This window comes from Agelaius phoeniceus, chromosome Z (assembly GCF_051311805.1).
Source record: "Agelaius phoeniceus isolate bAgePho1 chromosome Z, bAgePho1.hap1, whole genome shotgun sequence".
Taxonomy (NCBI): Eukaryota; Metazoa; Chordata; class Aves; order Passeriformes; family Icteridae; genus Agelaius; species Agelaius phoeniceus.
In genome coordinates, this window is record NC_135303.1 from 44,642,587 (window position 1) to 45,796,019 (window position 1,153,433).

Consider the following 1,153,433-nt stretch of genomic DNA (forward strand, 5'->3'; position numbering starts at 1 on the left):
AATTCTTTAGCCTGGAGAAAAGGAGACCCATGGAAGCAACCTCATTGCCCCACACCCACCTGAAAGGAGGTTGTAGTGAGGTGGAAGCTGGGATCTTCTGCCACTTCTCAAGCAGAAGAATGCGAGAAAATGGCAGAAAGTTGCACCAGGGAAGGTTCAGATTAGATATTTGAAATTATTCTTTTTCACAAAAAGAGTAGTTAGATATTGGAATCAGTTGCCCTGTGAGGAGGTGGAATCACCATCTCTGGAGGTGTCTGAATGTGGCACATGATTTAGGTGATATTTTGGTGGTTCTAGGTTGATGGTCGACTAGATAATCTTGAAGGTTTCTTCTGACCTTGATGATTCTGTGGCTCTGTGATTTATTCTTCCGTAGTGTCTACTACAAATTTATTCTGAAGGAGAGGCTGTTAAAAGCAAAATGCTCTTAAACCCTTCTGCCATTAAAACAACCTCCAGAAAGGTTCTCCAGACAGACTTCTGCCAAAATCAGTGATACCAGGAAGTGTTTAGAAGGGTGCTGTGCATTACAGACTCACAGGAGCAGAGCCTGGGGGGCTGGCGAGTGGTGCAGATGTGCAGATTGATGAAGACCTGCTGTAGTTGTGGCCTGCAGCCTTGCTTCATAGAACAAGGATTCTAAAAGTCCCCTGCAAGAGGCTGGACTCATTGGACAACCAAACAGACATACCAACCTGCCTGCAGCATTGTTTTTAGGGGAAATTATCAATCGGCAGTAGATATTTCAGTAGCTGAAGCTGTGAAAATACTGTTTGTTTAAAAGTATCCAAATTTAAAAACATGCTTAATAGTACATATACAACCAGGCAGTGCTGTTTTTATGCATGAAATGCAGGTAACTGCCTGATGAGGAAAGCTGAGAAAGTGGTGTGCTTTCAGCCAGAAAAATGTGACTATTGAACCTTAAGGTATGTGTATTCACAACATTAAAACCAAGGAATTATTTTAAATCAATGGAGAAGTAAAATGCCACTTGTGGCTACAGTTCTGTGTAAGGAAGTAGGGGAGTGCTGAGCAATGAGAAGAGAAACCAGTAATGAGTGAATCTCCTAAGGGTTGTTCAGGTAAACAAAAATGATCCTGTACTGATTTCCATCGTAATACATTATAAGATAATTTGATGGATTTTCTCTGCTGAGCTTTGAACTTGGCTGGATGCCAAGTGACCACCAAAGGTGTTCTTACCACTCACCTCCTCTTCTGAACAGGGAAAGAAAATATAATGAAAGGCTTGTGTGTTGAGAAACGAACAGAGAGATCACTCACCAATTACCATCATGGGCAAAACAGACTCAGCTTGGGGAAATAAATTGAATTTACTAACAATCAAACAGAGTGGGATAACGAGAAGTAAACCTAGTAAAAACGTCATCCCCCCCATCCCTCCCTTGTTTCCAGGCTTAATTTTACTCCCAATTTTCTCTATCTGCTCCCTTCCAGCACTGAAGTAGGGAAGAGGGACTGTGGTCAGTTCACCTTGTATCTCTGATGGTCCCTCGTCCTCACTGAGAGGAATCCTCACAGCCATCCCCTCTGCCAGCATGGGGTCCCTTCTCACAGGACACAGTCCTGTTAGTTTTTCTGTGTGAGTCATTTCCACAGTCCTTCATGAACTTCTGTAACAGTCCATTGTGGGGTCTTTTGTGAAGTCACAAATCCCGCCTGCAAACGTGCTTCAGTGTGGGGTCATCTTTCCACAAGGCCACAGATTCTGACAGAAGCCTGTGCCAATGAGTGGTCACAGCTTCCTTCAGGCATCCACCTGCTCCACTGTGAGGTTCTCCATTGGCTGCAGGTGGATCTCTGCATCCCTGTGGATCTCCATGGGCTTCAGGGGCACAGCTGTCTCAATGTGGCATTCAGCATGGGCTGCAGGGGAATCTTAATGCTGGCACCAGGACACTTCCTCTCTCCTCTGCGGTGACCTTGGTGTCTGAAAGACTATTTCTGTCAGATATTCTCTCTCCATTTCTGGCTGAAGTTGATGGGGTTTTTTTTACCCCTCTAGTTTATTTGACATTCATTCAATTTAATTTCTTGCTGACTGGAGATAAGTGAGCTTTTTCTTATAGTCAAAGGTGTCATAAAGTCCCAAAGAAAGGCTTGTGGAATTCTGGTTTGTGCCCTCTGTGCTAGTTATGCATTCATGGCACAACATGTACAGGCTTCAAAGGCATATGTGGTGAATATGTAATAAAAATTTTATTTAATTTACTAATGTTTGCCACAACCACCTCTAACTAATGCAAGAGAGAAAGTGGGAGTTCTGCATGCTATGTGCTCATTACTTAATAAGCACATTGTACAGTGCACAAACTCTGAATATTAATGAATTTCTAAACAAAAGAATCACATTCTTTCAGAGTACAACATACAGACAACATAAAAGGCAAGGAGAAAAATGCAAAACAAAATTGTGGAGAGGAATCAGGATGATGGGAAATGAGGCTGCTATCAGCAAAAGATCATTTTCACTCAGTGATGGGAGTGCACCAGAAGGCAACAGAAAGTTATTGGCTTGGACCAATGAGTGTTATAGAAATGGGTATTTGGGATTGAGGAAGGATAGTGGTGGGAGACTTGGCTGTGAAACAAGCAAACAAGTGGTGTGTATTGCTTCTCTCAGAATTCATATTGAGAAGTTGACTGGGGTACAAGCATGGTTAATTGCCTTGCTGCGTGTTAGAGCATTCTGAGAAGGGCTGAAATTTCTTCTCTATATGCATTTGCTAAGATGGTGCATCCAGAGTGCAATGTGATGGTCTTCTCATCAAAACTGACTACTTTCTTGTTAAAAACCAAACCAAACAAAACAAAACCAAACAAACAATCAAATAAAAAAACCCCAAAACACCCATATTGATCTTTCAAAAGGGAGGCTGATTTCCTGATTCTGGCTGCTGAAAGCCAAAGAAATGTAAAAATTAAATTAAGGCATGTTATTCCTGCATAAAAGCAAGGACTTCCTTGCGTGGTATTAGATCCTTTCTAGAATAGGGGTTCTATGTGACCTGTCATGAGGAAGCCAGCCATATATCTATAGAAGACAAATCTGTAAAGAGCTACTGCTAAAGACTGTGACTGCCTGTATTTAATCTAGAGTATGCTTTTATCTAAAAATGTACAAACAAAATTAATATTTCCTCACAATTTTCCTGTAAAGTTCATTCAAAGGGAGGAAACAGCAACAATGAAGCCTATCAAACACAGGAAGATGTATGAATTACAAGACAGAACATTAACAAAAAAAACCCTCTTCCACCATTGTGTTTCAGTCCTGGATAGGAAAGACCTGGCTGATTTCTGAGATGTCCCCACAAGAATGCAAGCTGTAACTAAAAAGGTAATTAAGAAATCCAATATACTGCCTTCTTAGCCCAGATTTAAGCTGTAACAGAAAACTGTTGCAGTATTGCAATAGCACTCATTACCATTCCTGATATTAAAAATATATCTATAAAATCTTGATCTTCTAAAGAACAATCTTTTCTGGAAGAAAATTGTGCATAACCTCAAGCAGAGGTGCAGGGTGAATATTTGTGGGTGATAAGGGCTTTAACTGTATTAGTTGTGTGCTGGATGCAAGGGCTGTGTTGTCACTCTTGTTTGTGTGAAATCCAATAATTCTGTTTATCTAACTGGCATAAAATCCCACCAGCTTCAAAAATATTGTGATACACATAGACCAAAGAAATATGCAGTTACTTGACAACCTCCAGCATGCTCATAACAGCAAGAGGATATATCTTTTACAACCCCTTGTTCTGGGGCACAGAACACTTGGCTTTGATTGTTCTCACTCTAGTTGACCTTTGTGTTCCAACTTGCTCTGGGCCTCTGTGCTGTAAAATTATTTCTTTCACAGGTCTGTTTGAGTTCATCTTTGTCATTTACCTTTATAGTACTCCAAAGCCACAATTTCTTTTCTTGGTGGAAAGGTATCACTTCTTAGCAGTGAATATCTATGGGGATTATTGAGATAGTACTTTTATCTCTGCAATGGAGGCAGAAATTTTACAAGAGGTTTTTAAAGAGCACCAGCGTTAACTGGCTGGAAGATCTGAGATACAAACAGTGAATTGTTATTTGGCTTCACAGAACTCTTCGAGCTCCAGCTGAAACATCAGACTGAAAATATCAGGATGGCTGTGGAAAAGGACTGCCCAGCCATCATGCTGGAGGTCACCCACTGCAGCTCTGGGTCAGCAGTCCCAGCAGTCCCCTGCCCTCTGGGAATGGTGTATGATGTGGAGAGGATGCCAGGGAGGCCATGGGGTGATGACATCTGTGGGCTTTTGGGTGCCTGGGAGCTCTTGCCAGCTGGCTCTGCGGCAGGCATGGTGCTGTGCTCTGAAGTCAGCTGCAGTTTGCACTGAGAACCTGATGGGTTAGGCAGGTGCTCACAGGGAGCAGTCTGGCTTCCTATTGGCCACCATATCACCCTGCAATGCCTGCTGCCTGTGCCAGGAAGGGCCAGGCAAACTCAGGGAGCATCTCTGGGGGTGGGCACAAAGAGCTGCCATCCACAGCCCCTGAAGCAGGAATCAGCACCAACCAAAGGCACACTCGACTGTCCAGATGTTATACACACAATTAGCAGATTTCAGGCTGAACCAGGCTGGACACACTCTGCCAGTGCCTGCGGGTGAGTGCCAAGTGTGGTTCAGTTCATCATTTTGGTCTGTTGCAATGGGCCATGGCAGAAGTGCTCACTCTGCTGGGGCTTCCTGAAGGGCACTTCTCCTCTAATTTTTTAGTCTTCTTCTCAGAATTAATGTTTTGTGCTTGTCACCAAGGACTTGGCTGGGTTGTCCCAGAGCCCTGTTACACGCCTCTGGCATTTACTTCCTCTTGTTGCTGTTAGATACCACTTGGTAGCTCACAAATACACGTCCCAAGGCTTGTCTATGTCTCAGATGATCCTGTCTGCTATTCATGCCACTCTATAGTCCTCCACATAGGCTGGTTGCCATTGGAACTGTTCCAGCTGTTGTCTGGAAGCCAAACATCAGCACAAAACCAGAGCCCATAGCTATAAGCACCTTAACAGAACACATGCTGAGGGCATGTTCATCTCCACAGCAAAGAAAAATTGTTTCCACGTGTGGAGGCAGATGTGTCTCTTCTTTGGCAATGATGAGCATAAAAGTAGAAGTGGACAGCAGAAAAAGGGCTTGAAGTGTGGAAGAGACCATTTAAAATTTATGGATCAGCAGCTCCTCAGCACCCAGACCCATCTGCCCACACTTGCCTGGGAAGAAGGCACTGTTAAATTCATACATATAAGGCACCATTAAATTCATACATTTAATGGTCCTGAGACTCAATGAGAACATCACATGTGGAACTTACCAATCACACCCTGCTTGGAAAGTGTGTGACAGGACAGTCTGAGAGATGATACTTCATGGCACATACTATACTAGTTGGGGGAAACTAGATTGTATATGCAGAAAAGCAACTTTATTAGACTATTTAAGAAAAACCTTTTCTCTTTACAAGCAATATACTCACTAAAAATTGTATGCATATTTCCAAAAGTGTAGAAGAGGACTGGAATGACAACCTTAAACTTTTGTCTTAAAAACCACAAGTGAACCAGTAGTGGATTTCTATATTTATTTTTTATCTTTTTTCTTTCATTTTTCAAGGAAAGTATTCTTTGTGCCTCAATAGATGAAATTCATAACTTTGTTTTGTGATTAGATAATTTAAACATAGAAATTAATTACAACAATGCGCTTTCAAGCCTTTATTTCTTCATTTAGGTAATTGACAATTCAGAAGGACACAGACAATAGGCTTGTAGCAGAACAGTGTTACAATTAAAATCGATTTCTATGAAAAACAATTACAACAGCTGTTGAAAATCCAGGAAGGGTTGATATTTTGAACATAACAGAATGCATTTTAAGAAAGTATTTGTACTGAAATGAGGTGATTTGTAGATCTCCTCTTTGAACGAGGAGAGAGGAGAATCCTTGTGTTTAAATACTGGAGGAAATGTATTTTATGATCCTCCTCTCTGAAGGGAGCATTTTATTACATTGAAAAAATAATTTTCTCATCAACGAGTTCACTTTTTACTCATGTTTCTGACTTTCATTCTTACAGTGTAAAACCTACCAGAGGTATTTTTTTAATACATACCTCCTTTTATTTGCAGCATTTTAGATTTCTGCTTCAGTAATTTAACCCTTAAAGGACAAATTGATTTCTCACATGCCTTGTTTATGCAGTTCTCTAAGATGACAAGAACATTCAGCAAATATTTCCTTCAGTTCTAAATGACTTGGACACACACCTTCCATTGTCCTGAAAGCTGATGGAGGTCTTGAAAAATAAAATGGAGGTACGGGTTAATCTTCTTCCCAGGGAGTAGTTGCTACTTTTAATCATGCCAGAGAGGCCCATACCTCAGAAATAGTTCCCAATGACTGCTGGATGCAAGGCTGTAACCATTAACTATCAAACGTACTTCACTGGCATTCACAGCAAAATCTTCTGGCTTCAGTTCTAAAGCAGAAGCTGGGAATGGGGAAGTTCCAAATGTTTGGCTCATGTATAAGCAAAACAATCTTGATTAAAAGATGAAGATGAGGTTGGCCACAACTCAATGTTGTGGCAAATTGAGTTGTGTCAGGACAAATTCCCTGCGATAAACACTGGCAGCAGTAATTTGAAAAGTGTATCCTTGTTACTTTATCTATTAAAGACCTGGGAAACATGTGGAAATACTAGTTTTCTTTCAAGAAACTTGGATTAGAGAGTGGAGAAATTGTGGGACTTAGTTTTGTTAGTCTTGTATAAGGATGAAACAGAAATATTTTTGTAGTAGTCTGAGTGCTTGGTGTGACACTTGACAATCGGTGTGTGTTTTGCATTCATTTCAGCATTTCTCATCTATAATCAAAGGCAAAGACACAAATTTTGTAGATGCTTTAGGAGATAAAAATGTTTTTCAAGCATTGCAAACCCACTAATTAAGTGAGGCATTAAGAGGTCCTTTCATCCAATATACCACTGAACTGCATAAAAGTCAGCATCTAGTTGGTGTGCATCTCTCATGACAATTTTCTTTCATACACTGCCACTGCTCTGCAAGATCCTTTAATTTAGAACTGTTGGAAAGGCTGACCACAGGGCAAACCACTGCTGTCACCACCTTGCCAAGAGGAGCACTCCTCTGGAGCACTTTGAGCAGCAGGGCTTGCATTTCTTAAAAAAGATTTTCTTTGTTTGGTACCAACCTCCATCAAAATTTTCATTCCTCACACAGGTATGGGTGAACTATAACTGCTTGGCTTTAAAACCCTTAGGAAAATGCTAGAATCATCCTTTTGAAAGGTAACTATTATTGTATTCTCCGAAGAGTTAGAGGCCCACAGTTTTGATTACAGCTAAGAAATCCTGAGTTGCAGCCTTCTGTTTGTGTTATAAACTGAATGCTATGCCTTCTCCAAGCCAGGAAAGGATGATCTGATATCCTTTAACAAAATGTGACAGTCTGCCAAACCTGTAAAAGCCAACAAAAATTCAATAAGGCCCATTAAAATGCAAATGTTTCTGCAACTCAGAAGGCTGCATTGCCTCTAACCCCTTTTCATGGCATGCCTGTTCAATGTGAAAGCACAATGTTTTTTGCAGTGCATTAGTACTGGTGCACTGCACAGATGCAAAAAAGTCAATAGATTCTTAAGGTGAGATGTTTGGCTTTAATGATAACAATAATTTTGATAAGGATGTAAACTATTAATCTTTGTAAAAACAGCAAAGAGGTCTCTTAGCAAAAGTAATAGATTAAATTTGTTATCATTGTCTTCCGATAATAAAATAAGTGTGCTCTCCATCACTTGTGCTTTTGAGTAATATAAATAGGAAAGTTATTGGAAAATAGCTCAGAAAAATATAACTTCCACTTAGGGACTGATGAGGTAAATAAGATATTCCAGCTGGTGATTACAGCATTAACTATCTGAATGAATCTCCTAGCTATTAATTAATAAACCAGATCCTGCAAACCAAAATAATTCCAGAATTATTAGACAATGTGCTAAGTACCTATGTAACATAGTTTTTAGGTACGTTTTAATTTCTATTCATGTTTACTATCCTGTCCTGCGTTTTACTAACTTCTTACTGTGTTTCATTTCCCATTGATTACTAAGGTTGAAATTTAACTTTCCAAGAAGAGAGGGAAAATGAGGAATTTCCTGTATTTATGAAAGAAGGAATTTAGACTAAATTTCCCAGACTGCTACTGAGCCTGAGTAGGCAGAAAGGCCAGTTCCTTTGCAATAACTCTGTGTTTCTTAATCCAGCACTTTCACACTTTATTTGTGCTTTCCCAGCATGAATTACCATCCTCTCCTCCAGCTTCATATAGTACCAGAGATGAACAAAGCCCTTTTTTTTGTTTTTTAATAGCACGTCATCTACAGCTGTAGGTGGGAAAGTTTTATGATGCAGAAAATTCACTGTGAGCATTCCCTTATATGAGAATAACTCAGTCTCTGTGAATTGAGTTTACTTGGTAGGTAGTGGGATTTTCAATTTCCCATCAGCTTTTAAAAATACTAAAATATTAAACCCAGGCATTTCTTAAAATAAACTTTGGATGTCAAGATTTGTATATTTAAAGATGTCTACATTATCCAATATAGGGCTAATAACTCTGTGGCAAATCCTGTATAGTAGATGTGCAATCATATAAATATTCTTAAAAATTTTTGAAAGTGACTGCTTTAGAAAATTTTGTATGCTTTTAAAAATCTAAAGTGTGTTTGTCTATTAGGAGTTATTAATAAATTTTAATTTTTTTTTCTTAATTTTAATGAATGCGTCAGTGATTGCCTGATGTGATGGTGTTTTTCTCTACCTGGTTATCATGGAGAAAACTAGTAGCTGCTTCTACTGTAAGAGCTGGAAATTGCTCAATAGATCTTGTGATATAGGAATAGGTTCTACCTCTTGATATAGAGTAATCTTAGGATGGAGGAACCTTTGGAGATAAACTGCTGTTCTCTGTGCAGTGGTAGGGAAAATGGCTCTTTTTTCATGTCATACTGAAGGCAGTACTGCAGTACATTTGACTGCCAATCAGATTAAAAATATTATAAATAAAGTAGATTACTGTAATAAAATGAATAGTAAAGTTTCTCTGACAATTTTCATTTGCGTTTGACATTCTGCTCCAGAAGAGGGTACAGTGGTGTAAATCAGTCAAAATCTTTTGGAGGTGTCAAATGCAAATGCAGGAGGATAAGACATATTTCAGGGGGCATAGGAGAGCTCAGATTCAGCCCCTGTCTGTCTCTGCTCCTAGCAATCTATCAGGATTTCAAGCTGCTTCTTCTTTTCTTGAGGTAGTAACTGTTTTCCATTCTAGAGAACAGGACCCTAGATTAGAGTATAATGGGTATTCGGGTGATAAATCTTAATTCAGATTATCCCAGAAACCATAAAAAAAATTGCTGTTGGTAAAAGTATCTAACTGTGGAAAAATAGGAGTAGCAATAGTTTAGATTACAGCCTGCATCCTTCTTCAAAGCTGATCTCTGATAAAGGATTGGTAGATTGTGGCAAGTCTCAGGGGGTTGAAATAGGTTTCAACCTCAGCAGAATCTACTTTCCACCACTTAATTTTTTTGTAATTACAGAGGCGTTTGAATACTGGTGATTTCCCCAGTAACCATGTTTCAAATGCAGATTTTCAGTATTTGCTGCCTCCCAAGTGACACAGCTGGTGGAATCTATCTTTCTGCTGTTCTCTCTGTGGTGCTGTTAAGTGCCATGCTTTTCTTCCTCCAGCATCCGCTTGATTGGTATGCCCATCAGTTACCTGAACACACTGCATGAGTAAAAGTGAGGACACAGCCTGACTGATAGTTTGTACGGATAATAAATCCCAATACGCATCTGAATGAGACCTAGGTATTTTCTCTGTGTTTGAGGGCTTCATACAATGAAGGAGGAGAGTGAGTAGCTGAAAAATACCTGCCAGAGTCTTCTCTTTCTCACTGTGTTCATTCAGATTCTCAGTTCAAGAGGGGTAGGCCTGAAAAGTTAGCCTGTTGTGAAGACCTGGCACTAAGGACCTCTGTAAGGAAAGTGTATTTTTCTGGTGTTAGTTTTCTACACTACACCTTGGGGAAAAAAGTGATCAGCCACAATAGGGAAAACAATGTAAATTTTCTTCACTTTTGCAAGTAAATTTTGCCACTCCATGGAATTATTTATTTGGGTTTCATTGTGGATAAGTATGACACACATCATGACATAAGCCCTAAAGTAACTTTTAAAATGACATTCAGGACAACTGTCTTGACAACAAAGCGCTTTTTTTTTTGTTTTTTTGTTTTTTTTTTCCATTATATTTGCATATTTTGCTCAAACATGAAGCAAACTTATGGACAAACCTGAATTGTCACGTGCTTCATGGATCATGACAGCAAGGCTGTTTCATTTCCAATCCATACTCATGATCATATATCAAAATAAATTACAGCACAATTTTTCATGTTAAACTTGTCACTTTTTAAAAACAATATACATTTAATACTTGAAATAAGAAAGGAACAAAACAAATATAACTATTTTTTTCCACACACAAACATGTACATATGAACTACATGTGCTTGCAAACAGATTTCAGTGTGATGATATTTTAATATATCTGCACTATGGCATTCCCTCAACAAACAGTGAGAGACTTGTTATCATGTGTACTTGCTCAAAAGCCAACTTCCTACTATATGGCTGTAAGCTCAACAGATCAGTGTTATAATTTACTTCCTACTTATACAGTGCCCAGTGTAATGAAGCCAAAGTGTTTACTTTTAGTATCAAAATGACATAAATGAATTCTTTAAGAAGCAATAATATTTTGTTTTCTGAAAGACCAAAACTACTAAAATGTGTACTAAAAGTTGACCATCACCTTCATAGATGCCTGTGCAGCTGCCTATGCACAATGCTTTAAAGCCATTGTTCTTGGCCTTAAGTGTGAGGAGGTGATGTTTCTGACTTGCAAATGCCATGAGTAGAAATAGGCAGACTTCTTCAAGGTCAGAGATTTCCATTTTCCTTTTATCCTTCTCTTCCCAGAATGTATATTTTCATGTTCTGCTGCTGTGCTAGCAGTGTAAATATTAACGCAATCCAGAATAAAAGGCACAAGATGCCACAAGATGAGAAATAATTAATACATAAGTTCTGCTTATTGTCCACTGCAGCCTGCTTAGTAGAAATCAAAAAACATAGATTGATTTGTCAAGTTTTGAGTGTAACCAGGACCAACAGAATGGTGTCAAGAAGATTTCTCCTGATTTATATTGCCTGACTAGAGTAGAAAATCTGTTTTCAGTCTCTTACTGCCACAGTTCTGCTTCATGACAATTTTGGTACAGTTAAATAAATACAGAAAATCAAATTATGAGGCAAAAGTCTGTCCTTTTGTATGTATCTATAACCTATTTTAATATGAAAACATCTTTCAATTTAAGCTGAAATAACATAGAGCATTTTATTGACTATGCCATCTTTTTCCTCATTCTGCTATGCTATAAATACAGATTTTTATTTCCAGCTGGCTTTATACCCAACCACCTGCTTCTAGTGAAAAAGATAAAACAAAACAGAGCAAAACAAAACAAAAACACCCCAAACCCCAAAAAATTCCTGCAGATGGCTTTTCACATGTAGCTATCTTAGTAGCAGGATTCTCACAAAATTTGATTTATTTAATTTACAAGAGGAGGTTTACTCAAACTTCTTTCTTTTTTACTTTTATTTTTGGCTTGAAGAAGGTTTAGGATCCTGCTTTAAGATTTAGATTTCAAAAGCCATGTAAATATTCAATGAAATTTAACCTAATCCAGAGATCTTCCTTTGGCATCACAGTCATCGGAAATCGAGAAGGGAATTGAGCAGAGCAAGGAGACAGACAAAAGGAGCATGTGTCTCTGAAATAACTGTGATTCTTCTAAGCTGCCAAGGAAAATTGAGATTTTAATTCTTATTACAGATAATAAGAACAGGGCATCCAAATTGCTTGGCTAACTTGAAAAATCTCATTCATTTCTTGAAACATTCTCCAGCAATCAGGCCCTTTGACTTTTCTAAAGATGCTCCTTTAACTCCTTCATACACAATTGAGTTTTAAATTACTGGATGAGAGCTTTTAGTTCTTCTTTCCTGGTTCTTTTTAGCGCAAAGAGCAGTCAATCACACAGGATACCGAAAGAAGATCAGAAAGCATGTATCCATTTTTTTCCCACATGTGGTTTTATGGCAAAACCATGGATCATCTGCAGCAGGCTGAGATTTATAAGACACTACTGCTGTGCTGCTCATCAGAATTACAGTTCAGTGAGGAGGACTTGACTGTATATTATTTTCCCTACTACTCCACGCCAAGCCACTTGGTGAGCAGAGGATGGGAATGGACAAACAGCCATCGTGATAGCCCCAGGTAGACTAGGACCATTCAATAGTAAAACTTATTAGCAAACTGGTCAGAAGGGGCTTCCTCTTCCTCACTTCTTGCTGAATGTTTCACTGCTCTAAGTGGAGGTGGAACAGACTGTAGCCTATTATGCAAATGTTGCCTCCTGTGAAGAAAAATGAGTAAGGACTCTGCATTTTATTGGTGGCTAATGGACTGTATTGTCACAGGATGCAGTAGTGAATAAAGAAAAATAACTGCATGATTATAGTTTCTTGTCAATCCTTGCTGGAAGCTGCTGTTGTCCTTGGGCAGCCAGAAGTTGCTTGCTCACTTGGATTTCCAGCCAATGCTTTGTCTTTTCATGGGTTAAATGCAGATATCTGACATTCACACATCCTGAGAGTCTTTCTGGGAAAGTCTAATGTCAAAACCAGATATCCAGGTATGGTGTATAAAAGTCTGTTTCACATCTTAGATGTGATTCAGTTGCAACATGGCCTACATACCTCAGTAATCTCCTTGCCAGTTTTTTCTTCTATTACAAAGTTTATATATGACTTTCTATTAAATATTAATGCTGACTTCTTATGTTATTTCATCTACCTAAATTATAATTTGCTGTGCTGAGGATGTAATGTATAATATTTCTTAATTTTCTTCATGGTGTTATAATTGTTGCTGTCAAAGGTGATGCAAAATCAAAATTAAGCAAATAAGGAAAAAAAGATAGCTACCATTTAAGTAAATAAAGGAAACCTTGAGTGGCAGTATGATAATGAAGCCAGCTGAAATGAAGTTTAGTTAAAAAATGTCCAGTGAGATCAGCAGTTCTCTAGGGGCCTTGTTGTCTCCTGTTCAGTTGTATCAGGAGCTGTTGCCTGTGCTGGCACTTAGAAGCAGGTGTGAATATATAATAAGGTGGCTACAAAGGGTAAAAGCAGCTTCCCAGTCTGAATCTAACATTATGTTTTAATGGACAAAGCCTTTCTGCAAAGAAAGTTGCAAAGTTAAGAAGAAAGAAGAAGGGACAAAAAACAGAGAACCAACTCAAAACTTAAAAATAAGGCTGAGGTGGGGTGCTGCTTGCAAATGATTTTTTTTGCAAATCATAGCAAAAAAACCCTTTTCTGTGTACATTGCTTCAATGTTCTCTTTAACTCAAGGAAAGTTTAACTGGCTTGGAAAAGGGCTAGATTAAAAACTGTTTGAAGTTTTTAAGGCCCAAAGAAAGGCGAATGCTGCCACAAGCAGTTGGTTTCTGGTCACTGGTTGTATTCCCAGGGCTCAGGATTGGGCCCAATCTGGTTTAATATCTTTATCAATGATCTGGAGTGTTCCCTCAGTAAGCTTTCAGGTGACAACAAGTTGGATGTGAGTGTTGGTCTGCTGGAGGGCAGAACAGCTCTGCAGAGGCATCTGGAGAGGCTGGATTAATAGCTCAAGGCCAATGGAATGAGGTTCAAAATGGCCAAGCACTGGATCCTGTCCTTGGGTCACAACAACCTCATGCAGAGCTACAGGCTGGGGATGGAGTGTCTGGAAAGTGGCCCAGCAGAGTGCTGGCTGACAGCAGCTGACCATGAGCCAGTGTGTGCCCAGATGGCCAAGAAGGCCAATGGTGTCCTAGCCTGTATCAGTGACAGTGTGGCCAGCAGGACAGTGATTGTCCTCCTGTACTTGTCACTGGTGAAGTCACACCTCAAGTCCTGTGTCCAGTCCTTTTCCACTCACTACAAGAAGGACATTCAGGTGCTGGAATGTGTCCAGAGAAGGGCAACAGAGCTAGGGAGGAGCCAGAGCTAGGAGAGACTTACAGTGTAAGTCCTACGAGGAGTAGCTGAGGTAACTGAAGGTGTTCAGTCTGGAGAAAAGGACGCTCAGGGGAAACTTATCACTCCCTACATCTCCCTTGGAGGAGGTTGTAGCCAGGTGAGGGTCGGCCTCTTCTCCCAGGCAACCAGTGACAGGAGGAGGAGACATAGCCCCAAGCTGCACCAGAAGAGATTCAAGTTGGACATCAGGAAGAGTTTCTTCACTGAAAGGGTGTTTAAGCTTCGAAATAGACTGCCCAGGGAGGTGGTGGAGACACTATCCGTGGGGCTGTTCATTAAATGACTGGGCATGACACATAGTGTTATGGTCTAGTTGTCAGGGTGGTGATCAGTCAAAGGTCGTAATTGATGATCTTGAAGGTCTTTTCCAACCTAAATGATTCTGTGATTCACCGTTATTCTTGTACGTGTAAACACTTGTACATTCATCTGTTCTTATCTTCATACTGATCTGTGTAAGTGGACTTCAAAACATATTTGTGAGAGGCCCAGGCATTGCTCTTATAGGAGTTATTGACAAGGATATTTTAGTACCTGTTTTCTCAAGTTCCTATGCTTGTTCGGATATTTTCAGTTTTCTCCTTTTTTGCAGAACTATTGCTGCTCCTCAGAGTTTTGTTGCACTGGCTGCCAGGTAAATTCAGGCTGTTGTCAGCATGGAGACCAGCCAGTATACAAGTCAGAGGTAGGTTAAAACCTTTGATTTCTCTTTTAGTGCCAGGTATGCACTACCAACCTGTTTCTGAATATATGATAGGGGAGCCATGTGGGTCAGATGCCTTCTCACAGCCCAGTCCTTTTTCTCCCCTGCAGTAAAATAAACTGTGGTGCATCTCCATGATCTGTAGCAGAGAATTGACTCCTTCTAGAGGCAGGGTAAGCATTCAGCCATTGTTCTTAAAAGAATTGCCAAAAAGGTGCTTGTCTGGGTCTGACTTTGACACTGTATTCCTTATTCACCCAAAAGAGCCATAGTTAGTATGTGTCCCACAAATAAATAAGAAGGAGACTATGTGGAGCAAGACAAAAGTGTCTCTCGGTCTTGCTGTCCTCACTTCTGTTAAGAGGTGCCATATGCCTTGTTAAGTCCATGCTGAAATAAGTAGGCTGCAAAAAGTAGAACATTGCTAGAGGCAGGGAACGAACACTGATTCTGAAAAACTGAATACTGACTGAACTCAAGGCAATACACAGAACGCTGACAGCTCTGCAAGGCGGTGCTCAGCAACAGCAAGGGGTGATTTCCATCACCAGCACACATTCACATAGATAACTAAGCACATTTCTGCTCACAAATCCTTGCAGTGCACTAACTGCAATCACTTCTTAGAGTCATTCCAAAGGAATAGGGGAATACAGCAACTCATAATTAATCCTAAAAGTACATGTTTTCTAGGGTGGTGCTTTTTGAGATTATTTTTTTTATTGTGTAATTTAATATGAAGAAATCAGCTGAAAATGTCTAGAAGTTAGGTGAATTTTTGCTTCTAACACTGATTTTAACATTTAACATGAAATGACTGCAGGGGCAATAGATAACTAGTTGGAAAAAATTACAATTACAAGGGAAAGGCACATGCAAATGTCTTCAAGGGACAGTTCAGAAACATTTTGTTTTATCCCCATTTGTTTCTTTAACTGCCCGCATTAAGGTACAGTAGAGTTTTGGACTTCAGTGCAGTGGTTACTGTGTCAACAAAAATAATTTCCCTGTTGTTAGAATTTAGTCAGGGGTTGTTCCATTTTATTAATGTTCTACAAATGTCATAGAACAAAGAGTATTGTTATCAAGCATGTCCATAAATCTTCAACTATCTAGCTCAGAGCATAAAACAAAAGGAAGCAAGAAAACCCAACTCTGAACTTAAAGCCAAGTTAAATGAAAAAAATTCTATGAACCCTTGCAAACTCCTCAGTTTGACAATATAAAATGAAGCAACGAGGCAACCAATGATCAACCACTAAAAAAAGAGATTCTCAAAACTGCCTAGCCTTGGGTCCTGCAGTTAAGTTATGGGTACCTCTGGGGAGCACAGCTGGATTTTACAACTTTTGGCACATTTCCCTTGATAGAAGTGGGAGGCTTTTTATCCTGCTTATAAAATCTCTGCAAAGAGTGTGAATACTAATATTAGAAGCACTTGCATCCTATCATGTCAGCCTGACTTTGGTTTCAAAATGCCGAAATCTAAGATTGAACACAGGCTCTTCAATCACATTAAACTGAAGGTTCTGTCTTATAATATTTCATATTCATCTTGGTTAAACATAGATATACTAATTGTCATCCTTTCTCCAGATTATGCCAATCATTTTAAAATGGTATTTGCTATCAACCATGTATGACAAACCTATGGCTTGTAACTGGTGGAAAACTTGAGAGGTGGCTGAACAACTTTGCTTCTTGCAATTGCTGAGGATTTAAAAATAAAATCATGGTACTTATGATAAAGAATAAAATTTCACTTCTCAGTCTTTTGAAGATTTCTTTGGAAACATAAAACAAACAAAGGGTTACTTGTACTGAACTAATGTTCCACTTCTGTCTTCTTTCCACTTAAAAAGATTCCTAAAATCTGGAAAAACTTGCCCCTCTTGCTCTAAGATACTGCCCCTGAAAGAAACATAACCACATTGTTATTAAAATGGCATCAAGAATAGCTAAGGAATCTGTTCTTGGAAATTAGCTTTGTGTTATCTACAAATATACAAGATGAGAATGACAGTGGCTAGAGGTTCATTATATCTGGCAGTATGTCAGCCTTTTTGAGGCTATCATGTTTTAAACATTATTTTAGTATTATAAATCCCCATATTATGCATGAACAACTGTAGTTTACTTGGCATTGGAGAAGAGTTCATTCCTAGTAACAGTGTTTGTATGTTTTAATTCACTTGTATAAAGAGTAAGATGACCATATTTCCCAAGGAGTCTGCAGAATGTATTATATTCTTTATTTGGCCCAGTACACATTAACATTTTAACATTATGTTTGAAATTAATATCAGGGCTAACAAAACTGATTCTCTCTCTTCAAGGTAGAACTCAACTCCTCCATGCCAGCATTGACTAGTGGGTTGCCTTCCCTGTGTGAGAGCCAGGGCTGTATTACAGTAAACTGGTCCAGTGTGATATCACAGATATAAAAAATATTCCATTCTGTATCAAAACTAGGCACATGCCTTATATTTATATGAAGAGTAGATCGACAGAGTTGAGTGGTTTTGCTCTCAGCTATTCAGCTCTGGCCTTCTACATGAGGAGAAAAATATCCTATATTATTTCTAATTAGTAACTACAAGGATCTAATTTGGGTTTTTATGGTAGTTAAAAGATGGGTGACATCACACTTGGGTCAGTATTGGTGGATATCTAAAAGTACAACCTCTCATTTGTATTGCTTCAAAATGTACACAGTATAGATGTAGATTAAAAAAAAAAAAAAAAGCTACCAATTTTTTTTTGTGTTGAACCAACTAGAAGGGAGGATGCAAAGTTTTACCAAATGAGATATATGGATATAAATTTCATTGTCGAGTGTGGTTTAGACAAATGTGTCTTTTTCTTTAAGTATGTAAATCCTACACTGTAGGTTTTTTTCTTTTCCTTTTGTAGCAGTAGAAAATGTTGAACAATTGTCCATGAGCATGAGCCAGTGGTTCATTGCTGATATCCCCAGAATGCCAATATTTGCAATGCAAACAGTTAGTACAATTTCCCAGTTCTATGAAAGGCCCTGACACATCTGCCTCAAGGTCTGGAGGCTCTGTTGTATAACCACAAATAGTCTTTCCATTTTCATATAACCTTTTGATACACTGACAGCTGCATTAAGCTGCTTCTGCCTAGCAATTCCACACGCCAGGCTGTTTTAATTGGTTTTAATGCCACAGAAAAAGCACTGCTAGCAGAATACCATCAAATCATTTTCATATTGAACCTTCGTGGTCCAGAAACCTCCCCTTCAACCACAGCACCATTGTTTTTGCGAGGGACATATTCAAGGTCAATGCTGGTTTTGTGTTTGCCTTTCCCTCGGCTCCACACAAAAAGAAGAAGGAAACAAAATAAAACCACTCCAAGGAATGTGAAACAGCCCATAGCTGTGGACACCAATATTGTCTTAAGGTCCAGAGAGTAGCTGTTTGCATTAGTTCCGTTAGAACTTGTGTCGTTGGAGTCTGTCATATACATAGGGGTCCTGTTGGCATAAAGGAAACGGTCTGAAGTAAACCCCTTTACTGTCAGGGAGGCCGAGTAGGTGTCATTCCCAGCTGCGTTACTTGCAATACAGACATAGACCCCAGTGTCCTGGTCTTGGGCAAATCGGATCTCCAGGGTGCCATCTCCCAGCACAGTGGCTCTACCATTTGATTTAGTTGTGATCAGCCTCCGGCGTGGGGTAACCCAGGAGATGGTAGGCTGTGGGTCCCCATCAGCATTGCACATCAGCTGCACGGTCTGTCCTTCCTCCACTACCAGGTACTGCAACTTCTTGTCTTGTATCTTGGGCTTCTTACAGGTGAAATAAAAGGAGAGAGCTGTGCTGTGAAAGTCTCTGAATGACCTCTCTCTGACACTGTCTGGGCCAGCACACATTGGTGGCTCGCCACCAAACTGCAAGGTGGGCTGCCGCTGCAAAATCCAAAGAAGACGACAGTCACAGGCCAGAGGGTTGTTGTTAATGCAGAGGACCTCAAGGCTTTTGGAGGAATGGAATACATTCTCTTCTAGGGTTTCTAACAGGTTTTGGGACACATTAAGCACGCGTAAGAATCGGAGCCCTTGGAAAGCATGTGGTTCAATGGTGCGCAGCTGTGCCCCCACCATGTGGAGCTCCTGCAGGCGCACCAAATCCGACAGCATGCCTGCCTCAATGGTGCTGATGGGGTTGTAGGAGAGGTTGAGATGTGTCAGGTAAACCAGATGTTTAAAAGCAGAGTAAGGTACTGCAGAAAGGTTGGTGTTTGTGATGGATAGAGAAGTCAGGTTGAGACCGTACAGACTGTTGGCAGGCAGCATGTCCAGGAGGGGCCAGGCCTCTATCTGCAGGTCCTTCAGGCGAAACAGTCTTTTAAAGGCGTACGCCGGCAAAGCATTAATGTTGAGCTGTTTCAAATGCAGGCTGATGAGGTTGTGGAGGTGAGAAAGAGCTTCTGTTGGTACAGCTGTGAGGTTGCATCTCTCCAGGGTGAGCTGCTCCAGGCTAAGCAGCCCACTGAAGGCCCTGTGTGATATGTACACCAAATCATTGTCCCCAACCTCCAGGGATTTTAGGTTATGCAGATCTTGAAACATGTAGTCCAGCAAAATGACAATCTTGTTTTCACTTATATCAAGCTTTGTTAAGTTTGACAACCCAGTGAACACCCCAAGGGGAACCAGCTTCAGACGGTTTCCTTTCAGCCTCAAGGAGCGCAAGTTGAAGAGATTGTTAAAAGCTCCAGGCTCAACGTTGGAGACAATATTGTCGCTGAGGTCAATCTCCTCCAGCAACGGGTATGATGTGAATTCCTCAGGGTTAACGCTTTTCAGTCGGTTCTTGCTGAGGTCCAAGATTTTGGTCTCAATGGGAATGCCTTCTGGGATGGACATCAGACGTCTTCGGTGACAGCTGACAGACTTGTTTTGTGCTGAGCATTCACAGCGGGCTGGGCAGCCCGCAGTGGGGCTTGTGAAGACAAGCAGCACAGCCAGACCCAGGAACAGCTGCCAGCATGATAGAGCTCTGTGACGCATGACTCCACTGATCTGGGCTAACCCTCCGTCACGGGCCTGTGGGGTGAGGATGGGAAAGGGGAGAAGTTAAGTCTGCAGAAAAATAACAGTACCATTGCAAAGCAAATGCATGTGTTTTCATATTGAGCAAATCAATAAAACCTATTGTGAATGTCATGACCTACATAAAGCAGATTTTACTTCAGTATCATGGGGTTAGTCAAAGGATTTGTGTATCCAGCATTTACCTCCAGATGTTGATGAAGACAAAACAGCTTTTCCTACTGCAAACAGTAGAAGACTTTTCAGTCTTTTCTCAATCTCAGTAAGTTTCCTCAAGACAGTTCTATAATTAACCCAGAGATAAATACCATTCAGTATGCAAAAAGGGCTTATAGCATTTGCGATAAATTTACAGCATTGGATTTCTGTGAGGTGATATGAAACCAAGCTTTTGCCTCCCATTAGTGTTTTAAGGCAAATGTTAATGATGTATTATAATCAAGAAAAGGAGGTCTTTGACAATGAAAAGATTCCTCTTATCATTTTTTGCATATATTACAGTTATAAAGAGATGAAGCTTGTTCATGCATACACATATGCAATGGCTCAGATGAAGAAGGAAGAACTGGTGCATCTCTGATTAGAATTTATAATAGGTCAAATTGATTCTTTGCTTTTTACTGCACAGAGATATTTTTTGTGACTGTTTAGAACCCAAGATCCAAGAAGGGTTTGTAGAATACATCTTTGTGCTTCCAAGACATATAAACTAGTTTCAGGAAGACAAAAACAAGGTAAGATGAGCTGTCTGTATTTAAGCAGCACAGTGTCCAAAGAAGCACCACAGATTTAATGAAAATCACAGTTTGTAAAGGATTTATTCATTCCTACCTTCAGGTTAAAAATGAGGATAGAAGAAGGCAAGATACCTTCTACTAGAGTAGCTACCCTTGTCCAAGCAATGCACTTTTCTGGTTTAGTCACCAAAGGCAAAAGACTTTTTTTAAGTCTACTTAGAAGCTACTAAATGAAGACAAACAATTTCAAACCCATTTCAAAAGAAGAAGAAGAAAAGGATATAGGTGTTCATCAAAGGAAGGTGTGTTTGAGATGTTCAGAGTAAAGCAAACTGCAAGCAAGGACCATGGAAGTGCCTTAACTCCTATGGTACAGCCAACTTGATGAGGCTAAGGTATAGTGCTGGGATACAGGCTTCAAAATATTAATAAGCCTTATAATGGGCCTCAGGCTTGTGATGACTTTTCTGTATTGTTTAATTTGGGCTTCATTTTAATTGTACTTGTAAAAATACTTAAATAACTCCCACCAGCAACTACCTCTTGGACCTGCACAGATGATTAGGCCCATCTGCTCCAAGGTACAATGACAAAATTACCCAATAGCTAAGAATCCACCAACTTATCTGCCTCTTTGGGCTTTGAGGATCATCTGGATACTGTGTAAGAAATTTGTAAATTGCATTTGAATCAAATTTTTTTTGTCTATGTGTTGTCACATGGATTGTAACATAAAAGAAATCCTCCCATACATAGAGGATAAATGCATTTAAACAAATATGGTATAGCTAAATTGATGAGGCAATCAGACAGCTATTTGAGCAAATAAGCTCTTTGAAGCACATCAAAATAGTCCTGTGTAAATCACAGACTGATGAAAAAGAAAGTCCCACCAGTAACTCTGCTACAGCAACATTGCACTCCGATGGTACACAACTTGGAATGTGATAACTCGCCCAATAATCCTTCCTGATGGAGAAGAGTTGCACTCAGACTGTGGAAGATCAGAACAGTGGAGATTCAAGATACAAGAAAAAGAGCAGATATTTGGATCTATTGATCTTATTGTATCTAAAAAATTTCTAAACAGGAACTCTGAGGTTTGGATTGTACGCACTTGGACTGTTGTAACTGGACTGAGAAATAAACAGCTGTTGTGCTGTGACTGTTACAAACTAAACTGAGTGAAAAGCATCTATCTTGGAACTTCATATAAATTTTGCTCTTTGTCTGACCAGACATGAATGATGTGCATATTACTCCTCCCACAACAACTCTGTGGAAGAATTTCACTCTTGACTGATGTGGCTTTGTATTTCCATTTTTACACTTCTATGCAGAGACTATTAATGTGAGGCACACTGCATGCTGGTTTTGATGTATAGACTGGAGACTGGATGAAAATTACTCTGTATTATATTACTTATAAAAGCACATTTCCACTTTGTTCTAGAAGGACAACCTACTGAGATTCAGTTTCCCCCTTAAATTGTAGTCTTGCAAGTAACTATTGCTAGTTATCTCCAGCTGTGACAAAGGTTTTCAGAGATAAACTTGACTTCATTAGGCACTAGCTTAAAACTGGAAACCAACAGGAATTCTGAGTTAGGTGTTTTCAATGAATTTAGATCAGAGAGGCTTCTGGGTGCTCCGATCATTACTTTCAGAGCTCAGTCTGTGAAGTTAGTGCTTTCATAGTGATACTTCTACCACACAGGGATTTCATTTCCTACTGTGTCCATCTAATAATGTATGAAGCACAAAGTAAACAGGTTCAGTGGAAGATGAGCATCCTGGAGTGTTTGGTTTAGATAGTGAAAATATGAAACACTTTTTGCAGCTATCCAATCCACCTGGTAACTAAAACTTCTGAGGAGTACTAAGTAGAAGGTAGACAGTATAAAAGATGATAAAAGGCTTTTTTGACTATGGCTGGAATATAGAAAAAGCAATTCAAAAATTAACAGTAGTCTTCTGCAAAGGTATGTGGAAAGATAATGAGATAGATATATATTTATCTGTAAGGGTGGATACATGTGTGTGTATGCACTTGAAGGGAAGCAAGATTCAGGACTGAGATATAAACTGGAGTGGATACATTTCAATAAGGACAAATAATAAATTATTTGACTTGATATTTGTATTAAATATCAAGTCAGAAAAAAAAAGATTAGGTGGATCAATAAGTACAGGTTAGAAGAAAGTATAGATTAAATTTATTATTATTACAATTTACATTGAGCCAGATGATACTATCATTCTTTCTGCTAACCAAATCTGTGACTATATCCTTCACTTTGAACTGCTTTATGGAAAAATGACTTCATCTTCATTATGCAAAAAATGTAACCTTATCTCCAGCTAGGGTTAAAAGGTCTAGCAAGTAAAACACGTGGGACAAGGTAAATTCTGGGAGAAGCCTAGAGTGAATTTGATGATCTATTGCACATGGCCCCATTTGAATTAAGTGAATATAAAGTTGTATTTTCAGGACATGTCCAATAACATCACTAGCTAGGCCTACCTTGTGCCTCCAGTCTATGTACATTTTGAAAGGATATACAGTTTCATCTGTAAAGTACCTTCCATATCAGTGTGATCACAATTATTTATTGTTTATACATCCATTAATAAAAATTCTACTTTAAAAAGAAAGAAATTATGCCATTAAAAGATATTTTTCACTTCAAGATGATTTCTTGAAACGAAAAATTATTTTCTGCATTTCTTTAGACTTGTGGGATGTTAATTAATTGGTGACTTCACTGGCACAGGGTTGAATTGTTAGTGTCAGTGTTGAACATGATGACTTTCTTTCCTGCTTAAACAACCAGCACTACATACTTTATCTTTGCCAGTGTAGGTATTCCCTCTAAACATCTGTGGCATTGTCATTTTTTGCTTCCCTCTCTTCATTGTGGTACATACAGGGCAGTAAGGTGTATGAATGCAAGTATGTACACACACACACACACAGGTAAAGGCAAGCTAGAAGTATAGTCTTACTGATCTCTGATTGTACCATGCCTTTCACTACACAATAATCCTCTAAAATTATAGCTTGTTAGATGAAAATTCAAAAAACATAAATTATTATGAACTAAGAGTTTTTCTTTGTTTGAATGTGGATGACAACATATAAAATTTTTTTCCTGTCCTTTCTGGGGTATTTGTCATGCTTTGATAGACTCTGGGAAATGAATTATATGAAGGAGTTTTTATTAAAAAAATAAAAATAAACTAATTACCTTCTTTTTGTCTTTGGCTCTGTTCTTTAAGTCCAAAGTCAAGAGTCAAGTTACTGTTGGCTGATACTCTTTTTTAAAAGAGGACCCTATTCAAGGTTCAGCTATGCAATTATGAAAGCTTATTAAAGTTATTAGTTAATACTTCTGTGTGATCTCACCCAAAACAGCCACTACTACTTTGAAATGCAAATCAGTTTTTAAAAAGTTCTGAAGCTTTGAATCTTCCCAAAAGTGCTTTACAAGAATGTACAGTGCCCTGTAGCTTTTAAATTGAAAAACTATAATTAAAAAAAAAACAAAAAAAAATCCAATGATGTCCTAGAATGCAGTGCAATTCTAAATATATATAGGAATGTGCCAAATCATGCATGTATTACATATTTTTTCACTTCTCCCTCAGACTAATTGTGAAGCCTTTAGAACTGAAAGCGAGACTGCACTTGACCATGGTCCTTTCCATGTCCTATCTGATGCTGTGTCTCGTCTGCATTTTATGGGACATAGCTTTAGCCACAAAAGGTGAGAGTCACAAGATCTGCTTCTGTCATTAGCTGCATTATCATCACTTGATGCTCTGACTTGGTAGTTTTGATCTCACCTTTCCCACCCCTTTTCTCAGCCTTTCAGACAAAATCCACCCCAGTGGATCATATCAGAGATGACAATTTTGCCTGATGGTCACTTAGTAATTTACATTCTAAAAGCCCTTTTACAAAAACATACTGTATTCAATAAATGTTCTAGGATTAAATGTTGCATGACAAAACAGACTTGTACTTATTATTCACTTAAATGCTACCAGGCAATCCTGAGAACACAGTGAACTCCCTGTTTGAAAAGTGTTTGCTGGGTTGACCCTGACTGGACACTGGGTGCCCACTGAATCTGTTCTACCACCGTCCTCCTAAACAGGACAGAACAGAAAAAAGTATAAAAAAGGGTTCACACATTGAAATAAAGCAGGGGGAGAACACTCATCAGTTACCATTGCAAGCATAACAGACTTAGCCAAAGGAAATTTGTTTCATTTATTGCCAATTAAATCAGAGTAAGATAGTGAGAAAAAACCTCAAATTTTAAAACACTTGCCCCAGCCTTTTCCTTTTTCCTGGGCTCAACTTCACTTCATCTTTTCTCCCTTTCCTGTATGGCAGTGCAGGGTTTTGGGAAATGGGAGCTGTGGTCAGTTCATCACATTTCCTCTGTCACTCCTTATACTCTTCCCCTGCTCCAGCATGGGGTCATTTCCACCGGAGATAGTCTCTGATGAATTTCTCCAGCGTGGGTCCCACTCTTGCACAGTCCTTCGAGATGGATACTTTTTGAGACTGTGTTTAGGGATAGTAAATTGTTCTGCCTATATAAGATTGTTTCTCCTATGAATGTCGAATTTTAGCATTGCTGTATTTTAAAGCAGGGAGCAGATACTGAGGAGTATAAATGTTCTGTCTTTGCATGGCTGTCATCATCTTTCACACTTCAGCAAGAAGTCAGCCAAAGCCATTGTTCAAAACTTTGCCACAAAACACCTTTGCTCATGTGCTGAGCAGACAGATACTGAATATATGCAGCTAAAACTACTGAACTTCTGTGGTGGAAAATTTTGCCCAGCTCAGTGTGGTTTGGGAAATTTTCTATTCACAGCTTTATCTCTCAAGTACCTGTTAAATTTATGTTGGAAGAGCAGCTGGCCTGGCTTTCTTGAACTCTCCTTTGCTGCTGCACCAGACCAGGTAAGGACAGGAAGGGTAAGTAACCTTTCTTGGTGGACTGTACCCAAGGTGCCAGTGGTGGGAAGTGTTGCCCAGGAGTTGAAGGGAAGATGAAAAACAAACTGAGATGGTTTTAGGGACAGCCAAAATACACATGAAAATATGGGACATTTAGAAATGTTCTTACTGTGGGACACAATGCCACTAGAATGAATGAAATCCTGCTTGTGTAATTTTCTGACCTGACTGTGTAATTTAGACATTGCCATCATATGTTCTTTCAATGTAAGACCTAGTTTGTAAAAGCAAAGGCTTTGCCTCATTGTGTCTCATGCCTGAAATTTGTCTAAGCTTAGTGTATTGTTCCCGATTTCAATCATAGTCTAAGTCAAGACTGCCTAGATACTCTAAAAAGGATGTTTTTTCTTTAAAGTAGAGCATCTCACAAATGGTTTGAAGGAATATAGGTTTCTACTTTCCCTGTGTCTTTGATCAAGCCTTTGTTCTTATGCAGAGATTTGGTTCACCCTTCCTTTATTGATCTCTTAAACATTTCAGCATTTAAATAAACTAAAACATTAAGTAGCTATCTGGATTCCAATAATAAATAGATTTAAGAATCCTTGAATAACAGCAGCAGTTACAACAACCACTAGTCTCACAATTCATTGAATTGGAAGCAAAGATTTGATTCAATTATACTGCAGTACTAGGATTGCTCTCATCTACTAAGTCATCAGCAAAAACTTCATGGACTACCATCAACTCAGAAATTACACTCAAGTAGCATTTGTTTTCAGAAGAAAATATTGAGATTCAGGTCATTGAAAAAGTCATAATACAGAACTAGGAAACAAAAGCAAAAAAGGCAACTACAGCAACATTCTTCATAAGCTTACCCACTAGAATTATATTAAGATTGCTTAAAATATTGTATCAGATGTTTTAAAACTAAACAAGTGGGTATAGTTTTCACCCCAAATACTTATATTTTTGTCTGAATCAAAGTGAAAGAAGCATCCAAAACTCAGAAGGTAAGAAAATCACGGTGACAAATTGATGTAATTATACAAATTTTCTGTACAAGTCTTTGAAGTCCACATTCTCCAAATTAAGCAAAGAAATGAAGCCATCACTACACCGTCTGTATTTAAACCAATGTTTTTAAGATTAATTTAAAAATTTATTTCAATTTTCACAGAGAAAGTGAACCTCAGGAAGAAATCTGAAGGAAAAATAATAATAAATCTTAAGGATTGTCTCACAGGAGACAATGCAGACAATTTCATGCATAAGTAACAGGAAAAGAAAGTGGAAATGTTTGCAAGAGTTATAAACACTTCCACTGACATTTCAACTGACCTTGTTGCTGAGTTGGAGGGGAAGAGATTTATGAAAAGCTGATAGGAATAATTATGCAAAGGGATATAAGATGCTTGGATGTAAAATAAAATTCAGACTTTTTTGGTGCAAGTTAATGATATAAATCAATCATTCAGGGAGGATAGCATTACTTTCATACCCACACAATTACCTACCTTATAAAAATTGAAAATATTGCATAGAAACACATTCTGACAAAGAATTCTTAGTTGAATAAATTAAAGAATTAACATCTGTGAATAACAGATCTCTTCTACTATCTATTCCTTCTGAATGCAGAAGCAGATTTTTGAAAGGTAGAGTTAAACAAAATTTCTTTTGCAAAGTTCACTTAGTTCTATTAAATTGTATTCCTATTTCAGTAGTAAAAGGTGATGTCACTAAGAGATAATTGTTCAGTGGCAAAGACCAGAACAACATAATCACCATGACAATAAATGTGTTGATATGATAATGCAATAATAGAGAAAGGGAACTTGTACCTCTGAAAACAGTACAGCTCCTAAGTAATTTCTACTGTGTTTTGTTAGGGGTCCTTAGTGTTGAAAGACCACCCTCTTGTTGCAGCTATACTCCATCCCTAGACCTGGTGTTTAGTATCTATGCATGGTAGCCCCCCTGAGTTATATGTGACTTCAAAAACAGTGCATGAGCCCACATTTTTATGAAGTTGATTTGTCTTAAGTGTTGCAAAGCAAAATTCCATTGCACTGTCTGATGATTCTTGCAAGATTTTAGTGTTCCAAATACTGAGAACAACTTATCACAGGGTGATAGTATTTGGAAGGTGTGGTTGAAACATGAAGTTATTGTAGTACAGGAGGATAAATCATATGACAGCAAAGAGCTAAAGTTGTAACTCTTGGAGAATGCAGCAGACCAAATATGTAAAGATTTGGGAAAAGATTAAAAATCTCTTGCAAGTTAGGATTCATTACTTCAAAGTAGATCATATGTTTCTAGTGTGTCTAGGCAGGTGAATCTTAAAATTCTTTGCTACCTCAAACAGGACACAGGTGGGATAATGTGAAAGAGTTAAATACTATGCTCACTTTCCATATCTGTTGTAGCTAATGAAGTCTGAATAAATTAATTGAAAACTAAAACAGTAGGAAGGCTAACTGCATTGATTAAAGTTTAGGAAGTTTTTTCAACAACTGTGCATTAAAAGTTTATCTTCCTCATGAAAAAGACAGTCTTTCTTCTAAAAGTGTCTGAGCATAACAGAACAGATGACACCACTGCAGCCTGCACAATATCTCATATGTAGAAAAACAGGGATAGAATTTCCTCTGAAGTTTTAATTCTAACATCCAGCTACTTCTCATCTTTAATGAGTGAAGATGTCAGTAACGGAAAGCTACTGAAAAGAAAGAAAGCTGCTTTTTAAATCTGGATTGGTAGAAGAATTTTGAGGGGTAGTACATTCAAACATATTTGAATTTCACTTCAGTAGTCCAATTAGGAAGATACAATCTGCACTATATCTAGGTCATAATAAGAAACATTCTTGATATAACCTGTTATAGATGGATGTTTCCTTCAAATCCGTGAACATTTAAGTCCAGAGAGTTCTGCTATCCCAGTAATGTGCTGACTTCCACCTTTTGTAAACAGAGGCTCTCATTCGTAACTTTAACAATATGTTTTGCAAGCTTCTACCTGTTGGCATGATTTCATTTTTGTTAGCTTTAAGGGCAAATATTCTTATTTGCTATCTTGCCCACACATGAACACTAGGTGACAATGACCTTATTTCCTATTAAGAGAGGCAAACAGATTAATGTGCCATTAGCAGCTGAGAACTTTTTCCCTAGCAGCTCTATGTTTGCGCAGGACAAAAGTGAAACCAAAAGTACTTCAGAGAGTATAGGCCTGGTAGAGTTAATTCTAGTGTTTGCCACAGTCCTGTGATTACTGTCATCAGAAAGGGTTTCAAACTATTTAATCCACTGACATGGGTCCCTGCAGGGTATTTTTTCAAATTTTTTTTAAATTTTATTTTTATTTTTATTTTTATTTTTATTTTTATTTTTATTTTTATTTTTATTTTTATTTTTATTTTTTATGGCAGCAACACAGGGCCTGGTGACAAATCATGGTATGCAGAGGCTAAATTGTACAGAGAATGTGCCCGGGAAAGATAAGAGAAGATTTAATTAGCACTACAAGGGCTGTTTCTTCATAACACATTTCAAAGGATCTTTAGCCGAAAGGGTCTGAATACTTACACCTGTATTTTTAAGAAACATTTTTTGTTAAATACTTCTGAAAAAAGCAAATGCATTTTAAAGGGTAACATTCATCTGTCTTACCTAGAAGTGGATAGAGTATAAGTTGTTTGAAAATGGCTTAAAATTGAATTAAATGGGAAAGCTGAAAAAATTGAAACCAATATATTTTCTTTTGTACTAAGATAAGAATCTCAAAAGTATAGCAAAGCTGCAACAAATTATTTCAGTACAACTTATCTGGCTAACACAAGAAAAAAATGAAACCCATCCTGTGTTATTTTCTCACACCTTGATAAGCCTGTTAGCCGCAGTTATATTTGTATCTTTCACTGAAACCCTATCAGACAAAGCAAGGTGTATTTTCTCTGGGGACTATCTTCATTCTATCACGCACAAGGCCTTCACAGCACAACCTTGCAGCAAGCTGCTGACCTATCTGCTGCTGCTCTTTTTGACTGTGGGAGTAGGGAAAGTCTGGAAGGACAGTACAAGTGCTGCAGCATTTTATTTGGAACATTATAAATAAGCAAAAGGAAATGAGTACAATTCTTAGTCCTTGCCAGAAGGCCCTCAGTTCATATTATGGCTTTGGATTCAGAGTGGCTATCTTAGCAGAAAATTGTGGTCAGCATTTGAGGTGGCACAAAGGAAAGAAGAGATATATGTCAACACATTGGTCAACAGTAACTGGGCATGTGTGAAGAAATTTCATGATAGACCTAACTGAAATCACTTAATAGCTCAGATAAGGAAGATACCTTTGGGACAGCTGCACAAAACTACTGCACTTTGAATTAAAATAAAGTTGATTATAATTTATACAATTGAGAGAAGAAGAGAATAGCAAACTGCCTTGGAGATTCCCTGTTTGCTAAAGGCATTCTTAAAATATACTTAGACTCAATATCAGCCTGCAGATGGATTAAGGTAGGACATTTGGAAATGAGACCTGACATGTTTGCAGGTGGACAAGATGCAACCATTATTCTCTGCTTTATTCATACCCATACTCCATGAATGTTACTCCAGATATTTACTGGTGTCAGCTGACCTAAGAACTAAGCCTCTATGTTCAGCAAAAAAGGAACAGAAAGAGATACATTGAGGAAGACACCAAGCAGATGAAATTTGGTAGTCAGATTTTTTTTCAGCTGGATCAGTAATAATTCAGCCCTTGATTTGAGCCTGGCCCATTGCAGAGCTCTTAGTGTCACAGCAGTGCTGTAGGTAGCTTCCAAGCAATGCAGACAGAAATTTGCTAACTTTTCTATGCTTCACAGACAAATTACTCAACACAAATGAAACCTATTCTTCTGAGAATTTACAGTTGCTCATTTGCTTGAAATGTGTGCCCATATTTGTTTGCTATGGTGTCAGAAACAACTTTCCAAATCTTGGTAATGGAGACCTGTTACCTCGGTATTTTTTTTTTTGGTATTCATAAATTTATTCAGAAAAAAGTCACTTCCCAAGAAACTGCACCTCATTCAGTTAGTATGAAATCTAATGAAAACAATTTTTGTACAAGACAGAGCCTCTGCTACTAGTATGTATTTGGTTAACATTTTCTTTAATTACTAGCAGAAGACGACTAATATTTCAATATAGCAAATAAAACAATATAGCAAATACATTTCTTTTCCTGGTTTATCAAGATAAAGGGATTAGAAAGCACAGCTTTCCAAATTGAATTCACTGAGCTGCCCTAATGTACTAACACTAGTTACAAAGGTAATTGTGTATAGTTTTTAAGCTAGTAAACATTTTTTTTCTTTCTTACTTTTTCATAAGAACACAGTCTATGTCTATGTAACCTTTCTGCTTCCTCAAGAAACTGACATACTGCAGGAATAGTGGATGGTACTGTGTCCTACAGTTGTCCTGATCTATGTGTGATGTCCAGAGGCTGATGCCAGTCAGAAGACCCTTGCCTTGCAAAGAGTTGGTGCAAAGCTGCAAGCACTGTGGCTGCTGCATTGTCCAGTACCTAGGACAAGCTCATCTGCAGACTTACAGTCTCTTGGAAGATCTGTAACAGCTCTTTATAGTACTGCTGTACTTCTCTCATCAAGGTGAGGAGTAAACCTCAATGCATAACATATTTGCAGAACTTTTTTCTTGGTTTAGATCTACAGACTTCAGCTCAAAGATGGTGATCTAGGTTATATTTTCTGCCTGACTCTATAGATGTACAGTGCAAATCTACAAAAAAACAAAAGCCTTTTTCTCTTGAAATTATTTTATCATTTGTTGAAAACTTTTTTCCCAGAGAATTTTTTTCAAGTGATTTTTTTCCTCAAAACATTTTCTAAACTGTTATAGTTCATTAAAACAATAATATTCTAATATTCTATCTAGAAACAGTTTAAATTAATAATTTTCAACCATTTCATGCATATTAGGACTCACAAAAATGCATATATACTTAGATGTCCTTAAAGGAGAGCACTCTTCATACCATCTGTATTAATACTCTACAATACTAATGTACTTGTCCTTGTCCTAAATAAAATTAATGCTAGAATAGTTTTCTACTGCCAGAGCACTTTCAGATGGCCTTAATTAAAAAAAACTTGAGCCTGCATGAATATCCATAATGATGTCTCCATTTTATTCCTAATTAAAAGCTCATTAATATCAAAGACAATTGTAGGAAACCCAGATGAGACCATATCATTTGGGATTTTAAAATTGAAGGCATTCACCCTGTCAACTCAAAATCACTTATTCAAAAACTACTGTAGGTGGTGTGTGAAATAATTATACTACAGAAAGCATTGATGCACCTCTTTATGTAGGCTGTATGTGATTTTTCATCCTTTCTGTTAGTTTCTAGCTCTGAAAAGTAACTTAAGCTACAGAGTAACCAGAAACATCAAAGAAGAGAGGAACTTGAAGAGATCTGAATTAATTCATTCTCAAAAGCACTGCACATTTTCAGCATTACTAGTGCATGGGTGTAGGAAGGGGTTTGCAAAAGGAGGGTACATGAGCAGAAAGGATAGTATTGAAGCTGTGAGATCTTCCAGCATCTCCTCCAGAAGAGATCTTGCACATCTGTGTAATTTTTGAGCAGACACTATATAAACGCAAAATCTCTACAGTGGCTAAGAAAAAACAAGAGAGACATTTATTTACCTTGAATGCTGAGGTATGAATAATATGAATATTATGCATTTGAATCTGGACGTGAAAGGATATCCACAAAGGAATGGATGCTAATGATGTCCCTTTGTTCTGAAATATATATGACTTTCTCTAAGCTCCTTGCCAGTTAGTTATAATTCACTTAATTTAAAAAATTCACAGCAGTTTTAAGCTTTATTACTTATCACAATTACAAATATTCCTAAAATTATTTAGAATTCAAGAATAATCATAAAATCAGTGTTTATTTGAATGTATGGGTACAACGGTGATATCAATTAAATGGAAAATGAGATTTTCTTTTCAGGCTGCTCCTGAACAAGGGCTATGGTCAGCACTATGATCATTTTTTCAGTCATGGAGTCATAAAATCTGTCAAGTTGAATGAAACCCATAAGGATCATTGAGTTCAACTCCCCATTTCTCACAGAACAACCTAAAAGTAAATCACAAGAGTAAGAGCATCATACTTCATAATTCTTGAGCTCTGATAGGCCTGGTGCCATGTGCACTTCCCTGGGGAGCCTGTTCCAGTGATCAGCCACCTTCTCAGTGAAGAATTTTTTCCTAATCTCCAATCTGAACTTTCCCTAACGGAGCTTCATTCCATTTTCTTGTGTCCTATCACTGATCACCAAAGGGAAGAGACAAGCACCTTCCCCTCTGCTGCCTCCCATGAGGAAGGTTTGCACTACGATGGGGTCATTCAGTATTCTGTTCCCCAGGCTGAACAAGGCAGGTGACCTCAGTCATTCCTCCAAAATTTTAACCCTCAAGACCTTTCACCATCTTGAACACCCTCCTCTGGACACACTCTAATGATTTGCTGTCCTCCTTACGCTGCAGCACCCAGAACAGCCCCCAGCACTCGAGGTGAGGCTGCCCCAGAGCAGAGCAGAGCAGGACAATCCCCTCCCTTGCCTGGCTGTGATGCTGTGCCTGATGCACCCCAGGACGAAGGTGGCCCTTCTGGCTGCCAGGGCACTGCTGACTCATGTCCAACTTGTAATCAACCCAGACACACAGATCTCTTTCTGCAGAGCTGAAATCTCTTCTCCTCCAATTTAAATGTATAATCAGGATTACTCTGTCCCAGGTGGAGATTCTGGCACTTGCTCTTAAATTTCACATGGTTGGTGATGGGCCAGATCTCTAGTCTATCCAGATTTCTCTGTAATGCCTCTCTACCCTTGAGGGAGTCTTAGCTTTGTACCATTGGCAAACTCATTTAAGATACACTTGGTTCCTGCATCCAGAGACTTTATGAAAACATTAAAGAGCACTGGCCCTAAAGTTGAGCACAGGGAAATCCCACGTGTATAGCCACTATAACTGGTTAAACCAAACCCATCACCCAGTTTCTTATCCAAAATATTATGGACTTGTCTAACATTGTGATGGACATTTTGTCCACAATGACACTGTGTGACATGGTGTAAAATTTTGCTAAAATTCAAAAATCCTGTATAAACTACTACTTTGTCCAAGACCACTAAGACGCAGCTCTGTAAATCTAGCAAGGAGATTAAAAATGAAAACCTTCTTTTTCCTATGGGATATTAACTTAAATTACTTTGTCTTCAGAAATAATTAACTTGAAAATCAGCTACAGGCCAAAGTCACACATGTAGTATCCAATGATCGTTTTCAACTGGGAGGTCTAGATAGCAAAAATACATTTAGTTATCTAAAAGTGTCTTTGAGTAGCTTTAGATACTTTGTGAGCTCCAACTTAATGGATCAAAATTGAACTCCACACAATTGCAAAAGAAGATTTTATCCTTGAAATGACACACTGAGATGGAGATTTCTACTGCTCAACAGACTGAAATCCATTGATCAGTAGTGTAGAAAAATTTTGTTTCGTGCTGCCATAAATCTCACTGGAATTAACAACAGCTAACTTTCCATATGGTATGAAATTGCCAGATGTGCAACTATTCTAGGTTCAGGAACTGGTAAGTGGGATGAATAACACAGAAAGACAATAAAACCTGCAACACCAACAGTCTTCACTCCTGTAAGTCTATCAGAAATGGTTATCTGTCCTAGCATTTTTTTGAATACACCACACTATTATTCATGATCTATAACTGTACGAATGTTTTAAGGAGAAGCCATAAGCCTCAATGGAATGTTTTTACTGGCCAAACTGAGCGCTCAAAAAACTCTTAAGATCCATGAATTTTGATTCATGTGCAGAGCCTCACATAAAGTCATTTAAGATATACTCAGGTTACTTCTCAGTCTTGCATCTCAGCCCAATTTGGCTTTTGTGTTTCAGAATACAGAAGAATGATACTCGAAAAGGAACAACTGGTCTGCACTGATCTTGTTTTTTTGGGCACCATATTTTAATTCAACATCTTTTATATAATTCAAAGCTTAGAAAATCCTCTGTAAAGCAACAATCTTTATTCTTGTGCATGACAGAAATGCAAAACCAGCTCCCTCTCTTCCCCAAGCTAATTTTTTCCCAAAGCTTTCTATGCTTTTCCATTTGATTTCCTGGTTCCACATCCAACTGGTTCAAAAACATTGCAATAATATGGCTCAGAAATTCCACTAGTTTTTTAAATGAAACCAGGAGAAGAAAAGAATGCAGCAATGACCAGTTCTCTGTCTTTTACTGAAGCAGCTGCTGTTGGGTATAAGATTCACAGAGGTAAAAATGAATATCTTTTTAGGGGTGTCTTTTGGAAAGGGAAAAGAGCAATGACTATAGGTTTCCTTACTCCATATAATTATAAATACACAGAACTGAGTCATAAATTTAAAGGAAATAAATATCTCACCCTAGCAGATGATTCAAAGATGTGAAAAGTGTTCAGTGTTTCCAAAATATTGTCTTTTCTGTCTAAGCAAAAATAAAAATTATTTGCTGTTTTTTCTTTCCTGAGGTTATCATAACTTCATGATTATAAGTAGTTATATACCATAATTGAATGAGAGAATAGACTAGAATAAAACAACAGTCACCCAAAATTCCATTTTCAGCCTCCTTCAAAACACAAACTGTGGCTTCAGTTATTAAAGGAGAACTTCATTAGTGAATATTAAAAGAATGTTAAAATAATGTTTTAATATTCTTTTAATATTCATCAGTGAATATTAAAAGAATATTAAAATAATTCAGAAGCATCATCATAAATTCTAGGTATCTTCTTCCCCACATAAAACTGTCTGAGCTTAGCTCAACAGCTTTATACCCTTCTTTTCTGTTACTTTATGCCTTCATGCCATGACAGAAGGACTGAATACTTCAGCTTAAGACTGAGGACAGAGCCAATTTGCTGAGAGGACATCCCCCGCATCTTATTTGCACCTGTGATCAGGTTTGTTATTTCATGCACCTCTTTTATTTTTTTTATCTGACCTAACATTGATCATATCATCATGATTTTACTTTGGTTGCTGTCATTGCTGCACCCATGCTTGTCAAATCAAACTTTCACAGATTATATAAGTAAATGTCTATTTTACCTTAGGGTGTAAGGATGTATCTCTAGTATCTTGTTTTATTTGAATAAGAGCCTGGCCAAAGAGCTAGTAAAAGTCTGATATACCAAAAGACGTTTCAACAGAACAGAGAGAATCATCCTTGTCTCCGGTGCAAATGTGCATTCATGTCTCTCCTGTCTCAGAGAGAGCTAAGAGTGAGCAAGTTTGTGTTGAAACGCATGAAGGTATGTATGACTTCAGCACTGCAAAATGTGAACCTCTGCCTCGTACTCACAACCCTTGAGACTCCTGTGCCTCTTGCAAGTGGACAGCTAAAACCTGGACTAATCGTGGATATGGGAACCACATCTGTTGTGCTCAATTTTGAATGGGCATGCTGTCAGATGTCACTACCACTGCTAAGAGAGGCACATTTTCCTAAAATAACATTGTGGTTTTTGAAGACAGTTGAGGTCTTGCAGACTAGTTTCACTTCCAACTAAATCTTCTGCTAGGTGAGAAGATGAAAAGGAGCTTGTTCCACTGAAGTCAAAGCAGCTTGCTAGCGATATTGCTGGAAGCTGCAATACTGTGAATCAAACTTCAATTAATTTCCTCAATCAAGGAATTTTGCCAATGTCAGTGTACTTGAGAACAAAATGAATTATCAGATTCATACTAAATAGTAACAATTCTTTACTCACTGTCAGGATTTCCCTAGGCTTATGAGTTTTCCATCAGCTTTGATGCATCTGGTATAGTCTCTTGCACCCAGACAGGACTTCCTCAGGTAGTTTTAGATACAAAAGCATTTTTTTTAGATTATCAACACTGGCTATCTCAGATTGGAACCCCGGATTTTCCTTCCTTCTTTACTATATAAACAGAGTTCAAGTCAAAAGCCCTTTTCACTTGCACTCAGGTTCCTGTACTCTCAAAGGCAGCAATATCATAGAGTACACATAAGGCACATGAAGCATTTATTGTGACAGGATGACTCATATACATGAAGTCAGTCAGGTAAAGGATAATTGTTTGCTCAATAGATTGTGTTACTTTTTCCATTTCTGTCACTCTAGCATTCCTAGAAGGGCATGGGGTTTTTATATTTTGCTCTATCATAGAAAATCTTTATTTTTAATAGGGTCATTTAAGCATAATCCTTTGTGCTAGAAGAAAAAAATAAATTAGAAAATGACATCCCATCTTCAATCAGTCAGTATCATACAAAGCATACACTTCGGAGGTAGAAACAGAAAAATATGGAGCACTTTTTAAAGTGCACAGATGCACTATAGTGCAATGATAATGTCAATTCTGATAAATTTTGAACCTCCAGGTTTTTGCCTAGGCTTCTGGAATCTAGTCATAGAAACCAAGCCCTCCTTTATAGACATAAGTTCAAAATGTCATGTTTAGGAACTGTGAGCTCTAAAATACAGAAACAAAGACAAACCAAAAAAGCATAAATGATAAAAGGAAAAAAAAATTATTTTTATAGAATTTTGAGACTAAATCATGTCAAATTTGTGATTTACACTCTGATTACTGAGGTCTGAATATCTGCCGTTGCTTATCCAGTGGCAGTTTGGGACATGTTGGTAACTGGTAATAGGATGTGGTGGAGAATAAATAGCAGAGAATTGTTGTGCTGTCTGTACATGTATAAAATAAAAGCTTTTTCTGCAGAAAACTGATAGATGAGAATGACACAGGTTAAGTCTCAGTGCTGTCATACAGAACTTTTCTGCCCAAATTCCATTTTCAGTGTCTGGGGCCTCTGACAATCACCTGGGAAAGGAAAGCTGCATATTTTAATTTTCGTCCAATACCTGACAGAGAAGAACACAGAGTTAATAACAGGCATTTCTAACTGTTTTTTTTGAGTCAATGATTCAGAGTGCCTCATTCTGCATTCTGCTTGAAGGTCTTCATGAACTGAGTGTTACCAAAAAGACTTAAGAAAAATATTGCATAAAAGAAAGAATTGGTAGGCAGTTAGCTACTCTGTGGGGATCTTTAATTAAATAAAATGAAATAAAAATAAATACAATACTCTTACGGAGAGATGATCAATTAACTCCAGGCTACACAGAATAGATAGCAAATAATTTGCTATTAATATACAATATTATATATATACATATATATATATATATACATGTATATATATATTATATATATACAATATATAATATTACAAATAATACTAAAAGAATCTATATGAGCTATGAAGCCTTTGACCAGTGTAGCTGAGCAAGTATCTTCCTATTGTACTCCAGACATGCTTGGTGCTGGATAGCTAGGCAATTCCTGTGTGAATTTGGACATATTTTGTAATAACTTCCGTATAAAATAATGAACTGGGATTTTGAGCAATGATGCAGAACAATGATGCGGAATCTTTTGCCAGTTGGTGTTGTTTGAATTTTCGGAACTAAAGTTCCATGTTTATTTCATTTACAAACAAATTTAAGCCATATATTTAATCAAATAGTGTTCTTGCCTGCTACTGTGAGAACAGATTTTTGCAGAATCACAGAGTCATTTGGAAGGAAGCTGACCCATTTTCATATGGATTATTTTAGTGCATATATATTTATAACTTTTGAGTAAGTCACTGATAATTTGGAAATTAAAATGACTAATTTGTTAAACATTATTTCAATTCATGTTTAAGGAAAGGCAGATTACGTATGTACAATTAGAGATTATCATGCTTAAGTGACTTTAAAGTCCAGTCTTCCACTCAAATGCAACAAAGGCTTTGAAGAGTCTACAGATGAAGGTTAATTATCAATCAAAGTTCAGTTTTGTGTCTGAAAAGGTAACAAGCTGAGATTTTACAACAGACTATTTGTCGATTCTCACTATTCACTACCTCTGAAATGCAGAATAAAAACCATGAAACCCACAAAATTCTGGGACTCCTTCTATTTCAAAGATGGCCTGTCCAAAATCAGCCAGAGTGAGAAGGTCACTTTTATCCTTAATGAAATTAAAATTTTAGATAACTACTATGACATCTGAGACAGAACCATGAGAACATCATATAAAAAATGAGTACTGGCAACAGATGTTTCTTCTGTGAAGCTTTGACTCAAATTCTTTTATTAAAACTTATCATTAATAGAAAAAATGCATTATATCTATCTAGAGAGCAGTGAACATAGTAGGTTCTTCCCTACCAGCATCTGTATTTTCTTTTCAATATGTATGCATTTTATATATGCATCACTTGGCTGCCAGTTTTGTTCACAATCAGGAAACTTAATGCCTGACCCAGTTAAGATAGTTGATCAATATTTGCTTTGCTATTTTTGTGAAAAGGAATTATGCTGGTAAATTTTCATTATTGCCGTTGATTGGTATATATTTACTGTCAGCAAAAGTGGGTGGTTCTTTCTTTAACAATGTGGTATCTAACTTTGCCTGAACTGACTGACACATGGATAAGTTTTCCTTTAAGAAATATTCATTCTAGCTAATTTAGCTTATTTTCTGCATGGTCACAACATCCAAATACTGATACTGAGTCTGGAAAAATCTCACAAACAAACATATATGAGATGAAGTTAACATCAGGCAGATGTTTAGAGAGTGGAACTTGGAGTTTGATAAACACTTTACTGATTTCTGAACTATCAGCTGCCCAGAATAGGATTTTAGTAGTTGCAGAGTGTTCCTATCTGCTTAGCACATAAATAAGCATACTGTCAGGACTCAGTGACCAGAAATTCTCACTGTAAGGGAAAAGAAACAGTCCAAGCCTTCCAACTTATTCACAAATATGAAGAGAAGAAAATAAGGAGTAAACACTGCTTGTTTCCTTCTGCCTCTCCTGGGACTGAAAGGGTAAGTTCTGTTTAAACATTTATCCTTCTTTTCTAATACATACTGCCATATGGACGAGACTAAAGGGAATGAATCACTGACTTCACATGGGGTAGGATGAAGAAAAAAAGGCACAGAGGAGAGGGGAATCGTTTTCTGAATTCAGGCCAGAAATCCTTCTGATCAGTTCCAAACATCAGTTTGGTTAATGGCTTGGAATGGCAGCGCATCCTTAAAAAAGCACGGGTGAGGTGGATGCAAAGCAGATTAGGCGTATCAGTCTCTAATCCACTTCCCAATGCCTGGCTAGCAAGCGTGTCCTCTGCATCTCTTCACACAATCTGGTGGGGCTGGTGGGAGGACCTTCTGGTTGAGAATTTCTGCTGTATGAAGCAGCTTTCCCAAATCTGTCTTCTTAACTGAGTCATCATTTTGAGCAAGAGTTCTTCCTTCCTTTTAATGACTCTCTTGTTTAATGACTCTCTGTATTATTAACTTTTTTAGCAGTGCAAAACTCTTTTTTTAGTTATGGAAATAAATCACAATACCACCGGACAACGAAACCTAGTTGTTGTATGCGACATTTCAGGCATGCTCAAACTCTATCTGACTGAGTGGCTTTTAGCACCTACAAGACTGTAAAAGGACCTGATGATGTAAGGACCAAGTCCAGCTTGACACATCTGTTGTATGTACACAGCAGCATCTGACTTGTAAAACCCAAACTCTATCATATCTCAAAAGGATGACTCAACAGGAGCCATGAAATTTTTGCAAGATCTTGGGAAAGAAAAGTTTGCTTTTAATCTTCCTTTTCATTCCTTGAAGAGCCCTCCACGTGTGAAAAATATTATAACTAATATAAACAGCAAAAGTTCTCTTTCTGAATAAATAACAAGTCTTTATAACAAAACCCGTAACACAAATAACTGGAGCTTATATAATTGTTCCAGAAACCCTCAACCTATTTTGAAATATACATTTCAAATTCACAGAGTCTCAAAACTGGGTAAGTGGGTTAACACTGAGGTTGCTATTTCAATAATACACAAACCTAAGAGGAAATGGGAAAAAATGAGCAAGACAGTTCAAACAAACTTCTATTTCTAAGAAGTATCTTATATTTAGGTATTTATAGGAATTTTCTTGGGGAGTTTTACGTATGACCTTCTTTGCAGAAAAGCAAATCTTTGACACTTTAGTTCACAAAATTTTTAGACAGTATCCTGCCATGCCATCTGGTGCTAGCTGGCTGTTCCGTCAGAGCATTTGCCGTGCATTCAGAAACTGTTTTTAGATGGATGTAAGCATGTGCATTTGCTAGTTTGAGGTACAATGAATGAAGCATACTAGTCATCAGTAACAGAGACCCAAAAATCCAATTTACCACCTTGATTTGACTTTGTTCTTATGTCTGATTCATAGCTTTTCCAGCTAGGAAGTGACAACTTTGCTCCTTTGTCTCAAATTTTAAATTACATTTGCACAATGTTAAGTATGAAATCACTTCATCACACAGTATGAAGCGTGGTAGTCAGTTCTTGGTAGTACGAGTACTTTAACAGAGACAATTTTAATTAAGATAGCATTGGAGGTCAGCCCTTCACATTTCCATTCCATTCCATCACTCCATTCCTCTGTAGGGTAATATTGGCACATAGTCTATAAACTTTTCCTTCTATCACACTCTACTTGAATCATACAGTAAACATAGCAAGAGGAATATCTGTTCCCTACCATAAATTCCAGAAGAAATGCAAAAAAAAATCTCATACACATTTCAGTAACTTTTATATGAAAAAATTATCTGGAAATATACACCTTTATTGCATGAAATTATATGTGCCATTTAAGAAAATGCTGAATACATCATTCTCATCTCTGATTCAGAGCCTATTTCTCTAAACACATGCTATAGTACTTGAAATATGTTAATCATTAAGTTTGCAAGACACTGATGAAGAAATATTTTCGTACCTATATTCAGCCTGGTTGTCATGAGACTCCAAAATCTCTTTAGACCACAGGTGAAACTGGAATGTTTTAAGGCAAATGGAAAAAAAGAGTGTGAAGAAAGCAAGTACATGACCCCTTCAAACTATGAAGAATAAAGAAGTCTCAAAACAACCATGCTATTAGGGTTTGTTTTCTCTAGTTGAAGTCTAGGAAATTAAATTTCTAATGCAAACAAGCCATTCATTATTTGGTAATGATGGCTAGAGCAGCTTTTGATTCTCATACAGTGAGGTAAAACCAGAATCAAGTCACATTAAGAATGACAGCTTCAGCAAAAGGTAGGTATTGCTGGTGTACAAACTGCCAAGACCTCAATACATTTCCTTTTCTAAAACCTTATATTATCTTAATAAATATAAAAATCCCTTAAGTAATATTCAAAAGTATTCACATTTTTGATGAACTATGTATTAGTGTATAGTAGTGGTGCAGTAGCACATGGAAGCTTTTACATATTTAAAATAAAAAAGTAACATAGAAGCAAAGTGAAATTAACAGAATATGTAATGAAGAAGTGTATTCACTGCAATTTGAAAAAAATGCAAAGTTTTACAACGGTTCTGTATGTAGGCAAATGAGAGAGAGGCAAAAGACATGAGAAGAGAGAATTTCAAAAATTTCTTTCGCAAGTATTTACTCACAGGCCTCCTCTCAGAGCACCTTGTGGGAAAGACAAGGGACAAAGAGCCATCATTCAGGAGACAGGGTAGTGTCTTACACTACCCTGTACAATATTTAAATAGTAGCACTTTGAAGAAGTGCTTCCTAAATTTTAATCATTGGTTGACTGATGATATTTGGAGCTGTTCATCAGCCTAATACACAGTAAAACAGTTTTGGGACTATAACTACCAAAGGACCTCAAGACTGAGGTTTAAAAGTGCAAAGCTCAGTGACACTAAGTTGTATGGGAGTGCTGATCTGCTGGAAGGCAGGAAGGCTCTGCAGAAAGATCTGGACAGTCTGAATCAAAGGGCTCAGGCCAGCCACATGAGGTTCAACAAAGCCCAGTGGCAGATCCTGCCCTTGGGTCACAAAAACACCATGCAGAGCTACAGCTGGGACAAAGTGTCTGGAAAGCTGCTCAGCAGTAAAGAAAAGGTCCTGGGTGTGCTGGTCAATACCCAGCTGACCAAGAGCCAACATGCATCCAGGTAGTCAAGAAAGCCAGTGGAATCCTGGCCTGTAACAGCATTAGTGAGTCCAGCAGGTGCAGGGCAGAGATTGTCCCTCTGTGCTTGTCACTGGTGAGGCCATACCTTGAGTGCTGGTTTAGGTTCTGGGCTCCTCACTACAGGAAGGACATTGAGGGGCTGGAATGAGTCCAGAGAAGGGTGAAGGAGCTGATTAAGGGCCCAGAGGTAATTCCTAGGAGGAGCAGCTCAGGGGTGACCTCATTGCTCTCTACAACTGCCTGAAAAGAGATTGTAGGAGGTAGGGTTGGCCTCTTCTTCCGGGCAACTACTAGCAAAACAAGAGGAAATGGCCTCAAGCTGGGCGAGGGGCAGTTCATGTTAGACATCAAGAAGAATTTCTTCACTGAAAGAGTGATTAGGCATTGGAATAGTCTGCCCAGAAAAGTAGTGGTGATACCATCTCTGGGAGTGTTCAAGAATTGATTGGGGGTCACACTTGGTGTCATGGTTTAGCAGGCATGGTGATGTTTGACCAAAGATTGGACACAATGACTTTGTAGGTCTTTTCCAACCTTAATGATTCTATGATCATTAATATCAATCACAAATATTCAAGGAGCATATGGAAATTTTAGATCAAAGCTGGGAGAAAAGCCCATCTCCCTTGCATGGAACAGGCAGGTGTCTTCAAAGATGTATAACCAGATGCCATTATACTGAAAGACTATAAAAGGATATCATGGGCTTATGAGGACTAGCAAAATCCAATGATCTTGAAACCTATCAAAGCCACTTCTGCTCAGTGTCATCTGTTTGAAAGCAGAGGATGATTATAATTTATTCAGTCTATCATTAATAGACATATGCTAAAGAATAGAACCAGAGGGTGTGTTTTATGCCATCTGATGAGGTCAGAGAAGAAAAATCCCAGCTAATGACTTAATTTTCATCAACAAGGCTTGTTACCAGCCATGAATGATGCCATATCTAGTTTTTACAAGCAATGAAATTATGGGAAGATAATTTATGTAGCTTATCTCTGTTTCGATAAAAGTACTTTGTCTGGGAAAGGGATGGCCTCAAACTTCTCTAGCAACTTGTTAATGGCTGTGTATCATTACTGAATGTTACCTTAGAGCAAATCCTTAAAACATTGGTTTTCCGTACCTGCTGAGAAAGATTGCTTGAAATTCATCTGCATAGGATTTCAATGGGCCATAATTAAGTTCTGCTCCAGCTGTATGGGGTCAGATCTTTTCTGATTTAAATTTAAATTATTTAAGAGCTCTAAAGAGAATGGCTTTACATAGAAGAGAAAAACACAGTTGTGTTTTTCTCTACTATGTAAAGCCATTCTCTTTGGAGCTCTTGACTGAAGGGACCAAGTTCCCTGCAACTGGATCCTAAGCTTTTCACCCGCTGGGCTACCTATTCTTTTGTCACTTTACAATCTTGATGCTCTCTTGGCAATGCTTGAGGAGTCTTTCCCAAACTGGCCATGAAATGCTGCTCCTTGATGGCAGCTGCAATGGCAGGATGTAGCTCCAATGCAGAGCAGCATATCAGCACAGAGAACCATGTTTTGTTCTTGGTGAACTCATCTAACCTTCAGATGCTTTTAGATTTTTCCTGGTTTCTTCAGGAGGTGTCCAAGACCCTGGCAAACTACAGCTCACTCACATTAATCACAGGTACACTTGTGATGTTGCTGCCAGCAGCAAATGAGACACAATATGGGGCTAGATAGATCCTGCCTAACCTGATGTGGCAGCAGTGTATTTGCTGCACTACAAGGTGACCTTGTACACTCAGTGTCTACTGGTTTAAATTTCACTGAGAGGTTGACCTGTGGCTTTCTAAGAAAAGCATTTTACTTGCACAGATTCCTCAAGTGTCGTTTAAGTGCCTCACTTTCATAAGAATTATTGATTTAGTGGGAATTACTTAGTCCCAGAAGAAATAAAAATGAGGTAATGCATAATACCTATATGACAAAGAAAACCTCTATATGCATTACATTAAGAATGGTTAGCTTTAAAAAACCCACGATCATGAAAAGCACTTCCTTGCCTTAATGGCAAAAAAATAATAAAGTTGATATGTGGAATTTGTGATTTTAAGTGACCTCCTGCTTTGTTCTGAAACCCCTGACTACACCAGTCATGCAATAAGCACCAACCCTCTTTCTTCTGGAAGTCTGTCACAGCATTTAAAACACACACAGGGTTTTTTCCCTGCTTCGTTGAATGCAGAAAAAAGTACAGAGAAGAACTGTGGTGCAAAATGCTTTGAGACAACACAGAAGCAGGGAGGCACTGAGAGCCTGTTCTGAAAAACCTTGGCAGCGTATCGGTAAGGGGGAGAAGTAATTCCAGCTGCATTTACCGGAGCCACTAGGTGTCCCTGCTAACCTGCAGCAGCAGTGTGCGTTCAAGTCCTGCTGGAAGATACAAACACACTTCATAAACCTGTCCAAAAAAAATACCGCACTACCAAATCAGGCAGCCTCATCTGCCCAGCTGTGCATCACTTCATCGTATTGTCCATTACTTTTACCTTGCAGGATATCAGGGATGCAATACTTGATGGCAAGGTCAGTCAGTACTAGTCGACTGCACTGTTTCCTGTTCATTAAATAAACCAGGTATGTCCTTGGCAAATGTGTTTTGAGACTGGAAACTTTCTGAGACCACACAGTTCTCAATCAAAAGCCAGGAAGTTTTCAGTGGTGTCTGTTGCATTCGGTGCATTAAAATGAATTATGCAGCATTATTGAAAAGGAAACAGATGCTGTTCTTTTAGTACCGACTGAAACAAATATATTAAGGGGCCATTTTTTTAATGCTCCATTTTTTCTGTTTGGTTATATGAAAACACGTGATTTGATTTAAAATCTCATTTCTGGGAAGGGATAGTTTTTGCAGTAAATCATATGCAGATTTAGGGGCTCTTCAAGCAAGTGTATTGCAGCATGTTATTTATATGTATGTATATTGCAGCATGTTATTTTAAAAAAGCTTATATCACATGCAAAAAAATAAGATGCTTATTATTAACATTACTGGGAACAGTGCTCACCCAGTGTTGCACTTCCAACATTAATTATTCCATGATTCTACGCTTCTTCTAATACTGAAACAAAAAGGATACTTTTTGAATATAGTCTCATTTCATGCAGTAGCTGTTAACTCCCTCTAACTTGCTTTCTACAAATTAGAGCTTCTCAAACCCAAATATTTTATTCACAGGTTGCTTTGTCTTTTTTACCATAAGAAAGGACTGCTTTCTTCTCTAGGAAAGAAGGAAAAAACCCACCAAAAGCCTATCCTTCCTCTTGTCCCCTTCAAACAGAAAAAGAACCCCAGACACTCTCTTTAAAATCTTCTCTATTTTTCTGATGCCCAAAATGCCTGGGCATGACAGTATCTCACTGAAATTACAGTCTGACTATATCCTACTTATATGAGCTGGGATTTCTACAAGCTGCAGTGCTTCCCTCTGGGATGCATTGCTATTTTTTCCTTAAAAGACACAGTTTATTTTACAAGAATAAAACAATTATGTTACACTTTTATAGGAATAATTCTGCCAGAAAGATAAAGCTGAAAAAAAAAAAAAAAAAGAAAAGAAAAGAAAAGAAAACAAACCCCAAAAGACCAAAAAAAGGCTAATATTTAGTAGTTTGCTGAAAATATTATTACAGAACATTTGAAAATATACATATGCTATTTACAGTGCAAATTATGTTGAGATTTCTTTTTTTACTGAAAATACTTCAATGGTAGATTTTTTGGGTTTTTTTTTGATCCCACTTTTATATGGTCATTTGGTTTTAAAGTTTCAGGTGTTTGACACCAGGCTTCAGAAGATAATCTGCTCATTTTTCCTCACTGGTGATGATTCTTACTTTTACACTGCAATTCATTACTAGAAAAACCTTCCCATTTTCACTAGCAATTTTTTTTTTCTCAGTCAGTTTATGTGGAAATTCTGAAGAAATTCAGTGTGACTTTTACAAGATTCAATAACTGACTTTTTTTAAAACATGAGAGCTCTTTAAATCTCCGAGGTACTACAGCTTGATTCTGTGGCTATAAAAGCAAAAAAACACATTAGATTTTTACTCACTACTGTTGGTTGCCCCTCTTGGCCCTCTCTAATGTATGTACAAGAGCTAAAAGCAATGGAGATAAGTGCTTAATCAATGCTATCAAGTTTTCAATATTGACTTTAAGTAACAGATGGTTCTTAGGCAAAATAGGAGTAATGAAATATTTAAGAAATCACTATTATTTATGAAAAATTTCAACCATTACCTACTTAGGTTGATGGTGATTAATTTAGAGCTGAGGCCAGTTGTATTGTTCTGCTCCTGATGTATATTTATAACACTCTAAGACACTGCACACAATATATTTATGTTAGAAGGAAACACCCTTGCGCAGCTGCCCTACCATTGGCCAGGGCTGTCCTTTCAGTTCATTGCTGACAGTCATACACTGTCATAAATCCTTTAAAATGAATATTTTAACTGCAAGCAGAGTTGAGGTCAGAATGCTTAGTAAGAATAATATAAACCAATAAAGAATAGGATGAAATCGCAGCACATGGGTGAGCACAAGAGCTAACAAGGCCTCACATGTCATCAGTGTAACGTGTCTACAAAATAAAAAAGAGTCCTTCTGGGAATCAACTTTTACATTGCAAAGAAAACTCTTAGCCTTGACAAAAAGGAATTGTTTTGCAAACATCAGGCTCAGAACCCTTTTTTTTTTTTTTTTTTTACTTTTCCCTTTCCTTCCTTTTGTTTTGCTGCTCCAGTCAACCACAGTAAGACATGATTGACAACTCCTCAGTGATGCTGTGTTTCAAAGATCACTCAGATTTCTAGGGTCTTCACTGGACCAGCTCTGTGGGAAGAGACCAAGATATAGGGAAGGGCAGGCCAGTTTCTGCAGGAGGCAATCCTTCTACAAGAATAAAGCTGCATAATATGAAGCAACAGGATGCAACAGGAGAATAAAATAACAAAGAGTAGAGATGAAGGAGGAAATAGAATAGAAGCAAAAACAGTAACACAGGACAGGTTATGACCCAATAATAGAGGAACTGGGGAAAAAGACAGCTAGTGAAAAGGATGCATGTTCTCCTAAAATGCAAAAAGAGAAGGAAAGATATAAAAGACGAAAGAGACTGTACTTTTCCAGGTTCAAGACTTTATTTATTACCCTGTTAGACAAGCCACTGCTGTTCTATATAACTTGATAATAACCCCTGAATAAAGTAGGGCTTATCACCTTAGCTAAATCAAACAAAAAAAGGAAAAAAAAAAACCCTTTTAAAAGCAGATTGTTTGTGATTGAGATAAAAAGATAGAGTCCCATAGCAAGGCCACTGGGATGTGCAGAAAAGTTTTAAGGCTCAGACTGGGATTCGGGAAGTTCAGGCATATACCTGGCCTCTGCCACTGATGCTCAGCTCAGGTAAGAGTCATTCTCAGGTTCTGGTCTTGCATTATTCTCAGTTCTTCAACACAGCCTTCCTCTCACCACTTTCCTTGTTTGTGTAATTGATCTGTAAGCCATTTGGGAACTGACAGCCTCTTGCCATAGGAGCGTGAACTGCTGACAGCCTTTTAGCTCTCAGTCAAGTGTTAACTGCTGCCTCTTCACAAACCCGTAACTCACATAAAAATCGCTTTTGATATTCTCTCTGCTCAGCAGGTTGCACCCTGCCCCTGACAATGGCTGTAGACTGGCGCCATGGTCGCTTGTGTTTGTGTGCATGTGTGCGCATGTGCAATACCATCTGCGCTGCTGTCTCCAAATCCCTGTGTGCAAATGGCATCATGTTGCCCTGTGTGCAGATGACTACTTCCAGCATCTCCTCCCTGATTGGTTCTGAGGGCCCTGGATCTCCCCTCTTTCATGTGGTATGGGCAGAACAGACCAGGTGCAGCCAGCTGAGAGTAAGGGAAGAAATGCCTGACTGCATTGGAGTGTGGCACAAGGAGGAGACATGGTTCTCCCTTGTGGAGCAAGTTTCCCCATGGCTGAACTCCTGTGTGAGGGGTCATGGCCACTGGCTAAGAAGTGTGAAAGAAAGATCCCTTTCTTATCCCTAGATACTTTACCTTTCAAGAAACATTCCACTTCCTTTACTTACACAACAACTTCTTTGGTATTAGTACCGTGAAAAGCAAAGGGTGTTGGCATTTGCAAAATGCAACCTAAATCATAGAATCATAAAACATCCTGAGCTGGAAGGGACCCATCAGGATTATTGAGTCCAACTCCTGGCCTTGCACAAGACACCCCAAAGAGTCACCCCACGTGCCTGAGAGCGTTGTCCAAATGCTTTTTGAGCCCTGTCAGGCTTGGTGCTGTGACCACTTCCTTAGGAAGCCTTTTCCGGTGCCCAAACATCCACTGGGTGAAAAATCTTTTTCTAATGTCCAACCTAAACCTCCTCAGGCCATTCCCTCACATTTTGTCACCATTTGCCACAGGGAAGAGATCAGTATCTGCCCCTCCTCTTCCCCTCCCTAGGAAGTTGTAACTGCAGTGAGGTCTCCCCTTAGTTTTGTCTTCTCCAGACTGAACCTTATCCACTTCTCCAGGCTGAATCCCGTCCACAAGAGACTTTATCCACTCCTCATACAGCTTTCCTTCAAGGCTCTTCACCATCCTCACAGCTTTCCTTTGGATGCACTCTAAGAACTCAATGTTTTATATGTGGTACCCAAGAGTGCCCCCAGCACTAGAGGTGAGGTTGCACCAGTGCAGAGCAGAAAGGGACAATCAGATTTTTTCCGAAGTTTTTCTGAGTTTGTTGCTTAGTTCCATCAAAGCTAGTGCTGCTCCTGCTTTTTCAGCATCCAATTCTATGAGACGATTTTTATTAACATGAACCACATGTACTCTGATGTTTCTTATCTTTGTATCTTTGGACTTGTGAGGGGATGAAAGCTGTGGTGCACTTAGAAGCATTCTTAATGGGAAAACGAGGAATGCAGCAAATATTTTTTGTTTAGATTAAAAATATTTTGCATTGTTTCTACCCATGTTGGCTTCAGCATAACAGAAATTAGCCCATGGAAGAGGCTTGTCAGCCTCAGGGACCATACTCAGCCATGCACAGTGTGTCACCATCATTCACTTTCTATTAAAACCACTACAACTTGTACACTGGATTCAGCTCCTATTATGTCTTTGCTGCACATCATGAACTCAGTGGCCTCAGAGTCACACCAAGAAACCTGCTTCTGTTGATAAGCAAGTATCACTGACATGAAAGGAGACAAGGTAAAGCATTGGTCTATCAGACAGAAGAACAGTGCCATTCACCTCAAGTGTTATCAATTATGTAAGGGTAGTTACTTCTGAGGACAAACGTGTAGGAAGTTCAATTGCTTGAACATATTTATCTGACATAATAAGATAAATTAAATTAAATACAAATTTAAATGCAATTAAATACATAAACAAAGAAATTAAGTCATTAGCACATTTTCATGAGCTTTAATAATAAATTTCTTCTGGATTTCTGAAAACAGTGTCAAGTGATAGATTTTAAAATGGGGCTGAAATAGCAGCAGTCTGACCACATGGAACAGAAGGCTAATAAAAGGGAAGGATAGGGAAAAAAGGATGTGAAAAGAAATCCATGTGCCTGAGGGAAAGAATGCACACAAAATTAAAAGTCTTATGCACCTAATAAGAGAAGAGAACAGAGAAGCTAGAAAGTTTATACTATCGTACTTAGAGATTTGGATTTTATCAAAGCTATATCAAAGTTCAGTGCAGGAAGATATTTAAGATTAAATTAAAATGTATAGTTAATGTAGGAGAAGCTGTTGCACAGGTAGTGGTCTATGTACACTTTCTTCCTGTTTAAAATATTTTACTTTCCTGTGTTCATCTTAGTGAGACCTGCAATGAGAAGTCACAGTATTTCTAGATATGATAACTGAGCACATTCTATCTCGAACCTCTGGTCCCTTCAGAATGAAAACACCTATGCTGAATTATAAACACCAGCCTCTGACAGCAAATAAATGAGGCAAAAAGAAAACAAACAAAAAAGCCTCACAAACAGTTCTCTAGTAGTTAACTTCAAAGCTAAGGAAGTCCTAGAAAACTGTTCTGCTACAATATCATACTGATGATGAGTGAAAACACTAAATATCATCAAAGTAGAGGCATCAATAATTACTTCTAGCTATCTGGCCTGACAGGGCAATCCAATCTCTTGGTAGTAAGAGTGGTCAAGATATGAAAAATTCATGTCTGCCTATTTCCATTTACAGGACTGGTGCAGACATGCAGAACTTCTCTCCAGCCACCTAATTCCTTGAGAGAGCCCTTTCAGTAAGAATATTATGAGTAGTTCAGAAAACTGATTATACCTTTGATTGCAGGTAATGATTAGCTAAATGCTTCTTCTCAAAATGAACTGCCAGAAAATCTCCATCCCAGGCAGCAATTTCTCATAAGCAAGGTCAGCAGAACTGAACAACCACAGGCATGTGTGAGGGCATGTGAGCAAGGTGAGCTATCATCCCAGTATCATATATGGCTGTCACATATGCTGGTCTTAGCTTTAGTAGCATGCCTTTTGTTTCAAACCTGTTTCTCTGACACTTTCATTACTTTAATTTATTTAGTTTCATAAGCAAGAATAGTAGAAATGAGTTCAGAAAGAGCATTATAGCTATATATATATAGATATAGATACAGGCTTATCTGTAGTGATATAGGCTTATCACTGCCTAGGTGATATAGGTATAGATTTAGATACAAGTAAGGTATATATGTAAAGCAACATCTAGTTTATTAGCCTGAGGGTATCCTCCATTCAATAATTCTCCAAAATGTCTGTCTTGATATTTTCAAAATTCACCATTTTCAAATTGGTTAAGCGTTTTTAGTCTAATTTTATGAGACCTCAAGACTAACCTCTTGTGATAGCACATTTTTCCCATGCCATCTTCAGATTAGAGAAGATCATAGAGCTGTAATTATCTAGAAAAGAACTGAGATCGTATGAGAACGAATCTCTGCAATGAACTTCACCCCCAAAACGAAAAATGAGGAAAGTGCTTTCCTGGAATCTTTGAACTCCCAGGTGTAGAGACCAGTCAATCTGGAAGCCGAGGTACTGTACTAGACCTGATAGCATCAACATACAGAGTTAAGACAAGAGTGCCAAAATGAAACAGAACATCTTCCCAGAAGATGGGATAAGGAGGGATCAGTCATAGTTCCTACTGTACAGATGTTTCTTAGAAGATCAAATGCACAGTGCTGCTTACTCAGACTCTCTGTTATTATCTCACTGACCTTCTCCCAATTTTAGCTAAGTCTGACAAAAGCTTACTGTGTTAATACTTCAGTGCTTTCTTCCCATTACTTCTTTCAAACTCTACATGGTCTTTGTGCTATTCCAAAAATAAGAGATGCTGCTGGTGTTGTGCTCAGAGCTCAGACTGCAGATACCAGACTGCAAAAATCTGCATACACTGATTGTGGATACAAAGGAACATATCCCCAGGTCATGGAGAAAGAAGGAAACCTACTGCATCCTATAGATATCTTTGCTGTGCTTCCTAGCTAGGAAGTCTGCTTTTCTATCACTTACATCCACAACAAAACACATTAAATCGACATGCTCTTTTTTACAAAGGAAATTATTTTACCTTGCAGGGATTCAAAAGTCTAAAGAAAATACCCTTCTATTATCATGCTTTAACTTCACAAAATAAAGTCTCATGCAATTTACAGCCAGTACCTTAGTGCCTTTGTAACCAGTATATTCATGTCAGCAATCAGATCTATGAATATTTTTTTGTTTAATAGGTATAATTTCCATGAATCACTAATGGAATCAGTAGGAGGATATAATACGCATGCAAAAAAATGAGGTGGTGCCCTTCAGAATCCTGGAGGGATTTCATCAGCACAAACCGGTCTGCTTCTTTACTTTACAAAGCCAGGGTTTTTCTCTCAAGTAGGAATTTCACAGCAATCTGTAATGCAGCTCTGGGAGGACACACTGTCATTTTATTCATATTTTGTGAACAATATTTAATTTTAAAAAATAATCAACTGTTTTACCTTTTTAAAAGCTTAGATATATGGAAACAAAGCTGTTTCTTAGCCTGGAAAAACATTAAGCATTTTGGCTAATACAGCCATTTTTTCCTCCAGATTTAATGCAAAACAATTGGGCGTAAATGTTCAGGTGGTATGTTGGCTCTAGAGGACTGAATAATTGGAAAGAGAATTAGTTCATTAATGCTCTAAGAACTTACCAGTTCTTCATCACAAAGAGAAAGGAGTAGGAATAATTCAGCCACAGTAGAGCTTTATTTCAGTCATAAACTGTAAGCAAGATTCAGCACTTTGATTTTCCTAGAGCTCCACATTGACTTTAATTGGCTTTGGATCAAGGACTACACTAAGCCTCTTCATGTTTGGTGTTTATAGACCGCATTCTGTCTGTGAGGCATAATCATATACATTTAAAAGAGCTTATCACTGCCTAGCGATAACTGCAGGTTATTACCTTTTCTCTTCCCCTAATGCAAGGCAAGAATCAGCAGTAGACTCTCACTATTAATTATCCATGTCTTTCTGTCCTGTTTCCTGCCACCCATAAAAACTTCTCCCTGATTACTGATACTGCCAAAGGACTGCTGTGTATGTTAGTTACAAATCTTCAACATTCCATTTAAGGAAGAAGAGTCTCTACAGATACTTATTTTCCCAGCTGGCAGCACCTCCATTATGGGAGGGACGTTTATCAGTCCATAAGAATTATCTGCAAGATTGGCACACACAGAAAAAGACAAATTTTGCTCCCTTTTGAGTGCACAATGGCTTAGCAGTTACTCCTTTTCAGTTAGGGAGGTGGGTATGCTGAGGACAGCTTCTGGGGCTCAGAGTACTTTTAATATGAATATTCCAAGAGCCAGTGAAACATGGGCATTTCCATCTTAATGCAGCAGACCAGGAAAGTGTGAAGAGTCTTTTGGTCCAACAGAAAAGGAAAAACAGATCCTGTGTGAAACTTAACATTGTATAAACTGGTGAGCATGCAGTGATTACTTATCACATGCAGTGACTACACATCACACACAGATATGAATCATTTGGAGGAGGGGGCAAACTGAAAAGTGGAATTAACTAAGGGAATTGAGTTAGTAAAAAAACTTGAGTATTTAGTCCTGGTAAAATAAACACACAGAATCCCCCTAAGGTTCTTGGCAAACAAAGAACTCCTCACACTCTTCCCCCCCCACCCCAGCATAGCATCCCTCTCACAGGACAGAGCTCTCCACAAACTTCTTCAAAGTGAATCCTTCTGTGGGCTGTGGTTCTTTATGAACTGGTTGAACATGTGTCTGCCCTGTGGTACAGTCTGTCATGAGCAGACTCTTCTCTGAAGGATCCCAAATCCTCCCAGAAAACTGGCTCCAGTGTGGACTCCTCTCTCCACAGGGTCAATGGTCCTGCCAGAATCCTGCTTCCCATAGGGTCACAGTCTATTTTGGGCATCCACCTGGTCCAGCCTAGGAGTCCTCCATGGGCTGCATGTGGATGTCTGCTCCTCCTGGGGTTTGCATGGGTTGCAGGGGGACAGCCTGACTCACCATGGGGCTGGCAGGTACCTGCTACCTGACAGGCACCAGGGGCTGCAGAGGAATCTCAGCTTTGGGAATCTTCACCTTCTCCCCCTCGTGCTTCACTGCCCTTAGCGTCTGCAGAGCTTTTCCTCTCACATGTTCTCACTCTTCTTCTGGATGAAGTTGTTGGGTATTTTTCCCCCCTCTTCTATAATAGATTACCCCAGAGGTGATATCATCATCACTGATGGGCTCACTTACAGTCAACAGCAGGTCGGTCTTGGAGCCATCTAGCAATGGCTTCATTAGACACGAAAGAAACTTGTAGCAGCTTCTCAAAGAAGTTGTCATCCCACTCCTATAGTCCACCCCACCACCCAAACCTTGTCATGCAAACCCAGTAAAGCAGTGTCAGCAGAAAGCTGGCAAATGCAGTAATTGTTTTTTTCCAAGGCAGAAGACCTGATGAATGAGCAGGTGGAATTCCACAGCAGGCTCAGCTCAGTAGCTATTTAAAGGCATGCCTGCATCACAACAAAGGAACAGCAATTAGAGACCTTTTCTACTGATACCCATTACTCTTACACAGTTGTCCTTTTTATGATAGCAGCATAGAAGAAAAGATGTCTGAAGTAATTGCAATTATATTATCATGTTTAAGCTTATTTTACCACAGCTTTCTGAACATCATCTTCCATTTTACTAAGAAAGTAAAGCTGAATAGGATTATTACAAGCTCTCTATGCCAATCCATCACTGATACCTGTGGAGTTATGCCAAAAATTAATATTGTGCATGAAATTAGTCATAAATGAAAGATTTATTCAAGTAATTAAATGGTGAGTTGTAAACACACTACTTTAAAAAGCAAATCACTTACAAGAAATCTGCTACTAAGATATTCAGATTGCAAAGTTACCCGACAACTTTGTACAAATATGTGTTCCTGATGTGCAGGTATTTTAAAGGAGACTCATTAAATTAGGAATTCAGTTCAAGCACACATATTGCACTACATTTAATGAATGAGGTGGGAATAAAAGGGGAGAAATTGGGGCACCTGTAAGACAATTATTCTGCACAAGCAGAATTTTAAAACCTGACAGGTGAGTAGAAGAGAAGAGATGACACACCATAAAATTCACATTAGAGGGCTTGTTTGTGCTTGTTATAAAGACAATAAAATACACATAGCATGAATGCAAATTATTACTTTATGAACATGAAAGAGAAGCACATGCATGAGTTTCTGTTAGCTACTGTACATAGTTAAAAAGCTTATGAGTGTCTGACCCCAGTGTGTTAAGGCTGGTGTGGTGGGTTGATCCTAGCTGCACACCAGTCCCCAGCAAAGCTGCTCTATCACTGTAGTCCTCAGCTGAACAGGGGAGAGAAAACAAACCAAGGGCTCATGGGTTGGGATAAGGACAGGCAGAGGTTACTCACCAGTTGCAGTCCTGGGCACAACAGACATGACTCGAGGAAATTAGTATAATTTATTCCCAATGAAGTCAGAGTGGGACAATGAGAAATAAAACCAAATCTTAAAAACACCATAATCCTACACCCCGCATCCCCCCTCCCCTGCCACTTTTCCTCCTTCCCTTTCTTCCTGGGCTCAACTTCACTTTTGGTTGTCTCTACATGTTCCCCAACAGTAGCACAGGATGACAAGGACTGGGGTCTGTGGTCATTTCATCAGATGTTGTCTCTGATGCTCCTATCTCCTCCGTGGAAGGACTCATCACACTCCTTCCCTGTTCCAACATAGAGTCCTTCCCACAGTAGTCCTTTCTAAAGTGCTCCAGTGCTGGACCTTTCCATGGGCTGAAGTTCTCCATTAAGTACTCCAGCATGGGTCCCTGCCATGGTACAGTCACTCAGGAACAGACTGCACAAGTTCCTGTGGGGTCACAAGTCCAGAGAGCAAACCTGCTCCAGCACAGGCTCTTCTCTCCATGGGGACACAGGCCCTGCCAGAGGCCTGCTCCAGTGTTGGCTTCCCATGCGGTCTCAGTCTCCTTCAGACATCCGCCTGCTCCAGCATAGGAGTTCTCCAGTGGACCTCCATGGGCTGCAGGGGCCCTCACCATGGTCTGCACAGGGGCTGCAGGGGAATCCATGCTCCAGTGGCTGGAGCACCTCCTGCCACTCCTTCCTCACTGGCCTCGGTGTCTGCAGGGTTGTTCTTCTCTCTTATTCTCACTCTTTCTTCCCTGACAGCAATTGTTGCACAGTAACTTTTCCCCCCTTCTTCAATATATTTATCTTATTTAGTGACAGGGACTTGGCCTTGACTACTAACAGTCCTGTCCTGGGGCTTCCCACAGTTTCTCACACAAGGCACCTCTTTAACCCTCCTGCTACCTTTCCATGCTTACCCACTACGGACAGCTCTCTAAGAAGAGCTGAGATGTGGTAATAAATTAGATGAAACTAAAGAAGTGGTGGGAAATTCCTAGATTTTTGTATAAATTTTAGCTTGCAGACCTTGGAAAAAAAAAACATTGCTGATTTCTAACAGGTTGTTTTTTTAATATAACCTATTTTCCAGTCATGGGAAAAACTGGAAGAGCACACTGGACACAGACAGAATTGGATACAACAGGTAAGAAAAAGAAGGAGTGGCAAAGTGAAAAGTACTAGATTGGTTAGTGTTAATTTGGTAAAAATTGGAATAATCTACAATTTTTCTTAAAAGACATGAAGAACTGAACCTCCCAAAGGGTAAGAATCCTAGCATTAAAGTAAATTTACTTGTTTTTTTAAATTGTGAGTGTTTACAAAATATCTTGAAACTCATTTGGCAGATTTCTCTGCAGGAACATGTCTCCTGTGAAATGCATGGCTAAGGTAACTGATTCTCAGAAAACTGACCCAACAGGCAGGGATTCTGAGCTAGGTCACAGAAAGAAAACCTCTTTTTTCTGAGTGGAAATAAATATCTTGTGAAGCCTTACTGGGCCTGCCTGGGACAGATCCTTAAACACTATACATCTCGTGCAGTAGGAGTGAGGAGTAAGGCTAAAAGAGCTTTGTTTTTCCCATCTAACAAACAGAACTAGAGATGAGTTAGGAAATCTTACAAATGTTTACAGATGGAAGCAGAAAACACTAGCAGAGAAAACTGAAACTGACCTCATGAAGGCCTTGTAATATTTTTTCCTATTTTCTATCCTTAGTCCTTGGATACATGCTTTAGTAAGTGAAGTGCTCATGGTTGCATATGTTGCATATGCAAGTAAAAAAATTCACTTCCTCCTCCCCCTTCCCCCTAGAATGTATCTAACAAATGTAGCTTTTCTGGAGAGGATTTATAACTAGAGGGGTATCTAGGTGATCATCCTGAATCAAATTATTTAATCTTTCATTTTTCTTTCTGCTATTGTGACCTTTTGTGGTACTTAGGAGGAGGCGGAAAGTAATAAAAATCAAGTAAGAAGGTGATTTTTGAATCCTCCACGCTCCTTTTATGGTACTGTTCCATCAAGACTTATTGTCCCAGCTGTAGTTAAAATAATTACAGAGCAATTACAGTCTAATGAGGAAGAATGGTGCAATCTACTCAAAATGAGTAAGAGAGAGAAAGTAGTATTCCTTGGGACTGATAAAGCCACCTTACATGCATGTTACCAACCTGGAAAAACAACAAGAAATCTAATGCATTTGGCAGCTAAAAGTATCAGACAGTGCTAAACATTTTCCATACACAGGGAGACAGATAGTTCCTATTTCAAAGAGCTGTCCTTAAAAACTAAAACACTGGTGCAGAGAACCTATGATATGTCTAAAAAAAGTAATTTACTTTTACATTTTCCCTTTTTATATTTAAATCCACAGAGTAGTCAAAGTAATAGGATTTTCAAAGATTTTAAAAACCTTGTGATTTCATTACTTATATTTGCAAGGATGGACTCCAAAATTAGAAGGTGATCTCATATTGACCAGATTGACCAGAAGGGCAAAAATGAATCAAGGAGGGTTGTCTGACTTCCATGAAGTCTTCAGTTCATAAGTGCTGAACATCCTGTTGGTGACAGGATTATTGTTTGTAAGCCATTTGGTGTGTGTGCACCCTGCCAGCTACAATACAGTATTGAGATACTTGATCTGGCTCCCATCTGGTTGAAGCGCAGGTAAAACTAAGGACGAAATTGCAACTCCTAACAAATTTGCTTTAGTCAGAGAATGATTTTTGCTCAATTTCAGGACTCATTATTCAATGCTGACAGCTGACAATCTGTATCACTGTAGATACAAACTTGCTATTCAGCTTGAAAATCGTGCTTGCCCACCTGCATTGCGTAAAGGAGGATTCTCATGGAATACAGGAGAAACCTCTTTTCTGCATGGACTCATCAATTTACAGCAGTTTTACTCTCCAATCAGCATTTAGTTCAAATTCTAAATATAGTAATAACATAGTTAGATTGATGAGTTTCTGGATGAAGCCCAGGTTTCCAGGAATGGTAAAGCAATAAACCTTCTGAAGTTATAGTGATGCTACTGTTGTGAACTGTAGGTATAAATCTCCCAGCCTTCCCTCCTACCTCTTCCCTTCTGCTCTCCTGAAGTTTTTTTTATTCTGCTCATTATTTCTTATCTCCTGAATATAAATTGGCTTTGCATTCCTTTGTGGTTGCATTTTAACACATGTCCTGGACATCCAGCAGAGCAGAAGCAAAGCCCAACAATGAGAAACCTTTAGAGCTTTGGACGTTTAAGTCACTTGTAGTCAAAAGTGACTGTGGTGCATTCTCACCGTTATCATTTGTTCCTTTTAGAAACAGATCATGCAGGCACCCCAATAATTAAATCATTTACTTACTGGGAGTTACAGCAATTGGTAATGATCAAGGCATTGCACAATCAGCAGGCTGTACTCATTTGTTCTGCTGCTTAACATCACCACTGTGAGAACAACAGTGTTTATTATGGCTCACAGGCAGTAATCATTTTTATGTAACATGAGGATTTTTTTCAGTCAATTGCTTTCATGCTTTAGGCTGATGAAAATAATCATCGTGAAACAATTACTTGCACCTCTACAGAAGATGCTCAAGAGTTCAGGTCACTGAATATGAAGTATATACATTTTTATTGGGGTACACATTGTCTTTTGCACCTTTGAAGAGAAAAGAATACAAATCTGGATCACTGCTTTCTTCCGTGTGTTGAGAACCCTTATTAAATTCAAAAGGCTAACAGTGTCCAATAGCAAGACATCTTCAGTTCTATGAAAGAATTCAGAAGCTAAAGATGAGGTGAAGGATTAGCTATGCAACTTTGAATTACCAACATATTCAGAAGTGAAATGTCTAAATCCACTAGGCACTGACTTGGTTTGAGGATTTATGTATGAATAATTCAAGATCTACTCATTTTAATTACAGGCAGCTGAAAATACTCCAGCAATCTTGTCAGGAAATAGGTATGTTAAACACTATATTATTCCATGTGCTCACCTTTTGGTCTGCTAGTAGCTGACCATAAATACACACTGCATCTCAAAAGGTTTGCACCTCATGTCCAATTCAACATTAAAAATAATGCTGTATGAGCTTGTAATTGACACTGTAAGCAATTTTTTGCTCTAACAATGGAGGCAAAACAAGCATGAGGTTGAGAAGTACTTAACTGAAATGATGAATTGAGAATAAGGGTGTCAAATTTATCAGAATTTAACTTCATATGGAGGCAACTTTATACAGAAACATTTTCATCCTGAAGAAGAGAATTACAGGCTAGGCTCTCTGCACAAATCCATTGATCCAATTCATTCTAAGAATTCAAAGTTATAAGATAGTTGAGATCTGTAAAGGCAGACACCTTCAATAAGGCAGCAAAGGATTTCACAGGGTACTCAAAATACTTCATAGTTTAAGTACATTTTGTTTACTCCTTTTCATAATTTCTCTCACATGGGTGCAAAGAAAGAAGAGATCTTTCTATCTCTAGATGTTAATACAAAGCAGATATGATTTCATGACAAAGAAATTCAGTAATTAATATTTCTAGGTGATGGGTCATCATGGCAAGAGATACAGAAAAACCAGAACATTTAAGGCATAATTTACTTTGTTACAAAGGAGTAGCATATGAAAGAAAATGAAACTGGAAGCACAGCTACAAAGTAGACAATTTATGTCTGGAAGTCTGATGAAGAGCCTTGCGAAATGAAAAAAACTAGAAGAGTGTCATGGAGGAATCTTTCTACAGTGGCAATATTTTGAACACATGGGAGAACCACCTCTGAGAAGCTCAGGAGAGGACTGGTGTGCAGGCCATTTGGTGGTGATAGAAAAGCCACTTAGTGGAGAAAGATAAGAAAATTATGCTATTTAAGGGTAAAAGAAGGAAAAAATGGCTCAGGCTGCCTTGACTGTATGGGAACAGCTGAGGACCTAAATGACTGATATCAAATCAGGTCTTTTCTCTAGTGATAGCATTAAAACATCCATAACCAAGATAATTTGCTTATCACAAGGTGATACATAGCTACCAGAAACTATAACAAAGTCACAATAGTGCAATATAAATTACTTTCTTTAACTGTGGCATGTGGAAGACTTGTTTTTATTAGGCTGCATATTTGAGCCATCTCTTTGTGCTACTGTGAAAAAAATGGGGATTTTGTATATAAAACCTTTTGCATACAAAAGGTTGTAACTATTGCTACCTATTGCTACCCAAACTGATCTTTGTTTCTGATACTTCTTAACCTTATGCTGGTTACAGCTATCATGGTTAGGGCCTGTGTGAGTTCCTGTTCCAGTTAATTATAAATGAAAGATATTACAAAATATTAATAGCCTAATGCTTTTTTTTTTAAACCACTCCTTCATGTCTGGGTCCACTTTTTCTAAACTCTCAAAGATTAATAAGTCTAGTTTTAGTATATGTTTTCTAGTTTTAATACCTGTTCAGAGAAAGAAATGCTCTGCTGTTCAGAGGACAACATTTTGAACTTCAAGTACTGTGCTGAGTAGGCAATATTTATTAGGGGCAAAGTGAGATCAAGAGAAAAATAGAGAAATCTGTAATCACAGGAAGGGTACAAAGTGACAATCTAGCAACCCTATTCAGACTAAAGAGCAGTGTACTTATTATCTCTACAAGCGCGAAATTATACATCTCCCAGTGAGTCTGACCCTAACATTGACTGCATTCATGATACCTGTTTGATGACATCATATTTTTTCAGATTTCAGGTAGCTTATTTATTCTGTAGAGAGAGTCAGGTTTTTTTATACCCTTTTCTGCCACACCTGATTAGTCCTATTGAATGAGAGAAATAAATCCAGTCCTCTGCAATACTAGGCTATTACAATTGCATAGGAACAATAATCATCCATCACAGAAAATCCATATAAAGTTAATATTAGATGTTCTGAAACAATTTGGCAATAAGATTGGACAAGGCCATATCTTATTGTAATCCACTTGCTCCCAGCAGTCTCCTGTTCCTACAAAGACAGTGAATCAAGAGAAGGTACTAAAGCTCTGTTGGGCCAGAGAACAGCAGAATACTGCTGCTGAGCAGACTAAAGGTGCAAAACAACAGTAACCTTAGAAAGAAGAAAGAATGGAGATGCTACAAAGGTAGAAGAACATTTAAACTGTTATTTTACTAAACCATGCAAGTAGCATAATTATCCAATTGACATCCTAGGTATGGAAAAAAAACTAACACAAACCTAAAGCAAGCCCTTCTGAAAACACGGCACTTTAAGGTGAGTGTGGCTGAAGGTTTCTTTGACAGGACAGTGAATACAGCCTATGCAACACTAAATGAGGCACCGGTTTCTCCCTATTTTCTACAGTTTCTCAGATGAAAATAGGTGAAAACTCAAGTGCTAACACTGGATAAGTGCTGTGAAGCAATGAAATATTTTAGCAATACTGTCATATTAAGTCTTTAATTAATGAAATAATTGTGTTGTCATGATTTAACAAAGGGAAATGAAGGGGAGTATAAGAAGGCAATCACAGAAATGAAAGTGGAGGTTTCTTTAATAAACTAATGGCATGTACTCATATATCAGTGTTCACCGTTTTAATTGAAAACAAAACAAAACAAACACTGCAGCAAAAGTGTTGAGCATGAAACCTTCCATTAAAGTTCTTGTTGTTCCATTGGTATTCATGTTTTATACTCCTTAGGCTACATTCTTTTTTTTCACAAAACTAAAACAAATGGTGTGTGAAACACATTTCTCTTATCTTCACTTTACAGGGGTTAGAACGGAGACCAAGGTAAAACAAATGGTTCTTTCAAGGTCCTGAAGGAAACCTGCCTTTGAGCCAAGAAATCTATATTTTTGAAATTTGAGTACAGTGTGATAATAACCAAGAATTCATTTTTATCATTATCTAAGTAGTGTTCTGCTCTTATTTCTTTGATTTTCTATAGAAAAGATATGTTAAACAGCCTTAGTGTTTTAAAAGTGACATCTGTAAACTGAGAACTCATCTTTTGCTTTGCTGTGTTTGGGAAAAAAAACAACAAAAGCAAGAGTTTAGTGAACTGTGGAGAGATTAATGTAACTGGACTGAAAGAACTTTGTGTGATCTGGCAGGACTTCTTCATAACATGGGCTTTGAACTTGTGAATTTTACTGCAAAAATCTAGGAGACCAAATTTGATCCAATAAATATTCTAAATGGACGTAAACTCAATTAGTTGTAAGGTTTCTAAGCTCCTAGATGAACCAGCTGGGAAAACACAAAGTGCTTTCCAGTTTATTATTTACTTATTTGTTTATTTACTTATTAGTTGGGATGATCATTGAAAAGCTTTTAAACCACCCTAAACTCAGTCTTGAAACTTGTAATCTTCATTCATGGCAAGTCTGCTGTGCAAATGGGAGTGGGACTTCTGAGGGCTCTCTGATAGAGAGACCTCTCCATTTTTCACTGATTACAGAGTATTTCCATTTCCTATTGGCCAATCCTGACAACAGAAATGTCTTATAGTCTGTTCAGAGCATACACAACAAGGTGCTTAAACATTACAATTGCATACAGCTAAAAAGATTTTAATACTTCATTTACTGTTACGTTTATTCACAAGTATTTCTAATAATTACAGAGTGCTATTCACACTATTTCCCAGTTTGGTGAAAATATATTCATATTTTTATGTTAACACATCTTTGTGTGTTCTCTACTTTAAAACTAGCACTTTTTTTTCCAAATACTTTAGAATTACATGTCTTTGGGCTACAGTTGCAAAATACATGGTTATTTAAAGTGTATCATAACATATGCTGCTGGTGAATTCTCCTTAGTTCCTCAACGGATGAGCAAGCAGCGCAGGATATGTATCTTGGGCAAAGCAAAGGAGTCTATACTAAGTTTCCATCCAACAATGCAGCAGGACTGTGGCTAGAGAGGATTCAGATTTGATCAGATTTTGACCTTCATTCTGTTGGAACTCTTACTTCCCTGATGGTTCATAATACTACTTCCCCAATAATGTTGTGGTTTTCTTATTGACAAAGCCAACTGATTCTTTAAAAGTTATATAGATTTCTGCAAATCTTTAATTGGATAGTTTATACCTCCAAGGATGATATTTAATTATTTTGTATAGAAAATGGGAGGCAGCGCTCTGTAGTTGTAGGCCAGAAATAGTAGAGATAGAAGATATTTCCTAGGGGAAAAAAATAGGATTTTTTGCAGAATCACAGAATAGGTAAGATGGAAGGGTTGACTGTAGCTCACCTATTCCAACCTTCATGCTCAAGTAGGATCCTCTAGAGCATAGTACTTGGGGGTCTATCTAGACACTTTCTGAATATCTCCAAAGGAGGAGGCTCCACAAGCTCTCAAGGCAACCTGACCAACCAACCTGTGCATGGTCACATGCACAGTAAAGAGGGTCCTTCTCATATTTGGATAGGACTTCCTGTGCATCAGTTTCTGCTTGGTGCCTCTTGTCCTGTTGCCTGGCACCAGCAAGAAGAGCCTGGATCCATCGTCTTGACACCCTCCCTTCAGACACTTGTATACCTGGATAACATCTCCTCTCAGCCTTCTCTTCTCTGGGCAGAACAGGTCCAGATCCCTCAGCCTTTCCTCAAGAGATAGATGCTCCAGTCCCCTTATCACCTTTGTTGCCCTCTGCTGGATGCACACCAGGATCTCCTGGTCCCTCTTGTATTGAGGAGCCCAGAATTAGACACAGTGTTCCCTTCCATTTGTTGCTTCAAGCATTTTTACTAATTCAGTTGTCTGACAAGACTTATTAATGCAGTCATTAATAGTAAGGATTTCTCTTTTTCTTTCAGGCAGTACGTGATACATTAAGTAAAAATGTCTTATGAGTCTTCCTTAAAAGCAAACAAGCAAACAAACAAACAAACAAATGAGAAAAGGACCCCAAAAATACACCAAACCATCACATTACTACAGTTTCATAGCAAGATTTCAGGCAGTTGTTCCAGTAAGATCCATATCCAACTCAGAACAAAATTATTTGAGAAAAGTAAGGTTCTTACAATGCTCTGGAAATATGCTTCCTTATGTTTTATTTTGCCATCAGTTCCTGAGGAAAAATAAAGCCCTGCAGTATTTTGTAACCAAATAAATATCAACCTACATATCCATATTATGCTTATTGGCAGAGAATAGTGCTTTATTAAGTAGAATAGCTTTATTAAGTAGTATAGCTTCATTTTAACAAGGGGACAATACTAAATAAAACTCTAATCCACTACTAAATAGTGGTTACTTAGCCCACTTAGTGGTTATTTCTGCGCTTGAAAAAATTACTTCTTTTTTGAGCTAGCCTGAAACATTTAGAAAATTTTTAAGCTAACTCTGACATATGTCCTACATTACATATTTGGAAAAAACACTTCCATTTTTAAATTTGAAAGTAAGGATATATGCAGCGATATATATTCAGATCTGCGTACATATGTATACTATCTGCAGAGTTGAACAACTGCAACTGGTCTATAGCAACCTAAGCATTGCTTAGCCATTCCATACATCCCTTCACTAAAAACTAGGTGCTTCCAAATTTTGATTTATAGATGGAGGTCCCACAAGCAAACTGTTAAAGTGCTCAGAAAGGCAGAAGATAGGAAAAAAAAACTAGTAGATAACAGCAGCTAATTTAAAAAAAATATATTCTCAAGAAATTTCTTAAATTATTTCTTAAGTAATTGTCCCATTTTGGCTTTTTGATACTATCTGAAAAATGGTAGCATTTATCTGGAAATTGCCTAGCAGCTACAAAAGGCAAAGGACACGTCCAAGGAAGATATGTGTGCGCTTTTATAAAAGGGCAAGGGTAAGATTTCATGATGTCATACAAAACAGGAAGAACTATTTGTATCTTTTAAACCATATAAATGGATTTTTAAAGTATCTTCCATATTGCAAAAGGCACTTATTTTCTTTTCTATTATGATGTGCTCCAACTAATCTCGTTTAAAAACCACTACTTTTCTAGGGTTTGTATACATGTTGAACTTGATGTGTATTTGTTGCTTATTATTCACTCTTCCTCTAAAAGAAAAGCATGGTGTATCTGATAGATTAGTATGAGATGAAAGATTAAAATTTCCTTAAAATATGCAAATATTGTACTTGAGGTATTAAAAATTTCACCTCCATGTTATTTTTTGCAGTTATGTGTCTTAAAATTCCACCTTGAATTTCATAATAATGAAAATATTTCTACCAGATACCTGCAGAACCAAGAAGACAAATGTTATTCAGAGTGTGTGAGGATATATTTTGCAATAAAGATGAATGGGAAATGGCTAAGATATACGATGACAAATAAGATGTGGAAAAAACATAGGTTTTACTATACTATGAATCATAGATTATTGATAATTTTCTTTTTTTTCCCCCCTTATTTCTTAATGTCTCAATTTCACTGGCCATTTTTCAGCACTTCATTGAAGTGCATGATAAGAGGTATTAGTTAAAAATAATTGTGGAAATTCAGAGGCCTAAGTACATATATCTACTGCAACCAAGCAAAGTTATGACACCTTACTCCTGTAAAAAACATCAAATTTGGACAATGTCAGAAATGATTGTTTGACATTGCTGTAATGTTGGTTTGCATCATTACTCAGAAGGTACCAGACTGAACAAACCATCAGCATTTACTTGCAGATAGTGAATTAAGATGTCCCTAAAATGTATAATTTCTATTCTTTACCTCCTTCTCTGATACAATATGCATATACCTGTATTTTCACCTCTAGGAAAAATAATCTCCCATAGTGCTTGGTCACCTGAACAGAGCACCTAGTCAGACAGAGGGAACAATCTGAGATGTACACAAGTACCTTTGCTAGGGAATTAATGGATGGATGGCTCTCTCCACTGACCTCCATCTCTGCTAAACAAAGCAAACACAAAAGCTGAGGCCTGGAAACAGAACACATATATTGCAGACTTCTACCATTTTTAGGATGCAGGTATTCCTCAAGTCCTCAAAAACTGTTTTTATATTTTGCAGCACTTCTCCTTCTGTGACCCGCTTGCAACTCCTCTCACAGTCAGTGCTGCCGCAGTGCTGGTGTCTTGTAACACCACAACATACTCTGCATTCACCACAACTGCAGGGAAGAGCATCTCCCATCCTATCCCTCTCTTCCTCTCCTAAGATGTATCAGTAAGTAGGTGATAATTAGTACTTTGAATGGAGTTGTGAAAATCGTTTGAATTAAAGTAATATCTTTGTTCTTCATCCTAATACGTACAGTTTAACTAATTACATGGCTTGGTAGCACAGTTAAAAAGTAAGAAAACAAGGGAAAAACAAGGATGTGCGTCTGTTTGTGTCTTTGGGGCAAGTGTGTTTTTGACCAGAAAAATGTTACAAAAATGTGATTTTTATCTTCTTCTAATAAGATTTCAGAGCTTACCTGGGCAACTCTGAGACTACCATATGCAAACCTTTTCTTCACTGTCTCCCACGACATTTGTAGAGTGAGCAGGTTGTCATGCACGGCTCTATCTTCTCCACTGAACAAATATTTGCTGTGTAGCACAGGTACAAGGTATGTAAAACTTTTGTGATTTTAGTTTTGTCCCATGGGAGTATCAATGGCTGGCTTCCAGCCACACCTAATAATCACCATGAATAAAATCAGGTACCAATTGGCAAAATTATTTAGTGCAGTGGTACATGCACACACATAATCCTTGTGTGTTTAATGGAAATATTCACTGAACTTGTCAGAATAACATAATAAGAAAAGTCGTGGTTTCCCATCTGGTAAGAAAATTAGCATTAAATGTATAATCTAAGGTGAGGCTGTGAAACACACCAGAGAATATAAGAGGAAGGAGATTTAGCTTAACTTTATATTCAATAGCGTCAGACAGAGAAAATAATTTAAAAAGTGCCTAAATGATATAATAGAAAAAGTGCACTGGGAAACCAGTGCTGGTTATTCTTTTATTTTCTTTTGAAGTTGTCTTAGCTTCAAAGACCTTGGTGACCACTAAAATTTAATTTTTAAAAATCTAATTTTTAAATAAGAAAATAGACAAGCTGTAATTTCTAATGACATACAACTTTAGGGTTGCAGATAAAGAGCTCATTGTCTGTGGGTCTGTCAACTCAGAAACAGGGAGGATACACAATTTTTTTCTTTGCTTTTATGTTTTTCCACCTTCTGATTATTTTAATTTAGCTATGAAATGTGCGGAAAAGCCCCAAAAAACCCCCCAAAACCACCAACAACTCAAAGAGATAAACCTAGTTGAAATGATGACCGAGAAGTCCAGGAGCAATTCACTGCTCATTAGGAAAGATCTTAAAGATCAAATAATACTGGAAATCCAAAGAGCACCATGATGTATCAGCGTTAAACTTTGAGCTAAAGAGTTGATTTTACTGTGCTAATAAATCTCCACCACATGACATGGAGTCTCATCAAAAACAATCCACCCTCTCACTTTGTTCCCCAAAATCCCTTTGAGGAGCTATATGCTGCTGCTGCTGCTGCTGCTGCTATTCCAGCAGGTTTCTACCAGTGTGTGAAAGCAGCTCTGGGTCAGAGGCTTAGCCCTTATGTACCAGCCTCCACTTCCATAGCTGCTCCTGCTGCAGAATGGAGCTCATAACCTGGCCTCTCTTCATTACTAGGCAACTATCATTCAACCTTCTCCCAAAGGCAAAACTGTATGCCTATTGGGATTATTATTGTTATTTTATTATATTTATGGATCCTATTAGTCCACTTCCTTTGTTATTTGCTATCCATGTTCTCTTTTTCTGTGAATGGATGCTGAGACAAGATTGCTGGTACAACTAAGTCAAAATTCAGTATATATCAACGAGAATGGATAGCTGTTAGGTCAGTTAGGTTTGTGGTGACTACAAGCAGGATTCACTTATGACTAATGCAACTCTAGAATGGAGCAATGTGTGAAGATGTATCCCCATTAATTAAACAGGTGTGGTGCTAACAGATACTCCTGGTTATGTAGCATCCTGAGGACAATTCAGATGATATCCACCTCTTCTCAGCCATGCTCTGCAGCTATTCACAAAACATTGTCATATACATAAAAACCAGTGACCAAAAAAAAAAGTTGATTTTAAGTGGTTGAGCTCAATATGGTTGAAAGGAGCAGAGGCCACTGAAAGTTACACTTGAAGAAGAGCCCTGCAACTATATTGCAACTGCAGATCTACTGACTAGATGCAGACACCTAGCAGATAGGAAAAAGTTCTTTCCTATTTATGCCTGTATTTGTCTCTCCCCTTCACCGTTTTCCTTTTTTTTCAGTCCTTATATAAGTGTTCTGCAAGGTTCTCCAGGGGAGACTATTACAGCAGCTGTGGAAGTCTGTCTTCCCACAGGCCTCTCCTGAGTCACAGGATCTGGTGGACATAGCAAATTTTTAAGTCTTTGGAAAATGGGCAGAACCTCATAAACCTTGACTTTTCGCCTCTCTCCCTCCTGAGCTGAGATGGTGAATGCACACTTAATGCTGAAAGCACACCTTCTGAATAACAGAAGAATCAAACTGCCTCCAGAAGCCAATGTTGCTGTGCAAACGCAGGCATTTAGACTCACTGCTGCTCTTTAATTCTTCTTGAAAAAAACAGCCAGGTTCTTAAGCTGCAGTTCCTCATTTAATCCTTCTCTCCAAGGCATTGTGGCTTACATACTAGAAATAATGAAATACATTCTGCCCATTTTAAAATTTCAAGGATATGGTCTCTAAAATCAAACATCTCCAAGCACTAATGTTTTGGTTAATTGAACCTCTCTGACATGTAGTCCCTTAAGTCTCATGTGCTAAAAGTTCAGAAAAATTCACCAGGCTGTGAATGCATTATTCCTTAAAAACACTAGGACAAAAACAAAGATACTCTTGTTCTGAACTTGCTGTCATGTTTCATCTAATAATACTTTTCCCATTCACACTTTTGTGATGCCAGGCTGCTTCTGAATTAATTTGTTTCAAACTCCAAGGTGCCATTACTATATGCAAGAGATATTTCTTGGTAGGGAAAATGACTTGCTTTATAAATCCTTAAAGGCAATTTGATTCCTAATCTAATATATTATATTTATATACATATGCCCAACATACCTACAGACACATACTTGTACAAATCTACTTCACATTCAACCAAATCCAGTCTGGAACATTATGAAGGAGAAATATACACATATTTAACACCCAAACCCTCATTCAATTAAAGAAGAAATCAAGATTGCAAAGAAAAACAGTGAAAAGCTGGGAAAAAAAAAGATTCAAGTTTTTTTCAACCAGTTTGCCAGACTACCTCCTGCATTTTAGATGCATGTGTTATGAAAGCCTTTAAATACACGATATTTTTTACCACAAAGGATGTTGATCACTCAGTAAATAAGAAGAAAATTCTTCCTTTAACATCATATATTCTACATTTTGCTTTGATTTTAACTTTTAACTGCATCATATTCTTGGCTCTGCCTATAACCAAATATTGCTTCCATTGTAATCCCTGCAAATGTTAGAACTGACTTCTGATATGGATTTTGCTTTGCATTTTTCCCGCAGTTCTCTCTATTTAAAACAGGAAGACATTTTTATTTTGTGTTTAGCACACCCTTGAGTGTTTCTTTATGCTACAGAAGGGCTATGAAAAGACGTAGCACAAATAATTAGACGTCTCTTGCCCTGGTCTGGTGATGTGAATTAATTCAAATTTTGTGTCTGGAAACTGTAACAGTTGTTACAAATTACTATTTCTAATAGACCTGGGAGGGGTTGGGAGAGGGGTGGAGGAGGATGGTAGTGAAGATGTGAAAGAATTCAGGGGCTTAAGCTCAGAGTAAATGAAAAGTATTTGTTATATAAACATAGAATTTGAAGCAGATCTGTTTCCCAGTTCTGTGGCAGGTGTGGGACTAGTCTGGGAGCAGATGCCAAATCAGGGCTCAAGCATTCTTATAAAACCTATCCAAGGGGCTTAATGTATCTCAAGGTTAATTACTATTATCAAATCCCGCCAGTTTATATGATTCATTTATAATTTCCAATAACTTTAAGATGTCAGAACTTTTCATCACAGTATTTTTTTTTTAAAACCAGCAAACATCTTCTAGGAAGTTCATCCTCTACATCTTCTCACATAAGCCTCTACCATTTATTTTTCTCTCCCTTTCTGTGACTAATTTGAACTGATCTAGTGTTATCTGTTCTCTGAGATAATTCCGAAAAAAAGAGCAAATCTCTGCTTCCTTTTCTCAGGTGCTTTGGATTGTAATGGTGCTCGGCTACTGTGGATTGTAATCTTTCTACAACACTTTGTTCTCTTGAGTGGTAATAATTGATTCTGAAGAGACTAGAGAGTAATTCATGTTGGGTTGTTGTTTATGTTTTTTTAACCTCCAAAATAGTATTTAGCTATGAGGCTTTAGTAGTCTTACAGTCCTTCCTGATTTAAACTAAAATCAGAGGATGAGATCAAAAGTCACACATAGCCATGAAAAAGGAATTTTTTTGTATTTAAGATTTGTTCTCCATCTGCCTGGCAGGTGGATGAGGAGCACAGTGACACCATGGGCAAAATGGGATCTCACCAAGGCTGCTTCTTCAGTTTTCTATGGCACAGAGAATATATTTCTTAAACCACAACAAAATCACACTAAATGGAGAGACCCTATGACACGCTCTGATTTTTACAGTCCATGCACATTTCCACTGTGTCTGTGGACATCTTAATTGAAGAAACGAAACAAACTTAAAAAGGGTTTTTGTTGGGTTTTTTGTGTTTTTTTTTTCTTTTTTTAATTTGGCAGAAAGAGAAAAAAATAAATCATTAATTTTTAAATTCTGTAAAAGAACAGTACACTTTGAATAATAACAAGTGCACTTTGCAAGTGCAGGGAAGAATTACATGAGCAGTACTTTGCCTGTTGAGACTATGAACAGGGCTAATAAAGAGCAAACTCATTTGTCAGGAAACAGCAGCAAATCAATTGTATGAGATCACTCAAACAGCTGCTCCCTTGCTAAGTGTAGGACCAGGCAGCTGGTAGTTCAGTAGCTAGGCCCTGCCTGCTGGCAAGGTTTGTAAGGCTCATTTCAGCAAGCCTGGGAACGGCTTCCCCAAACACACGCCCACGATGCTGTTTCTGCTTTCCTCCTCATCCTGAGAGTCCTGTCACAAAACAGCTCCAATTTGACAATTTGACTCTTGCTGTGGGAGAGGGCACAGCTCTCACATCTTGGTTTAAATAAAAAGGTTACCTTGTCTGTCATTCCTCACATTCCCTCTCTCTAAGGATGCAAACTATCACAACAATGCACATCAAACTCTTGCAAGAAGGAAATCAGTACAACCTGACTATGAAATGGAGGAGCTCCACAAAATGACTGCAAACAGGGGTAGCTGAACACTCAGATGAATCTGCATTATTGAGATAACAAAATGGGGCATTGCTGACAATGAGAAACTGCAGCAGTCTAACCCTGAGATAAGTGCACTGACCAGCAGGTCCAAGCCTGTCCTGCTGAGCCTGACAATACTGCCTACACAATAATGCCATATTTGACTCACAGATGGAAGTAGCATCCATTCACAACTTTGAAAAACAAAAGCCCAAACCACACCATTATCCTGCAACACCCAAGCAAGTAATGAAGGAGGACAGTTACAAGCAAATCACTGCTTGGTCTTGACTGCCTCTACTTCCCACTCACTCCCTTTGGTACAGGTGACCAGCTTCGTGGTGAGCAAGAGAGCAAGGCAGAAACTGCTAGATCACTCGTAAAGAAATGGTATAAATGGAAAAGTCTTCTATGGTACTATAAATATTCAGGTGAGATAGACTTGTGGTTCAAAATACAGACATTATAGTAAGGACACACGTTTTCATTCAGCACTTTCTACTAGACTTCGAAGGAATTCACTGTCCTTTCTTTTTCAGCACTTCAGCAGTTTATACCCATAACCCTCAATGTATATACTGTACATTTGGAGTGCAAGTTGTCTGGAGGAGTTGCCTCTTACATCCATTGTGCAGTACTGGAGACAAGTAATTTGGATCGGGAACTATACCTCGTGATGGATTACAAATAATAATATTTTAATGAATAAATTGTTTTCAATAACTGAAAGATTAATGCTATATCCCATGTGGAAAAATGTGTTGTGGAATATACAGCTTGTCTGATTAGTTTATTATTATATTATAGAGGGGAAAGCTTTCATGGTTTTCAAGGTTTCAGAAATATTAGTGGTTTGAAAGTGCATGTTTTTTTTCCTGCAATTCACCTTTGGGGTACTCTTAAAGAATTATGGTCTTGTTTGAATATATTTTTTTTTTCCCTAAGTAACAGAGAGCAACCTACCATACAAAACATCAATGCCTAAAAATGTCAGCCTGACACAAGTTGATTATTTTACTTATAAAATGCTTAATACTTGTTATCTTAAATAATTTCTCATATCATATTCTTTATCATATTCTTCTTTTTACTGCATTAAAAATTTCTAAAATGACCAAGCTTTTATAGAAATTTTATATTCCTCTAAGGGCAGAAAGAATATATCTACTGGTTTTCAATTCAGAGGCTGAAAAGCCTGAATTAACCAAATCAAAGTGCAGATTCTGAATTTAGATTGAATTTCTTTTCTTATTTCTTGTTCTAACTTTTTGCAGAGCATTCAATCTTTATTAGGTAAAGAGTGTAGCTGAAATTGCAAAGTCCTTGCACTTCCTAAGGAATTTTAGGTTGTCAGAGAGGATTAATTCTCCATAAGTTTCACATTGCAAAGGAGACCTCATTAGTGGGTATTATTCATAAGCATTCTTTCCCAAATAAATAGTTATTTTAATGAATGCTATAATTAAACACTGATCAAAACCAGTATTTTCAAAGAATAAAATAGAATTGTAAAATCTGGTTTATTTTTTATTTTGTGTAAGGGTTGACCTTATCTGGATGCCAGGTGCCCATCAAGCCTCTCTATCACTGCTTCTTCTCAGCTGCACAAGGGAGAGAGAATAAGAAAGAAAACAATTTCTAGGTGGATATAAGGCAGTTTACTAAAGCAAAAGTGAAAGCTTACATATGCGCAAGCAAAGAGGAGAAGAAAAGATTTTATTCTCTATTTCCCATTGGCAAGCACATGGTGCTCTTGCTCAGGAAAGCAAACCTTGTATACAATGAATGTCCTCCCTTACTCCTCCTATTCTTAGCTTTTACATCTGGGCTGACATGGAACATCCTTCCAGTCAGTTTGGGTCAGCTGGCCCAGCTGTGTCCTCTCCCAGGAAACACTGCTGCATTATCAGCACCTTTGTAGCCACCAAGGCACAACACAGCAATGCTGTGGGGGCTGCTGGAGGGAAATGAACTCCAGCTCAGCCAGACTCAATGCAGTTTGCCATCATTTGCAGCTTTCTCTTTTTTAAATTTTCTCAATGGACTGCTTTTCTTTTAGATGAAATTAACAACTCAGAGTATCTTCAGGCTGGATCTTCAAATAAACCGCTGATATTCCTAACAAATTATATCTCTGGTATCAGAGTTCTGTGTAAAATGCAGCCACTTCTCTTTAAAAAAATGACCTCTGTCAAAATTTTCAAAACAATTTAAAATATTTTTACCATCTTTTGGATGATAGCAAGAGCCCTAACGATTCATGGAACTTTTTTCTCACCTATAGTTTCTATGGCTCCGTTGGGTGATGCAAACAAGACAGAAGACATTTCCCAGATGGGAGAGATGCCTTCTAAACACATAAATAGATGAATACCATATTGGTGTTCCATATCCTATATGGAAGTTGGAAGATAATGAGTCTGTGTATAGTTTCAATCCTGCATGTAGTGCAGGCACATGAGCACAGAGCTTTTGGTATGAACTTAACAACCTTGGGGTTACCTGTAATGACCATAATGCACTGCAGGATGCACTGTGTGTGTAATTTTGGACTCTGCCTGGTGTTTTGGGGCTTAGTGCGAAAATTGCAAAAAAAGATAAAGGTAGTGGTGACAAGAACACCCATTACACAAGAACTTAATAACACAAGTTGTAACACCACCGTCCTTGACTCAGCAAATGTGAGATGCAATTGGCATTGATCAATTTCTGAAACAGAATTTTTGTCTTCATGAACTTCTCAGTGGGTAAAGGCTTCATTTAATGCTTGACTTGTTAGAGGTGTCCGTGTTTACAAACAACAATGTGCCTAAGCACATCACACCTCACACAAACTTCTTAAGGGATCTACAGTAAAAATAGCTCCAACACCCCTCAGAATTAAATACATTTGTAACTCAAGCTACTTCAAGAATGGAAAGAGGTCTCTTAGAAAGACGGTTCAATACACATTAAATATGTAAATGCATGAATTCAGTTCAAATATTGAAACAATTTTAGTTAAAGACTACAGGTTTATTAACATCTCAGTCAGAACCCACATAGTCCAAATATTCACCCTTTTGTCTCAGAAATGTATTAAAACTCACAGATTAGCCTTTCAATCATTACTTTTCTCTGTTTTTCTTGGACTATAATTGAGCCTCCATGCAACATTTTAGAAGCTCTCTTTCTTCATCCCTCTCTTTCCCCCACATTTTCTGCACTTACACAAGGCAAATTTTCTGTCAAAAACTTTCTCAGAAAAACACTCAGCATTGAAAGAAAGAAAGAAAAGATCAAATAACAAACGTCAGATCACTGAGAGGGCAGTAGCAGTATCAGCAATGAAAAGAAGTTGTAAAAGATGCAATCATCTTACCATTCTTTTCACTTCCTGCTGCCCTCTGTGGTTTCTGAAGTGGACAGCATTTAAGTGACAGCTTTTCTGTCTTCTAAGTGCCTTTGGCTACAGTCACAGGCATTTTCACAACTGCTGCACATTTAACCTTATTCAGAGAACTACCTTTGTAGGAAATAAGCCTAAGTGAAAAGCAGTTGAGATTTCCTGGGACTTATGAGATTCCCTATGGGCATCTGCAAGGCAGAGCCATGATGGGGAACAAAGACACACACCAACCTGGGTTATTCTCAAAGCTAGGGAATGAGGGGTTGAAGACCCCACTGGCTTTAAAAAATATACTTAAATAAACACTGGCAGAGATTGTGAAAAAATTAAGTCGTCTTGCTTTCTGTGAAGATTTGGGCACTATCTCTAGTTTAATTAATCACAGGCAAATTCTACAACACTGCTCAAATTACAAAGTTATGGGTCTATCAGGCATAATTAGACCTCAGCTGAACACTGTAGTTTGCTCAAAAACTATTCAAGTAAACAGTTGTGGGTGCTGGATGGGACTCCTTTCCTAATTAATCCACAGAGAATTGAAGTATTAGCTTTTCGTCAACAATGCATTTCCTAATGCGTGTGAGTGTTTTGCTTCAAGGCTTGATGCTAATTCAAAGCAGGTTTTCATATAGGTATTCATTCCATTACCACAGCACTCTTAGAAATGCTGCTCCCTGTGGCATGCCAAACTGCTGTGTCATTACATCACTCCCAGAGGTACCTAACGTGACATGATGTAATAGCATCAGGGAGAAAGAAGTGCTCACAGTGACATAATGCTCCATAAAGCATGTCTTTGGTGACAAGAGAATTTACAGGAAAGATTGCCCAGCTACTCCACTGGGGAGGGCTGGTGACAGCAAATTACATTCAAATTCTGTGATTTGCAGGTAATTGCAGGTACCTAAAAAGAGAAGAATGTCTATTTGTTCAGAAATTCAGATTTTCTAAATGATTAATAACTCTAATCTGATATAAATATTAAGGTGTCTGACCTTAACTTTTGAAAAGAAAAAAGAGCTAACTAGTTCTGTTAAAGGCATTTAGCACAGTGGTGGGATGGAAAACACACTTGAATACAGAATACGTATTGGAACAATCATACACAACATACAATCAGATCTACCTCACTGGAAGGGAAAAGTTTTGGTGCTTCTACAAGAGTATAAAAATCAGAAAAATAGAATTGTTAAGGTTGAAAAAGACCTCTAAGACCAACACATCTAATAACTGGTAGTTAGAGCCTTCTGTTCCTATTTTCATTCCTTCTCTTCAGTTTTCACTGAACATTTCAGTCATGTTAATCTGAACATTAAATCAAAAATGAGCAGTTTTTCGCATGTGCAAGTGAATGCAGTAGAGATACATCTGTAAAACATCCAGAGCAGGTCAGTTCCAGAAAAATGGAAAAGAAAATCATGACTCCTTTCAGCAAGAACTAGATATAAATGGTGCTTCTTTCCTAATTTACAAAGTGACAAAGTCTATGTTTCTCTAATTTCTTATTCTCATACTGAAGTTAAATTTCTGGTGGGGTGTTGGTGTGTATGTGCAGAAGAGCTTGAGACCCATGACCAGCTGGTGAGAAGTTCATCACCTTATTAACTGCTTCTTGTTCAATGTCAAATGTGCCTGCATTTGTGCTGCCTTCTAAATGGATATTATGCATCCAAGTAGACTGAGTATACATCTGAGTTACTGAGTGTTACAAGGCATTTTTATGGATAGGTTGACACTGAGGGAAAAGAAAGGGAAGGTTTTATCTAGGTCATGGTCCATTTAAGTTACACTCTTGACATGAAGAGCCACTTAGCTGTCATAGCTAAAAGAACACCTCAAAACCAAAAAACACTCAAAACCTCAATCATTCCACACTGAAAATTAATGACTCTACTGCAAAGAAAGTGCTGCATATAGGAAGCATCTCATCTGAGATCCAAACCATAGCTGAAGTAGCTGTGTGATTTGTCCTTGTTGTTAGCCTGACTTTGTAGTTTGATAGGTGAATGTGACAAGGGAATATGTTGCACATTCAAGGCATAGTGCTTGTTAGAAAGGAAAAAAGTACCCTACACCAATACATTAAAATCTTGACTTGCAATAATGACCACATACAAAAGTAATGTACTGAGCAAAATCTTTTCTGTTTCATTTTCATGCTTCCAAACATTGTGACTAGGGTTAAATATGGGTTTTTGGTTTTGTTTTGACTTGATATTTTATGCACTCTGCTAAAACTTTCCCAGTTTTGTGATCTGAAGTCATCTAAGGGTATCCTGAAAAATAGAGATGGTCTCATTTGCCAAAGAATAAAAACTTTCAGATCACCCTTCTTTCAAGGTCATAATTCTGGAGTGGTAAAGAGGAAAATACTAAGACAAGGCTCTCTTTATTTTGGTCAGCACAGTCTGGGCTGTGAAACCTAGGTGATACTTAATGACTGTTACTTCAGTGGTAAAACCAGTAGAACTTACACTTCTGGCTTCTCAGGGCTGGATCCTATTCACAGGATGCTGCAATATCTCACATACCCCCTCCTTCTCACAGAATCATAAAATTGTAGGGTATCCTGATTTGGAAGGGGCCCACAAGTTCGACTCCTGATCCTTCGCAGGACATCCCAGGAGTTACACCATGTACCTGAGGGCATTTTACAAATACTCCTCGAACTCTGTCAGTCTGGTGCTGTGACAAATTTCCAGGGGAGCTTTTTGCAGTGCTCAACCACCCTCTGGAGGGAGAAGTTTCTGAGTTAGGAAATTTATGAATCTTCAGAAGAAGATTCTGAAGCTATATATACTTTTACAGCTTTCTTTTGCCTCAGAAAGAGTAATTTAGGGCTTAGAAGGTATTATTTTCTATCTAAACAATAGAATTATATAATCAAAAAAAGGCCTGGATTGTAAAGGACTTTAAAGATCATCTATTTCCAATCCCTCTGCCATAGACAGGAATGCCACCCACTAGATCAAGTTGCTTAGGGCTGCATCCAACCTGGCCTTAACACTGAAAAGGCTGAGATACCCACTGCTTCTCTGGTCAAGCTATGCCACTGCCTCACTATCCTCTGGGTAAAGAATTTCTTCCTGAAATCTAGTATAAATCTCTCCTCTTTTAGGAGGGGACTACCCTTTGTCCCATCTCTACAAGCCTTTGTAAAAAGCACTCTGTCTATTTTTTTATAAGCTCAAAGTACCGAAAGGACGCAATGAAGTCTCCTTGACATCTCTTCTCCAGACTGAACAATTCCAGCCCTCTTAGGCTGTCTTCACAGAAGAGACATTCCAGTACTCTGATCATCTTTATGGCTCTCCCCTGAACCAGCTCCAAAAGGTCCACACCCTTGTGCTGCAAATCCCAGACACGGATGCAATGTGGGGCCAGGTGGGGTCTCACAAGGGCAGAGTTGAGGGGAGAAGCTGAAAATTATCAAAGCACTTTTAAATCTATGATGATCCACTAACATTCAGTTTGGTAGGCTTTTTATAATCCCAGAAATTCTTAGACTGCATTCAGGCTAATTATATCAGAGTTATGAATTTATTGCCTTCTACTGAATTCCTTAAATCAATTGGCTGTGCTAGTGAAGTACAGTATAATTTCCTGCTGCTCTCCTTCAGTAGTACCTTAGATTGCCCTGTATAGCTCAGCTTTCAAAAGTGATCAAGATTAAAACTGAATTTTCTCTGATTGATTAAAGTCAATAGCAAATTACAGCATAGAGAATCTTAAATTCTCATTGACATAAATATTCAGTTCTTTAATTTTGCAAATTCCTCCTTAATCAGAGCAAGCTACAGATGTTGGGATGAAAGTGACAAAGCTATCATTACTGTAGCAATTTTGTAAGGTATATGATTTAAACTGGTGTGCTCAGTCCAGCTGAATCCTGCTGGGCAATTTCAGAAGAAAGGACTGAAACTTGACAGATAGAGCTAAGCCCTAAAAGCTTAAGGGCCTATCATTCAAGAAAAGGAGCATGCTGTTTGTTCTCTGGGAAGAGGACTTTTGGTGTAAGTGTTGCTAATCCAGCAGACTGCACCAAATGCAGACAAAAAGAATCTTTTGAAAGAAAAAAAAATCCTCTTTGTGCACTCTCAACACTTCTCAATAAAGACTGTATTTTTTTTGTGTGTGTGTCTGGAACCCTTTGCAACAGCATTTACTATGTTGTGCTGTGATATAACAAGGCCAGCTAGGGAACACTTCTTGGTAGTATTTCACCCTCCCTCCGTGAAGTTATCTCATGCATTGAACTCTCCTGAGCTTTAAGCAAGAAATAGGGTTGGGAGAGCAGTAAGCTTGAGATATAACCATCTAAGTATCATAAATATCCCCATATCACATTCTTTGTCTGTGAAAATAGAAATCACTCCTTCTACTTAGCCTTCCCCCCATTTTTACATGGAGAATGGCAATATCTGAGAGACAAAATCCCTCAGATTTTTATTGACAAGATTTCTTACCCCCTGCAGATGCATCTGACTTCCCTAGAGAAGTGGTCTTGAAAATCTCCCATCTTCAGGCCTGCTTTTGACAATCCGTTTTTGCAATTTCTTGTATGTATCCTCAGAATGTTTGTCCCCAGTGTCAGACATCATGCCATTGATACTTCCTGAGTGCTACTGTGTTATTCATATTTCTCTGAGTTCATCAGTGTCTCAACTTGTTATTCTTGCAGTTCCCCAGAATAATAGAGTTTAGTGAGGCAATTTGTGCTCAGCTTCTGCAGCATGTGCAAGTAAAATATTCTATTCAAATTGATAATAGAAAAAATAGCAGCTGCATCTAATCACCTTTCCTCCAGAGATTTAAAGTACAATAACATTCTGTCTAACTGTACTCACTTAATGGTTTTTTAAGTAATACATTTTAATGTAGAATTGCTTATATGCTCCCTTCAAAGGAGCACATTTCCCTCCACAATTTGGCTTTAACTCCTGATGGACACTCACTTGTGATCATGTCTCACTAGTGTAAATATGGAATAATGCCTCAAATGTCAAGAGAGTCACAATGGAATAAGAAAGAAGATAGACTAACTCCTTTTGTGTGATATAAAAAGCTGTTTTTATCTACACCTTGATGTTATCATAGGGATGCCGGCTTGTATAATGGTACAGTTCTACACAGGACTGATTTTTCACAGACAATCAAGATAGTTGATTTAAAGTATTAAAGAATTATAATGAAGTATTTTCTAGGTCAGGGTGCCTCAGCAAAACCAAACCAAATGCTCCAGTTGTGCCTGATTTCAATGCACAGAATTTCCTCCTGCTCTATTGTCTGCTCAGCTCAGTGTCCAGATCTGCATTCGTCCTCATGCATATTTGAGATCAAGTATTGCAAGGCATGAACAGAATACCAAAGTGTATTTTGCAAGTTCTTCAGCCTTCCCTTTCAGCATCTCAAGTACCAAAAATATGTATCAAAATACATTATTTAGATATGTTTTCATTTTTACAGTTCATGTGGCAGGAAACAAACCAATATTTAAAACAACAGGATTAACAGATTTATGTCTGAATTATCTGTAATACCTAAATGTTCCATGTTCTTTAACCATGCCCTGTGAATATATAAAATAAATTATTCTTATTTTAATTTGAGAACTTAGAGATTCAGGGGAAAAAATATGTGTTTAACTTAACATTTCTATTCAAAGATTTGAAGAACACAAGTGCCTAGCAAAATTATGAAAACCACGCTATGCTTACTTTATTTCATAGTAAATGCAATATTTTCTCTGTTTAAATTGATTTGATGTAAGGAGTGCACTGGATTTATGTGTTAATTTTGTCAGTTTTTCATATGTTACACACAGGATAGTAGCAGAGAGGAACTGCTTATTGTACACAGGTCCATTAGGACTTAAAGGAGTGCAGTTGCCTGTCTCAAAAGACTGTCAAGGCCACAGAACTTGGCATAAGACAAGCCACCACAGTGGGAATTTGAGGTAAGCACAGAAGGGAGAAATCTGTGACAGGAAGGTGTTAGTTCCAGGCCTGGTGAGGTGAAATCTGGTTACCACACCTTAGTTAATGCATTACAATGCATATTATAATACAGTAATGTGACAGACTGTGGGAGGGAAGCAACTGCTCAAGCATATGATACTCCAAGTTACACTCCAACATCAGTGATCACCTCATGGATGCAGAGCTTGGACTGTACAAAGGTGATGCCCCAGAAGAACAACTCTGGGACCCCCACAACCCAGAACCCCAGGGTGAAGAAGGATCAATGGGATGATGCTGGATCTACTTGTCTCTTCCTCCCCTCACTGCCTCCTCCTCCTCCTTTTTCTCTCCTTCCCTCCTCTTTCACTCTCTTCCCCCTCTCCCTCTCTCCCCATCCCCTTTTTTGTTTCTTCCTCTCTACTTCACACTGACTATTTAATAAGGTCCATATTATTGACTTCAGCATATGGTGTTGTTTGCACCTTAATTTGGGCAGAAGCCTCTCTCACTAGTTGGATTATAACAAGATTCCATATTGACTTCTCAGCTACTCTTCCTTGACACAATTCAGACTCCAAAGAAGCATTAGAGTTTGGAGTCTCTATGCCATCCTTCAAATGATTAAACTGATGAACACAGGCAGATATGATTTTTTGTGTTCTTGGGAAACAACTACCTAGGTTTGCCATGCTTCAATTCCATTGTTTATGTTGTCTAATGGGAAGTATGTTTATTGCAAAATCAGGTGGCTGATATTTTCCTTGCTTTTACATATCTCTTGTTCTTAAAAGTTGTGGTTCTGCTGACATCAGCTTCATGCAGGAGCCATCTAGGATACTCCAGATGTGGAGCTATCACTGAAGAATCATCTTCTTTATATCAATAGTCTTTTTTTGTAGTTTAAACATATTTTCAGAGCAAATAAACCAAGTTTTCTGTAGATGACACTTCATCAAAATTTTAATAAAATGAGCCCAAATTTAATGTTACACTCAGAGTTTCACATGATGTTGCTGTGCTTCATGAGGCCAGAGAAGCTTTCAGAGGTTTATATTTTTAAGCCAGCTGCACTATGTCAAAAACATTAGCCCAAGTGCTAACCTTAACTAGCATTTAAAATATGTTCAGAAAAAGGAGCTATAACACTGCAGATGTGAAGGGTTAATGTTTGAAAATAAACCAGAGTAGTAAAATCAGGTTTCAGTTATTCCAGTCTAGCCATCAGAAATGGTTATCTTGGGATATTTGAGGATGTGATAATCCCTGTCTTGCAGGCTGATTTCATAAGGGTGTGGCAGAAAGGGTATGTCTAATATGAAAACTGCACAAGTTCTTTCTGAAATTGTATTTGAGGCCAAAATCCCACAGAAAACATAAACAGACATAAACAGACAGGTTCTTTTATCTCTGTTCCTACCATTTTCTCTTGTTTTCAAGATCTGACAGTTTAGCTCCTTGTATTATATTATGAATCTTTGTACACAGGATGTTTACATCACAAACATCAGCAAATTTCTGAAGGATGTTCTCTAGGTCCACCCAAGCTCAGGAAAATTTTTATTCTGAAACCTTTGCCTAGGAAGATATCTGTAAATCTTCAAATGCTGTAGAAATGATAATATATAAATAACATGGTGCTGCAGTTGTTCTGATGGCCCTATGGACAATACTACCACCTTAAAAAATTATTTTGAGAAAGAAAATCAATATTTCAATACGAAGCAAAAAAAGAGAAAGCAAACACGTAAGATTAATAAATAGGCAGAGATGTAAATGCTGATTTTCATGAAAAACATGGACTGTGAGTGTAAAAAATAATCTACATATGAAATTCAGATGTTTGGATCCAGATGATTTTATCATTTACTCCATACCTTGAAGAATTTGCCTCAATACCTTCCACTGTATTTTTTGTATGTCATTGTATTATTCTCTAAACATGCTATGCTATATTTCATAGCAATGGAAAAAATTGGAACTGTGGACTAAGTAAAATCATGCAGAAATGCTCCTTGCAGAGACATATCTCTGGACTTTGATAAGTCATTTAAAAAAGGAAAGTCAAATCTGCTCTTGAATTGATTTTTACATTTCTTTGATGCAGACAGGATCACGTGATGAGCAAAGGGTTTCAACAAAATAACATGTTTGTCATGCCAGGAGGAAGGTAACAAAGCTGGAAGTAACAAAGATGACAGGGCTGGAAGTTATGTCCTGTGAGTTTGTCTAGTTTAGAGAAAAGAAGGCTCCCTACAGCTTCCTGAGGAGGGGGAATTGTGGGGGAGGTGATGAGCTCCTTGTTCTTGGATCCAGTAATAACAGGCTGCGAATGGCTCCGAGTTGTGTCAGGGCAGGTTTGAAGGTTTGGACTTGACATCAGGAAGCACTTCTTCACTGAGAGCATGGTCAGATGCTGCAAAGGGCTTCCTCAATAAGTAGACAATGCCCCAAGGCTCTCAGTGTTTAAGAGGTACTTGAGCAATATCTTAAAAGCATATTTTAACTTGTGGTCAGCCATGAAGTGGTCAGGCAGTTGGACTGAATTACCATTGTCAGTTCTGCCAACCAAACTTGTCTATTCTAGTGTAAATTAGTCTAGTATAGTCAAGTCATCTCTATTTTGTATTTTGTATTTTGATTGTTAATTACATTTTTTTTTCATTTCACATATTTTTACTTCAGATAATTGCCATTATCACTTTGATTCCTCACAAAGATTATGGGAAGCATAGTTACCCAGAACTAGATCATAGTGGCTTTTTTTTTTTAAATCTGGAAAGGGACCCCATTAACTAATATATTATATATATATATATAATATATATATAAATAATATAATAATATCTATAATGTATATTATAGATATTATATATATATAATATATATTATATATAGTATAATATAATAATAATATAGTATAGTATATAAGAATACATATTGTACTGCAAACCATGAAACATAAATTATAAGACCTTTGACTTTGGCTTGGCAGAGCGGGGAAATAAACCAAGCCAAGATACAGGGACATTTCCGTTATGAAATCCACTTTCCCAAATTGGCTTGTTTTCAAACCACAATGCAAGATTTCAAGACAATGTATTATGCTTTGCTGTTTTCTGATTAACAAATATGTTTTCCCTTCAAAGAGAGAGAGTAAAAAAAAACACCACAATTTTCTTTGGTTATGGTTTTGTGTTTTTTTGGGGTTTTTTTGGTGCCAGCCGTTCTATATGTCATTATGGAATCTATGGTTTAAAAGAAAATAAAAGCTGCATTACTATAATCATAGATGCCAGAAAAATTCAATCAGAATATAATTACAATAATAAAAGCTCTTTCAGATTCAATGAGATACAACTGGTAGGGTAATGATTGCTTCTTGAAAAACAAGAGTGCTTTCTCCATTTCACATGAGTAACATGGTTTGGTACTAGCTATCTTTATTGAAGTCACAGGATAAAAATGAATTCAGTTTAACATAATTGACAGACATACTAAGAAAAGGAAGAAGAGCAGTGAAGTTTGGTTTTGGTCAAACTGAATTACTTATGGATTTTAAACACACTTGAACTATCCTCCCTTTTTATGTTGTAACTCAGGTAGGCTTTCCCTAACAGCATTTTCCTCCTGAGTTAAATAACAGAATTTTATTTTGACTGAAGTGTGATGAAAATATGAATTTTCATTTTGGCAAAATATGAGTGAAAAAAGGTTACTTTGAAATTTTAACAGTACCCAGAACTGGTCTTAGTTCTACTGCACAAGACCTTTCAAAGGAGATTAAATGATGTGCATAAGGGATTCTGTGAATGTGAAGATATTAGGTACAGAAACTTATAGGATGAGGCCATGAACAGTAGGACACTACCTATATATTAGAGAGATGAACCAGGATCTTATGGTGTTGTGATACACTGAAATATAGAGCAAGAATTCCTCGACCTTCCGAGTTAACGAAGACTTGTAATTTAAAGAACAGTGTATTCTTTCAATATTTTAGTTCCCATGTGTTCTCACTGTGTATTATCTGAAGACTGTTTTACTGAAGGCTTGAATTAGGATCTTTCTCTTCTTGTAGGCTTCTCAAAAAACTAATTGGAAATTTCTAGTTTTTGAGACACAGCCCTCTGCCAAACTTGATTTGAAGCTGAAGAGTTCAAACGTTTTGTCTGGACATCAATCCAAAACCAGAGAGCATAGCTGCTACAGCCTCCTTCATTTTATATACATTCTCACAAGGAGTGTACTAGAAAAAGTGACAGAAAACAATAAAGTCTTTGGCAAGTGAGGGTGCTCAAAAAGACAGCTCTAAAGAACTCATCAGAGAATTAGAAGGTTGTTACAAGTATTGTGAGTATTGCTTTTGCACTTGAAGGAAGATATGAGGTTCACAGATGTTTGTAGGATGATTCTAGTTTTAATACAGGGACAAATAAAATGCAAAAGATAATGGTCGTGACACAAAATGACATCATCAAATATAAGAGAAAGTTGTATATCTCCAGGTAGACTTTAAAGTCAGGCTATTTTGAGTATTTTTAAATTCACAATGAATGTAATATGGGAAACAAGTACTGCTGTTAAAATTTATTTAATTCTGTCTTTAAATTAATAATGGCTATTGTTCTCAGATGGGTCAGTTATTATTCTAAAAAGATTAATTTAAAAAGGACTAGTTCAGATGATTCCAGTATGAAATATAAAAACACAGGCTTTTCTGAACAAGTACTTTGCTTTCAGCCATTGCATACCTGCAGCAGATGCTCAAAACTGCTTTTAGCTTTTGCATTACAAAGTACTTCAAAACAAGAACAGGTAACTTAAATCATGGACAGTACTTCCTACATCGTTCGGCACCTAACCTTAAAATACAAGATGCCTTGATGACATGATTCTGAAAAAAACTTCAGCACTTATGTCTCCTAAAAATCTCCAAGTACTTCATTGAGTGATGACAGCCTTGGACACAGGGAGAAACAGTTCAATAGGACCAAGAACAAAACACAATAACGTGCATAAGAAAAAAAAAATTAAGAATAAGAATAAGCACAAGAAAAAGAAAGAAGGTAGTATTTTTTTTTCCACAATTTTTCACCTTTAATTCTCACCTGAAGCTGAGAATTAATCAGAAGCCAGTATTTCTGTTTAGAGTTCTGAAAAGTCTTTGATCAATCAAATGAAATTAAGGGACAGAAGAACTGCTAATAAATAATAAACATTATTTTATCTAGCTACTATGTAAGTAGACTATTTCCAGGGAAAAGCTTAGCTGAGTTCTTCCCTGCGAGGGGCGTCTAAACTGTTTTCTCTGTAGGGAAGGCATATGGCAGTAGATGATTTTGTTCTAATCACAATACTTTCTCTTCATTTCCACTTTCAATTTTTCCTGGATGGGTTAATGTTTTCACATCTTTCATTTCCCAGTAGTAGAATGGATGGATTCCAGACGTGTTACACAGCTGAAGATAGAGACAACTATGCTGCCTTTTCGTAGTCCACAGTAGTTTTATAATTCACTGCACTAGGAAAATAATCACTCCCTCTATATGAGAAGCACTTTATTTTAAAGTAGAGCTTTAAAAAATAAATTTAAAAAGCCCTTCACACCTTAAAACATATGAATTGCTTACCCCTAGCTGAGAGGAGGAGGGAAAACTCATTTCAGAAGTTGTTCGCTAAGACGTGTGAACTCAGAAACAGTCAGCTGTGGTAACTCAGGTGTGTTTTTCACAGTGAAATATTTTGACATTTTTGGCTTAAATGAGAGCTTCTGAGAGGTGTTCACATGAAATTGAAACTCTAGTGAACAAGTCACTGTAGGTGGCATGAATTCATACCAACATCTTCCCCTCAATTACCCTGCCAGGCCATATTCCTATCCACTCTGTGGGTGTGAAGACATAGAGAACAGCACAGACAGAGTTTTTTCACCCTGAGGGGCTTTCCAGAATGTCCTGATCCTGGCAAACAGCGGATGGAGTCAATCATGGCCCATCTTCCTTCCCTCCTACTCCTTGCAGACAAAGAGCAATGCTTGAGTACTGGGACACAGGCATGCCTTCAACTAGCTTTCCAGTGCTGAACTGGTGTTATTTGGCCAACTGAAAATAACATACATAGAGGGTTACACACAAAACTGCAAGGGAAAATTGCAATTTGAATAGATACAGATGCCTGAAATCCATATGCCATCCTCTACCGAGGTTTGACATGATGCCCAAACTTCCCCTCTTGTTTTGAGAATCCCAGCATCAGCCCTTTCCACTGCTCCCACAATTATGTAATGCAGGAAAAGTAGAGGTGGGAAAAAGAGGTGACACAAAGAGATAATGTGTAAATAAGCATGATCTAGATTGGTTTGGAAAAAAAAAAAAACAAACACCAAAAAAAACAACAAAAAAGCAGAAGAATAATCAATGAACAAACAAAAAACACCTCCAAACTGAAACAAAACAGATGGAAAGAGAAACGGAATAACTTGCAGGAAAGAGGAAATAAAGGCAAAATATGTAGAAGGAAGACTGCATTCAGAAAACAAGAGAAAAACAGGAAATACTATAGTTTTTAAATTGGGTGGCATTGAAGAAAGGGAGGGAAAAAATGAAGGGAAATGACAGAGAAAAGGAGAAAAGGACTAGAACAAGGCACAGTGGAGCAAAAATATCAGGATGCAGAGAATGAAATGGAAGATAAGAAAACATTGAAAGCATATGGCGCAGCAAAAGTAAATAACTTTGCAGTGGACTAAATTTAATTTTATCTTCTTGTTTTATCTCCAGGCTTAAGCTATTTTTTGGTACTGTTTATAAATATTTATGGGGTAAAAGGATCCTTACAGGCTACATCTGCCTTGTCAGAAAAAGAACAAAGCAGATGATGCAAACAAAAACAATTTTGAGAGGACAGAAGTTTTTCCAAGATGCTATACTATTATTATTATTATTATTATTATTATTATTATTATTATTACTAATGATAATAATAATAATTAGTGAGAACTAGATTAAAGGACTGTGGCATTAATTAACAGCCATGATAGATTGTTGTTGATAAAAATGGGGTTTGCTAGAAAGATTTTGAAGAGTACATGATTTTTTGACAAAATGGCTAACTAGATGAAGAAAAGTAGCAGGATAAAAGTGTCATGTGAAGAGGGATAAGCACTGTGCTTCAGAGTTTTGTGTGAAAAGAAAAAAAACAAATGAAGGGGTGGAAGGAGTAATATGCTGACTGAACAAGAATCAAGAAAGCAGGATAGGTAATGCCCAGTCCTTCTGTACATAAGATAAACTGGGAGGGGAGTGGCTGGACATGAGCTGTGCAGAGCAGGATCTGGGGTTGCTGGTTTGCAGCAGGCTCACTGTGAGCCACTGTGTGCCCAGGCAGCCAAGAGGACAAGCAGCATCCTGGGGACATCAAACACTGCACAGCCAGTCAGTCAGAGAGGAGATTATCTTGCTGTATCCAGCATTGGTGTGACCTGAGCTGTGCTGGGCCACTCCACTTGAGAAGGAAGTTCTGGTCCCTATTGTGTCCAGAGGAGGCCAGCACAGCTGATGAAAGGGCTGGCTAGCCTGTCTTGTAAGGAGTGGCTGAGCACTCAGGACTGACCTCATTTGCAGAAAAGGAGGCTGAGGCTCAGCTCATTGCTCTCTACAGATTCCTGAGGAAGGGGAGTGGAGAGGGTATAGATGATATTTTTGCCCCCAACCATGGGAAGAGAATGATGCATCTGACTCCATCTTATCAGAAGGCTAATTAATGACTTTATTATGCTATACTATATTACATTTATTATATTTATATTTATTTATATTCTATATTATATTTATTATTCTATACTATATTACATTATATTACATTACATCTAAACTGAATCTGCCAAGCACTCAACTCTGCACACAACTGCACAGAATCTTGTGACTGTCAGCCCACAGTCCCAACACACACACACACACACACACACACACACACACACTTGGGATAGGCCAAGGAAACAAAACACCATCACTTTGGGTAAACAATCTCCATATTGCATTCTACTTTGGCACAAACACAGGCACAGCAAATAAGATAAGAATTGTGTTTTCTTTTCTCTGATGTTCAGAGAATGTGAAACCCAGAAATATTCCTGGGAAGACTTGTGCCTTACTTTTCTCTGAGAAGAGAAATGTAGTGACAGAGAGGGAGGTGCTGAACTGTTCTCTCTAGGACTCAGTGTTAGCAGACATGTGGAAATGGTTCAAAGCTGCATCAGGACAGGTTCAGACTTGAAATAGGAAACAATTTTTTGCCGAGGGTGATCAAATCCTGGAACAGGCTTACTAGAGAGGTGTTTTGTGCTCTATTGTTCTTGCTTTGGCTGGGATAGTGTTAATTTTCTCCATAGGAGGCATTATGGGGCTGTGTTTTGGATTCATGCTGAAAATAGTTTTGATAACACAGGGATGTTTTAGTTCCTGCTGAGCAGGGCTTACCCAGAGCCAAGGCCTTTGCAGCTCCTCACCCACCCCTCCAGCGAGGAGGCTGAGGGTGTGCAGGGAGCTGGGAGGGGACACAGCTGGGACAGCTGACCTCAACTGACCCAAGGGTTATCCTACTTCATATGATGCCTTGCTCAGCATGTAGGCAGGGAGGAGGATGGGGGAGACATAGAGAGTGCTCCATGCTCCTGGAGATGGCTGAACATCTGCCTGCCCATGGGACGTGGGGCATGAATTCCTTGTTTTGCTTTGTTTGCAAATGTGGGTTTTGCTTTACCTATTTAGCCTTTTCTATCTCAACCCATGAGTTTCCTCATTTTTACTCTTCTGATTCTCTCCCCTATCCCATGGCAGGAGAGTGAGTGGGTGTGTTTGGGGTGCTTATTTGCTGGATGGGGTTAAACTACAACAGACAAGCCTGTCAGTTTTGATATTTTCTCATCCCACAATTGTCCAGGCATTTGGGCTAGAGGATCACTGTAGATTCCATCCAACTAAAATGATTCTCTTTTATTCTATTGCACATGAGATGGCATTTGACACCTCCTCTTTCCTCCCACAGATTTATCTCATTTGTTAACAAGTATCTTGTCCTTAAAATGAATTCAAGCTCCTTTATTCCCATTTATACTATTTAGGATTAATTTGATTATGAAAATAACATTTTTATTCAGTCCAGGAAAAATAAGTCCGTAGCAGGACTCTGAATTAAATGGTATTCAAAAAATAGCAAAAAATGATTTAGGTTCCTAACTCTTGTTGCCATTATTTCTGGAAATTATTGACTAGGATTCTATAGCCAGGAGGAAGAAAAAAATTAGAGCATAGAAGAATTTTGTCATTATATTAGGATTAGAGATAATGCAATTAAAAAAAATAGGCTACTTTAAGAAAATAGCATTTTCTTGTATTAAAACAGAATAAAACAGGTAAGACAATAGAAAAATCCCCATTACTTTAATTAACAAAAATGTACACATTTGAGTGCAAGTAAAAAAAAAATTAATCCTGTAGCTCAAGAGTCAAATGTATAAGAGAATTCCTTTACATTGTGCTTTTCCCCAAAAAAACTGTCTTCAATGCAGCATGAGAGTAGAAATTTCTCAAAAGAACATCAAAACAGACACAAGTATTTTTTAAAGTAACAAGACATTTCAGCCTGAAAAGGCTGGCAAGGTCTAACATACCAAAAGTTAGCACAAAACTGTCTTTCTAATAACTATGGTATGCTTAAGAGACAAAAAGAAGCCTTTTTAGCCTTCTTATCATTCCTCAGGACATAGCTGAGTAAGGATATTACAGACATAAAAGAACAAAGTAAAGAAACCTCCATTTTGCTCACTAACTTTGTGCAGTTTAAAAACTTGAGCGACAAAAAAGTTTCAAGGGAGGTACATAAACCTTCTTAAATGTTCACAGGTGTTCAAAAAGTGAACATAAGTGTCCTTGAGGCTAATCTGGTTTACAAACCAAAGTCCTAATGTCAGCATGAAAATTACATGGACTGATAGATTTTTAACTTAAATTCTTAGAGGCCTGCTTGAAAGTCTTCACTGCAGACTGCAATGTAATTATATGTAATTCTTAAAATAGTTTAATGCAAAAATGCAATTCTTAAATTAGCCCTGTTTAAGAAGCAGAGAAAATTTTTAAGGGTTGCAAGATTCTTTCATTTTGCAATCATCCTTTCTGTAGCCATGTTAGCCTTCTGTGTAGAAAAGTGAATTTGAAAAAGGTAATTTCAGTGCTTTGAAAAAAGTTGTTTTCTAATGCCATTATGTACATTTAAAAGAGAAAAGAAGAATAAAAGTGTAGAACTGAATTTGAAACTCTCTTCAGCATGTTTCAACACGGCATCGTGTTGAAACATGCTGAAAATGGATCGGTCATGATTAAAGGTGAAGCAGTTTTTATCCCTACCAATTAGTCATGTATGTAATATAAATTAATCCTTATTTAATAATGTCTGTGTCATTAGAATCAAGTTTGCATAGATACAGATAGATAGATATATATAATTAGTGCTTCAAAACCCCAACTTTTATGTGTGAAATGAAGATCAGAACTGGAGACATACACTTTTGTTATTAAAAAAGATGCCAAACTCTTTATTGATATACCGCCTGGGATATTGTTGTGATAGTTTCAGATTTAAGGCTCTTGGAGAGGTTGATAAAATGTAAACTATTGCTTTTCTTGTTTCAGGAGAATGACATACGCTATGAACTGAAAAGACAAACTTTTGGTGGAACAGAAAGTACTGCCTGCTGAGTCACTCAGTACTCTGCGTCTTGGAGTCAATAACTCCTCATTGGGACAGGCACAGCAGTCTGTCCCATGGTCAATCACAGTCAGGAGGAAAAATTAAGTAAATAGGAAGCTAGCAGGGAAGCAACCTCTTCCTTTGAGTGCTTAGAATAACTTCTCTACAAAACATATTTTGCCTACAGCAAGAGAGGAAGACATGCCCCAGATTCAGAAAACTACCCACGCTGTTGTGTAATTCTCTGTACACAGCCCTCAATGAACTTAGGCAAACCTATATTTGTTTTCAGATACTGCCAAGAGCAGGAGTTTTAGAACTTCCATGAGACACAGACAGTTAGTCATACATTTCTCTGGCTAATATGCTGAGTTTGATCATGAAGATGTTTTGTCTGTGTTCATCCAGGGGTATTTTCAAGTGCTCAATATCTCTGCTGATGTGCTGGAGAGAAGCCTATCTATGTTTCCTCCTCATGTTTCTCCTAAAGGAAATGACTAGGCTCATTGTTTTTTACCACTAGTTGTATTTTAAGAAGATCAAGGATTTTGGTGTTGTGTGTCATGATTTGGCTGATCTTTAAATGTCAAAGGAAAAAGGAGAAAGAAATAGGGAGGACTAATTCCTACCTTTAGAAACTACTGTGTAGATGAGATTCCCTGTCTCTTCCAGGTGGGTCATAGGAAGAAGCTAGGAAAAAACATTCGTTTTAAGACCTGAACAGAAATAAGACTGAGATTAGTGGTTCAAGTTATTTTTATTTTCCCCAGTGACATTACAAATCCCTCAAGACTTACAGACACCAGTTAGAAAAAGTTCCAGAACTGTGTTTTAGACTTGAACTGCTCAAGGATCTTGAAAACAGATGATGTGGTTTCAATTCATGTAAAGAATCTGCTTATGATAACCAGAAATAAAGCTCAAAAGTAGAAGCTTGAGTCCACTTGAGTCACAGGTGGAAACCTGAACCAGTGGAAATGCTGATGGATGCATTTCTTTTGTTGCTTTCATGGATGGGGAAAAAGGCCATTCTCCTATTATTCTTACACTTCCAAAAGCCATAATGAAAAAGAAACAAGTTGGCTTTAATTCAGCTCCCCAGAAGAATACATTTCCTTTAGCTCTTGACACAGATATAATTCTGATAATAACTCTGGAAAAATCAGAACACTAGATATACATGTGATTAACCTATTCATGGCTAGCTAACTGAGCAATTAACTAAATGCCATGCAAAAAGAAAAGGTATGAGGAATATGAAAGTGATGGTTTCATGATAGTTTTTTTCACATAATTGCTCTTTTTTCTGTACCTGAACCTCCAAGCACACAACTTAAACCTTCTTTCTAAAGCACACAACTTAAACTTACTTTCTAAAAGAAAGAAATAGGAATATACAATTTCACCATGAAATGGAAGTGACTTGTACAGCACTTCAATTGCTGACACCAAGAAAATGCATGAACTACCAAGAAATAACCCACCAGTTAATTTCCTTCACTCCTACTGCAGAAGCTTTAGTATTATAAAATATTAGCAGTTTAAAAGCAGAAGTTTTGGTATTTTATTTTTAAAAATTTGTTTCTACCTCCCACTATGGTGAAGTGATAAGGCAAACAAGGGTGTGTATATAACTGTGTACATATTCCCTATCACAATTAAATTTAACTGTCAAAATATCAAAAGGATTTTGAAGAGAAGATTTGCATCCCACAATCAAACATCTTTCTATTGCCACCTTTAAATGGTGCCATTATTCTAAATGAAGCTTATAGACCCAAACAATTTTTATGCAGCTCTTTCACTTATTGTCATTGTTAAGGAAAGTGGAAACCATCTTGGCTAAAGGAAACCAAATATTAAAAATATCAAAAAACCAGTATGCTGTGAATAATGAAAAAAATTGATGAGAGAATGGCATTCACATAATTCACCTTCTAGTAAAATTGGCCAAAAAATAAACTTTTAAATAAAAAAAAGTATTTTATTTTGAAATACAGACTTAAAAGAAGCCTAGCATAACCATGTAAAACATCTACAAATCAACATTAGATGTTAAGAATATATTTATCTAGCTAAAGCCCAATATTTTTACTTTTTTTTCCTCAAAAAATATAATTCCCTAAACAATCTATGCCTTTTCTTTCTTCTGTCTGAAAGATCATCACAAGTTGATAAAACTTGACATCATGATGAACCTTACAAATGTCTGGCCTAAACAGACACTTCTGTACCTGTAAATATGGTGGTGCACCATTTCTCAAAGAATGGGTGAGAGTTTGTCTATACTGCCTACTCTGACACAGCAGCAAAACCAGAAAAAAAGTAGCAAAATCCTTCCAGAACAAAGGAGCACAACATGATTGTTTATATCAGAAAAAATCAAGGCACCCCTCATCTATCCTGTTAAGTTTTTTACCTCATGTCCAAGTTTCAATTTCCTTATACAACATTTTAGCTTTCTGTTTTAAGGCCTTCCCTTTTGTTTGTGTGCTTCAATTTGAGACAGAGGGTCTTCAAATGACTCAATTACAGAATCTAAGCCAAAGGTACTTCAGACAATACACTTCAGGAGAAGAGTGCCAGAATTAAAATTTATTCATCACCAACACTGAGGGTGATTTGTACATCCAGCTGAGAAACTCGGAGGAATGATGCAATTCTGGAACAGCATCAATCAGTTTTCATAAAAATTGCTTTTCAATAATGATAATAATGAAAGATCAAAGAAATCTGAACATATATTTTTATGGTAAGATTATATGGGATACATATATTTGTATATACATATACAGTATAAAATCCTCTCATGTCTTCAGGTATAACTTTCTTATAGGAACAATTACTTTTTCCCAGTTCAAAGTCATTACATGCTTTCTCAAGAAGCTATATTTGGGTTGCATTCTTCTTATATAACAGGAAACAAACAATTATGGATACCCAATAACTATTTCAGGCACTGAAATCTTAACTAGGAATCTGGATCTGTTGGACTCTCCCTTAATTGCCACTGCAGGGATTGTTGCTATGAGATTAATGCAGGCAAGACTTCACTGTCACTGGTAACAGAGAGACAACTGAAGAGCCAGGGGCACATTCAGAATCTATTTGAGGTGGACCTAGACAATTCAGATCTGAGTCACATTGTTATTTGCTCTCTATGCTCTGAATCATAAGAATGATGTGTGTACTTACAAAGAAACTTAAAGCTATCTGAGAGGGCAAAACCAAATTCAGCAGTGTTGCAAAAATGGGATTAAGGTGATATTCTGAGACATTTTGAGGTAGAAAATGTGAGGTGGTCAAAATGACTCTCAGGTTAGTTGAAAACATCTCATAAATTGAAGTAAGCTTAGAAATCATTCAATATACAATTGCTGTAGCAGTGTGTCATTCACACAAAAGCTAATCTTCTGGTATACTATCTCTTCCAGAAAACATAGGAGGAAAAAAAAATGGTTTGCAAAGTGGCAGCTGATTTGGCAGATTTGGTTCCAATGTTACCCTGTCTTCAGATGAAATTAGTGGGGTTGGGAGTCTGTGACAGAACCTCTCTATCCCTTCTGTCATGCAGCCTTGTTCAAAGTCATTGTTTGCGCTGCCTTTTGATAACCTGCACTTCTCCATGCTGTGAAAAATTTAAAGAATATTCTGCACTTCCAATTCATTCTTCTCAATGCTTTACTTTAATGAGTGCAGAAGCAGAATGATCCTCATTGTGCTAGGGGCTCTATCCCCCATCCTTGGGGTAATGAGATATAGTACAATTTCTCAGATGCAGATTGCTTGCAAACTGCCCCATGAAGCCTCTGAATGTCTGATTATGAGGGGAGTACTCTCCTCCCTACCATTTATTTTTGGTATTATAGACACTGTCCAACTGCACAAGATAAACTCCTATAATACCGTATAGAGGAAAATATTGTCTTTCTTTTATTTGATTTCTGAGATGCATGAAGACAAGTTAGGAATAAACAAGCATTCTAAAAAGGACTAAACTGAAGTTTCTGTTCTACCAGGATGTCAGAACAAATATTTTTATTGTCTATTAAAAAAATAATCAGAAAACACAACAAAAAGGAGGATATTCTTTGAATCCCACATTTCTCTTTAACGAGAAGGGATGTGGATGTTTTTGCTCTGTTAGCTGAAACCAAAGCACAGCCAGGGTGATGAAGGGCTTGGGAGTCCAGCTATCTGAAGTGGTTCATATGACCAAGTCACAGTGTTTGTCATATCAATCTGTGTTCCTCGAATTGTACTGGTATCTACCATGGTAACTCCATCCCCAGCTTCCATTTAGAAGTCTAGAAAGGATTGAAGCCACCTCTTCTACAGCCCCCACCTTCTGAAGTTATATAATATCTAATACTTATTGTTTCCAGGGAAGCTGATACTCAATTTCTACACCATGACCCAGTACTATAGAAAACTGGGAGCAGAGAAACAAAAAGAAACTCATAAATATCAGACCCAGACTGCTGTGAGAAAAACCCACAACAAATTCACTTGCAACGGGGTTTTTCACACAGAAGCAGTTTGCAGCGTAGAAAATGCAGAAGTCAGCAGAGCATTGTTTCATCACAGGGATGAAGAAACTGATTCTGAATTGTACTGAACATACATAAATCCCATCAATATCAGTGTAAATAAAATGTCAGAAAGCAACTAAGATTTGATGCTAGTTCAGCTATTCTCAGCATCACGCAGGTATAATGAGAAAGCTAATTCTTGTACAGAAATTCAAGAAAAAATTCTTAAAGAATAAGGAATAGACATCCTTCCTAAGATGTCAAGAGAAACCCTAATGATTGCAATTCCTCCCTGGTTTTGTGTTTCCATTTTTAGCTGGGTTTAGAGTAGCTTTTGTCAGAGAGAAGACTATTTTAAATCAGCACTGGAGGCAACACAATGTGCTGAAAACATAATTGAAGGAAAGGGATAACTAGTTTTCATATATACTGATTTTCATCTGCACTCTATAAGACATGACAAAAAATTAATGATCAATAACCACTTAATTTATCACTAGCTAAGCAACAGCCCTGTTAGGCCCTTCAGTGAATGAAATCCTGTCAATCAGAAAGGCTCTTATCTGATAAAATTGAAAAGCAAGCACAAAATCATCTGTGTTGGTCTGAGGGAGTTGAAATTCTACTCATAAAAGCAGTATTTGGCTTCATCATGTTTTTTCTTGGTGCCAAGAGAGCCTTCAAATTTCAGACTGCTGAGACTGATGACTTCTTGCCCGAGCTTGCTAGTTTTGCTTGACTATTTTGTCCTCTCCGCACTAAGCATAAGAGTGTGAAAAATTCTGAGTTGTTGTTTTTACACAAATAACACTGCATGGCAACTGTTTAAATAACTGTTTATGGCAGACAACTCCACCTATTTGGGTTTTTTAAAATCATTATAAATTTGAAAGCAGAACATCTTTCTTAGGACTTAGGACATTTACAGAGAATCAAGCAAAGCAGTATGCAGTTTCTCATAGTCTCTTGGAACATGGATATTGCACACTTTAATCTCAGTTTAAACCTGTTGAATCAGTTTAAAATTATTTATGTTAGGAAACTTACATGCCACCATGTCTTTCCTGGAACTTTCCTAAATTTGAAAAGTCTACAAAAGTTCTTGGACTTCTCACTCTGAGAAATGTATGGTAGCTGCTGTGCCATTGGTATTAGGAGGGAATAACAGTGGGAGATAAAGTCATAGCTGTCAGGAGGCCTTCAAATCTACAGATACTTTGTTCCCTCAGAACAGTTCCACAGAAGCTAGGAGGGGTGAAACGTTTGGTCCTTGAGAAGTGACTCTCAAATGCAAAATCAAAAATTTGATTGCCTTCAAAATATATTAAAATGATATTGAGTACACAACAATGATTAAATGGCTGAATAATAAACTAGAGTAGTAAAGTACATAGACTGAGGGGGAACTATTACCAGATTGATTATAATTAAATATAATTATAATTGTATAATATAAATTATATATTGTAGATAGCTACAATACAGAGTTGTATTATGTATTATACAGTACACACTCAATTATGCATCACATAATTCATTATAGCTATAAATATTTATTACTTATTATTTAATTATTTTAACCACATCCATTCTCTTTGACTAGCAGAACTAATTTTTGCTCCATAAGAAATTGAAGAAGTAGGCGGTTTCCACCCAAAAGAGTAAACAACGGCCTTGTCCCGCATGGCCTAGATCCTCCAATGCACAGGTAGAAGGAAGGATGACCAAATGGGAAACAATGTACACTTAGGATGCTAAACATTTTTTAGAGAGGTTTAATAAATATGCTGAAAGGTGGTGTGGCCAAGTTCAAGTCTGCAGACCATGCACTCTGCCTTGCACTATCACCTCTGCTGATTAATTACACCCAAGTGTTTTTTACTTCTCTGGGCCTCTGTTTCCAATCTGGATGATAGTGGAGCCCTGGAAAATGTTAAAGATAGACTCTGAAAATGTTAGGCTTTGTGTTTTGCCAGATCATTGCACCTGCGTAAGCAGTATGATAAATGATATAATTGTTAGATGTGATGATTGTTTAGTAATTAAATATAATTGTATAATCATAAGAAGAATAATGAGAAACTATGTTAGAAATTTAAGGAGGAGCCACGAGAAGCCATGCTTGACTGAAATCTATGTATACAATAGAACAATATAAGTTTAATAATTAACATGAAAGTTATATAACGATAGAGTATAAAACATGTTCATCTCGAATGTATGGTCGGAGTCAGATTTGGGTTGAATACCCCTGACACCCAGAGCTCTTAATAAAAGCACCGACATATAATCGCTCTTGTGATTATGTATTTCTGAACACTAACATGGATGACAAGAATAATGATACTGATCCCTCTTACAAGAAAATTTTAGGTGTGTGATAAAAGAAATCCAAGGTGACACTAGTAATGTTGTTTTCCTTTTGAAGAGGTTTTAAAGGAAGAGCCCCACACAAATCAAATGAGTCTGTCCATTGAGGCAAGGGTGTCTTAGGTAAAGCAGAAACTACATGAATGTTTCTGGAATTTTCCCTTGTTCTATATTCCAGATGGTAAGTATTAATGGTTCCCAGATTTCACTGGTTAACCAAAATAGTTCAGCACAATTTGAAGAAATCAAGAAATCATACCTCCATTTTAAAACTCTATGGTATATTTTTAAATGCAGAAAGTGTTTATTATTGCTGACATAATTATAAACACTTAAGAGACATGTAATTGGTCTGTTCTGAAGAAAAATAAATTGCTTTAGATGAATTTGGCCCACACTCTATTTTTCAAAACACCACATGTGACCAGTTCTCAAAGTTTGTGCTAAAAGAATAGAGATGTGTCTCTAATATGACAAATTCCAGTGTCATATTATTCCAGTTTGTACAGCTGTTGATATTGTGGTGATGCCAGGTATCTGCTAAAGCCACTCTATCATTCCCTTCCACAACTGGATAAGAGACAGAAAATATAGCAAAATGGCTGTGGTTTGAGATAAGGACCAGGAGAGATCACTTACTGATTACCATCACTGGCAACACAGGCTCAGCTTGGAAATATTAACCAAACTTATTACCAACAAAATCAGGGCAGGACAATGAGAAGTAAAATGAATCTTAAAACCACTTTTCCCCTAACCCTCCATCCCTCACAGTCTTGCCCCAGCAGTGCAGGGAGACAGATAGTGGGGGTTATGGTCAGTTCATTGCACAAAAGTTTCTGCTGCTGCTCACAGAGAGCAGCACTTCCCCTGTTCCAGTGTGCCGTTTCTCCCACAGGAGACAGTTCTCCATGAACTGCTCCAACATGTGTCACTCCTCCATGAAGTGCAGTCCTTCAAGGACAGGCTGCTTCAGGGAGGGTCCCATGAGAAGTCACAAGTCTAGCAGGAAACCTGCTGCAGTTGGGCCTCTCTCTCTATGGGGCCACAGATCCCTACCAGGACCCTGCTCCAGCACAGGCCTCTCATGGGTTCACAGCCTCCCCTAAGGCATCCACCTGCTCCAGCATGGGTCTCCTTCTTGGGCTGCGGGTGGATATCTGCTCCGCCATGAACCTCCATGGGCTGCAGGGGCACGTCCTGCCTCATCATAGTCTGGAACATGGACTGCAGGAGAATCTCTGCTCTGGCGCCTGGAGCATCTGCTCCTGACCTTGGTGTCTGCAGAGCTCTTCCTTTCACATGTTTCCACCCTGCTCTTCTCTGACCCCAATTACATCAGCACATTTTTTTCTTTTACCCCTTCTTAGTATGTTATCACAGAGGTGTTATTGACATCTTGATTGGCAAGGTCTTGGCCTTGGATCCCACACAGACTGGGTCTGCTGCACATGGACACAGTTTCCAGCAGCTTCTCACAGTAGGGTAGTCCCTTTGTTACCAACACCTGGGCCTGCTACCCAAATGTAATGCTCTGAATCTCTTGACAAATGATTTCATGCACGCTTAAGTAGCTCTTCCTTTAGATTTATTACTCAAGTGGAGCATTCTGCAATGCTTTGGCTATGAATTAAATTTGGTAGAATGGCATTTGAAATTAATGTGTAGTCAGCAACCCAAGGCAGAAGTAAAACCAAAAAAAACAATCTCCTTTACCTTCCAGATAACTCAAGGCAGGGTTCTTATACAAAGCCTAGGAAAAAGGCAGTAACAGAATGGTTGCAGCTAACATGATATTTACAGCCATGCATGTAAGTACTTATACTATAAAGATATTTTTATATATTGAGTGTGTATATATATGTATACATATGAATGTGCACACACACATTTCTGACCAATAGTTGAATTTGATCTTAGAAGTCTTTTACAACCTTATTGATTCTATACTAATAAATATTTTTTAAATGGAAGAAAGTGACACAAGCAGAATAGTCATTCATCAGTGTCAGTCCTAACTATGGCTTTTCATTCATAGATGTTTCCACCGTGCATTCCATGGAATCATAAAAAGTAGAATATCCTGAGTTGGAAGGGACCCATCAGGATCATCAGAGTCCAATTCCTGTTTCTGAAGAGGACAGCCTGAAGAGTCACACCATGTGTCTGAGAATGTTGCCCAAAAATTTATTGAATCAGGCTTGGTGCTGTGACCACTTCCCTGGGGAGACTCTTCCAGTGCCCAACCACCCTCTAGGGGAAGTCTCTTTTGCTGATATCCAACCTAAACCTCCCCTGACACAACTTCAGACCATTCCCTCAGGTTCTGTGACTGTCACCACTAGGAAGAGATCAGTGCCTGCCCCTCCTTGTCCCCTCATGAGGAATTTGTAACTGCAGTGAGGTCTCCCCTCAGTCTCCTCGAGGCTGAACAGACAAAGTGACCTCAGCTGCTCCTCATATGACTTGCTCTCAGGGATCTTCATCATCTTCATTGCTCTTCTTTGAATGCTCTTAAACAGCTTAATATCCTTATATTGTAGAGCCAAAAACTGCTCACAGATCTCAAGGTGAGGCTGCCCCAGTGCAGAGCAGAGTGAGACAATCCCTTCCCTTGCCCAGTTTTGATGCACCCCAGGACACAGACAGCATTCTTGTCTGGGCAGGGCACACTGCTGACTAAGTGTGTGAGTTCCTGTGAACTGGGAAAGGCCAAAGAAATTCTGATTTTGAGAAATCCAGCAGAGATCTGAAGTACTACCTTTCCTGGGTTGTACAGAGCTATCTTACATAACAAAAATACCTTTAGTACAGAAAGTGATGTTGCATTTCAGAGTACAGTTGTATGCTGAAAATGCAACTAGATGTGAATGAATGAATCTGTGTAGAGCATCATTCCTGTACTGCTAGACTGCATCTAGCATCTGATCAACATAGCTTCTAGCTGGCTCAGTAGTCCGGCATTCTTTGGGGTATTTATAATAATACTGCCCTGACTGGCAACAATTACACATCCCCACATGTGTATTTCTCTTTTGTTTCACACAAAATGACCTAAACCCCCCCCCCCAAAGAAAAGAAAAAACCCTCACAAACAAACAAACAAACAAACAAAAGGCCCCTAACCCCCCCAAACAAACAAACACCAAAACCACAAAAAAAAAGAAAAAAAAAAGTAAAAAAATTTGAAACAGCCACAGTGAAACTAATGCCATTAATGATAAAGATACTGTCTGTTGTCTGGGAAATCCAATTTCCAATTTATTTTTTTCTGAGATAAATTTCATATGACTAAATAAATAATGCAAGTCTTGACTGGAGAGCAATATAAAAGTTCCACTCTGCAAAATATATTCTTGCTGCAAAATATATTCTCTCTCTGAATATTCCATTTTTGGTCATAACCTTTTCTTGATTCATGCTTACAGGAAAAATAAACTACTTTATTCCTGCATTTTTCCAAACAAATTAATGAAGACATTGCTTTGTTTCAATATTTTTGCTTTCACACTCTCTAGAGAGATGGGAAATTATGCCATATTCAAACTGAGACATTAAGTAATTTTCAATATCAGAAAAAGGAGACAAGCCCTGCAGTCCAGAAGAAAGTAAAAATAAAAACAGCATAAACAACTGCAGCAGTAGGGTATATGAGATTTTTTACTAATCAGCAAAAGGAGTGAACAGAAAACATTTCTTTGGGATTTAAAACACTGCAACAAACTGTGTTAGTGGTATGAACATAGGCTAATCATATTTCCTTTTTTTGCATTTTTTTGTATGTAATATGCACTAAAGAAAAGAAACTAAGGAACCCTTTTTTGCCTTATTGCTGCAAAAACAGTTAATTTCTGTTTAGGTACAGTAACATCCATGGTTTAATTGACAGCACTGGCATATGTCTGCACATTGTGCGTCCATAATGACCCAAGCAGTGCTTTTGCCTGCACTACTCCACCTCTGCCAGCTGCCTGATGGGCCCCTGCTGGCAGGAGTCCCTTTCCAGCTGCTTGGCACTGACCCTCATGGTTCAGTGGAAATCAAGCCTGGGATGGTATATCCCTTAAATTCAAACTGGCTGGTAGATACCTTCAGGGAGAGCACTCAGCTTTCAAAGGCTATTTCTGCCTTTGGTCCTTGAAGGTGAATCATCCAAGCTACTGTCCTTTAGTGCTGAACTCGGAACAGCCAATTTATTCTCCATTTCTCATCCTCTGTCATTTTTAATTTATCAGTTAGATAGCAGATATTGTGAGTGCTCAAGTGAAAGTTTGGGAGTTAAGCCTGAGGATTTCCAAGGCCACGAGAAAACATAATGCTGTTCTGTTAAATCACCCAGGGAAGCCAACTGAAACTACAGAACTCATTACCTGACCTAACTTAAATTTTTGTGTTGCTTCCTTGAGCTAATTAACTGTCTTTAGAGATCGTCTGAATAAAACATCAACCACAGCAGTGAGAGAAAAAAGAAACAACTCCATGCACACACAGTTTGCCAGGGTTCTCTCTTTTAATACATGTTTAGCCCAACCTTCTACTAATTACAGCTTTTATACAAGTGCATACTAAACCATCTACTTACATTTTGCTAAGTAAAAATAAAAATTAGAAAAAAAGTCTGTCAAGCTTGTGTGCCTGTGTGTATATGTATATAAATAAACTAAAACATTCGGCTGATAATTGGTGTTGGGGATTATTTTTTAAAGATTGTTGGGCAGAACCCAAACACACCATGAAGGTGAAAATGTATGCCTCTGTGTTAATAGCTGCTGGTTTCATCAACACTCTCTAACTGGGTAACCAAAGACTCAGGTAGCTAGCAGGACAGCTGCCAGCTTTCATTAGTAGCTTGAAGAATAACATAGAACAAGAAGCAGTTGCTGAAGAGAGCTGGTCTAGAAAAAAACATGAGAAAGGTTAAGTGGATGTATCACTTCTTATGTTCTCTTTGTGTTGCTCATAATATGTCATTTCCCTTTGTTCAGTTTCACTCAACCACATATCATGTGGTGCCTAAAAAAGTTGTTCTTTTCTTAACAGTGACATTGTAGGACAAATTTCCTTAGAAGGTGATTCCATGTTGTGTCAGAAAAAGTCACAGAATCATAGAATGGTTTAGGTTGCACATGAACTTAAAGATAGTCATATATTATTTGCATTTCAAGTACCTTAGATAAAAAAAAATTGACTTCCATAAACTTCAACAAGGATATTTCGTCACTTATCAATCAAGTTCTACTTTTCCTTGTTATTTTTGTTACAGCTTTTTAATTTTGCTTGGTTGGTTTTTTTTGTTTGTTTTTGTTTTTGTTGATTTTTTGCTCGTTTTGTTTTTAAGTTACTGTCATGATTAAAGCTTGCATAAAACCCAAGATAAGTTCTAGCTGTACATTCTGAGAGGCCTTCAATGGTCCAGTAAGCATGATAATCATTTTGCTTATGGGGAAACAAATGACTCACAGTCTATTCCATAAATGAAGATCACCCTTGAACTAAGCTAGCTCTTTCAGTCTCTCTAAAGAGTATATGTGTTAGAATGATACATTCTCAATGGAAATCATAACTTGTTATAGGATAAACACAAAATACAAATACTTGTCTGCCCGGATATAAGGAATAATTTCATACAGGATTCCAGGACTAATGCAGGTGATGTTTTTTCTTCTATTTGTAAGATAAATAGCAATGGCAAGTAGCAATAGACATGATCCATACAAACAGGTCTTTTTCAGAGTCTGTTCAGTGAGGCAGGAAAAGTTTCAGTTTTGGCTGGTTGATGTGTACTTTGATTGCTGACCCTTGAACCCCAGGGAAATAAGAAAAGGAGAATGAAAGCAGAATTCAAGTGGCCTTCCCTCTGCTGAAGTGGCAGAGCACATGAGTCTAGCCATTGACATTAATGAAAAGCTGAGGCATTGCACAAGCCTGATCAATCACAGAAAATAGAACAGTCACATCTAAATTCAATTTCAGAGGCTGATCTTTTATATTCCCCCAAAGTCTCTAATTGCCAACACACTTATTCCTACATTTGCAGCAAATGTTCTCTTGTGAAAATCCTTGTACTCATCAACTAGCTCCTAGGTGTGATTTCAGTCTAGCAAAATAGTGCTGAATTGAGATTTTCATAAATCTTAGCTATCCACGCTAATATCACAGCTCTTGTTTAATTAAACAGCTCTTATTTAATAATGTTTGCCCATCCCAGTTACAAATGTTTTTTAACTTTGTTTACAAATGCTACTTAATTTTTGGACATGACAGTAGAGTTGGAATGCCTGCCTAATGTCCTGTGACAGATGGAGGTGGCTGGAGACAGCCTAAACTCAGAAGTGGGTAAAGGTGGACCCTTGTTTCTTAAGAGTAGCTGCCCTTGAGCACAAGAAGGAAATAAGCTATGCCATGGTAAGTTAAAGGAGGACAAGGGAGATAACCTACCCCATTCCCTTGCATACCAGACTGAACTGGAGGTTAGGGGAAGGAAAGAACTGGTTGTTACCAGTTCATACGATGCCTTTATCTATCCTGGGCCAGAGCAACTCTCTGCTCTTGAAGAAGTTACCGTATTTCTATCACTACAAAGATAACTCTTTAGACACCTTGATGTTAGCAGAACTTTAGGTGCGAGATATAAGGCTGGCAGAAGAGAGACAAGCTTAGAGTGGGATGATCATCAGGAAATCTGGTTTGGCTCTACTGGAACACTAAGTCCATATTTACCATTGTAGAGGCAAAGTGGGAAAACTGCCACAGACTGCAAGGCAATTTTCCAATAATGTCTATTCAATTGCAAAATTAATTTTCATTTTGCCATGTTTGTAGTGTCTTTTCATTGTTTTCAGCTGTGTTCTGAGCTGTCAAACATTTTAGCATGAAAAAACATAAGTGAACTGTAATCTTAATCTTAATTCCTCATATATTGAAATACCTATTTGATTTTAAGAGTTATTGCCCATTCCCTGTTGGATATTGCCAAATTAACCTAATCATTGTGAGAGGAATGGGGGTGGGAGGAATCAGTGGCTTGTAACTTTGATAGCTAAAAATGAAAAAAACCCCTGATATTGATATACAAGGACTAAAACTGTTCCAAAATGACATTAAAGCTCTCTGAACATCAAGAACATGCATAAGAAAAATATGGATTTGAAGCGTAGAAATGAGAATACTCTCACTGATTAGTGAGCAATTAATACACTAATTGAAAAACAAAACTGTTAAATAAAGAATTAATTTAAATTCTTTCAAATTATTACACAAGAAAATAAGTGTAATTTCAATTTACTAAAGGAGAAAAGAGAAAATATATTAGTAAGATCTGTTTTCTGACACAACACTTTCTGTCCTCTTTTCTGGCTTTTGGCTAGCAGTGAATGTTAAAAATATACATAATAAATGTTAAAAATATACATGCCCAAAATTTCAAATAATGGCATCTCAGCTGTCTTTGCATTTTTTTTTCCTTATTTACTTGATGTATCTGTCCTCAAAGATACCATTCTCTGTGAGTAAAATGGCCAATCCCAAAACACTGGAATTGGTAATAATAATAATCTACTTGTAATTCTTGTAAATCACTACAAATCCTGAACCCCACTTGACAAACTTGTTTATTCACTCAAATTCAGAAGGGCGCACAATGCTGCTTTGGAGCTTGTACACACTGTAACAAATCAGGATGCAAATAACAGCTTGCAGTAAAGCAGTTCATTGTCAAAGTTTAGAAGCATGAGAAAAATAAGAAATAAGGAATTTATATAAGTAGTGTGATCTGACTATTATTTTGCCATTCTGAATTATGCATTATGAATGCATCTGCAGTTTCACAAAGCTCAACTGTTAGCTCAGCCCAACCCTTTAGATAAATGCTAGTGGAACAGTATAAACCAGATGAACTTTATTATCAGAAGTATAAAGGACTCAAGATTAGCTGCTACTGCTGCTCTTAAGTACAAAAAACCCCAGCAGCTCCATCCCTTTTGCAAACCCCAAAACTACACACACACACACACAAACATGTGCACACATACACAAACACACATACACAGATGCATCAATCTGAGAGAAGAATATATTCTGAGGAGAATGAGGATATATTACCTGAAAGCTGAAAGAACCATTAAAAACATATTCCTGGAATCATAAGGCACTACCAGGGGAAACATTAGAAAGAAATGACTTGAGAAAGGATAATTTAAGCTCAAGGCCAACCAGTCCTAGGGTTCTATATCATCTTATTGTTACTGTGTAAAATATACTGTGCTGTATTTGATCTTTATTATAATCATAAAGAATTTGTTCTTATTTTTTATCTCAGGCATGCCTTATCATCATGAACGTGTAACAGGAAAATGTTGTGTAAGAATACCCAATCCTGAAGACCTATTTTACACTGCCAAAGGAAAGATGGAAGGCAAAAAGAAGCCTGCACCTCTGCTTTTCTGTGGCTTTGAAGAAAACCAGAAACAGATGTCTTTCCTGCCCTTCCTAGTCTTTGTCAAAGAGTCAAACCAAGGGACAACTCCAGAAAGTCAACCTAATTCAGAAAGGCTAGACTCTGACAGTCATGATTAACAAAGCACCCATTTGGCAGAGACTTGACAGTTAGATGAGTGGAGTGATCCTTTCAGAGAAACAAACAGTTCATTTACAAATTACACTTCATTAGTTTGGAGACGATTAATCTAATTGCAGATGGAAAATTGCAACTAAAGCTGCGTAATTTTAGTGGAAGCACCAGTTAAACTTAATCTTCACTAAAACTACAAGTCCAGAGGTGAATGGCTACCTCCACACCTCAAACTGAAAGAAGGTATAAAATTCTTACAGCCTAGAGTCTTAAAGCAAGTTTAATGGGACTGGGAGGTAGAACAAAGATATTTCAGGAACACATGTACTTAGCTGTATTGTTTACACTTTTAAAGATACCCATCATGTTTCCAGGCCTATTAGGAATACAGAGGAATACAGAGATGCTTTTGCATAGGGGTGGTAAGGGATTTTCTTTAATCCAAAACTTTATAGTCAAAACCAAATGCACTCCTCAGCTTGGAAGATATTGAAGGGAACATGGAACTCCAAATAAAAATTTTAAGAAATTATTTTTCAAGAACAGAACTAATTTAGCAGGCAAGAAGTCCAAAAGATATTGAGAAAGCTATTAATATGGTTCAAGAGTCTTCCCTCCCCTCATGAATTTCCTTCTAGCAGTTACTTAATCATTAATACAGAGGTTGTCAACTTCAATAAGGGACAAAAGGCATTCTTACAAAACAATGATACTTAGCTGGTTTGTGAAAGTATCATAAGAAGGGATTTGAAATGGGGCATTTTTGTCAATGAATAAATGGAAACATAAAGATGGGCTATCCTGGATTGATGCCTTTACATTTTTTTAATAAGCTTGGAAGACTGCTTTCACCCCAATCTCAAGAAAGAAATTCCTCTTGCATCTTGCTGCAATATTCTTCTAAACCGATATACTAGTCAAAAACTTTTTACTATATCTATGTAACTGTCTTTTAGCTCTCTTACAGATTTCCATAGCTAATAATCCTTTCCATATTTCCTGCACAAGACTAGTGACATCTAAGTCATTGACTTTGCTGCATCAACTAAGACATTGACCTTGCTGCATCAATTCACTTTGGCAAAAGCAAAAGCATACAGAAACTGGAGTCTGAGAATTCTGATGACAGATGACACCCTAACAACTGATGATATGACAAATTATTAATAGTCCATCTGCATCTTTGAAGATATAAGATTGTAAAACAGCAATTATATATAAACAACATAAGAATTATTTTCTTTTCTTTTTCTATTTTCTTCAGGTATTTTGTCAATTTTTGGATATATTTTTAAAATCAATTTATTTGAATCTTCTCTTCTTATGAGATAAAAAGACTTTCATGTCAAGCAGGAAAAACCAAAGGAATAGGCAAAGCAAAGTAAGTGCAGAGAGATTACAGTAACTGTAATCACTGTGTGACATAATGTTCATTCGTGCTGACATTTCTGTTGGTCAAGTGGCAACTTTGCAGTTCCAGTAGTGAACTAGCAGTGCTGTGCATGCTTTATGCACACATCCCATTTTTTTTTAACAACATTGCCACTAAAAAAGCAGAAAGCGAAAAACAGACATATTCTTAACATTTAGACAAAACCAAATAAAACCCAAAAATAAACACAAAATCTCCCCAACAAACCAATCAACCAAACAAAAAAAACCAAACCAACCCAAAAGAAACCAAAAACCCAAACCACTAAAAGACGAACCAAAATCCAAAAACCTAAAAAAACCCTGCAGCAAGCCTCACCAGGGAGAACTGATTAATGATGTCAGCTCCTCAGGGGTTTCTAAAATAGATTTGGCAGGGCAGTGACTTTCTGACATGACTCAGGTTGTTGAGCCAGTGATCAAGTGATTTGTGTTGTGACAGTTCTCTACAGGTCAGTTCTAGGAAATGAGATTATTTCTGTTCAGGAGGAAATAATGAGACAATAGCAGGGTCAGAGAATGGAGGGAAGACTGCATAAGGGAAACTAGTCATCAAGAGATGGCTTTTGTAGCCATGTTTCCAACCAAAGAGTTCTAATTTATGGTCCAGATACACATCTCTTACACAGGATCCACAATGCCTTTTCAAGCATTAAATTATAAAATGAAAGCAAAGATTCTATATTTTAAGGACATAAATTTTAACAACATTCTTATATATCTTTAGTGTATGCTAATGAGATTACAGAGATAGTAAACATATGAATCCAAACTAAATTTTAAAAAGAGAAAAGGATATGAAATTATGACAACTGGTGAGGAAGACATCGGTGCAGATACATCACAATCTACAATAATGGTACACACAAGTCTTGTTTGGAGACCCAACTATGAGCTTTGAATACTGGTCAGCCTAAATGCACAACATATAAAAACTGTGCAACTTTATCCATTCCAGGTCAATTAGAAGAGTGTAGGTAACTGGCTTGTCTAAAACTTTACCACGTAGCTGGAGAAGAACCTCTCTTTGAAACTGTAAATACATTGAAAGAAAACAACTTCAAAGACAGCTGAATGCTATCCATCTATTAAGTCATGCCAGGATCTTAAATACATCTATGGTCCTATTCAGTGGTTTGAAAGGCTGTTGATCATTACAGATAATATATTGAGGTCCATATTTCTTATTTGCTCACACACACTCTTTGCCTTGTATAATTGTGTGTTGAGCATGTGGGCTTGGCTGAGAATGGCCATATATGCAGTGCAGCATAATTCTGCCCTGTAGATTTCATCATATTTGATTTAAATTATTTAAGCAATATTTCTAATATTTTCAAATACCCATAAATTGATGGTGCAAATCTTAAAACTAGAGTAATTTCTATGATTACTACACTTGGACTTTTCTATTTAACCATGGACAATTATATCCATGTATAACCCTTGAAAGTGGTAAAATTTCAAAGGTAAAAGTGAGGATGTATTTACTCTGGTGCACTCACTTCATACACTATTGCAAAAGATTATCTGTCAGTGGCTGATGTGGATACTTGCCCTTCAGTAAGAAATGTTTCTCTACTTTACATGGGAGGGAATGTTCATTTCTTAATAGCAGGAAGCGATCACAGTCATGTTATTACTCCTAGAACTATTGCCATGCCCGAGGTGATATATCATTCAGTTTTTATATTACGCTATATTCAAGGATTGCATTTGTTTGCAAGTGTCATATTTCATAGCTGAAATATAGTAGAATTGATGTTTTCTCTGCAGAATAGTTCTTAATACTTTGACTTTCAGAGGATTTGTGGATGTTATTGAAAATATTGTGATGACAGAGGTATCCCTTGATACTGGAAGAATCATTCACAAGAGGCAAAAATTGAATCTAAATGGAGGGTAAAGAATTTAAAGCACAAAGCTTGCAACCTCTACACTTACTAAGGCTTTTCTATACTACAATAAAAATAAAAGTTCTTTTGCATTTGGGTAGGACTTCTCTGTCTAAGGCATTTAGATATTAACTAAAATAAAAGTCTATGAAAAGCAGGGGAAATCCACTGCTTGGACTAACACCTTAGTTAGCAGAATTTCTATTGCTTCATTTTGTTGAAGGCAGGTCTTCAAAATGTATGTGATTTACAGTGGCTGATCTTTGGGTAAAAATGAATAAGCCAGGTGAACCTAGTGGTGAAATACCATGGAGGTGATCAAAGCAGTTATATAAAACATCAAGCCAGCAGAGACCTCAGAAGGTTCTAGTCCTAACCCCTGCAAAGAACAGGCTCAGACATGGGGTCTGACTGGGTTTCTTAGGAATTTATTACAAGGAGTTTGGAAATATTCCAAGGAGAAAGGCACCATCACCTCCCTGTGCCCTGCACTGATGCCTGGTTGTCCTTGTGGGGAAAAAACTAGTCTTAAACCTTAAAACTTCTGTTTTGGCAATGTCTTTCATTCTCCCATCAGAAATCACTGTGAAGAAAACATCCCCATCCCCATCCCTGTGATGCCCTGCGATCACTCTCTACTGGAGTGCAGTCAGATGCTGTGAAGCCAAATCTGCTCCCACTGAACCAGTCCCACAATATCCTTTGCTGAGTGAGTGTTCCAGCCCCTGCTGTCTCTGTGAGAACCTCCAAGGTGTTAGTATTTCTCCTGCTCTCTGGCCCAAGCTGGAAAACATTTTACCCTTAGCCAAGCCACATTTAAAGCTCCCCATTAGACCCTTCTCTCTCACGTGCCCACAAATGTGCACCAAGAGGCCGTGGTCTATGAATATTCTTGCAGCTGTACTGAGGCTGTGTTGTGCACTTAGTCTTGGTCCCCCTGCCATCTCTCAGAGGGCTAATATGTTTAAATGACAGAACTAATATCTTTGGAAAAAACAGGTTTCTTCATTAAAACTGACAAGAGCAGCGGCTAGTTTCAAGTTAAGAACAGGTGAAAAGCAATAACCATAAGTTGAACCTAATTAAGTTCATTAGTTGAACAAATAGAGGAAAAGAAGGTAGTTAGCACTACTCTACTAGCAATGTACTTGACACTAGATAATTAGCCTTTTGGAAAATCACCACAGAGCACCACAGTGCCACAGCTATGCAGGTTTTCAGACTAACTTAGAAAGATCAGCATAATGGAGTCATCAGTGTAATAATTTCCCTGAGAACATGAGAGGAATGTTGTAAGTAACTTTTTTGGAAGTGGAAAGATGTGTTTGTTTTTAAAAGATGCTTTTAACACTTACACTGTACAAAAGTTACAAAATGCCAAAGTGCTGCTTAGATATGCATTTGTAATCTAGCTGTATAATTTGCCTTATAACAGTGGTATGAAAAACTTTCTCATTTTGAGAGGAAGGTGGAACATGACTGTGCTTCAGCCACATTTTTAGTATTTATGTGACTTTCATAATATCAGTATTAGCAGTATTGTCAAATTCTTCTCAGGCCAAATTTCAATTAAAAAAGACCCTTAAATAAAATTTGAAGACAGGCAAAGCAACAAATGGGAGAAATGCCAATCAGTAAATAATGTGTTTCTATTTCTCAGTTATTTGGAGCGTTGTCTGGAACTAGGGCCTCTTTATTGGGGTAAGGCTTGAAGCAGAATATATATTACTTTACTGTTATAAAGGCATGCTGAATTGCTCACAGTTTATTTTGCCCTTGAGTGCCATAATGACTTTTTACCTGTATTAAATCCTTGTGTTTTTCTATTGAAATGCATGCTCTTGTGCCTTAATGAGCCCTCAAATGTAATTTATAATCAAACATTATGACTCTGTGATTGCTACATTCCCTGTACACACATACCAGTTTCCAACACACAACACAACTTTATTTCTGGTGAATCTGTCACTCCAGCCTACTGGTGATTTCCTAGATTTGAAGTACTTTTTGTTGTCAGTCTCATCTTCCTTAGAACCTGATGGAAGTGTGCGTGTTTGTTTCTAAAATTCCTTATATTAAAACAAAAGAACCAAAACATCTAGCTAGGTAAGGTTGAATGTTGCCTAGTAGATAAAGGAGAAAAGGAAAGAAATAGTGATTGCATGATTATTCCAAATGTCCTCTGCAATACTTGCTAGCACTACTATGTTTTGGTTTAATCCATGTAGGTTTCCACTGCTTTGCATTCACACCAAGGGAGAGCTTCTCCTGATTTTGACAGTACCACAGCTACTATCAGCTCTGAGTGAGAAGTTTGTCACTACAGTTTCCTTGTTTTTACACTACAAAAAACAGCAAAAAAATTGGAACTTAAAGTGGCACATCTGATTAATTAGATAGACACTGTCATGAAGTTTGAGCAGCTATGAATAACCTAGTATCTCTTTACTGTGTCTTGTCATCCAATCTCATACTACATAGTTTGCCTATTTCAACGAATCTTGGTGTAAGATCATCACCTAATAAAAATGCTTCAACTCTTTTAAAGTTTTTCTGAAGTTGATGGATCTCCTTATAGGTTTTCTCTATAGCAGACATTCCATTGAACTTGCTTTATCTCAAGTTATGTTAACATATACCATATTTTAGAAATATTTCATTTACCTACACTGACAGAAATCAAAATCTTCCATTACCTATGATGGTTGTATTCATGACAGTGAATTACTGGTGCTAGTAATATTTTCTGTCACTTCATTATGAATAGGAAAAATCCAGTTAGCTAAGCTATATCACTGTGAATAAATTAGGAGTAGTAGAGATGATTGATCAGAGTCTCAACTTGTATGTGTGTAAAAAGGATATATGATTGTGCAATAAGTCAACTTATTTTACACCTTAGTGAATAACTATCTTCTTGTCCCTTTTTCTTTCTGTGTACATAACAATATATAGCTAATATATTTCAAATTACTATTTTCAAATAGAATCTGTGAATCTAAATGCTTCAAACAGCCACAGGGGTATATTTATTCCAAAGAGTGAATCTGAAATGACACAGCTAATTAGTATGTCCTTGAAGGACTTAGGCTGCATTTATGCATATGTAATTTGGTTATGATGGATTCACTAAGGAAAGGCAGAGATGTCCATATTACCTGAAGCCTATTTGAATTGAACATCTGTTTTGCTAAATGAAGAGCATTTTTGAAATGAGAATGAGCAAGAAACCTCATCTTTGCACATGGAAATAAAAGAAGAAAGGTCTTAAGATGGAGCAGTTAAGTACCAATATCTGCCAACATGATCTAGTGCAGGAAAATAACCATATAGAAAGCTGCATGTTTTCTGGGCTGCCTGGACCAACCCATATATTTATAAATATGAATATTCACCATGCTGTTATAATCTATAGAAATAAAAACAAAGAGATTTTTCCCTATGCTGTGTTTATTGCTACTACTTTCTGATATTTCTCAGGTAATCCATACCTGCTCATTTGTTCAATTGTATAATGATTTCAATTATTAATAATAATTATTAATAAATAATTATTGTATAATTATTTCAATTGTATAAGCATTCTGAGAGAGACATTCAGAGAGAGGTGACGACAAAACTTTCAGGCACATGTTCTGCATATGTATATAGTGTGGCTGCAATGGACCCCAAAAGGATTTCACTGGCACTTAGTTTGGAATGAGAATTGGCATGTAATCCAGTTATGCCCGACTTCATCTCTACTTAGCTTCCCTCCAAAGTCAGAAAAGCCACACAGTTGCTTACACCCTGTGCAAGTCAAGTATATTCTATGTAAGTAATGGCTGGATACACAACAATATATTTTGTGAAGTCACATTCTGCAGAATGAAACATTAACAAGGTATACCATAACAAGGTATACCTATAAAGGAATATAAACAAATAACCATATGTATTAATAAAGGATGAATGACCAAAACATTGCGTCTGGATCGACACAAAGCTGCACTTACTGGTGGTTTTTAAAGATTATGCAGGGATTCTGCTTTACAGATACCAGAGTGTTGGTACAGTGAGTTCTGATCATCAGAAAAGTCCAAATTACGGAGACCTTGATTCTTCATATAAACTTCAATACTCTTGCAATATAAGCTTGGCTTTCCTATATTAATCTCTCTAACAATAGGAATTAGAAAGAACTTCTTACTCACTCTCCACCACTGAAACAAAAGGTTCCAGTATGATGCAGAGCACAGGTAATGAGGAATTTAGTTATACTCTTCTATGGCATTTTGTATCATTTTACCCTCTTTTACCACATTTCAAAAAGTAAAAATTCTGTATTTTTTAGTTCTTAACTGCTCTTAATGAAGCGCTGTATCAGATTTACATTACCATTGTAAAATATTAATGTTTTCCTGCTGAATAGTAAGAAAGAGTTAAAGTTTCCCAGTTCTGCCTTACAGCATCCTTCATCTTCAGAGAGCAAATCCCTCAGGGAGGGCTAATCTTGTGAAAACCTCATGTTATACTGTGTCTATTACAATTCATTTTGTGAAGCTAAGAAAGGTGTAAGATATCTCACTGCTTTCCTTCTCTGTTGCTTTATCAAGACAGTGGGTGAGTCTTTCATGTTTTCATGGTGATTACTGTTAACATAGTGATATTTGCATGTATACCAGAGCTCAGATTTTTAATTAAAAATAGGTCCTGAGTAGCAGGACAAGCACTCTATGAATGTGAAAAATTATTTCTTGATTATAAGGTTTTAATCATGTGTCTACCTGAAGCATGACAGGAAATGCATAAGTATTTTTATGCATCTATCTCTTCCTCATAAAATTAAAATCACTACACAAATTAAGCATGAGTCATATGTACAAGAGTGGAAAGAATGAAAATTTCAGAGGTACTGCATTTTGGTCATGAGCAGCTGAGTACCTGCTGCTTATAGTCTCAAGCTTTCCCACAATAGCATCTGTCATCCATTAGGTACTTAGACTAAAAGGTAAAAGTAGAATGTAGACAGGGACCAAAGGCAATGATGTTTGTTTTACAGGCTCAATAAAATAAATCAATGAACTGTTTGATCAATAAACTAGAAATAAGATAAAAACCTCCAAACTTCCAAATTGAGGAACTTTAATTTAGTTTAGGAGTTTGGCAGAAAATGAAGACAAGTCGATACACAGCTTTTCCTGTTCTACTTCATGATTCATCACTCCCTTAATATAAATATACTGTCCTAAGAATACATTATATATAAGTAAGATGAAGTGGAAAGTGGAATTTTTATTTAATAGCTACAGACCATAGTAGTGTTTCTGGCTAATAAAAGAACCCAAGTAAATATGCACTTATTAGATTAACTTTTCATCCCTTTCCAAAAACATGAACGTATATCATAAACATGCAGCTATATTTTGATGATGACAAGTGTTACTCACTGCAAAATACAATTAGAGAATAGAAACTGAAACAAATCTGAACATTACCTAGCTGAATTTTAAATAAAAAAGACCTTACATACAGAAATAGGGTGGTGGTGAATGGAGATAGAATGTAGCTGTGATTTATCCCAACTTCTTAGTAGTTTGCTTCCCATTTTGTTCCAATCCCCTGATCTTTATTTTTTTAAGTTCAGATGTAGAAAGCAATAAAGTAAAATTTTTCATCCTCTTAACTTCAAGTCAGGAAGAAAATTGACTTAATTTCAACTTTGAGCCATCATGCTGTTTTTCTCTTTTCTAGATCATGTCCTCCTACTTGAAAATATTTAATTCCTTTTCTTTCCCTTGGAAGAACTAAGAGACAACCTCCCTATTTTGCTAAGGTAGAGGAAAAGTCCCCTTCAACTAGCTGAGTGGACTGAACTGATTGAAATTGGATTCCTCTTCTGACTTGTTACTTTTTTAACTGTGCATCTTCCTTTTATGTGATGAGAATATCGATCGGTCAATTGATCAATTATTGACTAAATAGTGAATTTCAAACCTACAGGACTTTTATTTCTTTCATCTTACAGTCAAGACATATACTTCCTCCTGTTAGATGCACTACTGCAAGGACAGAAAGCCTAGGAAAATCATCAATAAGTGAAAAACTTTTGTTTCATGGATTGAAAGGCTCAGCAGACTTCTGTTAAAAACACTGTGAAAGGCATAACTCTACATAGAAAAAATGTTTCCATTAAGCACCTGGGGCTGACTGCCTCAGGCCTTTACTAAGCAGTCAAATATCATCCCTCATTTGGGAAACTCTCCCTGTATTCTCAGCTGTGATTCTGATCACTGTGCAGTCACTCTCTTAAAGGCTGTTTTTGCCTGTTATTTGTTCCATATTTTTCTGAAGTTCACTCACTTTGTGATTGGCATCTCACGCCTCTAACACCATTTCTACATCAATAAGCTCTTAGCACTAGACTAGCCAATGCCATGGTCTCACCCTTCTGCAAAAGAGAAGCGTTCCACACCACCCCCTTTTTACATTCCTGTTCTCTCTCCAGACTGCGCCAAAAGGAGTGATTCTCAAAGGAGTCTTAAATCCAATGACTTCAAAATGTTAAGAGATGAGAAAGGAAGGGCTCCATAAAGCAAAGTTCTTCTGAAGTACTGGTGGATAAAGCACTTGATCTTTGTTTCAAACCTGGCATACATAATCATACAGAAGTTGTTTTACTAGGAGTGGAATAGAAAAATAAAAAAAAGAAAAGAAAAGAAAAGAAAAAAAGGAAAAAGAAAACAGAACCACAGAACTGGTTAATATTATGTTAACAGCATTACTGAAAATGAGGGAACCCACAGGAAGCCTAAAAAAATAAGTAAAATTGCAAAAAACAAGCAAGCAGAGCTCTGCTTAGAATTACAGGAAAATGATAAAAGCCTTTTAGAATCACTTTAATATAGCATACATTAAATCCAGGATCAGATTTTTACCATTTGAATTCTAAATAATACATGAGTCATTGGTTTACCAAATTTTTTTCAGCGAATTCAGCTTTCAAAATGAACAATGGCAGATTAAGACCCAAGGTTAGAAAAGAATTGTACATACTCAGCTGCACATGTATTTCAAGGAAGCCAACTGAAAGTACAGGATTGATGGAAAAAAGTGCAAGTTTCTTACCAGCCAGCAAACAATTTTGTTTAGAAATGGTGATTTGAGAAAAAATGTTTGTTAAATGGATTCAGTTCTTATTGTCAGGTGTGGCAATGTTTTCACCTCAATCCCTTTCACATGCAGACGATGACACAGGCTATACAGTCGGTACGACCAGGGCTTAGGGCTGCAATACTTCTCACGCTGCTGTGATGTTCCTCAGCCATCAGAGACAGCCATGTAGGTGACAGACCATGCATCACAGCTGTGCCCTTCAGCTCTGGAGTATTCAGCCTTACTGAGCCCAGATTTTTATTGTGATTTGACCATGGCTTTTTTGGTTTGGGTTGGAGTTTTTGTGGGTTTTGTTTTTCCTAATAGTAAATGTAAGCAAGATGCAAATGAATCAAAAACTCCTTGCACTTACATACCTGATGAGACAGAAAAAATTTCAAATCCTTCTATTCAGTGAATATTAGGGCAAATATTACAGTATTACTTCTTCAATGTCTGAAGTGCTTTTCATTTTCAGAAACAAGAAAGTAAGCGAAGTAAGCTCCAATTACATGGGATAGATTTCTTTCTTCAGAGGTTTTACAACTAAGACCAGTAGAAAGCAAATGTGAAAGCAAAGAGTCATTCTTCTGTTTTAAAAAAAATTCTGTAAAAAAATTAATTTGTAAGAAAATTCAGTCAGAATCTGCAAAAAGAAACAGATAAAATGAAGATTTGTCCCCCATTCAAAAAACAGGCAGAATATAATTTTTCATTAAACCTTATTTAGAGATCAAGAAATCTGTAAGAAAAATGTCTTTGCAAAATTTTATACAGTATTTTAAAAATAGCAGTAAGTCTTCAAAAAGTCTTCAAGATGTGGACCACATCTCCATATATTGAGCCTGTGAACTAAAATTTGCCTGCTCTGGATGTCAAGAAGGAATTTTAGATATGTGTGCAATGTATTTTACCCCATCTTTTTTTTGCAGCTGAACTATTTTTAGCACCATTTCTATTACATACGCTTCTCACAAACACTGTTAGCACTGGTTAAGTTTTCATTGTAGACAAAGCTCAGCAGTGCTAACTAAACTAAGACTTTTCTTCTCTGATAAATGAGCTGCTGGCTACCCTATATATATATATATCACATTATTCTCTGCTAGGAAGCAATGGATCAGCAGAAGTAGTTATTTTCTAGATGAGTTCTTAGAGTGGTGAAAAAGAAATCTTCAGTATATTTTTTATTTTATATACTGATAAGAAAAATTAATTCTGACATTTGGAGAACTTCACAGGAAGTTATAGCCATCATTAAAAACACTAACCTGAATAGTCCTTAGCAGAAAATGATACAGATTTCTTAGACTGGAATTTTGACAAACAAGCAAAACCAGTTCACTGACAAATGGTTTTAGACAGTAAATTTAATGAGTCTTCAATTAAGCAGACTCTAAGGTTTATAGAACAAGGATGATACTGCTGAGGTTCACTTCTTATTCAGTGGGAACTCAAACTAAGCAATATTAATGCTATATATATTTTCAAAGGAAGTTTATCATGACATTTCATAAAAGCATGACTTCAACATAGATTTCATCTCCTTTTATTTTTTCTCTTTCAGTGATTTTTCAAAGACTAGACAAAACCATGCAGCCCCTGGAATGAACTGTGTGGGGCTCTTTCTATGACAGACTGTCTGACTGGACTTTTACTATTGCTTAAAAATATGAACAACACTTAAGCTTTGACTTTATCATATAACTCTGGGTTATGTTCCAATAGATTCAAAGTATTTTCTTATTTTATAATGCCCTTGTGCTAGTACTTGTAATTTCCTTTATTATTTATTACTGAATTTTATTAAAATACTAAATATGTAAGTGAATAGTTTGATGATATGCTATTATTTCATATAAATTTGACACAGTGTGGTGGGAAACACAAAAAAGCTCTGTAGTCTTAAGTGTACTTCTTTTTTCCCACTATCTGAATATCAGTGCTGTGAAAACTAAAACCTAAGCAGTGAAGAGCTGGGTAGTTAATCTCAAAGATAGGAGAAGCACCAAAGTGAGGTTTGGAAGTTTACTTGTTAGTTATTGAGTTAGTAAAGCAATGTGTTTTATGTGACCATTGGGAGGTCATCCATCTTGTGACTTACTCAGCTTGGAAAATGTTTCTAATCTTTCTGAATGATCAGTGAAGAAATACCTTGGTCATGCCACTTTTACAGTCAGTGATCAACCACTGATGCAGGATTAAGAGAAAACTGAGGCAAGCCAATGAAAATGATAAATCAACAAGAATCATCAAGAAGCCTGGAAACCAGGATTTATCAAGAATGACTGAAAGAGCAACAAAAAACAAGATGTTGCTTCATACCCAAAGCTTGTCTTTTCATGTACTTCATCTCTCTACATCTACCCTATATGTCTCTACAGGAAGATACCAAATTTGTCTCATTTAGGGATATATATTCTGAAGCAATGTCTTAGCATTTGAAGTATTTTATTTAATCTGCAGCAGTTAGCAAATAAAATAATAAAATTTAAGTTATTTAGTACCAAAGAAAACTGGTGATTATGTAGCTGGTTTGGGTTTGAATTATTGTGGATCAGGTGGATTTTCAACTTGCCTTTGTAGTTTTTATAAGTATTCTGTAAAGAAAAAAATAATTATGTCTCTTACAAGTACTGAATAATGATTTTGTCTAGAGAAGCATGCTGCAAACAAACAATTTTGCTTCAAGTCTTTCGTTAGACTTCTCAAAGAAACAAAGTCTGCAAAATATGGGACAGAGGAAATTTGGAAGATAGTGTTGATATTGGCAAAGATTTCCACCTCACTCACACATGATTTTTGATGTCGGAATTATTTTAAAACATAACAAAAGATAATAATTAATGTGGTTTATTTTATGAAATCTCTGTATACTCATCTAGTCAAAATTCTGGTGTAACTTCATGAAGCATAACTAGGAGCTAACATACACAATTTGTACTCAACAAGTACAAAGCAAATAAAGGAACTGATTATTTCCAGAATATGAGAACAACTTAAGCGATGAAAGCCTTCTCACTATGACTGATCATAGGTTTACCCTGCTCTAAGCAAGACTCAAAATAGTTATTGAAAAGAAATCCACTATGGGTTGCTAAAAAATAAGGAATATCATAGTCTTCCTAAAGCAGCTTCTTAGAGGCTGGGCAAATATATCAGGAAAACATTGTATATAGTTGTTTAGAATCTATATTCTTCTTGAAAAATTATTTTGACTTATCACTAGGAATGGAATGCTGGGACAGGGGGGTCTTCAATTTGACTTTGTAGATCTGTTCTTATAGTTTCACATTTGCTTCATTTTTCTGGCCTTTTCTGCATTGAAATTCCATTCTTCCTTTATCAGTTTCCTCACAGGATTAACCTGGTGATCAGGTCGTATGCCACTGCTGTTGTCCTTTATTTGGTATGAAAACTACAGGGTGCATAAAAGTTTGTTTGTATGATGTGGAGACATTACCTGCTCTGGGTGATGTGTTGTGTGGTGCAATCTGACTCCTACTCTGTCACATGGAAGTCATCTCTTTGTTGCCATGAAGTTGACAAGGTAATCATACCTTGTCACTGGAATGCAACAATAATTGCTATTACAACCCATGTGCTTGACTAGCATTTCAAGGCTCAGCTCAAGAAATTATTTTTTCTTGCATATTATATAAATGTATTGCCATGCTGTTTTATTTCTTGAGATGGTGTACATAATTCACTGTATTATGTACAGTGAATCTCGGCTCCATCGAACAGGTCATTACAAATCCTTAGAAAAGTTTGAAATAATCCATTCAACCTGCACATGCAGGCCTACATGCAGAATTCTCAAAAAATTTGCAATTCTTTCTGCCCGTCCAAATATCTACACATATAGCTGTCTGTGTGTTTTGATTTATGCTTCAAATCTTTTCTATTGAATGATGGCTAATACTAGCTTTGCCTCATCCTGCATCAAGCAGTAAGCATGCGACAGAAAATTATATGAAATTTCCTTTCCTTTCCTTTATATTACTATTAAAGATATTCTCCCACATGAGAAAGGAGTTTCCACTTGCTCCTTCAACACCACTTCCACAAAACACAGACACAGATGCTTGTAAAAGATTGCATTCATACATCATAGCTGCATTTTCAAGTTTTAGATTTTTTTTCATCTCTCTCGGCTAAAGAGTTTGATTCTAAATTATGGGTCAAATCAATGATTTTGTTCTCATGTTTTGTTTTGGTTCTCCTATGAATGTAATAAAAATTAAAAAATGAAACTGATCTTGAATTGATGGGGAAGTTGCCAAGCATGTAAGCTATTCATAAGAAACATAATATAAAATAACTGCCCCTTTCAAATTTTCAAACAGTGAAACTCTACATTAATAAATAAAAGAAATAAATGCTTGAAGAGCAGCTACTCAGAAAGGATTTTTAACAACCTATGGATATGTCTATAATTCTCAACTGCTGTTAGAATAAATTTTCTCTTGGAAAAGGATATATTTAAAGAAAATAGTTGTTTTTCAGGATTTTTTTTATGCAATAGGCATCAAATGAAAAGAAAGTGAAGGCAGATTTTGAAGACTGATGAACTTGATAGGAGTCCAAAAATTATTTCAATATCTATGTGGCAAAAGTTATTGTAGGTTCCATTAAAACAAATCACTGTCTAATATTCTATTCCTGGCATGTAAATCATTTGACTACCATCCAAAAAAGAACAGCATTACTCTGCATTGACCTGATTTATTATACAATGGAAAGAAGAACACAATTTCTCCATCTCTAAAAGTATTTTTCACATGGAATGCTTCATACCTGAATTTATTTCAATAGATAATTAGGATATGTTGAGCTTATATAGTTTTGAATTTCCACATATCTTCTTTGTATGGAGCATTAAACCTTCTCAGAAAGAGGCAACTTTGGTTTGATGTGTTAATTATGCAAATGAGACACAGCTGTGAATAACAGACCTGAAAGTGGACAGGTGATCAGTAAAATTATTTTGTCATGTGCTTAAGAATGTGGCTTAGGAGCAGTCAGTAAAACCTGTTGCCTATGCTGGATTCACCATGATGGCATGCTGATGTTCTCAGGGGCTGGAAAGGTGTCCAGGCAGTCTAGGAGGTTTGTTTTACATCACAGGGAACCAAATGTTAAGAGTTATCTTTCAGAGAAGACTTTGCTCACTGGTGTATAGAGCCACCTTGTACCTGTCAATTTATGTGGCAAGAGGCACAAATCCTCCTCTCATTAGCCTACTTAAAACATTGAGTAATCAATTACTATAGAAATATTGAAATAATTAAAGTTCCTGTCTAAGACAATGTCAGGTGCACATTTCTGTACAACACACAAGTTGGCTGCATGGTTTGAGGAGCTTGTGTCCCACAAGCTAGGATATGTAATTTCTGGATGTAAATCAAGCCCAGATGATGAACAACTTCAGAAGAACATGTAAATCTATCTTGTACTTCTGAGAAGGTACAAAGGCACAAGATAAAATGTCTATGTGAAATAAAAATATCTACATGAAAAAATGCTACTCTTTTCCATCCAGTGTGCTCTCTGTAGGTCCAGAGATAAGTCAGAACCTAGTGGGTTATTCCCATGAGGTAATTCATAAAATAGGGAGCGCTAGCTTGTCATTACTGAGGTCTTAGAAAGGAAACGAAATGGTTTTCCCTTCCCATAAGAGCCTGCCTTTTCCCCATGCCACCAGCAATATACTCAGTGTGATGCCATGTCAATCCCAGAAGTGAATTATCTATTTTCTTCAATATATCTGCTAACTAGTTTCAGGTTTTTATAGTTTTAGCTAGTTCTCACAAGACAGACTTCAAGTGAAGATTTAGGGATTAAAAAAATATCAAAAAGCATTTTCTCTGCTTTGAGGGCTGGATGGGAAGAGAAATAAAAGGAAACCTGAATGCATATGCATTAAAATAGACCATTATAAAAGCAGCTAAAGCAATTGTTCTGTCTTCTGTGCAAATAATTGTTCTAAATAATTTGCTAAAACTTCAGAGTTGTAAATTTTTATTTTTATCCCTTTCACACTCTTGAAAATATAAAGTATAAAATAAAAGAGAAATTCAATGAACAGAGAGAAAACACAGTGAAAGCTCTTTATCCAGATTGCCATTTAATGCCTTCCTCACTTCTCTTATTGTAGAAAATTAATCTTTCATTTAAAACCTGTTGCCACTGCAGCCATTCCAATACTTGCGCTCTTTTCTCTCTCCTTTCCATGTGTCCCATATTTCCTCCCACAGGCCTGAAGATTACAAGTCGTGTATCTTACCCTACCTGAACAGGTGTTGTGCCCAGGTGTCCACAAGGCTCAGACATCAGCCTTTGCCTCCATGGAAAACTGATCTAGGACTCCTCCCTCTACTCACCATTGACTTCAACAAAATCTGCAGAAATTCCAATCTTTGAGGCATCTACTCTGTTGTATTTGATCCAAACTTGCCAGCTCCAGGTTCCTGGAGGAATGAGAATGAGAAAAAGCAGCCAATTCTGTAGGATTCTTTCCTTAGGCACACACAATACAAGGGAGAGTGATGACAGCACGTACAACACTGGGTCAAAAAGCAGCATTTCATGAAATATCTAAATGTGTTTAGGCACTTCTTAAATGCCTATTAATGGAAAATACAGAGACAGAGCAATGTACAGACTGAATAAGCTGAACAATTTCCCCCAAAATTACCTACTAAATGAGATTCTATGACATTTTTGTGACAAACTCTAAATCATTATATAGAAAAAGCAGAGCAGAATTCTGTTGCATTCCTCTAGTGCTGGCCACCAGAACCACCTCACACTTCCCCTCTTGATGGGGGCCACTAAGAATCTATTAAAATCTGACTATTGATTTACTCAGATGGAATGAGATTTTTATACATATGTTGTGATCTGAGGTTAAGTGTAAGCACAGGAAGGTCCTAAAACATATTCTTAAGATATATTTAATGCTGATGGACCATCTATTTGGCAAGAACTGCTCCATAATGGGAATAGATTGGTCTATTCCAGTAAAACATGATTTCTCCTCTCTCTTTTCAGCATAAAAAAAGATTAATTATTACAATATTTATCCTATTTCTTCAAAATTAAGCATCAGCATGTGCTGACATGCTTAGTTATTGATGCCACATTCTACAAAATACTGCTGTTGTGGGGTTACAGACTTTAGAGCTTTTGAAAATAGATGAGTAAATTTTCATTTTCACCTTGTAAGGTCAGTATGATATTGTAATTAAAAACTTCTGAAGACCTCAGAATAGAATGAAGAGTTTCAACAGTGCAAGGAGGAAAACGACAATCTTCCAAGAGCAGCTAAGCAAGCTTCATTTGACTTCAAGAGGATGTTTTAATGAAGAGCAATAAACAACATTTCTTCCCAAATTTAGTTTGAAATTATATGAGACTGTCACAGAAAATTTCATCCCAACTGAATAAAATTCAAACCCCAGCCCAGTGCTCTCAGACGGCTCTATAGAGGTAACTGCATCATAGAAAGGCAACTGAAGGTAAGATTTTTTAAAGCATCTTGTTGTCATGCTGACAATATCAGCAGGTTTTCATGCTTGACCTCGCCCCAATCTAATCATACTCTGACAATCTGCTACATAATACTCTTGTGGCAACCTCTGCATCTTCCTCATTGTTTAAATGCCCTGTAGAGTGGATTTCTCCAAGGAAAGTACAACGTGGGGAAGAGAGGGGAGAAAATAATTTGCTGCCTATACATACTGTTCTAGCTGTAATTAGTAAGATGTGAGAATGTTCCGCTTCATATCCACAAGAGATGTTTTCACTATGAAATGAAATTGAATCAATAAACCATAACAGTTAAACAATTTCCAGGAAATAAACAGACATGTTAATAATATATCTAAGCATATTTTGGACTTCCTGATTTCTTAATATACCTAAAGGTACTACTAAAGAGAATGGGTTCTTCAGTTGAGGGCTGAAATACTTTACAAGGAGATAAATCTTATTCCTAGTTTTTCCAAGTTTAATTTTGAAGGAATCATTTTTACTTCTGTCTTCCAAAGTTTAAACTTAGAACTCATTAAATGAAAATTTTTCTCAAATTATGTAGCAGAAGTTCCTCCACAAGATTTCATATGATTCTTGGCATTGCTTACAGCATCTCAGACTTTCGAGAGCAATGTGACTTCTTTTCAACTTTGTTTAAAATACAGGTTTAATTGTCCACTTTGAAATAAGAGATGCACCAAGATTACAGAGTGTTCTATTTCTGTGGCCTCCGTTATGTTTCTTTGGGAAGAGTAATCCAAATCAGATCTTTGTAAGGAGGGAAGATTTCCTGAAACTTTGATGGAATGGGATTGAAACTTCAGAGAGTGCAAAAAGAATTCCAGCTGGGAAAATACATCTTATTCAAAGACAGAAAAACTAAACTAAGGGATAAAAACATAAGCCTCCAACAGATTGAAATAATTGTTTCTAGAGACAAACTGCATTACAATTTGGATAGTCACATGTTAACAAAAAACAAGGATCCGCCTTGGCAAATACATAGCAAGTAGGGGAACAGTTAACATATATATATATATATATGTATTGCATAAACTTATTCTGTTCAAACCAGTACATTTAAGCATTCTTTGTCAAAAACTACCTAATAGTTTTTGCTGACAAAATAGTTACCCTGCTGACATAGTAAGGAAACAGGTTTTTCTTTAATTTAAAAGCCCATCCTTCCTTAGAGTGTTTGGCACCCGGAAGTCTCAGCAGTTCTTTCCCAAGTTCTATACAACTTGCATTGTCCAACACAATATTTTTCCTTTTTATAATTTTTCTGAGGAAATTAATTTCCAACACAAAATATGTAAAATTTTGGTTAGAAGAAACTATAACCAAACCTGGCCACCCTCAAACTCCTTTTTAAGCTAATGGTCTCTTCTGTGAGTGGAAAAATATAGGGGGGGGCATAAAGAGAAGCATATGTAATGCTTATTACACTAGAAAAATTGAATTTATTTAAATCCTGAAAAGATTTGCATAACATTGGTCTACTTTGTACTTCAGATTTGAGTTTTTATTAATATGTCATCTTCCCTCATGTTTCTGTGGTTCCTTATAACTGGCTTCAAATAAGTGAAAACATCCTTTCTTTTTCTACCACCTGCCTCCTGACCCATAGGTAAGAATATTTAAATTGGTGAGTTGTTCTTGCACAGTTATAAGACATTTCCTCACAATATCTGATCTATGAACAGAACAAGAAAATGAGAATGTGACTATCTTAGACTCCAAGGATTAAACCTTTGAATTGTGAGAAAGTTTGTCTTCTCTCTTGTCTAGACTGGGCTATTGCATACTATTTATGAGAGAGAAAGAATACAAAAAATCCATAGCCCAGCAATAAGGATCATATGAAAATTGCAACTTACTTTCCAGTCTTCCTACAACTCTGAATTACCAAAAGATCTTGTAATGTTTTAAAAAGAAAAGGTATTATATTTCTCTTAGGGGCCTGTCTTCCCTTATTTTTAAAGATTATCCCTTCCCTAGTCCCTAACAAACTAGCTCCTTCATGATTTATAGATATTCAGCATATACATTCTATATATAATAAGAAAATTTATATTTGCTTAGTTTGCTGATGAAACTCTTCCTTTTCTTCACCCTTAGAAGAAGAGGAATAAATATCATCTTACTGTCTTTAATAGACTGTCAGAAATTGGAATTGAAACAAATGGGCTCTCCAGGACTCCAAAATGCTGAGCCAGGAGTTCTGACTGCTGGAATAGCAGTGGGAGACTATCAGTATCTTCTGCAGAAGAGCTGAAATTCTCTTTTATTCCTTTTAATGGAAATACATTAGAAATATGTTTTATCTTTTAATCTCTAGAAAACATGGGATTAACTCTTTTCTCTCCCTCAGTGCACATCCTTGGGAAAGCCTTCTGTTGACTTTCTCAAAGTGTGGAGTAAAACGTCCAATGAAAACCAAACAAAATGTTGTAGAAAAAGATTAAGTACCCAAAAAATGCACTATCTCAGTTTACTTATTGATTAGAATAATGTAGTTATATTTCTATTGCCTTTGTTTTTAAGTTGAACTTTATTATTGACAGATAACTTTGATTTAATCCCCCCCCCCCCCATAATTTTCCTATGCTAAAAAAACATCTGCAGTCCTCACTTTTGTATGAAGCAAAATTAATACATTGTCTCTGTAAATCTAAACTGGGTATCTATGGTCTCTATTTCTGGTGTGACTTACTTTTCTGTTTTTCCCATATGTTTGAAATGCAAGTGCACCTCTGATCTCTCATGTTACAGTGTTAAACTGTCACTAAAAATCACATTTTCCATTGATAAAATTGGTGGAGACCAGTAATCAAGCCCCTGACATTACTTTCAGGTACCAAATTGAGTTTGTCTGCACAGCAACTAAAAAGCTTTTGGGTTTGGATGTGCAATGAGCAGATTCACTATAGAAATCACTGAAGGAGAATAAATCTGAAATACCATCATTTTTTTTACCATAATAATTTCTTAAGGACAGATTATTCTTAAGTTTTAAAATGAAAATCCAATTTGAATCCTAGGTGGGAGCTGTGCAGAAGGAAAAGTGCAAAGCAGATGTACCAACATTTTTCTGCAGGAGATAAAGTGCAGAACTGACGCACAGATTCCTTGTATATGCTTAGGTCACTAAGAAAAGAGAAGTGAATAGGAGAAGTAAAGAAAAGCTGATGGACTGTGACATTTCTTCTGTTTATGTGTCTACTTCACTTGACAGTTATTAAAGTTGTTCTCATGTTTCAGGGAGCCTTTTCCAATTGCCTGTACATGTAAAAGCTTTCAAGAGAAATACAATGTATCACTTCAAGAGTTCCACAGTTTAAAGTTTTTCCTATTTAGACCTCTACTTTATACAGATTTGCCAGGCAGAGGGAGAGCACAACGATTGACTTGTTCTGACACTTTCTATTGCAGCATCTCTCCTGAATTTTTCTTATGCCCCAGATGCTGCATCTTTACATAATGACAGTGAAAAACAAGCACAACATGGCTTTCACATTTCAAACTACGTGACGTACTTCATTTCCCTTTGAAAGCACGTGCCTCATTTGACAACATTTATTTTTGTCAATGCAAAGACAAAGATGCTTGTTCAAAGGCAGTTGGTAGATGACACAGAAATAAAGGATGATGGCTGAGCTAAATGAGAAAATTACAGATATAATTTTGAAAAATATGGAAACCCAACACATACAATGCAGATGACACTTCAGGAAATTGCTTCATATTGAACAAAATTTATTCAAGAAAGATGCCTACCAACCCATCCTTTCACAAGGGTATAGGTGTTAACGTTTGGCTTCAAGTGAAAGTTATATCATTTAGATGCCATAATGTACTTTTTGTAAAAGGGAGAAAATACAGCTGATGCTTCTCCTGGGCTGGATTAGTCCCAAAGTCTTTAAAGACTTAATAAATGCAGCTGCAGTCACCATAATTCTGAATTGCATAGGCTTAGCCTAAAAGCTAAAGAGTTTGTGACTGCCTGTGCTTCCTACTAGTCTGGAAAATGAATGTTACAGACTCTACACATATATATTTTTTCCTACCAAATAAAAAACCCAATCCAGTGTGACTTTAGTAACAAGAACAGTAAATAGAAATCAAATGCCCTGAAAACCCAAATCCTCTACCATCTCTCTTTTCTAGCAGAAGTGACTGCTCCACTAAGGCTACCATATTGAGCTCATCTATTTTGAAACAGGCCTGTTAGAGAGTCAAGAATCAAATAAGTGTCTGGGCTGCAAAGTGTTAAAATCTGCTGCCTGGGCCTCATTCCTGTGAGCAAAATCAAGAGTTCCTATGGGTCTGTTAATTTGTTGGCACCTTTAGTAAGCTTTCTGCGTAGAGAACCGAATGTGGAAATGTACTCTGAAATCCATATCGACAAATCTGTTAATTAAATGTCAATCATAAGACCTGTTCAGCTAGACTCTACTTCCAAGACTATCAATGTTTCTAGTGTTGAGAGCTGAAATAAAAGCACATCAAGGAACAATAAAACCCACACAATATCACTATCCTTACATTTTCCGTACAGAATCTAATTTACATAAGGAATTTAACTTTCCATTTTCCAGCAACTGAAACCAGTGTGAGATTTTCCTGAACATGCCTGAGGAAGAAGAATGACACTATTCTTGGTGAACTCATTAATCTTTCTCTCTATCAGTATTTAGTCATGGCAGCAAAAAGTCAAAAATTCTGTGTATAAGATATAGGGTTTTATATGAATCAAGGAGCTGATGTTCAGGAATGGGTAACTGAAAAAATAAGGGCATTAAGTGACAGATGTGCCTTGCTTGAATAGGCATAGAAAAGATTCCTATCACAGTGTATTTTAAAGGTTATCAAGATCTGTGGGACAACAAAACTTTAATGTAATGCTTTTAAATGCATTTGTGCTGCTAAGGAGATGTGATTGGGAAATATGTCAGAACAACCACTTACTCTAGGATGTCACCCTGGGAGACAATTTGAGGTCATGGAAGAAAGGAAAAAAGATGAAATCTAAATTAAGTTTTCAATTTATGGAATTGGAGTTCATGTAAGAAAATTAGCATAACTAAATTTAGCAGTAAAGAGAAAAAATCAAAATCAGTACTTGTAAATAAAAGCAAACTATACAAGTTTATCTCACATAGCAGTGTGAGTTCATACAGTGTTCTGAAAATAGTCTTGCAACTTTACATACCATTTTCATGTATGACCTTGTTCTTTATCAAATTTCTACTTTGATTTCAAACACTGTACTTACAGTACAGTGTTTGAAATCAAAGTAATACAGAGTAGTATTAATAAAAAGGGAAAATATAGCTAGAGAGGCGAGAACAAATACAGACAAGGTATGTTGTAGTCAAGGATTAAAATCTAGCTATAAAACAAAAGCAATAGAAAAATTTGAAATAACATGTCAAGCATACTTCACAGCAAATTACAAGATTTCATTATAACTATTGCTACAATCCATTGGAGTACAACATACAACAGTAGCATGAGATATTCAGGAAATCCAGTTACTTAAAGGAAAGTATCCTTGAATCAAAACAATTAAAGTGAAAGAGTGAAAAAAAAGTCTTAAGTTGTGAATGGGTCTCAACTGTTATGTCCCATTTGCTTCCAGGAAGATATAACAAACGTAACTGTCATATCGCGTTAGAATTTTGGTTTGTTTCACAGGTACTGCATTTGAAAATTATGCTTAAAAACTTGAAATCCTATACAGCTCTACAGTGTTGACCCAAAAGGAGCTCAATCAAAAATAGAGTCAGACACATATACACCAACACTTCTGCAAATTTAGCTAAAGAGAAAAAAAATCTGGGTTTTATATTGTGATCGTCACCATGAGCTTTATACCTGACAGCGGGTACATAGAAGTTCAGTTTCTGCTTGAAAAGTAGGCATAGATTTTGTCTTGATTCACTTCCCCTACAGAAAGGACAGCTGAATCACTTTTTAAATGACTAAAACTTCCACACACCTTTCAAATTTCCACTGTTATAGTTCACTTTTCAAGACTTTCACCCAAATACTGCAAATTTCTGCAAAACCACCTAATTATCCAAAATAGTTTTGGGAGAACATAATTCTTTCTCTTGCAGAAAATAGGAGCAATATTATTCCATAACCTGTATCTTACTGAATAATCTGTATCTTACTGCAGAGTTTTGTAACCAGAAAATAGGAAAATTCAATCATATAAAGTTATTACACAGTAATAACTGTGATGACAATTACATAGAAATACAGTGAGTATGGAGTGAGTATGTGTATATGTTTTTCACCTTTGCTATGTAATCAGGATTTACAAGAACATTGAAAAATCTAGGAACCCTTAAATATGTCTAACATGAACTACACTTGGAAAAACTCCAAGATCCCATTCAGAATGTTCATGTGCATCTGAGAGAACTTCATTCATATTACACCAATAAAAAAATACACCTGAATAACAATTGTTATCTTGATGGATGATCTATGGATAAAGGTAAAGAACACTGAATATTAGTGGGAAAACTAATTAATTATGCTAATGGTTGGAACCTCCCCAAGATTTTGTAAGTCAGTAACAAATGGGTTTCCCTTCTGCCACAAATGTTACTTTATTTCATTAAAGGGAAAATTCTATTTGGTTTATTTCATTAAAGGGAAAATGTTTTAATTTTCTGGGGTTGGTCTGGCTGTTTGCTCTTCAGAAATCCTTGTAATGCCTGAGTGCAAGAAAAAGGCAAAAATTACTGCAATAAAAAAGTTTCTGGCTCCCTCTCAGTATATCATCCAGCACTTACTGCCATAAGAAATCCTGTACGTACTACAGCAAATGGTTCAGAAGGCATCATGCATAGCAGAATGTACAGGTTGAACACAAGGATGTCAACATCATTTCAGAATGATTTATTACCTCCTTAGTAGTTAAAATAAAAATCTATAGTTTTTTTTTTTCTGACAGTTTATTAATTGCATATTTAATTCATAGGCTATGTTTATGAACAGCCTTTGATTCTAAATCCTACAATATATTTTTATAGCTTTAACTCAAGGTTTTTAAAAAGTGATTAAGGAGGTTAGAAATAAAGTCTTATTCTTCAATTTAGGTGAGTTTATACTTGAAAGGGAAAAACCCACACAATACCTTGCTAAGTAACTTAGCCTAGATGCCTATAATTTACTGGTTCACACAAGACTATCCCAGGATTAAGTAATTTTTTTTTCCATCTTATTTTCTCCCCTCCTCATCCTACTGAGGAGGAGACTGATGGAATATCTTAGTGGGCACCTTTATCCAGACACAGCATAGCTTATATTCCCTTCTCTATGTATCTGCTTGGTAACATTCACTGTCTAAGCTCATACAGCTCAACTCTTAGAATGGACAAAAAAAAGGGGTAACCAGCAAAACAAACTGGCCACTGGAGAGCCTGGAAGTCACGTGTTCAATGATAGAGTACACTTTTACCTAGGTTGGAAGATACCTTTAAGGTCACCCAATACATCCATCCACCCAGCACTGCCACTGTAACCCCTAAACCACATCACTAATGCCTGATCCAGATGCCTCAAGCATCTTCAGGGATAGGGAGTCCACCACTTCCCAGGGAAATCTATTCCAATTGCTTGATCACCTTGACAGGTGATCATAATATACAAATTGTATATTGGTCTAATATATAAATTGCATATGAGAAAAAATTCTTTTCGAATATACAATTTGAATCTCCTCTGTTATGGCCAATGGCTTATAGCCATTTCCTCTTGTCCCGGCCCTGCACGCACAGCAGAAAAGAATGAACCCCTTACTACACCCTTCTTTCAGGAGCTGTGGAGGGTGATTGTGTAACCCCTGAGCCCCCTCTTCTGGAAATTAAACAACCCCAGCTCCCACAGCCATTTCTCATAAGATACATTTTCTAGGACTTTCATGAGCCTTGTTGCCTTTCACTGCTGTATTGGATTTGTATGGCCTGGTTTTGGTGGGGGTGGGGGGGTGAGGGGGCATAGAGGAGGTTTCTGTGAGAAGCTGCTGGAAGCTTCCACCATGTCTAGCAGAGACAATCCCTGATGGCCCTGAAGATGAACATGCTGCTGGCCAAGGCTGGGCCAATTAAAGATGATGGTAACACCTCTGTGAAAACATATTTAAGAAGAAATCAAAGGTTGTGGGCAGTTTTAATTTGGATAAAAGAAGAGCAGAGTGAGAACATGTGAGAGGAATGACTATATTGACACCAAGATCAGTGGAGAAGGATGGGTATAGGTGCTCCAGACACTGAAGCCGAGATTCCCCTGCAGCCTGTGGTGCAGACCATATTTTGCCCCTGCAGCCCATGGAGGTCCATGGGATAGCAGAGATCCACCTGGATCTCTAGAGATCCACCTAGAGATCCAGTTATCCATGCTGGAGCAGAAGGATAACTGGAGTAGGCTGTGATCCTTTGGGAGACCCATGGAGAGAGGGGCCCTGCCCGCAGGCTGCAGCAGCCTGTCCTTGATGGACTGCACCCCATGGAAGAATGGCCCACACTGCAGCAGTTTGAGGGGGATTGGTGCCCAAGGGAGGGAGTCACGTGCAGCAGGTCACAGGGAGCTGTTGTTAAGGAGATGGAACTGCATCAGAGAAATTCATGGAGAGCTGTCTCTCATGGGAGAGACCCCAGGGTGCAGCAGGAAAATGACTCCTCTCCCTGAGCAGTGGGAGCAGCCCCAGGTGGTGAACTGACCATAACCCCCATTCCCCATCTCCTTGCACCACCAGGGTAAGAGGTAGAGCTGGAAGGCGGGATAGGCAGGGTGGGTTTTTCAGAGCTCGTTTTATTCTCATTATCCTGCTCTTTATTAATTTTATTAATAAAAAATTCACTCCATATCTCTAAGTTGAGCCTGTTTTACCCATGATAGTATCTGATCTCTTTCCGGGTCCTTAATTTCAACCCAGGAACCCTTTGTTAAATTTTCACTCCTCTGTCCAGCTGCAGAAGGGGGTGAGTGAGCAGCTTTGGTGAGTATCTGGCATCTGGCCAGGGCCAACCCATGAGAACTTGACATGCTTCAGCACCTCAGTGTCCTCTTTGAAGTGAAACCAAGTTTTCTAAATAGAAAATAAATAAATTTTCTAATGCAGAAAAATAGAAGTTGGAATAGACTGCTATTCACTTAGAACTTGCTACTAGAGAGATCCCTATCACTCTGAAATGAGTGCAAACACAGACTGAACCTATACACTTTAATGAATGTAGTCAAATAAATTGAAATAAGTGGTGAATGATGTGAATTAAATCTAAATAAAACTCAGGAATTCAACTCAAATATGTCTTTTCTCCAGTTGTACAGAAAATTTTTCAAAATTTTAGTTAAGAATTGTATGTGAAATTTGTTGAAAGCACTTTCAAAATCTCTAGTTAGATTAGAAATTATCTACAGGTTATATAAAACATAATATTTGCATAGATTCAAAACTCATCATGTAAATTGTTCCTATAACTGGGGAAATTAATTTTAAATTATAAATGCAATCCTAAGCAAATCAAACATGAGCAGTTATTAATTTTAAAACCCTAAATATTCAGCTCCTATCAACTGTTATCTTATTGGAAAATAATTTATTAAGCCTTTTAAGAAATTCTTTTTAGCATTTATTCCTGGTTTTTAAAATACCCTGATTTACAAGTAGAAACTCTCAATTTTTTGTTCCCATTTTTCAAATTACCTATTGCAGTCAAAATCCTTTTACTTTTTCTCTTCCTTTCAGAGTTCATAGCTCACGAATAAATGATGGTTCAGTCACCCTGGAGACTAAATGCTGCTAATCCCTTTTTCTTATGAGTGATAAGTGAGGGAAGGTTCAATATGTCTCAACTTTGATTAGAATTTAAAAGAATTCTTATTTTGATGGAGACTGTCACAAGGTCTCTGATCCTCTGATGAGTCTTGAGTTGTGTCAAGTAAGGTAGATCAAGTGATTATAAAACGAGATCAGTAGAAGAGTTTTAGAAATCAATGTGCTTTTGGGGAAGGCACTAGGTTGAGGGGAGACCAAAAGGCAAAGGTCTGTGGACTCTCAACTATTCTGTTCATTATCTGGGTAAAGCAGGAGAGAAAAGTGGCTATTGCACACCCTCTTAAGTATTCGAAGACGACCTGAAAAAGTCAAGACTTCATTCCTAGTCAAGCTGATGACCTGCAGGACTTCCCACTCTGTAAAATCTAGACCTGCTGAATGACTTCATTTAGGAGCACAAAGGCATTCATAGATTGCAATCTCGATATGCATTGCTCACCACAGATACAAACTCATCCTTCCACTTCCTATATCTGTTATCCAATAAAGCTGGGTCGTGTTGCAGGGATACTTCTCCAGCCCCATGGTGAAGAAATGCTTTCACCAGCTTTGCACATATCCTGTGCTTGATATGACAAGGCCATCTTATGCCCTGCAAAGATCCTGTCTCAATTTTAAATTGCTCTCCCAGTTTCTACACTTTGTATGACAAGTTCAGCTTTCTATAAACATTTTCCTATCACAAAAGCTCAGTTCAGACAGTAGCCCAGCTCTCTGCCTCATGACCACAGCAGCTGGCTATAAAAGCCTCCCACCTCTGTGCATGAAGCAACCAGGCTCAGTCTGACACAGTGATAAGGTGCTATCTTCTCAAAAGTCTTGGTCAGCCTTTTCTGAGGACATTTAAAACATCACCTCAGTGTGCTCTGAGCAGACATCTCTCAGGACTATCTACCCCTTGGACTCTTATCTATGAAGCCAGACCAGTTCTCTGTGTCTCCTAGCTCTGTCACTATCTTCTAGATTTGCCAGCTGAGATGCCTAGTTGATGCCAATCCAATGCTCATTGTTAATCAGTACACTTCCTGAGACTTGTTCTTTCCTTATGGGACAAGGAGATTTCTCAGAGTATTGCACGCTGTCTGGCCCTGCCTCCCCAAGTATGAGTAAACAAATTGCCAGAATTTGTTTTTGAGCCAAGTCACTGGCTATCATTAGGTTTAAAGACTAAATTAATACTTGGATAGAAAACTGAGCAAATGCAGAAGGGAATGAGGAACAGTCCAGCAAAAACCTGCAGGCATCTCTTGGAATTCTGAATTCCCAGCCTTTTTTAATAATTTCAGCCCAATATTTTTAGTAGAGGTATTATGTCTGGAAAAAATACCTTGCTTCTGAACCTAGACACAGTTCTACTAGTACAATATACATGCAGGACAGAATTAAGCTTCAGGGAGAAATTTGCAAAATCAATTCTTCTTTCAATGCTAGTTAAATTGAGAGGATTGATTTCAGATATAAGTCTTGGTAGGAATTCATTTGCTTATTTTTCCTTCTCAAAGAGTGTTATATATGGCTACCTAATTTCAGTCACAGTTGTGAATTATAGCATGGAGACGCAAAAGCATAGTTGTTATCCAGCACACAAAATCAAGCTAATTTGAGGAGATATCCTTCAGCAGGAAGGTTAGATTCTGCAGCAACTGTCCAATTTCAGTCTGTCTCAAATGCAAGTGCAGAACTCTTAGAAATGCTTTCCCATCACTTTTACTTACTGAAGTCATCTGAAATTTTTTTATCTCAAATTTACAGGAGTTATTTACTTTCCATTATGAAGTGTCCTGTGTATATATATACTCTTATTTAGAAATAGTTTCTAAAAACTATTTCAAAATCCTAGAAAGGATTTTGCATTTCAGTTTCAATTATTATTTACATTCATTACAGTAGTAGTAAAAAAACTACTATTTACTCTCAAAAAAAAAATTTGTCCTATTTGATAAATGGGCAGGCTAAGACATAACAGCTCCAGGTATCTTGTTTTTCCTGATAAAGCACATACACTGGGTGATCAAATAAAAAGGTTTTTTTTTTTTAATTTTAAACAAAAATCAGAGGAGATCATGACACCTTAATTAACATTCTGGATTTGTCTTCTGTCTATTTTTTTCAGCCTCCTATGAATTCAGTGAGTATAATAGCCGTTCTCAATCCTCTAGGTGTATTGTGAAAGTGTTGCAAAAGTGAAGCATCCACACATAGATGTCATTTCGATACCATAATATGCTCTTGCCTTGATTTTTCCATATCACCACAAAGACACTTTTATTTCAGGCCATATAGAACATGAGAAATAAAGTCAAAAAAGAAAACTAAGAGGCATTAAAAGATCATAATTCCCAATCTTAAGACATTCCTCTGGTCATGAAAAAAGCAGACATCCTGTAAGAAAGGAACAGTCATATCTAGATATAATAAGAACAAAAAAGTTTTTATAAGCAGCTGCTGGATAAATATATGTGAAACACATTGAGATCAGCTATTCTGCTATCTGAAAAGTCATACAACAAAAAAAGGAGAAAAAGTTGGTGAAAATTTAAACACTTGAAGCCTTTAATACTCTGAGACTAAATCTGTGAAGTTAGCCTTAACGATTTTTATTGCACATCAGCTGAATGTGGTGCATCAGAAGCCCAGAGGTTCAGTGAAACAGATATAAATAAGCTTAGAGGCTATTTAAATAACTTTTTTTCATCTTTCTTATTTCAGTTGTCTGACAGAGCAGTAAATTACATTGAACTCTTTTCAAGCATGTGGCATTCAACACTTCACTGAGCTTTACAGAAGCTATTTCTTTAATTCCTTTAGAGCACCATTCATGACTTATGTGTTGTTGAATAAAAAACACTCCATGGGGTCAAAAAAAAGTCTACATTATTTCACCCTGTATAGATGTGATTCTGCATGAGAGTAGAAATGCTCAGTGAACATCCCACAGCAAAATGATGGCTCATTTTGAAAATTCAGTTGCCTAATGGAATAACTTCTGAAAATAGGGAAGATGGTAAAAGAAAGATTTATTTTTCACTTCCCAGTGATACATGTATAAGGAATCTCAAATTACCCATGTAGCTGCACTTGTCTAGCTTATAAGAAAGAATTGACTGCTTGTGACTACCTTACAGAAAACATTATACAGTCTAATTATCTTTTGGAAGATTGAGAATTTTGTCTACATCTATATAAAGCTGCATGTAGACTCATACATATATGCATACATGACAATATGCATAGCGTTTGGTAGCTTTTTTTTGACTAAAAACTAAAAAGTTTTTAGTCCCTTTGAATCGTGATTGTGTATACTGAGACATTTATAATGCTTCTCCTCTACTATAGTCAGATTTAATCTAGACCTCTGCATCTCAATCTTTTCTCAGAAGACAACTTTTCAATATGAGCAGAGAGACCCACACACCTCCTTTTCCTCAAGCTCTTTACTGGATGTAAAACTATAGAGAATTGCCATCAAATTGGGCAAATGAGCATCTTTCTATTCTACTGGCGTTATAAAGATCGAAAGAGATCAGGTTAAGCAGGCTACAGTCATTCATGCAAAGTAATAAAATTACTGTGTTGCAGGAATGTACAAACAACCTTTTGTAACAGCTTTAGTATGAGGGATGCCACGTTTTGGAGTCCAGAAAGTTCAATGGGCTTTTAATTATGTCCTGTGAGAAGAAATTCTTTTACTAATCACTATTATGTCTCTTCTCCCTTGACTTTCCCTAAACAATTTCTCTCTTGTTGTAAGATGCTGCAGCATGCAGCTTACAAACAAAAAAGTAAAAATGTAACACAGTGGAAAAGAAACAATACTTGTTTTGAAGTCTGACCTTTTGAATTCTCAAAGTTACCTCTTCACAATAGTTATATTGAGGTGTGCTTACAATATTATATCCAATTATACATCATTATGTAACCTAGCAAAAAGCACAATAGTCTAACAGCAATACCTAAGCAAGAAATTATTACTGTTCATTATTTTAAACACAATAAATTCCAGTAAAGAAGAGATAGTTCAGAAAAGGTCATATAGCCTTTCGTAATGCAGAGGTCACTGCTTGTGCTCAGGCAATACAGTGACTCACAGCCATGCTGGCTGAAGTGAGTCCAAAGACACAAGGACTAAACAGAACAGCTTGCCCAGCCATGCCTAAGGATAAGTTAGGTAGGAGGTGTTAGCAAAAATTATTGTTAACAGCAAGTGGCCACAGCCAGTTTGACTTCATTGTCACAGCCAGTTTGATTTTGAGGGGAAAGTGCAGCTTGTGAAACTAAATTTTCTTCTATGACAAGGTAGCCCAGCTAGACAAGAGAAGCCAGTTGACATAAACCTTTCAGATTGCAGTTAAGGTCCTGATGCCATCTCTTACAGTAGCCTTCTGGAAAAATTAGAGTGCTGCACAATCACAATGTTTAACAAAGACAATTGATGGATACTGCATCTGTGTCAGGCAACCACTGTTGTGCATTCAAACAGTGGAACAAGACTGGAGAGCAGCTCTGTAGAAAGGGGCCTGAAGTTTCCGGCCAATGGGAAGCTGAACATGAGCCAGCAGTACCCTGGCTGCCAGAAGGGCCTCCCGTGTCCTGGGGGGCATCAGGCAGAGCATCACAGCCAGGCAAGGGAGGAGATTGTCCTGCTCTGCTCTGCTCTGGGGCAGCCCCACCTCGAGTGCTGGGGGCAGTTCTGGGTGCCACAATGTAAGAAAGACATTGAGCTGTTAGAGAGTGTCCAGAGGGGGGCAACAAAGACAGTGAAGGGCCTTGAGGGGAAGAGTGAGGAGTATGAAGAGTGGCTGAGGTCATTTGGTCTATTCAGCCTGGAGAAGAGGAGGCTTGACTTCATCATGGTCTTCAACATCCTCCCAAGAGGAAATGGTGGGGCAGGTTTTATTCTCTGTGGTGACCAGTGCCAGAACACATGGGAATGGTCTGAAGCTGTGCTGGGAAGTTTAGGCTGGATACTAGAAAAAGGTTCTTCACCCAGAGGGTGGTCAGGCACTGGAAGAGGATCCCCAGGGAAGTGGTCATAGCACAAGTGAAAAGAGTTCAAGAAGCATTTGGACAATGCTCTCACAAAGTGTGGCAGAGTGTGACTCTTGTAGTTGTTCTATGCAGGGCTATGAGTTGGACTTGATTATCCCTGTGGGTCTTGTCCAACTCAGGATATTTTATGCTTCTATGATTTTACATTTCTATGATGATCAGATGGACACAATCATCAATTTCAAATTCTTCTGTGTTAAATGGATGCTCCCATGAAAACTCAGGGATCAAAATACTTTGATGACTGTGGGTGGCAATGTATGGTCCTGCCATCTCCTTCCAGACATGATACTTCCATCTCCTACTATGGTCAATTTCCAGTAGTTGATGGTCCTGCTCTAGGGATTTCCAAACCAATGGCTGTTGGAATCTCTTTTTATTCCCAGAAGAAAAAGCCTCCCACTACTCCTCCCCACCCCCCACACCCCTCCCCCCCTGCCCCACCCCTTCCCTCCTCCACCCAGTAAGGCCAGGACTAACAGCAGCCCTTTAGTCTTTGCTGATGCTACTCCAAATGGGCCCAGAACTCTTTTTGTTAACACAGGTAGGTCTTAAAACCTTCCACAAGACTCAGTGTAAGTGAGTGTATGTATGAAGTGTATGTAAGAAGTGTAAGTATGGGATCTGCACACCACAACAGAGAGAAGCAGAGGAAAAGAAGAGAGAAAGGAAAGCAAGCAGGTTGAAACCAAACACCAGGGTTCTGCTTGTCATTATACTTAAGGAAAGGCTCAATCCTTCTCATTTCACTTGTATGAGAAAGTGAAATGGTCTCTCACACATACGCTCTTTCACACTTCTGTTTTCCTAACGCTGTCAGAGACATCTATCTTTAGTCATCCTTCTTTGAATTGCTTAAGTTTAAATTTGATAATTTTTCAGATTTGGGATTGAGGGGTGTGTGACTTTGTCACTTAATTCTTGGTTAATACAGCCTCATTTGATGAAAAAAAGGAGTTGCTGGATTCACAAGTGACAAAGATATGGTTCTTCATATATAATAAAAATCTTGTTTTACGAAAAACTGGCTTTAAGCAACCCCATAAGAAATTATTTATGCTTGTATACTCATGTTCCTGTGTTTTATTTTCTGTCAAATTAGACTCTGCATTTCTGAATATTATAATGCCTGTGTGTGACTCACTGTGATCTTGGACTTTAGCCTATGTGCTTGCTGCTTTAAATTCCAGAGATCAGTACCTAGATGCCCCGTGTATTGGCACCTTCTGATCTAATTTTCCCAAACTGGTTTCAGTTTTCTGAGTGTACAGGTGGCTTTTAGTCATAGGCAAAAGTCCTATATACAACCCTTTGCATCCCACAGATAGACAACAACATTACAGAACCCAGTAAGACTGGATATAAAATGAGATGCCATGCCTAGCCCTCCTATTTTAGATCATTTGAAACTTAATGGACCAGTTTATCTTGAGGTACTGCATCATTACACTGTATCAGTGATAATATTATAGGACTATCAAAAGATGAATTAAACTACACTGTAAGTGGCAACATAGAGTTTCGTTTCCTTCTAGTGGATGTGTAACCACTATTGTTTGGACAGGCTTTGAAACATTATCAGAGAGCAGGAAGAAAAGTTTTTAGGATTAGAGCAGAAAGGGGATGGAACTGTCAGAGAACTACTAAAACATGATATATTTGGAGGCTTTCTTGCATGATATGCTTCAGTTCAGAATTTTACAGCAGCATTCTCTATAGCATTTTATGGTTTTGGCATAAATATAGTATTTGGGTTCCTGATAATGTTGACAATATTTCTCTTTAAACATGCATCTTCAATAGAAGCTATTATAATTTTGTTTTGCAGAAGAGAAGCATACTACATGCTTCAGGTAAGAAGTCTGCACTATTTGAATACCAGAACTTCTTACACAATCACTGCGAAGACATTTCCTATTCAAATAGATGTTAGGAATTTTTTTAAATTGCTGACATGTCATGATATCTTTTACGTCATATAATCCATTTCTAGTCTATCTATATATTTTGATAAGATTAACCTAAGTGTTTCAACTCATATAAAAGAATTTACCCTGCAAGAATTTTAGTTTGTAATTCTAGTTCATATTTAATGCTTTTTGGTTTTGGTTTTTTTTTTTTTTTTTAGTCCTGAATCTCAAAAAATACATGTAGAAAATTAAATGTTTTTGGGATCTGGTAGTGTTTATGTACCTTGTGTAATTTTTTCTTCCACACTTTATAACAGCAAACAGAAAACTTCCACATTTTAAAACAGAAGCAGAGAGGCTGATCTACTAATTTTTGCGGCTTTTTTTTTGTTTTGTCCTGTTTTTGTTTTATTTTGTGTCTTTTTTTTTCTTTTTTGGCATGTTGCTGTAATAATAAGTACAAACAAAATATGAGTTCCAATATTGGAAATAGTGTACTCTCATTTTCATGGCTTTTAAGGTGAATGCATTTTGTGATATTTTCTTCTTCAGATGCACTGATGCAAATGAAAGAAAGATAATCTATTGATGAGGTTAATAAGAAAGTAAATTTTGTAAAAACTGTGAGTTACATGGTTGTAGGTTGAGAGGAACAGGAAAATGTGGAAAAAACGTCATAAAGTTATGACAGAGTATTTCTGGTTATTAACATCTATTTATCTCTTTGAAAATGCAACTAGAAAAAATTATATTAACTTATAATTGCCTTGTAATGACTCTTACTTCTCTGATCTCATTGTGGGAAATCATCTGCTATACTGGCACAGAAAAGTCACGGCATTTTAAAAGCAATCACCACATGGCTATAATGTAGATGCAAGATTGAAGGTCCATGTTGCATCTCAAATATTCATTGAATCAAGCATGTCAATCAATTGATGAATTTTTAATTAATGTAAATTTTTTATGCAAAACCAACATTGGACACATTTATCCAAGGTTTATTTTTGTTTTATTTTTTTTTCCTTTTAGCATAGTGCTAATTCAAAGATGAAGTCTAGAGAACAACCTGTGTTTTTCCTTTGTATAATAAGTTCATTTCTTCAGGCCTCAGCTTTCCATGTCTACCCATCAAAATATATTTGTTCAATCAATCTACTCAGGGATAAAAAACAGTAGAAAAATCATAGACATTTCATACAGACTCACTTTTTATATAGTTTGTTTTTGGATCTTTTTTGTCCAGATAATATGCAAAAGTTTTATTTAAAAGTTATCAGAAAAGACTGAAACCAAACCAGTTTAATTTGGTTAAAATAATTTCTCACGTATTACAGTGAAAAATCACAGCTCAGTGAAACCTGAAAAACAGCTGTGGCAGTAAGAGAACAAGTATTTTTACTCTAAGAGGGAGGCAATGTCCCTACTGAATGTAATTGTCATATAATACATCTTGGAAAGCGATCACTCCAAAGCAGATGAAAAGCTTTTAGTCTGGAGGAAGGAGACAGGCAGCTTTCACCAGAGAATAAATTGGGAAAATTAACTTTTCAGGAAGAGAAACAACAACCCACTTGGGTAGAAGATAAGACCTACAAAATAAATTAATGCATTTATAAATAAAAAAAATAAAGCAATTATTGGAAGCAGCTGAGGTGAATCAGACCATGGCTGTTTTCAGAAATTCTTCTTGAGATCAGCATGACTTATTACTTCTCGCTCTTCTTTGAGGCGAACCACACAAAAATGCTCAGACAGCATCAGAAGGAATTCAGTGTGGGCTATGCCATCTCTGAACAGAGCTATGATCCCTGCTTGGGGTCCCATGCACATGAAGAATTGTTTTCTACCTCGGTGTGCAGGGATTTAACAGAGTAAGCTCTTCATAAGGAATAAAGAAAAATATGCTTTTTAAATTTTAGTGCTACCTTCAATACTCTTCAAACACAACTCAAACTAAATAAATGAATAAATAAATAAATAAATAAAGTCAGTAATTTTATATAGAGTGCATTATTCGAAAGTGACTTTAACAAATAACACTTCACATTTAATATGAATAGGCTAATTCAAGGACTTCATGATTCTGCTGAGTTCTGCAGACTATTTGAAACAATGCTTTCGTGACAATTAAATTTGTCTAATTCAGCTGCACAGGTATTGATTATTTTTACTTTTTCTCTTCACGAAGGGATATCTTTTTCCTAAGGGAAAAAACAAAAGGCTTTGGCTTACCCTGAGCAGGTCAAACACTTGCATGTTACTCTTCCAGGGTGCAAAATTTTCAGGAAAAATAAGGACAGTTTTCTCTCTGTCCTATAAGAGCATACAGGATATTAGTGTACTATTTAATAAAAACTGATGGGTCTATTAGAAAATCAGAGGGCTTAAAAAACTCATTGGGGAAAGTTGTACAAGACAGGAGATAATTTTTAGAGAAAATCATATACTCTCCTTAGAAGACATTACTCATTTTGCTGTGATGTCTTAGATGAATATAATGTAGTCCTGTATTACCTTTTTTTTTTAATTAAAAATCCATTCCTTTGCCATGGCTAGCATTACTATAGGCAATCTTTTTAGTTTTTCTTAAGCTTACTTGTTCTTTAGCTGTTGCTCCTCAGAGGCTCAGCAAAATTCCCTAGTATCACACACACACACAGGATGAGAAAATAATTTCTTGGTTTTTTCCTCTTCCAGTGCTCAGTGATACAGGACAGCTATTGTGCAAATTAAGTGTAGGAAAATTTGGACTCTTTAATATTTTTATTTTTCTTTACTACTTGCTCTATTTTAATGTGATGATATGTATGAATGAATATGCAAAAACACTTTCTTTTATCATAGATATCTTTGAGAGAAATTCTGCCAAAGGACTACAATATTTTAATAAGATTAGCTATAATGATAATAATAAAAAAGAAATAAAATTTTGGAATATAAAAAATACAACTATTCTAAAATTGCAAACATGCTCCACAATTTTATGGTCTTTTCTTTTCTTAGGCTTTAGACTGCTATTTTACTGTTTTTCTAGAAGAAAAAGTGCTAAAAATATTTGTAATAGATTTAAAAAAAAAAATCTATGTGGACATGTCATTTAGACAGACTCAGTACTACCTGAAGCTGTGACATGACTATTAATATTTCTTTATGATATGCATAGTTCCATAAAAATGTATAGATCTACCTCAAAGCAAGGTGATGAACAATAGAACCTGTCCTAATCTTATGTCTGATTTAGATTTTTGAATTGTGTCAGTTTTTGTTTTTGTTTTTCTTTTCTAAATGTGGAATGTGTCAAATTTGTGTTGGAAAGCTGAAGTTCTTTCTCTCTGTCAAATACAATCCCACATATCCTTTAAGTTGACATAATTTCTCCTTTTCATCCAAATGCAATCTAGAATATACAAATATTATCAAGCAGTCTGCTGGTGTCTACTTTTATTTTCAAAAACTAGTTTGATTGGCAAATGATGTAGTTCTTCAAAAATATTTTTCTATGAAGTTTTTATAGTTTTTTTTACATCACCTTAAAATTGAATCTGTTTTTATTAGCTTAAGACAATATTGAAATAATTTTCAACTATCAATGGAAGACTCAAATGTATTAATATTATCAAGGTAATGACGTCAATACTTGATATTAGTTATGACAACACACATAACAGGTATAGAGAATTTGGAATATGGAAGAAATAACTGAAATAGTTTTTAGAGAATAATTTTTTTTGGTGAGAAATTATTTGCAAAATTCTGTATTTTTAAAGTAGGAAGTGTTTCACAAACCAAAAAAATCCTAAACAGGTCATATAGTAACTAGTTCAGTAGACTGCATAGATTATTTGCTCACTTACAGCATACCAAAAAGCTTTCTACTAATTCCCATATTAGACTCATTGTTTGTTTCAAGTACAGCTGATTTTTTTATATAAACATAGACTTCCAACCCAAAATTTCACTAAACCAGGACTGTATCATTCCTTATTAAGCAATTATGTTGTCACTGATATTAATTATTATTAACTATCACTACAGTTAAAAGTGGTTTCTATTCTAAATGTGCTTGATGCTGTTTTTTACTTTTTTTGTCTATTAAGAGTTAACTATTATAAATTATTTTACTATTCATGTAGGCATATGTAATTTTATTTCTAATATTACATCTGGAAGAAAAAAAAAGTAAGCTATTAATTATGTCATGTAGGCTTTTTCTGAATCTTTTTCATTGATTTTTGCAACTTTTTTGAACTATGAATGTCAGTAATAACCTCATGTGAATAATATTCATAGACAATAATGCTTTCTGCTTGTACTTCATGGTTTTTAGATTATACATTTGACTTATCTGTGTCACACTTTAATTTCAGCAATATTATCACTTTGATTATCATACAATTCTGTTAGGAAGATTACCACTATTACTGCTTTTCAGGTGAAAATCCAGGCCCAGTTTTCATCATCTTTATACACATTGGGATGTGTGCATCCTAGCAAAAATCAAAGTAAAATCTCACTAATCAGATCTGACAGTTGTGCTTTTCTGGGAAAACCAGTGACACGATTCCTCAGTGAAGCCAGTGGCAAAATTACAGTGGAATTCAGTGAAGCAAGGATTCCTTATTCCCTTCTAAACAGCACCTGGGAGCACACTGAGGAAATATACAACAAGGAATTAACTACTCACACAATCATCAATGAGTGTCTTTTATTTTCAAAGGCTTGGAATTGAACGATTAACTTTAGTCTCTTCTTAGGAATCTAGCTTAGTTAAGAGAGTTGCTAGTGACGTTGAAATACATTTGAAATCCAATTTTTTTTTAGTTTCCATCAAAGTCTTAGTTTAGAGAAACAGTTACTCGGTTGTTTTTGTTCAGTGTGTTCTTCATTTCAATTAAGAATTAGTAGTTCAGTGCATATTAAAAAAAAAAAATTACAGTACAATATAATATCCCAAATGTTCCCCAAAAAGGTCAGAATGAATATGATAGCTTATACTAATTTACTGTATTTTACATGGATCTATCCCTGTCATATCATGATAATAAGCATTATAACAGGATAGAGAAAATAATATACTAAGATAGCAGACTTTTTAAAAATTAGTTTTCTATGATTATGCTACATAGAATCTTACAAAGTGGTTGTAAGGACTACCAGCATAACTCCAGCATAACACTGAAATACTGCTTTTGTAGGCCAAAATTTTCAAAACCATTAAACATAACATCAAGCATATCCCAATGAGAACAGTAACAGTCATCCCAAATAGTACCTTTCAAAGCACAGTTCCTCATAAAGAAACAAAAATGCTAGAGGCAGATCAATTTACAGCACCATGACAAAACGGATGCTTCCCTGGAATTATGTGCTATTAGAAAGGTCAGCTTTACAAGTATAGAGATGTGCTACCAATTTATTTTCATGCATCCTTAATAGGTTCTATTTTGTCTCTCATCTGATGCTAAGGAAAGGTATTGATCCCCAAAAGGCATTCTAGTTGTTTACTCATACCAGAGAAGCAATTTGAAACAACTTATCTAGCTTATCAGATATAAAAGAGCTACATAAAGTCGAGGGACACTGGAGGTAGGAATGGTTATATAAAGCACCATTACTTCCGAAGTATGTCTGCCCTGGTTGCTGCCCACTGACACCAGTAATGAATGAAGGCAGCTACCAACTTCTCCTGTGATTCTCCCAGTGCAAAGTCAATTCTCTGACTCTCTTCAACAGCGAACATCAAAAGGTTGTTAGTTTTTCAAGTTACTCATATTTATTGATCTTCTGTCTAAAAAGGAGCAACAGATAAAACATTGCTAGCCTGTAGATGAATTGCTTATGCTTTTCTGGGGAGTGAATGTTTTTTAAATAAGCACTGCTCCCAACAAGAATGCATTACACAGGGTTTAATTTAAAAGCTTCAAGAAATGTACACTGTTCTCATGTACTGCTTCACAGACACATCTGTCTCCAATCATTTCTGTTACAACAGTATGTCATAAGTCATTCTCCTCAGTCGTTGCTATGTGCTCAAATGTTGTGTAGAAGCAAGAAAAAACTTGTTGTCCTGTGGTTTAAGACAACCAACAAAGTGGTTAATGCAAGAGAAATACAATTACTGCACAGCAGACAAGCTGTTGGCCTGAATTGAAATTCCTCAGAGCATCGCCTAAATAGAATATCTAATCAGAAAGTGAGAGTAAAATCACTCTTTGTCCACCTAACAGATGATTACAGCAGGAATGGTCACTTGCAGTCCTATCACTTTGATTTGTGTGTTGGGTTTGCATGACAAGGTTTCAGTCACAGAAAAGCTACAAAGGAAAGGGCAGCAGTGACAACATGAGATGAACTGATCCACTAGTGCTGCTGTGGGGGGAGGAGGGAGAGAATTCAAGACAGAAGTTGTGACAAGAAAAGGGAAGAGTATGGAAAAGGGGTTTTTAGATTTGGGCTTATTTCTTATTATACGACTTTGATTTGATTAACACTAATTAAACTAACTTCAAGTCAACTCTTTTTTGTTCATGACAGTAACAGGTGAATGGTCTCTCTCTTCCCTATTTCAGCTCATGAGATATTTGTTATAATTTCTCTTCATTGTCCAGCTGAGAAGGGCACTGATAGAGGGGTTTTGTTAACCATCTGGCATCATGTCAGGGTCAACCCATCACTGTCTGTTAAACTCCCATTTTTTGAGTAATACAATCCCATTTCCTGAAATGCTTTTGAAATTACATCTGCAGTCAGTCACCTCTGTGGTTTCGCAAATTCTACTCTGTTTTTTGGACAGTTTTTCAAAGAAGCTGAAATTAAAGCACTTTTTTTTGGTTCTACTGTGTGTTAACTTAACATCAGCTCCTCCAAATGGTGCTTGGAGGAGTAACTATACAGAGCAACTTCCTTGCCTGATCTAGCAGGATACTGATGAATTAATAAGGAGTTCTATAACATCAAGATAGTGGTGAAATGTGGATGAAGTGAGGCTCAGTATTTTTCTAATTAAAAAGATTATGGGTGGAAGAACAAATGAATGTTGGATTATGCCTATTTATAGTCAAACAGACAATTTTAATAAGATGTCCTTTAAGAAGCAATACACCAGCTTTTATTCTGATATGCCCAAATACTGGACAAAAGCAGTACATCTGAGTGCAGCATCAAGCCATGTGCAGCTGACTCCTGAAAATGAACAGAGGAAACAGGGCACCCAGGAGCTTTGTGAGGCCTGCAAAACGTGCGTCAATTGGATTTGGATAGGAGCCTACCATTTTTATGTAGTTTTGGCAAGAATTTTAGTTCTGTGTGCTCATACTAGCTCAGATAGGAGCTACCCAACTGCCTGTGCACTGATCATAAGCTCAATGTACAAAAATTAATTAAGACTGCCATGAGTGGTGATGAAGTACAAAGCTTTGTATTATATGTATCTGACATGAAGAAAGTTTGTCTTTACACTGACAAAATTCCTCCATGAATGACATTGAGGTGGAAGGAGAAGACAAATGTCCACCTGCTGCTTTGGATTCAGTCATGAGAAACACTTTGTCTCCTAGAAGTGATAGCTAAGACCACATCTCAGATGTGTTAAATAAATAAAATAAAGACTGCTTCACAATTGTGATACATTGAAACAGAAAACTCTTCAGTTGCAACTGCAGGAAGATACCAACACTAAAAAAAAGCACAAACAACTTTATTGTTGTTATTATTATTTTAACACCATTACTTCTCTATAAAAGGCAGGCCTCCTTGTCAACAACTCCTTAAAAATCAAAAATGTTTGTAGGGAGTCTGACAATTTTCTCTTTATGCAAATAGTTTTCTCAGAAAAATAATTTTGACATACATATTCACATGCATGGATGGGGAGCTATTTGTTAAAGAACTAATATTTCACTTAACTATAGCTAAAATGCAGGCAATAAAATTTAGTTCTCAAACTTACTGGTATATGAATGAAAACAAAGAAAGCAATGGAGGATTAAAAGTCAAAGAAATCAAAATAATTTTTTTTCTTCAACCAAGATAATTCTTAACTCTTTCTCTGTACAGCTTGAAATTTATTTACAGATTCCATGAAGTTCTTGGGAGTCATATTAACACATGACCAGATCCAAAGGCTAGTGACAAAAACCTTTTCAAAGACATGGTCGAAGAGTAAATTTAAACATTTGGAAATTTCTATTACTTTAATATCAAGACTGAAAACTGTGTCTCTGTTTTAGCTACAGTGTTCCAGAATAAGCAAGAAAATGATGAGTCTAAATGTAAAAGGATCCTGATGGAGACTATAAAAAAGAGAGACCAGCAATCTGATCTGTGAAGGAAATAAATAAAATCCTGATTTTTAAAATATCAGGTTTCCTCTTGTGTTTAAACATAAAACAATCAAAATGAAGTGAGGCTGTGGCAGAGAAAAGATTAGTGAAATAAATTGAAAAATCAGAAGCCACACTCCAAGCAGCTTGGAAAACTTGTTCTTCTCAAACTCTAAAAAGGAAAAAATTTCATTTTGCTCCCTTTCCAAAATTATCACTCCAGATTGGTTTCTGTTCAACATGAGGCTGTAAGTGATCAAAAAAAAAAAAACCAAAACAAAACAAAACAAAAAAAAAAAAAAAAAAAAACCAAGGACATAACCATCACACTGATTTTCAGGTAGGGCAAAAGAAGGATTTGGAGAACTACAGACCAGTAATTCAAACTTATCTCAATTTCTGAGAAGGGGATGAAGTGCATCCCCCTATGGACTCATGTAGCTAGAAATAAACAAGATGACTGGGAGAATGGATTTATCAAGGCTAAGTTGTGCCTCACTGACCTGGGTACCATTTGCAGGGAGGTACTGGTACAGAAACGGATGTTTTGGGTGAGAGGATGCCACTGGGTACTGTATATTCTGACCCCAGCAAAATTACATACCAAGCAAATCAGGAGAATGCCATTGGTGGCTGGTTTCTTTTTTATTCATATCAAGTGAAATAGTTGTACTAATCATGTGAACCATTGCTTTGGACTGACACAGCTCTCAGCCCCTGTTTGCTTGCCCTGTGCCCTGGCCATGGTGAGGACTCTCTGCTGTATTCAGTCCAGAGTGCTGGAATCTGACTTGCACATCTAGCCCAAATCTGGGCAGCACTTGGTGCCGCCGGCCCCCACTCCCCTCTGACCCATTCCCTGGTGCTCCTGTGATGCCTGGGTACACTGCTGACTCCTGGCAACTCACTGCCTCCTAGGGCCCTTTCTGCAGAGCTCTTCATAGCTGGTTGTCACCTCTGAGGCCAGACTGTCCATGGCCTTTGGGGAACCCCACAGGATTCCCATGACGTTATTTTTCCATATCCTTCTCAACTAGAGCCCTGCCCTCCTGATCACTAACTGCTTCTCCCAGGCTGCTGTCATCCACAAACAATCTAGGAGTGCTTTCCCAACATCTAGGCTCTAATAAAGGCAGTAAACTCGATGGATAAAACATCAATTCAGCCACCAGACAACACTAATTAATGCCTGCCAGCTGAAATTTTCACTACCAGTCAAAACCATTTGAGCCTGTGCATCTAGGCACCATGTCATTCAGCTGTCTGAACTGGATCTCACTAATTCACTGATAAGGAAACTCTGGGATGCTGTGACAAAACCTGTGCTAAAGTACATCCAGACCCTTCCCAGGAACTAAGGAGGAGGCTGACCTGCCTGTATGTCATGGATTTTCCTTATTACTTTTTTTGAGGATGATGTGATGTTTGGCTTTTTTCAAGCATCAGAAACAAAGCTGCAATCTTTGAAGGCGGCAGATGTAAGCACTGCAAATACACCAGACAGCTGCAATTGTTGAGTTCTGTCTGTCCCATGGACTGGGAAGCTCAGAGCCTTGAGTGTCTTAAGGGCACTTAAATCTTAAAATCTTAAGATTTTACTAGCATAAACTGAGACAAAAATGTACCTCCACCATCCCCAGGTCTTTGGTCGCTTCCCTTGTAGTAACAGGCACACATTTTCATTACCTTTCCTGTTACCAAGAAGCCTGCCTCCACCTACAGTCTTTTATGTGTCTGAGGTCAGAGTCTCCGTGTTCATTCACACTAGCTTTTTCAGATACACTTTCTTGACTTTTCACATAGTGAAATGAACTATTCTTGTGCTCTGATGGAGCTATCCTTCCATCTAGTCTCTCCAGGACCAAGCAGGTCCTTGAAGAAACCATGAGCCTAAATTTGAACATGTCCGTAGCAACAGAATCAGGAACAAAACATTAATTTGACTAAAGCTGTTTACTCCGAAGTATTAACTATCATCGCTCACACTTTTTTCATCTAGTTTACTTGGCAATCCAGCATGGCAAAATATAATAGATGAACTCTTTCCAGCCTCAGCATCTTATATGGTGCTTATATGACCCTGATACTTTTCAGTATTTTGACTTTAGACCATTGTATCAGCTCTGGCATTTAGTGCAAGCAGATGAGTTCATCATTCATCCCATCCCCATTCCAGACTTCAGAATCAACAAAAGTGACTGTCAGCTTTAGGAGATCTACTTCCCATGGTATAAGGTTTTAGCTCAAGACACAAAAGCAGGTTAGGTTTCCCTCTCAGATCTCCTGTTGTAACCACAGGGGTAGAGTCCCAATATTTCTGTTGCTTTCTGCACTGTGCTATCGATTTTCCTGGAATAAATCTACATTAAGGAAACATAAATGCTACCTGTAAATGGATATTGCAAGTGTTGTTATTAATATACAGTTGCCTACCAAGGTCAGGTGATATAATACATGACTATGTATTTCTGAGCCTTATTGGGACAATATTACAAGATTATTTAGGTGCTTAAAATTTTATTTCTTTTAGCAGCATTCAAGCCATTTCAAGGATGTTTGAAAATGCAAGTCTCAAGCACGCACAGGAGCAACTGTCTCCTGTAACTCAGGTATGTAAAAAAAGGTTATATGTATTCCATTATAATGATTTTAAGCCCATATGAGTCAGTCACAAAGAATTTAGGAATTGGTGGGTAAGAACTCTCCTAATATGCCTGCAATCATATTGTATGCTCTTCTTTAGTCTATGAGCAAAGAAATAAGTCTGTTTCCAGAATAATTCTCCAAGACTTCAGAAATTATTAAACAGGTGTCTTTAAAAGAAAAAAATTGCTAATTTATACTTGACAAGATTGATACTAAAGGAAAACTACCAGTACATCTTGGCTCTTCTGTCCTGCTTATATTTTTTTTAGTATTCTCCACCTTCTCTGCATGTGAATTTTGCTGCAGAAGTGACACAAGCCAGAGAAGAAAGTGAAGCTGAAATAAACTAGCAATCTTATTTATTTATTTCTAACATTTTTTTTCTTTAATCAATCATGTCAGAAACCAAAAAGCATCACTAAACTGATGGACCATAAGTGACTTCCTGGATTGAAGCAGGTTGATTGAATAATCAAATTCTAAGGCATAATGGAAATAATAAACCTTATTCAGCCTAACCTTTCAAAAATGATAAAAAAAATACCACAACCTACTTAGACTTTTTATTGGATACTTTTTTATATCAAATGTCTAATGAGATGGCAAGCATGTATGAGTAATCACTATTACTTACTGTTCTTATTATAGCAAAAATGAGCTACAATTCTTTCAGTTGGAAATAAAAATTCTTCTGATGGCTAGAATACAAAATAGATCTTCCCAATTATGTTGGAGTGAATGTGAAAGCAAACCTTTACTTGAAAGCTTTCAGGTACATAAAATGGCAAAAATAGCATGGGGTATAAAAATTCTACAATTTTTATAAGGTTAGTTGATTAGTACACTTATCATGTACCATCCAATTAAAAGGCTAGTTGGTTAGCGGTCCTGCCCCACTGGGAGAATTCCAGAGGTTTCCTTTGCCCCATTTTTTTTATATCTGATTCAGATTCTGGTTGGAAAACAGAACATCCTTGTAGCTGTTTCTCTTCTTGGCATAAGACTAAATAATATTTAGGAATGTATTAAGAAGGTTAACTTATTGTTCCTAAATGCTGGGAAGAAAGATAGGAAAAGTACTAGAATCGGCAGCCATGCTTGAGCAATCTACAAAGCATTCAATATGTGAAAATTTTAAAAACTATAAATCTTAGGCATCACTTCCCTGATCAGTAACATTAAATTGACTCTTAATTCAAAGAAAGTAGCACATTTAAATTGAACTTTATATAGGAAGAATAACTATCTGTCTTTAATAAAATTAATGGTTTCCCTTCTCTTGTCTATATACCACTTCTAATTTTTAAAAGTCTTTAATGGGTTTAGTAGAAAAATTTTTGCCTTAGCACATGCCACAAAATACCCACCACTCTTGGAAGTATAGCTGAATTATTTTCAGGCACCAACTGGAAAATGGTTTTCAGGTTTTAAATGATAAGAGCTGTACTTCTAGCAACTCCAATATTTAGTGTTGGAGGGCAGAAGTCTCAATACACTTTTAAACAATTTTCAAGGTGAAAAAGTAGCACTGATGTTGAATGCGCTAAATCTTAGTGTGGAGTAAAAATTAGCGGACAAAATTTGAATTTTGACATTAGGTGAAAAATGTATCCTGTTTTATTGAGCTTCATGCCTTTCAATTTCTACTTCAGATGCCATAGAATGAAGCCTGTATTTATCCTGTAGGTTGCATACAGAGGGCCCAATAAATCTGTGGTGACTTTTTTTCTGGTCTAAGAATCAAAGCTTTCCAAAGTCTGTCACTGAGATACAGCTATAAGCCAGATAAGTATTAAGAAAATAAAATTGCCATGGAAATTTTCCATAAAATTGTAGTATGTAGTATTTTGCTTAACAAAAAATGATATAACCTTGTGGACTTTCAATATTTAAAGGATGTTTATATCAAATATAGAGAAAGACAAGACAACTGGCGCAGGTTTTAAATTGAAAGAAGGAAGGTTGAGGTGGGATATAAGGAAGACAGTTATGAGGGGGATGAGACTGGAACAGGTTGCTTAATGAACCTGTGGGCCTGCAGACTTCTTTCTGCTGTATTTTGCTGTACTTTATATAAATATTTAACATCTTTTCTAAAATCAAGTACTGTCACTAAAACTGTTCTTCTGAAACTAGGGATTTGTCCCTTGGAACCATATTTCTCCCATTTCATTGTTAAACATAACAAAGTTGACTCACAGGCATAGAAATTCAGGGAAATTCTAGAAGAAAGAGCATAATGTCATCCTATCTTCAGGCAGTATATGCAGCAGAGCCTTTCAGGTAATCTGCAGCTGACGGGGCTTTCCACAAAAAGAGACAGTTGAAATGAACCTGAAATAAACTTTGATGCTCCATAAAAACACGGAAAACTCAAAAAACTATTTATGTCAAGGCCCTCTAGAGTTAAGTGGTAGATGGAGAATATTTCATTTCAGATTACCTGGTGTGTTGCCCCAATATTACCAACATTTTTTCAAACACAACATAATTGTCATCTCCCTGTTTACAGATTTGACACAATATAATGCATGTGCATCTTTTTCTATGCTTTCTTTCATAGCTTTAGAACTTCCTATAAGTTCTCTCAGAGTCTCCTTAAAACTATTGTGGTGCTGTCTGCATAAAAAACTGCAACAATTAGGTACTGCCCATCATATTGATCAGTATTGCCTTAATCTTGTACTCCCCTGGTGTGTTTGTTTCTAGCTGCTGCCTCACCTTAAATATACAAACACCCTGGGAAAGAGAGTTCTTATTATTTCATACACTACCTAGGAAAAGTGAGCCCTGGACCATGGCCAGGGGCTGATGACAGTGCAAATACCAGTATATTACAGGAAAAAAAGCATGACAGCATATCACAAAGCAAAACATTTCTGAAGCAGGTAATTATCTGGGTCATATTTTTAAAGCCCATAAAATGATTAGACTGTGATTCTTTCAGATCATACAAGTAGTACGTCTTCTCCCCAAGATAACATTTTTTTGTTAGAATTATTATCACCTAATAGTTACTACTGAATATTCACATCTGCAGAGAATTAGTTTTCCCAAACCCAGCTACTCTGTAATTCCAATTACAGTGGAAGAATAAAACTGTCTGACAGTAGAAATAACTATAGAAGAATTTGCTGCTTCGATTCCTCCAAGACAGATGCAGTTTGGGACCATCTCACCCCCTGGAAAGTCTCCTAAAACATTGTTTAGGCAACCATGGTGACCATGACAAACTGGTAGAAAAAGCAGTCATTCCCAGAAATCGCATCCCTGTGTCATGTCATTGATACTGTGAGATGGGTCAGCTTATGTCATGTGTCATTATGATAAGTGGTACCAAGAAGAGAAACATGGGACTACATATCACCAAATATATAGCTTATTATATAGTTTAGTATTATATTAATTATATAGTTTATTACTATTCATTACTATATATATAATATATTATATATGTATTATATATATAATTTATTTATACACCCATGAAGGAACACTGGAGATTGTGTGTGGAGATGCACATCATCTTTGCTATTTGGAAATATTTTTTAGCTAGGAGATGAAACCTAATTATAGCCTCCAAAAAAGGTTTAGCTTTAGGAGTAAAAGAGATTTTAGGAAGAAAAGTTTGGAGGATGATAGAGGCTACATGATGCTCAGAAAAAGTTAGTTTAATTATCCTAGGATTATGGACAGCATGAGGCACTATTTGGAACATTGAGAGCATGATCCAAAGTGTTGTCCACCTGGACTTTATCACTAACTTCAATAAAGTAATATGACTGATCATAGTATAGCATATAATCAACAAAGAAAAAATTTACAAACTATTTGACCGTATTTGTGAAAATGAATGATTCAAAAAATTCAAAAATTTCAAAAATGTATTTATTTTCATATGAAGGAAATTTAACAGGAAAGCACAAAAAAATGAGCAAGACTATGCTACTGAAGAAATTATGAAAACTCTGGAGTATATGGGAAGGGCTGAACAAAAGGCAGGGACATTGTGGCAAGGTGCCACTGTTTCAGTCAGCACTGTTTCTGAGACTGGCAGGGGGCAGCAAAAGGGGAGTCAGAATGAAAATTTAGGAATTACAAGGTAGTAATATATTAGGGAATTGCTATCAGCACTCCTTCTTTTTGAATGCTTGTTGCTCTTTAATAAGTAGTAAAATAATCTTAAGTTGGCTGCCTTCCTTTTAATATGATGCATAGATATGGATACTCAGTTCCTATAACTCATTAAAAAATGTCTTCTAGGAATATTTTTTCAGGGGATGTGCAGTCTGTGGAGATTAACGTTCATCTCACTAGAGAGTCTTGTTAGTGAAGTATGAAAATAAATCATATTTCTGCAGCACAATGAGGGATGTGAGCTACGCCACAGAACACCTTTTTCAAACCATTTTTCCACACGATCTTTATTCTCACTGACTTACCAGCCCCACAAAAGCTTACACAATGAATATAAATCATACCCATGAGGAACTGCTCTCTTTCCTAAAGGCTGAGAGCAGACACACACATGTTGTTTTACTCTTCAAACAATGTGATGAATATTTTATGAGGTATGAAGCTCAGTCACTTCCACGAAAGAGACACCAAAGGAAGGCTGAGTCTCTGCCCTCCCATTTCCTCTTCTCTGGTTCCAAATTAACTTTCACACACATGAGAAATAGAACAGACTGTGGTCATACATACCCCCAGGAAATCTGTGACTTGTGTGGCAACAACTTGTACTGTGTCTCTTACATTTGTCTATGCTACTTAAAAGAGAAAAGGTTTTCAGCAGCAAATTCATGTGCATCTAATCTGTTTTTTCCTCAGGGAGGCCAAAGGAGGTGGGGGTTAACATTGTCCCAGAGCAGAGAGGATTAATGCCAACAGACTGAGAACTTGGCAGCAGATCACCGCTGACAAAGCTCATGAGATAACACAACAGATTGGAACAATTACCTGCTTGAAGTTCCTTGAAGTATTTTTTTTTTTCCAAGCCTAGTTTTGACTCACAGGAAACTATTGAAGTTCATAAAACATAGATACTTCAAACTTGATTCTTCACTACTAAGCAGCTCATGCATGATTTATGTCTGTATATAGCAGATGTAAGAGAACAAGACTGAACTGATTGCATTTCATACCTGCTTTTATCTGGGTATAAATGACTGCATAAATAGCAAAATGTGAAGCATCAGGCCCATTTTCTTAAATGAGTAGAAGAATCTTTTTATGAAGCTCAGTCCATGCTCTCAGAGGGGAAGTCTAATCACCACTGTGCTGAGAGAAGATCCTTTTTTTCCATTGATCATTGGTAGAATTTTTGTGTTTGTAGAAGGTAAAATAAAGTCAAGGGAAACAACAAATATGTTTCCTTTCAGCTCTGACAAGGAAATTGATGACCCTCCTAGTGTAAAATATTGTTCCTTGTTCAGTCACATTTTTTTTTTCCCCATGTACTGTTTTGCTACAGAACTTAACCAAATGAATGCTAAAGCCATGGAAAAAGACTTTCAACTTTGGAGTAACAGCTTTTACCTGTATGGGTGAAAATGAGGGATGTTTATGATAGTTTACAGGCTCAAAGTCTTACATACTTGCAGTTCCAGAGGATCTTTACTAAATAAATGATGCAACAGTCGCAGCAAAAAAAGAGATAGGGTGAAAAAGAGATGGGATGGAAAGTTTAAGTGAGCAAACTTCAGCCAACATTACATAGCACACTGCCATTTTTACTTTGACCACTGTCAATACTTCACACACATTCATTGAAATCCAGGTGACATAATGAAGATTGTCCCCTTAGATGTCTTCACCACTCCTTCTCATCTTTCCCATTTTAAGATTATTAATTAAGATCCGCTTTAGTGGATCCTTAATCTAAACCAGAAATGTTTTCTGAGCCAGAGTTCAGTTCCATTCCAGAAGTTTATTCTTAAAAGTACTGCTCAAGTTGGAAGTAAGAACTTTCAAAAGATAAGGCTTGAGGGAGTAAAATGAGCATTTCTTTTTTTCCATCTGTGGTAGCACTGGGCGACTATATCAGAGACTTCTGAACATCTTGCTGATGAAATCAATAGGAATCCTTTTTACTCTCTTAAAAATGACTGAAAAGCTGAATTCCCACTCTTTCCTTTTCTCATTCTCTAGCCACTCATAATACAATGACACTTAAAGCTGTCTATACTTTTTTAAAGTTTTGATTCAAGAAAAGTCATCCAACCTTCAATTGCCATACATCTGACAGAGAAAAAGTAGAGAGGAAGCACAAGGGATATAAAGACTAGACTAAGAAACACTAAAATGCACTTTAATCTGATTTCTGACTCCTCAACCAAAAACCAGAAATCTTTCAGCATTTCACAAGGTTAAGGAGAAATTAGTTAGCGTTACTATTTATCCATCAAAAATTATTAAGAATTTATTTGGTATAATACAGTAAATATTTTCAAAATAAATATATAATTTAGTAATCCAATTATATGTGCTTCTAGTATTCTGAATGCTGGACTGTGACACATCTGCTTTGCTGCAAAACTTCAGTTACCATGGGCAGAGCTATTAGACATGAAACTAATGTCTACTTATATTCTGAAAAGGTGTAAGGTTTGTTTCTTGTTTTCTTCTTATCCTTTTTATTTTTTACAGCAGTAATTCATGTTTAAAAGCAAAAAAATTCTGAAATTCTAGACAATACATAAGAGAAATAGATGTCATCCCTGTGGACTGGAGAAATGACAAAGTAATAAAGAGTAATAGAAGGTTTTTATCTAATAAAATACACTAAAATAAATCAAGCAAATATTTAATTTAATTTTAGAAATTAATGCTGCAAATCTTTCAAAAGATTCTTCTACCTATACTCTGAAAGTATCCTATTAGGTCCTGACAGTAGTACATCCAGGTCCACTGTTGCCCCTCTGGAACTGACTGTAGGAAGAAATAGCAAGTAAAGGATATTGTATGCATCTGTGCTCTCCTAGAAAAATTTAGCATGGATTAGTACCTTCTTTCTGACTTCCAGCTGTTTAAACATTTTCTGAGTGCAATGTAGCTTAAAACTTTCAAATAATATTTCAGCAATTTTTAACATTGCAAGACAGAGACTTTTATTTAAAACTGTTTTCTGGGGGAGGAGCATGTGTTTTCTTCTTAATTTTATTTTGTAATATCTTACTATCATCTGTTTAGTGGATTATGTAATACAGAAAAAGGTAGAGGAAGAACATATCCCTGATATTTAAGTATATGATTATTTAACAAAGCAGAGAAGATTATTACAATATTCTGGGGTATTTTTCAAGCTATTCTACTCTTACTTTTATTAATCAAAAGGGAGAAAAAATATTGACCTAAAAATGATAGGCTGGAAAATATCTATATCTATATCTATATCTATATCATCTATATCTATATTGATATCTATATCTATATCTATATCCATATCTATATCTATATCTATCTATATATCTATCTATATCTATCTATATCTATATCTATATATATCTATATCTATCTATCTATATCTAGATACACACACACACACATATGAAATTGTCTTCTAAGGGCTTATTAAAAACATGAAGTAAAATAAACTAGGTTTATATTTGATATTAGGAGGAAGTCCTACACTGTGGGGGTGATGAGGCATGGAGCAGGTTGCCCAGAGAAGTTGTGTATGCCTCATCCCTGGAAGTGTTCAAGAGGCCAGGCTGGATGGAGCTATGAGCAACCTGGTCTAGTGGAAGGTGTCCCTGACCATAGCAGTTGGAATCATACAATTTTTAAGGTCCCTTCCAACTGAAACCATCCTACAGTTCTATGGTTACATTGGATTTTTTTTTTCCCCCATTACACAAAAGAGGAAAAAAGGATATCTACTACTGCCAAAATAATTTGAAGTTCAAATCCATCCGATTTTACTTCCACAGAAATGTTTCTTCTCAACCTATTCAATTTTCTGGGATCTGTTTTTGCAATAAAATACTAGTAAATACCCCCAGAGATACCAACATTTCTGTTTTTAAAACTAGTTACGTGTAGTTTAGGAAATCTCAATAGCTGTATCATATAAATGCAATAAAGGAACTGTAAAGAAGAAGACAATATCATGAGCCATCTTCAAGACTGTCTCTGAGAGTGAAATGTTCTATGGGTCTTTCAAACAGCTTTCTAAGTAAAATGGAAAACTAAATGCAAAGACAACCATTCATTAAAAATTTCACTGTGAGGAAAAAAAAATAACAAAAACCACCCAAATAAAACTAATGGCCTGAACCTCAGAACCTCACTCCCAAAAGAGTAAATGCTTTCAAATGCAATATCAAGCCAATATCAAGTTACTATCAACCTATTATCAAGTTAATGGAAAGAGATCTGCTAATGCTGTCTAGCTTCTGAAATACCAGTCCCCAGAACGGCAACAAAAACGCCTGCAGTTACTTGTTGAAATGTTTTTGTAAATACTGACTCCCTCTTTGGGTGAGATTCAGATGGTTTAAAGCCACTGTGGCTCTTTGGGCCACAGAACAAAAAACAACTGTGCACAGAGGCAGGTGGCATCTGGGCTGGCTAAGTCCAATCCGCTAAATCCAATCACCACCAACCACTTCTCTGTCCTGGTACCAACAGCTGCTGTGAGCACATGAGGAAGTGTAAGCAAACCAAAAACCCTTTCAGAAATGAGAATTCAAAGGCATAGATGGCTTTATTGTCAGGTAATGATATCGGGAGCTTTTAACCTCCAGATAATGGCATGAAATTGCCTGAGGTCAGCAATGACTGAAAATTGTGACAATTAGATGGCTTCTTTGTGGCCTATAGGAAATGAATTGGTGGCCTCATTCCAGTTCTCTATCATAAAACAATTTCAGTTAATGCTGATTGACATCTTTGATTGCATCCATGGCTCAGAGGCCAAGACTGAATGAGCCTTGAAAATAAACTGCCCTTCAACCCAGAAAAGTCAATCCTCTGAGCCAGAGGTGAGGCACAACTAGACTGAGAAAAAATGTACCTCTTTTTCCTCACTCTACTGACAGAAACTTTGTCTCTCCTACTAACTCTTAGTGCCCTCTGCTTATGATGGGACAGAAAATGCAAGTGCTTAGGGAGGGTTTAGGAAGAGTTATTACATATAACTCTTTATGGATTTCACTCAAATAGGCAAGACTTCAGGTGGTGTGGTGCTGTGGTGCCAAGTGCTGTGTGGGTGGTCTGTTCAACAGTCCACTCTCCAAATTGCTTGCCATCAAAACAAATGGGACACATGTGGGAGCCAAGAAGCACCATTACCAGAGCTTGACAGACAGTGCATGAGGCTCCCAGAGACAAGTAACAAATCTAAGATCAAACACTTAATGTGTGGCAGAAAAATGAGCCCAAGCAGAGAATTGGGTCTTGGCCATAAAAGTGAGTTAAAGGCAAATAGTTCTGGGTCACACAGACACTTTATACCTTTTACTTATGGCATCACAGAAGGGGAACTGTGCGTGAGTGTCCATGTGTTTAATGCCAGTCTAGCATTACTCATGTGCAATAGAAATAAGGAAGAGTTTTAGACTACATTTAGATGTAAGAATAAAACCCAATTTCCTGCCCAATGCTTAAAGCATTTGTGACTATCTAGATCCTATCCCAGACCAACTAGATCAGAAGGTTTTACTTGAGGAGCCGTTCTTAAATCTTATTAAAGATTTCATGTGCTGGGAGACATCTCAAAACTCCTGTTCCCAACTGTTTATTTCACAGCATAAAGGTCAGTTTGCACTGGCTATGTAAAATATTAATTGTAGTAAACTCACACATTGATTAGCATTTGAAAATGTCATGCTAATAAAAATATAAATGAAAAAGAAAAAAGAGAAACTAGAAGTTAGAGAATTCCTATACAACACACAGTTAAAATGCTTTTCTTCTGAAGTAATGGGGATTAACAAAGAGCACAGTAGATGTCTGTAGAAGTGTATGACTCTATTTAGCTTTCCTTGGCTGGACAGGGTTCAGCCTCCTCACCTTCTTCTGTCCTCAGTTATAGAGCATGGGCTATGTCTGCTTGCCTTAGACACCCTTAGACACTGCAGTACAGTTTCATTTCTGAGAAAATCTATGCAGCAGCAAAAATTCACAACAGTGCTTTTCCAGTGGAATGAAGCATTTCAAGCATAACTCTTGAAACGACCTGAGGCAAACACAGGAAGATCAAAGAAACCTAAAGGAAATTATGCTAATGCTCAGATGAAGCATAATAAGCAACCTCTAACTACAACTTATATAATCCATCTGCCTTTCCTCTAAAGACAACAAATGTCTTTCACTGGTTTTACATTTTGAGAGGTTAAAACCAAAGTATTTTTTTATCAGTTGTCCCATTGTACAAATGAAAACACCTATAGAATCACAAAATCACTTAGATTCACAGACTAGTTTCTTTTGGAAAGAACCCTAAAGGTCACACAATTTCAACTACTCTACCATGGGCAGGAATCCAACCCCCTAGATCATATTGCTCAGGGCACCATCCTAATAGGTTTTGAGCACTTCCAGGGGTGGGGCATCTCCATCTTCTCTGAGCAACCTGTTCCAGTGCCTCAACACCCTCATAGAACTCAGCCTGTCTTTGCAGGAGAGGTGCTCCAACACTTTGGTCATCTTTGTGGCCCTCTTCTGGGACAATTCTAACTTGTCCATGTCCTTCCTATGCTGAGACATCAGAGCTGGATGCAGGGCTCCAGAGGGGCAGAATCTCCTCCCTCCCCTGCTGGCCATGTTGCTTTGGCTACAGCCCAGGACACGTTTGGCTCTCTGGGCTGAGAGTGCACATGGCAGGGTCATGTCCAGCTTTTTATTTATCAGAACTCCCTAATTGTCCTCCACAGGGCTGGTCTCAATAAGTTCATCTCCCAGTGTGTGTCTGTGCTTGGGATTGCCCCAACCCAACACCTTGGGCCAACACATTTCTTTAACTTCATGAGGTTCTTGTGGACTCACTTCTTGAGCTTGTCCAGGCTGCCCTGGGTGGTTTCTCTTCTTTCTCTTGTGCCCACTGCACCACTAAGCTTCATGTCCTCTGCAAACTTGCTGAGGATGCACTCAATACCACTGTCCATGTCACTGATGACAATACTGAAGAGCACTGGTCCCAGGACAGAGCCCTGAGGGACAGCATTTGTCACTAGCCTCCACCTGGACACAGAGCCAAAACTCCCTGTCTGAGTCCATCCATCTAGAGAATACTGCACCATTCAAATGCATACCTCCCCAGTTTGGAGATGAAGGCCATGTCAAAGGCCTTACAGAAATCTAGATTACATTTTAGGGTTTAGATTGAAAAAGTTCTTTAAGATTGAGTTCAGCTGTTTACCCAGCACTGCCAAGTCTATGATCAAATCATGTCTCTAAATAACACATCTATATGACTTCTAGATACTTCCTGGTATGGTGACAACCATTTCCCTGGACAACCTGTTCCAATGTTTGACAACCTTTTTGGAGAAGATTTTTTTTTTTGTAAATATCCAATCTAAACTTTGCCTGGCACAATTTGAAGCTCATTCTTATAGTCCAATCAATTGTTACTAGGGAGAAGAGACTGACACTGAACTGTTCACAAATAATTCTTTTTTTGAATAAGTTATGAGCTGGAACTGTTTCTTCCTGCACTACATTCACATAACTATAGACAATGTGCTTAGTTCAGCTTAAGATATGACCACTTCTCAGCTGAGATGTAAAAATGTGTCATGTGAATATTCTTAACTTATTTCAGTTGGAAAGTATATCGATCACCTTAAATTGCTTTCATATTTTACATAATTCTGATCAAAGTAAAGGTACTACTACTTAACTAAATGCAAAATGAATGGAGAGGGCCCTAGATATCAGGCTAACAGAATGATATATGATCTACTTTTTAGCATGGTTAAGATGTAAAAATTAAAACTTTCCTATCCCTTTCTTATGATGGTTGTGTTGTCACGTGCTGTAATATTTTAACAGAGGACCAAGATGCCACAATTTATGTGCTAAATGGATGAGTCCTGAATAGTTGGAATTATTTTTCACTGATAATAATAAAAAGAGAGAAACAGCAAATCCTGTTGGTTATTGCACAAATCCAAATGGATTAACAGCATGAGTATATAATATGAACAAAAAAACCCAGAGAGCAAAAACATAAGTTTCTGTTTTAAAGTGTCATTCTAATAAAATCTAAGACAAAAATGTCAAGACTTAGTAATCATGATATCTGAGAATCTCATTAAATGATGGTATAGAAGCAGGAAACATATCAGGCTTGACACAAAAAAATATACTACTTACAGGTAGTAAAGCACATATATCAATATGCAAAAAAATGTTGTTACAGACTTAATAAAAAACATCCAATCATCAAAAAAAACCTGCATGAATTCAGATTTGAGCACAGGGTGGGCCTAATTTTTTTTTACATTTATAACTAAGGAATGCTGGCTTCATGGTTTCTCTTTTCTCTCAGTGGATATTTCTACAATGTATTTTCATTTAAGGAGTTAACAACTTCAGTAACCTGTATTACTAAGATACCTGAAAGCTACTAAATGTATTATCCACAACTTCAAAAAGTGGAATTGTGCATAAAATTATACAAATGGTATAATTTTGGTGCGATATGTTTCTGTGAGGTACTGAAACATTAGTGGTTAATGACTAAAAAAAACTGTCAATGTAAAAATGCAATGGTTACTTTGCTGAGGTCAGGTTTGCACCCCCTGTCCCGAAAAGAAGGGGAGGAGGAGAGCATGGTGGTGAAAGCTCTGATCCACATCAGACAGAGCAAAGGAACACCCACCCCTGGATGACACAAGCTGGGTTTTGATCCAGATGAGGGAGAAGGCAAATAAGAAGCAGTCCCTGCTGAGGCACCACAGTGCTTTTGATCACGCCAATGTCCTCCCTTACACAACTGGCTCAGGTGTAAAGCTCCCCAGGGAGGTACTGGGATATTCTAATCTGCTGCAAGAAGACTACTAACAAGAACTTGAGTTACCTCTGCCTTGAGGGGCAGATCTTATCAGTTTCAGAAATGGAATTTCTTATTCTCCAGTGTCCTTTACAAAGTAAAAAATTGTCACCAGTGCTGTTTTCCTCTTTCTTCCTAAAGCTTTAAATATTCAAGGACAATTATGGTCTGTGTTACATCAGTAAAATTTTCATTCCATATAAGTGGCAATGTTTTGATGGTTGTGGAGCTGCAGTGGTAGCCTCTGTGAATAGAAACCAAGGCTGCCAGGACAGAACAATGTCTGTTCCAGTATACTGCAGAGCAACCTGGTCCTTGCTAAGCCCATTGGCCATGGTAATGGTAGTGCCTCTGTGATAACAGTTCTAAGAAAAAGAAATCCTGCAGACAAATTGTAAAAAAGAGGAGTGAGAAAATGTGAAAGAGCCCCGCAGGCTGCAAGGTCAGTGAATGACGGGGAGGAGGAGATGCTCCAGGTGCCAGAGAAGAAATTCCTGGCAGCCCCTGGAAAAGACCATGGTGATGCAAGTTGTATCCCTGCAGACCATGGAGGTCCATAATGGAGTACATATCTACATCCAGCCCATAAGGGGATGCCATTCCATAGCAAGGGTGTGCCTGAGGAAGGCTGTGTAGAAAATTCATGCTGGACCACATTCCTGGCAGGAGCTGTAGCCTGTGGAGAAGAGTCCATACAGAAGCAGGGCTTCTGGCAGAGGTTGTGGCTGGTGGGGGATCCTTTCTGGACCAATCAATTTTTGAAAGATTCTTCTCTGTGGGAAGAATTCACACTTGAGCAGTTCTGAAAGAACGGTATTCTGTGATGTGGATATCCCATACTGAAGCACAAGAAAAATGCAAAGGAGTGACAGTGATAAAGTGTTATGGCTTAATCTCCATTCCCCATCTGGCTGCGCCACTCAGAGAGGAGGTATAAGGATTGGCAATGGAGGAAAAAAGCTGATCCTGGGGAAAAGCGGGGGAGGCAGAGAGAATGGAGAGAGAGGTGTAGGTTTGTCTAGTTTTGTCTTTGATCTTCACTATTCTACTCCATTTTAAATTCCCCATATATATAGTCAATCAAGTTGAATTTGTTTTGCCCATGATTGTAACTGGTAGGTGAACTCCTTGTGTTTGAAAAAACCTATGAATTTTTATATTTTTTTTGCTGCTCTGTCCTCTTGAAGAAAGGGAGTCAGGAACTGCTTGGGTGGACATCAGTCATCCAGACCAGATCAACCCACAGAATGCTGTAGATTAATTTGGAAGAAACTTCCACCTTAGGAGAAACTGCAGAATTGCTTCTCCCCATTATATGAGGCAGCAGTGGAACTAACAGAATCAGAGAGCAGAATATATTCCCAAACACAAAGAGAAATACAACATGTCCACCTCCTTGCTAGAGGAAAAACTACCAGAGGAAAGTAAGAGGAACACTAATGTTCTAATTTGACAGAATTTGTTACAATGAATCATAACTTTGCCTTTCAACTGCAAACACAATTATTACTGTGATAGTTGCAGCACAGAAAAGGTGATAGAGGAAATCCAAAATTCATGTCATCGCTTAATGAAATCTATCTTCTGTAAATATATACACATATGTATAGTCTGTAGGCAGAATTTCTGACATTACCACACATTCCTTTGAATGTGATTTTGTCCATACAGGAATAATGTATAAAGATGTCTCTAAAAATATATGAAATATGCACATATACCATTTTACCACTTGCATATACCATTTGCACATTTAGTTTCACTTATGCTTTAAGCTAGATCTACAGCAATAGAAGAGTATATTATTCTCAAAAATACTTTTTTGATCTTAAACATACCTCATTACAGAGAGGAAGCTCTGTATTAGGACTAAATATTTGTTTGTGATGAATGGCTATTTGATATGATGCCTAGAATAATTTTATTGTAGTCTGTGCCTAATAAGCACTCACAATTTAGTTGCAGCAACCCATGAAGTAAAGTAATTGTCAAAGATACCAACAGTGTCAGATCCAACTCTCAAGTTTTTGGAAATATCACTTGAATATTACTCAAATGTCTCAAACATAAATTGTTGGAAAAAAAGTGTTGTTCAATGTTCCTCATACATAATATCTTATGCAATAATGTCTTAAAATATCTTACAGCCATGATCTTAACTTTCACCATTAAGAGGGATGTTTAATAATCTTAATAACATATGTATTTTACCTGAATTAATAGATTTCAAAAAAAAAAATTGCATTGCAATATTAAGAATGGAGATTTTTATTTTTATTTTTTATTTCTATGGTTTCAGCTTTTTTTCCAGGAAGCTATTTTCACTCACAGAAATTTGGAACACTGAATCTGCTATGAAACATGTGAAATTTCAGTTGTCAAGTTACAGAGATTGCAAAGGACATTTTAAAGGTGATTTTATTGTATGACCATATGCTAGAAGATTTCCATTCTTCCTCCTGACTTTTTGTAGGAAGAAAGAATGGGGTATTATTCAACTGACTTGGACAGCTCATCTCAAGCTTCTAAAATGTATCATTTCCAATGTTCATTTAGAGAGTTCTTAAAATGCTTACTGTTTATTTGACAGAGCATGAGACTTACATCCAGTTTAGGAGCTTTATATCTCAATATACAATGGCTGCTGAGTGTGCTTGCTTTGACAATCTGTATTGAACCGTCCCCAACTATAATAGCATCATCAAGCTGCATCACACTGAGGCAGCCATTTGTTCATTCCCATCTCATCACAGAATGATGGTCTTGTGGTCTCAGATGTGTGCAAATACCTGTTTTATTCACAGTGCCACAAAAGATCAGCCAATAAGAATAGAAAAGCAAACGCTCATAAAACTTGAACTATGAAATAATGGAATTGTAAAGAAAGAAATTCAAAGTGCCATTTGAATTTGATGAAATCCTCAGACAACCAAACTACAACCTGAACCAATGTAATGTAGAGAAATGTCTGTGAAAAATAATAGAACATTTTAAATGTGCCTATGGTGGAATGGAAATCTAACCCAACAGGACACTCTGAGAAAAAGAAAGAATAAGAGACCTTTATATCAGTTTTTATGTAACCACACTTTGCATAGCAAAGGGTTGGGAACTAGAAGGAATGGCTCAAATAACTTGACATTTCCTTTGATACAGTGGTCCATCTTTTTTTTTCTTATTTTTTTCTCTTTTTTCCAATTTATCTATTTCTGTGAAGTGATGAACATCCAAAGGGGTGGTATTTAAAAATACTTGAAAAATGTTATATTCAGGGTCTTGATTGCTAACCTGATCTAGATTGGATGTGTTCTGCTTTTCAGCTGCACCTTGTGGCAGGGAAGACTTTATTGAAGAAGTCACAGTGCTATGTGGTTTTAACTTCTCTTGTCAGCGCCAGCATAATTGTGTTGACACACTCAAGATGTCCCTAAGCCTTTTTCCACACTTCTCTTTGCCTCATCTTTTTGTAAGGTCCTCTGTAATGAAACAATTTTTTGTAACTTTCCCTAGGAGCTAATTTTTTTTTTATTAGGGAGCATGGTGGTGTTTGGTACATTCGATTTCCTCTGTTGGCCTGCTGAAATTGCTAGACAATTGAAACTTATTGATTGATGGGGTGATAAAATGATAAATAGAAGGATAAAACCTCCAAGATAGGAGCTAAGTTAGAGAAATAAAATTCAGAAGTGACTTTGTTTTTAATTGCAACATAAATTTGAGAAAAAGGGTTATGAGATTTCATTTCTACAAATGCTTATGGGGGTGAGTTTGAAGAGGCAAAATGAGCCCTTCTGGGCTTATATGGCCCATTGTGTAAAGTTGTATTTAAGTAATTAAGGGCAGTAAAGGCTCAGTGGGGAGGACCAACTAGAGTGCAAAGCAGGGAAATGGACAGTTCCAATGTGCACCACTGACAATACAATTTGCTTACATCATAAACTATCAGATGTGGAAAAATCTGTTAAAAGACTGAAATGGGATAGAAGAGTAAAAAAGAAAAAAAAAAAAAGAAGAGGAAGAAATCATCCTTGGTTTTCCAGTGAGACAGTGTACCAATAAAAGGATCAGTATACTGTCAGTCACATTCCCACAGTGTTTACACAGGAAAAGGAAGACTTTCTCAGAGGTCTACTGACTAGATTTTCCCCGATTTAACTATGCAAATAGATTTTATCTATAATAATTTTAAAAATTATTATGATTGTAATAAAATTAATAACCTGACCTCAAATGGAAAGGGAAAAATATTTATAGAAACTTGTCTTCTTTCAGGAAGTGTTTATCATTATAGCTTCAAAATCCAAAAATGTGACTAACAATAAAAAGACAATTAAAATTAAAAATACAAAGGGTTAAAGGTTTAATTTTTTTTGCTTTCTGGTTTTTAAAGGACACAATCTTTTAAGGACCATTTTCTGCCTCTAAAAATCACAGAATACCTTATATAGAAATGAACACTATATTTTCAAGTATTTACATGGCTTAGGAGCCTTTTATTCCAAGAAGACAATAGCCTCTAAATTAAATTCAAGAAATCACAAGTAACTAAAGAGAATTATTAAGAAAACACAATTTCAAAAGAAAATTAAAAAAAAATGGATGAAGAAAAATCAAAAAGAAAGAAAGTTGTAGTATCAGTTCCAAGTCTGTCAAGCTCAGAATACCCTCCATAAATCACTGGAGCAGTCGAAAACTTGATCAGCTCATCCCTGAACTCCCAGATATCCTCACTTCCTACTTCATTTTGTGAGTAGACTACTGTAAACAGCCCTAGATTAACTTGGAGCTATCAGTCTATTGCACATGGTATTATTATTAGTCACTCAAAGCCTCCAGATATAAAACATACAATTGCCCCCAGGTCTTTTCTGAAAGTACAGTTCAGTTAGCTAGTTTACATAGCATATTCAGCTTTTGTTGCGAATGGCAAATGTAAAGCTTTCCTGATATGAACTCACCAAATTTTGGGACACTTTCATTTTTGTTAATACTCATGGAAATATCCTGAGTTTGCCATGTGTATTTATATAATATTTAAATTTCTGTTGTGCAGAAACTTTAAAAGATAAATATTATTTGTTGAAAACAGAATAAGATGTGGAAAGGCATGAACTTGGGGGGGATCATTTTATAACCATGTCATAAGAGGCTAAAACCAGCATTGAAATATCCTGACAGACTTCTCATACATTAGCAATATTGCCATTAAATCAAAGTAGAAACCAAACCAAATCAAAACAGAAAACAAGTTTTCTCGGCAAAAAGTCCCACTAAAAGTAAACCTGTAAAAAATAGTGCCTTAATTTTACTGTTTGAAGAATTGCTTTAAGCTTCCATGTACTGAAAAGAGTCTCTTACAAAAATATTTGAGTTTTTCATTAGGTGACCAAGGTTACCATTGCTCTCCCTCCAGTCCATAAAAGAGCACTGGGCCTTGATAGGATATCAATTGCCCTGTGCCATAGTGCTACCATGCAAAATTTGAGGGGAAAATAGGAAGATCTTGATTTGGCAGTTAATTTTCCCACTGCTTCTTGGAGGTTTTTTTCTAAGTTCATTGGCTAGTAAAGCAATTTAAGACTTATGAGAAAGGATTTCTCCCACCAGTTGCTTGTAAAGCTCCTAATTTTTGGCCCATTTTTTCAGCCAGAAGTGTATCATAGAAAGCTGGAAACAGTTTATCCTTTGATGTAAATGGTGAAAAGTTTGAACCGTTATTGTGACAACAAACGTAATAACAGTTTAAGTGTACTTAGTTTTTACAGTGCAGATCACATAAGACTACTACAAATGAGGGACAGCACAGAGAAAAAGTAATATTTTCTGAAAGGCAAAATAAGAATTGCATGTGGGATTAGCTTCTTGTGTTCCACATACTACACAGTTTGAAAGCCTTGACCTCTATCACTGTTGACTTCTATTTAATAGCTAACTTTTAAATTAAATGTTACAATTTCTTTTAAAAATGGATAAAAAATTGAGTCTTAAGGAGATAAATATTAGTGAGGCATAAACAATCCTGATGCAACAGGATCCTGAATAACAATCCTGATCCAACTTCCCATTCATATCACCAGAATAAAGCTACCATGAGAAATACAGACACATGAGAAGAGCATTTTAAAAAGGCTGTAGGTTTCTATAGGAAAATAAAATGAAACTAGAAACACATATATACATATATAATACTATATATATTGTTATTTTAAACACTTTTCTTCTCACTATATATCAGCATGAAAATTCCCCAATTATGATGGGGATGATGAGTTGCAACATTGTGTTTCTGAAGTTGGTAGTCATATTTCAGTCACTTGCCAACTTTTTTCCCTTTTATTTTTAAATTTTTTTATAAAATCATTTTTTAAATGTTAAAAACTGCAGTCTGTTAAAAATCTATTAGTTAAATTACTAGTTTTTATGTCAGAGAATAGTTCAGTTGCAGGATTAAGTGGTTGATATGTATTTTTCTTGACAGTTACAAAAATAATTCTGTTGCAAATACTTTTTTCTGAAAACAGGCAGAATACAATGGTAGTGCAGCTGTGAAATAGATACAGATATAGCTGACCTGCATCTGTCTGAGTGTACTCCAAACCTAGAAGTCTGGAGAAATGGATGTGAAGACAGTTTTCTGTACTTCTCTATGGGCTGTCTTTTACTCATGGGGTCATGTCTGGAGGTTGTACAGTCCAGATCACAAAGTACAGTGTCACCTGAACACTGCTCTAATGTTTCCTGAGCCAAACTGTGTATTTGTATGGTACAACTCACATTGGCGTAAGCCTAGAATTTGTTCAGCAGTATCTACTGCTGCCCTAGACATACTTCAGGACAGTTTTGACTAGATCTGGTAAATAATATATCAATTCTTTATTCTTTACCAAGGAGAAAATCACCCATAAGCTGGAAGCATCTTAGTTTAACACATTGTCTTGATTCTTAGATTTAGTTTGTACCAGAGTGCCATGATCCTGAATAGTTTTCAAGATTTTTACTTGAAAAGATAAAAGCTACAGCAACATACAGAAAAAAAAGATACAAAACTGTTCTTGATCTTCCCCCTGCCTTGTGAAACATCCATCAAAATCAGATAAGACAGACTGACTTTTGGTAATGTTTTAGTGCGTCCTTACCACATTGCCTTATCTTAAGTCAATTGGTTTCTGCAGGTTATTCTAAGAAATGAGATGGGTTGTTTAAACAGGAGTCTTAGAGATGAAAGACATTTCTCAGTATCTAATAATAATAAATAATAATAAACCAAATATTATGGTAAAATAAACAGAAAATCAGCCCTAAAATTCATACATCTAACAATGTTTTAATAAAATAACATACATAGATGACACTAAACTCTGTTAACTGAATTATTTACATTTTTTTTATTGCTCTCATAGTGGTTATATGCTATTGGGTGTAGAAATTCTTCTTGCTATCACAATGTAAGGAAATAACTCTGTCTCCTTTTGTCAAAAATTTTTTTCTCTAAAGAAAACAGTTTACTGTACAAAATAAAGAGCTGCTCAGAATAAAAAGTATGAAAGTCACTTGCAATTGTGATTGTGAAATAGATTTTTTTTGCACAGAGGGAGCACTGAGATAGAACTTGCAATTGAAAAAACCTGAAAACTGACAATAAAAAAACCCAAAACCTATTTCAATAGACTTACCTGTTTAATTCTCTTAAAAGTTCAACACTTCTTCTTCACCCCACAAATCTTTAAGCCACTGGGTGAAGTCAAAATACAGCACTTGATCATAATAATCCCAGCCTCTCATGGACAACAGCATCTCTCATGGCACCACACTCATAATGCTTGAAAACACCTGGAAAATGCAGATATTCTTACATTTTTATAGAAATATACTCAACCATGTCTTAATATAAGGAAATACAAGCACTTTATCAATGACTACATTATAAAGGAGTATAAAACCATCAATATCACTTGGTGAACAAGATGGGGACTGAGAAGTGCGTGTTCCAGAAAACATATTTTAGCTGAGTATATGCAATTCTGTTGCACTTATTGATCCATTAAAACTCTCAGGAATTAGAAATCATATTTATCTTTTTTTTAAAAATCGCAGATTTTCAGACATAGACTTGTAAGTCCTTTCTCATTTGAATTTCAAAATTAGTATCTTCTTCTGAACAAAACAGAATCTTATTTGAGAAAGGTCATGGAAATATTTCAGTACAATTGTAGTTAGTTGTTCCATGAGAGCTTTGCTGAGTACCATTTTGTTGAGTATCTTTAATGGAAAATTGTACCATCCAAATGGATGATGCAATGCAAACCGATAGCAATAGTAGGCTCTTCTCTTTACTAAGCAAAACAAGTAATCAGGTGGTATATTGAAAGATGGTTGCAACATTAATCTAGATCTCTGCTTCTGTATAGTTGCAGTATTTCTTGAAAAAATTTGCTACCATTTAGAAGTACCTGCCAGTAATTCACAGAATCACAGACTCACTTCTGCTCAAGGAACTAATGAGGAATGTCCCTGGAAAAGTGCTTTTCAAGTCACTGGAGTCAGTCAATACTGACACCTTTTGAGCACCACCTCCAAAGGGCACAGTAGCAGGCAATTCCAAAGTGTCAGAAGTCAAGCAAGCAGGACAAAAGGCCAGCCTGCCTGTCAGGGATCTTCTTTTGAAGATAAGGCAAAAAAGGAAGGTGTAAGTGGGAGCAACGTCAGGTAGTGTGGGAGGAATACAGAAATGCTGCTTACCACTTTAGGGAAAAAATTCATTCAAAAATAGTTCATAGAGCTGGTTGATTTCTTTGCAAAGCCTCTCTTGATGATTTTTTGAATGGTCTTGGGAATCTGGAGAGGTCCCAGCTGACAAGAAGCTGAGGAACGTTGTTCTAATCTTTAAAAAGGGCCAGAAGAATGAGACTGGAAAATACAGGCTTGTCAATCTCACTTCACTCCCTGGTAAGGTTATAGAGAAGACTATTCTGGGGGATACTGAAAAACTAAATGGAACCTGAATGACAGCACAGTCACCAGCATGGCTTCTTGAGGGGAAAGTCCTGCTTGTCAAAACTTTCTTCTTTTTATGACAAGGTAACCCACCTAGCTGATCAAGGGAAGCTAGTTTTGTAATCATTTTGCATTTCAGTAAAGCTTTTGATACTGTGTCTCACAGAAACCTTCTGGACAAAATAGCCAGCACACAGCTGGATAAACACATCATGAGGTAGGTGAGCAATCACAAGTCTGTGTGTCTTGCTTACAGGTCAGGCACAAAGGATCACAGTGAATGGGGTGACATCAGACTGAGGAACTGTCATTGGCTGCCTTCCACAGGGCTCCATCCTCAGTCCTGTGCTCTTCAACATCTTCATTAGTTATGTGGACACAGGACTAGAAGGGATTCTAAGTAAGTTTGCAGTTGATACAAAATTGGGAGAGACTGATGACTCTCCTTAAGTCAGGGAGACCCTGCAGAGAGACTTGGACAAATAAGACTGCCGGGCAATCATCCCAAATATGAAGTTCAACAAGGGCAAGTGCCAGATTCTGATGGCACTGGGCAATCATGGGTTTATGTACACACTAGGGAATGAGATACTGGAAAGCAGTGCCATGGCAAGGGACCTGGGAGTCCTGGTCGGTGGCAAGTTGAACATGTGTCAGCAGTGCCCCAGCAGCCAGGAGGGTCACTTGTGTCCTGGGGACATCAGAAACAGCATCATCAGTGGGGCTCTGCTCTGCACTGGGGCGGCGTCACCTCGAGTGCTGGGGGCACCTTTGGGTGCCACAGTGTAAGAAAGATGTAAAGCCATTACAGAGTGTCCAAAGGAGGTCAAAAAAGATGGTGAAGGGCCTTGAGGTGAAGACATATGAGGAGTGTCTCAAGTCACTTGGCCTGTTCAGCCTGGAGGAGACTGAGGAGAGAGCTCATTGCAATTACAACTTTCTCATGAGGGGAAGAGGAGCAGCAGACACTGATCTCTTCTCTGTGGTGAGCAGTGACAGGACACAAGAGAATGTCCTGAAGTTGTGTCAGGAGAGGTTCAGGTTGGCTATCAGGAAGACGTTTTCACTCAGAGGGTATTTGGGCACTGGAGCAGGGACCTCAGAGAAGTTGATCAGACAGAGTTCGAAAGCTTTTGGACAATTCTTTCAGGAACAAGATGTGACTCTTGTGTATGCCCTATGCAGGGCCAGGAGTTGGACTTTGACAATCCTCATGGGTCCCTTCCACCTTGGCATATTCTGTTATTTTTGGATTTATGTTGGAAGAGACCTCTAAGATCATAGAGTCCAACCTGTGATTGATCTAGACCGTACAACCAAGTGCCATGTCCAGTCATTTCTAGAATACCTGCAGGAATGGTGTCTCCACCACCACCTCAGGTAGTCAGTTCAAATGCTTACCAACCCCTTCCATGATATCAAACCCCAACCTTACCAGAAGCTATTCAAGGCTACATTCTCTTGTTTTGTCACTGGTTTTCTGGGATAAGAAACCTGTCACTGGTTTTCTAGCCAAGCCCTATCTTTCCCCTATCTCCTTTCATATACTTGTAGAGAATTATAAGGTCTCTCCTGAGCTTTCATTTCTCCAGGGTAAACAACCCCTACTCCCTCAGACACTTCTCATATGACTTAGAAATCAAGTGGACTTTCTGCTACATTCTAGCTGGTTTTTTTTCAGAGTTTAAACTACAGTGCACCTACCTCTTTCACTAAAAAGATGAATAATTTAGATAAGTTTACTTAAAAAAGCTGTTTTACCATCTGTTCTCTGTCACTGAAATGTTTGGACCAATGAACAGATATCATGGTAAATACCAAATGGCCCTCGGATAAGGTAAGTTCATCCAGGTGATACACTGATCTATGCTTTCCTTAAGAGCCCCAAATTGTTATTTCAGTCCTTGTTGAAATTTAAAGAGCACTGCTCCTAAACATCTCAAAAGTTCTGTACGTTCCCCTTCCACAAGTGTTGCATATGGCTTTTAATAGAGAGAAGGAAAACACGTGTACAGAGGTGTTAGTTCCATGCATATGTACGTATGATAAAAAGAAAATATTCTATCTGCATTGAGAAACATCTGAAAGAAAATTACAGTAAAATTAGTTTTGCAAATATTTCAAAAGTTAAAAAATAATATGGCTTCTAAACAAATTAAAGCCTTCAGCCTACATTTAACCTGCAGCAACTGAAGTAAAATGAATGAATCAAAGGAGAAACTGTTGTTCAGCCTTCATCAGGCTTTGCCCAGTTTGGAAGTGAGAGTTCAATGCATCTGAAGCATGATGCATTTCCATGAAAAACAAAGTTCCAAGCCTAAAAAATTTATCATCCATGACTTCAAATGGAAGAGCAACCATATCCATTGTTTTAGGATCGTACTGGACTAAATGACCAGAAATTACAGTATTATTTTCATCATACACTAGGCGAGATGAATGCAGGAAAAGATAAAGATTAGTGGAACATACTTTAAAAATCAACTGAATATGTTGCATTGAGGTGCTAATGGGTTTTTTTTTATCTAATCCAGTGCATATAGATCAGTCACTGATTGATGCCTGGGTCTCCATTATCAAACACAGAACAGAATTTTACTGAAATTGAGGAATGAACGCACTAATATTCACACTATCATAATAAATCTACTGTGGAACTCAAAATACATGGGAAAGGGTTCTTTATCTTTGCTTGTAATTTCCATCATAACACCTCCTGTAGAGCAGCAAGAAATTTTTCTCCAAAAGCATAATATCACAGACACCTAAAGGAGTATAAAAAAAAAGTAAAGATTTTATGACCATCTTCCAGAAATGCACAGGAAAATTTTATTAAATTGTTGTCATAAAATCTTCAGAATATGTTGGACTGTGTATGTTCAAAGTTAAATACTCCAAATATTTTTTAAAACTCTGTGATATTTCTGCATCTTACAGGAAAGAAATTAACTAAGATTTCAGATTTGGATACATCCAAACTATATGATCAACTTTGATCTTTAATGTAAGTGACAAAGGCAGAAGGTAATATGAGGGATAAAGTTTCTCCAGAAACTAGAATTTGATAATAACATACACAGGGGACATTCTTGAGTCAGAAAAAGAGAAACTGGGCTGAAATGGTCAAAATGAGAACTGATGCCTGATCTTAACCATTTACTTCTCTAAAGTGATAGCATGGAAAATAACAAATTTTCAGTTCCCTTGAAATTGCAAGATAAAGCTTAAAACTAACAGTCAATTAGATAAAAGAATGTGAAAGTAGACACACAGGATGGTAAATGTAGCTGGAATCAGTGGATAAACACACAATGAGGAACCTATGTGATTTTTGTGGCGAACTTCTGTAACAAAAAAAGAACAGTGCATGCCCTAAGAATAGTGTAAGGCAGGGCCACTTACAGTTTTGGGGGCTGTCAGTGAGTACAACCACCAGAAACTCCTTTACATGACCCTCTAAGACCACAAAAGGAATTCCAGTAAAAGGGATGAGGTATATAAGTTAGTGCTAGGAAAAGTTATATTTATCTATTAGCTAGGAAGTATGTTGCAATGAGTAGAGGAAAATCTTCCAAATGTGTCCAACGTTGTAATAAAGAACACCTGCTTTCTAATACCTCAAATTGTGTTAGAAAGTTTATTCTCCAGCCAATTTTGGAGTCAAAAGAAAACTGCTTAAAATTAGAACAATCTAGAGCAGAAAAAGTAGATAGGAATGGTGTTTGACCCCATGAGGGTAGGTATTTGTCTCTAAATACCAATAGATGGAGCAGCAGGCAAAATTTCCACTAGTGTGCTAACCCAAACCCACACACCTGTGCTAACAAATGGGGATCACCTGTTAGTTCAGGACACCACAAAGAGAGATTCCTTCTTCAGAAAGGCCCAAAGCCATCCTTCACTGGATTGGAGGGTGAAACGAGGGAAGAGAAAGACAAAGAATATGGACTGTTTGCAAGACAAGCATTGGCTGAGAGGTATGAAAAGATTTCAAGGATAAAACTCAAATATGTGGCCACAGGTAACTTTGCAAGATCTCCTATAAATAATTAAGCTCTGAAGACAGAGCATTAAAAAAAAAAAGTGAAGGAAAAGGTATGTTTGATCCCCTGCTTTGCTCGTTTTGGCTGGGATGGGATTAGTTTTCTCCCTATTAATTACTATGGGGTTCTGCTTGCATTTGTTCTGGAAACCGTACTGATAACAAAGGCATATTTTTGCTACTGCTGAGCAGTGCTATGACAGACACAAGGTCTTTGTTTCTCCTCACCTATGCCACCAGTGAGGAGGTTGAGGGCTGCACAAAAAGTTGGGAGGTGACACAGCTGAGACAGCTGACCCCAAATGACCCAAGGGATATCCCATACCACATGGCATCAGGCTCAGCATATAAAGTTGGAGGGAAAAGGGGAAAGGGAGGGGAGATTTGGAGAAATGGCATTTGTCTGCCCAATTCTAGATTAGGCATAGTGGAGCCCTGCTGTCCTGAAGATGGCTGAACAGCTGCCTGTGGATGGGAAGTAGTGAATGATTACCTTGTTTTCCTTTGCTTTACCTATTGAACTGTCATTATCTTAATCCACAAAAGTTCTCTCACTTTTACCCTTCAGGAGGGAGTGAAGGAGTGGCTATATAAGGAGGGGCTTAGTTGCCAGCCAGGGTTAAACTGACACCTGATAAATTATGTTTCATAGGTCAGATCCACCATAAAAATCAACAAAGCAAGAAGATACCAACATAAATAAATTAGGAGCTGAGGTCTGTAGAGAAATCCGAGGAAGAAATATTGAGCAATAAAGAGAAACAATGTCATGAGAATTTAGGAGGATTTATATGAATTAATTAAGAATCAACACAAAGTGGGGAAGCAGGGAAACAAAAGAGCAAACTGCCTGTGATTTCCCTGGTGTGTATAGTGTCTGATATTTCCAGAAAAAACAACTCACCTAGCACAGGACTCAAATTTTGTGTTCGTATCCCAGATGCAAGGTTATACCTTGACTACTCAATGAGTTTTAATTTTTCAGAAAAGGAAAGGCTGAACAATGATAACATGCACTGCTTGCCAGCAATTTTTGAATCAGAATCTATGGCAGAGCTTTAGATCAGGAGAGCTCATAAATGGAATTTAGATCACTATGAACAGCAAAAGCAAAAAAAAAATATTTAGGAATTAGATTTCTTGTCATCTTCTGAAGAGTTCTTTCAGCAGACCCACTTGTGTTTACTGTCACTTTTTTCCTTACTTTTTAGGGGAAAAGATGATGGACTTTCAAGGAACACATCTGCGAGGCTCAGGGGTGTTCAACCACCACATACAGAAGTTAAGAAGAGTTTGCCTTCAGTAATTTGAAGATGATACAAACCAGGAAGGAGTGGTTGATATATCAGATGGATCTACTGCTTGTTAGAGAGCATTAACAGGCTGGAGTAATGCATGAACAGGAGCTTCACGCAGTTCAGTAAATGAACATGCAAACCCCTACGTCTGGGGAGGAAGGACACTTCCAGCATCAGTTCATGGTGGGTGGTGACTGGTTGGAAACCAGATCTGCAGAGAAGAATCTGGAGCTCCTGGGAGACAAGCTGACCATGCTGCAGCATGTTACCTTTGCAGCAAAGAGGGTCTGCATTAGCAGAAGTGTTGCTTGCAGATCGAGGCATCTGGTCCTTCCCCTCTGCTTTACACCTGGTGAGACAGTCTGAGGGGACTGTGCACAGCTCTGCCCTCTACGAAACAAATGACATGAACACACCAGAGCAACTTCAGCACAGGGCCACAGAGATAGTGGACCAAAGCTTGTCTTATGTGAGTAGTGGCTGACAGTGACTGGGACTCTCCAGCATGGAGAAAAAGGACTTGGGGGAATCTTATCAATGTGCACAAATGTATATCTGGAGCGACTGAAGAAGATGAAGTTAAACTCTGCACTAATGCCAAGTGGCGAGACAAGAGAAAACCGCAAACTGAAATAAATGAGGTTCTGTCTAAACATTAAGGAAAGAATTTCTGCTGTGATGCTGTTTGAACACGAGAGTAGGTTCCCCAGGAGACTGTGAGGTTGTCATCCTTGGAGAGACTCAAAATCTGACTGTACATTATCCTATCTACTCTAGATGACTCTGCTTTGAGCAGAGGCTCTGAACTAGGCTATCTCCAGAGATGCTTAGCACCCTCATCCATTCTGTGATTCCATGAAGTCTTGTAAAATGGTTGAAAGAATGAAAAAAATCATCACAACTTCTGTTTACTTCACAGTACTTTGAGATGCATCAGTGTAAACTCTGTTATAATAACATATTCTTTTACAACAGCAAAAAAAGAGAAGGTTAGTTTTGTCTTTACTCTGTTAAGACAGTGGGTTTCATGCAAGAATATTAGCTGTGACTTTTGAAGTCATGGATATTCAAAAATCTGGAATTTAAATAAAGAATCTGCACAAGAAGCACAATGCCACTATATCTAACCCCCAAGAACCCCATTTAAATAGACAGGTTTAATATTTAACATCAATTTCATCCTCTACTTGTTCATTTTTACCATAACTGCATTCCAATTTTTGAAAGTGAACTGAGGTAATACTGGAGAGACAGTAAGGGTAACGTCTGGAGAATACTTTTAAAAGCATCTTCCCACAGAACAAAAACCTAATAGTGTTCTACTTAGTTGGGGCTAGTAAATTCAAACAAGCAAGGCATGCAAAATAAGCCTACACATTCTGTTGCATTTCCACCATCATGGAAACAAAATAAATGGCTATGTTTTGCATTTCCTTTGTTTAGGGATGTTTTATTGAAGCAGAATCCAATTTCTGCATATGAAAAACTTCATGATATTACTGGTGACAGCACTCTGCTATTTCTTTACACCTTGGGAGCTTAGATTCTGTGATGGCCTGAAATTCCACTCAGGTTTGAGAATTGTACTGCTAATTGCACTATTAGCATTTTGCTGGTCTTGCTTAGCAAGTTCATGACTGTGCCTAGGTCTCAAAGAAGAAAGAAATGGGAAATGTGGATAACTGCTCTTTGGCTTGTTCTTTATAAACTCCAGGGAGATATTAATCTCTCACTCTATTTTTTTATCATAATTTTTTAATAGTGCTAATGGAAAAAGAGGGCACCATAGTAGGAGTTTCATTCTGCATCTGACAGTATAAATGTTATGGACCATTAATTGACCCAAGGGTTTAACACTTAAATTAAGAGTGCAGACAAAGGGTGGAGAAAAAGAGCTGGCTGAGAGAAAAGAACATGGATGCAATATAATATCAGTTCTGACGACTTGCTTTAAATGCTCGTTCTGAATTTTGAGACCTTTCAGTGGGTTTGTGACAGAGTGATTTCAGAGGTAGCACAGCAACAAAACAAAGAAGAAAGGTGAAAGGTGCTTGGAACAAAGAATGGGAACTTTCAGAATAGAAAGTATTGTGAAGGTGCTATCAGAATCTCTTAAAGATTTGGAGGTCGTTTTGGAGCTATACTGTACAGTGAAACAAAAGCCAATGTAAAAAATACCTCAACCATAATTCAGCAACATCCTGGATCCCAGAAAAAGGACCAGTTTGTTTTCAAGGGCATTCAAAGGATATTAAAAATTTTCACTGTTCTATAACACAAGTGTAATCAGCCTGGAGCAGAAAAAAAAGTGGAGAGAAGGAGGGAGGAAGAAAGGATGTGGCAGAAGGGAGTGGTGGAAGGAAGTCAAGGAAGGAAGGAAGGGCACTAAATCACTGCTGCATTTAAACTCCAGTTGGCAACTAAATACTCCCTTCCCTTCCCTTCCCTTCCCTTCCCTTCCCTTCCCTTCCCTTCCCTTCCCTTCCCTTCCCTTCCCTTCCCTTCCCTTCCCTTCCCTTCCCTTCCCTTCCCTTCCCTTCCCTTCCCTTCCCTTCCCTTCCCTTCCCTTCCCTTCCCTTCCCTTCCCTTCCCTTCCCTTCCCTTCCCTTCCCTTCCCTTCCCTTCCCTTCCCTGAACTTCCCTTCCCTGAACTTCCCTTCCCTGAACTTCCCTTCCCTGAACTTCCCTTCCCTTCCCTGAACTTCCCTTCCCTGAACTTCCCTTCCCTGAACTTCCCTTCCCTTCCCTGAACTTCCCTTCCCTTCCCTGAACTTCCCTTCCCTGAACTTCCCTTCCCTTCCCTGAACTTCCCTTCCCTGAACTTCCCTTCCCTGAACTTCCCTTCCCTGAACTTCCCTTCCCTGAACTTCCCTTCCCTTCCCTGAACTTCCCTTCCCTGAACGTCCCTTCCCTTCCCTGAACGTCCCTTCCCTGAACTTCCCTGAACTTCCCTTCCCTGAACTTCCCTTCCCTTCCCTGAACTTCCCTTCCCTGAACTTCCCTGAACTTCCCTTCCCTTCCCTGAATTTCCCTGAACTTCCCTTCCCTGAACTTCCCTTCCCTTCCCTTCCCTGAACTTCCCTTCCCTTCCCTGAACTTCTCTTCCCTTCCCTGAACTTCCCTGCACTTCCCTGAACTTCCCAGAACTTCCCTTCCTTGAACTCTTTTCCTTTTCCCCCTCTATTCCTATCCACAGTGCTTCACCAAGCACCTTATTTTATAAAAAAATGGAAAGATGATGTTCTCAAATAATGAGTTACACGAACAGGACTTTTGATACACAGTCAATCAAAATGAAGGCTCAGTAAAGAAAAGTTCAATATAATCATGCAGAGATTGTATTTTTCTTTCTTTTTCAGACTTCATGATTTACAAATGTAAACCACAACACAATAAAACTTATCAAAACTTTTTAAAGCTATTTCATCCATTTAAGAATGATGACATATATGACCTGCGACCCACTTGCCAGGCAAAAGAAGAAAAAATACATACATCCCACCTTTTCCATACAGAGAAAAAAATTCATAGCATTTGCAAATGTAAGACTAAACGAATTTAATTTTTAACTGTCTTGAACATATACACAAACAGCAATAGAAGGCATACGCATATTGAGTTGTTTTACTATGGAAATCATAAACAACATACCTTAAGACTTAGAGGGTCCAAGTCCTGGAGACAATCACAGCACCTTTGAAAAGAAAATTCCTTTGTTAAAACTATTGAAACTAATTTAGTTTAGGATAAAAGTCATTGTCCTCTGAAAGCTTTTGTTTATCACGGTTTTCAAACTCCTTTATTACCTAGCAGCCTGCTCCTGTCTGATTTCCAGCTACCTTCAAGAGATGAGTGCAATTTGTTCAGTCCCTCAGTTCCTCTTTTGAGTTTCCCAAGAAGTTTCACTGTACTATCCAGTCTTCCTCAGTCCAGCCTCCCTTCCTAGATTTACATTCATTCTGTATTATGAAGCCTAGCAAGAAACCTTTCTAAAGCAACTATTTTATGAAGTAGGTATCAACTATATTTTGTAGTCCCTCTGCAGCACCGTTTACTGCAGCAGCAGTTAACCAACAAACTGTTCAAGAATAAATACTAATCTCTCAGGTGACAGAAAGAAAATACCTAGCACCAAATTCTTACTCAGCTTTTCTGTAATGAAGGAGAATGTAATGACTGGACCTTTGGTTTACCAGTGTCAGCACATTGGACAAAGCGTTATAGGCACAGCACTGGGAACAGTTTATTTTGCCAAGGAACAACTTGATAAGCCTTTTCTCATCCTAACTTTTGTTTTGCACATGTTAGGTGCACGCACTCACACACGCTCATACTCTGTTGTATAATTGGAACATATCCTTTGCTCCTCTATCTGTGCAGTGATTTCAGAAAAATAATAAAAATTATTTTATATAAGTATCTTACCCCTTGAGTTCAAGATATCAAAGCCCCATTGACTAACAGACGATGCCAGCATATTTTTTTATGAGAGAAGATACTTCTGTGGCAGTGTGTCCTTGCCATCCCTTGTTCTACCCTAGATATATATTTATAAATATATACTTATACTACTGCAGATCTATACAGACTTGCATATGTATGTATATAGCATTGGCACATATTTTTTTAAATATTGCCTGAAAATATTTGTTTATCCCTCATCCCTTTGAAAATGTCTTCATAAAATATCAAACTTGCCATATCCAATTTTCTGTAAGTGTGAATTTACCTTCCCCCCTTGAAATATGATAAAGCTATAGTCCAAGTACTCTACTGTTACTGTATTACAAAGCTTGCCTTATTATGATATAGATAGTAGAAACATCCTATTCACCCAAATTTCACAGCTTGATATGTTTTATAGCAAAATATACAGTTGTATGGGGATGATCCAAGACATTTCCATTATGTTCATATCACTAAATGGTCTCCATAAAAGCAATCCCAATGGTGTAAGACTCAGAGTAACCTTGCCTCTAAAGCAGTTGTTTTATTGGCTAGCATAAGTAGCTCACCTTTAACAACATGTTCTGTGTCTTATTAGAGATAAGTTCTGATATTTTGGTGTACCAAAATGATAGTTTTCTCATTAATTATATATTTGTGTGTACAGATAAACACGCCAGCAATTTACTTAACTTTAAAGACACTGAAACTCCTGACAAATATTTTCAATTGCATTAACCTGCGTATAAAAAAAGTAAATTTACTTTTTTTACTCTAAAAGTAAATACTTATCTTTAGATAAGTATTGTTGCAGAAAAATAAAATTAAAAAAATACAAAATGAAACAGCAACCACCCAAAGTTAAAATTTACTTATTTGAATCAATTGTCTCAAAAATGAACCTCAAAGAAATGCATTAAATTCAAGGAAACAGATCTTCCTTCTAACTGGAATGATTCAGATAAACACACTGATGTTTGAAACAGTATGAAAAAATTCCCTCCAGCTATGAAAAAAAGCACTTGAAGAATATAAGTTTTTAGCTGTAAATTTGAACTTAATAGAATACATTAATTTATCACATTGTAAGCATAAGGATTATCAAGTTTATTCTATCAAAGCTTTCTTTCTGCTGTACATATGACAGGATTCTGACTTTAAGTGAGTATTCCCAAACAGCTCCTTTGCTAATGTTCTTTTCAAAAATCCCACAACTCTTATTTCATGATACTATCTACAAAATGCTTTTCAATCATTCAGTTTGAAATGGTGGTTCAGACTTCAGCTGATGTAACAGCTAATGTTAAAAATTATTGTCAGCTTGGTTTGTACTTTGCCAAATTCAATACAGAAAAAGATTACCAATGACCTCACAGGTCCTGATCCTCCAATTACTGTATTTTTGACAATGATATATTTCTTGGATTGTTGACAAAACAACATTGAAGCCAAGACTATCAGCTCCATTAATCACTGATGAGAAAGTACCTTACATTCTTCAGTGATGACTACCCTACATTTCACTAAGGAACAGTACTCGTTGAAATGTACATATATTCTGAAACATTTATTTGATTAAAAAAAAACCCACAATTTTCATATGCTTAGAACAATCTCACAAGAGACCAACATACTTCATGTACCTAGTCAATTTATTTCATCTCAAGAACTAATTAATTCACTCTCTGGCACAGTTTGTTCAAATGCAAAAATAGAAATCCTGATTTGTAAAACAAAAAGATACATATATCAACACATCAGGTGGTGGGATTAGTTTACTCCAAGGAGCAATGAGCTATGGACTGGATTTTCTTTTGTCTGCTAGTTATGATTGAATAGCTCTTAGAAACAAAATTATGCCAGTGATGGAATTGAGACATTGAGCTTTGCATCAATGACAGAACAAGATGGACTGTGATGAATCATAAAGTATCAAAAGTATGATGGTTCAGTTGGTGAAGGATTTACAGCCTATGGTGTTAGGTTATGGTTAGAAATTTCTCTCAAGGGTTGTCATGTTATAGTTCTAGTGCTCCCAGATTTCAAAGAAGCCCTCATTCTCTGCTGAAAGAGCAGCTTTTGCCACAGTTGCCATTTTGCTGATCCTCTGAAAATCTGGAAAGAGTGATCAAGTTAAGGGGCTTGTGTGCATACACAGTAGAGTGAAGGGGAAAATCAAACTGTAGCTGCTAAAACTTGGTAATTTGTGACCAAAAGATGATGTGGCATGGAGGACAAGAAGGTCCAACTGCAGAAGAGGTTGAACGGTTTGGACAGAATAGGAGTGACAGGACAGAAGGACTCTCTATAAGGGAGTGAGGTTTCCCTTGGGAAGGAGGTACATTGCAGAGTTGTCTTGCAACAATCCATCACTCATGGACATAAGTGCTCAAAGGCCGAAAGCCACCATCAGGCAGCAGAACTGTGATGGAGAATGGATCCAATATTGAGTTAATGTTCATGGGATTGGTACCACTGAATGTGTACATAAGGAATCAACTCCTGATGCACCTCTGCATACACCAGGAAGAACAGCTTATGGTGATAAGACTGCCCAGTGCACTGTACATTAAATCTTCTGTATTAAAGCACAAGCCAGTGTTTAATTCAGCTCAAGGCATACAGTAAAATTTTCCCAACTGGAGACTTGTGAATTAGTGGTTGAAAATATACAGATTATTCCTGCACAATTGACTGGACCATAAACATGGTATTTCCACACAAAGGATGGGTTTATCTCACTCGCAGTTATAATATAAAACTATTTTTAATGTGATGATTAAGCTCTTGGAAGTTTCAGGTACACTACAGATCTCTACTGGGTTACTCTGTGAATATTTATTAAACATGTTTATTTTGGATTAAATTTTCTCATATAAAATCAAAATATATTGTGTACTCAGGTAAGTACTTTTAATGCATCCTATTGTATGAACCAGAAGGACAATATTAATTTCTCTTAATATAATCTATAGACCTTGCTATCTACACTGAAAATAAGGGAGAATCACCCAGTCATTAGTCAGCTGAGTGAGCTGCAATAGTCAGCTGAGTGAGCTATAAAAATAAATTTCCTTATCTAAAAACAATTAGGAATGTAATATTGAAAGCACAGTTCTCACAATAACTGAGGTAATTATTAAACTTGTTCTGTATCTGATAGACAAAGACTTTGAAAGGAAATTAAATCACTGATTTCTTGTCCTAGAGTTAGATGCCAAATGAGATAATATAATTACAGATGAATGAATTTTTATCCTAATTTTATAACTAAAATAATATCTAGCACACACATTGCAAAAGCAAGGAAAATCAGAAAATTTAGCATTTATTTCAAGGAATAACAGTGGATATTCACTTTGAGCATACAAAGACTGGTGCAGTCTTGCAGCTACAGGGCAATGAAAATTATTCAGCCCCACAGGAAAATTTCTCACGAAGTTAAGCATGCATCACCAGGACTCTCTAACAGGAATTAACATCACAACCACAGAAGGAATGCACTGATGGCAGAATGTGCTTAGGAAGGCACATAATCAGCAGATTTCCATGCTGGTCACATCACATCCCTTTTTATTCTGTCCTGCCTTAAATAGCATTGGCTTCTTTACCCATAGAAAAGCCTCCATCATTTCTTCATTCTTAGTGGCATAGTCACATGCTTCACTGACAGCTGCTTCTTGTATTTTAAAAGACCTTTCAAGTGACAATCTGATTGTCATAGGAACACGTACATTTCCTGACATGAGGATGAGAACAATGTAACTAACCTGTTGCTACTAAATGGAATAAAAAATTGCTATGTTCTTCCACCTCCTCTACCACTAAAAAATTCCATCTTTCACTAAGAAAATTGAGTCTGCATAGTCTTTGATATGCTATAGATTGATTTCTGCTGAGTTAATCATAGCATTAATACTTAAAAGCCAAAACTTACCTTAGTGCTGGCAACTTTGTATTTAAATCAAGGTTATGGAAAATAAGAGTAATGAACCTCATAGAACTGAAAAAGCATCCAAAATAGTAGCAGAATGAAGCAAAGTCAAGTCCGTCAAAACAACAGTAGAACTTTTGAAATTCATGACTTTATCAGAACATGATATGCCACTGTGAACAATTTCAGTTCTATGGAAATTTTTTGAGAGGACAGTGATGGAAATTTTGGCTTAATGGCTTAATTTCTACTAAAATTTGTTTGGGTCATAGCCACAAAACAATACCTGAGGACCAAAGGAGGAGCAGAACCAATTTCTCTTGTGCTGTCTACATTGTGCTTTGGGTTATCACGACTTTAATAAAATGCCACTGCAGGCATAGCAGTGCATTTCAGCCACTAGACAGCAATACATTCAGGAAGGATAAAGGCCTTTTGTGCACGCAGGTGTCCCTTACAGGCAATAAGCTTTAGCTCTTCATGGAAAGACACAGGATTGTGCAGCAAAGTGTGAGAGGTAAGGTCTGTGCTTGTGTGAAGGAGCTGCACTAGGTAGAAGATGCTCACAGTGCCACAGCCAAGATCACATTGCTACAGTCAGGTTTGCACAATGCTCTCTAGTGGAAACTGTTTTCTTACAGCATCTGTTCTTTTCTTATATTTTATCTTTTAAATAAAGTAAAATCCAAACCAATTTATTAAAGCTTTTCTTCATGCAATATTGTAGACAACACAAGGCCATAATAAACGTCATCCACTATAAAGCTTTTTCATAACACTTTTCAGCTAACCTATTTTTGAGAATATTTTTACCGGAATAATTTAACTGTAATTGAAAACATGTCATTGAACCAGGAATTTGGAGGAGGGCAACAAATAAACTTCCATAAGCTGTAGTATCCTGCACATCCTAAAATGGAACAAGTAAAGACCAGAAACTAGAAAATAAGTGTGCCAAAAATGCAGTTAAGAAAAAGGCTTTTTGAAGTGGTAAGTTGCTAAAATTCCCTACTGAACTTCAATTTACACATTCTGCTAACACGTCATACTAGGCCAGTTTAAACTATTCAAAAGGAATCCACTGTACCTTTCTTGCCTCCTTTAACATCATCCCAGAATTCAAGTAGTCTATTTGTATGGGCTGGCTGCTGTGATGGGAGGTAAAATCTGCTATTTATGTTGCAAACTAAAAGAGTGCCATAGCCATAGTAATACTCTCAAATGGAAATATTCCTGTTACTTACATATTTACATAATTTAAGAGATCAGTAAATCTTTGAAGAGCAGCTGTTTCTAGGATATCTTGTGATTCTGACTCTACAAGTGCTGTCAGAAATACATCCTGCTCAGTTGAACCAGAGCTTGATGCGCACCAACACATACTTTGAGATTGTAAGAACTACCAAAATTTAGAACCACTAAATGCTTTGTTGTCAGTATGAATCTTCTCACACTATGTTAAAAACCATAAGTAAATTGATGGATTAAGGTGCACCTGGCTTGAGAGTAAAGCAGGTTAAAGACAATGCCCTCCAGCAGCTGGATATGAGAACAGTTTCAGCAGTGTGTATCAGCGGGGCTAATATTTCAATTGTTCCTCCCCAAGTCCATATATAGCAACTATACTAACAATAATTCTGCCACTCACAGGTTTTCTGGTAACTCTAGTGTCTAAAGACAGTTTAGAAAGAGCTAAAAGAGCTATGCTTCAAATTCTTTTCACAGCAAAGATTTCAAGTACTGGTTAAAAAGATTTTCAACATCCTATCTGTATGTTCCTTTAGACTGGTTCAATCAGATATTATTAGGAATGCCATTAGGGATTAATGAACAGGGAATAATGATGACATTCAACAGTAGTTTCTGAGGTTCCAAAGTTTCTAATTTAGAAAAAAACCCTAAAGCTGTATAAATGTTCCTTCTCTTTCAACACAGACCTCAAAGCTGAGGTCTGTATTAAGTGCAAGCTGAAATTTTGCTTAGTTGTAACTGCTTGTATGTGTCAATCAACAGACTGGCTGGCCAACAGCCTTGATATAACTAGTTTAAAGCAGTCTGACTATAAATAGTTTTGCTGACTCAGATCAGTCTCTCCACCTCTTATCTCTCCAAATCAACATAAGAAGAATATGAATATGGGTTACTCACACCTCAGCAATTTTAATTCTGTTCCTTTTTGGACTAACTCAGTACAGTTGGATTCAACCAAATATAGCTGCTGAAAGAACATGAATAACAGTCCTAATAGCATTTTGCTTCAGAAGATATAAATAAGAATACCTCTGCTGCAGGCAGTTTAGATTAGCTGAAAATGCAGCCAATGTGGACTATCCTAGAATGCAGAAGAGTGCAGAAGAAAAATAAAAAATATATTTCCTGTCCTGACATATTTTCAATTTTATACACAATTATAAATGCATACCTATTTCCTTTTTTAAAAACATTTCAAATATATCAGGTGGGAAGGGACCCACAAGGATTAAGTCCAGCTCTTGGTCCTGCACATGACACCCCCAGGAATCATGCCGTGTGCTTGAGAGCATCATCCAAACACTTCTTGAGCTCTGATATGCTTGGTGTAATGACCACTTCCCTGGGGAGCTGTTCCAGTGCCCAACCACACTCTGGGTGAAGAACCTCTTCCTGATATCCAAACTAAACCTCCCTCAACACAACTTCAGGCCATTCCCATTGGTCCTGTCACTGGTCACCACTGAGAGAGATCAGCGCCTGGCCCTCCTCTTCCCCTCACAAGTAAGTTGTAACTGCAGTGAGGTCTGCCCTCAAGTCTCCTCCAGGCTGAACAGACCAAGTGACCTCAGCCACCCCTCAAGGCCCTTCTTCACTGCCCTTCTTTGGACACTCTCTACTGGCTTTATATCATTTTTGTATTTCAGGGACCAAAGCTGCACACAATGTTCAAAAAACATTTGAATTTTTTTTCCTGGGAGGAGAGAGACAACATGAAATTATGATGGTAGGAAAGGCTGCAGCAGGCAAACTGAGCTAAAATCAGGCACCAAATTAAGTAGTTTATTTTTACTTACTGTCCTTATTTCATGCCTATTGTTACAGTATCCTTTCAGGAAACAAGCTATTTTATACTCAAGGTGTTTTATTGAGCACAGAATGAAGAACAGAGAATTGCTACATTTTAATCTTAGCTCTGTTTCTTCTCACATAGTTTGGACTAAAACATTTTTTTTTCCCCCTCCATCATCATACTAACAACAGAGGTTGCCTTACCAAGCCCTGAGAGCCCTGTCCATGATAGAGCATTAGTTGCTAGTGCCCATGGGAAGAAATAATCCCACTGAATCCCCAGATGTTCTCTTGAGTGTGATTTGGGGCAGGGGAATTTAAAAATGAATGAAATAGGCAGAGAAGATGTCATTGTAAATAGACATTGTCCATTTATAAAAAGGGCCAGGTCATTGTCCATTTATAAAAAGGGCCCTAACTGATTGATTTTTAGGACAGATTCTCCTAAGATGTAGCCATGCCATTAATTTGAGTCTGGAGCAATTTTAATCTAGATATGTGTACTCTCAATACCCAACTCCAAATGAAGTAAAATATGTGCATATTTCAAAATGAGAATTATAATGCTTCAAATTCATATGATGTTATCCAAAAGTGCTCTTTGAAATCAATATGACAATTTTGAATAGTAATCTGTCCCTATTTTCAGGCTACCTGACTGTACTTAACAACCCCTGTATTACTAGAAAGAGATCCTACAACAAAAAAAAAAAAACAAAAAACCAAAAAAAACCCCATTTCTATAAAAAAACCCAAACCCACCTTACACCTATAACATATTGACAATATGCTTCACTAATCAAGCTGAAGTTGTCTGGCTTCTGACAGCATGGAGCTTGAGAAGAATGACAGTTTAAAATAACCAGGTCAACTTAAAGACACAGACTATTATGTTAAAACTTGCCCACACAGATAAACACTGACTTTATAAGATTTGAAAATATTAGCTGAACATGTGAAAACACTCAATCCTCCTGAATGGACTTTTTTTGGACTTGGAATATTAACTGCTTTTTATAAAAAATGAATTCTCAACAAATCAACACAAGGGTGAGATTGACAGCAGTTGGCATCAAAACTACAGCTACAGCTGGAAGCAGTCCAGCAAAGTATCTTTCCCTGGAATGAAGAGAGCAAATAATGGACAAAAACTCAAAAACATGAAGAAGGGAGACAAGCAAAAATGGTGAATAAAATAAAATCAGTCTTAAAAGTGAAACAATCCCCATATTGTAAACAACCCAAGATTTCAATTTTAAACAAATAAGCTTTCAGAGAAGACTGGGGATAGTAATGTGCTAAAGGAAATTGTTAATAAGTGATAAAGTACTGGAATTATCTGTTCAGGGAGGTGGTAGAGTCACCTGGATGTATTTAAAGGGAGATTGGATGTGACTGTCAGTGCCATGGTTTAGATGAGGTGTTAGGGGATGTGTTGGACTCTGTGATCTTGAAGGTCTCTTCCAAACTAGTGATTCTGTGATTCTGTAATCAAAGTTCATTACTACCTGCACCTGAAGAGCCATTGTAAATAACTTCAAAGCATTCACAAAAGGAATTGAAAAAGACCATATTGGTGAATGAGAATTTCTATTATTAACTGGCCTTATTAGAAAACAATAATAATTCATTTAACTAGAAACAATATTTGAAAACAATAATAATTCATTTAAAGACAGCTTCCTAATTAAAATTGGTGAAGATTATGATTGATCATTGTTGATTGATCATTGATTGATCATTATTATTGATCATTGTCTTCCTTGGAATGCTCATTTCCCTTTTTAAGAGTGACGTTCCTGTATAAATATTTATTTAGAAAGCAACCGAATGTAGGGGGATTTCCAGGGAAGGTATATATGTTTTCCTGGAGACAAAGATCAGAAGTATACAAGTGCAATTAAGTTCATTACCTTCATAGAGGAAGATATATATATACATATATATATATATATATATATATATATATACCTATATACATATATATACATATATATATATATGTATATATATATGTATATATGTATGTATGCACAGATTCTCCCACCATACTACATTCTTCCATCTTGCATGTGGTAACCCTCCAACTATAACGCCAAAGAAAAGTTACTAACTCTGTACTTATGCCTCATATCCAAGAACACAAGGCTGTTCCAATACAGCTAGTGCACAAGGCTGCGTAAGAAGAATAACCCTGAGCAGGACAGTCTCGCTGTGAGGAGCATGCACCCCACCATGGGCCATTCCAGCAAAGGGTGCAGAGGAGGGACCCTGCTCCCAGGTGATGCATGGGTCAGTGGGCTGCAGGGGAGCACAGGTGCAGGTGGGGCTGCAGTGCCTGCTGTGCAGCAGAGGATGGAGGATTGAGTGTGTGCATGGCCCCAGCTGCCAAGGAGGAGGTTTGCAATGCTCAGAACCTGTAAGGCAAGGTGCTGTGTGTGCAGCTATGGGGCTGTGCAACTGCGGTGTCTTCCATGTGAGTGTGTGTGTGAATGGCAATTGTATTTCTTAGATTTACCACAGAAGGCTGCCTGAAAATTTGCAGGTGTTTACTAAGCTTTTAAGTGTTTAGTATTGTGGGTTATTGTGGGTTTTTGTTGATATTGATACCAAATATATAATTCACTGACTTCAATTTATTTCTGTGCTTTTAACACAAACAATTTTGATACTGATTTAAACCACTTCAGCAGAACAATTTTTTTCTATATTGTGCTATTATGTCTTTCTTTTATTAGAATGAGTTAACTTGAAACAAAAAGCTCACACTATGAATATACACCCTGTCTTAACAGCACCTTCAATACAACAAGTGAAAATATAATTTGCTCCCCAACCAGACTACTATGTGATTTCAGAGACAGATACCTTGTCCTTTGGAAACTAAGTGTAATGGTAATGTTTCACGTTTGAAGATCAAGTATATATTCCATCAGTGACTGAATGGTGTGCAGCTGTTACACTGATAAAAGCCATTAAAAGAATAATACAGCTAAATAAACTTTTTGTCATTCTATTTAGATCCTGTGTACATTTATAGGTGTGTATATACATACTCACTAAAATTTGACATTCTCATAAAAATACCTAAAACGAAGGAAGCCTGGAGATGAATAATTAAAATTACTAATAGAAAATTAATTTCTTTAATGTCTTCAAATAAAATATTCCATGTAGTTACAGATAGAGTTTTGTTTCTTTTGTATTGTCATTTTTAATGGTATATGGCATACATTTAAAACCAAACTTGCAATTCAGCTTATCAAGAAAAAAAACCAACTTAGAGTTGTTTTATACTGTGTTTACTATTCTTTTTAGTGGATTACTACTGGCTACCATTTGCCTGTGATATTACTAATTAGTGAGAAGCACTGAAGTTGAAATGAGGAATCACTACATTCTGATAACCAAGACTAACAACAGGAAGTGCAAATAAAATTATTTGGGAGCCCTATCTATAAGAAAAGACCTTAACAAGAAGGTGGCATCAGCAAAGGTGGATGCAACCCAGTTACAAGCCAGTCTTTTAAAGGAAGCAGGAAGAGGGTTTATATCATACACACAGCAGAATACAGTTCTCTGGAAAACTGATGAAGGCAAACTTCATTTAAGTGGAAAATAGAAAAGTAGAAGATATGTTAGAGAATAATACTAAGTACAGTAATGCTTTAGAAATAATAGAGATGAATGCAAGAAAAAAATAGAATTGCACAATATGTCAATTCCCATTCCTCAAATGTTACAAAAGAAGTTGACATTGTTTAATAGAGCAAATGAACTATGCTTTGAGGTTTTTAGATGTTTTTAAATACAAAAATCCTTTGGTTTACATTGGCTATAAATCTCACACTTTTTTAGCCAAACATCTGCTCTTATTGAAAACTGAACTTGTTTCTTAAAACCAAAAGAAAGCTTACAGAATGCTCTTAGATTAAAGGGCAAATGACATTGAATTTTTAACTTTTTAACTAATGTTGTTAGATTTTATGCTAAATGAAAATATATGCTGTATCTGAAGCTTACAAACATAGAGTCTACCTCCTTTGTTAGATATCTTGAAATGCCACTTATACTTTGTAATGTGATTACATAGGATTTCTCAACACAGATATATTATATTAAAAATCAAAGAACACTTAAATCAGTGCCATCTGTGGTACAGAAGGCTAATCTGATTAAGAATTAGTTTATTTTACTATAATTAGCTCATATAAACTATAGCAGCATAAGAACTAGTGTAGACTAATAAATAAGTCCACACTAGACTAGTAAATAGTCTACACTAGGTGGTTCAGAGCTTAACTTGGCTGATGAACACTCCAAGAGCTCTGAAAGCACTTTTTATTATACAGGGAGCAAATGGAGTGATCATATTCCAAATGATATTTGGTTTATTTGCCATCATGCATCATGCTGAAGAAAATGAAATTAAGGTTGTGGAATTCAATTCCTATTTAAGGAAAAAAAATCATAATAAAGGGATGCTATTTATTATATATTTGCTTCAAATGTTCAACACAAATGCTGTAGTAAGATGACCTTACAGATCATTACTATTTATTTTAGTAATAATCTACAAAGCACATAAAAACAATCCAAGGTGATCACGTATCCCAAAATGATTTTTTTACACTGGAATATCTCAAGGACAATAATTCTGCTGAATTAAGAAGGATACTGACAACTCCTCTTCTAAATGTCAGCTCTTACATCTGGATACTTGAATATCTCTATGGAAATCAAGATAAAATGTATAAATATTTATTAAAGAAAATAGAGTAGGCAGGAAACAGAACTTGTTTTTTTCCTATTTACCCTACTTAAACTAATTCCCCTGGTAATCACTGCTGGTTTTTCACTCCTGGAGTCCTCAACTTTTTCCTTCAAATCCTGCAATTTTTCACCCTTATATCTCTTTCTTAGATCACCATGCTTTTTTTTAGAATTCTTACAACACTGGCTTCTGTCTAACTCATGGAAGACTTACATATACCACAAGGTGAAATAAAACAGAAGTAAAGAAAAGTTCCTGCTAATAAGGCTCTTAAGACACTAGACAAGAATAGAATTATTTAAATGAAATGTAATGGTTCAAAGAAAACATTTTCTTTCTTTTTTAATTTTCTATTTTAATTCTGTTCTTAAATTTGCAACCAAATTCTGTCTTTGAAATACCTTGGCTGAAACTTCTAAAAGCTGACGGTACTTAACTGGATCTGTAAACACCAATAGTTATAGAGGCTGAAATTGAGGCAATGTAATCCTTTTCTTCAACTCAAAGGGAAGAGTACAATTGTAAGGTTAATTAAAGTCTTATTTTTGAGTAAGCAGTTAAGTACTGCTTTAGTTCCAATTGACTTTAGTTGCTATAATGTACATTCATAAATGTCCTTAAGCAGGAGTGACTCACTGAACTGAAGCACAGAAGAAGCACAGTGTTGACACTACTAAAGAGTACAAAAGCAAAAACCTTGTTGTTAGATAATTTATTACAAACTATTTATAGATCATTAAAGATGGCAAAGAAAGCCAAACTTACTTGAATCTCCAGTTCCCATTTGATATGTAATTATTTTCATTCTCCAAAATAACTGGGGAGAATTTTTATGCTACTGAAAAACTGATATGAACATTTTATTTACATTGTTTTTCTTTTGCAGGAAGCATGTTATGAAATATCACCATATTCAGCTCCTCAAGGAGAGTGCAGGGGTGAAGAAAAAACATCTCTTATTCTGACTGAATTGTTAGCAGAAGGGGGTATACCCCCTGAATTAACAGGCCAGTGACTTCCTCTGAGACCCCCAAAATGTGATAGATAAGCGGTGGTCACCTACCTGTATATAAGATATGAAGTTAATAATCCACAATGAAGAATGTGTGAGCATAAGCTTCAGTTCCCTCTTGAACATTAACTCTATATGGAACCTTACAGAGGTAAGTTAGTGTCTTCCATCAGTTAGTACAGGTAACGGCATGACATGACTGCTATGAGGGAAAACTCAACAAAGATAGGGGAAAACTCAGATAAAATGGTAGCAAATGTCTGACAGCTATCTAAGATGAGAATACAATACAGAAATACTGAATGGAAGAACTAAAATCAGCAATAAGTGTGAAAAAAAATCCAAGATGGTCTAGTATCAAATACAATTCAAGGCACTACCTAGGTAATTACCTCAGTATCGCCCTTTTCTACATGTATTTCAAAAACTCACTTTTGCCTACCACTCTCACGCAACTGTTCTCACTCATTATTTGTTCCAGAGGGACACAAAACCCAAGACAATATTGTTTCAAAGCATAAAATTTGGACTAGACACAGCAGATGACTGTGAAGGAACCAAGGAGAAGGAGGTGAAGGGCCTTCAGCCTGCCGTTGGCAGCACAGTTGAGGACCAGGTGTCAGGTCTGTGGTTCCACCATTAGGAACACTACAGTTACATTTCACTGTTTTGTTTTGATGTTCTCAGGGTTTGAGAACATCAAAGCACCTATTTCACCTGTTTAATTTGCTCGTGCAAGAATTAAAAGCTGTAAGGAAGAAATTCTTTCAAGCAGATTTGCTATCAAATCTGGTACCAGTGGTGGCCTGACAGTAAGCACCCACAAAAGCCACTCACTCACTGTCCCCTGCTACAGCTGGGGAAGGACAGAAAATAAAGGGTTCAGGAGTTGAGATCAGGCCTGGGAGAAAACACTCCAAGGGCAAAACACGCTCAATTTAGAGATACAAAGTCAGTTTATCACTAACAAAATCAGGGGAGAATAATGAGAACCAAAATTAAGCCCTTAAAACCACCTTTTTTTCCCCAGCCCCTCCCTCCTTCCCACCAGCAGCACAGGGGGTGGGGGGCTCGTCAGTTATCACACAAGGTTTTCTTCTGCTTGGCTCAGGGAGAGGAGTCCTTCCCTTGCTGCACCATGGGCTCCCTTCCCACAGGGGACAATTCTCCATGAACCTCTCCAGCATAGCTCCAATCTCACAAGCAGCAGTCCTCCCATGCTGTGGCATGGGTCATTTGTCCATGCGGTGCAATCCTCCAAGGACAGGATGGGAGCAAGGAGCCCCCTCTCCACAGGTCTCCCACTGGATCACAGCCTCCTCCAGGCATCCACCTGCTCCAGCATGGGCACCTCCATGGGGTGCAGGTGGATCTCTGCATTCCCTGTGAATCCCCATGGGCTGCAGGGGCACAGCTGCTTCACCATGGGCTGCACCACGGCCTGCAGGAGAATCTCAGCTCCAGTGCCTGGAACAGCTCCTGCTCCTCCTTCTCCACTGACCCTGGTGTCTCCATGTTATTTCCCTCACATGTTCTCATCTACTCCTCTTCTCTGGCCAGAATTAAAATGGTTTCACACTTTTGTTTTGATTTTCTCCTTAAATCTATTATCACAGAGGCGTTACCAACCTCTCTAATTGGGCCAGCAGCACACCCATCTTCAGAGCCATTAGGGATTGGCTCTGCTGGGTTTGGTGGAAGCTTCCAGCAGCTTCTCACAGAAGCCAACCTCCGTGCCTTCCCCCTGCTACCAAAAACCAGGCCATGCAAACTCAACACAATATGTTCCTCTTATTCTAGTAGCACCACACTTGTGTTTCTTAAAAAGATCCCCTCTCTAGGTAGGGGAGTGGTATTCAGTACTATTCAATGTTTATCCCACTCATTTTTCCAGTGTGCTTCCATTCAAAATATAATAACTCTTGCTCTAGAAACAAAATCTCCATGGCCTGACAATATTACAGAAGGCCCACAGAAATTATGTAGATCAGCACAGAAAAAGAAACTGGTTGAGAATTAGCATGCCACACACATGGTAATGTAATAGTATTTGACTTTAAAAACTCTCTTATATAATTTTTTAACAAAGAAAAGAAAAAGAAGGATCCGATAAATTCCTCGATTCTGAATCCCTTCTTGGACTATGTTGCTCATATTTGCTTTTGAAATCCTGTTAAACTGCAAAGTGATATTTATAGCTAAATGGAGGGTTTGAGAACATCAAAACACCTCAGGTAAGTGCTTTCTGTTGGATTAAATTGCCAGGAGGATTCAGTTCTGCATATTTTCTCATTTGTTTTAAATCCTCTAATATTACGGGAAAGTTGTCGACTAGCCTCATTCTACAGATGAGAAGTTTTATGAACTTTGATTAAAGTTATGATATCTGTACATGGCGAATGGAGTGGTGATTGCAATAATAATTCTCACTTGGATAGAAGCAGTGGATTGTGGTTATAAATCTTGGCTTTGACTATATCTGCATAATAAAGTGCAAGGGAGCCTACAGTCTTCTGAACATTTGAAATGGGGATACTTTCATGAGGAAAGAAAAAGTAATAAAAAAGTCCAAGCTCATAAACTAGTGGCATTTTCAAGCTAATGACATTTACATGCCTGTGTGGCACTTATAATGCAGGTATACTAGATAATTTTGAAGGTCCATTCCAACCTAAGCCATTTGGTGATTCAGTGATACTATGATATTAAAGTTTTTAGAAACCCAGAGATTCAGAAAAATATTTTATACATAGATTTAAAAAAATCAAACCAAATCAAAACAACAAACCCTTAAGTACCACCCTTCACTTTCTTCCAAAAGATGCAAATAATTGATTTATGAAATATTATATATATTGATATATTTATGAATAATTGTATTCATGAAAATAAATACCTTCTCTCTTCACCCTCTGTTTTGAGGCTTTCCCATCTCTCTGGCACAAAGACTGCCTTTAGGAATATGGTCCACAGAGCTTCCATTACCACAGGAGGAAGAGGCTGAAAAACTTGGCTTACAGAACTGTGTTTTGCCTTGTGATTAGTGCAGTAAACAGAATAAATTAGTGAATTTCAGATACCTCCCGTCCCTCACAGCAGAGGATTTAACTTGCTATGTTTGCTGAAAGGGAATGTAGGACATCATTATGTCTGCCTGATGAGGAAGAAGGATCTTTGCATTTTGACCTAACTGTGTGTCGAAAAAAGAAGGTAAGAACTAAGACTATTTTTAGTCGGGGGTTCTAATTCTTCTTGCCAAGCTGTAAAGTACAAGATTATTTTCCAGACTACTTTCATAGAATGTAGAAGCAGTCCCTGGAGAACTGAATTATGATTCTGCTGCAATTATGGTTGATATGCCTGTCTTCACACTATGCACATCTGTGTTAATTGCCATCAGATCCAAAGCTGGAGGGACAATCTAGAGTTACCTTCCCAGTATTGCACACAAGGATTATGGAATGACAAATATTTTAAGTTATTTTTCTTCAGTGATATAAAAGCATCATAACCCTGCATTTCAGGGAAAGCCAGCTCTATCTCCATGAACACTAGCATGGTTGAGAGATGTTCACTGGAAGAGAAGAGGAATTGACGATTATTCACAAGAAGCAACTATAAAAAAGTGATGCAACAAACTGTAAATTAGCCAAAGTCCCCCTCCATTTCAGGGATTTTCAGTTCAAGAGTAAAGGAGGTATTTCCTAGGTCAATAACGGCCTTAATGAAGGGCTTTTCTAGAATTTTTTGTTTTGTTTTGTTTTGTTTTGAAGATAATATTTTTTTATAAAATATAGCAAACAGATAAACATTTTGGTCACTTTGAACATGCTAGGCGAGGTGGCTACAAACAGATATTTCAGTCTACAATACAAAAGAAAAAGACTTCTTGGGAAGCATTCTTCTTAAAGAATCATAAAATGGTTTGAGTTAGAGGAGTCACTTGGTGATCATCTAGCCAAACACTCTCACTGTGGGAGGAGTGTTTCACTAGATCACATTGCTCAATGTTCCATCTAACCTGATCTTGCTACTTGCAATGATGTGGCACTCACAATGCCTCTGATTTTTTTTTTATGTCCAAACTAAATTTGCCCTCTTTCAGTTTAAAACTGTTGCTCTTTGCCCTGTCACTAGAGGCCTTGGTAAAAAGTTGGTTTTTTTTTTGGTTGTTTGATTGGTTGGGGTTTTGTTGTTGGGGGTCTTTTGTTTGGTTTAGTTATGTTTCTCCTGTGTCTCCTTTATATATTGAAAAACTGTGATAACGTCTCCCTGCAGCCTTCTCTTCTCCAGTCTGAATAAACTCAATCCTGTCCAATTTTCTTCATAGGAGAGATGTTCCAGAACTCTGACCATTGTTGCACCCCTCTTCTGGACCCAGTCTAACACATTTGTGTTCTTCTTTCACTGGGGCCCCAGAATGAATTCAGGTAGGATCTCTCCAAAGCAGGGTATAGAGGGACAGTCAACTCCCTTACTGGCTGGCCACACTTCTTTTTGTGCAGCCCAGGATACTGTTGGCTTTCTGTGCTCTAAGCACATATTGCTGGCTCTGTTGTAGGTTCAGGGGGGCCAACTATTTTCATTATGCCTATAACACATTTAGAATACTGGATTTTGCCATTTATTTCACTGGCACTCTTTAGCAGTAATTCATGTCAACAGTAATTGCTGTATGCCAGCTTCAGTTAGACATATGATCTGAAGCTTGCCTAGGGATATAGGAAAGATTTCTTCATATTTATTTTCAGCAAAATAATGAAGAACAGAGTAATAGAACGTTAATCAGAATCATGGAAAATGTTACCCTTAAGAATAGGGTGATATCACTTCATAAGGTTATAACTCTTTGTAGATTATTACAGAGTTATAGAATGGTTTGGGTTGGAAGGAACCTTGAAGATCATCAATTCCAAACTCCTACCATGGGCCACTAGGCCAAGATGCTCAGAGCCCTTAACCCCCTCTATCATCTAAAGATGTGAGGGAGATCAGCAAAACTGGAGAAAGCTGCATGATTTATTAGTTTGCTCCAAAGAAGGAAACTAATCATAATAGAAGCACTTCTCCTTCAACACATCAAATATTTTCTTATTAATAATTTGGATTAATAGCCATCTATGAATCAATATTTTGTTATCAAAGTAATAGTCAGCAATCTCCTTGTATCAGAGGTAACTTTAGTAAGATACACAAAAATAGAGTGCTGCCAGTGGTAGATAAATTTTCTTCCCATTAGTTACATTTTCAAAACTAAGTAGGGAATGTTTGAAACTCTTGATGAAAGAAAGACAATACTGAAATCATCAGTAGGCAAACGATTAAAGGATTAAATACTTAATTTGAACCAGTATCAAAGATCTGGATGCTTATGTTTAGTTTCTTTATCTTCATCTACATTTTCTGCATCTGTAAATTTCCTGAAGCTTCAAGGGTTAAATTATCATAAGGCACTTTACAAGGAAGATGCATCAAGAAGTGCCTGAATGTGTCTTCACAACAAAGAGTGAACTGCAGAAAAATGTCACCTCTATTAAAAAAAAACCCAAAAACCAGCAAAATACATGTGATGTTATCTATACCATAAGGCTGCAAGTTCAATCAATTCCACTGGATTCAAAGGAATGAAAAGATACTACTTATTCACACCAACACTTCTTTGTTTAAAATATATTTTCCTTATTTGCATTAAGTTTTCAATGTTTTACTTCCTGAACCCATTTAGGTTCTGTATAGATGCTTAATTCCAAATTCAGGTATAAATTTTGGTATTTCAGGTATAAAGTCCTATCTGACAGGAATTTAAATAGAATAAAGTTAAGGACTTGCAAGCCTGAGCTGATTACCCACACATAAAAAAACCAAAACCAAACAAACAAACCTGAACCAAAAAGACCCCTTAAAATAGCAATCCTTTCATTTGAAGCAAATTTAAAATGCTATATGAAGTCTTTTACTCTATGCTACAGAATATGGAAGAAAATAAAAATTCTTTGTTCAAGTAGCTGGCAAAGGTGTTTCCTAGGACAGGAAATTCAAAGGACTCCCTATAAAGAATCAAAAAAGAATTAGCAGGTAACAGTGTATATGTTACAAGAATGAACCTAAACCAGGAAATGTAAATGAAAACAAACTTAACAAAAATGGAATCTTTGGAATAATGGAATAATGTTTTCTCCAGCAGAAGACAGTTCCAATTGACATTATACTGCTTCGACTATACTGACTTCCTTGAAAAGTTCATTTTGAGCATAAATCTCATTCCAACATTTTGAACCACTGTATAGTAATACATATGTTCCTATTTAGCAAGGCTGAGAAGAGTATGCAGCACTTCTGCACACAAAATAATGAAGGTTTTCAATTTTTTCAATTGAAAAAAGAAGGAAGAAAGTGAGGAAGTAGAAATCAAGTATGAAGATTTCTAGGATGGCCTGGGAGGATGCCAATGCTTTCAATGACTTTTCTTTATCTAGTTCATCTGTCCTGTCCATCACTCTGACAAACACTAATTGCAGGTGCACACTGATTTCCAGCTGGGAACTTCCACAATGTACTTCTTGATGATCTAAGAAAGGCCTTTGCAGCAGACCAGCTTTTGAAAGAAGCTGCTTTATCATGGATTCCATGATTTGCTCCAAGTCCTATAGCAGCAAAGTCTGAAAGAAGACTATTGCAAAGTTACAATTTAGACAGGAGAAACACAAGAGGGGATGTGCTCCCTCTTTCATTCCGTGTGGGTACAGACTGAAGAACGGCAGAAACATTGGCTTTGGAAAGATGAAGATGGTGCTATACAAAGCATATGCACCCATGGGGATCTCATTCCCATTAACTGAGTATGTCATTGAGTGAGAAAATCCATTATCCACTTTTGCATTAAGGAGCATATGAGGTCTTGCAAGTTGTACATAATGAAAAAAATCTATGGACCCTTGGAAATTAGGGTTTGCAGAAAGTGATAAAAAGTGAACAGATTATAACCATGTGAATAGTGATCAAAGTCCAAAGAAATTACAACGCCATTTATAATCTTTAGTTAGGCACTTGGTCAGGTTCAGAACTTCAGAAAATATACTGGCTTTGCAAGAGACTAGGGAACTACTGATAACATTAGCAGGATCTACAAGAACGCTAACGGTCCAACCATTCTAAAATTCTTATTAGCACAAGTCCTTTTCTCTAAATCCACTAAGACCATGTGATCTACTAGAAAATTTTACTCGTGGTGGGATGTTTTACACTCAGAATCAGAACAGATGGTGAGATTTGAGAAATAATCTCAGCAAAAGGACACTGCTACAGGTACAGATTTCTAAGCCTGCTTTATTTAAAGTCATCTTCTGGGGCCAGAGTCCTGTCTGGTGTAGATCATCATTAATCCATTAATTTTTAGTTATTTAATCTTATCATGTACTGGAATTAGAATTATTTACAGTTAAAGCTGTGGATCTTTTGCTGTCTTTCATTTAAAACAGAAATTAAATCTCCAGACATTTGTAATGAAATGTTGCAGGAACTTGCAATCAATTTTATGAAATGCACACAGAAAGATGGTGACTTTCTAGAAAAAAGGCTTTTTAGAGGCCTAGAAAAAGTTGAGCACATAAAAAAAATTCAGTGAAGGAAGCCATCTGAGCCATCTTCTCCAGTACAATGAATTAGTAATGAATGAAACAGGGAGCCAGGAACAAGTGATTGCAGAAAGCAAAGCATAGTCCCAGCTGTCAGTCAATCAAATGAGGCATGAGCTAGAATTGTCCTTTATTGCAAAAAGGACAAATAGGAATATATATTAGGAAGAGGGATACACAAGTGAAAGAGAAACACAGATGAATCTGAAGAAATCAGGGAGAGATGATGGATAAGCAATGTTTTTGGAGGAAAGGGCATCAAGCAAGGTTGAGGTGTGTGCACGATACAAGCATCGGGGCATTGGTGATGTCTTAGAATAGAAGGGAGGCTAACAACGGACAAACATAACAAGTAGCAGAAAAAAAAAAAGAAAAAAATCCTGAGTATTATTTCCTTCCCTAGAGAGTGAAAACAAATTGCAGAAGCTAACCGAAAATTTATAACCTGCTAATATCTAATGTAATACCTTTTTCATGTACAACTACAATTATGTCAAGCAAAAGATGAAGAGTCATAATAAGGGTGCTTGGATTATGGGTAATCTGTCTTAAAGAGCACCCTGCAGAGTGAGACAAGTATATTTAGAGATGAATTTAAATCTACACAATGACTGGAGATAATTGTCCAGCTAGCAGCACAGACCATACATGACCAGAAAAACAGGTAGTAAATAGCAGTCTATTAACCTTTTTCAAAACATGACAACAGGACAAATATTTGCCCATAGAGATTCACCTCTATGGGCAACATTCTCTGCTAAAATAGACTAGGGTTATCACCAGGCTACTATTGTTATAAAAACTGGGGGGAAAAAATAAAGCTAATGTATATCACCTTTGTGGGCCTTTCAACTTCTGGAGAAAATTTATAGTGCATTACTTTCTCAAACGATATTAAAATAAGTACAAATGAGCTACAAGGACTCAAGTCTCAAAAATTAATAATGCCCCCTACCTGCTTCAAACACTTGAAAAAGATTAAATAAAATAGAGCACTGTATCCGTATATATCAGTATTTGAGAGTGTGAGTAGATAATCTATTACCAAGCAAAATTTTCATATAACTGCCTTGAGGCTGCTGTCCCTGTCACTACCTTCACATCCTATAATACCATAGGTGTGCAAAAATAAATATTGACATTGCCCATACCATTTCTGTTCTGTTTTTATGACCTTCTGTATCAAGACTGAATAATTAGATAATGCTTTCTACTTGTGCTAAAACTTTCTTCTGTAAATTTCTTTTCATTGTACCTGAGCTGCAATTTGATTACAGCAAATGAAGTGCCTTCCCCACCCAAATGACCACATCTCTTTTTTTTTGTGATACACCACTCACCCCTCATTTCTAATCTGAGTAACTTCCAAGCCATATATCCATGAGAAACAGAAGTGCAACGCACATAGTACTCCTATGATGTAAATATACATATAAGAAAATGCACACACACAAATAACATGTATATAGAATAGACTTAAGATACAAACATATCTATGTCTATGCCATCTATATCTATCTATATCTATATCTATCTCTATCTATATATCTGTATCTATTTCAGTCCAGTTTAAAATAGCATAAAATAGCTCCACCATATGTCCCAGGAGAGATCTGAAGTATGAATGATTTGAGACAACCATGCATCTTTTGCACCTTTTTAAAAAATTTCATAAATTCCATGTAAGTTATTACACCCTCCTTCACTGGAAAAATCTTTCTCACAGTGATGCAATTTTTAGCACTGGAATCTGGAAATTTTTTTTCAGTTCTGCCACTGCCACTCACACCTGACCTTTGGTACATTATGTCACAATTTTTTTTGTGGTTCAGTTTGCTGATCTGTAAAATGATATGACTATATCTCTGTTGCAGCAAATGGATACTCTTGCATAATGATATGGCCATAGATGAAAAGCAATATCTAGGAATATCCTGGGTAGCTAGTTGCAAGAGCAAGTGCAATGAAAGGATTAAGGCTGGCTAATCACATAAGTATTAACTCCGTTAAAGCCAAAAAGCAATAAAATTATATAATAATAGATTATGGAAATGCACTTTTGATAGGACATGAATCACATACCATGTATTTAATTTCTCCTAAAAGTGGAACAGGAGACAAAGCAGATTTTACAGCAACTTTGTTATGGCTAGTGAAGATATGGAAAATAACACCAGGACAGAAGATTTTTTAATTAATATAATACAGTCTATACATTGAAAGGCACATTTTGCCAATGCAATTAGCAGATACTTTCACTCATAAATACCCACATAAAAATGCACATTTCTAAAAGGAAAATAATTTTAGAATTGGAATCTTGTTTTGGCATTTCAATATTTCTGGTCTTTTTGCTCTATTTTTTTTTTTTTTTTGACAGATTTTATGATGCTTTTATCTCAAGATTACCCCTTGGAAGCTAAAAAAAAAATCCACTGAAAGACTTTATTGAGAAGCTTGTAAGCGCTAAAAGTTAGTTTTTAATTTTTAGACATCTATTTGAAATAAATATTTAATATATATAAAATCTGTACATAGTAATAATACTTAATTTAGGAAATTTTTCTACTACACCCAAAATTAAAAGTTCAAAAAGTTAGTATAATGTGCTAATTGATACTCTGTTGCTGGACAGAATACAGCATATAATTACAGATGTAATTCTGTATAAACAGATGTTCCTAAATCATAAAAAGATCGTTTAATAACTCTGGAATTTTATTATTTTCACTTTCTTGTCTCTTTAAGTAAATGGTAAATTTTGGAGTTATTAAAAGTATTTATAAAAATTTAACTCCATAGCAAACACCACAGGAAGACATTGTTTCAATGCCTTGAAATAATCAGATTTATAATTAATTATTATTTTGTGCTGGACTTTCCAATTAATTATTTTTTCTTTACTATTTCCATGATCTGATATCTATTCTCTGAACTAATTATTCTTTTCACTAGATTTTTTACTTTTAAAACTAGTCCCAAGACTAGTTTAATTGTTCAAGAAATTAAAACTGTCAGGTGACCTTTATTTTTACAACTGATATGATATTTAAATTAAATAATTTGCACTTGGTTTCTTGGACTCTTATTGACCACTTGAGTTTTCACTACAGAGGAAAACTTCTTTTATCTGGTCTGTCATTGCAAATAGATTTTTATTCAGAAAGATTGGTATTAGAGAATAGGAGTTGAATGTCCATAGCATATTGCCTCCAACAGCTTTCTTTGAATTACTAATCTCAGACATCAGCTCTCTCCAGTGTACTTTGAAATGAGCTTGAACATAACACAGCAGAACATCCCTAGCTGTGCTCCCTTGCTGTGTTCTGGTTCTCCCATCCACAGTTTCTTCAGACTTTGTAGTTTTGGATTTGACTGACTACTGTGTCATTCTCAAGTCATATTCACTCCTGACTCACTTTACATCTTTACCTGGATACAATGCTCCATCTGTAGATTTGTTAGAAGCCAAATTTTCTACTTGTATTCTTCTACAGTGATATCACTTTCCAAAAGATGTATACTAAAGGCACATGAAATATCACCTTTACACAACCTGGTGGGTTCAATATTCTGGTCTATCCACAGAAACACTTCTAGTTCCCAGAAAAAAACGTGTTTGCTCAAATGAATATTTCCAATTTATTTCAGAAGACAGTATAGATTGAAAGCAAACTTCATTAGAAGATAAATAAAAATGCTATTGGAAAATCATATTTATTTCAGGACTTTTATGGGAAAATCAACTTTACTTTGTCACATGTATGCCTAAGTTAAACAAGTATATGACATAATCCTTCAATATCCAGGAAAGAAAAATACTTGCACTAACCAAGGGACCTGGACTACCATATTTTTTGCTCAGGTCAACTTAAGTGCAAGGTTTTGTGATTAGCAGACTATAATGTCAGACTATACTAGACTTTCCTTCAAGTTACATTTTTCTTTGACATTGCTTATATCTTTAGCCTTCCTTCCTTCATAAGAAAATATTTTAATATTTTCTTACTCTATTAAAAAAAGTAAAATTCTATGTCATAAAATCTTTTACAAAAAATACAGACGTCTGCAAGCTGAAGTGTGTTAAAGCCACAAAAAAGTAATCTTACTAGCTTTTGAAATTATTATTCAGGAAAATTAACAAAATCAGTTCATGTCCCAGGCAAATCCCAGTAATTCTCACAGGAATTAACACAATCAGAAAATTTTAAACAAGTGATAGGTTTTTTTTTTACTGACTAGTAGTTCATGTAGATTCTGAGCAGTTTCTCACCTCAATGGCTACAGCTGGTATTATCTTGTACAAATCCAAAATGTCATGCTACATAAGCCATTAGTACTGAAAGCACTAAGATTTAAATTCAGGGTTTCCCAAATATCTTTGACAAAAGGAAGCACAATGAATTTGTGATTAAAGAATGAAATATTGAAAATAAAATAAAATAAAATAAAATAAAATAAAATAAAATAAAATAAAATAAAATAAAATAAAAATTTTCTTCAGTTTCAAATCCTGGGGATTTTCGTCTTTTATAATAACAAGGGAATTACAATGTGTGGCACCTAGATATCAATAATAAACTGCAGATATATCTGGGTCCTCAAAGGTATGCTATTCAACTGACCATAAAATCAACACTGTGTTACCAAGTTTGTAACCGTGATGATCAATAATGTAATATAAACTCATTTATCTAACAGAAAGCCTCATTTCAAAGTGTTTACCTTGAGAGTCCTAAGTAGATTGTGTCACAAAATTATGGAGCCATGCTTAAGCCAAAATCATCTCAGGAATAATTCAACATGACAAGCTATATATTACAACTGACAAAGATAAATTTATCACATAATGTTCTACATATAATATTATTGAAATATGATGGCATCCTGTCTTTTCCAGTCTTCAAAGAAACAAGAAGAGGTTTGAAAAAATTGATACAATTACAATGGTTGATAGAAAAGTAGTAGTTACCCAATAGTGCAGGGGATAGAGTCCTGTATTATATGGTAAGTCATTCTGATCTTCACAGTTATTGGTTTCTATGACTCTACTTGTAAATCTCTCATATTAGAAGAAAGAAAAAGAAATATTTTAATATGTGAAAAGAGAGGAAAAAGAGAGAAAGAGAGAAGGGAAGGAAGGAAGGAAGGAAGGAAGGAAGGAAGGAAGGAAGGAAGGAAGGAAGGAAGGAAGGAAGGAAGGAAGGAAGGAAGGAAGGAAGGAAGGAAGGAAGGAAGGAAGGAAGGAAGGAAGGAAGGAAGGAAGGAAGGAAGGAAGGAAGGAAGGAAGGAAGGAAGGAAGGAAGGAAGGAAGGAAGGAAGGAAGGAAGGAAGGAAGGAAGGAAGGAAGGAAGGAAGGAAGGAAGGAAGGAAGGAAGGAAGGAAGGAAGGAAGGAAGGAAGGAAGAAAGAAAGAAAGAAAGAAAGAAAGAAAGAAAGAAAGAAAGAAAGAAAGAAAGAAAGAAAGAAAGAAAGAAAGAAAGAAGGAGAACCCTCCCAACAAAAACTAGCAAGCATTCGACCTGGAATTCACATATGACCTAAGCAGATTCAAGGGAGCTTTCTGTCTCTAATTTTACTGCTGATGTAATGTCCCTACTGTAAAGAGAACTTGCTGAGCATACAGTTACCACTGCAAACATGTTCGATTTGAAAATTAGACCTCTCCCAGATGTGCTGCATCCTCAATACAATTCTTATATTGCTTTATATTGCTCTTGTGTTTTCTTTCTGGAGACTTTAATAAAGTGCATTCCACTACCCCTCTGCACTAAGGTTCCTTTTAAACTATACTGTAACATCTATTGTTTATAAGACATTCAGAAGATTGTTGATTGTAAAACACAGATGGATATTTAGCCTTTAGTCACATGTAATAATAATAAAAAAAAAACCACCAGGGTTTTAAAAATGACGAAGAAACTTCAGCAAAGTTTATAATTTACACTAGTTCCACTACATACACAGGAAGATATTTGAAATGGTTCCAATAGAAAACACTGGTGAAAGGAGTATTACAAAGCTAGAGTTGCAGTCTACACTTTATGATACATAACCACTCCAATTTGGCAATGACATATTGACTGAAATTATCTATAAATATTTGGCCATTTGTTACACAGTTTGGAAATGTCATCTAGGTAACACCACTGAAGTTTACATGGTAAGGTGTTCATTTTCACTGACTGTGGATTGCACCCAGTATTTGCTGCAAAACTCTTTACAGTTTATGCTTGGAAGCCAAGCATCAAAAATGACAGACTTGATTCTACAGTGCTAAAAATGTCTCATTCTGATACAACATATTTGGTGAGAAAAAAAGAGCCACATTCATAAACTCAATGGGACTACTGAATTTCTTTCTTGAAAGAAAAAACAATTAAGATTGAAAAAAAAATCTTCCACTATTTTTGCCAAAAATATTAAAAGCCACTTAAATTATAGGTATATAGTTATCATCTGGAGACTTTTTCAATACAAAAGAATGTGTGGAGATCTCTCCAGTTTTCAAGGGAAAATCATTAGGAGCCTTAACTATTCAGACAGGAGGAAAACCAACAAATTGATGACAAAAAAACTCTTTTATATTGCTAAATCAGAATTTATACACTATAAGGTCATGGTTACTATGAGTGTAATTTTTAGAATAGTGTTTGAAATGGACTTCATCATAAGTCACCTATTGAGTTTTAGGTATGGATGAAGAAATGGTGAATCTGAGGTTGTCTGCACCTGCCTGTGTTGATGCTCTCATACATTTCTCAAATGCCTGACTTACTACTGCACCTCTTACCTCCAATCCACATAATCAGCACCTGGAGCCATGTCACAGAATCTTAAAGACAAAGACTGGATTCAGGGACTTTAAAAGATTATATGGTCCAGTCCTTATGGGAAAGGCAGCCTGGGTGAGATTGTCTAGCAACCTTTCAATTTGCATCTTGAACAAGTCCAGTGCAACTAAGCAGATTGGTACATTCAAAGATTTAGGCCTCACTGTTTACCTAAATTGTGTCTTCTCTAGTTCAGAACAGTGGGGCTTCAACAGTGTCACAGCACATGGACTCAGCAGCACAAGAATTTTGTTCAGTGACTAGATTGTCTAAAGGTTTCTGATGCAGAAATTCTTTATGTTCTTGTCACAACCAAGGTATAGATATAATGCCCACTGTTTGCCCCAAAACTAGAGGGTGATTCCTTGATGTGCATATATAAATATGGTGAATTTAACTGAATCATAAGAAATATCAATTGGGTACTGAAACAGAAAATAGCAACTTGGTGGTTAGCTGTAACCTTCAGATTTCTCAGTGGAGTAGGAATCATTCCTTCTTCTTCATTTTATGTTTTCTACTGGATTGAAGTAATGGAGAGAAGTAAAACCTACCACTTGTTTCTAGAAAAAAAAGAGGCCTGATATGGTCAGATTTGGTGAAGTAAGGAGGAAGAGGTTCAGGAAACTGAATTCCCTTTGGTAGAGAAATATTAAGAAACTGAAAAAAGGACCAAGTTGATATAAAAAACACACTACTCATACATTTATGCAAAGTTCAGTGCCAGAGACCTCCTGATTATGCTATACATAAGATGACGAAATTTTTTATTAATCCGAGATCTATAAGCAATTTTAAAAAGCAAAATTTACATTAAAAAAAAATAAATATTCACATCACTTAAAAAGAGACATTTAGTGAAGTAGCTACCCTCAGTATAAGCTTACTAGAGAAATATGCACCCTTAGCAACCAAAAGGATTTTCTGTGTAATGAAACAGCACAATTCATTACACATTTTACTGCAGAGTATCATTAATAAAATACCACTGCATCAGCCCTTCTGGGAACTCAAATCTGACAGCAGTAGTTAATTGCCTTCAGGAGGAATGCAAGTAGCTTAGAGAGGCTGTAGAATCTTCCTACAAACACATTGGTTTGCAGCAGAGTAGGGACAGAACGAAACACAGGCATTGTTTCCCTATTTTTCACAGACCACCTTGCCAATTACTCTTCACCAAAGGTATTATCACACATTTCTTATCCTTCCATTGTGTATATATTTATGACAGAAACCTAATTCAGAGGTAATCATGACAACCAATACTTACCATGCTGAACCTCAGTACATTATAATCAAATATGCATATGGACAGTGAAGGATAAAATCCTCATAATCAAATCCAAAGTGAGGGGAAACTTAATGCTCTTTTAATTGATAAACAAAGTAATAAAAAAGAAAGATGTACTTTAACAGACAGTGCAATACACAAAAAAAAAAAAATCAACACATTTTTTACATCACATATAACCCATCTACAGAACAGAAAGAAACCCCCCCCATTTAAGGTGACTTACAACAGATTTCTAAAACCAGCACAAGCATGAGACAGTTAATAGGCTTTGGGAGAAATCAGATGAGATGTATCAGAGTCAACTGACCAAATAGCACCTTATGGGCCATATGAACTTTTCTAATGCAGACTCATTTCCAAAAACTGTAGAGAGCAGAATCTGTTCCAGTTTAACATTCAGTAATTAACTTTCAAAGTACTGTCTGTACCTAAGGAAAGTACTGTGGTTTATAATCCTTCACTTACAAAAAACAAAACATGAAAGAAGTGTCCCATTTAAGTACAAAATGGTCCTGAAAAAAATTCTTGCTCTGACTGCTTCTATGTGCTACTGTCTAAGAAATAGGTAGTTACCTCTTCACCAAGAGTAACCTGGAGTTGCTTTGCTCTCACATGGTGCTATCAGACCACTGTGGCTTCCAGACTTATTCTGGAAGCTGCAGTGGCCTGGTGCTGATGAAAATCTACCAAGGTTCTGCGATAGGTGACTTGACAGAGTGTTTGGGGAACAGAAGTGGATGTTGCACACTAACTTTAGCACGCCCTTGACATGATCACATGAAGACTCCTTGTAGCCAAGGGAATGTCTAGGCTAAGAATGAGCAAGAAACAGTGAGAAGAAAATGCTCTGGAAAAAGACACTTAAAGTGTGGGAATCAGTGTTACAATGCTCAAATAGTAGATAGTTAAGAGTGACATTGCTCAGAGACTGATACTGAGTCCAAACCATCTTAGTGCGTTCATTGCCTGTTGGATGGACATCAAGGCAATGTCAACAGTGATGGGGGGGGGGCAGAATATTGAGAGGAGTACATTGTGCTGGAGAGTAGAACTGTTATTTAGAGGAATTCAATCAGGCGGAAGAAATGAGCTGCAGTTGGGCATAAGTAAGGGATTTAGTAAGTAGTAGTAGTAGTGATGAACTACTTATGGAGTTCCACATAGTTGTGGAAAGTATACTCACCCCTGCAGCAGGACAGGTTAGGGCTCACTGAGCAGAAACAGCTCTGCAGAAAAGACACTGAGAGGCAGCAAGTTCCTAGGAATTAGCAATCTCTTCCCAGGAAGAAGTGCACCTGGGCAGCAAAGCATGCCCTGAGTCTTGGGATTCACTTGCACAGGCACAGCAGCAGGGTCAGGCACAGATGCTGCTCTAGTGTTCAGCACCAGTGAGATCATCCGAACAGTGCAGGCTCCTGGGATTTGGCACGGGATACTGACATACAGGAGTGATTTCAGTGGAGTTCACCATGATGGCCAAGGCTACAGCATGTGGATGAGAAATATGGGTTTCTTCAACCTTAGTGAAGTGAGATTCTTTCATTGCTGAGGAATGAGGAAGAATAAAGAAGGTAAAGCCAGAACAAGCACAGCTTGGAACATGGGAAATTCAAGTTCAATATAAAGAAAATTTATTTGATGTTTATAAGGGTTGTCAAACAGTGGAACAGTACATTTGTGGAGGCTATGGCATCCCTTTCCTTGGAGATGCTCAAACCTAAAAGAAGATCTAAGCAACACAGTCAAACCAATACAGATGTAATATTCTTGCAATCCTACTCACCATTCAGTTTTGTGATGTCCTCTAGTATATTTAACAACTGTTGTAGTTGCCCTTTGCATGATTCATGCCAGTAAGTATGTTTGTGGTCCTTGCCAGTGTATTATGGCTTTAAACTCTCATGATTTAGGAGGTAGGACAGACATGAAAAAATATGTTGAAAATTATCAGTTGTCTACTTTTTTTTTATTTGATACGTCAATTGCAATTAAAAAACCCACTTTTTAAAAATTCTAGCTCCTAAGTTACTTTTCTGAAACAAAAAGTGACTTGGATATTACATGCTTGTATACTATGCATAGTACACAATTTACTTTATAAAACCTATTCTGTAGAATCACTGTGTTCTATTGACTGTCTTCTCAAAGGAAAAAAACAAAACAAAACAAAACTTAAAGACAAGAGGCTGTTACAAGGTCCTTGCAAAGATGAGTTTGACATATGACTATTTCAGTGGTAAATACACTAGTTTCTACTTCAGCGGGTGTAATTGGAAGACGTCATTACCAGATGTCCTTCACCAATGCACTTGCTGTGACAGAGAAAAGAACTCCAGGTATAAATAAAACCGAAGCAATTTTATTTAGGAACATAAATATGTCTGAACACACTGGACCACCATGTTATCCTAAATTGTAGCCATCCTGTTATCTTAGGTTTGCAGTTACAAACACCTCTAGTTATATCATCAGCCTTTAGTATCAGTACAAAGTGGGTTTGGGAAGTGGGCAAGGTCACAAATTGACTAAAGTCTGCATTTAGATATGTGCTCTGGCTGGAAATCCATTTAAATCCCATAGCAGTGCAGTTGGGTAAGACAGTAAATGGGGTTGGTAGCAAGGATACTCTTGGTATCAGTAGCAACTATTTTCAATGCTAGACCTTTGTTGTCTCAATTGAATAAAATAATATAGCTTAAATAGAGATAGAAGGTCAATATGGCTGATATAGTTTGAAATGCTAACCCTGTAGCAATATATTTGTGACACACAGGATTCATACATGTTTTTAATAAAACACATTAACTAGTGAAACCACTGTGCTTCCAAAGACACCAATTAAATAGAAGTGTAGATGGACATTTAGTGTACATGAACATTCTAGACATTTATCTGCTGCATGCTAGTAATGACCACAGAACCAGCACTTGCTTTCTGTTTGCCATTACAGCGTCAAAACTCCAATATTTACCATACTCAAACACCCTTTTTACCATACTCAAACACCAAATTCCTACTTCCTGGGAGATACCCAGAACCAGTACATTCTGCCATTCTTTTTTATCATGGTTGACAACATTTAGACTAAAGGTAGCCTAACTGAACCTGGACTAAACACATGTGAAAGTGGTTATACTTACCAGGCATGGCCTCTCATTTGATTTGAGAGCATATGGTTTCAACTGTGTATATTGTTTTTGAGGTTGTACTACTTCTGTACAGTTGAGACTTTACAATGGAATTGGTTGGAGGGAGCTCCTGCATCCACAGCATTTATGATAGAGTTAAGAAACAGTGGTTCTAAAATTTATTCCTGGGGAACCCCATTGGTGGCTGACCACCAGCCTGATGTAGCTCAGGGTAAGATTCCTTACCCCTTGGAGCCTGACCCACCAGCCAAATGCTGACCCAATGTAGCATGGATTTGTCTAGTTGAGTGACGGACATTTTGTCCAGAGGGACACTGTGCAAAAGAGGGTCAAAATCTTTGCTAAGGTCAAAAAACACCTCATCTACTGGCTTCCCTTGGTCAACTAGATGGGTGACCTTGTCATAAAAACAAATTATGTCTAGCAGGATATTCCAATTGTGAGCCTTACTGGCTATGACTGGATATTCCTATTTATTTATTCCGTAGAAGATTTCTCAAGTCAGACACAAAGAGTAACAAAACCCACCACCATTTCAACACTTGCTGGTGGATATTTTACCTCTCTTATGCTGAAAATGTTCTAGCATTCTTTGTTATAGAGGCTGTATTATATGAGACAATGAGTTAAATAACAAATATTTTCAAAAAAACCCAAAAAGACTGTGGACTGAATCCTAGCTAAACTAGATATGTTTTTGCTTTCTTTTCTTGTGACCAGATGTGGAAACAAACCTTTCCTTGCTGTTTTAAAGTAAATAATAAATAGTAAATTCCACTGAATTCTGAAACCTACTGAAAAAAAAGTCACTTAAGATTTCTGCTAATAATTTTTTTTACGAGAGGAACCATATTTGCAGTAATATTTCAATCTATTACAGATCACAAGTGTACTAAGTATGTGATTTATGCAAATCAGTGAAAAAAGTGAGTCCAAAATAAATACACTGTGATTAACACATTTTATGCATAATTTTCTATGTGGAACTAAAGCAAGCACAACTTCTAGACTCTTAGGGGTAATGAATGCTGGAAAAAGTGACCTGAAATGGTAGACTTCAGAAGGCTTCTTGCTTGCCTGAAATCAGCTCCCTTTTTTATTGTGCGTTATTATTACGTCTCACTCTAGCCAGGATTACAAATTAGGGTTGTTTCAAGCATATTATAAAAAGAACAGATAACAGTGGAAGGAGGGACAAGTCACGGAGGGACATACCTAAGCACAAGAAAAGATCCATGGAAAAGAAAATGGAGGAGCAAAAATCAGAGTATGGGCCATATATTAAACAGTGTTACTGAGAAGATGAATAAGAACATAAACATTTCACAGATTTTGCATCAATCTTTCTGATACAAAGATGCTGAAATATGGAAAGCTGATCCTTAATTGGCAAAATATACTTGAAAAATTAGAAACTTTAGACCACCTCGTTTAGATATCCTTAATTCAGGAGATTTTTGCAATGCTTTTTTTGTGCTTTTGGTAGGGTTTTTGTTATATTGGGTTTTTAAATTCTTCTTGCTATTATCTCTCCTTCTATATCCTACTTAGAAGTGTAATTCAGCTTCTTCTGTGGATAAAATGAGAGACAAAAATTGTGGGAAAGTAGTCTGAGTCCAGTCTGTACTTCAAATATGGTCTGCAGGATTCAAAGGATTCAAGTGATTAGTGTTGACGGAAACTGGAGATAACTTATATGCAAAATAATGAAGGTTATTTCAATTCTTTAAAACAATATATATGCATTTTCAGTACTAGCACAGAAGCTATCTACCTTCCAAGTTAGTTTACCAGTTTCAGGTTTCTTAAGTCTGTTTCAGAGCACGCTAAAGGGAGGCTATGAAAAAGGAGATTTACATCTCCTTGATTTACATCTCCTTGAGATGAGTGCATCTGCTCACAGAACCTACATATGTAGAGGCTGCATTTGAAGTATGTATCATGACTCTTATTTTGGTAAAGATGATAGAAACAAAATATGGTATTTGATATATTATCATGACTCATTCTTTTCCCTGTCTTTCTTTGAAATTCTAAAATATTTAATAATACTCTCATTTTAATAAATCACTTTTTGTATTGTAATTTTCAACAGGCTATCAAATTCAGTGTACAGAAAGGAGGAAAGTGTGTCATAGCTACAAATTTATGAAATATTTTAGAAATGTATCTACTTTCAAATATACCTTTCCAGGCAATATCTGGGGGGCAACAAGAATGCACTGAAATAATAGCTACTACTAATTGCAAAGTTTCAGACATAAATAATGTCTATTGGTCTCTGATGCATAAAAGTGCTCATATTTGTTTAAATGTAAACCTGCAATCAAGCCTGCAGATGTTAATGGGAACATTTGCATGCAAAAAGCTAATCTGCTGCTAAATTAGCTACTTGAGTCAGCATTTAGTGCTGAAATTCCACTAGGATTCACAGCCTGAAAAAAATTTAGGCTTATTTTATATATTCAGGATAACTAATAGTATGTGTTTTTCATGCAATTCTCTCAGAAAGTGATCAGAAATACTCCTGGATCAAATATCTACTGGTAGATAATGTAAGTGATGCTTAAAGAAACACCAGCATTCAAGGTGACTGAAATATGTCAACACAGCTGCTGTGTGGAAAAACATCTGTTTTCTGAGCATCAAGTATCTTGGGATGATCTGCCTGCCCCACACCTGCCAGAAAACCTGCATAATGTATCATAATCCAGCTTCAGAACTATCTCTGGAAGGATTACAGGAATTCCATTTGACAGTGATAACACCACACTTAAGATTTGTTTTCCTTTGTCGTCTGGACAAAGGTCATGACAAAAGGTCTTTGTTCATGACAAGTAGTCACCTTTAAGGTTAAAAGCACCAAACCAGCTTGCACTGGCTGCTGTGTGCTTTCTTCATGGAATCAGGCTTCTTTTCAGGCCTCAACCTGCTTGAATGGTAAAGACATCAAGACAGAATATTGGAGCAGAAGATTCCCTGAATCCATGTATTCTTCCAACTTATGTGCAGGTAACAATAGAAGAGTGAATATTTAAGTAGTCAGATAATTGAATTTAAGGAGGAAATTAGGAAAAAGTAAAGGGATTCTGCACATAAAATTTTAAATTTAAATATAATCAGGGTTATGCCATGTGATGCCCTGGTTTCCAGGTATTTCATGCCAGGGAGTTTGCCAGGTTTCCGCTGCTGTTCCACCATTGCTTTATAACATAACTAGGGGAAAGAAAACCAGCATCTCTACAACTTTCCAGCTTGTGTCCCTCCACAGACAGCAGGAAATTCTGAGTGATACTGACTACTGTTACGACAGTAACAGTTATGGGTGGGGTACCAAACATCCTACCTGACATTCATTTACTCCCCTCAGAGAAAATTTATGAACTCCTCATTTGGATTACTGAATTTTCTATGTCTCATTTACTATTAGCTATAAGTCATCTGGATATACTTTTACTGGCATTCATTGCATTGTCAATCAAATTGTAGATTCACAGAATTGTAAATGTTGGAAGAGATCTTTAAGGTCACCCAGTCCAACCATCCACCGGGCACTGCCAGTGTGGCCCCCAAACCACTCAACCACATCACCCAGAGCAAGATCCAGGCCCCTCCAACACCTCCAGGGATGGTGACTCTACTACCTCCCTAGGCAACCTACTTCAGTGCCTGACCTCCCTGATGGTGAAAAATCTTTTTTTTTTTTTAATATAGAAAATGAATATCCTCTGTAAATCTACATTACAAATCCAAAGAAAGCATAGTTCTCTTTCTACCATTCAAAGAAAGCTAAAATTAGTAGCATTAATTTTAAAGATGTTCTAAAATTCAAAAAATGTACCATTTTTATTGGAAATAAAAATGCTCTTTTTCTCTTGTCCCACTAGTAATGAAAATTTTACAGGAGGTAAGATTTACTATTCCTTAATGTAAAGACACATATTATATTAGGACTCTTTTTGTCTGTTGCACATGCTCAATATTTTTTAATAAAAAATCACTTTTGATTCTGATGAATTAAAAAGAGTTAGAGATGCATGTGTATTTCACAGTGGTTTAGAAAGAAACCATTTTCATAAATGTAAGCATTGATTTAATGCTGATAATGACACTGAGTGAAATATAAACACAGAAATAGTAAATATTTTTACGGCAGAACTACATCATCCTATCTTTGGCTAAATCTGATCATTCATGCAGTTGCCTAGAATTTTTTAGAAGTTTGAATGACTTACCAAGAAACCTTTCTGCCAAGGTTCTGCCTTAATATATAAATGTACTATAATGTTACAAATCAATTTTTGTTAACAAAAAAATGTGTTTTATTAAAGTGAAGATTTTCCAATACTTCAAAAACATGTCTAAACCTACCTGTCCTCAGAATAGTGTATTACATGGATGCAATCCTTCTTCAATATTACACTGAACATGAGGGCACTTAAGCATGAGAAACCCTATTTATAAGTATGACTTTTGTTATGGGTGATGGTTTCATGGCTTCATTAATAACCAAATAAACATTTTTTTTTTTTTAATTTAACAGACTTCTGATCCTACAAAGCTTTCTAGTAGTGTCTAAAGCTCTTCAGGGATATCTCAGCCTGTTGCATATTGAAAATTACAGACCAAGTAAAATTAATTATAAAAGCATGAATAATGAATTAATGACCAAAATATGCAGAGGAAATCTGAAGGATATGGACAAGGATTATGGTTAAAATTCTGGTCTCACATGAGTTACTGACAGTTTAGGCTTTGGCTTCCACTGAGGCTCCCCACGGTCATGGTCACAGCACCAAGCCTGACAGAGCTCAAGAAGTGCTTGGACGAGGCTCACGGGCACATGGTGTGACTCCTGGGACTGTCCTGTGCATGGCCAAGAGTTGGACTCTGATGGAGTATATGGGTCTCTCCCAACTCAGGATAGTCCATAATTCTATGCTTTCTGGTTGATGCTTAAATCAAACTACTCATTGCAAGATTTGGGAAGAAAGACTACCCTGAAAGTTAGGAGGAATAGTCTTTGTTACAAAATGACATCCCTTTCATTTTTATTTCAGCTAAAGTTTTGAAGTATGCTAGAATATGCTAGTATCTTCCGATGTCAGAACTCCTTCTACCTTTTATTTTTTTTTCCCTTTGTAATTTTTTCATGCCACTTTTGGAAATTTCTAAGTTAATTGTAAATTTTTCTTCCTTCAGTTCATATTCAGAATTGCATAGCTTTCTTCAATCTAACTGATAAAATCATCTTTCCTTTCCAAGGAGTACTTCCACAAATTGTTCTGAGACTCTGAAATTAGTCTTGCCTATACTAAAACCTGTAAGGCAGCAAGTGCTTTGAAAAGAAGCAAAACAAAAGAAACGTCAAATACTAAAATCCAGTTTTTTGTCCTTTAGACAGACTCTTCAAGATCATATCATATCACATTGTTCACTGTTCCTATTTTTTCACAGTGTTAAATATCACAGGATATAAAGTGGAAAAGAAAACAAAAGAAATAAAAACAAAAGTCAAGTTTTCAGTTATGTTCCATATGCTTCAAGAAGAATCCTTCTACCTACCAAGTTGATTACTAGTTCAAAGAAAGTTTTAAAAATCTGCACTAATTGTTCAAATTTCCATGTTACTATTTTCCACGTTACTAATTGTTCAAATTTCCACGTTACTAAATTCAAAGCTTCAAATTAGTAGCATATTAAAAAATCGACAGATAAATCTAGATTAACTCAATTAACTCCAATTTATCTAATATAACATAATTTTTTTCTAAAATTTTCTGGTATTTCCTTTATTCCTTTTTGACAGTACAGTAGTCTGTTATATCATCATTTAAACTGAGTGAGGTCAAGTCTTAGCTATCTTTCTACTGCTTTTCTGTTTTTTTACATTTTACTTTGGTTTGGTTTTGCAGCAAAAAATGAAGTTATATTGATAGTGAAAGAAATAATGCATATGTGTGCAGGAAAACAGGATTCTACCATTGAATCTAAATTTTTGTCTCTTTGTAATTTTTATCTATCTGCAATGCTTGAAAGCTGTTATTGCTCAATACCTGCGATTAACTGGATTACTGATAGTTGAAGTGCCATGGAATATAGGTAATTAACACTACATATGCATATATATATATATATATATATATATATATATATATATATACATATGAATAGGGATTATATATGTGTGTATATATATACACATATATAGCATTTATATTACATTTATATTAAATATATATCTTCAGATCTAAATACTGATATATTATATTATATTATATTATATTATATTATATTATATTATATTATATTATATTATTACCTGCTATGACATGACAAGAAATTATAATATTATATACCTCGGACAGGCAATTAGTCAAGGTCACAACAGAAATATGAAAGAATATTTCTTCATTGTAAATAAATGATGAAAACTTTATTACATGAACTTTTTCTCAAGATATATATCTTCTTTCAAACCTTGGAAGTCTAATGTTCATGTGCTCTTTTTCTCTTTTCCCACCTGTCAAAGAAACCCAAACCAACTACCCAACCAAAAAAACAACCCAACCCCCAAAAAACAAACATACAAACCCAAAAAAAACCCACCTTGAAGTTTTAGTTAGGTAGCTGATATTTTTCACAGACATAAAATATCACACTGACCTGTTACAACCCAGACTTTCCATAAACTGGCATAGATAATTTGAAAATATGTGCCGGTGTTGACAGACAGCACTTTTCAACATCTCCTTAATGCAACAATTCCAAAGTCATGAACAAAACTGCATGATTTTATCCAACTGTTCTTTTTTTTTTTTTTAATCATTCCATGATTCAGGGAAAAAAAATAGCAGAATTGTCAAACATATCACAGGCAATTTTTCAGATGTGTTTTTGATACAGTGGGAGAGCTCTGAAGTGCAGGAGAACCAGAAGAATACATTCAAAACTGAGCAAAACCCGACAGAATTGCCAAATAACCAGTGTGAAATTCACAGACTTAAGAGATAAAAAAAAAAAAAAACAAGAAAACTTGCGCTATAATTTCCTTCTGCAAAAATGCCTTAAAATTCTTTCAACTTTTTAGCATAGGTTTTACTCATTTTGGTAAGATCCTGATAGAGTTTTTTCTAAAATTCTGGCCTGCTTTGAAGGACCACAAATTCTCTGATTACAGTAATCTCTAAAAATCCACTGATATTATAGTATTTGAAAGAAGAGCTAAAGATTAATACCAATGTTAATAAAACAAAACAAAGCAAAATAAAATAAAATAAAATAAATAAAATAAAATAAAAGTTTCACATAGAAAAATGTAGAATCATAGTATCATTTAGTTTGGAAAGTCCTCCAAGATTATCAAGTCCACCCATTAAGTTACTTTTGCTAGGTCCACCACTAATCTATCTCTCGAAGTGCCAGATGTATGAGTGTTTTACATAAGTCCAGGAATGGTGACTCAGCCACTTCCTGTGTCACTGCTTGGCATCTTCCAGTGCTTGGCAACTTTTGGTGAGAAAATATTTCCTTATCCAATCTAATCCTCCCCTGCTGCAACTTGAAACTATTGCCTCTTATCCTACCTCTTGTTACGTGGGAGAAGAGACTGACCTCCACCTGGCTATATCCTCCTTTTAGGGAATTCTAGGGGGTGACAAGGTGTACCCTGAGCCTCCTCTTCCTCAGGCTAAACAACCCTGTATCCCTCAGCTAATCCTCATAGGCTTTGTGCTCAGTGAGTGTCCAGTGTTCTGGAATTCAATAAACCTTGACAAAAAACACTTTTATCATTAGTTTTTACTCAATTTAAATTAATTTAAACAAGTTGGAACAGTATAACTAATTTTTGTTTCAATCTTATTTTATTTAGGTCTTAGGTCATTTAGGAATAATCATCAAAATTAAGACCTCATGCAGGCATGAGTGCTGTGAATGCTTTGGTTAATCCTAACAAAAAACCTTTACTACAGCAGCATATTGAAAAAAAGCTAATTGAAACAACTATGTCATGCTTGCTACACATATAATGTCACAAAAGCAAAGCTACCTATTAAGAAATGTAAGAAAAAACCCAAGAAGTTCCATTGGGCTGAAGTGCAAAGTAAGTTATGTTCAAAAGTTAAACCTAGCCTCCATGAAGGAATGGAATAAATAGTGGAATAAATAGTGGTTAGAGGGAGTCTTCCTATCTTTCTAGTTTCAATGTCAAGACACAGAATAAGGAGTCCTTCCTTAAATATTTATATGTTGAATTGGATCTATTTGACAGTCATAGCCTTTCATATCACCTGCTTACATGAAATGCTTTTATAAATATATATATATGTATGTTTATAAAACATGCATCTCAAGTGTTGGATTATTTATAGAGTTCTGCCTCAAAATTTAAATTATAAACTAAAGATACGAAGAGACAACAAGGAGAAAATAAATGTGCATGCATGTTTGAATTTCATGAGGTGTCTGTTACCATGTCTGCATTTATCTCCTTGAAGCAATGTTAATATAATGTATTTAAACAGCACATGGCAGTGAAGAACAGTGTTAAATGCTTCTAAAAATGTATGTTGCTAGGTGTCACAGTGTTTCATTTTTCATATGAAAACATACATATAATCAATATACTAACTGAATCCTCACGTGTTTCACAATTGGAGTTCAGAGAGAAGTTCACATGAAAGGAAAATGCCTGAACTAAGAAGACTTCCAGTTAAAGATGCCCTTTATAAAAGGACATTGCAGTCATGGCCCATTGTCATTCAAGGGCTACACTGAGGTAGTGTGATGCCTGCCCTCCACCTGTCCCTCTCTGTGTTTCATATAGAAGAAAAATAAGTGGATTGTCTCACTAGGTAGCTTTAATGGGTCCATCGTCTAAATTATCAGCAAACAAATTTAGTGCTATCATTTTCTCATCAAGAAGATAACAAAAGTGAGGCCAATTATTTTATTTTACCTGATTTACTGTGGCCTAGTTGGGACCTTATTCTCTGTGTCTTGTTGAAGTGATGCCCTATTTTTTTACTGTATTTTTTACTTATTGATAGGTGAGGTTTCCCAATTGGTTTCTTCTGTAAGTCTGATGAAACACAGACTTTTGAACTCATTGGTTAAAAAGAAATCTGCCTTCATCTTCATGCTTTATCTAGACTCCGACAAACCAGCGGCCAGATTGGACATATTTATCATTTTTCTGTCATCTAATGAACTAACCCTCCCTTTGGTCTTTGGATTGCTTACAGGGCTGAGCACTGAACTTGGCTGACTACCCTTTCTTGTATTAACAAGGTCTGTGGCTGCCTGAAGCATCAATGACCATGAAAGAAGTTATAATTTTTCAGACTGACTGATATTAATTAGAAAGCAGTAAGAAGGGAAGACAGGCTAAAAAGATGTAATAGAAGTACAGTCACAACAGAGACAGACAAATGACATGGTCATTACATAAAAATATATTTTTGCACTGTCCTTTTGTTACTATTTCCACACTGATACTTGTCTTGGTTGGTGTTTGCTCATTGTCTTAATTCTTTGCCAGTCTTACCATGTCATCCAAATCCAGCCATCTTCAGGCAGAAAAGCACTGATCTCTTCAATTTTTTTCCCCTCAAATTTAATTAGAATTATTTTTTGTTCTTTACTTAATTTACAAGCATCTTTTTCTCTCAGGGTCTCATTTCTTTGTTCTCTATGTTATTTGAAATTTAATCTCAGACAGGTAACATTATATAAATTCAATTGAATTAAATTAAACTTTTGCTCGATGGTTTGTAGGACCATTCATCCATCTCCAACAATAATTAAATGGAACCATTTGCAAAAAATTTATGCATGAAATAGAAAAGCTGAAATGAAAAGCAATACACCAGTATAAATAATCTACTTAATATATTTGCTCATAAACCACAACCATATCCAATATAAATGTAGGACGGCAGCAAGCCCAAACCTTGACAAAACCAACTTCTATAAAGCCATGTTCTTCTTCATGCAGTGAGTAAGGTTACCTGGCACTGACATAGAATAATGGTGTAAACTGAAAGTCTTTGTTGATGTATCTTTGGAATTAAAAACTAAGGTGTTTGAACTATTCCTCCAAGAAGAAAAGCTGACTAGATCTGCAAAATACTGAACTTACAGTTTTCAGAAGTACTTGAATTCTTTCTGTCCATAAAACTATACTGATCATGTATAATCTCTAGGCCCTAGACTGAAGAAATCAAGAACAAAGCTCATCAAGTGTAAAGGCACTAGGCACTCAGCATGCAAACCCCAAGAGAAAAATAATGGGTTTTTTTTCAGGCTTTTACAGAGCAGAAGGGCAGAAAGTATCTGAAAATATAATATTTCAGAAATTCTTTTAACTGTTAGAATCTGATGATGGCTTGATTTTCATGTGATTTATTTATATTTGTCTATAAATCCAAAATAATTATACTTCATTAGAAATCTTTTTTTGTGGCTCACCAAGCATGCTGCTGTAGCTGAAATAGCTGAACAGTTCTATATATTAACTGTAAATGTCATTTTTATGAACCAACACAGGAACAGGACAATGCTCAGAATAAAGCTTGCTTCAAAATATTGAATACCATATCAGCTTGGAAAAATGAAGAAATCACAGATGTGTTGCTTTGTAGTTATTATTAGAAAAAACTCATCTTAAATTTATGAGATACCCACGAAAGATTTTTTTATGAATCATAAGTGAAAATTTTATTCATATTTAAGAAAATCCAACAAAAAATAAAAGAAGGAAAAAAAGAAGCAAAAAATTATTCTCAGGATTTTGTGGTAATTTTGTTTTTCTGGCAATTTTTTCTTCAGTAAGAAAGAACATTATTAGTGTAGTATTTTAAATAGCAGTCAAAATTATGGTGTTCTCTTTTGTTAAGAAAACGGAGAATTTCAGCACTATATATGTTTTAATGAAATCTTTGAAAATCAATACACATAATAAAATAGTAATAAGTTGCCTATGTGAACATCTATATGAAATTCATATAGATGTTCACTGACAAAATGACACCTCAGAGTATTCATATCTGGAGACAAATACAGGGAGTTCTTCAAAATACTAAGATTCAGACATATAGATGATCTATCTGACTTCAGTGATCATTTGGGCAAATGGATTTTAATGTCTCAGGATAAGGGTACTTGATATCTATCAGAATTTACTGATAAAATACCAAATAAATAATGCCCTTGAACTTTTGCTGAGGAAGAACAAGTAAAAGTCTGACTTTCATAGGAGCTGATCATAACCCAAACAAGGTAATTCTCATGGATTTTTTTCCCCCTTTTCCCCTTTGGATACTTTTGACACTTCCAAGGTGGGTGGAAAAAATCACAATGGGGCAAACTAGCAGGGTACTATAAACAGAGCTGTCTGAAAGAAGAGCTGTGCAGCAGAATGGGACCAGACTGTGCGGGGGTGTCCTGCAATCCACCTTAGCTCTGCGGTGTACCCAGCTAAACACGTCTAATTCAAGCTTGGAAGAAAAGAAAGGGAGGGGAGACTTTAAAAACCAACTTCAACAGCTTTTCAATTAAAAAAAAGCCTTAAAATTAAATAACAGAATTAAAAACCAGATTCTTCTCAAAATAAAGCCTGTTCACCCATATTCTCAATGCTGACGCTGACTAAACAGTGAAGAACCACATTAAAGCATTTTGTCTGGTGAAAAATGCATAGTCCCTGAATAGTCTCTTAAAACGAAGAGAAAAATATATTTACAAATAATTAAAATTTATATATTATATATTATATATTAGTATTATATATTTATTATATATTATATATTATATATTATATATTATATATTATTACTAATATATATATTATATATTATTTATATTATAAATTTATTATAGGCAATCCTAATGACTATGTTAATTTTTTTATTTTTTAAAAAATATGACAAAGAAACAAAGGTAAGTGAAAAATATTTATTCTTTGAAAAATTGAGTATTCTTCAAGGCATTCCATACTTTTCATATGTCCTAATTCCACCTTAATTCCAGGCTTTTCTCTTGTGTTTAGAAAAGGGAACTTGTAAATTTAGAAACATATGTATTGCATCTAATGCTGTCATTGCTCAAGAGTGGCACCTCTAAACTATTCCACCTCAAGATAACTATGCTTGATTTCATGATTGCTCAAATCCATGCACAGTAAATGAACAAACATATGCTACTGGAGTTATAGATTTAGAAGTTCTGAAGAAGAGTTTAAGCCCTTTCAGAACTTGACCCTGCCCTTATTTTCACTACATTTACAGTTACATGTATCATAGACATAAAATAGAAAAAATCTTTTATAAGATGCATTTCAAGAATAATATTTGCAGTTTAAATGCCGCTGCCTAGCTGTCTCCAGCAATTACTGAAGTGGCACTGCAGTCTTTTATTATAAAGGAATGCAGCAGATACAGCCTTGATAACACAGGAGGATTCACCCAGAACAAACTATCCACAGAGGAGAAGAGAAAGTGTAAATGAGAAGAGATCTTAAGGCCCTGAGGTTTATTATTAACATTAGTAGCAGCAAAGGAAAGTCAGGGTTTTAGACAAGATTTTTTAACTTAGAGATCTAATTTTAGATGTTGGGATTCTCATGAGTGGCCCTGTTTGAAAAGTTAATTGCTATCCTCCATAACATCTGAAAAATAAGCTGTTGAGAATGCCAAAGGAGACCTAGACCTGTAATTAATAACAAATGCCATTCTCTGTAGTGTCTCACTTCAAATCTTACATGGCAATGACAAAATATTTCTACATTTTATTGTGATTCTGTGAAAAAATTCTTTGAAGCACACTAAGAATGTGAAATTTGCACTTAAAAGGCAGTAAAGAGCTTTGTCAAAATATTCTTCCTGCTTTGCAATAAATTTCCACAAACGTGGCAGACACTCTGCCTGGACTTCACAATTGGTTTTGTGTAAGCTGGGATGTTAAAGGCCATAATACTTCCTGAACTTTCAGAAGAAGATATAGTCTTGAGAGTTTATAGATATTTCCTGCATAAAAATAAAAACAAGGACATCTAACTTCTGCCTTCTAATGTAAGATGATGTTATAAATAATGCTAATCAGAAAATGACCCCTGAAATGCCTTTGTGGTTAAAAGGAATACTTTAAAATATTTTTGTCAAAATATTCCATTTTTCTTTCGCGGGAAAGAAGAAAAAAGCTGTCGTATCCTCTACCTGACTTAATTTTTCCTGTGTCAGATTGCCTTCTGCCAATCTCTAATAATTTTATTCAGTTCTAGAATACTGACTAAGACAAACATCATGATGGTTCATCCTAGATGCATAACAGAGCCTCTATACTTCCTGAAGGAATAACAGAAGCAGAAAGTTTCCAAATAAATGTTTCTTAAAGTTTCGTAGTTCCAAAAAATTGGTGGTTTGAGGGTTTTTTGTTGTTTGATTATTGTTAACTTTTTTTTCATTTTTTTCTCTTGTGTTCTGATTAACAATAAGACAATTTACCTCTTCTACAGCTTATACCAAAAACCATCTTGATCATGGATAGCCCAATATTTGCAGAATAATAAAACAAAATTTATGTCCCTTAAATGTGCCATTATGGAAATTTGCACAATTTCATTGCTTGAGTATGTAAATGGAGCAACAATCTGTGGAGCTCTTACACTCCACAATAAACAATATGACTTCAATTTAAGGAAGGGGCATGCTGAGGTGTATGACAATTGAGATAAGTATTTGCCAAACTCAAATGTCCTCCTAAACAAACTAAACAATCAAACCCACTCATTTCCTTGTTAAGCCTTTTAAATATAGCAAGCTGTATTTTCTTGAGAAATTCGTGGAAGTTAAACAAAAATACAGAGGGATTAGTATCCTGCCAGGCTTATGAAATCAAACACCTTGCCCTTTAACATCTAGAATTTCAATTAACACACCATTCATAAAATGGTAGCACATATAAAATTTCCTTAAATCTGAAACCAAAAAAGGCTTTGTCAAAAGACTCACTGACTTATTTCTTATTTCCAAATTTTCTTCTTTCTAGAAGACTGAGTATTACAGAAGGTTTTCACTACTTACATATCACTCAGTCCAAGTGTTAATCACTATTAGTATTTTAACTCAGTCACAGTCTAGGGTTCAGGGGAACCACAGTCCAGGGGAATTAAAATTCAACACACAAGCACAAAATAGAACACAGAAAATATTAATGTTCAGATAACATAGAGCTTCTTCAAATTTCAACATTGAATGAGCATAACAGCAGTGCAATAAGAAGAAAAAAACCACCCCAAAACACTAAACTAGTTAAGCTACTGACTTTTTGCAGTTAAATGTTGGTGCTTTAGCCTGCCAACATCCAGAGAAGGATTTAATTTTTGATTCTGTAGCAAAATTTAATATGCGAAACTCCTTCCAAGTTTTACAGTCATATAAATACATAATTTTTAACAGAAATAAAACACATTCAGTAGAGTATAGAGATAAGATACAATGCTACACTTATATCTGCTCAGAACTTGAGAATATGTTGATCAAAATTTTAGACCCAACCATATTGCCTTACTGGCAGTACATTGGAGGTGGCAATGCAAACCCTCATAAAAAGCAAGACATAAAATCTTCAAAAAGTCTTGCTAGTATGTAATTCAAAGGAGGAAAAAGAAAGCTGAAAGGAACAACCCTCCCTGGGACTGCTATTTTTTTTTTTCTATTCTTTTTCTCTACAGTGACTTAATGAATTCTAATGAAATTACGTGCTGGTGAAAAAGTCTTGAAGGATTTCACCCATTTACTTCAGATACAATTCTAACTTTGGATTTGAAATTCATAGTAATGCATAATGAGAAGAACCCCCCCTTGTTTTGTTTGATATTTTTCTCACAATCAACTGGGAGAGAGGAAATGGACTCTGATCAGCTTCCTAAAGGCACATCACCACCCCAGAGAGCAGCTGGTCCTTTACAAAAGCAAAAATGCATGCATCCATGAATGTAGGTATGCTTACATATCCTTTAGACATCTGCAGTTTCATGAGAATTGATGTATTATTTTCAATGAATATTCTGATTTTATTAATTTTATTTGCTTCCTCTCCTTTTTCTAGAAAAGTTTACTGCTGGAAAATTCTTCTGTATCTTGGTAGGCTATAGATAAATTTTTAATTTGACAACAGCTGCATAATCTTAAAAGGATGAATTTACATATTGAAACAAACTAGAAGAAATAGAAGGAATATATTCAGTGGCTTTCACATCCCTGAAAATGGCTGTTGTACATCTTACTATCCATATTTATTGCCTCTTGTGACACATTAGCCATAATTATTACACATTACCAGCCTATTCCTGTATTAATCAAATTTATTCTTTTACTTTAGGTGAGGACGATTTGTAATTTTGATTATGATGTGCTCCATTAGAAAGGAAAGAGCTTCTAGTAAGAGAGTGCACTAGATTTATTTAAAATTAAAATGAATATAAAAATGCAAGTTGGAGTGTTCTGGGATGTCCCTTAAGCATGAAAAGAAACAGCAAGAATAATGCTCAATTTTGTCAATATACATTGACAGAGGTAGAGAGAGAAGATTAGGGGATGAGAAAAAGTGAAATGAGGAAAAAAGAAGAACTAACAATCTGAAACCTTAATACAGTTAGTTGAAAACATTTAAAAATGGCACAGAAATGGGACACCTCTCCTATGAATAAAGGCTGAGAGAGTTGAAGTTGTTTAGCCAGTAGAAGACTCCCGGCTAACATTTAGGCACTGGCCTTTCAGAACTTAAAGGGGGCTTGTAAGAAAAATGGGACAAACCTTTTAGCACGACCTCTTGTGACAGGATAAAGGATAATGGTTCTAAATGAATTGTTGAATGATTCTCTAAGAGACTTCAGGTGGTGAAATTTACTGGAAACAGTCCTTACATGTACCTGCATCTTCTAAGACAGCCCTTGTAGAGGACAGAGCTTATTTAAAGATGGAGTGTCCAGTGATTTAAGTCCTTTGCCCTAACAGGTGAGGGGGTACCTGAGTGTGTATTCCCTTTTCCTTCATGCGGGATTGTCTTGGGCACAGAGATAAATGGGCTCCTCACCTTCATAAGTTCTCTCCCCTCACTGTTCTCTCTTGTTTCCATTTAGGCAGTAGCTCTCTAATTCAATGGCTTTCATGCTGGCTATTCCATATGTCTTGCCAATGTCTCTTTTTTTTTTTCCTCAACCCTTGCAGTAAAATGGCATGGAGCCAATTCAGTAAAAGAACAAAGCACTATGGACTTTTTTTAGAAAAGTGGGCAAAGGCCAGGAGAAATATATTTGTGCTACTAAAAGCATTTCCAGAGATGTTAGAACATTTTTTTCTGTTATACATCATAATAGAAAAAAAAATTCTTGCTACTTCTTACAGCTCATAAAACAAACAAAAAAAAAAGAATCTCACAGAAGTTCCTCATTAAGCCAATACTGGATTTAACATTTGAGACAGCTTCATCCAAGCCACCTGTCTGCTCTGTCCTGCTGCATGCATTGCTATTTTTTTCCATTTTCTTCTTTTATTACATTTAGATTGGGCAAAACACATCTTATCCAATTTTTCATGCAATATTATGGGAAGACATTGGTTTGTAAAGTAACTTTGGCCATTAATCGTGTCATAAAGATTGTAATATATTAATTTTCTCTCTACTAATATATTATAAGGTGAGAAGTGCTTTATGGCCCTTCCACAAAGAATAAATCAGTTCTAGCTCAAAGTCATAAAGTAGCAAATTGAAAAGTTACTTTAATTAAAATGTTTTAACATATAGGACTACCGAATAACCTTAACTTACTGATAAATTAAGCACATTAAATTATGAAGTGAAAACCCACTCTTGTCACCAACTGCCTTCAATATCACCATCTTGCCATCTCGAGAGCAAATTTATGCATCAGTGCTGAAAAATAAAACCTTTTCTGACAGTTAAAATTTAAAAAAAACAACATTGTGTGTAAGTTTGGTACTATAGCTTCATTTTCCTTTTTACCCCTTCTACATTTTATTTTATTTTGCTGTAGGAATGGTTGCTAAAGGTGTAAATTCTGATTAATAACATAACACAACTAAGCATTTTTTTTGATGGTTAAGCATTTCTCAACTGTCTAGGTAAGGTTCAACAAAGCAAATTTCAAAAAGTATATTTAAATATTACAAAGAGGATCATATTTAGCAGTTTTGTGCAGTGTCCTTCGATTTCTTCTAGATAGAGAGAAGTTTATTGTGAAAATTGTTGTAGCATATATTCATGAACTGATCAGCTTACTCTTCCAGAAGAACATAAAATAGTCCTTAAACTCAGTTCATTGACCATGTGAGTCAAATATTTGAGTTCTCAAATATAAAAATGCTTTTCGATATTAAGGTCTCTCAAGACTTTTTTCTGACAAATGATTTCTTCTAATATGAGTGAGGCATGTTCCACAATTAAATAAAATCTATATGGGCTGGCATTCTCTTAAATTTTTATTTACTATTAGTATTTGAAAGTTAATAAAGTGTAAAGAAATTATGGATGAGTGTTTTTAGTACTAATAATTGCAAAGTAAAAATTAAACAATAATAAGCCAGAACTCACAGAAGAACTACATTTATGCTCGTGTAAATCCAAACATAAGATTGTGGAACCTAACTCACTGCTGCATAGGTCAGGGGATGCTTTCTTTACCAGCATTGGATAGTTAGCTTTCAAAGTGGATCTGACACCATTCCATTCCTATTATAAAGCATACTTTTTAACAGAAGTATCAGAAAAGAGCAAAAAGATTATGCAATTTTGCATCATAGAATGTTTTCTGCTTTTTTAAAAAGTAAAGAGCATAGTTAAAGATGGTATACTCTGTTCCCTTAATGAGACTTTTTTTTCTGTTTTCATCACAGGTAAATGCTCATCAAAAATTAATAAAAGGGTTATAAATTCTACTTCAAACCAGCTGAGGACTGGATGTCCTTCAGGAACACAGTGAAACATATGTATAATCTAATGTTTAAAACCAACCCTGCAAAATACATAGAAATTCTTAAAAGCAAAAAAACAGTTTCCTCAAATCTGACTTGTTTTCACAGAGCTTCAATTAGGCTGTTATTAGGAGAAAGAGTTCAACAAGAAGGGTTTAGAAAATTTACTAACCTCTTAGGCGTACAAAATGAATGGTAAAATTGTATAAGAACAATGCATGAACAAGCTAAGGGAGGTTTAGCAAGCAAATATGATCCCTGTATTTCTAAACTGTTAATACTTGACATTACCTCCTTCACTGTTCCATGGTCTGATGAAAGTCCAGCAGAACCAGCAAAAAAAATCACAAAATCTTCCTCCAGATTATTTATTCTCCAAATTACAGAATATTCTGAGTTGGAAGGGACCCAGAAGGATCATCAAGTCCAACTCAAAAAAGGGGCATCTCCTGAATGAAGAGGTTAAGTAACTTGGGTTATACTTACTAATTGCATGATATCCCAAAACTAAAGAAAATATTATGAAGGGAAGAAAATCATACATTTCTTATGACATCAGGGAAAGGACTGATGATATTCCTTGTTTTGGAAACTTACAGCTTCATTATAAATTGGACAGTGGTCATAGTTCTGGGTGTATTTTAAAGAAAGGGGAATGGAAAATGTTGTTAAGTAAGCAGAATTTTTCATTTATTTGCTTCTAAAATGTTCCAATTTATGATGTTTGTGATAAGACATAATGCACAGAAAAATGTAAGTGACCTGGAAGACATAACCACATACTGAAAATACACCACACACTGTTTAACTTCAGATTTTCTCTCTCCCATTCTCACTACCTTTGTAATATTTTATCAGGCTAGCCTTCATTCTCTTTCCAGCTGTATTGTTTTACTTTTGCTACAACTCCTGTCCTACTTTCTGAGCTGATCTCTCCCTGTCATTTATGACCCTTCCACCCCTCCACATCTACTCTTTGCAAAGCGTGTAAAAAACAGATTTTCATACCTCTATTAAATTAGCAGATCAAAGAGCAACCTTTCCACAATGATTTCATAACACTTTCACTGTCACAGATGTCTCCTAGACAGGAAGAGCAAGCCAATATGAACAAAAAACCCCCTGAAATAATAAAGAAGAAATAGGGGATTCCTTTTCTCTATTCTTAATACATCTGAAAATGCAAGAAAAGCCCTAGAAAATTTCATTAAAACAAGAGAACAGGGAATTGCTAGCCCAGAGTGGCTTAGTTTATTTGATTAAATTGAATCTGATAACATATACTAACTGAGAAACTGGACATGCCCAGAAGTATCTTCTACAATTTATATGAAGAAACATAACAACCTAAGAGAAGCATCTTGTGGCTTCTGTATTGAAATAACACAGTGACATGAGCATGGCATGCACCTTTATTCCAGAGCTTGATCAAACACTCAGTTTACCAATACAGGAATAGAATAAGATCTTGAATATGAACATAGGTGTGGGATTCTAAACCTGTGAAACTGATTTTGAAGAAATATAGGATGCAGACATGATAGCTCTTGAAACATTTACTCCAGGCATATTTATACTCTGTCTCAGTGATGGCAGGGTACAATTCTGTATTACTCAGAAGAACCACTGTAACATTTGGTTCTGGGAAAACTCTCTACACTAAACGGAATCTTTTCCAAGCTGGAACAATACAAGGGAGCCAAGACATAAATAACACATTGTCTCAGGGCAGCACTTTGGTTCTTTCCCTGTATAAAAGCTATTTATGAAACTGTTCCCATACCTGTGGAAAGACTTCACTACTACTATCTTCCCAGACTAAGAGTGTGGAAATTTAACAGACAAGGTTTCATCTTGATGATACTGCTTGCTACAGTAACATCATGTAACTTTTTATATATATCAAAGACCATAATTATATTAAAATGAAATATTCTAATTTTCTAATTTTCTAATATTATAATTCTAATATTATAATACTATAATTCTAATATTCTAATTTCTCTTAAAAGTGTTTAATATTGCATTATCTTTGAAATATTGCTCACAAAACTGATAGTAATTATGCTTAAAAACACATAGACACCAAAAAAAGTTAAGGACTATAAATCATTGTTAAAGCTCCAAATGAATTCCGTATTAAATGAAGATATTTTAGAAATGCCAAAGAAGATCAAGGTAGGGAAAATGTTAACAGTTATCAATATAGGCTGTCACTCACTGGAAAGAGTAACAGGAATTAGATGGCATTTTGAAGTAGTTAAAAATAAAGTCTTAAATAGTCAACAGTAGTACTTTTAACCTGTTCCATGAATTATGGCAATGCTGCTTTTAAGATTAGTGCTTTTTCAGTAATCACTTTTGGGGTGTGGGATACTTTTTCAGTCAAATTACTCTGTTTTCCTTAAACAGTATTTGTCCAAATTTATCTCTGATGCAATTCCTTTGACTTCTAGCAAACTATACCTTGACCATTGCTCCTATGACACTAAGACAGCACTCTACTCTTCTGCACTTAAAAAATGAAGAAATTACATTCATAAAGCCTTTCTTGGTTTTCTTTAGGTAAAACAACATACAAGTACATCTGTACACTAAAATAACCATAATAGTAACATTTAAAGTTACATGTCCGTTACTATAAGCTGCTTTTGGAAAAGATGACAGCAAGAAGTAAACCAAAACAAAGAGGGAATCTCAGAAGTCTGCAGTTGAGTTTTTACCTCAACCTCAGATTTCCCAAAGGAAGGTGAATTACCAGATTTTCAAATTTCTATATACAAAATTTGGTTAGAGTTTCCAGTAGTTTACCAATTTCTCCTATTTTAAAAGCAACGGTATGCAAAACCTTTGTACCTAAGAGCATGAGATCTTCTCAAAGCTGAGCTACTTTTCCTCACAGTTTAAGTCACTTGGCAATTTCTTTAAGCAGAACATACTGACATTTCATGCCAGTTTCATTTATATTTCATAACTAATTCCATGAGGTGGTTAGTGAATTTAAGAAAAAATGCTGATAAGACTTTCCTACTCCTTCCTGGGAATAACTTTAACCATAGAATCAGAAATCTATAAATCTACAGAATGATTTTGAAAGGAAGCACACTTTGGAGTCATCTAGTCCCACTCACGTCTTAAAACAGGACTATGTAAATCAAAATGCTGAGGATCATGCCCAATTTATTCTTCAAGGACAGATATCTCATAATTGCTCTAGGAAATTTTCTTCAGTATCTAATCCCCCTCGTGGAGAAAAAACCAGCCAAGTAGCAACTAACAAACAAGCCAACCAACTAACCAACTAACATAAAATCTTCTTATACCTAATGGGAATCAAAGCAAGCTACAATTTTGAAAATAATTCTCAAAGGTGCATGCATCCCTGACATACTTAAAGTGGGGCTTGCTGGTAGGTTTACACAAAATTATGTGTTCTGCATAATGGATTTACAAGCTTTTCCACAAAGACATCCTATAGATGTATTTTCACTTTCTGGATGGCAAGAATTTTCAAGGAGGACTGAACAGCTGCCAATTTAAACACATTAAAACACATTTTAAACACATTGGAGAAACAATGCATTTTTGTGCTACCTGAAACATAAGTGAGAGGTGGTGATGTTAAAGCATGAAAGTCCCAAGTGTCCTGGGGCAAATTTAACCTCTGGAAAGCACTCCTGTTTGTCAATACCTTCTCATATCATGTGCAGGATGTCAGGAGGGGGCTGGGTCCGTTTCCAGTTTGGCCAGAGTGTGCAGGTTTTGCAGTCAGGTGGCGCTGGGCTCCACGTTGTGAGCAATGGCTGTGAATGATTTTCCTGTCTTGTACACTCTGTTATCGGTATTAGCAGTGTTATTTTGCTCTTCTTATTTCATTACTGTTTCTAGTTAATTGTTCTTATCTCAATACAGGATCTTTACATTTTAGTGCCACCCCTTCTCCTCTCCATCCTGCCATAGCCAGGAGGGAAGGAGTGAGCAAGCAGGGTGTGATCTTGGGTGTTTTAGTGGGAAAATTAAAATTGGAAACACCACTCCTAAACCAGGACAGAGGGGTTTCTTGCTTTGTCATTATTATGTATTATGCTGTAAAAGTTAGTCCAGAGGTAAACTACTACTGATTAATTGTCAGTACTGGTAATAAAACAGAGAAATCATTGTATTTCCTTTAAACAAAGGATATCGATCATCAGAGATAGATGGATAGATAGAGAGATAGATAGATAGATAGATACATATACACATAAACATATATACAAACATAAATTACTGCACTTACACATATATATGAAATTAAATATCATAAAAGACCAGTCTTGACAGAAGGCTGCAACTCCTTATCAGGTATTTTTTTGATGATAAATTTAATGCATTTATAAATCTGTTTTTATACTATGTTAGACACATGATACCACAGTTTTTCAGTATTTTCAAATTATAAACTTGAGTTTATTATTCTTTTAAGTGCTGTAATTATTTCTGAATTTCTAAAACTGTCTTTCCATTTCCCAGCACTTCACAGCACACCATTAGCCAAAGGCTGTGTGTGTTTGTAAAGGAAACAGAAGGGTTTATTCCAGTCACTTGACTGGGGAGTTAGACACTATTATCCCTAAACATTTAAAATTACTTGTCCTCCCAAAAGAGATAGCACTACTTTAATTGCACTTTCTTCAGGGAAGAAAAAAAATCCAAAGAAAGATTTTTTATAAAAGGAAAACTCACCTGAAGCAAATATTTGTATGATTAAGGCTGGAATAAATACCTGCTTTAAAATTACAATTTGAAAGCCTAGAAGAGTTGTGGAGTTTTGCCCTTTTTTGTTTTATTTTAATTAGTTGTCTTGTTTTTTAGCCGGAGCAGAGTTAATTTTTTCAGTAGCCATGAGGGAGCAGAGCCTGGGGATGTGTGGGCATGACTAGGTTATTATTCTAAACCACCTAAGGTCATGCTTAGTGGCAAGAGTAAGGGGTTCTTGCCTCTGAGAAGAAAGTGGGCATAGCCTGTGGTCAGCAAAAAAAGCATGGAAGCACAGAGGGTCTGTCTGCAATTGTTTCTTGTTGTCCCAGGCTTTTGAGCATTTTTCCATGTAAAACACCCTCTTTTGCACACCTTTGGTTTTTCACATTTTTGTAATTGCTGTCCATTTTTCTTATCTCATTGCTGTTTCCAGTACATTGCTTTTATCTCAACACATAATCTTTGCCTTTTGTCTCCCATAGGAATGATAGGTTGAGGAGTGACTGGTGATTTGGAGTGCTATTCCTAAACCATGACATTAATAAAATAAATAAACCAGAAAAATAAGATTTTACACACAGATCCTTCATTTCATAGTTTTTCTCAAATTGCAAAATATAGACCTGACAAGGCTGGGAAAAATATAGGAGCATTGTATACACACTTAATGGATAAAAAAATAATTTTATGTGCTAACTACTCTGCCTGGAACTGAAACTACTTGGATCCATGACAAAATTGCATGTCAAAGAGCTAATAACGTGCTGAGCACTTTTTTTTTTTAAACATAAATCAAAATTTAAGACATTAAGACAGAAATATTACATCAAGAATAAAACCAACAGTAACTGTGATCTTGCTACAAACATAAATGAGAACATCAGTGGGAAAACCATCATCAATACAACAATAACAAAAAGATAAACTTACCAGGTTGACACTGCTCATTTTTCACAATTGTGGTGAAAGTCTGCCACTACTTCCCTCCTTCAGACTATCTTAATATCAACCTGATAAGAATATAAATAACAAAAAACTCAACTCCCAACAAATAAAATGCATAAAATAAAATAATATTTTAGACAAAATAACTTGAGTTAGTGAAATCCTTGACTAGATCAGTGAGATGGATGATCTTTTTCCTTTCACTGTTTTTATATTTCAAGTGGGAGTACCTAGCACATCTTTGACATTAAACACTCATAAAAAAGAAAAACACATCTGTGAAAACTGTTAAAGTTGCATATGAAGTTGTAGTCATACATGGCAGGAGATAAAACTTGTTGCACATTGAAATCTAGGACTAGAAGTAGTCTTTTATGTCTCATTTTTTTCAAAGTGTACTTAATGCTATTGCAGGTTTATATTACTTAAGGAAGAGCTTACAAAGCACTAAAACACAGTCATTGATTAAAAAAAAAATCATAGCTTTAAAGGAAAACATCACTGGGGAGCTGAAATCTACAGTGTGGTGGCTCTTCAATTAAAATCCTCCTTCTGGTTATATAACAGTTGTAGTATCATTCTTAAAAGTGATAGTCCAGATTTTTTTTTTTTTGTTCATGAAATCAAATAGTCTTCCATATTTCTACCTGGCACAGGGTTTGACTTGAAAATATTGACTTATTTTTAAGAAATTTTTTTTTAATTAAGGTGGCGTTTTGAATTCAGGACTTTAAACAACTTCTACCATTTTGGTTTTGAGAAGCACTTGGCAGTACAAGATATCACCAAAAACTAGTACCAAACTGACAAGTCATTTAAGAAGATCTCAGTTGATATGTTGTTATTTTTTTCCTGAAATAATCACCCATTGGTTTATCATACTGACTAGACAGGGTTAGATTAGTTAGGCTTATTTTAATTTTGAGGTGCCAGAGAAGTCAGAGAGGAAGGCTTCTTTGCTTAGCAAATGTCTTCTTGCTTAATCTAATTTTTCTCCAGGTGCACTTTTAGGTATGCTCTTCTAAATCACAGCTTTGTAGAAAAAAGAGAGAGCCTTGACTTAGCTATCACAATTATGCTTCCAAAGCTTATTTCTATAACTAACACAAAATCTATCTCTCCACTTTCTGTTGTTAAGATCTCAGTCACAATAGCTCTTTGTATTAGAGTAGTCTCTGCTTCTTAAATTCCATTGCCTTGCAGCTTTTACAGCCACAATATTGTGATTCATGTTGAGAACTGGACCTAACTTACCAGGCTTTTTGAATTTTTCTATGAAGAAACACAAAGCCACAGACCAATTGTCTGGAAAGGACCTCTGGAAGTCTCCTGATCAATATCCCAATTCATATACTGGATCAGGACTGAATTCAGAACAAAGAGTCGTAAACATAAGTATTGAAAAGTACCTTTTCATGACACATTTAATCTTAAAAGTTAATAAAGAGCTATAATTTTAGCAATTCTATGTCATTTTTACAAATTTATAATATAGTTGGTTTTGATTACTATTTTAAAATTAATTGTTTTATATAATTTTCTTTTACCTTATTGCTATCCCTAATTTGAGTACATTACATGTTCTATCTATCCATCCATTTTTAGATATTCCTGCTTCCATATCTGGATCAATGAATGCATTAAAATTTGCCCCATTTATGTGACAGAAAAGCTTTTCCTTCAAACTACTTTTAAAGCTAGCAAAAATAGTTACTTCATCCTCTGTATAATGAACGATATGTTTTCTAAGAGTAGATACTTTTTAATAATCTACTTAGATGGTATGAAGGTTACCAGAATGATTTTTGTGTTGTTTCATGACTTGGAGAATGTTTTTTTACTGTTATAAACGAGGAACACTAGAAAATTTCTTCACTGTTCAATGAACTACTTTACTTTCAGAATGCACTGTTTAAATAATTTTCCTTCTAAAGTAATATGAGGAATTATGTTGTGTCGGATGCACTGCTAAGTGGTACTCTAATATTGACCTGTGTTATACACAGGTATAATACAGGTCAATCTTAGGAATTGAGGAAGGCTCTAAGAATACTCAGCTGACTTGTGAGGGATTTTGTAGAATTCTTGACAACAAAAACTAAGCAGCATAAGTCAAATTCATCTGTTAATGAAGACGAAGAGGCAGTCAAGGTAACCCCAAGAGGCAAACATAGAATAGAAATAAGCACAATCTCTTTAAGAATTTAGATTAAGGCAGGCAAGACCTTTGATATTTCTTCTTAAAATATTTATGCCATTCAAAAGATTCAACTACTGAACTTCTGGATTATGCATAAAGGGTGACATGATAAAAAATTTAAACTCAATATGCTGAACATAAATGTCTGCTTAGAATCCTGTACCTGTTCATACTGAAAAGTCAAGGCCAAGAATTTAAGCTTAGTTCTTGTTTCATTCTACACTTTTTTGTCATTATGGTAAGATCAATCATGAATTATTGTCTCACTGGGAAAAGAAGAGAAACAGAGAAAACTGAGATGCTGAGTTATAGTTCTTTTCTGGAGATAATGTAGTCATTGCTTCAGGAGAAGTTATTTTCTTGTGTTACCTGACTTTGGGCCAGTATCTGAGCAAAACTAGCCATTCACAAACTACAAAATAGTTAGAAAAATTAAAATCTACTCTGGAAGCATGGCTATCAGAAGAATACAAAAGAAATTGTAGTTCAATTTTTACAACCTTTATGTAATGCATTCAGTGTGTGCTTGGCACTAAAAAGAAAGCAGAAACTGCCTCTGCCCTTCTCTGACACACCCATCCTGAAGAGTCCTAGCATTTCCATAAAGGCATTTTCTTACTTCAAGCACATGCCTTATTCCTTCCTCTAAATTTTTTATTAATGAAATTGAAATGTACAGTGAAACCACATGACCGAGACAGTAAAATTATAGGAGAAACAATGGAAAAAAATTAAAAGAAAAGCAGAAACACTAACTGCCAATGTTCACAGCAATCATGTGAGAGTCCTCTGCTTTGAGTAAAGCCTAATTTCCTTTCAGAGAACCATGTTTCTCCAAATATATTTTACTTGACAATTATAACCCTATTTCACATATCTAACACAGTTTCATAGACTCATAGAACAATTTGGTTTGGAAGGGATATTTAAAGGTCCTCTACTCCAAATTGCCAACTGGCATTTTCTCAAATTTTGTTTCTTCTAATAAAGTGCTTCAGCAAAAATACCTCTCACAAATTTTTCATTATAATCACCTATACAAAGATAGAATTGATCTAGCATAATACTTTCCTAATGGACTAACCAGAAGGAATTTCTTCCAGTCCTCACATTAGGGCAAAAATGTTAATGTTACATGATCTACATAAATATTAATGTCTTGAGACTAACAGAACTAATGGAAAGACTGTGGTAGATCCATGTTTTTATCATATTAGATATCAAATTTTTGGTTTGCATCTGTCTGTGGGCAATGACTACTCATTTGTTTTTGGATAAACTTACTACACGACTTGCAAATAGAACAAATAGAAAGAGAGCCAAAAATTTTCCTAATACTTGACTGGAATTTACCACACTGAAAGAAGAGCTACTCCATGGTCAAAAAGTAATAAAAGAAAAAAAAAAACTCTCTCTCTCTCTCTCTCTTTCTTTCTCACTCTCTCTCTTTCTCTCTCTCTTTTTGGAAAATAAAAAAGGAAAACAGCAAGAGATATCCTCAATAGCAAATCATGTTCAGATTTTCCACAAAAATGTAAGGATTTGACTGTTTAAATAATAAAACTGCTTATGAATGATGGCCAAACACAGACATCTTATTATTTTGACTATGCTTATGACTTTTAGAGGTTTATTAAACATACAGGTGACATTCAGCTCTGATCTTTAAGCTGCCAGTACTAGAATCCAAGAGCATTTACAAAAAGGTTGCTCATTTTATACAAGAATCCTCACTTTCCCTTAGCAGTATTGGAAACAGACTGCTGCTGAGCTTAACATCTGGTCTGAGTAAATAAAGAAATTCTCAGGGTGAAGAAATCACATTTTGCTAAGTTGTTTAAGTGTCTTCCCAGCTGAGAAATCAGAAATATCTTTCCCATAGAGCAATGTGAAAAATGACGGAGGACATGATAAACATTTGAATTAGGAGACATTATTTGAATTTTTGAGGGCTTTTTTTTTTGTGCTGTGATTTTTTTTACCTATCACAGCTAGGAATATTGAGGGGCTGTTATGTTACTTACTAAACAGGACCTATTAATTTCAAAAGGACTATTTATACAAAAACATACTTTCTCAGTGTAATCAAAGAATGTTAAGTGTTGTTTTTAATTGTGTGCCCCAAAGAAAATGAAATGGCACCTGGAGAAACAGCAGCTTTCACCAGGAAACCTAGTATTAACCTATTAACCTTTTAACAGAACAGCAGCTATCTACAGTCTGACATCCCCAGCTTTATGAACAGATGAACATAAATTTTGCAATTGATTTCTCAAATGGCTGCATTAAATAGGATGCTCTTCTGCCTAACTGAAAATATCCCCCTCATTACATTAAAATTGAATGGCACACTTTCTAGAAGGATGGTGTGCACATATATACATTTCAGCTGCAAGGCATCTGAGAGATCTTCTCTCTACCCAAAACTGATACCACAACTTAATTTAAAACTTGAACAAGATGCAATGAAAGCCTAAGAGCAGTGGGCTTGAAAACTAAATATTTTATGAAATTGATCACAGGTAGGAACCCACTATTTTTTTAAACAAAAAATCAGATGACTTGCATGGTTTGTTTGAGCACAAGTGAAGGATGCAACGTATTGTTAGGAAACAGTGAAAACAAGATTTCCTATAAGCAGTATATTAGTTTTTTAATCATTGCCAGCAAAACGTTTTTCAATTCAAAAATACAGTGACTCCCTAACTGCGATTTCTTATTCTAAAAAGTCAGTTGGTGTTCCACATGACCATAATCTTGTTAGGAACAAAAAAGTTTTAGGAAATTTGTCTATGGAATTAAGGCACGAGTTATTTGGATTCCTATTTCTGGACAGTAGAAAACAGGAACAGCAAAGTAACTCTGAAAAAAATAGACCATTTCTTGATAGTATTTGAAAGGGACTACTGCTAGTGGATCTCTAAACAGTAGATACACTTAATAAAAATATTTTACTTTGGATTGTTTTGCATTGAAACCTTTATTACTCTAAGAGATTATATTCTTACATCATAAGGATGGTGTATGTATTGGCAAGTCAATCACTTTATCCATTGATAAAGTGCTTTTTTGAGTAATACAAGCATTTTGGAAACAGCTTTTTGGTGAAATTAAGTGAGTTTCAATATAAATAAAGAAATTAGGAATGTGCAAAAATTCAGGGAGTATTCAGCAAGGTATTGCTGTGGCAGGTGCAAATACAGGCAGATACAGCATGAATCAGTGCAATGGAATTATTGTTTTAAGTAAAAGATCTAAGAAAGGTTGTTTTATTTTGGAGCTTACTCTAAAATAGAGTGGTATAATCCTCAACAATTAAATTTTTTGGCTTTTGACACTGAGATGGAGAGACTGTAGGAAAAAAAATTACATCAAGCATTATTCTAAGTAATGCCAAAACTATAAGTAACCATGTTAAATCTGTCTTTTGTAGTTCAGTATTAGATGAAAAAATGTATGTTTATTTTAATTGTGTTCTATCTTTGTATAATTTCACAAAATGCTAAATTAGGTTCTATCCCGAGGTCTCTTAAAATTTCAGACCCTCTTCTTCCTACTAATAATTATTTCCCAGCTACACTCCTCATTTACTAAAGTGAATTATTTTTATTCCAAGAGATATACATTTTACTTAGAAATATACTAAAGAAAATGCAAATGCTGTAAAATTCTCTGACACGGTGAAGTGTGGGGTGCTCACTGGAGGCAGTCGTGAATAGTGACTGCTCTGTCCCTCAGGAAATGGTAGATGGGAGAGGCTCAGAGATTTCTACTCATTCACAGCTCATGCTGCCAAATAGTTCACTGCACAAAATACGCTTCCCTCACATTTACAGCTTGCATTTTTCATGTTTGCTTCTCTGATATTTCCCACAATGACAACTCTGAACGATACCAGAGCATTTCTGAAAGAGCCTTTCCTCAGGGATTTCTTAGACTTCAACCCGTTTAAGCTGTGCCACAATGATTTTCAGAGGCAGACTTCTTAGTTTACATTAGTTCCTGCAGTCAAGCTAGTGGTTAGTACCTACATTTCACAGAGAAAATACAGTAAGTCACATTAAGCTAGAAGAGCTAATGTTATTTCAGACAAAGATTTCTAATTATTTTAATTATGATAATACCATATACTATAGCATTGGGAATTCTACATTGAGAATACTAGAGAACACTATACTGAGAAAACTACCTTGATCTGTTATCAGCTACTTTGGTAACTAAAAATTGTCTTTCACACACAGATTATTTCAGCCTCCTCTACTAGTACTCTGAAGGGTGCTCAATCTACCTCAATGTTGAATCATACCTTGTATTTATCAGTTCCTTTCTTGATGCTTATTGCAGCAAGATGACCCCCAGCTGGGGAATAATGTCCATGATTTCAGAAGGCTGATCAATTGCTTTATTAAGCTATACTATTTTATACTGCATACTACACTAATACTATGTTGTATGCTGTATACTAAACTAAGGAAAACCCTTGACCCCTTACAAACAGTCACAACACAGCTTTGACTTAATGGGTCAATCAATCCAAACAACCATCACCAGAGTCCAATTAACAAATCAATTTTGGTAAACAATCTCCCTAACACATTCCACATGTGCCAAACGACAGATACAGCAAGTAGAGATGAGAACTGTTTTCTTTCTCTGAGCTTTCTCACTGCCTTCCCAAAGAGAAATCCTGGTAGGGTTGTGCCTGCTGCTCTCTTTGAAGAGAACTGTGGCCACCGATACTAACACTTTGTACTTTCCTATCATGTTAGTCAAGTTCAAAATCTAACCTTCATCGGCTTGGAGTGCTTAGGATTTTATGTTTCCTTAACTTTCTGAATCTCCTTCATCTTCTTAACATGCCTTAAAGATTTTGTCTTTAAGACTCTATCTATGATAGTAGCTGAACATAATGTTTTTTCTTATTTGCACCCATCCTTTCCACCCCAATCTTCTTTTCAATTCTTTGACTAATGTTGTCTTTCTCTGATCAACTCAAAAATAGTGTACTGGAAGGAAAAGCAGAATTTTGACCTGGAATTAAATATGAAAGTACTTATGCTGCAAAAATTTCCTGCTGGCGAATTATTGTTAGGGAAGGCAAAATTTGGAAAATTTTGGCTACCCACTATCAAAACATAGATGTATAACTGGTTAATAGAAAGCTATCTTAATAATTTTTGAGGTTAATATTACCTATTAATCTCCTCAATTTGAATGCAAGTGTTAAAATGGAGAATTTCACCACCAAATACACAACAGTATTTGAACTCCCCCAATCAAATTTCATTCTTCTGTAAATTTGAACCCCTTGTGTCATTGTGGGGTGCATTGTGCTAATTTCTAGTTTATTGGCAATTTACTGTTGGAACATCACCATGGTAATCCAATAATCAATAAAACTTGCTGCCAATTCCTTGAATAAAGGAAGCAACTTATGGGAGCTTCCAGGTTCATCTTGGCTAGTGCTTCTGAGCAACTCAACCTCCATGACTTGGGAGCACCCAGCCGTCAGCCCTAAACAGAGTTGCATCACTCTGTGACACTGCATGCACAGTTATGTGAGGATATAGATTTTGCATACATAGTGGTAGTGTGGAGTAATATGTAGAATAAACCATTAGTGCTACAGTACACTGCCAGTGTGTGGATTTATGAATGACTTGATTTGAAATTTAACTAATCAGATTGAAAAGTATAGATTCATGATATCACAGAATGGTTAGGGTTGGAAGGGACCTAAAGACCATCTAGTTCCAATCCCACTGGCATGGGTGGGGATACGTTCCACTAGACCAGGAAACTCAATGCCCCTTCTAGGGACTGGGCATCCCTAACTTCTCTGGCCAACCAGCTCCTGTGTCTCACGAATCTCACAGGGAGGAATTTCATCCCAAGTAGCAACTGACTGACATACAGTATAGCTGATATTTTGTCAGTATCAGACACTTCCATAAAAGGAGTCTTGTGTACAGATATACATAGATAACCCGTGCACACAAATACACTATCAGTTGCAACACAGACCCTGTCCAGCATCAATTTTCAGACATATTATGTGGGGAAGTACAATATGCATGGTCTAGGAGATCCTGTCATTCTCACCATCGCATAGAGAGTAAAACTTTGATTATTACATAAAAGCCTGTTCCCAGGATGCATGTGTAAGCATACAGGTTTTTGTTTCTTTTATTCCATATCTAGATATTTTTTCCAAAGCAGAAAGACAGTTGGACTCATTGTTCTTACCTTTTAGGGTGTTGTGAATTAGGGTGTGTTCTTACCCTTTTAGGGTCTGTGTTTCCAAAATATATATTATTTATTTTTAAATTATTCATCTTAAAAAACCCCAAAAAACCTTCAGTAATTTCAACACAGTTTGAAACATACTTATCACTAGAATTTTTAAAGGTAATATAATGATAGTAACAAAAAAATTATATATTTGATATATTTCATACCAAAGGTGAAATTTTTGTCCAGGCAGCTTAACCAGTAGCTTAGCGATTACTCTTTTTTCTGTTTCATAGAGGCCCTTGTTTTCAATGTTTCAATACTCTTACTAGTAAATATCAAAATACCATTTTGCAGCTCTAGTTGTAAACTTTATTTCACTGTAATACAGGTCTTGCTTCAACTTGTTATGCATTACATACTCATTCAGTTAAGCTATATTTTTAGTGTGTGTCTTTCTTATATTTTATAAGTTTTCATTTTTAGTTCAGTTCCATTTTGTTCTTTATATGCCTAAATTTCTTTAATAAAAAGAGACACAATATTTATACATATTAAATGTTACTACATTTATAAAATACTATAAATATAATTGGTTCTATGTAGTTATTAATATTTATATTTGAAATATTTTCTAAATATTTTTAGACATTGCTGATATTAATTAAGAAATGTTAAATTCCCAAGACAATTTACACAATTATGGAAGAATCCAGGAGAGAACCAACAATCATGAAAGAGCTAGAAATGATAACTTAGAGATAAGGGGTATGATAAATAAATCATACCCCTTATCTCTAAGTTATAATAAATATAAAAATAAATAAGTTTGTTCAACACAAGAGAAGACTGAGGTTGTACATCACTTGACATGAAGAGGCTAATGATTAATTGTTTTCAGGTTCCACTGCAAGTTGCACAGCAAATGTTGATTCAACTTCAGAAAACAAAGCCTTTGGGCAGTTAAATAATGTAGAAGACTTCTGTCTTGCATAAATCTGTTAACCAGGAAATGAATCTGTCAGGAATGACCTGGCTATAATGAAGTCCACCTCAAGATCTTGCTCACCTGCATCTGCTCATTGCATGTTCCTTAGAAACAAAAATCTACCTGAGAAATTAAATATTGTTTCAATAACATCAGGATCTGTGAGATTAAATTAAAGTTTAATATTATATGATATCTGAGCATGCATAAAGCTTGCTTTCTACAGACACAGAGCTTTGAACTTTTGCTGTGGCAATAAAAACTTTGAATTTATTCTCAAAAAATGTAGCTATGATGCATGTGTACCTATTAGGTATCTGGAAAAAATTCAACAATGAGCTTGCAAGTAAAACACACAATTATTGGAAAGTAAATCTGGCAAAAAAAATCTGTATGTTGACCTCACATTTTTCAAACTTAAAAAATAACAAAAACCAATTTACAACAATATCTTTTGTGTATAATTGAATTAGCAACTCATTCTGTTTTGTTTTTTTTTTTTTTTTCTTTATAACCTTAAAGGCACTTGAGACTTCCTCTGTCCAGGACCTGCATAATTAACCCACTTGAATTTCTGAGACCCTGATTCGTGCTCTGACTTCAACAACATAAATCCTCATGCTCAAAAACTCGGTCTATCTGAGTTAAATCACATTGCTCCAGGTAAGGCTGAGAAATACCAAAGATTTACTCATCATCCTCTCAGGAAGGTACACCTACAGGGATGTTAAAATGCCCCGAGAAGTAAGTGCCAGAAAATCCCACAGCTCAAGTTCTGAAGTCAATCTTTACTGGGCTGCCTAGAAATTCTCCTTTGTAAATAAACAGTGCAGAGTTTGGGTTTTTTAACTTACATAGGAGACCTACTGATATATTACTTCTGCTCTGAAGGGAGGGGAAAAAAAGTAAACAGAGGAAAATGATTTCATTTATAAATTCAAATGCCTCTCATTTTTCTTTTTTTGGATCAGTTTATAGGATTTTCAGCTAGATGAAGGTTGCTCCAAAATCTTCAGTCCTTCTGATTACATTCTGAAAAGTCTTGTGATAACCTAAAGGTGACCAGCAACACATTTTAGAATCCAGCACTGCCGGGCATTTCAGATAAGTGCTTAAAGTATTAAAAAAAAACTACAGAACCTTCAGCAAGAGTTTAATCTGTAGACTACTTCAAAGTAGTCCACAAAGATTAATTCTGTCACCTCCTGCAGTTAGAATATTACCGGATGGAGGTTTTCACCAAATATTTCAGTACATGCACATAACTGCTAACCAGCCTAAACTCATTTTCAGTTGGTTTTTTTTGCATTATTTTTTTTTCTTGCCACAAAACTGATGCCACAAAATCAATTTTCATTCACCAGAATGCTCGAATTTCAACAAAGAAGCACAAAGATCTAGTTTCATCAGTGTGAAAGAAACACTGTAATTTGCAGTCCAAAAATCTGTGTACTGAAACTGTAGGAACTTTTACAAGGGGAAAAATATATGGGAATGCCATGATTCTAAATTATTGATAGGTAGTCCTATCAGCATTACAATCTGAAATCCAGAGGTATCTGCTTTTTTGAAATAATGATTCTACTTTTGTTTTTAAAGAGATCAAAATATAATTCAAAAGTAAAAATTAATTAAAAAAGTAATTCCCACACTACAAAATTTTATTATTCTATACAATACAGCACATCAATAAAAAACACCAGTAAAAAGCCTTTAATGCATAACAATAGCGTTTTATTATCTTAGAAATGTACTTTCAAGACTGCAAAATGTTATATTTTAAGTGAAGCTCCTCATTAGAAAGTATGAGGCATGAAAGATAAGGCATGAAAAGAAGATAAAAAAACCCTTCTTAATAGCCCCTGTGCAGATAACATAGGGCAAAGACAATCAATACTCATGCTTCATTTATTTTATGGTTTTGAACATTTAAAGACAAAATGTTAGCATTTTCTGTCCTGTTGGGCTTCACAGACTTGCAGCAGTAATGATAAAACAGCAGTAATGCCAAAAAAAGATTTGCATATTTGCATTGTGATTTATACGAATATCTATTCCAGTAGCAGGTGGCTATTATTCCCCAGTATGAAAGGTAACACCTACTCCATTAGTCTGGATTCACTAAAAAAACACATTGTCCTACTACTTGGGGTAGTCATCAAAATGACACAAACAAATCCAAAGTATCATAAACACAGTATAAAAGCAAATAAAATATATGCCAATAATATAAACATCACATTAAATATCTTCATAAATAAGACTAACCTTTACAATCTGCGCCTCTACTCCTGACTGAAAAATGAGAATACATAAAACATATATATTTTCAATGCCTTTTTCATGGTATTTGAACAATTTTTTTCTGAACATGTTTAAATATAATTTTGTGTGACAGTTGTACTACCATACTTCAAAGCCTTACAACCTCAGCCAGATGTAGTTCTTAGAAACAAATATGCTTTGTTAGAAACAAAACAAGGAGAGCCAATTTGTGAAAAAAAATTTTGGAAAAAGTTGTGCTGGATGTTCTTTTAAAAACTGAGTGAAGCAATTTTATCATATTTAAAATATACAGCATGGTTAAGATAGAAGCTGGTTAGTCCTCTATGAAACAGTTTTTGCTAATAATAATAGCCTAAATGAAACATTAAGATTTTTCTAGTATTCAAGAGAAGTAAGAAACATCTTGTACTTCCACAAACTTCTACCTGCAGTTTTCCTGTATATTTAACAGTCTGGGAGACTGGAAATAAGACATATCCTATAAGCCTCTACATTAATTTTTTTTTAACTGACTGGCTTCACTCCTTCAACCTGCTTGTCAGTGCCCCTATTTTTATCACTCCCCAAAGAAAACAGTTGCTGCATATACACACTCCTACAGATAAGATTTGACCTTTTGTTTACAACAGATTTCACTAATGTTTAAAAGTCAGACCACACTATTAATCTATTTGCTAACCTTTATAATACTATATATAAGTGATTTTTTTAAGCTTCTGAAGGAAATTAGAATCCAATATAATTAAAATTAAACTCTGTTTAACTTGTGCTTGATCTTTTATGAGCACAGATAAATCAACAAAGATGAGTTGCAACTTCACAGCAAGGCAAATTATGCACACAGAATCGAGAGTTTGTACCAAGTACAGCTCTGACAGAAGTGGCTGAGAGGCTGTAATGGATAAACACCTCCAAGCACGTGTACATGGCAACACTGACCACCACAACAAGTGCATGCAGTTCTAGGACTGGTAATATTCTGCCGAGCAGATTTTATAGCTGAAGTTATTGTCATCTATCTCCCAGAGCAGAAATGCAAATCTTGAAGAAAATAAATTCCTTTCTACAACTACTCTCTACACAAAGAGGATGCATTAACATCTGGAATTCTTCCTGATTTATTGGGCTCTTCCTCTTTGGCACACTAGGCACAGAAACCTCAAGTGCTTTTTCAATATGCTCTCAGTGACTCCAGTCACACCAAAAGATGGTGGTAATGAATGATTAGGATAAGTCATTGGTGGAGCCATTGCCACAAATATTTTAATTTAAACTTAAGTGGCAAAGAAATAACACTTCAGTGCTAATCTAATAAAAAAGCTTTGTAATTACAATAAATGGAAATATTTTTATCTTTATATGAGGCCACCAATCGAATGCCTCATAATATTTGACATTAACAGGGTGCTATGCCTCACAGATTTACAAAGCAGCGTTATTTCCTAAATACCGTATCTTAGAATTGCAGTTTTTTCTACAACAACACAGAATTTAAGCTTATATCTCTCTCGAGATTTCTTGACTGTCAGGGCCTCAACACAGAGAAATAGATATTGTAAAATGTATTTTTCTGTGTCATATAAATTACCGGAGAATTTGTATGCTTAAGTTGAAAGAAAGCACTTATGCCAAGATATAGAGTACCGGCTGGAACAAGATTTGGGCCTCACATCCAATGACTACTGTAATCTAAAGCTGAAATGAAAGGATGGTATCTTAAAAACTACCAGATGCACAAATTATCTGATACATTTTCCATTTAAAATCTGCTAGAGATACACAAAATCCACTTCCTTCCCAATCTTTTACATATTGTTGATTGTACATTCCTAAATTATGTATTTGAAAGAAATGCCATGGGCAACAATATCCTTCCTAGGACAGGACATGACTGTTATAAAAAGAGAGAAAAGAGTGAGAAAGGATCTATCAGCAGTACCTGATACCTGCATGATCGTGCTGCAACCAAAGGATGTAATTAATTTCCCTAGCAATCCCTTTTGTAATGCCAGATAATATTTAGTAGTGTAACCACTCTGAAGAATACCATGGAATGAAAGAAGCATAAACAAAACTATAAAAACAAAATTGTCATAAACTTTAAATTTAATATGTTTTTAAGTGTGAACAAAGAATTTACAGCTACCACGCTGCAGTGGTTTTTAAGGATGGTATTCCTCAAATTAGTGTTCCTCATAAACAAGACATCTCTGGTTCATTCTGCCTCCCCATATCCCCTTCCTCAGAAGGGGAGGAGAATTGGAGACATGAAAGGTAAGGATCAAGGATTGAGATAAGAACAATTTACTGAAAACAGCAATGAGGTAAGAAATGGACAGTACCAATACTGATATTAATGTTGTGTGCAGGAAAGATGATCAATTCACCTGCAAATGCCCACCCCACGAAAACTGATGTTACCCTGGCTGGAAAGGACCCCTTTGTGCCCACCCACCCCTGTGTAGGTGTGAGGTGGTACAGGACAACCTCCAGGTCTGAGTTACGCCCCTCCTGGCTGCGGCAAAAAATTACTGTCCTGGCCAGAACCAGGACAAATACTAAACTGCTTTATTCATAAAACTTTTATTACTCAAGGGAAATATTTGGGAAGAAAAAGAGAACCTTGAAAGTAAGGTAGAAATTTAAATAAAATATTCAGTTTCAATTATTCAGATAATCCTTTTTTTATTAATTCTCACTAATTAAGAGTTCCACAAAATGAAAGAGGAGGGTTTTGCGGGTTTTGACCTTGATGAGGTGAGGAGGGGAGGTAAAAGATGCAGGAGAAAAAGCTATCAGGAAATATTTAAAAATACTTAAATAATACTGATGATCAGAATAAAAAAGTTTTGGTTATTTTTGCATGTCTAACAATTGTACCAACAAATTCTGTCTTATGATTTTTAATTAAATAATGCTTCCTAGGCTTGTTGATGTTTCAAATATAGCAAGTTTGAAAGAAACTGCAAAGTTATAATGTTAAGATCTACATGGCATTTGGCTTCCTGTGTACAGCTCTGAGGTATTCACTAGGATCCAATCCGTCTTTTTGTAATATCTTTGCACAAAGTGGTGAAACAGGATCTCTAATGTTATCCAAACATTTCACTCTATCCATTATACAGATAGCTCTGTCCCTCAGACTGGCCTGTGAGTATTGAATATGCACAAATCCCAGAACAGACTGGGCAACCTGGGGAATGAGATGCTGGAAAGCAGTGCCATGGAAAGGGAATCCTGGTCAGTGGCAAGTTGAACATGAGCCTGCAGTGCCCTGGCAGTCAGGAGTGTCACCCGTGTCCTGGGGGGCATCAGGCACAGCATCACAGCCAGGCAAGGGAGGGATTGTCCTGCTCTGCTCTGCTCTGGGGCAGCCTCACCTCGAGTGCTGGAGCCACAATGTAAGAGAGACATTGAGCTCTTAGAGAGTACCCAAAGAAGGGCCATGAAGGTGGTGAAGGGCCTTGAGGTGAAGCTGATGAGGAGTGGCTGAGGTCACTAGGTCTGTTCAGCCTAGAGAAGGGACTGAGGGGAGACCTTATTGCCTTTACAACTTCCTTGTGAGGGCAGAGGAAGGTCAGACATTGACCTCTTCACTCTACTGACCAGTGAGAGGACTCAAAGGAATGGCCTTAAGACAAGCTGGGGATGTTTAGGTTAGATATCACGAAAAGGTTCTTCCCCCAGAGGGTGGTTGGGCACTGGAACAGGCTCCCCAGGAAAGTGGTCACTGCATCAAGCCTGGTAGAGCTGAAGGGGTGTTTGGACAATGCTTTCAGGCACATGGTGTGACTCTTGGGGATGTGCTGTGCAGGGCCAGGAGCTGGACTCAATGGTTCTACTGGGTCCCTTGCAACTTAGCATATCCTGTTATTTGATTCTTAATAAATGCCTTGGCGAACAAAAATGGAAGGAATTTTTTTACCAATTGTCAGTAAAATGTCTTGTGTTCCTTTTTCAATTATTTTTTAAATTTTCAAGTCTTAGGTTTTCATTTTGATTAATATATAAAGGTATAATTTCAGCCTGAAGTATGGGCATAGTGGAATGACAAAATAATTGTTTCTCTGGCCATCACATGAAATCCTAAAATACCTTTTTGTAATTACTTCTATCTACTGGCGATCATTTTCAAGAGCTGAAAATAGAGATAATACTGTGTTATGAATGTAGGCATAAAAATATTTAATAACTAGTAAATAGCTGTGACATGTGCTTTAATAGGTTATTTTTACATTTTTTCATCGAGGTCAGCAGAGAAGATAAGATAGAGACCATATCTATGTGGTTTTCAAGGCTTGTCAGAGTATGTCCTTAAGTATGTTAATTACTGCTATTAATTTCTGCTATTATACTCATATAAAAGAGAAAGAACAAGAACAAAATTCAAAATATACTTGTCCTTGGATCAGAATTCTGGTGTTGCACAGTGTGGTTTTACCAAGAGGGCTGACAGGGTCAGACATGAAATATTGTCATTCCTTTATGGAATGATCAACAGTTTCTGCAACCCCATTAACACAGCATAACTCTTAGCCATAAGCCATTATCTCTGGTGGAAACAATGCCTTGAGGTAAAATTAGTCATCAAATTTACTACAAAAGAAATTATGGAAGGGCATGTGGTCTCACTGTACATCTTAGTTATTTTAACTATTATTTAAACTCTTTCTCTCTAATCACATTTTATAGTCTTTCAAAACACATGCTTTACAGAGCCTGAAATTTGATGGAATCCATGGGATTTAATGAACAGCACAAATAAATAGCAAATAGAAAAATAAGGTGAGAATTTTAAAGTTTTCATTATTAATTTAACTCTCTTCATAAAGAAAAGAATAAGAGTTTTTGCATTGATTTAATGGTAATCGAAGAAAACAACATTTCTTTGAGTTTTGGGGGGATTTTTTGTCTTCTTTTTCAAAATAAACCTACTCTAGATGTCAATACAGATAAAAGAACTTTGATTAAAACAAAAAAGTTGGTCCACGTAGTGAAAGACTTATTCCTGGTGGAAATCACCACTACTTTATTTCAAGTGGATTGATTCACCAAGATCTATGTATTGCTTGACCTTCAAATTAAAAACTGAGGAACAGTACCCCCACCTATACAAAACATTACCAAGGACATATTTTTTTTCATAAACGATATTAAGACTGTTCTTTGTGTGGACAGGTTAACTAAAAGAAGTACTGCAATCCTCTTCCTAAAGAAATTACTCACTGAAATCCTTAGCAATCACTACAACCAAGAACATAACAATAACACCATTAAAAAAATTTGAAAAAAAATGTGGTAGTAACCACACAGAAGTTGAACTTTTGCAAGTATTCTCATACTTAGCACTAGCTTCACGGTTGACATCTTTCAAAAAGGACCAAACACCAACAGTCTTCAGTTTTTTCTACTACCTTTGATCATACAGTTTACAAAATTCAACTTATAAGGCCTAAGAATCAGCAAGAAATAAATGAGTTATTTTCATTTTTTGCTGACCCAGATTGTGGTACTGCTGAATTTGTGACTAAGATTTCTCAAACCACATACTACAATGTTCTGACTTAGTGATACCTCTTTAGCATACGTTTTCTTTTTCTAAACTTTTTTTGAGGTCTGTCCCTCTCTTCCTCTTTCAGACTCCCCTTGTTCTTTCTCAGGCGATATCTTATATATGTTGGCATTGTTGCAGTCCCCCAGGAAACAGAAATTCAAGTTTCAAGCTGTGTTCCTCATCTGTTCAGCTGAGAATTGAGAATCTTTTTCCTATCAAGGAGTGCCCTACTCACTGAACTACTGACTACCATTATTAAAAGCAATTTCTGCATCCTCTTGTTTAGCAAGATAGAGGTGTCTCTGTGGTCAAAGCAGATGATGGTAATACAATGCTGTCAGCACAGCTACTGGAATTCCAGCACATCACATCATTGAACTACTTGGGATCATACTGGTAACTCACAAACCAGTGGACGTTTGTCCACCCAGCTGAATCTGCCATCAGGTATTTAGCTTGGAGTGTCTGATTGTCATATACATTGTAGAAAAACATCCTTCATCTGCCCACGCTTAAATGCACTGTCTATATACATTCTCTCACCATGTTCTTGGGTTTTATCAACTCTGCTACTGAGAAATTATTCAGCTATATTAGCTCTTTGAAGAAAAGAGGAGCTTGCTCCCTTTGTCTGTCTTAACCGACTTACTGCCTTGCATGAGACTGCACACTGCCATTTCAATTCAGCAATTAGCATTTCCTTATAATACCATGGAGTACCATACTATAGCAAAGAAAATGTTAAATTAAGTAGTATTTTATTATCTGTTTTTAAGTGCTTCTGTCAAAAATTGTAAATTCTCAAGCAGTACAATGTATAGATTATTGAAATTAAAAAAAAAAAAGACAATATCACTTTAATTCTTTGATTTCTGCACTAGATTTCTTTACAAGATAGCATTTAAGGAAACAGCTAAAATAAATAGGTGCTAGTGTAAAAACATCCTCCTTGCCCTCTTCTGCTCCACAACTACCACAAAAGTTTCAATATGATTAGAATAGTTCAATGTTCCTTTATGCTAAACTGACTATCTGTAATCTAATATTATAATATAAAATATATATATAAAAATAAATGAAAATCTTTATGTACTCCTCAATTTTAAACAAAAATATCAATCAAAATTTCAGTAAATAACGAGTAAAACTAAAGGGAGGAGTCTAAACAGTTCATCGATATTTCCTGATTATGAATTGAAACAATACCGGCTTCAAATGTCTAAGCATGTTTGTTACTTTTGGTTGTTACTTGAACCTTTTAGTCTAAGACTAGAAAGAACATTGAAGAACACCGTGTCTTTGATGCACTATATGTCATCTAAAAATATGCATGTCTTCTGAAACACATCCAGAGAATTGGCTGTGTCACCAGAGAATTTCTGCAGTGATTCTGAAGGGTGAGACATAAGTTGTCAACTTATTATTAACAGCTTGAAAAAAGAGATGCATATAAGAGACCAGCATCATCCTAAATATTCGTAAAGAAATTAAGAAGGACAGATGCTTCAACTTTTTGAGTGTAATTCTGTAGTACTTAAGAAAACTGCAAAAAATACATTCAAATACATTAACATTCAAGCACAAATAAATTTGATTAAAAGTAGCATCCATTTTTCAAAACAACAAAGTTGTTTGCTCCAAAAACTAGTGGAAGGTGGTGTCACAATTTGTTGAGGAACTTATTAAAATAGGTTTTGAATAAAGAGGGAGATGGAACCAGAAAACAAAAACAAAACCAAAACCAAAACAAACAAACAAAAAACCCAACCAAACAAAAAAACCCAAAAAACAAAAAAAAACAAACAAAAAAAACCCAAAAAACCCTTATTTAGTAACAGAGGGAATTTTGGGAGGTGCTTTGTTGGTTTTTCCCCCACCAGTAATTTAACAAAGGCTGAGATACTTGGCAGCATATTTATTTTACATTCACCTTGTTGAAGCTGTGCATCCTGAATGGATGAAAAAAATATATTAAAGTGAGATAAAATGAATTGCACCAAAATGGTGGAAAAATACAGAAATTGTTTCATTTAAGTAGCACAATTAATAATGAAATTTTGCATATTTTTCCTTAATTTGCATTTTTAAAATATTTTCCTAAATCCTCTTTTCCTTTAAAATTAGAATCTAAGCTGTAGATTTAATGTAGATTTAAACATCTATATGGCTTAAAATATAAAGCTTCTATTTAAGCACAAGAGTCAGGGTATCTAATAGAATCTATAAATAGGTTTCAGAGGTTTGCATTTAATTTTAAGGAAATGAAAGCCTTTAATTATGCATAATAAGTTCTCTCATTGTTGGAAAGAAAATTATATATGGAAACTGATAAAATAAAGCTATCAAATAGAAAATATTGCTTTAAAGACAGTGACACACAATTCTCTTTAAATAAATTGTATATACATAGTTTCTGGAAATATTTACTTCACCTAGAATCTAAAACACAGTTCATCAAATGTTGGGATAGCTTTTTCGCTATCCAGACACTAGTAAGTAAATATAAAGTTGCTGAGAGCTACCCACTTTAGACTGTTTAGGGAAAGGTGGCAGTCTTTTATTCCTCTAACATTCCCTTTTTTATTTTCTTCTGATGGACAAAAATACTCAGAGAAAACAAGGATAATTAGTTGGAGTTTTCAACTAGGAAATATTACTTTAAATGGACGCACTACATCAGCAACAGAGTTAGGAATATGACCTTGGAACTTCAAGTCTGGATTTAGTTTACTACAGCTACAGCTTACAAAATGCCATTACTGTGTATACTGCCATATGTTGTCTAATATCTTAGCATATAGAATTAGGTTGCTTCATGACTTTCTGAATATTTCCCCTAGAAGCAATTTCTTCCTAAGCATACAAAATACAGATACTGTGACTTAGCATGCACTAGGAGGTCTCTGTAGGAAATGTGAATTCGGAAAGAATTACATAGGCTTACTGTTCAGCACCAAATTGATTTTAAAATTGCTAGATGACAACCTACAGCATAAAGCTCTGCACAATTTGGAATCTCTGTTTTTATCCGGACTATTATCTTTAAGAGTTTAGAGGATATTGAGATTTGAAGTTGGTCATTTCAAAGAAGTGCACATAATGTTCAGCTGTTATGCTTGTCAATTTCAAATCCACTTCCAGCTGAGGTCTAGAACACAGATTCAGGTTCATTTAAACATAAAATTTGATGTTTTCCATCTGACATCTTCAGCCACTGAGCACTTGTGCTTTGTGTTTTATGTAGCTGAAAGTACAAAAATAAACAAACCTAAAGAAAATTACTTAGCAAAGAAACATCTTCGCTTCCAAAGAGATTCTGCTTGTTTGTCCTTGTGCTGTAAATAAACTTCAGGTTGTTGAAGTTGTGAGATTGCTTTTGGTAAATACCAAGGTTTGATCATAGATAACAAAAAGTGTAGACCCATTGTTCTTTCATTACATTAGTCTGAGGATCGGATTTGCAATATTCATTCATAACAAGAATGGAGATAACAATCTAATGCCTTCCTGCCAATGGATATGAGAATGGCTGAACCAGATCAGAGCAAAAACTCATCTGACCGGGGACAAAGACAGGTGCCTAGGGAAGAGTATAAGCATGATGCAAACATATTTTTGTGATAATAGTAAACTTATGTTCTAGCCAAATTTCTACTAATGCACTGTTCATAGACATCCTAAGTAAAGGTATGTAAAACCTCTCTTGAGGTTTTACAGTCTTGTATGGATTTTTCTTTTAAGTGCCTCCTGACTACATGTAGGTCCAGTAGTTTTTTTATCCTACAGAAACATATGCATACCTAAAATACAAGTTTTGTGAAAGGGACATGCTCTTTCACTGCTTCTGAAGTGACTTTTGGAAATATTTTTTAAAAACAGCTATATTGTGGTATTAGTTTGTTATAATAAACATGATTATTCTTCTGCCTGGAAAACCTGATTTTATGCCAACATGTTCAAAATGTAATACCAAAGACACTCCTTCATTAATTATTTATATAAATCTCCCAGGGATATCTAAAGCTCCAAAACTATATTTTTTCAGACATTACCAATTGACTACTGTCTTCATTCTTAGGATGAAGAGATTTAGCCCAATGTTTTCAAAATATTTTGCAGCAATTTTGATGAAATTTTAGAAAACTATTGCTAACTTATTACAGTTAAAGTATTATTACTAATTAAATTTATTTGACTTTACGCAAGGGTACTGACAGGAACGATATTGAAGATTGAAGATACTGAAAGATATTGAAGATACTGAAGATTTTTCCAGTACAGTATATTATTATATCAAAACTCAATGTCTGCAGCCCATGCCACAATAAATTTGCAGCATATAACAGATTTTGCTAAATTTGTAGGTAATAGGTACATAATTTCTGTGCACTTAACTTCATATTTTCACAATTTACATAAATGTGTATTTAGAGAGATTGTTAGAAACATATTTAAAATTATCCCAACAAACAGGGATTTTTATACTAAAAAATCTTTAATGCATATTTTTGTCCATCTGAAATTTTAGTAAAAGCTAGGTTTTCATAAATAGTAAAAGGTCAGTAAAAATGGAAGTTCTAGGGTTGATATAACTATACATATGACTATATTTTTTAGCTGCAGACTTTTCACCTGACACTGTTGAAGTAATCCTGAAAATAACATATTGTTTTAGCTATACATTGTCAATAAATGTAAAAGAATACAGTACCAGTACACCTTGCATGCTTTCCAAAAAACAGCAGTTATACAAAATTACTCTCAAAGCACTGTAATTTAAATAAAAACAAAACACTGTTTAACGCAAAAGGAAAATGGTAGTTTTCAATGACCAGAGGTAGTAAAAACAAACTCAATAAATCAAACAAAAATCCCCCCCACATTTGATAGTTTAAAATCAAGGTTTCAACATTAGAGGTAATATGGCCAGCTTATGAAATGATTGACAGAAATTATATTAACATAAAAAAGTCTTGCTCTGACTGTATTTGGAAAGTTACAAAAAATTTGTGGTCACTTCAAACTGTGTCAGAAAGGTATATTCCACTTATATGAAAGAATATCAGAGATAGCTTGGGACTTGGAATAATCTTTTTCTGAGGAACTCCTTTCTTTGGGGAAGAAGCAAAGGAATTTTAAAGAGGCATAATGAAAAAATAAGAGTGGTTCAAAATCACAGTAGGTACAGAACAACTGTTATATTACCATCCTTTGGAATTTCCAAAATTACTGAAGAAAAAGCATTAGTGATCTGGCCTGACTTTGAAGTTAGCCCTGGTTTCAGAAAAAGATTGGACTACGTGTCTGCAGCAAAAAAAAGCTTTCTCTAAATGCTATATATATCAGTGCAGTGCTTGGCAAGGTGATCAGAAGAATATAAGAAAAACTTATTTGCAGATGATACTGTAATGTAGTTTGTGAGGAAGAAAGCTGATCTCCCTACTGACCCAAAGGAGAGAGTGTTAACCAGCATTTAAAGTCATAATGTTGCCTCATTTAACATCTGGGAAATACTCAGAGGCCACTCCCTGTCTGAACTAAGGTAGGTCAACTAAACAAGCATATTTGACTAGCTTCTTTAGTTCTCAACTCACTAGTGATTGTTTGTACCCCTACGCCTTGTATTCTTGCATTTGTATGCTATGTAAATGAAACTACCAGGTGCTCCTTCTCTTTCTAGTTCTTCCTTCCCCAGAGTCATAATATAGGTCTTTTACCCTACTCTGAAAAACAAAATTGAACAGTCACAATCACAGCCTTTATTTCTGTGCTGGTTCACTTGATTCCAAACAGGAGGAACCTTGTCACACCATGTCACTTCTACAGGAAACACCACCAGCCTTCCTTCCTTCCTTCCTTCCTTCCTTCCTTCCTTCCTTCCTTCCTTCCTTCCTTCCTTCCTTCCTTCCTTCCTTCCTTCCTTCCTTCCTTCCTTCCTTCCTTCCTTCCTTCCTTCCTTCCTTCCTTCCTTCCTTCCTTCCTTCCTTCCTCCCTTCCTCCCTTCCTTCCTTCCTCCCTTCCTCCCTTCCTCCCTCCCTCCCTCCCTCAGTAAAATGAGGAGCAGTACAAGTGTGAGTTGTCATATCACACATGATCTCACTATACATCATGCTACCATATCAATGCAAGGACCAATAAAGAACATAATCATCATATTGAAACCAAAGCACAGCACTATTTGAGCAACTAGGAGAAAATTGACTATGCACCAGCCAAGAAGAGGGAACCCCCATACAACATTTTCACAAAGTTCCTACTGTGATTAACCCTGGACCTAGTCTAATTTTTATAAAGCAATGGTGGCTCCAGCCCCTGACTCTGCTGATCCTGTAAAATCCCCATGGGATTATCTAGAAGCTATTTCTCAGTGCTGTCCTACATTTGAGACTACTCAGTCCAAGAGCATTAAAACACAGCCTTAGACTACAAAGCTGAGAGATATTAAATCAAGAATTTCTCATTACTTATGTTCATGTTCATTTTTCTAGTGGTTTCTGGGTTTTTTTTACATTTGTCTGGAGGATTTTACCCTTCCCAAACTGTTAGCTTTTCACACATACACAAATCTAACCTGTCTGCAAGCAAAGTTTGTCCAGAGTCCAGCAAGTTTATGAATCTATTTCTGAGGGGAAAAATGTATTTGCTGGAAGGCTCAATTATGTAAATCACTTTTTTTTTAAGGCAGGTCATTGTGGACAGCTAGGTGAGGCAGGCTGATTTGAAATGTGGTTGTAATGTACACCAGCATGTTTTGCAGGGAGAAAGGCCTGGTTTGGATTCTCTGAGCTGGTTGATGCTCCTTGACAGGAAACTCCTCTGAATCTCTGGATTAATGAGACAGAACTCAGCAGTATTTCAGGAGATTAGGACACAAAAATTAAACTTCTGGAACTTTCAGGTTGGAACACTTGTGGGAAAGAAACAATGTCATAAAATGGCCTTGTAGATTGCACCAGCCTCCTTCTGCATCATAGCCTCAAGGCAAGTGTCTGCCTAGAGCAAATTTTCAGAGCTCAATAAAGAATCCTTGAAAACTAGTGTTTTTAATGTGAGTGCTAGCACAGCTCAGGCCATGAGATAGCTTAGTACTGGAGAAACGCAGAAGACTCTAAAGAGGAAAAATCTGATAAAAAATACATGCTAGAGCTCAAAAGAAAATGAAGATTTAGAGCAATGTAATTTTACAGAATTGCTGACACTTCTTTTTCATTTCCCTTCTTTCAACATTTTTAATTCCCAAAAAAACCATATCATGGTACTACTGTAATGAGCTTGAGGAACACAACTAAGAGGTAAAATTAGATTTAATGAAACCTCCTCATCCCAGATTCCTGCTTTTGATAGCATCAGACCTACATGCAGAACATCTATCTCAATGTGGGAGAAAGAAAAGAAAAACAAAAAATTGGGGTCCTGTTGCTGAACAATGGGAGCAAAGTTCCAAGTGACAAGCTAAAGAACAAAGCTGTTAAGCAATGAAAGAAACAACCACAGGCATGCAAAAAGTAGAAAATTGATGATCTAAGTCCTGGAAGTGGTGGGAACTGAAAAAATTATATCCTTTTTATCAAGGATGTTGCATGATAAACCAACTGCAACTCCGGTTTTGACCAGTTCAGCAGTGAGAATTTGCTCAAACAATGACTGTTACTCACTATACAGTAAAAGTACACCCCAGCTCAGATGGCCCCTGCCCACAAGAGACCACTACATACAAAGCTTGTGTTATTACCTCTTGGGACACATTCACATTTAAAGGTGGAAAGGATCAGCCAATAAAAAACTTAGCCAAGTAATGACTTAAGTGAGGCTTGCTAGTAGCCTGAGATCATAAACACATCTCCTTCTGTGTCCGTGTATTTTCCACCCAGCTTCCCACTTGGGCAGAAGGAGTAAATAAGTATCTCAGCTCTGTGTGCAGATAGGCTTCTTGCACAGTGGGTGAACAAATGCCATTTTGAAATGAAAGCCTTCAAAGGCTGACAAGCCAGTAGAAGGCAAAGCCATGACTCAGTGGTCTGAAATTTGACTTTTCAAATCATGTGGTCCCCTAAAACTCTCCTCCTCCTTTGTTTCAGTGTTTTGTTCTTTGTTTTGTTTTGGTTTTGTTTTCTTTCTATTTTTTTTTTCTGTTTTTAGAAGGTGTTAAATATGTTCATATTCACATTTTATAAAATAGATACATTTTGATTTCTTCTGTGGATACTGCACTTCCTGCTTAATAACAGTAAGAGTGTTACCGTGACATGCCTCTGTTTTCACTTCAGGATTTTTTCTCCTCCCTAAGGGTTACAATCATTCTCTGCTCTTGTTATGGATCTTCTTTCTCTGAATTATCAATCTTCAGTGAAGTGCCTCAATAACTGACCTTATTTTCAGGTGCTCTGGCAGCTCCCTTTAAAGTAAATGGAAGTTGCCAGAGGCTCAGCATTTCAGAATCAGGGCACTTAAATTTGTTGCCTATCTCTGGATTTAAAAACCTGGCTAGAGATTCACTTTTCTTTTTTAACTTTGCTCTGTAATCCAACATCAAGGGAAAAGTGATGAAAGCTTACTTAACTACAAGAAAGAAGGGATCCAGCTTTTCTGTCTGTTGGAGTTCATTATTAAAGAGACAGTGTGCATTAAAATAACACCTTTTAATTCAGGTATTTTTTCCTAATATGTTACAGATATGAATAAAAATTAAGCTTATGCACCTCAGAAAAGGTTTTTTTCTTCTTCTTCAGCTTGTTAAGTAAGTTTATGTTTGTGACAAGACTGTTTGTAAATATGACATTTGCTCAGACTTGATCAGGTTTACCTGAAATATTTCTAATGGGACACATCTTTTGGTTTGAACCAGCCTGCCAATCCTGTCAGATCTTAAGTGGGTACTGAACTGCTTTCTTAATAGGCTAAAATCAAAAGAGAACACCATACCTACAGTGGTAATACTGTATCTTGTTCCAGACTACTTATATTAATGAAGCAAGAGATATGTACTTGCTTTAAAGCAGCTAATACTGCTCGAAAACAAATGATGAATTACTCTCTGTACACACAGATTACTGTGATGACATTAATGTTTTCTTAAAGCTATTATTCTTCCATATTTTGTACCTTTTTTTTGTTTTGCTGCTGACTTGTTTGTGACAGCTTTTTAGCTTTGATCCACAGCAAAATACTGCACTTGGACCTGAATAAAAGTATACACACTTTTTTGGGCCAGAGTTTTGGGAAAATGAATCAGTTACTACTGGTGTTTTCCTCTTTGAAAGGAGACATATATGTAGTACTAAAGATGCCAAAAATTTTTATTTCTTCATGAGGATATTTCTTGTAATGTTTTACATTGCATTACAAATGAGGTAATTTGCATTTCCTCCATTAAAGAAAAATATGTATGCAGTATGAGCTGATGAAGAAGCTACCAAATATGCAAATCTTCATAGCAGAAGAAAACATGATGGGCTTTCTTTATCGGAAATTTTATACAGTGATGAATAGTAAATAACCAGGCAAATAGGAAGTAAAACACTGCACAACTAATTTTAAAGTTATCAGGACTTGAATGATGTGTGAAAAAAATAAGTGAGACTGAAAAGAAAAGAGAAAAAAAAGAAATGTCATGAAAAGGTATTATCTACATCTTCAGCATCTCTGGAGTACTTCGATGAAAGTGCAAATATCTTATGTATTTCTGATGGTGGTTAACAATTGTGTAAGACTTACAAACTGTGAGTACCTCAAACATTTCCCTTTTGTCATGGGAAATTCTTGCCTGTAGAACTTCTGCTAAATGTAAGTGCCTCATAAGCAGGGCATTAAAAGGACCACTGCCTCCCAATTAACACTCTCTCTCCCCTCTACCAATCACTTTTTTTTTATTCAAAGATTATTTTATACACATCATTTTGAGAATGGACTCCCGTAAATCTGCAGAACTAACAACATAAATCCCAATCATTCAATGACATAAATCATGCTGAAGTGAGCCATGTCACTAAAATGTTTTAATACTGCCCTTTAAAGAATTTTTTTACTCTTGTTATTAATTCCTCAGTATTACATCACTAAAGCATTTAACTTATTTCTGAATCATTTAGACTCAAAACTTTCTAATGAAAGTTTTGATTTTGAAATAGAACTTTATCAGAAAGGAAGAAAATCTTAAAAAAGAAAAAAAACTCCCAAGTATAAAATAACAAAATTACATAAGAGATAGAGAAAAGCTAAGTGGCTCAAATAACACCCCTTAACAAATAAAAACATGTGTTTATGTGAGAACAAGGCAAGCCAGGTTTCTTTCCTTTCAAGGCTATATATATATATATATATATATATATATATATATATATATATATATTTAGGTATCTATATGCAGGTGTGTCTCCCATTGTAAACAATTGAGATATGTCAAAACAGAAAGCAGAGCTTAGAAATTGAATTGTTAACTGACCTTTCTCTTTTCACAGAATCAGTGAATGGTTGAGGTTGGAAGCGTACTCTGTAAAAAAACCTGTCCAAGTCTTCTGCTCAAACAAGGCTCCCCAGAGGCAGTTCCAGTACTATATCTGAATGGCCTTTGAAACCTTCAAGGATGGATCCCAGCACCTCCCCGGCAATCTGCTCTATCACCCTCACACACACCCAGACCTACTTTATGTCTACAGGAAACTTCCTGTGTTTCACTTTTTGTCCTTTGACTCTTATTCTGTCACTAGGCGCTACTGAAAGCAACCTGACTCAATGATCTAAATTTTATACATTGGTAAAACCTTCCTTAGCCTGCTCTTCCTCAGGCTAAACACTCACAGCTCACTCAGATTTATCTCTTATGAGAAATGCTCCAGTCCCTTGATCATCTTTGTAGCCCTCTGCTGTACTTTATGTGTCTGTTTGTCCCTTGTACTGAGGAGTTCTGAACTGGACACAGTACTCTGGCAGTGACCTCACCCAGGGCTGAGGAGAGGGGCAGGATCACCTTCCTTGGACTGGCTGGCAGCACTCCTCCTAATGCAGCCCAGGATACCACTGGCCTTTTTTGCCACATGGGCTCATGTTCAACTTGATATCCACCAGGATGTTTTGGCCCTTTTCCACAGAGCTGCTTTCCATCTGGGTGGCCCCCAGCATACACTGGTGCTTGAGGTGTTCCTCCCCACATGCAGGATGTTGCACCTACCCTGGCTGAACCTCATGATGTTCCTACCAGACTGTTTCTCCAGCTTGCTGAAGTCCAACTGGACGGCAGCATGATTCTCTGATATATCAGCTACTTCACCCCTTTTTGTGTCATCAGGAAAGTTGTTGAGGATATGATCTGGCCCATTGTCCAGTTCATTAATGAAGATGTTAAACAGGATTAGACCCAGTACTGACCACTGGAGTACACCACCAATAACTGGGCACTAATTACATTTTGTGTAGCTGATCATCATCATCTGAGCCTGGTAATTCAGACAGTATTCAGTCTGATAATTCATCCTACACATTGACATCTTCTCTCTGAGGATCTTATGGAAGCTTCATCAAAGGACTGACTGACGTCCAAGTAGACAGTAACCTCTTGTCCACCACACTGCTCTTGACACAGCAGTCATTTCATTGTAGAAGCTTAACAAATTGGTTAGGCACACCACAAGATGGTCAAGTATGACAGAGTAACAAAACATTTTCTCTAGACATCACTAACAGTGTTACCTAGAACTCACTGAAAGAATAAGTATTTGGTTCATTTGTAGAACTACATACAGATCCTTAGCATGCAGGCAGCTTAGGCTTGCCTTTGGTTGTGTGGAAAGGAGATCCTGCTTTGCCAGACCTTCTTCCCATTTGTAGAGATATTAAACTCAGGCCTATCCTTCCCACTGACTTCCCTATCTCAAAACTTTAAGGTGCTTTTTTGTTGCAAAGCTGAATTCTGAAGAGTTGGGGAAGGAAGCAGTTAGGATGGGGTGGCCTGGCTGTCTTATCCTTAGCTCTGGGTTCATGGTGCAGCCAATGTAAAGGCAGCAAAAGCATGGGGACTTTTCTATTTCCTAATTACAAACCGTGCTGCAATTCCTCTCCAACCACTTCATGATGGAGGATAGATACTTCAGCTTTTTCTAGTCTGAGTAATGGTATAATTATTTTCTTTCTTTCACCTGAAAACTGGAAAGTCAAAGAGAAGCATCCTGTGAAGTGAATTCAGCTCATGGGCTGTCGACCACCACACAGTATGCATAAAGGTAGCCTGACTTCACAAAAATTAGAATTTTACTGCATGTATCAATGTAAACCACTTTTCACTACAATTGGTTCTCCATTGTCACATTCTAGAAGAAATCAGATACTGCTACTTAAAAGTAAACACAAGTGGTGAATTACATCTATTCTATTTATATCCATTTGCACTGTAATATAAGTTCAGGAACATCTACTTAAAAATTGCAACAAAAAATATCATAAATTGCAATGCCAAACTTAGATCTATCTTTTGTACTCTGAAATCTGGATAAAGTGATTTACCAGAATGGAAAGATATATAAAAATATGTTAGAGATCGGCATGAATTTTGGTGTATACTATCATCCTGGCTGCATAGAAACAGTGACAGCAGAGACTGGGTAGCTTGGGATTAGAAATTCTGTGCAAAGTAGAAGGACAATTAATTCACCTTGAAAATATTACTGAGCTACTTGGCTACTGAGAAAGATGTAATACAGAATTGTGCCAGCCTCAGAATTTAAATTAATATCCAATCTAACTCAGGAATTAGTTATCTCATATCCATGAAGTTTTACCTTTTTTCCTTCACTATGTAAATACAGCAACTAAAGATATAGAATTAGAAATATTCATTATCTTTTAGTTTGCCAACCAATTTATTACAGTTTGCAAGCAGATTAGTGAAACATCAATTAATGTGTTAATTAGTCAAATTTCTTTCTTCATAGAATCTATGAAGTTTGATGAAGTGAAAGAGAGCTTAAAGATCATATATTCCTGCTAGACGATTTGCCATGTATAGGGACACTTTCCACTAGACCAGGTTGCTTGAAGCTTCATCCAACCTGGCTTGAAAATTTCCAGGGATGAGGCATCATTTGAAACACAAAACAGGGACAGTAACTGAAGATAAAAGGGCTTGACTTTTACTACAAAAATCTACAGAAGATTTCACAATTTCCTTCTAAAACAATTTTCAAAGAAATAATACTGTTTCTAAAACTCGTGGTGATCCTTCCAGTAGAGGTGCTATCTTAACCATTCTGTCTTGCAGCTGAGCTATCATTATTCATTGCACACATTTATTTCCTGATCTTCTTTTTTCACAACACAGTCCTATATCTCAGTAGTTTTTCTGTGAACATAAGCACATTTTGATAACTAAAAAAAAAATCATCCTAAGATTCTGAATTTGAAACATACTGCTGACATGTAGCAATCTATTTTCTATTCATCTTTCTCTGTGAAAATCCAGTTGGTTTCACTAGGAATTGTAGCTGACAGATTTATAAAATTATCAGAATGCTGACCTCTCTTTTATTTGCATAAAAATATAATATCATAGAGATACACATTCTTGATAAAAGAATTAAGACAGCTGAAGATCTTCCCATTTCCGTTTTCAGAGACTGACTAATTTAAGCTAAACATCATTTGAAATGGCAGCACAGGGAGTCCATATGCTTGCAGTTAAGGTGTTAGTTTTACAGACTTAGAAAGAATGGAGTCTGCCTAACCATAAGTCTTGAGGGAGTTTCAAAGCTTCCATTTCAGTTGGACAATTTATTCAATCTCTTTTCTAGTCATCTATGCCACTGTATTTCAATGTCAAAATCTCTTGAAACTTTAGATTAAAAACCTCAAAAACAAAACCCCTAAGATTCATATTAAGTAAATATCTTTTCAGAAAAAAATCCTATTAAAATGTTTTCAGTGGACATGAGTAGGTCTTGGTGAAGCTATCGGCTATGTCTTAATTTAAATGCTTTTCTTCCCTTATCCTGTGTTGTGCTGACCTAATTTTTCATGGAAGAAAAAGACAAAACACAAAATCAATTAGATGATAACTCTTTGATGTCTCTTCCCAATGGAGAAGGAAAACCTCTCAGGCAAATATTTTAGGAATATTTTAGGAATAGTCATGATCTAATGCCAGGGGAAATCATCCACTATAAAAATACACCGAAGGGGGAAAGTTTTGCAAAATAAAAAGAATCAGAAAAAAATTACAGAAGTTGAATCAAAATAACATGAAAATTATTACAGAAGTTGAAATCTCAGTAGTATCTGTGAAGAAATTATCTAGCAAAATTTGTAGTAGATCATTTCAGTTTTGTTATTTGACTGTATTCTGGGTGACTGGATTCTATCCCTGTCTTCTCTACTTATGGCAGTAGTTCCTATGGCTATTTAGCAGCAAAAGAAGTGCATTAAATCCAACTAATATAAATTTCATACTATATGTATCTGCTAAATCACAGTTCAGTTTTCACTGCCAGTCTTGGATATATAACCACATATCCTGCACAATAAACAAACATTTTCTTTGAGGAAAAAAAAAATGCTTGCCATAGCAGTTATCTATTTAATAGCTTTTCCATAGGGGTTCTACCAAAGAAAAGAAAGAAAGAAAAAAAACCAACAAAACAAAACCACAGCAAAGACAACAACAACAAAACAAAAACACTTATCTGTTTAATCTAGTGGGATCAACACCTTTTTTATTCCCTTTCTCCTGAAAAGAATGTCCTAATGATAAAACACACAATGAGAATTAGAGAATCAAAACCTTGGGTAACTGGTGCTCTTAAATTACCTTTGGTGGTCAGTTGACCTAAAAATATTACAAAGTGTATCTCTGGCAGAAGGAAAATAATAATTAAAAAAAACCCACCAAAACTTAGCATGACAGTATTCAGATCTGAGCTTTATCTATACAGGATGGACCCATCGTAAAGTCCATTCTTGCCCTCTGCATTGTTCTGTGTGTTACACTGACCAAGCATCAAAGCAACAGTATGGACAGCCTTAAAATAAAGGCAGCAGCTTAAATTAAAACAGATTTTCTGACTTGCAGAAAGGCATACATGATTTTTCTACAAAAAATATATCTTCATCTTCTATAGAACAGTCAGCTGATGGACTCAGGAATGCTTGAAAATAAGAGTTATCATTTGCATATAACCAAGTCCAGCATTGGGAAACTTTCACTACAAGCAACCAGATGGAGTCGCCTCCAGAATTACACCATTTGTTAGCTAAACTGTGGTGATTGTGACTCATACTAAAAAAACAATTCTATAATATTCTATATATTGCTTCAATTTGGTTAGTTTGACATTAGATTAAGCTCTAGTTTAGCTTAGACTTTAATTACTGGCACAAGGGGATCTTCAAAAATTGTTTTCAGCCTGATTGTGTTGCTGTTTTATTCACATGTCAACAGCATCTGCTAAGCATGTACTGTAAATTTCTAGTTCAACTTGAAGCTCTAAAACTAGTCAAAGTTCTAGAAAGCGAATGTAAGCAGGTGTTAAAACAGTGAATTTGACTAGACTGATCAGCTGAATATACCTTGGAGCTACTTCTGGTCCAGATCCACCCTGTTAGTATTACTACTATCAGGTAGAGTGGCCATGAATTGATCTATTTTGTGGAGATCCTTCACCCTCCCTCCTCTGGAGTCCACACATCCTCAAAAGAGTGACTTTCATAGCTTAGAAACACAGTATACCATGAAAAAAACAACTGATAACAGCAGTAAAACTTACTTTCATATTTGTTTTCGAAACTTGTCTGAGACTACAGAGATTTTGAGTTATGTAAGACATGGATAAATTTAGCTTAACATCTAAGAAAGCACTTTAAAACTCTAATTTTTGAATGCAATTCTTTCATTTCATTTGGCTTAGAAAATTAAAAAGCTCAGACTGTTTTACTGAGCCAAAAGTGTTGTGCACACTTTTATCTCATCACATTTTAAACAGTTTTCTAATGTCAGGGTTAGTAGGAAGAGCCTACCTTTATATAATGCAAAGATAGTCTTTTCAAACAATTGATGATCTCAGTTAAACATTGCTATTTCCTTCAGCAGGCTGCACCTAGTGACATCTGCTTCTGTGGTTGCATACTGAGAAAAGCAAAAAAGAAAAGATTCAGCCTTGAAGAAGCCCTTATAATCAGACACTTGAGTAGCAAAGTGCCACACCTGTGTGCTGCACTGTGTGTGGCGAGGCAAAATCATCAAAAAGTCTGTGCAAAATTCCTCCTATATCTGAAAGGCATCTGGCTATAATTTTCCTCATGGCTCCCAAGGACAGCATATTTCTGGTCTCTTTTCTACCCCCTAAAAACTTGAAAAATCCATCCATAAGACCTTTTGGTGCTTAATGGTTAAATATTTGGCTTGAAATCATTTAACATAACAGTTTTAATCAGTTTATCTTTTATCTAGCTGCATCTTGAGTAAAACGACAGATCTAAGAAAAACAACCTACAAAGAATAAGAAATATTCTACAGCAAAATTGGCCTCTGACAGATATTACATATGAAAGGTAATGAAATGGTTGCTCCTGGGGCACTCCAGGCTACTGAGAGATAGCTAGGGAATTCAGTCCAAACAAAAATATACCAACAGAGATATCACAATTAGCTTAATTTATGTTCTTAACAAAGATTGAAACTTCTTTTAAATTATGTTACAACGATATTTTATTTTCCAGAATGTGAGATTATCCAAAGCTTCTCAGGAAAGCACTATCTTATTTCGAACTTTTGTCTGGTGGCACTTATGAAAATAGAAATTAGGTTTATGGTGAGTTGTGAATTAGTAATTTAAATTACCGTGTTCAATTAAAATGGAAACATTAATGCAGGAGGTGCTTGCCACACCTCCATCCTTTCAACATGTTTAGTTGCTCAAAAACAATATTACAGTATTCAAAGGCAAAGTTACATGAAAAACATTATATTAAAAGCTAATTCACTACTAATTAAATATTACACAGCACTTTTATATCCAGATTTATCAGAAGGGTGTTTTATTTCTATCTTAGTCTGGAAGCAGCTTGGGGAAGGGATCACAATCTGAGAGGCAGAGTTCATGCTATATATCTGTCTCAAGCTGCAACATCTCAAACAAACTCAAAATTTCTCCTCCTTCCTACTGTCTCTTCTTCTCAGGCTCAGTGAACCTGGAGGGTTCAAAGCACTGTCACTGATCTTCTCTACTTCTTTGTACCTGAGAGAAATCAAGGCTGACCAATGATTCACATTCACCTGCAATCCATGCTTAGTGTTAATCCCCATTTTCCTCATATTGCAAAGTTATAAGGACCAGGAATTTTAATGGGATTCACTTTAGGAAAAATAGTTCTTAATCATATTTAGAAAGGAAAATATGTCTTTGGCAACTTCATGATAGGAAAAAATAATCCCCTTTTGAGGAGATTACAAAAACAGGTTCTGAAATAAAATTTCTTTAAAGTCTGCAGTCGGGCTCTATCAAGAGAAGGAATCTTTCCTCGAGGCATTAAGAAAGCTATTTTGCTAAATTTGTATCCCACTCATTTACATGTAGACATAAAAAGAAACAAATACTACTTTTTGTTGCATCAGTTTCACCTATTATTCTGTTTCAAGTTGTTGTAGTTATTTCTATTTCTTCCTGACCAAAGTGACGATGGCTGTGTAAATGCTACAGGCTGATCATGTTTCCTGGAGCTGCTCATGTTTCCTGAAGCTGTGGCACTGGACTCCCACTTGATGAGCTGCCCTGGGCATGATCCTGCCCCTACCCACAGTCAGAAATTCTGTCCAGTCTTGCCTGCCCCTATTCCTGGGAATGTTGGCATAGGGCTGCTAGTCTTGTCTCTAGCAGCACCCAGCATTCTGCAACACCCAGGCAGTTATTTTGGAAAAATCTCACTTGGAAGAGTGCATTGAGGCTGTGTAAACTGGCAATCATCCTGAAACCACATTAACAGTCAAGCAGGATGGTGCCCCTGAAAGAGGGTTTTATAGAGGAGGAATGGCATTTGTTTCCAAGCCACCTTATTAACTGCGGTCACCCAACTGAGCTGAGGTAGGGGAGGCCATTCAAGCTGGTCCCATGGAAAAGACTCTGGCCAGCTGACTGGCCACGTGGAGATCCCCAAGCAGCAGAAACAGGAATTACACATGGGCTCCCATAGCCACCTGTCCTCAGTCCTGAGGGTGGCCCTCAGAGTGCCAGGATCTCCCCAAAGAACACATGTAGCTCAGAGGCTGAACCTGAAGGTCTGCTCTCTTCTTGCATAGGACCAACTCCAGATCCATCTGTCCTGGGTGTGGGGCAGATTCAGGCAGCTCTAGAGCCACCACTGGCCAGAGCTGAGCCTGGCAGCCATGCTGGTGGTACCTCTGGAAAAATATACTTAAGACTGAAAACACCCCACAGGCAGAGGAGGAGGAAGCAAAAGTGAGAGAAACAGCAGTGAAAGCAGTGGGGTCAGGAAGGAAGGAGGGAAGGAGGTTGCTCCAGGCACTGGAGCAGGCATTCCCCATGGAGAGCCTGCAGAAGAGGTTTTTGCTCCTGAAATCCTGCATCTTGTGGGAAAGAGACCTACTGGAGCAGGGTAAAGAATGAGGAAGAAGAGTAAAGGCAAACCATTTTGGGGACTGACTACAAGCACACGGTCATCAGCTCTGGAAGAAAGAAAGGAAAGCTGAAAATGAAAATTAGCAGAGAAAAAAAGGTGGAGGAAGATGAGTGAGGGAGCAGCTGGTTGGAAATTTGGCGATAGCTACAAACAGCCACAACAGGGAAAAAGTTTCTGCTCTGATAGTATTAGGTTTGGGAGAAGATAAGGGAGATATAGCATGTACACTGCATTAATGTGTGTTATTCTACTGTGAAATATTTGGATATACCATTACCTGAAGACATTTGAGGTTAAATAAATACACAATGAAATCAGAGGGTTTTTTTACTTTATTTAGTAAGAAAAAATGTCCTTTATTTTGAGCTTATTAGTTTCTTCTCTCTCCCTCCCTCTATGAAACTAAGTTAGACATCTTATCAACTCCTCCCAAACTTTATTACATTAACCAGATTTTTGTGGCTGTGATAAGCTTATGCAATTCTTGGAGGCTCTACTAAGCCATTTCAGTTTTTAAACTGAAAACCTATAATGGATTTTCCTTTCCACAAAGTAACTCATAAATGTAAAGGCTGGAGATTTCCATTAGTGATTGTGACACTTCTAACCTTAAACTGTGGTTTAGAAGATATAAAGTACTGACTGCAAGGTGTTCCTGAGAAGAGAATAATTAATTTCATCATTTCAGTGGCTGGACAACAGGTAGAAATTAACACTGCTATGGTTTGTTTGCATGAAGAGCTTAAAATGGAAACACAGAAACACCAGTATTTCAAAGATTCCAAAATTTGTTAAAAGACTAAAGCAACTAAAATTTGAGAAAAAAAAATCCAAACTCAAAGCCAAAACTAACCATCCCAGACCAAAATCCCCAATAAGTTTTATAAAGGAATTAGAAGAAACATTTTCATACAGAAGATGTTTATAAAACACCCTTTTCAAAAAATGGCTATTGAGACAGATAAAAGTGTTTCCTATAGTGGTAATAATCCCTAGTTTAATTGCAGGTTATTTGTAAAGTGATGATAAACTAGTTTCAAGTTCTATTGCTGTGCTTGAATGATAAACCATCCCAATGTAAGGAGAGCTGAAGAGGATGGGTATACACATGCATGTTCTGAAACTTGTGTAGAATGTCAAGCTACTTAGAGAAAGAAGATGAGATTTTTCCCAAAGTCCAGGGTTGTACCTTCCTACCATGGCTGTGTTTTATGTTTTTCTGAAAATCCTAAATACTGCACAAAAACCTGTGAAAAATGCTTGCTTGTGTTCTTCACCTTCCCAATTAATGAGCTAGAGGTATGGGAAATAAACTTTGAAGGCATATTTGTTCCTTTTTCCTTTTGCAACTGTTCACATCAGAGTGCAAATCAATTTTCTCTAAAAGTCCCAGTAGGTTCCCAATGACTGCAGCTACTGTCCCATCAAAGATCAAGGATCAACTATCTGGTTAACATTGCCCTTTGATAATTCTGGTACAAAACATATATTTATACAAAACTGTCTGACCAGAGTTCCTTTTTGAAGAATGAATGAGGAAAGGGTTTCTCTGGAGAGAACAGAGTTTACAGCCACAGAGCATCATCAGATGCTTCCATCTCCTTCTTCAGTGTGAAATCTTTTAAGTTAATTTTTTAATGGAAAATATTTGGATCATTCAGTTTGTCCAGTAAAGTATCTGTAATACAAAACTCTAGTCCATACTTGCTCCATGAGGTCTCTCTGATGAACATGTAATAGAGTTTGCATGTGGTAAGAAAAAGCCATTTGGAGCTCCTCACTCTGTGCTCCTCATCCACCCCAGGATGGCAGACAGACTGCAATTTTATTCAACAGCTGCAGTTCTACCTATGAAATGAGTAAGAGGCATAAAAGGGCAATTGAAGGCTCCTTGAAGCATGCAGAAATTCTGCATGCCTGCTGCAAAACTAACTAGCAGCAGACTGTTGTCCTCTGGTGATTGTAATTGGGTCCCTCCATCCTTGTCAAAGCTCCGAGCAAAAATTGCTGAAAATAAGCTCTTCTTAGGGGGTAAATTGTTGCTAACACAGGAAGGTGTAATTTCCACCTTTCTGCAACATCTTTATTGACTTTCCTTTTTCCCTTTACTCAGATGGATTAACATTATACAGTCTTGAATGTATCTTTAAAAAAACCCACAAAGACTCAGCAGGCTGCCAGAATTATTTGAAACTGCAATTTATGTTCATAGCACAATGATATGTGAAAAGTGTTTGTGTGTGTTTTTCATAAAGTTCCTTTCAGTTAATTAGTTAAATGTATGGTAAAGAAAACTCTGAGATATTCTTGAGTCCATTTGTGCATCAGTCAACAGCAGTCTTTTCTTAAAAAACACAACCCTAAAATTAGTAATGGTCTCACACCTCATCTGAGTAAGACATTAGTCTGACATAATCTGACTACAGGTTCTGAATATTGGAGTTAGGAATGGTATAAGACCTATTAATAAAGGTTATTTATTTAAACTTCAGGTAGGCTTAGCCATTTCGAAAAGTTTTTTCTTAGCTATTTTAATCTTTCAAGGTTTTTAATGACAGTAATTTGCATTTGTATCATAACTCCCCTACAATAAGTATGAAAACCACTTTAAAAATTGGTTTACAAACTTAAGAAAACAATTCTCCAGACATCACTCTGCAAAGCTCAATAGATTTTTAAAGGTTTGTCATACTTAGGTCAGCCACACCAGAAGATAGGATTAGACCCAAGGATACATGCCCCATATTAGAAGCATCTTTGACTTAAGGACTGTATAGTTGCTGTCACTTACACACCCATACAGAGCTCAAGAATCCTTTGGACAGTGCTCTCAGGCACATGGTGTGACTGTTGGGGATTGTCCTGTGTAGGAACAGGAGTTGGACTGTATAGGTTCATCAGGTCTCAAAGGAACAATTTCATCTATTATCAGATTTTTCTACAAACTACTCAATTTTATTTAACAAAATTTTCATTTAGTTAAAAAAAAATCAGAAGAAAAAGATAGTGCTATGAAAGACAATATGTGGTGATTGCAGGGAAGAAGTGCTTCAGCTTTTTTCACCATAATCAACCAGACTATTCACTGGTTTATATTAAAACAGCAAAGTAAAATATATTTCTTTTCCATTTGAAAATAATGTTAATAAGAAAATAATTCAGAAGCTATGATATTGTCTAAAATACTAAGGGACCCTTACTCTAGTTAAGACGTCAGACATCAGGAAACGTGATTAAGCAGGATTTTAATAATATTGCAAAGAAACACAATAAGATAACAAATAATTATTTTCCGGTATCAGAAATGTGCATTTCAGCTTATATTACCCATAGAAAGAGGAAACTAATAAAAAAGGATTAATTTAAAATAATATGCAGTTATCACAATTTTACATTAAATAATTCTTCATGCTGTCCTGTCTTTAGACCTTTGTAGAAATATTGCCCTTCAAATTTTAGAATAAAATGTTGCTGATTAATTTATTCTGTTGTTTCCTTAATGTTCAAAGAGATGTATTTGACAATGTTTTAATTGGAAAGATTTTTAACTTTTATGTTATGCTGGGATCATAATTAAAGCTGTTTATATCGCTATAATTGCATGTATGAAACATTTATATGTTCTTTAGGAAATAATTGCTTATAGCTATCATGAATTAGAAATTACATCCCATGCATCTTTAGATGTAAACACACTCAAGCAGACTTTACTGTTAATATAAGCATTGCTGAATATCAGGTATTTGGTTTTAACAAATATTTTGCTGCAATATCCCTAGGTCTAGCTGAGACAGTTGTGTGAGAAGGAATCAGATACTTGGCTATCAGTGAGCTTTGCAGCTTCAGCTGTCCAGTTCAGAGAAGCACCAAAATATCTGAAAATGTTTCTGTGATTCTAGGAATCTGACTGGTGTTTGATATCTAATTCTTCTTACTGTACTGAAGTGGTTAACAGAGATAGCATGAAGGAGAAATACTACAAGAAAATACTCCTATTTCAGAAAGAAGTTTCTCTCTGTAGGGCATACTTCACACACACACACACACACACACTTTTATGGATTTTATGGATATTCACACATGCACATGTATAATCCTTTATAGAACTGTAGGTAGGCCAGGTTTTCAAGACATTACTGGACATCCTGTCATCACCCCACAGAGCAAGATATAGAGCTCCTGAGACTCGGCCAAGCAGAAACACTAAGCAGTTCCTGGCAGGCACTGCCCAGTGTAACCTATGACACCTGCTCCAAATTTCCAAACTAACTTAGTTTACCTGAGTTAACAGAGCTCCATATTTGCTCTATGCCATAAATGCACCCAATAATTAAATTAGCATAGAAATCTTACCTTTCCATTTAAATACAGATAAGTCTACTTCCTCAGTATTCTAAGACCTTTCAAGCACTTCCTAATTTTATATTGAATTTTTGCTCTCTTTCTCCTTTCTGCATGGATAATATCCCCAAAAATTATCCTAGGCGATTAGTCATAAGGTGTGCAACTGCATAAAGAAGAACAATAGCTTTGTTTTTCTTAAGAAAGGTGCAACAATAAAAAGCTTGTTGGAAAAGTCAATATTTTACTTCTGAATGTGTCCTACTTATCTTATTCCTCTGCTACGAAAACTTAAGGTGTCAATTATCATTCAAGATGTCTGCTTCTAAAACGAAATCCTTGCCCAATAGCTTTAAAAGATACTGTCATCAAATTTCTCTGCAGTCACTATGGGTTTAAACATTCTCAAAATAACACTTTGGTGAAACATTCAAAGGGATTTTCCTCTAAAAAGTGTTGCTAAAAAGACAACACTGTAGGAGTCCAGATTCAGCAATTAAAGGGAGCGCAGCTGATTTGCACTGTGTTTTGGTGATGCTTTTCTGTTTGTATTATAAAGAAAGCATTCATTTTTTCAGAGTTTTTGGAAATGTAACACTTTTTTTTAATAAATATTCATTCTGTATGTTTCTGTCACTTTTGACAAAATTATTTCCTTGTGGCTCTGCCTCTTAAGAAAACCTAGCAGAAAGTTATTGTGAGAGAACATCTTACGTAGAAGTTACAGGGATGAAAATTTCTTGTTAATGAAGAGAAACAAGCTAACCAGTCTCTATGTCCTCTCCTTTTTCATGCAATTTTGGGTATTTCAAACAAATTCCAACAAATTTGTTTGCAAGACCTTTCTTGCTGATGTTGCAACAGCTATCTAGCCACAGAGAGAAACAAAACTTTCCCAAACATCATTCTAGCAAAGGCTGTTAGACGATCAGAGAAAAAAATGAGAAACAATCCTTATCTTAACTTGCTGCACCTGGTATTGTGAACATGTGGAATGTGTTATGTACCAAAGGGTGGTTTCTTAATTAGCCAATAGTGATGGTGTTTTGACTGGAGGAGCAATTAGATCCACCTGTACCTGAACTAGGGTATAAAAGTATGGGTAAATGTAAATGGATGGAGTTCATGTAACTTAGGCCTGGTTCTGGCTCATTGTGCTAATGCACTGAAGCATAGTTGACCATACAGGCCCAAGAAACAGCAATTAAGATAGAAGTCATCCAGAGCAAGGATCAGATAAAAGATAGTAGACATAACCAGAGAGTTACTTAGCTCTCACTAATATAATAGTGAAGATAAACAGCACAAAATGAGAAAATAGGGAAAATAACTTTTTTATAGTTACTAGGTATAGAGGATAGCCAGGGCCAGGGAATATCTCTTTAAGAGGTAATCTCTTTTCAGGCAGGGATTCTTCCAGGTCTATCAGAAAAACAGATATTTTCCTTTTTCTACTCTTTATTATTGCACAAATGTTTCTTCTATTCAGACTGTAATTTCTAGAACAGCCACTTAAAAATATATGTTCTGGTTTTCTTCCTTTGTTTTCTGTTCTTCTCTTCAATTGATGGATCAAAAATGAGAATTTTAATTTCTTAGTACTATTTTTTTTAATTTTACATTGTGTTATCTATTTATTTCAAAAAAATAACTTCTGAAAACATTTCATATTCTGCTTATAAAAATAAATGGGCAGATAACATGACTACTTGCAGAGCTCTAACATAAATAAAGAAAATGGTCAGTTTTCTTTTAAAGCAAGCTTCTTGTATTTCACTGTATTATCCCACCTCTCCACCTTTCTTATTCAAATTGCATTTATTACAGACAAGCATTATTAGCAATGAGGCTCTAATGAGCCATTATTATATAAATATGTAAACTGAAAAATGTCCAGGACATTTGATTAATGTCTTTAACAGTTGTAATCATTCTTACATTTGAAAAATCTAGCTACCTGTTTTATATATGTTTCAATTATACTATTTTCTGTAATTAAGTTAACTACTATTCAGCCGCCTAAATCCTGTAGTTGCTTCCTATTCCTTCTGCTTCAAGAATACCTGGAGGTTACCTTGCAGTAAGCACAACATACATAGTTGTGCTTACATATAAATCAAAATTGACTACAATTGACTACAAAAATTCTGTGGTATTCAGTGGTCATTTACAAGTAATGTGTAGGGGTTTTTTGCATTGATTTCTCCTCTTTACACTCACAACACGTTTTTATGTTCAGTTATTTCACTTTAATACTGCCATTATCAAGTCTGTCATTCCCAAGACTCTTCTTATTATGGATAGTATTTTCCTTTCCTTACATAAAATTGTTGAAAAGATGTGATGACCAGTATCTTATGAACTAGCAATAAATGTGAAAACTGTAAGTGGAATAAAGCACTGGTGTTTAGAATTACAAAGTATGCAAGTGTACTTTAAAGCCTTCACCTATTTCTCTCTGCTGCCACAATAAATTTATCCAAATATTTTTCTGGTCTTCTATGATGATGTCAAAAGCTTTAGAGCTGAAGGGGAAACAAAAGTTGTTAAACTAAAGGCAACCATCATGAGATGAGCTTCCAACAGGTAGCACCAGTCTTAGCAAGAGGCAAGAAAGATTCTCCTTCAAGTGCTCTCATTCTTGAAAACTGATGTCCCACTGAAACTGCCAGACCAAGTAGGTCATTGCTTTCTCAGTAAGGCCTCAAGTCAGCCCAGTCTTAAAAGGATAAGTAGCTACTGTCTTTTCCTAGAAATTACAGCAGCAGAGGAAAATTTAGAAGGTTATTCAGAAGCATTTTTTGAGGCAGAGAGGATTGAGAGGCCTGTAGAGTAGACAGGGCACAAAAGGCAGCCACACAGAGTCACTGGGCTACTAATTAACTGTGAATTGTATGAGAAATTACCCTTTACAGAGAGCTGCCACTGCCCCTTCCCTGGAAACTGTGGCTCATCTTTTTAAATGGCATGTCTAATTGAAACTCATCCGAAGGAACAGCAAAGGAAGCAGATTATGATCTTTCTCCTAAACTCAGATTTTTGAGGGCTCTTCCTTGTTTCCCTAACAGTAAGAGTCACTTAGATCTGTGACACAGAATTTTGTAACATACTTGGTGGGATCAGGAAAAAAGCATTTTTAGTGCATCTACAGATTCATCCTAAACCATTAATTTAACCTGGCCACATGCCATAGAAAAAACTTGGCAACCATGACAGTAGATAACTTGATAATCGTTATAATTTATTTCAATCTACTGTGTGGATACCCTTCTATAAAATAACTTAATGTGAAAACTGAACTTTGATTTGCTGACAGCAAATGTAAAACAAGTTATCTTAGGTCACGAAGGGCATCTTGTGGTGTCATAGAAGTGATCACCATAAGAAAGTCAGCAACAACCCTATTACCATACCAATATCTGAGATGCCAATTTTCCCTCCATGTTTCAAACAAGAATAAACATGGTGATCATGCAGGTCAAAACAAACAAAAAAAAACCTCAAAACAACCTGATGTTTTATGCAAATGAAAAAATCTTGTCTGCATATTTAATTCGAGTGCAGTGCCTTGCTTAAAGAAATGTGGGTTTGCCAGAGCTCAGGGTTGGCGGTACTCAGTCTGGGAAACAACATGGGATCAGCACATTTGGCACATTTTCTCGGTGCCATGCCACCACTTGGCATTTGTGGCCCCTGAACAAAGGGTGTTGATTGAGATGCTCATTTCTGGTGTTTGCTGCTGCTTGCATACAGTAATGCAGCAGTTTCATGACAGTTGCACAGGAATGATCTGGCTGGAATATTTGTCTCCAGCAAGGCAGCCTATTTCTCTCTGCTGTCATCTCATACACAGAATTAAGGGGACTACGAGTGGAAAAGAGGCAGTATGGAATCTCTGCTTTTGAATGTTTATTTATGTTTTTCAAAAGGGGTATTGCTCTAATGTTGCCCAAACATTACTCTAAAACTCCCTCTCAATCATTACAAAGATACTCTTTTCCTAGGAAACCTGTGGTTACACCTCCACAGCCTGTAACTTACCACTTTGTATCTTATGCTTGGAAGTTTTCTCATGGAAAAATGAAATGGTCTGCTGGTCCACCAGAAAGCCTCGATAGCTGTGAGGGCTGTCCACTCTAGTTCCTGTGTGCTCAGTCCCAGTGCTCTCATTAGGGATTCAAATCACAACCATAGGTTATGTCTGGCTGTTCCTGGCAAGATGACAAGAGCATGAACCTGAGAGAGCCAACTCCTTTCCTCTTCACTGGGTTTGCCCAGGCCAGCACTGGGTTAAGGAGTGGAGAACCTTCATTATACCAAGGCGCCAGGATGCTGCCATCTATATTACATATTAACACAACTTTGATATTTCCTATTAGGCATTTACTCGCCAATGCCTCTCCCAAACAGTACTTTGTAGACAATGCAAAAAATAATGTACATCCTCTAAAGACTGCCTTGCACAATGTATATACACAGTCCTTCTTTGGCTATGAAAACTTTGCTTTTTCACACTTGTGAGAGGGGATACTTAGTGCTGGACAGATAACATTAAGTTATTACAGCATCTAGGTTTTAGGTTGGCTATGTTATCATTAAAAAGGGGTCTGTGAGTGGGAACATGGACACATATGACATAGTGAAAGATGTAATTTGTGCAAGAAACATTTGCAGTACTGTAGCAGAGACCAGGGTACTGCTGCAATTGCACTCCATACTTTAGAAATGTAATGAAGAACATAACACAATCTGGAGCTCCTATGAACAGCACTGCTCCTATTTAATCCAAAACAGCATGCAGAACATCTCTTTCCCCTCTCCCTGGAGGTAGTTTATACAAAAGATTTTGTGAAAGTATGTCTGTACATAATTTTTCAGGTGTAATGCTTCAGTTCTTTAAAACACTGGATTGTGTTTTCCTACAGTAAGATGGCTGCAGTGTTGTCAGCTCGCACTGCTTACAGGTTAGTGTATTTTAAAAGTCTCAACTGGGGAATTTTGTCTTGCTTGAGAATTTTAAGGTCTCTATAAAAAGAAACTGAGATTTTTATTCATATAGCAGCACAGTATCCATGTATGTATGTGACCCTAATGCAGCCTAACTACACCAGTAAATAAGATTGATAAAATTTTATCTACTAGAAGGTATCACAGGTTTTGAATGTTCCGCTTTGAACAGCCTGATAGCCATCCTTGTTTACCCAATCAGTCCAAGTTTTGCAGCTCTTAAATGTAATAGGTAGAACAGACATACACTTTTGTACAACCTCCTCATAAGAAAAAAGCTACAAATGTTATGGTGATACCTTTTAAAGCTGAATTATTTCAATGCTTAACAAGTAACACACAGAAAAAAAACCTCAGAGGTACTACCAAACACAAAATAAGCATGAATGAATGAATTAATTATTTAAGGAATGAGCACAGCTTTCTGCAGCCCTTGTATAATTTCTTCTATTTGTGAAAACTCATGTGGATTTAATAGCTGAACTTGTTAAACCAGATTATATTATGTTCAGCATGTAGCTAAAGATTATTGTGTAAAAAAATTAGTGATTTATGTTTGACTCAACTATCAAATGTGTATCAATGACTGCTCTTCAGCTGTGAAAATTGCCTCACTTTCATCAAAAACTGCAAAATGACTAACATTAAGACTAAAAAAGATGCCACCATGTTTAGGTTTCTCTTAGAGGAATGAAAACAGGAACTACTACTACTAATACTACTACTATTATTATTATTATTATTATTATTATTATTATTATTATTATTAATAATAATAATAATAATAATAATAATAATAATAATAATAGTTATTATTTATTTTAAATAGCTGGTATATTTCTATATGTGAATGCATTTCCTAACTTCATATGAACTCCGTTATAGGAAATGCCTTGTTTAAGCAGGTTATATCTTCATCTCTTGGGTATATGGGTTTGCATGCCCCAAGGACCTGCCTGACCATAATCCAGCTGCTTCTCAGATTCCCTCAAGACATCCATGAGGCTTACAGGCATAAGCACAGGTTCAGCCTCAAGTCTTTTTGACAGAGGTCAAGACATTACAGTACCTGAGGCATAACTGTGGCCACAAGGCAGCTTTCAGAAGAAAAAATCCCCTGACCTGTTCTCCCAGCAAAAAGAAACAAGGAGGTCAATTTTTCTATCAGCAGAATGCTCAACCTAGAAAATTTTGGTGAAAGGACTCTTTTATTGTGACTATCAGTGTCATTAAACATGCAGAGGGCAAGGTTATCACTCCAGTACACATCAGTTGTACTACAATGAAGACAGTCAGCTCTATACTACTTGCAGTTTTCAGAGAATGGCATCTTTAATTTTGTTTTTAGTAATTAATCCTTTCTTTTTTTCATGTTCTGTCCAACTGCACTAACCCACAGCACAGGGAGAATTTCATTCTCCCACTATTTTTCAACCCCACAGAACAATACAAATCTTGCTTAACTTCAACCTAACTTAAAGTTGTATGAATTGATGTACCACATTATCTTTCATGAGGAAATGCATATTAGAAAATTGCATGATGCATTTTGGCTCCAGCCAGTATATTTTAAATACGCTTTGCTGGAAGGAAGCCAAGGAAGGAGAATGTATAAACTGACAGTTTGTGATGATGGTGCTATTTCATTGAAAGATATTTTTTGGTAATTACATAATACCTGAAATGCTCCTGCTTGCCAAAAGAAGTGATAGCTGCAGACAACACTGACTGCAAACAGTCATCCTTCTCCTTTCACTGTTATGTAACTATTAACAGAGACATAAAAGTAAAACACAAGACCATGTCATTAAATGTGTGTTTGCCCATTTTTTCTTAAAGTTGATATTCTCTGTTAGGTCCCAGTTGAATCCTTAATTTCAACCACATGACTTCTGTTAGACAAAAATTTTCTTTAAAAAAAATCACTCCATTGACAAGAAGAGAATACTAAGTGATAAGTAGTAGAGATCATCAATGCTGGTGTAGTGATATTCCTGTTAGTACCACAGGTATCCCACAATGCTAAAAGGTAAAGTTAGCATCAAATATATTAGTTATGAGTGGAAATAAGAAAAAAGAGAAAAGCCTAGAGTTTTGTTGTAACCTTTAGTAACAGCTAATAAATGCCTAAAATAGGTTTAAATTTCACTCAACTGGTAAATTTTTAAGTCCTGTAAGCTCAAAGACATGAGTGCATTTTGAATACTAAGAAACAATGCTATGCATTAATCACAGCCCCTCTTTTTTGCTCGCTTTCCCTTTTCCATGTATTAATATCTGTAGGACTGCCCCTAAAAGGATCCAAAGACATCACAATCTCTGAGATGCAAAACAGAGTCTGACCCTTATTTTGGGACCCCCTCCAAGCACAGCTTGGAGCTTCATGAAGTTTAATATATCCACAGTCAGGCAAAAGGTTATACATATGATGTACAAAAAACTGAGGTGTTTCAAATAACAATTTCTTACCCTTAGGGTTATTTCATTTCACCAAAAGAAGAGATTAAATGAGCAAATGGACACTAAGATCAAATTACCCTTATCATGATGAACTCTCAAAACATGAATTATCTACATTGGCACCATTTCACTGACCATGATCCTTTATTTCAGATTATTGCTGTACTGTCTGGAAAATTATGATCAAACTTGCCTTGAAGTGCAAGTTCAAAGAACCAAGCAGAATCTTCTGTTTGGACTATTAATATACAGGACAATATCTCACAATCATGCTTGAGGAATTAAATTTACTCTGTTTTTAAAATGATAACTAGTTTCTATAGTCATAAAAATTTATCATTTTGTCTAAATTGTTAGTAAATAAGAAACTTATCAGAATTTACAAATATGTTATCCTCCTTTAAGTACCAAAATCAAACACATTTTTGTTGCCTGGCAGAGGAAACAGGACCAAAACTTGATATTATTCCTCTCAATGGCAAGAATCCCACCAATATAGTCTGCTAGGAAGGCGGACTGAGCCTTAAGAACAATTGCCAGCACTATCCCAATAATTACACTGTCATTTAGTCTGGCTAGGAAGATGGAGGCCTTAATTTGAAAATGCCCATATTTCTCCAAACCTTTGTTATGCAGTCAGCTTTACGTTGGGTCACAGAAGACAGTCTCTTAGGTTATGATACTAAGAGAAATACTCTTCACCAGTTTGTGTAAAATGGTGCAAAAAGGCAGCTAATAATATGAAGTTTCTTTAAGAGAATTAAAAAACAAAATTCAAACATTTAATTATTTTAATCATACATAAAACATATTGTACTTTAGTTTTTACCTGAAGACACAGAAACAGAGAATTTGCTGTGGAAAGCACCCACAAAGATCATAGAATCCAGCTCCTGGCCCTGCACAGCACATCCCTGGAGTCACATCATATGTTTGAGGGCATTGTCCAAGCACTTTTTGAACTCTGTCAGGCTGAGCTCAAGCCCTGTCACTGCTCACCACAGAGAAGAGATCAGTGCCTGCCCTTCCTTTTCTCTCACAAGGAAGTTGTAACTGTGATGAAGTCTCCCCTCAGTCTCCTCCAGGCTGAACAGACCAAGTCACCTCAGCTGCTCCTGATCTGGCTTCACCTCAAGGCCCTTCACCATCTTCCTTGCCCCCCTCTGAGTGCTTTCTAACAGATTAATGTTTTGGTTTGGTTTTTTTTTTTTCTATTGTAGCACACAAAACTGCCCCCAGTACTCGAGGTGAGGCTGCCCCAGAGCAGAGCAGAGCAGGACAATCTCCTCCCTTGCCTGGCTGTGATGCTGTGCCTGATGCACCCCAGGACACGGGTGACACTCCAGACTGCCAGGGCACTGCAGGCTCATGTTCAGCTTGGATCTCCAGGTTCCTTTCCATGGCACTGCTTTCCAGCATCCCATTCCCTACTCTGTTGGTACATTCATGATTACCCCATTCCAGATGCAGAATCCAGCATTTTCCCTTTGTTGAACTTCATATGGTTGATGATTGCCCAGCTCTCTAATTCATCAAAGTCTCTCTGCAGAGCCTCCCTTCATTCAAAGGGCTTGGAAACTCCTCCTAGTGTAGTGTTTTTAGCAAATTTGCTTATTATCCCTTCAAGTCCTGCATCCAAGTAATTTATGAATGTTTTGAAGAGTACAGGGCCAAGGATTACAGAACCCACTAGTGACAGGTCTCAAACCTGTTGTCAGCCATTAACTGTAACCCTTTACGCCTGTGTTTTCAGCCATGTCACCATGCATTTGTCCAGCTATTGGCTGGACATTTTGCCCAGAAGGGTCCTGGGAGAAACAGTATCAAAAGCTTTGCAGAAATCCAAAAACATTACACAACAAGTGTGAACAAGAACTTGAGATTTGAAACAATCAGCAAGAGTCCTTTTGTATGAAAGATGGTTGTGTACCTACATGGACAGCTTGAAAGCTCATTCTTTTTCAAAATATTAAAAAATGTGTTGATAGGTCATCACTTTTGCTTAACTTCCCTCTGCTTTTCTTGTTTCATTGGGATTTCTGTATGAAGCCAATCAAATTTCAAAAGAGCGAGTCAGATGTACATAGAAAAATGAAACAGAAAAGAGATTACACTTTTTTTCTGGGGCTAGCAGAATCATAACTATGTTTTTTACAACAGGAATGCTGGACCCAGATTCTAATTAAATTTCTAGTCTGTGCAAGACAACAAGCTAATAGCTACACAGATGTCCCAATCATTCTTAAGGACATTATTATTCATATTAAAAATTGCTTGATCTCATTTTATCTTTTTTCCCTTTTCACACTGTTTTGTTCTAGTGACACAAAAAAAAGATGGGATAAGAGGGTTCATGGTCTTACTTCCTTTTTTTTTTGAGATTTGAATTATATAGCAGCTGTTCTGACATGTATTGGTTGCTTAGAACATTTAGGACTATAATCTGGTCTCACCTTTGTGACCTGCCTCCCATCTCCAGAAAATATTTAAAACAGGATTGTAAAAATTGCAAAGAACTGGGAAATATCATCTTTCATGTTATTTGGAACTTTCATGCAAGGCAATCCAAATATAATTTTCTGTATTTTGAGAATCACACCATAAAGGATGCTCTCACCCCTAGGGAAGACCATCCTTTACCGTATGATTCTAAAAATAGAGAAAAGGGGGAAGAAAACCCCCTAGGGAAGAAAAGCCATTTCTTTCTAACAGAGAAGCTTCACTGAAAGTCTTAGAGGGTGATAACTGGGTGTTCTGGTGTCTTTAATTTACACAAAACTTAGATGGAAGCACCAGAGAGAGACACACAAGTTACGACTCTCATGGTAACATCAATTTTTATACCTGAAGAACTACCAACACTATAAAGAATCAATACACTTCAGGAATAAGCCTCAAAACCCAAGATAACCTTAATAGTTATCTTATGGGAGCTGGTATATTCCCTGAAGAAATTTGGTGTATCTTTCCAGACAGATATTAATACTCTTTCATACATCATCCACTTTCCTTGACACTTTATTTGCCATCTCTGTGATATTTATAAAAGTTTAAAGCTAATAGCACAACAAATACAGCTAATGGTAGTGCAGATGCATGTAAATCTTGGGAAGAATAAATTATAGAGTGTCACACTAAACTGAAATTAATGGAACTGAAGCTGAGTGCCTGAGAGTAAATAGGTTTAGTTGTATTAGAAGACTATCCTCTCAAAAATTGAAGCAAATAACTCTCTTGCTGAAGGCTAATTGCTTCTCTGGCATCGTACTATACCATGTTTGTATAAACATAAAAAAATCATCTAAAAATCAGTGGGTGACCTAATACTGGGCTGGATACAGGAGAGCTGGTAGAGACCTGAAGAAAGGTAAATGACTTACCTTTCAGGAGTGCAGAAAGGATTAAGGCTTTTATCTATATATGGGATGCTAAGAAAAGATCTGCTTAATCCTATATGTCCTCAGGGACACACAAATTATCTCTTTTCCCATCCTTCCCTTTAATTCAACCACGTTCTATTTTGTCTGTTATTTGAGTTTAAACTCTCCTCTGAAAGGGAGTAGCTAGACCTGTTAGCTTAGCCTGTTTCTTACCAAGCAAACCTTGCTTTTTTGTTTCACTGGAGCTGAAGGTCAGTGTACTGCTGTTACAATCCTCATCCTCTGTCAAGGAGGCAGCATGATACTCATTCCAAAGTGAATCAGCTTTGAGAAGAGGTGATTTTAGTCAGTGCCCAAATACAAGTGAGAGAATCACAGAATGGAATCACAGTGTTGGAAGGGACTTTAAAGGCTGCCCAGTCCAAGCCCTCATCATGGGCAGGCACAGCTCCAACTAGATTGGGTTGCTAAGAGCAATCTGGACTCTGCTGTCAAGATGAAGTAGAATGGGTGGCTACAAACACCTCTTTTTTGTATTAGCAGCTTTGTCCTTACCTGGATGGGTCTTAGTATGGAATAAGGAAATAATTTCAAATAAACTGACATTCAGACAACAACAGCTTCCTTATTGAATGAGACTGTCAAAGAGACTGATAGAGTAAAAAGTCTGGGTATTATCTTTGCAGTTATCCTGAAATTCCCAAAAAAGTGTAAAATTCACCTTTTCTTGTTCATTCGTGTTTGAAAAATGTCATTGTGCTTATGAGACCAGTGTTAAACACAGAGTATCAATGAGTAGAAGAAAAATAAAATAAAACAAAACAGCAAACCCATTAACCTGAAGAAATATTACTCTGACCCATGGTCTGAACTTATCCGGTAGGAAAACAGAAAGTTTTCCTCTAGCATGAAGACCTCACCCAGCATCTTGAATCTTTGAAAAACAATAAGGAAAGCAAATATATTAAAAAACTCTCCACATTTGTCCAGCAAAGCTGCATGAAACGGTCAGACTCCAGCTGTCCTCTAGATCCACATTTCTCTTCTGTATTAATTTTTTTTAGTTCCATCCTCACCGCAGCTGCAGACCCTATTGCTAGGACATTTATAAGCTGCTGACTTCCTAAACTTTAAACATAAAAGATGAATGCAAAATATAAGGGGTGCCTCAATGCCTTGTCAGCTTTCCCAAGCTCATCCATATCCATCACAATAGTGTGTGCAGAAAACTTTCCTAACACCATGGTAAAATACAGGAAATAACCCACATCTGTTTACAGATGTGAGAGCAGGTGATAATAAATATCCTCCATAATAACTACCTTCAGATAATTTATTCATCTTATAGCTCTGTTACATCTTTCTGTCATCCATACAGGCTTAAAATGCATGAGTGAAGAAAATACAGTAATTTGAATGTCAATCTATGTAGCAAGCTTACTTTTAAAACTTTTTCTCTATAGATAACTTCTGCAGAAGTATATTTCACATTTTCATCATAAAAGGATTATAAGTAGAAGAATTGCTATTTAGAGTTGGAATGACAAAAGCACTGCTAAGAAAACATCTCCCCCCTAATTTCTGACTTTTCTCATCAATTTTTACTCTTTCACATATTTTAATCTTTGTATATATTAACCATATTCCACACAATATTTGTCCTGTTTTCACCCACATCTCAGTCATTTCCTCAGAAAATGTTATTCCTCTTATCTGCTGCAGCATCTCCTGACACTTTGTAAACAGCAGTACCTTACCATTTAAATCTTTAAAGTAGCCTGTCTGTAGATGGCAAGGGAGTCTATCTGTCAGGAGGAAAAGCTGAGACCTTTCTTGTGAGATTCTGTTCTGCCTGAGCAGTTCTGCTGGTTACCCTTAAAGGAACATAATCCATCCCTGGTGCTCTCCTTAGTAGTTGTCTGTCTTTTGTGCCTGCACAAAATTTATCCCTCATTTGTTTTTCCAGATCCTGCTTAGTGATATTCTATGCAACAATTACTATTGGCATAGAAGCACTAATAACCCCTGCAGAGAAGACAGAAAAATATCATTGCCACAAGTGGGCTTGTAATTTCCAATGAAAAACTCAAAGCTGGTTGAAAAAGAGCTAACCCGGTGGATCCATTGGAATTCAGTGAAAATACTCTCTCTTCATTTTGTACAATTTGTTCCTCAGTTTTTATACTAACAGAAGGACTAACTGGAATGTTTGGAAATTTTCAGTTCTACTCAAATAATTTTTTGCATATTTCTCAAGGATTTTGTTTGTCCTTATTTCTGACCATTATATTTGGAAGTGCTGTAACTCTGAGGAGAACAGAAAGTCAGTTCCTCAACTAATATAATGAATGCATAATTTGGATTTCCACTCATTTTTGGCAAAAGAGAGGAAAGATCTATAATTGGTAGCTGTGACAAAGGTTGCTATATGCAATGCAGTTCTCTTGATAGTCTGACAGCTTTTTAAAAGAACAACAAAAATCTCCTCTTTATGTCTCCAAAAAATCACACTAACCACCACTTATGAAATAGACTAGAAAATTGATTTATTTTTTAAAATTATCTGTCATAAAGGAACAGAACTCCTTTTACTGCATGGCCATCAAAAAGGAAATCAAAAAGCAGCAACTTCAGATGGGTTTGCTTGAATAATGGATTCCCAAATATATTTCAAACTAGTAAAAATCAAATAAACAAACATACAGATTATAATTTGAATAAATGCTATGCTGGCTGACTTTTTGGGATGAAAAATGAAAAATAGAAAAAATAATTTCAGGACTAGCAAATATTCTGGCCCTAGAAACTCATTTTGCCTCTCCACAGAGTTACCTAGTTTTATCATTATGCTTTCATTTTCAAATGAAAGAAAATTTATTATGAAATAAAAAATAAGAAAGTTTTGATTTGCTGAATTTTCTCTGCCTTATCTGGGGAAAAGCCATGTGGCAATTTTCAGACAGAGTTAATGAAAGATGTTAATTTCAAAGGATTTTATTTTGATCTAGAAGCAATCAATAGGATAGGCTCTGTGCAAATCATAGTAACAAGAAACCAAACACCGTATTAAAACCTTATTAAAAATTCCAGGGACCAAGTACCTAAATTGTCTATATTAAAATAGTTGCATAACTTCACATTCCCCTTCTGATTTGACTTCTATAACTCTTTTAATAACAAGATTAAATATTCAACCCTCCTAATAACCTAAACAGGACTGGGCCAGGTTTTAGCTTAGTTAAAAAGATAATATAAAAATGAATAAAACCTGCCTACAATTATGTTGGTTAAATTGAAGAAGGGGCAACCATTTAAAATCTCTCCATGTAGAAAAATAAGGCTTCTAACAAATCAAATTATTTCTTGAGTTTCATTTTTTTTCAAGTGCTCTCAATGGCAAAATTTCAACAGGTTTAAATGGGAGCAGGATTTGACTCTTGCAGATGGAACATTGTGTGTCTCAAACTTTGTCTTTTTAGTTCACCTTTCAATGCATGTTCAGTGATAACAGTTAACTCCACTAGTCATTTCTTATTTTACTAAGCCCATGCTGATTTCTGAAAGAGAAGAGATTAGGAAATTAAAATCTTCCCTACTGACATGACCAATAATGCCTAGTTGGGAAGGACTGAAATGAACTGTGGAATTTAATAAAAACATGAAGTTACACGGTATTATCAAGAAAAAAATATGCTATGTTTGACTATACTGTAGCAACTAAGGCTGAAATATTCTTCAGTGAAGTAACAGAGGCTAGCAGAGGCTGATATAAAGAGATTTAAAAGAGCAAATTCAGTAAAATCCATTAAAACCCTCACAAAATTGATAAAAAACTGCAAAGAATGTTTCTAGGATAATGGTGACCTTTAACTTCACTGCTTTCAAGAAATATCCTTATCTTATTAGTGACTTTCCTGGTGTAAAGCAAGATTTTCTGTGGGAAAATTTGACATATACAGAGCATAATAACTTTTACCCAGGCAAATATGCTATGTTCAAAAGGAGAAATTAGGAATTTTTGCACAGTTAAGAAACTGCTGGACATGTATGAAGACTGAGCTGATTGCTCTCAGTGTTTTATTCTTCCTAGGCTAGAATTACTCTGGAAGCAGTTTCTCAGTTCTCTATCAAGTCATCACAGACACACACATGCATACAACATCTGGTATTTAATTTTTCATTCATGCTTATCCAATAAGTAATATAAATAGAGTCCCATTAAATTAGAAATAGTCTTATTCATTCTCATTTATTCTTCCTAAACATCCTGTTCTGGTAGAACAGCATAATATCTTTGTAATCTAAATAACAATCCATCCTTTCAGGAAAATGAACTAACACTCTCTTAGAATTTATATATCTGGCCATTACCTACCTTCACCTTTACTTTGCCTTTCTCTGAATTTTCAACACTACTATTTCAAATAGTGCTTAAACTTACATGAGATTTTTTACAGTGGTGTGGAGACCCACGGTGTTTATTATTGTACCCAGTTCAGAAAGATGCTGACTTAGATTGGTTCTGAAAAGTTTATCATTTTGTTGTTTCCTTAAATGGAAATCTATCCCTAAGTAATTAAAAAGTTATTAGGATTCTAGGAATAATAAAAATTTAGTGCATTGGGAAATCCATGTGTTTACTTGTTAGCAGTGAAAAGAAAAAATGAAATTGTTTTAAAAATTCAAACAGTTTGATTTCCAGTAAGTGCAATAAAGAAATCTTTATATCTGACTTTGTTCCCATTTTTCATCTGTTAAAACTCTGAAGTTTTAATCTAACAATGTAGTTAAATGAATAGTTTACAAATAAAGGTTGGTTTTTTTGTTTTCAAAAAGTTTTGTAAGTTTTATATTTTATTGCTATTGTTTGCATTTGAACACGTAAGGACTGTCTTTTTATTTCTTTGTTTCTATTTTCTTCTTTATAGCTTAGGTATGATTAAATAAAGCACAAAAACTTATGAATATACTGTTCTTACAGTGTCATTGTGTTATTCTTTCTAGGTCTTTATCAAAACAGTCAGAACTACACTAAAATCAACTGCACTCTGTTTCTTATTATCTGTGTTTTGAAGCATACAATAGGTGCCAGTAATTTTCGGTCCATTCCTAATACACATTTAGATATAGAATAAAATTTTATTATAAATAATTTTTCTATATAGTCAATAAAAACTACTGAGGATGTGCATGTCTGCGTCTTTATACAAAGGTCTGATAAACTCAGAGAAGATATTTTCAGTATTTCTAAAGTTTGCAAAAAATGCCAGTAAGACTAATTCATTCCATAAAGTAACACAGAACACTCATATATCCATGTTGTTGTTCCTGAAAGCCCTTTGTTTAAAATGTTGCAAGCTGATCTAGAAACTACAGTTTTAAAACATTGTCTACTCACAGCATGACATCTCCAAGTTGCCTTTCAATAGAAGAGTTCCAGTGTAGTGGTGAATATCAGCTCACTCTCCAGAGCACAGTTTTCCAGCTGAATTTCATTATGTGTGAATTCTTCTGTTATCAAATTGCCTAAATGCTCCTGCAAGGTGAAGCACTGGGAAATTCTCTGGCCACAGTGGTTCAACTTGTCCCTCCTTTCTCACAGAACAACTTTCAGAGAATAGTTATAGATTTTTCACTTCTAGGGAGTTCCACATGTTCATGAACTTTCAGAATATTTCTGTGTAGTTGCCTTTCTTTCTGAAAAGACACGTTTTGGAACCATGAAAAAAAGGCAGAATCTACTTTTTCTAATTCTTGTGCTTAAGCACCTTCACAAAGCTTTAGGTAAGAGGAGTACAACCTGAGAGAGCATTCCTATTTCCAGCAGGGTCTACAGAAATAATATCAGAAAAAATGTCTTTCTACCAAACTCAAAAAAGAAGGCGAACTGTCTACAGTAATCATACTAGCCATCTCAAGATATTTCTGTAAGTACACAGTTTGCTACTTTGCTATGTAGTCTTCCAGGGGATATGGCAGAGTCCTTGTAAAGGCAGCAAAGCAGCTGCCACAACTGTCTCTGGAGACTGGTAACCACATTTTCAGGCTGTTAACACAAAGAGACACTGTGTGACTGTTCTGTGCCCTACACCAAGAGTTGCAGGGCCATGATTTTCATTTCTCAGTCTTGCATGCACCCAGGTGCCTGAACTGCTCTACAGATGAAGTACAACAGTAAGACTCTTGCCTTCTTCTCCCCAATTGCCCAGGGAGGTGGTAGAGTCACTGTCCCTGGACACGTTTAAAAAAAAAGACTGGATGTGGTGTCACTCATTGCCATGGTTTAGTTGATGAGGAGGTCTTAGGTCATAGGTTGGACTTGGTGATCCGAAAGGTCTTTTCCAACCTAGTTCATTCTGCAATTGTGTGATTCTGTCAACCTTTTCCACTCTTGCCTCCAGCTCCTCCTGACAGCATCTCCTCTGCTCATTGCCAGCTAGTAATTCTTTGCAAAGCTGCACTTTGTGCTCCCTGACAGGGGCAGTGGAGATCAGTTGCTTCCAGGAAACAGTTTACTCATCCTGTGAAGGAAACTGTTTACTCTTCCTGTGGACATATGACCAGAGTCAATGCAAAGTGGCTTCTTTGTTGTACAGCAAAATGATGTTGAAACAATGCTGAATACACAGCACATTGTTAATTAAGATTACCTTCAGTTGCCTTGTGCCTGTGATGATTCGGAACAAATTTTTTCCCATATCCTTTTATGTATAAGATCAGTTATTTATAAAAATGATTAGCTATGAGAAGTAGTCCCTGGAAAGTCCCAGGCACACAATGGAAAGAAATGTACTTGTAGGTTCTTTCAACACAAGTTCTGTATTTCTTAAAGCCTCGAACCATTTGCTGGGACTTGTTTAGTTTTCATATTACTCTATTCACCTTGTGGTTAAAGCTAGAGAATATTTTCTACTGATAAAATTTGGGTGATATAATATTGTCAATAATGTATTTCGTTATGATGATTTACTGAAAAGTAAAATAACTTAAAATTTTCAATAGAGATGAAAAGCAGCTCTAGGGAATATTTCAAAAAACTACTTCCTGTACCTGATATTGTAGGTTGAAATCCAGATATGGATACAGTGTAATTCTTTTAAGAGCATAGACACACATGATTGGAATTACCAGTTTATTACATGGCCTCAATTACATGGTTGACAATTACTTTGTTTTGCATACCAAACACAAATGAATGCAGAGCTCTTTGTCTAGGTGCGATGTTGTGATCTACTGAGAGAAGCTGTTTACTACATTTTATGGTTTGAATAACTGGCTGCTGGATGCCATCTTCAAATTTCTGACAGACTGATGAATGTTTTATTTATGCTTTTCGTATTGCTATTCCAGTCTTTCTTTTGAAATTTATTTTCACACTCAGGAACATAACTGCTATTGTCTTTTTGCTATAGTTTGTAAGTTCTGGTCATCCTCCAATAGGTGTTCTTTAAAAATTTACCTGTATTTATGTAACTGTGATTGCTAAGAAATTTGAATTTATTTTAAGTTCTGTTCTTTGCAGTGTCATATTTTCTATGCTGCTTAGTTTTCCTCCAGCTCTTATAAGAAGGATCAACAGATGATAAAGGTTCTCAGAGTGGCTAAAACTGGCTGACTACACCACCATATGTTCACTTTTGTAACTTTGTTTTGATGTTCTTAATCCAGATGGTGGTAGAATGAATTCTATGTTTTAGTACATTTTAGATTTTTTTGCCACATCCTTATATGTTTTTCAGATGGCAGCCAAACCAATTTCTTGTCACGGATTCAAAGCTTTTTATCCTCTTTTGCACTGGGTTGCTACATTGCTTTGCTAATCTTAATTTTGTTATTTCTTTATTTTAGTATCATTTTATCTCTTTAGGTACACAAGACAGAACCTAAATTTTATGGTCTATTCTGTTATCTAACATACTGTCAGAGCATTAGAACTACTGAAATGGTTTCTGACATATATGATACTCCCTCTATCTGCATTGCCTTTATCTATCATCTCAGTATTTTTTGGATTATGTACAGTCTCTTGTCAAAGTCTATCTTGTGTGTTTGGAAGGGAGTGGCACTTCTGCAGTGAGCCAGAATGTGATCTTGGTCACTATATTGCGACTTTTCTGGTGATCTGAGCCATAAGACCTCATTTTCACCTGACAGCTCTGAAGGGTGAATAACAGGCATTTTGGTCAGCTGGATGCTTTCATCAATGGCTTTCTCATGGTGCTTTCTGAAAGTCATGATCAAACCTACCTGGTGTGATGATTTTATTCCAAAGAGCAAAGAATATTCCTTTTAAGTATATTCACACACTCTTACTGAGTCTTTAGTGGACCTTTTATCAAATGGAGCAGATTGCCACTTTTCTATCACTATAGCTCCCTGGATAAATCAAGTAGTACATTCTCAATTGTTAGTAATAGGTAGCAACTTCTTTTGCAGGTGCTATTCAGCAGCTTTGAATCAATGCAAAGCCTTAGAAAGAATAGCTAGTTCCCAAGAATGTGATTTCATAAAAAAGGTTTAAGTTGAAGCACTTTCTTCATCCTCTGAAATGAAACAAAGCTATTAGGATTTTCATTCATGAGAAAAATAAGGTAAAATGCTAGCTTCAGAGTAACCAACATGACCAAGATTAGGATACTAGTCTGATACTAATATGTTAGAGCAACCACATTATAGACATAGTTTTTCAATTTTTCCTGTTAGTGTTCTTCCCTTTTATGAATGTAATTAAATACCCACTTCACCAGGAATGTGTTCATTTTAAAACAAAATAATTTGAAGACTAAATAGTGTGGAATCTGGAGAATCAAATTCCAATACACTCTTAGAGATCAGTCTATTGCCTGAAGATTATATTTTCTCTTTCATTTTTGTTTTATCTCCTAATAAAGCATATAATAATTTAATGGAAATATTTCCATGAAAAAAGGTGTGACTACTGTATGATTCCTTTTCTGCCATTGCTTACTCACCAAATACACACCATAGTGATAAGTGAAAATACTGAGGTTTCTTCTCATTTCTGTGAGTAGTTTTCTTTCATAACAGCAGCAGGACTGAACTGAATCCATTTTGGCAGACACACATGCTATATTTTGCATTTTGCTTAGGATTTGCAGGTGTTATTTATGTGCCCACTTCACTAAAATGTCTCCTTATGTTGCTGATAAAGGTCCGTAGCAACTATTTTTTCACTTAATGATTATTTTCTCACTCTCCTCACATAGTACTGAGTGGTTTCAAAAGAGCCTATTGTCTTGCAATGCTACATGCACCTGTATTTCAGGTCCCATAAAGTCTAACTAATATCACCTTTTTGGGGTCAAGGTTTTTTTTCCCTGAACAGACCTTGACATAAGAAGCACAAAGTTAGATTGCGCCAGCGCATTTCTGCACCTTTGTACTGCATTACAGAGGCATACCTGATCCCGCTGTGATTCAACTGTTGTTGATTTAGCAACAGAGTGGAAAATTTTGCTGCTGTCTTTGTGTGTTATGTGCACAATGAGAGTCTTAAAATCTGTTAAAGCCATGCTCCAAGAAACCTTCTTTGAATTGCAAGGCTTTAGTCTTCAGTCACCTTCACATTACTGCACTACTTAGGAGAGCCCACTACCTCAGAATACAAAATCTGTATGCACCTTAGCTTCCTCTATTGTTGACAAGCTTGTTATTGCCTTTGTGCTCTACATGTTCTCTGAATAATTTGAATGGTGGAAACCATTCATTTTTAATTAATCTTTCTCCAACTCCCCTCCCATGTTTCTTGATGTGGTGATTCTATAACTGTGTCCTGAACTGCAAAGGTGAACACTATTTTGTTTCCTGTCTAGGATGAATAACATTGTTCTCTTAGAGGCATTTCTCCAGGGGTGGGCTGGTTTTCTCATCTATGTTTCCAGCAATCTTGAGTTGTGTATGCCAGAACCATATAATAAATACCTGTATCAATTGTGCATTGACAGAGATGGATCTTGAGCTAGGAGGAAGTGTATTCTAACCCATTACAACCAGTTTCATATTCTTAAGCAGCCCTGCAGAAGGTGACCTGAGATTCCTGGTCAGTGGCAAGCTGAACCTGAGTCAGCAGTGCCCTGGCAGCCAGAAGGGCCACCTGTGTCCTGGCACAGCATCACAGCCAGGCAAGGGAGGAGATTGTCCTGCTCTGCTCTGCTCTGGGGCAGCCTCACCTTGAGTGCTGGGGCAGTTTTGGGTGACACAGAATAAGAAAGAAGTTAAACTATGACGAGAGCATTCAGAGGAGGGCAATGAAAATGCTAAAGGCCCTTGAATCCGCATGAGGAGTGGCAGAGGTCACTTGGTCTGCTCAGCCTGGAGAAGAGGAGACTGAGGGGAGAACTCACTGCAATTGCAACTTCCTCATGAAGGGCAGAAGAAGGGTGGGTACTGATCTTTTCTCTCTGCTGATCAATGATAGGACTTGAAGAAATGGCCTAAAATTGAGTCAGGGAAGGTTTAGGTTAGATATCAGGGAAAGGCTCTTCATCCAGAAGGTGGCTGGGCACTGGAAAAGGCTCCCCAGGGAAATGGCCACTGCACCAAGCCTGGCAGGGCTCAAGAAGCCTTTGGACAACACTCTCAGGCATATGCTATGATTCTTGGGGATGTGCTGTGCAGGGCTAGGAGTCATACTTCATGATCCTAATGGTTCTCTGCCAACTCATATTCTGTGTTTTTATGATAAAATGCCTTTGTCATCAAATCATAATTTTCTTTTTCTTTGTAAAACTGGCATTATCTATTAAAAATTCCCGAAAAGCGGCTATCATTGAATAAAACCCAGGATAAGTAGAAGGGTGCAAATGGAAACATTATGTTACCAAAAAAAAGGCATGGGGTAGTAACCTCAGTTGTAGCAATTTTTTCACCTATTATGGGAATAGAATTGGTGCTGTTTCACCCTGAGCACTGAGTGCAGTTCTGGTCCCCACAATTTTATAAGACCATGGGGGCACTGAAATGCATCTTGGGGAAGTCAACAAGGCTGGAGAAAGACCTGAATGGTATCTCCAATGAGGAGCAGCTGAGGGATGACTTCATTCCTCTTCTGTACTGTGAGGGAGGTGAGGCACTGGCACAGGTAGCCCAGAGAAGTGTGGATGCCCCATCCCCAGCAGTGTTCAAGACTAGGCTGAATGAGGCTTTGAGCAATCTGGTCAAGTGGAAGGTGTCCCTTCACAGGACAGGGGAGTTGGAACTGGATGGTCTTTAAAATCCCTTCCAATATATACCTTTCTGATTCTATGATGCAATCACTCTCTTTCACAAAAAATAAGAAATCCCAATCTTTGCAGAAGAGAAGTAATGAAAAAGTAGTCCAAGGTAGCTGTGGGGTTTTTTACAGATTCTTACCCATTTCACTTCACTCCTCCGTGTCTGAGACAGCAGAGCTGATGAGCCTGTCTGTGGTCTCAGAGAACAGAATTTCATGGCTTCTCTCAGCAAGTGCAGAAGAATTAAATAGTTCTTGATTTTTCTGAACATCTCTTTTGAGGATATGATACTTATGAGTTCTTAAGATTGGCAGAGTAATTTCCATTTTTCAGCTCTGGAGTAAGAATTTTCTGAATGACTTGATAGAAAGGTATAGGAAAGTAAATGAAGCTATTACCAATGAGATGGAAAAGGTAAGATGCCTTACTACTTGCTATTAGTAAAGCATAATCAAAGCCAATAATTTGAAGGATCCAAAACTGCCAGGCTTAGTTTCAACATCATCTTGAGTGTCACATAACAGCACCTTCCTTTGAATACTTTATGCCATTTTTACACATTTTATAGCAGAACAATCCAATATATCAATTATCATCTGACTTGTACAGGTTGTGCACTCAGATACAGTGTGTTCTTCCCTGCCAGGTAAACAGAGATTTTGTGATGATAAAGTTTATTTCATGGGCTGGATGCTAGCAAGAATTGTTGACTCTAGGACTTTTCATCTAAAAGGACAAATCTCTACTGGCACATTTAAATCCACATGCCACAGTGTTTATCATCTGTCCTGTTACTCAGCCACATTCCTAGAGGCACAAGAAGAGATGGGAAAGATAATGCTTTGGTTTCCATTCACACTAAGTTAATTATGAAGGTAAGAATCAGAAAACAGACAATGTGCAGCTCCTTCAGTTATCAGAAAGATGTGTTGGGAAATAAAATGCAGCAACAGTGAGATATTTTTCATTCTATTTTTCCTTCTCTGAAAAATAGAGATAATAGTGGTTTTGGTAAGCAGTATGTATCATGTTTGTTATGTTATTAATTAGGGACAGACTTGGGTTCCTGGAGTCAGCCTTCAATGCAAGGATATGAGTGTCATACTGCTAGAGCTTCATACTAGTGGCAAAGTGATGCATTTCCTGTTGAGCTGCTCTTTCCAATCTTCCTCCTGATTCAGTTTCCTGTGATACTATTCTACAAGTAGAGTCACAGAGAGGACTGCTCTGAGAGGCAGCTCTGAGGGTTTCTGGACCAGCCACATGCACTGAGGAAGTCAGATTGGGTATTTTATCATGTTTTCTATGATAAAATGTTCTTCCATGGCATTTCCATGAGAACAGGGAACCATGATTCACACAAATCCCCTGGGGTTCATTCTTTCTGCATTTTCCCAGAGGCGGTGCTGTGCTACAACACAGGTGAGCACTTCTAGCCCAGGGTGCTGGGAAAAACTGAGCCAGGGTGACAGACTACTGTTCCTAGGAGATTGGAGGCTAGATGGTATTTCACAACTTGAGGCAAGTTGTACAGAAAGGAAAGAAGTCAGTGACTGATACCCAAAATATGACCAAAAAAAACCCACAAAAAACTCACAAACAACAAACCAAAACAACAGACCAAACCAACCAAGCAAACAAAACAAAAACAAAACAAACAAACACATGAAAAATATATCTGTCTTTCTATCTACATGCAGCTTTAATCGATCTTTTTCTGAGAAGTCCACTTCATGTATGTTTTCCACATCTCCTGTGTTGACCAACCTATGAAGCAGGACATCTGACTTTGTATGTAAACGTGAAACAACTAGTCATGCCCAGATTTAACTTTACTGGTAAATTTCAGTTTTTCCCAAAGCTACATATGATGCTTTATGCTATCACTGATACCAAGAATCCAGCAAGCAGATATTCCCAGTCATGCTCTCAGTGTGAATTGAGATGAAACACCTTGGGAATTTCCTGTAAAGTAAAACTCACAAATACATGTGTTGTCCTCTAGGCTAGTGTAAGTTTCTACAGGAAGGGTAAAGCCCTGAGATCATGAAGTGTTTTTTTTTTCTTTTTATTTTCAATGGTGTCCTATTTTTTTGGTATTATTTACAATAAATTAAAATATTAAAAATTGTGTGGACAAAATATTTCATTAAGTTTTTTCTCATGTTAAATAATTTATGCAATGTCTATTTTTAGTATACCTTTTAATTACAGCAATTTTCCATCAGTAGCTAACTAAACTTGTTAGACAAACAAGGATAAGCACACCAGATGCTTGTTTTGTGAATCAACTGTATACTCAGTTTTGAGACAGAAGATAAATTGATGCTACTTTTGTTTATCTTTTTTTTTCTTTGCCTTTCAGATATATTTCAGGTCTATATTTATGTCTGCTTCATTTACAAGAGATCTCTAGAAGTAATAATGCGCTGTTTCTCTGCATGATATGGTGACAACCTAAGAGCTAAACAAAGAAAACTTGTCACCTAAAGAATACGAGGCTTTTTAACAAAATTGCTGAAAAAATTTCATGATATCTGCCTCTTCCTTTTAAAGTTTCAAACCAAAGGCAAGTCAGCCATGAAAAGATTAATGGCTGCATAGATGTAACTGCTTGTGTTCTGGTGGTGTTGAGTAGCTGTCAAGAGGGAGTGGCTAACAGTGAACAGCAGTTGTTCAAATATTAAGAACAAGATAGCAGTTTTAATACACTGGCTACAGTACTTTAAAGAACTAGGGATATATGTGTCAGGATGGTGGAAAAAATATTTTCCTTTTGTTCAGCATCAGCATTGATAACTCTCCTGGCAATTCTCAGTAGTGTATAAACAGCGCTATGCCCTTCTTTGCCCAAGTTCACTGATCTTCAACTTGACTGAGTCAACCTGGAGCTGACCCTTAGCCAAACCTGAAGAAATTCATACAGACCCTGATGGCCAAAGATCAAAGTGATGAACAAACAGAGCTTTTTCTGGTTTCACGTAAATCCAAAACTCACAATGATGAAATTTACATGAAATTGAATAGACCAAATATTTTAATTAACCCCTTTGGGAACTTCAGGAAAACTTCATAGAGCATTGCAAGTAAAGACACAGAATATAAATAAGGTACCATGAATATAATAAGCTACCATGCTCAGGAAAAAATGTGAATTTCTCATTCCTATCAAGGATATTCAGTCAGATAGATCGTTCAAGCCTATTTATACTGTGCAAGAAAACCTGCATGTATCTGCATATACAAACCTGACTTTAACAGTGGTATTTACAGATCCCTCAAGTAACCTTTTACCATCCAAGTGATATGATTGAGCTCAGCATGGCATCTGTGTGTAGTACAATTTGATGAATAAAGCCAACTAACATTTATGAAATCATCTATTAACTGCAACTATATTTATTTAAAACTCTCAAATGAGACTTCTGCCATTTTATGGGTATCATCAAGGACTGTCTGCATAATCAAAAAGCACAGAAAAGGGATAATCATTTGTGACCAGTAGATTAGGTGTTCCCTATATCTTCCATGTTGAGGTAAAAAAAGAATACAAAATTTTCATAGGACACTTTGTATCCTGGTATAGAGAACATGCAATACAGAGGTTTTGAAGGGTCCACATAGTTATTTACTTATTTTCACTGGGTGAGACAGTGATGGTAGATGGTGCTCCATTTAGGTCTGGGAAGAAGTAGTGGGAGCTCATTAAGTAGCCTACTCAATGGAGAAGCACGCTGCTGCTTTTCAAAATGCCTGAATAATGTCCATTCACAGGTTCCCAAAGAACAGAGAATTAATGGGGAGGAATGGCACAGCGAAGACATCCATGCACTCCTAGATTTCAAGTTGATGGTCATTTAGGTACAACTTTTCCCACTGTCACAAAAGTGAATTAGCTATTTACTAAAATATTTTGATTCCCACCTTGTCCTTTTTGTTTTTAACCTAGGGTGCTACCAAGTGAAACAAAATACTTGGAATTTTGGTCTTTAATAGTCTTCCCTCTGTCCTGCTGTCCAAAACACACAAATTTTAGAAAGCATATTTTTAATGCCACTGCATATTCTTGCGTCTTCTCACTGCAATTCCCAAAGGAATAGGTTTCCAGCCATTTCATTTGTACCTCTTGTCTTTCTGGGACTTTTGAATTGTTCTCTTGAGATCTATATTAAGAAGGAAAACAAAATGTTTTCACACTGCATTTGAAACAATGCAACTCAGAAAATCACTGAAAATAAGTTACAATAAAATATGAGTGCATTCTTTCTCTAAGGATCTGCTCAGGAGAAAGAAGGAAGGAAGAAAGGGGGAAAAAGCCCCAGGTGGTGATTTAGCTTCACTATAAATATATAGGCTGGGTTGTAAAAATCCTTAGGACTTTGTGAAGGGAAGTATGCTGCAACTTTAACCTGACTCCATACCTGGAATAAGTTTTTGTCTATTTGTAAATTTAAAATATGAAGTGGTTTCTCTGACTTTGCTTTGCATACTTCTTATTAAAAGATGTATTTTGCATCTTAACAGCCAAAAAATAGAGAAAAAAAAAAGATGCACTTCTAGCCATGAAAAATTAAAATATTTGATGAGTAGAAAATGAACACCTAAGAGAATTTGTGAGGTAAAAATGAGCAATTTCTCCATATTTTTGGTTCATGTTTTATTAAAATAGGAGAACCATAAGTGCAATAGGTTACAGAGGGTTAGTTTGGATAATCTCTGCTGCATGCTTGTTCTATGTCACAAACAGCAGAAGTGAGGTGATGGGGTGTTACTACAGCGTAAACACAGCACAATGACATCTGTCAGCCCACGCACATAAAAGAGAGTGCCATGTCACCAAAACCTACTATACTTTATTTATACATGCAATTTTTAATACAGCTAGGCTTTTACAAGCTATTGTTTTTCTTCATGTCTACTAAGGAGTCAAATTTTCCAACTCACAACTTGATAATATTTACATATTTCAAGTAAATTTTTTAGGAAATCTTTTATCTAAAGCTCTCTAATGAATCTCAGACTCAGCCTGCCCAACAGGCCTGAAGGATCAGCCATTCCTAGCTTTTTGTATTTTATGAAGGATCACCAATTTCCAGAATATTTGTGTCCTACTAGTAATGGCACTGCCCCATTAATACTTGCCTCCTGTGTGAAAATAGTAATCCAAAAACTGCATATTATGATGTTTAGGGAAGAAAGCCTCTTATGTTTTTCTAGTTACAATATTGCTGAGGCCTAACTTGTTATACAGAAAGGATGGAAATCGGTCTCAACACGCCTGGGAAAAGTCAAAGGAATTTGCCTTTGGACTAGTGGTATGGGTAAAAGTTTAAGAAAGTTTAACCTAATCCTAGATGCTAATTTTAGGAACTTTAGTGCTAAGTTCAGACACTGATATTCAGAGACACATGTTTTTCAGTGTGTAAAGACTCATTGCTATTCATAGTGAATACCTTGATATTAATATTGCCTTCAAAGGAAAGAGGAGATGGATTTCAAACAAAACTTTTACATTAGTTTACTTTAAAATACTCTGTGGAAAGATCACTCGCTGATTTAAATTGAATGTCCAAAAAAAGTAGGAGCAATACTAAAGAAAAGCTTGAATTATGTATGAAAGAAAATAGACAAAAGAATGGAAGACTACAATAATAGAAACTAAAATTCAGTGAGAAAAGGAAAATTTAAGTTTTAGAGATTGATGCGATCCAAATCAGTGGAAATATGAACACACTTTTCATCTAGTCCAACATCTGTTTGAGAGAGAGACAACAAAACACTGGATACCTGTATAACAGTAAAGAAAAAGATGTAATTAAACTGTGTGAAACAAACCCATCAGAATCTGACTACTGGAATATTTATAGAAAGGATGAATAGCATATGAAAACTATAATGGTATTAGATGCCTGTTCTATCTTTGTAGAGCTAATCCTGTAATGAAAATTATGTTCAATATATTTAGTAACAGGTGTTTACATATAATTTTTTTAATAATTACATTGTTTTAATTTAAGTGTCCATAGGTTTATTTACAATTCTAGAGATAAAAGAGGTACAATACTAGAGGTAAAGTTTTATCTAAATGGAAATGAAGATTTTTTTTTTCTTCTGCCTGAGTCAGGCCAACTACGTGCTAGCCTTAAAACCTGCAAAACAAAATAAAATATAATCCCCACCTCTCCCAGTTCACTATTGCTTTCCTCCAAGCATTGCTAAAACATTTCATTTGGGAGTTAGTTTGAGAAACCATGTGAGCTTCCTACCAAACAAGAAATTTAAGTCCATTGAATTTGGTAAAAGCTACCATGCAAAATTTTGGCTTTGCTCAGCAGTGCACCTAACTTTCTTCCTTTTTCATTTGTTTTGAATTAATGAATTAACCCAGGCTATACCATGTGAAAAACAACAAAAAATAGAACAAGACAATTCCTTTGATAAGATCTTAACCATGCTCAATTAAAAACATACAAAAACAAGAAATAACAGCACAGTGGATTTGGACTTGAGTTAACAATTATGTTATATAGAATGTTTAAAGTGTACTAGCTGAGAACCACTTATACTTTTTGACATAAACCTTGAATATAACCCAGTCTGTCAGTTAATCCATGCAATCTTTTTTCTTTTAATCTGAGCTGACTTCTCCCACTACATAACTTCCACATCTGAGTTTATCTCACCAAAAGGAAAAAAAGCAAGGTTTTAAGGAAGCAACAGCAAAATTACCTTTTGTTCTCAGATGATGAATAACTGGTATCAGGATGCTAATTCTATTAGATTGTGTTCAATTATTTTATATTAGCTTAGTATCTCATTCTACTCCACTCTATAGAGCAAAAACCTGTTAGTGTCAAGAGATTATTTTCTTTAAATGTAACAAGACTAGGGAGTTATTTGGTTCATATTTAATGACAGCAGAAAACACAATTATATAGGAGATATTAAACAAAAACTTACACCTTCTGCAAGTCTAACAGCCTAACAACCATTATTGTTTTTTGTTGTGTTTAGTATTTTATGCATTTTTCCTAACAGTAAATTCAGTAATATGCAGTAGTTAGAGTGATGAGTCTGTTTTAATGAAGGAACCTCCCGTTCCATTCTGAACAATTAGAGTAAATTAGTGCATTCCATTTATGTCTCTATCATAACATTTCATGATCAGACTGTGAGATAGGGAGGAGCTGTTTGCTGTAGAGCATGGAAACAGAATGGAAAACGGAAAACAAATAAATGAAGCAAGTCAATGTTACTTCCATCCTGTTTCGGTTGGTATAGAATTAATTTTCCTGCACAGCAGGTACAGTGCTGTGTTTTTCATTTTGGATGACAATAATGTTGATAACACATGGCTGGTTCAGTCGCTGAGCAGTGCTTAAAATAAGTCAAGGACTTTTCAGCTTCTTATGCTGCCCTGCTGGAAATGGGTTTGGTGGTGCCCAGGAAGGTGGGAGAGAGCACACCAGGGCAGCCGACTCCAACTGGCCATGTGGCATCATGCTCAGCACATAAACTACAGGGAAAGCTGGCTATGGGCTGCTGCTCGGGGAGTGGCTGGAAATCTGCTGGTTGGTGGTGAGCAGTTTTTTTTTCACTGGCATCCCTTGTTTTTCTAGGGCTATATTTTTCTCTTTTTTTGTTACTTTCCCTTTCATTACATTTTTGATTCTTATTTTTGTCACTATTATTTCATTTATTAATTTGTTTTATTTTCAATCCAGGAGTTTTCTCACTTTTACCCTTTCAATTGGGGAGACCCCCATCTGACTGGAGGGAAGTGACAAATTTGCTCTGAGTTACTTAATTGCTGTCTGGAGTGAAATTATGACACGCATTTCAAAGTTTCTTCTGAATGTCTGTTGCAACTGAAAATCTGCTTATTTTGTTTATTTTTATGATCCTTTAGGAAAGTGACATGAATCCGAATTTCTTATTATACATACAGAAGTGCTGTACATCATAAAAATGGAAAGAAACTATACCAAATATTTGAAAACTTTTTACATTAAAAATGTCATTTTTTCAGCAAAGAGTTTCTTCAATTTCACCTCAATATGTTTTGGGGACATGTTTTTTGATAAAACAAATTTAAAAAAACCAAACCAAAACAAACAAAACCCCAACCAACCAACAAAAAAACCCCAAAAATAAAACCAACTTGTTTTTCAAAGTAGCTTGTTCTGGCATGAAACAGTCTTAAGAAATGTTCTAACCAGAATTAAAATGGGACATCAATACATTTTGTTGTTTTGTACTGCATTGCTTTTTACTTGGAAGTGCAAGGTCTGAGTTGTTCTTTGTGGTTTGTATCAATGATAGTCTTTATCTGCTATTTTTCACCTATGAAATTTCTCACATTTTTTTATTTAAGCTCAGTAGAGCATCAAGTGGATTGATGACCCCAGCTCACATTGTCAACAAGTTTAGTTGAAAGCATTACACAGCCTTCCAAAATTTAACCAGCTAAGTACTCTTTCTCAGGCTGTATTTAAAGAGTGTGTTTTATTCACATCATTGCTACTAATAATGGATTATCTTATTCATACATCTGCTTCCCCTTAGGAGGCTATAGAGAGATAGGAAAATTGACTTTGTTTAATATGAGCATTTATATTCAGTGTGCAAAATCCTATTAAAGTAATATATACAGCAGGAATGCTAACAAAAGAAGAGCCAGAGAACCAATTTTACATCATTTATATCTAAATATCAATGAGTTTTACTGCCTTGTGGCAAGCTAATAGTTAATTAAATAAAAATATTCCATAAAATGTTCTTTAGGCTGAAGTGTATAATTGATTCTATTCTTCCTGTCTTAACCTCAAGAGACTTACTTACAAATAAGAATTAAAGTCTTTGAACTTGTTCTAGGTGAATTTTATGTTTCTGAATTTTTTAATAGTTTTTATGCTGCTTTTCCAAAAAAAAGAAGTGTCCACTAGCAGCTGTTAACAACAATGATCACTGTGTGGATCATTTGTGTTCAGTTATCACATACATAATTTGCCAACAATTGTTGATAATTGTTAACAGTAAGATTCATGTAGGGGAGAATTAAAAGAAAGAAAACCCCACCAAACTAAAAGATTTGAGTTGATAATTGGTTTTTGCATTTATGAACTTTTTATTAAGAAAGGCTTGTGTGTTTTATATGATTTAAGTCTAATACAGTGTCACTAATCTGTACAAACAAAGCCAACAAGACGTTGCATAAATAAATGCTTTTACGAGAAAATACCCATTCATTGAAAATTCAGGTAGTATCTGTTTTCTCAAATGTCTTGTCTTGTTCAGGAGGAGAGTGCTGAATACTGTAATTATTTTTAAAATTTTATTGATATTTTTAAAAAGATAATTGACCTGAATTAATTCACAATTGCTTCTATTAGAATAAAAATGTCTCATAAAACATTAGTATGACCTCTGTTCAAAAATGGACATAAAACTAATTTGTCCTTTTTTCCTTCTTAAAGGTATTATTCATCCAGACTTCATTTGAAAGAAATTATGAAAGAGAATACAGAGGATCAAAAAGAATATATCCTGACTCACATCTCCCGCAATTTACATTAAGAGCAGCACAGAGTGTAGAGGTAGAATGAAATTTTTTCTAGAAATTTGCTCTTAATAAACAGAAGCAAAAAACCAGCAATGCTTGTAATGCAGAAATGTTTCCACCATCATTAACAATTCTAGCTGTATACAAAAGCAGATGTGTCTTCCTATAATTAGAAGTCTTGCACCAGCTCATTAATAAAGCAGTAAATTGTAGCCCTAAAATCACTGTGTTTGCAAGATGATAAGAGTAGCTACCAACAATTACTATTCTTTCCGTACAGGAATACATTTTCCAAGGAAATACTCACTGACCTAAAACAAGCATTGTGGTATGTGACACTGGCAACTTAGGTCAGCTGTGTCTGTGCATGAGAAGACACATTACACTACGCACTCTTCAATGGAGCTAATGGCTGCAGTGTTTTCCTCTGTAGAACTTAAGAACTTGACAAGAAAAACAAGACCAATGGAGCAGCTTCACAGGAAAGAACACTATCAACTGGATATTGCCTTAAATCATTGGTAACTTGTATGTTAAGCAGCTGTTACTGTGTGTGTAATAGGAGTTTGCGGGATACGTATTTGTAACTGCAATATTCTTGTCAGAAAATTCTGGCCTCTGCCAAGGATTTTCCTTAATTTTTTTCATATTCAGTTTCACAAAATAATGGAAAACAAGCTACTAGCTTAGACCTAAGGAATTTCATAATTATTTAAGACAAGCTATATAATTTTCTATTTCCTTATTATGCAAATCACATGTAAATTTCTGAATAAATAATGGAGAAAAAAAAGCTCTCTCATAAAAGAAGTAAACCTAAAATAAATTCTGACATAATAATAAGTAATTAATAAGAGGATAAAAAGAAGAATCCTAAGAATCACTGACCAGTCAGCCTCATCTCTGTTCCTTATAAGGTGCAGTTTCTCCTGGAAGAAACTCTGATCTCTGTATGTTGAAGCGTATGGGACACTGGGAAGTGACACAACCAGTGTGACTTCACAGACCAAATCATGCCTTACTAATTCATACAGTGGCTTTCTGTGATGGAATGACTGAACGGTGGACAAGGAAACAACTACAGTTGTCATTTACCTATGAGGCCTTTGGTACATTCCTGCCACTAAATGGGACAGGTATGGGATGGGTGAATGGATGGACGGACAGATGGACGGACAGGTGGATGGATAGATGGATGGATGGGTGTTTAATTGGGTGAGGAATTGCCTGGACGGCAATACCCAAAAAGTTTTATAGTCATTGTCTCAATGTCCAGGTGGAAACCAGTGATGAGTGATGTCCCTCAAGGGTCTATACTGGCAACTATGCCATAAACATCTTCCTTGATGACATAGTGGGATTGAGTACACTCTCAGGAAGTTTGCAGACTACAGAAACTGGATTCGATGGAGCAAAGGGATGCTATTTGGAGGGACCCTGACAGATCTGACAGGGGAAATCTCTTGAAGTTCAACAAGGGCAAGTGCAAAGTCCTGCACCTAGGTCAGGGTAACCAACAGTATCAGTATGGGCTGGGGGATGAAGGGACTGGCAGCAGCCATGCCAAGAATGATTTGGGAGTGGTGATCGATGAAAACGTGGACGTGACCCAGCACTCCCAGCCCAGAGAGCCAAATGTGTCCTGGGATGGATGCATCCAAAGCAGCGTGGGCAGCAGGGGAAGGAGGGGATTCTGCCCCTCTGCTCTGCTCTGCTGAGAGCCCACCTGGAACCCTGCATCCAGCTCTGGGGTCCCAGCAGAGCAGGTCCAGAAGAGGACCACTTAATGATGCTCCATAATCCATGAATGAACAGAGGGCTGAAACATCTTCCTTATGAAGGAAGATTGAGAAGATGGAATTTTTTTGGCCTAGAGAAGAGACCATTCCTGAAGACCTCATTGCAGACTAAAAGGGAGTCTGTATGAAAGACAGAGTCATTTTTTTTAAGATCCTTAGGGACAGGAAAAAAGGCAAGAGTTTTAAATTGAAATATATTTGAGGGTATTTGAGTAGATTTAGTATAAGGAAGATATTTTTTACATGAGAGGTAAACATTGGCACAGGTTGTCCAGAGAAGTTGTGGAACTGTTCAAACTCAGGCTGGATGAGAATTTGATCTAGTGAAGGATATGGATCATGCAGATAAATTGGACTATATGATCTTGGAAATTGGTTACTTACACAAAATAATCTTTGGTTCAGCTTTCTGTTCAGAAGGCCTATACCTCCTTAAACTATATAAACAGAGAGCTGGATTAGAGGTTGTTAATACTTTTTTCAGCATTCCAATGTGTAATCCCAGAAAACTTGTTTCTTTTAATCTCATTAAAATAAATTTAAAATTTAAAATCCTTTCTGTCTTAACCATTATGGTCTAGTAAATTTCTTATTATTAGAGAGGAAAAAGAAAAAAAATCCTGAATGTGAAAGCCCATTCTACCAATTTCTTACTAACACCCAGATCTATTTCATGGCCCAATATCACTGAATACTGATAATCACATTACAAACCTGAATATACAGGTAAAGCCAGATCCCTAAAGTTTTCAGACTGAAATTGTATCTGAAAGGTAAGTCTCTTTGCCCTAAGCTACACTTCACTTATTAGCAAGACAGTCTAAAATGATGCCTTGCAAAGTGACAGGAAATGGCTGAAATCTTCATTCCTCTGATCCCCTTAGGGAAACAGCCACCTTGGCTGCCATACAGAGTTACTGAAATTGCACAGCAGTGCTGCAAAGAAATCACTTGTGCTTGCATGCACAGACCTGAGATCCTCAGGCCAAAATATCCTTCTACACCTCTGCCCTGGCTCTCACAAGGTGCTCCTGCTTGTTGAGCTGCTCAGTTTTTGAACAGAGCTACTGTGCGCCCTATAAAGCTGGTGAAACAGCTAAATATTTCAGTATTGCCAACCCACTTATTCAGATCTCCCTGCCTGAGAGATTGTACCCTGGTTGTAGAAGCAAAGATCCTGCTCCATTTTGCTTTCCTGTTTGGTTCCTCAATCTAGATACAAATTATACTTAATAAATTCCAGGAATAACCAGTTTCAGAGATTTTCCCTTCTGTGAAAATATTCCCTTTTCTGTGAAAATATTCCCTTTGGAATTCCCATATTTCTTCCAGGACATTTCTTTGTTTGTCCTTATTTTTCTGAGAGGGAGTGCTTATTTATTCCTATTGTCATTGTCTTTAGAAATCAAAATCTCCCACATTCCTGCAAATGTCTTTTTGTCAAGTGAAAGAGATGCAGTCTTCATATGGAAGCCCGGTATATCTGATCAATTTATAGCAACTGCTTCCTTTTTAAGATTAGTAGCCAGAATTTAATATATACCTAATTTTTGGAGCATTATAGTTATTATATTTTCCTACTATTTTTAAACACATATTAATAACAATAAACACCTGAGAAAGGGAACATAATAATTCTCCCTTTGAAAGGCTCCTATAGGAGATAACACATGTTTTTATCCAGTCTAACTAATACATGTTAATTATTTGAAAAAACCAAACATACAAACAAACAAACAGGAGAAAGCTCACTTCATCTGGCTATCATAAAAGTTTGCTCACACAAAGGGACAGTAATTGGGAACTTTTGCCTTACTTCTAATAAAAAATTTCAGTGATACAGATGTATTATGAGCTCAGTTTTGGTTTCACCAAATGGTGCCATCAGATACAAATTAAATAATGTCAAAGAAGTTGTAATATGTGTCCTCTTTTCAACTATAAATGCTGTTTTCTATGTTTACAGGCTTCAGCAGTTTTATTTTTAGAACTAAATATGCTCAAAACAAAGCATTTTTCTAGAAATTAATTTTTTAAGCTATGATTTATTTTGTTTGGCTTAAACTTGTTGAACAATTCTTTCTGTCTTTCTTTCTGAAACCTTTAAAAACTTTCATTTGGAGACTTTTAGTGCTTACTTTTATTTTTGTGCTGCCATAAAAGGAATTAATGTGACACCTCCAGGATGGTTTTATGGTGGGACATAAAATAAAACCAAAATCACATAATTAATTCAGCTAACACTATTCACAAAATAATCAATTCCTATTGTAAAAAAAGAAAATTTCTCCAAAATTGGTGCTTCAAAGTTCTTCACAAATCTCTGCCTTTACGTATGCTCTGTCCATTCACACAACACTTAAGACAATAAGCAAAAAAACTCCAAAACAAACCAAAAACCAATGTTTAAGGTCTATCTACATAATTGGTCCTGTCTGCAGGTTTTATTACACTTTCCAGACATAAAAAAGGACATCCTACAATCTATAGTGGTAACATAATTTAAACTACAGATTTGGCAATTGTGTTACAGTATTCCTAAATATTTAAACAAAACAATGCTTTAATGAAGGTTGAAGGGTTGAAGACCAAAGAATAAACACCTTCTATTAGTACCTGGGAGAAGAAGGGAAGCAAAATCACTGCAAAGAGAAGTTAGTCCTTTGTACCACTTACAGAACTGTGCAGAACTCTATTATGGAGTTCAGCAGAGGTTCCCTAGTTGACAGAAATGTCAGTGATATGTAACTAAAGACTTACCTCAAAATACTTTCAGATTCTCTTGAATTTTTGAAAGATCTCTTTTGAATGCTTTTGTTTACTGTTTATTTTTTACTGTAATATGTGTCCTCTTTTCAACTATAAATGCTGTTTTCTATGTTTACATGCCATAAATAAATAAATACATGCCATAAGAGTCTATTGTAGTAAATATTCTTTAAAATGTATTTGTCAGGGACAGAAGAATAGCTGGAAAATATACAAGAAAGGGGTGAGTTTTCTTCCCCCTCTGGATGGTAATTTCAAAACATACTAAGTTCTTTATTACTTTTCATATTTGCAGCAATTATAATTCATGCGAGACTAAAAGGACTAAAACTCTGTAGGACTCCATATCCTCAGTGGTGTTTCCCATCACCAAGTAGGACACAGTTAGAAGACTCATAAAAACACTACTCTTGTCTAGTCCTCTGTGTCCTTTAAAGGATACAAAAAGGTAAAGCTTTTACTTCTCAGAGTCTTGATTTCAACCAAAAATAAATTAATGAGAAGCAATAACGTAATCAGACACATTTTACCAAACTACCCAAGTAATTTTGTGTTGTCTTTTTTTTTTTTAACTTTTTTTTGTGTGCACTTGAGATCTGAGAACCATCTCACAAGAAAGGATAAATTATTCAAAAATATTAAATATATTCAAGTACAATGTGTTTACTTTGAAAGACCTCAGTAAGAGTGTCCTTAAAGGCAAAATTATCTAAGTACTTTCCAACATGTATTAATTCAAAATTCATTCCTCTGCTAAATACTTATTTCAGAAATCACAAATTTTTCCTTCTCATAGCTTTTGTTCTTATTGAATATGCTGAATGTACCACAATGTTAATTTGAGAGTGGAGATAAAAATCCCAGCATTTTAACTGGAATATATCATTAGAAGATTATGTAAGATAAGTATGATACTTTAATTGAAGGAGAACACCAGGCATTGTAGTAAAGAGAGAACTTATACTAATGGCAGCCTAACTATTTATATAAATTTTCCTCTGAAGTGTTTAGCTTTTTCCTTTATGCAGCAGCCTCCAGATAAATACAGCATTTTGGAAACAAAACCGTCATCTGGTTTAAAGGGAAAAATTATTCCTCTGATCAGTGAAATGGCACTTATGATTTTCCTTTTCAGTCTTTAGGCAAGACTCACACCTGTCTCTATGAGCAGTTGTTTTTTGGAACTGGTTCTCCCATTTGGCTGTCACTTGTTTGCTTACAGTTACAAACCCAACCTTCCATGCTAATCTCCAAAGTGACTTGGGCAGGAGCACAAGTGCAAGGCAATGCAATCCCTCCAGTCAGACCCCAAAGGGGCAGGCCCAGCCCCATGGCAGAGTCCTTCAGAGGACTTCAACTTTATTCACAGCTGCTTTGAAATTAAGCTGATACACTCATTGCTGAAGACAGAAAAAAACCCCAATGCCTCAGAGCTTGAGGTATCCAATGCTGGTCTCAGCCACTCTCAAAGCAATCTTGGTTATGTTCAAGGGTTCACATAATCCTGGAGTGACAGCATTGAAATTCTTGTTATTTATGTAACTGAAGGGAAAGAAATGAGAGACGGAATGTGACAGCCTTCACAGCATTTCACTGACAGACAGACTACTATCTGAAACTGTCTGTGCACTGAGGGAGAAATGAACTTAAGGCAAAAACTGGAATTCAAACAGCAGGGGAACAGCCCAGAACCTGGTCAGTTCATAAAGGAAGTAAAAAACCTTTTCTGACTACCAGAACCTGTGTTTTATTTAAGTGAACTAGAATCTCCAATCCACTGCCATAGTAAATCTTCTACCCTTCAATTACTATTTTACTTAAAGTGAGTGAGCTGGCTTTTTAGTGACCCAGAAAATGTGTCTTTCTCCACAGGATGCAGTTCTGCTAACCATTATCTATCTACCTGCTGCAATGTACAAAATATACATTTTGCTAACAACAGCAGCAGCAACTATTTTTTTTTTCTGCACATTGCATATCATCTTTGTAAAATGAATTCCTATAAACATGCTTAATAGAGCTGAGGAGCCCTATAAGATGGTTAAATGAAGCTAGAATATTATCACACCACATAATTTACACCTTAAAAAGTGTAAGCTCTTCACACCCAAAGTATGGAGTAGCCTTCACAGCTCTACAGTTTAAATAATGTGAAGGAATTTTGCATGGTTAGAATCAGAGTCTTAATGCTAGTGGATCAGGTGCATTAGTCAGAATGGTGTCCACACCAAGTTATTTTTTTCCTCTGAGAAATTTACTTTTCTCTTCGGGTTCATCAACCTGCCATCTTTGGCAATTTTGCCAAAATTGACTTTCACTAGAACCCCACTGGGCATTTCTTTTATACTATAACTTAATTCCAAATTTCCTCTCTATCTTGTCTTCTGTCCATTGTACCCATTAAAAAATTCGGATCACTTTCACCTTCACTGACATAATTTTAGAATGCTATGCAGCTTTTTCAGCCTGTGCACACAGATGTGTTGAAAGTATTTTTTTCCCCAGAGTTGTCCAAGCATAAAAAATATGACCTCACTATCTTCTGAGGCTTTAATTAATTATTTGTGTTTTTTATTTCCCGCTCTGCATCATGTTATTGCGTTGCACAAATGCATGATTTTTCACAAGGCCACATAGTAATAGGACAAGAGGTAATGTCATATTGTCATTAACCTGAAAGAAGGAAGGTTTAGATTTGATCTTAGGAAGAAATCCTTCACTGTGAGGTTAGTAAAAGACTGGAAAATGTTGCTCAAAATTATGAATGCCTCATGCCTGGAATGGTTCAAAGTCAGGTTGGATGGGGTTTTGAGCAACCTGATCTAGTAAGAGGCATCCCTGCTCATGGGACTGTAACTAGAGGGTCTTTAAAGTCTTTTCCAACCAAAATTATTCAATTCTGATTCAATGCTGGTTCTCTGATTATAGTGTATTTTATGGGTCCAATTGATACTTCAAATTGATACTACAGATTCCTTGAATTTTTTTGATTAAAGTTATAAATGCTACAGTTCAGTTTTTATCAAGAGCAGCCCTGCCTCACGAAGGTCAACTGCCCAATTATGAAGAGCTACTTTCCTTTAAAGGATGGTTCATGAAAAAGTGGGAAAGTGGGACACTGTAAATAGCATAAAGTAGCTAGACAGATAAATCTGAATGTGATCAATTGTGATATTTTGAGATGCAATAAGGAAACTCCATCACAAAAAAATAAATCCTTCCTAAAAAAAAGAGTGGTTTTCAAACTAAAGGGGGCAAAGGAAGCAAAAGAAAAATCAGGCAGTGCATAAGATAAGCACAGCTTTAGAAGTGCTGACCGTACTAGTAACTGCAGTGGATCAATATGTCATTACTACTAGGAAGTCTGGTTGTGACAGAATTGAGTCATCTGACTCATCTTAAATTATGATTCTGAAAGAAAACATTACATTCAAATGCCATAATTAATAAAAACATAGAACCAAAGATTTGAAAGCATGCTGTAAGCGGTTAGGAGACACATAAGCTTAAGATGTTTGCATAGTTTTAGCATTTGTGTCCTTAATTTCCTTCAGGAAATTTTAGGTTTACTAGGTTTTTTTGCATGAAAATAAATAGGTTTGGTGCATTTAGTTTAAGTTTGATTTTGGTTTTGGTAGGCTTTTATTTGTTTTTGGGGGTTGCTTGTTTGTGTTTTTTGTGGTTTTTTTTGTTTGTTTCGGTTGGGTTTTTTTACTTTTTAGAAAATTTAGGTAGCTATTAGCTTTCTATGGGTACTGTAAATACTGATTTTTTAAAGTAGGGACAATATTGCTGTGACTTCTTTTTCTTTGTTCTTCATAACATTTGTTAAATTATTACTGATTTCATAGCACAGTGTAGACGATCCTAATATTTAGTGACTGAAATTAATAGATATATTTTTGGTTCCTGGATACCAAGTGAAGGATATTACTGCATGAAACAAGCTTCTCCTGAATTTTGAGATCTGATATTTTTTTTTTAGGTAGAGCAAAATTTAAGTCATAGTATATGGATATATAGTAACAAAAAAATCATAAACACCTTCACTCTGAAAATGTTCAAATGAATAAATGTGGCAACTTCTATAAAGCCTTTCATCAAAAATATTTCAAAATATTTCTTCCATGAACTTCAATATAGAATCAGCATAATTTCCAAAACATAACTTCTTGTAAATTAATGTAACTTCAGAGATGACACGACTTAGATTAGTTTAGGATATGACCTTTAATTTTCATGACAAATTTGACTTTAATGAAAATGGGAAATTTTTGTATATGCATGAATACTGCAGAAATAGCCTGCTTAGTCCCATAATGATGAGTCTTTGATTCTGAAAGGCATCACTGTTGTAATCACAGAATCATAAGAGAATCACAGAAAGACTTAACTTGGAAGGGTCCTTAAAGGTCGTCCCATTCCAAAATCCCAGTGTTCAAAGGAAAACTAAAATAACACAGTTCTTGTTTAGTCCTCTTTCTCTATCCACCCCATCTTCCAAGTGCACCTTTATGTCCAACAGAGGCACTGATCTTCTAGGCTAACATGACATTAAGAGATTGAAATGGTGACTGCTTTCTGCTTAATGTAAATGACATTTTTAGAGTGAATACATTTAAATAAATGGTATGATAGCTCTCCTTTCATTGGAATCTTTAAATTTAATCTGTTCTGATTTTGTGCCATTGCTTCTAAATTATTTTTTCCCATTAGAGCTCAAAATTTTGTAGAAAAATGATTACACACAGGTTTCATTTAAACTCAAATTTACAGAAGCAGAAACAGCTTTATGTGTGAAAAAAAAAAGAATTTTGCACCGATTTCTTCTGCATACTTACTAGACTGAGTTCAAATAATGGCTTTCAAGTGGTGTCAGCATGCTTCAGAGACAAAACAGGAACTCTACCTAAATAAACTAACAAATACAAGAGTAGTTCTTGACAAAATCTTGATGACCCTCTCTGAAATTTGAAGATACTTTTTTTCTTAGCCTTCTATTTAAATATAAAGAAAGGTAGATGCTCCTTTGCCTCCAAATTTTCATTAAAATGCTTATATTTTACTGAGATTTTTTTTTTTATTATTCCAGATTCCCTCCTCATCCTTCATGCTTTTAAGCACAAGAATATGATGATGTTAGAATTTTCTGTTCTAATATTTACAGGGACAACGCTTCCAAAGGACTTTTGCAGAAATTACCATTTTCTACATTTTGAATACCCTTAACTCCTTTTCCATGGTCCAGAGAGGCCAAGAACTGTCCTTTTTCGCCTCTCTCCTTAAGTGCTTTCTCAAGACATGTCGCATTACATTACTTGGGAGTTCTACTGACCTATGGCCGTTCTCATTCTCACACCTGGGTCACCTTTTCTTCCTTGCACACTAAAGGGGTTTTTGCTAGATTTGAGGCAAGGCTTGCCCAGGGAGCTGGCAAAGCTCCTCACTGTCCCTTACTTGATTGTAGCTTTTCAGCATCCTGAGCTCTTGGATTTTCAGGCCTGAGGTCTCATGTTATTAAACATTCCCTGTCAGAAAGTCCACTGTATGTGACTAAAATGAGGCAGAAGGCTGTGGTCTTCATGATTAGACTTAAAGGTATAGTGCATCTGATTTTGTAGTCCAAAGATGATTTAATTCATAGTGATGTAGTAAACAAGGATGAAGTAAAGCTCTGACACTTCTAATTCAATACTGAGACTTAATGTTGATGCCAAAATCTTCTATACAATCCCTAGTGGTACTGAAAATATTTTACCAGAAACCACAGCTACATTAAAAATAGAGATAATATTAAAGAATGCAAAGTGTCAAACTGTGGTCAACTATATAGTTATTAAAAATCTGTATATCAGTGGGCTGTTACATAGCTGATTTTTTTATCACAGAACAATATAGTGGCCTAGGTTAAATGGGACTTTTAAGATTATCAAGGTTATGGTTTGGTTTGGCTTGGCTTTTGCCAGTCAGGAACTAAAGACCACTTTGAGCATGCAAATTCTTTTTCCAAAGTCAGAATAAACCAACTGACTTGGTTCAGTTTTGGAGAGTTGCATATATTATCTTGCTGAATTCTCCTTCTACCTTTTCCTTTAACTCTGGTGTAACCCTTGTATTGACAGAAATAGTGTACAAAGTTATTGCTTTTTTTCCTGCTCATATACCTTCTGATTAATGAAATACAACACAGTATTTTTCTGTGCTGAGCTCTCATTTCAAAATTCCATACCAAAGATTGGGCTGCAATGATAAAAATGCAAACCACAATGATTTAAGGATGCACAGTAGGATTGTGAGTGAGGCATGAAGGAAAGTCAGAGAGGACTGAATTAACTGTTTCAACCAAGATACACAATCTAAAATGATATTTCTCTCTTAAGACAGAAAATGGAAGCATATTGACATTTTACTAAGAGTTGGCAACAGATCTTCTAGCATTTCTTAAGATGTCTTTATGTTCTGCCAAACATAGGAAGTGTCTTCAGAGTAGTTGAATAACAAAGCTTTCCTACATTTCCAGGCCTAAAGAAAACATCTTTTTTTTTGTGGATTGTAACTTTACTTTTTCCAGCAGATTCTCTAAGATTCTTTTTCATCCCTGCTTGACTTTTCTAAACCAAAGAATACTGGGGTTAAGTTTCTATTTCCTAACCAGCAATTTTAGTACCCTGCAAATGTAGACATCACTTAATGTTTGAAGACACCAGGGAAGAAACTGGAACATTGTCACTGGATAAACCACATCTCTCCAAAGAAAGGCCTTGTTTACTGTATTTAAACAGTTTTAAACATCTGTTGATTATATTGGAATGTGGACACCTAAAGCCCATAGTCTAAAGCATATTTCTGACTTTCATCTGGAAAATCAAGACTGAGTAAACTTAAGGACTCCAAATAAATCCAAACACTTATTTAAAGTTCAAGAGTAACTTGGACTACAACTCCCTGTACAACTCAAAGTATGCAGATGACTGCATACATAATAGCACAAGATTACATCCAAAGAAAACTGAAATGGATTGTTTTAATTTATTCTAACAGTTTCAAGAATCAGCAGGTCTTGCATCTGCAGTGTTAAGATGTCTCTAAGTGACTTTTTGGGTGTGCATTTTGAATTTAGAAGAAGCCTGAATTTCATGAAGGAAATGGTCAGAATTTAGTGAATATCAGACCCCTTCTGGCTGTAAATCTGGCTGTAAATCTGATTGTCTGAAGTCACCTACTACTTTTGAAGGTACTAGATTGAATTGTTAGAGATTATTTGAGCAAGTGGATTAAAATAAGTGTTTTAAACCTGAGGGGATTTACTCTCTTTTATTCACACAACAGCACATATGCATTTCTAGTAATTTCAGCACAGCTATTCCAAGTTTTCTTTACAGCTGAAGAATATCAACTTTTGGTCTCAAAAGCAAAGCATTATGATAGCCTTTGCTTCTTTTCAGGCACGCAGTTCTTGTAACACTGAGAACTATGAGAAACCTTAACTAATTTTATTACCCAATCCCTGGATAAGTACTTTTAATAACCTAGATTTGTAGGTTAAAGAGCAGGAAAAAAATTACAATCATCCAGAACCTTTTGTGTTCTGCTCTAGGAGTGTTCTAGAGCCACAAATTTTCCTCAATATATAGACACTAATCCACCAAAATTAGAGCATTTACTCAAGAAATGTAGAAATTTAGAGTATTAGAAATATGAGTCAATATAGAAGATTTTTGACCTGATAGTAAATTATTTTTATAAAGTACTGCACTGATACAAAATTTAGCTACATCTGCTAATACTAAAATTATCTGTTGCACTGGTAGGCTGAAATTGAGGGTTGGAAGGAAAAATCAGTTCTTACAGCAGTGTTGGCCTAGGGAAGGAAACTAAGTTAATCTGCCTGCAAAATCACACTTTCAACAGCCATAGTTACATAACACCACCTCTCATCTAGTTTTATTTGAAACACCCTGGGCACAAAAATTTATAATATTTGCACACACAAAAAATTTCAGTTTATCAAATTGTTCTCTTTTCTCTTTTGAAAAGAAATACATATGCATGTATGAAATAACTTTCCCCCCACCCCTTTCTTTTGTTCTGAAATGGTAAGTCATTAAACCTATTGGTATATAATGCTTTACAGCAGCACTTAGTAAAATCTAGATCAGTAAAGACAGAAACATTCTTGAGATGCCTAAAACCTACTCAGGGAGGTTTCTAACATCAAATGGAAAGTATAGAGAAAACTTTCACAGCCTCATTTTATGGAAATTCACAGATGTTATGCACTGTGCATCCCAAATTCACCACAAGAATGTTAGGAAAACAAGTTGAATAGGCAGTAATGAATCTTTTCAGAGGGATGAAAACAAAAGGCAGAATGAAAGACAATTTACTTCCAATAGTTCCTCAAACCTTTTTAAAAATAGAATTTCAAATTACAACTCTGAACCTACCCTTTTGTTTGATTAAAAACATCTCATTACCCCATACAAGCTCATCATCATAAAGATATATTAGTCTATTCTTACTGACAGTGACTTATTGCTAACTCGAAATTGAATATTGGTGTTTTGCTATAGAAATGCCATTACCAAAAATTGCACATAAGTCATTAGAATCAATGGCACCTTCAGATTTAATTACACATACAGTCAAAGGAAGACCAGTAAGTCAGAAGTGGTTATTATGCATAAAAAGTCATAATACTAGTTTGGAAAAAAAAAGCTCTTTGCCAAATAGGTTTTAAAACATTATATTATTTTTTGTGATTTCTATCTTACAAAAGCTAAAAAATTATCATATGTAATGCAGAAGAACATCTTAAGCCTGCTGCTATGTCACCTACAGATGCTTTGGAAATTCTACTCATGGTTTTCACTTTCAGTTCTTTTGCTGTAATTCATCCAAATATGTCCCAATTCTGCAAGTGCTTAAGTACATTCTTAAATTTCCATTAAACACAATGAAACATAATCATGGAAATTGAGATTAAACCCATGTAAAATTATAGCTTTAGCCGTCAGACTTCTGACTGCTAGTGTTTTTCCCTCTTCTGCTGGCTTTGCAAACTCAAGATAGAAGAAACCTATGTACGACATGACATCTGGGGAATTGCACCAGAACCACTTTGAAATGCACTCACTCTTTTTTTTTTTTTTTTTTTTTTTTTTTTCACAAATCTGATTGTAAAATGCCTAACTATCTGCATGGAAAATTGTTGTGTCTAGGCTCTTCTTAAAATCTGGACATTTTCTGCCATTTCTAGTATTTAAAAGAGACTGGCCAGACACTTTTTTTTTTTTTTAATGTCTTCCATCCTCAAACAAGCCATGAAAGCAATGAAAGAAATGCTACTACTTTTCTTTTATAATCACCACCCACCATCTCAGAGGAAGTTTAACTCAAGCAAAGGCTAAGTCACTTTTCTTTCCTCTCCCTTCTTAGGAAATTCAATATATTAAAATGCCCAGCCTTTGGGATCAGCTTGTTACCCAAATGCTGAAGAGAAGAATATTCACTCCCTTATTCCAGGTGCTGGGAAAGCTGCTGATTTTGTTTTTCAAAATGCCCAATTTTCCACCTTGAACATACAAGTGCTCCTAGTGGCACTTCTGTCAAAAGGGGCAGTTCTTTTCCCCAGCACAAATTTGGAGTGGCTGTTGCATAGCTTGCTGTTGAGGACCCCTATAAGAGGACATATTTTGAAAACTTTGTTTCACCATGTCTAAAATAGCAAAAATGGCCATTTCAATGGCAAAAAGACTAGAGAAGAAAGTTCTTTCCTAATGACAATTAAGACAACTTCAAAGATAAAATTCAGGGCTGGGGCAAGAAAAGTGTCAAAGTAAACAGTAACAAAACCTGAGGGAGGTATTCAGGTTAATATTTTCTTGGTAACATATTTTTTCTGGTAGAAACAGCGGCCTTCCACAGTACTTAATTACAATAAAATCATGATAACAGAATAAGCCAGCTTCTCTGAGGTATTCTGACCTCTAGAAAACTAGATTTTCCAAATATAGAATATAATTACCTTTCAGATATCATTATTAAAGGCTATGTTTAAGAGCAGGAATAAGAATCTCTTACTTTAAAAACTATATAGCAATGAAAATTGCAAACATAGGCCAGGGGTCTCAAGAATTACCTTCAGTCTTCCTTCTAATAAAGTCATGAATAAACACAACATTCCCAATAAACACAGAATACAGAAAATACATATTGACATAATGAATGCATTCACATTAATCTCGTTTTTTTTTTTTTACTCAGATTGATGGAAATGTAATAGAAATAACCCAGAAATTCAAAAATTACTTAGATCTTGCCATACTTTTCCTTTCTTCCTGAGAGTGAGGTTTATTTGTTAATAAATCCAAAGGAACTAATTGCATTTATTTAAAGTTGCAAGAGTATTCTAGTAGAATTCACTCTAAAAGTGTAAATTAAATACTAAGCAAGGGTATTTTCTTTAAAACCTAGAGGTATTATAAGATCATTTAGACATTTAAAATTTTAATAGCATACAATTACAGTCAATTAGAATGGAACGTTTACCTTGAAAACCAGGTTCCATAGATAAAAGCAGGAAAGACAAAAGAGTTTTCTGCCAAGTTTTCCAGCTCCACGGCTCACTTACTAGGTAAAAAAGAAAAAAGAAAAGAAAATTTATTTAGTCATCAGTTGTACAGAGATTTTTGAAATGGTGATACTCTCAAAGAAAATGCCTTGAGACATTTTCAAATTATATTTAACTCCTGTCCAAAAAGGAATAGAAAAAATTTTCAGAGCCATAAATGTGTCTGCTAAGGTAAATAGGGTTAGAGGCAATTGAAACTTCCTAATAACACCAAAAAATGGAGTGCATTCATTGGCACTCAAGGGGAGCAGGCTACTGTGCTGCCTAGGGTAGGATAGAGAGACATTTACTGGAGGATCTGAAGGTGAAACTAACAAAGCATTAAACCCAAATAGAGACAAAGGGAAAAAAATCACTTCAACAGTAGGATTAACTGTTTTTCTCTGCTCGTGATAGAACTTGGCACCTCCACAGATTTCTCCATCCATGTCTTCAATTCTACAGTAAGAAAGGAGGGTTTTAGAATGTCTTGCCACATTGAATTAAAATCTGAACTTTCCATTTATTTTAACAGACAAAGAAACAGCTGTCTTACACAGTGAAGGTTGAGGAGTTAAGAAAACTTCTTAATCACATATGCGTCAGGACCAGAACATCCTTGAAAGAACCACAGATTGATAAGACAGAACTATAATGATACGAAAGACTAACAAAGAATGCACTATTTCAAAATTAATGTGAAAAATGCCATAAACTCTTTTGATCAACATGCCTCACACAAGTTTTCAAAAAAACCCAACCAAAATAACAAAATTATTTCTCTTCTTCCATATACAAATTACTTCTCCAAGACCTTTCCCAATACCTGAAAAAGGTTACCCTGCATGTCTACATAAAACATATTGAGATCTATTTGAGATTATTCTGTAAACTGAAAAACATCATATAAAAAAGAAATAAGAATATTATTTAAAATTATTTATATTCTTAGGATATAATACAAATATACAGCAGTTACAGAAAAGGTTAGATATCACAAGTAAAGGCAGACTTCATGATGAAATATGTTTTATCTAACTCTCATTCAAATAGCTTGTTATGTGGTATATGAATATATGAGCTAATTCAATGATTTTATATTATAGTTTGTGGTTCATAATGGGCAAGGTAAGTGGACTAATAGCTGAACTGCAGAGAACATCTGTAACATAAGTAATTTATGCAATTTTCAGAAGCAGTCCTTAAAGACAGCAATGAACTGTCAGCACTCCAGGGTCTGGTATTGTCTCCACTAAACACAAATATTTCCCTAGAGAAGAAGCTGGGTTGCATATTCACCAAAGCTGTAGTTTTGGCATGATATTTGCATCAATTCTCTAATACTTCTGTAGGACACAACAGAAAATTTATTTACACTCATAGCAATATTTTTTCCAGGTTTTCTCTTCCTAGAGAATTGTAACTATTTATTGATTTTGCATTTTTTTCTCTTTGAATTCTTTTCAGATATGACACACAATGTAATGGAATTGGAAGAAGAAGAAAAGAAAAACCCAAAAAATTAAATCATAATTAAAAAAACTCACAAAAAAAAAAAACCAACAAAAATAAGAAAAGCGCAAAAACTCCACAAATAAGCCAATTCACCATGACTCTATTTTTTTTTTTCATTTTTTTTTATGCTGATGCCAAAGGGAAATATTTTAAGTATTATAGTTGTTTCCTTTCACCTTTGGTTGGACACACAACAAACCTGAAACAAGGGTGAGCATGAGATTCTGGAGGCTGAGAGAATTAAACTCTGAACCCTGCATTATATTCTAACAAACCTTCAAAGGATATTTAGATATCAGATCCAAACAGGAAGAAACAAATGCTCAGGAAGTTCCAACTGAGTATGAGGAAGAACTTATTTCCTTTGTGTGCGATTGACCACTGGAACAGATCGTCCAGAGAGGATGTGGAGTCTCTCTCACTGGAAATATTCAAAAACTGGCTAGATGAAATCCTGTGCCATGTGCTTTTGGATGACCCTGTTGAACAGGAACGTTGGACCAGATGACCTGCTGGACCAGATGGCCCTTCCACCTTGAACCATTCCAGATTCTGTGATTTCTCTCCTCACTAAAATGTAGCAGCAAAATAGAGTATCAACATCAAAAACTTCTCCATTAGAGAAAGTCAAGGGTCAAACTGCTGATAACCCAAATGTTGATAACATCTCCATCTCATTACTTCATTATTTCTAAGCGTAAAACCCAAGTGGTAGGAGAGGACTAGAGGGTTGTTGTTATTAAGACCCTAGTGAGAATTCAACAAGGTCAATACAAGAGGCTATCAGAGAAGATAAATTTTTCTGCAGCAAGACACCGCTTCTTCAGAGATAAGTGATTGCCTAAGAGGTGAGACAAAAAGGAGCTAATCAGTTTTCCCAGCCACAGGATAACACTAATATCTCACCTTAAAACAAGCTGCCCCTGGCCCCAAGCTGCTCTTTAGGTTGTACAGAGCTGATGCTGGTGAAACACACAAGCTTACTAAACAGCTGTGGAAATGGAAGAGGATAGTCAGTGCCAGTGCGTGTACACATGGGGGAAAAAGGGCAATCACATTGGAAAAAAAGTATTGTGTGCCCTTCGGATATAAGATCTGGGAGCTCGAGAGAGCTGCTTCATGAGGGCATCAGCTTAGTTGTCAAGAAAAATCTTAAAGGTAAGTATTATTGTGAATGGAAGAGATAAAAAATAGAAAATACTGATAGACAAATAAGGAGGGGCTACTGCAATTTTCTACAAAATCTTTAGTGGTACTAAAAAGCCAGATGGTGTTTTGTAATAAAAATAAAAATCCAAAATAAAGTAAAATATGAATTTCATTCATAGACTGTACATGGAAAATGCAGAATGTTTTGCCCCAAATACTGATTATCCTAGTTTTTTGAAGGAAAAATTATCTGCAAGAGTTCCCCTCTGGTAACTCTGGAATATTTTACCTAACTTTGTCTATTGCAACAACACGTGTGCAGCCTTAATTAAGATGTTGTTTTACGGAAGAGAAAAACTGTCACTAAAATCACAGCTGAAAATTTAACAATATCAAAATCTGCAGTTATCAAAACTAGAAGTCACGAAACCATGTTACACAGAGACAGCCTGGAAATATTAAAGACTTCATTGGATTTTTTGAGCCACATGCCAAACACGTGAAATATACTAAGACAGTCTTGTTCTAAGATCAGACAATAAACATGAGCAACAGGAAAATAAGTCATGTGATCTACATTGACCTACATTGAAAAAATTTAATGTCACAGAGCTAAATGTTGAAACGCAACCAAAAAATGACTGCTTAAACTGCAGCAAAATACATCATATTTACAGAAAGATGATCTATACCAGAAGAAAAAAGATCCTCCAGAGCTGTATCTTGAAAATATAATGAACTAATTTTATATATAAATGAAAGCATGAAAAAAAAATCTTTATACAATAGAATTTTGTAAGGGTACTGGCCATATTTTTCTTTGGATTAAATCACAGTTCAGGATTTTTTAATAGAAAGAGCTGTTAGCCAACATACACGAACGAGAGAAATAGCTTGTTTTTTAATCTGTCGTATTTCAAAATATTACCTTATAAAGTATCTTTCCTTTCAAGCCCTAATGATTGGAAGATTAAAAAAAAATTCACATAAGCTTAAGGTAAGAATAGATTTTTGTTGGGTTTTTTTTTTTTTTCTTTCTTTCCTTTTTTTGGGTTTTTGGCTTGGTTTGGTTTGGAGTTTGTTTTTTGGTTTTTTTTAATTCAATGCATGTTTTAGATTTCTTACAGTACATACATATTAAGCTTAGAGACAGTTTTCTTCAAACCTAAATAACTAGCTAATAAAAAAAGTAAACCATGTGGCACAAAGATATCACACTTTCTCTGAAATCAAAATCTCCAAGACTTGGTATTGAAGAAGTTAATTAAAAATATCTGCTGCACACCAAGATCTTCAGACAAGACCATCAAGAATCAGCACTAGGTATAGGTAGCAAAACTCTTCAGAACATTGCTGCTTTCAGTACAGTTAGTAAGTTGTGCCAGACCACTGTAACCCACAGGCTCCCGTATATTCTCCTGTCTCCATTCCATGCTCCCCAGCTACAAGGAGTTCCAGAGAGACACAAAGGAGGGCAGACATTACACTGACATATCCACAGCTTCCTATTTGGAGTTAAGGGGCATACTATCCTCTCTGGATATGTAGATGAACTTCAGCATCCTAAACAAGAAAATATTGGTAATAACAAAATCAGATCTTAAAGCTGACACAACTGGAAGTATTGAGTTTAAATTGCAGAAAAAATAGATCAAATTTCAATGGAAAAATCCTAAGGATGCTTTAAGCACTGAAATAAAGTGTCTTTGGGAGCTGTGGACCCTCCAATATTTCCATCATTGTGAAATATTGGTAAATATCTATCTGAAATCACACATACACAGCCAGAAGGCATGACTGGGGAAGGGCAGTGGATAATAGGCTCTTAAGAACCCATCCAACTCATCTTCAATGATATTTTCAATAGTTTCTAATATTTAAATAATACAAACTGGATATACTTTTTGGTTCATATTTAATCATCTCACCTAAAATATACATCCTTCATCACTTTATTTGAAGAATCAGAAGTGATTCAAAAGTGAACAAAGGCAATATTTTTGGCTTCAAAATCAAGATAAAACTGAAAAAAGTCAAATATTTTCCTTTTTAAATATCCTCAAGATTCATATAATCATAAATTACTACAGTTCCTATTCTAATGATTATGCATGAGATTTTTGAAAAGTAATCAATTTTAGATTTTTGAAGCTAAATTATTATCTCATTTCCTTTCCACAAAGCCCATATAAATTTATTGATGTTTTTATTCAAAATATGGATGGATTTTGCAATAAAATAATTAACTTCTGTTATTCGCTTCATTTTTCATCATCCTATAACATTCAGTTACAATGAATGCTTACTAAGTCTAATATTTAATTACTATTACAGACAAAAGTTGATAATTTTCCAATGAAAGTCACAATGTTTGGTCATTATTAAAATGTTGCAAACAAAATTCAAACTTATCAAGAAAGGAAAAAACCTTCACTACAGGATAAACTTCACAGCATCAACTGAAAAAATCATAATCATTTGACTCTCTCCTTTCAGTGCTTGTTCTCTTTCCCATCAAGAGCATTCCTCTATAAATACAATAAAAGTGTTAGTTTGATTCCTCTCCCTACCTCTAGAGATTTCCTCAGATTTACAGCCACCTGTCAAAATCAACTTAACATGTATCTTGAAAACCAGAAGGCAGTTTTGTTAATGTCTCATCAATATATATGTACCATCTTTAGGTTTTTATTTTTATCTGTGCTATTCCAAACATTAAGGTAACTGATATGGATATATGCCTCCTACTCAAATCTCTCTCCAACCCATCCCACTTCCTCGCATAGTGGATGAAACAGTGCTTGGTGTGTTACTCATTGACAAAATTACAGCTATTAAGAATTCCCTAAGGACAGAGAGATATTCTACATATTTCTTGCAATGAAATATCATCATCAGCTCCCTTCCAATAACCTGTAACATCACCACTTGTCAGATACGTTCTCTTACAGTTTTGAATACCTCATGATGGACCATTGTTCTGTAAACCACTCCTATAATTTTGTTTCATTTTGGAGACATTTAGGAGTAACTAGTTAAAATAGTGGGAATTATTATATCAGTCTCTTAGGAGAAATCATCTCTTTTTACCATGGATAGTGGGAAGACACAGAGTCTTATATGAACCAAAGATTTGATAAAACTACATTACATAACAGCTTAAAACTGGCAGAGTCAAAGACAAAGTTTAAACATGTCACATTGAACAGGACAAAGACAACATGAATAACTAAAAGGCTCAGTATAGACACCAACAATTGTCATTTTTAACTGTAGGTTTCAGTCATGCAGAGTTTCACAGACTGTTTTATTTTGTTGCATGATAGCTAGTTCAAAGAAATTGCTCTTTGGTAGAAAAAAAAAGTTTATGAAATTATTTTGTATATACTAAACTGTTGCACAGCCTGTTTTATATTTTTTCCTTTCTAGTCCAGCAAATATGATTTGTCACAAGATAAAATTAGGTAGTAAGCCCTTCATTCAAGAGTGTTTCCCTTTTCAACCACAGAGTTGTTGAGATAGGAAGACAGGAGAAATTAAAAGAATAGATATTAGAAAAACTTTAATTTGTATGAGAATAAGTCCAACAGCACTCTTGTATTTTCTATGTGACTATAATCTATGTTTATCATGTACCTCCTACCCCTCTATCTTTCCCACCTCTATTATTTACAAAAGAAACATTGCTTCCCATTACATAGGGCTTAATTCTTGCAGAATAGTGAGTATTTAGGGGTTTTTTCCATTAAAAACCAAGGACAATTTACGACAAGAACTTTGGGAGAAGTTCATTAAGAGAAAGAAAAAAAGTTTAATTTCAATGCCACTTAAAGTACACAGTTACAATAACCAACATGAGACAACAAATCCTGGAGTTAAGGCGCTGCTTGCTGGCTTTGGTGGGTAAGCATCTTTTATCTTTTGTTTGTTACTCAAAGTTGCCCTGCATCATTTCCACAGCTGAGAAAGATAAGAAATATGCTATTTGCTTTACCCATGGATACACAGAGCAATTTCAGTGCCAGTGACATGGCTTCACTAAGAGCTGCTAAAATATATGGGGATTACCAAAGGGCAAGAACCAATGAAGGAATTGCCTTGCTTACAGCTTCTCTGCCTTACTCTGAAACAAAATCAAATTGCCTCTGAGATTGCCTTTCTCTTCCACACCCAGATTTATTTTATTCAGTCATATACAGAAACAAGTGCCTGAATTAAAAATGTTACATCTATAAATCTTCAGCAGGCATACGTAAGAGTTACTATGTTTTACAGCTGTAATCTACCTGTGATGTAATTGATACCTTTCTGCAATATAAAAGAGAATACGGAACTGTCACAATAACTAAATCAACTTTATATGAATGTTCTTACACTAAGCCAAGGGTTGTTTGACCTTGCACTTGTAGCTTGATGGGTGATTCAAGAGCAGACCTGGCTTATTTCAGAGAACTGTGTTTATAAAATATATGACATTCATCTTCAGATTGGGGAGCTGAGCTCCTGCACTTAAGGTTTGCAGTAGTTTTAGCAGAATTGTAATCTGGAAAAGGGTAGCAACACTTTTATGATTTCCTTACCCTTTGGCAAAACTATTTTCAGGGTAAGAGCTCTAGCAATAAATATTTTGTAATATAGTAAGAACTTGGTGAAAGTATTGAAGCAAATCAAAACACTCTAAACTCCAGATGCTTCATTTCATGAGTTCACCCCAAAGCAAGCAGATTACCATCTGGGCATATAAAAGAGAAAAATAAAATATACACTTAAAGCGGCCTGTGTTTGAGAGTACAGTGTGTGTAGCGTGATCTAACATACTATGAATTAGAAATGTGTTTCACCTAAATGGTATTTGAGACACTACTGAAATGCTGAGCTGATATTTCAGATAAAGTGCAATAAGATTTAATTTAGCAGATAATTACTCCAATAAAATAAAATAAGTTTAAAAAGAACCAACACCATTGATAACAACTGGACTGGTAATTTATTTTTCCTGATAATTTCAAATATACAGAAAACATATTGAGATTACTTAAAGCATATTATTTCAAAGAAAGGACTGTAACTGCCCAAGGAAATTGAACTAATTTCCCCAAGTGGCTTTCACAAGCATTCTTCTTATCCTCATACAGGTTTAAAGCTCACAGAATAAATACTTATTCTGTGAGAATAAAATCAGGGAGATAAAAATAATAATAAAAGGGAGATCATAAAATCTTCCCTCATGATTTCTACATATATGCACATCACACTTCTTGACAAACTAAAGGATTTTCATAAGGTTTATATTATGTATTATGAAATTTTCTATACAATAAAGAGCATGTAGAAAAATTTCTACTTTTATTTTTTTTTCTACAGAAAGATATTTTATAGCAGCCAATAATCTGAAATGTGGGTAATAATGTAAACTGAAGCCTTATTTTTGTACCATGGACATGCTTATTTTCTGCAAAACAGGGCAAAGTCAGAAGCAAATATTGTCTGAGTGAACTCTGTTTGGGAAACAAGATAGATACTTTTATTCCTGTACTAAAAACTCCCAGCAGTCAGTTTGGATACAGATACTCTCCACTGTCTTGCCAGAAAAAGAATCCACTGGAATCCTGACAAAGGGATGGAAAGGCTTCAGGAGGAGAAACTTAATATGTTTACTGATTTTTTACTGCAGATATACTGACTTTGAGCTAATTTCTCTAGAATCTCTACCACTTACTTGTGTTACAGGTGTAATATTAGATGTATTTTCCATTTTGGAAATGTGGAGATCTTAATCACATCAGATGTCCGTGTTTACAAGAGTTTATATAGTTCCTGCAAATTTCCTGGTGTTTACGGTGTGAACATCTCCTGCAGAACACTGACACTGGTCCAGAGCAATTTTGGCCCTCTCTGCAGTGCCTACTGTGACTTCCTTTTGTTTATCTCCATTACTTTAGTATAAACCAGCATGAACATGGACCCAATTCTGCTGGACTCAGCCACTAAAATGAAATTCTGGAGTTTCTATTCCATATTAATCTAAGACCCACCCCCCCAATACTGTTTCTGAATACTTACAGAATTTCTATTAGGAATTATCAACTTGAGAACATTCTTGCCCTTCTTTTCAAGTTCTCAGTAATTATAGTCTTTGTTATAATTGCTCAAAGTTTCTCTGAACTTACAAATGAAATAGATTTAGAACAGGTCTGGAAAAGACCATAAGGTTTCAAGCCTAGTGGAACTAGGATCAGTACACCAAATCCACAACTAACTGCCCTGACCTTGTGATGACATTGCCTGGTATAGAGAAAAGTTTACATGTCACAGACCTTGTGATACAGCAGAAATATCCACTATAAATTTTGAACAGATGATTACAGTATGAAGTTTAAGTAGCTGCAACTCCTTACAGCTAAAATATCTCTTTCCAAACTTAGGGGAGACAATAAAAATGCTGAGGATGAGCATGACCTGTTGAAAAACAATAGTAAGCAGTAATATACTTCTCCAAATTTGTCAGGACTTAAGTGGAAATGAAGGTAGCTTACAGTAGAACAGAAAAATTTCTTTTTAAACCACAGATGGCCTCTCTAAATAAATACATAAATAAAGAAATACAGTACCAAAAAAGTCTATTAGGAAATTTGATGACTCCTTTTTGAAGAGCAACATGGAACTTTTACCAAAAAACCCCTATTTTTACTTTTAGGTCATCAATATCAGCTTCCAGTGCTAAATTAATATTAAATCCTTTTTCTTTAAAACTGTACTATGCTCTTATTGCTATATTGATCTTGTTTCCCTTCCATTTCAGAGGCACAACACTTGGCTGTCCTCATTTAGGTACTAATTGCTATTTACCTCCTACAATGAAATATATTTATCTAAAGGCAAGTGTAATCCAAAGAGTAATCTGTTCACTTCTGGAATGCTATCAGATCAGACTGGATTTGCATCTCTTATGAGCCATTATCCCCATGCAGTGAAATAAAAATTAACCTCTAGGTAAGTCAAAGGAAAAGTTAATTTTAACTCAGTGAATTAAAGCCTTTTGATTCCAATTAAAATGAATAAATATTCAATTTAAATTTTACCACGGAAAGCTCAGAATAATAAGGAATTGACATATTTTAATTTTTTCAAGAAAGGATTATTCTGATTTGACAAAAATTACTCCCTACCTAAAAATTCTCAACCGTGTAATTTGAGAAACTATTATCTTCACAACAGAAATGTACACTTTACATTACATAACCTCAAGGCCTGGAATTTTAAAGGAATATTTTAGCTGTTGTTATATTTATTAGAAAAATATGTGAAAATCACTACTAAAATTTTCAAATTAAAAAAAAAATCAAAAAAGTAAGTTTAATAAAATAAAGAACTATTCCTCCTTAAGTGATATGATTTGTACATTAATTTTTTTTTTCCGCCATTTGCTAAACTTTCTCCAAATCATCTGAATATGTTCTTCCATTTACATGGATCTTTAGTACATTTTTTAGTTTCTGGAATTAAGTCAGCAGCCTAAAATAAGAGTTTCCAACACTGGGTACAGAATAAGGCATCTTAATAAAAAATATAGTAGATGATATCCCCAGTTAATGTTGTCTTTTAACTTAGCCATTTGATTTCCCTATAAAAGTAGAGGGACCAGGTTATCTTTAAGAACATTCCTGCCTCAGAAAAATAACAACTGGAAGCAGCAATGGGTTTATAAACCAGCTTTTCCTTTTAAGAGCATCTGGATATTGTGGGTGTCTAAGTACTGGCTGAGAAGGAGAGAAAGAAACATAGTATAAGGAAGAGTTTCATGGCTGCAGTCAGGACACAGATAGTTAGTGATTTCCTTAAAAAATATTAAGCTTATTGGTTTAATTGTTGTAACAAGACATGTAGTTGTATCCCCAGAAGAGATAACCTATGACAGCTATTTCAAGAAATTTTGCAAAGCTGCTTTCTGCACCCTTCGTTTGAGAGTCAATAGGGTTTTTGGATACTTGGAACATTTGGGGAATAGGCTACTACTCTCTACATCTTTCATATCTGACTACTTAAGGACAACATTAAGTGTCCATGATCAACTTGAATCACAACAAAAATTTTAAGTGAAGAATTGTTAAATGGAATTCCTTAATGCAAATGTGTTAGGAGGCTTAGTACTTCTCTATAAGACCATTACTTTTGTTTGCTTAGTCTTCTATAAAAAAATGAGTTCAAAGGATTTTTAATAGCACATTTATGTTTTTGAGACTGAAAACCAGTAAATAACTAATTTATTAAGAATTATTTACTAATATTAATTACGCACAAGTTTCTTGTCAGGTGTGGAGTGAAAATGAAGGATGGTACATCTATGTGCTGTATATGCTGTAGTCTTTATACCTGAACAGTGTCAAACCCAGAAAGCATATAACCATCACAGAGAAGAAGCTAAGCCATCTGCTCAGCATTTCCATAAGTAAAAATAACTGGTTTTATGCTGCTGCTGTATTTTCTATCACTATGTCAGAAAAGCTAATAATACTTCCAGTATGTTTCAGACATCTGTGTTTAAAACAAAATAATAATTAATTTTACAAAATAACATTGTGGATTATTTTCCTGTGATTAATAAACACAGCTACATCAACATGTAATGATTTATGCAAAACACGGACATCCTTTTTTTGTTATATTCTTTTACTTGTTAGCAAGGCTAAAAATTCTGATTGACTTTGCCACATTTTATAGAAGGATCAGAAATGAACTGAAACTCCGGTTTAGATTGACAATAGACAGTCAGGACTATCTTTCTCTCCTAATGAAACCTAACAAACAGTGCTGTTGCTGATTCATACAAACCATGATAAGAAGTAGAACATTAAGGTAAGAAATTACTAACTTTTCAGAGTTAAATTTTTCAGAGTCACAATGTAACTCGACACTTCAGCAGCTTATTAACAGTTTATTAATGACTAAGAAATTTAGGCACAGAAAACTGCAACCCCATTTTCGAGCATATTCATTCAATATAAAAAATGTTTAAAGTACGATAGAAAATAATCTCAATGAATTTTGCCAAACCTTAATTATAGAGTCCCATTATTTTCCATAATCAATTTACAGTTGAATAGTGTCTCTAAGAGGACGTGCAAATCAGAACTATGATGCTGTGCAGAATTCCAATCATGCTTGAAAGCCCCCGATATGCCAAAATAAAGAAATCTTTCTGAAAACATTTTAATGAGTAGCAAAAAAAAAAAGTTTTTAAAACTTCAAATTCTGTGTGCTTGCAAAAGGACTCAGACACTCAATTTCTTTCTACAGTTTTAAGAATAATCTTCTTTGGCTTCATAATAAGCAACAGAATACTGTCTGAGATCATTCTCTACAAAACATGTAGGTCTATATAAAACAATTGCTATGTACTTAGGACATTTTGTATCAGAACTGTGGTATCCATTGCAGGGAAAAGATAAATATATTCAAAAGATGCCCAGGTTGACTTATAAAGAAGCTTTTTGTTGTTAAAAAAATACATGAAATCTGTAAGATATTCCTTTCTGTATAAAGAACATTGAGAGTGCTGATGGAATTTTTATTCATGGTTCCTTTCCAAGAGAGTACGCACACCATAATACTCATCTTCTCTCCCTTGCCTCCAGTTTCCTTCCCAGTTTTTTACATCTGCCATTAAGGAGGGAGGACACAAACAAGTAGAGTTACTCTGTTAACATTGTACAGAACAAAGAAAGAAAAATTAAGGCAGTCCTGATGCATGTCTCCTTCTTGATATTCATTATTCCTATAAATCCCCTTTAAGTACTGAAAGGCTGCAATTATGTTTTCCTGGAGCCTCCTCTGCTCCATGGTCAATCATCCAACTTTTTCACACTGTTCTCATAGAAGGATTGCTTCAGCCCTCTGATCATTACTTCCATGGCCCTACACTGGACCTGCTCTAACAGGTCCATGTCCTCCCTGTGCTGGGGCCCCAGAGCTGGATGCAGGGTTCCAGGTGGGCTCTCAGCAGAGCAGAGCAGAGGGGCAGAATCCCCTCCCTCCCCTGCTGCCCACGCTGCTTTGGATGCAGCCCAGGACATGTTTGGCTTTCTGGGATTGGAGTACTAATAGCTGGGTCATGTCCAGCCTCTCACCCACCAGCACTCCCAAGTTGTTCTCGGCAGTGCCACTCCCAGTCCCTTCATCTCCCAGCCCATACTGATACCCTCACCCAGGTGCAGGACTTTGCACTTGCCCTTTTTGAACTTCAAGAGAATTTCACAGGCCCCCTCAGACCTGTATGGGCTCTCTGGATGGCAACCCTTCCGTCCAGTGTGTTGATCATGCCTCACATCTTGGTGCCCTCTGCAAACATTTGGGGGGAACATTCAAACCCACTATGTCCTTGAAGAAGATGTTGATGGTATAAGTCCTTCTGTAGACCCTATGACAATATGCTCTTGCAGAAGAAAAAACTTGGCTAACTCATCTAACATGGTAATGACAACTACTAGTAGTCATAGCAAAAGTTATTTCTACTATTATTCAGTTGTGGTTGTTTTGTTTTTTTTAAATCAAGTCCCATTGTTTTCATTCTATCTGTAATCACTTTCTGCAGATATCTGCTGGGTCACAGGAACGATTGTCAAAAGAAATGGCTGCTCTTTTCAGCAAATACAGCAGAAGGGAAGTTCTCAATTCATAATTCACCCAGGGAGCATGATTCAAGGAGCTGCTCTATGCATTCAACCAAGTAACAGAAATATATCCTAACTCCTGTGGAGCCATAAAATTGTGTTTGAGTACAGGACACCTGGAGGAATACTTATAACAGAGAGTGTGGGAGCAATTTATTGCCAGAAATAAGCTACTCCATTCATGAAAAAAATGATGACAAACAGCACACTATTAGAACTGGAAATAATTCTAGGTATTTTTCGTCTGTTAACAAATTATTTACGTTTTTTATATATATATATATATATATATATATATATATATATATTTCAGACATCTTCATTTCATCAGTCTTCTAACAGTGAATCTTTATCCTCCTCTTATGAGCAGGAAGACATTCTCTGATTTCATATTATGGCTATTAAATTTTCAGGGTAAAAATGGCTTTTCAACAGGTCTTGTTTGTAACTGTGAGTATGTGCTTGAGTTATGTGAAAGTTTCTGCAAGTCAGTAAGACAGTGTGAAGACTGAGCTCAAACACACAAACTCACAAAAGCACGTTCTTTGCCAATATCAGTTTGTGTTATTATTTTAGCTGGAAGTTGATTCCAGCATTATGAGTATAATCTTCACTGTCAGGGATCTAATTCTAAGAGATCTTCCTGACTTAGCTGAAGCCATTGCAACTAAAATTTAAAATGGTAGCTGGAAATCTGTCCTTCTCTTCCTTTACTGCAACTGTAATGGTCAAAGTGGGATTAAAAAAAAATGGGATTGCCTTTAAAACAACTCAAATTTTCACTATAAGCACTTGTTAATGCCAAAACCCACCAAAGTTACACAGGTTATAATACAGTCATTTTAACATGCTAGTAAGAATGGCTACCTAACTGAAGTCTGAAATGTTCAAGATGTTCTGAAATTGCTAACCTAAAACAAAAGCATGCAGACCCTGATAATTTTGTAGGGACAGTTAGGTGACTAGAATGATTTCTACTTTGAGTAGTCTTTGAGTAAGGCAGGACATTTAGCTAAAAAGTTGTCTGACATACCAAGGTATTGAAAAATTTTAATCATAATACTTGGCACTGAATTTCTGTAAATGTAGTTGCAAAATTAAAATTTTTGTCCCTAGCTTGACTGTATATTGAGGATTAACTCATTACGCCTGTTCATGAGATTTTCTGTGTATGAAAGGGAGCACTGTGCATGAATATATATGGAAAAAATGAGAATATCATGGCAATGATCATAATTTAAACTACAAAACCTTTAAAATTATTCATATAAGCTTAAATTTATACATATCAATTCCTAATAAGAGCTTACACATATAAATATTCTATTCTATGAGGAAAAAAGTAAAGAAATAAAAGCATTAAACTATGAAAACAAACTCTCAGACAGATTACAAATACAAACACCTACAGAATGTATTAGAAATTCAAACAGCAATGATAGGTTAAGAGTTTCAAGATTATAATCAGAAAAATATGACAAAATCAGATTGTTTTCAGGAAATGATTGTCATGCTTTATCAGCTATAAACAACAAGTCACAGTCGTTCTTCCTCTATTTAATGTACATCTGCTCTAAAATCTAAATAATGCTGCTGCACACAGAGTGGCATCATGACTTCAAAAGCCATAGGTAAGACTTAAGGTGGGGAACAATATCTCCTGGTAGGAGGGAAGTAACAATACAAAACCCATATCTCTCTTTGGTATTAACAATGTGGAAAGTATGATTTCTGAGGAAAGATTAAATCACACTGAGAAGTCTTTTAAACAGAAGTAATGGAGGAGGGAGATGACAACCCAGAGACTAGTAAAGAAATGATGATTAGAATCAAAAGAAAAGGGTGCTTGGAAATGGGAGCAAAATAGACCACAGGGCCAGTTTCAGGATGTCAGGCTCCCACACCAGGGTAGACACACAACTGCACATGGATGGAAAAAAAACCACATTGACTGGGATACAGAGGGAAAAGTCACATGACTGAAATAGGCAGTGGATGAGGAAAAACTTACAGTAAAGGAAGATGGGGAAGAGAACGAGATGAAGAGGCTCTCATTGTGACAGCACCAACACATAGGACTCTCATACAGGGGCAGATGAGCTTGGCTTAAAACAGGAATAATTTTTGTCTGGTTATTCATTAATGAGGGTTTTCTCTTTACTTAAGGATAGGATTCGAGAGCAAGAATAATGACCAGAGGAGGATGAGCCCACAATTACTGTAAGCTCTAAATAAATTCTCAGGTTTCACTCAGCTGTGCTAAGGAAGCTGGCTGATGTTCTTGCAAGGCCATTCATCAAGAAAAGTCTTGGAGATTTCTGGGAGTCTTGGGAGATCTCTGTCTATAGGGAGAAAGTAAACTACAAACTTTACTTTGATCCCTGGTAGAGTCAAGGAGTTGGTCCTTCAGAAGGACGTTCTGGAATACGAAAGAGAAAAAGGTGATGGGGAATTGTTGTGGTGTTTTGACCAAAAGTTATTAGTGTGCAAACTAGCTGGATACCTTCTGTTATGAAATGACTGAATTTGCAGACATGGAGATGGCAGGAGCTATCATTTAGGTTGACTCCAGCAAGGCTTCCAACACCTTCCCACAACGTCCCTGTAGCCAAGCTGGATATGGGGTGTGTGCCCCATCAGTGGGGTAAATATGGATTGAGTGGTTGTGCCCAGATGGGATGGCCACTGGGTCATACTTTCCTTGATTGGTGTCCTGTGTGATCCCACAGGGGTCATCCTGGGGTTGGTTCTGTGTTACATCTCCATCAGTGACCTGGAAAGGTGACCAAGTGCATCCTGTCAGGTTTGCAGGGGGCAACAAACTGTGGCAGGAGGCAGGCCCATATTGCAGGAGAACAGGCCTTCTGTACAGGTGGAGAGATGAAGAGGCCAGTGGGACCTTCAGGTGACCACAGCAGATACAAAGGGCAGCCCTGCCCTAGGCGGGGATAGCATTTCCAGCTGCCACAGAATAAAACCCTGAGCAATTTTCCCAGATCCACAGCTGAGTTTGCTAAGGACAGAGTGCTGGAGTAGAATCATCTTGAAGTCTCCATCATCCTGAATTGTCCTGCAATGCTACAATCCATAAAGTATCCATTCCTCAGCAGATTAGTAACTTTTTGGCAGAAACAACAGGGTGGCATTGTTTGGGGTTTTCTTGGCAGAAATTGAATTCCAGGCAAAGCCCCAAAGTCTTGCAGCACAGTATGCACCTGACTCAAAGTGAAAACAATGTGTTTAGTACTACAGAAATAAAACTGCAAAAGTATTGGGAGTCCCAAAAAAATAAGTTAATGTACTGACACGTGGGGAACTGTTCTTGGGTGCTGATGCCTAAACTGCAAAGCTCAGAGTGTTCTGCCTTGAGACTCCAGACCATAGCTGTGTACTCTTCTAGCTACTGGCTACCAAATCCAATAGTTACCACAATGCTAAGGATGGTCCGCTCACTCCAGTGAAAATGCAATCAGAAAAACAAAGAGAAAGAATGCTAGGTGGACATGACTATTCTACTATCAAGCTCTGCCCCACAGATTGTCCAGGTCCTCCTAGGAGAGGTAAACGTGGCTGTTGTTCAAAATTCACCAGTTGAGTTAAGAAAGAGATGAAATTTATTCAGATTCAAAGTGCAGTACAATTCTGTGTCTCATAATTAACCATTTCAAACCTTCTAATAGTCTAACTGAAATCAGAAGACATTTCTAATGTCTTCTAGGAAGAAGATCTGAAGGAAAAGAGCCGTAATTAAAGAAAAAACTGTATTCACAAAGTTAATAGGCAGCATCCACACACTTTTTACAACATCATGATGACATTTTCACCAAAAAAAAAATCCTGCACATTGTTTATCTCACTTATTATTCCCTTTTTTTTTTGGTTTAAACTTTCATGTTTTATAGTAAGCCAACTCACAGTTAATTTATTGTCCACAAAAACACTGTCTATTTCATTTCTAGACCATTAAATTTTAGACATACAGATGACTTTGGAAACGACACAAAACAATGACCCAATCTTTGAAGTGCAGCAAGCTTGCTAAATATTTGCTAGATATAAACACATCCTTGTACCTACAAGTGAGTGAAAAGCCTGTGTTTTATGGGACCACAGGAAGAATTTTACAGAAGACCAGTCTGAGATCCTGCTTCTTTAAGAAATGACTTGTGGGAAAAGAAGATGAGAAGATGATCGTGAACTTGCATGAGCCTGCCAATTAAGGCATCAGTAAACTGAGGCATGGTGATAACTAGAGGAAGGCAACTCGTAATTCTGTGTCATAGAAGTATAAGGAATGAGTACACAAGGAAAAGAAGGACATATCTCTTATATACAGTAGCAAAAAACAGCTAGACCAAAGAAAGTTAAAGGGTATATCTGAAGAAAGATTGCAATGGCAACATAAGAATACTGAGCACTTGAAGGTCTTTAAGGAAAAATATTATATACAGGATCAGAGGAAGCCCATTACAAAGAATGGGCTAAACTGGAACACCCTAAACTGGAACCCAAATTCAAATACAAACCTCAAGGATAACCTTTCATAAATATTTTCACTCTGGTTTAAGGGTGATAGTCAGTTACAACCAGAAGCCAGGCATTTTGTTTTTCCAGCATTCTCTAATTAAATGCTAATAAATTTCTTCTTATCCCAACTGTCTCTACTGCATTGACATGTCCAGAATGCAATGAACAAGACTTATAGATTCTTTTATGTGTTATGGAAATGCATGAGCTTATTGAGTGACTAAGCTTCTGTAAACAAATGTGTTGAACATGCTTAACTAGGTACTAAAAAGCAGTAAAGCAGCTTTGCCACTTGTTTGTCCACAAAGTAATAACTTTCCACTGTTTTCCGAAGACCTCTACACAAGTTAATTTTGATTTGGGCTGACAGAAAGGCAAAAGATTGAAGTTTGAAATATGCCTCACAGGATATCTAAACAGAGATGAAAGAGTGATAGAAATGCAGCCAATTTTCATACTTACAGTGGTTCAATCAGTGTAGGGTCAGGCAAACCCCAGCTGCTCAAACACAAATTACTGCTACTTTAAGAAAAGTAAAAACATTTTTAAAATAAATGTGTATGATTGCCTAACACTCCTGACACTTCCTGGTTTTGCAGTTGTATTTACAATAGCAAACAAATAAAAAAATCTAATGGCTCCCCTACTCTCAAGAAAAAAACCACTAAAGTAGTAAGAAAAAGAATATCATCTCATATAAACTGAATCAAAAATTTAATTCTATTCTTGGCCCAGTATCTGATTCCATACATAAAAAAAAACTTCAAACATGTCTCTTTTTGGCTTCCATTCTAAGCTTCTAAAATGAGGTACTAATGCTATATTTTTCAAAATTGTAGAGACATGAATACTGATCAATATATGCAAATTACATGAAATCCCAAACAAGGCCAAGAAACAGGTCAAATTGAATCTAATTCTTGATGATACTCAGGTTACACTCTCTTTTTTCACAGTAGGAGGGTAATGGATATAAGGTGAATGTTCTGTTTTTAAAAAAAATTAGTAGCTGTTACTGCATTTTGTCCTTTATTCACAACAGACCCAAATAAAGATGAAAGTTCCAAATCAAAATGGTTATGGGGTCAAGGATAACCTGATTTTAGAGTATAAATTTAGAGAACAGACACACAGACGTTCACAAAAAGAAAGATTCTGCGGATTCATTTTTTACTTTTAGTAACATGTAGCACAATTCAGCTCTTTTACGTAGCCATGGTGCATAAATTTCTGTATTTCCTTTTTGACATCCCTCATCTGCAAGCCTGTTGCATATAATGAGCTCTCATCAGTACTTCTGGAGCTTTTAGGATTTCTATGCTAAAACAAGTGACCTATAATATGGCACCAGTGTCAAAGAAGATTCATGAATATGTACAGATATAACTAACGCCTAAGTAATCCATTAATTCATCCACAACAACTATTGTACTGATAGAGTACATGGAGGGTCCAGGTTCCAAGTCCAGAAAAGTCTGCTAATGATCAAAAATAATGTGACCTTTAAAAAGGTCACATTTGTCTCTTTGTTTATAAAAAAGGGTTAACTTTGGACAAGAACAATAACTTGAAGAACAGAAGTGCAGACCTCATAAAAAATAAAGATAAATAATTATATTTATAATTATCATTACATGAGCACATTTGTGCATTAGTGGCCAAAAGAAAATATAGGTGCCATGATATCACTGCACTCTTACTATTCGCAATTGCTATTATAGTTTATCTTAGCTATATGTAAACCTTTATAAAGCTGTGTAAACTGCTTTATAAATCAGTGTTTGTGTTTACACTGCTTTATAAAGCTGTGTAAACACAAGAACATTAATACATACATGACAAACATTTATGCAGTATTTTTGCATATATACATATATGTATATATATATATATATACACACATATCTATATATACACACACACATATATATATATATATATATATATACACATACTTACATGAATACTTATATGGCAATACACAGATGTGATCCAATAAAGAGATCTTTGTAGACATGCATTTCCTAGATGTGAAAAATCAGATTAAAATTTTTTACCAGGAGAGAATTTTGCTGACTGGAAAAGGCTGATCCAGTTAGAACAGCTGGGATAGTGCTACTCCTGGGGCTAAGGGAACTTTGAAAGATTTTGTGTGTTTGTATCACAGGAAAATAAATTATTTTTTATAGCAACTGATAGTTTTGCACAAGGTATTTCATTGAAAAGAGAAAACTTGATATTTAAAGAATTGCTTAACCTAAAAACTGTAAGTCCATTAAAGGGCCAGATGCCACTTGATGATGGATTCATGGCTGAGGAAGGTGTTAAATCCAGGTGAAAACATTACACCTCTGAAGTGCCAATCTGTTCTTATGAGATTCTCACTGCATATAATCCAGAAAACTCAGTCATATGGACTACTATGACCATCTCAATAATTTTTTTGTATTCTAATCCAATTCTTACCTATCAGGAGGTAGGTAGATACACCAAGACATTCCTATCACATACCCAAGAACTGCTGACTGAGGTGGGATAAGTTTACTGGGAGGACTATCAGCCACCTAGCACTTGTCACAGCGCACTAGGCAGCACTAAAGCAGTTCAGCAGGAGCTGCAAAATTATAAATGAAACCTCACTGTAAGAGCTCTGTTTCCCAGTGCTCTTGATATTTCAGAGTTACATTTGAGATTAACTGGAAACTTAAAAAACACCCCAACATATAATTTGTGACAAGAAGAAAGGAAGACACAGGATATTCATTATTTCCACCTCATGGACATAAAGACTAAAATATGTGAACTTTGGAAAACTTGTAAGGGTAAATTAATTTCTTTGAAACAACAGCAGGTTTGTCTGTCTGCACTGGACATGATGACAATGATTTTTTTTTTTTTTGACATAAAGCCTGTACTTACATTACAATAGGGTATATAATACACGATAGAAGTAAGAACCTTTCATTCATTCTGGAAACTGTGTCCAAAAATGCTCTCTGATGTTTTTGTGGTTTTGTGTTACGGGAAACAGAGACTAATAATATTCTCCAGGCCTCCACACCATTCAGATTTACAGGACACCTACATCATATCCCATTGACTTACCCTTATTCAGGTTAATGAATAACTGTCTCTTCACACAAAAGATGTTCCACATTTTTGGCCTTCTCTGTACTCTTTTTAATGTCTTTTATGGTGCATTTCTTGAAAAGAACAGCACAGGAGATACTTAGTACTCAAAAAGTGAATTTATATTGTTGATCTCTTCCCCAGAAGAAATTGATTCCTCAGTGTCAGTGTTTCTGGCATGCTACAGACAACTCTGTTAACTATGATCATAAGGAAGCAACTGAAACCACAGGGTAACCAGGGTTCTAGAGAGCACACTGTGATTTTTGGTGTAAGGACATTCACAAAAATGCAGACAAGCCTGAATCAGTTTATGTTCAACCAGTTAAACCTTGGTTATTGGTAAAAGATAAGATCCAGCTGGACTTAGTTGTTCCAGTTCATGCAAACCATATAGAATTCAGACTGGCCAGCAGATTAACTCCATGCAATTGCATCATTCCTAAGGGCTATTTGTGAGGTACAGAGACATTCCCAGATATAGTGACATTATTCTGCGTTGTTTTCACCACAAGATCTCAAAATTTGTGAGGCTTGGGAACAAGTAAATAGATGATGAATCCTAGAGAAGATGACTTCCATTATTCTCAATTCTTTCTTAATTTCAAATTGCCCAAATGGCTGAGCTGTCACTGGAAATAGTTCAGCTAATCTGTCCGGAAAGACAAGCCTCTGATTCAGTGACAATCTCCAATGTCTGTCATCTTGTCACTGAACAGAGTAGATACTATCCCCTATTAATGCCAGGAGTTCACTTTCACAGAGAAAATTTTTGTAAGTAAATTGAATGCCAAGGAAATTGCTAATGACAGAAAACCAACCAAAATTCAGTGAGTCTGGTTTCTGTTATCTCCAGATTCTCTCTTCTTCCACTTAAAATATGCAGAAAACACTCCTACTTTGTTTCATCAAAGCATTAGAAAGCTTACCTTTATATTTATGTGGTATTTTTTTGGCTGAAAAATATTGCAGCTGTATATGGCTCTGAAGCCACCAGGAAACCTGAAAGCCCAATTCTTTTTTCTTCTCATGCAGGTCTAATAAAATCAGAGAAATCACCAGAATGCCAGGTAGAAAGGCAGATCTTACTGATCAGTGTCTCAGTCTGGATTGGTATACATTGCACACAAAGGACAACTACTAAGAAATTCAATCTGCATGGAATTTTAGAAAATGAAGACAACAAAGAGTTCTACTGAAACCTCTCAGCATGTATAAATACTATCTTAACATCTTTGCTGCACAAAATACTCTCTAGTTCATTGCACAAAATAAGACTAGTTAAATAATTTAAGGGATTGTCTTGTCTCTTGATAGTATTGTTACTATTGTTTCAAAGAATGACTATTTTGTATTTTTTTCTATTATTCCTTTAATCCTCATGTTTACAAGTCTTGACAATAGTACTAAATGGACTTTCTAAAGCAAATGCTTTATTTGCATTTCATTAATTTCAAACAAGAGAAAAAACTGAGACAATTCAAGTTTCATTGACTAGTTTTGAAAGGTTTCTCCATTTATACTCTACTGGTTATAACTATATACACATAAGCAGAATCACAATTTTAGTACATAAAAATGTAAAGATTATTACTGCAATTCTCTACTGCAATTTAAGAGATAAGTATGTCATAATAAATTCTCCAACTAAACTACTTTGTTACATTTCCTGGGTTATTCCAGTATTTCTCCAGTTGAGAATATCCTCCTGAAAGGGAGAATATTTTTTTTTTTCATTTGGTATGACTCAGAGAAAAGTACAATCCAAAGAGACCTCAGAGTCATCAATCACATTCCCTTAACCCAAATTAGCTGTACTCACGCCTTACTTGACTGACTAAGCTACTTCACCCAGATCATCTGTTGAACAAGTTCCTTATATGTACAGTTACACTTTATTTTTTAATATATTATAAAAATCACATTGTAGTTTGATTTCATTCTGCTTTTTCTGACTGACTATGGGAATGAGGTGTACTTTAGTGCAAAAGGCTTTCTTGTTCCCAAAGACAGCTATACAGATGTGCTATAGAGAGAGTACATATTATGACTTACATGAACAAATCCTACTTTTGTTCTATTTTAACGTTAAAAAAAAAACCCAAAAAAACAAAAAAAACCCATCACCTTCTAAAGCTAAAGAAAGCTTTAGCTTTATAAAGCTAAAGTTTGGACTACTGTATCTCTGCAATGAAGCACAGAGCCCAGGTTCTTCTTCTTAAAGAGTTATTCTGCAAGAATAATACCCATCAAAAGTAGAAAGTGAAACTTCCCATGTATCAAAAGCTTGATACAGATGAGTGAGATGGACATCTATCTTTAGCAACAAATTCTGCCAATTCTTGATAGCCTCAATGAGCTTCCTTGAGAGAATCAGTAATGTGGATTCCTGTTTGGTGTCTTTCCTCTTATCATTCATTCCTAAGGCATAAGCTAGAGACAAGTATCTTGTTGAGCTTTTGAGGCATGAGAAAACCAATATTTCTTCCTTATTTTGTCTTCAAATGTAGCTGCCAAATTAGAATTTTTTATGCTCATCAAGACTAAATTATTTGCATCCCTCTATACCTTTTTTTGACATCTCTGGTTTATGATCAATGATAGCATGTAAGAAAGGCAGAACTTCCCTTCCAGTATTATATTTCAATACATTAAACCTGACCAGCTTCAAAAAAATTTCTAGTAGCATGTCCAAACAGAGGTCTTCTCATCACTTGGCTGCTAATCCTTGGCTAGTCCAAAACATTAAAGAGTATTGAATTTGAAATAAGCAATCTTTCCTTTCTCAATAGAATAAGCTTATCATTGTCCTACAGCTGCAGAGGATATTTTTGTTACTTTTTTAGACATTCATTTCCTTTTACTGTATGTGATATACTGTTTTGATTGCAGAATCTTGTCATGTGGCTGGATGTATTAGCCTGTGCCAAATGCTAAAACTTTATCAGTGGCTGGGCTAAGAAATTCTGAAGGGGTACCACAGTAACATACTGAGCAGACAACCACCTTTTGCTGTCTATCCCATAAAACTATGCTTACTGAAACAAAAGGGTAACTTTACTAACCCACCACAGTATTTCATTTAGAGGATTGAGATCTTTAATTCTCTTTGTTTGACTCCTAACTTGGGATATAACCCCATTTTGTCCAACACTTTTAGCTATATAACCCATTCCCTGGAATGAAATGCAGCAAATGTCAAAAGCTTCTAGTTGTGTGGCCTGGAATTTTAAAAAAATAGAATATGGCTATTAACCACAAACTTTCTATAATCAAAGCTCCCCTTATTTTTTTCTCACATCGTCCACGAACAAAAAGTCTATCTAAGAATAATATGCTAAACAAAACAACCAACTAATAAAACTGTAAAGAGATGTTACTACTGGTTACTGCCCAAAGCCATTGAAAGCATGTGGTTCTGTGCACACCTGCAGCAAAAAGAACAAGCTAGTTGATTGCCTAAACACAGAAATTAAATATACAGGACAGAACAGATAATGATGCTTCCTGATACGTTTCCCTCTCTCAAAAAAAAAAAGATGTCGTAAATGACAAGGATTCTGAACAAAGAAATTGTATTTTATGCCAGGCACAAAGAACATATATTGGCAAAAAGGTGAAGAAGGGTTGACTTATTTTAATCAAAAATATGTTTTAAGTGACCTGGGAAAAGCATAAGGAGACATATTATTCTTCATATAACAGGAATAAAACAATCAAGTAATGATGAAACATAAAACTCTTTCATCCAGCTATGCTGCACAACTTCAAATAAATGTACTTAGACCTCCAGAGTTTTAAAAATATATATATATGCAATTAAAAGTGACAAAGGAAAATGGGTAGACCTCAATTCCCCTTTCTAATGGGAATTATTATTAATAATGGACTTTGTCAAATTGCTGTACCTCTTTTAATGAGTCACTTCATGTTTCTTCAGTTTGTTTCATGTACTTTTTTTAAAACTAAAATCTCAGATGCAAATGTCCCTACATAAAATTGAGAACTAGGTCTGTTTATGTGAAAAACCTCATTGTGTGTAGATTAAAAAAAAAAAAAAAAGCAATATATCTATGGAAGTAATTTTTTAAATTTGAATTTATCCATCTAGTGACATCTATGCATCTGTCAAGTTAATTGAAAAAGCCTAAATCGAGTTTTCCTCTCTTAAAAAATTTTTGCATTCAACTATGTGTCCAATCGGTGTTAATGATGGCCACACGGTTGATCACAAAATTATGCAAAAATATAATGAAAGTCAATAAATCAAGTGGAATCAGGGGAATATTTGGAAGGGCAAACCTAGCATCTCCAGCAAATACAAACTGCTAAAATTTAAAAAATGCAGCTCATGCCTTATTGAGCCATGACAGCAAACATTTATCAAACAAAGGAGAAGAATAACCCTAGAGTAGAGAGAAGCAGTTCCTGCTTCTTAAATTCTGTGTGAACAGTCCGGCAAGTCTATCTGAATTAACTAAAAATTTGGACTTAGCAGAGGGCGGGACTACTGAAGGGAAAATACAGGCTAAAATTAGGATTCCAAATTCACTGAAACACAGATGACTTTAAAATGCCTGGACAAATATCATATATACATTCTGCTAGTAAATCTTCCTGCAAGATTTCAAAATTTCAAACCAAGCTAGGTCAGTCCAGATCTGGCTTAATACTGTTCCTTCAGTACCTTTACAAAAAAAAAAAAAAAGTATTTCTGAATATGTTCTGAGGACAGGAGAATACATTCTTGACCATCTTCTCAGGTAAAATAACACATCATTTGGAAAGATAAGCCCTACCATTACTGTACTTATTCTTGAATATGCTACTACCTGTCTAGCTTAGGCTGTAACAAAGTTAGCTACTATCACAAGAAAATATTTGCTACAAAGGGGTATTACAGATTCAGTAAAGCTGCTGCAGTGTGTTCATAACTAGATTTACAGATGTTATTATGGATAAACAATTGCCTTTAACGTGGGATGAAAATTACCCCAAATGGCAATTAAAAGGAAGCAGACCTTGGCTGCAGAATACAATTAATCATTGTGGTATACATATTACAGAGCTGTTATTTCAGTTGTTGCTCTAATTTTATTACACTGCATTCCTACAGATACCATGTGCAATACTGACCATAACAAAAACAGAAGAAACATTCTGCCTGAACATGGGAGATTATATGAAATATAAAAATATTTCCGATGTTAATGAGGAAATAGAATGCAAATATTGTTGGCATTTTGCTTGCTTTGCACCCTTTAGCCATAAAACAGTTAACTGGCAAACAATGACATCACCAGATTATGTAATAATCAGGTAAAACAATGAATATTTACTGTAAGATGGAGCACAAGAATATAATTTAGAGCTAAGTGTACTGAAATTTTATTGTTTTGGTTTGCTGGGTTTTTCGTTGTTTTTTGTTTGCTTGTTTGGTTTTGGGTTTGTTTATTTGTATTTAGATTTTTTTTTGTCTAATTTGGGTGCTGTTAGAAAAGTTTTGTCTAATTTGGATGCTGTTAGAAAAGTTAAAATAGGAAGCCAAGAAGAGTGCAATGCTTCCTTTGACTCCATTCTTTCAAACACCAGGTATATTACCCTACAAATGTCATGGCACTAATTTGTGCCACTTCTTCATTGCCCTTGTTAAACAGAGCAAAAAGAAATCAAGTAAGAATTATCCAGTTGTACAGGACTGAAGCAAAGCTCTTTCCTTACTAGAAAAATACCTCTATTACGGTTACCCAAAAAAACCCTACAAAAACCAACCAGATACTGCTTTTTGGTGCAGTACATCTGATGCACATCTATGCAACTGGACGCTTTTGCCTGAAGGGACTACATCTCACCTCCCACCTTGGAACAACCTCTTGTCTGTTGTTCTAGCAAGTTTCCATAGATACATGTATTTTTAAAATACAGAAACACAGATCATAAAGTTCTTACAGTTTCATTTATCTACATAGTAAACCTCAGTGGGGACTTTGCTGACTATCACAGTAATAGTGACTACAGACCAAAAAAATGATGTGCAAATTGAGAATGCTTTCCAATGTGTAAGAATTAAACATTTAAACTTGATAATACATAATCTATAGTACTCTTGTGTTTGGATGTTGCTATTCTGCCAAACTTCCAGTAGTGTAAAATAAATATTAAAAATTCACACTGAGAGACAGGAATAAAGTTCATTTGCAGCAAATTTTATTGTCTTGTTGTGTACAGACTGCCTAACTACCAATCCATGATCAGCTTCTTTGTCTTATGAATACACATGATACAGCATGATGAAAGTGAAATAAATGCAGGAGGCTAAGAAGCACCTTTCCTTCTGTTAGTGTTGACCAAACACTAACACAATAATCACCCTAATAATTGTCCTAAATGAACATATAGCTGTAAGTTAGCAAAGAAGTTAGCAAAGAGTTTATGTAAAGGCCATGAAATCACAAATTGCCTTTAATTGCTTGTCTTGCATTTGGGAAAACTATAACAGAAATTTATGCATTTCAGTCCTTCCTGCCTGAGCTGGGACTGAACTTTCTTATCCTAAGCAGGGTGAGAGATGGGGATGAGATAGCCACTATGAGGTTAAATAAAATCAGTATAAAGAGGTTCTCTGTCAGACTTTTGTTACTGCAGCAAAGTCAGTAACCTTTCTGTTTATGTCAGGTCTCATATGAGCCAAAAAGAAAGGGAAAGGAGATGGAAGGAGAAGATAGGGCAGGATTTATGTAACTGATGTACCAATGCACAATGCATTTTTAAAGCTGAATCCTGCTGTTTCCAACGTGACATCATTCCATCTGGAAGCATCAATTAAAAAAGAGAAAACATTTCATCTTCTTGTTTATAGTTTAACAATTGATATCTATTCTAATTGATATCTATTCTAGCTGTATAGACAATCTCTGCATCCTTTAATGAAATCCATTGCTTCCTAAAATCAAAACAAAAGCCATCCTGTTATTATTAAAACTACCTTTTTATATTATCTATCTATAAAAATTGTCTGTCTATAAAAATTCCCATAAATTTTGTCAAACTATCACTAAAAATACAATTCTCAAAGCAGAACCAGCTTACTGGAAATGAACAACACTGAAAATTTGTTGTTAATCTTTGATTTTCTTTACAGCAATCTAGCAGTATGACAGATTTTTTAATATGATGATTCATTGTCACATTAAAGTATACTCAGTGCTTTCCATGGGACATATTTGAGGCAAATGGCAAAAGTCCATGAAAGAGCAGACAAGAGGAAGCCTGCAGAAAAAAAAGTGAAAAGACAATAAAAAATTCCCCTGGGACTTCAAATCTGATAAGAATTTGGGAACTGATTAGAAGAAGAAAGACAGCTGACAGTGCTCTGTGGCATTTCTTTCAAGGACAAGAATATCAGCTCTGTCAGCTGCAAAATGGGCAGCTCAGCTTCATCTCTGAGCCTGTGTGTCAGGGTGTGAATAAGGGGTGACATTTCTACCTGTTTCCATGTTCTTCCCTCATCTCTTTTCTTTTTCACTTATATACACTTACTACTGTGTTCTTTATAGGTGGTCTGAGATTGGAGAAGCAGTGACATGTACCAACTCATCCACCCTGTCTGATCACTGCAAAAAATTGTCACATTGTGTGTGATCCAGCACAACCCTATGGCAACAACTGGGCTGGAACAAATCCTAAATCAATGTCTACATCTTGGGAGGCAAAATTGATTCTTCTACCTAGAAAAATTGAAAAGAAAAGCTACCCAGCTTCATATACATGTAACCCTACATTGAGAGGAGATTTCCACTAGCAACAGCTACTTTCATGTACAAAATCCTTTTTTAAAAATTTTTATTATGCCTTTTGCTGTCTTTTTTTACATTGCCCCTACATATATTATTAAGAGAATGCTGATGAATACTTTTTAGTTGATGCCATACCAATTTCCTTTTGCAATATGTGAATTGCACTACTAAATGAATACTGTCAATATACAAGCAATTCTTACATCAGTGGTCGGAGGTACAAGGTCATGCAGTATGTATGTAATGTATAAGGTCATGTAGTCATGTAGTAAATACTAGAGAAATAATAAAAAAACCCTAATTGCCTTATAATTTTGTCCTAATAATTCATGTACTTGGTTGTTCCTAATAATTATCACCTCTGTCTCTTACTGTGCCATTCCACAATCACACAGACAATGAAAGACAAAAGTTGTTATTTCACTTTTAAAATCTTCAACATCAAAACTCGAAATATGAGTAACAGAATGTTACCAGGTTACAATGTCCTTTCTCTGAAAGTTGATAGTGAGGAAAGATACTATGATTTTCTTTGGTCTGATGCTTGTATTCATACATTATTTAAGCGGCTGGCAGAAAAGGGCAACTTCTTTACAGTCCAGTCACAAATCTAAAATTAGCTATTTACATTTAGTATACTGCTGCTAGACAAAAGGAGTATTGAAGTCTCCAAAATGTGTGGTGTTAATTTATACCAATCTGGTATGAGTAAAAAGGCCTTAATCAGCAGCTCTGTGATGCTCAGTACTCATTTAGTCAGCACTTGATCTGATATCCAGGTTTGCAGCAAGTATCTCAGGACTCATTAAAAGCAGCAGGTAGATTTGAATATTCTCTCTCCACATAACTAACAACATGTCAGTCTTGGCAGCTAAAGGCAGGGTTGTTTGTGTATTTTAGATATTTAAATTTCTTCTCATTCCTTCTCAGCATACAGTATTATAAAACATTCAGGTCTTAGGTAGCTCCAAACTTGCAGTTTCCTTTCCAAATGAAAAATTAACCTCTAGCAGGTTATGGTAAATATCATGTTCAATTTCCATATGGACAAGCCAGGTAGCAGAACAATTAGCACACAGGTTTTGGGAACCCTGCTGCTTTTTAGCTGTTGCCTGGATGTAATGTTTCTCTCCTTCTGTCCCTTCTGTACACTGTTTCCTCTTCCTTCTTCATCTTTGTCCCTCTTTCTCCATCTCTTATTCATCCATGCACACACAGAATCAACTGCTATTTATACAGCCAGAAAAATCTTTGCATAACAGCACTGAATAATAGGAGAAACATGTCAAAGCAAAAAGTCCTTGCCCTGAAATCTGATGATATTGTATCACACTATAGTATAGACTCATGGCAAGGAAGTACTGAACAGCAAGTGGTCCTTGCAGCCAAAATTGATTTATATTGAGAATAAAGCTATCCCATGAAAATACTAATAATCAATTATACACAGCAAAATAAGTAGACATCTTTGTCATAATATGTTAAAAGTTAGAAAAAAATCTGTCATTCTTCTATGTATATCTTCTATGTTATCACCTTATACTGATTCTTTTTCATTTTGTTATTCTAACAGATGATCTACCTGGCTTAATGATTAAATTTATGCTGCTGTTTCCACGGTACATTGCCACCAGTTCTGCTCTAGATATCAGCCAAAAGAGATAGTAGAAACATTGTATGTAATTTACTGGACAGAAAGAAAAGCAGAAGAAAACCATGCAAGTGAAATTTTCCTGCTACAGGTACCTTGGTTTAATTGTTCACTGACTCTCACAGGTACTTCCTAGACCCATGTCATGCCACACGGATCAGCTCTGGCACTTCCCCCACTTTCAGGTAAGTCAAATGGACTCACAAACATCAAATAAAACAATTTTCTTTCTTGTCAGGTTAACATCCTGACAGTTTAGCAAGATGAATCAGTACACTGAGTAGTCAAAAAAGCACTGAAATCACTGCATGGGAAAAAACCAGCAAGGAGCTTGGTGTCAGAAAGTAGCTGGTAGAGTACATGAAAGAGAAGGGGGAAGCCTTTGACAGTTATGATTTGTTAGATCATATCTGCCATCTTGTGAAGCCTTACCACTAATTAGGACAAGAAAAATTGCATGAAATAGAGAGGCATATACTTTCATTTTTCCAGAGGTCACCTTACAATTTCAGGTTATGTGTCAACCTCACTGAGAAAAGATTACAATCCTGGAAGATGAATGCGTCCAACTGTATTTAGCTCTTCAAAGAGAATTAAAAGTTATTTCTAGATGTAAAAGCAAAAGGTATTCCCAAGTTAATGTGACAATAAAATCTGACACATTTAAATAGAAAAACACAAACAGAAATCATGGTTTGAAAAAATGTTACCCGTCCTCTTTTTCGTTTTTTTTTTCCCTGCCTGCCTTGCTCCCAGGTTCATCTGCATACTGCTGCCTGTTTGACTGCAGTGATGGAAATGCTGTGGGTAGGAGGACAGGAAACTATCTCTCCTACAGATCTCAGTTCTGAGCAGTGCCAGCAAATGAAGATACTGAGAAAATCCTGCTCCAAAAGAAAGTCGAACAGTTTCTTCAACTGCTTCTTTGTGGGGTTGGTGAAACAAAAGCTTTTTTTTTTCTTTTCTTTCTATTTCCTCTATGTCTGCAGTGGTGATACAACTGCTTTTTTTTAATTATGAGCAGTCCCAACATACATGAATGTAAATACCAAGGTAGTCTAAACTTTTGACACATTTTAAGGCCAGATAAACCTTAGCCAGCAAAATATTAAGCAGAACAGCACAGATGATGAAACCACAAAACCATGTTCATACTTTATTTGGAAAATTCAATATGCTATTCCTGAGAAGATGTGTATGTAGAAAGACGTTTTATGTAGAAATTCCTGAAACTTCATAATCCAAGTTTTCTAATAAGAATAATTTTAATAGCTATTGTCATTTTATAGAACCAGTGAATATTCTGAGTTGCAAGGGACCTACAAGGTTTATTGATTTCCTGTCCTTGCACAGGATGTCCTCAAGAGCCACACCATGTGGACAAGAGTATTGTTCAAACCTTCTTGCATTCTATCAGAATGGTGGTTCTGTGGCCACTTCCCTGGGGAGCCTGTTCCATTGCCCAGACACACTCTGGGAGAAAAAAAGAGAAAGGACCATTATCTGCCCCTTTATTTCTCCTAATGAGGTATAGACTGCAGTGAAGTCCCCCCGCAGTCTCCTCTTCTCCAGGTTGAACAGACCAAGTAACTTCAGCTGCTCCTCATACAGCTTCTCCTCAAGGACCTTCACTGCCTTTTTTTGTCCTCCTTTGGTCTTTCAAATAACTCTACAGCTTTCTTATTTTGTAGTGGCCAAAACTGTACGCAATATTCAAGGTGAGACCACCAATATTCAAGGTTGGTCTCACCAATATTCAAGGTGAGACCAACCTTATGCAGAGCAGAGCAGGACAATCACTTTCTCTGACTGGTCTCCTTCCCCTATCTGTATATTCATCTAGGGTTTCCCCATCCCCCTGCACAATCTGGCACTTTCCCTGGTTATATTTATACAGATTTTACAATTTCTACCTGTTTTCGAGGTCTGAAAAAACCTTCAATAGGTGTAAAGGAACACCTATTATTATTATTTTGGAGACAAACATGGACAAAATTTCTGATCTAAAATCAATCTGAATTCTGGGAACTCACAGGTTGTACTGCATAGTAGCAAAACTTGATGCCCTTGCTTAGTGGCAGCTTCCTTCATTCATTTTTTTCTGTCACTTTATTATTATGCTCTTTTTCAAAATTCTCTGCAGCTAGTAGGAAGCCAAGAGAGATGTTTATAGCATTCAGAAACAGCTCTCTGATACAGATCACCTTTTTGCATTTGCTTGTGGACAGGCTTAATTTTCATGAACAGTTTAATGAGAAGGTTTCAGAAGGATCAGTGTGTCATTGCCAGCCAAAATGAGGAACTTTCTTTGACTTTTTCACTTTGGAGTACTTTTTTCAGAGAAAGTTGATACTTCTCACCATAACAGAACTAAATGAACCTGCTCTATTTTTACATGGTGAGGGGTGGCAGCTAGGAAGATAAAAGAAACATTTTACTGGGTTAGCGTTTAAAATTCACTTGCTATGCTATCGGTTGAACGTTAAGAGTTGACATCAGGAATAGAATGGGTGGGAAAGGATATTAGCTCCCCCCACTCTCAGTCCTCCTTCCCCCATTGTAGTAGCCTGGAAATCAGCTAGATCCAGAAAGGGATTGTTAGAAACAATAGTTCTCATCAGCAGCTAGCTTGGGTGAGGCCTCCACTGACATAATGCTGGAGTCAGTCTTGAGCCTGGCAACTGAATAGTATGTTTCAACCATTTTGTTCCTAACTATAGCTGCTAGAGACTTTCTTCTCAGAGAAAGTTGAAAAGAAATTTAATTTCATAGAGCTTCTGAAAAGTTACTTCTTTCTCTTGTAGGCATTTTTTTCACAAGGCCTTAAATGTTTGTATTCTGCCCTTTTTAGTATGTATGACTGGGTGTAGTGCACAGTAGATAAGTTTCTGGGTCTGTGAGTAACGCTTGCCATAGGTAGGAACACTTGGGCTATATGGTACCTGAAACAAGAATGTATCTGGTGGGTGTAGTGGTCGAATACCATCTGTTTAGGAGATAATGTTTGGGTTTTTGATGGAGAGGCATAGTGTATGATGGATTATCCTACATTCATGGACTGTCTGATGGGGCAGAGAGTGTGATGCATTACTATACATACCTTTCCATTTGCTTTCTTATTAGTGGCAGATAACTAAAAAATTACCTACCCCTTTATATTCTTTGTAACATTTACCAATGGTGACTCAAATTCATGACCTTCTTCCTATATATTCGACATGCTGTGGCACCTTTTGTTCTTCAAATCCCTTATATTTTGGACTTTCCACCACTTTCACTTCCCACCACTCCTTTTCATGCCATGGTGCTTTAATTTGTCCCCAAAACGCAGTGCTGTAACAGATATTTGTACAGCTAACCTACCTCATTAACCCTCTGGTTCATCTCCAAGATTCAACATCCTTCTGAAAGAATCACATGAGCCATTTCTCCTTATTGTCACTACACAGTACTACAGAGTTTCTAGAGGCCATCATGATCTCCTGATTTTCTTGAGAATTTGTAAGTGTGTTCCTTAGGCAGAAAATTAGGAAGGACTAATTTGGACTGGTTGAGTATGCAATTGTTTAATGGACTACTAACTAAGAAGCACATTTTAAAATATTTGTGGCAATTCCTGACATTTGCCTGAACTGGAACTGCTCATCTACAAGATCTGAATGCAGATCTATGACTGCAGTCATGCATCGTCTTCAAGGTGCAAAGCAAATTGGTACAGTCCATTTTCTAGCATGTGACACAGTTAAATAATAAATTCCATTTTAAGACTGATTTATTTGAATGTGCTATATTTGGTATATTTTTAATCTTGAGCTGAGACAGCGATTGCTTCTCAGTATAAGATTATTTTAAAAATCTAATAATTACTTACCTTTTGCAAAATAATTTTATTCTCTTTGTATACCAAAATTCTCCTAGAATTTTACTAGTTCTTTTCTTTTCTAAATATACTCAGAGTAAGACAGTTTCTGGGTTTTTTTTTTGTAAAGTGCAGCTTTCTATCTTTATACAACATATTAGAGATGAATTAATTTAAAAATCCCTGGCTAATTAACAAGACACACAATGCTTCTAACCCTTTAAATACACAATAATTTGGTTTAATTTGCAGTAATTGTATTATCAGTGTTTTTCCCCAATGGTAGGTACTACAAAGAATGAGTTAATCACATTTCTAACCAATCATCATATTTCTTTATTCCATTTAATTGATTGCTGCTTTCTAGATTCAGTAACACAGTCTATTTAGGCTATCTACTGTCCACATCCTTGTACCTCATGCAATAGTTTTAAATAAATTATGCCCAATTCACAAATCCACTGTGCTGTAAACAAAACAATTAACATTTATTATTTCTTAATGTAGTATGGCCTGTTAGTCAGCCCTAAGACCATGGAAAAAAGACAGAGCTAATATATGTGTCTAACAGAACAGTTTCCTCCCACCTCTCATGCCCCTGCTCAGTATTTTGGTTCATATTTAGTAAAGCACATGATTCATTTAAAGCCTATGAGTTGTTTGAATTTAAATCACATGCCTAAAAATATTGAGCATTTGCTCATGAGTCCTATGAATACAGAATCCGGGACTTGCATGGAAGAAAGTTAACTTTTTCTGTAAAACAACTCAGAAAACAAATAAAAAATCCCCACAACCCTAATACTAATTAAACAGTCCAAGTGTAAGAAAAGTATCTAGGCAATTTGAAATCATGGATGAAAACAGATTATGATGGAGATTTGACAACAGCTTAATGATGGAGTAAACTTGTTGTCATCCATTTTTCAGTCATTTCAAATGAATATGCTCTGGGACTGGATTTAGCACATCCATTTGCCAAGAATATCCAAGTCACAAGAGCATTCATCAAAATGAATGGGAAGCTGGAATGAACAGTATTTGCTCACTGTTCCTCCAAAGCCAAAGGTATCCTCAGAACACTGACTCCCTCTGCCTATCACAACTAGTTGTCTATGCCCTGAATTTAGTACTATGTTAACTATGAAGTGCTCATCCTCTCAAATGTGAACAAATATTTATTTTCAAATCACTAACTGAAAGAAAAGCTCTAGCTAGATAAATGAAGAGAATTTTATTGAACAGAGAATGGCCATTTCATGGCTCCTCCCAATACCTCTCAGAGTCAATGAAATTTCTATGAACACCTCTGAAAATGATAACACTGAGACCTGTGTGAATATTTTTTCCTTAGAGAAAATATATGTATGTTTATTTTGCTGCTTTGGAATTTTTTGGTTTTCTCAGATTTGTAAAGCTATTAACCATTCACAGTTTTCATTAATTCATTATACATTTAGGCACCATTCTCCAATAATTCATATTTTGATGTATTTAGGCAGAATAAGGAAATCACAAATTATCAAACACAACATAATTAGGTAACAGAGTACACAGGCAATTAAAAATCCAAATAACCTCAGTAGAGCAATTCTGAAATACTTTAATCTGGATTTATGAAAATATTTTTCCTTTAAAATTAGTCTCCATTAATTCAAAATGGCTTAGAGTTAGTCGCTCCTCTAAAAAAAGTTTTAAAAGCAACATCCCTAACACTTACCACAAAGATCAAAGGTAAAGTGCTGTCCAAAGTTTAAAGATCACTCTTATTCTTTTATTATGAAGTCAATAGAAAATAACAGTGATTCATTCTCAATATAATGACTTCTACCAATTTGAGGAGCAGGACCATTAGTAGCTGACCCATGGCTAAGAAAAGCTGTCCATAAAAGCAGGCACAGACAGCAGTTTGAGAACCCATATAAGATAAAACAGCATCAAGGGTAGCTACAGAGAATGCTGAGCCTAGGTACAAAAGCAATGGCAGACCTAGTGCTGCACTTTGGTACTTGTTGCTCCTCTTGATGTCACCTGCAGTACTAAAATTGGAGCTTAATTTGGCAAATTGGGGTTTAGTTGGGAAATACAGGGGTCTAGGTGTAACTGAAATGACTTAAAGTTTCTTTCAGAGAAGAGAAAGGTTTTCTGTACTTTAAGCTGACTACTTCTCATTAGTCAGAAGTGAAAATAATTGAATTGCTCTGCTAATGTACATAACTAATTAAATTAGTTACTTAAATACTAAAATAAATGAATATGCTAAAAGCAAACCATGCTTTTTATTTGAGTCTATAATTTACAGTAACACTTCAAAAAATTACCTTCAAGATAAAATAAAACCATTCTTTTTCTTTCTGTTGATAATAATTGAGCAGATCTACTATGCATCTACATAGAAAGTCTGACTTAATACATGAATGAAAAGTATTTGTAATTAACCTGAAATACTGGTTTATTGTAGTAGCTGAAGAAAACTTTAAAGTAAGCTGGAATCACATTAGTGCAGTACCTTATTACCATTACCTAATTTAGCATTCAGTAATTTTATATTTGCTTAAAAGAAAATAAGGAATTTTATTCAAATTATGAACAAACTGCATGGCTCTCTAGTAAATGTACATTAAATATACATTAAAATCAGCAACAGTTTTAATGAATACCTTAGACATCTAAAAGTCTTTGTCAACTTACTTTCTAAATGATTTGCCGATTTTTTTTTTGTAAGTCAAAATTTGTGACCCTATTTGATAAAGATTCCTTGATATAAATCAGGCAAAAAATGCAAATTTAAATAGCAAAATATGTAAAACTTTGATGCAGTGTAAACTAGACTTTCAACCAGATTTTAAATATAATAAGATGATTAGTCTGTGGGGTAAAAACCCTAACAAACTGTCCAAAACAAAACAAAATATATTTGTGGGCACCATGACAAATCTCACATATTCAAAAATTCTGCAGTGGAATTGTATTAATTTTTATGAACTCCTAAAATTAAGACATATTAATTATATTATTTAAAAAGAATAAGTAAAGATATGCAATTATAACATGCAAAGTTATTACCTTGAGGTCTGTAACACGACTACCTCTTGCCATCCGGAAATTTGGATTATTGAAGTTATCAACAAGAATCATGTACTTCTCTCTTACTCCCCAGAAGATCTGAATAGCCATAAGCTATGTTTCTGCACTGCTTTAATTATGATCACTGCTTGAAATACATCTAACTCTTAATGCTTCTTTTTTGGCTATTTTTTTTCATCTTCTGTGGTGTCATACTACTACTGTCATCAAATAATTAAATGAATAAAATGATTGTATGTTTTCATCCAACATACCTTACCTTGTACTTTTTAATATTCCATTGGCTAAATTTTCAAGATGTATTTTTTTTTTCAGCTATTACTATTCCATAATGGAATCTTTGCTTTTGCCTTCAAATCTAAATGATCTCTCTTATATTACCATATTACCACAGCCAAAGTAATCAGCTACATCATCTAATTTTCCAGCAGAAAATCTCCCCTTGCAGTCAAACACACTTGGAAACTACTGATGATCAAGTGTTTAACAAGATTTCACAGGTATCTCATTAGGAGAAGAAAATCCAGTGTGTCAACTAACTTGCGCTACTAATGAAGCTACATTTGTACAGTCTACACTTTTTTTTTTAAGCTTAATGATATTTCAAGAGATCTCTGTGATTCAAGATACACACAAAATTAAAAAAATATATTTCATGATCATGATTAGTCATTGTTACTGATGACTTTTCAACTCTAAAATCACAAGCCCAAAAATATTAGTCTCAAGAAGAAGTTACCATTTATTGGAGGTCCTCCAGGTTTACTTAGGATGGAATGCACACATGATAGAGGGCTCTGATATTTTCAGAATGTTAGAAAATTAGCATAATTGACAAGAATCCCCAGTTAGAAGTACAGTTAATGAAGTAATTCCCCTCTTGGTTTGTCCCTTATTGAAACCTCCTCCTTGCTTCTAGTCCCACAATTTTTATGTCTAAATCCATGGGAAAGTGACATGGTCTTGGTTTACGGAAGAAGCAAGATTAGAATTGGATTCCAGGAATGTGTTTGAATAACAAAGTACTGAAGCTAGGTAAGAAACTATATAAATATAAAATAATAGACAGCAGAGCTATGAATATATGAAAAATATATAAAAAAACAAAAATCTTTTGGCATGACTACCACCAGTAGTGAAATGACTCAACTATTTCTCTCAGGGTAGTAATTTCCTTTTAATAACCATTAATTACTAAATAATTATTTTAATTTCACCATGATTCTTGGGATAATCTCACCATCATTACTGGTAATTACAAACCTTAACATTATTTGGCAGTAGAGTTGGGATTATATTGCCCTTTACACTAATCTTTTCTATTCTGGAAAACAAATACATCTTCTCCAAAAGTAATTGGTTCACAGTATTTCTACCCTTAGTCTTAAAATGTATAACAGCCATTTGCCAGACTTCTATGCTGGACATTTATTTTATTATTTTCAAATAAGAAAATTAAGGTGATTTAGTACCTAGATTTATATCAAGTATCAAGTGAATATGAAACTGGAGACAATAAACCTTGTATACAATCACATGCTAAAAAAAAAAAAAAGCTGTTTTTCTGCACCTCTGTCTCTTGCAAGTCATTGAAAATAAATAATTTGTTCAACACACAGAATTTATAGAGCACACTTTGGGTATCTTTCTCCTTAGCCATTGTTTGTGAAAGCTAGACTCTAAGTTCAGATGTTAAATTTACGTACAGAATAATCATGCTGAAAAACAATTAATTTGACAGAAAAATTATGAACTATACTATTAAAAGTTCAGACAAGCCTAATGCACTGAGTTAAGCTTTGTCATCTCCATTTTTTAAGGTAACAATTTAACAGAATATTTTGGCATTTGGAAATGGGAGGATAATGAAGGGAAGGAAGATTTAAGTCCTTAATTACCTCTTTGAATGAGCATACCATGAACTTCAATAGCCTTCACCTTCCCTGGGGTTAAAAGAGGTTTATTGTAAGCAATACTTCTATATTACATTCAGTCATATGGCTTCAGAAATTAGTTATGATATGAACTGTCTTCATGTGTAGTAGTCAAGCATTTCCCCCTACTTTATACAGTGGCACCTCTGCAAGAAAAAAAAAATAATTACAGCCAATAGTAATTAAGGGTGAATAATTAAAAGTGGTGTCAGAGAGTGAAAGGAAGATGATGCCATTTTCTAGTTAAATGGAGCATTTAAAGACTCACTATCCTATTCTTTGAGCTTAATTAAAATATTAAAATTGGTTGTGAAGCTAATATATTCAAGTTGTGAAAAATTATTAAGAATTAGTAGCTTTCATGAATAAACATATTCTGATTTCTTCACTTACAGAAAATAACAAATTTGTAATCGGGACAAAAGAAGTAAAATTTAGAGTTTATTGCAAATTTCAGCATTGTCATGTCTTAATTGTGCTCAGAATTTATTTGTAGTAGAAAACAAAATTGAAAATTACAGGAAAAAACCTACATCTCTTATGTAGGGGATTATCAATAGTAATAATGTGGATAACAAGTGCACCACCTGCTAGACCAGTATTTTATTCTGCAAATCCCTCTGTTTTGAAGCTGTATTTTACTTGAACTCAACCCAGCACTGTATGTATCTGTAACAACATGCTGATTTGTCAGTAATACCATTGTAGTCTCAGAAGCTCTGTTCTCTAAAACACGCTATTTTGCTAGTTAAGTATAGCTTTGAATCCTATCTCTATGATACTTATAAGAGGGACATCCAAAAAGGTGTCTTCCAGAGGCAGATAAGTTTTGATGCATTTGAATAATTTAATGCAGAGGGAACCATTGTGAATATTCATTTTAGAAAAATAGATAAATATTCCATCCAGACTAGAATGTGTTATGAAGTCATAAGACCATAGCCTCCAAAAAACACAGAGTCTAAAAGAGCCTTTTGTCTTTCAATGCACTATTTCAGAACTACAGATCAAATGAAAACATCTGATTAAATAATATTTAAAAAGAAATTCTGATTAAAAATATTTGAATGAGTGTTGACACACATTTCTATATTAATTTCCTAGTTGATATCTGACAGATACTGTTTTCATTAAGTAATGTAATGTAATGTGTCAAAATATTGATGATTCTACTCCAATATTAATTAAGCATTTTGAACGTCTCTTTGGATATGAACATTTCAGTGGAATTTTTGACAACTGCCATATATTCCATACCAAATGCTTATTCACAGACCTTGAAAAATCTTGCAAACACAATACCACTTTATTTTAGAAGAAAAAGGGGTTCATCTGCAGAAAAAAAAGGGTTCATGAGTTGTCTTTACATGTCTGTAACCTGATGTGCTCGTTCTGCACCTGGGAAGTAGGTGTCTGGAAAAAAATGCAGAGACATTTTTTGTTATGATTTGCACTGAAATCCAGTTCATTGCTGTAGCTGCTCAGGGTCTGAATGAGTGAACTCTTCACTGGGTTAAAAAATGGCTCATTGGCCCAGGCTAGAGAGTGGTGGTGTTTTCCAAATCCAGTTGGAAAACAGTCAAAAATGCTGGTCTCCAGGGCTCAGTACTGGGGCCAGTTCTGTTTAATATCTTTACCAAAGACCTGGATGAGTGTACCCTCACTTGAGATCATGTTGTATGGGAGCACTGATCTATTTGAGAGTTCAAAGTATGCCATTTTTGGGAAGACATTACTTCTCCATTTAGGGAGAATTTTGCGGCTAAACCAATATCTAAATTCTGGTTTCCTTTGCTTTACTGATTTTATGCCACTGACAATGTTTTAGATCACATTCTTTAGATTTAATTTCATAATTTTAAATTAGAGTTTGAGATTGATAGGTCAGTTTAAATATGATGGTGGAATATTAACACTGACAACTAAAGAATTGATGATTGGTTACTGTATAATACAGCTCAGCAGTACAACAAGCACTTCCACCTAAGTCAATGTCTACATGACCAGTATTCATATAAAAATTTTGTCTCCCTAAATGCTACAATTTCCTGTTCAGACACATCCACTTGGATGAATATAAACTAAAGGTTATTTCTACAGCATTTGTCATGAGATAAGTCTTTCATTTTGCAAACTAGCAAGAGCATAGAAGTAAACTATGCTGTCCAAAGCTCAGAAGTCTTTTTAAAATGAAAGTTTTAAAATTCATGGACACATAAATGGTATCTGAGGAAGTTTTAGGAATCATAAAAAAAGAGAATTATCTTCTATCAACCATATACTGAAATTCAGTGTAACTTGTTCACCTGGCCAATAGATTTATTTTCTGCAGAAGGCAAAAGTATGGATCATCTTCTTCCTCCTCTTCTTTTCAGATTAATAAATAAGGGTGATGTTAATATCAGTGCATTATAGGCCTTCTGCACTTAGGAAATGGTACCATGGAGCATTTTGTATGTAAAAATTCGACATTATTTTCAAAAAGATATACTTAAATGTCAGACCCTTACTAAAAATCACAGTGGTTTTGAATGTATTTTTTTGAATTCTAAGTTTTTCTAGGGCATGTGACTTTAAAGAAAGGACTGAATGTTGTATTTTCTTTCCATGGCTCCCCACAGTAGTGTTTTATGAAAGAGCTTGCTAAAATAACTTATTGAGTCATAGACCTGGTTACTGGGTCTTTTAGCCCAGAGTAAGTCAAACCTGAGCAACATCTTTGTAGTCTAGAGGATTTTTGATTAATAATGAAAGCAAAATGCAGGATTAATGCAATACAACTTGAAAATGTGTAAAAATACCAAAACTGAATGTCACCATGAGATCTATCTGTATAAAAGTGTCTTGAAGATATTAAACAGTCCAGATGCCTTTATAAACCACAGCCAGCACATGCAATGATGTGTTCTCTACTGGTTGAGCAATGTAGTCACGATTCTAAAATCTTAATCGCTTTTCAAGTCCTACAAAATGTCCCAAACTTTAATTTTACTTGTATTTTTATTCTAGCACAATTGTCTATGGTAGTTCATAAAACATAAATTGTCTTGCATGTGATTTAAGAAAAACTAATACAACCATGACACGCACAATCTCTGCTCCAAGAGAGAAAAAATCATTTAGGTTACCCCAAATTACTCCTAATACTTTACTAAGGAAAAAAAATTAAAAAGCACCAACCAATGTATTTTATAAGGAATTAACTTTATGGCAAACATTTGCCCCCCTGTTTAAAGTTTCTGAACAGTCAGCCAAATTCTGAGCACTTAGGATCTAGGAATAAATTTTAGGAATTATCTATCACAGGTTGTCCTCAGCATCTAGACATAGTTCTTATGTCTGTAGCATTTCCAAGAAATCTCTCTGTACTTACAGTCACATCCAAGGGTTCAGTTACGAAAAATTTAAAATATGTTAAGCAAACTGCAAATTTTAGATGAGATTACTAAAGCAGCATATATAGAGAGAAGAACCTCAATACACAATGTTTTTCATTTCTGAACACCAGCTCTTTTTAAAACTAATCCTCAAATGTTTCATATGCTACATAAATCATATAATATGCCACAATACTCTTTGTTGTAATTTATGGCTAAGTCTACTCTTCACATTCCCCAACTTATGTATGTGGAATCATGCTAACTTTCACCATAACTGATTGCCAGAGCCTTAGATTTTCATCGCTGTGGAACAGGGGTCTAGAAAGAGTCAGCCAACATTCCTAAAATGAGATAATGCCTTTCGCATTGATCATAAAAAATGGTTATTGGTGGAATATAAAGATACATTCAAACTTTATAGTGAATACTTTGAAAAACAACCCCCAAAACTGTTTACATTTGTATGTTAAAGTGGGCCTGCTTTTAATCCATTGAAGGCAGGTTGTGACTTCTTTGAAAGGCTATAAGTCATGCTTGGTGCTTTCTCTATAGTTCTCTATCTTCCTCTTGGGCTTTATTCCGAGGTCTCCTCCAAGGGGTCTTTAGTTGCAAATCAGGTCTGCTAGCAGTCTTAGAAATACATGAAAATGCCAATTAAACCACTGAACTTCATGGAGTGAATACTCCCAGTATTTTTGTGATCACAGATTTCATACCTTCGGCCATCTGAGATTCTAAGTAAATGGAATGATCTGGCACACTAATGCAATTTGGAAAGCAGAGACATAGCTGATGAAGTATTTATATTTTTAATTTCTATCCTTAGAGCAGAATCAGTTTGGCTATGGAATGACAGAACAGAAGATTAAGAGATTATACAGATTCTTCATGGCTTCACATTATGGTCTTTTCTAAGCCTACATTAGCACTGGCAGACATTTCTATAACCACAGAGCACTTGAGAAGGTAATGAAGACAATATGCTTTATGATTAATTCTCAGTATTGCTGATCCTGCTAGAAACACAAATGTGATTAATAGTTACATCTTTGAAACTTCCACTCAATTATAGACAGATAGCCTTTTAGATATAGGACTGGACACCAGGAAAAAAAAAAAACAAAACAGGAACTATTGGCCCTGTGGTCCTGGCACAAAGCTGTGCTGAGCCAAACTCAGTTATAGGAAAAGTCATAAATATTTATAGTGGAATATACAGGAAAAAGGGATGCAATAAACACCATTGCTGTTTTCTGTTTCAGATTCATATTTCTATTCCTGTCACCCTAATTTCACAGTGATTTTCTGACACAACTCCTATCTTTGCTAGTAGGCAGTTTTCTTCAAAGAATATTGACTGGCAGTAGCTAAACAATTTCAATCATGATCAAAAGAAGATATTTTGAAATAATAATGAACATCATCATAACCACTCCCATTAGCTCTTTCTTTTTCTGTTTTTCCTTCCTTTATGAATAAAAATAACTAAAATCTAGTAGTGTGAATAAAAAGAAAAAAAAATAAAAGGTAATGCACTGCATTCTATAAGAACATCAAATTCAGTCATTAACTCATCACTGCTCAAGTCCACCAATAAGCTATATCCCCAAATGACATATCTAACAGGGATAGTGACTCAACCCTAGGCAGCCTGTTCCAGTGCTTGACAACACTTTTCTTTGAAGATATTTTTTCTAATATCCCATATAAACCTCCCCTGGAGCAGCTAAAGCCATTTCTTTTCAGCCTGTCACTAGTTACCCAGAAGACACTGACATCCACCTCACTGCAACCTTCTTTCAGGTAGTTGTAGAGAGGAATAAGGTCTTCCCTGAGCCTCCTTTTCACCAGCCTAAACACTCCCAGCTCCCTCAACCACTCTTCAGAAGACTTGAACTTCTAGACCTTTCTACAACTTTATCGCCTTTCTCTGGATATGACACAGCACTTTAATGTTTTTATTTTAGGGACAGATTCAAAACTGAACACAGGGTTCCGGATGAGGCCTCACCAGTGGCAAGCACAGGGAGATGACCACATGCTGGCCACACTAATGCTCACATTAGTGTGAGATTTGTTTGCAGGAAAGTTTATTTATTTTAAAGAACAGGCTAAACTAGTGGAAATATGGTTGGACTTCTGGACTTGAGAAAATGGCAGTGGTTTATGTTTACCAGAAAGCAAGGTAAATGGGAATCCAGAGACGTCCTAGCTGATCAGAATTCGGCAAATATTATCCAGATTTTCAAAAATGGAAAGAAGGAGGACAGAAACAAGGAGGCCTGTCAGTGTCACATGTCACATGATGAGTGATCACCTGGCCCTGTACTCTTCGAGATCTTCATAAATTATTTGGACAAAGGACTGAAAGGGATACTAAGTAAATTTACAGGTGATTCAAAATTGGGAGATGTTCCTGATTCTCTCCAAGGCAGGCCCTGTAGAGAGACCTGAACAAATTAGAGGGCTAGGCAATCACCAACCACATGAAGTCCAACAAGTGCAAGTGGGATGAGGTAACCCTGGATGTACAAACAGATTGAGGAATGAGAGGCTGGAAACCAGCTATGCAGGAAGGGACCTGGGTTGATTACAAGTTGAACATGAACCAGCAGTGCCCTGGCAGCCAGAAGGGTCACCCATGTCCTGGGGTGCATCAGGCACAGCATCACAACCAGGCAAGGGAGGGGATTGTCCTGCTCTGCTCCGCTCTGGGGTGGCCTCACCTCAAACAAGTCCTGTGTGTAGCTCTGGGTGCCACAGTATAAGATAGATATGAAATTATTCTAGGAAGTCCAAAGGAGTACAACAAAGATGGTAAAGGACCTTGAGAAGAAACCTTGTGAGGAATGGCTGAGACCACGGTCTGTTCAGCTTGGAGAAGAGAAGAATGAGGGGAGATCTTGTTGCAGTCTACAACCTTCCTGTGAGGGAAGAGGAGGGGCAGGAACTGACCTCTGTGGTGACAGAGACAAAACCCAGGGAGATGGCCTGAAGTTGTGTCATGAGAGGTTTAGGCTGGATATCAGGAGAAGGTTCTTCACCCAGAGTGTGACTGGGCACTGGAACTGGCTCCCCAGGGAGCCTGGTCACAGCACCAAGTCTGACAGAGCTCATGAATCATTTGGACAAAGCAAGCTCTCAAGCACATGGTGTGCCTTGTAGCACATTATGCACATCTTGGGGATGGTGTCATTAAGGAACAGGAGCTGGACTCAATAATCCTTGTGAGACCCTTCCAACCCAGGGTGTTTTGTGATTCTGTGATTCTGTGAAACATTTTTGCCTGTGTTTTAGATACAATGCAAAACACGCCTAGATGAAAAAAGTCTGATCCTGCCTCTTAGGCTCTTTTCAGGCAAATAAAATCTGATTTGTATATTAGAAGTCTGGTTCTTTATGGACAAGAAAAGTAACAAGACCAAGCTATCTAGGGATTCTGACCATCATCCTGATGTGTACATTTTCTTGACACTTGAAGTGAAATAAGAAAATTCATTATATGTAGGAGCTAAGAGGATACTGTGGCATCAATGAAAAACAAGGAAGTTCCTGGCTGCCCTAATGAATACTCTTATTTAAAGCAAATTTCATATCACTGAAATTATACTCAGATTTTTTTTGTGTACAGTACTTTTCTGGAAGTTTTTTGTGAAAATCCCAATGGCATTGTTTCAACAATGGTCTTTCCCCTGCAATTGTTTTAACACAGATAAATAAAGTCTCAATTTATTCATGGGCCTGGATGAGTCAAGTTTCCTTTTCACAATGAGGACTCAGAATAATTCCTTAGCTAAAGGATTGTCCTTTTTTCTATACCATCATTGCTGCCAAGAGTCCTATCAGATCTGTTGATTTGAGAAATTGAAAAAGGAGTGTATCAGAATGCAAACACAAGTGAAAAATAGTATCTACTGCTTCTCAGATTCATGGCTGATGTATTAGGTGTTTGAATTGAACAACCCAGAAAAATGCATGTTTTAAAAATCAAAATGAAGCATATTTAGTATGGTTTCATATTTTTGAGTGCTTGCATTTGCAGATTACATCTCGCTTTCTGTAACCAAGTAAATTAACCAGAACAATACAGCTGAACTACTGTGAAAGAAAAAAGTTTAATCACCTTGACACAGTCTAACAATCACTATGACAATTACGTGAAAGAGTCAGCTGAATGTTCAGCAAAATGCTGTTAATACTAGGTCTAAGATGCATAGCAAATAAGGGTTTCTGCCCTTAAGAATGTATTAAGAATGTAAACCTAGTCAGTCAGTTAATTATTAATATGTAGAAGATTCCATAACTTATCCTACATTTCAGATAATGACAAACTTCTTTCAGTGAGCAGTCTACCTTACCAGTACAGGTACTGCAGGTGTTTCAAATAGCTGGCTGATTGCCTACTGAACAGTCCATTTGAACAACTGCAGATGACATGAAGAAAACAGAAAATTACAAGCCTCATAGAAGAAAAAAAAATGCAAGCAGCTTCCTACCCTAGCTAAAATAATGTAGAATACACTTTAAATCCAATTGTAACATAAAATAAATCTTTATAATATGAAATTTAGGGGGAAAAAAAAAGCCTTACAGAAATTCTTGAGACTGCCTGATCATTTCCCAGTGCTGCGAAGCCAACACATAGGAATGTTGTGGAATCTGAAGTGATTGAACATGATTATTTAGCTCCGATTAGTTCGCAACTCTGAACAGTATACTGACGTAACTATCTGAATAGATGCTTTCTGCAAAATAATGTTATTGTTCAGTATATTCAGATAGTTTCTTTAAAAAGCATGTAAACTGAAATATTCCATATATTGTATGGATGCAGCATCCCAGCATTTCCTGGAGACCTTAATCTTTGTTCTCTCATATTCTAACTACAAAATTATATACAAAAAAGAAAACAAAACAATCCTTTTCTCTGCTTAACTCTTACCACTATCTAATAGTTGTACCACATATTTTCCTTGTACTACATATTTTCCTTGAACTTCTTCCCTTTATTAGCTTGAAATACTGAATTTCAATTCCTTGTCATAACCTATAGAGCCAATGTGTTTTTCACTTACAGTCTTTCAAACAAGCAGGTATTCAAGACAGAGCTTCTCTGTGTTGTAAAGTACTTTTCCCTCTAAGGAACTCCTAATGCAGCTCTCTTGACCCAAATTCAGATTTCTAGAGTTTCATACAAATGAATTTTCTATCTGATAGACAAAGATAGAAATATTACTTGCAATTAAAAGCAGCAGTGACCATTAAGGTATCACAGTTAACATGAAGATATCAGAGGGAGAAAACAAGTTTGGTTTCTGACAAAGAGTATAACCATGTAAACCTTTTTTTCATGGAAACTAACATTTAAAAAAAAAGCAACCTTTGTAATTTCATCAAATATAATATAATGGAATATAATATAATATAATATAATATAATATAATATAATATAATATAATATAATATAATATAATAATACAATGCCTTCCTGAAACATAGACATTATAATTAAGAATATCCATGAAACATGGGAAGGTGTTTAGAAATTGCCAAGTAAAATGGTGCATTTCATAATCACATAATATTCAGTGAAGCAAGACTACACTATATCTTACTATAATACTAGCATAGAGAAGAACCTTAATTTTAAAGAGAAGAACTGAGCAAGCCATTTCAGAAGAAAATAAACAAGATAGGAACTAGAAAAAAAGGGATAAATGTCTCAGAACATTGTGGAATCTAGAAATTTTAAATTGAAAGCTCATATAACCTGATTTTACTTAAATACAAAAGATCTGAGAGAAACTGCAGTCTCAAATGTCCCTAGAATATGAATTGCCAGAACCTTCATTCCCATAATTGTCAGAACCTATGAATTGTCAGAACCTATACATTCCCATTTTCTTACACTCTTCCTTACCTGAATATTTATGGGGAAAGTCCAGGAACCTGAGACAGGACAAGCTGCTTAATTGATCTCCATGATGGATTCTGAAGTGTGTCAGTGCTATGTTATGTGGCTGATATTTTAGAGGGAAGAGTTGTAAATCCAGAGGGCCCTTGATAGGGTTGACAGGCAGGTCTGCACAACCTCAGGAAGTTCAGCAAGTCCAAGTGTCAGGTCCTGCACAGGCATGAGGACACTGTCTGGATCAGGAGTGGATTGAGATTAGCCCTGAGGAGGAGAACTTAAAGGTGCTGGTGCATGAAAAACTGAATGTGACCCTGTAAAGTGTGCCCACAGGTCAGAATGCCAAACATGTCTTGGGCTGCACCCAAAGCATCCAATTGTGGGCTGCAGGCGAGGGAGGGGATCCTTCCCCGCTGCAATGCATTCAGCTCTAGAGTCACCGGGAGGATTTGGATTTTTTTAACTGAGTCCAGAGGAAAGGACAAAGATGATCAGATGTATGAAACACCACTCCTGCTAAGACAGGCTGAGAAAGCTGGGTTAAGATCTGCACATAAACAGTTCCCTTGATTTTAAAGGAAACATTTCTAGGTGCAGTGCTAATTATCAACATACAAGAACTTCATGTAGTATAGTTTTTAGGCACTCACAAACTGGCTGCAAGGACTGCTGTTACCATAAATTTTTTCTTCCAGTAGATGTTTTGCAAAAAATCCAATGAAACAAGTCTGGTACTCAGCATTTCCTGATTTTGAAGACTATGATGATGTGTTTTCAGAGGGCCTTTTTTTTCAGTAGCAGATCCAAAGCAGACTGAAAAGTCAGGCATAATTTCCAGTTGATTTTCATAGACTGAACTGAAGAAAATAATCGAAATACTAGATAAATATTTTTGGTCTTTTTTATGGTCTTTGAAAAATCTTTATAAGTGACTGTAGCAATGCTCAGTTCCTAGAAACATGAAAGTACATCTGGGCATTTAAGACTGCAAATCTAAAATTCCAGAAATGCAGTACAGGAAATCTAAATTCTTAATCTACTCTTACCGGACAGCAAATTTTTACTTTTTTAAAGTTACAATTACTTTTTAATAACAAAATGAGTCACCATCTGACCATAAGTTTATATAGTATGTCTTTGATTGAGCAGTCATTACATTCTCATGATGTAGACTAATGACAAGTCCAATCTGGACTTATATTGGTGCCTAAAAAGTATATAAACTACTTCAATTTTAAATACCTGAATAAATATTATTAAACCAAAGCATCAAAAAATACAGGTCATGGTATTTGTAAAGGAATATGCTAGACTGATATGCCTGAAGCTCCATGGAGTTAATTTCTTCTCAGATCTCAGCTGAGGTCTGTCAACTTCTCTGAACATTCAACAGAACTCAAAAGTAAAAAGGCATCTGCAGTCTTCAGAAAATCCTCAGACCTAAATCCCTTAGAGATTTTCTGGTTTCTGAACTGCGTGCACAGAATAACTTTTGAGATTTAACCTTGGCACTACTGAAATAAAGGTTGGAATTTCAAATTACTCTAGCTGTTATAGTAGGATTGAACTCTTAAGTTTTATATCTCTTAAGTTTTATATATTATTATTCACTGTGATAAAACAAATTAATTTTTCATCTATTTATAGGTTTTTAAAATATATCATTTATTGTAAAGATTTCCTGAGACCTAATACTTAAAGAAACAAAAGATGTATTTAAATACTGCTTATATTTCCCAATTTTTCAGTAGGAAAAAAATTAGTCTAGGAAATCAGAGGCATAATTTTATTAAGCCATGATGTATCCCCCTAAAAACTGTTAAAAATGCTATTTATTTATTAATATTTGAAGAGACCAGCAAAACTTATATTAAGGTGTATTATGAAGCAACTAGAAATTGCTGTGAAAGCTTAGGTACTTATTTTACCAAGTTAATTCCAGGCAACCTATATTTAATATGAAGCACATTTGTACAAAACTGTCATAAAAGGTATAAATGGGAATAAATCTATTTATGCAGTCATAAATAGATTGAATGAATGAATTTCTTTTCATTTTTCATCAACGAAATCATTCATTCATCAATGAATTTCTTTTCATTTTTCTTATAAAAGCAAATATGAAAATGTAGCCTGATACATGAATAGTAATTTGTTTTCTTACACAAATGTTACAGAAATTTCTATGAGAATACCTGTAATTTTTCAAACCTGTTTGAAAGTAAATCTAGTTTTTGAAGTCACTACTACAGAAGAGCAGAAAGTGAGTAGGAAACAGGATCCATTGCAGTTAGACGTTAACACCATACAAAGAAGATTCCCATTCTAGGGGGTGTACTGCCTAAACTGAAAAATTAGTTTAGATTTTGCAAAGAAAAAAATTAACCAGAAGGAAATGAAACAACTTTTCCAGGACCATATGTTGATATGTACATAGAACCATGATCTAAAGGTCCATCATAGTTCACAAATCTACTGTTAATTCCTGTACTGCTCTCTATCCTTCTAATTAAAGACATCAGCTTGCTTATGCTTGAAGCTGTATTTTAAAAGCAACATGTCACAGCCTTCCAGTGATTCAGATAAAGACATTCTGCTTTTCATCTGACGATGTCTAATTCTTGGTGACACTTGTCACAGGGCTGAAGATTGTTCAAGTTTTATTTCAGAGAGAATATAGGCAGAACTGATACAAATAAAGGGCCTTATTCACCCTTTATTTTATAGTTAGTGTTTTCTTATCTGAAAGTTGCAGAGCTTAATCTTTCACCCCATCTTAAAATTGAACCTTTCATGTATTTGACACAAGGAAAGAGGAGAAGGCAGATACCTGCACTAAGAAAAATCAGAAAAGTATGAGATTAATTTTAGAGTTTAAGCCACAATATTTTAAATTTGAAACCATGAACAATCTGTCCCCGGAAGAAAGTATTTGTAACTCTCACTGATGCCTGAAGAATTTGTAGATCTCTCTGTTCTACAGCCTTAGCTTGATTTTTAAATCAGCTTGTCATAACCAAAGCTAGCTACTGCTGTTCCTTGGTTCATAGATAGGAGACCCAGAGTACTAACAGAAATTTTTGAATTTCTGTTATTTTTACCTCCATTTATCTCCAGTTTAATTTTAGCTCCATTATTTTTCGTCTCAGAAGTGAAAGAGCATGGAAGAAGAGAGCAGGTTAACAATGGTTGTGTGAGCTCTTCTGAGACCTCTTAGTGGCACTAAATTACACAGGGAAGACCACAGACCACCAAGAACACCAGGAGTTAAGGTATTGTAGCCTTACAAAATCTAGGTCATCATTGTCTATCAAAATCTAGATTATTGCCTTTTCTAGTAGCAAGACAGATTCTGAAGCAATTCTTACAGGACACGACTTTGGCAGATTTCTGTAGTCAGTGTTTGACTAGAGCTGGACAAGATCATCACTGTAGGTCCCTTCCAGATGAATTATTCTGCTCTATCCTATCCTATCCTATCCTTATAAATCAAAATAGTAATCTTCAAGATTATTTCCTAAAGGATAGATTATTTTTTCTTATTATTGTGAATTAGTTGAAGAGAGACATTATGGCACTTCTCAAATCAATTTATTAGTATGGTTTCCCAGGGCTGAGATAAAAAAATTTGACTATGACTTTTCCTATAAGATTGTTGACTGTTCTATTTAAGTAGCAGAGGTTTAGATAGCTTAGAAGATATTCTACTTTTTCCAGGTACAAGCAACTAGTACTGTTAAAATATATTTAAGGTTACTTTTAAAGTAGATCTAACTAGAGATTACAACATGATTTCAAAATATTTGGGATTAAAATAAAATTCTATTTTGAAATAAAATTGAGGACCTATTAGGGAGGCACGAATGAGTAATTTGTACTTTGATACCCGTAGCAGGTTGACCACTGGCCAAACGCCAGCGCACTCACGAAAACCATTTACTACATTGATCTGGAGTAGGGCCTATATCAGAACCCTACTAGATGATTTATCACAGGAAAATTGTGTATTTCTACATTGGTTCTGAAATATCAAGTAGTAAAAAAATAAAAATAAAAATCTGACTGTTTAGCCACAAACTGTATTCAAAAGAAAAACTTCCACTTAAAAATTTGAAAGAAAGCTTTTTTCTTTTGTCCAGAGAATGTTCCAAAGAAAGGTTGGAAACATTTCCATTAGTTCAGTATAAGAAAGAAAATACAAATAAAGCTTGCCTAATCTAATAGCATTACACAAAGTATAAAAGCATAAATGGCAGATACATGTTTTAATATTTTCATGAATACAGTCATGATACCTCCCTTAAGCAGTATTAGCCATGTCATTATGGATTCTTAAATTAAAATGTGCTTACCTTACCGTGTATTTTCTACAAATGTTTCCTATATATATTACAAATTTGGAGAATATTCTTTATGCTATGTTCAGAAATACATTATTTTTGTTGCTGTTATTTTGTTTAATTCTTCTTCTTGAAATGTGATTCAGTACAGAGGATCATCATGTTAGGAATTGTTGATACTGGTGAAGACTAAACACAAACATCACCAATTACTTAATCATCAGTGTTTTGAATCTCTGGTTTTCTATTACAGTGACTGTCTCTTAATTTATTTAAATCACTGACATGATTTCTACTGTAGAGAAAATGGAGAACGTGAAATTCTAGTTCATCTAAATCACTGTAAAGCTAGAACACATTGTAACATGATCTCAAATATCTTCATATAAGTGACACAAATGCTTACTGAAGTGATTGCCATTTTCTTGCATGAGAGAAAATATAAAAAGCATTATAACAAATTTTCAACACTTTATGCAAATATGAACACCAATACAGAAGCAATTATAAGGTAGAATAAATTGAAGAGATGAATTCTACTTTTGATAATTCAGTATTTCTGATAAACTGAGTGCTACTGATGTGACAGGAATAGTAATTTTCCATACTTGAAAGCCAGTGTCCTGAGAAAACCTTGGTGTGATCAACAAGGGAAAATCTTCATACTCAATTTCTTGTAGTTACCATAGGAGAATAAATTAAAACCAGCTTTGTTGGGGGAGGGCAGAAGGTTCCCCAGCTATTTAGAAAACATGCAATTACATTAATTCTGAAAAAAACCCCACACTGTATCGCAGGTTTTTACAAGATATAGAAGAGAAAAAAAGATGTTTCTTAAACTCTAACAATCCATCATTTCTCCTGTCTGTGGGCTGCAAATTCATTATTCTTTTTTTACTAATTTTATTACACCAAATTACCTTATCTAAGGCAATGTAGATGCAACAGAAATAGAAAATCCAAAAAATACTATCTATCTTCTCCTTTTTCTGTACACTCATCATGCCATCACCTTTCTGCAAAATGCTTACAAGATACAAAAAGTTAGGGTGCGACCCTGGAGGAGCATTTATCATTGTACAAAGGGATAAAGAACCATACTTTTGGAAAATGAGCTTAAAACTCCCCTCTGGAAGACAAACAACTGATTATGGCAATTTCACGATACAAGAGAAAAGTAAAAACATAAAGAAATCAAGATGAAATCTCCAGGCTTCCTGTAAATTTACTAGACCTCAGAAGGATGGTGCAGCTGAAATACTGAAGGTAGTTTTGGAAGCTTCAGGAAGATGAGGGGAAAAAATTTTAAACACTCTGTGCTCTGAGTAACTCAGAAACCTGTTTTATTTCAGCTGTGGATCATCTCACACCAAAAACCAAATCTAATGTCAGTGTTTAGTTAAGAATTTCACACCCAATCTTTCCAAGTAGCACAATTCAAAACTACTGCATCTATCTCATATCACAATATTTTGTGTTAAGAAAATAATCCTCACAATCTACAACAACATTGCCTAAAATATACATTTAATTATTAATCAAGGTTTTCCCTCATCACAGCCAGATTGGTCTTGTTAGTGAGCTTGCATTCTTTGATATTTGGCCCAGAAGGAATTCAAAGTTGAAAAACATAACAGTTAAGAGAAATGGGGATTGCTGCTCTCATTCCGTAGCTACTATAAAAAGCTGTACCATCTTCTCAGAGGACAAGATGAAAATGGAGTGTATATAAAAAAAAATTAAAAATTTATCATATAGCTGTCAATATAAGCCAGATATGGAATTTATTGGCTGTGTAAAGACAAGAACTTGACCTTGCTGGAAAAAGATTGACTTACTTATGAGTATTACTGTTGTAATATTATGGAAAAACTAGATTTTCATAATTCAGATATCCTTTTCGCCTCTCAAGTTCAGCTTAACACATTGTTAACAGGCACTTCCTTGTAAGACAGAGTAACTTCTTGTGCGGCGCAGCGATTCCACTCTTGCTGAATGTTAAGCATGTGATATCCCTGGTCTGCATTTTCAATGAGAGCAAATGGAGTGCATAAACCCAGACATTACTGCAGCTCTTGATAAGAAGACTGCCAACCTAAGAGCAGCAATCAACATCTTGCCCTTTACTATCTTTTCTGTAAAGGTTACTAACATCTCTTGGGACTTGTTTCAACGCGAGTGAACTGTTCAACATTTTCTGCAAGCTTGGTCATTTCTCTTCCAGTTACTTCATCATTTGAAGCAATGACAAGAGCAAGAGACACAGCAAAAATGGTTAATAGGCTGTAATTTAACTCATGTCAATTAAAGAGCTAGTCTGACCAAGAAAATTATACAGAGAGCATATATGAGACATGAATTTGTCTCATTAGTAAACCAGATGTATTAGGAGGGTTTTAAATGCAGTAATTTTCAAAGTATCTCTGTCTAGCAATGGAAGTACATGGTTTTTCCATAGTGAATCCACATGGTCATTGATAAAGGCTAAAAAACCATTAGGAATTTTTTTTCTTGTTTGCAGTCACATTAATTAAAAAAAAAAAGTTTGGACCTCTGTACAGGGGGTGCAAGAAAATACAGGTATTTCTCATGAATTTTGAGAATAAGTATACATTCCACTGACATTTCTGGTGCACAATTTTTCTGTTAAATTCTTATAATTTATGCGATAAAAATGGTGTTAATGACACAAAATATAAAACACAGCTTCTCAAGCAGATATTTAAATAAGAAACTGTTTACCTTCAGGTTTAATATCTGTTCTACTTTCCCAATCTTTATAAGAGTCAGAGATCCAAATTATGGTAAAAATTTTGCCCGCATACCAACAGTTCTGTTTATGATAGACAAATAGGACTGAATTCAACTATCTGTCTTGTCATGCTGCCTATGAATAAAACATTATAAAAACCCCTTATTCCTCTCCCTTTTCCTCTTCCAACTATAATTCAAATTTTCATTGAAACTTATGTTGTTTCTCTTATTACTTTTGATTATAAATAATTTATCCAAATAATTTTCTCTCCAGATATAGTATATTATATTATTTTTTTCAAAATAGCAAAAGATATTTTTAAGTTAATATCACCATTTTTCTGTTTCATCCATATATTTGTAAATAATGCTAGTCACTCCATTTGGTGTCTGAATGCAAGTCACCAGTGAAAAAGCATTATTTCAGAGAACTTACATAAAACCAGATGAAGGCATATTCCTAATATTAAAATACAAATATAAAGGATTGGAAAGTTTATATACTTTGACAGAGGCTATGGAGAAATAGATCCAATAAATCTTGGCACATTCTGTAACTACAAGACAATCCTATCAGCTTTCCTTACTAAGCACAAAATAGGAAATAAAAAGAAGCACCCTAATGTTGTCCAAATCCAAAAACTATTGTGTGGCATTAAATGCTCCTGAGTTTACCTATTACAGTCTCCAGTAACTCCCAGAAGCTAAGCTTTCAAGCGAGAGATCTCCAAAAACGAGATTTTTTCAAAAAGTACATTCAGTTCAGTATGAAAATCTATAAATATCTAAGGAAGCTCTTTTCTTCTAACATATAGGGCTAAAATTCTATCTTTCTGAGATCTACTGCCAATTACAAGGCTTTAATCAGTAAATTGAAGGGAACAGCTACAGAACTAAATAATGCAGAAATAGTACAACAAATTATATTCTCACATTTTGATTTTTGAATAGTTTCTACTGGGGATTTTACTACTGTGTCCATCACTATATGGACTGCCAGCATACAGTTTCTTTATACGGAATCTGAGGAGCACAATTACTTAGTAGAGAATGGATATGATGCAGAACACAGTGTAACACCAATGGCCAAGGGGTATTCTATTTTCCTGACTATTTTCTGTTTCAGCACCATTGGTCAAGATGAAAGAAAAATGTCCTCCTTGCATTAGTGTAAAAAAAAAAAAAGGCAACAAAATAATTATTCATTGCAAAAGCTGAAACAAAAGCTGAATATTTCCTTCAAAAACATTCAAAAACAGACATTGGCCCAAATATAATTTTCCCAGTCCAAGGCACTTCTGGTCAACACAAATGCTGTTGTGTTTGCCAGGAAGAGGAGGAAGAAGAGTATTACATCGAAGTGTATGCACACCCTTCTCTAGTGACAACAGTGTACAACAAGGTTTCATTCATTATCTCTTTGTTACCACTTCAAATAATAGAATAATTATGCTTACATCTGAAGAACTTACATCTGAAGAAGGAATATTTTTGTCAAGGCAAAAATCTGCCATGAATAACACAGCTGTGTTTTGTTTAGGCTAAAAGAAAGAAGTTCTTCTATGGAGAAATACTACCTATAACCCCCAGTCATTATTGTTCATTGCCTTTGAATCTTCTCCAACTGAACTATTCTGTTTGTAATGCAGCACTATGACTTCCCTCACTTCCACTTTACTACATTTGAAATGAAAAATTAATCTCTTTATGTATTTTTAACATCTTAACTTAAGAAAACAGTGATAAATTAAATGTATTCCACTCTATTTTTACTGGAAGTCAGGTTTAATGCCACTAGCACTCTCACTCAGGATGTTTTTGTACATTTTAAATAATTTGGTCATGTCCATGGTCACTTATCCAGTCCACCAAGTTTGTGTTGAAACTCAGCAAAATGTTTTAAAATCATTTACTGGAGTCATATAGTATTTTTGTAAATAACATTGTGGGCTACTCCCATTTGACTGTTGTTTTCATTTATGTAGGTGTGCTTGTACTGAGGTGCTACAAATACTTTTGAATTGTACAGATAATGAAAAAATCTAAATGTGTGCACTCAGAACCAGTAAAAAATCACAGTAGTCATTAAGCATAATTCTTTACAGAAGGATATACACAGTTTTCAGCTACATACAAATAGCAGTTAACTCCCCCACTGACAGCATGTTGGATTCTGCCTATAGATGACTATTTCACTATCTGCTTCTTACTCAAACCAAGGATTGCAATGCTTGGGTTCTCTGTTGACTGAAGATGTCAGTAAGAAGAAACTCCAGTAGAGACCTGTTGTACAAGAGGTGCTTTCTGGGGAGCTTTAAAACACTCCTTTCACAGATGCTTCATTCAGTTGGCAGGTCATAGTCCTGTAATCTGGCTAATTGAGAAGGCTGGAACTCCTCTAGGGTTAAATGACCAAAGTGTCACTGCTGCAACAATTTACGCTTATGGGAAAGAAAATTCTTTCTCCTCAGTGTAAGATATAAAAGGATATATATACCTGACACTTGGACTTTTGTCAGGGACTTTTGACTGAAATCAGAAATCCTCCCAAGAGCTGCTGGAACAATTTGATTTTTTTTTTCCCTTAGGTTAAGGAAGCTTTTATTCTAAAGAGATGTGGAAATACTACAGGAATATCTACAGGATATGTAGCTAAACCAGAGAGTATACCTTGTACAATAGACTAGATATGTTTCTGTAAAGCGTAAAAAGGTCCCCAGACAGGCTGTGAAAGGTTCTGTGAAAATTCCTAATACCCTGTACTACAAATAGCTACAGATATTCTGTTCACTAAACAGCAACCTCTGTCACACAAAACGATTGTGTGCTGAGCATGTGCTCTCATCTTGCTTACCTAGCTTTAGCCAGGTATTATAATTTTATAATATTTTTTTTCCTGTAATCTAAAATCCTTTCTATTCCAGAAATATTTGGGTGGGAATTAAACAAATTTTAGTGCAGACATTATTAAAAAGTCTTCTATGGTATGGTAAAAGGTTTCCTTTTTCTAGCATGTTTTTATTTTTTATAAGATGAATGTGCTCAATATAGTAAGCTCTTTAGAGATTTTATTGTACTTGCTCTAGCTGCTGCATCATATTGCTTTTATAGACCAGTAAAAAATGTTGATACAGAGTCTCTGCAAAGACTTCAGAATAACCTCAAAAAATATATGTTCTTTAAAACATATAAAACAGAAATATTTCAGTTTCTGTGGAAAAGATGTGGAAAACCCAATTATTTCTCTCTGAAAGAAATAAATTTTCCTACATATTTATTGCTGATTTTCTTTTCCTGGATTTGGATGGACTGCATCCCAAGTATTTGCATAAAACAAAGGTTCCCAATGAGGTCTTAAGCCTCCTTGTGACACAGCAATTCAGTACAGCCACTAAATCTGTGCACAAACTACAGGCAAATATCAGCTTCAATTATCATATTACATTCATTTTCCAAAAGACCAGCAATAGCTGTACCCTGAGATAAAAATGACACTGTCAATTACATGCAACATCTATTCAGAAAATGATGTGGTGTTTCCTTATGATAACTGCTTTCTAAGTAACTGTGATAAGACACCCATATCACAGCATCACATAAAAGACAGGAGTTTTGTTTCAAAGAATACATGTAATTTTCATTGCTTATTTTGAATGATTAGTTAATTTTTTTTATTATTATTTTATCTAAATTTTTATTGCTGCATATTAACCAAAAAGAGCAGACAGATTTGAACAGTGCCTTGAATGATCTCTGGTTTTGCCTTTTTCTAGTTCTTGAATAAACTTCAGATGTATGCTTGCTTTCAAAATGAAATTAAATGAAGTTCCTAAATGAACTTCTGTCCATAAAAGCAGGCTTGCCTTTTCACATTCTCTTGATTTTACCATTGCTTTTACCATTGATTTTACCATTACCATTACCATGATTTGATTAGAAGAAACTTGGTGGAATTCTTCATATAATAGAGAAAAATTGCCCTATGACTGCTGAAGCCAATCTGAAACAAGTGATGGTTGCTTAAGTAGTGTTAAAAAAGAAATAGGTTGGATAGGGAAGAAAATAAATTAGTACTTTGATGGGGCTTTTTTCACTGAGACTAAACCTCCTAAAACAAACACACAAACAACAAGTGACACTAGAAAGTTAAACACACTTAAACACCAGCAATAGGAGAGACAAATTTCTTTTATAGCAAGAGTTAGGAAATAAGGTGAGAATGTGTTAATAAAGTATCAATTCCCAGTCATATGGAGCCATCCAGAAAGAACAGAAAACAGTAACGAATTATGTTTGTCTTGAAATAATTAATATACCACTAAAATTTACAATGAACTCTGAAAATTCTCACAAAACTAAGAAAATTATTTGTAGACTGGTTCTCTTTTTCTCGGGGATATATCAAAGATACTAAATTTAGTATTTCAAATACAACTTAATGAGAGGAAGTTAATATATGCACCATATGATGTAAGAAATACAACGTATATTCAAATACAAAAGGTTACTACAGAACAGTTCTTTGTAAGATTTTCAGACCTCCAGAATTCAGCAACTAAATAGTACCAGTATCCTTCAGCTCCAACTGGCCAGCCAGATCTGCCCAGGCTCCTGGACAAGCTTCAAGAGATGCAGCTTCAGGTACCATTGAGAAAAAGTATTTTTGGGAGCTTTCCACCCCAGTTTTCTGTTAGCATCTCCTTACTTTCACACACTAAGAGGATGTGACAACCTCAACTTTCAAGGTGAATATTTTTAGAATAGTAACCATCTAGAGATCAGCATGACTCAGCTTTCCTCATTTGAAAATTTGGTTAATTTAGTCACTTGAGATCCTCTCATCTTCAGTAAAATTCTGTGTCTGAATTACTCTTTGGAGAGGATGATTCAGTTACTTCAGTAACAATCAGGACTGCAGAACATCTCCATACATTTTAGATATAGGCAAAACTCTAGCTTGCATTCTGGAATACGACTTTCGGCATAAAACTCTCATGTGTGTGAGTTATCAATGCTGATTTGTTTTAAGTCTTAATAGTTTTTTGCCATCTTAATGCTCTGCAGTCAGCAGACTGATTCTATCTTTCAGCTACCATGAAACTTTACCAAGTGTCACTAGGATCTACCCAAAAACCTTATGCAAAATATAAAATGAAATTGCCATCAGTTTACAAAACTGCACAGCACTGTTGACAAACCACTACCAGCAAACTGCGCCTGCTTTCTGGCAGCAATAATAAATTCAAGCACCCTGCTGCTTGCAGAGCTTTATCTGAATACAAAATGTCAGTGCAGGCTGATCTGTTCAGGACTATGACAAGTACCCAGATAGCTTTGCAATTAATATTATTAAGCACTTTCTGCCAGGAATGCCCTTGAAACTATGAAATGCCCCCTGCTGTATCTGGGAAAGAGAAAACCACTGAGAGACAACGAAGAGTTCATTTGATAACCAGAGTTGTCTTAAAATGTTAAACTGTGAAGAAACAAAATCCTTTTGAAGGTAATTGAGCTAGTCATTAGCAGTACTTTAACCAGAGCCATTTTAGAGAATTGTGACAGGTGTAGGAAAAAGCAAATAGCCTTGATATGTTTCTAATTCTTCCAAGCCTGCGGGATTAGGGGCTGCATTTCCATTAGGAATTTAATTCTTATCAGAATGTTGTTATCAAAAGTTTGGTACTGCTCTTGAACTTGTGAATAGAGAAGCTACATTTTTATATCTTTTGATCTAAGATAGATCTAAATCCATCTGAAAGAGGACACCCACCCTGTCACCTAACTCAACTGTGTTCTTATTTCTAGCAATGCTGTGAAAAAGCACTCCATGACTAAGCACTCCATTTGATGTAAAGCACTGGAGACTCTCTCAAGTGTACTGCTAATGTCAAATCTTTACATAATGTTTCAGTTCAAAGTAAAACAAACCAAAACAAAAAGCAATCAAACAAAAATATCCCAACCCACAAAAATGCCACAAATTGCATTATGTTTCTGCTAGACCATCCAATCATATTCAGGGCCTGTCCTTAAAAATTCTTAGTTTTTTGTTGAAGAATAAGCTAAAAGTTAAGTCTAGTCTCCTGTATTAAATTAATTGAAACAAAACAAATACATCTAATTTTCTGAAAATTACATAAAACCTCAGCTTTTATGAATATTCACTATTTCTTACCAATGTTAAAATTACTGAGAACAGAGGTAAAACCAGATGGTTCTGTATGAAAACAGTAATTATTGCATCTGAACAATGGTTCATATCCTCACTCTGAGAATAGCCAATAACAGCTGCTTTAATGAAAAGTACAATAAACTCAACAGTAGGCTGTTACTGCTTTTCTTGAATTGAAAACATCACAGAGCCAAGTAATTATTTTCTTCATCAGCAAATTCTCTGTAATAAACACATTCCCAAACTATAATAACTATTTTAAATGGCTGTGCATTTGAGCAAGAAAAAGTAATTATTCTTCAATAATATTTCACACTAGGTTTAGAATACTCCAGTCATTATTAAGTCACAGAAAAAATGCACATGAACAAACAAGGCATAATGCCCATATTTTCCACAGGATGCCACAGATTTCTTGGTTATTCAGTTTTTGGGAAATTATTTCTTTACAAGCCTTTAAAATATTTGGTGGCCACAAATGAAAGATTAGAAAGGCCACATTTTCTCTATTAACTTTGAGCTAAAATTCACATCTCCACCATTTAAAATTAAACATATTGATTTAAGCTTCTAAATCAGCAGCATGATCTTCCAAGATGCTGAGCTAGGCAACCCATCAATTACAGATAGAAGATTGTATCAATTATTTCTGTAATTGAGGCTTTAAAAACATTCCCCAAAACATACAGACAAAGAAACCCATCATCCTCTCTAACAAAAAAGCAGAACCCTTCTTTGTGTCTATGCAGTGCGACCTGCATATGGTCCAGCTTCAGATGATCCATCACTAGCTTTCTCCAGCTATTTTTACATTGTTACTTTATGGTTTGATGTTGGTATTTCTACAGCATCAATGTTTTTCACTAAAAGACACACAACAAGAGGTTTGCAACCCACCTGCTGAGACTATTTGCTCTGTCTGTGTGGGTATGCACATGCATGTGTGCATGGCTTGATGCTTAAAGGCCGTTCAGAACCTAATCTGTGCAGGAGCTTAGCTTGCTCATCCTCAAATATTCAGCAGCCATACAATGTCCACAAAAAACCTATTCAACACCACAGAGCCCCCAGTCTGTAGCACCATAAGCTCTGTAACTGCTTTCTCTGCAATAAGTGAGTTAAGTTTTAACCAAGTTTTAACCAAAGCCAAGTTTTAACCAAAGTTTTAACTAAAATCAGTTTTAACCAAAATATTAATCATATGGGGAAAACAATAACTTAGCTGATATTTTAGCCTAGCTACATTTAAACATTTTGTTAAAGGAAAAAGAACAAGTTATACATACGTCACACATACATGTCTCTGGATATACACAAATATTTATGCTATTAAACCTTAGTAGGCAATGCAGTAACAAATTCTTCCTGCCTGCCCCCAGAGCAGAGGGACTTCTTATTTGGGCATTGAAGGCAAGTATTCTGAATACAGTAGAAGGTGCTGTATCCAACTGTTGCACAGCACAGGAAAACATCTCTCTAATTTAATTTTGCCATTTTCTTTTCTAAATGATACAAGATAGTCACTATTTGAAGAGGTATGAATGCAAACTATATCCCAAGAGTGAAAAGATGCCTACGAAATTCCTATATGCTGCCCTGCAATGCCACCCTATTAGAAAGAAACATGATTTCTCAGAATTTCTATGAACAGTCTTAGCTTTTTCTAGAGCTGCAGAGTTTCACTACAAAAACTGTTTGAAGATCAAGCTTTGAATTCAACTACTGCTTGACTAAACCAACCTTGTACAAGAGTAATGTTGCACATAAATAAATGCAAATAATTTTATGTATTTGACTGACACCATTGTTCTAGAGATTCAGGAAAATTTTCTTAGCCTTACCATAATGCAAAGTGAATTCTTCCCTTCAAGTAGAGGTGCACATAAAATTCTATCAACAAAATCATGTCCAGAAAGTTTCCATGTTTTTTTCTTTGAGAACTGAAGCTAGGTGCTAGCTCTCTAATTTCTTACACGTCGATGTCACCTGTTATCTCCCTGTCTCTCTACCACAACAGGGGTACGCATGGATTGATAGTTCCAGATGATTCACTAGCCTTTACAATTCTGAATGTATTAGCTTTGGCAGATAGATATTTGATGCATAATTCAGTATAGAGTGTATAAAATATTAGGCATGACTACTCAGTTGAAGTTGCATAAATATTTCCAGTGAAATATTTCTCTATCAGCCACTTATAACTTGCACTTCACAGGCTGTCACACAGACTCTTGGCCTAGGTCTCACATTGACAATTGAAGCAAAATGAATTTGGTCATTTTGCGTACAAAGGCGTACACACACGCAGGCTCCCCCCGTCTCTGCACATTTTTATGAGAATTGTCACTGCACAGAGCTTCCTCCCTCATAGGGATTTCCCTACTCTTTTAGAGATACAAATAATAGCACACAACATTCAGTATACTAGAAAAAGCAGGGCCTGAGGAAGGATTACAAGTTTACTGAGGGGAGCATCCCCAATGTGGTTGTGTAAAAACCATCGTGTAACCTGTGCCACTCCCTAGGCAGCATCTCACACACAGGCCATAATCTAACTACAATTCTGCTGTTGAGGTTGCATCTTTGATAGAGAGTTTGTTGGTCTGGACATGAATTAGTGTAATTTTGAATGGTAGCAGACATATTAAGGAATTAGATCTCACGAGAACACAAATTTTTTCCAAAGTTATTGCTTTCCTATTATTTTAAAGTTTGTGTTACTGAATACTTTAAGGAATTCTCTTCATTATTAAGAAAAACCTTGACATTTGTGTGCTCAAGCACACAAGAAGATCTCTTATAAATCAGTGATAGCAAGATTAAATAATTAATTGTTTTTTAACTCTTATTAATGTAAACATAGTAGGTTTCTCCACTGCAATGCATGCTAATGGATTGGTTCTGTTTAATAACTTTATCAATAAATTGTATGAGGGGATTGAGTGCAGGCTCAGTCAGTTTGCTGATGATACCAAGGTGGGCAGGAATGTAGACTGCTTGATGGTTCAAAGGTTATACAGGATGGTAAAAGTGAACTGCTCTGTAAATAACCAGTAATTCACAGATGTATCTTTGTAGAAATCCAAGTTATATAAATTAATTTTTAAAGACTCTCCCCACACATTGAAGAAGATTGTTTTTATATATTTTTACAGATAGTATAAATGTCTTTATTCCACTTCAAAGATCACAATTGCTTGTCTTATTTTCAGTTTTCAGTTGTCCTTTTTCTTCTCCCTTCTATCTTGTTCTTGTATTTAAGGGTTTGCTTCATAGAACTCAACATATTTTCTAAATTTAAAACATTCTTTATTCTTATCTTTATTTTACATAATAAATACATACACAATAGTTGCCTCTGCTCTAAGCTCTGGTTAAATACTGCAGCAGAGAAAGCTTTATTTTTTTTCTTTTTTGACTGATGTTACAGTTTCCCATCAAATTTAGCTTTAGGAACATATAAAACTTGCAATATGCAATTATGTAATCAATCAATTACCTAAAACAATCCTAATGAACTGAATTCTAGCATGGGTCGACAGTTCCTCATTCTGTTTTGAAGCATGAATGCACACTCATACAAAGCTAATGCCTGCTCCCCATTTCTTCCCTGTGGCCAGTGCCATTCTACTCTGACAAGTGATTTTGCCCTTTACTGGGACTCGATAACATAAAAAGTGACTTATACAAACCCATGTCCTTGAAAAGATGCCAGGAGTCTGACAGGAGGTGTTTTTTTGTTTTAGTAACTTGGTTAGGGAAGCTGAATAAAAATGCTTTTCTCAGTGGAAGAAGGCTGTTCTGCTACTTTCTAGAGGAAAAAAAACTATGTTTTATGCTAGGTGTTCTTTATTTAGCTAATTTTAGTTAACATTTTGAAACAGTTTAAAATCTCTTTAAGGGTCAAAATTGAACCTAAATATTTTGGTTGAGGTTTTCAACTCCTGTTTTTATCCTGAATATCAAGTTTTAAAGAACTCACCCTATGCTTTTTGGGTTTTTTTTGGTATTTCAGCAATTCAGAGTATGTTTAAAGTTCGGAGAAGCCATAACAGTTTTTGGTACCCTGATGGTATAAGTTAAGACATATTTTGCAAAAGTCTGGCTCACTAGATATGACACACAAGAAAAACTATTTTCTCTTGATAGCATATGTGCTTCCTACTGATCTCATTACTATCCTTGCTCTATTTAATGTGGTAATATAATTCTTGCACCAAGAAAAATTTTCTCCCCCTTACAGAATCTGACATTTTTCTTTCATACTGTACACTATATAATGAAAAAAATGATAGAAAGGTACAAAACTTTGTTAAATAGTCCCTTCTAGCTAAGTGGTACCAGTTTATTTAGGGGGAAAACCATAGAAAACATCACCAAAACTGGATCATTCCCAGGGATCCAAGATGGACCTTGCTGATACTGCCTGTACATGCTGTTGTTCCACTGGCTGTGTTTACAGAGGGCTGACGTTCTCCACAGCCAGTTACCTGTGCTTTACTCTGCCTTCTCAGTCTCTTTGGAGATGGAAGATGTCACTAGTGCAAAGGCTGAGCAGTGCTCACTGCACACTTTGCTGGCCACCCGCTCATTCTAATAGCTATCATCCACCAAGGCAGCAAGAAGTCCAACATGGAGATGTTCTAAAGCAGGATGACTGATGACAGCAATTTCAGTACCAGCCAAGAACAGGCATTTTGCTTTTAGCGGTCCTCACAAGGAAAGCAAAGTACTCATTTGAAATTTTCATCTATGCTTGTTCTCTTTTTTTCCTCCAAAAATATAACAATTACTGAAAAATTATTCAGAGAAACCTCACATTCTGGTTCCTAAAGAGTTCACTGGTTTGAGTCTAGCATGACAAGGGATTGACACCTCTACGGCAGGGCAATGCATAATAACCATCACTGTCTCTAATAACTACTAATTATATGCAGTCATTTTCAGACTTCCAACAAAACATATGCTGATGAATACAGCAGGATTTTACTCCTCCTCAACTTGCCAGTAATAAATGCATTGCCTGAATTAATCATGTTCTTGTTAGGCAACGAAAAAAATCAGTGGCTGTCAGTGAGCAAAAGCCCCTGGTGCGCCAGAAACCATGCCACCTGGGCATGCTGAAGCACCCAGAGCTTTCTTTAGCATCTAGTGTGTGAGATACAACATAGAAGCCTGCCTGGCAATTTTCATGTTTCGAGTCAATGTCTGATCCAACAAAGTGTTTTTGGGACTCCTGGGCTGGGCTGTGCTAGAAGCAGAGGGCATAAAGTGCTATGAAGATAACAGAAGAACAACACATTCTCTGGGTTTTCTGCACTGTAAGAAACGCCTAACTGGGCACACTGGGTCTGCATGTCATGCACCAGCCACATTGAAAGCCAAGATGAATGTCAATAGTTCTGTCCCATTTCCATTGTGACAAGAAGTCAATAGTTGTCCATGGTGGTTTTGCCTGGGATAGAGTTAATTTTCTTCATTCTAGTATGCAATTCTATTGTGTTGAATCTGTGCTGGAAACAGGTTTGATTATACAGGGCTGTTTTTGTTATTGCTGAGCAGGGTTTACACAGAGCCAAGGCCTTTGCTGCTCTTCACCCATCTCACCAATGAGGAGGTTGGGGGTGTGCAAGGACCTGGGAGGGGACACAGCCAGGACAACTGATCCAGCTGACCCAAGGGACATCCCACAACATATGGTGTTATACTCCACATATAAAGCTGGGAGAAAGAAGGAGTGGACGTTCAAAGTAATGATGTTTGTCTTCCCAAGTAACAGTTGTGCATGGGGGAGTCTTGCTTTCCTGGAAAGTCCAGGCACCTAAACACCCACCTGTAGATGAGAACTGGCAAATTAATTCCTTCTTCTGGTCTGTGCAGCTTTTGCTTTATCTGTTAAGCTGCCTTTATCTCAACCTATGTGTTTTCTCACTTTTACTATTCTGAATTACCCAACAGATTAGTTTAAGTGAGTGGCTGTGGGGTGCTTATCTACTGGCTAGGGTTAAATATGGCTCATCTATATGTAAATGGTAAGTGTCTAGATAAAAAAGTTGGTAAAAATAATATGGCATAACCACAGCATAGCATGTAGCATAACACAACATTGTATGGTAAGTTGACCTCACCTGAATGAGAGGTGTCTCCCAAGCCCCTCTATCACTCCTCCTGAGTTGGACAGGGAATAGAAAATTAGATGGAAAACAACTTGTTTTCAGCTAAGTTGAAATGAGACAGTTTACTAAAGCAAAAGCTGTAAGTTGTGCCTGCACAAATAAAAAAAATATTTTGTTCTATACTTCCCATCAGGAAGAAACCTCTGGCCACTTCCCAGGCAGTAGGGCTTCAACCACATAGTGGTTTTGCCTTACTCTGGAAGGCAAAATACTATAAATAATAAATGCCTCCCTTTCTCCTCCTTTTCTTAGTTTCTGTGTCTGAGCTGATGTCATATGGTATGGAACATGCCCTTAGTCAAATGTGGTCAGCTGACCTGGTTTTGTCACCTCCCATGATCTTGCCTGCTCCTGGCCTGCTGATGTGATGCAGGATGATAGAAACTCTGCTGCAGTGCTGACACTGCACCAGAATTACCCAAAATATTGGTGTGTTATCAACGTCTTTCCAGCTACCAATGTAGAGCACAGCACTGCCCTGGTATGCGCTGCTGCTATGGGGGATTAAACTGCATCTCAGCCAGGCCGAATATACATTGCCACTTATATACTCCCATTTTTGACTCTCCTTGTAGACTAGAACTACCACAGAATCATAAAATTGGTTTGGAAGGGATCCTGAAAGCCTGTGCAGCTCCAATTCCTCTTGCCATGGCCAGGGACAACTTTCATTAGACAAACTTGCTTAGAATCCCAGCCAGTCTGGCCTTGAATACTCTCAGGGAAGAGGCATCCACAACTTTTCTGGTCAAGCTGTTCTAGTGCCTCACTGCCATCACACTGAGGAATTTCTTCCTAATATCTAATCTAAACCTGCCCTCTTTCAGTTTGAATCTGTTCCCCCTTGTGCCATCACTACATGCCACTGTAAAAAGGTGCTTTTCATCTTTCTTGGTGGCTGCCTTCAAATACTGAAGGTCAAAATTAGGTAAATTGGAAGCCTTGTCTTCTCCAGGCTGAACAATCCCAGTTGTCTTAGTCTTTCCTCATAGAAGAAGAGCTCTATCCCTTTAATTATCTTGGTGGCCTCCTCTGGATTTGCTCTAACCAGTCCATGTCCTCCCTGTGCTGAGGACTGAGGACCCCAGAGCTGGATGCAGGGTTCCAGGTGGGCTCTCACCAGAGCAGAGCAGAGGGGCAGAATCCCCTCCCTCCCCTGCTGCCCACGTTGCTTTGGATGCAGCCCAGGACACTTTTGAATTTCTGGGCTGGGAGTGCTCATGGCTGGGTCATGTCCAGCCTCTTGTCAGCCAGCACTGCACCAAGGCTGCTCTTGATCTGCTCATCTCCCAGCCTGTGCTGATACCAGGGATTGTCCCATCACAGGTACAACACCTTGAATCTGGCCTTGTGAACCAGATTCAAGGTGTTGTACCTGTTGAACCTTGTGAACCTACCTCCTTAATGAAGGTATTAAATAACACTGGTTGCAACACAGACCACTGAGGGTCACCACTTGTCACTGATGCCCATCAGGACTGTTGGCCAATACCCTGTGGATGTGACCATCCAGTCACTTTCTTATCCATCTAACAGTCCAGATAAGTGAAATCTGTATACCTTCCCGCGTCCACTGATGTAGTCACTACAACACAGAAAGTCACTAGTGTTCCTGTCTGACATTAGGCTGGTCAGGCAGGACTTGTCCTTGGTCCCAAATCACCTCCCTGTCCTCCATGTGCCTTAGCACAGCTTCCAGCAGGATCTGTTCTATGATCTTCCCAGGCACAGAGGTGACACTCACAGGTCAGCTATTCCCGGAATTAACTTTTCTACCCTTTGTAAAGATAGGTACAATGTTATTCCTGTTCCAGTCACCTGGGATTTTACTTTTCAAACATCATGGAGAGTGCTTTGGCAGCAACACCTGCCAGTTCCCTCAGGACTCTGGGATTCATCTCATTGGGTCCCCTGGAGTAATTAATGTACATTCAGTTTCCTCAGGTCATGAACCTCATATTTCCATACAGTGGGAAGGACTTTGCTTCCCTCCCCTATCCTGCTATCCATCCACTCAAGGGATGTGGGAATTGAGGCTGCCACTGAAGACAGAGGCTTAAAAGTTATTAAGTGCCTCAGCGTTCTCATTTGTTGTGACCAGTTTGCTAACACTGGATGCCACAAGACAGAACAAAGCATAAAGCCAAAATGTATTTTTTCTGTTATCTCTTAAGAAAATTCTCAGAATAGTATGTGCAAAATGTTTTTCAAGACAGGAGACCTTTAAAATATTTCTATCTACAAATGCTGTTTGAACATATAGTTTTATCAAACATGCTATAATGTAATCCATATTAAAATACTGATGCTAAGAATGTCTCATGTCGGCTTCCATAATTTCATTTTCTATTCCCCTAATTACCTGGTAATGTAATTAGAGGTAAGGTACCATGACATTAATTGAAAAGAAATCAAATTATGTTTAACATTTATTTATTATAATAACAATATACTTCACTTTCCAAAGAATCCAAAGTGATTGTTGGCAAGGCTGGAAATAGTTTATAACCTCAATCCAGTAAAGTATGTGAAGCTTGAAATCAAATGTCAAAGCTGAATTTTGCTCCACAATATGCATCTCCAAATGATAATTTCTCAAAGGGATTATTAATGTTTAATAATGTCTAGAAATACTGCTTCCCAATTTACTCTTTAATATGCAAACTAACTTATCATCCTGCTGATATTTCCTAAGAAAATACACAGAATATTTCTGGCAAGACTTCAGAATGGTAACACTCAGCTAGGAAACTATAACTGCTCAATGCACATATAAAACCCAGCAGTTCTGCTTTTGCATTCCTGCAAAATTATTAAGTTTTACTGCTATTTAAATAAGATGGAACCCCCATAATTAAGAATTTAAGGAGTTGAAGTATATGCTCCATGAGGTTTATGCTGTTCATCTACAATTTTTGGAAGTCATCTTGGAAACCCAACCTTCTAAAAATACTGTTGACTGCTGTGATGAAAATCAATTTCAATTTTCTTGTACTATTATAGGGATTAATCCTTGTATCAGGTTGTGACAGAAAAAAACAGAGAGGGCACGAGGAAAACTGATCTTTTTAAACAAAAACAGGGGAGGCCATGATAATCTGCTTTCAAGAAAAGAAAGTGACTTTTTAAAAAGCTTGTTTTGGGAAATAATAATGAAGAATAGTATCTGCAATATTTATTTTAAACTCTCATTTTAAACTTTCATTTTAAACTGTTTTGGAGCAGTCAACTGCCTCGCTATTCTTCCCCTAGATATTTTTGTCTCTTCCTTTTTTTACTCTGTTAACAAATTATGTTTGGAAATAAAGAGGAGGAGGACAAGACCATCTGAGATTTTTAGGAACAAAAGCTCTAAAAGATGATATAACAGTGGAATAAGGATGTTATCTTCCATCATTAAGCTATATTGTTGTGGTTAGACAGCTGAAAAATGCTAAGCATCATGTTTCCTTTTTTTTCCTTTGGTGGCATCTGGAATGACAGCAGGTAACAGAGGAAAGTCCAACACATGGATTTTGAGTCTCCTTCTGGAAGCATATGAGGCTCAGAGAACATGGGTCTGTAGCATATGAAAGACAGCATGAGTTTCTGTGCAGTTTAGTCTCAATATGCAATACCAAATTCCCACAAAAGTAGGCCAAAGATAAAGTCCTTGTGTGTCAGCCTATTCTGAACCATTCCAGAAAGCAAAGCAGCCCAAAAGAAGTTCAGGGAAGACTCTGAAGTTCTTCTAAGTCACAGTAGCAGCTGTGATCTGGTCTGCAATTTTTAACATCCTTTTCTATATCCAAATCCACTTTCTTCATAAGGACTTACAGAAAAATGTTTGTAAAGATGATCTGTGCTGATTTTTCAGAAAGTACTAGAATCATTCATTCCCTAGATACACTGAAGATGCCAGAATGTTATTCAGACTATTAAGCCAGTAACTCTTTTTCCAAATATGCTATATTTCCTGATATTCCCATCCTTGGGAAACTACTTATTTCTTTCCTTCATCATTCTCCTTCATCAAAGGGGAACTTGGGTGCATCTTGGGATGCAGTTATGCAATATGGTGTAACTGCCATTGTCTAAAAATGGCCTGTGGGAACAGAGCTGCCAAATGCATGGCTCCACAGAGATGTATGACAATTGGAAAGATGCCACATACAAATCTCAAAAACACTCACTGCTCTTCTAAAACGATGTGCTTATAAACCCTTTATAGAAAACCATCAGGGTTCTGATGATGATTTAGACTGTTGTCCAAGTTAAAAAAAAAAAGTCAATGCAATCTGTTCAGAAAACAATAGCATCCCAAATGAAGCCCTGTGTTCTTGCCTCACTCACTCACAAGAAAATGTTTTTACCTGGTAACAAACAGGAAGATTTAAACCTTCAGGGATATTAAAATATTTTTCTGAACAGCTGAGCTGCAGAGATGATCTCAGGACACAGCTGCTAGTCCTGACATAGTAACTGCATTGCAGCTTTGGCTTACCTCAAAAGCATCTCCCACTGAGATAAATGATGCTAACTGATGCCAACAATACCACAGAGTATTGCCAACCACAACTAAAACCCACAGTCCAAAGACAGTATGTGTCACACACTGACAGTCACTCGTTACTTTCTGTAACAACTTTCCCCACTTCCATCCTGTTTACCTTTAATGCTTTGCCCTCTTCACTGCAGATAATATAGCTGTGCTACAAGGAATTTACATTATCACTTTCCCTTAGAATGCCAACATGTAATCTGGCAACATAAAAATGCTTGTGTAAAAGAACACATGTCCTTCCACTTTCTGTTCTCCATTTCTAGGGAGTCAGCTATAAAGAAATGGCAGAATTGCAACTAGACCATTGCACCAGAGAGTTAGAAATGTGAGAATGAACCTTCTCAAGTGGAAGTTAATTTTTTTCCAGAAACACTGAATTCAGGATAGTTGACTTTTTGCAGATTCTTACTAAATTTTAAGAAAAAATAATTAGCTTCACTTGACATTTTGTGCTCGGTTTTTGTGCTAGCATTAAGTATAGCACATCTCTTGTACTTCAACCGCAGCCCAAGGTAGGCATTTCAGGCTTCTGCAGACTAAATGTATTTAAAATCTCAGGCAGGAGCCTTATGAACATAAAAAGGGCTACATGCGAAATAACATATAATTACTATGATCTTATGGTCAGTGTAAGCATGAAAGGGATCATTCATTAATGCTCCAATAAATCTGAGCTGAGTGCTGTGCTCATCAGCTGGCTACTGATTACACCTAATTAGACAATCCACTAAACTGCAATGTCACTGATGAATGAGCACATTGAGAAACAGAATTTTAGCTTCTGAGATACCGTTTGCCACTGCGTGCCTACACCTTTGTTCCAGTTTCTATCCGAAATAATTGCCTGTGATATGGCACCTAAACTAAACATTTTCTTTTCTGGAGCCTGAGGCTTCATTAAATTATTTTGCCAGACAACAAAGCTTCTGTAAACTATGAAGTATGTAAGATGGCAGGTATGTGAAGTGCACACTTTTCATTGAGTAAGCTATTTTCCCTCACATTAAGTAACAAGACCCACCTTCAGTTTTCTTCTTCAGATTTGGTAAAATATATGGTACAAGACAACAAGAAAATACTCCTCCTTTTGAAGAGCTGTTCAACAGCATATCCATTGAGAAAAAAAATACTTCAGAATCACATTCTATTCTACTGCCCAACAGTGAAGGCATCTTTTCCTCCTTTGCGGGCGGTAAGAATAATTTAATTCTTGCCTCCCATAAGTAAAAAATTCAATTATCTGCTAGAAGTCATAATGGGGAGAAATTATACCATTCTACAGCATGTGCCTGAATCAAGTTTAGAGCTCCACAAATGGATCTGGTAATAACGTACCACATGGCAAGAAATGGAAGATAAACTCCAAGACAAAACCTTCATGGGCCATAGCAGTAACTATCGAGAGAAAGCATTCTGGAAATAAGATTTTGAGATGGGAGAAAGCAGCCAAGTAGTTGCAGATGTCCTGCAAACTACCTGCAAAGTGGTTACTTAATAAGACAGCAGAACTTTCCGGTGATGGGATAGGGTAAAATCTGCATTTGAGGTCAGGAGCATAGAGAAATTGCAAGAAGCTTGAACAAAATTTCTACTAGAGACAATGACTGGAGAAAGAGGCAGCATCTACCTACAAGAAATGCAGAAGAACTAGTACAGACCAGATAAAATGTTGGGAAAAGCCATGGAATTAAAGATCTAGGAGGAGTAAAGACAAGCCTTAGGGACAGAGCAGGTAACATGGCTGAAACAGAAAGACCATGAAGGCGTTATGCTTGCTATGAAGGTAAGAACTGTTGACACATCATTCTGACTTGGAAGTCACTCAGTTCTCATTTCTTGTGTGAGACACAGCATTGCAAATGTATGTGGCTGAGACAGCTTGGTTAAAATAGCTCTGAGAAATACTAGGCAGCAGTTGCTGGCCTAAATTTCTAGAAGAGACAGGACAATAGAAGAGAGAGCATGAATGAAGAATACCTGCCTGGCAACAATGTCCCTCTTGAAGGCTACTCAAAAAGAAGCAAGCACAACACTAAAACAGGTGAGAGAGGTAAACATGGAAATGAAGGCAAGCATCAATAACCATGTGAAGTATTAATGACCAAATTGGACAAAAGAAAGAAAGGAAGCACCAGAAATGTTGGGATTGGTATGTCACAGGCATGACTTGTAAGAAAACAGAAAAAAAAGTTAAGATGGTGAGAAACAAAACAAGTCAAGGTAGAACACAAACAAAAAGGATTAACTTCGGAGTGCATATAAAAAAAGTGAAAGTGGGACTTCCCTAAATTATGTAAGCCAGCAAAGCAGTCTGCTGTTTTTTTCTGAGGTTTGCCATGAAGAAGACAGTTTTCAGTACTGTACAACGTACAAAAAAGCAAACAGAAAATGAACAATGGTGGAGAAGTCAACAGAGAAATCTGCTGTCCAGTCTATTTGCAGACAATCGAACAACTTGAGTGGCTGTAAATCATTACAGTGTCATTAACGTTTATGGGAGTTCCCCTTTGTGTCATTTACTGAACAGAACAGGGACTAATTGGGAATGCAGTCACAGAAAGCTAGGAGGAGGGCATCCTAAAAGATAATTTTTTACAAATAACTGAGAAAATCTAGAGAAAGGTTGGAAAATGCAGGAAACCACTCCCCATAAAAAAATATTGGAAGACTGAAAGTGATACACCAGCTCTAAATTTAGTTGGATAGAATTTCATTAATCACCATCAGCTCCCAGAATTGAGCTTTGAAGGTCCTTTTAACTCAATATATTTATTCTATGATTATACAGTCAGAACCCTATGCAGACTTACTTAAGTAAATGTTGCATGGAAAGTACTGTGAGTGTTACTTATACTCTGTCTCCAATAAGATGACTTTCTTGACCATGAAATTTTCTCAGGTAATTCAGTTCTTTCACTTTAAAGCTATACATTACTGAAGCCCTGGTGACTGAGAACAGGCACACCAACCTGGTAACAAAAACATTCACCAAATTTACAAAAGAGATAAATAGCTCGAGAGCTGAGAAGGAGAAATATATCAAGAGCCAAGTGAAAGAATGTCAATCAAACACCCACCTGCTTGAAAACTTATTGTGACATGGTTTGCTGAAACTGGGCCTAGTTTTTCACTGTATAATATATAAAGAGATGTTCACTGTATAATATATATAGAGATGAAAAAATATCGTAACTTTAATTAAAGTTTTGGACAGATAAACTATAAATATCTCAAAAGAAATTATTGTCAGGAAGCTTTCTGGTATCATATAATTCTCACTGAAATCATGGCATAATTACTTATTAACTCTGAAAAAAATCCATTACTTTCTTTAGGCTAAGGAGATAGATTGACAATTCTAATTGAACAAAGAAGTCTAGGGCTTTGATATGCAGCTCAGAAAACCATGGAGATGGCTTGAATCATATGATGAGAGACGGATTTTGGGAGTAGCAACTTGGAAGACATGCTGATGCTTTTTGTCTTTAAAATTAAATAATACCAGTGCAAACATTGCAATGCAAAAAATCAAAGCATATGAACAAAAATATTGCAGTAGATTTATACAGAAGATTGTTTGTTTTAATTGCAAGATTAAATACTTGTAGAAAAGAAAGTCAAATGGAACATTCTTATTTTAACACAGAGGAAAGGATTTTAATTTTTTAATTAATATTAAAAAACATTTGTTCAAAAATTATATGACAAAGTGTTCCCTTTGAAATTTCACACAGCTTCCTAAATACCCTTCCTACAACCATAAAATATTTTTGTTTGAGGTTACAAAAGAGTAATTGCCTATATGCTAAGTATTTCTTAAATGAAGAGAACTAATATGCCATAAAATGATTTCAATGAGAATTTCTGCTTCCCTGCTGAGTCTATTTCAAATGTAGCAACTTTATTTCCACTTTTCCATAATGTGTTTCTATGCAACCTAAGTAAATAAACATGCTGATAGTTAACAAGTCAATTTTATGCAATTTACTGCAAATTATAGCACTCTTTTGTTGAACTTTTTGTATGCAAAAGCAAAAAAAAAAAAAAGGCCCAAAATATGCACACTTTTTCCTTTTTTTTCCCATTTTTACAATATCTCATTCTTACTGGAACTCAGTGTCTTGTTATAAGAAACATACTGCACTTAAAAAAAGAACAAAGAACAACGGAATGATGCCAGCAATTTCCTTATAACATATAGTGTGGAAAAAATTTTTCATCGCTAACTAACAATAAACCAATAATGTAGATACTAGGTTATAGAAATGAAAAATAATGCCAAGTAAATGCTCACTGTGATTCCTGGCACAACTGCTTATTACAGAGGTGATTGTAAGGTACTTCCATTATAATTTCATTTTTTTCTTTACTCAGATAACTTCCCAGGAGGAACTATTCTACTTGCTGTTGAACGCATTTTTTTCAGCCTTTCTTTAGAAAAAAATGTATAAAATTGTTCCTATAAATAAGTGTATTCTTAGCATTAAACATGTTTCAATAAATCCAAATTATCACCAAATGTCAATGGGTGATTCCACAAGACAAAAAACTACATTTACCCCTCTTTGCTCATGATTACATCTGAAGCCAGAGGGCTGTGCTGTTCAGTTAAGGAAGATTCTGACACCCTTCCGAACTCATTGAAACACCATGCAACCCCTGATCCCACTGGGATTTTGAGCATGGTGTTGTTAAATGACTTTTGTACCCCTCACTATATAAGGAATGATTTCTACATCAACAATTTTCCTGGTGAAACCAAAGGCACCAAGGCTTTGAGTCCCTTGCCAAACTTGGTTTGGCTTTCAGCCAGCCTTAATGTACAGATCAGAACCTGCTGCTCTTTATCATCTCCCTTCTACCAGATCTTCACACAAACCTTGACAATCACTCCAAAGTTTGTTTCAAATCAAAGAAAAAGCCTAAAGTTGTGTTTTTATTGGTAAATATTCTAATGGGTTAATGGTGGAAATTTCTGGAATTTTCCTATGCCAAAGGAAATACCTGAATACCAAAGCCACCATACTACTTCAAAAGTTTTATCTGTGAAAACATTGCAAAAAGTTACATTTTTAAAAAGTAAAATGTGTAATTCTCTTACAATATATTTGCCTAAGCTTCTCAGTAATTTTCCATGCGGCACGACTGAGAAAACAGAGCACATAGAATAGAAAATGCATGGGTTTGCCAAGAATTGAAGTTTTTACTAAAAAATAATTTAAAAAAAAGAAAAGCAATTGAATTATAAAGAAACATTCTGAGAAAAAACATTGATTGCTGCCATCCACCAAAAAGGAGAATATAATCCAACTCAAGAGTTAAACTCTACTTTAACATGCAGCAGGAGCAAGATTTTCAAAAGCTGACCTGGGCTATGAAGAACAGGTACTTCCTCTACCTTCCCAGCTCAGTGGGAGCTGGATATCAGAAATATCCAGTCTGGCTGCAAATAAACCTTGCCTCTGTTGGAGGTAGGATTGGGATCCCATCTCCTACTGAGGGAAGATCCAGAACCCCCTGTAAACTAGACACAACATAAGACTTGTGATTTTGGGCTCAAGAGCTACCAGTTTTTGACCAGCAAAACTTGTCACTAAGCCAGTTGTCAAGATTTGTCAAACATCAGTTCCTGATCAAACCTCTTCAGTTTGGAAAGCTTACAGGAATGGTGGAGGATGGACAACACAGGATGGACTTTTCAGGGAGAGGCTGGAGTGTGTTTTATACAAAAGGGTCTCACAGTCTCTGCCTGCAATGACCCACAAATCCGATTCGATTCTTATTCACATCCAGGAATGAGGGAACCAGGAGACTGAGTATTTCAACCCTGGGCTTTTCCAGTTATGTTGACATTGCCATAATGAATGAACTTGCATGGCAAAGGAGAACCACATACCTTTCCCATCAGTAAATGAGAAGAGAATTGTCCAATGAAGCCATAAATTACTAGAAATTTAAATAATTAAATGCTGAAATGTTATTGTATAATTTAAATGAAGGCAAAATAAAAAGTTATGCCATGATAAAATTGATGTGTATCTTAAAATTTCAAAATAAGAGAAGAATGAAATAGTACAGTTCTAGTTCATCACGTACCTTAGCCAAAAAAACCCAATTTTGTGAATGTATATATGTAAATAAAATTAGCCATTTCAAAAAATTCAGCAGAGAGTCTGTAGCTGAACATATTACCTATTAAAAATTTAGACTAGATAAGAAAAAAAGGCATTACTACATTCCCCTATGAAATGAACTTGCAACCTGATGGCCATAAGGGAGACAAGTTTGTTAATTGCCAAATACGAGTTAATTTGTGGGTGAAAATCCTCATTTTGAAATATTGTGGGTAAAAATCCTCATTCTGAAATATTGTCTAATCTGTCATACGATTGCTTCATGAGCAATTGTATGACAGATCAGACAATATTTTTGTGGATGGTATATAAAGAGACATTATATTCTAACCCAAAACATCTGCTAATTACTCAGGCTATCAATATAGATAGTTTCTCTCTAGCAAAATTCTATTTAGTGCTTTTTGTAATAAAAGGACTTGGGAATGAGGAAAACTCACAAACACAACTCTTGAACATAGAAGAGTCTGGTCCAAACTAACACAGAGCCAGACTTTTAGTATAGATTATCTGAAAAAAATTTGTCTCTAATTTGTAGTGACCTGTAGTACCACAGGTTTTCCCATTACAGTAACAGATCTTTGGTAAGCAACAGTCATCATGGTTTTTTTACATCACATGTAAAAAATGTAAAATATCAATGGTAAATACCACTGACTAAGATGAAACAGCAAGGAATCAATTTTTGTTTCATTTCTGTAAAGAGTAAAATAATTAATAAATGAAAAATGTTAAGAGTAAGTAGGCTACCCAAAACCTTTTCAGTGTACTTGAAAATAAAAGTGCTTGACTTCTTTTTGGTTTGATAACCCCTACTTTCTTGCATAAATATCTTACATGATATACTTCTTAAGACATAACTGGGCATTTCTCCCAAGACTTTCTATTTCTCATATTTCTTTAACTTTTTTTTTCTTTTTTTTCCTTTGAAAATCAGCCCTACCTGAACAGACTTAGAAAAATCATGGTCTAATTGTGTAAATCAGACTTTTAATGCCATTGGAAACTGATAGGGATTTCTGAAGGACTCACTACAGGTACACTATTCTTTGTCTTGGTTATAACCAACTATCTCTACAGCTAGTTAGATGATGGTTAGTTCTTAAGTTAGAAAGCAGAGTTGCAGAGCTATCTTCTGTATACTAGAAACAGAACCGTAAAAGATGTCACCAGCAGAAAACAACTCCCTATGTTTGCTCATATTTTGCAAAATTATGTGTCTTCATGCAGAGAAGGCACAGTCTTTTGTTCAAAAATTCTAATAATGAGATGAAAAAGACGAAGACTTTGAATCTCTTCATATTTTCTAAATGTCTAAAAGGACAAAACCCCACATATTTTACATGTTTCCATGGAAGACTTCTATGTATGTATCCCTTCTTGCATAAAGTGCAGTTTTAAAGTGTTTAAAATTCATTTGCATTTGGGAGTCACAGTATTACAAAAAAAGGTAGGACAATCTATTACTATGTTTAGATGCAAATATCCTTCTACCTGTAAAATTACAAAATATCCTCCTACCTGTATTTTCATGGACCTTCATTGCCACCTTCCTTGCTCTTGTGTGCGTGAACAGGAAGCAGATATCCTAGTTCAGTAGCCTCATGGGAGTCCATTTCTGCTCTCTGCCTCTTAGCAGGAGAATCGGTGTAATTTCCTGCTGAAACTATTTCATTCTCCAAGAAAAGGAAACTGAATGCACTGCATTCAGTCCAAGGAAACAAAACCAGACTATCCAAAACTGGTAATGAAGAAAGAAGGATGACTTCCCATTTGTGCTCCAACAATTGTGTGAGTCCTCTCTGTAATATATACAGTAATCTTCAGGGCTGTGACAATTTTTGGACATTTCTGGAATAGTTTTTTAGCCTCTCATTTTTGCACCCAGAAAGAAGGACAGCTGAAGAACCAGACTAGGAAACAGAAACATGGAGAACCAGAATAGATATACTAGTGCATATTCTAGTTCTGAGTAACAGAAAATTATGTGGATGGCTTTAGTTGCATTGACCTCAGAACACTGGTATGTGTTGCTTTATGTTTTTTATAGACTCCAGGGTGAAATCAGAACCTGAAGCACCTGTGGACACCCACAAAATCTGAGGCCATAAGGAAACTTCACCCTGAGAAACGGAGGTGACCACAAAGCTAAGACATACCCATGATTAGGTGTCCATTGGACATGAGATTTGGGGATTACAGTTTGAGACTGAGGTAACTGAAATGCACCTAGGTTTTCCCTTTACACATTAGACTCAAGAAAAATGTTTTGGCTTTTAAGAAAATATCACTGTGAAAGAGACAGTGAAGAGATTGCAAAGCCAAAGCTAATACTTCCTTCATCCTTGTTATATCACCAAAACCCCCAGTTTTTCCTCTTTTTTGTTTTCTTCTAAAATAATAAAATAGCATAGGTATTATCCTTTGGAGCACATTAATTCTCCTGTGAGATTTTGCTCTGCAGAAAGCATACTTTAGAATGTATAGACAAAGAACTATGAACTGTATTCAAGACCATTACTCTCTACTTAATTACTTTTTTCCTCTGGCATTTCAGAAACTCCATAAACCTAAGGGCAAAAAAAAAGTTTCATTAGAAATGTTATAAAAAGTTAAATTGCACAGACAAAAGCATATTAATGAAAGTCCTTTACAACCAGTAAAGTTCAGCTAAGGCAATCCCACTAGCAAAGTCTGCTCAAAAAGTACCATGTACCAACTACAACTGCAGCAAAAAAGGCAGGTCAATTCCATCTTCCCTTTATATTAGGAAGCTGGACTCTATGGGATCTTCTGACCCAGTGTCTATCCTTTGCTGAGGCACACTTACCTCTAATATACCTCTTTTCATGAGGATCAAGTTTCTCCTTAAAGGTAGTCAGGATTTTTTGTCTGCATTATCCAAATGGAAGGTCTATTAGAGTCATGGGGACAGTGCTGCCAAGTCCAGTTGCCACATGCAACATGCCAGAGTCATGAAACTCAAAGCTGAAGACTCTGAAGTCCCTGTGAATATCTTTCATGGAGATCAGAACAAATGTGTTACCTTGTGCTGGTCCTGGAATTCAAGGGGGCATTTCTATTGCTGCTGCTTACCTGATATATTTGTACTTAACCCTGCCACATGGCTGCCTCTGTTTGTCCCCTCTTCACATGTTTGCTGTACAGTCTTTTGCCATCTGTTAACATCTCAGTAAGCCTGAAGCAGTTTGAGTCAACCAAGAGACAGAAAAATAAGAAATCAAGCACCAATCACTAACTTTTTCCTATGCTGTGCTTGAAAAGCCATCAAAAGTTGTGTGATACTGCATATTCAATTTTGAAGCCTTGTGCACTACCACTGTCACATCCTCTGCTTAATAGAAAGGCTACTTGACAAAGCTTTTCCTATTTCAAAAGAAAAAATCAAAAGCTAAACTAATTCTGGATAGGTAAAAGTAGATTTAGTCACAGAAACTGGTAAAAGTATTCAGTGGGGAAAATTTCAAAGGATAGACTGGGAGGAGATACAGAGCTGGAAAATACCACAAGTAATTGCAAATCCCACTATGTGAAATTTCTATGGGATAAACTGCAAAATAGAATCAAGGACAGCAACTCAGCTAACTAAAAGAAACTTAGGGTAAAAGTGTAACAATTTTGAAAAAAGAGAAGATTGGATTTAAATCCTGCTTAATCTACAGTGCCTTGAGATCTTGCCTCTAAGAGAAGTAATTAACACATGACTGTGGTCTTGATGTAAGTTCTACAACTTGCATCAGCTTGTACTGCCCTTTTCATGATAGAAAGGTTTCATGTTTCTAGGAGACTTATTATACCTGAAAAGTTACAAGATATGCTCCTTGTGGCTTTCTTTGTTCGAAAGATGCTCATACGTGTCCCAATCCTATGATGAGACCACTACAAAAACAAGCATCTAATAATTCCTTATTAGATGAATGTGAAGCAGTATGTCATGAGATGAGAAACAGGACTTACATTGTATCAGAAACTCTTTGAGATGAAGAAAAGTACTAAACTTTTAGAGAACTCAAATCACAAAATCATAGCAATTAAAAGAGACCCAGGAATCAATGGCATGGAAGACATAAACTTCAATGCAAATGCTAGGTATTTTACACATTGTCCAGATTTTGATTTACTTTCTACTTCCCTATTTCAATCTATTCCTTTGTCTCCTCCCACAAAATCCCTACTGACTGAAAATAACATCTGAAATTGCTGATTATCCCAGATACTTCTTAATTCAGACATAAGGAAAAGTTTCTTGTTTCCTAATCTTCATCACACTGCTGAAAGCATTACTGTGCTGTTTCTTATGCAGTCATTTCTATGTATTTTTTAATCTAAAATGAATATGGAACATTATTTATGCAAAGACTTAGCATGATTGGTTAAAATGGAAAATAAATGAGAAGCAATCAAACAAGCAAACAATCAAAGCTTGTCTTTTTCTTCCTTTCCTCCTGCTGCTGCTACTTACACAGTATCTTAAGCTCCTAAAAATTAAAAACCATGGTTCAGTTACCTTCCCCCCTGCTAATCATTTATAAGTAGAGTTTCTTTGCTTCCTAGTTACTAAGTTTGATAAAACGATGCAGAATACTTTTTAAATTTATTTCTGTATAATGGCTCTTCAATTACCCTTTTTGGTTTCTTTGTGAGAAGAATGAGTCTGGGGAGGTCCTCGATCTCTGGAAGCTAGCCAAAGTAATTTCAATTTACATGAAGAGCAAGAAGGAAGATCTAGGAAACTACAGACCTGTGCGTCTAACCTCAGCACCTGGAAAAATAATGGAGAAGATGATATTGAATCCTGTTGAAAGGCATCTAAATGACAATGCAATCATCAGGCATAGTCAAAATGGGTCCACACAGGGAAAAAGTTTAATTAATTAATATTCTTCTACATACCTGCCTCCTGGATGAAGGCAAGGTGGTGGATGTAGTAAGGGTGGATTTTATTAAGGCTTTTGACACTGTCCCCTATATCATCTTTCTGGACAAGTTATCCAGCTGTTGCACGAGCAGGTTCAGGATGCTGGGTAAAGAACTGGCTGAAGGGCAGGCCCAAAGGGTTGTTGTGAAAGGGGCTCTTGACTGACCACCAGTGATGTTCCTCAGAGCTCAGTTCTAGGGCAAGCTCTGTTCAAGATTTTTAGGCAATGATCAAGATTCAGGAGTTGAATGCCCCATTAGCAATTATGCTGATAATAGCAATCTGGAATGTGATTTTTGCCCCTTGAGGGGAAAAAAGGCCTTGCAGAGTGATTTAGATAGACTGAGCACTGGGCAATCATCAGTGGCATGAAATTTAACACTGGATTCTGCACCTATGATGATGTAACTCTGGTGATGAATATGAACCAGGAGAAGAGTGGTTGGAGATCTGTCCTTCAGTGGGGATCTGGGAGTGCTGATTGGCAGCAGGCTAACTGTGAGCCACTAGTGTGCCAGGGCAGCCAAGAGAGCAAACTGCATCCTGGGCAAACTCAGCACAGCCAGATGGTCAAGAAAGGTGATGATTCTGCTGTATTCTGCACTGGTGTGGTCTGAATCCTGTGTGCAGTGCTGGCCTGCACAGTCTATAAGAAGATGTGAAGGTTCTCAAATGTGTCCAAAGAAGGACAACAAAACTGCTGCTTCTATGAGGAGTGGCTGAGGACTTTAGGTTTGTCTAGTTTGGAGAAAAGGAGGCTGAGGGATCACCTCATTTCTCTCTACAGCTTTGGGAAGAGAAGTGGAGAGGGAGGTGTTGACCTCTTTTCCCTGGGATCCTGTGACAGGAGATATAGAAATGGCTCAATGCTGCATCGGGGAGGTTCAGACTTGACATTAGGAGATATTTCTTTGTAGAGAGCCTGTTCAAACACTGGAACAGACTTCCTATGTGCTCAACAAACCACGTCTCTCAGCGTTTAAGAGGCGTTTAGACAATGACCTTATTATAAGGCTTTCCTGTTTGCTCAGCCTTGAAGAGTTCAGGCAGTTGGATGGGATGATCATTGCAGGTCCCTTCACATCAAACTATTCTTCCTTTCTTTCCCTTTCCCATTAAAAGGCTATGACTAATCATGGTTCAGATACTAGGATCAAGGAAAAATATCAAATCTCTCTATAAATCACAATTGGGAACAACAAACTGTGAAAAGGGGATTAAGAAATTGACAGAATTTCTTTGTTATTTTAAACAATTTTGAACAATAATAACCAATGTTTAGAACTAAGTAGCAGGTCTACTGCCTTGAAGACATTTACCACAGCATAGGCCCCAAAACAAAGCTGCTGCTGCCAACCTTTCAAATACCAGATGGTTAGAAAAGGTCCTTCTTTCATGCCTGAGACCCTCTTCACCACTCTGCACCTCTAAGGGAATAGAACACCATTATGATAAAATATCTTTTATATGTATTGATGCAAAAAACTCATCTTTAACCAGAATGCTGACTTAAGAAGAACAGGCAGCTTAAGTCTGGATTGTATAATGGAAATGAGAACCTACTCATATCATTCTACTTTCCTATGAGCTCAACAGCAGGACTCTCTCTTTTTTTTTTAACTTGTTTCAAATGCATACCAAATCCAGCAATCATGTCTCTTTCCAGCCATTCACCTTCTTCCCACACACAAGCTATACCATCTAACATGCCCCCATTTTTTCTAAAACCTAAATTTGGTTTAGGTTTTAGATCAACAGCAGTTTTTGGTTTTAGATCAACAGCAGTTCTTGGCAAAACGGATTAAAAAAGATGTACACCACACCTGCCTGGGAAGAGCAAAATTACTTGTCTACAAAAGTTTAATGTAAAACTGTCATCCAGCACAAAACAGACACGTTTGCAGTAATGCTCTGACTATAATGCAAAAATGTAGCCAAGAAGTGCTGGAAAGAAGAAAACATCCTGCTAATGGCTTGCCTTGAGATGCAGTAATGTCTGAGAGAAAGAGGTGGTTGCAGAAAGTTTAATCCAGAGCTACACTATAATAAACATTAATAGCAGCAATAATCAGGGTGATTGACTATCAGATTGAAGGGGAAAAAGTTATTTCTAGCCACCCTTGTCTTTCTCAGTGACAAGAGCCCAACAGAAAATTCAGGATTAGTGATGTACATTAATTCTCTCTCTACATTATCCTAAAAAAAAAAAACCCTTTTTATTAAGCACTGCATCACTATTTCTTTGCTTTGCAATAAATATATGGACTACTAAATTCAAGCAGAATATTTCATAAAATATGACCTTTGTGTTTGCTAAGCAATAATCAGTTATATTAGTGAATTGTGTCTAAATGCATTCCCATTAAATTTTACTGTGTACGCATCAGGCAGTTACTAATGAACTGAAATTACAATTTTAATCTGAACAACAATAATTTAATCTAAAGAAGTCTCTGTGTGATCTACCTTTATTACAGAACTAACTGACTATGGCTCTGATAATTAAAAATGTTACATGAGTTAGTACAAGCATGTCTATCAAAACACAGTTCAGGAAAATACACAAAAAAGATTTTAAAAGTCCTTCCACTCTTTGTCCTTTCTATTTTGCTTTAAAAGTCTGGTTAGAAGGTATTGCTTCACATATGATATGTACCAATTGATGCAAATAACAAATTCAATAAAACATTTTTTAAAATCATTTTCTCATTTACATATTCCAAAATTATTATAGAAAATACTTGGGAGATAATTGTCCCATAACACTGCTAAATTCCTAGTTCCTCAGTGCAGAGAAACACCTTCTGAAATGCTGATAGCTATCAGCTGATCATTGCAGAGAAAGATGACCTTACAGCTTTAATTTACTTGGGACCTTGTCATTTAACAGATGAGGATGAAGAGCTTCAGGTTGTGGTGCACTTGTCTTCAAGTGACACATACACATGCCATTCAAGCAGAGTTTTTTGGGAATATGATGGTTATATGGAAAGGGCATTCGCATGTGTCTGTCTTAAGAATAGAAAAATCTGGGCTTGGACCACCAAAATGTCTTCATAGTAAGGGAAGTCTTATTGATGACACAGATTATTCAGATAGAATGTTAGAAAATATCTTCAGAGCTTGGCATAAGTAAGCAACACATTTTTATTTTCTCTTGGTGCAATGTTTAATTGATTCTAAATTTGAAAATAATATTTATGTGATGCTGTGAAACAACATAATTATCACAAAACCATATTTATTGTACAATATTTTTACCTTATCTATTGTTTTGTCCTGAAAAAACATTAGTAAAGGGGTAAAAAGAGGAAAAATATCCCAGAACTATCAGAAAAAAAAGCATTTTCCAATGAGCAAGGAATGATACCACATATGTAAAGAGACACACATTTCACAGGTAATTTTTATGAGCTGATGCAGTAGAAGAAAGCACTGACATGAGAAAATAATGTTTTAGTGCTATTTTAAGTTCACAAACCCATCATAGTTTTAGCATGAAAGAATTTTTGAACTCTGTGTTAGTGAGAGTAAAATAGCATCCACACAGAATTGCAAAGAAAGAAGGAGTATGCTTACATTTCTAGATTCAAAGGCATCACAGTGTCTTCTGACCATTACTTAAGCTTGTAAATACTCTGTTAAATACTGATAAAATAATTATCAACTTTTAATTTTTTACTGCTTTGGAGAGATTAATCTATATTGCAGGATTTTTAACAAGTATTTGACACAGTACATAATTACTGCATATTTGTTTTAAATTCCATCAGATAACTTAATATGTCAATGACACTTTCAGAATAAAGACAAAAGAAAATATTCCAGATCCAGTACACTACAACACAAGACTATGAAAAAAAGTTATATTAACTACTTAAGAGATCAAAAATTCAGGAGGAGATGTGGATTTCTGATTATAATAATAGGATGAGACAAAATTCAATTTGAATCCACTGTTCTCTTTTAAACCCCTCTTACAACATTATGCAATGCATTAATGTATTTTATATGATGGCCTCTTTCTTTCCTTTAAGGTTCCTAGACTTTTCTTTGCTAGAAAAACTGACAATGGAGAAAAATTACTTGACTGTGCGACTTCCATATGGCAGAAATTGAAATTTAAAAAAAGTATTCTCAGCTTGCAGATATACATATGTGCTAAATGGTAGCATCCAATATCTTGTAGAAGAGGTTGGCATGGGAACCACCTGCTCATCCAAATCATATAATATTTTCCATAAGAAACTTTCAGGCTTGCCTCTTAACCCTGACTGATTATCATAGCCTTTAAACCTCTTGAACCTAGTACACTGAAACAGATGCAGTTATATGGAGTACTTCATAAAGTTCTGAAATCATAAGTTTACTAAGCTAATGCAGCTAGTTTGAACTTAAAATATGACAAATAAGGTTTTAGGAAGAAGTACCAGCTTGACAGGGGATTGAATCACCTCATTCTTTCAAAGAAACAAACTAAAAACAAACACACTTTTGGAAGTGGTTATCCATGAAAGTGGTGGAATCACCGTTCCTGAAAGTGTTCAAAAAATGTGTAGATGTGGTGCTTAGGGACACAGTTTAGTGGTGGACATGGGAGGTTTAGGTTAATAGTTGGACACACTGATCCTGGATGTCTTTCCCAACCTTCGATTGGGAGGATTTGGTTCTGTGATTCTCCCCCAAACAGAACAGATGGGATAATAGCTCTCAGCAATGAATACATTTTAGAGGGAAACTGTAGGTTTTGCTCATTTCTATTGTTAGTCTAAAAAACTTGCTGATTGATTCATACTATCCTACTGATAGACACTCTTGGAGCTGGGCAGAGAAGTACCTAAGGAAGTTCAACAAAGGCAAAGGCAGGATCCTTCACCTGGGGTGGAATAACCCCATGCATGAGTAGAAGCTGGGGGCTGACCTGCTGGGAAGCAGCTCTCTGTGGAGAAGCAGCCTGGGGGTGCTAGTGGGCATCAGGCTGTCCATGAGCCACTGTGTTCTAGGGACCAAAGAGGCCACTGGTATCCAGTGGGGTATCAGAAAAAGCACTGCCAGTAGGTTGCAGGAGGTATCTGCTCAACCCTAGTGAGGCTGCACCTGGATTGCTGTGTACAGTTCTGGGCTCTACAGTTCAGGAAAGATAAAAAGCTACTGGAAAGGGGTACTACAAAGATGATGTGAGGACCAAAACATCTCTCTTAGGAGGAAAGTCTGGGAAACTGGGCTTGTTTAGCCTGGAGAAGAGATGTCTCAGAGGAAATCTTACCAAAGTCAAGAAATGTCTTAAGGGTGGGTGTCAAGAGGATGGTGCCAAACTATTTTCAGATCCCCAGTGTGATGCCCAACGATGTATAAGGGACAATAGGCACACACTGAAACACAGGAAGTTCTATCTAAATATGAGGAAAAACTTCTTTGAAGGTAACAGAGCACTGGAAACAGGGTGCATAGAGAGGAATCTTCTCCTCTGGGTATGTTCAAAACCTGCTGGGATACAATCCTGTGGAACCTGCTATAGCTAAACCTGCTATGTTAGGAGGGTTGGGCTATGCTCAACTACAGAAGAGCAGTACAGAACATACAACTCAGCCACTCTGTGTTACTTTTGCTGCATTAACATCACCAAAACTGCAACTATGCAACTTGATTTTCAACAGATATTGATCTACAGATAATACAAATGTGGTCAGAGTGGATATCTTCCTCCGGAGTGGAGCAGAGCAGCTGGGGGCTCCTGTCTTTTGTGAGTGTGTCCAGTAGACATATTTTGTATAGAAATCTAAGAAATTTCAAAATAGAAATTTCCTGATTACTCAATGAATGTAACTTTATAAGTCACTGAATGTTATATTTCCATAGTTCTGTAGCTACAACACACAAATTCTGATGTCACCTCCTTATATCATACATAGTAATAAGAGAAATTCAAAGCTTCATTGAATCTGCAAAATATTAGTATCTGCACTGTATTCAAAACTACATCTATACTGTCAGTTATAAAAATAACTTTAATTCTTTTCCTGCTAATAAAGCAGAAAAAAGACAGTTTTCCTCAGGCTCAAGAGGGTGATGTAGAATCAACAGATAAATGATGTTTGCCTATTAAATTGTAGAAATATTTTATAGAAATTTGGAAACATTACATGATATGCAGGGTGATAAAGGAGCATTTAGAAACTGTTTCAGTCAATTCACTGTTTCCAGGACAAACTAGTGTTCTGTTTGAGTGAATTTTCTGATGGGACGGAACAGCATTGCTGCTTTGTTTTACATCTCAATAGAGCCTAGACTAAGGCTAGGACCCCTTGTCTGTCACCATGGCAAAACTGCATATGAAATAGGGAGTTCAGTTATGTCTATTTCTTCGCTTTCACTTTCAAATCTTAGAAGCAAATTCAAAACTTTTACCACATGGTTGCACAATTAAAAATTAAATGCACATATAATAATTCTACAAAGTAAGGAAGTATATGCATATGTGTCTCCAACAACACTAAAGAAAAGCAACAGAGCTTAGGACAGTTTCAATAGAATTGCTTTGGGTCAGCCCTCCAAAAGGTTTTTTTTCTCATGAAAATTTATGCATATAGACCCCATATATGGAATATATATATGTATGTACATGTGTAGGTCTCTAGGAGGAAAAACATTCATATAGATATATAGAAATGTATTTATTCTTAACAAACACTATAGTCAAAGATTTTACCTGAGTGCTAATAATATATTGGGATTTTATTTCCAACTATTTATATTGGATAAACCTGCTTCCATATTTGTTTTGTAACTCATGTTCTTTTCCAGCAATAAAGCCTTGAGTTCCCCAGGACACTTCTTGAAGAACAAGTTGTTGTTGAATAGTTTTTTTTCATCATGGAGCCGTACTGACTACACCGAACTGAGGATGTAACTCACTGTATTAAATCTTACTATAGACATCAGTGGAGCTGGGTTGGCATGCTTCTGTTTCTATATCCCTGGATACCTAACTGAAATAAAGATGTCTCATGAAATGAAACTCCTGACACTTTCTGAAATCTAAGGAGAATCTGCCTGGAAAATATTGAAAAAATGAGTACTTTTTTAGTACAACAAAGAGTGATTGCTACATTTTCAATCACAAACATTTACATTAAATTACCCCTTGTGGAACTATTCCTATCAGTCAAAGTTATTTACACATATTACCAAAGTAATGAACTTTGTATGAATATATTAAACCATTGCATTAATCAGTACAACCACATTAACCAGCATTAAATTGTTCAAAGCAATTTAAAAACTCCAGGCATAATTGAAAGAATGCCACACCATCTGTCATTGCTGTAATTCTCACAGTTAAATACTCTTAGGTTCTACAAATTTTGGACACATTTTGATGACTCAAGGATTCTATCTTTATTGAAAAGGCAAAGCAACAAACTGCTTTTTACACCATTAACATATTTTACTGTCGTTGAGATCTTATAGCAAGTCACATTTCTTTTCAATTCTTGGTTCCAATAAACTTTAGGAACTTTTTAAGAGTCTTTAGTAAATAATTGGCTTTGAGCCCTGCTCGTTAAGCAAGACAGCTTACAAGTCTTTCCCTTACACATCACAGTGTCAAATACCACAGGACAAATAAAACCTGCTCAAATGGACTTAACATTAATATGTTTTGAGAGTATTTTATTGCTTATTTTTTATTTTTCTCAGCAGAGCTCTGTGGTTCACACCTTGAAAAACATTGGATGTAGTGATACTCAGGTGGACATGGCTCTGGCTTTATGACCAGCATGAGTAGCAGGTCTCTGTGCTACAACATGCAGATGCAAAGCCTGGCACAATTTAGCTATGTGAATTGTCACATTAAAAAGAAAACAAACTACCCCCCCCCCCCACAAAAACAAAAAAAGTCCAATATGTAGTATTAAAGCATCATCTGCCATCCACACCAACCAACAAAAAAATGTGCTTGCATCTGCTGGAAGATCCTCTTAACACACCTTATTTTGACTGCAAAAATTCAACCCTAGCAATAGTGCAAATGATGTCCTCCTACACAGTTTATCAGACAACAAGAATATTCCACTAACACTGCTGCCCCAGGTACTATAACTCAGTCTTCCCATTTGTTCATTCTGCCCTCTCTGGTTTTTTTTTTTTTTGCTATGAGGTATTTTTTTGGGGGTATTTTTTTTGTGCATGCATCAATAATTTCAATCCCAAGAACAGGTTTGCAGGTTTGGGCTCTTTTGTTTGTATTTGGGTTCTGCTTGTAGCCTGTGGGCATCTACCCTGTCTTTGGAAGGAACAAGTACAAATGTGTAAGTTTCAGAAAGCTGGTGCAGTCATCCACCAGCATTTTCCACAAGGAAATAATTTGAAGTAAAGAGCAGCATATGAAAGACAAAGCAACTTGCAGGTTTCCTGTCCAGCACAACTACAGGATTGTGCCATAAAGCAAACTGAATTTAAAAGGAGATCAAAAAGTTAAATTAGAGATTAAAAACTGCTACATGTTTTTGCTCTACTCCATGTTACATGAAAGAATAAGCACCAAGCAATAATGAAACTGAAATAATGAAATATGAAGCGAGGAACACAAAATTCATATCAAACCCACTGTGTCCAGGCTTCATTTCATGACCACAATAAAATCAGCCACAGCAATAGCTTCTGTAACAGTTTTTCAGTGTTAAAACATGAGAACACCTAAATAACTTCCTTCATTATATACGAAACACCTCTTTCCCTTCTCTCTCCAACACATCCAAACAATTAAAACAGATTTTACATCAGCAGTAAGGTATAACTACAATTTTAATTACAAAAACAACTAAAAAAAAAAAAAGTCACAAGTAGTGGACTGATTTAAGGTTTCTTTCATATTGCTTTTCAGCAAGTAGAAGTTTTACTGATGAACAGGCAGTAGAGTGTATAATTATGCTGAGAATGTTATTCTGTGTAATGGATGAGCTTCTTGTTAGAGACACTGCATTAAGGAACTCAGTGTGTCTGACAAGGATTAGATTACAGAGTCTACAGGTCTAAAGAGATAAACATACACAGTGAGTCAGAATGAATTTTAAATTCCAACATTTTACCCAGATGTTGACCAGTCCCTGAAAATAAATTTATAAATATATTTATTTCAGGTCCTCATCTTGCTTTGAAGTTGTAGCAGCAGCCAGATTTTTGACTTTCAGGGCACTGGTAATCTTAGCCTTACCCTAAGGAGCCTTACCCTAAGGAGGATGGCAAGGGGCTGGAGCATAACATATGTTGCAGAAGCAGGAAACAAATCATTTTAATTTCTTTTTTTAGTATTATCATATTATTGGGCTGTCATCTTCCTTTAAAGTGTCATTTTCCACCAGAGATTCACAGCCACAATAATGTCCTAATTATGCCTGAGTTGAAATCTCCTCCTTCAATTTCATTAGTATCCATCCACTAGTTCTTACAGTTGTTTTACTGGGCTCCGGTAGGAGGGACAAAGGCTATCTATCTAAATTCATGTGACCATATGGCAACAACACAGCAGAGACCTATGTGGTACCCTACCATATAAGACTACACCATTGGCAGCCACAATTTAACTTTATCGTGTATAAAAACAATGGTGGAGGGAATTGATTACTTGGAATGATGACATAGTCTATAGTGCCTGACTTTTAATGACTTGAAAACATTAATTTCCATGATTTCTATGATCAGTCAGAATTACTTGATGCAGCTCAGTTTTAAATATAAGATATCCAGTACTTTAGTGATTACGACCGTTAAAAATGTTTTCTTAAAAAGCAAACTGAGGACAAAGCAAAAAGGAAAGTTGAGGAAAATCATTATCTTATCACAGAATCCCACGCCCCCAATAACTGATTAAATACTACTATACAACAGAAACGATATATCTATCTCCTCAACAGAGACAAGAATGGCAATGACTGCTGGTTTACAGTGGAAGCATGATACAGGGACTAAATGTGCATTGATGGAACTCACAACAAATTAAAGAGAATATCTCATAACTATCAAGTTTTTTAGACCCTCTTGAGTGACAATGTTATGACTCATCTGTATTTCATTCATTTTTTTTCACTAAAAAATGAGTGACTGGGACTGAGAATTAAATACTAAAACTTCATGGCTATAGGAAAAATAAAATCAAATCAAGCCTCAGAAAAGGAGGCTTTAGGGGTTTAAATGTGGTAATTACACAGGTCTGCATCATAGTTGATGTACTGTAGTTTCAGAGATCAAAGGAAAAAAGCAAAATGGAACAACTTCACTATGGCTCCAGGCCCTTAGTGCTGCTAAGTGATAGGGTGATGGGCAATGGCAGAATGTGATGCTCAGGAAGTTCCACCTGAACATGAGGAAGAACTTTACTGTGTGAGTGGCACTGGAGATATTCAAGAACTATCTGGATACAGCCCTGAGCAATGAAAAAGTTTTTTTCTTTTTAGCAGAAAATGTTTACCTAAGAACTCCGGGCTTATGACATACAAATAATTTATTTGCACTAGTGCAAAACAATGCATTAGCCCTGACAATGACAATAGAACAGCTGTAAGTACCTGGTAATGTCAGGATATGTTCCAGTATGTTCAGTTACCAGATACTAAGTAGACATGAGGATTACACCACAGAAAGATTGAGGCAATTGCTCATGATTATATGAAGTTATTATATAAAATATATTGTAATTGTCCAGAAAACTGAAATTGAAATGGCTAGGATAAAGTGACTTAATTAAATACTGGAAATACTTTGGAATGTATGATATTATTGGCCTGTTCAAAGCTACAGATGGGAGGAAGTTTATTTGGTCCTTTGCTCTTCTTGTGTATATACAATGCATTTCTCAAGAAAATGCATTCCTGTGCTCCCAAACAGTGATCAATTCACCACATATGATAACCTAATGTTGTCTCTCCTCTTTTAATCCTCTGTTCGACAAAGAGCTTTGAAACTCTGACAATTTTCAGAAACAAGCAAAACAAAACAAAATTACTACAACTGCTAGAGTGACTAAATTGCTCAAAGGCTTCAGAATGTTATACCAATACAGTTTTATAGTCCCATCACACTTCAGAGGGCTTAGGTAATTGTGTAAAAACTAGCATCTAGAGACCTCTCCAACTTTGCATTTTGGGTTTTTCTCAAAAGTCACTCATTGTGGGTGAAAAAATAGAGATAACTCTAAAAGACTGTAGGTGAAATAAGCCAGAAAATGAAGTTATTTTAAACCTGAGGATTAGTAGTGTCATCAGCTAAAGGACAATGTGCTGCAAACTAGTGTAACAGTTTAAAGAGCAGCTACTGTGTAATCACTTGTGTAAACATTGCACTCCTAAGAAACTGTGCATCAAATTCCAAAGTAAACCAAACAAACAAACCAAGAGTCCCAAACAAACAAAAACCTCAAAACCAAGCCAAAAATCACTGCAAACCCTAGAAGAATCATTCTTCCCGAGAAGAATGGTGTGAGAAGCTTGTCATATTTGGATCACATGTATTCCCAGTGCTTCTTTCGGGTTCCAGTGGACAGTGGAGACCCTGTCTTCCAACCCACTCTCACTGACAATTTAACATAAAAATTTGTGAATTTTTATGTGAGTGAACTTTGATAAAGCATACATAAAGTTTGCTGTGATATTTTGCAATGACAGCAATTGACTATTATGGTTTGGAAAATAACTTATCTATTTCCAGAAAATAAATCATACTGAAAGGTTGTTTTCCTGAATTTTTAGAGAAATGTTATAATCCTTTACAAACTATTATGCAATTTTTCCTAAAGAAACAATGTGGGTACAGAAAATGTCAGAATCTCTACATGAATTTCTACATGAATTTCTACAGAATGCTACAAGTCAATACAAGATTCAAAAAATCATAAACAAAGAAAGGGTAAATAATGAGAGTGGATAACAGAGAGGGAGGAAATCAGTTACAGAATGGATGACACTGATAGCTTTATAAAAGACACAGTTATTCCTTTACACTTTTATGAAGTGTAAAGTGCTCAGAAAATTTCCATTCAAGATCCAAAAAGGTAGACCTGAGTCTTCAACTAATTTCACAAAGATTAGTCAGAATTCCAGTTCATTTGACTTAAGAAGCTTATACAGCCCTTAGTGCTGCTGCTGGAGTATCCCTGTTTTTTTCACCAGAACTTGTCTGGTCTGTTTAACACAAATTTCTGAAGCTTGTTTAATCCAAGCCCCAGCTCTCAACCAAGGATAAAACAGTGATCTCTCTGAAAAGAACATTAGTGTGCAAGCTTCAGAACCAGCTGTCCACTGAGAAAACTGAGGAAGAAGTGCTCTGAAGATAAAAAGAGCTAAATAACACAACAGCTCATGCTAGGTGTGATTGCAGCAATCTGGTGGCAATTTGTTGCTGTATAATGAATGCCCAGAATATACTGCAGGCAATGAATCAGACACTGAATTTATCAGTTGTCATTCTAGAAAACTAAATTTAAAAATCATTTTTTAATTTCAAAAATCGTAAAAGAAGCATTAAGAAATTACATTCATAAGTCTATAATTTTCTCTTGAAATAATTGGATCTGTTGATTATCCAAAGTTTTAAAACTTGTTTTGCTTTTCCACATAAAACCCACAAAATTTACAAAAAAGTAGTGCTGTCAATTTACATCATTTTACTTATAAGCCAAGCACCGAAATGCCATACTTTTGAAAAGCATTTTAACACAGTGGGGGTCCATAGAGATCCATACCTTCTCCCAAAAAATGTAGCTCAGCAGGTCTTTGGTTGATTTCTCTTTAAATTTTGAACTAGCATTTGCATATTTTGATTCTCCTGATGGCAGAAATTGTCTTAGTATGCCAACAAGCATTTATTTGTGACAAGAAAGTAATGAAAAAACCTTCAAAAATTAGGAAAAAAAATATCCACGGCCCACTTCATTAGTCTCTGGTGCCTTGAAATTGTGCTCAATAAAGTACTTCCAATACCATAAGACTATCAATACCATTCTCAAAAGGTTATTTATTTTTTCTTTGTAACTGTAACAATCTGTTTTAATGCACTGACAAGAGGTTTCTCTCATGAAAACTCCTATTTTTCTCTTGATTATTACTTTAATTATTCAAGGAAACACTAAAAATCTTTCAAACTGGGCTTGAGATAATATGCAAAAAGAGATCTCTCCAAAGCAATCATAGATCTGACTTATCTTTCAAATCAGTGGCATTAATTCCCTGATTGTGGAACTCACAGCAATGCGACTTACAGTAAACACTATGTATTCTCATGGCATCAAAACATGCAAAAAACCCCATGTAACTAGAGAAGAATGACATCTGGTCTCTGTCGCTGCTAAGGCACAAAAGTAGCAACATTATTTTGACAGGATTAATTTTGTTATTTTAGCACACTGAAGACCAGAATTTAGCCCAATATGTCAGGGATGAACACTTGTCATTAAATCATTCTCCATGAATGTACTGCTATTCGCTTTAATTTGTCCCTCAAAATATGAAATCTATTTGGCAAGGTTAAACACCTCACCCATAAACATAGCCCTGAGTGTAAGGCAAGGCAGATTCCTCAGACAGTGTCAAATGCAGCATTCACTGTGCCTCTTTCAAAGGAATCCATTTAAATATACACTAAATTCAGTTATGACCTTTATAACCTTGCAGCATTAAACCCAGCTCAATTTCCTTTTTAAAAACCAAACAGTCAATTTTCAGTTACTATTTAACATATCAGTTACCCATCTGCAAAGCAAGACTTAGCGAATTAATAAGCCTGTAGTAAACTAAGAGCATGTAGTGTCAAAAGTACAAAAAAAAAAAAAAACAACCAATACCTAATGCTTCTAAATTATTTACAGAATGGAAATATGCAGTATAAATCTGATTAACATTTTGAGGACAAATAAAAGATAAAACACAATTGAGAAATGGTCCATGAAGTTTAATCTGCAAAATAAAGTTGTTACTTGAAACACATTTAGATGACTGGTAAGACTTGGATACTTTGAATACTGCTTGTATCTTTAAAAGTGATCTGAAATACTGCAGGTTTGACATTTCGAAACAAACTAACTCTGTACAATTTGAATTTGACTGGCCTTGTTCTCAGGCCAATTAATCTCATTGACAAATTCAGGCACATAAAATAAAATCACGGAATCACAGATTATCTTAATGGGAAGGAACCCATCAGGATCATCAAGCCCAGCTCTTAGCCCTGCCAAGGATGTCCCCAACAACCACAATGTGTGCCTGAGACTTTTGTCCAAACACTTGAACTCTGACAAGCTTGCTGCTGTGACAATTTTCCAGGGGATCCTGTTCCAGTTCCCAACCACCCTGAAGAACTGAAGAACCTTCTCCTTATATTCAACCTAAACCTCCTCTGACACAACTCCAGGCCATTCCCTTGGCTCCTGTCACTGTCACCACAAAGAAGAGATCAGTGCCTGCCCTCCTCTTCTCTCATGAGGAAGTTGTAACTGCAGTGAGTTTTCCTCTCAGTCTCCCCCAGGCTGAACAGACCAAGTGACCTCAGCCACTCCTCACATGGCTTCCCCTCAAGGCCCTTCTCTCTTATTTTCTTTCCCCAGTCCTTTGGCGATGAGAATTTATGTAACACATGCCTCAGGTACACGGACAAAATTCCAGTTTTCCTTACAATGGATCATTGTCCAGTGTTTCTGAATAAATGTACACATCTGTATATTTCAAGCACACTATACATTTATTTTTATTGAACTACATTTCTTGCTGAACTTTATGCAAGCTATTTTCTCACTAATTCTCAAATTTCCTGAGTAGCATCTTGTCTGGTAGGCTAATACTCTTAGTGGCCCTCCTCTGAACTCACACCAACAGGTCCATATCCTTCTTGTGCTCTCTCCTCAGAGTGGGGAGAGCTGAAGGGCAGAATCCCCTCCATGACCCTGCTGGCCATGTTGCTTTGGATGTAGCCCAGGATACACAGTGGCAGGGACTTTCCTACCCCTGCCCTCATTTCCCTCTCCATCAACCTGAGGCATGTAGAAAGACAGGTTGCCATTGAAGATTGAGGCAAAATATTTGTGTTTAGTTTTTTCTCAAATACTAAAGCTGACACTGGACTATTCTATTTTTTCATGGTTAAGTCTGGGTCCTAGGATAGATGACTATGAACAGACATGAGTTCTGTTGCTGATATCAGATAAGAACATGAGGTATTTGTCAGGTACTGAAAAACACTTTTCTGTTCCTTATGACAACATATCTGTAAGGAATAATATTACTTTTTTCAGATATGACATGCTCAAGAAGTTTATGGCAAAATATAAATGGTCACTAGAGGAAAGCAGAAATCAGCAACATGATGAGGGAATTTTAATTAGCCACAAAATTCAGCTTAAGAGGGTCCTCCAAATGGATAAAATCGGATTAGAGGGATGAAGCATCTCTCCTATGAGGAAAAGCTAAGAGAATTGGTATTATTCAGCCTGGAAAACAAAAGGCCTTTTTTTAGGGTGACCTAATTGCAGCCTTCTAGCACCTGAAGGGACTCTACTAGAGAGGAGAAGGACCTTTTACATGCTCTTGTAAAAGAGCCCGAAGATGCCCCAATCCTGTGAGTGTCCCAGGCCAGGCTGCATGGAGCCTGAACAACCTGCTCTAGTGAAGGACTTCCCTCTATATGGCTGGGAGATTGGAATGAGATGGTCTTTAAGGGCCCTTCCGACCATGTCCATTCTATGATTCTGCGATTAACATGCCAACTATTATACAATTAGTACTTCTAATTGTCAAGACCGGTTATACTGTCAAAAAATAACAAAAATTTAATTTTGTTCTGAAATTAAAATAAAACAAAATCTTTTCCTGTTGTTAATGCCTTCTGACTCCTGGTCTGTAGACAAGTATGCAACCATATTAGATTTGTCAGCAAATGTTAAAGGTAGTATGACAGAACTGATCTGCATTACATGATTTAGAGTGATTCTGAAAAGGAACTTTTCAAGACAAGGGAAAGAATATTTTTTCAATATTCCTGCTAGAATACTGCTCCTGCTGTACCTTATATTTATTCTAAAGACCTACTTTTACTACTCACAGGAATGACAAAATATCACCTGAAACCAAAAATTACCAGAACTAAATTTTATTTTCTGCATTATCAGCAACAGCTAGCTGGGTCTTGTTAACACATAATTTATTGTATTAAGTTTTGCATTACTTTAGGGATTTTGCTGGCTTTGACTTAAGCTGTATTTGTGCAAATTTTTTATTCTAACACTTTGTTTCTAGTAACTGAAAAAAGAATTATCACAAAGGTGTATTTGTAAATTCTGTGAAATTCTCCTACAGTGAGAGGCAGAGATATTTCACAGGATGTGTGGGAAACTACAAGGTGACGGAAATGAAAAACTTTTTGTGAAGATTTATTTATAGCCAAATTGCCTTTTAAATGAGAAAAGTACAAAAGTATAATACTTGCAAGCTCACATAAAAATCAATTGTTTCTTGACAAGAATGTATGGTAATGACAGCTCATTTTATTACTAGAAATCTGTAACGGAGCAGGTGTATATGGTATTACAAGATAAATGGAAAGCTGGCAGCTGCTTTGAGCAACCTTATTAGCTAATACATTAATATATTCAATTATTATTTTTATAAAGGCCTTGAAAAAAAACCCAAACAAATCAAACAAATCCAAAACTCTACCAAAACCCTAACCCACCAAAAAATCAAAATCAATCAAAAAAAACCCCAAAAGACACAAAAAACCCCAAACTAATCAACCAACTAAGCAAAACAGATCAAACTGTTAATCTATTTTATTTGTTACATATCAGGACATTACTTCTTCCTTCACTCTGAATAAAAGAACATTTTACTTCAAAAACATTCCAAGAAATTATTAGCAAATGTGGACTAATAGCTCTAGATTCCACCCATGGCCATGTATCAATTAAGTTCCAGGTTCACTGACACTATCTGGTAATTTTCTGTTTCTTTGATTTTGCTTGTTCTGTAGAAATTTTCTTAACTATACTCGAAGCCTCTCTGCCCCATTACTGTGACGATGCCATGCTGCTAGCAGCATCTGACATCCTTTTCTACTATAGGGGAAATGAAATAAATTGCATTGAGGAGCTCATATTCTTCCTCTGTGCTTGCAATGCTGTTCTTGGAATGCTCTCCTAGCATTACACTAGGAAATGCAGTTTGGCAGACTTCCTTTCTGCTGCAAGGGAGCCAAAACCAACGGGATGCAAGGATGCAAAGATGGCTAGGAACAGGGTGACTATATGCCAGCCTTGCAGGCAGCTTTATAGTGAGTGTATTGGGCAGCAGTGCAGTCAGACCAGTAGAAGCAATAGAGGTGTGCCAGAAAGCCAGATGAGAATCCAGATGTCACTGCTGGGAAAAAAATCCGAAAAAAGGACAACAAAACACCACCACCAAAATATTTTCCACATTTCTGAGCTTTCTCTCTGTATGACAGAGTTGCCAATTTATCACTTTAACTCCTTTGAAATGTCAGATCATTCATAACAGATTGATAAAGCTTAGTTCTCTGATAAATATTAATAAAACATGGCAGAGGACTGCAAGTCAAACTGAAAAAAAGAGATTACATTGATCTACATTATGTAAATCAGATTTTTCTGATTCTCTGTCTGAATACATTAGGATCAGACTACAATGTTTGTAAAGTATAAACACCTTTTCATTTATAGCAATTTTTAAAAATCAGTGCTTTGATGACATTATTTCTCAAACAATATCTAAAATGGGGTTTTTTGGTTTTACTCTACATATGGCAAACACGATAGGTTTGATACAACATTCTTCGAAATCTCACTGACTTCCCAAACATTCTAATTATGTCTGAAAATGTACATTTCAAAACACCTTTATATTTGTAATTACTGAGCATTTAGAAATAAATGCTCACCTTAAATTTTCAATAGTAGTTTTGCAGTGCCAAAAAGCCTTCAAAGATATGAACTGTCTAAATTAACACTTGTCAGAAATATTTTACTTTTTCCACACCAAAACTAGCACTCTCTTTCAACATGGCACCTGCCTTTGATAACTTAACTAAAATAAAGTTTTAAAAAATAAAATAAATATTTTAAAAATAAAAGTTTTATTTGTTCTAAATCCACTTCAAATATCAACAAAATCTGTTGAAGACTGCCGTTTTTATGCCATATTAGCATACCTTCTCTTGAGGTAGTGATACTTGGATAACTATTGCAATAAATACATTTTCTCCCTAATACCTTTCTATTATTCCATGCATATTTTCAAATAAGATTCTATACACGCTGTCAAAAGGCTCAATTAATTTCTGCCCTCACTTCAATACATTAATGCAACCTTCTCCTTATAAGTTTTCTTCCTCAGTGTCAAATTGAGATAGTGATGTAAGCTTAGAACTAAAAAAACCATAAAATATGTGCATGTTACATGCATACACATATCTGGATTTTTGCAAGGATTCTTTCATTTAAGGTAAAAAGGTAGTTTTTATCAAAGATGATGGTAATCCAGTTTGAACCATTAATATAATTACAACAAAGCCCCTTCTAGTTTAGAACTGCGCAGTACCAAAAGTATCAGAGATATTCAGGATTTCCAATGAAAATTTGGTAGCAAAGTCATATTTTTCAAGCAAGTAAATATACTTACTAGAAATTTTACATCTGCTTCTAGTAACCTCTGCACTGGGATTGAGCTCTGTTGACATGATTGGAGGGTAAAGGATTTGCAGCTGATCTAAAATAAGTCCTTAGGTAATGATCCATGTCTGGTCTGATCCAGGTGGGTCAGCCTGCAGTCTCATGTACAACTACTGTAAGGTCAGTTAATTTCCTTAGAAGACCAGGAGTTCATACCTACAGATTAAGATCTAAAATTCTGTGGTGATTAAAAATGCACTATTTTCATAACAGCAAATAAAATACATCTTTAGCACAGCTATTTACAACTAGTACAGATGTCAAAAGCTACAGATAAGGGATACACCACAGAAGCATTACCAAAAACTAATCATATTAATAAACGTTTATGCATAGTATATTCACCAATAATTCTTCTACTAATAAGCACATATTTTCTGAAAAAAATCCCTTAACCTCATAGTAAATATTTTTGGTTTGTTTTCTTTAAGAGTAAATTTTCTCGTTTCTAATTGAATTAATAGATGTAAACTAATTATCTTAACAGTATGTCATGATGGCCTTTCTTGGTAATTTGCGCCCACATCACAAATTTTTTATAATTTTTCCTTTTTCTTAATGGATTGTTTTTCACTTTGAAAAGTGAAAAACATATTCATTTATGTGTTATGTTAGGTTCATTTTGGTGTGTTCATTTTGAAGTCAAACACTATACTGACCTGTTTCCTCTGAAAAATTATTTCCTGTTTCTTGAAAAAAGGAGAAAAAAAAATGTCTAACTCTAATGATACCTTTAAATGCACTTGCATTTAAATTGTCTCAATTAAGCTTCAAAATTTGCACCTGCAAAGCTAAGTGGATTGAGGAACAAAGGGTTTCCCAGTTCAATTATTACAAGATTAGGTGGAGACATCACCTGCATGCTGATAAGTTTACAGCAATAAAACACTTGAACTTTAGAAAAAAATTAATGGAAAGCTGAAAATACCACAAGGTGCTTTTACATAGGAGTCCTGTCTTTTGCTCATACTGGTGCATTTGTCTTATGGTCATGCAATTAAATTTCATATCAAACATGGAGTTTCTAACTACTGCTATGAAATAAATTAGTTTTCTCTCTCACTTTATCTTATCATTTGGATTCTAGATGGTTTTGCTGTGTAGGATTCTGGAGGATTTGAGATTTCTTCCAGAAGATTCTACCTGCATTTTGATGGCTTCAGCTTCCAACAGCATCTGGTTTTTGTGGTTTTTTATTGTTTTTTTTTTCCCACCACAAAGTCTATGCCATTCCTCCTGCTTGAAATCAGAGGAAGAAATAAATATGGGGGAAAGTTTATTAGTTTTACTACCTTCCAAATTATGCATCCCCTCTATTCATCATGACAGTTTTAAAAGTTCACTAGGGTGCGCACCATATTTTTCTTTATATTCCTCATTTATTCTCTGAAAAGACCGTAAGGGCAGAAAAGTTTCAAATATATTTAAGTCAAGCCTGTACTACAGAACCACACTACATAGAGTGCACTTAACATATATGAACCATTCAAGTACAGACACATGTAAAGGTAGAGAGAAAACAAAAAAGTATGTCTTGTATATGCCAAATGTGAATGATTCTCAAGATGCATTTACTCAAAATCTTGTATTGCTTACAGAACACATTATATAAGTACTTTAAAGATTAACAGTTCCTAGTGGGATTTCATTTTGGATTTTAAAATTAATTTCTTTAGTCATGAGTTTTCTGTGGATTAATTAGTGCTGATTACAGATCAATAGAAAACTGTTTTCCTAGTTAACTGTATCAAAAAATATTTTCATAAACAAAAAGACAAAGGAACACAAGGGATCTCTGTTGCAAAAAACTTTTACACATACACCCTATGAAAGACAAATACCCGTTAAATTATTTTTTCTAATTACAAAGTTATCTGAAGTGAAAACAGAATGTTAAAATATTTATGGTATCAGTACAAAAGGCTAGAGTTTTTCCATACTGTCCACAATATGTTTTAAGCACAGAAATAATCTGGGTTGTTTTGTCCGTTTAATCTCTAGAATGGGGAGACTGGGGATTTTATCTCTAAAGCAGCATTCACTGAATTCTGGTCCACAGGAAACAGGCATAATAAAATGCCCAAATTATTTGCTGTGAGAAAGATAGAAAACTCACTGAAACAAAACATATATTTCCATGCATGTAGGAAGCAAATTAATGGAAAAATTCTAAAATCATAAAGGATCATGCTAAATTAATTGTATTCTGCTTTGTTAGTCACACAAAACAAAACTATGCAAGGAAGGCCATGGGTCTGATTTTCATTTGCCTTCAATTTATTTGGTTAAAGACATTTATAAGAAGTCTTGAATCTAAGGGTGAACTTTTGTATAAACACAGAGGGCCTGATTTTCACAAAGCTTTCCTTACATCGAATAAGGAATTTTCCTAAATGAACATAGCTGCTCATGCAGCTCTACAAGCAAACAGACCTGTTACAAACACACTGAACTGTAATAATAAATCTCAGTTAGGCCAGATCAACCTTTCCCATAGGTTTTTACATTTACTCATTTCATTCACTACTGAATATTCTTAGATGAACAGAAACAAGCTGCTGTAACAGACATGTTGACAGCCACTCAACAAAAATCATCTATTTGTAATTGTAAAAACAAAAGTTGATGATGACACTAATTAGCAATTAACATTAGACATTTAAGTGACTAAGAAAGTGAAATACTAATGCATAATGTTCTTGATGGTGTGCCTGACAATACATACATCACATTTAACAGATGGAAAAAAAAGTAGAAATATTATCTTTCAGGAAAACTATTATTTTTTCACAATCTATCAACACAAGGATTTCTTAGGAACAAACCAAGATAGAAGCATGGATTTCATTCAACAGCAACATGCAAGGATATCCTGCATTCAAGTGTCACAATGTTTTGAAGGCTTCCTAAAAGTGTATCACACTTGCAATTCAAGCTTAACTGGGTACAATTCATAATGACACTCTGTCAGTCATTTCCACAAGATTCAGTTGATGCCACCTATGCACTCGGAATTCTTATGATAAATACCAAAATAATAAATTTTAAAATTTCATTCTTTCTCTCAAATTTTAATGTTAATGGAAAGGGATTTCAGTCCAAAGTCAAGAATTTCCTATAAACACCCCTGGAATTTACAGGACAGGGAAACAAACTTCCTCACTATAATTAAATACTAAATAAATGTAATATTGAAAATACATAAGATTGAATGACTGTCTCAGGAAAAAATATAGTAGATCAAACCCCTTAACATGAGTAGCCATTTTTTACAATGTTACTTTTCCCCTTTTTTTCTTCATTCTTTAAAACATATTCTTATATTTTTGGAGTCACAGGATTTTACAATTAAAAAATTATATCATATCCTCAAATTTGAAAAACAGCCTAAATCTTCAAATTAATTATAATTTCCTTTGTCTATTCATTAAGTAAAGGAAATTAAAACCGAGAGAACATAAGGGAAACACAACAAATACCTAAATAAAATCTACAAGCCTTAAATTTTTATCAGATTAATATGATAATTATTTATTATTAGTATTCTAATAATTAGTATACTCCTGATTTATTTATGAAAACTTTTACATTCAATAAAATTTTAAAATACCCTAAACGTATAATCAGATTAGACCCTAAGTACTGACTCAGGATTCAAAGGTTTCTAAAGAGGTAGAGGTATCTAGTGTAAATAAAAGACCTGGCAGCATTTGACACTTGTATTATCAAAATATAGGCTGACAAGTGACAAGATGAATTTTCAGTGACAGTAAGCCCTTGAAAGATAATGTTACACAACAGTGAAAATAACAAAGTCTAAACTAAGTACAATCCACAATGCAAAAGGCCAGCTTTAGTATTCAAAAAGAAGACATTCATAATAAAATAAGTGGAGGAAGAAAGCAACTTAGATATCTGAAGCAGGAGAGTAACTCACCCTAATGCACTACACTGTTGCCTTCACTTGTATAATTTTCTAATAATATGATCACGTATGTGTTATATATCTCTTGGACTTTAATCATATAGGATAATGTAATAAACTCATTTTCGCATTTCCTCATCCTTAACATCTGAATTTGATGTTCTGTCAGTAGGCCACTTAAAAAAAAATTTTAACATAACTTAAGAGTAGGTGGCAAAGAAAACTTTATGAAGAAATTACAATTGCTACATTGCTCTATAGCATTGAAGTGCAATTTTATTTATTCTGAGTACTTCTGTATCCTTTTATAAATAACGAAAAAAGAAGAAAAAAAAGTGCACCATAATAGACTGTTAAAAGATATGATAAATAATATAACTGAAGATAAAGATACTACACAAATTAATTAGCAAAAACTCTGAGAAAACTCCAGCCTTCTAGTATGTGTCTTCCTGAAAATATAATCATAAGGATTGGCTCTTTGGAGTAGAAGAATGAGAATATGCTTCACTGCGCAGCAAAGTTTTAAACTAGAATTTATGTGCTCTTCTTAGTTTATTTCATAAATAAAATCCAACCAGAGAAAGGGAAAAAAATATATATATCTGCCACTGTTGATGGCCAGGACTGTGTTGGAGAACATTTAAGTGTTTTTTGGTCAGAAATTTCACTGTATTTCAATTCTGCATTGAAGATGTTGTCGTGTCTTTATTCTAACTAAAAATAGGTCTTATAACATCATAGAAACAATCAGTACCCTCTAAAATATTAAAAAAAAAAGTGGTCCATTTATATGAACAACAAAATTCTATTAAGCTTTTCCTTTTCAGTGGGCAAGAGAAAGCAAATGTACCTTTCAGCCTTAACAGAAACCACATCAACTACCACCAATTCTTATCCACTTCACTAAAAATGCATTTTTGAAAGAGTAGCAGGTGTACAGAACAACCCATAATCAGTCTACAGAGTCCTTATTTTGGTCAGAACTGAAAATGAATAGGAGTATGATTCATCATTCAATAAATAGGAGAACCCACCTGTGTCTGACTCAAAACCCAGTAATCTGCGCATGTCTCAGCAGACTCAATGGGTTTGGCTACACTTAACATGTTCATAATGCTCAAATGGACCATACAGAGATATTTTGGCATTCATACTGAAAACAAGACAAAGAAATTCTCTGAATTTCCTCATATTCATAAATATATAGTTCAGTTTTCCTAGTCCTTTACCGAGGTTGATTCAAATTATCCTAGGATTCAATGTTTTCAACCCCATGCATCACTGGAGGAAGAGTGGCTAGAAAGTAGAACTGCAGAAAAGGACCACAGAGTGCTGGTTGACATACAGCTAAACACAAGGCAGTGTGTGCCCAGGTGGCCAAGGAAGCCAACGGCATCCTGGCCTGTGTCAGCAATAGAGTGACCAGCAGAACGAGGACAGGGATTGTCTCCCTGTGTTCAGCACTGGTGAGACAGAACCTCAAGTTCTGTGTCCAGTTCAGGTCTCCTCAATTCAAGAAGGACATTGAGGTGCTGGAGCAAGTCGAGAGAAAGGCAATGGACACGGTGAAAAGTCCAAAGAATAAGTGATATGAGGAACAACTAAGGGAACTGGCATTCTTTGGCCTGGCAAAAAAGGAGACTCAGTGGCCTTTACTGCTCTCTGCAACCATCTCAGAGGAGATTGTAGCCAGGTGGGCTGGCCTCTGCTCCCAGGAAACCAGTGACAGGACAAGAGGAAACATCCTCAAACTTCACCAGGGGTGCTTCAGGCTGGACATCAGGAAGGATTTCTTCACTGAAGGGATGGTAAAGCACTGGAACAGGATGCCCAGGAAAGTGGCGGAGTCTATCCTGAAACACTATCCCTGAAAGTATTCAAGAAATGATTGGATGTGGTACTTAGTGATATGGTTAAATTGATAGCGTGGTTGGATTTGATGATCTTGGAGGTATTTTCTGGTCTAATCTAATCTAATATAATATAATTTAATCTTATCTCATTTTATCTCAACATTTCATTATTCTGTTCTATTATTCTGTCTCAAAAAAATACTGTTCAAATCTTCACAAGAAACCTTTTAGCTAAAACCATCTATTCCCATATCTGCTTCCAAAACCCATATTGAATGATCAAGTTTTATCTTCCTAAAAAGGCAGCTCTATTTTATTTTTTGTAAGAGCTGAATTGCATACAAGTCCCTGACCTAATATTATGCTAATTTTCTTGGCAGTGGAATGTAGTTCTTCACGCTCAAAAGTGTATAGAAAAACACCAGAATCTGGATGTTCACATTAGCAATAACCTTCTTTCACCTTTTTCAGTATCTTTCTGGAGTTAATATCACCAGATGCAACTACACAAAACAGCTGTCTGTCAGCTGCTGCTTCTAGTCATGCCCTGGCCCTCAAGGCTCCAATAATAAAAGACTTAGGCAGAATCGACCTAGGCAGTCTGAAAACATTCACTTGGTTAATTTCATAGCAGTCTCATTTTAAGAGCATTTTGGGGGTGGGAGAAGTGAATGGAATTGTGAAGAAATGATAAATATAACTATTCCTGAAAGCAAGTTTGGCAAGTATTCAACACCTTACACACTCAGGACCACTAGTTAGCACCATTTCCTAGAATGAACCAGCGATTCTGTAGTCTGCTGCTGTTGCTGCAAATTCATAGCATCATCATGTGGATGGGAAGACTATTCCAATGCTACCCCAGTAAAAAAAAAAAACAAATATACAAATATTTTAAAAGAAATGGAGAAAAATATAGCAAAAAACACACTGACAGCCATATGTAAGCATAAAAGTCTATATTTTAAGGTTTAAAGCGACAATTCTACAGAAAAAAAAGGAATCAATTGTACAGAGATTATTATCAGAATTTTTATTTGCCTTTATGCTTCATAAAAATAAACAAAATCCAGCAAAGAAATAATTTTGACATCATCAACACTGAAGAACTGAACAAATATTACCATTTTATTTTCTTAGTCTCCAACAACCAAGAAAACATTAGTCAAAATTAATATGTATGTCAAAATAGGTTATTAAAAAAAAGAAAAGAAAAAATGCTAAGCAAGAAAGAACTTCAAACCAAACCAAAACCAACCAAAACCAACAAACAAAAACCAAAAAACTCTCCAAAAGTGACCTAAAACCAAACAAACCCACAGAAGATCCTTAAATATTAAGCAACAAATTAATATTTCAGGACAAGTTTTGGCTCTACTATTGCTTTCCAGAAAGATGTCTTCTTTCTATATATGCTGTAAGAGATCACCTAGCTTTTCATCTCCAAGTATGAAGGTTTTCTGTTGCAAGATCACAGAAGAATAAAATTCTGTTCATCTCTGTGAAATACTGTTAAAAATTAATTTTATATATAACCTATATTGCAAAACGTAAATTTATTCTAATAAATAAAATGCATCATAAAAATTGTGGAAGGGGCTAACAGCAGGCCTGTTACCTAAAGGAGCGAGAAGAAGCTGAGAAGTAAGAAGAAGCTGATAAGGAGCTCTCTCCAAGGCTGTAACCAAGGAGACCGAGAGAAGAAAGATAAAAGAACTTTGCAGCGAGACGAAGCATTTTTAGAAAGTTAGTTAAGTCACTATAACTTCTTGCCAATAGTATTATGTTGATTTATTGTAGCCAATAGTAAAGATAGAAGAAGCATAAACAATTAGAAAGTGTATAAAATTCAGCCATGTTCAATAATAAAGTGTTGCCAACTGAGACTGCTTGTAGTCTCTGCTTTATGTCATGACGGCCTCGACAGCAACATTAAATCATTACATATTTGAATTATAGAGGTAGAATGATGAAAGAAAATTATATTTATTCTGTAGAGAGAAATAGCCAAAATCAGATCTGGAGTGTAGACTTCCATAGTCCATGGTCAAAATTGGATTTTCAGCCAAGAAACCTCTGTTAGTCATATCCAGCCAGTATACTGAGGACATTAGGAAAGGATCAAAGTACTTTTGGAAATATTCAAGACTTGTTTTCTACAAAAAAGGGAGAATTTTCCACATGCACTTCTTAAACCTAAATGCTGATTACATTACTTGATTGGTGTACGGAAATGTAATGACTGTAGTTTTTTTCACTTGTCTTATAGAACAATTTAAATTGCAAAACAGAATAAAGAGACATTTTAACACACTGCTTATGGTATTCATTTTCAGTACTTTCACATTTCGAAAAGCAAAGCAGTCTTGAACAAAGCAGATTTATTCATCAAAGGTGATCTCTTAAAAAGAAAGGCTTTCATTTTGGGAATAGTACATGGATAAAATTTTCTTATTTCCAGTAATTATAATCGCTCTTAAACTGCTAAGTTCTGTGTCTAGTTGAATTGCAACAGACCAATATGAAAAGCTCACCTTGAACACCTCTATTATACCAAAATTTAATGGAATGTAAAAATGTTTTAACCTTCTTTGAACTATATGTCAAAGTCAATTTGACTCAGCTCAGGGAATGAAATGAACCTTGATATTTTAAAGAGATCTAGAGAAGCCCTTCTCAGTGTCAAAACATAACCCTTATTGTACCTTGCCTTTTTATAGGTGTTTCTTTCCAATGATGTTTTTATAAAGAAATTATTTCTTTGTATACGGCTATCTTTAATTTCTAATTCTAGTTGGTTTAATATTACTAATTTTTGCTATTATAAATTTTCCATCATATCCAGTCTTCCAAATACAAACTTTTTATGGCATAACTCAGATGTGGTTCAAGTATGAGCAATTTTGTCAAGTCCTAATAGTAGTGTTATCCCAAACATAACTGTATATCTTGGTGAAACCAAGATATAAATGAAGAAATTTTGGAGTGCAATTAAAACACCCACAGTCAATCAGTTGCAGAAAGTCCAGGTGCAGGTCATTCTTTACTGCTGACTTCTAGGAGTGTATGTTGAGGCCAACACCATTCAACATTTTCATTAATGGCCTGGATGATGGGCAAATTGCACTCTCAGCATATCTGCTGAGAAATAGAAAACAGGCAGGAGTGATTGATAAGTCAAATCACCACAGGTCACCACACTTCAGGTGAGATTCAGTGGGAAAGTGATGGGTTATGAAATTAAGAGTGGGAAGTTCAAAGACCTCTGCCTGGGAAAGAATGACACCAAGAAATAGTTGATGTAGCTGTCTGGAAAGCTGGTCTACCAAGAAGGATCTGAGGGCCCTGCTGGACCATAAGTAGAGCATTAACCAGCAGTGTGCATTCAGACAGTCTCCTGTGCTCCATTAGAAGTGATGTCAGCAGGTCTAAGGATGTGATCCTTCCCCTCTAACCAGCCCTGGTGAGGTACTCCTGGGGTGTTGGGTCCAGGACTCTTATCTTCAGGAGACATATGGACATTCTGAAATGAGTGTAGTGTAGAGACACAAAGACAATAAAGACCAAGGAGGAGAAACTAAGAGAACTGGGACTGCTCGTACTGGAGAACTTTCAGACAGCAATCTCAGCTGCATGGAAAAATACTTAATGGGAAGGAATCAAGAAGACAGAGCTAAGATCTCCAGACAGCTAGCAAATTCAGTGACAGAACAGAAGGCAACAGAAACAGACTGAAATGAAGAAATTCAATACAAATAAAATACTTCTCTAGTATGAGACTGACTCAACACTGAACAGGTTGCTTAGAGTCTGTAGTCTCCCCACCCTAGGAGGCAGTCAATATTGACCTGGACAGAGCCTGGACAACTTGCTCTAGTTTAGCATGCTCTGATCCAGGAACTTGGAACAGCTGACTTGCATGGGAGTCTCTAACATTAAAATTTTATATATATATATCACCCTTTCTGTGATTCCATAATACCACTATGAAAGCATTAACAAAGACTATGTATTCAGCACTAACATATTACAGAGGGTAATGACACACAATCAGATGTACAAATGCAAATGTACAGTTTCTGTCTTAAACCAAGCAGGTGTCTAAACATCATTTCTATCATCAAAACCACTCTATCCTCTCTTTGAAATGTACTGTGAACTCTGAGAGTTTCATGTAAAACATTCAGGTCTCAGAAAGCATTCAAGACATTTGTAGAATTAGTTCATTAGTTGCTACATATGTCAAGATATGCCAAGGATGTAGTGAACACCAGATGTGCACTGGAACATAGCCTCTTTCATGTCTATAAAAGGGAGACCATAAAAGTAAACAGCAGTCATTGACCTGCTGAATAATAGGAGACTGTATTAAAGAAGTTGCTACCTTTGTTTAAACCTCATAATTTGGATACAGTACACCTGCATAAAGATGTCAAAATTGTAGATGTTTGTTCTGTTACTAACCTCATGCTGCTTCCCAAGAAGAGGGAACTGTAGAGACAGAAAAACTATTGCTTTTTTCTTTAACAGATAGGCATCTTATACCATGAAAATTTATTCACTGCAGACAGAGTAGGCTAGCATTATTATAATGTAATTTACAAAAAATATTTCCCCTTATCTCCATTAAACATGTGTCCTGGGTAATAAATCTATAAAATGTAAAGAAAACAGTGCCAAAATAGCAGTAAAGAAATTCTTTTGTAGAAACTGTCCAAAGAAGAATAAACATGGTCTTCTTCTCATATCTTCATGCAATAAATATTTCTGAATTTTTATTTTAGCTAGTATGTTTAATCATATTAAAATACTCAAAATTATATTAAATATTCAAAATTACAAAATAATTTGAGAAATAGAAACTAAATGCCATAAAAAAAAGAGAAGTTCTCCAATAAACAGTTCCTCTTGTGCATAGCTAGAAATAAAGAGCCAGTTTAAGTTGCTCAGAACTCTGAATTGCAATACCAATAAAAAATTATTGAGAATTGATATTTGGAATTGAGAATTGAATATTTATTAAGAAAATTATTATACAGCTATTAATATCTAAATTATACCAGCAAAGTAATCTTAGTACTGCAAAATTATTATCAAGATATCATCAGAGTTTAGTGCACAAGAAATGATTAGTCCTTCCCTTTCTTATGCCTCTGCTTTCAATTCTGTGCAGTATTTATGAGGGTCTTTTTACAGCTGTGAGTGTCAATAAGGTGTGCTGCAAAATGATTTTATTTCTGTGCTTCTCTTCCAGAAGTGGATCACTTGAAAAAAAGAGAAGCTGACTCCTAAGTTCAGACTTCAGAGTATGCTTTACTAACATAGAGCCTGGGAACTGAAGTAATCAATAGTCATGTTAGGAAGGAAAAAAAAGCGGAACTACTTCATATGTCTTAAATTTCCCTTTCATTCACAAATATATCTGGAGAAACATATGTATGTGAGGGCTAATATGACTATCCCAATCATATCCTATATATTATCACATTTTTTCTTTCATCTTTATTTTGCACTCCGCCCTGTGCAGTTTTGTCTAATAAAGACAGGGCTCTAATGTGCTGTTGTGCCATACACAAAACACATTGTGTCCTTCACTACTAAGAACAAATTATTCATTAGGCAGAAAGCCACCCTTGATTTTTTACAGTCAATGGATTCTCTTTACATAATCACTCAGTTATTCACTGAATGATAGGAGGTGTTCAATTCACACTAGCAAATCCTAACACCAGAAAAAAACTAAGATTTTTCTGGACTATATTCAGGATGCACCTATGAAAAGACATGACATAAAATCAAATTGGTAGTGCTGCACATGTCTTCAAATATATTCACTGTGATTTGCACCTGAAAATTTATAATTTCTCTCTAATAGAAAACAATTATGCTCTTTTGCTGTATGATTTGCCATGTCAGCTTGGGCAGAAAAGGGTGATGCAGCACTAGTGTTCTGCCTGCTTCTGATTGCCCTGTTCTGTGCACACAAATATTCAGCTCCTAGAAAGCAGCACCTAATGCTCTTTTCACACCTCTGAGACAACCTTTTAAACAAATACTTCCACAGTTTCCTTTAGTTAGAGGTTTAGTTGAGCAACACCTTAACCAGAATTTTTAACTTGGGAATTAATTGCTTGAAATCACTGTATACTTTTTTTCTTTCTTTCTTAATTGCTATACTGAATTAGAAAATGCAGTACATACATATTTTAATCATACAACTATAAAAAAAACCTGAACAAAACCAAGATAAGCACAAGCTCTATTTGCTTTGCCATGGAAAGGAAAGGAAGTGTTGACACAACCAGTATAATTGGAAGACAGATACACCACATTCACTGTTTCACAGTACAGTAATTCAGGTATTTCGTTCTCCCTACTCTCCCGCGTACACTGCCTTTTGTTGCTGTTATAATTTGCAAGTAACTCATGAATATAATATAACCACAGAAGCTCAGAATGTACCACAGCAAGATACCTCACCTTTACTTCAAGGCAAAATCAGCTATTTACGCAATTCAGAATCCATCACAAGATATTTGTTCAGTCTGTCTTTCCAAACTGCAAAGATGGACCAACCACAACCTCTGTAAGCAATATTCAGTCAGCCTTAGCAAATGAATGTATTTTCTAACATGTAGCTTACAGCAGGAGCTAAGGAAAGCACTCCAATTCAAATGGACACTACAGATTAAAGATCACATTTTCTCTTGAATAAAGTTGTGGTAATCACATATTTTCTGAACAGAGAGAGACATAGCTCTCTTAAAATTTTCTTAAGAAGCTGTGAGAAGCTGTGAGAAAGCTCAGAGAATCTCTCAATCTCTGCACCTAGCTGACAATCTCTGTTTTTCAAAGACATTTACAAGAGGGAGTTGTCCCTTCTTGACCAATAAGTGAGTGAAGATTCCTAAAAACCAACCAAGTCTTAAATCCACCATTGTTTCTATAAGAACTGTAGATTTCTAATAATAAAGTACTTTTTTCATACCTTCTGACGATGGAGTCTCTGTATCACCTTTGTCTGTCCCTGATACCCCTTCAGTGATATAAAGTGATAAAGAAGTTAACATAAAGTCTCTTTCTTTATGAATGTTATACAATTCAATTTCTTTGATTATTTCAGTCAGCAGTGTATATATCCTAGAACTGACTCTCTGCAATTTATTGATGTGCAGAACCTCACTCATTAAAGGAAATGAATACATGAACAATATGCAGGGAAGCATCTAATGGTATTTTTAAACTTTAATTTTCACCTTTTCCTTTAGTGTTTGGTTACTATATTCCTAATGTTTGAACTCCCAGTTTCCAGACGACTGTTTTCATTCCAAGTTGACTTTTAAAATGTATATGATGGTTTTGATTGTCATTTTGGGTGGTCTTTGAGGATTTTAGCAGTAAATGAAAAGTTAATATTGCCACCATAAGCAAAAAATTAATCAGACCTTTTCAGGCATCTCCAGTTACTAAAGGAGATGTCACTCATGTGACATTACTACTTATGTGGCATTCTATCTGCACTATTATCAAAATTCAGCTTAAATGTCTGAAGGCAATTCTATGATTCTAAAATGAAAACATATGTCTTAACAAAGCCTGCACAGTGTTTCTCTCTGAAAAGCCTGGCCATTAGCGGCTATTGGAGATAGTGTTGATGTCAAATTCAAAATCAAATTGACTCTTATATTCTCAGCAGTACTTGAAAGGTGACATTTCCTCAGCAAAATCAAGAGCAAACAATGAGAAAATAAAAAAAAAAAATAAATAAAAAGTAACTAGGTCAAGGATATTTTGACAGATAGCATCCTGTTTAAACTAAACTTATGTTCATTCCAAGTGATGATTAAAACAACTTTTGCATGTCCTAGAGGAATTTTGGTAACATAATGTCAGTAATATTTGCCAAAGATCAATTGGTTCATCTCCCAGATTAATGCAATTTATCTGCTTTTTGTAAAGGAGGGGAAAAAGAAAGAAAAAGAAGTATAGGGAAAGTAGATTAATAATTAAATTTCACTATCTTTTCTATCTGTTTCTTTTAAAGTAATTTTTCTCAACTGCGCACATGTCAGGGCTAAGTAAAAGTTTCCAGAGTTGCATATACATCACTACTTTAACTTGAAGAAAGACTATGTATTTTATACAAGCATAAAGTTAAATTTGATCACAATTCAACATGTTCCTTGAAACAAAGAAGCAGGAATGTTCAGGGGTCTCAAAACAGTGACCTGAAGATCGCTGAATTTCTACAAAAAAATTAGGGAGCTGAGAAATCAGAGAAGATGTTGAATTTATCAACCACAGTAGAAGACAAGAAGGTTATTTACTCTAAAGAGTTTTAGAAAATACTTTTTACCTTTTCACTGTTACAACCTCATTTAATTCCATAGTGTCACTCTGGATGTAAAAGCATCAGCTCAAGTACAGAATTCAACCACAAAACTTTTCTCAGCAAATGAAAGTGAATTTATCACATCTGAGAATGCACCTCCACATTTTAAGCTCCACATTTAGTCATTCATTTTCTTCAACAGAAAGTAATTCCCTCTCTTTTTTTTATTTGAGCAGTAAAAAAATAACAAAGGAATAATAAAAGCAAAATGTTTTGAAACGTTTCATTCACCATCTGGATTGGCAAAAGAAATATCAATTAACTTCCATTTCTCCAGTTATTAAAGACTTAGGATTTATTAAAATGTATTGGGTTTCAGTGCCCAAATATCACTTATATCTTTAATAGCTTACAGAAGTGCTCTGTTTCCCCTTTTTTGTGTGGTCCCTCTAACCATGGTCCTTCCTCCTCTGTGTCTCTAGATTACCAGAGTGGAAATTGCCTGCAGCCCATATGAGAGCTTGGTGAATAACATGGTGGAGGAGGGAGGTGACTGTTTCCTGAAGGACAAAAGTCCATGGGAGGAACCCCACACTGGAGCAGGGCAATAGGGTGAGAAGGAGGGAGCAGCAAGGAAGATCTGTTACATACTGACCACAGCACTGATTACCTATCCCCCTCTGCTGCTCAGGATGTTGCTGGGGAGCAGGCAGATGATTTGGAAATGAGGGAGTAAAGGGGATTGTGGGTAAAAGGAGTAGAGAAGTGGGAGGAGGTGGGTTTTAAATTTTGTCTTTGCTTCTCAATATCAAAATATATTTTAACTGGCAATAAATTACATTTATTTTCCCTAAGCTGAGTCTGCTTTGTCCATGACAGTAATAATTTAGGGATCTTCCTGTCCTTATTTCAACCTACAAGGTTTTTAATTTTCTCACCTTGCCTCAGGTGGCTGAGGTTCTAGTGGCCAGCCTATGTCAGGCCACCACACCATTGCACATAGTTACCCATCCAGATAAATTTAACACTGCCATTGCATGATTTTCAATTGAGTACTGAAGAAGCCAGCCAGTTGTACATGACATATTTACCATGAGAGCTAAACAACTTTCCCTTTTAAGGACCAGAATTGTAATTACAAATTTTGCAGAAGTGAGCATCATAAAATTTTCAGTACTAAAACTTCACTGGGTGAAGCCACCATACTTTCACCTGCCACTGTTTTTATTACCTAAATAAAGAATTCATGAAATGGCAGTATCATCAAGGAAAAAATATAGTTATCTTTTGAAGGTTCTGACCAAAAATTGTATTTTGAGTCCATCCATATGCAGAAAGACAACAGCTATATTTCAAGTAGTAGTGTGTTGTGTACATGCAGACTCTCATACATTTCTCAGGCAGAACTGAGAAAAAGATAGGAGCTCAGGATTAACATGTTTTGGAGACACTGCTCTAAAAACCACTACAAAATTCTCTTGACTTTATGTGTATGCTTCCTCCCTTATGCATGGCAATTCCCACCACTGTTTTGTTTCTGCAGTCATCCCGTGCCCACCAGTATCTGAAGCAAAATCAACCATGTTATGTCAAAGCCACACAAGCAATGTATTGCAGGGGAAGTAAGAAAGAGAAATAAAGAGAGCAGGCGCATACATTCTGGAATACATTCCAAATTGCAACTATAAATGTAAAGACTTCCTGACTGCAATTCAGTTTCAAAGAGACAAAAATTGAAATATATTATTTATTTAGTAGCCCATATATGTGTGTTTTCATAACACTACCAAAAGCAGAAAAAAAAATTAAACAATTATACTTCAATTTCATGTATACAGGCTGTTGAAGAACATCAGAAAAGGTTTTGCTTACATAAAAAAAGAAGTAATTTTATAGTGTTTCTGAATTATCTCTTTTTGAAGTTCTAATATTGATTGATATTTAATCAGATTTTTAATTAGTCAGAGGAATGAAACAATAAGTGACATTCACATGTTGCTAAATCCTTCTCCATCTTGGGCTTGCCAGATAGTGGCTTCAGTATGCCAAAGTATCTTATGAGACCTTTTATTCTTTAAGCTGTATTCTTTGGTATAATCAAGTAACAGATCTCAGCATGAGTCCCAAATATTATAATGCACAGACCCTAAAAGTTTTGTGTAATCCTTTGTTTGAAACATTCAAATTTCAAAACATACACTTTACTCCCTGATAGCTATATAAATATTGTCATTATAAATATTATTCTAATTTATGATGAAATAATTTTTTTTCATCATTATAATGTATCTGTGTTCCTAGTTTATGTGTGTATATAATTCAGACAGAAATTAATGCTGAATTTTACTTTAAAAAGTTACTTCCTAGAATCTGATAATAGCAGAAAAACTCTATTAAATTACAACTTTATATTCTAGTTATTGGTTGGATTCCCAAAGCAAAGAAAGGACTTGTGATCCTTTGTCCAGAGTAGGTGGAAGGTACATATTAGCTGCAGGATAACATTTTAGCTCGGTCATAGTAAAGAACTGAAAAATTCTGAGACAGTTTTTTCTACATTATATTCAACCGAATATCACATCTTTTTAAATAATAAGCTATGCCAGGTTAGGCTCAACTGTGCATGTGCACATGATTTATCTTATACACATACCATATAAGTTTTCTCTTGTACCTTGGGATCTTGTTAGTAAATCTCACAGATATCATGTTTCCCATTTAGAAATGAGATTCAGCAATCACTGGCTTACTGACATGGCAGCATGTAAATCAGACTAGCAAAATACATATTAGGATTTCACAACTTTCTTCTTATTCAAATATTTCATCATCTGTCAAAACATAAATAAGAGACCTCAGAGGAGGTGCTTCCTTCGCTACTATAGTCTAAAATATTTTACAGAGATTCAAAATCTCTTATGCATTTGAGAGATATATCTTATTTTATAAATATATACATTCCAGATATATAATTTATTTCCTTTCAGGAATGATAAGGAAATTAGTGTAAGGACTTTGAGATTATGACTCGCTATCAGGATTTGGCTACTTGTCGCCATCCATGAGAAAACACCCACTGCCCAGGACTGGAGCTGCCTGGCCACTGCCCTGCTCCCTGGTGAGGTGGTTGGATAGTCCTGGCTAACTGGTCCTTCCTTGTTACTGTCATGGGGAGAAGATCTTTAAAGCGTAAGTATGGTATATGTGGCCTTAGCATGCACTATCAACAAAATCAAGTTGAGTCAGCTGACTCTGATCAAAATGACAATTTTAGGTGTTGTAGTGCAGTCATCAGAAATTAATTCTGTGCATTATTCAGATGCAGAGGAAAGAGTCTTTGACAGGAAAGAGGGCAGTCTTCTCCTAAGAGGGAAGTACAACTCAAGATAAGCTGCAGCTTCCAAAAATGTCCAATCAGGAAGGAAGCCCAATTCCCTCACGCATTAAATGGTGGTTCCAAACACAAAGGAGGATTCCAGGGCTCCCTGTCTCCAGGATAATGCTCACCTCCTTAAAATACTCCTTTAAACTGTAGAAAAGGTACAGAGGTTGGAAAGACTAGCATTTTAACAAACAATGAACAGTGGTCATCTAATGTTGAATCTCTCAGCAACACTACCCCTCTTTTTTTTTTCTTTAATCTGAGAATCAGTAGTTTGTTATATACATAATGTTACTGTGCAGTATATTGATTAATAAGGAAAATGATAAACCATTGTAAATAGAAATTCAAGTCCTGTAGATAACATTCCTCTTACTCAATACAATGAAGAGGTGATGTTTTGAAATGAGTTCATTAGACTTAATACATCACAAGTTTAAATGACTGTTTACAAAGCCCAGGACAGACAATATTTCAACACTGACATCCATGATGTACAACACAGCTACATAAATTTTAGGGGTTTTGCACTCATAATGGCACTGATTGTAATTCTAGGGATATATTCCCTAAGTTACTACTGTAAGTTACCATTGTAACATTGTACTTTACTGCAGAAGGTGTCTAACACCTACACACATTTTACCATTTCCTAGGTAACAGTAAGAGCAATATAAACCCTGCGTAAAATGTGGCCTGTACAGTACAAAACTAACCATAAAGTTTGATGAACTAGATTTTTTTTTTCAAATGTCCATCAATAACTTTCAAATTTACAGATTATCAGGACTGAAGTAATTTCACAAAGTAAAATGTGCATGGAGGAGTGTAGCATGTACATGCAGGACTATACTCTCTTTAAACAACAACAAAAAAGCCTTATTACCAGCCCTAAAACCATCATGTGCTGTTTTACCTACAGAACAGGTAACGTACTCTACGTATCTGTTTCATTTAGATTTTAGTGTGACTATAAAAACAAAATATGAGACTGGTCTTATGACACTGCAACAAGCATGCTAAGCATTTGCCTTAAGTAATAACAGAGAAACAAACAACAGGTATACTTGCTAAAACAGGTACCTTTCTAATTACTTCCTGTCCTTTACATCCTGGTAATATTCTGCTTTACCACTTTACATAAGAACCCAGGGCAAAAAATTTTCAAAGCTAACTTGCCAGAATGCAGCCCATCTTGACTGCAGAAAGTGCAGGGTCAATCTTTGTCTAATTCACTGCCCTCACTCATCTCAATCTCATACTCAAAGGTAAGGCTTTCAGGGCAGCTACCCTGTAAATTGCTGAGGTGTGTCACACAACTACATCCACAATGTGGTTGTGATGTAGAAGGACAGTTGTACACATGGCTGGAAAAGGAATAAACAAGTGAACAGAACAGCACAGGAAATGAGACTTGATCACATAAAGGGAATTTTACACTTCCAAGAAAGTGCAGTAATACTTATTATGGGGAATGGCCAGACTGTCTTCAAGATCAGAAAGGTAAATTTGCTTCAGAGAAAATGATTCTATCCAGAACATCCAGAGGTCTCAAAGGAGGACTGGAAATAAAAGCTAAAAATGGTCCACTGAGAATGGATAATGTCTGACACTCTGGAGCATGCAAGTGCAGAAAGGCTCCCAAACAGCAACAACAGCACATCAGCTGAACAGGCAGAAGAGATTTTTTTCCAGCTCAAACTCAATCTTTACACTTAACTATTCCCATGAAAGCTGTACTAATTGAAGTCCACAGGGGATGTACACTGTGACCTCTGATGCTTTTAAGAGACAACATTATGACTATGAAACACCAACATAGTTTTACAGCTTTGACTTACAATTTATTTTACCTTTCTAGCAGTATATTTTGGTGTACCTCTAATACACAGAATGAAACTTTTTTCTTATTGAATATGAACATTTCTAAGTCCTTTTAAATGAATTTAAATTATTTCTGCCTGCTTTCTATGTTCCTTAGAAAAACTGGGGCTGTTAGCATCAGACAGGAAGCTAAACTCTTCAGGTGTTCTTTTATATTATCTTAGATCTTGGGGTGCAGTTTCAATTTTGAATAAAAGTTATTCAAGGATATTGCAAATTTTCCTTTCTGTGTCATCAATTTCAAAAGATTAATAAAAAAAAATCTCCAATCCTTCTTAATAGAAAAAAAGAGCTGAATTAATCTAATCCATACAGCACTTCTACATTAGAAGAAGATAAAGGATAGTGTAGATAGAGGCTATCAAAAATAATTTTAGATGTGAAGATATCCAGTCATAAAAAAAAAGTATTCTAAAGTAGTCCTTTAGCTTTTTAGTAGAAACATTGCCTTCCTTTTTTTTTTTTTGATAATAACAAATATATTATTTGTTTTTAGCTAAGTCTAGTATTTAAACTGGCAACAGGTAGCACTTAGAGTTTAACTATAAATATATAATATGATGGAGAGTCATTCAAGATGTTTTAAAAAAAAGTAGATGTAATTCACAAGAAAAGCTTGTTTTGACAAACCACATCTGCATAGTAAAACACATATATTGCGTATAATATTTTTCTGATGGCCAGGTAGATTGCAACAGTTACATTCCATTTACAGATATACTTTTTTAAATGTTTTGAGCATTGATTGATAAGGCTTCAACAACTGAAGTGAATCTACAAGCTATTTAAAAATAAAGTACTCTTCAAATGAAAAAAAGAGATCCCTAGTACAACTACATGATATAGAAAGGCTCTAGGTAATTATTTTCTTTATTCTAGTAGAGCAAGAGAGAAAGAGGCAGCAACATAAGAGGCAGCAATTCATACTACGTAGCACAGAGGAAGAAAAAACAATAGAAACAAAAATATAGGATAAACTAAATAATAATCCATGAGGTAATATAAAGTAAGCCTCTGTGATTAAAGCAATATTACCATGAAAGCAATAACACAAGGTTGAACTATAAATTTAGATATGAAAGTGGATGGGAAGGAATCAATATTACCTATCAGAGCTGACAATGAAAAGGGGTCTAAAGATATCTTTAAAGATTTTGAAAAACATACATTTTTTTCTTATCATCTGGATACAGGATTCTGTATGAAAAAGATTAACAGTTACAACTGACAATTGCAATGAAAAACAATGTCAGCCAAGATAACTTCAGCTTTGGGTCCTGTCAGATTACCTTTTCCCACAAATATATGTCAAAAAAGAGTTTTAGCCAAGGATTTGAAAGAATTTGAGTGTATTCCAACAAGTGTTTCCGAAAAAAATGTACCATGACAAAATGTGTATGGCATTTGTCTCAACAGAGAATAGGCAGACATGGAACATGGCAGCAGTGTAAATCTTCTTGCACATCTGAAACTTCTTTTGAAAGTTTCTTACAAGTTGTGTGAATTAAATGCCCAAAGGAAGGTATGATTACAGTAACTAAAATTGGCTTTTGCTCTAGTAATTTTTCTATCTCAGTATTTAGATGACAAATTACCACTACCACTCATATAAAAGCACCAATACTTCATCTAAATATATGCATACCTTAAAAGTCACACAGCTGTGGACTAGCTGCCATTGTTCTGCATATATAGCGCTACCCTGATCTTAATAAGACTACAAACCTCCTATTAAAATTGTGAAGTCCTCTACCTTACTCTAGGCTTTCATCTTTATTTCAAGGGCTTTGAACCCCATGATAACCTTGAAAAACAATCTGAATTCCAGGCAGTCTACTTTCTTTGTCTTGAGATGCAACAGCCTTTTCTTACTGATGAAGCTTCCTTTTAAAAAAGCTGTAACATATAATTTTGCCTCTGAAAAAAAAAAAAAATTGGAGGAAATAATTAGGAAAATAAAGTCATCTGGAACTCTGCAAGTTTATGCTTTGCTCATTTAAAGATCTGTTTTCTCTTCAGGAAAATGTTCGAATTTTACTCCACAATTGAAGAAAACCTAATTACCTCTCCATCCACAAAGCAGATACTCCACCATCTGCAAGGCTCCATTATGAAGTGCTACTTCCTTTTTTTTTTATGAACTTTTTTACCATTCTGTGTGGGACTTGCAAAACCATCTCAGTCATGCAACCAAATGCACTTAACACTTCCAATGGGAATACAGTATATAAAAAACTTTAGCATAAATATAACATTGGTGAAAAAGAAGATTTTTAACATTACAAAAAGATGAAGAAAGGGAAAAAAAAACCTCTGTGAAAGGATCCTGGGAGAACAGGTTCTAAGATTACAGAAAACATGTTTCTAAGGATGATCTTATTAGAAAAAAAATTATTAGACTGGGAAAAACCTTGCAAGGAGGTGCGTCTCTTTCTCCTCCCTATATAAGAGAGATCAGTTATGCTCAGACCCAGTGCCAAGAATACTATGACCTACCCTGGCAAACTATTACAGTTTTTCCTTAAATCTCTGTTCATTAATGTGTATCTCCTCAAACTAGCACATCACACCCTGAAACCTTTATGTATGTTGAGGGAAGAAAGACTACCTATATAACTAGTGGGTTATTTTTCTACTTGTTGTTCAGAATTTTTCTAATTTTGTTCAAGTTTATGATCCACTATCGCCCTTTTCTAAAGAATTGGCCATTACTTGTATTTGTATAGTTGGCTTTTCTTGACTAAGTGTAGTACACCACAGTCATCCCTGTCAAAGTTCTCCTTTTCCAGCAATTTCTCGAAAATAGGTGGAAATCTAGTCCCAGCACACATGCAGAATTTACCATCTTCTTGTCATCTACAGATTCAGAAAGCACTAATTTCAGACTGTGAAAGTGTTAAAAAATCATACTTGAGAAAGGCTGTGATACTGTTGCTTTAAATTTAAATGGGAATAGCTATTTACATTTAACATACAGTAGCATCAAGGTCATTCCTATATCTAGGTCAAAGACCCAAATTGTCATGTTGATCCTTTGATGATTTTTCAAAGACTTCCCATGTGCAGTATTATCTACAGAAAAAAAAATTCCTCTTGCTTTTTCTATTAAATTATTGAGTTCCTCCTTTTCCACCGTATATCATTCCTTCACTGCTGAGCTGGGCAAACCTAGTAAAAATGCAATACTAAATCCAGTGCAAGTTGTATGCTACTTGGTGGAAGAAATGAAAGGACATACTTGGTACAGAGAAGAGGACCAACAAAGTCCAGAGAATAAAGTAAAATAATTTTAAGGAAAAAGCAAGTGAAAGAAAAAAATATATATTTCACTCTTGCCTTATAGGAATGAAAACTAGCCAGATAAAATCTAAAACACTTGAAATACCAAAAACCTCTTTTTTCCTTTTTTCTTTTTTTTTTTTTTCCCTAATTGAATCCTGGGGGCAGGAATCCATAGAAAGAGAAAATGCAACATTAATCAGTTGTGCTTCTTGCTCCTGCTTCAAAAATCAATTGCATTTTCACAAACAAAACTGTGAGAAATTTTAAATATCTCTTCTCTGATGACCAGGCTGTATTATGTACAATACTGTTTAAGAGCTCATACATTCCTCAAAATTATGACACAAGTTTCAGTTTACCTGAGTTCATATCCAGGATAATTTTACTTATTGTGGTATTCAGTTTCTATTACATCTTTGAAATAAGCATAGTTTGAGGAAAAAAGATTCTCATCTTTTCTACTAGTTAATACTGCAGGAAACTGGACAAAGAAAATACATCAGCAGTGAAATTAATGATGTAAGACCAACTGCACTAAAATTTTAGTCTCTACAGTTATTTGTATTATTCTTAAAACACAAGGAAATAACTCATAATTCTTTTGTAAAATTACAAACCCTCCTTAGGTTAAGTCCCAGATCTGGAAAAAAATTCTTGGTTACAATCTTCAATTTTATTCTGTCTTTTTCATTCTACTCAGAGGCTTAAATTATGCAGACATCCAAAGAGACATTTCTTTATATCCTTATGGAGAGCCTCACTTATGTGAATTTCCTTCCAATCCAAGAAAAAAGATCTATAAGTACTCAAAGGGAAGGCAATACCAGCATTTCACTTTAGCTCAGAAAATTTCTCAAAAATATTTCACTTTGAGCTCAGAAATATTTCTTTTCACTAGTTTCCTTAAATGGTGCTTTTAAAAATCACAAACTGTGTGAAGAAAGAAAAATTAAGACTAAATAGTCCACTAAAATTAACACAGAAACAGAATTTTAAAGATTCTTGCAAAGCATAATACATATTTTCAAATCGACATTTTCATATCTTGTATCTCTACAAATGTGACAACCTTCATGAGTTGCCTGTGAATGTCAATACTGTGAATATCAGTAAAAAACAGGAGATCCCCAAAGAAAACATATAAAAAGTACATTGATACATATAATATTGATAGCAGTATTTATTCATAAAAGCAATGTTTAAAGACCATTTAAAACTTTTTTTTTTCCTCTGGACACAATGGGGTTTTGATGTTTTCTGTGATGGAGATGATTGCTACTACCAGAAGCCATTATATAATCTTATTGGATTTCATACCTCTTTTTAATGTATTGTTGGTATTTTCAATAGCATAGTCTCATGGTATCCCCTCCCATTTCAACAGAGAATTTTAGTAGAAAATTACAAGATAAGTTTTCTTGAACTCTCAGTGTTCAGTGGAGATGACAAATCAGTACATATTAACCTTGGCATCTACTTGGTATTGCAAAGAAGAATGAAACTATGATGTTCTTTTCTCAAAATTTGGATCAATATTTCAAATATTATACCTTCAGGGGAAAAAGGAAGAAATATCATGAAAGGCTCAAAAGTCTGCAAGATTTCATTAATAGCTTAGATATACTGCAATGCCATCAATGTTTCAAAACTGTATTTTCAGACACACAAAAATTCTTGATCTTCCTTCTACTTCTTTACACAGGACAAGATACAAAGCAAATAAAAATCAAACATTATTTAAAAAATTTTCCTTCAGCATTCCGTGGCATACAGTGTAATTGTCCAAAATTTAAAGGTAGAATGAAAAAAGTATTTGGAAGCAGTTCAGCAGAAATCTAAAGTAAAATGAAAGATTTTTAGTTTTACGTTTGGAGTCATAAGAAATCTTAAGCTTTTAAAAAATTTCTCTTTACTTTTAGTAAGATGCATCAGAGGTCAGGAATACTAAAAGCTACTATTAAAAACATCACAAGCTATGTTGCAAAATGAAGTAATTGAATCTCATTCACTGTAAAATGAAACTGATAAGGAAAGTCAAGTTATGTTTCAAAAAAGACTAGAACTTCTGTATGTGCATTATAGGAAAGATAACTTATGCTTGAAGGCACTTTTTTAGGGAGGTTTATTTTTCTTTTTTGCCTGTTCCTTTCTTTTGGTTTGGGTTTTTTGTTTGTTTGTTGGCTTTTCTTGGTTAATTTGTTTTGTTTTGTGGTTTAGTTTGTTGGGTTTTGGGTTTGGGTTTTTTGGGGATTTTTGTTTGTTTTGGGTTTTTTGATTCTGTTTGTTTTTTTTTTTTTCCTGAAAAATTAGGTATTAATAAGGTCTGTAACTCTGGCTTGAAGCTCCAAACTGCAGCTGAAACATCAATGTATGGGGTAAGTATATCACACCCCTTACTATGGTTCCAGCACTCAAAAAGAAAACTTCCCACCCTCAAAAAAAAACAAGGAAAAAAAAAAACCCAAACAAACCCCAAACAAACAAACAACAACAAAAAACCTTAACCAACCAAACAAAAAGGTTTAAGAAAAAAATCAACAGAACAGCTTTCTTGAGCTAGAAAACAGAACCATGATAGTGCATCCTGGATATTATTTCTGAATTACATTCTAAGATGGGGTTTTGGAACTAGATGAGCCCTAAGATCCCTTCCAACCCAAACCATCGTGTGATTCAATTTCTACTATTCCCATTAATATAGCTGAAGTATCACTATTTCCATGCAAATTCATTGGGGAATAAAAAGTTCAAAATTATAAGGAACAATTCAAATTTAATCTTGTGTCTCACAGCTTTCATATTGTACAGTTTATTCATCCTATGATTTTCTGGATTACTTTCTAAATAAGGTAACTTTTCTATGACTGGTCTAGTTTTATTGTTATTAGATTTATTAATTAAACCAGATTATATTCCTAGAACAATCCAAAAGTAGTAATGAACTAATATCTTAATCATTTACGTAATACAGTAATACAAAATTTTAAAAAAAACCAAACAAAAACCAAAAAACAACAAACCTACCATCTACTGTTGGTAAAATGTACCTTAATCTTTTATTAATAGATGATACTGTTAGAACACAGACTGGACAGAAATTGTTAGCTTATAAAGAATTTTTTTTTTATCTATTCAGATTCCATTTTGACACTAAACCACTACAGTTCCTGTGTAGTTCCTCAGGACATCAGTGGAGGTGTAATGAAAATCCAAGACTACTACTGCAATCTTCTTCAAGCAATTTATACCATTCTTCCAGTAACATTTTTAAATTTAACCCAGATATTTCTCCATGAAAGATTTTAATCAGGAAACACTGAACCTGGTGCTGATTTAGAACACGTTTTCAGTCCTACTTGCCCTTTCCCATCCAGTCTCTCCATACCTGTTCACTAAATTATGCATTTAGATTTAATTTGTGCCTCTTCAATTCCATCAATTCTCAGAGCCAATTAGAAGGTGGAAATAAATAAAGAAAATAGATAATATCAGAAATTCCATGCAAATATCTGTGAGGAAGCACATGAATGTGGGGGAAAACTCATGCTGTTCAGAACATATCCAAAGAAAGAAGGCATACTTTTCTGCAGAGTCAGATTTCTACCATGAAGATCATTTGCAGCAAATGGTGAGAAAATAAGAGATTCAGAAGGAAATAAAACTATATATATATATATATATATAATGTTCATCATTTCAGTTGTGCTTTCATATAATTTCTAAGTAGAAAACCTGAGGGTCAAGCTGCTGTAACACATGGCAGTTAATCATTCTAAGAAGTTCTTACATATAATTTTACCTTCAAACTTTTCAAACATTATCCATCCCTCAGTTTTGTATTCCTACTGTTTCATATCTATTTAGTGACCTGCTAGAAAACTGGAAGGTCAATCTGACCACTTTTTGTCCTTGGTAGATATGCTTATTTCAACTCTTATCTAAATTTGCCTCAGAAGTGTTACAAAAGAAACAAAGCCATATGACAGCTTCACAATTTTACACCATAAATTATTTTAATACATTCTTTTAGGATGTTGTTTGTTTTCTAAGTTGACATCTTTTTGGCAGTTGTTTTCTTAATGGGATTCTGTAAACAAAAAGGATATAGATGAGTCTTGCAGTTTTGTAGAAACATGCTTTGCGACTAAAATAAAATACTGACCAAAGTGAGAAAGGATAAAAGAAAGGATAAATGATAACATAAAAAGGATAATCCAATGGAAATTAATGATGCTAGGTTTGACTGGAATCATAATTCTTCATTTTCATGGAAAGATAATGCAAGAAAAAAGAAACAGGGAAAATGTTTTCCCTTCTTTATTGCTTTATTCACATAGTTTTTACACTAGTATAAGAAATAATTAAAACCTAATTGTTTCATAAAATGCCTAAATCTCAAAAGGCCCAGTTTCTCGACACTGCAACAATTTCTTCATATGGCTGAACTTATACCACTTGAGAAGGAATCACTGATTGTTTGCACTGCCATCTCAAGGAAGTAAAATAGAATAAGTAACTTTTTAGTTGCTTATTTCAGTTACTGTCTTACCAAATACATATTCAGTGCCTAATTAAGAGCATAGTAAATGGGCAGTGAGGCACAAATATAATCTTAAGTGCTAATTTATCTGGCACTTATTTCAATGCTTCTTTTAAAAATCTTGATTGAATGTCATGGTTTAGAAACCACATATTTAAATGAAGTTTCACCAGTTTAATATCTCTGTAAATTAATTTTGTAAACACGCAATATAATGACATATTATGTCATGAACCTATCTTGAAATATAGCTCCACAATGCTAGACTTCACCATGACAGGTTAATTATCAAAACATTCTAAGAGATTAAGAATTAGCCAGTTGTCCTTGGTGGATTGGCAAGATAAAATAAGTTTTATATACATCAGAATTCACTAATTAAAAAGCAGTGTTTCAGTTTCATTTTAATGAGGGACAACAGGCATTCCATTTTCTTTTTACATGTCCTCCATTTCATATAACTGTCAGTCCTAAAGAAATTTAGGCAAACAGGAGATAAAGCAAATGGCTTTAATTTAAGCTTGCATCTTTCTCCGCTTGAAGCAAGAGGTAAAAAGTAGCTTGAACACCGAACTTATTCTTGATGATAATTAAGTATGGATATTTTTCTATACTCATTTGTTTCTTGGCCAAGTAGTATATTTACAGCAAATTGACAACTAATTAGGAACCATCCTAATTTTTGTGTTGTTGGCAACTCACCAATAATATTTTTTAAAAGAGAAAATACTAAAGTTGCTGTATTATAAGAGTGTATAAATTAAATATATTTTTTACTAGAACTAATAGCTGTTTTACCAGAACTAATTTCTATTACACCTGTCACAAGCTATTTATCTAAGGCCCTGGGGTAAGTATGAATACTCAAAATAATTTCAGACATCCTTTATTTTACTTGCATGATAAGCCAAGTCAGTTTATCCACATGAAAAGGATTTAAAAGATATGATTTGTATCATTGGTCAATCATACAGAAGAATCCCTGGAAAGGTTTATTAAATTTATGGGCTTTTAAAATTAAATTTGCAGATTTTGATATGTCCTTTATAATGAACACAGTATATAATTCACTTTCACAGGCTTATTATTGTCCATGACTACTTTTCATCTAAAAGAGTGCTGAATCATGTAGTCTTTAACAGTTGTTTTATATATTTATGAGGTTCTGTGTAGGATGAGCTTTGCTGTTCATAGATGAATCATGACTTTCAGCTGAAGGTGGGCAGAGCCCATCTGTCTAACTGAGAGAAAGAAGCCTCGATGAGAGGAAGTATTATTTCAGCAACATACCTTTCTTGTTTCTTTAAGACACTTTTAACCCTTATCTATTAGGCACTAAGTCTATTTGCCACAGCAGAGCAAAGGAGATTACAAGAAAAGTAATTCTGTTGTATTTCCAGTCTTAAAACAATGTTTGGCATCTGTGCTACCAAATTCAACATGCTATAATTTAAAAAAAGAGGAAAAAGTCAAACAAACAAACCAAAGCCAAAAAACAACTAAACATGATTTTCAAAGAGTTTAAAAAAAGTAAATTTGCAGGTAATCTTGAAAATTTATTACTTGAGGACAAATTAGACAATTCTTTGAAGACAGAAGAATTGAATTGTAACACAACAGTTACACTTCGAATATTTAAGCAAAACACAATGCTACTTGATAAGTTTGTCTTGATAAGTTTAGAACCAATGGCAGGGACATTAATAAGTTTTCTGTGACTTGAACACACTGCCTGTTCTACTTTAACAAGTAGTTCAATGAATGTGTATGGCAAAATAATCCACATGTCCTGTATTTCAGGAAACTATACTTCAGCCTTGGTCTTACCTGGCCCAAGAATCTGACTGTACAGAAGTCTTAAACAGGTCATCCATCTCCTGAGAATGCTGTGCACAGCTAACAGTGAAGCAAAGAATGACAATTGGAAACAACCATGAGGTTTGTTTCAAAAAAAAATCACACTTCAAATCCAAACAACTGGATCAAGGCAGGAACACCCCATGGTGGCAGAAGGCTAAGTAGTGACTAAACTAAGTAGTGATCCTAGTCCAAAGAAAAATTCTGATATAAAGAAATTTAAAGTATTCCAAGGTCAAATACTATGCAATAATCATAGAATGGTTTCTCTTGGAAGGGACCTTACAGACTATCTAGTTCCGATCTCCCCACCATGGACAGGAACACGAAGACGCTCTGTCATAGAAACTAGTATCTAGCATTTATATGAGTTTATGAGCTGTCACATGGTTTTCAGAACACTGGCAGTAAATACATCACTGAAAAATACAGTTTTTTTGCTCTTGAAAACAAGCTATTATGTAGACCAAATTTATCCAGAGCTTATGAAATACTGAGGCATGATATAACTACCTATTACAGCTTCTCACAAATGGGGAGTTAATTTAAAAACTACTCCTCAAGAAGAGGAAAAAGCTGCTAAAACCCTGGTATTGCTTCTGTGCAGCATCTGCATCAGTTAGAGAGCTCCATTTGCTCAGAATCAGTGGCAGGTAAAAATACAATTCATGAAATTTGGACTCTGTTGTAGTTATTTTTGAATGACTTGTAGAAGAAACATTATTCGGTGTTTTAAGAAAAGGTAGGCACTGTGTTTCCGTATAAACTACAAACAGGCAATGTGTGTTTATATGCCTTCTGTCACACAGTATATAGGCAGAATGTATTAGTTTCCCATAAAAGCTTTTGTGTCATAGTATAAATGACACAGTAACAGTACCATTTAGAACAGACACATTGACATCCTAGATTTTTACTAGACTACTTGAGTAAGAAATCTATAATAAATATTTAGAAAATTATTACTCTGTGTTGGGGCTAGAAGCAATTAATTATCAACAGCTCTATTTAAATTTTACTTAATTTTATTTGTCTATTTGTATTTTCTAAAAAACCCGTATTTTTTTACAATGATGGGAATGTAGAATAGCGAAAAGATATTAATCTTGATGGTAAGTCTTCATTGTGTAAGAACTCATATGGACCTGATAGCAAAACCAGAGCATTCCAACTTTAAAGTTAATTTTGATGAAGTATATACATGTGTGCTTGAGCAGTACCTGACATTTTTTTTTCTCAATCTTGAATAGAAAGCAGATAGATAATAGAAAGACAGAGGATACTAAAATATTTTAAGGCATTTGCATTATCTTAACTTTAACTTCATAAAAATTGCTATATTTATCTGTAATTTTAATCTAATGGAAGCAAAGAAAATCACAGAAACTGGAAATAACCAAATACAACAAAATGTTATACAAAAGCAAACTAAGTACTGTATCATCAAGGTTAAATGAGAAATCTACCTTAATGATGAAAGGAAAATAAGTGTAATAATATACTTGCTCTCCACACCCAAGTAATTGCAATTAGGAACAAGAAATTATTATTAACACTAAAAACTGGCAGATAAAGACCTTGAATAAGGCTAAAAGTATATTAAAACCACATCTAATTTTCTGCATTTCAAGGTTTCATATAAAATCTCTGTATCAGTCTACCTTACATGTCAAGGAACAAAATTTTTACCTTGCACATCCAATGCAGTAAAGTGACTATTTCTTCATTGCAGGAAATTGAAGAAAATGGATAAAGTATCATGGCAAGACTGCCAGAGACCATATATTTTATTTAGTTCTGATTGAACTCTAATTTCATACTCAGCTCAAAGTACAATGATGCTGACTAATGAGCTGTAACACAGCAGGTGAATGCATAAATTGAAATAGTTGTAAGTTGGTTTTAAGTCAAAACTACCAAAATAATCTTTTAATGCCTACTGATGCTTGTATCATTCCAAGATAACATATTTCCCTAGAATGGAGTTAAAAGATAGATCAGAAAAAATCATACAAGTTCTTCTGACAGATCACTGCCAGTCATTAAAACATACTCCTTTCGTTGTTTAAGTATGCCCCTCTTATGACACACTGGACAGGTATTTAATTACCTGAATTTCGTTTAGACTAATACAATTACACTAAAACTTAATGTTTTGTTACAGAAATCTTTCAGCAGAATGTCACTCCAATAACAGAGTGAAAAGTTAGCACTTTTATGTGCAGTGTCTAAAATTATCAGTGAGAATACATGTAAAAGAAATGCTCAGCAGGGTTTGGCACTGTTTCCATATTACTCCTTAAAGTTGCTATTGCATGCAAATTGTCCTTAAAACATTTTAAAATACTATTTATAGAGAGATCCACATTAGAACAGTCAAGAAACATACTATTTCTTCTGCGGAAAAGAAAAATGCTAAAGAAAAATTATAATGGTGTGCAGAATGGTATCCATGTTTACCAAGTCTCAAATCAATAATATTCTAGCTTGTTGCTTATGATTTTTTCCAAAATAGTAAAATTTCACAAACAGGAAGCAAACAAACAAAACAAAATAAAATAACCAACCAAGCAAATAAAAAATACAAGGACTAACTATGAGTTGGCCCTACTTACTTAATTCCACTGGTTTATTTCGGTAAAATTCATCTTATGAAAAGGAAAATAGGCACCTCTTGCCAGTTCCACATGTAAAGACTGTATTATGAGGAGAATCCTCATAATAATGCAAATCAGACTATAATTTCTGCACCAAAGTGTCATATTCTAGAGCAAGGCTAAACCACATGACATGACCAGCATACCCAGATGTTCTCTGCCTTTTTTCACCATTCACATTTTAATGACTCAGAACGTAAATATACAATTATTGTTAGTTTAGCTTTTAAATGAGCTTTTTGAGTGGGTAACCTACCTACTGACTTCTCCTAAATTTTTGTGTAACATTGAAAAGTGGAAGTTAGAATATGTATGCTAAGATAAAATTTTTCTTATAATAAAAACAATTAAAACTATTATAATACATCTAAACAAAAACTATGCAGGTTTATAGACTGTGGGCTATTGTGCCGCATCACAAATTCCAGTGATGGGGGTCACAATCTGCAGTTCCCAAGTCATCCCTTTTGGACCTACTAATTTGTTTCCAAAGAGCTTACAAATTAGGCAGTAAATATTCTGGATTTTTCTCCCTGTTTTGTGTACGGAATGGGAAAAGCAGAATTCACTACATCACATACATTTTTTTAAATTGATGCATTCATTGCAGAGAAGGTTTATCCTTGTACAAAAATACCCACACACAAAATTTTGAAATATGTTTCAATGCAGCTTTTGCTGGCTGAACAATATACTACGTTGTATTAAGAATTTTTTAAATTATTCTGAGAGTATTAAATGTTTTAATTTTGCTGTCATCACTGCCTGTGTACATATTCTGAATGCATAAATTTCTATCTAAAAGTACATTCCAGCTTTTGATTTTGTATTTTGTATTCACTTATACCAAATATGTAGAGTCAGATTCTGACTACACCTATGTACATTTTATGTGAGAGCATTTCAGCACAGCAGGAACAGAAATTAATTTAGAAAAGTACTGCAGTTTTAGATGTATATATTCCCCAATGGTGTTCATCTTTTTAAAAGGTAAAAAAAAGCAATTTCTATAGTGTGTGCAGTGTTTTATGTTGATTGAACATCATAAACTAAATTTTCAAATAAAATTTCTCTTCTGTTTTGGAAGTTAAAAATAGCTTAAAAGTTTTCAGTGTAGTAGGACTACACATAATAATGCTCATAGAATCAGCCTGAACAGAAATCATGGTCTTCATGGTTTCCAGTTATGCTTCATATTTTAGCAGTGTTATTGCCCAGTTGCTTAGTGTTCACACTCAAAGTTGGAAGTCACTGTGTTAAACACAAGTCATATATTACACCCTAAACCTATAGGTTTCTAAAACATTTTTAACAAAATCCAGTTTTAAAAACAATTCAGCACTGAAAAAAGGTTTTAATGAATTAGCTTGAATTCTAGATATATAGCAAATTCCTATCTAATTCTTGGTATTAGAGGCATAGTAGTAGAATAAATTTAAATAGTAGAACCTAATCAATTTAGATTAGGTTAAAAATTATAATTGAATTTTAATGGAGAACTGATAGAGACTTCCATCATACCTGGAGAAATTGAGGCAAAATCTGGAGATTAGAGGTGGGGATGGGTTTGGTCTGGGGGACAGAAGCAGCTGAGATTGCTGGTTTTTCTCAAAAAAAAAAAAAAAAAAAAAAAAAAAAAAGACAGTGGAAATCACTTTATGACAATGAATACGAGAGAGAAGCAAAACTCAGCATCACATTCATTGATATATTGATTAGAAAGTGCCTCCATAAACATATAATGAAGATGTACCAACTGTACAAGTAGAACATTTATTTTGCTTGCCTTCTCTCTCTCTCTATTTTTCTTTTTCCTTTTTCCTTTCCTTTCCTTTCCTTTCCTTTCCTTTCCTTTCCTTTCCTTTCCTTTCCTTTCCTTTCCTTTCCTTTTTCCTTTTTCCTTTCCTTTTTCCTTTCCTTTCCTTTCCTTTCCTTTCCTTTCCTTTCCTTTCCTTTCCTTTCCTTTCCTTTCCTTTCCTTTCCTTTCCTTTCCTTTCCTTTCCTTTCCTTTCCTTTTTCCTTTTTCCTTTTTCCTTTCCTTTTTCCTTTCCCCTTTCCTTTCCTTTCCTTTCCTTTCCTTTCCTTTCCTTTCCTTTCCTTTCCTTTCCTTTCCTTTCCTTTCCTTTCCTTTCCTTTCCTTTCCTTTCCTTTCCTTTCCTTTCCTTTCCTTTCCTTTCCTTTCCTTTCCTTTCCTTTCCTTTCCTTTCCTTTCCCGGAACCTTCCCAGAACCTTCGCGGGATCTTACCTTCCCAGAACCTTCCTGGAACCTTCCCTTAACTTCCCTGTACTTCCCTTCCCTGAACTTCCCTTCCCTGAACTTCCTTGAACTTCCCTGAACTTTCCTGAAATTCCCTTCCCTGAACTTCCCTGAACTTCCCTTTCCTTTCTCTTTATTTTTGAAAGCCTTGCCCAAAGAACTTCCTTTACCATAGAAATTATCTGATGATGCTGAGAAACACCAATTAATTTGACAAGGTCTCGAGTCTAAACATAAATTCTGATCAGGAAATAATTTTATAAAATTCAACTGCAGAGATTAATTAATACTGCCAAGAAGAGAGAAAACAGCTGTAATTTATAATATGAAATGGAACATGCCTATACTATTTTTTAAGAGATGGGATATGCCATTTGGTATATCCAGTGAAACAAAAAACATTATCTGCAATGTCTCTGAAATGAGAGCCACACCATCATAAATTCAAAGAGTCATCAGTGACTTCTCATAGAAGAAAAAGTTTTTGCTAAACAGCATTTCCTTATTAAACACATTAGCTGTCCAAACTTTCTTGTACTGCTAACAAAATGAAGGTTCAATTAATTTTTTTGGCTGAACGGGACCCAAAGAAAGGTCCTGAAATCTTTTGTGTATCTGGGCACTACTCTTGGAAATTAAGATCTCCAGCAGATAATATAATAGAACCATAATAATTTTTTTCTGTATTTGCTATTCCCCTATTTTTTACTAAACACCTGTGTTTAATGCAAGCCTTTTGCTAAAGTGAGTCCATAACTGGTTTCATATCCTGTCAGGTTAGCATACAAAGAAAATTTCAGAATATTTTGCATTGAATTATGATGGTCCTTTAATTAGAAACAGGAGTTTTTAACTCCTGTTTCTAACTAAAAAAAAAAAGGGGAAAAAAGAATGGTAAGAATAATGGAACATAACTGAAACACCACTATTTGATGCAAACTACTGACTTCCATTTATGCTGAAATGATTTGTAAGCTATTTAGTTCTGCTTCCCTCAAGTAAATCATCCATTATAATATGTAGATTTAACTCTGTCTCCTCAAATATCTGAGGTTATCTGATATGGAAACCACAGGTTATCTGTGATGATGTGCCAATAAATGGGCCTTAAAATTGCACTTTGAGGCATAATTTAATTTTTAATTATTGCTTTTTGACCTTTTGTCTTTCTTGCAGAGCTACCTAATACATATGCTTGAACATATCAATCATCAATAGTAATAGCACTTAGAGTAGAGAAAACACTGAAATTAAGAGAACTGCTGGACTGAGTACTTCCTTAAAGACTTGCATATAGCTCACCAGCAGTCTACTCATTAGTGGGCAGTCATGGAACAGGACAACATTAAGCCCATTGCCAAAGGGATGACTTCTCTGCTGTGCAGTGCAGCAGCTTGAAGACTACACCAGGTATCATTTTATTCACACTAATAAAACTTGACAAATGAATTCTCAAGTATTCAGTTGGTAGCATCACTTTCAGGGAAGCAAGATGCTTGATGTTTCAATCAGAAAAGACAGTGAACTAATACCCCTGAGCTCTGCCAAGCAACAGTACAAATATAGGGACAATGACTGCTGAAACTTCTGCTCTTTTTTAGCTGTGCCATTTTCTACCTCCTTCATTTCTTCCTGTGCCTTGAAGAATATGGCACAGAGAAACAGAAAGACAATGAAGGAAACAGTAGCAGCAGGAAATACAATACAAAATGTTGTCACTGGTAATTCATCTGATAATGTACAAGAAAGTGATTTAGGAAAAAAGTAACTGTAAAATAACAGGAAAACACTGAACCGTTTTCACGTGATTATCTAAAATACTGTGTCACTAGAATCCAGAATAATTTTTCTCCCTCATAGGTCACTTTTTTGCACAGATATTTAGGATAAAGTAGAGACTGAAGGAATGGAGAAGAGAATCGATACTGCATGTTATTACTTGTACAAAAATTGAGTATGGTCAGTAAAACATTTGATTAGAATATGTAGAAACTATTCTAAGAGTTTAATATGCTTAAGCATTGTAAAGCTTCAGCCTAGAGCATAAAAGTTTTCTATTACCTAGTATCTGTTTGAGTGATATGAAAAGATAATCCAAAATCAACAAGTTTCAATTTTTGGTCTATAGAACTTTGGACACAGCTCTTCCCTTCTGTGTTCATCTTCCTTTTGACCTTTTTCTGGCCAGGTCAAAGACCTTCAACTTCTGCACTAAATTTTCTGAGATAGTGATATGCCATTTTTCTGTTAAGAGCTCTAACAACATTAACACACAGGATTATTCAAACATCTTGGAAGAAAAAGTCCCCCACAGTTCCTCTTTCACTAAACTTCCTGTAATTTTTAAAACTGCTGTAGAAATGGAGTCTGTGCCTACAAGCTGGCTACATATAGATAGCTTTTTTTGCATGATCCAGAAAATTCTTACATATGTCCATTGGTTCTTTAAGATCAGATACAAGATGTTTAAAATCTAGTTGCTAATCATGATGGAAGGTCTCTTTTTGTTTTTTTAAGTAGTAAAAATTTTCCAATGCTTGAAATACATAGCATAGAAACAAATTTTAGGAATTAGCATATTATTTTGTCTGTTTAGTTGCAGGATCTTATGGATCTTGTGAAATAAAACCTTTGCACCAAATGATTAATTTTGTTCATGTGATTTACTCTTTTTCTTTGAGGGTGGAGCAGATAGTTAACAGCTTATTCACCTCATTTATTTTTTCAATGCTCTTGTGTTCTTTGTAATGATTCAGCTACAGTTCTCAAGTGGGTGAGCTCAGTGAGCCAGAGGCAATGTTGACCAAGCAATACAGAAGCCAACTAATCAGTTTGTAGATAATAGCTAAAATTCAGAAACATCTGCATCCTAAAACCCAAAGGAAAAATCTCCCTGAAAGAGAAAAAACTATAGGCTTAAGAAATAAAAGGAGAAATTTAAACAGAGAATAATCAGTTATCCTTTGTCAGGTGTAGGTGTACTGGTTTTACCTGCAATAGAGTTAGTTTTCTCCAAAGCAGCTGACAGGGTGCCATGTCTTGGATTTGTGACAAAAACAATGTTGGTAGCACACCCATGTTGCTGCTAGTGCTGAAAAATATATCATATCTGCACAATATCAAAGCCATTTCTGTTTCTCACACTGTCCCAAAAGCAAGTAGGGCTGGGGATGCAAAGCACAAACTGGAAGGAGACACACCTGACCTCAACTGACCCCCACGGTATCTCTTACCACACAGCATCATGCTCAATAAAAGATAGGAAGAAGGAGGAAGAAGGAACATTTGGACTTCTAGGAATTTTTCTTCACAAGTAAACACTACACAAGGTGGAGCCAAGATTTCCCACAGAAGGCTGAACACCTGCCTGTTCATGGAAGCAGTGAATGAATTCTTTGTTTTACTTTGCTTGTGGGTATGGCTTTGCTTTACCTAGTAGCTGACCTGATCTTAAAATACAAATTATTCTATTTTTCCCCTCCTGATTCACTCCCCCATCTACTAGGGGGAAGTGAGTGAGCAGCTGTGTGAGCCTTAGGTGCTACCTGGAGTTAAACCACAATGATATGAAAGAAGTTCCTTTTAACAGATCAAATTACATAAATTCTTGATAAAAAGGTGTAACAAGAAACAACTTATCATAACTGAATCAGAGAGCATGCCTTTTATATTCAACAGAAATGGGGCTTTGTTATCTAATATGTGATTACTACAGACCAGACAGGATAATGGTTCTCCTAGTGACCAAATGAAAAGGAACTTACATTAAAAAAACATAATGCAGGTAAGAAGTAATACTGATGGAACACAACTTTATAGAAAATTGAGTGATATTACTGACAGAGAAGACACAAGATCAACCTACTCTACTTTGTAGTCTATGACTGCTAGAGAACACTGTGAGCATGGTAGAGAAACTGAAAAACTGATGCATATGGGGGACTGAGCCAGCAGATTTCAAGCAGCTAGCATGCTTTTATAAGGAAACCTTGGAATGAACACAGGCCAAGCAGTGAATTAGACAGGCACAGGCATATAACTCGAGTTATTCTATGGTAGACCCAACCATCAAGAGCATATACAGTAAAGGAATTATAACAAGGACAAAATTATGGATGCACCAATCTTTGAAAAATAAATCCTCCTGGATCATAGACTTATGGAGGGATGTCAGTTTGGACTGGCTGTATATGGACATGGCTAGGAACCCATATTCAGAACCTAAGCAAATGCTATCTAAGTAGATTTTTAAATGAGGAAATGAATAAATGGTTGTGTACAAAACAAAGACATTAAATTTTTTTATTACATCAATTGCTTAAGAATGGGCAAAGTAGCAGACCTCTGCATGAAGGCACTGTGATTCAGAATTAGCAAAGGAGCTAAAGGTGCATAACATAATTCATTAATTGTAGCTAGAACTGGATGGGAGTATTTGTGGAACTGTATCCACTAAATAAATAGCCATAAGCCACGATTTCACTTCAAACAATGAATATGTAACATTTCAATGACACATGAAACCATGACGATGAAGTAGGAACAAAAGACAACACAAAATATTTCAGATCAAAATGTCACTTTCCTTATACTCTTCATAGAAATAGTAGAGTCAAGTAGAGAAGCAAGTTCTTCAGTATATTTCTGAAAAGTCTCTGCCTGGAAATGAGTGAAAATTTTGACAGCAAGTAAGGACAAGACAGGAAGTGATGGTCTACTATGAGAGTACTGATTTTATACTAATGCCAGGAAAAAGAAGGATGACCAACTTCCCAATTTTGTGTTCCTGTTACCTCTAAGGCAACTACTTCTAAGTGAAAATATTGAGCATTTTATTTCCCTGCCAAAAAAAAAGGAATGCTGTACAAATGAAAACTACTACAAAGTAGCCCCTAAAAACCCCCTAAATTGCCAATTTAAAGATTCCACTAAAACTACTGCTAATAGCACTACAATAATGAAGAGAGAATTACCACATATTGAGCAGAAATTGGAGCTACATAGTGCACACACATTCAAAAGTGAATCTCATCTATAATTTAAGGCAATAATGAAATAGTAGAGTAACTAACACAAAACTTGCTTCAATGTCTTTATATTTATCCCTCTAAATGAAATTTTTGATCAAACTTTTTTAAGAAATTAATGCAGAACAAAAAGGAGGAAAAAATGCCTTCAGATCTTGTATCTTAATTTGCCCTGCTTTTTCACCCCCTAGGTTTAATTGCTGTGAGTTATACCCATATTTCTTGTCATATATGTGCCTAATACATACAATTCTTGGCTTTCTGAACTCATTGTAGGACCTATTATTATAGCTAAAATAACATACTCCACTCAAGAATAGTAGCATGTTCAGAGGTGTGAATTTAATTCAATAGAAAAATGAATGCTCATTTTAAAATGTCCTTTATCTGCTCTATAGGTTATGTGTTTTCTCCATATCCTAAGCCGTGTTTGTCTGCAGAAACCTCAAGAATAGTAATTTATCTTCTGATGAAGAGGATCTACAGAAAATGTTTCAAATTAGTTATTTTATTTTCTCTCAATCAAAGGAACACCATGTTACAGCAATCTAAAATTTTTCAACAAAAGAATGAATATCAGCATTCTTTAAGGAACAGCATATACACAAAGATAATGCTTGACAAAAAACAAAATACAAGAGCAAAAAAGAACCCCAGAAAACCAAAGTCAACTAAAACAAATACTATTTAAAGTGCTCACAAAGCAGATTTCCAGACTGGTATCATTACCATTAAAAATTTCTATGTATAGCAAAACCTCCCAGTGCAAAATACTGTACAAAAACACTGAGCCTTTAGATTAACTGATCACTGAAGTCTCATTTATGCAGTGGGCAACGTACAGATGTACATGACAGTAGATTTTTGTCGCATGTTGAATCTCAGGGAATCTCTTTTCCCTCATTTACTATTAGATCATTTTTTCACTATTCCACCTCTCTGCCACACCCCCCCCCCCCCCATCTATTGTATCGCTCTTCTTTTCAAATGCTTTGGACATTTTTACATACACCTGATATAAAATATGACAAATTTGAAGCAAAAAATCAACCAAACTAGAATAAAAATACTTAGCTACAACTATATTCCATCACATATATTCTATTACAAGATACATTTGTTAGAATCCAGTTTTCAGTTGGGAGATTCACTTTGGAGATAAAAAGAAAATATGTTCTGACAATGTCAAAATTATTCTGCTTTCAGATTACGTCTCCTTTCAAAATCTGTTTATATTAATATATATTTAAATGACACATGAAAACATGAAGATGAAGTAGGAACAAAAGACAACACAAAAATATCTCAGATCAACTGTTATTGATTCATTTTTAGTTGTCCCCTGGAAAATAACAAGTTGAGAAAAAATGGATTTATCTGGAAGAGAACCAATTCTCTAATTTTAAAATCATAAAATAGAAATATAGTCTTAGAGTATTACTGTATGGTACAAATGAATGCAAAAGCAGAGAGTGGGCATTATGTCTCCTAGAGCACACTCTCTCACTCAATAAAAAAAAAACAAACATGTCTAGCAAGAAGCAGTAGCAGATCTTATTTTCCAAATGTCTATGCAAACTAGGATTAACAACTTTGAGTTTGTTTTGATGTCCTCTTCTTAAGGAATGAAGTCAAAAAACATTATTACTTAAGACTAGAAGTCTTAAAAACAAACCCCAGTGTCTTCCTCTCCCACTGCATGCACATTACTGCAAATCATATTTCAGAATCTGGTCTTCAGCTTCGTATTCCCAACAGGGATTACAAAACAACCTAAGTGACTTAAATTGCAAAAATTAATGACTGCCTATTTTCCATTATGAAACAACAAAGATGTATCAGCTTATTTCAGAAGCCAACACAGTGTATCTCCTCTATCTATTATTGTTATGTATTCCTTACTCTGTGTATATGGACATAACAAACATTGGGAAAAATGGCAATTAATTTATTTTAACTCTCAAGTCAGTTGCACACATCTGTCTTTTAAAAGTTACAATTTTTTTCTAATCACTTTATTTTCTAAGTCAGGTTCCCTATGCTTTTTGGTTTTGGGTTTTTTTAAACAGGTTTTCTAGAGAAAACATTATGTTATGTTCCTTCATCATGGATTTGGGGTTTCCACTCAAATAATGCAGCTGAAATTCTCAGAAGAAATTAAAACTGAAACACTAACACTTACATGCATAATAATATGCAAAGGAAATTTAATTTCAGAATTAAGATCCAAGCTTCAACTCCTTTCAGAGACAAAAGATCACCTAATACCTGTGAAACAGCATGCTGTTCTTGGAAGTGGTATATCTAAATGGCAGCTAGTTACAAGTATAAGTACAGTTCATTTGCCTTCAAGAATCTGAGATTGTCTCCTCTCTCAGCAGATAACCTAAACTCACAATTAACTCTGTCAATATCTCCACCTTGCACATAGTGAAATAATCGCACCATTCTCATTTGCTTCCCCTGTAAAAAAGCTGGAGGGCATAGTTTGATAATGATAAGTTCATCTTTAATTGTGCAAATAAATCTTAGTGAAATGTTGGCAAGATCTAGTTGTCTGATTTGCCACAAATCTAAGCAAAATCTACAGTCAGATCTTTCATCCTCTTGTCTCCAAAAGCTTTTCCTTCCCCCCCCCAGCATATCTTTGCCACATTTTAATCTTTGACATTTTACACTACATATATTAGGTTTTCCAAGGCTGACTGCTCCACCAGAGATGATGAAAAGAATTTAAAAAACCTAAAATATAATTGATAATCTAGATTCAGAAATTTTCACTTGCAGCTATTGAAGTTCTAAGTGGTGACAAATATTTACAACATTTCAGAGCTACTGAACTTTTGGTGATTTGGTTTTAATGAGTTTTTGTGTAGTTTTTTTTCATATCTACTAGATCCATTCAAGATTTGCTCTCCGTACTGGGTGATTCAGCACAGGAATACTTTCAATGTCACTTATTTGAATTTTAGGAAAAAGTAACAGAAAATAGAAAAAAAAAAAACAAAAAACCAACCACCAAACAAAACAACCAACCAACCAACCAAAAAAAAAAAAAAAAACAAACTACAAAACAAACAACAAAGATTTATGAAGAAAAAGCATATAGCTCTAGACACACAGAACACCATTAGCAAATATCAGTTCTGAATGTTAAGTTGTTGCCCACTGCTTTCATGGTTCCCAGATCATCTGTCCCAGTTTGGTTGAAGTCAACCCACCTCTGTAATGCGACACGAATGATACAGTATATCATTTGCACATACAACAGTGCACACACAGCCTCATGATCAACAAGACCAAACACTTGGCCTACTTGCAAACAAAATCAATTTAAACAAAAACCTCTTTTTCATTCAGATCAATCCAGCTTGGGTTGATTGCAAAAGTATGCCCTGAGGACTATTTACCGGAGAAGTGAATTAGAATATTTACTTTACACTGGGTCAATTCACTCAAGGTGAATGTGATCTGAGTGCATTTATCTGTTACTTTTAAACCTTCTCTTCTAATTTCTTGTGCTTTGAAAAAACCAAACTATTCAGTTGCTGGAAGTAGCATGGTAGCTTTAAGGAAATGGATGTGTATTACAAAACACTGTATATTTGACAGCTACATTAAGTCTTTGAGATGTGGTATTGGTACTAAATCTCTGAGGAAAATCTTTTTACAAGATGGGATGTGTAAAAATCATAGTTTCCTTTCTGGTCTCTGGAATAAGGAATCTTGTTTCTCCCACTACACAATACACAAATGAAGGAACAAGGACAGGAAGGTATGTACCATATGGAGTGACAGGTGAGATATTTCAGGAACCAAAGTCAAACAAAGAAGAGCACTTTAAAAATTTCAACTTCAAAGAAGGAAAATATTTTCAGTCCTTTGGTCAATATAAGAATAATTACTGGTCAAATATCTCTCTTGGAGGAAATGGCCTCAAGATGCCTCAGATAAGGCTTATATGCAATATTTAGAAAAATTTCTTCACTGAAAGCGAAGAAATTTTTGTAGACCAGGCTGCTCATGGAAGTGGTTGAGTCACCATCCCTGGAGGTATTTAAAAGCAGTGTAGATGTGACACTTAAGAGACATGGTTTAGTTATGGACTTGCCAGTGCTAATGATGAGGAAGGAGTCGATGATCTTAAGGGGTTTTTACCCCTATAAAATATTCTACTTCCCTTCTACAGCGACAAGTTGAGGTAACATGCTGTTCATATTTTAAACCTCCAACTCTGAAAAGTCCTGTTATCCATCTCTGATATGACAATGGTATAATTTAATTTCTTCTTAGGATAGTTCATGGAAGTCTTCAAGATCTAAACACCTATAAATCAGGTATTTATCTGCCTTCTATACAACTCACACTCATGATTCGTGGCTTAGAAACCTCAGGACTCAAATACTGACTGTCTTTGTGACTGCTTCTTAACCTATCTATGTAAAAGCAGCTGGAAACAAGCTGAAACTGATTATATATAGATTATAGATTATAACAGATTATGTATAAAGAGGAGCAAAGAAGGTAACTGTGAAAGAAAGACTGCTGGAAATAAGCTTTCCAACAAGAATACTGTCCAGGCTATACCATATGAAAGAAACCCACAGTAATTTACCTTCAAACATTTGTCATTCTGATACAAACCTGTTGGATCTGTCATGCAGAGTAAGAACTTAAGAACAAAATGATCTACATACAAGTGTCACTGTTAATCTTTGATTATCAACTTGAAGAGCCTGATTTGTCAGAATACGTCCAGGTTTACTGGCCTGGACATATTTACTTTTCATAAATTTGACTGCCTCCATTATTGATTTCAACTGCACTTATCTGACAGCCACACCTCTTCCTCAGTCCCCATAATCTAAGATAACACTATTACTCAGCATTCCTTAAGATATTTGAGCATCACAGCATCACAGAGATGCTACTTAATGGCAAGGAGGAGATAAAGACTTATCCCTTCACCTGAATGTTATGTTGAAACTGCCTTTTGTATTTTAGATCCTTTGATTTTCAAGAGAAAGTACTGATCAATTCTGGAACAGCCTTGAATGACTTTTGTGACTAACCCTAACCACTGATGACTTCCATTTGTAAAAATCTTTGAGCAAATTTCTATTTGTTTCCTGATGACCTTATTAAAATCTAGTTTAAATGAAACAAATTTAATTTCAAAGTCTCTTTTTGAAAACAAAACACAGTGGTTTTTTTGAATAGTGTTCAAGCAAAATGCTGAGGCTGTTTGGATACAAATTCAAAACCATCAGCTGAACTCAACACAATCTGTATTTGGGGAAAAAACTTATTTTTTCCAAGAAATTTTATTCAAATAGAAGATAAAAGGCAGTGGCACATAATGTGTCGAGGAAATATATTTATACATGATTCTTACATACAGCAAATGAACATTGATCAAATGATCATGATATTGTAAAAGTTTTTCTCTTTTAAGCCAATTTTTTTTTTTTACCCCTCCTACAAATCACATCATCATCACTTATGGCAAAGTTCTAGACAAAGATAAATAATTTCCTACCAGGAATGTGTAGGTTCCAGCCCTACACCTTTTTTTTGTTTGTTTGTTTTAACCTGAAACACATTTTGCTCCCTTGGGCAGAAGTAACAGTGACTCAGTGACTTCACCAGATGGTATGTTTCCTACTGAATTGAAAACTGCACTGAAGAAAGAGTATAATCTTACTGGCATGACAGTTTTCAAACCAGTCCCTCTTGCAGGGATCAAGAGAAAGGAAAGACTTATCTTTGAAAATCAGCTTTTTGTGGTAACAAAACTTAAAGAACCTCCTGCTCAGTAACTCTATAGAAAAATAAAAATATTAATTAGTTCAAACAGCATATTGGTAAAAAATGCTGTGAAAAAAGAGGCTGAGCAGATATACTTTCATTATGTTTACTAGTAATAAGAACCCATTTTTAAATTTTATTTGTATTAGCCTTACTTCTAGTATGAATACCTACATTCCTCCTGAAAAAGAATAGCACTGTTACATGAAAACTTGCCCCAGAAAAGTTTGTAATAATTACATAATTTGGGTAACATCCAGACAAAAAGGAGTATAACAAAGCAAAAAAGACTGAGGCTTAAATTGAAGCGAAAGACAAAATCAAAAGATCATCACTGACCTAAAGTTCAGAAAAGAGCTAAAAAGCTTGTGTAATGCCTTTTTTTAATGGTTGAACATTTTCTTCAAATGCTTCATGGCTTTTCCAGTAACAATATGAACAAGCTCTCTCATGTTGAATCAAAACAAGAATGCTATTAAAAAATTGAGTAAATCTTGAACTGGTTTACAAGACTGTTTTAATACAATAGTTTGTACCACTTGAATGGCTGTGAAAGTCCAACTGAATTACAGTGGCATAATAAAACAGCCTGTTTAACTGTAGTAAAATAAGAACATAGCAGTATTACTTATAAAGTGCTTTTTAAAACTTTTTGAGCAGAGGGTAGGGGTGGTGAGGCGACAGGAGGAGAGAGAAGGATGGGAAGAGAGGAGAGGAAAGGAAAATTAATCCAACCACCACTTGGAAAGCTCAGTACTGCTTAACTTCTATTTACATATTTATCTACCAATCTAAAATACTGGTCTGTCTCCTTCACAGGACTTCCTTCAGCAATCATGAGGCAATAGATATCTTTTTGGTAGGAGTGATTTGTGAAATTCTTATTATTGTGCAAAACTATTTTTCAGTCCAATATATCATTGTAATGCTAATTGTTAAAAGGCAAATAACTAAAAGATACCCATTGTTATAGCTATTGTTCAATAAAAGTTTTTATTTCCATGTATGGAATATCCATTTTTCTTTCTTAATGACAGAAGTTACAAAGAACTTGTTATGACAGCAGTAAAAGATTCTTCATGTTCCTAAAATAAAAATCAATTTTTTCCATGAAATGTTAAATTTCTTAACAAAAATAAGAGAATGTTCTCTATGAATATGTATACATGTGCTTGTTAAAACCTCTAAACTTCTGTTGTACCATATTCAAGTAATGCTTAAAGAAGTGACAGATAATTAATGTATAATTATGATAATGGTGTCTTACTTTAATCTAAAGGAGAAAGAAAATACCACCCTACTTAGTGGCCTCTGTACTTGTTTCTTTGTAATACAACCTGAAAGTGTTATGTTTACATACCCACTATTCCACAGCTGTTTTACACATATTAATTCAAAGACCCACATACAGATAACCAGGTGGAGTCTGGCTGCTCCCTTGGAAGAATATCCTTTTCCTAAAATAGCTATGGAAAGAAGTCTTTGGTCAGATTTTTATCTGGTTTCTTTGAAACCAGCATGTTGGGTCATGGGAAAGAGCTGTACTGTTACCTCTTACTGTTTAAAAAATACTCTGACAAAGGAACAAAAGCTAGGCATGCACTCTGTAGTGTATGCCTTTTCATAAATGGGTACAGAAAATACTCCTCCTCTCAAATTTACTGTTAGCTGATTCTACTGATTTTACTGTCAAAGATCCAGATTGACAAACTATCTGTACAGATAAGTTCACTAAATATTGCTATGACAAAAAAGCCACCATGTTGTACAACACAAAACCAATATGTTTATTAAGTAAAATTTAGACTACGTGTTTGAGGACAATTCAGTTAAGCCCCTAAGACTTATACAAAACACAACTTCATTAGATGGATCAACTCATGTGATATTGTAAGCAAAAATTAATAACGTTTGAAATTCTAGGTTATTGTGCAATGTACTAAGTACAACCTACTGAAAAGCTTGTCAGATATCTCTAAAACTTCCTCAAGTGCTCTTGTAGTGCACAAAGCTATTTACCACTTCATACAGTTCACCATTAGAAGCATTTATATTTAGCATTTATAACAAATCTTCAGTGTTTTCTACAGCTCCTTAATATGTTACATTCTATAAAGCAGTAACTGTCCATGATAACTTAAACGATTTGATAAGTGCATTTGTTAGGTTATCTAGCTGTATTTTCTGTACATAAAAAACTGCAAATATTTTTAGATTGACTGCAGGCATGAGATGCAGTGTAGCAGAATGCCCAGCCTCAGTAAGGGTTAGAGGCAAAGCAGTTCATGCTTTACCCTATTTTACAAAAATTATCCTTGGTGGACAGAGGAAGGAGAGTTGCACTGGCTTTTGGCATTGAAGAACGCTGAGACCAGAGTGACTCTTCAATCTCAAAGCCAAATTTTCTGAAGATGGGAAGAACAATGTCTTTCTTGAAGGAAACTGGCACCAGTCAATGGCACAATTTTGGTAAGAGAGCAAACAAGTGATAGCAGTAATGACTTACATAAAGCTTCTGAGCTAACACAGCTGGCCTGGAAGTATGACTGATAGTCAACCACTTTATACTGGACAAGCCACATCCCACTTTTTAATCGAAGGGTCTGCTAATATACATCCTCTTTTTGGAGTGTGTGTGGAGGTTTCTTCCTTGAGTTAGGACACACCTGAAGGTGTGTGAACAGGACACACCTAAAGGCTGAGTGAAAAAGATTTCCCCATAGTCATTGATATGGGTGAATAATATCAATCTGTACTTAATTATTTTGCTAGTTTTTATAGAATTGCTTCAATATAGTTTCAAAAATATTTCACTATAATAGTTATAACTAACTATATTCTGTAGTTAAAACTTCTGAATTCTTTTAGCCTAATCATTAACATGATCATAGTCTATTTAAATAAATTTTTTATTTTATCCTTATAAATACATCTGAGTTGCCATCCTTAATCATACAAAGGACAAAGTCATATAAAGGGTCAATTGCACCTATAGAATCCTTTAGACTTAAACCATTGACCAAGTCTTACTTGGCTCCAGATGCACTTAGATGTCTCTCTGACAAGGTGTTAAGAAAGGAAAGTGATCCTTTCTGAACCTCAGGATTAAATGGCAGGGTCTCTGTGACAAATCTTTTTTGATGCTCCGTTTCTGCTCACAACACTTGTAAAGAAGGTGCTTTTTAAATGCAGTCTCTACACCCTCACAAATAAAATAGCCCCAAATTATTGTCTCATAATTTCATACAAAGTAGTAGCTTCATAACTGTCATGGTTTGACGCTGGCACAATGCCAGTGCCCCCATGAAAATACACCCTCCCTGGTGTCTGCTGTGAGATGTGACCAGGAATAAGCAAAGCAGGCACCCACTTAGAAATAAAGAAAAGAAAACTTTATTAATTAAACTACAACCATATGTGAAAAGAAACACACAGGAAAAATGAAAACCTTCCAAAAACATTTCCTCCTCCCCCCCACCACATTTCCAGTACATCCATCCCTCGGATCACCAGCTCTCGGTCCATCACCACCCTTCAGATAATCAATTCTCAGTTCATCAAGAGGGGAGGAGTCCTTCTTGTGCTGTAGGCTTTCCCTGGAAATGCAGTTGAAACCTCGTGTGTTTCCATGTCACTCATGGCACCACCCGGAGATCATTTGCCATCGTGACATCTTCCTTCCATGCCCAGTGCTCTCACCACTGCACATGGACCAGATCTGCTTCTAGGGTTTTTCCTTTTAAGGGTGCTTTGTCCAGTTCCAAAAAGAGCACAGTCTCTCACTTTTGGGACACCTGTGCCCCCCAAATTTCACCCCCTGGGGCCGAGGGGTACCAACACTGAACCCTCTTGGCTCTGAGCCATTGCCTCCCCCATGGTTCTATCCATGGCTATACAAGATAAATCCAGCCAAGGCCACTCCATCATCTCCTGCCACCTGAGATTCTTCTCCACTCTTCTGACATCTTTCACTTGCACGAACTTTCAACACACTTGCTCATTTCTTCCTCCATTTCATCTATATCTCTCTTCTCATTCAGATCCAGGAGGATCAGTATTTGTAAGGTTCCCATTATTCAAAAAAAGGGTTAAAATCTCAGGCTCTGCCCCATGGCTCCCTTGCCAGGTGCCTTCTCGCTGCCGCACCCCCACCCCTTCTCGCTGGCTGTGCTATCAAATTTCAAGGTGGCACATGGCTGGCTCTCTCTCTCTCTCCGAGGGGGGCTCCACCCGATGCCTCCTGGTGCTCTTCCACCCTTCCATCCTTGGGGCCAGGCCTACCTCACCCGGCTGCATGGCCTTCCCTCCCCCGCCAGAAACCAAGAGAGCTTCCCCCTGGCTGTTCTCTGCTTTTAACCCCCGTGTTCTCAAAGGCGTATCCATACCCTCAGTGGCCACACCAGGTGCCAATATTCAAATATGAACACCCATTGGCTTGACCACAGCATCCCTGAAAACTTACTTCCTCTCAAACCACGACAATAACTGTGCATATGTTCAGAAGTGAAGTAGACCCTTTTTCTTTTTCAGTTTTAAATCCTAATAGCTGCTATAAAACAAAGTAGCCAATTTTCAGTAACTTTGAAATAAAAATGAAGAAATATCTGAAGCTTCCACAGTCTTCCAAGACACAGTAGATAAACCACTATTGAATAATCTCAAAGGATATCTCCTGGATTACTACTTCCTCAAAGAACAACCAAGAGGTCATTTCCCAAGGGGAAAAAAAAAAGTTTTCTATGCTTTTATAGTGGAGGGTCTTTTCCCCCAACTTTTACTAAAATAGGATCCTTATCATTAAGTTTTCTACAAGGAAACAAAGGCAAAAATGCAGCTACCTCATTCTCCTGCCAGAGTATAAAATGTGTGACTGTTTTTTTATAGCTTTAACTGAAAGCAAGGCAGTGAGGGGAGTAGGGGAAGAAGATTTTAGTTTAACTCAAGTCATATAAGACAGAACAGCCTTAGGCACAGCAATACTATCCTGGGTTACTAAAATCATTTTCCTAGCTATATAAGAAAGTGACTAATTTTAAGACATTTCTGTTGTTACAGTGCAGTCTATATGATTTTTCTTCTATAATTCAGTCGTACTTCATCCAGTCTCTTTTAAGATATTCACCAATTATATACATCTTAAGATAAATCACTATCTCTTAAGATATATCACCAATTCAGTGAACTGTACTCTGAAATTAATACAGAATGAAGTTCAGATTCCAAGCACTGGTGAAAAGTACTGATAAACAGGACTGCTTACTCAGGTCCTGGTGAAGAGATGGTTTCCCCACTGCAACACTGCCAAAGTCCACAAATGTCATTCTTTAAAATGATAGAGCAAATTTGGAAATCAGACACAAGCATATTGTTACAGAAACCTACAGGTGATAAAAGCCAGTAAGTACTCTTGTACTGATATGCCTATATAAAACATTTGGTTTCAGCATGGAGATATCAACAACAGTCTCATCATCTAGGGCAATTAATTCTTCAGCCTAGATTCTTCCAATTCAAAGGTAGCACCACTACTGCCTCTTCCTGCATTCTACTTTTCTCAAAAAATACTAACTAAAATCATATGTAAACTGACACCCTCTTGAGCAGAGTATTACCATGCACACACCAAACTCAAGCCCCCAGAATCTTCACATCAGAAATGATGGATTATAAAATAAACCAAATTTTATTGATTTTTTGGAAATCCTTAGTGAAATTCCAGAATTATTAATTTATAACTTCTGCAAAATTTATTCTCATCTAGCTCTCTCTAAGGCAAATGACCATCACCAAAGCCAAAAGTGTAGATTATTTAAAATTATTTAAAATTTCATGAGAGTAACCAGATTAAGTAAATGCAAAATGAAATTTATATCTTCATTTTTGGAAGTAATTTAAGAAAAATAATTTAATTTCATTTTTGTTATTTAAAAAAGCCAATTTTTGAAAAGCAATTAATGTAAGAACTTCAACATTTTCTGTCAAAGTATCTATAGTTTTGTCTTTGAAAAATATTTTCTGAAAGTTTCAACCTAATTACTGTTTTCTTTTTGTGAATGCATTTTTGAAAGGATAGCCACTACATAGAAAGCACATAAAATTTCCAAGCTGAAAATAGCCATTCATTTAAAGCCTCATAGTCATTATGTCACACAGTATGAACACATGGGAGGGCAAATTTAATCTTCATCAAAAGCTAGACTAGTAAATCCTGTCTCTGGAAATAAACTCCAAAATCACTTGCACAGGTCCAACTACCATCCTAATTCCAAAAGATAGAATTCTTTGCAAATGCCAAACTCAAAAATTAGTGTCTGAACCTTCAATCATTCAAAATTTATACAACAGAGAATGCTTACTGGCTGTCATTAGTGACAGTATTGGCACCTACTCCTGAAAGAATCCCAAAGTGAGCTTGATATTAAGAGAATCTCAGTCACTTTCTGGTTAAAAAATGCCTTGCAGTTCTTCCAGCCAGAACTGAAAATACTCCTGAGACAGCTTTACTGGAGATCAAAAGAAGTTCCATTTATATGCAGCCATTAGACACATGTACTCTTTTATACTGTTCTTCAAATAATTAAGGAACCACACAGATGTGGAGCCACAGTGTGCCAGAGTGCCCTAATAAAAAAACTAACAAAATACAGGAGTAAAATAGACAAATGCCTAAGGACTTTTAAGACACTCCCCTCTGCAGCAGTCATACAAAACTTGTTACCACTTCATATGTAACTTCATTAACAGTCAGTGATGTTACCCTAAACTTTGAAAAGACGCTACACAAAAACAACAGCTCCTGCTTCTTTTTCTTGACACAGTTTTGCTGCTAATGTCTGCGAGACCCTTTAATTTTGTAGTTTCTGTCTAGTAACAGTGTTTTTTGCAGTGATGATGTCCTAAGTACATTTTTGACCTGTGAGTAGAGCAGTCTATTCACAGAAGTGTGTTGAATCAATAGCATCAGCCATACACTGTGCTAACACTCCAGTGACAGAAGGGATTATGTTGTCTTCTACCTTTTGCAGTTCCTTATGCAGTTGGCTAAAGATTGCATTGACAACTGAGCAATTGAAGCTTAGAAAAGCTAGAATTGCCAGCTAGCAAGTTCAGGATTACACAATCACCTTCCTGCCAAGAAGTAAAAGATACACTTAACATGCTGATTTACAACTGGCGAAGATATCAACAAACAGAGAAATTGAAGAGCATTCTCCTTGGGGATTTTTTTGTGATATTTTCTATTTTTACTAGTTCTGGAACAGAGATTAGCAAACATTATGTTTCTTCTCATGTCAAACACTTAGCTGAAACATCATGTTCAAGGATTTAACCTTCCTCAAAAATATATTTATTCAATTTTTTTACAATTTGCCACAAATCTCAGATAAATAATACCACTAAATCAGTAACAATTTATTGTGCCATAGACCAGAGAAGAAAATTATTATTTTAAGAAAAGGAAAATGTAACATCTTAAAAAGACCATAGAGCAGTGCCATCTAGTGATTGACACTACAAATAAAAAATGTTTGCATTAATATGTGATGCAGAGTGAGTATTCTTGGTTCTTTACTCAGGCAAAACATTTTTGAAACAAGCTGCAGGGGTAATAACAAGTTATATCAGAGGTCATGCACTTACCACTTCAAGAGAGCTCAGCATTTGCATTTCAAAGCAAAAATGCTACTGGTAGCAGATTCAAAGGAAGAAACTACCATCACCCCTCACAATGCAGTGTTAGAAAAGGAGTTAATATTGCCAGTGCTCTACAAATAGCACAGAATAAGTATTAGTGAGCAGTAGCTCTGTTGTTCCCTTTGAAGGATGTACTGGTAATTATTAACTGGAATTAAATTGTAGGAGAAAGAGAGAACTACATAGTTCATACACAGGTTTAAATTATTTTCCTGACAGCAGCAGAAAAGGGTCCTATTGTACTCTAACTGAACCCTGTCCATAAATATTCTTAAATATTGGATTTCTTGTATAAAAATGTAAGAATCCAAGCATGGGAGATACTGAAAAAAAGCAGAAATACTGATTTTTTTTCTTACAGTTTGTGGAATATTTCATTATTACCAGCTGTTCTTAAAAAAAAAAATAGCATGCTTCCTCACAGGGTATCTACTAGCTACAAGTAACTGAAATATTATTTTGGAATTCAGATTTCAAATTTCCATCAAAATGTATACTAAACTACATACTAAACTTTTAAATGGGCATAAGTTTGTATTATGAGAGTAGCAGGTCATTTCTGCATGTGTGTACATAGACTGGTACAGCAGAAGTTTCAAAAGAACCTGAAGTTATGCTGCTTACTGTAAATTCAGTAAGTTTTTCTAGTGTAAATCCTTCTGGTTAGTTTAAAATGCAATTGATTGAATTTAGATCAACAGAAAGGACCACATTACTATGTATATATTACAAGATTACTTTCTGCAGTTTTCTGTTTGCTTCATAAATGCTGAACAAACAGTAAATTATAAAGTTTTGTTAGCTGAATAGCCTATATGAAACATAAGGTACTGGTAACTTGTCATAGCCCCAAAGCCATTACCTAATTTCCAAAGTTATTCCCAATTTCAAATCAGAAATATGATCATATTGCTTTCAAATAAAATATTACAGCAGAACATGTTCTATTTTGACAGCTGCTGAAGAAAGCATATCTGTTATATAGCCCAAACTGACTTTGCATGTCTGACACCACATTTGAAGAAGTTTCAGGAACTTCTAGCTATGTCGGCTTTCAGTATCTCATTGCTCTCCTTTTTTACTTCTGTGCTGATCTAAGGAGATGTCCAGAGTGAAAGTACTTGAAGACAGCAATAATGATATCTCTTTCAATCAAAAGTAGAGAGTTTAAAAATTGCACCAGTTATCTGTATGTCCTCTTCTCTACATCCTTGAACAGTGCTTTTTTCATGTGTCCAGAAAGCATATAAAATATTACTAGTACCAACAAAAGCACCATATGGATGTAATTAAAACAGAAATTTAGGCTCTCAATACATTACAGACACTCATTTAGTATCCTTCAATTTATCAATAATACTGTGCTAGTATGTGAATAAAATAAAACTTGATTACATAGTGACCTTGATTACATATTTAAGTGTGAATTCCAGCACCCATGGATGTAACATACATTCCTCATACTGAACATCTACAATGATGAAGATTGATTCTTCTATATGAAGCATTTCCTTACTTCCAGTAAAACTCCATTTTCTAGCTAAACAACTGTCTCTAAACTGCAGACCAAGCAATAGCTTCATTGCTTTATAAAAGGCAACGGTGAAAAAAAGCCATTATCTTTAGATGCACCAAATATTCAGTACTGTTACCCTAACTGAATGAGCAGTGAACTGTTTGAACCTCCTAGCTGTTAAATATAACCATAATCTCTTCTCTGCAACTCTCACCTGATGTATATTCAAATAAAGAGAAAACACAAAAAAAACCACTTATAAAAAGATTTTAAGTGAAATCAAGCAATATTAAGCAGAAGTAAAAACGCAGATTTGGTTGTTGTACAATCTAATATCAAGACGGTGTATTGCTATAACACACCACATGATTGTACCAAGGTGTTGATGTAAGTATTTGAAGGCTACTGTCTACCCACACTGCAAAGTGAACAGTTTTTAAGCAAGGCTATGAAGAGTAGCATGTACTGGTCAAACAGCCATGTAAATCAGGTTGGTTAGTGGTGCAGTAACCAATGGTGCAACAATTAAATTGACGATTCATACTCTCTGGTACCCCTCCTTCTGAGCAATGTAAATAGCTTCAGCCAACAGCTAAAGCCCCACAGGAAAAGATAAAATTGCCAAAGCCAGGGAAGCAATTGAGCAACATGGCCTAATGCAAAAGATTTTTTTATGATATTCAGAGCACTCTTATTATTTTTTTTTTACTCATGCTTTGTTCTTCTAGTGCTGTTTAAAAAAATTTGCCTGGCTATAATACCTCTATGGTTTTAGGAAAAAAAATCCTGAAATTCTTACTTCAATACTGTTTGGTTAATGGACTATTAATTTTTAAATAGATAGTAATTCAAATTTCTTTACCCATCACATGATTTTCTGTTTGTCTAATGGGGAAAAAAAAATCATAGAAACTAGAATATTTATTATTATATAACTTTATCATACCTCTACTTTTTCCATTTCAAAGCTTTAGCATGTTAATCTTTAAGTACATGAAGGGTTTTAATTTTTTATACATCACAGTGATTTTTTTTCTTTTTTTACCTTTGGCTGTTTTCAAAACTGCAAAAACTGTTCACAAAGGAAAAGTACAAAATAATTACTGAATAAATCTAAGGAAGATTTTTGTAGGGTTCTTAATATTTTTTTTTCATGTATAAGACTTTTTAACTTGTCTTTCCCCCATAACTGTTTAACAGGAGTAATTTGATGACTTATTTTGCAGTCCCCAGTGCATAACACTGCCCACTACTTAATTACTTCTATGCCAGAGTAGAAATTATATCTGTTTCTTACAAGAACTAGTTTTTTCAAAGCCCCAAATGACTCCTGTTCTGAAAACTTTATCCCTAAAAGAATACGAAAGACTTAATGGCTCAACACAACTTCCATTTTCAGAATACGGTCTGTGAAAAACAGAGAAATATTGGTTGCAAAGAATAAAAAAACTAAATTATTTACAATCTCTTTCTTTTATTAAGAGCACCCATGCAACTTTGTTCCTTTAATCAAGCTTTTTAAAACAGTATATGAACATTTTGAAGAAATGTTATCAGCAAGAAAAGTGTTTTATAATAAGAATGTAACTGTACATTCACTTTAAGCCATGCTGGCAGTGAGAATGAAGCTGGACAAGACTGTTATTACAGCACATTTGTATATTTGTCTCCTTAAAGTGGGCAGCAATCATATCTTCCTGATATGTTCATCTAGATGTTTTGAGATGTTGACTTCATTTATTTTTCTGAATTACTTCCTTGGGGTTCGACTACTATTTATTAATTCCTGACCTAATTTTTCTTCCTAATAAGTGGCTATCCTCCAGATCAGACATAGCATTTAAAAATAAATTATAGATTCAGAAGTCACTCAGGTGCTCAGCTATGCATTTTCTTTAGAAATCTAGGAAGCAAGCTATTGCAAGCTTATTATTTACTGCAGTTTAATTTCTACAATTGTTCCACTGCCTTTTACCTTGATACATCTTTACACTACCTTTGCAATAACTCTAACATAATTACTTCCTCTTCATTGTCTAGGGAGACAACAGAAACAAGAATTTCTTGGGGTTTAAGCTTATGTGAATCTACTTATCTACTTTATAACCTATTCTAGCAAACTGAATCCATTCCCAATTGGAATGAATTCTTGTTTGCACTAGAGTCTGTTTATGTTGTGAGCACAAAGGAATTTTATCTCAAATTTAACTGGTCCTCTTACTTTTTGAAGGCTTTCACTACAATAAATTAATATATTCTGTTTTCACATGTTGCCTATAGCCCAAAGTGCTTCTTTTTCATTGCAATGTGCGCCAGTTTACACTGGGAATGGAACAGTGAAAAGCTGGCATGAGACAGCTATTTTCTCAATAGATTTGGTTACTCCCACTCTGTAGTTCAAAAAAGAAACAAAACAAAAGAAAAAAAAATCAAGAGTACTATAAAGCCTATAAAGCCATTGGCCAATGTAGAATTCTGCATATTCTTCCAGACTACCTCCTCATGTACTGCCACAAACACAACCCATTTCCATAATGGTTCTTCCTGACGTACATTATTGACATTACATTTTTCCTGGCTTTCAAATCAAAAATCTATTCCTGATACTAATGCTCAAAGTAATACTTTCTATTTAATAGAAAGGTAAGTCTCCTCTTTTCTTCTTTATTATTGTTCTGGTTTTCATAGTTACATACAGCACTGGAGGCATTCAGAGGAATATCTAAAGCAAGTCTTGTACTCACATGGGGCCATTGAAGATGAGTGGCTTTCTGAATCTCAACACTTTCTAACACCCATGAAAGGAATAGCAACACAGTCTCTTCTTTCAGGACAATTACTGCTATGCCTGGAAAATTGAATCACAGGGTTTAAGCATAAGTGTAGTTGGTTAGTTCTGAGAGCAGCTAGGCAAATTGATGCTGAGAGGCCACGGGCTTGTCTGGCTCTCTCTTTCCCAGTCACACTCCACTGTTCCAGCTTCAGTCTTTCCTAGTCCTTTCCACTTCAGAAACATGAGATTTTGTCACAAACAGTCACAAACTCTATCTCCTCTTTACTATGGCTGACAGGTGTTATCTATCCCAACTAAGGGTCTGCAGAGTTGTAAAATCTCACAATCTTGAAATCTGTCCCTCCTTTTTATTCTCCAGGGCCTAAAGGGAAGCATAATTTCTTCTTCCCAAGAAGTTTGTTTCTGTTTTTTTGTCTCTTTGAGGTTATCTCAGTCTCTATAAACATGATAAAACACATTTGAGTCTTTGTATGTGTCCTCCCCACACACATTACCTGCCTGCAGAACTCATGCATTCCAGATGTGGTGGAGTTTCGATGATTTCAACTGACTTTGGTACATGCTGGTCTGCAAAAGGTGTATGGGACAATATCATTGCTGAGGCTCATGTGTGCTGTGAATGGGAATCTATTTGATGACTTGTCACAGAGGAACACAAATCTTTCTTCGTTAAAGGAAACAGAATCCTGAAGATGCCAAAGTGAGCTTTTCCTCAAGAAATTCTCTCATGAAACTCTTCACAACCAGCATCTACTACTATTTCATAAATACTTCACCAAAACACAAGTTGAAATGCATTTTATGAATTGCAGCAATTGAGAAATAAATACCATTTGAAGAAAACTTTGTGTTTTCTCAGAAACAAGATAAAGTGAAGGAAATAATAGGATGAAAGTTCTTCAGGTTGGAAAGTGAACAGGAGATGACAATCTAAGTAGCTGTCGTGTTCTAAGACCAGCCTATTTGGTTTCTCTAGTGATGTGATGTGATATATTAAACTCAGTTACAGAAAAAACACCAGACTCCAGTGAAATTCCACTCTTCCCTTAGAGATGGAGATCTGCATTTGTACAGCTCAAAGATGGTCTTTGGTCTGCCTCAGTAAATGCCACCCCATGGCTCTTATAAATATTCAACACTGAAGACAGGTCGGCTTAAAGGGAGCTGAGGGACAGGGAGAGGTGAGGGGTATGGAGTGCTATAAAATTCCTATAAATTTAACTAGTGACCACTGGTTGCTCCTAGGCATTAAACATGCATATCAGAACAAAAGCAGTTTTCTAAATTATAACTTCTAATATCAAAAAAGTAAGAGTTAATTTTTCTTACCTATAGTTTTACAGGACATATTTGGAGTTTTCTACCATTGAAAAGAATCTGTGTCCACCTGAAGAATAATGGCTTTAAGAAGCCATGCAAATTTTATTTTAAAAAAAAGTAGAAATAAAGCATGTTTATTCAAAATTATAAAATATTAATCATAGTACTGTTGTATAAATACTAGCTAAGCAAAAAGAAATAGGACTTTAGAATAATTATTTTTCCTTAATCTGACCAAAGGACAGGCATTTTGCAGTTAATCAAACAAAGCCCACAATAAAGAAATATTTTTATAGAAACAAATATTTCTGCTGAAAATAATTCTGTTTACTCCATTGAAATACATTTTAGTTTTATTTCCAATGATGACAAAAGTCGACAAATACTCCATTCCTTTTTCTTTCATTGCAACTTTAGTTTTGAGATTGACAGCTAATAAATTATGTCACTTTATTTGCCCAACTAAAACCCAATTTTCTCAGTTTTCTTTGTTTTTAGGAAATTTAATAGATGAAATAGACCATCAGATGAAAATCAAGATATCCATTCCCTTCAGAAACATTTATTTTTCTGAATTTTTTTTAAGAATCACCTACTTTGACTATGCCATTTAAAATACACCAACTCTGGTAGAATTTTGGCATTTCTTTACAATGCTTGCATACTATGAAGGGAATGAGAAAACTGTTAGCAGAAGTGCAAATCAATAGTAAGAAGCAGTTTAAAATATTTCCACTTTCCATAAAATATTAATTGCAATGCACCCTTATTTCTATTTGCATGTAATTAGGAATAGTTCTGAAAGATGGGTTAAATGGTCGACTAATTCCACCATGCAGAAGAGGTGTTCACTAAATATCCACACTGACCTAACAGGACTTTTACAATAATAGTCAATCTGAAAACATTAACAGTATATCAATATAGAACAAGACTTGCCTACAGTCTGCTGATACAAATATCTACTTCCAGTTTCAAAAGCAATAAGAGATTAGGCTGTAATCAAATAGCAGCTCTGATCAGTATGTTTATAAATAATCTTGTGAACTACTGCTTCATAGAATAGTTCCTGATAGAAAAAAAAAATCACAAGATTTGCATTTTATCAACAGAAAATGGGCCACCAAAATGTCATTATACAATACAGATGACAGTTTATCTTCCTTCCTCCACAGATTTTCATCATTAAGAAATTAAATTGTCCCCCAGGAATTAAAAGGTTTATAATATGGGAAGCAGCTCAAATATGAATTCTACTCAGCATATCTCATGGGAATAATATTGATATCTCATCACAGAAAACATTGATTGGTATATTACATATCTTGAAGACCAGTGTCTATAAATTTCAAATATTTCAATCCCATTCTTTACAGAGTCATCTCATCTATTTTAATGTTTTTCTAAGTAACAGAAAGGCCACACTCTCCAAAAAAGAAGAAAAGTCTTGATTTTATGCTTTCAAATTAGGTGAAAAAATGAGTATCTGGCTAAAACCACATGAGATTAAAACATTTTGGAAAATCAACAGTTAAACTAGTCACTGTACTAATTAGAAATAAGCAACAATTTATAAAGATTCATAATTAGACACACCTTAGCCAAATCAGCCTTATGCAGAGGCATGTCAATCAGTGACTACTTAGAAATAGAATTTTCTTAAATTTCCTTAATAGCTGTACAAAAAAATGAAGAGAAAGCACAGAGAATTAGAATGCACTCCGCATAATGTATCATAGTACTAGTAGCCAAATAAGCTCCTTTGCAATAGGACCAATATACATACCTAGTATCATATAAATTTACTGAAACTGATCCACTTATCCTTCCATTTGTCCATCATCTGGATTTTTAATTACCAGCAATAGCTATAAAGAAATCCACCTTCTCACAAAGGACAAGCCAATAAACCAACAGACAGAGCCTTTAGAACTCCTTAATCTTTTTGCCTGCACTTTATTCACTAGGGTTCAGACAGTCAAAAGGTATACAAACAAAAAACCAAAACCTCTAAAAACAAGCAACAGTCATATCAGCATGACTTAGAAAAATCACCACAGGAGTCCTCCTAGAATCCTTATCGATACCCTCCCTCTCCAATAACCACACCCACCCTGTGTTTATGTTATTTGAATGGCTTTAATACAAGATATGAAAAAGGCACTAACATACACTTACATTGTTAAACTCGGCACACGGCCACTGATATTCCAATCTTCAGACCTCCTTAACTGTCTGTGGTGGAGAAAAATGATAGGGCTTCAGAACTACAAAGGGCAAGTTACTTTGGTCTTTTTTCTTAACTACAGGATACCCAAATCCTGGTATTAGTTCACAGTAGCGTGCCAACAGAGTATTAATCACAGTAGTTGAGGACAGCTCCTTAAACTAACGAGCTTCTCTAATACTTTGTATTTTTTCATCTCTTGCTGCAACTACGCAGGGTAACATTTCCTCCTAGAGCCCTTTCACAGAATGTCTGGATTCTAGAACAGTAACAAAAGATCTGATACCTGTTACCAAACCACGCTGTTTCTATGTAGCTGATCACACCTTGTGTTGTTCAATCTATGTAGGTGTTATTCCTACTCTCTGAAGAGGGAATTCAGAGCAGTAAAAGCAGTTTTCAGGGATATTCTGTTTACTTAAAATGAATAGTATCACTGTTCTGATTCACATATATTAGCTACTGTCAAAAACACTACTTTTCAAGAAAAATAAGGATGTGGCACAGTAGCTGAGGTGTCAATCATTTTAAGTGCTGATCTGAAGAAAAAATCCCAAATCCCATTTTGACTGGGATATTTACATGTATATATATATATAGTAGGAGTAGGAAAATATTGACATTAGTGCACTCTTCTGTGTGGCATATTATATAGTAAGGTAGACCACATAGCAGCTCCAACTCTACAATGAAACACTTCCTGGAAAGGGTGTAGCCTCTAATGGAACTACTGGTGCCTTGATTGCATACAGAAGGAACAGAGACCATCTCTTTTAATTTTAGGTTTTTCACTGGAAGGTAGAAGCTCAGGAAAGCATATCCTTTTATTCTACCTCCTAACGCCTCTTTTTTTTTTTTTTTTCTGCCATGTGGAGGCAGCTGTTGTAGTTCTGAATGGTAAATTAAATGCTAGATCATTATTTATACGGCATATACATTGGTTTGAGGTAAAATCTTACACATTACATTGTAGATCTGTTGATTCCAGATGTGTCACTAAAAAAAGTAGGGTAAGGCTTCAGAATTATTGTGTTCATGGTTTTACAGGTTATGGCTTACCTCCATGAACACTATGCAAACTAATTTTCACTTCCATTCCCCTAGAGCTGTAGTTTTGACTGAAATAAAGACTGCATGGCTCATTTTCATGACAAAAGCACAGAAAAGCTGTGTGCTTCTTTCTGCCCCCATCACCACCACCCAGCACTTGGCAAGCAATGCAAGTTCAGATCTGATTTATTTTTTAAGTGTTCTGTGCTTAGACGTTTTCTTTTTTATGTGAGAGGTTGTTTGTTTTTTTTTTTTAATGAGAAAATCTTTTGAAATAACAGTATTTTGAGACAGCAGCATGTAGTAAAAACACACTGCAGTTCTTTGCTTGGCAAGGAAAGCTAGATGGGAAAATGCTTAAGAACATTCAAAGCACTGCTGTTTACTCCAGCAACTATAGAACAGGACTTGCAAAACCTTATATTTTAGACTCAAGAGACTGGACAATGATGAATCAGTGGATGGTTTTCTTGCCGTTATTTTTCTTCCAGGTATGTTCAGAAGCACCTGCATGTACTTCGAGCTGCTCCCTAAAAGGGGGGGCTATTCTGGATTTGCTGTGCAGAAGGTAAAACAGTGCCTTCACCGTGCAGCAGCACCATCACCCCCCTAGACCCACTTTACTGATGCACTACTCCAGCGAGCACATCCACCACAGCAGCGGACACAGGTGTGGAAGCATCTCTTCGCTGGTGACAAAGGACTATTGTGTATTTGTAACGTCTCTCGGAGCCCCCGGAGAACTCCTGCTCCCATCGCACGGTTCCCCGCCCGGCGGAGAAAGCTCTTCCCCAGGGAAGGTGTGATGCTGGGCATGGCGTCCCGCCCCCCCAACCCGCCACTGGGGCAGCCCGACACCCTCCTTCACCACGGCGGGCAGCGCCGTCCGCCGCTCGTCCAAGAGCCCTCGGGGGGCCGGGGACGAGGCCGGCCGGGGCGGGCGGCGGTGGAGAGCTCTGCTGCACCGCGTCCCGCCGACTCTCGCCGTCCGCAGCCCCCGCATCGGGAGGCGCAGACCCCCACGACGCGGGGATCCTCTTCGCTTCCAGAGGCCCCCCCGCGAAACTTATTCTGCCCTCACAGGCGGACTCCCCGCGGCCGCCACCCCCGACGGCACCGGGAGTGTTCCCGTCGCTTACCTGGCGGCTGCCGGGGCGCTCCCTCACGGCGAGCGGCAGTGGGGCGCGCCGCAGCCGAGGCTGCCTCTGCCGCCACCTTCACAGCCCCCTCCCGAGGTGAGCGATGCGCGGGGCGGCGGCGGGGAGCGGACGGGGAGCCGTGGCATTTAACCGGGGCGCCTCTCCTCCCTGGCGGGCTGGGCGGACGATCACCGCCCTCCTCTCCACGGGCAGGCTGAGGCGCAGGACGAAGCCCAGTCCATTCCCGGAGACCCAGACGCAGCGCGCTGCCCGAGCCGCCGGCGGCTCCACTCCTCTCCTGTCCTCTCCGCCCGCTTGGCAATCGCCGCTGCGACTTCCCTGCAGCGGGGGACGAGAGACGCAGCAGCCGCAGCAGGGCAATGGGGAAGAGGGCTGGGCTGGCCACCTGCCCCTCGGCGGGGCCAGGCGCCAGGGGGACAGCAGCGGGGCGCAGTGGCGAACGGGCGAGGCACCGGCGGCAGAGCGGGGAGGTAGCGCCAGCTCGAGGTGAGGGCGGGCGGGCGGTGGGGAGGGGAGGCGGGGGCGCGTCTCTGTCAGAGGCGGAGCGGCTCCTTCCGCGCGGCGGCTCACACGCCGGCGAGTCCCGCCGAAGCAGCGGCGGCACCTCGGGGAGGCAGAGCGGTTCGCGGAGTGGCGAGCGAGCGAGCGAGCCACCCCTATCCCGGTGACTGCTGAGCCGCGGAGAGGCACCTCCGGCCGCGGGCAGGCGGCCGCCGGCCTTTATTAACCCTCCCCGCCGTGAGGAGGGAGCGCGTGCGGCGCCCCCACAGCCCCGCAAGAAGCGGTGCCCCCGCCTCCCCGACGCGGGCGGCGGCGCGGTTGATTCCCCCCTCTTCCACCCTTGCTCCCTCCCCGCCGTGTTCCGGGAAGAGCAGGGCGGCTCCGCGGCATGCAGGTCGGGGCAACCCCGGCTCCGCGGCATGCAGGTCGGGGCAACCCTGGCTCCGCGGGGTGCCGCGGTTCGGCGATGTGCCTCCCCCGGGAGCGGGAGGGGGGGGGGGGGCGCGGAGGAGGGGAGACCCGCGCGCCTGGGCGGCCATTTCAAGGGCGGCGCGGTGAGGGGGCGCGGGTTTGTGGCCGGCGGGACCCGGCGGCTCGCACTGGGACCGTCCCGATGCACGCCCGACGGCGCCGCTCGGGGCCGCTCCGGGCACGCTTCAGAAGAGGCGGTGGGAGGCAGGAGGGCACTGTGCGACAGGGCGAGGGGACGCCGGCGCCTCAGAGAGGCCCCGCGGGCGAGGGCTGCCTGGGGTCTGGCGGCGGGCACGGGCTCGACAGGACGGGGGTGCAGCTGCGGAGCGATGATCGTCGCCGTCGGCCTTGTGTTCTGCAGGCGGCCGCGTCCGAGGCTTCCCCGGGACCGGTACTGCGGAGAGGACGCTGGCCGCGGCGGTGGTGTGAGGGCGTCTCCAACCTCCTCGTCGCTTGCTTGGCTTGCGTTTGCTGATGGAAGAGCTGTTGCTGGCCCCGTTCCTCCCTGCACTTGCGGAGTTAGTGCTGCGTGGGGTTTGGAGCTCCGTAGCTCACTCTGCGTTCTTTGTACTCTTTGAAATAGTCGGATTTAACACATTTTTTAATGGCGGACACGGAGTGTCAGGTTTACATTGAGCAATTCAGGAGCAGCAATGAGCAGCAATACGAGGTCCCTAACATTTTCTAAGGTGATCTGATGGGGTTTTGGTTTTGTTTTTGTTTTGTTTTTTGGGTTTTTTTTTTTTTTTTTACTGGCAGCAAGTCCTATCCCTATCATATCCGTGTCTGTAGAAAGCTTCTGGAAGCTGCAATCGTCAGAAACCTGCATATTCTAAAACGGATGAAAAATTGATGTAGTTGAGGAGTTTTACTTACTGGTAGGAGCAGTGACATGAAAGTTTCAAAGAATCAAATAGTAACTGAGTTGTAAAATATTTTGCATTCTCCCTTCACTTTCATAAGTGTATGAGTGTGTGTACATACACAGTTTGCACAGATTTTTGCTAACATAAGAGGGTGGGAGGTAAATGTAAACATACATAACCCATATGGTGGAAGACTTAGAATAAAGGAAACTTACACAAGTGAAATATAGCATTTATTCTTTTACCACCAATGTCCAAGGTTAAGTGTTTGGGTTTTTTGTTTGGTTTTTTTTTTCAAGCAGTATCCCCAAGCAGAAGCCCTGCTAGCTAGCCATACTTCACAGATAAGAAAATTGTTGTCTTTACAGCAGAAGCTTTTCCATTTAGCTTCTTTAGTCAGCTTTAGGGTTAATTTCTTACCAAGTCTTTAGGGTTAAAATCTTACCAAGACTTTCTGTTTCATCTTGGCTCCTTCTGTGTCATAAGCCACCCAAATAGGGAGATGAACCAAAGGACAGCTAGTTACCTTTAACCATTGATAAATATAAAGAACAATATCTTGATGTTGGTCCAACATCTGATCATGCTATAATACATGTAATGCACTCATCAGGAAAATGCAGCACTGTTAATCCAGAATCATGCTAAACATCCACACAGGAGAACTTTGGTTTATACTATATTACAGGGAGAAACAATAAGAAGGAATGATCCATAATGAAATGATTGAGAGTTACTGCAAAGATGGGAGAACACAGTAAAATGGTACCTGGTTTTATTTTTCATAAAATAAACAGCCTGTTATCTAGATTCAAAAGCAATTAACTCACTGACTTCTTTGAATTAACCCATTTTTATAAAGCACTGACTACATATTGCAATGTTCCTTGAATTGGTCTCAAATTGAGTACCCAAATACTTTAATTAATATTGAGTCCCAGCTGTTGCACAGTAGTTGCAAAACATTTCTATGATTTCTGTGGAGTTAGTAGCAGTAGCTAGCAACTCCAGTTAGTGATGGTAGCACAATTATTTCTGAGGAAATTGCACTGATACCCCATAGAAATTTTATATTGCATATAGATGTTTATAAAATTTGCCAGTCCAGTGTAATTTTTCTGGAGGTATATAAATAGCAAGATAAAGTAGTTCATCTACTGTAAGAGTATTGTCAACAATAAATTAGTCTCTTCTGAATACTGCTGCCTTTAGGGCATTACTCTAAGTGGAAGACAAAGCAGGATAGCTGTACATAAAGACTGAATTACAACAAAACAAAAATAGGAACAGGAAAATGCTCAGGTTATCTGGGGCCCTTGGAGTTGTTCTTGAAGAAAGGAGATGCTACAGGTGAGATTTGGAAAAAATTGAAGACTGAAACTTAAGCAGAAGGGATCACCAAAGGGAACTTCAATAAACAATGGAGCATTAGAAAGCTTTAACAGCACTCCTGTGTCTCTTCAGTCAAATCTCTGTTGTGATGACCGGTTCAAAGTATTGTGCATATTTTGTGAATCACAAAATGTACTTTTGCAGTAAGATGCCCAACCTTAATGCAGCTTGAGAAGCCTACCATTTCACTAGTAGGTATTTGGCTTTCAAAAGAGATAAAACAACACTGCAGAACAAGAAATCAAATGTTTCCGTACTGCTGGCCATTCAGTCAGGGCTCCATATAAAAATCGAAGCTGATGAGACTTGTTTTTTCCTCTCAGGAGGTATGTGCATAACGCAATCTAAAAGCATTTTCAAAAGTACCCATTAGTTCTTAATTGAAAAGGGACTTTGAAAGGGTGTTGTACTTCTATTTTGCCATAAGGCCTGAAAAAGGAAGGAAAAAGAAGATCACAACCATACTTACTTTGTCATTACCTCTGAAAAAGTAGTTCTTATAGAAACAAGAATGATTATGCATTTACCTTCAACTGTATTGTAAGTAAAGACTGTGCCTCTTTAAATGAAATTAAAAAATCTTTGAATCACTGAAAATTTAACATAAAATATTAAATGTATCAAAGTGTTTCAACTATTTTTAGTTGTCCTGTAAAGATTTCCTTCAGTAACTGTACTGGCCCTCAGAGGTTTCTGTAGCAGGAATTCAAACAGCGCTCTTCCTATTGGATTTGGTATCTACAATAAGTTTCTTTCAGATTTTTAGCAATGCTTACCCGTATGAATCTCTGAAGAACTGGGCTCGCAATGGTGTTCTCATGGTGGTTTTGGGTTTTGTCCCAGTATTTAGCATATTATATGGCATCTAGATAGGATGAAATCATAGGTTAAATCATCGTTTGGACCTTATCATTATAGGTATGTCTATCTACAAGGAGAAAAAAATACATTAAAAAAATTAAAAATAAGAAAAAATTATTTAGCATCTACATATGCATATCAATATATGGCTAAAAGTTTTCAAAAAGTGCTTTCAATGATAAATTAACTCAAAACTTCAAATTTTAAGTATTTTCAAAATATGCATATTTTAAAAATGCTGCTCACATACGAAGTTACAATTTCTTGTGAAAAAATATATTTTGAAAAATTCATATTTTTTTGTAATATAAAGTTATTCCTAACCATGAAAGAGATATCAAAAAATAAACTGCTAGTCAAAGGTTTTTGGGGTTTTTTTTCCCATTGCCTACCTCTTACACTGCCACTAGTTTAGTTCAAGATCTAATACCTTCTTAGTTCATATGCTTTTACATCTCCTCCATTTGACTGTTTGAGAAGCAGTTTGAGTGGAATTAACAAATGTTCTGCTGAATGAAATATAGTCAGTGGATTATAAGGAGAACCTGCTTTGTTCCTTTAAAGCCAGTACTTGCACTGTCTCTGCATGTAGGGTGAAAGCTGGAAATGGTGGCTAAACCTCCAGAATTGAGTGATGAGCACCACGTGTTGTGTAGATCTTTTAACTGTGGACAGGGTGTGCTGTCTAGCAGGTGGTGGTGGTGGGGCTGTTGCCATCTGCACCAAAGGTGACATTCTTAGTTTGCTGAATGAGAAAAGAACCTGTGCTGGAAGGACAACTGCTGCATGAACAGGGCCCACATTTTTGCGCCAAAATAGATGCAATTTAGAATTTAGTGGCATGAGATATGCTATGGGAGAATCATCACGACCACATATCTCTGAGCTCAAATCGTAATATTTACCAAAATAGTACTATTCTGCAACTCGGCATAGCTTTTGTGCATGCTGCAGTAGCTCCTCAGTGGGAATCCCGGAGTTCTTCCTAGCCATACAAGTTTTCACTGCAGTACACTACCCTCTTGCCCCAAGCACCACTCACTGGGGAAGGAGGTTTCATAAAATATGTGTCTATATATCATTACTTAAATAAGTTCAGACCCAATAAATAATCTGTTCTGCTTTTTTCATCACAGAGGTGAATATTTCAATATCTTTTACTTCTAATCACATATAAAGTGTCTCCATTATGTTAAAAAGTATTCAGCAGATAGAAATCATGTCTTTACAAACTACAGATCAGAAATTTAATTCTTAGAGGTCATCAAATAATTCTGGATAAGAAACAATCCCTCTTAAATACCAGTAGAAAGATAGCAGCATAACTCCAATGCACAATTACTGCTCATTTGGCTCTCAAAAGATGGAAGATTTGTAGTTTTTCCCTCTCTTAAAAGTTGGAAAGGCCAGAATTAGATGCATCTCTGACTGAGCAGGAATGATACATTCTCTTTTGTGCTTAATTACCCACCTTTCCTTTCTTTGTTCAGAAGGAGGGCTGTAGTAAACATAAACTCTCACAAAAGTAAAGATATTATGCATTCCCATTCACCTGCTTTAGATTATAGAAGGTGGACATAGAGGGGCATTATGTACTTCCATTTTATTTGAGGATTGCATGAATGTTGGAGGTAGAAAGACTTTGAGAAAAGCACTGAACATTCCTAAATCATAGGAAATCTACCTTAAAGAAAACTAGCTTATCATTTTCTTAATTTGTTTTTTTGGATCTTATTCACTGTTACTTTGCTCCAATTTCTATAAGTATGATGTCAATAGCATTAAGAGGATGTAATTTACCAGTGTAAAATAGGAGTATCTCACAGGTGAAGCCAACCTGAATTTTCAAAATTAACATTTTCTCTCAGCAATTTCTCTTAGCTACAGAACATTTTTACTCTTCTAAAGAACAGGATGTAGCTATTGTTGCTGTTCAAAGCTGCTCTAAATCATAAAATGTTATTTAGGACTAATTTCTAGTACTTGTCATACATGTATAACAGGAAGGGCAATAGTTTTGTTGACAGATAAGGAAAAAGAAAATTAACATTGTCATTTCTTGAAGAAAGGGCAATTTAAGTGGTCAGCCTAAAGCTGATTGTATATATTATTACTTCCAGCATTTATTTGAAACCTTATGATAACTTTTTTAAAAGTATTGACATAGTTGTCAGTTATCCTATCAATGCTTTTAATTAAAATACTTGTATACAATTTGAACATGAGGTACATGCAAGAAAACATGTTTGAACAAAAGCTAATAGGACATGCCCTGTACCTGCATGAAAGTCCAAAGTACAATGGTAGTTGATAGATAACTGGGTCTGTTTGTAGTATTGTAGAAACAAGGGCTCGTGGCAAGAATTTATAGTTGCTGTAATGAATAAACAACATTTATTTTCAGTGTGCTGTGATTTAAGCCAAGCCAGCAACTAAGTACCACATAGCCACTTATTCACTACCCTAGAGTCAGCCTGGGGAGAGAATTTTTAGAGTAGAATTGAGAAAAATTGTGGGTTAAGACAAGGACTGTTTGATAGGTAAAGCAAAAGCCATGCACACAAGCAAGGCAAAACAAGGCATTCATTCACTGCTTCCCATCGTTAGGTAGTATTCACCCACCTCCAGGAAAGCCAAACTCCATCACATGTACTGCTGACTTGGGCAGACAAATATCTTCACTATGAATGTCCACCACTCCCTCCTTCTTCCCCCTTCTTCATATGCTGAACCTGATGCCATATGATACCACTTGGGTCAGCTGTCCCAGTTGTGTCCCCTCCCAGCTCCCTGAACACCCTCAGCCTTCTTGATGATGGGATGGGTGAGGAGCTGCAAAGGCCTTGGCACTGCATAGGCCCTGCTCAGCAATAACAAAAACTCCCTGTTTTATCAACACTGTTCACAAATAAAACAAATATAAACATAATCTCATACCAGCTACTGTAAAAAAATTACCTCTATCCCAGCCAAACCATCACATAGTTATACCTGAAATAATTTACATTTAACTAAGCAGCCATTTTTTGGCAGTGTTCACTGAATAGTATTAAAGATATTAATTTTAACAAAATTGTCATGCATTCAAAACAGTTTCTCTAACACAGAGCCATTTTTGCCATCATCAAGATTCTTCACACGGAGATAGAAATATTCCAAAACCATCCGTGCATTACATAATAATCCCATGCTAGCAACTGCAAGACTTCAGTCACTTGGTAAACAAAAGCACAATCTGGTTTCAGTCCTCCACACATTTTGGATGGGTACGAACAATAGCATCACTTTTTCCAAGCAGCAGGACTCTTGTTCTAATGTATTAAATAGTCCTGGGGGTTGTTCTGTGTATTAGATGGCAAATTAATGTCCTGTCCACACTCCTGCTATCAAAATCTCACTGTCTCCAAGCAAGGCTGGCCGCCAAACTCTGGTGTGGTCCCAGAAATCATCTAGGATGTTGTTGGTTGAGCCAGGCTATTTTTCAGTCTCTTCTCCCTGGAGGTTAAGCTCACCAAGTTCCAGTGCCTGTATCCTTACACTGCTTATTTTAGTACTTCATATGCAGCTTCTGTTTACCTTACAAGTTGAATGGTTTAAATTCCTAAAACTTTTGGTTAAATTTGTTCTGTGACTCTGTCACTTGACTGTGGTACCAGATGGTGATAAAGAAAAAATAGACTTTGTTGCAGTTCCATAATCGAAAGCCAGATGGTGATACTAAGGCTGATAGAGGGAAAACAATAATACATCATTGCCCTACTCTGCCTCATATTTCCAGCTATTGCTATTTAACAGAAAATGCATCTGTTCAGACATTACTCATATTTTGTCAGGCATTTTTGGAACAAAAATTTCTGAAACTGCTACAGGTGCAAACACTAGCAAACCTTATATTTCCAAAGTATATTACAATAATAATTAAGGTGCAATTTTAAATCCAGTTTTAGTCAGAAGATGCAAATATCTGACTCTCTTCAACTAAAACCAACTTAGTATTTTACATGGGGAGACAAATCTTCATTACCTGAATAAAATGGATTTAATCTGAGATAACTAGTCACCTAGAAAAAAAATGCTCTTTTGCTTTTTACGTAATGAAAACTGAAATTTTATCTCTAAATAACTATATACAGGTTGATATATGTTGATATGTGAATGATAATTATTTGCTAAATAATTTTGAGAGTAATTTTAGAACATGTTGTGCATAGCTGCCAGGTTCAACTGAAATTGTTTTGACAATTTTTGTAAGAAACTCTCCTATTAAAATTTATTCAAGTTCTTTTACTGATTTGGTTCCTTTTGTACAAGGAGGTTTTCACTAGTCATCCGGGATTGCCTCACCAAAGTAATACAACAACTGTAGATGTTAAACAAAAGTTGAAATTGGCAGGCAGACAGTGAGACAAAAGAAACAAAAATAGAAAAAAATGTTGCTTATTATTTAAAATTATGTTATTTTCCGTAAATAAAATTGCAACTCAAGGACATGTAGATAGTTAATTAACTTTTTTTTTTAAATGATCAGCATTATTCTTATTCACAGAAAGGGTATCAAAATTTATTTATCTACAAATCTAGCTATTAAAAAATGTTACTGATGCACTAAAAACAGCACCCTGTGATTTTAATTTTAATTTTATTTTGTACCATTAAAAGAACAAAAGGAAGCACTGGTGTCTGACTTGTTGCAATCCTGTGCATTGGATGTAGGACTTAGGATGAAATTCACCCTCACTGAGGTGAGTAGAACCTTTTGGGCAAGAACTAGCTGCTGGATTTCATTGTTTCTGTGTCACAGGGGGGCTGTGATAGCTAATGTTTTAAGTGAAGACACAAAGAAAATTGTTACTTCAAGAGCTCCTCTCCTTCAGTTATTTGAGTAACCTTAACTCCAACTGCTGAAGTCATTTGATGTGCTCAGTGTGCCAAGAATTTAGAACAAAAAATGATAACATTCCAAAAATTAACTGCTTGATGAGGATAGGAATATTTTTGCTGTGCATCCACTTTCAATTGAAATAAAGTTTGTACAATATTCAATTATTCAAATATTTGGATTCATGGTCAAAATTTGAAAGAGAAAGTTGTGTAATTCATGAATAAGGTGAGTAGATCTGCCTTTAGCAAAAGAAGGGTGTCTGGCTCAAAATTTAGGGATGTATCAAAGCATCTTTGACTTTGGGCACACAGGTTGCTATCTGCACTATCTCTGCTATTGGCAGAGCTGAAGAAAAGTCACACAAAGAGACCAAGACTGGATTCAGTGGAAGGGTATAGTGTTCCTCTAAAAGCCTTTCCCAAGCAGAAGTCTTCTGATTCAATTGGGAGTTGCAGAAAAGAGGGACATCTGATCTGTGTGAATTCCCATTCACTCCATCTAGCTTACCTACAAGTAACTTTTAAAGAGAATTGGCCAGGCTCGGAACTTGAGGTTGCATAAACTGTCGGGCAATCTGCACATACAAAGACTGATCTTCATCAGCTACATATTGTGGTGTCTTCCAGATGTGGCTTATCTAGTTGAAATACACAGGTAGGGGCAAGTCCATGAAGTTGTGCTCAAATATCTATTTCTTCCCCATAAAAGTTTGAGTAAGGCAAAACCTGTTGTTTTTATTTTTCTTTGTCTTTTTTTGGGTTTGTTGTGGTTTGGGGGTTTTTTTGGTTGGTTTTGGTTATTTGTTTTTGTTTTCTGTTGGGTTTTTGTTGTTTGTTTGTTTGATTGGTTGGATGGTTTTTTGTCTGAAAGGCTTAATACAAGGTAGATTATATTGTCCCTGAAACTCCTTAAAGACTGTGGAGAATAAATATTCCTTATTTTGAGTTTTGCTGCCTGGAAGGAGCTAGAACAGTCGTAATACATTTAGCAGTACTTACTGTTGAAATCCCACCCCTAAGTACTGGTTTTGTCTTCCACAGAATTTCTTATAGGTAAGAGCTCTGTCCATTTTGACTCTGTATCAGAGAAGCTACTTACGAAAATGTTAAGATGAACTATATTTCCTCTACTGAACTGGCCTTTTTTATCTCTATACCCACGCAGATGCACAAAGAACTTGAAAGAACACTTTAAATGGCCATATTTTAATGGCATATAAAGGGTGTGGTGAGACACATCTGTTTTTCCTGGTCCAATCAGCAGCTTGGCCCAAGATGTGTTCACAGTAGACACACACATAGAGAGCACATGTATAGAACACAGACACATATATACACATATACACATATACACATATACACATTTTACATACATACATACATACATACATACATACATACATATATACATATATACATATATACATATATACATATATACATAGCACAGATGACAAGACAGACAGTCCTTTCTGAACATGTGAATCTTGCCTTCCAGAACAGCAAAGGTCCCATCACTAGGGATAGTTTCTGGCTCCTCAGTTGATTTAAAGGGTGATTGGATACAAGTAAGCAACCAGTTCAAGCAACAGTTGATAGGGCAGGGTGACCTTTTCTGTTGCCTGAATTGGATGCAGTATTCTGAATAACTAGGAGCAATACACTGCAGAGGATACAAATGATCTTTAAGAGACCAAGAGCTGTTTGGCCTTCACACAGAGACTTGGTAAATACCTGTCATTCCTCAGAAACTTCATGAAGAGAAAAGAGAAAAGCAGATAGCATTTGCTCATATGAAGACTTCCATCACTCTAAGCATAACTAAGAAATCCTTTAAAAAAACACAAAGCAATACATGAAATAAAACTGTGCAAAGAGAAATTTTCTATCTTGAATCTCTGACCTAAGTCAAACACTTCTTTATGCTGATTACAACGTATATTTCAGGTACAGCAGGTCAATGTCAAGTACAAAACCACATCTCTTTCATATTCAAGGACAACCCTTTAGTCATGGAAAGCTTTGTCTTTAAAAATCTTCAGAACACAGTCTCTATAAATACAGCATATATGTATGTGGATTTAAAGGACTTTACATTTTAAGCAGTGCAGCTTTGTTATTCTACTTTGCTCTCCAGAGGATGCCCTATGAATTTCTCATCCACAGAAAGAGAAATCCTGTGATGTATCCTAGAAAGTATTATGAGTTTATCTTACATGCAAATAAATTTTTTAAAATCATGCCTAAAATCGTGCATTAAAAAATAAGAGTTCATATGCTGGTCTTCTCAACAGCTATGAATTTATGACTGTGTAGCAAGAATAAGAACAACAACAATCTCTGATTGAAAGTCAAGTTGCTTGGTTGTGTGTATCAAATGGCAGTCTACACAGGAAGTTGAAGCTGGCAAAATAAACCTTAGAAATCTACATCTTCCTTATAGCACTTGGATAATCTTGATAGTTAAAGGGAGAGGCTGGATTCTGGTGCCACTACACATAATAAGAAAAATACATTGATAACTGTGATTACAAAAGAAAAAAAAATAAGGTGGACGAAGAATATTTTATTTGTACTTGTGACTATTAGATTATTGTGTGTGAATCAGACCAGATCACTATCTAATGCGTTAGTTGGTAGAGGTTTACTCTGTTTTCAGTGACTTTTAAAATGTAATTTTAGTGGCAATTCTAACTCAAGAATATATGTCCTCTAAGTGCACTCTGTAGCATTTCCCTCCCACACCATATGTGAGCTACATTTTTATAATGAGAACAAAGAGGAAAATAATGGATCTTTGCTACTGTTTAGTGAATGGAAATTTTTAGAGTTGCTGGATAGTACTGCATTAGTGGTGGGAAATCAGGTTTTCCCACAGGGGCTGAAATATTCTGACTGACAACTTTGGCTTAAGGATTCACTCAGGAAGGAAGCATGCTGCATGTTAGAAGACAATCCCAGTTATTACTGTGCCACAGATGCTTATCTGGATGTATGTAATTCCCATTGGGCTGTATGAGTGTTTCACAAATACTGGAATAGATTTAGCCTCCTTCTCTCTCTTACTAAAAATAGAAAAGTTAGGAGAAAGGAAAGCAGCAGAACTACAACCTTTACCTATCCTTAACTATCCAAAGCTTAACTGTCAGTTAACAGGGAAGATTAATGAGACTGTGAGAGTGAAAATTGTCTTCCTTTCCTTCTAAATAAATGAAGTTTTCTTACTTAAAGAAAACGGAGCCCAAAAAGTAAAATAATACAGAATTGAAGTCTCACAATTTTTCTTCACACAATGCCTGTAAGACACAAGTAAAACAGTGTCATATTTCCTGTCAAAAACTTGAATTTGTTAAACTGGAATTGGTTTCAATTATGACATAACTCTTTGGGAACTGAAGACAAATAAATTGATAGTTTACATCTTTCCTTCAGATCCTTACACAGCCATTAAAAAAAAATTATTCTTACAAAACTTGTATCGTTATAAGAGACTTACTGGAGTCTTAAGATTCATAGTCTTCAGGCTAAATGTTCATTAAACTTTTTTCAGGAGATTTTCCTGAGGAAAATGGTAAAATCTGGCATTTATAAAATAGGGATTGATTTTAGGTTTCAAACAGAGAATTTTCTATCATCCTACAGACACAGAAATAATGGGAATTCAATTTAGTTGAGGTCAGAGCAGGAGCAGTTTATTACTATAGCTATTGTAGAGTTGCAGGTGTATATACCTCTGGGATGTACAGTCTGTTCTTCACCATACCCTGTCAGATAAGCAGGACTATAGTACATTGCAATAAAAATAAGTGATGTGTGGGTTAGTTCTGGAGACTCCAGGCATTCAAATAAAGAAGAGGCAGTAGGAAGTAGCCCCTAGGCAGTAGCATGGTTTTACAAATAATTCATTGCTTTGTTAATTAATTTGTGCTGACTCAGTTAGGTCAAGCTGATTTATATTTCCTAACTAGTGGAGTCTGCAAAGGATTCAAAGCCACTGTAAAGTTCAAACTAAATTTGAGAGTTAATATTTCTGTTCTTGAAGGCTGACTTTCACAAAATTTTTTTGTGAAGATTCATTCTGTTGTGGTGCTGCACAGAAGAAGGTCCCTGAGACTATTTACACGTGAAAGATTTTTCAGCTCTGGTGAGGAAAAAAACATTGAGGTTCCTACTTAAACTGGTACAAACAGTATGCTTTTCATGAATTCAAGACACATGTGAAATTATTTTTCCTTGACATCTCTCTAGTAATGTTAAGCACTTGGAAAGAGCTAGTAATGTGTTAAAAAAGAACCAGATGATTAATCCTATGGAAAATGGGTGCAGGCATAGGATAAGCCTAGGGCACAGTCACCTGCCAACCCACAAATACCATGTAATTTGGCAAAAGGGGCTGTAAGAATAGAAGCCATTTTGTCAATTCCTTGCTTGAGTCACAGATCCTAAATGAGAGAAGGACTGAAAAAATATTGTGTAAGTCCAACTCTCAGCATAAACAATCTCAACACCCAAGACTTTATCCTTCATATAATACAAAAATGTTGAAATACACACTTTACTTTTATGGTGAATAGATCATGTGTCAAATAGATTGAGGGACATTTCAGGAAGATACATAAATAATCTTTAATTTTTTTCAATCAAAGGAACCATAAAAAGTCCCAGCTAGTTTTGCTGAGCTGGTTAGGCATAGAACAAATTAATATTCAGTAAATATGCAAACTTCTTTTGTTCATGAAAGATTCCTTCCACACAGCAGATTCTGACACAGGTCATCAGCCACTCTCCCAGTCTGTTCCTCAAAATGCTATTTTAATGGTCGGCTTTTCTCTCCCACTTAAATAGCTTTTAGCCAGCCATTATGACTTAAACAGCAACTGAGTCATGAAAAACAAAGTAACTGTAGTGTGAAGGTTAGATCAAATGACAAACCATTGGCATCTCACTGCTAAATTTCTTCTTTTATCACAAACTGCTGTTTTCTTGTTACTGAATTTTTCACATATTATTTTTAATGTAAAAGGAGGCTACTCATGTAGAAATGGTGGTATGCAGTCTTTTCAGCAGTCTTGGAATCAATGCGTACCATGACCATGGAAAATATCCCAAAAACTATCATTTATGCATTTGATGTAAGTTTATTGGATATGTTTGGGGAAAATAAAATCTTTCTCTCTCTCTCTCTCTCTCTCTCTCTGTGTCTCTTTTTTTTTTTAATGATTTCTTGAAAGATTAAGACTCTCTGAGGAAAGAAGAGAAGTGAATGCGTGTTTTCACAGGCAAGATACTTGATAATCTTTGTGAACAGGAAAATGTCCCTTTTCCATTACTCCTCCATATCTACACTCCACATGTAAGTTTAAAATTCTTAAAACAGGAATCCGAGGGTCTTATTTTGTTTGCTTGATTCTTTTCAATATTCTAACTATTTAGTAAAAATTGCTTGGATTGATTAATGTTTTATAGTCTCAATATCTCACTTGTTAGCTAATGAACAAGTCTCAATATCTCACAAGTTAGCTTATTAACAAGCTTATGAACAAGATTGGAGGAGAAAAAAGCCAGCATGGGAGGTTAGTTCTGTCCAGTCTCTCATTCCCAGTCATGGCAGCATTCAAATCAACTGTTTCTAACTTAGAATTTACTGAGAGCACTCTCAGCTCAGAAAGACTGACTAGATTTAAAAAAGTTCAACTTAGTCAGTTAGGAATCCAGCATTATGAAAATAGTTAAGCAGCTTGGCAGCTTTTCGGTCTGTATGACTATCAGTTTATAGTCCCAAAAAACAGGACAGAGTTGAGGTAATTTAATCTCTTGTCAGGAATCTGGATGAGAGAAAAGTAATAGTGATAATCACAAGTGAATTCAGTTGGAAGTACATAGGAACACAAAAGTTTCTGTGTACTCTTCTTGCAGCAGCTGTAGTGTATCCCTCAGTGGAAAGTGTCCCTATAATCAGTGCCTTTCAGAAATGCCCTTCTTTCAGTCCCCTCAGAAATAAAAAAGGGGATTGCACATACAAAAAGATAATAGACACAACAGGTACAATTTTGTTTGTTGGTGTTTAAGAGGGAAATACCTGCCTTTTAAGAGCTGGAGCTCATTTAAGGTGCCATAAGAAGCCAGCTGGTCCATATACACACTTTGCCCATGAAATCTAGTATGCCTGACAGAGTATAAATTAGACATCAAGGTCACAGGCTACAGCACCTGTTTAAGCTGACAAATTTCTGTCTTTAGAGTGCAGTAGTGTTGCTGCCAACAGTAGTCTGTATTTCAGTTGGCGGTTTTCCACACAGACAGAATGATGTGCTTGTGCTGCAACTGACTTATAAACACATCATGTTAGCAGAGTAATTATAGACTAACACAAGCAACACAGTTTGCAAAACAATTTTTATACTTCTCAGTGCTAGAAGGTTTCATGTTATTCCAAAAAGTAATTCCAAGTTTAACATATCTGTTAATACATTCTGGTTTGCATTTTTGAAACAGAAATTTTAGAGAGAAAAGCATAAGGTTCATTCATCATGGAAGGATGATACAAAACTCTTACTGACTGTATCTGCAGGGGTGAATTACTTGCTAAAACCACATAAGAGAATACTGTGAGCAAATATCATACCTGTAAGACTCAGAGTTTCATTACATATGGACTGAAAAACTAGTATTTAAATAAAAAATATGAGCCACAAAGCATTCAGGACTGGATTCCTTATATAGAACTGAAAGATTTCTAGGTAAACTGTCTTTATAAAACTGTGAAAACTCACTTTCAAAGAACAAAAAATAAAACATAAATCCAACAGTGTAGCATGCAGAATCTTGAGATTGAAAATCTGAAACACAATATGATCTCTACTCAGATAACTTGTTCAGATTGTGATCAACAATTAGTATCTGGAGGTGAATGAGCTCCTCCCCCCATTACTGTAATGATCACACCCCACACTCAAACAAACTCCATCTGGCCAAATATATCCAAACTACTTACTGTATCTACATGGACAATCTGTTTCATTTTGGACATCATATTTAATAAGGCTTATTTAGAATAGACTTGGCTTAAAATCCTCAAATGTCTTGTGTAAATACCACTTGTGGAATATCACAGTAGTGTAAAGTTAACAGATGGAGAGTGTCAAATAATGTAACATCTTAGTTAATATTTTTCTCAGGACTTCATTTTTTTTTCCAGGAATACAGTTTGGGCACATGCCTGTTTAAAAGGCTAATAATCCAAAGTATCTTTCTCTAGTTATCTATCATATAATGTTTTTTACAAGAGTCTCATGAGTCTGCAAATGATGCCATAATACAACTGAATGCATGAAAAGTCCTCAGTACAATATTTGTACCTTTTCTTCTGGATATACACTGCAAGATTTCTAACAGAAAATACTGTAGAACTTGTACACAGTAGTTCTGATTTATTGCAATTTAGGGAAGTTTAATACATACCTAAAGTAACTGGAAGCACTTGCAATGGTGACTGAAGATTCTTTGTGTGGAAACAGTTATCCCTACCACTGCAGGCATGAGTGTAGCTTTTCTCAATTTCCTTGCACCTTCTGCCTTGTTCTCTCTCTTATTGGTCACAGATAATGCTTTTTCTCAGGACAATGAACAGGATTATTTGGCCCTTTTTCTTGGGCTGTCACTTAGCATGACTTACATCCTCAGCTTTCTGGAGGCTCAATTTATTTGCCTTTCTGGAATATGACAACAGAATTAACTCTGGTGGTCACTGGAGAGTGCTGACAAAATCAAACTGGTTCAAGTGGTGAGCCCTGGCTCCAGGTCTGTGTTTCTGTTGGTACTGGAGCCCATCTTCCTTTCAAAGAATCCTAGTCTCTTTTCTTTCTCATTGTCCATGTTTTCAACAGTTTGTGAGACCTCATAGCTTCAGGAGGTGACACCACTGCAAGAAATTTTCATCCACATGATCATCTTCTGACCACCAACTCCACAGGTCCCATCTCTGCTCTTGTGCTGGTGGGACATTCCTCTGTTTCTCCTCCTTTGGGTCAACATTAGGTTGCAAGTCCTATTCACTCAACAGTAAGGTTCCTTTTATGCCACATGTCAAGAAAATGCCTAAATTTCAGGAATCAGTACAGTTTGAAAGCTAGTGTTGCCATCCCTGGGAAGACTAACAAACTCATGGATTTTTGTGTGCCCTTCTTGTATCAGGACCCACTAAAAAAAACATTTTTGATTCATGGTTTGAAGTAGGAAGAAAGTAAGGGTGAACAGTAATCTCATTTCTTTGCACTATGGGTGAGGCCCAAGCCCCAGCTGACTTCCAAAGAAACAGATGGTATTTTTTAATTTGTAGCATGTAAGGATGTCTCTTATTAAGAAATTCGGCAACTTACAGAAATTCTCATAGCCTAACATAAAACTGTATTCAAGTAGAAAGTACAACCTTCCAGGCTGATATTAATAGCAGAGTGCGTGATAGATTGCCTCAAAATAATACATTGGAAAATATGCCACAAAACATTTAATAGGCATACCAATCTTTTGTGTAACACTTCATATACTTACTTTGAACTTAAACCTCATTTTTCTTTGAGTTAAATTTGGCTTATATATTGGGTTTTTTTCTTTAATAGTTAAAATGTCTTTCCTCTTTAAATATTTATGTCTATACATATAGCATACAAATAAAAGCTTTGAGTATTTAAATATGTAGCACAAATGTTGAATGTGCTAAATGTATAAATGTATAAATCTCATGTTTCCCTCTTGATGCAACTACACCAGTGGAACAAAGCTGATTTGTAAAGCTGATTTACATTAAATTAAATAATATAAATTTCAATGTTCAGTTTCAAATGTAAAAATCTTAAGGCTATTGTTTCCAAGCTCTTCAAACATCCATTGAACTTGCATTAGCTTTATATTGGCTTTAATTAAAATTCAAACAGGTGGATCTAGATATGGGGATGTGGTTAACTCCAAATGTCTTTTCTCAGTAATGGACAAGCTAATGATAGGGTCACCTTTACAAACAAGTAACACTCAGAACTGTTCCATGTCAGTCCTTCAAGCAATGGCTCAGATATCTAGACATAATCTAACACTCAAACCATTGCAGTAAAATATGGGGTCACCTTCTGCCTGTTCATCAGCTATGCCACCAGTTTTCCATCATGCAATGCAAAATTCCCCAGACTCCCATGAAGCAGCCTTTGGTACTGATTTCTGTTTTTTCAGGGCAGGCTCCTTTTCTTTATATATATGTAGTACATTGTTTCCTCTGTATTTTTTTTTTTGTTTTAATAACCATGGTGCTAGATATGAATGAAAGAATGCCAAGTACTGTATGCTCTTGAAATTATGAAATTTTCAGTATTAAAGTGTTTTTCTATCTGCAAGACACAGAATCAGAAATAAATATGTGCTGGTAATGCAATTGTATAGTCCCTGAAAACATTGTTGGAAAGTTGTCCTCAAAATGGTTCTGTCATGGTGTTTTTGCATGCATTAACTGTGTAACCAGTTGCTCAGATCTTATCTTTGTTGGTGAACATCTCATGTTCAGAAGATGAATCAGTGTAGCGTGTATGGGTATCAGCATCTTTCAAACACAATGAGTACTGCAAATCACTTAAAGCCAGTAATATAATTTTTTTATCTTTACTCTGTAATGGGAGGAAAAAAGTTACTGTTGTAGGCTGTGACAATAAATACTCCTTTCCTCATATGTGCTCTCCCTTGAGCCAAGTGGCAATATGCCAAATTAACTCCTCCAAAGGAAACTAGAAAGGTTCTGCAAGTGTCTCAAAATCCTGTTGGCCCTAACTCACGGTAAAGTCCTGTGCACTGCTTTCACACATAGTGTTTAAGAAAGTCAATTGACTCTTGGCATTTCAGATCTTGTATAGGATTACCCATGGCCTGACTTATGGAGATGCTGAGCATTCACAATATGAGGATGTTAAGAAAAGGAAAAAAAAAAGATTCAGGAAAAAAAATCTTTAAAAACAGGCTTTTGGTATCTGTGGATCCTTTAGATAGAATTTGAAGCACCAAAGTTCTGTAACCACATTTGAAAGGTCTTGTGTGTGAGATGATAACAAGAGCTTTGTCTCTTACACCAGCAAGGGAAACAGGCAAAAAGCAAGAAACACACCCAAACAATCTGGAGCATTCTCATTCTATATAAGCATGTTTATCAAAATCACTCTTCTGTCTTACTGTTTAAATGGATTCCTGATGAATGTATGTGCATTCTGCCAGCTTACCTGGCAAAGCTGACTTTGAGGAAAAGGACACAATCATCTTCAAAGTAAATTAATCTCTGCCTCTGCAAGATTGGTGTGTCCATGTATTTCTGCTGTACAGGCTCTTGGGCAGAGGAAGGAGTAAACTCAAGGATGAATCATTTTGGTGAAGTGAAGCAGAACAAAACCTGGAGTAGTTTCTGCAAATTTGCTCATTTCTGTAGCATCTCTACTTGGTTTGGTAAAAACCTTTGTTCTTCTTAATGTCTGCTATGTAGCCAAGCTTGACTGTATACTCTGTCTCTCATGACTTTTTTTCTGCTTGTAGCTGTATGAAAAATTAAAGAACTTATTCATCTGTGTACATCCTACCAACTATTTTCACATGGCTAGTCCAGTTAATTGATCCAGCAAGAGTGCACTGTCATGCCTGAAGCAGTCCAGGCTTTAACAGATGCCTTGAACCTCAGCTTCTCCTCTGTTGGCCTTGGAATATTTGTGTGTTTGTCATAGGAAATATTATGAGGTTTTTTTCCCCCTGAGAACTAATACAAAAAAATGCTTGGAAACATTTAGCTTTCTGGAATTTGAAGAGCTCCCAGATCTCTGGGAGCACATATCAGAAGAAAAAAAAAAGTGTAAGAACAATTCTGTAAATGCTCTCTGTAGGTATTATTATTATTATTTGTGGTTTTTTTGTTTTTTTTTTTTTCTTCTGAGCTGAGAAAACTCAGGTTATTCCCCCAGAGTAAGAACTGCTGAAAAGCTCAGCAGCCACAGTGGCAGTCAGGCTTCCAAAACAGTTCACTTCTCCTTTTAGACATCAAAATAATGACACCCTCATTCATAAAATTATACAGCATGCTGTAATGAAGATATTTTGAAAATGAAGCTCTATGTGTTTTATCTATATGACAAATTGAAGTTGAATTTTTTGTTGTTGTTTTTAAAAGGAAAGACAGAATAAGTAAAATTAAATAAACACCTGAAAAAAAACCAAAAACCTCTTCAGTCTCTGAAAAAACAGGTCTTCAGTAGTAACCATGGGCTTTTCTAATAGTAGAGCATGAGAAAATTCTCATTTCTAGGTTATTCTAGTTTCCTACAAATTCAAGTGCATCTTTCATCTTAAATCATTTCCATGTCGTATCCATTATTAGTGCTTGCTTCTGTGGTCTGCTGAATTCACCCTTTGGAGATGGGTCATTCTCAGAAATGTCAGAAAAGCTAAACAAAATGTAGACAACTGAACCCAGAGTTTGAGGCAAATATTTTTCCAGATAAAAATAGCTGTTGTATCCTTCAATAAAGACAGAAGAGGAAAAATGTACTATCACAGCTAGCCATAATTTTTTTTTAATCCTATACTGTTAGTTTTCCAAGAGAGTGGCAATAGCTAAACACTAGATACGCAACTCTGCCTAAATACATAAGCTGTTCTATTCCTAGGCCACAACAGCCCTGGCACATCTTCACTTTTGTTAGTGGAAACTGGATAATATTGTTTTACAATCACTGCATCACAGGAAATTCTAAAGCTAGAGCTTCAAATTCAGGAATGAAGCTTTATATACCGAGGTATTAGTAATTTTATCAGAACCATATATCCTTGCCCAATATTCTCAAGACTTCAGTGATCTGCCAGATTACTGGCCACCTAAATTGTGGATCCAGGCACTTTAAATTCCTCTGCCCTCTTTTATCATAACACCACTTCTCAACATCTGGCTGTAAATGTGTAGTCTGCTCTTAGCTTGGTGAAAGATTTTCTTTTGATAATAGTGTCATGTAATAGCTACAAAACCTAAATCCACCCCTCTAAATCCTGGCCCAATCCATCTGAACAGAAATTCAGCTGTGGAGTTTGTGTGTCTGGCTGTGTAATTAACAAAAACAAAAGCAAAACCAAAAAAACCCTGAAATTGTGTATATTCCTAGTTTTCCCCTCACTTGTGAGAGTGCATCTCTCAGCTATTGCACCATCAACCTGACAAGAAGAAGGAACATGGCAAAATATTGCTATTGTTAGCTTAACCCAAATTTTTCCTTTGAGCAGAAACAGCACCATTACCTAATTGCCAGCATGGTTCCATTATTTCAGGGGTATCAAAAGAAGGTTATCTTCTCAGAGTCCTGTGAGTGCTCACAAGCCTTAGTGAATCTCACTAGCTTCCCATGGAACCTGCCACAAACCTCGGCCCAGCAGCCCCATTCTACACCCTCAGAACTGCATGTTGGGGAGGACACAAGTGTCACTGGGATTGCTATAAGCTTCCATGCCTGAGGAAGCACAGCTCCTACTGCTTCTGGACCATACCAAGTTCATGCCATTTGAGTTTTTTTCTTCAGAATTAACATGGAATTTCACTCACTTTTTTGTTTAGAAGAAATGTGAAATTATTACCTAGAAACTGAGTAAAATAGTATCAAGGTATCTTAATGGAGCATCAAAATGTCAAGTTATCAGGTAATAATTAGATGCACCCATTTTGGAACTTCTGAGCAAGTTGTGTGTGTATATATAAGCCCTCACCTGGACACACGTAGGATTGCTTTTGCATGTAAATGGAGGTAACAGGCCATTATATTCTGGAGAATGACTGTAAACTCTTGTTATATGGAAAAGCAGAGAAGTAAAGCAGTGTAAATTTCCTTTCTTCTCTTATTCAGAGAATTGTTAGTGTTAAACATTGAATTTTGCTGGATTTTACAAAGAAAGGGGAAGATAATTTAAAAAATCCTCCAAGAATGCCTTTAAGATTAAGAACACAACTTTCTACTGAAGAGTATCACTGCAGTTGTTCCAGAGCCAACTATAGTACATTAATTTATAATACCAGGTTATTCATGATACTTTGCAAACAAATGAAAATGCAGACATTCCACTTATATGAGGCTCTTGCTGTATTGCTCCTTACAGACATACATTCACATTCAACAGAGCCACAGAGAACATGTTTGAACAAGAGGTCAGACAAATTTATGGAAAGGTATGAAAATTTTGTTATTACTCATGCAGTGCCACATGCATTCTCAAAGTCTTTCTATCAGTGAAGAATAAATTATGAAAATAGAAAACAATGTCCTTTGGCTCAAAGACTTTCCTGCTTCAAAGTGCTAGAGTATGACACACTGGATATGCAGCTGATGCAGATTTGGGAGGTTTTTGGTGAATAGGTAAAAAAATACTACAAAAAAAAATAATGTTCAAATTATCTAAAACATAGAGATGAACTCATGTTTCCTGTAGTGAATTTTCCAGAGCATACTGAAGTTTTTAAAGTCTGAAGGCCATTTCTGACACAGCCCTTGCAGAGACAGCAGATGTGTCTACTTGGTGAAATGGAAAATATTTATTCACAATCCTTCCCCTATTCCCTTAGCCTACCCTTGCAGATTTATTCTTTCAGATTGATTTGAAATGGCCCACTTTCCTAAGTGGGAGTAACCATTGTCCAGTCATTACTGGTAATCAGGAATGTTTTTTCATGCTTTTCAAAAGCCTGTCTGTCTTCTCCCAGGGTTTCTCAGACTTTGTTTAAAAAAAAAGCTCTTTTCATCGCTGGATCCAGCTCTGTGGGCCACAAATTACTCTGCTTGGTAGACTCATGGCAAAGAACACACTCTAGCCAGAGGGTGTGCTTGACCTCCTCCTCCTCCAAGAGTTTAACCCAAATAAATAACCTGGTAGGTCAAGCATTCATTGTCTGGTTGATACAAATATATGCCCAGGAAATCTCCTTTCCCTACTTTCCTGGTAATTGTTACTATGTTGTGAGGTCAAATTCTGATACTTCTGTGTCAGAATCAGAGTAAAGGCAAGGGGAGCTGAATAAGGAAAAGATAATACTGATTTGGGTAGGGGTTGTTTTAGTCTTATCCCAGTTCAAGGTCTAATAACATTAAACTTTGTGTTTTTTTCATAATGAGAGTATTTATTTACTCCATGCCTGTTCATTTTTTATTTTGGTGAATGATATGGCAAGACAAGTCATACTCTGGTCCATAACTGATCCAGAAACTGAAAGAAGTTGTAATCGGAAAGAAAACTCTGTAACTTCAAAGTTATAGAACTTACAACTTGATCTTGAAATAAGATTTCACATGTGAACAGCCCAAAAGAACTTAAAGAACTTTATCTTAAAAAATTATAAATCAAGTATATCCCTTTATGATCATTCAGTGTACAAAATAGTTAAAACCTTTTGTTTTGCAAAATATGACAAAAATTCTTCAAATCAGTTGCATGCTATCCCACAAAGCTGGACTTGAAGTTTCTGAGAAAGATAGGTTATCTTATTTGAAACATCTGAAGTTCTAGACAAAAGTTAAACCTTTTTTTTCTTAAGTTAGGAAGACTAAATGTCTCATCTGTGGGACAGTCATTGAATGCCTGAAACCTTAGTGTGTTTCAATGAGATCTTTGGTGTGCAAATGGCATAATCCTTCAAAAATGCAATGTCCATCATATTTTTTTCATATAGACTATTGATCTCAATATGATTTACAAGCATCTTTTCTCTTTTTTTTCTCATCTATACATTTGCCAATATATATTCCCCTGAAGAGAGATTATTCCTGCATCAATAACTCCTACAAGCAACAACAAAACACCAAGACTCACAATATTGGAGTTTTCGGGCAACATCATTCACATGAGTGATAACTAGGATCAACTAATTCCAGCTTGTCATTATATCTTACTAATAGAAGTAAAGGGATAATAATTAGCATCTAAAATCAAGACTCTTGTTAGCATTTTTTAGACTTTTGTGTTCTTATCAAAAGAATATCAAAAGCAATACCTGAATTGCTGGAAAAAATTCAGTGTTGTTTATTTTCTTACAAGAGTGTCAAGCGGAAAATGTGAGTAGTAGAATATTTCCTCCCAGTTTTGTTGCTCAAGATTCAAATTCTAAAAGAATGTGAGAACATAAGTAGGAAAGAGTGATAGACATTATTTAAAAGCTGGAACCAAAAGCTAAAAACTAGGGAAAAAATATTGATATTGTCTTACACATTATTAAACACAATGTTTTATCTAATGCTGTAAGTTAGGCAGAAGTTAAGGACCCTACGTCCCTCTTTCTAGGTTTGAGTGTGAGCTTCTCTCTCTTAGCAGGCTTTAGGCTTGTAATATATTTTTTTTTAACTTTTAGAGTGAAAGGTATGAGGTCGCAGCAAGACATATGATATCATAGGCTCTGAGAACTAAAAAAAACAGTGTCTGATGCACTTTTTGCTAACTTTCCATGTCTTTCTCTGTTTTCTTAACTAGAATTTTCTGACAAGTTGAGGGGAACACATAATTCCTTCAAGTAAGGATGTTTTAGAAATCACTATTATCTAGTATTTTCTATCAGACAAAGATGTTAGTTCTTATTTGGTGCTATTTGTGTGACTTCCTTCAACATTACTTGAATGATGCTTAATTTCCTGTAGTAGCAGATTTGCAAAATGCAAGGAAGAACCACATATGTAATGGAACTAGTCAGTTCCAACGTTGGAAGAAGTTCCTGGACAAGTAGTATGATGATATTTTACTTGCCACTGTCTGTAGCAATGAGCTACATGCAAATACTTCAGAGATTTGCAGGCAGGCACATGTTAGGAGACATTAGGTGATCAACATTGCCTTCTGTTCACTGACAAACAGGTTATTGCGTAAGAGCTCTTGAAAAAGGTGGCACTAGGGAGTCTCTGGTAGAAAAATACGTTTTATCTATGTCTACTGAATTTAATATCAAAATCAGGGTGACAGCTCCTTGTAGCAAGACTGCATTTTCTAAAGAACTTGAAAACAAAAAAAGGCTACAGTTAAATTTCTTTACATCACTTCAACACTGTCAGGCCAAATGAAAAGCTAATGGAAAAAAAATGTGGTCTTTCCCAGTATTTCCTTACAACAATTTAGAGATTCTTTTCTGTGGCAGACTCAAAAAATGTCTGTTCTTTGTTACGCACCTCATGTGAGGTTCAGGGCAAGCTTGTAATGAACCAATAAATATCTGTGGCAGAGAATAATACATACCATAGGTCTCACAACAAGGACACCCATGTTAGCACAGCAGAGTTAGAGCAATCACCTTTTTAACAGAGTTGATTAACTTGCAGAGAATACTACCACAGGGCTGCTCCATGTTCTTGGTCCACATAGAAGCACTTAGAGCATCTTTGCAAAACAGCATACACAGACTTTAATCTTTTTAGAGATGACTGAAACAGGAGTCAAGACAAAAGTGAAAAAAATGGGATAATTTTAACAAACATTAGCATTTAGAAAGACAAGAAAGCAAGAATATAAACCATATAGGACCCTAGCTTCAGCAGCCACTGAGTAGCAGCTGTCTCCTAAATGATGTTACTTGCCAGTGAGATTGATGATACATGAATTTTCAGTGTTTTACATTGAGCTCCACAAGCTTGTTCTTGTTGTGCCCCCAACTCCAGGTTCATATTGCACCATGCTTTCTTCTTAGACACATTCTCCCTGCAAATTAAAGTTTTTCAAGTGCTTTACTGTGATGCAAGGCTGTGGTAAATTCAGAGTACAAACTATCACACACTGACTTCTACAAGCTGACAAGCCCTGAGATTTCTGGAAAAATAATTGATTATCACACCAGGTATTTTGAAACTGCTTTAAGTAGGGTTTTAAAGCTTAAAACCAAATTAAAAAATGATACTTGGTAGATAAGAAAGCATAGGTTTAATTTTAACTTTTCTGAGATATGGAAACAATTTGAAGTATTTTAGATTTTAACATTAATATTTTGCCTGTAATTTTCAGAGGTTGCAAGGCCTCAATATATAAAAGAATATTGCTGTCTTGGTCATCCATTTAACCACTGCAGAAAAAATTTACTTGAGTGGCACCGGGTTTTTTCCTGCCATTAAGCTCAGTAACTTTTGTGTACACCCTGTCTTTTTGCACTGAAGATCTGTATACCAGGACTTGTACTAATCTCTCTCAATAAGCACAAATAGTACAATAATATGGAACAAGGTCATTCTGCTTGCTGTAGGTCTTTTGTTAGGATACGTGGGTTTAAAAACCCATTTAAAACCCATCCACTGGCATAGTGGATGGCCAGTGCCTGGAAGAGTAACTTGGGAACATGTCAAGTGCTGTACTCCCATACTGCACCAGGCACTTCTGCTGTGCTGAGCGGTTGAGAGAACATTAGGTTTGTTTTTTCCTAGCTGCATCTAGATTAATAAATAGTAAGTATTAGTTCAGGACATCATCTGTTCTTCAAATATGCCTACAGGAAATTCTGTAAACAGTAGAGCTGACCAGATTTGCATTGACAAATGCATCCATCAGATGCTTGTGGACTTCTCCGTACACGGAGGTACACTGACAGTCATACCAGAGCCTTTTGCTATGCAACAGCAGTTTGGCTGTATCCTTGCATATTTCTTAAATACTGGATGAAACATCATTTTTTGGCATTTTCATTATAGCAGAAAGACATAAGAAAGGAAAATAAAGGGACAAGACAATCTGCTCTCTGGCCACAAGGAATTTTAATATTGTAGAAACTACTTTTTCATTGACATTCAGAGAAAACAGACAGGTTAGGACATGTGTGTAGAGGCAGACACTGAGTTCTTGAGAAAGTGCTTCACTTACATTACTGCAGTGTTATTATTTAGAGATTTAAAATTAATGTAATTTTTTTTATTAATGTGGAACTTGCAAAGATCGTGTAAATGTAAAATCAAGCTAAGTTCACAGAGCAATTTTTTCAAGTAATTTCAAACTTTTAAGATCTGGGTACTGTAAGATGTTATGTTTTCTTTAGAAGGATGCAGCACTTCTAGGAGGTGGTAATATCTGGATCTTTTCCTCTGGAAAAAAAACCATTTTCTCAAAGTTCCAACTTTGAAATCTTTTTTATTAACTTTCATTATTTTGTAATTAAGGGATACCTTTACCAAGAGAAAATCCATAATAAAAAATTGCAATATTTAAACTCCTTTTCCCCTCAAATATTATTTTTTTGTTAAGTTTACAAAAGGACATGCATATACACTGATGCTGCCTTTGAATGTCACTAGCTATAATTTCAACAATTTTCTTTGCTTTTTCCATGTTTTATAAGAAAAAAATCTGCTTGAGTTTTTTCTGCTGTAACTGAAATGATTCAGCTCAGTCAAGGGATAACTAAGCAATTTAAATAGCTGTGCACTCATTATTATGCATACTTTTCTTTACCGAGGTGCTGTTGTGTTCCTGCTCATTTGCCAGGAGACCAGTAATTTATTACCATGAGTTTAAATTACCATACTATCTTACTGCTCACATTCACTGCAAAACAATTGGGCAGCAGCAGGCTTTTAACACATGTATTCATAGCATGAATAGGAGCTGGGCACTGGGTATGTGGATGAGCACTTGCCCAAGAAGTTGTCAAATCTTAGGTCTTCTGACAACCTCAAAGGATCTCAGCTGAATACAGAATTACTTTAGAAAGATGAGAACAAGGAAATTCTGTTAAGTAAAATGTATGGTAAACACCACTGAAATCATAATCAAGGCAGCAAGTAATCCTACTTGGCAAGTTAGCCTCTAACAGATTTTGAAAGAAATTTGCATTCTTTATGCCTGACAGGCAGACTGAGTAAACTAATATCAGACTGCAATGGATGAAAGAAGACTGCATAAGATTAGAGGGAATGGTTATGGGGTCAAATAAATCCTGCATCTGAAAAAGTTTTGAATAAAACGGACAGTATTTGTGATGTCACTTACTTGTCTTACTTGTCAAGCCACCAAACCAAAACACCAAAATCCATATTATGAAAGGTTTCTTTTGAGAAACGTTGGAGAACTTAATAACTAGCATCACTGACTCAGTACTGAAAAGTCATTTGTTGCAGCAAAAGCGTAGAAATAACTGAAATGCTTTTTTTACTTCAATTTTGTGAGTTAGAGAAGAGATCCATAGGAGATCCTCTAGAACAATGATTTTTATATTGGCTCTAAGAGCTCTAGCACTGTGCAGCTTATTTCTTACTACAGCATAGTATAGGAAAAAACTTTGTACATTTTGCAGTTTTACTTTACCATTTTTTTCAGTGAGGCACCAGGTTAATACAATGTATTAAAAAAAAAGCTGTATTATTAAAAAAGTAACTGTAAGAGAAAGGGTAAGTCAAAGTAGATTTTGAGGACAGAAAGAACAGTTACTTGTGTTTTAAATAATTTAAACATTTTTATAAACTTCTTAGGTGGCTTTTCCTTGTATGAGAAAACGTAAAACCTGAGAAATAAGAGTTAATAATAATGAAAGAAATAGAAACATATTGAGCTTTATGTCAGAACTGTGGTATAGAGAAGCATATCATAAAGAAACCATCTATGGAAGGGACAGATCTCAAGTGGGCTGACGTTTTGCATGAGACCTTCATTTTGAGTCTGTTACATGCAACATTACACACAGGAGGATCTAAATGGCTAAGAAGTAAGGCAGTACAGCAGTACTTTGCATTTAGTCATGCTTATTTCCCTGACACAAGCAAATTCAAACTATTTCTGTGCAAGATTTTAAGAGCAGAGGCTTGGGAGACATATTGGACTCCATTGTGGATACACATCAACAATTATGTTACCTTAGTAACAGCCACAAAAATCCATTCTGTGAATGGTGATTTTTGAACTAGAATTAATTGTCCTGACTTTGCAATGTTGGTAGCTAAAGAAATAATAATTTTAGTGCTACTCTGAAAATTTTCTGTGCCTGTCACTTATATTTCAAAGCACACTAGAAGTGAGACAGCATGTCATTGTATCGTAAATTGTATTTTAGAGGCTGCATTTCAACAGCTTGAGAAGATCACTTACCAATCCATTGAAAAAACACAAATACAAAAATAAGCCATCTGAAATGTATAAATCACAGAGTTTCAGTGTTTTTTTGGGATTCTATATTATTGTTTCAGTATGTGAACACTGGCATTTTTATTCTTTTACAGTTTTGAGGTCTAGTGTGAGTCTAAGGACAATGAGGAAAAGGCTGAGTTATGCCTCCATCCCCATCTACAAATCTGACCACTACAGAATTGAAAAGCAGCATTCATTCTTGCCAGTGGAAGTTTCATAAGAAATCTTCATATACATATAGAGAGGAGGCTGTCTAGCTGGATCAGGCTGGATTTAATTTCAGCTACAATATGAATGCTATAAATTACAGAATGGAGTTTTTAATGGAATCAGGAATTCTTGGACCATTTTGCATTCAGCTTACTATAAGTAGCCAAAGGTGCAGGGGGCATTTCCTGACCCCCTGCAGAACTCTAAGATTTTAACTCTCTGCAGATTTTATTCAGTTTTCATTTCATTAAAGGGTACATTTACAGGTATTCTAGCTAAATGACCCACATAATTAATTCAGTGTAGCTTCCCTCTGAAGAGAGAGAGAATAAATTTATACATGGATACTGTGATATCACGTAAATAATCATGATAGTTAAGGCAACACATGAAGTGTAGATTATTTCTTTTTAAATGTTTTCTCCAGCCTTCTGCATCATGCACTAAATTTACCTGTTCATAATTTCCATCTGTGCTTTGCCTATACAAACAAACCTCTGAATTAGAACACACAGAACAATGTATCATAAGTTATGTGCAATAGTTCCGTGTTTAGGAGACCACTTGTCTCTGGGCTGCATTCTAGAGCACTGGGTTTCAATGTTGCTACATAAATTTATTCAAATTCAGGCTTGGGAACCCTAAAACTTCTCATTTTCCTTGAGTGCTCGATTTGTACATTCTGCAGACAAATAGTCACAAATTGATCACCAGATTGAGTTTTTACAAGACATAAGTAACCAAACAAAACCAGACAGACCTCTTTAAGTCAATGCAAGAAGATTTTTTAAATGTAAATAGCATATAAGCATGTGCACAAGGCCACAGTCTTGACTTCAGTAACGTTTGAGTCCATGGACTACATTTTAGCAATTGTTACCCAAGATTCCTTGCCTTCTTCCTTACCTAGAGAAATAGAAGACCAAATTGTTATAAAGTAGTCTTAATTTGGAAGCATCTATAGATACAGACATATCAACATTCTGTAAATGCTGAGGTTTTACTGCCAGGTATAGGATGAGAGGTGGCCCAGCTGAATAACCCTGTGGTAGAAATTAAATCAGACTGAATATTTCATAAAAGTCTCAGGAGACTAGGCATTTGGCACTAGTCTCAGTCATTTTGGCACTTTCACATGCTTATATCTCACTAAAAATGCCTTAAAGAATTTGATCACCATAAAAGTTTTCAACTTCACAAAAATAATAGACTTAACCGAAGCAAGGATAGCAAGTCTACATAAAATTACAGAAAAGTACTAGGGAAAGAAATATAGTTGTCATTAACTCCACAACTCTGATAACATCCATGTCATGATAATCCATCGTTCTTGATTCAGTATGCATTCCCTTTAATGCATAAAGACACAGTAGTCTTGTTTTTTTGAACCACAGCTTTGAAAAACTAATTTTTCTGTGTAAGGATGCCAAAATCCCCCTTTTTCCTGGGGTAATTTTTGTCATTTCAAGTTTCTGCCAAGAACAGATATTAATTCTTGCTTCTGTCTCTTTACAAGATTTCATAATACATTCTGTGTTCTTAACTGAGGTTCATTTCAAGATTTCTGTTTTAATGCTTCAATACTCCTTTAAATATAAAGCATGCATTAAGAAGTACAACATCTCTGGAAGCTGGTTACTGAATTAGGCTTTTAAATGCAGTAAACAACACTTTTGCCTAGTCATTAATGATTGATTAATTAATGAATAATGATTAAGTGTAATCCATGAGATTCTCTAGAGAAAAAAATAACCTCTAATGGAAAAATATTTGTCACTTTCTATGATCACATGATATCAAATATACTTTTTAATGATTAAAGCATTTTCCTCTCTCCTTCACTTTAAAGCATGGAGGAGACTCATGACTCTCAAGGCTATGACAAATAGACTTGGATCTTGCAGTAGTTTTTTTTTTGTTGAAGCCTGCAGATTCAGTTGTCTGTTCATATGAAAATTCCCATAATGTAGTGTTATTAGCTACAGCTTTTTTGTAAGAAGGGGCAGACTGATATTTTATAGAGAAAGCTTTGAAAAAAACTGTACCACACAATATACACTGCTCCAAATTAATTAGATTATCATATTTCATCAGCAATATCCCTAGAGAAGCAGGCATATAAAAGTGCTATCTTTCTTTTGCAGCTGAGAAAGTGAAGATGCTAATTTCTTATTTTCTCCACAAGCTGCAAATTATGGAAGTCCACATATCAGAGTCCCTGGGCTAATTGTACTTTTGATCCATCCAGATTGCCAGAGGCTGTATTTCGACATCAATACCAGTTAGATTGTGTGGCCTCACTGCACTACTTCTCTTTCAGGAGCAATCACTGCGATAGAAAAATGCAAAAATTCTCTTAAAGCACTACACAATTTAACTAGAATGAAAGAATCACAGAGAGAAGAGGTATCCAAAGGAAAAAGAAATAGGCTATGTAAATATATAAGCTCATTGAAAATGTGATCTTTTTCTATATGACAACTCCAATAGACAAAGCTTTCCTTTCTTTGCTTACATCATCCTAAAACAGTTGGTCATTTTGCTTTTCCATTCAAATTTTCCTTCAACTCAAACACTCAGTAAATGATAACTAAATTTACACATGATCTTGTCAGCTTCATTGCACTGCTATTCTATGATAATGCGTGGCAGCCACACAACTGTTAACAGGAACACACATTTAAGGTTTGGGTTTTCCAGTTTTGTTGATGAGGGATGAGAATCTCTTCATTTTATGAATTGCACTGTCTCTGTTTGAGCTAGTAATACAGCTAAGACATGTTTTATTTAGAACATATGTTCTCATTAGATGTTTCTCCTTTAGGTTTTCAGTAGTACTCTAGATTTCAGTTAGAATTTAAACCTTTAGTAAATACAATACACAAATACACATATGCTTTCTGTGTAATTTCATGACATATGAGGAAGAAATAAAGCTTAAAGGAGCAAAATTTACTTATAAAAATATTAAAAAGCAAATAGACAGGACCTACTTATCAGATACGGGGGAATCTAAATCTAAGGGTAGATTAGCAAATAAGCAATTTTATATAAAGTAGTTAGTTAAAAAAATATTGACATTGAGTAAGTGATTATCATATAAGACTTTAATAAAAACTTCTTTATGCAAAGTGTGATTAAATTAGAACTTGCAAAGATATGGACCTTTTAGAGTTTTCTCAAGGCAAAAGCTCTAAACAGAACAACACTGCACACATGGTACTGTGATCATCACCAGTATTTTGTAGCTACAGCAAGATTTTTAGCAGATGCTTTCCAGTCTCCAGTTACTGTTGAAGACCACAGTAACTGATAAATTTGTATGCCACATAGTGATGCAGAAGGTACCATCCTGGTTGAACTGCTCAGAGAATATGACTCGATATGAGATTAGGTCAGCAGAATTAGTTGTGCCCTGTTACTTCTGCAGAGATTCACTCTAATTACTAGAATCAGTAGAGATTTGTCACTGATTACCAGGTGAATGAAACATAATGACCCAACACCTACACTTGCTGGTATAATACTGGGGTCTTAAAAGTCAATTTTCATGGTTGTCAGTTCTGTAGCAAATATTTTATGGAAAATATTTTCAGTTTGTATAAGAGTAGCAAAGGAAGACATCTCTAAGCATTACTGTAATTCAAATATAATTGCTTATCAATGGTATTGCATCTGAGGCAACTCTTTAAGAGGTGAAACACCTGTCATGATATCAGTGTACACAGAGAGACTTGAAAAGTGGTGTATTTTAAATGGTGATTTAGAACACTAAAACCTCGCTTAAATGGTGATTGAAACATTTTTAGGATATTTTTTCAAGAGAATATTTTTAGCTTTTACATTACTCAAACTGAACATAGATATGTGTATTTCTATTTTGTAGCTTTTCATCTTGCAGTTTCAAGTGAAGTGCTGTACACCCATATATGGATTAACATAGCAGTGTTAAACAGTTCTAGTTTCATTCTTCCATTTTAGGTTCATGATAACTACTCAGGCTCAAGGCTTGTTATTATAAAATGCATATATATCAGAAATTTAAACCTATATATGTACTTTTGAATTCTGGAAAACTATTTTCTGCAGAATGAAGAGCAAAAGCTTTGATTTAAGATTATGTAACTCTGCTTCAATCCCTGTTTCAGCAAATGGCTTCCTTACATGAGGATCAAATATGTACCAGCTACATTCAGAAAGGAATGATGTGTAAACTTGAATATATAATCACAAATGTTTACCTGGTTTATTGTAAAAACTTCTTACTTGAAATATTTGAATTATATTGTGATTTTTTTCTTCTGCAAATTTATTAAATATTTCTTCAAAACTTCAGTGAGACACTCTTTTGACTCTGTTGAAAACCTTAAGAGTTCTATTCCTCTTTATCATTGTTATTACTATGCATCAAAAAAGTTATTCTATAGATAAAAATTTTTTTTCTGTAGATCATAGTCATGAAACTTGTACAAGGTAAGAGAAAACCCTTGGCAGAAGTATTTCTTCAGCTCTTTCCTCTAGAATAGGTTGTATTAAAACATGAGAGAAATGCACATAATATAAGCAATGAAGAAGGAAGTATAAAGAAATGAAGTAAGAGTGACAGACAGAACTATGGATTTGTACCCATTTCTGCCTTTAGGGATGATCCTTCTCAGGACAGCTGACAAAACAATTTCTTTACCTGTGATGGTTTTACTAAAGTTTTATGGACTTCTGAAGGTCATAGTTTGGTCTCTTTAGGACCCTGGCTAACAGAGTTCTCTGGCAGTCTGTCCTGAAGAGCCCAGAAAGGCTGGGCTGGGCTTCCTTAAAGAAGGAGTCTTTATAAGCACAGGAGCAGGCTGTCCCCATGTGTTGAAAGATGAGCTGGTGAGGAAGAAGATTAGCCTGGCTGACCAGAGAATTTTGGCAGGAATGCAGAGACAAAAAGAGGTTTTATGACCTTCAGAAGAAGGGGCAGACAACCCAGGAGAACCACAATGATGTGAAGTTATTCACAGAGAAAATTAGAAGGGCTAAAGCCCAACTAGAACTCAATCTGACTACAGTCATAGAAGAAAATAAGAAATGTTTATAGAAATATATTAAGAACAAAAGGAGAGTTAGGAGAATCTCCTTCCAGTATTGGGTGCAGAGGAAAACATAGTGACAAAGATAAGAGATACTTAAGGCCTTCTTTGCTTCAGTCTTTAATAGTAAGACCTGTTGTTCTGGGGCCACCCAATCCCCTGAGCTGGAAGACAGAGACTTCTGGAGCAGAATGAGGGTCCCATGCTTTGTCTGACAGCTAGAAAATATTCTGAAGGGACAGACAAAGAAGGAGAAGTGCAGGAGCTGCCATTTGTGTCAAAAATGGGGCTGATTGCACAGGACTGTCTTCAAAGAGCAGCAATGCACAGGTTGAGAACTGATGGGTGAAAATTAGAGACCAGGAAAACAAGGTTGACTTTTGGGTAGGTGCTCAGTAAAGGCCCCCTGCTCAAGATGAGGAGACTGATGAGAAGGTATTTATAGGCTGCAGATAGCATCATGGTCATGGGCTCTGATCCTGATAGGGGTCTTCAGCCACCAAGACATCTGCTAGAAAAATGCAACAAATAACATCAAGCCGTCCAAGAAAGTAGAGTGCATTAAGGAAAACTTCCTAGTGATTGAAAATCCAAGCAGAGGAGAGGCACAGCTGAACCTATTATTCAGTAGAAAAGCTGTTGTGGAAGAAAACAAAGAAAACACAAAACAAAGTGGAAAGCACTGGAGACAGGGAATATGCATCCTGGAGAGGTGATAGGAATGTGGCCTGATAGCACAAGGTGGGGATCAGAAAATTAAAGGCACAGATGGAACTGAACTTACCTACAAATGTAAAATATAATAAGATTTTTTTCAGGCACACAGACTGACAGAAGAGGGTGGAGGAAAGTGTACCACCTGCCTTGAGCAGTGAAATGGGGGACTCAGTTACAACAGACATGGAGAAGGGTGAGGTATTCAAAATTTTTTTTGCCTCAGTCTTCATTAGCAAGAAATTTAGCCACACAACCCAATTCACAAAATCCAAAGGAAGAGACAGCTGTAAGATCAAGCTCAAACCATCTTGGGAACATCAATATACTTAAATCTGTGGGACCTGATGAGATGCATCTGAGAGTTCTGAGGGTACTGGTGGAAGAAGTTGTTAAGCCCTTATCCATAATACCAGTGTGGCATTCTGGTGAACTTTCTAGTGATTGAAAAACATATACTCCATTTCTAAAAAGAGGAAAAGGAAAATTTCAGGAACTACAGGCCAGTGAATATCAAATCTGTGTCTGGCAAGATCATGGGGCAGAATCTTTCTGGTAACTATGCCAAGGCACATGGAAAACAGAAAGTTGATTGGTGATGGTCAATGTGGCTTCACCAAAGACAAATCATGCCTCACAAATTGAATGTCATTCAGGGATGTATTACAGCATTTGTGGAAAACGAAAGTGTGACTGATGTCATCTGACTATACTTGTTCAATGTGTTTGATACTGTCCCACACAATGTTCTTGCCTCTAAAATGAAGAGGAATTGATTTGATGGAAGAATGACTTTGTTGAAAACGAATGAGCTGGATGATTTCATTTACAGAGTGTGCATGCAGCACATACAGGTCAGTGATATCAGGTCCAGTCAGAAGAGGTTTAGGAAAGGCATGGTACAGCTTGACCAACCTAATCTCCTTCCACAGCAACGTCACCTGTTTATTGGATGAGGGAGAAGCTGTGTGGATGTTATTTACCTGGACTTTAGTAAAGACTTTGACGCTATTTCCTTTTGCATTTTACCAGAGAATTAGCCTAATACCTAATCAGACTCAAAACTTTAGTACTCTTGGTACTACACAAACCATAGAAAAACCTAACAGGAGTGCCTGTCATTGTTGAGCTGGCCAATTTCATCATATCCACTAGCAAATGAAAGTAGAACAGTTGTGGTGACAGGATGAAACTTGAATTATTCATAGAAACCCAACCCAAAAAAGCTATTCAATACTTAAGCGAAAGTATCCTCTATTTATTTAAGAGGACAGAAAATTCTTTAATGTTTAAAGCACATCTTTTCTGAAATTATTTTCTTGTCAGAAGAAGAAGAAGAAGAAGAAGAAGAAGAAGAAGAAGAAGAAAAAAAAGAAGAAGAAGATCTGCAGCCATTTTTGCTGGTTAAACACTTGCACCCTTAAAAGTAAATTAAAAAAATAACCTTGTTGGCAGTAAAACTTCTAAATATTGTGCAGGAAAGTTCATTGATAAATCATGAGGTTTTTTAGGCATTGAAAAGGACATAATACAAAAAATCATTTCCTGCATAGGTAAACTTCCATTTAGTTATTTTAAATATAAAATACAGCAAAACTATTACTTGCAAAAGATTCCTTCTGAGCAGTGCAAAATGACAATCTGCAATGATTAATAAGTTTGTTCCCTTTTGTTTTCTGGCAGATGTCCAATTATTTGCTTTACAGTTATACAAAGATAATATTACATATTGCTTTTATTCAGAGACAAACTAAAAATGAAGTTCTTTTTACATTTTCCTATTTTCATGCATCAAAATATAAGTTTCAAAGTAACTCAAACTGCATTATTCAATCCAAGCAGCAATCTAAAGAGTTCAACATTGAATATTTGACTCTCTCCTACCATATTTTTAAAATTCTTAAGAAAAAAAAATCCTCAAACAGAGCACAATGGCAGTAGCTTCAAGTAATTAATGCAAATTTCAAACAATAGTTGTGTAATCAAATACTTCATTGAACTTGTACAATTCGTAAATTTATGCTTTTCTAGTACTTATACACTCAAGTGGTTGTCTGCACTTTTCTAGATTTTTCCTGCATGTTCCATGCCACCATTGGCACATTCTTGTGTAATAGAAAGAGAAATAATAGCCAGGTGGGCCAAAACTAAGGTACTGGTTGTTCAGAAAGCAAGAAAGATCAAGAGAAACATCTCCAGCAGACATCACTTAATTTCCCATAGCAATTGCATTTGGTCATTAACAACCTATCTCACATAGAAGAAAACACATTTCTACAACGATCTGACATTTCAACCTCCAAAGCAAAACTTTGTTATTTGATTGAGAGAAAGTAGTTGATTGTGAGAGATAGGCTGTGAAAGCTTGCACAAGAAGACATCTGTTGACCTTCCCTTCAGTTTTAGAAATTCTTTTTTTTTTCAATCATTCCTACAAATGAGCAGCAGGTGATTTCTTCTGTATGAGAGTATGCAGCCACTCTCATACAGAAAGGCATCAGTGACACCCTCAGCTCCCTCCAGATTGTCAGGGCTGGGCCAGGAGGTTGTGGACCCAGGACAGACAACACCCTCAGTAGAAGGAAACATCTTTTGCAGCAGAACCACTCCATGAAGAGCCAATAGCAAGAGAACTACCTATCCAAGTGTTTTGATCTTCATGGGCAACAGTAACAAAGTCACACAGAGAGTAAACTAGGGCCCAAGTATCTTCCCTTTTCTAATTTCTCCTTGGTTCACCTTTGCAAATTATTCTTACAAGCTTAGTCTATAAACACATTGGAAATTGAGATGTCTTCCTGAACAGATCCCCTGCCTCAAGACACAGTTCTTGAACAGAAAATGCAAAAGCCAAACTAAACAACAAGGTAAAATATAGGCAACACAACACTCATACCAGTAAAAAAGCAATTAAATAGATGAATAATGTAAGGGTCATCTTCATCCATGGGGCAAAGCTTGACCTATGTCTTTTGCTGATTTTATTTCCAGCAACCAGACAAGTCACCTTTACCCAGACAATGCTGAGTCCCTATAACAAGGCATTGGTTGAAAAAGCCTTTAAGGACTGCGTATGATAACACATCACTGTGCATTGCAGACTATGCAATTCACTAAAATGAAAACTGTTCCTTCTGTTTGACTTTTCTCCCTTCTATATGCACCTATTTATCTGCACATTCTGGCTGTAGGTTCTGTTGCTCATTGGGAAAAACAGTGACTGAACAGGTGACAGGCTGCTGGATGCAGAAAAGCAAAGTATGCACCATCAGATGCCACCTGCAAGATAAGGGTGAAGATTAATCACTTTTTTGTATGACATAAAACATCCAGGCACCCTGAAGCATGTCAGCCAGGCACCTATATCATCAGCTTACAGGTTTATTTCTAGTTGTCAGTAGGAATAGCAGTGTAGAAGGATGAACGAGTTGGTAGGATGTGGTAGGTGAGAAAACCATGAAAGAGATGCACATCCAAGCTCAAAGTTAAATGGATATGAGACAGTATCAGACTCAATTATTAATTATTATGCATAATCAATCTCTTTAGAAGATGCCTTTGTAGGCCTAGAGGCCACACTTGGAAATGGGCATTGTGCAGCATCAGTAGTTCAGTTAACTCACCAGCCCCTCAGGTCTGGGAAGGGTGCTTAGGATAAAGAGTATAAGGCAGAAGTGTTACTCACAGGTGGCTGTAGGTGACAGCAGCTGTGTGTTGGAAAAGTCCCATGGACCCATGTGGGGAGCCCAGGACTACTCATGCCCAGGTATTAGAAGGTCCTGAATACCAACTGATGTTATCTCCCCATTCCCCAGCCTCGTGCTGAGAGTTTCACAGTGTCTCTAGGAGTAAAGGCAGCACAGGTGGTCATGAAACCATGCTTCATAACTACTTCACAACATGAGAATCAACTCACAAACACCAGTGAAAATGAGCTGCACAGAACCAAAGCATTTCTTAGCTCTGTAATACAAAGAAACTTAGGAAGGAGAGAGAGAGAGAAGTAGGGCATGCTTTCACACTGCTACTTTACTCAAACTACCACATTCACCAGACTCATCCAGATACTTTGGAATCTGCTGTAGACGTCAGCCATCACTACTTTGTTTCACAAGATTAGAGCCAAGCAGTTCTACAGGGACTCAAGGTATAACTAAACACACAGCTGACAACCTGAAAGCTGTCCAGGAAAGCAGAATGTAAATGCAATTCCAGACTATGCAAGCAAGCAGTCCCAAGAGAATTTTACAGATATCCAGTCCTTTCTACTCAAAGATAGTAAAAGCCTCTTATAGGACTAGAACCAAAATATATCTCTGGCTGCCCTCCTATCAGGCAACTGTTGAAATAAAAACAGTATGTTTAACAGTGAGAAGAAAACAGCTTGTTGCTAGAAGTGGAAAACCAAAATACTGCTTTCATCAATATGTCAAATATAGTAAAAATCTGTTGGAAGGTGGTATAAAATAGTAAAAAAACCCACACCACCAAATCATAGGCATTTTCCCTAAGTACGGCTATATTTTGTGGCTTTGAAATGATATTGTATAGAAAACACAGATATACTGAGATGATATGTCTTTTTGTGAACTTCTAGTTGCTGAAAAGGTTGAAACTTAGTGAAGGAAAAAGGGAGAAGAAAGTTTAAGACAATTGCATTAGATTACCATGAAGAACTTGTTTTTTTAGTATTATTCATAAATTTTTCTGGTATATTTGCTTTCTGGCTATCAGAGGAAGCTCAGGATGTGCAATTTGGAGTATTCAGCAGTCTTTCTTATGCTGGTGAAATCAGCATAAAATCCTGAAACCATGTATTGTGTTTAAAGTTATACACTTTATGCATTTATTAAGTTTTCCCATACCCTCCTCTCCCCTGGAATTTACCTCATTTGTTAATAACATCTGGATTCTGCTACTGATCCCAGCAACAATGAGCATCAACAGAATTACTCAGGTAAAACCCTACATGGTGAGAGGTGTAGCAGGTTCAGGCAATAGGTATGTTATTACCTGTAAAACAAAGACCAGCAGTTCTGAAACAATGGGAAATGGACATCGATACTTGTAGGGACACATCTCTTCTATCATTCGGTTCCTGGGACACATTGGTTTTGTTGCAAAATATTCCAATAAAAACTAGTTTGTTTTACAAGTGCTTCTCTGCAACTCAGGAAAATGCAGAATCAACATAAGCAGACTTCCAAAGCCTGCATGTCAAGTCTGTACATGGCCTAAAATCTCACAAAAATCACCTGTTTTATTTATTAAAATGATTCCTTAACTTTGATGTTTAATGATAGTTATTTTTTTATATTTATGTTAATTTTTCAAACCTCTCTCTGCCCCACACAATATCAATCTAATCAGTTTCTGCTTAAAATAGCAGCCAGCTCTGTAAGTCACATGGAAATAAAATTTGCCCCTTCATGTACTATCCCCACTCTCCTAACTTTGGGAAACCATTATACATTTTGAAAAGCAAAATCTAGAGTAATTTCAAATGAGAAAAACATGAAGATAATTTTATACTAATTTGATACTGATTTCCCCTTAAACCGCATCATATCAAATTCATGCATTTTTCCACTGTGATTTCTGGTGACATATAGAATCACAGAGTCATAGAATGGTTTGGATTGGAAGGTATCTTAAAGATCATCTAGTTCCAAGTCCCCTGCCATGATCAGGGACTCCTTCCACTACAGCAGGTTTCTCAGAGCCTCATTCAGCCTGTCTGCACACAGTCCCAGGGATGGGGCAGCCACAACTTCTCTTCTGGCCAATGTGTTCTAGGGCCTCTTCACTCTCGCAAAAAAAAATTTTTCATAGTATCTAATCTAAACCTGCTGTCTTTCAGTTTGGAGCAATTTCCCCTTGTTCTGTCATTACTTGCTCTTGTAAGTAGTCTCCCTTCACTTTTTTTGCAGGCTCTCTTCAGGTACTGGAAGGGTCCAGTAAGGTCACCCCAAAGCCTTCTTTTATCCAGTGGACAGTCCCAATTCTCTCAGCTTTTCCTCACAGAGAGGTGCTCCATCCCTCTAAAGAAACATGTGGTCTTAAAATTGCAGTCTTGGCTACAGAGGTAAAATGCAGTCCATGGAATATTCTGCAGAGGCTTTAATTTCTTTTGTTTTCAATAACAAGTGTCTATCCCTTCTCTTGAAGCATCCATTATGTAAGAGGTTTTACTCATTTTATGTTCTTCAGGACAGAGGCTCCAGTAGTAGAAATTAAAAATTTGCCCTTTTTTTTTTTTTCTTTTTTTTCCTATTAATTTTTCCACCTTTTTTAATTTGATATTTGGGAGCCTGGAAATGCTAAGTGGAGCTACAGACTCAACTAGATTTAATCCTGATTAATAGTGATGTAAAAGTAGAATTAGACTACATGTTAATGACCATATCAAATCTAAATCAATTAGTAGTATTTATCTTGTGGAAAGTGTTAAATGCCAATGCAACAATACTTATCAGCCTTTCAGTTTCTTTTATGAATTGTCATATCATATATTATACTGTTTTTAATTTTCTGCCCCAAGCAGTTTTCCTTGTAAGCCTGTTAATAGATAATTCATCTCCTTGTAGCTCGGTTGCCCCTCCAACAAACCCAGTTTAGCCTCAATTTGTCAGTGAAACTCTGTCTAAAGCAGTTTATATCTGGTACTGTCCTCAAGATTCAAGGCTCATTGTATTTATTCCATGCAATGCTAAGATACATAATTCTGTGCTCAAGTGGGCAGACAATCAACTCTGATGATGAAAACTTTTTTCATACTAGGCTTCATAGAGGTTGTTAAAAAAACATTTGTGTATAGGGCCCTTCCTGGTGAGGAGGCCCTTTCTTCAATACTTGAGGGCAACTTAATATAGAGGATACAAGCTTCATCCATTTTAGGATTTGATCCTCTTTGAACATAAAAAGAAGATATGTTTTAGATTCTTCTTTTATTAGACTGACTTTTACATTGCTGATGGCCAAAATGCTAGTACAGATACCTTCATTTCTGAAGAACATGACTTCTTTTTAGAGATCACCTAAATTGTACTTTAGGTTGTTTTAATAATGAGCACAATACAGTACAGCCACATATACAGCTTGATTGATTCTACTAATTCTGGCATTTGATTGGAAAGTAGAAAACCTTTTGTTTTGTTTTGTTTTGTTTTGTTTTGTTTTTATTATTTTCAAGGTTTTACAAAGGAGGGAGGAGATTCCTCACTGAGATACATACAAAAAGTATAAATTTCTTAGTTTAAGTTCCACTCAAACTTTCACACAGGAAAAAAATCTGCAAATATTTTATTAAAAGAGCCAAAGTTATAGCATTGCATTAGAACTTTTAATTACCATATTTTACAGGAAGAAAGTCCGACACTTACTAAAAGAACTACTAGTTACAATAGGATCAGTAACATAAATGTCCAAATTTCAAGGGACTCAATTCATTATCCAAAAATTAAGCAAAGAAAGTTTGGAGTACTTTTTCACAGTTAAAACAATAGCAGTACATCTTTTTTTATAGTTTTGACTGACAGCTTTAAGGGAAACACATTATTTTACACATTTCAACATTAACTTCTAACAATATTACAGTGTTATGATGTGTAGACCATTACATTTTAATTAGGTGTTAAAATTGCAGCTAGGTCTTATTTTATTATGTGGCCATGCCTTACCTGCTTGGCCTTCTTCTTGGATAAATAAAGTAAAGAGGTCTCATCAATGTACTTTTAAAAGTACAAGCTTTTACTTTTCTTGAACACTTGACCTGAAAGCTCATTCTTTCATACTTCTGTACCATCAACATTCAGATTTATGAATTTTAAGCATGATGCAGGCCTAAGTCATCAGAACAACCACTAAAATTTTCAGAACTAGAATAATTCTGATAAGTAAATACTCTTATAATTAAAGGAAGCATTTAAATTGGCATACTGATAAGATTGGTAACACAAACTTGACAACTGGCCTTACAATCTAAGCTGCTGAGTTATACTTGAATTTCCCATTTGTTGATTTCAGTAGAACAAAGTAATTTGGCTGAAAATTAGTACACATATGCATTTGAATCAAACCATATTCAGCTCTTCCTCTTAAATACAATAATTTGAATTTTCACACTTTTTTAGCTCAAAATTCTGCACTTCTTATCTTTCCTATTAACTGTGCAGGAAAACATTACTGTCAGAGAAAGGCATTGTTAGAGGTTAGGTGGAGCTTGCTGTGTGAAAGAGTAATTATTGCTAAAGCTCATAACTTGAAAAGTTACAAACCAGCAGGACAAAGAGCATCACAGAGGTGCCAAGAAGTACATGATACCTTGTCCCAGTAATAGTGCAGAGGTCAATTGATGGTGTTGCCGGTGTCCTAGACTTGCTGAGCCTTGCTTCAGGGATAGAGGCAAACTTTGGGCTATCAGCTTGTCTGGTGTCATTCATGACTGCATGAACGGTAAGGCTCTGGGAAGTGCTGTCAGGTGGCATCTGAAAGATGGGATTTGGCACAGAAATCACACAGTTAATTATAGGCAAGATGATTTCACACATGGCTGGTAGATTCCTCATGGAAATCCCTCCCTGGCTTTGTGGAAACAGAGCAGCTGTGCTGGGGGGACATCTAAGCACTGTTTATCATGTGAATGATGTTTTGGGGTTCTAAAGTCTTGCTTCCGCCACCAGATTGGCCCCAAATGGGAAGAGAATCTCCACATGGAGTAGTCCTGGGTAGTGCAAAAAAACCTGACTGTACTCAAGTTCAATATAGTCAACTGATGGTGCAAATTTGTTTGTACCAAAATGAAATACAGGCCTCTTGAAACATTTATAGAGAGGCATGCAATGCATGGTGAGTGATTTCATAGCTGGAGCCATTCTCTCTCCTCCTGGCATGCTGCAGTTTCAACACACAGGTGTGTGAAATGGATGTACTGGCATCTCTGTCACAGACCACCAGGTCTTATGGTCTGCCAATGGCCTATTATTTTCCCTGGCTTTCTGAGCCGGCTCACATAGCAGAGTTGTATGCAAATTGTTGCAGATTCCTGCTTGGACTGCCATAGTTAGTAATTTCTGAATGTGGCATTGTAAAGGTAAAGGTAAAAAAATTACCTCAATTTTTTTCTGGAATACTCACAAAATACAGATCTTGGGTTCCAGCTCTCTGAATGAGACTAGTAGGTTCACAATTTTATGAGACAGTTCACCTTCAAATTTAATAGTCTTAAATTGATAGAAAAATGCTCCAAACTAAAAAACCTACAAAACCAAAGAAAATATTTATCTTACATATTTAGGAGATAATCTGCCCAAAACATATCTCTGATTTACCTAAACAAAGCTGAAGTACTGTACTGCTCATACAAACTCAACAACATTAAAAACTGTAATAAAACAAGCTGTTCTTAAAATGATTCTTCATGTTACCTGATAATTTCATAAAACATGGTGCTGCTAGCACTTCATAGCTCAATCAGTCTGAAAGCATACATATTGCCAAACTTTTTTACAATGGAAAAAGCACCCTGGGATATCCCCAACAGTATACATAACTAAACAAGTGTTATAAATGATCAATTGAAAGCCAAATTATAAAAAATGTGAAAAGATTTATTTATGTTTTTGCGTGAGCAAAATAAAGTCCTCAAAACCACCACAGCCAAAGAGACAGCGTCGAGCCTGGGATCGGCACTGGGTGAACCTGGATCCGACCTCTATCACATCAAATCAACCCCCCCTTGTTCACGCAAGCTGCTTCCAGCAACGAGGTTTTATTCAGTTTATTGTGCCCGAGGCGAAGGAGTCCCAGTTTCTTTTGTAACTCTTCACATTCATAGTTGGTTATTTCATTGTGCAGAGCTGGACAAAGGCCGTCTCCTGGTTGATAGCCAGCATTGATCGAATCCCGGGAAGTCGAGTATTCACATGTATCTTTCTGGTGACTTTGGCTATCTTGATTGATATTATCTGCAGGATGATGATCGCTCTTAGGCGGTTTCTGATGACTTAGGATACCAGTGATCATCGCACTGGGTGTGTCTATTCTTAGGCTAAAGTGCTGATCATTACCTGGCTGCCTTCAGGAATTTTGGAGTTTGAATAGACATCCATCCCTCAGGCTGCTTGTGGTCAGAGATTCGTTTGGATTTCACAATCTTTATAAAATACATTATTTGTTAGCATGAATTATTTCTAACATATATCACACAAGTAAGGCAAAAGCAATCCTGTTTTGTTACTTGAAATGCAGAATCATCTGGCTTGATTTTATGTTTATTAGAAAGACCATGTATGTTACTTTTCACAGGTTTTTGTGTGGAGTTTTTAGTTTTGCTATACCATGCATCTGGATGACACAAGAAAGCTTCTGCTGTTTTAAAGAGTTTTAACTTCAGATGCTTTATTTATATACATACTTCGGATAATTTATATATATGCATAGACAACTTTTTTATTTTCACTCATGAAGATAAAAAATCTTGTTCTCTAAACAAATGCCAAAGGACCACACACTGACAATGGGTCTGAGGAGCTGCTGCACTACATCTTGTTGGAAATGTTCTTTTTTATTCAGCCTGGACTGTAGTTATTTCACTTTCAAATATATTCCAGCCAATAAGTTCACACCTAGTAATTTTCTGTTATAAATGATCAAATCGGTAGCCAAATTTATAAAAAAATTAAAGAATTATTAGATCGTTAACAAAAAATATAATTTTGAAAGACCACCACAGCCTCGGGCAGCATCGAACCTGGGTTTCGGTGCTGGGTGAACCAGGATCCGACTGACAAAGTGACAGCGTTTCCCCAGTGGTTCACACTGAGTGCTTCAAGCAGCTAGCTTATATACAGTTTATTCTGCCTGAGGCAAGGGTCCCTGAACATTTCTTTGTCTCTTCATATGTAGAACCAGATCTATACATGTGCAGACACAGACAAAGGTAGGTTCAAGGGTCCAGACAAAATGTCTGAGCATCTAGGCAAAGTCTGTATTCACATGTAGCAGGGTGACGCCAGTTCCTGAGCACGGCAGATGTAATCATTCCAGGTGCAGGTCTTGTGAGTAGCTGATTCCATTAATCATGGTCCAGGAGGGTTTAGATGCTATTTCCCAGCTGCAGATGCCAGGGAAATCATCGATGATGGCCCGGGACTGTCCCATTCATACGGTAACAGATCTGATATTATCTTAGCGCTGTCCGGGAACTAGTTGAATAAAAATAGGACTCTGCTCCCAGCCAGAGTGGTCAAAGACATAACCTTGGACTTTTACAATATTTTATACATATATAGCATGAATTGTCTCTACCATATACTACATTTTCTAAGTAGACTTGACTTTGAAATGTGCAGATTTTTAATCAGTTGGAAGCTGTAACAATCTACATAAATTTCATCAGCTTCATACCACAGTCACTGAGTCAGTTAGCAATATTTATTATGTTTTCTACTTGCATTGCTTCAAGTTCATATTTTAAAATTTGATGCAAATACTTACAATATTAGACTTATGCCCTAGTACTTTTATAAGTCACAGAGATCTTTAGTTTTGAGATTTTTATCTTTTTTCTCTTGCAACGTTCAAATGATCAGGCCTCTGCCGTCACCCATGGCTCATTCCACAAGGATACACAAAAAGCACCAGAATAATTTTCAAATGGTTTCAGCTTAATTTAACTTAATTATTTTAAGCAATGCAAAATGCTCTTTTCTGAGTTATATTTTCTGTAGAAACTTAAACTTTAGAAAAATTAGAAATGGAGGACTGAGATACCTTGTCATTTTACTGACTGACAGGTTCGGACCACATTTTTGTCAGCAGTTATTTGAAAGCCTAATTCTGCTTTTGCATTTGGTTTCATCCACAATTATAAGACAGTCTTTCTACATGGAGACCCTCCAGAAAAGAGTGAAGTTAATGCTTTATTTCACCAGAGGTTAATCCCACTGCAAGACATTTATTGAATCCCTGTATAGATGCTTTAATTTAGAAGTCACATGGCTTCAGTGCAGTAGAACTGAATGAAATCTCTTAGGGAATAGGCTAGTGATGGTTGCTTTCCTTCTGAATAAGGGAATTCACATGAAGCCTTAACAGGCTGTAATTTTCCCTTATTTTTTCACCCCTCTGGCTAATTTGTACTACTTCCCCAAAGTAATCATCAATATATTACAAATTATACTTCAGTACCAACATTTTTAATCTGGCAAGTGATAGCTTTTCATTTGGAGCACACATGCTAATAGGAAGTACCTATGTATAAGAAATAATACACAATCCTGCAAAAGAAATAATTGCACATATGTAATGAAAGTGGAATATTAATTTCCTCATAAGTACCATGGAGTTTGAACTATCTGGTGGCTTGTAATAATCCCTGAAAATTATAGATAAGCAGGGTGGGAAATAATCACCACTTGTTTCTTGTAATAATTTTAAGCAATAGCTTCCCTCTGTATCTGGCAAGCAGTTAAAATTGTGTACAAGACCATTCTGAATGACTGAAAAACAATATAACACAGCAAGGGAATAGAATATTGCAGAAGATGATCCCCATCACCACTACCACCTTCTGTTCTCACAAGACAAATTCTGGGAACTTTGTTCTTAGTAAATCCCAAGAGAACATCTGCATTTTTCCAAGGAAGATAGACTTGCAGAATGTGTCCTGTTTCTAAGCATTAGGAGTTAGTTTTAGCAGCTAAGCAAGGGTCTGAAAAAATTTACTCCATGTTTTGTCCTTTACATCCTGCTGGATGCAGGATGTAAAGGGCAAAAGAAGCAGCCCTGCCTAGTCAGTGCAAGCGGATGAATATGAGGTCCCATGTCCCCTGCATAGATCAGGTTGTCTCATGTCAGGCACTCGGTTAAAACCAGACCAGCTAGAAGTACAAGAACAATCCCTAAGGCCTTGTTTATAGCCTTTGTGTTTATTCATCTGAAACACGGCATCTGTAGGATACAGAAACGCTCCTAACACCTCTGGAGGAGATTTCAGCTTTTGCATTTCAGGCATTATTCTTTTTTATTTTACTGTTAGGCTGTTCTGAATTCTATATATTCACTCTCTAAACCTTAAAAGCATGCCAGACCATGCATGGGCAATTTACCTTGTATGATCTGTCACAAGGGACTAATCTCAGCAAATGCCTCTCCCCTTCCTTCAGATTTGTGTGAACCAGCAGCTGGAAGTATCACACCAGAAACTCTTGAGTCATCTACTGATCCTGAGCTCAGTCCCATCTGGTGCTCCAGAGGCAAAGCAGGTGTGCTGCTGCTTAAAGATCTCCACGAAAACCATACATCACTTCACAGAGAATGTATTATCATTACAGGGAATACTTTCCTTGTATATTTGGAGAGAAAGGTAATTGCTGTGCAAAGTCCACATATGTTTTAAGGCTCATTGACCAAATTATCATTTCCTATTTCCTATTTCCCATCTTCAGGCAGAGAAAAGTGAGAATCTTGTAACCTGACACAACAATATGTGAATCTATTTACTTGCAGGCTCCAGAGTTCTGTGAGCTACTAACATAAAAGTCACTAGGAAACAGTTAACACAGATAAGTTGTTTTTCTTTATTACAGAGGAGTGTAGATGTTAGTATCTCCTGCTAACAGACATGAACTTCTAGCTAATAGTTTCTTTGACAAAATCACACAGTCTTAAATTAATTAAATAAATAAATAAGTGAACAAACATGAAAACAATAGGCAGAAGAGGACATCATTATTAAGTGTAATTATTTGTGGCTTTGAATATTCTACTTATGGGAGTGAAACTCAAGGGGATTAAGAAAGAGCCATAATAGGAAAGACAAACTAGAACAATATAAATTCCCTTAAGGAAATTCATGCCATTAAAATAATAATAAAAAAGTAGAAATACTTGAAATGTTGTGAATGTCTACAGGTAAATGTAGACCAGTATCCAATTGTTCTAAGCAGCATACAGACATGCGGCAAATGTCAGCCTTTAAACTAAAGAATTTGAAATAAGAATGGTATAGGTGGGAAGCTACAAAACATCTTTTTCCCTTGGGCCTACAGAAATCCTTGGTGTATTCAGATTGCTATGGGTTCTCTGGCAGAGGAGCTAAAACAAGGGCTAAAACAAGATTCTCAATCCTCTATTGCTTTGGCTGGAAGAGATTTCACACCTGTTGCACTTCTGGCATTTTTCATGAAAATTCTTGAATTTCTCAGTCACTGCTTTTAAGGACTCTTCTTAACTCAGATATTTATTTTGTTCATTCACCAACAAAAGAATGCATAAGGTGTCAGTGAAGTGGAATATCAATAATAACATGAAAAAGGACCTCTGAACGTCCTTGGGACAGAAATGCACACACACTGACATGAAATCAGATGTTACACTAAAGGTATGAGGACTTAGTGAAACATTTCAACATGACTGCCTTTCATTCTACTCATTGAATTCCCACCTACTGCCATCATCACTGGTCTAAAGCTCTGTGTAAAATCCAGCATTTTAGCAACAAACACCAATTGACTGTCACAGAAAAGCCAGAGTGAAATGTCTGCATTTTCCAAACAAGCCTTCTCAGAAGAGTCTTAATCGTCAAGATACCCTGCTTATTTATTAAAGGCCACAAAGAGAAGACAGCTCAAGAGCACTGTAATCTACACACACTGCAGTTAACCAGAGCTATGATGTCTCCAGAGTTGGAAGGCTGCTCCTCTTTTCAGGTCATTGCAGTACAGGGTGTCAGCCCTACCTGACAGCCTAGCTATACCTTGACAAATAGGTCACTCTCCATCAGGAAAGGTTAGGGCAGGCATTTTTTCTCTCCCAATGAGGATTTTCTCTTGCGCTATGACAGAGACTGAAGGGTCTCACTTGTAAACAAGGACCAATCTGGGATTAGAGACAATTGTGAGATTCTGACGTTAGTACCAGAAGAGATTGTAATGGCTTTCCTCAACAAAACAGAATTGATATTAACAGCTGGAGGCAGCAGCAAAGAGGGAATATCAAGAGGAGTGCATGAAATTTTCCATGAAGGGATGATTACCCTTAAGATCACGTATGACTAGACAGCTCTGGTGATCTGATTTCAAGATCAGAGAAACAAGAAAGAAAAATGCTCTGGAAATCTAGAACTATTAGACAAAATGGTGATTCAGAGATTTCCCTTTTCAATTTCCTCTCCACAAGAAATTTAGGAATGCTGAAAATAAAAAAAAGGTGCCTAGGAAAAAGGCACTTTTCTCACCCTTCCCATGTACACTTGCAGAGTGAGGGAGAAGCAACATTTTAGTTGATCTAACCTTTAATTACACATGATAACTTCCTGAAAGCTCATCTTTAGTATTGATTCTTGTTGTGGGTAATTTCATTGTATCTAAAATCTCCAATGTTAACTACTAAAGTGAAACCAGGGATGGTGCTATGATCTAGACATTTTCAGAATATTTCAACAGCAAGCAGACTTAAAAGAAGTGAGTAGAAAAACAATCAGATTAGAAACAGTAGAGTGACACAAGAACAATTTATTGTGGAAAAAGAAGACTGGCACAAGTTTTTTTCTGAGCTTCTTAGATTGCGCTGTTTGTTTGGGTTTTTTCCTTTATTTCGTTTTTTCATTCTCATTCCAGTTTAATATTTGTTAAGCTCAGTTTGCTTCTGGTTCACTTAGTTTTGACATATGACTAAACAAAATTGCCAAGGGCACATAGATGATGGATGACACAATGATGGCAGACTTATTTTCATTCAAATTCTAAATTCTTCTAAATAGGACATTTTTCTTTCTACGTTCAATATATTATTGCATGTATGAAAGTGGAGAAGTTCACCTGATCTCATTGTGAGGGAAGAAAAAGGAAGAGAAAGCTGGACTGCAATTTTCCAGCAATATAAACTTTATTTAGATTCTTCACTTCTAGGAGTTCTCATCCCTTACAAAAGTACAAAGAGATATGAGTAAGTGCTTTTTGCCTTCTGATGCATTGCATGGCAATCTTAATGAGCTTCTTTCTCTGTCCTGTTCAGGAAGCAAAGAAAACCACAGCAGAAGTACCACAGTCTTGAAATTGCTGTTACAGTGGTGAGCAGAGTGCTGGAAGTAAATGGCAGCAGGAGAGCAGACTAAGCAGCTCAGCAGGGCCAGCATTTTTAGTGAACACAGAGGAAAGGCTGAAGAAACAGGAGCCTGTTAGTCGTACCACATGGCTGCTAAAGGAACTTTGGTGGTTCCTTTGTGTGTGTGTATGCTACTTTTACCTTTGGGCAGTGGCACAGCTGCTCCAAAAGGAAAAGAAGGAAATTCTTGCCAAACACACCAGAGGTAATTAATTAGGCCAATGGCATCTTTTCCTTCCTGTCAGACCTCCCCTTACCAGGTCATGGAGACTATACAGTTTTAATTTTTGCTTGTTTTTTTTTTAAGGCAGGCTTCTCCTGCCTTATAGCTAGTAACAATAGAGACAATAATTTTGGAGGTTAAATGCACATCTACTCTCCCCCCAACACATCCAGAGACTTTAAAAAAGGGATAACTTGCTGCAAATTTCTTGCCAATGAAAATGTGAAGGGCAAATTTCAGATTTTTGTGGTGATCCACAACACTTAGGATTGTGATATTAGAACTCTGCACAAACTTTTTTTCTTAAAGAAAGCTTGATAAAACGAAATATGTTCACTGTAACACATAATTTTCACTCCAGTATTTAAGACAAATTTTTGAAATTCCAAAGAATTCTCTGAAGTGAAATAAATGTGAGACATGATTCTTTTGTCACTCCTGAAAAAAGGACAAAAATCATGGTACCTGTAGACTTTGAAGCACTTGTAGGAGATTTTAAATCCTGATAATCTATTGCCTGACCTACAGTTAAACATAACTTCGAAAAGCACACTAACCTAATTAGACCACACACTAGACTACACTAATTAGACCTGTAAGTCTTGAAGTCATAAGAAATGACAACAAAACCTGTTCAAAAACCTTTTGAAGTTCTCTTAAATCAATTAAATGGACCTCAAAGATCCTACAGACTTGTCACACTTCTGAAAATACTGCTTTATTGTCCTATCTTCACACTTTTTCTTTTATACCTTCCTTCCCAGGAAAGCTTACTCCCCAGACCTCTACCGCTATTTCTTTTCTTCTTTTCTTACTCACACTGTGACCTTCTTTTTCTCCCTCAACCTTCATGCTACCATCAGTGTAAACCAGGCTGATAATCAGTATTGGTTTGGGCCTATCACCATACCCCATCGATAAATTTGGCATAAATTGTCAATTATTGGCAAAATTATAAGCAAAAATTTGGCAGTGTTACTAATTTTTTATAGAAGTTCAGAGAAGATATTGTTTACATTAAACTTGGACTTCAACTCCTTAGTTTTTTGTTAAGCTTAGCTTGGAGAGATGTTAAGGAAAGGCAAAATAGTCAATTTGTACTTTACATCAATCTTCAGGAACAGGTGATTTTTTTAAAATTGCTTTTGTTGTAGGAGAATTAGAAAAACTTGCTTTCATTAGAAATTTCTAGAGTGATGTAATCTGCCCTATTTTTTAACATATAATTATTAATATTTGGCAAAGATGTAAATGACCACTTAGAAATTGATGCATCTATAGGGAAAAATTAACTTGGTGTGCATCCAAAATTAACTTGGTGTGCATCTTTAATATTTTGAGAAAATAAGGCCCTGATCAGAAGTAGGCACGAAGTTGAAGAAATAAATTGCAGGAATGTTTTATCTTTTCCTACTTAATCACACAGAGCACTTCAGACTTTTACCCTTCAAGGAAACTCTGCAAAATACCCACTTCTGATAATTTCATTTTAGTTTGGAGGTATTTTCCCATGAGTTTTTTGTTGTTTGTTTGTTTGCTTGTGTTCCTCAGATTACATACAAAATTAGGTAACAGAAAAGGATTTAAATGGTACTAGTGAGATTCAGACCTCCAAATTAAAAAAAAAAACAAGCAAAAAAACCAGCTCAAGTTTTATAATCATCCTAATTTCTCTGTTTCCCTCATAATTGATAAATCAGACAGTAGGATAATGCTGCAATTTCCAGACACATGCAGCTGAAAAATTTAATTGCTGAGTGGGAATAAGAAATTGTTTCAAGTGAGGCTGACACTTCTAGAGTGTCTTTTCATTCAGTCCTCGTCGCTTCACAGCAACGGTTTTATTCTTCCAGGCTTTAAACTGAAAAACCGCAGCCTTTGGGGAAATCTTTCATACATTGTTTCTAAAACACCCCAAGCAATCGGTTCCTGTAGTGCTGCATAGTGCTGTCTCAAGTAACCCCTTGTAGATATTTCAGGATAAGAGAAGACTAAAAGGCAGAGATGGAAGGTAGGCAGGTAAACTAGTCTAATCTCAGTAGATCAATTCTAAGTGAGGCTAAATTTAAAATATGCAATGCAGCATAGAGTTAAATATATAGAAACTAGCTCAGAAGGCGTGCTAAACACCATAAAGACACTAGTTCGTAACTACAGTTAAAATTTTTTACTGTGCACTATAAACGTGCATTGAATTTCATAGAAGAAATATTGATCTTGAGAACATTTTCTTGCATAACCTTGACAACATGACTTCTTGCAGATTTCTCTAGGAAGTATTCACTTTTTTAATGTAGCTCTTCATGGAAGAGCTTTCCATGTGTCCGGCTTTCCTAGACTAGATCTTTCTTTTTCTAGTCTCTTAAGGCCATTTCTTTCCTGAGCAGAAATGAAAGGTATCCTTCAAAGATGAGTTTTACTTTAGCCCTGTATGTGTTTGACCATTTAATAAGCTGTGTCTGATATATGGCAAAGGCCAAGCTATGAATTGATTTTTGTGCATTCTATGCAGACACATTATGACCACAAAGGATGGTTCTCAAAACAAAAACTGGGCCATGATGACTTACTGTCATAATCTGCAGTCAAAACTGTTATTTGTTAATTATTATTTAGCATAAGTAGATGGGGGTACAGTTTTCATAGTTTAAAATACATATTTGCTGTCTTGTCTCAGTCAATTTTATTGCTCAATAATAACCTGAACAACCTAATCTAGTTGTACTTTGAGCTGAGGATTGAACTTTGAACTCCAGAAATCCCTACCAATGTACACTATTCTATTTTATGGTGTGCTGATTATATATCAATAAATCAGCCAACACTAACCCACAATGTCATGTTCTGTTATACTATTTTTTCACTAACAGTGACCTGCTTTCTCCCTCTTTACCCTAAAAAATTATTTAATCAGAAAATTAGAGTCTGTCTTTGATAAAACCTCTTGCTTGAATAAAGGTCAGCACAGAAATTTCAGATCAAGGTACTCAGGGTACCAGGGTGCATCCCTTCCTGGAAATACTTAAGCAGTCTACTATCCCTCTTGGCAACCTCCTTCAAACTTCATTATATTTAAATTGAATTTTTCCATATGTCCATTTGGGTCTTCCCCATTTTTATTTATCTCTTCTGTCTCTCTTCTTGCCTGCAGGCACCTCTGTGAAGGTTTCAGCCCCTTGATCCCTTCCCCAGAGGCACTGGATTACTGTCAGGTGCTCTGAAGATGTCTCTGCTCCAAGTCCTGGCCCCATAGCATCTCCTCATAGGGTGAGTGCTCCAGTCCCATTGTCCAGTGACCATCCCTGAGCTCCTATAAATTGCAAGCATCATTGACGTGCTGGGATACTGTAAACTGAATTTGCTAACTGTGTAGGGACTAAAAATCCTGAGCAAAGGGGTATAATAATTTCCTGAGTGTGTTGTTCATACAGCCCAAGAAAAACATAGTCTTAGTTGTCATCCAGAAACACTGCTGGCTGATATTTTGTTACTGCAGAGTTGTAGAGCTGCTTCCTGGCTGATGAGCCCCATGTCTGTATCATACCAGGAGTCATGATTATTCCATCTTAAGTGCAGGATTTTGCATCTGTCCTTAGTGAATTTGATGGACTTCCTTTTGGTCTGTTCATTTTTTTCTGTCAGATTCCTCTGAATGACCATCTTTCCTTCTAGTGTGTGTTAAGTGGTGCTCCTGGGTTGAAGTTATAAATTAACTTGGTGAGAGTATACTCTTTCAGCCTATTCAGCCCTTTCAGTGTTTTAAACAGCATATACTTCAGGACAAACCCTCGAGGAACATCACCTGCAACTACCCCCTACACGAAACACGAACCAGTAACTACTACAATGATCCAGCTAATTTCATCTCTTCTTTTTGTCCACACACCTACAACATGACATCCCAAGCTAATAGAGACAGATTATATCTACCTGTTTCATTCCCAAATTCTGCCATTTTATCACAAGGTCATTCATGGCACACCCTCAGCAGCCCACACTGACTTTCTCATCAAATTCTGGTTATTAATGTGCTCAGAAATGTGGTCCAAGAGGACCTGCTCCATTTTGTGTCCATGTGAAGCTGACTAGTCTGCACTTACCAGCATGATCCTTTTGGACTTTTTTGAATACTGGTGTGACATTTCCCTTTCTGCAGTTGTTGCAGATTGCCTAGAATCTCCATGATCTTTCAAAGATAACCCAGTGCAGCCTCTCAAAGACACTCTCTGTGCACCCTTAGACATAGCCCATCAGTTCCCATGAAAGATTATGGGTTGAGTTTCTTCAAGTGACTCATAAGCAGGATCTTGTTCATTATTGATTGTTATTTTTGAAACTTTTCTTTAGAAAAAAGGCTTGGGAGACCTTTCTGGTGAAAGGAAAATGGGAAAAGAGCTCTGTTCTGTCAGAGGGCAAGATGACATAAAATACCAAAGTGTCAATATGTAAGTAGTAAATAAGACAGCAACCAACATTGATCTTTAAAGCATTAAGGAACAGAAGCTAATGTATCTTTGTGAGACATGATTCTCTTATTGGTCATATAAGCTTGCAATAATGTGTGAAATTTCTGCATGGGGAAAAGGCCCACTATTTTATCACCAGTAATGAAAGCATCACTTTAGGGATCCTGTGGGTATTTGAAGCCTAGATGTTCCTCAGTGCAGTAATAGAAGAATGTTGGTTATTATATCCAATTTGCAAATTCATTTCAAAGTAATTTCACCTTGAATTCATAATTAAGGTCTATTTTATGAATCCGGACAACAAAAGGAAAATGACTTTTCAGACTAGTTTGGAAATTGAAGGCCTCCTTAAAAAATAAGGGAATAAATGAAACCATATTGGATCACCGCAGGAGCCACAAAATCCCACTTCTGTCAGCAGCAGCCTCAGAAAATAAATCATTCACATACAGGAAACACCCTTTGTGAAAGAAGGGAGATAATCGTGGGGGGGTTTTATGTTTTACAATGTTGGACCACATATCAGAGAGGCTAAGAACTTTTGAGATTAAAAAAGAAATCATATTGTTCTGTCATAATGATTAGCAATGCTTATGAAAATCCGCACAGAGACCAGGGAAAGTGATGACATTAGCATAGGCATCTATCAAGTATATTAGGCTTAGATCTTTAAAGCAGCTTAAAGGACTTGGATATCACTACTCAGTAGCATATAGGTCTAACAATTAGGATTGAGCAAATCTATGGGGAAAAGAGCTGCTTAAACAGCTTCTAAGATTTTAAAAACATAGAAACAGAATACATGGTTTAATTCTGAAAACACCAAAATAGGACCAACTTTTCTCTTGTTAATAATCTCATTAACTCAATGGGACTGCTGACATGAATATAATTACCTCATACATAAATAGGCATTTTCAGGTTTGCATGTACCGATACCTCTCAGCACAAAAAAAAAATTTAAAAAATAGAGCTTTAATAATGAAATCTCATTACTTCCAAGTGTCTCTTTACAAATATTTGACAATAAGCTTAATGGCAGAACAAATATGGTATCAACAGAATATTGCTTAGCTGTGTTTAGGAAATGGTAAAGTACACACATTATAAATTGAGAAAAAAAATGAAGCATTTATTTTAAGCTATGAGTCTAGCACTTCAGTTATGCAAGTGCACTTTACACTTGGGATGCAATTCAATTTGATGAAAGATCCTTTAAAATAAAAAGGTCCTCTGAATAAGAATTCTCAGTGGGAATTAATGATCTAGCAAGAATTTCATTTTGGAGTCTTCCAAACATAAACAAATAAAAAAAGCTTTAAAGCTCTTTCTTTCAAAGAAATATTATCTGAACACTCCAACAGTTAAGAATTTTTGGTCATCTAAGAAAGCAAAATTTCTCCAGGTAAAATGACAAAACAGATTATCTAAATTCAGGCAGTAAAAAGACATTTTACATAATCCAAAGATGAGAAAAAAATTATCTTGTCAGAAATCCTGCTATAGCTGACTCTAAGCAGTCAAAAAGCAAGATGATTCCATTTAAAATTGTGTTTTGTTGCAATTTATATTACAATTTAATCACTGGAGTTTTTAAACTGCATATGTTTCTACCTACTTATCTACAGGATTTAAGGATTTAATCTACATACCGAGGGCACAGAGCTTGAACTCTGTGAGCAACATATTTACATTTTAGAAAGTATTTAAAATCACAAACCTGTGGAGTGACAGAACATGATGCCTTGTGGATGAGTGATTATGGTTCTGTGAATCATTTTTTTATGAAGGACCAAAGAAAATGACTGTATACTAAAATCCTGGTGATCATTGTGTACTTTTATTCCATAAATTATATACCCCAACCTGGGGCGACTTCCAGCAATAATCATAAAAATTACTTCCCTCTCTGTGTTTGTCCAACATGCTTGCAAAATTGGGCAAAAATTCACTGCATGACTACCTGTGCTTTTCATAGAGATAAAAATAAAACTTCAAATATATGTGTTTGAATTTCATTCATACAATCATTGTACCTGTTATCTCCTCTGTCATTTGCATATTAACAACCACTTGAGTGAGAGGACAAACTCATTTTCACCACCAAACCAACTGTTTTGTTGTATATATACAAAATAGTACATGAAAGAAAGTGAAAACCGTGAAGTAATAAAAATAATTTGATTAAAAGACTGGAAAACATACTTATGAAACACATAATTTCCCAGACATTCATTGCCTTTTCTTGGAAATAAAGTTTTGGGGGGTTTTCTTTAGGTATTGACACTTATAACAAATGTTCAGCCAGTGGCCAGACGCTGAATCTGAAATGTCTGCTAATTGATAACAAGGAGGCAAGATACCCATAGATTGCATAGTTTTTACATCTTTGTCTTTTCTATCACCACCCTCATTGTACTTCATATATGATAATTTCTTAATAGAAGCAACCGTGGAGGAAGCTTTTTCACTGATGGTTCAACAGATTTTAGTGGGGAGTACCAGAACCCAAGATATGTTTCCATGTTATTTTGGTGGCATTATTTAAAAAAGCTCCAAGGACATTTGCAGCAGAAATTATACTCACATCAAAGAATTGAAACTATGAATGTAACTGATGCCTACAGGGATATAAATAGGTTTGAAGTATGAAGCACTTTTCAGGATTGAATGGATGCTCAGCACCACAGTATGACAAATGTGTATAAAAATCATGTCACTAAAGATGGAAGAATCACTATTAACCATACTAGTTTTGCTGAACATGGAAAAACAGAGAACCCCTTCTCTTTTCTGCTAAATACGACTATTCTCTTTCATGTCTTTTCTACATGGAGGTTTGAAATCAAATGCAACAGTGAAGCAGACAGGACCCATCTTCTTTTCGGTGTTTCCTGCTTTGCTTTAAAGTGAGTCTCAATGAAGATCTTTGTTCATTTGGATGATGCTCTTGGGCACATGGTGATGTCCTGTGCAGGGACAGGATTTGAATTTCTGTGACCCTTGTAGGTCTCTTCAACCTGAGGATACTCGAAGATTCTATGATCCTTTGTCACCTTCAGCAATAATGACTGCTAATTTTCCTCTTTAACTAGTGTTGAGGTAGAAAATATGTATTACCTGGAGCAATTACATTTGCATAAGTATAGGATATCTCACTAGTTGCCAATAATATTCTTCAGTTTATCTCTAACAGGCTTCTCAGTAATTCATCAGTTTGCCTGGAAACAAGTGCAATCCCACCAAGAAGTCATGAAAAAAAATATTAACAAAATCACAAAAGCAGTGAAGACATAATTGTTATTCACCAAATTCCACAAAGTTAGAATGATGTAGCACTTACTGAAATATGGAATTGTATTAAAGAGAAAATAATTGGTTTGTTTTTACAGTGAATAACGAACTTGAAAATTTTTGGACTGGACTCTATGAAGGGAGAAAACCTAATGTCAAAAAGTTGGGAAAAGATTAGACAAATTGTTAGGATTGAAATGCAAATACCAAAAGGAATAGACAACATATCTCTAATAACTTTTACCCAAAATTATAAAAGATAGGGTCTAATATAGCATATGGAGGATTGAAGATCAATTTGAAGAATCAATCATATGTTTTACTATGCAAAGAAGATGAGAAGATGCAGTCATGTAAGTTGTATAAATGAGGTACTTGAAGCTTAAGTTTTGGTTCACTTAAAAATTTTTATCCTAAAATATGACATTCACACTCAGGAAATTTTATTTATATTTGATTAATTAATGTTACTTTTCTTTTTATTTAAAATGTCATCCCAGGTCTTTGACACAAAGGCCAAAAATATAGGTTGTTAGTGAGCTACCATCTTAAAGGGTTTTTATAATAAATGAGAATGGTCATGTCTTGTGTCATCTTTTCATCTACAATCAAAATACTTTTCATTATTATGTGATGTTTTGTTTATTAGCCTGCTTTCATATTGACAAGGTTTTCTGGTTTTTTCTATGTCACTCTAGTGTTGGGATTAAATCTCTGAAGAGCAGGAATAAATGGAAAATGTATGAATGAATACTCCATTAAAAAATTACATGTGTTCCAATTTATTTAGCTGGCCAATGAGAAATAAACTTAATGGTAAGATGGAATATTTTTGGAAACCATCCCAGTAATTATCAATTACTTAAAGACAAACAAGAGTCAAAAGTTCTTTGCCAATTGCCTTCCCCTTTATAAAAATACATGTGTTTACTCAAATGTGAAAGAGAAAAATCTGTATTTTTCAGTGAAAGGGTTAATAATTCAACCTTGTATATATATTTAGCATTCTCTCTCAATTATTTTCATTCAAATTACATCTCACTTTACAAAAATATACAAAGAAATTATCAATCAAATGAAAACATCCTCTCTGTTATGAGCCTTGTACTCATTTGTATACTTCTATCCATTGCTGAAGAGATCTTCATTCATACATCAAGAAATAATTAGATCTTGCAAAAAAAAATTTAATCAAATTAAGTAGCAAAAAGCTAGCAATATATAATCTATAGAGAATGGTTTCTTCTCCTTGGTCACAAGCCAGGTAATTTTGATTAGAATAATCCACACCATGGTCAGAAGCATGTATACATGCTATAAACTGCACTGTTGTGTATGATATTCCATGATTCTGAAGTGCCATATTTGCTCACTTTTTTGAGCGTTTGTCTACAATCAATCACTAAGCTAACAATGTCTATCAAAGGCCTTGAAAGTGGCTATAGACTACTGGTAATGGTAATGGTAGCAGGTCCTTTGTATGAGTTCTCCCCTCCAATGCACACCCTCTGTCCTTTGAGTTCCACTGATGGGCAATGTGATTTGTCCTAAGATAAGAACACAAGGTGGGAATTGCAGGAAGAGCTGTCTGAATGCTCTCATACCACAGATGTGTGAGCTGTGATTATTGGGATTGACTTTGTTACATTGGCCTGCAAAAGGATATGCTTTTACTTCCAGAGACTGGGCAAACAGAACAAAATATAAGCAGCTTCTAGATGGAAGCCTAGCTAAGATCTGGTCACATAGGGAGACAAAATCCTACAGTAGCTCCATAGGTCCTTTGTTGCTTTATATTGTGCATTCTGCAAGGGTGAAGATTGTAAACCAGTACATATCTAGCAGAACATATCTAATATCATTGCCCTTTAGAACTGCTTGCATTATATATGCATTGGCAAATAAATCTAATTGTAATGGAAGACCACTTATCTTTGGACAAGTCCCACCTGGCATTCTTAGGATAAATTATATTGCCCATCAGAGAAAATTGCAAGGGAGGGTATGTGTATGTGGCTGAAGACCAAACTATTTTCATTGCTGTGACAAGCTGGAAGGGAAAAGGCATGGGAGGCCCTCTGGCATCCACTGAGACATTAATTGCCAAGAACTGTAAAGCAAGTGAGCCAAAATAGGTGCTTCTGAGTCACTAGGACCTTGAAAGCTACCTTTGGTACTATGATTGCTTCTTATGCCACAATTTGTGGTGTAAGAAACAGACCTAAACATACAGCATGAGATTAATTTTCCCTCAGAAAGCCATTTGAAGACGTAAAAAAAATTGTTTTGTTAGCAGTTAAATTTCTGCCACAAACTATTTCTACTCTGTCCTATCTTACCCTAGAAATGGAAGTATTTAAATGTTAAGTAAATGGTAGGCAAATAAATTTTCAAAAATAAGGTCTATCAAATATTTTTGAAAATAAATAAGGTTTATGTTTTGAAGTTCACATTTGTTGTTAAACCAAGAATCATCTGGAAAAAATCTCCTTGAGCTGCTAAAGAGCACTAGAAAGTTTGAAAACACTCATTTGCTAAAATTAAACATAACATTTTCAGACCAGATTTACCAACAGAGTGTAACAAAATTTCAAAACCAACATTATTCATAGATGAGTCTTTCTTGGTAGCTCATCTTTTCTAGTCTTCTAATTATATCTTGTAATTTGCTTGATTGTCCAAGCTATTTATTTAAATATTAGGTCTGTGCCTGGTTGTAATATTTTTTGTGTTTTGTCTCCTGGTGCTTACCGCTTATGCTTTTTGTTTTGTGCCTTGATCTAATATAACCAACCTAAAGTTGTACTATAAAATATAGCTAATATTTTTGCATTTTTTCTAATGAAATGAGAACAAATTTTCCATATTTCCAACTTAGGTAAACATCAGAAGTAATAATATGAAACTCATGCTTGAAACTTTAACTTTGAAACTGTTACTTGAAATCTAGTTTTCCTTCAGCACTCTATTTTCTAATCACTAGACCTGTTAATGAAGTGGTAAAGACTATTCGAGGGATGGAAGGAATTGATATGGCAGTAATGTTTATAACTTCTGTCCTTCTGCTACAGTGTTCTGAGAAAAATCCACTTATTCAGTTCTTGAAATATCCTACTAGGCAATTTCAAATTTATCAGCACTGCATGTATTAACAATTCATTGTATAATCTTTTACTTTTGGCCTCACAACACCTGATTGCTGTTTATTTCACAAACCAAAACTGTTTAATTTCTAAAGTCCTAAAGCAACTTTATCTGGAGGTAGGACTTAATGATTAAAAATAAAATCAGCAAGAGGACAATATCATCTTCTCAACATATCCCAGAATGATACAGTAAAAACTCCTGACAGATTAGAAAAAAAAATTATATAGAATTTCAAAGAAGATGAGCTTAAAAATTACCAATATTATGTTGACTAAAACAATTTGAGAATGAGTACATAGTAAAAAAAAAAGTGAAAACAACTAAAAACATCCATTCATCTACAGAAAATGGAGGGAATGAGGTGCTACTGCTGCCCATGGACATCATTGGGAGTGCAGACACAGTAATTTTATGTGTGTTTTATGTATAAAATGTATTAGTTTCAATAGTCAATAAATGCCCTGTTCGGAATAGCAGATACAGCATTACAGATACACATAGCAGCTTCTTAAAAAAGCATGCTTTGTGATTCATTTCCATGAGAGTGTAAAAACTGATTGCTATTGTCAGATATTAAGAGCTGAATAAATGAATTTTTCTACTGATCTAGAAAGCTCTTTGTTTCCTACTATATGCTGTTTCTCCAAATAATCCAGTGAAATAACACTTAATTGTAAAATGTAATGAAACTCCAGCAAGTATAGTAGCCAATAAAAAGAAAAGCTTTCCTTCTGCAGGCATATGGAATCCTAAGAGAAAGATTTGTTTACATTTAGTATTCATTTAAAATAAAATACAAGTATCTCTTTAAATGTTTTCACAAAACAACTGTTATTGTGACATAAACACTCCCCCTCCCCCACCAACCAGCCAATCAAAAACCAAAACCAAAACTCCAGACATGGTGGAAATAAAATAGTGCTTTAACTGGCAGAACTTCAAGATTCATATGTGTTTAGTTCAACAAGGATGAACGAGGTGCACAGGCATGGGTGATTATTTAAACAGAAATCTGGCTAATATTAGGTATGATTTTAGATGATAAGTGGACACACTATACAATACATTATTGGTATTTTGCCATTTTCAGTGTGCTATAAGTATGGGCTGTTGACAACAGGAGGTTATAAAAACTACACTCCCGTATATAGGGATTCAAAAATACATTCCAAATCTGAGGGCTGCACTGCACCAACTAAATCCAAAACAAAGAAGTGTAGTAAAGCTTGTGTGTTCTTTTACGCAGCCTGGTTTTAGTAGTGGACAGCAGCGAGGGGCACTAGTTTCTGTGAGAAGCTGCTGGAAGCTTCCACCATGTCCAGCAGAGCCAGTCCCTGATGGCTCTGAAGATGGACGTGCTGCTGGACAAGAATGAGCCAGCTAGAGAGGTTGTTAATGCCTCTGTGATAACAGATTTAAGAAGAAAATCAAGAACACAAAGTGGGGCACACACGGATATTTTTTCCATTTGGAGAAGACAAAGAGATGAGAACATGTGAGGGAAGCGACATGGAGACACCAGGGTCAGTGAAGGAGAGGCAGGATGTTCTCCTGGCACCGAGATTCCCCTGCAGGCCGTGGTGCAGCCCATGGTGAAGCAGCTGTGCCCCTGCAGCCCATGGGGATTCACAGGGAATGCAGAGATCCACCTGCACCCCATGGAGGTGCCCATGCTAGAGCAGGTGGATGCCTGGGGGAGGCTGTGATCCAGTGGGAGACCTGTGGAGAGAGGGGCCCTGGCCCCAGGGTGGAGCAGCCTGTCCTTGATGGACTGCACCCTGTGGAAGAGTGACCAACATTGCAGTAGTTTTGGGAGGACTGCTGCTTGTGAGATTGGAGCCATGCTGGAGAAGTTCACAGAAAACTTCTTCCTGTGGGAAAGACCCCATGGTGTAGCAATGAAAGGACTCCTTTCCCTGAGCAGTGGAAGACCTCAAGCAGCAAACTGACCAAAGCTCCATGCCCTGTCTCCCTGCGCCGTTCAGGGGAAGGAGGGAGGGGTTGGGGGAAGAAAAGTTGTTTTTGAGGGCTTATTTTACTTCTCATTATCCTCCTCTGATTTTTTTTTTTTTTTTTAGTAATAAACTCATTTTGTACCTCTAAGAGAGCCTGTTTTTCCCTTGGAGTGTTTTCTCCCAGTCCTTATCACAACTCATGAAGCTTTCATTTAAAGTTTTTCTCTCCTCTGCCCAATTGTGGCAGGAGAGGGTGAGTAAGTGATTTCCATGGCTGCCTGGTGTTGGTTCAGTGTCAAGCCATGACAGCTTGTAAAACAGTAAGAGTGAAAAAGTGAGGCAAATGTATTTCATCTTCCAAAATTTGAGATTTTAAATATCTTTTTGGAATCTGTTATGCTTCTGTTTTTTCTTCCCTGTCTATAACTGAATGAAACATTTCAGGAGACTGTCATTTTGGATACTCGAGTCATACTGCTTCCAGACCGCTGGAGCCTATTACAAACAACTCATCATATTACGTGTTTTCTGAAGAAAAGCTTTGTCGATATATATTTCCTATGCACAAAACCTTTCTATCTCCACAAAATGAGCAGTACAAAAAGCAGGCTTTTATGACCATCTTGAGTGGGGAAAAAAAATTTACTAGAAATATTACAAGAAGAACAGCAGTGGAACAGAGAGAAGTGTTTTCTCCAAAGCTACAGTTGAACAGCTTAGCAAAATCAGTCTTCTAAGTTTTCTCAGAGGCAAATGATCTGAGCTGCATTCATGGGAATCTTTCAGATTATTTTTGTCACTGAGAACATTCCTTGTTTTAGAGTTTGGATCAATCAAATTACTTTGGAAGTGTGGACCTGCATTTCATCATAATTCAAAGGAACCCAGCTGTTGTCCTGAATAGGGGCCTGTTACCTGGTGCAGTAGCACCTCACATGCCCAGGTGAGATATTTCTGTGTTTTATCCTAGAATGCACAAAGGAGGGAGCTGGGTGGTAGCACACAAAAGCCTGACTCCCTGATCATCTAAACTTTACACTGTTTATACATTTTAACAAACAAAGGCATCAGTATTTATTGGTCACAGTTTCCACAACTTTTTCATCAGTTAGTACTCAACCCCCTATTTGCTCCTTATATCTCTCACTTCTCATGTTAATTAGTCCTCTGGCATAGTTCTTCCCTTCATCTGACTCTGGGGTCTGTCTGGAGTGGGTAGTCACTGAAATGGTGGTCATGATCTCCCACTGCTGGAATTACCTCTGCCCCAATTACTGCTCAATCTCGACTTCACTCCAGGTGGCTCTCATCCGGACAGCCCATTCATCTTAAGACGTCTTCTCTTGTCCTTGAAAAAAAATATGAGCCAAGAATACAACATTCACACTGCAATTGCTTAATTATAAACCTAGTAAACCCAACCTAACTGTCCAGCTACAGCTCCTGATTAACAATGATAAAAAAAAACAAACCTAAGTTTGACTCAATTCTTGAGGGGTAAATATCTTGAGGAGATCAATTCCACTGTGGCAGAAATTCTTGTAAATATTTAAGGTCTTAAAAAGACATAAAAGTATATTTCCTCCCAAGAAAGACCATCCACAACATGAGAGAATAGTGCAAGCTTCTGCTTGCATTAAGATGCATCTCTTATCAAAACTGCTTCCACATTGGCATTTAAATTTTCCCTCTTGTAAGATAGTGAAACAACATTTGTGCAACATTTGTTTTATCATGGCACAACTCCACTATCTGCTGAATTGTTGTTACTGATTTTAAATTAAAGAATAGAAGATTGATTTAATTTTTCATAGTGAAAAGTTGTCTGTTTATCTGCAGGTATATTTTCTTTTAGATGATGGAAGAATGTTTCCTAATAAAAAAAAGTAAGGAAAAAACATGAATATCAAATGAAGTTAGGAATATATTAATATATGTTTTCATGATAAAGCTGTTATGGTTGCATATTGATTCCAGAAAAAACTAATTTTTAAGCTTCTACATAATATTTCATTTCTACTTGTCATACACAAATATTTTCTAGATACAGAATTAAAAAATATTATTAATATTGATGCTATATAAACTTCTCAGCACCTTTCTTGATTATTTCTACTTGCACATTTCTCCTCTGTGTTTGATGCAATACAGGTGGTACTGTAGCTTACTCACATACTTCTATGTATGCACATGCATATAGTCAAATTAATGAAAAAACTGTCTTCTGTAGCAGGAATATTCTAATTACATCTGTCACAGTTTGAAAATAATCACAACACTACTCAATAAACAAGGTAGTTTAAACCCCATTCAGAAATCCCTGTCCTATTATGTTGATGTAACAACTACTGTTTCAGCTGCAGAAAAGTCTGACCCTTTTCTCCTTTTTCTCTGCTCAGAAAATAAATTCAAGATGTGTTAGTCTTATCTTGTTAAGAAAAGTAGGTCAATGATGAAATTTTTAATAATTTTCAGCATCACTCACATAATTTGTGGTGTACAAAGTACATTTGGTTTTATCAGTAAAAGAAGTTGATATAGTTTGAATATGGAGAGAAACTAATAGTGATGTAAATCAATATAACCTGGTATAAACCAAATACATAAGTTTTCCCCAAAGGAAGATTTAACCTGAAGAGTCAATCTGTTCCTCATAGAAGTGTCATTGTTTCTTTTCTGACCACAGCAACCATGTCATTCTGACCTTTAAACAATTCTGAATGCTATGGAGACTACCCTTTATAGAAGTAAACAGCTCATGGAAATATTCCATTTTATATGTCTGACAGATGGCCTGACTTTATAAGTGGAAAAGAAAAAAATCCCCCAAAACTATGAGTTTGATTTTTACCTTCATTTGGTTGTGAATACAGACTATAGGATAATATTTTGGAGTGTTTTTTCTGTCTGTTTAAAAGCAAATGATGTGCTGCCTTCTTTTTTGTTGTTGTTCTATTTCTAGAGTCCCATACTGTTGCTATCAGATTTCTAAAGTCCGTACCTCCTCAGCACATTCTTATGGCTGCAGATCTTCACAGCACAAACTCCTCCTTCTACATGTTGTTCTCTCTCAGTTCAGGGCTCCTCTAAGGCTCTCCCTGACTGGCTAACCCACCCCTTTTTAGTTTAGTTATCTTCATTGGTCACAGCTGCAGCTCAATTAAGGACATCGCAGATGCAGCCCATCAAGGACAACTGAGACACCCCCCCCATCCCGGAGCAAAGTCTATATACAGATATTCAAGTACAATACATGCATTTTCCTATAACTCAAAAACCACCTCTACTATACTTTTTACCTTTAAAAACAGACTCTAAAAAGAAAAACCATATTACTTTTAACTGAGTAATGCTAGAACAGTACTTCTTTTTCAAAAATATTTGAAAAACCATGGTTTAAAATCTGTGATACTAATATGGGTTGTCTTCCTTTTTTTTAATCAGCAGTGTTTTGATGAAAAACTAGGGATTTTAAAAAATAATGTACTGTATTGTATGAGTGTTTCCTAGTATACCATTGAATAACTGGTAATCCCCAGAAATCCATGCATTTTGCTTCAAAACAGGGCTGCACTTGTCCAAAAATTTGCTCATTTTTGGCTGTCTCTGGAACTACATATTTTAATTGAGCAAATATTCTTTGCTACACTGAGAGGGAAGAAAGCCTTGTGCTCTGGTGAACAGAATTTGGAGACAGGTCCTGGTAAGGATAGGGCCTCAGAAAAATGAACCAGTCATCTCGGCAGTGTGAATGCAAATAACGAATTTTGGTATTTTCTCTTAGTGAAGGGATTGATCTTTGTCTAACTAATAACTGAATAAATATGGGCATTCAAGAGACTCCTGGACTTGCTGTAAGGAATGCAAAGCCTTTGTCACTTTTCCATCTCCTGCCATATCTGTAATACCATGTAGAGATATCCATTTCCATGAGATACTTTATTAAGCCAGATATCCAAATCTAAACACAGATTTTTCTTTCTGGCTCTCCATCTGTTATATCTATTATTCTTGCAAAACTGATGGTAATCTTCAGTACCAGGAGATGCACAAGGCTACCTCCATTTAAGATATAAATCCACTAAACCCTCTCTTTTCTGTCTGTATCCTGTTGTACCCATTGAGAAAATAGTGTCTTCGCCTCAAGAAAAAGCAAAAGGAAAACTTTCACCTGATCACTTACATTACCTAACTGCAGTGAAACAAAAAGCTTTTAAGAAAAAGTCTCTAAAATTGAACTGGGAATTCCTTGTCTTCCAGAGATGAAAAAGCTTTTTAGTAACTTGAAGAAGCAAATGTAATTCGCTTACCTTTCATAGATTAGGGAAGCAAGGTTTTATTTACATAATACTTTGTTTCCACTTGTCATACACAAAAATCAGGACTATATTCCTTTCTTTTTTTCAGTAGTATTCAATGTTTTAAGTCTTTGTTGCCTTACATGATCATTTACAGCAGAGCAAAGTGAGTTCTGCTGCTCCAATTTGCTATTTTCTATTCCAAGTCCTCTCTTCAAGAGCAAATTACCTATGAATATGAAACCATAGAAAAAGCACTAGATTGCCACTTTGGAAAAAATGTAATACATAGAGTGAGGTAGAGAAGATTATCTGCAGTCTTTAAGGCCCACTTTCAGCTTACGCCTTTAAGGTTCTCTTGTAAGTGTGTGAGAGGTACTTCAATTTTAGAACTAGTAAGGGACATTGAATTTTTTTACCAGAACATACAGAGCCAACAATCTAGTCTAATCTAAAACTGAAAAATTATTTTTTCTACAAGTACTTCAACAGGCTTTGGCTGCAACACTCTTACAGTTTCTGTATACCACCTATTAATCTTTGTCTATTTCAAAAATAGCTAGCAGCTACTCCAACATTTTGCTTCCTCTTTGCCATTATTTTACAGGATTAAAATTTCAAAAGTTCTGCTAAATCTCAGGCTAAAATTTTCCTGTGTTGTTGTCACATGACAACAACACTTACAGTTAAACACCATTTTAGACCTATACAGAGAACATGTTTGCCTATACATCTAAGATGTCGTTAGAAGTTCCTAATCACTGCAAAATCTTTACTTGGAAGATAAGGCCTGGTGCTGTAAACTGTGTAATCCTTACACTTGAAAGTTTTGTCCATATCCCTGCTAATTACAGAGGGGTACTACATGGTTAATGCCTATCTTATGTCTCAATTACTATCTTATGTGTAGTCTTCTTCTGCCTTCCCAGTCTCGTGTCTCATGCAATGAAAAAGATGCACATATTGGTTTCCTCTGAGAACAGCTAGAAAAATATTCTGAAGAGTAATGAAGATAATATGCTACAGCAGATCCTACCAACAATTTCCAAGCCAAAGAAAACTGGCAGATGTAAAGAAGGAATATCAGAAAGGTATGCTGACATAATTGTTTTGGTAACTGTTAGAGAAAGACACACTAACAGAGGAGTGATGTGTTAATGTGATACAGTTAAAAATGTGTCACTTTTTATTAACAGTGACATGTCCTTGTAGAATTAATTATATATATTATTATATGCTGAGAGAACCGGGATGGGCATTCATAGAATCAAAGGATAAGAGAATGGTTGAGGATGGAAGGAACTGCTGGAGGCCATCTGGTCCAGTGTCCCTGCTCAAGCAGGGCCACCCAGAGCCATATTCAGACAGCTTTTGCGTATCTCCAGGGATGGAGACTCCATAGCCTCTGTGACAAAACTGTGCCAGTACTTAGTCACACTTACAGTATGAATTTCTGCTTCATATTCTTAAGTAACATCCTGTGTTTCAGGAGCATTATGCCTCTTCTTGTGTTTGATCACAGCAAAAGTTAAGGAATTTTATAAAGTAAACCTTCAGATATAGAATTATCCTCGTTTATACCCTTGCTACCTTTTAATTTCTATCACGTATAGAATGAATATAGGTAAAGTGTGCTGCGTGGAAAAAAGGTGCAGATGAAACACTTTCTCTTTTGTGATAAGTTCACTTTCATTTTTGGATTATTTGGGTTTGATATGTAGCAATTTCATCAATGCAAGTTTCATATTAGATAAGAACATAGAAGAAACAAAAAAAATTAAAATGGGCCTAGAACATTCTATCAGTGATATTAAGTAGTGATCCACTTGGGGGAGATGATGAGTTGCTCATATGACAGTGGTGCATAATACTGTATAAGTGCTAATTAAGAGAAAGCAATTTGCTTGTAGCATGGGTTGCAAAAGAAAATATCTTCCAAATCCATATTTCTGTGACCTTTCTGTGGTGCAACTGCATGAGCTTATACTACAAATAGAAATTAAGAAATTACAATCCTTGGGATTTTTTTTTTTTAATCCATTTGGCATACAAAGAGGGAAAAGCTCAGCACATAAAAAATTTTTTGACTGTATAGTACCACTGGTATTTGCCATGAGACAAGTACTTAAGTGGCTGTCCACCTACAGCTTCTAGCGCAGTAAAATTCCCAGTGGTCAGATGCCCAATACATGGCATTTTTTGTCCACTTCAGTGGTAATGTGACAGTGTATTGCAAGTAATGCTTCAACTTTCATAGTTGTACCAGTAAAAACCTTATTTCAGTAGAAATACTAATCTGAAAATGCTTAACCAACAATATATCTGGAATTTTAATTTTTCTGTTGTCAGAATGACAGATGTCAAGACACAGTCTCTAGAAGTCCACGTTTTTCAAATCTCTAGAAAATTGTTATTATGACAGTGATGAACCAGACTTTCACTTCAGTCTGAACATTATGAGTGGCTTTGAAGGCACTAAGGAAACAGTGGTGCTTTAGAATCAGATATTTGAAACTACCCTCAAATCATATGAGACAATTTATTTGTGTGCCTCTGCAAGAAATGCCATTAGAGACACATGGAAAAATGCTAAGGCACCTTGAATCAGGAAGACAGAGCCCTGAGTTTCAGATTCAAGCTGCACCATATATTGTTTTAACCTTATGCAAGAAACCACTCCTGTAATTTAAATTGACATCAAAACAACTGAGTCCAGCATTTCAAATTTACATCCAAATATTATAAATAAGTTACAGTACAGGGGTGTGTCACTGATATTAGATTCAGGCTTACTCTCTTGAGAAGGCTAAAATTTTAAAACTGCTATGGTGAGATTTGCTTTCCCTGATTTACACTAGCAATATACTTGCCATAAATGTTTACTCGTTTAAAGAAAGTGTAAATGGTAGACAGGCATGTTTGTCATCAAACAATCTGAGAAAATTGTTACTAACTGAGTTGAAGTAATGTACTTCCTGGTAGCATAATGGTTAAAGATATTAAGTCCACAATCAAGAACAGAAAAGAAAAACATTCCAGCCTCTGCTCATACACTGTTCCAATAAGACCATATAATAACCAGACAAGTATAAAAATGTACATGCATCAAATCACAAAAATGTGATCTAAATTCCAGCACTATTTGTGGTCTTTACAACGCTGGTACACTCATCTTTCCTCCATGCTTTGTTACAAATTCTGCTGCACTATTCTTTACTCTTCTTTTCCTCTGTTCAATAGTAAAGCCTAAGATATATATTTCATAAGTAAAACCTGAAAGTTATCCTTCTTAACTTAAGATGTTAACAGACCATGGATCAACAGCTTTTGCTTCAAATTTTACTGCATTTCAAATGTATTTGTATCTACATTGATATAAAAAATACCCCCCACCATGTACTCTATCTTTGTACTATACTATACAAATACATACTCAATATGTAAGTGCAGTTAGTTGAAATTAAAACAGAGATTGTTAAAATTTTGACTTTTAAGAATATACTGTGATGACCTGACTGAAGGTATTCTCTCAAATCAATATTTACCTCAATTCTGTGAGCTTAAAGCAATATTTCCCTGAAATGTCATTTTTCAGTGTTAAGTAATTAGATTGCTGAGTGCTTTCCTGGTACAGAGCAGTCCACAAAACTAAGAAAATGATGAAAGAAAGGTAGTTTTTGGTTTTTTTTCCTTAGGCTGTATGAGAAGAAAACTAGAAATATTTAATGGACTGAATAAAGCATCCCATTAACTAATATGAAATAGTTAATTCCTCCCTCTTGTTAACAACATTCTTGTTGTGACACTGCTGGAGAACTAGAGATGTTCATTTTCTGATCTTGAATGCTTGGACCAATTTAACTTGTTCTTCAAAACAACATAACATGGGGGTGAAATTGTAAAGAGAATACGTCTGCCACACAGAAACTGGTGATGTACCTCTTGGTCTGCAGGTCTACTGATACATGGAGACCTGACGTAAGGTTGGCTCATCATAAGGACATGGAAGCGGTGCAGGAAAATCTGCTTGCAGTGTGACAGCATCTTGGAAAAGGGGAAGCACTCTGCAGTGATTCCTTCTATTTGTTCTCTTTTTTCTTTCTGGCAGAGTGGATCTTCTGTTCATAGAGTCATGACAAGAGTTAAATCAGTCTATAAATTGCATGCTTCTTGTGGGCCTAATGAGCAATTTCTAGTTCCTCTGATTAAAAAGCCAAATTAATCTTTGAAAAACAATGGGACACAGAGAAAATATTTGTTCTCTGTAAGAAACACTATGTACACAAATAACATTTGCACTAATATTTACTACCTTATCATTATATATTATATTCCTAAATATGTAGTTATATAGTAATATCATAATAGAACTATCTATGCAACATTAAATGAACTAAATCAAATACATCAAACTCCACTTAGACACATAAATGCAAACACTTACGTATACTGATTTGAAAATGCAGGGCTTAAGGGAGCCAATAATATTTTTTACTAAATATTTTCACTGTAGTTTATATATACAGAAATATGAAGTCAAATCATGAAGTTTATATATATACAGAAATGTGAAGTCGAATTGCCCACATACCTTGTACCTTAGTCACTATGTATAGATTAAGTCATTTGATCATTCTGGTCTATATTCTTTTTTTTTCCCTAACGCAAAGAAATATACTTTATGTTATCATAGTTGATGATAAAGGATAGAAAGCTTGCGAAGTTTCCATCAAAACCAGAGAAACAAGTCATGAAAAGCTTTTCAGAGGTGAATTGATATTCCTGATGAGTTTGTGTAAGCATGCTGTCATTCATTCCTAACCAGAATCTTCATATCTTCATAATAAGCATGAGAAGCAGGTTATACAGACACATCCTGTGAAAGGTTTCTGTTGGAAACCCCTATATGCTTTCTTTTTAATCCCCTCTCCCCTGTTCCAGGGAATTATGACTGGCAGACCAATTTTTCTGATTTCTTCTTATACCTCAGAGGAGGGAATGATAGAAATTCTGGGTGATCTCCAGAGCTGTGTATTTGTACACTCTTGGCTTTCAGTGTCACGGGGTGATGACTCAAGGTACAAAGTGATGGAGAATCAAGATCAAGTGTCTAGAAGATGTGTAGATGATGGTGCAATCAGCCCACATTTGTGAGATCACACAATTTCTTTTCAAGTGGATATTTGACAAGCTATGGAATTCATAACAATCTGACTAGCAAACTTCAGAGTGAAATTTCTTGTCTTTCCTAAACAATATGACTTAACACTCTTGGATAAAAAAATGAAAAAGAATATGCAGAAAATTAGTACTATTGTTCACATTTGATTAAACATAAAGCATGAGCAGAGAAGTGAAAAGGAAATTATTCGAATGTTTTTAATCTGACAGTGTCTGATTAAGTGATCAAATGATAGAATTTAAAATTAAAGCAACATGAGTTTTATAAGAAACACTTAATCTATATCACAAGTTCTCATATTGTTCTTATGAGAAGACAGCTTTACTTCATGAAAAGAAAATCTCTTCAGGGTATCACTTAATTACAAGGCATGTGAAAGAATAATAAATGAATAGAGATGGACAAGAGCAAGAATGTGTTTCTCAAAGGTGGTTTAAGAGCTTGTTTTTTCTGCAACAGGATGTAAAGTCAAGTTATTGTTCCAGAAATATCCTCTGAAGAATGTCTTGAGAGAAAATATGTTCTGAATTTTTCAGTATAATGTCAGGGAAGTACTGGAGCCATGAGTCTTTATGTTGAGGCTGCTGGAGCAAATACAGTCCATATAAACACTTACAGTCAAGACTGATAATATTTGTCCTGTAACTTTTTGTAGTTGTCACAATAGCCATGAGAAATTACTGGGTCCTCTACCTTTAGTAGTTTATGGCAAGCTGGTTCTCTCTGGGGTTAGTCTTTTAAATGATTACTCTGTATAGAATAGAAATGCTGTAAACACCTAAAGTAGTTGTGTCTTACAGAAGAGCTATAATTACCAGAATTGGATTTTTTCAACTATCGCTAGTACCTGCCATGCCTCCCTTCTCAGCTGGCACTGAGCAAGATATAGAGCTGCGTTAGACTGCTGGTAGATTTCATGGTCAAGGAGGACACAGGTGGAAATGTACATTCCCATCACACTGCCAGTCCTCCTCCTCAGCTTTATGATATATTGGCAAAAAGTCATCTTTAAGGGGATTCTATTGAGTCTGGTAGGAGTATCCAGTACTATAGCAGTTAAAAAAATCCTACCTCCAGCTGAAGCAGGTCTGCATCAGTTAATATTGCAAGGTTTGCTATGTGCTTTGAGACAAGGTAGGGAAGAATGAAGCTTTGCTTGTCTTCTGTATATTACCTCTGCCTTTATGTAGTTGTATTAAAAGTGTGCACATATATGAGCAAAGATTAATACAGGTTGCAGTAGTTAATTTTTATGGCTAATAACTTTATTCTGACATTTCTGAATAGAATATTGTAAGGCTTCTCTTTTAGCCTGAAGGAGGTAACGATGTTGTATGAGTGACATCCTGACTACTCTCTTAATTACAAAGAAAATGGAGTTGTAATACTATACTGTTTCACCGGGAAAGCTGAATGGGTGCCAGTGTGGGATGACAGTACAGAAGAATACATTATCAGTGATCATAGCACTGCCTATCCTTTTCAAGGAATTTACCAGGAAAGGGTGGTTTAACACAAGTTATTCTTCTATTTAACCGCATTTAACTGAAAAACAGCACTTTTAACTGCTTTAAGCAAAAAGCAGCACTTTTCCCATATAGGTACTTTCCTGTGTATTTCAGTGCTTGCTACATATTCCAAAAGACTCAAGTGTTCCTAGAGTTTTGGTTCATAACATTTGGTTTGGTTTTGTAACATAAGCTGTAGCTCAGCCTTATTAGCAAAGAAGAAAAGATCAGTGATTATTCATTCAGAAACACATTGCATTTCAGCTTTCACATTGCTTAAAATCCTGAATATATTTTAATTCCTGTGGGACAGAAATTCGTTCTAACTTGCAGGACACATCCATCAGTGGAATATAAGTAATTAGGCTTTGTGTGTCTCAGTGTCCATTGCAGCAGTTAGGATTTTTTTGTTGCATTTTCAGAATAAATAAGTCTATCTTGCCACAAGTATCAGAATAAAAGTAATTGAAACAAGGAGGTTGTGAACAGTTTAATATTAAACTTTGTGGTACATTAGTGCATGGATTTGCCTTTGGGGTGTCAAGTATGGCAGTCACTTGGGACAGGAGAGTTGAAGTGTTGTGTGGCACCAGCTCCGGTTAGTTCACTGTTGCACGGCTTAGTGTACGTCTCCCCCTCCCTCAGATTAGATGGTTCCCGTTAAAGACATTGCTCTAACTTGTCGCTCAAGCCATGGGTTACAACAATTTAGAATCACAGAATCGCAGAATGATGAGGTGTTGGAAGGGACTTCAAAGATCATCTAGTCCCAATCCTCTTTGCCATGTGCAGGGACACCTCCCACTAGACCAGACTGGTCAAGGTTTTATCCAACCAGGCCTTAAACACTGACTTAAAGACATATTTACTATAATCTGAACTTCTGGTCCCTTTGGGACAGGGCATCATGTTCAATATTGTAGTTCAATATTGTAGAACTCTTCCCCTTGCCCCTAGATTTTTTACCAGCAAGGGGGTCTTGCTACAGTCCATCACAAACTTCCATGGTCTTCAGGGGGACAGCCTGCCTCACCATGGTATTTATCATGGGCTGTAGGAGAATCTGCTCTTTCCCTGCTCCACTGTGGGGCTCTCCCCACAGAAGACAGCCCTTGAACTTTTTCATAGTCTGCAGTTATTCAGGAACTGCTCTGGTGTTAACTACCCCTTCCTTGGAGTAAAGTCCCTCAGGAACAGACTGCTCCAGCATTTCACAAGTCCTGCCAGGAAACCTGTTCCAGCAGGGCTTCTTTCTCCACAGGTCTACAGCAGCTAGATCCATTGCAGGCTTCCCAATTCACAGTCCTCCTCATCTGCATCCACTTGCTTCAGTGTGGGGTCCTCCATGGGCTGCAGGTGGTGGCTATGTGCTCCACTGTGGATTAATCCCAGGGACACTGACTCAAACTGACACTGGAATTGCAGCCTGTTCAGTACAGCAGCACAGGGACAGCAGCTCGGGCACAGCAGCGATGCCCTGGCCACCTGCCAGCCCAGGCACGTTGCCGTGGCTGCTATCAGAACATTCCCAGGCACAGCAGAGGGAGGTGATCAGCAGCGCAGCACTGCAGTGAGTGAGAAGGCAAAAAGAAAGCTCAGGAATCCAGTCTATAGTCAGACAAGTGAGCCCCATGGCAAGCACAGGAGCTTGCTGATTTACTGCTAAATAGCAATAACAGACATAAATTCAACCTACAACACCCCAACCAAACCTGTCATTATCTTGAATACCTGAGCCCCATACTGGATGCCAAAAAGGACTGATGCAGTTTAACCCAAGCCAACAAGTAAATGTCATGCAATATTTTGCTTCTTCCTTCCCATTGTGGGATCAGAGAGAGGTCTGGAAAAGTAAAAATGAAAAAAAACCCTTGTGGATTGAGATATAGTTAAAGCAAAAGCCATGCATTCTAGCAATGCATACAAGGAAGTCATAGAGGGTTCCATCATGTGTAATGGTGACTTGGGCAGACTAACTTCATGCCTCCAAAGGCCCACACATTCCTCTTTTTCCCCCATTTCATATGCTGACCATGACATCATATAATGTGGGATATCCCTTTCAGTCATTTGGGATCAGCTTTCCTGGCTGCATTCCCTCCCAAATTCCTGTGCACTCCCAGTCTCCTGACTGGTGGGATGGGGAGTAGAAAAGGCCTTTACAGTCTGCAAATACTGTTTAGCAGTAGCAAAAACATCTCTGTACTATCATCATCATCATCATCATCATCATCATCATCATCATCATCATTTTAGCACAAAGGCAAAACAGAGTCCCATACCAGGCATCATGAAGAAAATGAACTCTACCCCTGGCCAAAACCAGCACACCACTGTTGAAAAACGGTGGCTGAAATCAGTGGAATGCTCAGATAATTCAACTCATGCTATAATGATGGAGCCTGGAAATATCTTCTTTTACTGTCACTTGGGGGTACATCCCCACTGGTCAGCTGCAATCATCCAGCTCTCAGTTCTGCACTCTGGAGGAGAGGCTGTACTCCTCTTTTATTATGTCTTTAATGCACTTAAAAAAGGTCCATGTGTTGAGGTCATTCTTTATGTGAGCTCATAGTCATTAGTCAGTCTCCAAGCCTGTGCTAGTTTTGTGGGTTTGTGGTTCTGCAGGTAATTAGGCTTAAAAAAAATCTAAACTGTTAATTGAATAGTAAAATCCCTTTCTTCCTTCACAGACCTTTGAGAATACTCAGCCTGCCTATATTACTGTAAAAACCTTGTGATATTTGCCTTCAGAGAAAAGTACAATTACTGCCATTTTTCTTTTGCAAGCAAACTAAAAAGAAAATAACAGTCCTAATGCAGCAACAGGACCTGATATAGCCCCTGCTTCAAAGCAATACTAAACAAGTTCAGATTAGCATGGGCACTTTCTATCTCTTTGATCCAGCTCAGAGCATCAGATTCTCATACCACAGATACAACTACAGAAGCAAAAATGAAATATCCACTCATGCCTTTTAGTACTACCATTTGAAGACATGTTCCTCAAAAAATTCACCTTATGGATGAAAACCAGCTTTTGTGCCCCATGTGGGCACTGTATTGACTATGACCCATGAACAAAAGGCAACTGTTTTCTCACTGATATTGGTCTATTAAAGAAAATTATTACTGCTGAGCTGTTCAAAGCATTCCACTCAATGTGCATGCATATTTTCCTTGTGTCAGTGGATACTATCTGTCTATTATCTACCTTTAAAACTCAGATTCATGTTCAGAATTATCTTCATAAACAAATTCAACAAATTCAAATTGCTGTGAAATGTAATGTTAATTTCTACAATATATATTAGACACAGACAAGGGATTTTTTTGTCCCCTTTGATGAGTTTTTAGGAAAGTAATTCAAAACAAGCAATGTACTAATCCATAAACAAAAGGGAAAAATAAAATTGTGTCAGCTAAAACTGAATTATTGTATATGTGTGATACTCAAATTACATGGTTACTGGGAATGCTTTTGTAATCACTTAATTAAAAAAAACACGAAAAATACTTTCAAAACCAAAGAACATTCATGCTTAACTAAACTTTTCTACTCACTAAGGAAACACAGATTAATTGTGCTTGTAAAGTCCATCAAATGTGGCCAGCCTATGGAAAACTCCTTTAAAATTTTCCATAAATAAAACCTACAATCTATTAAGAGCCATATAAAGCTCTGGATAATTTCTCTTGCCAGAAATTCAGAGAGAGAAGCAACTGAGACATACATTTTTCAAATGGGTATTTCCTGAGAAATCATTATCACCACAAACCAGCTGAGAAGGTCTTTTGACTTCTGTCTGAAATTACCAGTTCAATAAGATCAGGGATTGTGGGCTTCTTTTGAAAAATACAGGAATATGGAAAGCCCTGAAGAAAATAAGCTTCCTCAGATCCCAGGCAGTCATGTGAGTTGCTCAATAGTTGCATTAGTTTCAGTGGCAAATTTTCTCAGGTCAGATATGTCATTACAGAGGTGATAACACTGATCCCAGAAAGTTATTTGAGCTGATGGAGGCAGTGATATTGAGGTAGGACCAAGTCAGAATTTCCTCCTGATGCTGAAAATGTACACACAAGCAGTGCATTTTATGAACTGCATTTAATGAAAGATAAAAATTAAAATTGCAGTATTTTTGTTTGCAGTTCATGCTGTAGAAAGGAGTTCTAATCCTAGGTCACTTATTTACCTATATGTTATAACTAATCATCCTAAATTATTACACATGGCTTCATGATAAACAGCTGATAGGTATACTTCTCCTATTTTACTTTTACTTCAAATAATTTTATATTCATTTTCAAGTTGATATATAGGTGGAGTTCAATGATTTTTTTCCCTTCACTTTATGAAAGAGAAATTTTTTTTTTGTTTTTTTGTTTATTGTGGCCATCACTGGACCAGTTTGTGAAGTAAAACATAATTAATAGGAGCTTCAAAGTAAATTTTATATAAATTATTGATGGATTAAGATCTCAAAAAATTGAAAGGGTAAATAATTGTATTTTTTGCTATTTCTGCAGTGAATTCACACTTGTAGTGTCCTAAACTGTGACTGCATTTCATGTGGTTTGAGCTAATGCATATTTGAATAGATTTAGACTCATTGGGTATCAAACAATACTCATCAAAAATTAGTAAGTGTTCATTGCTTATGCAAATTTTCTTTCAAAATGAAGAAACAGGATATAAAATACTTTCCTATCACAATATCATGCCAAAAAAGGCCTGTTAAATAAGTGTCTTCTAATGTCAGCAGAGAAATTTGGAACCTACATAGTCCTTCAAAGCCAAAGATGAACAATAGCATTTCAACACTGAATTTTATGCTGCATTGCTGTATAGACATAATAAACCTATCATCATCACTGTTGGGTATTATATTATACTATATGCATACAATTGATAATAATTACAACATTTAGGCTCTTCTAACAATTATTTGTTGAAAACACCCTTTTCTCTACACATGCAGAGAGACAGATTTTAAGTAAAAAAATTAAGTTGCAAGGAAAGTCTTGGGAAAGCAGAGATAATAATCTACTCATGGACTAAAAAAACCCCAGTAGCTGACAGAGCAATTATTTTGGACCATAAAAGAGACCTGTTTTTTCAATAACAATCATGAACACTGTAGGGAAGCAGCTATTCCTCTTATCAGGCTGCTGTGATATATATATAACTGGTTTTGGGAAGAGGCAATTACCTCACATGTATATAAGGTTATATTTTAACTGTGGACTTAAATGTTACCCATTCTAACAATTGTGATAGCAAGTAAGTACCAAACTACTCGAGCTCATATTTTATTAAGTTTAACTCATTTCAAAGTGTTTTCAGGATTAGGGGTAATGTTTTCCCTTTATAATATAAATACTATTTCTGTGTTTAATTTTCCTCATTTTCATAGAGTAATAGAATGGTTAAGGTTAGAAGGGACCTTAAAAATTATCTTTTTCCAAGCCCCTTGCCGTGAGCAGAGACACTTACCCCTAGATCAGGCTAGTCAGAGCTCCATCCAATCTGGCCGTGAGCACTTCCAGGGATGGGACACCCACAGCCTCTCTAGGAAACCTGTTTCAAAACATCACCAACCTCACAGTAAATATGTTATTTAGAATAACATCTAACCTTATCTACCCTCCTTCTTCCTAAAGCCATTCCATGATGTTCCATCACTACATGACCTTGTCAAAAGCCCCTCTGCAGCTCTCTTGTAGCCCCTTTAGGTATGGGAAGCTGCCCTGAGGTAACAGGGGAGCCTCCTCCACTACAGGCTGAACAGCCCCAACTTTCTCAACCTGTCTGCATAGGAGAGGGCCTCTAACCCCCTGTTTTCTATATATAAGTTTATATTGTTTTTTAAATCCTCTAGAAAACTAACAGTATGGCTCATAGCAATAGGTTTAATTTGCAAAAATTGTTTTTATTCTTTCACATAAAATAATGAATTTTATTTGTTGCATTTAACTTATCTTTCCCCCTTCTATTGAGGAAAAAACATTCTATAAAATAAACTTGTGAAAGAAAGTTTTGAGAGGGATTTGACAGGAGTTTAATAAATATTAAATTTATTTTAATAATGTTCTTTTTGTTTAATTTTAGCTCATGAGTGGTCAAGCAGCCACAAATGTCAAAGTCTTTATAGAAAGGTGCATATTGGTATTGTGACTTTTAAAAATATTTTCAATTTACAGTAACCCTAGAAAATGCGTGGCAGAAGAAAATAGTAAAAGATTTTTAGAAATCTCGTAAATGTTGCTTAGTTTGTGGGGGAAATATATTTTAAGAGTTAATGAGTTAAGTAAAAGTAAAAATGTATTATTACATTTCAGCTTAACTTTTGGATTTTAAACCCATAGGCATTAAACTGCAAAAAGACCTAGTATTTAAGAAAGGATTATATAAGTGTTGTTTCATTACTTCCACTTCAAAATGATTTCAGAAACTTTGGATTTTTCATACTGTTTGTTACAGATCCCACTACAAGGCAAGAAGATGATCTTTGAAAAAATATCTGTAAAATATGATCTGTAAAAAGACCTCCAGTACTGAGTGATAATCAGAACAATTTATATCACATTTATGTTGAGATATTTCTCATCTGAAGTTTTTTATGCCACATTATATTGCGGAATTAGTGTTTATTTTTATGATTTTGTTTGTACGATATTACAGCTTCTTATTATAACTACAATCCAAACTCACTCAGTACTGGGGGGGTACTCACCTGCTGGACTGCAAATCCAGAAATTTGGGGGGGGAGATCAGAGGAGCATCCTGCTGGATGATTAGCACTCTAATTTGACCTGGTGCCTTTGCATGATGTGCAGGTGCTTAACAGATAAGGCTTTTCCACTTCTTAGTTGTAAAGAGTCTGGTGAGCAAATGCTGTAGATTTCTATCTTAATAAATGAGGTTGTGGCAAACACTGGGACAGTCAAAGCAAGACATTTTTCTCATGTACATCCTTTGACTAAAAACAGGACCACCAACATTAGTGCCTTTTTCCTAAAGCAGGTTTAGATCTTGTCCTAGATGTCTCCTCTGTTTGTGTTAAGGTGTCCATCATATTAATTACTTGTAAACATACTTTGTCCTAGGGTGTTAACTGCTTCACTCTCTGCTTTCCCCCACAAAAACAAGGACGAGAAACCACTGTTTGAAACTGACAGGAATTATCACAGTATCTCAACATGTGCATGTCTGATTGTTCACCAGTACTTTTCCCAGGGTGTCAGGAGATAATCTGTGTATTGTTAGGAGCCCAAGCACCCACATGCAGACAGCACTTAACACACTTCTGATGCATGACAATATGAAAATATTCTGTTTGCTGTGGCAGCTTCAGGAGCATTTTAAATAGAGGACTTTCTAAAATTTCATTTTTTTCTTTTTGTATCAATGTAAGAAATGAAACTATGAATTATAGGAGAGCTCAGGTTCATGCACTGTTTATAGTAAAAACAGTTATACTTGCTACTTGATTAAAAATTTCTAACTAAACTTAGAAATAGAAATGCATATCATGAAGACTCACATTTTTCAGCAAACACTCATTGTGAAGATTAGAGTAGAAAGCTGGCCTTTTGGTAAATGAAATTCTATCCTTTGAATGAATTGTTTAACACTGGAGTCAGGAACTTGTGATAATGATCTTCTGAAAAAAAAGTTAGAAAAAAGAAAAAATAAGCATTCTGATGTTTTAAAATGTCAAAAAGGAAAAATTAATGTTCAAGATCTGATCAAGAGATCTTGTTACTCATAAATATTTAATCACAAATAATTAAATTTGTATAGATACTGCTGTTTGTCTCAGTGAAATTATTTCTACAAACACAGTACTTGAAAAATGTATTGATATTATAAAACATTTAACTATAATTATTTAAGAAATTTTTCTTTAAGAGACATGGAGGGGATTGGGTTGAAGCATCAAGTCTTGGAACCCATTGATTAGGATCAGCTTTTGTACTAGCGGGCTAACACCCTAAAAATGACACACCGATCCTTTTCTCTTCCTCATAATAATGTTCTTCTAATACTTCTTTTTAATGCATCTCATTGTAGTTATAAACTCATATTCAGAGTTCCTAGTTCACCATATCAGAATTCTGTGTTTAGTAGCAATGCAGGCAGCGTGGCATCACCTGTTGCAATTGCATTGATAAATCTTTGATGTTTTTTGATGTAGGATAAATCTTTGTCTGCTCTTCCCACTAATTTAATAAAAATAAACATACAGAAATAAATATCTGCAAGGCTTGCCTTGCTGTTTGTTGAAATCTAATATACATATATTTGCAGACAGTTAATACCTTTAGTGCTAGGCACAGTGTCAGTTCCCACAGCTACCAGCAAAGCAGAGGTCAGCACCTCCATTTTTGATATGCAGTATACATATGTAAATGTTTCCATAAATGTGGAATAACTACCAAACCATTTTTTAATAGCTCAAAAATTTTGCTGTAGCAAACAGCAAAGAAACATGAACAACCATCTAATGAACAGCCCTTCTAAAGCCTTGAGATTCTCTTAGAATACTAGTAAACTACTGGAAGTGTCCTCAGAGTCAGCTGTAAGAATGATGTGGATTTTCGTGATAATCTTTCAGTCTTTGCAGTTTTACAAAGGTGTTTCTTGTAGTAAAGTTACTTGGCACAAAATATTTTTATGCTTACAAGCCATTAAAATGTGACAATTACATAATATCACACTTTAAAATATTACCTTTACTTCTGATTCACTCCTGTAAATGAGCAGCATGACAAATTACACTGCTGTGACCTGACACAAAGTACATAGGAGTCTCTGGGGTGCATTTCCATTATTCATCAAAGGTTTTGCACCTGTTACTTAGATTCACTGTAAATGACAGTAGAGGTATGTTGATCATACTTAAAATGTTTGATCTTGATAATACATTTTAAAAAATACATTTTGCAAGAGAACATCAGAATTGTATTCATTTTTGTAATTATATATCTGCTGTCTCTAGGTTTAATCACCATTTTATTCTGAAAAGTGGAATAAAAAGCAAGGAAAACATTTGGAAGGGTAAGGCTTAAAGTTCTCAGCTTCTTTAGTAAAAGAATAGACCTGATTTTGGCCACTGGCATAAAAGTAGTACAAAAAATATTCAAAATCTTCAGAAGTGAAAATGCCATTTGCAAACACTGAAGCTCAAAGCTTATATTGCACCCAAAGAAATTCCTAGTTTTATTAAAGACGCCTAAATCCCATATTTCTTAACGTGTACAGGTGCTAAGTGTACTTTACCGTCAAATATTTTACATACTACTCCAATAAAGCTTGTGCAAAATTTGTTTTTGATGACCATAAGTAGCATAAATGCCAAACTAGACACATGCCTCAAAATGAAGGCACTAATGGTTGTAATTATGGATTACATAGTCCAATAAAGACTGAATTTCAGGCCATGTATTTATTTGTGTATCTGAATTGACTCTATTATAATTTTGTCTATGATTGCTACTAATTTTTGAAAAGAGACTTCATCTCCAAAATCAGTGATATAATTAAAGGCAACAACTATTTAATGTATCCCTTTACAGCAAATTAAGTCTTATATTCTCCATCATATTTTATAAGTAAAAAAGTGGATAGAAGGGAATTCAATAACATGGCCTGATTTTCTATGCAGCTTCCAGTTACGTTCTTAATATCAAAATTGATTTCTATGCAAATGTCAGAGTTTGAAGAGTCCAGACATAAAGTATTTGATGATACAGAAGTACCTGGATTATCCAAGTCAACTAAAGTGGCATGTAAAAACCTCCATTGAGAAAATCTGCGCAGAACAGCTGTATTGCTGGCACAATCAAATCAGATGCCTCCTTTTCCTTTAGCATGGGATTTAGCAAGTCAGAAATACAAGAAAATTAACAAAACACACGGATTTTTTTTTGTTAAAGATACATTAAGGCAATAGGCAGAAAAAAGGGGAAGAATGTCTCAGACAAAAATATTTGCCAGAGGAAATATAAATCCATAGGAAATATAAATCCCCAGAAAAAAAAAAATCATCAGTTTGTAAAGCTAAGGTTTTTCAAAAAAGGACACTATGGAAAATTTTTTGTGTGAAGTATTTGTAATATTTAGAAACCATACCCATTTCATTCAACAAATATTTCAATAAAGTTCTATTATTTAATGTTAAATAATTGCTTTAAACAGCCTTATTATACTTTTATACCTGACCTAATTTCTTTCTAAAGGAAAAATTATGAAGCAGCCATTCCCATTCTTCCCCCATCACATCCTGCCTCTTTCAGAGCAAGTCAATCAGTTTGTTCATTTCCCTTTACATTTTCCTATTCCAAATTAAACAAAAAAAAAAGAAAAAAAGAAAAAGAAAAGTATTTTTTGTTAATACTGTCCAAGAAGCTGTGGTGGAGCTGTTGGCTAAACCTCCTTGAATTTCTGATGATTTTTTCTTTCATTGGTAATCAAACACTGAGAGGAAGTGAGGAAGAAACACTACTGTCAAAAGAGTTAATTTCTAGCAAGCAGAAGTTGCCAGTATCTGCTAATGGTCTTTGCTAGCAAGAGCAGAACCAGAAATAAAGATTTCTTCACACTGTCTGCGTGATTCAAATCTCTCTTCCACATTGTCCAGCTCCCCAGGCACACTGTCCTTGCCCTTGCAGCAAAATTACAGTGGCTCAAAATGTTGAGCTAAAAAATGATGAATTTGTCAAAAGCTATTACAAGTACATTTTGGTACCCATCCAAAATATTTTTTCCTGCAGTCTAGAAGAATATCTATGACTTGTGGAAGCCTACTTCACCTAACTTTGAATTAACTTTTTCTTTCTCTAATAATAGCCCTGCAGTCTGTGATTAAATAATTTGCCAAAAAAATCTGAGATTTTGTCATTGTGTAATCTGTCATAATCCATTCTATGGTGTCTCTGCTGCTATCACAACCACAGGTAGCTACTGTACTTGACTGAGTACTGCCAGAACTGCAGGACTTTCTTTAGACTACTGAAAAGATGAACTCTCCATCAGTATTTGTGCAGAGATAGCATACAGCCAGATGGGCAGAATTGCTCAGAAAAACCAAACATCCATAAAGCAGTCCCCACACTCCTAGTGTTCTTAGCTAATATTCTTCACACTCTTTTCATTAAATCTGGTATCATCACAAGGTTATCTAGAACTTCACTGATAAGGTGTGGTGATCTTTGTGCAACAGCTCACACTTCCATAACTAAACTGGGTTTTTTTGAGCAAATAATAGATATATCTGGACATATTGACACAGGTTGAAATGAACATCTGAAGAAGTAGTGAAAGGAAATTCCACAGGCTGAATGAGATACAATGCTGAGCGGTCACGGGATTCAGCTTTCTAATCGGAGTATCTGCATAGACAGATATTGTTCCCCAGGTAGTTTGGGGCTCATGAGGAAGGAATTCAGGCTGAAAAGTTAGATGGTTGTGATGCACTAAAACCAGGTGGAGAAAGGGGCTAAGGAAACACCTCAGAAAACATCGTCAGTCACTTTATCACTTGCAAACTTTACCTAAGGAAGTTTGAAATGCATCTGAAAATCAGTGATGCACAGAGAGGATGGGTGAATAAATTTTCAGCCTTTCTTTTAGGAATATTCTGAAGGAAGGTATAGGGTGCAGTGGTGCTTCCCCAATACTGATTTTGTCTATGCCTCTTAAAATGTTGCCACAAATAACCTGTACAGAACTTTATCTAGCATAAGGCATAGTTTAGGGTGATATACAATAATTGCAGAAACAAAAGATCTGTGTCTGTGTTTCAGATGTCACATGCTGACCTGAGGTTTCCTTTTAATTTGGGCTCCTCTGTTAGTCTTCAGAGCCAAACACCCTCTTCTATTGCATGGGTGAGTTTTTTGAAAACACGTTAGCTGCACAGTTGTCAGTCTGCTTTATGAACTCAGCCACAGTCCTACCTCCATCAAGGGCCTCTTGTAGCTTAAAAGTTTTCTCCCTCCCTCTTGTATTTTTAATTTCTTCACCACAAGAGTTGAAGGCCTCTCTTCTCCCAGCATTAACTCATTAGCCTCAATCTTGGATTGTCCCCAAATGTTTATAACTTATTTTTATTTCTCCCCAGTATTTCTTAAAGCCTTCTGGTACAGTTAGAGCTTTGCCATCTGCCACCTTCCTGACATTGCAGTAGGGAGCAACTTCTCTGAGTGATGTTTTCTGAACTGTGATGAAAAGTGTGTCTGTGTTCCCATTTCTCGCTGTGCTACTCTAGCATATTGCATTTTTTTCTTCTAAACTAAAATCTATTACTGCCTGTCTTCAGTCACCAAATGTGGTATCTTTCAGGTGATACACGCTTAAGGCGCACTCATCTCATTGTCCCTTCTCCACTAATTCCACCTATCTTCCTTTTTTCCCACCAGTGACACCTAATTTCTACCTGTTGTTTCAACTCTCCATGCTTTATTTACAATGTTTCTCACAATGTCTAGGATCAAATATCTTACTCTGGACCATTGTTTATTAAAATCTTGTCATAAGACAGTTGCATTTGTACGTTTTTCTGAACATTAACAGTGCTTTACAGTTGCGGAAAAAGGAGGTGTGACTCAGTAGCTGTGAAGCATTATTGAACATCTCTACATCAGTAAAGAAAGAGCTTCTGCTCTGTACCATCTTTTGGTAGAAATTTCAGAGAAATATGGTGGGAATGGGTGACAATTTTAAATAATGTTAATTCAGGAAGTTTCAAAATCATTGTGTCTTTATTGGTAATCAAAGCCTTGATTTGTTATATCCCAGGAAGGAAGAGAAAAAATTACATTTTTAGTCACCTCCCTTCTGGAGCCCAAGCTTCATTTTCAATGACCTGAATTTTTTGGGCATTGCAGTTAAGGAGAGGTCAGACTGGACAACAGCCTCAGGTTGAGCTTCAAATAATCTGCCCTGTGTACCACTAATTTTGACACCAATTTGTTGAAATAAAGAAGTCTCTGGGAAACCAAGCTGGCTGATCTGACTCAATCCTTTCCATTCTAATGTGCACTTGTGTTAATGTTAGCCTGTCAGTTCTGAGATGGTGTCTGCACTCCAGGTTTTCACTGTGACTGGGAAATCCTAAGTCCAATTTTGTTTTTTCTAGGTAGCTTAGAGAGGCCACCTAGAACAGAAGTTAGACAGATTTAAAGGAATAAAGTAGGCATTTATTAAAAGGCCTTTAAAGGATACACCTTAGGCAGCATAAGTGCCCAGCCAGGGCTATACCCAAGATCTACCCAAGATGGATGACTGTTCATGAGTTTTCACATTTTTAGAAGTTTTGGCCCATTTACCTATTGGGGTTAATTGTCCAATTACAGCTTCAGGCTATGAGGTCTCATTTTGCTCTCCTCAATTTGCTGTTGTTTATAGTTTTTGGGCCCAAAGTTGCAATGGTATCCTTGGTTGTCAGGCTGAAAAAGAATTGTTTTGTCTAACTAAGCTGTGAGAACTTGCTGATACTTTATAGGAAATTCAGTATCACACAAAAAGGCCAGTGCAGAATCTGAAAAATATGAAAGCTAAAACTTTTAAACCATCACTCACTTGCATGTGAATGTGAGAAAGATAATCTATGTGTAGACTTATTCTCCCACCTGTAGGAAAAAAATCAAGAATTCTCCTGCTGCAGACCACAGTTTAGTGCATATTTGAAGTTTACAAGAACTTATCTGCATGGTTTTGAGAAAACAACATTACACTGGGGTAAGCACATTGACTTCATGGAGCATACTGTAGGATGGAGGGCAATGCAGGCTTTCACCTTTCACTGATGTAATCCTACAAGCGTTAGTAACAATGCAGTAAACTCACACATATGTGACAGGGTTACTGCTGGGGGCCAGGATGGCATGCTCACATCTGTGGTTTAAGACTGCCATTGTTTATCACAGCCAGTGACATCCTTTGTGCTGAAAGTATTTCTGTATTGGTCAGAGGCTAGAGGAAACACTTTCAAACTCTGAATGACAGTTTTGGCTGTGAGGTTTGTTTAGATTCTTTATGATTGATCTGAGAAAGGTTGAAAAAACAAAGCAGTATTTTTGGCCCTCTCTCTAATTTAGGAAATTATTTGTTCTGTCAGATTCCAACTAGTCTTGTTTAGAGTGTATTATTTCAATTTTGCTTTAAATGCAATGCAGTTGCATTACGAGACTAACCTTACTGGCTGGACAACACCTGAAATCTGAGCATACATTGTAGTAGAAAGTCAGTTACCTTGTTGGTTTTCCTGGGTTGTAAGAAGAATGACAAATTTTGTTACACCTCTGTGGTGTTCAGTGGGTAAGTTCTAGTGTCATTCAGCAGCAGTTTTAAAACAGGGAAGGCTTTTCATCAGAAAATTCTCCCTCTTTCTCTTAAAGCAATTGGTAGAATAAGACATATAGTTGAGTCATCTTACTTATGAAATTTATGATGATTTTCACAAAATAAAAAAAGAAACTTGTCTTTTGATCAACAGTGCTTACTTGAGCTAAAATAATCTAAATTGCTGTCCCTAGCATGGTTTTTCTTTTAGATATTTGAGAAATTTTATCATTGTCATGTTATTGAGGATCATAAATTTTTGAAAGCTGTGGTCCTTGACCTTTGCAAATATTACCTCCTCAGCACTGTTCACAAGCAGTGACAGATACTGTCCTAAAACTCCCCTAAACTAATCACTGAGTACCGTAAAAGCTACAAGTGTGTCAGGAGCAAGCCTAAGAGATTTTACATGTACACAGAAGACTCTTACACTGTTTATAGAGGCTTCTGGTAAACTGAAACTGAAATTGGGAGGGTGGTCTTTTCCTAACTGTAATGTAGCTGACACAGCTGGAGATACCTACATTACAGTTGGTTAAAAATTGTTTTACAGAGTATGATCACTTAAGCTAGACACATTATCTAGGTGAATACCATAAAACTTACTTTGGACCTACATGCCATGATAAGCCAAATGTGACAACACAAACTTGAAATTTGATACACTTGGTGCTATAGTTTTCTTGAAAATAGTTTCAGCAGATCCAAGCCTCAAAAAATGAGGTCTTCATTATTGCACTTTCTCTTTAAGCAGAAAAAAACTTTGGCTGGCCATTGCTACTGCTTTTAGTCTACAAACATCTTAAGGTGGATATTTTGGGAAGCTGCTTAGTTTTACCCAAAAAGTAGGTTTGGGTCTGCAGCACCAAAGAAGTCCTCAGTACAGAAATAACAAGAGTAGGTGACCAGTTTCACCTTATGGCTCTGTGTTCTGTAACCTCAGCCTCTGTACATTATTCTCCTCCAGCTATTGCCTGTGTTTGTCCTCGAGGCATTCTACTAGAAAAATATTATCACCTACTATAAAAACTAATTAAGTAATTTAAAGAATGGTTGATCTCTTGGAATGTTTTGGTGAGGGTTTTTTTGGGGGTTTTTTTACATCTAATTAGGAGACCTCAAGTTCATTTATGCTTTTAATAATCTGATAATCCTAGCTGTGGAATGATTAGACTAAATGCTGTTGTCATCATGAGCCTTTAAGCTCATGCTCAAAGCCATAAGCCTTTGCTTAGATATTGTCCAAAAAATCTTATGTTTAAAATAAAATGCCCAAATTTGAACTGCATATGAGTTTTCTCAGGGTGGAGTTTTCTCTAGTTTTTAAGACAGCTCATAATTTTTTCTTGCATTCTTGCTTTTGTGTTTGAAATTTCAATTTGTCCTGAGGTAATCATGATTTTGCCACTGTATTATCATGAACTTATAGTGCTACTAGTAGTATTGATACTATAATCACCATAGGAAAAAAAAAAATTAAAATCAAGAATAGAGAATAAATTTATCTACTTATAAAGTAATATTTGAGTTATACAAATTTTGCCTGATGGCCTTGCTTATTTCATAACCTGGGTTTAAAAAGAGATTATATTTGATAGTGATGATGCCCTGAAAATTAAGAACAAATATCTAAAAGAGAGCCCATGAAATTAAACTATTTTTCTTGTTGTTGCCTTAAATTTGTGAAAGGTTCACTAGAACTGTGAAACACAAGGGTATTTGGTTTATTGTTGATAGAGAAAATCTGATTTAAATAGATATTGCTGAGACATAAAGTGCCAGCCACCTTTAGTAGAAAATGAAGATAGAGTGTTGAAATTTCAGCCAGAACAGAATAAGTCTTTTGCCAATAGAAATTGGCAGGTAAAGTCTTGAATTCTCTTTCTTTCTTCTTCAGGAGTTGTCTCTGTTTTCTCACAACATGGTTGACCTCATGTGTCACTCTCTTTTTCACTGGACAATGCTTTATTTCCCTTTTCCACTCTAAATCCCCCATTGAAAAAGCATCACCATCAAGATCTCTAGCCCTCATTCAAGCTTTGACTAAGTTTCACTCTTTTGAAATAGTGCTTGCCTAAAGGTAGAATAAATGAGTACAAGAATATTCTTGTTCTTAAAGCTGAGGTAATGTACTATAGCACTGGAAAAGAAGAAATGTCCCTTTTTCCTTTTTTACTGGAAATTACCAAAATTTCCCAATCAAATCTTCTGGGAGAACAAGTGTTGTAGTAGCTGATGATGGTTAAAAATACTACTACTACTACTACTATTACCAATAATAATAATAATAATGACAATGAAGAAGAATTTTAGTATTAGCAGTAGTAATACCACCTCAAAACTGTAATTGTGTTTTCCAAATGTTCTAAACTGATGTAATCTTTATTTTTTGTTTAATGATCATTACATTTTGAAAATCATTACAATATTTGAAATCAATATCAGGGAACTTACCTCTTCCATTTTTCTGATTCAACCAAAATTTATTAAAACTAGAATAGATTTTGACATGGAAGATTAACCTCAAGTTTTGACAAACTCTGGTATTCATAATTAAAATGCTAGAAAATTTGTTACAGCAGAGAGAACCTACATGGAATAAAGAACCACATGGAAGTCACCTCAGAACCAGGAAGTTGCCATCACACTGTGGGGCTTGGGAGAGAGGTCAAGAGAAATTTGCTACAGTGCTGGCTCTCTTCCTGCTGCTCTCTGCAGGCACCTGCTCTTAAACAATGTTGGAGACAAATGTGCTGAGCTACTAAACAGTAGCCTAACCAATGTAACTGTCCTACTGTTCTATAAAACTTTCACCACTCTTTTTAAAAGCAACCCACATCGTGGTATTATTATGAATTACTGTTATTTCCCAAGAATTAGTTCAGGTATATGTCCTTTCTTGTAAGGCAAGTCAGAAGTAAGAATCACTGACAGCAGTGATTTCATACCTTTTTTCTCTGATTTCTACTTTACACCACTCTGCAAATTAACAGAAGAAGTAACCTACTGAATTAGGAGCAGTATATAAAAGTTTTTTTCCCCATAACATTATGGTTTAAGAAACTTCTGAATAAGAAGAGTGGATTATTCATTTCAGGAATAACAGGAAGTGATTTCTAGGATGGGTACTCCTGACTTTTACTAGTTAAATGATACTAGAATTTAAAACCAAACCGATGTCTCCAATTGAGAGTCTGTGACCTCTATTTTGGCTGCTCTCTCCTCATCACCATTTTCATACACTGTAATACAGTAAAAGTAGTTGTATACCAAATAAATTATGATTATATAGAAGGAAAGCTTGTTTTTTTTCTTGTTTTTTTTTTTTTTCTTTTCCAGTGTTATGGCCTCTTACATTCACCTTTTAGTTTCTGCAGAATATTTTTTCTGTACTCTACCACTTGATGAGAGAATTTTTTTCTCAACAGTACCAAAACTAAGTTAAATACCCTTGACTTCAGCGCATTGAGTTGAAAGTCTTTCTGTTCCCTGTGTCACTTTAATCAGACAGAAAAGTACCTCACTTTCAGTGACAGAGAAGAGGTAGCATCACAGAGTGGTATTTTAATTCAGTTTTTCTTCTATTTATGTAATGATCAAGAACTTGCCTCTCCACTTTTCAGATCATCTCCTTAGTGACCAATTTTTCTCATGCAATTTTGTTTCTCTTTTAATGCTGAAATGGACAGAAGGAAAATTTAGCATATGCAGCCAAGTGTAGAGAGAGAGATGATTTTTTTTTCTGTAACAAAAGTGCTCATTTTTCACAGAAATTTTGGGGTGTATGTTAATATACACCCCAATGTATGTTAATAGTTAACTAGTTAAATATTAAGTGTGTGATAACTTGCAATTCTCTCTCAGTCATTGACAAAGAAAGAGACAAAATGGGAGACAGAATGGGAAAACAGCATCTTTTAGCTGTCAAACTCACCCTTCTTGCAATGAGGTGAACGTGGAAGAATATAAGAGTAAAGCATTTCCACATACTGAAAGAGTCTCTTGGTGATTGGTAGAAAAATAAAAATACTTCATATTTTAGGAGTTACGAAATGTCTTATGCCATACAAATATCCAGTCTCATATTTATCAGGGAATAAAAACAAATAACTTCCAGTATTGTCCAGTAATAACCAAAATTTCTAAAATCTAAATCTGATACTACAATCCAAAAATGTGGCTAGACAGGAATTCTGAAAGATTACAGTATTTAAAAGTTGCACAGATTTGCTTCACAAAATAATATAATTAGTCCTCCTTCCTCTCTCACCATTTCTGATATTTTTTCCAAGTACCTATAAAACTGAACACAATACTTCTGGAGATTAAATTCTGTCTTCATTTGTTTCCTAATTAACAAAATTTGCAGAAAATGGTGTTTAAAAATGCCCTTCATTTTAAATATGTTTAGAAATTACAAATAAAGTTTCTAATGTGTATTTGTAAATTAAAGGATACAGGGAAGGGGTACTACCTAACTTATATTAATTAAATTACTTATATAAATATATCTCAGCTAAGCTACTATATGAAGCATATCCACACCAAATTTTCAGCTTACTTTTTGGAGGAAAAGTTCTGAAAGCACAAAAATATACATGTTAGCATTTGGATTATGTATTTAAATAAAGAAATGTTCAGTTGGATTTTTTCATTCACATATTAAACAGTAAAATATTTTGATATCAAAAGTGCTAGGAAAAAACATAAGGCCAAGTTGTCATAGACAATAGAAATACATCTGAAAATTTTAACAGATGCAACCTCACTTGAATGTCTATTTTAATACAGCAAAGATCTTGGAAAATTCAGCACTCTTTAAATGGGTTTTTTGTTTTGTTTTGTTGTTGTTGTTAAAAATGATAATAAAGTACTTAATTGTAAGATTAAAATATCAATTCCTCTCTAGTAATCTAATTCAATTGCAAAGCCTTTCTTGTGTAAAGAGAATGCAGAGAAAGGAAGTAATATTTTCTTCAATGGTTTACTAGACTCCTAAAATGCATCTCATTAGGGTTCTCACTCTGTTAGAGTGAGAAGAAATCTTTTCTCTGAAATGACAGAAGTAAAGAAGTTTGAAATATTTATACCTGCTCGTATAGTTAGGATAATTTAAAGCATGGCTTTCTTAGACAAAGTTCCCCTCCTTACAGGGAGATTGACAAGGGAAACATTACACAGAAATTCAACAAAAGCAAACACTAATCATTTCAGAAAAATAATTATTATTTCAATGGCAAATTTTATTTTTTTTAAAACAGGATTTATAGACGTGAAATTTTAAATGTGGAAACTTTTTCAGTTTCAATAAAGCAGGTTGCTCAGATGTTAAGTAACCAAATATTTTTCCATCTTTGTGAGTATAATTGCATTACTGTTGGCTGTAAAACACGGCTGTTCCCTGTCTGTACCACTGTGTTACGTCCAGAGGCTGCAGGGCTCTCCCTCATTTCTGGTGCTGAGGTGGAACTGCCTTGTTGACCACAGTGCAGCCACACACTGCTGCCACCTCTTGCTGCTGCTGTCAGAGACTGGGGAAGAGGGCGCCCCATTTTCCAGCATACTCTGCTCTCCCATTTATATGTGCCCATGCTCAAGTTAGAAATGTTTGAGCTGGGTTTATTTTCTGGTTGACGAAGACTTAGGAGAAATCCAGATGGCTAGGACACATCCTTGGGAAGACAATGCTGTTTTAGCTAGGCTGTCTTCAGGTCTTGAGCTACCTTTTATGTAGCTTGCCTGAGTATCTCTGTGCTTCACCAGAGGCAGAGAAACTTTACATAGCATAAAAGTAGACATGATGAAGAAACTAGGCTTTTCCATTAGCAGTTTGCCTTGAGCTGCCTTTGTTTAAGAGATTTCTGTGGTGGAATGATATCAGAGGGCCAAACATACCAAATCATATGCTACAGAAATCACAGACCAGGTGTCTAAGCTGATCTATGATCAAATTCCCTGTGTTCAGTGTTTTCATTGTCAGAAGAACATTGATGCAGATATAATACTTGGACAAACATATTTCTGTATCATGCTCATTCTTTACTCCATAGGCTGTTTTCCTACTGCAGATAATTTTACAGTTGTCACATAGGAGTGACAAATAGGTTTATGGAGGTTTTTTTTTGCATCTGCCAACCAAAAGATATTTACTAATCACATTTCTCTGAAATAAATCATGTAGCTCATGGTTAAAATGAGTTTAAAAAACGCTGGGAACATTTGTGAATTTCCTATCTGTTGCAGCAGTTGTCTGACTCTATCTCCTTTGTCATTTGTTATAAAACCTATGGAAAGACCTTGAAAGGTGAGATAGGTCTGGGGCTTGGGGATTTTCTTGTTTGTATTTTTTTTTTTAAGTTCAATAGCATATTTGACAATTATGGGATCTTTATTAACAGTGGGAATGCTAAACACAAATTTTTATTTGGAAAAAGCTATGTCATGTTTTCCGCAGTCATCATGATGACAAGCTTCATCACAAGCTTTTTGTGTCCTGCATACCTTTGTCTAGACTAAATTTCACATTTTTTTCACTTGGCTTATTCCTGGGTATGATTATTAATGACTTATGTGGAACTCACATCTTTGTGTGGCTGGTGAAATTAGGTATTTGACTGGGATGCAGAAGACCTATGGTATATTAATAGTTCAATTTATGTTGCTTCTTCAATGTATTTAAGGGTTCACAGTTTTTTTGAAAGGAAATTAACATATCATATATATTTTGGCTGGATATATTGTGACAGGACACTGTCTTATGTAAGAATGCAATAACAGTTCAAATAGTTTGAATTTCTGTAATTTCATTCCATTACTTTGCATTAAAAACTGATATTAATTTGCTAAGTGCAAGTATATGTGCATGTTTACTTAGATCTTTTGTATATTTAAATTAGCATCAGTTAAGAGGAGTCTAAATCTTAAAATGATGCATAATACATTTTCAGGTTTTTTGAAGTTTTTTTGTTCAGTTAAGTCAAGTGATTAAATATTTGGTATTAAAATGAAATGGGTAATAATGTGCTTTTCAAAGCTGAAAATCAAGTTAAATCCAGATAAATAAATAAATACAAGACTAAATCACTTGAAGACACTTATTTTAGTTTTTTCACTCAAATCACTAGGGTGAAGAACTGTATTCTATGGTCTTTAAGTTGTTTTTTCTGGAATAATAATTTTTTAAATCTTTCAAAAAAATGCAAAATGCACTTTTGTAAACCACTCCCTTTCTTTCTGTTTCAGTTCCCCAGGCTGTAAAAGGTAATAACTGACATCATGAAGTTGTGTTCAGAAGAAACAGTAAAATTTTAAAGCATCAGAGATTTTTACATACTATAAACAAAATCAAAATATTAAAATTTTATATGGGAATCTTAGTTTTGTAGAAGCATGCAATGAGTTATGCCGCAAAATCTTCCAATGGTGAAGACAAAACCAATGAAAAATAAAGAAATTTAGTGTGAGCATCTAAATTGTTATACTACACACATCACTGAAAAAAGATGCATGTATGTTTGTCCAAAATGCTTTAAAATGGTAATTTCATCCTCAGAGCTATGTCTTGATCTGAAAACCAAAGCTGAACTTCATATTGCAAAATAATTTTGGCATGAATTCATATTGTCTTCAGGAAAAAAATATTCTTTGGTGAATGCATTTTGCCTTATACATTGAAAGTAAAAGTAAAAAGTATACATGTGTTACATATAGTAGCAGGTGCAGGAAAACTGACAAAACCTTGAAAACTTTGTCACTGTTAACAAAGTGAATAATGACTGTGGTAGCCATTAAAATGTTATATAATTTTTCAAACTTTTTTTTTTCTGGAATAGTGTTTTGCAAATAAATAAATTGCCATTGTTTTTACATTTTGTTCAGTAGTACATGATGCAAACAAATGAACTTCTTTAAACACCACTAGTAGACATAAAATTATGAAGGATTTCTCAGATGTACTGCAATATTTAAGATAGAATTACCATAAAAGATACTATTGTATTTACTTCCTTGTCTTGTCAAGAGGTCTTGGCTTATGGTTAATATTATTTTGGCACTTCCTACTTTTCCAAAAATTAGTGATAAAATTAATTTCAAATTGTTATTGAAAAATATGGGAAAATTTTATCAAGATGAATTTTTTACAAATGTAAAAAATGTGTTTATGTGTTAATGTGTTTAATTGCAAGAGCATTCCCAGTGAACTTCTCACTTAGACATCCATCTAATCTATGACAGTACCTTGGGAGCAGGGCAAATTTGGGATGGATGTGTATCACTTCTGAGGAGAGTCATTTCACCACAGTTGCTGGTTCAACAGAAAGACATCTTCTACATCCATTTTCTGACAGCTCCTATGCAGCTAATCAGCTACAAGGTGCCATCAAGCTTCCTCTTCGGCAAGGATTTGAAGAGAGCCTGGCCAGAGTGCCTCCAGTCTGCTTTCTTTCCATCCCACCCTACCATGTGCTTGTGTGAGAAGCCAGGCATGCTGACCGGATTTCATCCCAGGAGTAGCAACATATTTCTCCCTGTAATTTCCATATTGTTATAACTACAAATCTCCATGCTGCATCTATAAATTTCTATTCTCCTTCATTCCTCTTATCATTCATTCTGTGGGGGGAGTTGGCCATGTTGACCACAATTTATTTTCTGTTAAAATGTAGTGTTCCATTTTTTCCTTAATTTTCCTCTCAGTCTTTTTTTCCCACATGATGATACTCATTTGTGGAGGTTAGGTGGACAAAAGTGCAAAGAGAAAAGATGGAGGCAAACAAGCAGATATGCTGAATTAATGCTATGAGTGAATTAATGTCAGAAAGGACAAATACTTCATTAACTGCTTATATATAAAACCCAATTCTTATAATTGCATTTTAGCTAATAGATCCTGTGGAAGAAACTGTGATTTTTGCACATTTTTATACAAATTTATTTCCTTTTTGCAATTTTTAAAATACAAACATTTTATTCTCATGTGTAAACATAGTTCTGGGACTTTATGTATTTTGCAGGTAATGGAGGAAAACTGTAGACCTGATATGGCAACACAAGCTACCAGAAGGATATTCCAGGCAGAAAAATGACACTCACAAGTATTTAGTTCTGCTATGCACCTGCTCAAGAATAATGGCAGTTTGGGTGATCAACAGAGCACTCTCCAATACAGTTGCTTCAAGATACAGACACAAGAAAAAAGTGGATTTGCTCAATTATATCTGTTGTCTCCTTTTTCCCCCCTTTTTAATTTTTTTTTAAATTTTCTCTTTCCTACTTTTTTTTTTCCTGACAGTAGGTGAGCAGTTTCTCTGCAGTCTAAGATTTCCATGAATTGATGTTTAGGAAGTTACCATTAGTTTACTCCATATGAAATTTCTTTATGAAATAACTTATTATAAACTTTATTGTATTGTTTTTTGTAGCTAACACAGGTCTTTTTCTGACTTAAAAGCTGATGAACATTTGGATTTTTTGATTTATACTTCTAGATATTAAATGGCAAATATAGAGCAAAAGCAGTACTGAAATAGGCAAAGTAGAACTCTAAGTTCAAAGAACATAGTTTCTGGGGCAGTGGCTTGTTCTCCACATGTAAAATGATTCCTTACTCCTTGTCCTAAATCTAGCAAACTTGAAATAAAATCCAGCTCTTTCCCCTTTGTTTTTCATGGTACCAATATGATGATATCCATAGAATACACAAATCCACAGTACTGCTTTCGTAGGGCAAAGACTTATCAATGGATTTCAGAAAGGGTTGTGAAACAAGGACTGCTAAGAAAAACAAAAGCTATATGATCATATTTTCTTAGAATATTATCTCTACAAAGACAGACCTCTTTAGCAAGCAGAGATGAACAGAAGTTAATTTTATTGTCAGTATCTAGGTGCAAAACCACACTGTAAAGTTAGTGAAGTTGCTGGCAAGACATATCAAATGCATTTTGCAAAGGAAAATAAAAATTATTAATTTTCCACAATTTGGCATTATAAGGAAACTCATTGCAAATGCATAAATTTTATGTCAACAAGCTTTTGTGAGTCTTTCATTACATCCTGTGATATTTTCAGACTATATTTTAGTTATATATTACTTTTTACACAGATACTTTAAGGGAATAAAAAAAGCCTTATGATAAAAAAGTCTCAGAGTAAAAAGCAATTCTTTCCTTCTTGAGGGCCCTAGTAAATGCCTAACAGGTTTATATCATGTTACCATATAAACAAAACTTTAATTTTGAAATTTGGTTCCTTCACTCTTAGTTTCTTTTCTTGTTCATGTTGCTCAGAGAGATTTTATTGCTAACGCTGTGTTCTGTATTCAAATCAGGAGAGTAAGCTCTTCACAATACAACAGGCCTGCATAGATGAAAAGTTCCATAAAGTTGGACACAGACATAACCAGGAAATTGTCAGAGAAGTTGGATCAGCCAACATTCACATGACTGTTTTCAAAGTAGAAAACATTGAGGAAAATAAGAAAAAGGAAAAGTGTGAATTGGCATTTAAGAATCTTGTTTCTCAGTTTCAGGGAACTTAGAGTCTGCTGCATATCTTATTCTAATTGTTTCCTGCATAAAGTGTTTAGATCTCAGACATGGTTTATCCATGTTCAGTGTATTTCTCCTCCTCCATTCAGCAGTAAATTAGGGTTTTGGTCAGCCTCAAAAAGAAACTTTTATCTACTCTAATTACCAACACGGGGAATATATCTCACCCTGACCATAACCGAGGAAAGACTTCTTTTATATCCCAATGCTGGCAAACTGCAGTGAGAACTGTTAACTTTTCTGTGCTCACATAACTGCCCTCCCAGGTGCCAGCATCAGAATTTCCCCTCACTTTGCCAACTCCAGTCATGAATTTGTGCCTGCCCCTGTAACAGGGTTATGTCACAGCGGGCAGAGAGCTCAGCAGACTCTTCTTATCTACATCTCTACATCAGAACTTCATTTAAGTTGCAGCCAAGAGCCCAATCCGGAACTGCCATAAACTGGCCCATTATATCTAAAAAGAAAGTCTCCAAATAACTGAAGTCCCTCCATTTCATAAGTGACAGGTCCCTTCCATGATGCAGTGATGACAGAAAGAACCTAGCAATTAATATTTATTAGGTTTTGTTTTGTATTTGATAAACATATTTAACGCTTTGCCTAAGTGTCTTGAAAGGTGGATAGAAATCAAGTAATATGCAGAATGACATTAAAGGCAGCATCCTACTGCAAAGATGCAGATTGCTTGCAAATACACTTGTCAGAAGTTCATTTTTTATAATCCTTAATACTTCTTAGCAAGTGACTGTTGAGAACAAGGTATTACATTTTAGCAAGAGAAATCAGAAGGTGAAAGTGACTTTTAATGATTCAAGTACATTTTCAACATACTAGAATGATGGTACTCATAAAATATGTCCATAAGGAAATATCTTTATGTAATGGACCTTTAGATCTTAGTGCTGTGACCATCATCCATCATTCTATGGCTCAATGTGCTATTTGAATGCCAACTCTGCCCTCTTGAGAACCCACCCCACCCCTCCCCTCCCCAGAGGGCTGGAATCATACTCAGGACTTAAACAAGACCCAAGTGTCTTTGACTTTTAAGGTGTCTATTCAGCTTATATTTAAGGTATTGATGTTCTTTTTCACTATACAGGTGCCAAATTATTCTTTTAATTTGCAAAAGAATGATACACCTGTGTTTTGTAATTTTCTTTATACCCTTTTTAGTTCAAACAAACGACCCCTAAAAATAATTGTAGGGGTCCCACTCTTATAAGTTATTTAGAGAGGGAAATCCATTACGTATCACTGTGACTGATTAGCATGTGAGTCCAGCAGAAAAAAAGTGGACGTTTAAAAAAATCAAGAGTCATATTCTTTGCAAAAGTAAAGAACTTTTATTATAGCCTAACCAACATTCTTTGTCATTGTGTCCCTTTAATTTTATTTTTCCTCATTTTAGTTACCATTATTTTTCTTATTCCTCTGCCTGTGTCCCTTCACCTATTATGTCTAAAGTCTGTTTTCCCCATTTACAAGTTTATTTCCACTCTTCTGTGCCTTTTCTGAACAACTGCTGCATTTGCTTCAGAGGATGTGCAAAACCTTGTTTGTGATTGAAGAAAATGAAACATTAAAAATCTGTCCTTAAGCACTCTGGAAAAGTATCTTGATGTCAGAAATAGATTTTATGATTAGCTAGCATGATAATATTAAAAAAAAAATCCGACCAACCAACCAAACAAAAAACAACAAAAAAGCTGAAAAGATACAAATAAAAAGACCAGTCTGTTAGAGCTTCAGATTTTCTGTGGAGCAAATCTGATTTTATTTTACTTTAAAAGGTTGACTTCAGTAATGACACTTTCAGCACCACTCTGCATCAAGAGACTGTCTCAGAATTAATATGAACCTACATATGAATTGCTAAATTGAGAGAAAAACTCCCAGAGCAACCCAAATCTGCTCACTTTTAAATGAAGCAGTACATACAAGTATAAAGACAAGTTTATAGATTGTGTGTGAGTGTATTCTTAATTCCTCCTTTATTTTAAAATCTCCATTGCCATGCACTGTTGACTCAGGCTGTGTGTTTGATATTAAACTGACAAATCCCATATTTCAAAGCTTGAATGGTGATGTTCTAATAAGACTGACACAGTAATCCTCCCTCTGATAGTCCACAAATGGCATTGTGGTATTTATTGCTATAGAGAAACCAACGGTCATTCATTCGTCTCTCAGATTTAACAAGCATGCAAGTACATAGAATAATTTTATTATCATGTTTATCTCAGTAGTTTAATAAGTAATCAGACAAAATGTTGAACAAATAGAAGCATGGTTACATTACAAAGTAGTACTGTGAGCATTACTTAGAAGCAAGGATTTAAGAATACAGCTGCTATACACATCTAACCTAAATTCTGCATTTCTTACTATGATGGGAATTAGAAATAAATGTGAGAGCAAAGAGGTGTCTGTTGTTAACTCTTATATACTCATCTGTCTGCATCACTGTAGCATTATGAAGGATTTAACTTTCTGTCAACTTGTTGCTGAGATATCACTATTTTCATTTTCAGCTTGGATTTTTCACACTCACTTGATAATGCATGCAAATCAATTTCACTGGCTGCCAAGCCTTTCATGTGCAATTCATTGTCATTTTGCACTCCTTTTTCAAAAGACAGAAGGTGGATGAAAGGCAAATTAAGACAAAAGAAATAATTACATATTTCTTCACATAAAGTCCTCACAACCTCTCCAACAGATCTGTAAAAAATTAGGAATAAAAAGTGGATATATTAATAATTTTTATTTTTACTGGTTCTTAGAAAGTAAGGATACCAGTTTATGTCCTTAAAATATCCTCTGGCCCCAGGAAACCTGTGCAAGACAAGTTAGAGAATGTCTGAACCAATATAAACAAGCAAAACAAAATAAAAGCTGAAACAATATAAAGACTCCAAATTTCTTCAAGTACGCGAACATAATACAAAATTAATTCAAATTTCAGCTGCTTCGAAAATTATTTCTAAAATAATAAATTGAACACTGGATTTATGTGCTCAATAAGGATAATTTTTAATTATTTGATTTGATATGCCTATGGTTTAAAGAAGGAAAGGGCAAAACTGAAAGAGTTGTGTCATAAAGGAAATACAGTTTAACATAATATTTACTGTCTCCTTTTTAAAACTGCATTCTTTACAGCAAATGTTTGCTTGCTATTAAAAAAAAACTACTTCAAAGTGAGTATATTTTATGAAGTCTGTATTAAATTTAATCCTGATTCACAGACAAACAATGAACATTCAATAAATATGTATGTTATCCAGGCTAAAAATAATTGTCAAAGAAAATAACCAGTGATTCCTTTCTGAAAAATCAGCCTCCTACTACTTTGATCCTAAATAAGCTGCACAAAATGCATAATCTTGCATAGTCATTAACTATGAGGTGGAGATTTGCAATTTACATTTCTATTTTTATTTAAGCAAGAATTATTTTTGTCTTTCCATTTTGATTGCTTTGTTTTCAAAATCAGTTACCTGATACCAGAAAAGTATTTGACTTTTTACTCAGATGAACCATTTCAAACCCAGCTTCATGGAGCTATTGCCCACATTATCAGAGAAAGAAAAAGAAAAAAATATTATTTTTACAAATTTGACTCTTCTCTGCAAGGCCATTATCTTCCTTTTTTTTTTTTCTTTCATAAACATGAAACAACAATGTTTTCAATATATTACTGGTGGAAGTGTTGGTCACCAAGGCTGACTTAATGTATTATCTCCTATGGTGTTAGGAATTTTTCTTCATATATTGTTTATATTTTCTTCACTCCCATTAATCTTACCAAATGAAAACCCTCTCAGAGATCTCTTCCATTTTCCATAGTGAGCCAAAAGTGCCCTACAAAGGTAAGCTGATCAGGCAATTTCAATCTGCTGCTCTCATGCTCCATTTGCAGTCTACCAGACTACAATTCCTAAAAAAAGGGCTATTTTATTACATTTAATAATCTACATTAACTGATAAATGCCCTTCCACCTGACCTTGACTGGAAAATTAATTTTGTTCTGCCTCTCTTTTCAGTGAATAGACAACTTCAAATTCTTTATTCAAGAGATCTAACTTGGAGCATCTGTATCTGTTAATAAAAATATATTATTGGAAAACTTTGGGATGAAAAATACTAGTATTTGTACTGTATAGATTAGTTATTTTTAATGACTAAACATCTGAAACAATTTTTTCTATATGTATATATATACACAGAAATATATATATATATGTAAATGTATGTGAGAGAGAAACAGTCTTGAAAGTCTTGAATTTGATAGTTTAAATCTATCTGGTGTCTCATCTGGTTGACAATGAACTTGAAGTGTTTCACAATTCTGCCAAGGAAGTTTTGCTCTGTTTTAATCAGTTCACTTTTTAAGTAGACACGGGAAAAAAAGAGTAATGCATACAGTCATAGCAAAATTTTCTCTGTTCTTCAACAGCTCTTCAGATAATTCAGATATTACCCACATGGAAAGTGTCTCCTGTTGAGCACTGGAAAAAATTCCTGCTAGTTTCTTTACAGATATTCCTTTAGCTGACAAAGAAGGTGAATAGATTTCTTCTCTTGCTGAAGAGCAAAAATCAGAATGCACTTCTGAGTTGAATGAATATAAAAGTTTAACATATCCTAAAGGCCAATTTAACTTCTTTTTTTTTTCTTTTGTTTGACATGTTCAAAAAGTTATTTAGTCAAAATTTTATGGTTTTTCCAGCTTGAAATTTATTTTGGTGTTAATGATTCCCCAGTGACATACTTCTGAAATGTGCCTTGGTCAGTGTGTACTACATACAAAGAGGAGTACTAAATATTTATTCATTAACATCTCTGCACCTTCCATTATCAGGACACCCATCTAATTCAGCAGTGGCTCCATCTGTTCCCTGGTATTCCTTTTGCTGCTGATGTACTTGTAAAATCCCGTCCTGTTGTCCTTGATGTCGCTTGTCAGACCCAATTCCAAGTGAGCCTTGGCCATTGTCACATCTCTGAGTATTGTGATTATATTCCTACAGTCCTTCCATGTGTCCTGTCCACTTTTCACATCCCATAAATATCTTTCTTCTAGCTGGGATTTCCTAGAAGCTCCCTTGTCCATGCAGATTTTCAGCAACCTCTTGCCTGATTTTTTCACCATGGGGATACTCTGGTTTTGAGCTTGGAGGAAGGGATGCTTGAATATTGCCCAGCACTCTTGGACTGCCTTCTCTTCTGGCCTCCTGTCCTGTGGGATACCTCCAAGGAGGTCTTTGAAGAGGCTGAAGATAGCTCTCAGGAAGATCAGGGTTCTAGTCCTGCTTGCTGCTTTGCTTCACCCACACAGGATCCTGAGTTCCAGAGTCTCAGGAGTACAAGTTGACATGACTATGTAGCCAAATTCAGGTTTAATTTTCTGGGTTTGCAAAGCTTCTTCCACTTGGCTCAATTACGAAGTTAAACATAAAGAAGGCAGAGAAAGAACAAAGTAGCCCAGCTGCTCTTTCACTTTTGTAAGCCTAGGCGCTCTTTCTCCATTACCTATAATCTTCTGGCTTTTTATTCCTTGCAGAGAAGTACTAAGATATGCAAGGCCTGATTTGCGGGACAATAATGATGTCCATTTTAAATTTTTATACTTTGAGGTGGAAATTTCAACTCTGATTCCATTTCAACAATTTTATTTTGTCTAGGATGTTCAAACTTTAATGTTGCTCTTTGAGTGCAACATCAAAATAAGGAAAGACTTAAATTAGAAAATAATATTGTTCTGAAGATTAATTGACATATTGAACTGCACATAACTGCAGTAACAGAACAGTGTAATGATGCTAAAGATGTGAGATTAATTGCTCCCTCACATTCATTTTTAATGAAGAGTAACAATTGAGCTGACAGGCTAATTATTATAGTTATCCAGGTCTCTGCTATAATAACAGTCATAATGTAACTCGTCAATCAAAATATAACCCTTATAAGGCTTTTGCTCTTTAAAACTCCAACCCCATTTTGTCATTTAAAGGACAGTGACTCCTGACAGTCATAAACCAAGGGCACTTTGACAACCGATCCTCCCTTTTACATTTCAAGTAACAGCTTCAAAATTCAGAGTTGATTAATGAAAGAAACTTTCCAGATTAATTTTATAACTGTGATCTGGGAATAAAATTTAGAACAGATGTCTGGTTTGAGCTTTTCCACTATTTAGAACTTTCTACAGATATGTGTTCAGTGAGTCCAGGACAGATATCAATAGCAGAGATGAAACAAGAGTTGGAGCTCCTGCATGTCATTGGACATGGTCTATGAATTCTGGTACAGAATCAATAACAATGTTCAACTTTAGGGTTTTTTTTTTTCTCAGTTTGGGTTTTTTTTTGGTTGGTTGACTGGTTTGTGAATGAAAAAGACTATTTCCAGTAATAATTATAAGACAAGACAGGAATTATGAGCACAGCTTAATCAACAGTGTCCACTTGGAAGAAAAAAGTAGCAAAAAATATGGAAAACACCTCAAAATCCCTCATCCTCACAAGTCTAATTTTACTTCCATTAAAAATGAACCATCAGCTTCCTAATGTCACCAGCCAATTTTAGTTCAATATGTGTAACACGTCCTTTCCAATTCAACTTTTTGTATTTTTTAAAAATACTTCAATTACAAAGTGTTCTCTATTTGTTATTAAATCTAAATAATCCAGACATCCACAACCTCTTATTTTTTGCTTTAAGGAAAAGGTTTTTTATCATGAAGGACAGAAAGTTTTCCTAAATCACAGTTTTTACCTTGATCTCGCATAGGAACATATGTGCCTAATACAATTGAAAAGAACATTGAAATATACAGACCAAACATTCTTAGGTATGTCAAGTCATCCAAGTTGGACCCCATTGCCCAAGTGTGGTTAAACAAAAGAAAGACAGAGAGAGAAAAAAAAAAATCAGCTATTTTCCCAGTGAAAAATTTTACCAATAGCACTTACCCATTAAACTGTATTTGTTTTATTTTTACTTTTACAAGTTTGATTAAAAGGAAAATATGGCTTTCTCTACCTTACAGGGTTAAGGCTGAACCAAAGCCTGGCCACAATTACTAAAATTTAATTTCACAGTAATGCATTTGCAAATATGGTATGGTGAGAAACAGCTCACCTTTTTAGCTCTCTGGTCTGTGAATTTTATGAGGCTGGAGGCCTGTGTTGGCACTCTGAACTCACTCAGAGTTAATTTTCAGCACAGCTGCTGGGTTTGTCTTTCTTGCATATATATTCTTCTTCCACAGGCTTTTTCACTTCTCCTTAGACCTGAGTAATTGAAAAATAATGTCATCTTTATCTTATCTCGAATTCCCTTAGGTGGCTTAACTCACAGTCCAAGGCTCCCCTCAGGGAGGGGTGGGCTTTGGTGGTTGCAGATTCTTTATAGAGTTTTGCCATAATGGGCAAACAGTCCTTCATAACAATGTTTAAACTGTTAACCATTACATATCAGCCTCTCACATGGTGCTTGCTGATGTCATTACTGAATTTAATTCCATGTCACCCAAGAGAGACACTGAATTGATGTGCTTGCTCAAGCACACAAGGAATACTCCAAGAATGTCTAGGTTATATGGCTGAGCCTGTTGAAGCATAGTGCACTGACAAATGGCTCAGACCGTTTGTCTACACAAAGTCACATTTTGCAATCCTTGGAACAGTCCTCAGAGGTTGGTTTGTCATGCTCTAGTCTGGCTTTGGCCAAAACACACAGTGCTGAAGTGCTACAGGCTTTTAGAGCATTGCTACTTTTGTCCTTCTCAGTCAATATCTTTCATCTCATCCTGACAAAGATTTTCATTTTTATATCCCATCCCTTTTGATGTCCAAACTTGTTTTTCACCATTGCCTCAGAGAAATGATTTAAAAGAGCTTTCTCTTTTTTTTTTATGTGGGTTGACTCTTTCATAAGCTTTTTTCTTACCTGTTGCATTGCTCTACTAACATTTTTCAGTAACAAAAATATACAGGTTGTATATAAAATTTTATTAAATAAATTCTATATTCTTTCTCAGCATGATATATTAAGTTACTATATATTGCTGTTTGATTGCCTGTTTTGTTGGAGAAATAGTTAGACAACAATTATAATGCAATCCTTGATTAATTAATTGGGAAAATACAGTGCAGGGGGGAGGTGGGGGGCAGGATTTGTTTGTTTGGGTTTTTTGTTAGCACTCTTCTCCTTTTAAAAAGCTGGGTTGCTATCCCACAAAATCTAAAAGCTGACATGTGGCATTCACATTCTCTGAAAAAATCCCTTCACCCAGGAAGGGTGAGGTGAGAAGCCTGAGAGAAAAGGAAAACAATTCTTATCTCGTTTGCTTCTCCTCTGTTTTGCTCATGTGCAATGTGTTTGAAGATTGTTTACCACAGGTGATTGTTTCATTGGATTCTGGTGTGAGTTGTTTTCACTCATTGGCCAATCAGGGCCAAGCTGTGTCGAGACTCTGGAAAGAGTTACGAGTTTTCATTATCTTTTTAGCATTCAGAAAGTATCCTTTCTGTATTCTTTAATACAATATAGTATTTTAAAGTAATAAATTAGCCTTCTGAGAACACGGAATCAGATACATTTTTCCTGCCTTTGTCAGGACATTTCCAGCAAATACAATACTGACAGAATCAAACAACTCATTAAATGATGACTAGAAGACTGCATATGAACTTTAGTTTCAGTAGTAGATGTCTGCAGTTTGCTTTTAAAGTCTTAATTCATATAATGCAAGTGAAGAAATCTGCATACTTACAAGGCCTGGCTTTAACTCAGTTTTTCATAACAACATGGAAAATACTCACAGGGTAACTTCCTTCACCTGTTTTTCCTGTATCTTTCTTGATCTGAAAACAGTATTTTGGTAATCAACTTGTGTTGACTTCATTTCTTCAGGTTCTTGTTTCTGATTAACTTCTCATTACATTAACATTTGTTTCAATAATTGTTGTGCACACTCAGAGGTGAACATTATAAGCTGCAACCTTCCACCACCTACCTGTGGGAGTAGTTTTCCCAAAGGCTGATGATCACTCAGTTTCTGTCCTAAAGTTAGCAACAAGTTGTCATAAAACTGAGGAATGCCTAAGGAGACAGCAGTGTTATCTCCCAAGTATTGTATGAGCACACAAGGAAGTGTTGCAATACATGGTGGTGGCATGTGGGCATCTCCCACAGCACTGAAAAACATTACTTGCCAAACTGAAGTGGGTGTTTTTTGTGTGTTTGTTGGTGTCTTTATTTTGGATGATGGCAGTATGGATTTTTTTCCTTATTGTTAGGTAGAAGGCAATAATTTTCTTTCTGATGAAGTGCATCAAAAATAATTAACAGGTTTGTAAGAATCAAAAGCCCCATTAAAGAATATGTTTTATTTTCCTTACTTATCTAAATCAGATATTTGCATCTAGTCATAATTTTGAGCAGGTTAATTTTTCTCTCTCTTTTTAAATTTTTTAAAATTCTTAACTTGTGGAATCATGCCTCAAAAAGCCACTAAGACCAGAATTACCTATGGAAAAACTAGTAAAATCAGAAAAACCCATTAAAAAAATAATTAAACATTTAAATAAGTATAGACTGTATTTAAAACCTAATTCTTATGACATTTTTTAGCCCTTTTAGAAAAGTCAACATGATTTTCTTTAATTTGACAAGTTTTAGGAAGCTGTAGCAAACAAATACACAGGAAAAATATAGTGAACTGCAGGTATTGCATTTTCTGCAAAATACCTAAATGCTGGTTTTATATTTTAAAAATATTGTAAAATCAATGGAAAAGAGAATTACATTCTCACAGGTTAAAATCTACACAGAAAAATATTCTAAAATTACTCTGTTACCTGACCTTTAAGTAATCAAAAGTAGGAGAGAATATGAAAGAGCTGTAAGCAGGATAACACAAGCACAAGAAAAAACACAGAGACAAGGCATATGCAAAGAGTACCCAAAAAGCAGCCAGGATGTGCAATATAAGCCTAATGAGGTAAAGACTGGAAGTCTGGATCCACATCAGGCAGTGATATATATGCACCCTGAGACTCAGTAACACATTACCTTTAGTAGACAGACTAAAGAAATTATGTCAGAGTTGAGTTAATGATGTGGCAGCATTTATGGAGGTGCCAGGTAAAATGACAGTGCTTAGCAAATTTATCCTAAATAGTTGCTGCTGCATAATGGCTTTCTTAGCAACACAAGAATCTATACGTAAAGGTCCTCCTGCACTGCAGAAACATAATACTCTGTGAAATTAGCTTCTCACTTTACAAAATGGCATTGTCATAGAATTTGAATTTCAGACTTGAAAATATAAGGATGCGTATACTCAGAGACATACAGATCAATGTAATACAAATTACCTGCATTCTTAAACTTTTCCTGGTAATTTTATTCCTGGAACCAAATGCATGACATAGATGAAAAATATGATCAGATGTTATCAAATTACTTCTCTAGGACAACTGTCTCTTAGGAAACTTTGCCAGCTAAATAAAATATCAAAAAGTTTTTTCTTCTCCAAAGATCCAAATCAACATCCACTCAGACATCCAGGAAACTAAAACTACAGGGGTAGATTTCGTAACAACAAGTCCAAGAAAATCAGCCTTAAAGAGCTATACTTTTTCCTGAAAAGTATTTTCTCTGAAAATGTTTTTGTTATTCTTCTAAGCAGTCTCTTATACTTTTGTTACCTTTTGACCTAGAAGACTATTCACAGCTTACTACAATTTATCTGAAATTGCTTCTAATCACTTCTGACCAGACTTAGAAGCACACAGTTCATGTAGCTCATTGACTGCAATCATCAATTATAATTATTTATCTGAGAAGTAATATGAGGAGAGATTGATATAAAGATGCATTTTATTTTAGCATAAAATGAATAAACAAATCTTTACCTCTGGATGAAGTGGGAATATATTTTGGTCCAAAACGGGAATAAAGGTTGAATTCTTGCCTCTGTTCTCCAGCGTTATTCTTGAACAATTCTGCTTGAAAACTCCTTAAAAATATAAAATATGTTGTGTCTTAAAAACAATGGAGAAAATTTTTTTAGGTTTAACTGAATGAATATATTTTATTAGTTAAATTTTGCATGGTCAAAATGGTCCATGTTTCGTATTCTTTAATAGTAAACCTATACTGTGTTATACCAAGCAAGGACATTTGTTCTGCTTTTTAAAAATATGCAATTTAGAATATCAAATTTACAAGAAAAATGTTATGTAGATACTATGGACTTATATTGTGTAAACTATTGTGTAAATTATGCAAGTTGTCTCCCAAAATAATTAAAAATTATTTAAAAAGAATAAAGAAAACCAGTTATATATGTTTTTTGAAAAGACAGCTGAGAAATATATTATTAGTAGAAAAAAACTAGAAACTCTTTGAAATTATGCCAGTGCTGTAGGATGACATGCTACAGCATGTCATGTCAGTGCTACTGACACTGGATTCATTCTAGGGAGCAGATGGATTAAATTAAGCAGTTTCATTTTGCCTCTGAAGTCTAGTGGACAGATGCAGCTGAATCTCCGCACCAATTAATTTTTGTCTATGCATTTGCAAAATTTCAGGCTTTTTGCTTTTTTAATAAAGATATGCTTTTCCACAGCAGCATTTCATCTTCTGTGAAAACTTTTTCTTCAGTGGTTGCATGAAAAAAGTTTCTAACAACAAAATATCTCTTCAGCTGAGATATGGCAATTGATACAGAAATAAATTAACAAGTGAAAATTTCCAACCTTTACCATTGACTAAACATTTGGAAGAATTTATAAAGAATAACATCTGGAGTTAGGGAAATTAAAAAAAAAATCAGTAAAAATAAAATATGTATAAACATTTTCACCTCTTGAAATTATATGTGGGACAGGACTTCAATTTTGCTGTGTATAGCAGTTTGACTTAGTTTCACTGTTCATAAGAGAGGATACATGTAATAAGCAACTTTACAGTGATTCATGAGACCAATGTTCTGTTTCCCTCTGAGGACAGAGAGCTCTTCAGATGTCAAATATTTTTATCCATGTCTGAAGTTTTAAAACTGTGATACTAATATTTAAAGTCCAAATAGTCAAAACAAACAGTCAGTTGTTACATTTATTCAGAATTTAATTCACACACGGGTGAGAAAGTACCTAGAGCTCTAAATTACTTGAAATTAATTGAAAATTTCATTTAAGTTGTTGACTAGTTTCATGTAAATAAATTAAAAAAAGAACCTAAGCTAATAATTCAGGAAAGCCTAAATGAAACAATTTTGGTTTGAAATTTTTGGAGACTGCATACATTAAAACTGCCAGAATGGCATTAAAATATTTACTTCATTTCATCTATATGCTAAGCAATTTTGATACATTTATTCATGACACAAGTTAAAGGATCAGATTTTTTATACCCCAAAAATGGATACAGAGAAGTCTGTTTTTTCACAAGGATGACCTGAGTGGAGAGTTTTCCTTAACTGGATTTCAATTTCAATGAGAAATTTTGGATATGCTATGGAAATTACTGTTTTATGTCATGAAGGAAATCAAATTTGGTTCTTACAGGTGAGTCTCTTCAGTTCTTACAATGTATTTATTAATCTCAAATCCTATGTCTGAACATCATTTTGCCCTCAGAATCTTTGAGAAAATCACATAGAAGTTAATTAAAAATATTTTAATAAATGATTCTGCAAAAATAACCTTGTATCAAGAATTTTTTTGGACAGTGAGTTACTTTGGCTCTGGTCATGCATGCTGTACAAGGTAACAGGAGGAAAACGCTAAGAGAAAGAGTGTTGAGGACAGAGAAATTAGTGACTGTGGTTTTCTGAGCCCACTGAAAATACTTACCTGAGTCTGACTCAGGAAATCAACTGCAAATCAAGTAATCCGATTTTTAAATTGCGATGGTGTCCTTGTGGAGGTTAGTAGATGGTAAATGAACTCTCCTGCTGAACTATAAGGGATATATGCCTTCACAGAGCTCTAAGCTAGATTCTTCAGTGTGAGTTATTTCAAACAAATAGGGCAAGAGAAGTTTAGAAACGTAATTTTTGTAATGTATAACTCGCATACAGCATTCTCCTTTTGTCAGGTAATATTACAGATTTTTGACAGATCTGGAGATACAAAAACACCTCAAAGTTTCTATGACCAAGGAAACCTATTAGATGGAAGGAGAGAATAGCAGCTACAACTGTAGAAAATATTTGGATGATATCCCAAATTCTCTCTCACTTCACACAAGGTCTTCCACTGCTTTTTTCATTGCTGGTCTCTCCTTCAATGCCTTTTGCCTGGATTTGAACTACCAGATCTCTAGTGGCCCAATCTACTCTTCATTTTGTCATATTTGCTTTCCTAAAATATTTCATGTACTTCAGAAAATTCTGCTTTTCTGAAATTAGTTCAACCTTGTGTTTCCAGCATAACTCCATAGTTGCACTGCTTCCTCTCTGCATTTTGAAATAGTCATAAAACTTCTGGCTGAAGCAGTGTAAAGAGTGCCCTTTCTCTGCTTTCATATGTTTTCCAAGCAATGAATTTTATAAGTGGTCCAACTACAAAGGCAGAAGTACAGGATGGCCAACTTTGAAGAATGTGATTCAGTTTGGGATGATACTTCCATTCTAGGTAAAAATAAAAGTTGGGGGCTTTTGTGGCTTTTGTTTGGTTTTGATTGTTTGTTTTTCTTTGGGTTTTTAGTTTAGTTTTGTTTTGACCTCAGATAATTGGCAGGGTAAAGAATAGAAACTGATTAGAAATGGAAGAAAAAATAAAAGGTCTATTACATTTACATGGAAACCAAATCACTGGTACCTGGTCTTCTACAGATGTAGTGCATCATCTTAAAATAATGTACAGGAGAACTAATCACTTGGTCCTGAACTAAACACATTAGGCACACTAAAAGAATGATGAAAGAAAGTAATTGTTGTGCTATTCCAATACTGAGTTAAAAAAACCCCAAGATCTTGAAAATAGGCCATGCTGGGGTTTTTTGAGTAATTTTCTCTGTCCATGCCCCAGCTGATCTCTAGATCAAGTCCAAAGAAACTGACTGCATCAGTGAATAACAGATAATTCCAGGAGAGTAAAGGACCTGGGAGAAAAGATGAGTATTTACCTTTCATACAGATCTGCTGATTAGGAAGGCAATGCTAACTGATGTATAGCTTAAAAGCCACCACAGTTCTGATAATAAAAAAGGTGACAAATAAAAAAAGCAAACAAACAAAACAGATCAAAAAACCACCAACAATGAAAATTAACAAAAAAGCAGGAAGCTTGTTAATAAGAAATTATTATCTTTAAGAAAACTTCTGGAATATTTAAAAATAATTCTTCATAGTAACCCCTATAACAGGTTTTGGTATAATAAATATTACCTTATAATAAAGGTAATATTTGAGAAAACAAAAAATGAAGATAGCATGGTTTCCCAGCAAGGTAAAGGGTGCTAATTTGAAGCAAGAAGACAATCTTCAAAAGACTGAAGCTATTTACTAAGAGAGAAGAAATAAAAATAATCATAAACTCTCTCAAATTTAATTAAAATAATTTAAAAATTAAGAATTAACAAAATAAATGTAATATTAAATCCTCTGAAGCCCAGGGAAGCCTGCCACAGAGTCTGTAGAGCCAATTGATTGCCTGGATATAAAAAAAAAATAAAAAAACCCCCGAACATTTAGAGAAGATAAGAGTTTTGCAGTGAAACTTAATGTATTTTCTGCATTAAATTCCTCTGTGGGAATAAAATCTCACATTTAAGAAACATTTTTCATTGGGACTTGTCAAAGAATATATCTGAGAATTAAATGAGAGTACACATTAGGCAAAAGATAATGAAAGGAATAGCCAAAACTTTTGGCAGATCCAGATGGAAGCGAGACTAGAGGTCTGTAGGAGTCCAAAGCAGCAAAATATCTATTAACAGTGTATGACGAAGGAGTACAGAACTGCTTACATATAAGTAATGAACAAAGAAGCTGGAGCTCTTTAGACAGGAAAAAGAGGCAACTTGTTCATAGGTGGGGAGACATGTGAGATTTCTAGAGAAAGGCAGGATGCCTGGAGAGAAATCTGCTGCTCACTGTCATTTTTGGTGCATTAAGTCATGAATTAAAGGTATCAGGAACAAATACAAAACAGAAGATATTTCATTCTGAACTAGTAACCATGAAAAACTAATTGCCAAAGTTTGTTGCTTGGAGTTCAACTCTTTTGAAAAGAAATACATTCAGGATCCTGGACCACACCAAAAAATACCAGGGAGTCCTAGGTTTGAAAATAGACAGGTTAAGGATGCCAGCATCAAACTCTGTGTGTGTGTGTGTGTGTGTGTGTGTGTGTGTGTGTGTGCGCGTGTGTGTGCGTGTGTATGGTGACCGTGACACACATATCTCCCAAATTTATATATATATATATGTGCATGTACCACCAAATATATATATATCCATATATCCCTACCAAAAAGTTAAATGAGGAACTGTGAATATGGAAATAGTGGGCTAGAAAAAAATTACACAGTCACCCTATATCTACAGCAGACAGCAATGAAATACATAATTTAAGAAAATTAGTGAGAGAAGATTCCGTGTACATGTTAGGAGCTCAGAGAGAATCATTTATTTTCCAGGAACAGCAAAATAGGCTTGACATTTTTAAATAATACATTGTAGCTGAGATGAAGAGGCTTTCAAATATGCATCAATGCACCCCAGCCTGAGCCGACTGCAACAAAATAAGTCAATAGGACACTCAGTGAAGGAGTCAATGTGATTTGCAGTGTTCCTGATAGAAATGTCATTCAAAATTGATGACAAGATTTCTGACCAAATGCTATCTTAGAATAGTCTTTATCATTCCCTCTTTGACACTACATCTGGTGGCTTTTGACCCTTCTCAGAAAAGTCTCATTTCCAGCTGAAGAATAAACTAATCCCATGACAATGTGCGAAATTAACTTAATGAAACTGTAGGAAGATAAAAGGTACTTTAGAAAGTTCTCTGCAAAATAGATGACTGTGAGCTAACAATTAGAATCTTAGTACTTCAGCTGCTGCTGAAATACAGGAGAAATAGCTCCTATTTTTTTTTCAATTTTTTCTTGCTCACAGATGGAAGAATCTTTAATCTTTATGTTCTAAATTACTTTGGAAACTTTATAAAAATAATCACAGATGCTACAAATGCCATTTAGAATATAGCATTATTAAGCCTTTTGGTTTTTTGCTGGCAAATTGCTCAGTTTGCTGTAAAAGCCCACATTACTTTCCATAAAAATGTTACTTTATTGCTACCACTGCGAGCATTTTGCACAAGGAAATTATTTCTGCTTCCTATAGCTAGAAGTGTAGCTGGTACAAAACTGCTTTGCTGTACCCTGGAAATCTGGCTTTTGGTAACTTTTACTTGGGATTTGGAAAGACTTGGTTTGCCCACCTTCTGTGGTGAATTCCAAAGCAGCTGGCTGGATTCCTCAAGCACTGCAGGAGACCCTGAGGAAGGAAGGTGAAGTAGGTGAAGGAAGGTGAAGTAATGTACATGACTGATGGAGGCCAGGATTGTGAATATATTACCCTTCATTAAATCCTTTTTGGTCTCCCACTTCCTATATGCTCACATCTGCTACCAATATACTGTATCACTGGTCAGTCACACATAACAGAAAGAACTGCATTTGGGTGGTAAGCATATCAATGCAGAGTAATATGGCTTTTTATGAGAACATTCAGGTCAGTAACTTATACTGGCTGTTTAAGAAGACACCTCTGTGCTCATATTCCCTCTGCTCTTTATTAACTAGTGTTAAAACCTTATAACCCTTCCTCCTCCCTTCCATTCATGATTTTAAAAAATTACCCCATATATTTACCATGGAGATTTTGATGACAAGGGGGCTTAAATTCTTCATTCTCCTCCCAAAAATGTGCAAAAGTGGGAAAAGTACATATATCAAAAATTGTTATTTTGTCAATCTGATACTATTAAGAAATATTTAATGATAAGAATAATACAATGCTAAGAATGAATAAATACATAAAGTGGATTACTACAGAGCCCCCTTTATTTAATCAACAGATTTCCTGTATATTATAAATAACCTAGCCTTAGGCCTACTTGACAGGTTTGGTCAAGATGACAATACTATTTAAATAGTATTATATACAGTATATACTATAATACATATATAGTAAATATATAGATTATTATATATAAAGAGAAAAACAAAGTTAGTTGAGGTTTACTAAAAGAAGCTGAAGCTTCTAAATGGTGGAATGCTAATCTTTGCAAATGACACTTTAAAAATTACTCCAAGAAAAATGAGAAGCAATTGGATTCCTACGTGACAAAATAATTACCTAATACATAACTTGCAAAGTTACAATACTGCTAGCATTTCAAACTTTTAAAAAAACCCCAACCAACCAACCAACCAAACAACACAGTTAAAAAGTCTGAAATGTAACCCTCATATAAAAAATACACAGTGGCAAAGCATGAGATTAGTGGGGAAGCACCCCTAAAGCACATGTGGACTATTATTCTGTCAAATACCCCCAATTGTTTCATCATAGCACAAACAGCTTAGCTGTGACCCAAAAACCCAGTCCATGAGTTTTGTGTTCCTATCTTAAGGCAGCTTAATATTTTTCATAAAACTTACATTTAGTAAATGCTTAAAGACTTTGATGAGACAGCATTTGCTAAATACTTTTTAAGAAAAAATGTAAGGCATGTTTTAAAGTTAAAATAAAGATGGCTAGAGAGAAGAGTGGAATATCTGAGAAGGGCTGTAGTGAATTGCTGTAGCTGGCTATACTCTCTTAGAGTCCAGTGAAGGGATTCTCATATCATAAAAATAAGCAATTTCAAAATTGTCTGGGTAGCTTTATGGCTTTTTAAGTTGTTTTTTTTTTTCCAGGAAGAATATTGATCATTGAAAATGTTTATTCATGGCATATAAGGCAAGGCTTGCAGAAATAATTAAGCATTTATTAGATCTACAGGATGCAAATGTTAATTGTGGCTTCAGCTTGTTCTTTCATGACTTGTATCACAATAAAATGATTAGGAAATGCTAATTCACCTACTGGCAGGAAATATACTCACAAGCACCATCTACTTTTCAGTCATAAGGGAATTAAGTATAACATTCTTCAATACACAGTAGAACATGTTCTTTAAACCTCGTCTTCAATCAAGTCATATTTAGTGAGTAGAGCTCTGTTTTTATCTGGCAGTGACCTAACCTCCCTTTGAAGTTCTCTTTAAGAAGAAATAATGAACTCTTCCTTTATGTAGTGAATGCAATATGAAATCAGACTGCTGTATCCCATGGTTTTCTTAGATGACCTTACTTACATTTGCCATTACTGTAGCTATAACAATTTACTGATTTTTAAAATTGATTTAGATGTTTTTGAAATAAGTTTTAGGTCAGGAAGCTTTGCTAAATTCATGCTCAAGAAAAAATACAAAGACACTTCATTTATTTGGAAAAAAGCGTTCTCCTTGAGAGAGTGTTTGTCCTGCAGTGCTTGAGAATGGGAGGAAGGGAATGGAAGAAATGACATCACATTGCTATGAATAGGGAAATAATTAACTGCAGTGTATTTGCAAATTTTACAGTATAAGAACTGGATGACTTTCCAGTCATTCAGAAATAGGATGTTCTTTAGAGTTTAACCACTGAAGACCACCATTTGTTTTATCTTTTTATTGACCATTTGCTTAGCCTTTCTTTAAGTTAACATACGTGTATATCTGATAAGTAAACCAGCTTTGATATGTGCCTTCAAGTAGAGCATTCCCATACTTTAATAGAGTATGGGAATACTCTATTAATAAGATCTGTCTTTCACAAATGTTTCTAATCTCTGTTTTTGTTTTAATAAGGTGGAAAGAAACATACCTAAATCAACAGAGAAACTCTTAGAAAATCCACAAGACACTGTGATTGGACATGATATAAACAAGACTTTCGAGGTAGAGCTGCCTAGATTTTCTTCTCATGTGTTGATAGTAGTGTCTTCCAAGAAGAAAAAGTCTTTTACAGCAAAAATTAAAAAAAAAATAAATTCATACACTCTGTTCTTGTACTTCGGCCAGTACTTCTTGTATTTCTTTGATTATATTTCTTCATCTGGTTTATTCTAAACTCTGGCTGGTGTTTACTACTAAGTCTGTTGCTGCTGAGATTTAGTGGTCTGCTCATCTATGTATTTTCTCTGTGTACCTTTGGAGAGAAGTTCTTTTAGCCAGTGGTAACAGTGTCAATCTTTCTGTCTTACAGATCTTTTAAAACTTTCTTTCCATGCAGAGGCTCATTTTTAATCCTGGAGAGAGAAATATCTTTTCCCTCTTTCACAAGATCTCAGATAGCTCAGACATAAGTATTTCAGGTTTATAACACAGGAAGAGTGGTTAAAAATATAAACAGATTTAAAATATGTTTTAAAATATCACCTGTGACAAATATAAGCATGAACACTCTGCATCCTGCCAAAAGGACAACTTGCAAATAATTTTTAATCTGTTGTTTCAGTGTCTTTTTCTAGTTCAAAAAACAAATTCTTACCAGCTAACTTAGTTTATCAAAAAGCAAATGGGAATGTATCTGTACATGTGCTCCCTGATATGAGGTGCAAAGATTGGTGTCAAAAACTAAAACAATTTTCAGAAATTATCGCTATTATTTGGACAGAATATCTTGAGCGTGCAGATTTTCTTCTTAAGAACTCTATGAAATCAGCACAATGTATAATAATTGCACATTGCATTAGGTATGTTCCCATTTGCTCCTCCTGACTTCAGTTTGCCTTCAAAAAAGATTGACAAAAATGCCCTACTGAACTTAATTCATATAAAGTCCAATATCTTCTCAACTGTCACAGCAAATGACATTTTTGTCATTACTTCAAAGTAAATAGTTTGTTCTAAAGCATCTCCTTCTAGCAGAAAAACCTTCTATACAGGACACGTTGTGTCCCCTAGATTCTAAAATAAAGTAAGTGATATGAGGTAATGAAATTTACACTGGGTCTGCTCTAGATTGTGTTTATTTTTTAAATAAAATTATTTTTTAAATTAACTGTTAAATTATTTTGTCATATGATTATAGAGATTTGGAGGTTTTACTAGATGATGTTTAAACTCAAACAATTCTTATAGGATGTATACATATATATATATATATGATATTATATTTCTTCTTGTATTTTTATTTTTATATATGATTTATATATATATGATCTTATATTTTCTTTTTATCTCTAAGTTATATATATATATATATAATCTTAGATGTGATCTCATATTTTTTCTTTAAGCCAATACACAGATACAGTATGATGTTTTATTGAAAAAAGACAATTCTAAACGGCATTTGGACTCATTGATTAGGGTTAGACATATATAAAGACTATTTAGATTCAAATATCTTGTTTTTGGAGTCTCTTTAGCCATCTGTTACACAAAAGTCTTCAAGACAGGATTTTTTTTATAAACACCACCTATTACAGACATTTTAGAGCATGAAAAAAAGTTATCTTGAATAAATGCCATTAGATCTTTGAGAGAAACCTCAGAAATATTTAAGCCAGTTAAATACAAATAATTAGAGATGGCAGCTGATTTACAAACCACCAACTCCTAACATTTATCAGACTTATATCTCTGTATCTACATCAGCACAGGAAAGTATTGTAGGCACACATATATCAGTTCAAATCCCAGAAGAGCCATGCACTCTTGGGGCCCACCTGAATGGATCTCCCTTTTTACACTGAGAGGGATAAGAGAACTTTAGCACTTTTTCTAGGACTGACATTTGATCTAGCTTCAGATTGATAAGAGAGAAAGAAAGATAATGGTCAAGTTAAAGCCTTTTTTCTTTAAGCCAGAAGTCATGGGTTTTGGGGGCTTAGGATTTGTCTCTTGGCTCCTTGTTTTCTGAAAGAAGAATAAAAGGTCTGAAAGGCAAGGTTTTGAACTTTAACATAAGAAATTCTGTTTCTAGATTTGTGATTTGACACACACCTGGTTTCAAAGGAGCTATATACTGTCATTTTGGAGAATCCTTTTCCCCATTGACTTCATCAGAGATAAAACTGTGCCTAGGGAAACAACTAAGGAAGTCCTTTAAAAATCAAACACATGTCTTTCTAAGATGTTAAACTTGAAAAACACCACAGGAAAAACTCAGATACTAAAAATATGAAGGCAAAGATACTTACTAAAGCTCAGGCAAAGAAGCAAAATAGCTAAAAATGAGAGTTTGTTTCAAAGAAAATGGTTAAAAGCATAAGTCTTTCAGATACGTAGATTCAAAGTATGTTAAGTATTCAATCAAACACACTTTTTTATTCTACAAAGTGTATTTTCAGTCTGCTCATGCCATTCCAGTAAAGAAACATTCTGAAAACCATTGTGATGTGTTATTTGGTAAACTCTTAACCTGAATAAGGAAACAAGTGACACTGACTTCTCACAAAGCAGTTTCCACTGTAAAAAGGAGAACTGAATAAGGAGTTAACCTGCTTAAAATAGCGCACCCTGTAGTCTCAGCAACAGGGTAGGTTTATCCTCCTATATATGACTATCTCACATAGTACAGAAAAGTATTGCATTACTAAGACATAGTTTTAATCTTCCAAATAAGTTCTTAGCACCTCTGTGAAGCATTACACTATGGACTCTATTATTCTGGAGAAAGACTCAGTGCTCAGTCATAATGAGATGAATATTTTAAGACAGATGGCATTTCTGGAGTAAAGAAGTCAAGCTGGCAGCTGCATAGGTAGGTAGATAAGAATGCTTTTTTTAGTTGGTATGATATTTTGAACAATGTAATTGAGCTATGCTTGCTTCTAGAGTGCATAGAGGAAAAAAAGTCCTGAGACAAAACAGTAGGGGTGGTCTCACCAGTGCCAAGCAGAAGGCCCAGGTAATTTTGTGCTTGCCGCTGATCACTCCTCACACAGTGAAATAACATTATTATTGCTGTTCCATATGTACTTGAGATGTCTAAGGAGTATGAAACTAATTAGTTTAAAAGACTGGAAAACCTGAGAATAATAGAAGTACTTTTTCCTTCAATTTTTACAGCAGTAAACTTCTATTTTTAGGATAAACATTACGCTTTTGTCCCTGAAAAAAGTTGCTTAAGTGTAGTCTTAATTAGAACTTTGATAGTCTCTGATGCTGCTCTATGAATGTCACAGACCAGGAGAGCTTTGTTCTAATTTTTCAAATGGATATTTTGAAAACACAGGATTCAAAAGCCAAAATAAGACCCAATTTGGTTAACACAACTTGAAAAAAACCCCAAAACCTTATTATTTTTGATAGATTTGGTGTATTTGTTCAGTGGATTAAAGATCAAAGTCAATGGGAATTTCCTCATCACTGTCATTACCTGCTCCACTGAACATCAAAATAAGATTTCTGATATTTGAGGTTTTTTCCCTTTCCATTTGGTGTTATAAAACATATGGAATTTCAGACTGTCTTAATCAAAAATCAGAGTCAAAAGTCATAATTTTGCTAAAATAAAAAAGAAAGCAGCTGTTCATTGTTTATTATTAGTCAACATGGAAGAAGCAGGATGATCTAATTAGCACAGACATGACTCTGAAGAAAAATATATTAAAAAATATTCCCTTTATCTTTTATATCCTGTTATGTTGCCCTATAGGAGAAATGCGTTAGTGTAAGATTCTGACTGGGCAAAGAAATTCCTTTCATGACACCTTCCTTCAGTACGGCCACATCCTTACAATGGAATTTGCAATTCCTCACTAGCAAAATGTATATTGGCAATATAATGTTAAATATACAATATGGTTTACAGCAAATCCTTCAATTTAATAGAAGTCATGTTTGATTTTCTCAAATCTGCACAAGTTCATTAAAATTTGTGGCCAAAATGAACACAAAATTATTGGTGTGCTGTGCACTAATATTGCTATACACCTGGAGAATTTTCACCCCAAGATTTTCTAGTAATTCTCTCAGCATTTCTTTGAGGTAAATAAAGCTCACTGCATTCAGAACTGGGATTCATCTTAAGAGGTGTAGCTCAACTGAAAATCCTGAAAATAGAGAGAACTAAACAATTAAATTGTGAAGTCCTGGGAACCTTTGAAACTCCAAAAAGATTTCATAAATCAATATATTTTATCCTGATAGTATATGCCATCAGTGAAGTGAATTCTTGAAGGAAGATTTTCAGCCAAGGCTTGGGGACAATGTTTTCCATGGGAAGTCTGTTTTTTGACTAAATCTGTCAAATTTAGGTCAACCTTGCCCTAAAAATTTTAGGTTTAACTCAAATGACAGAAATGAAATTAAATAAAAAATTATATATAACTTTGAAAATGAGACATCTAAGAATAGAAATTATACTTTTGCTAGTCTTTACTGAGGCCTCCCAAATATTTGCTTGATATTTCATTTTATCAGTACCAAATTATTTTCACTGCTTACAGGCCCAGCTCCTAGTATTCTACCAAATTAGTTCAGCTTCTGTTTCTATTATGTCCTTGGTATCAGAGACAAATGATAAATAAGGGTTTGTATGGGAAGCATAATAGAATCCATCATTAATAAATGACACTGATATATAGATGTCAAAGAAACCATTCTTGGATTAACAGATGTGGTAGCATCAGGACTATCAGCAGGAACAGATTGTTTTGGGCTGCAGATGAGAAAATAATTCACAGATAATTATTTAATGGATGTCCTCTGTCTCTGTGGTTACATTCCAGTCTTTTTTGCCGCTGCTCTTTTTCCAGGTGTGGAAGGGTTAGAACAACAGGCATTGAGGCTTTTGAGTTCTCAAGGGGCAGCAATAGATGGAAAGTGACAAGGGCACACTCTGACCGTTTAAAACCTGTGTTTTAGTGGGTCACATAGACTTTGCTTGATTCATTCTTTGGAGTGTATTTATTTTCCTCCTGCAGAGTTGCAGTTTTGTCACATTAAGGGACAGACTGTCTTTTGAAAGGGTCCAGGGTCTCAAGTGGGGTATCTCCTGTGGCGGACTATTTCTGTGTGTGATCCAAATGCTTGCTTCCTGTCACAATACACAATACTAACAGAACAAAACCAAAAATATTCCTGAAAAGTGGCCATGAAGATACAGGCAGGAAAACAACAAGGCAAGCTGATCTTGTACTTTCTTTGAAACCTTTGACTGCCTCCATTTCCCCTCTTATGGGATTGAACTCTCCTCCACCAGCATAGGCTTCTGGCAAGTAATGAAGGAGTTGTGGTTAATCACAAATTCTTCAATAGAAAAGGAAGAGAGGTAGATAAAATGAAGAGGTAGATAAAATGAAAGTGATTACTCCTTCTCTGAGGATAGACTAGCAATATAAATACATTAATTTAAATAGGAAGCAGAAGAATGATAAATCTAATTTGCTCAGTATTCCTGTGTATTCAGAGAATATCAGTATTAAGAAGCACTACACTGTGTGCTTTTACAAAAGAAGTTAATAAGATATTCTCATATCTTAATTTGAATTACAGCATGATATAATCTAGGTGTCTTTTGGTGATTTAGAATAGTTCACAAACACAAGATTTGCAAGACGGGTAAAGCCAGACCTAGAAAAATCATTACCAATCTACTGAATCTTAAGTGTTAACAGTTAACTAAGAGCTACATCCTTCAAAAACTTCCATCAGGTAGCCTTATCAAAAGAGAAAATACATAGATAAATATGACAGCATTTTCCTGATCATGTTTGAAGCTTGAGACGTCCATTAGTATTCAGGAATAAATGCAGTAAGCTATGATATATATACGTGAAGCTTAAAGTCAAAGTGTATCAGTGATTAAAACTAGTACTTCTGTTGAATCAAATTAGTCAGAATGTTTAAACTCTGATACCCTAGCAACAAAAGAGTCAGGTTGGAATAAAACAATGTTATAGTTCTGCTAAGGTTTTTGTTAAATGGCAAATGAAATCTTCCAGAATTTATATTTCAAATTTGAAAAATCATCTTTCTGTTAAATTTTGTTAGCTGAAAATTTCTAATTATATCTTGTAGAAAGCTACTTTAAAATGTCTATAAAAATTAATAGCATAATAGTATAATTTCATAAACGAGCCTCTTTGCTTAATATCAATATGCTTTAAAATAGGATGATTGATATGGGCCATTTGAACAACTTGGCTGTAAAAGACACTGTAATAAAAAAATTGTGTTATAATTTGGGCTAATTTACTTGAGATACATTTTTGTTACTTGGGAATATAAATTTTATACATAAATGATATTTAGAGTTACCTAAACCCTTCTGTGGCATTTATATATTTAGAGGAGCTTCATACTCATAACATTTCACCTTCTATTGGAACTTCAAAGAAGAAATATGTATGTTGTTGCAGATAAAAGTTTATATAAGAAATCTTTTTTGAAAGATTAGATTCTGTAAATTTGAATTCCAGAACAGCTAGTGGTGAATCTAAGTTACAAAGAACCAAATTTCATAGTTAGCAGATAAAATACATATAATATGATAAAACCAGGCTCTTGTATCACAAAACATATGCCACTGTTTTTTTAAGAGTGGAGCATAGTAATGTAAAAAATGTCATCTGTATACAATAATGGCAACTCCCATTCAAGTCTCCTTTTCAGGTTTACTATTGAAATGAAAAAAAAAAATAAAGTATTTGGGCAATGGTTGCATAGATGTCTACGGACAGCAAGTTAAATTAATGATCTCAGACAGTCAGAGGAGTGCCATACAATTATTTATGAAACCTGGCCTCATGCCAGATTCTTGCTCAGAGACAAGCAAGGCAAACACAAGGACCTCAACAGTCTTTCAGGCAGCTTTTCATACAGGTTGTATTTTCATGCTGTTGTGATCAGACCAATAAACAAGCTGTATTTTTATCTGCTTTAATAGGGAAGTAAGGTCTTCACATAGTCATGCTTGACAGTAGCATGCATTACAGGGCAGTTCAGGTAGGCATGGACTCACGAGTCCCTAGACTGACTCAGTGCTCAGTGGAGATTCAGTTATGTGGTCAGACCGAGTTTCTCAGGGTTTCATTCCACAGAGGTTGGAAATCTTGGTACCACACCCTTCAACATGGCCCTGCTGCCTGGCTGCTCATGTAGGAAAAGCTCTTCTTGAGCTTATGGTGAGCACACAACTGAGAGCTCTTTGCTATTGCTTAATCAAGGAGCACCAGCTCCTTGCTTTATATTTAATTCTTCAGGCCATGCATGATTTGTTCTTGACATACTCAGGGACAGAGTTAGGCTTTATTCTGTGATTATAAGGAACTCAGAAAATTTCTAGGCCATATTCTAACTTACAGCCTCATTTTAATACAAATTAAATTAAAAGAAACAAATAGAAATAATTACTTCTGCTTTCCCAGGTGCCAGGCTGTGCTAAAATAGTTTAGTACATATGACCATATTCCAATTGAAATACAGAGTTTAGCCTTGCCCAGAAATTCCAGGCAGGTTTCTTCAAGCAGAACCATGTCTGCTCTGCTTACACTGAGAAGAAACCACAGGCTCCTGAGTCAGTTTGTGTTTGTGTGGTTTAAGCAGGGTCTGAGATCATGGCAGTATAACTTTCTGAGAAGGTATGTATGCTATGGCAAGCTGTGTGAGTGTAGTCACATTAGCATTAGAAGCTGGTATGGGCTTAGCAGAAAAGTATAATATGTATGGAGGACCTGAATTTTTAGGAGAATCTAACTCAGCTCATCTCTCTTTTTCTTTTGAAATTTACAAATAAAGCCTCTCTGCACTTGTGACAGCAAAGTGTTAATTTCACCATTAGAAGAATTGGACAGAAGGCAAACTATACCAAGCATCTGTCTCCTCCAACTTCCATTTTTTCAGGTCTTAAGAGGGAATGAAACAATTCTAAGCACTGGTACCCTAACCACTAGCCTTCTTTCTTGGTGCAGTGTCCCTACACTTTATATTAGAAAGATCAAGAAATATCACTGTGAGCCTGCGGGGCACCTCCCTAGGTCTCTGTGTCATAACTGCCTGAAAAATTTGGAGCTTAGATGTGTACCTGATCAGTAGTTACTTATTCATTGATTTAAATACTGCTTGTCTGGTCTGAGTGTGCTGACTGAAGAAGAATCTAGCAATCATTTTAAATTCTCTATGCCTAGCAGACAGAAACATTGTCCCTTTGACAAGACACTAAATTTATTTTTGGAACTTGAGACTTAGAACAGAAACGACTAACTGCAGCAAAATTTCCCCTTTGAACTAGTTATCTTTTCCTTTACAGAGAAAAACAATGACAAAACACCAACAAAATAACAAAACCCAAGAAAGAAAGCAAACAAATAATGCCCAAACAAAGCCAAAACCAAAACCAACTGAACAAAAAACCGAAACAAACCAAACCACTAAAATAACCTAAATAAACAAACAAACGACCTCACCATCACCCCCAAATGAAAACCAAAATGAAACAGGAAGGGTAAAAAAAAGAGAACAAAACATATTTAAGAATTTGCTGTGCTATTTTGGGAGATGTTATGGCTTAAACTTCATAGGCAGCCAAACCCCAGACTCTCAGTATTCCACTCCTGCGGGGAATCAGAAAACTAAAGCATGGTACCATATGAGCTACCACGAAGAAAAAAGGCCTCTATCCCAGACAAAACCAATGCAGGAGTATAAAAGGGAAATTATCATTTATTTCTCCATGAAGGTAAACTGATTTTTAACACTTTGTCTAATTATTGATCTTGGGAGCTGATACTCTTGTTCCACTTGTTCCCTCTGCTGTACAGAGAGATATACCCTGCTCTCCCACTTATGTGGTCAATTTTGCTCCTGGGAAAAAAAAAGGTATGACTGCTTCATAAAAATTAGTATTATCAAGAAAAAAGAAAAAAGACATGCCAGTAATAAAAATGTTAATTGAGATGTTTGCACACCAGTTTGGTCTCTTTGTTTCAGAGACCCTATTTTATTTTTAATGATACTACTTGTATTTGATACTGAAGTAATGAATTACAAACAGGATGCAGAAAATCTGAAACATATCAAATAATTGAGTACCTTGATGCTAATTATACCATTTTGATACAGCATATATGTACATATATTGATATAAATATACACTGAAATAATAAACTAAATCACCATGCTTACCAAGCTGCTAAAGATATTTACTGCAGGTTTGAGCCAATTTGGTCATAAGTGAAACAACATTAAGACAACCATAAAGTATGTGGGAGACCAGAATTTGGACAGCAATAATAGCTTGTTCCTTCTCTTAGTTTCCACTAAATAGCCCACACAGTACTCTTGAGATGTTTCTTCTCAGAAAAATAATAAGCTATCAGAAGCTTTTATAAACTTAAGGAATACTTCAGTGATCATTATTACAAAACATTTTGGAAAATCAGAAATATTAACTTCATATTAAATTGACATCTCTAAACACTTTTTGTTGTTAAACGCCTACAATCTTGTTGCTTTAATTTGATTTAAACAGATAAGATATGACGACTATTTTTGCTACCATAATACAGCTAACACTATGATTTAAAATGAAAAAGTTATATTCTTCAAATTTTAAACATCTTATTATTTTACATTTCATCTAACTAGAAACAGATTTCTGAGCTCACTAGTGTTGAAAAATGCTTTGTTGATTTAAACAGATATTAGACTTGCCCATTGCTTTGCTGACTTTCTTTTTTTTTCTTTTTGTAAGTTCTGTTGTTTATTCAACATAAAGTGAGTATCTCTGATGAAATCAGTGATTTTTATTTAGAGACTGTCTTTCATTCTGCTTTCCTCTTAGTAGAACTGGAAAACAGAATACTGCTGCCGCTACACACTACCCAAAGAGTAATAGAACTTCTTTGCTTGATTTGTTCATCTCCACTAGAGTAGGCCCCTGACTTAGGGACTGGAAAACAGAGCTTCAATGAATCCACACTTGTAGAGAAGGAAACAGAAAACCCAAAACTTCTTGTACATGGCCAGAGGTAATCACTTCTTTCAACATGCTTTGAAACACCAACTAAATGTTTAGCACTTTGAGTACCATCTTAATATTTAGCACTTTTCATATGTCGGAATTAAAAAAATAAGAAAAAATTAAAATAACTATAAATAAAAGTAAGAGCAGAAGAAACTGTATTTTTACTGATCCATCTGACCAGTGCTATCTTTCACATTGTCCTTCTTGGAGGAAGAGGACAGCCCAAAATTAAGAGAGGTTAGATGAGGAAATCTAAGCAGTTTTCCAACAGCATAAACCCTTCAACTCAGATTCATAAAATCTTTCTGACAACATAAACACAGAAGAGTCAGGTGGAGGCAACTAAACCACTGAGGGAGTTAACTGTGGGGAGAAGATGCCTTTAATAAACAGCTATGTAAGTCCTGACAGTGGAAAATATCAAACTGGTGGTCACACCTTCTTGTTTCGTGCATGTGGCCAGGGCATACAAGATAATATTCTGTCTCACACCTAGCTTGGGTTACTCTTTCTGCAGTGGCACGTGGCACATTTCTAATATACTCCCCTGCTTCCTATGAAAACTGCAAGTCAGGTGCCTACAGATCCCATCAGTGGCTACAAATTTCAGCCTGAATTCTGTTTTCTGTCTGAAGTTGTATTACATTTGAAGTCTACATTTGACACATATAAACTCAAAGGATATCAGGCTTTATTTCTCATGACAGCAAGAGTAATTGCTATGATATGCAATAAGACTGATAGAGAAGTTCAGATTTGCTTGCTTACTTCACTTTATAGAACAATCTTTCCTGAAGATCGATCTTTTGATGGATGAATAGGAAAAAAAGGACAATTTTTTCTGGGATAAACATATATAGAGAGATCTTATCTCAGTTGGAATGGTGTATATCTGCCCAAAATGCAATAAAGTCAGACCATTTACCTTGGGATTAGAATGTAACCTTTTATGTGACAAGATAAATAGTTCAGGGCTTAGAAAGTTATCTTTGTTCCCACCTTTGAATAGCTTTCAGGAAACTTACATTTCCCATATGTTGAAAACATATGTACTTAAGAAATATGCATACTTTCTTAATGTACTCAATACCACTCATTTTACTTTGTAAGCAAATCTATCACAGAGAAAAATGAAAGGCAGCAAAGTTTTCACCATCGAGAACAAGTTTATTTTTTAAGTCTGATTAGCTGTCTATATCATAGGCACTACTAGCTCTTTTTTTTTTTTTTTGTGGGGGATTAATAAGTAAGAGTAATATAGAGAGACAGAAAAGCAAATCACAAAATAGAGTCAAAGCACAAGTGAATTTATGTCCATTATGTCCATTCCACACAGAGTACTGGAGGTGTTTCAACTATCAGTAAAACATGGGGCAATACTGAGGAGGGCAGTGCCCTCAGCTGGTGGACCATGACTGCAAGAATTAAAACCCCCCAGCTGACCTGAAATGGTGCAGGATCTGCTGCGTCTTCTGTATCCATAAAAAAATCTATGAGACCCGATAGGATTATTCAGAGAATCCTCAGAGAGCTGGCGGATGTCATCCCAAGATGATTTTTGAGTGGACTTGGGAACCCGGAGAGGTTCCAGCTGACTGGAAGCTGGTAGACATTGTCCCCATTTCTGAGCATGGAAAGAACGAGGAAAATGCAGCCCTGTCAGTGCCTGGTAAAATCACAGAAAAGTTCACCTGGGAGGTATTGAAAATCATCTGAGCACAGCACAGTTTTCCATTGCAGCCAGCACAGCTTCATGAGGGGAAAACCCTGCTTATCAAACTTGATTTTCTTCTGATAGGATAGGATAACCCGCCTAGCTGACCGAGGAAACCCAATTGATGTTATCTTTTTGAACTTCACCAAAGCTTTTGACACTGTGTCTCACAGTATCCTTCTGGACAAAGTGTCCAGCACACAGCTGGACTTAGGTTAACAAGTGGCTCAGAATTAGGCTCAAAGTGAACAAGGTGACACCAGACTTGTGAGCTGTCACTGGTGGGGTTCCACAGGGCTCCATCCTTAGCCCTGTGCTGTTCAACAGCTTCATTAACCACTTAGATGCCAGACTCAGAGGAATACTAAGTAAGTTTGCTGACTACGCTCAGCTGGCAGGAGCTGTTGACTCTCTCAGGGGTGGGGAAGTCCTGTAGAGAGAACTCAACAAATTAGGGGGTTGGGCAATCGCCAATCATATGAAGTGCAATAAGGGAAAATGCTGAATTCTGCACCTCGGATGGGGCAACCCTGGATGTGTGTGACAGACTAGGGCATGAGGAACTGGAGAGCAGCTCCATTGAGAGGTTCCTGAGGAGAAGCCATATGAGGAGCAGCTGAGGTCACTTGGTCTGTTCAGCCTGGAGGAGCCTGAGGAGAGACCAAATTGCAGTATACCTTCCTTGTGAGTAGAAGAGGAGGGGCAGACACTGATATCTAGACTCTTGCAACCAGTGGCAGGACTTAAGGAAAAGGCCTGAAGCTGAGTTAGGGGAGGTTTAGGCTGGATATCAGGAACACTGGAACAGGCTCCCTAGGGAAGGGGTCACAGCACCAAGCCTGAAAAAGTTCAAGGAACTCTTGACATCTCTGGCACATTGAGTGATTCTTGCGGATGTCCTGCGAAGGCACAGGAGCCTAACTTGGTGATCTTCATGGGTCCCTTCCAACTCAGCATATTCCATGATTCTGTGATTTTTCTTACCACCTCCTTTGTTCTGTCTACAAGAAACAAACAACTGTTAAGAAGATTCATTTTACAGAAAAGAAGGAATAAGGGCTGTGATTCCTGGTTTCGGTTTCTTTGTGTAAATGATTGTTGTTTAAATCTCAAGGTGTACAATTAATTCTGTTGACCCTATAATAATTGTGAGAGGCTGACATCAGTACTTAGAAGATGATTCAAAAATTAATACACTATTTCATTTAATTCTTCCCCTGGAAATCAGAAAAGTTTATAAAATATTCAGTAATTTATGAAATGTAAAATAACAAAAAAACTTATGCCCCACTCACATTAATTATACCTGCTGTCAAAAGAATCAATCTTCAAATGTTCATGTATATAAAAATTATATTTCATCACATTAGTGTCACAGTTCCATATACAAAATGTATTAATACACATTTAAGACAGGTGAAAAGGTAATACATTTAGAAGATCTCTTTTTTGTCTTTTTAATTTTTTTAGTAGCATTTATACTAAAAGAAAGGATTTCCACAAGCCATAATGATGACAGAATTCAAATAAAATAAGTCAGACACATGAAACCTCACAAACCCACCTATCTGTTAAGGTCTGCCCTGAGAAATAATAAAAAGATTTAGTTGATATCCTCAGGCTGTGTTGCTATCAGTTATTATGCTCATTAGAGTGTTGAGAAGGTTTTGAAATGAAAAATTAATTGTGAATGAAGCTCTAAAGAAGGTGTAATATTTAAGAAGCATACAAAGTTATCCTAACTGTCTGAGCAGTCAGGAGGGAAAGAAAACAATTCCTTTCTCCTGTGATTTCCACTAAATGATCTTATGCTTGTCAAAGCTTTCTCTTTTCCTCTTCATGTAGAAGATCCACAAGGATGATTTGGATATCTCTTCTTTAACTATCACTTATGTCTCAGCTCCCAGTCCCAGGGACTACCACCTTTGTTGAGCACAGGTTAAATACCAGCAGGTGCCTACAAAGAGAGAGAATAAATCTATTCCTATGTACTCAAAACTAAACTGTTTTTAATGGGTTGGACCACGCAGTCTATGATTGCTTGGCTTCACAGAAAGGCTGTTAAGAGAATGTGAAGAATGGTGTGTCTTGTCCTTAGCAAATCTAGAAAATCCCATAGGAATAGGACCTAAGTTTCAAGGCATGAGTTTTATGTCAAGTTTTTAATGAAATAAATCTCTGGAAAGGTGTTTTAATGCCTGAAACTTTACTTCCTTTCCCTGATTGGAGAATGCCCAGCTTCCAGAATGGCACATGGCTGCATAAGAGACCATCCTGTTTTAGGACCACTGCCAACTCCTTCAAATCAAGAGCTATGACTCATCTCACTTTCTATTTGTCTTGGAATGGATGTTTCAACAAGAAACCTGACTGGAATTTTGTACAGTTCAATGAAAGACATTTTTCCTTACTTCTACCTCCTTATTTTGTTAACAAATGTTTCATCTGAGTGAAAATGATGAAAATAATGATTGGCAATAGTGGTACAGTTTCTGAATCTAAGATGTTAACATTCAGTATCTAGAGGGTAACTTTATTACTTTGAATACATTCCAGATATCTCTAGATATCTCTATGGAAGAGGGACTCAGAGAGGTAGGGGAAGGATGATAGCTTAGTTTCTCTCTCAACTGATGCAACATTTTTCAAAAAGCTAAGTTATTCCTCTAATCAGCACATTACCTTCAATTAAAATTAGTTACAGTTTTATGAGTTAAAATGAATCTATTTTTCTTATTGTAATTAAATGTGCAATTCTATTAAATTTTATGTTCATATATAGATTAAGTGATCAATAATTCCACCAATTTGAAATCACAATAAATCTTTCTGAATCATTGCTTTACAATCATTACAGCAGATGAAATTTTTCTGCTCTGTCTACACTTCTTGACAACAGTAACAACCTTAAAAGGTTTATGTTTTTTTCATTATATGGCAAATACCAAAATCTCAGTGCTGATGAGTGCTTCCCAGTTTGCCTCAAAACTAGGTAGTTTAGAGTTGCATGACAATCTCAGAAATTTACAGGTGGCTGAAGTTAGCTTGAAGAGTCTCTGCAGATACAAGTAATAGGTTTTATTGAATATGGGAATTTCTTTAGAAGTTATTGCGATTGCAAAGTATGTTAGTTCCCTCAGAAAAATCTGAAAGCTACTAAAAAATTGCTGTGCTTGGAGATGACCCCCAAAGATGTCGTAACAAGCAGACAAAGTCCACTCTTACTTCTCTATAAAGAGAAGGGTTGTTCATGACACGAAATTATATCATATAGATTATAGGCCAAATGTAACATGGTACACAGCAATAAAGGGGAAAAACTGACCTATTTGCCAAGGTCCTGGTCTGTGACAACACTATTTTGCAAATACACAATACTTGCAAATCTTGTTTCTTTCCAACTACCAGACTTGATCTACAGTACATAAGAAAGAAAAAGCTTATGATGAAAATTAGACCTTCCTCAATTCTCACTTTCTGTACTTAGTTATATTAATCCAATATTAAAGTCTGAATTTTTATATCTGAATCCTTATAGGAAGTTCTACAGCCTAATAAGTTGACTTCCTTTTTAAACTGAAGTTTTGTTATCACACTTGCAGGTCTGGGAATTGAAATGACAGTGCCATTACTGATATCACTGTTCTTTATCTACTGAAGGACATTTGAGATAAAGCAGCACAAAACTGCTGTGATAAATTTCAAAACCATGGTTAACTTACCTAACTTCAGATCTGGTTAAAAAAAAAAAGAAAAAGAAAAGGGTATTCTGCTATTCCTCCTAATAAGTTTTCCCAAAGCTTAACATTTTTAAGACTATTCAGGGATTAAATTTTCCTAACTTTCTCCTTACTATTCCTACAGTAGTACTTTAAGTACTGTAAGTAGTCCTTGTGGTGTCTTTTTACTTACTCTTGTCTTTTGAAATACAGACAAAACAAAAAAACTTGCTATTGCATGACAAATTTTTTACATCCTCTGAACTAACTTACTCTACTTCAATACTGTTTTTGTTTGCTAGTCTAATGCTTGCAACTTGATCCCAGTTTACTTTGAATAACTCTTGTTTCTCATGAATGTTCCTCAATTTGTCCTTGGTCCCTTGACAAGGTTTCTACTATGAACTATCCTGTTCTTTCAAGTCTTCAGCCACTGTCATTCTTTCACTTTATTTCACATCTATTTATATGAATGCATTGAATTCATAGCTAGATATCACAGTTTACTTACAGTTATGGTTTATTCTTTCTTGTCATCAAATTCCTAACTTTATAAAAATCCAACAGTGTCCAAACAAAACAAAAGCACGAAGAAGGCGTCAATAGCAGTTTTCAGCTTAAAAAACAGGTTTGTTCTAGCATCTAGAAAGAACTTAAAAAAACACAGGCAATATTTTTTTCTCTATATCATAGAGTTCCATCCATAATCTTTAACTCCCTTTAAAATAATCTAATTTATTCTGAAAAATAAGGTTTTTCACATTGTCCGCTACAATAAAAACTATGGGTTTTCTTTCACCTTCACAGTCTTTGTTATCTGTGAATGTTAGTACAAAACTAATTTAGCCTCCAAAACTATTCCAAGAAAAGGCCACATAATGCCACATAATGCAATGTTTTTCAACTATGTCAGTGCTGTTGCTTAAAATTAGTAACTCCAAAGTTATCATAGAATCTCTTTGATGTCTGTGCTACAGTAGCACTGCAAGAAGAAAAGCAATGCCCTCTCGTCTGTAATGGAAGGAAGTGGTCTGTGACATTAACATGTGTAACAGCGAGAATTCCTGTGCTTTTATGAACAGTGTAAAAAATGAGTACTGGTGTTTTATTCAGTAGTTCACATTACACAAGGGACACAGTATCATAAATGAGTGCTGTTTTCTACCCTTCTCCGTGATGCTTATTTGCCCTTGAGCCTTCTCTCCTTCCGAAATAATCCCCTATGTCTGTTTTGAAATGTTGTCCACATCCAGTCTTGTATGAACTTGAACTTGTTTAGTCATTATTTTTAGGTGGTGGTATTTTTAAGACTAAGAGTTACACTTATCAAAAATGTAAAAATGAGTGTTTCTGAGTAAATTGCAGTGTCTGTGGTAGGGAAAATTCATCAAACAAAATTCACTCTCTAAATAAAGGTCTTTATGAGGACTGCATGGATCAAGCTCTGTTTTATTCTATGCTGGAACTTCTGGAAAAGTGAACTCCAGTTTTGCAGTTGTAATGTTGAAAGAGATGTTTTGTGTGAAGAACCCAGACACCGAACCTCTCACACTGATGACATTCAAAGCAAATTCTGGGCTTCAATTTTGTATGTTAGGCCTAAAATATAAGGAAAATACTCACCAAAAATAGGGAAATTATAAGAAAAACAGAGTAAACCAAAGGGAAATAAAAGCATTGCTTTAGAACCTGAATTCTGTCTCCACATGAGGTAAATTATATTTCATATGACATCTGACATTCTGTGTCATCATACAACATGTTTTTTTCCAAAAGTATTTTGGAGATAAGCACAGATCTTATTTATCTAAAGATAGGAGAAATTCTCCTTCCAGCTCTTAAAAACTACCTAATATGAGAGAGCTTGTCATATTGATGCATGTAATATGCTTTTTAAGAATGAAACTAAACTGTGATTTTGGAATGATAAAGCAGACTCAAATTTCATTTACAGTAAATTTTATTGTGTTGTAATATACCCTGTAGCTCATATATGTGCTGCCCTTTGACCACATTACCATATCATATTAAAAATTCAACTGTGCCACTTCAAATTAGCATCTCTATGTCACTGAAAACAATTTCTAATTTTTGATTTTCAGTCTCAAGATCTTAGCATTTGTGGATAAATTTGTTTCTCATATTTTTTTAGTACTGCCAAAGTGGAGAAATTTCTGTTTTGTGAGACTTTCCTGTTATGAATGTAAATGTGAACATGCTCTTTACTTTTCACTTCAAATGGTTGTTGTCTGATTTTGTCCTTATTTCATTATTTTGACTCTTAAATTATTATACAGGTGCAAAAAAAAAAAAATTAATCTATTTGAAGTAACCTACAAAGTCATACCCCAATGGATAAAAAGAAATTGCACTGGTCTTTGCTTGAAATATAATAATTTTGTAGGTTGATGACTTTTTCCTCTTTGGGTCTTTTGGTGCTTTTTGTTTCTTTTCTGGTGTGCAGCACTGTAGGAAGTAATTCTTGGAAATGAAACATGAAATAGTGGTCTTATTTTGAGAAGAACCTGTATCATTCAAATAGCAAATTGTTCAGATCCTCAATTTTTGTTTTAATATTAAAACGGATCTCACCTATTGTTTACATTAAAACTATTTTAAAAAGATACATATGAAATGTAGCAATTGGGACAATGTGATAAAATATTTCTATCCTCTTTTCTATAATTGATAGAATCATAAAATCAACAAGATTGGCAGCCACCTCTTGAAGTCTCTAGTCCAACCCCAGTATTCAAGAGGGGTCCCTTGGGCAGGTTGCTGAGAGAGGTATCCACTTGGGTATTGAAGTTCTCCAGAGATGTAGGATCCACATTTTCCTCAGCTAATACATTTCATTTCCTTAAATATCTTCTTGGAATTATTCTTAAAATATAATCACTTTTATATTCAAATTATATTCTGCATATAGGTATAGAATTAAAATTTGACTATGTTAAGGAAAATTAAATTATTAAAATAACAGAAATTACAATCTACATTTCATTACTTTTTTCCTCCAGATTTATAATACATTTAATGAAATATCCGTTTTATTTTATTCAGACCATTAGTACATCCTTTTTTCCTTTCTTTTTACTCTTAAATCTCTATACTACTGAGTTTATGCTTTTGCTTTAAATCCCAGCTTCTCTGTTATTTTCAAAGCTCTCCATAGCAACATGCTACCTTGATTTTAATGCTTATCCTTTAGTCTCTGTCTACACAAGCCTTCTTTTAATTCCACATTTTCTTCTTAGTCCAATCCTGTTTAAAACAGCTTCCCACCTAGTTTTTGTTGTTCTTGCATTCATTCTTTTAACATTTACAGAAACCTACTTATTCTGAAAAAAACCCCTTTGATTATGTTAGTTAGTTTGATTATGTTAGCACAGATATTGGTTCAGAATAGTATTTGCCAATGTTGTAAATGTTCACCTGAAACAATTGAATGAATGCATAAATTAGTCAATGTTGTGCTTCTACTTATCATGCACTCCTGTTATATAAATTAACAAGAGAACATTTTCTAAATTAGTGATTTTACAGTAGACATGCACTAAATTTTAGAAATCTAATTTTTTTATAAAGGACACTAGAATATTATTGAAACATTTGATGACCTAAAATTGAAGTATCTTGACATAGACACTCTGAAGTTAGAAATTTTTATCCTCATGTTGCATACGGGAAAGTGGAACACATTAGTTAAATCTACATCTCTAAGTAGGACATTATCTAGTACTTTTTTGTCTGTGAAGCTGAACAGTGGGAAGGCAATGTCTGCACTATAGTGAATCTAGTCTTTTGTGTCTTGCAAGCCTTGGCATCTTTATGAGCATCAGATTTAATGACTGGTTTTGTGTGTTTTTTCAAAGTGTCTGAAAAACACTGTGCGGGTGCACAGCAGTCTTGAGAGTAGTATAAAATGAGTGGGCATTGCATTCATGAAGGCATGAAAAGGCACACAAATCCTTTTGCAGGACTATGCAGAGTGGTAAAGATTTAAATGAATTTTGACTGATCCATTCAGATTATTATTAATAGTGCCTAGCATGTGCCTGTGAACATGCAGTTGGCCAAACCTTGCCAAGGATCTTGTTTAAAATTATATGGGGAATTAGAAGACTACTGAAAAAGTTGTTCTTTGAACTTACCCTTCCTATGTTAAAGAAAGAAAAAAAAACCAAAGTGTTGGAAGGCTCATAGAAAATCTGTGGCAGAGCAAAGAATTCTATCTATATTGGCCAAACCTTGGGCAAAAGTCTTAAAAGGTGTCTTCCCAATCTTACCTAGTTTAAAATGTAAGCTTCTGGTTGTGTTATGGCTTGGAAAAACCTCAAGTATGAATGACAGACAATTCATAAATAGACAACTTGGGAATCCAAGCAGAAGTGCTTGGAGTTTTGTGTATAGAAGTGTGAACAGAACAGGTATTTTGATTCGTGGCACAAAGGAAAATCACTTCACATTCATATTGTTTCTGTTGGGTACTTGATGTGAAAGATGTGGGCAAAGTAATGGCACTTATTTGGTATGTAAATTCTGTTGGGAAGTTTTGCAAGAACAGCTGTATTTGCAAATCCTACCAAAACATGTCAGTCACTCCTGGCAGTGAAATGAGGTCTTAGTATGTTATTGAAAATAAAAGTTGCTTTCCAAAGCAAGGAGTTTATCTTCGTTCAAACAGCTCAATGTGTTTATTCTGGTTTTGCATACAGACATCTCTCTAGTGTTTTTACCAGTTTTTCACCACTCTACTTAGTGTCTGTAGTACCTGCTGGGTTTGTGGTACAATGAATTGCATGACACTGGATACTCGATCAATGTATGCGGTAATAGCTCAAAATATGATGTTCAGAAGATGAAATACAGAACTTAAGTTGTTTTTTTTTAATAAAAAACTATTCAATTTTTTTTATAAAACTTGAATATGCTAGAGGTGTTTGGTTTTAATTAGCTAGTTTGGAACTTTTTTGTTGTTACTTTTGGTTTGACAGCATATCAAGCAGCTGGCAAGCGAGAGACAAGAGAGCTTCTGACGGACCAGAAAGCAAAACTTTGTGGTTCGAAGAAAATTTTTGATCTTTTTATGATTCAGATAGTGATAACAGAAAAAACACAGGTTTTTTTCAATACAAAGGCTTCTGAATATTAGCTGGTAGGTAGTAATGACAAGAATATTAGAAATTTCCTTAGTAGTAAGAGGATTATTATTAATGTGACCATTACAGTACAGAACATGAACAGTTATGTATGCAGGGAACAACACAAACTATAATGCCCTTGACAGATATTAGCAAATAAGTACTATGTTTAAAATGTGGGTGTTAGAATGGCAGGTGCTGCTGCCCCAATTCTTGTCCCCAATAAACCCTTCTTGTAGAAAAGCAAGTTGAATTAACATTCAGGCAACGCAGTCAAACCTCCACTCAACGCCCACTGCAACTGGCTCAGCAACAGAGGCAAGAAAGACTCCTTTTTGCAAGGTTTTATTCCAACAGAGTAACACAGCAGCTGAAGGGAAACCCAGCCAGAAAGAGGGTGAACCAGGTGGAGCAGGCAGCCTAAGAAGGGGAAGGGTGGGGAGAGGAGTTAAGGGCTGGGCAGAGGTGTTTGCTCTCCAGGGGAAGGGGGGTGGCTACCAGGGATGCCAGGCCAGTCAGGGGACAGGGGAAGGAGAAACCAGAAGAAGTTGTGACACAAAAGGTCCATGGGAGAGTCTGTTTTTCCCCGCAGGAGGGCTAACTCTATAGTAAGTAGTTACTGCTGTTTCCAAACTTGGGGACTTGGGGACTTGGGGACTGACCAAGAGAAAAGAGTCCATGGTATGCTACACTATGTTAAGCTGTCATACGATGTTGAAATTTCACTTTCTACTGTTTTGCTGTCTAGTTCCTACAGATATTCTACAAGATTTTCTAAACAAATCATTCTCAAGAATGACATTAATTTTGTACCAAGTTTCACCTGTTAAATTTTCAGACAAATAAACAAAGAAAAAACCACCACCAAACCAGAACAGTGAATATTACCAGTTCATTTCAAATTACCTGAGCTGTGTTATAACTTATTGCTAACTCCCACTATGAGGATTTATCCCATATTTTGCTTCACAGTTGTGCTCAGCATCTATTCTCAGCAACAGGGTTGCATTATAGAGCATGATTTCATACTGTGTAGATTATTTAAAAATCCAGTTCAGATATCACTGTACATCACCATATCTATGCAGTTGTTTCAGGCTATTTACAAATAACAGTGACTTGCTTCCAGAAACACAGAATATACAGAAATTGCTTTCCACTCTTTTTCTGTTGTTTCTCACAAAGTGGGTCAAGGATTAAGGTAGTATGTGTAGCACTGAAATGGCAAAAATTATTTTTATATAACCTACATTATGACAAGGTTCTGATAACTTATTTTCAGTGTTTGATTCTAGAGAGTACAACATAATTAGATGTGGCACCACTTTTCTTTGAACTCTTTACTAACTCTTATTTTGGGCAAGCAGATACACTGCTGAAGCTTGTGAATAGATACGCAGGAGAAAGTCTAACCCTTCATGGAGGGTATAGGTTCCTCACATGCTGCAAAGGAATCAGGAGAAGGCCCAAGTTCAACACCCAGAAACCACAGTCCTGCTTGTCTTTGTACAAATCACTTGTCTCAGCAGAGCTGAAGCAGAAGACTTCTTGCCTTGCCTTGCCCAAAGACTACTTGCTGCATTCAGATGTGTTTTGTTCTTGTTTTGTTTTGAAATCTGTGATTTAGCATTCACTAGAAACACAGACCATTCCAATTGCTGTGGATCCTTCTGTATGTTGAAACTGACACCTGCATTTTCATTTGTATCTTTGTGAATGTCCTTACCATTCAGGCAGTAGACAGTTATTTGAGTGCTGGGCAGCCTTAAGATGCATGAAGCAAGTAAAGGTGCTGGGATTTTTTCACTCACTCAGAGATGCAAGCCACTGCAATGCAACAGGCAACTATAGTCAGAAAGCTTCACTGCTTTCTGAAGAAATTTCTGTCATGCATTCAGGTGGCAGACTTCTCCTGAAGTCTGATTGACACATAGTTATACACTGCTGCCGTAGTCATGTTTTCTATGTGACTGTGTCTGTTTCTTAGGAAAAATATACAAAGCATAGAGTAGATGAGTAAGGACAGCAGAAGGTTTAAGCTTTGGGGGTCTTTCTTGAGAAAGAGAAGAGCAATTTATTCCACATTAAGAAAATGTTTGTTAGAAAGGAGAAAATAAATACAATAGGAATTTGTCTTTCAGAGGTCCTTGCAGAAGGTTCTTTAAGAGAAAAATACCTATGGCAAACATATGCTGCAAGGCTTTAATGCATTATCTTTTTTCCATGTTCAGGTGAAGGACTTCCTTTCTGTGTAAAGCCTCAGAGACATTGTCCAACAGAGCTAATTATTGTGAGAATCTGGAATTTTTAAGACTTCCCTGTCTTTGTGTTAAGCACTTTCTCTTCTCCGATGTATAATAATGTATTAACATTAAGAGTATAATAACAAAAGCCTTCAGAATTGTGTAGTCAGATGAAGTGCATTCATAAAGAGCACTGTAAAAGTATAAAGCAATGTTAAATCTTGAAATCAATTTTAAAAAACCCACAGCATTACAAAGCCATGCCTCATAATCATGATATTTTAGATTTTCAGATATTTAACACAAATTAATGGCTGGTCTTTAACAGCTTTTAGGGAGCTACAGCTCCTTCCCCTTCTCCTTGCAAGTAATATTTTCTTAAGAATAAACCATAAAATATTTTCAATGGCACCAAATAGTCCTTATGAAACATTTCTTTTGAAATACTTGACAGCCAGATCCCAGCATCATCTACTTGATTTCATCCTGTGGATTTTCTATACTACAGTTTAAGCTTCTTCTATTTCAATCTGCTCTGACTGTCACAGCATTTTTTAACTTTAAGTCTGAGACAGTGATTCATCATTCTGAAGACTGCTCTGCCTACAGGCACTTCATGTACCTGATCTTGATTCAGAATTACTTATTTAGGTCTGCTGCATTAGCTGTAATTTGACAAGGGGCAGTGGTGGCAGCTGAGCTTTTGACATGTTCTAGCTTCTTTTGGTATGATATGACAGTGGTGAAAATCAATGAAATACAAAATGAAATATATATATATGTGTGTGTGTATATATATGTATATATATATGTGTGTGTGTGTATATATATATGTATGTATATATATGTTAAGGAAATATAATATATGGGCAAAACATCTGATTTTAAACTGAGACTAACAAAGTGGATGTATTTTGCTGCTGACAATAATTCTTTGCAGGTTTGGAACAGCTTTTTGATTTCTGAAACAAATCTTTACATTGTGGTTTATGTAAATCTCACTGAGAAATCTGTGTTTCTATGTAATTAAGGACCAATTGGCAAATGGCCATATAGAGATACAGGAATTCCCCAAAACAAATAATGTAGGGTATTTTCAGAAGATAATGCAGACCACAGGAAAACTTATCAGTTAGTGCAAACAATGCACTGCTGGGTTCTTGATATCTGGATAAGTAAGCAATAACATGAAAAGTCAGAGGTTGCTGAAATATCAAGGATTTTGCAGAACAAAAATAAAAGTGTCCAAAAAGATATACTACTGCATTTGTACACTCTCTAGGAGACTTTAAAAAAAAAAAAGCAGCAAAGATCAAAGCAACATGTAAGGGAACTAACATTGTAGCATTTGGGTTTAAATTTTTGGTGGCTGAACTTCAGTCTGGTGGCTCAGAATAAATGGCTGATGTGTGTGTGGGTAATTTCAGAGACATTGTGCTAGACACCAGGGCATTACAGACTGCACGCAATTTCTTGAACCCCAAAATATATCTTCAAAGTAGTGTTTCAAAAGAGCATTATAGAAATATGCAAGATGAAACTTTAGATTTTTGCAAACAGAAAAAAGACTTTGAGAACCCATATTAGTCCATTTTCCTGATTATTCATTTCTCTGTAAATTACTGCTTTCACTCTCTGTACCTTGGGCCATTCCAGTTTTGTGAATGCATCCCTCAACTGTCCAAAGCTGGACAGAAGTCCCTTTTGTCAAAGAGCTGTCAGTGACATCACTTTATTTCACAATGTTTTATCAATGTAATTGATGTATTTCCAGGGGGCATTCCCCAGTTTGTCCCTAGGAAATGACACTCTCCTTTCTCATATAATAGAATGTGATAGAAAATAATAATTCATTTTGAAGAGACATAAACTTATCATCTAATCCAACTGTTCTAGTGCTGTTTTTGGCAAACCAGGAAGCTTCCACAAGTCCCTGATTGGTGGGAGGGTATTCAGGAAACTTCTGATTAGCTAGATTATCTGGAACAATTCTTCCTGCACGAAAAAAACCCCAAATAAACCTGCTGTGTGACCCTGTTCCATGTTCTTCTCCAGAAGTACCTAAAGGTTATTTGTATATCCTGATCAGTCAAGTTAGTTGTGTCTATATAATCACTGTTATTCAGCAAAATACAGAGAGATACTTGACTCACCCTAAGGTATGTATTGCAGGTCAGGAGGCTTCATGATGCCTTGAATAGTTCTCTGTGGCTTCCAGGCAAGGTGATAAGCACTCTAAACCTTGCATGTAAGCAAAGTAGAACAGGTAATTGCCTTGTTATATTAATGATGGAGTTTAAAAATATTATTTTTAATTTTTAAAAAATTTTTATTGTATTTTATTTGGCTTTATTTATTCTGAAAATCTCAGTTAACTGCACACTTAGCTTTTCTGGAGTAATATGAGGTAATGAGGAATAAAATCCTGTATACTCACTTTCAGCTTTCTCCAAAACAATTAAAGTTTTACTTCCATATTTGTGATTGGAGAAATAGTAGCACCTAAGTCTTTGATAGGCTCAGACTCGTTTCTGAAGTAAGATAAGGTGGCATCCATAGGATGAAAAGACTTAGAAGGAAAAAACTAGCTATGGAGTAATATTTTTTTCATAACAAAGCAAATGGGAAATCTGTCCACAGGAGAGAAAAATGAGTTCTGAAAGATATCAAAGCCAATTGCACAGAAATGGATGAGAAGATAGGATGCTCTCATGTTGATTTTTCCTCTCCTTTTTGTGTGTTGTACAAATGTTTCCTAGTGTTTGTGACTGCAGAAAAGTCCCATGTTGGAGGGCTCTGCCCTGTCAATGGAAATGGTCACCATTGCCATCTCTGCTGCTAACACAGACAGTGCTTTCATTACCTCTCTAAATATATATTTACATGTCAAATCCTGCAACATGTGCAAGCTATGCAATGAAAAAATGTTGGCAGAGATGAAATTGCATGTTTTTCATCTGGCATCACAGTAACAGCCTGAAACTTCATTTATAGTTTGTCCTGACTGCCTTTCAAGCATGGCCCAAGGCATTAATGAAAAATGTTTTCTTACCAGACACCTGCCCAGAAGAGGACCTTCAATGTACTTTAAAGACCCATGTGCTGTCAGTTTTGTCAGCTATTGGAAAACTTATGATTTATGTAGATGGAATTAAAAAAAAAATTAAAAAAAGGAATTGTGATATACTGTAATGGATAGAATTCTGTGCTTCATTTGTGAGAGGGAAGCAACTTTTACCACTATAATGAGTTTTAAAAACTCAATAGTAAATGCCACAGTATTTTAATAAGATTCAGTGTCAATGTACACTTCATTCAGTTACTTCAGAGAAGACAGGGATAGGCAAACTGTCAGGGACACCCTCTCACTGAGTTGTGAGCTTCAGAAGGACTGCTTTTTTAAAGGTCTACTTTCTAAACCCTTTCTCACATAGGGTTCTAGGGGTAGTTGGTTCCATGCCAAATCCCAGACTTGGTCCATGACATGCGTTAAAAGAATTATATATGTGCAATCAATCCTTTATATAAGTCACCTAAGATTTCAAAGTCTAGCATGTTAATCATCACTGACCAATATGTTGTGGAAAGGAATCTTTCAACCTTGGTAGGTAACCTTGAGAGGCAACCTTGACCCTATTCAAGGGAGCCATCTGCAATAAGGGGAGCACATTGGGGTCTGGGTTGTCTGCTATTGAGTGAGATGATTGATAGAGACAATGAGCAAATGCTCATTAACATGACATGTGGGGCACCCTTAGGAACAGTACTTGACTTCCATATTGCCTTGCATTCCCCAAAGTGTAGATTAACCTGGACAGGGCCATCACAACCTCCATTGGTTGTTATAACCTAACCATGGGGAAGACACACTCCACCACATGTATATATAAAATTAAAGTAAGGATAATAAAAATGGGGGTGTTAGAATGGTAGATGCTGCTGCCTATTTCTTGTCCCCAATAAACCTCTCTTGTTGAAAAGCAAGTTGAGTTAACATTCAGGCAACGCAGTCAAACCTCCACTCAGCGCTCACCACAACTGGCTCAGTGATAGAGGCAAGAAAGACTCTTTTTGCAAGGTTTTATTCCAACAGAGTAACACAGCAGCTGAAGGGAAACCCAGCCAGAAAGAGGGTGAACCAGGTGGAGCAGGCAGCCTAAGAAGGGGAAAGGGTGGGGAGAGGAGTTAAGGGCTGGGCAGAGGTGTTTGCTCTCCAGGGGAAGGGGGGTGGCTACCAGGGATGCCAGGCCAGTCAGGGGACAGGGGAAGGAGAAACCAGAGGAAGTTGTGACACAAAAGGTCCATTTGGGAGTCTGTTTTTCCCTGCAGGAGGGCTAACTCTATAGTAAGTAGTTACTGCTGTTTCCAGGGCTGGGGACTTGGGGATTGACCAAGAGAAGAGAGTTCATGGGTTTCTACAACTCCCCTTTTTTTCTTACTAAGAAGACCTCGCCCATGGACTTCTTCATACACTTAACCCAACAGGGAAACATGACTGATAAAAACAAGATGATAAAAACAATTATTACAATCCAAAAAATTCCTTTGACAAAATATTTAACTCATCCTGTGAAACCCCACTGTCTGAAATGTTCACTGATCCAATCTGGGTATTTTTCCACCTTTAAGTCCTTTATTTGTTCCCTTAGCTTGTGGATGCTTATGTGTATGGATTCTGAGTGTGAAGAGATGTTGAGGTAGCACATCCCTTCAGAGTCTTAGCAGCCATGTCCATGGGCAAGCAGTAGGAAGTGTATGGCAGCTCTGTGTTGCAATGTTGCGTGTCTGGTAGCCTCAGTGTCACTAAGAAGGTCACTGAGTGCAGTGAACGTAGTGTTTGCCTGCTTACTAAGCCCACACTGCAGGTAAGAAAGCTCACCAAGAGCCTTAGCTGCGGCCAACTGAGGTCAGAAAAGTGAAACCATGACTCTCTTTGCTTTGTTCCAATTATAAACTTGGCTATCACAGTTTTCATTGAATTCTGAATAGGATCTCTTTTGGTGTGCAGATTTTTTTGTTTCCAATTATGTAAAAATGTAATGTTTGGAGTGAGGATAGAAAGCCTGCCAAGACTACAGGGACCCTCCTTGGAGATGTGAAGGGATCCCAGCCCACACTCGGCCACCACAGATAAAAACATTCCCCAGGGCAACACTTTGGGATGGAGTGAGGACACAGAGAGTATGTGACTGGTGTAATTACACCAATTTTTATGTTATTATAGGCTTTGTTAATGGTGATACGTCTTTTCTGTATATACCTTTTGCCACATCAATTTCGAGCCATTGTTGACTTGGTCATCTGAAGTAAAATTTGACACAATATTTTGCCTTGAAGGACCCCAGCAAGTCCAGTTCTTGGGGTTCCTCTATACCATCTGTGAGAATCTTTGTCCACTCCTCAGAAGTGCCTACCGGATTGGGCCTCTTCTTGCCTGTGGTTCAGAGGAGATCTGAGTTAGTGACAGGCCAGTCATCTGCTACCAAGGGAATCCCTACCAGACACGTCGACAATGGGTTACCCATGCTGCCCATGGACAGCAGAGATTGTCTTGCTGTAAAGTCTTGGCTAGTGTGACCCAGATGTTCTGATTAGTCTGAGGGACAAACTGATGGGAAGGTGAGGAGCATCCAAAATCCAATCTGGAACAGTTGCAGGTTCCCTGCTGCTGGACACATAACAGGATGCTTGGGGGTGATGAGTTGATCTGTGAGCTTGAGAAAATAGATGTGTGTAACTTTAACAGCCCCTCCTGCCTTTCCCTCTTACCCCTCTGTTTTTACTGAGTAAAAGAGGGGTAGGAAAACAGGGGGGATAACAGTGTAGCAAACTAAAGAGAAGTAAAGCCAACAAGAAAAAAAAGGGGGTAACGGTGCAAACAATGAGTGAATAAAATTCAACAGAGAATCTTTTATCTTTAGGAGCAGGGGAGGGTCATCATCTTCTGTGAGGGACCTTTGTGTTTACAGTCTTTTTCCTTCTCCTCCTCCACGCTGCCTGAGTTTGGTCTCTTTCTTGTCTCTGAGGTTCCAGGGAAGCATCTCTGGGAGCTGCACTTGGCGATTCGATGAACGGCTTGACATTCTTGCTGGGGATCCACCTGGGGCCTGATTCTGTGGGCACGCAAGCATAGCCTCTGCCCCATGTTGCTACAGGATAAATGTTTCACAAATGAAGGAAATGTCAATTACATCTCTCAAAAGAAAGATAACCACAATATTAGTAGATTGGACGGGTAGAATTTTCTCATAGTAATTTTTTTGTAGAAGGGACTTTGAATTATGTCTAAATTCCTTTGAAATTGGAAAACTGAACCACCAATTGGAAGCTTTGTCTTTTTCAACTCTATACTAAGCAAAGCTCTTCATTTTTATATTTGTAAGATTTGCAAGACTATTGAATATGGCAATCAGTGTACTTTGTTCTGCATATGAAAGAAACTGCTTTTCATAATTTCATACTTATGTTAGAAGGTGCTAATTAATCACTTTTGTTATTGTCTTACAAATTAGACAGGAAATCATAGGAAGTTTCATGCAAAGAGTAATTTAGGTCCACCTTATAACTTCACTTAAAAAGAAACTTCAGGACAAAGCTGCCACACAGAAAAACCAAGGGTTTTTTTAAAAAGATCTGATGCATTATTTAAAAAAAATACAATGTTTTGAAACCTAAGTTACATCATTATCTTAGAAAATTAATTACAGCTGTTGTACATTGCTTCACAGACTACATCTATAAAAAACCTAGTCTCACATTGTTGGCCTCATACAAAGGCTTAATCAAAATTCATGGTAACAGTTTTTGTGTTTTTTCTTACTATTTTGAGAATACCCTGAAAATACATGAAGTCAAAAGCTGAAACAAATCACTGAGTCAACAATGTAAATAACAAGTGTATTTTTATTAAAATTGCCATTAAATGGGTTTATGTTCTGAAGTTAAACTCCTGAACTTCAGCCCAGCATTTGGATTCACCAAGACCATTTCCACTTGTGTGAATGCATACTTGTTTACTACTGTAAGATAAAACACTTGTTTTGTCACATAAACGGTAAAACAGCTGAACTTGTCTAGCCATCAGTATGGCTATGTTTGGAGTATTGAGTTTTTTGAACGTGCTTGAAGGTAAGAATAGGACAGCTTTTAGATGTTAAAAGCCTTAGGAGACATCATACCTACTTGAGATACAATTTCTTCTCCATATTTTTGTAAAGGGATGACCTGTTACAGGGGAAATACCCTTTTGAGAAGGCCATGGACTATAATTTCTTTTAATTGATTTCTGGCTTCCTTCATCTTAGCATGAATGGACTACAAAAGTAATTCCTTTGACACTGCAAAGTCTGGAAAAATTAAGGCTATAATGTAGTTTCCCTGGCTTTTTAATTTCTTTAATCAACATGCATATCTGGTGTTTTGTTTACTGAACTGAAGGGTTATCAACTGAGAATACAATTTTATTAATATGGATTTATATTATAATGTTACACCAAGTACTTTTGTGTTTGTTTTAATGATGAACAGTAAATGTTTTTGTTTGTTTTTGAAGTTCTTTTAATAAATGAAGAAAGAATGGTAAGGAATATATATTATCATTTTAGAAGGAGTAAAATAATTGCAGTCACTGATTTGATTCCTGGGGACATGCTCAGAAAATACTGATTTTACATTGTTTTTATTATTATTGCTAATAAGGCAGAAGTACATTTCAGACATTTGAAATGAAACAAGGGTCCTGTGGCAACTGTAGGAACACAACCCAAGTATCATTTCAAATATTATCAGACAGAATACAGTGAAATACTACATTCATTTCCCTCATTTTACACAGTGGAAATAGGCTAAATGTAGTGACCAAGAGGAAATGGAAAGAAGCTTTGCTCCTTCCCAGCTTGGTGATGCCTGCAAAAGGACTGAAGATGCACTCAATTCCTTTGTGCAGATCATAGATAAAATTGTTAACCAGAACTGGCCACAGTATTTAGTCATGGGGAACCTCCCTTGTGACTGAGCTAGCTGTGACACCCCTCATCACTGCTGTCTGGGCCAGGACATCCAGTCAGTTTTTAACCCAGCAAATGTGCATCTGTCCAAGCCATAAGCAGCCATAAATTGCTCCAGAAGGATGCTGTGAGAAACTCTCAAAGGCTTTACTTATGTCTAGGTAGATAACATCCACAGCCTTTCCCTGGCTGATCTAAAAAAGCAGATCATCTGGTTATAGGAGATGAGATTGATCAAGTAGGATCTACCTTCCATAATTGCATACTGGCTAGGCCTAATTCCCTGGTTATCCTGCACATATCTCATGATGGCCCTCAAGATGATGTACTCCATGACCTTCTTTGGCATCAGGAGAAGTCAGGATGACAAGTCTGTAGTTCCCTGGATCTTCCTTCTGATCCTTCTTATGGATGAGCCTCCACATTTGTGATCTCATCTGGGGTAAATGATTGAAAATAGCTTGAGAAGGTCCCTCAGTACCCTCAGGTGGATCCCATCCAATCCCATAGACTTGTGTTTGTCTAAGTGGCAAAGACACTGTACACTGACCGTTCCCTCCCACATTATGAGGGCTTCATTTTTCTCCGATCTTGCTATTAAAGACAGGAAAAGTAGGCAGTTACTATCTCAGCCTTTTCCCATCCTTTTTCGCTGTGCTAGTCTCTGAATCAAATAAAGGATGGAAATTCTTAAACAATAAATAAATAATGGTGACTTTTTTTCAAAGTGTTCAAAAGAACATCTGAAGATGGTATACAAATGATTAAACTGAGGGAAAAGATGTGCTTTATATTTTCCAAGTTTACTCAGCCAGTTGCAGGTGATACCTAGACTTTTAGCACTCAAAGCTTAAATTTCAAAAATACACAGGTTTATTTTTAGCTAATGACTGGAGGAAACATAATTAGATTATGAACTCTGGAAATTAAACCAAAGCAAAACACCTGTTTTAATAATGTCATCCATACCTATTGCAGGTTTCCTATACTACACAACTGCTATAAAAATGAAATAATGCCTACTTCTGATGCCTAAGGAGGCTACCTGGAACAGAGGCTAGACAGAGTTAAAAGAACAAAGTAGGTATTTATTAAAAGGCCTTCAAAGGATTCACCTGGGGCAGTACAAGAGCCCAGCCAGAGCTACATCCAAGACGGACACAAGATGGAAGATCAGTCACAAGTTTTTACACTTTTATAAGTTTTGTTCCATTTACATATTGGGTTAATTGTCTAATTACAGTTTCATGTTATGAACTTCCATCCTCCCAGATTGCTCTCCTCAATTTGATGTTGTTTATACCTTCTGGGCCTGAAGCTGCAGCAGTGTCCTTGGTTCTTGGCTGGAAATGGATTGTTTTGTCTAACTGGACTGTGAAGAGAACTTTGCTAACACTTTATATGAAATTCAGACTTACATATTAATGCAGTACAGAAACTGGAAAATATGAAAGCTAAAACTTAACGCATCATCTCCTGAGATCACATGGTACATGAGCATATGGCATATTTAATTAGCAAACATTCAGTTTAGAAATGGGGATGATGTGTTGGATTGGTTATGGTACAAGCTAAGCTTGGCAATCCTGAAGGGACCCTTCCAACTCAGCAAATTCTATGATTTTATGAGTATATTTTTTTTCTGTGAAGTTGCCATCTCATGTTTTGCTTCCTTGTTAAAAAAATACCCTGTTAGAGAACCAGCAACAAATGATACCATTTTACCCCACACCCTGGAACTAGTTCTGCCAAACAGAACTTTTCTTCAGCATTGTACCTCTGTGTATGTTAAAGAATAGATATCAGTAGAAAGGTAAGTACACTGAGCAAAATTTTTTGGCTTTTCTTCTTTTGCTCCTCACCTAGAATTTACATGTATGTGTTGCATGTAGATTCCTCTTCAGGCTAAATCTCTTTTTTTTTTTTCTGTAATTAAAGAAGTATGCACTTTCTCCAGGAGATTTCCTTTGTGCTCACTCTAAGTTTTTGGTTATGAAACTGCAATAAAAATACTGAGATTAATTCTACATTTTCCTTGATGCATGAGGAACTTTTTAACCTTTTTTCCAAATGACATCATTTTTATAAAAGCAACACAGAGTTTGCCCTGTTCTCTGTGTTACAGATTAATGAATCCATGTGGTGATATCATTTCCAATTTGTGTGGGAAAATGCATCCCCTGATTACTCTGATTATGAGAGTGGTTATAAATTCAATCATTTTTCACTTTTGCTTTCTTCTATAATAGCTGTAATTCTTAAGATGTGAGCATCGTGACCTGTTTTCTAGGTCTTCAATTTTATTATCAAAACGGTGAAGCTTTTGTGAATCACTTGAAAATCTTCCTTGGAAGAAAAGGTAAAGTTTTTCACAGCAGACTCCTTTACTGTTTGTTTTTATTTTTTGGGTTTTTTTTTTGGTTTTTTTCAGTTTTCTTGTTAGTTTTTTTCTGTTATCAAGAGTAAAGTATTAATAATCAATAATGACTTGTGTCATACATGTGTACTTTGGGGAAAAATTTCAAGACTGATAGATTCTAAGGGAAGAACAAAGAGTTATATAGTCTAACCTTATGTAAAGCATAAACCACGAAAGACTAAGCCTTGCAGTAACACATGAGCTTCCTAGAGCACATTTCTTCCTGTCTGTGCTCCAGGAAGACCCTTTAAAGATTCAAATGTGAGAAAAGAGGAATGTACTTTTGTATTTAGTTTCAAATTTCAAGATTAAATACAAGTGATCTACAGTGATTTATGCAACTCTAGGTAAACTTTCATGACTCAGATTTAAGGGCAGAGGTATCAATGACCTTTATCTATGCTGACCTCCAATAAAAGAGGAGAAAAGAGCAGCAATTGTTACATTAGGAATAACAAATTTATTTTCTGTTTTCTGTGAGTTGTTCTTCAGTTATTTTATTTTAATTCAGTTAAGTTATGCCATTAAAGAACTCTATATTTCTTTTACAAGGTTATTGCAATACATCTGAAGGTATTATCCAAACTTTCCAGATTGTTTAGGAATAATAAAGGACATGAGATGTGTTAAACTAAATTATATAACTGGATATATGTTTCCTTCTACATTAGATCACAAGCATTGCATAATTTTACATTTCATTGGAGTCACTATATGTTGGATATATTAAGGGAATTTTTGTTTTCCAATTCATGTTCACATTTTATTGAATTCTGGAATTTCACAGAATCCCAGAATTCTGCAAGTGAGAGCCTACGAGTTTGAACTAACATTTACCTCTTCAGTGAATATTGTTAGATATGATCTGTTCCATGAGAAATGCAGGAAATTTCTAAACATTTATATTTTTTATCTTCAACTTTACATATTTTCTGCCCTGCTTAAGTTTACAAATGTTCATTATTGAGGTGCCTTGAAGTAGAGCTAATGGCTTCTCTTCATAAGTTAACCTGAAAAAAGGCTGAAACTAGAACACAAATGAGTATAGACTATATAAACATTTCCACATTGCATTTTTGTTAGAGGATTTTTCTTGTTTCAAAATTCTTTCTTTCTTTCTTTCTTTCTTTCTTTCTTTCTTTCTTTCTGAAAGAAAGAAAGAAAGAAAGAAAGAAAGAAAGAAAGATAAGATGAATGCCACACCTGCTCTCTTTGCTCATATTGCAATTTACTGTCTTCATAGGCCTAAGAGTTGTTTGGGAACGCTGTTTTGCTGTGTACCAGACAATAAAAAAGACCATTAACGCCACTCACTGAAAATTAAGTATCAGTTACTAAAGAACAGGTAATTACAATAAGTGTTGCTAAATGTTGATAGCACACTTAGTCTGATAAGATCCACATATAATCTACTTAAATATTTTTATACATCAAGTAATATATTTAATTAATACTTAAAGGAGTATTCCAAGTGTTTTTTTCCTTTAATTTCTTCCAACTGAATTGAAATAAACATCTTAGTTAACTGACTTTTTGAGAAAGATCAAAACTCCATCTGTCCAGGGACATATAAGAGGCAATGAACTGTTGCATTGAAAAGATATTGAGGTGCTGATGCATGTCCAAAGAAGAGCAATGAAGCTGATGAAGGGCACAACTCTTATGAGAGGGGCGGGGAGAATTGTGAGGGCATTCTCCTCCTGAAAAGAAGTCTCAAAAGTGTCAATCTCTAGTGAAATCAAAGAGGTACATGACAGTATGCACGTCTGGAAAAATACTTTTGAAGGATGCACTTAAAAGACAGTCTGCATCCTAGCACAACTAAGCCTACCAGCCTCATTTTTGAGGTGATCAGATTCTTTGTCATCTTCAGAGAACTGTCAGAGCTGAGTAAGAGACTTATTTTGAAAATGCATTTCCAGACTTCCAGCTTCTAGAGTTAGCAGCTTTTCTAAAATATAAGATAAAATAGGACCAATTTTTTGTGAGCAGAGATAGTTCTTTAGGCAGCTATGCTTAAATAGGAGATCAGTCTGAAAACGTAAGATAAAATAAAGATAAAACAGGAACAATTTTTAGCCACCTATGCTTAAGTATGCGTTCAGTCTGAAAGTTTCTGTAATTTACTGTTGAAACCAACAAAAGACAAGCAAATAGTTTGAGAAAATATATAGTTTCTGTTGTAGGTCTGTCGTCATATTGATATTGTTGTATAAGATAATAAACCAGTACGAATAACCTATTTATTATGATTTAACTGAAGAATGTGCAAAAGTGATAGGGGAAGGAAGTTCTGATTATTCTAATTATCTGAAGAAGTAATAGTGTAGTCTTTCTAATGTTATGGGGTTTCTAATAGTATAGGGTTTTTTCCTTCATAGATCTACAAGTATGCCAAAAAAGTCAAAGACATATATAAAATAATGGTTTTTACAGTTAAAATTTCAATGCATTTCTTACTGAACATAATTAGAAAGAAAAAAACCAAAACAACAAACCAGAATCAATCTGTTAATTAATCCAGAAAGAATTGTAAAAAAGCCATTAAATTTATATTTCTACAGTAATATATTACTTGAACACTAAACCATTCTGCTTCTAACTATTGTTTTCCTTAAAAAAAAGCATATTTTTCTTTTGAAATCTTTATGCTTTTTACAAAAATACCTTTGTATACACATAAATTGGTAGTGAATACAGAAAATAATATTTAATACGAAAACCTTCTTTACAAGTTCAAGTTCAAATATGAATTAGCAAAAAACTTTTCATATTGAGTGTTTCACTCTGTCATTTTCTTTTTTTACTCAGGTCATAACATTTGTATTTTCTTTACCAAAACATTTGTAAATCTTCCAGTTTACAAAGAATGAATACACTGCTGTATTTATGTATATGTTTCTTTGTAAAATGAAAATCTGGAAAATTTAAGAGTGAAAAAACTAATGTTAGGAATGATTGTTAGAAGCTCATGGTTGTTTATGTCTCACTTCTTTTTCCTGTGTCTGCAGATACTGTTGTGCAGTAACTTTTTTCCCTTCTATAAACTGTTATTTGTAGATTGTGATGAAAAATAAGTGCAAATGGCTTGAGCTGTCCAGAGTTCAAACAGCAAGGCTTGCCTGAAAATACTTCTTGCAGGATTTCAAGCTGCAGTAGAAGACAAGGCACAATATTCAGACATTATCAAACCAAGGATTTTTTTTGCTTTCACTCACCTTCAAAAAAACCAAGTTGGAGGCCAAACAACTGAACTGCCAATGTTATCATGCCCTCCTGATCACTCTGGAGCTTCTGCTTCCCCACCAAATCATAATTAAGAAATTCTCCCAGTAAAATATGACTTCTACAATGCAGTTCTACAATAGCAGAGAGCTTATTTCCCCTATCACTTGCATTATATAGGTTAATAAATAGAGACATCTATGTGTCACTTGTCAAATTATTTTGGGACTGGGGACAGATCTCAGATTATCAAGACCCTGATGTGCTTCTAGATGAAACTCTTATACTTTTTTCCATCAATAAGTGCTTGCAGAGAAAGCTATGCTGATGGAGATATTGCTAGATGCAAGTTTTAAGATAATACTTACTTTTATTTGGAAAGAATTTTACTTAACAAAGTCTAAGATAAAATATGCATCTAAAGCCTACAGATTTTTGTAGGCTATTTGAAGATGGCTCTGTGAAGATGTACTTTGTCAATAAGAAACATCAGGATGGTGGAATGGGAACAGCTCTGATATTGCTTCAGCTTATTTCCCAGTTACAGCTGAGAAAAGATGGAGCTGATCTCAGTGATACTGGCAGCCTTCTGGCCCTGGAAAAGCAGAAGTGGTTGTGGGTAGGGTTGGGAGGATGAAATACAGTGGAAATGGCTCACGATTGGAATGGATAGGCTTCTAAGAGGAGACAAAATTTCCAGTGAGAAAGCAGTCTTTGAGCTACTCCCCCTGTCCCTTATGTTTGTACAGTTCTTTTGAGCAGCAGAATCCATAAACAGAATAGCAACATGCTGAAGTAACAAGCGGAGTATACAAAAATTTGCACAAGGATAAAGTTGTTGCTTGGTTGATTGTTTTGCAAGAGAGGTGTGGCCCATTAACTTTGCAGATCCTTACAGTGGTCTTCAACAGATCAAAGAGCACATCCATAATTTAAAAGATTTCTTTCTCTTTGGTTTACCAAAGGATTACCACAACATCTGCGTGACATATTTGATAACATCACTTAAAATTGGAGGATTTATTCACTTTACAGTCTCTCATTACTAATAAAAATTGTAGCCTCTTTCATAAAAGATATGTCTGGTTTCTTTCCTTCCCAATGCAAACAAGGTTATTGAAGACAACAGTGAGATATTTAAATAGACAACTATTAAAATCTTTTCACTGCCATAAAGCATCTAGAAGTCCTGCCACACCTGAACAATTATTAATCCCATCTCGCTGCTCTTTCTTCTTTCATGCATTTAAAACCTGCAAATTATAATTATCAGAGATCATAAATACAATGTGGGAAGGAAAAGAGGGGCAACAAAAATGATACTAAAAAGAGCAGATACAAAACATACCACAGATATGAAGAGGTATGTCCCTCAATATTCCTCCTCCTCTAATCTAAAAGTTAATGGTTGAAAATGAAATAGAAAAAGAACCTGTCTGTGGAGATGAGGAAGAGGAAAGCACTGCTGCTGCATGCTGACAGACAAATGAGGAGCCATTCTTGATCCCATGGACATGGGAAGTACCAGCGCTAAACCCTACATGAGAAGGGGACTGCTCTGTTTGACCACTGAAAACCCAAATGCTGACCTACCATGAACATAATAAGCAAGCTATCAAAGTCAAATATAATTCATATTAGACCTGAAGTGATTGAAAAATACATGTTTTTTGCCTGATAGTGTGAGGAAGTGTTTTAACCAGTTTAAGAATAATGTAAGACATGAACACAAAAGCAATTGCATATATGTTAACTTCTCTAGAGCAGTAAAGCCAAATTGGTTTTACCTGAGTCTTTGGAAGTCTTTTTTGGCATCATTAAAATTTCAATCAATTAGAATAAAAAAAAAATTAAAAAAAATCGGGATTTAATTACTTCTAAATCCTGAGTTCCTAAGAAATACCTTGAGACCTGTTCCTGTTCTTCTTTCAGTGCTTTTCCCTTGTAATTGCTCAATAAGCAAAAGTGTCTGGTCACATAGGAACACTATCATAAAAACAATCACAGCAGCTTGCTAAAATCTCTTATTAAATTTCATAAAAGTTATGGTCTCCTATGTGTTTTCTTGGCGAAGTTACACAGCACAGTGAGATATCATTTTAGCTCACAGATATCTCCTCCATCTTTTTATAAATTTTTATCTCATCCTGCTTTAAAACTACAGATGAAATAAATAAATAAAAATTGGAACAATTACTATTCTGTGCTATCCAGCACACTTGGAACCTTGCCCTTTATCTTAAGAAAGAAAAAGTCATCTCATTTGTGAGATACACAAATAATTACAAGATTATTTTTCAAGGTTGTTCTCTGATGCAATGCATGGCATCTGAGAATATGGGTTTGAGACTTAAAAATTCAGAGTAGGCTTAATTGGAAAGGAAGCAGTCTACAAAATTATAAGAACTAATCCAAAGGATATTCTGCTCATTAGAGTTTTAAGAGGTTGCAGTTTCAAAGTTTTTCATGCTCAGTTGCTTCAAATCACCCATGTTTATAGAGTTCTAAAATATTCATGGTCTGTGGATCTCTGATGGGATAGTACACATTAGGAATCTGACATAAACATTAGTGTGTGAATTTTATGTATTTAGGTAGTTGAAAGAATATGGTTCAATATTCTCTAAAGTGTGGCTCTGTGAATTATTACTGTCGGAAATGATCACATCCATATTGGAATGAATAAGAAATACAAATCCTTGTTACATTACACAGCAGCAAACAAACCAATCTAGTCAATTTGTACCATGTGGTATGACTAGAAATATTTTTCAGTGATTTGGAGAATCATATTTCTGTAGTTTGTAGAAGTAAAAATAAAAAAAGGATAAAAATAATATCTACCTGTTTAGAAAACACTGACCTATTACAGCTAGTCTACATACAATTAATATAAAAAAAAGTTGGTCATTCAGTTGTTACATACAGACTCACTCCATAAAGGTTATGGTGATTTATATGGGTAGAGAATCTGCCCTGCAATACTACTTTGAGAAAGGAAAAAAAAGTTTTAGAGTGACAGTAATATGATAATATGATGCAGAAACTTTATGAAGACCTGTATTAATTAATTCTAGCACTAGTCACTCATCATTAGTTCATGCAGTGTAATAATCTGTTCCAGAATCAACAAATCCTTTTTTCTCAGTTATTTTCTCTGTTTTTAAAGGAGAGCCATTTCTAAGATTCTTTTAATAAAATTAAAGTGATTAAATGAATTCCTGTTATTTAATAGATTAGAAAATTTATGTCAATTTACATTTTATTTTAAAACCTTGGAAAAAAATTATGTTCCTATTATGTTGCAGCCAGAGTTTAAGATAGAGAAGTTTATGCTAGCTTCAGAAGAAGCGAGAGTTTAAGCAAGCTGCAGGAATCAAGTAGCAACCAAGAGGAGAATGTTCAACAGGTGATAATGTGGATATCAAAGTTTTGCAGAATTTCTAGCCTTGGGTACAATTTCAAAATTCCCAAACACTTCTGTGTTTAGGACAAAATCCTTCCAGGAGTAAATCAGTGTAATTTCACTGAATTAATTTGAGCTATAGTGAAATAGTTTTAAAAGCAAATTTAAAGAATTTAAATTTAAAATTTAAGTATTTAAAGCAAATACTTTTGTCTCCCCATAGGCTTCCAATATTATCAGCCCCTTTATTCTCTTGTCATGTCTATCTATTAACACTCTATCTGTGTTCTTTAGCTAATCTTCATGCATATTTAAAGAAACTGTGTGAAAATCTAAGTTGCATTGGAAAGCAACCAAGTCCAAGTCTAATCTTTTGGGCTTTTATATTGCCATGATGTGATTTTTGCCTAAAGAATTCAAATTACTTTTCTGTATTTCAAGTATACATATGCAGGTTAAAAATAAACAAATATGTTCATGTACACTTCAGGGGGCAGAAAGATCAATCTAAGTTCTCTCATACTAATGAAGTTTCCAGACATGCAACTACTTCAGAACTGTATCTGGTCTTTTAGAAAGTCTTTGATTCTCACAGAACTGAGATGTATCAGCTGCACAGGGCTGTCATTACTGCGGATGGCACACCACCTAGAGAACATCTAGTCAAGCCCTGGGTCAAAGAAAGGCCACCTAAGTTGTCTTGAACAGTGTTTGTGTTTTAAATCTGCCTGAGGATGGAGACTCCACAATCTCTCTGGTCAAACTGCACCAGTGTTCAAACAGCCCCAGAGGAAAAAAAACTTTCATATTTAAGTGCAATTGCATATATTTCAATATTTATCTAATGCCTCTAATCCTTAACCCCTGAGGAAAGCCTGGCACTGCCTTATATATGCCCATCATTCAAGTACTTACACAAATGGGTAAGTTCACCCTCTGAGCCTTCTTTTCTCCAAGCTGGGCAGTTCCCAGATCTCTCAGCCTCTCTTCATGCACAGGTATTCTGTTCCCTTTGTCATCTTTTGACTGCTGGATTGATTTCAAAATGTTCATGTCTCTTGTACTGGGAAGCCTGGGTCTGGACACAGAACTCCAGGAGTGACCTCACCAGTGCTGGACAGAGGGGAAGGATGATGCCTACTTGCTGGTAGCAGTGGTTCCACTGCAGCACTGGAAGTTGTTGGCTGTCTTTGCTGCAAGGGCACCTTACTGGCTCATGTTCATCTTCCTGCCCTCAAAAGAAACCTCAGGTCCTTTTCTGAAGAACTCCTTTCTGTCCAGCTGGCCTTCAGCACTTTCTTGTGCATTGGTCTTCCTTTTGCTGCCAATACACCTACAGGAGCCTCTCTTCTTGACTTTTATATTCCTCACCCAATCTAAGTTGGATGAGGTTTGTCTTTCTTATGTCCCTCTCTGCATCTTTGAGCAATATCTATATTTCTTCTGGGTCATCTTACCCTACTTCTCATTCTCGTATGACTCATTTGTTTGTCTGAATTTTGTCTGCAGATTCTTTTCATCTACGCTGGCCTCCTGCTGCCTTTTTTATACTCCTGATTTTTCCCATTCAAGATCAAGAATAGAGTAGATCAACATTGAACTTGGAGGACATGATCATTGGAATTCAAAAAATTTCTTCTGAACCACTCCACTCCATTCATGTTTCCCACTGGATTCTTCTAAGTGGTTCCCTGCCTAAGTCTGCTTCTCTGCAGCCTGGAATTGCGATCTTCCTTTTGTCCTGCTGCTTCCTTTTAGAAAGTTGTACTCCATCACCTCATGGTCACCACAGCTGAAGGATTCCCTTTCTTCTGATGTAATTAGTCCACATGCTCAGTGTTTCTTTTCTTTTGATTTGGTGAGTTTCTTGGGTGGGTGGGCTTTGCATCACAATATCCACCTGTCGGAATTACCTTTTACCCAGTCGGACACAGTAACTGTGTTGTGACTTCAACACAGTTTCTGAGTTGGCTTTCCTTGTGGTCTGTAAATTCTTTATTCTTTTTGTCTATTATCAGTAATACATTCTTCTTCCCATCTTTGTCATCCTCCCCCTAGGTCTAACATAACACCTGGACAATAGTAGCACTTCTTTCTTATCTCAAGGTCCTGCTGTAGGACATTATTTTCCAGGTATCCATAGAGACATATTTGGGTGGGGGAGGAGGAGGGCTTCAGTGGTCGCTGTCACAGATGCCTTAACGTGGGGTGGTCTTTGATCAGTGATATGCCTATGAGAAGTTTCTTCTTTACACAGTTTACCACAGTGGGAATTATTGTCTGGATGTATTAACCAGACCTCACCTCTGCCAGGACTGGAGTTAATACCATCCTTCTTTGCTTATCTCATGACAGAGTTCCTCTGTTGCTTTAGCAGTGTTTGAGACATGCAATCACACTCTTTGAGTCTCTGCACCACACCAGCGAGGCCTGTGAAGTGGGTGTGTCTTCAAAAGAGCTTCACCTATTTCTTGATTAGGAGGTCATGGCAGACACTAACAACACCAATCACATTTGTCTGCCTTCTTAGCCCTGAGCCATGTGTCCTCAGCTGTCTCCTGCCCCATTGGCAGCTCATCTAAAAGATCCCAACACAGGACACAGAAACTGATGCACAAAGTCCTGTTTCTCCTGGGTCTCTCTCTGCCACCTGTGCTTCCAAATATTATACAAACAAAAATGGAAACCTCAGCAACACAGACACTTAGGGATACAAAGATATTAGGAGCACAAAGCTAATTGCCTAGAGATAAATACCCATATTCATTGGAATTAAAAAAAAAAAAAAAGCAAAAAATGATAACAATTGTCTAAGACAGAAGTTTAATTGAAGAAATAGGGATACATTTGATCTATATAGTGGGGCAAATAAGGTCATCCTCCTTAATAAAACAGCTCATCACCTGTTTACCTCTTATGTTCATGTGTAGAGCACTACAACCTACTTTTCTGACTGCAAGCAGAAAGAAAAACTTCCTTATCCACTTCTAATCACAGCTGCTCAAATTGATTCACAAATTAAATAATTCATTTGGAAAATACTAGTCTTTCACAGGTAATTTGAGGAGAAATAGTGTTGATGAATTATTTTTCTGATTATTCTATTGCTGGAATATTCTCAGGAAGAGCTAATTTCTTCAAGCCTGGGTTAGCTGCTGAGTGACTAATTTGATTAATGTTTATTAGTTATTCTTTTATTGAAAATTTCATTTTTCCATATATCATATTTCTCAAATATGAAATCTTAATATCTAATGACAATTTAGAGATAAATTTTTCACAGCAGGTTCACACAAAGGACATGCCCAAAGGTAGTTGAAAAAGCTTCCTAATGTAAAATTTGCATGGATTTAAAGCTACTGGTTAGATGAAAACACCAATTAAATGCCCAGCAGTTAGAGACTGCAGGTACTTGTGGTGCTACATAGACCAGTAAGATCTAGAGATAAGGAGAAAAATTGCAAAGGAAAAAATTACAAAGGAAAAAATTACAAAGGAAAAAGAGGAGTTTACATGTTTTCGATGCTGTATTTGTTTATAAGTCAAAAATTACTATTTCTTAAAGTTGAGAGGGTCATTGGAGAAGGAAAGCACATACAATGCATTTTAATCTAATATTATTTCTGTCTTGAGACAAAAAAAATAAGCAATATTTTTTTTTATATTGCAATGCACAAGGTAACCTACTTTATTGGGGAAAGATTGTGGTACCTTTGTTCTAAAGCAGGAACTATTAAATAGCAGCTCTAGTGAAAAAGAAAGAGAAGTTGATGCTTATTCCTAATTTAAATTAGGTAGCAATTGAAAAATCACTTCTGTTTTCTACTCCCTTAATTAGGAAGAAGTCCATCAGAACCAAACAGCATAGACATCTTATGAAAATTTTAGCCCTTAAATCCAGGTTTGCGTTGGGAGTTTATGCTATAAGTTGTTTAGAAATGAAATAATAAAGGAAGATTTCCCTATTTTTTACATTTCCCAGTCACAATAATGGTAAAAAATGTGCCATAATCTTCACCTTAACTTAATTATATGATAAGGAAAACCAGGTTTTTTCCTTATTCTTGTACATCTGTGTTTTTCTTCATGAATCTTTGTAGCATAAACATAATGTCTGCTGAAGAATATGAACAGCTCATGGACGGTTCACATACTCATGATTGTCTTTTTTCTTTTCCTTTTTATGAAAGTATCTCCTAATTTTGCAACAACATACAACAAATTTTTTGTCTTATCTTTCACTCTTTTATTACCTCAGATAAAAAAATGGGCTCATCTCTGTCCAAAAGACTGGTAATTTACTACTAAATTGGGACCTTATTTCCAATTACTCTGTTTGGTACCACTGTTGTTGCTATTGATTTAGGAAAAGTAACATTTAATAAAACTTCCTTTCTTTTAAAGTAGAAACTGTTTAATCTGATAAAGCTGGAGTGCCAAGTGGCTTTATGTGAAAAATTAGTTATTTCAATATGACTGAATTTTCTCAATTCAGTCAATATACCTTAAGTAGTAAGAACTGAAGGCACAATAGTAAAAAATTATCTGTTCTCTTAGAGAATAGACAGATTGGTGGTAAAATGATCCAATTGTAAAGGATTTATGCAATTTTGAACAAAAGCAAGTTAGTAAATTACTCAGAGATATGCTGAGGATTACCCATGATCTACTTGAAAATTGTTTATAATTTCCCCATTCAAACATGCTTTTCCTCATCTATAATTATCCAGAAATTCAAAAGATCAAGATTTCACAGATAAAAGGTCTAAGACCCTTAACTACAATGCATCATGACCAAGTAATAGTTCAATGGGGGCACACTTTTAAAACATACTTTTCATTGTTAGAGCAGATACAACCCAGATACTATTTCAGGTGCAGAAGAAATCCACTAAAAACCTTATCTGAAACAAAATCATCTGCTTTCTGAAAACAGACAGAGAAGAAGAGTGTGTTTTTTCTAGCCATAAGAAAGAAATTAAAGCAGAGAAAGATTACTTAATCCTTACTACTTCAAAAAGCAAAGGAAGCCTCTGGTAAGGGTGGAAGTGGCAACTCTGCATCCTGAAACAATTTAACGAGGTTCATTCTGCAAATGTAGCTGACTAGGGAGTTATATCTAGCCTGCCCAGTAGGCTTGGAATTACTAGGTAAATGTGGGAGCTCTGTGTGCGTGCAGTCAAACCACAGGCTGGTAAAGAGATGGTCAAACATTAAGAACAAAGGAATGAAGCCAAAACCACAGATCCTTGAGCTACACCTTGCAATTTTTTTTTGGCCCTGGAAGACAGTAGAAATGGCATGGATAGCGTTTTGTCACTTTTTTCACTGCACCTTGCAGGGAATAAATAAAAAACAATGAAAATACAGAATATAGCACTATCCATTTCCTTTATGTTAAAAATAAGATAGAGATTTCTTTTCTAACAGAGCAACACTTATTGTAAGAAACAAGTTGAAATTTGCTCTAATGCCCTCCAGAGGGTAAGAACTGTTTTAAAAGAACTTTTTAGCTGAGAAATTTCCAAAGGTAACTTAATTAGTTGAATTCTGAATTAAATTGTCCAGAAGACAAACTAAACTAAGACCACAATTTAAAATTTTATCGCAAATTATATTTGTACCTAAATTTTATTTATAAGTTCTTAATATCATGCTAACACAAATTATCATGCTTCTGTGATTTTTTGATACATAATATCAAAGAGACATCAAAGTAAAATACTTAGCAGTCTAAAAGACTAATGTGGTGCAAGTAGCTGTCAAATTCAGTGCTACAAGTATATTTTGCAGAAAAACTCTGGGTTGTTTCAGGGTTTTTGCTGCTGTTATTTTCTTTCCATGAATCATATATTTCTTACAAAAATTATTGCAGTCTCAAACAATTTGAAGCTTTAGTTCAAAATTTGTAGATGTAACTATTCCTCTGCAGCACAGTTAAATGATAATAAAATATTGATATTTCTACTTGTTTAGGTATTTCCTAGTCTTCCTACCATTCCCCCAAAAGAGCAGGGGAGACAAAACCCTGTATGTTAAGACATTCATGTGACAGGGGGAAGATGTAGGCTGAAAATCTCCAGGCTTTTAAAAAATATACATAGTTCTAGTAAGGTACAATAATGCTTATAAAATGCATGTGTCAGGATGGTCCATCTCTGCCATCAAAACATTTCCAAGCACTTCATAACCTCCAGGAGTTCCCTGACTGAAGAAGCGATTTACACTGAGACATAGTCATATGGAAAGGATTATTCTCATCTTCTGAAGCACAGATCAGAAATAAGACTACTTCAGGAACAACCCAAACTTAGCTGTTTCTACAGAGCCTTTTTTCACTTTTCAAGTTTTTCTTATCTCTTTCTTTGAAACCTGCCTGCTATATTTTTCTTTCTTTATAGATCCTAATTTTTGCAAATGTATACCCTAATTACTGTTTGTAATAGAGCTATCCTTGTACTTTTTGTCTTGACCAGGAATTCATGTTAATTTCTCCTTTACACTGTTGCTTTTTTGTGTTATTTGCCATGTTACTGTGTTGTTGGTCCGACCACTAATCAACATTGTTTTAAGTTGTATATCTTGTACCTGATTTTGCTATCTGTTATGCCTTGTAATTTTTCATGTTGTTATCTTGCTAGATTGGCCACAATTCATAGTCAGTGCTCCACACACATGGCAAAATACAGTTAAAAAACCTAAATGGAAAAAGCCTCTCAGAATCCCTTGTCAATTAATAGCTCTTATGAATTTTAGCACCAGTTTTTTCTATAAACAAATTATTCTCTCCTTTACCAGTATTCATTCTACATCTGTGAAACTTCCTCATTAAAAATATATTTCAGTAGCAATCAATGACCCACTTCATAGATTATAAAATAATTTCAGTTTCACTATATCTTCCTAAGTATCTTCTTCTCAGCGCCCATTACTGCTTCAGTAAAGTGTCAATAAGTCAAATCAGAATTTCTGTATCATATTATTAATAAAAAAAAAAGTCTTACTCAATGTGCTTTGAAAGAAGTCACCAAGTGACAAAAGATTTCACAATGTCTTTCCATTTACTTCTAAGACATTGACACTAAATAAACAGCAAAAGAGTAATAGTAGGAACACAGTCTTGTGATTAAAAGGTCTTTGTCTTCCACAAGGTTATTTCCAGGAAATCTAATAACTTATAGACAGTTACAAGAACTAAGTATTTTGCTCCTGTATACACATTGTCATTTCTGATACCATTTATGTTTACTTCTAAATTATTTCTATATTGTCCTTTTAAATAAATGGTTCGCCACCATTCAACACAAGTATCTACATCTAAACAACATATAGTATTTTTTTTTCTTGAATCAGATTCTCTGTGAATTTGTTGGAAGGAGAATTTCTCAGAAGATAATCTCTGATTTTGGCTGCCTGGTTCTACTGCTCTCCAGGATGCAGTTTGCCCTTGGTTGCCTGGGCACACTGCTGGCTCACAGTGAGCCTGCTGCCAGCCAGCAACCCCAGACCCTGCTCTGCAGGGCTGATCTTTAGCCACTCCCCTCCCAGCTCATATTGGTGTCCAGAGTTATCCTTCTTAGGTGCATAGTCTGCCATTTTATCTTGTTAAGTTGCATGCCACTGGTGACTGCCCAAATGCTCCAAGATACAAAGATCCCACTAGAAGACTTCTCATGCCGCAAGAGTCAACAGCAACCCCAGTTTTGTGTCATCAGCTGAAACATTATGTGTGTACAACTGCTGCATGCAAATTATTTACAAAAGTATTGAACAGAACAGGTCCTTAAGTTAAGCTCTGAAGGAATATTGCTGGTTTCTATTAACTGACCAGACATAGCTCTTGTTCTGGTTCCTTCCAGGACAGAGATAATTTTTTGCAGTAGCCTTGAGTAGCTGGAGCCTGGTGCCATGTGGGCATTTCTAGATTGGTATTCTGTATTATGTCAGTTGCCAGGGGCAAGGGTAAGTGAGTCTCTTGCTTTAGAGAATGACATGGTTTTCTGGACAATGTGTGCCAGGGTGGGGAATATGTCTGCCATAGTTCATTACCACCCAGCATCCATGGTAAACATTCTTGTATGTGAATCACTCTCTCTGCCTTGCAAAAACACCAGCCTTACAAAAGAGCAGCCTTAAGAGTCACATCATGTGCTTCTTGAGCTCTGTCAGGCTTGGTGCTGTGGCCACTTCTCTGAAGAACCTATTCCAGTGCCCAACCACCCTCTGAGTGAAGAATCTTTTTCTAACATCCTACAAAACCTCCCATGAAAACAGCTTCAGAACATTCCCTTGGGTCCTGTCACTGTCACTGCAGAGAAGAGATCAGTGCCTGCCCCTCCTCTTCCTCTCACAAGGAAGTTGTAACTGCAGTGAGGACTCCCTTCAGTCTCCTCCCCTCCAGGCTGGACAGTTAACACCAGAAGTTGTACCCATCAAACTGTCCCTGCCCAGTCAAAACCTTCATGTATTGTAGAAGGAGATAAAATTGCCATGGTGCATATGAAATATATGTTACGGAAAACAGTTTGGATTGAGTCACAAATTCTTCTGTATTCACAGTAGCAACTCTAGAAGTGAATATTTTCTAATTGTCTTACTGAGTACTATTGACCGGATACCATCTTCACAGAGTTCAGGATTTTCACAGACTTTTTTTGTCACAACTGTTTCATATTCCAAATTGATATCTCAGAAATTGAAATCTCAAGACAAGGACTACTGATTCAGAGATTTCTTCTAATTGCTTGCAAAATACCCTATCTGTGGGTAACCAGCTGGGCTGGGGAATTGGTAGGAGACACCCATGACAATATGTCCTCTTTTCTCTACCCCCCCAACCCAGAGTCTCTCAACCACATCATCACCAATGCTGAGTCTGTGCAGTCAAACCCCTCCTTCTCACTCAGTGCAACTCCTTCACCTTGCCTTCCTTGTCTATCATTCCAGAACAACCTGTAGCCCTCCATGCCACCACTCCAGTCATGGAATTTATTCCACAAAATCTTCCTAACGGCAATGGCATCATAGCTCTGAGAACTGTCCAATGCTTCCAGTTCATCCTTGTTTCTCATACTACATATAGTGGTGTACAGATGTGGGTAGAGTGTGTGTAAAATTCAGATATGTTCCTAAATCCTTAGTGCTCCTTTGAGCATTGTAAATACTCCTATTTACCTTGCCACCTAAATTTTCACATGTATTTATTAATATCTTTTTTGTTAGAAAATCCCCTAAGTTTAGAAAACTAAAAAATACTCCCACAGTTTGCACAAGACATCCCCAAATATGTTTCTTAAATTGACACAACCTGAGAAAGTACTAATTTTTTTTCTGAATACCTTCTTACTAAATAGTATATATCTACTCTGATTACTTTTATCCTGACTCTAAAATTTAACTTCCTTTCAAATCTTTATTAAAGTGAGCCTTTGCTCTGTTGCAGATACTATTCATACCAGGGAGGAGAATATCTAGATAGGAATGTCTAGACAGCTGACAGAAATCTGTATTAATGTCTTTGAAACAGCTGTTTTGTTGGTTTATTTTCTTTTTTTAACTTCTATCCAAATTTCACTAATACTGTGGAATACTCACATGCATTCAGTGAACAAATCTCAATAAGAGGTATAAGTATTTTCCCCAAAGACATGTGGAATATTAAGAGCAGAGGTAATTGTATCTAGTGGAATCTTTACTACAAGGAACTCTACAAGGAACTGTCCAGTTGTGAAAATCACTTAAAGGAAAGGGGATATTTAGAGAAAAATAAATAATATTCTAACACATAGAACATCCCAGTGCTGCTCAAAACTTTGTAAATCACAAAAGGAAGTAAAGAAAATAGCCAACTCTGTCAGTGTAAAATTTCTCTGAAATCTGAATGTTCAAACCCATAAAAATAGTTTTAAACTAAATGTTTTCATTCTGTTACAAAAAATGCGGGATGACCCTGGTTGCCTTCATCTCACATTTCAGACTGTTAGTTGTTATTTTGTTTTCTGCTCAAAGGAGTGAAATTTGTTGTGACTGAGAAGAGAAAAACACCTCAGCTTACTTAACCAGTCTATGTTTAATTTGGGATATCTGAAAGCTAATCAAGATTTTATGCTCTGATGAGACCCTGGAGTGCAAAAAAGGAATAGGACCTCAAGAATAAGACAGTTCTTAGGGTTAAATATCCCACCACATTGCAAAATATGAGGTTTGTATGCTCTTCCTTAATCAGCTGATGAGACCCTTGAAAAGAATGTGTTTGGCAAACCATCCTGTTAATATATTGTATACACTCAGATCACACCCTAACTCTGACTTTCATAAATATCCTATAGTACGGATGATTTAATTGCACTCTGTGTTTTTCTAAATTAACAGAATTAAGGAGACTTTGTGTCTGTCCACAAATTTTAATAGAATCTGGCCAGGAATTTGACTCACAACAGTAAAAATAAACACCTAAATATATACATATGAATATAAATTACTATTTTTTAACAACTTATAATGGTGCAGTCATACTTATTTTTTCCAGCATTAGTGACTAGGAAAAGGCACTACTATTTTAATTTTGCCTATTACTAATGAAGATTTGTATGAGAAGTTAAAAAGTTTTAAGAAAACACTGAAAGTTTTAGTACACTCTGCCAGTAAAAGGATTGCACTGCATTTTGCTTTTTGTGGTATGAGGGGCGCAGATTGAGTTATTTCCTCTCTCCTTTGGTCATTATCACTTCCTGAACATTAATGAACAGATTACTAAAGGGCGTGAATAGGGGAGATATGTCAAATATATGGAAGGACAGACTGATTTCTTCATTTGGCTTGATGGATAAAGGACATTCAGTGGTATACAGTACAAAATTGCAGCTATATGGAAGATAAATGAAATTACTGACGAAGCAATGAGTTGGGGATAGCAAATAATTTTCAAAGGAAAACTTTATTGAGCAAAAGTGGGAGACAGCAAAAGAAATTGCATCTTCGGTCAGTAAGAAAACAAGCCCAAACTCTCTGGCAGAGGACACCTGGCTAAAAGGGCAAACCCCACCACTGTGGCTGTTTTCATGGACACTTGACAACAACAGAGTCACTAAAAAGAAATCAGAGCAGATGAATGAACACTGATTTAAACCAAACAGTATCAAATATCTCAATTAATCTTTCTATAAGAATCAGTTAACAAGTTTCTCTTTCCCTGTGCTCCCCTGGAAGGTCCTTAGTAGGGCCCATATGCACCCATAACATGCTGCACCCATTGCATCATCTGAGAATTCCATTTCTCATTTTCTAAGCCTGTCTTTTTTTTTTTTTCCTTTTCTGCTCTCCCCTGCCTTTTCCTCCATGCCCAAAAAAATGAATACTGTTAAGGATGACTTGAAAAAAAAGTCTCACGTGATGTTACCTTTCCCCTGCTTTTATCTGCACTTGAACTTAAGGTCAGGACCTCTGGAATGGGAGAAGTACCCTGGTGATAGAATGAATGCTTGTACCAGAGGTTACCTTTCTCAAGCTGCATGAATAATACATTGCAATAAACCATGGCAACAGAGTGTCACATTTCTTTTTATTTATTCATTAGATTATTATAGTAAAAATGTTCCACAGTTAGTCAGCAAAGATCCTGCCTTCTACATCATCCACCTCCCATTGGGTCTGTTTAATCTACTTCAGGAGCAGGTTTTAAGTCAAAACAAATCACTTATTATATTTCTAGGCAAACCATTAGTCTTCTTCTATAATGCTTCTGGTAGAAGAACCAAAAATATCCTTCTCTTATCTTAGCTTTTTTAGTGCAAAGTACAGAACAAATAAACAATTTAAGAAGGAACATATAAAGCAGGTCTTGGAGAAAAAAAGGTCAAGACTTTGCAAGGCTTAATTATAATAACTTCCAACAATAGTTTTCTGTCCCAGGAGTAGAAATCTCTCTTTGTGAAAGCTTTGCCTCTTTAGTGTTAAATTTTTAAGCAGATTGAACATGTCCCCACTTATGTCAGTGTTGTGTTGTGTTCCTCAGAGGTCCATACTGGGGCAAGTGCTGTTTAATGACTTCATCAATGATGTAGAGAGTGGGATTGAGTGCACCCTCAGCAAGTTTGCAGACAAAACAAAGCAAGTTTTGCGAACTGTGTGGTGCAATTAATACTCCTGGAGGATGAGATGTCATCCACAGTGACCTCTACAACTTCAAGGAGTGGGTCCATGGGATCCTTATGAGATGCAATATAGTGAAGTGCAAGGTACTGCATCTGAATTGTAGCAACACCTGGTATGAAGACAGAGTGGAGGATGAGTGGATTGAGAGTTAAGAATGACTTGGGAGTGCTGGTAGATGAGAGGCTGGACATGAGCCACCAACTGAATCCAAGGCTGCCTCAAAAGAAGCATGGCCAGAAGGTCCAGGGAGGTGGTTCTGCCCCTCTCTTCCACCTCTTCCATGAAGAAAGTCTGAGAAAGTGGGGTTTGTTCTGCCTGGTGAAGAGAAGGCTCTGGAGAGACATTAATGTGGCTGTCTGATGCTGGAAAGGGGCTCATAAGCAAGATGGGAACAAACATTTTAGCAGGACCTGTTGTAATAAGATAAAGGTTTTAAAATGAAGGAGTGTCAATTCTGATTAGATATAAGGAATATTTTTTTAACCATTATGGTGGTCAGACAAGTTGTCCAGAGAAGTTGTGGTTGTCCTATCTCTGGAAGTGTTCAAGGTCAGGTTGGGCCAGCGCTGAAGTCAGGGGCAAGGAAAGCTTATGCCTGATGAAGAGGACCAGATTAGGGGATACTGAAACAAAGTGGACATTTATAAATTCTGATGCAGCCATGAGTGCCAATGGAGTTGGCTAAAAAAATTGCAAGCCCACTCTCAATAAACTTTGATCATGGAAATCATGGAGAATTGGAGGAAAGAAAATATCAATCTTGGCTTCTAGAAGGGCAGGACCAGGGTACTACCCAAAGAACTGCAGGTGAGTCAGCTTCACCTCCATTTGTGGGAAGGTTAGGATGCAACTAATTCTTGAAACCATTTCTGTGCACATGAAGGACAAGAAAGTGCTCAGCAGTAGTCAGCATGGCTCCATCAAGGGGACATAACCAACCTGATAACCTCTAACAAAAAGATGACTGTCTTGGTATCTGAGGGGAGAATAGGATATTTTATAGCTTGTCTTTGAACACCATCTCTGATACTATCCTAAAAAATCTTTTTGCTGTGAGGTTGACTGAGCACAGCGACAGGTTTCCCTGAAATTATTTGAAGTCTCTATCCCCAAAGATATTTAAAAAATTACAATACAAGGTCTTGGGCAACCTGATCTAGGTGATCCTGCTTGAGCAGGGTGCTTGGGCAAGATGACTTTTAGAGATCTCTTCCAACCTCAGCCATTTAGTGATCCTGTAACACTTGCTGAGCACTTGAGAATAAAGGAATCTCCTTAAATCTGAGAATGTGATAAATTGTTTTCAGAATCCATATCCAAATGAGAGAAATCTTATGTGTTAATGGAAAGAATGCAGAAAAAAAAGGCCAATGTCTTGGAATTATTTTATCCCTAGAAATGTGGTGGTGCACTTCCCATACACACTTTGCCCTCATACTCATGTCTTGTTTTCAAAAGGTTCTGCTAAGCCTTGACCAAACCATCTGAGCAGTGAGGCTTCCCTTGACCATACCAGTGAAGCTGTGAGACACTTTGGGATCACTCCTGGTGTGATTGCTACCCAGTTAAGGTGGGAAACAAGGGATAAGCAATTATCAGTTATAGCCTTGGTAAAACATATGCCTGAATTTGCAGCATAAATAGAGCGATACAATTGTGAATTGTAGCCCTAGTGGAATGTTTGTTAGTGCACCTTGGGAAGAAAGCCCAGTAGTTACTGACTTGGATTATGGACAGAACAGATACTTACTGAGGATCATGTCAATCATTTTGCAACCCTATGAGCAGCAGTCCTAAGTGAAGCCCTTTGAACTCTCCTGAACTGCAGCAGGCTGAGCCAGCACCTCCCTGTGAACAGAATGCTTCTCAGATCTCACAGATCCTCAAGTCTCTGGTACTTGAAGTATCATTGCTGATGAGTAGGCTGATATTCCAACAGTCACACCCACACAGACTCCATGCTTCTAAGGGTGCAATCCTTGTCTATTTGGAAACACAAAATGTGATGTGGCTATTTCACTTAAACTGGGTGAATTTTTGATAGGGACCTTTATATACATAGGGAAAGTGTACGCATCATTTTATCTCTGTGAATTGATCTATGCTATGCATATTACTATCTCAAATCTATAGGTAAGACATTGTTATAATTGAAGTAAACCCTGTCAAATTACTTTGTAAGTGTAAAAGTACTCAATGATTAAGTACTGCTAAACTCCTTTGCACCCTTACATTTGCATTTCTATCCTTTGCACCCTTAGCTCCTTTCTCATTCCCATCTTGCCTGTAAACATTCCCAATTGCTTCTAGTTTGATATTCCTTTGTATGCTTTAACTTGTGTAATAAGTAATACAGTGAACTTAGCTAGCAAACTCTGTTAAAATCTCTGATGAGGTTTCTTTAAGTAGCCAGGCCCCTCATTCACTACACTCCTAGAAAGCAAATGTGCAGATGTCAACACTCAAAAGCTTGAATGAAGTTTTCTATTGAAAAACTAAAATTTCCAGTAGCAATGGCAGAGAGAAAAGAAGGAATACAAAGTGTTAAAGTGCCATTTGACACTGAACCTGGTGGATGAACTGAAAGAATAAATGAACACCAAATATGACCACATAAACAGTCCACTCTCCTTTGAGGTGGAATATCAAGTCTCATTAAGACAATAATTTACACAGCTTTATCTTTTGTGGGAAGAGCCACTGAGTTTTGGTATGCCTCAACAAAAGTTGTCAGAGGCACACGAGGCAGGGGTTGCCACATGCACAGGAGGCAGCCAGGAGAAGATGGAGGAAAGCATTGTCTCTGGGGGGACTTTGCCTGGCAAACAGTTCATGTCCCACATGGGACAGGCAGTCAGCAGGGGAACACTTAAGACACTGTACCCCAGAGACACTCTGCAATTGATGGCAAAAGGTCTCTGCTGATGGATTGCACTGGGACATTGGACTGGGCCAAAGATCTCCTGTCAGCAGGAGCATTTGGGCAGGAGCTGGGGGCATAAAAAGTAACTGCACCCCAAGCTCTGGGGGCTGTTCTGTCCCTCGTCTTTTGACTCTTTTGGGAGCTTTTCAAACCTGCTTTTGGAGTCCTGCCTTTTGGCTCTCCTGCCCTCGCTGGCTCTTTCTTGCCCTTGTGTCTGTCCTGCCTCCCTGTGTTCCTGACCAGCGCCCTGCCTGTTTCATCTCTGCATCCCTGCCTGGAGCCCCTGTGATCCAGCTGCCCTGAACCAGACCATGACCGTGTCCAGGTTTCTGGACCTCCTGCCCAGTCCCCCCTCACCTCATGTCCAGCGGCCGCAGGAGCTGCCCACAGGCAGGCAGCGTCCACAGCCCTGCCTCGGGACATCGACAGCAGTCCCAGTGCTAACACCCTCTTTTCCCTCTGTCTCCTCCCTCTCTCTCTCCCCCAACACTCCCTCTCCCTCCCATTTTTCTGCTTCTTGTTCTGTCTTCTCTAGCCCTCTTCAGCGGGGTAACTCCTTTGTGTTTTGTTTTTTCATTACCAGTTGTTCTCAGATGCAACGTTTGTCTCGTTTGGCCTAATTTCATTCCCAACCATCCATTATTAAAAGAACTCCTCACAGCTCCCCACAGTGGAATACTACATTTTGGATGACAGCTTTATTTTTTGCCCATATGTATTATTTTAAAGGGAAACAGTTCTTCTTTGCTTAAAAGCTTTAAGAATTATATAAGGAAATTCTTTTTTTTTCCAGAGCTGAGACAAAGCAACAGAATCTAATATTGTTAAAATATTTAAATTGAAATTCATAGCATTTGATAATACTTGTCAGTAAAAATAATGTCTAAATATCTACAAGGTAAATGTACACAATCCTTCACATTTATTTTAAATTATCCTTTGTCTAAAGGTGATAAATGGAAAACGATGCCATTCATCAGAGATGCAAAAGCAGATTTTTTAAAAGTCAGCACAGTGAGAACAGAATTTTAGTCATTACATAATCTTAAAAATGTGGAGGCTATCCAGAGTTTTTTCAATGTATCTTCTAATGTTATCACTGTGGCCTCTCCCATGCATTGGAAAATCTGATTGTGACAGTGAACTCTAACCTGCATCTTAGAAATAAGGTCTGGTTCTCCCTCTTCAGCTTGAACACCCCTGCCTCTTCTCTTCTGGCACTGCTCAAAATACCAGCATCAATATATTTGGCTGTTACACAAGGGATATTATATTGCACTCTGCCGTCAAATGCATCCCTACTTAGCAGAGGCTTCAGGATAGTGTAATGCCCACAGTACACTAAGAAAGTGAAGGTGCCTATACAGACTGAGTATTCTCTTCTGAAATATTATTGTTTCACCAAGATCCAATTCTCTCCCTTGTTCAGCAGAAAACCACTTCTATTAGGGTTATGGCATACCTATACCATGTCACATCTGTAGCAACAATCAATGCTGCTACAATCATCTGTCTCTGTAGCAACGAGTGTTGAAAGTCTCAGAAATGTGGAACTAAAATATATTCAATTTCCTTCCAAAACACGATTAGAACATCAGGAAAATAATTTCATTTTCTGCATTAAAGTTCTCTGTAGAGAACACTGAAATTAAAGTTCTCCGTAGTATTTCTGCTCCTGTTAGAAAAGCTTCTAACAACCAATTAATCTATTTTTGTTATAATTCTGCTGCAGGATTCCTAGTCCAAAAGTACAATTTAAAACCGGATATCCCACAAGTACCTTGTAACTGTCTGTGGTGTCCTGCATTAAACAGAGAGGGCAGATACATTAGTAGAAACAAAATGCCTACACAGCTAACAGTGTTCATGTAGAACAGATTATGATAATGCCTTTGAATGCTGGAGAGTTGCTGACAAATTTCTGGTTTCTAAGTTACCTAAGACTGAACCTGAAAGTTATTGTACTTACACAGATATCAAACGTTTAATCTTATTATCTGTTGGTGCAACTTAAATATTTTCCTTCCAAAGACTTTTGTCTTTACAGATAAGTATTGGTTGTAGTGTTTGGGGTTTTTCTGGGTTTTTTTGGGTTTTTTTTGTTTCATTTTTTTAATTAGTTTAAGATTTGAAAACGAGATTTGCTCTTATTTAGTCTGAATTCAGCCAAAGAATTTTATATTTACTATACTTCAGACACAGAGTCCTGAATGCAAAAGCATTTTGCTCAATTCAGAATGTTAATACTTTAATACGTGTATGTAAACAGTAAGGTCTCTGAAAATGCTTTGGGGTTTCTGTCTATTTACATTCATCCATGACCACATGGTTCTGACAGACAATCTTAAGAAAATGTTAGCTTCTTGTCACAATTCTTAAGTTCTATCTTGTCCAGTTAAAGCACTGGAAATATGAAGAAAATCTTGAGGATACCATTCACTGTACTTTCCATGCGAAGAGCTTGATGAGATTACAATCTTTTTAATCTCCAGTGCTGTATATGCATCAGTGGTATCATACTGAAACAGATACTGGCCTAAATTTGAATTGAAGCACTGAATTCTAAAATAGCCATGTAACTTGCAAGATCTATGAGGATTTTTCAGTGTGCTTGCACTAGAATGATCAGTTCTGCATGCAGGGGCCATCATGTAACCTGCAGGTTATACCAGTCCCATCTCTAAAGATCTGACTGTGTTCTGGAAACTCCAGGGCATCCAGGTCTTTATATTTTAGATCTTTCTGATTTAATGCTGACTGTGAATGCCACCAGAATAGGTATGTCTGGCAGATTAAAAGACTTAGTTATTTAACCAGTTACTTAGCATTAAAAGATGCTGCTTCATGCAACCATGCTGGAAGGCAAAATTCCTTCTTGAACTTCAGGACTGATCCATAAAAAAGACAACAGTAGTGGCAGTCCTATCACACCTTTTGTGGGACAAAGTCCTCCAGTTCTAATGTGATTTTACATGTTGCCCTAGACAGCCTTTCCCCCTCACTTTATCCCTGATGTGAGGTTATAGACAGTCAAATCAGCAAGCAATGCCTGCAAGCATTTGAAGATATTGGCCACCAGAATCTGATCTTCCCTCAATGAAGATGATTTCCAGCTTGATCAGCCATACCTGTACTGTGCACTGGCCTATAATGAGTTAAAGACCATATAACAGGATCACAAAATATTACTCATGGCAGCTAGTTTCTCAGTCTGAGCGTGGTTGTTGATTTAAATAAATCCTTCCTATAAAATTACAGAGTACACCTAATATTTTTGAGTGTAATAAATTCAAAAATATGTGCATAATCTTGATGCCTGTCCTTCAACATATTGTCTTGGCTCTTTTATTACCTTCTTCAGTTTAAATTTCTTCAGATTAAATTTTTAGTTCATTAAAGTCTAAAAAGTAAATAAACACAGTCAATTGGTGGCCTGACTGATATATATATATGTGATATAGTTATTTCTACACATTACTTCATCTTTTCTTGTATATGCACACAAATGTATCAATATTTGGGGGAGGGGTGTATACAGAACAGACAATCAAGCTTGACATTGCAAGGAATTTTTACTGAATGTATATGTACATTCAAATTTGCAGAATAAACAACTTGAATTTGACATCAGCAGCTGAACTTATAGAGGACTTAAAAAAAGTGTTTGGAAGAGGTCCTTTTCCACCTAAAATCATAGAATGAATATTGCTACTGTAACAAGCAACCCAATCAAATTAATTTCACTACAAAATCTGTAAGGCTTGGATAAACTTAAATATTGGTGCTACAGATTACTAGAACATGGAGTTTATGCCAAGGAACCAATGGGTTTTAAGATCTTTCAACTTCTCTCAGCAGGTATTTATGGCAGAAAGGCGTTAACCAAAATTTTCAGTATAATTCTGAAAAGGACAGAGCAGAGCATACTAGAACAAAATACATTAAAACAGAATATTTCAGTTGGAAATGATGTGTCAACCATCATCCAGTCTAACTGCCTGAGCACTTCAGGGCTGACCAAAAGGAATGGCATGTTATTAAGAGCATTGTCCAAATGCCTACTAAACATTGACCAATTTGGGGTATCAAGTACCTCTCTAGAGTCCTGTTCCAGCATTTGATCACAATGTCATTAAAATAAACAGGCTTCCTGATGTCAGTAACCTTCCTGGATTCAGCCTTGACCCATTCCCATGCATCCTATCACTAGATCTCAGGTAGAAGAGCTTGACAGCTCCCTCTCCATGTCCTCTACTCAGACACCTGTAGAAAGTAATGAAATCACCCGTCAGCCTCCTGTTCTTCAAACTAGACAAAGAAAAATCTGGACTAGAAGTAAGAAGTAAATGCTTCCTGGGCTTGAATCACCCTGGAAAGAAAACTTCAGGAATTCTGGAGAAGAGATTTTCATCATCTTTGTTCACTTTTGCAGCATTCAGGGAATGTGACCCCTTAGGAAGTTTTGGGATGAGGAGGATAAATGCAGCAAGAATGTACTTGTGTCACATCAATAACTTCTCATCTGAATTCAGCTGTTTGAGTTAAAAGGTCAGGGCTATTAAGTTCTTGCTTGCATTTCTGGGAAAGACAAAAACTTTTGGTAGCCTATCAGTCCCTAGCCTAACCTTTGATCTTAAAATCAAACTGAACTGTGGCCTGCAGCTATAGCAGAGAAAAATAATTTATTAATTCAATAATATGTTCTTAAAATTATATAGGACTATCTTTGACTGCTTTTTCCTCTTAAACTCTGTGGGAAAACTGATGAATGGGCTTTTAGCAGAGAAACCATGTGCACACACTACATCTTGTACCTACTGTTAATGCACATCAAGCTGGTGGCACTGTTTGCATTCAACACTGAACATGTTTGCATCAATTACCACACAGGCCACTAGATCCACTGTGATAGAAGTTGTGTTTTTCTATAAGATGCTCCTAAACCATGTAGCTTTTTTGATAACCTCTTTCCATGACACATATTCAACTATCCATTATATGACTGAAGCCACTAAAAAATGATTGTCAGACTTTTAAATTTTTTCTGCCTATATGATAAATCTAAATGCTATATTTCAGTGTCAAAGAAGCAGTTTTGCCAAAGCTACTCTGACTAGTTCTACCATCAACATGTCAATATAGATCCTTAAAATTATTTTGAGAAAAACTTAATGGGAGCACTCCAGGACTCAGTTCACTTTTACAGTCAGGTTTCATGTCTTTGGGTGAATTTTTGTGCTTTTCTTGTACCTTTGGCTAAGCAGAACTAACATGGGAAGTAGCATAAGATCCCTGAATTTTGTGGTTTGTGTTTTGGAACAAGAATACAGTCCCAAGGCTGCAATGGAATAGCAGCAGAATCAGAGAGTTCAGAGGCTGTTAATTGAGTAACTTAGATGTGTTTTGGTTTCTGTACTTTGTCCCATATTCACAGTCAGTGAAACTGAGAGAAAAAGCAGTCTGAAAAAATTCAAGATTTTTCACCAAGTTCATTAGACTGAGCTCAAAATGAATTGTCCCTGAGTACTGCCTCTGGTAGCTAAATAATATCAAAAAATTAATTTGTTGTTATATATGTCTACTGCAATCCCATACTACAGAGAAATATGCCATCTTTTTCTGATTTTAAAGAAGATCTAACCCAGAAGAAACTACACAGTAGTGCTGGTATTGGAAGTCTTAATGAAAATGTAAAAGGATTTTGTGTGAAGTTATAGACAGAGGCACTCTGAAGGCTAAATGAAACTCTGCTTCCTTCAGAGCTTCTCTATGCTGTTAGCAGAATATAACTTCAGAGATCATGGGAGAATCTTAGCCCTAAGCAAATGTACCAAAGTACTGCTACAATAAAAAAGATATTGAAGAGAACTAAAATATCTTGCAAATGTCCTTGTCAACCTGCTGCAAGTTGAAAATGAAATCTCTGGAATGTCATATTGTAGAAAGACACAACCTCAATGCATTTAGGTCATTCAGGAGTCTGATTCAAAGTACTAAAACTATTAATTTGTTGATATAACTGTCGGTTTTCTATTCTGCATTTGTTTGTCTGTTTGTCTGTTGGTTTTTTTGGTGTTTTTTTAATGCTGTCTAGAATTCAGAGAAAAATAATCACATCCTTTAAAAACAGTAATCTGATATTTCTGAGAATTACATCAGTGATCATAGATGCCCAGTGACTAAACAGACTTTCGAAGACTTAAAAAAAGGATACCATGACGTAAATGTGAGACAACAATTTCTGTACTGGTTGGGTTTCCAAAGGCTGTTTCTGACTAGCAGCTATACTGATATTTAGCTGCAAGGCTACAATCAATGTGGGAATGACAGGTAAATGCTGAAATTCAGATGGAGAGGTGATAAAAACTGTCTTCAAAAGAGCATTGCGTTTCTTTCTTTCTATTATCACAACAGTCAATCTTCACTTTTCTGTTCTGTTTTTTTCCATAGGATTTTGTATTCCTTGAATTTTATACAGTGATTTCTCAGACAGCACCTTCTGTTATTTAACCTTGCTGTTACAGAACTCTAACAGCAAACATTAGAGTTCTGTAGCCAAGTTAGTGAAGAGTGACAGCAGCCTGTACCAGCAGGAAGCCCACATAGGTTCAGTAGCTTCTGGAGCCCTGAGGTGTGCAGGACAAGTCACAGCCATGCTGCTGCAACCCAGTTTTAAAATTTTCCCAGTTAAGCAAGCCCTGCAATGACCCTTTACCTTTCTCAGACTCTCAAAGCAGTTATTGCTTGCATTAAAGATGCTGTTTTTTTCCAGAATGTTGTGGTCAATAAAGAAACTCCAAATAGAAGACAACTTACCTACTTTGTTAGTTGAATTTCTTGTCAGTATCTAATAATAAGGTGTGATGGTAACTTCAAATGTGATGAAATGTGATAAATTGAGAAAAGATGAGGACATATGTTAAGCATACTTGAAATAGGCCCTGTCTTGGGTACTTTTCTTCATGGCAACTTTTCCCAGGGAAAAATAATCAGTCAATTACAGTAGAAAGCTCCAGTAGAGTCTGGAAGTTCCCCAAAGCCTTGTATCACTCATTATTTTAAAAGTTACTAGTATGCCTTCAAGATTATTAGATTTTTTTTCATATTTGACTAATGCATTGTACTACTGAAACTGTCTTGTTTGTTTAACACCCTATTTTGCATTCTTCATGCTGTATCCAATATTTTTGTTTTCTGGATTAATATTTTCCTTTTTAACAGTAGCAAGTGCCTACAGTGGCTCACTAAAATGTGTGTATTATGTAAAGGAATAAACAGCCTGGAGTCTGAGACTCTGCACCCTTTATTTTGAAAGTCCTATTCATCCTGAGAAACAATCAAGGAATTTATTAGTGACATTCAGTGAGTGGCACTCAGTGAATGGATAACATTTGTCTAATCAGAAATAGCCTTAGGTCCACCAACACATTCATGTATACTGTGCTGTATTTATCACTCTCTCCTCTGATACCTGTAATCCTTAGGTGTATCTCAGGCTTGATGGGGCAAGCTGTCAAGGGCAGTAAATACCTACTTTTACTCACTGTAAAGAAGGATGAAAATTTATAGTGCCATGTATACACTTTTCATTCATGTTCTATTTAAAAATATGTCAATATGACATATACACAGTTTGAGTTTGGTTTTCAAACAAGTGAAACAGCTTTATCTTATATTTTTCCTCCTCTGAGTTGAGCTTCATCTTATTAAACTGATACAATTTAACACTGTAATCTACTTCTGGGAATATTTCAATTTAGAATATATGAAGTTTGACAGCATAACAAAGCTTCAGGATGGCAGAATGTAGAGGAGGAAAAGAGAGGAAAAATCGTTGGTACATATGCATGTTATATTTGAATATACACATTTTATATATAGACATTTTTTAAAGTAACTTTGCATAACTAAATTTGACCTAGTTCCAAAATAATAAGCTAGGTCTGACTGCTAACAGGATTCACAGAATGACTAGGTTGGAAGAGACCTTCAAGGTCATTGAGTCCAACCCTTGCCCTGACACCTCAACTAAACCATGGCACTGAGTACCACATCCAATCTGTGTTTAAGCACATCCTGGGATGGTGACTCCACCACCTTCCTGGACAGGCCATTCCAGAATTTTATCACTCTTTCCATGAAAACCTTTTCTTGATATCCACCCTATATTTCCCTTGATGCAGCTTGCTGCTGTGTCCTCTGGTTCTGTCAGTTGCTGCCTGGAGAAAGAGACCAACCCCCACCTGGCTACAATCATTTTTCAGGGAGATGTGGAGACTAATAAGGTCACCTCTGAGTCTCCTTAACTCCAGGCCAAGCAAAGAAGAAGCCTGTTCAAGACTTGACATAGCATTTTGCATTGCAAAAAGACACATCAGCACTCTTGAGACTGTAAATAACAACTGGAAAGAGGCAGGAGAAAAATGCAGAACTCAACAGTATATTTTAAATAAATATATACAATAGTCAGACAGAGTTTAAGATGCAATTTTTGCATGAATACAGCTATCAGTCTCTGAAACTTCACATTAAATCTTGTCCCAAGGCGCAAAGTGAAACAGAAAAAAAAAGGATAGGCATATAAATGCACAGCAATGATGTCATTAAGTAGCACTTTCCCTATCATATATAAATAATATTTATGATAATCATATGCACATTTACTGTTGCTCTATTTGTGGCTTTGCTTGATTTAGGTTTTTCTCTGTGTGTGTGTGGTTTTTTGTTGTTGATTTTTTGTTTGTATGTTTGGGTTTGTTTTATTTGTTTATTTGTTTTTGCTGGTGTGTTTTTGTGTGTTTGTTGTTTTTTATTTGGTTTTTTCCCTTGTTGGTTGGTCTTGGTGGGGAAGTGTTTGGGGGTTTTCTTTGTTTTGATCATGCTATTTTTTCTACAGGGAAACCAGTCAGTCACATCAAAATCTTCCAAGCCAGAACACAGTCTTTATGTAGTAATGGGAATTGAAGAATTAATGTATTTCACCTATATGTAGAACACAGAAAACAAATTTATCCCAGGTTTTAGGGATAGGATTATTCTTTGTATCCTAAGATGCTTACATATGCACAATTATCCATGACAGATAACTTTAAAGTTACCTGGCAAAATCTGCTTTTATAATTCAGGAAAAGTTGTTTCTCTGCAACTATGTGCCAGAATTGTACAGAATGGTTAATCTTAATGTTAGAGGGAATCTTGGGAAGTGTGTTCATCTTGTCAAACAGGGACATCTAGACCCTGCTTCCCAAGACCATGTGTAGGTAGTTTTTTATTATGGCTAAAGATGGAGACTGCAACTCTGTCAGCAACTTCTAGTTCAGAAACTCTCACAGCAAACAAGAGTTTCCTAGTGGTCAGACAGAATCTTGTGCTCCTGTGTGTTCCCATTATTTCTTGTCCTGTCCCTGAGGACCACTGCAGAGAGCCTGGCCTTTTTCTCTTCACATACCCCTTCCCAGGTATTTACAAACATTAACAATATATCCCTGAGGCTTCTGTTCCCTAGATTAAATAGCAGAGTTCTTTCAGTATGTCCTCATAGGACAGATCTAACAGCCCCTTAATCATCCTTGTGGTTTTTCATTGATCTTTCTTAGGTATGTCCAATAGGAAGAGCCCAGACCTGATGGACACAGTGCTCCAGGTGCTGAATAAAGGGAAAATACCAGACCTCCCTCAGGCCTGTTGAAAATACTTCTTCTACTGTAGCTGAGGATATAATTTTTATTTTTTGTTACAAGGGTACATGGCCAGTTCATGCTCAACCTGATATTCTCCAGAATCCCAGATATTTTTCTTTGGAGCTGCTTTTCACCTGGCCAGCCTTTTCACCAGGCTTAGATATGTCCAGTTTGGTTGTCTTCCCTGACATAATCCTCTTCCTGCTTCAATTTTTCTACCTGAGTAGCTCACCTACCTATCATGTGGTATCGCCAGGTAACTATGTCTGGTTTGGTGGGGTTTTTTTTGTTTTTCATTTGGTTGAGGCTTTTCTGAAGGGATGAAGGTTGGCATAGAAAAGTTTCGGCTTTTTGAACAGTTTAATGTCTCTATAGAAACACAGAAACTTTCATTTTTGTGTGAAGTGAATTTGGGAAACATGGAACAAAGGTACCTATCATACGATCCATATTACTGAGCCCTGTTCCATGAACAACTGAATAACATTCATTAGCCCCATACAAATGCACACAGTGTGTAGTTCTGGTTAATGATGATAGATGATAGAAAAGAATATGTGTCTATTATATTTATCTATATTTCTATACATATATCTATATCTACTCCTGTAACTCTACCTATATTTATATCTAGATAATCTATATCTATATCTATCTATATCTATCTATATCTACAACTATGTCAATCTCTATCTCTAGCTATCTATCTGTCTGTCTACCTAGGTAATTTGCATTGGAAGTAGTTGCAAGGATTTAGAAAGAAATATTGAAGTTGAAACTGATCTTAATAAATTTCCATAAGTCTTAAAAATCACTATTATGAAACAGCAAAAACAAGTGAAAAATGCTACACACACAAATGAAAAATCAAATGCAAAATGTTAAACTTTAACATTTCTCTGGAGAATGCACTGAAGATGTTGGAGGATGCAGAATCCAGAATACTGGACTACTAACGTGATCATGCTGTCAAAATTTTGGACCATAATATGGGGAGATCTTTGTAAGCTGAAGGATTTTTATTTGCTGCAACATCTGACAGGAAGTCAAATGTCAAAGACCATGATTTATGTTAACAGAAGCCTTTTGCTACTTTTTTATGTTTTCTCAGGGAGTGAAAGGATAAAGTCTGAAAAACAACTGAACTATTGAATATTGAGCAGCTGGAGAAACAGTTATAGAAGAAAAGAAAAAAAAAAGAAAGAAAAGGCAGAGGTAATGCTTATAAAGTTTCCAATTCTTGAAGCATTTTACAGATTCCAATTCATGTGGCTGATTTACAAAAACATTACGGCCATAAATCAGGTGACATTGAAATCCAGAAAGTGGAATCCTTCAGACATAATGCAGGACATAATAATGTTCCTGCAGTCCAATGCAGACATAATAATGGCCCAAAAATTTGGATTTCAGTATGTTCTTGTCAGCAATAAACATTCCTAGTAGGAAGGGGAGCACAGCAAACAATATTAACATGTCAGGATGCAAAGAAGCTGGGTGCATGACTCAGATGGCAAAGAGTTAAAATCACTGGAGTAAACAGAGCAAGCGTTATCTGTGAAGCTGCCAAGGTTAATTTATGGCTCCTGGGTGAGAAACAGATGTCAGCAACTCACCTCGCAATCTTTTTTAAATTCTTTTAATTAAAGATTGAAATGAAACTGTTTTGGATTTTGATGATATGAACTCTCAAAGCTGGTGCCTGCTGGATGGCAGTGTATGATCCTTTTGTTCAAATGTTAACCCAAACCCTAAAAGAAATCCAGAGACTGCAGTGTTCTCACTCTCCTCAGTGCCTGCCAAACCTCTTTCAATAATTGTTCGAGTAGTGTAGAGCTGGATTTTTGCTGTGGCTTGAGCTGGAATTTCTGTGCTAGTCAATTTAACTCGACTGACAGCAGCGGTACCCAATATTGCAAAACTAACAGCCACTGTACGAGCATACGTGTGCTTGAGTATTGATGGCATAGTGGAAGACTTTGAGAGAATTGTTATCACTCATACACACCCTTCTTCTTTTTTTTTCTGTCTGCTAGATGAAAGAGTTGAAGATCAGTGAATATGAACTTAAATAGTATTTTTTAAGACGTTTATGAGGAAAGACTTCCCTTGGATTATTTAATTTACACAAGCTTCACTTTTCAACAAACATTCCTAGATATGCTTATAACTTTAAGTATTATTTCCTTGTAACACAACAAGCAAGTTCCAACTTCAAATCTACTTAGAGTAGAGAAGCAAGCATATACTTCATTTTTTGTGCTGACAGTTAAAAAGAGAAAAGAGAAGCCCAAAAAGCTAAAACCAAACAAATCAAAACTGTCACTGTGAACAAATAATCGTATCAACATTCATAGAAGAAGATGACAGTTTTTTCTCTTCTTTGTAAAAATGCTTTCCCACATGGAATTGTAAAGGAGACTATCATTCAGTCAAAAAATGAAAAGGGTAGGGTTTTTAGCTTTTTGAGATAGAGTGGTAGTCAGCTAAGCTAAAATGATTGTTAATGAGTATAAACAATCTTGAAACAGAGATTTCAAATAGTTTATCATTATTGAATGTTTTTTTAGCCCAAACCAAAATGTATATGTCTTGTTACAAAAAAAAGGTTGCTTAAAGCTTCTGGTGCTCTTACTTCTACCCAAAGGCTACATTAATGCTTAGCACTTGGAGATTCATACAGAAAAGAAAAAAAAAAAACAAACCCAAACTGGAAAAAAGTATTCCTGTCATATTTCATGGGCAAAATTTACCACCATCTATGTTCAAACATGTTAATTGTTAAAGGACTGAAAAAAAAGACAATAGCTTGGAAAAAACCTCATGCTTGTGTTTCTTGGTTTGTTTCTATTCTTTAGAAATGACAGACTACATCATTAAAAAGTGAAAGAATCAAATAAGGTTTGCTTCATGACTTGAAGTAAACAGACTTTTTGTTACACAACATCTGAAGAGTTCTTCTAAAAATTATAAGCAGTGCTGGGTGAATAATGGTAGGTTGGTCAACATCAACAGCTTAGTTTACACCTAGTCATGTAAGGTATGAATACTGTTCTGTCATACTGCATGATTTGACACAGTACAGTAACGTATTTGAATTTTATCATTAATAATTTTTTTCATTGATAGACAGGTGTATTTCAAGACAGGCTTCTTTCTACATCCACATTTCCATTTTTCCCCTCTCTTTTCCTTTTAGTATGCAGATTGAGGATGAAATTTCAAAGTGAATTTGCTTAAGAGCCTCCCCAAAATACTCAAATCCAAAAGCATATGAATAATTTCTATATTATAACAATTTTGTTAAATAATCATACCTGAAATTTAAAGAAATGTCATGTCAGCTGCCTTTTCTAGACCATTTTTTTTATTTTAAAGTATTTCTCTTTTTTAAGCTATAAAAAAAAATTCTCCCAACTTAATAAATTTTGAATTTTCACATGTTTTATTCTATTTTTGCTAGGAGATTGAGAAAAATTAAAAATGAAAGCATCATATTTTGAAATACATCAGAAATATTGTAGAAATCTGTAATTGTAACTCAGTGATTTGATTACATTCAGTTTATTTAATTACTTTAGCATACTGTTATACTCCCACTCCAGCACACCAATAAGCAGCATAACTGCATATAAGCATAGGCAGTATAATTAGAGCAGGCAAGCCATGCCACTCACAGTTAATGGCCCTCCAGGATTACAATTACATTTATGACATTTCTCCGAGTTGGGGCTTCTATTACGCACTTATCCGCATGCAAAATTCCTCGTTAGGTCGTAACTTTCCACACACTATTGTCTCAGAATATGAAACATTTCCTTGTTTACATTTTTAAATCATTGCTTAAAGACCCATTCAAGCCAGAAGAAAAGTTCTTGAGCTTCACTGGGTTGTGCATGTGTTTCTCATACACAGGATGCCACTACAAGAGGCAGGCAACACACCAGGGACTCAGGGAAGAAGGGATTTTTTTATTGTAATGGCTTATTAAGGGATGATCTGTGAATGAGACAGAGGTGGGAAGGAGAGAAATCTAGACCATTTAGGGAGAAACAGGCACAGAAAAATAGAGGGATAAAGAGATAAAAGGGGTCAGTTTAAAAGTAAAATATCAAGATCCAGGGACAGCTAGAATGTCTGCATCCATGTTGTGATTTATTTGTTATTGAGGCTATTCTTTGTCTCCCAGAAACTTGTTTTGTCACATCCAATGCCACAGAACTAAGCATATTATAGATTTAATATTTTGTATTTTTTAGTTTCACTCTCCAGCTTCCTCTTGCATGTTACTTCTTCAATTTCCTTTGAAAATTTGATCATTTTTAATAAGTCTAAATATTTAGCCATGATGTGTTGTCATAAAATGACATAAAAAGGGTAAAATACTAGTCACATAAAGAGCTTTCATTGCTGAGTGAGAATACCTTCTGGCTCTTTAAAAATTCAGTGATGCATTGTGTGATCATTAAAACCACAGCTGTCATAGGAAATGTATTTATTTAACAATTCAATTGTAAAGCATTTCTAATGATCACAATAGTTTATAAAAAATGGGAAAGTCAAGAAGACATAGATATGAGCTTTTTTAGGAGATCTAAAAATTACTATGCTCCAAAAATATTTCAAATAATTTTTCTTTATTTTAATAGTTTAAGAATATTAGCCTGTGTATACGAACCCTAAAATGGTACTACTTCACCTGGGTCATTCAGAAAAGACTTGCATTTCCATTACTGTTGTGCAATAGTCAAAGCTGCATGTTAATTCCTCATTTTTCTTGAGCAGAATAGTGAAAGACAAATATGAAAGGTATGGGCAATACTGCTTGATGTGTACTGAAGGCATGATATTACATTAAAAATTATTAATTTATCCTACTGTTTACTCAAACCACAAAGCATGTTTTTTTATTATCTACTTTATGTCTCAGATAAAATTAAGCAAAGTATAGAGTCTTGGTAAATGTCCTAGAAACCTGATGTAAAACTGATTGTTATCAGAGAGTAAGTCTAAATAATTCAACAGCAAACAGTGAAGGAATGTCAAGTGGCTCCTTCAGACCATTGTCTTCTATCTGAAAAATGTCCTGTAGCACCGAATAGTCTCATAACAATTTTGATGGCTGAACATAGTGTGTGCTAATAAAATTTACAAGTGCCACTGAGAACAGATGAACTGGAAGAACACAGATGCAGAAACAGATTGAGGTGGAAGTCAAAATTGCCTCAATAAGAGAAGACAGAGAAAGTGCTCTGAAAAAACCCTTTATAAGTAGATTTTAAGGTGTTTTCTTTAAAGAAGAAATGCTAACATGCACAAAGATGAAAAGGTTTTAGCTAGAAAAGTGTCTAGTTACTATAGACCTAATTATGGATCTTCTTGTGAAGAATAAACTCAACAGTGATGCCATAAAGTTGCAAAATAGCTGGAGTTTGGACAAAGTCAAGGTGTACCTGACGAGCAGCAGTGTACTGCGCACATTAAGTCAGTGTTTCTTTAAGTAGATACTGTGTCAGCTGTTCTGAAGGGAAATTGCAATGTAGTCAATACTGCACTGCAAATGATACATTTCTGTACATAATGGAATAGCAAATTATAGATTTAACTTCAATGGAAATCAAAGTGAACACCAGATAGAGCTTCTATAAATTTAATCACTACCAAACCTAACCCCTTCCATTTATATATTGGATGGACTGAGATTATCACACCCACATTCTGTAATGCATTTCTCAAGATTTTATTTTCAACAGCATTACCTAAAAGAAATGTTCCATTTTATGGGAACAGCAGGCAAAGTGTACTTAAGTCTGAAGTCAGACTCCCAAGTTTTCAAACCCTCTTCTTCAGGAAAAACTGTGTTCCTTTTGTTTTTAACATGTTGAAAATATTGCAATTTTAAACATTGATAAAATTTTTAACACTTTTTTTTTGCAATCTAGCAGACAGAGAACACAGATAGAACAGAACTGAATCTAGAACCCCCTCAACTATGTGCACAACCCTTCGTCATAGAAACATGCCTTGAGAAATTAGTGGACTGAACTGGACATGAATGTAATGATTGATGTCATCCATGTGTTGTGCAAAGCATTTCATGATACCCTTGGTTTCAAATTGGACAGCCAGGGATCAGATGGGCAGACCACTCAATGGATAAGGAATTGGCTGACTGATCACACTCAAAGGGTTGTGGTCAATGGCTCATTGTCCATGTGGACACCAGAGATAAGTGGTGTTGCTTGGAGGCCGTAGTAGGACTGACATTGTTAAGCTTCCTCACTGGCAACATGGGCTGAGGGAATGACCAAAGGCTCATCAAGTTTGCCAAAAACATTAAGCTGTGTGGTGCAGTCCACTTGCTGGAAGAAAGGAATGCCATCTGGAAGGATCCTGACAGGCTTGACTCTCGGGCCCACGCACACCTCATAAACTTCAACCAAGTTACGTGCAAGTCCTGCACCTGGGTCCAGACAACCCAAGGTGAGTTGAGTGAGAAATGGATTGAGAGCAGCCCTGGGGACAAGCACCCGGGGGTGTTAATAGATGACATAATCTGCCAACAGGTGCTCAAAACCCAGAAGGCTAAAGGGATCCTGGGCTGAATCCAAAGCAGCTTGGCCAGCAGGGTGAGGAAGGGGATTCAGCCCCTCTGCTGTGCCCTTGTGAGATCCCATCCAAAATGCTGCATCCATCTGTGGGGTCCTCAGCACAGGAAGGACATCAAATTCTTGGAATGATTCAAGACAAGGATCACAAAAATCATCTGAGGGTTAAAGCACCCCTCTTGTGAAGACAGGCTGAGGGAGCTGGGGCTGTTCAGCTTGAAGAGGAGAAAATTCTATGGATAACTTATTGTGGCCTTCCCCTATGTAAACAGGGCCTGGAGAGACTATTTACAAGGATATGTAATGATAGAACATGGGGCAATGGCTTTAAAAGGAAGGAGAGTAGGTTTACATTAGGTAGTAGGAAGAAGTTCTTTTCCATGAGTATAAAGAGGCACTGGAATAAATTGCTTAGAGAAGTGGATGCCTCATCCCTGGAAGATTTCAAACCCTGGTAGGAGGGGACTTTGAGCCACCTGGTCAAGTGAAAAGCATCCCTGCAAGGAGGGTGGAGAACTGGATAATCTTTAAGGTCCCTCCCAAACCCAGATATTCTATGATTCATTTAAATAATTCTGGCTTTAATGACATTGAATCACTTGGACAAAGCATCTAGTGTAAGACTTTCTTGATAAAGAAAACCTGCACTTGACTTAGAAATAATAACAATTATTGGACCTTATCAATGTAAGTTTATAATTTGCTCAGGTTGGCATTGTTTAATTGATTTCCAAAGAGCTCAAACTACTTGATTTTTTTCACTGAATAAATATTTTATATTAATATTTTAATATTAATTATTTTATATTAATATTTTTAATATTTTCCAAGTTTTTATTGAAAAAAGATGACAATTCAAAGAAAAATAATGAATTTATTAAAGAAGAAGAAATTAATAAATTTCCTTATTTTATCTTAAAATACTCATTCTAGAAAGATTAGAGAAATATGTTCTCTTACTGCCAGCTGAAACCAGCATTGTTTAATTACACATTTTTTTAAAAATTATATTGGCCCTTATGCCTAGAGCTTTTAAATAAGTTTAGGGGAATTCAAGGGGGTTTTGTTAGGTTGTTAAATCTACTTGAGAGATACCATTTTATTCCAGTAATTTCTCACAGATTTCAATGAACTCCGTCACTAATATCATTGGTATATTTACTTATTTACTGGTATAGTTACATATTTACTCTGGGAAAATAACTACGTAGTCGATGCATAAACTATGCATGGACTATGTAAAAAAAAAAAATCAGAACAACACAAACCAAACCAAATCAATAAAAATCTCACTCCCTTCTCACCCCCAAAAAATACCTGAAAGACCCCCAAAAAGCAAGGAAACAAAGCCTAAAACAATGGGGGAGAGAAGAGAGGAAGTAATTGCCTGTGATAAAAGAAAAATAACAGAAGCTCAAGTGATATGTGCATTTAGTAAGACTGAATTAAATATTTATGATGGAATCAACACACTTTGAAAAAAAGTGATTACCTGAGTTGGATGGCATAGCTTTCCTGGCACAAACCACATTTGATCAGCCCGCAGGCAATTTTAATAGTAATTTAAAAGTACTCAGGACTCATCATTTTATGTCAGACACTCATTTGAAGACATTACCTAAAATGATATGAAGCTCTTATATCCTCATCTCAAAATACATTAGTGATTTCTGCTTAAGCATTTATAGTGGCAGATTTCTCCAATTTGTAAAATAGCGAGCTGAGATGAAAACAACTTATCCAAAGTCCTTTTCTATTAAGGGTTACTTTTTTATTTACCCTCTGGATATGGAAATATATTTTTCCATTTAAGAAATAGGTTAATCATAATTTTACTTCTTTTGAACAGTGAACTAAATTGCTATAATAGTGATACATGAAAATTGTGCAACAAAGGCAGTATAATAAAGATAGTGGACAAAGTGCTTCTGAATTATTTCTTTGGATATTTTTAAATTAAATAAATGAACATTTCACATTTTACTAATAGAGCTTACCATCTACTCTAAGTCAACAGAATATCAAGTGTAAAAAGCAAACATATAGGTCCAGCACTGAGAGCTGAGTCATAAGAATCAATATGATATTTAAAAGAATTTATGAAAGTAAATCAGTCTCATCTCTTACGGCATTTGGTTTGTGCAGTCATACTATAGGACTCACAGGAAACTGAACAACTATTTAATGTTTATTTTTTCATAATGACGTATCCTGATTGTGACTTTGCTTGTTCTGATTTCCTGGTCTGAGGTAAGGCTTACTGAGAAAGCAAAGCAATTCATGTTTACGCATACGACACTTAGGAGCAGTTAGCTCATTGCAGTGTAGTTATTTTACTCTCATTTTTTATAGGTGCCTTCATGGATAATACAGTTGCAATATTTTGATCACAGCAAATTATCAAAGCCAGCTTGGAATCCAAATCTCTTTCATACTGCCATATATTTTCACATATTCTTTTCTCTTTTTGTTCCTTATTCTCTTCTTTTTCTTTATCTGCCTAGCCTGACAAGCCATTTGATTAAAGCTATATTGTGTTCTATATAATAATCTTAAGAGGGGCAGTTATGGGAATGGAGATGAAAATGACCAAGAAATGATATAAGTTACCAGAGAGAAACTGTAAAGATGGAAATTGTTGGTATCTAGTTAATATTATCAAACTAGGGGAACTTTTTTCCTTACTGAGAGCATTCTACACACTCCTCCCTTTCATTCTTTACTCCTGCAAATGCTTTTAAGGCTTTTTTTGAAAAGCTATAATTTTAAAAGGACGCATAAGAACATGTAATCCCTGTATAATTATTTTAAAATTGCTCTCTTCTAAAATAATGGCAATTTTTCAAATTACTAGTTTACACAATAAGGAAATGCTTTAGACATACTTCCAAGAAGATAATAGAGTAGAGATGAATGATTTATCACATAGTTTGGATGGAGTACATTGCTAACAAAAAGAGAAGTAATCAGATTAATATTTACAAAAAAAAAAAAAACAATCCAAAAAAAAAAAAAAAACCAACCCCCCAAAAAACCCCCTAGTATCAGACTTCTGAGTGCTGTTGGGGAAGAAATCACAACATTATGTTTCAAGGTTTTCCAAGACTTCATGAGACATTCAGTATGATAGGGACCTAACACTTCTGTACTGAAGAATAAGAACAAAACATTCTGAGAGGGGTAAAAGGACAAGACATCCTGAGATGGTGAATCAATCAAAAAGAATTCCATTGATTCCAGTGAGTGGTTTTGGAGATTCTCATAGTAATGATTATAGGATTAGTCTGTATCAAATTTTACGTTAACTTGGTATTATTTTTTCAAAATTCATTTGCAATTTGCTGAACTAGTATTTTTATATAAAATTATGCAATTGCCAACTTTAGATAATTCTTGTTTTCTAGATAAGCATAAATACATGTGCTGAGAAAAAGAAAATGGAAAAAAATGATAAAGAATATTTGCAGTTTTAATGCTTTATTTTTGCTACTTTCCATAAGTCTGGAATACGTCACATAGACTATAGTCATTACAGGTTAGCCCATGAATTATTATTTCTTTTGACTAGACAATGCTGGAATGGTCATATTTATGAAATTTGAATAACATTAAAATGAGTCCCAAAAAGTAAGGGAGAGGTATGTCAAGGTTTCACACTGGCCCAATGCCAGGCACCACAAGAGTCACTGGCTCACTTGCTCACTCTCCCCTGCCACAGCTGGGCAGCAGAGAGGGAAGAAAATTAAAAAATGCTTCATGAGTGAGATAAGGATGGGGCGAAACACTTTAAGGTCAAAACAGGCTCAACTATAAGGTTGCAAAGTGAATTTATGCCTAACAGAATCAGAGGAGAAGAATGCAAAGTAAAATAAGCCCTTAAGACACCTATTTTCCCCTCAGCCCCTTCCTTCTTCCCACTGGCAGTGCAGGGAGACAGGAGGTATGGGTTTGGTCAGTTCATCAGCTGTGATTTTCTTCTACTGCTCTGTGAGACCGTGGGGTCCCTCCCATGGGAGATAGCTCTCTGTGAACTTCTCCAGCATGGCTCCACTCTCACGAGCAGCAGTTCCCCCAAAACTGCTGCAATGTAAATACCCCCAACAGGCAAACAGTGCTCCCAAAACTTCTATGACATGACTCTCTTCCCATGGGGAGCAGTCCTTAAAGGACAGGCTGCTCCAGCCTGGGGATAGGGCCCCTCTCTCCATGGGTCTCCCAAAGGATCACAGCCTCCTCCAGGCATCCACCTGCTCCAGCATGGACACCTCCATGGGCTATGGGTGGATCTCTGCATCCCTATAAATCCCCATGGGCTGCAGGAGCACAGATGGTTCACCACGGGCTGCAGAGGCTCCAGTTCCTGGAGCACCTCCTGCTCGGGTGACCTTGGTGACCCGGGTGACCTCCTCCACTGATCTTGGTGTCTCCATGTTCTTTCTCTCACATGTTCTCACCTCTTCCTCTTCTCTGGAAAGAGGAAAACACCTGTGACTTTACTTCCTTCTTAAATATGTCATCACAGAGGTGTTACCAACCATTCTCATTCTCACCTGGTTTTGGCCAGCAGCAGGTCCATCTTCAGAGCCATGAAGGATAGGCTCTGCCTGACATGGTGGAAGCTTCCAGCAGCTTTCCACAGGGGCCAACTTTGTGGCCTTCCTACTACCAAAAACCAGTCCGTGCAAAACTAGTACAAGGTAATTGAAATTTTGAACTGAAAATTTATTCTCATTATATACTATGTTTATAACAACATTGTAGTAAATCCCACTAAACAAGTTGGGGCAAAAAGGAAATAGACCAGAATCAAAAACTGACATCTGTTTATTGGTTGGCATCTGCTTATTTTAAGGATATTTTAAAGTAGATACTGAGGTCGGCAGAGATGCAAAACCAACCATGTCCTGATAGAGGCATCACTGTTTTCTGGTAGGTTTTTTTATCTTTCTATCGGTGCGTGATGTGACCTTTGCAGATGTATGTGTAGTCTCTGCTATTTAGCCATCATTTCTGATGCAGGAGTTGAATACACCATTAACTTTTATGCTGATGATATCACTCTGGGTGGTGCTGAGGATTCTCTTGAGGCATGAGAGGTTTCACAGAGGGTTGGATTGGAGCATTGGGCAGCCATCAGTGGCATGAAATTTCACAAGTCCAATTGCAGAATTCTGCACTTAGGATGGAGTAAGTTGGACCCAAGTACTAACTAGGAGAGGAGTGGCTGGAGATGAGCCCTGCAGAACAGGGTCTGGGGTTGCTGGTTGGCAGCAGGCTCACTGTGAGCCAGCAGTGTGCCCAGGCAGCCAAGAAGGGACATCAAACACAGCACAGCCACATGGTCAATAGAGCAGGTGATCCTGCTGTATAGGTGCCACCTCACCTTGTGAGCTGTGTGCAGTACTGGGCTGCGCAATCCATAAAAGACATGAAGGTACTAAAGTTTGTCCAAAGAAGGGGAAAAACTGGTGACAGGACTGAAAAGCATCCAACAGATGAGGTCTTTGATTTTGTTTAGTTTGGAGAAAAGGAGGCTGAGAGGTGACCTGATTGCTCTCTACAGCTTTCTAAGGAGAGTGTATGGAGAGGGAGGTAATGAGCTCTTCTCCCTGAGATCCAGGCACAGGATGCAAGGGAATGGATCAAAGCCGCCTCAGGGGAGGTTTGGACCTGACATAAAGTAATATTTCTCTATGGAGAGAGTCATCAAACAGTGGAACAGGCTTTGTGCTTAGAGTGATTTATGCTCCAAGCATGTCAGTATTTAGGAGGCATTTGGAAAACATAGATAGATGATATAGATATAGATATAGATATAGATATAGATATAGATATAGATATAGATATAGATAGTATGTATAATAATACGCATTAAATTTTTGGTCAGTGATAAATTGGCCAGGCATTTGGACTGGATGATTGTAGATAGGTCCCTTCTAGCTGAAATAATCTGTTATTTATTACCTATATCTATATCTATCTATACAATCAATATCTATATAATCTATCTATATCATCCATATAAATAGCTCTCTATATCTATACTTATCCATCTCTGTCCCTATCTCTAGAAATTATTGTTGCTAAATTAATTTTATTATACTATAGAAAAGGAGGAAAACTCTGGTGTGAATAAGAATCTCTGAGCCTAAAGGTAGAAGTAGATTAAACAATAAAATAGAACTTTTTAATTTTAGGGGAAAAGGTTATTAGGTTTCTAAGTGTCGCAGACATCTTTTGTGAAAAATATTTTCTTGGGATTTTTCTCCCTTCTGAGAAGCTGGAGCCTCAGAAACGAGATGTAAACAATGGTTATCTGTGCCTGTGGAATGCAACAGGTGGATTTTTGATTGGGCCATCGTGAATGTTTATAATTAATGGCCAATCAAGATGGAGCTATCTCGGACAGAGTCTGGGAGAGCTGCCTTTTGTTATCATTCTTCTTTTCTATTCTATTCTTAGCTAGCTTCTGAGGAAACCTTTTCTTCTATTTCTTTTTAGTATAGTTAAAATGTAATATATATGTCATAAAATAATAAATCAAGCCTTCTGAACATGGAGTCAACATTCTTGTCTCTTGCCTCATCCAAGAACCCCTGTGAACACTGTCATATCTAAGCATTCATTTGTGAAGGAAACTGTTACAATGAATTTGCTCATTAGAAATGTAGAATATATAGTGACATTAATATAATTTTGAACCCAATTTTTTTGATCCACTCAAACTATTATATCTTCTTTTCTGTTTATAATGTAACATATATATAATATATTAATAAGAATAACTATTATAATATATAAATTGAATAATGTTTTGTAAAAAGTATTTTTAAAAGCCAAAGTGTCATGTGTACCCAGATCTCAAACTATTTTTTTTATTTAATGACTTTTTCATTGCAAAAAAATAAAAATTCAAAATATGAAAAATATTTTCCTCACTATGGCAGAACTTTTAGCTTCAGAGAGGGAAGGCTTCATTAAAGCAGAATTATGGTATTTTTCAATAATTAATGATATTTTTAAAAAAAATATGTGTTTTTAATATTGGGCATTTTTTCTGTTGGTATCACAGAAAGCTAGAGGATCAAGTAGAAAGAGCTAGAGGATCAAGTAGAAAGAGCTTTTATCAGTTTTCAAGAATATGTGAAAAAAATTCCTTTAATGAATATTTTGCAGTGCAGTTTTAAATTGCAAGAACAGATAGGAAAACAAATATATTTCTCCAGCAGTCTCAAAACCACTTGAAACTTTTCTGCTTTTCAGAGGGCTTTTAGCAGTCTCAAAACCACTTAAAACTTTTCTGCTTTTCCGAGGGCTTTTGTTGTTATTATTGTTATTAGCAAGCAGTTTGGAGGAAATCTTTTAGCAAATGCATTTGTGCAATTATTGCTTTTTCTAAACAGAGTCACTTGAAACAGAATCAATGTTTATATGTCACATGGAAAAATCTGCAAAACATCCTTACATGGGAAACAGAACTATTAATGCAAATATTGAGAAAGAAAATAAATCCCATTTTTCTAGAAAAAAAACGGAGGATGTCTATTTTTCTCCCTTATATATTTCCTTAAAGACAAAAGAAGCTGAGAAAATATCCTTCTTTTTACCCTTCATAAGATCAAAATTTTTTTGTACATGAGTTAATAAAAGAGTCAGGTAATTTGCTTGTCTTCAGGTTAGTTTTTCAACTTTAGCTTTAGAATCACAGAATCACAGAATATCTAAAATTGCAAGGGCTCCATTGGAATCACTGATTCCAACCTCCTTTCTGGTCATAGGACTGCCTAAAATAATCCATAGGACTAAAAGGATCATCCAGAGGCTCCTTGAACTTTGACAGATTTGGTGTCACGAGCACTACCCTTTGTATTCTCTTCCAGCAACCACTCAGACTTTTACTGAAAAACCTTTTCCAAATGTCTAACTTGAACTTCCCTGTTTCCCTGTTGCCTGTTCCTTGGCTCCAATGGCTGTTCACCAGAGAGGAAGAGATCACCACCTCCCCTTCTGCTGCCTCCCTTGAGGAAGTTGAAGATGGCAGTGAAGTCACCCCTCAGCCTTCCTTCCCCAGGGTGAACAAGCAAGGGAAAGGGACCTCAACCATTCCTTCTAAGTCTTGCCTTTCACCGTATTGGTCACCCTTCTCTGGACATGCTCTAACAGTTTGTTGTGCTCCTAATAAAACAGCACTCGAGGTGAGGCCGTCCCAGTGCAGAGCAGAGTGGGACAGTCCCCACTCTTGCCCAGCTGTGATGCTGTGCCTGATGCACCCCAGGACACGGGTAGCCATCATGGCTGCCAGGGCATGGCTGACTATTGAAACTGACCCCCAAATCTCTTTCTGCAGGGCAGCTTTTCAGCCTCAGCTCCTCAGTTTGTAAGCATTACCAGGATTATTTCATCTCAAATGAAGAATCCAGCACTTGGTCTCATTAAATTTCATGTGATTCATAAGTGACTTTCGATTTGTAATCATCCAGTTCTCCGGTCTATCCAGATATTTCTGGATATATTTCTTTAAGGCCACTTGACCCCCAAAGGAGACCACAGTCCCTCCTACTTTAGTATCATCATCCAACTCACTCTGTGTATTTGATTCATGTCCAGATAATTTATAAACACACTGAAGTATACCGGCCCTAAATTCAAGGCCTGAAGGACCCAGGCCTCTGGCCTAATGTAACGCCATTCTCTGTAAGGCTTTGAGCCCAGCTTTAGCCTGGGCCCTGTGAAAAAAAACAGACAAAATAAGTGGGTCAGGCCTTGTCATTTGTCAAATTTGGCAATTTGTAAATTCAAATTGCAGTTGAAGAAATCTTAATACAGGCATCTATAACTGTGTATTTCTGAACATATATCTTCCTAGATGTTCTTCACTCTACAGCACTAACAGCAAGGTGTGAAACCCAATGTCCTGAGGGTTATTGCTGTTACTGTAGAGATCACCTCTAAGCAAAAGGGACTTATGGACATCAGCTAATTTCATCACTGGAAGATAACATCATACCATCAACAAATTTGATTGTTTCCATGGAGAAAAATGGATTCTGTCAAAACAATCCTGGTCAAAAACTCAATAAAAATTGCATGAATTCTTAAGATAGATATGAAATTGACACAAGTAAATACAATTTAATTTGGGAAGTCACAAACACATTTACCACATTCTGAGTAATTAGACATAATTATAACATCCCTAACATCTTAATAACTATTAAAAATGTATCACTACAAGATTAATGAAGTTTTATTGCTTTAATTCTGAAGACCTTGTACATGTTTTTTCTGGTTTTTTTTGCTGGCTGTTTCTTTTGGTCAAGAAATTTCCTTATCTTGCTTTGCTTCGCCTTGCTTTTCCTTGCCTTATTTTCCTTTCTGTTCCCTCTCCTCACATGCAATGAAACAGGCCTGATTTGTTACACATTTGCTAAAAATTAAAGGGGACTGGGAAAAAATCAATGGAGGTATGTAAGATGTTACACTTCCCTGTAGACATTATTAAGTGCACATATTGCAAGCTTCATTTTTTATTGCCATTGTTCCCCACTTAGGGATCATTTAAAATGGACATTTTCTGTTATTTTTATGATAACCTCAGCAAATGTTCACATTCTAAAATTTATTGCTAAACACGTTAAATAAAGTTCAATAACTGGAAGGTTATAATCAACAGGGGAGAAATGATGCACCAATAATAATGTTAAATGATTCTAATGTGATGATTTTCTTCCATGCTGTCTCATCCATCCCATTTTGGCAATACAGTAAACAAGCTGCTCTAATAGACAGGGAAAAATAAAATGTCATCAATTCAAGGGTGAGCAGCTGCTGGGAGATTTTATATGACAAAAAGAAAAAGAAAAAAAAAAAGATCCCAGGGTCTGTTTATATCTGATAGGTTCAGCTCAAAGTACTGAGGAAATTTGGTTTCCTGGTGGGAGCTGGGAGCTAGTTCCTGTCTGGCCTTGTGGTGCTGTATGGATGCATGTCAAGGTGTTCCCCAGCATGGAGATCTGGCAGTGACAGTGATTGAATTGAAGCAATGCTGCCCAGTTTGAAGCTCTGTATTGAAACGTATCATTAGGTAATGAGTTTTATTGTAACTGTGATACAGTTGTTGAGATAGACCAAAAACTGGCCTGTAATTCTGGTTTATTTGGCTTATGCTACAATATTACCTTTGCTGCTTGTAACTACCTTGACAAAGTCAATGAGAAAAGACAGTCCCTTATATTATGAATAATACTAAGAAGGGGAGGGGGAAGCAAAGAAAAATTACCCTATATCACTTTGATGATAAAAACTATCTGAGAACAACTCCAAATTCAACTTATTTTTTTCAAATTTACCACAATGATTGCTGTTTTGGGTTTCTTTCTATGTCAAAAAATGTTCCATATTTCTAGGGGTAGGCTTTTTTTTTAATCATTTCATGTTCTAATGGGAAATGTTACAAGCACTAAGGGTAAACTCAGACAAAAATGGCTGCTGCACTTAATTTCCTATAAAATATTATCTAAGAGAGAAATTCTGAGATACACTGCCATGCATATTGGATTTAGAAATTTTTCTTTGAAACACTTAATACAGCAAAGGATGTTGCGTACACATCTATTAAGAAAAAGTGGAGCCACACATGTCTTTCCAAAAATGCTCTGAAACAAAATCAGAACAAAAAGCCTCAAAAATCCTTAGGTCAGACAGATTTCCACAGATATGAGGCAAAAGAAAATGGAATTTTCTAGACACAGCAGCATGAGCACAAGAACACATGCTGAGTACAGAGACCAGCAAATATTGTCTTTTGAGATCTTTAAGCTTGGATTATCATAAATCAAATAATAGTGATGAAACAATTATTGCAGAGAAGAAATTGCTGTAAAATATGACTGCCTTTGGATTAAATACAGAAGCAAGATAGAAGTAAGCAGTACTTCTTCTTCACTGGCATAAATACTAGGCCATGTTTTGAGCCTGCAATCTGCAAATATCAAATAAGAATGTGTCCTGCTTATTTGCCCTCATCAATTTGATGCTGGAAGTAGATCCAAACTAGTTCAAGGATTCATCTAATCATCATTCAAGATTCATCTAATTAAATTATAAAATGTGTCTTTCATCCTGTTGTCTGCTCTAGCAGCAGACCACTGTTTATATTATCTTCACAAATCTGGGATCACAGATGAAGACAAAACCACTCCAAAAGGATTTTAATAGTGTTGATGAAATATCTGAGCATAAAATAATGTGATTTGGTGTAATTTGACTACTATTTTTAAGTATTATGTGCAAGTAATATCACTTCCTTTCGTAATATTTTAAATCTAAACAATATTTAGAGAATTTTTGTTTTAGAAATATTTTTGTTAGGCAAAGGAATACCTGAACCAAAAGGATTTGTAGCATGAGAGTATGTAACAGATGTGGTTTGAGATCAGTGACAGTTCTCAGTTGTTTGTTTTGGGTTTTTTCTTCTGAGCAGAACGAAAAATAATCACTAAGGGATTTTTTTTTTGGACAGTGCATAGAGGAATTTATCATAGTTCTTCACTTTAAAGCAGCTGTGTTAGCATCATGCATGCTAAATAAGTTTACAGTTATGTGCTATCATAATTGGAATTTGGTAAGCTTTGAACTTCCATACTTGAATGGAGATTTCTGAGCCTCAAGCAAAGCTTTGGCAGCTCAAATGCCATAATGAAAACTGAGACAACTGCGATATTTAGAGTCAAGATCCTCTTTCCCTCTTAAACTACCCATTATTTCCAACAGCACCTTCTCTCTAAATTCTTCTTTGCTTGTCTTTCACAATCATTGGAAATCTATAATGCCTGCTAGAAATACAGAGAAGCCTTAAATCAGCCTGTTGCAGCCAAGCAATGTACAGTGGATGCATGGTCAGTTAAATGCACGGTTTTCTACATAGTGTTAATGTTGATGACCACTGATTATACACAAGGGCTGAGATGTTTTTCCTTTACTCCAGGCTGTCCCTTTCCCGTAAATATTGCCCAGGGGAACAGACAAACTGGAATTACTGTTTCAAAGAGTTTCATGGAGACAGTAATTTTTACCACATCAAAACTCTTCTACTCATCCTTGAAATCTCCTTTAGCTTGTAATTGAGGAAACTAGCAATTAGCACCTCACTGATTTGTATGTCATGCAACTGTGAAGTGGAATGAATCACTGTTGCACTTGAAGTTTTGTGTTTCTCTCCATTTTCAATTTTAAGACAGAAGGAAAGATAAAAGCAATGGAATATTTTTCTTTCAGGAAACTTTTTCAAATAAAATTTTATATATTAAGAGATTTGGTAGATAACGTGAAATAACAGGTAATTGTGCAAAGCAGGTGATGTCTTCATCTGTACAATTATTTAATGGAACTGAGTGGCCTTGGAACTTCTAGACTGTGCTATCTGAACAAGGAAATAAAATAGATGAATTTCCAAGTTATTTGAATACCAGGAATTTCCCAAATGTGTGACTTCAAAAGACTTCAGAAATTCAATCACAGTGGCATTCTAAAATCAAATGTTCCTTTTTTCTTTACTGAAATGACAGTTATTCAGTTTTGAAAAGTACATTAATTTTGTATTGATCACAACTCTTATTTTCTTATTACCTTATAACAGTTTTGCTGTTACTGATATTTTTTTTCATCATTCTCTATTGACCTTTTTTAGATCTATTGAGTTAGATCTTTCATGTCACCGAAAATTGTCTTATCTGCATTTTCATGTAAAAAGCATATAGAAATTGCTTTTTAATAATACTTCTAATGTTCCCAGACAGGTAGTATCTTGCTCTCCCAAACATGCTGCTTTGCTTTACAGATGTCAAACAGAAAGAAGTCTACATTGCAGATAATGACAGTTTTTCTTACCACAAAGGTAAAAACTCAAACTTTTGCTACAATAATTCAAATTATATACTCATATCAGTATCAAATGAATATCATTTAAGTAAGGTCTTGTTAAACTGAAATAAGTGTTGATGTAAATGTAATTACTTGCCTTGTGGCAAGATTAATTAAATTTCATTAACAAATATTGTTCAACAGGAAATCTAAGAGCTCAATTACTTTCTTAATGTTTTCTATATTTGACTTTAAATAAACCTAGTGTTACTTCAAAAGCACCCACTGCATGGAAGATGGATTTTCACCTTCTAAGGGCTTAGCTGCAACCTTAACATATGTAACCTGATTAGCAATATTTTGAAAATATTTAGCCAGGTTTGTCCTCCATTTACATAGAAACTGCTGGGAGGTTTGTGGGCAAATTTAAGAAAAAATTATCTATGTTTTTAGTATTTTAGGAAGTTCACTAATTGTTAAAAAACTGTATTACTTCTGTATTGGAACAAGACAAAAATGCTTAATTTCAGCTTAGTTAAAATTCAGCTAAATTCCACTAATATATCCACTTCTTCCTGGAAGCAGGTACTTGTATAATCATTTTCTTCAAATGTCAGCAAATCTCCAATCATACATAATTTCACATGATGAAACATAACTTTAACTTAATGGATTTGCAAACAAAATTGGGTGTTAAAAATTGTGTCATGGGAAAAGTAGTTCTAGGAACTTCCACTACAGATTATCATGCAATTATAATTCTTTCAGTGTACAACTCTTTACATGAAATGTAGTTTAATGGTGCTTGGAATATTTGAAGAAATTTTTTATCAATTCAAGAAATAAGAAGGGGTTTTTTTAGTTTGATCAACATATATTTGATTTCAATAAAGGGTATGAAAATTTCATTTTTCTTGCAAATGAAAAAATTCTGAAAATTTTTTGTATGTTTTCAGACCTCAACTTTTATTTAATTACACTAAATAAACCTAATTGCAAAATTAATTAATTAATGATAATTCAGAGTTTTTCAACCACTAATTAAAATCTGCAAGTCTCTAAACCCCAGTATTTTTAACTGCTACCACAGACATGGAAGAAGTAACTCCATTAAAGCTGAAAGAATCCGTGGTAACTGACAACTCTTGCAGTATAGTGGTATTTAGAAAATGACAGCTGTAGAAATAGATTTGTCTATTAATCATATGAGCAATTGCTTAATTACTGACTCAACAAAAACAGCTAATGCAGCCCTGGAATATGATTAACTGTTATGCATATAACTGTCTATTATAAATAAAGTGATAAATGTGCTGGGTTTTTTTCCCCATTCAAAGGCAAAGCAAAACAAAAATGCATTACATCTACAGAAAACTGGACAGAAATGTCTGCAAAATTATACATACTTACATGTTTTTATAGATCACAATTTAACATGTCAATTTCTTTTCACAGGGAGATTTGTTCATCTTAAAATCTATGGGAGCATTTTACTCTGGGATTTCAAACACAATATAGAAAAAAAAGCAGTGTTTTAAGGACCAGACTTCCTGGTTCTGCTTCATGCAGGATATTTTTAGGGCTGTTTTGTTTTGTTTTACTTTGCTTTGCTTTATTTTACTCTTGGGGGTGTTTTTTAGACCACTGTATCACTAGGTATAGAGGAAAAAAACCCCAAAAATATGACATTTATAACCCTTTTGGTTGCATAAAGTCCCCTTTCCTTCAACTCTGACACAGCATCAGTTGTGCCATCTAGCTCCCTGAAAGCACAAATTCAAGCACAATGAGACAGCTCAGTTTAAAACTTGATCGGAACAGCTTGATTCCAGCTACCTGTAACAGTCCTTCAAAGATTTTTTCAGCTGGTGCCATTGCAATTCAAGAATATGCAACACTTGCTTTTATTGCCAAGCTGTAGCAGTCTGACAGTATGAGACATTTTGTTCTAACTATTTCGGGAACTCTAAAGAAATGTTTTAAAAATGTAAAGGCATAATTTGACTCAAAGAAGATCCAGGGCCCTATAGACATGTGAATGTGACTTTTTTTTGATGTAGCACATTAAAAACACCCTTTATCTTCTTAGGCAGTAGTAGATGTCAAGTAAGAAGCAAATTAACAAGAGATAATTTTTAGCATTTCATATTCACTCCTTGCAAATAGTATTTGCCTTCCATATCACCTTGTATCACTTTGGATCTCCAGCTGGGTAAAAATCTTTAAAACAATGCAATCAGAAAAAAAAAATCATAAAAAAAAAACCCAACAAAAAGAAAAACGAACCAAAAAAGATTATAGCAAATCATTATTAGCAGCTTTTGTGAGCCCACATTCAATTATTGATTTCATTAATTTAATAAATTTTATTTCATACAAATATGCAATTTGGCTTCATAATACATCAAATTTTGTTTCACATGTAGATCTTTAAACCAGGAATTTGATAAAATCCAAATAATTGATATAGATCCAGATGTACCTTTCCTTACTTTGTAACATACAGGGTGACGTATAAAAATGCATACACTAACAATAATGTAGAAGGTTTCTTCCTCTTTTTGATTTTTTTTTTTTTCCTTTAGGGAGTCCAAATTATCACCCATCTGAAAAGAAACAAAACCAATTGCCAAATATTTTTTAAATTGCTTATAATAAATTTGAGGACAGAAACATTCTGGCAATTTCTATGTGCGAATAGAACAGTCTGATTTAGAAAGAGTTTTATTAAACAGTAATAAAATTCTTCTTTTGTCACGTTATAAAAACATAAAATACAAAGAAAAGAAATGTTTTCTTCTTTCTTTATTGTCTTGTCATGTATTCTTTCAAAGACATTCAAAACCAAGCTATACTATATTGACACATAATTTTGACTCTTTTTAATCCTTTATTTTCAGCCTACACAACTGCAAATATTTATGAAACTATGAAACTATGAAAAAACTATTTATGAAACTATGAAACTATGCAAATATTTATGAAAAATGGCACTTTCATTTGCAATGAAGAATGCTAAGAAATAAGATGAGAAAAGATGCTCAAGCTTACTCTAGAAAACTTGAGCAGTCTGATACATTAGAACGTGAAAGAGAAGAAAGGGTTAAGACCACTTGGTGTTTGTTTGTTTCTACTTCTGACACCCTGGTTTTCTCCTAGTCATTACTGTGGGAAAAGATATCAGTGTGTTAACATTTAGCAGGTTTCAGGTCAGATTTTGTCATCAAAGAGAAAAAATTTTGTATCAAGTCCCTGCAATGATTGACAACAAGAAATTTATATTAGTTATAAAGCGTTCAGAGATTTAGAGAATTAACAGACTACCAATTTTCCTTCCTTAACCAGATATTGTGCTATTGTTTTTTGTGTTTGTTGTTATGACTAAATCCTTTCATAAATCTCCACTATGGAATCTCAGCTTGCATTTACAAAACTTTCTCAAAAAACCAAAAACTTTCTCAAAAACTTCTCAAACAAAATACTGTGTAGTCTCATGGGTTATTTAAAATTATGGCCTTCCCATCTAGTAAATTATTTTTCTACAAAATTACTTTTCTTTCCTCCACAGTCAAAACTGCATACAAGGAAATTATGTTGTCTAAACTGCTCACACCTGAAATTTTCTGTTTATAACTAGCAACATCTCTCCTTTTTATTGTTCTATGAAGCATCTGTTATGAGACAAAAATTATCTTTATTCGCTGTCCCGATGGTTCATATATCCTTGGAAAATTCCTGCCAAAGGCAGATGAAGGTGCATAAAGCCTGGTGCAGCTGCTGGCAGCCGCTGTGCATAGAGCAGCAGAGCCTAGGCGGGAGCACCGTCAGCATGTGGCTCAAAATAGGCTGTCTGTGTGTCCCGAGGGTGAAGGCTTCCCTGCCTACTTCAGTAATTCCCAGTTCCACAGGGCGGGTTACACCTGTGAAGGAGCCATCTACCTACACCATAATCCACACTCTCACATCAAGGCCTTCTCCTTGATGTCCTTTGTTGGACAGGCTCGACCAGTAAGTAAAAGAGGGGGATGGGGAATCAAACACTTCTGTACAACAAAAAATCTTAAACAACTTAAACAGTCTGTTCTCCATATTACACAGGCAGACAATAACATGCTCAAAGCCAGTGCCAGCAAAGACGTAATTTACTTTCCTGCTTGCTGAGGGTTTAAAAATGCAATTACAATCCCACATTGTATAAGAAGGTTTATTCCTTTATGCCTCAGAATATCTCTGAATCTGGAAGTTCACTTTGAGAAAATACACAAATCACAAATCCCTGTCCTTCCATCTCCAGAATATTCAATGACTAGTGGGAAAAGTAAAGATGTCATTCTTGAGAATTGTCTTTCCTGTGACATTCATATTATCATAATAGAAACCCAAATCTTAGAAAAGCTTTTCATCAAAATAAGTGCGATCTACAAGGTAGGCTGAAAATATATGTCCTTTTTATTTTTTTTTTTAGGTTTATAAAATATCTGGTTGACATTATAGCAACTTGCATTAGATCTAGCACACCTAATCACCTAGTGAGTTTATGTGATTCTTGCTAATACATTTCCAAAAGAAATTTCATTATCATATGAATTTTGTTTTCTTATTTTTGAAAAATTACAATTTGATTGTGTATTCCCGAGACAATGCACTCAGGATTTGGGTCCGGTAAGTTCAGAATTTCCTATGGTAAATGACAACCATTATCACACTCTCTCAGAGTTAAATGTCATGGCTTTCATCTTATATGGTAAAACTGGAAAGTCTTCAATAGGAAAACTGTCCCTGATTATGTGTTTTCACAGCTCTGAGAAGAACAAAGCCTTGACCTTCCAGGGCCATTGGAAGCAGCATGTAATAAAAATGCTCAATTATGAAAGTTAGTGTGGGCAATGCCATTCAGGAAAGATACTACAAATGGACTCATAATTGGCTGATACTTAATTTCTGATGTGAACATCTGAAGCAGGTTTCAGTCCCTTGCCAAAAGGTTGTTCAAAAGTCCAGACAAAAACAAAACAAAACAAGTGGCTTTATCTGCACTAGTAAATTAAGCCTTGATAGAAAATGTTCCAAGTGTTGCGATTGCATGTATCTTTCAGCTGGTAGAAAATATACTTCTAATATATTTTCTGACTGCTGGCAGGTAGTCAGCGTGGATCAACCACCAGTCTCTCCAGCAATCCCTTGACACCATTATGGTGTTTGAGACCCCTCTTGGCTAAGTCAGATCCTCTTTTGCAATTTTAGAAGGGTTTGATGACTCAGGGATGATTCAGATTCCAGCCTTTTTGTACCAGTTGGGCTCAATGTCAGCAAGCACTCCCTCGCATTGTTTCACTTGGTATCAGAGATGTCACCACAGGGGCCACAAATCATCATATTCTCGCTTACAGTATTACCAACAATAGAGTCATCTGTCACAGCTCTGGAATGTGCTCATCATTTTGTTTAACTGATTTATATTTCAGTGTAAACTGTTTGGTGTCTTCAACTGCGTCTGTTCCTGTACATGGCCAGATTGCAAACAGCAGGGAAAAAACCCTATCATCCATAAGCAAGCATTTAATTTCTTGGCTGAAAATTTCACACAGGAGAGAGATCTCTAGTTTGTATGCTAGTAAATGCATTTACAGCTGAGACACTATCACAAAATGGACTGCCAGTTACGAGAATAACTTTGCACATGACTGAACAAGTCCAACCCACTTGCATTCAAATTATCTAAAATGAATGGTCCCAGTTCTGTTATTCTTCATTCTACACATGTTTCATGCATAGAGGCTTAGATGTCCATAAATTCATATCAGTTGTTTTACTATCCAAACAGGTTTTTTCAAGACTTTCTCTCTTATCACAGATATATTTTTCAAAAAAAAACCAAACTATTTCCTGATTACTCTAGCTATTGAACAAAAATTAAGGAGAAATTGTGGCAGATGAATCTCCAAAGCTGTATGATTTGGCTCAGAGGGCTCCGTTCTCTACCCAAACAGTAATTTTGAAGTGGCTGGCTAGAAGCCAGGAATATCTATTTGGAGCTCCTCTGAGTATCTTAGTAAGTGAGGGAGGCTAGAGGATTTTTCCACAGCATACCAAGACACTGAGGGTATGAAGTGTCTCTGAAAGAAGTCCAAGAGAAAGTAAAGTCAAGGTCTATTTAATCGTTATGGTATTGGGTGAGTTTTATGGGTAATACTCTGTTTATGCCAGACTCCTTCCAGCAAAACAAAGGTAATTCTTACTCTTTCTGTGCGTCACACACGCAAACTGGAATTTCTTTCCAACACTATCTGTAAAAGTCTTTTGAGTACTAAAATGGGAAATCCCTCCAGGCAAAAGCTGAGCCTCCACACAGCATGTACAGCTCCCAGTACAGCTGACTCTGACCTACACTAACAGTACAGAGAGAGCAAAGGAACTCAGATATTATGTGATCTGACATTGAGGTTAAAGCTTAGTTATTACTTATTTAAACTAACTCATCCATGACAAAAGAAAATATTTTATTTAAAGAAAAAAAACCAATCGTGATTGTTAGTCATAAGTGTTAGTTCATTTTGTGCTTGTCTTTAACTCTTTTCTGACCAAGTTTTCCTTTTCTAAGGATGTTTAATGTAGCATTAGGAGTACAAATAAAGCAATAATATTACTCGTGGCCTTTAGCCATTTATACAATGTAGACAGAAAGAGTAAGTAAAAGTAACTCCTTTCTCTTGGATGGATTAGTAAATGAATGGCAAATGAAATCTCTTGCCAGTCACCAGATGGTGCAATTATCAACATTGCTACAAATTTTGTTTAACCATATGTATGGTTTAATCTTAGGGAAAATGCTCCTTGTTGGTCATGGAGATTTTCATCACAGAAGACAGTGCATTTCATAAGCAATTACTCTAATTGAAACGGTTTCCTAAGTATATATATTATTGTGATAACAATAGGAATATACATAGTTTGATATCAGAGTTTCTAAGATGCAACCTAAAAAACTGATTGTTATTTTGAAGTTGGGGATTTGTATCCATAGCTTCATAATTCATGCATTTCATGTTCATCTGGTAATGCCATTCATACACAGTAATATTGCACATTTTCATATATAGTAATATTGCACAGTTTAATACATTCAGCAGAAAGACTTTACTCAATGTCTTTAAGTACAAAGAAAGAAAGCTCAGCAAGAATGTAATATTACATTCATCTTTTCTTACTGAAAATAACCTTATTGCAGTACTTGTGTATGCACTAATAAATTTAGGAGCAAATACTTAATGTGGTAAAATATTGGAGAAAGAGGTTAACACAACAACAGACATTGCTGTATTTTTAATGTGCAAAATGTTACTTCACTTGGGACAGAACTTACCTTAAAACAGTTAGGCAAATTCAATCAGAATTTAAAATTCTAACTCAGATCATTTAGTTCTTACAATAATGGGACCATATATAACAAAAGCAGTGCTGTTTCAGTGCAAAAGTATGTGCTCAAACCTAATTTTCCTATAAGGCAAGTTGAATCAATTGTTCTGCATCCACTGAGCTTGGTCATAAATAATACATCCATAATATAAACATGTAGAGCAGAAAAAAATTTGTCCTATTGCATCAGTCTTGTACATTGATGAGACAAAAAGCACATCCCAAAATACACTTATATTTGAGATAGTGTTTCCTCATTAGCAGGGGAATGTGTATATATGTGTGCATGTACGCTCAAAATTATTTTGAAATCAGGTTGTTAGCCACAGAAATTACAGCTTCTATTGAAGTAACCCAGAAGGAATCCATAAATATACAAGGCCAGAATCTCAACTGCAGTAAATAGAATTATTTACATCTTAGTTCAAAAGGAATGCATACTATGCTATTTCTGACTTAATCAAAGATCCATGACTTACAGCAGTTCCAATATTCTCATCAAAATAAAAAGGTAAACTCACAAGTGTGGCTAAAGTACCTTTGTTCTGCCATGGGAAAAAGAAAAAGAAAGAAAAAGAAAACAGGAAAAAACATTTGATTTTTTCCTGGCCTTGAAATCCTGTTAAGTTTGTTCCTCTCTCATCTCTGTGAAGGCCAACAGTCAGAGACTGCTCAAAAAAATTTTTATGGGTCAGGAAATTTCCATATGTGTGATTGCATAAGTCAGTGGAGGAAGAGAAACAAAGGACCTGTGATGCATTTAGGTTACTTAAGGAGCTTGACATTCTGTATTTGGTCTACTTTAATTTCACAATTGTTTCACAGTGCTGAAGACTGTGAAGCAATCTATAGTGGGTGGGAACTAATTTAAGTCAGTAAATACATTACCCTGTTATAACAGTGGAAGGATTATAAGTGGAAAAGAAAAAAAACAACAGATTTATTGCTTGTCTCAAAGTTGATTAATTAAAAAAAAATCTGTACTGTTTTTCTCTTCAGAAATATTTGTTGATGATGCAGTCAGAGCCTTAAATGAAGTGCATCTCTTGTACAGTTCAGTATATAAATTTCTAACCATACACTCTTTCCCCAGCAAAGAAAAAGCAAAGAAAAGAAATTTCATTGATACTTACTGCCTGATATAGGTATCCAAAATAGTCCTGGGACATGACCTGAAACTGTAGCATGACATTATGAGTTATTTCGGACTGGAAAGTTCAAGCTTAAAGTAAAAATAGCTATAGCCAGAGGTAAAAAAGCAACTAAAGAGAAAAAATAAATGCACTAGAATTGGAGGGGTGGGAAAGGCATGCCAATTTGATTTTTTTTCCTTCTCCTTGCAATTTCTACAGTATCCTCTGCAGGCAGCTGCCTTAAATAAGTATATGCTTAAATTTCTGAATATGTCACAAATATTCAGAATATTTGTGAGAGAAGGAAACCAATCCAAAAAAATTTCTGCCTCATCTGAGATCATGAATGTTAATGAAATAATAACATAGAATTGCACAATTAGAAGTAGTATAGTTTTCCAATATTAATATTATTTTAGTAATACTTAACTTCCCTGAGCATATCCATTTCAAGTAAACTGACCAAACACAACTGACTGACCCAAACTGTCTTATTTTACCATTGTTTTTCTTTAGAATTCTTTGTATAAAATTACCACCATTTACTGCCTAACACTATTTGGGTAGTACTTTTTGGCACTCAGGCCACTGATTAGCTCTCTTTGGGTTTGTAGAGAGAGCAAGTTCTGACTCTGCAAAGGCTTATGCACCTGATGTCTCCATGCACTGCAAGGAGGCCTGCTGACACCAGCTGAGCTGTTCTCAGCATGCTGAGTTACATGTGGTTTCAAATACTTGCAGTCTCAAGAGCAATCAGGAGAGGAAATTGTTTGTGCCTTATGTCTCTAAAACTCTAAATGCAACCTAAAACCACCACTTTCTTTTTTGGAAGTTATCTCCAGGGCACTGGATCCAATTTTGCTTGCAAGACTTGCTTTTAGTTGTCCATTTCATGTAAGGAATATTTTCAGTTAAATCCCTCTTGAATAACAAGTGCAGTTAAGTGTTTTCCTCAGCCCATGCTGGGCTGCCCTGACCTTCACAGTGCAACAGGATGACACAGTTAAAACCTGAAGAACCTGCACCTGCCTACTCATTTATTCTCAGATGCAATCCTTTGCAATGTTACATTGCTGTAACTCCACATGGGATGTCTTTCTTAAGCAAGAGTGAGAGAAATCTATTTTTTAGATTGTGATTTCTGGAGTGATAAGAAGTGAAAATCTCCAGAAAAAAAAAAAATTGAAACACATGGTCTTTTCTGTGAAACACTACCATCCTTTATTCTATGAGCAGGAACTCAGTTTCTCCACTTCTGTAAAAAATTACTTCAACATAGCAATCTGTCTATGGCAGATTTGCCATCCATTTTTCAAAATGCAGTGTAGAGTATTGTACTTCAAACCCCTAAAATGTCAGAATCTGTAGTTTAAAGCTGTCCTTTGAAATATACAAGGTTTAAGGTTGCAAATCATCTCTTTAAGTTAAAAAAAATACTTGTAGGGTTTCTTCTGGGTCACCAGATTCTGGACACATGAGCAAAGAGAAAGTGTTTAGCAATAGATACTGGCAGAGCTACTGCTTAAATAAAGTGGTCATACTTTGAGATATCTGATACTTGTAGTTAATGTTTTAAAGGATGGGATTGCTTCTCTTCTTCTGTGCTTATTTTGCACACACATGAACTGGTGCCAAGTTCTGTGACAACTTGATCAGGTGAGCCTGCACACTGAAGATTGTTTTAAACAAATAATTCCTCTGTTACACAGTAGAAGGAATGAGAAGTTTTTTAATTAGCAGTCTAGTAAATTTCAGGTTTCATGTGTCCCATGGGCCTCCATTTCTATTCTTTTGGATTTATTGTTTTAACTGATTTTTAAGGCTTGTTGCTACAGTAGCAGTAGGACAAAAATAATTTCATGTAAAAGTTTAGTGTGCTATGTTACTGTGTCATGCAATTGCACAGTCTAACAATAACTCTTTGGTTTTTCTGACCCTAAGTTTTCTGAGCTCTCCATCTTCTGTTAAATTTTGAGTATTTCACAATATTTTGGTAAACAAAAACATATATGTGTTACTAACTTTGCATGTAACACAGACTAGACAATCTGGAAGGTAGAATTAATGCATTCTTCCAGATTAACCAAAATACTCAGATTGGAGAACCTCCCATAGCTGGAATGAGTGTAAGAGGTCAGAAACCATCAAGTCCTTGTTGCAATGCAATGAGGAATGAAGCAGGAAGCTGCTAAAATTCTGCCTGCAGCAGAGACGAAACTTGATGAAGTCCCAGAGGTGCGTGCCAAAAGGCAACTTTTCTGCAGTCCACAGAGGGATGAATCAGGAGTTGTAGAGAGCTACTCAGCTGTGAAGCTAGAATGGAGAAAGGTCAACCACTTTTCTTTCTCCTTTTCCTCTATGCAATGCGAGTGAGGACAAAAGGTGGTTTTGTTCTGAGGCGTGGATTTGCTTTGACTCATCCCAAAGACTTAAATTCTGTGTTACTATTTTCCTCAACCAACTATATTACTTTGTTTCTCTAATGAAATATAGTCTGGAGAGTGAAAACTTTTTTACGTGTTGACGATTTTGCTTCAAAGAAAAATTGAAGTAACTCCATCTCATGATGTTGGGCTCTCACAACAAAAATATTTGTATACAATGTCTTGGCAAAAGCTTCCTGCTTTTCCAATAAGTACCATTGGTATCATCAAATACATTAAACTCATAAACACATACCAAAGAGATGACATCGTTGTTAATTGTGGATGCAATGGCTCAACATTTGTAAACAGAATTTCTGAAATTTTACCATTACAGAAGGCCAAAAAATCCAGGCAAAAAGATTTTGTTATGTTTATGGAGTACAAACAGGAGGTTTGCAACCAAAAATCAGATATTAGGAAGCAACAGATATTGCTGCATTACTCATACAATTGCCTATTATTTGAAGGAAAACATTTAAGAAAACACTAACAATTGTGAAAAACAGACAACAATATCCTTTGAAAATCTAATTCTAAAGGCTGGCAGCAGTTTGTACCAGCTGTTAGCTGAGGTTTTTTAATAGTGTGTTCACGTAAGCCTATATATTCTTGCACGGAGAAATTAAGATTCTGAATCCTGTCCTTCATGTTTCACCTAGGAAAAAAAGGGGGTCTGGATATGGTGTTCACAAATATAAACTAAGAAAAAAGATTATTGCTTTTCAGAACTTTCTGGTTTGAAATGAAAGTGTTTCCATGATGTTTAATTCCAATTGGATAAATATAATCTCATATTTACTGTGCTTCCTATATTAACACTAATGGGAGATACATGTTTTGATATAGGAGATGTCAATAGAGAAAGAATAGACTAATAATACAGTGTAGATAGTTTGAGCCATAAGGGACTTTTGAAAGATGCTAGAATTATTAAACTGGAATCTGTACCACAAAAACTTGGTCTAAACCCAAAGAGATTTACTTTTATTGACTTTTATAAATGCTAGAGCAGACTGGTTTTGAACAAATAATTTTTCCACAGCACTTGTTGTCTTTGTTAGTGAAAATGGGAGAAAAATTAAAAAACTTCTTTTCACTATTACTTTCAAAATAAAAAAGATTGGATTATTACCTCTGAAAAAAAGAAAAAAAATTTAAAAAAAGAAACCCAAAAAAAACCCAGCCAAAAGCTAGTTGAGAATCATAAAAATAACAAAAAAAGGGTCTGCAAATAATAATTTAAAAAGAACTCAATGAAAAATTTATTTTCTACAGAGAAATAAAACCAAAAGAAAATAAACCCTAAGAAAGTCTCTCGGGCTGAGTTGGAAGACTTCATCTTTTCCCTGTTTTTTTTTTTTCAATAAGCTCAAATAACAACTTTCAATCACATGTCTAAGCAGTCAGCATATCAGGTTCCAGAGTATGGAAGACTATAAACTGTACAATTGGAGCTGGGACAATGTAATTGTTTATATGTATATATGTGTAAGACTCGGGTAGCTCCAGACATGTGTTTTTATAATATTATCACTATTCAAAAGATTCCTCCAAAATTCAGTCATTCTATTCTCTTTTCTTGTCACAAAAGCTGCTGAAAAGTAAAAAATCTCAACAAATCAGATTCATTATTAATATAATGTAATTTAGAGTATTCTTGCAGCCTCTGGAAATGCTAACAATTGGTGGTCATCTTTGATTATGGATTTAAACATTTATATGCTATGTAAACTCAGAAAATATATCCTAAGCTATCATGTTTGTAGAAGTTGTTTACAGGCATTCTCTACACCAGTCTCTGCTTGCCTTGTTAGATCATCAAAATGCCACCAATCTAGAAAAGACATTGAGATTACTTGAAGATTATTTCAAATTTAGTTACTTGTCCCTTACACACTCTTAGAAACACTGAACCAAAGTTTGAGCTCTATGTAGAAAGTCCCATTAAGTGCACTGAAATTTTGAGCTCTATGTATCCCAAAGCATTTTTCCCTTTAAAGTCGTAAAAACTATGCAATTCCTACATAAATTGCTGTTTGTATTCATAACTGGAGGAATTCTGGGGTAATATTCTGTAGTGATACACATCACCATCCAATGCTGATGTTAATGTAATCCACAACTCAAAATATTTTCAGGTAGTCATTTACTAATTTTCAGTTCCCTTGTTAAATTAGTAGACACTGAATATTTGAAACCGTCAGTTTCTGAAAAATGAAAAAAACTCCCCAAACCCATGAATGGAAAAAACAAACCCCAGAGTGTTTAATTATGCTGAAATTCTCAAATATAAAAGAACAGATGCTGTAACTTACCTGTGAAGTTAATTCTTTATTTTATAGAATAGAGATGAGATTTAACTGAAGTGCATGAAATATTGTGCCTAGACTGTAACTCCAGAAGTCAAACAGGTGGAAGATTTTTGTTTGCATGAAATTCTTACTTTAATGTATTAGACTCATTTTCCCAAAATTTAATTTCAATGGTGATCTCAGAGTCAGAATTCACAGACACAATTTCTATAGCAATGCTGCATCATACCATAGGGAAAAATACTTATTACCTGATCTGTTCTGCCAAAAAATTCTGTTCAGTCATAAAGATTTCTGGAGCAGAAGGGTCTCTTTTTCACTCTATGATACTATTATTCTTAGTCTGGGTCATGACTTGTATTTTTAAGTTTAGTCTTTGTAATGACATGAGAAGTCAATGTAGAAGAGTAGTCCTTATACTTGATCAATACAAGACCATTTCATATCTGACTTTTCCAAACTGCTATATATCCAATACTAAGACACCATAAAAGGTATCTCAAATTGGAGAGTCAGAAGTGAAGATGTCAAACATTAGTCTCCAGGTGTCCACAAATAAAGATAAGGTTTTTTATAATTCTAAGTCAGTGGATATAAGAATTTGATGTGTATGTAATTCAAGACTGATTGGAATCACATGGAAAAAATACCTGTAATTACATCAAGTTACCTGAAAAAAGAAGAAAATATATGCCATACCTAAATGAGAAATCCTAGTTTATATTCTGCAATAAACTTTCCCCCACACTGTGATTCCATTGCAATAAAAGTCTCCAAAGAATTTCCATACATGTCTTTTTCTGTTACCACCAAAGCTAAAAGTTATATTATTTCCCATTACTTACTTTTTCCATTTCATTCCTGACTCATGGCAAAAGGTGAAAATATCTTAAACAAGATAAAGTATAACCAAATGCTGTATATTCTTCTGCAATTAAATTACTCAGAAAGCCATTGAGCAGGCAAATTTCTGCCCAGGCATGCTCCACATATATGCAAAGGGAAATGCACAATGTAAGGAGGCAAAGATGAGTACATGGCTCTTGTAGTAAATTTTGTAAATTTTGGAGGGGTTTATGTTTTCCTAAGTTGGTCAAAACACTGTGTGGTCCTCCATGTCCCTCAAAGTAAAAGAAAAATAAAGGCTATCCAACTTTACCACAAAATAGCTGCATTAAAATTTTGTTTAAAGATGAGAGATCTCATAGCATTTCCACTTTAAGCTGGAAAAATCTTTGAACTCATTCTATACACTTGGCAGGTTTTCAAATTTGAAATAACCTGAAACATAGAAATAATCTGTCAACAAAAGGCTTCTGAAAGGTTGGAGAGTGCTCTGAGCTAAAATCCCAGAAAGGTGAGAGGCCAGATGTTCTCCCCACTGATATTATCTGAAGCAATGTGTCAGACACCTGAGGCCAGAGGGCACCAAGGCAGATGCCACCCTATACAGCTGGGAGAAGTGTGTGGAGGGCACTCTGAAAAGCAGGTGGGAAAGGATGCTATCTAAAGGTGAAAACCTGCACCTCTTGCAGCTGCTCCAAGCACAGGGATTTGTGCTGCTCATGGTTGACTTCTCTTGACCTCCACCTATTGTGGGGCTGATAATAAAGACTCTTCATATTTAAGCAGGGAAAAGAAGAGGCATTTTATTAAGATTGTACACCAAAGAGATTAAAAAAATGTATGCAGATATATGTACGTAAGTACATATATTTATAAATAAAGAGAGCTATGCAATAACAAATTATAGAAGGAGTCTATGTCAAATGATGTGTAAATAAAGCTAGTTTAGTAAATGACCTGTGTCTGTGAACTTCACTAAATGGATGTATTTTCCAGTACTCTGGTACTTTTTCTGTGAGAGACAAAATATGGACTTCAATTAAATGTTTTTTAATTATTTCTCCTATTATATTTTTACCATTGACAAAAGTGAAGTGCTTTAATTAGCAATTTTAATTGTTTCATTTAGCTCTACTTTATAGATTCAGTCCTGCTTTATAGATTTTTGTCTTAGAAAAAATAAAGAAGTTTTATTGATATTAAAGAAATTTATTGGAATTATCTCTTCTCTGTTTCATATACTTTATTAAAATAATCACAGAACTGGCTACTTGTGCTGAAGTAACTGTATCACACAAGTAAAGAAGCAGGTGGCATAGTTTCACAGAATATTTTACCTAAAGAATGCAAAGCACAATCTACAAAAATGTAAATAATCTTCATGTCTGCCATTTCCTAAAGAAATACATAACTATACAGAGCAACAAGTAGCATCTGGAAAACAGAGTGTGAGCATCAGAATACAGTGCTTAGTTATTATCCCTAAAGAGTAGAAAAATTGCAATGAAAGGACATATCAGAATGCCAGAACTGTTCTAAGTAAATTGTTTGTTTTAATGAGGAACTGAATTGCTTCTTCTTTGGAAATTTTTGAGATCCAAAGCATACTGCGTAGGTATACATTTAGTAAAAGCTTGATTTAGCCATTGCATAGCATTAAGCCATAAGAATTCTTTTTTTTAAAATAATTTCCAATGTGATAATGCTAAACATATTTCTTTGGGTTTGGGATTTTTTTTTGTTTTGTTTTTTTTTCAAAAACTCAACCCCAAAAAATCATGAAGAAAAAAATATACCAAAATGCTGTTCTTGTAATGCTAGTGGAACAGCTACTGTTTCTTACTGCAAGCAAGAAACACTGTATAGGGAGATATGCATATAATATGTGTATTACATGCCCAGTATTACATAATTACATGTCCAATTCTGGGGTCCTCAGTACAAGAGAGACATGGAGCAAGTCCAGACAGGGCTATGATGATGATTAGGGTACTGGAGCACCTCACTTATGAGGAAAGTGTGAGGCCCTGACCCTGTTTAGCCTGGAGAAGAGAAAACTGAAAATGACCTTATTACTGTACATAATTAATTGAAGGGAGGATGCTGAGAGGATGGATCAGTCTTTTCTCAGTGATGCCAAGTGATAAGATAAGAGGCAAGGGGCAGGAACTGATGCACAGGAAGATCCACCTGAGTGTGAGGAAGAATTTCTTTACAGTGTTGGTGACTGAACACCAGAACAGGTTGCCCAGAGAGGCTGTGGATTCTCCCTCACTGAAGATATTCAAGAACCATCTGGGCACAATCTTGAGTCAAGTTCTCTACAAGAGTCTGTTTGAGCAGGAAGGCTGGATTAAATGGCCTCCAGAAGTCTCTTGTAACCTTTACCATCCTTTAATTCTTTAATTAAACACTTGATAGCGTGAGCTAGTATGCTGGTTCTTTGTGCTGGATTATTTATGGTTTACGGTATATATGAGTTTTTAGTGTGTGCTACTGCTTATATATAAGTTAATTTAATATCAGCTGAATTCAGGGATCTGGAAAGCTGCCTCTAATTCTCCACACCTAATTCAGTAGGAAAAGTAAGAATGTTTATGTTTTCGGATTTCTTGATTTTGAAAGAGAAATTCCTCACACAGCATGTTTCAGGAAATATACCAATATGTAAATAAAGCTAGGATGCTCAATTTTGCTTGCAAGTGGACTCATATAACTTTTATGAATGATATATAGCTGTATATTGTACTGATCCTTCTTATAGTTTGTTATTAAACAAAGCCTTTAGAAACACCTTAATAAAATAATACTTTATAATTTTACATTGTACCTGTGAGGTTATATATATATAAAAGACATATTGTATTCTGTACTGGGTTTACCCTGGCTAGATGCCAGGCATCCCCCAAAGCTTCTCTCTCACTGCCCTCTAAAACTGGACAGGGAAGAAAAAATACAAGACATGTTTCATGAGTTGAAATAAGGACAGGGAAAGATCACTCACCAAATATCACCTCAGGGAAAACAGAAAATCAGATATATTAATTGAATTTATTACTAACAAAATCAGAGCAGGATAATAAGAAGTAAAAACAGACCTTAAAAACAGTTTCACACTGCCTCTCCCTCCTTCACAGCTCTACCTTATTCCCCAGCAGTGCAGGGAGATAGGGAATCGGGGTTATGGTCAGTCCTTCTCATGTTATTTGTCCTGCTTTTTATGGAGAGGGCTCTTTCCCCTGCTCCAGCATGGGTTCACTCCCACAAGAGACAGCTCTCCATGAATTTCTCCAATGTGAGTCCATTTCATGAGCTACAGTTCTCCGGAAACGACTGCAATGTGGATCATTCTTCCATGGGGTGCAGTCACAGAATTCCCAGAATTAACTAGGTGGAAAAGATCACTGCTATCATCGAGTCCAATTTATGACCTAACAATCCTTCAAGGACAGGATGCTTTAATATGGGTTTCCCACAGGGTCACAAGTCCTACCAGGAAACCTGCTCCAGCATGAGGTCCTCTCTCCATGGACCTAAAGGTCCCTACCAGGAGCTTGTTCTAGCACAAGGCTCCTACGAGGTCACAGCCTCCTCTCAGGCATCCACCTGCTCCACTGTGGGGTTCCTGCATGGGCCGTGGGTGGATTTCTGCATGCCCATGGATCCCCATGGGCTGCAGGGGCACAGCTGTTTCACCATGCAGGGGCATTACAGCTGCCCTCCCCTCTCCACCAACCTTGGTGCCTGCAAAGGTGGTGCTCTCACACATTCTCACCCTGCTCTTCTCTGCCTGCAATTACAAATGCACAAGAACTTTCTTTTTTTCTTCTGTTTAAATCTGTTATCACAGAGGCATTACATTTCTAATTGGCCCAGCCTCGGCCAGGGACACATCTGTCTTGGAGCTCCCGGAGATTGGTTCTGCCAGACATGGAAGAAGCTTTCAGCAGCTTCTCATAGAAGCCCCCTCTGTTTGCTTTTGACCTCAGCAGCAGAGGTAGAGTGAAGGTTATGTGTGAAGTTCTGATAATAAATAAAACTTAAGTTGTATTCCTTAATTTCTTCCTTCATTTATGCTTCAAATACGGTTTATGGTAAATCTTAACCAATCCTAGTACCTACATCATCAGTGCATACTTCAACACCTAACTGTACAATTTGAAATGCTTAGTAGTTATTTTCCATCTTGACATGGAAACTCAGTCTGTAGTTGAATGCTTACAATGCTTTGGCAACCAGGATCTCAGAGAATCAGAATCTCAGTGACACAGAGAGGTTTATTGTATCATGGACAGCTACTACAAACATAGTAGGCAGTTGATAAACAAGCCTCTTTGAACAATTTCTATAATTCGATGAATAACAGCTAAGTACCTGAGTGTAGCAATTGTCTACTGCTTACACATGGAAATCATCTTGCTCAGAATTACAGGAGCTATCAAAGTTTCAGAGCTTAATCTCTCTTGAGGGCACTGAGGATTTCTCAGTCTTCAAATTTCTAAGCATAAAAAATGCTCACTATTATGTGTAACTCAGGTTCAGAAATATTACAACCAAAGCAGAGATTCCTGGCATCAAGAAAGTCTGAAAGCATATCTTGTATTTACACCTATAACTAATATAACTTTGCCTTGAAAATGAGCACAGGCCTATTTAAATAGTGTAGTTAAGAAAAAAATAAAAAAATTGTATCACTATGACAGTACAGTCAGACACCATGAATAAGCATTTCACATAAAGTTGTGTTCAATGGGTTCACCAAAGGGGCAAATGAAGATCAGTGTAATTGCACTTAAAATGCAACCAAGTGAAAAAGTTGCTGGGTGGGGGTTAAGATACACAGAGGGGATTGCACACAAATGGAATGTCCTGCTGAATGCCCCGGAAGAGTGACTGGCAAGACCACAGACAACAAAATAAGTATTAGCCAGGGACACCCTCTTGCAGGGGGAGGCATTGAGCCCAGCAGAGCTCAGTGCAGGGAGAGAGAGAGCGAGGACAAATGTGCCCTGGCTCTGACTATTCTGCAGCTCTTGCTGTGTCAGACAGTAATAAACTGTCTTGTGAATGATTCAGTTTTAAAGCTTAAAATTGGACAGATTTGTAAGTCTCCTAAATACTCCCATCACATTATGCTCTGATCCTCTGATATGTTATGGACAAAGATCTCAGTATTAATATTCATTTATACATAAACACATAAATTATATTTACACACAAACTCAGTAGCAACATTAGCACAATGATGATTATTTCAGTGTTTCTATGAATGAGACATATGATCCATTTATTGAACTCTCTATTGATATGTTAGCCCTTATTGTACAGAGTTAAAATATCTGGAGCAGCATAAATGACTTTGAAGAAATAATATATTAAACATACCCATTATAGTTTTTTTCTAAACATTTATTGAAAGATGAATTGTTATGACAATCATCAGTTTCAGGGTGTCAAAACATTAGACTTTCAACCTTAAACATAGTTTCAAATAGCAAATACTGCAGTTTCTCAAAAATTTCACAAGAGAATAAAAGCCAATTTTCTGTTACAATGCCTTCCCCAAGATTCATTTATTTAAAAAAAATAATAAATAAAAAATAATATCACATAGAAGGAAAAATCTGACCTATTTGAAACAAGGGATCAAATTTTCATCAGCTTTTATAGTCTGTCTTCTAATAAAAAAAAGATATTTTTACACTATAACTAGTGGAGAATAAAAAAGTGGGTTTATTCTTGGAAGTATAAACAATATTTTATTAGAGAAGGTTTTAATGGGGAAACAGGCTGAAGAAACATAAAGTTTTAAAACATATTTTCCAAGAGAAAAAAAAATTAACTTTATATTTCAAGTGTTAGAGAATGGCAATTATTTCTCTTCATTTGATGTCACATATTTGTCAAAATATGAAAAATTCAAAGAAGTGAAATAGTTTACCCCCCTTTACTTCACATTTACATTTTGACTTCCTCCAGTTTCAATACAAAAGATTTTTTTTTCCCATTATTTTTTCCCAGCTGATAGGAACATTACAATATTTAAAGATAGTCATAAAGCAGAAAATATATTTTATAAAATATTTAAACTAGAAGTCAAGACTTCAAGAATTAATGCCAAAAGTTTTACATTCAGAGGAATTGAATAAATGGAAGGCAATGTTTTTAATATTGATAATGGCTAATCATTGAGACTATACACATGAAAAGTAGTGAGCTTTTTTATTATAGACCTCTTCAAATGAAATTAATTTCTTCACATGACCCAGTTGAAAAATAACCACACACAACTTTGTTCAAGTGGTGCAGAGCATTGGATTGTATGATCTGATATTGCACGTGGTTAAACACTTTAGACAGTTTCAGAGATTTAATGTCCACACAGGCTTGGGGTTTTTTTTCCTGAAGAGGAGAGGGTCTGTGCCTAGCTTTGCTTTACATAATTATGTTCTTTCCACTGTGTGGCTTTGTTCTTGAAAGTGTATTGCAGCCATCTTTTTATGAAAATCCTTTCTTAGGATTTTTTCTTCCTGAGAAGCTGAAAGGCCTCAGGAACAAAATGTAAACAATGGTTATCTGCTGCTGTGGAATGCAACAGGTGGATCCGTGATTGGTCTCGCGTGGATGTTTGGAATTAGTGACCACTCACGGCAGAGCTGGCTCTCTCTCTCTGTCCGAGCCAGCTTCCTTTGTTATCATTCTTTCCTTTCTATTCTTAGCTTAGCTAGCCTTCTGAGATGAAACTTTTCCTTTTATTCTTTAGTATAGTCTTAATGGAATATATATCATAAAATAATAAATCAAGCCTTCTGAAATATGGAGTCAGATCTACGTCTCTTCCCTCATCCTGAAAACCCTTGTGAACACTGTCACAATAGTGGATGTCAAGAAGCAGCAGTTTGGCTCTACCAGCCATCTCGAACCCAGTGAGGCGACCAACACAAGACATGAACTGAGACTTGGAGCCAGGAACTTACCTTTGGTTGCTGGAGCTTGGCCGAAGCATTTCCCTTCAGAAACCACTTCTTGTAAAGAAAACATCTCAGTGGAGAAGTGTGCTAATGGGAAAATACTACCCAGGGCTCCAGAGCCTCCCCCCTAGTTTATCTGAGACCTGCAAGACAGGCATGCTGTCCCAAGAGCCAGATGTATCTTCCCCTCATTTAACAACTTGCAGCTCTGACATTTCCCTGCCCGTCAGCAGCCCATTCCGAAGAAAGCATGAAATTGGAGACTCCTGTACATTGCAGGTTTCTGGAAGACCTTCCTTCCCAGCACTTCCCCAAATATCTGAGTGCACAGCACAATCAGAAAATGCATTTTGTTCAGATGTGACCTGATGAGATAATGGATAATGGTCTTCTTGCTACAGGGCAAGCTGATATTTTTGTCTTTTATTATCTTACATATTTTAATCTTTCTTGTCTCCTAAAAGGGATAAAAAGATTTAAAAAATTTAAAAATCAGTAAAATGTTTCCATGCAATTTGCATCTTACCTTCCATACTTAAGTACCTTCTTATTCTGAGGAAAAGCACACTGGAGAAAAATCATATAAAACTATAGAATATCCTGCAGCTCATGAAAAGAAAACACTTCATATGAATGATAACTCTCAGTAAAAAAGTAAGAGAAATCAAAAGAAGCAATGAGTAGAATGATCTGAAAGGTTTTATTTCCTGATAGTGATTTGAATGCTGAATGTTGCTTGAAAACTGCCTGTAAAAACAGAATAGGGTTACAATTGTGATTTCTTAAACCAAGTACTTGTAAACAGAGATTTCATTGACTAAGATGCACTCTGACATTCATCTCTCAGTACTTTAAGTTGCAAAAAGATAATATTAGATTTTTATATATTTTGGGGACTGTGAGAATTTAGATAGTTCTATTAAGAACCCACAGATGGCATGAGGTTTTGATTTTGCTTGCAAACATGTGTCCTTCATTATAAAATTTCCAGAAAAGAGATATAAATATACTTTTGATATAATTATTTTGCTCTAATTAATTAATTTAGAAACAATTGTCAAATAAGAAGTCACAAGAGAAATATTAACATAAAATTTTCCCCTTTAATATTTTTTAAAATATTAAAAAAAATATTTTAGAAGTAAAAATGGGCTTGAAAATTTAGAAAATATTTCATTAAATGTGTGTGAATTATATTATGAACATATTGAATACAAACTTCTCTCCCCACAGGAAAAAACAAAAATAAACCCCAAAACCTAAACCAATAAAAACCACTGGAGAAATGTAAAATAAGCGTTTAAGAGAGAACTTGGCTTCAAGATAATTTTTTTGATGCTATCATTTTCATTTTAGTGCTGCTGTTGATACAGTTTTAAAGAGTTGCAAATATCTATGTGTTTGTACCATATGAAAAATGAGCTGTCACCTGGAGAGGGAAAGAACTCAGAATAATTTAGGATATGCTTAAGTAAAGTTTAATTTAATATTTAAAAAATTTCCACATGATCTTCCCATAATCTTATTGAAAACACAAAAGGAATTTTCAAACATGACATTTTGATTAAGGTTGATTTACTTATTTGCAGAATGACATTTAGTTTATTTTAATCATCTCAAGACTGGTTATGAAGGAAAATAGGTGCATGTGTGTAAATCAAAATTCTCAGTAGGATGGCAGAGGGCATAAAATACTTAGCATACTTAGCAGAATTAGCAGTAACACCAGCTAAATAAATAGTATATGTCCTTCCATATAATGGAAGGTCTGCTTCTGTTCTTGAAGAGGAAAGCATGTAGATAACTCCTAAGAATTGCATCATCAGGAAAGGGGAAGGTAGTCTTGGTTTTATTTCCTGGAATGCCATGTTGGCATGTTGATAAGGGTGCTGTTAATATCATATAACAGTGATTATTAAGCAACTTCTAAACAAAAGGACAAAAATTTCAATTATTCCCCATTTTTTAATGTCCTTTATAAGATATATGCATATTCCTTTTTTTATCCTTTCTGGAGAAAAATTCTGCTAAAATCTCAACATTTTCAAAAACCATATTCTATTACAATGTTTTGTTTTTAATTAAACATTATAAACTGAAGCCTTTTTTAAGAACCTAGGAGTCAAACTGAAAAAGATTCAAGTCCTGATTTTAATACAAGTCTGTGAGACTTGATTGAGTGTAACAGACTTGACAGTTTTGGTAAAGAGTAATTGCTTCTCCTACTAATTTTTCAGTGGAAACATCTCTGCAGTTTCCCAGCACAACTTTTCACCAAAGTTTCCTTGATCATGAGGACTATAATAGTGAACACTGGGACACTACTGACAAGAAGACTGAGACTGTCATTTTCCAAATTGAAAGTATGAAATGATCCTTGGTCATTTCAAGTTGACAATACAGGAAATCATCCCATCCTGTTAGTTTTCTAATTTTTAGTGCTATTCAGAATGCAAGCTTTTTCTGTCTGATCTGCTTATCTTCTCATATCATAATATTCTGACGTAAAAATTCCCAACAAAATAATCAAAACCAACTCACCTCCCCAACCAAGACCAAAAATTAAAATTAAGGAAGCATTTTACAAACTCCAGATTGTAGGCAGCAATATCTCATAACAATAGACCACTTTTATTTGTCTTTTGATAGGTGGTTTACACTTTCTCAGCTAGAACTGTGGTGAAACATATGTGCTGCAAACCTGGCAGTGTTTCAACCCATTGTAATGTACTCTTTTTAAAAAAAGCCACTCTGTCATTGATGCATAATGAGGAAGTCTGACTGTTTGACCACATTTAAATACTGTAACAGCTCCCCTAGAAGTGGATTTCTTGCTGTAACACTATCAAGGTGTTAATGCAAACTGTCATGGAACTGTATAATCAGTTATGATGTTAACAACACCGAGAGCAACCAGTCTGTCTTCTGTCTATTCCCTCCAGAGTATCTACACAGGCAGCATAGAAAAACTAGAAGTTTCTCTGGCAATTTGGGGCACTGTGACAGTGACAGTGCAGCCTGACATTCTGAGTATGGGGAGGGGAGAATGTGGGATCAGAGCACTGGCACACATGGGGCTGGAGCAGGGTATTTGTTAAGATGAGCATTGTGACAGATCATTTGCCAGCTGGGAAATCAAGGCAATTCTTATTTAATGTAAAAGAAGAGACAGGTGAGAAGAAGGGGCAAACAATACTCTTAACATTTTGTTTAAATGATTCTTCCCATTTATCAGGCCTTATCCTTTATATTAGACTGATAATGGAGCATCAGACTGTTAATGACTGCAAAAACTTAATATCAAAGCAAAGCATAAGGTCTTCTGAGCCAGCAGAGTTTTGTGATGATGTATGCAGAAGGAAATCAGTCTTGCAAGCTTCTTTTACTGAACACCCATGAAAATGGCCATTTTAGATGCCTCATAAGGGAAATCAAACAGCTATTGCTAACTTCATGTTGCTCAGGATTTCACTGTCTTTGTGATTTTAACAATGTGACTGTAGCTCTGAAATGCCTCTGGTAATGAATAGTACCTTTAGTTTCTTACTGAAGACATATTGTTGACTGAAAACATAAAGTCATTTTTGTTCAAAAGATTGAAAAAGCAGAAATAATTATTTTTATGAACCCTTAATATATCTTAGAGTGATGTGTTGTTTAATTTTCCTAAAATAGAATTTAGCTTTTTTTTCAAGGACTTTGTCACTTGGACAGAGTACTATTATTAGTCAAAGCATAACATGAAGTATACATAATTGGCAGCTATGAAATACAACTTTGTTTCAAATAAATTTTGCATTAATTGTTCAACTTTTTAACTGATCTTTTCAACACCACCTGGTTGTGTAATTTAGCATGTAAGGGACTACTAAACATTTTCTCTGCTCAATGCAAGAGAATATTAGACCAGATTGCTGAGTGCTGTGTCCACCTCAAACTGCAGAGACACCAATATTTCTTCAGTGATCCACTCCTGTACTTGAACACTCTTCTGCTGAAAATAAAAAGAAACAAATCCAATCAACTTATACATACTGACACTTGCTCTATTGCTCTGTATCACCAAAAAGAGTTTGATTTAATTTCCTCTGTACCCTACCCCTACATCCACATGTATTCCTGTGTACACACCACAAGTAATGAAGTCTACCCTGACCCTCATCTTCCCCAAGTTGTACAAGCCCAGTGCCCTCCATGTCTCCCTTCATGTCCTGTACACTGCCATGGTAACCCTCCACTGGACTAATTCCTGTATGTCAGGGTCTATCCTGTGCCAGGGTGTCAAGCCTGGACTATCAGGACAGTCTTACCAATGCCTAACAATGGCTCAGGATTCTTCTCCTTGATGGTGCAGCCCCAAGTTCAGAGGCTGTTTAACTACTTGGGGTCACTGCTATGTCCTGATAAATTGCTGATCCCAGGTTCCCAGCAGTTTAGAATTGGGAACTTGGGAAGGGAATTCAATTATCAGCCTCAGCTTATCCTGTTTCAGGGGTGAGCTCAGCTCTCTTCAGTGCCTTTGCTTCTAAGGCAACATTTCCTCTTCCTCTAAGGGCAGTTTCCAAGCAAGTATTTGAGCAGGTCAAAAGAGTGCTCATCTCAAAATCAAGGTGGTTGCCTTTGTGAAATTCTGATGTTTGTCTTGGTCACATCTCTCAGGTTATATTTCTCCAGAGCCCTGCAGTTATCACAGTCAAGTCTGCCTTTAACCTCCATATATTCAACAGCTTCAACAGAACATCTTACCTGGCTGATCTGTCAGTCATCTGGGTCAATAATTTGCCCTCGAGTTGCTTGCATTTGTCTGCCTCTGCATCACTGGTGCAGTGCTGGTCCCTGACCCTTATCCACAGGCTAACCTTTCTCAGGTAGTAAGTTCCATGCTTCTGAGCTAGCCCTTTGCATAGATCTCCCCTTCTCTGTCCTTGACAACCCTGCAATTCCAGCAGCACTTGTACCTCTGCACTGTATCTCTGCAGGTGTGAGAGTGCTACCATTGTGTCACTCTCATCCCTCTTAAGTCACAGCTCACTTACTCTGCACGCATGGCTGGTGCCTTCCTCTCATCCCCAGAGCCTCCCCCATTTGTGTGTAAACATTTGAGATGAGTGCTGGGTTGTGCAGCCTTTGCAGTTGATGCATGACAGCCCTCTGATCATGGTGTCTCCGGGACACATTAGCACTCTTGCGTACTTCTCCTCTGTGGGAGCTCCCCTCCCAAATTTCCATTCCTCTTGAAAAGATCAGTGAGTTTGATTACAAATATATCCTTGCACAACATTGTCAGACGTACCCCATCCTTTTTCAGTAGCCATTTCAGTAAGAAAAGCTTTGCATATTAGTAAGGCAGGAGACATAAGTCCCAATGCTGGCCTTTTAAGCCATCTTCTCTCTCCTAACAGAATGTTTGTGCTTCCACATACATATTTGTTATCAATAATGAATCCTTCCTGCAAATAACCAAATGTCTTAAGTGTTGAGGATAAAACCTACTTATGCCTGGATTATTTTCAGAGCCTAAAATCCCTTTATAAATCTAATCCATGACATCCAGAGTTCCTCTTCTGTAATCTTTCACTTGGAAAGCTGGCAGTAAGAGGACCTCCATGTCTCATAAAACATTGCATTATTTGGTTCTCTGATAAGGGTACAATGGAAGAAGGAGAATGAAAGCAACACAAGTTTAAAGTTTGGAACCCATTTTGAGTGCATTAATTCTAATAACGAACTTAATAAATTTAATCACTAGTAACCAAACTGTTTTTTAAATAAAATTATATTACTGCCTTTTTCAAATCTAGGATTTTCCTCACAAGTAATTACCTAAGATGAAGAGAACAACAGTTTATTTTTCAGATCCCATGTTAAACTTGATGGGCTACTGATTGGAAAGGTTACTCATTGATCAGTACTATGACTAAATTTCCTAGATGTCATTAAGGGGAAAAAAAAAGAGGTAATGCACCAGCCTATGCTAAGCTAATCTTTAGGGAAAAGTTTCTGACAGTAACTGCACTTTAAAATATGTTACCATTACTAATAAGAAAAACACATACTGTTTTTCCTAAAGATAGAAAATTTGCATCTAAAGAGCTTCAGTAATTTTCTTAGATACTCAGAATTTTTAGTGAGACAAAATATCTGCCTCTGTTACATGAAGGTTTGAAAAACCCCCAAACATTACACTGATTGTATGGAGTGGAAAGCCTCAGGCATATTTAACATGAAGTTCTTGTTTACGTGTCGTGTTGGCAGGAACACAAAAGCTCAACTCAATGAACCACTGTAAAATCTTACCTTTGAGGTTGTTACATTGAGTTACATACAATAAACAAGAAAGATATTGCTTTTTTTTTTAATAACAGTCAAGTTATATTTCAGTACCTCTTAAGATCTAACTGAAATAAGAACAGATGAGATTTACTTGTGGTTTAACCCTAGACAACAACTAAGCACTCTGCTCCCTCAGTCTTACCCAGTGACGGGGGGAGTAAAAGTGAGAAAATCATGGGCTGAGACAGGGACAGTTTAATAGGTAAAACAAACTTTACAGTCTCAAGCAAAGCAAAACATGGGCAGGCATGAGATGTTCAGACACCCCCAGGAAAGCAGGACCCCATGCCTATTAGTGGTTTGGGCAAACAAGCACCATCTCTCTGTCCCTCCCTTCCTTCTTCCCAACCAGCTTTCTACGCTGAGTGTGATACCTCAAAGTGTGAAATCTCTTGGGTCAGTTGGGGTTAGCTGTCCCAGCTGTGTCCCCTCCCAGCTCCCTGCACATCCCCAGCCTCCTCACTGGCAGGGTGGGTGAGGAGAAGCAAAAGCTTTGGCTCTGTGTTATCCCTGCTCAGCAATAACAAAAAAACCCCCATGTTATCAGCCCTATTTTCAAGCACGAATCCAAAACACAGCCCCATAATAGCTATTACCTGAACAGAAATTACCTCAGGAGAAATTAACTCAAAACTAGCACAGATATGCAATATAACAAAAGGGAAAATGCTTCTCGTGGTAAGACTGGATTTTAAGATTACACACATTTTGGCTTCAGTAAGTCTTGGGCGCAAAGCTATGATTTATCAGAGATTTGTTTGCATTCTTGGGCATGTTTTGGGCCAATATAAAACCAGTATAATAAGTATTATAGAAACACAATTGAAAACTTCAGAATGTGGTTGAGTACACCTTAGAATCAATTTTATATCTCAAGGTAGACTTACATTTTTCTCTCATTTTGTTGAAAATGTCTGGTTTTTACTGGGATGCAAAGTCTGAATTACATGCCAGATCATTTAGCAGCAGCTAATATTTCAAGCTATTATTTGTTCTTCTGTTCTAGATTAACAACATAGCTGAAGTAAAAGTCAAAGAGAAGTAGGTAATTTCTGAGTTTAAAAAATTAAATGCATATTTCATAGTAACTGAAGATCTGGAAAAACTGTATCACACACCTTTTAGTTAACAGTGATTTCTTTTCTTTGTACAGACTCAGAGTGAGCAATGACCATCTACAGAGAAACAACAGTTTCCAGCCAGTAAATGTGTTTGGTTACTTACTTCATGAGTATCCCAGGATGGAAAGAAAGATTGTTTTTGCCTCATCCAGTTCAAAGATCAACAATATAATTCCCTTTGGTAAATTCCAACCTGGAAAACAATGAAGGAGAACAGTGCCAAGGACTATTTAGTTAAAGCACACAAACCAAAGACCTTTGAAGAAAGCCAACTGAATGAATGGATTACTGAGCTTATTTTGTACTCTAAAAAAATAATTATTAATTTTTTTTCCAAAACAAAATCATATTAAGAAATCTTTTGAAAAGAAAGAACACATACTTAAATTCTGTATACATAGATGTATTTAATTTCATTTTCCTTTAAAAATAATGTGTAGCTAGAAAAATCCACTGACTGAACAAGATTGCTTAAACTTGAGCTTTATTTCATCTCAAGCAAGAACCTCCACATATTTCAATGAAAAAACCCTTCTTCTCCCTATTCTTCTGACAATTTGTATATGAGAAGCCTATTAACTGAGTTTATGACTTCCAAAACATAATTTCCATAGCCTCTGGTTTTTTTTTTTATAATCAAGACCACATATAGGTCCTATACTCTCCCTAGAAGGAAGAAATTGCTTTCTGCATCTGCCTAGAAGTCTCATGTCTTTGAAAAACATCAGAAACACAAAGCCCCCTCTATCTAGTCAAAGGAGACAGAGGAATATGGAGTCTTTAACAAATAGAGTTTTTTAATAAATGTTGCTGAAAAGAGCAATCTAATAATTGTAACTAACATCATGGAGAACAGAATAAACATATTAAATTCTTCTAAAAATATTAAAGAATAAAAAAAAAATGTACATAATACCTGCTTCTATTTTTTACATTTTACATTTTAAACATCTATTACTTTCCCTGGGGATTTTTAATAAGCCTATGAAAGGTAGGAGATTTGTGTTTGTCTTCCCATAGTATAAAATAAAAAATAAATAAAGGTCTGAAAAATTATTGTTAATTTTTTTTAACTGTGTAGCTTAATGTATTAAAATCTATTTTATCTCAATTTATTACTTATGCCTATTAGTCCTACAATTGCAGATATACAGAAGTCTAATTGAAATACGATTTTATTTAAATCCTCTTTTTTTTACAAGAAACTTACAAAAACACAACATATGTGATTTTTTGTTTACAAGATAAGCTCAGTAAGTAACAGTTATACTAAGTTTTTAGCTTTTTGTTTGGAATTACTTATATTGGCCTACAGCTATATTGCCTATATATATTACTTTAATAACTGTGCAAGTCCTAGAAGGAAGAGCTATGGTTCTCAATCACATAACAGAATAGAGAGAAAGAGAAAACCCTTTATTCAAAAAAGAACTGAAGTTGTGTCACAAAAAAAGATTTCCCAACTCCTCAACAATACTACACTTTTAGGCCCATGATGTGATTCTTGGGCGTGTCCCACTTCAGGACCAGGAATTTGACTTGGTGATTCTTGCAAGTCCCTTCCAAACCAGGATATTTTATGATTCCATCCCTCTTTCTGCTTTACTTCTCTGTCCTCAAATGATTATGGAAAAGTTTGATAAGAATGGTTAATACTGTGGCAAATAGTATACCATTTTATGTAGACTCCTTTAGCTAGTTTCATGTTTCTGGGGTTTTGTTGTTGCTGCTGGTTTTGTCTGTTTGTTTGTTTTTCTTTTGGTTTAGTTTGAATTGTTTTCCTATATTACCACACGTATGTGAACTGGTATATACACTGTAAATTCCCACATTTTCAAGCATTTCAGCAATTTACAACACCAAATTGAAATTTGGAAAGCTTGAAAACACTGCAAATCTACAAATATTAAAAGTGGTATTTCCCACAGTTACCTTAATGACAACGCCCTATTAGGCCTCTCACAGCTGAGGCACGTGATATTTGCGTCAGCATGTCTATGTCTAGAGAATGCACACATGAAGCAGATTTCTAACAAGAGGTTAAAACTTTATGAAAAAAGAAATATATTAACTGGGATAGTGTCTGTAGCTTTCTGAATGGCCTACTTTAGCTTTAGAGTGAATCATCCTTCTGAAACACGTTGTACTTTTTCTATTTAGAGTTTCTCTCTGAAACATATTTACTCAAGGAAAAACTGTGACCTCAAAAAGTAGAGAAAGAGACCAGTTTCAAGAAGCATCAATGGTACTATGAGAGAGAAATCTACATGAAAAGGGTGAAAATTCAGTGCAATTATGGTCACTATGTACAAAAAATCAAGAGATATATATAGATATATATATATATATCTTGATTTTTTGTACATAGTGACATTTATTTTCATTAAGGAATATATATATATATATATATATATTCCGTAATGAAAATAAATTTCTATTTTATAAATCTCAGGCAAGAAAGGCTAGCTCCCTGCATCATCATAAGAAGAGGATATATATATATGATCCAGTCTATTAAACCTGAACAGAATAATAGTATCAATGCAGATGACATAAAAATTGATAATATTTTATTAAACTATTATAAGAACTTTGTAAAAGTTAGTGACTAAGGTTTCCATGGAGGAGACAGATTTATTTTCAGTGAGGCAAAATTTGTCATCCCTGACTAAAGACAAAGGTACAGAATCTACAAGACAAAAAAAATACAGCCATTAAGTGCTCAAAGCACAGGCAGTGTTCCAGGATATGATAGGCTGCTGAGAAAGATTTATAAAACCTTGTATCATTTTGCCTAATTTTGCATTTTTATTAATTTCATAATCTTCTGGATGTTAATTAAATGAACTAGGAGATTCCCATGTGCCACAAATTGTGTCCAGGATGACTCAAAAGCTGACACAATTTTCTCAGAGCTCACCTGCATTATGAACAATTCTACATCATTTGTGCACCACTGAAGTCTTGATGTCAGGCATTGTCTTCTGATTTTACTCATTTTTAAATATTAAATGTACAAGTAGCTGAAGTGCCAGTTCAGTAAACATGATTCTTCATCCAAATTTCTGTCCTAAGTTTCAACAGATGTATCATCCTCCTTGCATCTTCCTGGCTCCGTATTCCACCCTTGTAGGTTGTGCCTGCAAAAACACATGCTATTTTTCCAGTAAAGCAGAAGACTGTGCAAAAATAAATATTTCCAAACAAGTCAGGATGCCTAAAAGTCAAAGACATCTGAAACTGTCCCTAAACATTATTTGAGTAAGTTTGAAACACATTCTGAAGTTAAAATTCATGGGAATGTAAAAGTTGTGTGCTACAACAAAATTCCATGAAAGAACAGTTTGTCTGCCTGCTCAAAGACTCTTATCCTGCCTAGATATAAGGAGTTTGGCTACTTATATAAGGTATAAGGAATATGACTATAGAACACACACTAAAAAATCCCATACCCCAGAAATCAGAATATATTTGCTTTACAGTTCCAGTCTGTTTTAGAGACATAACTGATTTCACAAATGTGAGTTGTATGTCCATATCCAGACAAATAAATGGACATATACTAATTATATTTGCATTAAGGATGATAGTGAGAAATAGGAAGTGATAGAGGTGAACTTCTATTTTTCATATGGTTCAGATATTTTTGCGTATGCTCCCACAATTAATAAAATTGCTTTCAGATTGAGACTGCAAATTCATTGCTTTTTGATTCTTTCTTTTGTACTACTCCATATCAGGTAATTTTATTCAATACCCAGTCCCACACTAGAATTTGGACATATCTTTCAGTGGGAACTGGCTTTATATGGATTTCATCCCCTCCCTCCCTGAGCTGCTCTGTCTTCCATTACTTTCTTTTTGTAATATACTAGCACATGCTAGGTTACTTACTTTCTTCTTGTTTTTATTTCTTTCCACAGCTTCACAGACTGAGGTGTTTTAGAGAATTCTGTAAAGGGTAGAAAAAGTTAGAAAAATGTACTTACCTGGTATTACTATTGCTCCTGAGGACATGGTGGGATGAACTCATCATCACAAGATGATAGGAAAGATGTCTGGGGATACAGCAGAACTTCTTTAATTAAAATTTCCCACCGGCAAATGGGAGAATGGAAGTGAAATGCCAATAAAATCTATTCTGTGGGCTGACATCTGTCTCAATAATTGACAAAGACAGAAAAAAAGTCATGATTTAGGCAGGTAATGATGCATTTCTATCAAACACTTTCCCACAGAGGTTTCTGAGAATAGCCAAAGGAGTTTAAAATTTACCTCTCCCATCAGAGACTCTCTAAGTTTCTGTAATCTCTGTGGTAGGCCTCTTTTGCAGCAAAATAATTGAACACTGCCTGAGAAGATTCACTTCTCTAACTAGGGGGAGGACTGAAATCTTTAATGCAAAAAGTCCCAACTACTTGTTATTTGAAGAAACATGTGTTACAATACTAGAGAAATGAAAAAAAAATTGTATCAGGAGTAATATGCATAGGGGGTTCTATTTTCACCTATTCTCATATCTCAGAAGTCTGTGAAGACTTCTGAGATATGAAAAGAAGATGAATGTGAAAAAATGTGTTCTCTTCATAAACTACTGTTTTTCTCTTCCCTTGAACAAGTCCAGGCTGATAGAATAAATTCAGAATGTAAAACTCAGAATGGCTCTTGCAGGTCACAGACTCCAAATTCAGAACTGGGGAGGCTTCTGAAAAACAGTTAATGGAATAATCACTCTAATCTGCCAGTTAAAGAATTGCTGTGAAAAGGTCTAGGAAATATCTAGTGACTCAGAGCAGCTGAAGATTCATGCCATATGGGCAACTTGTCTCAGAATTTTTCTCCCTGATCTTGTAATCCATGTACCTTTAGAAACCTTCTCTAAATCTTAGAAGAATAACCTAGGATTTGAAGATAATCATTTTATTAATAAATATTTTTCATTAACATAGCCATTAAGGAAAAAGTGAGTTCAGGAAGCAATGATATATTATGAATCAAATTAATTAACACGATGAAACCATAATCCTTTAATCACTAACACTCTTCTGAGTTTTATTTACTTATTAGAACATACAGACTGATTTAAAACCTGATATGAAATCCAAAAAAGGCAGACATGCACAGCTTAAAACAAATCTATCTGAAGTTGGCAGAATTGGGTCTTGATCATAAAGTAATAGAATTACTAAGGGTGGAAAAGTCCTCCAAAATCATGGAGTCAACATTTGACTGATGACGACCATGCTAACTAAACCATAGCACTAAGTGCCATGACCAAACACCTTCAGGGATGGTGGCTCCACCACTTCCCTGGGCAATTCATTCCCAGGCTAAACCACTCCTTCAGTAAAGAAATTCCTCTTGATGTTCAACCTTAGTCTCCCATGGCACAACTTGAGGCCATGTCTTTTTTTCCTGTCAGTAGTTGCCTAGGAAAAGAGCCTGTCTAGAACCTCCTTTCAGGGAATTAGAGGGTGATAAGGTCTCCTCTGAGACTCCCTTTCTCCAGAACAAACATTCCAGCTCCCTCAGCTGTTCCTTGTATGACTTTTTCTCTATACCCATTACCAGCTCTGCTATTGTTCTCTGGACATGCTGCAGCTCATCCATGTCTTTCTTGCAGTCAGGGTCCCAAAAGGATCACAGGACTCAAGTTGTGGCCTCAGAGTAGAGTACAGAGGGGACAATCACTGCCCTGATCCTGCTGGTCACATTATTGCTGATACAGGCCAGGATGTCATTGGCCTTCTGGCCACCCCCACTTCTAGCTCATGTTCAGCCCTTGTTAACCAGCACACCTAGGTCCTTTTCTGCCTGGCTGCTCTCCTGCCCCTCTTCCCCCAGCCTGTAGCACTTCACAAGGTTGTTGTGACTCAGGGGCAGGATTGGATGCTTGGCCTTATTGAACCTCACACCTTTGCCCTTGGCCCATTGATCCAGCCTGTCCAGATCCCTCTGCAGAGCCTTCCCTCCCTCCAGCAGATCAACACATCCATTAAATTTAGTGTCATCTGTGAAACTATTGAGGGTGCACTTTATCCAATTGTCCACATCACCAATAAAGATATTGAACAGGACAAACTCTAACACTGATCCCTTGGGGACACCACTGGTGACCAGCCCCCAGCTGGATGCAGCACCATTCACCTCCATTCTCTGGGCCTGATTCAGCCAGTGTTTAACCCAGGTTAAGTGCACCCATCACCCATCCAGGCCATGAGCTGCCAGCTTTTCTTGGAGGGTTCCATGAGAGGCAGTGTTGAAGTCTTTGAAGAGGTCCAGGTAGACTACATCCTTAGTTCTTCCTTAATCCATCCACTGAACAGGTTGCCTGGTCGTGAAAGGAGACCATGTTGGTTTGGCAGGACCTGTTTTTCTTAAATGCATGCTGGCTGGACCTGATTCCCTTGTTGTCTTGTACATGCTGCGATCTCACTCAAGCTGATTTTTTCCAGAATGTTTCCATGGACCAAAGTCAGGCTGACAGGTTCCCAGGATCCCCTTCTGACCCTTCTTGTGGATGGACATCATATTGGACAAGCTCCAGTCATCCCAGACCTTCCTGGGTATCCAGGACTGATGAAAAATGATGGAGAGTTTCTTTTTGAATGCTTCCACCAACTCACTCAGTGCCCATGGGTGAATCCCATCTGGTCCCATGGACTTGGGTCTAATGGCTCACAAACAGGTCACTGACTACTTCCTCCTGGATTACAGGAGGTCAGTGCTGCTCCTGTCCCTGTGTACCCGCTCAGAGTCTGGTTGCTTTAAGGATAACTGGTTTTTCTGTTAAAGACTGAGGCAAAGAAGGCATTTAGTACCTCAGCATTTTTCACATCCTTGATAATGTTTCCCTCCAAATCTAATAAAGGATGAAAGATTTTCTTTAGACTGCCTTTTGTTCTTATTGTATTTATAAAAACAATTTTGATTTTTAGCTGAGCTTTTGCCATTCTAATTTTCTCTCTACATTGCCTAATGAAATCTTTGTACTCTCCCTGAGTTGTATACCCTTCTTCCAAGGATTGTGAACCCTCATTGAAAGCTCCCTGGTCAGTCAGGGTGGTCTTCCATGATTTTCCTTTCAGCACATAGGGACAGCCTGCTCCTGCAACCTTTAAATTTCTTATTTAGCTTTCCTGAAGCCCATTGTTATTAAGGACTCTTTCCCAAGAGATTGTTTGACCCCTGAACATGCCAAAGTCTGCCCTCTGGAAATCCTAGATACAGTTTGGTTTATCCCCTTCCTTACTTCACCAAGGATTGAAAGCTCTATCATTTCATTGTCACTATGCCCAAGATATCTTCTGACTGCCACATCTCCCACCAGCCCTTCTCTGTTTGTAAACAGCAGATGTAGAAGGACACTGGTCCTACCTGCCATGTCAGGAAAGTCCACAAACTCCAGGGACAGGACATTCCTAGATTGCCTCCTCTCTGCATTTTTGAGTTTCCAGCAGATACCCTGCAAGTGAAAGCCTCCCAAAAGAGCAAGGACTAGCAATAGCGAAATGTCAGCTGAGCTCTTAGAGAGAGGCTGCCCCTTTATGCTGTCTGGGTGGTCTGTAACAGACTCCCCCTGGGGTGTCTGCTTCGTTGGCGTTCCCCCTACCCATACCCACAGGCACCCAACCTTATCATCACTGCCCTCGAGCTCTGTACAGTCAAAACTCTCCCTCATATACAAAGCTACTTCACTGCCTCTGCTTGCCCACTGTCCCTTCTGAAGAGCTCATGACCATCATTGCAGCACTCCAGCCATGGGAGTCATCCCACCATGTTTCTGTGATTACAAATATATTGTAGTTTTCCTGCTGCACAATGGTTTCTGGCTCCTCCTGTTTGTTATCCACGTGCATTGGTGTAGGCACACTTTAGCTGGGCTGTCCATGACACCCCCAAATCTGGCATGTCACCCCCAGACTCATCTCTATTGAGCCTGTCCTTATCCACTTTCCCCTTCTAACCCATTTTAAAGAACTCTCAACTAGCTTTGCCTACTCACAGCTGAAATGCCTTTTATACAGGCAAACTCTACCTGTCTCCAGCAGGCCTGGTTCAGTATAAATCACCCTATAAATGAAAAAACAAGATTTCCGTTATGACACCAGTCTTTAAACCATATGTTGATCAAGTGGGTTGTCCTGCTCCTTTCAGCATTCTTCCCTGCTATCGGAGGAGTTGAAGACAACAAAACCTGTGCTCCCTGGTTCAACCAATCTTCCTAGTATCCTGAGTCTTTTTTAAATGCCCTGGAATTTCTCTCCTCAACCTCATCTCTGCTGATCTGCATGGGTAATAATCAGACAGCTGAATCAGCCCAGGAAATCTTCTTGTACTATGTTCTACAGCTGCTCTGGCAAGACTGTCATCATGTCAGCCTTGCTCATTAGAGCTGTTGAATCTTGCCAGGTCTCTCTTGGGCATCCCTGACTCCAGAAACTCTCTGCCTAGCTCCTTCAAGTTTTCTGCCCCAAAGTTTACAGTGTTTGTCACTGCTATTACTGTTGTTACTATGTACTTCACCAGCTGACTCATCCTAAAAAATAGGATTCTTCAGAAAGGTGATATCTCATCCTTTCTATGCAAGTCTTCAGCAAACATTGACCATCACATTTAAATTAAAACATTTTCCATTAAGTTGTCATCAGCTACCTATTTGTAGACTGGCTATCAGCCTTTACAGCAAGATTTCAGAAAGCAAACAGAATGCTGGATGCACACCTTGAAACATGTTCAGAACATCTGATTTCTATGCTGCTCTTTTTTTAACTATTTTTAGTAATGTAAATAAAAGATAGGGCAATGAAATTTAACACCCACAAATATATGGTTGCATTAATGTGACACAGTGCTAGGCTACATTTTGTTTTACTCAGCGGTGCTTATTAGCTTGGCTAATAATCGGACCACCTGCTGCTGCATTTGGAATACTAACTAAACAAATAAATCTCTGTCTTTCCAAAGTGGGGGTAGAGACATACTGCAGACAAACATCAAGCATCTTGCTTGAAGTTTTTCTAGCTTTCAAGTTTTTCAAGCTTTTGACTTTTAATTAGAGCCACCCTAATTTTCCAGTGCACTTCTCAAGCAGTAGGTGCCAGAGGTGAGCACTCTTTATCCTGCTAAACAGTTAGAGCTTCCTCCATATTTCCAGTACCTCTAATCAGTCCTTACTAAGGACTTCTTGGTCCTCTGTTGTAGCTTAACTCCAGCTGGCAACTAAGTCCCACACAGTCACTTGTTCTCTTCTCTCCTCCCGGTGGGAATGGGAGAAGAGTAAAGAAAAAAAAAAGTAAAACTCTTGGGTCTAGCTAAAAACAGTTTATTAGTTAAGAGAAGTTATTGTTAAAAACAATAATAGTAATAATAATAGCAATAGTAATACTACCACTGCTACTGTAGGTACTACTATTACTACTACTAATACCAATAGAAATAGTAGAGAGTGAGAAATAGTTCAAGCCCAAAAAAGACAAGTGGTGTTCATGACCCTGCTGGCTGGTGCCCAGCCCATCCCCTAGCAGTGATCGACCAAGTCCCCCTGGTTTAAGTGCTGTGCATGGTGTTCCATGGTATGGAATCTCCCTTCGACCAGTTTATATCAGCTGTCTTGGCTATGCTCCTTAGCAGATGTTCTTGCACCTACTCACTGGCAAAGTATGAGACCCTGGACAGTTCTTGATTCCAGGTAAACGCTGCTCAGCAACAGGAAAATCATCAGTGTCTTATCAACATTATTCTCAAGTTAAACCCAAAACACAGAGCTGTGCCTGCTACTGAGAGGAAAATTAACTCTCTCCCAGATGAAAACAGGACATCTTCTCTATTTTTCTTTTGCTATATAGACTGAATTATGTGGTTAAGAAAAATATTTATTATTCTGTCAAATTATGCATCACTTAAATATTTTTAGACTCACATTTACTCTTAGACCACTGATAAGGAAACTGAAATAAACCAAGATTAAGCATTGATCCTTACAGTAATCACACTGTACTGAAGTACTATACTGAAGTGTATTTTCTGCTTTAATACATTTACCCTGTAAAATATTAGTATTTATAAACATAATATTCTACTCTAAGAAATTAAATATTTTATAAAAGCCTAAGCCTATCATATTATCCATTCTTACATCCATCAGTAAAATTCACTATGTACATTTGTCACATTCTGGGGTAATAGTACATCTATGGCTACCTGCATTCTCCTTTAAAAGAAAATTTCTTACTTGTCCTTCTTGGTTGTTTACCTTTGTACAGTTTAGAAAAGGTATCAAAGAAGAGCTAAATCTCATAGAAATCTGTGCATGGATTGGACCTCAAGTATTGGACTAATTCATAAATTATATAGAAAAGAAGGTAAGAATGTAAAGGTACACATTTGCTGAATTCATCATAGTATTCAGATAAATGAAGATTGAGATCTGTTGTGAAGAATAAAGGAAGAATTTTTGAAAGTCATGACAGTTCAGTAAAAAACAGATTAAATGCAGTATGAAATAATTTAAACTGATTCACATAATTATGTCTTAACTATCACATTTGCAAATTACAAAAATGCATTTGGGAAAATAATAGAAGTAAAGTAGAAAGAAGTATGGAAGAACATGCAGGCAAGGAAATATTTAAACAGCCTCAATCTCTTCAGCCTTGAAAAAATGATCACAGAATAATATATTGGTCTACAAAAAGAGAAAATTATCCAGAAAATAGTCAGGAAAGGAATTCCATGTGAGAAGTAGACATGCATCTTGTAAAATATGGAGTTGAAATGCCTGGAAAAAATTAGGAATTCAATAATACTAGCAATATTTTAATCTGTGGAACTCATTCTCACTAAGTTTGGGATACTGGAGCAAAAATCTCTACAGGAAGTGGTTTTGCTAAGAAAACCCTTGAGAACATGTCATTACAGCTTGGAGGGCACTGTGAGGAAGTATTTGACATGTTTTTTTGATCTTACACTTTTCATCATGTACATTTACAGACAGAGGATATTAGGTTTCCTGACCTTGAATATCTATTATTCCATACTTTGTATGGAAAAATCTGCTCCATACCCTCACTGTAATCTTTCTTTAAGCAGCAATGAAAATGCTTTTATTAGTGAAGTTTGTGGTTTCTTTCTGTTTATTGTAGCTATTCCCTGTGGCTTTCACACAACATATGAATGAAGCCATTGCCACTGTCCCAAGTCAAAGGAATCAGACAAAAACTCCTCTCATATTGAACACTGACTAGGCAGAGAATGATTGTGCTAAAATTATTTATAATATTTAATAGTTCCAATATTACTTTTTTGAACTTCTGACTTGTAAGCAATTATCTGTGGAAGTGATAAATTAGATGCATATGAAGTTAATTTTGGACTCTTATTCATCTAACATATTTTCTTATCCTTTAGAAGGTTATTTTAACTTTATATAGTTGAAAATGAAGCTATAAATCTTGAAATAAAGTTTTGTACATGTCAGTTTCCTCTGTAAAGGAAAAGGATTCACTGAGGCCAGTATGGTTTAAATTGTTCCAGAATTGTATTTGATGACTGATTTTTTAATTAGAACATCACTGGGGAAAATATCAAACTTTTTTTTATACCTTTTCCTTGTGCATATGTTCCTTTCCATTATTAAAAACAGCACTTAAAAGAAGTTTATGTCACACTGATTTTAAGCTCAGCAGTAATTCATAACCATTTATCTGAATAAAACACCTGCCAATTTCTCAAGAGTTAATATGAAAAAAAGCTATTATAGTGATAAGAGATATAATTTTACGAAACAAAAATAACTTTTCCCGACTTCTTGTCAAGAAAAACAAGACTATTTACACCTATTAATGATGTGGCATTTCTCTTAACTGTACTACACCATAAACTGCATTGTGTGTTCTGAGTTAATATAGAAGTCACATTTCTGGAGAAAAAGGTATGCAGCTCTCCTTTTACAGGCAATCATCAGAGCAGAATGATGAAGGTAGGATTCATCTTTTTCTTCATTCTGTATAAAGTAAAAGCATGTTTTTCCAGCTACATTTTGAAGTGCTCCCTGTGCAATCTCCAAAACATGAAGAAATCAATCTGGTCTCCTACAGCACTCAAGTTTCCCTGTTTCATTGTGTTCTTTGAATCATCTATTGTATGCATTCACTAACAAAGTGGATTTATCACTTATCCTCAGGAACATCCAATGAAAGGAGAGAAAACAGAGGATGGTTCTATACAGCAGATTTTTGTTCTTTTGATATTTCATTTAGGCTTTCAAGCATATGGTGCTCCTAACAGTAACATAACAAAGTGAAAACAGAAGACAATGTTCTTCACAGACACAGAAACAGATCTCTCTATTCACAATATATGACTGAAATGGCTGTCATTGCTTCTGATTCTCAAGTAATGCTGGAAACAATAATATTATTAAGGTTAATCTACCTAATTATAGTAACAATTCAGAAATAATATTATTCAAGTTGAATAACTTCCCTATTAACTCTAGCAATTAATTCTAAGAAAATGAAAAATATGTGCAGCTCAACCACTTATTTCACATATCACAGACAGAAGGGAAAATAGTCATCGTTTAAAAAATCAATATATGAGTAGCCAGGAGGATCTAGACTTCAAAGCAAACTGCCATTAGATGAAGATGGTTAGGTTATGAAATGTAGTCTGAGCCTTTTTCACTTAGACCCATGACATTTTAATAGCTCATGTCTTCTGCAATGTTAAAATATTTGATTAAAGACTTTCTTGAAATAAGTCACTATTAATTTAATATGTGGGTAAAATAATGGAAGCTAACAGACATTTTTTTTCCACAAGAGAGTCTAGTTTTGATTTTCAGACCTTTCCCACTATCTTCTTCACTATGTTTCTGAGGAAAGCAGATTTTCTGTAATCCTATTGGCAAGTGTCTGAGCTCTCCAAGGATACTTTGTCAGCTGTCCAAACTTAATTTGTATCTAAGATAACCCAGCTAGCTGGAAAGCATTTTTTTCAGTTTCCTATAAATAGCAAAGTAAGAATACTGCATTTAAATTTTTATAAGAACATTAAATATGGTCTCACTAAATTGTCATGGGAAAAAGAAAAAAAAAACCCTCTTTGCTAGGGGTTCAAAGGAGTCTTTGGCAAGTTTAATATTAATAATATTATTTGGAAATATTAAACTATAAATTTTGACTATAAAAAGTTATACCTTAAGCTATAGTTTACATAAATTATAAGTTATTATTATTATTATTATTATTATTATTATTATTATTATTATTATTATTATTATTATTATTATTATTATTATTTTAAATAAGATTAATATTATTTGAGACAAAATAAATAATTTTAAAGATACACCTGTTCAATTGGTTTTTCAAAAACATTTAATTATGCCAGTTTTTTGTTTCACAGTGTTATGTGGTTTAGGTCATACACCTAATGAAACACCCTAGCAGAAAACAGGAGAAAATAAATGCAGATGTCATTAAAAAAATGTGCAACCAAGCAAAAGGTGCACATCTTATGAAATTACTTTATAAAATAGCTAATTGATCCCATCAATACACAGCATTGGCAAGGTCCATCAGGGTGGCAGAAAAGGTGTTCAAAATTTCAAAGTCCAATATGCAAGATATGACTGTATAGAAACACATCATACTGAAATGCCCAAGAGTTCAACTGTCTGAAATAGTCCTTTGGTTGTGCCTTTTACATACTGGCTACACCTAAGTATCCAAAGATACTTAAATATTATTTCCTATTATTTATTTGGAAACATCAAATCTCTATTTACTCCAGGCTATGGAATAAAACTGGTCATTCTTTTCTGTAAATACACTAGCAATTTCAGCTTTGGAAGTCTTTAATTTACTTACCTTCAAGTTATCATTATAATACAGTAATATAACATAACATAACATAACATAATAGTAATCTAAGCTGTTCCTCAGTAACCAGATTCTTTCAACCACCATTCTTGTCCCTTTCTACCATATTCTAGCACCTCTCACCTGGTTTTCTTTCATGTATAACTTCTTAAAAATGTATGGTAGGAGTAGGTTGCCATTTAAATTTTCCATACTTCTCATCTTCACATGTCAAACCAACTAACAAGAATGCACGGTACACCAACATTTACAGTTATACACATCAAACTTGTTTTAAACACAGTTTTATCAATCATCTCTTTTTTATCCCACTCCATGTGCCATTCTTACCTTCTTCCTTCAGGAAACCACAGAAGTTGTAGCTAAAAGAATTTCTTTTATCCCTGTTCCCACACACACTGTTGTCAGTATTAACATTAAAACACCTGTTTGTCCTCACCTACATCCTCACCTTCATCACTTCTCACAATCTGCTCCTTCTTACTTCTTAATCCCTTTATTTAACTGCTTATCATTTGGGACTTGAGGCCAGTAAGTTCAGTGTTCAATACTAAGACTCTTTTTAAAACTTAAAAAAACCCCAAAAAACCTGAAAAACAACACCCCCTCTCCCCAAAATATTTAACAAATATTTTTATTATTAATACAGAATTTGTTTCAAAGAATCAGGCAGTAACTTAGAAATGTGAAAGGTTTGGATGTACGTATGGCTTCTTATATGAGAAGATTATCTTCATGGCAACACAAAAATCACTCAAATTAAACAAATTTTACACCTAGAGAATATCTGTTGAAGGGTGTTCAGAGAACATAGGTGAAAACATAAAGTGAGCAATCAGTGAGTACCAGACTCGGTAACCTGGTGTGAATTTATAGTTGATCCTGCTTTGGGCAGGAGAAGGGGCTGGATGAGTATGCAAAAATCTGGAATTATTCTGGAGTCTTGCCATTCTGCAAGCCTGTTCATGATCAAAGTGTGTCATCAAAAAAATCCCTAAAATTTTAAACCAGTTATGGTCACAGATTTTTAGATTCTGCCATAAACATACTGAACTCCTGGACTTTTTAAAAAATACTATGAAGAAGTTTAAATATAAGAGCTAGTTTATGAAATTTAATAATTTTTTCTCTTTCATCTTCAAAAATTATGCCTTTTGATTCTGAAGGAGAAGGTAAAAGTATGTATAAGCCTGCAGAAATCATGAACTTTTGGAAAAACTGAAAGAAAAAGAGAGAGACTTTTCAAACTTTAGAAGTATTTAGTATCATGAATGATACTAAATGCCAAATTAGTATGAAGTGCCAAATTTGCATATTTGTATTTACAAACTAAGTCCTTGTTGAAGACTTCTCATCTTTTTAAAGAGGTGTTTTCGAATTTCATACTAAAAGTCAGGAAGCTTGGATTGACCTTCTGCTAAATTCAGATATTCTCCAGGACCCTGCAGGAGATAATCTTCAGAAATAATGGGACTACTAAATACTTTCTTGAAACTATTATATTTCTCCAGCTCTGAAATCATGCTTAACAGGCTCTCTTGTCAACATATGTATAATAGAAGTCCTGGAAAGAAATTTAGACAAAAGGTAACAGACTATAGGTCTCAAAGGAAGTTGGTTTTGCCGCACCATCGGCACCATGAAACATATTGCATAGATGAGTTTTTTTGGCCTCAAGATGGAAAATCTAGTCTCCTCATTTCCCAGACACTGAGGGATGATTTATGGTCTTGATAGAAATATATAAGATGACAAAATATCTAAATAATAATAGCTGAACATAGGTTCTGTACAAAGATGTATATGAACATATATAATATGAAGTTTATATAATGTCCAAACAGAAACTCATCCAATTCTGTTACAATGAGAAAGATTTCTCATTTACAGTAAAGATTGCCATTTGTCTCACTGATGTTAATGGCTACATGTTAAATCATATGTATTATATGATACAGACACATAAGGCAGAGTAAAAGAAATAAAGATCTGAGAAAGAAAAACGTTCAACTAGAATTTCAGCTGATTCATATGAAAGAAGGATACACATCTTAAAAATATTACAGTACTTCAGAAACATTGCTCAAAGGAGAAAATGTGGGCTCTGAAATTCCCTATGGCTTCTTAAGGGATCTGTAAGTGGAACAAAAAAGGTGCAAGCAGTGAGAATACTTTAAGCTCTGAGGCATAATTTGGCTTAAACATTATCACTTGTAGAGTATTTCTTTTCCAGCTTTCCCCACAACATAAAAGAGGCTTTGAATTTCTCTTCCTATTCAGAATTAAAATATTTTCTAAAAATCCAAAGGCCTCTGAGAAGAAATCAATATTTCATTCAGCTATTAAAAAGATGTCACCATCAAAGATTCTTGTTGGCAGACCAACTATGCTCAGCAAGATCTCTTGATGTTACCACTGATGCTACATGTGTGTGATTTTGTTTGGCAGCAAGTCATGATGAACCCCCAAGTTTTAAAAGCAATTCTTCCACTTTTTCGTAATGCTTTAACTATAGAATCTTTGTCCAATTTCATGGAACCTTTTACATCATTTTTATTCCACCTTTCTGTTTGCAAAAAGCTTTTTGATGTATTTTTGGATACTAGAAAAATGTTGCTGTCTGAAACAAAATTACATTTCCACATATTTAAAAGATTCTCTTGTTTCTAAGAACTATTGCAAAGATAAAATACTAGCTTAGGTCATCCATCCATAAAAGGAAGTTGATGGGTTTTGTGGGTTATAAAAGACCAAAATGAATTCAAGTATGCCTAAAATGGCAGCAAGCGATTTATGTAGCAAACATTAAATTTGTAAGTACTCTCTTTTCACAAATAAGCCCAAAACTACCTGGAAGGACCTGTAAAGGGGAAATGTTAATACTTTATTTCTGGAAGCAGCCTCATCAAAGGAACATATACCTGGTTTACCATTGTGTGATAAATTTATATCTTTTTAGACACCTCAATCTAATTCACTCCCTACACCCCTAGATTGCAGACACCTCAAATGCAAAGGATGAATAAACTACTTGCACAGATTATGAAAAAAAATTATTTTGAAATGGAAAATAAAATTATTGTAAACAAAACAACTCTAGATACAGACAATATTCAAAGGCAAAAATAATGCACACCAGTCAAGCTGAAAACAGAAAATACAAAACAAACAGATGAGGAAAGCTAGATAAAAAGTATGTGAAAAATGAGAATGAAGGGAAGGGAGACAAAACAAGATCTGTGATAAGTGTCATAGAAAACATGTAGAGCTCTGAGATCAAAATAAGCCGTTTGATGCTGTAAATCAAGAAACAAATGTTTGATTCATCATATGAATGAAGCGAAAAGAGGAGGAGGAAAAGATCATCTTAAGGCCAACATAATGAACAAATATTTTAAGGCAGAGGAAAGAAATATGGAAGAAACAAGTTTAAAACAATTAAGTCAAATCAGGACATGAGAAATCATTATAGGCTGGGTAGCAAGATGGAAAAAATGCTGATATATTTAAACAGAAAGTTTTAATTTGTGGAGTCCTATAAAGTAGAGGAGTAAAAATTGTATGTACCTGAAAAAATTGGAGGAAATATCTTAGGTTTGTTCAGGGTGGCAGAGGAAGCAAACAAAGCAGAGAGAGCATTTTAGCTGCTCTCAGACTCACAGAAGGAATGGCATATTCACCAAATGCAGAATGTCCTATTCTGGGCTGACTACACCTTCCTCTAGAACACAATTCAAGTGCACAGGATAATTATTTTCTGTCAACACTCCAGTAAAAGTGGAATATAGCTCATCAGCCCAAACTGATTATTAGTGAGGATTTGAAGTAAGGTTAACTTTTCCTTGGCATTAAAATATGCTTTTCTGCAGAAAAAAAATATGTTTCTTTGAAAATCTAATGATATAAAGTCAATGTGTATTTTGAGTAAATGGCCTCATCTTAGAAAATCTTGCTTATGTCAGGGGTTATGGACCAGTAGATTTGGGACTTCTGCAATAATGCAAAACTCAGAAATAGCAAGTAATAGCAAGAAAATTTGAAAGGTGGCAAAATTCATTTTAGTGGCAGTGTGAGAGGCCAAGTAATTAAGAGATTTCAGAAAGAAAGACAATTGAAAGGGGAGTTTCTGTTTCTTTATTATTTACTGATAAACAAAATCACTTAATAAAATCAGCAGAACAACTCAGTATGCTATTGCAAGTTCTCTATTAATTATGTAACAAATACTTTGTTAATGATCATTCAAATATTATTTTCTAAAAGCTGTTGGATCTCTCATACTGTTGAACTTCTGAAGTCTTGGGACTTAATCTCACCTTCCCTTTTCCCTTCCACTTTCCTAATAAATTGTTGCAGGAGTTGAAATAGTTTAGATAATTATTCAAAATTCATGTGAATTTAGTAAACCTGATCCATCTTTCATGCCACGGATCCTGTCTCCTTGTCTTTCTTGAAGACTCTAGGGGAACCCAGCTCTTCCAGTCTTCAAGAACTTTCCCCAGCAGCTACAAAAATAGTTGAGAGTGGCCTTGAAATTAAATTGGCTAGCATTCATGGTCCAGATGGATCTGGTACTGCCCCTTTAGTCAAATGTTACCGGTTTGATCTCCTTCACCAAAGATAAGCTTTTTTCACTCCAGATTTCCCTCTGGTTTCAGGCACTGGGGATTCCTGAGGAATGGCCTTACCAGGATAGAGCAGTCAAGGATTCTTCTGTGTCCTTTTTCAGGGCACCCCCAAAATATTCAGCAGCTAATTCATGTTTTTCTTCACTTTGCCAATGTTTTGGTGTACTTAAATAAGACCTTATTGCTGCCCTTCATATCCAGACTCTGCACCTTACTTGTGCACCCATATTTAAGTTTTCCTTATTCACAACACTAGTTACCCTTTCAGATTTTTCGTAGGTTGTGAACCATTTTTAGAGGCAGAATAACAACTAAATCTCCCTTCATCATAACAGTGAATGTTAGGTTTTACACTTCAAAGATATGCTCAATGCAGTTCTGGAAAATCTTCTCTGACTCTGAAAGGTAAGGAAACATGTATTTTTCTAATTAGAACACTAACTTAGCTCTATGTTTTTTGGTTGAATTTTTAATAAAAAAATATATTGGTGTTCCTCTTCCTTGCTTTCCATACTTCCATACTTTTAATTCACAGTGCAGGTCATTCCCTTGACATAATTGAGACAATGAAGTTGGAGTTTTTTCTTAATTGTTATTTCAACAGAGTATTCGTATACATATTTATCTTTTGTTTCTTAAATTAGTTGAGAAATAAGTTTTATAGTCACCTGAATTCATAAAAATTTTAAAACAGGTGGACAGTTATAATTTAAAAGGCTTTTCATCTGTTTTTTCACCAGATTTTTCAAAGAACCACAGTTCCAGCACTAGAGATGAAGGAGATAGTCTTTAAAATTCGGAAAGCATTTTCCATCTTCTGTCCTGTCAAAATTGTGAGTTCTGAGTAAGAAGAACTCTTTGCTGTTAAATCCCAGGAAAAATGGTGCAAAATCCATGGACAGAATATTTCAGTAATGCTTTGACTTTCTGTGTTTCCCACTGGAAGCATACCTGAGCATGAATCCTTAATGGAATACACTGTGGCACAATTTTTCTCTACAATGTTCTCTAGAGCCATTTTGTCATTTAACCAGATAGGAAGGTTTTGTATGTTTTGCAATCTGAAGCATAGAACTCAGTCATATAAATGCTCTTTTTAAATATATACTGTCATTAGCTGTTTGTTTTTTAAAACTGGACTGGAGAACTCTTTATATCTATGTGAAGAGTTTGAAGTAAAAGTAAAGTCATTTTGAAAACTGCAGTATTTCATATTCCCAGGGAAAACATAGAAAAGGAAGTCAAAAAAATAAATGCCTTGTGAACAGGGAAACTTCAGCTGTGGAAAGAAAGAGACTGCAAATCTGTTAAAAGAAATTAACTCATATCCAAACAAATTTGAAGCATGTGCTTTAAGTAAACTGAAATATTTCATAGTCTGAAATTTCAAGCTATTCTATGAAGAATACTATCCTTCAGCATAAGATCTCCTTAAAATCCTTCCATTAAATCTAAACAAACCTCTTCTCCTCATATTCTTAAAATAATCTTAACATTTAATTCTGATATATGTTACATACCTTTTTACGCTAAATAAAATCAAATGTTGTTTAAAAAATTCTTAATTTCACTATCTCTTCAGGACAGTATTTCTTACAAGATCATAGTAAGATGGTTCTATATAGTGTCCTTCAGGAAAAAAATTATATATGGAATACAAGTGCTTGAGTAAGTAAACAGTAAATAAAGAACTTGATCTGAAGAACGACTAGTAGTTTATGCAATTCAAATTGAGTTGTCCTGACCATCGGGTCTTCTAAGGCCTTAAAACTGATTCATATATTTGTAGATTTCCATTAAATGGGCATAAAGTGTATAGCAATGATTTATGCATTAAGGGTTTTTTATCCTTTCTGACAATAACTCCTCCACTCCCAAATATTTGTTATAGGAACAGTAAAACCAAAGTCTTTGATCTGCCTGACCTTACTGCTGCCATCTTCTCCTGGTCTTTCCCTTCTGTTTTATTTTGTTACATTTGACAGTCACGCATACAGGCAGCAGAGAGTTCTTGTTCTATCAAAACAGGTACAAGGGTTGACAATCTCACTTCTTAAAATTTTCATTTATAATTTTCTGCTTTCAAAATTAAATGTTCTTGATGTTGCATTTGGGGGTTTCTTGTTTGGTTGGTTGGTTTTTTCTCAGAAAATAAAACAAAGTAGCATAATGAGATTATGTTAAAAAGATTGATTGAAAAAAGTCTTCTTTCCTTATGCTTCCTGATAGATCATCAAAACTGATTCATTACTGCATGAAGATTTATTCAGGAATGACATTCCTAAATGAGATGTTCAGTAGAGCTAGATTTTCATGATTGAAATGATGTGAGGTAAATTAGTGCTAAGGCAGGTCAATGATCGCATAATTGGCTCAAATTAACACTACCACTAGCTGTGAAATTCTTTATTGGCAACTGAGTGACACTCATGAGAGTGCAGAATTCTCATTTAGATTTGAAAACATCAAAGCAAAATGAAATATTATTATTTAGAATATAACAAAATGCCAGCTGAGACATATACCATTAATAACGGATAATATAATAGCAGTTACCACAGAGGCATATAGATTATGCAAACCAAGAGTACTTTTACAGAAACGTGATAAATGCATTAAAATGTTATTCCTGTTTTGACAGGAAACAGACTAAATATTAGCTTGGCAATTCACTGATTGCCAAGCTAAATTGCTTGGCAATTCACTGACTGTAAGTTTGGTGTACCTGGAGTTTTCTAGATAGCAAAACCACATATACTGAGGATGTCATTCTCTAAAAAACATTTGTATACTATTTTCTGGTCCTATATAGGCAGTCTTTATTCCTAGCTCAGAAATGTTTGAAATGTTGCACAGATATGAACTGTATCTCACAATAGACAAAAAGATACTGAAGTATGGATCAGATAAGCCCTTGACACTAATGCAAAGCAGAAAACTCAGGAATACCAGTTTCCAAAAATTCTGAATTTTTAGAAAAGTATCCCATTGATATTGGAAGTCAATAGCTAAGGAGTGAGAAAAGACAAACACTTGCAATTAGTAGTTCAGTAACATATTCAGTGTTAATAACCATCTTGTTTCATATTCCAGATCTCTAAACTGTTAGAATTTATCAGCATCTTTGAAACATTTCCACAGTTACTTTTTTTTCTGCTTCAAATACCTTGTTTCCATTTTTGATGTTTGCCTTTTTAGAACATTCCTTACTCCTTAGATAAAGCCCAGAAAGATTGCATTTCAATCTTAATTGTTTATTTCTATGTAAGATATTATTGAGTGAGCATAATGTTAATGACCATACTGGTACATTAATGTGTAACATATTCTTTCATACCTTTCACATTCTAGCCAACTTCCATCAGTGTTTTCCAAATGGAGAAAATCCTCCACTGTACAAATTAACTTTATGCAGCAAAATATATCAAGCATTCATTTCCAGGATGTTTTGGCCAGGTTTTGTTTATGTGTTTTACAAAGTTCTTTAAAAATACTTTAATTTTAAATAAGTAATTGGCTTTTTTCACTGATTAAGTAACTAAGTATGAAGAATGGGGCGAGTGGAAGGGGAAGGAAGTAAAAGAAGGAAAAAAAAAGAGGAAGAGGTTTTATTGTTTCCCAAGTATAAAACTTTCTCACTGAGATTAAGTTTTATTTAGTATGGTTCTGAGTTAAAATTTAGGTTGTACAAACAAGGACATAAAGTGAAAAAGAGAGAAGGCTTAATGAGAAATAACTGTATAACTCCTAATTATCACTCAGGATGGAGACATTAATCATGGTGCCTTTAGCATGTGATTGTTTTTAAGTTCTTTACAAAGAGCTCCAATAGAGCCATAGATTCACTCTTTAACACACATTGTACTTTATTTGAAAACAAATGAAAAAGCCAAACCAAAGCTAATTTTACATTTATAAGTAATTGTGGAGACCCTGGTGGGGAGGGGCATCCCCTAGTCTAGGGAGACACAAGAAGCTTCCCTCAAAAAGCTGTTAGACCCCATAAGCTCCTTCCCCTGTTCCTATGTCTGCTCCTATGGTCCTGAGCCACTCCTTCCCTATTCCGTGATTGGCCCTTATCTTTGTCCTGCCCCCAAGACCAGGGTCAGCCCCCAGGTCCCTGTAAAGAGAAAGCAGGAGACTCTCTGTAGGTGCGTGCTGAGACTTGAGCGCCTCACCATGCGACTGAATAAAACATCTATGGATATTATGCAAAGGTTCTTTTTTCTTCTTTACCCTGGTCTATGCTAGCAGCAATTCAGAGTGTTACAAGTAATAAAGCAGACTTCAAGCTTCATTAGTAGTCTTCTGTATTGAATGTTCAACAGCGATAGGAGTGAATAAAACTAACACCTCCAGCATCTACACACCAGCATCGCTCTATGCCATGGTCCACACAAGAGTAGGTGGGATCACCAAGAGATTCAGAAAAACATTCCTGATCCAGTCTGATTTTTTAGCTAATCTTTAGATGTTGGCAGGTTTCAGGTGGATACTTCAGCAGAACAGTGATTGCATCTGCATTTTTTATAAATTTAAGATACAAATTATTTTGTCTTTGTGTGGAGTACTCAGTGACAGATCTTAAATGCCACATTAAGGAGTCACATAAATATCTAAAGTACGCTGGAATGGTGATAAGTGAGATGATCAGATTCTATACCTGTAAGTAAAAAGAATGTGATCTTCCAGTTTGTATATCTGGACATAATTATCGATTTTGCTGTCAACTGTCATTAAATATTTCATCCATTCCCAGTATGTTTTGGCACCATATAAAAGAGATTCCTTATATCACAAGCTGAAAACCAAATGACTTTGACTGGATTAATTAAGGCACATTATTTATTCTTGGAAGGAATTTTATGCAGAGAAATAAAAGAAAAAAAATAGCTAATTATTTAACTATAGGAAAACCACTGTTTACCCAAATGTTGCTTTTCATGAAAAATGTCTTTAATTTAATATAGTTGTTGACTTTAATTTAATTCCAACTCCAAGTTGGAAGTTACCAATCCTTTATTTCTACTCTAAGCCCCATTTATTTGCTTTTCCCCCTGAAGACTTAAGTCTTCCTATTTGATAATATTATGGAAGATTAAAATCTTCAAGGACCAAAGTATCTGCAGCATACTTTCCATCTTCTGTTCTACTACTTACTATCTTCTGTAAGATCTGGTTAATTTCTTTGGAATAGGGATCACCAACAATTGTTTAGTGCAGAGACAACATTGACTTAATTTGTAACAAGGTTTAAAAGTCTATATTAAATATTCACTCAAAGAAAAACATTGCGAAGTATTTTGTAATTATAAGACCTGTGACAAAAGGAAGCTTTCATATTTCTCTTTTGGCTGGTCTATGAGATATTTATGATATTTAATGTACAGTGAAAGGCACAATGAAATGTACATTGAAATTCTTCATTATTCAAGTATAAACATTTCTTTTCCTATAAAAAATGGTTATGGGTGGTTTTTTCTTAGTTTTTTCACTAGTTGCTGTTTCTTTCCTCACCACTCTCATTACCACTTTTTGATATTTAAAATCACCTATTAAACAAACCTATTTAAATTACCTACTTAAACAAATGGATGGTAAATCTAATATTCTGAGTGATGCTGCTTTTTGTTGAGAACAATCTATGCAAATCTGCACAGCTTGCCTTCTCAGACACTGTTCTGTAAAACATAGTGACATTAAAATCACACCTTAATTCATGAAAATTAGTGCATATTTTTGTTAAAATTTGAAAATAGTACTGCCAAGAAATCCAATTTAAAATGTAAGATTTTGTTTAATATTCAAAGAAAAATGACATTTTTCTGCTAAGAAAGTAATGATTCCATTTATTCATTGTAAAACTCTGTTCTCAAATTTCATAAGGACCTCATAGCAGTGTGTATACCAGTCTTATGTGGACACCCATTAAGTTTTGTGCTGGCAGATGCATGTAAAGCTTTTTGAATAAAGTTCTTGAGCACTGGTGTTTTACAAGTTCATGATAATGATTCACACAGCTTCACCATCCAAAGTAAATGAACCACAGCACAGTGAAACAGTGTCAAAAATGGTAATAAATATTTCTCTAATTAATTGCAGTTTTAATCAAAAACGTCACTAGCAAAATAAGTAGCATGTGACATCCAGAAAATTTCTGTATATTAGGACAAAGCAAATAATAGTACATAAATAACTGACTAAGTGAAATGTTGTATAATTAAATATAGGAGTAAATGAAGAAAGAGGAGGATTTTAAATTAATTTACAACCACAGCCTCTTCTGTGAGTACAGTCATACAACTGGAAACTGTGAGTAGTCATACAAGAAGATAAATCTGAGAAACATGATAGACTGTCACTACCCAGTCTGAAACCTCTGAATTTTTTTTTCCACTTTCAAATCATATACATTTGTTTAAAGCAACAGGCACATGATCCCTTATTACCTAAATTTTTCAAGTAACAATGACTTAGTGTTTCTAATTATGTAGGTTTGTTAAAAGATACATTTGAAACTAGCAGCTGTTTACAACATGTATTATTTCAATTCCCATGGAAGAAAATGAGTTTAATTTCCTTTCAGTCTCCTTCCCAACTGCTGCCAATTCACACTGCAGTTACCAAGGCATCACTTCAAATTACCACAAGTGGAAACAGAAAGAAATTGGCACTCACCATACATTCCCCAATAACTTTGTACTGTCCAATTCACTCCTATAAAGGCTTCTTTCCTGTCTGACAAGAAACACAGGTCATGTTCAGATAGATGAAAATAAACATTTTGTTTACTTCCCACAAAGCCACAGATGGAATTGATTTCTATGTTCCTTTACAAAGTCTTGAGGATTAAAGGAAAGCAAAGGCTGTCCCTGCTAAATGGATGACTAAGTGTACTTCAAATATCTTTTTGCACAGTTTTCACAATTATTGATAAAAATTTATTGTTTGAAGTTGTTAGCTTATATTTTTTTATAACAACCATCAGTCACTATGCTTTAATGATTTAGTCATTAATAAATTTTCTAAATTCTAAAATATAACTTTAAAATTTATTTTCAAATTAAAAATTCAGTAGAATCTAGAGGTATTTCCTATTCCCTCAATTCTAGAACAAGCTGAGAATCCAAGAAGAAGTAAGGAAAAAACAGAAGTTATAATTAAAAAAAAAGTAAATAGTCTCTTTCCTCCTTAATTATTGAGTTCTGATTTTTATGATAACTTGGTTCTGCACTGCTCTGTGTATGATGGTTGTTGCTGATCTAACTTCTGATTGTTTTATCCAAGAAATAGAGCAAAACAGATAGATCACATCTTAATTGAAATAACACTTTCTGTAATTTTTGACTTTCAGTGATTTCATAATTATTTATTCCAAATTAAAATGTTCAACTTTTTATTTTTGGCAGTCTAATTTTAACAAGCTCTCCTTTCAAATATTTGTAGATAGGAAACCTCCTTGAACAAGCTGCTTCATGCAACTCAAGAACTTGAGAGTAGCTAGGAACAAAAGATTTGAAAACAAAACAGATATTTATTTTTTGTAGAACAGAAGAACAAGTATGTATAAATTAAAAATAAAAAAAAAGAGGAAATTCCACTGATTAATTTCAATAACTGATTTCATAGGTCTGGCAATTTTTTTGTCATGCCTTGTGAAATTAAATATCTATATAAATGGAAATAGAGAATAAAAAATGGACATATGTGTCAATGCTTCTTCTACCTAGTAGCAATCTGGCCAGTACAACCAGTTTGTTATGATGCTTGACCATACTAATTAATGAGAAAAAAACCGAAACAGGCAAACCTCACTGAACCCTGAATTTCAGTGGAAATGGCCTAAGATTAGCTCAACAATTATTTTCTCATGAATCGTAAGTACTGCATGTCAAGTTGTGCTAAATATTCTTCCATATTTATGAGTTTTGTTAACAAAAACATAGGCTTTCTACTTTGCCTGAAGATAAGTGTGCTGTTGTTAACTCTGGTAACACCCATTAAAAAGTAGTCTGAGTAGACCAAACTTCATTTTTAGCTGACAATGTTTTAGGCATCAGGTAATTTTCTGTAGTGAAATAACTGGTCTTCTTGGAGTGGTTGAAGATGCAATGTCGGTTCTGCTGCCAGAATGCCCACAGACATCAGAAATGGGTAGGTTTATCTGGATCATAATGTATATGAGTGGGGCGAGATCCCTCCTTGATCACACAATCACTACTTTACAGCAAAGGCAAACACATAGCTATGCACCAAGTATTTTTGGATGGTGTTTTTATATACTCAGGGAGTTGAAAGAGGTAAAAGTGTTGAACTCCATTGAGAGATATTTCATATTCATGCTTTCAGCCTTATTAACTGAATGTTGCTTGGCAACTTACACAGGGTTTACTTAGAGTGAAGAATGTTGAGAATGAAAAGTTTTAAAAAAAACCCCATGCCCTGACAAACTCCTACATCACTTCTGCTAGACCACTTTTCCAGTACCAGTGGTTTGTGTGCTCTGTTTTTGGACACTGTGGAATTAGGATATAAAAAATGCCCGTACTAGTTTATTTTATTTGTTGATGACTACCATCCTGTTAAAAATTGCTTGTACTCCTCCTCATCAGAAATCAAAAGAAGTAATAGGAGACAGTCTGTGAAACTATCAATTAGAGAAAACACTGAGGAGTATATTTTCCAATACTGTATATATACACTCCAAAACTATTTTTCATACAATGCCATGGAAACCAAAAGTGTATATAAGGATTTCAGAAAAGAGATTAGGAAAGTTCATGGAAGACAGAATAATTAGGCAAAAAAATCTGGAGGGAGTTAGAAAGAGTGAGTCAGTAAACCTTATGTCTCCAAAAGTTGGCAGGGAATGGCAAAAGAAAAATCACTCTATACACCCCCCAGCTTGTATAATTTTTCTTTAAATATTCACTGCAATCTACTAGCAGAAATAGAGCATTTGATCTCATTCAGCATGACTTGCACTTACACGCTTAGACTTTTTCAAGGAGTAATAATCCTGGTGTATCCCAGATCACTGATGGTCCCCTTTTGCGGACACTCCTGACAAAAGGAGGCCTTTTCTGTTAACCTTTCCAGGCATCTTTCTGCAGGAATACTTTTTGCTTTTGGTTTCTGCTTGAACTGTTAAACCAAACAGAAAACCTGTTATCTCTATAGGGACGATTACACTGATTTCTGTCACTGAGATAAACAGATTATAGCAACAAAATTACACTAAAAAACTGAATCATTACTCCTTACATTTATGTGGTGTTGATGAGTATAATTTTCTTTTTACAGTGCTATCAGAGAGAAAAGTTAATGTTCAGAGCATCAGTTAAGATCAAAAGGATAATCTTACTGAAGCTGAACATGAAAAACAGTAGAACTGTTAAAAGTTCAAGTCACATTCATATGGATGATGACAAAATATCTGGTAATAGAACGTAATGGAAAGCAGAGATATCAGTTGTGTAATTAAAGTGAAATCAGAAGTCAGAGATTATTTCCTTTATGAATATTTAATGATTAAATACAATTTGGCAACTTTCTTTAGAGTTTATCTGCAAATTATTTCCTAAAAGCAACATGCATTTTTACTCTATTTTATTATATCTGAGGTGGAAATTGTTCTTTCTGTTCTAGGATGTTCAAGGAAACACTTCTTGTATTGCTCTAAATAGTTTCCAGATCTTTCCTGATCTTAAGAACAAGCCTGTTCACATTAACTGTTATGACTTGCAGAAGGAAAAAAGAGTATACGTCAGGCAAATATTTAACAATTTTGTTTCTGTTGTAACCCTAGATTTAAAGAGATGTATCCAGTAATATTTGATGCATGAGGCATGGACCCTCGTACTAGTTTTCTAATTTGGCTTTGCAGAGCCAGGTATTTCAAGGATTTGCAAGCACGTTTCTCAAAAAGCCCAGAATACTTACCAAAGCCCAAGAGATGTGGAAATTCTTTATTATCATACTCTTTTTATACACAGAAAAGCTGTTTATCTGCTTTGGAAAATAGCAGCTTTTGCTGATTTTTTTTTTTTCCCTGGGAAGATATAGTTGTCTGGTTCCTATAGGAACAAAGTGTCTATGGTCTGTTAGATAAGAAACTGTAAAACAGAAAAAAAATGTGGTGGTGGGCATGACCAAAGCTTTAATTCTTCTGCATGATGCCTCTTTTGAGAATCAGAGATAAATTAACAGAAAGCTATTTTAGGAAGTAAATATCTGTGACACATTTCAATTAATTTATTTTCAATTTGTTTTGTTTTCATATAAAGACCTACTAGAAACACAGACATAGAGGGTATAGAAAAACATCAACAGTGAAACCACATATGTTAGAAAGGGAAGTGAGAGGTCTTTAAAACATGAAATCTTTTAAAGATATTTTAATAAACTCATCAAAACCATAAATAAAAGCAAAAATTGTTTAACTGTACTTTCAATTTTCTTGAAATATAAACACATCCATATATAAAATATGTAAGAATTACTATTTTTTTTGCAGATTGCTTTTATAAAAATCTCAGATAAATTCCTTGCCATGAGAATAGGAATGAGTCAAAATTCTTCACAAAAGTCACACCTGTTGGGGTTTTTTTGAAAGTTCTTATGAATTTAGTTTTAACTTCTGAGAGGTGGGAGAAAACAAGTTCAGATACTATATTCAGTGCTATTCTTAAACTTTACCCCTTCTAGGCACATGTTTGTAACAAATAAAACGGATTGAAATGAATGCATGATTTTCTAAAACCATTGATGCATCTTGAAGTACTGCCATCTTTTCTCTCACAGTTGCTTGTTCATGCTCCAAGATACAATCTTTTTGACCTTCACTAAGTGTTTTAGTATGAATGATATGAACTGAATAATAGAACAACAAAATAATTGAGTTCCACTCCTTATCCAGTACAGACAAGTCCACCACCAAACCATGTTCCTAAGTGCCACATCTACGTAGGCTTTAAATGCCATCAGGCACGATGCTGCATAGGTGAGACAAAATGGTCAAGGAAACTAAGTCAACTCAAAGTAAGCTGAGTGTTAAACCATGCTTGCTCTGCACGGCTTTTATTATTGCGTTGAGACTAACACTTTTTTTAACAGAACATAGAATACCCAGAAATACTCAGTTGAAGGAAATGAATAGAAAACTAAGGAATAGTAATATTAGGTGAAAGTTTTTATCACTTTTAGCCTAGGATCCCAAGAAGGTTAATCAATTTTGTCTGCCTTGACAAGAGAATAATCACTCAATGCTAAAAATGCGAGATTGTTGGAAAAAAGTGCAATTCACACAACACTCTCAAGCTTTGCTTACGTCAGTGGTTCTTCTCTCACAGTGATTTGATGTAGAGTCTGAGGTAAGTTTGTCATGTACAATTAAGACTTCTGCCATAACATTTCTTTAGCAAATGTTTTAAGGATAACAGTGAAAAATAGTCTTAAGGTGAGAGTACAGTTCTTTTGTTCTTTTGTTGTTTAAGTAGATAATGAAATAAAGTATATGCTACCTGAACACGATATTTCACCTTTTGTAAGTGACAGTAGCTTGAGAATCCAAATTTGAGCTCCCCTTCAGGGTATTGTCCTCAGGCCTGCTTAGTCCTGAGTTAGAGACTGTCTGCAATACAGATAGGTATACAGGCTCATCTCCACAGTCCTTGACTCCACAACTGTGTCTGTAAACCAGCTACGAAGACAATAGAGGTAAAATATTCTTGCTAGTTCCAGACAGTGCGATATGAAGCAATACCAAAAAAAACACATCTCAGGAAGCTCAGGCTGAATGTCAGAAAAGATAATTCCATGTGCTGCCATTTGGTGAGAGTTGGAGAGGCTGAAGAGCTGTATAGGGAGGAACATAAGTTCAACACAGGCAAACGCAGGATGCTACACCTAAGAAAGAATAACTCCATGCACTTGATGACTTTGGGGAGAGGGGGATATGTGTGTGTGTGATGCGTATGTCTGTGTGTCTGGAGGATTTTTACATTACAGTAGCTCAAATGTGTTAATCGACATGATAAAAAGCATTATCCCAGCTTTCAGGTTATGCTTCTTATGACCCTTTTCCTTTATCTGGCTCAAACTCCACGTTGTATCAAAAGCAAAGATTAGTTTGCATGGTCATCCTCCAGCAGTGGGTGCATAGTCCCCCTGCACCTGAAATTTTCTTACACAGATCAGAGGCTTCACCATCGCATGCCCAGAACCTCTCCTCCTCCCCTTTGGCTGAGGGGTGTAAACCTGACCTCAGGAAAGCACCCACAACTTTCACACATGGCCAACTCTTTGAGTCATTAACCATTACCATTCCAGTCTCTCACACCAACCTGCTGGAAAACAGCTCTACAGAGAAGGGCCTGGGGGTCCTGGTGGACAATGAGTAGTCCATGAGCCAGCACTGTGTCCTTGAGGCTAAGACAAATGGTGTCTTGGGATTCATTGAGAATGGGGACAGGAGGTGAAGGAAATTGATCCTGCCCTTTTACTCATTCCTGATGGGGCTGCGTTTGGAGCACTGTGTCCAGGTCTGGGCTCCTCAGTACATAAAAGACAAAGTTCAAAGAAGGTACAGTAGAAGGCTATGAAGAAGAGAAGAAGACTAGAGCATTTCTCCTATGAGACAAAGCTGAATGAGCAGGGCCTGCTTAGCCTGAGAAGATAGGAATGAGAGGGGATCTTATAAATGCCTAAAAATAACTTCAGGATAAGTGTCAAGGGGTTTGAGTCAGGTTCCTTTCATTGGTGCCTAGTGACAGTACAAGGGACAATGGGAACAACTAAAACATGGTCCACCTGACCATGAGCCCTAAGCAAGCCCTGGGAAAGGCTGCTGATAGAGGTTCTGGGGTTTCTTTCTCTGTAGATATTCAAAACCCACCTGGATGTGATCCTGTACAGCCTGTTTGATGTGAGTCCACTTTATCAAGGGAGCTGGACTTAATAATCTCCAGAAGCTCCCCCCAACCCCAGCCATTCTACGATCATGAATGCATTGCGTTATGGTGCAATGAGGTTGCCAAAGAGGTTATGATCCCCTTGAAAAATATTATGTGTTTGCTGTATGAATTCATGACTGACTTAGAATAATAGCAGCTTGAATTGGAGAGCTGTGACAAATGACCTCCAGAGTTGTTTTCAACCAATATTTCTATGATTCATTTGTTCTGCATGTATGTTATTTTTTTTTGCCAGAATTCTGCCTCGTATCTATTAACCTTCTGTAGACAGGTGGTGTAAAAATCTAACAATTAAAAACCTCTAATTTTTAGAAAGTGATACTAAATTATCCAGTTCCTGAAACTCAATCATGAAATCAGTTGTTTGTTTTTTTTTTAATTATGTATACATTAATATAACATCAATGTTAAGGATTGTAATATAAAGGGTACCACATCAAAAACCAGAATTCTTAGCTCTGTTTAGAATATCACAAAGACAGAAACCACTTTCAAATCTTCAGAAGATAGAACTGCCACAGAATTACTACAAAATTATAATAAACTCATAATATAAAAAGGTTAAAATAAAGTCATTATTACTTTCTAAAGAACTAGCCACATCATCTACTGTCTGGGTTGCTTTGGTTTTGTTTTTTCTTTTCTTTTCCTAACACATATAAGAATCATAATTTAGATTAGAATTTATACATAATTCCTAAATTATCTAGTATTTCCCTTCTGGTCTCCAAGTTAAAAATATTGTTTAGATTTATTCCATTTTTTAAAACTTTGCACAGTCTCCATATAAAAGGGTTTGACTGCTATGGAGATGGCTTATAAGTGAGCAAAGAATTGCACTGAACAAATCTTTCAGTATGAAGCTTAATTACATTTCTACCCTTTACCATGTTTGGGTTTTTGTTGCTCTCCCCTGCTGCTCCCTGGACCTTTCTGACAGAAGCTTCAGTTTGCTGTATGGGTCCCTTCAGATAACTCTCAGAATAATGATTTAAACATAAGTCATTTCAAAATGAAACTTTGGTTCTTTTATCATTCAAAACTAATCTCAGTGGCAACATATAGTGAACTTTCTTAAATAAAATAGAATAATATGATTTGAACCTTTCAGAAAGATGTTTGTGTTTTCTGTGTGCATACAAGCCCTCTCTAGCAGCCTCTGAAAGAATGAAATAGAAAATATGAATTCTCTAAATTCCTGATAGAAAATCAGTTACGAGCTTTGAAAAATGAGACTATGGATGGTATTTAAAATGGAAAAAGAGAAATACAGCTACTACCAGTTGAAAAGCCTAAGTTCATGGGGGAGATGGAGAGTGGGGAGGAATGTTTACCTAAATTTGTTAAAGAATAAAGTAGCTACTCCATGAAGAGAAAAGTTCAGACTTCAGAAAAGTTCATGACAGAGAAATGTGTCATTTTTTGTGGTTGCAAATTTTGAGTCACCTGAACATGAACCTACTGTTCATATTCAGAACCTTTAGCATTCATACAGAACCTTTAGCACAAAAGTGTCCCAAATAATATCTTAAAATTACAACAGAATTTAAAATAGCAAATAGAAAAGTAACTGACAAGATTGCTTTGAAGTCATTCTGAAGAAAATATTTCTATTTTCAAGAAAATTTGACAGTGATAGCAAAATAATATCTTAGTGAGTAATACATTTGAAAGAGTTTCTTGATTTAAACAGACTTTAGAATTTGGATTACGATAAAATTTCTCTTTTTTTTTTATTTTATAATGAAATGTGAGCAGCACATGTTTGAAAACATACTCCAGGCCTCCTTATTCACTCAGACGAGTTTATGTGAGTCCCATTTTTTAATCTTTGTAAAGTTTTTGTTTGAACTTGTAATCATTATGACTAGAGTATGGAAATTAGTTTTTCGTTCCTCTTTAGAATGTACTAAATATGCACGTAAAAATAGCATGAGACAAACACAGAAGGAAAATTACAAAGCCAAATGAATGTGAAAGAACACAATGTACATCTCTAAAAAAGACTTTAAAAGATAATTATGCTTTAATATGTGGTCAGTTATCCCCATAGGTATTATTATGCTGATTGGATTATATTTGAATGGGGCTCCTAACTTATGTAACTATATTTGTCACTACCAATTATAAGTTCTATAGTTAGAATTATTCCCAGTTAACAGTATTTGCACATAATTGTTAGTCTGACAAGTTGCGAACCTGATCAAAAGCCCAGTGTACCAAACTTAGATGTGAGGGAAGGTTTACAGAGACGTGTTGCTAAATTCAACTTTTTTTTTTCAAGTTAGTGGTTTGTCTTCAAAATCTAATTTAACCACTATCAAATGGATTTACAGGGAAAAAGGCAAAATACCACTGTAATTTCCAGTAGAAGCAAGTGGCTTAGATAAAAATTATCTACAGAAATAATATCTGCAAAGATGTTCTGAAAGGAACCTGGAAATAACAGTGGACATAGAGTCTTGACACTGTAATCTTCCTTGCTGGAAAATACATAAAGTTTTCCTGTCATTTTATTCTTTCTCACTTCTGTTTCTAGTAACATGTACAAGTCAGATAATAAACAGGCACTCCTTTAGAAAACAGACTGCAATTCAAGTTCATCTTTTATATGGGACAGTATTTGAAAGTGTGGGCTGTAGACCTCCTTTCCAAAGGCAAGAAATAATTGTAAGCTCACATTCAAGTATTCACTGAGTAATTACACAATAAGTGTAATACAAAGAAAATAGTGAGTTTACTGAATAGAGAACCTCTCCTTGTGTCCCAGGGATAATAAAACTGCTCTGTCCTTGGCTCTCGAATTGCCTGACTAAGGCAAAGCACCATTGCTAGAGCAGGAAGGGGAAAAGCAAAATTCAAACCATGAAAATACTTTATTTTTTAGTCAATTACATCTTAATATAATTACATTCAACTGAAAAGCTTAGTTTATATGGTAAAAAAAAATCAAACAAAATATCAGATGTTAGAGACAAAGACAATTGTTATAGGCTGTAACAGAGATAGACTGATGTAACACATTCTTTTAAAAAAATTTCACATGACCACATTGTAGAGAATAACTTTATCAAGGTAAAGGTTTCTAAAAATTGTTAACTAAAGAAAAGTACTTTTTCCCTGGCACTCTGGTTTTTTTCCATTCTAGAGTATCTTTTCACACAGAATCTGTTCTGTGCCTTCTCTCCAGCTACATCTTGCTGAGACACTAACTATATTCCTACGAAAGTAAATTTTCATCAGAAATTGTTAATAGTGTTAGTACAATGCACATACCCATAAGACTCAAAATGGCATTCAAGAATGTCCTCAACATTACACAGCACTTTATGCAATCATGAACTACTGTATTAATGTATTTTAACCTAACACAATATTAATCTAGAGCGAGATGTTAACATTTTACATGAAGAATGATACACTGACTTTTGAAAAAATGAGCTGCAATATCTGTTATCAGTTCTGCTGCAAATGGGTTCAAAACGACAGTTAAAATACAACATCTCCCACGTCTGTAAGCCTTTTCTAAATGTATTGTAGATATTTGATAGTGCTTTTATATTACAAAAACCTTCTTAAGAGGAATTTCCTTTCAAGAGACATAATTTCTCCTTCACTGTTCTCTGATTTCTTGTTCTGATTTCATATTAGTTGGCACTAGGGAGAGATTTCAAATAATTTCAATTGAAAGTACTCATAAAAGTTTTGAAAAATAGAAAAAGAAACTATTAGGCCACTTACAAAAAGCAATCTGGAAAATACGTAAAAAGAAGTTTAAGTGAGTGGAACATACCATTGTAATAAAAAAATGATCCCTTACCTTCTCATTTTTAAACATACACAGGCATGGACATATGTACAAAAACTTGGTGTGCTGTAAAACATGAAACAGATATTTTGAGGCTCCTAATTTGCCATATTTATGTTTGAAGTTCCATTTGAAATCACCTGAAAACTCTTTTGGGATGATAAAAAAATGTGTAGTATGTACTAAAATGTATTAAAGCTATACTCAATTCACAGTGTCCTGATTCTGAAATAAGTAAGTTATTTTTGTTTGAATAAGAAAACTTTAAAAAAGCCCTTATCTTTCATATCATAAGTTAACTATGTTAACTAAGTTAACTAACAGCATTGTACTATTCAGAGAGTTTGCTAATATAATTACACCCAGTTGTCTCAAGGTAATTGAAATTTTTTTAGCATATTTAGAGTCCCCTTATTCTTCCCTTAGAACTATGCATTCTAAATACTGATTGTAACAGGACATGACTTATGATATCATGAAATACTAAATAAAAGCTCATTGCTCTCCTTTTTTTGTCCAGCAAGACACAAAACATTATATTAAAAGTCCAGTTTATATCTTCCTGAGCAAAATAAATTCAGCACAATATCTGGTGCCTAGAAAAGTCTTTTTTGCAACTCATCAAATGTAATTCCACCTGAACATGTGAGATCTAAAATACAGATGCTCCAAAGAGATTGCACTGTAAAGACCTACAGAAAAAATGTAGGAAAAATATTTTCTCATGTTAATTGTTGATTTTTTTCCTACAGTGCCTGTCACTGTCCTGCTAAAGATTCCAATACTGGTTTGATAAAAAAAATTCAAGTTAATTCCATGAAGTACAGATTATGGATATACTACAAATTTTCAGAAAACATATCTGTTTTCATGTAAAATTTCTCAGATACAAGAGAGCACCAAGCTTTCTATGCAATCCTAGTGAGCAAGTGTGTAGATGTTAAGAGAGATATTTTAACCACATACTATTAGTCTGTCTGACTACAGAACTTCAGCTATCCATTTCTACATCAGGTTCACTGACATGTATGCTACCAAATTCTGATCTCATGCATTAATTTGTGTTTTAAAACTTCCGATGAAAGCAAATTAATTTTCAGCATGGACAGTTACTTCAGATTAGTTCATCTGAATGATTGTAAGTATTAATTCTTTAATCCATATACTAAAGCCAGGCAAGAACAATATTACCAACCTGCTGAGGCCTTCAAATTGGTTTCTCAAAAGACAGCAGCCCAATACAGAGGAAAAATGGAGGCACTGAGGGTATTGACCAGACTGAGAAAGCTCTTGTACTTTTTTTGTGAATGTGGTAGTAACACAATGTGGTGAGGGAGTTCACCTCAACTGCTTGTCCATGAGGTCACATAACATAGAAAACACATTGGAAGAATGTTTGCTGATGCATTTGCACTGGTACAGTCTCATTGGAATTTAAGAGATTCAGCAATATTAAGATGACTGAAGTCCTGCCAATTATGCACAGACTTTTTAGAAGAAAGACCAGGAAAGAAAGGAGAGACTTGACTTCATGAAGCTTTGTCTTGATGACTGTGGCAAGCAAGTCAAGAGTTAATAGAAAAAGGTCACAAGATAGGTATTTCTTACAGATCAGTTCATCCCAAAGGAAAAGAAATTAGTCATTCTCTAGTTAGTTGAAAGAAACCCCAGTCTCATGTCTTCCCCAGTAGTTATGGGAATTTGGACCTCTTGAAATGTCCTGGGAGAGCAGAGGGATAGCTGCAAGCAGTCCAGAAGTTTGTGGATGTGTTGAAGAAAATTTATTGACATAAGTGATCAAAAGGCCAACTGGCTTGCTCCTTCCCAGCAAAGGAAGTGATTAAGGAGGCGAATATGTAGGGTAGCCTTGGCAGCAGTGCCCATGAGACAACACAGCATAAGGTTCCATAGGAAATGAACAAAGAACTCAGTAAAATCCCTGTTGAGAATGTCAGAAGAGATTTTTTTCTTGCTGAGCAATATAGTTTGCATTTTCTCGTTGAAGATGGTTCTGGATGACAAAAAGGCACAGGATAGCTGGTCATCTTCACAGAGAGGCTCCTCAAACAACAGATCTGGAAACATGAGCATTCACAGCAGGTAACTGTCAAAGATGAACTGTATTTCAAGAAGAATTACAAAGAGGTGCAAACAAAGAGCTGACCCAGGAGAACACACATTATTTCTGTTTTCAAGGCTGGAATTAGGAAAGTCGAAGCACAGCTGGAGTTGAAACTAGTGAGGGATGTGAAGGACAAAGACAAGGACGTATATAAATACACTAGCTGAAAAAGAAGGTCTAAAGTAAATGGAAAACACTGTTTAGTAGGACAGGAAACTGACCAACATGGGAAATTCTAAAATAACTTGTGGTTGTATTCCAGTTTCTTTTGTAGAAGAGTGCCCCAGGAATGCCCAGGTCCCTGCAGCCAGTGGTAATGTCACAGTGGAGACTGAGCACAGCCCAGCTGGTAGGGACCATGGATTTGGGACCATTTAAGTGAAGCAAGAATAAAGCTTGCACCTCACCTGCCAGTTTTTCACTTGCTGTGGAAAAAACTTGCTGTCTCCAGCAGCCTTACTTAGCCACACGGTTGCTTTTTGAGCCCTAAAATCAAGAGCCAAATGAGACTAGGTGATAAAATGGAGCTACCATTTAATGAAGGGTGCACAACATGCTGATATGCACACTGAAAATGCGCCAAAGATGCACTCATGACATACAGTACATTCAGTTTTATAAGTTTAACAAATTAGCATAAATGACAAGAATACCTAATTAGAAACACAGGTAATGAAGAAATTCCTCCGCTTGGTTCAACCCCTTGTGAAGCCCCCCTCCTTGCTAGTAGTTTATGTGTTATGGGGAAGTGTCTTGGAAAGGTGTCTTGTCCTTGATTCCCACAAAAAGCAAGATTAGAACAGGCCTTCAGGAATTTTGTTTGTCTAATAGGAAAAGCACTTGTGGCAGAATGTTCCCTTCTGTCCCAGAAGAACTTATTTGTTCCATCAGCTGATGTGATAAATCAGGACATCTCCACCCTCATATAAATCAGTGAAATAACCCAAGCTGGACAGCTGTCCAGTAGTGTGTTATCTCTGGCACCAAGAAGGTTGGCATTCCCAGCTGACAATAAACATTTTATCTTGAGAACAAATTGAATATAGGCCTTGAATTTCTAACTGACAGACATTTCACTTTACAGACTATAAAAGCTGCACAAAACTTTCACAAGAAGTCTTCTGCACATTCCCTGGAATTGTATAGAGCTTTTCCCTGAGCGTGGGACTTCTGCTTTTACTTACTCTTCTGGAGGTTGAGTGAAAGGACTCTGTGCGTACCCCATTCACAATTCAGTGGTAAGTTATATTGAATCCTAGTCTATACTATTTTTTTGTTAGCTATAATGTAGGTACCTCTATATCATGCACTGTTTTATGCAAACCAACTAGTAGCTCTTTGTTTTAAGCTGTGTAGTAACACTGCTTAAGACCTTTTGTCTCATAATCTTCTGTCTATTCAATAAATAACTCATTTTATAATAAACTCGATTTGCTGTTTTTAAGGACTTGTGGGCCAGGGTGGTTTGGGTGCAGATCTTGTGAATTTAAGCTGCTCCTAATAGTCTGAACCTAAGGCAAGGCTTGTCTAACGCTTGCTCAATTCATAATAGTGCTGGAGTTAGGAAACTGTATAACTATACAATACTAGTCTACAGAGCTACAAATAGATATGAAGAAAGTATAAAAGCAAAAATAATTTTTTCATCAACAAGATCCTTAGCACCCATTCCCTCATAGAAATCACTGCTGGCACACAGAGACTTGGCAGAAAAACATGGGGCTTGTACAGTTGCTCACAGGCATCGATTCGAGTGTAAATGTTCACTGTCCCTGGACATCCCTGGAGTTTGTCCTCATGAAGCACACTTTTTCTGGGAACATCACCCCTGCCAACATCTTTTCTCCAGAGAGAGTATTTACCCACCTTTGTCTGAGACTCCCTCTTTCTAAGACTACTTCCTCTTTCCAGTCTTACTTGCAGCCCCTGAGCTTCTCAATCTAAATACTCATTGTGCTGAAGTACAGCTCATGGTCAATCTCCCAACTACAGCTCTGTCTCATGTCTCTTAATCTGGATGTGCCAATTTGCTTAGTTCAGTTGTCAAAATTACCAGCACTTTATGCTGTTGTAACTAGAAAGGCTTCTGCTTGGAGAGATCAAAATCTACATTACAGACATTCATTGCTTATCATTCTCCTCATCCTTGACTGTCTGCCACTTCTCAAAGTTCAGTGTTTCAGACTATATCACAATTTTGACAGGTAGGAAAGCATTATGCAGGTTGCAGAAAGGTTGACATTGCGACAACATAATTAAATTCGACATGCACAAGCAATGAGGCTGAAAATGTACCAAAGGAAACAACTGATAACATTGCAAGGCCAAACTATAATTTTTAATAGAATGGCAACTGGAAGATGATCCCAATGACCAGAAAACAGCAAATGTAACATTCATCTTCAAGAAGGCATAACTGGGGAACTACTGGCCAGTCAATTTTGTCTCAGCACCTGGGATGACCACCGAGGAAATCCTCCTGGAATTCACATCTAGGCTTCTTAAGGACTAGGGAGTGTTACAGAACAGACATTATGAATTTATAAAGAGAAAATTGTACCTGAGGAAGCTGATATAATTTCAAGATGAGATGTCTTGCTCAGTGGATATGGGGAAAGAAGCAGATTTTGCTTCTCTTAACTCCCCAAGCCATACAGGACTCCAATAGCACTCTATATCTAATATCTATTGCACTCCAATAACCTGGTAGACAGGTGTCCAGGCAAGAGTATAGTAAAACTGCCCTATGGGATGGGATGTGATCTGGCTGGAGAGGAACTTGGCAAGAGACATAGTAGGATGGGATTCTTTAGGTATGTCAGCCAGAAAAAGGTCAAAGAAATCATATTCCTTCCCTGATGAACTGGACTGGCAACAAATGAGGAAAAGGCTGAAGTACTCAACAATGTTTTTTCTCAGTCTGTCAATCTCTTTTTCTTTTCCCACACCTCCTGAGTAGATGGACTGGAGGAGCAAAGTCCCTTCCAGTGTAAAGATCAGGATTGAGAACACCTGAGGAGCCTGAATTTACACAAATCTGTGGGACCCAATGAGATGCATCCCCGAGTCTGGAGGGTTTGGCTAATGTAGTTGTCAAGCGACTTTCCCTGAGATTTGATCAGTCATGCCCGTCAGATCAAGTCCCAGATGACTGGAAAAAAGGGAAAAATTGTCTCCATTTTCCATTTTTGAAATGGGTAGAAAGAAGGACCCTGGGAACTACCAACCTGTCAATCTTGCCTCTGTGTCTGTGAAGACCATTGAAGAGAGACTAGAAGCTCTGTTTAGGCATGTGGGGGATAGGGAGTGTGCTGGTTTTGCATTAATTGATTTTTGGTGAGAGGGAAGAGGCGAGCCACAGAAGTGATTTTCTGAAAGGAGCTGCTGGGAGCTTCCTCTGTGCCTGGCAAAAAAAATAGCTGACTAGTTCTGAGAATTGGGACATTTTTAAACCACTAAAAAAGGTGAACACACCTCTATGAACATACATGTCAAAAACTAACAAACCCTGGGAATCACTCTCTTTCTTCCGACCTGAGAACAGGTAACAGGCCAGCCTGGCCCACCGCAAAGCTGGCCAGGCTGGGCCAAGCTGGGCCAAGCTGGGCCGAGCTGGGCCAGGTGGGCTCTGCTGCTGGGCCAGGCCCCTTCCAGGGGAGCCTTCTGGGCCCCATGCCAGCAGGGCTGGGCCCTGCTCTCTTGTAGCACTGGCCAGGTTGGGCCCCAGCAGCTGCTGGGCAGGGGAAGGTGAACACAGCTGAGTCCTAGCCTGGCTGCTGAGATCCTGGCCGCTCCCCCTAGGGCAGCTGCCAAAGAATTCTCCACTGTAAGCAACTTCAGCTGCAAGATTCCAAGTCATCTTGTCGAAGGGGCTGTTCCAACACCACGGGAGATCATGCATCCAAAACTAGAGGTGGCTCTGCAGCCCGTGCAGAAAGCAGCCCTGTGGCTGGAATGGAATGCACAAGGGGCCGGAAACCAGCCATGCAGCCAGAACAGCTGCTGCCATTCTGGCCTGGCCCCATGAGATCCTGGCACAGCCCCCTCAGCACAGCCTGAAACACATTATCATAAGTGCCATAAGTGCTCTGACGCTGCCTGGCAGAGATATCTGCCTGATATCTGCAGGCCCAGGCAAGATATTAACCCTTGAACCCTTGTTCTGCACAGATGAAACTTGCAAGTGCCAATCCTCTCTTGAGTGAAAGAAAAGGAAGGGGAGAAGACACAGAGAAAACATGAAGACGGCAAGGTCAGTAGAGAAGGAGTCAAATCTCGGATGGGAGGAGAATGATGATATGCCTGAGTCTTGGGCTGAAATTCTTTTGTGAGGCCATGATGATGGACTATGATACACTAGATTATCCCAGTAATTCATTAAAAAAGCATGGGCAGATGGAGCATTCAAAGTGTAGATATGAGGAAAGACAACCATGCTGAGGCAAGCAGATGTTGAAGTAGCTGCGATCCAAATTATAAGCATGAACAGAGAAAGACAAGAGGGATGAAGACCCTTTGCCCCCAGGGAGGAAGAAGACCTCTGTTCCCGGAGCTGAAGAGGATCATAGCAATACATGAAGGGAACCTTTGCTTCTGAACAGCTCATCCTTAAAAGTGTACCCCATTGGCCAAAAAGTGTACCCCATTGGCCAAAGACTGAGCCCTTGAAAACAGTTGTTTTTCGAGGCTGTAAGTCAGGGGGAGTCATTTAAACACTGTGAAACAGATTTTCTCTTCCCAGGCAACTGATTCATTGTGACATTGAGGCCACGAGAGAACAGTTTATTATGGACAAGTCTCCATGGCATGGCAAGATCTCCTCTACCTAAGAGGACTGATGAAAGACTATTTTAGATGGGGAAAACTGACTGAAAGTCCCAGGTTTTGTCACTGTACATTGTCAGTGGAAAAGGAAAGAAGGTTCTGGGTGGAGGAGAAATGTTCTGAAGATTTTATTCTGATTCTTATTATTTTTCTTTTAATTTTGTTAATAAAGTTTTCTTTATACTCTTTAAAGTTTTGAGCCTGCTCTGTTGTTCTCCTAAATCTCACCTTGCAGCAGAGAGAGTGTAGGTAATTTGATACAGTGAACAGGGCTTTACCAAGGGCATGTCCTGCTTGACCAGCCTAGCAGCCTTCTGTAAAGGAGTGACACCATCAGTGGGCTAGGAAGGAATGTCATCTATCTCAACATCTGTAAGATGGCCTTTGACATGATCCCCCAAAACGTCTGTCTTTAAATTGTAGAGAGATGGATTTGGCGGACAGAGCATTTAATGGTGTGGAATTGTTGGGATGGTCTCATCCAGATAGCATTGACCAAGTGGTTTAAAGTGTAGATGGAGTTCAGTGATGATTGGTGTCCCTCAGGGGTATGTATTGAGACCAGTACTGTTTAAAGCCTTCATCAATGGTACAGACAGTGGAATTTGGTATGGCAATGAAGATGCCTCTATTGACTTACTTAATCAATGTAGAAAAACTAAGCCATGTCTAAACAGAACATAAACCAAAATGAGAACCAAAAATAACTGTTTGATTTCACAGTGTGTCTGCATATTTATTTATTTATTTAAAATGCCCTTGTATTCTTATCACAAATCAAATTATTTTCTTTATGGTTAGTAGGAAAAAGGTAAAATGAAAACTTCAAAAACAGAAGATATTTCTACAGGAAATTTTTTATACTTATAAAATTTACAGTAGATTGCAGTCTGAGTTCAACTGAAATTTCCACACAAAAAATAAGAGGTAGAATATAAAAGCCTTCTCCCTGCCACTTATTTGCACTTCCTTATCCAATCACTGGTAAAGTATGTCTAAAACTAAATCACACAAATTATGAAGGAACTTGTTACAGATTGTTGTAAGAGACATAGTTTTGTCTCTTAAGGAAGTAGTGGCAATGGCAAAAAAATGGTGGCAAGTTTTAGGCAGATTATTTTCTCCTTATATGTAACCATAATCTTCAACTGTTCTTTAGATTTTCAATCTGTATGATGTCCCCCAAAGGGCCACATATACTTATTCCATATCACATTGGTGATTATAATTTCCATCACACAGTTTTATTTCATGCACATAGGTTAGGATGCTTGTCATTCAGGATGGCTAGAATATACCCTTTTTCTGCTAGAAAATGGCTATGAATCCAAACTGCACGCAGTTAACAGCACAAACAACTATAAAAATATACTATATTTCTGTGAAACCAAACATAGTCTGTGCTCCCTTCAATGCTCCAAAAGTAAAAGTCAGAGGAGAGCTTCCATTAACCAAAATAAAAACAAAAAAAAATCATTCACAGTTCTCTTTTCTTTTATAAAAGTATAAAAAAATACAATACAATTTAATGTTATTTAATTTAATAATACTTCTCTTCCAAAGAAAAAAGCTACATAGCTCTAAAACAACTCATGTATAAGTAAGGTGGTTCTTCCTCTTCAGTGAATAAGTTAGATAAAGGTTTAAATCTTGCTCGTACTTTAGTTCTTGCATCATCCAGGTAAGGTGGTAAAAAGGTGCTTGCACTTTTACAACTGAGATCCCAAATTACCATGATCTGCTTTCTTGCAGCCATCCATAATATTTTTTGACACTTGTTGTTTTATCACTGGACTTCCTTAGTGTTTAACTAACTTTCAGTTTCTCCTTCAGATTCTCTACCTTTATTTATCATCCTTCTTGAACTGCAAAACCTAAAACTTCACACAGCACTTCAGCTTGTCCACATCAAAGTAAAAGGTGAAAAAATAACTTGCTCTGTCTTAGAGACATTATATATTAATTTCTAAGTGCAGCCAGGTAGCCTGCAACAGCATATCACCTCTGATTCCTGTTGGTGTTATATTTTGCTCAATTGCCTTAGCTACCCTCTGTAAAATGGCTGCTATACTGACTGGTTCCCCCTCCCATGTCTGTGTTCCCTTAAGTAAGCAACACTTTGTAATTGATTACAGAGCCTGAAACTTTGCCTGGGCTGGTTATCTTCCATGGTGTACATTCACAGGGTAGTTTGATCTGTGAAAGTAATGAACAGCCTGCATTTTATCTTTCAGAGTACTAATGAAAAATATTGAATATCAGTACTCATTACACACTTCTGTTTTGATTATGAGCCACCGATAATTAGTCTCTGCAAACAGGTTCTAGCCAGTGTAATCCATTATGTATTTTGTACTGTATTCTCCAAGGTGATCTGTCAAAATGTAAAATCTGAAACTGGTAAAACCCTGACATAAGTGAAGATATAACATCTCCTGCTCCTCCTCTATCCATGAAATATGTTATTTTGTCACAGAATAAAAAATCAGACTCATCTTCTGCAATATGTTATTTGCAATACTGTGTTACTTGTCACTTTTTGGTTTTTTACATTTTTTAGATACATTTCAGCATGTTTTTATCTGTTGATATTGTAAAATAAATTCCAGCACGATTCCGGGAACTGATGAGGAGCACAAGTTTATACCTTTATTATTCACTTTTGGTGATGTGTGCTCCTCTAAATGTGATTCAACAGTGATCACTGAAGTTTTGAACCTTAGGTTTAGCTGGCTAAGTGTGAGTAATGAAATCCAAATATAGATTTGTCTGTGATAAGGGAAAAGATAGAAAATTTTTATATAACTCTCTTCCCCTCATCAAATTCAGGCCAGCACTGTAGATGGGCTGCCCTCCCTCCAATATTTAGAAAAACCATTAAACAGTTTCAGACATTTTCACTACAAACCTATTGCAAATCTCTGTAACAATATTTTTTGAAAATATTGCTCTGAACATTTAAAAAAAATAAATTATTTATTGCAGTAAAAAACCAAAGAAATTATTTTACAAACTGTCAAGCAAACAACAACAACAAAAAAAGACAGTAAAACAATGAGCAAAATTAACAGTATCAAAACTTTCTCTTCCTTATTCTTACAATGACATAAAAAAGGTAGAAGTCCAATGAGTTTCCATATGTTGCTTTGTATCATCAACACACATTACAAAATCATTCTGTCTTTTATAAAGGAATATATGATTTTAAATCTCTGAAAAGGGACTTGAAAAGTAACTGTCTTGACCAGATCCAGTGATCTATCTCTGAGTAGCAAGAACCCAATTCTTTTTTACTTCCCACTATTGCTGAGTAGTTAGTAAAGAAAAAATTTTGACAGGAAATTATACCCAAACAAAAACCCTAAGAACTTTTTTTTCAATAAAGAATACTTACAGAAAACATTTGTCATGATTCATATTTAATATCCAGACTATTTTCAGAATATACTGCAATTAAAAGTGCATTAATGGCAATGATTTCTAATTCATAGTGTGAGCCTGATAGCATAGCAACTGGTAGAATTGATAGACAATTTTTAACTCTCAGAGGATAACTTTGTTTTCAATTAGATAAGCTTTGCAATATTAAAACTAAAGTTAGATAAATGTAAAATAGCTTATAAATACTACTGAAACAACTAAACTTTTATGACATTAATCTGGGGCATATAACTGCAAAATTACGTAGAGACAAATCCAGAAGATAGAATGACATGCAAAATTTTTTCCATTTATCATGTGTTGTGATGAGAATTTTATAAGTGAAATATAGAAGTATTTTAAATAATGTGTCTAGATGTCCCTTATTCAAATAAATCAGCTATTGTGGGGTAAAAAGGTTACTGAAAATGACCTATTTAAATAGTTGGAAGTTGAAATGTGTAAAGCACCCAAAGCTGAACTCTGAGGATACATATATGAAGGGTCCTGTGGAAGGAGATATTCAGATGACACAATTGACTTTTATAGGAGTATAACAAAAAAGTGAGTAGGAGGTGCAAAATATTTAGGCTGAATCCACAAATAACAGTAGCTATGGTTTTTTTTGGAGTTTTTTGTACTATGCCTCAAGTCTTGTAGAGAAACATTGAAAAAAAGTCCAAGACCAACCTACAGACTCAGGCAAAGATATCCAGCTCTTCAAACCAGCTGTATACACTATTATTATTGTTATAATTATTACTACTTCACGTTTACAAAGAGCACTTGGTCTTGAGATGTATGAGTGAAAGTGAATAGAGAAAGAAAAAGTAGTGAGGTTGACTTGAAGTACATCGTACATGCGGTCTGTGTGAGGCATTGATGACAATAAGAAAGCAAATATTTTACACTCTCAAGAACAACAGGATAATTCAATAGACAATTTAAAAGGAATATATACAGTAAGCATTCTATTATAGATCTCAGAAGTAAAGTCCCTAATTACCCTTAAATATCTTTGAAGGAAAAGGGATTCCAAGATAATACAGTTGTTGCTATGCTTCACATATTTCAACCATGGGACTTGGTACAGAGCATGGTCCTCAAAGGAGGCTGTTAAGGAAAGTTCTCAGTTTGACCACACACACAGGATTTCCTAGCAGTCATACCATAGTCCTACCACCAGAGACTGCCACAGCTGGGACACCCCTTCACAGTGAGCAGCTCCAATGAACCAAAGGGTATCTCCTTTGACTCCCCACACACCCCACTCTCACATGGTCAGACAAGGTTTCCTTACTAGCTCAACCCCAGGTCTCCCTTTTGAGGGTGTCAGATGTCTTGTTCCATAAAGGAGTTTATTCAGGGTGCAGTAACACAGAAACAGCTTAAGCTGGTTCCTCCAAGGAGAGACCCCCAACAAAGGAACCCCTGGGCTTTTATACCCTCACAGTCTAATGGCAAAACTATCTTTGCTCCTCCTGAGCCCTCAGCTCGTGCTGTGCCTCAGTGTCTGGTCCCCTGGCTGATGTTACAGGTCCCAGGTTACTTTGTTGGGCCAAGGGTTGGCAGTTCCTGGCATCTTGCCTTGGGCTTCCACCCAGAACTGAACCTGCATCTCCCAGCAAAGCTGCACCTGAACTGCCTGCACTGAATGTGCTCCTGAACAAAACATCCTAGCGTAAGTGTTCCCCTCCACCAGTCCTGCATAGTAGATATAAATCTTATGAATTTTTAAGGGTAGTGGTATTGGTGGTTAAGTACCTTCTGTCTTTGAGATACTTTCCAAATACTCCCCTGTCTGCACTGGAGAGGAATTAATAGTCATAAAATGGCACTCAGTTCCACATTTAAATTTTCTTCAGTTATTTGATGATGGAATAGCTTTTGGACTAAATAACAGCTTGACTAGTAGATCTGAACTTACAGTTAAGTTGCACTGCTGCCTTTACTGGCTTAATTTACAAACAATAATAAATGTTAATTACATAAGAATGTAAAAATAGGTGTGTATATATAAAATATATAAAGTGAATAATAAATATTCACAATATTCAATTAATTTTTGTGTGACTATTTACCAAATCTTAAAAATATTCTGCATTTAGCTAACAACTAAGAAGTTGTTACCGCATCTCTGAATCTTAAAGATATCTTAAAGATATCTATTTAAATAGTTGTAGAGGAAAAGTCATTTGGAAATCTATTAAAATTTTCACTGCAAGGGACATTCTGAGATTAAGTTTTTTCCTCACTTTTATATCTTTATTTTATCTTTTCTCTTTTCACTACATTTGCAAATATGTATATTTCCTTCCCCTGCTTAATTAAGTAAGGCAGAAAGTACAGGTGATGCTGCATGTAATAATCAGTGAAGAAAGCAATAATTGGAAGATTTTTTTCATGTAACAAGAAAGAGTCTTAAAAAAATATAGACTAACATTATTAGTAATTACAAAAAGGAATAGTTAAAAGGAAAAGTTAAACTAAACAAATCAGTCTGCAAAAAGAAACCATAAATGCCCTTATTTACAGCTTTTTCAGCAAAGCTGATGGCTACCAAAGTTCTAAGTGAAACCAGAATGAGACCCTGACTGCTGTCAGAAAGGCAGCTTCAGCAAAGGACCATGCAGGAATTTTTCCCCAGCCAGCCCTTCTAAGCAAAAGAGAATAGTGTTGTGAATAGATTAAGAGCTCACAAAGGTGTATCATTTACACTCAGGAATGTTTCTGATCTTACTCTTTGCCTGCCAGTTTTCCTCTAGGGCTTTGGTTCAAAAGGAGGATCCATAGTGAGAATAAAACACATTGTCCCACAGGGGGGAAATTGCTACAAAAGTACAACAGAAATCCCCTCTTAGCTGCAAAAACCATTCTTGTCTACTTCTCATAGACAAATGAAATACAAACAGAGAAAAGCATAAAAGAAAGTGTATTTTAGATCCCTGTATGATAATTTAAGAAACCATACTTATGCTATCTCTATAAAATGGCAGGATTTATACAAGCTTTAACTTTTACACAATGGTCTTATTAAATGTACAATCTACTTAAAGCTGCTCTGCCAGTAAGATTGAATATTATATTTGCCTGCTGTGTTGATATACAGATTAAAGTTGGGAATTTTTTTGATTGCAGTGCAGTAGGGAGTTATCTTGCAAAGAATATTCTTATTTCAGAAAATTATCAAAATACCACAAAACCCATGTCCTTTTGTCTAAATGAACAGGATGATTCTGAAAAGTAGCTCATACAAATAAGCAAGACTCCTGTGGTCAGAGACTTGGATTTTGTGATTTAAAAATCAGATAGAGTGGTGTTATTAAAGAATAATCACATTACCAACATTTCTTAATCAGACCTGTGTTGCTACTACTGACTTGCTGAACTGGCAACTAAGCATGTTCTGTTGTAACAATATCGGCAATGGAGAACTTTAACAGGTAATAGCTCTCACTTATAGCCTGAAATCAGTAAATAATAAGTAACAGCCTGTAAGCAAGAAATGTAATTTTTAAACTACTGTAGCACTAATGCATGAAAAATCCCAAACTTAAAGATTAAATAAAGACAAAAAATTTATTCTCATCTAGTGAGCAGTAGATGTATGCATCTCTTTGTTGGAGTATGTCTGGGATGCAAAATATTTGTGCATTCAAAAGGAAATAGAACAAGTTACTTAGAATTTACATAAATTACTGTTAACATATTAAGTTAGTGAACTGAGCTAGAAATCATAGAAATTGGAGGAATATACTTTTAATGTTTTTACATGGCTTTAGGTATCAAGTGTACTATTTTATATCTTCAATCAACAGTTCCCAGAAACTGAAATATTTCCTCTTTCCAAAAATCCTGCAGTGGAGATTGAACCTGGTAAAACTCTTAATGGATGTGAAGTATCTCCCTAACCAGATACAACATTTCTTTGTGAAATAGGTCCATAATTTCAAAGCAGGATTTGAACACAAATTGGAAGAGTAAGGGTGGCCTCTTATTTTTGAGACAGGACTTTGACAACTATGGCAAAGAAGTCTTGTGCAAATAATATAATCAAGTTTACTGCACTTCAGCAAGTTTCAGTGGCCAGCATATTTAAAAGTGAGGATTGAATTTTACCAGGCAAAATTGCAATCCTGGAGTATCCCTTCAGAGCAGTACAAAGGACAAGAAAGATGTTTGGTCTGAATTCACTCAGAGGTCCTATTCTGCACACTATTACTCCAAGCACAGGAATGTAAAAGTGTAAGGTTGTAGGTAGGTATACAAGTATATAAGAAAGGACTTCAGACAAAACAATGAACTTAGACTTTCTGAATATAAGGTTTTTGTTTCAAAACAATAAAATACCTAAAATGGTGTCAGGAACAGCTTCTTGCACTAATTTCTGTTCTCTGTAGCTATTACAGCTATCAGCTGTAAGTTATTTGCAAGTTTGTTCATTATTTGGTGTTCTTTTATAGGCATCACTAATTGCTATTAGGAAAGATGTAGAAAACACTATTCCTCTCTTTCCCAGATACTTAGATACTTGGTTTTGAAAGTATACTCTTTCTTCCATATGAAGAGCTGCAGGTGTTCTTTTAAACAAAAGGAATTAACACGAAAAAGTCATTTAACAGCAGCAGTTGTCCCTGGACTGCAGTATCAGAAACATATCTTTTACGGGGAACCTTACTCCAAGCCTTACTGCATGACTTCAGGAGGCTCTGAAAAAGTAGTGGAGACTTCCAGCTTCAGATACACAAAAAAGGCAAAATCCTCCCTGTACATGCACATGCAATATATAAAAAATAAACTACTGTGAAATAGAAATGGAAGGAATACAATTTGCCTACTTTCTCATCCTGTGTAATCAATAGAGCAGTACATTAGAAGAATATGCCTTAGTAACTGAAGTTTTTAGAACATAGCCAGTCTACTTCAGCGGAGCTCATAATACAACACAGAATAACTGCTCCTAATTTTGCCTAAACTTACACTACAACTCACAATAAAATGTCTAATTGTTATGTATTATCCCAAATCAAAATGCAAGAGCATATAAAAAAGTCCACATCAGACGTGAAACCATCTGCCAGGAAGCTCTTTCTATTAGACAAAAATCTTTATGAAATTAGCTTTGCCTTTAAATATAATCTTCTTCTATGTTCGTCTCCCTCCAGATGTTAAGTTTTATTATATTATTTCTGTCATCTTTTTGATATAGACTGCTGAAGCAGGATGAGTTCAGATCTTACAAAAAATTCCATAGAAATAAATTTTGTCCAAAAAATCTAACATTAGAATATTACACAAAGGAAATAGCTGATCTTCTGAGCTGGTCATGGACCAGTTTTAAAAAGGCAAACAAATCCTCATATTCTAACAGAAAAAATAAGGTAACTAGTTTTGAAAAAAAAATAAAGTTTTATTTATTTTATTTACTTACCTATTTATTTATTTAAAATAAAAGTATTTATTGATGTTTTTCATATGAATAAGGCCTTTCACTATCACTTCAGAAAGCTTGGGCTAGACTAGATCTGTATTGCACAGAGAGAAAGAGATGTTGCTACAAAGGGGGGAGCAGACAGTTATACTGAAAATACTGCAGCAGTAGTTCTAATGGACGAAAAAAAATACCTCAATACATTTACAGATAATTATTCTATAAACAATATATATGTACACATAAAAGAGCAAGTTGTTTACAAAGACAGGCTACTGAAGTATAAGGGAATTTGCATAGACTTGGAATTAGTAGATATTTTTAAAGGCTTCCAGCAAAGTGTAAAAGGTACAGGACAGGGACTTCATTCCAGACTCATTTTTCTTTAGCTATTGTTAACCAAAAATTACCAAAGTATCAGGATTGATTCATTCAAAAAGAGACAACTGACAAGGTGTTGGGGTACCAGTTGTCGGTTTCTCTGGGTCTGGATTGAAGGCACTTGAGATGGCAGTTTGTGTTTGGACTCAAGTGTTTATTATTTCTCATCAGTAAAACAGTCTCACTACTGTGAGTTCAGCAGCTTTTCATTAGAAGGCACAAAATGGCTAACCATCTCTTGTTACGAGGTCTTTTAAGACTAAACTATCCAATAAAGAAATGGCACCTAGATTATTTTCTCTTTAACCCAATAATGGATCCCACAGAACCCTCAGTGTGGACTTTTCTGCCCAATTAAAAAGTGCCACCCAAATCCACGAAGAAGAAGGAAGAAGAAGCGTGAAGAAGAAACCCAGGATGACACCCTGTGCACTCCATCTTGCTTCCATCCACAACATACTAAAAATCCCAAAACCTAAATTTCTCACCAAGTGAGAGATTGATACAAGTGATACAACTACACTACTTTCTATAATCTATTTCACAATTTTGTGGATTCTTGTCTATCTTGAAGTCTAGGAAACTTTCTTCATGAATGAGGATCAAAGTCAGTGCTCCCCTGGGGATTAGGGCACCCCAGAGCAGACAGAGAAATATTCTCAGTGCTCTGGGTTTCCACAAGAAGGGTCCTCATCAATGTCTACAGGTTTTTGAAGGAGAAGTGCCAAGAGAGTGGAGCCAGGCTCTGGTGCTACTCAATAAGACAAGAGGAAATTGGCAGACACCTGCACAGGAAGCTCCACCTGAACATGAGGAAAAACTTTTAAATGCACAGGTGACCATTTACTGGAACATATTGTCTCACCTCCCTCACTGGAGGTATTTAAGAACTCTCTGTATGAAATCCTGCACCAGGTGCTCTGGGCTGACCCTGCTTGAGCAGAGAGGTTGGACCAGATGACCCATGTGGTCTCTTCCATCATGATCCATTCTGTGCTTCTATAAAAGCCCCTAGTACTCTTTGACTGGTTTTGATGTAGAAGTTTTCTTTCACAATGAGATAATTAATCAGGTCTCTAACAACAAACATATTTTTAAAGTTATAAGCTATTCATCTTTCCACTGAATCCTAAACCTGTTAATCCTCTTACTCATCAGTTTCTTGCTGATAAAAAATAAAATATAACAAAAAATAATCTCTTTTTAAGTTCCCTATTATGAGTATAACTAGCAACACATTGTATTTAGGGGGTCAGCAGGGAATTCCCTGAGCATGGAAAGTTCTCACCCCTGTCTCAGTTCCAGCAGGCAGAGGCAAGAAGGAATGAGCCCATTTCAGCTAGTACAGCTAGTACAGATACTTTGGAAGAAAACTCCAATTAGCAGAGAACCCCAGGTGGCAACAGCCTGTGCCAGAACATGGTGGAGTCTTGAAGATATCCCTCACACATTGCTTTTCTCCTTTTTTCCTGTCCACTGGCTGAGCCTTGGCAAAACCTAGTTTGGGCAATGAGGCTTCACAAACACCTGTGTGCTTTCAGATGTTCCTCAGCTTTAGCAATGAGTCAGGAAGCAAAGAAAGTTAGTAAATTAGAACACAATTAGCTCCTGATAATATATTGAACACAAAGTAGCCCAGTTTGCTCTGGACTTAAGGCACTCCTGCTTTTCAACTCTTTCATACACCTCGTACATGCAAACTTAGGGTGGTCTCTGTGTGTTGGCTTTCTATATGAAAGAGAGTAGATAACTACTTTTGCTCATGCAAGTATTTATTATCAGGTTTGCTGCTACTACAGGGGCCATGCAGTAGAATATGAAGGTTAATATGAAACTGAAAGTAGACTAGAATTTAACAAGTAACAGAACTTTTGCAGTGAAATACTGCTAAACTAAGTAAATGCTGGCATAAAGGAAATAAAAATACTTGTTTCAGTAAACTCAATCAAGTTGTAATTAATTAGTACACCATTAAATGTTAAGGTTGTGTACTTAAATAGGAGAATCTTTGCCAGCTTTAGGTTAAATTAAGTGAATTTTCATAAACTTGTCTGTAGCACAGAAGATATTTTGTACTTTCAATATATTATTTAACTTAGTTAAAATAATCACCTTTGTGTAACAAACCATTGACATTTTCTAATTTACTCATCCCTGTACTCTCTAGAGCAGGAAAAGAGATGCTTGTTATGGAAGCAATAAGAGATGAATGAAATAGTATTAAAAAGAAGGTGGCGGTATACTTCATGCAAGAAAAATATGATTTAACAGAAATTTTTCGTTTTGTTTATAATACATTATTGGAATTAGCTATCTTTTTGGCAATATTAAATGTAGGACATAGCTAATAAGATGTTTACCAGGAAAGTAGGAAAAACTTGGCACACTGTGCTGCTTTAAAAATATTTATATTAGTGGAACATTGCAGTAGCTTTTTGAATCTTGGTGAGTTGGTTCCCTAAAATACAGCAAATTAAATATACCTGTCTCACCAAATGTGTGAGGACTACTTATTAACTCTGAGGCAAACACAACTGCTTCTCAGGCAAATGCTGTTGTTCGAGTTCTGAATAATACAGTCATTAATAGAAATAATAACAAAACTACTACTTTCCCTGCAGTTTATTAGATTTTTTGATGTTTTGTGAAAATGGGATAATAAGACAGCTAAAAAATATAATTACTCCTCATTTGCCTGCATAATTATGTCCTTTTATAGATCTTGGAGTTCTAAAGCAATATCTTTCATAAATATCTTTCCCAAATGAGGATTTACTTCCAGACTTGCCTTCTCAAAATATCTGCACAAAAATAATGATGTCATTAGAACACTCTTTTAGATGTTCAACTTCAGGCTGTTTGCCGTGAAGACTTCATACCAGACAGGATAATTCATATTTGACTTCTGTCTATGGTAAGTGAAGCTCACTGGAGTTTTTTGATTTCAAATAACAGAAGACAAGCCAACATAATTGATAATATCACCATCATCATCATCATCATCATCATCATTTTAATCATCATCATCATAGAATAATAACAATAATAACAACAACAATAATATTTTGTGTCTTTTATCTTCTGTACTGACTCCCTTTTTCATCAGTTGTCCATTTGGCAGATGTCAGAAAACACGCAACTGTACTGTTCATGACGCTTGTTATCTTTCAGTCCAACACTCATAAAATAATGCTATGCCAAACTTCAACCTAACTGGCTCCTTTTAACAAAATTCAAGTTGTATGTATCTGAATGACTGGGGATTTTTTAAGGAATTATAGAGATATGTTTCATTTTATGGCAAAATTTATGTCAGAAAAAGTTACTGATTTATTTTCAATATATCCAATCCCATGTTTTTGGTTTCTACCCTTTCTGACTTGCTCAATATGGAAATAATGAGCAACCCACATCATCCTCAAGGCAATTTTGACCAGGAGTACAGTACAGTAATATCTGTGTGGACAACTTGCAATACTGAGCTGTTCTTTTTGCTAGACTCTTCTTTTGTAGTAAGTATCCTCTTTGGCCTGTTCCTGAAGTGAACAACCAGACATTTAATTACTTACAGACAACAGGACAGCTCTGGGTCCACTTCTTAAGTGCTTCAATAAATAAAATATTCTAAAAGTTACCAAAATAAAGAAACAAACCAAACTAAAATAAACCAACCAACCAACCAACCCCCCCAAATAACAAACAAAAGCCAAAACCCAAACAAACAAAAAATTCCAAGCCCCCAAAAAAACAACAAAACAAACCAAAAAACTCCCAAACCAAACAAAAAAGGAAAAAAAATAACCAACCAAACCAAAAAATTTGGAATTTAGGCTGTGACTTCCAGTTCTCAAGCAGCTCTAGAGGCAAAAAATCAGCAAATTCAATTGATATCCCTACACAAACTCTTTTAGGAAGATTTGATTTTTATAGTTAAATGAATAGAATATGGAGTTGTAGCTGAAAACTTGTGGGGGAAAGTACCCTAAATGGCTAATGTTACTTAAGAATTCCAGTGACACGTTTGTTTAGTTTTTAACAGCATTCCACTTATATTTAAAAGGGGAAAAAAAACTCCTTTCACTTCCTCTTCCTTTTTCCTTCACTCCTCACTCATTCCTGACCTACCTATGCCGGAGTTATTTGCAAAAGATGCAAAAAGAATACATCTCTTTGTATTCCTTTGAGCTTTGGCACCTTTGTTAATTATTGTAGAAACATAGGAATGTTAAGCACAACTATACCTATTGTAAAAACTACGATGTTGTACACACAATTTTATCAGTTGACATTAAGCTACCATTGAAAAGACATGCTCAAGAATAGTCTTTATAATCCTTAAAAAGAAGCTATGCTTCACATATTACTAGCCCCTTCTCTCCCCTCCCTGCTACCCATTCCCTGCTTTTCCCCTTCCCTTCTATTTTTTTTTTTTTCCTTTTCCTTTCCTGTCTCAATTCTGTTGCAACCTGAACTGAAAAATCTTGAATAGTTAGCAATCTGGGGATTTTTACCTAGTTTGTGTATCTACAAAATTGCTTGCTTGCTTTGAGCCATATGTCTATATTAACCAACATGTCAATATACTTAGAATACACAAAACATCAGAAAAACCTTTCTAAACTTGTGTTAATTGTTTTTTTCCTTTAAATAATTTTAAGTGAGAATGAGGAAGTAGAAAGGACTATACTACAATTCTGAAATACATTTTGTTTTTTTTCATGTTAACTTTCACAATGTTGTATAATATTAAATCATAAATCATTAGGAGAGACATGAATTTTTCAGTGAACCAGATGCAAATTTCATAGTATTTTAGAATTCAATAAATGTTCTGGAGTTCAGAATGACTGGAAAAAGAAATGCATTTGATAAACAGGAAAAGGTAGATGATTGCATACATTGTATTTATGGTGTCTCAGAGATGCTGTTTCAAAATGAGAAGAAATATAGAAGAAGCCTCAGTGACCTTTAACTTCTCTATCCCATAGAAATACATTTTAAACATTTAAACTTCCTGGTTAATTCCAAAGGTTTTGACAGCTGAGAATTCCAGACAAGACCGTATTAGAGACAACATAAAAAATCAGCAGTTACGGTCCACAAAAGTTATCTCATTGTCATGCAGAGCCTAATTAGAAGATTAGGTTTAGCAAAAGGCATACAAAGCACAGGAAGAAAAAAGGACAGCTCTGTGTGAAATTGCTTTTCTCAGCGCAGAATGTTCTCTGAACATGGATGGAGATGGTGACATTCCGAAAACCAGCAGTAGTAGAGGGACTTTTCTCTGCAGCAGAACAAATAATATGCTCTTTACCTGCAGTGTCTTTGCTTGGTGATATTATAATTGAGTTTTCTTCATAGAGTGATGGCTAGATTTAAACCCCCCAACTGTTATTAGGGAAAATTCAAGTAATGAAGAAGTTAGACTCTGTAAGTTTTCCAGAGTGAGACTGTCTTGCTGAAAGATGGTACGAAGGAAAAAAGCCCCATGATAGAGGGTTTTTACACTTTACCCAATTTACAGTCGTAGCTTACTTTTAAATAGCCAGGACAACAGCATATTATACTCATCTATTAGGTTTTTAGAAGCTGTAAATGTGAGTCTTCCTGTGGCTCTGTAAAAACCCTAAGGGATAATTTGGTGAGCATGGATGAGTCACAATGTTTTCGATGCACTGCAATGGGAGATGATTTTCACTACAGAAGAAAAGCATGATTTTAAACCAAAGAATTAGAGAATTGTAAAAATGTAATAATTTGGATTGAAAAAAAAATCTATTCATATTGGTGCACTTGTATTCTTTTCTTCTGATGAGCCTACATCTTGTTACACCATCTCAGAGGGCATTCAATTGCTGTTTGGAACTAGAAAGAACATAGAAGCATTTTTCAAGAGAAAACAGTGACACTAAAGGTGTTTGGCATTTGGAGTGAGAAGTTTAAAAAGGGATCAGCATTTGTGGAAATATGATGATTTTTCAGTAAGGTATTGACGATATGAATCTCTGACACATCACAAGAACATGTATTACTCAAAATTTTTCATCCAGCATTGGAGCCACACCTAGAGAAGGCAAGTTAATGATTTCCTTTCTAGTGGTAGGAGCTTGTCAAATCCAAGTGAGGGCTGTAATATGGACCCTGACTGCTTTGAGTGAGACTGTTTTCCCCAGGAAATATTTGTGTATTGTCAATGTAATGAAGTAGCTGAAGTAGGCAAATATTTACCATAAACAGGGATTTGTCACTGCAGCTCCAAGCAAGCAACAACTCCAGAGAGAATAGAATGTATGGAATGTAATAGTGAAATAGATGAGGAGATAAGAGGAAAAATAAGGTTTGGTGGAAAAGTAGATAGACAATTACTGTTAAGGAACCTGCAAACAGTGCTGTACTTTACTGGTTTGAAACTGAAATAGCAAAACCAAAGGAATTGTTCAGTGTAAGAAAGTTAACCATTATACATTGTTATATTTTTTGCTAAATGTTTGATAGTACTTGAGACTGATCAAATTGGAAGAGTTAGCATTAAAAAAAAATAACAAAAGTAGTTTAACAAAATAGTATCACAAAGCTGCATGTAAAAAGCTTCCATATAAACCAATTGGAACTCAAAGATTAAAGATGGAAAAATTTATCAGAAATATTTGACAGCTATGTCAATCCCCATATTTCTGGTATAAACACATGCCTTATAATGTTTTAGCACTAAGAAAAAATTTAGTCTGATCCCTGATTTGAAGGTGAAATTAAATTTATACTTACCTTTCAATACAAGTTACTCACTCTATACATGGCCAATGTAATGGATTTCTAGTTATTTTTTTCTACCGAAGTAGAAAAAAAAAATAGAAAACATATTATTATGCTTTCTATTACCTATGTTACTATTTGTCTCCCCTAGAATTTTAGAAATTGCTTAAAAATATCTTTTCTCAATCAGCAGATACAACATATAGAACCAAAACTTTGAAATGTGCATCTTCATATTTATATTATTTTTATTATACAACAAGATAGTTTAAATTTTAGGCATTATTAAGATCTGTAAACACATTATTACCATATTCAACTAATTAACACATAAATTTTTTCTAGAATATTCCAATTTACTGTTACTATTACTTGAATTGGTGTCATACTCATTGTTATGATAAAATTAAGGACTTCATGCTTTGTAGTGCAGCATAAATGTATGGAAATTGTAGCACACATGGGCTAATAAAACCATGTTTATTAATACTTTAAATATTAGAAACTTAGCACAAAGGCAACCAGCATAGATAGTTTGCAGGGTCATACAAATGAAAATCTGAAAGACCTTGACATTGATCCAATATTCTTGTACTGGTGTTTAAATGAGCCACAAGGTCATAAAGTTAGCTTGTAAAGTCCTTGTAAAAACTCAGACACAGAGTTCAGCCATATGCTGTAATCAGAAAAAAAAATTAACCATTAAAAACACTGCATTTCAAATATAGATATCACAATCAAGGAAATTCAAAATGCTTTTTACAATAAGCAAATATCCTTTCTATGAAAAATTTTTTTAAAAAGTACAAGTAGATTCCTATTTCAAGTAAATACCACGTCACAAGAAGAGGATAAAAGGGGGGAAAATGTTAGAGCTAGTCCATCAGTCTAATCCTATTGAACTAAAAAAATCTAATTACAATGTGCTAATTATGCTAAACAGAGCAAACAAGACTGAAAGGTTTTCAAAATGCAATTTTTACAGAGACAAACTATGGACACAGCTCCCAGTTTTCATTCTCCTTACTGTGAAGGTCTATGTGGATTTCACATCTTCAGTTATAGCTGAGGATAGGAAGAAAATTCTGGGAGTTATGTTTCATTTTCCTATAAAGAACAAGGAGTATGGGTTATTTTTGAAACATGGAGCTAAATTAGTAGTTTGAAATTCTGCAGGTTTTACACAATAAGCATTTAATTAGCATAACTACAAAGGCAGAACTTGTGAAAAGAGAAATTGCTGCTTCATATCATATTCAAGATAGATATAAACCAGTATCATACCTCGGAGAGCAAAGAGTGTTTTGGATGGGATTGAAGGAAGTACAGGGCAGTGCTTATGGGATTACTGGTTACAGCTGCATGGATACCTCAGCACTGCAGGAATTCATCACCCTCAAGTAAACCAGTTCTGAATTTCTCTGATCTCCCTCACCCATTCAAGTTAATGCAACTGTTGATGGTTTCATCTCTAAAAGGATTTGCAGTCTTTGATTTTGATCCCAGTAAGCCCTCAGCCACAGTGATCACTAGTGCAAATGAATTAGTTTCACAAGTTGATTTCATACATGTGTAGGAAGATATTTCTTTTCCTTGCTTTAAAAATAGGCTTTCACTTCTTCAGTGCATCACTTTTATGACTGAAAACAGGACTTTGAAAAAGCAGCCAATTAAGTCCTTTTCTGACTAAGCGGTATTAAACTTAACTGGTATTAGACAGATGAAATTTGATGATAATATCCGTGCTCCCTTTCCTTATTTCTAACAGTTCAAGAGAACACTCCACAAAAAAAATCTGCATTAGAGATTTACCACAAGTCATTCTCAGGCAGACAAGCACTTGCCTTCTCTTGAAGGGGTCAAATGAGCATTTAAAATTACTACAATTTACAGTGATGAAAAGATTGTCTTCGGTTTGTAAGTGGTGATGACTGAGCACTTCAGTGATATAGACAGGAAGTTCATTTTGCTAGTTATGTTCACAGGGTATCTTAGTTGTTTCTTCCAGTAAATGTTTGGGTTTTCAAAAGATTTTTTAAATATTTAAATCTATGAAACAGCCGAGATTATTTTTAAGCATTGTTATCTAGCAAAGATACAGTAAAACTTTTGAAAAATAAAGTATTTTTGTTTTTATCTAGCAGGTACAAAATTCAAAGTAAAGTAATTTAAATCACTTGCTGGGTTAAAACTGGAGTTTAGATATTCAATATGAGAGCAATATGCTAAAACTAGGTTATCAGTATTTTGAAAATGGTAACATTTAGAGTGGGTTTTGTTGGCTTTTTGGGATTCATTTTAGGTAGTATGCATTAGCTTTTTTTTTTTTGTGATACTTTTATCTAAAAAGAGTGGAAACAGATCAAAAGGATTTAATTAAATTCCTCTTCACCTCTGAACAGATACATGATCTTGAGAAAGAAGGTCATATCAGAACAAGCAGTCCTGATTAGGTCTAATCAAGTATTATTTCTAACATTTTGAAGTGACAAATAAGTATCAGAGTATAAAGGTGTATAAATATTGTGGACTACTTTGATAAATCTAACTTTTTTTTAAAAAGTAAATTCAGTTGTTCTTTGAAAACCTGAAGTCTGATGTAAGATAATAAGTAAAAGCTTTTATGTCCAGAACAGGAGTTTACTTTCAATTAGCATCTTAACAATTCTTACAGACATAAAACCTAGAAACAGATAAGAAAACATGCACTGTAGAAAAATGTTATGTTGGTTTTTAGAATTTTTGAAAAAAAAAATAAATTTAAATTCAAGTTTTTATAAATTTCTTCATTTTGACTAAAAATGAAGTAAAAAAGAAAAACTGCTGAAGCATCTTTTATAAGCATATATTAGGTATTTTTAAACAAAACTGTATAAATGTTGCACCATAATAGCCTAATGTATGAAAAAAAAACAATAGAAAGTTTAGCCCTGGCTGTTTATTTTCTTAAAGACAAAACAATCATCATTCACGGCAGATTTCCCTTCTTCTTGTAAGAGTGAAGTACATATTGAAGACTGTCTGGAATCTTGCTAACGCATTATATTACTCTTGTACCTATTGTATTTAATTCAGTTTTGTATCGTTCCTGACACGTCTTGATTAGAGCTTTCAAGCTGCACCAAATTTTATATGTCTAAGCACATATACTCATTCTTGAACTTTTTGTCATCTGTCAGTTCTTCAGATTCTGCATCATATACCTGGATAGCTCTCAGAGTTTCCACATTTAGGCTGAGACACTGTTTTAAGTTGAAATTATTAAATAAACAAGTTTTCTTAATAAAGACAATGGCTTTCTTTAAAGTCAGTAGGGATACAGCTTCAGGGCTGGGAATGAAATCTATAGCACCTAGCCTTCAAGCCAATACATAAAAAGTAAGACATATCTTTAAGAAAAAAAAAAAAAGAAATGTTAGCTATAACACTCTTAACTGAAATTAAAACTATAATAATATATATTATTTTTCTATCATTTTTGTAAATTAATATTATATAATGTTTAAGATTATTAGAGAGAAATGTTTGGAGGCTTATCTTTAGTTTAGTTTAGTTTAGCTTTGGTTTGGTTTTTCTTTTTAAGTAGTGCAAGTACTATTACTCAGGACTAATAGAACTTACTGAGTTTTAAAATTCTGGAGCTTAAACCTTAGAAGCAATATAAAAAATACTAAAAAAAAAAACCAAACCAAAACAAAACAAAAACAAAAATGAACCAAACAAACAAAAAACAAAAACCAAAAACCAAAAACCAAAACCCCTCCAAAAAAAACACCAACAAAAACCAAAACATAAATAAAGGAGTCAGGAAAGAAAAGAATGCTTTAATACAATCCACATAAACAATTCCGGAGAGACCTGAGCAGAAAACTAATATGAAACTCTCTCATAAGACATAGATCTGCATGTGTGACACAATCCCAGAAATGGATGGGTGGTTTTCAGGTTAGTTTCTTGATATGTATAAAAAGAAAACAAGTGTAACATTTACGAAGGAACAGAGAACTAGTCATGCTGTCAGATACCAGTCCTCCAGAGCTCCTACTCTTTATTTGAAATTGTATAGCAGAGGGATGCTCTGGAAGATAGAGCTGTTAACAGTCTAATATTGAGTTCAGTTCTTAGACCTCAACCCATTTGGCATGAAGTATTTTAAAAAAAAGAACATAAAGTAAAAAACATGAGCAAAAAATGCTGACAGAAAAAGCTGGTTTAAAAAATCTAGATTTTTTTTTATATATATGTAGAAAATTGTTAAAATATAAGGAAATGAACTTCCAGCAAAGAGGGATCTGATTTTATTTATAACTTCAGTTCCTTCTGAAAAAGTGAAAAACTGAAAAAGTGACAAGGTCAGAAAGCCCACAAATTATCTTGAATCTGTCAGAATTCTGATAGAAGTCAAACTGATAATTTACTTTGGATCTAAGATAATGATATTGGGAAAAGAGGAAAAGCATGAGTAGACATATAGGCAGGTGTAAGAAAAAAGCTGTAGCACCCCATTGAAAAGAACAATTGAATCAGAAGTTATGTATAGAGCTCACACAATGAACACCAAAGAGAAAAGGTGTTATTATAACCAGCTCTGTGACAATGGTATTTTTTTTTGCCATTCAGCAGTCCTTCACAGAAGCTGACTGCAAAGAATTTTATTCATGTTCCTGGGATGTTTAAAAGTAATACTGGATTGAGCTAGTAGCATAATCCAAATGATGCAGTGATTAGGATAGGATTCATAAATTGTTTATCCCCTAGCTGTGTTTGTCCCACAAACACATTTTTTGGAATAAACTACATGTCTGGTATGGATTTCATAATTTTTAACTAATTAATTAGTAATTTCTATATTCAGTATTTGTAAGTATTTTCTTTCAAGGAGACTTAGTTAGAGGTTTGTATTGGAATAAAAACATTTAGAGAATTGATATGAGTGAAAGAAAAAAAAAAGAACTTGTGGCCTAGGTCAGCTCTTGAAAATAGATCAAATGGTCTAGCTGAAATGGTATTGAATGTGAGGTACTGAACATGAAGTATTGATGGTTGAAAATCTGAAGCATTTTCATAACACCTGAGAAACCCAAAAAATTATCAAGCCCATTATTCTAAATCTCTTCAATATTCTTAATTAAATCTAAAATGTTTTAATCCTATTACCTTTATAGGTCAATCACTGCATTCTTAGGGTAGATCTTAGTCAACGCATGACAGAAATACAGCATTTAATTGGCACATTTCTAAAGTTCAGTTCTAAAGTCTGTGTATACATACAAGCCATGTTTCAATACCAAAGGAAATGCTATGTGAATCTTTTGGTTTGTGACATAATTTGCAGTAGGTAGAAACACATATATCTATTGGAACATAATATGTTTCAGTTCTATTTTTCAGTATAAAAAATATACTACAGAATAAGAGCCAGGAATAAACACATGTGCTAAGATTTGGGAATAGAGAACTTTCTGCATGGTATTTGTGGTTTCTTCAGTATTGAGGCTTATGTAGAAGCAGAAAAACAGCAATTTATGTGTATCCAAGAGATATTTAGACTCTGTGTCAACCCCCTACTGAAAGACGAATTTTAAAATCAGTCTACAGTCAGGGATAACCTATAGCATATGTGGAGCATATTCTCATATTCAGGGCAAAGGACTATTATGCAAATGAAGCTAATGCAAAATGAAGCATCCTATGGGACTCTTCTATGCAAAAAAATTAGAGACTTGGAAAGACTCAAAAACACCTAATGAAGATATTATGTATTCTAGTCATCTGAAAACAATGCAAAAAAAACTAAATCCCCAAAGACACTCTGTCAATATAGAGTAGAAAGCAGGGAGATCTGAGCTGTCTAATCTACGCCATTCAGGATCACATGTGCCATTTTCAAAGTGTTTTTTACCTTATTGGTTCAGTACTTAATGTATGTACAATTCTTCATGAGACAAAAATAGCTGTGTCTTACAGACAAGACACAAACATAAAAATTAAAGACATAAACTATTGGATTAAATGTAAATACTGCTGAAGTTATTTAAACAAATCTTTTTCACTTAAATTTACTTTTTCACAAGAGTTTCCTTCAAGGAAAAGATGCCTTACAGTATACCCAGCCTTGGGATTCTGATTTTTGAGGCCTTTTCCTGTACTTTAGATCAGAATTCCTGAAGAAAATTATGTAAGAGGTATGTGTTGCATGAATATGATACCAGCAGCTTGCTGTATGGTTTAACAAGATCTTGTTTTGACAAGATATGTGTTAAATTAATTTACCATGCACTTCTAACTGAAGGAAAGCATGTGAGGCGGCCAAACTGTGTGCAGAAGAGTAGTAGAGAGAAGACTTTTGGCCAGGTGAGAGAAATATGGTATTGATTATGCATATAACTCATTAGACTTATTGCCAATATAGTATCAAATATTAATGAAGTACATATCAATCAATCAATCAATGAGGTGTAAAATATAAACACGTCTAAAGGGTTGCGGCATAAGAAGTTAGTCTAGAAACATACCAGTTTACAATCTTTGACCTTGCAGAATGCACAAGTACAAAGCAGTAAACCACCTATGGAGTTACTTTAGGTTTTTATCTCCATATGTGAACAGATCTTAGTGCTTTTACTCACCTATTCAAAAGTAAGGATTCCTGTCTTTGGATCCATGATCTACCTCCGAAGGTTTCCCTGCAGGAGTGGGTGTGGCAGCTGTCTGCAACCTTGGGAGACTAGTTTGTCCAGCTTTCCCAGTCTCCAGCATTTAATACCATTTTGCAGGTCAATGTGCACCAAACCCATTGCAATCATCACAATTCCTCCATATCTGGAATGCATCAATTATGCAAGCATTCAGACACTTCTTTCTGCAATCCCCAGCTTGTGTTCTTACCTCCCACCTGGTGTACTTGTCTTAGTACAAATCATACTGCCCATGTTTGAGGTATTTGTGAGTTAGAGGAAGGATGCACAGCAAGATTTGACTATATTTTGTCAATTAAGAATTATATAAGAACTATATTAAGAATACCTTTTTAGAGCTAGAACTCAGAAGCTTAAATTTATTTCAAAATAATCCTAAATAATCCATAAATTATTCATAAAATCACAAAATTGATGAGGGTGGAAGGGACACTTGTAGCACCTCTGTAGGTCATCAAGCTTCACAATCATCAACAAGAGGGGGACTAGAGCTCTTAGACTAGATTGCTCAAGTCTGTGCTTAGTCAGTTTTTAATACCTTGAACAGGGAAGACTTCACATACTCTCTGGAAAACCTCTTCAAGTGGCCAACTCTTGAAGTGGCCTAACACCTCACAATAACACCTGAGTGGTATTTCTTCTGTTTCATTATTTCTTGTCCTGTCACTGAGCACAACTGAGAACAGCTTATCTCCATGTTCTTTTCACCCTCCGATAAGGTATTTAGATAAATGGTAAAATCCCTGGAGCCTTCGCTTCTTCAAGATGAGCAATGCCAGAATTCAGACTTTCCTCATAAGAGAGGTCACTTCACCAGCTTTACGGTTCTTCACTGAACTCCCTTCAGTAAGTTCATGTCTATCTTGCCAGGAGGAGTGCAGAACTGGGCCCAGAACACCAGATGTGCCTCAACAGATAGGGAAGGACTAAACCCCTTAATTTGGTGGTAAGAATCCTTCTGTAGACCAAAGGGCCATTGTTCTTTACAGTACTGCACTCAGTAGGAAAAGATAGGTCACCCAAATCTACCCAGTAGCAGAGCTACTTTCCCAATGATTAGTCCCCAGCATGTCCCTAGAACCTTTCAAATCCTATGGCAGGAATTGGTATTTCCCTGTACTGTGAGCCTCCTGACAATTTCTACTTCAGTCTGTGAAGTTTCTCTGAATGGCAGAAAAAGCATCTGCTATGTCAACCAAACATTCCAATTTTGTAAATGTCATATGTAAACTTGCTGAGGGTGCACTCTGTCTCAGCATTCAGATCATTAACAAATATTTAAATTATAGTGGAGACAGTATCCACCCCTGGGGCACAGTACTGGTGAATAGCCTGCATGAAGTTCATGCCACTCATCACAACCATTTCAGCCCACTGGTATTAGAAAACATGTCTGATAGTCCTGTCAGTTTCCAGGCCACATCACTGTCCACTTATATGTCACATACTCAAGTGATATATCCTTGGGGATTTTAAGGATACAGCCTCAAAACCTTTGAAAAGACAAGGTAAATAATATCTCTGCTTACTCATGAAACCAGTATCTTATAATAGACAGCCATCACACAGGTTGTCATCTTCATAAATCCATGTTGACTATTTCCAATCACCCTCATGTCCTTCATGTGCCTGCAGGTGGCTTCCAGAATTATTTTCTCCATTACCCACACCATGGCTGAAGTGAGGCTGTGTCCTGATTTTGGCTGGGATAGAGTTAATTTTCTTCTCCACAGCAGGTTATGCTTTGTTATGGATTCAGTATGAGAGCAATGTTTGTAACACACTGGAGTTTTGGCTGTTGCTCAGGAATATTTCTTCTGAGTCAATGACTCTTCAGTTCCCCACGCTCTGCCAGTGAGCAGGTGCACACAAAGCCAAGAGGGAGCACAGCCAGGATGATGGACTCAAACTGGCCAAAGTGTTATTCCACAGCACAGAAAGCCACATCCAGTAAAGACACTGGGGGGAGTTGTCCAGGACATTGGTCAATGGATGGTGAGAAATTATATTATGCATCTGTTTCTCTCAAGTTTTATTCCTTTCCTTCTTTTCCTTTTCAAAGTAGTAATAATATTAATAATAGCAACAGCTACTACTACTTAATTGAAATTATTATACTGGTTTTTATCTCAAGTCAAATGTTTTACCTTTTTCCTACTCTCTTCCCATCCCACTGATGGGGACTTGTGGAGTGAATGAGTGGTTGTGGGGTACTCTAGAAGCCAGGTGGGATTGTATCAATGCAGACTTATGGATTCATAATTCCCTGAGTGCTTCTTGACCTTTTTAAACATAGAGGTGACTTTTACTGTCTTTCAATCTTGAGAAACCTCCCCCTGTCTCCACGAACTTTCACCAGCAATTCAGAGTGGCCTGGTGATGACATAAACCAGGTCCTTCAGCACTTGGGAGTGCAACTTGTCTACCCTCTTGGGCTTGTGAATCTCCAGTTTGCTCATGTGTCCCCTAACTTGATCTTTTTCCTCAGCTGAAATGGCAGATGGACTTTAACTTTTTTAATATTGTCTGTAGAGGCAGTGAACTTTATGAGAAGAAAAAATTTGAATTAGAATAAATTATGGTAGTATACTTTAAACCTTTCAAAAAATTACTTGGTTGTAGAGAGCTTCTAAAATAGTCAAAACTGTCAAATCTAGGTATACAAATCCTTAGGATAGAGAAAATCTTTAAAAATAACATCTTTGTACTCTTCAGTTAACACACAAGTAGGATAATTCACATATAACTTCACCACCAGTGATTGAAAAGTGTCTTTTAGAAATAAAAAATTGTATTAATAGGATTACAAAATATTTTCATGTTATTTTAATCTTTTTCCCTGAAGTCTATGCCACAGCTAACGTCAATGACAACAGAATTAGAGTAACAAGAACAATTTTTGAAATATTTTTTTACTTCTTACCATCATATTTTTTGCTTCTCTTGTGTACCCTAAAACAAATGACCGAAATTACAAGATTAGATTATTATCTTCTTTCCATTCTGTGTCCTCAGTCTTTTTAAAAAAGTTTGTGAAGTAAAAAACATTATTCTCCTTAGGGTTGTTCCAATGCCAATGTACAATTTATCAACTCAACTAGCAGACTTAGGGAAAAAAAAAAGAAATTTCTTTCAAAACTATGATCTGAAGCAAAACCCAGAGAATGTGTATTTAGTGAACTTTACTCTTATGAGCTGCGTATTATTTTGCTTTTTAATATTTCAGTTCACTAATGTTAATATAATTTTCCCAAGCCCACAAATCTCTCACATTATAACATAAATAAATGAAAATCCAATGACTTATTTTATTGTGGTTCTCCACACAGAACCACATCATATTCTGCAGACAGAAGAGTCTTTTGTCTTTCATAAATCAAATGTTACTTCGAATATTTTCAATCAAATCCCTAAAAGCCAAAAACAGCCTTTAAATTTGCATGAACACACTCTTCTGTGATTTTTTTTTTTAATGTACAATATCACATTACATATAAATTTTGTGGAAGTCAATTAAAATACAAGGGCAAAGCTGAAGTGCAAGTGTTCATTGGATATGGTCTTTCTCCTGAAGGAGAGTGAGACAAAATGGATTCAGTGAATTTCTTTCCTGGTCCCAGGGCTCTCTCATTAGCAGAGAGGGCAGCCCCTGTGTTTGTTAGAGAAAAGGTATGCACAAGCTGACAATAACTGATCTGCTTCAAATGTCTGGTAAGCCAAAGGCTATCAGCTTCTCCATTGGGGAAGCATGTCTTTTGCTGGTTGGGGAAGGGATTTTTCAGTGGTGCTGCACAAAACCATATTGAATAATGGTCACTCTCCGGTACTTACTTAAAGTAATGGAACAAGAACAAAATTACTTGGGTGACCTGAAACACTGGACAATATATTATCTTACAATTTTTCATACATGAATTTGCCTACTAACTGTTCAGCAACACAGACTCCTGGCAAATATTCAGTTTTCATTTCATTCTTCATTCTGGACCCTGCCTTGTCCCATCACAAAATGTTATTCAGCATCATATTCAATGTTATTCAGCTTCATATTTTACATGAAGGCACCCAGTATTTAAAGTTTATAATACCTAAATCATGCAGTTCTTAGAGCTCTCTCTTTTATTTTAAAGAAGACTCAATCTGCTCACAGGTATCAATGCTATCTTTCCTCTGCCTACACAAATAGGACTTTGATGGGCCTTGAGATGAAGCTGTATGAGAAGCAGCTGATGTCACTTGGTCTTTTCAGCCTGGAGGAGGCTGAGGGTAGACCTCATTGCAGTTACAACTTCCTCATGAGGGGAAGAGGATGGGCAGGCACTGACCTCTTCTCTCTGCTGACCAGTGACAGGACCCAAGGGAATAGCTTGAATTTTTGTAACAAGATTTTTGGGTTGGATATCAGGAGAAGGTTCTTCTCTCAGAAGGTGTTTGGGCCCTGAAACATGCTCCCCAGGAAAGTGGTCACAGCACTGAGCCTTACAGAGCCTGAGAAACTTTTGAACAATACTCTCAGGCACCTTGTGTGACTCTTGGGAATGTTCTATGCCAAGAGCTGGGTTCCATGTTGCTTGCGGGTCCCTTCCAACTCAGCATATTCTGTGATTCTGTAAAATAGAGATGTCAATAGATACAGACTTTTACGGATGCTTTTCATTTGCAAAGTATCTCTCAGATGGTTTCTAAATAATCAATTATAACTACCAAAATTTTTTCCAGCTTTATCTCTAACAGGGATTGATTCACATGATAAAAATCCTTTATTTCAAACCACAACTTTAGTATTTCAGCCATTTATTTTAAGGTTTTTATATTAAGCTTCTACATTTCCTGTCTTAGGTATTCTGATCAACAATGTGCATAAAATTAACACTATATATATGCATGAATTTCAGCTTTACAAATTTTCTTTAGTGCCAGTCAAATGCTTTTGGTACCAGAGTTTTCAGAGGTGGATGTTCAAGTGGTAGTAAATCATTGTAATTCCATCACAACAAATGTAGATACAGTGATTTAATGCAGTTGCTTCAGGTCTAGAGTTATGCTATTATAAATTCAGTACCTTCTATAAAATAAAAAATTATACTAGCTTCAAATATGCACACGTTAAAGGATAATCAAGTCCCTTAATTTACACCATTTCTAATCAGTGTCTTCTTGCCTCTTTCCCTGGGAAATGAGAAGGAGAGGACTGAGATCCCACTTTTTCTCAAATTTGTTCTACTTTATAGAAAATAGCTAAGTGTTCAGTGAGTGGCTTGGGTGGCTGTCAGTTAATTGTGGAGAAAGAAGTTGTCTCTGTGCATTACTCTTCTATTGACAAAGAGTCCTAGTAGTAAAGAGAGATTATTATTGATAGGAGAGCTAAAATTTGTTCATGAATATACTAAGTTGAAACAAGAAAGAAGTAACAAATACTAACCTCCATGTTATGGGTGCTTTCCTGGGGGCTGGAGCACTTCTAAGAGGACAAACTGATTCAGCCTCAAAAAGTGATGGCTCCAGGGAGAATTTATAGTATTTTCCCATACCTAAACAGGACTTACAGGAAAGCTGGAGAGGGACTTTTCAAAACGCCATGCAGGTGGGAATGGTTTTATAAACAGAAAAAAAGGGAGGTTTGAATAAGGAAAAAAAAATTACCTAAGACACTGCAAAGATTTTCCAGAGAAGTTGTGAATGCCCCATCCCTGCAAGTGTTCAAAGACAGGTTAGAAGGGGCACTGAGCAACTTGGATCAGTGGAGGTGACCCTGCCACATGGCCTTTATGATTCCCTTTCAATTCAGACCAGTCTAGTATTCTACAATACTGAGCTTTTCAAGGTATCTTTTTAAAACAGAAAAATTTAAGGATATGTTATGTAAGAACCTATACAGAAGTAATTCTTGACTCAATTAATTGTGGAATCATGACTCATTTTCTGGTCCATCATGGCATTTGTGTCCTTCTGAACTGTTCATGTATTTTCAAGTCAGAAAGAGCAATCAGATATGATAGGTGTATTTGCGTCTGTGGGAATGAAGCAAAAAGGAATTGTAAGAATAGTTTTCCCTGAAAGAGACAGTGGGAAGAAATGTTACTGTAAGGTGTTCTCTCTACTGTCTGGCAAAATTGCTTCTGCTTATACAGTCAGACTCCAGACACCTCAAAAACTACAGTGGCGCACAAAGCAATATTTTTATATCACAAAGCTGCTATGTTAGACTCTTCCTATTACATTCCAGGAGTCATAATTTTTATGACCAGTGCTGAAATGTTTTCTTAAGAGAGAACCACTACATGACATCTGCTGGGTTTAACAAAATGTCAAACTGGCAGTCATCAAGAAATAACAAGACACTTGCTTTGGGATTGCTTCTGAAAATGTGGTGAGAAAATTTTAATAATTTTAAATTCCCTGCCACTTTTTAAAGCAGAAACTGTGTCCCAGTCTCTCTGCAAGCCTCTCGAGTCCCTGGGCCTTACCCGGGTCGGCAGAGAGTGGGGGGGGTAGCCCCACCACGGCCGACTGCGGGGAGACACTCTCTGTGCCCCGAGGGCGCTGAGGGCACTCAGGCTGGTTGCCTTCGTTACAGCAGAGACGACCGAGACGTCGGTGGAAGAGGAAAGGGGCCGACTCCCAGCAGGGGATATTCCAAGGTTTTATTAAGGAGTCCCGAGGGAGCTCCTATGCCTCAGGGGGTTCCTCCTGCCGAGAGCACTGGGGGATGTTCGGGGCTCACATTTAAAGGGGGGAGGAAACTAACATAGATAAAATCCTACTGACCAATAGGTATCTCTGGGGGATGGGTGCTGGGGGGACAGACATACAAAACAGCATATGGGGCAGGACTTGGGGGGTTGACCCTTGGCCCCTGGCTAATCACTCGACAACTTGGACCGAAACTTCTAGGTAGGGGGCTGGGATGTCGAGGTGACTGGCAGAGAGCCAGGGTGGGGGTTTTGGAGATCTTATCCCAGGAAAGGGATAACACAAGTAGAGGGAAGAGGAGGGGGGGGGTACAGTCTGAGATAAACCATTTGGGAAAAACATGGGAATACAAAACCAACTACTTCAAGGTATTACAAAATATAAGAACGCACTACAACAAAACTGAAGCTTAATTGTCCATCATATTTATAGGATATTTACATATTCTCAAATGAAAAGCCAGGCTTACTTCATTACACTTTTAATCTGTGTTTCCTAGACTTATCTACAATATCTTTAAGCTAAATTTTGAATCTTAGTCCTTCATTCCCCCGTTATTTCTTAATTTTTCACACAGAGGTCTTTGGGAGAAATTTCCAGGAGACAAGAATGAAGAGTCATGAGTCTGTGTGATACACATTACTCATCTCAGAGACAAAGAGAGGTTCCCAGGAAAAAAAAAATCATGCTAACCTTGTTTGCCTCTCACATTTTAGTAGTGAACTGAATATTTACTGACATTAGAACTGAATTATTTCCAAACCAAGCCTCTAATATACTTCACTTTCTTGGTAAACATAGTGAAATGGGGTATTTCCTACTAAACTTATTTTTATTCTATCCTTTCATTAAAATGAGTCTTTAAAGACATATTTCAGAAGAATATATATTTTAGCCTCCAAGTCCTTAATAGCATTTTTCAAGGAACTAAATTATCCCTCTATCTCACAGGATGAAGACTTAATTACTATTGGCTGAGTATTGGCAAAGTAGCAGACACTGATCTTTCTCTGTGCAACTCTGAATTTTAGCTCTCCATTTATCTGGTGCATGATCTTTCAGGAACAAGAAGTTATTTTTCATCAAAATTGAGCAAAAGTGGAAATAAATCTTTAAAAAATTAAACTCATTCTGCTATATTTAATTGAATATTATTTCTTCCATACAGTAATTTTGCAGTCAAGGCTTTAAAAAAGATTTCCATAATGAAAAACACATGTATACAATTATTACACAGTTTCTCAGAAAGTTCAACAATTCCTGCTATGATGTGTGTTTCCAATTAAGTTTGGAAATATGTAACTTATTTCAAACAGATCTACATTACATTGAAAGCAAAAAAAACCTCAAAGAAAAAAAAGACACAGACATTTTAAAAATATAATAAAAAGGGGGGAAAAAGCCAGGGATTACTCAGTCTCCCTTTTCTTAGGTGGCAGGTGATCTTAATGTGCCATTTCGATACAAAGAAAAATATCACATAACCACGGTAGCTGGAAGGCATTTTTCAAATTGTACAATTATGAACTCACATTATGGAGGATATACTCTCATTACCCCTGGAAGAGCATCAAAGTATGCTTGCTTTCTCCCTGAAATTGAACCAGTTGGAAGCTGAACTTCATAGAACATAATGAAGATTAAAACAGAAGAGTGTTTTCTTGAATTACAGCAATCTTTAAACTGATTTTCAATGAATGTTTACAATTTGACTGAGTAAAAAAAAATTGAACACATGTTTAAAGGAGCCATTTAATCAATCTTTGCTTATTTTGGCTTATTTTGTACGTTTCTGGACATTACTTCTTTTAGAAAAAAAAAAACTTTAGCACGTTGGTAATTTGAATTTTCATTTAAAATCCAATCCATCAAATATCACTGAAATTAGAGATGATAAACATAAAAAAAATTAGAGCAATTCTTAGAAATTAGAAAATTAGAGGAATTCTTAAAATACCTAACTTGCAAAGATAATTAATTAGATCTTTCTTTCTTTGTTTCTTTTTCTTTCTTTCTTTCTTTCTTTCTTTCTTTCTTTCTTTCTTTCTTTCTTTCTTTCTTTCTTTCTTTCTTTCTTTCTTTCTTTCTTTCTTTCTTTCTTTCTTTCTTTCTTTCTTTCTTTCTTTCTTTCTTTCTTTCTTTCTTTCTTTCTTTCTTTCTTTCTTTCTTTCTTTCTTTCTTTCTTTCTTTCTTTCTTTCTTTCTTTTCCTTCCTTCCGCCACTTCCGCCACTTCCGCCACTTCCTTCCGCCACTTCCAACACTTCCTTCCTTCCGCCACTTCCGCCACTTCCTCCCTTCCTCCCTTCCTCCACTTCCTTCTGCCACGTCCTTCCTTCTGCCATTTCCTCCACTTCCTTCCGCCACTTCCTTTCTTCCTTTTCTGTGTCAGCTTTATCGGTCCGTGGATTTAAATCTCTGAAACACTAAACAAAGCATTTATGGCCTATTAAGTTCCCTTCAGTCTTTTATTTTGTATGATAATTATTCTAAAAAATTGCTTCAAGAATAATTTCCCTCATATGACTTCATAAAAACAGTTATAAATTTTGCAATATATAATTAATGTTATATAAAATCACTATTTTTCAGAAGCAAGCTAAGGCATCAGAGAGAGCTCAAAATATATATTGACAGTACAAAAGATACTAACATTGGGATAAGAAAGCACTATTTATCTCTAGCTCTCAGTAAATACGTAACTTGAAACTGATTGTATCTGTGAATAGAGATTTTTCCCATATGAAAGGTCTTTGATTGATCCTTCAGTGTGTCCAGTAGCTAAAACTAGTTCAGCAGCAATATGTAAAGGTTCATTCCACGAGAAGATTCCTAGTTTTTTTGATGGTAGAGGATCTTACCTGGGAAATTGCTCTCACATTTTGGTTCAGCTGCTCAACAAGATCAAAACCTACCAACTTAGAGGAGAAATGCTTGTTTCATTTATTTCACTTAATCACAAGCATTCAGTGGTTATCCCTCATGCCTGTTCAGTCAGCATAGGCAGCTACTTTCCAGAGTGCAGTTGAATTTTTAGAAAATTCAGAAGGAAAATTTTCTAGAAATTTTAATATTATTCTGGATTCAATTTAATGTATAAACCACACTGGTTTGTGTTAGGATACAGAGAATGTCACTGTCTTTCGAGTTGATTCTACACTGACAGACCCAATGACTGTGTGGAGTGACAGCCAGAGTTGTTGACATGTTACCTATGTTTTAAAATGCCCTCTTAAACCTTGTAAGTCAGGTACAAATACCCCACAATGAAAGGAGTAATAAAAATATCCCTGTTCTCACATTTGTTTTAATGTAGAAAGCCTATTTTAGTAATAGTACAAGAGCAACTCAAAACAGGAAAAGTGGGTTTAAAGAAAAAAAAAACATGATCAGTCTCCAAGAAAGACAGCTGAGAGTGGAGTCTAGCTTTGCCTGCATCAAATACTTATTCTATTGGTTTTGACAGTGTATTTCGTCTTGTAATCAACCATGGTCTCGTACTTTGCAGACTAATAAAATCACTGGATGCAAATCCAATACTCATACAAAAAATTCTTATGCAAACACTACTTTACACCAAACCCTTACTCTGTTGTCCAGGGGATAAAGTACAGCTCCATTGTAATTTAATCCTGACACAAAACCAAAACCTAACTTTATTGCTGAGGAGTCATATGTGAAATTATTTCCCTTTAAAATTGAGTTCTATTATCCCATGTAGCTTTTCTTTCTTTTTTTTTCCCCCAAATGCTACCACAATAAGTTTCATCCAAAACTGAGATACATGTGTGGTGTAGAATGTATTTAGTTACCATATTGATTAACATAAATAAAAGTGAGGTAAAGCTAAAAATATCTTCTTAGGAGATATGCTAGGAAACCCAAGAGTACATAGAGAGGCTCAGGTAGAATACTGTGATTTACTTTGTAATGTCTAATGATCAATAACATATTTGGTTTAAAGAAATGGTTACAGCAAAAATTGTTTCAGAGCTGCTAAAAGGCTTTTCTGTATTTTAACCTTGTTGTATTTGCAGTGCCTCCTGGTTTAGGAAGGAAGACTCAACATTTTCCCATTTAATATTTTCTTCTGTTTTCTTAAGATTATTTAGGTTACTCATTAGTATCTCTGACAAATTTAGTGAAATCATAAAAAAGTCCAAAACCTTCAGATGCAGAACTGGGAAAATTAACACATATTTGTGTGATACCAAAAATGCATATATACTTGTACCAATTCCCAGGCTAAATTAGGTTGAGACAAGTTATACAACCATAAGACAAATGTAAAAGCTTTTCCCACAGTTTTTTTTTTAATAAAAAGACAAAATAAATTTAGCAGAATCAAATAATCCATAAAATAGTTTGCTAATATTTAGTCTCCCAATGTCATATATGATAAAAACCCAGACAAATCAAAAACAATAATAAATTAATAATATGAGCACTTATGGCAGCAATTTGAAGTTCTGTTGGTCCCGCACAGTTCATCTGTTGGCAGGCTCCTGTAAAAAGAAAAGTGAAAATTTGGCCTAATATAGACCAATTATAAAAAGGAAGGAAAAATTTCTTGTCTGGTATAATGCTACTAAAGCAGTGACTTCAGTTTGAAATGCTGGCACTTCTGTATCTATCACAAAAGTAACCAAAAAGCTAAAAAGGCCTAAAACAAAAATGATTACCACATCTTCATAGTTTCTTCAAGAGCCTTTTCTTGTAAATCTGGCGACAGTTCTGCCTCTCTGCCTTTGATCTCCAGTGGTGGGGTGCTTGGATTCCCAGAGAAAGAAAACAATACAAACTTCCAGACGCATTACTCCTTAGTGAATCAAGTTTTTAACTGCATGAACTTTATATCTCTTAGGTGTATTTTCAACTTCTATTTCATGAAGTACTTGTTGTTTCCCCCATATTTTCAGGAGGGTCTCCTCTGCTTAATTTTGGGTCCGGAGGGAGTGATATTGCCTGTAAAATTTTAACAAGCTCTGCAGCTTATGAATTAGGGAATGCTTTAACTGCTTGAACTGGGTTTCTTTTAGGGTTTTTAGCACACTTCTAATTCTCACCCTGGAGCCATGAATTAACCTCATCAATTTGGCAGACAACCCTTGTTTCACTTACTCCAGTGATTTTAACTGTTTGCTGTCTGGCATCCCTCTGCATTAATATTGACTGGATTTCAATCTTCACTGATTTATGATCAGATTTTTATCTTGGAAACTGTACACAGGACCACAGCACTGTTTTAGTAGCAGTTTGCAAATCCAGGCAGTCATTTGTGGTTGCAGTTTCAGCATGGTTGACATGCTGCTTCCTCACCATTAGATGTCAATGCAAATGTTACATTTTGCTCTTTATCAGAACAAGAGATTTTTTCATCCAGTCTCAACTCCTCCACTGGTCACAACAAAAAGTCTGAATTATTAGACCCTGTTTCAGAAGTGTTCTATGGGTTCTACATCCTAAAATTCTTCCTGTAAAATTCTCTCTCTCACGTCATTCCAAAGCTCTGCTTGAAGCTTTTGGACACGATCACATTTTGCAGCAAGCAGTGCTTCTTCCCGCAGTTTTTATTTTCCTCATTTAGCAGAAGGAGAAAGTTCTTCACAAATCTTGTAAAGATAGCATTATCTCATCTTCAGACTTTTGCATAACCAATCACTCACTATCCCAAGTCTTTTCATACCAGCTGCACTTCTGGAATGTAGGGCTAATAACAATTTTTTCCAGGAAGGACAAGAAAATATTTGCTTTACACTGGCCACCCAGAAGACCCATTGTCCCCAAAAGCTCTCATACAAAATCCTTCAAGGGGCAGATGGGGCAAAGTTTGTAAGAGTTCATACACAAGGAATCACCCACTTCCCACAGGAGGGAACTGTACTATTTTCAACTATTTCTGACTTTGGGTGAGAGAACACTATCATGCAATAACAAGAGAAAAATTAAGTTATAATCTCAGATATTACAATTATCAGAGATGCCTTTGCCCAAATTAAGGTGCAAACAAGACAACGAACCAAAGTCAATAGCACAGATTTTATTTTACAGTACATATGAGGTAAAGAAAGATAGAAATAGGAAAGGGAAGAGTAGAGAGAGAAAGAGAGTGAGAGATAGATTAAGTAGAAAGACAGGCACTACCCTGTGAATCCAGAAGGATCCCATCTGTCCTGTCCACCCTGGGCTTCTCTGTGGTGGTGGCCCTGTGAATACAGGGTTCAATGGGTTAATATACATTCAACTGTATGTGGTAACACCAAAGCACCTTCCCTGTGCGGGGGATGTTTTACACTGTCCTTTACAGCAACATTGTGGATCATGTGCAGTCTTCTTCTGGAAGGCCTCAGCAAATAATTCTGGGGGCTATGGGCTCCCCTCACCGAACCCACACAGAGATTATTTTCAATACAGCTGCTGTGTTGGCTTTCCACATAGATACATTTTTCTCCCCTAAGCCCTGTTTATTTTCCCTTAGACCTAAGATAACTGGACCACCTTTAAGATAATAGTGCCACCTTTACCTTATCTCAGGTTTCTGTCAGGCGGCTTAACTCATGGTCCAGATTCCTGGAATCCAGGAGGAATATTTAGAGGAGGAGGAAGGAAGGAGAAGGAGGAGTATCTGAATCAGTGGTGCAGATAAGCAGTTGCTTCTTTGCATAATTTGCAATAAAATTCCTTTAGTAATTTTAACAATGTTTAAGAAAATTGTGATTTTTAAATCTCTTACACATGGCCACTAAATTCTAGATTCCTGTTTCTATTTAAAAGCTGAGGAGGTTAAAATTAATATCCTTTGCTTCTGCAAATTTACTGTTTTTGCTGATGCCTTGGCTGATTTTGAATAATTTATATTTTTTGAAGAACAGAATGTGGAAGTTTTCAATTAGATTATACTAGCACACTAAAAATTGTGTTGTCATTGAGAGGGAAAACAAAACAAAGTAAAACCACAAAATTCATAACACGCTAACAGGTCCTTCAAAATAATATTGTTTTCATCTCTATAACCTGTTATATTCATCAGCATCTGGGACACTATAGTAAGTGAGGAAGCATTTTCATTACGTGGCTGCTGTATACAGGCAAAGGGAGAGGGAAAGGAAGAACACTGCATGATGCTGGTGGACTAAATAAGGACAGCAGAATTACCAAAAAGTTTCAGACTCAACATTTCTGATTAAAACATGATCTTCAAGTTCTCTTTCCTGACTTCTCTTTTGCTCATATCTGTTTTGCAGACCCTTTTCTTTATCAAACTTGTAATGAAAGTGGCATTTGCACGTTCCCTTGGTTTGTTTTTCAAACAAACTATGGTAGGATTATAGATATATGAGAGCTGAACTGACTAAACATGTTTATGTGGATGTGTATAAGATACACTTGCAGGCCCACATGCTTGTTCTTTACAGAAGGGTGTCTTCCCTTAATGAAATTGCTGTAGTTCACTGCAGCAATTTAATGATGCAATTTAATGAAACATAATTTATAATTATTTTTAATAAATCTTGTCACCAAGTCAAGCTCTGTACTTTCAAGTAAGAATAACTACAGTAAGATTTAAGTAAATCTCAATGCAGCTTTTTGAAATCTGCAATTATACTTGCACAATTTTAGTTCATACCACAAACTTGAAGTCAAAATATACTCCTGGATTGAATCTGTAGCCTGTATAACCATTCTTTTACTTATTTATTAGACCTGAGCCTCAAATTGATTTTTCAGCAAGCAGAGCATTTTACAACAGACATTTTGTAAAGTTCCATGTGTTCCTCAATGATATGCTTAGTCATGCCAAATATAAATTTTCTTAAAATTAAAATATTTGGATTTTAAAATATTTAAGAAAAAAAAAAAAGAAGAAAAGGAGTAAAAGAAGGTGTTTTTTTTTTCTGGTCATACAAAAATATTATTCTTGCCCTCCCCAAATTAGGTAAATTTTTTTGTGTGTTTACAAAAAAAATATCACTTCAGCACAAAATAATTAGAAATTATCCAAACATTTTTTTCTCAGAAACATCTAAAGGTAGTGATAGCAAATTATTATGCAGTCCACAGAGTTTTCTGATATTTCTTTTGTATAATTGTTTTCTGAAACTATGCTAATATTTTTATGTTAAATTTGCATCTTTCCCCAATAACTTAACAATTCTAGAATTCAGAAAAGTTAAATTTACAAAGTCTACTTTCCACATTCTTCTTAGATTATTAGCACCAGAAAAAATTTTCATTGCAGAAAGGAGAGTTTGATAGTGACATGGCTAAATATATAGATGAAAATATATTCATTTTAGTGATAATGTTATATTTCATAACTTAGTAAATTAAACTCATTGCAGGTAATAATCAGTCCTAACATCTCCCTGTGATCTTATTATAATGCTTTTACACAAAAAAACACATCTAATTGATTAACAAAAAATCATGTGAAATCAGTGCTGGAGATGGCATTATAGTGTCTGAGCTCTCTCACTGCTTACCGTGTGTGACAACCTCTATTGCATAATTGAAGGAGTAATAAATTTCAACTCATTTAATTTTGAATGAGGGCATAAAATTTTAAATGAATATCTTTGCTTTACAGATCTCAAATTTACATTTATTTCTTCTTTTAAGAATACAGCAAGTTTCTAATTCCCTAGAGTTCCATGTAATATTCCTAAAGGAGGAAGTGACAGAGAAAACTGCAGCTGTTAGGCAATTAATTAGGTACAACCAAGTTTATTATCCTTTTAATTCTATTCCCTTAACTCTGATTTACCTCTGTCTCCACCTATACTCATCAGCAGCTGAAGCAAAGGTCTGCACAATATAAATCAGGGTACTCAACATAACGGTGTGCAGCTTAACATAAAATGTCCAAAAAGAACATCCTCCTGGCTCAGTAACCGACATGAAGATTAGCTGAATCAGTAACAACACGTGATGAAAAAAACAGTCCCAAGGGAACTAGCACTGCCCTGAAGGCTGCAGACTCAAAAAAAAAGTCATTTTACCATCCTCTGGAAAAGATTTCAGCAGCATGAAATCACGTGTATAAAGGCAGCAAGTAGTTTTAATTAGAAGGCTAGTCACTAGATATTAACAATGAGAGCAATACTAATAATGTTTCAAACCGAGTTATTCTTCTTTTCAATACAATAAATAGTCTAATGACATAGTTGATTTTCATATAGTATTTTCATGTTAAATATTCTTGAAAGGCTTTTCCAAACAACATGCACTAAGTAATAGTCAATATTTAGAAGGTGGTATTCAAAAGTTATTCTGCTTTTTTTCTATATATGCATTTTAATTAGAACAGAAATACATAGCATAACATCTACCATGTGAAGTAAAATCATTCTACCCTATCCTCTTCCAAATCTGTATTTCTTACTGATTTTTAATGATTGGCAAGTTTTGGCATTTCAGGATCAGCTTCACTTTATTTGGTCCTAATTTTTGCCTATTGCATTCTTTACTGGAAGTCTCTTTGTCTGTCTGCATACTTTACTATGAAATAGTAACGCCAGCTTGAATTTTGCTCCCGCCTTGCCATGGACCTGATCTAGTAACAACTTGCCATATAGCAGCCTGATCAGCAACCCTGTGCCACATTGTTCTCCCTAGCCTGCCTGGTCCCAATCCAGTGCCTCCATGGTGGATGCCTTTTAAGGGAACACCTCTGGAGATCTGGTTTAGCCCCATTGGGGTCCACCAACACCTGAGCAGATGTGAAGTCAAGTGACATATCACTTGCAGAAATGACATTGTAAAGTCTACATTGTGGCTCTCTATCCTAACCATTTCTTAGGTATGATCAGATAATCCAAAAACACCTGCAGGAAGCAACCTACTCTCACAAGATGTTTTGAGATGCTTTTTTGTTGCAATATGAAATAAAAAGATTTCAGCTTACATTATTATTTTCTTTCTTTTTCTCAGCCACAATCCAAATAGGTAGTAAGGGATATTATGGATATCTTTTTCTTAGAGAGTCACATTGAAATAAAATAATATTCTCTGAAGATCTGTCTTCCTTTAATTACTTTCCTTTTAAAAACAATAACGACAAAACTGCTTCAGTGATATCTTTTTTCTATCACCTGAGCTTTTTCACTACCAAAAGTTACTTTTAAGGAGAAAGTTTTGAACAAGTGTAATTATTTTAAAAATATTTTAAGATAATTTAGAAGGCATGTTGTCGATTATTAGTATAATGAACTTAGCATACCCAAGGGGATAAAAAAATCCCTCATCTCAATTGTCAGATACTCCAGCAGAATCAAGGGAGAGAGAAAGGAGACAGAAGGACAAAGGAGAAATGAGAAAAGGGGAAGCGGAAGCGGAAAAGGAAAGGAGAAAAGGGGAAGGAGGAGGAAGGGAGTGGCAAGGCAGAGCAAAAAAATAGCATATGTAGAGTTATAAACAATAAAACACAACAAAACATATATGTGTATATATAGGCAAGCACATAGAAAGACATTTGAATTTTGATTAATCTGATTTCCAAAAGACATCAGAAAACAGAAAAAAAAACTAGACTGTTACAGTTTCACAACAGCTTTCCATGTGGTTGTTTAAGAGTACAGTTTTACAGTAATTATAGGCTCCACACATCTAGGGAAAAACTTCTCTCCCATATAAAACTTGAGTCTTCTTACACTTAGGCAAATTAAATAATGAAAAGTCGTTGATAAAAAAGGAAGTTATTTTTACACAGAAAACTACATTTTGAAACTATTTTTCCCAAGGAACAGATGGTCTTTTTGACAGGAGAATTTTTTCAGATCAGTTGTGATAGGACATGAAGTCCTTTTAAAAATGAAAACCAGTGTTTTGTATGGCAACACACAGAGGTCTAAGCCTAAAATTAGTAGACAAAATAAGTAATATTAAAAACAAGAAAAATAAATGGAACACTGAGAGGAATCATGCTTCTCAGTAGGCATCAGATTGTGAATAGCTGAAAGGTTGACAAATAAACAAAAGTAGGATATAAAAGCAAAATTTATAGTAGGTATGTCATTCAAAACCATGTTGGGAATGCGGGAACTGAATGTTTTTGATGTTTATTTTTATTCACTTCTAAAGCAAGACAAGAAGATAAATCATCATCAAAGCACATTCACCATGATTCACCTCAAAACTCCCTACCAAATGCTGAGAAAAGTAGTATCCATTTTAAAACACTACATTTTCCCCAGAAAATTAGTGTGCAGATTACTACCATCAGTAACAATGTATTAATGATAGACATACACTGATTTGAATGGGAAAATAAACTTTCTCAGTGAGCATTAAACTGACAAAGTTTAGTAAGACAAAAGAAAAAACGTATGTTCTTATAGCAGTAAGTAACTTACTTCAGTATTCTTGAGCTTTTCATCTTTATTTTAAAAGTATCAGGTTAAAGAACAGAACAAATTTAAAATAAAATTTTTATAGTCGTTCAGTGTCTAGGGAGGTAAAGGATGTCAGAAGCATGGCCACCTTCACCAGCCACTCCAGCCTGGGTAACCCCTCACTCTGGCTGCAGGACTTGGCTGCCTCTTTTCTGGGTGTAAAAGCATTCAAAGGTGCAGCTGCACCCTGGAGAGATGCACAGAGGCTGGCCAACATGGGCATGGTGAGCCTTCAGCAGCACACAGGTACAGGACTCACATAAAGCACAGGCACAGATGGCCTCCTCCTCCTCCTCCTGAAGTTTCTTGATAACCACACATCTAGTGTGAGTGGCAAGGTTTGTTTATTATCATAATAAAATGTGTGTTTTGTGAGGTCTCTGCATGTTGTGGTTTTGACTTCATGCTTTTGCCCTTATTTCCCATTTGCTAGAGATTCCTATAAGATCTTGAAACAATCATCCTCCCATGTCTCTCCCACGCTTTTATTAATAAGCCTGCCTGACCAGGCCTGATTCTCATCACTGCATCTTTCATCATTTGTCTGTCTTGTTTCCAGGCACAGCCTCACACACACTCTTCTCCTTAGCCTGGCACAAGCAGGACATTTTTTAAGCTGTCAAATACCTGCACTATTCTAGAACTCCGTCTTCTTGACTATAAATAAACACAACTGTACATCAAGCACAAAACAGAATGCACCTCTGTTGTATTTTGGCACTTGGCCTAAGAAACATTATTCCACCTGTAGTAGATACAATATTTAGAAAGATGGCATATCATTAAGTTATAATGACATTGATATGCACATCCTGGTGTAACTACTGTGCTTCAATGTACTGTACCCACATAAAGTCCCTGCTGGAGTATATTTCACCAGATATTTATATATTTTCTTGGACTTATGCAGTGCCATAACAGAATGCAACAAAGACTAAATACTTCAGTAGAGATTTTGATAATATATTAGGAATAAAAATAGATTGGTTAAGGCTCTGCGCAACCAGATCTCATCTGACACAGCTTTCATTGGATCATGGATGTCCAGAAGTTGCCTCCAAGAGAAAATATAGTTTGATTCTGCCTGACGCCTGATTGCACTCCATACTAGAAAAAGTTGTTAAGCAGTTTAGCTTGTAATTGACTGGCTAATGTTTACAATGTCAGGTTCTCTCCAATAATCTCAGTGGTTGGCATAGACAGTCACAATTTAGACTGTCTTTCTCTTCTAAGTGTTGCTTGGGAGTTATGTGTGTTATGCAAGGTAAACTGAAAAAAGTGTAATTTTTCACAGCCATAGTAATTTCTAATTCCACTGTGAGTCTAAGCAATTTCTATTAAACAACTTCAGCTTTAGCTTATTCTCCAGCTGGTTTTGGACCAAAGATTCATTACTATTCCTCCCAAATATAACTTTCCCACTTTGCATGTGGTTACCTGAACAAAGTAAGACCAGATAAGCAAAGCCATCTTGTGTTCTACAGTTTAAAAAATAATTAAAAATGAAAGCTTATTTATGAAACAGATTTCTAGTATTACCGAGGGAATTATGAGCATGTTAAATGGGTCATTAAATCATACACAAGGAAAGACAGGTATACATTTCAGAGCAATAATTTTTTTCATGTAGAATTGTTAAACAAGAATCCTCTGTGAACAGATTTCTATCAATAATACAGAAGGGTAATCTCCTGCAGTAACCCATTGCAGCAACTGTCTCACATTGGTCTCTTTTCATGGGGGTGAAAATTCTCTTGATTGTAAGGAGATAAAACTACAGGTAAAATCTATTGTAAGTTAAAGCGAATGTTAAATAACAAATTAACTAGAACCAGGGGATTTAAAAACTTCAGGCAATTATATTTAATTCTATGTGGTAGGGCAAGGTTTTTGATCACTGGCATTTCCTATATCAACGGTAGTTAAAAGAGCTAGTTACCACAGTAGAAAAGAAACTAAGGATGAGATGCTACTGTGTGATACTTCTAGTGCCTCTTTGGGCCATCACTTAGGAAAGGAGGGGGAGACTGGAGAAAGACATGGTTCATTACTGCAATTTGAAAACTAAAAATTTAAAATGGCTCCTTCTTCATCTCAGGTACATAATCCAACAATAATTGCAAGGAAGCAGGTCAATGAATATCAGGTGTAAGAGGAGAAGCACAAGATATCTTGTCATAATATGAAATCCTACTTTTCATTCTAAATTCCTCCATCTTATCACACCCATACTTAAATATAAAATTAAACCTGATTTCTTTTTCTGTGAAAGTCTGGGAAATAGATTTTGTTAAAGTGCACAACACCAATAACTAATAGGAGAAAAAAACCCCAAAATTATTTGGTGTAGCCTTAAAATATACAAGAAAGGGAAAAAATCACATAGGATGGTCACCCCAACGTATGTTACAAAGAATTCATAGTAGATAAAATCTCATCTGATAGAAAAGAGATTTTGATTAATCCTCTGTGTCAAATTCAGGCTTATAATTGATATATGCAGTTTAGCAACATTACAGAAGCCTGGAATATTTCAAAAGGAAACTCTTGAGATATGTGATGGAAACTGTAGTATTTATCTGCAAGCTCTCCACCCATCTCTGCAGGCCAGTCCCTTGTCTCATTGTAACATCTGCTTAGAAACTTGGTTTTAAGTCTAATTAAGGGATAATGGTTCTATAATAAAGGACATATCATTCACTTCATGGAAATATTTCTTTCATAGAAAAAAATGGTGAAGTATTCCTAATAATTTCAGTTTTATTGTACAAGTAGAGATGGCAGAGATAGCATGTATTTCATTAAAGTGTTTATTTCTAGAGATTTTTAAAGTTGTGGAAAAATCTGAAGCATTTCACAGCAATTAATTTAGTGAAAGAAAATTTTATACAGTAAATGTTTGCACTTTACATATATTGATTCTGTTCATGTTAAATATATGAATTAAATGTACCATGCCAAAAGTCTGACTGCTAAATTACATTTTGTAGGAGAAGTTGTAATTATGTCTTTCCTTTTTATTAATAACTACATGTGTTACTGAAATGAAACCAAAAGAAATTGTAGGAGCTATATATAAAGCAGATTAATTTAACTCTAGGTCTCTTTTGTTTCTCAGTATTTAACAATGGCAACACTCCTACCCAGCTGTGACTATAAACTTTCAAGAAATTTGTTTCATTGCCTACTCTCTACATGAAGTAAAAGTTGTCATTATTTGCAGACTATGACATTCTTTGAAGATTATTTTTGGGGATATAGAGAAAAAGAGTGTGTCCAGAAACACAAACCGCCTTGGTATTTCACACTGACATGAATTAATGAACCTTCAACAATGGAAAATTTAATATGTTCAGAGGTGAATGTAATTGCTAAGTGGTTGCTTAGTAGAATACCAACATATTTCTTCCCTCCATCCTCCTCCTTTTTTACTAGATGATATGGTAATTATCAGTCTCTTGAAGAGTTTGGGAAAAAATACGTGCTGCTTAATGGACCTTTAAGCACCTTAACATACTCAAATTAGAGATAATACAGTTGCATTTAGTAATGATGTGCACATATGAAAAACAGTATGTCCATAACAAGATAGATGTTTTTTATCCTCTAGCAATCTGAAGATGTAATAAGAGGATAAGACACAGAAATATTTTATTCAATTGAGTGCTAATGGGAATTCCACCATCCTAAACTGATTTTAAATTATTCAATCTTAGATTTTCTAACCTTCATCCTGAGATTTTATTCATGAAAATGGACCTATTGCAGCACTGTTACTGTTTGGAGAAAAAAACCCCAGCAAAAAAAACCCCAAAATTAAAATAAAAATAGTCCTAATCAAACAAGTGACAAACAAAACATATTTAATTAAAATAAATTAAAATCACCAGGAAAAGTATCATTGTCTCCATTAAATACTGCAGTTAGAATATAAACTTTAATGCCAGAAGATTCAAGAAGAAAATATGAATGTATCATGTAAACTGATGAGGAAATATTTTAGACTAAATAGTCTGAACATCAGAACATTGTCAAGAATATGAGTATTACAATCCACAGTCTGTTTTTTAAATAGAATTAATCTTATGGGAAAATATGCAACAATTACAATTTAGTAATGATGAACTCAGTTTTTCACTGTGAGATTGGAATTTTCAACTACTTCAGAATTTTCTGAAGTACTTTCAGTTACTTCAGAATAATTCAATTTGTTTGCTATTACCATGGTAGAGCTTCATTATCTTGGGCCATTCTGTTTAATATGTTTCATCTGTATGAAGGAATAGAGTGCATCCTCAGTAAGTTCAGAGATTTAGCTGGATGGGAGTGTTGACCTGCTGGAGGGCAGGAAGGCTCTGCAGAGGGATCTGGACAGGCTGGATTGATGGGCCAAGGGCAAAGGTGTGAGGTTCAGTAAGGCCAATTGTCAGGTCCTGCCCTTGGGTCCCAACAACCCCATGCAGTGCTGCAGAGGGGGGAAAGCTGCCCAGTGGAAAAGGACCTGGGGATGCTGGTTGACAAAGGACTAAACATGAGCCAGGGTGTGCCCAGGTGGCTAAGAAGGCCAATGGCATCCTGGTCTGGCTCAGACTGTCCCTCTGTTTTGGGCACTGGCCACACCTGGAGCTCTGTGTCCTGTTCTGGGCTGCTCATGAGAGAAGTTGAAGTGCTGGAGCATGTCCAGAGACAGGTTAAAGAGATGATGAAGTGTCTAGACCAGAATCCTTGTGAGGAGCAACTGAAGGAGCTGGGGTCATTCAAGGAAAGAAGGCTGAGGAGATCTCATGGATTTCTACCTGAAAGGAGGTTGTGGTGAGACAGGTGTCAGTCTCTCCTTCCAAATAACAAGAGATTCGACAAGGTTTAGATTGCATTTATATTTACCTAAAGGGTTGTCAAGAACTGGAGCAGTCTGTCCAGGGCTGTGGTTGAGTCACCATCCCTGAAAGTCTTTAAAAGACATGTAGACACGGTGCTTAGGATCACAGTTCAGTGGCAGACCTGACAGTGTTAGGCTAACTTAATAATCTTAGAGGTCTTTTCTAGTATAAAAGATTCTATTCTATAGTTCTTACATGTACAGAGAAAAAAGTGTAAACTGAGAAGATATTTCTTTAAGCACCATAATTAGCCAGCTAACAGCTCTCCAGATTTAACCTGAGTTTACTTTTAATTACAGGAATCAAAACTTTGTCAGAGAGGAAAAATGCTGAAAGTTATATTTAATCCTTCTTTTGGGGAGAACACAGCATTCCTGCTGTGCTCTAACTTCAATCTCAGTTGAAAGTGGAGTTATAAAGTAACTGGTGTTACCCTGTTTTACATGTATTTATTTCTTGCAACTTATTCCTTCCAAAAAGAATTTTCTCAGACTTTTACAGTAAGTCATACCTATTTATTACTTTAGATTTCTTTACATCTTGCATTTGAACTGTATTTCATGCTGTGGAGCTTGGTGATTTTTTCAATTATCATGTAAAACAATATTGTTAGCATAAAGAAGCAGAAGCTGCTATCAACAGTCTTTCAAAATCATGTCTATTAATACAAAGTGGCCTAACATGAAGATCTCTAGGGGCTTCATAAACAAAAAGAAAAAAAAGATAAAAAAGATAGTTGAATAAGTCAAACTCATTAAAACCACAGAAGTCGCACTGCTTTTAAAGAGAACTTGGCAGGCAAAATTTGTAAGCACAAAATATAGCACAGTGCTGAAAATTGGAAATGGGGCTGTCAGAACAGCCTTCTTAAGGAAATTAAGGATGATAAAAACTAACACAGAAGCACAAATAAAAAAAATTAAAAAACCTTTTAAAAATCATAGAAATCCTTTCAATGAGAACATACTTAATCACTTTTTCTAGCTGGAATAAATAGAAAAACTCAAGTGAAAAGTATTTCCAGTCAAGGTTCCACTCACACTATCTAATCATATTATTTTTATTTCTACTTTAGAAAATACGGGATTCCAAACTGTTCATTTTTCTAAGCCCCTTTTCTTCATAGCCACCCTATCCACATCTGTTACTTTCCTCATTGTGTTTTCTGTCCAGTTCACAGAGAAAGGTTAAACACAGGTCACAGAACACACTGATCTCTATTGTATTAGTCATTATTAGAAAACCAGAAAAGCACAGGAAGAACAAATGCCTTCATTCATTTTTCCAGCTGTGCAGCACTAAGAGTCACATGTGAGGGAGTTCAGCTCTTTCCTTCTAGCCCTGTACCAACCTTCCCAATTGGAAATGCAACCTGCTCACAAAGCTGAATCTAGACTATTTTTTGATGAACAGCTGTGGGAGGAGGGGATAGGGAAGATGGGGTGGGAGCGCCCTGGAAGGACTCTACCATAGAAACATCAATCACCTGTAGTCCACTCCTTCCCTTCTGGAATATTCTCTGTTCCTCATTCCCCCATTGGACCTCGCCACAAGACCACCCTCTCCCCACATTCCTATAGGTGTACCCCTATCACCCCACCTTGTCCCCTCCTCTTAGCCCTTTCCCCACTGGTTGGTTTGTCCCTACCTACCTTCTCCCCTTTATAAACCCCGGTCTCAACCCGTTTCAGGGCTTGAGCTCACCCTGACACTGGCTCTGTTCAACTGTGGTTGCACCCCTGCTTTCCCTCTGTCCTTGAACCGTCGGACCATCCGCTAATAAACCCAGTTGGATCTGCACCGGAGCCTCGAGTCCTCCTTCTCCCTGGCCGTGCGTTCGATATACGTCTGGGACTGCGCGTGCGGTGGAAGAGGTCGGGCCGCTCCTACGGGACCCACCAAGGATCTGGGTCTGCCCACACCCACACAGGACATTCTCCCATGAGGGGAACAACCCAGCAAACAGCAGGAGTGGTAGCTACTGTTTTCAAAGTAAATCTATTTAAATCCTTTCTGCTCAAAATATTCTTGGATACCTAGTGTTGACTGCTGGCGTTAAAGCACCTGAATAGCCACCAATTGTCATATGCTACAAACATAAAGATATACTCAAAAGTAAGACACGGAGACTTAATTTTGTTCTTTGAGTTTGTTTGAATTTCATACCTCATACCAAATACTTAAAAGTTTGGTTAAGTTTTTCTTTTAAAAGCTCCTAACTTAGGGTACCTTAGATTCTATGGGTTTAAATCGCAATGGACCAGTGGAACACTTAAATAGTAATTCTATAGCGCAAGTCCTCAGAAACAACAAAACCTATTTTAACAGTGCAATTTTTAAGATTTCTAAAATTGTGGGAATGTAGATATAGAAGGCTTTATCCACTGCAGTATTCAGTCAATTTATGTCAGCACATAGCTGAATTTGCTTTGATCTCTTTGATCTGCAGTTTTAGTGCTTTTTCTTATCCATTAAGTATTGAAACCATTCTTTCATTCACTTATTTTATTCCTGCCCACTGCATCTTACTTATTTAAGAAAATGGCTACAGGACTTTTTTTTTAGATATGTGCAAATACACATTTCATTAATATTAACAATAATTTGATCCAACTTTTAAAGGAAGAATTATATCAAAATTTACAAATGACTTGAGGGCTGTCATCAGACTTCATATAACAGAAAAACCCTCACATTATTTACTTATTAAACATTAGTCAGATAAAAAGAAAAATGGTTTGGTTGAAATTAAGCATCAGTATGTGGGGTCATGCCAGAGGAAAGAAAAATAAAGTGATTTCCAAATCCTAGCACAGATTACTAAATCATTAAGAAAAATACAAACATCTCTCTGACACCTAATAATTGTTTAAAGGGCCATATTCACTCACTGCTGTTTAATTACAACATCTTAAGGGTTTTAATGCATATTTCTGTTCATGCTTTTGCTTTGCATATGGTTTCAGGACAATCTCTAACAACAAAAGCTATTTCTATTACTGTTCTTAACATAATAGTTTTGCGAGTTCACTACTATAAAGATACTACCAATACTTGCAGCAAAGATTTAAAAATGAGAAATTCCTGTGGAATTTACAAACAGGCCCACATGCAACCTTTCCACTTTACATGGCTGCAATTTTTTTCTGGATCCTAGATAATTTTCTATTTTCCAAGGTATGCAAAAAATAAGTTCAGTAAATAAGGAAATTTAATGTTCATTTTCATTGTTCTCATTCATGGCAATATTCTATTTGTATATTCAACGTCCAAAACAGGATTATAGGTATTATTTCTTGCATTTTTTTCCAAGTCATCTATCAGCTGCTAATGCATTTCTGCATTGCCTGTCAGTGTGGACAGTGATCAATCTCACTTCACTGTGCTGCAGTGGATTCCCCAAGTCTGTTTTGCTACCATGTTCCCTTGGGTATTATAGGACACAAGTATTCCTCTGCTTATCTTATGAATTCATATCCTAGATTTTGCTTCCATCCCAACTTTTCCTCTATTTTATTTTCAATTTCCTCTTTTTACCTTGTTATTCTACTAAAAAAACTTTTCTTCAACCTTTACAAAAAGTGATGAGCAGTGACACCCCCACCACATATGTGACAAAATTTCTACTCAAAGTCACTTGTAAAGCTGTATGACTGTGAAATAATAATGGTGCCTACTGTAATCTCCTGTGCTGAGTTTGCTGTCAGCTTTTCTGTGACAAGTTGAGGTCAGCTCCTTCTTTAAAATAAATTAACAGATAATAAAAACACATCATGAGCCAACTCCAAAGCTGGAATAAAAGTATCGGGTGTTTTGATGACAATGGCAATGCTAGTTCAGCTTGGCCTGAAGACCTAAATCACAATTCTCCATTTAACCTGCACCCGCAGGGATGAGAGCCCCGGACTACTGGGGGGCTCTACATGGAGAGCCAATAAAAAGTTTCCAATGGATGGGAGACTGCTCAGACTGCATATTGTATTTATCTGCAGGAGAGCTTTCAGAAATTTGAAAAAGTTTTCTGCCATTTTGAGCATTTTAGGGGATCAAATACTTGTCCTAAACTTCAAATGAGTGTTAACTTGCAGGTGTCCAGTATTGTCTGGTGTGAAGTACAGAAGCTGTATAGTTTTACATGGCTTTGCCAGGTAGGGCTGGACTTCAGTTTTCTCCTCTCAGGACACAGGCCAGGAGACCGTTGAGCTACCACACACCTCTAGCCTGTGGTGGACACTCTAGGTGTCCTTGTGGTCTCTAGGACAGTTTTTCTGTTATCTGTGAAAGGTATGGAAGAAGAATTGAATTTCTACCTTTGGTTATCTTCTAAGTTCTTAAAGCACAAAATAACCATGACTTAGCTCTCTTTATCTTCTGTAATATGAAAATGTTAACTGACACCAGACATCCAAGCCAGTTAAACTTGTGATGCATGTAAGAGAATGTGAAATTCTGATAAAAGACTTGAAATAACCCCATTCTAAAGTTGAGTTAGTTTTCCCAAACCAAACCAATTCAGAAAAAGCAAGGATTGGTCTTTTTCTGCTCTTTTTCACCTTTATCCTAATAGCACACTCTATTTGATATTTTTCCTCAGAAAAAAGGTAATGCCTTATACTTGTTTATTTTTTTTAATAATTTGAAACTGTAGCTAGAGAACCATTTTGCTAGGTTCCATTAGAACTGCTGAACATAAAAATTGGTATGCATTGGGTTCAGGTACCCATGCTCTGGCAGGGCAAACTACTGGTGTGGCCTCTATGAGGAGACATAAATCTCTCCAGATTGTTTCAGCTGGCTCCAAAACAGACACCCTGCTCAGCAAGGCTGAGTCCATCAGTCATGCTTTTGGTGCTTCTGCAAATTATGTTTAAGAAGTGCAAATATTGCTGCAGAGATGTATGAGAGAGGAGTGAGAACATATAACAGCAACAGCTGTGCAGACACCAAGGCCAATGAAGAAGGAGCAGGAGGAGGTACTCCAGGCAGTGACACAGAGATGTGCTGACCTATTGAGTCCCCTACATATGTCTTTGTTTCTCACTACCCTACTCTTCTTTTTTGAAGGCAATAAGCTGAAACAATTTTCGCTATGCCAAATCTGTTTTTATCATGATGGTAAATGATGAGTGGTCTTCTTTGTCCTTTTTTCAACCTACAAGAATTTTCATCTTATTTTTTCACCCTGTCTTAATGAGGAGAGGAAATGAGAGCACAGTTTGCCAAGCAAGAGAGACAAGATGAACCCACTGTAACTTGGTCATAAGTAGATGAATGACTTCCTGAGAAGAAAGAAAATATTTTTTTCTTGGAAACCTATTCTACTATTATTGTATGTGAGTGTTTGTTTTTCCCAAGTGGATGTAGCAAATGAAAGATTAATAATTCTGTGTGATAACTGAAGGCATTTTTGAGCTTCAGTGACCTATGATCACTTCAGGTTTGTGCAATTTTAATATTGTGCTGTCTGCCAAATAGGAGTATTTTTTCATCATTAATGTGATTGGAGAATACAGTTTTCTCATTCATGAAGCTTTGATTTCACTAATTAACTGTTCTCTGAAATACTGGGTGGTTGTTTTTTAAGCCTCCCTTCTCAAGGTTTTAAAATTCTCAGCATGTCTGATTATTTCAACTGTGTGTCTATAAATACCCATCCTCATGTATACATGTTGGAAACCACAAATAATTTAAAAACAATCTGACAAAGCAAACAGAAAAATATGTAGTGATCACTTTCATTCTGTCAGTACTGAAATAATAAATAATTCTTGCACACTTTAAAAATGAAACTAATACCTGAGAAATGTGTTTTTTTCTAAAATGAAGGACACTTACTTTTTTTCCGTAGAAACAAGTGAAACTGAGAGGTAGTTACTACCTCTGAAAAGTGTATAAGTGTTAACATAGTGGATAAAAGAAAATGTGCTTTAGTGTGTACCCTATCCTTAATGAGAGAAAGTAGTGAATTAGGAGTGAAATATGTAATATTTTTCCAGCAATCATAGCTACTGGAGCTTTCTGACTGTTATCTTTCATAACATTCAAAAATTATATTTTCCAAGAGATCTCCAAGTCTAATTATTTTGTTGCCCCTGCAGCAACTGTAGCATAGGTGCCCATTGCAACGGTATGTGCTCATGTTGGAAGGTGAGGAAAATTTCTGTGGGTTTGGTCAATGTTTGCTGCTCTGTAATAGTTCAGATTCTTCTTTTTTCCCACTGTGAGAAATAGTGAATAAATCTATCTTCCCTCTGTTTCCAGAGAATTTTCATTTTTGTCAACCTTTGTTTTAAATCTCCTAACAGACTTCCTTAAATGAAGAATCCCAGTTTGCTGAAGTTTTTTTCATACAGGAGATCCATCTTGCTGATTTTTTTTCTTTAATTCATGAAATGAATATCCTTCATTTCATGGTGTCAGGAACTGAAAATTAGAACCCTGTTACCAATTACCTGACAACTTTTAGTCAAATACTTTTACTTGTGTAAAAGAAATATTTTCTTCTTCATCAGTTTAGCAGTAAATTAGGAGAGACTAAATTTCTGTTGGGTTTTTGGGGTTTTTTTTGTTTTCAGGTTTGTTTTTGTGGGGGTTTTTTTGAGGTTTTTTTTTTGTGGCTTTCTTTTCTGGATATCTGAATTATTTTTGAATTATTTTTCCCTTTAAATGAAATAAGGCCTCCTTTAATTTTTGGAACAGTTTTGCCCAAAGTTCATTTTCTTGAAACAAAAACAAATGAGAGGAAAAAAAGGGTAGTGGAGGATGGTGTGTTTGTGCTGCACAGTCTTTTTAAATCAGATAAAAAATCACTTTATCCACTTTATCCAAGCTGAGGGTCCATGTAGGACCCTAAACTTCCTTCAATACTGTTTAGTTTCCTCAAAACCAACAGCACCAGCCACAGGCTAACAGTTTCAGCTCTAAACACTCTACCCTAGGCAAAGAGGGTGATGTTGAAGGAATTAAAACTTTTGCAGGAAATAGTGGATGCAGTGGACTTTTTTCAAGAAGTTATTGCTAAATCTTACGCTGTCATGTGCACATAGACAAAAGGCTGAATTACAGCAGAGGTCTTAAGGAACCGAAACTGAAAAGACAAGCACAAATGTCAAGGCTGATTTAAAAGCAGACATTGTCATAGTGTGAGGCGGAAATTTAAGGGGAGAAATGTATAATAAAGCCAAGGGGAATGCAAAGGAGATGTTCAGAGGATGATGTGGGTCTGCACAGGAGGGATTGACAGATAGGAAGGCTGCCTTGCCTCCTGGACTGTTAGGAGGTGGATGAAAGAAGACAAAGAGCAGAAGAAAGAGTTTTGTACTTCACGTAGGATATCAATTAAATCTGCATTGATAATTTCTTCCACAGCTCAACAGATATTTGTTACTATCTATACTAACTCAAATGAAACTGTAAAATTTACCCTTTCTGTTTTTCACAGCTGACCTGACCCTGCAGATATTTTGATATATATATTTCAGCTCAAAGAACTGAAGCCAGCTGAAATCATTGAAAAAGAATGTATAGAGCTCAGGCTGCTGTCTACAGAGTCAGGATAAATAAGGCTGAATAGCAATAGCAGCTTCGTCCATTTTTGGAATAATATATGTACATATTGAGTGATATGGAGTACATATTTGCTCACAGATGATCCCTGAATTTATTGTAAATGAGAGAATAGTCCTTAGTCACAATACTAAGTGGTGAATTTTCATGTAGTTCTCAGTTCTAATCCCCATAATATTCTAATGCCTTAGAACATCAGAAGTAAACTCTCTCTTATTATATATGCCAATTAAGAGTGAAATTTTTAGGGATCAAATTGAAATTTTATGTCTCACAGGTTAATTTTGTAAGAGTTGTGTTGACTTTTTGTATGTACCCGGTAATTCTTTCAATTTGCCATGCATTAACAAATTATTTGACTGACAAAAATTACAAGTAAAAAACACAGAAAAACAAAGGTTCATTTAAGAGACATTTTTCTCTACTCAGTCCTTTGTGAGATAAATCTTTTCATGTCAAGGAGGTCTGTAATTCTTTTTACTCACTTTTTCCAGTGAGACACGCATTTCTGAGGATCAGTGCAAGGAGAACAGCTATGTTTTACTCACAAAGTCTATAAATGCATCCAATTATATGTATTTATATGAGGGTGGTCTAACTTATATATTTTGATGGCTAGCAGTTTTAAAAACAGCTAATATTTTCATGAATGAAAATTTCTGTGATCACCATGTGATGTTAATGTTTGAGTACTATAAACATTAAAAAAAATCATGTTTATTTGGCAGGAGAATTTTCTGGAAAAGATCACTTAAAAAAATCATTGTGGAAGAACAAACAAACAAGCAAACAAACAAATAAACAAAAGAGACTCAAACAAAAAGACCCTTTGAAGCTGTTAAAGAAAAGATGTGTGAAAATAAGGGGAAAATACAAGCAACCAGAATTAGGATAGCAAGTCCTTATCTTAAGGATTTTTGCCTTTATAGTAGGTAGGTACTTTATTGTACACTACTGACCTCATATCTGTTCTGAAAGCACTAGTTATGATAGTAAAATAATAGATTTCATTTAGAATGAGGAAAAACTGGAGCTATTTTCAGGTTTTCTTCATAGAGGAAAATTCAAATCAATATGCATTTTTAACAAAAAAAAGTGTGTATTTTTTAAATGTATGGGTCGTGTATACAAACAAGGAGAAAGCACGGCTATGGATTCCAGATTCAGCAGGTACTCTTGCAAAATACATTATCATTGTAAAGGATGTTTTCATGTTTATTTTGTTATCTTATTTACCTTTTAAGAAGAAGAAAAGTGTTTTGCATAGGAATGAGCTCATTGATGCTGTTATGTAGAGCAATGCATAATATCTTCTAGATCCCTCTGTTCTGTCACAGAGTGTAATCCTTTGCTGCTAAAGGGACTTGCGTTATTCAATATAATTAAGAAGGACACAAAAATGCACAATTATAACTAAGGATTCCTTCCTCTTCACTAGCAGGAGTGGAACCTGAATTATTTTTCTTGAGATTCCGTCTGATTTTTTTCCCTTTTTCCTCATGGCTTCCTGCAGATGATGACCAACTACACTTATGATGCACTGATTTGTGTTCTGTGGTATAGGGAACACTATATACTGACTGGCAAATTAAGAAACATCATAGCCAGGACCCATTCAATTACATTTTTCAGAGCTCACTGGGAGGTAAGGAACTTTGGGGGAATAATCACTTATGCTCTGTCTTGGTGTGCTGATGGAAATAAATATAGCCATTCTGTTTAGTAAGGAAAATGAGCATCCTTCATGACTTTTCCAGTAAATTATTTGAATGAGACTCTGGGCTGCTAGAAAGCAGAGTGAAACATCAGCTGAAGAATTCAGTTCTGTCAGGTGCTTGGATATTTTGCAATTCAACCCCAGAAGTCTTACTCTACTATTATTACTAAGAATTCAGAAATATGTCAGATACCAGTTGTTGAATTTCTCTCTATGTAAGAAAGAAGAGTAGGAGTAATCTCATTTAAATAAAACCTTGGCTGTCGTTGAAGTCTTAAGGTACTTTCAGCTGAAATCTTTCTCTTAATTTTCATGCAATAACATTTTTTAAGCCTTTATAAATCTATTATTATTTCAATTGTTCTTAAAGGTTCTGAATCACTGATATATATTAATAGGATTCTAGGTTTTGTTCTAGTGATAATAATGAGCTGGGAACCTCAGGAACAGAAATTACTTCCTCAACAAAGTTTGCAATATAAAAAAAGAGAATCTTACTGTAATCAAACTTAAATTATGGCTTCCACACATATACAAAGTACCTGCTAGAACTGAGACTTCCTCTGAACTTCAAAGGCTCTTTGATGTCATACTGGTAACATTCAAACAAATGGTTTAACATAACAAGAAGGAATCAGAATCCAAGAAAAGTGTGGAGAACTTCTAGAGAAATTTCAAAAGTGGCAGAGCTATGGACAGAGTTTACCATACTGGTAAACATTAGGCTTCATCAATTTAAGGTTTATACTTTGTAAGGTTCTGTGACATCTCTTCTCCCTGCATCAACTTCTGCCAAAACTAAAGGAGTTAATACTTGCCTGATTGTAGTGTGTTAGGAAATACATCTCACAGTAGGACAGATAGGGTGTGCAAATATCTGTTAGCAGTGACACTGGTAAGGATTGGGATTGCTCTCAGGCTTCTGATCTTGCTGATACAAAGCAGTGGTTGGGGAAGTATTTTTTAAAATTTTTTTTAATTTGGTCACTGTCTCTGGGAATTACTAACATAGAGCAGCATTGTTTGAATTGTGACAGACAAATAAATACAATAGTCCAAATAAATACAAGTTTTTAGGTTTTTATATTTTAGAATGCCATTCCAAATGAGCATGTCCTATCTTTCTTATCAATATTAAAGTGTTGCGCAAATAAAACATGTTAAAATTTTATACATAGTTTTGTGAAAAAACACTATTTTTACTACCTAAAACTCCAATAAAATCTAATTTTCTCATTCTGTAATGTATATTCAGTAATATTTTGATGTTAACTTAAAGAAACAAATTAAGTCTTAAGCAGTTCTCAGTCTCTTTTCTTTTCCTTGTGCAATTTTTATTTATTTTTCTATTGACTATGTAAGACTTTCATCAAAAAAAGAAATCTGACTCTACTTCAAACAGAATTTTAAAATTTAATATCAAAAGATCTGATTGATCTGTTTTCAAATTACTGTATTTTTTTACATGCTTATGTAGACTCTGTGTGCTCTACCTGGATAAGGTGAAGCATAAAACCAGAACCCCAATAATGATAGATATTTTCCTTTCTGTACTAAATCTCTCTCTGTGAGGTGTTGTGATTTTTTCAGCTTGAATGACCTTGCTCAACAGCTTGCACTGCAAATGACTCTGCATTGCCAAATCCAGGATCTGTTTCAGAGAAACTGAGATATAATCAGATTTTAATTCTCTACTGAACTGAACAACATCAGCTGTCATTAAGGTATCATAAAACTCATTGTACCATCTTTGACAGAAATGTGAGCGGTATAATAGTTAAGGAGTCTGGTTTGATTTCAGGCAGGTGCAGGTATAATTTAATTTTCTGCATCCACTAAAATCACAATGGCAGTTACAATTTTTCCCTGTAAAACCTTTCTGGTTTTCTAATAAAAAATACAGTATTGCATAGTACAGTTAGTAATATTTTTGGTTGCAGGCCATCTCCAGCTGTGTGTATCTACATGTGATTGGGGAAGATAAAAATTTCGATGACAGTTTAGCATTTTTTTCTATGCAACATCCATTTTTTATCAGAAGACAGGTGAAAGAACTTGATGGGGCAATTTAGAACTGTATAACCTATCATTAATTTATTAGCTAAGTGACTTAAACAGAATGAGCCACAGAGTGGTATAGTCAGGATGTTGCTGAACCCTGTGGCTCAAAAGAAGAAAGGCTGCCACAGGTCCTTCCTCCGGGGCCAACCAGAAGTACAGGTGTACAGATGTACAGCACACATGGGCTGGGGAGGACTTTGTTCTTTCGCTGAGGTGTCCCCACCTACTGTGGTGACCCTTCAGATGTCAAGATGGACCCATATCACATCATTCAATGAATATTAAGTCATTAAGTGAATCAATTCTTACTAATTAAATTTGCTAATGCAAAGATTTCCATTTCATTGAAGTATTGTGTGCTCCTATAAATTTTAAAATTTTGATTTTAAAGGAACTTACTGTAAAGTATGTAGATGTGGTTTTATAAAACACAGATTTCTAAATCTGTTCTTACTCCTTTGTTACAATATGTGTGTGCTCAGATGAGCTGTTGTTTGAGCCCTTTGAAACTAAAATAAGAAATATAATTTAAAAGGAGAACACCAAGGATCTTTTTTGGGCTTATAAACACCACTACTCTGTTTTTCCATTGGGCTTAGTTGAAAATTGGAAATGTGTAATTCTTCTCTATTTCCTCAGAAATCAAACCCAGTTTCTCTAAATTGCTTTCTTCACAAGCAGTGAGCTCTTTCACTGTCATTCCTTTAAAACAGAAGGCAGCAGATGTCAGGGGAAGCAAAACCCTGGGAAAGAGTAGATATCTTGTAGATATTCCAGAGAGGATTTCAGCTTGATTTCCTAATTCAGTAGGAAAGGCACACAGTGAAATGAACTGAGGGTAGACAGGTCTCCTTGTCAAACAGTCAAGTCGATGATTCATTTATTTCCATTTTTTTAACTGATTTTTGGTTTTATTCTGAAAGATGGGATTTATCCAAAATTTTGAATTGCTACAGCTATGGTACAGAACAACTAAGAACAAGTACAAAGGCTCATATTGCTCTCTGTGCTGCATATACTCTCTACTAACTTATGCCATTATAAATGCTCTAAAGATATACTATTTTCTCATCTTTTAAAAGATCCATTGTAGCTAGTGCACTGCAAGCTGAGCACTTTCAGTCACCAGTAACATAGTTAAAAGACTAGTTCTGTTTTTCAAGTGTGTTAAATATTTCTGTGCAACAAAAAATTAATAAAATTATTTCCAGGAAGTATATCTTGCATTAGCAGTCAAGTGCAGCTATTGATATTATTTTTCATATTGACAGATATCCTATTCTATTCAAAGCTATACAAGCTGTACAGTGTCACAGGCACTCACGACATGTGCTCACATTAATCTTGAATATCAGTCAAACTCCTGCCTCTTGATGATATGCCACAGAGCTCTACTCATTATTGTTGTCTACCAGAATGTCTTGTGTCATACAGAAATTTGTATCTCCTCTTCACCCATGCCATGACATTGTCAATGTGTGGCTCTGCAGCAATATTATGCATTTTTTTCCCTCTTTCTTGTTTCTTAATTTTTTAGTTTTTACCAGTATATGACTTTATGTTGGGGTTTTTAAAATCATCCTTTTGAAGATATGTTAACAAAATATTCTGACACTTATTAAATTAACCTTGTCAGAATCTTAACTTACTCTTAAAACATTGTCTAGTGGGCAATAGATTTATTTACGCAATTTTAGATTGCATAATAGTGATATATTAGTCTCTATCATGGGGACTTTTTCACTCTAACTTAATATTTTGCAATACCATACCATGGATAACTTACTGCAGCTTGGTGAATAATAAGTGGCCTAAGGATCAGATTATCTACAGGGACATTCCATAACAGTTTGATTTTGGGACCATTATAAAGACACCCTTAAAATTATCATTGTCATCCAGACTTACCTTACTCTTACACTGTGGAAGACACAGCAAAGGAGCATGGCCAGGCTTAGAGAAAAAGATTACCACAAAGACCTTCCAAACGAATAATCTCAAAATGTGACCTCTGAATTAAACTTAAACTATCTTTTTCTCTCTATATACACTTCTTTGCCGAGAATTCCCAAGACACACCCAAGAGTATACCTATAATTTTAGAATTCACAGCAAGATTTTTTCTTCCTGTGTTATCTTCAGTTGTTATATTGTCTTAAAGCAATTTAGGAGGAGCCTCCTGGAAATACCCATAGTATTTTGGCTGAATGGTGTTATCTTAGTAATTAGTCTTAAATCATGCTGTGATAGCTCTGAAGCTCCATTCTTAAATGCTATAGTTCTTAACATTTTCTTTGGCTGCTGGCTTAATGTTTCGACTCAACCTGGATTACTCAGAATCCCTAATTTTACCAAGGCGGATTATTTTGCCAATATGAGTTACAGTACATAAAAATGAGCTGTTCGTACTTTGTAAAGCTCACGAATCTGGCAAAACTCACTTTCTGTAGAGAGACCACATGAGATGCTTTTGCACATAAACACATAAAGGAGCACAGTCTAGCAAAGAAAATAATATCAACACCAGGAACTGTCTGATTTTTTAAATTTTATCACATCAGTTCCATCTTCCGTGCAAGAAAAGACACAGTTTTCTCTCTTGACAGCAAAAACTTTTTTGACAACACTACCTCTGAACCTTCTAAAGAATTCTGAAGAGCTGCTAGCAATGTAACATGTCACGGGACACAAAATTTGGTTGAAATAATGGAATTCCTTTTGCCTCATCTTTGATGATCTAGTGTGGAAAGAAATCAGTGTATTCCAAAGATTCCAAATCACTGTAAGACGTGATAGTGTTGGGGATTAAAATTTGTATATAGCTGTAGTGTATTCCATTTTCTTCATGTGGTATATGAGGAGCATGCACAATTATCTGTGTGCAATCCCCTGCATGGGACCATTTGGCCAAGGACTATTTGACATCTTCTGCTGACATCACACCTTTAGTAGGCTGACATATCTTATAGTAGGTGCATATCTTCCTATTTGTTAACTGAGTAAGACAGTCTGGATTATCTGAAACAGGAAGACTCGGTGCAGAAGACACCGAAATCATAAAGGTACTGAGAAAGGCCTGCATCACATTTGTTGTGAAAGGGAAATTTATTGCTGACAAGAATGAAGTATTTTCTTTGCCCAGCTGGACTGCTTCCAGAAGAAATGCATCTTAACATGTAACTGTCACATCCTTCTTTTTATTGTGCATAAGGCTGTACCATAAGATTGATTAAAAAATAACTTATAGAGGGGAGTAGCACTATGTTAAAAGGGGAAAAATCCCAAAGAAACATAAGCAGGTTTTGGAATTTCTTCTGGTTTTCTCTGTCAGAAGAGTTAAAATTTAGGAAACTGTGGAGATAAAAGGGAATGAAACCTAGAAATTGCCTGTGGCTTACAACTACCCTCTGGTTGCAGAAGTCTTTGAATCCTCAAGAATTTTTTTCCCCCCATAGTTCCCCATCTTCCAAAACCCATATCCCTTTGATATTGCAATATTCAGTGCTAGTGGGGAACTTTCTCAGCTTCTTTCAATTGTAAAACATCAAAGGAGAAAGAGAAGTAACTCATGGAAAGGTAGATTAATGTCAAAAGGAGCACTTCTCCTGAATTCCATAAATTTCCCAGGAATCCTTTTATTAAAAATCACATTAAAACTAGGGCAAAATGTGGGTATTTTGGGTAAATAGTTGTTTAATTTATCTTAAGACAGAGAGTGAAATTAGTAAGAATAGTCAGAGCTACACATTTATGCAGCAGAATTTAAGCATAGTTGAGGGACATAAAGTGAAGGTGAATAGCAGCTTAGCCAACAGTTTGCAGTGAGATGAAGCTCCCCCAAGGAAATGTGGGCTGCAAACATCACAAAAAGCATAATATATGTCTAGAAAATTATGAAATACTATGTTGCTTGATTTCTGACTTTACAGTTCATTTCTCTGTTACTTATTGTGAAAAACTATGAGGAGATGATGGAAAAATGTTCTGGGAGCAGGGGCTGGAATGATAAAGAATTTTAAGATCTATACTTTGGCAAAAAGATTAAAAAGTAACAAAATCTATGTATAGCTTAAACAGGTAAACATTAGCTGAGGAAAGGAGTTTTTATCTTCCTGAGTCACATGTAAAATCACGTAATGAATGAAAGAGAAGGTTTAGCTAAAAGAAAGGATCAAAAAAAGTGTAAGGTACATACCTCAGAAATCTGAATCATTTTATAGTGTACAGCCATTCAGTTGCTATTAAATAAATTCAAAAGAAAACAAATACACAAAAGTGAGCATTACTAATGATTGGAGTTGTACATTTTCTATGTAATTCTACTCTTTGCAATTGAGAATCATTGAAAAAACAAAGAATCTGCATAACTGTCCTAGTTAAGATGGCATTTAGACATGTAATCAAAAGAATGAAAAAAAATATTTTATTCATCAATAGATTTTTTTTGGTCCCCATCTCACAAATTTTCCTTTTTTTTTCTTTAGAAGAAAAATATTCACAAGTTTTGGTAGCATAGAATATCATGTCAGAAATTTTAGTAGAGGATGCTTCCATATGAAAGCTATTAGATTTTTTTATATGAGCATAAAAATGTGTGTCTTATGTGATTTGTTTCTTCTACAATAATGTGATTTTTACATTTTCTAAAACTGCAAAAGATATTACAAAGATAACTACTTCACAAAAACAAGTCAAATGTCATGTAACACAACATTTCAAGGAGCATAAAAAATAAAAATTCAGTGACTTTTAATATATAGGTGAATAGGAATATGTTAATTTTTCACAAAAATTTTGAAAGATGAAAGTTGTTTTCTTTTCAGAGATCTGTGCATCCAGTGTACAGTGAATGTTAGTGTTCAGATACATTTCTGCATAGAACCTGAAAATTCTTCATAATGTAAAACATAAAGGAAATATTTTCCTTTAAAAAAGATTATTTTATTTGGAATATGAAAATGATCAAAATCAAATGATCTTCTCCTTTGCTGAAGCAAAGCTTTTGCAAGGCTGAAGCTCCATGCAGTCCTGCAGGAAAGACATGGGGGAAAGAAGGGAAGTGTCCTAGAAAATATTTTAAATCTTGCAAGGGTCTATTTGTGTATGTACAATTGGGTTTATGCTGTGATTACCTCTTTGCATTAAGTAGAGTATAAAATAAAATAGAGTATAGTAGCAGTCAGTATGGTACTTTTAAAAATAATATAACACTAATAAAAAAAGATATTGTTTTCCCTCACTCTGTCACTCTCAATTCTTGAATGCTTGAACTCCATCATATTCTTCAAAATTTCTTTTAGTGCATACTGGTGAACAGAAAGGGGGTGATCACTGGGGACAGTAGGTGTGCTGATGGTTCTTTGAAAGACCAGCAGCAGTGTTCATCTGTCTACTGGAGGTAAAATTTCTACATAATTTCTGGTTACAGAAGTATCCAATATGATTTTTGCTTTTTCAATTTTTTTAATAATATTATTGGCCTAGCAAAGACAGTGCCTGTAATTTTCCTCATGTTTGATGTGTGTGATTTTGATTTTTCCCATCTTCATGCCTGAAGTGGGCAGTTGATTACAGCCCCATAGAGCAGAAAAATTCCGTTCAGATCAAGGGGCAAATATATCTTGAGCTGACAGAGAGAAGCTTAGACTTAAACACTAAAGGCTGTGGCAACTCCTCTGTGCCCTTTTCCTGACTCAGGTCACCTCAGAGTCACAGGTCTAGAGCTTCTGGTTGTCGAGAACCTCAAGATCTATCTCCGGGCCCTGACACATTTTCTGAGACAAAGCAAAATTTGACATTTCAATTTGCTTTTAATTAGAACCAGAATATTATTGGTAACAGAGGCTAAGCTGTGATATCTTTACTTCAAATTAATCCAAATCCAAAAAATCAAGATTAATGTAATTTAACCCCAAATTAATTTATCAACTACCTATGAATTTAGTGGATTTTATACAATGTTTTCATTCAGCAAGAAATTAATTTTTTGTGTGTGATGTACAACTTCCTAAATTCCTTTCAAATTCCTATAAAAAATGAGAAAATGAGAAGGCTCTCTGCTCTCTCAACTAGATGACAATGTAGCAGGAATTATACAACACTTTACATAGAAAAATAATTACAGAGAACTTCCTACACAGATCCGAAAATTCTGGCATTAATTTCTTAATGTAATTATTCCCTCCTGATTTGGACTCAGAACCTCCAGCTTTTCTCAGTCTGATGAAGAGACTGGGGGAGAAGGACAAAGAACTGAATCTGATACCTCAGAGTTCACTAAACCCAAAGCTAATGTGAGTGAAAGACACAGGCAGTCTGTTGTTAATAGAATATCTTGAGATTTAGAAAATGAAGCAACGGAACAGTGAATGCATAAAACATCAAAGAAATATTGGTAAAATGGCTGCTAAATGCTCTGTCACATTTTCTCTTTACTTGTTAATTACTTTGGTCACACAGTCCTCTTTTTACTATTATACCAGCTTACCCTGGTTTAACTGCAGTGTAGCAGGTTGACCTGCTTTATCACTCCTCTCCTTTGCAGGACAGGGGGGAGAAAATGTAATGAAAGTCTCATTAGTCAAGACAGAGAGACATCACTCAGCAATTACATGGGCAAAACAAACTCAATTTCGGGAAATTAATTTATTGACAATCAAATTGAATTATGTAAAACAAAATCTTTAAACTCCATGCCTCCATCCCTCCCTTATTAAAAGGACCAGCTTTACTCCCCATTTTCTCCAAGGTGCAGGTGGACAAGGAATATGAATTGCAGTTTCTTGTTCCTGCCACTGCTTTCTCCTAAGGGTGAGAACCCTTCACACTCTTCATGCTCCAGCACAGGGACACGTCCACATGAGTCAGTCCTCCATAAACTCCTCCAACATGGGCATTTCCCTCAGGCTGCAGCTTCTCACAAACTGGTCCACCATGGGTCTCTTCTATGGGTGCATCCCTTCCAGTGTTGTACCTCCACAAGGTACTGCCAGTAAATCTGCTCCAGCATGTGCTCTTCTCTCCAAGGGGTCACAGGTCCTGCCAGGGGCCTGTTCCAGTGTGATCTTCCCCTGGGGTTCACAACCTCCTTTGGACATCCACCTTCTCTGGTGCTCAGGAGAAAACCTGTGGGTTGATATAAGGATAATTTTGTAGCTAAAGCAAAAGCCATTTCTTGTGAGCAGAGCAAAACAGGGAATTGATTCCTGCTTCCCATGGACAGGCAGGTGTTCTTCCACCCACAGGAAAGCAGGACTCCATCATGCCTAACACTCTCTTGGTCAGACAAATACCACCACTCCAAAGATCCCCCTCTTTCTCCTTCTTCCTCAAGATTTGTATACTGAGCATGACACCACATGGTGTGGGGATACCCCTTGGGTCAGTTGGCATCACCTGTCCTGACTATGTCCCCTCCCAGCTCCTTGTACATCCCCAGCATCCTTGCTGGGAAGGAATGGGGAAAGGAGCAGCAGAAGCCTAGGCTAGGTGTGACAAGAACATCCCTGTGTTGTCAACCCTGTTTCCAAAATCCAAAACATACCCCAATACTAGCTACTATGGGGAAAACAAACTCTATTCCAGGAAAAAACAGCGCACCTCTCTATTGGGGTATTTATGTCTAACTATCTCCACCTTTTCTTGTAAAACTATACTGTAACACATCACCCTGGTTGATCAGCCAGGGAGAGATGTAAGTTTGTTAGGTCTGTTCATGGTGGATTTCCTGCCATCTGGGAGCACAAGGGGTCAGTTGAGCACAGCTCCTTCACTCCTCTAGGCTGAAAATGTGTGCCCTCACCAATATCAGTGTGTTTTCCCATACAGCAAAAAGTACCAATCTTATTCAGAAAGTTCATGTCATCATGAAATTATAAAAATAAATATTAATCTTCTTCTTATAAATAAAAAGAATAAATAAATATTTGTAAATGATAAAAATTAGTATTTTGTGACTATTAAAAACTAATCCAAACAATTATTGCTTATTTTTGTTCTCCATAAATTTGAATACATGCTTTAACATGCTATTTGGAAGTGCTTTTTGACCACTACTTTAGCATCACATAAAATTCTCAAAAAGTGTCTTGAAAGTTTCAAGGGTGCCTTGAAAAAAGTATGCTCAGTGTCATATCTGAAAAATGTGGGACAGGTAAATCTGGTACTAGTTTACAATGAAACCAGAATTTTATAGTTTCAGTGGAACTCTTCCCTGTGCAATCAGAATAAGATTTGTACCTTCTTAAATCACATACTACTAAAGTCAAAATAGCTTTTTATTTTGGGTGTAACTGTCATACAGCTTTATTGCTTGCACTCTGGAAATATGAAATCTTTCTAACTTTGTCATAAACCTTTTTCCATATTTTGAAAAATGCCACCCAGCCTGTTGATTGGCAAAATTAAGATACCTCAACCCAGTTAGTTTTTTGAGTCAAGAGCACTGTGTTTTCAGCCATGTTTTGATTCATACAACCCTTTGACACCTTAAGAGCTAAGAGTGTGAGACAGGTTCTCTTCTGTGATAAAAACTGTGGAGACTCCTACTTTTGGGAAATGAGAGAAGGAATATTTACTGCTAGCAGCAAGAGAAAAAGTTTTGATCAAACCCACAGTACAGAGCACAGTACTGTGTTCACCTGTGACAGAATCTAGCTGATATTTGAATCAGTCTTGAGATTTCTTTTCATAGCTGATAGGAAATAGGAATGCAGAGCTTAAATTTGTTTGGTAACATAATCTATGGTCATATGTTTGCTGTAATGGAAATTATTACATCCTCACAGCAACTTTGAATGGTCGTATTAATAAAAGACAAATTAAAAACAAAAAGCCCCACCAAACAGCAACAACAAAAAGCAAAACAAACAAAACCAAAACCAACAAAAAACCAGAATAAAGTATTGTTTGTTTAGCTTTCTTTTTATGTTATAGTGGACATTATGAAAAACCTGTTATGTATATTTACCTTGTAAATAGAAGCATGAAATCTCTGTGAAGCAGAAAGATGTTGCAGTAGGTAAAACACAGAAACTGTAGAATCTCTTGTTTCAAATGATTTTTTACATCTAAATTTTCATCAGTGACCTGGAGGTTCCTCAGAGGAAGAAAATTCTTCTGTCTTATTATTTTCTTGAAAATTGTTTTGAAAGCTGTCACTTTATAGTGTGTGTTCATAAGAGTGAAGCTCAAACACTGTGAGAAAGCAATATTGCACAGCAACTCTTTCAGAAATGTTTATATGTATTTATCAATCCATTTCCTTCTAGAAGCCTCAAATGAACATTAGAGATGAAAAATTTAAGAATACAAATGTGTCTATGTTTTTTCATACACAGAAGTACAGAAAAAATCCTTTTTGTAAACATACATGTGTACATATCCTATTGCATAAAAGTCTACATTCAGTCATGTACATTTACATACATATATGGTCCCTTCCAGCTCAGCATATTCTCTGAATCTGGAATATATAATCCCCAATACCAAATTTTCATGCTTTAACAACTGAAAAACCAACCAAAACTTCAAAACTAATTGTAGAATTTATTGTGTTGGTTGCATGAAGCAACCATTTCAATCCATGTCTGTCTATGCATTGAGCATAGACAGACATGGATTGAAATTAATGATGGTTCAGATATTTATCTCAGAATTTGCCCAAAAATGTCAGTTAAAAAGAAAATAAATTTAATGATATAATAAGTATCTGTGAGAACTAAAGAAAGCTGACCACTGCAAGAGTTCAATTATGACTTTTCATCCTTATAGTTACAGTTTTCACTCTATTATCTATAAATTAGCTATAAAACATTGGTTTTAACCAATCAGATATCTGTGAATTATTTGAGACATATTTCCCTGCCCTTGTGTGTGCATACTGTAATTAACTATGGATTTGAAAAATGAGCACCTGTGCCCTTCAATGATTTTCTCTCAAGGGTGTTGCCACTTTCCAAAGTCTCGTGGAATCTACAGTGTAGTTGCTGTCATTTTGGTAGCCAAAAGATTCATATAATTAGATAGCAATTAACATCACAGTGAATTATAAAGAAGTTAACCTTTGAGATTGTTTTAAAGTTGTTATTTTGCTTTCACTTTCTAATGCCATGATAACAAAATTTCAAATGTCCCATCTAAACTAACTGAGCAATGCCTCCTACTGGAGCTGAGTGTGCCTGACCAATATTTGTAGGTGCAATAGAATTTCAAGACTACCTGTTTTGAATGGCAATATTTTACCTAGCGTGATTCTCCATGAAAAAACAGGAAAGTTAAAAAAAAAAAAGGAAAAAAGGTTTCTTTTATATATGATCTATTATTTTTAATATGTCAGAATTTTCTCATTTGAATTTGGTATCTGGGTCCCAAAGGAGAAGAAATAAACATATCTGTTTTTACCTGTTTCTCCAGGAATACATTGCTTTTCCAGACTATTCAGAATGAATAGGTGATACAGGTTTGATCTAAATCTCCCTGGAGTCTCAGCAGTATAAATGTCACAATTTTTTATGTGCTTTATCATACGAATTTTATCACTTTAATATGAAAATGGGTCATTCTCCACTAACCCACTGACAAAGCATGACATTTTTGCTATCACTGTTACCTCTGTAGTGCACTTAAATTTGATTTATGAGAATATTTTATAGTATGTTTTTTCCTTAGGAGGCAAGAAATGAGATATAGAATACTAATGTGAATTCTTTAAAGAAAAAAAGAAGGAGAAAACAAAATACAAATAAAATAACCCTGAATACTTGCATGCGGATTGCCTACAGATTTAGCTTCAACAATAGAAAACAGAAATTAGCAAGAAGAGATAGTTTTGAGATGTTCTTAAAACTGCTGAATAAATAAGGGAAGAGATGAAGAGTTAAGTTAAGCCTCTGTGCTTTTAAATGCAAGATTAAAAAAAAAAAAAAAGAATGTGTGAAAACCCCCCAAAATACTATCAAGTATATTTTTTTGTTAATTTGAGAATCAGTCTTCACTCAGATATGGTCAAATCTGTCCTCTTAATGCTGCCTTTTCTTTCCATGAAGCTGTTAGAAATGAAGGCTTTCCACGGAAGGTTCACATGTATTTCCTCAACTCATAAATGGTATTTAGCAATTAGGAAGGAAAAAAAAAAGAAAGAAAAAAAGCAATCTGGTTCCATCTAAGCACTGATACCTTTAACCTTGAGGCCTTTTAGATATGTCTTACTATATATATGGATAGCTAGCTATTGAAAATCTCTGCCATTTGTGAAATTCCAGTTAATTTAAGGTTGTACCAAATGTTTTTTTTCACCTATGTTAGGTCATGTGTCTTCAGGGGAATGTATCTGGAATTGTATAGGCAGGTCTTCCTCAGTTGAATCCTTCCATCCTCAAATGCCAGTAAACTTTTGGGCTATGATGCCTAAATAGTTTCATCTTTGTCATTTGGAAGCCAAGGCATTTAAGAAATTTATTGAGTAAAAAACAAATGGAAGTTTGAGTAGAAATTTAGAAGCAAAGAGCTGTGCTAAACTCAGAGGTTTTCTTTCTCTTTTCCTCTTTATAGTACAACTTGGCATTAGAGCTCCTGGTTTCATTATAAGTACATAAATGGGAGATTTTTGTCTTTAAAACTGAATTAGATGTGTTGCCCTGCTCGTATCTCATGTTTAGAACACACAGAACTAATTGTTAGGAATAAATGAGTGTCATATAAAATGAAAAATATGCAATACATCTGTGTAGCTTTCAAGGTGGTATATATTAAGCAACACACAACAACAATCTGTTGCAAAACTGAGGTATTTATTTATTCACAGATCCTGTCTTTGACAAAAATCCTTATGTTTCTTTCTGTGTGATTTTAAAAAGTATATGCTCGGTGTTTCCACAAACTGCCTTCTTCCAGAAAAAAAACCTCTTTTGAAAATATAATACTACAGTGTTTATTTTATTATCCACATTCTTTCTTTAGAACTTTCACATTCATTTAGGAAAGATATATCTTTTGCTTCAAAAGCATATAATTCTAACATCTGAACACAAAGAGTCTACATTAGCTAATAGGAGTCTGTGGTAAGGCTCAGGAATTTTTTGAATGTTGAAAAATAGGTTGCAGTGATGCAGATATAATGGAGCTTTAGTCTGCAAATGTTTACTTCTGTAATATGTCCTTACTCCTGCTGCTGGTTTAAATTAGTCATCTGAGATATGGCCTGTTTTGATGAATACGAAAGTGTGCAGATAGGGGTAAGTTTTCTAAGATGACTTTTGTGACTTTTCTTCCTTTTTCTTTTTTCTTTATTTTTTTTCCTTTTCTATTCTTGTGTTTCTTCATAAGCAGTAGATGAAGACAACTGAAAAGACTACTAAAACTATATCTAAGAACCACCTTGCAAGGTACCAAGCCTTGGTACTCACTCTTTGGTTAGTGAGTAATCTAGTCTATTTGATCTTTGTGATATTGATGCAGAAAGTTGTTTTCATAAATAAGGATGATTAATTTTATTTCTACAAGACTAGTGTTTTTATGGAATCTTTCCAATGTTGTTTTTTTTTTTGGTTGAACATTAAATGAAATAGCAGAAGGAAAACAATACTTCTGGGAAATCCTTATGTTTTGAGAACCAGTGTTCATCCCACTGGATGCTTTGCTATTGCTTTCATTATCAAAAGATTTCAGATATTGTAATGGACTTCTGGTCGTTGTACAGGAAAATGCTAAATATGTCTGACTGTACTCTCTTAAGAGCTGAAAACTTATCTCAGGTATGGAAATCAAATATTCAAGTTTCTCCTTCTCACTTTTGCAATGAACACCTAAAACCATAAGATTGCAATTTGTTTGGAGGTAGATTTTTCTATCTGTTTCTTTTTATGTTCAAAAAAGCCTGAACCAAATACACTGAACCAAAAGCAAAACCAGGTACTCTCTTGGAGGCTACCAGACAGATGTCACCTAATGTCTGAGTGCCCAGTGTTTGAGTCTTGCTTTAATGAATGTTTGAATTATTTGTATGGCTTCATCAAGGTAGAATGACTCCATCAAGAGGAACTTATCTTAAAAGCTTAGAATCATAGAATAAGTCAGGCTGCAAGTGACTAAAAAGTTCACTTAGTCTCATGCCCCCCACTGCAGGACAGAGGGGAACCAAGGAAAACTATATCTAATCAAGGTGCCAGCATATAGCAAATGTTAATTTGCTATGGCATATATGAATTTAAATGGTTACTAGTAGCAACATCAAGCATAATTCTTAGTTTGTAGCATTGTTAAGGTCAGGATTCAAAATTACTTATGCTATACCAAGCATGTAATTACTTCAATGTATATTCAAATCTGATTACAGACTATGTTTCAAGGATACAAGATTTTTTTTATAAAAGCTAATTCTGCTAATAAATAAAATAATCAGTGTGATGCTCATGTTAACGTTGAAAGAATAAACAAAGTTTGTTTTTCCCCTATTGAAATTCTGTGTCTAATGAAAATTCACTTTCTTTATCATGCGGAGAAATTTTGTGACAGTAATCCTGCACTGTTATTCTTCATTTTCCTTTCCTCATATTTGCCCAGATATGACTGATGCAGGTGGATTTCTGTTAATAGAAATCATTCTGCACATTTGCTTTTGCAAAATGCAGAGCTCATGTCATATCTTTCATTATTAGCTCTGGGTGAATAACAGAGAAAGAGATACTGTGTACATTGCTTAAATTATTCTTACAATTTTATTGCAACAAAGCTCTTGAATGCCTGAACTGTTAGATAAGAATATTTGCTTTCTGACCAAAACCATGCTTGTAAAAACTCAAACAGATGTGTATGAAATGTTGGTCAAGTGTTTACTAATGTGCCTAAATATCTCTGTGGCTTTGTGATCTCTGCTGTTTGGCAGTGGATCTTGGCAGAAAATTTTATGTCTTCTGGATTTATAGTTCCTCTGAAACAAAAGTAGGGAACTTTTATCTCCATGGCATGTGACAGATGGTGTCATTATTGAGAAATAACATAGCTTGAAATCAGATCCTCAATACTTTCTCTAAGTTATTTCAGGAAAGGAAATCATGAGTCCTTCTCTTTTTTTACTGTTGACCACATTTCTTTTTGCCTTTTGACCTTCAAATTCCAAAATGCTTCTACAGAACTTAATAGGATTTTAGATGAGGAAAATGATAGCAATTGCTTTCTCTCTCTCTCTTATTTTTTTTTTTTAAGGTGGAAGAGTGTGAAACAGTTGAATCACCTGAACACAGAAATCCATGTGATGTGAAATCCATGTGAGGCAATAATTTAATGGCTGGAACTAATCTGCGATCTTGCAAATACCTGAAATGGTTGTATACTATTAGAGGATTTACTACGAATTCAGTATATTTATGCAAACAACAAACTCCTGAGTTCTGAAACAACTTATTAAGATATGGAAGATACCAGAGTGGTCATCTTGAATCATGGCATAAACATAAATACAAGACAAATACTGTTACTGAAAAGGTGATTTGGAAACACCTTTTCCAGTAGTCCTAGTGTTTTCATGCAGATTTAACAATTTGTGTCCCAAATTGCTTTTCCATGTGTTATAATTCTCTGAAAAGGAATTAAAGTCCTTTTAATATGTAAATGTATGTGTGTGAGAGATCCAACAGTTATCTTGAACTTAGAACTTTGGAATTGATTTCAAAGGAATAGATATGTATCTGAATTACAGAGAAAAAGCACATAATGTTTACTATGTCCTCCTTTTATGAAGGAGTTGCAATGTCAGTATTTCCACAGGAAGAAAGAGACAGAAAACAAAGAGGAGACCTCATCTATTCTATGATTGATGATTCAAATAACATTGAAAATAACACAAAGCACCAAAGCAAGAAAGTAAATGGTGATGCAAAGGTACACCAATCTCTTCCAGGAACTGCAGGTTTCGTGGGGTTCTGTTTGCTTGGCTAGTTTGGTTTTTATGGGAGTGGGTGTTTTTGGTTGTTTTTGCTGGTTTTGTGTATGTGTGGTTTGGTGTTTTAACCCCGAATTCTGTATTCTTTATTCCCCCAAAATCTCAGAGCTGACATAATCATATTTGCGTTGTGGACCCATGTTAGTGACTTGCTTCATTTACACATCTGACGAGCCTTTCAGAAAAGTCTGTCTGCTCATTTTTTTTAACAGCTAAAGTGCTTCCTGGATTGTATTTTATTGCTACAGAATTTCTTATTTGTTTGCTTTGTTGAGTTTTATTTTTTTTTAAGAAATGTGGTTTAGATTTACTGAAAGGTAGAGATGATTCTAAGACCTAAGCTCTCTTCTTTCTGCTGATATGTCTTCATGAAGTTCTTATCAAGAGCAACTCACCATGATGACAAGTGGCCAAAAGGGTTCTCTGAAATCCTCCAACCTCCAAAATGCCTCTCCTCGCTCTCCCCTGCCCAGTATAGCCTTCTTGACTGAAGGATTGTGGGTCATTTCCAGCTCTGCCTCCCTCAGTCAGCAGAAGTAGGTCAATCTTTCAGAGTACGTACATGCAGACAGAGACAACTGCATCTGGATCCAATAATTACTTTTTGTCATTTCTGCATTCGTAAACTAGAGTGTTTGTGAGCACTGGCCTGCTGTAAAACAGGAAACTTTGTCCTTATGCAAAAGCTATAATTTAGTGCTAAATTAATACATATTTCCTGTGGCTTTACTAAATTTGAAGTTTTTCATACTGTTATTGAGGGAATCAGAATTATAGAGTTCAATTCACTCTTATTGAGCTGGTGTGGAAAAAGGAATCTTAGATAATATTTTCTACAAGAAGTTTAAAAAGATATGTCATGATCTTATGTACACAACTATCACTGCCAGTTCTATTTGGTTTTCTGTGTTATTTATCATGGCGTAAGGATTATTTTGTACCAAATTTGCAGTCATTTGGAAAATCAAAGAAATTAAACTAAATTATGATCATGGACCAAGTTTATTATTTATTGTAGGAGTAAAATCTGGACAGAAATTACATTTTATTATCCAGAACTTTTATGGCTTGGATTTACTTTTTTTTTTTTTTTAATAAATTTTGTGCAGGAAGGCAGTGTATCTGTGGTGTGGACAACATATACTTGATGTGACCATGCCTTCTTCATAAGGCTGCATCACATCCTCACGCGTCCCTGTACAGCATAATTTGTCCTGTTAGGGGATGAAAATAATACCATGTGCATTGTACATATAAGCATTCTAGGTAATAACCACTAGTGAAAACACCATAGAAACAGAGATAAGAAGCAAGGCAAATAATAAAAATGCTTTTTTTTTAAACAGAAACTATAGAAAGAAACTAAGACAATCAGTACACAATTGTAGATGTGGCTTTCAAAAATGCCTAAGAGAATATACCACCAGTTTTCAGTGAGTAGTGAGATGCCTGAATTTCAGACTGCATATTATCTCTCTAACTATTCCATCCTCAAACCTGCTACATCAGAGAAATCTAGTTCATTTTCTTCCATAAATCTGCAAGAACTAGGGACAGAACTGTAAGAATAAAACTTCAGATGCTTAGAGTGGAAAACCAAAGTGGAGACAGCACCTTCTTTCTCATTGTTATTATTATTATTATAACAATACTAATACTAGTACTAATGCTAGAAATAACAGTTGTGTCTCATTCTCCAAACAGCTGACATCTCCATGCACAAACCCCTAATTTTCTAATGAATTTTATTATTCAAGACTGTTCAAAGTAACTTGTACTATGCCATGATAAGCAAAAGCCCACCTTTCAGCACATGGAGACAGCCTTCTCCAGTGCCTTTGAGAATTTCTCCTTGAATGCTCCACCTTCCTGTCTTACTTATTGCTTTGTGTATTGCAACAGGAAGGAGCAATAGTGACACTGATATGTAAGAGAGGTAAATTTAAATTTAGATTTTTTTTCCCTTGGGAGAGGCTTAAGTCTTCTAGAAAAACCTCCTTAAAAAGCTTCAGAAAACTGTATCAGTGTTGTTAACACAGCAGAAATAAACCAATCAAATGTTCTTTATCCCACAGCACCTAAAGGTAATTCTTTCTGCCCCACACCCCTTTTATCTTCCACTCACAAAAATCAGATTTAGCAATAACCTAGTTTCCTTTCTCAACACCAGATTCTGAGAGAATAGAAAATGCCACTTCCTTATGCTATTCATGTTTCTAGAAGAACAGAGCTCTTTGGAGATTTGTTACTTTAGATTTGTGTGTGAGAACAAGAAGCAAAACCAGACTTCAATATTGTTTAGGTTCCAAACACCAAAACTGAACTTATCCATCTTTAAGATCCTTGGTGCCAGTAAAAAATAATACAAATTATTATACTATTAATTAAGTAGTATCTACTTCATTGGAACTCTGAAAGTAGTTCAATATCTTCTTGAGTTATCTAATTATTTCAATCCATAATTGATTGATTATTTTCTATTTTTTTTCAGGTTAACATTTTTCCAGTAAACCTCTGCAGAAAGCAAATTTTTAACTCACCTATCTTTGTAGTAATACAACTCAAAGAATTTGATATCGTGAAAAAGAGCTGCTATTTTTTTTCACTTGGAGAAGAGAGTGGAGAAAGAATATGTAGTGGAGCATTTATCAGTCTGGATGGTTCAGCACTGGAACAGTTATGAATGCCTGTAGTTAATCCAGACATATCCAAAATGAATTCGTAGCTGTTGAATGTGATCTTTCATATTTCCCAGAACTGCTGTTTAAAAGTGACTGCAGACAGATCCAACACTGTGCACTAGTGAATTACAATAATCACGTCCTCAGAATTATCTTCATAACCATTGAAACAGATGAAGGCAATGCAACAGAAGAGGATGGAATTATGTGGTGAACACTGACTTTATGCAACTCGCAAAATTAGGGTGCTGCAAAAGTCCTTTTTTGCCTATGGAATAATTTGTTTTGTAAGTCATCTTTCTTCTAATAAAATTCAGCTATGCAAGAATTGCACAAGATATTTTATATGAATAATATCATTTCATCTCAGTGTGTCCTGGATTGCCAAGCTAACTGTATTTTATCTGCCATCTGTATGGCAGTGGTCTTCTGTTAAGTGGGTAGTTTTTCTCATCTCTTCCACAACCACTCCTCCCTCTGGGGAGCCATCTGCTGGTAACAGGCTATTGAGTGTCACTGCATGACTGATAAGAAGATAAGATCTACAGCATCCCACTGTGAGATGCTCTGCCCAGAGGGAGGAGCCAAGCATTCCTACCCAGATATAATCTTGAGATTCTGCAACACCTGCATGGCTTCTCCACTGCATTACCCAGAGGAAGAGCTGCCTTTTCTTCCACTGGACCTTCAGAGGAAAACAACACCCTTTCTACAGGATCCCTGCTCCAACATTACCGGACGCTCCGGGAGGACTGCAGCTACAATTCCAATTGGACTGCTACCAACACCCTGACCAACAGGGTGTCAGGTTGTGTTCTGACTCTGTCAGTGTTGTTTTGGTCTACTGCATTTTTTATTTTATCTTTTTTTATTTTCTTCCCTAGTAAAGAACTGTTATTCCTGCTCCCATATTTTTTGCCTGAGAGCCCCTTAATTCAAAATTCATAGCAGCAATTCAGAGGGGTGGGGTTTACATTTTCCATTTCAGGGGAGGCTCCTGCCTTCCTTAGCTAACACCTGTCTTTCCAAACCAAGACACAATGACATAGAAATATTAAGGTACAATAAATTATTTTCTTGGTAGAAGAATGTTCATTTATGATGTGTTGGTCTCTGTGGAAGCTGGTATTGAGAGTCTGAAAAGGGCAAATCAAAAATTAGCTGTAGTTTTTGTTGGTGTTCCTTGATTTCCAGCAAAATGCTAAAAGTTCTCTGAAATAACATGCTGTTCCTCTGTTGAACAACAAAGTACAGAGCAGTTGTTTTTAAAATTCATTACCAAACTATGTCTTATGCACCTTAAGCAATGGTCCCTCCTATGGGACCATTGTGAGTTACTAGAAAATGGAACGCATTAACAATAAGTGAGAGCAGGAGAGGAAGTTAGACCATGCAGCTCATGACAAGAGCCTCAGCTTCACTCTGTGGTGGAAAAAGCATTTGGTTTACATACCTACTTAAAAAATGTGAGGACAAAAATAAAGTATTAGACCTCTATTTATTTCTGAAAGCAGTGAGGTCTTCTGCCCCTCCTTGCTAAAGGACTGAATAAAACAGTTGTCATGACTTGTGAAGCTACTTATGTGAAATGGAAGTGTGATGCAAGCCAAGAGAGGGAAAACTGAAGAAGAACTTAAAATTGAAGGAAAACTGGTATTAAAACAAGTGAAGTGTACAAGCTTTGTACAAATTACTGCACTGTATTGTCACTTTAAATATTGTTGGTGTTATTGTTAATAGCAGCAGCATAGATAGTAGCACAGAAACATCGTTTTTTCTCAGATAAGTGATACTAAGAATATGGAATAGCAAATTCTCTTTATCAGAAGAGGATGTCAGTCCTATGTACTTGCCACAAAAGACACAGAGATATTCAGCCAGAAACCAAAGTCTGGGTGAAATTATATCCTGCCTGTGGGAATCCATAAAATCAGAAGGTTTTTGGGAAAGCTGCAAAAGGCAGGCCTCAGAGACAGCAGAACTGTGATTAGAGCTAAGAATTGCTATGAGATAGGTCACCAGAAAAATTATGTAAAAAGTAGAAAAGTAAGGACAAACAGAACAACGGTCTGTGTATTATTGGTTGTCTAGAATAATTCCCTAAGCTGCAAAAAAGTATATCTAGTCAGATATTAGGAAGTTTTAAGCTTAATAATGGAGCTCTGTGCATTGCATTTTAAGGCTTACAAGCAAGTATAGTATTCGAAATAAGCAAATGTTTTAATCGAAATTAAGTGTGCTTATAGCGGTTGGATAGAACTACTGTCAATATTTTGCTTGGTGTGATTGGTCAAAAAACTTATAAAGTAAGTTGTAACATTAAGTTCTTGGTCTGCTGCTTGGGATGTGAGCTGATGGCATCTTCCCATTGTCATAACCATGTAATGAAGCTGATGCTAGAAATAAAACAGCTCAAAGCACGTTCCCCAGCAGTCCCATCCTGTTCATGATTTGTACATAGCCCCTGGCCAGTGATACTGCCCACACTAACTACCCTCAGTCTCCAAGAGGTAGTTAGTCCTCAATAGCACTTCATGCATGGGTTATTGGCAATGTCAACAACCTTCCCTACATGGTGAAGAGCTGTTTCTGTGCAGATACATCTTTTTCAAGTCCATAGCTTTAGAATCTTATTTTTCAGACCCTTGTTTTCCATTTTTTCTCTCTTTTCCTACGTGCAATTTTACCATAAACTTTCTTTGCCCTAGAAGTTAAACAGCACAGTTGTTTGTATCAAAAACTGATAGGGCAGAAATGGAAGGTAAGCCATAAGATAAGCCATCATAGCAGGGGCTTGAGATAAGCACAAAAGGGGAGTGTGAGATGGGTTGGTACTGATTTCAGGCCTGGCAAAGGCAAGACCTGGTGAGTACATTCTATTTTAACAGATCCTGACAAAAATATCCACTCTGGCAAATTGTGTAAAAGGAAGAAACTGTTCATATGTATATCACTAGTCAAAAAAAGGTTACTCCAAGTTATGGGACAGATGGCATGCCACTGTAAGAGGTCCCCAAAGCATTCCCAGGCTCGTTTCTGGAGCCTTCCACCAGAGGACTGCACATGATCCATATTGTTGTATCAGATATTCAGAAATTACCCCCCAGAGGAGGTAGCTGGGTGTTCCTACCTGAACCCAAACATTTATTAACACACTGGACATTTTTTTCATGGACTTGCCCCGCCCTTAATGGAGCAAGATTATGACTATCACTTTGACCAGCTGACATCAAAATTGCAACTATCAAATCTTATTGTTTGATCTGTGGGAGGTGACACCCATCCTCTCCATTATCTGCTCTTGTCCTTTGTTTCTCTTTTTTACTTTTCCTTACATACATACATTTCCTTATATATTTTTTTCTTTACACTTTTATATTGCTATATTTCTATATAGCAAGATAATGATTAACATGGCTATATATCTCATTTCCATTGCAAATTGTTCTAAAAGAGACCTGCCATATATATCTGTATATATATACCTATGTATATATCTATGTATCTATATATCTATATATCTATATATTTATATGTCTACCTATACCTACATCTCTCTCTCTTCATCTATCTATCCATCTATCTACATCTATATACATATTTACATATACATACATAAATTCATATATACATACATATATACATATATGAATAAACATCAGTCATTCAGTGTTGTTTCACTCTAATCCACCCCAAGGGATTTATCAACAAGAACATCAGCTACTCCACCTTAGGGGTGGGTCATAGTATGAATGTACTTGCAGTCTCTTGTAATTTACTTGCTGTTCTCTACCTCTCTTTGATCACTATCCCTGCACACCTATTTTTTTCTCTGGGAAAGTTTGAATCTTATGCTTTATTTCCCGCACTGATTTTATTTGAAGCAGCACTGATTCACACTGTAAGATACTACATTTCAGCTCCGAGCCATCAATTATCACTCTTTAATAACTGACTTTTCTCATTCCCTATGCTTTATAATCTTTCTTCAAATTTCCAATATTCACTCATCATTTCTTTTGCTGTCTTGTGAGAACCCATTTTCTCTTAGACTTTAGTACCTTTTTCTTTAATAATACTACTAACATTTTTCTCTTACACATTTTTCTTCATTGTGACTTTCTTCAGACAGAGAGAAAGCAACAACCACGAAACAAACAAAGCTCCACCTGATTTATTTGTTATAATACCATTTGTTTTGGGATGGAAAGAGTCTCCTAACTTTATCTTGCATAAACTTTGTATAAACTCCAGGCTTTGTTTCTAAAAAGGCTTGCTTCATATGGTCTTCACCAAGTTTCTCAAGCAGTTCCCTGGTTAAATAGGCATGTGGACTTCTTACAAATGGGAAAAATAGTGCTCCACACACTTCTTGCTCCCGTCTGGCCAGATCCTGTTACCTTGTCTCAGCTGTCAACAAATATTCAGGTGAATGCTGGCCATGAGCCTGACAGCATCACAGAGGTTCTGCAGTTATTTTACCAAAAAAAAAATCTTATTTTTTCCAAACAGTAGTAAGAAGTCAGATAAACATTATCCTTTGCTTATTAGAAAGTCAAGAGGTAATGAAAAGTACACAAAGAGTCACAGAGTCTTTTTCACGGGTTTGCAATCTTGAGCTCACCTGGATCCACACAGGAGCCAGGGAGGATTTATACTGGCACCACTGGCTGCAGCAAGTTAGGTCTTAAAGTACTTAAAAAAACTGAGAGTAAATATTTCTTCTACAGCTCCTAGTGAAGAAGCAGACTAAAATTTTGTTCATAGTGAAAGAAATATTCCAAGCCAGTGCTGGATGTATAAATAAGTTGGTATAGGCTGCTTTTGAGAGATGGACAATTATAACTGGAACTTTTCTTGCTACTCTGAACATGGTAACCATGAATTTTCTTCTGTTCTGATAACTCTGTAGTCAGCATTAATTCTTGAGGCAACTTTAGGCCATTATTTTACTACAAATATCAAAATTTGAAAGCAGATTCAGTGATGCTCTAAACTGCAAATAAGTAGGGAGAACAACCTCTAGGCATGGAACTTTTTCTTGTTTTAAATGCAATGAAGTCACTAAATGAAGAGAAATTACTCAGGGTCTGCAGAACACTGAGAAAGATCTTTAGATCATTCACAGTTTTTTCTCATCATTGACAGCTTTCAGGCAGTGTTGTGGAAGGTTTCTTTGGTATTGATTGGCTATTAATTATTTATGATACTCTTTCTACTATAGTAGCTGTTCAGTTTATAATGAGCTGCTTACTTTCTGTAAAATGGATGTGCATTTTCCATGCAATCAAAAAATCATTCATGCTCACAGTCTGCAAAGGAAACTGCAGCTTCTTCCTCCCCACCCAGGCACGCCCCCCCCGCCCCCTGCAAAAAAAAACCAAAAAAAACCAAAACAAACACACAATCTTTCTATAATAAGAGTTAGAATTTTATAGATTTTTGCAATTTTTGGTGTAATTCAATATGGTTTTGTTCTGTGTAAAGTAGTTTAACTGTTATTCTGACACAGCCGAATGAGAGCTATATTGATGAAAGGAATTTAAATGTTCTGGGTAAAGAAAGAGATTGATTACAAAAGTTTTCATTTTTGGATCACAGAGACAGTTTTTAAGTAAGTATTCTTATCTTCCCCTCCAATTTATGTAAGAGAGTGGAGCACACTCATGATACCAATAGTTGAAAACAGATAGTAGAATTGCATGGTGTGCACCAGCCAATATTGGGATATTCAACAGATGAGATGAGATTAGAGATATTCTTAAGTTAATCATATCACATCAAACTCATATGAAGTAGACAGCAGTTCATCAGCATCATCTGGTTCCCTGCACAAGCTTAAAAATGTTGTGCCTCTCTATCAAATAATGTAACTAAGCCCCAAGCAGTTAAATTTCTGACTTGTAGAAGGAAAGTAGTGTTTAATCCATAGCTCAGCCCCACCCTGTGAAGATAATTCCATTTAAATTTATGGTGATACTTAGACTGGCAGGTAAGGAGTTCCTCATAGGTACTGTGCTGCAGCTTCATGTGCAGAACTCTTCACTAAAACCTTTCTTTTGACTGGACAGTGCCTTGGGCTTATAGCTCTCCTTACAATGGCCATGTTCCAAATCCCTCCTGGGCAGTCCTGACAGCTTCGGCAGAAAAAGACATTTTTTTCCTTCAATTTTTCCTTTATTTTTTCTTTCCAATTTTGATAAAATATAACATAATTACACCAAAAATCAAAAATCCAAAGATGCGGGAAACGTACTGGTTTTATTATGAGCCAGGACCTCTAGTTGTCAAGAAAAGCAGAGTTTTTCTTTGGGACTAGGATAAAGTTGAGTAAAGCAATAGCTGTTGTCTAAAATATCTGAGGTGTTTGCTTTCAAGGCTATCAAAAATGAGTTGCTTTGTTTTGGTTTTTTCCATTTCTGTTAGTGAAATAACAATTTAATGAAGTATTTACTCAATACAAAACCTCACAAACAGTGTGATCTCAGCAGTATGTTAACTTTAGTTCACAGGGGTAAAGAAATAATTTAGGAAAATTTGTGAGAATTTGTAAGGGAACAGAATGAAATGCTGGAAGACAAAAATGAAAGCCACAGGAAACACAGAAGTCCTTAGAACTTCTAATTAATTGCTACAATTTCTTTCAGTGTTTCATCAAAACCTTATCTGGGCATATTTTCTGAGAACAGAAATTTTTCTATAGATAGGTATAAGTCTATGGGAAGAGAAAGAAAATGTTTTGAGGATTTATTGTCTTTTTAGGAATGGAATTCCACAGATGCTTGGAGTTTTAACTAGCATTAGCCTACTTACATGGTTAAGAAGTGGGTAGAGGAGTCAGAAGTGTGTTTTCCAGAGCATGTTCAGAAATAATATTGTATCAGTGTTTAGATTTTCATCCGATTCCAGATTCTCATTCTCATCCTCTTTTTTTCCCCTCGGGCATTGCACTAGGAAAAAGAACCTTAAGAGACAATAAAGTCTCTTAAAGAGAGACTCTTCTCTCTTCTTTCAAATCTAAAAAGCTCAGAGCTGAAGTTGAATGTGATGGAATACTGCTTCAGCTTCTGCCCAGAAAATAACCAGGTGAAGTGATAATTTCTGCATTTAAATATTCATTTCCCTTCTTAGTCCTTTACCTGTTAAAGCCCTTCGAGCTCCAAGAATGCAACCCTGGTGTGAAAGGAATGAAGGAAGACACTTTTATTATCTTTTTTCCAATATTTATTTCATAGCAGCATTTTTTTAAAATTCCTCTCTATGCCTCTCTTGACCTGTAGGAGCAGCTGTTCTCTCTGACATCAGTTATTCTCTCTGATATGTCTAAAACACTATGCACCTCAACACAAATCCCTAGTTGTAGTGTCTTCATTATTGATTGTGAAGCTTATATTGCAGTCACGGACTATTTCATGCAAAGACATGATGAAACCACCCTTGAAGAAGCAGACTTATGAGATGCTGCTATGGCTATGATAATATAAGGTTCAAAATACACTGCAAAATAAGAATGTTGGTGTTTTCTGTGTGGATCATCTTGCAGTTGTGCTACCAATATCCTGAGGCAAGGAGTAAATAGTGGACTTGTATTGTTTGCACAGACTGCAGGCACTTTAGTCTAAGTACACCCAAAATTACGCTTCAAATTACTCTTTCTAATTCAAGGTGTGTTTGCACAATAGCAAAATATGGTCTATAAGTATAGAGTTTCATGAGTGTCTAAAACAAGATGGTCACATGAAAATTTGGAGCAGAGTAAATTGATTTATTTCACTGATTACTGATTTGAAATCTAAAGATGAAAAAGAACAAGGACAAGGCAGATGCAGGGGATGATGAGAGTAAATTATACATGAGCATCTTGGCAAGGAAAGGTACTGAAAAGAAGTTCCATTGTGATAAATTCACAGAACTGCCTCTCATATGAAGAGTGGACTACTGATTTTAGGTTAATGCAGCTTACCCAAATTTAATATACCAACATAAGTGTCAGGCAGAAATAGAAAATATATCAAGGGAAAAAATATCTCTTTTCTAGTCCTCCTTCCTCCCTCCTTTCCTCCCCCCTTTCCCCCCACCTATCCACAAAATGATTATGGATTTACTACTTGGTGGGCAAAAACTTAATAAAGGCTTCCTAGCCTGGAGAACTTTTCCAATAACATTCCTGAGTGTATTTTGTCAGTGCAAAAAGCTAATGGATTTTACTGTCTCTTTCCTGTTCTTAGAACACAGTCTGTAAAGCTCAGAAGGTCTGTGATTCTGTGTTAGAAATATGTACTTTGTATCAAACCAATTAGATTTATCTTAACATGAACCATTTATTCTTTTTATACATTTTCTTGTGGTGAATATACTTGTATCAGAAGGGCAAGAGCTTGCAGAAGAAACAAAAATTAATGTCTGTTACAATAATTGATTGCAACAGAATTTCCAGTTCTCATAGTTAAGATATTGGATCACATGAAATTACTGTAATAGTTTTCTTACCTCAGTTTTACAGAAAACTCTGCAAGTCATTCTGTGCTTAAAAAAAAAAAAATCAGTTATCTCAGTGAGAGTTAAACTAGATATGACAGGACACTGACCTTTTGAGAACAGTTTTCAAAGAAAAATACAAGGTTTATTATTTTATTTGTGTAGGGGGGTGCAATATTTATTTTTAAATGGACTTTAAAAAGGACAAAGGTTTAGATTAAGATAGGCATGATTTAGTTTCACTGCTGCTCCAGAATCCACATCAAAAAGTATGTGTCTATGTATTTCAAATACAGCTGAATTTAAAAAAAAACCCAACTGTTGAATACTTAGTCTATCAAACAAGAATTCTAGTCATGTTTTGCCTGAATAGGAAAGCTGTCACCAATTCTGGCTTAAGGTTTACAAAGAAACACAATTTAAATTTACTTCACTACAGTCATGGTAACTCGTTGATGTTTGCCAGTAACTCTGTCTAGTTTCTTTTCTTCATTCCAGTATTTTGAGGATAGTGAAGAAATAGAAATATTTCTTAAACATAATTTAAAAATAGATAGAAATAGGAATATACTGCCAGTATTCTGTGCCAATTCATGATCCTTTTTTCTGGATTGGAAAATCTTTCTGGATTTCTTCCTGTGAGTATAAAGGGATTGTGATGAATAGGATTGACAAGAAGAAAAGGGTTTCACAAAAAATCTGTAGTGAGAGGATAGGTGTGGCTAGGGGTAAACAACATCATAATTGATGTGGATGAAAGCGCAGATCCTGTATAAGGAACTATTTTTAGTTATTTTTAATTATTTTTATGGCAGCAAATGCTGCCATACTCTCTTCTGCTTCACAACCAAGCAGGGACAAAAATCTGGCAGAGGAAGCACTGTAAGAGGCACAACCATACATCCTCAGTAGACACCAGAATAATTACAGGGACATCTCTGGCACATTTGTATAACTTTCACCTGTCTCACACAGTCTTGCCACTACCTGGGTTAGTATGGATATTCCTTGAAACAAAATTAAATTGTGCATAAACCTCAGCCATGAGGAGAGAAAAAAAGTCTTTAGACATTGTAAGGGAGAGGAGATTAATTTTGGCATGGTTAAACAGCACTTGATTCTGAGGAGACCCCTCTAAGTCATCCTTAGAAGGTGTTTTGATTGTGCTATTGTGCCGGTTCATTAAAACTCAAACCCAGCTCCTCATCTAATTCACACACAAGTAGGAAGAGGGGTGCCTTCATGAAGTAGCACAACCATAAAAAAAATATGCAAAATAATTTCAATAAAATTATTTCAAATACAGCAAATCCTTTGCACTGTACGAGGACATCTCACTCCAAGCACTCTCTACTCACCTGTTCTATAGAAACTGCCCAGCTGTTGTTATATTATTATTTCTATTCGTGCTTAGACATGATGATGTTTTCATCTTTGGAGTTTACATTTGTGAGACGGAGATTATGCTGTCGTGCTGCAATTCAGGAAGCAATCAAACAATAGAGGGAAAAAAATTACCAGAAATTACCAGTGTTTAAAAGTTAAGGGCAGAATCTGGAAAAGTCTTGTTCTATTCTTCTGCTGGAAGTGGATTAAGAAAAAGAAATGGGAGGAGGAGGAGGAGACAAGATTTTGTACTTATAGCTGTTGTGGAAAAAGGATTTTTTTTAATTTAAAGGTTAGACATTTTTTCTTGGAAGATAATTAAAATCTTATTTAATTAATTCAGTAAGATGTGTATTTATTTTCCTCAAATAGGCTGAGAAGCAGACATTTTACTGACGAAAATAGATTTCTTGATATAGAAAACAGTTTCAAAAGCATTAAAGATGCTGGCTGGAAAGTGGTCCAGCAGAAAATGATGCAGAAATGCTGTTTGACAGCTGTACAAACATGAGCCAGTGTTTGCCCAGGTGGCCAAGAAGGCCGATGGCATCCTGGCCTGTATCAGCAATAGAGCAACTGGCAGGACCAGGGCAGGGATTGTTCCCTCTGCTTTGTACTGGTGAGGCCACTGCTCAAGTGCTGTGTCCAGTTCAGGGCCTTTCACTAAAAGGAGGACATTGAGGGACTGGAGTGAGTCCAGAGAAGTGCAGAGAAGCTGTTGAAGCATAGAAAATAAGTCTGATGAGGAACAGCTGAGGGAGCTGGGGATGATTAGCCTGAGGAAAAGGAGACTCAGGGATGCCCTTCCTGCTCTCTGCAGCTGCCTAAAAGAAGGGCGTACCCAGGTGAGGCTTGGCCTCTTCTGCCAGGAAATCAGCAACAGGACAAGAAGAAATGGACTCAAGCTGCATTGTGGAAGATTCAGGTTGGACATCAGGAAGAATTTCTTCATGAAAGGGGGTGGTTGTTAAACATTGGAATGTGCTATCTAGGGAGCTGGTGGTGTCACCTTCCCTGAAGGTGTTCAAGAAAGGACTGGATGTGGCACATAGTCCATTGATGAGTGCTAATTGATGATGTGGTGATTGGACTCCGTTATTTGGGAGGTCTTTTCAGCCCTAAATGATTCTGTGATATATCTAAATTTTAACATTTTATATCAATACTTCCCCTTGCCCATATTAGGTGGATTCTTTCATCTGTTTATTTTTTGCTGACCCTAACTATTTTCTTTTCAGATATCTGACTCAGTCACTTTTCTAATGTGATCCAAACCAACGTACAAGTATCTTCATTACTCTTAAAGAGGTCAGACTGAAGCCCACTGAAGTACTGTGATGGCAAATGTGACCACATCTTATCTTTGTTTAATCACATGGAAAAAAATTTCTTCACAATGATCTAATCAATAACCTGTAGGGAAGTTTGGGGTTTATAGCTTAAAGAAGCATTTCATTATGTCTGAAACATGGCATCTGCAGTAAACAAGCCTACCTTTAGCTGTCTATAATTTTTTTGTGTTTGTTTTTGTTTTGTTTGTGCCCCCTAGCAATATTGAAAGCCAACAGTGGTTTCTTTAGAAAGTTCAAATAATATATGGCAAATGAAATTTCAAAAATCTGGGCAATTTATACACACACACAAACACACACACACATATATATATATATATATATATATATATATATATTTATATATATATATATATATATATTTATATATATATACATACACACATACATATACACACATACACATGCATATCTCATATTTTAAATACAGTTAAAATACTACACAGTTTACTATGCAGGATAAAAATAAAATGAAATTGATACTGTTTTTCCTTTGTATTATTCAAAATACTTTATTGTGCAAAATTACTCTAGCAACTCTGGGTGATAAAAATGGAATTGTAATTTCAGTGTACCCATAAAAAGGAACATAGGAATTAGTGTGATGTTCTCCTTCAGGAACAACCCATTTGCTTTTCTGAATACGTATGTATCAGGAGTCAGTTTTGGTCTGTGGCCATGTCTGAACACAGACCTTTGGTGAACACAATGCTGCTGTGCCCCAGAGATCTGCACAAGCCAGGCCATGTGAAGCAGGTTTTCCAGTCCCAGCTGTAATTGTGGCTGTGCCAAACCAAACCGAATCCAGAAGACCTTCACCCCACAGAGGGGATGGCCCCCAGCACCCATTGAGATCTACATCTCTGCAGATATCAAGCTCATTATTTCCTCAAACACCATATTACAGAGAAACAGCTGGCATAATATTTCTCTGAAGTAGTTCAGGTTCATTTCTGTTCTTCAAAGCCTTTACAGCACAATTGAGCCACTCTTGATAATTGGAGATGACAAAGGATTAATATGAAATCCCACAAACAGGACTTGCATTTTTTTAACAAAGTATTAGTGTCATTTATAGCTCATTGTGATATATAAGGAATGTAAGGCTAACTTAGAAGCAAAGCTACAGTGTCCTTGTTTCTTTCAACACACCCTGAACAAGTATTGTAGAAGCAAAATGTATCCTCTGAGCTGCTGCATATAAACTGATAATAGAAGATTGGGGCAGTCAAATCCAACATATTTTACATCACAAAGCAAATTGTCTTCTGAAAAATTGTTGCTATAAAAGAATTTATTCTTATATTTTCCTGTACTTATGCATGTTTAAAACTTGCTTCATAAGCAATTAACCTGGGACAATAAACACCAGGAAATGTACACATTTTTGTAGTGAACAAAACCAAAGTGCTTCAGCCCTTTAAATGTGCAGTGTAAGAGATGCGTAACTAAAATGTCTTTTAAGAAAATCCTGAAATGGGAAAATGAGTAATGTCTTCCTTAGGTACTCATTTATTTAAGTTGTTTGGAGTTCTGCAGAGATTGAAATATGAAAATTTAAAATTTTACATCCTATACTGATGCTACTTGATCAATATGGCAATTATCTCAACTGCATTGCCCAATTTTTTAGTATCTGTTGCTTTGAGGTACAGAATATCATGTGTTTTTGTACTAAACTCACAAAAGTCTAAAATCACTGGTATTTAAGGAATATAATGAAGTTCAAGTCAGTCCTGTAAACATTTAGCTATGAAATAAGTTCAGACCCTTGATTTAAGAAATTGCAGGACTACAAAGCAAAATAAAGAGAAATGCAACTAGAAGCAGCATACAGTAGATTTAAATTTTTTAAAATATATATTCTTATTTTTAAATATTTAGATTCTGAAGAGTTGAGAAATATATATATGTATGTATATGAACATGGTTCTCAAATGTAATTCTTCTTTCTCTTATTCTGTTCATTTCACCACTAACCATTTGCGTCCAATATAGCAACTATTAAAAAAAAAGACACAAAATCTTCCACTAGATACTAGTTTTCTCCTGGGAATTTGGTTTCCTTAGAATGATATTCCTTATTATTTTACAATCTGTGAAAGACCAATTAAAATGATAATATGTATCAGACATATATTAAGAATCCTGCACTTAATGAAGACCCTATTTGGATTCTACTACAAGTGTGACTGCAAACTTAAAATGGCTACTGCTATGCCCTACCTGATATATTCCATTTAGATTTTATTCCATGTAATGGAGATTACTGTCATGAAGGGCTTCTTAATAAGAAATAGGTTTTTTTGTGGTGACTTTTATACAGACAATATTTTACCGAGGGTACAGAATCATTATTTTCTGTTCTACTTAGAGATCACAATTTTTCATTTTGAATTTCTCCAAACACTGATATTGTCTATATCCAGCAGCATTTCCATAGCCACTGGTATTTTTGCATAATTGCAAGTCACTCCAACGTCACAGGTAATATACAATTGTGAAGTATAATATCTCTATTTGACTCAACCTCGTGACAAAGGTAACCTCAAATACTTTTAAGACATTCTGAAGCCATTTATGATGTCTTGAACTGTACAACAATGTGCTGTGTAAGAAGCACACTGGGCTGGTATAATGTTGGATAGCTACATAAACTTTAAGCTACATAAACTTTAGACAGGGGTTACTGTTCTTAAATCTGACCAGTATGAAATAATTTAAAACTTGGTCAAGCTGGTAAAGTTTGCTCTTATCAATGTCCTTTAAAGGAGTAGATATATAAGCAGTATTTAATAATAGAAAATTTTTGTTTCTTTTACATCTTTACTATTGCAGCTGCTCGATTATGGCATGCAGCTGTTTAGTGCAGTCAAAGAAACATGCTTGCTATAAGAACTTACAAATATGTTTTAAAAAGCAAACCACATTTCAATGTGGAGAGTAATATTCATATTTCTGTGTGCACTGATGGTCAAGTGGATCTATCATAAATGTATTTCTCTACAAAAATATGCAAAGGAAAATTGTAAAATACTGCTTTATTGGTGTTTAGTGGAAGGAATCCATGAAAACAGATGGAAAGCTATTTTACTATTTTATGTGTCTTTTATAGTTGGTTCATCCTTGGAACACTGGTGTTATATGATCTACATAAGAATGTTTTAAAGATTGGTAACCGTAACAAAATACTTAAAAGGACCTCCCTGATTCCATAGTAAGTTAGTATGAAATAGTCGATAGGACCTATCTTCTAAATTATTTCCCTGCTTTTCAAAACCTTTCAAAACCTTGGTGGTCCCACACTTATTGAGCAATATATTAAAAGACCAAGGAATCTTATTCACCTCTAATTTTATATGCTTCTTTTTGTGCAATGGTGTTGTAAGGGAGAGAAATGAAGGATTGATTTTCATAAATGAGAAATTTACTCTAAAATTAAATCCACATCATGCATTGATATTTATAATGATAAATATTTGACTTCTGTTTTCTCTAATAAGGTGGATTTAGTCCGAGTAATATGCTATTGATAGTTATGTGATTGGCAAGTTCTCTCCAAGATTACCTCAAATCATTTCTTTCAGGATGTACACAATAGACTGATGAGCTCCTGATCCTTTATTTGCAAACCTGAAATGCAGAATATCAGAGCCAGATAACATTAAAGGCAGAACTTTACAGGAAAATAGATGAATAAATAGTGAAAATTGGACCTTGAGATTTTAAATTATTGCCTGGAAACTAAATTAAACAATACCATAATGTTAAGAAATTTAAGAAATATTACATCAATATAATGAAACAATTTGGAGTTAATAGAAAGATTATAAGAGAGAATAAGAGAAAGATGATAATGATCTAAAATAATTTCTGTGTCTTTTGGTGTAATTTCCGGGCTATCTTTCTGTAATTTGGGAACCTCTTGGGAGGAATGGATTAAAGACTGGCAAAGACAATTGTATATCACTCAAGTGACCTGGCAGCCGGGAATAACTTTTGATAAACCTGTCTGAACAGTAGGACAGCGATCCTGTAGCACGTACAGAGTTTAACAGTGCCTGCATCTCCATTTGTATGCTTCTGTCTGGATGCTGCTTTGGAGATGCCCTGTTTAGTCAGGTAACGGAAATAAATTTACTCTTTGTGCTCTGGTCACAATCTTATGGTTGTTTTGGCTGCTTGCCGGTGTTGACTTGTGTCCTGGTTTAGGGCAAATTTTGGAGGAAACCTCCAAATTGGGGTCCCTCTAGAAAGTTGATCTAAATGACCCCTCCCCCAACTGGTCTGGGGAAAGATTTCCTACAAGAAAAGTGGAAAAAAGCTGTTTACCAGCAAAGCATTCACCAGCACAAAAAATGAACAATACTAAACAACAAAACGTCTCACTGCTTCGCAGAGAGAACAAATTCAGACAGTCCTTCTTGTGAGGTGTAGCTCAGCTCACTCAGTCTGTTATCAGTCCCTCTGGCCCTAGAGTGCAGCATCTCAGGCCCTGATCTCCCACTGTTTTTCTGGGTTTTCAGTCCAGAGCAGGTTTGAACAGTTCCAAGAAAAAGAAAAAACACTGAATGTAACTTCTCTTCCTCAGGTAGCTAAAACTAACTAAAAAAAAGGAGAGGTCTCTCTCACTGTCCATGTTGCAGCCAACACAGTCCAGGAGAAGGATGAGGAGGAGTGAATGCAGCTTCTGATAACATACTCTGCACTTCTTCTCTCCCCCTTTGCTCTCAGAACCAGTCTTAGAGGTGCAAAACTTAATATCCAGCATATACAGAACAAGCATCATAAAGACACCCTAGGACACTTGCGCACTTGACAAACCTGACTGCCTTCTATGAGAAAATCACTGCCTTGATGGATGACAAGAGAGCAGTGGGTATTCTCGACCTTGACTTCAAACAAGACTTTCAACACTGTCACCAAAATTCAGAAAGAGTAGTCCAGGTGAGTGGATAATGAGTTGGATTGAGAACTTGCTGAACACCCGATTCCAGAGGGTCATAATCAGTGACACAGGGTCAAGTTAGAGGCCTGTCCACAGTGGTTCCTCCCAAGGTTCTGTACTGGGCCCAGCACTGTTTAACATATCCATCAATGACTTGGATGAAGGGGCAGAGGCCTCCTCAGCAATTTCAATAACACCACGGAGCTGAGAGGACTGGCTGGTACCCAAGAGGACTCTGTAGTCATTCAGAGAGACCTTGACATGCTGGAGAGATAGGCAGACAAAAACAATCTGAAATTCAACAAAGACAAATACAGGGTCCTGCACCTGGGGACGAATTACCCCAGGTATCAGCACAGGCTGAGGTCACCTGCTGGAAAGCAGCTCTGTGGAGAAGGAGTTGGGGGTCCTGGTGAACCACAAGCTGTGCATGAGCCAGCAGTCTGCCCTGGAAACCAAGAGACCTATTGGATCCTGGGTGCATTAGGAAGATGCATTCGGAAGATCATTGAAGTTCAAGGGAGAAGATTCTGCCCCTGTAGTCAGCCACAGCGAGGCAAATCAGGAGTGCTGTGTCCAGTTCTGGAGTCCTCAGAACAAGAGACACAAGGAGCTACTGGAGCAGTCCCAGTGGACGTTAACATAGGTTAGGATATGAAAACATCTCACTTATGAGGAATAGCTAAGGGACCTGGGACTGTTCAGCCTGGAGAAGAGATGATTTAGAGGGGACCTCATCATTGTCTATAAGTATCTGAAGAAAGGGACCAAGAGGATGGAGCCAGGCTCTTCTTGTTGATGCTGAGCAATAGGACAAGAGACAATGGACAGAAAATCATGCGCGGGAAATTCCACTGGAACATGAGGAAGAATTTTACTGTGTGGATTACTGAGCACTAGAACAGATTTCCCAGAGAGGTTGTAGAGTCTTTCTCACTGATATTCAGAGATATTTAGGACTGTCTGGATGCAATCCTGTGCCATAGGGTAGAGGATGACCCTGCCTGAGCAGTGAGGTTGGACCAGCTGACCCACTGTGGACCCTTTTAACCATACCTAATCTGTGAATCTGAGATTTTGTGAGATTCTCTGGATGAAATTTAATTGCTGTTTTCACTTTTTCCTTACCACTTGTATGTCCTGAATTCTGAGACTGCATTTAATTCTTGCATTGATATTGTTTTGAATTGTGATATTGTGCAAAACTGCCGTTCTAACCCCTCTTGAATACAGAAATAAGGGAAAACCAAATCAATAGCTTCCCAGATCCCTCTAAATTAAGATAAAATAACATAAAGCATTCTCCAGTATCATAGGAAATGTTAAATGGGAAAGACAACTTCCACAAATACACAGAGGAACATAAGCTCCTTAGTGGTTGATGTCAGTGACTGACACAAATTACTCATATTAAAACTGAAGATATGTCACATTAGTTCTTCTGTGACACAAAGTTTCATTATTAATTAAAATTTTACAAAGCTCATCTATTTTATGCTTGGGTTTGTGCTCAGAGGAGAAAATGGCTCATGCACTAGAGGGTGACAACGTCTAATAGTGATCCTTCTACAGCTGATATATTAAGTTTAATTGCATAAGAGCAGTAATTTAGTTAATATTGTGGTATTGATACTAGCAGTTCAAGGCATGGTACAAATCCAGATGTCTGACACTGACGCGCCAGGAAGTTTCTAGATAGAAAATGTCCCTTACCCATGGAGTAAAGTTTTCATCTTTCCTTGAAATGTATGCTTGAATATGGTTTTCACGTATGATTAAAATGAATCTTGTAAAATGATACCAAGAAACTAGAGTTTAACTTTTTAACTGATGCATACTACTATAAGCAATTTATATAAATCCCTAGTTCAGACAACCATGTAAAAATACAACCCAGCATTTTTGAAGCCTTAGATCAGCAAATATCCCTGAGTGATGTCAGCTTTGTCAGAACTGTTCATGTGATGAGATTAAAAGCTTCAGAGAACAAGTGTGGTAAATTACAGAAAATTTTATTTTTGTCAACTCAGTGTCTGCACCCATAGATGCATTGATGTGAAATCCTTTACTGATGTGGAAGAGGAAGATATGAAGTAGTTATGAAGAAGCTGGGAATAAGATCACTGAGAAAAATTAACAAGGAGCCATGTACAGGCACAGTTTGCCAGGCTCTGACGGCTTCTCATCCCACCAGGGCTGGAGAGAGAAGCAGTGTGAGGAGGCACGTGAGCAGTTTGTAATGAGATTGCAGCCAGAGCTTGTGGGAAAGCAGCAAAGGCTGATCAGGAGCCCTGTGCCCAGAGGCACAAGTAACAGAAAAGGGGACGAGTACTGTCAGGATATCTTCACTGCAGAATGAGCTTTCACTACACTAATTCTGGTTTCCCTCCAGAGGGCTGAGCTCAATTTGCCTAGCTTGAACAAATAACACAGCGTACTTGTAGGGATTAATTTTATCTATTGCATGCATTGTAGTAAAAACCCCACTGGGCAGTTACATATCAAATTACAAAACGTGTAAGCAGTCTTATTCCTTTTTCCCCAACTTTCCTCCTTCTTGTAAAGCTAAAGATTAATTGCTATTTGAACTGCCTTGGGAGATGGGAAAAGCATTAAATGGGAAAAAAATTATACACTAAAATGAAACTTATGATATGTCCTTTAAAAAAAAAGTGTGTATATTGAGAGTTTCAATAGATTTTACTTAAAAAACACAAAACCTTGTGTCCCACTTCCTATAAACAGGGTTATTATGACAACTCTTTCTATGTGCATCTTCTGTGCCATTAGTTACATCTCTAGAGTCATAATAAATTGCTTAAATTTTAGTGTAATTAAGTTTTAATCACACAATTAAAATGTATTTTTATTTTTTTTTCACCTTTAAATAGCTACTTATCTTGGGAGATGGTGAATGAGAACCATAGTAATTTCTGCTAATTTTTAGTATACTGTCTATTTTCTTTATTTTATTTTTTTCAGTTCTCACAAAGGGTTTTTGCCTTCAGTGATTTGCCTGTTTTCACAGGAACTATTAATGACTACTGCACATTTAATTTTCTTCTCCTAAATCTCTAAAATTTTTTCAGCATCTCATTTTTTTCACATTAATGCATTAATGAGAGCTTCAGAGGGTTTTGTTCGTTTGTTTGTTTTTACCTCTTGAAGTGTACTTTATTGTTGCATGTTCTATGATTCACTCATTCTTATCTAAAATGTCAGGTGATATATTGCTCTTGTTTTGTCAGTACAAGGGATTTTGTTTTACTGAAGGTTTTCGTTGCTGTCTACAGATCAGTAAATATGACTGGAACAGTACTCCTCCAGATTCTACTTTATTTTTACCTCAATTGAAGGCTAATGCACCAACTTTTTTTACTTTTTTTCTTCTGAGTCATCTCCACTTCCTATTTCTTAGAATCACAGGTGTCAAGGAAGACTTCAATGACATGCCTAGATCACTATTCTGTCTTTACAGTTCGTTTCTCTTTATGCTGTAAAAAGCATTTCTGTAGCTTCCTAAAATTATTTTCTATCCAGTTGTCTATTAGAATTGATATTTTTGTTCAAAATAAAGAATCATACTGGCATTATTCATCAGTCTGGGAAATACACTAAAGTACTAGCTTGTCAAATATCTTTCAGAGATCCCAAAACCCTATGGTTTTTATATCCAAGATGAAATAACAATAAAGCTTGTTTCATTTTACAGAAGTGTGCATATTTTTGCTCTATCATTATCTATAATTATTTCAGTAAGCTTCTGGACATAAAGCTGCCAACCTGTGGTTTGTATTGGTCAATATAATTTGGTACTTAGCTTTGCATTTTATCTCAGCCTTTCTCTGGCAGCTTCCCTGGTACTTGGCTACTGCTTGTGATCAAACTGAGCCTACATGTCCAATAAATATCACTACCTCTCTTCAGCTAGTGCCACTGTACTGAAATTTGGGCTAGTCAAAATGTATGAGTTTACCTCTAATGCCCTTCAGCTAAGTCTCCTAGGAGCTACTTCCAGTAAATTCTTCCCCTGAGCTTCAGTAATCACATGTGCTTGCACTCAGGGTAAATGCTTATTGGGATCAGCAGCAGCAAGTCTAACTCACATGTGTTCTTTGAATAGATACTGGCTGTGACAAATGGCTTTTGTGTCAAACTGTGCTTCTTGCACGGGCATTTGCTCTTTTTCTTGTATGCTGGCTGTAGCTTTGCTACTGAAAATCAGATGATTTGACAGCTCTCCTTGTTTCCAGATCCTTATGTGCTCCAGTTTGAGTGTTTTGCTGTCTCTCTTGGTCCATCAGCCCTACATGCATTGTGAGACTAGACTTATTTAGATCACTATGCTCTCCCTGACTCCATGGAAATAATAATCCATTTGTTTGCTTGTTTATTTCTAGTGTCTATCTAATTTATTCCTTCCTATCTGGTCTTCTTAAAGTAATTTTGGAGCAATGACAGGAACAGTATTGGTTTTATAGATGGGGCAATTAACAGACATTTGTTTTCACCAGGCCTGGTTAAACAAACCACCTTTCCCCATTTGAACTACACATATCCCTAAAGAAAATCCATTCTCTGTGTCAGGTTAAGCGGAAAATGATGCAACTCACCAGCTTAATGTGCCAAGTTGTGTTACAGGTGAATGAGTCACTTCACTGTAATGGAAAGAGCTGGGCTGGACAGCCTCACACAAAAAATTCAGCAGTGAGCCAGAAAAGCTAGAAGATTAAAATTCCAGAAAAGTGGTAAATTCAAGATGAGCAACTCTGTGCATCAAGCTGATAAATTTTGAGGTTTTTTCCACTAGTGTTGGTAGAAAAAGCACAGGTCCTATGTTCTGTCCAGGAATGCCTAAAAAGTCCATCAATCAAAACATGGTACATCTTCATTCAAAGTTGTGTTTGGTAGATAAATCAGATCAATAGGAGCGTACAAACATTCTTGAAAATCACTAAATTAATCCAGGTGGGAATTTCTGTGAATTTGAGTCTAAACAGAACAAAGCCTTACCTCTAGCTTTTTAGGACATATTCTCGCTGAATAACAAAGGGATTTTCCACCCTTTCTAAAATTGGTCTAAAAAACTCACTTGTGATGCAGAATTTTTGTATTTTGTTTCTAACTCATTAAAGAAACAAAAAAATTAGAAAAGTTTCAGAGCCTGAGTCAGTGGTGTGTGATGCTCACCCATTGAAACAGAAATAAACTGGATGTGTTTGTCTGTCCTGTGGTGAGGCACCATTTTTCCTGGTGCCATTAAAAATTGTATTAAGTAATACATGCTGCCTAGGATACTAAAATGCTCTCTCTTTGTCCTAATAGCAATCCAAGTATTCAGATATGGGCAGAGGTTTTATCTTCTCTTGAGTCTATAATTTCTTGTAGACCCAGTACTAGACAAACCAGTCTTCTGGTGTTTTTAGCTTGTGGGGCTAAAGGATGGCCCCTGGCAGGAAGAACAGGCAGAGGCCACTGGCTGCATAGGGAACCCCTGCAAAGAAAAATTACCTCATAATTTTCTTTCTCTCAGCTCAGCTATCTTTGGGTAACTATGGAAATGGGCCTCAACAGCAAAAGTGTGAAAGAAATTCACCCAAGTGCTTCTGATATCAGCAATAAAGTTGATAGAGAAGGAATAACTGGTGGACAGCTGACACAAGTGTCAGAATTGACAGATAAGAGATTTCAATGCAGACATGTCAGATTCTAGATTTAAATCTTACCTATATTAAAGTAAAATATATAATCCTGAATGATCTTGATGCCCAACCACAACTAGATAACACATTAAATATTTTACAGAATTTCAGTTATTTATTCTCTGAAAAGTTCCAGTTTCAGAGTCATTAGCAGAAATTATTTAGTGAAGAATTTTTCATAATGAACATTTAGAGCAGTGGTTGATATGGAACACAAAATTTTGGAATGACTGAGGACATTTGAAGATGAATTACTCATCCCACTTCTTTATCTCTACCTGGCTGTAAACCACTTAGGTGTAACTTGGCAAATTTTTATTTATTCAGAGACTAATAAAACTTGTACAGAGCGCAAATGCCATTTGCACAAAATGTGCAAAATAAGTTATCTACAGACACTTTGAGCATGTAGTCACTGAGTGAAAATGAGGACTCAGGTTGTAGTCTAACATACTCATTCTATGTGTTTTTAGAAAATACAGGTGGAATTTCCATATAAACATCACAATGATATTTGTCAACATTTCAAATACTGAAACGTGACATTAAGGTGTATGTACATACATATATTTGTCATACATGTTTGTAAAAATTCTTAATATTTTTGTTGTTAAATTATTTTCCAAAGACCTAAGAAATGCCATTGACTGGAAAACCTCTGAACCACCTTGGAGAGAGATTTTTCAAACATTCACAGGACAGAAGACAAATTAATAGGCTGAATGGCATCTGAAGTTCAAATACACAAGTGGAATGTAAAAGACTCTTAAAAAGGAAAGTCTCTGTTCCTTCTATAACTTGAATAAACAGAGAATGCCTCTTTCCTGTATTATCTGAGTAGATTTTCCATCTGGTGGAATTAAGACCTCATGAGTTTTACTTAAAATGCTACTTGATCTGTAGATGTAGGATACTTGAGGCAGTCTGTGACAGACAAATTATAACACACCTTGGGGCGACCTGAGAGATAACCAGTAAGAATGTATTGTAAGGAGAAGAATGAATATAACTTTTCCATTTTGAATTCTTGTGACAAATGAGTAAATTTCTTCTGTGATGGGATGGCCTAAAGGGCAAAGACAAATGTATGCCTGTCACAGAAATTACTAGTCTGCAATAAATTACCAATAGAGTTTACTTAATAAGAGATTATATCAAATCAGTTAGCTTTTCAAACCAACATTTGTTCTCATCTAGAAAAAGACAAGGAAAAGACAAGAAAAAGACAACATTGAAAACAATTTTTGTTTTTTTAACAACTTCCTGAAACTCATAGCTGCATGATCATTAAACAACCAAGAAAACCTCGTGCAGTACAAAAAAATCCGAAAACAACAAACCAAAGCTACATAGTCTTCTGTCATTAGTGAGTAGCAAATGGAAAAAGACAGTATTCAGTGTTTAATGAATTTTCCTAAAAGACATAAAAAAATCACATGCCTGCAAGTTTTCATTTCCCTAGTGCATTACCTATGTGTGATGTCAGGATATTTCTTTCAATTATATTCTAATTCAAATACACAGATCTATAAATGTTTTTCAAAATAGGGAAGGCATTACTATCAACCTGAAAATCAAAAAGGAAGGATGATAACAGGCAAACCCTGATTCTGCTCACGTATCATCCATTTAGGCATTTAATCAAGAAAATCTCAGGTTGAAACTCCCAAGCTCAGACAATATTTTTCACAGTGTGCTATTGCATGCACTAAACAGCAATTCCCTATTTTACACAGGTCTGCAGAACTGTTTATCACCAATTTCTCACCTATCATTGGCAAGCTGCAAAGGTGTAGACAATGTCAGTGCTAGCTCCTGATCTGCTATAGGATATCTAGAAGCTGACACTTATGTAGCTTGCAGTGAGTTTTGAACCAATTTAACCAACTCAGATTCCAGACCACTGAAGTGAAGTCTCGATGAACATTGTCAGAAGAAATAGCTGAAAGCACTCAGGACTTCTCTTTTTTCCCCTTTTATTTGTTTTTCTTTTAAATTATTTCATATTTACTACTTAAATTGCTCTAAAGTGTTCTACTGGATGCAAAATGCAAGTTGGTTCTAAACCAGGCATTTGTTTTCAAGATTAGGCAGGAAAGATCAAGATCATTCTACTATGATAAACTAGGAACCTGAAGAACATACTCTTTTCTGTTTTTCAGAGAATAACACCAAAGGAACATCCTGAAGTGAAGTGCAAATGAGATAAATAAAACTGATATCAAATTAAGAGCTAGAAATCAATTATTACTTTTATATTGTTTCTGCACATGAATTAAAACAGAAACCTGTTTTCTAGTTTCATGTATTGGATACTTAGAAGTTAATTAGATCAAATTTGTTCTCAGCCTTTAAGCTTTATACAAAATACAAAACAAGCTTTACACAAAATGCACAAAATAAGCTTTACACAAAGTACAAAATACTTCAGGGAGAGAGAGGCTTTGTCTCAACATCTTGCCACTTTCTGAATGGAGTTTTCTTTGTGTCAGTTAAACTTGTATAAGACTTTCTGAAAACAAAGAAGAGGAGGAACTGCAATTCAGGAATTTGCATCTGACAGCAGTACCAGTGGTCCTGAGCTGAGAAAGAGTTTTATGCAGCTGACAACTAAGATTGCTTTTTTTCCAAACCTACCAGCGCAGCCACATATGCAGCTCTTCCCACATTCATGCAGCCTCAATCAGTCTGGCAGAAATAAGCCAGTGAAAAGGATAGTGGTGGTTGAGATGACAGAGCAATGATGGGAGAATTCTTGGAAGAGATTGTGGTCTTCTAGCTGGGCTATCATTAGAGCAGCACATACTCCTGTGATCTGGCTTATGGTTTCTCCTGGAATGCACACCCTTTCTGTGCTTTCTCTTCAAAGGCAAGACTAAATGATAGTCTACATCAGAGGCAGCAAGAACAATCTATTTTTTCTTTGCTGTGTGAAGCACTAAGATGGAAGCTTAGGGGCAGCAGAAGAGGAGTATATCTTTCATTGCTGTCCTTCCTCCTGTTTCATCTTTTTCTCAGTTTCCTCTAAATGCTCTTTTTGCCTTTGTTTAAAAGAAGTAGATTAAAGGAAGGCATTGCAAGAATCTTCCCTCTTGCTTCCCCTTGTGATTTTGACCATCTATCTCAATTGCTTGTTAGGCTTCAGGCACTGTGAAATTGGTATCCCCTAAAAGGTGCAATAAGGTAGTACAGTTCTTTCATCTTTTTTCCAGATACCTGCTTTTATTTTGGTCTAATGTTGAAAAGGTGTTTTTCCTGTAAGTTTGGAATTTGTTGTGTATTACTCAACTTCTAATGCATACCTTGGAAGGCTTTTAGAAAGTTAAAATAAGTACTCTGTAACACAGCATCCACAATGTCCTTGTTGTTCTGGTGAGTGCTCCATTAATCAGTTATAATGGGTTGATGACCCCAAGCTGATAAAACTTTGACCCTTGCATCTCAAAGAAGACAAACTTTAAGGCAAGCACATGCACCTGTCACTATGTATTTTCACATAAGAAGGGAAATGCACCAATGTCATTATTATTATTTCTTCAGTGATAGAGTTGAGGCCTCTGCAGGGGTGACAAAGCCACAAAACAACAGAAAACTGAGATTAAAAAATAACCAGGCAAAAGAAACCAATTAAAAAAATAAGGAAAAAAAAAAGAGGAACAAAGGACAAAAGGAAGGAGTGAAGGAAAATACAAATGAGAGGAAGAAAAGATAAGAAAAGGAGAAAAGAAGAAAATATAAGAAAAGGAGAAAAGGGAAAAAGGAGACGAGAAGGGAAGGGAAGGGAAGGGAAGGAAAGAAAAGAAAAGAAAAAAGAAAAGAAAAGAAAAGAAAAGAAAAGAAAAGAAAAGAAAAGAAAAGAAAAGAAAAGAAAAGAAAAGAAAAGAAAAGAAAAGAAAAGAAAAGAAGAAAAATTTTTGCTGATTAGGAACTGAAAACCAGCAACCAAATTCAGGCTTCTGGAATTACCAGTTAACAGCTACAATACAAAAGCAACCAAGAAGTAATGCTTTATTTTGAACCCTGAGGACAAGAGTATTTCAAATTGATATTTAGAAAAGTTTCATATACCTCAGAGGTATTCCAAGAGTCAGCAACACCCATCACTCACTGGAGGCAATTTTTAGTGTTTCCTCTAGGACGACGCAGTCTTTTTTCTCTGTTTCAGTAGCTCCTGGAATAACAAGGTAAAGAAGGGAACAGTTTTCTGTCTCTGTTTGTTTCACCCTGATTTTTGGCACTCTAGGAACTGTAAAATCAGTGCAAATGGACACAAACACAAGTGAGGAAACCTACAAAAAACCTTTGAGGTACCACTATAAGCCTTCTGTAGTTCAAGCATCTCAAGTTTCATGTGTGTCTTAAAGGGCTTTAACTGCTTTACTGAAGGTATCTTTTATTCCTCTACCTGACATTTTGGTGGGCCAGGAATTTTGCCTACTAATAATGTAGTGGTGATGAATTGCATTATGAATATGCCACTGAAATAAATTCACAGAAATGTTGGATGTTGGTTTTAACTAGAAATGATGTTAGGGTGACTTATTCTACTGTACTAGCATTTAGTGGTCCTTTCTATGAACACAGTCCCTCCAGTTTATTTTCTTACTAACATGGGGTTTTTTAATCGTCTTATGTTACAGAGACAATATCTTTTTTTTTTTTTTTTGGCTAACACCAGGTGAATAACAAGCAATGTTTATCAGTTCTCTCTTTTTTCTTGTTTCTCCTTTGTTTCACCTCTTGCTTCTACTTTTTGTTCCTTCTGTTGTTGTCTTCTTAGCTGAAGTCCTTTTCATCCTATGTGTGCAGCTGGTTTATATTCTTAAAATATTTTTTTCTATTTATATCACTCTTTGTATCCTTCTATAGACAGTTCTTGCTGTGCAACTTCTCAGAAAATGCTGGCAGTGAGAGAAGTGAAAAACTCTAGTACAGATCTCCCTTTCAATTCTTCCAATTACTCAGGCAAGATTCAGAAACCATATATTTTAAGGCCAGATTTATCTTCACTTTTTGAGGTAGAAAGAAATTGTATGTATGTATGGGAATATATTAAGTATGGGAATGAAGCATAAAATAGTTTTCAAACACTATTGTTAATAATTTTTTGACTTCAAATCGAAGACCAGATCAAAATGCAGTTTTGGCATTTCCAAATCTATGATATAGGGCAGTTTCAAAGATCATTCTTTCTCCCAAGAAAGAGCAACAGTTTAAGGCACTGTATTAGTAGGCAGGCAACCTCATTCATTGGCTTATGTGTCTTGAGAGCTTTTGTTAAGCAAGCCACAGATGCAAGTTAGAAAGCCATTGCCTAAAAAGTGAAGATAAGAAGCTCACTTCTAGCTTTGACCTCTTCAGAGGTCATTGCATAACAGAATTTGAATCTCAGGGGTGACAGAGCAATGAAACCTCTGGCTTGCAAAATATTAAGGGAATAAATGCTCCTTTGCTGACAAGGCACTGAAAAAGATAATTTGGTTTGGGTTTTGGTCTAGAAATTCAGACTACACAACTGGGATTGATATGTCTTCGTTCCAAGAGCTACATTCTACTTTTTGTCACTTAAATCTTTATAAGGACTTGTGAGATATTATCTGTCATTTATAGGGAACCAAAAAATATATCAGATTTATTTTCTCTTACCCTTCTTATGGTTGAAAAAAGCAAAGCTAAAATTTCAGTATGAATTCTGATACTGTGAATTTGGAGGCATGTAACTTGGGAATTTGGTAGGTCTCTGAATTACAAAATTATCTTGGGAAAATTAATATGCTTGTGAATGGATTTGATAATTGAATTCAGAAAAAAAATTACTGCTTGAAATAACTGAATTCAAGATTAAATAAAGCTGATTTCACTAATTAATGTTATTGAGCAAAGAGTGCAGGAAATTAGGTTGGCCTTCCATTGGCCTCTTATTAAAATTGTAAGGAAGTAACCTTCATCTTATTGTTCATTTGATTTCTAACTAATGAGATTGGTCTTGGAGCTAGAACTGCCCTTTTGAGCAGCTATATTTGAAAATCATACTGATGATATCTTTTCTTATTTCTGAAATCTAAAATCATACATCCCTGTCATTTACATTTTCAGAAACTAATATAGTGTTATCTTCAGCAATAAGCTCATCAGCTACATCAGGAGTAATTCTCATTGAATATAGACTTTTTTTATCTATCACAGGTTTAATTTTATATTTATGTATGAATTTGAAGTTAGAAGCAGGTGGTATTGGAGTTTGAAGGTTTATAGCTAAAAGGTAGAACATGATACTCTTTCACTATTAGAGGTATTATCATTAATTCACCTTGGAAATTTCTACTATCTGAAACCCCTTACATTTTCTGTTGTAATTCTACAAACTAGCAAGACATTTGGGGTAGGAAGAGAGGAACATGGGACAGGACATAGAGATTCATCTTGTTTGGGAATCTCTTTGACAGGATCCCCTGGAAACTGTCATGGCAGGAAGAAGATGCCAACCGTCACAGCACAAGAACGATACACAATCTGTGGGCAGAAAAATCAATAAAAATTGAGAATACAATGGGAACAGACAAAACTGGCCACTCTATGAGCAGCCCAAGAAAGCCATGTCTTGAGCAATTCCCAATGCCAAAAATCCAAAACTCGGTTGGAGGTGAAATAAGCAAAGGAGGTCAACAAGATGGATTTCTGTAAGCAGCTAAGATAAGGCTGAGGAAAAGGAAAGCTTGTGACACACTGGAGCAGAGTGTCCTTTTCCTTCTGACAAGGAACTTACTGGATACCCTTTTTCCTGCCAAGAGCTGCCCTCCAGGACCCTGGTCTCTGAGCCTCCTCTCAGGGTCTGTCAGATGAAGGCAGTGCTCATGTGAAAGGGAGGTCAAAGCAGAGAACACTAAGCTTACTGAGATAAACACACATCCATGAGACCACAGAGGATACACCCAATGTTGATAAAAGAGGTGTCTGGTGTCAACTGTGGGAATACCTTCAAAATGTAGTGGCAATAGTTCACTTTTTACTGTGAAGCCTCATATTCAAGAAGGGTAAGAGTCAAAAGTTTATCAGCCTCTCCTCACTCCCATCCAGGGAGAAAATGAAAAAAAAGATCCTCCTAAAAGCAGTTTCCAAACCCAGGATTACAATGTTAGGAACAACCACTGGTTTTATCAAGGCTGAATCTTGCCTGACCAACTTGATTAGTCACAGAGGTGAGAAAACTGACTGTATTGATATAGGGGAACTGCTGATGTCATATATCCTTCACTGGGCCTCCAGCATGGTCTGTTCACAGTTGGTAGTTTTTTGGAGGACTATATCAGATGGATCTCCTCTAAGTAGCACAAAGATTCCTCCTGCCATGGGTAGGAGGAGGAGCCATGGGTACACAGATGGAAGAAAATGTTCCAGAGATTGTGGGATCTGATAGGGAAAGAGGTACAGCATGAGCTCAGAGCACTCATAGGGCCCAACACAGTGCACTGGTCAGGATGGAGCAGCCAGCCAGGCTCACAGGGGTCCGAGCCACTGCCTGAAAAGTGCAGAACTGTAGTGTTTTGTGGGATATGGAGCACGTATTTCCTGTAGACTCTGAATATATTATAAATCATATCTATATACATATTTTAAGCATCACATCTGTAGGTATTTTGAATGGGATGGAAACTGAGGTTTCCTCTTGCGGGTCACCATATAGAAATGATCAAGGCAGGGCAAGCAGATTCCTTCTTGCTTCTAACATCCTATGCTGGTTCTGAAAAGCCAAGAATTAAAATCATCAGAGCCACTTTACTCCCTGTACCTAACAGAATGTCTTCAGGGGGAATCCTAAAGGCCTTAGAGATCATTAGAGTTTCATTTGAATTGTGTTAGTTGTAACAGAGTAGGTTTGGCTTTAGTATCCTGGTGGATTTCTGCTCTCCTGGTCTTGTATATGTAGGACTGCTGCAGTTTCCTATTCCCAGTGAGGTACAAATGAGACTGGTTCCAAAAAGCAGAACCACACCCAGGACAAACCACACAAGGCCAGCCACAGAATTAAGGACAGGAGTACATTTATCAGCATTCACCTGAACATGAACTGTATGGATGGCATGAACACAATCCTTCTGTAATCATAGGTATGATATGAATTCTCAACTACTGTTTTCGAAGACACAAAAAATATAATTTGCCCAGCCAAAACAAGCCCAAAAACCCAAAACCAAAACAAGCAAACAAACCAACAAAATCCCTTTATAAATTGAGGATGACTAATTTAAACATCAAGATCCTCTTTGATTTTATATTTCTTTTCCTGGTTTCTATTTGCTACTTATAACAGACAATGAATTGACAAAAATAATTCCACTTGAAATTTACTAGTCAGATGAGTGATTTCTTTAATTTTATAATGTTCTTAAGTATTCCTGGAACATATCAACACATGGGAAATGAGAGCTGAAACAGCATATAGAAAACATATTTTTCCACAAAAGAAAACATAGCTTTACTTCAATACTTTTTGGAACAAAATAAATTTATTGCTTTCTTTTCCTCAGCTTTTCCTGATAAAAATGTCCAAAAGACAAATATTTAACAGTCCTGGGACCCTGAGACCAGGGGGGGAATCTGGAACAGAGAAGAGCTTTGTAGAGGAATATAAAAAGGTCAGGAAATGTTTAGATAAATAAGAGGGTCACAGATGTGGGCTTGCTGATTCTGAGAAAGAGATTACTCAGAGGAATTTGTGGAGAAAGTGAAGAAGATGGAGTCAGACTCGTCTCAGTGAGGCCCAGTGAAGGACATGAGGCAATGTGTACAAGCTGAAAAGAAAATCTTTTTAAAGTGATCAAACACTGACAGTTTGTCAACAGGGGTTCTGGAGTCTCCATCCCTGGAAATATTCAAACTCTGTTTGGATACTGGCCCGGGCAACCTGCTGTGGGGATCCTCCTCTAGGCATGGAGGATTTGACCCGATGAATTTGAAGTGGGTCCTCCATTCTTGACCATTCTGTGGCAGAATAACTGTTTTATACTATCACAACTTTTAAACTCCTGTTGCATTGCTAAAACACTTCCTTTGCATATATGTGGCTAAAAAACACAGCATAATGAACAGTTATAATTGTGGTTTGGAATTTCTACCCTTGCTCACATGAAGCAGAATCTCAAATTAATCAAATTTTTACTTCTAATGGTATTTTTGTAATAGAAGTGGCAATGGAAAAAGACCATATGGTAGATCCAGTTTTACTTCAGCTCATACCCTTCAGTTTTCTGCTCAAAATGCAAGTCCACTTCATTCCATAAATCCGTAGCAGCTCTCACTTTGATGCTTCTTGAATTCAACATGCACAGGTTCTCCACAAGTTGTTTGTACAATATCTGGTACAATATGAAATATAAGAGGAAATTTTAAAAGTAAGATTAAAAACTACATTGATAATTATTTTGTCTGTTGTATAAAAAAAAAACTATCCCCAAACAACTGAAGATATTTAATCAGTTGAACATTTTGTATGTGTGGGAATACAATATTTTAATGGAGATGTGTATCAATGCAATTCACCTTGCATACAATATTTCTCTTTTGTTTAGCTTTCTTTTCAGAAATATTTTTTCAGATAAAAGATCTTTTGGAATGGTTTGTTCAAATGTAAGTATTTGCATCAAATATTTCAGGAGAAAATAAAGTTTAATCTCTTTTCTCAGTCTCACAGAGATCTTTCTCAGAGACCTTCTGGAGTCTCCTTTCATGGAGATATTAAAAAGCCACCTGAACACAGCCCACCTGAGCAGGGGAGTTGGACAAAATGTGTGGGAGGAGGGTACAGGGAGAATGGGGCGGAGACGCCCTGGGAGGACTCTGCGGTCTGAGCGTCAATCATCTGTAGCTCACTCCCTCCTTTCTAGAATGTTCCCTGTTCCTCGCTCCCCCATTGGATTTTGTTACAAGACCACCCTCTCCCCACACTTCCATAGGTGTACCCCACATCCCGCCACATGCATATATATACATACATAACTATGCATATATATATATATATACACACATATATATATATATGCATTATAATGTCTAGATATAGATGGTATATAAATGTCCATAAATACACCAATTAAAGCCATGATGTTCTTTGGCACTATCTAAGATATAACCATTTCTAATTATCATGGCTGTTGACAAAGGATGAGTTTCATCACACATGTGATTTTCTGCTCACTTATTTTCAGTCCTTTGGCTTGCCAAGCCCTTCCACATGTATGGATATGGAAATGGAAATTTCCTGCACAGAGATACTAATTTTTCTGTAAAGCACCAGTCCAATGAAATTCAAATGCCCGTTTAGGGTCTTCTTTAAAAACAAACAAACAAAAAACCCCAACAAAACACAAAACAAAAACAAACAAAACAAAAACCACAACAACAAAAGCAGTCATATTTTGCAGTAATAGATGTGGGTTTTTTCTAACATAATATCAGTAGCCAGAGGAAACTTGACCTGCTGGTCAGTAGAAGCAAAGCGAAGTTGTTAGAAAAAAATATGTGTACAAATTTGGAAAAGTTTACACGAAGCTACAAAAGAAAGCAATTTTCTTACATTAAACCTTTTTTCTTACTCGTTCTTAATAACTTTAAATTTTTTGGGGGTCTTCTTTTGTGTGTGTTTGGTTTTTTTCTGGGTAAGACTTCTAGGCTTTTTTGATTAACACAATAGTGTTAAAACATCTCACCATCTGCCTGGGAACTGTAAAGCTTTTCTGTATGTGTCATCATAAATGCTGTCCCAAGTCAGAAGTACAATGATGCCCCCAAGTATACTGGGGCAAAAGTTTGAAGATAATAATGTGCTTTAGGCTTATTCTGAGTTAGGAATAAGGAAATACTTTGGGTGAAAGTTCTGAGTCTCTGAATTCCATAAGCCAAAGTGCAGTGGAAAAAGAGTGACATTTCATAGAGTCTTAGACTACCCTGAGCTGGAAGTAGCCCACAACAGTCATTGAAGTCCAGCTTCTCACCCTGCACATGGCATGCCCAGGAGTCATTCCATGTGCCTGAGAGTATTGTCCAGATGCTTCTTGAATGCTTTCAGGTTGGTGTCATGACTACTTCCCTGGGAAGCCTGTTCCAGTGTCCAACCACCCTCTGGTAAAGAAGCTTTCCCTAACATCCAACCAAAACCTGTCCTGACGAAGATTTACTCCATTTCCTCAAGTCCTGTCACTGGTTATGAGACTGAAGAGATCAGTGCCTGCCCTTCCATGCCCTTCACAAGGAAGCTGTAACTGCAGTCAGGTCTCCCCAGTTTCCTCTTCCCCAGACTGAATAGACGAAGTGACCTCAGCTGCTCCTCTTATCGCTTCCCGTGTAGACCCTTCAACATCTTCCTAACCCTCCTTTGGACACTCTCTAATAACCTAATGTCTCCCTTATGCTCTGGCACCCAGAACTGCCCCCAGCACTCATGGTGAGGCTGCCCCAGAGCAGAGCAGAGCAGGACAATCTCCTCCCTTGCCTGGCTGTGATGCTGTGCCTGATGCACCCCAGGACACAGGTGGCCCTCCTGCCTAGTTAGGACAGAATTAAAACAATATCCCAGAGAAAAAAAAGTTACTAATTTAATTCAAATAACTGTGATGAATGTCCATCTTGCTTTGAAAATATTAACACTTGGAAAAAAAAAAGATCAAATTTAATACTCTTGGTGCCTTGGAGTGGCTAGAGAGAGTTAAAAGAATAAGGTAGGTAGTTATTTAAAAGCCTGCAATAGATATGCCATGGGCATTGCAAAAGCCTCTCAGAGACTGCATCCAAGATGGATGATGGTCATGAGTTTCTCAGACAGATATAAGTTTGGTATATTTGCATATCAGAGGTTAATTATCCAATTATAAATTCAAGTAATAAAGTCATATTTCCGTGGTTCGCTTCTTCCCCCCAGTTCACTTTTGTTTATGCTTAGGGCCTGAGGCAGATGATGTTCTTGGTTCTCAGGCCAGGAAGAATCATTTTGTCTGACCAAAATGTGAAGAGAGCTTCCTAACACTCTTACATGGAGTTCAGAGTTGGACACTAATGCAGTACAGGATCTGGAAAATACAAGAGCTAAAAATTAAAATATCACTATTTACTTAAAAACAGGTGACAAAGGTAGTTTGGAAAGATTTCCAAAAGCAGTACATTTATGCGAATAACAATTGTGTACTTGGAATTTTTTTTAAGTGTTTGTTTCTTATATTGGAAATTTTACACTTTCTTAGTTCTTATTGACCACAATTGAATATGAAATTAGTAGTTTTGAGCTGTCTTTTTCCACATAGATTACTTTCTTAATTACTGTGGGATTTCTTTTTTTTTTAATTTATTTTTTTATTTCTGCCTTAGTTTGGCAAAACGCAGATAATTTTTCTTTTTCTTTTCTTTTTATACACTTTTTAAGTACTAGGTAAACCTCAATTTTCTGAACATCTTTAAAATTTCTTGAAATATATTTTTTTGCTATCTGTATTAAATATATATCTTTACTAATAATATACAGATCATATTAATTAATTTCTTGTTAATAAGAACATTGCAATGAAATTCAAGTAAAATTTCATTTTGCCTGTTCCTGTTTAAAATATTCTTCCCTTGTGAAGTCTTTACTTCTTCAGGCCAGGATGGACAAAAGTAACAGTAACCATTCCTCCACTGCATTTACCACTGGCAGAATCTTTTCTGGATACATACAGTTTTTTGGCTTTTGAGTCATAAGGAAATTTCTTGGCTATTTGATCTATGCAATGATTTTTCCTTCCTTTCTTTGTTCCATATGTCACACATCATAAATTATAGACCAGCTGTAAAATATTTTTAATAGTCTAGCAGCATTGCATTTACCATGTTTGCTAGATCAGAAAAGCTCTTAGGCCAAGATGGAAAACTGGAATTGTGCCTCAGTTTAGTGTGGGTACTTCTTTGAATTTAAACTATTTATAAGTAAACATTCTTTCCAGAAGGTTTCCTTTTCTACATGTAAAAAATAAATACTACCTGTACATTCATATTCCTTAAACCTGCGTAAAGATATTTTCCTCCCAAATATTTGGAGAAGATAATTAGCTGAAAAATATTGGTACTGGAAAGAGAAATGTAGTACCCAGTGACAAGAAATACTGAATTTTAATACTCATTAGTTCTGATTGCTAAAAAATTATATCTTTATAGCATACTGTTCTGAGCAGCATAAATTTGTAGCAATAATTATTAATTATGCATAGGAATGGAAAATAAACTCTTCAGATGTACTCGTGTGTCACATATCACACACTGGACTGTACTGAAGAACTGGACAAGCGATTACATTTAAGAAAATTGCTTTGTACGTGTCTCTGTTTCTTGTTTCTGTAAGTATTGTGAAGAGTGATAATGCACAACTAATGTTACCTCTATGTATTCATCAAGATTTCTAGTGGAAATAGATTTTGAGACAAATAGCATACTTTTCTAGACTGTGAATGGCAATTATAATAAAAGAAAAATTGGGAAAAAACAGCAGAAAACCATCACGACACTACAGCTTCCTACCGACTCTTTCACATGCATAGAATCTCTTAACTACATTTCACCAACTGAAAACAGAATGACTGAGTCTATGAAAAGATTGTCTCTGCTACTGTATTTTGTTGAAAATAGTATTTAAGATCAGTGAATAGTACTAATTCTAATTAGGGATAGTATAGCAAATATATTTTAAATCAATATAAAAAAATAATTTCTTTAAAAGGAGTTTGTATCTTTGAGCACCTCTAACTGCACTACAGTTAACAATCATCTAACATGTGGAAGTAATAGAGAACGTTTACCATACAGTCAATACTTCCCTAAAATATCAGTTACTTTTAAAAGCTTTTAAATGTGTTTTAGCAATACCTTTAAAATAACACACATACAGGTGATAAATCCAGTTAGCTGTTAAATACTAAAAAAGTATTGTTTTTCTCTGGATTATTTCTTAGATTTTTCCATTTTCCCATTGTAATCCAAATGTCTTTTTTTTTTTCCTGTTGTTTGCTGCCTTTTGATATTTCACAGCTGGCGATGACAATCCTACTGGGTCACAGAGTGTAAAATGTACTGATTCATAAATAATTGACTAGAATTAATAACCAGATGAGTCCAGGGAAGAAAATTACTTACATACTTTGAACCTATAGGTTGGGAAAACACTGCTGCACTTGTCTTCCTCCTAGGAACTTTGATCATTATCTTTCTGTGTCTGCTAAGATCAATTTCCTATTGAAGAAATGGAACATTTAGTTTTAATTAAGGGTGCAAAATTTGGTTGTTTCAGTTCAAATCTGAATGTTTCAAGGGTTGATTTTGGATCACATTTCTGAAAACTGTATGCATTGATGTACAGAAAGATGGAAAATATTTGGATGATATAGGTAAATGTATAATAGGGTAGAAGTAGCATCATGGTCACTCACATGAGGGATGTTTAGTGGCATACAATAACAGAAAATAGTTCAGCTATGTATTTTAAATCAGGAAGGGGCCTTTGTCTTTTTGAAGGGAAAGTAAACTGATAGGTAAGGATGTTGAGATCATAAGTTTACATCGTTGAAATCAAGCTATTAATGGTCAAATTTTAAAGGGATTTATAGGAAGTCAGTATTTAGGTGACTTCTCCTTTTTGCTTGTTGACCATCACAGGTAGGCATCAGCGTGTTGAAGGAGACTTGTTCAAGTCTCTTTTATCTTTGTGAAACTAAATCCCATTCAAATTCTTGGCTACGTATCTGTATCACTCAGCTGTTTTGTTCAGAACCAGAAGTAGACACAGGTGTGCACTGCTTTAACAAGGTTGCAAGCCAGATCTGTCGTTATATTCTGTTTCACCCTTTTATGGTAATTCCTTTATCAAACTGGATAAAATAGATTTAAAACAGATTATTTGCTTGCATAACTCCAGTGAAGTAGTTAAAATTTTAAATGGAATTTAGAGCTTCATAGTTGGTAGCATCAAATATTGAATAAACAAAATTTGCATTACAAAAAAAATTGTACATCTGGTGCAGTGAAAGAATCGGAAGAGGAGAAGAGGATAGAGGGAAGAGAATTACTGTGTTTCTGGGTCTAAATAGGTGTTTTCTATGATGATTCAAAGTGACTTCTCTATCCTTGCTGACTGGGTCTTTCCCTGCTATAGAAAAGCACTCAGTGAAGTCCAGTGGGCTGTATCATCCCACTTTTTTCCTATGCAGCATATGAAGTTGGTGCAGAGATCGTTTTAGCAGGGCTCTGTTGGCATCATTACAGAGGCTATATCCTACAGAATGCTATCTACTTTGCTAAGCTTATGGCGAGAACTGTCTAGTAAGGCTAATATAAATCTGTTTTTACTCTTGTCATACAGCATTTTCTTCTTTATATTTATTCATGTGAGCTGAGCTTCAAAGAAGACAGAGATCATTGTGCCTACTTTAGGGAGAAGTTTGCACCACAAAGAATAAACTTATTTTCTTGCAGCTCTGGGTGTAGTGTTGCTGTTGTGACTCCATAAATTTTAGGAAAGGAAATATGCTACACTTAAGAACAGATAGAAACCGAAGACCAAAAGCTGAAATGAGTTGTGAGAAGTCCTTTGGGTTCTACTAAGTAAAATATGAAAAGAATTTTCCATGTTATAAATTGTTGCAATAGAAACAGTGTCAGCTGTAGTTTTATGGCCGTATATTTATGGCTATATATTTATGTTTTCTCATTACAGCACGCTCCTCCAAAATATCTGAAAATATTTAGGATAAAATTTGTGCAAGTACTCTAGCTGAAAGTTTGGATGAAAACTGCAAGAACCTTTATTTTTATGAAATCTCCAATTTATTTCAACCATTATGTTAAACCAGAGTAAATTCTTCTGTATTAGACCCTCAGTAAAAAAGGAGATGACAAATGAATGACACTGTGGCTTCATTCAGGTTTTATGAAATAGAGCAAGTTCTGCAGTCTTGTATTGGAGAGAATTATGTTCTGAATTTGAAGACATCAAATCTTTACAAAGCCTGAAAGAGGTAAAAAAAATAAATCCAGTATTCCACCTGCAGTGTTGACTATGAAATATAATTTTCAGCAATGATTGTGTCATTTTGTTGTCCTTGGCTGCCCATTTTGGTTCTAAGCATAAGCGGTTGTATGGAATTCTGCAGTTTTTACATGAGGTAGTAGAAAAAAATTTTGAGGAAACTTCATTAGGATTAACTTCTTTGTGACATAATATTGTTCTTCAGAGTGAAGCATAGTAATTAAGATAAATGCCTTAGCCCTGATGTTAAGGAAGTGTTTTCAGTTGGGAGTAAGAGGGGTATGATCTGTCTCTTAGCTGCTCAGCTGTTTCTCTCTTGTGTACAGTTGCTTTACTGAAGGCCTTCATTGGTTTATTTAATTCTATAATGGAGTAAAGGGACAAGAATTTAAGTACTAACTAAGACACAGATATGTAAGCCACGATGAACATAAAACCAGCTGTGAAAGATGAAGTTCTAGGACAGCTTGACAAAAAGTCAAGGACAAAAGTCTCAGGCTGTGGCACATTTGTTTTTCCCCAATATAGAATCTGATATAAATATTATTTTGTCCACTACACAAAAAGTTGTGTAGAGAAAAGCACAAGTATATACTGTTAAGTCTGTCTGCATGCCACTAGTATTTCTGTGCTTTTTTTTTCTTCTTTCTCAATTTCATACTTTTCCTCCTGCAGTTACTAGCACCATGTTGAATGATTTACATTAAAGGTACTACTTATTTCTACAGTGAGTTCCAAGCAACTGATGCACAGTTCTAGGAAAGACTTATATACTTCAGTACAAATAATTTTAAGAACATAGAGGTAGGTATATTTTCTTGACATAAATTGTCTTTAAATAAAGATGAATGATGGGTTTTTTTAAGGAACAGAGCAAATAACCTACATTGCCATCTCTCTAATGGAGAGACTGCTGTTATGTATAAACACTGTAGAACTGAAACAATTTAATTATCAAAAATCCCTTGAATTGGAGACCAGTTGCCCTTTCATGGCTGTGGCTTCAGAAGTTGAAGTGATAAGAACCTTGAAACTAAGTTTTGACACTGACCATTTTGTAGAGAATTTTTTGAAATAAATGTAAAACAAGGCAAATGAAGGCTCCATAGACTGTGAACTTTCACAGTAGTCTGTTAATGTAGCGTCTGGTTACAATTTCAGTCAATTTATGTCAGGATCAGGATGGATGCATTGCTCCTGCTGGTTGACACTTTATGTTGGTGCTTGTGTAAGTTAAAATACAAAGCCCACAAAGTCCAAGCAAATCTTTCAGCTGTCATCAATGAGCTTATTATGAGATACAGACAGAATTTTTCTTACTTGCAATTTGTTGTAGTGTCTACTTCTCTGTATTTATTGGTGAGATAATCTGGGAGGTTGATGATCAGTTTGCTAAAATGGTTGTTAGTCAGCTCAATTGTTGCTTTCACTTTGATGGCTCTGAAGATGGCTTGATCTGCTAGAAAAGTGTTAAATTGGGAAAACATTTAAATACAGTACTGTGAAAAGTTGGGTGTTTATTTATGGAAACTGTTGTTTTCTGAATTACAGATTTTTGAGGCTCCTCAGAAACCAAGATAAATGGAGTAAGTCCCAAAGGAATTTTTTAGTAGACTGTTTGTGGTTGACATCATGAAGATATTTCTAGGTTACCCTCTTATTTACAACATCAGGTGTATCTTACAACTGGCTGATCACTCATAGAAAAACAATAAAGCAAGAAACATGAAAGACATATTTTGCTTCATTGAAAAGTTCTTAGAAGAACTTTGACTTGTCTTAACATGTTCCACTTGTTAAGGTTATCACTTGTTGACATTCAAAATAAAGCATCCTTCAAAAGTATCTCAGTAGAGTTGTCTGCATGTTTGTATTCCAGACAGCAGCAAACTGGTACCCACTACCAAATTCTACCCATAAGGCTGCGGTTCTGTAACCCTGCTAGTGCCCCACTAAAGTATTTTATGTTCTGTCAGAGAAGTTGCATCTACACCACATACAGAGCTCGGGTGGAGCAGGTGGAGGAGCCTAAATAGTGCTATTCCCAGCTGCTGTCAGGCATCATAGGAGCTGTCAGCCTAACGCCTCTCCACAAGCATAAGTGAGCCCATGGGCAATGTGGCAGGAGAAGCCACCCCAATAACCCAGCCAACAGGTCTGTCTCTGTCTCCCTAGGCTTCCCTTGGAATGCTCCAGACCCATGTCAAGGGGACACACTCCAGGCCAGTCACCAGCCGTAATATTTTCAGGTGACATCCAGAGTGTCACTGCCGGGATCAGGGGCAGGATCATGTTGTGAGATAAAGGGGAAGACCATTTTGGAATTGCACAAGGCTGATTACAGGGCAGCTTTCAGCAGTGAGGTTTGTGTATTGTCTGTGTAGGAGGAAACATGGGAAAACAGAAAGGGAAAGGGTTAAAATTGTCAGGGTTGTGCGGACAGTATTTGCCAGTGTTTACATGTATACATGTATATGTGTATATGTTCACCTCAACAGATCTCCCTCCTCAACAAGAGAGAGAAGCAGGTTGAGGCCACCGCTGCTATTTGTCTTCGTGTAAGTATTACACGTGTCAGCTTGTGCTGAATTGTCTGGTCAGCGATGTGGTACAAACAGGTGTTTGTGTGCATGTGCCCACTGGTAAATGCGTGGTCAGACTTGCTGCTAGCTGGACCTGTGGTCAGGGCTCATCTCAAGCAGCCTCATGGGCTGCTGGATGTGGCCTCCTCCTGCTGCTGTCTTCTGATATCACTGGAGATATCAGCTTAGACAAAATGGAAGAGTTTTCCCTTTGTCAAATAGCATGCTTGTGTATTTGAAGTGTAAAGAGCTGATGACTGTCACAAATAGTCAAAAATAACTTGGTGAACCTCTATAGTCAAAGAAGCCTCTGTTTTATGCATCTTACAGATGCATAAACAGATTACACATCAGGTTTCATAGATAAGAAGTATTATCCAAAGTATTCATAGTATAAAAATGTTTAATAATTATGGGAGTCATTGTGCTTTTCTCTGACACCCCATTTACCTCCCAAATTTTGTTTTACATCATTTTAATAATATCTAATGTTAAGAACAAAAAATTGCCTCTCCCACTGTTTTACCAATAGGAATAGCTCTACTACAGGCAGACTAGAAATATTTTCCTGTTTGCCATATGTGTTGCAAAACCCTCAGATTGCTATTACAAGTGCAAGGCTCAGTGACTCAGCATCAGGTTCCAGGCAGCTGAGTCTCTGAAAAGCGAATACTGCCTCAGAATTTAATGCTTTTAATTTTCAGATCTTTTTACACATCTTTTCTGACTACATTATGCTGTAGTTTAACCCCAGTGAGCCCACATGCTCAGTGGAATGGAGCAGAATATCAGAAGGGTAAAAGTCCGAAACCCCCTGGGCTGGAATAAAGGCGGTTTCACTGCTGATAAGGCAAAGCTGAAACACAAGGAAAATGAATCTATAATTAATTCCACAGCAGGCGAGTGCATTACACCAAATGATTCTTGGGGAAGACAAACACCATTATCACTCCAAACATAGCCCCCTTCCTCCTTCTTTCCCCAGGTTCCTATGCAAAGCATGACCCCATGTATGGAAGATCCCTTGGGCCGGTTAAGGTCAGCTGTTCTGCCTGTGCCCTCTCTCAACTCCTTGTTGGTGCAGTGGGGTGAGGAGTGACAAAGGCCTTGGTTCCATGTAATGAATCCCTGTGTTATCGACCCTGTTTCCAGCACAAATTCAAAACACAGCCTTATAATAGCTGCTATGAGGAAAATTAAGTCTAACCCTGCCAATGCCAGTAGGCTTAGTCTTTTTTTTTGCCAATTATCAGATATTTCCTTAAAGGTTCACCCTGAAACTGAGGTCATGTAGCAAGAGCAGTGACCTATAATAAACCAGTATCTATATACACTTTGATTTTAGCATAAAGCTATTTTCAGGCAAGTTAACATTGTATTAAACTGGCAGAAATGTCTGTTTGTTGGCTCAAAATGTGATGTAAGGGTTCATATCTATTTTTAATTCACTTTTTGAAAACTCAGACAGTCATTTAGAAGAAATGATGGAATATCTTTAACATTTTCTCTGAGAGGAAGAATGGGGAGGAAGCCATTTCAAATTCAGCATGCTGTGAGTGCTGCTCTTCTTTCTTCATCTGAACCTGCCACAACAGCTACCCATCCAAATATACATTTGGAGCATCATGTTTGCACAAACCTGTTTACAGACTGGTAAATAGATTTCTGTTTACAGACTGGTAAATAAACCCCAGTTAAGTTAACAGACATTAAAAAATGACCAGCTTTTATGTAGGTAAAGGTGCTAATAGATTTAAATATTTTCCCCAATTAAGTGTCTGTAGTTAAAAATTATTAGGAAAGGCAGATCAAACAGACAAACTGATATATCTTCTCAGCTATTTCTAATAGTAAGCCTTTGCTAGTCCAGGAATACTAGCAGAAAGCTTGAAAAGCTACTTTCATTTTGTGCATGTTCAACAGTAAAAGCTTTGAAATTGAAATTTATTTTCTAAAAGGCAGGAAAGCAAACAAAAATGTTATCTTTTTCTGCAAAGAAATAAGTGCAGTAGTCTCCAGTGAAGTAGAAGTAAGAAGAAGATGTGAAAAATTCAGGAAGAAGAGAGTAGTGTGTATCTGCATTTGGTTTTATCAGATCAGCTGATGTGCAACACAGCTCGCTGAATAACTCTGTGGCTGTTTCCCACAGGAGGGAAAATAAAAAAACAAACAAAAACCAAATGTCAAACAAAACGGTTGATTTTAAAATTTTATTTTATTTAGAATTACAAAAATTCTGAAATCTTTGAGCACAGGCTTAATTGAAAATACTTCTGATTTTAATTTACTATATATATAAAAACACTTTTTAGCATATACTTCTCTCCATCTTGAAAGTTTTCATGAAAGAGAATAGAAAAATACAGGTAGGAAAACCTGAAGTACATCAAGGTAAAGTTTAGATTAGGTAGGTGCAATAACAGATTTAAGTTATGGGTATTGTGTACATTTATAGAGTAGAGTTTGTGTGTGAGAACATCTGTAGGTTTATTTGTTCTTCAATGCTTTAAATTATTTTTTGTTACGTTTCAGAGGGTGGAGGGTAGTTTTCTTCAGAAAGTATATTCCAGATAGCACACACCCCATTTATTTGTGCAATATCATTGCTTTTCTAACTGAATAATCTTTAGGGGTTTGGGACTTTTTTGCTGTCTCTTTAGTTTGCTCTTCGCATGCTTACAGAGGTCTGAGTCAACCACTGCTTTGGATGACTGATAAGGATCATCCTTTATAATTTCCCACACTGAGGGCTACCCCCAGTTTTAAGTGGTTTGAACTAAACTAAACCACTCCTTTATCTGAGTTAAATGAAATTGTTTAAACTTTTTGAATAGAGAAAGCATAAAGGCAAAGAAAAAAACCTAGCCATAAATGTTTGTTTGCCTCTCTCCCTCTTTGTGTGGTGTCCTTGCAGGCAGTTCTCACATCCACTCTTCATTTTAGTAAAATCAGTCACTCTTTTCTGAGTCCTAAAAACCTCTGTACTCTACTATGTTCCTTCTATAGTATTTTGTTTTTCCTCCTTTGAGGTAAGGTTGTCTCCAGCCTCTGGAACTGCACTCTATCTTGCCCACAGTATGCAGTGGGTTTTGTGATCCTCGTTGCCAAATCCTTGTTGCCAAATCCATGTTCACCATGCCTTGAGTCTGCTCTCTTCATGCCTTTTGGGCTCTCTAGTTATTATAAGGAAACACAACACAGTGGGGAATATTTTGGCTTTTTAAAGGAAACAATTAAGACATTTCATTTCATTTCATTTCATTTCATATTTATTGCTCCAAGCTCCCATATTATTTGTTGGATTGTTGATGCATCTCAGCCTTGTAAGATGAGAACATTTCTCGAATTGGCAGAATGGATAGAAATGTAAATGTTAAACAGAGGCATCTCAACTAATTTTTAACAGACTTGACCAGTATCCTCCCTCTAAATTCATACTTCTGCTCTTACTGCTTTCTATTCTTAGATTCCTTTAGCCGTCTCCTAACTAGTATCAGGCTTTGCTAACATCAAGGTTTATCCAATATTTCCCATTCTGATTTGTTTCATTTAAAGCATTGTTTATAAAACTTTATTAATGTCCTGAATTTAGACTAGACCCTTTGTGCCCAAGTTAAACATAATTTCATCAAAGATACCATGTTTCTTTCATTTGGTTTAGTCAATCTCACAATTTTTTTCTCCCCTCAGGGAGGGTTTTTTGCCATTTGCATGGAGCTGGAGTGTGGAGAAGTAGAGAGGAAAAAGAGTCATGAAGGGATCTAAAATAAATTATATCACAAAAGAGTATTTTCTTTAAGAAAACACTTATCTTCAGCATGATAAAAAATGAGTTTCAGCAGAAGATCTAAGTAAATGGTTCTTCGATTATAACCAAGGAAAATGAAAATTACAAATTCAGTGCTTCATTAACTTTTCTTCAGATCATCCAGATTCAAACAGAGAGATTCGGGTCTTTATGTGTAAGATATCAGGATTTTTTTTTTTGCTATATTGAATTTCTGCTACTCTGACAATTACGACAGAGCAAAAGTCATACATCTCTGTAAATAATGAGTGACAGTGTAATTTTTAGATAGTAATATATACTTACTTTATATAAAAGTATTCCCAAGATCCAATTAAATTATGTTAAATTATTCATTGTAATTATGTTTCATTTCAGGACCTACAATTACAGGAGTTAGTTCTGATTAAGTTTCATTTATACAATTTAGAAAAGATCACAGCTGTTGTGATATAACCATGCAACCTTTGTACATGACATTCCAGTGCTAAGGGAAAATGTTAATCCTCAGATATAGGAAACTGCTCAGCAGTGGCTATGGGTATTGATTGCTTATAATTGCAAAATGCATACAAAGTATTACACTGTGACATATAAAGCTTCAAATTCCCTCTGTAACATTTAAATAACTCTAAAAAAAACTAGCTTTATTTTATTTCTTTTCTTTTAATGGTGCAAAGATGTCCATAATTTTTGTTTGCAAAACCGTTTTCTGTCTAGAAGTCTGTAGCTTGTCCACAATGAGACCTTTCTTCCTCAGCTTTTGAAAAAGAGAATGTCATGAAATTAGTTATGGACACCATCTGAAGTTATCTGTGGAGCCGCATCTGCTTTTACCTAAGGAAATCAATGGAATTGGAACATGAGTCATATGTTGTGTGGAAAGAAGCTGAGGATTTCAGGCAGATCGGTATATTGCAAACTACAGGCTATTGTAACCACATTCCATTACATTTTAAATGTGATTATGTTAATAATTAGCTGTACCACTACTCTACATTTCATTTGACAGCAACAATGATACAGCTGTGGATCTTGAACAAAATTTGACCATAGTAGATTCAATCTATTCAAAGATAGCCAGAAATTCTATCCAGAAGTGCTGCTAAAGATAATAATAATAATGTAACTCCTTTTCCAGGAGTTCTTTTCTCTATAAAATGTAGCACGTGGATTACACTATTCTATTATAGTTAAATGGCTGAAATTAATTATTAGGCTTGAAATAGAGTTGAGGAAATAATAAAATAAGTAAATTATGAGCTCTGGGGCAATTAACTGAACTACACATAATATTCCTATGTGTCTTATAAATAATGGGGTGTAGCAAGGGAATAGAATGGAGCTACCATGGCCTCCTCAGCTATCTTGTGTCTCTTCTAACCCCTTTCATCAAACAACTATCTTCACCCATTGTAGTTGAGGGAAAATTTACTGCCTCAGCATAACTTGACTGGTGTCTTGCCCTATGCTCTTACACCAGCATCAAAACAAGGGTGATTACAGTTTCTGTACTGTGACAGTTGTAATTTATTGATACATTGGTGTCTATGGCTCTTCAGCTGCATGACTCAAAGCATAGGATCATTCAAATTGGTCTAACAATTTTGGTGAGTCAAATTTTTCTGGCAGAACTAATGCACTGCAGCTGACATAAACCCAGTATCAATTTAGTCATGTGTTTTAACTTATAAGTACTAATAAGACCAGGGAATTTATGTTAATGGCATGGAGTAGGTATAATTCCTGTTTTTACATTGCAGTCATGAGGTCCGATAAAATCATCAGTGTTAGGTTTACCAAACTTAGTCTTGGTGTTCATGTAGTTAAAGAAATATATCTGAACAGCTGAAGTTATAACTGAGGCACCTTCTATCCATAGAAAAAGTATAAAAATTAGAAAAAGGGCTAGAGGAGCTGGAGTGTCCTAGGTTGACTATATGATGCTTTTATCCCCAATCATCTTGTTCTGTTTATGCTGGAGAATAAGTTTTGCACCTTTAAGACTTGTTCCAGAGAGTCAAGGGGGGACAAAAGAAGCACAGAGTTTTTTTTCAGACACTGCACTCACTCCTCCACATTCCTGCTCCTGGACTGTTGTTGTCTGCAGATGGACAGACAGTGGGACAGAGTTCTCCTTTGTTTAGTTAGTTTTAGCTAGCTGAGGCAAAGAAGTTCCCTGGACTGTGGGGTTTTTTCCCTTTTCTTTGGAGCTGTTTAAACCTGCTCTGGACTGGACACCCAGCAGAGCACCAGCAGCTCGCAGCTGTGGCCCACTGGGCTGGGCCTGGGCCGTGGCATTTCCAGCACCTGAGGGACTGATCAGAGACTGAGTCAGCTGAGCTGCAACCTGGGGAGGGGACTTTCTCAGTTTGTCATCTCTTTTGGAGCAGCCAGGGGTTTTATTCTTTAATATTGTTTCAGTTTTATTGTTTAATAAACAGGTTTTTTCCACTTTTCTCCAAGGAGGTATTTTCTCCTGGACCAGTGGGAGGGGCAGATTGAGTCTGCTTTCCTAAGGGAGCCCTTTGGGGCTTCTCTCCCAAATTTGCCCTGAACCAGGACACTGGAATTAGTGGAAAACTTTTCTCCTCCTAGAACAATGGAGGAACATGACAGGGGCCCAGGGCAAAGGTGTCATCTCCTCCTTGGAGAGTTTCCTGCCCTGAAGGATGCAGTCCTCAGCAGTCTGAGCTGACTCCACAGCTGAGCCTGCTCTGAGCAAGAGATTGAACTGGCCTGTAGAGATGCCCATTTCTTGAACTCAGTGCTGAAAGGCACCTTATGTTTAGATGCATCCAAGCACTGCTAACTAAGAGGCCAGCAGAGGTGAAGAGTCCCTCAGAAGTTGTAGCTTATCTCTAGGGAAAACTGGTTTACACCTTTCTCTTTGATTACTGACTTCCATAAACTACCCTTGCAGGGCTGTTATATTCCTTTCGACTTCATTATTTGAACACATCAGTTATGGACCAAAAAATGGCATTTTTTCAGCTGTTTTAGGTGCTTCTCCTCAATTTTCATGCTGATAAAGAAATTCTGGCTTCCATTGTGCTTCCTACACAAATTTCTGAAACTATGCCTATTGCTACAGTTTCAAGAAGCTTCTAGCGTCTTAGGATCTTTTCTCAAAGTTTGGAGTCCCCAGCGCCTTTCATATTTGATCCACAGTTCCTATTTGATATATATGTAATATGTCTTCTATTTTGCAGTTTGAAATAGACTGAAATGAAATCTACAGTTTTCATCATTTCTCCTTCGCGGATTCCTTCATGTTTTTGAATTGTTTTCTCTCTTTCACATGCTGTTGTGTGCTCTCAATGGCAGCTACTGAAAGCAGAGGTGCCTAGCTCCTTATAGAAGCAGGTTATCTAGGAAAACTCGAATTAATGCACTGTTTGGGTACAGTAGCTGTAGCATATAAAATTATTTGCATATTTGTCTTACCCTTTATATAAATTTCTAGCAAAGTAATTTTGTAAGGTGAAGTTACTTGAGACTGCCAGAGTTCATGTACGTCCTAAAGTCAGATGAATTATACAATTATTTATCAGATACATCTGTGCATTTTTTGTGACAAGAATCAAAGAAATCTTCTAATGAGAAACAAATAAAGGTTTTTTTTTAATATAAGTTCTTAAATTAAAGGTGTTTTATGTAGCTACAAATTATATTGTTCTTCTACCAAAGAAACACTTTGTTTTGCCTTGAATTTCTTTCTTGCTATTGGTCTCCTTTTTTTTTTGGTATTGCTGTATACATCTGACCTGCAATACAAACAAAAAAGAAAATTTCCAGAAAAAACTACTATGTTTTCCTTATATTTTCTACTTCTAGAAGGTTAAATTTAAACCCTAAAGAATTTCTAATGTTGCTGAAGAAGTGTTCAGATGTCAGTGCTATGCGTGTGCGATTCCACATTTTCTTAGTCCCAATCTGCTTTTGGGATATGGTATTAAAAAACTTCCTCTGCATTTAAGTTCTTGAACATAGTAAGAGTGTTGTGGTTTAGGAGTAGTACACCCCAGTTCTGTGCCCCCACTGAGACTCTCCCTCACCTTTCCCACACCTTCCTGCTGCAGCAGGATGGAGTTGACAATTGGAGGCACAAAAGGCAAAGATTACAGGTTGACATAAGAACAATTTACTGGAAACAGCAGTGTGAGAAGAAAATGAACAGTAACAGCAACAGTATTAATAGCAAAAGTATACAAAAGTATAAAATATTATACAAAATAGAAAACAAAGTAACAGCAGCACATTAATAGCAAAATTATACAAAAGAGAAGGTGATTCAATTACAAAAATGTGGACCCTGAGACAATGAACAATGGCTTCATCTCCCTCCCACTGCTTTTTCAACTGGAAGCTATACCTTTCATCTCCAAAGTGAATATCCCTTACTCCTGGCCCCAGCAATGACTTGGGGTGGTATTACATAATGTCCTAGTCATGTCCACTTAGCAACATCTCCCTTCCAGCTACTGGAAAAACTTAACTCTGTCGTGGTCAGAACCCCCATAATTTAGAGGTTCTGTTGTTTTAAAAGATATTTTTCATTTTAGTGTACAATGCTGCAGTAACTTTAAGACAAGATTGTGGAAAGTAACTGTTTAATATTTGAAAATTTTATTTTCGATAACTAAAACCAAGTGAAAAATGTTTAAAAAACCCAACCAACCAACCAAAAAAAAAAAAAACCAAACAAAAAAACCATAAAACTATTTAATAGTAAACATAGTATTGTTTTTGTTTCTTAGACAACTAGTTCACCTGCTGCCTAGAGTTCTGACTACAAGCACTATATTTATTTTTTTTCTGATGTGAATAAAAAAATCCACAATTGCTATTTTGCAGAAGGAAGACAGTAAAACTGAAGTTTTGTCAATTTCTCACAGAATTCAAATCGCATTTCTAAATCAAGACCTGGCTCCTCGGCTCCTCAGCATCTCCCTGCTTGAAGGGCAAAGCAAGAGCCATATAGTCCAAATAGTTTCCTTCATGTTCTCCCTTTCTTTTTCTTACCCCTTTTTTTTAATTCCTGTGATTGCATCTCTTAAATAAATGTACTTTTATTGTCTCATAGAGGTGTAAATAAGAGTAACATGTCATATTTTTTCAGGGATAGTATTCTCTGAGAATTTAACTGATTTTTCAAATAATTCCTGAAAATTCTGTCAGATGTGTATTTGATAGTAGGACTATATAACATGTCTCATACTGAATGCAATTTGAGAAAATCAATTTATTCTGTTATAGCTTTTGTTTCCCCTACTTTTGATTAATAGCAGAACAACAAACAAGTAAACTATTGTTTGACAGCTTCACTGCATTGAAAATAAACACAGCAGAAATAATTATGGTCCTGATTTCTACCTACCTAGGGATGTACCCTCTACTTGTCTGCTATTTGGTCCCTTTCAGCTCGTCTCCAGCTCACTTTCCATCTATCCTGCAGAATGAATAGCTCAGTGAGGTCAAACCAGGGAAGAAACAGTCACTACAGGAGTTGCACTATATATTTAAAGAGCTTGGTTAAGGAAGACTTTTAATAGAGAGGATGAAGAGAGCTATCTCCCTTTTGAGCTTTCCAAGAGTTTGCACTCCTGCCTAGAGATGTTTGAACCTTGGTGATGTAGGGACATTCATGAAGCCTGAATTGTCAAAAGGCAGCTCATATGCACATCTGCTGCAAGTATGGTTAAGTGTGGCAGAGGCACACTTGCAAAGTTTTTGACAAACCAGTTCAATATTGGCAGATTGATCTTGTTAGCAAGTTCAGAAAGTAGAGTTTCATCGAGTACAGGCAGTGCATGCTATAAAAGGTGGAAAACAGGCAAAAGGCATTGTGATACAAATTAGTAAGAATGACTGCACATATTTTCCCCCCTGTTGTTTGTCTCCACATGAAGTTAAGAAATCAACTGACAAACAGCTTCCACACATGTCTGACTATTCTACCAATTGTTAAATCCTGGTACTTGGAGACATTTAATTATTCCTAAAGGGCGAAGTCTGTGTCATGCACTGCTCACCACCTAAGTCGAATCGCTTGTGCGCTAAATTTGAGCTTGAAATGTGTTTTCACTCTGAGGCCATCAAGCGTATCTTGTCTGATTCTGAATGTGTTGCTCTTCTTTTCCCTCCTCATCTCTTTATTCCGTCTTTAAATGGTTTATTTGTGTTATATCTTATTTCTGACATGCAGTGCCAAGAAAATAGGAATCAGATCTGCATTTTGCCCTATCTACCCTAACCCCAACCTGAACAAGTACCACCTTCACTTTGAGTAGCATTTAACTTTTGACAAATGCTGAGAAAGGAGGGAAGCATGAGCCTTCATACTACAAGACACTGCATATGAGCAGAGTATGGGAAGTACCTCTTTCAAGTCTGTCATAAACCTCTTTTCTGTTGATGTTAAGTGGGAGCAGAAGCTTTCAGTACTTTTGAGAATAAAACTCACACGCACAATAGGTGTGATTTTCAAAAGGACAGGAAGAGAAGAAAGGAAAAAGTCACGCTTGGCACAAAGTGCTCCCTTTTACTTGAGCTGAAATTTACTCAGTTTTTACTGCTACATAGAAAACATATTGAAATCTTGTTCCATTACCTTTCTAAACCTCAAGAATATTTTTCCTGAAGCTTGTTCCAGTACTCACATATAAACTCATGCCTATTTCTGGTTTTGACTTTGAGTTTTAAATTGCTTCTGAAAAATGCAGTTCATGACACATTTCTTACACTGCCAGAGACCTTCAAAGTAACCATTCATCTGTTTCTATTGCAATGACCAAGCAATGAATGCTGAAAAAACTTTATGAAACAAAAATGTGATACAACATAGCAATCAATTGTGTACTTTCATGGTTGCTAAAGGCTTTCACTTTCCTCTGTAAATAATCTATCTTAAGTGCACATGGATTTCCATCAATCTTCCTATTATGCCATTTATTGCAGTCATATTTTATGTAAGAAAAGATGTCTAACTGGACAAATACCTTATCTTGTTCAATTTTCGTCTGATCTTTCACTGAAGAAAATGGAATATTTATTTTACCAAAAGCTTTCTGAAGTTTTGTACTGAAGACAGACTTATCGAGTAATACTCTGCATTCATGCTGCTATCATTTTGTTTTGAAAACATACTAAAAGTAACTATTACAGAAGTTTAAGCAAGCAGAGTACTGCCCTAATGGTTTGGGCTTGTATTGATTTTCCTTTGAAAACTCATGTAAAATTCATATCACCATAGTTCTCTTAATTCAGTTTGTCTAACCTCAACTGAGGAAATAACTTAGTCTTAAACAATCAAAAAACCCCCAAAAAACAGAATGCAGATTGCATAGGCTAGATATTTAGATTTTTTTTTTTTTTTTACTAAGGTGGACTGAGAACTGTCCAAACAGCAGATTTCAGAGGGTCATAATCAGTGGTACAGGGTCCAGTTGGAGGCCTGTCAATCGTGGTATCCCCCAAGATTCAACTGTGGGCCCACTCTTGTTTAATTTATCCATCAATGACTTGGATGAAGGAGCAGAGGCCTTCTCACAACTTCTCTGACAACACAAAGCTGGGAGGAGTGGCCAGTACCCCAGAGGGCTGTGCAGCCCTTCAGAGGGACCTTGAAACAAGGAAGTACTGCTGTCATGGGGGGACAGACTGGGACTGAAGAGTACAAACTGTGACTTATGCTAAATCACAGGAAACATCATCATTCAAGTGAATTGCAGAAGCAACGAGTGCTATGAGTTGGCCTAGCAAAAAAGTCTTGTGGGAATCCTGCTTATGAAAATGTGAGGTCCTGAAAAATGGTTTTCAAATTTTTATTTATTATCTGCTCAGATACACAGAATGATTTATCCCAACCTTCTTCTGAAGCTGTGGAGTGAGAATACAATTGAAATTGCTGCAGACAATACTCTGCTTGATCCAAGGAACTGGCAGAGCAAAGTATTCCCTGGCAAGAAAGATGAAAAAAGATGCTGTAGAAATAATGGTATTTTCTGGAGCACAATAAACAGAACATGAATATTGGCTCTTTTTTAGCAAGCAGCTCTTGGGGTTAGCTAAAAGGGAATCAAGGCTAGGATACATGAGGCATGAAGAATGAAAACCAATATTCAACAGAAAAGGCTGAAATATTGGAGCCAAAAGCAAAATTGTTACAAAAGGACAAGGAAGATTTAATAGACTGTATTATACACATTTTTTGTCCCTATAGATTTACAGAAATTATTTATTTTAGCCAGATTTATTTCCCTATATATTTATTTTTCTTCTCTTCAGTTTTATAGGAAATCACACAGGATCAGGCAAGACCTTTTTGCACATCTTTCATCTGTGCTCTGAAATCTGTTAAATACATTGTTTCTTGCAAATGAGTTTAATTATTATTTAGGGTGTTCTTTTTCACTAGAATAATACACTTTCATTGCCATAATAATCTTCACCAAACTTAAGCAACTGTCCAGTGTTTATTGGCTTATAGATCTGTCAACCCAACAATATATACAGTGAGCACAATCAACCCAATGTTAATGATTTAATTGGAAGGCCATCTCAAGCGAGTCTTACTATAATCACCAACCACAATTTTCATTAGGTCTACAGGTAGATGACAATACTATATGCTACCAATTTCCATTTTCAACATTTCATACATAGGAGATGATTTTCTTTTCTGTCATGGCTTCCTCTATCCTAAAGCATATTATCCTATAAGGATAAAAATTCTCTTTTTAATGGATTTTACTGTCCTTGATGCCTTGCACAGGTAAGGATGTCTTCACAGGGATGATAGCATGTCCTGTTTCTTCTTTGAGTTAACTAAAAGCCCTGTTGTCAAGGTAGTCAGGAGCTTGGCTCAAGACTATTTACCTAGTTAACAGTTAATTAGTTAAGGACTATAACAGGTTCACATGGACTGTGAGTTGTTCAGAGCACAAAAAACAAGCTTTTACATAGACAGGATATACTAAAGAATATATTTAACATTTGTTGTAACAGAACAGATGAAAGTTTTCATTCTTCAGTCTTCTTTTTAATGATTTAGGGGTTGCTTGTAAAATAAAGTTCCAAAATTGCTTCACTTTCCCTCAACTGTGAGGTATTTTGAAAGGAAAAATAGTTTAAATAAAATTGGAACTTGGAATACTTTTAAATGTTAGAAATGGAACTATTTTGTAAGAAGACAGGAACAAAAAATTAACCTTTTCTACAGCATTGTAAAATCTTGACTAGCTGTAAATATTTTACAATTTAAAATAAAAATACTCTAAGCCTGTAATGAACTGTGACAGATTTTCATGAAGACATAGTGGTACTCATGTTGCAATCAGGAACTGGCAGTTGAGTTTCATTTAAGCGAATATATATACACAATAAAAAAGAGAATAAACTATCTATGGGCAAAAATGGAGGCTAAGATTTGATTTTACTATTATTTCTTTGTTTCTGTAATTCTGCCATGACTTTTATTAGATACAAGACGATAAAAATATATATTTTCATTGACTCTTATGATCTCTTTGCTTGTCATCTCATTATTGATGCTAAGCTTCAATCAGAAATGTAGAGATATTGATTAAATAAAACCTTTTGTATTTAACCTTAAGAAAATATCTTGTCTAACTAATAAAATATCTAATGTCTAAGTAATAAAAGCATTTTTTTAATTTTGTTTGACTAAAACCTTTTTAAAAAAGTTTATTCTTCAAATAACTCTTGGAGTAATAAAAATAAATGTACTTATGAGATAACATGTTATTTAAACCTTTCCTCAGAGCTGATTGATATAATAAGAAAAATCCTTTATCCCTGATACGTCATAAGAGACCTTGTTGTAGTGATGGAGAGTGACTGATAAATCCAATTTTTCCCATTTGAAAATAAGTAACCAACACAACTCAAAAAGCAAGCAGTAATTTAAAGATATTTTTAGTTTTACAAAATGCATTTAATAGAACATTTCCTCTGTGTTCTTGCATTTCTTTCATTTTGTGCACTTCTGGAATACTACTGGTAAGACAAATTTAGTGGACTAAATTGCAACTTAATTGAATTAAATTTTATAAGAAGAGTTTGGGTGTGAGGGATTGTTTTCTGAGACCAGAGTTTTCCAGATGTGTTGACGTGCTGTAGTGTAATTAATTTCCTGAAAACCATTTTATCTACTTCTGTTTTGAAGGAGATACAGGGAAAAAAGGTAAATATCTTGGGTTTATTACATTTCTTTAATATTCTGTGCACGAAATGCCAGAAGTAGAGACAACCTTAGGTAGTGGTGTTCATACTGAAATGCAAAGGGGTCCAGCTGATTATGGAGATGTTCTAATTAAATACATACAGTGAGCACAATCAGTTTTCTGATTATAATTTCAGGCACATTGCAGGATGATTTTCTTGTATACTTCTCAGTGTTTGGAGTTTGATAACTCTGGTTCTACTTTTCGGAGAGACAGGTTCTCCCTACCATCAGATTACAAAAGAAGAACTGTTAACATCAGTCCTGAAGGTCAGTGACCTAAACTTGCAGTACTTGCAGGATAAGACCCAGTACTTGCAGGATAAGACCAAAAGGGCCAGAAGAAATACTCTGAAAGAAAAGAGGATGGTTCCCTTCGCAGCAGATGTGTTGCAGAGGGCAAAAAATAATCATGGACACCATGGTGCAGTGGGGTTCCTGCAGGGCATGTGTTCTTCCTCACCGCAGTTCAGCTGCGCCAATTAACTAAAACACACAGCCATACGTAATTGAGACTAAAGGCTCAATTTGCAGCTCACCACTATGTCATTTTGTAAATCTACATGGTGCTCTGTGAAGCAGAAGCACACTGCGGGGACACAGTACTGGTTTATGTATCTACATCTGGGAAGATGAAAACAAGGAGAGGGTGGCAAGGGGTACACGATGATACAAAGGTGGGGCCACACAGGCTGGCCCCTGCAACAAAGCTATGTGGAAACAGGTTTATCTTGCAGGAAGACAGCAACTAGGATGCAGGACAACAGCAACACAGTGTTATCCAATAGACACTCTCCTATTTAAGCAGGAGGAATCTACTATAAATCTCACACCCACAGTCTACTGCAGTTTTAAAAACCAGATGCAGAGAAAGCCAGAAGGGTGTTTCTATACAATGTGCTGACCTGTGCTGCACACTAGACATTTCATTAAGAGCCAAAAAAGAATGACACAGGGAAGATAATTTTTCCAAACAGTTAAACTGATTCCTGATTGTTTAGCTAGCCAGTCACATATCCCCAGGTGACACTCTTCTACATAAATCTGTATTGGTAATCCAAATACCTAAACATGAAAGCATTCAAGATGAAAATCTAGCCAGAAAGCCAAACAGAAAAAAGATAATATTCTTTTCCAAGGCCTCTGGTTGGAAATTAAAGTAAAACAGACCTGGCTGCTATGATACATCACACATGTATAGCTCTACTTACTGGACAGCAAAAATTAGAATTGGGTAAAGTACTCCCTTTAGTTTATAGTCTTTTTTTTTTTCCTGAGTGGGATTTTTCTATTGCTGGAAAACACACATCATACTGAAAAACACTCATCCAGTGAATGTCTTGGTGTCCACAGTAAAACCTCATTAGTATTCTGGCCTTGTAAACATTGATGGCTGATGACAGCAATCCCTTAGTGTAAGCTGATTTATAGAGTTGTACAGTATTATTGATGTCAGTAAGGGAAAAAGAAGCAGGTGGATATACCATCTGTCATTGCTACCTAAGTGATAATTTACAGAAAAAAATATTTAGAACAGTTTGGTTCAGTATGAAGGAAAGAAACTGTAAATTTGGGAGGAAAAAAATACTAATACACAACAATTCTTGCTCTGTTGTTTCTCTTTGTGTTAGTTTGTATGCTTGATGAACATGAAGAAAGAAAGATGAAAAATATATGGACTCTACATATTATTTCAGGATCTAGTGTCCAATCACAATATTTTTTTCTTGCAGTAATATTAATTCCTGCACAAAACAAATTTGGAGACAAAGACTGATTACACACTGAAGGAGAACAAGCTTGACATCTGGATGCACATTCTGACTTTCTACACTCAGATTTTCTTGTGAAGGAAAGTAAGGAAGGGTGATGAACCAGAAAATGTGTTGTCTAAAAAGTCTTTTAGCTTTGATATCTCAAGAAACAGAACCATGGGGAGCACTACAAGGCATAGCTACTTTGTTTTGTGTTTTCACAAAGACATAATGACAAAATACTTTAAGTTACTTAGTTTTAGGTCTCATTCAACATTTAAAGACATTGAGTCAAATTTTCAATAGATACATATCAAAATTATGATATACATTATGTAAGGTACAGGTCTGGCTCCTCCTATGCAATATGTCCCCCTGTAAAATTAGTGATAAGTACTTTTTACTCTTAAATGCTGATTATTTTTCCCAAAGCCAAATTAAAAATTCAATTTCACTATATTCATCCTTGTCCCATGTCTGCATTCCTAAAAGCATACCTTTTTTCCTTTTGCAGTATTCATTAGTCTTCCATGAAAAAAAAATTAGAAAAAAAAAGAAAAGAAAAAAGAAAAGATGAACAGAGCAACAGAGCTGGAAGAAAAGAAGATGTAGTAGTATGTCAGTAATGGTAGAATAAAGTCACAACATATTCCAGTAAATGCTAGAATGGAGGTGGTCTAGCATTATTTAAATCCTGAACATATTTGGCTTTAAGGAAAAGCTTTCATCTTAGTGTGCTCATTTCCCTTTTGACCTGTGATTTTGCACAAACAGGTTGTGAAATCTTTAAAGATTTTGTGTGTATAATGACCACATTAGTGGAGTCGTGAGATCTGGTGGCAGTTGTTAATTGCAACAAATACAGCTGACAGGGAGAAAAAGATAGTAAGGGTACAATTTGTATAGCTACTCAATGCAGCAAGAACTATGTATCTCAGTTATTGATCATAAATATTCATTACGACTGTTCATATAGGAAACCCATGCACTGTATAATTTATGACATTACCAATTTTTTTAATCCTACCCATGTTCCAATAATACCTTTTTTCTAATAATTCAAAATTCAGCTGAAGTTCCAGAAGGAGCAATGAATCTCCAGTGGTCTGTTACTATTTATTGGCCCTGCAGTTATTTTTACTTTTTGTCTACCATTTCTGCACTTCTTGGAGTGAAGATGAAAGCTCATATACAGGTTAGAGCAAATGCTAAAAAAATGTGAGAGAAAGTGGTAGAATTTCTGAGCAATTTCTTTAATGAAGATGCTGAATTCTGCACTGTCAGAGTGCATCTTGGAAAGATTTTCCACAGAGCATGCAGAATTCACTGGGCTGTTCTCTTTATTTAAGATTTTTCCACTAGTGAAGAGATGTGCATCTCAAGCTGCATCAAAGGCACCTATACTGGTCATTGACTGGCAAGTATGTGCAGGATGACATTTGAGGTTTTGATCTTAACTTACCATTCTTGAGATTTTGACATCCTAACAGACTGCCTATTGGGATTAATAATCAAAACCAGGTGCAATTCTGAAATACAGAAACTAATTTTCCAAGAGCTGAGCTTTGAAAGACATGAAGAGGCAGTTCTTGTTTCTAAAATTATTACCCTGAATTGTTATAAACATGCAATTGGGTCTTTAAAAAACATAAATAATATATATTAGGTATTACTTTAAATAAGATGGTGTTATAATTTTGTACCGAATTTCTGTGCCACATAAGTCTTTTGCATAACTATATAGGAAGCAAGGCTTTCAACACTTCTCAATACACAGGGTTTTGTCTTACCATTCAAAGTTTGTGTCAAACAGCTTTACTTCCTAGGTTTACTGCAGTGTGGTCTTAAAAACTAAACAAAAAAATACCCACCAGAAATCTGTTTCCTTTTATCTCTTAACCACAGAATATCTATTTTCCTAAAAAAATTAATAGTGTTTCCTAGAGGAATATTCCTTCCAGTTACTTCCTCATGTATAAAAATAATGTGACATAACCAAAAGAGCTGTTGTGCTTATCTTTTCTTATCATGCTAGGGATTTAAGTGGTGTAAATGAATAGGGACAATATAGATGAAAATAAATTCTTTAAATAAATACATCATATGGAAAACTTTCCCTGCCACCCTCAGATATCTAATGAAAACCCAGAAAAGCATATTATGAATAGTGGATTTGTATTCAAAAATTGTCATGTATCTCCAGAATACAAATTATATTGTCAAAATATGCAATGACCTATAAGACAAAGGAGCCTACAAATAGATGAGAGCTATTGAAATGTGGCAAGTGGAAATGATATATGCAATGTAAATGTCTGTGTGTCATAAAAATCACAGAGCCCTCTCATAGCACACAGGGTTACCCTTGAAGACAGTCAAACAGGGAATAAAAGGAGTTAAGTATTTTATTTTTATTTGTATGACTTGGGATGAAAGTTGCTTTTATTTAATAATAGGAAGAGCTGTGTAGGAAATATAATTCCTTTATAAGGAAAAGGATGTTCTAATTTTGCATGATTTGAAGCAATTATTAGCTGTGACTGTCTATTGGGAGAGAATTTTCTGGTTCATATCATGCATTTTCCATTTGTCATACAGACTAAACTGCTAGTTAAGGATAAACTGTTGCTTCATCCTATGAATGCAGAAGAAAAATAGAACATTAGTCAGTGGCCATATGAAGTTTAACAAGGAAAGTGCTGGATTATGTAGCCTGGGACAGGTCAACCCCAGATGTGCATCCAGACTGGGAAAAAGCAAGTGGAGAGCAGCACCACAGGAAGATGGTCCAGGGGTCCTGGTCAGTGTCAAGTAGAACATGTGTCAGCAGTGCCCTGGCAGCCAGAAGGGCCACCCGTGTCCTGGGGTGCATCAGGCACAGCATCACAGCCAGGCAAGGGAGGAGATTGTCCTGCTCTGCTCTGCACTGGGGCAGCCTCACCTCGAGTGTTGGGGGCAGTTCTGGGTTCTAGAGTATAAGAAGGATTTAGAACTATTAGAGGATGTCCAAATAGGGGGTCATGAAGATGGTGAAGGGCCTTGAGGGGCCCTCATATGATGAGTGGCTACACACTTGGTCTGTGTAGCCTGGAGGAGACTGAGGGGAAACCTCACTGCAATTACAACTTCCTTGTGAGAGGAAGAGGAGCAGAAGTCATTGATCTCTTCTCTCTGGTGACAGTGACAAAACCCAAGGGGATGGCCTGAAGGAGGTTAGAGTTGTATATCAGAAGAAGGTTCTTCACCAAAATGTGGTTGGGCACTAGAATAGGTTCTGCAGGGTAGTGGTCACAGCACCAAGCCTGGAAAAGCGTTTGGACAATTCTTTCATGTACATGGTGTGACTCTTGGGGAAGGCCTGTGCAGGATGAGGGGTTCTAGTCCAATCTTATGAGTCCCTTTCAAGTCAGGGTATTCTGGTTCTATGGATCTAGAGTCCTGCCTCAAATTTTAAAAATCATATATAAGGTAGAGCAGAAATTCTGTGGTCCTTCAAGAAGGGCCTGTACTCCACTTTAATCACAATGAGCCTCTTAAACAACCTGCCTCCAGCCTGTCATATAATCTATTTTCTGGAAAAAGTTATAGCTGGTTGAGTGAACTCAGTCATTCTCAGTGCACTTCTAGAGGACTCTTGCACTAAGTCAGTGATTTCCCATAGGCAAATACAGGTTTAGCAAGCAGATGAGCTGTAAAGCCCTGGAATCTGAGGCTTGTCAGGCATGTGTGGCAGCCTTCAGAGCAAGCTGGCAGTGAGGGAGGGAGCTGAGACATGCTGCAGTTTCCAGAAAGCTGACCTGCATGAGGCAAAATTATGTGCCTGGCTTTACACATCTGCACCTCAGGGACAACAGGAGAACTCTGATGCTGTCTTCATATTTGTCACCTGCAGGTCTGGGCAGAGACTCACTTTAAAATTCTAGAAAACTTAGTAAAAGCTTAGCAATTGAGGTAGTAGATTTAAGCCCTCACATATAAACATTTGTTTATATTGACCAGTTTTCTCCTTTGCTCATAGTGAGGTGGGATTCTTTTATTATTAAACTGAGAAAAAGCCAAACTCACCAAAGCAAAGGTGTTACTGGTAATTATGTTGATTTTGACAGGTCCATCTTGGCATTTCTAATTATACTGTTATCATTGCACAACAGTAAAAAAAGAATTGAATGGTTTGGAAATCACAAGGGATTTGTAGGTACTTCATGTATTAATTAAGAAAAAAAAAAAGAAAATCAGTACCAATGGGTAAACCAAGAAAATTTGTGCCTTTTGCCACTCACTAGTTGATAGTGATAAGAGGATCCAAAGGTGATCCTTGCTGGTGTCAACAGTGATAATAGAAAGCATGAATATGCATGTTCTGCCATAAGTCCTATGTACTTCTTGCACTCTCATCTTTTTCTGGTAAAGGCCATTAAAAAAATCTAATGGGAAATACCATTTATAACTTCTTTTCCAATAAGACATGTGAATATTTGTAAGGATGTCTTGGAGGTGTGCAACAGTTTCCTGAGAGCTGCTGAGCGAGTAACTGTAAAAGTTAGTTAGGATTTTTCGGTGTCAGCAAGGATTTTCTATTCTTCCATCTATCTTTTCAGTATTTGCAGATAGTTGTTATTCCTGAATCTGTTGAAGCTTTCACAGGGTGGTTTTTGTTACTGAGTTTTGTTCACTATTCTAATGAAGCCTTCATCCTGGTTTTTTATCAATTTACACTTTCATCACATTTTCTTACAATTTCATAACAGAATTTTTCCTTCTGTGGAGTAAAACAGGCTTTCTGAGAATTCACATCTTAAATATGACCCTTATTAAATCTTCAGTATGAGATCTGTTATAGTCAATAATATTCAAATGCTAAATTATATGCTGGAATAATTTTTTGCTAAAGGTAACTGGGCCGTAGTTTTGCTCATAAATTTTGCATTTAAAATAATTTTGGTTCAAATCTTGCTATAATTACAGTGTTACTGAACTACATCTATTAGAACTGTCTAGATCTGTCAAAAATTTTTATTTTCTTCCAATGAAAATTTCCTATCTTATTGACTGGTAAAAGCCTGTAAATTGTACTTCTGGATTAGTATAACATGGAAGCAAACAGATGTAGAAAATGCAAATCTACCAACAGAGGAGACAACCCAGTGTTTTTTTGTCTTTTAATAGGAAAATTACACTATGGAAATACACTGAGAATAAAGATGAAAATAACATACATGAGCTGAGGAAATATATATTTGCAGTTGTAGATACATTAATATTTTTTTTGTGATTTATGGCATATGTTATGTTTTTAATATAATAATTACCTTTTAGGTGTATTAAATTTACTTTGCATAAAACTGGTAAACCTCCCATCTCCTATACCTTGATGGAACCTTTCACATCATGTTTTCACATGTACGTTTAGGCAAGCATAATTTAAACAAATACAATAAATATCTACTTAAGTGCTTAATCATCATCTTGTCATATAAATTTTTAGTGGGTTTTGCCAGTAGAATTGTATCATATTATCAAGGTAATAAATGAGGAAGACTTATTTAACAATAAGTACTTATCTTTCATCTTCTGTTATTGATATTATCTGTGTATCAAGTATTTTTCAGTTCAGTTCCTCCATAAGTGCAGGAAAAAAGACTGAATGAGACTAAAATATTTTTCCTCACTCATGACACTTCACTAGTTGAAAAATAATTTACAACTCATAGTTAATATTATAATATACTTTAATAAAAACTGACAATTTGAGATTTAGCCTGTGTCCTTCTCTTTCTTCACCACAACTTCAGCTCATATACCCCTAATACCCATGCAGGAAATTATGGACAGTGGAGCAACAAGTTCCCATGTACTTAATTTGGAAAGTTAATTAAATTTAGAAAGTTTTTTCCTCCATAAATATTCTAACCACTTATTGCATACGATTATTCAGAATTAGTGTGGACATTACAAGCTGTTTTTTACAACTTCATAGGTCACTGAAGATGGTGCTTTAAAATTTAAGTCTGTCTGAAAAAGGGCAGACTATTTGAGTTATTTTATTCAAATAGAAGAAAACTCTCAATATATTTATTTTTGCTTGCAGTTAACATAAATCAGGAACGAAAGAAGTGAAAAATTACTTTCTGGAAGACATCCTTTTCTTTCTATTTATTCACATCTTCCATCTTCTGTAGGACTGCCCAAGCTAATTAGAAATGTGATTTTATTTGTCTGTACCAATACTGCAGAACAGCAATAGTAGGATTTTTTTGAGTTATTCTCTTTTGCCCATTCTATTTGCAGGGAATTTCTGTCCTGCACCTGTAGCTGATAACAGATGGACCGTGGAAAGACTTGTACAGTATTGAAGCACCAGTCTATTCCATTTTAAGACAGGAACAGGCATGTAATACAGTGAAGGTAGCCTATTACGAAGTGATAGTGATCTTGATGAAAATTCTGATGTGTGGTCTCTGAAACCTGCTAAAACTGGGGTTATTATCTGTTCTGTAAGCAAAAAAAAGGTGTGAAAATGTCAGTATAGTGTGAAAATCTGAAGGACCATTTTAGCATGTCTTTTAGTAGGAACATCCATAGGTATAAAAAGGTTTTCCCACTAATAATTGATTTAATACTCCTTATTTAATTTAAATTGAAGTGAAGAAATACCGTTAAGATCACATTCAGAATGCTCCAATGTTAGGTAAATTTTTGATCTATAAAATACTCTAGCCCAAATTCTTCCCTGACAGAATTTTCTTAAATTTAGTTTGTCAGCAGAGCTGTGATTTACAGGCTAGGAAAACAAACAAAAAGGAGGAAAAGGGCCTGCTCTCCAACTCTTTTGTGTTAGGGTAGCTCAAAGATGTCTCTTTCCTTCCTATATTAGCACAAGTGCCTATGGAAAAAATAAGGGCAAAATCCTTTCTCCGAAAGAGGAGGGAACAGACTGACATGAAGCTTGACCAATAGCAATCTACAGTCTCTGAGAAATAATAAATGAGGCAGAGGAGAGTTGGTGTCAGAAAAGCTTTCCTATGGACACCAAACAGAGGATGTCACAGAAGTTTGTCCATTAAGAGCAATGTCAGGATTGCCCCATATCTTAAAGTAAAGCTTAAAAGTAATTATTCAGAAGTGATGGTAGCCAACACAAAAAGAAAGCCCCATTGATTCTGAGGTGGAGTACAAGGGCAAAATATATATTTTCTAAGACAGTTTAATTTCCTTGTATCTTCAGGTCTTCCATCCAGTTTGCTCTGGCATTTTCAGATATTTGGTGTCAGTGAATTAGCTGACATATGAGTCAAACTCTTGTACAGATAATGGGCATTCTGACACCCAGGGAAATGAAACTCATTATCTGATTCTGTATCAGAGCTATATGACACAGGAGAATTGTGATTTTCAAAATATTCCCTACTGAAGAAAAATGTACTCCTCAAAATTTCAGTAGCCTATTTGGACTTGAGGCTAGCAGTAAAAAAACAAAAGAGAAAAAGTTTCTTATTTCCTAATTCTTTTGTAAATGGTAGACTTTGAAGCATGAACCTTCTTACTTGAAATCAGATTTCTTTTTTTAGTTCTATATTTGTGACAGAAACATGAAAACACATGGTATTTTTCTTCAGCGTGTAGATGTTTGAAACTGCAGATGTTTCGCAGATGGCTACCACTCAGATGCTCTGGGACCACCAACATTTACCCAGCTGATAGGCAGCAACGCAGCAAATAAAGGCAACTTACAGGGATTTTGGCAGTTAGCAAGGACAACTGTTTGCTCTTTTTTGTTTTTTTTTTTTGCTTTTCTGGCTGAAGTTTTGTATCATGATAGACTTTTTGGCAAATGATCCCAATTTTTCCAATATTTCTTTAGGAGGTGTGTTTTTCTATTCAACTTCCAGTGTTTTCTTTGAGGTTTTTTTTCTCTTTTTTTTCTGTTTGATGATAGTTTGTCAGGTTTTTGCCAGTTTTTGGTATTTTTTCATGTAGTTTTTATAGATGATGATCTGTAGGATTTTCTTCCCTCCACCTGGTCATGGAGGGAATTGTTTGTGACTTTGGGAACTTTCTGTTGCTGATGTATCAATTTTTCTGTATCTTTCATGACAGAGAGGCAATACCAGGAGCAGACTAAAAAGACAAAACGAAAAATAGGAAATATTTTTAATGCACTCTAATTACATGTACAATTGATTTCTAGCCTGTTCTGGTTCAAGCTAGGGTTAATTTTTGCAGTGGCCAGGAGGGGTTATGACCAGGACATGGAGGTTATTCTTTACCACCTCACATCACTGTCCAGTGATGGGGAAGAGCTCTCTTTCAGAGGGACATAGGCAGGGATCAGGCATTACTGTTTCTGTGTGAATCGTTTGCATCTTTCTTGTACCCTATGTCATTAGTATTGTGGTTGCTTCTTCTGATAATTTTCTTATCCCGTTGTTGTTTCCAGTAATTGTTCTTTTCTAGACTCACGGGCTTTACCTTTTGTGCTTCCAGTTCTCATCTCCATCCTGCCACAGAAAGAGAGTCAGTGAGGGACAGAATAAGCAGCAGTGTGGTTTGAAGAATTTCAGTGGGAGAACTAAACTGGGGAGTAACATCCCTATGCCATGACATAACCTTAAAGGATTCTGAACATCATGCAGCTACCTTTGCAGTTTGGATGATTTTAAGAGCTATTGTAATTAGACATGCTGCTTAGTTTACTTACTGCCGGCTTTTTTTACTATTCCTGTTTAATCTTAAAATCAGTAATAGTTAGATATAGTGATCTGCCATTTTAGTATAATACCTTTTGGGGTTTATATATTTAAGGAGGAACTAGTTTGTGCTGAGCAGTAACTGTAACAATGAACCTTTAGCACTCTGCAGCTCATTTTTAGCCAATCTTCTTATTAGATTTGTATTTCACTAACAAAATAGTTATTTTACTCTTTGTCTCTTTTTGATCTCTTCAACAATCAATCCTGTAAGTCAACTTGAGATTAAGAAATTCCATAAGGAAATGTATGAGAGAAAAAGTAATTCTCTATATTTCACCACTTATTTCTTTTGTTTTCTTCTTCATGTCCTGAAAGACAAAGCTAAATTCTCTGGATTGCAATGCTTTAATCCTCTGAGGCTGTAAACATCACTGCCGTTATGTTTTCATGGGTGTTATTATCCATCATCCATGGTATTTATTAATCAATCATGTTATATTCATTTTTTTTGTGAGATCAGATGTGGACGAAGGTCTCTCCTTGTCTCAAACATTTCCTGAACTTATCAGAAGTTTTCATAAGCCAGATGGTAAATGCAGATGGTGTTGTTCATTATGTCTAGAAACAGAGGCTGTAATCTTCTGGCAACCACAGTTCATAATGAGACACAGTCTAAGAAAATCATGGAGTCCTGCTCTTGCAATACTGAAAACTCAGTGCTCAGTTAAGCAAAAAGAAAATTGATGAAAAATTCTATTATCCTAGCACCTTTTGAGCACAGAAATGAGCTATTTGTATGGGTCTGTAGTGAGAAAATACTACCAGTGATACTATTATTTAAAAAAAAATTTAAGAACATTGATGCGTCTGAGGACAAAATGGGCTTGGGTTGTTAAAGCTAACTGCTAATTGAGAGATTGCAGGATAAAGGTCAAAACCTGAAATTTGGCTGTACAAGCAGAGGATAACAGTAAACATTAGGGGCTGGCTGTAAATTTTTATGACATCCAAACTAATCTAAAATGGCTATATTAAGTTTTCATGGTGAGATTTTGCTGTCAGTGTGGATGCAGTAGTAACTTCTGTAAGAAGAAGCCAGAAATTGCCCCCATGTCTGAGGGAGCCAATGCCAGCTGACTCCAAGAGAGCATTGCTGCAGGGCAAAGCCAAACCACTCAGCAGAGATGGTAGCCCAGGTGGGATGACAGATTTAAGAAGAGGGAGTAAAAGCTGCTCTACAAAAGCTGCTGGATGAAAGAGTGCGAACATGTGAGAGGGACAGCTGTGCAGACACCAGGGTCAGTGGAGAAGGAGGGGCAGGAGGTGCTCCAGGAGCTGAGGCAGAGATTCCCCTGCAGCCTGTAGCACAGCCCAGGGTAAAGCAGCTGTGCCTCTGCAGCCCCTGGTGAGCCATGGGGGAGCAGAGATCCACCTGCAGCTGATGAATGATCCCCCATTAGAACCAGTGGATATCTAAAGTCTGAGACTCCATGGAAGGCCTCCATTGGAGCAATCAGCTCCTGAAGGGCTACACCCCATGAAATAGACCTGTGCTGAGGGAGTTCTGAAGATCTGGAGCTGGTGGGAAGGACTCATATTGGAGAAGTTCATAGAGGACTGTTTCCTGTGGAAGGAACACACACACAAGGAAACAGAGGGAGAGTGTGAAGAGTCCTTCCCCTAGGGAGGAAGAAGCAGCATGTGATGAACTGACCACAGTGCCCATTCTCCATCCACTGCACTGCTGCATGGTTAGGTAGAAAAACAAGGAGTGAATTTTAATCCAAGAAGAAGGGATGGGTGGAGGGAAGGTGTTTTTATGGTTTGGCTTTTTTTTTATTACCTAAATTGAGTTTGTTTCACAAAATCGAGTCTATTTTGCCCACGATAGTAACTCATGAGTGATTTCTCCCTGTCCATGTCTCCACCCATGACACAAGCCTTTCATTTTATTTTCTTTCCCCTGTCCCACTGGGAATAGGAATGAATAAGCAAATAGCTTTTGTGGGAGCCAGGTATCCAGCCAGGATGAATCCACCATAATACTTAGAAACCAAAATGGATCAGGTGATTGGGTAATGTAGAAGTCTCAAAAACTTACATTTATAAAATTATCTCTGAAAATGCATATATTCAAGCCTATTACAAATGAACTCTAAAAGCAAATTCTCATTCACTTGCAAGATCTGTATATTTGTCTTTCAACTCTTATTTTATCTTTACATGTTCAAGACTAAGGAAAAATAAGTGAGAAAGTCTCTGTAAGATGTTTAAATGTATGCCCAATGCCTGAAGGCAATGTTTACAAACAAAGCTATGTGTTATTATCCTACAGGCGCAATGCTAACAATACAGGACACAATTAAGACTGAATTCTGCAGCTGAAAAGATTTTAAATCAGAGAGAGATCACTACCTTTTATAAACAATATTTACTCTGAAATGTATATCACTGTAAAAAGAGGCTTTATAAGGAAAGTTAAAAGTTTTGGACACTGTCATTGCATCAATAGCTTAAAGATTAAAAACTTTTAGCTGTTCTTTTTTTATATGTTTTCTCACTATGCTTTTTATGTTCCATGCCACATTAACCACATTAGTGTCTTTCTAAAAGTAATTCACATACACTTCAGGTATCAGGACATCTGGAAAATATCCTTATTGTTTGGAAAGACAAAGTAAATAAAAAGAAGTTTCAAACTGAGAAATAATTCAAAGCATTTTCTTTTTACTTTGAAGCATTTTATTTTTTTTTCACCCCTACATCTGTAGTTCAAGGATATTGAAGCAAATGAAGCAAAGCTCTACCAGTGTCTCCTGTAAAATAGAAAATTAATTAAGAGGAAATATGCTGTATCTAGAATTCCCTTATGTATATTAAAACATTTCAGATGTTTGACTTCTGCTTTAGTGATTTACACTATTATATTTCAATTTTAATTAATTTAGCCTATTCTATATAAAATAAAATCCTAATTGAGACTACTTTTTATGAATTAAGAAACATACATCTTTTTAGTGATAGATGAAAGTCCACTATTCATAGAATTTAAATTACTTCTAAATATTTTAATTTCTATTAGAATTCTAAAGTTCAAAAGAAAGAGTATTAATTTGGAAGTTCGTGACTGCATTGTAATTCACAGAATTTCCAAGAACTTTTCACACTTGTAACTCCAAGATATTATGACAGAATTTGGATCTTAAAATGCTTCGGTTTCATTTTGCTTTACAAAAAATTTAAAGGGACCACTGATACTTAGCACCTACTGAAAAATTGGTTTAGCTTAATTCTTTTTAGTTCAGTATAGTAATGGAACCATGTCAGTCTGGAAAAAACCATTGAGAGAAAATGAATTTTGAAGGATACAATCTTGTTTTAAAAAATTCTTCATAGACTGAGTTCCATGAAACTGATTAACAAGAACCTGGGTTACTCTCACCTTTTGTTTGGGTGGGTTGGAAAGAAAGGAAGTGGTAGAAGTGGTGGAAGGAAGTGGTGGAAGGAAGGAAGGAAGGAAGTGGCGGAAGGAAGGAAGGGGAGGAAGGGGTGGAAGGAAGGAAGGAAGTGGTGGAAGGAAGTGGCGGAAGGAAGGAAGGAAGGAAGGAAGTGGTGGAAGGAAGTGGCGGAAGGAAGGAAGGAAGTGGCGGAAGGAAGGAAGGAAGTGGCGGAAGGAAGGAAGGAAGGAAGGAAGGAAGGAAGGAAGGAAGGAAGGAAGGAAGGAAGGAAGGAAGGAAGGAAGGAAGGAAGGAAGGAAGGAAGTGGCGGAAGGAAGTGGCGGAAGGAAGGAAGGAAGGAAGGAAGTGGCGGAAGGAAGTGGCGGAAGGAAGTGGCGGAAGGAAGGAAGGAAGGAAGTGGCGGAAGGAAGGAAGGAAGTGGCGGAAGGAAGGAAGTGGCGGAAGGAAGGAAGTGGCGGAAGGAAGTGGCGGAAGGAAGGAAGTGGCGGAAGGAAGGAAGTGGCGGAAGGAAGTGGCGGAAGGAAGTGGCGGAAGGAAGTGGCGGAAGGAAGGAAGGAAGGAAGGAAGGAAGGAAGGAAGGAAGGAAGGAAGGAAGGAAGGAAGGAAGGAAGGAAGGAAGGAAGGAAGGAAGGAAGGAAGGAAGGAAGGAAGGAAGGAAGGAAGGAAGGAAGGAAGGAAGGAAGGAAACTACCAGTTCAATAATGCATGCTTGCTGCTTTTGCAGATTTTCACTGCCATTTCTTGTATATCCCTTCCAAATGCCCCAGAGTTTTCTCTTTAATATTTGGACTGTCACTGCTGTTTAATGTCTTGGCATGGACAGTGGGCTTGAAGGCACCCTCAGCAAGTTGGCCCCAGACACCAAGCTGAGTGGTGCAGCTGACCCACTGGATGGGAGGGAGGCCATCCAGAGGGACCTGGACAGACTTGAAGAATGGACCTTTGTAAAGTACATGAGATTTAACAAAACCAAGTGCAAGGTCCAGCACATAGGTCAGGGCAATCCCAGGCACAACTACAGACTGGGCAGAAAATGAAAAGAGGGCAGCTCTAAGAAGAAGCACTTGAGGTGCTGGTGGACAGTAATCTCAACTTAACTCTTGCACCCACAGTCCAAAATGCCAACTTTATCCTGGGCGACAACAAAAGCAGCATGGGAAGGAGGGAGAGGGTGTTCATTCTGCTCCTCGATTCCACTCTTGTGAGATCCCATATTGTTTCTACTTCTGGGCCCATAAGACATGGACTTGTGGGATCAAGTCAGGAAAAAAGGCACTAAGCTGATCAGAGGAGTGGAACATCTCTCTGAGGACAGGCTGAGAGAATTGAGGATGCTCAGCCTGAAGGGAAGAAAGTTTTGGGGAAACCTTATTTTGCCTACCAGTACCTAAATGGGGCCTACAGAAAAGCAGGACATGTAGTGATAGGATGAAGGGGAAATGGCTTTAAATTGAAAGAGGGCAGATTTAGATTAGTTATAAGGATGGAGCTGTTCACTGTAAGAGTGCAGAGACATTGGGACAAGTTGCCCAGAGAAGCTGTGAGTGCCCCTTCCCTGAAAGTGTTAAAGCTAGGCTGGATGGAGCAGTGTGCAATCTGATCTAGTGGAAGGTGTCCCTGCCCATGACAGGGGAGTTAGACCTAGATGATCCTTCACATCTCTTCCAACCCTAATGGTTCTATGCTTTTAGTATTCTGCAATCTTGCAAATACCAAATCTTTTCAATCTGCATCTGAGAATTTATGAACTTTTAGTTTGCTCAAAGTTTTGGTTTATTTTTTTCTGCTTTTCAAAAATATTCAGCAGAGATAGGCAGAAAAATGAATCATTAACTTCAAACTATACCTTGACACCTGGATCTGCTTAGTGTGTGAAAGGATACAGATAGGGTTAGAATGACAGGTTTTCCAGTTGTTTATTTCTTTTAACATTTTTTGGGCCTATTTCAACACAGTTCAGCCACTTAAAGGCCACTTAAAGGCTGTCTGTCTAAAAAGATTTACTGTCTTCCTTTGAAACATATTGCCTCTGATAACTAAATAATTTTCCTTATTATATGTCATGCAGAATCCATGAAAATAACATTTTATGAAACAAGTATGACATCAAGCAGGACATACATACAATGCAGCAGTCCATCCTCAGTCCAAGATACAGCGAACAACTGGAGCCCTTAATGACCCTGACAATCTTGTGAAGACCTCACCTGGCTTCTGTTCTTTGAACAGAGGTTCCTCCTCTGAGAATATGTACATAAAAAAGAAAGATGCAACCTCCCTGTCTTACCTTGTAATAATGAGTGCCCTAGGGGATAAAACACACACAGCTGCTACTTCAGAGTGCTTGAAGTTCAGCAGGTTGTGAAGTCTCATTCAGTTGCTGCATCTGCCTTTAACTTTGCAAAAGGCCAAACTTCCTTAAAACAGAGAAAACAATTTCTTGGTCTTACTGCCTTTTTTTGAAATTACATTCTCAACTTTTCCCAGGTTAAGGTACTCAAAAGCTTTCAGGCTCCTATTTCTCTGAACTAAATCTTTATGCTACTTTTGAGTTCAACATTCTGTAAAATATGTCTTGGTTTTTATCCTCTGGATTCTCACCACATTACTTATTCTTTCAGTTTTCTTTTTATAGACCAAAGCAGTGAATAAACAAAGGATTTACCTAGAATATTAAATATTTGTTCTAAACAACTTCCAATGTGCATGTTTGTAATAAATGTTTATTTGTTTCCTTTAAGAGCTGTGAGAACAACAACCTAATGATTTCAGTTTCAGTTCTGCAAATTATGCCTCTGTAATACATAAAGAAAAAAGAGCTTCTTACTTTGGAAAGGTTTCAAAATAATTGTCTTTGTTTTTTGCACTATTATTTCTCATGCCAAAGAATTCCAACAGCCTTTTCTTCACATTTATAGCCAAACTTCCCCCCTACCTGTACTAAAGCAATATGCTTGAGAATTGGCCGTCACATATTGCAATTTCCTCTGAACAGGTCCAAACTTTCCATAGAAACTAGAGTATAACACCTAGCAAAGTGTAAATTGCTGACAAAATGAAGAAAACAAATAGCTGTGGGAATGTATAAGGAACATATTGGAGGCAGAGTACAAAGTGTTTTCAAGAAATGGAAAGTCTATCCTTAATGCTAGATATTATACCCAAGTCTCTTCTTTAAAAGCTTACATTTTAACATCACTTTTTGTGTATTTTTATACTCAAATTCAAATGGATGTGCTACACAAAGGAAAAAAAATGCTTTACAGGAGAAGAGGAAAAGACTGAGGCATACTTCTTAAGAATTGCTTTCTCTCTGCAGATTAACTTTTTGCTGAAGCTGACAGTTTTGGTGAAAGGAAAAAGTCAAGTGTCTAATATGCTTCTGCTCCCAGCAGGCTTTTGACATTGACTTAAAAGGAATTTAAATAAATGTGAAAACCAAGGAGGAAAAATTAAAATAGAACATCTGATTTACTTTTACATTCCACGTGGACACCATGTCGATTCTGTTAATGTCAAGAGAGCTAGAATGAGACAAAATTGGAGTAATGAATTGTTGTATCTGGTCTCTCAAAACATATTACATAAGAATTACACAACAACAACATAAGTTATTTTCTCATCAAAATAATTACTTCTGTGGATGTTTCATTGCATGTTTGTGGTGTTTTGAGGCACAATTGCCAGACAGACCTGATAGTAGTCTCTCTTTACTGTCAAATGTATTTGACCTTCAGTTTTGCACACTGATGAAGACACTGAACAATCACATTTTGATATCAAACCATAGTGTGAAGCAATTCCTCGTCTTCACTGAGATTAGAGATCTTCATCTACAGCTACTTGTCACTGTCAAATTAGTAACTTTCACAAACAGTAACACAAATTGCAACAAGTCACAATAAATTGATATCATTAATTAGAAAAAAGGTTCCAGAAAACAGTTTGGTAAGTTTGGAAATAAGACAATTACCATACTTTATTAAAAGAAATTATTCTTCAAACAGCCTAAAAACCAAGAAGTCTGACTCAGCTTATTGGAGGTTGTAGTGGCTGGACAAAAGAGACATACAGTACAGGAATTCTGATTTTCATGTCTGTTGAAAATTGTCTCACCTTTTGGAAGAGAATATTCTCAGAAATATAGACTACTGGACCCCCTTATATCTCAACAGTCACAGTTTACTCTTCTCTGTGTCAAATAATCCATTAAGAAAAATCCCATTACTGTTTCAGCAAGACAGGCAAAAGTTCTGGCACAATGGGCTTGGTACAACTGTCATTCTGGCAGAGTGCCCTACCCCAAAAAAGTGATCAAAAAATGGAAACTACAGCTGACCTCCAAACTGTAATGCTAGATAATGTCCAAAAAAACCAGCAGGTGTAAAAAGCATTTGAAGTCACCATAGATAACCAGCTGAGGAGAACTACTGAAATGCTACTACACGAAAAAAGCTTGGTACAGTCTTTGATTGTTTACAACAGGATATCCCTCCTTCATATATATATGATTTATGAATGTTTGGGTCCCTCATTTTGTCCGCATTTCACAAAATCACTGAGAAATATAAAATTGCCCACATAAACTCTATCCATTTTTATTAGTTTAAAACTTGTCAATTGCAACTTTATTTTTCTCTAGAAATTAACAGAATGTTTAGACTATAACTAATCTGGATGCTATAGACTGCAGTTCAAGTAGCCAATTAAGATAGTCCTACAGACACAGAATATTTTCTGCTAGTAGAAACAGTAGAAAACAGTAGAAAACTTCTACCAGTAGAAATTTCTGCAATTTCATCCCTTTTTCTATTTTGGTGTAAAAACAAGGTTGGGGAAACTTGTCAGTACCAATGGAATGTTAACACAGATTGGAGCTGAACCTCACTAGTGAGTGTTAAATTTCATGTTGGACTGAACAGGTGGATATTGATATGCCACCACCTCTAGTTCTTCTCAACAGAGAATTGGGACTATCACCTTGCAGTAGGTGTTGTTACAGAAACACTGTAACAAGAACAGCTAAAGTAGATCATCAATAACAGTATTATGCAAGTAATTAACCTTTTGTTTTAACCTTAATTTGGAAGTAAGTTATTAGGTTAGATGTTATCCATCAAACTGAGGTTTGCTTTAACATGAAGACAAAATTATAAAGCCATTTAAAAGACCACTTAAGGATCTGAAAGGCACACCCCATGAAGATTAAAAGCAGAAGTAAAGTCAATATATATGCAGCCAGCTACATCATAAATTTTCACTTAATAAAGAGAAACAAACAGTCCTATTTTCAGGTTGGGCAGTCAAAAATTATAAAAAAAAAATCATCAAATAGTCAATACTATCTCTCTTACCTCACTCAGACCATGTAAATGCTCTCTTAAAATTGTAATGTATATTTTATCTTTCTGCCCTAGTGTATAACAGAAACTATTCTTCAAATACCCCATATTCTTCTCCACAATGTATTTTTCCTATGATAACCATTCATAATTTCCCAAAGGAAATTGCTAGATTCCCCTTCCCAAACATTGTAGAATTTAAAATCATGTCACAGGGCCAAAGAGGTTTCCAGCTTATGAAGCCTTTGCATGCTGTTTGCTAATCAGTGTACCATAAAACACTGTTAAACAACATTATCACAGGTTGCTAAGCTGGAGGTCTAGAGCTCTGCTCAGGTACTGATATGTGGTTGTTAAAAGGCAAAGCTGTCAACTCATCTGGCAACAGACTAAAATATTATTTTTGTGCTATCAACAAGAACATATCATTGGTAAAACCAGATCAAATATAAAATTACATTTGCAAAACCTTTCAAATTCTTTTAGCAAAGCTGTATGAACCAAGTGATTTTCTAAGCAATAAAGAAACACTAATTCAGACTTCTAAGAAGCAGCTAACTTGCTCTTGCTTCCTTTTGATGCTGCTTAACTAACATTCCTATAAATCTTTATTGGTTGCCTATAAACAGCAGCAATACTTTTACTTGCAATTATCAGACAGATATACACTCAAGTAAAAGACAAAGCACCTTGCTATTAAAAATTACAGAAATATATATATATATATCTTACATTCATGTCCTCATTCCTTACATATTGAAGCAAATTTTAAAAATATATAAATTAGGAATTAAATCTTTGAATTAAACAGGGAAGGAGGAATTGTCACTTCACAGAACTATCAGTAGATTTTCAATGGCACTGAATACTCTTTGACGTCAGGTGCCTGTTGTAGCATGAAGAATTTTAGCAAACATAAACAAATTCTTACTCAAATACAGCCACTACTCAAATGCTTTTTTAATTCTTTTAATTCTACTCCAAAGAAAAATAAATTATCTTTTACATAATTGATATCCTGTCAGCAAGGTTTTACTTTTGAACAGGGTTCCCAACAGAGATGTTTAGGAAAAATGAATTGAAACAAGCAGAATTACCTTTACCATGGTGCTATTTGACATCTACCCTCATTTGTCATTTTTACCTCATTCCTCACAATACAAAAAGGATATAAAACTAACAGAGAGTGTCCAAAGGAGAGTTACAAAGATGATCGAGAAGGATCTTGAGGTGAAGCCATATGGGGAGCAGCTGAGGTCACTTGGTCTGTTCAGTCTGGCGAAGACTGAGGGGAGACCTCACTGCAGTAACAACTTCCTTGTGAGGGGCCAAGGAGGAGCAGGCACTGATCTCTGCTCTGTGGTGACAGTGACAGGACCCGAGGGAATGGCCTGAAGTGTCAGGAGAGGTTTAGGTTGGATGTCAGGAAAATTTCCATCCCCCAGAGGATGGTTTGGCACTGCACCAGGCTCTGTAGGGAAATGGGCACTGCACCAAGCCTGACAGAATTCAAAAAGTGTTTGGACAAAGCTCTCAGGTACATGGTGTGACTATTGATGTGTCCTGCACAGGGCCAGGAGTGGGACTTCAATGATCTTTGTGGATGCCTTCCATCTTAGGATATTCAATCATTCTATGATTCTATGGAAATCAAGCACTTAAAAAATATTAATTATTTATATGTATTATTTAATTTATAATTATTTAATATTAATCTATTAATAGTTTTGGCCAAGACAAATGAGCTGCTGTTCATTGTGCTTATCATTATTTTTAAAACAAGACAGTAATATTGATCATTTCTTATCCTAAGACTTCATAGAATTTCTAGAACTCATAGGAAGTTGCAGTCTGCTATGAGCTTCTTCTCAGTCTCCTCTTTTCCAGGCTGAACAAGCCAAGTGATCTCACCATTCCTCATATGCTTTCCCTTCTAGAACCCTTTATAATCTTTGTAGTTCTCCTTTGGACACTTTCTAAAAAATTTATATCTCTCTTATATTGTGGTGACCAAAACTGCACACAGGACTTGAGCAAGGCTGCACCAGCACAGAGTAAAGCAGGACAATCCGCTCCTTTGATCAGCTTTTTAAGTTTGCTGGCAAAGAAAGCCTCCTGTCTTTGCGTTTACAGAAGGGCTAGTTCTCCTGCAATTATCTCTAAGAGCTTCTGTTTCCCAGAGCTAAGTATTTCTACCAGGTTGAAAAGAAATAAATCTTAAAATAAATACCATCTTGGGAAATGTGTGCATTTCTTTATAACTGCAATGCAGATTCCCTGCATCTCCACGGTACTATTTGCAGGATAATGGAAAATTATAATTGAAAAAAACCTCAAAAAAAAAAAAAGAGAAGTGTTATTCTACTGAACGGAATATTTCAATTTATTCAGAAAAAAGTTTAAGAGGCAAGAATGAACACAGCTGCAGTAGGATGAATGTACCTCTGTAAATAGTATTTAAGCTTCTACTTTCAATGTCTGATAAGAATGTCAACAACATAATAACACTCTTCAGCAAAAAATGTACTTCACTTTCAAAATATGATGTCTCAACATGCAGTATTTGAAATTTTTATGTGAAAGTTTTAGCTTATCCAATGTATCTTGGGAGATTCTCAGCTAAAGTATTGTTCATAAAAGTCAAAATTTAGATGTCGCTGCATTGTACTATGAAATCTAATTTATTTGTTTATTTATTACTTGGAGTTTAAATAGTGAAGTTCTAAAAGTGTATTTTCCATTGTGCGTTCTCTTTTTGTCACCATGAACATTCATATCGCACTGTATTTTCAAAAACAAACAAACAAACAGAAATAGAACAAGAACAGGAAAAACCCTTACATTTTGTTTTCTGTGTAACTTTCCATATGTAAATGGATTTTTTGTTGTTGTTGTTGCAATAGGCTTTCTACTAGTGGAACTAACATATTTTTTTGAGAAGGAAAGGCAAAATATTCTTCTATATAAGATTATGTTTTGAGGGTTTGGTTTTTTTCCAAATGCTCCATTTTCATAATGTATACAGGTTAAGACACATGTGTTTCTTTCATCCAAGACATGAAAATGTGCTTTAAACTTAAATTATTTTAATTAATTAATTAATTAATTAAATATGGAAATTATGTATTTTTTATTTTATCTGAAGATATCCTTTTTATTTTTTCTTTCATTTCAAACAAAATATAAGTGAGTTTTATGAGTCATGAAAAAATTCTTTGAAAAAATGCTGCAGCCTAGAGGAAACATTTTTTTTTTACTTTTGAGTGACTTACTGAATAGTAAATAGCTTTTCTGAAAACAGCTTTCTTCAGTCGCAAAGTCTAGCATGAAGAAAAAGCCTGATGACACAAGCTTTCAATCTCAAATTTGTTTCTGAAGGAATATTCACATCACTTCACATCCAAAGGGCAAGCAATTCTTATTCTTGACTATTTGAGATATTTGAGATATCTCAATTAAAAAATGAGCCAGCAAGCCTCCTGAAGTGAATGCATATCACCAGCACTTTGTCTGTTCCATTCATAATTATCTAGAGCTGCTGCACTTATACAGAGAACTCAAGAAATCTGGTAAAAATGGTGCATGGAAGGACTCTGTACAGAGCTTATTAGTTAGCAGTCAGGCTTAAGACAGAGAAGATATGACCCGTCATCTATTCCAAAATCTTGCTGACTCTGAAGTCATCCTGCTACACTGAGTGTTTTCCTAAGTTGAGGAGTTGTTTATTATTATTATTATTATTATTATTATTATTATTATTATTATTATTACTACTACTACTACTACTACTACTACTACTACTACGATGACGACTATTTCTAAGGGAGGAAGAATAAAGCTTTTAATTATATAATAAATTTGCTTGTATTTGCTGGTGCTGAAATTTCACATTATACTGCTCAGATGATCCTACTGCAATTAAACATCATGTGATCTGTATGATGTCATACATGTATCTGTATGATGTCATAATATGAGTTCATATATCTTATGTACAGAATATGAATCACAGAGAACTTTACCATTGTCCTCATGCTGTTTGCAGCAGCAAACGTCTGACTGCTTACTAGCTTCGCACAGCACGGTCTCCAGCTAAACGAAGGATGCATTTACTGACCAATTTCACTAACACAATCTTTTGTGGGACAAAAATGTTACTCTAAAGAATACAGCTAAGGGAATATTTTCTTTCTTTATTTTTTCTGATGATTTAGACAATCAAATGTAAGAAATCTAATGTAAGAAATCAAAGCAACATCCTTCCTACGTTGATTTGAAAAGTGAAAGAGGAACAGTATTTACAGATTTTTGTTTTCAGTTGGAGAACAAAGAGACAATCAGATTTTTCTGAAGTATAGCTAAATTGACAGCTATGCTTGTTCTCTGTAAGAATCCCTTAGTGAAATCAAACATATTACAATTACTCAATTCAATTACTCTATATTTTTCTGTGGCATCATCATCTTGCAACAATAAAACACAAAAACCCAAACAGAAAAAACCACAAACAAACAAACAAACAAAAAAAGCCTAGTACTTGTATATTTGTATGAAGTAGTGACAGACAAAATAATTCTGTGTTTATTATAGCAGTGATAATAGTACATCAACAAGGTCTGACTATAGGACTCATTCAGGACTTTAGAACTCTATAGCCATCTTTTTGGTATAAGTCACATTTTCGTGACTGAGTTATGGGTACCAAGTTTTAGAGGAAAGTTTAGTATGTTTCATTTGGGAGTCCAGAGAGTGGTAGTTAATTTCTACATCCAGTAGTCATTTGCATCATCAGAAAAATTCTATACTGAAAGATGTTAAAAATTGTGTGGATTAATTAATATAGAAACAATGTTTTCTCCCAAATGTAGATGTCTAAAAGCATTTAAATGTTCTAGGATATCCAGAATCAGAAGAATCTTCCAGAATTATGTTATTAATCTTCCACAGGTCATGTACCTTGACTACTGTACAGTTGTCTAAAATACCCTGATACACATAAAATTGTATTAAACTACATTTTGGTAAACTGAACTGCATCCTTGATGACACCATAAAATATTCCAAATGTGCATGAAGTAGTGAAGAAAAAATACTCAAAATACTTTAAAATATCATTTATTTCAGACAGGTTTGCCAAAAAAGACTTTTTAGTTTTTTACTGACAAAATTTATTGCGTTATTAATCAGGTTTCTATCCTTATTCTTCCATCACACTACTGAAATTAAATGCACATTTTTGTAGACTGAAGGGGGGTTTTGAATGGAACTATTCACTGTATTGGACCTTTATTGCAATAATGCAAAACAGAAGGGAGCAAGTTATTGGATAAAACTGTAAGCCTGAAGCTTTTTAAGTCGTGAGAGAGGCCATTTCTTGTGTGTTATTGTTGTGTTGTTTGTATTCTCCCATAGGCGAAAATGTGTCACTTTTTAGTAGAAAAAATGCTTTTCCATAAAAAATTTCCATAATCTTGATGCAATTTTCTGAAATTAATTGAAAATTTTCCTTCAGAGTCATGTTGTATGGGAATACATAGCTGTATAGGATTTTATTTCTATGTGACTCTGGCATCCAAATGCACAGCAAAAATTCTTTTTTATATGCAGGCTTCAAAGAAAGAAAATATTCCGTATAGAACAGCCTGCAATGGCTTTGGGTTAGCATTTTTTCCCCCTGATAATTAAAGAAAACGAAGACTGTTTCAAATTTTTAGTTAAACTTCGCAGTCTCTAAAACATGTTTTTCCAAAGCTAGCTTTGTCCCGAGCCAATGCTGTGTTTTTTAATTCATGAGCAAATCTCAGCTATCCCAGAAGTAAACTTTACTACTATTTTTCAATGTGTGATGTCCCTTATCTCTGAGAAAAGAACATGATCTGTTATTAACTCCAGTCTACAAGCTTCTCCCGTTCATCTTTTTCATTGAGATTTGGGGGGCAAAATAAAGGAAAAAATGCTTTATCAGGGATTGAAAGATATTGAACATTTTGTAGCTTCCACTTATATTATAAGAATTCATCAATCTATAATCACTACAACCACTATATTTTGTATCTATTTGATATTCAAACTCTTGCTCTTGCCAGTTATTTTCCCTTCATCCATCAGTTTCACATCTTGGTTATTTTGAACAAATATTTTGAACAATGTCTCAAACAAAATTATAAATCCAGCCCCTAAATTAGATTTTTATAGACTCCTAGAATCAGGATTTCTGATTTCCTTTAGGATTTTCTTGAAGGAAAAGACCTGTGGGATCCATAAGTCAGCTGTAAGGCTAACAGTCCCAAGTCTACAATAAATAATGTCCCTGCATGCCACCCATGTGTGTGTCCTTTAAGAACATCCAGGGATGGTTATGCAACCACTCCATGAGCAACCACTTCAAATGCTCAATAACCTTTTGGTTATAACCATTTCAATAACCTTTGGTTATTGAAATTCAGGTTTCTCTTAATAGCATAAACAAAAATAGAAATCTACTCTGATTTTTTTCAATTCATTGTGTGACTTTGCAATGATTTTTACCAGGCCAATTCAGCAGACTGAAATGTTCATATCTGACAACATTAAGGTCAGAATGACTTGTTGGCAAGGAAATTCTTTAAGATTTTGAGGGCAAAATGCAATTTTCATGACAATATAATTTCTTTCAGAAATAATTCTTCTGACTACCTAAGTTTTCTGCTATGCTATAGTCTTTGTGAACAAGCAATTTAGGTTTCAGACCTTGTTGGCTAGAAAAGGTCAAGGGAAGACACAAAAATGATGTAGACATAGTATTTTTTTCCTTTTGCTATTTCAGCCTTGTGTTCTATTATGGATAAAGCCTAGAGGAAAAATAGTGAATTTCTTATAAATCAGAAATTCTGTACAACCAAAACAACTGAGAAGGAATGAAAGGTACAGGATTAGGAAAATGGTGCATTGAATAAAAAGAGTGGAAGATACTGAAGTAACAGCCCATGGCTGGCAACTCTTAGTGATGCAATAAATAACAGCTTTTATCAATCCTTTCCTCATGCACAGGATGCCCAGGTCTTTTTCCATTAGGCTGCTTTGTTGCTGAAGACCCTCAGCACATTCCTGTGCCTGTAGTTGCTCCTCCACCGGTGCATGAGTTTGCATTTCTCTTTATTGAACTTCTTACTGTTCCAATCAACCTGTTTCTCCAGCCTGCCCTGGCTCCTCTGAGTGGTGCCACACATGCCTAGTGTGTCAGCCTCCCCTCCCAGCTTTCTGTCATGTATCAACTGCCCTGGGGCACTCTGATCTATCTCATGGGTCAATAAAGAAGAGTTTCAAGAAACTGGCCCCAGTATCCACTCCATGGTTTCATCACTGTAGGCCAGTTTTCCACTGGGCTACCTGACACTTTTTACAAGCTTTTACACTTGTCTGCTCAGCCATTATCCATTTTGATAATTAAAATATCACAAATTTCATTTGATTGTCTATGAAGATTTTTGTGGGAAAAAATTATCTGTTGGTTCAGCACAGCTTACCCTCTGTGCTCATTGCTCCAAGTTATCATATTAAGCTGGAAAACAATATTTCCACAAAACCAAATAGACTTTGAAAAGGTGAATGCTTACTTACCATCAAACAAACTCCAAGAGACGGGAAAGTCAGAACACAATATATTTTAAGAAGAGGTAAATTGGAAGGGGAGCTCGTCCTTTCAGTGTTGTCTTTTGTAGTTATTTAAAATGAAAACAATTGTTTCTTCTTTATTCTTCTTATTATTATTTACTCCAAAATATATTTTCATCTAAAATTCTAAGAGGAGTCTAAGAAATGCAGTTTTATAGATGCAAAAAGAATATTTCAGTCCCAAAGGTAATGCTTTAGAAAGGTCAGCTGACTGAAAAAGATAGGGGGAGTGGAATATTATTATATATTACAGTAACTGCTGAGATAATATATAAAATAATGAGTAAATGCATTCCAGAAGGAAAAAATTAAAATTTGAGCCTGTACAAAAAAATGAAAATTTGAGCCTCCATACAATATGGAGTACACATCATATTGGGGGATTATATTTGTTTTGAGGAATTTATTACAGCCAAGACTCTGCAATTATAGCTTTGATTCTGCACAGAGAATAAAGGAAGAATTTAATTTTGTGTTTGTAATTATTGTTTCATATCTAGACCACAATAGACTTCTATAATCTAGGCATTGTTTCTGGGATCTATAATTATTTGTGAAAATTCAGCAAATTCAGCAATTTGTGAAAATTACAGCATTTCCCTTCACTCTGCTGTATCCCACATCTTGACTGAGCAAAAGTAATCTGCATTCAAACACTTAATCTGAAAGGAAATTGACTAGAATTTCAAGGCCTTAAAAGGTATGGAGACATAAATGTTGATCTAAAACTTGCAATCCTTGTCTTTAAGCTACTCTATTTCCAGCCCTCCAATTGTAGTTTACTTTTCTTGTGCTTGATTTCATCATCCCCATTATTGAGTTCCTGCAAATATATTGGAAAAACTGAAAAGATACTTAAAAGTGACATGTATTTACCTTGTAACAAGCCCTAAGACATGACATTGACTCAAAGGGTAGAATGGACATCTTGAAATGAAAATGCAAATAAAGTTTCTAAGTACTACCTAACACACTTATCCAATAAAAAACAAAATAATGCTCTGGCAGCTGACTGCTATTCTGAACCGTTGACATTGGCTGGCTAGCTCACCTGAAATAATCACAGCTACCTAAAATAATCACATCTAACTTCCTTTGCTTTATGACAGAATTTAAAAATTTATATTATAATTTTGCACTGTTTCAGCATCAGTGTTGTTAAATAAAAAGGAAAATATTTGTCTAGCTCAGAAAAGAAAACTTTATGACCCCACAGATAGAACCAGAAAACTAAAACAATAATAACATAAGCATTGAAAATGTCTAATAGCATTAGTTACAAATACATATAAATATCCTACAGAGAGTTCTTTACTAAATCAAAGGCACAACTCTAGGAAATGTAATTTTGTGACATTGACCTGGATAAGCTTAAGAGGTCAGTTTATGTGCACAGCAAAAGTAAGAAAATCTAAATTCAATTCCCAGTGGAAAAGAAAGAACAAGCATTTCCTATTTTTTTTTTTGTGTAGTTTCATTCACTATGTTCTATTCCCTGACTGATACCTGAAAAAATTAAAAGTTAGGGAACAGAAGAAAACTGATTTTCAGAAAACAACAACAGGCTTCTCTAAATCTCCGCCAGAGAAAGAATTTGGTTCTTAAAAAAAACCCTAGATAGATACAAACTTCTGGTTTGTGTGAGATACTGGGGTTTTTTATTCTCCCACTGGCCTCACTTTGTAAGATGGAGATGGAATGCATGATAAGAAATGCATTCTTTTGAGTATAATTTTTCAAGCAGCAATAATGTAAGTGAGCAGTCTTACTACTTGGTATCATGTAGCTTCAACAAGCTTCTCGTGCTTTTAACTAAGAAAGAAACTAAGAAATCTGTTGCTATCTAAAACTGTAGAAGTCAGTTTTCCATGAATGGCTCATGTTCCATCAAGTGCCCAGCTACCACTACAGATGAATTATCTTTTGCTCTATAATATCAGTCACAGCAATTTCAAGCCTGGCTAGTACAGTCACACATGACATTGGAAAAAAGTCCTTTCCCATCTAGTACTGCAGAAGATAGTATAGAAAGGAAGCACCCCAGAACGCTTCATTTTCTGTCACGTCAGGTAGTTTGAACAATTTAAGCATACCCTGCCTTCTCAGTACATCCTCAGGAAGACTAGCATCAGAAATATCTTGCAGTGAACCATGTAATAAACAGTATGAAAAAAGCAGGATGGAAGACCAACTTAAACTAGCTCTCCTATGCTGTTGCAAGCACATCCCAATGACCCACTATTATGGCCTCCAAGCATGTTGTTTTATACAATCTGGCACCCCAAGCACAGCATCCTTGGCTATGATGTCAGCCTAAACAGAAATGTCACAGGAATTTTAATAGATTGAATAAGCAGAACTAAGCAAGGCCTCTTCAAAAAACAGATTGAAAAAAAGTATGCAGAACATCATTACAGCATCTGCAATGTAATAGCAGATATTTTAAAATTAGAGACTGCAATCAATTTAATATTCCTGTAAACAAGAGTTTAAAGTGGTATTTAATATAATTAAGATAAATGCAGGGATGGAAACAACAGCCATTTTATTTTATAAAAGCTATTTATTAAGCTGCTACAGGAAAATATGTGCTCCCACTAACTCACTCTAATATCATATTTTCTTCATTTCTCCTGTTCCCAACTCCCACCTGCCTGACTGCATGCTGTCAGCTTCTGTACTATTTTTCCATTCCGTGCAGGACAAAAGACACACAAATGTGGCTGTCTCTCATTCCAGTGTTCACTTCATGCCATATAATGCTATTTAATGGGCAGAAGGTATTATAGTAATTCAACTATTCCTGTGACGTTGTGGCAGTTCAGCTATTTTTCTTTTTTTCCTCCAATGACCAAAAAGCTATTATTATTCATAGAATTATTTATGTTGGAAAAGACCCCGAGTGTCCAACCATTAACCCAAGTGTCCCAGGTATACCACTAAACTACATCCCCCATCTACATGGGTTTTTTTTTAAATACATCAAGATACTTAAAAGTGCTTCCTTGGTCAGCCTGCTACAATGCCTGACCAGCCTTTCAGTGAAGAAATTTTTCTTAATATCCAAACTAAACTTCACCATGAAGTTGGTGAAACTTGAGGCCATTTCCACTTGTCCTTAAATATGTTATTTGAGAAAAAAGACCAACATGCACCTTGCTACAAACTCGTTTCAGGCAGCTGAAGGGCAATAAGATATCCTTGCAGCCTCTTTTTCCTGAGCTGAACCCCCCCAGCTCTTTTAGCCAATTCTCAAATAAGAGAATACTCTCCAAATAAGACCATTTTAAATTTATAGGCAAAAAATTGTGAATTGCCTCACCAAAGAGTTTAAAATATGCAGATTTCCTTTAATATTTTACATTTGTCATTTAACTTATGTATTTAAAACCCCAGATGAACCCACTAGAATTTATTTGCAATACACATGAAACACACCAATATCCGTTCAATTTCAATATCCACATTTTACCTTTTCAAAATGAGTAAAAAATAACTGTGTATACAGGTTTGATACACATGTATCTAATCCAAACTTTAAAGTTCTGAGAATATGTAGCAAAGCCTCTCCTCAGACATGTGTAACAGGCCAGTGTCCTTTCCACACCCTTTTATAAAAATTAGCTCACAACTTCTACTACAGAAATAGATCCACCAGTGCAGAAACTTTCATAAAAGGCTCCAATCTGTCTCATAAGATGGTTAGCAAATCCCAGATATTTGCAATGAAACTTCTTATGGCAAAGATAAACTTAGAAGTGAATATGAGGCGAAAGCAACCCCAAATCCTACCATAAGACCCATAAGGAACCATATCAACAATAGGAAAGGAAAGGATTAAAACACTAGGAAGATAACCTGTTGCAATGTATACCAGTGTTTCTGCTTTTTACATCTTCTCATATGAAGCATAAAAGCAGTTTTCATATCAAGACACAACAGGGGAGAGATGAAGGAAGGATAAGAAATCATGATTTTGTTGTCCTATAAACATTACACATGAAGGTCTACACCATTTTTTTTTCCTGTCAGAGAGTTTCTTTATCAATTTACAGTGAAAGAAATCGAGTTGTGGGGGGAGAATTACACCACATTTAAGGAACTACTACTGGCAGTTACCGTAGACCACAGACAGGATAAAACATCCAGATGTATGAGCTATAAGTGTCTTGATGGAAAGAAGATATGAAGTTGCATAAGGTAACTGGATGTTAGAAAAGCACTTGTGCAATTTCAGTGTCAGTTACATTACAACAATAACTGCTTCTAGACTTATGATGCCTGATTAGAAGCTTTGCTTTAGTCTTTGTGTATAAACATTCAGTGATATATAACAGAAACAATACAAGTGAAAATATTTATAGTCTACATATAAATACATTATATATATAAAATCATTCACTGTACTTATGTTTGAATTATGACATAATTATGTCCTTATTAAGCCACCTATAGACTTGCTTTTCCTTCCATATACCAGACTCTTTGTCTAACTTTAAATCTGAGTTTAAAAATTGTAAATATATAGGTTAGCTACTCACCAAAATATTCATACCAAAATTATAGAGCATGATATCAGTGTGGGCATAACAGATAAATCTGAGCACTTCCATGTACATTTTTTGGGCCTTAGGTTTTGTACAATGAGAAAACTCGACTGCAGAAAAGAACCCCCACAAACAAACAAACAAACAAACAACTCCCCGCTAAACCAAGCCAATAAACCAATCAACCAAAAAAAACCCTAACAAAAAAACGTGTTTGTAAGCATTTGGTGCTTGCATATCTCAGTTTCAAACTACTTTGAATCATTTAGAAAACAAAATACTAATGTGGACCTCTTTATACATCCATGTAGTTTAAACAGGTACAAGTTTCCAAATCCTAAGAATTACACCACTAATGCAGGCAGCCTGAAAGGTCTTTTTGTGAGGAAATATTTGGAGAGGTCTCAGATGATACATTCAATTTGAAAGTCACTTGATTATTCTTTATAAGGCTGTAGAGAACTTAGATTTTTAATTTTATATATTGTAAAAATATTCCAAGTAGCCACCATTTTAATTAAAGATTGTGATTTATAGAATATATCATGCATCTTAATACAGTAATTCAGTGGTAGTAACCTGCTGAGAAAAGTACGTTAGTGCAATAAATCTGTAACAGTGGGATATGAAAGTTGAATGGCTTCAGGTTCTTTTGAAATTTAAATTGTCTGCAAACAGTAACACTGAATGCTATGAGAAGTAGTTTCTGATTATAGAGAGTAATTATGACTGCAAATAGAAGGAAAACTTATTTGAATTATATCTATTGAAGGACTAATCTGAACCATTATGCAAGGAAAACATTTTTGAAGTGTGTGATTTTAAGCTTAAGGGCAAGGTAAGGGAGCCCATGGTGGGCTACTATGTTGTGCCCTTAAAGCAGGATAGAGCAAGTGTACCTTAGAAGATCATGCATTGTTTTGTTTGGTTCCTTTTTTATCCTCTCAGTACCATAGGAAGTCTGCAGTAATCTATCAAATCATAATTACAACATGAATCAGAATTTCTCAGTAACTGTATATCCCATCTGATTACTTGGTAAGAATTTTATTTACAGCATGCCATATTTTCATTAGACTTGGCATGGCCAGAGTTCACCTTTTTGAAGAGGAACTGGTTTAGGTCTGTTTAATTCTTCATGATGGTTTACTTTTCCTCTTCATCAGCTGGTGTACAGACCATCTGTGCCTCTGGTACTCTTAAATAGTCCCTTAGCAACTTGAGGAATTTCTGAACATTTCTACTTTAACCTTCAACCTTCTAGTAACATTTTTAGATCATTTAATTCAAACCTGAGACGTTTAGGTTTCCAAACCCAAATATTGAAAATCAAGTGCAAAACAACATCTCTAAATACATTTCCTCTAGTTGTTAGTCATGTCATGAAACTTTGAGGTAGCTTATATCACAGAGCCTTCTGAATAGACACAGTGCCTGCCAAAGAAGGCTCACATGCAGATTAACATGGTCACCAGGGTTTAGATACTAAAATTTCAAAGTAATATCAAGTAGTAAGTTTTTTTCTTGTTTTTTTTTTCATTTTTGTTTCCTTTGTTTCATTAGTTTCTTTGTTTATTACTTTGTTTAATTGATGTGAGTAGGAAATAACTTTGTAGAAAAAACTGTCTTTACTTCTTTTTCTTTTCATGAGTTAAAGTACTTTATCCCATTGGGAAGTGAAGGAAAAATATATCACCCCAGGGTTCCTCAACATACTTCATATACAAGGAAAAACCCCTACAGTAAAGCTTTTCCTTTCATTCCCCACCCCATTTCCTTGTAGAATAGTAAATCTGCTTATGCTGAAAGACAGAATAGGATTGAATACAATGCCTTGTAAGTAAATCTGAAGGCAGAATGTGTGTCTTTCCTTACACAGCTATAAAGGTGTAGAGTGTAGATCTGTGCTAGAGCTCATAGTTATGTTTACTCTTTAATATAATAGAAAACCAGAAAAAAGTATATGGGAGACAGAGTACGACGACAGTATGTCTTTATTAGGCTACCTGACACACTTCTAGACATGTTGTTTTCCATAGTATCTTCTCATAGCAACATCAGAGGCAATTAGTGAAAGGAGAAGGGCTGAAAACATGCATTCCAGCCTTTACAGGATGCATCTGTTAGAATTAATTTTATCAAAATCATAACTGAAGACTCATCCTTAAATATTTGTCTTTAAATTTTACTAAAATGTTGCTTCTTTCTGGTAAGTACATTCAACACTCAATTTTATTTGTTTTCATATCGTTTCCTTTGCCTGAAAAAATCTTATTTCACAGAATCATAAAATTATTTAGGTTGGAAAAGACCTCCATCAATGAGTCAAACCCTTGACTGATCACTACCATGGCAACTAGCCCATAGCTGTAAGTGTCACGTCCTGTCCTTTCTTGACAGGAAAGGTCTTGAGACCTGAACATCTCCAGGTCTCCTGACTCCTCCACATCCCAGGGCAGCCCGTTCTAATGCTTGACAACCCTTTCCATGTCCTGGACAATATCTGAGATTTCCCTTGTTCAGCTTCAGGCCACATCCTCTTGTCCTGACACTGGCTGCCTGGAAGAAGAGGCCAATCCCCACCTGGCTACAGCCTAATTTCAGGGACATGTAGAGACTGATAAGGTCACCCCTGAGCCTCCTTTTCTCCAGGCTAAGCAAACCCATTTCTTTCAGCTGCTTCTTATAGGACTTGCTCTCTAGAGGTTTTCCCAGCTTTGTTGCTCTTCCCTGGACTCACTCCATCACCTCAATGTCTTTGTTGTCAGGAGGGGCCCAGAACTGGATGTGTGGCTTTGAGTTTCGTCACCTGTGGCTATGAAAGCACGAAGTGGATTATACGCCTGTGAAGATTTGTCCTTGCCTTGATGGGAGGAAGAATTTAATAGTTATTGTGCAACACACTATGTCATCAATTAAAAAATCTAAAATTGTAATATTATAAATATTGCAGAACTAAATAGAAACGATTACTGTTACTTATTTACCCGAGGTTGTGTAACTTCTTTTCCTGAGTCACTTTGAAGTATGGCCAAAGTTAAAGATGTTAAGTCTTTGTAGTGCAGCCAGAAAGAATGAACTTTCTACTGTAAGACTCTGAAATATCTAACTTTCTCCTGGGAAAAATGTTATTTTCCTGTTTCTGAAGTGTCCAATATCATGATTAAGAGTGATAATATGAATGTAATGAATTTATTGATGTAGACTTTCCCTGCTAAAGATAAATGGACAATCAGTATATAGTGAGTTTTTATTCTACTGTGATATCATACTAAAAATTGACTATTTTTCTGGTTCTATAGTGGCACTTTTCAGTTACTTCTTTTATGGCTGTAAAACATTCTGGTCCCTCAAAGAAGCTTGAGATAGAGAGAGGGAATAAAATTCACAGATATTAAGTTGTTACAGCCCACAGTAAAAGTCTATAGCTACTGGGGATAGGCACTATTCTTCAGAATTGGGTAGATAAAATATTAGCAATTTCCACAGGGCCATGTTGGTGACAGACTGACATGTTCTGTGCTGTGACCCAAAGTAACCCTTGTATCATCCAACAGCTTCAACCCTCTCTCTGTGTTGGGAAGATCTGTGCATCTTCTCATTTCCTCCCACACATGGATTTCTTCTGTCTCCAGGATTCATCTGGGGATCGACTGTAAAACTGGTAACCACCAAACTGTAACAGTTTGAATAAAGCTTCTAGAAAAGTTAATTTAACACCAATAATCAAATGCGGAATGTCTTAACAAACCATAAGGAAGTATAATAATGATTGTATTAAATGCTCAGAAGAGCTACCAGTAACTGTAGACTTTGAAAAACAGAAGGACAACATGACTCATCACACTCACAAGTGGAGTGAAAAGGACAACTACACTCAGATAACAATTCTGAAGGCAAAATATGTTTTTGCAGTGGGATTTTACATACACATACTTTTAAGTATAAATAGGCATACATTACATAGACTACATAAAGTACTATGTGATATATAGTATTCTATAATATTCACCAACTGGAAGAAAGAGATGCTCTTGGAGAGGGGTGAGGAGGAGGCAGAGGGAATAGAAATAATTTTTGTGCTTTTGGTCAGGGGAAAATCCTCTCCTGACCTATCTCACCTTTCCAGGTGACCTTATACAGTAAATATGAGGCTTTAGAACTTGAGGACCCGGCAAGAGATAATGTGTACAAAGGTACACCTAGGTTGGAGGAGTTGCCTAGAGTGAGTCAGTCTACTACCCCACAGTCACAACCACTGCCTTAAGAGGAGAAATAAGGGTAGTTGTCATCAGTGACTCCTTTTCAACAGGAAGATAGGGCCCTATATGCTGACTCAACATAACCTATAGGAAGGCATGCTGCCTGGCTGGTACGAAGGTAAGAGACAGTCTCCATCACATTTGAAAAGTCATGGAGGTCAGGAAAAACCCCTGGTGAGTTGAAAAAGGGAAATATCACTCCTATTTTTAGTAAAGGGGACAAAGTAATACATGGGGAACTACAGACCAATGAACCTCTTCTCTATGCCTTGAGAAGATCATGGAGCAGATCCTCACGGAAACAATGTTAAGGCAGACAGCATTAAGTCAAGGAAGTGATACAAGACAGCTATCATGGCTTTACAAGGGGTAAACCATGCCTGACCAATCTTGTGGCCCTCTGTGATGGAACAACTGCAAAAGTCAACAAGAAAAGACCAATCAATGTAATCTACATTATACCTAGACTTCTGTCCAGCTTTTGAAGTGATCCCACAAGGCATACTTATCTTCAAACTGCAGAAACATAGATTTGAAAGGTTGACTATTTGGTGGATAAGGAATTGGCTGGATGGGCTTTTAGGGCTTTAAAGGCTAGGAAAAGAAGAAAGAAAAAGAATGACATTAAAAAAAATGTGGCATTTCAGAGTGGTAAAATGAATTTAGTGTGTTAGCTGCAAGGTGCTTTGTACAGCAGTCTCATATGGAGAATGCGTGATAGATCCAAAAAAGCTGATGAAAAGGGCAACATAGCTGGGAAAGAGCCTGGAGCACAAGTCTTATGAGGAGCAACTCAGGAAACTGGGGTGGTTAAGTCCAGGGAAAAAGAAGCTGAGGAAACACCTCACTGTGCTCTACAGCTATATGAAAGAAGGTTTTCACAAGGTGGGGGGGTCGATATCTTTTCCCACATAACATGATAGGACAAGAGGAAATTATCTCAAGTTGAAAGGACTTTTCCATCCATCTCTCCATCTTTTTAAACTATTCTTAAAGGAAACATATAAATTGGAGGAGGTTTTTCGTAATCCTGAAATTTCTAACAATGAATTTTTACTCAAATTACCTTTCATCATCTAAAGATATCACATCACTAAAGGTAATGTGTCCATTGCTCTCAAAGCACAAACTTCAAACCTGCTGAAAATTTAGCACAGGTCAGTTATGCTTAATGACTTTCATTTCTACATATAAATATATTGGACAAATTCTGCGTATCGCCAGGTTTTCCTTCAAAAGAAGGCAAGCAATATTCTTTCAGCCCCTTTTTTCTTTCTTTTCATCATTACTTAACCTATTTGATGTAGTTTAATTTACAGTTTCTGATTTTTCTATGGCAAGGAGTCTCTTTGTACCAAGAGCTGTACACTAAATGACAATCTTTCCAAAAGATCTCATTACTTCCACAGAATGTTCAACATTGAACTCTACACTTACACAAATGATCTTCCTTTTGAGTTCAGTCAAGCATGAAAAAAAGACTAATCTCAAGGCTACTGAAGATTTGTAAACAATAACCTCCTTGAAATCAGTCAATTTATTTGTTGGGTAATTCTCTTCATTTGTTGCAGAAGAGTTCTCAGTCATCTCTAAAGAGCTAATCACTGTCTGTGACTATTAAAAATGATTTCTCTAACATCAAAAAGACAGAATTACAAAAAGATAAAAAAATTCCCTAAATTTCTGGAAAGATATATTGCCTAACATGTTTACGTAGCACCCAAAATCAGCATTTTATTGGTATTTATTTTTAGTTTACATAAGAAGAATAGAAGTGTGTGATAAGGAGATCATTTATTGTTAATTAATTGTAAAGATATACCAAAATTACTGTCAAATTATTTCAGTTGTTAGAATACAAAACATAGCAATAAAGTGTTGTCTTTTATCTAGGTCAACATAGCTTGCCCTGTCTTGTGATGAAAATGACTTTATTTAAGACTTTGGGTCAGAAGAACCCTACATGTTCTGTTTCCTTCCCAGGAGTATTTCTTTATGAAGGTCTTGGATTTTTATCTCTAAAAACACAATAATTTTCTTTCCACAAATAGTTACTACTTTAGATCATAAATTATTCTACTACAGAAAGACATCCTTCACAAAGAATGAGTCCTACCCATTTTAAGCCTCTGTGGTATCTTGAAAAATCTGTTAACTGCAGAAAGATAGAGGACTGTTTAGGGCAGGCAGTTGCTAATCAGGAAAGGAGTCGGTCATTTTAAACAGGTTAAATTAATCCCAGCTTTCAACTTCTTCAGATAAAATCTTTTGGATTAACTCTTCCTCAAGCACACAACAATTACTTGAAAAAAAATCCATTTAGACTCTTATGACTAGAATAGGTTATTGTAAGGACTTACAATAGTTGCCCGTCTCAAACACGGTTAAAACCAAAAAAAGGAATTTCCCATGAAATAAGAACAGAAGGAAGAGGAATGATGGTGCTAACTCCAGGCCTATCAGAGGTGAGACCTGGTTACTTGATCCTAGGTAAGGCATCCAGACAAAAATTGCCACTGTGAAAAATTGTGTGAAGAAGAAACTGCTCATAGCCATATCACTGATCAAACAATGATCACCCCAAGTTAGGGTGGAAATATGATCTGTGACCACAAATGACCACCAGAGCTCCCCTGAATATTCCTCCGTGGGTGCCTGGAACTTGAACTCTAAATTAAACCACAGTGATCACAGAGATTATGAGATAAATCACAGAGAACTTGAGAGAAATAGAAATGGTACTATTGTCCATGTGTTATCTCAGACCTAAGGGGAGATGAGCAGTGTTGGGGAGAGGAATGTATCACTGACAATAGACACAAAGAATACAGAATTTGCAGGCCACAAGGAAAGACAGTTCATAAATTACGTTGAAAGCAGCATTGACTGGAAAATTCTGGCAGGAGGAGGTTGTGGCCCACCAACCCAAGAAACTCACCAACTCAAAAAAGACTGAGCATAGGAATAATCAGAATAACAAGGGCCTCACCTAATCAATATAATACTGCAACAGTGTAGCCAATGAGCACAAATTCTTTTGTTTGCTAAGATGTATAAATAGTGAACAATTTTGAACAGCCTGTAGACCCCCATTGATCAGAAACCCAGGGTGGAGGAAGACCAACCAGACACCAGATTCCATGGGTAGTGACTATCTTCTGCTTGATGTCTCCCTCTCTCTCTCTCTCTCTCTCTCTCTCTCTCTCTTTCTCTCTCTCTCTCTCTTTCCCCCCTCTCATCTCTTTTCTACTTCTTTCTATTTCTCCACATCACATTAATTGTTAAATAAAATCTTTACTTCTGATTTCGGCATATGGTCTTATTTGCATCCTAATTCCATCAGAGGCATCTCTCACTAATTGGATCTTAACATTCATTTTATAAGTTTTATATTTAGCATGTCAAAATTTTCAACTATTCACTGCTTCCCTTTCTTAGGAATAATGCTGTAAATACAAGGTCAAAACTTTCATCTCCAGAGGATATGTCAGCACTGTAACTGGATCTGTATCAAAACAGCATGCTGGTTTTAACCAGCAACAATACCTAAAAAATTTAAGTTACATGGATTTTCTATTTGTGCAGAAGTACCAGACTGTGCTTATATGCAGATGAACACAAGCTCAAACAGAATTATGCAGAAAAATTTCTATCACCAGTGCTTTTGACAAGAAAAAATTTGAATGTAGAAGGTTTCTAAATGCTGCTGAGTGGCTTTTGTATAATGTGATTTTATTGAGAGGCCTCCCAAAATACGAGATGTTCTGGGGAAAAGTGCGGACAGTAGAAGAGCAGAAAAACCACTGTGGAAGCAAAATGTGTTCCTGTCAGCTTAAGGAGCACTCCGCAGAGAAAACATCCAAGCCATCATTACACCCTACCAGCTTACTCTGCAATAGTTACTTTCTATATATAGGACAGCTGCAGTAAGGTTTGACTGATGTGAGAAGAGGGAGGAAGGCAAAAAAAATCTCATTTTCTCACTTATAAAGCAGATATATATACCCTTACAGTCTTTAAATAATAAAACCATATGTAAACCTATATCATGTTTACTAGAGTTACTGCTTAGACTATTAGAAAAGCCACTATACTTTAAAATACTGCATTATCATAAGAAAAAAACATTATATCTAGAAACAAAACAAAAATGGCACATCACAATTTGTTTTGTAATTTACAGATATTTTATATTTTGTTTGCGATTTGAAGTCAAATGAGAAATTAATCAATGCCAGACAGAGGTAAATATTTTCTATACATAATATTTTTGCTCTCAGACAAGTTATTTCTAATATTTACTTCTATTTAATAATTGATTATAATAAGAGAAAATGTACTAAGAATTTTAATAATTCCATTTCCACACACATTGACTTTTGGGCAGATCATTAGATTTAATTAAACTCCTTCCATCTAATATTGTCATGTAGAACAGGTTCTACAGTTCAGAGCATATTAAAAGAAAATACCAGATTCGGCTGTGTACATCTTTCACAAGCCTCTGGTTGATAATCATACAAGATTGTTTTCATGGCAACATGTTAGATTTTTAATTAACATTGTAAATCTGATTACTTGCTGACCTCCAAACCAGTCACCCATTTGCTAACTAATAATACTATTTAAAGATAGACTCATAGGCATGAAAATTGTAGGCGTTTCTCGTGAGATTTCACACTGTAAAAGGAAGACTTGATAAGAATGTTTGTTTTCAGATTTAATAATGAGTATTAAGATTCTGAAATATCAGATAATTTCTTCTTCTGAAATCATAGGTATTTATTTTTATTTCAAATAATCTTGCATGGTAACTTTTTTCCCCCACCCTCAAATCTCTACATATGAAGAGACAAAATAATTTTGAGGTGTGGTTTGTCGCTTTTTAAAGTGAGGGGGTCATTATAGGAGTAACTGCATAGGAAATGTGACTACCAATTAATTGACTAGTTTATAGTCTGATAAGATTTGTGTATTCAAGCAAGATGGTCTGAGTAAGCAGTAACAGAGTAATAGAGTGAGGAGTTTCCTAAGATATGTTTTACACTTGCACCATAATAACTATCAGAATTAGTGCTATTTGCTCTTTTGAACACCAGTGGATGTGTAGACAGAAAAATACAAATCTGTGAGGAAAATAAGATTTGCAAACCATAGTATTTAAGAAGTGGAACTGCTGTAGTGTTACTACAAGTATTCAAGTGAAAAGAATTTCTGTGGTTTTATAAGTGACACTGGCTTCAGCCAGTAGTAATAGTGCAATTGGCTTGATTTAACAGCCATATGAAGTGTATTTTGTACCCATTGTTATCATTCTAATTCTTTAACGAAAGAGGTAATCTGGAATTTCTATCATTTTGCCATAAATTCTCCTTTTTAATTCTGATTTGTAGCTGTTCAAGACTTTTTTGACTTTTTTATGACAGTGGTGTTAGTTAGATTTTTATTTTATTTTATTTAGAGAGCTTTTTCCTATAGCAACATATCTTGAAGGTATAATCATGGAATCACTGAGTTTAGAAGGTACCTCTGGAGACCACCAAATTTTGGGCTGTTTCTGCCAGTTTCTAAGGGTGCTCTCCAGTCTACCCATCTACGTCAGTACTTAAAAACTATTGGTAGTAAGTGTGCTCCTGAGACATACTACTGACTAATCTTCAGCTGGATTTTGCTGCTTCTGATCACAGTCCTTCAAACCTGGCAACTAGAAAATTTTTATCTACCTCATTGTTCTTTATCTAAACTATACTTTGGTAATGGGGATCCTGTGGGACACAATCAAATGTATTTCTAAAGTGAAGATAAGCAGCATCTACAAATCTTCTGTCATCCCCTAAGTTAATCATGTCATTATAAACGTCTATAAGTTTGGTCAAGCGTGAATTCTCCTTTGGAAATCTAGGCTGACTATTCCCAATCACCATCTAGTCCTTAATTATATTTGGAAATGTTTTTTCCTGGAATAAGACACTCCACCAGCTCCTCATAGCTAAAGTGAGGCTTGTTGTCCTCTAGTTCTTTGGATTCTCCTAGTTGTCCTACTCAAAGACAGCAGTGCCACTTGCTCTCTTCCAGTCCTTAGAGACCTCCCCCACCACCATTACCTTTCAATTATAATTGAGAGGTGCCTCACAATGACATGGGCCACCTCCCTCAGCCCTTGTAGGTGCATCCCAACAGACTCCACAGATTTGTGTAGCTCCAGTTTGTTTAAATGCCCTCCAACCTGATCCTCTTCCACTAACATTAAGTCTTCCTTGCTTCAGACTTTCCATCTGCTCTCATAGTAGCCTTGGTATTTCTAAGGACCAGAGTGATGACTGTGGTGAAGGCAGCATTGTGCACCTTGGCGTTTTATCTGTTCTTTGTCATCAGGACTTAAAAGAAGCTTAAAAAGCAGAGCTGACCTCATTATTTCACTGTAGACAGAAAAAAATAAAATTAGGCTTTTCTGTTGTTTTTGGCCTAATCTTGCTTCGGCATTCTGAATGTTTTGTCCAAATACACAGGATAACTTTTCCTTGCCCTTGGATTTACTCTGCCAACAGGTACATCAACTCTTCACCATAAGGACAATCCATTGAAATGGCTTTGTATCAGGTGTATGCTCAATAATTGCATGAACGAGATTATTATCCACATAGTAGACAAACAGTGTTTTTCACAATCCAGCTGCCTATTAATCACCTTCAAGACTGTAAAGATTTAGAGGAATACCAGGATAGGACATAGTTCTACTAAGATACTTCTAGCACGATTGCTTTAGTAAAGATTTTATAAGCTTCAGATATGCAACAGAAATGCCCTAGTGACCCTGTCTACCTTTATTTTTATTTGGATATGGGGAACAAAGCTGTTAAATTAATTCTGCTAATATCATTTAAATGGCAATATTTCTGTAATCAAGACCTTATGGATTATTTAGGTATGAGGCTAGCAAATTCCTGAGTGAAAACAAACTACTATATCTCCATTTTAAGTAAAGTTAGGGTGATTTATAAAGATTGAACATCTGGCTTCTATAAATTCGAAGTTGTTTAATTGGAAGACACTGCATATTTTATGATGAAGAGGACAATTCCCTTTGCTGCACCACTTCTATTACATAAAGAACATTGTTTGGTAAAAGGCTGCAGTCTGCAGATAACTAGGAAATAAATCCTAGAGAACAGGACAGTTCTGTGTGAATTAAAACTAATCCCATTATTTCTAAAAAATTAAATGTAACGGATACCATAATCAGAAAGCAATGAGCTAAATTTGTAGCATTATATTATACTGTTCCCTACTTCTTAATGTGCCCATTGGCACAGGCAGAACATTTGGCCAACATACCAGAAGAAAGGAGAAAGTGAACATCTGTAAACAGCATTTTGTTCTTTTTATGGATCATGTATAGATCATCATTATTTTTGTATTATCTACACAGAAAATATCCCAGAAAAAAACAAAATTATTATCATAAATATAATATTAAAACATTAATAAGATTAAGCATTTAGTGAACCCCATGATTCATTATTTTTGCAACAGGCCTATGTTTTACTGATTAATGTGTAGTTCCTTAATGAACAATAATGTTCATGCTTTTCTCTGAAATAGCACTCTCATTTTAAGACTCCTGCCTGCACAGGAGTATTTTCACTCTAGTGTAATGATGGAAAATTTTCAGGCATCTTTCAGGAGCTATATTTTTATTTTCAAATATTTTATATTGAAGTAGAGTGATGGAGATTTTTTTACTGGTGTGTGTTTTTTTACTCTCTGTACCATGATTCATGAAATAATAAAATCATTTTTCATATTCAAGAGTAACATATTATTGATATTACTCCTGTGAATCTAATTCTCATTCAAACCCTGGAATGAGTTTCTTACCACCCAAAAATGAACATTATACTTCAGAAACATGGTCTATGAAGATAAGGTTCTCAGGCCCAATCAGACAGTACTGTCTGATAAGCTTTCCAATAAGAATGCAATGTGATTTATTTATGGTAATTAGTTAATTTAGTTAGAACAATGTGCTGTCTGCTTCAGCAGAAATGAGACCACTGTCTGCCCTTCACTTGTGCGCAGATGCTGGGTTCCAGCACATGACGTGATGGCATTTGTGAGGGCAGCAGCCACCCGTCAGCTAGCATCATGGAGCTGCCACCATCTCATGAATCATAGAATCATTAAGGTTGGAAAACATCTCTAAGATCATCATGTCCCACCTTTGATGAATCACCATCATGACAAACTTGATTGTAGCACTAAATGCCATGTGCAGTCATTTCTTGAACTTTCGGGGATGGTGACTCCACCCCTTCCCTGGGCAGCCCATTCCAATGCTTGACCACTCCTTCTGTGAAAAAATTCTTCTTGATGTCCGACCTGAAATTCCCCTGGTGCATCTTGAGGCCATTTCCTCTGGTTCTTTCAGAGGTTACCTGGGAGAATCTCTTTTCAGGTAGCTACAGAGAGCAATAAGGTCACCCTTCACCCTCCTTCTCTGCCCAGCTCCCTCATGTTACAAATTAAATTCTCTATGTCTAATTCAATAAACAACAAAGTTGAATTTAGCAGCAATTTTAAATGAGCAGCAATTTTATGTAAAATAATACAATTAAATATAATCAAGCACATACAAAAAATATTTGGCAGTGGTTTGGATAAAGCATAAGCAAAACTGACCAGTCTGAGTACAGGGGGGGTTTTCTCACCCTGCCTCACATACAAGAAACAAAGGAATCCAAACAGAACTTATATACTGTATGCTAATACATATTCATCAGTATTTTTCCATAAATCTCCTCCTATTTTCAATTCTTGAAATCTATGTCACTCTACTGCACAGTGCATGCTCCCATTGTTGCTGTGGGGTCTTCTTTGGCATTTTGGTGGTCACTTCCGACAAAGGCTTCTCATCATCATCACTGTCCTTTGAACAACCCCACAGGTTGCACATGCACCCCTAATCTTGTGTTATAGAAGCCAGCATTATATTCCAAAAATAAGCCTAATTATTTCATAGATATCTGGAATCATCCCAATTTTGTCTATTTCAAGGCTGATTCCTTAATTATCCCAAGGCCTATTCAATTTGGGATTTTATTTATCTCAAACTGCATCCTGTATCCTATTTTCTCATGAACACTTGAAAACATCTGTTTTGTGACAATAATTACATTTCCTTTTCCTCTATTACTTTTTAACAAATATTTTCTAAAACATCAATATAGTTACAATTGTTAGCATGAATCATGTTCATTTATTCAGTTGCTTTCCCTCATCCACTAAGCAGATCACCTGCTTCTGAAAGGAGATCAACTTCATCAAGCAGGACCTGCCTTTCCTGACCTCATGCTGACTGGGCTTGTTCCCTTGTTTATCCTGCATGTGCCAACGATGCCACACAAGTTGTCTTTTTCCATAATCTTCCCCAGCACCAAAGTCAGACTGACAGTCCTGTAGTTTCCCCATCTATGACTCCTTTCTAGAGACTAATCTTTTCCCTTTTTACAGCTGTTAAAATTAGATAATCAGGAAAAAACACAAATGTCTCCATTAGTTGTGGAGTTCTACTCTAACTCTTTGGCTTTTTCCAAGTCAAAGACCCCTAGTAGTTCTCAGGTGTGTTTGCTCAGATGTATTATAGCACTTGTGACATTAACAACAGTGACAGCCTGATATTGCTGTATTAATCTAATAATCTCATCAGTTTAAGCAGTACAGCTGTGCTTTGAAGTACACTTCATCCTGAGACATATTCAATGGCAAGTCATTAGGAATCTCACAGAATGATAGAATGATTTGAGCTGAAAAGGATCTAAAAGATCATCTAGTTCTAATCCCCTGATATGGAAAGAGACGCCTTCAACTACACCAGGTTGTTCAGAGCCCATTCAGCCTGGCCTTCTACAGTTCTAGGAATGAGACCTACAACAGCTTCTCTGGGCACCCAGTTTCAGTTTCTCACAGTAAAGAAGTTCTTCCTAACACCAAATTTAATCCTGCTTTCTTATAGTTTGAAGCCACTCACCCTTGTATTGCCACTAAAAGTTCTTGGAAGAAACATCTGGTCAGTAGCTTTTCATTTGTCTACTGGATGGCCAGAATTAGATTACCCCTAAGATCTCTTTTCCAGGCTGAAAAGAGATATCTTAGGGGTAATCTAATTCTTCTTTTTCCAAACTCAGCCTTTGCTCAAGGAGAGGTGCTCCATCCCTCTCATCATCTTGACCTCCCTCCTCTGGACTCACTCCAGCAGGTCCATGTCCTCCCTGTGCTGGGGCCCCAGAGCTGGATGCAGGGCTCCAGGTGGGCTCTCCCAGAGCAGAGCAGAGCAGAGCAGAGGGGCAGAATCCCCTCCCTCCCCTGCTGCCCACGCTGCTCTGGATGCAGCCCAGGACACATTTGGCTCTCTGGGCTGGGAGTGCCCATGGCTGGGTCATGTCCAGCCTCTCACCCACCAGCACCCCTAAGCTCCTCATGGCAGGGCTGCTCTGTGAGTTTATCCCCCAGACTGATGATACTGGAGGTTGCCCCAACCCAGATGCACCACCTTGCACTTGTTCTTGTTAAACCCCTTGATATTCTCATGGGCATACTATCCAAGCTTTCTTTATTGGTGACACACTTTCTTTAACCTTCCTTTTCTGGTTAATTTCTGTAGAAGCCATGTAATTCCCTTTCCAGGTTCAGTTCTGGCTTCACCTTGGCCTTCTTCATCGCATCCCTACATAAACACACTTCACCTCTATACTCTTCCCCAGTCACCTGTCCTTGCCACCACTGTCTGTTCAATGGCTTCTTTCTCTAGTTCTGTCTGCTATGCCCTTCTCCTGACTGTGGCCTCGCCTAATTTCTTGCTCTGGAAGATTGATAGTATTTGCTCAAAGGAAGGCTTTCTTTTAGATCTGCCAGGCCTATTCCTTTCTTTTGCTTCTAAGGGCAGTTGCCCTGAAATGCTGAAAGTCTGATTTCCTAAAATTCAGGGCCCTCTCTTGACTCCTTTCCTGACCCATATCCCTCAGACTGTGAATTCCACCAAGGCATGATCACTGATCCCAGGCTGTCTCCTGGCTTGCCATTCCCCATTAGCTGCCATGCGTTGGTGACCAACAGATCCAGGTGACATTTCCCCTGTTGTAGGGCTCTCTACTTCCTGGGTCAGGAATTTATCCACCATGCTTTCTAGGAATCTCAAGGATTGCCTACAGCTACTTTTCCAGCCTGGGCAGGGTGGTTGAAGTCCCCCAGCAGCAGCAGAGCCCGTGAGCAGGGTGCCTCCTGCAGCTGGAGCAGGAAGGCTCCGTCCGCCGGCTCTGCTTGGTCGGAGCCGGGCACAGACACCGACCAAAGGCTCCCTGTGCTGCCCGGGCTGGGATCATCACCCACCAGCTTCACACTTGCTCATGGCTGTTCTTCAGGGACTCTCACACTCAACCCAACTCTTGATGGGCAATCCCTCTATGTCTCTTTCTTCCCTCTGAACAGCCTGTGGCCATTGTTGGTCACACTCCAGTCATGGGATCCATCCCACCATGTTTCAGGAGTGACAACAAGGTCAAAACTGTCCAGCAGCACAGTAGCTTCCAACTCCTCCTCTTTGCTGCCTAGTTGCAAGACAGAAACAATTTCCTTTTTTCAAAACCAATTTCCTTTCTCACTAAATTGTTGACCATTGTTCCCCAATTCATGTGTGTTTGCCATTTAACCTTCAGTGTGTTCTTCCCTTCTTTTTCTCCACGTGTCCAAAATGCCTCACTCTAGTGTACATTAATGTTGATTTGAATCAAGCACAAGTCATTCATTAATATTGCATAAGGTTTTTCTTCCTAATCTCTAGTATGGCAGATCCCTTGGGAGGAAGAGTTGTTTTGATACCTAGAGAACAACTGAAAACACAAGTAAAAAGAAGTAAAGAGACCATCCTTTCCACAATACTCATTCACACTGAGCAAAGTGGCTGATTACTTACTTTATTGACACTAACAGAAGACTGTTTAAGGCATCTAAAAAGAACAAACCAAGAGCTGGACAAAAAATACTTACAGAATATTGCAACCTAACAAACCTTTTTAACATATTTCTTAAAGATGTGTGTTGGAAGTTTTGAAAATACAGACCTTTATCCTTTTCTAAAAGACTCCATACTTGATAACTATATTATCCTTCTTTCTTCTACATATAAATTCAGGCCATAATTTTCCTAACCCATTTAATTCATCCTTAGAACTCAAAATATTTTGAGAATAAATGCAACAAGAGATGAAAAAAATTGAGGATTTTTGCCTAACATATAACCACCCAAATTTATAGTCTAATATGGCATATAGCATCTAAAAAGTCTCTCCTGATTTTTCAGAGGAATATTTCTGTGCAAAAGGGGGAAGCAGACTAAAAATTAATCAAAGAAAGCAACAGGTTTAATGATATCACTGTTTCTCTTAAGAGCAGGAAAGAATGAACAATTTCACTAATGATAACTGCAATTACCAATCATTAGCTATTTTGACATTTCATGAGTCTGTCCAAAAGATCGTCAGTTCAGTTAAATTTATTTTGTAGTTAAAGAAATATTACCTATGTTGTTCTAAAAGCTGATCTGCTTTATCTTACACTCTCAGGTGGACAAAAGGAAAAAAATCTATTTACCTTTACTAAGATGTCTTGATGCCTTTCAAAAATATCATTAATAATTACTTTTCTGTTGAAAATTTCTTTAAAACATCCATAGAACAGGAGCAGAATCTCAGCGGTTAAGCAACTAATTTTATTGAAGCTAAAACAGACATGAGAATAATTCATTGCCATAACTTCCATGTATTCTAGATAGGCAGACAATACTCAGTACAAGTAGATTAGCCCTTCATAAGCTTGAACTTTGCATTAAAAATGCAAAAATAGATTGTGTATTACCATACCTTGTTTTACTATCTTCATTACAAAGCCCTTCACCTCCCCTTAGATACCTCTTTCTTTGTGTATTATTCTCTCTGTTTTCAGAATGTTACAGTAATCAATGTTTTGCAAAAAATTTATCACAGAAAGTTTACATCTTGTGGTTTATCATCACTATCATATTGTAAAAGTACTGTTTTTATTAACGTGTGATACAATTGGAGGTTTCTTTTAAAAGGATATTTACATTTCAAGCATTTCTAGTTCCTTAAATCAATTCCACCAGTATTAATTTTTTGTGGGTAAATTCCTGCATCTTTTATATAGGATGTCTAAAATTGAGCATTTCTTCCATATATGCACATAGTCAGAAATTTACAGTGGAGACAAGTCCAATAGCTTTACGAGGTCCTGTGTGTGAGATGTTTGACCATCAAAAAAATTTTGACATTAATTAAAAATACTCAGCTGGTTGCCGCCTGAGAGCCACAGAGGACAGAGGACTGTTTAATTACATGCAAAAAATTATGGAAATCCTGTCTCTAAACACACCCCAAACTGAATGTTACTATTTTGGAAGTGTGTGTATAATTGTGTATCTACATGACATGTGTTTCTGTGTAACTTTGTGTATCTTAGTAGGACTTGTAGGAAAGTATTTTCAATGTATTAAATGTAAAATCCAAGTTCAGTCTTGATAGTTTTGTTCATCATTTGCCATGCATAGTGAAGTACACAAGGCACTATCACTAACATTTTTATGATAACAATCAATGTATATAAACCTATTTTGTAAAGTTGTACTCTTCCAACCATCATGTCACTCACCAGTAGTAATTTCTTCAGTGTGCATGAATTGCTGACTTCCACCATCCAGTGGAACTGTGTGTTCCCACTCAACCTCATATGTTTAACTGCCCACAGGTCTTCACAGGACTAGATTACTTCTTAGTGTCAAATCTCAGAACAGATTTTATTTCTCAAAATAGGAAGTCAGATTGTTACAAAGGTTTCTGAAAATAAATTTCTTGCATGGAGATTTCTGAACAAATCTACCCAAATGTCTGCATAAGATTCAAAATATGCAGTATAATCCATTAATCCGTTGTACTTTGTTGTGTTGTATTGTTTGTTAGGTTTTTTCAGTGCAAAATAACAAAAAATGAAGGCATCTGATTGTTCCAGATGGCTGGTTTTTATCATCTGAGCTGGCATTTTCAGCAGCAGTAAGTAGGTGGAGTGACTTACCAAACTTGGAAACCTGATATGAAGGCCGGGCTGCAGCTGACCATATGGGAGAACTGTTGAAACAGATGCCACAGTCCCAGTAGCTCTCCTCAGTAATATCTTTGATGGTAAAACATCTCATTGCTACCACAGGCACCTAAAGCCCCATTTTTTCTGTCTGGGGGCCCACATTCAATGCAATGCAGAAGTTTGCAGAAATATTCAAAAAGGTTTCTTGATTCATGACCGGAAGACCTGCAGAGATTTATTGCTGCACAGCACTAGTTGGATAGCTTTGTTACCACAGAGCTGGCACCACAGTAACATTTAGTTTGCTTTTATTATTTGTGACTTGCTCAGAAGTTGTGTAATTCAATTTAACTGTCCCCTCATGTGCTACCCTTTTCTTTTCTTTACAGTAAGACACAAAATGTAGATTACTATAAATAGTGTCAGTGTTCATCAATAGTTTCAGGTCAGGCTGCAGCAAAACTGCCAAATGCGTGAAAATTAATGGGGAATTATTTATTAACACTCAAGGTACTTTCATTAGGACCATATGCATAAGTTTCACTGTAGATTGCTTTTCAGATTACTTGGAAACTGCAAATAACTATGACCCATTTCTATTTGCTGATTAACTAAACCTTCTAATTCATAAAAACAGAGTTTACTTTCAGTTGTGTTTTGCTTTTTTCAGAGTGATATATGACTTTGGTCACTGTCATTAACTCATCCTTCAAATGCTTCAGATTGTCCCAAATTTACCAGATAGTAATGAAATTCCACCGTACATTGAAAGAAATATATACCATTGTATTCTTTTTATACAACTACGTGATTTAAAACATGAGATGTTTTGGTATGTTTAAATATAATCTGATTTTATATTTATTTATATATTCCATCCATCATGTATATTACAATATTTCATAAGTTTACAAGCACCCAAAACCAACTTCCTTATACAGGAATGTCTTTGTGAACAAAACTGTTGAGTACTAGGAAGCCTCTGGTGTAAAATAACTCTTAAAACATTTAGAGAAAAGATTTTCTCAATTATTCACAAGTTACAATTAAGCAGAAATTCTCTGCAAAAAATGCAGAGAGCAAGTAGTCGAGACAAGGAATCAGAGAAAAAAAAATCCCCAAATAGAAAAAATAACACAAAGAGTAAAATGTTATGAATTTCAGGTCAACAACATTGAAGAAAGAAGAAATAGAAAACCCACTCCTGCCACATGAACTCCTTACAATAAAGCCTTAGTCTACCTTGAAGCAATGACAGCCTGCAATACAACGTTTCACTTCCACAGTACAATTTTATGTTTTCTTCTGATGTAAAATCACTTAGCAGAAGGTTGTAGAATGAGATAGAGAGGCTCTAGAGACTAGAGAACAAATGAAAAAGATTTGATGACTCAGTGAGAGCTGTAACTTTCATGTTAATTTCTGTGACGGTGTGAAGGTTCTTGGCAAGGGCAGAAACTGGGTTTTAAATCACAGCATATTTTAGTGTAAAATCAGATGATTCTCTGTCAAAAGAAAAATATGTCCCTCCTTTTTTTTTCATTACTGCTGTTAGAAAGGAAAGAAATGGACCTGCCAGATGATAATGAGGTCAGACACTGCTCACCTCATGTGTTTGCTGACTTGCAAATAAGACAAGAACCCGCGCTCCTTATCCACCATCTTCAGTGATATGGACAGGTTTAATAGTTCAAAATTTTCAATTTAATCTCAGTACACATAGAACCAGAATTAATTTGTGGGCAGTCTAGTGGTCTGGAAATCATTGCACATGAAATCATCTTATTCATTTTCATTCTCTGGAAATCATGTCATTTGCTGGCATGCTATCAGAATTATACACTTGTGATTAAAATAAAATAAAACCCCAAACATTTTTCAATTATTGTAGAAAACACATGTCACAGCATTCTTTTATGAACCATCTGGAACTCAGAGTTCATTAGTGATAGAATCATACACATGCTTTTAGCAAACGAGTACAAAGATCCATTGGTCTGTGGATCCAAAATGCTGGTAAATAGAGCATTTTAGCAGATAGGTGATATGAAGAAGTCCTACTGTTAAAAGCTAAGGGATGATCTATTTAAGGAACACAATATGTGCTGTATCCAGGACAAATCCAGTCCCAGACCTTGGCTAAGGAGTGGTAGTTTTGCAGAAGTTTGCAGTCATCCTAGAAATTGAATCACTTTTTTTCAGCTGATTGCTACATGCACAAATGCAGTGTGTCTTGCACAGCTGGAAAAAAAGAGGGTTTCTATGTAGGTACTGCTTATTTCACAGAAATAATTTATGCTGCAACTCTAATTTAGTCTGTATTCAGCGTGAAGTTTTCTATTGAAAATCGAAGTCTCCTATGATTGCTTATTAGATTTTAATCATTTACACATATACTCAGACTGCAGCTTGAGCAAATACATTATTTAGAAGAAAATAGCTTATTTCTGTTTCATTTCAAAGACTTGATTTTTTTCTCTTTCTCTTTAGTTCACATTAGTTTGTTATGATATTCGTTAACACATTCCTAAAACTTAGGAGCTGGATTAGTCAAGAGTTGTGACAGAAAATTAAAACTTGCATGCACTAAAATGAAGGCTCTGCTACTAACTGGTTTGTTACCATTTAAATTGAGATATTAGCTAGACATATGTTCGGAGTCTTATAAGAACAGAGAAAGGATGAAAAAGAGGGAAAACAAGTGAGCCTCTGTTCCTTATAGACTAGATTGTCAGAACTGTTACATTCCCTGGAAGTCATTGATTTTCTGACACTTATAGAAAAATTGCTTCCCAAGAACAGACCATTCATGGCTGATCATGACCCTTATTTTGGTTGCTATTTTGTGGGACATACCTTCAAACCAGTTGTATTTGCCAGTTTCAGTACGGCAAATAAAGCAGAAAGGTAAAAGCCTTACATTGACATGGAGATGGTAGTTATCACACATATTTTGTGAGATTTCAACTTTCTCACATAAGGATCTTTAAAGGAACATGTTTAACCAATAAATTCCTGCTATCAGTTATTCATTTTCTTTTTCCCTCTGTTTATGTGTTCTTTCTCTGGCCTCAATTACAGCATGTTTTGCTCAAGGTATACAGGGTTCAACAGCACTCTGAAAGAGCAATATTCAAACAGGCCTGTTTGAAATACAACTTATTCTGTAATGCAATGTCTTTTCTAATGTGTTGGTAGTGCAGAGTCCTTCCAAGAGTGTCTGAAGTCTAATCATGTAGGAGAGTAGGGGTAGAATTGGGAATGAGAGCATTTGTATTTGTCAAAAACTTGGACCCACTTAGGGAATGCTAGCTGCCATTACTGCCTACCCCTCTCCACTTTCTTCACTCTTCTTTCTCCTCCAAACTCTTTGTGAGACTAACCAGGCAGATTTTAGAAGAGTCTACACTAACACTTAAAATTTCCAAAGCAAATTAGGATAAGCATTCCTAATGATTTATCCTTGCCAGCTATAATTAGTTCCAAAGCTGTGAGCATGTGGCTTGCTTGCTGAGTAGTCAAACCCAGGGTTACTCCTAGAATATAATTAATATTTAGTCTGCAGGAAGGATAGTGTGAATACAACTGGAAGAGAAGAATCCAGCACATTGGATTCACATGTGAGTGTCCCCAGAGTGAAAATCTGTAGTAGGGAATCACTGTTTCCCCATAGTACTTGAAGCATAAAAGGAAAAAAATCATATCTTTTTCCTTATGTTACTTTACTTATATTTCTTTTGTCAAATCTGTAAATCCAACTAAATGTAAAGCAGACTCCCTGTGACTGTCTAATTTTATTGTGAATTACTTAGTTTGGAGAAGGGGTGTGAGACAGGAAGAACTTAAGACTGAATTTTTTAATTATCATATTTCTGGATGTCTATGACCAGTAAGTGAATATACAAAATCCTGCACAATCCGTTTTTCCTGCCTTATGGCAACATTTTGCCTCTTTCTAAAGCACATCATCCATACTTGCACTCATGCATTTAACTGCTTTAATCTAAACACTGAATTCTGTTCTTTAAGATTTCTTTTAATCTTTTACTTTGGTTTTAATGCTGTTTAACTTTTTTTTCTAAATAAAAAATCAAGGTCTTTAAAGAATATTTTATTTTGTTGTGTTAATTTACAAGAATTTAAATTAAAGACTAAAAATGGTAGACAGGTATAAATCTTTATTGTAAATTATCATGGCACAATATTTACTGTTTACTGGAAACTATGATCAGTAAAAACAGATTTAATTTGATTTTTCTGCTCTTGGATGATGGAGGTAGATCGAAATGAGGAGCACAAATGACCTTCCAAAACCATCCTTCATCTTTTTGTCACAACTAGAGTTGATCAAAGCAGCTTTCTACAGAAATTTATTCTCTACAATCTTGTGAGCCTGAAGTGGCTACTTCTGTACTGGTTTGACCCAACACTTGTTTTTGTGCTGGATAGAACTGTGGTATTATGATGAGGTGACATGCTACATTGTGCCCACTTACAAAACCTACCCAAAAACAGGGGGAAGGGGTCAAAGTTGGAAACAATCCCATTAAGATTGAGAGTTCATTGTCATTTACTGCCCCATAAAAACACAGATAATTTCTGACATTCTACCACAAAATGTAGCTAAACCAACAGCATAATCACACATTTGCTGATGCAAGGAGGTGGATGCATATATGCCCAAGCATTAGAATGTCCATAACAATGATGGTTAATTCAGACTATAAGCATCTAATCACAAAGATGCTGAATTAGGTATGTGTATGAAGATGGATGGGGAAAGAGTGAAAGATCCAACATAGAGTAACAGTAGAGTGTGATATATACATTCTGTACAAAACTGTGTATTCAATTATCAGGAAACAGATGGTGTTGGCTGCATGCATCTTCACCTATATTTGAGGTCCAGACTTGCAAAACTTTGCTTCATTTAAATAATTATTCATAGAGTCATATCATAGAGCAGTAAAGTAGTTCAGGTTAGAAGGCAGCTTGAAAGATCATCTGGTCCAGACCTTCATGGGAAAGGGATCCTAGATGAAATTTATCTAGAATTCTGGCAAGTTCCATCTTGAGAACCTCCAGTAATGGGGACTTTATCACATCCTGTGGGGAGAGTATTTCAGTGAATAACTGCTCTTAATGCAAAAAAGTTCTTTCATATTGTATTCCATGTACATAAGACATTTAAAGTAGATAAATGTCTTCTGTGCATGGAGCACAATTGCTCCTGTTAATAAATGCATTAGTCTTTATTTCTTTTTATTTAGGATTTTTTAAAGTTACCTTTTAAAGGAATATTAGAACTCAAATAACAACAACAAAGAAATAATTTTTAAAAAGTAAAGCATGAGAACTAAATCAATTAAAAAATGCTTTGAAAGCCTGCTATTAAAAAGAGCATCTTAAAAGTGTTTAGTCATTGAAGAATTGCTTGCTGTCACCAAAATATGTAGAAACATTGATGTAGGTTTTATTTAGCTGTCAAACCAAGGGTTACCCTACAAACAATACTCCATCTTTCTGCAAATTCTAGTAATTTGGTATATGTTGATAGGGATGATTTAAAAAGGCTGACATGGGAAAAAAATGTAGCATAAAATAAGAGAAAGTTGTGTTCTTAGATCTAATACAGGAAGAGTATTTTCTGTTTATCATTAAATCTCTATCAACTAATCTTTAACAACAGCTAACATGACATCCAAGTTTTAGCAATCTCTAATCTTTTGTAAATGTCACCTTGATTTCTGAGATTTACTGCTTTTTCTGTACTGAAAATATAGGAATTATTACTGCAAGTAAGAGGGTTCAAAAATTCTCATAACTCTGGTGCCTTCTTAAATGGCGCATTACCAAGTGGATGATTTTATTTTCAAAACTTAGGTAATAAAGCAAAAATTTGAGAATTTAAGGGCATATTTAATCACTCTCAGGATCTGAAGGAACCCTGAACTTCAGATATTTTTGTGGGATAATTAAAGAAAAAATTTCAGAGCTACTTTCTTCTTTCTTATTTATATCTTTATGCATGATGTGTAAGAAAAAGGCTTCACCATATGGTTTGATCACTTCTACCTTTGAAAAATAAATGAAAATTAATGGCTGTTCTTTGCATAAACTTTCAAGCTGTGAAATCTCAAGGTCTTTTAATCTATCAAAATACCATGGCATACACAAATATTTTATCATTAGCATATGTCATTTAAAATGAAAGATGCCACTAAAATAATTTCCTAATCTCTTGTGACATATATAAACCTAGGAAAGGCATAAAAACCTGTTTTACAAACATTTCTGCTGTCACACTCTCAATTTTTAAAACAAATTTTATGATACATTAATATGTCAGGATGACTATATTGGATTGAAGTGTAACCTGAAATTATGCTTTTCATAGTTAGGCAGATCTGCAAACCTGGATTGCAAGTGACAATTCAGTTTGTATGGTTGTGATTTACCAGATGTTCTTGTGCCTCAAATACTGATATTGTACAAACATATCAGCATGTAGGTCAAAACATAAAGCATGTGTGCATCTATTTATTTCGAAAACAAGGCAGCATACAATCTTTGAAGATTGCCATATTTTGGGTTTTGTGAACACAAAGCTGTTGCAGAGTACAAGAAGAAGAGTTTCTCTGCTATCACCTAGAGCCATTTAGGAGAATTAAAAACCATGTGAATATCAGTTGTGAAACAGCAAAGAAACAAAAAAACCAAATAAAAATTTCTTTCAGAGAGTGGCAATGGTATTACTACTACTACTACTACTTCTACTACTACTACTACTACTACTACTACTACTACTACTATTACTACTACTTCTACCATTATTATTATTATTATTTTAGCAGACAATGAATAAAATGTGTTTTTAAAGACTTTTTTCCTGTTTTTTTTAATATCCATGAGTGTTTATTAGACTCATTCCAAACTTCTCCCTGAAGCTCTGCCTTTCCACAGCAGAGTTATTTTTTCTTGACACAGGCATCACAGCAGAAAAAGCTCTGCACAGGTGATCTGTGGGGCAGGAAAGGGTGGGTAAACAGGAAAAGGTAAGAAACTACTCAAACAATACAGGATAAAAAACTGAATTAATTCCCATTTTCCAAACTCTTTTGCTTCCCGGAAAGCATAGTACAGCTGTGAAGTACCAGAGGGCTAGTTGCAGTAAGGACATTACATGAATGTTATTGTCACTGGGACAGCTCCAGTTTTGCCTTGCCTCCCACATGGCTCTGGAGGGAGGCATAAACTCTGGAGCACAAAGTTTTCAAACATGGAGCTCCTAGCTGCAGCTTTTCAGTTTCAACTAAAATCCTTTAACTGTGAACTTGAATCCAGCCTTTACTACTGTAAATTCCAATAATAAATCGCAGGATGCTATGATGAAAGAAGAAAGTAAGACATGAAGAGAGTGGATGAAAGGAGATGGTAAACTACATTGTTTGAAACAGCTAGGTTCAAGTAGAAAGCTAAAACAGTAGTAGAGAGCAGTAAACTAAGCATTGAAACCATGAGACTGAAGGAAACATTGTGAATATCAGTGTACTTTGAATCTGGATCTTTACCTGTTCTTGGGAAAAAGAACTTTAGGTAGAATTCTCTAACTCTTACTCTTCCAGTCTAATCTTCTTGGAGGAGAAGCACAGGCTGAAGTGCTTGGCTGAGCAGGAGTCAAAATGGTATCATACTTTCCATCTTGGGAAAGGTGAAAAGCTAGACACCTGCACACCCCAAGGTCAAAGATGGCTGCAGAATTCTTATTAATCTCACAGCCAAGTTTTAAGATGTCAAAATAGATTTCATTGATATGAAGTGAGCATATTTGTTAGAGATTACAGTGTTTATATTCTAACTGTGGCCTGTGTGTTTACCTTTTTGTCACGATCATAGTAAGTTTGTTTTGTACCTTTATCCTTATCAAATATGCTGTTTTGAATGGCACTGAACAACTGATTTCATAATTATTGATTTTCCTTTCTAAATTTATCTAGTAATAAGGATGATAGGTTTTAATGGGGAAAAAATTGGTACATGAGTTCTGTTTTCCTTGTTAAGAAATAACAGAAACATTAAAACACTGAGATGTAATATAGGAAGCAAAATACCTTCCATTTTAGGTTCTGAGTCAATTACTTGGTCTATTTGAAAGAGGTTAATTTTCAGTTTCTCTAGCATGCATCTGTATGAGCCAAATGCATAAGCATGTACAGAAATAATATGTTCCCACTCACACTTTAATTTTGTGTAAACTGAATCAACAAACTACACCTGGATTGCTTTTAGGATTTCACTTTAATGCTTTCAGTATGCCCTACTTTTCTAGAATGAAGAAATTCACAGATGAGGACTGCTGCACATTTACTGATGATTACATATTTTCTAGTATAGATAGATTAAAGATAGCTGGCAAACCTTCCGCGCTGTGCGTTGATTATTCTGTCTTCAACTACCTTCATCCTCAATTAAACTTTTGTGCTGTGACTATAGATTGATTTTAATCACTCTAATCAAACCCTATCATACACTAATTGTTCATTATGATTGCACCGGATATTTACAACATGAGATTTTTCAACTTATATAATTTCCAACTCTGTCTTAACTGATAATGTTAATTTAATTAATTGTGGATTAAGTTACCTTAGTTTAATTGACGACATGCAGATTTACTATTTTTCCAATAAGAAAGTCATTATCATTCATTACATAAGCTCATGATTGCTTTGTGATGCAATGTTGATAGATGAGGCTGTACCACAGGTTGTCAGAGAGTAAACAAAATAAAGCATTTAGTGGATACCTAACTACTTTTAAGGTGTAGTACATGATCAGAACACATTCTTTTCATATTCTCTTCTAGACTTGAACAACTATGAGATAGCACCATGGTGATATTTCTTTAATTCCCCTTCATTTTCATATAATTTGAGATCTGATTGTCCATATTAAGTATTGATCTTACTGTTACATTTGAGAAGTTAGTGGTGCTATTTGTTAAGGGAATAGACCTACCCACCTGAGAGCTTTACTCTTTCTTTTTACCCTTGAGGGAACATTATTGTTATTTACTGCAATATACCGCTTTGGTGAATTTAGAAATAGCATGTTTCATCATAATGGAATGAACTCCTCGGTGTTGAAGTAACACTGAATACAAACTCTGCTATCTAGAATCTGAGCAATAACACTGAAATGGCCTTCCCATTACCCTGCTGGCTGCTGTGGATGAAATGCCAGAACAGATCAAGAATAATGTTCAAATCACAAATGACTGGAACTAATGCAGTTAGGTGAGGGCTTTTCATGCATGAGCTATGGCACAGTTTGGTTTCAACTGAAGGCGAATGTAGAGAGAGGTTAAAATTGGATTGGTCAAAATTGGATTGGTCTTACAGAAATGTGAGATCAATGTTTCTTCCACACAGAGCAATGAGGAATTGAGCTCTGTGAAGAAATACAGCTGGTATGGGGAGGTGATTGGACTCAGAGATACTGTGAGGTTATGCAGTGACTGCCCTTTCATGGGGGCCCAGTCATTTTACTTCTGTTTAAATTAGACAGAGGTGTCCCCGTAGAACCAGTATTTTCTGGCTTTCAGTGTTTTTAAAAAGCACTAAAATTACTACTCAGGTGTAGCAAATTGGCTGTTCTGAGACATTAAAGATGCATAATGCTGTCTTTGCAACAGAATAGGACATTCTACCGAATTTAGACAAAAATCCATGTGTGTATTTTAAATGATATAAAGCTGCTGTTTAAGTGTGCCCGGGCATGAAACTTTGCACAATACTTCCATTTGTAAATCTGATGAGGGGAGTTCCATATTTAATCCTGAAGATGTTACTCATTATTTGGACTCACTTGAACTTTGAGGGAATAAAAAACCGTATGGGACTCTGTACAACTGAGACTGATACCAGTAAAAATTTGGTGGGTGTTTTCAGCTTCCACAACTTCATGAACCAAGACTTCAGAAATTATTCTGCTTTGATTTGCCTACTGCTCTAAGCAGTGAAAGTCTCCTGATAGTTGTTGATCATCTACCTTTAATTTTTGTTTTCAGGGTGAAAAATATTCATTTGGCTTCCAAGTTAAAAATGAACAGATTGCTGACAGACAGGTGCATATCCGAATTTCAGGGTGTGTATGTCAGAATGTTGGTAGAGGTCTCTGCTCAGCTGTGTAAAGCTCAGTATGGTTTAATGTATCTTTCATCTTTTGAAGATTTGTGCTTTGATATTTCAGGTTACTTATATTTTTAGCCACTTTGTGGTTTTCCTTAGTATACACTTCTACAAATCATCTCCTGGAGCAGAACAAACTACATGTGATGTATGCTGCAAAGCCCAGTTTTAATCATTTGTCAAGGATCCCATAGAAGCCCTGTAGCAGAACTGCCACCAAAAATTGCTCTGCTGCTTCAGTTGAAACATCATTTTTTCTTCTTGTTCCTCCCATCAGACTGAAGCAGTATTTGGCACATTCATTCATAAACTCTGGATTATTCAACAAGTTAACCTGAAGCATATAGGCCATAACCTCCTGGATTCAGCAATTCTGATATATTTTTATGCCACTGCAGTCTGGATACACTAGAAGGGCTGGACTATGTGTTTAAAGACTGCATGATAATCTGCACAAGCAAGATATATGGTACTGCTTTTCAGCTTCCAAGTTCTTCATTTTCAGAATTCTGAGTGCTTTGATTTGTAACCTTAATTATTAAGTCTGAACATAAAAATAATAATTGAGCTCATGAAGAAATGAACCAGGAATATCTTATGTTTCTGTTTTGATAAAGATGTGCCTGAAATCTAAAATTTCTCATGTCTTGCAAGGGACCATCATCACAAATCCAGCAAATGACTGGGAAAATAATAAGTATAAGGATTTTGCTGGCATTGAAAGTGCTGCTATACGCATTTGTTGTTTATAGATATTAAAATTAATTTTTCCAAAAGCAGTGAAACTGTTCCATAATCTTTCTTTCTTTAAATATTTATAAGGGTGAATATGCATAATTTCCAATTAACTTCCCTGGGTTACAGCTTTTACAGGAAAATGCTAATTGCAGCAATATCCACAGCAGATTCATGTGCATATAACTTTTTATTTTCCAAGTGAAATTTTTTAGTACTATGTATTAGTTGCATATATATTTTTTATCAGATGATGTTGTAAATGTTCCCGTGTATAAGGAATTGTTATATTCATATATATTCAGAAATATATAGTGCATATTGAGCACGAATATTTTGAAAAGAAGAAAAAATACTAGAATCATTAGTAGATAGTTAGGAATGTATGCCTAAAAGACATTTGTACGGCTTCCTAGACCTAAATAGGTGTATTTAGATTGGTGAGCTGTAGATGCAAAATGTAAGTATAGATTACTTCATTTCCCAATGAGCAAGAATTTTTTCTCTGTAAGATGGAGGAAGCATTATTGGATATGCTGGGATAAGTCTGGTTACTTCTGTTCATTACTATATCAGCTATGAAAGAACACATACGAAAATAAGTGTTAAATTCTGTTTTATCAAAGTCTTCAGAAGGTTAATTGAGACAAACACAGATATTTCTACCTTCTAAAAAACTCACCAAACCAATGAGGAGGGGCTTCATTAATATGGATTCTTGTATTGATTCCTCCATATTCATTCTATTAAACATCTATTTAACTGACTTTGAGACGTAGGAAACCCTATTAGAGAACTAAATAAACAAATTACATTTGTTTACAGTGACTGCGTTCACTTTCTCACATGCTCAGGTTTCAAGAAAGTATCCAAATCAGACTTAAATTTAATGCAAAAGTTGATTTAATCTGGCAAACTGATATGTTATTTGAAGATATAAAAAATAGAGATCTCTATGTTGGAATTACAAGTTTTATATGTTTTTGAACATATCTTGTAAAACGGCAGATGTTCAGTACCACATTTCTCTCCCTTGAAAATAAAGGAATGAGATGTAAGTAGACAGAAATATATAACTCACTTGGCTGGAAGTGACCTCAAATAATCATCTAGTCCAATCTTTCATGGGAAATGGCGCTTGGATCACATTATCTATCTATCTATCATCTATCTATCTATCCATCCATCCACCCATCCATCCATCCATCCATCCATCCATCCATCCATCCATCCATCCATCCATCCATCCATCATCTCTGTCTCATCACATCTTAAAAATATTCAGCAATGGAGATTTTATTGTGTTCCTTTGGGAGGATGTTCCACTGAACGACTGATCTTACTGTAAAAAATTTCTTTCTTATTTTGAGATGAAACCTCTTCCAGTGCAACTTATACCAATTCCCCTGGTCTTCTCCATCTGATTCCTTGTGAAGAGAGAAACCTTCAACCTCCTTGCAGCTTCCCTTTGTGCTTTCAGGAGGCTGGTCTTGAATAACTCTTAGCATGCACAAGCTACTTTGCCCTCCATGGTTGCTTCCGATGGACTCTTTCACAGCAGGTGTCTTAGGATACTGAAACTCTCTCGTCTAAAACCCACAGTGTTTGCTCTACTACTGATTTTTAGTGTGCTCAGTCAGATTTTGAAATCCACAATGTTGTGGTTGCTGTATGCAGGGTTACTGTTTGAAGTTATGTTGTCAAGTTAAATTTGCTCAATTTATGAGCAGTAAATCCAGCAATACCTTGTCCCTAATTTGCATTTCCAGTATCTGCATCAGAAAGCAGTTCAATGAATTCCACTAATCTGGTGTACATCTTGTGATTGGCAGAGCTATGTGCTTTTAGCAAACAATGTCAAGGTACCTGAAATGGGTCATGAGGACAAAGTTCTGTTGACCCAAGAATTTTTTGAGCAATTGAAGAAATATTTCCTTGGTCTTGTCACTCTGACTGGGAGGTCAGTAACAGAAACCAAACAAAAGTTTCCCCCATGGTGATAATAATTTCAGTTTTGTTCCCAAGAACTTTCATGATCTCTATACCTCCATATCTCTAGACTACCTCTTTTACATTAAGCACAATTCCAAATCCTCTTCTTCTCTTCTTATCTTTCCAAAAGATTTTCTAGCCATCCATCATAGACATCTAATCATGTACCTTTTCCCATCATGTTTCTGTGATTCATATGATGCCCAAAATCTCAGAGTGGGCACAGGAATCCAGTTCCTGCTGTCTGTTTCCCAGATTATGTGTTGGTATAACTGCCCTTAAGCTGACTTCATGGAATACTCTTGCCTTTGGAAAGAGCTGGTGATCATTCTTCAATAGTCTGGTAGTGAAGAATGCACTGGCAGGTGCATTCAACTGCCTCATGGTTTGTGGATATACAGGTGTAACAGCTGTGGATCATAACTCTAAGTTTCCAAGTTTAGATACAATTCACTCAGCCGATCTGCTAGTGAAGATTATCATGCCTCTTCTAAATATGATATTATCATGCCTCTTCTCATCTTCATCCAATAGGCTTTATTCTTCAAAGAACCAAAAATCTGACAACAACATCAGCCACAAAGCCAGGTATTGATATGCATAATACATCAACTTTACCCTGGATTTTGACTGGCAAGATCAGGTGAAAGATCACTTGAACATCTGTTCCTTCACTTGGGCTTTGAGGGCTCTGATGTCCTGGTGATTTTTCTGTAAATTTTTCTTGCATTTGTGTCCACATGGAAAAGATGTAGAGGAGAGGCTTTAAACCGGCTGTGGCAGTCTCTGTACAGCAAATTGGATCCTGTCTCCTCGCAAGTTGCAGATTTCCCTTAAATGTATATCAGGTCTGCCGATGAGTGTCTCTGTGCCTGTCAAAAGTCACCCAGCACCAGCACTCACCACCTCCTTTTGCAGTTTTAATTATGAGCTGAAGATACAGTTTCCGTGCGTGAATCTTGCCCATTGATCTTGGTCCTCTTTCCTTTGTACAGTGTAACCTGATTACTTCCTTCTGCCGCTCCTCCTCCCACTGCTGAGTCACTTCACCATATGACACTATGTGCAGGTGGATCTTCCACCTTCTTCTACCAAGTGGGCACCCATACAGTTTTTATGGCCCTGCACCTAGACAGCTGCTTCCCAAGTAAGTCTGTCCGGGTACACCTCTGTCCATCTCAGGTTAATCTGGCTAGGTAGCTCATTCCTGTCAGCTGCAGAGACCAACAGGTAATCTCCACCACCATGCTTTTAACATAACAACGCAGATTAAGAAGCCCTTTATTCTCTGAAGACCTCAGGCTGCTGGATAGATTTGCACAGTCACAGTTTGCTGAGTTGACTACTGGGTTTGCAGCTTAAAGGAGTGGGTGAGCAGAGCACATGGCAACCTAATAACTCTCAGAGCTCACAGCCCTTTCTGCACATCTTTCCACAAGAACTGCCATGAACAGTGCCATGCCACTTCCATTTTCTGTGCCTGCCGTTTGCTGGTAATCTCTCTGGGCAGCTTATATGCAGCTTCCCATCATTTAAACTGGTAATGGAGACACTGCCCATCTGTCACCCACCTCTCTTTCAGCTACCAATTTGTCCCTTCACACACACAAATTAAAGGAGATAGGAGCTCAGAAATCCCCCCAGATACTCCCTGTGGACCTCCCAAGCCTCACACACTTCCCAGCACACAGCATCTGCTGCTGCTGCCATTGCTGCTAACATCTGCTTCATGCATCAGTTATGTTTCAGTAATGGAATAATGCAAGTGCTCACAAAAATTCTGCAATTTCATTTTTTGGAAAGGATTATGTACCATATTATATGTACAATATAATCATGACCTTCAGTAATTTATGAAGAGCCAGGCTGTAGGAAGCCATTTAAGGTTCATATTAACAGAATTACTGTGCACACCTGAGTAATGTAAAATCCCAGGGTAATTCTGAGTATCTGGTTAGTGGGGACAGCACAGGCTCTCATGGGAGATTTTCAAGACTAATCTAGAGAACTACTATTCAAATGCAGCATTTCTTGCCTATGACTTTCCAGCTCATACACAAGTTTTTTGCACAGACACACTACCTTGCTGATCAGTTACCTACTCCAGAAAAAAAAAATTATGGAATGTATTTATAAAACTAGACTTTATTGGACTTATTATGCCACTGTAAGTCTATATGATTGTCTGAAAAAAAAACCCCAGAATTATCCATAATTTTATTTACAATTTAATTGCAAAAGCCAAAACCATATTTTCTGATAAAATTTTCTTATCTTGTTTTTGGAAATGTTTCAGAATTTAAGTTACTAATATGATAAACCCCAAAAAATCTCTTATCCAAAGGAAAACATCAAAACAAAATAAAAGAAATAAAGAAACAAAACCCCCCAAAAAACTTAAATTTTTTGAAGCCAATAATATGGTAAAATTAACAGAAGAAAAAAATTTATTTTTTTTTTCTTTTTAGCTTGGATTTAGCTCTCTTTCAGACATCTTGGGTTTCTCCTAAACTATCTGTAGAGTGATCTTGCGCTACTCAAAGCTGCAGGGCTCTGAGTTGCCTACTTCATCCTAAGGGGTCATTTACATGGAGTAAACACCATGATAAATGTGACTGTCTACCCTGGATGCAAATTCCTATCCTCACATAGGGAAACCTCAAACATGGCTTAAACACAGCCGCAATAGCTCTTCTTGCTTTATTTCCAAAGTACTAGGAGGGGCTGTCACCATTGGTGTCTCTATCTGTGTCTTCAGTCTTTTGTCCTCCTCCCAATTTATTTTTTTTCTGTTCCTTAAGGGTATCAGTCAAGACTTTAATTGACACAGATTTTCATGCAGAAAGGAAAAATATTTCTCATTCATGATATTTCTAATTTATGTGCTATCATCCTTCCCCTGGTAGCAACTTACTATTGCTCTGAACACAGCAACAAGTAAGCAGACCTTCCTCACCCCTATCACATATTCAAGTTTCTTCAAACCGCCCAAATATGTGCATAGGAGAATAAACCAGCACAGGGAGTAGCAGATGGACAGGTAACCAGAGTATGACCATGGAGAGCAGAGGTGTGACAGGCACAATCACTCACAAACCAGTGCGAAGGGAAACCCTCACAAGACCAGGGTGTAAGCATTTCCCCAAAGGTCAACAAACTTTCATCTATTTCATCTGCTAGAACTCTACTACTTTTATTGGCAAGTGGAAAAGTCCTACACAACTGTAAAGAAGATAAAGTTAAAATTGGTCATCTGGAAGGAAAGAAATATTCAGCTATCCTGAAGAAAGACATATTTAGAAGATGACATTGTCATCTTCTATCCTGAAGATGTAATTTACATGCTGATCTAATTTTTTCCATCCTGAGAAAGAACTGTACGTAGCAATATGTCTTCTCAAATGTGACTTTAGATTAATTAGAATATTTTAACCTGATGACATTTTGTGATCCTATGATAACTGGCACCAATCAAAGTCAGAGAAAATTTTTATAACTTACTGTTCTCTGTTTTGTTGGAAACAAAGGTAATAGAGAGGTCAAATGAAAGTAGTCTGTCTTATTTCCACAACATTTGTCCACTCACTCACATACAATTTCTAAGAAGATGCCAATCAGTTTATGCAAAATTGCAATCAGGGATCAGAAGTTAGGAATCAAAATTGACAGCATTTTGTAGACTTGTTGATCAAGAGAAAATAAGAAACCTTGATAATTATTTTGCACATAATTTCCTTTCGGCTTATAATTCAAATTAAGGTACTTCAGCAGCTTGTATGGGAATAGGTTTTGCTGTTGAAATGGTATAAATTTTTGCCCCCTCCTTTTCTCTTTTTTCTTTTTTTTTTAAGCTGTAATTTACTTAATGTGTACTTGCCCTCTAGAACCTGTGTGATTTAACCATTTAAAAAATTCATTTTTTTTCAAAGTACAGTATGCTTACAAAACTGCAGGTTTGTTGCTTTTAACCTCAGTTCAGAAAAACATACTTTTCTGCATCGGCAATAAAGCCTCTCTACACAGATGATACAGACGTTGAGATAAAACTTAAGAACACATAGGAGATGGTTAGAGGCAACAGCTGTTTCCCCCAGAGTGACAAGGATAGTACTGGTGAAATTGCACTGACAGCAGATTGCTTACTATCATAAGGAAAAAAAAAAAAGAAGAAAAAATCCAAACATTTTCTTCACAAGCTTGATTTCTTTCACTGAGGTGACAGATTGTTCATGAAGGTAAAAACCTGTCATACCTAGAATAGGCTGTGGTAGCAGCATAAAACACAACAATGATTGCTGTGACTTCAGGTGCACGACCCATGAGGCAGGGGTTTCTCATATGATATATGCTGCAAAAAGTGTAACAAGTTCTCCAAGGCTTGTGCATCTAGTGCTTGCAACACACAACATTTTATAGCCGAAATGCACTTCTCTCCACCCATAAAATCTCATCCACTTCCCTTATTTTTCTTCTTATTATAAAATTAATCCACTTCTTTTTTTCACTCTAAGGTTTGAGCAACAAATTTTCTTTCTAAAAGTGTTTTACCACTTTCTTGAGGTGTATGAAAAGTAATCTTTCCTTCTCTCTCTTCTACTCCCATACAATAAGAAAATAAATACAGGATCTTTTATTCATGAATTAGAAACCTGTGTCTGTTAATGCATTTTCTGATAAATGCAGCAGCATTTATAATGATTCTTTCTGCTCATAAATCAGTGAGATTTTTAAAGTCCTGAATATGCAATGGGAAATATGGCAAACACCAGCAGCTTACTGGTACTTCCTGTACCTAGAAATATTTAAAGAAGAAATTTGACACATTGCACACTGGCTTCAAATAACTGTATTCAGAAGAATGAGATTTTTAGTAATATTAATAACAGTGTTATTGAGGTTTGCTGTACGTTATCATTTTATAAGTGAATTTGCTCAGAAAAATAAACATTTTGTTTGTACATATAATGACTCATTATTGAGATTTTGCCTTTGCATAGATCTCCATCTTCAAAGAAAACAAAGATTTTGAAAGCTCTTTTTATGTAATTCATTTCACTTTTAAAAGCCAACTACAAGTGAAGTGTTACTGAAAATCCTTTAATTACTCTGTAACTTAACTGGGTGAAAAAAATGCAGGGTTTTGTGGACAGGGTTTTAAAATCGATAAAGTTATTAAAATTTTACTTCAAACTCCTACTTGGTTTTACTGGTACTAGCACCTCAATATTACTATGCTAGCACACAGGTAAGCCTGACATGGAAAGAAACTAACTGAATAAAAATAATTGAAAGAACTCATGCAGTCCGTTTACTGCCACATCATCTATAATTTATTGAATTTGTACAGAGTAACAAAAAGAATAAATCCAGGCATTGTGGGGATCTGTGGGAGGTGTAATGGCATTCAGGACAACCACTCAGCCCACACTATCTGCCAGCTTGTCAGAAGGGCAGGAGCAGGAGTGGTGTGCTTATTGACTCTGTGGACTTAGCACCACTAGGAATCCAGCGCAGTTTTGCAGCAAATTGTTCTCTCTCCAGAGGCAAGTGGTCCCAGTGCAGTCTGCTATTATGTCAAACCCACAACACACTTTTAGGCTTCTGATCCACTTGAACATTTTGATTGACACTTAAGCCAAAAGAAGCAGTTATCCAGGGAGAAAGCATTTGAAGAAAGCAGTTACACAAACTTATGTACAGATGATTGCTTCTTACTGGACAACAAGAATGCCTCATGTCCTATTTACATTATTGAAGGTATGCAATTATTTTAATGATTGCAACAGCCTGTAGATGTGCCCTATAAAATTTTGTTCCTGAGTATTTTCTTTTTGTTTTAGGTCTGATTTGTAGTTTATGACAAACTTACATTGAGATAGGAAAACAGATTCCGAAGTAAATTTGTAATGTTACATGTCTCTATTATACCATACTTTTGAAACAATATCAGTTTCTAAAATATGATTACTGCACCTTAGAAGGTACTCTGTGAACAGGTGATTTCAATATCTATCTTGTTTGGTAAAGTATTTAGCTGGAAGAAATGAATGAATGTACAAACTTTAGCATAATTTTAGTATTTCTGGTATGAAAAAATGTGAGTGTACTGGTCTGAATGGATGCCCAATATTCAGAAATATTTTTTTTTCATTTTTCTATAGTAGTGATCTATAGGAACAGCCTGCTCTGAAAAGCAGCCATTACCTCCATTTCCTAGCTCTCAATCCCTATGCCTGCCCAGCCTGTGCAAACAATTTTGGTTTTACCCTTCATCATAACATCTTTTCTACATCCAATCAGGCTACAACTGAGTGGTTATGCTTTGCTATCCTTGCAAAAATGCTCTAATGGCACACAGCTTAAAAATAACTTTTCAAATATCCTTTTTAAACAGATACAGATTTTCTTAATTAAGGGAGTCTGATAGCTCTTTTTCTGTCTTCCAATGGATTCAGGAGTGATTAGTATCTGTAAATTTTGGCTGGCTGTTTTTTCTTTGTGTTTGAACAGCCCAATCTATTACTGAACTCATTTTGCTTTCTGTCTAAACCTTTGTTCTTTCTGCATATCTAATGAGGACTACTGTTTTCAGCCAGGGTTAGTTACACAATGGTGAACAACTGACATCCAAAATAATTTATTCTTCTTTCTCTAAATATTTTCAGAACAAAAAACCCAAAATAGCCCACCCAAACAAAAAACTAAACAAGTAACCCACCCAAAACTTATTAAAGTGTTGGTAAGAATATTTGAAAGAAAGGTTACCTGAGGATTTTGATATAGAAGGTTATAGAGAAATTTCTGGCAAAGAAATATAGGAAGTTTTTCGCACTTGCAATATTCATTCAACCACTACTAAATTATGCATTATTTGAACGTTTTCAATGCAGGAAAAATACTTTAGGCAACAACAGACAACAGAGACCTCATTTTAGAGCAGTCATTAGACTGGCAAAACCCCCTGCAAATATTTGAACAAGTTTTGAAAGATATAACTAAGGAAGTTATTAATGCTATTGTTAACTGGTCAGTGCAGTGAGCAGATTAATAATTAATCATCTTCTATCCAGGCTAAGCAAAATACTTCATTAATTTGTACTCAGAATGTAAGAAATAACAGAAATATTTAGACTTACATTTAAACACGATAGTGCAGCTTGCTGGAGCAGGTCCTTACAAACCAATTTGAAAATTTATCCTCCTATAAAGTATATCATCAAGACAAATGTGGATGGATGTTTGTCAACAGATATTGTTCCAGAGATTATAATAAAATTATGTCTTCAAAGTGCATTATATTCTACAATGAGAAATATCTGTGAAACAGATAGAAAACTGTGAAATGCTTTTGAGTTTATTAGAGAAAGGCTCCTCACCCACAGGACAGTAGAGAACAGGCTCCCCAGAGAAGTGATCACAACACCAAGCCTGAGAGAGTTCAAGAATTGCTTTGACAATACTCAGGCACATGGTGTAATTCTTGGGAATGTCCTGTGTAGGGCAAGGAGCTGGACTCAATGATCCTTAAGGGTCCCTTCCAACTCAGAAGATTCTGGGATTCTGGGATACTGTGATTTAGTTGCTCTGGACTAAAAATACACAAGGTGGTTTATTGCTGCTTTTCAAAAATTTGTAATGGAGTCTGCACGTATCCACCCTCAGGATATATTAAAGAGCATTAAAGATGTTGGGATGAGCTACCAAGAACCCACCCCACTTGATCTCACATTGACTCAGCATCAAAGAAGATGAATTTTTCAACATCACCAAAGAAAACAATCAGAATTTGAGGAAATGTTCTTCTTTTCACTGATTTCTTATTTACAGCAGAGATTACTTATCTGAGGATATGAGGATATTTACCTCATAACCTGTGCCACAGGATACTCAGAGAATATGTCTCAACTTTATTACATTTAAATTAAGAATAGCCAGGCTTCTGAGGCACAGAAAAATATTCTCGTGCAGTGGTGAACCAAGCAAGGCCTTTCTTACACAGAACAAGCCCAAAGAAGCACAAGGAAAATGCATTGAAATGCTCAGTGTTAATAACTATGCACAATTAGAGAGAGAGAGATAAAAATAAAAGCTACAGGTAAAACACGTGAAAATACCTGTAAAATACTACATGTCCAGTATTTTCTATGTTTTAATACAACCAGCACAGGCTTAAATTGCTGAACATGGAAAAAAAATTAAACTTCAGATAAGAACCTCTACAAGTTCTCAAATAAAAGTGTCGTCAGGATATAGAAAGGACAAAGAAAGAAGTAAAAAAGACAAAGAAAGTTGTTGCAAACAGCAACATTGTCCATTTTGTGTCTGAGATTCTATTTTGACTCTTGAAATGACACAAAACTGTTCTCACCTATTGTAAGGTACCACTATGTAATCTTATTTAGTGTACTTAATATCCTGTTAAGAAAATCAAGAGTTCTGAGCCATCAAGCAATTTATTAATCATCCTGCATTTTGAAAGATTAATTTTTGCCAGAAAAACTGGATTCTCAGTGACCAGCAATCTATCCAGCTATCTAGGTACACAAATACACGTATGCGCTTAAAGACATGTATAATTAAAAAAGGTACTTGAAGTTAATGCAATGCTAAAGGTACTTTGCAAAAAGACAGTTTTTCAGCAAGATACTGTGCTCACAAACCTGAAATATTTATCAAAGACCTGTCTGGAAATGAGGCAAAGCCAGGACTTGCCTTTTGTCTGCTTTGGCAGTATTTTTGATGAAATATCATTTTTATACAAAATGAAAAGAAATGTGAAGATGAGGTTATTCGTGTGCTGTCTGGCAGCATAAGAATGACTTAAAAAATAACCTTTGTTCCCGCATGAGATCAAAAAGTTCTTGACAGAACAAGGAAATATGTAATGGTCATTCTCAACACAGGCATATGAAATTTCTCATTCTATACTGATAGGTTAATTGAATAATGTCTCAACTTACCTTATCAGAGGTAATGAATGTTTGTTCACACCTAATGACAAAGCAATATTTTCTGTTTAAATTATACATTTTAATTTCTTCCACTGTGCATAACCACTTCATTAATAGAAACAGAACAATAACTTGTAAATTCAATCCTCACTTCAAAGGCTGTGCTTAAAAGCATGATTTAGTTTCTTGCTTTAAAGTTTTCCTTAAACATGGAATTACATTTGTAATATTTACAACATTTTTTTCTGTTTTTAGTCTGAGATGCAAAAAGTCAAAGGTCTTCTTGGAGGGTGGAAATGATGGTTTGATTTGTAACCCTATTAGTAAAAATTACACAGATATCAGCATTTGAGTCATTTATCAAGGAAGATATCTGTCTTTTGTGACATGCAGCTCACTGTTTTTCACAATTTAAAATGTTTTTGTTTTTCACAATTTAAAATGTTTGTTTCCGACATTTAAATTTTCCCCTCGTAATAGGTTTTTATAAGAGACCCAGTACTCTGGGTTTGAAAAGCAAAGGGAGGGTGTCTATTCTATAATGCAAAATTATCAGAAACAGAGAATGCATTTTACTTCCCACAGTCATTAAATCCTCTTTAAGAGACAGTCATTATATTTGGTGACAAGTATTTTTGCCTTAATCGTACTCTATCTAATCCAAGGCTGGAAGCATATAGGATAAGAAAAAAAAATACACTATAGATTTTCAAGTATTTAGCGACTTACTTTAACCTTAATAATTTTTTGTTATTTGTACATTTTTATATCTTTCTAAAGGTTATAAACCTGATAGACTCACACTGATTACCACTGTATGATACTAATACCTTCTTCACAGGAACAAGTTGGTTCATTTCATTACAAGAAGAAGTTCAGAAGTCAATTTCTCATTTTTCATTTTCTGCTTTTTGCATTTATGAGAAGGCAGAGAAACTATAGAATATGGAAAGAATATGAAAGGAATCTACAGCATCTTTTTGAAACTTAGTATATAATTAATTCTTTCAACATGTACAAATATATATGTATTTTTTTTTTTGCAGGAAGTCGTCTTGAGAGTTACACCAAGATTAAACTGTCTGAAGACTAGGAGACAGAACTACTACTGCATTATTAATTACTCTACTGTGTTTTTACTTTGCAACTTGTTTGTAATTGTAATATAATATTTAATTATTTGATTGCTGAATAATGTAGAAAAGTGCAGACATCTCAGAATACATCAAACCTTGGAACTGCAGGTTGCTTCTTAAGTATGGTCAAATTTCCAGAAAGCTTTTTTCACTAGCAGGCTTTGATGAAGTACCATGAAACTGATTTCTCCTAATTTCAGCTGCAAAATAGAGAAAAAATTCTGGGAAACAAATAGTAGCAGGATTCATTCTTGCTATGGGGAAGTAGCTTGTGTCAATAACAACAAGGAGAGACACCAATCTCTTCTATAGACACCCATTAGAAGAGTCATGTTTTTGCTTAACCCAAGAGATTTCCTTCATTTTATCTTAGGCTTTCCATGGGAATTTTTATTTTTTTGTTAAAAAAATGCAAATGCAACCTTCACAGCTACAGTGTCCTAAAGGTCACGTAGTTGATACTGTAGATTCTGTGACAAAAGCACTCATTTGAAAATATGCATCACTGCAGCTTTGATTTTCCTATTGTAGTCCCCTGATCGTGTTTTCAACACTCTCATAATCCCTCCTAGATGCCCTCTAAGGTCAGATATAGGAGCAGAGCTGATCTCAGCAGTGCATTTCTCAAACTTGCTGTATATCCGTGGAAAATGTTTAAAGTCAGATTATTAGAAATTTCTAACAGTCATGGACTGCCATGGGGAGCCTGAGAAAAAAGTCACCTGAAAATTTAAACACTTATATACTTGAAGGACTATGCAATTAATAAACAGGTATAATTCTTTAGAGTTTCTAAAATAGTTTAGGGGCCAATGTTGAGAAGGTAAGACTGAAAACCCCTGCTATTAAGTTCAGAAGAACATTAAATTGTTTAGTACCTTATAGACACCAGGAAGATTAATAATAATATTTAGATACTTCTTATAAATATAAATTAAAAAGAGTTGGATTGCTGCCTTTTCCCTGATGATTTGTATCAAAGACATTCCTTTGAGAATGTCCTTCAATATCCTGCTGTAAATTCAGATATTTCACCACAACCAATAGAAGTATTCTAAATCTGTACCAGTACTTTACCATGTGTTATTATTTCCTCCAAATTCATAGTTCCATATATATTCATATCCCTTTGTGCTTCTATAAGGCAAGAGCCAGATATTTAAGATTTTTAACTGTCTACATTGTTGTGCAGTTTTTGAATGGATAACGCTGTTGAACTTTGGCATAGATAAACAAAAACGACAATTGTAGATTCGTTCAAAAACTCTGTTAGTAGGTTGTGATTTTTTAGCTTTGTCCAGGATTCCTGAATTACTAGCAATATGGTTCAGAATGACACCCATAGCTTTCATTGCCATATTGCTCCATTTTCTCACTAAAGCATCATGTCTGATTTCTTTTGAACTCTTGCACACACACACATCAGATGAGCCCAGCTACAAGGTCTATCAGCAGATGGTTCATTTTGTTTCTTAGTTGTTCCTGGCAGAGTGCCAGACTTATCCAGAGGACAATGGGGAGGACTACAACAGAAACTCTGTTCTCCTTAATCCCGTTCTCAGCTCTCATGGCCAGAAGCTAATTTGTATTCAGAGCCAAGAACTGGCAAGTAATTTCTCTAACCTTGCCATCCATTATTTCATGAACTCTTCTTTGCTTATGGACCACTTTTACAGGCTACAGAGAAGACATTTGCGGCTTTTGCACACTAATCATTCTCTGTACAGAGTCACCACCACCCCCAAGTCTTGCCCATAGTACAACAGTAACAGTGATGTCACATCTAGCAATTGATCACAATGTAAATCAACTGAACTTGAAGATGAAGGTTTAGGTTTTAAGAAACTTGTTACCCAAAACATTCCAGAGTTAGTCATGCAATTTTTAAGTCTGTGCTTAGGTCATTAATATTATTTAGCTACAAATGTCTTTTCACTTGGCTGAGCCTCTGAAAGTCTGATGGTTTTCCAGATGAGAAAATTGATTGTTGACATAGTTTAGGTCTTGATGGTCTCTGCCATCAGTAGAAAATTAAGGATTGCCTAATTACTTCACTGGGTATAGTCTCTCTTATCACCCATCATATTGCTGGTCATAAATAGAACAGGAGGGGATACAATCATTAAAAAGGAGTAAGTACTGTTTTGGTTCTATATCAGAGTATCAACATTTTGCTTGTTAGCAGTCCTTGCACTTTGGTTCATCTGCTTTGTATTTCTGACATAGAAATATTATGTTCATCCCCTAAGTCAGGTATGTGGAAGAACTTACTACTATTCTCAAGGTTTATTGATTTCTGAAGGGTTCCTTCTGATCTTTCTTTTGTCCTCAAAATATTTCCATGACCTCTTAGTCTGTCCTCATTGCAGTTATTTGATAACTTCAAATTACTTGGGATCCAAATCAGATCAAACTCAGAGGTGTTAAAAATGAAAAGAAGGCGTTCCGTTTTGTATGTTATGGGTAAAGCTTCTCTTTGAAGTTTTTAACTGGAGAGCACCCTTCTCAAAGAGCATCCTTCTTTAGGAAGGACAGGCACTTTTCCTTAAATGCTTGAGGTTCTTTGTGCATTTTCAGCCAGGGTATAATAGGCTTTTATTTCTGAGATGGTCACTGGAGGACCAAGGACTTTTTTTAATCTTTAAAAAATGTATAAGCCAGTCTCTTCCTTATCAAATTAAGAGAAAACACAGATGTATTAGTATCAGAACATCCCTAAGCTCTTGACTGTATGTATATTTTAGTAAGCTGAGATATACAGGTTTATATGAAACAATGAAAAAAATTCTTTGCTGCTACAAAACATTTTTACAGAGAAAGTATTTTAGAAAACAACTAGTCACTCATGCTGAAGGGAAAAATGAGGAAAATTCTGTTTTGAAGCAAAAAAAAATTTTTTGGGACAATCTTAATGCTTTTCATTGAGAATAGCTAAGTTTTCAGAATTTGAATCTCTAAGTATGACATCTTTTAATTATCAGAAAGCAAGAAGTAGGTAATTCACCTAAGCTGTACAAAACATGCTGAAGCAGTTTAAGCTATCATGATTTATAAAAATATCCAAGGTGGCTGGTTTCAAATCAATTTTTAAAATTAACAGAATTGGATGTTACCTTATCTAGACTTGACCATACTAAAATGCAGTGGTATTTACTTCTGATGCTTTGTTGCTCTGCTCTCTCTTCACTAATCATAGTCTCCAAAGATGGATTGTACTTAATATATGCTGCCTCAAACAAGCCTGTAGGGCATGTAATGTGTCAGCAAGAATACTCACTCAGAGTAGCCAGAGCAGACAATCCCAGGAGACTCTGGGACTGCACTGAGGGTAACTTCTTAAGACAGGTAATAGACAGCTCTATAGGAGGGGGTGTTGGTTTCCAATGCATGTTGCCTACTCAGTCACATCAGGATTGGAGGCAACCTGAGATGCAGTGACCTTGTATCTCTACCTGGAATACTGTGTGCAGTTCTGGAGTCCTCAGTACAAGGGACACATGGACCTGTTGGAGCAGGTCCAAAGCAGGACCACAAAAATAACCAGAGATCTGAAGCACCTCACCTATGGAGATGGGATGGGTCAGTTGAGATTGTGTGGAGTAAGTCAGGCTCTGGGGAGACCTTATGGCAACCTTCCAGTGCTAAAAGGGGGCTTGAAACAAAGATGGGGACAGATTTTTTTATCAGAGCCTACTGTGATAGGATTAATGGGTTTAAAGGGTTTATGGTTTTAAACTAAAAGTGGATTATTCAGACTAGATATAAGGTAGACTTTTTTTACAATGAAGGTGGTTGTGTTAAAACCTTGCCCAGAGTTGTGATGGATAAAAGAGCATTCCAGACCAGATTGGACAGAACTTGATCTGGTTGAAGAAGTTTCTGCTCATTGTAGGATTGGAATTATATAATCTTTAAGGGTCCCTTCCAACAAAGGGTTTGATGTTTGATTCTATGATGCAATTCTACTTCAATACCAGACATAATAACAAGTTTCAAACACAGAATCCGGAAAACCAAATGGGGAAGTTGTAATCTTAAAACCACCTCTCCACTATTGTAGAAGAGCAATAAGGAAAACAACAAAATTTTAATTTAGAGTGGGGTAAAGAAACAGAGATGGAATCCATGAAGGTAAGATGTTTTTTGCAAGAAAAATACTTAAATACAACATATTTTAAAACTCAGCACTATACTTCAAGTGTTAAGTCTAATCAAAATATGCAAATGTGCAGGGATCTGAAAGAAAATAAAGTGGTATGACCACTTTCTATTATGCGTACAATCTTCAATCAGTCATATTGGTGAGGCCACATCTTGAGTGCTGTGTCCAGTTCTGGCCCCTCAGTTTGGGAAGGATGTTGAGACACTTGAGCGTGTCCAGAGGAGGCAACGAGGCTGGTGAGGGGCGTGGAACACAAGCCCTGTGAGGAATGGCTGAGGGAGCTGGTGTTGTTTAGCCTGGAGAAAAGAAGACTCAGAGGTGACCTTATCACTCTCTACAACTCCCTGAAAGGTGGCTGTAGTCAGGTGGGGGTTGGTCTCTTTCTCCAGGCAGCAAATGACAGAATGAGAGGACGCAGCCTCAAGCTGCATCAGGGCAAATATAGGTTGGATATTAGGAAGAAGTTTTTCACAGAAAGAGTGATAAAATATTGGAATGGCCTTCCTGGGGAGGTGGTGGAGTCACCATCCCTGGATGTGTTCAAAAAAGGACTGGATATGGCACTTGGTGCCATGGTTTAGTTAGTGTGTTTAGGGCATGAGTTGGACTTGATCATCTTGAAGGTCTCTTCCAGCCCAGTCATTCTGTGATTCTATGATATCTTAGGTGATATTTTCTCTTAAGGAAAAAATGTTGCAGCAGAAACTTAGATTGGTTTTATTTTTGAGATTTTTTAATAGTTCATCTACAGTTTTTATAACTGATGCAATTATTTTTCTCCAGAAACTTTGGGAAGTACCAAGGAAATTCCCCTGGGAATTTTGGAATCCACGAGAAGAAACAAGGACATAAAACTAAATTTTAAACCTTGAACAACCTGGGTTGAACTTCAGTACAGCCATGTATTTTTGGGATATTGCCAAGTATATGCTCAAGTATTTGAGTAAATAATTTGAAATTCCAGTCTGCTGAAAACACCAGCTTGCAGGCAGGATTCACCTTGCAGCCAAGTACTGCACTGAAAGAAAACAAGCTAAACATCATCAAAAATATCCCCTCTGTTCCCATGAGGGAACATGCCTTCTGCCAGTGCAGACCCAGTCATAATGACAGATCCTTCTCTGGGCTGGTTACTCCTAGTACAAAAACAGGAAGGCTCCTGCATAATCTAAATGACATTTATATTGATTACATTAATTCTAGTAAATATATAAATAATAATAAACATTTATTATTATATTATAAATATCATATATACAGTAATACTCAAGTCTACCCTGGAATGTAGAAACCCATCTGGTGGAATTGGAGTAGATGAAGAAGAAATTGGCAGGATGTGGGTTGGATCTCTTAATCCATTGAGAATTGCAGAGTTACTATGGTGCCATCTTCATGGTTGATAACACGGTTTATTTGATTGATTTTCATCAGTGAGAGATATGCAGGATGGTGCAAGGTTGGTTTTTTTTTATTTATTTTCCCCACGGAGTTCTGCTTGCAATAAAACTGTCATCACAATTTGCAAAGAAACCCAGAGCTGAACTTTAAACTTCATTCCCAGTTTTATCCTCAGAATATTTATACAGCAAAGCCATATCTGACTGCATTTAGAATGCATACAATAGCAAAAATTTATTTTTAATAAAATTTATTTTAATAAAATATATCCATTGTCATAATTTGATTCCATGTTTTTATAAATACTTGAACCCAGCCTTAGATGTTTATACAAGTAACAAAAGGCAGCAAGCTTCCTCAATTTACATTACAAAAAAAAAACCCACTAAACCCTAAAAAACAACATAAATTATAATTTTTGAAATAGCATTCCTTGAGTTTAAGATGCCTCTAAAGCATTAAAATTAGTGGTTTACACCAGGCTAAATATTTTCTAATACCTTATAAATAATAATAATAAAAAAAAACCCTCACTGTAAAACCCTGTGTTTCTCTCCCAACAGAAGACTATTTTCCTTTTCCTTTTTGGTATGCAATGAAACATTCTAGAATATATATATATATAAAGAATATATAGTCTTTATTCTGTCTATATGCTACGTTGACACTTCTGCTGTTAAATTTTTTAATAAATATGGAAAGATTGATTCTATAGGAACAATGCACAAAATTACAGCCTTGAAAAAGATCTCAATATCAATTGAGTATGCTGTCAAATTTATAGCACAAATTAATTTCCTTAGGGAGAAAAATATACTGCCACAGCCATGAGAATTTAAATGTTTTTTTAAGCCAGTATGTGTCATACACACATGCAAATATACACATACAATATACAGAAAGTAAACAAATAGACATATGCAGAATTTAATCCTGCTAGAGACATTTGGGTTTCAGGTATAAACTTACAAGTAAGAAAGAAGTGCTAAGTGCTGTAGTTCTTCTACAGTGAAAGAAGTCTCTAAGCATAAGGAACTTTTAAGTTTTTTTCAGGGGAGAATTCCTCTGCAGGTGAGATTAGACAGCTGAGCAAAATTGAAATGCAGCTTTTGCAGGTTACTCTGCAATGGACCCTGGAAAAAATAGCACTTACAGTATTCTCCAAGGAATCTAGAAATAGATTTATTTAATCAAAAGTTATAGGAACAGATATGTTTTCTGAACTCATGTTTCCTCAAAATAATTGTATGTGCATACATATAAATAAAAAAGAGTGAATTCTCAGCCATTTTGTCAGTATAAAAGTTCTAAATTTTGCAAAGGGTGAGCCAAGTGCCTGCTGACCAGCACTCACTGACTGATTCTTTGCCCAGGCACTACCACCAAACTGCCATCAGTCTCCAGTCAAACTGTCTCAACTCAGCCTACACAAAAAACCCCATTTAGCCCTGCTAGGCACTAAGCTTTCCCAGGTGGAAATTACCCTGGACAGAGTTAGGATAAGGGTTCAGCTCCAAGGGGAAGATGCTCACCACTCTATAATGCAATGCTTATCATTACTGGTGTTAGAGAAAAGTTTTCCAGACAGCCAATTCCCTGCCAGCCAGAAAGATGCAGAAGTGTGCTTTCTGCAAGAAAGAGTGAAAAAGAGTGGGGAGAAAGCAGAGGCGACAAGGCTCAAGGGCACCGCAGGCTACACACCACAGACTACAAGGGTGTGTGAACACCAGCCTGTCTTGATAAGCCTCTCTGTTACAGCCATAGAACTGTTCTCAGTAGTTTAATGAGAAGATTTCTGCTTGTTAAAGTTAGCTATCACTATTGGTGATTTTGCAATTACTCAAGCACCATACATCTTGAAAAAACAGAGGTCACTGAGTACATTATAATGGGAAATATACTTTCAGTCTATTAATTTTCATGTTACTGAAAGGATATTTCAGTGCAGTCATGTCAGACTTACTGAGTACACTCTACAAAACCACTTGCCAGCATTACTTTAGTTATATATAATACGCAGATTTTAATTCAAACGAGGTTTTCATTTAACCAATCTCTATTTCCACTCATGTCTCATAGGTGTCACATAATGCTGTGCTTCTGTATTTTTCAGTTTGATCAGCAGAATTCTTAAAAAAAAAGAGAGAGAGAAAAAGGAAAAAGAGATCAAATTAGATAATTTTGACTGAGTAACAGTTTACTATCATGCTTGCCTATCCTGGATTAAAATACTTAACACAACTAAGATACATAATTTCCCAATACACTCTTTTTTGGCGCTTGGACTGGGTTTTCAGTCAAAAGACTTTAAAGAATGGATGTGTTCACCAGCCTATTCAGTTCCTATCATCTGTTTCCCAGTCTGTTTTGGATGTTCAACATAGACAACTTCTGCTGAGAAAAAGGAAAAAAGCCATACTATTTTCATCCAGAGGAAAATCAATTAAATTCACTACTGTCATATAAACTTGCCAAAAAAAAAAAAAAAAAAAAAAAAAAAGAGAATGCAAAATATTCCTTGCCAATATTTGATTTAACTTCAAAAACCTCCTTTATTCTGTAGAGGTACTGTGTCAACCTTCTTCCAGAAATATTTCACAGAGATATTCAGAGTTTGATTCTTTTCTTGTACGTTAGCCCCCCCCAGCAAGGTGATGTGCTGAGAAATATACATGCATTGTATGTATCCCATACCAGGTTTTCATCTGAGTGTAAGTTAACTCCTGGGTCTTATCATGTTGTTGTATTGAGTAACATGGCAAGATTTTGGTAATGTAAGAGGGGCTGTGTCTGTGGGAGGGGGGCATTGGCTGGCATAGTGGTTTCTGTTAGAAGGCACCAGAAGCTGCCTCCACGTCTGATGGATTGCAAGATAGACTCAGGGCTTACCAAACCCTTACTGCAGCAGTGACAGTGGAAGCACCTTTGGGTTAATATATTTAAGAAAGGATAAATTACCTCTGTGCAGCAGCAGAAGGGAGGAGGTGGGAGAGAATGTGATAAAACCACTCTGCAGACACCAAGGTCATTGAAGAAGGAAGGGGAGGGAGGGAGGTATTCTAGGTTTCAAAGCAGAAATTCTCCTACAGCCTGTGGGGGTCCATGATGAAGCACATACGCACCCTGAAGCCCATGGAGAACCCTGCTCCAGAGAAGGTTCAATGAAAGAAGCTGCAGTCCATGAAGAGTACAGAGAGCAGACCTGGGAATCTGCAGCAGATTTCCGAAAGAAATCACCACCCTGTGGAGGGAAACCTATGCAGAAGGTTTTCTCTCAGGACCTGTGGCCTGGTAGAGGACCCACAATGGAGAAATTTGCGAACTTGTAAAATTTGAAAAGAACTGCAGCCTGTGGAATACCCGTGTTGGAGAATTTCACAAAGGACTGTCTCCTGTGGGTGGAACTCCACATTAGAGCAGGAAGAGAGATCATGAGTGAAGTTGCGACCAGGAAGAAGAGAGGAATTAGGGAAAAGTGTCTTAAGGTTTGGGTTAATTTCTCATTACCCTCGTTACTACTGTTATTTGATTGACAATAAATTAAATTAATTACCCAGGTCAAGTCTGTTTTGCCCATGATGGTAACTAGTGAGAGATCTCTCCCTGTCCCTTTCTCGACTCATGAGCCTTTTTTTTTTCCACTTTCTATCTCTGATCCTGTTGCTGAAAGAGAGTGATTAAGTGGCTTTGGTGGAGAGTAAGTCAGGGTCAGCCAACAGCTGGACTGTGCAGTGTGCTCAGAGTGAGTTCAGTCTTGTCTTAATTTCTATTGGTTATCTGTTAGAACTTCCCCACTGTAATGTGAAGGAACCTCAGAATTCCTGGTCTGACTAGAGGGATTTTACCTGAACTTAACACAAGTTGACTCTAAACTACAAACGTTTGGGTTTGGTTTGGGGTTCTGTATTTGGGGTTTTTGCAGGTTTTTGTGACCTAATAGATAGCCACAGAAGTTTTAAGTATACAAGAAATTTAGTGCAAAATAGTTTTTATATCATGTAATTTCAGAAACATCAATATATAGAAAAATAAAAATAAATTCTGAGAGGCATCCATTAAATCTGATGTAGTGTCAAAGCAAATACCCTGGGCAATGGCATGATATTTGGATGTAGGCTTAGTGCAAGTGGGAAATTACTGACAGCTATCAAATCAACTTGATATATGTTAAGCACATCTTGGACCTCAAGCATTATGGAGTGATTTGTTGGAGAAGACATTTATCACAGCTTCTCTTGTTTAGAAGGTAGCTAAAGACTTTAATTAGTTTTACTTGTATCTGAACAGATCCTATTCCTTGCGACAAAGCTCTTATGAATGTCAGTGCTAGGGGCAAAGTCTGACTGATACATTCAGCTCCTCTGATATCCTATCTGGATATCAAAAGAATTTTTTTTTTCATAAACACACACACACATATATATATATATATATATATATATATATATATATATATATGTCCTGGAAGGATATTAAAAAAACATAGCAAATTTTTCTGTTTAATTTCATTACCTGTGGGAACTAGAAACATAGAAATCTATGGACTTTAATTACAAATCACTAACATGTTTTTGTTTACTCCTGCCTTTGTGCATACTGCTAAAAGCCTTTGATTAAAATGTTTTTATGTGTATTTTTGCAATTTACAATGAAAACCTTCCTCTGACAAGTACTGCTTGTGGGAAACTTGAGTATTGCCTGTTAACTTTCTGCCTCAGAGGGAGGTGTTATTGAATGTGCTGTAATGCTTCTACATTTACTCTTGTGGTAGAATGAAAAAAAAAAAACAAACCAAGTAACAAAACAACAAAACCAAAAAACCAAAACCCCAGCCCATACAGCAACAATAAAATATTTTTAAAAAAAGAAAAATAATGAAGATTAATTGTACCATACTTTATAGCAGATCAGACCCCCCTACCTCCCACATTCTTCCATGGTTTCAGGGTTGGAAGTATCCTTATGTTATTTCATATCAAGCAAACAGATTTGCTTTAGTTTCTTCCATGTTAAATGTGGTTACATTTCATGCCAAATGATTGCCATGTAAAAGGAAACCTAAGAGACTTTACTCATGGTTTCCAACACTCTACTAGTAGGTCTTCTGCTTCTCTTCCTTCTCTTCCTTTTCGTTTAACTTGGAATTGTGTGAAACAGTTGGGTCAGAGATCCCACCCAGAGGATGAACCTCACTAAACCATGTAAATCAAAAGGTGCCTTCTCTGCAATATAAAGAAAGAAGGAGTAGGAGAAAGTACACAAATGTTCTCTAGTAAACAACAGAGCGAAAAAAGGGAAGGCAATTATGTTCCCAAAGAGAAAGAGTGAGTTTGAAAAGAGTTAAAATTTTTTTTTACTCTTCTGTAAAATTCAGTTTATTCTTCTTAAAAAAGGAATGTAGATGCCACATATTTTGTAAAGATTTTATTTCCTTTAGATACAACAAATACATTTTTTTTAATAAGAAAGGAATAATGAAAATTTTGGATGCTTTCTTGAAAGATATGCATAATTTTTTGTGTAAGTACTGCCAAATTAGAAATAAAAGATCACACATTTGTCCTCTATCATTGTATCAACAGTTGAATAAAGCCCTGTTTTGAGACAGAGATATCAGTGCAACAGATAATAATACATGGTCAGGCCCACAATTAGAGAGCTGGTCTCAACAATTAAACAGTGATGTGACACTCTCTGTTGCACTCTCTGTACCTCCAAAGGCTTGGTGGGGGGTTGTTTGGGTTTTGTTTGTCCATTTTACTGTTGCTTTGGTTTGTGGGTTGGTTGGTTGTGTTACTTTGAATTGTTTTTTGGGGTTTGGTGTTTTTTATAGAAAATTGCATCTCTGTCTGTTAAGATGGGATTTATTTTTAATGCTGTTGATTTATTCTAGCCTGTAGGATTGTATTTCCTTGCAGCTGTACATGGAATACTTTTGCTGGAGAGAGAAAACTGGTGAATTATCTGAACTGCTGATCTTATTCATGCAAATGGCAAAGGAGTGGCAAAGAAGGTTGCAGGGTGGGAAGGCCTGTTGTGGTAAAATACGATTAATATACTGAGTGTGTTGAAGGTAAAAAAAAATCGAGATTGGAAAATTGGTAAAGGTATCATTTCAGAAGGTGAGACTTAAAATCTGGAAAATGAAGAGAATTTGAGAAGATGAGGATGAAAAGGAAAATAATCTTTGTAGCATAAATTAAAAGAAGTGTCGTAAATTAAAATAAGCCTATGTATAAGAGGTACAGTTCTTCTCCATGTATGAGACACTTTTGATATGTCACACACAAACATTTCAGTATTGTGATTTCACAGAAGCCAGATTCTGCCAGCCCTGAGTTCTGACTATTGTCAAATCTGTTCACATTGGTCCTGAAGCAACACATGGACAAGGTGTTGTGTGGGGACACTGTGGGGAGCTCTTTCAAACAGGTGTTCTAGGACAGAATTAAGCCAAATGAGGCAAATATTAGATCTGAGAACCATTTAGTAGTAACCAAAAGTGCATTGCCCTACTAAAAAAGAATAGAAAAGGCAGAAAAGAAGAAAGGAAAAGGAAAAAGAATAGAGGGGAGGAGAGAGAGGAGAGAGAAAAAGTGTGAGTTACCAGCAGCAGGTCAGAGTGTGCCGTCGATGTCCATGCAGTGGGGAAGTGTTCTGGCTGCCTGCTGAGGAGCCTGTGCAGCTCCTGGAGAGGTGCAGCTCCACAGGCATGGCTCCCAGGGCTGGACACACGGTGGGCAGGAGTGCAGGGATCTCAGCAGCAGGCTGGCCAAGCAGGGTTGAAAGCGGCGGCTCAGACAGGAAGGAGGCAGGCAGGGACAAGCAGGCCGGGCAGTGGATGGGACCACAGGGAGGTAGGACAAGCCAAAGCTGGAGCAGGTGAGGGAGAAATGGTGGGGCAGGATGAGGCTCGGAGGTGGTCCCACATTATAGGAATGTGCCCCCTGTTGACAGAGTGAAAAAACTATCCTTTGTCCCCTCAAAAAGGAAAGAAGCCCAGAAGTTTCTTTCCTGATTAGGTGAAAAAGACATGTCAGAGAACCTTGGGGACTTCATCTCAAACTTAAGGATAGCTAATTGGACAGGAGCCAAAAAGTCCTGCCTGGGCAATTTACTAGAAAAAGAAGAGAACGAAGAAACTAATCACTTTTGTGAGGTGTTTTACTAGGAGCAAGAACTTCTTGCACCTGGCTCAGTTTCTTTCTCTTTGTTATTTTGCCTTTTATTAGACCTTTTTGTTTCCAACACTGCAACAGAAGCTATCTTGCTGATTTTATGCCTTCAAAGGTAGCTGAGCTATCTTGGTTGAGTAATAGACCTCCAAGAGCTTATGAGACCTGGCTCGAGGAGGCTGCTATTACTTCAGGTGGTCAGTCAGTGAAGTGAAGTCAGCAAGCCAAAACAACAGCAGAGCCAAGCATTAGCCAAGTGCCTCTCCAAGCATCCATCTCCACAGCTTCTGACACAGTTACTTTTATGTCCCCTGGCTCCTCCCAAAGCCTGCTCACTGTCTGGAGACCATCGGCCAGTCAAGTGTTTGACTGCAGTCCATTAGCGGAGATTTTTTGCCATGGAATTGCAGAACTTTTTGAGAGGTCACAGTGTCCTTGGTGGTCTCCTCCTCCTCATGGATACTGACTGCCAATAGGCCATGTGAGAAATGAAATGGTTGTTAGGCAAAGTGACCTAGAGATAGAGTTTCTCTCCATCTTCTCCTAGCTGACTCCTGCATATGGCATCTGTGCAGCCCATCCTACTATGGTCAAACAATGTTGAGACAAAAATTAAAATTAAATTGGTTCCTCACACAAGGGTTCTAGAGGAGGAGATAACACTTCCTGTATGGACAGAAGTGGGAAAAGGTAAAATCCAGTCATCTGATCATACCCTTTGTAAGACAAATAAATAAGCAAATGATTAAGCCTTTTGATACTATTGTACTTGATTCTGGCAGGTGGGATTTTTCAAAATTTCATGCTGATTTTTCGGGGACAAAATTAATTTTTCTTGTAGCACTCTTATGGGGCTGTCTTTTGGATTTGTGTTGAAAACAGTCCTGATTCCACAACAATGTTGTAATTACAGCTCAACACTGAGCTAAGGCCTTTTTTGCTTCTCACCCTATCTCACAAGTGAGCAGGCTGAGGCATAAATTGGGAAGGGGAGCTGACCCCAATACATTATCCTGAATACATTATCCCATACATTATGGTATCATATGCAGTCATAAAAAGTTGAGGAAGAGCAAGTATGTCAGGACTGTTACTGATAGGCACCAGTTAGCAGGTAGTGAGAAGTTAAAGGGCTTTTTTTTCCTCATTTCCCCCCCACTGCTTGGCTTAGTTTTTTTAATATTTTTTTGTTGTTGTTGTTGTTGTTTTGTTTGGTTGGTTATTTTGGTTCGGAGTTTTTGTTTTTGTTGTTGTTGTGGAGGTGTTTTTTTACAATTGGACTGTCTTTATCTTAACCCAAGGGTTTTCTTGCTTTTAGTTTATAAGTTCTCTCCACCACAGTTGAACCACAATTCATTGTCACACAGGGGAATTTAGTGTCCATACACTACTGAGAAAGATTGAGTAGAGGAAAAATTGAGTCCAGCAAACAAAGATCTCAGAAGAAGAGTTGGTGAAACAATGAATAAATAGTGGTGTTTCTTTTGAATTTACTAATAATAAAGAGTTGGAAATTTCATGATAAAACAGCTCATTGCTATTCTGTCATATCTCAAAAATAGTAATCCTTTTTCTTAAAAGAAAGAAAATTGCTTTCTTCTCTACTTAATGAGATTAAAGGCAAAGAGCAATTTATGAATCAAAACTGCCCAGTGAAAAAGATTACTGTCTTACCAGGAAGACTTGACCTATAGCTATATTTTTAATGGAATAAGAGCCACAACACTTTCTAGTCAGTGCTCTATTTAAATAGCATTGCTTTCTTTTGGCCTTAGAACTAAGCAAATCATCATTGCTTATAGGCACATCAAATCAGTTCTGAATGTTCAGCTTCAACTATTTTGTTCTTTTGTTTAAAATTCTTTTGCCTGTAAATCTCCTTTATAAAAATCTTACGGTTGTGTGCAAATTATCTAGAGTTTATATTTTATGGGATAACACCTGTAGCTATAACACCTTTGGTTTTGAACATCCCTTCCTTTGCAGTGTGGCTGTGTGCCTGCAGTGTAACAGATCAAGTGATTGTATCATTCTTTGGGCAAAAGAATACAAGGCTTTTGATGTTGGTCCACACTTACCTTGGAAAAACTTCCTCCCCTGGGTCCTGTACTAAGTTATTAATACCCAGTATAAAACCATCAATTTTTTTCTTTTAATTAAGAAATAAATGTCAGTTATTGGACTTTTGGGCATCAGATATATAGAAAGCCATGGATCCATCATGATCCCAAGAGACTTGTTTCTAATAAGTTCTTTTCTTCTCTTTCTCATAAATGACATCTTTTGAGACAAGGTCTATGGATCCTGCCAATAGATGGTCTTATTTCAGCAAGATTGATCAATTCCTTTTGAAGATCTGAGGTCATGAAAAGTTTAAGATCCTTTTTAAATTGAGTGTTACAATAAACTTGCTGGCAAATGTGAGATCTGGTTAGCACATTCTAGTAAATGCATCCGGACAAAAAATTCCCACTGTGGCAAATTGTGTGAAAGGAAACAACTGCTCAAACACTTGCACTAACACTCCAAGTTATGGAAACATCTACCTCATGGGAGCATCCACCCCCACAGATACCTGGAACCTGACCTGAAGGAAGGTGCTACCCTCAGAAGAATGACTCCAGGACCCCCCAGCTGAGATGCTCAGGGTGAAGAAAGATCAGTGGGAACTCACTGGATCCACAGGTGCTGACTTTACCTCTCTCTATTCCCGTCCCCACCTGCTCTTTTCTATGTCTTTCTTTCTCTCATTGCTCTTTCTTACCTCACATTTCCTGTTGAATAAAATCTGCGTTATCGACTTCAGCATATGGTTTCATATATATCTCTCATCTTAATTCATGCAGACATATCTCTCAGTAATCAGATCATAACACAAGGCTCTATCTAAATTCATATCTGAATGTTGATAATTCAAAATAAAAGTGAAAAGTACCATTTGTGAAATCTGGACTGAGAATAAATTATTTATTACATGAGTATAAAGTACTCTCAGGATCTCTGGAAAGCAAGGGTTAGGCAGTACAATATCTGCATTAGACGGATCTGTGTTAGACATAGTACTTTTCAAATAAATATTATGTTAATTTAAATTTTATATCTCTAGTTTTATTTTAGGCTAAGGTGAAGAAGAGGGTCAATAAAGATGGAAAAATCCCTCCAAATCTAATTTAAGAGGTCAAGGAATCTAATTATTTGGATAACTGCCTTATGGCCATGGACAGAAAGAGGGTAAATCCAAAAATGAGCTAATTAGTTATCTCCACTTGTAGAATTAAGATAATGCCAAGTAGCATGGAAGAGGTGCCAGGTACATGTACAAGGTGCCAGAGTCGATCCTATATTAATATGAGTGAGTGGGACTCAGCAATCAGAAATTAGAAATTAGAATTTCTTAGCATTCTGTTGCTTAGAGTGTTCTATTACTCTGAAGGCCTAACACTCACACATTTTAACATGCTTGCATAAACCAGATCATTTTCTGGTTTCACAGAGAATGACTTTCAGCTTTGATTTCATATCTGCTTAATTTGAACACAATTAAACTCATAATTTTTTAAAATAACTCCGTTCAAAACACTGGTAGTTTGTGTGGAACTATGATTTTTCTCCAAGAGAAAAAATTGTTCATTGCCTAAATTTACCCTTAACATTGCTCTTGAATAGGCATGTGGATAAATACATCTTTGTAGTAGATAAGGCATCTTTCTTTGTTACTAAATTTTCCACTGAATTAACCTTTTAATTAAAAAATAAGGAAAATATTTACTTTTTATCTAGGTAAAAATTTTGAAAATAGTATCCACAAAAAATATTAAACTAGCTTTAAAAACTCTTTAAGTAAAGTAAACATCACTGCACTTTACATGTCATTCTAAGGCATAGAATATTGCATCTAAAGAACACAAGAGAAAAGTAGAAGGATAGGTCAGACTCCACCAAAAAAAGGAACACTGAACTAATAAGGAGGTAGGAAAAGAATTCCTCATCACCTGAAGGATTTTTCTAATTTATTTCTTAGACTCATGACGCTGATTTTTTTAGAGTATGTTGAGTACAGCCAACAAGAAAATGTTGTTTGTAGCAGTCAAAAATATTTTGTAAAAATAAATAAATAAATAAAATTATTTTCTACAATTCTTTATCAGAAAGAGATTTGAAAATATGTGGTCATCAATAACCTCCCCAGGTAGGAGATAGAGATCATAAGAAAGACAGGAAATGTCCTATGAGACCCCATGAAACACCAAGCAGACACAGCATGATTCTCACCATCTTTGAGCCCAAATGCCCAATCACCTGATAGGAAAGCCATCCAGACAACTTAGTTTCCATACTGGCTTCAAGGATAATTTAGGAGAATGTTAAAAGCTCTGCTGACATCTCCTGTTCCCTCCTTATCCACAAATCTGGCCATTTTATTACTGAAAGCAGCAAGGTTGGGCATCAGCTTCTGTTCAAGCCACAGTGACTGTTCCAATCACCTGCTTCTCCCACATATGCCTAGAGATATTCCACAAGGGGATCCACATCATTACTCCTTCAGGGATCAAACTGGCTGGCTGGCCATTTCTTACACCACATTTTTTGTCTTTTTTGAAACTGGGTGTGAAGTTTCAAAATTTTGCCTTTCTCAAATTGTTAATAATCTACCCTAATCTCCACAGGCATTCAAAGATATTTGACAGTATCCTTACAAGAATACACCCAGATGGCTCAGGTCCCCTGCCAAGGTCTCATAGAACTGCATGGATTGAATTTCTGTAAGTAATCTTTGAACCCACCCACAACTTCTGGTCCTACTTTTCCTTAAACACTCTTTCTATTAAGCACAGAGACCTTGGAAATATTCATGAAAACTGGTTTCTATTTTCTATTTTTTTTTTTACTAGTTGCCTATTTTCAAGGAAGCAAAAGCATGAGGCTTTTCAGAGATAAAAATTTCTGTTCAGTAATGTCTGTACTAAGAGAAGTCTGTGTTTTATGCAAAGACCCAGCACACTGAAACAATATATATGTCTTTGCATGAGTGCTAGAACTTCACACTGAGAGACATACTAATTTTCTGACAAAAAACGTAAAAAGAAGAATCTAATAAGTTTCTCAAAACTGTAAACAGTTATTTATCATTAAGTGTTACCATTGTTACGGACCCCTATCTTTTCCATATTAATATTTCCCTTTCTTATAATTTGACATTGTCCTGGTATTTTGTGTTTTACAAACAGTTCCAGTTTTGAGGGCCTTAAAAAAATACACCTGAGTGTAACATGGCATACATTCTGAAAACAAAACACGATCAGGTTAAAGTAAAATTTATACCGTTTAAATACATGATGTAACTAAATGGCTATGTATTGGTAGAACAACAAAAAATAACATACAAAATCACGTGAAGACTTACAGTGTACATGTGATATTGTTTTACAGTATGATTGCTATGTACACATCTAATCCGTATATGTGCCTGGTCTGAGCAATAGGAGGAGGAAAACTATTCTATAGCAAACTAAATACATTCTAAACCATTTACAGCCACATGCACTGAAGGATGAAAAGCCAATAGACCCTATTACCCATTTTATGAGAAATGTTATGTATGGCTGGCAAAGTGACCCAGTCAGAAAGCCAGAGGGCTCCCTTGTAAATCATGGTGATTCAGAGATGGCACTTTGCCTCCTAGATCTATCAGTCAAACTGAGACTCACAACCATGGCAATTAGCAGGGTGTTTTCCAGAGCTCATTACAGAAGTCAAACTCATTGCTTCTTGGAGTGTCTACCTTCCTCAGGCACATTATAGTAGAAAGGCAGAGTATTCAATGTGATCAAGAAGTTGACAGTCAACAAGAGCCTTCAAAAGGGTATTTCAAACAAGGGTCCAATCTCATAAGGTCTTGGCCTTACCTCATAAGTTGCTTGAGTCAATTTCTTGTCCAGAGATTAGAGAAGGACAAAGAACACCATGAAAGCTACAGGTGAAAACTATTGTGATGTTCAGGTGCAGGAAATATGACAGCAGAAGTGTATGACTGTGTTTTTCTGTCTGCCTTGCTCTAGTGAACAGCATTTCTTGGTAGAACATTACAGTATATGCAATACTTTTGTAAATGCTCCCAGTACACAGAGCTCTGAGCCAGGATTCAAGGTAGAATCTGCTTTTCTCCAGAAAACCCAGATGCTGGTTCAATAGCTAACCTGGGAGAAAGAGAAGGATGGCACCTTTCAGCACATGATAAATTTTGCTTACCTAGAGAGTTGTGCTAGGAGGAGGGGTGTGGATGAAGGGAAGTGAGGGGAAGGAGAAGGGGGAAGGGAAGTGGAAAGGGAAGGAGATATGTTTCTTAATAGGAGAGTTAATGGGCAGCTATTTGTATTTCTGCAATAAGCGTGATCCATGGTTTAATGAAATACCATCAGGACCATCCCAGTGGGAAAAGTATTAGCATTTTGACTGATAAAAAAGAGAGAAATATTAATAGAACAAGAACTGACAGGGAATATTAAAAGCAAAGAATGTATATGGAAGATATCCTGATGAATGAACTATGCAAAAATACTCTCAGAAAAACAATGAATCAAATAACCTTGAAAGCATTAAGCTAAAATTATCATTATAAAAGGTGAGGGAAAAATATTATAAAGGAAAAGGTAAAGCAAAACTTCAAGTAAACAAATCCAAAAGAAGACAAAATAATGTTAAAAAAGATTGAATTTTGGATAGCTAAATAAGTTTTTGACAAAACAAGAGAAAATTATCAAGATATTTCCTGAAATCTACTGGAAGCTGTATAAAATGTGTTAAGAAATAATAATTGCAGTGATGCTATCATGATACCACCAAGACCAAAATAATTGATTTTAAATGAAAATAAAGTATTAAGGCTGAACAGAAATCCTCAAGAATATTATCAACATGGTCGCTTCCTCTTTTTACACCAAGAACACCTTGTTCAGCTTCATTATCACATGTATAAATGGATAAAGGGGAGAAATAGGGAGGCAGAAAGCACCATTTCAAAATCAACACCATAATTTTCCATAGTTTCATATGCAGGAGCAAGATCAGCCAAATAGTTTTGGTAGCTTTTGGCAAAAGTGGCAAAAGTAGTGTTCTTGTTGGTCTTGTAAGTGTCTAAAGTCAGAGTGGGTGCCTTATCTGCTGTAATAATCAAATCTTGTTCTTGCAGTCTGGCAGTAAGTGTCGGGAAGGTGGAATAAAACTTCTGTATGCATACTGTGGAAGGACTTTTCCTCTCCAAACCTTTTTGCTGTCCAGAAGACAAAAACCTTACTGTTGCAAGGCAATAGCCAAATTTTCATAGAAAAAAGTTTATTATAGGTTCAAAAGCTGGTGCGAGTTCAGGTGAAGCCCAAGTATTTTTTAATTTGCAATTATTTTGAATACAGGAGAATTTCTACCCAGTGGACTGGATACCTTACCATTTCTGCCAGACTTATACTAACTTCAAAATTAGAAAGTTTAGTTCTTTAAGTGCTGTTTTACAAATAACCTTTTGAAAGCAAGTATGGTCTGTCCTTGCTTTTCCCTACGAACTAATTTGACCGCTGCACTAATTCATGCTGTGTTCACACATGAGAGTTTCGGCAGTGGCATGATAAGTTTATTCAATAGTCAATTCAATATGTAGTGACTCTGGGGAAGTAACAGAAAGGGATAATCTGTGGCTTCTTAAACCTATTTACATCATTCATAAAAACCAACTGCAGACTCAGGGAGCAACACATAGACAGCAGAAACCCTGATTTTGCTGTTTGCTTCCACTTCTTTACCCACTGGAACAACGTCCTCCTTTGTTTTCTTTTTTTTTTCCTTTTTTTTTCTTTTTTTTTTCTTTTTTTATGTGAGATGATATGCAACTTATTGGTAAGTTGAATGACTAACTGCCTCAGCTGAATGATGTGGTAATAGCGTTAAAGAAAGGCAACGGTGAGGAAGATGTGAGTGGAAGAAGGGAGACAGTGTGATCCTAACTGCTAATGACACTGTCAGTTATATTGTAAATCTACAACCTCATTTAAAATATAGCAGACAATCTTAATTTTAGGAACAGGAGACTGAGTAAATACAGGTAATGACAAGTTATGAGTGCAAATAGCCAAAATGTAATCAATACCTGTGAAAGCTCTGCAGGAAAGGCCATGGTAATAACAAGAAAATGAAATACAGACCACAACAAGAGGAAGAGATAGACAAGTAAAGGGAAAGGTTTTTCTCCTACTGCCTCTGAATTACAAACTGCTTTGTATTTTTCAGCTGCTCATTTGAGCAGCTAAAAAGCATTTGTAAAATTACATATTCCTTGTTTTACTTTGTACATTATAAATTCTGTCAGAAGACAAAGATTCTGATACCAGCAGCGACTTTAAAATTAGAGTGAATTCCTTTGTTTAATACAGGCATCATCACATCACTCTTATTAAGTCCTCTTTCCTGGTGCGTACTATAGCAGATAATGTATTCTGAAAAAGAGCATTCAGGTTGGACTGACTGTAATAAATTGGGAGACTAAACCATGAAATGTACATTATTCTGTCTTTCAGAAAGGTGGAAGATATTTTTTAAGGTTTTTTTTTTCCTGTTAGCTTTTCTAAATAGATAATTTTGGGGCACATTAGACTCTAAGAGATGTATCATACATCAATATTCACACAATTATTACAGTTATAATATATATCTGTGTATCACACAGCTATATTCATTATTTTGATAATGAGGAATACAAACTAGGTTCTATGAAGGCACAGATGTAGAAGAGAGAACAGCTTTTCTGTAAGAATCATAAAATCACAGAACCAGCAAGACTGTTAGAGACCTTTGAAATCACCCATTCCAAGTTTCCACGCAGCACTGCCACTGTAACCCCTAAACCACTCAACCACACCATTTAGTGCCAGATCCAGATGCTTCTTAAACACTTCCAGGGATGGAGACTTTACCACCTCCCTGGACAACCTTCTCCAATGCCTGACTACCTTGACAGAGAAAAAGTTTTTCATATATCTATCAATGCAGGGTAACCCCAATGCAGGGAATAATGTGCCCTGACTCCATTATTTCAGAAGGCTGAACAACTGATTTATTAAGCTATATTATGTTACCCTAATACTATACTAATACTATACTATAACTATACTAGAGAGATATTAAAGAAAAACCCTTGACTGTCTGGAGACAGTCACAACACAGCTTTGACCTAATTGGCCAATCAATCCAAACAACCCTCACTCGTGTCCAATTAACAAATCACTTTTGGTAAACAATCTTAATAACACATTCCACATATAACAAATAACAGGAGCAGCGAGTAGAGGTAATAATTATTTTCTCCTCTTCTCTGAGGTTTCTCACTGCCTTTCCGTAGCAGAAATCCTTGGGAAAATTGTTCCTGCTGCTCTCTGTGAAGAGAGTTGCAGCCACAATATCTAATCTGAATCTCCCTTGTCTTAGCTTAAAGCCATTTCCTCTTGTCCTCTTACTGCAAACACAGGGAATGATCATTCCCCACCTCACTACAACCTCCTTTCAGGTAAGTCACATAATATTCTTAGCTGGAAAAAGTCCAACTCAACAGGTCCAACTCAGCAGGTCCAACTTTCAAATGGATTGGTCCGCATGAGGATTGAACCCACAACGTCAATGTTAAACTGACAGAGCATCATGCTCAGGGTCACGGCTGTAGAGAGAGACAAGGTTCCCTTTTGAGCCTCCTTTTCTTGAGACTAGCTCCTTCCTAAGGAATGTTTTCTGCACCTTTCACTTGTTGCCCTTCACTGGACATACTCCAGTGTCTTCACATCCTTTCCAGAGCTGGGGGCCCAGAACTGAACTCAGGTGTTGTTGCACCAGTGGTGACTACAGGCAGACGTTCACTTCCCTAGACCTACTGCCTAGACAATTGACAAAAGACAGCTGCCACTGGCCTTCTTGGCCACCTGGGCACACTCTAGACAGCTGTCGACCAACACCCTCAGGTCCTTTTCCACTGGGCAGCTTTCCAGTCACTCTGCCCCTGGCCTGTATTACTGTATGGGCTTGGTGTCGCCCAGGCACAGGATCTGGTACTTGGCCTTGTTAAACATCTTGCTGATGGTCTGCCTCAGCACATCTGTTTTGCCTGTCCATGTCCCTCTGCAGAACCTTTCTACCCTCCACCCAGCTTGATCAACACTCCACTCATCTTGGTGTCATCCCTGAATTTGTTAATGGTAGACTCATTAACAAATGAGTCATCCTAAATGGTACTAAACAGGACAGGACCCAACACTAATCCCTGGGGGACAGCACTAGTCACCATCCACGACCTGAGTGCAGCACCATTCGCTTCTACTCTCCATCTCCAGCCATGCAAACTGTTCTTAACCAGCACCTCTCCAAGCCTTGGGGGCTGACAGCTTTTCCCTGGGAGATGGTGCCAAAGGCTTTACTGGAGTATGGGCAGGCAGCATCCACAGCATTCCCCTCTTCCACCAGCCAAGACATCTGGTCATAAAAGGAAGTTGGGTTGGTCAGACAGGACCTCTATTTCCTATACCCAGAGAGAAAAGAAGAAGATTAATAAATATTTATGTCATGTAGAAAAGGGGGGAACGCCCAGCAAAGTACTACCATGATAGCAAATTGTTCTTATGTCACCAGGACACCTTTGCTTGTAAGCAAGAACACTATAAAGACCTCAGCATATCTAATAAGCACTCAAGCCTCTGTCTTTGGTATTTGGTACTTGCATTGCTCCCACCTTACCAGGCTTGAAGATATCTACCTGTCTGATGTCATAGTGATTTTGTATATTATCTGGTCCCTTGGGTCAAGTGCCCTGTCTGAAAAATCACAGCTTTTGAAGACTGAAGAGTTCAAGTGAACACTGGACTCCTTCCACTTCATATATAACTTGCCTGTGACAGCTGTGCATAATGAGACTGCAAGATGGAGCGCACTCAGGCATACGCATGAAAAGCCAGCATGAGCGACAGATTACCGTGACCTTAAACATTTTTACAGAAACACTGAGGCTGATGAGCAGATCTTGCCTCCAGCCATCTCCCATCTGGCATCACAGTGAATAGCGGAGAGCAAGGATCTGAGGTGGAATAACCATCAAGAATATCACCTGTGCCTTCTGAGCTAAAATGCAAACCCCAGCATGATCACAAGTGCAACATCTATGTCACACTGGTAATTCCATCCTCCTTTACTCAGTAAACAAAACTTTCCATAAAAAGAGCTTCTCATCAATCCACTAGAAAAACCACTAATTGAAAGAGTTTTTACAAATCCTGGATTCTATTGGATTCTGCTGGATTCTACTGGAAACATTGGAGCCAGTATTTTCTCTCCTTAAATCAGAAAATTTCTGGTGGAGGTTCATCTGCAGTAAAGCTGCTTCTGCTTTTCAAAGATGTCTCTTACTCTGCAGTTCCATCATGGTTTAACCCCAGCTGGCAACTAAGACACTTGTGACTCTGCCCAGCATAATGGGTGAGAGAATCCTAAGGGTAAAATACCATGGGTTGAGATACAGACACTTTAATAGTAAAAGTAAAAGTTTTGCATACAAGCAAAGAAAACCAAGGATTTAATTTCCCCCTTCCTGTGGGAATCCTTAGGAAAGCAACATTCCAATCATTCTTAGTTAACTTGGGCAGAAGAGCACCATCACCCTGAACATCCATCCCCTCCTTCTTCTTTCCCCAGCTTTATATTGTTGAGAAGCTGGTGAAGGTCTAGAGCTGGGGCAGGTGATCCCAGCTGATGCAAATATCTCACACCATATAATGATGCCATGCCATAATGCTCAGCATATAAAGTTGGAGAAGGCAGAGAGAAAAGGGGACAAGTGATGTTGTTTGTCTTCCTAAGCAAACATAAAATGCAATGGATCCTGGATTTTCTTGAGATGGCTGAATTCCTGTCTGCCCATGGGAAGTAGTGACTGAATCCTTGTTTTGCTCTCCTTGTGCATGCAGGGTTTTTTTCCACTATTAAACTGTCTTTATTTCAGCCTGTGAGTTTTCTTGTCTCTGATCCCACTGGAGTGAGCAACAGGCTGTGTGATTACAGCATATCCCTCTTCTGTTTCTATTTAGTTTTCTTGTTGTTCATATTCTCTCAGTGTTTGTTCAAATAGTTCTCCTGTAGGACGTGTCATCTGTTCTGTACAGTCTGTACATTCATCCCCTAAGCGGCATGTTAATTTTACTAATGTAGAAGGATTTTTATTTGTGGGCAATTATAGCAGGAATGTAAATGAACTGGTTTTGTAAAGAGATGAAGATTCATTAAGAATGAATTACTGGCTCTTAAAAAAAAACAAAACAAACCAACAAACAAAAAAATGTTAACTTTTCTCAGCTAAAGAGTGTATTTATTTTTCTGCAGACCTCCACACTCTTCAGTTCTGTAGGATTAAGGGGCCAGGCATCCTAGAAGGGTCAAAAATCTTCTTTGAAGGGTAAAAGTATTTGAAGGGTATTAAAAAGGATGGGGTTTTCTGTCCTCCAAACATTCCTCTTCTTTTCTCCCTTCTCCCATCCTTCCTTTAACTTTGCTGTCAGCACTTTTATGTTCTTCTTCCTGCACTGTAGGAAGATGAAATATAAGCACTTGTTTTTCCCATGGAAAAATACAGATGCATCAAATATAAAGAGCATCTCAGTTGCAGGTGCATTATATAAACTGCAAGTTCACTAATAATTAGACTTTCATTTTTAATTGAGAAGGGAAGGGAAAGAGAGGGAGAAGACTTGAAGCACTGTGGCGTAAATGGACAAATATCTGACTTTCATGAGAAGATGACATCAAGTGCTCCGCCACTATCCTTTTAGGAATAGGACTGTTGCTAAGCAACAAGTCTCACATAATCTGCTCAGCTTTTGTATCTAACAAAAAATTGAGGCAAGAAAGTTTGGAAAGCTAATGAGGAAAAACTAGTTTCAGTGAAGAACAATCAATAATGCACCTGACCAGAAAATAAACTATTAATGGGGGCAGAGAAACCAAAGCTACTCATAGATATTCAAAAGCAAATTTATTATTATCAGGTATGTTTAATTGGTTGTATTCTAGTTTTCCTTTATCTTTGTGTGCTTTAGAAAATGATGAGAATGGCTTCCTTGGACGTGACTGCAATAACATACACAAGCCTTACTACTCAGTCAGTTTAAACAGTAGAGCAAATAATTAAGTGCTTCCTTTATGACATTTAAGGTTTCAGTAAGCTGGACGTAGCCTACAAAAGCATTGAGAAAATGAGTGGCATGAATTTTAAATTTTACATAGATGCCTAAAAAGAAGCTTAAAGCAGGGAGCAATTCAGAAACATCTTTTTAGGGCAACACTAGATAGTAACTTAGATGCATACTATTGGTAGCAGAAGACATTATGCCTGCCAAAGAAAATGAAGCCACCCATGTTATTTTAATGTTCTTGCTTTTAGCTGTGCTAGTATTGAGCCTGATCATTTATCAACATATTATTTTTACTCAGGTGCAATCATCTGAAGAATCTAACCTAAAGCACACAAGGCAAAAGCATTGCTTTTTATTGGTAACCTGCAAAAGATCACAGGTCAGGTGCAGTACCTAGAACTATCAAATTGTAATTAAATGTTGTTGGTTTTTATTGTTCTTATGCTAAGAGTATTGTTGTAGGTACAAGACAGCTATTTTCTTTCCATTGACTTATATCAGTTCACTGTAATGTAACATCAGCATGATCTAGGAAATGTGGCAATCTGGCAAGAAAGCATTTTTATCTTAAAAGACCAAACATAATTCATAATTTAAAGAAAGAAAAACATTGAAAGCTGCATTTTAATGATCTAGGGAAAGACTTGTGCAACAAGACCTCTATCACACTTTAGCAGATAATTTGGCTAAAAGAAAAGAAGTAGAAAAATAAACAAAGGTGGTCCTTAATCTTAATAATGACTTTATTTTTTTATTTTCTTATTTAATAAACAAATAAATAAATGATCCTTGGCACAGAATAATTTAGTTATAATATTTCTAATGTCTTCCTGTGTGGAAGCCTTCAGTAGAGCCTGCACTATTTTAATGCACTGCCTTTTGGAAAAATTCAAAAACCTTGTTCCCAGAATCAATAGAGACTCAGAATTAGCAGCATAATTTTTAAGTCTTTAAGGCTGAAAGACATGATCCATCCTAGTTTCTCAGAAGGAATATTTAAAGGACAAACCTTGAGACAGAAATAAATAACATGAATATTGCATTGAAATGAATCTTGTAATTTTTCTGTTTGCCAAGTTTAGCATAAGCCTCCCCATCCACAGAAGTAAATCAAAGGCAGTTTACTAACAGGATAAGCCATCAGTATACTATGAACAATTCAGTATCAAATAAAAGTGATGATAATAAAAACAATCTCATTTGCTATCACCAATATTGCAAAATTCATCTCTGTGTCGCTGAAGTAGAAGGCTGCTTTTTCTTGATGTTCCTCTCGGCTTCTGTTTGTTCAGTCTGATTGCTGTTGTTAGTGGCTTGCTGGCAGAGATGAGCAGGAAAGAGCTGTACTGTAGGTTGAGTGATGGGATCAAAGCATGCTGCTGCTTGTTTGTTGCTGAACATTTTATTTTCTTTTCTTCTGGAAAAGACGAAAACATATTTTTGTCATGGCTTGCCCAATTTAAAGTATCTATGACTGTCATCCTTTCATTTTCTCATCACTTTCATGAAATTGCTTGGCTTGTTTTAGTTTTAGAAAGGGTGCTATTCTTCCATCTTTATAAGTATTTTTCCAGAACTTGAAGGTTTTCTACTTTTGACATTGTGACAAGATATTCAAGAATACATTTACTAGGATTTGAAATCACAAATGCATATTTTTTCTTGTAGTGTTTCCAAAGCTCTTCCGCTCTCATTAAGTCCTTTTGGTGTAATTCTTAAATAGAATCTTTACCCTTGGTTAATCTTAAAAGATTAATCTCTTTTAAAATATCTTTGTAGAGAAAGTTATAATCTACTTTTGACAGAGGAATAGTTAAACTACTGCTAGATATGGAATTAGTTTCCTAATTTAATTCTACATTTTTATCATTAAACTGGTTATTTAAGGAAGGAGCTATTTAGTTCACCTTGTTATATTTCTGTGTCTCATAATGATTGAAAGAAATAATAATCCACAAATTATTTTACTAGATTTTCCGATGTACGTGGATCCTTGCTTGTACAGAGCTCCACTTGCAAATTTCAAACGCAGTTCCCTCAACCAGTGAGCACTGTCTAACAGACTATGCAAGAAAATATGCCATCAGAGTAAGCAGAAAATACTCTTGTCAGAGCAAGAACATAGGATTCCAAATTATGCTTATGTTGAACAATTCATTCTGAAATGCAAAGATGAATTGCAACAATTAGCAGTGTAAGAGACAGGTGAGGAGTCTCCAAACCCATGATTTTAGTTAGAAAATGCTTCATAGTGTGTGAATGCCTCTGACAGCAAGACTCATTTCCCCACAAAAACACAACATAGGGCAGTATTGCATGGCAGTATGATAACAGAAATCTGACAAAAAATATCTGCAGTAAATAACTACTAAATCCACGTCATCATGCCTTCATCATAGTTGTATCAAACCTCATAAAACAAAAGCCATTACAAATATGCCTATTGCCTTACACAGGTTTCACTCTTGGTTTAATGACTAGCTTTTTTTCTTTTAAGCATAAGCTTTAGAAGTATTCCAATTTTGCCTTTTGATTTAATTGACTTAGCATGAGTGCTGTGGCAGTACTTTTTGGTATTTCCTGTAAAGTTAATTTCCTGTATGTACCTGTTGAAGAATTTTTCCTGTGGTCACTGTACCTTGAAAATATATGGAAAATTATAGTTTCTGACTAAAGTTACCTGGAAATTATTTCTTTGTGTGTTTCTGAGGTGAGCCAATTCAGAAGCTTTTACAGTCTGGTTTTTCTACCCATGTCTTCTCCATCTCAAATCTTATGGCAAGAGGATGAAAATGACTGACACAGCTGGAAGAGAAAGAAATTGTGTCAAAGAAATACCCAATGTGGAATTCCTAGTGGGTCCAGAAGTGGAAGACAGCAGGGAAGAAGCAGTATTGTGTTAAAGAAACACTTATTTGTGGAATTCCTGGTGGATCCAGATGCAATGCCTGGAGGAGAGCATAAAATCATTTGAAGAGACATATTCGGTAGAAATGAAATTATAATTTAGTTATTGAAACATTCACTTCCCAGCATGATCCAGCCTCCTGTGCATAAAAATAATATTAAAACTGAAAAAAAAAAAGGAAAAAAAAACCCAACCCCACTCCCCCCAACAAACGAAGAACTCTGCCACTTATTGGTTATGTGACATACTGGACAGCTATAGAATAACTGAATTGTTTTCAATCTTCAGGTCAGCTGAGTTAGTATACTTATTCTGTACATGCAGTGCATTCACCTGAAACAATGCATCTTATTCCAATTATAATTTCTGGCTTCCCTGCAGGATAAGTATTTTCTTGAACTAGTTATTGCTATAAAGTTCCAGGCCAAAGTTCTCCATGTGTCACTTTGGAGATGTCCATTTTCAGATTGTAATACACATATCCTTCTTGGCTTTATGATTATGCACACTTGCATCTTAAAAAAAAATAAATTCTATAAATCTATTTCAGTCTTTCTCTAATTGTAATGCATCAAATCCTGCACTTTATTAGGTGACTTCCTCAGACCCTGAATCATTATAGATAGTCCTCTAACAAACAAGTTAGCAATTCCTTTTCAACTCTCCAAAGTAAGTTACCATTTAAGTACTTTCCCCTGACCTACAGTTTGCCATAGCAACAGATGCATCCACACCCAACCTTTTGCTTGAAGGCAAGACAATTTAAGCAGATCCTAGCTCTCCTTTAGACCAAGTGACAATGGTCATATAGTGAAAATATAGCAAAAGCTTTCCTTCACTTTCAGAGTAATTTCTAATGCCAGAATGTAAAAAACAAAGTGCTGTCCACTTTGGGGTTTCTTCAATGAAATTTAATGATAAGGCATATTGCTATAGCATCTTTAAAAATAGCATAATTTTTTCTACCATAATTTGTGGTCTGAAGAACCCAGTGCAAAAGAATTTTAACCTATTCTCTTTGCATAGCAGTGAAAATTGGTACTGCCATCCACTGGCTAAGGTTGTAGGGCTCAGTAAAAGCCACCCAGGAGCCATTATCAGAAGGTCCCTGACATTCTAACTTCAAGGTGGTGCCACAGCAATCTCACCTATAGAGAACAGCCACAGTAACCCAACACAGCAGCTTTTGTTTCACAGGCAAGCAGCCAGATGTCTGCCCACTGTCCCTGCTGGCCACAGGCAATTCTCAGCAAGAGTCACCACAGGTCCTCTCCTATTCCTGTGCAACAGCTTTACAGGTTTTGTAATTCACAATTGTGTACTGGATGTCTGACTCCCAAAAATAAGAAACTAATAGCACGAATTAGAGCTCAACACACTGCAGACAGGTGCCAATATAGTTCAATTTTCCCCTGCCATATTCTTCCTATTCTGCTACCCTGCTATTGATAACTCTCTTCTTCCTGACAGTCATGTTAAGTAATTATGTCTTTTATTGGTTTTGATGTTTCTTTATTTTGTATTTAACAGTACAAATGCTAGGTACATGGGGAAGCCATAGAAGACAATTTTGTACTTATTATGCATTTTTAAACCAGGTCTCTGGAGGCAGTTGTTTTTTGTTTGGTTTTTTTTTTATTTTGTTGATCCATGTCTTTGCAAGGTAGATAACAATACATCTTCTTCCCTTCAATTTTAAATCCCCATCTCTACTTTTTCTACATTCAGCTACAGTGGTGTAAATTTTCAAAAACATCTCTCCTTACTTGTTTGCTACGTTTTTTCCTGGATTTAAAATTACTTCATGGATAACTTCAAGGAACTTTCTATTGACTTTGCATTTTCAATAATTTAATGCAAAATATAAACTAACCTCAATGTTGATTAACACAACTTTGTGGAGATGTGCTGATCATTTATCTCTCACATCAGTGATATGACATGAAGAAATGACTTAAGGCAACTACTAAGTTCTTCCCAAAGAGAATGATTCAGCAGTGGAGCAAGCTCCCCCAAAGAAACTATTATCACTCCAATTCTGTGGGTATTCAAGATGCAAATAAGCAATGCGCTTAGATATACAATTTAATTTTAGATTACCCAACTTGGAGTCAGGGATTCACTTCAATGATTGTTGTCTTATATATTACAACAGTTCTCTTATCATTACGGTGCAAGGATTCCATAGCCTCAGAGTTTCTTCCCTCCTTGAAGTTTCTCACAGACATCTCCTCTAAGCACTGACTGTTCTTGGTCCTTGCAGCAGCCATCAGACTTCTCTACCCCCCCAATCCAATCTTTTATGCCACTAGTTCTTATTGGCTACAGGTGTTGCCTGTTATCATCCGGCCGGCTCCTAATCTTTAGTAATAGGGTCCAGCTGCAGCTCGTTGGGGGATAAGATTAAATTCTACGTTACCCATACTGTGTCCCCCTAAAAATGATCTTCATGGATACCTTCCAATATCCATAAGGATATTGTATGATTATAAATCAACATGCAGATGATGGGAGTTCAGTAAAGAGACTACTGGAATTGCACCCTTGCTCTCCTGGGACAGGGACTGACTTAAGGGATAGGAGTCAGTGGCAAAATATTTCCACCTGTTGGAACAAGTGTATCTCCTCTGTGACTATTCTGCCTTCCCAGAGGCCCTTGCACAAGTGTTATGATGATCTGCATGTGTAGCTCAAAAATAATTGAGGATGATATTTCATCTAGCTTGGAAGTGTTGCTGAGGCTGTCAACTGATGGCCTGTATGAAAAACAGAAGGATTATTTAACACTCTGCTACACCACTTGGACAGGCCCAGGTCTATAGGGCTGTGTGGGATTCACCCAAGGATATAGAGGCACCTGTCAGAAGAGCTCATTGAGCCACTTTGCAGGATTTATAAGCCATCCCGGATAGTTGGGGAGGACCCAGGTAACTGTGGGCTGGCCAATGTGATGCCCACCCATAAAAATTGTTGGAAGGAGTATGCAAGGAACTACAGACCCATCAGCCTAACCTTAGTGCTGCCAAAGGCTATGGAACAGATAATCTTGACTGTGATCACACAGCTGGACACATGCTGGACAACTAGGGGATTGGGCCCTGCCAACACAGGTTTAGAAAAGGCAGGTCCTGCCTGTCCAACCTGATCTCTTTATGACAAGGTGACCCACTAAATGGATGTGGGAAAGGCAGTGCATTTGTCATTAGTAAAGCCTTTGATATAATTTCCCACAGCATTCTGCTGGAGAAATTTGTTTGTCACAGCTTGGAAGGGTGTTGCGTTGACTGGGTAGAAGCTGGCTGGATGGCCAGGCCCCTCTGGTGGCTGGTCACAAGTAACGCTCCCCAGTCCTGTTTAATGCTTTATCAATGATCTGGAAAAAGAGATTTGTTAGTTTGCAGATGACACCATTTCGGTGGGAATGTTGATCTGTTGGGGGTTAGGAAGGTTCTTTAAAAGGGTGTAGACAGGCTACATTGAAGGATAGAGGCCAATTCCATGAGGTTCAACAAGATGAAGTGAGTTTCTTGCAGCTGGGTCACAACAGTCCCCCACAGCATTGCAGGCTGGGGAAGAGTGACTGGAAAGCTGTCCCTCAAGAAAAGCCCTGGGAGTACTGGTTGACAGTAGCTGAACATGAGCAGGTGCCAAGGTGGACTAGCAGACCCAGGGCATCCTGGGTTATATCAGCAATAGTGTGGCCAGTAGGAGCAGGTAGTGATTGTTCCTCTGTGCTTGGCAGAATCTGTGAGGCAGAATCTTGTTCAGTGCTGAGTTTTGGATCACTTACTACAAGAAACACATTGAGGTGCCAGAGAAGGTCCAGAGAAGAGTAACAAGGCAGGTGAAGGGTCTGGATTCTATGACCTCTGAGGGAACTGGAGTTGTTTAGCCTAGAGTAAAAAGAGTCTCAGGACCTTATGTCTCTACAACTCCCCAAAAGAAGATTGTAGACAGGGAGGCATCAGTCAAGAAAAAAAGTAAAAAAAGTAAATTTTGAAAAACCTATGGAAGTACAAGAAGGTCATCAGCAAATACTAACATTTTGCAGCTGTGCACTTCATGTAAGTAATTTTAAGGGAAAAAAATTAACACCTACCATCAAGTTTCCTTTTAAGTACATAAATTCAGTGTTTAAACAGTCACTGCTTTGAGAGCATGAAAAGTCCTACTATTGTCAAATGCACTACATGGTACTAGTAATTTAACCAAAACTTTATTGTAGCAGAAGACTGCATTTAGAAGGACAAAGTAGACCAGGTTTGTTGACTAGGTTTTCTCTTTATTTTTTTTTTTTATTCTGTAAACAATTGGTATAGGTATACAAATTAAATTAATGCACAGAACTCTCAAAAATGCCAATGGTGCCTTCTAGGAAATGTATATAATAAAGCTGGCTAAATTACATGTAAACATGGGACTCATTGAAATCAATAGCAAAATCCCTGTCAAGTATAAAAGGACCAGCATTTTGCCTCAGGGGCATCTTCTGAGCAAGAAGAGATACTAACTGCATTTGTTAACTTTATTTCTTCTTCAGCATTGCACACTCTTTGCATGAAGAATGAGTCTCAGGTGGTAACGTGAAATGTTCCTGGAGCTGGGCTAGATTATTCGGCTAAATATTCAGCTTATTTTCAGTCATATAATACAATAATGAAGTGCCAACCTATTTGCTTAAGAAGTTATGGGTATGTAAATAAGAAAACATCTAGCTACCACGAGTTTGTGGTTTGGTTTGATCTCTACTATCCTCTTTTGTCTTAAAGGCTCACTTAAAAGAAGCTGCATCAGCTTTTTCCACTAATCATGCAAAAGCCTCATTCAGAGAACTGGAGACCACTTTGGGCAAATGTGAAGGGAAAAGCTGTTTTCTAATAAAAGAACGCTTTTGTGTTGTAATCTGAATCTGAATACTTCACTTCTGGAGAAATTATAGTGCATTGAATTTGCATTGCAAGATTTTGAATTTACACTACAACAACAGGGGTGGTTTCTGTGAGAAGCTGCTAGAAGCTTCATCCATGTCCAAAATATTCAGTGCCATATGGCTCCAAGTCAGACTTGCCCCTGGCCAAAACTGAGTCCATCAGACTTGGTGGTAGCACCTCTGGAATAACAAGTTTAAGGGAATGATTACTGTCAAATGACTATTTTAACCAGGAAAAAGAGAAGTGAGAGCATGTGAGAGCAGCAATCCTGCAGGCACAAAGACCAGCAGAGAAAGAGGAGGAAGAGGTGCTTCAGGCACTGAAACCAAGATTCCCCTGCAGCCTGTGGTGCAGATCATGATGAGACAGCGTGTGGACTGCAGCCAATGGAGGTCTATGGTGGAGTAGAGACCCACCTGCAGGCTGTAGCTGTCCCCGTGCTGCAGCAGTGGATACACCTGGCAGGAGGCTGTGACTATGTGGGAATCACATGCTGCAGGAGGCTTCTGGAGGACCTGTAGCACTGTGGAAAGAGGAGTTTTTGTGGGAACAGATTTGCTGGCAGGACTTGTGAGCCCACGGGTACCCATGATGAAGAAGTTAAGGAAGATTTGCATCCCATGGGAAGGACCCCATGCTGGAAGTGAAGTGTTTGAGGAGTCCCTGCCTGGTGGAAGATGGAGTGGTAGAGACAATTTGGGATGAACTAATGCAGTTCCCATTTCTCATCTCCCTGCACTATTGTAGGGAAGGAGGAAGAGAAAATTGTGAAGTAGATTCTGAGAAGAATTGAGGTGTGGGGAGAAGAGACTTTTAAGATTTGGATTTATTTCTCTTTATCCTGTTCTGATTTGATTGATAAAAAACTAAAGTAATTTCTCCTGAGTCAAGTCTTTCTTGCCCATGGCAGTAATTGATGAGTAATCTTTCTCTGTTCTCATCTTAATTCATCTTTCCTTTTTTTTATCTCCCCTGCCCAGTTAAGGAGCTGTGAGAGATTGCAAAGATGTTTTGAGACATTTTGGGATGCATGTGTGTGGGGCTGTGCTCTGGTGCATCCACCATCCTTAGAGGCAGTGTCCTCACAGCAGCTGCCAATCCCTGGAGCACCAGAGGCAATTCTCCACACCCCACCCCTGGAACCCCAGTCCAGATCCTAAGTGACTAAATGACCAGAAATCCTACCTGAAGTAAGGGCCCAGGAAAGCTAAGGGTTATTTAAGGCCAAACACAAGGCAATTAGGTGTCTTCAACCTATTTCCTCTTGAAATCTCTATCTGAAAGCTGCTGGAATCCGTGAGTTAGTAGCTCTATGTGTGCTTTTCCACATCTTTTCTATCTGTCTTTCTTTCTCTTTCTTCTTCTAATTCCCTCTTGTAATTTTTAACTTAAATTTGAGTGGTCTTATAGTTTGCTAAGTTAAATGAGCCAATTCAATGCCTTGACAAGTGTTTTTTGTTGATTGAATGTGGCACTAAACTTTTGCCAGAATTCTGATTTTCTAAAGCAGCCAATAAAGTTATTTTTGTCGTTTTGACCTCTTCAGAAAATCTTCTTGATATTTCTCCTTTGCATTTAACTCAGAATTTACGTGAACATCCATAAGCTCTTTTAAAAGTCTCACTGAACAAGCTGTTTGGGCCCTACAGGAGGAAAGATGATAAGAATGGGTTTGGTGAGTACCTGGCATCCAGTCAAGACGTGCTCAAGGGCAATACACACAGATTGTGTTCTCTTCTTCAAAGATATGGGCAGAGCTAAATGTTGTTTGACACCCAGATATTCCTAATTTAGTTTGCTTTTGATGTGACCTAATAAAATATCTATGCTTGTATGTACCAAATATATCTTTTAAAATGTATGCTGAAGAAACAGGTAAGAGTTCCTTCTCTTAATAGTCAGAGAAGTGTAATTTAGTGTTCTGAATATAATTTCTGGAGAGGTTCTCCAGCTGAGATTAATAGTGTCAGCTATATAAGACAAAGACATGTTAACTATCATGAGTTAACTATCCTTACACACATTTTTATCTAAAGGTTTATGAGTGAATTAAGACTTATACTATGTATTATTTCACATTTTCCCCTCTTTTCTCTTTCTCTTAGATTGTAAATCCTATCTCTAATTTGGAGGATATGAGTAGTAAGGCCAAATTTTAAATGTGAAAAAATAAAAACTAGAGAAACTGACACTGAAGTGTTCCTCTGCCTCCACTCTTTGCAAAGAGTCAAGCCCATTGGTAGATGCCGTCTAGTACTAACATAAATCTGTATTTGAACATACCTGAGACTTATAACTTATATTGCCCACACATTTACTCCTTACAAGGTATTTTTCTAAAAAATAACCCTACTCTATTTTTTTTTCATACATCCATATTATTCCACTTCATTTGGACTAATATAGGATTATGATTTCTCGCTCATCATGTGAGACAATTCTGGAAACAGAGATAATATTTGAATTGAGTTGGAAATCAATTCAGACACCCATGAATAACATGCCTAAACTCATTTAGAAAACCCTGAAAACTCACTGACTTTTTTCCTGCTAAATGACAAGAATGAAGCTTTCAGTGTTAGTTTGTTTTATGCAGCTGTTTAACCTGGAAATGAAAGCAGCTACAAAATAAGTAATTTTACTTTTTTACCCAAAACAAAATAACATATCTTGGCTCATTTTCTTTTTGTTCTTGGAAATTATTCTGTGATTCCTCTCTTCCTAGCCTAAATACTTTAGAAAGCTCTTGAATAATTTGCAGAAAAGTTTTTATAGTTCTCTAGCTCTTTAAGTATTTTTTGGCCCCACCAAATATTGAAGCATTGGGAGCTGTCATCCTGAGCCCTACCTATAGGTAAGGTACAGACAGGTGCAGAAAGCCGGACACAGTGACAATGTGGATGATTATAATTTGATTTATTGCTAAAACAGAATCTAAATATTGTCAATTCGGTATCTAACTATTATGTCTATTGTTACAATGTGTTATAGTACCATCAGGTCGTAATCTCCTCTGTTGAGTCACAAAATTCAGTAAGACCCCCTTGTTCTCTAAAATTCTGAGAAGCCTAACTGTGCCTGGGTTCACTTAGTCTAAGATTTCTTCAACAATCTTTGTCTAAAGGATTATAATACAAGCAGGTACATCTAGAAGCATACAAGTTTGCATTATTTGGCCCTGCAGATTTCATTATTACAAAGGAAGAAAAGAAGCACCCATGGAGCTACTTTAGCATTTTATCTTCATTTTTGACTGGGTCTTAACACTTTTTACTCACCTATGCAAAAGTGACAAAAGTTCTGTGTTTGGACTGGACGCACACTGCAGGGGTCCTTATCAGGGTGGAGATTCACTAAGAAAGCATCTGCATCCTCTGAGATATGGGTTTTCATGGTTGACTCAATTTCCACCATCCTTTTATACCCCTTTGCAGATTTATGTGCACCAAAGTCAATTGAAATCTCCTCAGCTTCTCTATCTCCAGAATGCAGTAATTGTGTAAGCATCTGGGCGGTTCTTCCTGCAATACCAGCCTGGTGTTTCTGCCCTAGCACAAACCACATTGCCCATCAGAGACTGTGGGAGTGGGAAGAGGGACCAGACACAAACACAAAGACCCAACCATCTTTCATCACCCTCACAAGTGCATATAGAGCAAGTCTGACAAGTCAGGTGAAGTACAATGACAAAATGATACTGAAGAACTAATATTCAGTATTAGTGAAAACTCTATGAATATATTAAAGAGGAAAGCTCACATGGAAGTGTTTGTAAAACAACTACCTCTATGAAGATTGCTGGATAGAGATTTACAAAAGTTTGAAGAAAAAATTAGCAGTTCTTTTATGGATCTTTTTCACAGTGTTTATCTAACACTTAATATGATAAAATCTGTTCAACGCAAGCTGTCAGTCTTGAAATTAGACCCACAACTTTCTGATGGCAAATTTCTTTTCACGTGTGTGATGCTATGCCAGTCTTTTATGAATCTTCTCATACAGAGCTGATTGTATTTTCTGCCAATACCTCAGTTCTGGTGAAACAAATAATAACAATTACTAAATTTTTTAGTAGAAAACATCTCTGCTGCTCTGGTGGTATTAGAGACTAATTAGTTTTTATTAAGATAGGCAAGAGATTTTGACAGATTTCAAATATAAAACATAACTGAAGCTGCTTCACAGTCAGTCCAAGACTATTCTTGTCAATTAGAAAGATGTGAAAAATCTTACAGCAACTTTTCCATAGATAAGTACTTGAAACACTGTGTACCCATATCCAATGTACCTGAGGTCCCTTCAAGCTATTACGACTTTTTGCCAGCAAGACATGATTGTCAGTCTAAGGTATGGAAGTTTTTTTATACAGAAAACAATCAAAAACTGCTGAGATTTTTAAAAATATGAAATCTGAAATTTCAGCCAGATTTTCAAATTTTAACAAGGAACATGAAATTTTAATTTTTTTTCCCAAGCTTAACTTCTAATTCTTGAAAGGGTGAGAAAATGAATTTGCTAGTGAGCAAATGAATTTTTATCTATTCATCACTGAGCTTCTGTACTTTTATCTGAAAGATCTGCTATTTATTAATATTTGAAAAAGGACATACAAATTAAAAGGTCTTCTATAATAATCCCTGCTTTTCCTCATGTGTATTGAGTGACAGAGCAAGTTAATCTTGAATATGTGTGAGAATGTCCTTGATAGCTGTTCACTTTTATCCTGTGTACAATCTTCACATCCTTTGTACTCCTTCTGAGGTAGGAAAACTGGACCTCAGCCATGAATGTTCACACAAAGATATGTCTACTGTAACAGCTTAAGAAAGAAATAAAAAAGAAGTTAAAACATATTTTCCCCAGTGGAAATCAAAGTATCTTTCCATGATAGCTTCACAGCTATGTGTTTAGAAATTAACCACTTATAAAGAAACCATATAAATAGTTATATGGTGCAGACCCTGATGCAGTGAGAGAATTTCCAAGAGTACTAGAGAAAAAGACTTATCTATTGTCTTTCATTTTGTGCTACATAGTAAAGACTCCTATTCTCTGTGTTTTATGATTTGGGGTCTGAACACAACATGAAGCTATGTGATAACTTATTTAATTCCAGGACTAGTGCCTTTCAGAAGAAAATCCTAGTCTTCATAATGTAAATCACATCAGGAAGACAGGAACAATATAACTAACTAAAAGATGTATTTGACTAAACTTTTATGAAAACATTTCTTTCAAAAAAAACAAAGCCTCTTCTTCTGAATATATTTTCATGATGAAATTAAATGTGATGAGGTACAGAGTTTAGAGTATTGACAGATACCTAGAAATGCATTTTTCACTGTCTTCTCTCTTTTCAGTTGAAAGTTAAATTCTCAATTACTTTTGGCACCTATGGATGTATGAGTGCTAACAACAACCAGAACCAACTGAAACTTACCCTTGACTGCCAATTTTTTTTCATTTCTTACAATCAATCTTTCTCCACCATTATGTCCAATACATATATAAGAGCCCAATACAGAGCATAGGAAAGCCAACACTCTATGGGGTTTAATATTCTTCAACAAAGAGTGATAAGTTTCCTAGTGGACGATTTCATTCTTTAACACAGAATAAACAGATTAATGCATTTTAGTGTGGAGGATCCTATTAATCAAAGCTGACCTGCAGACCAATACATTCAATTACATTTACATGACTCTTTTATGCTCCAACCCTCATTTTTCTGCTATTTTCTTGCCATTTGAAGTGGGGAGAAGAGGAGAAGAGCTAAACTGGAGCCTTCCTTTAAACACCTTACTTTGAAAACTATAAGGTACTTCAGCCCACAAACTCCACGGTACTATTTCTATTGCCAGGTAGATCTACTCTTGAAGCTGACTATTCTATGTACCTAAAAAATCATATCTTGGTACCTCAAATAGCTGTATCCGAGCACTGGCATAAATTCTGACAAAGAAGCAGGAAAGCAGTCAGGAGTAAACACATCTCAGTAAGGTTTCCACACTGTGGGAAACATTTATGAGTTGCAACTGCAAAAATCTATTTGAACTCATACAAAATTAGAGTTTGTAAAGAAACAGGTAAACCAAAAACACTAGATGGTGATTTTGAAAGAAACTTCTTTCTTTGGGCACTCCTTTCTTACCAGTTGAAAAACTAAATGTTCCCAACCTCAGTACTTGAGGCAATTAATGGTTTAGCTCATACATATAAAATCAGTATATAAAATCCATCACTCTTTATCCAGAGCTAGACTTGTTTTCATTGCTGCTGTTGTTAAGGATCTAGACAACCCTTGAAAAATTAATAAAATGTGAAATTCTTATTAAGGCTTTAATTTATTGCTTTAATTTTCTCTACAGTTTCAGGGCTGTCACACAGAGAAACTATTTCCTATTTTGTCTTTTTGCTGTTTTTGTTGTTGCCTATTTGTTTGCATACAGGGAATCACTATTGCATTTAGAGCAGTTTTTTTGCATCTAATTACTTTTATACAAAGTATAAATCAGAAGTAACCAAGACCTCTTACCTGCAAAGCCCATATTGTGTGTTATAACACAATCAGAGCCCACATATATGTCTCTACCACATCTTTGTTTGGTGTACAGTGTCTTTTGACAGTATGTTGAAATACTTTTCCTGCATCTGTTCCACCCATTCTTTGCACTGTAGTGAAGCTTCAATGCTTAGTATATAGCACCTAAACCCATAGTGACACTATTCTAGGGGTTACAGAGAGCAAGGGCTACAGTTTGCATATCCTAAAGTATTCTTTAAACAAACTCATAATGAACTAGTCATGAGGCACAAGACTTACTTGATTCCAGTGTTACCACAGAGCCAGAACTCCTGTTAAGTATATTAAAAAAAAAATTCTAGAAGAAATTTAAAAAGTATTTGCAAGCATGTACAAGGTAGTTTTAATGAATATAAGACTTGGAAAATTTGCACATTTTAAACCACATTTGGTGCAAATTTTTCTGAATTTTCAGTTCTGTGTTGGTAAAATTACCTTGGAAATATACTATTGCCATTACAATGTCATTTACTTGAGGAGTTAGATGCAAGAAAATGACATTAATGAATCTTCTTCTTCATCATTGCAGAATACAAACTTACACTTCTTTATACTAATAGATTTGGGAAAGGTGACTTTAACTTCCATTTTACACTCATTTTTCTAATAGTACTCAGCTGTAACAGCATGACAGCAAGTGAAAGATCTTGCTGCTCTCTGAAATGCAGTTCCATCACTGTTTTGCAATAAACCATGTCAGATTCATTTTCACGTGGCTATAAAAATCAAAAGCATGCCAGCATTCAGAATAACTTGTCCTCTTATATATTCCCTCTTCTATTCACATTTCTTTGCATCTATATAGGAAAGACTTACTAGTACTGGTTCCTTGCATGCCAGGTGTATTTATGAGAACCAAAAAAAATGTGTTAGTTGTCTGCATATTTAAACTAATGCATAAGTTATTTTAAAACCTTCACATCCAAACACATAGACTGGTAAAATATTACTTTTCCAAACCAAGACTGGTTTGGTCAGCTTTTTTATTGAAGGAGTCAAAATGTCCTGATGATCTGAACTTCTTCTCAGGAAACATATGTATTGGGTTTGTTCCTACTTCTGTCATATATCACTATGGACTTGGGAATGAACATTGTCTGTACACACAATAAATTTTATATAATGTATATGTATAATATGAATGAGTATTACTTACAGGTGTGGTACAAAGACATTCATCTGGCTTTTATCTTCTCTCCTTGTTTCAACAATGGCATTTAGAGCTCTCAGCAAATGAGAGAAGGAAAACATTTAAACTACTTGATTCACAGCTGATCTCCCTACAGGGGTGCTTCTAAAGAGGGAGCACAAAACAATCTGCTTCTCAGCTACAGCTTCACCTGTGGCTACGTGGTGCTTCATAAAGAGGACTATATTTCAAACAGATGCATGAACAATTAGTTAAGTTTCTTTAAAAGTGGTGCTAAACCACTAAAACACAGAAAGCATACTCCTAAAACTCTATGCTTCATGACTATGACAAATTATTAAAATAACATGATCTTGTTAGTGCTTTATAGTGTTAACTATGATTAACACAATTTCTTTCTTGTTTTATGAACCTAATGGCTCCAGGTTTCATGCTCAGAGTATTATTTTGTGCTTTTCATTCCATTTCTGCCTTTCAAAGGGCTGCTGTAATAAAGTTTATTTCATCAAAGCATGTCTGGTTTAACCCCTCTTGGAAAGAAAGCATTTGCTATTCATGTTTTTAAAGGAAAGAAAACCAATATTTTCAAATTTTATTATTATCAAAATATTTGAAAAGTAGTCACAGAAGAGGCACTTATTTCACCTATGTTAGTCAAAAAGGATTTAATTTGAGATGTCATTTTAACAAGGCATTAGTTAAAAAAGAAAGATAATTATAAAAGAGTGAATGCACTTCAAATGCTTAAGTGATGGGTGAACCCTATCCATACCTGTGAGAGCACCTTGTGTCACTGTAACTTGTTCTCTTGGTACCTCAAGATTAGATCAAAAAAGGTGGCCAAAACCTTACAGGAAATTTCTTAGAGATTTCTCCTGAAGAAATCAAGAAAACAAGAAAAGAAAAAGAAAAAAGAAAAAAGAAAAGAAAAGAAAAGAAAAGAAAAGAAAAGAAAAGAAAAGAAAAGAAAAGAAAAGAAAAGAAAAGAAAAGAAAGAAAAGACTTTAAAAAATTTAAAGATAAGTAGATCTGAATGTACTTGACACACCAATACTTTCAAATATAAAACAGTATTGTTACTACAAAAAGATGGGACACCGGAACACTGGAAATTTTTATTGCAAATTGAAGGAAATAACATACTTGTATCACATATGTAAAGAAGCTCATATTCTAGCAATCGAGAGCCAAAACTCAATTTTCTTTTCTCAAGATTTTTCACAGTAAAAATTCTTCTCTGTTTTGAGCAGAAACCATTTTCCTCAATACTTACTGATAAAACTTCAAACATTCATTTTATAACCTCTTTTCTTCTCCTAGCCATCTCTGCCATTATATTTTGCTCTCAAAACTTTCCCCTCAGTAACTTTCTTATTATGTCAATAAGTTACTCTTTTCCTGAAGGGCTCTCCTGGGCTTTTTGCACCTCTTTCATTCTAGGGATTGCTTTTTTCATGTTGTCCATGTTTCATGCTCTTAAGTTTCTTATTGACAGCTGCTCTCTTTTGAGTTAGAGGCTGCACTTGCAGAGATAATAAAAGGTATCCACAAGCAGATGTTTGACAGGCTACCACATGATTATTTAAAAAGGACTCTGGCATTAAATTCCTGAATAACAGCCACTATAGTCTTGGAAGCTAAGCTACCACAGTAACACAACAATTAGATACAATATTAGCACAACTATTATTCAACCGTGTCATATTGTTTTTTCTAATAATAAAACATATGATGCCTTGTCATGGCTAAATTTCAACTTTTCGTCACAAAAGAAAAAACAGGGAAGTGACACAAGCTTTTCCTTGCCCTGTCAGTTCACATACAATGTTTATACAAGTACAGAATTTAAAGTTTGATTACTCTAGGTTCTGTTTTATGGGTACCCTGAAACTCAATTAGTGTTTGCAGCCCAATTTTGAATTCTTTGATTGAAGGTTGTGATAAAAATTCTGGAGATTATTAATTATTAATAAATCAGTGAAATTAGAGGATAAAAAGGAACTGAGGATTTCCCAGTTTCTCTTACAATGACTTACATAGCAGTTGTTTGTACAGTTTCTACCAAATAAATTCTCAGTAAACTTGAAACATAACAAATACTTTAACTAGGAAATGGATGTCCCCTAAAATTCTTAATTTTTTATGTCTTAATATTTATTTATGTCTTAATTATGTCTTAATATTGCAGATCATCTGCCTACTTCCCAAGCAATGCTGCATTAAAAATAGTTGGATGAGTCATCAGCAGATACATCCAGGATTTTCAGCTTTTCTCACTGAAAAATAGCTTCTGTTCTGGACAGAATACACTTTTGGGATATTCCCAGACAGAGGAATAGAGATGGGATGTACAGCAAAACCTCGAACATTGCCTTTCAGCAAATTAATTTCCTTTTGTACTAGGAATTCCTTTTTCTGACAGCAAGTTCAAGACTCCCCCAGATTTCCTCTTTCTTGCAACATCTGTTGTTTCTTGGGTAAAATTCTCTTTGTGTCACATCACCATAGCTGGGATGAATACAAAAGAAGCTAGGAGTGAGGGATGGAGCTGCAGGACCCATGATCCTGGCACTGGAGTCTTCCATGCGACAGTGTAGCCTCTGGTATTTCCTAAACCAACCACGAATGCCAAAGCCTTCTCTGCAAGGCAGGTGTATCCATTCACTTTTTAGGTAGTCAGAAGTCTCTGTGGGGCTGTCATGGAAAAGGAAAGGTGTTGTGGTTTCACCTCATCCAGCAACCAAAGCCCATACACCTTCTCCCCACCAGCAGGACCAAGGAGAGAATCCGAATAGTAAAACGAGAAAATTTGTAACTTGAGCCAAAGACCATTTATTAGGGACACCAAAAGCTGGACACATAAGAAAAATAATAATAAAAAAGGTAAATGTAAAAATAGTAAAATAATAAATTCATTTACCACTTCCGATAGACTGGTAAGTGTTCAGCCATCTCCAGGAAAACTGTGTTCCATCATGCATAATAGTTATTTGTAATGGCAAGCTCCCTAACTCCAAACATTCCCCAGTTCTTCTCTCCTCTCCCCAAGTCAATGTCATACATTCTGGAATATCCCTTTGGACAGCCGGGGGTCACCTGTCCTAGCTGTGTCCACTCCCAGCTTCCCATGCATCCAACCATCCTCACTGGCTTGTCAATCTGGGAAGCAGAAAAGACTTTGGCTCTGTATAATCCCTGCTCAGCAATAACTAAAACATGTCTATATTATCAACCCTGTGTTCACTAGAAAGCCAAAACCCAGGACTTCAGCATATCAGAAAATATTAATACAGCATTTAACAGACTGCTGAAAGTAATGAGGTTCCTGACTGAGAACTACATGAAAGGCAATGTGCCTCTGCTTTAATGACACACCAAAAGGGGAATTCTTATCAAAAATTTCAGGCACTTTTATTGTCTTTTTAAAAAGCTTATAGTTTGCCTGAGAAAATGGGCTTTTTTCAGTCAAAGTGTATCAGAGTGCTGAGATTATGCACAATACCACATCTTACAGCAGAAGAGCTTGCGCAGTATTTATTTATGATGTACTGGCACATCTACCTGCTGATTGTGTCAGTGATGTTTCTGGCTTTACATCACAGGCAGGACAGGTAGATTTAGAGTTTTAGAAAGAGTCTCAATGTGTCTGGCCATCAGCTGACAGTGCAGAGAAACAGCTAACCCTGCAGACACGATGTTAGCTTCAAAACAAAATAAATGAGAGCTGAAGTCAAATACTTGTAAACAAGAAGGAAGCTGAAGGGGACATTGTGGGAGTGGTTGTGTTAAACTGAACATTAATGTAGCTGAAAATACCTTCAGTGTGTTCTGGAAGATAGTCTGCTTTCCAAATATTCCTTCTTACATCCTAGCCTAGAGGGTGATTTATCCCAGGAGTAGGAGTAGGGTAGTGGACAAAGCATCTGAGTCAATGTGGAGTGAGTTGTCACAGATGTAGAATAATTGGCAGTGATCTAAACCAGACTGAAGAGATTGTGCCAGCTTCTGACGTCTCTGCAAAATGTTAGTCTAAAATTACACAAAAATTTTTTTCAAGATTCCATGCAGAAAGATTCCATGCCAATAAGAATTCCTCTGCAGCTTCAAGTTTTTTGAAGTCATACCTATGCAAGGTTTGTAGGCTCTTCTGGCTGAATGTGTCTGCTAAGGGGAGGTAAGCCATTTTGAGAAGGGTTTTATATATATCTGAACAGATGAGAATAATGAATTACTGAGAAGTGATGTTCTTTGCTCTCCTGAGACCCTTTGCATTGGATACAAAGTCAGGTGACTGCTTGGCCTAATAGAAAATAAAATATTTTGAACCTGTGTTTCATCTGATTGTCAGAAGATGTAGCTGGAATTTCACCTCCTTTAGACCTTTTCACATTAAATAGACTATGAGGAGCCATAAATACCTACTAGCATCCCATTAGTCATTCAGTGCCTATCTATTTCTGATGTGTAAGAAACTTTACTTCTTCTGGTTATATAATTCCCCAGTAAGTTATACTACCTTTGAGAAAATGACAGAGACTGACAAATTACTCCCATCTTTCTGCTTTGTTTTTTGTTTGAGATTTTCCCCAAACTGAGATGAACCAACTTACTAGGTTGAAGGGCCCTAAAAGTATTTTTGTCGTACATGAGAAATATGAAGTTGCCTTCTTGCAGTAAGGACTCCACTGGAGCACATTCTCTCCACCTAAGAGCAAAACTTATTCTCCTGGATGGTCCTGTAAATGTCCTTTGTCATGATCACTTCAAAATGAAGTGAAAAGCTCCTGTTCTGACATCCCCTGGCTACTCTGGCCAAGATGAACTCTTCACACCTCCTAGAAATACATTCCTTTGTCATTTCAGACTCAAATTTCTGAAGAGAGACTGTCAGACAAAATGTAGGTCTGAGAATAACTAAAGACAGACAGCAATTATGGGAGAGCTGAAAATAGATATGTCACGCAACAGCCCTTGCTATCTGAAAGACAATGTCCACTCCTAGTTTATCTCTTTCATATAGACACACACGCACACATACACACAGACACACACACACACACACACATATATGTTTTGGCAGATGTGATTGTAGGTCCTGTCATCAGAAGAAAAAAACTCTGGATTTCCTACATTCCCTGAATTTAGTTCAAGTCATGTATAGTAAAGTTCACATGCATGGTCTCTAAATTAATTCTGAAATTATCTTTTCATCATGATGTTTGGGTAGACCAGATCAAGCCTATGTACATGTTCAAAGACAGATTATGACAGAGAATACCAGAAGTATCTCACAGTGGAGGTTGCTCTTCATCTATTCCCTGACTTTAAACACAGCCTTTTATTTTGTTAGCCAAAGGTAGAGCTCAGACTTGTTAGCTCTTCATAGCAGTAGGTATTTTCATTTTAATTTTTTCAGAACAGGGACTGAAAGCTGCAGATCTTTAAAGTGAAGAGTGGCATTTGAGAAATGGATTTGATAAAGTATTTAAAATCCCAGTCTCAGGCTAAGTTGAAAGCTTTTTTATCCTTCATGAATGAAGTTTGGGATATGTGTAATTCTTCCCAGAACACTTCTTTCTATGACATACCTATTTTGTAACCTTCCCCAAATCTTTATTTCAGGACCTCAACTTTAAGATTCTATCACAGTTAACATAATTGCAAAACATCAGATGGAAAGCACGTAGCATGTGTTATCAGTGTTAAAGATTTGTTGAAGGGTCTATTCCCCATTAAACACTTTGTTATGCCTTAAGCCAAGATGTTTTAACATAATTAAAAATTAACTATAATTAAAGTAAATTATATTGTTCTAGACAGAAGTCTTTGAACTAATTTTCTTAATCCTGAGAAACTGTTGTAATATATTGAAATCATTTATCAAGGCCCGTCATGTTTTATGAAACAAAATTAAACTTTCTTTTCTTTAAAAATATTTACTTGACATATTGTAATTTCTAATGGAATTTCAGCTTTATTGTTGCTGTTACTAGAGCAACATATTTATATCTAGGGATCAGCCACAGAATTATCTAATTAAGATGCATTTAAAATTCTTTTATTTACTCTTCAGGACCAAAAAGAGTTGGTGTATATAAACAAAAGGGAAAGTTTAAAGTAGAAGTTTAGTTCTTAAATCAGTTAAAGAAAAAAAAAAACAAGAAAAAAAAACAGAAATAGTTTTTAAAAACCACAACTAACTCCTCTTTCACTAAAAAACACTGGCCTTTTATTTAGTATACCAAAATTATTGTACTCTGCTTGTCAACATTGCAAATACTGTATTTATATCTGAGCATACAGGATTGTCATCCTCATGTCTAAGAAGCCCTCTTGGATTTTCCTCCTTGCTTTCTTCCATTCTCCTCAATTACTCACCTCTCTGAGCTACTTGGATTTAGAGAAGAGAGGGAAGAAAAAGACACGCAGAAATAAAGAAATCAACAGAACAAAAAAAAAACAAAGGAAAGAAAGAACGAGAGAAAGCACTTGTGAGCCAGAAGAATGATTACATTCCACTTTCAGTTTTGGCAGGTGACATGCTTCATAACAAAGGTTAGTTGCATAACATTTCCTCTAAATAAGCTTAACTGTGTGTAAAATAGAGGTATATGAAAGTATTGTCAGTGTTATTATAATTTACTGACATGTACAGAACACTTTGAGGTAAATAATTTGGTCTATTCTAAAGAAAAAATGAACTAATGTCAAATACTTCATACCCATTCTGTATGTCGATGTCTCCTTGAAATACTTTGTCTAAAACACACGTTGAATAGACAGCTGAAGTGCAGATAAGGCATTGGAAAATTGAAGATCTTTATAACATGCAAAAGGACAGGGTATATAAATGTGTCTTTGATGGAATTAAGGACAATGGTTAAAAAATCGTGTTTGTTGTAAATTGATTCAGTAGTTCTTAGAAAAGATTCTGTGGTTTACAGCTACCAAAAATATCAAATAGCACTCAAAAAAGAAGCTGAGAGCATTTGGGTATTTTCAGCAGCACAACATTTTCCACATGAATAAGACATTTTCTATTGCTTTTGATCTTCGTGCAAAACAAATGTCTATACTTCCTTGTGACAAATAGAACAGTTAAAGACAGCATGACATATCTGACCTTTTTTTCTTACTGCTTCTTTGCTAATGTAAACCTTTAGGCAACCAACTCAGGCTCTGCAATCAAGACTGTATTTGTTTTATTCTGTTTTCTAAATATAATCCTTCTTTGTGGTAAGAATTTTAGCCATAAGTTTAAGAGTTACAATAGTCGGAAAAAGTTGTTCTTTCAACTAAAGATTCATATGCTTTTATTACATTTCCTCATAGGTGTTTGAGAAAAGCATCTCCAAGGGAGCCCCCTTACAACCTATGTCAACCCCTAAAGGTAATCAACATTATCCAGGATGAGTGCTGAGAGAATCCTGCACCTGACATTTGAGAGATGTGAGTCTCTCTGTCTTATTTTACAGAAATTCATAGTACAAAAGAGAAAGAATGATAAGTAAAAAATTAAAAGCATTGCTTCTCTTTTTCTTACCCTTCCACTGACTGCCCATACTTTACATATTCCAGCACACTCCCTCTATTCTTTTCTTTTTTCATTTTTCTTTTTTCTTTTTTCTTTTTTCTTTTTTCTTTTTTCTTTTTTCTTTTTTCTTTTTTCTAAGATACAAGATGCTCAACTTCCTATTTTTTTCACTATTAATTTGAACTTAAAAAGTTCAAATTAATAGTGAAAAAAATAGGAAGTTGAGCATCTTGTATCTTTTATTGGTACTATTTGCCTTCAGCCTCCCTCAATTCCAGACTCTCTTAAGATGGTTTCCTACTATTTATCTTCCCATTCCTTTTCGAAAAGTATCTTCATATAATTCAAAGAGAAGAGGAGGAAAAAAAAATTGTATAAAGAGGAAAAAGATTTACATCTATCTTGACAAAAATTCTTTACTCTGGTTTCTTTCAGTTTTGGGATCAGAGGGTTCCCATTCAGCCCTGGGAAAGGAAAAAGTAGGGAAGGATGGCCAGATTTTCCACATACTGATTTAGCTGCTCATTACAAGTACTAGATCATGTTTTGTGACATAATATTACATTCCTATGACAAAATTCTATATTAGTACTGCCTTATATTATATTAACTATAGTAGTAAAATAACAAGACACATAAAGATGACTACAATAATTATAAAAATAACTATAATAATAAAATTCTATCATGAACAGCTACATAAGAATGTTATTTTCCCCAAGTATTGTGAGAAATCCTAAGAATTCCTAAGAATTATGTTGGCTTTTGAAATATATCTGTAAAAAGAGCTGTGTGATGGCATTTAAGGAAAAGGTCAAAGAAAATGGAGTTTTCTTTGTGATCTTTAAGTTACTGCTATGCTAAATTTATGTCTCTTCAGGAGAACTGATTACAGCACCTTTAATAAAAGAAAAAGAAAATTCTCTTTCTGTCATAGAAAGAAGGTGGATTCAGAGCACCAACTCTTTGGTTTACTCATTGAGGACCAGCAGTTTTATAGAAAACATAGTTAGAATTAGAAAAAAACTACAATCCTATGAGATAAGTGAGATAACACATTCTGAGATAAAAACACGTGAGCATTTCTCCATTTGCAAAGGAATTATTCCTAATATACAGCAAATTCCCTGATCTGTGGAGACATTTCCATTTGCTTTAATCTGGTTTGGTTCTTTGAAACAGTTTTGAGATGAATTTCAACTACTCTGAATAAAATGGTAAAGGAGGAAGTATTTTTCTCCATAGAAGCAGGAATTTTTTTGCCATTTGTTTCATAAAATTACTGTACCAAGTCTTTCTTTTCAGAATAATTTCATGGCTTTCTGTACCTCATCAGAACAAATATGAAGGACGTACATTTGTTTTAATTATGTTGAGATTAGGGTTCAGTGAAATAGAAAGAAAATAGGAAAAGGAGAGGAATATGAAAATCCTGAACAATTACGTTTCAACTGTGAAATAAATTGAGCAGCAATGCAAGCAAAGTAAGGTACTCAGTAAAAAGCTTCAAAACATTAATATTTTAAATCAAGGTTATATATTAAAAGAAAAAGAAGAAAGATGAATGTCTTGCTTTGAATGGAAAGATGAATGTCTTGCTTTGAAAGATGTCTGCTAAGGAATGTCTGCTAAGGAACCTGTCTTGGAATGGAAAATATCAATCTCTTCCCTCTGAGTTTTTATAATTTTGAAATTAAGGGGTTCTCAGGCAAAAGGATATGAGAATAGGAATAACAGTTCATTATGGGTGTGTAATAAAGCAAACAAACAACAATGACTACGGCATTAACACCAAACAGAGCCCAGTCCCACCCAATTCCCACAGTATCTCTGCCCCTCGGAGAAAAACTCCCAGACATCACTCAAGTGCAACCAGATGCCCTCCTTCCCCCCAAGCTTGGCCACTACTTTTATTTTTCTTAAGTACATAGGTGTTAGTGTTTCCTAGCAACATATGGGGAAAAAAAATCCCCAAGTAAAAGAGAACAAAAGGAAAGAAACCTAAGTCCCAACAATGAATTTTATTGGAAAGTCTATTTTTAAAGTAAGATGGAAGGTTATACCCTTAGTTTGATTTTTCATTTTTTTTAATAGGAGTTTTGTAAGTTACACTTAGTGCAACCAGCTGCCTTGTGCATATAGGTTAGAAATTAATGAATTTCAAAACTATATGTTGATTTTGGTTTTTCCATTGTTTTAGGGTTTAAGGGGTGGTGATGGTGGTGTTCATTTTCTCTTGTTTATTCGCCTTGTTTTTTGGGGTATTTTTTTACCACTTAAATATTGAAATATAACACCAAGGCTCCAGGACATGTTGCTTTAAGAAAGCAATATCAACTTCTCTAAATTCCTGGATAGAAACAGCACCAGAGTGATCATAGCTCTAATTCTGGTATACTCTTTTTTTGTCTGTGATTATATTATCACAGTAGTGATAATATAATTTAAGAATTTTGCACAGTGTCATAAAATCATTGAATGGCATGAGTTGGAAAGGACCTTAAAGATCATCTAGTCTGAAAATCCCTGCAATTGCCCCATACAGCCTGGCCTTGAACACTTCCAGGAATGGGGCTCACACAGCTTCTCTGGGCAACAAGTTCCAGTGCCTCTCCACCCTCCCAGCAATAAATTTCTTCCTAACATCTCGTCTAAACAACTCTTCTTATAATTTAAACTTGTTTCCCCTGGTCTTATCACTATCTGCCCATGTAAAAAGTCACTCTCCATCTTTTTTATGGCCTCCTTTAAATACTGACAGGCCACAGTGATGTGTCCCTGGGCCTTCTCCAGGCAGAACTTTCAGCCTTTCAGCTTCAACTTTCTCAGCCTGTCTTCATAGGAGAGGTTATTGATACCTCTGGTCATCTTTGTGGCCCTCCTCTGGATCCTTTTGTCTTCCTCATCTTCCGTGTCCTTCCTGTGCTGGGACCCCAGAGCTGGATGCAGGGTTCCAGGTGGGCTCTCAGCAGAGCAGAGCAGAGGGGCAGCCCATGATCATTACTTTCCACTTTATAATTCCTTAAAATTTAACTGTGCTTCTGCTGCATTCACTTATGAATGAGCATTCACTTATGCTCCTTAAGCAGCTCTAATATGTAGGTTCTTTCTCAGGGAACAGGTAAAATTCGTACAATTATAGAATCACAGAACAGGCCAAACTGGAAGAGATCTCAAAAGGTCATCTGATTGTGGGAAAGAAAGGATAGATAGCATTTTCTAGTACACTTTGCATTTGCATCATGCAAACTTCCAGCAGAAGGGAATCCACTTTGGAAGGCTCTTTCAGTGAATGATTGTTCTTATCGTAAAAAATTTCTTTTTTATGATGAGTTGAAGCATCTCCTGGGACAAGCCATATCGCATCTTGTCTTCTCCACATGGTTCCTTGTGAGGAGGGAGCCTTTGATGTCTTTGTAGCTGCCTCTCATATACTGGATTACTATGCTGAGCTTCCACTGAGTCTGCTAAGCTCTAGGGAGATCAACCTCCTTCAGTCTTTCCTTATAGAATATATTTTATAGACTTCTGATTATCTTTATGGCCTCCCCTTGGACCCACAGTCCTGTCTATGTCTCTGAATTATGAGGACCAGAACTGGAGACAGTGCTCCAGATGCAGTCTGACAAGCACTGAGGGAAGCGAGATGAATAGAAATCTCTATTTCTGCTCATAATGTCCCTCTGGATGCAGTCCAGGATCTGACTAGCCTTTGTTGTTGCAGTGGCTTGCTGCTGACTTATATTCAGCTGGCTGTCCATCAGGATGTCCATGTCCAACTCAGGAATACTGCTTTCCAGCCATACAGCTCCTACTTTGTACTGGACTCTTTACCTTCTTTTTCCCAGCATCAGTATTCTTCACTTGTCTTTGCTAAACTTCATACAATTTTGTTAGCCCACCCTTCCAACTTGTCCAGGTCTATCTGTAAGATAATTCATCCTTCAGATATGTCTACCTCACCAGTCACTTTACTGTCATCAGTAAACTCACTGAAGATGCTTTTATTTCCGTCATCCAGATCATGTATGAATTTACCCCCCATCTCCTAGACCAAACATCTGACCTGTAATTTGACGGTTTGTCCAGTGAAGACTGTGGGGAAGTGCACAGAACACTTTTCTGGGGTCCAGATAAATTGCATCCAGTACCGTTCTTGTGTCCATGTAGACCTTATTTTGTTGTAGAAAGTGGTCTACAATGCCTTTGTGTAAATACATGCTGGTGTTTCTCCTTCAAGGTCTTTGGTTTTGTTTATAATCGTTTTTAGAAGGACACATTTCATTACTTTCCCAGGGACTGCCATAAAACCAATGAGTCTGTAATTTCCTGAATTCCCTTTTATGTGCTTCTTGGAGATTGATGTGACATTTGTTCTCTGGTCATCAGGAAATCAAGTGATCAACATTATTAATAACTTAGGGCTTTCCTAGATTTCCATAGTGTATAAATCAGACTCATTTTTGTCTCAATATTCTTCCCAAATTGTGAGGCTTGATGCACAGTTGGGCGGGGGATGAAGGCTACTTAGACAGCCCAGCCCACAGGCAAGTAAGTAAAGTGACTTCAATTAATTTTCTGTTTGAATGAAACAGTATGAGTTAAATTAAAACTAAGGTTTAACTGGTAGATCTTTCCAAACTACTGAGGCAGTGAGAAATCTGAATTAAAAAAAAAAATTGGACTAGATGAAAACACAGAGAAAAACTGAAAGAACTAGGATTAGGAGATTATGAGGGAGGTATGGAAAGAAGGTAATATGTTTCTCATTGAAGACAAGAAGGAAAGACACTTGGAAGAATGCTGCATTTAGTAAAACTGAAGAAATTTAACATTTAGGAGTGGAGTAAGATGGTGTCATCTGAAAAAATGTTGCCAGATGAATACATTCCCAAATGCCAAATGTTCAGTGCAAGGGACTTAGGTGAACATATATGGGTAGGAGTGATAGAAGGTCCATTAAATGAACACGTTTTTTTGGAATTTACTGTTTCTTTCCATGGTGAAATAAACAAAGGAGTGCCCAGAACTAATGGGGAAATCACATATCTAACACAATTTATAATATTGATTTTTCTGCTAATGGTTGCGAACAAGGAGTTACACTTAATTGCCATATGTAAAAGAAGATTGGAGTAGCATAAATCAGACCCGTGACATATTTTAGAGGCTAATTTTTGTCTTGAATTTATTGAAGCTCCCTCAGATGTGCTTCTTCCTGGTAGAAACTAATAACAGTGTGTTGTAGTGCATTTTTATATTTTGTAATACTTTGAAGTAGTTTTGTTTTGTATTCCCATATTTTTTCCAAATGGTTTATCCCAGACTGTGCCCCCCTCCCTTTACCTGTGTTATCCCTCTCCCGGGATGAGATCATCCCCAAACCCCCACCCTGGCTCTCTGTCAGTCACTCAGCATCCCATCCCCTCCATCCAGAAGCTTTGGTCCAAGTCATCGAGTGATTAGCCAGAGGCCAGGGGTCAGCCCCCCAAGCCTTGCCCCATACGCTGTCCTAAATGTCTATCCCCCAGCATCCATCCCTTAGGGTCACTTATTGGTCAGTAAAATGTTATCTACTTTCGGTTTCCACCTCCCTTTAAATGTGACCTTGGCACATCTCCCGGGGCTCTCGGCAGGAGGCCCCTGAAGTGCAGGAGCTCCTTTGGGATCCTAATAAAACCTTGGATTGACCCCTGCTAAGAGTCGGCCCCTTCTCTTCTACCGATGTCTCTGGTGTCTCTTGTGCTGCAAAGGTGCCAGCCCAGGTGCCCTCAGTACCCTCGGGGCACACACAGAGAGTGTCTCCCTGCTGTCAGCCCAGGTGCCCTCAGCACCCTCGGGGCACAGACAGTGTCTCCCTGCTGTCAGCCCAGGTGCCCTCAGCACCCTCGGGGCACAGAGAGTGTCTCCCTGCCAGCCCAGGTGCCCTCAGTACCCTCGGGGCACACACAGAGAGTGTCTCCCTGCCAGCCCAGGTGCCCTCAGTACCCTCGGGGCACACACAGAGAGTGTCTCCCCCCAGCCCAGGTGCCCTCAGCACCCTCGGGGCACACACAGAGAGTGTCTCCCTGCCAGCCCAGGTGCCCTCAGCACCCTCGGGGCACACACAGACAGTGTCTCCCTGCTGTCAGCCCAGGTGCCCTCAGTACCCTCGGGGCACACACAGACAGTGTCTCCCTGCTGTCAGCCTAGGTGCCCTCAGTACCCTCGGGGCACACACAGAGAGTGTCTCCCTGCCAGCCCAGGTGCCCTCAGTACCCTCGGGGCACACACAGACAGTGTCTCCCTGCCAGCCCAGGTGCCCTCAGCACCCTCGGGGCACACACAGAGAGTGTCTCCCTGCCAGCCCAGGTGCCCTCAGCACCCTCGGGGCACACACAGACAGTGTCTCCCTGCTGTCAGCCCAGGTGCCCTCAGTACCCTCGGGGCACACACAGACAGTGTCTCCCCGCTGTGGCCGTGTTGGGGCTGCCCTCCCCGGTGTCTGCCGACTCGGGACTGGCCCAGGGTTCCTGAGAGGCTCGCAGAGAGACAGAGACAACAGTGAGAAAACATCAATACTGACTGTTGCCTTTCCAGGTCTTATAGTGTAACTAAGATATCCACTTGAATGCAGTTAATACCAAGAGTTTGCCCTCACCTTGCCAGGGACAATTTTCCCAGTCTAGCTATCATAAGTGCTTCAATTTTGACAAGATGTGTATACCACCTCTACAAAATTTATCAATGGATTTGAATTTGCTATGGCTTAAACCTTCTTAAAAAAATCCTTAAACCATCTGTCTGTTTCATAAAAGGCAAGGTGACAGACAAATACTGTCTGCAACCTGGTAAAAGACCTGCACATTTTGCTGATATTGAAAAAATGAACGTTATCCAATGATCTTTAGCATTAAATCCGCATTGACTTTATGTGTTTCAACTCAGCTTCTGTCAGAATACTTGAAGAAAAAATCCATTAAGTCTCCAAAAATAGCAATATTTTTAGTGTTTTATTCTAGTGACTGCATAGTATAAAACATCTGATTCTTAGTACAGATCCTGTTTGCTGTCACTGGCCACTGGGCAATTGTAGATAAATCTCTAATCTCTCCATTGTCAGTTTCACCTGAGCCATACAATACTGTGATGGTACTTGTCTCTTTTTCAAACATGAAGAACTTTATTCAGAAACACATAATGTAAAAGTTGAATATGTACCACATGCACAAAATCCCCTACAGTAACCCTGTCTGATAACAACCTCTCATAATTTCCTGTTCTCCCGATTTTGAAGTCTTTCTTTTTACTGTTATCTGCATAGTGATCTAAATTCTCTGCAGCAGCATGCATCATGCTCCTCTCTGTTAAAGTGGACATGTTGCAGTAAGTCATTAAAAATATCAAAAGCAACATGTCTATTTCTCCTACCTTCAAGTTCTGTGAATTCTGTTCCAGAATCATTAGCCATGGTATGGTGATTAAATTACTTAAACCAAGGAATCCTGAGCCTTGAGTGACAACATAATTATTCCAAAAGAGCAGCAAATTATTATATAAGAAAATATAAAGTCACAGTCTGATTGGCTTCTCTCCACATTAATGTTAATAAAAAATTAAATTACCATACACAAAAACATTAGATAAACACCAGTATATTGTTATAGATTGTTTTAGGATGAGCATATATTGGCTGCTGTGCTTCAGAGTATCTGTTTCTCATAAAAAAAAAGAATGTGTTTGTTAATTCATATCTGCTGAAAAATGATCCAGTTATGGAAAAAAGACAACCAGTTCTGTTCCAGTGCAAGTGCAAGTACACCATGCTTTATGAATGAAAGAGGTGTTGAGTATGCAAAAGAATGAACTGGGAATTCTGTGTTTGCTGTTACCTTGATGATAAACTTGCATCTTCCTGATTTCTCCTTGAACAACAAGGGTGCAAGGAGAGTAAGGAAAGGAAACAACAAGGTAAAAGTAAATCAAATTTCATTGATCGAGCTTTGAAATATCAATGGCTCCATTTTTTTCTGCATCCTTATATTTCTGTAGCAGTTTTACTAGTTGTAGTAGTAGTGTTGTTCTCTCTCACAGTGTTTCCCAAAGCTTGGGAAAGCCAAAAGGCATAGAGATTATAAACTGGACTTGTGGATACATTTCTACTCCTAAAGACAGAGAGAGACACCTTGGGTGGGCTTTCCACACTTGTAACGATGGTTTGTGACAACTGTGTAATGGAGTGGGATAAAAGTTCTTACAACTATAGCATGCAGCTGCCTTGCTGGACATGATAGCAATAACTCCAAGGTTTAAAAATTAATTGATTGGAATATCAATAATATCAATATGGGGAAAAGTGAGGAAATTAATGGAAGTTATTTTGAAACTGAAGAACAAGCAAGGCCCAAAACCCCCTACGAGTATATTGTATCCCCAAGAGATACAGACTGGACAGAGCTCACTCCTGTATCAGACCTGGTGGTTTGGTAGGAGGTGAAGATCAGCTCTGCTCCTGCTGTGATGCACCCGTGACTGCAAATCTGCTGTGAAGTTGAAAACAAAGCCCTGAGAGGCACAGGTATTTTATTGATGTTATTAACGCACAAGGGCGACTGCACAGTCTTAGGCCACGGCTCACGGGCAGTCAGTACTCACAGATGTCTGGATGTCTACCTCTGGTTGAGAATTCAGGTTTATTTTTTAGTCTCTTTCATTGTTAGAAACTTGGATGTCCTCCCAATTGAGTCCCACTCCTAAGTGAAAGATTTGTTTAAGTTCATCCTGAGAGATATTTTACTAATGTTTGTGAGCACATGATTCTGTGAACATATGTCTTCATTGTAGAGTTGTCTTCCTTCACAAACCTCATTTGTATAGAAATACATGATACTTGAGGGTAGGGGGTAAGCTAACCAGTATTAATAAAAAAACCCCAAAAAAGATATTGTTCACAGTGTACCAAAATCATAGCAGTCTTTTCGTGAGTTCTGGAGAATGCGATTAAAGTAGAGAAAATAACATTCTTGACGATAGAATAGCAGATGGAATCTACAGCTTCTTATACACCAGGCATTCAACTGAGGTCCAATCTACCAGATCATCACTAAAATAAAAATTTTTAAAAATAATGGCAAAATAGTGTAAATAAGAGATACAATAAAAGCATTTGGATTAAATAGCAAAAATTTTGAAAGATAAAGATGACAGTGATCCCAGCATCCAGAGTATAGTAAACCACCTAAGGACTCTGGCTGTAGTAACAGAAAAACTGATGGGAAAATGGTTCAGAAGCTGAAAAAGAATGCTTGCAGCAAAACTCTGACAAATTAAATAATGGGAAATCAAAGGTCTAAGAGAGAAAAGGTGTCAAGTTAAAATAACTTTCTTTTAACACTTGGTAATCATTATTTTGTATATGTAGGCTCGGATATGGCATCAAGAAATGTTACTTTTGTTATTAATGTCACCAACTGTCCTATTAAGACAAACTTTATAGGACAGCTCAGAAATTCTCCATCTATGGTTCTACAGTACTGCGGAATCTGACATCTGGACCTGGGCCAAAGTGCAGATTTATTACTTCAAAAATAATTTAAAATCCATATACTGTCCCACCATATTAATTAGTGAAAAAGAAAAAACTACATTATTCAGGAACACTTAATACATTTCCCATAAATGTTTGAAAAACTGACAAAATATGCATCAAATCAGGTGTGTTACATTTGAAACTGTAATCAAATTCATGTGGAATGAGGAAAGAAGTATCTGACTTCCAATATGTATTTGCAGGCCGCACAACTGACTGAATATATATACTCATGATGCAAAATGTGAATGGCAACATTTTCAGACTGGATTTACAGCATCCCTGAAAGTGGTAATCGGAATAGTGATGTTCACAAAATGGTTATGACTTTAATGAATACACTATGAGATGATGCCTCTGGAAACACGTGAAATACCTCTATTGCAGTTGTTTAATTTCTTTTTTCCTCTGCTTTTGAAAGTGTTTCATTATTCTTGCTTTTTTAGCATTTTGCTTTTCAAAATGCTGCTGCAACAAGTTTTTTTAGGTAACTGTTAAGGGTGTTTTCTGCACCAAGATCCTTTTCAGATATGCAGATAGCAAAAATACTGTGATACATACTTCATTGCCATGAAGCTAGCCACGGCAAAGCAAGCCTTTTGCACAATGTGAAGGGTTGATAGGTATTATGAGGGAAATCAGCAAGGACTGGTGGTGACCAAGTATGAGTTTTTATAAAACTTGATATTATGCCTGAATAATTTTCATCAATTGTTTAAAAGATAATATAAATATGCAGAAGGAAGAAAAATGGTATGGCAGAAAGGTTTTTCAGAATTATAAACAAGAAGGTTCTAGTTTTCAAGGAGAAAGTTAAGTCTGGCTAATAAACAGTTAGTGAAAAAAAATATTTACATATGTACAAAATTTCTTTTGTTTGAGTGTGCAGTGTGCAATATCTGTAGAAGCAGAGACTGTATACAAAAAATGGTGAGTCTGAAAATAGTCCAAGGGTCTACTTCATATGCAGCACAGCAGGTTCTCCAGATGAGCTGCTGTGACAAAAAGTGCCACAAGCAGAACACTAGTTTAGGAACAGACCTTGCTTCCAAGCAAGGCATTCTGTGTAATGAAATGTTGCTCAGCTAGCTGCATGTTAACAGAAACGGAAAGAGAGAAGGGATGCAAAAGCCTTGAAAGCTCTCAGTATGCTGAAACACTTCTATATGTCCATTTGTATTAAAATGAAACTTGTTGGTAAGTATTAGAAAAGGAATAACTATCCTCATAAAAGAGTATACAGGGCTTGTAAGGAACCTTGATCAACTAGAAAAGCCATACTTCAAAGGGAACCCTTTCAAATTAGACTTGAAGAACAACTTTTTTAAAGTAATTTTTAGATCATTAACCTTGAAAACAAAATATCAAAAGAAATATTGAACTCCATTTCTTGCAAATTCAGGTCAAACTGGAATCTCTTACAGAATTATACTTTGGACAAAATGTGATGGAGTCAGTAGAGGGGTAACTGAGGGAAATTGAAAGTCTCTGAAACATTGGGTGGGAGATTGGATGAACTGTAGGTCTTCCTTGATCTTCAGCTCAGTAAATTTCTTATAACACACCTCTTGTTTGTGAGAGCCCAAAGGAGATTGCTTTATCTTGTTAGCATATTGTAACAGACAAATAGAGACATTATATCACATTTTAGGAGTTCAGTTCTTCAAGGACTCATTTTCTCCCAGTTTGGCAATGTTTTTCCTTGTTTCATTGATTTTAACAAGCTGAAAATGTCACAGGCATTTTCTGCAAATATCACCAAATGTTTTGTGTGTGCCACTGTTTCCATAATAATTTAGATTGGATAGTCTCCATCCTTCTAAATTCAGGCAGGGGGGGAGGGAAGGGGAAGGAAGAGCAGTAAGGGAGAGAGAGAGAGAAGCAGAATATTTTTTTTTTTTTTGCAATTTTCTGAAGGAGAAATATTATGGTATTATTTTCCTTGATGATGTGCATCTCTGTGAACAGTCAGCAGATATAAAGGATATTTCACATGCAGTTGTACAGTTTGATTCACATAATTCTTGTTTCTGTGTGAAAGGTTTTGTGTCACTATGAAATGTTACTTATTGATTATACTGATTTCACTGACAGAGAATCCAGATCTATTTCATATTTTAGGATAAGAATAAGCCTTATATGAAATCATATTCTTAGCTTTTCTATTTTGATAGTTTCTTTTGAGTCCCTAAGTAAGGAGTTGGGTTTTAACATCTAATTAATTTACATCATTCCTTTAATACCAGAAAGAAAGAATAGGGGATGCACCAAGGGAGAAGCTGATGAGCAAGCAATGAAATGGACTGAAGAGATTTAATTACTGTCACCTATGTTTTAATATGTTTGAACCCATGGTTCAAAGTAAGCATTTCTGTTACTAAATATATATGTATTTATCAGAGAATCAGAAATTACAAACACCATACATGGTGATCATGCTTACATATCATTGATCATAATCACACAAAACTGTCCTTAGCACTGATCTCTTAAATCAGCTGTTTACATGCAAATCCTTGAAAAACCTCAAACGTGAACTCAAGCATATAAGCAGCAGTGGCCACAGGAGTGCTTCCTGTGCTGGCTGAACTTGCTCTTGCTGTTGTTTCACTCTGCAGCCTCTCTCATGGTTATTGCCCCTATGCATCTGGGCATAAAGAATTACATCTTACATTCCCCCTCCCCATTTTTTCATCTTCTCCTCCATAGAATACTGTTTCTAATCCTCTTTGTCCTTTTTTTTTTTTTGGGATTTGGACTACTGAAGATTTGCCTAAACCACCTGAATGCACTCTGCTTTATCCTAATAAAACTCACTTGATGAAAAATTGCAAGGGTAATTTGTTAGAAACAAGAAACTTGATCTCACACTTATTTTTAATTCTAACTGGGCCTCATTCATACTTCTAGAAGTGTATCCATTTTGTAAAATTATCTTCTTCAGAATTATTTATATGTGTCTTCAGAATGAGACTTATTCAAGTCATTGCATGAGTCCTGCAACACAATGTAAAAAAATCTTACGTGATTGATCATTAATAAAGACATTTGAGATGACAGAATTGTATAGGATAAGTATGACCAGAGAGAAAAGGTGATGCAACTTTGATAATTATCCAAATGAAAATGAGAGTTTCACTTACACAAGATTTCTTTGAGATGCTTGCTGAATTGAACATAAAATCTTAAGATGAACATGCACATCATTATTATTTTATATAGTAGCTCTCTTAAAAGCATCAGAAACTGGTTTGCAAAGACTCATAGATCAGAGACAGAACATTGGGCAATGTCACTCTTATCTGCTACAAATAAATTATAAATAAAAAAAAACAAAACACCAAAGATACAAGAACACAACAGCATTGATACAAGAAGGGGTTTGCAGGGATGTTATAGTTTTTCCAAAAGTAAGAGGATAAGTAATTGGACAAGAGGATAAGTACTTGGACATCAAGCATTCACTGTGATGGCAACATCTACAGCAGATGCTGACCATAAGAATTTAGGCCAAAATTTACAAATTCATTAAGAACACATTTTCTTTCAAACTCTTTCACAGCAAGCAGCAACAACTTTTAAAGGAACTCTGGAGCAACAGATGAAAGTTCTTAAAATCTCCATAACTGTGCAATGTGGTTCTTCAGGGGCAAAAGGGATGAATATGCAGGATTATCATGTTAAATGGAAATGGGGTATGGGACTGGTATGTTATCTGCTACACTAATTTTTTGCATCTCTACTGCAGATGAAAATGTGTAGATAAAATTACAGGAAAAAGAATAGGGGAGGCTAGTCTGTGGATACCTTAGCTAGAATACCTGTATAGTTCAGCAGCCAAAAACAAAAAAAAAAGAAAAATAAGAACTGTTCTACGAAATTTAGATGGCACTCATAAAGATTTTTTTTTAGGTAATTATAAACAACATCATTTTGTGCCATTCACACAGCAACACAAATATGGCCTGTGAAACTTAAAAACTGTAAGTACCTTTCTCACCATTATCAATACAGTCACTTGCTTTGAAAGCAAAGTGTTATATTAGTGCAAATAGCAATATGTACACTGCATAGTATAATACCCTGTAAAGACACCATGTGTCTAGTTATGAGAGCAATTTTACCACTGAGAGTAAATAACTTGAACAGTTGCACTGAAACAGTGATAAGAAACAGTGCAATAGCAAACTTTACACTAGAAAGAAGAGCAAAATAAGCACAAGTAACTGCAAATATGGAGGAAATGCATAGGAAAGAAGAAGCAAAACAAAGATAAGCAGGTCAAGAGAAAACCATATAGAACCCCTGGTACAGGTTGGAGCTGTGTCCTCTTCTTCTGTCTCTAGCTGACTGGAAGAAAAAATTGACCCCCATCTGTCTACAACTTCCTTTCAGGGAATTATAGGGAATGGTAAGGTCTCCCCTGAGCTTCCTTTTCTCTAGCCAAAACTAGTGCTCCCTCAGCTGTTCTTCATAGGAACCCTTAGACCCTTCACCAGCTCTGGACTTGCTGCAGCACATCAATGTGTTTTTGTCAGAAGTGGATGCAGAACTTGAGGTATGGCCTCAACAGTGTCAAGTACAAAAGGAAAATCACTGCCCTGTCCTGCTGACCACACTATTGCTGATTCAGGCCAGGCCACTGGCCTGCTGGGCACACTCCTGGCTCATATTCAGCCACCATTGACCAGCCAGCTCCCCTGGGTCCTTTTCTGCTTGGTACCATCCAAACCACTCTGCCCCCAGCCTGCAGCTCTGCATGGGGTTGTTGTGACCCAAGTGTAGAACCCAGCACTTGGCTTTGTTGTACTTTAGCAAATTGATGAAGCCTTTCTAGAACCTTCTGAAGAACTTTTCAATCCTTCAGCAGATTCACATTCCCACAAAACGTGGTGTCATCCATGAACCTAGAGATGGTACACTCAATCCCCTCACCCAGATCATCAATAAAGGTATTAAACATGACTCGTCCCAGTGCTGATCCCTGGGAGACACCATTGGTGAGTGGACCCACCTGGTTGCAGCCCATTCACCTCCACTCTCTGGGCCTGGCTGTACAGCCAGTTTGTAACCCAGCTAAGAGTGCTCCTGTCCAAGACAGCTTTTGCAGGAAAAGGCTGCCAGCTTTTCCAGGAAAATGCTGTGGGATATGGTTTCAAAGGTTTTGCTGAGCTCCAGGTAGACAACACCCAAGGCCTTGCCTTCAGCCACTAGGTGAGCCACCTGGCCATAAAAAGAGATCAAGGTCAGGCAGGAGCTGCCTTTCCTAATCCCAAGCTAACCCCTTGCTTGTCCTGTGTGTGCCCCATGATGGCACTCAAGATGATCTGTTTCACGACCTTGTCAGGCACCAAGGTCAGGCTGACAGCCCTGTAGTTCCCCCAAGATCTTCCTTACGATCCTCCTTGTAGTTGCGCATCACATTGGCCAACTTCCACGTGTCTGGGACCCAGCTAGTCAGGACTGGGAATGAGCCTGATCTCTGTGACTGAGACCACCAGGGACACACACATCAGCCCTGACCACGTAGACTAGCTCCATGGAACTGCATGTAAACAGCTGATTTAAGAGATCGGTGCTAAGGACAGTTTTGTGTGATTATGATCAATGATATGTAAGCATGATCACCATGTATGGTGTTTGTAATTTCTGATTCTCTGATTGATAAATACATATGTATTTAGTAACAAAAATGCTTACTATGGAATAAGAACAATGAATACAATATAAACTGAGAATTGAATGAGCACAATTGGCCCCTGAGAAAGTTGTAGTTAAAAGACCTCAGGTGCTTGTAGAACAGAGGGCAAATGATTGCATCTTCAGTCACTAAACATGGAGCCAGAACTACAGATGAATCTGCATGACTCTCACAGGCAGTATTTGCTACAATTCACAGCTTTTGATTTCTATGTCTGCCATAGAAATACACATTTTATCATATGTCCTGCCTGAATATAACTTGTCTTCCAAGTACAAAACAGAGAGTATACTGAGGGGTCCTTAGATGAATATTAACCTAAAAACCTTATTCAGTCACTGAATAAATTTTTAGATTAATATAGGCACAGGTTAATATAATCTGCTTACCTTTTATAAGAAGCCTTTTATACCAGGTGAGGATGTTGAAATGACAGGGGTATAAATGAGAGCTGAAACATTTGCATTCAGAAACTCCTGGAAAAGCCTGTGACACTGGGCATGTGCTAGAGTGACAAATTGGCAAATAAATGTCTGAGAACACTGTCTACTTCAGAACTTCAAGCAAATAAATAAATTGTAACTCTTGCAAGCCTTCACTTCTTTTTTTCCCTTTAAGTAAAGTTGAATGATGCAAATTAACGTTTTTTTCATGTAATATTATGTCAGTTCAGGTTCCAACACATGCCAAGCTCCAGACTCTGAGAGTTTGCCATCAATCTCCTGCATGGTCCATCTCCCCCTGATTCAGAGAAAAGATTGGTTAAAGAAGAATGAGATGGACAACAGGTTCAGTGATTCTACTCCAATCCCCTTTTACACATAAGTTTAACCTGTGATGTTCGTTCAAGCAAAGAGAAATTATGACTTACCTGGTGGAAAGAAATGGGCATATTTAGCTGTTGTGTAGTACAGAAAACATCCACGTTTTTTGGCACTATAATTGCAAGGAACACCAGGAATCTCCGTCAAATTAATTAATTTTACTTCACAGCATGAGAAGGCTCTAAGTGAACAGAATCTACTATTGCCTTGCAGTAACTTTTGAAAGTCAGTAATAGTTGAAAGCCTTGTAGCAGTTTTTGTTCATGTTTGAATATTCCACCCTGTGCAGTTTTGGAATATTTCATGATAAGCTCTTGCTAAAACCTAAGTGACAGACATTTAGCTGAAGTAAATCCACAGGGCTTTATTAGCTCGGATTGAACTATATCTATTTACATCACTAGGCATCTGGATCAAAGGAAAAAATGTGTATAAAGGGACTAACTAAAATTTTTCTGAAACTCCAAAGTTAAATCAAGCTTGCAAAACATTGGTGAGAACAGCAACAACAACAACAACAAACAGCAGCACAAACCATCTGGTATACAGAAAGGAAGACATTATATAGAGACTTTCTAAAACAAGTAAAATCACTTACTAATTATTGATTTATTATGTTAAAGTAAAATATCTTACTTTTAGCCCATCTTTTCTATAAAAGACTTCTGTAGCTGAAACCACAACTGTTGGTTTCCTTCAAGTAAACTGATTAGCTTTTAGGATATAAACCAGCCTAGCAGACAGGCATTTATGTCTGCTTTGTATTGGCAGAGTGCTGTCAACCCACGACTCTGGTTGAACTGATCATGTATCTCCTGACATTTTATGGCAAGGATATATGTACAGCCACCTGCAGCTGTGCAGAGAATACCATCCTGAAGATGTGAGAATGGATGAACAAGAAAACTTTGGACTATAACTCATATTTTATGGACACTGTCATCACCAGTTGCGACCTTTTCATCTAGCACTAAATATAAGTGAAAAGAACATAATTCTTGTGAGTTCTGTAATATAAAAGCAATTCATTCTTATGATGTCAATCATAGCCTCATGCTTCTCATATTTCAGTCGGAAAATGTAATGTTAAAGTTTTCAAATTGATGCTGAATCTTCCCATTGAATTTTTATTCAATAATTCTTGAACTGGTTCTACATAAGATGCAGACTTAAAAGAAGATAATAAATAACATATTCTGCTTTGATTGTATTACATTTCAAGAGATTTTGTTGCTAGGGATTATACACTTTAAAAAATGTTTTGCTTCCTGTATCCAAATAAATATAAATATAAAGGGATTAGGTTTGTCTACAAGAACCCAACGTGTAGTTTATGCATACATTATTGGAATACTTCTACACAAGCTAGATTGGTTATTGTTGCTGCAGCATGTTGCTCTGAGGGATATGTCCACTGGATACCTATTATTTGGATTCTGAATCTTTTATTATCCAGGACTGCACTGCACACTAAATATATGTGAAAGCAAGAATAAACTCCCCATCCCTTTCCCTGCCCATTTATTTATGTGTGTTTGTAACAAAACAATCCATTAGTGTCAGTAATGGTAATTACTACATTAAAAACATCAGAAAATCTGCTACAACAGAAGTAGTAATAGCATCATGGAGTTTTGCCAGTTTCATATTGGTTTAGGTCATTGTCAAAAGAAAGTCTACTGCTCATTATCAGCTTCTAAGCAACATACATTTTATAATGATTTGTCTCAGATTTTAACACTTTGTATTAATTACCAGATAAAATGTGCAGAGTTTATATATGTAAAGTTTCATTCTATAACTTTCTTTTGTCTAAGAAAATTGTTTCCCATTCTCTAGTTTCTCATGGAATCATGACATGGGACTTGTCTTATCATAGAGAAAAAAGTGAAAAAGTGGGTCTACAAATTCATTGGGTGGACTGTGACACACAAGGCTAAAATACCTTTAATTCAAGGAATATTTGGCTTCTCTAAAAGGTCAATAAACTCTCTTCTAATAATTGGCCCTGTGAGGGTACAGCCTGCTCTGTGTGGCATTTTCAAGTGACTCACTTCTTTAGCTCCGTCTGCTTGCTCCCTGCAATCCATATCAGTTGCACAGGAAACGGTGATTATTCCTATACATCTTTGTCTGGAGCCCACAGTTACTATTTAATGTAATTACTTCCCCACTGTGGTGTTGTTTGAAAACAGGTGTTTGCTTGCTTTATTTACTTATTTTAATTTCAAAACTTTCTGTTGTGGTGTCACATGCTGGGAGCACCTTCAAGAAGAAATTGCTGTCCAACATCATCTTTTTTCTCAAGATTTGGAATTTGATATTCCCACTTTACTTTTATTTGCACAGTTGCTAAGAATCCCTTTGGTGGAGGGATTTATTTTCCACCCCACATCTGTACCATACAATATAAAAACATTTAACTTCTTGGCTCAGCTGTATCATCATTGGACAAGAAATTTTAAAAAGACTTTTAATTTCCACTTTTTTTTTCAATATTATGTATAGGTCTTTCACTTTTTTTTTAAACAAAAATAAATAGCAGGAAATTCTTTCAAATTGTAAGCATAAAAAACCCCTTCTGAGTCCTTCTACCACTTTATTAGTAAGAAGTTTACTCAGGCTGTATAGGATTTTTTTAAAAAAACAACCATTCCTATTCGGTTTCCATATAATACATCTCTTTCTTTAATATTCTCTATACTGTTGAACTCCAGCCAGCAGCTAATCCACACATGGCCATTGTCTCACTCCTTCCCAGTCAGTTATGGGGAGAGAAACAAAAGGGTGAAAGTGCAAAAATGTATTATTTGAGATAAAAGCAGCTTAATAACTGATATAGAACATAATTATGAGGATGCTAATAATTGTAATAGTAGTAATAAAAATTAGTTATTTAATTTAAAAGAAAACAACAGAGAGAAATAAAATTAAAAAAAGGGATGTAAATGAAAACAGTTGCTTGCCCGCTGCCTAATGGCCAGCTAGTCCCCAAGCAGTAACCCTGCACCAACCTTCCCCCACTTTTATATGCTGAGGACGATGTCCTGCAGTGTGGGATATCTCCTGAGTCACTTGGGGTCAGCTGTCCTCCCTGTGTCCCCTCCCAGCTCCTTGTGCATGCCCAGCCCTCTCGCTGGTGGGGTGCGATGAGGAATAGTAAAGGCCTTGGCTCTGAGTAAGCCCTGCTCTGTAGCAAAAACATCCCTGTTTCCAGTGCAAATCAAAAACACAGCTCCAGAACAACTACTGTGAATAAAATTAATTCTATCCCAGCCAAAACCAGTACGCATTTTCATCATTCTTGGTAATAATTATAGAAAAACAGTAAAATAAGAAGACTAGTAAAACAGTTCAATAAACATAGAATTTATTTCATTAAACCATTGATTTCTTCCCTCTTGGCCTTCTTTCTGTGAGGATTCAAAACAAAGAACAGATTCTTCATTAGCTGCAATATGCTATGTCATCAAATAGATCACACACTAATTTAACCATTTTACTAATGTATTTTATGGCTATTTACTAGGACTTTAAGAGCTTTGGGATTCATTAATTTAAAAATGCAAGACTGAATTTTGATCTCTTTGGGTTTTTTCAACATATTCAGATAAATTTCCTCCTAAATATTTCAGTACGAACATATCACTACAGTTAGGAAAGAAATTACACACTTGATTTCATCTCTTAAACTAAAACAAAGCTAAATGGATTTATATCTGCTTACTGGAAATAAAACCATACAATGTTATTTGCTTTCAGTGTAACTCAGAAAAGGATTTTTTCAAGCATGTAACTATTCTTTAGTACATGACTATACTTTAGTCACACATGTAAACTCAATTAAAATGGATGGTTCAATTAGCTGCTATCTCAGATAGGAAATTACTTAATTGTGTACTCCATTGTTTTTTCAGTGAGACTGTACTTGATGCAAACCATCATTTTATGTTATTTTGATTAAACAAGTTTCTCTTTCAGATTCCTATACGATGTAGCTTGCTTTAGGAGAAGGCAATTACATGTCAACCTCACTGAAATCAGTGGAAGTCAGATGAAGGAAATCTGTGAGAACATGGCACTTTATAGATCCCAACTTAATTGCACTCACACTTACCTTCCATGTACTCCACCACATTTAACCAAGATCGATTGTACCTCTTTGCTAATTGTTGACAAGCAAGCTCTCTGTTTCTTAAGCTTGTTATGCATATGTTTATGTAAATATGTGCTTGCGTGCAACGTTTAGTTTGCATATAGTTCAATATTTCAAGCAAGGATATAAGCTGGAGCACATTCTTCTGAACACTGTCCACAGTTTGGCCTGTTACTGTGTGTGCTTTGTAGCTGCACTTTGGCTCAAATATGCTGCAATAGAAAGCAGAGATTTCTGCAAAGTGCTGGTTGATAGTAAAAGACCTCATGAAGACTAACTTGCTGTTAATGTTTAGGCATGTGCTTCTACTTGGAGTCTGATTTTCAGGTTAGATCATGGCTGAAGAACTCAGCAAGACAACAACAGGAAGAACAGGATGGAAGGATGTTATAGGCAGCATTGTCAATTTAACTTTTCAGTAAGTCTATCCAGAAAGCATAGAAGGTACCAAAATGTCAGTCATTACTTCTTTCCATATTCCAGTGTAAGTTTTCATTTCAATTTAAGAGTCCTATGTCCAACTATTTAATTATAAATTGTTTGTTTGGTAGAAGGAAATTCTGACAATGGGCTTTCTTGAAGATTGACCAGAGAAGGACATGCTTTATAGTGCTCTTTCAGAGCACTGTAGATGCAGATTTACATCTCCTTCCTGCCTGTTTAACAATTTTTCATGTGACTTTGGGAATTTATTTTCTTTAATCTGAGTTTCCTCAGCTGTAAAATGGGATTAATATGGCTTACCAGCCATGGTTTTGTTTTTAATTACTTTAAGGCATAGAAAAACTTTATACATTTGCATATTGTATAACCAACTTTTAGCAGAGGTCATCAAACAATATTAAAGTATATAAAATAGTAAAAAGTGCTTTTTCTTTAAATTGTTTTGCTTTATATCCCCCTACATTCAAAGAAATAAGGTCAGGTGAGGAGCAGTATAAAATATTTTACCTATTAATATAGCGTCACAGCATCTGAGATTAATTGATTCCTTGTATATAAAACCTGCAGAAGACAACTTTTAACTACATAGTCTCTGCAAGGACTCTTCCCTTTTGAAGCTCAGCAATGTTGGGTATTATTAAGGCTCCCTCTGGTCAGAGGGGCTTTCTCTAACTTAAATGTCATGTTGGGTGAGGTTCTGTAGAGTAAGGATCCAACCTGCCACAGCAGGCTAAATACTGTAACAAGACAGGTCTTTCTGACAGTGATTTTTAAAAGAAAAAAAAAAAATCAAATGAGTTTGATGTCTGTTTTTCTGGGTGTCTCTGTGCAGTATTTCTGTTGTCAGGGAATTCCCAGACGCAAAAGCTTTCCTTGGTGTATTGCACAAAAATAAATAGGACTAGTATACAAATATAAAAGCCTAATTACTTTTAAAGGTAACTACATTATATCATAACGCCTACAGCAAAGAGATTACTTGTTAGCAGAAATCTCTTGCTAACCCTGAAATCTGTAAGAATCTGAGGTAGCAACAGACCTGAAACTAGAAAGTAATTTCTACAAAATGCAGTAATTGAGTGATTAGTAGCAGGGACAGGATTGATGAACTGGTTAGGACCAATTTGTATTTGCCTCCTCTCTTGAAGTACTAAACTGAATGAGAAATGCAAAGAAGAAAAACCAAGATAAAATAGGAATCATCCACACTCTTCAAGATTGTTTTGAATTCCCATCAGAGCAATTGTAAATGGAGCTACTGAATATAATTTGCCCAGGATTGTTGGTTGCTTTTTTTTTTCTGTAATAGATCACATAATCTTTCATGTATCCTTTAGAGGAATGCAGAACATTAAGGTTTGAGGTGCTGTATTCTGATATGGAAAATAGGGAGCGGTAGGAAAGAGAAAATAAGATCAAAACAAAATTGTAATTGCTGATTATGTTAGAAGTAAATGCAAACACACACTAGTTAGATTTCTTATCCTAGTGATTACTGGCCAGTAAAATTTTATAACCTAAAGGAAATTTTTTTTCAGTACATCCAGTTTCTTCCTCTTGGCTGTGCTTTTGCTCCTACTCTAATGCCAAAAGTTTGAAAGTGGCCATTATGTATTATAATCACAGAAGTTATTCCTATCACATAATTACTGAACTGCCCTGAGCACAGATGTACTTTAATGAGCCTTTGGGGAAGTGGATTTAGCTTACTTCTGTTTCTGAATGGCTAAAAACCATTCATGCACTGCCTGCAGAGTCACTGCTTGCACGTGGATTATATTTGCTGGCAGTCCTTGTTTCTGCTATTCAGATTTAAATGATCACAGATATTTCTTCCTTTTGAAAATGAGTAAAATCTTTTAACTTTCCTTATTTAATTGGCTTATTTGTTTCACAGAAATTCAAAGACAAAAGTATTCTTCTTTGAAAATATTTTGTTGAGAACTGGTTTTCCTAGATGAGTTGAACCATTTCCTAGATGAGGTGCCTCAGTTCTCAAGGCAAATACTTGCTTGTTTAGTTTTTAGTGAAACAGCTACTTGTTGGAGTCTCTCTCTCCACATACCGTGTGCCAGTATGTCATGGTACAAATGCTCTGTCTGTGGAATAAAGCTATAGAGGAAATGACATCAGCAAATATTAGTTTAGTAAGGAATCATTACAGCATCTTTAACTTTTGAATATTTTCATTTAAAGCAACAGAGATCTGACCCCAGTCTGCTTCTGCATTTTTCTCTGCATCCTGTACAAGAAGAATTTTCCTACGGTCAGATTGCCGATGATATCTAAGACCTCCTTTTCCTTGGTGGTTTAAACAGGAAGTCTGTATCAGAAAAATCTGAGATTTGTGGTTGATGGCTCTGTGTCCAGTTGGAAGCTGGTGATAATAGGTGTCCCTCGAGGTGATGAGTGATGTCTCTCAGGACTCTGTCTTGAACTCATGCTGGCTAATATCTTCATCAATTACACAAACAGTGAGGTCATTTGCAGATGACAAAACACTGAGAGATGTAGGGGGCAAAAGAGAAGGAAGGGATGCCAGCCAGGGGGAAACCTGGACAAGATTGAGAAGTGTGTCCACAAGAATGTCCCGAAGTTCTGCTAGAGCAAGTCCAAGGTACTGCCGCCTGGGCTGGGGCAATGCCAGAGACACTGGGAAAAGAAGACATTGGGAAAAGCACTTGGGAATTCTTATTGATGAAAAGTTGGACATGAGACAAAAATGTGCACTGGCAGCCCAGAAAGGCAGTTGTATCCTGGGCTGCACTCAGAGGAGGTCAGCAGAGGGGGATTCTGCCCTTCTGTTCCACATCTGGAACACTGCATCCAGCTCTATCAAATTCAGGGAACCCCCAATGACTGGGAATGATTGGCATCTGACTCTATTGATTCAGAAGGCTGAACAATTGCTTTATTAAACTATACTATATTACATTAATACTTTGAATTATAACTATACTGAAGAGATTACTATAATATACAAAGATATATACTAAAGAAAAACCCATGACTGTCTCCAGACAGCTAGAACACAGCTTTGACCTAATAGGCTAATTAATATAAACAACTATGACTAGAATCCAATTACCAAATCCCTTCAGGTAAACAATCTTCCTATCACATTCTACATGTGCAAAACAGGAGCAGAGAATAGAGATAAAAATTGTTTTCTCTTTCTCTGAGGTTCCTCGCTGTGATTCCCAGGAAATATCCTTGGAAAGCTGCGCCTGCCTGCTCTTTATGAAGAGAGCTGCAGCTACACAGCTCTGGGATCCCAGTACATGTGGGATTCTTGGTATGAGTCCAGAGGAGTCCTTGAAGATTGCTTGAACACCTCTGCTGCAAAGAAATGCTGACAGAATAGGAGTTTTCAGTAAGGAGAGGAAATGCTTCCAGGGAGACCCTATTGGAGATTTCTTTACTTAAAGGTCCTATAAAAAAAGAGAGAGAAACTTTTTGCACAAGTAAAATCTAGTAATAGGAAAACAAGAATGGTTTTAAACTAAAAGAGTAAATATTTAGATTAGATAATAGGAAGAAATTCTTTACTGTGAAGGTGGTAAGGTGCTGCAATGAGTTTCCCAGAGACATCGTGGACGCCCTATTCCTGACAGTGGGACCAGGCTGGATGGGTCTCTGAGCAACCTGATCCCTTGTGTGGCAATATTGCTCACGGCAGGGGTAGGAAGGGTTGGAGCTAGATGACTCTTGAGGTCCCTTCCATTCTATGATTTCATGGTCATCCTGATTTTGCTTTTTAATTTAGCTATAAATAGGACAATTAATTCATTTATTTGAACTATTGCTACTTCCTATAATCATATGAGAAATATACGTAAAGGTTTGTGGATTTTCCAGTAGATAGGTACAGTCTCTGAGCTATAAAATACATTATCTCCAAGAAACCAGTCAAGTAATTATCAGAATACCACACTGAGAATCCTGTTGTGCTTTACACAAATATTATTAATAATTCTATGTCTCTGACAAAGAAAAAAGTCTGGCAGGTCATCTGTTGATGTTATTAGAGAGATAGAATTTGTAATATAAATGTCAGACCTCAGTATTTAGAAATAATTCTTCCAATTTTATCAAAAAGTCATATAATTTGCTTTAAAAAGTAGTCAGAAGAGGATTTTTTATTTCTTGTGGCCTTTTAAGATTCATCTTTTCAAGTTTTGCATTGCAACTTTGTTAGAAAAAGGTTAAAAAGAAAAGCTGATTTGTTTTAGATAGTTATTTGATTCTAACTACAAGGTCTATGACAAGAAATGTTACTAGACTCACTAAGTATCTGAAAGAACTATGAGACTGTGAAAATTCAATTTAGTTAACTGCATGACCAAAGGGCTTTTTATATTTCATCTTTTACCTGAATTTCAGGCTCCTAGAATTATCTTCCAAATCATGTTCCAGACTTCTGAACCTAAACTCTTGTACAAGGTTGATTGCAGTGTCACGTACTATACTGCCATAAAAATATTACTGAAATAGCTCAATTTGTCTCCTTTATTTTTTTCTAAAATATTGTAAACTAACTAAGTTAATTTAAATTAATTACATTTTAATGAGTTTTTAGGGCTATCATAAATTAAGATTTATAAATTAAATATACACATATCTGCTATTATAACAATGAATATTCCATATATACATAAGTTTATCAAATTTCACATTTCAGCAGACATTTATTAATTTGACACATAATCAATAAGAAAATTTCAGTGTGAACATGTATTCCTTTGCTAGAATTTATTTACATAGTGATGTTTTTGGGGTGCACAGAAACATAGCTTACTCTTGTACAGGAGAACTCTGAGGGATTAGTTTAAAATAAAAGCCTACAAATATGGTAGAGAAAAACTGCAGCTACTATAATTGGATAAATTAGCTCAAACTGCCATATTTTGAACTTAATATTGCAGTTAGGCCTGGTGTATTTTGACCTGTGATAGTAGAGAGGCATAGGTATTGCCAGGTGAATCTTCTAAGGGTAAAGCTTTTATCACATACTTTCTCACATGTGGACAGTATCTGTAGGGCTTAGCATAACTAAAACAAACTGCCATAGTCATGGTGACTAATTCTTGGCCTATAAACCAAGAATTAGGTTTAAACCAAGAATTAAATTTGGAAACATTTAAATTGATGATCACAATAAGAACAATTCAACTACATGACAGCACAACTCAGAAAAAAGAAAGGTGATAGAATTTAAAACTAATGGGCTGAAACTGCAAAATCCTGGGTTTATTATTAGTTTATCACACTGAATCATACAACCAACACCAGAGTGATATTCAGAAATTCCAGCAGTGTCAGTTTGCTCATGTAGAAGAACTACTCTCAGACACACAATCTCTACTTTAAACTTTATGTCTGGTGTTGGTACATTATCAGCAGTAGAAGCTAGGTGTGCAAATATTAGGTAAACAAGTAAAAATTTCCTTGATAGAGACCACCATCTGCCTTTACACCAAAACACAAAAGTAGCCCTTTTACTGAGATGTATTATCAGTGTAGCCACTTTAGCATTGATTTAGGAAGTTCAAGTCACTTATCTGTGAAATACTAAAACATGGATGAAGAACAAATTGAAGCCATAATCACAATCAAGTTAATATTTTACGATTTTATATGACAACACAAAGATATCTCAATAGACATGCAAAAAACCTAGAACTGTTCTCATGTCAGCTACGTTCTTTCTGAAAATTATTGTCTCTGTCTTTTCTTGTAGGTAAGGAAATTTCTTGTCACACAGACAAGGCAAAACCCTAACCTGGAGGCCACATTTGGAAGAAAAACTATGTTTTAATTTTTGGGTTTAAGCAGATAATAAGTCTAGCTCTGTTTTAACTTTCCATGCTTGTGAACTAGTATTGGGCATGAAACAAGATGCTGAGCATATCAGAGTGTTTAAGGTCTTTTATTCATATGTAAATTAATGCAAATAATTTCCAAACATTTCCAAATGTTTTTTTAGAACAACTAATAGGCAACTAATAAACAGTACGTGTATGTACAAAAAGACACTTTCTCATGGTGCTCTTTTGCCTATTCAAAACACTAGAAGAAGGAACATGATCCCCATGAGCAATATGTTTCCATGCTTGAGTATGTGTATATCCGTATACCTGCCCATACTACAGAATTCTAAGAATCACTTAGAGAGCAATTAAAAAAAAAAAATAGTTGAACTTAGGAAGCTTGGTCTTTTGCAACCATAATTATTCAAAATCTAGTGTTATGGAGGGTGTAGAAAAAAATGAGTCAACTGTTAATGTTCTTTCTGGTGTAAGAATCAGGGACCACCAACGGAAATAGTAGAAATATCCAAAAAAATCACATGTGATTATTCAACCCATAATGAGCAATATATCAACAGAGCTCCTTGTCATATAAATGTGTAGATGTAAAATGTCTGTATGGGTTCAGAGGACAATAGGATAAAGCACTTAGAATTGAAACTAAATCTAACTCAGGAAGCTAGAATTTTCTGTGAAATAAAACAGAAGGTCATAAAACAGAATGGTAGATTGTAAAAATAGTCATGCATGTACATAAGAGAGATGGTGCTGTTGACAAGACACACCCCATGGGTAGATCAATCCCTAAAATCTCTTTTCTTCTTAAACTTCCTGTTTGATTTTTATGTTAAATTTCCATATGAATTTTAGCAAAGAATTATACATATATATTAATATCACAGACTAAATACCTAAAAATCAGCTACTAAAGTATCACCTTCAAGACCAATTTGTACCACACAAAATCTGTGATTCTTAAAATTTCTTCCTCCCTGCAAACTGAAATCATCCCCTCAGTCTTCATGTAGGTCCTTGATATTACTGGTGAGTCATAACATTAATAAGAAAATGGCAAAACAACAGAGTATGTTATACACTATTGAAACAGTTATGATATTGTTTGAGATGTATAAAACAGCCAGTTTTTCCTTGCTCTTCTCTTCATAAGAGAAACTAAAAATTTCTAAACTAAAATCTTTCATTTGGTTTCCACTGAGAAGCTAAGTGGTAGGTTTTGAATATAATTATATAGACTTAAAAAGCCATCCTGACAAAGATGTCACAGTGAGTTTTTTCCTACCTAGGTTGCCCCATGTGAAGCAAGAACATCCTTTACAACTGATATTTTGTAATTCCATTAGGCTAGAAAAGTGTGTGTATGTGCTCTGGGCTGTTTACATAATACTGTTTTGAAATCTGCTGGTCTCCACAGAAAATTCTGGCAAGAGCTGAAAAATCTTCTCTCTTTATTTACTCATCAGGATGTTACTGGTGCAGGTGGGAGCAGAAATGAAAAGGAGACCACATGCCTGCAGCAAACACTCACAGGAAATAACCTTCAGTCAGGCAGACACACATACACATTGCTATTGACTAGACCATGCATGTGTTCTTATAAACAGTGTAATTGCAAGGTTATTTAATGTTGCACATTAGCTTTAAATAGCTAAATTATTGCTAGGTAGCTTTATATTTAAAAACAAACAAACAAACAAAAACAAACAAAAAAACCCCAAAAAACCGGAAGGCTGGCTGAAACCGGTCCAAGAAATCAGTGCTTGCTTCCTGAACTGATTTATTCAAGCAAGGCCATCAAAAGATAGAGTCAGGGGAGCTGCTGCAGAAATTGAGACCTGGTGAGATAGCTTGCACAACTAGTGAGAGCAGTAGTTGTGTAAAAGCTTTTCAGTACCAGTGGGCAGGGGAAAAGTGGAAGATGGAGTTGTTCATAGCTGGAGGAGCTCAGCTGTCAAGGGCTTGTCTGTGGGTAGGAGACCAGATATGAGAGCTCGAGGTCAGGCTCCGAGGAAAGAAAAATGGTGGGAGCACATTAACAACCACGTGGTCATGGGTGTCCAGTGAACCACCTTCAACAACCTGATTAAGCCTATACTGGCTTCCTTGAAGCTTTCTTCTTTCTGACATTTTCTGGTTTGCCATGTAGTGGGACAGAAACTGCCAATGAGATTTGGGAGGACCATCAGGGATATCTCTTAAGGATATGTGCTAGACATGAAAAAAATTCCTCCAATATTTTATCCTTCTTTAATTTTGACTTTACTTTTACAATATTTCTTTCCTAAAAGAAAGAATAAACAAAAGTAAAACAAAATAATCCCCACTGTAATTTAAAAACAATTCCTCATTTAAAATAATGAAGTTATTGCAATTTATAATACTCCCACGTAAAATTTCTATAGGTAAAAGAAAGAATAAGTGATTGTCTAGACAGTATACTATAAACAGTAATCTTGATCTTGGGACTTTAGAAAGAATGAAAAATTTAATATTGTACTACAGGCGAAATACAAAGTTATGTCCATTATGGAGTTGTATAGGAAGTATCTAAATGACAGAATATTGGCTATGTCTTTTCCATTTTGTAGAGGGGGGAAAAAAGGCAATTTTTGATAGAAATTAAGATTTTTCAACACAAATTTCAAGCTCCTGACGGTAGCTGTGAGAGCACAGTCATGCCTGCACAAGATATGTTCTCAGACTATGAAAATATGTGTTTAGGTGTTCATTCATATTCTCCACTTTCATGTCTCTGTTAGATTTTTATTCCATGAGAATATTTAATCTAATTTTGAATTGCATTAAACTTTTGGCTTCCAGAGTGTCCTGTGGCAGTGTGTTCCAAAAATTAATTATTCATTATAAAAAATCTACTGTATTTAAGGAGTTCTAAACATGCTGCCTAACCAAGTTACTTAATAACTCAATTTGATACTGTGTTATGAATTCTATTGGGCAATGTTTCCATCATTCATGACTGGATCTATTTCAAATCCAGAGAACATTATTCTATTCAATTTCACTAAATGTTTCTGTTATACAATGTGTTGGTTATGTGAAAATCTGTGAAGCAGAAAAGTAAATTTCAATGAAGTTTTTAAACCCACCCACAGTGAAAGGGAGCCAAATGAGCTGTGATTTCCAGTGGCTATAGCAAATCTTTATTCGTTTACCTAACGTATGCAAAAACCCCTCTAAAAACCTTTGTGTACATCAGGTGTACATTTTGAAGTGTTTCGCATGCTGTTAATTTAAGAAACATTTACAGCAAAATGTGAAAATAATGAAAATGTGATATTTGAATTATTCTTATTATTGTTGTAGCTGTTTTTTAGATCACTCATAGTTAGCATGAATGTTGCAAAACCAACTACAGTTTATTCCTCATAGAGTTGTGATAAAAAGAGCTATAGACCTTATATTAAATAAAGTAAAATTGGACTGCATCTCCTTGACTAATATTTATCTTGTTTGTTTATAATGTGGTGTTGGCCAAAGATAAATTCCTCTTCTTTCCTTGATGAAAATGAAATTCTTCTTGTGATGTTCCAACACTTAGAGAAATGGAGAAATATTTAATAATGTACAGGGTGTGTACATACAAGGAAAAGAATATCTTCAAGCACACAAATACTTTCAATGAACTACGCCAGAATAAATGGGGACCTTCTGTTTGGCTAGCATGATATATACTCTCTCTTGGAGCTTGAATATTACTAGAGTTTATGAAAAATGCAAAGGAAGAAAAGAGGAAGAGAAGAGGTGATAGACCAAAACAATATACCTGTATTTCCAGAGAGCTAACTTTGAAAATGTGATAAATGTTGTATCATAAGGCTCAAGGTTTTCATACTAAAACTCTCTAGCAAGGTTTATACAGGGGTTGATAGCCTAAATCATGTTTCACAAGGGGATAACTTATCTTATGGCCTGAAGGATGCTTTTTTCACCTTGCTCAGTCTCTATGCAAATGAGAATAGAAAACTACCATGGATGTGCAAAATGTTTTCTACATGGACTGATGAGAATATGTGAATATTTGGAGGTTAAAAAAAAGAAAAATCTGTGATCTCAGAGTCATAATTACAGAATCATAGAATCAAAGAATTATCAATGTTGCAAGAGACCTTTAAGACTTTCCAATCCAGCTACACATCCAACACTGCCATGGTAAACCCCTAAACCACTCGACCACATCACCCAGTGATATTCAGAAGCCTCTTAAACATCTCCAGGGATGGTCATTCCCCCACTTCCCTGGGAAACATATTCAACATGTCTGACCACCCTGATAGTGAAAAAACTTTTCTCATATCTAATCTGAACCTTCCCTGTATCAGCTGAGGGCCATTTTCTCTTGTCCTCTCACTTCAGGCTTGCTAGAATTCTCAAGGTTTGTTTTGGAAATGAAAAACAGCATATGCAGAGCACACGCAACACATTTTTTTAGATAAATATATTTTAGGTAAATGTCTTTTAGATAAAGAGAGTAAGAAGGGAATCTTTCTGTCTAGAAGATGTAGATAGTTAAGGAGTGCCCAAAATCCATGAAGACCTAATCAAGCTTGTGACACCACAATCAGGAGCAGCACACTGTACTCCAGATGTTACTATGGCTGCTTTCACTGCTATTACATGAGCAATCTGCAGCCTGCCTCACTCTTACCACAAACTTTGTTAATACCATCATGACATTACTGCTATTGAGTAAACCTCTGGCTGTTCATCAACTCCCTGGCTGAGGCTCATTTTGATATAAGTTTGCTATGAAATAACCAAATTATGTTTTTCTCAGTTAAAAGTTGCTTCAGCTTCCTTCTTTTAAAAATGTAAGTTATATTAAAATAACTTATTCATAACTGAATTCCTTGCAAATTCTACCTGACCTCCAAAACAGTGCCACTTCATTTAAACTAAACCCCAAGATTAAGCCCAGGACAGATTCCATTTTCCCAAGACTCTATGCACGTGAATGGTCTTGGCTCAGCGCTGGCACGCACAATTGTCTTCTTGTCGTCTTGTCCTTTCCCACAATGTGGGAAATCATAGAGGATTATCTGAGCACAAAACCCAAAAAGAAGTTACCTATACTCCAACCAAGGTGTCCAAACTTGGTGGTCAAGCACACCACAGACTGATCTGTCAGTCTAGACATGTAATTCAGTGCTATCGCTCTGCTCCTTAAGGACCAGTCAGTGGGCTCAAGAAGATCCCCTTCATGCACCCAGCCAAGAACAGCTGCTGGTCAGAAAGCTGCATCCTATCTGGTGGAGGAATTACATGGAGGAAAATACATTTGGACCTTAAAAAGACCATATTTCAAGTCTCTTTGAAGGCTTTTAATTAGTTAGTACTCTATTGGGTATTTACCTCCTTTCTTCTCTTTTATTTCACCTCCTTCAGAAATAAGCTACAGGTCTGGTTCTAGTAAGTCCATCCATTACCTTCATACGAATGTGATGGTTTTTCAAAGGTCTTTTCTCCATTCCTACATATATCAATTACAATTAAGCTTCCACCTCAAATTCTTAGCCAACTTTATAGGAGAGTACTCTGTACATCTAAGGTCATGAGTAACCTTTGGTGGTGGTGCTGTATATCAGTGAAGTGAAGTGTATGGAGAGAAAGGATGCGGAACTTTGAGCATGGGTATTCATTTCTCCTTCACTTAAATATTCCAAAGGTTGATTTGATCTAATTAAGATGCACATCAGTATAAATTATTAAGATTTCTCACAGCTTCAGTCTCCTCATGACTATAAATGCAGGCTATATCATGTAGTTTGTCATAATGAATGGAGAAGGCAAGGAAGAAATGGTAATTAAGTAAGTTTTCTAAATAATTAAATTGTCAGGCTAATTGTGGAAAACAAAGGAGTATCAACAGTCCCCTTATAGGAGAAGCTGGATATAGAGAGGACCTAATGGGGCAGGAGTGCAGTGACAGATACAGAGTAGCTTTCAAGCTGAAAATATCATGAAATGTAATACCATTGTATTCCCTTGAGTGAATATTCCCTAGAATTATGCGTAATGACAACTAATCTCTAGCATTCATTAAATTTATATATTATAATTGCTTATTTTTTATTTAATCAATGTATTGCATTCTGGCATGGGCCAATTTTCATTTAAAGTTCCAATGATATTTACAATCATAATAGACTATAAACCAGGAAGTTTTTAAAAACCCAAACACATACCAATCCAAAATTCACATAAAGGCAACACATGTGCAATCACAACATCTGAGATGCAGATTTTTAACCTTGAGAGCAAACTTTACAATACTAAAAACCTGAAGAGGTCTCAGGAAGACAGACAGCAACCTCAACACATCCTGATATACAAAATGATAAATCAAAGTGAATAATCTGTTAACATTAAAACTCAAATCAACACACAGACTAATTCACCAGATTCTATCATTATTGCAGCAAATAAATTTTACAATAAATTGAGGGATATGTGCACACTCTACCTGCATCATGTATAGATACCTAGGGACTGAATATTCAAACACAGCATCTTCTTAGCTCAGTCTGGGAGAGATCTCTCTATTGCTTTTATGTGTGTGTTGAACCCACCTAGACAAATCTTGCTGTGTTTCAGGGAGTATGAACTTGACCTAGAATGCTGTTTCTGCCCCAAAAAATGCAGTAGAAATTTAATGCTTACAGGATCCTGAAGAGAAAACAAAAATGCAGAAAGGTGAAGTAACTTCTCTTGTTTATAGGACAAAATTTTGCTAAGAATAAATAGATACCCTAATATTTTACCTTTTCATCTTGAGATCATCCCTTTGTATGTGTTTCAACTGCCTAATTGACTTCACAGCCTTCACAAGAGGTATTTTATTATGTGGTCCAGTGCTGTATTGTATGTTTTGAAAAAATCATTAAACCAAAAAATTACAAATCTGTATATTGGCAAGAATTAGTTCAGAAATTGGGAGGCCTCTGCCAAACAAAAGCAATGAATGCCAGAGGATGAACACAGTAAGAGTTTTCTCAGGGCATAGTATTGACATTTAATTATTATAGCTGTTTCCCCTTGCCTCTCTTTTCTCCCTTTGGTTATAATGATTCTCTAAAGAGCTTTTACAATTTCCTCATTAGTCATCTTTTAAACTGTAATTAAAATAATGGATCTCGTTACTAAGGGGTCACTTATGAACCCCATTTCCTATTATTATTTCAAGAAATTACTTAATCATGTTTTAACCTCTACAGTTTATCTCCAGCATTTGCTCAGTTATTCTTAATCCATTATCAGTCTAGAGTCACAAGGAATCTATTTGAGCATGTTCCTTCAGGAAAACATTTAAGTGTATTAATAAAAATTACCATGTAAGAAAAAGTTCTGTGTCTGGTAAATGGCAAACAATTAAACTGTGTCTGAGCTTCAGATTACTGAACAAAGAAAGAAAGAAATTTAAAAAACCAAACAAATTTTTCTTTTGTTCTTTCACCTATACAGAAGAAGAAGATAATGTAAAAATGAACAAAAGCTAATTAAGTTACATGTTGATGAGGAATAACTAACTGCCCTACTTATAGAGCATACTTGGAAATTTTTTCTTCTTTAAGAGTAGAGAAACACAAAATTATGTATAGACTAACAGGTTCATACCAGCTGGTTAATTTAAAGGCATAGAAATAAAAGGAATTTAAAGGATTAATTCATTATTCGAGACATTCTCAGCCCTCTCTCCTTGAGTATTTGGAATATAAACCTTGCATATGGACCATGACATTAACTGAAATCATTGAAGTGTCAGTTTAGGAACTCCTACTGAGGTAGAAGTGGTAAAGATAAGAGATATCATCAAGGATTGAGTTTTTCAATAACCATATAAACAAAAGCATTTTTTGTGGCTTCTTTTTGTTTTGAGAGGCATTGCTCTTTCTCAAAGGCTAATTGCAGCTGCTAACTCTGTTTCCATTTTTATTTGTAAATTTATACCCTTTGAAATGTGACTCCTATTTTAGTTTCTTGAAATATGTGATTGAAGTGATTAATATCATACTTTTGGCAACCTCCAGTGCAACTTTTTAAAGTCTGTAAAAACTAATCCAGCTGTCTATGTCTGATGTGGGATTTTCTTGAAACACATTTGGTCTGCTTCATCACAGTACAAGCTAGCAGTTATGTTCAGATCAGTACTCATTCCTCATTTGATCTCTCTAGACTTTCTCATGACAAAGGCTATCCTATTAGATAAAATAAAGGACAAACAGCTTCAAAACTTGACTCTCTGTGACAAAAATCATGAGACTAGTGTATGAGCACCAATGAAATTATGGTAGCTAAACATTTACATGTAAAGACTTTTCCGTACACTGGCAGGTAGTGCTTAGCTTCTTAGTATTTCCTTCCAGCTTAGAGCCAGAACTTTTACATAATTTATCTAGTGCTTGCAATAACATTCATGTTGACACCTAAAGGGGTTCAAACAGTTCCTTTTGTCCTATCAAATGAATATATGAGACAAGGCAAATTGTACCCTTCTAATCAAATCAGAAACAATAATTTCTCAGATCAGTGTTCAGATGGCATTTCACCAATACAGATTTCATAAACCAACTATTTGCAATCCCTATAAGAATGAAATTAAAATAATTTCTGGGAAGTCAAACCAGGAGAAGCTGCACCCTCTTCATGAGAGAGAAAACAGCAGCCTTCAGCTAACAAGGTTCAGAAGCATTCAAAACATAATAATGCCTTCAAAAAATATCCCCAAAACAGTTTTATTTTCCATTATGTGAGGAGACTCTTATCAGGGTTTTAGTGTTTGCTGTAATATCCCATTCTATTCCCTTTAAGAAGAAAAGAATATTCACACAAATGTGCAAAATTCTGATACTCCTAACTGATATTACTGTATGCCTTTGTTGACTTGTTATCTACATGTGTATGATCCTTAGTTTGTGTTGTATTTCAAATCTAACTTGAAAACCTAGGTGAACCAGATGTCTGGTTTTATTTATGTTGAAAACCTTATTTTGATAATATCATATATGCATATCACAGAAACCACATCCATAAGCTAGTAACTAGCTAATAATGCGCTGCTTATGAAGCCAATGTTTGTGTCAGATACACCCATTATATTTATTCCGGTTTTCATTCCCTGAAGCTCTTGAGTAATCTGTGCATGACTCACTTGATCAAACAGTAATATATTTTTTATAGTAGGCATAGTGTGTACACCACACAACCTCCCCACCAGCTTTACAAAGGAGGTTTTAAGTTGTCTATGTATGTTGGCTTTTGATATAAATGGGACATGTCAACTGTCCCTGAACACTCATTTTTATACATCTCAGTCCCTCTGGCATTTTTTTTTTCCCAGTACTAAGCTAGCAGTTAGTAGCTTTGTGATCTGCATAGTAAATTTCCTTTAATACAGTAAATGAAGGTAAATTATGTTTAGTTAACTCAGTTGCTTAGGAAAGGTATCTGCTGGTGCATAATAACACCATTGAGTAGGTTAGCTTTAGTATCATTTCAACTTTCTTATCATCTCTTCAGAGAGATGTGTCAAAAGAAGGAGTTTTTACAAGCTTCCAATAATTGTTTTGCTGCCCTTTTTTTTAAAGAACATGTTACAGCACAGTAACTAGGGTGTGATTTTAGTTTTATGTAAAGTAGAGTTATTTTTGCAGTTGTAAGCTGTGATCCTCCATCGATCCATATGATTAATGTTCATATTCATAAAGCATCTTACAAATGCAAAATCACCTTTACAACCTTTCATGTGTTGTTTTTTCTGTGAAGGTTACCTAATTGCATTCAAATCTAGTTAAATTCCAAATTTCTACTCAGATATAACAAGCAATGTAAAAAATAATTTTGGAGAAATTTTCTCTCCTATAGAGTGAATGCCACCAGACCATTTAACATTCTAGCCTACCTAATCTTTCATACACACTCAGACCACAATTTCTAATGGTAAGGAGTGGCACAAAAGAAATAGAAAATCACACATTTAAGAACTAGAACATCAAAAAATGAAACTAATAATCAGTACTCACTTTATTCAAAAGAACTAAAATTCAAAATAAAATTAATTAACATAAATTAGGCTTTGTTAAGAAAAACAAATATTTAATGATTACACAGTAATATGTTGTATTTTAACCACAAAAAAAAATTACATCAGGCTGAACTTCTAAAACCGACAAACAGTGAGATTAACCTACATCAGCCACATGGGAAAGCTTACATGAGACTACTCTTCAAATCCCCTATTTATTCTTTTCATATTTTTGAGGTTAAAATGAAACATTATTTTGAACTAAATATTTATTTAAATATTTCATTTGAACTAAATATTTCATTTAAACAAATGTTTAACACAAATACAGAAACTAGTGAAAATGGTGGTGTTGGAAAATGATTGAAAGGAAATATAGAAGTTGGAAAGCACTTAAAAAATGCTAGAGAGATTATTCAGGAATAACATTTGAATTAATGCATATTTTCACTAATGAAAACTGAGTTTGAAGACCAATATCAAATTCCTTCCTTGAAAACTGAATTTTAAGTGGCCTTACTATACATGACTCATTTCCAATGAGACTAACAGAGCCTTGAAAGAGATCAGGTTAGTTTTTCTTAATCGTAACAAGCCATTCCTGCATATCTAATATGGTATCAGCAACTGAACTAGGACAAAAAAAAAATCATAAAATAAAATAAAATAAAATAAAATAAAACCCTAAAGCACATTATAGCAACATATTCTGCCAATAGTCAGGGTAAAATATCTTGATCAATGCTCTGTTTGCAAAACTATCAGTGGTGGATGGATTACTGCTGGTGGTGTTGAAGACAACCAGACTCATCAAACGCACAGTTAAAATCCTGAATATGACCAATGTACCTGATAAAGGAACCACAAGTGATAGTACCAATGACTGATCTAAAGCTTGCATCCTGGAGATATCTGATGGATAATCAACCACTTTATTCTGTGGAAGCCCAATATCCCTCTTCTAAATGATGGGTCTTCTAACACACCTCTTTTTGGTGTAGAGATTCCTCCCTTCCTTCTTTCAGTGGAGATGCTCCTTAAGATTACTCGTCAAGGCTGAGAGAAACAGATCTGCCCACAGTCATTGGTATGGATGGGTGAACCCAATCTCTACTTAATAATTGGTTTTGCAAGCTTCAATATAATCTCTTCAATATTGCTTCAAAAATAGTAGTTATAGCTGTGTATACTGTGTAGTAAACAATTCTTATTAAGGTATTTTAGTCTATTCATTATCATAATGAATGCCATTTTGTTTGCTATCTTTAATCCTGAAGGACAAAATTGCATAAAGGTTCAGTTACTGCCGTACGAATTTTTAGACAGAAGCCAATGATTAAAACTGACTCTAAGACTGGACCCAGACACAGTCTCCTCTCTAAGGAAATTAGAAAGTAAAAGGGCCCTTCCTGTACCTTATGACTCAACAGAATGGCTTCTCCAACAAACTTTGTCTGAAGCTCATATTTAGCATGAGATTCATGTAAGAAAAAATGAACAACCTCACAGCTAACAGTCCCTTTTAACCATGTTATCCATGTTCTTTTATCAGTGTTATCTGTTAGAACTATTCCCATGTAATTGCCTACAATTTTGATTGTTGGTGGGACAAATGACTAGGAACTTCTGAGTGGTAAGCAAAATCCAGACGTTCATAGTTTGCTAGGTTTTATAATTTATTTTAAAGAAATATCGTTGCTCAAATGAGCAAAGTTAAACATGAGTATGTTAAACATCCAATTTTTCATTTTTGTGTGTTAAAAGTATTTTACCACGCTGAAATACGATTGGGCAGTAATATTGAAACTACATTGGGTTTTTCTTCCATATAAATGGTGATCATAATGACTGTGACAGTTTAAACAAGTAGTGCTGCTTCCTTTATGAACTGAAATAGGCTTGAGTTCATTCTGTCCTTTCCAACTAGGCTATCATAATTAAGTCATCTGCAACTTCGCCTCCTGTCACAGAAGTTTCATTGAGAAAAATATATATTGAAAAGTAAAATGCATTAAAAATTCAAAGATTCACTAGTGAAAACAATGTGCAGCATTTTATTCATTTCATGTATGGATGAGAAATAAAATTCTCCAATTGACTAGTGTCCATTGCCAAGATTTCGGGTTAAATCTGTGTGATGTATAAATTAAATCCACATATCAGAGAAGTGATAGGGGGCATTTTACAGAAAAAAAAAAAAAAAGGAAGAAACTACAAAAACTACCTCTTAACTGAAGAATTAAGCTCTAAAAATTTTTCATTTTACTCATTGAAACAGAAAAAATAGCACCCCCCTTTAGTTTAAAGGTACTCTTTAAACTCTTCCTTAAAGAATTTGGATAAAGGCAATTCATTTGAAGTTCATTGAGCAATTCTTCCAACAAGAAATCTGGTCTCCATAAACTCTTGAAAGCCAATCACTCTCAATTTTAGCTCAATCATACATATGTCTCTCCCATCAGGTGTTATGGGGAAAAGTACTAGCAAAACGACTTTGTCAATGAAACAGCAAGGTTTTATTTTCATCATAGTACATATCTACCTCTTTGAAAGTTACTATCCAAGAAGTTTCTTAAGGAGTGAAAAGTTTAGAGACAGCACAACATTAATAATTTTTGAAACTTACATGCAAAAACCCAGATGAACAGATTTATCTCACATATTTTTGTGATCTGAATCTTAATTATTCCAACATCCCTATGAAGAAGAGCAGTTTTCATCATAACTTTTGTTGTTGTTGTTCTTTTTATTTGAGAAGATGCATTTGGATTCCAAATATGTCAGTTCATCTAGCAATTTTTCTGTATAATCTACATTCAAAATTTATGTGATTTTCCACTGTGTATCAGTTTCATTTTTGCATGATATAAAAATCAGACTATCTACTGTTTATTTCAATAATTCATTCTCTCTGGCACTTCAGCATTCCTTTTTCATTTTATGGGTGGATTTTAGGTTTTGAAAATAAAAAATTCACTAGTATTTATAGTACTTTGTCCTGTTCTTGCATATTTTTTCTTTATATTTTAGGCCAAATAATTTGAATGCGACATTTCTTTCAGAATATGTATTCACAATGTACATGAATCTATATATCTTTTCAAAATGAAAGCGATACTCTTCCGTATTTAGAAACTGAAGGTTATATTATCCAGCATTTTTTGGCAAATTTTAGTCCCTGGGAATTCAAAGCAGCTGTAAGTTATTTTTCCTGGCCAATTGCACTTACCCATACACTAACTGTATGGGTAACCAACTGGTGTCACAGAAAATTACTTAAAATACCAGACTATGTAAATAAAATTAAAGCACCCATTTTGATTCATGACTTTTATGAATATCTGACTATATGAGAGTGCTGCATATTTTTGGAAGTCCCACCATTAGCTATTATGGAAACCTATCTATCCAAAATCTATTCTAAAGCATTTTATTTTACTTTAAGCAATTGCAAATTATTTTCATACATATCAGTATTCATCTCATTATTTTACATCTGTGCATGGAAGGTTTGCTTCTTTTTCTGCCCAAAAACCTTTTTTTACTGAGACTATATATAGTTTAATGTTCTATTCATGTTGGAAATAACTGCCCTAGTTTGGTTATTCCAGAAGTCAGAATTGAAAGATAATTTAAAAAGAGAGAAAATTATTTATTTTTAGCACTGGAAACAAAGATTTTTTGATTATTGATTGGGGAAAAAAACCCCAACAACCCTATTAAAAAGCCAAAATACTAACAAAGGCTTATCTGTGCTTTTAACATGAAGCAATATCTTCACTGAATATAGGATTTAATTGTGTGCATTGTGGTGTTACCCACATCTGAAATCTGAAATTACACTTATGGACATTTTGTCTGGGACTTTCTTTTGACAAAGTTTATGTTAAAAAGATGCAACTAGCATGATTACTTCAGAATGGAACATGGTTGAATTTTATTTTTCTTAAATTAATGCAGTGCTTCAGAAAAAAACTGAAAACACTTCAAGATCTTTTTTATTTTAAATTTCTGAGTTCAGTTCATTCTCCAAATGTACAGTCAAGTCAGAACAAGTCTTGTAAAGGCACTTCAGTCTTTTACAATCATAGAGAAAAATACTCTAAAAAGTCCATTTATGATTTCCCTAAAACTCACCTGTTACAGGAAGAATGGTTGTATGAAAATTGACTGATTTTTTTACCTGTCGTAAGTGGCAATTCACTAAAGTACTTCTTAATACTGTGAGTTTGAGGCACTGGAAGATCTTAAATTTTCTTGGACAGGAGGTAGAAGGTGGGGTTGGCTAGGAAGCTAAAAAAAAAACCAGAAACTGCGTCCCTAGACAACATTTCAGTGCCAGAATTTCATCCATGTCATAGAAAATTGGGTTATTCTGGACTCTGACTATAAAACCACATTAGTATTTTATTAATATAAATAGTAGTTTAACCAAAATTCAGTACCTCTGAAGAATACTTACTTGTTTTTTTAAGATATCTTTGTTTATACACAGAAATACATTCTGAAGAAAGAAAGAAAGGGGCAGATAGAAGTATATGAGAAGTAAATTTAGAACCAACATTATTTTGGATAAAATTTTTATGTTTAAACAGACAAATATTTGTGGTGGCAGTGGGTTTTGTGGTTTTGATTTTTTTATTCTTTTTAAACTTTTTTTCTTTTCAGCATTTTATGTTTCCATTTTTTTCTTCTGCCATAGTTTTTATTGTAGTTTCAAGTATAGTAGTTTCATTTAGCACAGAAGAAATGCAAATATGCATGAGAAAAGGTTTTAAGTCTTTGTCTATTACTCATCCATTTAGTCTTGTCTGTAAGTATTTGTCTATTATAATTATCTTCGTTATGTTAGAATTCAAGCAAAAATCATCAGTGTGTTTGTTGCCAATGTATATCCTATACTTCATGGGCAAGAGGAAAGTTGATGTATAGCATTAATGCATAAAGTTTTAAATATGACAGAAGCATTTTGGTCATAAGTTTAATCATAATAATTGTAAGAGGTACTATGCAATACCTCTCAGCAGTATAAATAAGCTGTAAATTTACAAAACCCTTTGAGACTGGATTTCAAATTGAAGTTGAGATTAGCTTTTATTTACTTCCTAAGATGACTGTCCATAAAATTTGTCTAGTTAAGATATTTATGCTTCAAAAAAATCCTTAAAAATCTATATCTTTCAAACAACAGTTTGTTTTCAAAACTTAGCTACAACTCTCAATTTCATGAACGGTACTCATGACATCAGCTATAGCAGTCTAGGCTACTCTGTTTGACTGTATTGAAGTGCCATGATCAAATAGACAATCCCATTTTAATAGCTAGCTCCATTTTAATATATCAGGAAATTTCAGGGGTGTGTGTTCAGTCTAGAAATGCAAATATCAGGTGCTTGCATAGTCATATAGGATTAGAGCATTTCTCTTGAAAAATCAGAATACTAAAATTAGTGTTTGTATCCATCAGTTAGGTGGTACCTGAACCACCAAAACTTTATTAATACTCTAAATGCTTTTTGCTATTAAGAGTGTGTTTTCATGGGTTTTAGACCCTCTAGTATGTCTATTTCATCTTATTATGTTTGAGAATATCCTCTTCCTAAAATGAAGATTTATGTGTTTAAACGTGCTTATTCTGTTCAGCTTGGTAATTGGTACATTTCTGATCTAGCTGCAAGAAGCTTGTTACAACCAACCAGGTTCATTCATATTATTCAAAATTCACCTGATAAGCAAATCTTACTAAAAAACATCTAGCAGCACCTTCAAAAATGTCATCTTTTTATCTGTTCTTTCTGTATCTGAAAGTGGAACAAGCTCCCTGTCAGACTTTGTAATGAAGTGTAATAATATGAAATTTGAAATTTTTCTTATACTTTTGCTCTTGCTTTTTGAAAGTGTGCTCTGTTGATAGCTATGCTATCACATTGGTGTGGGCTCTTGATTTAGGAGTCCACACCAATGTGATAGCACAGCAACCACCAGAGCACACTGTGGCCCACATGGGACTTTACATAGAATCTTAAGTACCATATAAACTCAAAAAAAAAATTATCTCCCACTTCATGATGGGAGAACAAAGAACTTTTCATGAACTGCAGTGTTTACATTTTGCACTATTTAAAATAGTTGTTTCCATTCAATTTTTTGCTTTCTGGATATATTATTACACCTGCTTTTATTTTGAATAACACTGATTAAAATGAATTGGAAGTTTCATTTTTTGATCCAGAAAAAAATGCTTTCTAAAAATAATAAATTGAGGACTACAATCTGTTACTCTGTAGCAGATAAGAAGGCAAAAACTTTAGAAAAATAATTCTGCTTAACAACTTTCTGCCCCATAATACAACATTGCCCATGTATATACTGCAGTTATGAAAGTCATAGTAAAAGGGTAATTATCCTTTACAACTTCTGACATATTAAGGAAATCCTCCTTAATGGTATCCTCAACACATATAACAGTTATACAGCTGAGTGATACAGTCTTTTTATCCTTCAAGAGTCAGAAAGCAGGTTCCCCTACAAAAAAACAAGAGTGTTCCAAAGCCCTGAAGCTTTGAAAACTCCAAGGATTATATTTTTTCTTCTGAAATTGAGTATATCTGTAATGTCTTTGCTGGAATATCTTTTTTCCTAAATATATATATATATATATATATATATATATATATATATATATATATATATATACATGTCAAAAAAAAAAAAAAGAAAAACCTAAATCTTATTTTACTCAAATTACAAATCAAAATAAATGTATATATTAAATTTGCTATAAGTACAATTTTAATTATTAATTCATGAAAATCAACTTTATACAGTAATCTTATTCCTTAAAAAACAATTGGATTAAAAGTTTATAAAATATCCTGACTTGGCCCTTATATCCTGAAAGGCCCCTATATATTGTGGCACTCTTATATTTAACAGAAATAAGCATGGGGTCATGACCACCTCCTGGGAAGCTTTTTCCAGTGCTTGACCAACCTTCCAGCGCAGAACTTTTTCCTAATACCCAATCTGAACTTTCCGTGACATAGGTTTATGACATTAGCTCACATCCAATTACCAGACACCAGAGAGATCTCTCTCTGTGACCTCTCATAAGGAAATTGTAGACAATAATGACATCAGTCTTCAAGTCTCCTCACTAAAGCAGTAGCCTCCAAACACTATTTCTAACTGCTCTATCATGTTATACTAGTTTAGTTCTTCCAACTTTCAGTGATTATGATGAGGCAAATGTGTCTGGCTGAAATAAAATGCCTCTTCATGGCATTAACAGAAGTACTCTGAGGCACTGTTTCTTCTTCTGAAAAGCTCTAATGCAATATAGGAACACAGTCTTTAAAGAGAATGAGTCATCTAATTTAAAATGAAGTGTTGTGTTTTCCTGAAATAATTTCTTTCCTTTCAAATAATTTCTTTCCTTTCAATTTCTTTCATTCCCTGTCCTTACCAATATTTCAGGTTATTTTCCCCACACTTCCTTAAAATATATTTTCAATGTTTCATAAGACTTTATTAGGCTCATTATCTTGCAAGCCAGAAAACCTATTGCAATTTCTCCAATAACTTTTCTCAGACCTTATTTGTCTGTGTGCATTTTGGCACACTCTTCATTTCAAATTAAGGTTAGAAAATCAGATTGATTAGGTCATCCTTCTGGATGTTTGCTTCACTGAGATACATGTGCACAATGAATAGAAAAACAAAAAAGATGAAACGTGAAAAATTATTACTGTCATGTGCAAAATTAATACTGTTAGTATTACACTGCTTGCTTGAGTTGAAAATCCGGCCTGGCAAAATTTAATGCCAAACACCCATTTTCTGAACAGAACCAGTGTTTTACTCTCTGGTAACGCTGGAGAGGATTGACTGGATATAGGCAAGCATACACTGCACAAAAGCTGGACTTACATTCTCAGGCCATTTTAAACTACATCCCCTCTTGCTAATATTCCATTTATGCCTGATTTTATGCCTGGTTTTATATTTTTGCTTGTGACTCATTGATTGTTTATAGAATCCATTGGTTTATGGAGAGTTGCAAGAACATTCTTGAATTAAAATGTGCTCAACCTTAAACATGAAATACATGTTTTTTTCTGAGCAAATTTTGGTAGCATGTCCCCTCCTGCGCACAGCAGATGCTCATTGTCTTTACCTGCCACAAGCCAGTGCTGTACTCTGTGAAGTCACCACCTCTAGAAGATATCATCATATTCTACATATCATATTATATTGCTGTATGCAGGTTTTAGAGAATACTTTTTCTTTCCTTTATGCTTCTAAGTGGTATATTTTTTAGAGTAAGTTAGCAGTGGATACATTTAAATGATGGTCAGATCCTGATACAGATACTTTTTAAGCCTGGGTGCACTTCATACAGTATTATTGTCATTGTTCTGTTGGCAAAAATAAACTACTGAAGTTAGTGGTAAACAACATGTCAATAATTTGCTTTTGTAACACTGCAGCATTTACTCACATTTTTATACTCCTTCTGTGTTATTTCTGATACCTATGTTCTGTACAGACTCAAATAAATAGAACATTAAAAATATTGTCAAAAAAGACAATGAGAAAACTTAAGTAATCAGAAAAGGCATACATTGTTTGCTTTCTGAGTTTCATGTATAAATTCTTTCAGAATCACTACACAAATATGTCACTTAGATGGGAGGATGGATGGATGGATGGATGGATGGATGGATGGATGGATGGATGGATGGATGGATGGATGAAATGAACACTTAAAGCAAGGTTCAGATATTTAGAAAATTCTAATACCTAAGTGTGCAAAGATAACATAAGATCAGTAGATAATTAAGCTGCTTTATTTTTAATTATTTCCATAGCATTTTAGGTGTTATGCTAAATATAATTAAAATCTTTACTACCATCCCATTGATACAGACATTTTAGGAACTAGAGGACACTAAATGGAGGAGATATTGACTGGAATAAATTAATATAGATACAGACCAGTGAAAGACGCAAACATAAAAATAACAGATATTTGTCAACAATATTTAAATGAAAGGCATACATGAGGTGGATTTTCACATTTCAGTTGGACAATTTGTTAAAAGAATTAGTGAATTTTTGAAAAGCAAAAGAAAATATGAAATATAAGCAAGCATACAAATTAAATACAAAAAGTCTTTCTTTCAAGAGGTATCTGCCAAAAAAAGAAAAGTTAAAAAAACACCAAAAAACAAAACCAATACAAAATAAACCCCAACAAAATCAAAAACCTTTCTTTTAAAGCTTTGACACTTTTCTTTTTTTTAAAGTACCATCATATATCTGGGGATTGGGGTAACATATGAAGTTACACATAAGTAATTCACCGAATGGTTTCATTATTTTTTCTCTGATTTAGTTTGGCTGCAGAAAATAGTTAATAGTTTATGTGAGTGACATTAAACAAGATCTGAACAGTCTTTTTAGATACAAGTTAATTTCAATTTGAAATGATAATGGTCTTAAAATAAATATGGAATAGTTACTGGAGTTTTGTCTCTTCTGAATATCTAAATTTTCTGATGAAGTCCAGTTTCTTAACTGTTGTATTCTAGGGTCAAAAAGTGGAAATATATAAGAAATATGACCGTTAAAAAATTATTACTCTTAGGCTGGAATGGTAAACACAGATCTCTCATTATCTGGGAATACTGTCATAAATGTTAATAGAATGTCCAAGAAAAAGTGGTGGAGGAAATTAAAACAAGTATGGAAGTCGTTTGCAGTAATTTAAAAAATTCATATATTTCACTAACACAATTGAAAAGCTTGAATATGCAGTTTGCTTTTAGATTTTTCATCCTCATATCTCAGTGCTGCTTATTCTTATGTTAAAAGGTGAATCTGTGACACTGTTTTGTCTCTAGGATAAATGATCAAACTGTTACCCTAGAGATTATGCTCTTGACATCTTTCCTAACTCTTCCTTGTTTGTTTTTAAATTCTTCTGTTAGCAGTGACAGCTACTGTCAATCATTTTTTTTCTGCTGGAAGCCATCAGTCAAAGTCCAGTATTTGAAGTAAATTTAAATTACTAAATTTCCCTACTATCATAAAACAGAGAAGCCACATCCTGCTTACAGCTTGATTTTGGTGGGTTTTTTTAATTTTATTTTTGTGTGTTTGAGGTTTTGGGGGTATGGGGAGTGGGAAGGGTATTTTGTTGCATCTTAGAAATTGCAATGCAAGTTTTATAGTCATTCAAAGAATATAAATCCATATTCACTTGAGCATTGTGCACCAAGATATATGCTGGTGCATTACCAGCATTCATAAGCATCATAACCATCAGCATTCAGCCAAAAGACTGTACTCTACAGTCCTCCAGCTGTTCTATGAATTGATTATTCTGTGTCCCAAACAAAAAGATGCCTTGACATATTTCATCACAATTTTTGAATTCTCCACCAGCAAACTCATGACATGGATGTGTAGCGTCAATACTGCAGAGTGCTGTGGTTTCAGCTCTGGTGATTAACTGGAGAAACAGGAAGTAATTTTCTGTACCTCAGCAAATAGTAGTGAGTTGAGACCCCATTTTCTCTTCCTACTGCCTTCAGGAACAATGGAGTTTTAGTTTTGTTCTGTTTTGGTTTGAATTTGCAATTTTTTTCATAGAAGTACCATATATTAAATTTTTTCTCTTTTGTTGTTGTTGTTGTTTTATTTGGCTTCTTTATGCTAATCCTCAGCATTGCTTGCAGAGGTACAAAATAGAAAGAGCAGTACTAAACCAGAGTAGACAACAAGATGTTTTCCCGTAAATCAGGTGTTGATATCTTGGAAGGTAGATCACAATTTTGCATTTCTTCCATATTTTATTGTGCAATTCATCCTCTAGTATGAAGAAGGATAAGTGTTTGGGTTTTTTCCTGTGTAATGATGAATTTCTACTTGTAAATGAATATTGAGCTTCTGAAAAATCAAACTTGAAGAATTTATAAATGAAAATGTTCCTCTAATGAAATTATAGATATCAAATAAAGTACCCAAAACTCAAAACATGCTGTCTCTGTCATCAAAGCCCCCAGTCAGAATACACTTAATTTTCATTTTTCTCCCTAATAGAATGAAAGTGCTGGCAGATTTAGCGTGAAAAAAATTAATTTGTTAGAAACTGTAAAAGTGTATTTATGCTAGGAAAAGCTAGGACAATATACTTCCACTAATATTAATATGTGTAATGAGTAGATGAAGCTACTGCTGAAAACTCCAACAGAAATATTAACCCTTATGTGTAATCTGATGGATTGAGATGGATTAAAGCAATTAGTTCTTCCCAAATCTTTATCTTGAGGTTTAAAGTGCATTTTGTTTTGTTGTTTTTTTCCCTCAGTGGAAGAAAGATTGCAGTCCAGATACATTCCTGTGCTTATATTTAGAATCAGTAGTAAGCGTAACAGTCAAAAACAATTACATTGCCAAAATCCTAGGAGTTTTGTAAACTTGAAAGGAATTCTGTCTTCACTAGCTTGGAAGTGTGATGTAGACAAAAGCATAAGTACATCTAATGGGCCTCCAGTGCAAATGAGAGCTAGGGTCAGTACACCAAAATACAACAATGAAATATTCTGGTCAGCAAGACCCTTGACTCTTCTGAAATTATTTCATTTTGCCAATTAGCTGTGACCTTTTGAGACAAGAATTTTCTATTATTTCTCATAATGAAAGTAAATATTTGGACAATATATTTCCAAGAGCCATTGATCCTTGACAATGCCAGTTGGCTGGTCCTCACCTCTTATGTTTCATGTTGCAGGTGATTTCCCAGACTGACACTTCTAAATGAAATCTCTATTTTACTGTATGAAGAATTTTGCATTCTTTGTGGATAGGATGCTTCTTATGGTATCACAAATAATTAAAGTCTCAAATGAAACTTAAATTTTCATTCTGACAGAAGAAAACAGAAATATTTCTGAACTTCAAGGGCAGTGAATTCATCTTCATGAATTGCTTTCCAGTTGTATAGCAGTAAATGGCAAAAATGTCTGCCTTAGTTTGTAACATTTCTCCACTAATATATCATTTTCTTTTTAGCAGTTGACAGTTCATCCTCATTTTGAAGGTATTTACTTATGCTCATGTGATTAATGTTTAGCACTTCTAATTTTTTTTTCAATTACATAAGCTTTCTTTCTGTCAGTTTTAACATATAGAATGAAAAATAGGTGCTGACTTCACAAATTTCCTCTTTCACTTCAGCAAGGGGAAGAAAACATTCCTAGACAACTCAGGAGGTCTTATAACAGAAATATATGTATCTTTCAAGAGAGGACTCTGCTTCCCTTCTGTTTCCAACATCCTCAAAACAACCAGTATGGATATCTATCTTTAGCACCTGACAAGAAAGTATGCTTCATTCAGAAAATGGTAGAGATGTTTTTGCAGGAATTTACTTCATTCTAATTTTTTTCCACCAAAGAAATTGAAAAGGAGTAGGCAGGAATTGTAAAGTGCCAGCAACTTCTTTTAAGCAACTGATCTTTTGACTATTTTTAAAAAAAATTCTAATCCCAAATAATTATAAACAACAATCATTTTTCTTTCTCTCTTGCTTATCTTACACAATGTATTTAGTCTTTTTCCAGAAACATGGTTTTCATTAAAATCAATCCTGCTAGCAACGTGCAGTGTCTCACCAACATCATGTGCCAGCAAATGAAGTATACCCACTTCTGAGCAGAGCAATTTAGAGTCCCTTTGCTTCTCACATGAACCAAGTAGGTAAGCTTGTTCACTTTTTAATTGTCACTGCATCCAGTCAGACTTGTGCTATTTGAGGAAATCAGCATAAGCATAATACAAATAATATTCCCAAATCATGCCGTAAGCAATGGAACAGAGCATTCTGTGTGTTACAGCTCATTTCTTTGCCATCAATTTGGAACATAACCGTCACAACTTCTTAATTATTTAAGTAATTAGAAAAAAGAAATCCACAATGCTTAAAAAAATATAGCTGCTTGCAATTGCTCCTTTAGGATACTTAATGTAGGATCTGTATATGCTTTATTATCTAGATAGAGTAGAAAAATAAGGCAGATGGATTAGGAAATACTAGTTTATGCACTATGCATATGGTTCTGCTGCTTTTCTCTTTTACTAACTGTATAGGATGAGGGCATTTATCTCTTCTTGTTCTGACTAAACCCAAAGAACTATTCTGATTCTTGTTATGAATAGTTTTTTGTTGAAAATATAAACTTGTTCCACATCTTTAGACTCAAATATGTCACTTACCTTTCCGTTATATGGCTCAATGACATTCATCAAAGATAAAAGACAACCATTGAAACTAATTATTGTCATAAAAATAAGTCTCCCTGTAGAATCAAGCCTTAATTTAGCACTCATAAGCATAGAAGAATGTATCATTTTGTCAAAAAAATTGAAATGTTTTCATTTAAAGATTATTGGAATTTTTGGGATTTATAGGGTAAGATTTTGTCACTTCTCACCTGCTGTTTGCTAATATCTGTCCTGAGTGTTCACTGAGAACATGTGCAGAGGCCTAGTAAGCTTTGCTCTCAAAACCACAGACTACTGGGCAGATTTGAAATTTTATAAAATGGAGCAGAATTTGCCAAACTTTTTGTCTGCTGGCAGAATAACAAAATGCAGTAAGAACTTTTCATTTCTCCTTGTTAGGAACTTTTCCAACAGAGTCCTGGCTGATAAGAACACATTTATAGATTCTTATGAGCTGGTTCCAATTAAATGAAATTAAAGGGTAGTGCTGAAGTCGCAGTTCCATACATTAAGCTTTGGCTGATGAATGAATTTGACCTTATTAGATGAAGAGAGTATCAGTAGTTGAGAGAAGCTATCAGTTATTTCTCTCCATGCATTTTTTTCCCCTTCTCAATGGTATGTATGTTTGTATGTATGGTAGAAAACAGCTGACCATATTTTACTGTGCTACCTGCAGCCTACATATCTATGGTTTTGCATTTTCTAGAATGAAACTAAGATAAAAAAAAATTATAAAGATCTTGAAAATAAATAAAATGAGAATATGCCTTCCTTTCTCATGTGGCATAGCTTGGGGGTGGACTCACTTCAGACTGGAAGCAGACATTTGGAACTACCTCATGAGGAATGATCGGGGGGGAAAAAATAGAATCTCATGCTTTTAAAGCCTTATGAAATCAAACAAGAAAAAAAAGTCATACTTTTCTCTGATTCACAGCAAATACACTGTCCACGTATAGCAGTACAAAAATTGTACCTGCTACGAAATTTTCCTCTCAAGTAAAAAAAATTTCTTAGATCCTTTAGTGTAGATCACTTCTAGATATTAAAAATAAATAAAAGCAGCTAAAGCATGTCCCAGTGAACAAGAACTTGAGTTTTTCTTCGGTGTTTCAGGTCTATTTCCTACAAAATCTTTGGTAGTAATGTCCATGTAATAAATGCTATGTATTTGGGTTGGAGTTGCACAAAAATTTATATTTTGGGAGTTTGAGTGTGTACAAGTACAGCCATGTAAAGGGAAGGGGAGAATGAGGAAGACCATGCAACTTGCAGTCAGTTGATTTCTAGAAGATTGTATTACATTATTTAACAAACAGGAATGGGACAAGCTCCACACTGCCAAAGGGGGCAATAAACTGCCCAGTATGCATGCCTTCACTGACAGTGACATCCTCTGATGTGGCAGTTTGCATCAGCTCTGGCACAAATCAAAAGGAAAACGTTGCCAAGACTTTTAAGCTTTTGGCAATTAATGAAACATTTTTTCAATTTGTGAAACACTGTCTTAAGTTTCTGAGTTTTTTCTAAATATTGCATAATGAACAATGCTGATTACCTGTTGCATGCTATTTTGTCATTTTAGCTATTCTAATCACTATTAATCCTAAAAATTATACTACCATCTTCCTAAAATTATGCTATAAATATATTATTTTTTCAATATAAAAATAACAAAACTTGCCATGATATCTCTATTTTTAAAAATTATGACCATCAATTTTCTACTATTTTTTTTTTAATTTATTGTATGGCCAATTGATCTGTAATGGATATTGGTGCCAAAATGTAGGCAGCTGCAGGGCTTGACTCCATGAGGAGAGGCCAGGATCTGTACATGTTGGACACAGCCAGTTCCTAATAGGTTCCAAAACAGACATAGGACAGGGGACAATTGAGCCTACCAGTCATGCTGCTGGTGACTGCAAACCTATGTTTAAGAAAGGGTGAAAAATGCTGCACAGGAGCATGGTAAGGAGGAGTAAAAAATGTGAGAGAAACAGCTCTGCAGACACCAAAGTTAATGAAGAAGGGGAAATAAAAGGATATTTGGTACAATAGTCTGATACTGACCATCCACCTTAGTAGAAGTATTATGATGTTACAAAGGCTAAAACATGTTTTAATTAAAGGTTTGAATAATGATGATGTAAAGGTTTCATGGTGGGGATTTTCTAAAGTGTAGCTGAGTGCTCTGTGTGTCTTTGGAGGGAGAGCCTCACTTCGACATCAAGGAGAGAAAGTTTTGGTCTCATCAACAATTCAGAATGTCTAATAATATGTATATGCCAGCACATTTACACCAAATTTCAATGGCATGAAATAAAAAGTAAGGACAAATATTCTGGAATAATACTCAGCTGACTCTAAAGTTCATTTTAGATTTAAGTGTAAGATTTACTCCATGCTTAAATTTGAGAAAAAGTTAATTTTGCAACACTACCTCCCTATGACTGGATGTTTTAAGGAAAATAAGTTTAGTTCCCTACATTTACTTCTCTAACATTATATCCTTACTATCATGTTTTTGTTGCATTAGTAGTAGGAGGCAGCTTTCACTTCAGTGTGATATCCAGTCATCCACATGAAAATGAGAATGGGAAAAAGCCTCAAAACACAGTAAGATGCTATCTTTGTTAATGTGAGTGCCATGTGAATTAAGTGAGGAATAAATAAATGTCATTTCATAACAGGAAAAGATAAGAATTAGCTATATAGACAGGACAATAGTAAAAAACAAAGCAAAAAACAAAGCAAAACAAAAAAAGCAGACCATCTCCTGTGACACTCTGATTTATCAATTCCACAACCTTATTAAAAGAACAAGTAAGCAATCACCATTTGCAGAGGTATGAAACTGGACAGCTTGTTATCTTTATGTCACACCTTCCCCATTAGAATAGGAACTGTGCATCTGTTACTCACCTGATTATTGTTTAAATATCTGATGCATCATCAATATCAACAGGAAAGAACATGTGCAGAAATCTAATTTGCTAATTTGTGGCACGACTCTATAAAGAGTAGGCTGTACTTGTGCAGCTGGTGATTAAAATATTTTTGGAATTTTGTCTTTAATTAGACTGTAGCATCTGGTCTCCTAAAATATACAGACTTTCTGGTGGAAACTATGGCCCTTGTATATGATAAGACACGATGGACAGCAAGAATGTATAGTGAGAAAATCTAGAAAATAACTGCATGAGGATATGCCAAATTAATATCAGTCATTTCTTAAAACTAAACCAAAGAAAAATATATAAAAGTGACAAATATTTAATTTTTGGTATGATAGCTCAAATCAGAGTGGCAATTAGAAATACTAAGAAAAAATATAACAGATAAATTTGGAAAAATAAGTAATGAGAAATAGTTATTGTAGGTAAGTGTCAGAGGACATGTCCTTACTTACATTCCTTAGAGGAAAGATCTAATCACAGAATCATAGGATTATTTATGTTGGAAAAGACCTCCAAGATAATCTAGTCCAACCTTTGACGTAACACCAGCATAGCAACAAAATGGTAACTTAAAATGCCATGTCCAGTCATTTTGTGAACACTTCCAAGGATAGTTACTCTACCACCTCCCCGTACAGCCTCCTCCAAAACTTAATAATCAGTGAAGAAATTCTTCCAGTGAAGAAGTGAAGAAATTCATTCTTCAGCAAAGAAATTCAGTGAAGAAATTCTTCCTGATGTAAAACATGAACTTCCCTTCCTTCAACCTAAGACCGTGTCCGTTCCCCCTGTTATTGCTTGCGTGGGAGAAGACACCCTCACCTTGCTGCAACCTCCTTCCTAGTAGCTGTGGAGAGTGATAAAGTCACTCCTGAGCTTCCTTTTCCCCAGAATAAACCCCTCCACCTTGCTCAGCCACTCATAAGACTCTCAAGGTTCAGCCACTGCAGTGATAAGAACAGAAAATCTCTTCCCTGGTCCTGCTGGCCACAGTGTTCCTGATACAGGTACAGGCCAGGATGCCACTGGCCTTACCAGGACACACTCCTGGCTTATGTTCAGATACTGTTGACCCTCACCCTAGGAGGTCTTTTTCCATTGGGCCACTTTTCAGCCAGTCTGTCCCCGGCCTGCAGCACTGTATGGAGTTGTTGTGACCCAAGTGCAGAATCCTCCTTGCAAAACCTCATACCCTTAGCCTTGGCCCATCAATCCAGCCCATCCAGATCTTTCTGCAGAGCCTTCCTGCCCTCCACCAGGTCAACACTCCCACTCATCTTGATATCATCTGTGAATTTACTCACAGTACACTCAATCCCCTCAAGCAGCTCATCTATAAAGATATGGAGCACAACTGTCCCCAGTATTGAGCCTGAGGACATTCTTACAGTCTGGATGCCAACAGAATGGGACAGCATTCACCTCTATTGTCTGGGTACAGCCAGGCATTTTTTAACACAGCAAAAAGTACACCTGTCCAGGCCACAGGCTGAAAGCTCCCCATGCCATGGGAGATGATGTCAAAGGCTTTGCTGAAGTCCTGGTAGACTATATCCACAGTCTTTCATTCATCCCCTAGGTGGGTCACCTGATATAAAAGGAGATCAGGTTGGTCACGTTGTCTTGTTGGCCTTTCCCCGACCCATACCCACAGGCACCCAACCTTATCATCCCTGCCCTTGAACTCTGTAAGTCAAAACTCTCCCTCATGTACAGAGCCACTCCACTGCCTCTGCTTGCCCACTGTCCCTTCGGAATAGCTCATGACCATCACTGCAGCACTCCAGACATGGGAGTCATCCCACCACATTTCCATCACAGCAAGTATATCATAGCTTTCTTGCACGATTGTTTCAAGCTCCTCCTGTTTGTTATCCATACCACATGCATTGGTATAGGTGCACTTCAGCGGGGCTGTCCATTGCACTCCCAATTCTGCATGCTGCCCCTTGATCTGTTGCTCTCCAGTACAAAAGCTCACACTCTCTGTGGCCAGAAACACAGAAAGTTGCATAAATGTGAGGGAGCTCCCTGTGGGTGAACACAGTCCTTCTAGCAATGGCTTTTGACCATGTAGAAACCACAGCTGGGTCTTTGCTAGTTGGGTAAAAAAAAACCACCAGGTGAGCTCACCTCAGGAGCCAGGAAGGTCACTCTGCCCTCCTATGTGCACACTGTTATGCAAACACCCATGCCATGTCCTTCTGATGTGCCGTGTCCTGTTTGTCCCCTCTGTTTGTCTACCCAGTTCTCCTCACTTGGGGCGGCTTGGCTACCTGGAGGTGTTTAAATCTCTAATTGCTGCTGCGGCAATGCCCTTGACAGCTCAGGCCTGGTCCTGCTCAGTTTCTCCATGCTCTCTCAGATATCCCTGGTTCCAGAAACCTCTTATTTCACTCCTTCTTCTGTTTTGCCCCCAGAGTAATGCCAAATTATTTCTGGTGTACATGTCAGTATTTTGTTCAGTCTGCTTTAAGGGTATTCATGAGCCATTGACCTCAGCTGGCTGCCTATGAGTATTAAGAGGAGGATTCAGTCACTTTGTATCTAATAAAGGAACTGAACTGCAAACAGTACTCCCTTTGATCAGTCAAGGGTAGCTTGACTGGTAGTTAAGCTAGTGGTACACACACCACTCACAAATCTTGTGGCCTAGCAATCTACTGTGTGGGTTCTGCTTTCTTTTATTACAATGCCTATGAAGTGCATAGGAGGAAGAGACAGCATAAGGATCTAGAAATCCCTTTTTACTTTTCTTCATTTTTTTAATTTCTTTTTTTTTTTTTTTTGCAGAAACCTCTCCATCTCAAAGGTTCTGAAGAAACCTTTACTTAGCCAAACTCTACTACAAAATTTAGACAGGTCCTACTTGACTGTTGCTGTAAGAAGCTTTAATCTGAATTATATTTCATAATAGGAAACTCTGTTCTTCATCTTCCATTTCCACATTCTTCATTTCATCTTATTACCACATTTATATTCCACACTCAGTGACAAGTGATTACCCCTGCATTTTTTAGTGTGCTCCAACATCATCTCAATGACTTTGCAAGTAACAATTTTCTTTCTCTTCTTCAAGTCATAAAAAAGATGCCTGAAGACTTATGAATCTATACATGGAGATAATAGCAAACGCTGTATGCTAAATACATAAGCCATGTAGCATACCATATGACATATGTGTCTGTTCTGATAGTTTTACAAAAAAAGTCAATAAAATAGAATAATTAAAATGGCAGAATATATACATATTATTAGAGTCAAAGATCTTTCCTGCAAGCTTTTGTATATCATACTGTGCCTTGGGACCTGTTGTAGTTTAGCCCAAGTCAGCAGCCAAGTACCATGCAGACACTTGTTCATAGAGAACATTGAAGCGTAAAAGCTAGAGAAGGCATGGGTTCATATTAAAACAGTTTAATAGGGAAAGCAAAAAATGCATAGAAAAGTAAAGCAAAACAAGGAATTATTTTGCTGCTTCACATGGGCAAGCAGGAATTAATTCACACTTCCCATCTGTGATCATTACATGTAATGGTTATTTGAGAAGACAAACGCAGTTGTGCCAAATATCCTCTTTTTCCTCTTTATTGCCCACACTTTATATGCTGAGTATGATGCTATATGGTATGGAATATCTCTTTGGTCAGTTTGAACAACTTTTCTTGGCTGTGGCCCATTCCACCTTTTCATGCACCTCCAGCCTTCTCCCCAGTGTGGCAGTAGATAAAGCAGAAAAGGCCTTGGGTCTGTGTAAAGCCTGCTCAGCAGTAACAAAAACATCTTTCATGCAAACACTGAACTCAGCACAAATCCAGAATACAGCCCAATACCAGCCATTTAAAGAAAACTAACTCCACCCAGCACAGACCTCAAAGATCACCTTGTAACAGCACCCTTGCCATTGACAGCGATGCCACCCTCTAGATCAGGTTGCTCATGATGCCATCCAACCCACCCTTGAACACTGGCCAGGGACAGAGTGCCCAAAACCTAGTTAAAAAGGCCATATAAAAATGTATATATGAAGATCAGATTTCTTTTTAGAGGTGAAGTTACTTCCATGTATTCTGAGTTCTATTCACATGAGTTATCAGGGACTAAATCAACTGTCATGTTCTTGAAATACCTGAAACCATAAAGGAAATCCAAAAAAGTGAAATTCTGCTAGCACTGTGTCCTGTTTTTAAAAACATTGAGTTTGCTACTAAACTCTTTTTTTTTTAATAAGTTTCTTTTTTCTAGTTGTAATTGGCTTGTATTCATTCCTTTGTTTATTAAGAGAAGAAAATATCTTTGTCCGTATGCTCAAAGATAATGAAAATAATTAGGTAAAATAGACTTCAAGAGGTTGCTTTTCTACAGGTCTAAAATAGAAATACTCTATTATTCCTCAGGAAGGGTACAAGAGCCTGGAAATTCTTTGCTGTTTTTTGTAGCACTTCCTGAAGATGACAGATCAAAATCTGTTTTTAAATTAACCCAGTATCATTGCACTGACAGCGTGGCAGAAATGGTCAACAAAATAATGGGTGTGAATTGGGGAAGAATGTATCTAGCCTTAAAATATCAAAAATGATACATTGATTTCTGTCTCAAAGCCATCCAGAAGGACACAAAGTTCTTGAATACCAATGACTCCAACAGAGAGCAATTCCTGTGAGGCTTGTTATGGCAGCCTTGATCTGGATCTTCTAAATGAAGGACTTATTTACCTTCTGGTACATCACAATTAATTTTAAACAATGTTGATTTGTCAGCTCCAGGGACTAGGTTGAGAAATTTGGATTAAGAAGAAATCCTTCCTCTAAATTGCATGGGACTTGAACAGTACATGAAGAGTAGTGTCACATGTGTCAGAGTGTAGTGCCTTGGTCCTTCTCTTTTGGCCATGTATAATTCAAATGAAAATCAGAACAGAGGGAAATTACTAGTTTAAAGAATCATTCTGGAAATTAAGTCACTTGGTGCATAGGTAATGAAGGAAATGCAGATGGAATTTGATTTTATTTTTCCCTGCAAGGTGAAACTTCCAGTCTTGTTTATGTGGGCTTTAATAAAACAGAATTTTGCAGTGATTTCCTGTTGAAATCTGAGATTATAGTTCCAAAATAAATAGATGGTAGCACAATGATAATTAACTTTTCAAGTTCACTACAGATCTCTAGTAAGATTCTAATGCACTAAGACATTTTTCTAGTCAATTTTTGACTAATCACATGTGGATGTTATTGGCCAACGTAGCACACAATATATTAGGAAAAAAAAAATATTTTCTTTCTTTTCTAAACAGATATACCTTTACACTGACTGAAAGATTTTATATTCGCACATTAAACTTTCCAAATACTGCTGATATCAATATCACTCAAATATGCCTCTGCTGTCAGTGAGGAATTGTTGAGCCATTTGTATGTTACTTGGTGTCATGCTATTTGAAACATTGATTTTTAATTTTTATGATTGACACATACTGGAATGGTAACTTGCATATTAAAAGAAATTGTCCATGGAGAGTCTAATCCTAAGGAGGAACAGTGTTCTGTGGTATACCACAACCATTTTCATTTGCATACGTTAAAAATGAGATGCAATTATTCCCATTAAATTCAAAGTACTATTTCTGAATTAGTATGCCTAGATTCTTATGGCTTAATTATCTGTTGCTCAGAAAGCTTAAACACTGCAAATCAAAGCTAAGACTGCACAAACTCATGGATTAAACTGGGATGCTATTTCAGTTAGAATCCTAGAACGGTTAGAATTGGAATGGACCTTAAAGATTTTCTGTCTCTACCCCCTCTCCCTGGGCAGGGTATCCTCAGCTAGACCAGGTGACTCAGAACCCCATCCAGACTGGCTTTGAACACCTTGATACAGGGGGTTAACAATCTCTCTGGGCAACCAGTTCCAGTGCTTAAGGACTCTGGCTGTAAAGATTTTCTTGCTAATATTTAATCTATGTCTACTCTTCACTTAAATGCCACTCTCCCTTCTTCAAATTACTACATGGCTTTGTGTAAAAGCCCCTCTTCTACTTTCCTTCTCCTTGTCAACCAGGGAAAATAGATAGCAGTCACAATTCTAAAAGACTTGGACTATCATGAAGTATTCTCAATTACTTTGATGACAAAAAGGCAATGTTATTTAACAGTCAGTATAGCAGAATCGCAGAATTAGCTGAATAGGTAGAGACCCTCAAGGATCATCATCTCCAGCTCCTGGGCCTGCATCGCACCATCCCCAAGAGTCACACCATGTGCCCAAGAGCCTGCAACATGATATGTATTTATTATCTTATGAATAGATAGACAGATTGATAGATAGATAGATAGATAGATAGATAGATAGATAGATAGACAGATAGATAGATAGATAGATATATGATAGATAGATAGACAAAGACACACGGATATATTTTAAGATATATTTTATAATCCAGTTCATATTAAGAAAAAAAATGCCAAGCTACAATAATTCACCATAATAGTCTAAAAATTCTTGTAAAATCTTTGAGTAACCTTCATGAAGTAGATACATGGAATCACAGTACCAAAGATTGGGAAGAACCTCTTGAAGGTGTCTCTTACAACCTCCTGTACTGTGAAAGTCCAGTGAGATTGTGTTGCACAGGTTTCATCCAATATCTCCAAGAGGTTCCATCATCTCCTGAGAGCCTGTTCTGGTGTTATGTTGCCCTCATAGAGAAAAGGTAATACTTGAATTCATTCTAGCAACCTGTCCCCATTGCATTTTGCTCTTCTGTGGTATTTCTCCAAGTCTGGTCTGTGCTCTCTCTATATTTTCCCATCAGATAGCTAAACATCTCTTCCTCCTTTTTTTCTCCAGACTGAAGAAGCCAAGCTTTCTCAACTTCCACTTTTACATTCAGTGCTCCAGCCCTGACCAATCTGAAAACTCCTCTGGTGAGTTGGTTTGTGTTAGCACCTTTCTTGCACTACAGAGGCCAAAACTGAATGTGATCAAATGACATTTTTTGTGCATGAATATCATTTGTATTTATAGCTGGACACATTCATAGGACATTGTCAATAGTGGAAAATTATACTTTGATACATATAAAAATCAGTATTACAATGCATGGTTCTCTGATTTATATTTGAACAAAATATCCTAATTTTCCTCTATACTGAATTTTAAACATACTCTTCCATCTGAAAAGGGATACTGAATATTTTTAATTTAAAATTCTGGGTATCTTCTGATACTTGAGTAGCTAAAGCTCTAACTTAAAAATCAGAGTGCTAAATTTTTAGAAAAAGCTCTAAAATTAATGCTTCACTTACTAGTTCAGGTGAAAAATATATTTAAATAAGGATAAAATCATTTTTCTTTGATTTCCTCAAAAATAGAAATGTAAAGCCCTGTGAAAAAATGTTAGTAAAATCATGGAAACCTGATATTGTTTTTCTTTCTGTGGGCAGAGTGCTTACACTTAGATTTCATATTTTGGAGGTACTTTACAAGACTTCACACACTACATTTTGAAGTATGAAATGCAGTCTGTCAAAACAAAGTATTTAGGAGTCATTTATAATTGTATCTCCGAATTTCCATGAAAGTCTGAAATTCCATAATGAACTTACAGAATTATTATTTAGAAAATAGGAAGCTTTTTAATGACAAGCTCTTTCTTAAAAATCGTGTGTCCTAAGATACCTCTGAGGTACCTGAGATCGTCAGATATTACAATATTAAAAGGAGAAAAAAATCAAAATATTTTGTACAGTAGACTATCTCAGCTTTTTATAGCAAATCATCCATGCTAGTTTCTGCTAGTGAAATTAAATTCTGCAAGAAGAGTAGCTTTTTAATTATTATTTTCCACCTCATAAGCCTACTCTAACTGCTTGTGAATGACTAGAACTAATTTATAGCTGATTACCACTCATTCCTGCAGCTAAGGACAGATATTAAAGCTATTTTCTTCCTATGTTGAAAGTTATTAACAAATGGAGTTTGGAATGAAAACCAAATGAAAATAAAAGCTAAGACACAGGCTGAAAAAATATAATCAGCTATGTTGCAATTGCTTTTATTTTTATCCTTGGTGAATGTTACAAGCCTTTTCATTCAACAGAACCAGATGGGGGAACTGACTAAAAATTAAAATATGTTTCCATAAAGTATAATAATTTGAAATATAAATAATTGAGTATTATTGATTAAGAAAATATGCTATCAATAAAAACCGGGCATATAAAGAAGAAAACACCTTGTAACAGCATGCAGGTGGTAGATAGAAGGCAATAGCAAAACACAGACAATAAGAGCTTTAAGAGGTTAGTAGCATCACCCAAGAACCTTGCTAGAGAAAAATAAACAACTTGATTTGGAAGGGATCTTTAAAAGTCATCCAGTCCAACTCCCCAGCAATGAGTAGAGACATCTTCAACTAAATCAGATTGCACAGAGGTTGCACCCACCTGATCTAGAATGTTTCCTGGCATGGGGCATCTGCCACACCTTTGGGCAACCTGTGCTGGGGTTTCACCACCACTGTCATCATAAAAGTTTTCTTCCTAATATCTAGTCTGAATATATATCTAGTATTAAATATATATTCAGATATATATCTGAATACTATATCTAGTATTTTCTTCCTAATATCTAGTCTGAATCAATGCTTAAAAAACCCATACATCTCGTCTTATTGCAATAGGCCCCACTAAAAAGTTTTAACCTTCACCTTCTTTGTACTACTTACAAGCATAAAAAAACTTGAAGACCTTTAGTTGTATTGCTCACACTGAAAACTACTGTTTTGAAACATATAATTAGATAGCAATTCAGCATTAGCAATAGTTTCTTACATTCTTTTCCTTGATTTATTTTTTAGCTAGCTCCATGGTTACATTTTAAAGAATTATATCAGAGATGAAGAAAGTTTCCCAGATAGGTCAACATGACATTTAGCAAAAACTGTTCTTCAGAAACATAAAAGGGAACATTTTCCCCACACCCACCGTTTTATGCTTTGAGTAAGAACCAGACTCCTCTTCCAAACATTTTTGTATTAGAAGCACAGCAGTTAAGGCACCATGAAAAAAGTATTGAGCTTGTCATCTTGTTTATTAGAAATAGGACATAAGCATGTATGTAAACAATGTCTTGTGACACAGCCCTTTAAAAACATGTTATTACATCTCATCTGAAACATTTTCTGTAGTGTTTATGTGTTACTCCACACTATCCATTTTATAGAATAGTATCATTTAGATTGGAATGGATCCCAGAGATCATCTAGTTCCAACTCCTCTGCCAAGGACAGGGACATCTTTCACTAGATCAGGTTGTTCAGAGCTCCAGCCCGTCCTCAAACACTTCCAAGCAAGGGGCATTTACAACTTCTGTGCAACCTGTTACAGTTTCTCACCACCCTCACACAAAAAAACCTGCAAGCCTACCCTTTTCCAGGCTGAACAAATGCAATTCACTCAGGCTTTCCTCATAGTAGAGGTTATAATCTGTCCCTCCAATCAGCTTGGTGGCCCTCTTCTGGACTCATTTTAACAGGTCGATGTCCTTGTTTTGCTGGGGACCCCAGAGCTGGATGTGGTTTTCCAGGTGGGATCTCATGAGAAAAGAGTAGAGGGACAGCATCACCTCCCTTATCCTGCTGGCCGTGCTTCAATTTGACTTTCTTCTTACTGTTTTGAATGTTGCTGATCCTCCTTCATTATACATATATATATATATCTATATTTGAGTGCATGGTCTTCATATTTGGACTGATCAATAAACCCTTCAAATGCAAGAAGGATTAAAGCAGATGAGCAGCATTGTTGTGCCCATGAATGTGCCCATTCAATAATGCAGGTTGTGACTCACCACAGCTACTGCAAAGAAGCTGAATTTACTTCAACACGAAGGGGACTGGAGAGTGACCCATGTTTTAGATAAATAGCTGTCTACAGCTGAGCGGATCAATTGGTGATCTAAGTGTTTCTCAAAAAGTTCATTCAAATGTGTCTCCCTGGGTTAACCAGACCAGCATGTGGGAACTGAATTTGTGTCCCAGCCCATCAAAGAATATAAGAATTGAAAAAACAGCAGGATTTGATAAAGAACAATGGGCTTGACCTGGATTCCACCTACATCTTGTTTCCTGGAAGCTGGAGCTAGCCAGACTCATGACAGTGAGCATGCTACAGAGACCAGTAGTGGGAATCTCACAGGTATTGTGATTAAGCTGTGTATTACAATAACTGGGTTTTTTTGCCAAGCACAAGTTAATTTTTTAGTGTGTTTTACTCTTTGCAAAACAAGAGTAGGTCAGAAATTCTGTGTAACATCAAATATCTAATCAAACAAGTAAATACTGTATTAAATATTACATCTCTGTGTTTGATGTGTGAAATTTTTAAAATAACTTCACCAGAGAACACTCGATTCTGATTCATTTTATATTTTTACTGAAATCCAATAAGTAGTTTTCTAAGATTTGGGCATGATAAAGAATGGGTTTTTTCTTGGGTGTCTTCCGTGCAGACAGTAGAAACTTTGACTCTTTCAAACTTAGTTCCTATTACCACAAATAGCTCTCCAACACAGTCATGGCGAGCCTTTCAGATATTTCATTTATTTTTTAAATCACAGACATGAGAAAATAAGACTATCTAGTCTCCCAAGCCACTCCCATGCCTGGGAAACAGCTATGTAACCTGCAATCAGTATAAGTTAGAGTTTTGGCCCCATTTATAGCACACAGCAGGTAAATGGGGATGAACCTTGGGGTTAGGAAGCAATTGCAGCCATGCTGTGTATACTAAAAGGGCAAGATTGGTGATTTCCTACTTGGTATTTTCTCCCTAAGATATAGGGAAAGATGGGAAGAGTGAAAAATACTAGATTAACAGATTACCTTCGGTCTATTCTCTTTCCAGTACAGGCACAGTAAAATGAAATTACTGTCTAGGGGACTTGGGCTCATTCTTTGACTCATATAACTGAGACAAAACATTGCATTGTTGTAAATTTAATAGAAATATGCAGTAAATCACAAATAAAAAATATTTTCTAATATAATAATACAAGTTTAAATTTAAAAACAGAATCATGTTTATGCTTCCTGGAAATATAGATTGTGCTTCAGATGATGCTCATTTGCTGTTGGAATTTTTTTTCCTGAAAGATTGTTCTGAAAATCACTTTCTCGTGTAACCAGCTTACTTTATTCTTCAGGTTTACCAATATAGATGTAAAATATATAAAGATAAATAAAGAATATGTAAAGATATATTCAGAAAGAGTTAAACAATTCAAAATTTTTCTCCCCCAGAAATAACTAACTTTTTAGTCTTCAAAATCACTTAACACACTATCAAAGGCCCAAGTGCATCTCTATCAGCTCTGTTGATCTCCAGTTTTAAGGCTGAGTTTTCATTTAGTTTCCAATTTCCCTGTTCTTCCTTGTATCTCACTTTATGACACATTGTGCAGAGCAAAAGTATCCATTGAGTTATTGTACATGTTGGTGATGCTGTACATGCAAGAACAAATTAAAACACCACAGGTAGCACTTAAAGTATCTGAGGTTTTTTTACTAAGATTTTGTCCACGTCAGCAGTGTTCTACAAAAAAAGGAAAAATTATATCCAGAGGCTGAAATGGCAAAGGCAACAGTCTGTAAAATCTGACAGTGTCACATGTAAAAATTTATATACATACATACATATATATATATATACATACATATATTTTTTTCTTGACAAATATTTTCTGTATGTTCAATGTTTTGTGACTGAAAGGTAATGTAACATCTTTTTTTGGTTACACAGTAGTTAACATTTTCAGTTTCATCTTGATTTTGATGCAGTTACTTTTCTATCCCATTGTGGTAAAAAAAAAAAACTTTTCCATTTGTTTTCATATTTGTAGGTTTGCATGCACAACATATTGTATCTTGACATTTTCCAGCCACCTCAAATCATCATGGCAACTCACTCATGAACTGCTTTATGATGCAGAATCCAAGAGTAGTTACTAAAATAAAGCAAAAAAGAAATATTTAGAGAGTGATGCTTAATGATACACAGTGAGTACAGCTAGGTTATGTGGAATAAATACAGAGATATGAAGAAGTAAATGAAGAAAAGAAGAAACAAAGAAACTAGAAGTTTCAAGTGGTGCTTAATATTCTGAATAAAGGTGAAAACAGAATGCTGATTTTCAGTGCAAGATAATTTATCTTACACAGTCTTGATGATGGCTGAAATCCCACTTTAGAAATTACTTGTAAATCTAGTTCTTATATTCTACACTAATTTTTCAGGATGTCTATAAATGTCCTTGTGAAGACTTCTACCCTACATTTGTTATGCAACTAGGGATTGAATTGAACATGATTAGTAATCATCCTACACTTCATGTAATTTTGCATGTGACTTTTGTGGCATATATCAGAAGTCTTTACTTTTTTGATAGTTCTCTATGCTGACACTGTAAAGTCCTAGCAAGACAACTGGTGATAGAACCCAGAATTCTTTGGGTGCAGGAAAAAATGTAGCAGGAGTGTTCAATTTCTGCTCAAGTCAATTAATTCTCACAAATTATTATTTAGGCAACTTGTAAGGCCTTCCCCTAATTTCTCTAGACTGTCTTTCCTCATTTGTGAAAATAGACATCAGTCGTTTCTCTTTGTCGTTCATCTTGTGCTTTCCAGCTTGTAAGCCCTTTGCAGCATGACTTATTCTTTACTCTATATATTTAGTCTGGCTGTGGCAATAAAAAAATTGTTTAAAAACTACAAAGGAAGTATGTGTGGTGGTTTGACTTTGGCTGAACAGATGTCCACCAAACCTGTTCTATTACTCCCTTCCTTAGCTGGACAGGAAAGAAATAATAAATTTGTGGGCCAAAGTAAGGGCAGGAAAGGATCACTCACCAGTTACTATCATGGACAAAACACAGCTCAGGGAAATTAGTCCATTAACAATCAAATAGTAGAGTGATGAGGAAGAGAATTTACAGTAATACTCCTTTCCCTTGCTCCTTCCTTCTTCCTGGACACAGCTCCACAAAGAATTTTTCTACCTTTTTCCTCTCAGTGCTGCTGAGGAATGGGGAGTGGGAGTTACAGTCAGGTCACCCCACATGGCCTCTGCTGCTCCATCCTCTCCAGAGGGAACACTACTCGCATCCTTCCCATGCTCTAGTGTGGGGTCTCTCCCCTGGGAGACAGTCCTCCATTAACTTCTCCAACACTCTTAGATATGTTATCCTACAGGTGTTACCACTGTGCCTGATGGGGGCTCCACCATGGACTGTGATGGATCTGTCTGGGAGTTACCTGGCACTGCTTCACTGGACATAGCAGAAGCTTCTAGCATCTCCTCACAGACACTACCTCTGTAACCACCCCCTGCCCCCCCCACCAACTTCTTGCCATGTAAACCCAATTCAGCATACACCAACACTTCATATGGAAAATGAAACCCTTAAAGACATGTACAATCTCCATCCTAAAATACAACCTTCTCTCCTCTCTCTTTCATCCCAGTGAAAAGGAAGATTGAGTTCTTTCCACACTGAATCAGTTTAGGTTCCATTAGCTTACACTTTTCAGCTGTCACAGGCATATTCTACCCTGTATTTTTTTATCTTTCTAAAACGCATTTAGGCTCATTACCAGAGCCATTACTAAATCATACTTTTCTTTTTAGACTAGAAAAATTTACCTTACTGCTACAGGAAACCCCTTTGGCAGAAGGTAGTTATTTTGAGCCTAAAGGCTTTAAATATATAGTTGCATAATGCTTTGCATTGCCCTGTGTCAGTCTTGGTTCCAGAGTGGTTAATTTTCATAAATCACATCATAAAGGATGCTCTGATTTCAGAGGTAATTCAAAAGTTATTCAGTAAGTGGATATCACACTTTAGAGGTGTTTTGGTTTTTTTTTCAGTACTAATTCTTTATGAGACCTCATTTTCATTTTATTTCTCAAAATTCCTTTGATCTTATTTCAAGCACATACCTCATTAAAAAGGACTTCTCTATAACAGCCCAAAGCATTCCTAAAGCAAAAAAACTTAGCAGCTACTGAACAAAAAAACCCAAAACAAAAGCAAAAACCCTCAAAACCTTTATGTGATTTGAAATTTTTATTTCTGAGGCCCTAAAATTGGCCCTAATTTCAAAAGGAGGGAGAAAGTCTCAGAATCATATTTAAAAGAATGCTAAGGTATGCATAACTTCATTGCCAGTTGGAAATTCTTGGATAATAATGAAATTAATTATGATGCAGCAATTTAAATGTTCCAGTGAAGTACATTAAAACTCTCTGATTTCTGTCCTAAATAAAAGACTGTGCATTTATTAGTTCTTTATTGTGTGACAACAGCCTGTTGGGACTTTTTTTTGTGCTAACATAATCCTTTTCTTAGATCCATTCTCTTTTTATAGAATGCAAATGCAGGGAAAGAGAGATATATATTTAAAGGAAAAAGCATTTTGAAATCACTGCTCTAATCAAAACAGAAAATAGTGGAGGAGGCTTTGTCATTCCTCTCAGACTGAAGAAAATTCAGAGTACTAGTCTTACTTTACCCTCAAAGGGTGATGCTTTTGAATTCTCCCTGTCCTTGATTGATCACAGCAATATTGCAGTAAGCATTGGATCTGATGGGAAGGTCTAAATGAAAGAATGATGTGACATTTAGGGCATGAGTCTGGATATAAAAATAGATAAAATTTATTTTCTTCTGTCATAGGCCACTAAGTTGCTCTCTCAGTTCCCATCAGCAGCATAATGTTATGTGTCTTTGTGTGGTGGATTCGGTATGCATGTTTTAAAATTTGTGACTGAAGCATGTATCTCCTATAACAGTAGAAACTACAGCCTGTATCTGTACCCAAATAAACCATAATCAAGTCTTTGCTAAATTTGAAGTTTCCTAATCGAGACCTACAGAAATTGGAGTAACATTTATTGTGACATTGATACCACAAAAATCTTTCAACTTTGTCAGAAAATATTACATCTTTCTTAAAATAATAAGATAGAATTATATATAAAATAACTGGCGGAAAACAAAAGAAGGGTATCAGAAGACTGTAAAACAAATATCTCTTGATAGATATCTATATGTTTGTACACTACATCAAAAAGAGATCCTTCTTTCCTTTATCTCTGGTAAAACCATCTAACACTAGCTAAACACATTTTGCTTATACTTAAAGTAAAGAAGTCAGCTTACTGAGAAGACAGACCTTCTCGTCAAGAAACTGTAGTGTCTCTACAACATTCTGAAAATTGCCCAAGTCTGATAAATGTTTATGATCAACATGTGTGTAATATAAGGGATGATTCATCATTGTGTAGTAACTGTTTTGCACATTACCAGAAGTGTGACATTTCCTGGCAGCTTGTTGGCAATAGAATTTATTTAGTGTTGACATTTATTCTATTCAACTCTTTTAAAGCTAGGACTCTGTATGGTGTTTGTGCTACATACCAATGAGAACAGCAGACAGAGCTTGGACTGAAGCTGTATAACATTCAGTAATTCCTCCATTCACAATTTTCTGTAGGTTTTAAGTAGTTTTCTTATAGAGTGGAGAAGGAAATCACTGTACCTTAAGCTTTCAGAAGTTGTATTCAGCCATTGAATTAGTTCCTTATTTCTCCTAATCTGTTCCTTTAAAAGAAATAATTTTTTGCTCACCACAGTGATTTAGTCATAGAACTGCCACTAATGCCCATGGGAGCTGTACAACAAAATCCCTTGACATCTTTTTTTTTTACTGTTTTTGTAATTTGATGTTAGATTTTAGACTGGATGAAGCACTGCTATGCATAACTCTGAATCTCCTGGTATCTTCTCACAGCTCCAGAACTCCCAGATTCAACAAGCAGCTAAAGGAGCCGAGACAAAAGTGGTATGTCTTCAGGAAACCTTTTCTCACTTGGGTGAATGAGAGGCTCAAGTCTCTCTAGGCCCTGTTGTCTCAGCTCCAACTTGTGTGAGTAACAAACCAGCATCTTCTTGGTAGCCAATTCATAGCTGTGGTTTAGACTAGATCTTTCCTTCCATGAGAAGAGACTTACAAGTGCTTGCCTAAAGAATGACTTAACTCCTTCAATCTCTGTTTTCCAATCTTCACGGAGTAACAAGATTTATTCCTTGACCAATGTAATAAATAAGATTTTAGGACAAAATCTTGATAAAATGAACCCTGATGAAACACTTGCTTGCCTGTACTAGCTTTGACTTCAGCAGAATTTAATGAGTAAGAGCACTCTCTTCATCTGAAATATCATTACCAGGTGAATATGTTTTAAAAATGGGAGAGTATGGTTTGGATTACCTTCAGAGACAGTGAAACCTGCATATCCCCGTTCCTTTTGGAGAATACTTCATCCTGGCTGTTCTACAGATGAGAGTAAGTGGTATAACATCCTCCTTAAATCTCTCAAAAGCCATTAAGGAAAAAGTAAAAAGTTATTTTGAAGATAGACTGCAGGCCCTTACTTTCTGTTTGGCTTGAAATGTCTTTGGTTGGAAGTATCAAGCTCACAGAGGGTTTCCCATATGCACCGAAGGGGTTCTCTCTCTACAGTCTGGTCTGGTAACTGTGAAGTAACCCAGGAGAATCTTAACCTACCTTGTATGCATAAAAACAGAAGAAGAATTTTGTACTGCATTTCTGAATGCAGAGCAGATGCCTATGTGTTACTAAGCTCTAACGTTGCACGGGTCCTAATGTGGAAAACTTTTCTGGTTTGCAGTTTAGCAGAATTTAATGTTCTCTGGTGTTGCAAATCTAAGGTTCTTTCAACACATAATATGTATCCCCCAAAAGCCAAGGATCCAGGGCTATTCTACAGCCTCCCCAGGGAAGCACCAAGCCTGGAAGAGATAAAGAATAATTTGGACAATATTCTCAGGCACATGGTGTGACTGTGGGGATAGTCCTGTGCTGGCTAAGAGTTGGATTTGATGATCATTCTGAGTCCCTTCCAACACAGCATATTCTGTAATTCTTTTATAATAAAACCAAATTATGGAATTACCTGTAGTGCAGATGTAGGATTGTCTTGATGGTCTATAAAAATGGATTGTTTGTTAATTTTGGTATATGATGGGCATGTATTAGTAACAGAATTGCATTCTTCTACCTTTGGATATCAGACACACAGATACACAAAATAAATAATATGAGATGAATGTTAAAGTTCAATGAAGCCAGAGAATCCATTTGTATTTCCAGCACATAGCCTTAAATGCTCACTACATAATTAAAATGCAAATACTGCATAACCCACTGATTTCTGCAATTTAACCATGAATAAACTCTGTCTGTTTTCTGCTTTAATTTGCTGTACTAATCAAATTAATGGTAATTAGTGAACACTTAAACAAACAGCAATAAGGTAGGTTATTCTGTCTGGGTTTATGTCTTTTAATAATGATATAAACATAGATGAGATAAGAACATTCAACCTTTACTCAAATATCGACAAAGTACAATTTATGTAAATCTGCAATGTTGAATGTAGCCTGCAAAACTCATTAGCTAAAATAGGGCATCTTGAAGCCTCACATGAAGTATTAAAACACAAAGTAAAAGGAGTCTGAAGATGCAAAACCACATGCATCTTCTAATTTCAGAGAGCTTGCTGAGGGGAAGGAATTTGTTTTAATTTGGATTATACTTTCTTGTACCAGCTATAACATCAGTAACAAGAAACATTAAAAGCCTTATAGTCTCTGAACATAGCATAAAGATGGGGAAAGAAAGCAGCAGCTAAAATAGTTAGTAGACTTCTCACTGAACTTCTGTATGGAAACTCAAAAAATGTTTGATGGCTAGATTATCACTACAAAATATTTGATGGCTAGATTATCACTACATACTTCCACTGTCATTAGTGTTTCCACACTAATGACAGTGGAATTATGTAGTGATAATCTAGCCATCAAAAGAAAGATTATCAAGCCTAAATAATTGCTTGATGACTGTATCAGACAACCCTAATAAGTATAGTAGCACTGTTTCTTACAATTTTTTCAAGCTTATGGGCAGTGAATTTCAAGAATACAGGAGAAAGGGTAACAATTTCTTTTTTCTTTTTTTTCCTTTGAAAATTCAAAAGCTATGTCCTTTCTTTTTAAACATTTTTTGATGTTCAAACCTGAAGTAAGGACTCTTTAACTCTCCCAGAGTTGCTGAAGTTTTTACCTGCAGCTGCCTTCCTCCTTCAGCACCCACTGCAGTGAGATATGCAGCTAGGTACAGGAGAGGAAATATTATTGGTGTCTTGCCTACTGGCAGGACTACTTTCCACAGTCATGAAACCACTTTCAGGACTACCCTGACTATGGCAAAAGCCTGGAGGCACCAGTCAGGCTTTAGAGTGAAAAATAATATGTAAGACATTACACAACAAAAAAAAAAATCTTAATAAACATTAAATTAATCTCCACTAACTTGCAAGGCAAAGTTCGCAGATCTCAGGACAAAAGCCTGACTGAGAGGACATATGGTCAATGGTGGACAAGAATAAATAAAATTTCAAGCTTGAGACAGAGTTTTCATCCTCTTGGTGTTAGGAACACCACCAAAGCTGACTGGGATTTTTCCCTTTCTTTTTTTTTTTCTTTACTACTACAGCATGAAGTTCTTCAGAGGTTTCTTTTGACTGTATAACACATAAATATTTGCTTTTATTACAGGACAGTAGAATAGCCATCTCTTGAAATTGCTACTCAATAAATTTGGAATTTTATACGGACAGATATCATGAGCTATTATGAAAACAACAAGAAATATCAGATTCTGATTTCTTGGTAAATTATACCTACTGATTTTATTTGTTAAGGGTCAGGGTGAATGTTAAGTGCTGCAGGCTTATAAAGAGCACAGACATAATTAATAGGTTATATGAACTTTTTATAATCATGTTTTCAGTCCAACCAAATTCCACTAACTGAAGAAATTAAATCTTTTCCTTCCAGCATGCTCTGTTTGAGGATGCAAGGGTCACAGATGCATTGTAATCAGTGTTTGTAAGCATGGATCAGCAGAGAATCAGATAATTCTAGGAATTTTTGGGAAAGATTAGATTTCTCTTCCAATTTTGATAAAATGGAAAATTGCAAAATTAATTAAGAAACTTACACTAAATAGCACATGATATAAACTCCAGTACTATAAAATGATGCAGGTAAAAAAAAAATTCTATTCAATTATACTAGACTACATAACAGTAAAATCAGATCCTACCATAATCATCTCTGTGACAAGATGAAAAAAAAAACAACATAATGAAGAAAAATCCATAATTAAATGGTCTGCATGGACAGAAATTTGTTATTTTTTGGAAGTACTAAATGTTCTGGAAGGCAGAATATTGCATATCCCTTCCTTCATGAGCACATTTAAAATGCATCTAAGTGGGATCAGTGGAGACGTGTTGTCCTGAAGACAATAATTATCTCATTTGTAATCAAAGACTACCAGATTTGTTTTGTTGGATTCTTTGAGGCTTTTTTTCCCCTGCTTAAAAGGACACTGGTTTTCTTCCCTGACTCTGATGTGACATTTATACTGTCATCTAGAATTAGGTAACCTGCTTTTGATCTAGAACTCAGGAATCACAAATAGAAGAGGAAAAACTAAGATCACCCTGTTCTTTCTTTCCTTCTCTTTCAAAAAATATCAGCTAGAAGCCAAGCGGAAGTAGGGTTCAGACAGTGGCATGCTTCAAGTTTGACTCAACAAAAGCATATCCAGGCTCTTCTAGACAGAGGTTAGACCACAAGTTTGCCATTTGTCCATCAGTTACTGATCTCTTACACAATGTAGGTATCTCTTGATGACCTGACAGATGAGATAAGGTTTTTTTTTTTCTTTTATAAACTTTATTTATCTGTCTTCTGAAATCTTACAAGTCTACTATAATTTCTACATTATGCATCTAACAGATAATAACATTTTAGAGTTATAGGTCTATATCCTCAGCTGTAGTAAATTACTGATGTTCCATTTAAACATCTTATAGCTTGTATTTTATCCTTTTTTTCAAAGGATCAAAGGCCATCTAATAATGCCCCAGCAAGTTATTCTCCATATTTCTTCTGTAGAAAAAAAATCACATTAATGGCATTTAACACAACGTGTCCACATGTCAGGTGTAATACAGATTACTGCCCATTTCAGTTTATGAAAACCTTAGGAAAATTTTCAAATCCTGGTACATCATCCCTCTCAATCATTAGCATAGCCTGATAATCTTATATCACAAAGAATCCTAATTTAAAAAACCAATGACAAAACCAAAAAGAAATTGACTAGCCCTTTACACTTTCAATATTACTTCTCCAACAGAGCTACCTGGGCAATACTCCTAAACAATTGTCCACTGCTGTGGCCAATTGATTTATCCTCTGATTATGATTGAAATAGTTGATCAAAACCGGTGCTACTTCAAAGTGATTGCTGGAGAAATCAGTGACAGTTGCAGCACTTATAAATGCCTTGAGATTAGCATAATACTGGCAGTAATATGAGGAAGATTAAGAAATAAAAGGAACAGAAATATTTTGTTTATATTTTTTGCGCTCTTTCCTTATTAGCAATACCTAATTAAAAGTCTGAATTTCACACAGACAGAGTGAAATACATACTGAGTTGTGTAATGGATTCCTCCCTAGGAAGTATGAAAACAGTCACATGTGCATGTATATATGGACCACAGCAAACCATTCAGGCTTTGCAATAGTAGGTAGTAAATTTTCATTTTCATAGAAAATAATTAAAGTTTTGAGAACAAGACTTAATGTCAATTCCCAATCATCAGTCTCCATAACTTGTCATCATCAAAAAAGGATTTAGTTCTACTATTTGGATGCATTGCTTCATCCTAGCCTTGAAATGTATGAGCTGCATTTTTAGCTTCTAGGTGATATGGACAATCAGCTTTGTGTTTTAATAATGTATGGGTAGTGCAGACTGAGCTTAGTAAGTAAAAATAAAATCAATCTGACATGCCCTTGCCAGCTTTTAGTTTGAGATTGTGATGAAGAATTAATATATTTTCATTTTTCTGTAACCCATTTTAGTAACTACCACTTGTATAATCTGTTACTATTAATTTGTTTCATCAGTTTTTAACACTTGAATATATTACTTGGGTAAATGAACCATTTTAATAATTTTTGTTATCATAAAGATGTAAAAGATGTTTTAATCAAAGCCAGATATCACTTACTTTTACCAAGAGCTTACTATTTAAACAGTACTGTTGTTAGAATAGGTTAAAAAAACATAATGCAGAGGCAATACAATCTCTTTCTCTAAAAGTCTTACATCCTTTCAGAAAGAAAGCTAAATCCTCATAGTCCAAGTTGCAGGTAAAGTAGAACAAAGAAAGGTTAAAGAACTAATAAGTTTTCTTCTGGGAACCAACCCCCACAATAAACAAGCAATGCTGCACAAAAAACACCCTAAACAAAAAAAAACCACCAAAAAAAACAAAAAAAAACCAAAAAAAACCCAAAACCCCAACCCCAAACAAACAAAAAAAAACCCAACCAAACCAAACCAAACCAAACCAAACCAAAACAAAACAAAAACCAAACCGAACCAAACCAAAACAATAAAATAACAACAATAATAACGATCACAAAAAGCCACAAAAACAAAAATACCCGCAAATGCTTAAATGTAATGTCTTCTGATCATTTGGTAAATTAGAAATCACCCAAAAATACAGATACAGTACACAGAGGCTTTAATAGGTAAGATCTTTTCACTTTTCCTAATTTTCAAGTGGTAGTGAAATCCCTTCTTTTGCTTTTTAGAAACACATTTATATTTATTCTGTAAAGGGAAAGAAAAACGAAAATTCCCTACAAAGATGAAAAGGCACAAAACTCAAGTAAGGTACAAGATATCAGTTTTCTTTTTTATTTAGCCACAGGAAATAGCTATTCCATTATTTTGGCCCAATGAGACATTAAAGCCCTGAAGGGCTGGATTCTAGTCTAATAGCTGTGTAATAGAATAATATACTAATGGAATGAGAGCAGGATCTGTAAGATAAAGATACTTGTCTTATTTGTCTTCGCACACCAATGTGGAAAGCTGCAAAAAGTGCAGTCTTTGCTGAAAGGAAATAAGTGGGCTGTAGTCACTGCTAACCACAAAGTTTTGGTGAGTATTTCTGAGAAAACACATGCCACAGCAGTGCACTACTGGTTTTATTACAGGAGTGTTATTTCTTTCCCAGATAAATTTCTGGCCCAGTAGGTTGTCTCCTCTGACATGGTTACATCCAGATGTCTTGCTCCATTCAGAATTCACAGGCTATGTGTGCTTGTTTGTTTTTATATCAGGATGACAAAGATGGAAGATAATATCACTTTGTAGAGATCAAGTTAGGATAAATCTGTAGATGAAGGAAAAAAGAGTTTGAATATGCTCTTTATCACTTATTGTGAAAATTTAAAATCTAGTTTATTTGATTAAATAGTTCCCTGCTTTTGATGGGTTATAAACTTGCTGTCTTATTCTGTATGAGCAGTACCTCTGATCAGATTAAAACTTTTGTTTCTCTCATGACACATAAATAAAGTCAGAAACCATTTGTGCATTGAAAAGATATTTTGTGTTGCAGCTTCTGAAGTTTGAAAAGAGGAAAGCCTTGTCTCTGAATTTAATCTCCTTTTTTTCCTTGGTTATACAATCCTACAGAATTCTAAATAATTAGGCAAGAAATAATGTGCATCAGCAGGGATTAATTTTCTGTCAAAACCATAAGAGAGATCAATGTCCCCATGGGAAAAATAACAAAAATAATACTTTTTCCAAGTATGCACAGTTAAGCCTGCAACACATGTGAAACATTTCCTACCTAATCACTACCAATATCTGTGTACCACGCAACTGTGAACATCCCCTCCATCCAATTGCATAACGCAATATTATTGCTATTTTACAGAAAGGGAAATGAGATAGATTATTTCCATGAGAGAATAGAAATAAGCAGAGAAATAAATCACACTTGGAATACCTAAATATTAATCCAGTGCATTACCAACTAAGCTATCTATCCTTTACTAGTGCAATACTATCTGAACGTAGATGACAGACTGCCCACCATGATCTGTTTCCAATGAGATGTTTCAAAGGCCTCTGATTTTGGAAATGGATAAAGAAAAAAAGCCTAAATGTCAGCCTTCTCAGTTAGGGGGTTTTCTGCACTTGTAGTTCAAACTCTCACAAATCAAAGGCTTAATGTGTGCTTCTGACAAGCACAAGTACAACTGGAACAGGAGGAGTAGACACCTCTAACCAAGTTCACTCAGAAGAGCCCTAAAGAAGAGCTTTAATGTTACAAACCCTTTTACAACAGTATTGCAAATGATGTAACTCCTAACCTAAATTTAGTTCAAGCCTTGGAATTTTTGAGAAACCTATGCTGCTGTTAAGTTTTAATTAAATATTTTGAACGTTAAATAGTTTAAAAAACAATCAGGGTTGTGGAGTTTTTTGATGGTCTTGTTTAGTTTGTTTCATTTTGGTTTAGGTTGGATTGGTTTTAGGAAAACATAATTGATAAACTCTCCTGGATGCTTTATATGTTGTTAACTGAATTATAGGGTAGTTTTCTGGAGAAAAAAGGAAGGATACTATTGCATTAGTTTTTCAGAGTACAGGTAATTCACTTACATGCAGAATTTTTCACTGTTTGTATATTTGGATTGAATGCTCTGAGAAAATTAAAAGTAAATTATGGCAGATTTTTTGAAAGAACAAAGCAAATATGACTTAAGTTAATGTATTGTTTCACTAATAAAATGAGTGAAGTGAAAGTGTTTTCCTTAAAACATTGTAGTATACACATATAGAAAAATGCAATTTATTGTTGAGATGAGTGAAATATAACCTATATTAACTATTAATTATAATGTCACACCCTGTGACTTCAATAATTATGGTATCAAAAAAGACTGTATGGTTTTATTGTAAAATATTATTCTATGTATCACTTAAAAAGAATGGCCTGAATGTTGCCGTTTTTTGCAGCCAGAATAGTTGCTAATAAAGTCCAGGGCAAGGAAGCAAAAAGGGCCTTTGCCCGGTACCCACAGATGTTTAATTCAGCCAATGGTGAGATGTTCAGGGTCCAAGGCACACCCTCGGGGAGACTCCAGGTTCTTTCTCTCTCCGGAGGGGCAGGGGGTGACCCTGGTCTCGGGGCAGTACAAAGGTGAGCCCCAGTCAGGGAACAGGGAGGGAGTGGCTCAGGGACACAGGAACAGGGGAAGGAGCCAATGGGGTCTTAACAGCTTCTTGAGGGAAGCTTCTTGTGGCTTCCTAACCTAGGAGATGCCCCCCAGGGTCTCCACAGCATTTTTGTAGAGGGGCTTTGTGGAATTGATTTCAAAAGAATAAAGCAAATGCCCGATAAGACTTCAGTAAGACTTTTCATACATATGTATGCCAAATACTGACATCAAATATTTTTTATGAGAATCTCTTTGTCTAGCATATTGGGATTTTAGGCCTAATGGCAAAGTAATTTAGAGATATGCAAATGACATCTATGGGCTAAACTGGAGATTTCTTTATGGTTTTCCTCTGACTGAAAAAAAGGGGAAATCCAGAGACATACATCATACTTTAATTTTGCTGTACCTTCCAATACTGTAATATTCTGGTTTTTAGAGCAAAATATTAGAGGGACATTAGAAAGAATCTGAACATATGAATACTAAGTTTGCAAAGATAATTCTGTGTACCATATAGATTAAGAACAGAATACTGCTTCAAACTTCTTTGAGATGTAAGTTCTCAAGACAGTAGTAAAATCACTAAATCACTTGATTTTACTCTTAAAAAATAATCCTAAAATAATTAGAAGGATACAGATTCATTTGTAAATAAAAGACAGGTTTTCTGGTTTTTTGGTTGTGGGAGGTTTTTTTAGCCTTTAGAGCTCTGCCTCATCCAACCCAGGACAAGAAAGGAATGCAATCAATGTCATAAGAGTAGCTGACATACATTGATAGTGTTATGTTTCAAAAATAATCCATCTGGAAATTACATGGGTGGGATTTCAGATATTTTTGTGACTTAACAATTTGTTAAAATTTTGTTCATTACAAAATGGCTAAGAGTAGTGGATGAGTTCTGTGAAACAAAAAATAAAAAGAGGATGCACTATAGAGAGGTTAATGTTTTGAAATAATCTGCAAGAAACTGAAAAATCATTAGTCTACTCACAGTGCAGGAAATATAATTATCTAGATATAAACTGCTTTTTGTAAGAAAAACCTCTTGCAAGGAGTTTCTAACACACTGTGCTTCCCATGCTGTGGTCTAACAAAGACGTACTAACAATAATTTTGCTGACAAACCAAGCAAGTTTAAGATAAATAGGATGTTTCAAAAATTACTTGATTCAAGAAAATGTATGAAATTATCAGGAGCCTTGATGGCTGGCAAGACCTGTTAGTAAATTTTTTGTTAACAATAGTTGGGAAGTGAGATGGACTGTGGACATGTAATAGGCACACGAAGGCTGAGTGATTAACAGTGGATTGTTTAGCTGGCAATAGGCTCATTTTGTGGCAGCTTACCTTGTTTTGTGAGAAAAGGTTAAAAAAAAAGATCAAAGCTAGCAGATTCTAAGTGGAGAATATATTACAGAAATGGGTACACATTTGTTTGAATTTCGTCTGTTGTATGTACAGAGATTTCAAGCAGAATATTGACAAGTTAGATTTTTTTTTTCTTTTTTTTTTTTGACAACACATGCAGCAGGGAACCATTTGGTTAAGTTTTGGTGCCACCACCCCAGTGAGGAACTCATGCATCCTTTGAGGGAAGGAGCAGACAAAATCTGTAGAAAATGTCCAAATCTTCACATCATGAAATAGTACAATAAATACCCCACTGATGACGATTTGGGATGTCTCTTGAGCAGGTAAGTGACAGTTTCTCAGGCAAGCCCTGCTTGATTTTCAAAAATAAACCTTGGGAGAGAGCTGCAGTTTGCACTTTTACCAGATGAAATCCCACACACAAAATAGTCAGGCAACATGTGGACATGAGCAAGAGTGAATCTGTTCCGCACAGATGAGGTTATGCAGTTCTCTGTGTGTCTGCTACAGAATGTTGAAGCAGACAGAGGGATGGTACGGATGAACACTCTATTTTGTGGACTGACATTTGTGTAGCATTTACTGGGTTCTTATGAGAATCTAAATGTTATATTTACACGTGTCACTGTTTCAACTCTTATGAATTCAGCCTTTGAAACTCCTGCCAATCTTTCAAACCTAAGTTTCCTCACCTAGTTTAGTAGACTAATTCAGTAAGCTACACAAGTCTGGCATGTTAGAGATCAAGAAGGAATGTAAAAAAAATCAGACTGTCTTCTTCCCTCATTAAAAGCTTATTATTCCTACTGAATTATTTTACATTGAGAGAAAGAAGAAATGTTCCTTTGAGGATTGTTCAGGCAATGAAACATTTAAAGACAAGGCAGATCAGTGGTACATAACTCAATTAGGAAGACAGTGAATCCTAGAACTTTAATCAGCTTAATGATGTTTTTAATAAATCTATTTCTCTTGCCCAAAATAGTGCTAATTCTAAAAACTCAGACAAAATAATTTATTTCACTTATGAAGAAAGAAAACATATTCAACACTCACATGTAAGTGAGAATATCTCTATACACAAGAATCATATATTAAAACAGCAACTGACTTTTTGTTATTCTTGAAATTCAGCTTTGTGATAATATGCATATTTCATGGGAGTGAGTCTGCTCTTACACTTCCTGTCTATGTTGCAACAGCCATTTGCTCCACTCATTGGCAGATTTTCTTCTTCTATTCCACGAAAAGGAAACCACACTGCAGCATGAAAATATGCAAGCTCCTACTTTTTGATTATTATTTTGTATGAATTCAGTTTTCTTTTTTTTTGTAAAATTGGGTAGAAAAATGTCACAAGGACTTGATCTAAAACCAAAAAATTTAAACAGAGAAATCAGAGACCAACTATTCTCTTTTTTATTTATCTTTTTCATTTTTCTTTCTCATTTCCTTTCTCTCTTTTCTTTCTCCTCTTCTGTTTATTCTTTTATTATTCTATTCATTTTTCTATTTTAACTTTTTCATATGTTCATTCTCTTCTTCTTTTACAATTTTCTTTTCCATTTAATTTTCTTTTCTTTAAGTTTTCTTTTATTTGATTTCTTTTTTTCCCACTTTCTTAATTTTCATTTTATGCTTTGTTTTAATTCACAGTTTTCTCTTGCTTTTGTTTTTTTCATTGTTTTTGTCTTTCCTTATGCTTTTGGTTTTGCTCCACAATCATGAACAGATGCTTTCCTTCCAAAAAAAAAAATCAAAATTATTGCATAAGACTACACACAGATAGCTCTGTGTCAGTATATTACCTTCTTTTTTTATTTAACTATTAGAATTGTGGCAAGTATGCAGTTATCTTGTCTCTTCAGACTTTAAAATTTTATAGCCATCTATTAAGAAGCTGATTTCTTAGTTTTCTTTGTCTGGAAGAAATACAAATATTCTTCAAAACATAAATTCTTCTCAATAAATATATTAGGAATCAAAATAATTGAGAAGAAATCTTTGACCTCTTTCTCACTCATTACCATCTATTCTGTTGTTTTTTTTCTTTTTTTTTTACTTCTAGTATAATGAACTAATACTTGAAAAAATTACAATATTAGCATTTTAGTTTATTTTGAGAAGAAAAGTAATTTTGTATAGAAATTCTAAGAAGAAAAATAACTGAATGGCAAAGTTGAATAGAAAAACCTAATGTTTTTACTTCTTCTGAAGTAATAAATGTATTTTAAAGTTATTTTTTCTTCATAGTTGTCTGACAGGAATCAAGACACATGCCTTCTTAAGTGGCAAAGGAAAGTTAACATTTGTCATAATGAAAAAAGTTTTTATCTCCTAGACAGTCATTAATTTTTGTAAAGAAATGCATTGATAGAAATTTTGCTGACGGTAACCACAGATGTCTTTGAGGTTTCAACTGTCTATCTTTGTTAATGCTTTTAATTTGTTTAATTTTATTAATGCTCTTTAATTTATGTACAGACAGTGAAAACAAAATGGGAAACAAAATACCACCCCTTCCAAAAAAAAAATTACACAACCATCATCCTCCCATTGCCCCCAAAATATATAAAACAACAAAGTGATATTCCAGTAGGCATTTAAACCAATTTTTTTGGGTTTTTTTTAGTCTAAGGAAATCACACTTATTTTTATGTTTACATTAATATTCATATTTGTGTTTATGTACACTGTATATTCTTAATAGTTAATAAAATTGGTTGGTTTTAACAATACACAGAATTTTTTATTTTCGAGTGATTCAATACTTTACAATATAAGCTCCACATTTTAAGTTCTGATTTTGAAAATACTCTAATTTTGCAAGATTTCATTTTTTTAAGAATTAAAAGTAATATTACGCCCATAACGAGATCCTGAGTTTGGATAAAAATAGTTTCATCTCAGCAGAACTGCAAAGCATGAGATTTCAATATTTTAATTCTGCTGAAAGTTTTAGTAAAAAATTTAAACCAGCAGTATACACAAACTCCTTATTTACTTCACTCTTCAGGCAAAAATAATTTAATTTACACTAGCTCACTATGGAGCAATGATACAGTATAATGTTGCTAATTTTATATCCAGCAAAGCTACCTGTTTCAAAATCCGAAGTTTGCCATTTGGGTCCTCGCTCTCCAACCAGCTTTGCTTAAAGATAATGTGTATTGAAAAGACTGGATTGCAGCTACTTCTCTTTTATATGCAAATAATTTCTCAATAGATTACTTTTATTGGACTGATAGCATTTAGTACCAGCAACTGTGCAACCTGGACTGGATGCTCTGTTGCTTCAATAATTTGTGAAGAAATTGTTAATTAAATTGTCATCCAAATGAACATAGCAACACTTAGTACATGCAATGAAGCATTCAGTATATCCTTATATTATTCTAAAAAAAAAAACCCAAACTCCACTCTCATAGACTGTATCTTTAATAGTGGATATTTAGGATAATCAGTGCCATTTATTAATTTAGGGGAGTAGCAAGAGTTAACAAAAAGCTATCATTTGGTGTGCCATGAGGAGATCACCAAGCTTTTGCATAACCCAGGTCATTCTTGACTTCCATAAATTCTGTTACTTATTTTGGAACAGTAGGGTTTACATTTCAAATACCTACTGAGTTAAATGAGGAAAAATCTCACCATCTTGAAGACATGCATTAGCAAAGAATAGTTAAAATCTTCTTTCATGGCAGTTGTTTTGTTTCATTTAACATTAAACAGAGATTAAATTAAGTAATATCAATAATACAGTAATAGAAAATTCTGGCAGAGAGAATTTTTGGTTATTATGGCAACTATTTCCAGCACTAATTCTCAGTCTAATGAATACAATAATATGAGTAGAATAATTTATTCCTTGCAAATTTTTAATTATAATTTTACATACACTTTAAATATTCAGAATGAATAAATCATAGAGCACAGTTTCCTCCTAGGCTATTAAGAATTCAGAGCCTTGCCAGATGTCATTTGAAAAACAATATTCAATAAGATTTAACAAAATGTAATGGATTTAACCTACAATCATGTAGAAATATCTTAATTTTATTTTCTGCATACAGGCAAAATTAAAGGAAGGGGATATCAGAAGGTGAGAGCACATGATCAGAAAATTTCCCCTTAATTACATCAATAAAGGTGTAAGAATTTCTGCCTAAGCCCCTGTAAATAAGATAACACTGGTAAGCAGTGTTTAAACAGTTTTTCTACTCTATAATTATTTCACAGATCCACTGATTCCAGTATCATAGTAAATGAAAAATTTCATTACAGTAGAAATTGTCAGTAGATTTTACAAATTGGTGAACTGATGCACCTTAAAGCAAAAAAAAAGTCCTTTTTATTATTTCTTCATAAATTCCTTATAATTGAATTTATAAATTGTTCATAAATATATTTATAAAAAAATCCTGCTCTGCTTTAAATGTAGAACTAAACAACATTTTTCAAATTCTTATGTGTTATTCTGTCTCTGAAGTTCTTAAGTCTGGTTAGTAGCATGGAAGAAGTAAGCTTGAGAGCCTTCAATACATAGCATAATTTGGTATCCAAGTCAGTTTGTGTCAGATCATCAGTCACACACACAAAAAGGCATGAGGGCTATTCACAAGTCATCCTAACACCACGTCACCCCTGGTGTCAGATACTCCACTGGAATCTGAGAGGACTGTGTTTGTGCTGAGGTCTTCTCCTTTCAGGTCCTTGCAGTGATAGAAGTTCAGTGCTACTACTGCTCTCTGATTCCAAAGAAGAACATTATTACTCAGGTCTAAAGTCTATGTTTTGTACTCTGTGGAGTACATTTTTTCAGCAAAAAAATTTTTTTCCTAAAAATTCCCATAGTTTTCTCTGAATTCCGTGTGATATTAGAGAAAGGAGAGCCTCAAAGAGCCTAATTTTCAGGCTTATTATTGGATTTCCTCAGATTGTTGATTTTGCCATGTAAACCAATACACAAGTTTGGCAAATTCTTGGAGATTGATTCCATGTACACAGTCAGAATTACACATGTACGTCTCAGCCTTCGACCTCTGTATTTCATAACAGTTTCGCCCACAATATGATATCTGCAAAACTTAGCCACTTTTTCAGATCATAAAAATTAGTGGTAGGACAAAAAACAGGAAAGCCATGAACCTCACCTAAAAGCACTGCAGTGCTGTGTATAATGTAAATCTTGGAGTAAATCTTGACTACAAATAACATAATAGCTTTATAAGTGAGGAGCAGAAAAGCAGAAGCCATACTGAAATCACTGAGATGGCTTTGGTTGATACTTTTGACAAAAAATCTTCACATAAAATGAATATGGTAGAGGTTGGAGCCTTGGAGCCCTGGCTCCAAGGCTCCAACCTCTACCATATTGGAGAATGGAGGAAAAAGGGAGAATTCACCTGAGTCTGGACTTCTATTCCTTCTGCTTTCTACTCTGTTTCCTGCTGCAATATCATGTCACTGAACCAAAAAATATAATATATGTTTTTTGTTTTCTGAGAATGCAGAGGAATTAGTGTATGCTGGGGACACAAAAGAGATCTCATCAGAAGAAACTCCAAGGTCCAAATTTAGAAATAAATTGTAACAAGAGAGTCTGTATAAAGGATATTTGGAAACTATTGCTCATTTCCATTTGAGAAGGCAGATTTTCACACACAATCTGTAATCTCTTATGTAGCTGTTTTATTTCAGAAAGCCTAACAGGTGCCTATAGCTACATGGTGCAGGTTGTAATTAATCCTGTAAGATATCAGTCCTAGAGTTATTTCTTAAAAAAAAAAAAAAAAAAAGAAAAAAATTAAAAAGAGCACCTCAGCAAACAGAAGGAGTTATGAAAGTGGAGAAGAGGGAAAATTTAATATGAGATTGGATGAGATACAAGTTTTAATGACTACTTTCAACAGGGGAAGCAATTCATTATATGACTTAATGATATGACTGAGCATTTCTGTAATGAATAAATCTGGTCATGAATATTTAACATTCACGAAAACAGACAAGTTTTAAAAAACAGCAAAGCAAATTTTTTTTTGGGTTACAACCAGGTCATGAGAGCTTTCTGATTTTCCTATTCATGGCAGAATTTTGTCTCTTTCCAAAGCAGATTTGATCATATGTCAGGCAGTTGACTTCAGTAGAAAAACTGAGTTTACTGGTTATTATTAAATTTCTTATTAGGGCAATATATGCAAAAAACCATTAATTTTTAGCTTCTTAACTGAAGTCAGATCTTTAAAACTAGATGCAAACACCTGAATGTTTCAATTGCTTTAGTATATTAAACTTATCTAGAAAGAGAGACAACATTTCTCTGTACATGCTGGAGTATTGTACTCTAAAGCTAAGTATTTCCTCTTTCTTTTCTCTAAGACAAAGAAGAAGATACTCAAGTTAGGAAGTGTTAACCTACCTTACTAATATTGGCAGTATAGTAGTTATTCCCAGATCCTACTTTTAAACTTTTTTATTCCCGGATCCTATTATTAAACTTTAAAAAATTGACCTTCTTAAGCAAAAACTAATACTTCCATTTTGGAAGTACTAATACTTTCCATTCTGGAAATTTTGATCTAAATGAAGATAAAGACATTACAGAAAATTAAACATTTGAGTGGGGGAAACTCAGTGATTTATTAATGCTGAAAATTATCCCAACATTTTGTTGAGGAGAACATTTCATGCAGGTAGCTCAGCGTGCAGCTGCAGTGAGAGATGCAAAATCCAAAGGTCTGGATCACAGGAGCCCAAGGCAAGAGGCCAGGAGCTGGCACCAGAATTTTGCATGACAAAAGGCACAGGGCCCTGTGGCCCAGCCAGGTGCGGACACACTGAAACAGGGCAGGAGACAGTGACTCAGCTGGAAAATCCCAGAAAATCACAGGCTTAGACTGTGAGGGTATAAAAGGCCAGGTTTTACTTTGCTCAGGGTCCCTCTTGGAGGCACCAGCTTGAGCTGCTATTTCATTGTTGCACCATGATTAAATTATTTGAAGGATCCAGACCACTGAGACTCTGATATGAGAAACCTGGGGTTGAGGTGGTAAGGAATGCTGGTCTGACTGTGTGAGAGTCAGGGGTGCAGCTGAGAAGGGACTTTGGTTCCAGCTCAGGTCATGCAAGTTTGACTTGCTGAGTGGCTCCTGGATGGTCCATCAGGAAACTTTCTTTGACACTTTTAAGTCATTGCAGAACAGATATAGACATGCATAATAGACATGCACAAGTATGATGTATTGGGAAATGGTTAACATGGTTTTTATAGAAAGAAGTCGTGTCACATAACTATGCTGGTGTACCTCATAGGACTTAGAAAGGTAAGAGACTATAGCAATCTGTCTGACAAAAATATACCTGAATTTTTTAGAAAACTTTCCCAACAAGAGACCTTAGAAACACTAAGAAGAAAAAGGAATCAATCTTGCCACAAAAAGTTAGGTTAGTATCATTCCTGTTATTTTTACTATTCTGTAGTAATATATGGCGATGCATCACAACCAGGAAGAAGGATTGTTTTTATCTCCCTTACAGTACAATGTCAAATTATTCTTAAAGTCCTGAGAAGGAGACCAATTTTACCATGACAAAGCTTCTAAGTGAAATAACACCTACAAGACAGGCAAAATGAAAATTGATGTGAAGTCATGCTGAAGATTCCTACTGTGCCGAAGGTTTGGCCAGAAAATGACACATGGACTTAATGTCCTTAGGTTCAAAGTAAAGCAAAAAGAAGAGGAAAAAAAATCAAGCTATCCACAAATATATGCTGCTGAATTATTGTCACTCTGTGAAAAGGTACTGTTGTCACTATGGATAGATCACTGGAAATACCATCTCATCACAGAACAGCAGCAGAAAAGAAAATCAAATGCAAAGAATTATTAGAAAGGAATAAAATTTAAAAATTTTGCTATGATTCTCTTAAAAGTCATTTGGCACTGTAAATTAGAAGAGAATGTATAGTTCTCACACCCTTTCCTAAGGACTGCTTTTTCTTTGAAAAAAAAATGACAAGGAAGAAAAAGAAAATATTAGATTTCTTTTATAGGAAACTGTACTGTAAAACACTATAGACACAGACTACCTGTTCCAACTCCTGTTGGACAAAAAAGTGTATGAACCAGGGCCAAATACTTCAGAGTGCTTCCAACTACCTGTGGGGCAGACAGAAGATGATCAATAATGTGACTATGTATGTATTAATGCATGTTAATACATACCAAATAACCTATTAATACATTACCAGCAAGAAGAGGTTCGGTTTGGTTTGATCTTTTTAAAACACATAAAGAAGTTATCTTCCAAATAAGATATCTTTTCATGTGGTTACATTTTTAGTAATAGGACATTACATATAGGACAAGGGACTTAAAGGTAAATTAAAGCTAAAATTCATAAACTTCTAGTTCATAAAGGTAAAGTTCAAATTCATAAACCTAAAGTTCAAGTTCATAAAGTTCAAGTTCAGCCTAGACAAATTAGAGGGCTGGGCAATCACCACCTGTATAAAGTTTAACAATGCAGAGTGCTAGATTCTGCTCGTGGGGCAGGGCAACCCTGGACGTAGGTGAATAAGAGGCTGGAGAGCAGTGCTATGGAAAGGGACGTGGAGGTCTGTTATGAACAAGTGTTTGAGGTCACTCATGCATGGCTTGGACACAGGCAGCTTTTGTTATAGACAGGAAGAGCTCATTCTCAGATTTAATAGGTGTTACTAGAAGCTGTCCTCTCTCGCACACATCCATTTCACCAGCTCAGTATACCACTCTTCAGCTCAAAGTGCACCAGTATGCCAAGTTTTACATGACTGACACAGTAAGACAGATCAGCTCTATGTCTGCACTTTTCTTAGAGCTTTGTAACTGAGCAGTCCCAGAAATAGAATGGTGAAGGAGAGGATCTCCTGTCTTCCTTTAAATGATTGTTCATACATTGAAAAAAATCTTTTTCAGAAGATTTATTTTTCCTTTGCAGTAAATAACAAAAATCCAATAAAATACTTTTTTTTTTAAGAGTATAAAAATTATTCTTAATAAAGTAAAATTCTGACTTTTTGTGATAATTACAAGGCAGAGACAGCAAGAATATTTACTGAAAATGTATGTTTCAGAGAATGCTATGTACCAGGACTAGGAAGACAAAATTCATCTCTCTTTGTCTGTTAATGACTTCCATTCACAATTGAAACCTCTGCACCTGAGAGAAGAGCAAACTGCAGAGGAAAAAAGGAAGAAATATAATAGAAAATGTATAGGAAGTTGATGAAACTAAAAGGTCACTCACAAATCACTTATGAGGAAGCCCATCTGTTCAGCACAGGTGCCTACATGAATACTAAAAACAGCAAAGGAAGCCCCAAAACAGAAATGGTGATTAGAATTCTGCTTCACTGACAGAGTACTTCTTACTCATTATACAGCCTATAAGTGACATCTCAAAACTGCTGCTGAAAGGCATAAACAGTTTTCAGCGTCTCTGTTTTGTAAGCAGAACCACTGGATCATTCAGGTTGGAGAGGTCATGGGAAGGTCTCAGCTGTGATCCCCTGCTTCAAGCAGGGCCAACAGGGAGCTCAGATGGGGAAGCACGGAGTTTGTCCCAAGGGCGTACAGAAGTCTCCAAAGATGAGGCTTCTGTTCCACCACTTAGTTATCCTCAAGGTGACGTGTTGATCTCAACATGTGCAGTCCGAACCTTACCAGTCCAGGCAGCAGTCTCACACAACTCTCTATCCCTGTCCTCTCAATTCCCTCTTTGTAGACACCTTGTAGGCTGGTGTTAAGTGTCCCAAAGCTGCCCCTTCTCCCAGCAAATCCCACTCTGAAAGCCTGGTGTCAACTGAGAAATTCATGGAATACATTTGTCACCTTTTCAAGTCATTAATAAGGACAGGACAGGACCCAGGGCAGACAGAACCCTAGGGTCTGAGCAGCAAAAATTATTGTGTTTGTACTTGAAGAATACCACTGCACAAGGAATAAGTAAAAATATTTAAATATCTGTAAATGAAGCCTACAGAAATGCAAATACAGCTAAGACTGGTGACCTGATCCTAGGAATAGAAGGCTGATCTCCATGCAGGTGTCTGAAAGGCATCATACAATTTAATATTTCAAATCTCTTTAAAATTGTGCAGAGTGGAACCCTAGTTCAAATCTTGACATTTTTGAATTTTTTCTTTTCTGTCCCTACTATTCCACACACACAATACCACCAAAAAGCTAGGGTACAAATCTAATCAATTTCTCATAATTTCAGTCAGTTATTCTGCACAAATTAAAACTTGTACAAAATATGGATAGAGAATTATTTCCTTAGGAAAAACATGCTGCTTTCTTCAGCAGAGGACGTCATCAAAACTTTTCTTTGTTGAAACACAGCTTTTCTGAATCTTTCTATTTTGGGAAGGAAAAAGAAGAATAAAATAAAAAGGAAATGGAATCACTTCAGTACTGGAAGTTAGTTTTCTCTATTAAGCCCATGCATAAAAATCCAATCACATATTTAGGATCTTACATATGTAAGTGTACATTGTCTCAGTCCTTGAACAGTTCATCAACAGTTTTTAGGAGAACAAGTTAGACAAGAAGCAGCATTAGGCTATTTGCCCATAATTAAGTGGCTTTTACATTCATATCCATGGCAATATAGAAACTTATTCTGAACAGTAGTGAGCTACATGAAGTCACTGAAAACTGATAGAAATGTTCTAGACTGAACTCTTGTATTCTACTCAGGGTTGCAGCAGATAGATTTCTCTTACAAACTAATACTTAAGCTTTTTGTTAGAAGCTCAGATAAATTAAATTTTGACATTTAATACTGTCTATAAATTCTTATCACAATTGAATTGGTTTTGTTTTGTTCAGTCTTTTCTACTGAGGGTTATGAATTATTATTTTCTAACTTAACTAATTTCAGTCTAGTCAAAGGAGTTAGAAAAAAATGATCTTTACTAAAGTTAAAGTGAACCAAAACTGTGCTCCTCAATTCTGAAAGTAGAGTTTGAGCAGATGTGTTCCTCCTAATGATTAAACTCCCAAGTTTAAGGGAGGCATTTTTAAAAACAAACAGAAAAACAAATAAAACCACCAATATCAACATTTTTGAAATTACAGATGCATGAGTTATTATAGCATTATATTTCTGTAAAGTAAAAAAAATCTCATGGCTCATTATAAAATATATAATTTGAAGTAGATTTATTTTTGGCATGTGTATATACAGTGAAAGAAAATGTGATATTATCCAGAGGGTCAGATGTGTTCTCTTGTAAATATGCATTCCCCTCCCTGATGATGGCCTAAATTATTGGGCTAAATACTCACTAAATTGACATTTAGCTAAATGTAAAAATTATTTGAACAATTTTTTCCCATTAATTTCTTTTGCTGCTCTGTTCATTTTTTTTTGCATTTGTCATCCTTTCTCTTCAATATTCTAGGAAAAAAAACCCCAGTTAATTATTCAATTTTTGCATTATGCTTGGCCCATAAACAAAATGCAGAGCACCTGAACAGATTTGCCATATGAGAAAGACAGAGGGGTTCAACCACTTTTCAAAGAATAATAGGTTATTTGTTATATCATATGAGTCCATATTCCTTTAAGATGCATCCATATTACTCTGTAAAAAATGAAGTCCTGTCCCACCTTGACTTCTGTGATTACCACCACCTTGAAATATCAATCATTAACCTCCCATTGTTTCTTTGTCTCTAAGGCTAAATTTGGGCTTAAAATATTCTTTCCCTGATAAGGAATTTTGCATCAGAAAGCAACACAATAAAAATATATCTCCTTCAGCAGACAACAGAAAAAATACTTTGTTGAATTCTATTAGAGAAAAAGGTCAGTGAAAATATCCAGAGAATAGGAAAAAAAACAGATCTTGGAGATGCACTGCACAGTATGAATATATCACACAGCCTTAAATAGCTGCCTTTTCCTGGTTTACATACCTAACTTTTCAGAATGGTACCTCACACATTCTAGTCTTCCCAGCTGGGATTATATCCAAGAATTCTGTAGTGGACCTATGTGTTTCTCAGTTCAGCATTACTTCTTGCTTTGTAATATTAAATAGAAAATCGGTGGCAATAACTACTGATAAATATTAGTATCCCCAACTTCCTTAGCAGCTTGGCAATATAAAAAGCAGAAAAGACTTGCCTCTTAGTAGATCCTGCTCATCAATAACTAAAATAACTCTATATTACCAACCCCGTCTTCAGTACAAATCCAAAATACAGCCTCATACTCAACACTGAAGGAAGTTAACTCTTCCTTAGCCAAAACCAGTACACCATGAAGAAATCAAACCATCAGTCAACTGTAGGTGTTGTGCATAGATTAGCAAGAAAATTATTTAGAAAACAGCTGTTTTTGTCAGGGCTTCATGTAACATAACAGACATGCTTACAGATGAATACTGGGTTCCTCTGCCATAATAAATCCTGGTTTATTAATATTCATTATTTGGTTAATGCACTATGTGGATTCTTTTGGTTTATCAACTCTTGCAATACCAAATGCATGAGTGCAACATTAAAAAATATGTTTCAAAGCACTGGAGAAATTATTTTCTTTTTTTCTTTTCAATAGAAAGGTAAAAAAAAACCACCGATACACAAAGATCAACCTAATACTTTTGACTCCAAAGTTAACTAATATTCCTTTGGGAATACAGCATTAAACTGGGATTTATATTCCCTTTGGGATATTTTTATTTACACATTTACTTAAGGGTCAAACTGAAGTAAGCATATCTTTTGTTTCCAGTCTTTTGCCATGCATGCATCTTAGGGAGTACAGAAAGTGCTTCTGGGAATAATTAGCTCCCAATTATCACCTTTACATTTCCATTTATTCTTCTCTTAAAACTCTGAAAATTCTCTCTTATTCAGCTAGTAAGGGCTGAGTTTTCTTCTTTTTCATTTCTGCTGGGTGACTTGATGAGAGAGCACTCTCTCCACTGAGAAAAAAATTCCCAAGCAGGGAACTTTCTAGGTGGGATTGGAGCTGTTCTTTCAGAATCTCAGTTGCTAAGTACCTCTTTGATCTGACCGTGGTCAAGGTATATCTATTCTCCTCTCACAGACCCATTTTTTTTAAGTCTCAGGTATACAGCATCTGCATGTGCCTAAGATGTCATGCATAAGGTGAATTTTCAATATCTTCACTGAAATAGACAAAGAAAATATTAGAAGACATTAGTTAAGGAATCAAAGCGTGGGTAGGGGTCTGAATAAAAGGACAGAGCATAAAATTAATGGAGTGAGAAGAGTGAAGCAGCATCAACATTAGAGCTCCTCCAGACCTGCTTTGAAACCAGCCCAGACTAATTTTATTAGTCTTTTGCTAAGTAACATGTGTCAATTAAATTTTCTGATGACACAAAGTATACTCAATACAGAAAAGGACTGGGGATGATGTAGCCCAAGTTCCTGCTAAAGCAGGTTCACCTAGAACAGGTTGCACAAGATTGCCTTCTAGGTAAGTTTTCAGTCTGTCCAAGGAAGGAGACTCCACAGCCTCTCTGCGCACTCTGCTCCAGCGCTCTCTCATCCTTACAGTATAGTTTTTCCTCACATTTTACGTAGAACTTCCTGTATATCATTTCTGCCTGTTTCCTCTCATCTCACTGCTTGGCACCACCATGAAGAGCCTGGCTCCATTCTCTTCTTTCAGATATCTTAATGGGAACATTACCAGGCCAGGTATATTTCACACCTTGTCTAGTTTATGGACCATAGCCCATGTTTCTTGAAGTAATCTCCCACTTTATTCTCTTATGTACATCCCTAGTGCATATCCCAAGACCTCCAGGCAGATACAAATAGGATGTAGATATGTGTGTATAGGAAATTAAGTACATTCCAGGCGGAGTAACTAGGGGTATAAATGGATTTCCATTGACAGTGCTAATGTAAGATATACACAAATCCTTCCTGATTACATTGAGAAACATTGTCCTTTGTAGAGTCGTGGTAGTGTACAAATCAATTGTGAGGAAGAAAATTATCGAATAATAAAGTTTAAAAAATGTCCTGAATATTTCATAGTATAGAGTAAGAATGAAATTAAGAGTGTTATTGTGAAGAGTCAATTCACCAAAATCTTGATTTTCCAAAGCTGTTCAGCCCTGGAGACCACTAGCTGTATTTGAGATCATTGTTTGTGCATGAGCAAGCATAGATACTTCACTTTTAAACTACTCACTAGTCAACAGAGATTACTGGATTAGCTCACCCCTCAGTACCAGTCAGCTACTGCTGGAAGAGAACAGATAGCTTTTTCTTTATATCACACTCTGGGAATTACATACAGGCACATGAAGGAAAATAAATTCATGTAGGTAAATTTGGTTTTTTGAGATTGAGAGACACTTTTCCAAAAAGACTGTATACTTCAGAGCTCATGGCAGGTAAGAAATTTCTGCCATTTCTTTGTTCTGCTTAGTAGGACTTTGCACTACATGTTTTTCACGTCCTTCATATAGTGCTGAAACATATATAGTTCACAAATATATATAGATTCAATCACACAGTCTATAAGAGAAGGATAATATAACAAATATTGCAGTTGCTGGATTAAGACTCAGACAGAAACTAGCTTATTTGTTTAAAATTCCATACAGAGCCTGTGACAAGCATTGGTTACAAAATTTTTTCCATTCACAGCTTGAAGTTCCTTCAAGAGATCTCTACATTTTAAATGTTCTCTTTGGCTATTAACATTTAAAATCTTTATAACCACTCTCTTAAACCAAAGTGCACAAAAGTAATCAGCACAATTTGGTCTAAGGAACAGTACTACTATGCCTACTGGGAACTTTTCACAAGAGTTATTTTTTGTCCTCAACATATTAGGTCTTTTTTGCCAAGACTTCACAGCTTTTCTATTAAACTCAGTATGAAAATGTTTTCTGGCTGTTAAAGAGACTAGAAGAACCTTTGTTCTAGTGTCTAGAACACAGATTTGTGCTGTCTGGGTTGAGCGACAAACTCAAATCAAGAGGCAGAACTGGGGGCAAAGTGCATTTCTAACTCTTATTTTTCCATGAGAAATTAAAAACATATAATGGTTCTATTCTCATGTGTGGCATTCACATTCCCTGAACATGATTCCTTCATCCAGGTTTATTCTCCTGGGAAGCTGAAAGGCAGAGAGAGGCCTCAGAGAAAAGAAAATCAATTCTTGTCTCATTTGCTTCTCCTGTGTTGTGCTTGTGTGGAATGTGTTTGGAGACTGTTTACCCAAAGGTGATTGCCTGATTGGACTCTGGTGTGAGTTGTTTTGACTCACTGGCCAATCAGTGCCAAGCTGTGTCAGGACTCTGGAAAGAGTCATGAGTTTTCAATTGCTATCTTTTTAGCATTCAGTATCTTTTCTGTATTTTTTAGTATAGTATAGTATTCTTTAATACAATATAGTATCATAAAATAACAAATTAGCCTTCTAGGAACAAGGAGTCAGATGCATCATTCTCTCCCCTCATCAGGGTTGCCTGCATTTACAATACTCATGTGCCACCAAAAAAAAAAACTCAAAAAACCCCATGCCCCCCAAAAAAACCTCAAACCAAAAAAAAACAAACAAATATAAAACCCCAACAAAAATAGCCCCAGATTATTAAGGTCTCAAAAATTTTAAAAATCCTAATGAACAAGTTAGTAAAAAGATTTTATGCATATTCATTTTATGCTTTATCTTTTGAGATAATATTAAAAATGAAAAACATCATTTTTTCTTTACCCATCAGGAGGCATTCAAATCCCAAATGTGAGCTTGTCTTCAAGTGTATCTACCACAGCATGATTAAAACTGAGCATAGATAAATAAGTTTTCTATATAATCTGTTTAGAAGACCAGATTTCAAAACCAAGAATCAGTTATATGTTATTATGCACACATTCTAAAAATGCTCCAAAAATTCTATGAAAATACTTTTGGCCCAATAAGTATGAAGTTTTTGCAAAAACAACATATCTTTTTTAAAGACTTAGAAAAAAGTTTGATTTATCGGGAATACATTTGTTGTACAATAAGGCATGGGACCCAAAGCTCAAAAACAGCAGTAGCTCTCTAAATCTATAGACTACACCTGAGAACTGAATTGACTTAATAAAGAAATCTTGATTCACCAAGTTTTGAACACCAGGATGTCAACACTGGAAAATCTTACACAGCAAATCTTAAGAGAAAATTGACAAAACACATCAGTCAAAGACTTACAGGGGTTTCTTCTGTCATTAACACCTATTGCAAGGTCAGTGGACCGCAGAAAAAACTGCATTTTTGAGCTATATGATATATCCTCTTCATCTGAAAATTATAAGTTCTGCAAAATACATTTTCACTAAAAAAAAAAAAAGTGGGAAATGGACAAACTCACAAGCCTTATAATAAAATGTTTTTTTCTTTGTAAAATGTGGTTTTACAAAGAAGGGAATCTTATGATGTTAGTAGGCACACTGCTAAAGTAGAAGGCAAAAACTGCTATGTGTCTGTCTAAAAAATATACAGCATTAATTTCCTATGAAAGATTGAGTCAAATGATATTTCATCTGACTGTGGAAAAGAAAGTGTGGGGCAGATTTTGCTTTCAAGGTACCTACCTGGTACATTTAGGGTCAAAGTACTCAAGCATGTTCTGTAGTGATCATGGTATAGACTGAAATCTGTCATTGTAACTTCTATAATATTTTGAACCTCTGAGCACAGACTGCAGTGTTAAATTCTCACAAGAGGAAAGTTTGCATACAGCAAGACACTTTCTGGAAAAAAACCCTGGTACTTCTTTTTGGTATAAATTTGTTAACACATTTGCATACAGAAAGAAGAACATGCACCAAACGAAAAGATCATGGAGAAGTCTGTATCATTAAATACCAAAATATAGGAATTAAGAATACTAGTACAAACACTTCAGTCTACAAAGGTAAAGGTAACGTGGCAAAAAGTTGGGTATAAAGACCAAAGATATCACAGACATGTTGTAAAAAATGTAAACGCAGATATAAGCCAATTTTCAAACCACACACGCTTCAATGTGGCAGTTAATTCCCCCCTGAATTAAAAAACACTAACAACCACATCATTGTCTATGTAGCCAGAAGTTTTTAAGTAGCTAGAAGAAAAAACTTCTAATGAATTGTTTCATGAAATACATGGAATATACCACAGTCTTTAAGGATTGAGTCTGAGGGTTTTTGAGGGGGTTGCCATCAGGCTGAAGAGGATAACAGAAAATATATTAAAACATAGATGCAACAAAAAGATGCATTTATTCCACAAGCAAAAATCAAGTTGCTTCTCAATTAGATTGCTCCCACTAATGCCAGGACTCCTGTTCTTACACATATAGCAATCCAGACTACTAACATTTGCTCTACATGTGCATTTTATTTCCATTTACTTAAAATATTTTTCAAATGTAGACCTCATTATATATCTCAGTTTTCAGCATTCCTTATTTGTTAACAGCCATGGTGAACCCCAAACTAAATTATATTGAGCACTGGAAATGCACTGATTTCTACCTAACATGCCTGTTCTGAAGAAATAACAGGGAGATTAAAAAGAGGGCCAATCTTAATCCCTTACCTAGAAATAAATAATACTTGTTGTGCTATAATCTCTCATACAGATACTTGCCAAACTGGCTTGCCTGTTCTCTCTGCCAATACCTCTAAATTTCACCAATGCCAGATTACTTAACATGTGAACATATTTCAAAAATGATAAAGAAGGTACAATATACAGAAATATATAGATTGATAGATGTAAATAGATACATATAGATTATATATAGATATATAATATATCTATAATATAATCTCTATATAGAGAGATATATAGGTATAATAATAGATGCTAAAGGTACATATGTGTGTGTACATAAACAAATATATATATCAGCATATATAGATGAGATGGAGATGGAGATGGAGGTAGAGACAGACATGATAGAGATAAGGATGATGGAGATAAAAATATAAAAAAGATGACATAGATTAGATATAGATTATAAAGAGAGAGATACAGATAGAGATAATGGCAGAGTTTGAGATAGAGTTGATACAGTTATACATCAACACATGAATGCATGCAGTAATATTTATATTTGTACATGTACCTGTATACCTAGAACTTTGTAAAACCTTTGACACCATCTCCCACAGATTCTCCCAGAAAAGCAGGAAGCCCATGGCTTGGAATAGTGCACTCCTTGCTGAGTTAAAAGCTGGTCAGATGGTCAGGCCCAAAGAGTGGTGGTGAATATGGACACACGCAGGTGGCTGCTGAATTCCCAAGGCTCAGTATTGGGGCCAGCAGGCTGAGGGAGGTGAACCTGCTCCTCTTCCCCTCCCTAAGGATGCCACACCTGGAGTGTTGTATGCAGCATTGCCTCACCAGTTCCAGATAGACAGGGTACCACTGGAGACGGTCCATTGCAGGTCTGCAAGGATGTATATTGGACTGGAGAATCTTCCTCATGAGAAAAGGCTGGGGGATCTCTTAAGAACATATGACTAAGAGGGGAAGTCATTAATATCTATAAGTATGTGAAGGGAGCATGTCAAAAGGATAGATTCAGACTTTTTTGGTGGTGCCAAACAATAGAACAAGGAACAATGAGCAGAAGCTGAAACATGGGAAGTGAACAAAAGGAAAAAATTCACAGTGAGGATGACTGAGGACAGGAACAGATGCCTAGAGAGGCTGTGGATTCTCCATAACTCCTAAGATATTTAATATGTGTCAGGACAGAATCGTGAGCATTAGAACAAACTGCCCAGGGAAGGGGTGGGATCACCATCCCTACAGCATTCAAAAAAACATTTTGATATGGCACTTAAGGACATTGTTTTGTGGTAAACTTGGCAGTGTTAATGATTGGATTAAGTGATTTAGAGGCTTTTCCCAAACTTAATGATTCTATTATTATACATATAGATGAGATAGAGATTGTATAGATTTAGATACAGATTAGATGGAAGCGAGATTAGATGAGGGTAGAGAGAGATAGAGAGGAATGGAGGTAATACAGGTAGCATGCAAATACAGGTACAGATGCAGACAGAAATCCTGTGTCTCCCTTAGAACAAAGATAATTAAAATATTTTAAGTAAGCCTTGTAGGGAATTGTGAGGTTAAATGGTATTTCAGAGTTTGCCTGAAGTTGAGGAAGGTTGGTAACAATACTGTGAAGAAGCTGCAGTGATCACAACCTATAATCTTTCATCATGTAATGCAGCCATAGAGGTGTCACTGCAGATATTTTCCTGTGATGGATTTACTTGATGCCAAGTGCCTCAAGGCAAAGTGTCTTAAAAAAAATGGACATGAAAGGAATATAGTATGAGTTTTCACAATTCTAAGAGGATATTGAGTGTATTTAAGTCAAATACAGTAAACTTTCTCATTCTTCCATACTGGGTGAAAAAATACATTGACAATATAATATCTGTTTTAGAGGCACTGCTGGTGATTTTTAAAAGAGCATTCTTAATTTGAATTTATTGCCTTCCCAGTTTGCTTCACCTCAGGTTGCAATAATATTTTGCCCCAAGAAAATATGTTTCTTTTCCAGCTAAGCATGTGCTTTCCTGCTCCACCAGCAAAAAAGTAATGTACATGCAGTGTAATGAAAAAAAGCAGTGCAAAGAAACAAAGCAGTGCATTAGAGCCACAGTTGCAAAGGAAAACTCTTCCTTCAAGCAAGATATCTAGCTATGTAGTAATACATACTTGTCTTGTGAGCAAAAAGAAGGAAATAAACATTTCATCACATATTATCTGCTTCATTTAATCCTCAGTGGCTTTAATAGATAATATTCTGTACACAGTGTGCTTAAATAAGCATGGCATTTATTGTCTTAGAACACTTACTTGGACAGGCTGGAAGCTATATGAAGGCAATTAACATTTATCATAAATCAAACAAGGCTTTTATGGCAATCAAAAGAGCACTGCTGGAAATGCCATTTATCAGACCACCAGAAGGAGATGAAGACATCGAGAAAACTTTTAATTTTCTTATTCATTTCTCCTTTTTTTTTTTTTTGGCTTAGTAAATCTTTCTGCCACATAAGTGAAAATCAATTGATTTCTTCCAAAAACTTTGACAATTCAATGCGACATGATATCACACACATGCAGAATGATAATCATCACAAAAGTATTACCAATGCCAGAATTGTTGTGTTCTATTCAGAATAGTGCAGGGAAAGTGCTGCCTATGTCCTTTTTAGCAACTGTCCTTTAAGGGACATGCTGCACAGAAACAGTAACTCACACAGCCTCTAGCAGACAGAGAAACCTGTCGAAATCACAGATTTGAAGTGCATGACATGTGTATTTCGATTTTGGGCAGTAAACCCCTTGAAAAAAATGGACAATAAATGTGTCAAACACACCAGCATAACTTAGACAACTGGAAGAAGAGTCTGGGTTCACATAAATGTGGAAAATCAGCTGAATGTCAAAATTTTACAGGCAGGAACTTAAAAATTTGATTCCAGTGCTTGTCACATCACTGATAATTCAATTTCTTCTCTATTTCTTGACCGCTTGTTATGTAAAGATCTGCTGTCCTTACTAAACTTTCAGAAAAATTATTTTTTTCTCCTGTGTAAAATTTTCTCATTAATAGTTCCCTTCTAAGACAGCATTGTCAGCCTAATGACTTAGACACAGCATATGTTATTTCCCTCTCAGAATATTTCTTTCAGGAGCCTCCTGTATTCCTGTAGCTGCAGTGAACAGAACAACTTTATCTCAATGTCAGCATACTTAGGAATGGAAAATATACTTACTTCAAAAGAAACTTTGTGATATGTCTATATTAAAATTATACTGACCTAAGGTAAAGGTATGAACTGTTTCAAAAACCCCATCAAAACTACTGAACAGGTTTCTGTTAACCTCATCAACAGTCTGATTAAATTAGAAATGAAAAGTGAAGGAATGTGAAGAAAATAACCAACACAGTTAATAAAAATTAATTAATAAGCTATGGATACTTTAAAACCCTTTAAATAAATTAAAATACAAATAATAACTACTTGTATTACAATATAGACATGTAAAACAAGATATAACATGCAAATGAATCACAGGAGGCTCTGTGGAGAATCAGTGATATCATAACATTTACCCTGGGTTTTGTTGGCTGCAATGGGACTTTAGCATTGGAAAAGAAAGGTGATTTTGGTGAAATAAAAGAAACAAGAACTGTCCAAAGGTGTTCATAATGTATCTAGTATTTTCTTTAATACTTGAAGGTTGTATTCAAGCTGACATTTGAAGATGACTCTGTAGAACGTGACAGTAGCTTTATTTGCACTTCTCCTACAAGACTAAGTGCACTCCTCCTTTTTAGACTAAGACTTCACAGTATTTACTCATGCAAAATTAAGCAGATCCTGTGCATTCTGTGTGGATCTGCACTGATTTCAAAGCATTTACATTTTTGCATTAACTCCATATAGCATCTTTCTGTATATAAATCAAATCCAGAAAGCTACCAAAGAAATGGTGAAAGCTAGGAACGTTAAAAGTGGCTGAAATCAATCTTATTCAGGAAATTCAAAAATTTACTTAAAATCCAATATTAAAAATGCTATATTGAGCACTGTCTAGAAAAACGGATTAATTCACAAAAAAAGGCAAAAAACCCTAAAACAAACAAACAAACAAACAAACAAAAACAACCCAAAAGCCCAAACCAACCAATCAATCAAACAAACAAAATAAACTAACAAAAAACAAAAAAAAAACCATACCAGAAAACACAAAAAAACAACCAAACAAACAAAAAACCCAAACAACACCCCAAATATTGATTATTGTAAATAAAAAGCAATGAAAGAAACTTGATGTTAATTTTCAGACAGACTCACTAGATTAGATCCTCAGAAGTACTTTTCTGCCAAGAATATGTTAGAATATGCTAAGACCGCAGTGACAGATAGGAAATGTTTACTTAATGTCATACGAAAAACATTTTTAGGTCTTCCATGCTGGCAATGAAATCCTAACTTGTCACAAGCTACATATCTATGCAGATGAGTACAGTCATTGCTTTTTCTAAGATAGAATTACAACATATTACTGGCACCTGCAGGATTTCAAAAAATAGAAGCACATTTTATTGAGGAGGTAGCAGTTACTCTATTTCCCAGAAAAAAAAAAAGTCCTGCTATAAAAAGTCCTGCTGGTCCATGTGGTGTTCCCAGGAAGCATATAATATGGATCCTAAACACTGAATGATTTCAGTTGCACACCATCATCTGTTTATTGTTGGCACCAGCTGCCCTCTTGCTTGTATCCCACTTGCACCAAAATTACAAATCTACATTAATATTTGTGGACTTAATAGACTTCCACTCCTTCAGCATGCAAACCATTTTTTGATTGAGAACATAGTATTCGAAAAACATGTGGTAAGTTAATATTCATAAATACTGGCATCATCAGCTGAACTGTGGGAAAGGTGTTATTATGCATCAGAATTTTTCTTTTTTTTTTTTTCCTTAATTGTAACCCAAATATTCTATTTATTCCATTTATACTCATCACTAGAGCATCTGGGTTTCTCACCATCCTTAACATTGCTCTCACAGAATTTCATCAGATTGAGAAATTTCAGGGTGTGTAAAGAAGATGTTTGACACATGTTTAATATATCTATTGCATGTTGAAGGCCTTATATAAGACTTTTTATTCTTATGCATATTTCCACTGTATTTCCATTTTCTTGGGGTTTATTTTTCCCCCAGTGATTAGCAAAAAAATAACCATCACATCTAACCTATCCATTGATTTAAGCAATGAGCCATTTTAAGTAATAGTTTGCACTATTTTGGTCACACATTTTAGACTTTTAAGCAAGAAATTAGTGTGGTCCTATGTTTTGTCTATCCTTATTTTCCATACTTTATCCAGGACAAGTTTGGAGGATCAATAGACTATACAGGACACTTTGATCTTGACTAAAACAAAAAACAGGATCATTGCGTTCACACATCTTCAGCTATGCCACACATATTTAACATCAACAATTAGAGAAAACAAAGCCTTAATTTATATCAACAGACTTCAGTTTTGAAGAAGCTGTAGCATTTCTAACTTTGAAATCACATAACTATTACTCAGAGAAAATCTAATATGTTCTAGTGTGTGGGAAGAAAAGAGCAGCACCATGATGAGCTTATGAGGATTTGAGGTCAGTTTCCTATGGTGAAAGGTTTAGTCACTCCAAACTCACAGCACTGCCACATAATAACACTAATTATTGCTCTCAGGAAATTTCTGAAGTTGTCTTCTTCCAGTCATGAATAAAATGCTTCTGAAGTGATGAGTAAAGGCATAATGGGAACTTTTAGTATGGAAGACCAGTGTGGATTTCAGGACCTAAGCACAGGAGATACAGATTTATGGATCCATCTGGCACACTCTTTTGCTGCGTTAGTAGAGACAACTTTGCAGTGTTCACTACCTAGTGGCATTGTGCAAATTTCTGCTTTCTTCCTCTCCCATGGGTGCCACCAGGAAATGTGCCATAGGGAGCCAGGGATCTGACCTGGGTCTCAAGGCACTGAATGTAGCAGTGGAATCTTTACATTTGAGTTTGATGCACCCACTCTATTGACCTTCTTGATTTGATTCAATGTTAATTGATATAGGTGAGTGAATATAGCCAAAAGGCCCTTAAGGAAAGTAACAAAATGTCATTTTTCCTTCACATGACTTCTTTGAGATTGAACAATCTTTCACTTTCCTTTTCCCATAATCATAGAATCACTAGGTTGGAAGAGACCTTCAAGATCATCGAGTCCAACCCATGCCCTAACACCTTAACTAAACCATGGCACCAAGTGCCACATCCAATCTTCTTTTAAACACACGCAGGGATGGTGACTCCACCACCTCTCCAGGCAGATCATTCCAGTACTTTATCACTCATTCCATAAAAACATGTTCCTAATATCCAACCTCTATTTCCCTTGATGCAGATTAAACTGTGTCCTCCCATTCTGTAAATTGTTGCCCAGAAAAAGAGACCAACCCCCACCTGATTACAGCCACCTTTCAGGGAGCTGTAGAGAGTGATAAGGTCACCCCTGAGCCTCATTTTCTCCAGGCTAAAAAAGGCCAGATCCCTCAGTCATTCCTCACAGGGCTTGTGTTCCAAGCCCCTCAACATCTCAACATCCTTCCCAAACTGAGGGGCCAGAACTGGACACAGCACTCAAGGTGTTGCCTCACCAGTGCCGAGTACAGGGGAAGGATGATCCCCCTGCTCCTGCTGGCCACACTATTCCTGACACAGGCCAGGATGCCCTTGGCCTTCTTGGCCCCCGGGGCACACTGCTGGCTCATGTTCAGCCAGCTGTGGACCAGCACCCCCGGGTCTCTTTCTGTCTGGGCACTGTCCAGCCACACATTCCCAGCCTATAACATTGCAGGGGGTTATTGTGGCCAAAATGCAGGACTTGGCACTTGGACTTATTAAACTCCATCTTACTGGACTCTGCCCTTCCATCCAACCCATGCCAGGTCCCTTTGCAGAGTCCTCCCACCTTCCAGTGGATCCACACACACTCCCAGCTTAGTGTCATCTGCAAATTTACTAATGAAAGACTCAATACCCTCATCCATGTTGTCAGTAAAAGTATTGAACAGAACTGGCCCCAGCATAGACCCCTGAGGGATACCACTGGTGAGCAGTCACCAGCTGGATGCAGCACCATTCAACACCACTCTGGGCCCAGCCATCCAGCCAGTTTTGAACCCAGCAAGGAGTCCTCCTGTCCAAGCCATGGGCTGCCAGCTTTTCCAGAAGTGGGCTGTGGGAGACAGTGTCAAAGGCCTTGCTGAAGTCCAAATAGACAACATTCACAGCCTTTCCCACATCCACCTGATGAGTCACCTGGTTATAAAAGGAGATTAGGCTGGTCAGATGGGACCTGTCTCTCCTAAACCCATGCTGGCTGGGTCTGATACTCTGGCCATCCTGTAAGTGCTGTGTGATGACACTCAGTATAAATTGTCTCATTACCTTTCTAGGTACTGAGGTCAGGCTAACTGGCCTGTAATTACCAGGATCTTCCTTCCAACCCTTTTTGTGAATGGGAGTCACACTGGCCAGCTTCCAGTCATCTGGAACCTCACCAGTGAGCCAGAACTGTTGGTAAATGATGGAGAGCAGCTTCAAAAGCTCATCTACCAGCTCCCTCATCACCCTGGGATGGATTCCATCTGGGCCCATAGATTTATGAATATTAGTGGCTCAGCAGTTTTCTGATGGTGTCCTCCTAGATAACAGGGGGACCTGTTATCCTGATCCTTGACACCATCTACCAGTCCAGGAGGACAACTGTCCTGGGGACAAGCTGTCTTCTCACTAAAGACTGAGGGAAAGAAGGTGTTAGGCACTTCTGCCTCCTCCTCACCTGCAGTTAGTAGGTTCCCTCCTACAACCAGTAGAGGACAAAGGTTGGGTCTTATCCTTCCTTTTACATTAGTATATCTGTAAAAGCATTTTTTATTATCCTTTACAAAAGTTGCCAATTTAGGTTTGAACTGAGCTTTGGTGTCCCTAATTTTTTTCCTACATGCTGCAGAAACCCCCTTAAATATTTTCTGAGACACCTGACCCTCCTTCCAAAGATGATACTTCCTCTTTTTATTCCTAAGTTCCTTCAAAACCTTGTTGCCCATCCAGGCTGGGCCTTTGCCTCGCTGACTCATCTTTTGGCACTCAGCGACAGTCTGTTCCTGTGCCCTCAAGATCTCTGTTTTGAAGCACACCCACCTTTCCTGGACTCCTTTGTTTTTAAGGGCTGCTTCCCAAGAAACTCTCTGAACAAGTGTCCTAAATAGGCCAAAGTCTGCCTTCCACTAGTCCAATGTAACAGTCTTATTGATGCTTTTCCTCATTTCATAAAATATTGAGAACTCTATAATTTCATGATCACTGTGCCCCAAGCAGCCTCCAGCCACCATATCTCCCACCAGCCAATCCCTATTTGCAAACAGCAGATCTAACATAGCCCCTTCCCTGGTGGGCTCACTCACCAGCTGAGAAAAAAGTTCTCCTCCCCACACTCTAAGAACCTCCTGGACTACCTCTTTTCACTGTATTAAGTTCCCAGTAGATGTCTTGGAACACCTACAAGAACAAGGGCTGCTAATCCTGAAACATTTTGTTACACTACCTGCTTAAGAGAAATAAAACTCCATCTTCAATATCAAAAATTCATATTTTTGGAGTTGAGCCTCTCTCGACAGGATTTCCCCTTTAGAGAATCAACAAAAGGGCCATTGATAATGAACATTTTTTCCCAGCTTTTAGAGGTGCTGCAGGAATAAACTTTGCTATGCTTCGTCTTGCCCCTGCAAATATGGCTACTTTTGACAGCACCACTGTTTCAGGATCCAGACTTATACTAACACTGAAAGCAGCTGTTTTATAATAGGATAGTAAGTTGGTCAGAGATTGATGGAGTCACTGGTTACACTTCCTCTGTATAGCATGATCCCCAAAGAACAACAATATCCCCTTACACATTTAAAATAAATCTTATTTAATTTGAAATTAAACTAATGAACTCTTGAATTATAGTATACAGAAATCTTCATATTTAGTTTTCCCCTTCACCTATGGCATCCCTACCTTAAGATGTAGGTTTAGTCATGTAAGTTGTTTTCTTCGTGGAATCAAGTAGATATGGCACATGCCTCCCTAGTCCATCTTTCTACTATCACTTTTAACAAATATATTGCAATGAAATTGTATTTCTGGCTGCCAGGATTGGGAGATACATTAGAACAGTGAAAGAGGAACTGCTGCACGGATGGTACAGACTAAAGTTGTACCATACTGACACCAAAATCTTTTCGGCTTTCTTGATTTTCCCGACTCACATTTTCCTAAGAAACGTTGATATTTCTGAGATGAGTCAGCACAGTATCAGAAGGATATGGAGAAAAACATGCTTTAAAGGATGTGCCTGCAGTGTGCAAAGAGTGAAAATGACAGAATAAATATGAAAAAACAAATACTTAAACCCATATAAACTGTTCACGTAGCATATGAGTTTAGAGGAAATTATGAAGGGACTTTCTAAAGAAAAATAATTCCTTTTTATGATAGACACTCGTCTTCCACGGGGAACAGATTTTAGAGAGACATTTGTAGAAACACAGCTTCCATAGCAGTCACACTTTTAGGATTTTATGTTTAATATGTTTAATAGCTAGATTATTAGTCTTAATCACACAGATTCGGTGCAAATCTATAGTATACTAATGAACATTTCCTTCCAAACAGGCTTTCAGGATTTTTGAAGTGCTATGGCAAAACAACATAACTACAGCCTATGCCATAATCTTTTATGTTTCAACTGGAAAAGAGAGAAATTAATTTCACAGTACTATCAATCTACCTTCACTTTTATTAAAGAGAGAATTGTGATTTTGACATTTAAATACACCTTTTTATTTGTGTGTGTTTGTGTGTAAGTAAATACTCATATATTGCTCATATATTGTCTTGAGTCAGTGGGCAGATGATAGTGATTTTCTACCTGAAATTTGAAATCTTGGAACTGCACAGTCACTACAGGCCTTAGATCTGGCTGATATATTGTTTAAATAGGAACTTTTTCTTACCTCCAAGTTAGTTAAGACAGGATATACTGATTTAGAGACTTTTAAACCTTAGCGAGCGATTTTACAGCCTAGCAAGACATACACATATTCATTTATTCTAACAGACATTTGCCAGGAGGCAGGATACAGGAAACAGTGTTAATCTTGTCATTTTTCTGGTGTGTCATATCCTTTCTTTCGTGGTCCATTACTCCCCTTAGCTCCACAGAGTCAGAAGCAAAAAATGGCTAAAACTGCCCAAGTGTGGTGTAGCCTAATCTCTTTTGCTGTAGGTGGAAACTACATGCACTCTTGCTGTCATTCACTAATTGCACTGAAAATGAAACTGACTCCCTCTCTATGAGATAATAACTGATCCAATGGACCGAGGTTCAGCCTCACAAAACTAAAAGACATCTTCTAGAAAACCAGTAAATGGAGGAGCTGCCACATATGAGGATTAATTTGTGGGACTAGAGACACTGTCTTTGGAAAAATAAAATACTCATTTTAGTAAACAACTTCAAAAGTAAAGTTAGTAGTTGCTTAGTTTCTCTTTGTATTGGCCCCTTAAAGCCTGAGATTATTGCTTCATTAAAAACATCTGATGTTTTTAGCATCTAAAAAAAGCTCCCAGTCGACAGTAGATTCACCCTGTGTAGTTCTGGGGTTAATTTGGTGCTCCAGGCTCCCAGTCAAAGAATACTGAAGATAATATCATTGCTATATTAACTTTGGTAGAATTTGGGGCAAGCATTAAATGAGCATTGATTTATTTCTGCAACAAAATAAGCAGCAGATATATACATTCCAGAATATAATGACTCCAGACATTCCTGTATACTTGCTGCCTTTCAAATGAGTGTTCAATCCAATATTCATGGTAGTGGACACTTTTCCAGCTATTTCCTGAAGTACTATTTCCTGAAGTACTAGTCTACATCCTTAAAAAATACTGTGGGTCAATATTAAATATACAGTAAAACAAAAAAATTTTTAATGTACTTTAGTAAATTACTTCTCATCACTATACCATGCAGATGTAAGATTATCAATGCTAGAAAAAAATTGATATTTCCAGTATTTGCAACAAAACAAAGAACTTAACTTTTGCCATACAATTTTGAATGCATCCAAAAAAATTGACAAATCAAACTTGTAAGATAAGATAATTTCGATCTGGTTTTATAGATACAAATTTATGAAATTTGTGAAAATTGCAGGTAACACAGATGGGCAAAAGTGTACAATTGGTCAAAAGCTATTTTTTACACTTCTTCAGCAGAGAACATTTTAAATAGATGCTAACATCTAGTTTTAGCACGAAGGAAATCCAGGAAAACTGTCTCTTTCTCCACAATGCTATTCCAAACATTTGCATCAGACCTCAGGATAGAGTTATATAAGCTGCCCCTCCTCTTTTTTCTTAACCTTAGCAAGCATGCATTTTCTGCAGTGAGAGAATTGCACAACAAAAACTGAGTTTTTAAAAGCTCCTTTTAAATAATAGTTGGAATTGTCAGTTTCAAGCACATAAAAATTTCAATAAAATGACCCTGTACAACATATCTGTTTTAAAATTTATCAGTATATTGAAGATCCATGTTGCCTTTCTGTCTTTCAAATTTACCTTCCCACTGGAACATCTCAGTTAAGGCTTCCCAGTATATCTGGTCTTTATTAACAACCTATAAGGCTAGATTGTTTTGTTTTGTCTTGTTGGTTTTGTCTTGTTTAATATATAAACCTAAGTAATTTCCTCCCATAACTTTAGATCTGTCTTTATTAGAAAAAATGAGAAATAAGACCTGAAGTAAATGCTTCCTCCATGTGGAAGCATTACTGATCACCATAACAACAGAAATACATTTGCAAATTCAGAGTTTAAATAAAAAGCATCTCTGTTGTTCTCAATTTTTCCACTGTAATGTATATGAGAACACTCTCATGTACAATGTGTAATTCAATTTCAGAGCCAATAAGCTCTAAAAGATTCTAAGCTGAACACTGTTCTTCTGAACTGACAAGGTCATATTGCTCTGTTCAGAAATAAGTGCTTCAGCAGGAGAAAATTAGTATGGACAAATCAGTCTCAACCCAGTAAATACTTGAGAGAAAAATAATTGTACATCTAAATTTGAGAATACAAAGACTTGTCTACCCATGGTACAATAGACTAAATAACACCACAGAAAAATTATCACTTTATTCTTTCAAGAAAAAAATAGTAATAGTCCCATGAAATGCATGGTAATGAGGAGAATTTTCATTTCCATCCAAATAGATTAACAGTGCATTCCCAAAATATACAAGGGACTTCAATACATTAGACAACGCTAAATTATATACAGATCTCCCATAACATGCCTGTCAATGTAAGGCTCATATTTCAAGCTCCATTGTAAGAACTATTGAAGGTTTATCATATAAGTTAATACAATACAACGGGCTTAGGAAACGGCAGTGATTTCTGGAGAACACTTGTCTATTGGTTGCACTAGAAGTATATCATACATTCTGCAAAACAGACAAATGTCAAGACGCAGACACATGGCTTGAAAAATTGTTCATTACATAGAAGAGCCCTAGTTAAGAAGCACAATCCCTCAGAATGCCAGGAAAAGGGGCTTCTAAAAACTGATTTATTTCTATATATATTAATATTTTAATAGTTATTCTGGTTTCTAGACTTTTGAAAAAACAGATATCAGTTGGAAAGAGTTTTAAAGTTGATCCATAGCTGAAAAAAATTTACTCCTACAATTCCCCTTTATTTTAACTTTCTTACAAGTCTAGGACATATGGAATAGATAACGGAGGTGCCTTCTAACTAGATGCAACTGTTGGGCTCTGAGTGTAATGATCAAAACCACAAAGTCCTGCTGAGGTTAGTCACTAGTGTATCCCAGAGGAGGATACTGAAGCCAGTACTGTCTAATCTCTGCATGAATCTGAGGTGAGTCAGAGCCTACCCTCAGCAAGTTGACTCACACAAAGTGAGAGGAGTTGCTGATTGAGTTGATGAGAGCATTGATAGAGTATTGTCATCCAAAGGGACTGCCGCAGGCTGGAGAAATAGGCAGGCAGTAACCTTTTGACTTTCAACGAAGGGAAATGAGAAATCCTGCTCTTGAAATAAAATAATTCCAGGTACCAGATCAGACTGGCCCAGGCCAGCTGACTCAGTCAGCTTCTATCTGACCCGGAAAACCAGGGAAAAGGTCTGGAGAAAGGAAAACTTTCCTTGGATGAGGCAGATTGAGCTAGAGACTATTTAGTTAAACTTCACATCAGCAATACCATGGGGCTTGGTAGGAGTGCTGAGTGAACTGGCAAATATAGAATCATAGAATATCCTGACTTGGAAAAGACCAAAAAGATCACAGAATTCCAACTTGTGGCCCTGCACAGGACCAAACATCCAAACATCACACCATGTGCCTGAGAGCATTGTCTAAATGCTTCATAAAATTTGCCATGCTTGGTACTGCAACCACTTCCCTGAGAAGCCTGATCCAGCACTATGACACCATTTCTAGGCTATTAAAAATTATGGAAGGTCATGACCATCAGGAGAGATGCCTGAGGATTGGAAAAAAATGTAAATGTCACCCCAGCCTTCAAAAAGAGACAGAAGGATGACACAGGGAGTTAGAGGCTGTCAGTCTCACATTTGTTCTTGGAAAGGTGATGCAATGGCACATCCTGGAAGTCATCTCTAAGCATGCGGTAGACAAGATTATCAGGAATATTCAGCACAGATTCACCAAAAGGAAATCACAGAATTACTAAGGTTGGAAAAGACCTCCAAGGTTATCAAGCCCAAACTTTGACTGATTACCATACCACCTTATTGCATAGTCCATAACACTGAGTGCCACACCCAGTTGCTTTTTGAACACCTCCAGGGATGTTGACTCCACCACCTACCTACCTGAGCAGCTTGTTCCAAGGGTTAGCACCCTCCACAAGAATCACAGAAATCATACTCAAACAACCTGCTTGTGTTCTGGGAAGGGACAGCTGACTAAATTGATGAGAGGAGAGCAGTTGATGTTGTCTTCCTGGATTTCACCAAGCCTTTCGACCCTGTCTCCTATGATATCCTTATATGCAAGGTCAGGAAATTCAGGCTGGATGAGTGGAGAGTGAGGTGGATTGAGAAATTACTGAACTGTGGATCATTAGAGGGTGGTGATCAGTGGCACGAGTCAGAAGGGGCACAAGAATCTAGTTGGAGACCTATCACTGGTGATGCCTTCTTAGGTTAAACACTGGGCCCAGCATTGTTTAACTTTTCCATCAATGACTTGGGTGAAGAGCAGATGCCTCCTTACCAAGTTCACTATGACACAAAGCTGGGAAGAGTGGCAAAAGCTGTCTGAGGACAATCCTGGAGAGCATGATCACAGTGACCCTACTTCATCAGGGGTTGGACAGTGCAATGACCAGTACTGCCTACAATCTCAGCCATTCTGTGAACAGTTCTGTTCTAATTCTCTGAACATTCACAGACAGAATTTGTTTTTCAGGTCCTTACAAGGTATTTTATGAGGGTCAGTCACAAAATGCCATTAACTAGGCATGTTTTTATTAACCTCAATGTACAGTCATGTAAAATCTTTGAAGAAGTCTATGAAAAATTCTGGGATTTAGTGTTCCTCTAGTTATTCTTATTCTAAGTTTTAAAGATACATCTCAGATTTAGACTTCATAAAGATTTACTTCTGTAGGCATCCTTTTTGATAGAAATAGGTTTATAGATGAAGTAAACTCATACAGAGGCTTCTGAGAGCCATACCCACATACAGGGGTATGGCTCTGAGAGGACAGCCCTAACTTACCAATGATTTTGAAACAGCAGTGCTTTTCTGAAGTAAGCAGAAGTCTAAGCCTCATTCCTACTTTTCTTATTTTTATGCTTTATGTCATCTCTGTGAATGGTGGCAGCCCTGGATATTTTTATCCCTCTGCAAGTCAGACAGCTAAATTTTGTGGAAAGATAAGTGGGACAAGTGCATACCGAAATTTTGCATGGAGAGTGCTTAGGATGTCTGTTTAAGAAATCATTGTGGGATAAATGGGAATAACAAAGTATTTATATATCCTTATAAAAAAGTTTAGTGCAGATATTATGTATTAAGCATATTAAGCACCAAGCTCCTTTGGTGTTCAGCATGTTTATGTCTAGCTAGTGCTTGACTTTGCCTGTATTCTACATTACCTGCAGGTGTTAATTTCTGCTCTTTTAGAAAAATACATCCAAAAACCTTAAAAAATTCAGTAAGAATTATACACCTATTTGCTCTTAGGACTTATGGAAAGACTTCTAGCCTTCATTAGCAAAATCAGTTCTCTAAGGCAGATGTTAAAAAAAATAAACCTGTTTCTGCAATTTCTGTCAGTAAGTTAAACACACAATATTGTATGCTAAGAGCAATTCCTACCTCAGTTCATGAATTTAGCAGTTTTGCTAATATTTCTGCTTTGATATCTGACATTTTTACATATTCTTTTGGACTCTAATTAATACTGCTTTAATAAAAGACTTTAAAAGATTCCATTTGGTGGTGAATTGCAAAAAGTACAACCTTTGCAGAGTGAAGGTATTGTTCATTTTTCAGAGATACATTTGGTTCTTGTAATTTGAGAGCATCCCTCCTGCCTTCTGGAGTACCTACAAAATTTTTCAGCAGAGTAAGCAATCTCTTCTTTTTAATGAGTCAGAGTGATGAGTACCTCAGTATCTCTGCTTTTATTTTTTTATTTCAGTATCTCTGCTTTTACTTTATTTTTAACTGAGTTTTAGAGCCTTTCAAGATCACAGAATCACATAATCACAGAAGCATAATGATGAAGGCCTCTGAGATCATCAGGTCCAATCTCTGACAGATCACCACCTTGTCAATTAGATCACAGCATTAAGTGCCACATCCTGTCATTTCTTGAACACCTCCCGGGATAGTTCTCCACCATCTTCCTGAGGATTCAAATGTTTAACAACCCTTTGTGTAAAGAAGTTCCTTCAGATGACCAAACTGAACACCTCCCCAGCACAGCTTGAGGCTATGCCCTCTCATCCTTCCTGTAACTTACCTTCAGGTACATGTAAAGAGCAAGTTTTACATGGGCCTTAGAAAAACAGTATAGTACAATGTATGTGCACATGCTATGTACATTGTACTATATGAATTCATTTGCAGGATGTAAAGTTCAGCAAGTACTAAAAGCAAGCAGGAGAAAAGAATTATAGAATAGAATCACAGAACTATTACAATTTAGAAGACTTCTGGAAGGAAGAAACTCCATAAATTCTTTTAAGCAACCAAACAAACAAAAACACCAGACAAACCAAATTAAAAATAAAAAATGAAAAACAAAACACACACACACACACAAAAACCCCAAAAACCTATTCCCTACTCAGGGAATGCTTAAATTAGGATTTTTTTTACAAAAAGAAGTATGTATGTGTGTCCAGGTAGCATTCCCTGTGTGAGGGGAACTTATCTTCAACAAGTGCTATTTGTTATATAGTTCATAACTGAACATGGTAGTTAAATATATTAAAAGCAATGGATCTGAAAGATACAAGTAGGAGCTGAAAAGCACTGAAGAAGAAAGACAAGAAACAAAGTTTGTTTTACATATTGGCACAGTTTTCCATATTGAGAGAATTTCTCTATTAAGTAAAATATTCTGTCTGCTGGAAGAAGATGTTTACAATGTAGTCTCTGACATTTGAAAGCTAAAAACTTGGCACTGTGCTTCCAGACCAAAACCACATGTTCTCGAAAGACAGAAAATCAGATACTACTCAGTTTGAACAAAATAAAGTCAGTGTTTTCTTTTTCTCTTAATCTTTTTATGTCTGTTTGAATCCCTGTTCCTTGGGATGTTAGTGTTCAAAAAATAAGATGCCGATTCAGCACTGTAACACAGTAAGACAGAGGACAATGTAGTCCAGTGCCTCCATTGGTGGAAGCCAATGGAGCTGAGATGAGCTGACTTAATCAGCCATCAGGACAAGGCTGATGTACAGTTGTTAAATTTTGTAGCTAAGCAATAAATACCTGGGAAGACAACAAGAGACCACAAGATATCTTTCTAGTGGTCTGCTTCATAAGTTGTCTTGTAAGCTGTAATGATTTTCTGTTAGTAAAAAAGACTTTGCAAACTTTAAGTCATGTTTAAGTTATAGTTCTATCTTTACGGTCATAACTTTAGGTTATGGTCCTAACTCCAGGCTAGGGGCAAAGGGAGGAATTCATTGCAATCAAGATCTATAAGAATGGAATATTTAAATAGATTGAAGATCTTTTCAGATGAAAAGCACAAGCAAATATAAAGGCCTGATATAACAGGAGAGAACAGGTGTTAAAAAAGGAAGGAACACTTAGTTTGAGACCAGAGCTTGTTGTCCCAAATAAGGCAGTGAGTTCTTAGAAATAACCCCAGAAACACTCTCTATTACAGTCTATATACCAAGGCCTTTGGGAAGAGAAAAGCCAAGCTGTTTAGTTGCAGAAAATGCAGGCTGCAAACAAAAAATTTTAGTGACAATTGGTGTTCTGATCAGGAATAAAGAAATGGACAGGAACAAAAACTATCGTGGTAACATTCCAACTTCCATGAAGAAATCATTAAAATAACAGCATATATCCATGTTTCTCAGCAGCACTAAGAGACAAAATTGGATGGTAAAAACAAAAGGCAAAAGTTTTTAGTTTGTTATATAGTGCTTGGTATTCACAAGCTGGGTGGCAAGTAAGTTATCCCAAAGGCACTCTGTGGCTGCTGTATTTCCATGGTTTCCTATGCCCTGTACCAGAGAAGCCAAGCATCATAATCCTGATACACACTGCAAATCAAATGCTAAAAAGGACTGAGATGTTAAATATTGGTCTACCCTTGGTTATCATTTTTGTGCAAGTGGTGAAAAGTTTTATAGTCAACACCTGTGTGACCTCTATGACCTATGTGTCCTGTTTACCTTTCTCAGGTATATTCTACTTAATGGACAAGCTGAATGATGGTCAATGATCTGCCTTCTCTTCACCCTCTACATATATGGAAGAGGAGGTATTAAGAACAGATACTGTTAAAATATACTCAGACACTAATAAAAGATACTCAGAGGAACACAGACTACCAGTGCCAGAACCTTATTTAAAAACTACATGTGAAAGAAACTGTAAAAGACAGTATCTGCAAGAAACACTAAAATCAATAGAGACAAAGAGTAAGAGAGAGAAACTACTGTCTCTGGATGTCAAAGAAGTAACAGTAAGATAAAGAGATTATCAAAATCATATAAACGAAAATTAACTGGACTATTTTTGCTTTGTTCACTAAGTTTTCAGAGTCCCATACGAATGTTCAAAACCAAACTCATGTTTTTTTGTATTTTTGCTGAGAACAATCATTTTTGGCACCCACTGTGAGGCTTACAGCTTCAAGATAATGACAGGTTTGGTTGGGGTGTGCTGTTATTGCTATTTAGCAGTAAATCAGCAAGCTCCTGTTCTTGCCATGGGGCTCACTTGCCTGACTGTAGACTGGACTCTTGAGCTTGCTAGCAGCTGTTTTTTGCCTTCTCCACTCACTGCAGTGCTGCGCTGCTGATCACCTCCCTCTGCTGTGCCTGGGAATTTTCTGATAGCAGCCACGGCAACGTGCCTGGGCTGGCAGGTGGCCAGGGCATCGCTGCTGTGCCCGAGCTGCTGTCCCTGTGCTGCTGTACTGAACAGGCTGCAATTCCAGTGACAGTTTCAGCTGAAGGCACTGTGACCAGTGAGTGAGTCTACAGCAGAGCAGGATGCCCTGAAACATCAGTGACTGTGGACAAGTCCATACCAGAGCAGCAACACCTCAAAGTATTTGTGGTGATGATTGTGTTTGTGTGGCAGCAGATATAGCTTTGAAATGGTTCTGGCTCTATGGTAAGTCCAGGCTGAAGAAGGCACACCTCAAAATATCTGTGGCTTTGGGTGCTCATGCATCAGATACACAAAAATCATCAGTGGTGGAGATAGTAGTGAATGTACCTTTAAATTATTGTGATCCATGGTTTGACTTATATATTATACAAATTACTATAATAGAAACAAACTGAATCATTGGAGGAGAAGTGTTGCAAGAACCAGTGCAAGTGCAGCAGTGACCTCACCTGAGCTGGCTTTGGTGCCCAGTAACTCAACTTGACACTACCTCTCCCGTCCTGAGTGACCATCATCAGAGATGGGGCCTGAACTCATGGACTAAATTGACTCAATGGATGTTTTGTGGACACTTATGGACATTTATGGACATTTCAGTGATATTTCATAGGACTGGTTCACAGATTAAGGGAATGATATCCGTGTACTCTACCAAACAATGGCAAGGGGAATGATGGTTATTGGATAGTTTGGGATTTGAGGATGATGTAAGTGGTATAGAATCGGGGTGAAGAATGTACTGGTTTTGACTGAGATAAAGCTAATTTTCTCCATAGTAGAGAATGAATCTAGCGGTTTGGTTTGTGCTGGAAACAATGTTGATAACACAGGACGATTTCATTATTGCTGAGCAGGGATTACACAGAACCAAGGCCCTTTCTGCTTCTCAGTCACCCCATCAGTGAGGAGACTGAGGGTGCACAAGTTGTTAGGAGGGGACACACAAGGTGTGGCTGACCTCAGCTGACACAAGGGATATCACAGAATCATAGAATCATTAAGGTTGGAAATCCTCTAAGATTGAATCCAAATATTAACCTAGTATGTCCATATTCACCCCTGAAGCACACCTCAGATCCCACATCCATGCATTTCTTTTTAACACTTGCAGGGATGGTCATTCCATTGCTTCCCTGGGCAGCCTATTCCAATGCCTGGTCAACATTTCAATGAAGAATAAGTAGGCCCGAAGGAGATCATCCCTCATGTTGTCATCATCTTTAGTACTACTCTAGAATTCAAATACTCCAGTAATATACTACTGTGGCCATGAACACTCTAGGCTTTAAAAGTGTGCAAATACTCTAAGCTCTCTAATATTCTTTCATGTTTCACTTCTTCCCTATATCACTTATTCATCTACTTTTTGTCAGTAATATAAGACTTCTGAAGACCATTTCTTTCCTCTTACAGAATAAGACATTTTATTTTACAGAGAAGCTAAAATTTCTGATATTCTCATGTTTATCTTCTTTTCTTTCAGCAACATACATTTGTTTAATACAATCTTTAGCCATGCATGCATCTAGTTCATCAAAAGAACCTTTGGTTCTCACAAGTATTCAATATTAATAGGTTTCAAAACAAGGCATGTATATGACTAAGTAGGTTAGAGAAAACCACTGTAATGCAATTAGAAGGACAGCAACTACAACTCTGGTTGAACAAAAAGAGCAAGGAAAATTGAAGATATAAATAGATGTTTCAAAGACCAAGTAGTCATTTATTAAAAAAAGACAATTTTATGTGTTCCCTGTCTATTCAATGCACTCAAAGATTAAGGCAAGGTAAATGTTTTAAGTACTGGTTTTTGGTGAATAATAAGGAATCACATCTAAAGTCATTGTGGCTCTGTTCCAGGGAGTAAGCAATATTTTATCAAATCTAGTCTGTAATCTTGCAGCAATTTTCCACTTTTGTGCATTTGTTTGCATACCTACATGAATCCTTTTTTTCACAACAATTGAAATAACCTTGCCTTTGTTTTCTCTTCTGGTAGCAGTTATTCATGAGTAAGATTATCTGGGACACAGTTCTGAAGGTATATAACACATATTTTTATTTCAAAGCAAAATGGTCTTTGAGGTTTTAGCAATGTAAATGAGTCAGCAAAAAAACTTCTCCTTGGAGTAAACTTCTGTTTACTCCAAGTTTTAGGACAGCAGTGCTGCGTTTTTGAAGGTAAAAGGTATATATCTCTGAGTATTTGAATTGTTATCTTGTCACAAATAGAAGATCAAATGAAAAATCTGGAAAAAAGCTTAAGATAATCTACAAAATTTGTAGTAAAAAAATTTATTCACTTTGCCCTTTTCTTCGCAAGTAAGGTTGAACAATACATGCAAAATCCTAACTGCACAGCTTTCATAATTAAACCTAAAAATAGACAAAATTCAATTTAATGCAAAGTATTAATCTCACAGCTGTAAAGAAAGAAGGTGAGTGTATAGGATTTGTTTTTCTTGTGGATTTTGGATGGTTTAAAAAAATATATTTTTCTTTTATCGTTCTCATTTTGAAAGGAAATATTTTGGAATTTCACTGAGTTATGTATTCTATTTCTCTTAAATGGAATTGGGAAAAAAAAGTGCTTTGAGAGGCAAAGAGTAAAAAATATTCCTTTAAATCAGAAAAGCTGTACATATCACATGGGAAATCTAACTCCCCCGTGTAACTACATGCCTGAATACATAAGGAGTATTCCCTGAAATTAGAATTGCACTCCACAGAACAAGAAGAAACAAAATCAGCCAAGGAAAATCATTTAGGTGTTTTTGTATCTATGGGGCCAAGAAGCTGTGTACTAAGCAAGCGCTAAGCCTTGAAACCAAAGTTAGCCCATGTCATCAGGAAAGAAGTAGAAAATATAACAAAACTTAATGAGAGGAAAAGGTAATCATTTTGCAGAAAAGTACTGGCAAAATCATTTGTGAAATGGGCTTTTCATAGCGGAACAGTCTAGCTTTTCAATGGTCTCAGAACATTTCCCATTTCTAGCGAGTCTCTGGGGCTTACAATTTGCTTCTTCTCCAGGAAGAAAGTCCTTCTTCTAGGTGACAAAACGATGGGAAGATACTGAAAAAGCAATATGGGAGCCATTGAAAAAATATACCAATATTCCTAGTAATTTCTGTGTTTCTTCAGATCCTTCAGGGAAATTTGAGCCAGATCCTTCTATTCCTACAGCTCAATTTACTTTTTCAGTCAACATATTGTCTTAGATAAGGATTTGAAACAGCTGCTCTTTAAAAATCTTGATTCTGTAGCCCAAGCAATTGTCTCCCAAGCTGAGAAAACTGACCTGAATAGATCTGTATATATTGGATTATAAAATCTATTTGACATTTGTAAAGTCTGTCTATAAATGTTTACTCAAATAATTTTTCCTACTGTGAACCTGGACATCAGCTCCATCAGCCTATGCTGGCATGCTTGTAATGTCCAACTGAATTTCACACTCATAAGGCTTTTATACCATCCACATTGTTGGCAATGATAATTTAGCATTATTAAAAATTAAGACATTGAGTTTTCCTAAAAACATTAATATAAAATGGTATTTCCTAGAAAAAAATTAACCTAACCCAACAGTTTTCCTAAAAACATTACCTATTTATCATTCTGCCATCTAGTTGCATGCTTTCTGGTGGCAAGTAGTTGTCTTTTAAATCTGGATGGATTTCTAGTATGTACAGCAATAATGAAGATGCTAGAGCAAAAAAAAAATCTGGATGACATAGATGAATAATGCAGAACAGTATAATATCATCCACAGATGCTGCATTTCTGAAATATTTCAAGACTCTTAAGGATCTACAATTCTCAAATTACAGGAAAGGATTAAAAAATTATGTAAATATTTTACACCTACAGCTTAATAGCCAGTTTTCAGAAGTTGAAAGGAACACTTACTAACTACCCTTTCTACAGCAGGAAATAGACAAAGCATTTCATTTGGACAGTCAGTTTCTTTTTCTATTTTAAATTGATTTTTACCTTCCTGTAAAAATGTTTTTCTATGAAGCTATTAAAATGGGTCCATTACTTCCGTCAGTAAGACTCCAATCATATGTAGAATATAAGAAATTATTTATTTTTTCAAACTTCTGTTTGATTGCTTGTTGTGAAAAGTTGTGTTTGAACAACGAGTCACTCATTTTCATAAAGGTCAGTTTTGTGTTTAAGTCAAAGCTGCCCCATATTATTTCTCCTATATAGTATTTCAATTATTAAGAATTGCTGTTGTAGGTAAACACCAGTGAACACCTAAACACCCCAAAGCCACTCAGTCATGTCTCCCTCCCTACTCAGTAAGTTAAGGAAAATGAAAGATAGTCATTGAATATAAAATAAACAAACTAGCATGTTATGAAGAAAATAACTCCTATGTTATAAACAAAAATCTGTTATGAAGGAAAACATTTCTTTGCTAGCCAGGTCCAGTACAGTGTTATAATCAGGTATTAAGTTATTAATCCCTCTACCTGACCTTTTATGATGGAGAAAAAAATTTTCTGGTGCAGAACCAAAGTTAACTTTTACAGGCTTAAAGAAAATAAAACTGGCTCAATAAAAAAGTGTATTGCACAAAAAAAGCTATTGAATAAAATATATACTCTTCTTCTAACTTACTAGTTTAACATATATTGTATGACATCATATGACAGGGAGTATTCCTGTTGTGAGCTGGGGTCCGCTGCCTCAGTTGTGTTCCCTACCAACATCCAATGTTTTTCAGCCTTTTTGCTGGGGGTGGAGAGTGTGGAAAAACAAAATCTCTATGCTGTGCATGCACAATTCACTAACAATAAATACATCATTTTGCTATGAACCATGTTTCAGTCACAAACCCAAACCACAGCACCATACAGGTTACTATGAAGAAAATTAGCTCCATCTCAGCAAGATCTGATAGAGATTTGAAGGAAAAATAAAGAAAGGAAATCCACATGATTATATAATATTCTTATGTACTTAAAAAACTATACATCCATATCAAAGTGCCCTTGACATTTAAAGACATTACTCTGAAATATGGATTAATTTTGCAAGGTCTGCTATAAACATTACAGCAATGAGTTGCCCCTAGCAACCATGTGTCTTCTAGGTCTTCCTCTTAATACTGCAGTACAAAGAAAGAAAAAAAAATCAGTTCTAGAAAGCCACATCTTCATGAAAAGGGAAGACCATCCCTGAATTGAAGTTTTAAGCTTGCAGCACCTTTCTTTTTACCATACTGTTTCTGTGCTGCCATGCCTTTTAGCTTTGAAGAAATAAAAAAACTGGCACCACTTTGCCCTTTTTTTCACATGTAAGGCTTAAATCCTAAACAATTTTATTTTTAAAAATGGAGGAAAACATATTAATTGAAAATTGATAATGCAATTATTATAATTTAAACTCCTTCATCACCAGATATTTTACATGTCTTGTATTGTGAAATTTTTTTCTAGTGAGAAACAACATCCTCAGTACTTTCAGGAGTTATTATTAAAATTAGGGTAAATATTTTTTGGCATTATGTCTTATATGGAATTATAGGTGCTATGATAATAAGTAATTTTCTTTTCCCTTTTTTTTTCCCTTCCAGTTAATGAGGAGGTCACTATCATAAAGACCTTCAGTATCTTTGCAAAATTAAGATGCTTTAAAAAAACAACCACAAAAATCTCTGTAGAAAAGAATTAAATAAAAATTGGAGTATTGAGCATAGTTCTGCTTCCAGGTGCTCTATTTCAGCTATCACCTATTTTGTCAGTCGTAGAGTGTTTTTTATGGCTTGGGGCTGGGTGAACTTAAATTGCTTCAATTAATAACTTCAACATGTGAAGATATAGTTACATTATTAAACTCATATGGAGAAATAAGTACAGGCAGAAAAGTCCATTCAGAAGATAATCCTGGACATCTCCAAATAAAGGTCTACTTCTTAGTATTCATTTCAAAGTTATTTGTATAGTTGTATTCAAAAGAGTAATTTTAGAATATTAAGTAGGTTTTTTATAAAAGTTTGGATGAGGGGGTCACAATCTTGATCCAAATAAATCCAGTAGTGCTTTCATGGGCAAAAAGCTATAATTTCCATAAGTTTTTAACCAGCAGCAAAACCCTGAACAGAATTTTGTTAAGGAGCTGACATAAGAAAAGCTTGTTTTGAACAGTGCAATGCCTTTGCAAGCCTGCATAATATTAAAATCAAAAGTATTTTTAGTACGTCAAATTCACACTATGATTAAATAATATCCAGACCTGAGTATTAATAATACATGAGAAATCTTAGAGTTGTATGGGATTCTCTCCTTTGAAGTATATTTATATTCACTGCCTCCACAGTAGCTATGAAATACTTTAGTTTCTCAGTGGGTAACATGTCCTTTTAACATCTGAAAAAGAGACATTTCAGATGTTGGAATTTTGGTGTGTTTTTCCCTCTTTATATTGGCATTTGTGCTCATGAAAAGTAACTCTTTCTTTCCAAATACAGGGGAAGCCTAATGTCAGTTCTCCAGAACAGCTGTTTCTTGACATATGCTTGTCAGCAAAGTTCACAACATGGGGCATCCAGAAACAACTTCTCAAACACTCTGATTGCAAACCCGACTCAACAAAACAAAGCAAAATCAACCTGCATACAACAGGTTCCACTAATGCAACAAATCTCAGCACACACACACACACACACACACACACACACACACAAACTTTCAATATGATGCCATCACACACGTTGGGGCAATATATTAATCCAAACACAGAATACTGTTCATTGTTGTATGATTGATGTGAACAAAATAAAGATACCTTGGAAAACTTTAACATAATGGATTTTTTTTTCTTTTAATCACTATAGAGGTGAAAAAGTTAGCTGTCTTACAACTGACAAGATCTTGGAGTGAGGCACCAATACTGAAATTATGTCACTATTCATTATAATAGTACAATATCTTTGATCATTTTAATTCTGCTTGTGAGTGCATTCTCTTTTTATGAAATGTTATTTGATCAACTAGAAAGAAAATATTTTAGAAGTATATCCTGGATAAAAAACTCCACAGAAATACCATAATTTTGCAAAACTGTCATGCAGTCCCTGCTTTTATTCCCATTACAATCCCATTATTTCTGTAGATTTTTCCTAAAAATTTTGAGCTGTTTCCTTCCAAGGGAAGACTAATGCTTTCAAAGTACATCTTATCTGTTCAGGAAATGAGTCTAAAAAAAAGTCAATACAAATTATAGAAATAACAAAGCAACTTCTGGCTGTCTGCATAAGAAAGCTTGTGTCAAACATTTCTCCACTAAGGGAGGATCTATTTATCAACTGCCTCTCAGGCAAACTGTACTTTCTCTTTGAGCCTTTTATCACCTTCTGCCTCCAAATAGAGATCAAATTAAACAAATAAATTATTTTTTAATACTTTTCAGACCATACTTTTCAGATATGTTATGCTTTTTTACTAGGAGTTCAGCTAAATTGTCAGCAGCATAAGATAGGATACTGATAGATGAGATATGTATGGGAGCTGTGGTGACCAGTTCCAGAAGAAATGATCATACTGCAGGAAAATGATAAAGCAAAAAGACCAAACAAAGTAAACAAAATCCCAAAAAATCCATATGTCCTGATGATTCTGAACATGCCTTTGAGAGTGACCATATGAACAAATAGAATGCACAAGCACCTTGATAAGACCAAATACAGTGACACAGTCAAACAGGTTCAAATCCAAATAATGTTTTTGTCTTCCATTTAGTACAGTAGCTATGATTTCGATTTTATGTTTTGACAATAGATTTACACACTTGAAAGCCTATATGTTTAGTATCTTTTACATATGTATACAAATATATTCATTTTATCATCTCCAATGACATTTACTGCAGTCACAATTAAGGAATTTCTAGAAGACTTATAGCCTAAGGACCCAGCTTTTTCCAAAAGAAAAAAAAAAGTAAAATTTTGATTGTTGACAGATTTCACATTGTTTTTCAGATATCAATTTGAGTAGTAATTTAAGAAATAATATTTTCAAGAAAAAACCTGACTCATGCCACTATAGAAAAGATAATCCATTTGGAAATTTGGAAGCAAGCCACTGCGTAATTTAAAATAAACATTGTACCTTTTTTTTTTTTTTGAAAAGAGGATTTTAGGACTATGATTTATTTTTTTTTAATTATCTTTCTCTACTTTCTTTCCCTTTCTTTTTCCACCTTCTGCCATCATTTGTCCTAAATCAGAGTAAATCAGACTCCAGAGCAGAATTTCATTGAGGATTTATCCTGTATTACTCATCTACCAGAGTACTCTTTATGTTTTCTATTTGCATTTCTAATTATTTTCTGGCTGATGTATTTTTGTATCAAAAGCGTAGGGAACTGCAGGTGTTGCTGATAATACTTAACTCTAGTGTAATTCATGTTTTACGGCTCTGTAGAGGTTAGGGAACAGATGTTGAGAGTTGTTATGTTAACCTAGGTACTTCATTATTATTGTGCTTAATAAAAAATGAACTGTACTAACTAAAATAATCTTCTGTTACTTTAGGGAGTAGTCAGTGCACTAGTGTATCTTCTGCTAGTGAGACATACACAGATGCTCATTGGAGACAAGCACCTCTATTTTCTTTCAGTAAACAGCATGATGTGTTTTACAGCGCAAAAATCCACCACAAAATTGATGAATACTAGCACTTCTGTTATTGCACAATTTACTGAGATCTGATTAATTTCCTCCTGGACAGACCTTTTAAACTATTTCTACCCCTAGCTTCCTAGAAACAAATACTTTTAATCCTATTGCTGTAACAATGTGGGCAGGCACTGAATATTCAGTGATTATAAAAGATATCTCTTCTGAAACCATAATACTTTGGAAACTAATTCAAGAATATCAGCTAGTTTGTCTTCCCTCTGCCTGAATCCAGCAAGAGTTTTTATGCCATTGGAAAGATGGAAGTGGACACATATTAACAGAAATTTGCAAGAAGACCTGCTATCTGAGTCAGGATCAAAGCTTAAGAGCATCTGAAATTTGTAACTGTTATGAAATGTAACTCATATGAAGTTATTTCTCTTCTCTGGAGCAGCTTCACATGTCACAGAGGTTTCTCCTCTCCACATGGCACTGACTGCACCCTGCAGAAATCTTCCAAATTACTGCACATGATAACCTGTGTACACATATCCAAGCAGTTCATCTGCCTCCGGGCTTTGCATCCTGGAGCACTCCAAAAATCTCAGTAACAGATGCTAAGGAAACCTAGTAACTCTTAAACTGTACAAAATATTATCATGTTATCCCCAAGAGACAGTTAAATATTCCGGTTATTGTGGTTTGGTGCTGCTCAAAATCTCAGGATCCATGCATTTAATTTCTACATGAGACTTTTCATGTCTCTCATATCACAGAGACTGGGAGAAGGATTATATGGTGGGCAGGAGGGTTTAAATGCAGAAGATAATCCTATGCTGCCTGTGTCTGGTGGTTTCAACCAGCATAGTCTGATGCAGTCCCTTGGGAAGTTGTGCACAGCAGTGCTACATGACCATAAGTGGCCTTTCCACAAGTATAAGAAAACTTCACAAAGCATACTACAACAAAAACTTCAAACCCTGTTGAACAGAAATCTCATGCTGTATAAAACACCACTCTTCAAAAGACCATGGTATTGTCCTCAGGGCATAACACAAGAGAGAAATACTGACATGTTTGTGGGTCTTAAACACTTCTTTTGACTATTTATTACTGAGTTCATCAAATGGCAAACTTTGTTGTACATAAAACATTTCTTAGCCTAAAGTCTCAGACACCAACTGCAATGCATCCTAAAAGCACCGGAAGAACTTGAATCTCTTTTTAGGACTAATTTAGATAATAGATTTCTTTCTAGTTGCCATAACCTTGAGAAATTACTTCTTCAATAAATAACAATATTAATTAATATTTTATAGAGCCTATATCTCTGGAAAATAAATTGGTTTTAATGGGTTGTCAGCCAAACCCCAAGCCATTTTCATTTGTGGGGACTGTTGACCCATATGTTCTTCATATCCAACTCCATCCCCTTGTCCCCAGCCCCTTGTAAATTCCTATGAAAAGGAAAAAACACAAGGATTTCTTTTTGCCAGGGCTGAAGTACACCATCATTCATCCCATAATGGACACACCAATTACATGCCACTTGAAAAGGAAAGTCCTCCTAGGTATCATAGTTAAAATATGTCTTCTCCTTTTGTATTATGTATTTTGCAGGCACCTCCTTCATGTTGTATTCCTTTTAACAATAAATTCTCTCCCTACACACACACACTTGTGTGCACAAACACACACACATACACACAATATTCTGCCACACAGCACACATCTCCTTCAACTTCTGAAGTACAGTCAGAATAGAAACATTAGTAAGATTTTTTTTTAATGTAACAAACAAGGAAAAGATGTTTAGTCTTAAGTTTGTCTACAAAACATTATATAATTCTGTGTCAGAGAGGATGACCTTTTTCTATTGGTGTTGTACATAATTTAATTTCCTCAATCAGAGACAGAAGTGAAATAAGGCATTTGAATATTTTAAATTGGTACCAGATGAGACACAGATAACTAAGAAACCTGACAACATGAAGAACCTTTTCATCACCACCCTATAAAGGTCAAGATGAGTAGAAGCCATTGCTGACCAGTCCTGTCTACCTGGTCCTTCTGGGGGGAACAGACTGAAAACAGATGCAAATGTGAGTAGCAGGAGTGTCTGTGTCTCCAGAGATGAGGAGGGATGCCTGTGTGAACTACAGCCTGCCCCTTTATAAAGACAAGCAGAAAGACTGAGAGAGCTGGTGGATACCATATTAATGGCCACTCACAAACCTTTGAAGGGTCATTTTTGACCAGGAGAGATGCCTGAGGACTGGAAGAAAACAAATGTCACTCCAGCCTTCAAAAACAGGAAGAAGAAGGACCTAAGGCACTACTGGTCTGTCACCTCAGTCCCTGTAAAGGTGATGGAGCACCCCATTCTGGAAGCCATTTTTATCCACACACATGGCAAGAAGGTGGTGAATAGTCAACATGGATTCAATAAAGATAAATCATGCTTGACTGACCTGACTGCCTCCTATGACAAGAAAACAGCCAGGACAGATGCAGGGAGAGCATGGGTATTGTCTACCTGGACTTCATCAAGGTTTTTGACACTCTCTCTCACAGCATCCTCATAGGCAAACTCAGGAGGTGTTGACTGAAAGGGTGGACAATGAGAACTGGCTGAATGATGGTCACAGGCTGGAAGTCTGTCATTGGTACTGTTTCCCAAGGTTCCATACTGGGCTCAGCCTTGTTTGCCCTATCCATCAATGATTTGGGTGGAGGGCAGATGCCTCCTCAGCAAGTTCACTGATGATCCAAAGCTGGGAGGAGTGGCTGATAGCCCAGAGGGCTCTGCAGCTCTTCAGAAGGAGCTTGACAGGCTGGAGAGTTGGGCAGAGAAAAGCTGTCTGAAATTCAGCAAAGGCACATACAGGATCCTGCACCTGGGGAGGAACAACCCCAGGCACCAGCACAGGCTGGGGTGACCTGCTGGGAAGCAGCTCTGCAGAGAAGGAGCTGGGGGTCCTGGTGGACACACAAGTTGTCCATGAGACAGCAACATGTCATGGGAGCCACGAACACCAGTGCAATCCTGGGTACCTTAGGAAAGGCATTGCCAGCAGGTCAAGGAAGGTGATCCTGCTCCTTTTCTCAGCCCTGGTGAGGCTGCATTTGGAGTTTTGTGTTCTGGGCTCCTCAGTACAAGAGAGATATTAAACTCTTGGAATGGGGCCTCTGGAGGGCCATAAAGATGATTAGATGACTGGAGCATCTCTCTTATGAAAAGGGGCTGAGGGAGCTGGAGCTTTTCAGTCTTGAGAAAAGACAACCAAGACCTGATTAATTATGCCTGTAAGTATTTGAAAGGAGGGCACTAAGAGGATAGAGCCGATCTCTTCTCAATGAGGCCAAGCAATAGAAAAAGAGGTAATGGGCAGAAACTAATGTACAGGAATTTCCACCTGAACAGACTGGAGAGTTTGTGGACTCTCCCTCACTGGAGGTATTTAGGAGCCATCTGGACACAACCCTTATGAAATCTGCTCTAGGATGACCCTGCTTGGGCAGAGCAGGGAGGCTGGACCAGATGACTCCCTGTGGCCTACCTGGTTCATCACTTCCAATCACATTCTGTGAAAGGCACAATTATGAACTGGTGCTAGCTAAGCAAGGTCCAATTTGCCATGCATATCCTTGGATTGATTTGTCTCTAAGTAGCCATAATTTCGAGGAACATAAATCTGGAAGAACATGAGCCAGACAAACAGATTTAGTAATTACTATTATCCTTAAAAATTAAATATTGCTTATTAGTTCTTTAGAAAAAAGAAATGAACTGGAGCATCTCTGAAATTTTATTTATTTTTCTTTTATTTTCTTTTTTTTTAATAATTCAGTATTTCTATGCCAACTTGTCTTCTTTCTACCATATATTTCTGACATAAAATCAGTCTTTGGAAAAATTCTGAAAACTGAAACAAGTCCAGAATTTCAAATCAAAACCCCATAGAAACACAGTATTCTTCTCATGAGTGAAAAAAAACTATTGTTTCTACATGAAAAAAAAAATTGAGTTATGCTTCGTCCTCTAGCTTCACAGAGTCAGACTTAAATTTGTACTTATTTGCTCAAAGCTTAGACATCATTTCAGGTTCCCTTCTGCTCTTAAGATACCCTTGAATATAGTAACTTTTGGGAACTAAACTGTTGTGCAATAGAAGATAAAAATTTTTTTGACTCAAATCTGTCAACCCACTGAGAAGCTGAAAAAAATTAGTTTTTAAAGTTTTCTAGTTTTATTTTTGAAATAAACTGAAGGATCCTGAGTCACTTGCAGTACCATTGAAAAACCTTGAATTTACCCTTCCCTAGAGGGGAGCCATCATCCAGCCTTTGTCCTTTATACTGTCTATAACTAATAGGAAAGAAGATTGGTTATTGCCACATAGAAAATAGATTGTTTTAAAGTAAGAAAAAGGTTGTTTAAATGAAAGGATGTCATTTTCCTGGAAGAATTATTAAACTGGTAGCCAGTAGTAGAATAGGATAGAAGCCTCCAGTCACAAATTTGATAGTGAAAGGAAAAGACAAATTGCTTTTTTCTGAGATTTGCACAATTTGTTGAGAGAGATGACACATTCTCTGTTTTATTGATCTTCTTTGTCCATCTTCCAGGGTCTTTTCTTGACTGGACGATAATATACTCTCTCTTCATCCCTGAAAAGAAATTATTTACTACACTGCTTGGTCACCAAAAAAAAAAAAAGAAAAGAAAAAAGATAAAAAATCCCTCCTGTTGAAGCAGTGGTGCAGCAAAGAATATTAGTTTCAATAGGGAAAAAAGACCAACATGAGTTGACTCTGATACTTTGGGTTTTAGCTTTTTGTTCTTTTATTTTTTTTGATTATGTGCTGCTTTGGTGTGTGGGTCTAGATTTCATATAAGGGGGCAGTAAGGTGTGGGTTTTCATATGGGGGATAGTAAGCTCTCTTTACCGAGTAGTAGACACAACCATTCCTTCTCTAGCTGGGGACCTGAGGACAGCTGATCCAGATCTCAGGCCCAAGAGTATAAAGAATGTGGACTGAAGAGAGAAAAAACAAGAAGGACGGGACTTCATGGGCTGAGGCTGTAATTGGACAATTAGGTCCATTATGGTCATGGCCCAAAATTTATAAAAATGTGAGATCTTGTGACCGAGCCCTCTTTTTGCTTCCATCTTGGAGCCATCCAGGCAGAGTCAAAGCCATGGCTCTGGTACTGCCAGGATGGGGCATTTGAAGGCCTTTCAATAAGTCTCCTTTTATTCCCCTAAACTCTATCTGGCCTCTGTTCCATCTATTTAAGGCATCAACTCAGTGATTTGGAAAGAAAGAATCCTAAGTTCTGGTCCTTACTGACCCAGTTTTTCATATTTCTTTTATGAAACAATCATCACATAAAAGAAAATAATTGGAAAAAGAGTTTTGCTACCTGAATCTAGCAGTTTAACTAACGAGTATTTTTAGAATAGCCTCTAAAAATTAAATTTATAAGAAGTATTATATTTCCCATTATTAATGAACCCCACAGTATTATCTAAAATATTGACCTATAATATTTAGAAAAAATATATTAATATTATTATTATATAATTTTTATTAATATTATATTATATTATTTTTTGAAAAAAAAGAATGCTGCAATAGTCTTCTTTAAACAATCATCCTGATAATTGTCATGTGCCTTTAAAAGAAAACAATACCAGATGATTGTTAAAAGATTTTTTCTGTCATCTTATAAAGTGAAAGCAGTAAAACTACCAAACTGAAACTAAAGGAAGAGATAGAAAAAAATGTAAGGACCAAGCCTAATCCTTTTCGTCTTTCACCAGGTAACTAATCTCAGAACAAATTACTTTTAAATCTTTTTGATAGTTGGGCTAGTGATGTTCATCTATCAACAGCAACAATAGGTTGTTAGAGGGTGAAGTTAAATTTAAATTTCTTTAATACAACACTGTCAGAACCCAGGACATTCCTCTGACTACCTGGAGGACTCAAGACCTGGCACAGGGCTCAGAGACCTTGGTACGGGGTCAAAGACTCCTGTGCCTTTGATTTTAGCCCATGGATACAATTACCAACTTTGTGCGAAGAGTTACAAGCCACAAGGGTTTGAGTAGAATGTTAGTGAATTTATCACAGGGTGAAAAAGTAGAATTTTGGGGTTTTAGAATGGGGGTTCAAGAGGCAAGATGGAGGAATCTGGGCGTGTCCTGTCTTTCTCCTTCTTCTTCTTGTCCTCCATCTTCTGCTGTGATGGTGGCAGTTTGGATTGGCTTAGAGACAAACTGTCTAACATAGGTGATAGCTATTGGAAAATTATTGTAAATAAACTACACATAGTTTTTAGCATAAAAAGATAACACAGCCCTGAGGGCAGTCAGTGTGCCTGAACCCGACCTGCCAGACAGACCTCAGCGGGTCGGAGAAAGAATATTATAGACAAAAAAAAAGAAACAACCTTGAAAACCAGAGCCGAGGAATCCTGACTTCTTCTTCAAGTGCAGGGCTGACAAAAAAGACTCTTTAATACCTCGGGAGCCATTCCAACAACAACAAACCCAACACAACAACCCAATAAAACACTCAGAAAAGACTCAATAAAAGATAATAAGTGTGTGCTTTCTGCTGTAGTAAACAGTCATAATATATTTCATAGTTCTCTGCTTTAAAAGAAATGAAATTTGATATTTAATTAACTAAGGCCAGTAAGGCGTTATTTATTAAAATGATATAATATCACTACAGAAAAGTCTCAGTAGTTTAATTCAACATTGTCTCTTAGTCTCAAAGTGACCCATGGTAACCTGCTATCTTCCAAAAGGCAGGATGAGGAAACAGATTTGACAGCAAAATTGCTTACCATAATGTAATTAGTTTAGACATATTTGTACACCCCTTCTTTGGGATTTCTTATGTTGTATTGGAAATCCAGGCTGCACTAAGAGTATAAATATTTAGAAAAGGCAGCTTAAAAATACCAGTCTGTTGGTTACTGGGGAGCTTAAGAATGAGAACTTTATTGCAAAATGAGACTCTTGTTACAAATACTGCAATTCCCTTAAGTGGCTTTTGTGATGTAGTTAGCCTGGCTTTATAAGGTGTTAGGACAACATGCAACCATAGAGAAAGTCAAATGTTATTCATCCACATTCATGAAATGGACTCAAAATTCCTCACTACAGAGGCTAAATTCAAATGCATAGTGTTTCTAAAGAATACTGTCAAAACACAGGGAGTAGAGGGAAGAAAAATTGTGATGCATTTGTAAAGAATTGTATGTGGTATTTCTTTTATCTTAAAATATGCTTAAAAAAATCATGCTCTACTTTTTAAACAAGAATGATAGATATATATGAGAAATAACTTTGATCTCCATATAAAACTCAAGAAAAATGTGATATTTTAGATGTAATACATAAGTCCATAATGCGTATATGTATATATGTAAACAAACACACACACACACATATATATACATACACATGTTCTATAAAATCTCAGTAAAACAATTGTTTCTGGTACACTCAGAGACTTTTTAAAAACTAATTTTCTGTTATTCATTCATGCCAGACATTCTGGGTTCTCTGACTTAATTCTAATCCTACAGGGAGAAAAAACCTAGATTCATTAGGTTCAGTACAATTATTGAACATGAACAGAGTGCTCTTGGTCCCCTTTCCTGACTCTGATCCCTGTAGCTGAGGCCGCTCTGCAAGCCTTCAACTTGCAGAGCTCTGCCTGCTGGCTTTCCTGCAAGAAGTTTTGTTCTGCTATTTCACACCACTGCCAGGTCCCTTTGTTTAGTGGGTCTCCAACCACAGACATTTCCACAGCATACTGTTAATACTCAGCTGTGACATAGTGAGGCTATCCAAGAGAATGATTTCTTATTCTTCAAAGAGCCCCTTAACTTTGTGATTGCTCTGCTCAACTTATCAGCTATTTTGGAAACTAGAAGACTACTTTATTAAGTACAGAAGTGTGTTTTGGTATCTTCCACTTCACTGTCAGGCAGGAGATAACCAGGAGAAGTACAAACCATATGCCCCATTTGCTTCTCTCTCTCTGTGAGGATCACCTGATGAGACACACATTCACTTTTCAGGACTGGAATATGGTCCCCAGTCTGCGAGTCCCTGAAATATGCTATGGGTTTAATAATTCAAACTGTAGAAGTCAGAGATAGCATGTCAAAAATCATTAACTTAGTGATGAAGGCTTCCACTGGTGCAGGTTTTTTCATGTCTTAAAGTCCTATATCCAGTATAAATACCATGGCCACACTTTGGTTGCTCGGCTGGATGAGATCGTTGTGTATATATCCCACTCTCCGTGCAAGGAAACTTAAGTACACAAGCAGCCAGTCAAAATGCCCACTCTTTTGGATTGTGCAAAGGTCAGGATTGAAAGATGCAAAACACAGCACACATAGACTAAGCAGATTTGCCAGATTTCTACAGAAGATATTGTCTGATTGACCAGATCTGCTTCACAAACACTGTTAAGACAATGAGATTTAGTCCCTCACTGAAGACCCAAATATCTAGGCTGGTTTAAATGAAAGATTAATTGACTTTAGCACATATTCTTTCCAGTAGACTACTGCATCAACAATCCATGCAAATTCAATATTTAAATTCATACCCATACACAAATTTCATGACTGGAGAAGAACTCTCCAAAACAGTACTACTCAGACTTTTGGCAGTCACAAACAGGGTCTCATGAATCAACAGTTCTCCTTCCCAAAAGCTCATGTATGAACTGGAAACAAATGCAAAAAGAAGAAAAAATACATGCATATGGAAAGTTGAAAATATACAACAGATTCTGAAGATGGATACATGGTTACTTTGTTCTTTTTTTTTTTTAAACCATCCAGACGTTTAACTATGTCAAACATAACACACTACATTTTTGTACAAACCAGACTTTTCTAATACCTAAATAATAAATAAGCATTTAATTACATTCCCTTCCAGCTGACAAAAATACTTGGGGAGATCTATGGATCTATGGATGTTTTTAAAAATGAAGTGGTCCTTTTGGAATAAAAGGTTAAGAAAAACAACTCTACAAAAGGACTTATTAACCATGAAAGATTCTGAGAGGACAAAAATGCTGAGTTATATTATTCCCCAGTCTCTTCTATTCTGAGCATATAATTTGGTAAAAGACTTAACGCTTTTCTTGAAACTGAAGGGCATAGTGAATTACCATAATAATTTCCATTTAATCAACATAATTAATGTATTTATTAAATTAGTTAGAATTTAAACACTGTAGTGCAAGAATACATTAATTAAATTTAATTAGAATAATCTTATCTGGAACAATAGTTCTTACTCCCTTTCCCTTTATGTTTGCTTATTGAAAACCTCTATTGTAGGATAATAAGAAGTTTATAATTGCTCAACTACATAGCCCCACTTCCATTGACACACTTTCCTCCATGCAGCCCTGTTGATTCAAATGCGAAAAAGGTGTCTGCCTGTGTCTGGGAGGAGAATGTAATCCTAGAACTGTGGAAGCTGTGAATCAAAAGTTAGACCACTTCAGGAGGTCCCACTGACCCTGAGCACAGAGCCTAGCTGATGTAGGGAGCAGTGCTGGTTTGGTCACACTGCCTTAGTCAGATTCCCTGGTGGCAGTACATATACTTCTGGACACCCACACAAGTGATTGACATCACATCTTTGTACAAATCATCCCACATGTTTCTTCAAAAAATATCCAGTGCAACGCTTTCTGAAAATAAGAAAGGTAGCCACAAAATCAAACTCAGGGTGTGGCTAAGGGTTGGGGTTTTTTGTCTGATACCCATTTTATATTCTTCCTTTAACAAAGCTGTCAGTGGTACCCACAGCATACATTTGATCTCTCTTGTATAAAATATTAATCTTTCCTCTGGAGACAGTTAAGCCTTTCTGGTTTTGGGAAAAAAAATAAAGAAAACAAAAATATTGTTAGAAGAGATAAAGAAAAAATTTAATTCTCTCAGCTGGAAGTCCTGAAACGACTGTGATACCATATTTCCTCTCTAGAAGCCAGAGTAGTAAGGAGTTAATGCTTTGCTCTTCCTCAAACACTAATGATGAAGTCATAGAATCTTTTAGGTTAGAAAAAACCTCTGAGATCACTGAGTCCAGCCTTAGACTGATCACCACCTTTTCAACTTGACCACGGCACTAGTGCCACATCCACTAATTTCTTAAATGGCTCCAAGGATGGTTACTCCATCATCTCCCCATGCAGTCAATTCCAAAGTTTAACAAATCTTTCCATGAAAAAAATTCTTCTGATGACCACTCAAGCAGTCTGGTTAGAACAGAATGTGCCTATAAAGGGGGCTGTACAAAAGTATGGCAGAACCTTTCTGGAACCAGTTTTCATTTTCAGATCATGGTGACTGTGCAATGTATGGTGCGAGTGCAAAATGTGATCAAGGAGCAGACAAGGGTGATCAGGATCACCAAAACGCCCTCAAAGCTGAACTATTTCCAGAAGGATACAGAGGACTGGGCTGTGCCTGCTAACTCCTTTATGTGAAGAGCAAGAAAGCAAAGCCCAGGAGGGAAAACTGATCTATGGGAAGTTACTCCCACAAAGCCCATGTGGCACACCCCAGGATTCTGGACACTTTGTTGGCTGAATCAGGCTACACCGACAACTGCTGATCCCCTTTCCTCTCCTGTGTCATTCCCCCCTTTTTTTTTCTCTCTTTTTTTCCTCCTTCTTTCCTGTTTCTTTTTATTCTATAGTTTTTATTATTATTATTATGTGTAAAATATATTTTCATGTGTGGTTTGCTAATAAAACTTTGTGAACTCTTTTTTGGACTCTTCTCCCACTCTTTTTCAACCACAGGCATCTATGAATCCTGAATGTTCCTTTCCACATAGGAGTGGGACTCAATAAATTCCCTTCCAAGGGAACTGTGAATATAAATAGATGTGCACCACTGAGGCACTCAGGTTTGAAGAGGAGAGGAACAAATTTGTTGTCAGGAATTCATCTGAACAAGAAGACAAGACTTGGAGCACACACTGACTGATGGGGCAAAGAACAAAATGCAGCATAGCAATCCAAGGCTTTTTACTATGGTTTGGTCTGAAGCAGTGAACATTTGGCTGGGGACAAGACAATGCACCAGTTTGCAATTGCATACATGCGTGAAGGAAGCCACAATAAAATTCTTCAGGCAGAATAAACTTAGAATTTCCATAGCTTTTGGAGGGTATATTTGGTTCCAGGTTTTCATTTTAGTGCATGTATATGCTGAGGTTATAATTTCTTTCTGAAATGTACTGACATAAAAGGCTACTTCGTCTCAATTTTCAAGTTCTGAAACACAGTTTACTTCCATAAAAGTGATTATTGTTTCTGATTCTAAGACAATACACAATAAGCCTATCCCTATCAGGCCCATGGCCACATTTGCACCAATCTGCATCTGCAAAGGATACTACTCTAAAAATTGAGATCTGATTGAATTTCAATGATAATATATCAGTTTACAGGTGGAAAAGAATCTGTCAAAAATGTTGTAGAACATTCTGACTTGGAAAGACCTAAAAGGATTGAAAGCCAGCTCCTGGCCCTGCACAAGACATCCCCAAGAATCATTCTTTGTGCCTGTGAGCTTTGTCCTAATGATTTTTGACCTCTGTCAGACTTGGTGCTGTGACCACTTCCCTGGGTCACATTCCCCTACAGACTGTGAGTCACTGAGAAAATGTCAGTTTCATATCAAAGATGCATTGACAAACTGCACAAATTGAATACTGACTAAACTAAAGGACTGATTCTACTTTTGTTTTTTTTTCTTTTTCTGAAATTTTACCAGTTAAGG

General features: G+C 36.1%; 2 protein-coding genes and 1 long non-coding RNA gene across 16 annotated transcripts; 1 reads left to right on the top strand and 2 right to left on the bottom strand.

Moving 5' to 3' along the window:
• Positions 1-5,761: 5,761 nt before the first annotated feature.
• Positions 5,762-490,757, bottom strand: LOC129133064 (leucine-rich repeat and immunoglobulin-like domain-containing nogo receptor-interacting protein 2). 10 transcript variants are annotated; one of them, XM_077172060.1, is made up of 6 exons: positions 490,698-490,757; positions 327,936-328,016; positions 240,944-241,023; positions 184,815-184,857; positions 124,889-124,975; positions 5,762-20,080 (listed from the first exon to the last, which is right to left on the bottom strand). In XM_077172060.1, exons 5-6 carry the CDS (start codon positions 124,931-124,933, stop codon positions 18,224-18,226), a joined length of 1,902 nt encoding a protein of 633 aa, XP_077028175.1. In that variant the 5' UTR covers positions 124,934-124,975; positions 184,815-184,857; positions 240,944-241,023; positions 327,936-328,016; positions 490,698-490,757; the 3' UTR covers positions 5,762-18,223. The 10 variants fall into 10 exon arrangements, with proteins under 10 accessions (XP_077028175.1, XP_077028178.1, XP_077028176.1 ...); XM_077172063.1 differs by having other exon boundaries at positions 327,936-328,012; positions 490,698-490,739; XM_077172061.1 differs by lacking the exon at positions 240,944-241,023.
• A 1,294-nt stretch (positions 490,758-492,051) lies between these two features.
• LOC143692237 (uncharacterized) lies at positions 492,052-594,192 on the top strand. 5 transcript variants are annotated; one of them, XM_077172072.1, is made up of 3 exons: positions 493,027-493,442; positions 547,527-547,642; positions 591,590-594,192. In XM_077172072.1, exons 1-2 carry the CDS (start codon positions 493,039-493,041, stop codon positions 547,594-547,596), a joined length of 474 nt encoding a protein of 157 aa, XP_077028187.1. In that variant the 5' UTR covers positions 493,027-493,038; the 3' UTR covers positions 547,597-547,642; positions 591,590-594,192. The 5 variants fall into 5 exon arrangements, 3 of the variants coding, with proteins under 3 accessions (XP_077028186.1, XP_077028187.1, XP_077028185.1); XM_077172071.1 differs by lacking the exons at positions 547,527-547,642; positions 591,590-594,192 and adding an exon at positions 494,290-507,106 and having other exon boundaries at positions 492,052-493,031; XM_077172070.1 differs by lacking the exons at positions 547,527-547,642; positions 591,590-594,192 and adding an exon at positions 494,290-507,106.
• Positions 594,193-724,934: 130,742 nt separating this feature from the next.
• Positions 724,935-728,912, bottom strand: LOC143692009 (uncharacterized). Its single transcript, XR_013179859.1, has 3 exons — positions 728,821-728,912; positions 727,752-727,971; positions 724,935-725,024 (listed from the first exon to the last, which is right to left on the bottom strand). It is a non-coding gene; the product is annotated as an uncharacterized LOC143692009 (long non-coding RNA).
• Between the last annotated feature and the right edge of the window lie 424,521 nt (positions 728,913-1,153,433).

What these genes read in the sequence shown, in the direction of transcription:
- LOC129133064 (XM_077172061.1), bottom strand. Translation starts at nt 124,933, where the DNA reads ATGCCTCAAAGATTGGAATTTCTGCAGATTTTGTTGAAGTCAATG. An exon ending in AGATTTTGTTGAAGTCAATG is followed by an intron (nt 20,081 to 124,888) that starts GTGAGTAGAGGG and finishes CTCACCCCACAG; the next exon opens with GCCCGTGACGGAGGGTTAGC.
- LOC143692237 (XM_077172070.1), top strand. Translation starts at nt 493,039, where the DNA reads ATGCGCGGGGCGGCGGCGGGGAGCGGACGGGGAGCCGTGGCATTTAAC. An exon ending in GGAGGTAGCGCCAGCTCGAG is followed by an intron (nt 493,443 to 494,289) that starts GTGAGGGCGGGC and finishes TGTGTTCTGCAG; the next exon opens with GCGGCCGCGTCCGAGGCTTC.